Source organism: Cavia porcellus, unplaced genomic scaffold (assembly GCF_034190915.1).
Source record: "Cavia porcellus strain 051 isolate PalLab524CR breed Dunkin Hartley unplaced genomic scaffold, mCavPor4.1 scaffold_2, whole genome shotgun sequence".
NCBI lineage: Eukaryota > Metazoa > Chordata > Mammalia > Rodentia > Caviidae > Cavia > Cavia porcellus.
Window position 1 is genome coordinate 80220629 of NW_026947485.1, and position 1067708 is coordinate 81288336.

Below are 1067708 nucleotides of genomic sequence, written 5' to 3' on the forward strand. Positions count from 1 at the left end.
GAAAACTCTGGAAAGCCACCACAAGCATGGGTATAAAGAGCAGGAAAGTAATATCACTGATATGAGGGTCACTTAAAGGGCATGCAATTCATTCATTCATTAATTTAAAACTGTGATTTCTACAGTCATGGTTCACTGCTCCTTGACCTCATTATAATGTAGCAAATAAAATGCTGGTTTTATTTCTATTTTGTTCCAAATTACTGAAAGATTTTCAACTGCTTTCACTAAGATTACACAATCTCTTGGTATCAACTTGACCAATGAGAGAGGATGGCAAACTTATTAAGACTATGTCCCTTGGTGGACCTAAATCTTCCATGCTTATCTACTTATTTGTCACATTATGTCTGCATTTCTAATTATCTCATTTCTAATTCAGTTTTTCTTCTTTAGGATTAACACTGTTATTTATCTATGCAGGTCAACCCTTGACAACCATCTTGTTTTTTTTTAATAATTTTTTTTGTCTTTTTCTTTTTTATCGGTACCAGGGATTGAACTCATGATCTCACACTTGCAAGGCAGGCACTTAAGCCGCTGAGTTAAATCCCCAGCCTCCTTTTAAAATTTTTTTTCTTTTTCTTTTTTGACAATCATCTTTTAAGCTTCTTAATCTTTTAATATTGAAAATACATGCATGATCACAGAAAGTGGAAAAATGCAGAATTTAACATGCACAAGTAGAAAAAGGTTGTGTTAGATCTCAGAAACCGGCTATTCACAGATCTAATCAAAATGACTGGATTTTCCAATTACCTAAATATCTCAGAGTAGTTTTAAACTTGGGAGAAAATCAGTTGGTTCAGTTTAGAAGTGATATTCGGCATTAATGTTAAAAATCAACTAAATGAGGGTTATGTGTGCTTCTACCATTGGCATTGGACTCTGATGTTTCAGTTTGGATAAACTCTATCTAAAAGTTAGAAATAGATTGTGATGTACAGAAATATCTTGATGATGATTTAGCTCCTACTACTTTTTGAATGACCTACAAGTATGAGAAACCTGCTCCCCCAACTTCTTTCTCAGAGTGTGACAACTGTCAGTGAAGGGGTCACTTAAGAAAAATGTACCAGTGATAATTATAATTATTCATTTTAGAATTAAAACATAGTAATTAGATAACAATACCAGATCTTTCTGTTCAATGACAGAAAAATGTTTGGAACTGAGCTAAAACAATATTGCAGTGCTAGAAAATAAATACAAATACAATTGTTTAAGAGTGTCTGACACACCAAGCCAATGAAAAGATAAGGAGAGTCTAAGAGATCCAACAGACATCACTCATTTCTCACAGCCCTGCGAGCCAAATGGATACATAGCAGTTATTTAATATACCTTGCATGTGAGAAGCAAATCTGAGATGCTGTGTAAGTAAGATATGGGAAGGGAGTGAGGTGCATATTTATAGTAGCCTAGGCGGCAGCAGGCTCTAGCTTTTCCATAGTCAGTTAAGGTTGACTCCAAATCCTCCTCTACATAGGTTTTTCTTCTATTCCACATAAACCACACTGTGCAGTCACACCCTGCACAGGCTTTACTGAATTGCTGTACACTGATAGCCAGTATTCACCTAAATGGGGAAAAGCAGACACCAAAGAGCATCCCCACAGTCACAGAGAGTCAGTAGGTCAAGCTGGAGGGACAGAACACCCTGCCCAGCCGTGCACAGGAGCACAGTATTTGTGGCCCTCGGTGCTATTCCTGCCCCTGTGGTTTCTGCTACTGATGTGTTCTGAGCTAAGCCAGGGCAGCATCAACTGTTTTGATTGAGAATCCATGCTCTTGTCATTGCTCAAACAGATTTGCAAACATATCTGATCCTGTAGGAATGGATGCTTTCACTCTCTAGCAGCATTTAAGCATCATGAAAACAGTAATTATCTTTTTTCCTTTCATTTTACCTCCATATCATCCCATCAAGCAGCCGTCCAGATAATTTTGGTTGACTCACAGGCTCATGTAAACTGTATTTCTGCCAGTGTTGCCTTCTTGATTTTTGTTTTCAAATCAAGTCATTTATTCTACCTTTTTAAAAAGCTCTTTTGTACCAGGCCAACGTCTAACGTTTCCCCAGCTCATCGCTCCCTTTATTCCAGATGTCTGTTTCTCAGATGGGTTTACAGTTTTACTCTGTCCTGCAACACCATATTGGAGCTCATATCACTGATTGTCTCCTGTCATCCAGCAGTGTGACTGTGTCACGTTCACTGTCCTTTGGTATCCGTGAGAATCTAAACACCAGGGCATTGATTTCTGAGCTCTATAGTGTTTCGGATACTCCCATTCAATACCAGTAAATCAAATTTATACCTCTTGTCATTTCTTAAAATAGCTTTGTACACCAAAGAAAGAATCATTTGCTGGATCCTGATCTTGTTCAGGTACAAGATCACTTTTTTTTTTTTTATGAATTTAGCAACAAAACATGGTGCTTTGCACCTTTTATGTAGTTTCATTAAATTTACTAACCTTGTAACTCCAAATGTACCACACACTTCCATGAGCTTAAATTACTGTAGGCCAAGGAGGTGAGGTAACTTGCTCATTGTTAAATAACATTAGTAGGGTACACTAAAGGAAACAGTCTGACTGAAGCTGAGTCTTCCAGGAAGACCATCTGCAGAGCAGCGCTTTAAAAATGTCTTTTCTCATTATCTGCCCGGCAGTGCATAGAGCAGGCATCCTAAATAAAGACGACTGTGATGGCTTCGTCTTACTAAAGTGGCCCTCTGCTCACCACGTGTATCAGGAGTCAGCCACATGCACTCTCACACTCTCTGAGGGACTCAGAATTATTATTTGAGCAGTAGCCAGTTTAGCTAACACTCAGGGAGCCATACATAGTAATTGGAAGTTTTTATAAGAGCTTTTTAATTTGCTGCTCTACAGCTAATTTACATCGTATGCTATGCATCACAGCAAATTCTCCTTCTGTGATGCAGGGACCGCAGTGAAACACTGTTCATGTCACAGTATACTTTGCAAAAGATGGACCTTTGGAAGCACACTCACTAAGGTTGCTGTGGAAAGCAAGAAGCCATAGGCTGCAGAGCCAGGTAGATAACTCAGGAGTACAGAGAGCTTCTCTGGGCCTGTGGATTGCTTATCTGTGTTTCAGACAGTTCGAGATGGATTTGGTGTTTTTAGGACTCAGAGACAAACTGAAGAAATTTTACAGGCTCCAGGCAAACTTGAAAAAGCTGTCCTGCCCTAATAGGAAAAAAAACCCACTACTTTCCCTTTCTTTCTTCATATCCTAATGAAAGGAAAATTATTTTCTACATTCCTAAAATCATAATTCTCTAATGGGACCATGCATGTTCCAATTACTAGATTTGGATGATAGAACTTATAAACAAAGCAAAAATTCTTTAATATATCTTTATATATTTCAAGATGTCTTCTTAAGAGTGGATATATGGATTATGAATACTTTTGCAGACTGTGAATTTTAAAGCCAAAGAGATGTTTGCCAGCTCTAAGAAAGATAATTTTTATCCTCCAATTTTCAAATTTGAAAACTTTCCAAAGTCTTTCTATAAAGATTTCATTCAAAATGTGACAGTTTTACAATGGTTTTCACTTTACCCATTTGTCTTACAGTCAGGATCTGTGCCCTTCACATTAATTTCTAACAATGCCAGTGTTCCTTCATTACAACTGTTATCTCATACATCAGTATGTTTCAATTAAATTCTGAGCAGTCCCTGAAGATGTGACCCAATCCCATGGCGTTCATAAAACTCTTATTCCAGTTTCCCTAAAACAGAGCCTTGGTCATGAGTCCCAAACTTAAGTTTGTTATTATGCGTTTGAGCCTTCTATTTTACATTTTTCTTAACATTAATGACAATATATTTTTAAACAAATCCTTCTTTTATCAATCAGCAATAATCATGACTGACAGTCTAGTGGAAGACAGGATATGGGGAAAATTATATGCACTTAGGATTTGAAGAGTAAGAAATAAAGCATTGAAGTTGCAGTCATACTTGTGTATCAATTACTGCTGGCTTTAAGTGTACTTACTTTCAGCTCTTAAGATTTCAGCTGTCACTTAAGAATCCTCAGCAAAGTGGAGAAAAACTATAGCTGGAATAGTGTCAAATGGATGCGTTAGTTTCTTTTAAAAAATAGCAAATTCGGCCACTTATGTATTCCTTATCCTTTCCAAACATAAACATAAGATCTAGAAATTGGGGTTTAAATTTTGAGTGTCTTGGAATTCTGCTGATTCTTCTCATAAATCACATGACAGTGATACATGTTTTAATAAGAAGTTTTAGATTTTTAAGCTAAATCTAAATACCTTGTGAAAATTGTAATAATTTTCATAGATTTTTAGAATTCAATTAGATGCCCCAAATGAGCCTCCTTAAACAACAGGTTAGGAAACATTGTGCTGAAGATCTCTCTGTCTGTCTCTCTCTCTCTCAATTGTCTCTTAGTAAAAATATTAATGTAGTTGAAGGTAGCAACGGAGCTCATCAAGTTACAGACTGACTGGTCTCACATCTGTTTCTGCGATGGTTTTATTGGAACGCAGCCCTGTGCGTTTGCTAACCTGTTACCGGTGATTGCTTTCATCTTGCAATGGCACAGTTACATAGTTGAACAAGCCCATATGGCATCAGGCAGCCCAAAATATTTGCTATTTGGTTGATTCCAGAAAACCTATCCCAGCTCTTGGTTTAAGTATTGTCTTTCAAAGTACCAGCATCTGCCTCCAAAGTGCCGCTGTCTTTCTCCTGACTCTCAGCGCCCCTAACTCTTCAGGCAGGCAGTGACGGTAGGTGGAATACTTTCCCCTCCTCTTCTGATCAGCTCATTCTTGGTGCACAGAAAGGATTTCCAGAGGAGAAAAGAGGAAGACAAGGGGATTTTTTTTTTCTTCTGGCTTTTACGCAGACTTTCTTTTCCTTTTACGCTTCTTTCTTGGTACTACAGCTTTCTATATGTACATTTATATGTACATTTTCAGAAAGGCCTTTAAATGAACTGCAGAACCTTATTTTCCTTACAGTTATTTTAATCATTTTTTTCTGGAAATTCTGCTGCGTTTTTCTGATCTTTGTACTTCCTCTTGATGGAAAGGTTATTATTCTAAGTTGGTGATAATGCTTGCTGAGGATGAGCCAATGGACTTGTTAACATGGAAAAAGAGACAGTATCTTTGCTTAAATGCATTCTTTTTTTCTTTGCTTTACTTATTTTTATCAGTACATGTTTACAGTGCATGCTTACACTCCTTGTGTGTAACTGGTGCATGTACACAGCACATTTTAATTCCATATTTCATGCCTGTTTCTTCTTCCATTTTACCCTCCGGCCTTCCTCCTTCCTCTTTCTCTCCCACTTTGAGAAAGATCTCCCTCTCTACTTCTTATATCCATCTTTAATTTTTCTCTTTATTTATAATTTGAGTTTTGCATATAAGAGAAACCATAGGATATTTAAACTTGTGTGCGATTTATTTCACTTAGCATTATGGTCTGAAGTTGCATCTGTTTTCCTACAATAACTCGAGTTTAACTTTCCGTAAGCACAGCTGTCCCCCTCTGTGTGTCAATACCACACTTTATTCACTCATTCATCTGTTAATGGACACATACGCTACTTTGAAGATTTTGTTGTTATGAATTGGGCTGCTGTAAACATGAGTCCATGTCTCACTTTTGTATAATGTCTTTAACTCTTTTAGGAAGAAGTCTAGATGGAAAGTAGCCAGGCCAAATGGAGTTTCTGCTTTCTGTTTCTTGAGGACTCTCCATACTGATCTTCATAGTGACCTTAGCAGTTTACATTCCAACAAACAGGCTCCCTTTTCACCTGCAGCCCAGCCAGCTTCTCCATGTAGAACTTGTTCCCAGGCTTATTACACTGTGTTTTCTCTTTCTGTTTCTTTGTTTTTTGAGACTGGGTCTTACTAGGCAGCTCAGGCTGGCCTTGAGCTCCCTGAGATTCTCCTGCCTCGGTTTCCTGAGTGCTGGGATTACAGGTGTGCACCATCACACTCAGCTAACTAGATATTTTTAGAACTTCAATTTTATGAAACTTCTGCTTTTCACATCTTTCCATTTTTACCCAAAGTGAAAACTTGTGTTTAAAGTGAAATTTTATAGAGACCAACACTCTACAACTCATGAATTTTGATGATTGAAGATATCTTACTTCATTTACAGATACAGTTGGTACTTTATGTACCATTGTTTCATTTGCTTAAATAAGAATGATTCAGTTTCTATATTTGAAGAAAACGAAGAATGAAAGGAATAACCTCTCTGCTATTCATAAATAAAAGTTATCGGCATCAGTGTAGTGAAAAGAGTTCAAGGAGGAGGAATATCATATGTCAAAACATCTATAAGTCTAAAAAGCTGTTCATTTCTATCAAAAATGAAACATTAGGCACATTTGTAAAATATTACAGTCTCTTTGTAGTCTGCTCCTACTCCCATCATTAAATCTGCAACATTGTAAAAATTAAGAATTCAGAAGCCTCTTTGGTAGGATAACCAAGAAAACGAGACAAAAGCCAAGAAGATGAAAGAGTTTATCTCTGACAGAGAGGTACTGTTCTCCGATACAAATTTTCTACACCAGTTGAAATTAATTGTTATATATTTGCCAAAATGTAATTCTTCCTTGAGTATTTTGTTTAAATCACCAATCTGTTTGGAAGAATCTTGAACCCATAAAGTTTTTATTCATAAACAAAACTGTACATAGTATATTTCTCCTCTGAAACCCTTTAGCTCTCCATTGCTGTCCTGTCGAAATTTATTTCCATGTGGAATGTCTAGTTCTAACCCATTTTCTGGGCTTCTGCATCAGTGAACATCAGTATGATACTATTTTGCATACACATGCACACACATGCACACACCTACCCAGTCACTCACACCCACAACCACACACATTAAACACAGGGTTTATTTCTTTTCCTCTTATTTTAGTCTTGATACTTTTATCTTGATTGAGACAATTCTTTCTAGTATACAGATTGCAGGCGAGGTGGCTTGGATGAATTGCTACCAGGACAAGTGGGGACTCTGAATCTCTTCTCACATCTTCTCTGTGGTGGAATTATGACTGAGCATGTCCAAGCCTTCTTCATCAGCCTAGAATTTGCTGAAAGTAGGGAGGAGAAGTTCAAGTCCAGCAGGGGTTGGGAGAGCAGGGATCAGAGATCCTGGGAACTCCTCGGGACTTATATGAAGGAAGAAATGTCCTTGGGAACTAGGAAGGCCTCAGTGGTCTGTAAAATCCAGAACCATTCAGTCAGAGGGAAGGTGAAGGCAGCAGAGGCTGGAATTCCAGAGCAGGAACATGGATGTCAGGTCTGAGAGTGGGTATCCAGATCTTCCACTACCCCAATTAAAAATGTCAGGTTTCTACAAATTGAAAATTCATGATCATAGTCACAGACAATTCCAGGGAAAGAGTTTGAACATGAATTAGACCCTGAGAACAAGGAATTAAACTGATGGCCATAGAGGGGGAGGCTCAAAATGACTTTTCAGGGCAGCAAGGTCAGGACTCCAGGTGTGTATTGAGGAAGAACGCTATGGTTTGAATGTGGTTTGCTTCCCCAAGGTCCTGGGGGGGAAAAGGGAGAAGGGGTTCCAGTGTGTAGTATTAGGGGTGGGGAAACTTAAGAAGCAGAATGTAGGCCATAGGGGCACCACTGTCATAAATGGATTAATGCCAACCTGAGGGAGCACTGGTTCTCTCACTAGACTGGACTACTGTCATAGGCAGGGGTGTTTATCATCAACCTTGGCACATCTTTCAGATCCCTGAATTAAATATCTTGTTTCTTTATACACTACTTGGTCTCAGGCAGTTTGTTAGAGTGACACAAAATACAGGAAGACAAAGTATGATGGACCTGACACTCTCCTTGGGCTCATACAGAATGAGACAAAAGTTCCAAAAGGAGCTTACATTTCAATGACAAAGACAGCTCCAATGAATCATCACACACGCTTCAGATAGTAAAAGGTCCTAGGAGGATAATAAAACCATGAACCAAGGGAGCCATGGAGGAAGTATTTCAGAAATGTAGCTAGAATGCTCAGGAAAGGCTTGACCTTTTAAGAAACTGTATGTAAGCCCTCCCTGCGAGTCAGCGTCATGGGTGGGTTGCTGTGGGGAGAACCAGATGCCAGCCTTTCCCTGTGAATAGGCATCATTTTCTGGCTGCAGGGAAAGAGAACAAGAAGTCTTCCAGTGTGTGGGCTGGAAGATGAGAAGAACCAACAACCCCCAACCCCCGCTAAAAAACCCGCTGATCCAGAGAAACACAGTCTACAATGATAGCTATGGAGGTAAAATAAAACGCAATGCTTGTAGTGTTTCACTTACTTGGCAGGCCTAAAGCTGGTAGTCTGACCATCTATTCAGAGAATAACAATATGCAATGTAGCATCTAGGGGGATCTCCTTCTGAAGGTGGTCACCATTGTTAATTCCCTATTATCCTGTTGTGAAATTCTGTGTCATTTTCATCATTTTGTTGGGTTGGGTTCTATTCTGTTTTGGTTTGTTTGATTTTATTATATACAATGGCATGGGCAGCTATTTCAAAGACAAAAAGGTATATTATGGTAGTCATTTTGGATTTACTATTATCTTGTTTTGAAGTCTTTACTGCATTCATTGTTTTGTTTTTATTAGTTCTATTTTGCTCTGTTTTGTTCAATTTTTACTATGTCGGAAGGAATGGGCAGCTATTTTGAAAACAACAAGAAGTATGGTAACCATTGTTGATTTCCTATTATCTTGTTTTGAAGTTCTGTATCACTTAGACTGTTTTTCCTGATTGGCTTTATTGTGTTTTATTTTGCTTGGTTTTATTCTCTTTAAAATAAAAATTGAAAAAGAAAAGAAATAAAGAAACTATATGTGAGGTGAGATAGTCCTGCTGAGAAACTGGAGGGAAGGGGCAACTGTCTTGGGAAGGTGAGAGGAGCCTGGCACTTGAAGACCTGCCCTGCGAGGGCTGCAGCTGTGGATGGCAGGCTGCGGTTGGACCTGAGACTGACAGAAAGCCAGGGCCAGACCATGTGTGCTCTCAAAGGCGAGGGCTTTAGAATTTATCCTAAGATCGCAGGAATCCACTAGAGGGATGATGAAGAAGGATGGCACAAGATTTTCACTTTCAAAATGTTCCTCGCTTACTCTATGGAATTCTGCTGTTGCAAAGGGAAGGGAAGGAAACTGATGACAAGGTCACTGTTGTAAGTCAGGTGAGAACTGATGATGGTGATGTAGATTACAATGACATGGAAGGTAAAGAAATGTGCACAAAATAAAGGCATAATTGAGTAATAAAACTACTGAATTCTCAGAGGAAGTAGAGAATAAAAAGTAGAAGCATCCACATGTAACCGTCCACATTTTGAAGTGAACACAGGGGTGGAATGTGGATTCATTATTCAGGTGAGAAGAGCAGAGAAACATGTTTCTGTGGGAAGACACACAGAAACATCCACATTGGTTATGTTATATCTTACTTAGTGTTTTAGTGTTTATTTTGATATAAAACCCAGAGCTCAGTGCTGGGTTAAAATCTGAGCATCATCAGAACAATTAAGGAACTAAATGAGGGGCTTGAAGATAATAATTCTTTTAAATAAGAGGATTCATGGGGAAAATATAAAAGGAACCACAGTGAGAGGAGACTGAAAATGAAAAGACACCTAATACATAAGTGTGAATTCTTGCTGAAGATAGGTTTTAGGAAAAGGAGGGAAAGGGGAAAACATAAGGGGGAAGAGAGAAAGATTTAGAAGGAAAAGAGAACATGAGAATTATGTTAAATGATGCTATCATGACATAAAGCAAGTATACAGAAAGAACAAACATTGAGCTTAACCACTGGAAACGCAGTTTAGTTGGGGGTTGTCCTAGGGAAATAAAATGGAACAGAAAGAGGAAGGGTGCATTAGAAGATGACTATCCTTTGTAGGGTTTCAGAGTCAAAAAGATTTAATTCATGGTCATATTCCTGTCAACTCCATGAAAGAGAAATAAGCACAGCACAACAATAACAAAAATGTCAAGCTGTATATATTGGTGCTGATTGCTTAAATCCACATTTCCCGGGCACCTGGCTTACGTATGTGGAGTCAACAAAGCACTTGATGGTACAGGGTGATCAGTCTGTTAGAACAGGACACTTGGTATGACAACAGGCGGATTTTTCTTGGAATTGTGCAGTATCTACCTGATAACTCTTTCAAAACAGCTCTTGCCATTGATGTTTATGAGAAGTTGCTCAGAACTGAATGGATTCAGTGGTGAATGTATGATGAAGTCCTACCTTCTAACAATTGATAGCAAAACAAGGGAGGGCAGAATTAAAGAAAACACCACGAAAAATATATTTGTTCACATGAACATCATAGGAAGCATAGGTAAGATATTAGATTTCAAAATTTCCTGATCAAATATTTCCCACAGTGTGTTAGTAGAGAAAAGGGCAGGACTTACCTTCAGAAAGCCTCTAAATTCGGACACAGCTTTTCCAAAGCAAGGCAATTTCCCACTGCATTGCTTTACTAGAATAATGCCAAGTCCCTGTCCCTGATACATAATAATGCATTTAGACCTGCACTATACACTTTATGCTTATGAGGGTCAAAGCAGGACAATTCGGTAGGACACAAGATCTAGGTGTTACAGGAAAGCACAGATGAAAAGAATCACAGACATGACTGCAATGTGGAGTACTACACTGTTTTACTGTACTGGATTCAGCCAAAAGAGGTTCATGTGTGATACCAGGAAACACCTTGCACTTCACTGCAAGTGGAGCTGAATGCTTAAGCATATGATCACTAAATCTGAATTTTAGATAGAAGATACATTCATTTACTTAAAAACTTACTTAGATGAAAAAATGTGAGAAAAACCCCAGAATTTATGAACCTATTTAAAAATTTTCATACAGTAGACACATTGAGCAGATTTTAAAATGTATTCCTTAGGTATTTATTGTTTGCTGCCTGTTAGTGAATTATGAATAAATATACATACACTCTTCTCACAAAGAACCAGACAATCTGTGCTTGAAGTAGTCTTTTGTTTGGTGTTACAGAAGATGAAGCTATGGAATCACGTAGGTCACTGGGGAATCCAGCAGGTTAGGCTCTCTTGGTGGTCTGTGTGGGTGGAAGGGATCCTATTTGTCTGCTGAATAGCACACACATTTTTAAGTACTTCTCTCAGTCCTTATTGATCATGAATATGATCATCAATGAAGATTATGATGGTGTTATTGAACTGTTCTTTCTTGGAAAAAAAGAGAATAATTCAAAATCAATGTAATACTAAGTGTTACCGTAAGAAAGCTCACCAACAGGATGAAACACACTAAATTTTCATGTCATGGGAATGTGTTTGCTAGCTAAGACTTTAACAGAATTTCTTATAGGGAAATGAACACATTTGTTTGGCAAACTCTCTAACATTATCAAAATGATAGTGGTAAATGTTATGGTAACAGGTAATAAGTACTAACCTTCTATTCCATTTCACTGGGCCCATGAATAAGTATCTTTAATCCTTAGAAATACTTTATGAAATGCATACTTTTCTTATTTTTCATATATGATTGAGCACGCTGCAGTTTAAATAGACTGAATGACTTATCCATGGACATTTCACTGCCAGACAGCAGAACCTAGAGTTGAGGGTACTTTTTAGTATAAGCTTATACATTTCACCTGGTCAGTATGGTGTAGCGTAAACATGATTGGACATTCGGGTTCTAGAGAAAGACTATGTGGATTTGAATTCCATTTTGACCACTTTCTACCTCGATGACTTTGGAAAAAATTGTTAATTTTCATGGCATACCAGCCATCTCATAGGTAGAGAATTATAAGAGAGAAAGCATTGCTATTATCCTTAGAATTGTGTTGATGATTTCATGAAGTAATACATGTAAAATCCCAGGTATTTAGTAAATGCTTCATCTACACTGAGTTTTATCCATGCAAATAACACTAATGGTAGTACTTCTAAAAATTTGGAAATTTACCTCAATCATCAAAAATGGATGACCTTTGGAAAAGAAAATTACAAACACCCATTTAAAATGAGGGAAATTCAATAATATGGATTATGAAGCACCAACTGAAAGAATAAAAATGGATCTCCCCTCTCCCTGCTAAGATAATTCTGAAGAGCTATAATAGGCTTCCAAGACTCAGCGCAGCCACTGTGGGATTTCCAGTCCATGCGTGATTTCGGCTTAAACATTTTTAAAGGGCTGCATGTGTCAGATGCAGAACACAAGGAGCGACCACGGTCCATTCCCTGAATAAATTTTGAAGTGGGCAAACATGGAGACTCTATGAAAGCAAGAAAGCCTGCAATTAGAACTTAACCTTAGTCCAAATTAGTCAATTTATCTGACCATGAAACCACATAGATTCTATTTCCTCTTCAAACCTGCAATCCTTGACTCTGGGATCCTTAAAAATTTACTCTCAGGGCCAGGAATATAGCTCAGTGGCATAAGCACCTGCCTGACAAGCACAACGTCCTGAATTCAATTCCTGGTACCAAAAGGAAAAAAAAAAAAAAACTATAAAGCAATACTTTAAACAAAAATTTACAATCAACAAACATTGAAAGAGGGAGACATATTCTCTTTGGTTTCCTCTTCTCACTTCCATCAAAGATTTGAAGCCCCCATCCAGTTGATTTTGGCTCACACATATGGAACAAGTTCACAACCATTTAGTAGTAATCTGACATGACAAACCCTCCAACGATGCCCGATCTATTCCCTGCTCTCTTAGAGAACAGAGAAGGATTAGGAGTAGGTATCCGTACAGACAGAATTTGTCTCAAAGTTTTAAAAAAGTGATAGTTCTTAAAAAGCAATACTAGATGCAATACTGAACTTTTTGTAAGGATTCCTGTTAAAGAAATTAATTGTGGGTTTTCCTAGTGCTCTATTAACTATTATGATGATCAATTATACTGAGCAGATTTTGAAGATAAAAATAAGGATATTTACCTGCATAAAGCATCAAAAAGTACAATTACACACCCTACAAAATACTCCCCCAAAGAAACGCTTAGAAGAAAGTCATTAAAATTTAAAAACGAGCTTTATGGGCCACCAGTTGAAACTATATGTATTATAGATCCCTAGTGGAGATACAGGGAATGCATCAGGAAATATAAGGCTCTTGATAGATTTAAAATTAAAGTAATCTATTTAAACATTTCTAAATACAGTCATTTCAAAACCTAGTTACCATGGGATCTTCTCTGTCCCTGAACTTTATTAATATCCTGTAGATCTAGCATTTTATGAAACATGTTTTGGGAAATGCAATTTTAGTTAAGAAGGACACTAAAGGGAAAAGACAAACTCACAAACAACAGCTCTGTTGTGCGCATTTATTACCATAGGAACTGTGACATGGCACTTATAATGCCACTACAAACCAGTGCTGTACAATTGAGAGGAGAGGGTGACATTTTCAGGAGAATAACTGTCTTTGTACATAATGAGAAGAGCACAAATTAACAAGGTTTAAGTGGGAGTGAATAAACATATATAATATGAAAACTACCAATATGCTACTTTGGCCTGGAAAATACCTGGTCAAGGATACTCAATATTTGGGCTAGAAAAATAGTTTGTTAGAGGAGTGGATATAAAATGAAATAGACCTCCAAATCTCACCAAAAGAGTTGGCTGTTGGTAAATTAAAAAATGCAAAATTAACTGGAAACATAATGACTACATAAATTAAATAGGTTCAGAAAGTTTTGAAAAGTGAAAAACAGCAATCAAGAAAATAATCTTGAACGTAATTGTGCAGACATAATTTCAATGACTAAACTTTTTTTTTTTCTCTTTCAAACTTATTCAATATAGAAAGTAGGAAAATGTACTATACAGTGGCATCAGCATCTCCATAAATTATTTGGAACTCTTCTGCATAAGAAAATGTTCTGTTCTCTCCCATAAAATAAGTAACTTCTGATAATGCATTTATATAATATGAGCTCATTTATTTTATACTTTGGGTTATAACCTATACTGCTTCATCAGTGTCATTTAGATTGTGATCACTTTTCTCACTGGAAGCTCACATGTCTCCACTGATGCAGGAATTTCTTTGGACTCATCTGTATCTTCCATTACTATAAAATACCTACTTTGCTTTATTTTGCTTATTTCCTGTTCCAACATGAGAATTATCCAATTTGACATGGAGCTCTGTTGCCTTATGCTATGAAATAGTTTCAGAAAGTAACTGTTGGGATTTTTTAATCTGCTAGAAAGTAAGGAATTCGAAGGACTCTTGAAAGAAAAAAATGTCAGGGAGGTGCCAAGCCTTCTTTAGTAAGACACATAGCCTTCCTGTAGTGAGCCCTTGTCTATATGCTTCATACGGAGGGTCAGATGAGGAAAAGTAGGAGGAGCTGAACTTTCTGTGGCTGTCTCTGGGCCACCACACTGACCTAAACCACAGTAGAAGAGGTCACAGATCCGACTTTCCTGTGTGTGTCCTGAAGATCTCTGAGCAGTGATGCTCACCTGGAACAGGGTGGAAGATGAGTGTGGCGGCCCAACCTACGGCATTAAGATAACTGCAAGGAACACTATGAATCACTTTATGCTTATAAATTGAGCAGTTGTGATAAAGCTGATACTTTGCTGTGTAAAATGCAACTTAATAAAAGGAGCAGAAGGGTAAATGAAACAAAAATAACTGTCCTGTGTCTGTTAGAAATAATAAACCTGTAGTTATAGACCATCCTACCAATAAAACTCATTATGGCAAAACTGCTTTATGGTAAATTCCACCAAACATTTAAAGTGGAAAACTACTGTTTTCAGAGCATGGAGAAAAAGTAAACTTCTATTTTCATCCCATAAAGTTACTGCAATTTATCATAACACCAACTAAATTTTAACTTAAATCTATTACTGAATTTGCATGAGTTTCTTAAAAATAGTACATCATTTTCAAAATCCCCCCTGCTCACCCCTCCCTTTGGTGAGTGTGATTAGATCGTGTAGGGCCCATGAGTTCATGAGCAGTTTGTTTTTAATTTTTAGCCAGTTTTCTACACGTCATTCATCACATAGTCCACACACTGCTTTCACTATCTTCCTGAATTCTTTATCAGAAAGTCTTGCACACTGAATCAAATGGGACTTATAGCCCTTCTACTCCAGAGCCAGTGGAAAGCAGGGAAGCGGCAAATGACCTGGGGAAGGGGGTGACCTGCAAGTCTGCATGCACACATGCTAAGTGGACTTAGGTTTCATTTCTTTGAGCCTCAGGTATCATTTCCTTGAAAAAAGGCACAAAATAATATTCCAAGAGTCAGTTCCAGCGAAACATGCGATGCATTAGAAAATGTTGAGGATGGGCTGGTCCCTGTGGGAAGGTGAGAGGCCTTTCCAGAGCATGGTAACCCTTGAGGGGAGAGGAGTGTGCTAGGCAGAGGAAGTCTGGTAGGCAGTACAGCTGGCCCAGAAAACCCTGACCCAGCGAATGTCAGGATGACCCTGAGGTGGGCACCATAAGATGGACTTAGAGCTAACAAGAGCCACGTCTCATCCATCAGGCTCCGGGCTGATGGACAAGGGTGCTATGCTACCCTACAGAGATTCACCTGTGCAGATCCACCTATCACGATCCAATGTGATAAAAACAAGGTCACCAGTAACCAGCCCCACCAAGCTGCTATACTTACCCCTCTGGAGAGTGTCTTTGTTCTGCCTGTGCAGATAAGTTTAAAGAAAAGTTTTAATTAACAATGTTTGCATGAATCCCAGGGTAAGTGAAACTTTCCTGCTTGTGCTTTACCATGACCCCGCATGGTCTGAGAGGTAGTTATTTTTGCTGAAAAACAAAATACCCTAGACCAAGGGTCCCTATGGAAATGCACTCAGGTCCCCTCTCAGGACTAGTTTCACTCTGCAATAAACAGTTGCTTATTTCTATCTTGACTCAGCACTTAAATCGTCTCTTGGGTTGACAGAAGAATGCACTAGCCAGGTGGTAACACTATCTTGTCTCTTTAATTGTTCATTTCAAGGCACTTAATATGGAAAAAGAGATACTTTCATATCTATCAGTACAAGGGGTGAGCCCAAACCACTATCATCAATTCCAAATCCTTTTCATGTCCCTCATTACAGAAATACAATACTTCTGTAACTCACCGATTCACAGAGCATTTCATTTTTCTTCCATGACACTTTTTAGACTTAATTTTCCACAGAATAGCTATATGTGAGTTACTGGCTTAGAGGTAATTAACAACCAATGTACATATGTGCCTTCTGTGCTCAGCTAATAATCATTAAGCCCTTTGTCTCTACCCATGTCCTCACAAATAACTTCTACTGTGCTGGAAAGGAAACCATGAGAATTTCAGTAAAAATGTCACCTAAAAATCATCTCTGTGAAGCCTAATTTCCAAGACCAGGCTACAGATTCAAATGAAAATAATCTGTTCATAAATTCCAAGATATCATTTGCCCTATATTGATTATTTGCAGAAAATGTTTTTCTGTTTGGATGGAAGACTTACTGAAGAGCTCTTGCAAATAAATATTGATTCCTTAATGCATTTATTCCCTTTAAATCTACTCACTTGACATGGTCTGTGTTTTTACAGCAAAAATGTAATCATGACTATCCATTGGCTGACCACTTTGAAGACTTTTAGAATTTCAAAGACTTCTGGTTATCAGCCAACATTAGATAAACTCATAATTTTTCTTCTAAAGCACATAAGCAACTGTTTCAAATTAGAGATTCTTTTGTGAAGTTAGTTATTTCCCAGAGATGCTAAATATCATTGATCTATGAAGACACAATCTCTAATGTTTTGACTTAATGACTTTTTAGCTTTCAGATTGTGTGGAAGAGCCAGGTGTCTCAATGCAGCACTGTAATCCCAGCACTTGATAGGCTGAGGCAGGAGGAGTGTTGAGAGCTTTGAGGCCAGCCTGGGCTACACATTGAGCTCAAAGCCAGCCTGAACTGCATAACGAGACCCTGTCTCAAATAGAGAAAAAAAGAAAAAAAAAAAAAGCATTGTGTGAAAGTAAAATAGACTCAGCAGAAAGCTTACCTAGAGTTTTGTTATTTGATCCTCTTTATGAAGTGATGCCCTGTTCCTGCTGTCCTGCAATACCGGTTAGCAGCAGTGAACCACGATTCCCAGTTAGCCACTCAATCACAATGGCAAAGAACTGGTGCTGCACAGTGTACACTGTGTCACTGTGCTGCGATGTGCCACAGGCTAGCTGTATAAAAGCATTTTTCTAATTGACGTTTGCAAATTTCAGTGAATTAATAAGAATTACAAAGAACCTTTTGTAAGCTGAGGAGCACGCGCGCGTGCACACACACACACGCATATATGTACATATATATATATATATATATATATATATACATATAATTTCATATATCAAAGGTAGGTGTTTTATAAACTGAACTAGACCATTTAGTGTGCTTGTTAACTCTTCTCATTTCATCCTGTTTTTTAAGGCCAATTGGTTTAAATGTTCACATGAAATATAAGCGGTTTGGGAATCTCATTTTGTGTAGGACTATTCAAACTTGAGAATTATATCATACATCATGGGAAAACAGATGGGGAGACCCACACACAGAGACAGAAGTAAAGGTGAGGGGTACATCCAGACTGAGAGAGGAATTCACCTGTTACAGTACTCATGCAGACCATCCAGGCAGCCAGCAGCTTAGCTGACTAGGTGCTCTTTGGAGAGACAGCTTGGTGAGAAAGAGGACTGTGCTTATCCTGGATGAATGAAGAATGTTGTGCCGAGTCATTCCCTCTGCACTGAAAGGGGAGGCAGAAAAGGAAAACAGTAGTGGGCTTTGCTGTTTTTACAGCAAGAGTAAGGAGACAGTGAAAGTGACAGAGGAGAACTAACTTTCTTTTAAAATTTTTGTTTGTTTGCTTCATGAACAATGTTCTAAATGTGTAGGGAAAATGCAAAATAGGTTATCTCTTCACCTGTCCTGACTTGCCACTTGTGTACTTCACTTGCCAATAACCATGGCTCAATTTATTTGTCAACTCTGACTAATTAACAAGGGATTCTCCTTCTCTATGGAGGAGTTTGGAAGAGTCGGGATTTTCAGAGAGCAAGATATGCAAGATTCTTCCCTTGAACTCAGTACTATTTTCATATCCTTTCCTCTCCTGCTCTGACACAGAAGTTCCAATCCAAATGAAGAAGCACTGCATCATGGATCTATGAAACTGGGGCCTAGTTTTCTTCATTTGTAGAACAGGAAATTGATACATGCTCTGGCCTCATGGCCACTGCTCTGCACCGTACACAGCCTCTGAGGACGTGGCCAGGTGAGCGTTCTGACTTCTGTATCCTTCTCAGAAGCGCTGGCACTGACACAGCTTGGGGACAACCTGAGAACTTCCAGCCTGACCAAGAACCCTCTCACTGTGCAGTGCATCCTTCCCTGGCTCCTCTTGGTGACCAGTGTCAAAGGTGTGGTACTCTAACTGCAGGTGGTCCTCCTGTCAGTAAGTTTGTGTGCTCTGCAGGTTTCCCTCCTGCTGCTCTGTTGTCCATTGTTCTCAGAAGCCTCACTAATACACTAGAAAATTCGGCAGCTCCACAATAATAATATGAGGATAGATCTCTGTGCCTCCAGATAGCAATCATCACAGACCTAGATAAGCCATGGACCCACAGTTACACAAGTCCTGGAGAAAACATTGAGGTGATGGGCACAACCTCTCTAAAGCTTTAACAGGAAAAATTGCCAGAATTTCCAGTAAGTTGCAAATACCTGGGCCCAAGGTAATATGCAGGTCACCAAAGAAGTTCACAGCTTCCAGCAAACTATAGCCATGTACTTAAGGATAACAGAAAGTTGCCTTAAGGTAAAACACAAGGTGTGGAGTTAATTTCTAAAATGGGAAAATTGATGGAAATGGATTCTATAAGTTTTTTTTTTTTTTTTTTTTTTTTTTTTTTTTTTTTTTTTTTTTAATTTCAAGAATAAGACTGGGGATCTGAGACCCCTCTATGCAGCCTTCACTTCCTGGCTCCCATGTAGCCAGGTGGGAGTCTCAGGGAGACCTGTGGCACTCATGCCATTTTTCAGTCATCTGATAGCAAACTTGTCATGAAGTCCCTAGGTAGTAGGGCCTGTGGCAATGAGCTAGGATGTGAACCTAAGGCTCCAGCAGCAGCTGAAGGCTGTATGGAATTTCTTAGAGGACCACTGAAAGAGCTAACAGCTGGACAGGAAGAGGACAACCTTCTGCAGCATCTCCACAAAATATAAGATAACCTCAGATATGAAAATAAAGAAAGACACGGATTCTTTATGAACACTAATTGCTAGCAAAGATGGCACATACACTAAAAATGAAATCTGCTTCTGTACTCACAGAATTCCAGAACAGATCTACATCCTCAAAGAGGATGTTGCAAAGAGCTCTTAGTATTTTATTCTCTCCTCCAAAGAAACTTCCAAAACACTATAGCTTCTTTGAGAATTCTATTTTACTTCTATGGATGAAAACTGCAGTTTTTTTTTTTTTCTTATCCAAATTATCAGCCAGGACAAATGCCAAGACAATGCATGTTACCAGTGTCACTCTCCAGGTGGCTAACTTCTAATGGTAAAGTCCAGTGGCCCCTACAAAGCTACAGGTCATGTTTTCTCATTGCTGGGACGCTCTTCTGGTCTACAGATTACAAGGTTGTACTTGGAGAAAGTGTCAGATTGCACCTGCACATGCTTCCTATAGTATAGTTTCTCTTGTTGCCAAAGTAGAGGTTTCAAATTTGAATCTGTTGCCTTCTTTATGCAGCATAATTTATACAATGCCACACATATATAGAGGTTTATATAATAAGAGGTATTTGTAAATTTTAAGGCCCTATATGAATACCACAAAATCTTTGTTGTTCACTTGAATGCCTGAGTTGTTGACTTTAGACTTGGTGAACATAGCACTGTGGGTTAAGAATTTAAAAACATTTTCCAGGAGGTAGCTTCGTATAGTGGTGCATGCTGGTAGTCCCAGCACTAGGGAGGCAGAGGCAGGAAGATTGTCACAAGTTAGAATCCAATTTGGGGTACATAATGGGTTCAAGATCTCTCTGAACTACATAATGAGACTATGTCTCAAAACAAAAAAAGAGAGAGAGAAACAAAGAACATATCAAGAGTCTTGGTTTGACATAATTAAAAGCAATGTTTACAGTGACTTGTGCAATCATATTTTTGAGTTCAAAGGTTGTAACTACACACTTTTACCTGTTTTGACCCTTGACAATTTTTAATCATGACTCCCACGACAATAATAACCATTTGAAATTTGAGGATTATCAGGAAATGTTATTCTTTAGGATCCTGAGTATTCCAAAACAAGTATACAAATGGTTTGAACACAGAACTTCTCAAAAATAGTACAAGAATTGGTCACAGAGTGCTTAGAAAACATTACTCTGGGGAAATTTGTAACAAGTGACTTTCATCAACAGGTCTTCATTAATATAGAGTAGCTCTCTCTGCTGTTGCCAAAATACCCTCTAACCCCTGATTTTGCTAATGTTAACGATATTGTTTGTATTTTGTCAAGAAATGCCTCTTCTTAAATCTATTGTAACACTGGCCAAAATAAGTAAGTAAGTGAGTATCTATAAGTGCAAATGAATGGGTTAATGTTTAGATTAAAAATAAAAACGGCTGCCACTTCTGTGGCCTTGCCATCCCACCATCCGCCGTGAGATGAAGGACCAGCAGCAGTATACAAGGCTGGGGGACCTCCAGCAGTGTGCAGGGCCAGGCTAAGCCAGCCTCTTCCATACCTCTGCCACGCTGCTGCTGTCCTCTGGGACCCCTATCTTCAGGGCCTACTATTGCTGTAGATCTTCAGCTCCCACTCCTCCCCTCAGAACATTGGACTGTGGTAGATTAACCATGCTGTGTCGATGTGAGACTCAGTAACCCCTCATCCAAACAGAAGACCTCAGCAGGCTTCCATTAGTATGGTGAGTTTGCCCCTAAAATAGGAATACAGTTTGCCACTGTCAGTGGGTAAACAGAAGCAATAGCCAAGCCCATCCAGAAGTAGAACCTTGGTGAGCTTGGCAAGAGAGTGGGTGAGTCCTTCCTCGACACTTAGAACATCAGGTAGGTTGAGGAGGATGCCAATAAGGCCTCCCCCAACAGGGAGAAAATCAGAAGGGCTTATGAGATACCCAGTGACACAATAGGGCCCCAGATGAGACAAACACTATAGACAGGGAGATCTGGTGACCCAGAACAACCTGAAAACATAGTAACAGTAGGAACTAAGAGTTGATTTACATTAATACTCCCGTAAGAATATAGGACTCACCCATAGGCCAGGCAGGAGGAATCCAGGTGACTGGCCAACATTTCATTGTAGCACCCAGCAGTTGAACAAACATCAGTTACACAGTAGGACTCTAAGATACACACTACCAAAAGGTGCGACTAATGGGATTGAAAGACCAAATATTAGGCTGAAAGATGAAAATGAAAAAGCAAAATCCAATCTCAAACATCTAGTCCATCAGGAGCAATTAAAGGAGACATTGAAATAAAGGACTTTAAAAGACATATACCAGAAATCTCTGAAAAGATAGCAAGTGAAAAAAATTCATAAGGCTATAGAGGAAATTCAACTAGAAGTATTCTCCCATGTAAAGATAGAAATAACAACCTTAGTAAAGGAGTTGCTAAGCACAGCTAGAGAACAAATAGATTAAAAAGTACAAGAGCATGGGAAGCTGATTGAAACCTTGAATGAACAATATACAAAACAAGCAAATTCCATGAAACATACTCAAAGATATATCCAAGAAACAAAAAATTCTATTGAAAACTGGCAAAACTGTTTAAATGAAGCCAATGATAGATTTCAGACCTTGAGGACAGTATCGCAATTAGTTAGCAGGAATGGATAGAACTTTTAAAAAGAATAAAGCAGCATGAAATGACAATCCAGAAGCTTCAAGACGATTTCAAGAGAAACAGTATAAGACTAATAGACATCAGTGAAGATGCAGGAGTCAATGCAAATTACACAGGTAAATATTCACAGAAGTAATAGCAAAAAATTTCCCAAACATGGGTAAAAAATCTGATATGCAGATAAGTGAGGTCTACATCAAACATTCACAGCCAACATAAATATACACATAGGCATATAATAATTAAGATCCCAGATATGCAACATAAAAACAGATTATTAAAAGCTGTTAGAAAAAAGACACAACTTTCCTGTCAAGGGAATCCCCTTAGAATCATGGCAGATTTTTCAGCACAAACCCTCAAGTCAAGATGAACATGGAGTGAGGTGTTTCAAGTCCTGAAACAAAACAAGTTTGAATGCAGATTAATGTACCCAGAAAAAATTTATTTCAAATTTAATGGAGAAACAAGATACTTCCATGACAAAGAACAACTGAAGAAATTTATGTCCACCAAACCAACCCTGGAAAGAGTATTGAAAGACATATTAGACAGAGATAAAAATGACCACAATCTCCAGAACAACAACAGAAAGAAACCACCAGGTAATTAAACAAGGGGGAAAAGCAGAAAACAAACAACTGGGACATAACATGGCAAAGTTGAGCCAGCACATACCAGTTATATCCATAAATATAAATGGCCTTAACTCACCTATCAAAAGTAATAGGTTGACAGAATAGATCAAGAAACAGGATAAGACAGTATGCTGTATACAAGAAACACATGTGACCCAAAAGAAACTCATAGATTAAAAGTAAAAGGATGGAAAACATTATTTCATGCAACAGGAACCCAGAATAAAGCAGTGGTAACTATTCTGTTTGTAGACAATGTGAACTTCTGACCTAAAGTGATTAAAAGAGATAAAGAAGGTTATTACCTAGTTGTTAGTGGAAAAATTCAAGAGGAAGAACTAACAATTATAAATATATATGCACCAAATTTGGGAGCACCCAATTATATAAGACAAACACTAATGGTCATGAAAAACCAAATATTTAAGAACACATTTATAACCGGGATCCTTAAAAGCCCATATCAGAAAGAGATAGATCAACTAGACAAAGAGTCAGCAAAGAAATAATAGAACTGAATCATACCCGAGAGCAAATGGACTTAGTAAATGTTTACAGAGTATTCTACCCAACCACATCAGAATATATGTTCTTATCAGCTGCACATGGGACATTGACAGAATAGACCATATAATAACCCATAAAAAATTCTCAAGTAAATGCAAAGGGATTGAAATTATCCCATGTATATTATCTCACCATAGTGCACTAAAATTGAAAATTAATTGCAAAAAAATTGCAAAACCTATATAAATACATGGAAATTAAATAAAACCTTCTGAACAACCAATGGACTACAGATGAAATTAAGGAAGAAATAAAACAATACTTACAACTCAATGAAAATATGGAAACAACATACCATAATCTTTTGGATGCAATGAAAGCAGTCTTAAAAGGGAAATATATAGCAATAAATTGTTGTATCAACAAAACAGAATGAGCACAAATAAATAACCTAATGCTACATCTTAAGGTTCTAGAAAAAGAAGAGCAAGTTGAACCCAAAGCTCATAGAAGAGAGGGAATTACGAAGATTAGAGCAGAAATTAATTCAATTGAAACAGAAAAAAAATTCAAAGAATTAACAAACCAAAAAGCTGAGTTTTTAAGAGAAGAAACAAAATTGATAAATCTCTGGCTAAACTTATAAAGAAAATGAAAGAAAAATCCAAATTCACACAATAAAGACTGAGAGAAGGAAATTACCACAGATCTCATGGAAATTCAAAAGAACATGATTACCTACTTTGAAAATCTCTACTCACTTTGAAAACACAGAGGAAATGGCAGATTTCTAGAAATATATGAATAACCAAAGCTCAATGAAGAAGATATAGCAGTTTTGAACAACCCAATATCAGCTATTGAAATTGAAAATGTGATCAAAAACTTAGCAACAAAAGCTCAGGTCCTGATGGATTCATGGCTGAATTCTACAAAAAATTTAGAGAACACTTGATGCTAATACTCCTTAAATTCTTCAATGAAATTGAAAGGGAAGCAATCCTCCCTAAATCATTCCTGGAGGCAAATATTACTCTGATACCAAAACCAGAAAAAGACACAATCAAAAATGAGACTCATAGGCCAATCTCACTAAAGAACATTGTGATGCAAAGATTCTCAGTAAAATACTAGAAAATAGAATGCAACAAATCATCAAGAAGATTATACATCACGACCAAGTGTGATTCATTCCAGAAATGCAGGGGTGGTTTAACATGTGCAAATCAATAAATGTAATACACCACATCATCAGAGCCAAAAACAAAAGCCACATGGCCATCTCAGTAGATGCATTAAAAGTTTTTTTGGTAAAGTCCAACACTTGTTCATGACAAAAACCTTTCAGAAACTCTAAATACATGGTGTCTTTTCTCAATCTTATAAAGGCCATCTATGACAAACCAACAGCCAACATTATACTAAATGGACAATAACTGAAAGCTTTCACACTAAAATCAGCAACAAGACAAGGATGTCCACTATCACTACTCTTATTCAATATAGTTCTGGAAATACTAGCCAGGGCAATCAGACAAGAGAGAGAATTAAAAGGAATAAAGATAGGAAAGGAAGAAGTTAAAGTATCACTATTTGCAGATGACATGATATTGTATATAGAAGACACAAAAACTCCATTGGAAGAGTCATAGAGGTACTAAACAAATTCAGCAGTGCAGCTGGATACAAAGTCAATGCTCAAAAATCAATTTCTGTACACAAACAAAAAACTTACTGAGAGAGAAATTATGGAATATTGCCTTCCACAATAGCATCTAAAAAAAATGAGATACTTAGGAATCAACCTAAACAAGACTGTAAAAAACCTATATGCTGAAAATTATACCATGCTGAAAAAGGAGATTGAAAAGATACTAGAAAATGGAATGATGTTCCTTGCTCTTAGCTATGAAGAACCAATATTGTGAAAATGGCAATACTCCCAAAACTGTTATACAGATTTAATGCAATCCCAAACAAAATATCATTAACATACCTTACAGTTCTAGGGAAAACACTCCTAAAATTCACTTGGAAACAGAAGAAACCTAGAGTAACAAAGGCAATTCTGGGCAACAAAGGCAAGGCAGGAGGCATCTCAATTCCTAACTTGAAACTATACTACAAAACTACTGTAATAAAATCAGCATGGTACTGGCAAAGAAATAGACCTGAGGATCAATGGAACAGATTATAAGATGGAAACACAACTACAAAGACACTCAACCACCTAATATTTGACAAAAGGGCTGAACATGTTCACTGAAAGGATAGCCTCTTTAATAAATGGTGTTGGAAAAATTGACTCTCCACATGCCGAAGACTGAAACTAGACCCGTGCCTATCATCATGCACAAAACTAAAGTAAAAATGGATCAAGAACTAAATAATAAAACAGAAACACTAAATCTACTGGAAGACAAGGTAGGTAGAAGTCTTGCAGACACAGGGATAGGCAGAGAATTCATGAAGAGAACACATACTGCACAGGAAACACTTCAAAGAATCAACAACTGAGATCTCATTCTATTAAAATATTTTGTACTTCAAAAGTAATCAGCAATGGAGTGAAAAGAAAACCCACATAGTGGGAAAAATTATAACCCATCAACCCCTCAGACAAAGAACTTACATTCAAAACACATAAAGAATTTAAAAAAATCAGGTCACCAAAATTCAAAGACCCTCTCCACAAATGGGCATCTGAGATGAACACACAGTTCTCAGATGAAGATATACAAATGCAAATAAATACATGAAGAAATATTCACCATCACTGGTCATTCAAGAAATGCAAATTAAAGCAGCATTGAGATTTCATCTCACTCCAGAAATGGCTGCCATCAAGAAATCAACTGATAACAAACGTTGGTGACGTTGTGGGGAAAAAGAAACACTGCTCCACTGTTGGTGGGAGTGTAGACTGGTGCAGCCACTGTGGAAATCAGTATGGAGAATTCTCAGAAGACTAGGATTGGAAGTTCCATTCAATCTAGCTCCTGGGTATTTTCCCAGAAAAACTGAAAAAGTCATGTCACATGGGCACCCATGTTCATAGCAACACAATTCATGATAGCTAAATCTTGGAAACCACCCAAGTGCCCATCAACTGCAGAGTGGATAAAAAAGATGTGGTATTTTTTCATATGATGGAATATTACTCAGCTATAAAAATGATGATCTTGAGACCTTTATAGGTAAATGGAGGCAACTGGAGACTATCCTAAGTGAAATAAATCAGACTCATATATATATATAAATATCACATTGTCTCTCTGTCAAGTAAGAAAAACTGTAGGAGTAATAAGATCTGAAACATGTAATAGCTATTGTAAAAAAGAAAGGGAAGGAAAGTACTCTAAAGGATATAACTGCATGTATGTTTAATTGTGTAAGATAGATAAGCATATTACTAAATTTTGTTGGATCATTGAACAGAACGGATTTTTACTCTCATTGTTTGACTTTCCACTTTCTATGTTTTAATTTGTGTCTTGAATAACTGTTTGTAAGATGACAATATGTAATTTATCAACTAGTAATTTCTTAGTATTAATGTTTTTTGAAATTCTGTATTAGTTCTACCCTTTTTTTGTTTTGCTTTTTCCCTTAAATAAAAATTAACTAATTAATTAAAATAAATACATGAATAAACAAAGCAAGCAAAAAGGAGATGGATTTAATAAATATCTGGGTAAAGGATATTCATTTTATGCTTAAAAGTTTACAGAAAAATCTCTGAAACAGTAGCCTGCGGAAAGTAAATATTGGCCAAAGGAGCTGACGAGGTACACCAGTAGATTCCGTAAGGAAGAAATACTTTTAGAATGAGTAAGAAAGGGAGAATCAGAGGGCAAAGCATAGCTAATGTGAGGGAAGAAAAAAAGATCAATGTCGGTGTGAGCAGAATGAATAGGAGAGGCACACGGGATGCCAGTCCTAAATCTAGAGGAACAGAATGCATGGGTTCCATAGGCCACTGCAAAGATTTTGGCATTTATACCCCAATAGATATACATATATTTTAGTTTAAAAAATCCACAATAGCAGATGAAATTAAAGTTTACCCTTTCTTTGGGATTCATTACCATTTGTTGCATATTAATTTCCTACTAATGTGTGAATGCTGAACTGTCTACTATTTCTAACATTACCCTTTTCACTGCCACAGTTCTTATTTGTTGACATCAGATGTTTGCAGCTATGGAATGAAACAAAATTGGCTGCAATTGACACTGATTTAGTAGTGAATACTAAGCATACTAAATGGTAATATCCTTCGGTAACCCATTTGTTTCTTTGATATCTTTCTTTGTGCCCGTTTCTGTGGTAGGAATTAAACAGACATCTAGGCAGGTTGAGACATGTTGGCTTCCCATACTACATGGCTGGTGCTATAGTTGGCCACTTGATAATACGCACAGAGTGAATTATTTTACAAATGGGATACATTTGAAAGCATATATTTGGTACTTAATTTTATGGAATTCATACTCAAATGGGAGAGAGATTTTAAATAAAGACTATAATATTCAATCCAAAGTGTAATAAAGGAAGAATAATTTCATAGTGAGTTGTGATTAATCTGTCCTGAAATTACTAACAAGATAGTAATTCCTATCTGTCTAAGACAACAGCATAAATAAAAATCAATGAAATACTGATCTCTGTTCCTGGAGAAAGCTGGGGGGGAAGAACTAAGAGTACAGTTTGCAGATATTTATTGCTTGTTTACAAAGCAATCAGTTGAAATGGTAAGATGCAGCTAATAAAATAAACTTGACTTTATAAATGAATATTTACTGGATTTGTTTGTAAATTTCTGAAAAAAATAGTCTACAATTTTGCCAATTTACCACAAAGCTAATTTTGTGAGCACACCAACAAAAACACTAGTCTGTTTCCTCTGCATCTTCACTCAAAACAACAGTGGGCACAAAAACTCAGGAATAATTTCAAAGCAGATGTTGATTCCCCCCATATTCTTCTCATAGATAATTCATTAAAGGCTTGTATACATCAATTTGTAAATCAAAGCCATGCTTGTACCTTCAGGTTCTCAAATTTAAAAAGAAAAAAATGTACCCATGTTTATGTAGGCTATGACATTTCAATGCATAATTAGCTGTCAGCTTTCCAGAAAATGAATATTCAAAGACAGGGAGAATCACTCATACAACAAAAACAAAAACACCATTGATTGGTTTAGAATGTACTGAATAAGTTGTAATTTACAAACCTTCCTATGAATCTAAAACTACTTATTTCTGTTCTTGAAGAATACTGAAGAAGAAACAGTCTACCCTACATAATCTTGGTAATAAGAAGCGATGTTCATAGCTTCTTGAGCAAGAGTTGACAAACTGCTTTCTACTCTAGTACAAAAGTCTTCCAAGTTGCACTGGCAAAGAATTCTCTGTCATAGCTATCCAACTGGACCCTTTTGGTGGACAATAAATATCCTTTGCCAAAAAAGGTCATGACCTTTATTTACAAAACTAGAGAGGAGACTATATTCATCTCAAGTATGGTAGTTTGCAAACTCATGTTCTACAAAGTTCTCAGGTTAAAGAAATTCTGATGTTGCTTGGTAGAATATTTACCTCATCACAACCAGATGTGTTCCAAAATATTAAATCCTACAGTGTCTCAGCTGATATCAAGCCTGGTGAGTCACACCTATTCATGTGAATCATTAATAACATAAATTACAAATCTCTCTTGAACTTTTCCATAGTTCATACACTTGGGAAGACTTGGGAAAGAAATTGTTCAAATGAGAAAAATGAACCCATAAAATGACGTTTGAGCAAGGGAGATGCATTAATCTAGTGCTTTATATCTTTTTTTATTTTAAAGTGAAAAAACAATAAAAATGATGCAAAATCTCAAAACAAGACAGGAGACTATCAATGGTTAATACGTAATATATTGTTATCTTCAAAATAGTTGCTTTAAAATAGTTACAAGATACAGCCATGAAAATTTGTTGAAAATGTAAACACAAATCTTTCTTTTCAGTGAGCTAATGTGAATGAGTAGCATAACTATCTTAACTATCTTTCTTTTTATCTTCTTTGCCCCATCCTAGTTTCTTCACCTTTTTGAGTTGCTTCTTTCTATTTCACAGTATGTATTGTACATTTTGGATCTCATTTACTTTTTTAGCTTCTTACATTAGGGAGACAGTACCGTGTCTACAGATGCATATCTGATTTATTTCACTTATGAATGTGCTCTCACATTGCTTTATATCTTTTTCCAGAGAAAATTTCAAAAAAGCATAAGAAAAATTAACATAGAATCAGAAACGTCTGGATTCTACTTCAAGATTTATTACTAAAAGCCTATGACCTCAACTCTCCAGCTTCCTTTACAGATAAAGAAAAAGAAAAATTAAATGAACTCGTTGGATTTTGTAACTTTTTCAAACTAGAAATGTTGATAGTACTATGAGTGAAATGGACTCTAATGAGATCAACAATATTAGGAAGTCACTGCAGGGAGAATCAGGAGTAACTAAGAGAACAGGAACTCCACCAAGCAGAGCTGTTGGGAGTACAGAGCACAGAAGCCTTGGTTGCCAGGATTCTATTAATTCCTTTGACAGCAAGATGATGGGATGTCTGATGCAGTGGTGGCAAATCTATGGCACCCACACTGCAGCAGATACACAGAGCTCTCTCTGTGGGTGCATGTCATGGTTTATGTCTGTGGCCCCCAGGCCTCAGGAGTTTGAATTGTGCATTTGTTATTCGTTCATTGTCTAGTGCTTGTATTGATGGTGTCAGTGCTCCACCCACAAAGGGGTGGAGGCAGGATGTGATTTAATGGCAGGACGAAGGTGTATCTTGCTCTTTGCTGGTTCCTGCTTGCTGCTGTTTGCAGCTGCCATGAGCTGTGGCCCAGCCATGCCCGCCTGCCTTGGAGCCAACTGAGTGTGGACTGAAACCTCCAAAAACTATAAGAAATAAACTTTTCCTTTCCCAACTTTGGGCTTCAGGTATTTTGTCTCAGCGATGAGTAAAAAGTAACTAAGACAGAATTTGGTACCGAGGAGTGGGGTCGTCTGTTGTGACTATACCTGACCATGTTTTTCAAGAGGCTTTGGAAATGGCTTGTGGGCAGAGTTTGGAAAGATTTGGACATGTCACCTGGAGGCATAGACCTGGAACAGCTTAGGCTGTTCTGTAGAGGAGATTCTGGTCAGAGCTCAGGAGAGCATAAGTCTGATAGAAAGCCTGATGGTTAAGACCAGGCTGGGGAGGTTTCTGCTGGGAAGAAAGACTGCATTGGTTGTTGAACTCCACATGATGTGTGTTATGGCTTGGCAGAAAGTTTGTCTGCATTTTGCTCATGCCCGGAGACTTTGCCTGACACTGAGACAAAGGGCAATGGACTGATTAATCTTCAGAAAGAAATTAAAAAGCAATTGAACATTGAGGCTGTGGCATGGCTATTGTTGGTGGCTTTTAGGGAGCTTTCTGCTGCAAATGAAGAGCAAAGAGCCCAGCAGGATAATTTGCAATACTGTGAGTATGGCCAGAAGGAAAATGCCAGGAAGGCTGTGGATTGTAAAGACAGAGTTGAGATTTTGATTGTTCATGGGAAACAGAGATAAGAAAGATGGCCCCGGGGCATCCTAAGAAGGGGATCCCCACCCTTTGCAGCCTCACGGCAAAGGTGAAAGAATTTGTTCAGAGAAGGCTGCAGAGCACCATGCTCCAGAATGGTGACAGAGGGCACATGAGGTTCCAGAATGGCGGCAACACAGAGAAGCTTTTTGTCACAATCAGGTAAACAGAGCCCCGCAATCCAGGCAACTGACCCCTACAGCCAAGAGAGAGAAAAGCCTGGCTTCTGCTTCAGCTAGCAGCAAACCTTGGCGGCATCCACAAGGTGCTGATTTTAGGTGCAAGGAAAATGCACAAATTCTGAGGGTAAGACAGCTTCTACCTGGATTGCAAAGGGTCTGGGAGGCCAAGCAGTGTGCCCCTGAGAGGGCAATTTGTGAAGATGTAAAGGTGAAGTCAGAGGTACAGTGGAGACCCCAGAAGTTTGGAAAAGCCAGGAATGTGGGTGATCCAAGGAAAGCTGCAAAGAGCGAGCAGAGAGGATTTAAGAGAAAAGCTTCAGGAGTTGAAATTGCCAGAAGTGCTGTGGGAGTAGAATTACCCAAGCCTTTTGGAGCTTGCAACCAGATTGCTTCAGATGCTGAACATGGAAGTCTAGGACTTAATGTTTGTCCTGCTGGATGTTGGACTTGCTGTGTTTGTAACTTTTGGAATGGTAATGTTTATCTTGTGCCTTTGCATTTCAGAAATGTTTAACCTTGTTTCATCTGTACAGGGGGTTACAGTTAAGAATTTTCCATAGTTCTTGGAGGAGACTTGGGACTTAGACTGAAACTTAGGACTTTGGCAACTCTTGGAGGTGAACTAAATGTCTTTTATATGAAGGATGTAGATGAGTCCTGAGGTCCAGGGGTGGAATGTCATGGTTTATGTCTGTAGCCTCCGGGCCTCAGGAGTTTGAATTGTGCCTTTGTTATTCGTTCATTGTCTAGTGCTTGTATTGATGGTGTCAGTGCTCCACCCACAAAGGAGTGGAGCCAGGCTGTGATGTAATGGCAGGACGAAGGTGTGTCTTGCTCTTTGCTGGTCCCTGCTTGCTGCTGTTTGCAGCTGCCATGAACTGCGGCCCAGCCATGCCCGCCTGCCTTGGAGCCAACTGAGTGTGGACTGAAACCTCCAAAATCTGTAAGAAATAAACCTTTCCTTTCCCAACTTTGGGCTTCAGGTATTTTGTCTCAGCAACGAGTAAAAAAATAACTAAGACAGTGCACAAGCCAAGTCACCCTCACATCAACCCAGAAGCTAAGCATTTAAGTTTAATTGGAGTGTTGGTGCTTGTGCTAAGTAGGTGGGTTTCGGGTCACAGTCCCGGCACTCAGTCTCTAAAAGGTTCGCCACAACAGCTAGAGCAATATCCCAGGCAGCTGTTCAGCGCCCATATGAGCATACAAAATGATCAGACAGGAAAGCATAAAACACACAAGCTCCCAAGCAGCCACGGCTCTCTGCTCTGCATAGCAAATCAGTTCCTGTGATGCATGTGGAACACAACCTCCTACACAGTGTGTGTTAGCTTCCACGTGTTTCTTTTCTTTAAAATGTCACTTTGCAGCTTACCATGTTGGATCAGGAAAGGGTAAAATGCAGTAATTGACTGTGCACCTCAAACAGCCACAACACAAATGATTTTTACAATGGGGAAATTCAGCTTTCGCAAACCTCAGCACAGACAAAATATTGATGAAGGACTATCTACAGATACACCAACATTTGACCACACTTGGGTTCTTTAAAAATCTACGTTTTCAATATGTCAAATGACAAGAGAAAGAAACTTCTTTAAAAAGTTTATGTTTTCATGGAGCTGTGAATTTAGCTCAGTGGCATAAGCACCTGCCTTGCAAGTATATGGTCATGAGTTCGATCCCTGGTACTGATAAAAAGAAAAAGAAAAAGACAAAAAAAAGTTTATGTTTTCTTGTAGGAACAAGGCAGATTGTAAATAAATGAATACAAAAGTGTAAAAGAAATGGTGAGATGAGTCGATAGTTCTCAGGTCTCCTCAAATCATGCTGAGAATTCACAAAGATGAGCTCCTCTGGTTTATTTAACAATTATTAAATATGATCCTGTGCACTGCATCAGAAAATATCATACTGTCACCCTCTTAAATTCTATATTGTTCAATAGAATTGATTCTCCACAGCTTGATCTCACTGTGATGCTCTAAACACGAATGTAAGGTTCTTACACTCAGTGAGACCATATGCTCCAGGGTGCCTGAGACAAGCCAGGGTTATGCCTGTGGTCCCAGCATTATAACTAGTAACACTAGGGCACCGTTTAACAAGGAAGGAGAAAATGACAGTAAAAATCTTCAAAACTCCCTCTTACTTTCGTTCAAACAACTGGAAAGAAAAAGAAAGACCCTTGATCAGCAGGTAGATGTTCCTTGTGCTAGAAGAGGTAAGGCTAGAACAGGTTAGGGTTAGGGTTAGGGTTAGGGTTAGCGCGTCCTAGAATAGGTAATGCCGAGGGAGGACAGGTAGTGATTTTATGTTTCTTGGTCGGCAAGTGAAGCGGATCTTGCATTGTGTAGCTGCAGGGGAGCACGGCTTCTGCAGGCAAAGCAACCAAACAGGGCCCCGTGCTCTCACCTAGCTTATCCAGGAGAGACTGCAACACGGCCTTCACTTTTTGACGGCCAGCTCTCGTCCAAAGATGGTAAACATTCAGGGCTTAGTGTCTAACTGAAAACAACTCATGCATCCTTTGGGAATATATTATTTCTCTTGAGTACACAGACATGAGCACCTGAATTCAAACAGCTGCGTGGTAAACTATCAGCTCACTGTGTATTTAACCCACTGGGGCACCAAGATGAACACGAAGAAAAAGTACAGTATTTATTTAGGAGGACTCCAGCCCCAGAATATTATTGTCCAACTCCTTGTATTTCTCCCCTAATTTATATTTCTTAAAGCTTATTCTCTTCATTTTACATTATCTCCAACTGTTGCTAGAATAAGGCAGGTTATAAATAAATGAGTACAACTGTATAACTGAGACAGTGAGAGGGGTCGATACTTTTCAGGTCTCCTCAAATCATGCTGAGAATTTGTGAAGACAAGCTCCTCTCATGTATTTAGCTATCACTGAGAGTTAGCCTGTGCACTGCACTAGAAAACATCACACACTGTCATCCTCTTAAATTGTGTTTTTAAGGTGGTCATATTTACTTCCTTTCCTTTCTCCAGTAGTAAAATGAACCTCTTCCTGTTACTAAGGTTTTTAAATGAATGCATCATACGTATGTCCAAATTATGAGCCTCAGGAAGTAGGTGGCAATGCAAGACTTTGTTCTATCCACTGAAAGTTCTTTGGATTAGGTGGTGGAACAATCAAGTTTGTCTCTTCCCCATTCTACATGAAACACAATAATCTGTCAACATAACTTGAGAAAACTCAGGCTAAACAGAAAAACAGGAAAGCAGTGCTGCAAGGTAAATTGTGTCTTCCAAAAAGAGAAACTGAAATGTTAATATCTCCTAACTGTGTATGAGGCAATATTTGTAAAATTGGATATGTGTGTGTGTGTGTGTGTGTGTGTGTGTGTGTGGAAAAATATAACAAAACTTCAAAATAATAGAATAACAATAGTTAATATATTGTCCATTGTTATCTTCAAAGTAGTTTCTCAAGAGTACAAGATAGGGAATAAAAAGTTCTCAAATGGTATTTTCAGTGAACTAAGAGAAACCAGTAATGTAACCATCTTGTATATCATTCTTTTCCTGTTTTCCCCACTTTAGCTCCTCTTTCCTTTTGAACAGCTTCTCCCCATTTCACAATATTTATTGTGCACATTTTTGGTCCTGATTTATTCTTTCAGCTTCTCACACCAGAGAGAAGATAGGATGTTTACTGAATCTGGTTCAATTAACTTACAAGTATGGTCTCATATTGCACTCATGTGTCAGTAAATGTCTCCAGTGTGTCCTCCTGTGACACGGGATATAGACACAGAGATTAACAGACATAAAATTAAGAAGGCCATGGGCCTAGGGAAGTAGATACGGACTGCAGTAGCTGCAGGCCAGAGCTCCAAGGATGCTAAGCACGCAGCAGAGCTGGAAGAGATGGGGAAGCAATCTTCCCCGCAGTGCTCGGAGGCAGCAGGGCTCTGTCAACACCTTGACTCCAGACAATTAGTCTCTAGGACTATAAGGCAATAAACATCTTTTTTATTTTAAAGAGAAAAAAACAATAAAACCAATGTTACAAAATTTCAGGACAAGATGGTAGGAGAATAAAAATGGTTGAGTATTGTTAACTTCAAAGTAGTTGCTCAAATTATGACATATTTATTTATTTATTATTTTCCTTTTCCCTTCCTTCTTTTCTCCTTTTCCCATACCAATTTCTCTTTCCCTTTGAATGGTTTCTTCCCATTTCACAATATCTATTGTATATTCCGGATCTTAATTACACTTTCTATTTCTTAGGCTAAGGGAGACACTAGATATTTGCACATATGAGTCTGATTTATTTCACTTTTGAATAGGGTTTAAATTGGCATTCATTTACCCCCATAAGAGCCTCAAGTTTACCCTTCTTTATAGCTGAGTAGTTCTCCATTATAGAGAAAAATACCACATCCTTTTTATTCACTCTGTGGTTGATGGGCATTTGTTATGTTTCAACACAGTTGCACATATATATCATGTGGTATAATTCTTTTAATTCTTCTGGGAAAATACCTAGAAGGGGAATAGCTGGGTCAAATACCTTTAATCCTAATGTTTTGAGGAGTCTCCTCCACTGATTTTAACAGCAGTTGTGCCAACTTACACTCCCATCAACACCCTCTCAAGAATGTTATTGGTTGATTTCTTGATGATCGCTATTCTTTCTGGAGTGAGATGGAATATCAGTGTCATTTTTGTTTGCATCTTTCCAGTGACAAATGATGTTGAACTTTTTTGTACATTCATTTACAAATAGCATTTCTTTTTCTAAGAAGTACTCATCAGTATTCATCTGATGCCCATTTTTGACTTGGGTCTTTGAATTTTGGGGGCTTGATTTATTTTAATTCTGTATACATTCAACATATAAGTCCTTTGTATGAGGGATAGTTGGTTAATGTGTTTTTACCACTCTGTGGGTTTTCTTTTCTCTCTGGTGGTAATTTTTTTGATGTGCAAAAGCTTTTTAATAAGATGAGATCCCAGATGGTGAGTCCTTGAAGTATTTTTTGTAAAGTTTGTGTTATGATCATAAATTCTTTGCCATACTTTACACTTTCAAGATATTTATCTACTTTCTCTTCCACTTTATTTAGTGTTTCTGTTTTAATATTTGGATTTTTGATCCAGATTTACTTTAGTTTATTGTTTAGTGATAGGCGCACATCTAGGCGCACATTTTAATCAGCTACATCTAGAGAGCCAGTTTTTCCAGCTTCATTTAGTATTTCCAGAACTACAATGAAAGGAGTGGTTATGATACACATCCTTGTTCCTGATTTCATTTAGTATGATGTCAGCTGTTGGTTTTTTATATATGGCTTTTATGAGATTCATGTAAAGACCATCTATTCCAAATTTCTATAGTTTTTTTTTTATCATAATGTGTGTTGGACTTTGTCAAAATTTTTTTCTGCATCTATTGAGATGATCATGTTATTTTTTTTTTGGCTCTGTGGATATGGAGTATTGCATTTATTGATTTGTGTATGTTGAACCATCCCTGCACTCCTGAGATGAATCTCACTTGATTGTGATGCACCATCTTCTTGATGATTTGTTGCATTCTGTTTGTTAGTATCTTACTGAGAATTTTTGCACCTATGTTCATTAGGGAGACTGGCCTGTAGTTCTTTGTTTTGGTTGGATCTTTATCTGCATATGTCTGCTAAGTCCATTTGTTCACAAGTTTCAGTGCTATTATTTTTGTACTTAATTTCTTGTCTAGTTGATATGTCTCTTTGTGATAATGGAGTATTAAGTTTCCCTGTTATAATTGTGCTATTGCTTATTTGATTTTTTAGGACTATTAATATCTGTCTTATATTAAAGTGTGCTCCCATATTTGATGCATATATATATATATATATATATATGATTGTTATCTCTTCCTTTTGAAGTTTTTCCTCACTAGTTTGTAGTGACCTTTACCTCTTTTGATCATATTGGTTTAAAGTTCACATTGTCTGCAAACAAAATGGCTACCTCTACTTTTTCTGGGTTCCTGCCACATGAAGTATTGTTTTCCATCATTTGATTTTGATCCTATGAATTCCTTTTTGAGTTACATGTGCTTCATACATATAACATAGTTTTGGATTTTGTTTCTTAATCCACTGTGCCAATTGTTTCTTTTGATTAATGAATTGAGGCCCTTTCCATTGGTGGTTATTTCTGATATGTATTGACTTACCTTTGTCATGTTGTCTTACTATTGTTGGTTCTCTACTTTTTCTCTCTGTCTTTGTGCTTTCCCTGCTTAGTGTTTTTTTCCTGATGTTGTTCTTGGAAATGTGGTCATCTTTATCTTTTTCTATTTTTAAGTACTCTTTGTAGTGTTACTTTGGTAGTTATGTATTTCTTCAGTTGTTCCTTGTCATAGAAGTATTTTATTTCTGCATTTATTTTAAAAGATAGTTTTGCAAGATACAACAATCTGGGTTGGAAGCTGTCTTCTTTTAGGACTTGAAATGCTTCCCTCCAAGTTCTTCTTGACTTAAGTTTTCATTGAGAAATCTGCCATGAATCTGATGGGCTTTCCTTTATAGATGAGCTGTTTCTTTTCTTTGATAGCTTGTAGTATTCTGTTCTTATGCAGAATTTCTGGTATCTTACTTATTTTATGTTTGGGTGTATATTTATTTTGGCTATGGCTACATGGAGTTCTTTATGCCTCACTTATGTATGTGTTAGATTCTTCTCCTATGCGTGGAAATTTTTCTTCTATAGTCTTCTGTAAATAGTCTTTTATGTCATTTGTTTTGACTCTTACTTTTTCATTGAGTCCTATCAACTTTATATTGTTTTCCTTTGCATCATTTTGCAGTTGTTGAGTTGTTTTTTCCTGATTCACTATTATTTTAGAAGATCTTTCCTTTCATGATATTAGCTTCCATCCTGTCCTCAAGATCAAAGAGTCTATCTTCAGCTCGATTTAAATGATTTTATCATCTTTCAGTGGAATTTTCAATTTTCTGAATATCTCGTTGAATCTGTTTAATGCATTCGAATTCTTTTCTATATTGCTCAAAGTTTCCATCATTTTCTTATGTTCCTTTTTTTAAAAATCTGTATTCCTTAGATATACTCAATAAACTTTCATAATGTTTGCCATGTCTTTGTTTTGCCTGAGAGATTGTTTTTTATCTGATTCTCTCTGTAACCTCGTGGAGTCATTTTACTTTAATTGCTATCATTTCAGAAATTTTAATTGTGTGATTTCCAAAGTCTTCCATGTCAATGTCTCTTAGGCTTGTTCTTGGTGGGCTAGAGGTCTGAGGCTGCATTTTGCTCTGTTGTTTTGATAGTTTCCTTGATTACTCAAGACAAGCTGATTAAGTCATAAATGCTTCTGACACTGACTGGTGGTATTAAGAGGTGTCTGGGTTCCTCTGAACAGAAAAATGGTGTGCAGGACTTCTGTACTGTTTCAGCTCTGGAGCTCTGCCCCAAGGATGGAAGGTTGGTCAGAGCACTCCACACTGTCACTTGAGCCTTGTGCTTGGTTGGGCTGAGACCTAATATTCCAGGACCCATGCTACAAACCAAAGCTCATTCCCAAAGTATGGCAACATGACCTTGTGCTGGGCTGGGCAGAGCTCAGAACCTCTGGGATTGATATGCTGGGACACACTCCTGAGGTGATTCTGGGAACTTGCACTGTAATGAGTGGAGCTTGGAATCTCTGGGACTAACAAGGCTGTCTAGGGTACTCCTTGGATAGATAGCTCTTAGGCTTATATTGGGCTTGGTGGGGCTTGGTACTTCTGGGATTTGTGTGGCTGGCTGGGAACTTCCTGAAGGATGGTGCTGGGATGGTGGGCTGGGTAGAGCTTGAATTCTCTGAGACTCATGTGGCTGACCATTGCACAACCCCAGAGTGTAGTGCCAGGCCTTTGTCTGGGTTGGGCAGAGCCCAGCACACCCCTTAATGGATGGCTACAGGGCTATGCACTGGGCTTGCATTCTAATTCTTTCCTGTATCATTCATAAAACATTTCCATCATTTTGAAATACTCCTCTATGTTTTATTTATATCTTCTTTGAATATGCTCAGCATTTCTTTTATTATGTTTATCACTTCTTGTTTTACCTGGGAGATTATTTTAGATATGATTTCCTTTATAGCTTTAATCAGTTGTTTCTTTACTTCAATTGCTATCATTTTAGAAATTTCAGATGTGTGGTTTATACTTTCTTCTATGTCCCTGCCTCCTGGACTTGTTTGGGATGGACTGGAGGTTTGAGATTGCATTTCACTCCTTCACTTTGTCATTTTCCTGTACTCCTCCAGAGTACCTGAATGCAAACTCCCAGGTCTTTCCTGAATTGGTGTTGGCTGCCTGATCCAGAGGGAGTGTCCCAGGCTGGGTAGATTTCACTGGGTGAACCTTTCACTGACTCTGTGTGGAGCACTGAGGCCCATCATTGGGCAGGCCTTTCCAGGGTGCACTGAGGCACACCAATGCTCACCAGCTAGGTGGGGTTTGCTGGGCAAGCCTCACTTTAAATTTCTTAATGTATAAATTAAGATGGATTCTAATGAGATTCTCTACTTTAAATTGGGAGATGACACTATTGATTGTTCCCAAACAGCTTTTGGCTTTAGAGAAAATTTTAATTTAAATTTAACTTTGTAATTTTTTACTTCCATCATCTTGGTCAGCTATTTTATCATTTTCATTACATTTCCAGATCATTAAAATGGATATAAGTACAAAGTCTAATTATAAAGGCTGTATTATATGATTTTATAAACACTTATGCTTGTACCTGACATAGATGATATAATCATTTATAAATAGCCATTTTATTTTTCTCTAAAATTGGTTAAAAAGACAAGTGTTCCCATAAAATTGAAAGTTTTAGGCAGAGCACATTATTTAAGAAAAGGAAATAAAAGGCAGAAAAGCCAATAAGGAAGATGTAAATGATGTTTTCTTAAATATAAAGAACTCCACAGATTCCACAAAAAAACCATTAGCACTAATAAATTAAATCAGTAAAGTTGTCAAGATACAAAATCCACATGCAAAGATCAGTTGCATTTTTGTACCCCAACAATAAAATATTCAAAAAATTAATAAAATATAATGTATAATAGTCACATAAATAATAAATAAAAGGGTTGAAAAATCTTTGTCTTAAAAAGTATAAAATAGATTGGAATAGCTGAAGGTTCAGTGCTCCTGCTGCAGTGCCTGAATCCAAGTGGTGGTGACTTATGAAGCCAGTCAAAATCCCACTGCTTTGACTCACTGGAAATGCAATCACACTGAGATTGGGGGTTGGCAAGCTGAACAGAGAGCTGATCTAGCAAGGAACCTGCATCCACCTATGGTGAGTGATGGAAATAAAACCATTCCACAGAGAAGGGGGCTCCAACAGTTGACATTCTGGGACCAGGCAGGACTGGCAGGAACAAGGAGCAGCAGTGACTTCAGTTAGTTGTTCCCTTCCTGAATGGGATTGGTGGAGTGAGCATGGCCTGGGTCATGCGACCTGGCTAAGATCCAATAGGTTATCCGAAATCAATTCCCTATGGTGGCGATGTACACTAATGCAGTGAAGGCCTCAGCAGTTTGACTGACCTGGAGGGGAGGTGGCGCACAATAATACAGTGAAGGCATCAGCAGGTTGACTGATCCAGAGGAGAGAGGCCAGCATATGCTGTCCTGTTTGCAACTTACTAGCACACTGCAGTGGGAAGGGTTACCTAGCCAATGGACTTCAGAAGAATTGTAACCAACAAAGAAAGAAGCTGGGCCCTTCTGGAAGAAACAAAAAAGATGGGAATGGGAAGAGGAAGCAACAAGAAAAAGTCCCCAGGTCCCAACCCTGAGGATATTGACCCAGGACAGGTAAATACAAAGGAGAATGAGGACAGCAAACATACAATATCACACACAGCACCAGTGAACATAAAGAGATATTTTCAGGAACTCATAGATAAGTTCAAAAGGGAAATATTTAGCCAAATAAAGCAATATATAAGAAGATTAATAAAAGAGATGCTAAGCATCCCTCAAGAAGACACAAACGGAAGAATGAAGGAACTCAAACAAAGGAAAGAACCATTTGATGAAGAATATAAAGAAAATCTAGAACACATGAAGCAGATTCAAAGAGATCACCAGGAAATTAAAAACTCTATGGAAAGATTGCAAAACTGCTTGAAAGAAACTAAGAATAGGTTATCCAAACTGGAGGACAATTTTGCAATGTTGGATTATGAAAGGAAAAACTTTTTAAAAATAACAAGGTAATAAGCAGTAACAATACAAAGGCTTGAAGATGACAAGAGGATCTATAACTTGAGAATAAGGAAAGTGAACAAAGAAGCAGGGGTACAAGCAAAGGAACTAAAAAGGCTATTCACAGAAATAATTAAGGGAAACTTCCCAAACATAGGAAAAGGAAGTGATATTCTGATCTATGAGGCATACAGAACTCCAGCCACCTACAACCAAAACAGAGCTACACCCAGACATACAATAATGAAGATCCCAGAAATTCAATATAAGAATAGAATATTAAAAGCTGTTAGAGACAAGAGACAGATCATCTATTAAGGAAGGCCCATCAGAATAACAGCAGAGTTCTCAACACAAACCATCAAGTCAAGAAGAGCCTGGAGTGAAATATTCCAAGCCCTGAAAGAAAATAACCTCCAGCTCAGATTGATATACCTTGAAAATCTGTCTCTAGAAATTAATGGAGGAAAAAATACTTTCAAGACAAAGAAGAACTTGGGAAATTTGAGACCAACAATCCAACTCTACAGACAATACTGTAGGACATTCTAGAGAGAGAGAAAATTACTAGGATTCCAGGAACAGTGGCAGAGAGGCCTCAATGAATGGAGCAGAAAACAGAATGAAGACAACAAGCAGACAACTGATGGCAAAAAAAAGAGTATAACAGAAATGAGGCAGAGAAGGTTGGTTGTAATCTCTAATATATATGGCCTTGATACACTAAATTAAAAAGAACCACACATAGAGTAGATCAGGAGGTAGGGTCCACTGAGATGCTATTTTTAGGAAATATAATTAACATGAAAAAGAGTACATGGACTGAAAATCAAATATGAGGAAACAATGCTCTATGTGACAGAGAACCAGAGAGTAATAGGGGCAAATAGACCAGTATTTGTGGATATGTTGGAAAGACAGGCTTTTATAGGTAAAAGAATACAGTTAGAGATCTAGTCCAGGAGAGAGAAGGTTTGGAACCAGTTAGGTAAATAGCAAGTTGCACCCCCCCCCCATTTAAAACCAAGGGTCTTGGTGAGTCCCAAAAATGCACCGTGTACACAGGGGAAGTGAAAGTGGAGGGAGAGTTTTAAAAAAGATGGCAGAAGATATTGTTACTAGTGTATCAGGACTTAAAACCCACATTACTCACACCACTCTGCTTAGATAGATTTGTCTACTTGTATTAGATTTGAGGGCACAGACCGCTATCCCAAAAACATCAGAATATAGCACAGTAATCATCTTTAATTTCCTATTAATTTAATCTGGAGCTCTGTATGACTTATACCATTTTATCATGACTGCTTTTAGTTAAATCTGGTTTGTTTGATTGCTGTTTGGTATCAACAGATTTTATTCAAAACTGATATGATTGATAGCCTCATGTCTGAGAGTATAGGCAACTACACTGAAGATGACAAGACTCACTACAATACATATTCTGGTTTGATTACAGCCTGTTTTAGAAGTTTTATACTGTATACAAAGTTGTGTTTTTATTAATACTGTTATGTGCTGACATATTCAATTATACTATGTCTGGTGATATAGCCAATTCTATTTAAGATAACAAGAGACAACAGAGGAACTATGGTAGAATTTGTTGTACAAATGTCTTATATGTCTTTTTCATTTCATGTGTTTATAGGAATATGTTTTGTTTTGTCTTGCTTTGTTTTGTTTCTCCCTCTAATATAGAAAGGATAGAAATACATGTTAAGACTCATGCATGTGTAGAACCTATAAACAGTTTATGAGAATTGATCTTATGACACACGATTAAATGAACAAATACTTTGAAGAAAAAGAGACACTAAAGTACCCAGTGCTGATCCTGGAGTGTCATAATGGGAAGCCCAGCAATAGTATTATTCTTTGTTCAGAGTGTTATTAGCCTGCTTGGATTTGTTCAATTTCAACATAATTGAAGATATGGATAATTGCACGTATGTTTAAGTGTAGAGGATTGATAACCATATTTCTAAGATTTGTTGGATAGTTGAACAGAAATGGTTGCAGTCTCACGGTTTAAATCCCCACATTATATGCTCCACTTTAGTATCTTGAACAACTGTTTGTAAGAGGACAGTATGTAAATATCAACTAGTGATTTCTTACTATTTTTTCTTTGAGCGTATGTATTATTTCTACCCATTTTATGTTTTGTTTAGTCTTTCTTTAAATAAAATTTAAAAAAAAACGTATAAAATAATGATTACAGAATTTCTAAAAAAAGTTAGCAAATTAAGATACCCTATTTTCCTGGATTGGAGAAAACAGCATTGTTAGATTGTTCATACTACTTAAGCAATCCTATGAAAATTCTTATGTAATTTTGCAGAAATAAGCAATCTTAAAATCCAAATTGAGCCACAAAAGATCCCAAATAACCACAGAAGTTTGGAGAAACGACAAAATTAGAGACATTGTGCTCTTTGATTTCACACCGTACTACAAGGCTATATAATAAACAAAACAGAAGGGTAGCAGTACAAATATAGACGCACATATGAACAGAGCAGAATAGAGTAAGCTTATTAATGTTTTTTTGAACTTATATTTGACAAAAATGCCAAGACTAACTGATGGGAAGGAATAGTTTCATAAGCAGATCTTAGTGGGAAAATTTGACGTTCACACACCAAATAATGTAATGTGACTTTTCCTTTTTATTACCATATACAAATAATAACTTAAAATATTAAAATGCAATAGAAAAATCATAAATAACTCGTTAAAATGAGCATACAATCTTAATATACATTTTTCTAAAGAAGACATAAAATTAACAATAGATATACTAGAAAAGAAATAAAAAAATTATCAGTGTCACTAATTATTATGAAAATGGTGTTTGGATCACAGTTAACTATCACCACTCATCTGTTATCATAGCAATTATAAAAAGACAAGTACTAGCATGTGCTAGCAAAAGAATGGGTGAAAAAGATGCCTTAAATACTGTCTGAGCCTGCTGGAAGGTCACTCAGTATAGATTCTGCACTTTCTCATACCAGGGTTTTTCTCAGGGAGAGGTTTTATTTCCATACATCAAGATCTATGGAAATAAAACTCCTCTTTGGAGCCAGTCTTGCTCCTGACATTGAAAATGTAGGACCATACCAGATACTCTTGTCCAATCATTTTGTTTCTCTGTTTTTAAATGACAAAAGCGAGAAACTCCTGGTATGAGGTTGGCACCAGGAGTCAGATAGCCTGAGCTTACCATTCACATCTTTTAAAATGCGTATGAACCTGGTGGGTTATCTCAGCTCCCCATATTTTAATTTAATTTCTCCAACTGTAAACTGGAGCAAAAGTAATGCCTGATACAGGGCTATATGTTGAAATTTAAATCTGAAGATAGAAGCTCATAGCACAGTCTGTAGCATTTATGAAGCGGAATAACATGAGTTTGTAAAGTAACAATAGTGATTATCAAATGTTTTCCTACCTTTCCCCTTCCCTTTCCCATAACACTTGCGTTTTTACAGTAACATACTGAGAAAACCCACTGGTGTTTGAGAAACCTGTGTTTCTATGAAGACTGTAGACAGAGATGATTGCAGTGGTACCAGACTATGTGCAGATAATGGAACTCAACATCCATCTCTGACCCTGCTTTGGGATTCTAAACCCAGTGGATCCAGCAGTAGTAAGATTCCTCTGTATCTATTGGTGTTGATGGTGGGAGAGGGGACAGAATCAAGTTACAATTCAGAAGGCAGAATGCTAAGAGTAGCAGAGATCTTTTAGATGGAAACTTTTAGTTAATAGATGAAGGACAGTGGAGCCAGAGAAGCAGCAGTGTGCCTGACCTAAGTGTGCGTTTGCCAAGATCTGGAGGTCTTCTCTCTCTCTGTTCCCCTTCCTTGCATACTCTACCTCTCCCTATGCCTTAGAACTTTTAGTCATGCCAGCCTGAAAGGAGCAGAAGACAGTTCCACTAACCAGCAGGCCCAGTTTGGTGAAAATAGATTATTCTGCATCTTTAGCTGATTAAATGAGACACATTTAAATATAGCACATTTACTTTCATCTCAGTTACCCCTTGGAGGAAAATTTGAAAAAGAAAGAAACAAAACTATTAGCAAATTAAACGCTGAGCAAAACAATCTTCTGTCTTAAACAGAACATTTTAGTCTTTTAAATAAAAAAATGAATATGAATGTTTTAAATGAAGATCTAATTTTCCTTTGGCATTTCAATTTGCACTTTTTATTAGCCATAGCTTGTTATTATTCTAGCTATGTTAATTTGGATCTATCCAGTTCATGTAGAGAGATAATGTCAAGGGCTTTCAATAGTGCGGAGAAGAGATGATTTTGTGAGAAAAGTCTCCCTGCCTTCTAGATCATCAGAGGCATTTGTGAAAAATCACCACTAGGGGTGAAGTATTATGTATTTCTTCAACAAATGTCTACTGAGTACCATTGCAGCTGAGAAACTAAAATAATGTTTGGACCTTGTCTAGGACCTTAGAGTCTGGTAGGAGACACTGATATGTTAATTAACTATCAGACTGGCAAAGTAACTGTAATGCTGTGGTGTGTCCTCTCTGTGCTTTACAGGTGTTAGCATGAGTCCTTGAATCATACCGAGGTTAAAAGGAATGATCCTTGAGGAACTGATGCTTGATTAACAAGTTGATAGGGAAGGAAAGTTTCTTGAATTAAAGAAACTAAAGGGCCTAAATACTTTGATTTTAAATTAATAGATAACAGGCAGAATCTGATCTAGCTTTGCCTTGATTTGCAATGAGCAACTTATTAAAATGATACAAATTATTATACTCTAGGCCTACTCAGTAAAAAGGTCTAAGATTCTGTAGGGAATTTTCATTAATCATAGACCAGCTCTACCCTGATGGCCAAATATTTTGAGAACACAGGAAGAAAGCATGGTCTTTACAGCTCATCTCCCAGTAATAAGACTTGTACTTCTGAATAAAAACCAGGAAACCTGGAGGCATTTGAGGCACTGAATAAACCTTTCCAATAGCACTGGTTCTCATCCTATCTTCCGTTCAGATCACGAGTTTAGTGCTTAACAAATTAACCAACATCAATGTGTGAATTCACCTTTTCTCCATGAGGGTTTGTTAAAATAATAATCTAATCACTGAAGGCTTAAATAGGACGTTTATTATGTTTAATGTGAAGAACACTTGCTAAATTAGGAAAACCATCCACCTCTGCCACTAGGTTGGGGCTGTGGAAAGCTTCACAAGCAGGCATGCTACACACGGTGACTCCAACTGCACCACTGACTTCTAATCACAGATTTACAATTTAATTCTAGGGTTTAATTCTAGGGTAATTCTAGGGTTGGACTGGAGCCCTCACTCATAATTCATATGTAAAATTTAGATGTTGATTGAAGTGACTACAACTTACTTCTTAGTTTGGACCAACTTAACAGTTGAATGCAGTTGCTCAAAAATTATTTCTTGAGCACCCACTTTATGCCAGGCACTGCTTCAAATTTTAGCAGCTATCAGTGAAGAAGACAGCTTAGGTTGCCTGCACCCTGACTGTATCAGCAGACCTGGGAATCTGTCCATCATAATGTAGCCGAGCACCTACTTGTCAGTCCAGTTGCTTGTCAATTCTACCGTTTCTTAAAAGTAATAATGAATTCAACTTTTGTTTGCCCTTCAGGAAATAAGTTTGGAACTAGTCATTTCTATTGCAACAATGACAAGTGTAACAAGTGGATGAGAAAGGAAAGGGGTTGAGGCAACCAGCAGAGTTTATATACAAGGCATTCTTGTCTGCAGTCATGGTGACACCTGCTTAAAACTGCACTACAACACGTACACAGATTATAAGTTCATACCCAATGATGACAAAGTGTTTTTAATTTTTTGAGATTTCATTTTCTTATTACATGTTAATGCAAACTTGCAATAATAATCTGAGTTGATATACTAGTCACTATTTCGTGTCTAATATTAATGAATACATATTTAAACCTGGTGTGGCAGTGCATACTTGTAATTCTTGCACTCAGGAATTTGAGGAAAATTTTGAGTTAGAAGGCATATACATAACAAGACCTTGTCTTGAAAATTCAGTTAATCAGACAATAGAACTTTAAAGATAAATAATTCTGTAGTCTTTTATAATGGCTAATCTCAAGGCCAAAAATAAAGAGCAGTCTCTCAAGAAGAGAAGTGATCCCTGAACCTATGGCTGGAGCTGGGCAGGTCAGGGTAGTGAAACATTTCGTTTTATATGTGACACTGTGATTATGAAATCATGACTTTAAGTAGTAGAACAACTAGAAAAGAAATCTTTCCCATACATGTGTATACATGCATGCACAAGCCAAACCCATTCAGTGAGAAATGGACCATGAAACTCTTCCAATCTGCTACGTATCTAGAGACCAGCAGATAAAATTAAAACAAAATATTCCCACATAGAACCCATAATTGATACCCAAGTTTATACAACACACATAGTTCATGAAATAAGTGATGAAAATTTATTGTTATCAAACCCAGGCTTATTAAGTCTTGGCAAAAAAATACTCCAGGTTCCATCAATTAATAAGGAAATTACTATAACTCAGTGTGAGCAAAACTCCCCCAGGTGAGGCATTTTTGCCAAAGATAACATTGTATCAAAAGCAGCCAACATATAAGGAATTGCTCCTACCTAATGGAGAATCTGTTGACAAAACTAAACAATTAGAATCACAGAACTTGGTGGAGTGGAAAAATCTAAAAGAGATTATAAAATGAGTAAGTTAAAATGAGTTAAAGGATGATCAAGAGGTGAAGAAAATAAGCCACATCAAAAATAGAGATTTTAAAATATAGGATTTCTATGAATGAAGTCTTCATTGAAATTTAAAATGTAATAGATTATAAATAGCAAACCAGACACAGCTGAAAAGAGCCTTAATAAATGAAGGGTAAAATTAGGGGAATTGGCTGATATTCTTGACAGAGACTTGAAAGAGATTTCAAAGTGATATTCTCCTGAGAACATGTTAGTGATAAAAATTTTGAACTCTACCCCAGATATATGAAATTAGTGATTATGGGGGTGGATATCTGCAATCTACCTTTTAACCCATGCCCCACATGATCTTGATAACTGATAAATTAGAAAAGAGCTTTGGAATATGAATGAGAGGCTAACATATATAGATATATAAAAGTTAAATAATGTTCCTCAAATATTTCAGGGTTAAATGATTAGAATGAATTTTTTTAAAGTAATATTTTTAACCACAGATGATAAGGACATCACCAAATTGTAAAAAAAAGAAGGAAACTTTCAGAATGAAAAAATAATTGTGATGAACAAGATAAATGAAAGTCCAGTTGCACATATTAGCATGAAACTGCAGAAGAAAAAATGAGGATATTATATTAAAGGCAACTTATGAGGCTACTCCTGGGATATTTGAAGTATGCTATTGCAATAGTGGCATAGAGAATACTGTAGACTCACGTCAATCCTGGTTTAAAAAAACCATTTACGATTGAGACACTTAAATACAACCCATTTAAAGCTTTAGAAAATTATCTTCAACCATCTATTTAAAAAATAGACTGGCTCCAAATACGGAAAGCATTTAAGTTATGATTCACTGTCATCTTTATATTGCCCTTCTCATTTCTTCAGCTCAGCGTGATGGAATGTCTAGTATTGTGGAAGTCAAAATAATGTAACCTCTTTTTACCCAGGTTTCAGTCTTGGACTATAGTTTCACTCAAGGAGAGGGATCAGTCTCTCCCATCCCATTCGTGCTCCAAATTGTAGACATTCTATTCTACCGAACTGTGAACAAGGATACGTGCTCTTTCTCTCCTTGAGGACACCCCAAAGGGAAAACTCTCCTATGCACGACAGGACATGGTATCCAGAACTCAAACACCTTTGTCCACCTTGCTTGTAGGATCACTTGGTATATTTAGTAAAACACAGATTGCTGATGCCCACCCTAAAATCTCCACCAACAGAGTAAGCACATATGTCCACAGGCTACTTTGCTGTCTGGTGCTCCCCTTCTTTGGTAGGAATGTCACTTTATAAAAGTGGGCAACTTTCTCTATTTCAGCCCTAATGCTACGTGTCATGGTTTGAGTTTAAATGTCCCCCCAAAGTCTCATGCAGTCATGGGGCACTGGCCTTTTGAAGGAGGCTGAGTCTCCTTCATTGTCTAGCACTGCAACTGGCAGTGTGAGCGCTACTCCTGCCTAGGGGCGGGCAAGCAGCATACAACATAAGGGAGGAACGTTAGCCATGCCTTCCCCCTCTTGCCCTTTCACACGGGTCACTTCTGGTATCTGCTGCAGCTGCCATGTTGCCCCTCAGCCACACCACCCTACCTTGGAGCCAGTTGATCATGGACTGAGACCTCCAAAAACTGTGAGCTAAACTTTTCCTTCCTTTCTTTTGGGCATCGAGTATTTTGTTTCAGCAACAAGAGGAAAATAGGCAAGACCACATAAGAACACTGTAGATCAATATCTTCTATGACTATAGACACATTCATATTTGATAAAATCCTAGCTAAACAAATCCAACAACTCATATACATGTATACAAATAAATTATTACATATAGGTAAATATGTAAACATACATATATTACATATAATTTCATTATTTCTGTAGGGCATATAAGACACAGATATCAAGCAGATTGGACAACAATAGACCAAGTATGGCCTAATGCCAAAACTGCACAGGTGGAAGAAAAGAAGACAACCAGAAATGAAAAATGAGGAAAATGTTACTGTAAACTCTGTAAATACACACGTTACATCATTTCTTTCTTCAACTTCTTCAATAGAAATAAAATTTTATAAAATGACAATTATTCCAACCTATTGGTCATATATATGGAAGCATTACATATAACAATAATGAGACCAGAAATAAAAGGGAACTGAGCCACAAAGGAATAGTTTTTCCACAACTCAGCATAATTGTTAATGTTAATATATAATATATTCTGAAAATACACATATGATACATCCTGGGCCAGTTGTGGCTAGCCTACAGCACACATGCCACTGCCAGCTGTTTTTGCTTTAATGTTGAATGTTCTAAAATGTTTGCTTTCATAGCCCTAGACCAATGATTTAGAAAATTAATATTATTTTGGTGCTGATGTTTGAACTGAGGGCCTTCATACTGAGACACATTTCAATCTCTTTTATATTTTTTATTTTGAGGCAAGGTCTTGCTAATCTGCTGTGATGCCTAGTCTGGGTTCTAACTTGCAGTCCTCCTGGGATTACAGCCATGTCCCACCACATCCAGCTAAAATAAATTTTAAAAAGTGAAAGACAAACAATTAATCAAAATGTTACATGAGAAAGTCTTAATTTATTGCTAAATAAAAGGAATAGCAGAAGGAAAACAAGCTAGGTTTGTGTAAGATTTGCAGAATGTTCTTTAAAATTGCTTACACAGAGGCTGTGTCTGCCATGGCAGCTTCAGCCAATCGTACGCTCACTTGGTCAGCGTAAAGCAAGATTGCTTTGAATTTTATTTTCAAATCTGAAGCATAGTCTCCAGAAAGAACAATATCCATCCACATGATACTCATATTCCCGAATTGTCAATGAGGGAAAGAACATCACTACCAACTTCATAAAAAAGATTGGAAAAGTATAAAAATTACATGCCAATAAATGGAGTAAGTTGGATCAAATCTGTAATTTTCTAAAAAGACACAAACTGAGTTAAGAAGTAGCAAGTATTCCCAGAACCATAACAAGAAAACCCATTGAGTTAGTAATTATAAAATCTTTCACAAAGAAAATCCAAGATATGCTGACTTCACTAGCAATTTCTCCAAAGTATTTTAAGAACTATAAGCCTTACAATCTCTACAAAAAAGTAAGAAAATCATCTACAAATTTTTGCATGAGGTAAAGAAGATTAATAATACTAAAGTCACACAAAGCTAACATAAAGATACTGCAGGTCAGTATCTTCTGTGAGTATAGACACATTAATATTTGATAAAATCTTAGCTAAACAAATCCAAAAACACACATACATGTATACACAAAAGTATTACATACTATGAGTAAGTGAGATCTATCACAGGCTATAAGGTTGATTTTATGTCCAAAAAGTCACGTAATGTATAACACCATATTAATATAATGAGGTGGAAATATATGGTAATCTCTGTTAATGCAGAAAAGGAATTTGAAGAAATCAAAACTTTTATAGTTTAGTAAACTTTCAATGAGATAAAAATAAAAGCGAATTTCTTCAACTATATGAAGTATACCTATAAAATCCCATATGTGGCATCATATTAATAGTCAAGTCTTGATATTTTACTCTAAAATCAAGAATAAAATCTCCTATAAAAATTAGTAGCAAAGACATATTACTTCAAAGTGATATGACTGTCTCTAGAAATGGAAGAAAATTATGCTTAAAACACATAACAGGAAATCATAACGTCATGCATAAAACACTACAAATCACTATCTATTTAATATTCTCAAACAGTCAACTTCTTCTTACCCATTTTTTTGAGGGACAGCATCATGCTGAGTTGTCAACCTGGCCTCAAATTCATAATCTTCTGCCTTCACCTCCCTAGTACCTAGGATTATCAGATGCCACCAAACCTGGCCTTCCCATAGGAAAACAATATGTCAAACTAAAATCAGAATCTATAAAACATTGCCAGAAAGCATTTAAAAACCTCAAATAAATGGAGCAATGTATCGATCATCCAATAGGAAGAAATGTTAAATATTTTCAAAGTTCTCTAAATAATGTACATATTAATCAAAAGTCTCAAATCCTGATGCATGTTTGACAAAATTAACCCACTTAAGAAATAAATCTATTGTTTTTTTGGTCTTTTTTTTTTCTTTTTTATCAGTACCAGGGATTGAACTCACAACCACACACTTGCAAGACAGGTGCTTATGCCACTGAGCTAAATCCCCAGTCCCATAAACCTATTGTTTAACAGATTGCCTGTGAACTGAAAATATTTTAAAGAAATAGTGAAGGAATATTTGTCTTAAAAGATATCAATAATACATCAATAATATTTTAAGATTTCTACATTATGATGCCCTTCGGGAAATATAGAGCCAAGCACTTCCAAATATTGAGAACAGAAAACCAGCCTGAACTCAGTGTCATCTTTCCTGAAAGTCATCACTAGGCACTAGTACTCACTGCCAAGAGAGAGGCACACATGATGTCCCGTATCAATGGTACTATCAATTGCAGATAAGATAAAGATCAGCTTTTGGCCATGGCAGGTTTGTGCTAATTTTAGTAGGACCACAACAATCCCAAGGATGGCTTGTAAAGGAGGCTGATGTGAACTGGCTAAGATTTCTAACATCATGGGTCTGGTGATGAAGCAAGACACTGAAACGTGTTACCCTTTAATGAGTCACTTGGAAGGATTCCCCATGAGAACCAGGACCATGTGCAACCCTAAAGTGGCAGTGACTCTGCCACTTTACTGCAGGCAGAGCTCCCGAAACGTTATCTTTGCAGGGTCATTTTTCATTCTCCGTTCAGCTCTCCATCTTGTATTTGAGAAGTTCTTCATTGTGGTTGTTTTGTTTTGTTTTTGGCCAGGGGGGCTCAAATGTGCTACATTTCTGAACAGAACCAGAACACCATTGCTAGATCTCTACCACCTTATTCTCAGTCAGTAGAGAGCTCAAGCCAGTCTGTACAACTCCTTCAGTAAGAGTCAATGACTACACTGAACTTTTATTTAAAGCAATCTGGTCATAAAGACTAGAAATCACAACTGCTGTAAGCAATGCACATCTGCAACCGGGAGATCACTAACCTGTTATCCCCTGTCATGTATATAGGATCCACCAGCACTGTTTCAGCTCAGCCACAGTCATGGGACAAGTGACCAAAGACACTGTAAGCCCTGAACAAATGTCATTGAGCGATTGGAACCTTGGTGTGGGTGGCTTTCTGAACTCACAGTTGTTATCATCAAGTCAAAGGATTTAGAATTTGTACTCTCCTGTCACCTGCAGTGAAGATGCATCCTGATATTTCCCTAAGAAAATGGGGAAAGTTGACTTGGCTTTCCTTTAATATGGGTGCTCTCCTTTAGTCCCATAACATTTCTGTAACACCAGCTTCAATTTTAACTTTCTCTTCCTTACACACTACTTCTGAGTCATTCTCAGTTTTCCTTTTACACACACACACACACACACACACACACACACACACACTTCTTATTTTGGAGAAAAGTTATTTTAAAGTCAATTAAAGCTAGTAACCCTCTTCACAATTCAAGAATCTGAGAACCTCAGTGAATTTATTTGCTTTCATGTTTCCTTTCTCAACTGTGTGCAAATGATTCCCATATTCCTTCCTCACTTTTAAAATCCCAAAGAAATAAAAAGAATAACTGCAATAGGCAGAAAAGAAAACCACTTCTTCTCAGAGAGCCTCGCATTTTCACCAAGTTACTTGGTCCAGCCTTGAACTATATTCTCAGCAATGTCCCTGGTCTTGGGATGTGGCATGGTGTATATTTGTCCAGATCTTTTAGAAGGATCTGACTGGACTCCTGGACTATTCTCAATGTAACAAAGTATTTCTTTGTAGTATGCTGAAATTATTATCTTTGTTACTTCTCCACATGGTTTTGGACCTAAGCCTGGAGCATTAGAGAACAAGCTGATACAGTCTCTTACCTGTGATTTCCTTGTAGCCCTTGTCCAATGTCCCAGTGCCATTTATGCTATGTCTCATGTTGAGCCATTTGAGCAATTACTTGTATTTTTCTGATACCATGACCCATTTGGTCATACTATTACATCAAGTATGTAGCACTAGGTGACAAGATTTAAGTCATCAAAACAAGTTGTACTTCAGGGGATTCAGGAAATACGCCATTGAGTTACAGACATTACCAAGAATTGAATCAAACATCTCCTTTTTTCCCTTTCCTGCCTGTAACGAGTGGAGTAGATAGCCACAACCAGACACAATCATGACATCTTATTTATGGGGCTGTTCACTACCTGTGATTTTCTGTAAAACCAACTAGATCTCAGACGAAGCTTTGTGCTAACAAGTTTGCAGAGCAGAGACGATTTTTTGAACCATTTTCTCACACCATGAGTTATGGCTGTGTTGTACTAATTCTCACTCTGTGTCCACGTCTCACTGTAAGTTACCATCAGTCTGGGTTTCTGTACTGTGGCGATATGGTCCCAATTCCTAGTTATTTTCCAGGAATGTCTCTTCTTGTCGTGTATTCAATTAGTCATTTTAAAAAGCACATTTATCGCTGTAAAGCAAGGCTAGGATTAATGCTGACCTATTTCTTTTTCCTAGATTAGTGCATTTTTTTCCTGCTGTTTGTGACACAGTACATACATACTACATTTTGTTATTAAAGAAAAAAAAAATAAAGAAAAATATTTGCTTTGGGCAACTTCACTGCATTTTGTTAAATCACATTTATTTCAAGGATTGTATCTGTTCTCTATCCTCTCTTCGTATCTGCAGTGCTTATCATATAACTTAGCAAGACATTTTCAGCACTATTTGGGTTACCCTTGACTTAAGCAACCATTCCATTTTTGAAAAATATGTTTTGTCTTATAAGCTTGGTTGGTGTTAGAATTTGGGCTTTTGTTAACTCATAATTGAGGACCAAGAAGTCAAATTACTTCTTGAATCATTCTGGGGCTTTAACATAACTGAGAGCAAAATGCATAATGTACTCAGGGTGGTCTAGAGTGTTTTTGTGGAATTTAGCTATATCTTCTCTCTCGTGAGGGACAAAACTGAACAATCTCATAGACAGAAGAGGCCCTGTGTGATCTGATGCTGTTGCTAAAATAAAATCTGCTTGAGACTATACTGACAATATCCTATTCCCTTTAACCTTATGTGCAGCAGCTGAGAGATAACAGCTGTTTCACTGAACATCAAACCTTGCCCAGAGAAGCACAGGCACTGTTCCTCCTGTATATACAGAAATTTCTCCTGGCTTCCCTGCCCAAGCACATCTGCCAGCATGCCATGACTCACAAACACAGCGACACCTCTGAGCACCAAAGGGGAGGCAGGGTTGGCACTGGGACTGCTTTGCTCACAGAGTGTTTCTCTGAATTATGTACTAAGAGAGATGCTCATGAGCTGTGCCTGGTGAGAGCAGTCACAAGCTAATAATAACACCAGCTTTTGTGTGATATTTTAGGATTATGTGTCAGGTATTCACAGGTACCATCTCATTTAGGTTTTACCATAATTATACATGGTATAGAAGTAGAAAATTTGGTTACCTCTTCACATCTACCTAAGAGTTTGTCATTTTTTAAGTTCAATTTTTATCAAGGAAAATATGTAAATGCTTGGAACATGCCTCTCTACCAGCACTAGGGAAAAACTCATAATTAAATCTAAGCCTATTAACATATCACATTTCCCTGGTGACAGTGACGGTTCAGTCACAGACAGATAACATCTGCGGGTCCAATCAGGCTAAAGCTCAAAACACTTTCTAAACATCATTGGGTGGAAACTTTGCCTCTTGGTGCTGCATGTAAATGGCAGTTGAGTGTGGAAACTACTCAAAAAGTGAGGAAAGTCAACCACTGTCACACAGGAAGGCCAAACAGATTGATGAAGAAAATTCACATCTTTGGAATGTGGTAGAAACATAGGAATCTAGATTCACATGAAGCTAAATTTTATTTGTGGGGATCAGTTAAATTCCTTTATTTTTGGATGGAGCATAAATTGGGATTTTTGTTACTTACAACTTGAAACAACTTGATATGATGAGGTGATCATCAAACCACTCTAAAAATGATGTCTGAAGGTAAATATTCGGTGCAGGTGGTTTAGTTAAGACAAAATTCAGTAAGATGCTGGCTGCAGTTTGTGTCTAGATGTGATTCCCACAGAGCCTCATGTGGTCATAGGACTTTTTTAGAGGTGGCTGAATGTAGAGTGTGTGATGCTGAGATTAAGGGTGGGTGATTAATAGATCATGCCACTGATTGATTTGGCACCAGCCTAATCCCAGCAGTATGGATAAAATAAAAGGGGCAGAATGATACTTTTAAACTCTCTTGTTGTCTTTGCTGTATTTCACTGCCATGAACCACTGCCCCTCTGCCATGTGCCATTGTGCCTTGGAACCGACTATGAACAGAAACCTCTACAAACTGTGAGCTAAATAAACCTAACCTTTTAAAATTTTTGAGTATTGGGTATTTTGTCCCAGCAATGAAAAAAGTAACTAGGATGATGATGAGAGAGAGACTGGGTACTTAGAGAAATTCAATAAAGGAGAAAAGGCAGTTGAAACAGTATTATTGGACTGTTGAAGACAACTGCACGTAAATCCCAGCGACTCTGAGGGCAGATATCCACACTTGCCCACTAACTCCCACCCAGGTTGGTGGAAGGGCACTCTCAGAAGTGGTAACTCACCAGTACTTTCAGGTTACAACTGAAGTCAGCCTGAAGTTTCCACAGTTACAGAAAACCAGTGGGGCAGAGAAGTGAAGAGGAGCCCCAGGGCACTGAGGGCACCGAGCTGTCTACCACGAGAGGGCTGAAATGAGTAGCTGGTTAGAGGCATGGGGAAGGGACAGTGAGAGTGGGAACATCTGACCTAGGTACAATTGGTACAACATTTGGTACAATTGTACAATATTTGGAATTGGTACAATATTTATCTTCAAAGTAAAAACAAAACCAAAACCACCCGGTAGGCCCTGGCTGTAACTGAACAGTCCTGAAAACTGACACTTTTGAACGTTTACTAAAATAAGAACGTGCTAATTTCTTTCTACATATTATCTCATTTACTATTTAAAACTTTCTTTTGAGATGTTTATTATGGTATTCAGTTTATAGAACAAGAACCCTGGTTAGGAGCAGTGTGTAATTTTCTATAAGCCACATGCTGACCATGTCAGGGGTAGATCCCAAACTCAAGTCAATGCCCTGACTTCAATGCCCAGTATGACACTGACTGCTACCCAGGCAGGCACCAAGTCACCTATTGACGGGGTACTGCTATTATTAAGAGTTATGTCTTTGAAATTCCTTCAGTAACTTATAGAATTATTTAATTTAAAAATAAAGATATTCTAACTATTTAACTGTTCCATATTATTTTGTGAGAAAAAAAAAATTGTACTCCACATTCTTGAATGATCCCGGTGAGTTTTAAATCATCTGTTTGTCATACGCAAGTATTTCAGTCTGAGCTTTGAAACATAGGAAAGTGTGTCTGAGAAAGATTTTTTTTTTCCAGTGCTAGCGATCAACCTTAGGGCCCGGTGATTACTAGGCAAGCCTTCTGCCACTGAGTAACATCCCAGCATGAAATAGATTTATTTTCTAACAAGTACAATTGCAACCTGTTTTGGGGCTTTTCAGTACTGCAGTGAAAACAAGGGTTCTTTGAGGAATAATTAAATATAAATAGAAATTAATGGCCCCCAGTCTTTTAAGGTCCATTATTGACTATCTGCTGTAGTTCAGGTACTACGCAGCTATTAAAATATCAGAGGAAATAAATGTAAACTAAAACACGGTCAAGAATTGTTGGCAACAAATTGCATGTTACTAAACAAGTTTCTTGAGTGGGAAGAAGGTAGTTTAAGTTGAGGCCCATAGGAAAAGCAAATAATCCAATTCAAATTTGCATTTCAGTTTTTGTCAAATCTTGAAGCCAGTTGAAACATTTTCTAGGTCAATGTATCTACAAAAGCCTGTGTACACACACACACACACACACACACACACACACACACATACACATGGGTAATACAAAAACCACTCAATATGTTTCTAAAGAGCCTGTATAACCTGCTACATTTGAGAATAATATGACACACCTATTTTGTAGCTGGGTGGCAGACAAGTTCCTTTACTTGAATCGGAGTGTTTTTTTATATTTTAAGAGACTGTTTTCAAACTGAAATTTATCATTTAGAGTTGACATACATATAGTATCTGACCTAGGTACTCCACAAAAGAATGGTAACGATGATGCTAAACAATAGTTAGTGTTATCTGAGTTATTTTATAAGTCCCTTAACAAATAGATTTTGAAAAACTGAAAAATAAAATTTATATAGCCTAAATTAAAAGGAATATTGACTTTTTGAAGTTTTTCAGTGACACAAATTATTCTACTTAATCAATGACCAATGAAATATCTTTTAATTTAATGAAATGATTTTGCCACAATTCAAACATCAATTTAGAAAAGTTTGGTACTCATGCTAAATTCACTTACATGTAGGAAATGATTCTCCTTCAGCAGCTTTCTCCTTTGATTTAATCAAATACATATGTCTGAGTAAAGACTTTATAAAGTATATTTTTTTAGCTATTAAAAATGTCTTACTATGGTTTGTGTCTAAATGGTCTAAGTCTCACGCACGTTTAGACAATGCTTTCTTGGAGATGGCTGAATAGAAAGTGTGTGACTGATGGGGATGGTGCAATGCTTGCATTAAGGGTGCTGAAATTGAGGGTGGGTGATTGCTAAATTCATCCATAATCTGGACTGATGATGCCCTAATCCCAGTAGGTGGGATACAACGTAAAGGACAGAAGGACATTTGTCTCCTCTCCTCTCCTGCTGCTTTTGCAAAATATACTGAATCAGGTGTAAACCAAAAACAATATAAGAATCTCTTTTGAACAAATAGGAAAGGTGTTTTTATCTCCTTTACATATCAGATGTTGTATAGACAGGGGCTGCAATAACAATTGCATGCAAGACACATAATTTATAGTATTATTGATAGTGGTCATCCTAGGAGTCAAATGCAAAGAAAGTTCAAGAAATCTGTCCACAACACTAAAGACCTAGAAAATTCATCTGAAAATCCCATGGCAATAACCTGTATGAGTTTAACTAAAGATCTAGAGCCCACAACAGTGACTCCTGTGAGTCTATTTCATGGATCTGCTTTGGGAAGGCCCAATGGTCAGCAGTGGAAGCTAGAAAGTCTATGCCAGCAGGGTGAAGTATCTGTGCCTTTAAGCTGAGTGTTCTGCAGTGGAGCCAAGAAGCAACACTCAAAATAAGGACCAGGGCTCACCCAGAAAGTACCACAACCATCTCAGTGACAGTAAGGTTCCGAGCTCCTCCAATGATAACAACCGAGCACATTTTAGGAAGCCAGCATGACAAACTTCTCCTGAAAATTAAACAGCACACATCTTCCCCTTCAGAAGCAGGAAGCAATGCTCAACGTAAGGACAAGAGCTTTGCCAAAGCAAACCGCAGCCATGCTCAACAAGGTCCTGAGCAATTCCAATGATAACAGCTGCGTTCATATCAGCAGAACCAGCATGACAAGCTCCTCCAGGAGAACCAATGACTAGAAACAACAACAATGTTTAGGATAACCAACAACCCACTGTCCCTTTCTAGGTCTCCTTTCTATTCCAGCAGCAGTCCTCAGATGGGCCATCCATGATCAACATCATGCTGATGCAGTTCAGCTGGTTTTTAAATTGACCACCACTTACCAATCCACTACAGATGTTTAAGATTGGCAACTGTTGGATGGTAACTGTTATGATTTGTGTCTAGGTGTGTCCCCCAAAGCCTCATGCAGTTTTCTTTTTTTCTCTCCTTTGTTGATTTTGTTGTCTTCCAGTATATGAACTATTACCCTTCTGCCATGTACCACCTTGCCTTAGAGCCAAAGGACTGAAACCTCTAAAAACTGAAAGCTAAATAAATCTTTGTTCATTTAATTTTGGGTATCTTGTATTTTGTTTCAGCAATGAGAGAAAAGTAATTAAGAAATTGGTTCAGGGAAGTAGAGTTACTGCTGTGATATTAACTGACCATCTGGCTCAATAATCTTTGGAATTGGCTTGTGGGAAGGAAAAAGGTTCAAAGATGCTGGCTGAAAAAGTAGAGCTGGAATCCCTGAGGCTGCTCTCTAAGGGAGATTCTGGTCAGAGCTCAGAAGACCAGAAAGCCAGAAAAGACCAGACTCAGAAGATTTTACTGGGAAGAGACTGCAGTGGTTGCTGGACTCCAGACTGTGTATTATGGCTTGACAGGAAGTTTGTCTGCATTTAGTTCATGTACAGAGACTTTGCCTGAAACTGTCATTAAGGGCAGGGGACTAATTAATCTTGTAGAAGAAATTTCAGATCAGTCAAATGTTAAGATGGTGGCATAGCTACTGCCGGGGACTTGTAGTCAGATCTATTTTGAGTATCAAAAGCAAAGAGCCCAGCAGAATGATTTAAATCATTGTGAGTTTGGCCAGAAAGGAAGCTCCCATAAATCTATGGACTGCAAAGATAAAGCAAAGGAGACCTTGATTGCTGAGAAGGAACAGGAGATTAGAAAAGATGGGCTGAGGGCATCACAATAAGCCACAGGTCTCAGTCTTTGCAGCTTAAAAATTACAAAAGTGTAAGACTTTGCTTTGAGAACAGAGCCCCAGAGCACCATGTTTTAGAGTGGTGGTGGCCTAGAGAATTGATTCTCAGAATTGGATTCAGTGTGCTCAGCAATCCAGACACTTGATCCCATTAGCCAAGAGAAAGGGAAGCCTGGTTACTGCTGCAAATGGTAAGAGACCTTGGCATCATCCACATGGCACTGGTTTTAGGATCATGTAGAATGGAAGAGTTGTGAGAAGAGGAAGGCTTCCACCCAGATATCAGAAGACCTGAGAGGCCAGGCAGTGTGCCCTTAAGATGGCAATGTGTGAAGCCTCGAGTGTGAAGCCAAAGGTGCAGTGAGAACCTCAGAAGTACGGAGAAGCGAGGAGTATGGATCATCTGAGGAAAACTACTAAGAGGGAGCAGAGTGGACCCAAGAGAGAACCATGGTAGCTATAAACACCAGAGGGGCCATAGGGGTGGAGCCATCCAAGCCCTTTGGGGATCACATCTTACCACCAACTATCTCAGATGCTGCACAGGAAACTACAGAACTTAATGTTTGACCTAGTGGTTTGGGGGGGTTGCTTGGGTCACATTCTTTTGTATCCCCATTTGTAACTTTTGGAATGGAAATGACTGACTTATGCCATTGAATGTTGGAAATATTTAACTTTTCATTTGTACAGGGGTTCACAATTAAGACTTTGCCTTAAATCTCAGAGGAATCTTGGGACTTGGACTTTTTAGCAATGAGGAAACTGTTAAGACTTTGCCAGCTCTTAGAGATGGACTAAATACCTTTTGCATAAAAGAATGTACATGATTCTTTGGGGGACCAGCATTGAATGCTATGGTTTATATCTAGATGCCCCCCCCTACACATTTTCAGATGGGACGTTTTTGGAAGTAGCATAATCTAGAGTTTATGACTGACTCATAGTTCAATCCTAGGATTAAGGGTGCTGTGAATAAGGGTGGGTGACTGCTGGATCAGTCCTCTGACTGAACTGACACTACCCTAATCTCAGTAGACCGGTACAACCTAAGGTACAGAAAGAGGCTTATCTCCTCTCTTGTTCCTTTTGCTGTCTTCCATCCCCAGGAACTGTTGTAGCCTCTCAGCCACCCTACTTCAAAGCTAGTCAATTATGGACTGAAACCTCTAGAAACTGTATGCTAAACTGTATGCTAAAGTCTACAAACTGTATTCTTTCCTCCTTTAAATTCAAGTGTCAGGTATTTTGTCTTAGCAATAAGAAAAGTAACTAAAACATGTCAGTTATACTTTTAAATCACTGAGCTCAAGGACTGACATTTTGGAAAACTGTCCACACCAAAGCCAACTCACACGAGTGTCCATATCATTTCATCTTATGGTGTGTTAATTTAATTAACATTATTAGAATTCAAATAATCATACAGAGTAAGTTTGTCCAAGAGACAGATATGAATTACCTAATTTTCTTCTAATATTGATGATGATATTCAGCTACAGTCATATAATTTTTGTCTATAATTCTTTACATATAAATGTTCGAGTTTTATCATGTTTTGTCATTTCTTGTCAATATTTGTACTAAAAACCTAACTTTTTAAAGTGCTTAAATCTTTTCTACCAGGAAAATCATCAAGTCTTTGGAAGAAAGTATGTCTCATGCTGTTCCTTTAGCAGGCCCTGAGGTGTTATACTACACATTCTTCATGCACATCAGGAAGCTAAGAGTATAATATATCCAAAAGTTTGGTTGATTATCTTGCTATCTCTATACCCATCTGCATCTTCTTGTGCTGATTTGTTTCTTTCTGCAACGCTGTTCTCCAATTTGACCTCCTCATCATGGTACCTGTTTTATCAAATTCCCTCCTCATTTTAAATCAAATCAAGTCCTTCTGTTTATTTTTCACTTACATTACTGCCTGAAAATGTCTATCAGATGTACTTATACTTAGATTATTTATGCTGGGGCTGTAATGCATTTCAAAATGCCATATGTATCAAAGATGCTTCTTCATGCAAAAACGCTCCTCATTTTATTGCCATCTACTCAATTTTGCGAGCCCAAGTGCTTCCCTACTGTCATTTCCACAGTAACACTAGCAACGACACTGGTTGCATGAAAATTTTAAAGAATACCTCTTGTCTACTACATATTTTTAGTTACTCGGTTCATTTATTTAATACTCTTGTGAGCCTCTGGTAATCATCACCCATTCTATATTCTCCTGCATTTGAAATTTCCATAGGCTCCTCTTCTTTTAATTTAAATTCAGTTCTTCCATAGACGTGAACTTCTCCTCATGGGCATTTTAATGTGCTGGTGCCGGTGCCAAGAAATGTTTGGAAACGTAAGTGGGCTGCACTATCTACATGAACAGAATTCAGGAAGTGTTGCTATTTTATCTACATCTAGGCAAAAGGCCCAGAGTGCACCCCAATCTGTGACTGACCTGTCAGAATGACAGCCCATCAGTGTAACCTTCTTACTGTGCCCGTAGTAGATTGGGGGCCACCCTCCTTATTTGTAAGGGGTCCTCAAACACTATGTAGTTTGCCACTTGCGTGATACAGAAAATATATAGTTCTCTAACAAGAAACTATTTACTTCATAATCATCCAACTAAGAAAAGACACTTTATTTTTTAAAAATAGACCTGAAGAACCAGAATGAAGAGCATAGGATTATTTTTGGTGTTGCTTTCTCTGACTTGAGAGTTCAATTTCAAAAGAAATGTCTCAAGCAAAGGGCACGTCTCTTGCCTGCAATAGTTATAAAGAAGTACGAGCTGATAGGGAGGACTTGTCCTTAAAATACAGCTGACAGAGCCCTGTCTTTGTAATATCCTTCGTCCATGAATAGGACATCTCCTGGGGCCAGTTCTGAACTTGAAAAGGGGCCAAGTGGCTGCCGACAGATGCCATGCACATTTGCCAGAGAACTAATTCAAGTTTATCTTTAATAGAATTATTTTAAAATCCAGAATCCAGAATGTGGTCTCCAGAAATGGAACTATCCATATGATGTTATCAGGGTGGAGAAGCTATTTTTGTGCAAGACACTGTGGGATATCCTCACTGCAGTCACTGTGCAGAGTCCTTCTGGTGACCCTAGGTTCAGTGACTGTGGGCTTCTAGAGAAGTAATGCTGAACAGAGCAACTTCAAGGCTACCCAGACTCGAGGTGGGATGCCTGCTTCCCCTCCACACCTGGGAAGAAAACCAAACTTAAATTGACAGAATCAGAATTAAGGATGTCACACATTTAGGACATGAAGGGTGCCCCCTTGTTAGTGACCCACGTGATGCACGAGGCCATGCTAGTTTCCAAACAGCCTTTGTGAACTCATTTGGCTTCTTGGGAAGGTGGTTAACAATGGATGTTACCTGAGGATATTTATTGTGAAGTATCATAAAAAATGCTTGATTTTAGGCATATCTAGTGAGTGCCACCTTGTGGTAGGAAGCAGTAAAAGTAAGAGAAGCTTTCTCAACCAAACATAAAGATCATAGTGTAACAGAGTTGTGGAAATTGACCTAAAGATTACAGGGAAAACAAATTATTTTATATCTCAATATCCTCATGAAAGAGCAAAAACTATGTTATGTAATATATTTGTATAATACTGCCATATATAAATATATACAAACATTCATGTGTAGTTTCTTTGGTGATATTTATAAAACACACAAAAATAAAGCTCAAAAATATTATTTAAGCTATAAACTCAAAGTTTACTTTCCTCCTTCACAGTTTTGTTTAGCCCTTCCGCAATCTCGTGCAACTATTAATACTGTACAGATTCCAAATCTCAGGAAAAAATAATTTATTTGTACTGGAGACTGTGGTTTGGACAGAATATGGCACCACAGGAGCTCTTTGCTGATGGCAATCTGTTATTCAGTGCATGGTGTTAGCATCATGCAGCTGGGAGGCTGGAGAGGAGTATGTTTTGGCTCAGAAGGTGCCTGGGGTACTCCAGTTTCTTGTAATCTGTAAGTCAGGTATGATCTTTGACTTTGGAATAATAAGCTTGAAAGCAATCAAATACAAGAAAATCCTTCCAAATAAATACTAGGTTTCATGTTTATATCTGTAGCTGGTTCATATTTTTCCCATTTGGATATCTTAAATTTATCTCAATGTATGACTGCTCTGAACACCTCAGAAGAAAGAGAACTTTTAAGTAATTAATGTACCTAAGTAGATTTGACTCTGTTTTATGGATCTTAGTTATATAAATAGTAAATAAACCAGCTGAACTTCATTCCTGCATCCAGATGAAAATACCTATAGACATATAAGGCTGCTTTGTCTTAGTTCTTTGTCATCGCAATGTGTGCATTTGCTTTTTCTCCAGCCACGCACTTGGACTCTGAGTCATCGTACATCCCTGTTTCCACTTGTCTTGGACAGATCAGTGTCACAGGGAGAAAAAAGGCTCCTATAATTTACCATCTGTTTTTGTCCCTCTCTTCCATGAATTCATTCTTCGTCATCACCATTCTCGTTACATTTAAATCTTCTGTGAATTTTTACCTTACAATTAAACCCTTCTTCATGTAGTGGCATTCTTGCCCTCTAATGATTTTGTAAGTGCTAGCTTTATTTCTCTACTATATGCTAGAGCAACTAAGGAACAATGATTACATATTTTTACATTTTAAAGCCCTGCACAACAGCTGTGACAGGACATCACACACCCAATGTTCCATAAATATTTTAAAGTAAAAGAAATTTAGAGCCTAGCAGAGTTTGTCCTGGTTCTGCTGGATATTTGAGGAAATGACTTAGCCTAGAAAGAATGGTTTTTGAGTTTGTACAATCCCGTAGGGTAAAAGTGAGAACCCAATCTAGTGAGGGAGACAAATATTGAATAGCCAAATGAATAGTCAAATATTGGAAATATAAAAAATGCAGCTGAGAAATAGTGATGGAGCAATAATTGCCTAAAGGAACCAACAAATATGGAGAAGCAACATTTGCACTAGAGAGAAGGACATTCCAGACAGAGGAGGTATGTGCAGAGCAACAGAAAACATAGTTATTCTAAATTATTTGAGGAATTGTTTCCTCAGGGAAACAGAAATGAAGGTGGACAGAGGTGAGCCTTGTGATGTGTTATTGCAGTAGATACAAATTAAACCCAGAATGTAAAGAACTTCATTTATTTTGCAAATGACTAGAATTTAATTCATGGAGTTTGTCTCAGTTTTGTTTTCTGCTTTGTTTCCACCACACCACTCTAAGGTCCCTCATTCTGTCTTGAATGAAGCTTTGCAATAAGATCAGAAAGATCCTTCCCCTTCCTGGATTGCAACAGCAATCAGAACTTTCTCCAGTTAAGTAATATCAAGTCACTGCACTGAGTCATCACCAGAAACCCACAAAACCACTGCGTTTCTTCCTCTTTTGCATGCTCTGTATCTTTATTTATATCAATGACAACTCCTCTTAAATCTTTGGTCCTATAACTGTATAAAGGTTGTTTGTGTTCTTGGCTCACACGATCACTTTATCTACTGCACCGGTTCTCTCCTTGAGGAAAAAGATGCAGATTATCATCATCTTCACTGACCCCGAAGCAGCTGGCACACAATCTTGCTCATGCTGATTTTGAGTTTTCTACAAACCCATTGTTTGCTCTTCTTTGGTCATGAGGTGACAAGCTGACATGGGCGTGTTGCAGCACCTGATTCTGTATCCCTCATAGAGCTCACAATGTAGAGAAAGAGTTTAGTCTAAATGCATGCAAAAAAATAAGATAAAGAATTAATTTGGGAAACCTGATGGAATTGTTAAGTGTGAGTGTGGTATGGAAGATCCTAACAGTGAAAATGAAAGAATGCATGCTGGAAAAGGCTTTGAACCTTCCTTTAGAGGTTTGGCTAGTGGACTAAAGTGATTTCCTTGCAAACACATGTAGAAGAATAAATTTGATGAAAAGGGATAAGGAACATTGTAAATATTCCTTACAAGAATCCATCAACTGAATAGAAGGGTTAATGAGCTCCTCCTCAGGAACAAAAGGATCCCTGCTTTTCCTTCATGGTTTTAAAGAAGTATTATTATTGTAGAAAATTTGGAAAACAGAAAATTATCTATATATTCTTTAAAAATGTATATTATTTGGAATATTATATAATCTTGTTTTAATCCTGGTCTTTTAATCCACGGAGCAATTTGGAAAACGTTCTCCTATCTCATTAATTTAAAAAATAACAACTGTACAGTTATGTTCTACACTGTTCACTGTACCTTACCAAATTAATCAAGTGGGACCACTTTTAGAATCTTCTGGCTTTGCAATGAGAAAAAAGCAATCATCTCTGTTTCCTAAATGGGAATAAATCCAAAGCACTTTGGGGGAGAAAAATACACCACCAGCATTCAGTCTCACACAAAATACTGCAAGGTGTTCTAATGGTAACAGTGTAGTTTCGCTACTTTTCTGCACTTGTATTCCACAACATAACCAAACCAAACAAAACATAACCGAACAAAACATGGGTCCTCGGGTGGTACACTGTGTGCTTTTTTGGAGTAAGACTGCTTTGTTAATTCAATTACAGTATCTTAACAAGCAAGTAGCAGAATGTGGAACCTTCCCTGAGTACCTCATTTCTGAATGAACCATTAACTCCTTTGGTGAGGTAGAGTACAGATGGGAAGCACAGGACCCATCGCCACAGAAGGCTCTGCAGTGGAATAAATTCATCTTTACTAGCCTCTCTCTTTTTTGTGCTCTTCTTTAGCTGTAAGTAAACCCTATTAGCACTGAGGAGGCAGACACCTAACCATGGTGCCTTGTCTAGAGAGGCTCCTTCATCTCTGTCCCAACCTTATTTATAAAATCTAGCTATTACCCACTCTGAATAATTAATGTGGAATTGTTAAACTGATAATTCTGCCAGCAGTAACAACTCACCTTCAAGTGTAAAAGGGGAGGATAAAAGTACACTCACCTAGCACCTGGTAAGGGTAGATATTTTTGGTGGAATAAAGTATAAATTCTGCTTGCACCTGGGTGCTAAGAAAGCATATTTGTAGATGAAAGGAGATCAGTAAACACATATACACATACATATACAGGCTTAGTCTCATACCGATCTTTATGTTTGAGTTAAAGTCCTAAGTTAGTCGCTATATATGTCAGCTACAGATGTATAAGTATAAATGGAAATGTATAGATCTGGACATACACAGAAACATAAAACTGTGTACTTAGCCACAAGTCAAAAACTATGCTAAGTGGTTTGTATCTATTATGTCATTTAATTTAATAACTCAAGGAAGCTTATTATATTCCTCATCCTCTAAGAAAGAAAATAAATTCCAGATTGCCATTGACCTTGCGTTCAGCCATGCCCTCCCAAGTGCTCCATTCAGTTAAATGTCTCTTTGATAGCTGAATCATTACCATTTATTGCTTAATTGGGATGTATTTACTGTTTGCTTGACACAAGCAACCAACTGACATAAGCCATTTCCTTTAAACTCCATGGTGCCCTGTGATTTGAGTCTACTGGCCATCACTGGTTTGACGGCTGCTCTTTACATAACTGTCTTTTGTTAAAGAAACTTCCAATCTTTCACACAGTTCACTCTGGACACCAATACGAGGAACCTCCTCCCCTCGATATAGTGCCAGGCATGAGACTGGAACCACTACAACAAGATTCTGTCTCCTGGAAACAAGAACCTTAACAATACACACAGCAAGAAAGAGGAGGGGTCTGGTGGGCTGCTAGGAAGCCTCCAACTCTGTTGCAGTTCTTATTCCTCCTGCAGTGTGTGGCTCTTCCTTTGTCCCTGTGAGGTATAGTAAAATCATTTTTCTTTGCATCTTTTAGATAAAATTATTTTTCGACATCTGTTGTTTACATTTTTTCTTGTTGCTTTCATTTAAGTTACTGCCCTCCAATTCAGGGGAGGCTGCTGAGGTTAAGCTATAAAACCATGATGAGTAAGATTTGGAGAGGACAACTGCAGAAACTCACCCAACTAGCAAGTATGCTGTAAGCTCCAAACCAACCCTGTGGTGAGCTGGGAAGCTTTGCCTTCAGATATTGCTGCTAATCCAGCCCCTGAGGCCTCCCATAGAATGTGTTTCCACAAGTCGGAGAAGGTCGGGGAACACTGTGAAGATGACCCCATTGTTGTCAGAAGCCGTAAGATTCTGCATGAGTTCCTCCTATTTTATGTGATTTTCTTGTATAAAAATGGTTAACTAGAGCCAGAAACTTAAGCAGATGACTTGGACCTAAGGGGATTGTATACAATGCATTGTTGTCTCAGACAACTTCGCTACTTTAATTACTTTAAAAATATAAATAGTTTGCTAGGGTAGGAATTTCATCTCTCCGTCTAAACAATAACAGTGGCTGGGTGAGATGGTCTAACTCACACCACTTTTAGATTACCCTAATCTTTTTTTCTAGAAGCAGATCCATCTATCTCTATGTACGTATGACAGTGTATACCCTTGAAAGTTGCTGAGAGGCTGGGTTTTTGGACACCAAGAGCGTTAGGAATTAATATTACTGTAAACATACTATGTACCATTCTATGCACCATATGTTCAGGACAGTACTCAGAATCAGTACAGCAGTGAGAAGACAAAATTCCTGCTCTTGTGAAAGCGTGTAAGAAATTTATAGTATGACTGCAGCAAGAGGTGTAGGAGAAAATAATCAAAATCAAATACTTGGACATGTACAGTGTACACAGTGTTTCTAAATGTTAAAATATAACAGACAATGCTCCCCCAACGCCAGTCAATTTACTTCAGTTTCCTAGTTGCCCAGGTAACAGTTCCCATTCCAGTTCTGGTTGCTTCTGACTCTTAGAAAGGGCTGGTTATTGTGATGCATGGCTCGTCACTGTGATACATATCCTATAAACCAATCCCCAAATGACAGGCCATTCTGCCTCTGTACTTCCTGCTTGTTTATCTCAGATAAGTCTTAGACCACCAGAGATCAGGGCCTGATTGTCTGGGAATAATCCTGACCAGTGCCTGTCAAGGTAAATAAATCTGCTTCCTAATCCTGGGTGTCATTTCAACATTTCTGCTTGCTGTTGCAGAAAGAGAAGTATGAAGATCTGGAGGCAGAACTCTTCAAGGAAATAAAAGAAAATGTGAAGATTCCCCAAAGTGAGAACAGGCTTGGCACATTCCAGGATAGAAAGTAAGGCAGGCTGAGCAGACAGGCAAGCACTAGATTACCATGGCTCAGCCTGGCCACTGAGTGGAGTCCACCTATATGGGAGGTTACTTTACATCTCTCCCCTTCTGTTTCTGTATTGCTATGTGGTTAGTAATGCTTCCATTACAAGATTTTGGAAAGTTAAATCACTGTTTGTATTTGGACCACTTAGTAAGATCAAAGTAAATGCTATTACTTTTGATATGGTTAGGGTTGTCATTAACTTTTAATGCTTCCTTTCTTTCTTTATTATTTTTTTGGTGGTGGTGGTATTGGGGATCAAACCCAGTGCCTTATGCATGCAAAGCAAGAACTCTACCATTGAGCCATATCCCCAGCCCTGCTTTGTGCAATATTCTAAACTCCAAAGTGGATCATTATTCTAAGAATGAGCTCTTTCTTTTGTCCGGGATGCCCCTGCTCACTCTGAATTTCATGCATAAACACTCTTCATCATCACCTTTACCATCTTTTCACCCATCGTTTCTGAAGTTTCATCATTCTTCATGACTTGGGAACTGTCCCTTCCCCTTTGATCACTGGCTATGCAATCAGTTATATGTCACAGATCCCAGGTTACATCTACACTGTCATCGATGTCCAGAAGACATCAATAGATGTCAGGATTTGGTGGTGTAAGTGCTCCCATGGTCTTCTGCATGGGCTGTGTCAGAAAAGTAAAGCTCATTTTAGGTAACTAGTAAAATAGGAAGCTGGTTACAATGATGTGGAAGGAGCTGACATACCAGAGTAGACAGAGAGGCAACTCTCAAATTAACAAAAACAGAAAGTTGCTACCACCTTAGGCTACAGGGATGAAGTAAGAAAATGAGACTTACAGAGGGTGGGAGACTGGTCACCCATGAGGCGCAGCAGTGGGAGGAGGAGGTTAAGGCTCCTGAGGAAGAGCAGATGTGCAGCAGGAGCAGGACACAAAGACTTGTGTTCCAGGCTGGTCACACTACGGAAAAATGACAAAATGGGAAGAAATAACGCACGTTTGCTTTATCTCCTTCCATGTAAGATTTCTAGTGCTTACTGTCACCCAAACTTACTTGGAAGCCAGATGGGCAGGGAGTTCTGGAAACACAAGCACAAGTTCACTTCCCACAGTAGTGAGCAGAACAGAGAAGGACAGGAAGTGTTCCCCTGCACACCAGTGAAGGAGCAGAGGAGGAACGGACTCCAGGGCCATACACATCACAGCCTGTACATTCTACCTGTGGGCAGGGGTCACATGTGCTGCAGAGTGCATGAACCGCATGGACTCGGCTCATCCTTAGGCTGGGGTCATATACTCATGCGTTTTCTGAGTGAGGTACTTTGTGATGCATCCAGGCTGCCTGTCACTCAGCCTCCCTTTCTGCCCTCAGCTGGGCCTCAGAACACAGGCCTGAACCTGAGGAAAAATCAGCTATAGCCAAACAAAAGAGCTCACTGAGTGAATTTTACAGTATGGGTAGTCCCAAGCAATGCCCGGAAGTGATGATCCTTAGAGTACGACACAGAGGTACAAGGGGGGTTATCTCCACAGCCACACAACTCAAAGGGACTTGAGTTTTGGCACAACATGTAGCTCTCACCCTTGTAATATTAGAAGTGAGTGATTTTAACCACATCTTCATGGTCAGCCCTCCCCCATCAGACACCCCTACTGCAGACAGCAGGAGCAGCAACAGAAGTTCTATTGCAGCCAGCTGTGGTAGCATATGACTGTAATCCCAGCACTTGAAAGGCTGAGGCAGGAAGATCATCTTGAATTTGAGGTCTCAGGCTATGTAGTTCAATAAACAATAAAAAACAATGTTTTCTGAGGTCTCACCTGCAGTGCCTATGTCATAAGATTAGAATGTGACTATAAGATGACTGTGCTTTATTGAATTAGGAAGAAAAACAAGGGCTGGGGATTTAGCTCAGCAGCATAAGTGCCTGCCTTGCAAGTGTGTGGTTGTGAGTTTGATCCCTGGTACGAAGAAAGAAGAAAAGAAGAAGAAGAAGAAGAAGAAGAAGAAGGAAAAGGAAGAGGAGGAGGAGGAGGAGGAGGAGAAGAAGAAGAGTATCTGATAGATCTGTTCATGAGCTCATGATAACACACAGTTACATAAGTGAGAACTTATATATTCTTTTTTGTAACATGTAAACTACTGAATGTTTCAACTCACATCCCAATTTCATAAATGCTAATATTGAAAAATTTATCTCAGAGTAAATAATGCATATAATTATATATGATAATATGAAATAACTATTGTGAACTTATGACAGGCACTGTATCAAAGGCTTTTGTATTCATTAATTTTCGCAACAAATATATGTGGGGATAGGGCTGGGGGCAGTGTTTTGTTTTTCATTTTGCAAATGAAAAAAAATGAGGTTAAAGATCTTGCCCAACATAATATATTTATCAAGTGGTATAATCAAAATTCAAGTTTCAAAATCACACTCTTATCTATCTGCTCCCTTTGTAGATAACTGAGAGTTTTAAAAAAATTATTGTGGGGGAAAATCTATAAAAAATAAAGTTCAACAGAAATACACACATAATGTATCTATAGAAGACTACTGAGTTGGTGAAAATAAGGCTTTTTAGGATTTTTAAATTATGTGATTGCACTCATCACACTACACACACACACACACACACACACACACACACACCCCACATATATACACTGTGATGTGAACGAAGAAAGCTGCGATCCATTTGGGACATGATCCCATGTGAGTGTTTAATCATAATGGCGGCTGCATTTTGTGGTGGCCAGGACTCCTGGTATCTCACTGCTCTATACCCCATGACACTCCAATGGCTTCAATAAATACTTTCTCCAGGAGTGAATAAGTTACTAAACTGTTGTGTGTATGCACTGGCTACTGGAACAGTGATGCTGGGAAGACAGCATTTCAAAGACCATGTTATGTGCAGTCAGAGTTCAGCTCATCAGCTCAATGACAGGTAGAAGCAGAAAAATATGCCAATTAAAAGGTAGATTTTTTTAATTATTCTGAGCGTTTGTGAAAAGAGACTGTCTCATATATTTTTCACTAGCTAAAGTGATAAAATATTTATTCAGAACTTACAATTAATCCTTATAAGCAGATGAGATGTTTAATTATTCAGCCACATCTCTCAGTGGTCTTGTTTGTTCCATCCCCATGGCTAGTAGAAACTGCTTTCTGAAAGGATGGAGACCATTTCTACTCAAGTGCATCAGCTCAAATTCCTATAATTACACATTATGGTAAATATTAACTCACTCCAAGTGCTTAGCCTCATTCCCAAAGCACTTTCTAAAGTGGAAACACAGGCATTCTTCTTCTTCCATGCTTACTTGAAATCTGTTTTCTTGTATGTTCATCTAATGCTTGCTTGTTTTGCTTTCTAATTAGCTCTGACATTCTTTGAGTCCGAAAATATGAAACAGCTTTGAAGCCTGAGCTATTAACTTGACAGTGGACAGCTCCTTAATGGGCAGCGCAGAGGGAGCAGAAGCCCTGACTCTGTCATCACGGGCTTTGACAAACTGCAGCTCCTGAGTAACTTAGGTTAACTTCTTTCAAAAATGTGGATCCCCTGAACCAACATTCCGACTTAGGTGAATTGCATTTCCTGTGTTCTATTAATTTATAAGTTCAAGCACTTACAGTTCAAATTAATTCTATACAGTTCACAAAGTAGTAGAGGTTTGAACAAAAAGAATTAGATTAGTAGATAAAGAATCCAGAGTCAAGTTATTTCTGTTCCTAGTAGCTGAAAGATTTCGGTGACTTGGAGTTTGTTCTACCTCCAGAGTAAAGAAACTGCCATCAGCCTTTGTCCCTAAGGGATACAACACAAATGTTCTGTTTTTCTTTTGTTTATGTATTCTGCAGGTCTGAGTTGTCAGGCTCATTTAGGATCTGCAAGCAAAGATCATATACCATGATTTCATCTTTTACATTTGCAATTCTTAACCACATATGGCAATTGCATAGATAAACTTCTAGAGGAAAGGAGAGGTGTAACTTTCAAATGCAGTCTCCAGAGTTGAAAAGATGTTTTAGATCAGTTTGATGTGGTTCTTCTTCCTCTGTCCCCTCATGTTTTCAGATTTCTCTGGTTCTTCTTTTTCCCTAATCAAGTTATTTGCTCCCATTTTTTGGTTCCTCTCTCCTGCTGTGAGGACAAATTTCAATTTCAAGTGAAAAGGCAAGGTCTCTAGGTGTGGTATGTTTCAGATCTAAACTGACTCACTGAGGCTCATCACTGGCTTTGAGAGGGTGATTGAAAGGTGCCTGACTGATGGGTACTGGCTTGGCCTTGGGAACCAGATTCCAGTTATAGGAGATAGGTCACTAGCAGTGTGGCCTGGAAGGGTTTATTCCCCTCCCCAGCTCTCCTCTCACTCCATTTCTTAGTTTGATGTCAGTGGCTTTACCACCACTATGCCCTCTTCCATGCTGTTTCCTTTTTGCAGAGACTAAGTCTGAACTGAAAGGAGAGCCAAAATAAACCTCTCCTCCTTTAAGTTGTGGGCATGTAATATTCGGTCTCAGTGACAAAGAACATAACTAGGACAAGGTGGAAATCCTTATGTTCAAGGTTTCTTCAGCTATTACCAAGTTTAGGATCAACTTGAAAATGAACAACTGTAGTGAAACATCAAGACATCAAGTGAGACAACAAGCTGAGACATCTTTCTTTTTTTTTCTATTTTGACTTGATCCCTTAAATTTACCAGTGAGTCTGACTTCTGTCCTCTTCTTGAAAAATATGAATTAAATTTTCAATCTTGCTATAAGTTGCCTCAAATCTATTGTTAGTAAAAGCAAGTTTTTAAGTATTATGCTCATGTGAGCCATTTCCTTAGGTAAGCTATAGCTTCAAGTAATACATTTAGGGAAAATGCATTTGAGCAAAGATAAAGTCTCATAGATAGTTATGTGTACTAACCTACTGGATAAAATATGAACACATTTAAACATTCTATATAATCTTAAAATATTAAAGAAAATTTTACCCATTTTTTGACATAGGAAAGCATTTGTATCACCCTGGGACTCAAACTGAAATTTAAGAATATCACTAACTTGCTTCAAGGAAGGCAGAGGAGATGATCTATTTAGTCCTAAACACTAGTCAACAGCTGAGTTCTACACCGAATGCGTATGACCCTTTCCACTGCCAAACTCCATTCGTTGAATTCTAATCCTGTTTGATGATATTTAAAGGTGAATCTTGTGACAATTACCAAATCCTGAGGATAAATCTCTTTTGAATGAGATTAGCACCTTAATAAAAGAGTTCCCAGAAAAATTCCTTTCTGGAACATGAGGACATAGTGAGAACACAGCTACCTGCAAACCAGGAGATAGGCTCTAATCACTCCAAATATCTAAGTTTACCTTGCATATCTCAACCTCTAGAATTGAAGCAGTAAATTTCTGCTGTTTATGAGCCATGCAGCCCATGGTATTCTGTTTGAGCTGCCCAAATAACTAAGACCACTGGGTTTTAACCTGAATTTTAACCACTGACTTTTAACCTGTTTTTATGCTATTCTTTTATCCAGTTGTCTCAATTTTGTTATATTAGAAATAATATTTCATAAAATATGGACTATATGCCACCATGCAGGAAATAACTTGGCTTAAAATTGTATAATGTAGCTTTTCCATGGATCCCGCTCCACCCTTACCTACCTGGAGCCCTTTCTTCCCAAAGAAAGCCCAATAACATCTTCGAGAGGTATAGTACCTTAAGAATACAGTCAGAAGGTATCTCATGACCATTATCACAGTACTGTGAATTGCAAGATTGTAGTTTTGGTCTGGACAGTATTGTGAAGAACAATTCTTGCTGCTCCTAGATTCCAAAGTCTTGCTTCTGTTATAAACAAGTTTTCTCAATTCATTCTGGCATATTAATTGAGCTCTCAAAGCCTGCTTTGGCATGAGTAAAATAAGAGACATACAAATATTTAAAGATATATTTATAATTAAATGAAAGAATGTACATAATCCGCATCATAGAGAAATAATCCAGTTGGAAATGTTTCACTGTGACTTTGATCTATGTCCATATATTGTTGGCCTCTGTCATGAGGGCATCTTACATAGTCCTTGCTGGCCTCTATGAAACTAGTTGAACCTGTTTTGCCACCTATAACAAATGAAGGTCATTGATCTTTGCTAAACATCCCAAATTCTTGTCATTACTAGTGCTGACCTTCGCAGGTGATACACTGACCTTGCAAATGGGATAAGGAGGATAATTACCCATGCTCTTAACTCATCCAGATCATCATACCGGTCACTTTGATGTGGTGCAATAAAATTTGCTTTTTATGAGGCTCACCCTGCAGATTCAAACTATAAAATACGTGTAGGAAGAGAGTGGAGAGCTGGGGGAAGTGCCACCTGAACGTTATAAAATAGGACCCCAGTAACCTAGCTCTATCCCTCTAATCAGCTTCAGAGACAAGGTTAATACTGTAGTTGCCTGCAACTAGAGCATGCACAGAAGGATCTCTTCTCTTCCTCTTTCTTATTTTCCTTATTTACCTTTCAGACTATAGTATGAGAGTCTCACCTAAGTAAATGCAAATGCAATCTAGATATATTCCTTCATATTGATTAAAAAGAAGTACATTTCTAATGAGTTAATTTTAAAAATGATTTTCTCCCATCAATAATTAATAAATTCTATCATCAGCTAAAATCTGTTTGTATGAGTAAAGTGTGGACCAAGCCAAACATTTTAAGATACCTAACTAAATGTTTATGCTTGCATTTTCTGGTATTTTTACTCCATCCCTCATTAAATAGTTTTAGTTTTTGAACCTGTCTTCTCACAATTAAATTGTCAACAGTCACCAGATTAATATATTCTATTTGCTGTCTCTATATGATCTGGAGATTTAAACTTGCCCCATCGATTCTCTATCATGCAAAGTGTTTCTATAAGCTATTAATTTAGATCACATCAAGAATTATTAGTAAGGAAGATATATTGGCCAAGGTAAACTAACTCCTGCAGATAAGTTAGGAAAAATAAACAATTGATGTGCTTATCCAAATCCTACCCTTTACATTGTTTCACCCTTAACTGTTTTTCCTGATATCACCTAGGTATGTTCCTAAGGGTGCAATGGAGGATTAATATGCTGGTGTCTTAAAACACAGGATGATTTGGAAAACAGTAATGGAAGCTTCCTATAATTTTACAATGCTTTTTAATTGAAAGAACAAAACATAAAAATACTTAACTAGACTTCAATTGATTTTTTGACTGTTAATTCACTCTGAAGATAAGCCTCTTTTTGTATGGGATAACAAGTTTTTGAGTCAATTCCTAGAAACTAAAAGTTACTATATATCTTTAGAGAACAACTATACCAATTTAATCACCTACGTTCTTACAAAGAGATCATTTTTCCTAAGGAAATCCACTTTCTTCCTTTGGGTCAAGTTTTAATGTCTGAGTCTTTATTACTCAGAACAATGATTCATAAGTGGTCTATTGACATGGGGAACACCATCCTGTTCTTTAGATTATTTCAAAGTCTAGTCTAAATTTTTATTCAAAAATCAGGACCATGAGCTAAGAATATCAGTATCAAAAGAGAGTTTACGAGAAATTCAGAATCTCAGTTCTTCACCAGGCAAATGAATCAGAATTTGTACTTTAGAGATGTCCATGTTGATTGTTTGGACCACAAAGAGTAAAGATACTATCTTGGTTACTTTTCTCTCATTGTTGAAACAAAATACCCAAAGCCTAAATTTATTTAGCTCACAGCTTGTGAAGGTTTTAGTTCACACTCAGCCTGCTGCAAGGGAGGGTGGCTTGGCAGATGAACAGCAGTGCATGGTGGCTAGAAAACAGCAAAAGCAACCAGAGCCAAAAAAAAAAAAAAAAAAAAAAAAAAAAAAAAAAAAAAAAAAAAATGGAACATGAGAGAAGCCTCTTTCTGTTCCTTATATTGTAGCACTGACACACACAATCCCAGCATTGGACCATGAATCAATCATGAACTCTAGAAGCCTGCCCTCATGACACAGGGGTATTGGGGGGACATCCAGACAGAACATTACATAACATTTACCATAACATTCTGTCCTCAGCTTTCCAAAGACTCATGCACATTCCTTATGAAAATGAGTCGATCTTCAAGAGTTGTCAAAGTTCTAATAGTATCATCATTGCTGCAAAGTCCAAATTCCAAGTTTCCTCTGAGATCTAAAGCAAACTCTTAGCTGTGAATCTCTGTACAAATGAAAAGAAAGTTAAATACTCTGACATTCATTGGCATAAGATAAATATTACCATTCCAAAGAGTCTAAATAGGGAGATACAAAGGTTGGGGGCCAAAACAAGTCCTAAATCTACCAGGGCAAATATTAAGTGCTACAGTTCCATGTGGAACATCTAAAATCTGTGGTAAGTTGTCAGCTACAAAAAGCTTTCATAACTCCTCCCTTATGGCACTTCTTGTGGTTGCAGTTTCCATGGTTTTTCTCTTGGGCCCTCTTTGCTCTCTCATTGCAGGTTTCCTCCAATTATCCATATTCCTTGCTTCTCCAAACTCCCAAGGTGTCCACTGCATCTCTGTCTTCACAATCACAGCTTTATACACTACCCTCTCAGAAGCATGCTGCCTGGCCTCACAGGTCTTCTGAAATTCGGGTGGAAGCCTTGTTAACCTTATAATTCTTGAATTCTGCATGTGCCTACAACCAGCACCATACGGATGATGCCAAGGTCCACTGCCAGCTGGAGCAGTGGCCAAGCTTTCTTCTCTCTTGGGTGTAGGGGTTGAATACCTAGGTTGCTGAGTATTCTGATCCTGTTTCTGAGGGACAGATTCTCTATGCTACCACTATTGTGGAACCTGGTACAGTAGCCACTATTGGAACATGGTGCAGTTGCTGCAGCCATTCTGGAACAGCTTTGTCCTCAAATCAAAGTCTTTCACTTTTACAGTTTTGAGGCTGCAAATCCTGGAGACTTGCTGCTTCTTGTGATGATCTCAGGCCATTTTCTATATTCTGTTCCTTCTTAGCAACTTAGATCTCCTCAACTTTATCTTTGCAGTCAACAACTTTACTGCAGTTTTCTTTCTGGCCAAACTCACAATGTTCTAAATCATCTTGCTGGGCTCTTTGCCCATGGTTTATAGCACAAATATAGCTAAAAGCCCCAACAAAAGCCATGCTACAATCTCAGCATTCAACTGCCTTGAAGCTTACTCAGCCAAGTTAGGCTGCTCCCTTAATCTTAATCTCAGGCAGTCTCTGGACATGAGCAAAATACAGACAAACATTTTGCCATGTCATAACATACATTATCTGAAATCCAACAACCAATGCAGTGCTTCTTCTTGGCAGAATCCTCCTGAGCCTGGTCTTTACCCACAGGATATCTTTCTGGTCTTCTGGAGCCTCTCATACAGAACAACCTAAGACATTCCAGTGCTACTCTTCAGGTGACATCTCTGAGCCCTTCCAAACTCGTTGCACAAGTCATTCCCAAAGGATCTTGAATCATATGGTTAGGGATAACCACAATAATGACCCCATTCTTGGTGCCAAATCTTGTTTCAGATACTTTTCTCTCATTGCTGAGAAGAATACACTACACCCAAAGTTAAGAAAGGAAAGGTTTAGTTAGTTCACAGTTTGTAAAGGTTTTAGTTCATACTTGGCCTGTTCCAAGGCAGAACAGCATGGCAGAGGAACAGTAACTGATCACAGTTGCTGAAATACAGCAAAAGCAGCAAAAGGAAAGAAAAAAAGGAGGAACATGAGAGAAGGCTTTCTGTTCCTTATAAATATAAATAGGCTACTTACCCTAAGGTGAGTGTAGCACTGACATCCATAATTCCAGCACTGGACCATGAAACAGTCATGAACTCTAGAAGCTAGCCCCCATGGCAAGATGCTTTGGTGGGACACCAAGACAGGAGCCATAACAGATATTTAGGTTTCATCATTGGGCATTCATACATATTTTGTGCTGAGGCTTGGGCCATAGTTTTCAAGGTATCTTCATTATCACATGCACCTATATTAAAATACAAATTTTATATGAGGTTATATACATGTTAATCAGCTCAAATTAGCAATTTCATACTTTCGATGTATTTCAAAATGTTACATTGTACCCTGTTATATAGATATACGCAGTAAAAGAAGAATATATGAATTATTATTGCACTAAATCACTATTACCTAGTGAATCAGAAATTCTGGGAGGGAGACCCAATAATCTGCATTCTAACAATATAGTTGATTCTGATGATGCTAACAACTGAAACCTCTTGCTCAAGGCATGATGACAAATTTATCAGTACACAAAACAATCTATTTCCTATAGCACATGGTTCAGAATGGGTTGTAAACTATACCTACATCATTGCACCAATCACAAATATGTATAAAACCAAATGTGAGACAATTTTATGAATCAAAGAATTCTCTACATATTAACTAAGAACCTTGTGCCTCTCGAACCACGCCAACTCTCAGTTAAACTGAGAAGTTACAACAGTGTTTCCTCAGTTCACAAGCTTAATTCACTCTATGATTCCAGAAAGATGACCACTTTGTGTTCAGTGGAGAAGACAGCCACAGTTACATTTGTTATGGATTGGAGTTGGCAAATGGAAGCAAAGTTGTGTCAAATGTTCCTGTTTGTGAGCTGAATTAACTGTTCAAGAACAGAAACTTTCATAAACTTAGGTACATAAGCCAGGGTATTAACATCCTGGATGTCCTGGGTTCCTTTTTTTTCCAAACTAATGGGTTACCTTATAAATTGAGCAAGTTTGAGTAGGTTCATCCTTTCTTTGAAAATTAGAAAATTACACATTCAATGGAAAAATTATAAGACAAACATCTCTGATAAGAGTTTGTACAATCTGTTTTCAAACTTCCAGTGCTTATCTTCAAGTACTTCAATGTCAATCCATCCCAATTTAGAAAATGATTACAAATTCCTTACATACTTTAAGCTGAATCCAGAAAATATATTTTACAATCACCTCAAATGACTGATTTCCTTCACCAGATAATAACCCTTTAAACATCTGAAGGTACATTTATTGTTCTGCAGAAAGTTCTTAGTTTCAATTATACAATGATTGCCAACACTTTAGCCATCCTAATTCCTTGACACTAAGTACTTGGTTCTTTATCTCTTTCTGTTCTTGCATTGGACATGGATGTTACATTACAAGTGTGGCCCATGCAGAGAACACACCAAATCATCCCTTTCTTGGATGTTTTCTTGCATGTTATTTTGAAGTAGATGTAAGAGAAGTGCATTCTCCACATTGCTGCAAACAATTGTTTGTCCAGCAGTGATTTTTAATGGGGTAAGAGACAGGTTACCAAAACCCCCAAGAGAAGTTTTTGTTATTTTTTCCCTCAAATTTCATACAACTCTCCCATATCTTGTGATTACTGATCTTTAAACATCAAAGACTTCAATCTATTATGTATCATAGATCTGATACTATATCTTTCAAATTGCTTCATTGACTATTCCCTTTTTGGTACTTGCAACTTCTTAGCATGTTAATGCAAACTCCCCTTCTCTACCTACTTTAAGATATTTTCCTAAAGTTTTGTTTCTGCATTTATGGTATGTGGATTCTACCATCACTCCTTAGGGATGGAGCAAAGATTAAATGAGGTAGCTATAAACTGAATGGTTTTAATTTCTGGAATATATTCAGTGATCAATAAAATCTTAGCTGAGAAATGGTGATTTTCAGGGATTTATGAGCTGATTTCTAAGTATCTTCTCAACCCAGCAAGCTTTTCAACTCTTATGTCATGGATGCTAGTCATTCTTCATGATGTATTATTTCTGTGATGTGCAGATTTGGCTTTGATGACTTCATTTACAGTCAAATAAAACACTGAAATCTTTTCACATTATTGTGGTTTAGTTCTAAAATGTCTGTCCAAAATTCTCATGTGTTTGGAAGTTGCCTGGATCATGAGTTCATCTTACTCAAGATTAGATTTTTCCATTGACGAGTTCAGTAGTTGAGGGTGCTGGTAGGAGGCAGGGCCTGGTTGGAGGTAGGTTATTAGGTTACCAGGGTTGTTACCTGGAAGGGTTTATACTTGTCCCAAGCTCTTCCTTTCTCTCTTTGTGTTTCTTGACTTCCATGGGTTGAAAAGCTTTCCCCCACCATGCCCTTCCATGATGCCATTTCTTCTTGAGGTCAGTTAGCCATGAACTACAAATGGAATCCCAATAAAACTCTGCTCCTTTAAACTGTGGATGTTGTCAAGAAAGTGATGAAAACACACATTTCTACTTCATTACATATGCCAACTTTGCATTGTTGCTGTCGTTTTTGTGAATCAAACAGCAGCAGTTTACAATTATCAAAATTTAATTTTTCCTCATCAGACAAGGTCCAGGATTCCAGATTTTTGAAAAATTGTAATCTTCATTCTGTTATATAATGTGTTGATTTTTTTTCCCTGTCATCATTTCTTTAAGCTGTAAGCAGAAATCTTATGGGATAATGTTTCTGATATTAAGAAGTTTAAAAAGGGCAGAATTCAACCCAAAATAATTGCAAATTAACATACTAGCAATTCAGAACATGTATTGGATAGAATAAATATATTACATCAATTAGATATATACTAAATGGAAATCTAGGCAAAGGAATTAGAGTAGGAAATTATTGGATGGTAACATGGAGAAAGTATTGAACAGTAGACCAAGATTTATCGAGCACTGCATATGTACTACACATTGAAAGTAATGCATTTACATCCACCTCATTAATCTTCATGCCATCCTTCAGGTGCAAGTGGTGGCACTTGAACTACTCATTTACGAATTTAAACTGATGAACACAACCTGAGAAGAAAGAACTTGTGTGGAATGATGTGGGTGACTGTACTGAGGTTGAGAACAAGATTTACATCAAGAAGAAAAGTGAATAGCAGCTTTTCTGGTGTGACTTTTCTAAGGTTAAGAAACATTTCCATTTGGTTTCTTTACTCATGTTTATCTATAATCATCAGGGATTTGAAAGCATGCCTCAGATTCCTATGCGAGTCTTTAGCATATGATGACCATTCTAAAGGCATCTGGCCTGGAATGATTACGTGATGGTTCCTAGTAGGAATTTGAATTCCAAAGAAAAATACATCCACTATGGGAAAATATTTTATCAAAAATTTTGGAGGTAAAGAAAGAAGAGAATTAAAGTTATGATTTACAAAAGACAGTTACATGTTTTGGTCTTTTGATTAATCTTCTCTGTGTTGTATCAATATCCACAATATGCAATGCACCATCTGGCAAGTACAACACAGGAAAAGCTGGAGGGCTAATGTTTTATAAATCTCCTGATTCCAATATTCTTTGGTCTCCAAAGTATTGTAAAATAGATACACAACCAGCAGACTGTCTTTTCTTTTCCAACTTTCTGACTCATATTAACTAGTTTTTGTTATAAAACTTGGACTGTATCTTCAATTCCCTAAAACACTTATATTTAAGAAGTTAATTCAACATGTTGTAAAAATAATATGAGATGTTTTAGTATTCAACACTTTTTTTTCCTTTTAAAATATATCAGGCAACAAATGTGTGCAATTTTCTACTAAATACTATTGAGAATTTGTAATATATTAAGGGTTGGATACCATTATCAATAGTACATAACAATGTTAGGTAAGATATAAGGAATTCAAATCCAATCATGATAATCAATAAAAACATACACAATATATGTTTCTGTCCATATGAATGCATAGCTGTGTTTTTCCCATATTTTCTTCTGCTTTTAAAAACAAAACAGCATTCTATACTATTCTGTGTGTTTTCTCCAGACTAGCAATTTTAGAATGATTTTTTAATCAATAATGTACACACTATTACTTTTATTAGCTACACCCTTATTCATAAAATGGAATACTTTGACCATTTATTTCAACATTCCCCTATAATTGACTCTGAAGTATTTTCAGTATAGCTTTGAGTATATGTCGTTAGGTACTGCTTTTACTTTACTGACTGGTAATTAATTATGGAATTACAGGAGAACCTTCTGTACTTTTACTCTCATTCAAAGAGTGGTTTTAGAAATTCATACACCAGTAGTCTATGGGGATGCATCTTTCCTTACTCATTTCCAGCACTGAATGAAATAAACCTTTTCCATTTTGTCAATGGAAAAAACTCTAAGGTTATTGGTTGAATTTTCAATTACCCAAGTACAAATGAAGTAGACTTTTTAAAAAATGCTTTTTGGCATATGCATTTAATTTCTTATGAATTTTTCTCTTAAAGATATTGACCATTTTTTCAGATGAATTATTGTTTTGAAGAAAAGTATAGATTTTTATCCATTACAAAAGTTAACATTTTGTGTATTTTATGTGATTTCAATATTTTCTCCACTTTTTCTTTCAATTATTTTTTGATAAACTTAGCCATATAAAAATGTAACTATCATATCATGTAAATCATTAGGGCTTTTTGTTTACACTGCATTTTAATTCATATTATCTTTTTTTAGAATTTTAAAACGAAAAAAGATACTCCTTTCCACAAAGTTATGTATATATTTTCTTCAAAGGGTTTATCATTTTATACTTAAATTCATTTGGTATATGTGTGTGTGTGTATTGCATGTGATATAAGTTACATGTTTATATTCTTCTAATTGAATAACTATTATTCAGGATGCTAGGGTGAAAAAGAACAAACAGGGTAAAACAAGGATTAATTACTCTGAGAAAGACATAGTCAAGGGCTATCAATACGGGTTGTAAAGCACTAAGCCTTCCCTAGTCTTGGAGATGTAGGACGGGGAGGAAGAGAGAGTGCTTATCAGAACCATGAAGTAGAGAATCATTTAACTACTTACTGACTCCAAAAGAATAATAAAATTAACTTCCAGTCTAGTGGAGAGGTACATATAGAAGCAATGGACAACCTCACGATACAAGCTCATTTCTTTGGTGTCACTTTTGGGCTGAACTCAAAAAGAGGCCCAGTAACCAGGAAGTAGAATGATCAGTCCATGGTATAGTCTTCCCTAAATGGTGAGGAACAGAGAGAGGATCCAATATGGCAACTGCTGATTTCTTATTACTACTATTTAAATGTGGTTAATGAATGGAAATGTTCGGTGCATGTAAATAAACATTGAATTCAAAGAATCAATAGGAAAAAGGAAACACGATGAATAGAAAATATCCTGTGCTGGCTTGGTGGCTCACGTCTGTAATCTCAGAACTCTGGGAGACTGAAACATGAGAACTGGAAGTTTGAACCCAGCTTTGGCAAGTTAGTAGCGTAGAAAAGATGCTACTAAATGTTGTCTCTATGTTAAAAAGTGGGGTGAAGCTAAAATGTACCTCAGTGTGAAAGTCCTGGATTTAATTGCCAGTAATGAGAGACAGAGACAGAGAGAGCTGGAGAGAGAGGGGGAGGGAAGAAGAGGAAGAAGAGGAGGTGGAGAAGAAAAATGAGAAGGAGGAAGAGGACAAGGGGGAGGAGGAGTGGGAGGAGGAGGAAGATATTTTCCTAATAATTGTTTTCTTTGTAAATTTGAGATATAAAGAATTAAATGAAATATATTTAATTTCTTTATTTTTACATGTGGCTACTTGTTTAAAATCATATATGTAAATACAACTGTGATATAGATTGATAAATGAGAAGCAGCCAACTTATTCTTTTAAAATAGCAACTCAGTTTTAACTAAGACAAAAACCAAAATTAATTAATGCATTTCTTTTATCCTATATTCAATTGACATATTTTGCATCTATTAAATTGCAGTGGAAAATAAAACTTCTTAAACTGTCTATTCCGTTATGCCTATCCTACTTATTCACTTGCCTATCTTTATTCTGTGAGAAATTATTATTAATATTAAAGGAATTTTCTTAGAAAGTTCTAATATGAAATTAATAGAAATGCTCCATCAGCACTGGCAGCCATTTTTCTCTTTTTCTTAATAATTCCTATATATTTGTTCCTTTTTGTGAAACTGAACATTAGCATACTGTTTTAGTTTATTCACTTCCCAAGATGAATCATTAATCAAGTTTAAAAAATATGAAAGTAAATATATAGGGGCTGGGGATTTATCTCAGTGGCATAAGTACCTGCCTTGCAAGCAGGCAGTCGTGAGTTCAATCCCTGGTACTGATAAAAATGAAAATGACCGAAAAAAAAAAATAAATAAATATATAAAAATATGTCAAATTATATGTCTTAAAGGAAATGTCATTTTTATGTATTAATTTAAAGCACAAGGGGAAATAGTTGGAAACCCAATTTACGTTTTTAACAATTTAAAAAAATTTATTTAAAGAAAGACTAAACAAAACAGAAAATAGGTAGAAATAGTACATATGTTCAGAGAAAAAAATAAACAGTAAGAAATCACTAGTTGATATTGTCGTTTTACAAATAGTTGTTCAAGGTACAAAAATGGAATATGTAAAGTGGGAATTTCAACAGAGAAACTGCAAAAAGTTCTGTTCAACTGTCCAACAAAAAGTTAGTAACATGGTTGTCAATCCTATACACTTAAACATACATGCAGTTACCATATCTTCATTTATGTTTAGATTAAACAAACTAAAGCAGGTTAAAATCAGTCTGAACAAAGAATAATAGTATTGCTGGATTTCACATCATGACACTCCATGAATAGCACTGGGTACTGTAGTGTCTTCTTTTTAAAACTGAATTTAAAGAAAGACTAAACAAAACATAAAATGGGTACAAATAATACATAATTTCAAAGAAAAAAAATAAACAGTAAGAAGTCACTAGTTGATGATTACAGATTGTCTTCTTACAAATAGTTATTCAAGATACTAAAGTGGAGCATATAACATGGGATTCGAACAGTGAGATTACAACCAGTTCTGTTCAGCTATCCAACAAAAACTTAAAAATATGGTTATCTATCCTATACATTTAAACATACATGCGGTTACCCATATATTCAATTATGTTGACATTGAATAAACCCAAGCAGGTTAATATCACTCTGAACAAAGAATAATACTATTGCTGGGTTTCACAATATTACATTCCAGGACCAGCACTGGGTATTTTAGTGTCTCTTTTTCTTCAAAGTATCTGTTCATTTCATCATGTGTCATAAGATCAGTTTTCATAAACTGTTTAGATTCTACACATGCATGAATCTCAACATGCTTCTTTTTTAATTTTGAAAGTAGTAAAAATGCAACAGCACAAGGCAGAACAAAGCCAATCAAGACAATGCAGTGAAACATGTTATATCTCTTTAATTTAACAATAGTTGTTCAGTCAATTAGGTATTGTAAAATCAAACCAAAAATAGAACATTATAAAACCAATTGAGAATACTGATTAGAGCAAAAGAAACATAACAAATCAGTGAAAAAAACCTATGCCTTCGAACAGTAGATAGAAGGAAATCCCCATATTTGCTATACTGCATATGGTCATCCTCCCAAGAGATGTTGTATCTATCCCCAGTAGCTATGGGGGAGGGAGGAAGCAGGAGAAGGGTGCCTGATTTTCAGCCTGCTTCGCAATAGGCTCATAAGTAATGGTTCTCCTCCAGGCCCAAGCTACAGGTGCTTACCAAGAGGGCGGGTGAACAAACTGCCTGAGTTCCTCCATGGCCAGGTCTCTGGAGCTCTGTTCTCCTGGCCCGCACTGCAGATGCTTACCAAGAGGGAAATCCAATTTATTAAGATCTTGTTTTATGCTCTTCAAATATTTTTTAGGCTTCTTCAGACTAAGTATCATATATTTATTAATTTTATTTCTAGATATTTTCTGGTGTTTTGGTAACTGTTACAAATGACTTCTATTTTCATTTTTGATTTGTTTGATTAAAGAAGATGCCTGAGGGGACTCCGGGAGAACATGGCGGACAGACAACAGCAACTACCGGAGGCTCTCTGAAAGGCTCGGCTCAGAGGCCAGGAATGATGCGGACTAAGGAGACACGAACCAGTAGAGATATGCTCTGCTGACTCAGGAACGAACTGGGCTGAGAGAAACCAACTTAGAATACAGTCCTGGCGCTAAAATAGGAACAGAAAAGACTCGGTGTAGAGGCTCGACCCCGCGCCATTGGAAACCGCGATTTGGGTTTCCCACCGCCCGGCGGCTGGCTGCCTCCACAGCGGCTCGGCAAGGAGAGACGCGCAGAGCTCTGGGAACGGGAGTCTGCGAACGGAGTCGAAAACAGGACAGACAAGGAGGCGTACACGAAAACTGACTGGTGGCGAGGTGAGTGAGAGAAACTGACCCCCTACCACAGTTTGACTCCAGCGGAGGACTTTCTGGGCTCGGGCAGTCCTGTAAAAGCAGGGCGCGGTGGCGACTCCAGCCACACATTCCCCTCTTGGACAGGATTGGTGAAAAGTGCCTGGCCTGCGTGACGCTGCTGGCGGACTCCCTAGGCTGGCCTAACCCAGATCCCAGAGCCTGACGGTGGCCCGGAGGAGCGACTGACTCCCGCGTAGGCTGCCTCCTCCGCATCTCCCTGGTGTGCAGCGGTGGGCGGGAACAACTAGCCAGTGCAATTTGATCAGGCTGTGGCTGACAGGCAGGGAAGCCGGGCCTCCTAGGTAAGCTTGCATTTTATAAGGAACAGAAAATATGGGGAAGGGAAGCAACAAAAAAGGCTCCTCGGCCCCCAATCCTGAGAAACAGGCAATAGTGGACACCACACCAATATACATTAAGCGCCATATAGAGAGCCTCATAGACCAATTCAGGAATGAAGTTATCAACGACCTGAAGCTAGAAGTATGCAGAATAGTTAGAGAAATGCTAAGCACCACCCAGGAAAAAACAGATGGTGGAATGGAAGAACAGAAAAAGAGGGGAGAATTGCTTGATGGAGAAAACAGAGAAAGCATTGAGTATGTGAAGCAGGTTCAAAGGGACTATCAAGAAATTAAGAAGTCTATCCAAGACTGGCATAACAGCTTGAAAGAAACTAAGGACAGACTATCTGAACTGGAGGGCAGACATGAAATATGGGAGAATGAAATGAAAAACTTCTTAAAAATAACAAAGAAACAAACAGCAATAATACAAAGACAAGAAGATGATAAGAGGAGCCATAACTTAAGGATTAAGAACATAAAAGAAGAAGTAGGGACACAAACAAGTGAACTACAAAAGCTACTCACAGAAATAATCCAGGAGAATTTTCCTAATTTAGCAAAAGGTAAAGATACTCAGATGTATGAGGCATACAGGACCCCAGCTACCTACAACCCTAACAGAGAAACACCCAGGCATATAATAATAAAAATTCCAGAAATGCAATACAAGAACAGAATATTAAAAGCTGTAAGAGACAAGAAACAGATCACTTACAAGGGAACACACATCAAATTACAGCAGATTTCTCTTCACAAACCATCAAATCACGAAGAGCATGGGGGGAAATAATTCAAGCTTTGAAAGATAATAATCTCCAGCCAAGATTGAGATATCCTGCACAACTGTCCCTGGAAATTGATGGAAAAACGAGGTGCTTCCAGGATAAAGAGGAACTGGGGGAATTTGCAACCACCAATTCAACCCTACAGAAAGTATTGCAGGATATTCTAAAAAAATAAAAATACAAAGAACCCAGAAATAGTGGCGGGGAGGCCACAACGAATGGAGCAGAGAACAAAATGAAGAAGACAAACTGACAGCTACTGACAGAAAAAGAGCTCAACAGAAATGAGACAGAGAAGATTGGATAATAGGAACAGCTATTTTGGAGAAAATGACATCTTCATAGGTAATGCTGATTTAGTACCATCTTGTTTTGAAGTCTCATCTAGCTTTTGTTCTTCTGTCTCCAATGGTCTAAACAGGTTGTATCTTATTGGATTTTGTTATGTACGATAGTATAAGCAAAAACCTTTTAAAGACAAGGAGATTATACAGAGACCATTGTTCATTTTCTGTTAGTCGATTCTAAATACTCTATAATGCTGTCATTCTCTTAAATGGTTTTACATTGTTTTGATATACTTAATGCTACAGTATATGAAGTTGTACTCAAGGACTTCAGGGAGGGAGTCAACATGGTAACTACTTTTGGGTCGGAAATATCTGGTGGTGAAACACTATTCTGCTTAAATGGTTATGTTTTGATCTGCCCTGTTTCACTGTTATGCCCTCTTTTTTCTCAATCTCCACTCCATTATTTACTTTTTTATTTTTATCCATTTAATTAAAGGGAAAAATATAGCAGGATATAATATAGTAACCCACTTTGACTTTCTATTATCTCGATTTGAAGCCCTGTATTACTCTCACCATCTTGTTTTTGACTGAGGTTCCTCTATTCTGTTTTGCTGGATAGTATCAGGTTCGAAAGTTTAGGCATCAGCTGAGAAGATAATGAGATTCATTATAACGCCCATTCTCATTGACTTTTATCTACTTTTGAAGACCTACAATATCTCCAATGTTTTGGTTTTGTCGGTTTTATTCTTTACTGTTTTGTTCAATTGTATTACAACTAATGATATAGGCAATTCTATTAGAAATAGCGGGAGGCATTATGGTAACCATTGTTGATTACCCTGTATTATGTTTTTATATTATCTATTATATCCACCCTTTTGACTTGACCGATTCTGTTCTGTTATGTCACATTTGGTTTTACTCTCTTCCAAAAAAGCAATAAGAACCATGGGAGCAATGAAACCCAAAATGTATAATAGTCACTGTACAAAAGAGAGAAAAAGAAAGTGCTCTAAACTATATAACTGCATGTATATTTAAATGTATAAGATAGAAAATGATATCACAGAGTTTTATTGGATCATTGAACAGAACTGTTTGCAGTATCATTGTTAGAATGTCCACTCTACAAGCTTTAATTTTGTGACTTGAACAATTATTTCTAAGATGGCAATATGTAATCCATTAACTAGTGATTTCCTACTGCGCATTTTTTTCTTCTGTAAATCTGTATAACTTGTACCCCTTCACTGTTTTTTTTTCTTTCTTTTCTTTTCTCCTTAAATAAAAATTAAAAAAAAAAAAACAAAGAAGATGCCTGAAACTTCTATATTCATCTAATGAACAAATATCAAATTAAATAATCTCTACAAATTAGGTTCATATGAATATTTTTAAATGCAGGCATGTAATGCATATTCTAAGTTAATACATTCTCCTGTTACAATCTATTTTACATTATAGTATATTAATTGGATGGACATCCACCAAAATCCTGATTAATAGTGATGATAGCATTCATTTATGTTCTGATCCTGATTTTAAGAAGCATAACTTTTACATTTTACAATTTAAAATAAATTTGTGCTCCAGGAATTAACTCAGTGGCTCAAGCATTTACCTAGTATACATGAGGTCATGAGTTTAATCCCTGCTTCCAACAAAAAGACATTTGCTAATAGTTTGAGATAAAGAAATAAAGATAGGTATCTTCCTATTATTATTTTTCTTAAATTTATTTTTACTTAGAATGAATTTGAGTTCTCCTTTAACTTCTTGGCATATTACTTATATATGTTGTGAATGTCATTTTTACTTTAATGTTAAAACCTTGTTCCACTTCAATTGGTTAATTGACACTGAAAAGTTTTGGCATACTTAAAATAATCTTATCTTTCTCGTGGTATTCTGTTCTGATATATGGCATCAATATTTTATTTTGAATTTTCATATCTGTATTTAGCAGTTAATTTGTCTATATTTTCACTATCTTTACCAAATTTAAGACAACTTTTTGGTAGCCTATAACTTTTTTGTTTATTTTTTATGAACACACGTTAATTGTACACATCTGTGGGCATCAGAGAGATATTTCTATCCATGCGCCCAATGTGCACTGACCAAATCAGCTACTCTTTTCCAACCCACATGCCTGTACCCTTCCCTACCTCCAGTAACCACTGTTCTACTTCAGGTTGGCTTTCTTTTTTAGTTTCCATGAATGGGTGAGAACCCAGTACTTGTCTTTCCATGTCTGGATTATTTCTGCTAACATAATATTCTCCAGTTTCATCTACTTTGTTGCAAATGACAAAATTTCATTGGTCTCTATGACAGAATGATTGTCTTTCCATACAGATTATCTACCCACATATCTTGGATGAGCTTAGACTGATCTTATAGTTTAGTTATTGTGAATAGTACTACGAGAAGCATGAGCATGCCAATACCTTTTCAGTATACGTAGCTAATTTCCTTAGGAGATATGTACCCTAAAGTTGGATGGCTGGGTCATAGAGCGGTGGTATGGTTGCTTTTTTTGAGAAACTTTATGCTATTCTTCACAACGGTTTTACATATTTACATTATCACTAACATTATTTGAGTTCCTTTTTCTACAGTCTCATGAGTATTTATTAGTTCTGGGTAGGATTTGTCAATTTCTTCTACCAAAAGGGTACAGTAGAGGTGATGAGATGTCACTCTAGGTTTATACTGTATCACATATGATTTAGTCTTGTTGGAAGATTGGAGCTAAAGAATCCTACTGTTGGCTTGATGAAATAAGCAACCAAATTCAACCAACCCACTTGGCAAGGAATTCAGGGCAACCTCTAACAACAGCAGGAATTTCCCTTCAGACTGAAGGTCACTTCTGATTAGCAGCTTCCTGCTATCTCACAGGCAAGAGTGCTAACAAAAACGCCAGGCATTTGCAGGCAAAGTCTCTGGTAACCTCCAGATGCCTGGAAAGAGGCAGGTAACTTTCCTGCCTTTTGTGGTTCCTAAGCAGAGGCATGGGCTGACCCACGTCTGACCTCCTAACGTATAGAAACCAGGAGATATTTTGTTCTCTAGAATTTGAATTTCTCATATAAGAGAACAATTTGGTATTAAGCTTGGGTATCTGACTTACTTCTCTTAACATTATGGTCTCAAGATGCATCGATTTTCCTATAGATGATTTAAGCTGATTCTTTTTTATAGTAGAGAAGGAGTACCGTTGTGTATAAATGCCCTCCTTTTATTTGTTTATCTGTTGGTGCTCATGTAGGTTGCTTCCAATATTAAAATATAAAAATTGAAAAAAATATCTACTAGAGAAAGCAACCTTTGAGAAAAAAATGAAATGATAAATGTATTGCTTAAAACTTCTAAATTTTGATAATTTAAGCACTGATAACAACTAATACATATCTGTTCTGAATTCTATCAACGTGTTTGCCTGTTTAGAACTTTATATAAATAGAATCATTAAGTGTATGATCCTTTGCTTTTGGCTTCCCTAACTCAACTTTACATCACTTCTCCACCTCTATGGTGCCTAAATATATACAAATTTTAAATTTTGTCTATTTTTCTGTTGGTTTTTGCAAATGTCTCTTGGCCTATATATCTTTCTACCAGACAACTGTAGTCAGTCTCGATTATTTCTGGAGTTAGAGTCCCAAGCAAGAGGCTGATAAAAAGTACAGGAAAAAAAAAAAAAAAAACCAAAAAACAAAAACAGCAATTGTCCATCTTCTGATTCTCTTCTATTATATTTTATTCCTAAATTATAGCAAATAACACATTATAACTTTTATTTGTGAGTTTTTATTTAAGTCTGAAGTTATGCAGACAAGTTTATCTTTAATTCAATTTGCAATTTTAATATCATCCCCAGTTATTTTGGGTGAATATTACTTAGAAATCCCGGTTATAAAAAGTTTTATTTTGCCATGAGCTATTGTGGAGTGTTCTCATAGAGCTGTAAATGAGCTCAGTTTTCATTATGCAAATGACTGGAACCAGACTAAATTAAATAGGTTCAGTTTGGTGGCATGATTTCAGGGATCTAATTTGGGGGTTTCAGGCCTCCAGGCTGAGAAAGCAATGGAAGCTACATTATGATGCTCTTGATAAATAATAAAGCATTTCAAGTAGAAATTGCATGGAAAGAGATACAACCTACGAGAGTTGAGAGGAAGGGGCGAAGAGACCTAGGAGGTACTCTTGGTGACACTGTCTGATGCTCTCCCACGCCAGAAGGTCACCTGAACAATGGATCCCACTACAGGTGATCAAATTTCAGGACAGACTCTTAAAGGATCACTCATTTATTGTTAACAACTTCTTCCTGATAAACTCAAAAATATATACTCTCAAATATTTGGTATTTCAAAAGATAGGCAGAGGCACACACACAAATAAATGTCCTAATGCACTGAGCACTGAACTAAATCTAAAAAAATATCCTGAGTGCCTCTGCAGAGAAAGCTATGCATCCCAACAGATAACTTCAACATTCAGCATACTGGATTCCTCCTTAGATAAAGTATGATGGTAGGAAAAGGGTGGGTTAGATCAGAGGAGTTGGCAGAGACAACCTTGAAGCCTTAGATACTGCGCTTTAAAGGTGTTAAAGAAAATCTAAGTAACACATTCTCCCAACACTCACTGTTAACCCTGACTTCTTGTGTTTGGAGCTTGCATTACCCCACCATGTTGAGTATGGGTAGACTTGTGATTTTCTTCTACCACAAGAAAAATGTTAATATACCACTTATACTATAATGATTTCAAGTAAAGAAAATTGTTTATCTGAAGGAACCTAGTTAATGATTAGTTACTCATATTTTTAATTCCATTTCACATTTTCTTGTTTATTCTACTGTGACACATTCATCCTGAGTATATGTATTTAAGATTCAAAAAATAAGTACACAAATCCACATTCTTGTCTAGACCATGAGAATGCCTAATCTGTAAGACAGTTGTCAACCATGTTAGAAAATATAACAGGCATTCTTTTATGAGTACATCACCTAATCAAAGAATAAACATTGCTAATCTGTGGATAATGTGTAGAGAATTCTGTAGATTCTCTCTTCTCGCTAAAAACTGTTGAAACACATAGAGAGACATCAGTCCCTAGGCCAAAGAAAAATGCAAGGATAAGCTTTAACAATTTTACATGAAATATGGCTAAAAACAAAATCAACAACAAGAAAGTAACTTTCACAATGAGGAATGGCTATTGGTCAACTTTAGAAAAAAAATAAATTTGCAAGTTTTACTACTTTTCTTCTTATACAACATACATGAATGGCAAGAATAAAAAAGACGATATCTTATGGTTAAGAAAATTATATATATAATATCATATATATACGTATATATACATACATACATATATATACATATATACATACATATATATATATATATATATATATATATATATATATATATAAAATTACCTACCAATTAACCTGTAAGGGCAAAACACTATTACTCCTGCCCAATATAACAGCTCATCTATTTTTCTCAGGTAGAAACTTGTCTCAAACTCTAATATCAAAAACAAAAGAAAGGGAGGATAGTCTTTTTAATTGGTTCAGAATATCTAAATAAGACTCTAATGAGAACTGTAATTATTTTGGTGAAATTGTCTAAACACCCAACCATTCTGCCTCTGAACAATTAGAAATGAAAGAAGTAGTTATTTTTCAAAAGCCTTATGGTACTGCCAGGGAATTGTTCTTGAATAGGAAGGAAAAGGTCATAATAATTTTTTCCAAGCTGTTTTTAAAGTATTGTTATCACACTACTTACAGTTTCAAACTAGTCAAAGATGAGTTTAACAAAATGGTAAAGTGCTCAGGGCTAATGTTCTGTCGCAGTCTTCAGACAATTTCATATGCAGCTCACACTTCCTAGCCTAAGCCTTTCAATTGTCGAAGTCCCCAAAATTCACCCAGAGGGAAAAATAACCACTCTTTTTGCTGTTGGGAATCGAGCAGCCAAGTCAACTGCTAGCTGGTACCAGTGGCAGGTCACAGAGGGAGGTGTTTATCTATCAGGTAAGCCCAAGTCTCTTCCCTCAGATCCCAGTCTGGTATAATCCCACCTAAGAGCCATCTCTGTTCTGCTGTTTGTTTTACAACATCCCCAGCAACGTCTATGCAATGCATGCTGAACCTGTGAGCTGCAGTCCTGAGACGGCAGTGCCATTTTAATGAGATATTTCTCCCCAGACCTCAAAGACTGTTTTCAAGTGCTTTATACAAGAATCCTGGCCTGTTGTTTTGAAGATAAAACCAGAGAAAAATGCAAGTTTCTATAAACCAGAGTAGATTTGGATGAACCACTAGTAAGAACATTTCATTTACCTGGGATAAGGAATAGCAAACAGGGACTGAGGAGAACGGCCAATCTTCAACAATGAAAAAGACAACATACAATTCTGAATAAGCCTCAGTGGCAGAGGTCATTTCAAATGGCCTTGTCAAGTTTTAACCTGGGAGAAAATACTTCACTTCACATGTGCGTGTTCAGCCTGTAAGCAAGGGAGCAGGCCAACCACAGGCCTAAGCAGAGGACTGTTTACCAGCACCCTGGCAAGCCTTGCGTTGCCTTGAACCATTGTTAATTGGGCTCACAAATGACCATCAGTACCTGCTGTGGATTTAGGTATTTGATCAACATTTCACTTGAACAGAATGTAGAAAATTCTTCTATGTTGCAGAACAGATTCTAAATTCTAAGAAGATGACTATTTGTTTAAGGCTATTCCCAAAACCTTGAGAATGACTCTTATTTAAAACCCAAAATAGATCCTGGAACCAGACAGTACATGGAGAAGACCAGACTCCCTATAATTCAGACTCCCTGCACCCCAAGTTCAACTTTTGTTTTCCTACTCTTTGCTCCTAGGCTTCTAACACAGAGACACAGCAATACTGGATATCAGCAGTACTTCCTTCCTGAGTTCTCTTTATTGAGTCCCAATACCTCAGTCCCCACCTTCACTGATTAAGGTGTGTTTTTCCTCTTTTCCCCTAAGGAAATAACAACCAGGTCCTTATTTGCATTTCTTATGAAAAAGATTTTGCTTAAACACCAGCTCGCTCTATGTGAAGTGTATGTATTTTTGAACTTGAGAGCTAATCATCACCCAATTACCATCTTATGCAATACTTGAGAACTTTGTTTTTCTTGTTTTCTACACACCTGATATATCAAGAAGTCCAGGTTATGTAGGGGAATCAAGCTGCCATATATTTATCAAGATTATGAAAATCAGTACTCAACTGGAAGAAAGAGATGGATACAAAACAAGTGTATATTAAACAGATTCAGAAAATAATCCTGAGTCTTTGGGCCTCTCTAAACATTGGATCATAGGACACGGAGGGACTCTAAAGTCCTGTCATCCTCTGAGTCATCTCTGCTCAACCAATTCTGTATTTATTCTTAAAAATGCTAACACTGGGAAACTCAGCCTTGACCAAGGTAACTCATTCCACTTTTCAATGTCTGATTCTGTTTTTCCTTTTGTTTCTTGGATTACATACACTGAACTGAGATCTTTTTCCCAAATTAAATGACCTGGTTTGGTTGTCCTCACTTGGAGCTGACTAAGAGGAACAGCTCTTCCACAGCCTTTCAGGTATTGGGAGACCCCTACCCAGACATTGCAGAATTCTTTCCACTGTATTGCTTCCCACTGAATATATGCCTATGATCAAAAATTACAAGTTTTAGAAGATCAATAGTGACCAAAGGAAGTAAAATATAAGTGAGATAGGAAGATGGAGAGAAAATGTGACTAGACAAAGACAAAACTGAGAGGTGCTTCTTCAGGAAGCCACCGAGGTTTCCCTCAGCCAGTGGAGAAAAGAGCACTCTGCAGGGCGCAGGCTGGTGTCCATCCAGATGCTCATCACTGTGGAACAAGTGGAATTGGTTCCTTCCCCTAGGGTCACACCACAGAAAGAACATTGTCTTGGAGGATTTGCTGAGCTGGACACATTGTCATATAATCTCAGTGTCATCTGGGGCAATTAATTACCTCGTTTTACTTCCAGGCTCAACCACCAGGAGTTTGTAGTACAATAGACTATAAAGTTATTTTGCCTCTAATCTTCAGTAATTCTGTGATTCATGTTAAGCTAAAAATAATTTGTGTCCACTATCCAAATTTTCATGCAAAACAGAACTGGCATATTTGAATAAAAGTGTTATTGATCATAACCATATGATAATGATTATCATTTATTAAATAGCTAACATGTGCTTTGATAGTATTTTCATGGTGATCGCAGCATCCTTGAGAGTTAACCTTAATTATCTTCATTTTTACACAGAATAAGCAGGAACTCAGAGCAGTGAGTAACTTCTCTATTGTCCCCTAACTAGAGGTTTCATAGTCATCAGTCTAAAGATAAAATAAGAACATTCTTTAGATGAAACCATTAAAATATATATAGTTTAAATGTAGCATCTCAATACACAGAAGTGAGTGCACATCCCTTGCTTCTTTATTATTTATCGTAGTCTCAGGGGATAGATTGAAGGAAGAGTGGAGTAGAGCAGGAAAGAAGGGACAGTAAGGGAAAGGGCATGCCATGGAGCTATTTGCAACTGATCATTGCTTCTTGTACAGAATCCTATGAAGTACACCTTTTCATATACTTTTCACTATATTGAACCTCTGTGCAGAAATATGAGACAAGATTTTTTTCTCTTCTTTTTTCTGTTTTTGCTGCTAGAAATTGAACTCAAAGCCTTTCACACGTTAGGCAAGTGCTGTACTAAGTCCAAATTTCCAAAGTCCAAGTCCAAATTTCCATTTTTAAGAGCATACATGCCTTCTTTTTCTTCTATGAAATTACAGATCCCATACACTATTGAATCTGCTTCAAGGTACGAAAGACACAATGTCTAGAAAGACTCAGGCTGAGGGACTGGTATAAAAGCTCCACTCACACTCCTCCTGCTTGTCCCAAGACTGTATTTGATAGTCATTATTTCTGATTTCTATCATGTTCTGTAGATTCTCATTGCATTTGTCCAGCCCTCTAACTGATCCAGATGGTTCCCTAGTAGGGAGAACTTTTTTCCTTGATACACTGATACCCTCAATAGTTTTACTCCTGTAAAGTCAAGGTTTTAGAGCTGTTCATTCTTACTTATTGAGGATATAGAAACATAAGGTGCTATAGTGAACTATGGAGATTAAAAAACAAATGTTCCCAATAGCTGTTAAACAGAACCAACCCCAGCTCACCACGGTAAGCAGAGCTTCCACCTCCCATCAGTATAGCCACTCTTCTATTCTTTTTCTGATGGTTTAAGAAACCACAGCAGCTACAAAGAAGTGAGACCTTAAGGTTCCCTTGAATCATTAATGTCTCTAAGAGAAGCATTCTTTCTCCAGAATCTGTGACCACTAATATGACAATTGGTGAAGGGATGACCAAGAAAAGAAATTGAGAGTAAGTCGAGAAGAGCCAGTTCGGCCTCTGCTCCCTAGCGCTCCAGGTGAACTACCTACAGTGAGCAGTGTCCATGTAGTACACAGACTGCATTCTTGTGATCATTGTCATAACTCCACAGAGAACTGTGCCAAACCTTCCCAGCTAACCTATTCACAGTTGATGGATTTTATTGTAAGAGCAGTGTATCTGCTTTCAAGCAATCATTGTTATACAGCTCCTTTGTCACGAAAAGGTCAGCTTTTCTGAAATAATGGTGTTTTGGCTACCATGATGATGAACAAATAGTTTGTACATCTTTCAGTACTCATAGAAGAATCAGTAAACACAAGGAAGAAAAAAATAGATCTGAGTTCTTGTAAGAAGGGATTTAGTGGAGGGGACACACTGTAAGTGACTTGAAATCAAGTGGCCAGTTGGTCTTCTGGACTAATGATGCCAGGGGAAGGGAACAACCTTACAGTCGGCCAGCTTTGCAGTGCAGGCTGTGCTATAAATTCAGAAAACGAGTCTACTTAATGCTGTCCCACAACCTCTCTGGCTGTTTAATGTGCTTTGAGTTAGTAGTTGGTTATCTCAAACTTTTTATGTTCTTTTCAAAATTTCCAATGAAGAATCCCCAAAGATACATATTCCTTATAATTATCATTTATCCAATCCATTCATAACCATAGCTGGTACTTCACCTTCCACTTGGATTTCAGCCTTATTGGTCACAACTGGAAGCCTCTGCGAGTGTAACTAGTCTACTTTTCCCTCTCAATGGGATTCTTATTGTTATCAGAGTAATCTAATTTCAAATTCACTTCTGCTTTCTGCAGTGTGCTCGCATATCACCTATCTTAATCTTCCTGATCCACGAAGTCAGGTCTAATGCAAAGATGTACATGGCTTTATCCAGCAAGGGCTGGAGAGCAGGACTGAAAGCAAACAAGCTAGGAAGTAGATCTCACAGTTCCATCACGAAGTACAACCTGTGACATCCACTGGTCACCTGTCTACACAGAAGAACTAAGACGGGAGTCATGAAGCCATCCTGTTCGGTTGAGCCTGGGTGAGTTTGGTCACAGTCTATCTCTGCAGCCTCAATTGAAGTAAGACTCAGGTAAGACCAACAAGCTTTTGGGCAGGGGTGTAACTAAGGTAGAATGGTCATGCTTAGCATGTGTGAGGTCCTTGGTTAGATCCCCAGAACCTCATAAAAAACTTTGAGATGCTACACAAACACTGTTTGATGCAGTGACTATAACTGAGAACAAGTAAGCACATTTATGATTTATTATGATCTCCCTGATATCCTGAAGTCATTTATCTTAGTTACCCCACTTATTTTATATTTTTTCTCCCCAATCAAAGGATTTAGTATATCCCAAACTTTCTGATGAATCACAAAGCCTATAAAGTTAGTTACTCAAATAGTGGGTAGAGATTCATCTCTAATCTGCTCTGAATATGTAGGCATCTCCCCCATTTATTTCCTGGTTAGAAGTGAAAACACAATAGAGAAACATAACAAATGTCTTACTTTACTTGTGCAAACTGAGAGCAATGAAAAAGGTAAACTAATAGAAATTAGGAAATATAAATCAAATTTACACATTTTTCCAGGGCTAATAAGGCAAGATATAGCATCACTTGTACAATACAAATAATTCTCCTTTATTGTCAGTATTACTGTGTATAATTTTTCACACTGATAGCAATCCTTTATATACTACTTATACGAATACTCTGTTCATAGTTCTACTTGAAGTAACTATAGAAACAAAGCAAAGAGCATGACCAGAAAGCTGAATCACGAAAGGAGATTATAAAGTATCAGTAAACAATGACATTATAAAACATTATAAAACAAAGCAATTCAGATAATCACAAATTCATATCACATAATCACATGCTACAGCAGCTCAGACAGGCTCCTTTCAGACTTTACAGTGCCTTCTCCCTCTGACAGCCAGGCCATGCTCCAGGAATATGTTCCCACACATCACTGAAAAGAAACGCCCCAAACACTTTTTCCATAGTCTCAATGCAAATAAAATAATTTCAAAATGCATCTAAATCATAGATGATAAATAAATGCTCATTAATATGAACAAAGTATAAGATCAGCATAGCCAGATTTATGTAACATAATTTTCTTTCTTGACCAAGGTTGTATGATTTATTTTCAAGTTCTTGGGTTGAATGTCTTGGACATTTCTCCTAAGACTTTATTCTGTCCCAACTATTTTCCTGAGTGTAGATTGATATAAAAAAAAATCAGTCTATAGTTAGAAAAACGAGGAAGTAGAAGAATTCTGCTTTCCTTCAAAGACTGAAGCCATAATTCCAAACTGTGCCTAAAGTCCAGGTACTATGAATAATAACTATGTCTATAAATTACTTCTATTGCTTAATATAAGTTTAATGGGACTTTAATACTTACAAGGAGGAAAAAAGCCCTCAGCGCACATTCACGACTCCTAGGTAAAGGTTGTCTCCCACAAAACTATTTGAAGGACACAACATGTTTGAAAGTTTTATGCACATTTAGAGTGAACTTGCTTCCGTTTTTAACATAGTACAAGGCAGATTTAAGCACAGCCTCTTCATTCACTCCTTATGTCACTTGTGCATTTATGAAATTCCCTCCTACTGAGTGGGGCACGGAACCTGGAATTTGGGCGCATCCAGAGGAGTGTGTTCAAGGTTCCAGCAACTTAGATGTACCCAATACCTTTCTGATTAGATTGTCTCCCTCTCCCTTGCTGGTCTGGGGAAGTAAACAGCCACATCTGAGTGCTCCTAGAGAAAGAAAAGCATGTGATAAAACTGTAACTCTTGCAGTTGAAAACAGCCTCTCGCCATGAGCCAGCAAGAAGCCATGTATGTTTCAGCCTCCAGGAGATGACTTCTGCGAACAACCTGAGTAGACTGGAAAGGAGTTTCTTTCCCAAATCCACCTACACATGAGCATGCAGCCACAGGGCCTTGATTACAGTCTTACAGACCCTAAGCAGAGAGCCAGGCTCAATAGTGGCAGGAGTCCTTAACTATAGGACTCTGAGTAAAATGTACTATTTGAAGCTGCTATGTGTTTAATATGTTCTTATGCAGCAACAGAAAGCACAGTCACAGGGCAATGGCTAACCATTGCAAGCTGCAGTATCAGAAGATGCCTATGACTTGGGGTTCACAGGAGACTCCACAACAGAATGCTAAGTTTCAGACCTGGCCTTGTCATGGTTCTGTCACCTGTTCCTTATAGGAAATTCCTGTGTGTCATCTTTTAAGGTAGAGATGTGGGGTTGTGGTAGTTTTTAATGATGGAGAAGCTTACACACCATAATCGAAGATTTTTTTTTTTTTTTTTTTTTTTACTCCTCTGAACAAGTTTGGACCAAAAAAATTTGAAAAGATTTATTTCTAGAATATGGATCAATAGCTAATTTGAAACTAAATTACTAGGCCTGATTAGATGATTCATAAATAACAGCAATGACAAACAGACAAAAGAAACAAGCTATCCAGTCAAGTGTCCACTCACACAGTTGACTCTTTTCACATCTCTTTCTGTGATTTTTCAGAAGTAGAAGTATTCCAGCAGCTATAATTTAAAACTTTATAATCCCTAAACAGAGGTTAATATACCCAGCACCCGCCTTTTCCTGGGGCCTTCACAGCATCAGAAGATGGAATCACACAACACCTACCTTTGTGCGGTTCCTATTAGAAGCAGTACTAAAGTCCCATTGATGAGTTCCAAATCCAGTTCTGTCCTTTATTAACAAGGAAACAGGGTGAGCCACACCCTCTCTTTAAGTGCTTATGAACCCACTATGATGGTAGCAATTCTTAAATAATGGTCGTATTACAAAGCTTAAAAGTGAAAATGTGTATTTTTTAGGATAAAGATTTTTGACATCAGAAGATCCAGCATCTGTGAGTCCTATCCATGAATGGCTGCTTTTAGCCTGGCTAAGACTCAGATTCTCATTTCTAGAGTGCAGGAGTCCTCTATACCTCACATTTACATTTTTAGGAGAAGTATGGCTTGACAGAAAATGTTCATTAAGTGCCCATTATTACCATTTGAAAATATCTATCATATCATATTCTCCTTCTATCCTACTCTCACTGTTGAATTCCTTTCTCCATAGATTTTTTATCACTCTTTCACGTCTCTCTTCTACCTACAGTTCAGTGATAATTCTTTCAGAAAATCTGAAATTTCACACAGTTGCTAGAGATTCAATTAAAAAAGACACTTTATCAACCTGAAGTTTATCTCAGTGGTAGACAGCTTGTCTAGCACACATAAAACCTTGGGATTAATCGAATATTCTCTAGGAATTTATTTATTATAAAACATAAAAGAAAGGTATATGCCGGGGATTTAGCTGGCTTAAGCACCTGCCTGGCAAATGCAACATTGTAAGTTCGATCCCTGGTACCAAAACAAAAAAACAAAACAAAACAACAACAACAAAAAAAAACAAAGAAAAGAAAGGTATATTCAAATTTTCAAAGTGTTTAGGAAAACAGAGTATAGTAGCATAATTTCTTCTTTGGCATACCTAGGTAATATAAATAGCTGTATTCCATAAGAAATATCTATGATATATACGCAGTACTCTAAATTATCATGTAGGCATCAAAACATTCAAATTGTTTTCTTCCATAATATTATTTGCAATTCAGTGGAAGATGTTTTATTTACCACCAAAAAGGAATTTTAAAACATCTAAAAAATTATAGATGGAACAAATGTTTCATTTGTTTGCTTTAAAAATTTCAGAACACTTGAAAAAATCCTCAACAAACAAGAATAAATGTAAACTTTCTCTTATTTTTCAGAAGTCTGAACCAAAAGTAGAAAATGGAACTGAATTAAACAGACATGCTATTATGATGAAATTGAAAAAATGCAAGTGATTTTTAAAGACAGATAGTGGGAATGTTGGGAATGGGCTTTATTGAATTGAGTGAGAACAGGATAAAATACCAATATTCTACAGATGAGCTGGTAAATAGTGAGCTTTCGATTAAGCATTGTATTAACCACCGCCATCTGACTTTCAGTGGAAACTAAGTGAATCATAGAGCAAAGGGAAATTTTGAGTGACTAAGTTGTTTAATTTCCTTTGTTAAGGTATGAGATAAAATTATTCTTAAACAAAATTAGCCAGTAAAAATCTCAAAACAGTTTTTTATCTATGACATTTCATAGTATTTTTAAAAAAATATAATAAAATATCATCCCTTGGATGGTTGAAGAAAAAAAATTCAGTAGGAGAGAAGCAAGCTAACAATCCATTAAAGCCATTAGGTAGCCAGTTGGCTCTACTGGATCATGGTAAAAGACTCCTTTCTTTCCTACCTACTTAAAATGCTATGGTAACTCACACAACACTGTTGATCAGATGGATTGGCAGTTGAACCAGTGCTGTAGGGTGACAGTGCCCGTCTGCTTGGGAACCATAACTAGGAGGTGGGGCATTCTTTTATATCTAAAGAACCAATCTGAGTACATCTTCTGAACTGGTCTATGAACCCTTCTAGAGTTGCTAAACTGGATCAGCCAATGATCATCCATCCCACCATGTTCAGAAAGAATTTCCCAAGTGAAAGTGATGTCATCAGCACGCTGAAACTTTTGGAAAACCAGAGATGAAATATGAACGGAGTTGATGGTGTACAAAGGTATAGTTTGGAATATTGTAAAATTCTAACTCCTATAAATCCTCTTTGTTCTGCCTATTATCCAATATCCTTCCTAGTCCTACAAGCCACTCCCCATTCTTTATCAAGTTAAATTGAGTTGTGTTTCTGTTTCTTGAAGAATAAAAAGTCTTGTCATCTACAAGTGTATGGTTTCAAAATGTAATTCTTGTTCCATTTTATCCTGTTCCATAACAGCAGAAACTGAACTTAAACTTGATTTTAAGCATAAAAGTAGTCAGAAATTTCGAGAAGGTGTTTAAATAAATATTAACTATGTAGCTTGCATCTCACCTGTGTCTCAGAATGCGCTTTTTTTATTTTCTTCCTCATTAAGACAGTAGAAACTTTTATACAAACATACATATTTGGAATAATTATTCAAAAAATTAAGAATAACACAGCATTAACTTTCTTCAAATATTCAGATTCAGAAAATACTCATTCAGAAAATGTAGCTATTCTATTCAGGAGAAACGATAATGTACCTTTTAAGGTAAATGACAAAAATCACTAGTTCCAGAGCTGTTATGATTCTCAAATTGAATTCTATGGAGATACAAACGTGAGAGAAGGAGAAGAAAGCAAACCTCCAGAAAGAGAGCAAGACATGTTCTGTGTCTTGGGTTTTGTCCTCTGCATGACAGAAAAAGTACTCATTGGGTATCCCGTTATATTGACTCAGAGGACAGTACGTGGCATAAGATTCGCTTGGTCCAAACTTTGGCTCTACTGAGATTCAGGATCTGTAGAAAAATCACCTAATTCAGCTGACTCACCAGTAAGTGTAGGATATAATATTACCACCCTAAGGACTGAATCAGTCATTCACAGAATCACTTTTGTATGGATACCCTCAACCTTTTAGGTCTGTCTATATTCCACTCTTGTCTTTCTACCATGCTTTCCTTATAGCCAACCTTCTGCCATGCCAGATATGCAAAGCTTCTATCACCTCAACAACCAACTTGGTCCCAATAGGCATTATTCTACAGCTACAGCTTTGCTAGGTTCTGCTGACCTCTCCCGTCTCTTGCTCCTTCTACCCTAGCGAAAGCAGCAGTTTTTCTCTGTAACTAATCCTGGTAACTTGCCAACATCTGTAAATTTTTCTTAATCTGCAGATGATCTCTTAATTAAGCTCTTGAATCACCCCATTTCTTTATGTCACCCCCTTTCCCACTGAGTCCTTGAATTCTAGAAGGATACTCATTATGCAGTACATAATAAATAAGGTTGTCTACTAGATACATTGCCGAAATGGAAGTGATAACTTTTTCTGATGGGCACAAAAATCATTAAAAGAACAAATAAACACAAATGATTCTAAAGAAACATTACAATTCAAAACTTTAAGAACACAAGACTATTTCTTCATTCTGAAACAGTGCCCAGGAGACCTTGGGTTGTAAAATGCAATACCAGTAACATCTTTAAAATATTCAGAAATTGAGAGTATTTGGGGAAAAAGATAAGTGTACCATGACACTTAAAAAATTGCTGCTTGCTTTTATTTAAATAGAATACAAAATGTATGAGGAATAAAATATAGACCAAGAGTGAAATTAAGAAGTATTTTAAAAATAAGTTAAATTGTTGAAAAGTGGGTCCACTAGAGCATGGTTATCTTTTTATTTATTTTTAGATATATATTACTATACATCCTGCTGTACAAATCTGCAGCAGTCATCAGGAAATACAGAGATATTGAGTAGGTCTGAAATCTAGTTTGATCACTTGGTGAAAATGTACCAACTAACTTATAGAAATTATCAAGAGGAAAGATTATGAAAATAAATGATTTCTAAGTTTTTCATCATTGTTATTTAAGAACTGAACAGAAGTTAGCAAAATGAATAATGCCATTGTTAGTTGCAAGGAGAGTAAAACAAGTAATCATGAAAAATACTGATAATACAGATGCATGCTTTATCTTGTACTCTACGCATTTTAATGAGTAAGCCATAGCATATGATCTCATGGTTGTAAAAATATAATTTTTCTTTATTAGCATTTTTCTCTCCTTATAAACAAAGAAGATGCATGCCCTTTAAAAGTCTTGTCATGTGTTTTAATAATCTGTACTGAAAGTTATCGGCAACTTCCTTTAGAGAGAAGTCCCATAAGCGGAAATAAATGCCAGACCAAACATTGCTGCTGGCTTGTTTCTGCGAGTCTGCCAAAAGGATTACATATTTACAAATAGAATGTATTCTATTATTAGTTTTTAGTATACTGCAAAACTGCAATAATTTTCCATTTAATAGGAGGAAAGAAACTCAAAACTTCCCCATTTCCAGAGAATTGTTTCTTAAGGGAGAAAAATAAAAAGCTATGCCCTTCTCAGCAGAAATCGTTGCCAGGATGAGAAGGTAATATATTTCATCTCCCTGGCCTATTACAATTTCAAAAGTCCCATTTTTGCCTCCTCACTTCTCCTTCCAGCTGCATACTGTCTCCCCAGCTCTTCTAAATTGATAGGATATCATTGTTTTTATTCTCTCCTGTTAAAGGTAAAAACCATGCCTGGAATATTTACCTTTGATCTTTGTATACTGGGCAAAGAAAATACAAGCATCAAGTCAGATTAAACGTAAAACAGTGACAAATTTCTACCGGCACAGTCAGTGAAGATAGGTCAAATCGGAGAGATTGAAGGTAGCGTTTAAACATACACAAAGTAGTTTTTATTAGGGCAGTTCAATGAACTGGTAAGCAATTCATGTGCTAAGAATTCTGCAAACTAAAGTATTTTTTTTCTCTAGTAGTTGGGGGAAAATAACTATATATTCAATACTAACTGCATAATACAGTGTAATAGAAACTTCTGCCAACTCCTGACTTTATAAATTGAATGCTACTGGAAAAAGATCTAGAAATATGTTAAGTTGTCAAACTATATCAGTAAAGGAGGAGGAGGCTGCAAGCAGGGTACCAGCTGAGAATCTGTATTTGTTCTTAGAGTTCTGGCTAACTCTTTTCTATAACTGGTCTCTAATCCATTAGATCCAGATCTGCATTTAATATTTAAAATGAGTTTAGACTCAGCATAACTGAGGAAAAGATGAACTTCAGGTCTTCCTGATCAAAGCTGGGGAGTATTTCTATGTCAACGCAGTAAAAAATGACAGTAACATCATGTCAGCATTAGTCAGTGAGCTTTGGTTCAAACAGCTTATAGGAAAACACAGAGATAAAGCCTTTGATAATGCTTTTAGGTATCTTAAAACAGAAATTGGTGCTTAAAAATCCCCTTTGGTTTGAAGCATATTCCTTCTCTGTTAGGTCAGAAAATGAAATGGCATGCTTGTGGTGGGGCATTCTAGTGCTGGTTTAGTGGTTTACACCATTCGAGATTGAGTTTTAGTGTCATTGGGCTGTGCAATGTTTATTGGATACATGACCACCACATTCCCGTATTTCCTTTCTCTCTGACCTCAGGATCAGTGGGATTTCTCTTTTGTTGAAGCCTGGTATAGTGAAAAACCTTCAAAGTCAGCTAATATTTTATATAAAGTCACTACTATGTTTTCCATGTGATTTGTTTCCCACAGGTTCATGATGTAGAAGTCTGGTGTCCATGGTGGGGATGAGGAAGACAGTGCAGAAACTTAAAGGAGAATATGGATCTCAAGAGAGGGCCTTAGGTCATTGGAGGCAACTTTCAGTAAGGTCCAGTGAAATTCTCATGGGACTCTGAGTTACTTCTTATAACAGACAGTGATTATAAAAGTTCAAACCTGATCTTAGTATCTCTTTCTTGCTTCTTGTCCTGGAAATATGGTTTCTCCCTGTGTCACAGCTGTCCCTGCCATGACTCCATCTACCTTCATTCTGGCCTATACCAGAGGCTAAACAAGTGGGTCCAACCAATCTTGGACCTTCAGATTCCAACACTGTGAGTTTAATAAACTTCTTTTTCAGTATCCACCTTCAGGTATTGTATTATAGAAATGAAAACTGGCCCAACACAATCACTGTTTCGTGACATGTAAAGGCTGATCTTTCAGAATGAGTAGAATTAAAGCCTCTTGGTGGTAACTAGTTTCAAGAGCCACTGAACTAGTCATGATATCTTTCAATATTTGCATTTTTTGACTCAATTTCAACATAGGGAGTCTAATTTCTAAAGAAATGCCAACACCCTCTTAAAAGGATTATCTTAATTTGATAAAAGCTTTTAGCTAATTAGAGAAAGGAGCTAAAAACTTGAGCCTGGGACATGAGCTATGAGATAAAGAGGACAGAGAGTGGGGAGTAGAAATGCAAAAGAGAATTTATCACTCATTTAGTAATGTATTCACCACATGCACACAGATGTCAGGCACTGCTAGATGCTGAACTGGAACACAGGTACTCATTACGATGGTCAAGTCTTTGTACAGAGTTATCCTTCCTACGAGAAGTGATAAGAATAAACATGAAAATGAGAATGAACTGATAGTGAGAACTGTTGGGAAGGAAATATAGTAACGATGTAGGATGTGCTGGACTCAGGGATGGGAAAAATAACTTTAGATGGAACAGTCAGGTCTAACCTCTGATACTGAGGCACTGGAATTGAGTCTTGACTCAAAGGAAGGAGACAGGCTTCCAAACTGGTAGCAAAGAAGAAACTCATAATGTAAGGCACTCAAATTTTGTTTCATTTTGTTTTTCAACAAACTTAGCAGGCCAAAGGCATGAAGCTCAGGGTGAATGATATGTAGTGGGGAAAGAAATGTGGATGAATGTTTGGGCAGTTAAGGCCATATACAGGGGATTAGAGGTTGTGCTGAGAAGACCGGATTTTGCTCTGAGCTTTGTGGAGAATGACTAGGATATTCTAAATCTCAAAGCCTTCATAGCAAAGTGGTAGAGACTTGGTGACTTAAAAAGCATAAATTTATTTTCGTGATGATTTTGAGGTTGGAAGTAAATCTGAGCTCCAGGTGCTACCACTTCTAGACCTTCCTTCCTTCCTTGTAGATGGTCTCCCCTGGCTGTGTCCTTGCATGGCTATTTCTCTGTGTGTACACTCCTGGTGTGTGTTCCTCCCCATATATGGAATCCTGTTAGGTTAAGGTCCTACCAACTCAACCTCAGGTAGCCATAACTACCTCCTTAAGGCCTTTTTCAAATGGTAACATTGGATATTAGATCCTGAAAATTTGAAGTCAAATAACACAGGGAGTGTTGTAGTCAGGGATTTCAAGGAAAACAATTCCATATAGGACACATATTTTATGGTAATATGTTGTAATAATCACCCAAGGGTTAATTACAAGAAGCGAAGGAGATCTGTCCACACACTAAAGACATAGAGAATTCAGATAAGGGTTCAGATCCCACAGCAATGTCCTGAAGACTTCTAGCCCATGACAGTGCCCCTACAAGTCCATTGGAGGCATAAAGTCCAAGACAAGGACTTAATCCAGTCTGTTTCATGGATCTGCACTGGAAAGGCTCAAAGGTCAGCAGTGGAAGCTAGAAAGTCTATGCAAGTAGCATACAAGAGCTGTGCTAGTAGTTGAGGGTTCTGCACTGGATCCTAGAAGCAATGCTCAAAATAAGGACCAAATCTGTCCTGTACCACAGCCATCCTCAGTGACAACAAGGTCCCAAGCTCCTCCAATAGTAACAGCCAAGTTCACATCAGGAAAGCTTGACCAACTCTTCCAGGAGAACTAAAGCTCCAAACAGCAACAATGACACTACAGGGAACCAACAATGCTACTCTTCCTCTCCGAGTCTCCTTTTTATGCTTGCAGCTTTCCTCAGTGGGCCATCTACACTAAGCACTACAGATTCAGTTCAGCTGGTGTTTAAACTGACCAATACTTTTTAATTCACCACAGAGTGTATGTGATATGGTCTTCTATTCTGGCTGCTGTGGAAATCTTGGGCTTGGAAGACAGTCATAGTAACATAGAAAAAGTCATGGTCAGTGTTATTCACTGTAACTTATGCTAGTGTCTTCTTAAAAACCTTGCTATGGTTAAACAGAGGAAAAAGTAGCTTAGGACTCTTCAATTTTGATTGAAGGTCAGGGTATAATCCCAAGTAAAGAACCTTGGATATTTTCAAACCAAAAAGAAAACAAAATTTTGTGCTATTTCTTTTTCTCCTCTTCGAAGGATTACAAGGTCATGAGGTTTTGTTTCTATATATGCCAAGAAAGACACTGTTGGATCAGCAGCAGTGATATCAACATTGTAAAAGGCTCCTATCCTCTAAGAGTCTCGCCTCTCACATAAGGCAATTTGCCACTATTACTCCTAGGCAAGCCCAGAAGTGATTTGTTGGCTCTGCCCCATTTACCAAGGCCCTTTTAGAGTTGGACGATGGCCCTAGACACAGCCCAACAGGGACTCATGTTCCTTTCCCCTACTCAATTGGAGCAGAAAAAGGAATGGGATGATGAGAACGGTTACCATTTTAAAACCTGTAACTTATGCCAGCTAAGCTCTTTCATATATACCTCTCTGAACTAAGAACACATCTCTGAGAAGATGTACTTACATCAATTTTAGAAACAAAGAAAGCGAGCCTTAGAGGAAGGAAGCTAGTTGTCTGCAGCCACATAATGAGTAAGTGTAGAGGCAAAGTTCAGAACCTGGAATGCTCCAGATACCCTGATTCTAAACATCTTTGAACAACACAAGGATTTCCCTCCTAACGTGACCAGACAGAGCCAACACTGTCAACACCCTCCTGGAATGGTGTCAGCCATGACTGTGAAACAAGGTCTCTTCTGCTCTGATTAAAAAAAAAATACAGTAATTCTGTATAGGTATATATTCCTCCCTCACCAATAGTGCCAGCTTCATAGTTGCTACATTTAGACTTCACACAGCTTGCAAAATCAGAGCAGTAGAGAGGAATTCAGGTTATGAAATAAGGTAGTACTGTTTGAATTTCTTTTTGATATTGAGTCTCAGTGACTACTAGGATTTGAGTAGAAGACAGCGGGAGAGAAGTTCAATTGTTTCTTTATTGCATTCAGGATCCCATTTGATTTCACACATATACATACATGCACATGTTAGCAAACAGCATTAGAAGTGTGCTACCTCATATCCCGAAATACGTAATGATGTTGTTTCCATGGCAACATACATCAACTATAAGTGACATGCTTATCATCATTTCTTTCTGTGACAGCAGGAGAGTAAGTTGAAACCTGCAGTCCAGCATTGTTTCAGCCAAACTGCCACATGCCTAAGTCTTTTTCCTTTCCAGAGTGCTTAGTAGGCTCTTGAGAAACATCTGCTACCCATGCTCTGTTAGAGTGCTGCTCGCTGACACAAGTGTGAGTCCCCTGTTGAACAGTTTCAGGGTTTGCTTACTCATAGGCATTTTGTGGCACACAGCCAACACTTTGAGCCCAGCCATTCTTGTTCCTCGCTGGCTTTCACAGTGCCATGCCTGCTCTCTCTAGCCAAATTAGAACAGGTGCACGGATTCTGGCATTTACAGAAAAGTAACGCCTTCCCAGACACAAGCTGTCTTCCACCACCATAGGAATCTTCATGGGGACACATTAGTTGCTCTTCTTCAAAGTGCACTTGAGATGAGAGAAAACACACTCCCACCTGGATATGGATGGAGGGGACTCATAACTCTGGCTAATTTCTCCAACTGAATCTTTCACTTAAACTCCAGGGTCTTTTATACTGGTTTCTTCCAAGTCTTAAAGAATGGAGACCTGTGATTGGTTGCTGTGGTGTCATGACATGCCACCTCTTGGTAAGTTCTTACAAGTTTTGCACTGCTGTTCCTTGGAACATCTCCCCAAGTCCAGAACTGTGGTGTTACTGACACTTGGGTCCATCAATGAAACTTACTAAGAATGCTTACAATCTAAAGTCATAAGTGTTACTGGGAAGTGAGTTTAGATGGAGGGAAAGTTTCTACACTATTGGATTTTTTTAATTAAATATTTATATTTTATGACTATAAACAAAATGTTCTTGTGAAAAGTTCTGCCTTATATGTTATTGTGATCAGTTATACAAGGACTGACTACATTCTGATTATACAAAGCTGTTATGGCAATTATTGGTATGATTTATGCATTCAGCAAACATTCATTGAGCATTTCTGTGCAACATATTTTGGAATACTCTGGGTATAGAATAGTAAACAGAAAAACCTGTGCTCTGCTGAAAGTTCTATTAAAGGAGACTATGGAAAGTTAGGCAAACAGAGGAATGTGCAAAATTACTACAAATGGTCATTAATGATAGGAAACAGTGAGGATGATTTTGGATCATCTGTTTTATCGTGGAGGTCATGTAAAGTCTCTCATCTTGAGTAGTATTGTACAGTAGTTTTGTATCTTGTACCCACAAGATAAGTAAACTTTGGTAGAAGAGTGTATGGAGAAATAAAAGGGGGAGCATTTCTCAAGGTCAGGAGGAAGCTTTGTCAGTTTGTAGAAATAAAGCAAGACCAGAGTTGTCAGAATGAACAAACCTAGGGAGGCTGGCCTGAAATAATGATAAAGATAACAGGGACTGCATGGGCTTACAATCTGTGTTCTGATTTGAGTTCCATTTTAAATAAAATCATGAGTTTCACTGATAGTATACTCGAGCATATTATACAACATAAGCCAGGTGAGAGTGGAAGTAGCTCATTTTGCTTTAAAATTGCAAAGACTTGTGACCTTTTCTTTTAACTAATAAGCTCTATAAGATAAAGATGATGATACTTGTTTACTTATCGTATCTCTAGCACTTTGAAAACCTTCCAGTACAATGATGAGCTTGGATGAATATTCAAAGGCATGAAGGATGGCATGTTGTCAACGTTACCGAGCAGCCGAACTGTTGTGCAAAGGAGCCTGAAAGACTTGTATTTGAATTCTCATTTCCCAAAAGTCTTGGTTGTATAGCTTTGTACAAACACACTAAGTACCGAGGGGTAATTCATAGTGATGGGTTCCTTTGAAGGTTACCCTTCCAGAAGGCAGGCTAGTCTCCTATGGACCAAGGCCATTTGAGGATTAGAAACTGCCCCATAGAACCAGCTATTCCTAGAAGCTTCACGCAATCAACCACATTTTGGGTGAGGCAGTAAATCATACCAGAGCCGTAAGGCTATATGAGGTAGGGAAGAAACTTAAGCTTGCTACTGAGAAGGAAAAGGGAACAAGGAAACTGATCACAGAACCGCACACGTGACCTGATACCCTACCAGATCTGACTATGAGGTACAAGACCCGCCTTTGGAGCCCAGATTCATTACATTACACCAAGCCAGGGAGATTGCTGTTTCCACTAAACACAAAATTCCTAGGCCTCCAACCTTCCCATGGGTAGCATCTGATCACACCCACATCTCTGGGCACAGTCCCCATGGCTGTCTCAGTGTGTCTCCCAAAAAACATGCTTTGAAACCTTTGGGCATTTGTCTCCTCTCACTCTTCATTATGCTAAACCTTGTGTTTCTTATCCATAAAATATGCATAACAATCATTCTAGCTTCCCAAGGTTACATGGGTATTAAAATAGGCAATGTAAGCAGAATTTATCATCTTCACAACCTGAATTTGCATAGTATTTTTGTATACTTCCACATGAATTTTTGCATAATTCTTAATTTTTTAAACAAATACTGCTTTAAAATGTTATTTCAATTACTCCTTGGCACATTTTAAAATTTTACTTCTGAAGAGAATCCTTCACTATATTCACTCTAGTCCAGCTATGGCTTACTCTGAATATTATAAACACCAAATACTAAAAAATTTACTGCTGTTATTTTTTTAATTAAAAAAATAAAAAAGAAGTAGATTGAGAAAAAAGAGGACATAACAACATAACAACACAGGTCAGAACAAAACAATTTAAGCAACATAGTGTTTCACCACAAGATAACCTGACATAACAGTAATTCCCATAGTGTCTCTTTCCTTGAAATGTTCGAGTATAACTTCGTATACTATAGCATCAAACATATCAAGACAGTGTAAAGCCATTCAAGAGAATGAAAGTATTACAGGGTATTTAGAACCAACTAACAGAAAATGAACAATGGTTTCTATATTATCTCCTTGTCTATAAAAAATTTTGTTTATAATATCACATATAATAAAATCCAGTAAGATACATGATAAAACAAATGGAGACAGAAAAACAAAAGCTTGATAGGACTTCAAAGCAAGATGATGTTAAATCAGCACTAGCTATTATAATGTCTTGTTTTCTTCAAAATAGCTGTTCATACCATCACAGACAATAAAAACAAATAACCCAGAATAAAACCATTCCAATTAATGAACGAAAACATTATAAGGCTTCAAAACAATAAAATGGGGAATCATGATTACCACATACTTTAATGTACTCATCATTTATTACACTAGTGAAACTATTTGGTATTTATATATATGAGTTTGATTTATTTTACTTATGACTATGGTCTCAAGCTGCGCCCACTGATTTATAAATATCTCAATGTGATCATTCTTTATAGCTGAGTAGTCCTCCGCTGTATAAAAATACCAAAACTTTTTATCCATTCCTCAGTTGATGGACACTTAGGTTGTTTCCAAGAACTGGTTATTTACAAATTGTGCTGCTATAAACATGAGTGCACAAATATCACTGTGGCATAATGCTTTCAATTCTTCTACGAGTATGCCTCCATAGAAGTGGAATAGCTGAAACAAATGGGACTTCCAATCTCAGCTTTTTGAGAAATCTCCAGACTGCACCAGTCTACACTCCCACCAAGACTGCAGGAGAGTTCCTTTTCCCCCACAGCCTCTCCAGCATTTGTTTTTGGTGGTTTTCTTGACCCTGGCCATTCTTTCTGAAATGAAATGGAATCTCAGTGTGGTTTTAAGTTGCATTTCTCTAATGAGTAATGGTGATGAACATTTTTTTTTCATGTATTTATTTGCCATTTGTATTTCTTCACCTGAGAATTGTGTATTCATCTCATATGCCCATTTTTGTATTGGATCTTTGAATTTGGGGGGGGGTCTGATTTTTTTTTTAATTCTTTATATGTTTTAGACAGAAGTCCTTTGTCTGAGGGACAGTTCATTAACATTTTTTTCTAGTTTGTGGGTTTTATTTTCACATTGTTGGAGATTTCTTTTGACATACAGAAAGTTTTTAATAAGAGGTGATCCCAGGTATTGATTCTGGGAAATATTTCCCATGCATTTTGAGTCCTGTTCAGAATTTTCTACATACCCCTATGTCTTCAAGGTTTTTATCCAATTTGTCTTCCAATAGATTTAGTGTTTCTGTTTTAATATTCAGATCTTTGATCCATTTATATTTTAATTTAGTACATGGTGATAGGCACGTGTCTATTTTTAGTTTACGGCATATGGAGAGCAAGTTTTTTCAACACCATTTATTAAAGAGACTGTCCTTCTTCCAGTGAACATGTTTGGCCCCTTTATAGAAATAAGGTGGTTGAGTGTTTGTAGTTGTAGTTGTATCTTCTAATCTATTCCAGTGATCTTCGGCTCTGTTTTGATTCCGGTACTATGTTGATTTTACTACAGTTGTTTTGTAGTATAACTTGAAGTCAGGGATTGTGATGCCTCCTGCCTTGCCTTTGCTGCTTAGAACTATCTTTGCTATTCTAGGTCTCTTCTCACTCCTGATTAATTTTAGGAGTGATTTCTCTAGATCTATGAGGTATGTTGATGGTATTTTTATTGGGATTGCATTGAACGTGTATAACAGTTCTGGGAGACTGGCCATTTTCACAATATTTACTCTTCCTATCCATGAGCAAGGGATGTCTTTCCATTTTCTGAGATCCTCTTCAATTTCTTTTTCAGTGTATTATAATATTCCCTATATAGATGTTTCACTTGTTTTGTGAGAATAATTCCTAATTATTTCATATTTTATCTGGTTGCTAGTGTGAAGGGTGTGGCTTCTCTTATTTCTCCATGAGTGATTTTCTTGTTAGTGTATAGGAATGCTATTGATTTTTGAGTATTGATTTTGTACATTGCTGAATTTATTTATTATATCTAAGAGTCCTTCAATGCAGTTTTGGGGGTCTTCTAGGTAGAATATCACATCATCTGCAAACAATGATAATTTAACTTCTTTTTCTATCTTTACCCTTTTTATTTCTATCTCTTGTCTAATTGCTCTAGCTAGTATTTCCAGTACTATATTAAATAGGAGCAGTGATAAGGGACATCCTTGTCTTGTGTCTGATTTTAACATAAAGGCCTTCAATTCTTGGTCATTTGTATGATTCTGGCTGGTTGGTTTATCATAGATGGCCTTTATTATATTGAGGTAAAGACCATCTATTCCAATTTTCTGCAAGGTTCTTATAAATGAATGTTGGACCTCACCAAAAGTTTTTTTTCTGTGTCTATAGAAATGATCATGTGATTCTTACTTTTGGCTTTATTGATATAGTGGATTACATTTATTGATTTATGTATGTTGAACCACACCTGCATGCCTGGGATGAGTCCACTTGGTCATGGTGTATAATCTTCTTGATGATTTGCTGTATCCTATTTGCCAATATTTTATTGAGGATTTTTGCATCTGTGTTCATTAGGGAGGCTGGTGTGTAATTCTCTTTTTTAGTTGGGTCTTTCTCAGATTTTGGTACTAGAGTAATATTTGCTTCCAGGAATGACTTGGGAAGGATTGCTTGCCTTTCAATTTCATTGAAGAGTTTGAGGAGTTTCAGCAATAAGTCTTTGTACTTCTTGTAGAATTCTGCATTGAATCCGTCTCGGCCTGGGCTCTTCTTTGTAGGTAAGGACTTAATTACATTTTCAATTTCATTAATAGAAATTGGGTTATTCAGCAGTTTTACAACTTCTTAATCTAGTTTTGGTACTTCATATGTTTCTAGGAATCTGTCTATATCTTCTGTGTTATCAAACCTATGAGAGTAGAGGTTTTTGAAACAGGTGTTGATGATCTTCTGTATTTCTACAGTCTGTGGTGATTTTGCCTTTTTCATTCCTTATTGCATGAATTTGAGCTTTTTCTTCCCTTTTTAAAATAAGTTTGGCTAGGGGCTTATCAATTTTATTTATTCTTTCAAAGAACCAACTCTTTGATTCATTGATTCTTCAGATTGTTTTCTTAGTCTGTATTGCCTTAATTTCTGCTCTGATTTTTATAAATTCCTCTCTCTTTTTTTTTGGCTTTGGGGTTGATATGCTCTTCTTTTTCTAGATGTTTGAGGTGTAACATCAGGTTATTTATTTGTATTCGTTCTGTTTTCCTGATATGGGAACTCAGTGCAATAAATTTTCCTCTGAGGACAGCTTTCATTCATCCCATAGATTACAGTAAGTTGTATTTGTATTTTTGTTTGCTTGTAGGTATTGTTTAATTTCTTCTTTAATTTCCCTTTGACCCCCTGATTACTCAAGAGTGTATTATTCAGTTTCCATGTGTTTGTGTGATTTTTGCAATATTTTTTATCATTAATTTCTAATTACATGGTGCTATGATCTGATAACATGCAAGGGATAATTACAACTCTTGTGCATTAATTTAAATATGTTCTGTGAGCTAATATACAGTCTATTTTAGATAATGACCCACATACTGCTGAAAAGAATGTGTATTCTGATGTTATTGGATGAAGCACTCTGTATATGTCTATGAAGTCCATTTGTTCACAGGTGTGATTCAGTTCTGTTATTTCTGTGCTGATTTTCTGTCTGGTTGATCTGTCCCTTGGTATCAATGGTATGTTAAGGTTTCCTGTATAATTGTGTTATTGCTGATTTGGTTTTTCGTTTCTGTTAATACTTGTTTTATATAACTTGGTGCTCTGGAATTTGGTGCATATATATTTAAGATTGTTATCTCTTCCTCTTGAAGTTTTCCCCTAACCAGTATATAATGACCTTCTTTATCTCTTCTGATCATTATTGTTTTGAAGTTCACACTGTATGCAAACATAATAGTTACCCCTGCTTTTTTTGGAGGGAGGTTCCTGTTGCATGAAGTAATGTTTTCCATGCTTTGACTTTCAGTCTTTGAATATCCTTTTGGGTTAGATGGGTTGCTTGTAGACAGCATATGGTTTGATTTTGTTTCTTAATCCATTCTGCCAGTCTGTTTCTTTTAATTGGTGATTTGAAACCATTCATATTAATGGTTATAACTGTTATATGTTTGTTTATTGTTGACATGTTATCTTTCTGCTGTTGCATCTTTATCTTTCTGTTCTGTTTAATTATCTGCTTTGCTTAGTGGTTTTTTCCTAAGTATATCTAAACTGTCTTTCAGTATTCTTTGCAGGGTTGGCTTGGTGATCATGAAGTTCTTCAGCTGTTCTTTTTCATGGAAGTATCTTATTTCTCCATCGATTTTGAAGGACAGTTTTGCAGGGTCCATCAGTTTAGGTTGGAAATCATTTTCCTTTAGGATCTGAAATATTTTACTCCATGCTCTTCTTGACTTTATCATTTGTGCTGAGAAGTCTGCTGTGATTCTGATAGGTTTTCCTTTATAGGTGATCTGTCTTTTCTCTCTGACAGCTTTTAATATTTTATTCTTTTGTCAGATTTCTGGGATGGTGATTATTATATGTCTGGATGTAGTTTTATTTTGGTTATGGCTATTTGTAGTTCTATATGCTTCACTGATCCTGATGTCAGTTTCCAATCTCATGTTTGGGAAATTTTCAGCTATTAGTTCTCTAAATATCCTCTTGACATCCTTTATGTTGTCCCCTTCTTTTTCATTTATCCCTATCAATTGTATGTTGTTTTTCTTTGCATCATGTTGCAGTTGTTGAATTGTTATTTCCTGATTCCTTGTTATTTTTAAAAGATCTTTCCTTTCCTGTTCACTAGCTGCAATCTTGTCTTTGAGGTCTGAAATTATATCTTCATTTTCATTGTGGTCGTTTTTACAACTTTCAATGGAATTTTTGATTCCCTGTACATCTCTTTGCATCTGCTTTATGTATTCTGTTTGTTTCTTATATTGCTCATTCAGGGATTCTACATTTTTGTTTAGTTCCTCCAATTTTTTAACTGTGTCTTCTTTAGATATGTTCAGCATCTCTTTCATTTCTTTTATCATTTCTTCTTTTACCTGGGTGATTATTTCTAGTTTGAATTCCTTTAAAGCTTCCCGGAGGTGCTTCTTTATTTCAGTTGCTATTATGTCAGATATTTCAGGTATATGATATAGATTTTCTTCTATGTACTCAGCTCCTAAGGTTTCTTGGGATGGTATGGAGATTTGAGATTGTAATTTGGTCTTTCATTTTGTCATTTTCCTATATTTCTGTGTTTCAAGTGTTATTCCAACGCTTCCCCAGGGCCTGTTAGAAATCCTCTTCTATGCCCTCAGCTTCTGGGACTATGGCTGCCCAGTTCTCCGGACTGAGAGAGAGTTACTGGGGTTGGGGCAGGCTGACTCAGGACCTGCTGAGCTGGTCCAATGCAACAGGAAGCCGCAAAGTTCCCTGTTTAGGCCCAGGTGAGGATCCCAAAATAGCTGGGCTCAGGATATGTTGCAGGGACACTCACCGCAGGCCACCCAGCCTCTCACTGCTGTTATTTTTTAACATTATTATATTACAAGGCTTCACCCTGCTTTTCTGATTTCTCTGGTTCTCTTTCTCTACAAACACACACAATAACATACATATACACATGCACTTCAAAAGGCTACTACTTCAACTAGATATTTATTGATATAAAGCTTCATTTTTGAAAAATAAGAGTATACCTTTTTTTTAAATTGCATGCAGTCTTTTAACTTTTACTGTCCACTATGATGATAGCACCCAGACATTGCTTAGCAAAGGATTTCCTATGGGATTGCTGTTAAGTGAGGGCTATACCTATCTGGAACACAATTTGCTGTTATAGAGAGAGTGCCATCTAATCTGATCAATATTTTTAAAAATCCAGAAACAGCCACACAGATTTCTATCTCTCCACAACTTCTTCTAATGCCAGCCTGAGAAAATAGCCAAGTGAAAGTCCAATAGCCACTGCCATTCCTGAATTAAGATGGTGACCAGATTAGAAAGAGTTGCTATAGGGAACAAGTTGGACACAACTACTTCATTTTTTAAAAATACACAGTGAAGAAAATTGACATGTATTTATGACTTTTCATTAACTTTTCTGTATTTAAAATATGTAAATAATTACATCAGATTATTTCTGCAGCTATGAGGTTGAACCTGTGTTCACCTTAGGCTTACTTCCTTATGGTTCTTTATTAAGTTTACTGGTACAGTTTACATATGCCTAATGACCACATTCATCGCAAGAAAGCTGTGCCTTTACATGATATATCTTGGTTCCTCTTTTTCCCAATCCCTTCCCCTCCCTTCAAGCCTTCTGCCCCTCCTTTTGAATATGTGCCATATCTAGCTTTTTCCAACATAGTCACTGCAAAAATATCAAAAAGAGTAAAATCGGAGGAGAAAGGAAGAGCAAATAGGAGGGAGAGAGGAGAGAAGAATGTGGAAGCAGGCACAGATACTTATTAATAAAGGAACATTTTATTGGAAACTCTTAAGTTCTGAAAATCAGTTCGGGTCTCACAAGGAACAAAGCTCCCCTAAAATAAATCTGTCAGCATTGTAGTCGAGTGTACAAAAAATAAAATGCAAAACTCACACTCTAACCCCAGTCGTGTTGCCTGGGTCTCCATACTTCCTGCCAAGAAAACACTTGTCCAGAGATTGATGGCAGGGTCTGAATACTATCAGATGTGTTATTCTTTAAAAACTGAGTGTAATTAGTATTAAAGTAACAGAAGACATGTGCGATCATTTTCAGCCAAATGACCTTCCTCATGCAAAATCCAGAGTATGTATAACATCCTGATCATCTTGAAGCAGGTGCTGTCTTGAAAGAGCAAAAATTTATGCAGACCATAGCTGGTTGCTTTGAAAATGTATCTTTCTATTATCAGAATCTATAAAACTGAAGAGCATCAGAGGGGAGACAGGCTTTCATGAATGATTAAATAATCGAAGAAAATAAAATGAAGAAGAGCCACAAGCAACCCCAGGAGGGTCATATTATGGGCATAATAAAAGTGACTTGATATAAAATCCTTGGTATTTGCATTTGGGTTTACAGACAAGCAAGCGAAAGAATTCATGCAATTCTTTGGAAACTGATTTTCTCTGGACTTCAAATATGGCTGATATCCTTTGGGACCATTCTTTTTTTGTATGTAGATGCTATTCAGAATCTCATTTTTCAGAAGTCCTCATTCTTCAGGGTTTCTCTAAATCTCTCTAAAATGGATGAGAATTCAGAGTCCTCTGGAAGGAATTATTTCCACTTTAATTTTAAGGAAATACCGAATACAAAATCAATTTTGAGAAATAGGAAGGAAGTTCAAAAGTATTTTGTGGTTATTAGGGAGCTACCCTTTCAACTTTCTTTGTCACTTTCAATTGACATCTGTCTCCCTAAACAAACAAACAAAAAATACACACTATACCCAAAGGACAGTCATCATGGTAGATCTTTTTTTAATCGAGGATTAAACTCAAGACGTTGTGCTTGCCAAGCAGGCACTTGTGCCACTGAGCTTTATCCCCCAGCCCGTCTAGTGGAATTTTAATAAAAATATTGTTCCACTGATAAGAAAAAAAAAAACCCAAGCATCCTAAATGTACGTTTTAATGGAAAGTTACTTCTAATAATTTGGATATTTCATAGCATGCACTTTTAGATGAGATGCACTAGAAACAGCTGCCAGAATAGTTTGTCTTTTTAAATAAAAAGATTGAGATATGTAAGAGTTCAAAACTGTTATGTCGCCTACATTCTTGGAATATTTATGATGCAAAATTTGAGTCTTAGAAAATCTCCCAGGTTCACTGTTGAACAAGCCCCTATCACAAAGTGGTCAAGTACATCCCATCATTAAGTCATAAAATGAAATGGAAAGAGAATCACTAATGGCTTTTACTTAGGTGTCTCATAAAATGCATATAACTACACAGTAGTACTTTAGTCTAGTCAACCAGTAAAAGACATAAGGAAACACCTCCAATCTGGTATGTAAACAGAGAAAGAATAATTGTTATTTTGTACTTGGTACTTTTAGTTTGATTCTAAGTGAATTTCTAGTATTTTAAAGCACTTTAGAAGAGAGGCATAGTTTCTGTTTAACATTAAAAAAACAAAGAAATATACAAAACAATACAAAGATGTTTTGGTTAATTTTCTCTCATTGTTGAGACAAATTACCCAATGCTCAAAGTTAAGGAAGAAAAGGTTTATTTAGTCCACAGTTTGTGATGGCTTCAGTTCATAACCAGCTGGCTCCAAGGCAGAGTGGTGTGGCAAAAAGGTAATAGTTCATGATGCTGGAAGACAGCAAAAGGCAACAGAAGCAAAAGGGGAAGAGGAAAGAAGACTCTTTCTGTCCCTTGTTTTGTATGTAGGCTACACACACTATAGTGACTATAGCACTCCCATTATTCCAGCACTAAACAATGAATCACAAACTCCAGATTCAGCTGCACATGAAAAGGACCCTCTCATGACTGCATGAAGCTTCAGGGGGACATCCAGACAAAAGTCCTAACAAAAGACAATACTAGCTTCAAGATGAACAGGCAAATGCTGGGGTCCTGATATGCGGAGCTGAGATTACCCAGTTATCTTCAGAGAGACTAATTCAGAGGTCTGTTATAAACTATTGGGGCATGGATACAGATTTCGTTGTTCCCTGTATCCCAGTTTTCTTTAGCAGAATCCACACAGATATTAAAGGATTAAAGACAAATTGGTACTCTCAATTAAAATATATCTGGGACCCACTGGCAATTGACTATTATGATGGAACAATTCCAAAAAGACACAAAATGAAGAGTTGCGATTGCCTCTATTCCTCTATTTTGTGAGATCCTCAGGTAACAGAATGTATAAGTGAAACAACAACCCAGATTTAACCTTGGCAGTGTCTGCTCAAATCTCCAGAGAATTTTTTGAAGGAGAGAGAGAGGGACAGAGAGAGAGAGAGAGAGAGAGAGAGAGAGAGAGAGAGAGAGAGAGAGAGAGAAAGGCTGCATTTTGCCAGAACTGGTTCCAAAATATAGAAGAAAGTAGCACACAAGAAGCAATTTCTTCACATCTATCTAAGAAACTGTGCATATGGCCAACACTTACCTAATCTGACCCAGAGAGAAGAACTCGGAGCTCACTTCCGTGTGAGCTGACCACCAAAGCTAGCTAAAGGGAAAGGGTATGGGGATCCCGGAAACTCTGCAAGATCTTAGGACATCAGACCCATACGTTCTTAGGAGATGTGAGGGCAAGGAAAGGAAAGCAAAATCCTAGAGTTTGTTTGAACACACAGTAATTTTTAAATTAGGCAGCTTCAATCAGAAGTGGTTTAAGAGTACCATAGAAGGAACCCAAGTCGGTGAATGTATAGGTAAAGCACAGGGAGTATGTGACAGGTTACTCCTAGAAGCCTGCTCGTTTATCCCTTTGGAAATCCCTACTTATATAATTGAAAATTTGTTGACTGCTTCTGATGGATGGAGGTTAGATTTTGCTTTATATAAATTAAGTGCTTCATGGAGTCTACGTTCTTGGGATATTTTATGTTGCAAATATTTGGGAGACTTAGAAAATCTTTAGATTCATTGGTGAATTTAATATAGTCTTCCAAAAAATGGTTGAAGTTAAATTTCATTTCTATTTGCAAATCAAGCACAATTAAAGTCACCTTTGAGACCTGATTGACCTTCTGTGTTCAGAAATTCTTATGTCTGGTCTTCATTATAATCTGCTTTAGCAGCATCATGCAATAAACAAAAGGACTAATCTACAAAACACTTCCTTGGACACAGTGAGGCACTACCAAATCAGCTTCCTTCCCCCAAACTCCAAGGATCCTAGGTGATGCCACTTGAAGACTTCAGTCAGGCTCAATATGATGGAAAATTAAACTTTCCAAAGTACAATTCCAGGTACTTCACTGAATTGCTCAGAAAACTTTAACATCAGACCCTCTGTCATTTGGTTATTACTTTAAAATACTTGGCCTAGTTCAAAGCTTAGACAAAGTAGTCCAAAACATTTTGACTTAGTTTTCTTCTTTTTACTGCACTAATATGTTTTGCCCTAATGTTCTTTCTGCTATTTCTTTATTCATACTACATTTTAGCCTCCTCTAGCTAATTCTGCCCCTCCTCATCCTATATCCTGATAGGGTCCAAGTTAAACACAATCCCTTCCAAAAAAGATCTTCCCCATCTTGAAGGGTTCTCCTGGTTTCCTAGTTCTCTGCACTCTGTACCCCGTCATGAGCTGTGTACACAGTGGAGAAAGAGAAATATAGTCCACATAACTTGAATAAACTGGGTTGAAGTGAACTCTTCAACTCTTCCATGTGTAATATTTAATATTTTAATTGTGCTAAATATCAACCTCCTCATCTCTATAACAGGACTGAGAAAAGCCTCTAACTGCAGTGTTTTGTTTTGTCTTTTTAATTTTTGAGGAGCGGATATAGTAATACAGTGTTAATGTAGTACTTTACCTACACTTTTCTTTTCTTCTTGTCTTGGGAACGAGAGAATGAGTCTTGTGTCCATCCCTAGCTCACTTCCAGGGTTACCCTGTGCCTGCCAACCCTCACACTTCATGATGCCCCAAATCAAGCTTAACTCCTCTCCATACCCTTTCTCCACATCTATTTAGGATCTTGTGTGTACTGTATCCCAGCATGTGAAACAAAGGAATACAGATTACTAGTCAACTGACAGATAAGGTAACCGAGTCATGAGAGAAAAAGTAACTTACTGAAGTAGGTACATCAAATACATTCAGACCAAAGAGAGGACTGTGACCTTGTGTTTTGGGTTGGCTTCTGTATCTCCATCTTAGTTACTTTTATCTCAGTGATGAGACAATGTGCTTGACACCCAAAGTTAAAGGGAAAGAGCAGTATTCAGTTTATAGTTTGTAGATGGATTTCAGTACATACTCAGCCAACTCCACACTAGGGTGCTTGACAAAGGAACATCACTGAAGAAAAACAGTTCATGGCAGGCAGAAGACAGCAAAAGAACACAAGCAAAGGATCTTTTTGTCCCGTTTATTTATTTTTGTCTGTTTGAGACAGGGTCTCACTGTGCAGTTTAAGCTGGTCTTGAGTTCACTTTGTAGCCAAGGCTGGTCTCAAACTTGCAATAATCCTTCTGCCTCAAACTCCTGAGTGTGCATCACCATCCCTGGTTGTCATCCCTTTTATACTGTATCTTGGAAACCAGGATTGGGGCAGTGCCAAATAAAGCAGTAGATTGATTTGGTAATCACCCACCTTTAACCCTGGCATCACACACTCTAGATCCAACCACCTGTGAACCGTTATCTCTGTCTGTCTCCCTCCTTAGACCTTACACACACACACACACACAGACCTACTGGGCTTCTTTAGAAAGATGAGGACTTAGCTTGGCACCTTTCTCAACCTCTCCTTTCAGTCACATGGTCAGCTCTGTCTGCTGCCTTCTTGTAAACCTAGCATTCTGACATGCTCACTTTTTTACTGGTCACACATCAATAGGTTTAATTAACTTTTTTAAAATAACACTAAATTTTACTTCCTCAGGACACATCATGGACCCTGGTTGCCAACCGCAAAAAGAACATGTGTGCCTGGATCTGTCATAAAATATATAGCTCCTAGGTTTGTCTTGTACCAAGTGATGCAAATGACTTCTTTTGGGTCTTTAATCATCTCAGGATGATGACACTTCTTAATGTAGCCATTGCTGAGTTCAATAGGATTCTTCTAAGGCAAAGAATTTTCCCCCAAGCTGAAGATATGAAATCTTTGCATTAGATGATATATAGTTACTATGTAAGTCAGCATACCAATAGTTTAGTAACCATTATATAAAAATGTTTTGTTATAAATTTTTAAATTTATTATGGAAAATTTTATGTGAGAATACTTTTTCTCACAGGCAAGGTGAAAAATCTTGACTATATTTCTTTGCCAAACCCGCAGTTTCAAAATTGGAATTTTCTAATATGCCTATGTATCTTTTTGCCAGCTTCAGTCATCACAAGTATCTTTCCTTCTTCAAAATTTTAATTGCTTAATGAGCTGCTTTGAGAAGTTTCATAGCTGCTTCTAGTAATCATGAGAAAACCAATGTCTCTGCCAAGAGATCTATATTTTTATGTCCCTAGGATTTTAATCCTAGTGTCACTAGATCAATACTGGGCTTCATGCAGATGATGAAAACCTAGCTTTATTATGCCTGAAATTAATCATCCTCCTATTCCAAACTCTTGTTTCTTAGGTCTTATGTTTCCCCCATTTTAACACATGACTGAGCCAAGGACTAATGAGGTAATGGAACTATTCTAAGTCACACTAATAAGAAAATAGAACTTAGTATCCCCGAGTGTTGGTACTCTATCAATAACAGCCAAATAGTATTACTGGGTTGCAGTCATCTTAAAAGGTAACCCATATTTTAATACATGTGCATCACTGCAATTCTGAAAACCAAACATGGGAGTGATACAACCAGCTGCTGTGAAGCCTCCAGGGTATGCACAGAAGGAAGATGTCTTCTGATTTGAGCAGCTTGCATCCGTATCACAGGTTTGCACATATTCTTCTAAAGGCAGTACCTAATGCATATCCAGATCTAACTGGAAGGCAGTCTGGAAATTGTGGCTTTAAATTTTCTACCTTTCCAATGGGAAAACAAGTAGAGAGGAGGCTGAGACACCCCGCACAAACTGGGTCTCACACATGGTGATCAGGTTCAACATATACAGCATAACGTAAAGATTGCCTATAACAAATTCTATCTTTGGGTCTTTCATAAATTTCCCCAAGAGAAGTGTACAATTTCCCTTAAAATTCAAAAGGGCCAGGGTTGGGTCAGAGAATTGTAGCCTTGCACTTGGCTTATGTTTAAAGTGAACCACGGCTGGACATAGAAAGTCAATGAGTCCTGAAATCCAACAAGTGAAACAGCAGAGAAAAAAGAACAAAAAGTATGCTTTTTGGAAAAAGAAAAAAGTCTTCTCAGTCTGTATCATCACATTTGCTTATACTAAATACATACATACTGCAATTCTATTGAACTGATTAAGCTTATATTGTGGGTGTTTCATACCATCCCAAATGCTGAGAACAATGATAAAGGGCAGGAAACACAGATCACCACTTCGAGGCACTAACATGTGACTTAAGGAAGCAACGTGTGTTACACACACGTGCGAAACAGAAAGCCAAGTGAGAGAAGCACAACAGACTAGCCCTTAGAGAGTTTCCAGACCAGGCAGGAAGTTTTTTGGCCAGTAGAAGCCACCAGCTGAAATAAATAAGTGAGAATATACTTAGGAATATAGAGAGATCGTTCATTCCGGATGCAAATAATCAGATTTCTATCACTGTGACACAATAATCTTTCATTTATATAGTTATTCATTTCTATATATTCACAGTGCATAATGCTTTTAGTCCTTTGTTGGGGGTAGTACCTGTTCATAACACATCCAAACTCCTTTACTCATCCCTCTTACACTCCCCACCTTCCTCTCACTCCATCTCTTGATCCCTTAAGAAAGCTCTGTCTCCCTCTCATCACCTATCTTTTGTCTTGCAGAATGTCTTTCTAAGCATTTCCTTTTCTGATGTCACTCATCTGTATTTATAATTTGACAGGCTACAGTGCAGTGAGATGAGACTCAGATATCAGCTTGATTTTGCTGAAGGGATTCCCCCCTTCTTCCTAATGACTGTCCTTTCTCTACAACATGCAGGTCTTAAGAACTTCCTTTTACAAAATAGAAGTTTAGAAGTGGAAATTTCCTCCTATCTTTCATGGAGAGAACATTCTTAGTGTACCAGAGAGGAAGGAGAAGTCCTACCCTTGCAGCTTGTAAGAGGGGAAAGGGAGCTACTTTTCCTTCACTAAGTGGGCTGTCAGGGGCTCTGGGACTTGAAGGCAGTAATGGGAACGTGTTCTCTAATTCTGGACATTACCGCAGTGTGCTGGAGCAACAGACAGAAATGGAATTCTGGAAGATTTTGGGAGCCCAATCCCTGGCCTTTGACTCCTGGCTATCCCTGCCTTATTAATGAATCACATACCAGGTGTAGCAGGAAAGCCCACAGCCGAGAGACTTCCAGGAAGCATACAAACTTGGGTAACAGGCAAGCAGCACCAGCTGGTGGAGACTTGCCTAGATTTTCCACAGACCCCGCCATGGTTGATGATGTAGCATTTGTCTCTGCTGCTCTTTTGCATAGCTGACTTCTCTAAGTCACACTCTCATGTGTATGCCTCCAACAATAAAAACAAAAATTAAATAAAAAGAAATTTAAATTTTAAAATACAAAAGTAAAATCTATTTGCAGCTTTGTGCAAAACAACAACACGTTTGTGGAGTGAGTTGACCATGAACTTTATAAACAAGGAACATAGAGTTTTTCTGACAGGTCCACCTCTCTTTGCTGCAAAGCAGTATGCAATATGCCTGGCCACTTAAGGAAGCAGGCACCTTCTCATCTTGTTTTATCTCTGATGAGTCCTCAGACACCATCTCAGACATCATTTCATTTCTGCCAAAATGGGTAGACTTTTATCTGCTACTGTAAAGTTTCCCTGAAGCCATTCTGCTCAATCAGAATCATAGATCAGAGAGAAAGGTCACAGAATGAGTTGACTTTACCGTGTCCAGCTGGTCAGTGCATAGGGCACAATTTTGAATAACGGTCCCACTTGAGTGTACTAAGTATGAATCATTGCCATAGGAAGTACACAGTTTTGAATTGTTGCCTTGAGAAGTTACAAAAGCTACACAATTCTTGAAATTTCCTTCTAAAACATGTCATAAAATACCAGACGCCTATTTAAAGAGTCACTTTTTGACCTAGTCTTAAAATGTGGTTCTTAATTCATTTTGTGCATCGTTTAAGGAATACATATTAGTTTGGAGAGATTCTAAGCAATATTAGTTTCAATGAATAAAATTCAACTGGCATGAAACTTTTTAAAAAGACAAAAATGAAGATATATCATTAATTATTCTTTATAACTTTAGCAAATACTTTTAATAAATAAAGTATAAAATGGTTGAAGATAATTTTTCAAAACAAATACTTCTATCATTCAGCCAAATTACTGTACTTTAATCTCAAGTGAATTTTTAAAAAAAGAAAAAAGAAATGTGTTCACATTTGTCTCAGAATAAAAGCCATAGACAGATTCAGAAATATCACATATTAAATAATTCAGAGTAAAAAATAAGGGTGATATAGACAATCATTTCAAATGAACAAAATTGTGATTGTGTTGAGAATGAAAACCCTATGGTATAGGGGTTTTGTTTTTGATTTTAAAGAATCAAAAAATGGACCAAGGATTTAGCTCAGTGGCACAACACTTGCCTGACAAGCATGATGTCTGTTATGCTTGGTACCCAACCACCACCACCACCACCACACACACACACACACACACACACACACACACACACACACACACACAAACTTAAAAATGTAATACAATATGTGAAAGAATTCATTGGGTTATTCTGTTTTAAACAATTATTGGAGCTGGGAATGGTAGTGGTCATCTATAATCTCACCAGCGTAAGAAGCTGAGGCAGAACAAATTGCAAATTGCAAATCAACATGTGTAACTTAGGAAAACCTTATGTCAACATTTTAAATATAAAAAGTGCTGTGCTTAGTTTCTCATCTTACAAAAAAAAACATTCATAGCCAAATTAATTAGTGAATAAAAATCAATTGTAAGCGTTTAAATATTTAGGCTTGTAAACAAGATGGAGCATTTTTAAAGATTATTTTACACAAGAAAATGTATGCAATACCATTTTATATATAGTGTATTTATATTTATGTAAAATATAACTAAAATTTTATATATATATATATATATATATATATATATATATATATATAAAGTGTTATGACAGTCTTAGAGAATATAACATCACAGAGAAAACATAGTAGCAAACATTACTAGGATTCTTCCTTTTTTAATTTTCTCCTTTTTGAAGTAAAAGACAAAGAAAATCGGGGAACTCAGGATGAGCTCCCTCACACTCTTCATTCACTTCTGTGAACACTCACCCTACTCACAGGAAAGTGTTAACTGATCTGAGGGCTTTGTCAAATCTCACCCATTTTCACAGGTGACTTCTATGGTTTAGGATCCATCCTGGGCTTGCACCTTGACACATCACCTTAGTCTCCTGCAGTCTGTGACAGTTCCATCCCCCTGCTCTTTTCTGACCTTGACACACAGGATTTTTTGTAGAGTGTATTTTAATTGTGTTCATCTGATGTCTTCTTTAGATTAGATGGAAGTTATGCTGTTTTTGTAAAAGGAATGCATCCGTCTCAGGATATCATAGCAAGACATGCACCTACATAGCCTATTACTGGTGGCTTCCATCATTTTGTGCCACTGTGACAGAATTAAAGGTGAGTATTTTACAAAGAAAAGAGGTTTACTTGGCTTTTGATTCTGATAGAAGACGTAAGTAGTAAGGATTAAAATCCGCTGAGCAGCGAGTGGAGAACAACCACACATGCAGACAGGAGGAAGAGACTGAGAAAAGGCCTCCGGCTTGCCTTCTTATTACAACTCACTTTCTAGGAAACCATTCGATTATCACACACCTAGCCCACTTGGAGAGACCAGCATAATAATCCCTGCATGATGATCTGACTGCGATCTACTAAACCCTCTCTTAAAAATTTCCACCACCTTTCAAGCCCATTGCATTCCTAACCAAACTTCCCACATGTACCACACACAACACTGATTTATCACTTTAGGCTGCCACATTTTTCCATGCAAAAATTTCTATTTTTCCCTTATAATTATTAAGTTTAAGGTAACATCACAATTTGAGCCTTTGTGTATTTCCTATTTCTCATTGCATTTTCCTGAAATAATTTTAGCATTCATCAGTGGTTCTTGCCTGCAACAATCATTGTGGTATTAGTCAAATAATGTTTTTTAAATTAGTTTTTGTTTTGTTGATGTTCCTTTTGCAAAAGAATTTTGTTACAATTTGTATTATCCCTCCTCTGCCTATCTTCTATTCCAGCAATTTTTTTGTTGATTACTTTTTATTTTTCTTTAAATTCTATTTCTTTCTTTTGGTTGATTTCCTGACTTTATTCAAGCCTTGTATTAAAATTTACTTCCCGTCTATTCCCTGGATCACCTTGTAACTTAGTTTTCATTCTGGATCCAATTTTGACTTTTTCTACTAATTATCTCCTGTATATTCTTTTATTTTTTCCAGGTTTTTGTTCATTTTGAAGTTTGTTTTTAAGTTTTTCCTTAAAAGTAGCTCTTCATGCCATCAAGTGCTAGTTTGCAGAGTCAACACCATTCTAAAACCAGGGATAGAGAGAACAAAGAACACATCAGAAAACAAACCTAGTCTGGGAACCAGCACCATGCATGGACCCCGCCCGACTGGAACAACCAGACCTCAGCCTCTTCTAGGGAGCGGGCTAGCAAAGGAGAAGAACAATCCCATAGCCCCTCACCTCTACTCCCCACGTCAGTGGCCAGCTTAGCCAGAGCAACACAGGCTGTGATGATACTATGGAGGGCTATGGAGGTGAAATGCAATTGGATACCTGTGGTGCATTGGTGTTTTGCTAACATTGCAGATCTAGGGCCAGTGGTCTGATCATGGGTTCAGAGGATAGCAGTATGCAGTGTGGCATCTAGGGGGGATCTCCTTCTGAGGGTGGTAGCCATTGTTGATTCCCTATGGTCTTGTTTTGAAAATCCTATATGATTTTATTGTTTTTGGGGTTTTATTCTATTTTGTTTTGTTGATTATGTCAAATCCAATGGGAGGAGAAGCTGTTTCAAGGAGAGCAAGATATATTATGTTAGCAATCTTGGATTTGCTATTGGCTTGTTTTGAAGTCCTTTATTGCATTTAGTATCGTTTTATTGTATTCTGTTCGGCTTGAATTTTACTATGTCTGAAGTCATCTGAAGCTATTTTAAAGACATCAAAAGGCATTATGGTAAGTATTGTTGATTCTGTAATATGTTTAGGCCTCTATCTCTTGCACTGATTTGTTCAGATTGGTTTTATTTTGTTTTATCCTCTTTAAAATAAATTTTTAAAAAAAACAGCAAATGTTAGTTTGGATATATTTAATTCTCTTTCAAGCAAATACTTCAATATTGTTTTCTACAGTTTCCTAAAGTTGGCATGTTTCAATTCTCATTTCTTAATTTTTTACATCTCTGTAACACTTATCTAATATTATTGTTGTGAATTTTAGTTGACTTTAAGTACTGTGTAAGATTACTTTAGAGCTCCATTCTTCTGTGAATACAGCCAATTTAATGGATTTTGTTTATCTCTACTATTAGGGAAAGATTTTAATTCACTCGATTCTGTTGCTTACATGCCATAATTTTGCCTTAGATATTGTAAAACTTCTTACTTTTTTCATCTCTTTACCATTGACAGAGAAATATGATTATTTCTTCCTCCGACTTGTTTTCCCTCTGGAAACTATACAAATCAAACTTGACCCTCTAAAGCATGCATACTTTTGAGTGTGTTCTTGTGTCTATGCTTCAGACCTATCTGCCACCTTTTTATAACAGTGGCTTTGTTCGGCTTAGACCTCAGAGTTCCCTGTGCTTCCCTCTCCTCCACAGCTGTCTTCCATCTGTCCTCACTCTAAAACTGTGCAAGTCACAGGATAGCATGGAAGCAGAGAGACTGTGATTTTTATCTTTTTATTTTATTTTAAAAACTGGACACTTTTACTTTAATAATTTGTACTGCTGTTGCGTGATCTCATGCAAATTTTTGTTGTTATTTGGAATCTACACCTACACTTGTGTTTACCTAAGACATTTTTTCAAAGTATTATCTATGTTTTCCTTACCTTTATTTCTAATCTTTTATCTTTCCTTATTCCATACTTACACCTTTAGGCTACACTGCATGATTAAAACATATTCTTTAATGTTTTTGATAGCAATAGTTATGCTTGACCATATTTTTAAAAAAAGAAACAATTATGCCATTACAAAGAACACAGCATAGGATTCTGTAAGCCACGGGGCCCTCACTTTTATGTTAGAGCTGAAAGAAAATAGAATCAGTCTCATTTTTATTCCACAATTTTTTACTGAGGAAAGAACCTCATAGCAGTAATTCTCATATCTGCATACGCATGTGGGGGTTTAGTTGTGTGCTATGCATCACAGATTCCAAGGTAATCAGCTACTTTGCATTTTCTACATATTTTCACTAGTTCGCATCATTTTCATCATATTGCCAAAACATTAAACTATTTAATGGAATTATTTTCTCATATTACTTTATTAAGTGTTGTGTTTCATTTAAAACCTTTATGGATGTCTTAAACTTTCACAAATTTCACAGGAGGAATTATTTATATTTTCCACAAACGATGTTGGATTTTCAGCCTTCCTTCCTGCCTTATTGTTCCTCTCCCAAAACCTGTGTCTATAATGAGAGTCATTGCCCTTTAACGTCTCTCCTCCATGTCTGTCTGACCCACCAACTGTCAACATCATGCTGAGGTTGGGGATCACTACTAAGCCACTGCAGTCAATAGGGTGACACTGGAAGCACAAAGCACAAAGAAGCATAAGCAGCAGCCTCAGCAAATAATGGCTCTGAGTCACACAGCGAGGGTGTACACAGCTAATAAAGGTCAAAGAGAAAGCGTCAGGAGAGGAAGCAGACAGGTGAGAGAGTCAGTGGAGACAGCAGTCAATGCAGGTCAGGGGTCCTGCTGCCACACCTGTGTCCAGCCCGGACAAGAGCCTTTTTTATTCTTTCCAGTTACATCCAGCAGTTATGTTCACACACGGTGGCTAAAAGGTTTCAAAGTGCACGCCACCTTTAAGCAATGAGCCGAGAACAATGGAGCGTTCTGAGTAGAAAACAATATATATTATTTTGCAAGGTGGATGATACAAGCATTCATGCAAGCACATTTATTAACATCTCTCACTTTGATGCTCAGACAGGTTTTAGTTGCAACAATCAATTATATTGTGACCTCACCTGCGAGAAAGAACTTGTGCCATCGTAAAGTTTTGAATATTTTTATTGATGGATGATATTCGCTCAGGGTTATGAGTAGTTTAAATGCACCATGGTCTCTTCATCCACCTTAGTGTCTAAGCGGGATGCAAACATGCAAGTGACCAGAGGGTGGAAAGAGATAAAACTGTACCTGATACTTCACAGCACAGCTGGGAAGGAACAGAGCTAGGATTCAAATTAAGGTACTTATGCTAAAGATTTTGAACGCCTCCCATGAAACACTCACCTATATTGCCTCTTACAGATTTCAAAACATTAATTTGAACTCTAATGTGTATACGTTTGGGTAGTACTAAGAATATAGAATTTATTGAATTTGTAGGCAGGTAATGTACAACAATGACATGTAGGAAACAGCGTGCCAATGTATGAGTGAAGCAAAGGGACAGTGAGCACAGTTTTAGGGAAACACTATTCTGTCCTCATCGGAGATGCTGGAGATTTAAATGAGGGAGCAAGTGTTGGTTAAATTTCTGATGGCGTCTCTGATTAAAAGATGTTTTATGCTGTAAACAATAACATCAATAATGTCATCGATAACATTTCCACATAAACAATAACATCAATACTGACCTGACTGCAGGCTCCATGCACTACTGTGATTTTATTAAACGCTACTGAGAAAGTTAATTCCCCTAAATTATTCAAGTTCAATGCCAGCTTCTGAAAACAAACTTATCCAACCTAACCACTAATAAATTGGCTGAATGTTAAATAGCCCTTTAATTTTGTTTCATTAATGTTCATTAAATAACTAAGAAAGGAAGGAAGTTGATTATGTCAAGCTCAGAATTTTTAATTAAAATGGAAAGAGGTAGGAGTTCCTAATTTGCAAACACAGCTTCAGACAGCAAACAGATAAAGTTTACTGTGCACAACACAGACAGAAAAAAAAAAAAGCAATTTTAGTGGTTAATTAAAAGTTTAGTTGTTTAAAATGTCTCTATTGAAGCCATGAATGGCTATTTGTGTCTTCCTGTAAACTTCCAGACTCTAGGAAAAGTGTCACACACACAGCTGTAAATACTGATGATGCATATTGCTGCTGGACCTCGAAACCTTTATGAAGGCAGCGGAACTGTGGTGGTCAGAGTCAGAAGTTGCACTTGGTGCTCCCACTTGAGTTTGCCTGTGTATGGTGTGATTTAAATGTGCCACTCCGTGGGCCTCAGTTTCCTGTGCCAGTAAAGTGAAATGATATTTGCTCTAGAAAAAACTACTATATTTTTATTACTTGATTGTCCTTTATTTCCTCATCTGGGCATCGTGGGAGTAGGTGTTTGTGGTCACATGAGGACCAGGGCTGTATTCCATCCAACTCAACATTAGGAAAGCCTGACGATGGCTTGGACGGTTCAGAGTCAAGGTTCAACTGAAAGCCTTCCAAAAGGCAGACTTTCTCTTTCATTCTTAGGAGCGGAAGAGACATTATCAACTCCATTTCCTGCAGGCAAGGAAGGAGGACATGCAAAGTGACAGCAGATGAAATTAAAGATACATTCATGGTGGGTGCGGAGTATACAATTCGAATGTTTTGGCAATATAATATTTAAATCTTGTTTTTTTTTTTAATTTTATTTCAAAGAACTCAGAGACATTTATATAAGCCAGCATGAACTTTCCCATGCTTGATTTTCTTTCTCTTTCTCTCTCTGTCTCACCACTGATTTTTATAATATTCTTCTTTTAATCCACTGTAGTATTATGTTTTCCTATTTCATGTCTCTTCCCTATTGCTGTTTCTCTCCTGAAAAGCATTCATCCTAATGTTTCTAACATATAGCTTTCCTGTTTACTTGAGATACTGTGTACTTTTTAAAAATATAGTGTTAACACTTTTAATTTGCATACGTGTTTCTTATTTTTCTTTCCTTAACAACATGCTTGTGAGATGTAGTTTAATTACAATATATAAATTTGACTCTGTGCTCCTGACTTTGTGTAATATATTATCTTAAGTTTTGTTTAAGTCCTTAGTGGAGAGTCAGAAGTTGCACTGCAGCTCTGGCTTGAGTTTTACAAAGTTCCAACATGGGTACTAGGGACTCACAAGTATCAAGTCACAAGTTCCAACTAGTGACTACCAAGTACTGACTTTTATCATCCAAAATATCACTGTTATATAAAAAGTTTTTGTTTCTTTAAGAAATTCTGAAGGATATCTCTGGACATAAACTTTGGAATGAAGTTCATTGATCTTAATAAAATTATATGAATTTACATGTGAGGCACTGATAGTGATTTCCCCAAATCAATGAGCAATTTATTTACACTCCAGGAATGAACAAAGTTTGATAATATTCCTGTAAGTACAATATTGGTTGAAAACTTAGTAATTTTGCTTTTTTTTAAAAAAAAGTAAGGCAATTTTTTATTCCAAATGTCGATTATCATGAAGCCATATAGAACATCATCATACTTCCTCATATTTTGAGTTATTTATGTTCATCTCCTGCATGCAGCCCTTTCTTGTATATAGTTATATTTTCTAATTTTAAACTGCTTACATTTCTGAAATCAGCTCCTTGGCTTATGATGTATTGTTTCAACATATTGTTATTAGTTTCTGTTACATTTTCTTAGCAATGTTGTTCTTATTCATAATTGAAATTGCCTATGTTTACTTTCCATGTGCTACCTTTAACACGTTTGGTTAAATTATAAAAATTGTAATTTACTTTGTAAAGGTAACTGAATACGATAACATTTCAAAGATTTATCTTTATGAACTTATTAAGGATGCCATGTTTATTGAACATTGTTATTATTATTTTATTTTTAAATTATTTTACTTTAAAAATAGAAGAAAATACAAATGTGAAAGAAGAAAAATGAAAAACATATATTCAATGCTTGTTGACTATAAAGTACTACTAAGTACAATGTGCTTTTCAAATTCCCTAAATATTTTCTTGTTTATGTTTTTTCTCATTCTTATTTTCAAAAAAGATATAGTAAGTTGTTACATCTCATATAGTTGATTTTAAAATGAAATGCAATATGTATATTCTCATATCATCTTTAAGCTGATATGTTTTACTTTTCATTTTATTCCTTTTAGTTTGATTTTCTGCTAGAATTCTTGAATCTAATTTCTTTAGATCTATCATATATTTAAAGCAAAATTTTTAAGAGTTTTAATGAATATTTTCTATATTGTAACAATATAAAATGTTTTGATTTTAGTTAATGTGATAATCTTATCATTTGATCAATGAATTTAGCCTTTGTACACATTATTTCAATTACTGATGTATTTGGACATATTTCTGAATCTTATTTTGTGTTTTATATTTTTCATTTATTTCTTTATGCCCAATCTCTTTCTTTTTAAAGATCTAGATTTTTCTGCTGTATACTTAAAATTGCTTTTTTGTTTATTCAGGTGGCTCCTTCTACATGTCATGGTAAAAATGCACTCTATTATCTTTCTAAATGTAATAATGTATTTGCCTTCACATTGTAATTGCAAACCAAACTAATACAAACCTGGCGCCCTCTCCCCAAGACACTCCATGTAGAATTTGAGATTGAATTATGTTCCCCAAGTAGTCTTAGCTCTTTTAATTATTAAGCAAGAACATGAAAGGCACCCAAGCTGAACATTTTCATTTGTAAAATGTAATGTCTAACTGGTAAACTTGCACATCAAGACTTTCTGGTGAATCATGCAATGCTAAAACAAAGATAGTGATTGGTTTACAGTGATGCACTGTATATACGCAAGATCTAACCATCATGTATTAGCTAGTGATGTGGAATATAGTTAATGAAGTTCTAAAATATGCAATTGAAAAATAAACTATAACAAAAATATATATTTTATAATACATATTATTTTAAGTCAATGCTTAAAAAGAGAATTAGTGTGGCTCCCCAAAGCTAGGGCAGGCATTCAGATCTTTGAGAATGGAGCGAACCAAGAAGATTTATCCAAATTCACTTGTTTCTCTACTCATTATGCTAGCTTCTCACAATATTGTAGATATATCATTAAAACAAAAACATGATTTCTGAGACCATTTTAGCCTTTGTAGGCTTAGCAAAGTTTATGGTATCAGGCAAACCAAGGAGATTGCTTCTTACATTTGAGGTGCTGAAAGCATAAGAACAACCATGAAACTGGTGACTTCCATCCCGCCTCCACCATCCAGCTAAGCCCAGCCCCAGTCCTAGCCAGCGTGCACGTGGACACCCATCTACACATAGACACGCCATCTGGCCTCACACCAGGACGAATGGCTGTGCTCACTAAAATGAGAAAGAATTCCCTCAAGAGGATGCACTTGGGAAAGAGCTCATCACAGGTCCTGCAACAGTCTGAAATAGGTTGAGCAGGGGAATTTCTGGGTCTCTGACACCTAGAACATGGTCTGGACAAGAACACGAATGCATCTACCAATCATAAATATGTCTTTTTAGGGCCTAGAGAAGGAATAGAGATTAAGGACAAAAGCAGCTCCCATGAAGGACAAAAGCAGCTCCCATGAAGCAGTGTCCTGGGCAGGGCCCCAGGACTTTGACTATAGCCACATAGCTAAGAAGACAAGATGGCCACCTAGGAACAACTGCAAGGGTGAGCCATTCCGAATTGATACTGGAGAAAATCAATTACACTCATGTGGAAGTGAAAAACAGTCTGGTACAGGAAGGTAAGTGAAAAGAATATCTAGCTGAACTAAAATCCAGTGTCTAAGGGGTGTGTAAATTGAAACCAGACCACTGCTAGATCACAATACCTTACTTCTACCCCAAGCCCTAAGACATACCATCTTAGGAAAGAATAGACTGAGAGATGGATCTGGTCTTCAGTGATTGCCTGGAGGGTGAAATAGATTTAAGATCAGTCCAACCTTTCTATTAGGAACAGCGAGTGAAACATATGCAACTCAGAGATTAAGAAAAGCCAAAAGTAGCAGAAAAAGGCAGGACAGCCCCATATTTGTGCTCTGAAAAGATTTGCCCTGTAGCACCCATGAGTGATGAGACTGTGGGAGAGACATTTTCTTGATGAGACTGTGAGAGAGAGATTTTCTTGATACAGAAAAAATATTACTTGCTCACTCACCCCACAAAGAGTAGGAGTGCTGGACCAGGAATATAGCTCAGTGGCACAGCACCTACATGGAAAAGCCAAAGTCCTGAGATTGATTCCTGGTTTAAAAAAAAACAAAGTACTGTACTGTACTGTATTGTATTTGTGGGACATTTAGTATGATACACACAATTGTTAGTAGGCTCCCACTGGGGAACCCCAATGTCTCCTAGCTGGGAACTGCAGAAGTCAAGGAGACTCCAGACTCTGAGAGGCAGGTACATGGAGTAGACAGTGGAATGGGGAGATTTGGGAGAGGAGAGACAGAGACTGGAACCCAGGTAAGAGGGAAGTTTGGTGGAACCAGGGCACACCAACCACTCCCCTCCTGTTTCCCCAGACACCAAAAAGGCTAGTGTGGTGTAAGGTCCTGTGTGCTGCCTCATCCTGGCAAAGGAGGCCTTAGGCTGAGCATGCAGGCAGCGCTAGGTTCCACAGTAGATGGGAGATTGTGGGTGAGACATGGTTTACAGTGCCTTGGTAGGAGGCCTTGTGGCAACTAGGAATGAGGGAAGGTAAAAAGGCACCTGTGATGTTTATCCCTAAAGTCAACTGAGGCAGACAGATCTACAGAGGCCGGGAGCAGGTCACACCCAGAGCACAGCTTGCAACCAGGACAGGAGTCCAGAAATTGCGATAGCTAAAATGGCTCCAGGAAGGCAATGGGTGGTTTCAAGGTGGCACTGCTTGGCACTGCTTGGTGGCTCACAATGAGACTCCAGTGCACAGGAAGCTGGGGAACACTCGGGTTAATGCTGCAACAACAGGACAACAGGGTGACGGTTTTTATTTTGATTTTGATTGCTGCAATTTCGTTTCCTTACTTGTTTGAGCTGGGTCATCTTGGTTGTTTTGTATATCTTCTTTCTTTCTTTTTCTTTTCGTTCTTGATTTTTTAGTGGGTTTTGTTGTTGTTGCTGTTATTTTACTTTATTCTTTAACATTCTCCCCTTTGACCTGCTCTCTGTTTAGATGTGTCTTCTCTTTTGATTTTTGATTGTATTACCTCCACATTTGTGTTTTTCTTTATTGTCCTCATTATCTAGTATCTTTCCTTTCCCCTTCCACCTTTCCATCTAACAGTGGAGATACGTAAAACAGTGGTCCATCTAAGTGCATAAGAGAATAAGAAATAAACAGCACTGTAATTGAAACAGTACCATCCAAGGGCATGTCAGGTCATCCATAACAAAAAGGGTTTAAATGGTTCAAGCCTAACTACCTATACATATATTAATAGGTTCAAAACACCTCAGCTTTCTCCAGTCTCTAAACACATCTTCATCAATCTTCCAACCTCCTCCCTCTTACATAAATGCTCTCCTGACTGCCCTCAATATAAGCCCTTTACCCCAGCTATAAAAATTTCCAGCAGATTCCAACCTCTATCAGTTTTTACCTATTGATACATCTCTCACCGCTTCCTCTTCTCATTGACATATGTCTTTCTTTGTCCTTCCTCCCACCTTCGCATCCCAGGAGAACCACAAAAATTGCATCATATAGACTGTAAGGGCTTTTAACAGAAAGTTAAAATTATTACAGCAAGTTTTAACTTTTATTGTTGATAAATAATTGAAACTGTCCAAACTGTTATAACCAGCAGAATATCGCTCTTGAAACACAATAACAGTCTAATCCAATTAAATTGAATATTCTGAAGAATTAAACAAGGCATAGGTTTTAAACATCAAGGACAAAATGGAAATACATGATGATTTAATCAGAGAAGCCTTAAAAACAATGTAAAACCAAGACTATTTCATAATGAAATCATATCAGTGAACTTAATTAAATTTAAAAAATTATTAATAAAGCACAAACATTTTAGTTTTTTATCATGAATGGGTGTTGGACGTTGTCAAATGCATTTTCTTCATCAACTGAGATGACCATATAGTTTCTGTATGGGGGTCAATTAACATGGTGTATTAATTTTTTAGATTGTTTATTAATAACATGCATGGGATAATTTCAAATTCCTTTGCATTTACTTAAGTATGGTCTATGAGCTAGTATGCAGTATCTATTGGGGAACATCTTATGTGCAGCTGAGAAAAATGTGCATTCTGATTTTGTAGGTAGAACACTCTGTAGACATCTACAATGTCATTTCATTGCGAGATTTTTGTCTAGTTGATCTGTCTATGACAATGGGGTAATGAAGTCCCCCATTACAATTGTATTAGTGCTTATTTGATTTCTCATGTCAGCTAATACTTGTTTTAATAGTTGGTGCCTTTGTATTTGCTGCATATATGTTTATGATTGTTATCTCTTCCTCTTGAATTGCTCCCTTTACAAGGATGCAGTGACCTTCATTGTCTCTCTTAATCAGCACTGAGACATTTCTAGCTAAATGGATACATCTTGAGGACATACTCTGAAGTGAAATAAACCAGAATCACACATGTATATGCTACATTGTTTATCTGGTGAGAAATCAAAAGTGTAAATGAGGACCAAATGGATATGTGAAATAAGAAAATGTTCAAATGGAAAAGAGAACTAGGGGAGATGAAGGGAAAAGAAAAATAAATGATGAGACAAGTAGAAAAAATGTAAAAAATACTTTTTGTAAATAAGAAGGGATGGGGAGTTGAAGGAACTGTAGGGGAATGAGGGGGAAAAAAAATCAAGTTGTGTCATGTACAGGTTCAAATTCCCTGTGATGAATGTAATCATTATGTGTACCTAAAATGCACCAATAAGTGTAATTAATTAAAAAACACAAATACTTAAGCTGCTGGAAAACAATGGGTAAAACTCTTGAAGTCATAGTCCAGTACTTTCTGAACAGAACCCCAGTTGCTCAGGAAATAACATCAAGAATTGACAGATGAGATTACATCAACCCAACAAAGTGAACAACCACTGTAACAGAGGAAACAATCAAAAGAGTGAAGGGGTAACATAAAGAATGGGAAAATAATGACAGCATTACTCAGAGAACAGACCGGAATTTTAAAATACCAAGTCCCTCCCCCAAGATAAATGACCAATTACAAAGGCAGGGGATGTAAAGAGAATTGAGAGAGTACATTCACTATCAACCTCCCACAATGGATGTAAGCATTATGCACTACCAATGTTGTTGATGAAAATAAAAATGGGATAAAAAGAGCATAGCTCATCTCTGTTTTTTCAGCAATCAGACTAAGAACTCCAAGAAGTGTTACTAAGCCATAAGATTATTATCTTATTGATTGTAGTGTTAGTGGCTAAAGAGCTTTCTATATGTAGTATAACATAAGGACTTTAGACTTTTGGTTTGCTTTTAGTTTTAGATATGTCTAGAAATTTGATTCATTAAGTGTATAGTAGAGCTGGGAATATGCATCTCCAAAAATCTCATAGGTCTTTCATTTTAATGTGAGATATTAGGTAATTAGATTTTGATATAGGAGATGGTACAATTCCTGTGTTTAAGAGATTGTGTGAGTGCTTAAAGACCAATTTTATTGTCAATAATTTAAAAATGATTATATATAGTCATGAATTTTGTATGTTGTGTGGAACTCAGGACCTATCAGAATATGACATTAAAAGTTGCATATTGTGAGGATATGTGTTGCATAGGTTTAAAACTACTACTGGGTTAAAAAGATGTGTTACAGAAATGTAAAAACTTCCCACAAGAAATGTCTATACTATGCCCTACAAGCATTTACTAATAAACTAAAATTAAAAGTAAAATAAAATAGAAAGAAAAAAAAAAGTGTGTTCCCAGATTATTCTGAAAGTGAAATTCAGTAAAATGAATAGAATATTGAACCCAGGATTAGGAAAGTTAAATATCTAAAACCAATAATGAGCCACTCATTTGGTCAACCAAGTTCCCTGTCAAATGTAAATTTCAGTTATATAGCAATTAAGCTTTCTTTCAGTCAGAAATTTCGACTAGGATCTGTATTTGTAAAATGGTGACATAAACAAGAGCAGCCCGCAATTTTGCATTAAATCTGAGGTCAACTAACTTTTCTTAAATCATTTTATCCATTACCAGAGCCTTGGTACTGATTATGGAAAAAATAGAGCTTCAGTTTAGATCTAGTTTTTCCTGATGGGATTGAAAAGGAGGATTATTGCTTGGTCGTTGTCAGAAAATGAGTCTCAAAGGTAGGATTCTGCCAGGGAGCAAGTCAAATTATATTTTAATTGGCCTGTCAACTAATTCAATTACATGTACTTAAAGTCAATAGACATCAAGAGGCAAAGACATAAGAATTTTAGTATGTTTTTTCTCTCCAGAGTCTTCTAGTTAAAATTCCACTAGAATCTGGAGTTGAGGTAGATTTTACTGCAGACAATTGAGGGAATCATTAGAAGGGGAAACAAGGTGATAAACAAGGAAAGATGGAACAGTAAATGAAACTCTGATGAAACAGGAAGTTTGGCTTCCACCATGCATTTCTTTGCTCAGTGGACAAAGGAAGTTGTTCACTTTGTCTGGGTTTTTGAAGCCTCAACTGTCAAAATAGATAACGCAATCATCCTTGTTTGGAAAGAGGTCCTCAAGGAAGACATAATGAAAAGTATAAAATCTTTTGCATTCTTGAAAAGAGGTGGTGGCATTTCTGTATTAATGATGCATTCTTAAAACCTGAAGAGAGGGGCATTTTCACCAGTGCTGTCCCCTCTCCAGACTACATCAGACATGCATGTGTTGGGAGGAGGAGTGGCTAGAAGGGAGTAGGGTGCTTACTAATGGTGCTTATAACCATCAGACTGAGGTTGAAAAGACAGAATCACTGTGAAAGGAGAACAGAGGAAAAGGATGAGAGAAGCGACTTTATTTTTCCTAAGACAAGCATTCCTGTTTTGTTCGTTGCCTCCTTCAATCAATGGGCATAATTCTTGAGGTCCCCTTATTTCTACTAAGCTATATTCTGATAGATTGCTGTTGAATCTGAAAGCCAAAGTAACCATATTGCTATGGATTTCTGGATACTGCTGTTTCATATATGTAACATAAAGCTCAGAAGTTAAAATGAAATGTGTGTCAAATTAAAGTGGGGTTTTAACAGCAAAGAAAAATTTAGGTGTAGGATAGGCATGTGTTTACATATAAATGTTTCATGAAGGGTGGGGAGAAAAAACCTCATTTCTATTTTATCCTCATTATAGTAAACATATTTTACATATTACTCATTTTATCCTGTCAAGAACTATATATTGTAAATGACATGGATTAGAACTATCCCAGTCAATGATGTGAGAACTAAGGTGAGAATCTAGGTTCTCTGGGCATTGAGGTTCAGATCTCCACCCTCCTGCCTGAGTCCCAGGAGCATGTCATTTCTCTTCAGTTGCCCATGTCCATGTAGCCTCACTTTGATTTTCCCTAGCAAACACTAAGAGAAAAGAAAAGGTATTGAGAGGGAGGGCACTGTCTGCTTCAATTAATTTCCCTCACACATATTCTGACCTTTACTCCTTTAATTCACGATGACGCTTATCACTGCTGACAACTGTTTTGCCCATATCTCTGCTTCTTGTCATACCAAGTGGAAAACTCCTGTGACAATTAGGACATTTACCCACTGAACTCTCTTCCCCTGTGAATCATACATTAATTAGTGCCAGAATGAATGCAGATTGTCAAAATACCCACATGAATTGCACAGATACCAAGGCTAATCAACACCTTATTTTACCTTCAGTCTATTGAACAATGAGGTTAACCACTTTCCATCAAAACTTACTATACAAGAAATGTACTAATCTAGTCTAGCTATTGAATCTCCCAGCTTGGGCCCCAAAGAAAGACATTTTTCACTTCATCATTTTCAAAAACACTCATATTGTAATGAAACTGGCAAGCAGGTTTCTCCTTCTGTTCCTTGTTTTTCAGAGATGCCTCATGAGGCTGTTTTTTAGAGCTTGTGTATTTTATTAAGAGTTCTCTGTTCTCATGACTATGAGTATATAGATACAATAGTTTTATTATATACCTGAACCATAAAATGGAAGAATTGTTTCTGCAATTTAAAAAATAGTAAAAATATGTTGCTAATAAAAGATGTATTTTAAAACATGCTATTCTTTCAATAACCTATGCAAATCAAATTATTTTTATCTAAGTTCACATGTTTTTACTTCATGTAGCAAATTCTCATAAAGTAAATGGAAATTTAGGGTACAATTATCAGCAGCTACAAGGTGTCTATAAACTTGAGTCTCCAAGTGAAGGGATGCATATTTCAAGTAGACACAAGGCATTTTACTTGGAAGCAACTTAGTGAGACTAACTTACATTAGAAAGTTTTGTCTGTGACACAGATTTAGAACCAAACCTTCACCTACTCCACTTGTCAAAACAGAAGAACAGTTTGTGCTAACCTCTTTGCACATCTCCACATTTGGGGGGACAGCTGATTCCAAGTACAGATGGTACTGATTCCACACCAAGTCAGCGGTTAGAAGGCAGGCTCCTGCCCTGCCAGCTTTTCTCCTCACATCTAGCATTCAGACTTCTCTATATGCCACAGAGAAGAAGCCACAGACTTTCCTCACATGGCCCAGTTTATCTTATGCCAGATGAAGGGGGGAAGCCAAGCAGCAAAATGTTGTTGTCCCACAAAGTTAGTGTCCTCAAATGAGCGCTGAATGATTGAAACCAGAAGAGCCACGTACTCCTTAGTGGGATCCAGTAAGTAAAATTATCTTCTTATCCTACTTACAGAATCTGTCCATGAACCTGAATCAAGATATGTTTTATGCATAGTAGTTGAGTTTAATATGGGTTTCCATGAATATGTGATTTTGGGAATAATTCAAAACGTATAGCTCTCTTTAAACTTATATGGTACTCCAGACTACTAAAGGTATTGAGAATTCATGTACTTTCAAAATTGGTTTAAAATTCTATAGAATTATTTTCCATGAAAGATGCTATAATTAATAGTTCTAAGAAACATAGCTATTATGAACTATTCCTAGATATAAATTTCATGTCACTTAGTCAAAGGAATTTGACTTTTCCTTTTTTTTTAATTCTATAAAGAGACATCTTCCTTCATATATGCTGGTGTTGAAGATAGGAATGGGAGACTTTGTGTTTTTATATTCTGTAGTTTTTATTGCATCTCTGCTGTATAATCTTCACCACTCAGTAAGCACACTGAAAATATGCTTTAAGCTCTTTTCTTGATGTTGTTCTTCATCTAGTCTTATCCTTCTCACTTTTTCCATCAATTTCTATAGTTCTTTTAGTTCATATCTACTTGCCTGGCTTTTATCTCTTTTGCATGAGATTGATTTGGGGGGGTCTTTCTTGAGATGAGTCATCTAGCTATGCCTTGGTCCACCCACACGTTGCCATGACTGTTCTCTTTCTGCCTTTCTTAACTCACATCCTGCTCTGACCTCTGGCCTCTACGATCTCTCTGTATTCTGCCTGTCAGTTCTGACTTCCACCTTGACAACATAATTGCCTGCTAATGCACGGGACACTGTGATTTGGCACAGAACAAAAGCCCATCCGCAGAAGGCAGGCCTGCTGCACATGAAGACACACAGGGAGGAGAGCAGTACCACAGTCTTCTGCAGTCTTGGTCTCGAAGTACTGACAGGGTGAGCTAAATAACGGTTCAAACACCAGAGCTCAACCAGCACCACCACGCAGAGAAAGCACCCTGGACAAGGGAGTTTATTGGAACAGATTATATAATGCACGATGTAATGAATGAGTACTCTGAAGAAGAGACACTAAGATACCCAGTCTTAATTCTGTAGCATCATGATATAAAATATAGCAAAACTATTATTCACTGTTCAGAGTGATATTAGTCTAGTCTCTTACGTTCAATTTCAGCATATGTAAAGATAAGGACAGCTACTCCAAAGAGAATGAGAGACATTGTGGCAGTCATTGACTCCCCTAATGTCAGGTCTTGAAGACCTAAAAAGCCTTCATCATCCTGTTATGATTAGATTAGTTCTATAATGTTCAGTACGTATTCAGTGTGTGTGAAGATGGGACAACTATTTGGAAGAAAACTAGAGACAATAAGATAGACAGTGAAGATCTCCAATGGACTTGCTTTGAAATCCGTGTTTCTTAAAACTGTTTCCTTATGATCTGTTTTGTTATGTTTAATCTTACCCTCTTTATAATAAAAAAAATGAGAAATCAACTTGTCTAGAAAAATAATTGATTTCAATTTAAAGAAGTTCTTACCAAACATATATAAAATTGTCCACAGAGCCACAGTGAATAAAAGAAAGGCCCAGTGAACAGCTAACACATAGGATAGGTTCAAACATGTCTGAGATATCTGTATCTTTGACCACACACTTAACTGTGGGCCTTGAAGTCTATGTACTGCACTTTGATACAATTTGAGAAACCTGAAAGCTAGAACTTTATGTTTTCTGAATGTCAGTTTTATTCCCACAATAAAGAAATCCACCTTTTAGGATCCCAGAGAGGCAGCATTTCCCCCTTTCCTGCACCCAGTGGAACTCTGCATGAGAAGGCGCCAGACTACAGTCAGTGTGTGGGTGTGAGCTGGACAGCTCCGCAGCAGCAGGAGCAGGCTGGCAGAGGCACAGAGATAGATGCAGGACATAATAAAGGTTCAGCCTCATTTCTGCTCCTTCACAGAATGAAGCTACAATGAGAGACACAGAAGCAAGAATGGAAAGGATGATTGGTCCCCTGAGGTGGCAGGAATATAATGAATTAATTTCCCCACAGCAATCTAGGACTGAACATACTGTGCTGCATGTGATGAGTCTGGGCACAAATGCCACTCATTCCGTGGCTGCTTTGGATCAAATGACTTCCCTGTGCACACAGACACAAACACAGGATGTTCACTGATTCATTTGTTTCTGTAGCAAACACCCCAAACAATTGAAATGTATGTCAGTAGGAGATGGGATAATTAACAATAGTACATAATGCTCTACAATATTCAGGAGGGATAAATATGTTAATATGTTGTATGCTGTTATCAGAGGCAAAAAAAGAAAAGTCCAGAGTAATGTCACATCTGCAAGTGTTTTTGTGTCTACTGGATATATGGCACACACAAGCATACTGTGTACAACCGTAAAAAAAAAAAAAAAAAAAAAAAAAAAAATTCTGCAAAATCTTTTTGCCTCATTGATAACTTTTTCCATATAAAAAAATACCCTAACTAGACTCAAAACCTGTTTTGTCTCTTAAAGACAATAAAGGGGGAAAAAAGCAGGACCCATGCATCAAACTGTTTAAGGATGCCTAATGTATGTTATCTTTACCATTGTTCCATATTTTATGCACGTAGTAAAGATTATAAGGATGAGATCTAGGTCTACACAGGGTTTATGAAAACAGAATAGAAAGTTTTTAGTATATCTGTTTATTTCCAGTTGTTTCAGGAGAGAGTTCTTGCTTTTCATCACATTCTTAGAAAAACTGGAGAACTAAAATGTGCTGAGGGTTATTGTTCTGCTTAGTCAGACATTAAAAAGAAAGCTTTTACTAAATTTTACCAAATTCTTTTAGATTACACATGATATTATTGGATAAATAGTGATGTGTTTGCTTGGCAGGATGGCAAGTATTCATCTTTTCTTAAGAAATACTGTGGTTTGTAATCTGATCTTATAGCTACGTGATATGAATTTACAGCAGTGATGTCTTAGTCAGCTTTATGAATGAGAAAACAAATCTCTGTGATATTTTCCAGCCCGTTAGATATTCCTTGAGACACAATCCAACAATAATACACCTTTTGTAGCATCCATTTTATTTGGGAATTTTAAAACTTAAATTTTGAGTAGAACAAAGTTGTACTATACAATATTTAAACTTATTTTTCAGATAACATTTGAGATTAAAAGCCTTTTGTGTTCCAGAAAGGGACACAATTCTTGCTTACAACTTCAACATCTTGAGAATTTGCATTTTCCTTATGAAACACTTTGAAATACATTTTATCCTTGACAGTTTCTAATCCCTCAAATGTTTACTGAAGTAAAGAAGGAAAAACTCCAACTTCATTGCAAACTGTGTATCACTGATATATGTAAAGGGACATTTTCAAATATTTGTATATTTGAAAGACAGAAATAGCTTCCTATGCTTGAATGTAAGTAATGTAAAAATCTCTCCTTACAAATATTATTGCTATATAATTTGCATTGAATTTATATTCCTTTATTTTTCCTTCCTTACTCCAGTAAATATTTGAGGGATTGGGCCATTCATGGACTGTGGGGTGGGGGGTGAGGGTAACGAGGCCTCACAAGGAGGAAATCCCCACCTAGAAACCAAATCATTTCCGTTGTTTTGTTGGGTTGGGTTTTATTCTTTTATTTTGTTTGATTATGTTAAATCTGATAGCAGGAGCAGCTATTTATAAGATAATCAGACATTTTATGGTAGCCATTTTGGATTTACTATAGACTTGTTTTGAAGTCCTTTATTGCATTTACTTTTTTGTTTTTATTGTTTCTATTTTGTTCTGTTCAATTTTTACTATGTCTGAAGGTATCTGCAGCTATTTTGAAAACAACAAAAGGCATTATGGTTACTATTGCTGATTTGGTAATGTTTTGAAGTCCTGTATCTGGTTTATTTTGATTAGTTTTATTAGTTTGATTAGTTTTATTCCATTTTATTTCCCTTGGTTTTATCTTCTTTATAATAAAATATTAAAAATTTTTTTAAAATTTGAGGGATCAGTAGTTGTTAAGGATAAAAATAGAGAGTTCTTGTCCTTTTGGGGACAATATTCTTGTAAAGATTCTTCTGTTCTTGAAAATAACTGAACCAAGTATATTATTGTAAGCCTTGGTTTAGATAACACACCTTAACAATGTACACACCTTCCATTCTCTGCACATGCTAGACTCTATCCTTTATAGTTTGTGTTCTTTTGGTAGTCTACTCTCCTATTCTCATAAAGCAAAATATACATTATATTAAAAATGAGAAATAGCATTCTATGCTGGCTTGTAAGTAATGTAAAAGTCTATGTCACAAGAACAAGATGAAAATAGTGAAAAATCAACAGTTCTTCCTAGAGCAATGGGGTAACCTTCCCTCTAAGAGGGAGACAGAGAGAGAGAGACAGAGACAGAGAGAGTGAGAGACAGACAGACAGACAGACAGACAGAGAGAGAGAGAGAGACAGAGAGAGAGAAGCAATTAGAAAGATTCATAGCTTAACAGTATAGAATCCCATAAGAAAAAAAACATTTGTGGGCACCAGAACTGGTGTCTGAAAACCTGACCTATAAGCGATGTGCAGGCATCTCTGAGAGTGAAAACACCCCAGGGGATACAGGCAAGAGGGTGCACCCTGTGAGTTCTTGGGGGTGGGGGTGAGAGAGAATAGCCATGCTGTATATGCTAAACCTTTCTGTTCTTAATTACATCTACTGTCAAGGGAAACTGTTTTGCAAGAGCCTAAAGAAAGTAAGAATAAATAAGTGAAGGTTAAATAAAAATTTTATTTTTTATTTGTCATTGGTTAACAGATAAGAGTTCATTCAAATAAAAACAGAAACCATACATAAACATGTATGTAAATAAATATATATATATATATATATATATATATATGAATACATTCTATAAATGAGAAAAACATTATCCATAATACAAGGAATAGATGAGAAAAATTAGTGATTGTTTTATTACAAATTATGTGCACTTCTGGATAAGTGCTAATATTGTTATTCAAAACTGCATTTAAATTATTTGTAAATGTAATATTAGTGCAAGGAGCAATACTGGATATTCAGAACTGGACTCTTTACAAATGATTGCATTAGGGCCTGCCTGGCAAGCAAGAAATTATGAGTTTGATCCCCAGTACAAAAAAAATATGCATTAATAAATGCAGCAAAAGTACTTGACAAAATCCGACAGCCACTCATAAAATGCACCCTTAGCAAGTAGAAAAGAACCTCCTAACTTGCTAAAGTTTCATTAGCAGAATGGTTAATTTAATAGTCGGAAACTGGAAGATTTTCTACTCAGATTAGGAGCAAGGCAGGAAGCTCCTTTCACATCACTGCTTCTACATATTATTATGAATGTCATAGGTAATTCATTAAAGCAAGAAAAGCCAATAAAGGATACAGAATTTGGGCCAAAAAATGAAAATGAAATTGTCAAAATTTGCAGATTCCATGATCACCTATGTAGAAAATTCAAAAGAATTAACAAAAATCTTTAAATAAAAAAAGAATTAACAAAAACCTTATGTGGCAATAATCATAGAAAATCTGAAGGATATTGGTTACTATATGATATTGATAATTTTTCTATGTACCACCAATGAATAAATATAATTTGAATTTATAAATTCAATATTTAAATGAGCACCATCAAAAATGTTATACTAAGTCACAAATCTTTAAAAATGTACATGGTCTATATGAAGAAATCTATAAGACTCTAATGAAAGATACTATGAAAGAAAAACACCAAAAACTTGCCTTCTCTAATGCAGCTATCAAACTTCCCTTTGGGGCACAGATGGTGGAGGATGAAGAAATGAAGACAAGAGTCAGAAAACAAAAAGCTGAGGTCAGGGGAGCCCTCTCTCCAGATGGGAGAAAAGAACTACCCCTGGACTGCAGGGATTTATTTATACACTCAGCAGATTGTTAAACCCCTCTGCCTATGAGCCTGTTGAAGTCACCTCAGGTTCTTCACTTTCTGGGGGCTGGCCTTGCCTTAGCCCCACATGTGTGATTGATCTCCAGGTTCAGCCACTTGCTACAAGAGATAGTCTATGTCAATGAGCAGGATGATTCAATATTGTTAAGATGTCAATTTATCCTACCCAGATATAGATTCAACACAATTCCAGTCAAAATCACAGCAAGTAGTTCTTTAGTTATTAATAAATTGATAATTCATTTTATATGGAATTAAAACAGACCCAAAATTACCCCCTAAATACTAAGGGAAAAAAACAAATTCAAGGGTGTGAGTGACTGATTTTAAAACTTGCATTAAACTATAGCAACTAAGACTGTGTTGTTTAAATAAAAAGAAACAAATACATCAAGGGAACAGAAGAGAAAGCCAAGAAATAAGCCGATGCATACAACTGAGTTTTCATTAAGAGATATCATAATGGAGAAATGATAGTATTTTTCAACAAATGTACCCGAATATCTAGATGGAGGAAAGGAAGGAACAAAGGGTGTAGAGGGAGACAGAGAGGTAGAGAGGGAGGGGAGAGAGAGAGAGAGAGAGAGAGAGAGAGAGAGAGAGAGAGAGAGTAGAACATTGAGCTAAATTTTATGTACTTTATAAGAATTAACATAAAATGTGTCATAGACCTAGGGAAACTATTATTATGGCTTGTATCTAGACATCCCCTCAAAACCTCATGAATTCATAAAAGGAGCTTTACAGAGCTAGTTGAATCTAGGACATGTGATACTTGGATTAAAAGTGTGTGGCACTAAATTAGTCCACTGATTAGAACTAGCACAGTTCTGAATGGCACCACTCAACAGGTTGGGAGCCCAGAAGGGATAAAAGGGCAAGTTAGGCAGGGAGGCTGCTTGCTGTTCCTGCTGCTTGCTACATTCTGCCTGTCTGCTATGGACTGTTTCTCCTCTGTGATACCTGCCTGGCATTCCAACCTCTCTTGGATTCAGCTGATTATGGACTGAAACCTCTTCAAACTATTAGGCAAAGTAAACCTTTCCTCCTTTAACTTGTGGGTATTGAGTATTTTGTCTCTGTGACATGAAAATTTACTAAAATATATTTTCATAACAGAAGTGGATCGTCATTGTGGCATTACCTGGCCATGTGGTTCAGAAGCCTTTAAAACTGGCTGTCAGGAAGACTTTGCAAAGGTCTGTAGATGTTAGCTGAAGGAGGAACCCTGAAACGTTGTAAGATGAACTTGGTGGGATATTCTCATCAGAATTCAGAAAACCAAAATGCTGATACAAAGGTATCCAGTAAAGATGAGGTTCAGGATGTTTCAGTTAACAACAAGGACTACATTTCTGTTGAACTTTAGACAATATATGTTATCTTCTGGCAGAAAATTTGTCTGCATTTTTCTCATATCTGGAAACTTTGCAGGAGACTGAGATTAAGTGTGGCAGATTAATTTATCTGGCAAGGGAAATTCCAAGGATGTCTAAAGTTGAGGAGGTAGCATGGCTACTATTTAAGTTTTTAAATCTACATTGAGAATCAAGAACAAATGGTCCATTGGAATTTTTTAAAATATTTTGAGCTTCAAAAATCAATAGCATTCCTGTACACAAACAAAAAATTCACTGAGAGAGAAATTATGGAAATATTGCCTTTCACAATAGCATCTAAAAAATGAGATACTTAGGAATCAACCTAAACAGCAATGTAAAAGACCTATATGCTAAAAATTATACTATGCTGAAAAAGGAGATTGAAGAAGAGATACTAGAAAATTGAAGGATATTCCTTGCTCTTGGCTAGGAAGAACCAACATTGTAAAAATGCCCATACTCCCAAAACTGTTATACAGATTTAATGCAATTCCAATCAAAAATATATCAAAATATGTGGTGGCCAGAAAATAGATGGCAGGGAGAACATGTTCATTAACAGGGAGAACATGTTCATTAACAAGCAGTGAAGAATCACTGCAGGATTTTTGAATAGAGAAAAAGTTGGAGCACAGAGCATGCAAGGAATCACGGTAGGAACGCAAATGTATATTTTTAAATGAAAGAAGTCCATCTTGAGAAGCTATATATTGTGTTATCCCAACTATATAACATTTTGATAAAATCAAAACATTGGAGATATAAAAATATTAGTGGTTTGTAAGAATTAGAGGGGAAAGAGAAATCAACAGGTAGAACACAGGAGAGTTTTAGAGCAATGAAACTGCTCTGTATGACATCAAAATAATGCACACCTGCAATGCTACTTTTGCTCGTGCCACTTAAGATACATGAAGATGGAACAGTGATATACAGTATGGACTTTGAGTGCCAATGATATATCCATGTTGTTTCATCTACTGTTACCAATGTTCAGCTCTGATGTGGGATTTTCATAGGGAAGGGATTGAGCTTGTTGGAGATAGTGAGTACACAGGAACTCTCTAAACATTCTCTTGAATTTTGCTGTGAATCTAAATATTCTTTAAAACTCAAAGTTTATTAATTAAAAAAAGTTATATGAAAATTGCTCTCAATAAAGACTCCAGCAAAATATTTACATGCGTATGTCTGATTTTTAATTGACACAAAGAAGCATTGGTTCTTTCCGTAAAGGAATTTCTAGTGCAACAAAAGCAGTTGATTAACTATGTGAAAGTTGGTGGGAAGCACACCTATTGGTACAAAGTTTTTACGGTTTGCTATAAACAGAGAATCTAGCTAATTATATGCAAATAAGCCTCACTAACAAACACCTAAATAACTCAGGCTTGTCTTCATTAAGCTCCAAGATATAGCACATTTCTCACGGAATTAGACAAGAAGCATTAATCAAAGATGCTCGTATGTCCTAATGAATTTATTGATTGTTATAATAACAGTGCTACCACCAGAGGCAGAGACCTAAATGACATATGAGTCACTTGAACAAGCAGAGATTCTCAAAATGTAGAACAAAGCTGGTGTTTCATTCTTTACATACCCTGCCCAAAGCTTTTCTTTGTGAAAACTTTCTTTGTGGAGAGAAACCCTGTATTTCATATTATCTCTTATTGTCTACTGCCCACCAACAATCTTGAAAGTTACTGTTTTTCAGTAATCTGTGGAGCATTTGGGGCTGGAAGAACTGGACATTTCTCTGTGAACTTAGCACAGGAAAAAAAAAAGGCAGGCTAAATAAAAAGGTAAAAGATGGAAAAACAAAGCTGAATTTTCTTTAGTACTAGCCTTGGTCTTTACTCCCATATTCTTAGAGTTCAGCAGCTCCATTTCCAGTGGCTAGTGTGGCTGCAGAGTGCATTCTGTTGCTAATTGTGCTTAATGTCAGCTAAGTGCTCCTGATACCATCAGAAACCCCTGTAACATGGATGCCTTTCTCTACAGTAGTTGCTTAGTTACTTTTCTATAATAAAACACTCTGCTTTCTACTGGTTGATGATGCGATCGAAAGTTTTAAAGTGTCACTTAGCCCTTGTTATTCTCCATTTTAAGCCTCTCTAGTAAGGCATTTATCTGTTTCCTTGACGCCATTGATTTATTTCAATTAAGATTCCCCGTGTTGGAGCATCACAATTAGCTCCTGTCACTATCGATTCCCACTCCCAGGGATTTGTACGTGGTTTCAGAGGTCACCACTGACAGTTCAACGTGAGTCCACTGAGGCTAAATGCAAACTGAGGACAGCAAGAGTCTTTTACCAAAGAACTTCCTCAGGAGAGTAATCATAGCAACTGGAGACACAGGGCTTATTGGGAGCACGTTTTATTTTACAAACTTTACAACTGTATTACTTTTACATTAGCTCTTCGTTTTCACAAAAATTCAACAAAGTGATACTTATATCTCCACTTGGCAAATCAGAGGTGGTGGTGGAGAGAAGCTAATTGCCTAAGCCACTCACCTCGAAAATGATAGAGCTATGGTTCAAACTAAGGCAATCTACCTTCAGAATCTAGGAGTTTTACAAGTCAAAATCTAAGCTCCTTATATTGATTTGACTGAGTAATACTGATACTGTTGGATGAATGCTCTCAAGAATGGCTGTGTTCTAGCAAAAAAGCAAAAAACAAAGAAACAAAAAACTTCATTTTTAGCTCTTTTCTGGCTATGTAATTCCATGATTCTCAGTTTATTCCAAGGTTTGTAATTGGACTGGGCTAGGATCTCTTACCTTAAGTGGCAGAACCAGCACTAGAATTCTGGTTTCCTTTGTTCTTTGCTCGGTATGTATTCTTACATGAGGATGCAGAAGTCATGAAATTTACCACTTTTCTTTCCTAAAACAGCAGTCTTCCTGTTCAACCAATTCAAGAGAATGGCAATAGCTCTTCCCTTCCTATAAACAAACTACACTGTTTATAAAATTAGGGCTGAATAATTTGGTGTCACTTTCCCTTAACTAAGGAATTAATTTTGATGAGGCAACTCTGCTCATGACAATCTGCCTTCAAAACATGCTGCATACAGATGTGAACATCAGCATCTGCCTCTGGGCTACTTGTGTACTTCAAACCTGGAAGACACTGTGAGGAGGTGAAGATTTGCTGGTAAGAGTCTTGCATGCTTTCATCTTTTCTTTTTCAATGCATGCACCCATTGGTTGATCAGATAACCACATGGGATTCACTCCTGATTCCCAAAACATGTAACAAAATTATGTATATGTTTATCTAATGCACCAGAGATTAATCAGCTCTTACCAAGGATAGAGGACAGTCATTCTAGGTAGCTCACACCTTCACCTCCAAATTCTCTTAGGTTCATGCTTCACTACTACCTCATTCATCCCTAACTCTGCCATGTAATCTTTCCCAAATTCTCTCTATTCCACTGGCACAGCCTTTTCTTATATGCCTCCCTGCCTCTTGCAATGCTATTCTAAACTGTTTTCTGAATGCACACTGTGTACTTAACGCACCCAGCACACTGTTGCCATGGAGACCTCCTTGCATGCTCTGTGCTCCAACTTTTTCTCTATTCAAAAATCCTGCAGTGATTCTTCACTGCTTGTTAATGAACATGTTCTCCCTGTTAATGAACATGTTCTCCCTGCCATCTATTTTCTGGCCACCACATATTCCCCTCCACTATCATTCTTCATCTTCTGTGTGAGGCAAATGTCTCCTGTGCCCCTTGTATGCCCATACTGCTTTTCCCTCTGTTCTGGCTTTGGCTCTTAGTGTAATCTCTGAACCCTGTGCTGAACTTTCGGGAAGCTTTAGACTAATACCATTACTATAACAAAATGAAGCTGCACTTGGCCTCTTACTGGGTAGTAATAACCCCTACTCATAAATTCATGCATTCTTCACATTTCTTAAGGGATTTCCCATATTTTTTGCACTTGTGCCATATATACAATTTTATTAAAATGAGTGACTATGCCATTCCATGTTAAGTACCCTACCTGTATCAAAGCACTTACTCACAGCAACAGCAGATAACAGAATGAATGTTGAATATTTTCACCTCAACAGACTTTCAAGTCACTTTTAAGAATTCCTCTACTATGGGCCTTTCTTTCTGAATCTCCCAGATTCTTTTAGTGGCTAATAGAGTATTTGATATTTATGTGTGCTCAATATAGAGGGAAGAGAAACAGCTAGACATTAAAATTAGAGATTGAACTCAGAGCACTGGAGACCTGCTTTGAGTTTCTACTTCATGTCAGGTCATCATTTGTTTAAAGGAATATCTATCATAGTCTGAACATCCAGTCTTCTCTATGTTATGCCACCATTTATTCTCAGAATGCTTTTTGTTTACCTGTTATTCAGAGGAAATGTAAAATCTCACCTCCAACTCCTCCAGTGAGTTGTGAAATCCACTCTGAGGAATGACCTCCATATTCATTGTTTGACACATCATTGTTACTCTTATCAAGTGGCATGAAAATTCAACCATTTTATTGTCTTTGTTTCCTTCTCTCTAGGGATTACTTAGCATAAGAGATAGTTTACTCAATTTCTTCTTCTCTAATACTAGCCTAAACAAGGTTCTTCATAAATGCACATAGTGCTGAATCAAAGGCAAGCTAATTAGCACCAAAGAGAGGACTCAGCTGCAGAGTGGAGGACAAAGGAAAGGCAGACTTGCCTTGTTCTCAGAACCACTTCCTGAGCCAAACAGAGAGAAGGGATTTAACACGAATAAGACAACAATTTTTGCTTAAAGTGACATGTGCATTTTCATAACCAATGGGCTTCCAAATACTGAAAGAAAGATTCTACAGAATGTGACTAAAAGAAAATTAAGAGATCAACATCACTTCATGTTTTTCAAAACTAATGATAATAGGAAATAAGGATCTCATATCTACAAAATTCTACACACAATTTCTATTAATATGTTTGGTTTATTAAGATACACGATGCATACTGAGTTTGAGACATCTAAAACTAATTTTGTCTTTCTCACAGATGCAAACACAGGTCACCTTCTCATTTTTCTTGTAACCAACCTTAAGACGTGCTAAAAACATAAGTATTTTATTCTAAAGTTTGTACTATGAAAATAATGTATAAATCACTTGGCAGAAATGTAATCAGTTAGATTTTTACAAAGGTATTTCTAAAGTTGATGTTCATGTCCTTGGCATCCATTTTAGTTTTGCTTTCTGTTTACAATGAAGAGATTACTGTTCAGAAAACGAACTATAAAGAGGACCCTAAGACTAATTCATACAAAGACATTGTTAGAGGTAGGTTAATGTTTTGCTTCTGTTCATTCATTCATCACATTCATTTTCTTATCCTTTTGTGTTAGTCACTGTTATGCCTTGTGTCTAGATGTCTGTCCAAAACTTCAGCTTGTCATAGTGGGGCTTTTCAGAAGAAGCTGCATCCAGGGTGTGTGATGCTGGGATTAAGTATTTGATGATGGGATTAATCCTGGGTGACTACTAAATTAGCCCAAAGATTGGTGTGGCATAGTTCTGGGTGTGGATAATCAGAAAGCCCAACATGGTATAAGTGGCGCCAGCCCAAATGCGGTAGCCTGGAAGAGATAAAAGGGAGAGACTGCTGCTGCATCTTCCTTGCTATTTTGCAGCTTTGTTGCCCTGTTTCCTTCTGCCCACCACAAACTGCTTTTCCTTTGCAGTTCCCCGCTGCTACACCACCCTGCCCAGGAGCCAGCCAACCATGGACTGAAAGCTCTGCCAACTGAGAGCTAAAATAAACTGCTCCTACTTTAACTTTGGGTGGTATATATTTTATCTCAGCAATGAGAAAAGTAACCAAGACAGTTATATTTCTGTTACTATGACAAAGTGTCTGAGAGAATCTATTTTAAAAAGGAAAGATTTATGTAGTTCCATAGATTTAGAGATTTCATCTAAGGTCAGCTGCTCCAACACTTTGGGGCAGAGGTGAGGCAGAACATTGCGGCAGAAAGGCATGACAGAGCAGATTGCCACCAATGGCCACCAAACACTAGAAGAAAATAGAGTCAGAGTGGGAGGAAAGCCTGGAGGACAAGAGATACCTTCAAAGACACAGACCGCTGACTTACTTCCTCCCTGTGTGCTCCATCTTCTTATGGTTCCACCAATTAGTTTATAAACATGTCACATGGGATTAGTGCTTTCAATCCCCACCTCTGAAAACTACTAGGCATTGCATTTTGGGAAGACAAATCATGAAAACTAAAATATCTCCTTTCTCAGATCTACAGAAAATAATCTTTATAACTGAGGCTAAGGCATGAGAAATTCTGGAGACAGATTTATCCTGTTTTGCAAAAGAGCGAATCACAAACTGCATAAATGCACCCTGTGCCTGTTACCATTCATCAAACATAACATAGAATCCTTACTGGTCTCAGGTTCCACCCAGAAAATCATGATCTTTTAGAAATAAGGGTTATGATATGTGTGCTACTCTTTCAACAATAAATGCTAAAATGTTAAAAAGGTAAAAGCTGGCCATAAATTTTATGAATTTCATAAAAAAAGGACTCATTAAGGAGTTAAAAACCAGGAGATAATAAAGCCAGGATTGTTGTTCTTGCCTTGTGAGTAGTGGAGTGTTGGGAGTGTGGAACGGGGGACAGACTCCATGGTCAAATGAAGCCTGGGCTAAGAGATGTTAACCAACAGAATGATGAAAGGGCCTGAATTTTCCAATCTCCATTTCTCATTTTTTGTGGATAATAGTGTCTTAGTTACTTTTTTCATGGCTGACACAAAATACTGCACATGCATGAAATAAAGAGGCAAGATTTATTTGGCTCAGTGTGTAGAGGTTTCAGCTATAGTTGACTGACTCCAAGGCAGGGTGGCATGGCAGAGGGGAAACAGTTCATGGTGTGGCGGGCAGAAGGCAGCGGAACTAGGGAAGCAGCAGCAACCCTGCCTTCTGGGTGATTCCAAGCAGAACTAAGCTAATTTCCATCAGCAGACTAACTTGGTATCATACACCTTTAATCCCATTGTCATACACCCTAGACCAAGTCAGCTATGAGCATAAGAGGTTTTGAGGGAAAATCTAGGCATGAGTCATAGCAAATAGTATCTGATTCTAGGACTTGGTAAAAGGATTATTAACATAATGACTATCACAAAATAAATAATCAATAGATAGCAAAAACTGTTCTATTGTTTCCTGACACCAGCTAAGAATGTACCTGCCATTGCCAGATTATAGAATTCACATGACATATTCTTTAAAACATCAGGGGAAAGAAGAGTTGTTATTATAATCGCTTTCCATTGAGTGAGTTGATCTGTCCAATTTAATAACTAAGTTCCCCTAGAGTTATACCCAAGTTTTGTGAAAGATGAAAACTTTAAGAACATTACACGGGACTACACAAAGTTTTTTTGTGGCTGCTTACCATTTTGAAACCAAGAAATCAAGCCTGACACAGGATTGAAAGAATCATCCTTTTAAGTCAAGGCAGCTATTTAGTGAATAAATCCCATTTTTGGTACTATTATTATTATAATTACTTAGGGAAAGGATACACAGATCTAAAGAGGGATTCCTGACTCAGAGTCACAATTCAGTGTTTGTTGCAACTAGCAAACTAGAAGCCCAGCATGAGCCCATGTGTCATGGAGTATGCAGGAGGAATCTACCTGATACAGCAGGGCTGGCAGCCCTCCATCAGACCTACAGGAGAGTACCGCAGACAGGTATCACTGAGGAGTCATGTACTGCTGCATACACAGATCTCTTGCTGTGTGGTTCCTGGGTGCAGAGGGTAGAAAATTTTATGTGATGGAACATCTCTCTGCTGTCTCCCCGTGGGCCCCAAGCAGGATGACACAGCCTTAGGTACCATATGGTTTGCACCAGTTTTCTTTATTTTTGAGGACACGGAAGGGGTCCTGATGTGAGAAAACTCCACCATGCTACCTGGGAACATATTGCCTCCCATCATGGAAGTGGCTGGCCCAGAGAACGAGGAAGCTCAGGACAGTGTCAGAGACCACTGCAACCATGATAGAAGCAATGCTATTGTGGGCAGAGCTTGATCGCATCCAGGGATGGGGATGGTAAAGCCTCGCTGTCTCAAAAGTATGGCTGAAAGCGTCAGATTCAGACTTGTTTTCCTCTTTGAAAAAACATAAGGCATTGAAAACTTAAAAAAGAATAATTTTTTTAAACCAAAATTAAGTTGAAATAAGTGGATGTGAAGAAAATTTAACTTGTCCAAGTATGAATTTACACTTATGGGTGTGTAGTGGATTGAACCTAACATCAAGTTTTACAAATTTTTAATCTAGTTTATACAAACCTTTTCCCATTGAATAATGGGAAGGTTGAAGAAATGGAAGGCCAGAGCTGGGCATAGCAGCACATGTCTGTAATTCTATCATCTGGAAAGTTGAGGGAAGAGGATCACAAGTTCAAATACAACCTGCACAACCTAACAACTTAGCGAGATCTTGTTTCAAAATTTAGGACTATTTCAAGGTTTATGGCTGTAGCTCACTGCAAAGAGCCTGGTTTCAATCTCCAGGACAAAACAAACAAACAAAAGAAGGCCTGTTCTGTGCTTCCTCTTAATGCTTAAACAAGAGTCTGATTTGGGATCACCAGATGTTCTTTGGGAACTTGCTCTGTTTCTGTTTGTATATTCTGTGAATGTTTTCTTAGTAGTTAAGAAAATTCTTTTAAAATGCCGATATCTCAGTTATCCTGAGGAGAACAACCTAAATGATTTCCATTCAAATATATGTTTGCAGACAGGTGTCCTGCTGGAGAAAGAGAACTGAAGGTCCAGGGCCTGCAGACTAGTGATGGTTGGACAGAGAGCCAAGCAAAGAGTTATGGTTTAGATCTTGGTTACCCCCAAAAGCCTCATGCACTCAGAGGTGGGGCTTCTAGAATGTGATGGGGTATGGAGGCTACAACCCAGTGTGCAGTTAGGAGGCTGGTCTGGTTGGAAGAGGAAAACCACTGAGGTGGTGGCAGGGAAAGGTGGAACTCCTTTCCCTCTCCATTCTCACCCCTCCTTTCCCCTCCCTGTTCTCTGCTTCCTGGCTGCCACGAGGTGAGCAGCTCTTCCCTCATGAGGCCCCTCCACCCTTCCCTCCAGACAGCTATGGACTGAATCCTTGAAAGACTGTGAGCTTCAATGAGCCTGTTCTTTTAAGTTGTGAGTGCCAGGTAATGCATCTCAGGTATGAAAAGACGACTAAGGCACCTGAGGAGCAGGCCAAGCCACCTCTGCAGGTGCCTGGGAGACTCTGCACACCAGTTTCCTTGTGGAAGGCTGAACAGCCTGTTTCCTCCTTGAGGGTTCTACTTGGATAGCATCAAAAGCAGTCATTTCACCTGGCAGAGATGTGACGGCTTGGAAACCACAGGGAGCTCAAACCAGTGCGACCCTGGCTCTCCTGTCTATGTATAAGCCCCTTACTTGCCCAACCCAAAAACAAAGCAGCGGCTAGTTTGTCTTTACCTTTTTTTTTTTTTTTTCAGCCCATAATAGGGAATGAAGACACCAGAAAACAACAGTATTTGTGTAATATTACACATGCAAATTTATTCTTCTAACAGAAGCCTGGGTGAGCAGCAGTGCCCAGGGCCTCTTCCAGGGCACCCTCAATGAAACTGGGGTGGGCTCCAGCCAACAGACAGACTGGCCATGGGACCACTTTGGCCACAAACACAACTGGAAACAAAGCTTCCACTAATCCAGAAGTGGAGGGAGTAGAAACACCTGCGTCCATGCCTGCACCCAGGGCTTGCTCTCTGCCACGGAGCACGGAGGCTCCTGCTGCTGCGGGATAAAGCGGATCAGATGCTAATGCTTCTTATCTGAGTAGAATGACTCTGAACATGTTTCCTCAGAAAAGAGACGGTGTGCTCTTTTCTGAGGCGTGATCAGATTTAGGGAAATCTGTCTTCAGCTGCTTGGCTACGGAGTGTCTCTAAATAAGTCTTGTCTCACAGTACCTAGGAGGGAGGGCTTAGAAAGAAAAGCAGACTGATCAATAAAACGTGAGTTCTCCAGCCTCTTGCGTAGTGCTGGCCTACAATCAGACGAGGTTGAAAAATAGAGGCAGGGTGCTCAACTGTGTACAAGGAAGTCACTCACAAGGGCAGAGTTATGGTCTGTTATCCAACTAGGTATTTCCAAACCTTGCTCACCTCAAAGATACATAAAAGGATCCAACTGAACTCTTTGATTGTTGCCTTTATCAGTTGCCTTGACATAGGTGTGCTGTAGATTTGTGGTTCTACCTCAACATCCCCACCTGGATCACCCGGGCCCCCACCCAGCTCCACTACGTTATAATCTCTGGGTCAGAGCCTACAACACCCAGCCCACTCCCCATACAGCCTCGTGCCTTCCCACCAACACAGAAATGACTGGCAGCTGTGCTGATGCTTCAGAGCCAGTACCCAGAATATCCAAGGAGGGATTTAGGACTAAAAATCAGGCTAAGTCTCATCTGAATCTCACCATTTTATACCCTCATCTCCCGCACCCAGTTCTTTATCTTCTATGTTTTAAAGTTGTTTAAGTGGAGGGTGTGGGTTTCTTTCCTATGCATTGGCCACTTTCTTGTCACAGATGGGTGCCTGAGCTTGGAGATTAGCCCGGAGTTTCCCACGGGCCTTTCCATGCCCACTCCCACCTCTGGAGCCCCTCTGGAGCTTCACTGCTGCCTCCACTGGGCACAACTGTCTTCCCAGTCTCTGTGCTGAAGAGTTACTCTACCTCTACTAGAAAGTCACCATTATTGCCAAGCAGTTTAGTAGTGTGAGGAAGCAAAGTTCTACATAGACTTTGCAAATGGTTAGTGACTAAATCAGAGGCAATGAGAGAGGTTCATCATACCGTGACAGAAGACTGAAACCAGTGTAAACATCCACTCAATACATTTGGGACTGTACCTGAAGGTATGCTATTAAGGATATTCAGATATCCTTGTCATATTATATGAAGAACATTTTTTAAAAAACATGAAGTCTGGGGCTGGGGATTTAGCTCAGCGGCATAAGCGCCTGCCTTGCAAGCAGGCAGTCGTGAGTTCGATCCCCGGTACTGATAAAAAGGAAAAAGACAAAAAAAAAAAAAAAAAAAAAAAAAAAACCATGAAGTCTGATTGATTAGTTTGGCCCCAACAGCTTTTGTCCCCCAAAACCTAACTGTGCCATTAAAAAAAATAAGAGAAACAAAGTCCATGTAATCAACAGAGTACAGTGATGCTGCACAGAACCAAAGCTGGATTAAAAAAAAAAAAATGTACGTGAGCCAAGAGAAAGTAGAAAACAAAGAAAGAGAGAGAGAGAGAGGAAGGAAAGGAAGAAGGAGAGAAGGATGGAGAGAGGAAGGAAGACTGAAAAGAGGGCAGAAAGAAAAAAAGGAGAGAAGGATAGAGGAAAATGAAGAAGAGGAAACAAAAAAAAGCCAAAAGAGAGAAAATAAAATATTACAATTTAAGGTCGGCTACAGGCAGAAGAAAGGTGAGCAAGGAAACAAAGTTACATTAAATTATTAAAAGACAAAATAGAGGTAAATGATTCCAAAGAGTTTATCAATTAGGTTGAAACCCAGTCTCCTATGGCTGGTCCCCTGAGGTTTTCATACAGGTGTAATTTATCAGCACAGAGATGTCCCCATCTGAGCCTGAGCCCCAGAGGAGTGTTAGACCACAATCCATGGCCTGAAACTGAGCTGACTGTCAAGAACAGGGGCCAAGGACCCCAGGGATTTGGAGAAAGATAGGAGGAAAATGTATCTTATGGCTCTCTTCCAGTGAAAGCAGGCTTCCCCGCTGTATGAAAAGACAAGATAGAAACCTTTGTATGATCCTGGCTATTGGGAAATAACTAGCTAAATAAAAATGAAAATTTCAACCATAATGAGAGTGAATCTTAGATCACAAAGTGAGATATATAACAAATAGTATCTTCTTTCATTGTGTTGCTGCTAAATTTCTATTTGAAATCCATCCTTTGCTGAAATTAGGGAATATTAAGTCTGTACCAGTTTATCTGCTCACCCTAGCATTTCTTCATTTTATGGATGTGGATGTCAGGGCAGGGAGACTCAACACTGGGTTTGGCTTGTCATTGTTAAGTCATCCTTTATGCCAATCCACAAAGCACTATGCTAGTACCAAGCTCATTATCTAAAGTGTGTGCCAGGTAAAACATTCTAACAAGAGAGAAAGTGAGTTTACTGTAGAAAATGTAGATAGGTGTGTGGGCACTTCTGAGAAGCTCTGATTCTTCACTGAAAACTAATAGTTATACATTGAAATTCTCTTCTAACAGCAAGGTTGTGTGATTTCTCTAAGTGTTAAGGGGAATATCACAGAGGTTAACAGAGTAACAAAGTAGTTGGTTTAAGCAGAATTGCAGTTTTGTGAGACTGTCAAAGGAGATACACAGGACTTTAAAGCATATAAAAATTATCTACCAGAGTGCTGGACCATGGAATTTGAGATGGAAATGAAGGAAAATGAATGCATGAACCAGAAAAAATGTAGCTAAAGGAAAAGGTAAATGCGTTGGAAGTTCAAATGGAGTTGAGTTGCTCTTATGGAAGGTACAGAGTAAATGAACATAAAATGTAGAATACAGTGGCCAGAGAGAATAAAAGCTGATACTTTAAAGACACAACACAATTAATGATAATGTTAGTTAACTGATAATGTTAACACAGGATAAAGGTATGGGTCAACCGGGCAAGCAGTAAGATTGTCACAGCCCTGGATTTTCAATGGGTCATCCTTATGACTAGTAATGTCACCAACAAGGATTTCAAGTTAAGGTTCAAAATAAAAGTGTACCTCATCCTAAAATGGGAAGCTTGGAAATCAGCACTGATAAGAACAGGCAGGGTCAGCTGTGATGCCAAGTCCTTCACAACAGCAGGAGTTCTGAGCAATATTCTAGACATAACAAACAAAGTCAAGGAGTGTCCTTCTTTCTTAATTTGTGATGTGAGTAATATGACAGTTAAAAAAAAAAAACTCAAAAACACAACAGTGAGGACTTTGTAGAGCCTGTAGAGAAGCATGGAAATCAGGACAGTGCAGAGTGCAGTCACCCTGCCTGTGGCAAGAGGGAGAGATTAATGTCTGGGAGGATATAAACACTTCCTTGGGGAAATCAATTTTTTGTGTAAAAAGGTAATTTTAGACTTTCAATGGTGATGGGGAGGCAAGAAAGGATATAAAAATGATTGGTGCTTTCCAAATTGTTTACCAGAAAAGAAAACAGTTATCACGACTTCCTGTCCTGGAGACTGGTTGAGTGGTGACACATGGCAGAACTTGGCGTTCAAAGAGGAGCGCTTAGGAAACACCCTGTTTCTTCCTGTAATCCACATCACAGTGAAACAGTGATGCGGGATTCTAAAGCCGCTGATGAAATCCAGAATCCATTTTGTTTTTTTAACAGATCACCAAAATATTGGTCCCTCAAAATGGGTGTATGATCACTGTTTAGGGAACTGTCATGGAGCTTGTAGCAGAGTTGTGAAAGTGATGAGCTAGATTAAGACTGAGATGCACTTCCCCTCTGTTTGGAGGTGAGCCTGGTTCCTTGCATTTGGTCATGCCAAGGAGCAACCTGGGCAATGGCGGGGTATTTCAGCAAAATCTCTCTGAAGTTCTTAGTGCACTCTATGAAATTGAAAGAGGAGTCTTTCTATCTCCTCGTCTCTGCTGCTTAACACATTTATTTTCAAATGTCAATGTTAATGCTTTTCTTTGTCAATGTTAATACATTCCACCTGAACTTGCTAAAGTGGTGCAGAAAGATTATAACCTTATCAATAAAGTAGAATGAAAAAATGCAGTGCAAGATTTAATTTTCAGATCCCATGAATTTCTATCGATTTGTGTGGACAGAGCCAGGAGCAGTGAGGAAATAATCAGCAATTTGTATCAAGGATGCCTATTTCCAATGCTTTTGTTACAGAACTGTCACACTGCAGAGAACAGGTGACATCCCAATGAGAAAACGCATGCGAATCTTCCTAGACATACTTCCCCAAAATCAGTTCGAAATGTGAGAATAAACTGTAGTGATAACCTAGGGAAGATGTGAACTTACATACGTTTAAAAAAAAGTATAAGCAAAGCTGTGAAGAGAGATAAAAGGGAATCATACTCAAATACTTCATAAGAAAAAAGACATAAAAATGTTCTTATTTTCTTTTAATTTTACCCCAAGATTATAATTTTGGCTTTAAAATGCTAATTATTAGAGTTTTTTTTTAAAAAAAAACTTAAAAATAAATTGACTTACAACTATTCATTGAATATTTGGCTGTCAAATATTTTTCAAGTGAAGCTAAAATAAAACTACTTAGAGAATAAAAAAGGATCATGCAAATAATTGCTCCAAAAATGTAGTTTACTTGGCTTCTCTGGTAATGTTTAATTGAAGGGTCTGATCTAAAAAGAAGGTGGCTATGAGTATGAGTTTGGGCAAAGCAAATTCAGGCCAAGCAAAGCACAACTTCTCAGGTCACAGCCTCTTTTTGTTGAAAACTTAAGTTTGCCTCCAATTATTATATACTGGTATGTGCCTTGATTTGGCAAAATACAATATTTTTTACTGATCTACTGTGTTACTTTGGAAAGGCATTTTTTCCCTTTCATGTTCCAGATCATACTAAGAAAATAAAAAATGTATTGCAGCCTCTCTCAAGAACTACAATAACATCAATGACTAACTTTGTTCCTTTGGTTACAGAGTCATTTGAACTCCAAAATACAAAAACATACACATTTAAAATTAATGCTGTAACATTTTCTGGATAATTATAGATTTCCTGAGCCATTTATAGACCCATACATTTGAATTAATATCCTAACAATGATACTCTGTAATGTCCACTTTCTATTAAAGAGCAAAATGCATATTCACAATGAAATACACAGATCAGTGTCTCTGGTGAATTAACATCATATTATATTTTATGAAAGACCTGTATTAATTAATACATTCTCTTTTCCTTCAGTCTTTTCAAGCTTTTTACTGGGGAATGGTAAAATGTACCTAAGAATCTCCCCATGTACCTGCCACCTATCTCCAGCTATTAAGTCATGCTGAATCTGTGCCCCAGTTCAGTATTTCTCTCCCACATTACATAATGTGGGCTTCTCCCCAAATCTCTGTGGAAAGAAGAAATGAAAAACATCATCAGAGATTAGCCATGATCTTCTAAGAAAGAAAGAGTAGCCCTTCTCAAAATAACCACCACCAAGATAATATGCAAGACACCAGCCTAAATTCCAGACTGGTGGCTCATGAAGCTCTGATTGGAATAGTCTGTATTTAGTCTATTGTTACATTTTATAAAGAGTTGCTATTCCAAGATGTCTTTTGGAACTCCCTGTAAATATGTTACTTAATCCTCATCTTCCTCATCAAAGTCCTGGTAAATTTCCCACAGCAGGCAGCCAAAAGCAACCTTCTGAAGTGCATACATACTCCATTACCAACCCAACATATGCTCTCCCCAAGCTTTCTGAATTCTGTACTTAATGTTCCAGAGTGGCCCCAGGCATGGAAAGAACCTAGTGCCAAGAATCACTATATGGGGAGCAGTCATTGGAAGTCCTCATGTTCGCTGTGTTTGAATTGTGGGAACTCTGGTTGCTTGGGGAAGAAAAAGAATTATTTCCTGCAACATTTTCTAGATTGTTTACATTTTTTATGGCTTTCACCAGAATCTCATCAGTCGGAACTAAGAGGTATGTTTCTATGGTTGTATAGAATAGGAGCAGGTAGATAGAGACCAGATCTCAAGGGCTTTATTTATCTTACTAACGAGTTTGAACATTATACTACAGATTAAGTTCTATGGATTTTTTTTAAAGCTGGGATACGACAATGATAGTTTTTCATTTCAGAAAAATCATTTGGTGAACTAAAACAATAACGAGAGATGAGTTAGAGGAAGAATCTAAAAATTTTTTTGGCAAACTATACAAGAAATAATTAGTTTATTTTTCCAAAAGGTTTTGTCTCTTCTGATGTAGATTGTATTATAATTTATGAGCTCACCCAGGATTGTTTCCAGAGTAAAATCAAGTGCCAACAATAATTACCTGAAACAGCGATATTAAACTGTTGGAGGCAAACTTGGATATAGAGTGAGGTTACATTCAGGTCCCTCAAGTGCCTTGGTCACACTGTTTGCTCAATGTTCATAGCCCTGGGTTTGGCAACTACTGCTTTCCCATACATCTTCCTCTACAGTGACGATGTTGTCACTAAAGCCAGAGCTGCCTCTAACATAATTTCTAATTACTAAGTTTGCACCAGATAATACGAGGTTCTTAATAGATATTGCTTAATTGAACTTGATGGACAGTGAATGAGTTGAAATGAAGTAAAAATTCTATTTAAGAGAGAGTCTTATTGGATTGAATCACATGAAAGAGATGGGTCGCCTGGTAGGACATTGACATTGCTTCTTTGGTTACATCCATCCATGAAGTTCCCTTAACTTTTCCCAGACTTCAGTTGCCTGCCTTTGAAATAGTGCTAGGAACTACTGACTTTTCATATAACATAGAAGATCAGATGAGACAACAGATGGGTAAAAGGTGTGGTATAAACATTAGGGTATACCTTTATCCCACCTGTTATGTTTCTATAACTTTCTTTGTGTTATTCTCCACGATCACTGGTGTCACATTTACATCTCTTTTTTCTGTTAGAGATTTACAAGGTCATTATACTCCCCCCTGCCCATTTTTGTTTTTTCTTAGTACATTGTTGCAGGAGATAAGTACATTCCTAGTGGGGAGTTGGTACATGTACATAACACTTCTTCTTTTTTCATTCCCTCTTCCTCCCCACCCTCATCCCTCCATTTTTTGCCCTTCTTCCCTTTTCCAAAAGATCTCTCTCGTTTGTTCCTATCATTCATATTTTGTTTTACTCTGTATTTGGGAGAGGTTCTCATGTAAGAGAAACCATGTGTTAGCTAAGATTGTGTGTCTGACTTGTTTCATTTAACATTGTGGTATCAGGCTGCACCCATTTTTCTCACAAATTTATCTCAAGTTTATCTTTCAATTCTGAATATTAAAAATCAGAAAAGCCCAGAGGAAATGCTTTTCCTCAGTTTTGTCATTGGTTTCTTACCAGTTTCGTACTTGGCTAAAATGCTTTTCCTCAGTTTTGTCATTGGTTTCTTACCAGTTTCGTACTTGGCTAAAATGGATTGGATGCCTGAGATTTTCTCACCACTTTGGAAAATATTCTAAAAACTCCAGTAGCTAGATTTTCTTTCTATTGATATCTATTCAACCAAAACTCCAAACTAATAGGATCATTAGTGCTGTATCTCACCAGAATTTTGCGTAGTTTTTTTTTTTTTTCCTTCACAGATACAACATTTGACTTGCATGGAAGAATGCACTGCTGTCTCCTGCTGTATGCACAGATATTGAGAATCAAAGTCCCTCATCATTTAACGAGGTATTACTGCTTTTGAGAACAATTCTGTAAGTTTAGTTTGCAGTTGGATGATTAGATTTACAAAATCCCAATGCAGCTTGAATTTGATGGGTTTCATGAGGTTAGTTTTAATGATAAATGTATTTCAAACAGAAATAGAAAAATATGTACATACCATATTCATTTAAAGAGAAAAACACTAGTATAGGGATTAGAGATAACTTTTAAAATATTCTTATTTGATGATTTTGCATGACCTAGAAATATTTTAGCTTGCAATTTTCCATGCCATATTTAATAACCTTCAGTTCTGCATCTGTTAAAAAGGAAAATTTTGGTATGTTAAATTTTAAGTGTCTCTCTGAGCAATTGGGCAATGTTACACTTCAAGAACTCCAATGTCTTACCAGGGTTGGGGACTTTAAAAAAGTAAACTTTGTAAATTAGTTTCAGAAGCTAAACAAAGAAAATATATTGGCTGGCTAAAGCAGAAAGCCCTTCTTTAAACCTTGATTGACATATTCTGACCGAGTGAGATTTTTTTTACTTCATTTTACTGTTTATGTTGGTCTCTAGTTTGCTTAAATAAGAACTCAAGTTGCCTGAGCCATAATGACATCTTAATTAAAAATTACAAAACATATTGTTTGCTTGTCTTTGATGACTACATTTTAGCCAGGGACTTAGCTTAGTGGTGTAAGCACCTACTTGACAAATATAAGGTTGTGAGTTCGATCCCTGGTACCAAAAATAAATTAGAAAAAAACTAATAATGATGACTACATTGTAGAGGACTAGTTTTGCTTTCATGTTTTATGAGACTACTAATGATTATGCAGAAACCATGGGGGATAACAATGCCACACACTAATTATGCATTGTACAGTGTTGGTCATTTCAAGTTTCCTGTTTTCTTACACATGAGCCTTTCTTTACATGCAGGAACTAATCACTTTACTATCATGTTTGCTTAGCCACAGATAATGCCCCCAAAATCTTCTATCCTGGTTTCTATTTTTTCTAGAAACCACTCGTGTGTGATGATAATTATCCAACGCTTCCTGAAGAATTGAGTGTAGGAAAATTATTATTTACCAGTAAAGAAGCCAGACGGGGGATCCTATCCACTCTTAGAAAACATCAAAATTATTCTGAGATTATTGCCACATAGGTGAATGGTACAAGCCTGTAAGGATTCTGTCATCCTACAGATCTATTATTAAAGACAAAAGTTCACGGAAAGAATCTTTATAAACTTCAAACACTGGTACTGGAGGAGAGGGTTAGGTCCTTAAAGCCTCCTCCTGTCACAGAACTAAGGACATATAAAAGTCTCAGAACTGTCTACGGTAATTTACATGCCTTGTCAGAACAGGAAAAGAAAAGGACACTTTCAAAAGCACCATATAAAAAGGGAATATATGCTGAGGCGCTCAGGCATTTTATGCCACGTACCATCCTTTCATTCACATCATCTCATGGACAGGGATATAGAGGAAAGGAGTATACCCTTTATTCTTTCCGACCTGATTCTCCTTCTTACCAGACAGGAACAGCCACGCAGTTACACTGAGGAAAGATTTCCACTACCTGTGACGAATGCAAGATTCTTATACGTACATTTCAGATTTTAGGTTTCACTTGAGCAAAAGAAAAAAACTAATTCAAAGTCTTATTTTTTTAAGAGAAAACAGGCAGAAAAGAAAAACAAAAGGCAAAAGAGATAAGCAAAAAATAAACCCAATACAATAACAGTATAAGTTTACAAAACAAGATGATAGGAATTTGACAATGGTTGTAATATTGCATATTATTATCTTCCTGTAAAATTGATCTAATTATATGAGCAAAAACACTTATTGACATACATTAAATAGGTATTAAATACAACAAGTCTACCTCTTATAACATTAAAAAATATTTCAACAGTAATAGCAGGGAGTTAACTAAATATCTAAAAATTAGTAAAGCTTAGTGGTAATACTTGTAAAGATGGAAAACATGGGTAATGCAAAAATAACACTAGTAAGATCTGAAAAAAAAAAAAAGGAAAGTGAGGAGGAGGGAAAAGAGATAGAGGATCATATCCATTAATAGAGTTTGGTAGCAGTAACAATAATAATAAACAGGAAAAAGAAGAAAAATTAAAAGACAGAGCAAAATAATGAAAAAGTAAAAAAAGGAAAATCTCAAGCTATAAGAATCAGTTAAAAAGAGTGAATTAATTAAATTCTTCCGTGTTTTTGAATGGTTCTCTCTTTTCAGTGTTTGAAGTCTTGGTTTGTAGCAGAGATGCATGACAGTATATACACAGTAGTGCTGAGACCTCTTTTTGCCTCCCTGTTCATGTTCCTGTGTGCCTATCCTGGTTCCTGTCCCCCTTTCCTGTTGAGAATGAGTGGCCTGTGGTATCTTTCTTAAGACTGCAGTCACTCCAGCAGCCGCCACCTTCCGTATCCCTAGGTGCATCCAAGTCACGCTTTCTCTTCCTTGCTCTGAGACCTGCGCGTTTGTGAGCTGAGCTCTTCCCCTTCTCCACAGGTCTCTTCCTCTGTATACCCCAGGCCATGGCAACTGTTCAAGCCAAGCCCAGTCCTTAGTCACAGTGGCCGGTGAGCAAAGCAATTGATCATTGCTCTCTTTGCCTGTTGTTGGCAGTAAGATGGGGTTAAATCAGTACTTTCAGACCAAGGTCCCTCTCAAAGCTACATGTAATGGGCATGGCTTCTCACCAGAGGAAGGGAGCCCCACATTCCTCTTGAATCACTTTCAGAGTAAAACACCTCCTTGTTTTTAGGACTTATAATGGTCATGGACCTTTTAGGGAGCAGGTCTTGCCATTTCTGTGCACTGACTTTTCTTGGAGACACCAAAGCCTCTCTGGGTTTACCCAGCACGGATGGAGGAAGACAGCCTTCTCCGGGAGCTTTCAGGACTCACTATTCCTTTCTTTGTGCTGTGCTCCATCTTTGCAGCTTCTTTGGAGTTTCTTAATTTCATACCAGCATTCTCTGAATTTGTAGACGCTGACTTATTTTTCCCTTTATCAAACTGTTAGCATCCAACTGTCTTGACTTCAGGTCTTAGAGAGGCAGCACCTCATTACTGGTCTCTACCCCACCATCTTTTCTCTCTGAGATGAGGCATTTGAAACAGTAACAAATCGCAATTTAAGCAACAAGAAATATTATGGAACATAAGGAAATCCTAACATACATCTAAACTTTTAAGGAAAAGTCTGCCTCTCACAATCAGTCCTAAATGAAATAGTTTATTAATGACATGAAAGACTTTAATGGAAAACAATAAATTGGATATTGATTGATACTTATTTATTCAGGCACCATGAATCATAGATACTTAGCAAAGGAAAAAAGCAAAAATGCAATCGTTGCTCCCCCAACAACACTGTAAGCACAAGAAAGGCAAAGTGACTTGGCCCAAGGTCATGCAGCCGCTACAGATAGAGCTTATACTAGAATTAAGAACTTAGAGATTCCAATATTTATTTCTTAGTGCCTCTGTTGGCTGAAAAGTTATTATTTCCCCCACATATACCTCAATTTAAGGTAAATCATTTCAATTATCTCCCTAGTGTAAGAAACTGAAAAAGCATATACCATCCAAAATCTACAATAAATTCTGTGTATGGGTAAAAAACTGCTCAAAAAGAAAAAGTAATTGGGATAGGGGAAAGGAGGAAAGAAGAGAAGAGGAAAAAGGCATAAGGATAGCTAAAATGACTATACTACTAATTGTATTAGCTATTGGAATGCTCATATAATCATCCCCAAACTTCAGCATGCAAGCACACACACACAAAACATTCATGATGACAAAATGCCTTCAAAACTCCCCACAACTGACCCAAGGGATATCAAAAGTCACAGAGCTAAACTGCTTAAAAACATAAAAGATAAGATAAAAAATAGAACAATGAGTCGGTCAAGGAGCTTACAGATGATAAAATCAACAGAAAATAGATTTAATAAACAAAGCAATCAGTGAGTTACAGAGGACATTAGTGAAAAGCTAGCTGAGGAGAACAAAATGATACACAAAGTGAGTAACCAGTTTAACAAAACCTGGAGTCCATGGAAAGACATGAAACAGAAGTCCAGCAGATTAAAATTTGTATTGAAAGTGTGAGCAATGAAGTGACCAATGTAAGACAAGTGTTAGAACTGGAAAACAGGGTTGATGCCTGTTCTTTATATACAGTGATACCTTAAAATCAACAGGTGAACTGAGAAATAAATCCAACAGCTGGATTGACCAAAATCAATTGGAATTTGGAAAAAATCAAAAGAAATCAGAAATATAATTTAAAAAGTGTTTACAGAAATAATAGTAGAAACGTTCCAGGTGTCATTGGGGAAAGGATTTACCATAAGTGCAGCATATAGAACCCCAAATACCCATAATCATAAAAGAACCTCTCCAAGTCATCTCATAGCAAATATCCCACAACTCCAAAACAAAGACAGAATCTTAGCATAAAATCCATGACTCACTTATAAAGCTAAACTCATTAGACTTACAGGAAGCTTCTCAACACAAACTTGTAAGGCTAGGAGCGCCTAAAAAGAAGTGCTCCAATCTCCCATTCGTAACCTCCCTCAAACACTTCAAACTTAGACAGATATATTCCAAAAACTATTTTCCAAATTTTTAAAGAAAGAAGATACTTTAATGAAAAAGAGCACTTCAGAAATCTATCAAAGCAGTACTCCAAAAATTTCTCAAGGAAACAGACAATGAAAATGTCAATACCGAAATACACCAATCCACCAGGAAACATGAATATACCAGGTAGGGTAAGGGATTAATTAGACGGAAAAGAAACAGAATCAGCAATAAGAAAATAACACAAGACAAGGAATAAACTGATACCTTTCAGTAATAATGGAGAATATGAATGGTATCAATTCCCCAGTCAAGAGACATAGCATAGAAGGATAAAGAAATTCAATTGTATGCATTATTCAAGAAACACATTTAACTCTAAGTGAAATTTATAGATTAAAGATTAGACACTAGGAAATAGCATTCCATGCAACTGGAACCGAAAAGCAAGCAGGCATAGCTGTCCTACTTTCAGACAAAGTGGACATTGAGGCAAAACTGACCAGAAAAGGCAAAGAAAATCACAATATATTGTTTAAGGGAACAATACAATTGGAGGGGTAAACAATTATAAGCCTGTGTGCACTGAACACTGGCACACCTAATTTCCTAAAATTAACACTATTGGACATTAAAGATCAGATAAACACTTACGTAATTATACTGGAAACATCACTACCCCACTGTCTCGAAGAGCCAGATCAATTAAATAAAAACATCAACAAAGAAATATCATCAAACTCATGAATGTAACAGACATGTACAGTGTTCCAATTAGTAATAACACAATACATACTTTTTTCAGCCACATATGAAAGCTTCTCCAAAATAGACCACACACTAGCCCATAAAATAGTCTTAAATAAATGCAAAAGAATGTGCCTATTATTACATTGTAGTGCAGTGAAACTAGAAAAAATATTGGCAAAAGACGCCCTAACAATTATGCAAACACACAGAAATTACATTTTATTTTCTTGAATAATCAATGGATCACAGAAGAAATGAAGAAAATAGACAGTTCCTAGAATTAAACAATAATGCAAGTGAAACATATCACAAACTATGGGTCACCACAAAGTGACCCATCCAAGTGAAGCTTACAGCTATAAATGCTCACATCAGAAAAACACAGAGAGTCCATATACATAACCTACCAAAGCACCTCAAGGTCCTAGCAAAACAAGACCAATCTAAATTCAAAGCTAGTACAAGGAAGGAAATTACAAAGATAAAAGCAAAAATTTATGATACTGAAATTTAAAAATAACTGGGTAAAGAATCAATGAATTGAAGAGGTGATTCTTTAAGGAAAATGAAATAGAAAACAACCCTTAGCCAAAATTATAAAAAGAAAGAAAATATTCAAATAAACGCAATCAGAAATGAAGAAAAAATTCACTCCAGCCACCACTGAAATTCACATGACTGTTAGTAACTGTGCTTTTATTAATACATTTGGAATATATCAATTCACAAGGTAAACTGGGTACTTACATAGTACAGTTTGATTCTTTTTAAAATCTTTTCCCTCTCTTGTCCCTCCTCTTCTAAATACTGTTTATCCACCTTCACGTTTAATTATATTCATAATCATGTCTCATATGTATGACATATAATTTTTACACTAATTTAGGTTATTAGGTTTGTGTACATGGAAATAAGCAACTATTTACAAACCTGTCTCCTAGTACATTGGAGAATCCGAAAGAAATGGATATATTTCTACAAAAATAAGAATTATCAAAAAAAGAATGAAGAAGACATAAAAACCTAAATAATCTAATGAAATTCAAGAAGTAATAATAAAAGCAACCAACCAAGAAAACTAAGGACTCAGTGCATTCTTCACAAAATGCTTCAAGAAATTCAGGGAAGAGTAATGCCAATACTTCACAAACTCTGTAATGAAATTGAAGAAGAAGGAATATTTGCAATATCGTTTCTGGAAGCTAGTGTTACACTGATGCCAAAACCGGTCAATGACCCAACCAAAAAGAATACTAAAAACCCATTCCTTTAATGCACATAGACACACAAAAACATTCCCCAAAGGACACTGGCAAGAGAATGGAACAAATGACCAAAAAGACTAAACATGCCCAAGTTGGTTTCATCCCATGAATGCAAGGACGGTTCAACATATACAAATCAATAAATGTAATACATCCTATAAGCAGGAGCAAAGGCAAAAACCACATGACTATCTCATTAGAAGAGGCCATGGACAATATTCAACATAATTTATGATACAAGTTTTGAAGAAAGTACTTTCATAAGGACCTAATCTCAGTCTGATAAAAGTCACCTAGGACAAACAATGGTCAACATAATGTTAATTATGAATAATCTGGAAGGTTTCCTTTAAAGTCAGGGGGGAAAAACAAGGATGTCTACTCTTACCACTCCTGTTGAATATAGTACTCAAAACATCAGCCAAAGCAACACCAAGAAATATAAATATTTACTATATATATATAGTAAAAATATTATTATTATTATTCACACATGACATGATTTGATTCTCTAAATAGAAGACACAAAATTTCCACCAAAAGAGTCTAAGAAATAACCAAAATCAGCAATGTAGCAGGATATAGAATGAATACCCAACAAATATAGCCTTCTTGTACACAAATAATGAACTCCCCAAGAAAGAAATTAGGAAAACACCACCACTCACAGTGGCATCAAGAAAAAGTAAATGCTTGGGAATTAACCTAACCAAGGAAGTGAAAGACATCTGTCTACAATGAAACCTGCAGCACTCAGTAAAAGGAGATTGAAACCACATCAGAAAATAGAGTCTCCCTGTTCCTGGATAGATGGAAACAATTTAGTCCAAATGATCATATGTCCAACACTGAGATTCTGATTGAACACAATCCCAATCACAAGACCAGCAGCATTGCTTACAGAAGTAAGGAAAACGATGCTAAATTTCATATAGAAGCAGGAGAAACTCAAATTTCAAAAGCAATCCTGAGCAACAATAGCAAAGCAGAGGTATCACAATCCCAAATTTAAATTACATTATAAAGCTATAGTGAAAAAATCATGATACTGTAAAAATAAACTTAAATATGGATAAATGGAAAAGAATAAACAATGCAGGAATAAATCCAGGCACATTCAACCATCCCAACTTTGACAAAGAAGTAAAAAGTACACTGGAGGAAAGGTAGCCCCTTTAACAAAGAGTGCTGAGAAGTCTATTTATATGTACACTGAATCTAGACTCATATAGATCACCATGTACTCACTAAAACCAAAGTGAATCAAAAATCTGTTATGAAACATTTAATTTTCTGAAAGACAAAATAGTTAAAACTGCTGGTGATACAAGTGTATGCAAGCCAGGTATGGTGGCACATACCTGTAATCCTAGAATTTGGGAGGCTATAGCAGAAGGATCACTGTGAGTCAATGTCACTTGCACTACACAGTGAGGCCTTGCCATAAAATAGAAACAAAAATGGAAACAAAAAGAAAACATAACCAGATATACTATTTGTTGGTATTTAATGTTATTTTTTATGCCTTTAGGGTATCATATCAAATTCAAAAATATTATAGATAGCAAAGAAAACAACCTACAGAATTGAAAAAATATTTGTCAGCTATTCCTCAGGCAGAAGGGTAATATCAAGAAAATGTAATGACAAAAATATTAAATCTCCCAAAATAAAAGACTCAGAAATCGGCAACTGAAATGAATACTCATTTCTCAGGAAAAGTACAATGGCCAATAAACATATGAGAAAAATGTTCAACATCTCCAGGCAATAAAAAAACACAAAACAATGCCGAGATTTCATCTCACTCCAGAAAGAATGACCGTCATGAAGAGATCAAGTAATAACAAATGTGGTGAGCTTGCAGAGAGAAAAGAAACCCTTCTACATTGCTGATGGAAATGTAAACTAGTACAGCCACTATGGAAATAGGTATTGTGGCTCCCTAAAACCAAACTAGAAATGCTATTGGGCTCAGCTAGTTTACTTGCAGGTATTTTCTTGAAAAAGTTAAAGGCATTAATCTCAGTGATATATGCATGCCCATGTTTATAGCAGCACAATTTAGAATAGCTAAATCTTGAAAGTGGCTCTTTTTTTATAAGCAGATGAATAAATAAAGAAAATGTGTTTTGGGGCCAGGGATTTAGATCAGCAGCTTAAGTGCCTGCCTGGCAAGTGCGAGGTCAGGAGTTTGATCCCCGCTACCAAAAAATTATTTACACAATGGAGTATTGCTCTGCTGTGAAGAATAAGCTTCTGTCATTTGTAGGAAGACAGGTGCACCATGAGATCATATTATGTAAAACAAATCAGACACAGAAGCTTAAATGTCACGATTTGCCTTTTATGAAAAACAAAATATAAGTAATAGCTAGAACAAAATAAAAGATAACAGGAAATAGGCAATTAGATAAAGGGATCAAGATAAAGGGACCAAGAGATGCAAGGAGTGGAGAGGGAGGAGAAAGGAAATTGACGACAAATAAAATGTATCATGCACAAGTCTACTCTTACGTGAATTAATGGTATGGTAAGCAGGCACTAATGTAGTAAAATGCCTCAGCTCAAAATACAAGAATACATCAGCACTTAGCCTTCATTATTTTTTAGAGAAAGCACAGAAGAGATCCCTGGGGAGAGCTCAACTTGAGCTTCATCTTTGCTTACATAACATTAATTCTTTTTAATAGATACAAAATGCAAGCAAAAGAGGGATTTCATCTTCCTTACCATGTGTGAAACCAGACATCTCTTTAAGTACAAAATTGCTTTGGAGCCCTGCTTGCTGGTTGTTGATGCTGATTAAGTCTCTGTGGGAAAAAAATTTTGTTTTAAGTGTAAGAAAAAAATATGTGTAGCAACTAATGAACACTCCCACGTGAGCATCATCAAGATCCTGTTATGTTCTGTCCGGAGGCTGCCCCGAGCCCAGGCTCCGTCCTCTGAAGTCTGAATTTGATATTCCAAACTGAAGGCTATGGTAATTTAACAAGTCTTGGAAATGATCTTAGCCATGCTACTACAAATGAGTTTAATTGAAACATTTGGTTATAGGGCAAAAGCAAGTCAAATATTGTGAGATGTCTCAATTATAGTCATTGGATCTCTTGAAAGAAAGGTTTTACATGCAGTAATTCTATCCAGTGTTCCATGTAGTTCTCTGCGTCCAAAGGAAAATCAGCTCATGTCAGGTTTCTTTGCTGCCCCGAGTCCTGAGGAACAATTGAATCTTACTCTGGTGTAGATGGCTCACACCATTTTACCACAGAAAGTGAGCTGACTTATGCATAGCAGCAGTGGCCCAGTTTTATTTCTCCGGTTGTGATCTTCAATGAGAAAATGATGCTTTAGTGGGTGACAAACCTCATGTTCCATGGTGGTCCCATATGGTAATAATGGCACTGAAAAGTCTTATTATCCAAGTTTTTACTAGTATCCTTTCCTAGTTTACATATACTGAATGATACACAAATACCATTGTGTTGAATTTTCTTACAGTACTTAGGGAAGTATGCTGTACAGATTGGAAGTCTAGAAGCAAAGTTACCATGCAGCCCAGGTGCATAACAGGTTACATTACATAGCTTTCTAGAAGTACATGCTTACAACGTTCACAGTGACAAAATCAACCAATCACCCATCTCTAAGCATATCACCACTGAGAAGGGATGCTTGACTGTGGTGTATTGATTTCTATCTACAAAGGAAGGTACGCTTAGGTAGTTTGTAGGATGTTTCTATGATGACAGGTGTGGTTGTCCTTGTAGTTATTTAAAATATTCAATAAGCAATATCCTGATAGAAGAAGTAATTTGAAAAGTCATAGGTATTAATAACTGAACTGGGTTGGTATGCAAGATAATATAATTCCTCAGATATGTTGTACAACATTTGTCTATGTTAACACTACTGCATCTGACATTTAAAAAAAAACAATTAGATCCAAGGTTTGGTCTTCTTAGCACAACAACAATAATAGCAATAACGCAAAAGGCAATCTCCTAAGTGTATTGGAGCATATAGTTGATCATGATGAATAATAAACTAAAAGAAAGCTGCACATACATTTACTACACAGATAAAATTTCAAATTTTCCAATTATTTAATCAACACTATAAGCTATATTATTTTTAAACAAATATATGGTAATTGATGTGCTTATGTTTTCAATAACTAGAAATTTTAGAATATGTGACAAGATTTTCAATAAAATATACCCAGTTTTTAAAAGTATGGCTTCACCCAAGTTTGATAGTACATGCCTATAATCCCAGAACTTGCCAGGCTGAGGCAGGAAGATTACTAGTTTCAGCTGAGTCTGAACAGTTTTGCAACTTTGTGAGACCCTGTCTCAAAACAAACAAAAAGGGGCTGGAATACAGCTTAGTAGCTTAGTAACGAGTTCAGTCAAACCTCAACAAAAAGGAAGAAAGTTGGGTTTAATGAAGACTTTTAAAAGTGGAACACTGCAGGTGTGCTGGCATATTCCTGCAATCCCAGCACTCAGAGACTGAGGCAGAAGGATCGCGGCAAGTTCAAGGCCAGCTTAGGCTACAAAGTGAGTTCAAGTCCAAACTGAACTGCATTGTGAAACCCTGTCTCAAAAAACAAATCAATAAATAGGGTTAGGGATATAGCTCAGTGGCACAGTGCCTGTCTGGCAAGCACAAGTCCTGAGTTTAATTCCCAGTACCAAAAAGAAAAAAATTAAATTAATTAAATGAAATGAAAATTAAATGCTACTTATTTCAGCATTTTTCAACTTAATGCACTTCTGTTCAATTGAATCAGTTGGTAGAAAATATTAATTTGCATAATGTATATATATATAATTTAACAATTTGTAGATAGGCACTATTGACTAAGGAATTATATATTTATGGATAGCAGACGAAAATGGCAAAATGGCTCTCTTAGTGTAACTACGTCAGTATATAGTATGTATAGTAAATAACATTTAAACCAACAGCCATTTATAAAAATCACATTTTACTATCATCATAAAATATTGAAAATAGCATTAAAAACATAAAATGTGGTTGCTATAAAATATTCTTTTGAGCCAGCGTTTTGAATATGGACATTTAACAATATATATTCATTGTTCTAGAATTCTGTGGTTAAAAATGATTTGTGACACAAATAAAATTTTTCTACTGAGTACTTCTTTAAAGTGGAAGACAGTAAAAACCTACTTTAAAATATTCAAGTCAGATTAAATGGATTTAATCTAGTTGTTTAAAAGTCAAATTTTATTTGTTTACAAGAATTAACAGTTAACAGTGAAAGAGGAAACTTGCTACATAAACTTAGTAGCAGAATAATTAATGGGTGATACTGAAAATGAGAATAGTTTCTACTGAAATGTAAATTGCATAGCTCCAGATTCTATGTATGCTGTTTACACTGAATCATTACATCCTCAGCTCCTCTGGAATTACAGCTTCTCCACCACCACCTGTTGAAGAGATGACTGGGAAAGATATACCTACTCCCAACAACACATTGCTTTAAAGTCTGGTGCTAGTTAGAAGTTAATTTATTTCCTCACTTGCAAACTGCTTGATTTATAAGTTATTCAGCTGTTTAGGAAAGAGAAACGTTACTTTTTCATGAATATTCAAATCACATTTTTCACTAGATAAACAATCCTGGGGGAGAGGATGGTTTTTAATTTTAAGCTGTCTCTTCTTATTCTTAATCCTTTTTCCTTGTTCATTCATTTAACTTGCAAAACCATTGTAACATGAACCTCAGTAGAAATGCAAATAAAAATATAGAGCCATAACACAGACATTTCCATGCATAATATAGTTTTCATGAACACATGACTAAATTCAAAATTTCTGGACATTTTTAGGATAAGAATCGTAGCTACAGTAATAGTCCTACATCAGTTGTATCTTAACAAGTAATTTCACATATTAGTGCAATAAGAGAAAGAAAATAAAGGACCCCAAGTTACAGAAAGCAAATAGCCTTTGATATTTATATTTTAATTTTTTAAAACAAAATAAACAGATGGGCACACTGGCGTAAGAGAAATTAGGATGTATATACATGAAAATGTTAACCATAATTTTGTCTGTACGGTAGCATTTCTAATGAGTCAACATGTTCACAAATTTCAAGTGAACTAAGTTATAAAAATTGAACATATTTTGCATGTGTAATGAAATCACTGATTTGAGTAAAACAATAAATGTTTATACAGCTCCCAAAGGCTTTTACATACTATAAGTCTCGTTTTATCAGTGATCTGATTTCAAGCACAAACACCTTACACACATATCTACAAGAGGCTCACACAGATGTCCCTTGCACATCTCAACTTAGTTCTATTTTTGGACACCATGGTGAGGTGTCTTTCCTTGCCGGCTGCTGGAGCACCTGGGCATCTGTGTTTGAACTCCTTTAAACTTCGTGTCTAGTCAAGCAAGTCTGGGGTCTTAGTTCTCCTCATTCATCTTAAATACGGTTTTCCTTCTCTTGCTTTACATTCTATCATTTAGGCTGATGGAAGGAAGACTAGGACTCAGATGCAGTTGGACACAATGAACTGAAACACGGAAAAATGAGAGTGAGGAATTCTGCCCACTGGTAATAGCTGTTATTAGGAGGACTTGGAAAGGTCTCAGCAGTCCTCCTTAGCTTTGTTTCAGTGTTATCTCAGGAACTGAAGGCTGTGCCTGTAGTCACCTCAAAACAAACAAGCACAAAACTTTTTTGGGGGAAAAGAAAGACAAGAGGAATTTTAAAAACTGGATGCTTTGTAGGAGTCGTTTACTATTTCCATCAATACCCCTTTCTGAAATCCTCACCATCGACTCGTTTGGCATTTTTTAATCACCTGTTGCTTCATGTGTGGCTAGAAAACTGGCCAGTGATACCTAGAATGAGACTACTTAACCTACATTAGTTATCTAACACTGTTTCATAAAAAAGTACACGTTTAGACCCTTATTACACTGAAGACACCAAAACCTCTATTTTTGATTCATGCACTTAGAACTCTCCATTGTCATTGCTTAGAATGTTCATGAGTTGAAAATATGATTTCCTACACAAGTGAATAAATGAATCTCCTTGCTAAAAATATCAACAGAGCCAGCTTTCCTATGGTGTAAAGAGCTCATGGTCACAATGTCTCAGGGGATCAGATTAAAGATTTGAGATTTTAGGATGTTGAGTAAAGCAGGGCAGGTGTGGAGGGCCTCCCCCCACCCCACACACACATGAAATGTCACAAAACCTTGTAATATATTCCTTTTGTAAAGAACTACTGAGAATACAATTATGAAATTTAAAAGTAATCATTGCTCTTTTCATGTAACGTTGACAGTATTAAGGGACCTGCCATCTCCAAAGAGTGAACTAAGTAAAGCCCAGTGCTTAAAATGGAAATCTCAGTTCTAGAGTGTGTTGTACAGACAACTGCTTTTTAATCTTTGTGGAGGTTGTGTGGACGGAGGGTTTTCAGGACAGTTAATATTGTGCTATAGAGCACAATTTCCTGAGATGCCTCTAATACAATTTTCAAAAAAGATATACATAACTCTTTCCAAGGTTTAGAATGGTTATGCCTTTTGGTATGTCCAATGTGCAGCCTACAGGCAGCTTGCCCCATTTATTTATTTTTTTAATGTTCTAATAACATATATAAAAACAGAAATTTTGTTACTTACAACATTAACTATATTATATGTTTATTCACCACCCAAGAGAATTAGTCTTCATTCAACATGGCCCAGGCAAGATAAAAGGGTGGAATCTCTAAGTGAGGGCTGGTGAATGGTTTAGAGCTTTCAGTGGTAGCAACAGCCTGCTGTGACACATGTGCCATAGGTTCACCACTACCATTACAAGCACTCAATTTGTGAAATAGAAGGTGCACCAAGTACAATATAGTAATGAAAAATGTGTAATACATTCTTCTTCCTCAATACTTAAATTATATCATTGATGAAATAGTTGGAAAAATTTTATTAGTGGTGAAAAAATGGTAAACTTAGTTGTTTTTTTTTTTTTTTTTGTTGTTGTTGTTGTTGTGTTGCTGTTCTATCCCTGTGCTGGGATCAAGCCATTTCTACTAGGAAAGCAAAACAAGTCTATTTCACTCAGATTGTGCATTAATTTTGGTGAATTGAAACAATGTGTAATTTTTTAAACTAGGTTTTAAGACTAACATGCAAAACTTAAAAACTATCTTTCCTATTGCCCTCAGAACAATAATGATTTCTGGTCAGGAATTTTATGCAATCAGTTTAGAAAACTGATTTTATTATTACCATCTGTTCCTGGAGTATAACGGAGACTGTGACATAAATGGAATGCCTTTAAATGATTCCAGACCAGCTTCATATTTCCATCCATCCTGGACCACAGAGTCAGGGGACAATCAAAGTCATCACCATGACCACCATCATCTTTAGTATCCATTTTAATAGAATAGAATTAAATGATATGAAAGCATAGCAGGCTACCAGTTAAGAACAATTGGTTTCCAGAGAATTCCTTTTCCATTTGTATACGGACAAAATTATTTTGAACATCTGAGGTTATTTAACTGGTTTACAGAATCTAAAATATATTTCAACACTTTGCCATTATGGACTTTTCAATTTAGTACCTCAATACTTACGGGAGCTCTTTACCTGATCATTGAAGTTAATTCTTTTCTTCATTTTGTAAGTAATTTTGATTTTGTTATTCACCAAATGTCACAACTTTGTAGAAATATCTGACAACTTTTCAGCAAAATCTTCACTGCAGTAGACCACAGGACAGTGGGATGATCATATTCAGGCTTTGCGCATTTATTAATACTTAGTTCAATTCTTTATCTTTGCTATGAAACTAAGGTATACTGCTTAACTTCTATCTGCCAGTTCCTCAGTGTCTATAAAATATTGCATTATTTCAATATTAAATATTTATATAGTTACTTGAGATTCATTTATATATGATTCAGAATATATTTGGATATATATATATATATATATATATATATTTCAAGGTACTATGGATGTTTTTGGTTCTGACATCAAAGCTTGATAATTCTAACCATGTATCATACAGTTTTTTTTAAAGTAAAATGTTCATTTGGTCTTCATCTGAATATGTGGCAATATATTTCTGATAAAATCAACAATTTTATAATCTCAAGTTTTCTTTTTTAGTTAACCATATGGGCTTTTTTTTTTTTTTTTGTCTTTTCGGTAAAGACTGTTCTTTTCCTAAACTTAAATGAAATCGGCCTCGTATGATCCTATATTTCGTACTGACTAATATCATCTATCTGCAGCAAACTACCCTTGGTTTTTAGTCAGATAAAGCTTGAATTCCTTCCTGCAGTTTTGTGAGATTGCTGTCCAGTGCAAAATAAACAAACAAATTCATTTGTCCTTACATAAGGCTATATGCATGACTTTGTCCTACTTTCCCTGTAGGGCATTTTATAATCCTTCTATGTTATTGATTCAGAGGCAAAATATACCGTGGTCAATAAATAAAATGGAGTAAAATGTCTGCTCCTCCGTGAGCCTGTGGAAGTTTCTGGTCTATAATAATCTGGGACGGAGTGTCCAACTGTCCAGTCTAGGTCTGGATGAGGTGAAACCATAGGTGAGAGACTACTGACAGCTGATGACATGTAAGGTGCAGGGTAGACATATGAAACCAGGGACTGAAAGAAGTGAAAATTTCCTGATAAAATAATACCCAGATACTTTGATGATTATTATTGTGTAACTGCCTATAATCTTTGACTCAGTCTTGAAGAAGATATTACAAAAAACTACTAAACAGAACTAGACATTACTGAAACTTTGCAAAGGGGCCTTGCCCAATTCATCATGCTAAGCAAGCATTAACTCAGCTTGCATGATGGTTTTTGTGTAGCCGGCCCCATAATACAAATATATTTTCATAGTCACTTCACTAATGTATGCAGGAACCACTGATGTGTTGAAGCAAAAGCTACAGACCGCCCACCCTGTTCTCCTACCCACAGCTTCCTGGGACTTCCCTCCCACAATCCTAGCTATAAAAATACCTCATGGAGTTTTCAGTATGCTGTCCTGTAGCAAAGTAAGGAGGAGGGCAGAGTCCGTCAGCCAGACAGTGATCCAGTAATAAACATGTATGCGTGAAGGCCGCCATATTAACTATTAACGTCTGTCCTGTGAAGAAACAACACCTCTGGTCAGATCATTACATCCAACCCATAATTAGGACATCACCTCTATCACCATTTTCTTGTGATGCTCATGTTAATTTGTTGACAGTTCTTTCTCCCCAAAAGAAATTACCACTGATAAGAGAAAAAGACTGCGGGCTGCTATAGACTGTTAAAACATGATTTTTAGTCACCAAAAATGGTTTGCTTTAGAATGTAAGAAATCTTTCACTGCGGGATTAATATCTGTGACTTTGTAAGATCAAGGGTTCTCAGGAGCAGAAGATGTGCACTGAGATTCCTTCATCTGGATTCAAAATCATTTCTCCCTCCCCTTTCAACCACTGCTAGCTGAATGTGGGTTTCACTCTGAGGACAGCCCTGAATTCCTTTTATTTTATTCTTCTCCTGTGAAATAATGATAATAATGCCTGCTTCAAATGTGTAATCATAAATGTGATGACAAATGTCAACATTGTCAGCCTAGAAGATGGGCTGACACACACTAGTAGTTCACATATCAGCATTTAAACAATTCCTATAAATCGAAAATACCAGGGACCTGGAATGGAGTCCAGAGGTAGGGAATCACCTAGCATGCATGAGATGTATTTCATTGTGAACACCAAAAATGAAAATCCATGGAAAACTTCAACCTGCATGCATAATACATGTGTCTCAATTAACTTTTAAAAAGCAATTCGGAAAAAAGGCCATAGTGTGTGAAGATATTGTGATATATTTTACCTGACAAAAGGTAGTGTTGATTTTTTTAAGATCCCAGGGCAAAGAAAAAAAATATGAAAGCTTTAAGTCTTATATGAACAATAAAACTTTTAAAAATTAGTCTATTTGTTATAAGTTTTGGAGAGAGGCCAAAAGAGAACTCTATGGCTGTCAGAAAAGTGTAATATATATTAGAAAAATAAAGAAGTAAGTGGAAAATGAACAATTTAATTTTCAAAGAGGAGTGAGAACAACAGAAAGATTAAATGACATAGCTAAAACATTCAGCGTTTTTATCATACTTGAAAAAAGTTAACTTGTGCCTAATAATTATGCATCAGAATTTCTAAGACCATTTCCATGCTACTATAAAATTAAGAATTTATCGAAGTTTGTTCATGATACATCCTTTACAAGTCATTAATACTGAAAAATAATGTATCACTATTTTCAATTTAAAAATGAATCAATTAAAATTGGTTCTCCAAAAACAGGTTCTGTGACTCAGCTTTAAACAAGCTACAGACAGTTACTATTTTGTGAACCCTTACACACCTTTATAGGAAAACAAATAAATTCAGGAAATAAAGTAATTTTGGCTTTTTGGGTTTTTCCTTTCATCAGGAGGCTTTGAATATAAAAGTGAAATCTGTAATACTGCCCTAAGAATTGCAAAGATGCAGAGAATTCCTAAGATGCTGTGGTGTTAATCTGCAATGGGTTTTGGGTACCTGTGTGTTAGAGGGGAGGTCACTGAAGCCCAGACATAAACTGTCTTCCTGCATGGATCTTCCACAAAGAAAGTACAGATAGCAAAGAGCAGTTAATCAAGCTAAATAAATCAAATCTGTGTCAAAGACAGAGCTAAAAATAGAAGGAAGCTTGGTCAGGAGCTCAACACAGTCAGCCTTCAGAGCAGCCAGAACCATTTCTATGCTAATGTGTGCGCCAGTGTGGGCGGTGGGGATATAGATTGAGTGGAAACAAAGCTTCTCTACAGGGCTCCGGGCAGAATTAAAAGAAACAGATTTCCTCCATAAATGCAGAAAGTGTTTGACTAATCTCTGATTGCTATTTTGCTCTGGTGGTCCTGCATTATTAGGTTTCCTGGCAAATCAGCTTCTTTCATTTGCAGCAGCTGTAATCACATGAATTATAGGTTTCATTTAGACTCATCTCACCTCTCCTGGTGGGTACTACACGTCTGCCATTTTCAGCAGACAAAAATAACATTTCCAGTATAAATGGGAAATCAAGGACATTCAATTACACAGCTAAACTGTCATTCATGGACATCGGAAGACCTTGCACCTTGTCTGTAGCTGTGTCTTGATGAGAAAATTCACCACGAATGTTTGATTTCTAGACTGTCCTCTTTGGATTACGCATACTGACAGTTATCAAACCTGCTTAACTTGCATTCTGTTATACAAAACTATATTTCTGACTACTCAGCCTATTAGACTTCATGAGACTATAGAGTATTCAAACTTGAAAATAAGCTACGGACTTTATAAGAAGAATTGTTTCCAGTTTAGTTTGACATTTGATTTGAATCCTGCATTCTAAATGTATACAAAAGATGGCTAAGGAGAACTGTTTTATATTCTCACCTGTACACAAATTAGGAGAAATCACATCTTTACAGATAAGGGTCATTCTCATTTCACTGTTAGAAGAATTCAGGGAAGGAAAAGAAAAAGAAATAAACATTGACTTGTATGATACATGCAAGATGGGATTTAATAGCCCTGTCCTGGCAGCTGAAGAATCTGAGTAAGTAAGTGACTTGTCTCCATTCCTATAAACTGAGAAACAACCTACGTACCATCTCCTCCTTGAATCTGTCCCACTAAACGTCCACCATAAGCTAGATCCTAGGGTCCCTTTTCTACTGTTCCTTTTCTTCCATAACAATAGTATTGATCCTATTGATTGTCATAAAACAAATAAAAAGAATATTTTAATACTTAGTCTAAAATAGGCCCTATAATAAGTATATTTTATTTACCCTTTGATTTATTCTTCATAGCATGGAGTTAAATGATGTCATGTTCATTAACTAACATATGAATAAATAAAATGTTAGGAAGTTAATTAAGCCCCCAAGATTAGTATTGGCTGGAAATGGAATTCATAGTCAAGTAATTTTAGTTCAAAGTCCTGTGTTTTTTCCCCTGTCTGCTCTAATCCTTGTATCTATAAAAAAGAAGAGCCCTCCTGTTCATTTTTGTAATTATCAAAACATGTAAAATTACTACCTCATATCAGATGCATAATAAATATTTATTCACAGAATAACAGATTTATAGTTAGAGAAATCCTAAATGCTAATCAAATCTGTCTCATGCCAATGTTTTCCACTCCATACATTCCCTAAAATATATTTAAAATAGACTTTTAAAAGAGCAAGTGCTTTTCCAGTACAAGGTATTCATAATAGGAATTAGAATATTCAGGTCAAAGGTTACTCCTTAGTTTGGCTATATTTGAATCATTTTTTAAATATTATTAGAGTTTCTTTAGGAAGCTGAATTCTCAACAATTCTTCAAAGAAGAGAAAGCTGAGAATGGCTGTTCTGTATGCAGAAGTATACATATGATAAGTGAAAAAAGAAAACAGCAGAAATGAGATGAGAGATTTAAAGAAAGATTGTGATGGAAGAGAAGCAATAAGGGGGGAAAACTGAAAAAAAAGAAGGGGCTCCTCTCCTTATGCGACCTGGTGCTTGTCTTATTAAACGTGAATGTTCTACAATAGGAGAGAGTTCTCAAAAATTTTTAATAGCCTGAAGGTTTTAAACATTTAATGGTGGAGAACTTTTAACCTAAGCTGCCATCTAAAACCAAAGAGCAGAGTTCTTTTAGCTTCTAAGAATTCAGAAGCAGTGAGAGTGGAATCCCATGTTAAAGTAATGAGCTTCAAGTTTTGTGCATGAATTTTTATAGATACCCTTCAGGCATAGGAATTTATCTTTTTACCAAATACTACAATTAATATTTCATGACCACATTATGTCTACTCACCTAAAACAAATACGAGGCACCAAGTAAGGCATAGTGAGGTGGAGGGTATATATATATATATATATATATATATATATATATATATATATAAAACAAGATGCTACCTCAAAATGTACCTTCAAAAAGCACAGAAAGCTTCAGTTAGAAAGGAAAACACTAGCAACTTTTTCCTGGAAAATGTAACAGAAATTCCTGCCAGGTTCTGTCGGCCTGTGTTCATATTTAAAATCTAGATCTAGTATATTTTTTGGAGATGGACTAGCAAACCACTTTTGACTATAAAACACAGAAGGAAGCAAACCTAAAGCATTATTTAGGCAAAGTTTAGTCCCTGATTAAATTTAAGCCCAATCTAGTCTCTGATTTAACTGAATGTTGGAAGCCATACAAAACATTAAGATACCTAACAATTGATTAATAAGAAAATCCATTTTCTTCCATGCTATCATATAAATATATCCCCCATTATTATATTCGATAACTATTTCAGAAATAGTTACAGATAAAAACTTTTAATCCTAGAATCAAGAATAAGGGTGATGCTTTAATTTAAAATTAATTATATTCACATTAACATAAACTTTTTAAAAGCCTTTTATTAGTACCAATATACTAAGCTACCAAAACTCACAATATAGCTATAACCTATCACTGTTTTAATGTGATCCATGAAGTACATTTTTGAATGGTTTTTATATTCAAAGGGAAAATAGTATTTTTAAACATGTAAAAATCACTTGAAATTCAAATTCTTATGTACCTAAATAAAGTTTTGTTGAAACACAGCTGTGCTAACTATTTTGGTGTTGGTTGTAGTTGCAGAGACCCTCCAAAACCTCTGCTGTGTGGCTACAGAGCAAATTGTACGGTCATTTAGTATAGCTGAGATATTTGCTTTCTGGCTCTTCACAGGAAAAATAATGGGGTTATTCCTTTATAACAGTTTTGATCTTCTTGGACAGTACAAATTACTGTAAACATATATGTCCTAATCACTGGAAAAGAATATATTATCCTCTATGAATGTCTATCTGAATAGTACAAAATGATTTGACTTTCAAAACATAAAATAGCACGAGCCAAGAATGTACTGCACTTTAGGTTCCTAGTTCTTGTTTATAGCTCAGTGAAGACTCCAAATTTTGACCCCTACTTATTCAACATTGGATGACCAGAGATAGTTTAGAGTAAAATGCCTGCAGGAAATTATGGGGTTGCGTTCTCATTTAGCACCTTCATAACTGGTCTGAGCTGTGTTGAGGAAATTAATGAGTTTTTCTCTAGTGCTTGTTTGAGCCAAAGGATCAGAAAATTTCCAAAATATTCACAGTTGTACTCTTGTGTATGGAAATTATTCATACATTATGGATAATGTAAGAAAATTAGTACAGAATTATTAGTGTTTTATAAAGAACTGACTTATTTCAAAAAATATTTTCCCAATTTGTAAGTTAGTTTTAAAATAAAGAATATAATTCTGTAGATGACACTTTTATATGTGTTAAATTTTAATAATCTTATTTATTAAAGGGGTGTCTAAGGCACTAAATCAAAACAACAATGATGCTTACAAATCCCAGTATGTAAGGTACAGTGTGGTTGGCAAGACAAGCAGTAGATGATTGGTAGGAAAAGCTCAAAGGAAGTTGATATATCTAAAGTATTCAGAATTATGATTACCAAATGAGTCAAAGGGGAAACATTAAAAATTTTGAGCTATAGAAAGACATAATTAGAGTCATGCTTTAGGAAGATTAATTTGGGAGCAGGAAGGACTGTTTTAGGGGAGACCACAAATGAGGAGAACATTTAGGGGAATATTGTTATTCCCAGATGAGAGCAGTGCAGCTCTGAAATGGGAGTGTCCACGGGAACTGGAAGAAATGGAGAGAAGAGATCCCTGTGGAGTCAGACTGGACGGAGACTGGACAGCAGAGAAGAGAGGTCAGCAAAAGACCCAGAAGATTTCAGGATTTAACGTTGAGTAACTGGACAGACGTGTGTGCCATCAGCAGACGTGAGAAACAGTGAAACAGGGTGACTGCAAGACACAATACTAATCCTACAAAGAAGAGCAATCAATGTTCTAGATTTAAGACACAATGTAGGCCACTGGAAACATGAATCTGACAAGGAAAGGGCCAGTAGGTCAGTGTTGCTTAGAGATATGCCTGCCTTAGAGTACTCAGGATCAAAAATCTGTAGAACTTTATTTCTGCAGGATTATAGATTCAGGATACTACGTTGTTTGAATAGGCTGACACAGAGTTATTCCTTCCTAACCAATAAGCTATCTCAGAGGAACACTGGAACAATAATGGCTTACCGCAGTCCTACAAGAAATCTGCATTCGTGTGTGTGTGTGTGTGTGTGTGCGTGTGTGTGCACACACACACCTACAGCTCACTTGGCTCAGGGAGGCAGCCACCATGCTATGGTGTGAAATTATCAATCCAACTACTCTAACTACCAGCACCTTGAACAGCGGATCATAAATAATTCTAACAATCCTAAACCTCAAGAATGTAATGAATTATGAGCTTTTCATCATAAGCCATGAGGATCAATAGAAGCAGAGGGTCTCCAGATAAGCAGATTCCATAATTACTGCTCAGGACTGAATAAATCAATTTAATATCACACTTCAGAAAAGTTTTCAAAATGTATTTTCCTCCAGATTTATTGGAGTAATGGTGTGTTGGTTCATGGTTCCACCCCATCTCCCTTTTAATATAACCTTTTAAGGAAACTTAATTTCAACTTCAAAAGGAGTTATATAAAACATCAATTTTCTATAACTGGATTTGACACATTTATGTTTTATTTTTTCCCCGGAGGAAATGAATCAATCATTCAGCTACTTCTCAATTTATCTTATATTTTCAGTGAACCAGCAATTTAAATTTATCAGGTTTCTTTAGTAATTAGATACTAAACATGTATTTAAATATCCTTTATGGGCAATCTAATAGTCCAGGTAATGAAGCTGAAAAGATCACATGATGCATTTTAAGCTGGCCACATCCTTGAAATGTAATCCTTTTTCACAATAATTAAAAATGCACATGTACTGGTCAACTAAGTACTCCAGAAAACTTCAAATGGTTTTAAGTACTCATTGCTTAGTAACAACAACAGTAAAAAATATTTGGGTTATTATTTCTGTTGTAAGAAATCAAATTAAAGATGAACAAGGGCCATGACACATACAGATTTCTTTGTTCTGTGGTCTGTGTGTGTGGGTGTACACAGATGATAACAGCAGTCGCTGTTATTCAGAAGAGCTATGGTTTACAGTGTGAAGAGGGATGTTTAACAACTCACAACTGCAGAGATCAAATGACTGATGATACTTCTGAAAGTGAATAAAGAATCTTGGTAAAAATAATGTTTAGATTTTTAAGGTTTTTCTAGCATTCTTGTCAATTGGGCACTCTGCTCATGGGTTTTATAATGTATGACTTCTATTAACCATTCTACAAGATGATAAAATGAAGTTTAGATATGTATAAAACAGGAAAAAAAACAATACCAGGAAATTTCAGAAGGAGAATTATAGAATGTTAAACAAGTTAAGTATAGGATCACCCAAGGTCCCGCTTGTATCTACTCTCAGTCCACATGGCCTGCAGGACTCCTGACTGCAGTTTTAACTTAATTTCAAGAGAAATCAGGGTGTTTTAAAGTGAATAAAGAACTTTATGAAGGAACCACTGTCAATACTAATCACAGAAACAGTATTCTTTGTTCATTTTCAATCAAAAAGGATGTGTTTGAATGAGATGATGAGAAAACATTGGAGAGATTATCACACAGTTTTACATCATACAGCTCTTCATCCCTGCGATGCTTTCTAAATTTCCAAGTTTAAACTGATTTTTTTCTTATTTCTATCAAGAAATTTTAAGAAGACTAACTTTTTGAGAATAATGTAACATTTTATTTTTACTTATTTTTAATTTTAAATCTGTGTGACACGTGATGAGTGGAGTGCAATACAGATCGCATCTTGATCATTTTACTTCCCTTCTTCCACCCCATCATCCTCAGTTCCCCTTCCCATCTCCACAGGAATCTATCTTCCTGTTCACATCATCTTTGTTTTATTTTTGCCCTTTCAGTTATTCACACTTCATGCTTCTCATATAAGCAAAATCATGTGATGTATTTTCTCCCATGTCTAATATTTTTTCATTTAGCATGATGGACTCAGGATGCACTTACTTTCCTACAAATAACTCAATTCTTTCCTTCTTTGTGGGTGAGTAGTATTCCATTACATAGACATACCACATTTCTTTGTCCATTCATCTATTCAAAGACATGGAGGTCACTTCCATAAATCATGGAAGTATAAATGGAAGTATGTATAAATCATACATTTTGAGTTGTGCTGCTACAAACATGAATATACACATACCACTGTAATAATTCCGGGAAGCAAGAGTTGCACAAACATATTCACACTGAAATTCAAAATCTCAACAAAGCACAATGTACTTGTGCAGAAGGGTGTGCAACACTTCTAAGCCAAGGTAGCAAGCACACAAGGAGGGCAGTCCACCTGATCTTTTGTTCCTAATGACAGGGAGGGCTCCATCCTTTTGCCTCACTGGACAAGGCTCTGACTCACAATCTTGTTCCCAATCAGCTAAGGGACCTGGTGTGAGGGATAAACAAATGACTAAGAAATGGGGAAGTTAAAAATACCTTTACAGTATTTGGGGACTTTGTGTAAACTTCCAGAGTCAGAACCTAATGTCTAAAAGGAAAGGCAATTACAAAATGGAGGCACTTTGGTTTGACAGACAAGACCTTGTTTCTTACCATATCAAAAGGAGCCTGGAACTCTTCCAGGAAGATACCTAGAGAGGAACAGCACAGTCAAATGGAATTTCTGTTGTTAGTTTTGAAGAAATCTTCATATCGATTTTGATAATGAATGTACTAGTTTACATTTTCACCAAAAGTGGAGAAACATTCCTTTTTTATCCACAATGTAACCAGGATTTATTGCCTTTTGAGTTCTTGATGATAGTCATTCTTTTTTGGAATAAAATAGAATCTTAATGGGTTTTAATTTTATTTCTTTTTTGCATTGTTTAAATAGCCTAAGACACTAAGCATTGTTTCATGTATCTATTAGCCACTTATTTTTCTTCTTTTGAGAATAATTTATTCCAATTGTTTTTTTTTTTTTTTGATTGAGTCTCTTTTGGAGGAGTATATTTTTTGAGTTCTTTATATATTCTGGATATTGCTCCTCTGTCTGAAGAGTAGCTGATTTTTTTTTTTCTCTGTGTGGACTCTTTGCTCATTGTTTTTGTTTGTTGTTTTGATAAAATTCCATTTGTTAATTTTGAGTGGTATTTCTTACACAATCTGAGTACTGTTCAGAAAACCCTTGCCTCTGGCTGTTTCTTCCAGAATTATCAATCTTTTCTTCTAGCAGATTAAGTATTTGTACTTTTTAATTCAGTTCCTTGTTCCACTATGATTCGATTTGACTTGATTTGATTTGATTTGATAAAGGTTGAGAAATAAAACTCTAGTTAATTCTTCTTGTTGTGGGTACCTCTTTTTCCCAGCACCACTTTTAAAGAGGCCACATTTTCCCCAGTATGTTTATGGTCCCTTTGTCGAAGATCACCTAAAAGTGCCTGGACTTGTTTCCTTCTTCCTCAGTTCAGTTTAACTAATTCCATGTATGTTTTGTGCCAGAAGTGTGCTGTTTTTTTTTTAATCACTATAATATTGCTATAAAACTTGCTATCTGGGCTTCTGATGCCTCTTCCTATGCTCTTATTGCCCAGGGCTGCTTTTTCTAGGCTGGGTCTGTTTTAGTTCCATTCAAAATTTGAGATATTTTTCTAGTTCTGTGAAGAATGCAGTTGTATTTTCACTGGAATTATCTTAAGCCTGTATATCTCTTAGGCAATAAGGCCTTCTTGATAATATTGGTTCTATTTAAGAACAGGGGAACTCTTTTCATTTTCTGACAGTCTCTTTAATCTCTTTTTCAGAGTAATGTAATTCTTTCTATACAGTTTTGTTTCTAGGTACTCAATTTTTTAAGCTACCATGAATGGGTTGTTTCATTTGAGTTCATTCTCTGTGGGTTCAGTATGTAAAGGAATGCTACTGATTTTTGTATGTTGATTCTGTATCATGCTACTTTAATGAATTTTTATGGATTCTGAGAGTCTTATGGTAGAATTTTTGGGCATTCTATGTAAAGCATCATGTCATCTGTAAATATGGAGAGTTAGACTTTTTTTATTTCCAAATTAAAACTCTTTTATTCCTTTCTCTTGCCTCATTGCTCTAGGTAAAGTTGAAAGTAGAAAACAGGATTGGAGAGAGTGGATACCTTTGTTTTATTTCTGATTTTTGAGGAAATGCCCACAGTTTTTCTCCATTTATTATGTTGTTGGCAGTTGAATTTGCCATAAATGGCTTTTATCGGTTTGAAGTAAGACCCTCCTATACCTGTTTTCATCAAGCTACTTTTTAATAATGAATGGGTGTCTGACTTTGTCAAAAGTTTTTCTGCATCTCTTGAGATGAGCTTGTGCTTCTTTTAACCTTGAATGTGATTATATGAGGGATTATGCTTATTCATTTGTATGTGTTGACTCATCTTTGCATCCCTGGAATTAAGCCAAATTTGACCATGCTGTGCAATATTTTTAATAATTTGTTTTTCTCTTTATCAGTATCTCTGAGGATTTTCACATCTGTGCTCATTAAGGAGATTGGTCTGCAGTTTTCTTTTTTAAAAAATCTTTGTCCAATATTGGTATCAAAGTAATGCTAGCATCCAAGAATGAGTTAACCAGTGCTCCTTCCTGCCCAGTTTCATGAAAGAGTTTGAAGAACATTGCTGTTCGATTTTCCCTGAAGTTCTAGCAAAAATATTCAGTGAAGTCATTAGACCCTCGGCTTTTCCTAACAGGGATTTTATTACTATCCCTGTTTCAATGCCTGTTAACATTCCATTTAGGGTTTTTATCTCTTGTATGGTTCAGTTTTGGAAATTTCTATGAGTCTAGGGATTTCTGCATGTTTCGAGGCTCTCCAACTTACCAGAATATAATTTTTAAAAATACTTTTTTATGACCCTTTGGATATTGGATGTGATTTTGCTTTTCTCATTTCTAATTGTATGGATATATATTTTTATCTTCTAATAAGATTAACTAAGGTTTTATCAATCATTTTATCATTTCGAAAAACAAGGTTTTTGAATCATTGATTCTATTTTTTGTCTCTGTTTCATTAAATTTCACTCTGATTTTCACAATTTCATCTTTCTACTGCTTTGGAGTTTGGACTGTACTTCTTTTTCTAGGACTTGAAGATTCATCATTAAATTATTCATTTGGAACTGTATTCTTCTAATATGTGAATTTACAGCAATTAATTTTCCTCTTAGAACTGCTTTCATTGCATCCCATAGATTTTGGTATATTGTGCTTTTGTTGTCATTTTATTCTAGGAACTCTTTAATTTCATCTCTGATACATTCCACATTCTACTCCTTATTAGATAATATACTATTTAATCTTGGATTTTAATAATTGGGGCTTGAATTGTCTTCCCATTGTAATCATTTAATTGTTTACTTAGATAATACACTAGAGTTAGCATGGTGATTTGTCATCCTTTGTCAAGTTTTCCTAATAAACTAAGAATTAGATGTCAGGATTTAATTTTTTCTTATTCTTTGACAAAATAAAGCTACAGAATGAGAATTTGGTTCAGCCTTGAAAATAATAGCCAACAATGGAAAGTTTTGCTTAATACTAAATATCTTGATCTTCAAAAGCTTTATAATTTGACTTCAGAAAGTAGAAACTCATTAAGTATCTATAATTCATAGAAATCCTAGCCCCAAAGTAGTACACATATATACATACCAGTATTCACTGTATGTCTCAAATGAGTTTGATTATTATGTTCATTTCTAATCTTGATACTTAGAAAATCAGTGTAAGTCAATTTAAAATAAGCATTGTATTGAGCTATCAGCAACAGCTCATCAGGATAACTCTAAGCATGTTTTTTACTTGGCAGAATTTTCTTTAGGTACTCAATGACAAATTGAGATTTTCTTTCTCTGTCTGTTCTTTTCTACAGTAGCGTAAGTTTTCTGGGTGACTTTTCTGCCACTGTTAAAAGAACAACTAATCCTACCAAAGGGATGATTTGTGCTAAAGCTTTTCTTTGAGTCAAGCTTCAGCATCTCTCATATCTAAAGTAAACAGTTTTCTAAAGAAAGGGAACCAGAGAAGGAAGGAAAACAAATACCTAGTAGATCATTCCTGCAGCCCAGACACACTGATCTTCCACGTGTGGCTGCTTTACACTGTGCACTTGAAGCTTTTGGGAAAGGCAGGATGAAGCAATCACTACTCAGCACACAACCCAGCCAGCTCAGTAAATGAAGAGCTTGTAAACAGCAGACATGTGACACTTAACACACAGCACACATAGAAAAGATAAGCAGGAGGATGGTAAGTGCTCAATATCAGGCATCATAAGGAATTTGCAAGTGCAGGATACTATCATTTTAGAATACAATGAAAAAGACAACAATCTGACACCTAAATCACCTGCTTCTGGACATGAAACAGAGGTAGTTTTTAAGCCTTTTAATAACCAGAATAACTACTGGTTTGATAATACCTCTATAAATGCCATATTTAATTTAAAAACAAGGTAAATAAAGACAAGGGCACAGGAAAAAAAAAACAGAGAAGAGAAAGAAAAAGAAAGCGAAACCTACACTGGTCAGCACAATTGAAAATGACATTTGTGACACCCAGGATATTCTTAGTCAGTAGACTTTAAGCCTCCCTCCAGATAGAATTCCCACTTGATTAAGATAACACTCAAATTTACGTTGTGTTCAATACATAAGTAAATCTTGATCTCTACCAAAAAATCCCCAAAATGCTACGTAAGCAGAAAGTGTTCTTATTTTAAACAAGCGTGACTTTTATGGTCCTTTTTATCCATGATATCAAATATACTTTTTCTATATAGTTTTCTATACAGTTTTACCACTACTTTAAGGAGAAAAGAAAATGTAGTGTGGTAATTAAAAGTTTTGACTTGAAAGTCAGAAAGTTATTATTTGATGCTGAAATCAACTATTTGCATCTAGGTAATCTGTTTTTATAATCATAGTTTTCCATCTTTTATATGATGATGTTTATCTAAAAGACATTTACAACTGCTATGTGAAATAATGTAAGTAGTTCCTGGGGTATGTGTGTCCAATAACATTATTCTTGTTATGAGCATGGTGTTGATAATAGGTTTGTCATTGTTGTTGGTGATCATTCATTAGTCCTCCAGAAAACTGATTCTGTTTACTGAGTTAAAAATATTATATTCACTAAATATAACGGACACTTTTATACCTTTGGGTTCACACACTATAATTACTGAAATACTTTCTGCTTCCATTTTATTTAGAATGAAAATACCAGTGTTTGGGGAACAAATCTTTGTATTATGATTGCATTCCCTTATTTAGATCAGAGTACTTTTAAATCATATCTGGCAGAGAAATGGAAGAATAAAATGAGGAATATACATACTACATTGGTCCAGAATAGGGTTAGTGTATGACAGTCTAAGTGATGTAGACTACACAGTACTAGTGCAACTTGATCTTTCTAAGAGAGAGAATCGAGAAGAAAAGCTTTTTAAAAAGTGCCATGCAATCTTAGTAAGTAGACTCTTCAAAAATTTAATCCTATATTACTAGTAAACCAAAGAATGTTTTATTCAGAATACAAAGACCCCATAATATCTGTTTTTTAAATCCTAAGTTTTGAGAAGGGCTTTGTCCAAACTTGGAAAGTACATTCAGAATAAATTTATGTCTCTTCTTGCAATTTTCTTTTTGTTGCAAATTCAAATGCCTCTTCACTGTTTTTTTTCCCATTTGTTAATGTTATCCTTTCTCTGGAAGGAGAATTCATGAGTCAAAAAGCTGTACCTAACAGGTAGACAGACTTCCCCAGAGGTTACTTGCAACAGAGCCAGTACAAAATAAATCTGGAAGCAATCCACTTGTAGAAAGCTCTGGAGAAACATCTGAAGATTTAGTGTTCATGTGTGCAAGTTCAGATCATGTCTGCTTCACGACTTGTCCTTGATTGGCAGCTTGGCCATATTAAAACCTGCTCATCTCAGCACAGAAAAGTCAGTAGAAGACATCCATCTAGGAAGCAGTTACTTTTAATGCTGCAAACCTGAAGACCTGATACAGGTTCACACAGTAAATCCTATGCTAGGGAAGAGATCTATATACTACTCTGTGCTTCAAGCAGTCAAGCAAACACTGCAAAGGCAAGAGATTTATCAACCTCCACAGACCTGAGAGTTTTAATTTTTTACCAGCTGCATATATACATTAAGGGACAACAAAGAGCTGAGCCACAAGAAGTTCTCGATGATACAGAGAAAAAATAATTGAAATACTGCACAGTCACTCAGCCACCCATCCAAGTATCTAAAATTTACTGAAGTCCTAAGTCTTGCATGGTCCCCATTATGTAAACTGATAATTACAACCACTATGAAAAGCAGTTTGGAGATTCAAAAAAAAAAAAAAACAAAAAAACAAAAACTAAAAATATCAATTAAATCTGACCCAGTTATGCCCTTTCTAGTTGCCTTCACAAAAATGCTTAAACCATCATATTACAGAGATGCATGTGTACCCAAGTTTACAGCCGTACAATTTATAGCAGTTAGATCTTGGAAACAATGTGTATGCTGTTGAATAGGTAAGAAAAATGTGGCATTTATACACAATGGAGCATTACACTGCCATAAAGAAATATAAACTAGAGGTACTTGTAAGTAAATGGATGCAACCTGAGAACGTACTGTTAAGTGAAATAAGTCAGACACACGAACTCAAATTTTGCAGTTTATCTTATGTGAGAAACATGAGTAAAGCACAGGACAGAAGAGAGATAAAAAGGAAAAAGATCAGACTTTTCCATTCAATAAATTCCATTATTTTACAAATATTTCAATATTAAAAAATTTAAATAGGCTAACTGATTTCATTTATATTTTAGTGCATCTTATTTCATCAAAAAGAAAGTTTTGTGTTACTATCAAATTATTTCCTTTTTGTAAGAAGCTTATTCATTTATGTTTGGTATTCTGAGTAGCTTCTCTGAAGATAATGATACACAGTGTAAAAAAAAATAAAATCAGTATTGGAGAGAAGAATATAATGAAGGAATCTTTTTTCTCTGTGATCATTAGTTGACTGATGCATAGGGCTATGTTTATGGCTTCTAGTGAGAGAAATATCACAGTCACTGTGATGTTTAAAAATAAAGTTACATAGAAAAAATATAACAAAAATTACACAAGATTTACAGAGAAGTTTACAAATTATTGGACAGAAACAAGCTTAAATGTAGTGTAACAATATGGTTTGATCATGGACTCTAGGGTGGGAAGATAAGTAATCATGTTATTTGTGTTTTCTTAATTAAAATATTGAGTTAAAATAAACAAAATTTGTATTATAATCCTCATAGAGTTTTTTCATGGAACATTATGAGCATCTAACTATCTATGTGTCCATATTTATACTTATTAAGAATAAAATTAGCAAAAAAATTTAATAATTATAGAAGGAAAGTATTCACCCTGTTTTCCCTACTCTACTAAATATCAAGTTTTAAAACACTATTGCAGTTAGAACAATAAAACAATGGCACAGAGATAAACCAGTGAACAAGTAATCAAATCATAATGATGTTACAAAAGAGTTGTATTAAACTTTAATAATATACCAGAAGTAAATTATTTAAAAGTGTTAAGCTAATTGATAATTTATATATGGGCCTTTTCTTCATACGGTACACAAAAATAATTTACAGCCATAATAAAAGTGTAATTGAAAAAGTAAACTTTTAAATTTTTTTTTCAAAAGACAATACAGGAATACATTTAGTAACATTAAGAAGGCATTAGGCAGAAAAAATATAAAGTGTAAGGGCAAATTGATCCATTAAAAGTAATTATACACAAGTAAAACAAATAATAACCAAATGGATAATTAAAGGAAAGACTGAACATAATATTAAAATCAATGAGAATAGCAGGACACAAAGCCCACAATGTTTTGTGTTCACAATGCATATATCTCTGTCTCCATCATTCCTATAAATCAATAAGAAATAAACAAAATAAAGAGGCCAAAATTATCAGTAGACATTTTAAAATGATAAATACAAATATCCAATTATGAAAAAGGTATGCTTAAATTCACTAAAAATCTGAGAAACGGAAACATAAACAATACATAATTCAGATATAGCTTTCTTTTTATAATTTTGAGAATGTCATGTTTTGACAAAAAACATAAGAAATTGGAATTCTCATATCTTATGGGAGAATATAAATTGGCAAAATATTAAGTAGTATTTCATGGTAACTCGTAGAATAGAAATATTTACCTTCTACCAAGCAATTATTTTTTAGATACACACTCCTGAAAAACTCAGAAGAGTAAGGATGGAGACAGATAGTGCAGTGCATTTGACATTATGACTATCAGATGTGGAAGTCTAGAAACATCCCAATTAGCCACTCCAGGAAGATGGACAAATATACTGTGGTAAAGTCACAGCGGCAATGTGAGCAAACTATAGCCACTTCCATATCTATTCCTACATCACTATCAACAGATAAATTTCAAAAGAAGTACTTTCAATGGAATCTGAAGTTCAAAATATGTGTTGTAATATCACACATGAAAATGCAATAATATGGAGAATATTATATAGAAGTGCTATACATTTTACATAATACATATGTTTCTAGTTGTATATATATCACTAATAAATTTTAAGAGATTTATAAGAATAAACAAAAAATTCAAAACAGTAATTACCTTTAGTATAAAATAACAAGGATGAGGTTAGCTCATTAATGGAATTGAAAGGAAAGCAATCCGCCCAAATTCATTCCAGGAAGCACACATTACTCTGATACCAAAACCAGAGATGGATCCAACTAAAAATGAGAACAGTAAATCTGTCACCCTAATGAACACAGATGCAAAAACTCTCAATAAGATACTAACAAATTATCATGAAGATTACACACCAGGACCAAGTAGGATTTACTCCAGTGACACAGGGATGGTTCCATATATGCAAAACAGTAAATGTAATTAATACACTATACTGGTAGAACCAAGGACACAAACCACATGATCATTTCTGAGGATATAGAAAAAGCATTTGACAAAATCCAACATCTATTCATAATTTTTTAAAAACACAGAAAACTGGAATAGAACTTCTTTAGCTCCATCTAGTAAAATCCACCTATGATAAACCAATAGCCAACATCATGCTAAAAGCTCAAATACTGAAAACTTTCCCTCTAAAATCAGAAACAAGACAATGCTGTTCACTGTCACCACTCTTACTCAGCATAGTTCTGGAAACATTAGGCAGGCCAATTAGACAAGAGAAAGGAATAAAAAGTAAGGATAGGAAATGAAAGGAAGAAGTTAATTATTATTATTTGCAGATGACACAATACATAGAAGACTTCAAAAATTCCATCAAAAGACTTCTGGACTTAAACACTAAATTCAGCACTGTAGCTGCATATAAAGGCAGCACTCAAAAATCAAGAGCATTCCAATATACAATTAACAAACTCAGAGAAAGACGTTAGGGAGGCCACACCTTTTACAAGAGCACAAAAAATCTGAAATACTTGGAAGTCAATTTAATGAAGAAAGTAAAATAACAAAACTGAAAACAGCAGTACTCTGAAAAAGGAGAGCAAAGAAGATAACAGAAAATGGAACCATATCCCTTGTTTTGGGGTAGGAAAAACCCACATTGTAAAAATGGTCATATTTCTGAAATTGTTACACAGAGCTAACAATGAAAACACCAGTAGCATCCCTCACAGAATTAGAGAAAACAATCTTAAAATTAATTTGGAACCAGAAGAATGCTAGAAAAGCTAAAGCAAATCTAGATAACAAAGGCAAGGAAGGGGCATCACTATCAATGCCTTGAAATTATACTACAAAGTTACTGTGAACAAACAGCATGATACTGGCCAAAAAAAGCATCAATTGAACAGATTATAAGACACAATAACAACTCCAAACATTCATCTTTGGCAAAGGGGCAAACACTTTCTCTGGAAGAAAGATAGCCTCTTTCATAAACGATACAGGGAAAACTGGCTTTCTGTATGCCAAAGATCAAAACTAGACCCCTGTCTATCATTATGCTCAAACTAAACTCAAAATGGATCAAAGATCTAAGTATTAAAAGATAACCACTAAATCTGTTGAAATATAAATTAGGTATAACTCCTGAATACATAGGCAAAGACTTTATGAACAAAATTCCAATTGTACTAGAAATATCTCAAGAGTCAATTTCATCTATTAAATTCATCTATTAAGTCTATTTAGTCTATTCATCTATTAAGTCTATTTCATCTATTAAAAAGCCTTTGTGCAGCAAAAGAAACCACTAATAGAGTAGAGAGACAACCCGCAGAGTGGGGAAAATTTTTTCCAGCTGTTTCTGAAACAAATGATTAATATATAGGACATATAAAGAACTCAAAAAACCCTCAAGCCCCCAAGATTAATGACCCAGTCCAAAAATGAGAACCTGAAATTAATAGACATTTCTCAAATTAAGAAGTAGAAACAGCAAATAAATGAAAAATGTTTTCAACATCACAGGTCATTTGATTAAGGCAAATTAAAACAATTCTGAGATTCCCGAAACAATGGCTGTCATCAGAAATCAACCAGCAACCAGTGCTGGCGTGGCTGTGATAGTACAGCAACCCTTCTCCACTGTTGGGGACAGAGTAGGCTGATGCAACCACTGTGGAAGTCAGGGTGGAGACTTTTCCCAAAAGCTAATGCCAGAGGTTCCAGTTATTCCCCTTCTTGGTATCTTCCTGAAAGAGTTAAACGCATCATCACAGCAATAAATGCACACCCATGTTAATAGCAGCACACACACACACACACACACACACACACACACACACAAACACACACACACAAGCACTGTTCTGCCACAGAAAAGGATAAACTACAGACATATCTAGGTAAACGGAGACACATTGAAACCACACTCATAAGTGGAAAAAATTGAACACACATGTATAAATACTGCATTGTTTCTTTGGTGTGGAAAACTGAAAGGATGAGTAAGGACCAAAATGTACAATGGATAATCTGAAATAGGAAGAAAATATTTAAGTGAGAATGAAAACAAGGGAGAAAGGAAGAGTAAAAGAAAGAAGCAAACATAAAAAATCACAACAGAAAATAATTGAATACAAACTTCTGAAAATAAGAGGGAAGGAGGTTGAAGAAAGGGAAGGAAATGAGAAAAAAGAAACACTAAGATATATCATGAACAGGTACAAATTCCCTTTACCATTATGTATATCTAAAATGCACAAATAAAAATTAATTGCAGCAAAAGAATGTGGTTAGAAAAACATTAACAGCAGAACAAGTGTAAGTGTGAAAGCAAAAATGCAAAGTAAACTTAAAATGGCAAAATATGATTCACTCAATATCTATGATACAGATGTGAGAAATGTTCTCCTTATCTGTATATAGTTATAAGAACTTGTTAAATTTATTTAAATAATTGACTTAAAATTATGAAAAATTCCTTGCCTAAAATGTTTGACCTTGAACCACTCAACTAGGAGTTCTTGAGAAATTTTAAATCACAGAGTAGCAAAATAAGTGCACATATTATTCTTTCAAGCAGCAGCAAAGCCTTGTTTGCCACAAATATGGTCAACTCTAGTCTATTTTGGAGATGAGTTCATGAAGACATATTTACAGCTTCATGTCATGCAGGTTTCCTGAACTTTCTCATAAAATATGAGATTTCTGGAATCTTTTTTTTTAATTTAAAAAAAGGAGATTAAGATAAAAGAGGACATAGCAACACAGGTCAGAACCGAACAAATTAAGCAACACACTGTTTCACCACAAGATGACCCGACATAACACTATTTATCATAGTGTTTCTTTCCTTGAAATATTTGAATATAACTTCATATACTATAGCAACAAACAGTGTAAAGCCATTCAAGAGAATGAAAGTATTACAGGGTATTTAGAATCAACTAACAGAAAATGAACAATGGTTTCTATATTATCTCCTTGTCTATAAAAAATTTTGTTGATATAGTACATATAATAAAATCCAATAAGATACAACATGATAAAATTGATGCAGACAGAAAAACAAAAGCTTGATGGGACTTCAAAACAAGATGATATTAAATCAGAACTAGCTATTACAATGTCTTTCTTTCTTCAAAATAACTGTTCATACTATCCCAGACAGTAAAATCCAACAGCCCAGAATAAAATCATTCCAATTAATGAATGAAAAGATTATAAGGCTTCAAAGCAATGTAATGGGGACTCGTGATTACCACATACTTTTATGTATTCTTACCATTTCTTACACTAGGGAAACTATTCAGTATTTATACAGTGAGTTTTATTTATTTCACTTATGAGTATGGTCTCAAGCGGCACATATTTATTTATAAATCTCTCAATGTGATCATTCTTTATAGCTGAATAGTACTCCATTGTATAAAAATACCACAACTTTTTTATCCATTCCTCAGTTGATGGACGCATAGGTTGTTTCCAAGATCTAGCTATCACAAACTGTGTTGCTATAAACATGGGTGCACATATATCACTGTGGTATGATGCTTTCAGTTATTCGGGGAATATGCCTAGAAGTAGAATAGCTGAAACAAATGGGACTCCCAATCCCAGCTTTTTGAGAAATCTCCAGACTGACTTCCACAATGGTTGCACCAGTCTACACTCCCACCAACAGTGCAGGAGAGTTCCTTTTTCCCCACAACTTCTCCAGTATGTCTTGTTGGTAGTTTTCTGGCCATTCTTTCAGGAATCAAATGGCATCTCAGCATGGTTTTAAGTTGTATTTCTCTAATGACTAATCATCATGAACATTTTTCATGTATTTATTTGCCATTTGTATTTCTTCATCTGAGAAGTGTGTATTCATCTCAGATGCCCATTTCTGGATTAGATCTTTGAATTTTGGAGGTCTGATTTTTTAAATTCTTTATATTTTAGACAGAATTCCTTTGAGGGACAGTTCACTAAGATTTTTTTCCCAGTTTGTGGATTTTCTTTTCACTATGCTGGAGATTACTTTTGACATGCAGAAATTTTTTTATAAGAGGTGATCTGATCTGGGAATTATTGATCTGGGAAGTATTTCCCGTGCGGTTTGAGTCCTGTTCATGAATTCTCTACCTACCCCTATGTCTTCAAGGTTTTTACCCAATTTGTCTTCCAATAGACTTAGCGCTTCTGTTTTAATATTCAGATATTTGATCCATTTAGATTTTAATTTAGTACATGGTCAGAGGCATGGGTCTAGTTTTAGTTTTTGGCAATGGAGAGCCAGTTTTTCCAACACCATTTATTAAAGATAAAGAGACTGTCCTTCTTTCAGTGAACGTTTGGCCCCTTTATCAAAGATAAGGTGGTTGAATGTGTTTGTAGTTGTGGTTGTATCTTTTAATCCATTCCATTGATCTTTAGCTTTGTTTTGATTCCAGTACCATGTTGATTTTACTACAGTTGCTTTGCAGTACAACTTCAAGTCAGGGATTGTAAGGCCTCCTGCCTTGCCTTTGCTGCTTATAACTGTCTTTGCTATTCTAGGTCTCTTCTGGTTCCAGAGGAGTATTAGGAGTGATTTCTCTAGATCTGTGAGGTATGTTGATGGTACATTTGTTGGGATTGCTTTGAATCTGTGTAACAGTTTTGGGAGAATGGCCATTTTCACAATATTTACTCTTCCTATCCATGAGCAAGGGATGGCTTTCCATTTTCTGAGATCCACTTTAATTGATTTTTTCAGTTTATTATAATTTCCCTAGATAGATCTTTCACCTCTTTCATGAGAATAATTCCTAAATATTTCTTTTATTTGGTTGCTAGTGCGAAGGGTGTGGCTTCTCTTATTTCTCTATCAATGATTTTGTTGTTAGTGTATAGGAATGCTATTGATTTTTGAGTATTGGTTTTGCATCCAGCTACATTGCTGAATTTATTTATTATATCTAGGAGTCTTTCAATGGAGTTTTGAGGGTCTTCTATGTAGAGTATCATATCATCTGCAAATAATGATAATTTAACTTCTTTTCCTATTTTTATCTCTTTTATTTCTCTCTCTTGTCTAAGTCATCTGGCCAGTATTTCCAGGACTATATTAAATAGGAGTGGTTATAAGGGACATCCTTGTCTTGTGCCTGATTTTAAGGTAAAGGCCTTCAATTTTTGGCCATTTAGTATGATACTGGCTGTTGATTTGTAATAGATGTCCTTTGTTATATTGAGGTAAAGACCATCTATTCCAATTTTCTGTAAGGTTCTTATAAATGAGTATTGGACCTTATCAAAAGGTTTTTCTGCATCTATAGAAATGATCATGTGATTCTTACTTTTGGCTTTATTGATATGGTGGATTACATTGATTTATGTATGTTAAACCATCCCTGAATGCCTGGGATGAATCCCACTTGGTCGTGGTGTATAATCTTCTTGATGATTTCCTGCATCCTATTTGCCAATATTTTATTGAGGATTTTTGCATCTGTGTTCATTAGGGAGATTGGCCTGTAGTTCTCTTTTTTAGTTGGATCTTTCTCAGGTTTTGGTACTAGAGTAATATTTGCTTCCAGGAATGACTTAGGAAGAATTGTTTGCCTTTCAATTTCATTGAAGAGTGTAAGGAGTGTTGGCAGTAAGTCTTCTTTGTATTTCTTGTAGAATTCCACAATAAATCCATCTGGGCCTGGGCTCTTCTTTGTAGATAAGGACTTAATTACATATTTTATTTCATTAAAAGAAATTGGGTTATTCAGCAGTTTTACATCTTCTTGACCTAGCTTTGGTACTTCATATGTTTCTAGGAATCTTTTTATTTCTTCTGTGTTATCAAACCTATGACAGAAGAGGTTTTCAAAATAGGTGTTGATGATCTTCTGTATTTCTACAATCTATAGTGGTTTCGCCTTTTTCTTTCCTTATTGCATGAATTTGAGCTTTTTCTTCCCTATTTTTAATAAGGTTGGCAAGGGTCTTATCAATTTTATTTATTCCTAAAGAACCAACTCTTTGATAATATAGAAATTGATGTTTGGTTTCTGCTAGCTGGTTCTAAATACCCTGCAATAATTTCATTCTCTTGAACGGTTTCATACTGTCTTGATAAATTTGATGCTATAGTATATGAAGTTAGACTCAAATATTTCAAGTAAAGAGTCACTATGATAACTACTATTAATGTCAAGCTATCTGGGGGTGAAACACAATGATGGTTAAATTTTTCGGTTCTGACCGGTGATGTTCTATTGATATGTTCTTTTTTATCTCAGTCTCCCCTCCTTTTTCTTTCCTTTTTTTAAAAATTAATTTATTTCTTAGTATCTTTTAACTAAGGGAAAACTAAATTAAAAATAGTGTGATAGATTATAGTAATTCTTTTTTTTCCCTATTAACCTGATTTGAACCCCTGTAGTGTTCTCCACATCTTGTTCTGACTGATTTTATTATATTCTGTTTCACCTAATCGTATCAAGTTTGAGGGTATAGGCAACCATTTGGAAGGCAACCAGATATTCTATGATGCCCGTTATTATTTGACTATTATCTTCTTTGGAATCCTGTAAGCTCTCCAATGTGGTTTTATTGGTTTTTGTTCAATTCTTTTATACTAGCTGATATAGGCTACTCTTTTTAGAATAACAAGAGGCATAATGGTAACCACTGTTGATCACCTAGTAAACCCCCCCCCTTTTTTTTTTTTCATTTTATGCTACGTCCATCCTCCTGATCTAACTGACTCTGTTTTGCTTTGTCACATTGGGTTTTTCTTTGGTCCATCTGGTTTTTGTTTTTGTTTTTGTTTTTGTTTTTTTGTTGTTGTTTTGTTTTTTGGCCTTTTTAGAAATCTTTTTTCTTTTCCTCCTCAAAGAAAAAGTTAAAAAAAAAAAACTGGGGAAGTAATGGAAACTAAAATGTGTGATTGTTAGCGTAAAAAAGAGAGGGAGGAAAGTGATCTAAAGGATATAACTGCAAGTTTATTTAAATGTGTAGGATAGAGAACCATATTGCTGAGTTTTTCTTGGATCACTGAACAGAACTGACTGCAATCTCACTGTATTAATCTCCACTTTGTATGCTTTAATTTTGTAATCTGGACAGCTGTTTGTAAGATGACAATGTGTGATCTATTAACTGGTGAACTCTTACTGTATATTTTTTCTCTTGAAATTCTGTATTACTTCTAGCCTTTTACTGTCTTGCTTCATTAATTTTGTTTTTCTCTTTAAATAAAAAAAAAAGAACCAACTCTTTGATTCATTGATTCTTGGATTGATGTCTTAGTCTCTATTTCATTAACTTCTGCTCTGATTTTTATAATTTCCTCCCTTCTTTTGGCTTTTGGCTTGACTTGCTCTTCTTCTTCTAGATGTCTGAGATGTAGCATCAGGTTATTTATTTGTATTTGTTCTGTTTTCCTGATATGGGAACTCAGTGCAATAAATTTTCTTCTGAGGACTGCTTTCATTGCATCCCACAGATTCTGGTACGTTGTATTCATATTTTTGTTTGCTTGTAGGTATTGTTTAATTTCTTCTTTAATTTCCCCCATGGCCCACTGATTACTCAAGAGTGTTTTATTCAGTTTACATGTGTTTGTGGGTTTTTGCAGTATCTTTTATCATTAATTACTAATTTCATGGTGCTATGATCCGATAACATGCATGGGATAATTTCAACTTATTGCATTTATTTAAGTATGTTCTGTGAGATAATAAATGGTCTATTTTAGAGAATGTCCCATCTACTTCTCAGAAAAATGTGTATTCTGATGTTATTGGATCCAACACTCTGTATATGTCTATCAAGTTCATTTGTTCACAGTTCTGCTATTTCTTTGCTGATTTTCTGTCTGATTGATCTGTCCCTTGGTGTCAATGGTGTGTTAAGGTCTCCTGTTATAATAGTTTCACTGATAATTTGGTTTTTCATTTCTGTTAATACTTGTTTTATATAACTGGGTGCTCTGGAATTTGGTGCATATATATTTAAGATTAAATTTTTCCCTAACCAGTATGTAATGACCATCCTCACCTCTTCTGGTCATTATTGGTTTGAAGTTCACATTGTCTGCAAACAGAATAGCTACCCCCGCTTTTTTTTTTTTTTTTTTGAGGGAAGGTTCCTGTTGCATGAAGTATTGCTTTCCATCCTATGACTTTCGTTTTGTGAATATCCTTTTGGGTTAGATGTGTTTCTTGTAGACAGCATATTGTTGGATGTTGTTTCTTGATCCATTCTGCCAGTCTGTTTCTTTTAATTGGTTCTCTGAAACCATTTACATTAATGGTTATAACTACTATATGTTGGTTTATTGTTGACATGTTATCTTGCTGCTGTTGCATCTTTATCTTTCCGTTCTGTTTAATTGTCTCCTTTGCTTAGTGTTTTTTTCCTAAGTGTATCTAAACTGTCTTTCAGTATTCTTTGCATGGTTGCCTTGGTGATCATGAAGTTCTTCAGCTGTTCTTTGTCATGGAAGTATCTTATTTCTCCATCAATTTTGAAGGACAGTTTCATAAGGTACATAAGTCTAGTTTAGAAATCATTTTCCTTTAGGATCTTAAATACTTCACTCCATGCTCTTCTTGACTTTATCATTTGTGCTGAGAAGTCTGCTGTGGACCTTTACAGGTGATCTATCTTTTCTCTCTGACAGCTTTTAATATTCTATTCTTTTGTTGGATTTCCGGATGGTGATTATTATATGTCTGGGTGTAGTTTTATTTTCGTTATGGCTCTTTGGAGTTCTATATGCTTCATTGATCCTTTTTGATGTGCTCTTGTGGATACATCAAGTTGAATCCTGGTGGAAGTTAAGATTGAATAGACGAGGGCTTTTTAGGAGATTAATCAAGTGTGTGTGTGTGTGTGTGTGTGTGTGTGTTTGCCTGCCTCCCTGCCTGCCTATAAGGCTGTTTCCACAGATGATTCCCATGTGGGCCAGCAAACTGAGAGAGGACAGCACTGTCTTACAAGATAGTGTCCTAAAAGAACAAAAATAGAAGGAGGAAGCCAGACATCTTGCAGGTTCCACTATCCTAGATCACATGCATCTTCTGCTGGAGCCACTGACTGTGGACATCTGGTATTGGCTTCAGTAGCTGTTTGCCGACCCATGCTAGGGATTCTCCTGGGGCCTTCTGGGCCTTTATCTGTGCGCCATGGCTGCACCTTTGGTCCCTCTCATTCAGAGGCTTTTCCATTCTTGATTGAGTACCCACTGAACTTCCCAGCAGAAGGTCACTGGAGGACTATCTAGCCTCTAACTCTGCATACTGCTATAGTAAATCCCTTTTACACTTGCATATCCTATTGATTCTGTTCCTCTGGAGAACCCTGATCGATGTAGCTACCAATACTCCTGAGAAAGTAGGACTTGCCTGCACTCTGAGCAGATATAAGTACAGTTTAAGCAATCTTAATGAAGATTTTTGTCTCTCGCAGAAGCTTCACTGTTAAAAATAAGAAATCATACTTTCTTCCTTGTTGGAGAGCATTGAAGCTGAACACATGTGCAGGGCTGTGGCGTGGCCTGGGCATGGCTGAACTGAGAATAAAGGAGACACCTCAGGGGGCAAAATAGGCCACAGCTGAGGCCATCTAGAGACTTTCTGGGTAGTTTCCCTTAATTAGCATCCTCTATTGCTCTGAGGGGCCCTGAGCTCCTCCTAAGATCTTGCTCAGGTTTCCTCCATTGTCCACTCAACTCCTTGCTTGTTCTGATTAAATACAGGCTGCCTAGCATCAGTAGGCCAGGCAGCTAGCAGTTAGGAGCTCTGCTGAAGATTTCAGTCTTCCTGAAGCCCTAAAGACCATGACACATGTCTCATTCCTTTGAGCCTTCACCATGTACCTTTTTGGGGGATTCGGAGCCGAGGCACAGGGTCCAACCCTTCCTTATATGTGAATGGTAGATAGTGGTTGTTTGATTTTGAAAAAGGGAGCAAAGTACAGCCAAAGGGACAGGAGTCAAAGAGAAGGAAATAAAGAGCTCGTGAGCTGTAACCATGTAATGGAAGTAAAGACAACTTGGCTGCAGTGCCTCTTTACTGAGGTTTTTTTTTTTTTTTTGGCTTTTTCGTTTTTTTACCAGTACCAGGGATTGAACTCATGACTGCCTGCTTTCGAGGCAGGTACTTATGCCACTGAGCTAAATCCCCACCCAGCCCCTGAGGTATTTCTTATACAGCAGAAAGTCATCAAAATCTACACTGCTCCTTTGGCATTACTTCACACATTCTTTGTGAGGAAAAGTATCTTTAATGAGAAAGTACTAATATTTTTCATTTTGGATTTGCTAGGGCAATTTCAAACTGATTTTATATCGATTATGTCATGTAATCTTCACTCATATCACTGCCAAGGGAACAGGACCTGCCATATTGCCATATGACATAAAAAAACATTCTCATATACCATCTCTGTTAAATACCTAAGATCACACTAACCTTATTAAGGACTTTGAATCTGTATGCTAAATATATCATTTTTTACTTTTTTTTCTACAGGAAACCACTGTGCTATGAAAAGGGAGCTAAGAAGCATCAATGGATAATTATGACTCTATTATCAAAAGGTGTTTTCAAATTTATCTCAGAAAATATCTGTTAGAAGAATAAACTGTAAAGACATTAAAATGCCATACAAGAAAACCACCAATTCATTGTTAGAAGCAAAATAAAACTTTCTTGAAAGGAGATAATTTAGTGCAAATAAAATTGTAGTTTATCACACATTGAAGAAGCATATTTTCTTTATTTAAAATTATAGGCAACATGAGTCACTAAGGAGAAAAGAAAGATGTAGGATATTATAAATCTTCCAGGTTCAATAAAACCCTTAATTGGCTTGATTCAAAGTACTTTCCTCTTAGATTGCTTAAAATCTCATTTTGTTATAATTGAAATTTAATCAATACACAGTTTTGATTACTTATATCTATGAACTTAGTTATTAAGAGTCTGCACACTAAATGCTGTAACTACCAGTTGATTAAGAGGGAAGAAAAGCAAATTCTAAACAGTGGTGCAGAGAAATAACAGTGGATTGACTTAGAATTTCATTTTCAATTATTGTATAGGTAAAGCTTAAGTCATTTCTCAATTATGTTCATTCATTTGTTTAAGATATAGAAAGCTGTAATTTCTTTGCCACAAATGAATTTCAGTAAGTGAATTTAAGGTTCCAAAATACTTTGCAGAGAGCTGAGTCAACAATAAAAGATATACTGTAATACTTCAGCAAATACACCGTGATGACTGTTAGCTTCATTATGATTGTATGTGAATCTGTACAGCAACTTCTCAAACTTTTTAAGAAAATAATCTTGTTTAAATTTTAATCCTTATATAGATAGATATTCTGTATAAATGTAAACATTGTAAAAAGAAGAAAAATCTACACTACGCAAGAAAAGGCTGAATTTCAACTTGTTTCTTTGGGTTAAGCCTAAAACATCATATTCTTGGCAAATATTCTCTGTTGTTTATCTCTAGTCCAGACTATAATTTCTCAAACCATTTTTGGTGAAGGAGAGTTGTTCTCTTTAAAATTTTCCTTAAATCTATCACAGATTGCCCAGGGATTTAGCTCAGTGGCATAAGCACCTTCCTGGCAAGTGCAAGGTCATGAGTTCAATCCCTGTATCAAAAAGAAAAAAAAAATACCACCGATACATGTATATCTTTGTAAAGTACAGCAAGTATGGAATCCTAGAAAAAAGGAAAAATGAAGTATATATGCAATGAAAGCCATTCTCATTAGAGTCAACTGCTATAAAAGTTATCAAAGAAGACCTAGTAAATTTCTATATAAATATATGTTTGTATTCTCAGTGTCAGAATTTACCTCATCATGGACTGGTAACAATTTTCCAATTTACTCATCTAAGGAGTATGTGTGAAGCACTAATGTGCTGCTTATGGATTGTATTCATCAGTGTTCTCTAGTGGATAAGAATTAGTGGAAAACACATGTACAACTGTGCAAAGAGATATATTGGGAATCACAGGACCAGAAGGTGGCAAGATCACAATGTCTGCCTGCACCCGAGAACAAGAAGATTCAGTAGTTACTCAGAATAAGAAGGTGTAAACTGCAGAAGAACAGTGATCAAAGACGCAGCATCATCTGGATGAAAGGCCTGGAACCTCACGGGACAGTCATCAGATGAGTTTGCATTGAGTGCTGAAGAAACTGGAGATCTGCATCCAAATCAAGCATGGCAAAAGTTGCACCAGCTGAAGAAGGCTGGAGTTCTTTGAAAAGTCACACTTTCTACTTCTTTCCCTTTTTATTCATTCTGGGCTACAAGCCCACTGGCTAGTGCTACCCACAATGGGGATGGGTCTTCCCCTCTCTGTTTCCTAGTTTGCATGCCAATTTTCACAGACACAAGAACTGTGCCTGAATAATGTGGCAGGCTTTTCTTTGTCCAGTCAAATTGATGATATCACAATGGACAGTCTCCTAGGTTAAAATTAAGATACCGATGATGGTAGTTAAGGATTAGTTTCCTATATCTGAGATATTGTGCTAAATTATTTATTACATTAATTCATTTTATCTTCACCTCATTCCTATGAAGCTTTCATAATTATTGTCTCCATTTACAGCTGGAAAAAACTGAGTTTTGGGAAAGTAATGCTCATGTTTGCAGCACATAATGAGGAATATAATTATAATGTACTGCAGACATGCACTAATAGAAAAAAAAAGTAAATATCTGAAAAACATTAATGAGCACAGGCTTCTTTCTCATTCTTAGTCGCTACATGAATAAAAGCTAACTTTGAATGAACACAAGGAATGTATAAAGCAGACAAATTAAAGAAAGGAAGAACCTGGGATATTTAGGACATTGTGAACATATAAGCCAAAATTTACTATATTTTATTTAGGCTAGCTGAAATTGGGTTTATTTCTCTTGCATACCAAATATTATATCAAGGACTGATTTTGACTACTCAGATTTAAATGTGCTTCAGAGCACGGTTGCAGCCTTATTATACCAAGGCACAGGGAAAGGTCCAAGACTTCCAAAAGGAAATAGAAGCAGGGATAAAGTTCCAGCATTGCTTGCTGAATGTGATTAGTCATGACCAGCTGAGGGACTCAAGTGACCTCAACCTTTCATTCACAAAATTCTGCTGACCTCATGCTCTGTTCCTCTGGCACCCACAGCTTCCTGGCTTGATTTCTTTAAAGATAATTTGAATTAGATGTCTTCACCAAACTGCCCCTTCCCCTTCTAAATCAAATCTCACTAGCATTGCTTGTACTACTTATCATTTTACCTTCTTTCTTAAATTCATTTGAATCCTTTGACCTACTCTTTTTCCAACTGCTACTTCTTCAAACCCTGTTTTCTCTTTGTTCCAACTTGACTCTCCCACTCCAGACACCAACTACCTACTCTCAGTTAAACTTCAGGCATTTTCCCCTGGGGGGCTCTCCAAGAACACAGGGCTTCCTAGCAGGACAAAAATCTTCTCTCCTTCACAAATACAGCAAAAGGCTTTAACTTTACCACTGAGGTCAAACTAACTTGTCCTGTTTGTCAAAACACAATTCACATAACAATAGGATGAGGGGCAAAGAACAGTCAAAAAAAATTTTTTTTTATAAACTGGTGAGTCTTACACTGTTATCTTACTTGTAACTAAACTTTTTTAAATGGATGTTAAGCAAGTGTGCTCTGCTTGTATAATGTGTGTCTATGTACATGTATGTGTACAAATGCAGTGTGTGTGTGTATTATTTTTCTACTTTGATGTTACAAAATCAAAGTCTTTAAATCTTCAAAAGAATCTCTATTCTGATTCAATTTGAGATAAGAATTTGTATAAATTAAATATCTTCTAAAACTCTAACCTATATATTTTTCAAGCTCAGGAAAATTTGGCAAATCTTTGTAATAAGACTAACAATACTGCTAGTGTTAGCAGTCATGCTGGGGCACAGACTTCCAATGAAATTGCTTAAATAAATTTAAGGCCACACTATTGGATTGTAGTAAGGGTTTCACGATCTCTTGAAAATATTCTCTTGAAAGTTACAAACCAAGATTAACCATGTAATAATTAATTACATAAGAATGAATTCACTGATTAAAAAAAAAGTACAAAATTTTTCCATAGCTTTCTTTGAGTGTGTCAGGTTTTGGTTCTTTAGTGTTCTATTTTACACACTTATATAATTTCCTTCTCTTTATCCATACAATTTGCAGTATAAATAGATAATATTTTTATAAATAAAACAAAACATTTTTTCCTCTAACTGGTCTCTCCAGAATTGAAAAACTATTTTTGAGTGTTCTAATTTTCATGGCAATATAGTTACTTACATAAATTCAAAAGTATCTATCTTCCTTGTAACAGGACATAATTGGGAAAATTGAATATATAACCAAGTATTTTATAGGAATGTCATATTTGATAATGAACATGCATAATATCAGATATGAGCAGAGAGCTTTATAGAACTACATGAAATTCTGATCAATCTCAGGGGGCTAGGTTAATCACTGGGTTAGCTCATATGGATTTAGTTTCATAAATGGGCTGTTTTGTGTTTTGCTTTTTTAAAAAAGCTTTTAGAATTTGTTTTAGTACATGTTTGCAATACATAATCACATCTACTATGAAGGAATTATACATGAACATAACACATCTTAATTTTTCCACTTCCTCTTCCCTTCTGCCAACCCTTTTTCCCTTCCCTATGTTCAAAAGCTCTATTTCCATTTTTTTCTTCAATTTTTTCCCTTAAAACCGCTTTTCCTTCCTTTCCTGCCCTTCCCTTATCTTGTGTTTCATTTTCCATTTGAAAAACTTCTTCATACTTCTCTACCAATAATAAATGCTGGGGAGAAGAGGTGGGGGGAAGGTAGTATTACTGGGCATATAATTTCTCAACTCATAGTGATATAAACACTATGAAAACCAGTATAGGGATTCCTCAAAAAACTAATACTAGAAGTCCAGTCTGCCACAGCTATTCTTCTAGGTATCTTCCAAAAAAAAGGTATTTTCCAAAAATGTATCACCATAGTGATACATGCATTAGCTGTTTTTACAGCACCACAATTTATACTACCTAAATCTTGGAAACAGTCCACATGCCCATCAACAGATGATATTTTTTAAATAGGCCATTAGCATTCTATGCATAGTATAGTACAGGAAGTAAGATTTTATGTTAATGAAATCTGATATCATCATCATAAATACTCAGAAAGTAAGCTGAAGATGTCTTCTCCCATGTACCAATGCTGGAGTACTACTGGTAAAAGTGTCAGGAGAGCCACCAGTCATCCTTTATGTCTGGACGGATGAATTAATTCAGGGTGTTATGACTTGTCTCTAGATGTTCCCCCAAAGTCTCATGCACTCATGGGTGGAACTTTTCACAACTGGCTGGATCTAGTGTGTTTGATACTGGAATTAAGGACATGTGATAACTGAACTGGTTCGTCACGGTTCTGTGTGTATCTAACGGAAACCTCACTCTGGGTGGGGGCGGCAGCAATCAACAGGCTTGTAGCTTGGGTGGGACAGAAAGAAGGCAGGCTTCTGCTTGTTGCCTGCTGCTTCCTGTCCATCATGCTTTGGACTATTTCTCCTCTTTGATTCTCCTCTGCTGGATGAGCCTACCTGGAAGGCAGCTGATTATGGACTGAAAACTCTACAAACTGTGAGCCAAAATAAAGCAGTCCTCCTTTAACTTGTGGGTGTTCGATATTTTGTCTCAGCAGTTACAAAAGTAAACTAGCACATATAGGGTTTGGCTAAGGAAATTATATTTTTAACCAGCTCTTTACTGAATATAGTATAAAAATTGTTTTCCTCTTTTTACCAACTATTCCCATAAAATATTAAATTTTGAGAAAAAATTCAGATCAAGTCATCTTATTAAGGCAATGAACCTTTAATATGTTGCAAAGTATGCTTTGACTTTTGGTAGCTTTCCTTAATTTTCTGCCTAGAAATCCAATTTGCAAATTTTGAAATTCTTATTAATTACAAATGAGAAGAAAATTTGTCATACAATTACCACTGATCATGAAATAATTCACACAAGTGGCCATCTCTTATGTATTTTCTCTCCTGTTACAGTCTTGTAATAAACTGCTAAAGGTTAAGAAGAAAATTACCCTCACCCTCAAGTCTCCCAGGACATTATTTGAAATTCTACAATAGATTCTCCTCACCATGCTTAGGGAAAAAGTGATTATCAGGAGTTTGGCAAACATCTGTGACCACTGATCCAGACAAATGCAGTTCACAATGTGCTGCTCCAGTGATCTCTCAGATGTCAGAGTGTGCGCAGAGGTATTTGAGTCAAAACAGTTATCCTTACTGAGCTTATTTTCCACAGGATTAATCCCTAATTTTCTTACAAGACTTTTGATGAAGAAAAAATTTTTGATTCATTTTTTAAAATGCTTAATGTAACCAGTGTCACAAGTGTACATAGGTAGCTGTTTATACTGTTTATACTGTTTTTAACACATGTATCGATTTTCTTCTATTGAAGCCCTGATTACTTCAAACATTATTTCAGAATTGTATTGAGACCAAAATATGTGATAATTTTTTCTTTTGCATGTAAAGAATACATTGACACTAATTCCCCTCAAAATATTCCCTCTTGCTTCAAACAATTTATCCCTTTTCATCATTCCTGCCACTTCTGAAGCAGTTCTGGAAGTCATCTTCATGAATGTCTTCATGAGATGTGATAAAAAAATGATGAGCATTGCTACTGAGTTTCCTCCAATGGAAAGGGGTCACTATGCTTTCTCATCTACCTCATTCCCCAGACCTGGTCCTGTATGACTTATTACGCTTCCCCAAAGGCAAAATGACCATGAGAGGTAAGTATTTTAAGGGATATTAAAGTCTTTTCTGTTGTAAGAAATTATTAAAGTTTAAACAGTCACCAAAGATTTTTATTGCATCTCATGCATCTTTGTGTTTTTCAGTCTCATCCTTCTCTCGAGTGGCAGAATCATCTTTTCTTTATTTTGATTACTGCTGAGGCCTGATACATTTTGACCAAAGGCATTTGATAAATATGTGTGTGTGTCTTAATTTAGTTGATTATTGTTCATCCCTAGGAACAAGAATTGTATGTTTATGTAGAAGAAAGAGGGCTTTAATGACTTAACATCTTTAGATAAAAAAAGTAAGCTATTCTGCCATTCTAACTACCATGGATCTGAGAATAGAGTTTCGCAGAGATGATTTTAAAATAATTGAAGACAAGAAATAATTGTTTTCTTGGTCCAAAATACCTACATTTTGCAAATTATGCCACAAAGCTCGCCACAGAAACATGTTTAATTTTTTTTTCCTGAGAGCAATTTAAAAGAGAACAAAATACTGTTCTATTTCTACAATGAAAGTGGTAGAATTTGTTCTTAAGAGTCGTGCTGAAATTGTTTTTAAGGTTTGCATGACTGTAATTACCCTGAGGCTGAATGTAGTAAATGCACTCCATAAAAAAAAGAAATAAAATTAGTTTCAATCCTTACATGATTATGCTTTCTCACTATAGAGAAGCGAGAAGACATTATTTTTAAAAATTGTATTCTTCTTTGAACTACTGAACAGAATAGTTAAATAGAAAGACTTCTCTTAAAAAGAAACAAGGGAATCTTCTGGTGGCAATTTAAAATAATAAAAATATTTAAATTAAGAACTGTTTAGTGGGGTTTTAGGTGTTAATCGGAGACAGAGAATTAATACGTATTTTCTGGTGTGTTCTTTGTGATATTTAAGATTTAACCCATATCTAATTGATTTCCTTTGGCTAAGATTTCATGCCTGTATACAAACACCATGGACTATGAGCAATAAAGCTTTTGTTGCTACCATTAAACAATAATGATAGAAACCACAGATTTTTTGGTCTAGTCAAAGATCTGTCCTGGTTCCAATCTCTACCTTAGATAAGACCACCTTCATGAGGTTGAACAGTTGTGACCCACTGAAAACTGGATTTCTCTTTCCTGTCATTTTAGTATAAAAACACCAAGTCACAGACATCTACAGAGAAAAAGAAAACTTGAAACTCTCAAATGTAGAGATAAGTAACCAGATTTCAAAATACTAGGAGTACAGGAGGCTAAACCACCCCACATCACCCAAAGATTTTGGGGGATATCAGCACATATCAATGAGAATTATTGTTACTGAAAAAACAAGGAATGTAGACGTCTATTCAATTTCCCACATATTCAACTAGTAATGTAATATTTTCATGCATTACAAAGCCATACTTGTCCCTTGAGCTCTTACAAATTCAGTAGTATACAAAGGGCTGCAAATAAGCCATGACAGTATGAAAAGTTCTGACAATTTAATTGTCAAAGGCAATTTAGCCCAAAACTATAGTCCTCTCACCCATTCACTTATATAGAATACCATATACACATTTTCTGTAATATTCGATCATCATTTTTGTAAACATGTATTGAGGAGTAACTGTACAGCAGACACTACATGAAACATGAAAAATAACATTATCTTTACTCTCTAGTTGTTCAGTATTTCATAGTATATACAACTAAGGAAAAATAATTAAGTGTAGTAGAAAACAGTTATAATAGAGACATACATAAGAATATGATCAATTCTTGGTTAGCTATTCATGGGAGACTTCATGAACAGAAAAATACAGAATTACAACCAAATTATATTAACAAACTAAAGAGAAGAAAGGATCAACCATGAAGTACATAGTTTAACTTTCCAACTTAAAATCATTTATAGCTCCTTATTTTGAAGACAAACTTGGTATTTATTATCCAGGTCTTCATGATATTCATAACTGGTTTCCTGTAAATTATCCTGAATTATCACTCAATTTTTATCCACTAGATTTTTAGAATATGTATTTAAATGCATTTGTCTCTGCCATGAATTGTGTGTTGCGTTAAGCTCTGAGGATGCAGTTGTGAATAAGAGATGCCATCACTGATACTGGGGAGTAAAACAAAAAATAAATTAGTTCATAATTAAATAATCTGTGAGTTAGGAAAAGTTCATTGAAATAAATAAAAAAAGGTGAGACACCACAATCATGGTGTGTGCACAGCTGGAGACAGAGCTTACTGAGGAAGTTATATTGAAGCAGCAATATGAATTTTAAGAAAGAACTTGTTTTGTCAAAAGTTTGTAAAGAATATTTCTAGACACTAGAGCAGAGAATCATTAGTGTGGAGATTATGGTATAGAAAGTAGTTTATTGTACCCAGAAACAGAGTACTTTTAGGTGAGGTCGGAGGGAGGAGTTCAATGATACAAGAATTTGTAGTCACCTACTAAGAGTCTAGGTTTTCTTCAGGTCACAGATAAAATCCATTGTGCTGTCTTTTTTTTTCCTTAACCTATTAGCAGTGCGACTAATTTTTTTACATTTAATGCTAAAAATCTCAACATTTACATTCTGATCTTGATTTATCTCATTTCTCAACAAATTATACATATACATTTGTGTACATATAATATATATTATATATTCAGTTTCCTAACACAAAAACGTGAACAATTTGGGGTTATGTCTCCATGAACATTGAAGGAAAACACCAAAGACCTTGCAGGTACAATGACACTCGGATACCTCACAGCCCTGCCCTTTGTGAAGACAATCATCTTTTAGTTACTAATGGGTTCATGGATACACAGAGCGTAGTCTGTAAGGCTGTATCTGCCAGAGGTTTTTAATTACACTGTCATAACCCTCACTGGCCGTGGGACAGTGTCTATCTCTTCTGTCACTGTCAGGAATGTGCTTTGTATGTCCCATGAAGAACTTCTCACATACAAGGAGAGTCCTCTTGCAAAGTCAGTCTTCCCAGCAAAGCAGGGAATGGAAGCATCAATTTCCCTCTCAATGCGAACAGCTCCAATAGCACAAATTTTAAAAAAGAGGCACTTACCATGAGTAATGACTAATTAGGGAAATTTTGACAAGGATATAATTTCAATGGGTGATTCTCAGCACTGAGATAATTTCATGCTTTGTGCAAACCATTTGGTGAAAAGTTAATTCAAAATTAAACTTTATTTTTATAAAAATCCCCTCAAGTTGATTTGACATTGGCTAATGGTTTTTATAACAAGCAATCAAGATGAGAAACCTCTACAGAAAAACATTTAAAACTCCTCTTGTATGCTGTGTGACACCTGGGTAACATCAGAAAGACTTTACCAGCTCTCAATACACAGAGAAAATTCAAAATTCAACCTTGGCCAGGTGGGTGTGAGGAGACAAATCTGTCTTATTTAGACATTGTGCATTTCATGCACCTCGTGACCTACTCAAAATTCTGCATGTAGAACACTTAGATTCCTTTAATTTATTGATTCTATAAGAATTTTAGCATTTCACTGAACTACAGTAAGACACTCTGGGATTCTTAATTATCCCAGATGAGCGGTTCTGTTTACATAGTTTGGCATTTAAAAGTGACACCAAATTTTACACAAATTCTCTACTTCAAATTTTTTAAAGAAATTGTATTTTTTTAAAAAATGATCTCACTAATGTAATTCTTCTTTCCATTGCAGTATTTTTTTTTCTTTGCAACAGTGCTGTTATAGTTAAAAAACAGCCACGGATATACCTCGAGGGACATTACCTGTGTTCTCATAGAACTTGATTTACAAAAGCAAATCACAACCTGTACCAACATATATAGAGGAACTGAAGCAGTTTATATTAAACATGTTTTAAAGATTGGTTTATCATTATATTGAGATCATTTGATTTTGTCAAGCTTCAAATGGGCCATAAATAATTCAATAATTATACATATTTTATATATGTCTAAGTAGACATGTGTGCATATGAATATAATTATTTATATTATGTACATATATAAAAATGGTTTTCAAACAAGTAAGTATTACTCTGCAACCATTCAAATTAGCTCTGCATAAAATATTGCTTTAAATGTATTCCAGATTTTAGAAATTTTAATCATTTAGATTGCTCTTTACATGCCATGCTAAAATAATCAAACCCAGAATATTCCACTTTCTGTCAAATTCATCTGTTCCTTTGTAGCCAAAACCGTCTATGTCTTTAATATCCTGTGCTTTATTTACCACAATAATATTTATCTAACTTATATACTGAAGCCTGGTATTTGCTGCATTCTGCAAGTACACACCCAAGTCTCCAGTTCCCAGAGATTTGTGATGAATACAGATCTATTTTTAAATTGTTTTTCAAAGTTCCCAAAGCTTCCTGCTATATGTAAGATTTAAGATTAGGTCTAAAGTAGGACTGCAGTTCTCACACTGCTCGTGCCGTCAGTACACTGGCACTGTACTCTTCTTCCAGTTCGTCGTGTACCTTCCGCTGATGCACACTTTTGGATACTGCTCATCTGCCTGAATTCTCCTGCAAATCACTGTATCTTCAATAGGTTCCGTAAGGGTGGTTAACATAGATCTTAGTACCTGAAGCAGGATTCATGCAGTAGATGGTAAGTATATAGAAAGGATGGAAGAAGGAGAAGGAAGGAAGGGAGGCAGGGAGGAAAGGAGAAAGGATTTGTAACATCGAAAATATGTTTGTACGGTAGATGGAAATAGATCATGCTCCAGTGATTAAACTGTGGCAAAACCATTCGCATCACCCTTACTGATGTTTAACCATGTACATCCTTGTTTCTTCCTATTTTTTTCTATGAAATCTTCCAGGACCATTTCCCCTCCCTTTTCTGTATGTCAATCTACTTTCATTACATCCAATTGAGTATACTTTAGACTTCCAAATCGATGTTACTAATTACCAAACAGGAATTTTCTTTCCCTTAAACAACTTCTAACCTGAGTTACCAGGAGGAATTTCAGAATAATGGAGAGCTGGAAACATTCCTAGGTCTCAGATCTAAACTGCTGACAGCTTATGGTTACAAACTACGCAGAGGTGCAGAGCTGTTAGATCAATTTGTCTTGAGGAAGTTCTAAGACAGTTTGCTCACGCACACTTTCTTTCTGATATGTTCAGCAGTCTATGATGCTTTTGCTGAGCTGTCAGGAGATGTGACTTTCCAGCTGTTAAAACAGCTGTCATGTTCACCCCTAAGGGATCACAGCCATTGCTAAACTTCTTTCTCTTTCTCTCTTTTATTTTTCTTTTCCTTCTGGGTAAATTTGCAAAGTGTTTGAAACTTTGTCCTCTGAGAGCTGATCTCCTTCATTCAGTGTCACTGCACACTGTCTTACATGTTTTCCAGCTGTGTGGCTGCAGGGTGTACTATGAATTGAAGGTATAAAAGTCATAAATGAACCTGGAATGGAATTATTAGGGGAGAACACTATCTAGAGATTTAGTGTGCTGAAGAGTATCTTTACTCCAAAATTCAGTTGCATGGTTTGTGATTTAAAGAAAGAAATGAAGAATGATTGGAAAGATATTAAAATGTGGCAGGGCTCCAATGGTTCTCCAAATCCTTATGAATGTCTGAATACATACAATCTTACTGTATCTTCAATATTCTTGACAAGGGAGATAAGGCAATTCAGTTCAGCAACTTTTACAGCCTTTCCAGGGTATTTTTGTGACGGTAGGCATGAGAAAAATTGATTCAAAGATGTTATATACATATAATGTTATGTACTTAACAATATTTTTGAAAAAACTAGTAATTTTAAAAATTTACAACACTTTTCAAGTAAGGAAATTTAAATCAAAATAGCAGATGTTAATGTCAATCGCCTGATACTGTAGAAATAGTTAATGACAAGGTTTCATGTGGCATTCTGATTAGTGCTCCAAGATACTTCCCATTATATCATACAGATACTGATGCTATTAAAAACAATCAATGTAGTCTGTCATTTTTATCTCTCCTCTTAGTTCAACTAAGATATATGATGATTTATTTTTAAACTGTTTTAAAATTTGAAACTCTGAATTTCAGATAAATATGACTTTTCCACTTTTGTCTTAAGAAATGGAATAAGATTACACATCAACTATGATAATGAGATGCTTTTTACAGCCAAAGAATGGAAGCTTTAAAGAAATTGAGTTAAATAAACATACACAAAAAGAATTCTAACTATTTAAAGAAAACATGCACTGTTTTCAGGAGGAAGATTTGTGTGTGTGTGTGTGCCAAACTTTTTCAGAAGTAAAAGTAATTGCTAAATAAAAGGCTTGGAGCTGTCTGATCCCAATAATTTATCTTCGAAGACAGTTTCTGTCATTCTTCCTTTCTGCCCTCCTCATAGTAAGACAGGTTACTTACAGTAAACCCTGGAGTAGTTCCTAAAACTCCAGTCTCTAATTGCCCAGACAAAGCAGCATACATGTTCTCCTCCTGTTTTTGTAAAGACATAATGACATAAATGCATATCTGTATGTTACATCTCCGTGAGGGAGGAAAAGTTTAATTTTAGAAGTGATTGATATGACCTCACCATTGGCTACTGTGATAATAAAAACAAAAGCGTTCTCCATAAGAGCAGGCATGATTTTACATTTCCTGTATTATCAGAAAGATGCCTCGATGTGGCTCTCACATGCTCATGTACAGTGAAGTAGCTGAAAATAATCTTTGATCTAAAGTATAAATGTATTATACTTTGGCACACAATCCTGCAGTTACATATTGGTTCAAATCCTGAATCAAAGGAAATAATCTAGGGAAGGAACACTAGCTTAGGGGATCACTTGAGACAAGAACTCAGCCCCAAGGAACACTTGATATTGCATACTGAGCAAATACCATACACATCATAAGGTCCGGTTGGGGGAACACTAAGGTGGGGTTACACAGATGTGCATTAAGTGCATGAGGAAAAGGTAGGCACAGGGGCACACTCATGTAATTCCTCCCCTGGGGAAGCTGAGGCAGAAAAATGCCAAGTTTGAGAACAGCCAGGGATAGATCAAGAGTTCAAAACTAACCTGGACTACACAGCAAGACTTTGTCAAAAAGGAAGGAAGAAAGGAAGGAAGGAAGGAAGGAAGGAAGGAAGGAAGGAAGGAAGGAAGGAAGGAAGGAAGAAAGGAAGGAAATCACTGTCTGACATTAAAGGCCTAATGGTTAAGGAAAGTTGAAAAGTTTCTGTAAGCCACGCATACTTCACAGTTGGCCCTGGTAAGGGACATTGGAGACATGGTAGATATTCAGTGAATATTTCCTGATTTGTTACAGAATTTTAGATCCTCGAGGGGTTTTAGACAACTATCACTTACTGAATGCATAAGATGAGTGAGACATTTTATTTAGATTGACTCCTTTTATCTTCACATCAGCCCTGAAGTGAGGACCACTCTTACATTATTTACAGATACAGTCAATGATGGTGAGGGGAGACCACGTGAATCATCCAAGGAAACAGCTCCCGTGAAGGCTGCCAGCCAGCTCCAAGTATCAACTGCAAACCCTGCAAACCCGGACATTTAGCCTTTCCTCTGGCTGCACTTATCTTACCACCCCCAGTCTTTCCACAGAAAAGGAAACTCCCGCTGAAGTTCTGAGAGGCTGGATATGTGGACGACACACGGCCTGCCCTCAACAGAGAACTGGCTGGATACGGTCTCATTTCAGTGTCATTTCACGCATCTCCCTTATTTAAAGTTCATATTTTATAGTTTTAATTCTCCACAGTCCAAAAAACAGCCTATGGAACATTCCAGCTATAAGTACCATGTTGGTTTTAAATTCTGCACTATTCTAGCACTCTGCTTCACCCACCCGGGTTATAAAATGTGTTTGATTAGGTCCACTCATGCTATATACAATATTAGTCACTTAGGAGACTTCTCTGCTATCAGATGAGCTGCTGAAGTAACCCGGGGCTCATGTCCAAAACTATATCCCTGGCCTAAAGATTCGAAAGACCTAGGGTCCAAACCAGGCACCGTTTCTTCATAGTGAGACCTTGAGAAATTTACCAAGTTCTAGAACTCAGACCTCACCCTTGGAAAATGAAATTTTAACTTGTCCCTGCCTTAGCAAAGCTAGCAATGCTTAGATTAAATGACATCTCAAATAAATCCGGAAGCATGGGTGGGGATAAAGATGGACAGGAATGGCCTCCGGGCAAGTGCCAGATGGCAATGGACATGGCAATAAAATGGCGGTGCTGGGCTCAGTCCTTTGTTCCAGGTTTCTTCATGGCTTTTATACTGGTAAATGTACAAGAAATTTGCTATCTTTGACATCTTTAGGTTGATAACTATGTTCCATAGAGACTAAAATAGAAAACCATAGAGAAGAATTGCTGAATTTATACTAAAGCAAAAGACAAATAAAAATCCACTGCCATGTACAATGACTTGTTTTCCTACCCTCATTTCTCCTTCCTGTTCTCTTCTTCCCACCTCATCCTCTTTCCTAGATCTTCCTTATTCTTCTCAGCTCTAATGAACCCGATTTAAATGGATGAGTTTGCGAGCAAAGAGTAATGGTTTCATAAACATACAAAATTAGTAGAGGGTATCAGGCGAATTTGGTAGAAAAATATGTTTATAAATAATTTATTTATAATTATACTTGTAGATATGAATATGTGTGTATCTTGTGTGTAAATTCCTGAAAATGTTAAGGTACCTGGCTAAATAAAATTATTAATGATTTTTATTTTTTAATAATTTTCCCTTTTATAAATAAGTATGTATTACATCTTATTCATTTTTTTCTTGATGATGATTATTTTTCCCAATTACTCTTTAAATTTTTAATTTAATGTGCACTAGTTTGATAATATTGTAAAGTATTACTTTAAGACCACATGTGTAAATAATCTAGATGCATAGATAGCTTTCTGCTTACTATTTAGTATGTATTTACGGGCTTAGAGCAACTCCCTCAGACTTCAGGAGACAGGAGAATCTTTGACATTGAGCAAATTATTTAATTGATGCCTTACTTTCTCCTTCCGTACGATGAACACAGTATACCCACCTTGGAGCAGATCATAAAGATTAAGTGGGAAAATGTGGCTGAAGTACCTGTGATCATGACTGGTACTAAGCTGAGCAAAAGCTACCAACACTCTTCCCCAGTTCAGCACTGTCTTTTGTCTCTCCTAACATCTGCAGGATTAAAGTAGAGGTCTCTTGGTTGCCTAATTCCAGCTCTCTGTGAGCCCCTGGCAGGTATCTCTCAGCACCCCAATTCCATTGTGACTACTGAGAATTCTGCTGAAGGCCCTAACTTTTAGGATGCTGCCACACCATCAAAGCACCACTGCCTACTTTAACAAACCAGGCATGAATGCCTTCAAAAAGAAAAAAAAAAGGTGAATTATGCTCTGAAGCAAAGAATTGTTTACTAGAGCATTTGTTTATAGGTTTACATGCAGGACAATTTGTTTACACAGAGTGGTTTCATGCAGGCTCTCTCGTCAGTACCATTGCTTTTCTCCAATGATGAGGCTTTGAAGGGACTTCCCTTTGGATAAAAAATGTCACTTCAATTCACTCTGCATTTCCTCTCATGTTGCTCACCAGCAGTCTCTGTCACACAAACTCTACAATGGCTTGTCTACTGCCAAGTTGAAAGAGCAGAATAAAACGGTAGGCACACTTGAGTGTGACTTCTTGATGTGAGGAAACCCTTATATTTAGTGATATTGTTCGTTGCCTTCCAGCGTATGTAAGTGTCTCTGATCTGGAATGATGCAGGGTGGATAACAAACTCCTTGCTAGAAAGGATCATATCACTGCAGCCAGTATGTTGCTGGATCAAAGGAAAAGCAGAAATCATTTCTGATGACTGTTTTATGGGTAATATTAGAGAGGCTGACACACTGTAGTCATTTCATAAAAGCTAATTTGAATAAATGTGTAAATAAATAATTCCCATCTGGATTTTAGTTTCCCGAGTAGTATACTTACATCTTCCTGACCAGTCTACTTTATTGAATGTCTGAGTCTGATAGTTTTAAATCACAATTTCTATTTGTGAGGTAGTGAAGCTATAATAATGTAATGTTGTCCAGGTTTCAAGTTAATAATGTCTGGACTAATGAAGTTAAATGTATAACTGTGCAGTTCCAGTGAGTGAAAGGAGAACATTTATGTGGAATCTACTGTGCTTCATAAGAAGCTGTGGTTTTCCAGATATGGGCTGATTCTCTGTGCATGTGGACACCTACACTCCAACCCAGTGTTTTAAGAAATACAAATATGTCATACTCTGGAAGTCTTCCATGGAAAAGTTGCACTGTGGGCCTAATTAACATGGGGTTCTAGGCCTAGGCACATGGGTTATTCTACCTGATGTAGAGAGCACATGGTCCAGGTGTCAGTAACCTCTTCCTACTAGGGCCAGAGCAAACATTTTTGACTTTGTGGACCGTTCAGTCTCTGTACCAACTACAGCGCTCTACTGTAATACTAAAATGCCACAGACAATATATGGACAAATAGGTATGACTACATTTAACAGAAATTTATTTACAAAGATTGACAACATGCTAATTTGAGCCTTGAGATGTAGATATCTGACCTCTGTACTGCCCTTCACTTTTCCTGATGCCCAGAATCATACATTGTGCCTAAACCATACATTTGAAGTTAAAAATTGTAGCTAGGCTGTATGGATCTAGAAAAACACTGTCATAACACAAACATGTATGTTTGCTTGTCCACCTAGTAAATGATCTTCTATCATCATCATCATCATCATCATCATCATCATCAATAGTGAGTATTTACTGACCAACTTCCGGAGTCCAAATTTCTGAATATTGTGCTTGGTTTGCAAAGTGTCCTTTTAACTGATTACTTTATTTCCTCACCAAAGGTCCTTTGATTTCATGAACTATTTTGCTTTAAAATATGCCTAATTTTCTTGTTATCAAGCCTGCTAACGTCTTCGTATTTCTTCATCTTCCTCTGCATCACTGAGCCAAAACAACTAAAGAAAGTGCTGTTAGTAGTACCCTACTGCCGAGCTGACACCAATTGTCTCCTAATTGTATCAGTTGCGTAAGCACCCTCCAGACACGGAGACTGCACTGCCCATGAACTACCAGCCTGTTTCCTGCCGCTACTCACTTCTGCTCTCCTTAGAAGAAAGATCTGAAAGCAAGAATCCCCCAAATGTATTGAGATGTCCCTTTCAGATGAGCCCGACTAGATAAGAAATGAAGCATGCATTTTCCCTGCAGTCATTCTCTATTTCAAAGAATGAGAAAAAGCTCCCCTTTCAATTAATTTGTGAAGAATGAATTTAAATGAATATATAAATGCTGTAGCAGTTTATAATATTCATCCTTTTTGTCTTTGCATCTGAATTGCACTTCTCAAAGACAGGCTCAGATGTGTAGTAAAAAGTTTTATTTGTTCTCAGGACATAGTTGAATAAGTAACTGAACCATATTCAAAGAGCCTTTACATATCCTTTTATAATGGATTAGTTGCTGATACATCTCCAACCTACTCATACCCCAGGCACTGAACAAAGAAAATGACTAAATCTCCTTGGAATGGCATTCATGGCAACATAAGCTTCTCATTCAGCCCAAATGTCTAGAACATTTCTTTATTAATTGATACCACAATTCATCCCTAGATTTTACATCCTTTAACCTCTGTGCTACATTTCTCTTCTATGTCTGTCTCCTCCTCTTTGTCCAATACCCTTATCCTGCTCCTTCCTCAAGAACCATTCCAAGTGTCTGTTCCTCAGTGAGATTTCTTGATTATGTATCTAGAGAATTTTTCACATGCAACTCAAAAATCACACAGTGCTAGCTTTGTTATAGTATTAAACATTTACTCTTTCATAGTATAACTGTTTACACGTATCTTTCTTCCTTTCTAAGCTTCTTGTTTTTCACGTCTATATTTTGTTAAAGCACAGACAGGTTCTCTTCCCCTAATTATGTTTATGTATTAATTGCTTGAAAATAAAAGTATGAATGGATGAATACATTAAAATCTGACTCCATAATTCAGATCTTTGAAGTGTAGCAACACTACACTTCAAAATGACATTAAGGAATCTGAATGTAGACTGTATGGTATTGGACAGTTGTGGCTTGTGTCTAGATGACCTCTCCAAGCCTAACGTGGTCATGGGTGGACTTTCTCAGAAGTGGCTGAATCTACAGTGCATGGTGCTGGGACTAAGGGCTAGGTGATTACTAAATCAGTCAGGTGATTGGATTGGCACTGCCCCAATCCCAGCAGTCTGGATAAGATAAAAGGGGCAGAAAGATGCTGTTAAGGTCTGTTGTTGCTTTTGCTGTCTTCAACTGCCATGAACAGTGATCCTCTGCCATGCCACTCTTTCTTGGAGCCAGTCAACTATGGATTGAAATTTCTACAAACTGTGCTAAATAAACTTACTTCCTTTAACTTTGGGTGTTGAGTATTTTGTCTCAGCAATGAGAGAAAAGTAACTTAGACAAGGACCATCCTGGAAAGATCCATAACTTTAATTAATACATATTTTGAAATTGCCTGAACATGCTGTCATTTAAGGACATAATGAGACCACTTGCCTCAGAGAATTATCTATATCCTAAAGCACTTCTCGGATGAACTTACACAAATACTGAAGATTTCTAACAGTACTAGGATGTATTTTATAGACTGTAAAAATATGCTCAGTCATGCAAAATGACTAAAAAAATCATAGAAATTAATCTTTGATGAATTATCTGTCTCCTAGTACTTAAAGTATCATCTAATTTATCCTTTAGATGGTCCACTTCAAATATATTCAAACTCTTCCAGAATTTGGCCAATAGGTAACAATACACAGTATTCTTTCATTCACTATTTTGGAACAATAATTTAAATAAAGGATGCTGTTACATTCTTTGTCTACTCAGTAATTACGAGAATAAATATTAATCTTTTGTATTGAGAACTGGAAAAATTCAGAAACAAAATGACATAAATGCAAATAAAAAACATTCCTCTTAAGAAGCTTTAGCTCCAGCTGCAGTTTTACCTGAACTTTATGTAGGATTTTAGCTAAGTACTGGTCACATAGTTGAGAATGCTACAAAATAACCTATGAGAGCTAGACCAGTATTAGAATTTACTATCAAAACCACCTCCCTTATTTGTGTATATCAGATCTCCCTGTTTAGCATCTGATTGTTTGTAAAACCCTGTGCAGTTCCCATATCATAGACCACGGTCCCTCAAAGTAAATGTTCAGGTCATTTAGACACTGTTGAAGTGTAATAACTGGGGGGGGGGGCATACTTTGCACTAGGGAAATACACAGAAAATTAGTCCAAGCCAGAAGAAAGGTTGATCAAAGATTGCCTTGAAATGGAATATAATCCACAAGTCCACACTATGATGACATGAAGAGTAAACATTGTAGGAAAGAAAAAGTATCAAGACTGAGAAAGATCAACAAAACAGAAAATATAAAATAGCAAAAGAGGGTCCAGCACAGACACTTTGCTGGTTCTCTTACCGTGCTGGGAGAGCTTGCAAATTGCATCTCATTTTACTCCAAATGTGGGCTCTGCAGTGAGTGTATGGAGCAACACTGGATACAGTCATTTCCTTTGAAAGTCTTTGGAGAGAACAGTACTACACACATGTAAATCGTTTTGTTTTGTTTTGTTTTTTCTCCTAGCTTGAAAATAATACCTGCTTTCTTTCATTGGGTACCAGACAAAATATATGGATGCCTTGCTTTTCGTAGAAATTTTGTGCAAAATATATACTTCTTTAAATAGTGGTATCCACTAGAATTTCATGGTATGCTTTTACTAAGAGAGGATATGACCAAGGAAATAGTAAGTTCCCATCCTCTAGATCCTGCTCACTGCTAGATACATGAGAACAGAACGGAATAGTCACAGGAGTCTTATCCATTCCTCTTTTATAGTCTTCCTCTTGAAAAAAGCTCAGTGAAATGGAATTTGCATGAGCTAAATATGTTCATTTCTTGATGTGACTGGATGCTTTTAAATATGCATGCTTTTAAATAATCGCAGGCATTTCAGTTTACTGAGAAGGTATTGGTATCTTCCAACCCAAAAGAATCAAAATATGATGGGAAAATATGGGCTTTATCACACTTTATCTCCTTTCAGAGAAACTCAATACATCCCTAAAATTAGTCCTGCTTAAAAATCATCATGAGAATTGTAGAGTGGGTAGCCCACAAAACTATGTTTTAGAGCTGAGAAGTCAGTAACCTATCTCATGACATTACCTTGTTCTTTCCTACAAGGTTTTTGCTCATTATCCAGGAGTTATCCCTCATCTGTTTATGTCAGAATTCAGTGCCATGCTGAACGTGCTGAACGCACCACATACTTCCCTTTCACCAGCTTCTTGACTGACTTTGAATTCTGACTAACCTGAAGCAACCAGCCTCAAACAGGTTTACGCCACAAAGCCTCTGCCCCAGGGACACCACTGCTATAGTTCTGCCCTTGTGCTGCTGGTTTGCCAGGTGTTGGGAAGCTTTTGGAAACCACTCAGAACCTCACGCACACAAACAAGAAGTGAAAAGGAGTTGAGGGTAAACCCTATAAGGTGAGTGGGGTTAAGGGAGGTGCCCATATATTCTGTTTTCTTTTGTTCCTCTGGTTGACAATCCCGAGGAATATTTAATATGCTTCTCACACCACCACTGAACACTGGGAAAAAAACAACACCATAAGACCTATCTACACATAAGCTTTTCTGCCTCCTCTGTTTTTCTCTCTCTCCAGTGTCCTGTTCCTATTTCCTGAGATCATTTTCCAAAAGAAAATACTTGTGTGCAAGCTGGTAAGTGAGGTTATGCTACTAAAGACTGGAATTATGCAAGATTACTCAAATGAAGACACATCTGAAAGTGTAAGAAAGAATTATATAATGAAATAATATTTGTGGAGCATATATGGTGTGCCCAGTATTCGCCTTGAGCCTTATATTGGCTACAGTGACACCCTAGTTCCACATTATACATCATCAGCTCTTGAAGTCATGCAATTTACAGAGGTAACATCAGAGATCAAACAGACTTCAAAGCCTGATTCTCTGCTTCCAACTCATTGTCTTTTCAAGTGCTTTCACAGTCTTCTTTTTACAAACAAGAACCTCTGAGTATCCACCCTTGGTTGACTATTTCTTCACAACTGACTGGAACCTGATCGCTTAAAAGCTCTCTGGTGCCAAACTAGTTGTTACACGTTCAGTTGTTTTACGCACAGCCATTGTAACCAGATTTCATCTGTTTAGAGCTTGCTTGCATTGCTCACTCTGTGAAATTGCGCCCCACAAATGCAAGCCACAAATAAGATGAACCCCTATACTACAGCCAGCCCAGCCACTGCTGCCCTTGACTTCTCTGAAGCAGAGCTCCCCCTTGTAGTTGGGAGACACAACCTGCATCCCTGCCCCCTTCCTGGTCCCTCTTCCCCAGCAGCTCCTCACCCTTTTCCCCTCCTAGGATGAGACCTTGCCCTTGCTTCTGAAGGTCTCATCGGAGCTTCTTGCCAAACACAAACCGTGAGGAAGGCAGATAAAGTTTGTATGTTCTACTGCCATCTGGTGGTCATTTATTTCCATCACTATCTCAAAATCTTGGAACACCTCCACTACCACTCTGGTTTAACTACATTTTTAATACGTTTGACTACAAAAAAAAACTTCCTCTTAAAAAAGGAGAATAAAAATTTAAACTAAAATATGCAAGGTTTTCTTGATAAGACAGAAAATAAACATGACTATCAAATGTATGACTATCAAGGATGGTTAAGGATAAATATATAATTTATTACCAAGAAAACTCATTTAAATTCAAAAACTCATTTAATCTCATTTAAATTAAAAAAAAAAAACAACATGAAGGACTGGGAATGTAGGTCAGTGGTATAAGCACCTGCCTAGCAAGTTTAAGGTCCTGAGTTCGGTTCCCGGCACACCCCCACCACCACCACCAAAGCCATGCTGCTTGCCTAACACATGACTATCGCGTGTTCTTTGCAACTAGAATCAATGAACTTGAAAAGGAGCAACCTATACTTGACTGTGTCATTAACTACTAGGATACGTTCTAATAACATGAATAAAAATAAGTTTTTCCGTTGTACAGAACCTTTAACTTCCTTCTGGTAGTATACAAAAATAAATCTAGTTGGCTGATACATAACTTCACATTAGATTTTATTCTAGAATCTTACGTAAATTCCCTTTAAATTTCCCAAGTATTTTGAATGGAAAAACATATCCTCTTTTACTTCAAGTCTATGATGTTAGTGTAAGAATTGTGACCTAGTATCATCCATGAGTTGTTAAAGAATCTCATAGTATCTGTTTTTTCTTCCTTTTCCCCTTCACATTACATGCAGGATTTTATAGTGGTTTGTTGTGTTACACATTTTATAGTACATTACACTATATGTGAAGTATCATTTTGTGATACCATTAGATGTAAAAGTATGTGCAAGAAAATATAAAAGTTGTATATGAGAATATTTCTTAGCCCTGATAGTTGTGGAAATCACTCTTTTAGATTCTAGCAGAGGCGGGCCACAGGACCTCTCCCTGACCTCCAAAACTTAGACTTGATCCCTTAGTCTCAGACTGCTTGACTGTAAACAGCTGTAATCTCATCTCCGGCCTAGCAATATATTGAAGCCAAAATGAGCTGATGCATGTCACAGTGTTTGGCCCACACAAATTGTCCTTCCTGCTCTAATCTATAGCTGAAAAGTACATATTGAACACAGTTGTACACACAAAAATATGAATACAAACTAATTTTAAAATCAGACAAAGGATGTAAATGAACCTTTCTTCAAAGAAAATATACAAGTCTAAAGTAACCACTTAAAAGACACAATATTTATCGTTGGGAAATACAAATTAAAACAACAATGAGATAGCACTGTGGGCTTATAAAATTGGCTCAAATCTAAAACAATTAATAATACAAACTGTTGTGGAGAATATAAAACAGGAACTTTTTTTCTTTGGTGGTAGGAAGATAAAATGCTATACCCATTTTTGGAAAATAGTTTGGAGGCTTCTTTAAAACTAAATATAGTCTATCTGTTTCATCCAGTGAGTGCATTTTAAGGATTTAACTATTTAAAAACTAATGTCTAATCAGAGATATAGCTCAGTAGCACAGTACCTGGCAAGTGTGAGGTTGTGAATTCGATTCCCAATATTAAAAAAAAAAAAAAAAAAAAAAAACTAATGTCCACATTAAAACCAAAAACTAGAACTTTCAAAAATGTCCCTCATTCAATAGGTGGATGTAAAAATTAATTGCAGAATAATCCATAGAACAGAATACCATACAAAAGAATGCCATAAAATGCAATCGCATCACTAGAATACCATTAAATGGTAAAAAATAAGCTTTCAAGTCACCTAGGAAACAGAAAATTATAAATAACTATTGCTAATTTATTATTTTAAGTTCTCTCTACAAGCCGGATTGTTCATTCCTATAATCATAGCACTCTGGGAGGCTAAGACAGAAGGATCTGAAGATCCAACCCATCCTAGATGACTTTACAACTTAGCAAGATCCAATTTTAAAATAAAATTAAAAGGTATCAGGTTGTACCTGGGTCCAGTCCCTAGTATTGAAAACAAAACAAAACAAAAAAATCAGCTTTTCTGAAAAGGCAGATACTGGATAAATATATTTAGATCACATTCTGGAAAAGAGAGTAAACAGTTCAGCAATTGAAAACAGGTTGGGTGGACAGAAATTTCATAACATGGGGTACACAGTAATTTTTAAGGCAGTAAGAATTTATCCTGCACAGCACTGGAATTGTACGTACATACGTGACATTCTTCATTAGACGAGACTTACAGAACTTTACAGGACAAAAGACGAAACTGACACGTGTAGACTTTTAAAATCTCATTTAAAAGATTGAGGAATTCAAGGATGAAATGAAGACTTCAATAAAAGAACCTAACTATTAAAAATTCATAAAACCACATCAGCAAAGGAGGTAAAGGGAAAATAGCGACCTAATTAATTATGGAAATGAGTATTCTGAAACTAAAGACAAAAGAATTTGCAGATGCAAACTACATTGTACCCTTGAATTAAATATAACCCTTATGTATTAATAAAAATGAAAATCTGTGGGGAAATGGCTTAGCAATCTGAAACCATACACATGTTTCCATTTAAATTGTGTCTGTCCAAAAAGGACATTTTACTGTCTTAATTATCAAGTATCCTTTTATGTGATCTTATTTGGAAACAGGTGAAATAATTAACACAAGGATATTAGGGTGGTTCTTAATCTTAAATGACTGGTGTCCTTAGAAGGAAATAGAAGCAACCCAAAGATACAGACACAGAGGTAAGGCAGTCATGAGAATACAGAACTGGTTTGCGTTAATATTCTCTGAGGCTAAGGAATGCCAGGGCCTGTGGGAAGCTGGGCAAAGGAAGGAAAGATCTTCTACGAAAGGCTTGGGAGGATCCTGGCCTTGCTAACACCTAGATTTCTGATTTCAAGTCTTTAGAACTGTGAGACAATATATTTCTGTTGCCCTAAGCTACACATATGGAGATCCTGGGAAACTAACACACTTTTCTTCCAGATTTAAACAATTAAGTGAGCAGACAGCACGCTTGGGAGCTAGTTTTCTCACCCTAGGATAGAGAAGTTGCAGGAAAGTACAGAACTAGGTTAGAATGATCTATTTAATGCAATTTTGCAGTAGAGTCGAGATAACAATATGAACCTATATATAGCTTAACAGGGATACAGATATAAATGTGCACATAGACATAAATAAATAAATATGCAGACATATGTGGATCTACTTCTACATAAACGTTTGCACACGACTTAGTTTCTACTCATATAATGCCCTTGTTCTGTCAACTTAAAAATATAGAAGCAGGGACACATTAGTAGCAATCAGAGAATCTAGCACGCAGACTTTTGTAATATGGCTTCTAGTGTTCATCTTAGTGTTCATCTACTAAAGGAACCAGTGCTCCTTAGAGAAATGGCCGATTCTAAAACTGGTGCAATAATTTGCAAAATGAGTTTGCAGTATTTTGTGGTGTGAGAAATTAAGAAAAACTAAAAGAAAACAAAAAATTTAAAAACATGAGGAAGAGATGTTAAAAGATACCAAGTCAACCGACTCATAAAAGTCAAGGTTAGAATTCTGTGAACATCAAAATAAAAAATATAATATTGTGTATCAATTCTAAGCATAAAATAAATACTGATGAATGGTATTATACAGAATTCATTTATAGAAATAAATACCCGGAGGAAACAAATGAGAAGAGCCAGATCTCACATATAAAAGCAATCTAAAACTTTCTCCAGATATTAACACTACATAACAAAACTGTCTTTAAGTATGAGACGTGTGTAGAAATGTTTCATCAAGTTCATTAACAGTAGCAAATGAACTGTAGGAATGCAAGATGCTATTAACAGGGGTATCTGGATACAGGATACATGAGAAATCTTCAGAAAATCATTTCGGTTCTCTAATATTAAACAAAAACCAGTTTACTAAAAGTGAAATACATCAAGTATGTAGGTCTTTGTTTAAACCTTGTCCTAGGCCTTCTAGACAAAAGTTCAGATTTCATCTCTCTCCAGAAACAATGGCTGGTATCAAGAAATCAACCAGTAACAAATGCTGGAGGTGCTGTGGGGAAAAAGAAACCCTCTCTACTGTTAGTGGGAGTGTAGACTGGTGCAACCACTGTGGAAATATGTGTGGAGATCCTTCAAAAAACTAGGACTAGAGGTCCCATTTGACCCAGCTATTCCCCCTCTTGGCATCCTCCCAAAAGAATTAAAAGCATCATATCACAGTGATATACTGACAACCGTGTTTCTAGCAGCACAATCTGTAACAGCTAAATTTGGGAACAACCAAAATGCCCATCAACCCAACAAATGGATACAAAAGACTTACTTTTCTTTTATAGTGAGTACTACTCAGCCAGAAAAAAGATAAACTTGAGACATTTATAGCTAACTGTACACACCTTGAGACCATACTGTTAAGTAAAATAAATTGGACATAAATATGAAAATACAGTGTTGGCTCTCTGGTGTGACAAAGTGGAAGTATAAATAAGAATCAAAATGTATTCTAGATATTGTGAATTGGGAAGTGACGATTCAAAAGGAAAGGGGAATTGATTTGAGGGGGAGTGATGGAAGGGAAAAGAAAAAATTAGAAAGAAAGGATAAAATTGAAACAAAGTATTACAAATGAGGAAGGGAAGAGAAGTTGGAGAAAGGGAAGGGTATTGAGCAAAAAAGAGGAACTCAGATGTATCATGTACAAGTACAAATTCCCTATGATGAATGTGGTCATTACACATATCTAAATTGTACCCAAAAGCTTACTTATAAAACAAAGAGAGAAAGTGGTCCTTTGTGTAGAAAAGCACTGTGAAGATGAGAAGAATTAATATGATTTTTGTCTGCTAGAGTCTAACATAATACCTGGATACATCTAGAACTTAGGAAATGTTAATTTTCTTCTGTTTTTTTCTGAATACATTTTCTGGTCTACCGAAAGAATTTCTTACGCAAGAGATTTTATGATTTAGATTCTGAAGTGCCAGAACCTTGTGTAGCCAGCTTAGTTGGAGGAGGTTAGGTCGTGGGGGTGTTGGCCTTGAAGGGGATTTTGGGACCCAGGCCCCCTCTTCTCTCTGTTTGCTTCCTGGCCACTTTGAGGAGAGGGGCCTCTCGAGCCACAAGTCTTCTGTGATGTTATAGTCCACAGGCAACAAGGTCAAGTGACCATGGCCTGAAACTTATGAAACTGCAAACCAAAATAAAGTGTTCATCTTTTTAAATTTGATACCTTGGGTATTTTGTCACAGTTATGGACAGATAACACCATGAGATAATCCATAGTTACACAATTGAGATTTGAGAGACAGGCTTCTCAAAGTGCACTTGAGTTTGGAATGGATTTCGCCAAACGTGAGTTTCTTATGGCTGAAAATGAGAGGCTGGCTGGAAGTTGAATTCTTTGAGGAATCCTGAGGTCAAGCAGTTTCCTACACATCGACTCCTGGCTGCCTCCTCTCTGCACAGGTTTAAAAGAGAGCAATGATTTTATGAGGCCTACATAAAATGAAATACTACAAGCTCACTTCATAAATGCTCTACCCAGTTTCTGGAATCAGCCAGCACTTGTTTTCTCCATGGAATTAGAAACAAAACTCTGTCGTCTAGCCATGCTGGTATGGACTGTCTGTCCTTACTTCTAGTCCAGCTCAGCTGATGACACTAGGAAACAGATATGTACAACCCCCATGTCAGACTTCCCTGGGTGGCAGCCTCACTTTCCAATTTCGGCACTCACTGGTGAAAGAGTCCACAATTCCTACTGCATTAGTGGTCATGGGTGGCTCAGTTTATCATTTACCAGCTGCTTCACTGGCAGAGCCCAGTCCATCCAAACCTCTGCCCTTCAACTCTAAGCCTCCATTATCTCCAATGTTTCTGTAAAGTAGAGATGATAACAATGGCACACAGTGATCAGTTGTAAGCAATCATTTGGGATCTGCGTAGACACACAGAATGTAGGCTCACACATCATGAGCACCCAACCAACCCGAAACAACATTTGATTTTGTTTGTAGCATTTCTGTTTAGCTATACACATTGTGTTGTTTTGTCAAACATTTAGACATGTTTGTGCTCAACAAATACAATTTCCTTCATCATTCATTGACATTTATTGGGACAATTAAATTCCGAAAATGCAGTTAGTATGTTTCAACATGGTTCATTTTGTATTCAGCACATATGAAACTGCAAAGAATGTCTTCCCCAAGCACCACAGTATTCAGGGACATCTCTTAATTTAAAAAGTCCCTTGCTGCTCTCCTTGATTGTGAGAAATGATCCCATCCAATTGAACTCTTATCAGTGATGCCTGGTCCTTCCCATGTGGGCTGGTCATTGACACAGAAAGGAAATCAACCCAAGCAGAGCTAACACAGCTGACTTGCTCAGACGGGAAAGATACTCTATGATCTGAAAATCAGCCAGCAGAACAAAACACAATGATGACAGAACAGTTCTCATAACTCAGGTCTTATTTTTATCATTCTTATTAACTGGAAGGAGCATCAGAGCCTCACTCTGCACTCCGCCATAGACATTATTTACCCCTAACTCTGCTAAGTATATTTCCCCACATGATCTTCCTTTGCATCTTAATGCATTCGGGAACTAGTAGATGTAAAAACAATATTCTGTATGTTAATTGTGATGCGAACTGAGTGGCTTAAAAACATTTGTGATTTTATACATTTAAATCCTGTCTACATCTTCACCCTCCAGTGGCAACTGCATTTGCACAAATGACAAAAGATTGAAACTACATTTATATTTTGGGACTACTTTGCAAATATGAATGTGAATATTAATGGTAAGGCATGAACAAATGGAAAGCATTGAATTTTGAAAAAGAGAATTTCAAGTACCACTGCACACAAGAACAAGATACAAATGTAAATCAGGTATCTCATCTACATCAATTCTTGCAACTTTCACCTGGAATAATACATCTGCCACTGCTAAAATGAAGGGCCATGCTGTGGATGTTTAATAAAGATATTAACAACCTTCTCCTCATAACTTCGAGAGAAAATACATAATACTGGCTGAAGAATTCATTCAAGCTAGATGTATAATTAATAGTGGGCTTCAGAAAATACAGAACTCAGTGACACTATCTTAATACTTTCATTGAATAACTAGCATTTTATAGTTGGTATTTGCTTCCATATATATGAAAGCTCAGCACACATGCTGAATTTCTGGAATCTTGACAATGATATGCCTGGATGTAGATTTTTTTGATCTTTGCTAATTGGAGTTCTATATGCCTCACTTATTTATATGTCAAATTTTTTCTCTACCAGGAAAGTTTTCTGTCATGATGTCTGTAAATGTTTGTAATGTTATTTGTGGTATCTCCTGCTTGTTCATTAACTCCAGTTAATCTTAAGTTATTCTTCTTTGTCTCATTTAGCAGCTGCTGAATTGATTTCTCATGGTCTCTTGCTAGTTTTGAGGATTTTTTTTTTTCCTGGTTGCTAACTGCAAGCCTGTCTTCAATATCTGAGATCCTATCCTCACAGTGGCCTAATCTGTTTCAAATACTTTCAGTGGCATTTTCATTCTCCTGGATATCTGCTTGAATGTGCTTTATGGATTCCATTTGTTTCCCATGTTGTGCTTCCATACTTTGCTTAAGCTCGTTTATTTATTTATTTATTTATTTATTTATTTATTTATTTATGTTTGTTGGTGTCTGCTCTAACATCACTAAGCATGGTATATATTTTGGTAATCTCTGCAGTTATTTGAGAGATTATTTCTTATTTCGTTTTTTCCAGAGCCTCATTCAATTGTATTGTTTCCACTTCAGGGAGCCCTGGTAGAGGGCTTTCGGATTTTCCAGCCACATTGCCTCCTGAGTTTGCCATGGTTAACTGTCTTCTCATATCTTTCCAGTGGAATCCAAAACAGATATGTACAATGTATAAGGCTGTAATATATCAATTCTGTCCTCAAGGCTTAATTTTCAAAATGGATTAAGAAGAAAACAGAAAAGTGAGAAAATAAAAGGGATTACAAGCAGGTTGGAGGACAAACATGGATCCCACGAAGTTGGAGAAACTGATGCAGAGAACTGAGGGAGAGGAGAGCTGGGAGAGATAAAGGTAGCACATAAGAAAAGTAAACCCACAGGAGGTTAGGAACCACACTCATCCTAAAAATAAGAAAGAGAGAAAGAAAAAGATAAATAAAAAACAAACCGAAGAAAACAACAACAACAACAAAACAAAACAATGCAGTCCACTGCAGTACTGTCTCTGGGTTCACTAGTAGACAGCAGGCCAGGAGCAGGGAAGCCCTCAGCAGACCCGCAGACCAGACCCCGGGCTCCCGCAGGCCTGGCAGCCTCCTGGGTCTGCGCCCAGCTGCCCCGCTGCCCTGCTGCCCAGCTCCGAGCTGCTGGAGGAAACCGGCAGCAGTTCTAGCTCCAGCCTGTCCAGCACCACTGCAAAACAGCTCCTGGCCTTGGCCGGCTCCCGCAGGAGAACCGAGCCTTCAGCACTCACCGGCTCCCGCAGGAGGACCCAGCCTTCAGCACTCACCGCCCGCCAGCGCAGTCCTCCAGGTCCGCAGCTCCCCTCCATCCCCCACAGGCCCTTTCTGCAGAGGCCTGGGGTCACCAGCGGCCCCCTTCACGTGACTGCATGTCCCCCAGTCGACAGCTCCCCACGCAGGGAGTCTGGCTACCCCTCCTCTGCACTGAAGTCCCTCCCTTTGCCCTCTCTGTGGGCTCGGATTCAGACTCCAGCCCCTGCCTGGCCCCAGGGGCCCACTGCTTCCCTTCTTGTCTTCCTAATGACGGTAAATTCCCCCATCTACATGGCGTCCCTCAGGGAGGCCGCTCTCTCTGCCACTTAGGACTCCGCCATCTTCCCGGAAGTGCTGCACGTGTGAACTTCATTTTGAATTAAAGTGGTGCAATTTCATCTTAGAGAAATCCTCCACATAGAAAGGACAAATATTACCTCTCTAAAGATGAGAAAGAAAAAAACCTAAGACAAGGGAAATTGTGTCTTGCTCAAGAGTAACAGGTAACTTCTTCCACAATCTCCCCATTGACTTTTGGAGCACAAGTTCTTTCAGAGGAATACAGTGATATTTCTAATCCACATTACCGAGGTTGAATTCAGTTCTTCAGATATCAACTATCTACTAAGTAATATTTTAAATATGAGACAGTGACATTTTCTGCCTTGCATGGCACCAGCAATGTATTATTTACCTGTCTGGGTAACAGTCTTATCACTCCGGAGCAGAAGCTACAGGTTTGCACTGTCTTGCAGGGTCTGTGACCTAGCACTGTGGGCAGGGCTAAGCTGGCAGCCCTGCTCTTAGTGCAGCAAAGACTATGACAAAGGGAGGGGTTTGTGGTCATCTCATTGTTCCCAAGTGGGAAAGTTGAGGCTCACTGTCCAGGCCAAGTCTTGTTGTGGGCAGTATCCAGCGTCTTGCACTTGCAGTAAGAAGATTTCAGTCTTTCTTTTTCTTTTTTTGCTGACTGTTGCCCAAAGCCAACTGTGCTCCTTGTAGCCATCCACAGTTCCCTCCAATGTGGGGTTCTCCACTTGGTCACTGATTTCATCAGTCTGAATGAGGGTGAGACAGAATCCAGCTAGACAAACCTTACAGTCTCTTTAACTTAATCATGTACAGTCCTATGCCCTACTCCATTTCCATCAAGCATGGACCCCACTGAAAACTACCTGTTCACCTAGTGAGACTGTGGCCCTCTTAACTCTGCTGATGATACATGATTCATGTGCTTTTGGCAATGCTGTAAACAAACCTACTGTTCTGCCAACCATCTAATAGTGCACCACAGACAATTATATTCAGCCCTTTACCTTGATAATTCTTATAGTAACGATCTATGAATTTACTATGATACACTTTTTATCACTACTTCAGGGTATATACCCACTTATAAACATATTTCACTGAAAAATACTTTATCATTGTTATGGATTAAAAACTGGTGGTCAACTTAGCACCAGCTGAATTAAATCAGCATGGTGCTGAGTATAGAGGAAAGTTGCCAGCACAAATGGAGATGAGGAGAAGAAAGCTAGGCATTGGGGGTCTAAGTGTTACTGTTTCAAGCCACAGGTTCTCCTGGAGGAGCTCCTCATGACTAGCTTCCCTAATATGAGTTTGGTCAATATCATCAGAGGAGCTCAGGACCTTGTTGGTGAGAATGGCTGTGGTTCACTTTGTGGGAGCTCTGGTCCTTACATCGAGCATCGTTTCCTGGCTCCAGAGGGGAAGATGTGTGCTGTTTAATTTCCAGGAAAAGCTTGACACACTGGTTTCCTGATGTATATTTGACTGTTCTCCTCATCGGAAGTGCTCAGGACCTCCATGTTACTGAGGATGGCTGTGGTAGTTTTCAGGGCAGCCTGGTCCTTATTATGAGGGTGACTTCTCGGCTCCAGTGCAGAACCCTCAACCTGCTGACAGCTCCTTCACCTCACTGGCATAGACTTTCTAACTTCCATCACTGACCTTTGGGCCTTCCCAGTATTGATCAGTAAAACAGGCTGGCTTGAATCCCTTTCATGGGCTATTGACCTCCAGCTGGACTGGTGGGAGGCATTGTCATGGACTCTAGGTCTCCAGCCGAACTCATGCAGGACATTACTGTGGGATCCAGGCCCCTGGCTGAATATTCTGGGTCTTTAGTGTTGCACACATGTTTCCTGCACTTTCTTGTGTTTAACTCTGGAACCATCATAAAATAATAATATAAATTCTGCGTCCTGATGAAATTGTTCTCCTCACAACCCGACTACAACAGTCATGTTACACGTGCAGCAACCTCACAGACTCTTATTTCCCACCTCTCTGGATTGCATCAAAGGCCAGGTAAAGGGGATGACATCTTCCATCATGGTATCTTTCAGCAGTGACAGAATTGGTGGAGGACACATTTCTTATAAGGTCCTCCCCCATTAAAGGGTGTGTGCCTCATACAAGTGTCATGTGCATCCTGTCATTTTTGTCACATTCTGTTGCTTCAAAAGATTCACAGGTATCACTCACACTCGGCCTTTGAAGCCTGAGAAGCAGGTATTGTTAGCACAGTTGAAAGGTCTATTTGTCATATTCACTACTGATCCATGTAACGATCTTAAAAATTCATTGTATTTTGCTGCTTTTGTGAAAAGATGAAAAGTAAAACAGTGCTGATATTACTGATTATAACTATCAGATTAAGCAGTGGAGTACAAAACTGCCAATTGTCATGCAAATATTTAGTGTCTGTACAACAGCATGATGATTGAGATTGCAGTGAACAATAAATAAAATTCAGGAACATATAAATGTTCTCATTATATATTGATATAGTTAGTATTGAAAAGAAAATTGGGAAATTTATGCTTTGTTGTAGCTCTCTTGAAACACCTACAAAGTACTAGGGTACAACTCAATTTCTGCAAGCAAATATACCAAATAATACTTATTTTTCATGAGTTAAAAATTGTTAACTATGACAAATCTCATAAGGAAAGGAACAACTCTCAGCTAGACACTTTCATACAATACTTGGCAAGTGCATTCACTGGGTATGAAAGTGACCACTTTCTGCTGAGGACTTAGCTCAATGGCATTAGCCCCTGCCTGGCAAGCACAAGGTCATGAGTTTGATCCCCAGTGTGTGTGTGTGTCGGGGGGGGGATAACCACTGTCTCTGCCTAATACCTGGAATTCAGAAGTAGGTTCTTTAATGCTTATTGACTTTTTCCCCTAGTTAACAGTCAGAGCTTTGTCTAACATGGCAGTGTCTGCAGAAAATCTCCTATGAATTTAATTGTATGTGGAGTAAAATCCAAAATCCTTATTATGCCCTGTAAAGCAGCATATTAAGTTTCTACTCACTCCTCCCAGTGCTCCTTCTCTTCTACCCTTGTCTCAACCCTGCAGTATTTCCATTCTCAACCATCATATGATGCTTTAGTGCATGGAGCTCTTGATACTCTGAATGCTCTTTCCTCACCCATTCATTACCTATTTATCACATACTACTATTCCCTTTTCAGGGAAGCACGTTGTTTGTTAAAGTATCTTGTTGAATAACGGAATTTTTCTGGACTTATAGATATGTATTAATTTAAAATATGCATCGAGACAGGAGCCTTTTCCCATGAGTCAGCACCATTTGCAGACTGCAGGGGAAAAGAACAAGAAGTCATCAAGAAGAAAGCCCTGCCTGTGAATTGGCACCATGAGTGTGCTGATTAGGAAAGAGCTAGATGCCAGCCCCTTCTGGCATGTTGGCTGGGAAAGAAGAAGAGCCAACTCCCCACCACCACCACCCTAAGTGACTGGCTGACCTGGAGAAATACTGGTTTGTGATGCTAGCTATTGAGGTAAACTACAATTTAATGTTTAGTGTTCACTGACTTTGCATATCTAAAGCCACTAGTGTGAGCATCTATTCAGAGGGTAACAATACACAGTGTAGCAGCTATGGGGCTCTCCTTCTGAGGGTGTGGCCATTGTTAATTCTCTATTATCTTGTTTTGAAGTCTTGTATTATTTTCCTTTTTCTGTTGGGTTGGCTTTTGTTCTGTTTTGTTTTGTTTGATTTTGTTAAATCCAGTGGCATGGGCAGCTATTTCAAAGATAAGATATATTACTCTTACCTTGTTTTGAGATCGTTTATAACATTTATTATTTTTATTGGTTCTACTCTGTTCTCTTGTTGGATTTTTTTTCTATTTCTGAAGGTGTCTACAACTATTTTGAAGACAGCAAGAGGCATTATGGTAACCGTTGTTAATTTCCTATTGAAGTTGTATATGCATATATATATAGATATAGATATAGATATAGATATATAATATATAGATATGTAGATATATATATATATATATATATATATATATATATATATATCATTACTTGCTGAGTAACTTTCTCTCAACTAGACCAGAAGTTAGTAAACCAGGCCAAGTGTGATTATGCCTGCTGATGTAGACTGTCAGACAACATGATGGGGGTGGTGTGGATGCTCAATAAATATGCTAAAATCGATCAATAAAAGCAGTCAATTATTCATCATTCAAACGAGATTATCAATGCTTCCCCACAGGAAATTTTACCTCCAATCTCCTAACTCAATGTCTGTTGTTTGCCTTCATTTAATTTACTGACTACGCTATATGCTTCTTCAAGAAAACCGTAATTAACTTGAAACAGGTGCATTTAAATAGTATTGTTTTTGGAGAATATAGGATCATAATTGAAACTTTGAGAAAAAAATTATAGTACTTTAGAAATTATTTTTCCTTTATTTGCAAAGCATATAATAGTATTAAGCCTATGAAAGAAGTGGATGCTTTTATCTCAGTTTCATCACAGACCTGTAAGGGTATATCTTTTTTCTACAGCTTGCAAGGAGTTATTTTACAGTTTGTTTGCATGCAGTTTTGGTAGCACACACTGATAATCCCAGAGGCTGACGCAGAAGGTTGAAGTGTGGTATCAGCCTGACCAACACATGAGTTCAAGGCTAGCAAGACACCATCTCAAAAATCAAAATATAATGATTATAATAATGTTTCTATATGTATTGAAAATTACTAATACATCCATGCATAAGCTTTGTCATTTTAATCTCTAAGAATTAATCAAATAAGGAAAAATAGAAGGCATTTATACATGGACAATAATTGCATATTGCCATAAAAGCCAAACTAAACAGAACAGTAATGAGTCATATTGGTCAATAGAAAATGTTTATAATATAGTATATTCAAAGTGTGGAATGTGTGCAAATTATTAAATGAATGAACAGTGTTGAACTTTAAGAGAAGTGGGGAGAAGTGATATTTCTTTAGACTGGATACCTTAGTATCACTATGATCATAGAGCAAGGGATAGATAGCTAAAGATAAAATTAACCACTTATTTCAGAAGAACTGGAATTTTTAAGAATTGGCAACCAACAGGAAACAAACTTTTGTACCATGTTCTTAAATCTACGCATAAAATACATTCAAAATGGCCAGAAAACAAAGAGATTCACAGGTACTCTGAAATAAATCGGTCTAACGTTCATCCACTGTTATCGTAGTGCTGGCTCAGCATGGAGTTGATCTGGAATTCTGTTGGCATTAATAAACACTGGTTGTAAACAGATCTCAGGCATTATCTTCCACTTCAGCCGAGCATCATCCCAGCTGCTAAGCTCTGTGTGTGAGCTCCATATTCTGTGCCATTAAATGTTATTTCATGGACCAAATTTAAAGGAATGTGTGTGGAAATGAAATGAAGATATCACATGCATTCTTTTGTGTTTCCTCCTTAATTTTCTGAGGACAGAAATTTGCTTAAACAGTCTTGTCTAACTCCAGGGTAGATCTTTCCATCTGCATCCATCTGCTACTCGTTAGGAGAAAGTGGTACATGCCCTACTTTTTCTGCCCAACAAACTAGAGCAGGGTACACATCATTCCTGCCTCCCTGAAGCATCAGTTGGGCACCTAATCCAAAGATAGAAAGGAGGTTCTTAGTACTTCAAGTCAAATTCATTGTAACAGAAAGCTCCTCCACCATTTTCCCTGTTGTGACAAGCCATTTGCATTTTCAAACCTTGTATTATATAATTGTTTAAATCTTAGATCATCAGTATTATTTGAGGCGCATGCCTATTTTGACAGACAGCATTGCAATTATAGCTGAGGTTTATAGTTTTCTTTAAGCAGGGTGAGCTTTGAAGCAATCAGATATTTTCATAAGAAAATAGAGCCTTTATTTGCAGGGGCATCGAGAGGTCAGAGATACCAAGTTGCCTCTAATAATGTGACAGGAAGCAGCAAAGGCCATTTATCCAGGGATTCTGTCCCAGCAGGGTCATCCAAGCCTCAAGCACTGTTTTCTTTATTGTCACACACTACCTGAATTACCCTGATTATCGCCTCAACTCTTCCTTTTACTTTGCCTATGGGAGTTTCTGCCAACATTTGGGGCTTCAACCGGGGATGACAAGAACTCACAGGAGGCTGCATTTGGCTCTTGGCAGCAAAGGAAGAAATGGAGCAGAAATATAAGCTAGTCACTAGACTTCTCCACTTCTATCTGTGCTTCTAAAAATACCTGTACAAATGTCTCATGTGTGCATTACAGCTCCAACGCATCGTTCACTTCATCTGCCCTCTACTGCTGCTATGTTTTTAATAGCACCCACATGTCCGTGAGGATGACAATTTGCTGAAGCAAAGTTCTCAAGTCTATCTGCCATGTGCTGTCAGCTGCAAGATGGAAAAACTCATCTAAGCCTTAATGAGACATTCATCATCTAATACTTTCTGCTAGACTCAAAATATAAGAGGTTGGTTATCTTCCTGGAAAATGTGTGGGCTACAGCTATGCGATTCAACCACAGGCTTTCATCCAACCAGTCACATGGGTAAAGAGAGACGGTTCCATTGCAATCACTGTTGGATTTGTGGGCAGGCTATCAAGACAAAAGATCTGAATTCTGCTGCATTCCTTCTTCCACTTTGAGAGAATATGATTTAATCCAAAAACAAGAGCTCACATAAAATTACTAAGTAAAAAAACTGAATTGAAAAAAAACTTAGAAGGAGCTCAAGGAAAATGGTTTATGTGTCAAACAATAACAGGGTTTATTTCTACCTGTGTCCAGGGCTCACATAAGAAATCAGGAAAATGTCAGAGGAATAAGTTTTAATTAAAGAACAGGCTAGAAAACTATGGATAACTCAAAGTCGAAGCTTTAAAATTTAAAAATCTCCGAAGTATTTCTGGTGTCTTTGAGAATGAACATTTTTTATTTGTTATATTAAAACATGGAGGTTTTTTTTTTTAAGAAGACAGAAACAAATCAGAGAATTTGCAATTCCAAAAAAGTTGTTGAGACTGAGATAACAAGGGTTTGTGTGCGGGAATAGAATGCTGACCAGAGTTTAAAGCTGGGAAAAAGTAAAGTACAAGAGGAAAACACAAAACAGATAACTAACTCAAAGAACTCTTGAAATAACTATATCTAGCTGTATATCAAGTAATCACAGTGTGCTGCAGCTGCTGGAGTCTTTGATGTGGTATTTGGAAGCAGAGCCATTAGCATGAAACTGAAGTTAGATTAGTTATGAGCATGGGGCATTTATAAGGGAGCTCATCCTCACGAAACAGGAGCAGAATGATTCTGCCAGTGTGTGTCCAAGTGCGTGTGTGTGTGCATATGTGTATGCACAGGAGTGAATAGGAAGGGCTGTGTGAGCAAATAACCAGGGACCAGGTTCTCTTCAGAAAGCTGACTTCACTGGTATCCCCATCTCAGACATGCAGCCTGTGGAACCATGAGAAATATTATTTTTAAGCCACTTGGTTTCCAATATTTCCTTCTATGCCCCCAAACTAAGCCGAGGACACACATCTTCATTATCACATCATCCTCCAGGCAAACACCCATGGAACTCCTTGCTTGAATAGCCACAGGTGAGCTCTGAGTCTAGGTCTGTCCCCCAAGAACAGAGCATGCCATTGTGACATGCAGGTCAAAGGGAGGCACCTTTCAAGGCATTTGCTGTTAGTGGTAGGACTTGGCTTACAGTAGGCACAAGTTCAGGTTTTTATTTTTGTCATACAACTGGAGCCAGAGAAGGGAAAGGTGAGAGGCAGGTGTTAGGCTTAAAAGTCACCTCTTGTTCTCAAGTTCTTGAAATGTGAGAGTTGGACCTGTCTCCATATGGACAATAGAAATCCTGTTGTAAGCAGATAACTTCATTCATGCACGTGGTGTCAAGGGACAACTCGTGCTTATACCCTAAGCTGAGTGTTGCACTGCCACTGGAGAGGCTGGAGCACAAAAGCTATCTTACCAATATAAGTACACATACGAAAATTATGCATACTCTTTCAGGAAAAGAAAAGCCCTCGGAAGGGTAATTGTGAAACAAGAGGTCTAAGGATATCTAAATATTTTAAACTATGCAGTTTTGAACGAGTAAAATAATTGTGTGGCAATCAGTGTGGATTACTGTCATGCAATGCATGAGAATTGCAATGCAATTTTGAGTGCAACCTTAAAAATGCACACTGAGGAGTGGAAAATTTCTCACAAAAAGATGTTCATTGAAAAAAATTGTTCAAAAGATGCACAAAACAACCATCTCTGAGTTGAGGTTTTCATGCCAAGCACAAGCAGCTTTCTGCATCCTCTATTATGAGAAGACTATACGAGAATCAGGTACCAACACTTACCCCTGGAGGCTGCCCTGCCTGTTTACAATGTGGCATTGAAGAGGTTTTGGAACTCAATAGCTTTCCTCCAAGTTTTCATTTTCCAACTTCATGGCCGTTCCAGATAAACATCTGTGCTTCATAGTGCGTGCTGGGCACATTGCTACTGAACTGATATCAAATGGCTTTTTCTCCATCTGTTGCCTGCTGAGGTAACACTTGATTAAAACTTGTAAAAGTACAGTTCAGGAAAATCTCAACTTCCACTAAGTTTGATCTTTAAAAGGAGAAAGATCTATGCCAGAAGTCATTTTACATGAATAGCAAAATGAATTTCCCTAGATTGGGCTTTCTGTAGGTTATTGTTAGTTCAGTGTCTTGAGAAGTATTTATCAAATTGACCATGGATTCCCTTTGTATATGCACAGGAAAGCCCCAGAGCTCCAAGGTAGACAATGCATTCATTATAAGGCCATGAAAGTGGGCTGTATATGTATAATATGATGAGAGTTAGTCATTCTCTTTGACACAAAATGCTTTTTCCTAAGCATCTGCATATATGTTTGGGTCACGAATAAGGTATATTGATGACAAAGAAGATAAAATCAAATGAGGCTAAACATAACCTCTTTAATGCTATCAGCACTGACTTCACTAACAAAGCCGTTTACAAGCATTTTTTTAAATAGCAGAATTTCCTATAAACAGATGCTGCTTTAAGCCATTAGACCTATGCACAAATTCAATGCTACTTACATTCTCACAGGATATAGTTTTCTCCTGAATTGTTTCTTGATAACGGAATCCTTGTTTCAGCAGGAGTCTGGCTCCAGTAAAAATGCTCCCATGAAAAGTAGGTGCAACTGGAAGGGTACAAAGGTGTGCAAACAATTCAATCCCCAAAGCAGAGTATCAGACAACTATCCTGTCTACTTTCTCTGGAAGTGCCTAGATTTTTGTTTCTTCTCTTCTGTGATATGGTATGCTCTTGTAATCCTTTCCGTGCGGCATGGTACTTTTTTTGTATTACTTTTACATAAATGTTCTTGTGACATTGTAACTTTTATCTGAGGCCTACTCCAGGCTCACTTTATAAATTTGAGTTTCCAAGTCTACTAACTAATGCCTGAGTCTGCTCTTTATTCTTAGTTCAGTATTCCAATAGATAACATGAACACACTCATCCACAGACGTCAAAGTTGGATTAGCTCTCCACCCATGTTCCAATCAACAGTTGCCACTGAGAGGAGAATCACAAAACAAACATACTATCTGTAAGCAACTAGTTTGTACAAGTCCCACAACACATTCGTATAGACAGAAAACATTTATGGACATAATGATAACTGATTATGAAGAAATAAAATCATAAATTATATTTGCAGAGGACTTCAGTAATACAAAGTATGTTGGCAATGTTGTTTGCTTAGGAAATGTGTTCATAGAATTATTCCTTGATTGCAAAAAGGATTCCTTCCTTCCTTCCTTTCTATATTTTTCTTTTTCTTTTTTTTTTTTTTTTTTTTTTTTGTCATGTTCAAGACTGAACCCCAGACCTTCACACTGTCTTACATTTCCAGTTCATCTTAATTATTTCGAGACAGAGTCTTGCCACATTGGCCAGGCTGGCCATGAATTTAGAATCATCCTACCTCCAGCTTCCTAGAATGCTGGAATAACAAGAATGTGCCATCATGCCCAGCTAGAAAACCAGATTTCTGTAAAACACATTACTACCATCAGAACTGCCACCTTACCCATTCCAAAGGAGGCGAGTAGCATTGTGTCTCTTTAAGTATGGTTCCAGAAATTTTATGTAACTAACTTAAAAATAAAAATGAATTAATATTTGAAAATCCCATTGCAGTTGTAGACATTGCTCTTGCCACGGAGTATGCAGAAGCAGCCCTTCAGTGTTCTGATACTGTTCACTTCTTAGGGTTTGGATGAATAGGAGTGTGTGTGATGAAGGAGGGGCGGGGGAAATGAAGCAAAAGGGAAAAGTCACAGTATTTGTTTCCAGGAACTTGTAATACAGAATTCATATGTACATTGTGTAAGTGAAATAGATGGATGCAAATTTATAACCAGAGAAATGACCAGTCATGTACACCAAAATAACGAGTAAGATAATGTAAAGATGAATATAGAATATGTAATGAATTGCATGACACATAAGTTATACCAGGTTCTCAGTGAGGAGAGTAGCATCAAGCTTGCATTTTGTAATCATATACTGTAATGTTGACCTGACTGCAGGTGCTTGGAGAAGATTTGCAAAGTGCTAAATGGTCAAAGAAAAAGACTCTTTGAATGATGCAATTTGCTCTCTTGACCATTTTTTCATATCTTCAAACCCTCAAAGAATAAATCCCAAACTCTTGGCCTCAATGCACTTTTCCTTCTTTGGAAACCTGCCCACTGTCTTTGGCCGTATTTCCTGATCTGAGTAAAAGTTTGTCTTTTTTTTTTTTTTTTTTTTTTTTTACAAAAAATAAAAATAACTGTTATTCTGTCTGGCTGTTTCCAGGTTATTTTTGTTGTTGACCTTTTAAACATCAGTTGTCCTGATGATGGATATCTCTACTTTTATCTCATTTGGGGTTAATTCCACTTCTGAATCCATTAGGTTTGTTTTTCACCAAACTTGGAAAGTTTTCGGCCTTTCCACCTTCAAATATTCTCAGTCCCCCTTCCCTAGTGTCTGTTTCTACCACTGCAGTGTTACACAAGGTGGCTGTGTTATCATTGTCCCACTGGTCCTTAAGGCTCTGTTTACTCCTTTTTCAATCCATTCTCTCTTGATTATTTGGATAAGTAAATTCTGTTCATATGTATTCAGGTTCAAAAATCCTGTCCTCCACCCCCACTAGCTCATCCAAAAATGTTTAATTTTGGTTATTATAAGTTTTATTTCTACAATTTTCATTTGGTTCTCTGATAATTTCTACCACTTAGGTCTTTCTATTTTCCAGTAGGTTCAGAAGAATTTGTACTTGTCTGTTGAGAAAGTCGTTTAAATTCTTTAGATAATTCCAATATCTGATTCATCTTGGGATTGATGTCTATTAATTGCCATTTCATCTTCAGATTTTTATTTTCTTGTGTCTTGTCATAATAAGTGATCATGACCATGGCCTGGCTTTACTGGATATTATAGTCTGAGACTGTGGCTTTTCTTCAGCTTTTCTCGTTTACCAAGCAGCATTTCTGTTGGCTCCTAGTATAAGCACTGAGCTGGTATTCATGTGTTAAGTACCTCCTGGTCCTTTCAACACTCTCCCAGTAAGAGCACAATGCAGAAACTCACAGCTCCATGCGGGTAAGTGGGTAGAGGTTCAGTCTCCCTCTCAGACTTCCTGACTCCTCTCCATGGGAAGTAGAGCTCACTTATACCACCTCATTTTCCCTGAAATAAAATGGCACTTGATTCTCCTCATAGACAAAGCAACAACCCACACTGCTTTGTCAGGATAGGACAGAAGCTTAGCTTACTTGGGGTCCTCACTGATGTCAAGGAAAGGGAAAGAGAAAGTACAGTGGAAACTGACCAATTCCTCTCACTTCCTTGTACCCAGTGATATCAGGTAGAGACCAAGGCTTAAATCACACCTGCCTCCCCAGACTCTGCACACATTGCCTGTGTAAGAGCACAAGGATGAATAGTTCTTTTTATACTGCTTTGCTTTGTTTCTTTCTTCTGGGAAGATGAGGAATGTCAGCTTTCCTCGCCTCCCACAGAACATAGGAATAGAAATAACAGAGTGTGAGGAAGAGCCCCAGCTCATGCATCCTTATTCAGGCTCATGGATGCAGGGGGCAGTAGAGGATCCATTCTCTGTGGTCCACTCTGACAGCAGGAGGGCAGGAAAGAAGCCTAGAAGAGACAAATCCAAAATGGTACCACCTTGTGGAGCTCTACTGCTGCTGAATGCCACTGACTTCTCATTGGTGAGGGAGTCAGAGTGTGAAGATGTTGCCTACTTCTACTGCACAGGGAAGGGGAAAAAGCTCAGCACAACCTTACCCTGTAAGGGGAAGCAGACTGCCTCCCTCTTCCCCAAGGCTGTGGGTGGAATATCAGCACCCTGCTCGGTCCCACTGAAAGTACCGTAGTGAAGGTGCTTTCCCACTGTTGTCTGGAAATTTTGAGATAGGTATCACCAAATGGTGTTGGTTTTATTCCATCACCATTTTCTGGTTGATTGGGCCAGGGACTTGGCTTAGAGCGTGTTCCGTGTATGTCTGCTGGCAGTTCCTGGCTTCTGAAAGGACTTGAGAGGGCTCTGAGGGAGGCTGGGGGGAAACTCAGGGCACTCACTACCATGTGGCTCCCCAAGTATTCAGTTCTAGCTGATGCCCACTTTTCCTCGCCAAGTGACTTTCCTCCAAAATGGTCACGCACTTCCTCACAGCCAAGGATAGTAATTCCAGCAAAACGGACTCTATGGTCATGTAAGACAATCACAAATTCTCACAACCACCGTACATGTCATCAACTTGGTCTATTGATTAGTGACAGAACACAGATTTCCTCCACCCTCAATAGGGAGGGATTACATAGGACATAAATATCAGGAGGTGAAGATCACAGTGCCTATGTGATACCTGTCTGCCATGTGGGAACAGAGTGAATATTTGCTGAGTAAATTAAACTAGTGAATCCCAAAAGAAACCTGGCATTAACCAAGTAGTCCTCAAATGGAAAAGCAAAATGGGATAAATTTTCTATTCATTTTGTGCAAAGTCTGGGGAGGTAGAAGAAAGGTATAAAAATATATTAGAACTTTGGCTTGACAAAATTTTCTTGTATATTTACCTGCATGAATTAAATTACAACATTTAATCCAATAAGAAACTATGTAAAGTGCGAGATTAAATAACAGACAGTGTACCAGGGCCTCTGGAGTTCTGCTGTGGTCTCATTATCTCTGAGCACATCTGTCAGCGCCCTTGATTTCTTACAGATGAGGTAGAAAGACCTCTGACATTTCAAATGCACCACTCTAATCAAATCTCCATTCTCTGGAATGATTTCAGAAAGTGTATCACAGGCCTAAGGAAAGTCATGAATGGCTAACATTTCACGTACAACGGAGCGACTTGGAGTGGGAGGGAGGGAGGGAAACAAGAGGCTAGAATTTTAGATCAGAAACCTTTACGTTCCTCGTGGTGGAAGAAGATCAGATCGTTTGTATTTGCTTGGGGGCAAATTTGAGCACAGATCTCCTTAGGTATTTACAATCCAGTCTCAGAGTGAAACATTTGCATTTCTTTCATGTTTTCATGCCAAACTCAAAGTTATCTAGGGCAAGTGAGAAAACTTTGTGATTTGCCAGAAAAAAATGTGTCTCCAAGTCTTGGCAGGCCCTAAAGGGTCACACCCAGGTAACTGGACTGCAGGTACTTAAGTTGAAGGGTTTTAGTTGATTAAATGTGTGACTTTGAAGGAAAAATCTCTTAACTTTTTAGATCCCAATTCCACTTGGTGTGAAAAGAGAACACAGAGGTGTGACCATCATTTTCACAGGAGCCTGTGAGATCAATGATCTGCACTAGCCTCACCTTAGAAACACTGAGAACCTCAGCTAGAAGCACAAATTCTCTGCTTCCAGCCCATCTGAGGAGATTCTGAGATGGCAGGCTGGGCTCATTTTGGACTGTACACTTTTAAAATTTGCTTCCTCAAACATTAGAATGTAAGCTTAGAAACTGTTCATTATTAAATATACTTTGTAATCAACACTCTTTGCTTCCCCTCACTGTGGATTTATAGGACTTGGGGAGAATTGCAACCATCAGAGTGTGACTCTTAGGTTAACATCATTTGGAAAAGTGAGTTCTTGGATTTTAATTTAAGAGGAAGGATTTCCGGTTGAGACAAACTTTTGTCTCTACCTTCCCCTGCTCTCACTCACCATTTGCCAATTTTCTCTAGTTTAATCATCTCAGCCTCTAGCCTGCTGTCATCCTTAATTTTATGGCAGGAGTTTTCAAGGGATCTTCTGCTTTACTAACAGTGGCATATTTCTTGTGATGTAGAACTAACACCTTTGTTCAAGGGCAGATATTCTATGAAGCTATGTAAGGTGAAAGATTAAATAACTGAGGGAGATTACCAGGGCCTCCCTTCACCCTGCCTCACAACATATAAACAAGGAGGAGGCTCGGACTCCCATTAGAAGCTTAGCAGTAGTAAGATCCAAGCTGCAAGCAGCACAGTGAATCATAGCTCCAGGTGCTAAAAAATGAGATGAGGGAATGATGTCCAAACCAAAGGATAAAAGGAAACAATTTGAAGGCCACTGAAGTAACAGGGACATTTCCTTGTGGGATTATGATGATGTGATGGTGGTGGAGAAGATGGTCTGAGATGCTTTGTGAAAGGCTCTCTTCCCTTTCCTGGAGATTTAAAAGCAATCTCTCTACGCAAGTACATGAGGTACTCTGTATTTAGCCAATCTGTCTGTGGTAGGCGGAAGGATAAACACCACCCCCAAAATAACTATATCACAATTATAAAACCTATAGATATGGACTTTAACTCTGTAGTTCAGTTAAGACACTTAGGATAGAAATATTTATCTGGATTGGCTGGACATGTCCAGTCTCACCAGCTGGGCCCTTCTAACAGAGGATCTTTTCTGGAGAAAGAGAACCAGGACTAAACCCGCAGCTCTTGGCTTTGAGAATGGACAAAGGAGACATGGTGCACAGGATGCGGCTGGCCTCCAGAGGCCGCCAAAAGGAAGGAATCACTTTCCTCCTAAGAATCCTTGAGGACGTGCACAGCCCTGCCTGTGTCTTGATGTCAGCCCAACCAGTACTTTCAATCTATGTTCTGGTGAGAACTAAATTTAGGCCAGTAAGTTTGTGGTAGTTTATTAGGGTGGCAGTAAAAGACTAATAGATCATTTTACAAAAATGTTCCTCATTTTCTCTGAATTTGTTTTCTCTATAGTTGAGCTGAAATACTTTTGATTTCTGGAGTTCCATGATTTTGTTCAGTTTGGCTGCTGATGGTTGATCCACCCTCCTTCTCTGAGTCTGGCTCTACAAAATGCTGCCTTCTCTACTTGCCTCTGCCATACCCAATGTGGTGTTTATAACGTTCAAAATTTCATAATATTGTGCTCAACATTCTTTATCCAAAAGCTTGATTATTAGCATTTTTCAGTTGTTAACTCTAAAAGATTGTTCAAAGGCTGATACTATTTTAATTGAAATTAAATCCCCATAGACTCTGAAGAGGCAAAGCAACTCTATATTTACAAATATTTACACAGTACTGCAAAACACACTCACTCAAGATAGAAGTGTAGTGGAGAAAATGTATTCAAAGTTAAAGGTGAGAGGAAAAGTACTTTATGACAGTTGCTTGATCAGAATGGGAAAGGGAGGATGAATTGTTACTGAGTATCAGTCCTTAGTCAGAGAGAGGAGGAGTAGATTTAGAAGGTGTGCTTGGGCAAAGGCCGTCTGAGGATCTCGGCTGGAAATTTCATTTCCTGGGAAAACAAAGCATCAAGTCAGGCAATGGTTCTCAAACAGGGTGAGATGTTTGACAGTCAGGAGGCATTTCTATGACTGGGGGAAAGTACCATGGTATCCAGTGTATGGCACCCATGAAGCTGGGTAGAACCCATAAAACACAAGATTCCTCCCCACTCCCCACAGAAATGTCCAGCCCCAGGTTCAGCCCTGCTGAGGAGGGGACCCTGGAGAGATGACCTAGGAAAGAACTGTGAAGTAAAGAATTGGAAATGGATTTTGAAATGACAATTGTGAATGATATCAATGGCTTTAGTTATTATGGTCTAGTGTATAAGAATGTGAACCTGACTTTCCAATAATTATCCTAGGCTTTTCCACAGGCATCTTTTAAAAGTATTCCAGTCATAGGAGAAATTCCATGGAAGATCACTTGAGAGGACTTTAAGGTTCTAAGAAACGTCCTTTTGACTATGCAATTGAGAAGTGAGATATAAAAGAAAAATCAGATTGATCCCATAAAATGCCCTGTGATGAGTTTGAATGAGTGGAGAAAAATAGAATATGATTATTATCAGCAAAATTACAGCTGCTTTTGTAAAAAGTGGAAGGGAAGTCAGAGGTCCATAAAGCGTCAGTTGTCAATATTAATCTGAAATATTCGAATCCTGAAATTTTAGTCTTCTCAGAGAAAGTGATATGCAGTTAATTACAGCAAGTAGTTACCGGATTCTACCAGGAATGAAAAGCAGAGTTTGAAAATTCCAGACTCAGCCTTAGAAAGACAGAGAGGGAAATGGGGAGCAAGATGAGATACATCCTAGTTCTTGGACAACTCACACAGACTGAGAATAATACAAAGAATTTGGAAAAGGGCAAATATGTATCTCCACCAGATGCAAAATGAAGCAGACAGATTTTATAAATTTTTAACTGGCAAGTTTTATGTAATTTCTAGGAAATGTTTAGCATAATTCTATGATACAGCGGTTTGTGGGTATTAAGAGGCAGAAATGGGTTGGTTAAAAGCATGAATAATTGAAAATAAGTGTTATCACACTAATCGCATTGTGTGTGTGTGTTTGCGTGTGTGTGTGTGTGTGTGTGTGTGTGTGTGTGTGTGTGTGAGTGTGTGTGCCTGTGCATAGCTAATGATGGCTAAGTCTAAGGGTGATGCACTCACCCTGTAGTCGAATTTCAGGAAAGGACTTGAAAATCCTTTCTTGATACCTCCATGTACAATACAACAGTAAGCTCCAGAGGTAGGCTCCAGAGGTTAGTAAAAATCAGCATACTTATAAATGACTTAAGCACAATTCCTGAAGAGTAGGGACTGATACGGGCAGAAAAATGACAGGCCCCAAAATCTTTTTAAAATGGCACTTTATTAGCTGAGCTCAGCGGCAGCACTGTCCCAGAAAAGCAGCCAGGGAAGTGTGCACCAAGCCAGGGCCTGCAGGGAGTTATAAAACAACAAGCCGCAAGGGGAGGAGAGAGGGTCTGAGGATCAGGTTGGTTGAGGATCAGGTTAGTTCCCTAAAAGGTGACTTGTTGAATTTTTCTCAGAATACTAGGTCTCCTGGACATCCGGGGAGTGGGATGAGCAGTTACAGGAACCAAGGACATAGGGAGGGGATTATATGGCCAGGGTGTTACAGAATGGAAACCAGTTACAAGGCCACATTGAGTAACAGCCACAGCACCATCTGAAGTTATGGTTATAAAGTTGCAACTCAACTGACAATTACATAAGTTTTATAGGAAGAGAACAAGTTATAATAAGTACAGCACATTGTGGGTTTTTGAGCTTATAACAGGGACTAATGAATTGATTCCCCACAGAACTTGATGCACAGGCAATTTTATCAAATTTCCTCAGTGACTTTGCTGGAGATCTTAGAGACCATACTTGGAAAATATCAGTGACACAACCTGGAAGTGTCATTAAATAAAATACATAAAATAATTGGAAAATTTAGCTAGCTTCACTCATAGAGAAAACAATAATTATTCATGGATTAACTCTCAGATTTGGAGGATATTTTAAATGTTCAATTTGTAAACAAGAAAACTAAGTTACCCAGGAAAATAATTTCTATGTGGCTTATGTATTGCTTTACTGAAAAGAAATTATCATATCAAAGGGCTGATTAAGTAATTATTTAAATTTCTATAAACTATAACATTGTCAAGTATAGTAGAAACAAAATTTCAAAGACTATGAACATAAAGCCATCTCATTCTGAATTTAAAACTATAGATGTTGATGAAAAGGAGGAAATAAGTTCTACATTTCTTTCCCTGTAGAATATTTTTAAAATATAGTATAAATATTTATAGACATTAAAAACAAAAATCAAATTTCTCACTATTGAAGTTTTAGCTCTATAAAATAAACCATTTATGACAAACTAAACACACAGAGAAAGCTTCTGTGAAGTAAACAGATGTGTTCAAGAAAAAGGTAAGAAAATCCTTGTATTAAAAAATGAAAGTAGTATAGTTCTGAGTTCCGGCTGAGTCAGTTAGATGAGAGTGTTACTTTATGTTTATCAGTATGTGAGCAGAAAGCATTTTGCATAGCCTCAATCAAAAGAAAAAACATACTTTTAGGGTTATTCTCAAGAATCTCAAAAATGAAGAGATCTCAAGCTTTGAACACTTGAAAAATATATCTCCCATTATTAGTTTGAGGACTAAGATCAAAAGGACTACAGTGAATATATATGTAGATATATTTAATATCTAGTGTAATTGCATGGACATCAAACATGATTAGATTAATGAAATCATTCATTTATTTTTTTCTGTCTTCACTGAAAAATTTTCACTGAATGTTTGTCACATGTCAAGTACAGTGATATGTGATAGAAATACATAGATAAATGAATTCACCTCTCACTTCTAAGGATTTACATTTTTTAGAAGATACATAAATCTTTACCAGAATTTTGTAGTAAAACATAATATGTTCTATGAGAATCAGACTCTGAGAAAGTCAGCTAAATCTGAATGATAAACAAAGCCATGCAAGAATTTCATAAATTCAGAGTCACTCACTGTGTTATGGTCTGGATGGGGGCAAGGGGAAGGAAGAAACTAACAATTATATTCCTAGAAACCACTTCCCTAATGACAACAGTAATCAGCAGAACTTTGGCATTGTGCCTCGCTTGTCAGCTGACTACAGTTTAGAAGCATATTCTCCTTAGGTTGCATCCTGCTATATACCTGGACAGTACAGTTTATAGAGAAGAGATATAGAGATTTTCTCACTTACTATGATCATCAAAAACAGTACCCTGTAAACTCACAGTTCCTGATATTTTTCCATTCGTATTCAAAGACTTCCGAAGAAAATTTGTGGAAGACACTGGACAATTCTCCTTAAATAAAGAGCAATCACCCCCACTTTGGCTACACCTGGCCCTGTCTCCATGTACTGATGCGTACAGAGCTGACTAAGCCATTTCTTTTTCCCTTCAAATGGCTCTAAGCAATGCAAATAGGGCTAACTGAGGTGCTGATGTGTAATCTTTGAGCCAAGCACACAATCACTGTTTCCCCACCCAGTGTCTCCCTAAAAACAGTAGAACTAAGATGGGATGCAGAGCCACAGAGCTCCAGGGCTGTCAGCTGAGTTGAAGACTTGAAATAAGGGGCTACAACTTCCAAGAGTGAAAAAGTTTGCACATTAAAAGCTAAAGCACCAGCCTCAAAACACTAATGCTACCTCAACTGTGTTATGTGCATTGATCTTTCTGCACATCCTGCTCTCTGCATATTGCAGAGGTGCTTTCTGGCCTCCTAGCTAGCCCAACTCACAGTACTCATGGATTTCAATCTATTCTAACAGTTGCTCATCCTCTAGTCACTCCCTCCCTCACAAATTAATAAAACCTAGGTTAAGCACTGAGTCAAGGACTTTGTTCCAATGAGCCTTTGCTCTAGCCAGACTTAGGACCCGTTGACAGTACACAATTATAAATATACCTTAGTGTCATTATTCTCGCCATGGGTTGGACTGAAAGTGGTTGATTGAAATTAACTCGCTAAAATTCCAATAATGTTTCCATGAGATTATAAATATAAACATCCTGGACTGTGATGAGGACAAAAAAAATCGCTATAAAATCTTTAATGACACCCAAAATAAAATTTTAAAATCTTCTTAGATAAAGGCATTCATAAAACAACAACAGTATCAATAACAACCCCTAACAGGTGTTATCCTGAAATTTCATTAAACCAGTTATAATTTTAAGATGAAAACGTAGCAATAAGAGATATTAAATAAAGTCTTTTTTAAGATAAATATTAAGTTCATTAAGTAGGCAAAAGGCTTTCTTACTTTACCTCAGATCAGTGAAATTATTGTAACAGATTTCACGGTCCAAAGATGGATATTTTGGAAAGTAATGTTCTGTAGATTTGGGGCACATATATGCATTCATACTGTCTAGGACAATCATGTTAAGAATTTTGGAAATTACCGTAGCTGAACATATGTGACATAAGAGACACTGACACATTGTATGCAGTAAAAACTTTTTTACTTCCACATTTGCTGCATCTCATTTGCATCTTAAATCTGTTCATCCAGTACCTCCCCATCTCCCAAGGTAAGTGAACACAGCTGGCAGACAAGGACGTGACTTTAGTGTCTGAGGGAGACCACTGAGACTGTGCCAGGGCTCAAGGTCCATGAGAAACATTTCAGTTCCTAGAGAATGCTTTGTAAATACTGGAATATTTTCCATGTTACAAAAATGATGACTGTCATCTCAGCTAAAAAAAATCAAGGATTTTTCTCTGAATAAGAAACATCAAACAGTTCTGAAGTAGAAAAGGCAGTTTTATCTTCTACCAAACCAGTGAGAACACCCTGCTCTCACCTGGATATGGTTCAAGGGTGTAAACCCCAGACTCATGTGCCGGATGCTTGGTCCCTGTGGTAGTGGTGCTGAGGTCATGGATCCTTCAGAAGGTGGCATAGTGGGAGATGTCTGAGTGGTGACTGCCCACTTGAAGGGGCTACTAGTCTCTGGGAGTAGGCTGGGATCTCAGGAGTGGGTTTCTTTCCCAGGGAGAAAGACAGCTGTTCTACACAGAGCAAGTCTGGCCCCTTCCTGGTCTCTTGCCTCCTTTCTAACACTGGACATCTTCTGCAAACAGAGGGCCCTGACCAGGGTATAGGTGACACTATAAGTGTTAAGCAATTAAATATCTTTATTTTGTAAAGTACACAGCCTCATGTATTTTAATATAGCAACACAAAACTGACAGACATTTCAAAACAACCATGTGGAAAATAATTGGTTTAAGAAAAATGCAATAGAAAATTGCACAGTTCAAAGCAAAGCCTTCTATAGACCCTCTGTTCCCAGTGAAAGTATTTGCTAATTAATTTTCCAGGAAGGGCACCAATTAACAATTTACTTAATCACCATGACTTTATGTATAATTAATTCAGTGAGGCTTATGCACACCCACTTACAGAGAGGGTCTGGTGATTCGTTGCTCTAGATCTACACCAAAAAGGCATCACCCATCCCATGTAACCTTGCCTTTGCACCACTGGTTACTATGCACAGATACACACACAGAGTAGATGCTGTTTCATAAATATTCACCTCCAAGAAAGGAAGATTTCCCTGGAGTAGCTCCTGTCACACACCATTCTCTTCAAACTAAATATATTTGCTATCTGCAAAAAGGCACTAACTGAAGTTTAGCCTTTGAGCATGACATTATGGCCCCGGTCACACAACACTGAGTTTGTAAAAAAGATTCCACTACACCTCATTTGGATTTAAAGCTCAAAATTGCCATCCATCCCTTGTAATCAAATGAGCATGAATTGAGTTATTGATTCACGCCCTGTTTCACGCCCACGTGTGGATTTGCTGCCTTCCACATCCTTCAGCACATGTTCTAATGTATGAGTGGACTGTCGTATCTGTCAAAGTCTAAATATCTATCATAATGCTCTATTTATGATACATTTTGTTTTCTACAAAAGACTCCACACTGATTATTTCAACACGGTAGAATCATTAACTAGTATTTTTAACCCAAATCCTTAAATTCCTTGAATGACTTGTTCTTATGATTATATATAGAATTTCTGGAAAGCTTTGAGTCCGAGATGAACAAACCAGTTTTTCCCCTGCTGTGAAGGTCTTTACTTGATTGTCTAACTTGTAGAGTCAGCAATGTTCCTTTCTCACACAACCTATATTTCTTGATTGAGTTAGTGGTTATTCATGTATAATTCCAGTTCATCTTATCTTGGGGACCTTGGTTGGAAGCTTTGAATCCTTCGTATGGACAAAATCATGTTTGGTTTAAAAAAGATAATTATAAACTTCAATTCCAGCAAAATATATTGATTTAAGTCTATCATATTAGAAACTATGTAACTTGTGAAGAATTACAAAATAGGAACTCCAGTTCTAGCTGAGTCCCAGACTGTAAAGCAACTCTTTGCTTGAAAGGGTCCTGAAGAAATCCTTCTGCTGGCTAAAGTGGACCTCACAGATGAGTTACATAATCCTCCCTGGTTCTATTTTCCATTCTGTCACGTCTATGTGATGATTTCTACTTCAGTGAAAGAATGATGACATAAAAGAATTTATACTAAATGATTCTACATAATGTTAAATATATATATATATATATATATATATATATATATATATGCATACAAACACACACATACAAACTATACTACTAATCTCTTAGTTTACCAGTAAGAATAGTTTGTGCTTTCATTGTTTGATCATTTTTTCATGTCTATGTCTTGTAATCTGTGTAACTACTTTGAAGATAACAATATGCAATATGTTAAACATTGTTAATCTCCTTTTATTTTGTCTCAAGATTCTGTATCATCATTTTTATTCTTTATTTAAAATTAAAACAGAAACAAAAACCAACCTAGCTAACTTATGATGTTGACAATCAAGTGGTTGTACTTGGGTGAAATGTGTTGTTGATGGTTAGGAGAAATTCCCAAAATACCAGTGATGATCTGTCTCCTAATCTGCATGGTGGTTACATGGATGTGTTTGTCATTCAATAATTCAAGGAGACTGACACTTATAATATGTTGACTTCACTTTTTTACAGGTTAGATTTCAATTAAAATTTTATTTAAAAAGATATGCTTGCACAGCTAGATCTACCTCCAGCCAGTTAAGTCAGAATTTCTACTGTGAAGGTCCTGTGGAGCCCCACTGCAGAATCATGACTATGCTTCACTGCTTCCTCTCATCTCTCGTTCTCTGCCTAGGGTTTGCCAGAGATGTTCAGAGAAGCTGTGAACTTCTCCATTCCCAGCCCCTCAGTTCTGATCTCCCAGTGAATTTGGGAAAAATGAGCTGGAGGAAGACAGGCACTGGGGCCTTGGCTTAGCTCACCCTACAATCAGATGAGGAGGCTGAGGGCCAGGTAACAATGGTTCCCACATGGCCCCAGCCATGGCAGAGATTCTGCAGTACTTTCCTCTTTTTCCTAGGGTACTAACAGATGTCAGCAGTGCCCAACTCTTAGTGTTTATTTTTTTTATTTCTTTATTTTAAAAAGATTAAAACAAAACAGGACATAACAAAGAAGATCAGAACAGAACAATGTAAGCAACACAGTGTTTCACCAGAAGACAACCAGTAATTAACAGTAACTACCACAATGTATCTTTCTTTGAAATAGTTGAGTATAACTTCATATACAATAGTATCAAACATAACAAAATAGTATAAAAACATTCAAGAGAATGAGAGTATTACAGGACATTCAGAGCCAAATAACAGAAAACAAACAATGGCTATTATATTTTTAAAAGTGTAACTTTTAAGGTTTGATCAAAGACAATCTCATCTCACCAAACTTAGCTCAATGAATAAACCGCTCTACTTGGAAAAAGTGCAGCCCTGGATTCGAGCTACATTCCGGTCCCTGACCTTTCACTCTTAAACTGTCACCTGAGGCTTGTGCCAGAGGTCTTCTCTGTAGAGGAATCTCTGCAGCGACATTCTTATAATGGAAGGACAGGAAAATCTTGAAGATGTGTTTTCCATTCTGACTCAGTACCTCATTCCTGTCCACTACTGACCCTTCTCACAGCTTCCCTTCTCTCTTACTCTGCACTTCCTGTTCAGGACTAGCTCAGCAGTATCAATACCCTATGTAGGTAACAGTCCTCCTCACCTGACAGTGTGCCCTTCCAGGAGGGAAAACGGAATGGGGAAGTGAGCGCTTCTTTGAAATTTTTGTCTTTGACATTGCATAACTTAGTTTCTGCAAATGCTACTTTGTTTCCATGGATGCTGGCAGCTCAGTTCTCCCTTTCTAGCTCTGCTGAACTCTTTATACCATTTTGCTGCTGGTAGCATCACTACCTTTCCGTGGTTCCCATAACCTTGCTTACTTCTTTGTAGACAGAAGTTTTATCAGTTCTCTTCAGTGATTCCTGCTGAGTCTGCCATGTGCTCTGAGAACCTGACTCTGCCACAGTAGCTCTGAGGTACTATCAATCAATGCTGAACAGTACTGATACTGTAGTTAGCTTCTCTTGCTCAGACACAGTACCTAATGCCTACAACCTAAAAGAGGACCGGTTTAACTTGTCCAGTTTAAAGAATTCAGTGCATGGTCTCTGCTGGATCCAAAGCAGAAGTAGCATGATAGAAGATGATAGTCCAAAGCTGCAGTTCATGGCAGCAGGAAAGTTGAGCAAGGGAAGAATGCCAGAGCAGAAGGGACCAGGGACCAAATGCCGGCCCAGAGGTGATACTTCCATGACTCATGCACACACGTAGAGTGCACGCTACCAGTGCCTCAGATGGGTTCCAAAGCCAACCTAATTGAAACTCCACCTCTGAGGCAAATCTTCTGTCTCACTAGAAGGAATCAGCACTTGCCCCTTGTATGAGATTCCTAAAGCTGCTGTGATAAAATATCCTTGTCCAGGTGACTGAAAGAGCATAAAACTATTTTGTAATGGTTCTGGAAGTTAAAGTTCAAAATTCAAGGTGACTACCAGGTCATCTTCCATCTACAGGTACCATGGAACGACCACCAAGCATCTGTCCTAGATTCTGGTAGTTCCTTAGATTGGGGTATGCTAAGCCAAACCTGTTCATGACATTCTGTATGTATCTGTGTTCATATTTTCCCACTGTATAAGGACATCAATTACAATAGATAAGAGGCCAATCCTACTCCAGAACAGCCTCACTTTAAGTAACTATATTTTCAATGACTCTGTTGCCAAAGAATATTGTATTCTCTGTTACTAGAGATGAAGACTTCAACATATAAAGAGAACATACGCCAATCCATACCAGCTTCATTGAAGGGCTTCCTAATGAATTTCTGCTCCTTTGTATTGTTCTTCTTATTTTATCTTGCTTTGGAAAATGCTCTTTCCATAAACTCAAAAGATGTGAGTCACTTGATTGTAACACCCCTTATTAGTTGCAGGTGGAAAACTTGACCCATCCCATTTGCCCAATTGGTTCATTTACTTCAGGGTTGCGAAAATGACCCAAGAGAAACCAGTGAAAATAATCCTGTCATACCTTTACTGAAGGTGTCAGGATATGAGATTGTGTAAGCCTAGAGTGCCCTCTTTTAAAAAGGAGGAATCTACCTACTAAGGAGGGAGCCCTAAAGAAAACAGACCAAGAGCTAGAGAGAAAAAGAGCCATGATGTCAGCATATGAGCTGTAGCATACAGAGCAGTCTCTTTGAAAGGCCCATTTCTGGGAGCTAATAAAAATCCTCTGGGTTAATATTACTTGAGTTGAGTTCCTAACACATGGAGACAGTGTAATTCTGATACAAACACCCAGTGTGACAAAAATACATCCAGTGCAGTTTTGTCATAAACTTTAGCAGGCATCAGAATCACCTGGAAAACACCAGTTGCTGACTCTCATCCTCAGCGTTTCTGATTCAGAAGATCCAGGGTATATATTAAGAACTTCTTTTTTAAATTATGGGTGACACTGTAGTGGCCAGGAATGCTGCTTGTGAACCATACTTTGAGAACTACTTCTTGAGAAAGGTTACATTAACGGGTAGTTCAATGAGTAGAATAATTTTGGCAAGCAGAACTGAGGATTATGCTACTTTTGTTTTTCCTATCAATTTTAAAATTACAATTGAGTCAAAGAAAATGTTTTGTCTTTGGGCTCATATAAGCATTTCTCTTTGGTGGTTATGTCTAAAACAAAGCCAAGAGTTCAAGAGTTTTATCTAATTTCCATGTAAATGACTAAATCTGTGAATTATTTTCTCAACATCTGAAATCATTTAGGCTTCTCTTTTAGAGTAGTACTTCAGTGCTACTAACTACACTGATGGAATTTTCCATGGCAGAACTCACAAGCCACAACAAATCACATAAAGTTAAGTATTGCCACCTTGTATCAGTAACCAAAATCTATAATTATATGTTGTCCATTCATGTTTGATGCATCAATAATAACATGAGAAACTCACCTGTGACTTCCCTAGTGTGAAATCATTCCTGCAGAGATGCTGGTTTGGAAGGAACCTTCCTTGAACCTTCATGAGTTCAAGATGTTTGGTCAGTCAGTGAATGTATTTCTGCATTCAAAGTATGTAAGTTGTCAAGGCGGAGAGAAAAGAGAATGTAAGTGACAGTAAAAGTCCATATTCTTATACCATGAATACTCAATGGCATGGTGTAAAAGGACTAAGAGCCCAGCCCAGGTAATATTGACCCAGGACTCTAGAGGCAGAGGCTTCAGCCTTGGCTTTGGCAATACTGTTATGAATAACCTAAGGATTTGTTTAACTATTCTGAATTTATCTGTAACATAGTGGATAAGATAACCTGAACTCCACATTTTGTTTCAGTTTCCTGTCTGCAGCCTGCACGTCTCTCTGATTTCAGCTGAAAAGGTGAAATTCTGCTTTGCAATTCCACTAGACAAAAGAAAATCAAGGTAGAAAATTCGGAGAAAACCAAACCAGCTTTGGATTCAGACACAACTGTCTGTGAGTCTTGCCTCTGCATCCCCCAGCTCTAGAGCCCTTGATAGATTTGCTAAATGAGTCTGAGTCACAAATTCCTCATCAGTAAAACTGAAGTAAAAATACTTACCTTGAGGGTTCTTAGGAGGATTAGAGGTAATAAATGCAAAGCATCACCCATCGGTTCTCAATCAAGGCTGCTATAAATTGCTTGATGTTTAAAGCATTTCTGGAAGTAGAAGCTTTTGAATGTGGAAGAGATTTAAATAACAAGCAAAAATAAAAGTGATAAGCATCACATCCCTGTTCAACTGAATTCTATCCAAGGATCATTTCTCTGTTTGCAAGGAAACATCTGATGCATGCTGGGTTTTGATGTGTACCGGCCTTCTGCCTTCTGATTATCACTGACTTAGTCATGCTCCTTGGCTCTGGCTCTCTTGGCTTTGTTCATATTTCCCTGTTTTGGCACCTGCCTATCACCTGGCTGTCTTGTACATCTTTTCAGTTTTGCATTCTTCAAATGAATATTTCAATGCCTGCTTTTGGCTTGTGATATGATTACTGCATCCCTAGATTCTGGTTCTGCCTTAATTCCAATATTTTTGATAAAATTAAATTAAAAATGAACCACTGGGTTTAAAGCCTACGCGTCCCTCGCCACCATTACCAATTTAAAAGAGGAAGAGCACCAATAAGGCAGCAGCTGCTACTGAAGCAGATAATCAAACAATCAGAGGAAACTCAAAACAAGACCAACAGGGAGTTTTAAAAGCAAAGTCACTGGTGCCAACCCTGGATAACATTTTGAGTGACTATTGCCAAATTTAATGGTAGAAGGCAGAGACTCAGATCTCAAGTGCAAGGATTATCAATACCAATAAATAATGAGACTGCTAGTCCCACACCCTGCTAATCAAGAGAAAGATTCTGTAAAAACTTTCCAAGGCCAGTAAGACCATGAGCATCTGAATATAGCAGTGACTCCGAAATCACCAAACCTAATGTAATATTCCTGATAGTGATAAGCAAATTAGATTTATTAATCAGGATGGGCCAAATGTCTGAGCCACTCCTAAATGGGCTTAGAGGTAGGAGAATGATCTACATGATCTGTGACAACACTTTCCCTACAAAATAATTTCAGGTACTAGATGTGTTAAAAAGCCACTTTGCAGTTGTTGGAAAAATTTTAAAATAGACTTTAAGCACAGCTAATGCAGAACAGGCTTTAGCTTTCTTGTTCTGATTCTAATTTCATCTAACCTGTATAAACCATCTGGGGAAGGTATTCAGAGATGAGGACAAAATACTCCTAGGGAGACTGAGTTGAGATGGAACAAGCAAAGTCTTAGTCTTTATCACAGTGTGATCATGATCCAAAAAGAAGATGCCTTGTTGCATATGTTCCTGGAAATTGAACCAAGATCCTGACTCAATGTAAAAGCTGTACTACATGAATAACTAGAAAATTGCTTTAAAGTTTCCCCCTGAGAATTCCTCCCGAGTTCCACAGCCTGGCATCAGAGGTTCACCTTGAGTTGATGCTGCTGAAGCTCTGCAAAGCACACAAGTGCAGCAAGACACGTGGTGATTTCACTCGTTGCTGTAACCATCTGCAACATGGGTAACTGGGGCAACTGCACATTGCCTCCATTCTTTGGGCCCCAAGCTACAAATCAGGCCTTCTAATGGACTGTTTTGAATTATTCAGTATCACTCTGTCACTCAAGCACTTTATTGTCCAATAGCTCTATTTGCCTCTTATCAAAAGTGGTCTCTTGAGTCCTCTGCAACTACACTTTGTTTACATATCCTTTAAAATCTAATTCAAGTTTTCAGTCATACCTGAGTCTTTTTATGGACACCCAAAACCATTGTTATCTGCTATCTACTTCTTTCCTGAACTATGGAATTGAATGGTATCTCTCATCTTTACAATTAATATAAAGGTATTTCCTTCTTCAAATACTTCAAATAAACCCTTTATCTTTTTAATCAGAAATTGGAGTTGGGAAGGACAAGATCTTCTTTTTTAACTTCTTTGTAATTCACTTCAAGACCAATGCAATGATCTCTGCCAAGTAATGTACAAAGATAATTCTCAACACCATATCCACACTGAATAATTTTTTTGTTTGGCACACTCAAAAACATAGTGTGACATGGTCATACTGCCATCAGGACAACCATACCTACAACCTGAAAATAAATACAGGTCAACATAAGTTGTGGCACCAAAATGAGAATGACAGTAAATATGTTTCTCTTCATACCAATGTATAGGTATATATATAAATATATATCCCATTCTGTCATGATAAATTTATATATATATATAGATAGATATATATATATATATATATACACACACACACACACACACACACACTACATACATACAAACACACACTACATACACACACACACAATGTGACTACATATAAAACTGAAAATTTTGTGGGAAACACTTTCAACACCAAGTAACAGTTAAAATAAAATCACAAGCCAGAACGCCAACTCGCTTTAACTAACAATGATCAGGATCGGGCCAATGGGACACCCCGAACGTACTCTGTCCTCCAGCCCCATTCAACTGCAGCCTCACTGTCCTTGGGTTAGGAATATGGCAAAACAGATCCAGCTTCCATTCTGTCATGATAAGAAAAGAAACAAGAGAAGGGTACTTTTTTTCTCAGTAGCCTCAACAGAATTCTCATTTTATTTTATTGCCTCTGATTATCTGCCTATCACTGAACCAATTATTTCAGCAACGGCAAGAGCTGTTCTGATTGACAGGACTAATAAACATGTTTCCTAGAGCTGGTGACAGCCAACTTCAGAGACAACTTGTGCTTTGAAAATGGATGAAGTGTTTCCCCATGGCATAAAGAAGTGTTGCTGTTTAAAAAAAAAAAAAAAAAAAAAAAAAAAAAAAAAAAAAGATGAGCAGGTGGACAATTGTTGGGCAGAATAGACAGTGTGTTATCACCACCGGTAAAAAAAAGTGACCAGTTGTAGATACTTCAATGCATAGATGTTGAAACCATCAAACTCTTCCATTTGTTTAAATTTCTAGAGGATATATCCATGACCCCAATGTGTGAAATTAAAACAGCTCTTTGGAGGACCACAGTTCACACTGAGTATTCCCACTGTGTGATCTATTACGTTTACCAGATCACTCAGTGGTGTGACTGAAATCCTCAGTGTCTACCTGCCTGAGCGTAAGACCAAGTCTGAGCAGAAGGAAAAATACAGATCTAGATGTAATCTTTGTGCAGAATGTGATGCAGTGCTTTGAAGCTTACAGACAATAAAGAGTAAATATAATTTGCCAGTGTATTTCCTTTCCATACCATATCAAAGCAGAATTATAAGACATTACAGATTCTCATTCCCACCTGTTTTCTCAAAAGCACATTTTTCCCACTCTTGTTAATTACATGTTACATCAAAAATATTCAATGAAGGGTTCATTTTGCATCTCGCTTCATTTTTGATTACACTTCTGTATTGTGTCTTAATTACTATAATTCAAATCAAATTGGTGTCACTTTTATTTCTTTAGAAAACAAAATAATATAAACAAATCCTTGCCCTATAAAATGTCAATGGTATTGTGCAAAAACAGCAATAAAAGTATTTATTAGGCACATAGAGGTAAGACAGAAGCTACTTCGGTCTCATGAGAAAAGTCTTCTGCAAGTAATAAAAATGCGACAGCATGATAGCGATTTCACTCAGACGACAGTTGTAAAGGTGAAATCTGGTTGACAAGAGAAGAAAACAAGCAAAAATAAAGAGGAAGAACATTTTAGCACTTACTGCTGAGGGCATGCAAGGGCCTGAATGGTTTTGCTTTCAGCAGGAAAAGAGGAGTTACCTACTTAAAACCTTAAAAACATTAAGGAAGCAAGAGGCATTATGGTAACCTTATGGTAACCTATGGTAACCAAGAGGCATGTTGATAACCTTGTACTCTGTTTTTACATCATGTGCTATGTCTATCCTTGGTTTTGACTGACAGCTTTGTTTTGCCATATTTGACTTTATTCTCTTCCAAAAAAAAAGTAATAAGAACTAAGGAGTAATAAAACCCAAAAAATGTAAATTTTGTTGTAAAAAAGGGAGGAAAAAAAGTGCTCTAAAGGATACAACTGCAAGTGTATTTAGGGGTGTTAAATAGATGAGCATATTAATATTTTTGGTTGGATCATTGAACACAACTGTTTGCAGTCTCACTGTTTAAAGGTCCACTTTGTATGCTTTGATACTGTGACTTGAGCAACTACCTCTAAGATGATAATGTGTAATCTATTAACTGGTGATTTCTTACTTTTTTTTTTTTTTTTTTTTTTGTAGTTCTGTATTACTTGTACCCTTATACTGCTTTGTTTTGTTTTGTTTTTTCTCTTTTTCCTTTTAAATAATTTTTTTAAACTCAAAAAAAAAATTAACAATGGGCTGTACATAGGCAAAGGGTTACTGAAAGCTAAGTATTTGCTAAAGAAATCCAGACAACTCTTGGTCCTCTTCACATTTACAAAAGATATATTTTCTTGTATCCTTTCATCTAATTTTTATTTTGCTCTTTATTTATACTTTGGATTTCTCATACAAGTGAACCCATGTCACATTTAATTTTTTGTTCGTGATTTATTTAATTTAACAAAGGAGCAAAGGAACAGAAAAAGAATTAAAACATAGCATGTATGGGTACCACCCCTCCCACAGACAACTGTAATCATGACATTCTGCAAACATGTACTAATAAAAGTTTTTTTAAAAGATGAGGCAAGAAAAGGTGGTAGCCAGGCACAGTGATACATTCCTGTAACACCAACATGCTAGCAGGCTGAGGCAGGAGCATTGCATGTTGGAGCCCTGCCTGGGCTACTCAGCAATTTAGTGATATTCTAATTCTAAATTTAAGGTGAGGTGGGATCTGGCTCAGGGTGAAGGCCATGGGCTGGATCCATGGTACTGAGTAAAGCAAAGAATCATAGAATGGTGACCTGAAAGAAAGCAGGACTGTTGAGAGATACAAAAGTGTATGTCTATTTGGTCCATTTGGAAGTAGATTTGCACATTGGTGGTGGATTATATTTGATAAAGGGAAAGAAGAAATATAGTTAAGGATTACTCTCATATCATTAGCTTAAGGAATGGGGTGTTTTACCTATTTACTGGAGTGGAAATGAAGACAGGAGGTGAGTGAGAAGGAGCAGCAGCTGAGAATTTCAGTTCAGATCTACACATGTGACACTATTAAGAGTCGCAGGGAGCAGCTCCATGCTCTGGTCATGGGGCAAGGTCAGGTTTGTAAGAAGTGAAATTCAAGGCGAATGGCAGAGAAATGCTATCTATAGGCAGAATTCTAACGGACTTTACCTAAGAAGAATAAATACCAAGAAAGAAGAAGGAGGTAAGGCCAGTGTCGCTGGACAACGCAGCATTTAGAAGCTGAACAGAGGAGGAGCAGGTAGCAAAGCGGACTAAAGACAAGTACCATCAGAGTATGAGAAACTGGCCCAGAAATCAAAAGAAGACTTTGAATAGTCAGTCAATGCTTATGAGAGTTTAAGGGAAGGACAGAGAAATAATCACTGTGTCGTGAATGAGGGTAATCGACACAAGAACAGTCTGAAATGAGGCAGAAGCACCACTATAGTGGGTTTCTAAGAGGATGCTAGGGGATAAAATTGAAACAGCAACCATAGCACACCTTAAAGAATGTTATAGCAATGAAACAGAAAAGAAGAATGCTGTCCTTCAGACTCAACAGAATGTTCTTTAAGATAAGGAGCCTGTGACATGATTTTATAGTGTGATTGGAGAACTGTCTCATAATGGAAGACTGATTATTCTGAACAGAGTGGATAGGAACCAGGCACGAGTCGAGTCCTGGAGTAGGGGGACAGGCTCTGACTCCCAATGCAAAGATCAGCCTTGCATAGGAGGAGCAGGAATACATCCAGTCATTGTGAAATAAGGACACTGCAAATGTGAGTCTAAAGGCAGATAGGCTGGCAAATAGAAATATGGAAAATGTTCTTATGGTTCCTATTAACTCAATAAAGTAGGCAGCAAGTTACAGGAGAGAGTAAGTTGCTGAAACCGAAGAAGCTTGAGGCGAGACAGTAAGACTGCATATTATTTGGAGAGGAGAGGGCATATAAAGAGGGATTTCTGGGGAATGCTGTGAATCCATCTGGTTAGGGAATAAACAGAAACCAAATCACTTTGCTTGATCATTCTCCATCAAAACTTAGCATGCTCCTGGAAGCAGTAAAATTACAGTATTCTGAAGGAGGATTGTAACGGGGAGATATGGGATATGAACAAGCAAGGATTATCAGCTCAGTGATGAACACGGAGGGTCTATCACTGACTATGCAGAGACACAGATACTGATCAGGGAACACTAATCATTCAGAGAAGAGAGAAACTACGCAGCTGGAAAGAAAAGTACACAAGGAGCTAGCCTTTCTTGGTAAGGACTGACATGGATGACTAAATCCATACACTGGAGGAAGTAAGGCTTCCTTGCCTTTCTGCCTATAGACCACAATTGAACCGGAAGGGCATAATGTTTGCTGAGCTCCTCCCCCAGGTTTCTCTCTTGTGCTCCTTTCTCTCATTGCTGAACCTAAGGAAAGTGCATCTGCGGGCTGTCTGCACCCCTGGCCCTACCCCATAGCCTCAGCTGACGTGCAGAGACAAATGCCTCGTCCAAGCTGTCCAGTCCAGTTTTTAAAATTATCTTGATTCAAAATTTTTGAAAATTTATTTCAAAAAGGGTAAGATTAAACAGAACAAAACAGATCATAAGGAAATAATTTTAAGAAACACGGATTTCAAAGCAAATCCACTGGAGATCTTCATTGTCTATCTTATTGTTTCTAGTTTTCTTCCAAATAGTTGTCCCTATCTTCACACACATTGAATACATATTGAACATTATAGAACTAATAAAATCATTACAGGATAATGAAGGCGTTTTAGGTCTTCAAGGCCTGACATTAGGAAAGTCAATAATGACCACGATAATGTCGCTTGTTCTCTTCGTAGTAGCTGTCCTTATTTTTATGTATGCTGAAATTGAACATAAGAGACTAGACTAGTATCACTCTGAACAGTGAATGATAGTATTGTTAGATTTTATATCATAATGCTACAGAATTAGCACTGGGTTTCTTAGTGTGTCTTCTTCTTTAGAGTATCTGTTCATTACATCGTGCATTATATAATCTGTTCCCATAAGCTGTTTAGAAATTCTCCCCATGTGTGAATCTCACATGTATATCTATCATTTCTGTATTACAGGGAAAAACAGATCATAACAAGACAACAAAACAAATTCCTAGAAAAACATGAAATGAAAAAGACATATAAAACCGCAATATTACGCGATCTACAGTAGTTACTATGCTTTTTATTGTTATTTTCAATAAAATTGTCCACGACATCAGGCATAATATAATTGAACATAACATTACATAGCTATTTTAATAAAAACACAACTTTGGAGACATTGTAGGACTTCAAATGCAGTTAATAATCAAACCAGAATGGGTATCTTATTACATCTTGTCATCTTCAGAGTAGTTGCCTCTACTCTTAGACTTGATACTATCAAACATACGAAATTTGAATAGAATCAGTCAAGTCAAAACAGCAGTCTAACAAACCAGCTTCAAATAAGATCAATCATAGTAAGACAATGTAAGTAATACAAGGCTTCAGTTTAAGTTCATAGGAAATTAAGGATAGTTACTGTGAATAGCCAGCTATTTCGGGGCTAGCTATCTGTGCCCTCAAATATAGTATGAGTAGACAGACTGGAACAAAATAAAATCAAGCTAAACAGAGTGATTAAGACTATTGTGTCTTTTAAATCCTGATATACTATTAACAATGTCCTCAGACTTCCTCTTTTAGGCAATTCCTCACCTTTCCCCTTCTCAGGATGCTTTGTATATTTTGGGTCCCACTAGCTCCTTTAGTTTTTAGATTAGGGGGCCAAACTGTTATCTATCTGAGTATTGCTGAACCTTTTTACACCTGAGTTTGATCTTGAGCTGTACTCCTTTACTTACTAAAGCCACAAGGTTTTCCTTCCTTCCAGCTGTGTAGCTCTATACTGCACAAAAGTCTCATAACTTTCCAACCTATCTGCAGCTGCTGGACGAGTTGTCCATATTTCTCTCTGGTTCCGTGTCATATAGAACATCGTTTTCTCATATTTGACTTTCAGTTTATTAACCCTCTTTTAGGTTGAGTATATTTCCTGCTCAGAGCATCTCAAGGGATCCTGCCTCCTAATCTACTCTGCCTGTTAGTTAGTGTATCAAGAGTTAGTGTACTCTGCCTTTTTGTTAGTGTATCAAGGCTATTTATATTAAAGGGTATAGCCTACCTTCTCTGCCTCATCTCTTCTATTCTATTTTTCTGCTATTATTTGTCCACTTTTCTCCTTCATTCCACTGTCTTCCCCATTCATTGAGGCCTCTCTGCCACTGTTGCTGGAATCCTGGTATTGTTTTCTCTCTCTCTAAAATGTTCTTCAGTATTTTTTGTAGGGTTGGATTGGTGGCCATGACTCCCACCAATTCCTTGTCTTGGAAACATCTTATTTCACCATTAATTTTGAGAGAGAGTTTTTCAAGATACATCAATCGGGTTGGAGGTTATTTTCTTTCAGGGCTTGGTCTATTTCCCCTTAATCTCTTCTTGATTTGAGAGTCTGTGTTGATAAGTCTGCCATTATTCTGATAATTTTTCCTTTGTAGGTGATCTGCTTCTTTTCTCTGGCTGCTTTTAATATTCTGTTCTTGTGGTGGATTGCTGGAAGCTTGATTATTATATGTCTGGGTGTAGATCTGTTTTGGTTGTAGTTGGTTGGAGTTCTGTATGCCTCATTTATCTGGATATCATTTCTTTTTCCTATGCTTGGGAAGTTTTCCTTAATTATTTCTGTGAATAGTCTTTGTAATTCATTTGTGGTTACTCCTGCTTCTTCGCTCACTTTTTTTATTAAGTTATAGATCCTCTTGTCATCTTCTAGCCTTTGAATTGTTTCTTCCTGGTTCCTTGTTATATTTAAGAGATCTTTTTTACATGATCACACATTATAAATCTCTCTTCAAGTTTCAAAAGGTTAGCTTTAGTTTCTATCAAGGCATTTTTCTTAGCTTTCTTTTTTTTTTTTTTTTCTTTTTGTCTTTTTCAGTTTTTATCGGTACCAGGGATTGAACTCACGACTGCCTGCTTGCAAGGCAGGCGCTTATGCTGCTGAACTAAATCCCCAGCCCCTATTTTTCCAGCTTTCAATGGAGTTTTTAGTTCCCTGATAATCTCTTTGGATCTCTTTCATGTGTTCTAGATTTTGTTTATATTCTTCACCAAAGTTTCTCTTCCTTTTCTGGGTTCCTCCATTCTTCCATCTGTGTTTTCTTGGGAGAAGCTTAGCATTTCTTTAATTAATCTTTTTATATCTTGCCTCACTTGGATTAGAATTTCAGTTTTAAGTTCATCTATGAGGTCACGAAAGTATTTCTTTATGTCCACTGATGTTGTGGCCAAAATTGCATGATTGCTGCACTGGTTCTCTTCTGTATTTACTTCTCTTGGACTTATTTTCCCAGGGTCAGTGGCTGGAAGTTTTCTTTTATTTCTTTCTCTTGTCATGTTTCTGTTTTCATTCAGACAGGTGTATGGTGGAGGTCTCAGGCCCTTTCCGTATTGCTTATGGTTTTTCCAAAGCATGCTGGCTGGGGCCTTGCTGCCCTCTCCAATTTGCTGTTATCTGATGTGCATGCATGGACTGTGAGCTAACCGTTCTTCTCTGAGCCAGTCAACTGGCAAGTGCCTTCAGCAACTTAGGCTGTGCTGTGGCGGATGTCACAAGGTCAGGACAGTTCCATCCCTGGCTATTGGGTCCTGACCAAGCTGATCCCACCAGTCCTTGCTGGGCCAGGGGCAGCTGACCTATACACCACTGCAGCACTGGGCTCTGCACCACTCCAAGATGTCTTTCAGTCAGCGACATCCATGGTGTGACCCAATTTCTAGCACACACCACAAACTATTACAGTTCTCCACCTTGGCTCCATGCCACGATGCACCGCATCCTTTGGCCAAGGGCCCAGGACTCACCAACTCCCATTATCGGATGCAGTGGCTTCAGGGCAACCTTGAATCGCCCAGCTCCACGGGCACTCCCAGCACAGCGTGTACCAGTCTCAGTGAGCAGCGTGTACCGGTCTCAGCCCTCCACTCATGTTTTCCTTCCTCTTCCTATTTTTCTTTTTCCTTCGTTTTCCTCCTGGATTCATGAAAGTCCCTCTCCACTCATCGGGCCCTCTTCATGTTGTCAAATTCCCGCACGTCTCAGCTGTTTTTATCAGAGAGGCTCTCTACCCAGCTATCTAGCAAGCTGCCATCTTCTCTAATCTCTCCTGCCCAGTCCATTTGGTACTGGTTATTTGATTCAGGATTAAACAACACTCGTCTGTCTCTGCTCACCATTCTTTCTAGATCTGTAGACTTGGGAGCTGAAGACTTGGGGAAAATGCCAAGAAAAGGAGTGATGAAGTTGTGCCTTGAAAAAGAGAGCTTTCTGTAAATCTGCTTTGATTCTTGAGAGCCCTTAACGCACAGGAATAGGAAAGAAGGCTGGAGAAGTTGAGATTTACCTCTGCTCCCCAATCTAGATTCTAGGGGAAAAAACTGATTTCTTTACAGTAAGACTTTGGAACTTTGAGAATATTTTCATAATTGATAAACAAAAATACTTTCTATGGATTAAAGTGAACTGTGTATAAGCAATGGCAATAATTTTCTAAAAATCATAAGACAATATGAGGAAACAGTAGTTCAGTGTAGAATGCTATGTAGTTAGAAACCAGGTATGAGGAAAAAAGCAGATAGAAACTGTGATTTCATACAGAGACACTTTCCTCTGCTGTATTCAGCTGAGTGATTTCACCAGCTCCTGATTTAGAAGAACAATGCACAGCAGCATTCCTATGAGTGACAGGGAGGTTTGCCAAACTCTCTCGTAATATAAATTACTAAGAAAAGTGTATATGTTTACCTCATAGTGTAAGTTCATTAAGCTTCTAACTTTCTGTTATCTTACATTTCCAAACCTACGATTCTTCCAGAGAGTGTAAAAGATAAATAACTCAACTGAACTATGAGACACAATTCTTATACTCAGTATGGGTAAAATGAGGTAATCAGTACACTTGGAAAAATAATGATAAACTTCCCTAATATGGGTCTGGATGAGTTACAAGTAGCATCACAATGAAATATTAGGCTAATGCTGGCATCCTGCAATTCAGGGGGAAACAGGACCATGGTCTCCATTGCTGCCAAGATGCAGTGTGAACTGCAACTTGCACTTTCTAACCTTGTGGTCCCTAGGGATCCACAGTGTCTCCACTGGCCAGGCCTCCTTCCCCTTGAGTGTACCACTCCTCTCCAAGGACACAAATGATAAGGCTGACTCAGGGGAAAATCCAGGGCAGGAATCAAAATGGCTATTTTATTCCTATACTGCATTTCATTGTTTTTATGTTAAGTCCTGTAAGGACTTGGGAAATTATAAAAATTTTTAGATTCAGTTTATCTCTATGTGAATTTAACTAGTTATGCTCAAATATTATTTTGTGATTTTAAAGTTTGTAGCATGAAAATCATCACAGATTTTCAATTTCCTTAACTTATAGTTGGGAATAAAAGTAGTTGCCTTCTGTCTAACTCAGAGTCATGTGAAATCAATCAGAGTAAACTTTCCAAACAAGAAGTAGCATTAAACTAAAACCAGAAAAATAAACTTTTATATTTCTATTTTAACTATTCAATGCTATATACAAGCCTGAAAAAAAAATCTTCTAGTCAACTGAAAAATCTATGCAAGCAAATAAGTAATAAATGTGAAGAGCACGGTATTGATTCCATTTAATTTAACAAACACTTATTGAGTAATTACTATACACTGATCCATGCAGTAGGTACAAACTATGGCATGGTCTCAGATTTGAGGTGTTTGCAACCTTCGAGGGAAGGAAGAGTTTTATAAGAAAAGCATACAAATCAAATGGTATGAATAATTCAAACAATAAAAAAATAAGCTAGTAAGTGTATTTGCTAGCAATAACCTAGTAAATAATAAAGTATTATATGGATATGTTCATTTACATGTGTCAGCAAACGTACGCGCCCAGGTGAACACAGAGAATGCTAAAATGTTGGTGGGTAGTAAGCAGATGTCATAGCTAGGGAGTCACATATAGTGCTCTGAGGAGGTTCCACTTGCAAAGGATGTAGATAGAGTGGCAGGGGTGTTGAAGGAAGCTGCAGAGGAGTAGTGCTCCAGGCACAGCGGACACCAGGCTGCTGGTTCCAAGCCAGCTTGCCGTACAAGGGAAACCATGGGAAAGTAGTGTGGTAGAGGAAAGATGACTGAGATGGACAATGCCAGATAAGGTCAAAGAAGGAACTCATGTCTGAAAAGTGTGAGTCTGCACACTAACAGTAAGGACTGCATCCTGAGTGGGACAGATCACCGAGTGGTTCTGAGCAGATTCCTACATGAGCAGACGTATGCTTTTAAGCTGCTTCGTGCAGAGTTGATGTGACCAGGCTGGTGCAGAAAGGGGAGATTGCATCAGAGCTCAGCTGACAATGCAGAGAGGATGTGTGTTAGGATCAGGGTCGCAACGCCATAGAACTTGTAAGACTGGAGATGTTTTGAAAACAAATCTTATAGAATTGACAGTTATGGGGGCTGGGGATTTAGCTCAGTGGCATAAGCGCCTGCAAGCAGGCAGTTGTGAGTTTGATCCCCGGTACCGATAAAAAGGAAAAAGACCAAAAAAAAAAAAAAAAAAAAATTAAGAAAAATTATAATTGACAGTTATATATAAAGTAAAAGAAAGAGAAGGACCAAGGACAGTTTGTTTTAAGTATGAAAAGTTCTTTGAAATGTGGTGCTTGGAACTGCACAGAAAAAGAAATTTTGTAAGAAAATCATTGAGGGCTATTTGGGGGACATATGTCAGAATTCTGCTTGGGGCATATTCCTGTCAAGACACCTGTTCAGCATTCAGTAGTTGATATCATGCATGCAACTAAATTTTCATGTATAAGGCTCAAAAGTGAGGTCAGGGCAGAGGCAAACTGGATCATAATCAGCAAATGCATTGTATTTAAAGTCATGAATCTGAATGAAATCTCCTAGAGAGTGGAGAATGAAAGCAAAGATTGAGGAAAACATCACATTTGAAGCAGAGGTAATCTAAGAGTACTGTAGGAGTCTTATCACAGACAAAAGTGTGGTCTATGAAGCTTAATAAATCAGAGATAAGGGAGATAAAGTACTCATATATACACAAACATGCAAACATATGCAAATACACACATTAACCATTCCCTATTGTCTTACCAGTGCAAAAAGTTATCTTGTTTTGTATCATCCTTTGCTGAGATTTTTTCACAGAACTCTGAAACAATGATACCAAAGAGAGCCTTATACTACTCAGGTATATACCAAGCGCTTGGTCATCAGTGACAAACATATCCTATGGTGAGTAGAGATACAAGACACAGATCACTCAGGAGCGTAACATTGGTGTTGTGAAAAGACCACGAAGAAGGGTGTGATAAATATTTTATGAGTGAAGTAGAGAATGAATAGATGCATTTTGCATCTAATCTCTATAGCAAAATTTATGTTTATGAGTCACTAGTGGAAAAAGGATCCAAAGCTTCCACATACTCGTTCAAGTTCTTTAGGAGTATTGGTGGAGTGGTACTTTCTCTTTTGGGGGAACAAATGAATCACAAAATCACACAGGAAAAAAAGAACGCTGTATGTTTTCCTGACAGGTTCCCCAAGATTCAGTGCATTTAAATAAAAGCAACAAGACATTACAAAGTCATCCAATCTTGCTGTTTGAAACAAAATATTCAATAATTTGCCCCAACATAACTAGCTAAAAATAATCAGACAGCATTGTGCTTGTTATTGATAGTTTCAAAAGATCATTCCACAAAGGAAATAGCAAACTAAACTAAAAGAACTTGTAACGCAAGAGTTCAGGCTTACAAATCATATCATTGATCATTGTCTTGTTTATTGAATTCTACTTTCCCTCAAGATGATTCCATTTCTTTTTCATATTTCTTCAGAATAGATTTGTACTTCTTACAGCCAAACAGAAATTCCTCTTATTAATAATGACATGATAGCAGTTATTTAACAGGATATACCAAGTCTTAGGGTTTTAATAGGATGGTACAGCATCACTTTTACCCCACATGGCAAACCTCTAACAGAGAAGTTATTATGACATCCATATGGATGCATCTTTAGCCATGACATTCACCCAGGTTAATACAGCTACAGTGAAGGAGCTGTACCTAAGGTCTGTATGATTCCAAAGTTCCAATTTTCAGCATTACATTAACAAAATTACCCTGAAATTTTCTAGTCTCTGCCAGAGGAAGTTTTACAGTATACTATTAATGGGTCTCCAGCTCCAATCAGCCTTTATTTGAATATCTCCTCATTGCTTATCTGTGAAAATTAAAATAATAAATAGTTCATTTATTTTGGGGCTATTATGAGAAATCCAGACAAACAGACAGTTGTTTGCCTCTATTTTATATAAAAGAGAATATAAAAACAGGGAAGAGAGTTCCCTGCTTGTAGCTAAAGAAGCATGCCTCCTAAGTCAAGTATCTTGCTTTATGCACAGCTCACTGGGCACTTCCAAGAGGACCACAACGTCCCTGAGTACTAGAACCTGCACATTTCAGTATGAGGCACACGCTGGCAGCACATTAGCATCTGCAGTGTGTGGTCCCCCAACATTGTTTAGGTTAAACTGCTTTCCCAAGGCCAAATTAAATGGGGTTTCTTGAGAGGACTATTTTAGATGAGGATACTTAAAGGAATCCATGGTGCTCTCACTGATGAAGTCATCCCTTTTAGATAACAGATATTTTTCTCAAGGCAACTAGAATAGAAAAACTCTGCATTGTGCAGTTGTGTGCATGAGAAAGAGAGAGAGGGAGAGAGAGAAAGAGAGAGAGAGAGAACTAGTACAAACCAAAAGAATGAGAAGAAAAGAAATCTTCATCTACCTTCTCAGTTTGGCAGCTCTCACCCTTGATATTAATTTTCAAAAAAATAATCGCATGTAGCTAAATAAGCAACTAGTTATTATGATAATGAATGTGACAAATGGAGCTTATGACATACAGCATATTTTTGAAGATTCTTGTGTGTGTTGCACACACACACAAACAACTATACAAAAAGCTGATCCATAGTAGACCAGAAAGAGGCCAACATTTTCAATGTAGTTTCAGCAACTGAAACTGTGGGAATCAGGCATATCTGGCTGCCAGTTGTAAGCCTGGTTGTCGAGTGACCTTGGCCAAGTATTTTCTAGGATAAGTTTCAGTGTCTTCTTCAATAGAAAGAATAGTCGCAGGCCCACTTCACAAGGCTGCCCATCAGTTTGCAGTGATAATGTGAGCACAAGGCCGACATTCATTAAAAACCCACCACATGTTTATGATGGAGGTGGTGCTACCAAAGGATTCAGTGATCAATAAATGTTGGTGGTTATTAGGGTTTAGGAAGTGGGGTGAATGCAGTGAATCATCATCATACCCCAATAAGAGTAACTATTTCTGCTTTATAAAAAAAAAATAAGAAGAAGAAGACAGAAGCACAAAGAAGTAAACTGACATAAATATACAACTGCATGCCCCTCTGCCCTGGGACCAGCTGACTACGGAATCATCTACAAACAAGGAGCCAAAATAAACTTTCCCACCTTTAACTTGTGGCTCTCAGGCATTTCATCTCAGCAACAAGAAAATAACTAAGATACCTACAGCTGAATTAAAGTATATGGTCATGTGTAAATGCTGTGTGCAGTTCATGTGTAAATACTGTATCATTTTCCAAGAGGGACTTGAGCACCTGCAAATTTTGCTATTCAAGGGGAATCCTGAAACCAAACACCCTTGAAAACTAAGGGGCGACCTACACAACTGAGTAAGCCTGTACACAATGGAAATTGGATGAGCTATTAAAGAAATAAAATAACAATAAAAATTCTATTGAGGAAAAGTCACCTGATTAGACTAACCCTCCATTTTGGGAGAATACACTCTTGCCTAGCAGGTGATTGAATGACCATAACTTTCTTATGATTGAAAAGTAGTTCAAAGATTTCTGTACAGAAAGCAATATTATGTGAGTTGCAGGAAAGTTCTCCCCACAAATGTGTATGTACCTCTGAGGTTTCTTTCAAAAGAGAAGGACGTGCAGCCCACGGCCTATCAATTGTACAGATGTGTGCATTTTTACATGAAATCACATGAAGTTATTCTTCCGCAGTGATTTCCTAGTACCTGTAACAGTGTGAACCCACAACGGCTGTTAGTAACTAGACCTCAAGATAAAATGCTGAGATAGAAGACTGTCCTGGATTTCAACAGAAGGAAGACTCAGAGAAGGAGTGACTTTTGGGAGAAAGACCACTGACTACAGGTGTGTTCAAAGAGGGAAGCAAAACCATGAGGCTAAACCTGGGTGGCTTTGTAGCTTCACAAAGCTTGAAAAGCCAAGGAAATGTTTTTTTCCCCCCTGGGGGCTCTGGAAGGGACACAGTCCTTACCACACTTTGATTCAGCCTATTGGACCCTCTCCAGCCTTTGAAACTCTTAAGATAATGCATTCATGCTGTATTAAGCCACCAAGCTTATGGTAATTTATTCCCACAGCAATAAGAAACCAATACAGAACAATCTGCAGAACCAAAGTCTCCGTGGCTCGGAAGCTAGTGAGCACCAGAGAACATCTTGAAGATCAAGGGGTTCAGCAACCTCTCCACAGAGTGACTCTTCTTAAAGCATCTTCCTTCTGGTCACCTCATTTCTCTTAAAACCTTTCAGTGGTTTCCTAAGTCCCCGAGTTCCCAAATCATCTCAAAAACACTACTCTAAGACTCCAACTGTGTATTTATAGAACATTAATAATCCTCTTTAGCTTTTAATTTCAATTTCTATAAAATAAGGCCAACAAATATATGTGTTTAAGTTTTTGTGGTAGGAAGATGAAGTTATAATTAAGCAAGAATTTTACAGCTTAGGATGGGCATGGTGGTGCACACTTTTAATCTCTGCACTCAGGAAGCTGAGGCAGAAGGGTCCATGTGAGTTCAAAGCCAGCCTGGGCTACAAAATGTAAGGCCACTCTGGACTGAATAGTGAAAATATATTTAAAAATAATCATATAGCCTAATATATTTTCTCATTCAAAGCAACTGTTTAGAGAAAACATGACTCCATACTTGACCTTCTGTTGAACTATCAAGATCAGTAATGAAGATCAGCCTCTGGCCTTAAGAAACCTGCAGAGCCAAACCATACAAGAGCTCAGTCAATGCAGAGTCTCCAGTGCTGACTCTTAGTAAGCTCTCAGGAAGGCTGACAATGTGATTCTGACATAAGGTAACTGTCAGAATCCCTGGCACTGATAAGTTAGCTAATAAACACCTGTTAGGCTGCTCAGTACATTTTAAGACAAAATTAAGTAGGCTATTTATATTCGAAGTTGGTAGGTAAATATATAGGGTTTTTTGTTTCTCTTCATCACTATGCTTAACTCACCTGAGGCCAATTATTGGAATTTGCTACAATATTACCGGAGTGATGTTCCAGGGGACATAAATCCCAGCATGATGGGAATTATCTGCTCAAAACCTTTGGGAAGAGCCCCGATCTAGGTGTAGGATATTATTAATTATCTTTCCTGGTAACTGATATTATAGAAACGTGTGAATGCACAATCAATATGCTAAAGTTCAAGTTAATGATCTGTGGCAGCTTGCCCTGTATGTCACATTGACAAAGGGACATTTAGCAAATGCAAAGAAATTTCCCGGGAAACAGAAGAGTTTTACTTTGCTTCTGTCTGATTTTTTTCAATGTTTGAGTCTCTTAGCAAAATCAAGATGCATTCTCTAGAGGCTGCTACAGGTAAATAGGGGTACAAACAGAGTGATACACTGTTGCCTAAGTAAATCACGCCAACCTTGAAGCCTGAGTAAGGTAGTGGAGCCAGTGGACTTTTCCTAAAGACAAGATTAAAGCACAGTTCAGGGAAAAGTCAGAGAATTGAGTTCTTCATATTTGAAGGCAACATATATTTACAGGAAATGAAATCTTGGTTAAAATATTTTTTAATCCTATCTGAGTGTTCTCTATAAACTAGAAAGATCTTTCTTGATTTACTTGGTTCAATTTCTAGGCCCCCTCCTGTGCTAATGGCAAACAATCAATCATCAAAGCTGTAATCAGATTTTGCAGAAGGCCACTGGCATCATTTTCAATCATTTAAACTTTGCCAGTCTGCCTCCCTTCTTTCTGAATCACGGAGATTAATGTGAAAAGGTTTTTAAATGCATTTCAGAAAAATTAGCAAATTATGACTGCTTATTTTTTAATTCACAGCTCATAACTTTATGAAGCATTTTGCAGTTTCTGTTATGGCTGCTCACAGCATTATTACTCTGAGGAAGAAAAATAGTAAAGGCCTCCTCTATTTAACAATGGGGTGGTTCTTTGAACAAACAGTGCATGTGTTTCCCATAGAATGCTTTGCAAAAAGATGCTCCTGATATTTTCCTGAGTAAATAGCACCCCATTTAGGCTTCGGATCAAAGAACAATATAAAAATGTTTGAGTTTTGCTTTTAGGCTGGTCACCTTTCCAAACCTTTCACAGCCTTTTCAGCCTCAAAATTTAATTTCAATTTGACAGGGGAAAGTTTTGGGTTTTCAAACAAAAGTAGCTTTGGTCACTTTAACGTTTGTTGCATGGATCCACATAGTCAGTTCTGTGTCAATCCTATGCCATCTTTTGTCCTCATAACCTAGAAGTATGACTTCAAGCCGAGCATTGTGATGTGTCCTGCTTTACTCTTGTTACCTGGGGCTGCTTTTGTCTTTCTGGGTCTCTTCTTGTTCCATTTGAGTTTTAGAGTTGTTTTCTCTAGTTCTGTGATTAGGCTTACATGAAACCTACCTGTTAGTTTTGGAAATATGTCCATTCTCACAACATTAATTCTGCTGATCCTGTAACAGAGGACATCTTTCCATTTTCTGATGTCAACTCTCATTTTCCAGAGTGCTGTAAATTGCTTTGTAGAAATTCTTCACTTCCTTGGTCAAGTTAAGATCCACATATTTAATTTTCTTTGATGTTATTGTGAATTGTATGGTTTTACTAATTTCTTTCTGAGTGATTTCATTATTGATATACAGGAACGCTTCATTTTTATTGATTTTGTATTCTCCTACATGGCTGAATTTGGCCAATAATTCTAGGAAAACTTTGATGGAAGATTCGGGGTCTTCTATGCAGAGGATCACATCATCCACAGATTTCTTCATGACGTGTGCACATTGCTTTTGTTTCTTCCTCTGGCCTGATGCCCCTGGCTAATAGCTGAGTATTATACTGAATGGAAACTGTGACCAGGGCATCTTTTCCTTGTTCCTGATTTTACAGAATAAGCTTTCAGTTTTACCTCACTTTATTCAGTGTTGCCTGTTGGTTTGTCCTAAAAGGCTTTTATCAGATTGCGATAAAGTTCTTCTATACTTATTTTCTTCAGGGTTTTTAACATGAATGGGTGTTGGATTTTCTCAAAGCTTCTTTTCCTGTATCTATTGGCATGATCTTGAGGTTTTTGTCCTTAGAAAGAATCTCAGACCCATTCAGTTATTTGATATTTGACAAAAGGCCCAAAAATATACACTGGAGGGAACAGTCTGTCTAGCAGCAGTGCTGGAAAACTGGCTCTGCATGTGCAGAATATCTAAGCCATCCACATATCCTTCACAGTGAACTAAATTAAAATCAAAATGGGTCAAAAAACTAAGTGTGAAAACAGAAACAACCTACTGAAACTTAAAATAGGTGAAACTCATGAAGTCATTGGGGTAAGCAAGGACTTTCTGAACAAAACTTCAATGCACAAGAAATAACAGCTAGAATCTACAAGCAGGACAAAATTTAAAGGCTTCTACACAGCAAAGCAAACAACCACAGAGTGAAGACACAACTGACACAATGGGAAACAATGTGTCAGTTACTCTTCAGGCTAATATCCAGAACAGGTAACACATTCAAAACTTTAGACTCACTAAAACAAGATACCCAATCAACAAATGGGAGAGTGAAATGAATAGACACTTTCCGGAGGACATACAAATGGTCAATAAAAACCTGAAAAACTTTCAACATCTCTGACCTTTAGAGAAATGCAAATTAAAATAACACTGAGATTCCATTTTACTGCAGAAAAACGATTACCATCAAGAAATCAGATACCAACAATCATGGAAGAGGCTGTGGTAGAAAAGGAACCCTTCTGCCTTATTGCTGAAAATGTAAAATACCATGGCCACTATAGAAAGCATTACGGAAAATTCTCAAAAAACAAGAAAATAGAAATTCTGTTAGACCCAACTTTTCCCTTTCCAGGTGTCTTCACAAAAGAACTAAATGTGTCATGTTTCAGAGCTATGCACATAGTTACATGACTCTTTACTCCAATGTATGTTTGTGGCCCTTTTTTCAAAGATCAAATAACTGAATGAGTCTGAGATTCTTTCTAAGGACAAAATACACATGATCATAGCAATAGATACAATAAAAACATTTAAGAAAATTCAACATTCAGTCATGTGTATAGAAACACAATTAATAAATCTTGGAAGCAGCCTGTATGTACACAGAAGACAAATTAATAAAGACAATGTGGCAGCAATAAAAGTGCAATACTACTTGGCTATAAACAAGATAAATTTGAGCCAGCACAGGCAGGGACATGCAACCACATCTGTCCCTGCATGCCCGCCACTGCCACCAGAAAGCTTCCTTCCTCTGGGAAACCAGTGCTGTACACCTGCAGGCCACCACTGAAGGCTCTTGTTTCCTTCAGGCAGCCAGCACCCACTGTGAGAATCAGACAAACACACGCCTGTGTGCCTGTCACCATTACAGAAGTCCCAGTGTAGGCTCACAGGCTGAGAGAAGAAGCAGCCCCATGACTAGGCACCTTTGCCATCAGGGAAGTCTCAGTGCAGCTGCAGAGGTCTGGAGAAGCCTGCTCCACACCCTACTATCTCCCTGGGAGCCTGGGGTCAGAGGAAACCCAGGTGTTTGTCCCATTCCACTACACTGCAGAGAGGTAGCCAATATGGGAAGTCCCTGGGACCCCACAACTGGCTTGTCAAGAGGAACACAGGAGAATGTCAGTACAAAGGAGCAAAGTGCAATGTCAGACCTCCATCCTGCACAGAACAAGGCTGGGAGGTACAATCATGGAAAAAAATGCAAGTCACGTACCTGAAGTCTCTGAGAGGATAGTAACTGAAGTAAAGAAACAACTTTGTGAGACTATGAATGTAATCAAATCAGAAATAATGTCTCAGGTTAAAAAAATAAAAAACGTAATGAAAGAATTGCTCAGCACATCTGAAGAAGACATAGATTAAAAAAAAAGAGGATCATAGGAAAATGATGTAAACCTTGAATGAACATTACAGGAAGGAATTACAATGAATGAAACAGATTCAGAGAGATCCAGGAAGTTAAAAACTCCACAGCAAGCTGGCAAAACTGCATGAAAGAGACTAAAGATAGTCTTTTAAACCTTGAAGACAAGATTGCAGCTTGCTATCATGAAAGGAAAGATTTCTTAAAGATAGCAATGAACCAGGAAAGAACAATTCAATGGCTGTAAGACAACACAATGAAAATAATTTAAGAGTAAAAAGTGTCAATGAAAAAGCAGGGATCAACACAAATGACATAAAAAGTAACAGCAGAAAATTTCCAAAGCGTTGGAATACGTGAGGTATATACACCTCCAGTTAATCATAAACAAAATAAATCTATACCCAGACATATAATAATCAAGATCCCAGAAATTCATCACAAGGAAAGAATATTAAAAGCTGTTAGAGAAAAGAAACAGATCACCTATAAAGGAAAACCAATCAGAATCATGACAGACTTTTCACACAAACCATCCAGTCAAGAAAAGGTTGCAGTGTAGTGTTTCAAAACCTGAAACAAAACAACTTCCAACCCAAACTGATATACCCTGAAAAATTATCTTTCAAAATTAATGAAGAAACAAGATATTTCCATGACAAAGAACAACTGAAGGAATTCATGACCACCAAACCAACTCTACAAAGAGTGCTGAAGGACATTCTAGAGAGAGATAAAAATGACCACAGCTCCAAGGAACAGCCACAAAGGGGATCACCAAGTTGGGCAAGCAATTTAGGGAAGGGAAAAGTAGGGAGCCAACACCAGGAAAATGGTAAGACAAAGAAAAGCCAGTGCATGTGGGCCATAGCCATTAATGTAGATGACCTCAATTCACCAATAAAAAGAAAGAGGCAGAGTAGATCAGGAGATAGTATCCATCAATATGTTTTATACATGAAACACATTTAACTTAAAAAGAAATTCATAGACTGAAATTTAAAGGAGAGAAAATAATGCTCCACGTGACAGGGAACCAGAAAAAAAGAAAGATTAGCTTGCGCAGCAGAATGGATAAGAAAAATATGGCATTTTTATACAATGGAAAGCTACCCTTATATAAGAAGGATAATCTCAAGGCTTTTGTCAGTCAATAGGTACAACTTGAGATCATGCTTATGGGTGAAATAGCTCAGAGTCTCATGGGTAAACATCATGTGGTCTCCCTAGTATAAAATACTGAAGGAGTTAGTGGAATCCAAAATACACAATAAATATTGTGAAAGTGAAAGTGGAGGAAATATCTAAAAAGGGAAGTTGGTAGCCATTGTTAATTTCCTATCTTGTTTCATTTTTAATGGTCTTTTAATGTTTAGTTTTGTTCTATTGTGTTTTGTTTGATTTTTTTATGTCAGATGGTATAAGGTAGCTACTTTGAAGATAACAAGAGGCATATGGTAGCCATTGTTGATTTCTTGTTATCTTGCTTTGAAGTCCTGTATCACATTCACTGCTTTTCTTTGATTGACTCTCTTCTGTTTTATGTTGTTTGGTTCTATTCTCTTCTAAAAAAAAGAAAAAGAAGGAAAGTTTGATTTTCAGATAAAAAAATAGAAAACAAAAGATGGATAGATAGATAGACAGACAGATAGATAGGTCTTATACACATGCACCATGCTCTGGCAGGCTGGAGATCCAATAAGATCTGCTGCTGAAGTTTAAGCTGTGAAGGATTTCTGTTCATCCAACTGCTTCTTACTGGAGAAAATCAGTCTTCATATTCTGTTCAAGCCTTGAATTGATCAGAATCACCTTATGCCCATTGGAGAAGGCAAATAATTTTAATCATATTCTACTAAAATAAATGCTAATATCATCCAAGCACACACTCACAGAATCATCCAGAACAATGTCTGACCACATAGTTGGGCAGAATCACTCACCCAAGCCAATATAAAAATTTAACTCCACCAGTTGCTATATTGTTTTTTCATCTTCTGTCTGGTTCCTTCTAGGAACAAAAATTTTACAAATGTCGTCTTTATGATTAACATTGACAGTTTTAACATAGATAGTTTCCAAAGTGTGAGGTGTAGATACAATTTAAAGTTATTTTTAAACAGTTGGGCACTTGCTTCAGCATCACATGCTGAACACGATCAGTTGACACATAAAGATATCCAGGTGGTAATCTGAATTCTGTCAAAATGATTACAGTAAGAGTTTGTAGGTTGTCAGGGACATTATCCTATCCAAGTAGGCCCAGTGGGAGCACAAATGTCCTTACACGGTCAGGGGAAAGGGTCATGGCCAGAGATTATATTATGTCAGAAGAATATGAAGGCATACCAACCATCAACCAACAAAAGTAGCATCTTCCAGCAGCTGGAAAGGCAAAACGATCAAACAAACAAACAAAAAGCAGATTTCTAACATTCAGCAGTATTGCCCTACATGTTGGATGACAGAGTTGACCTCCAGGATGGAAGAGAATTAATGCCTGCTATGTTAAACCATGAAGTTTGTAGTAACTTGTTATAGAAGCAGTAAGAAACTAATACATATAATGTGTTGAATAATTTACCATTTTCCTCACTGACTTAATATTCAGCACATATTGTAGCTGTTTCATGCATAAAATTTAGTAAATGACACACTTATACATTTTAGTCTTAAGTCATGTTCCCTGTAGCTCTGCAATGTTCCCTTATAGATTAAAATACATGTCATCAGCCTAAATACTGGCCTTTGGGCCTCAAATGAAGCATCCGCAGGGACTTGAATTTTGAATGAGACGATCAGTTTGATAACCAGGGAAACTTCAGATTTCTTTCTGTCTTTCAGGAACAAAGCTTGAGTTCCAAAGTCACATTTATAATCTGCTTAAAATGAAGTATATTTGGTCTATTACAGTGAGGCAAAGTGTGAGAAAAAGCACGCCATGCATTCCTTAGCTACCACCTGGTTCCCACTGCAGTGTTTCTCATCAGAGTCTCAACAGTAGTTTCTTAATTGCTTTCAGTTTTCTTTTATCCACTTACCAATCTATTCTCTGTGCAAATGCTAAAACTCTTTAATGGTACCTACATCACTGGGAGTAAAAGCTAATGCCTCCATGATCCAATCCCTCATCCCGAGCCTATCGCATACCCTCCCACTTCCCGTCTCAGCCATTCCACTTGGCTACTCCACCTCTCTTTATTTTTCCTGTTTCACACCAAATATACGCCTACCTCAAAGCCTTTGCATTTACATTGCCCTTTCTTAGAATGCTGTCATCCCAAGAATATATACGACTCATCTCTTCATTTCCTTCCAAATTCAGGGCAGAGACCACTTCATTAGAGAGTTACTCCCCTGACTTTATACAGAACAGCACATGGGTGATGCCCCAATCTCTGTCCATGTCCCTGCTTCCTTTCTCTTCTCCTGTACTGCAGTCTGACATAGGATACACTGGTTTCATTATTTTTGTCATTTCCCACTGTAATATGGGAAGAACAATTAATAGACTATAGCAAAGACTGCAGGGAGCTTTAAAAACAAGCAGCACCAGCCAGCAGAACTATGGTACAATGACGAGATAAGTGTTTCTTCTTTAATGCTGAAGAATGAAATGCAGCTCTTCAGAATCCCTCTGTTTTTTTAACTAGATTTATTCTCATTAATTTACATGGCAGCCACATCTGTATGCATCTGCATCTTTGGCCTTTTGTTCCTTTTTAGCAAAAAATAATCATTTAAGGACTAAAGATAGAAAACAAAGGAAACTAGTTGAGCGACTGTGATGCCCAGCTCACTCTCTCTTTTCTCATTGTCCCAGTGCTTGAGGTTTACTGTCTGCTCTATCTGTACTTAACCCCTTAACCCCATGTTTCTGTAAACCATTTGTGGGTTTTTAAACGCTAATGATTAAACCACCAATAGTGATTTGTTAACTCCAGGGTTAGCACATTGAATCCCACACATACTATTTACCCTCCTCCTTGGTTGACAGAACTCCTCAGAGGCAAGACCTACAATATCTCCTCAGGCCAGAAGACCTTCCTCTGAAAATACACGACTTTCTTGTTTCTTACGGCTGAGCTGTTCTTACAAATCAGACTTCAGGGTTACACAGAGAGTGTTTAGTTGTTCTTTGGCATATTGAAAAGCTCATCACAATGCACTCAAGTTTTAGCCGTTTAAATAGATCATGCCAGGAAGAATGTGGTTACCCAAAGGAATATTCTCAAGTCTTCAGACTTTGTTTTATTCACTGAATTCAGTGTCTTTAGACCTGTAACTTTTGATCATTCTGTATCAGTTCTGTTTGATCTATGCTGATAGAAAAATTATTAGGACAAATGTCATATATGGCATTAAGACCAAGTTACTTAAACCTGTGCTTATATTTGTTTTCCCATAAGAATATCCATAAACAACATAACTTCTGAAGAATAGATCAAACTTGAATCTGGGCAATGTGGAACAGAAGGCTCATTGTGGAGCTTACCTGCCTTGACCTATCAGGTATATATGTTTGGAAGAAAGGCTTCCACTTGGAAGAAAAACAGAGCCACATATTCCACAGGATGGTACTCACCATTTGACTGCAAAGCAGTGGAGCTTCAGTGTTATCAGGAACAAATTGAGGGATTCTCCTAAGTGGTACTGAGAGTTCATTTCTCATCCTAACATCTTACGAAGCAATTTAAAGACCAAAACTGAACCTTCTGATTAACTTGTATTTCTAAGGAATTTGAATTTTTTTGATGAAATCATACTTAATTTGGAGAGGAGATACTAAGCATAAGAAGGAATTGAACCAATCGGAGAATACTATGCTATCTTTTAAAATGAAAAGATAATTTGGCAATTTAACAATTTGAACACAGTGAACATATAAGAAAATCCTTTTAATCTGAGTTTATATGAATTCTACAGGTCACTAAAATCCTGTCTTTTAAAAGCCTTAAGATGAAAATAAGAACTCTGTAGGACTTCCAAGCTACAACCAATGGAATTCAAGCTTTCAAACCATACAAACATACAATTCACAACAAACATCTACTAAAACAGGATCTTAAAAATACCTGTCAATATTTTCTCTTCTCTTTTGTTTGAAAATTCTAGAGGAAAACAGCAAATATTCAAGTGAAGAGACAGTTTCTCATTTTTTCCTTTTAAATTTCATCTGGTAACTAGTTGGAAGGTCAAGTTTAAGGTTGGAACATCTCGGCACTTTATAATGGTGAATAATGTAAGCTCTAAAATTAGATTCTGATAACAGCAGATTCCTGCTGTTCCATGAATGAAATTCAGCTATATTTCTGGGAATATGATGATAAAATGAAAGAGTAATGACCATTGACTGATGAATTTATTGAAATGGTTTGTTCCACTTAGTTTTAGATGGTCAGCATCTCCTCCGCTAAAAGCATTGGATTTCTATTTGTAATACATTACATTTATCTTTAAAACAAATGAGCGCTGGAAAACCTCTGTCTTAGACAATTTTACTCATCCTAGATTTTATACTGTATATTGCCACAATTTATTTCTTCTCTGAAGTGTTTAAGCATACTCCAGCTGGCCCATGTCATACCTTTCCTGACCTAAGGGATGTCCCTAGCACATAAGACATCCCTGAAACCAAAGGAGAGAGAATGTCAAGTAGGGTTCCACTTTGATTTCCCAGAAAAAGTCTTCTCTGTTGCTCAGAATGTTTTATGATTTAATAGAATTCAGTGAAGACTATTTTATGCTTCTATAATATTGCTCCAGTGCAAGAACAAATGATACATCTGTGCATGAAAGTTAATTTTTCAAAGGCACACCTCATCCTAATACCAAATTTAAAATGCTCTTTGAGAAGCTTCTTGAAATGGAAAAGATGATAAATCAAAGACCCTTGAGTGAATGAGGTTTATCTTGGTGCTCTGTTGAGATTTTGCTAACAAGGTAAAGTTATGTTCCTCAAGAAACAATTTCTCAGAAGAGAGATCTGCCTGTTTTGTGAGGGTATAATTCCTGAGGATTCAGGTTTGGGAAAGAAACCAAGTGGCTAAAATATGCATAAGCGTTATATGTGTTCATCTGCGTATAGAAATACTTTACAGGAATTTCTTATCCTCACAGGTTAGGGATGGAAGAGTATATTAAGCAATGAGAGAATGAAGTCAGTTTTCTCTTCCTACATTGTCATCTGAAATGATCACTGGAATATGTGGTCTTTGGCACTTAAAAAAAAAAAAAAAAAAAAAAAAAAACTATGACCACCAAACAGTCACTCTGCACCCGAACAATTTAATTCTAAAAGCCAATTAGAATTGCCTCCCTTGCCAGACTCGTTAAGCGCTTTTAGTTTCTAAAGGACTTTTAGTTTCTTAATTTGTAACACTCACACTCCATATGTATGTCCCTGGGAAGCATAAACAAGAAGACCAGAGTAGCTTCTTAAGTTATGGACATTAGAGTCTCATTTCTTCTTCCTAACATGTACGCTGTTTGTAAACACATTCTTTCACTTTTTCAGGGGCAAGCTGTGGGTCCATAATCTACAGAAAGCACACATGGCCTGTAAGAATCCAAATCATTTTCTTCACACTTGCGCTTCTGGGTTCACTTTCTTGACACAACAAACTCCATCCATGCTGTTCTTTGTTTGAATCCTGGATCCAATCACAGGTATTTGTCAATTCAATGGCTTTGCATATATATTCTTTTTCTGCCCCAATAAATGCTGTTTTTTCTTTCATTTCTCTTTATAACTTTATCAGAACTTTTTCTAACTCTTCCAACTAAGCATAGTATACACATCTGAAAAATAATATATTTGTTTTTTAAATGTTTACAGAAATATTTCTGTATTTTGTATCTGTCATTAGATTTTAAGTTTCCATGAGACCAGGGATGGTGAGCTTTAATTTCATCACCTCACTAGCACCTAGAACATTATTTCACAAGCAGATAATAGAGAATTCTCTTCTTTTGTTAAAAATTAAATAAATGGTCCAAATCTGTCTGATTTGTGAATAGAAGGTACAGTGTGGGTACTAACTTACTAAAGTTATATTATGCAAGGAGCTTTAACATGTTTATTTTGAAAGGCAATTAATCCAATAGAAAATGGTCAAGGAAATGAGTCTATAATTGACAAAAGGATTTTCTTTTCTTATAATTATTTCAAACTAACTCTACTAGTAAAATGAGTATAAAAGCTAAATATAACATTAAAAATGAATGAATCTCTGAAAGAATGAGAGTTATTAAAGGAGTTTATCATTTTCTGGATCAATATCTGGAAGAGGAAGGAATTAAAAAGAAATGAATTTGATGTTTGAAGAAGTTTTCCCCTACTTGCGCCCATTTCTTAATGCTAGTTATTTCTGTCATTTTTTAAAGTTTCAAAAATAGCCAAGAAGCTAGCAGAGCAATAAGTAATCTTACAATGTGTACGAGGACAAGACACTGGAGATCATGGCCTCGCCGTGAAGTTCACTAATGAACTGGGCTATGACGTGCTGCCTCTGAGGAACTGAAACAAACTGGAAATTCAGTTTTGTTAAGAGGTGAAAATAAGCTTCAAAATATTTCAAATCCCTACTGGATGAAGATGATTGGTCTCTGGCCTAGCTATCCAGACAGAAGCAAATTAAATTATAGCAGCTAGAGGCTGCGATTATGTTTTCAATTTTTCATACAGTATGTCCTGTTCTCAACAAAAAGTAATCACACATACAAGAAGATAAAGTTTGACTGAAAACTAAGACAAACAATCAGGCATAAAAGGGACTCAAATATTGGTTGGCAGATACTTCTGTTACTATTTTTATGATAAAGCAGAATTTAGGTATGAATCTGTAAACCATTAAAAATGTACAATGTTTGTTGACAGAAGTAAAATCCAAAAGGAAAAAAATACACAGAAGGTGCTTATTTGTCATAGATGTTAAATGTAAATAAAGTAATAAATTGAGCTGATTATTTGATTAGCAGACCATACTTCTTTTCTGGAAGGACTACAGAGGAAAAACAGTAGTTTTAAATGTTCTTGGTATGAATGTAAATTATTACAACATTCTACAAAATAATAATTTTCCATCAAAATTACACATATTTGACATAACATTACTATAATTTTTTGTAACTGTAAAGCACTAGTGATTAAGGATGCACGCCAATCCTCTGAACAACTGAAGTGAAATGAACTTTGAAAAGTTGTGCTTTTCAAATGCACTGAGTTGCCTATGACATGTGTTGGGAAACTTCCCAGTGGGAATGGAGAACCACCTTGTACAAGAGAAGAGCAAGCTCAGGCCACAGAAAGTCAGCGACCACTGCAGCTTGGGAGGTAGTCAAAGCTTTATTCAGGTGGAATTTAGATACAAGGCAGCCTTGGCAGCAGCAGGATGAGGTAGACTTACAGTGCACAACTGTCTTGTCTTTTTTATTAGTTTGAGAAGGAAGGAGCTGGGGACTTCGCTGAGCAGTGTAAGTGCCTGTCTGGCAAGTACAAGGTCATGAGTTTGATCCCCAGCACCAAAAAAGAAAAAAAAAAAAAAAGTATGAGGAGGAAAAGGTAGTGAGAAAACCCACTGATCACGTGTTAAGCATTGACTTTCTTCTTAAAGGGATCATTTGTTTTTCCTGTAACCTGGTGAGCAGTCCTGGTAGGGCAGAGAAGCAGCCCAGGAAGCAACAGTTTTTTGAGACACCACGTGTTTCATGTGCTGTCCATTTGCTGTTGCCAACAACTTCGTGGTCAGACACCCAGATTTCATTTTAGTAATGGTGTGCATTCTTTATGGAGCACTATAAAACTTGACTGAAGTCTGTGATGAATTCTTATATAGAATTATATAAAGCACTATAATATAATACAATCTAATTCTGGAGGAGTTGAATAATAGCAAATATGAATGGTTTCTAGGATTCCCACAAGATACTGAAGTTCCAAGGTATATAAGGCCCTGATAGAAAATGGCAAGACATTAACATAGAACCAATGGAACCAATGGATATCGATCGCCCCATTTAAATCATTTGTGTATTGCTTGCAGTGCCTAGTACAATGTAAATGCTATGTAAGTTGTTGTTCTCCTGCATTGTTTATGGAATATAGGCAAGAAAAGACCACATGTTCAGTATAGACTGGAGTTTTCATTTTTGGAGTTTATAATTGTGTGTATGGTTAAATCTGCTGATGCAAAGCTCAGGGATATGGTGGGATAAATACAGTAGAAACTTTTATCGGTCTGTCTGGCTTAGTTCATGCACCCACCCACCCTGCTACACACATGTGCACACACATCTACATCTAAACCTCTTTTGTAAATATGTAACTTCAGGTGTGTTGAAACATATAACTCCATTGTTTATGTTCATGCAATTAAAAATATTTCCATTCGAAATGTAGAACATAAATTATAACTGGTTTAAGTTAAATACATTGATGTCATCTCATCTTTAAGTAAGCCACTGACCAATGTACAAAAAAGTGAACTTAACTGGGGCTTGAGGCCAAATTGAGATAAAGAAAGGAACAGAACAGGACTAGTCTTCCTGCCAGTTACTGTCATATAGACATGTGCCATTTGGGACCATTTTCAGTACTTTGCGACCAGGAGTGGGGTTAGGTCTGTACAGGGAAGACACTAGGTGAAAGAATGTGGGAACTGTATGAGGCAGATCTGAGATCCCCTTCCTTCTTCACTTACTGCTATCTGAAAGAATTAATCTATTATTCTGTTGTGACTAGTTACTTTAGGATCTTCTGTTTTTTAGATGAATGAAAAACTTTAAACACATATGTCCGATTCTCCTTGTGAATGTAGGTTTAAGTACAGATATTTTACAGGTAATCTGTATGTTTTATAGGAATGTGGGAAAGAAACAAGAGAATGTATCAAATTGTTTACTTTGATTTTGGGAAAGACAAAAACATTAAGGGTATTGGAGGGTGAGGGCGTTAGATATAGCAAAAGGAAGTAACAGAAGGGGAGAAAGAATGAAGAACTAATGCATTAAGTGTACATATGTATGAGTATAATTACCTTGAAATTAGTGAATGTTATCTAATGCTGTTTGTATTTTAGGTTATTTAAAAAAATTTTTTCAAGAGAATGAAAGTATTACAGGATATTCAGCAACGAAGCCTTGTTTGCCACAAATATGGTCAACTCTGGCCTATTTTGGAGATGAGTCCATGAAGGCACATTTACAGCTTCATGTCATATGGGTTTCCTGAACTTTCTCATAAAATATGTGATTCCTGGAATCTTTTTTTTTTAATTTAAAAAAGGAGATTAAGATAAAAGAGGAAATAACAACACAGATCAGAACAGAACAATTTAAGCAACATAGTGTTTCACCAAAAGATGACCTGACATAATCATAGTTACCATAGTGTCTCTTTCCTTGAAATATTTGAGTATAACTTCGTATACTGTAGCATCAAACATATCAAGACAGTGTAAAACCATTCAAGAGAATGAAAGTATTGCAGGATATTTAGAACCAACTAACAGAAAATGAACAATGGTTTCTATATTGTCTCCTTGTCTATTAAATTTTGTTTATACTAGCACATATAATAAAACCCAATAAGATACAACATAATAAAACTGATGGAGACAGAAGAACCAAAGCTGGGTGGACTTCAAAACAAGATGATATTAAATCAGCACTAGCTATTATAATGTCTTGTTTTCTTCAAAATAGCTATTCATACCATCACAGACAATAAAATCAAACAACTCAGAATAAAACCATTCCACTTAATGAATGAAAACATTATAAGGCTTCAAAAGCAATATAATGAGGAATCCTGATTACCACATACTTTTATGTATTCTTACCATTTCTTACACTAGGGAAACCAGTATTTACACATGTGAGTTTGATTTATTTCCCTTTGAGTACGGTCTCAAGCTGTGTTCATTTATTTATAAATATCTCAATGTGATCATTTTTTATAGCTGAATAGTACTCCATTGTATAAAAATACCACAACTTTTTTATCCATTCCTCAGTTAATGGACACTTATGTTGTTTCCAAGATCTGACTATTACAAATTGTGCTGCTATGAACATGGGTGCACATATTTCACTGTGGTATGATGTTTTTAAGTTCTTCTGGGAATATGCCTAGAAGTAGAATAGCTGGAACAAATGGGACTTCCAATCCCAGCTTTCTGAGAAATCTCCAAACTGACCTCCACAATGGTTGCACCAGTCTACACTCCCACCAACAGTGCAGGAGAGTTCCTTTTTCCCCACAGCCTCTACAGGTTGGTAGTTTTCTTGATCTTGGCCATTCCTTCTGGAGTGAGATGGAAGCTCAGTGTGGTTTTATTTTGCATTTCTTTAATGAGTAATGATGATGAACATTTTTTCATGTACTTATTTGCCATTTGTATTTCTTCACCTGAGAATTGTGTATTCATCTCAGATGCCCATTTGTGGATTAGATCCTTGAATTTGGGGGGAGGTTATTTAAAATTTATTTTTACATTTTACTATTACGTTTGACACATAAACAAATACATGTGTATCTATATACATAAACAGTAATGATATAAATATTATTACAATGAGTAGAACAATTTTTTAAATTTAAAACAATTTTAATAGCACATGTTTGTAGTACATAATGATCACATTCATCATGAAGAGTGGGTATATATACATAACACTTCTTAATTTTTTTTACTTCCCACTCCCTTCCTTCCCCCTATTTTATCCACCTCTTGATCTTTTTCCTATTTGCAAAACATTTATTATTTATTTTTTATTTTTCTATATAAGTTATCTATACACTTGAGTTTCTCATGAAACCACGTGATATTTAAGGCAGTGTGTTTGATTTATTTCACTTAATAGTACTATCTCAAGGTGAGTTTTCCTAAAAACAACTCAAATATGTCCTTCTTTATGGCAGAGTACTACTCTCTTGTGTATAAATCTCATGGTACATGTTTAGGGTACATGACATTTAAATTCATTTAGGGACTATGTACATGTACTGAGCATAGCTTGATTCTTTATGTTATCCTTCCTTTTCCCACAAACCTCCCTCATTACATCTCTAGATCACATTTCCCACTTTTCATTACTGTTGCTGATACATTTAATTCATGCTGGCAACATATTAAGCTTACACTCATTGAGGGAGTTGGTGTGTGTACCTGGTACATGTTAAATCTCTTCCTTGAATTGGTCTGCTTGCCCTTTGTAAGAGATTTGGCTCAGGTTCCTGTATCCTTTTATCAAACTTTTATTTTTCTCTTTATATTTATTATGGATTACTCAAATGAGAGATATCACATGGCATTTTAGCTTATATCTTTGACTTATTTTACTTACATTATGTATTCAAGATGTATCTATTTTCCCACAAATATCTCAAATTTATTGTTTTCTTATTTTAAAGAAAATAAAAAAAACAAAACAGAAAAAAGTAAATTAGAACAGAACAATGCAAGTAATACAAGACTTCAAAACAAGACAACACAAAATCAACAATACTACTATTTCTCTTGTTTTCTTCACAATAGCTGTCCATACCATTGCACACATAATAAAATCAAATAATAGAAAACAAATTAAAACCAATCAAAACAAAAGAATGAAAGCATTACAAGACCTCAAAACAAGATAGCAAGAAGTGAACAATGACCACTATAATGCTTCTTGTGTTCTTCAAAATAGCTGTTCATACTATCACACATAATAAAATCAAATAAAACACAACAGAATAAAACCAATCACAACAAAAGAATAAAAGTATTATAGGACTTCAAAACAAGATGATAGCAAATCAACAATGGCTACCATAAGGTCATGTTTTCTTCAAAATAGCTGCCCATACCATCAGACACAGTAAAATCTAACAAGACAAGACAGAACCAAACCAAACAAAATTATGAAAATGATACAAAAGTTCAAAACAAGACAATAAGAAATTAATACTGCTTGCCACCTTACCCTCTTAGGCATTTCTTCCCTGATCACTTTCATAATATCTGCTGTGCTTTTTAGTTCCCACTAACTCCTTCAGTTTTTTATGCTAGGATAATAACTCAATGTTCACCCATATGAGTTGAAACCATTTCACCCATGAACGTGATCTCCACTTCCATCCATTTACCTTACAAGAGCCTCAAGATAATCCCACTTTATAGTTAGGTAGCATCCTATTGTATGAAAATATTGTTATCTTTCTTATCCATTCTGCAGTTGATGGGCAAGGTATCCTTGCTTTTGCCTGGTCCCCTGTCACATGGAACATTGTATTCTCTCCTTTAACTTTCAGTATATGAATTTCTTTTTAAGTTAAATGTGTTTCTTGGATAACACACATTGATGGATCCTATCTCCAGATCCATTCTGCCTCTGTTTCTTTTTATTGGTGAATTGAGATAATCTAAATTAATGGTTATGGCCAACATGCACTGGCTTTTCTCTGTATTGCCATTTTCCTGCTGTTGGTTCCTTATTTTTTCCTCCATTCAGTTGCTTGTCCAGCTTGATGATCCTCCTCTGTGGCTGTTCCTGGAACTGTGGTCATTTTTATCTCTCTCTAGAATGTCCTTCAACACTCTTTGTAGGGTTGGTTTGCTTGTCATGAATTCCTTCAGTTGTTTTTTGTCGTGGAAGTATCTTGTTTCTCCATTAATTTTGAAAGATAGTTTTGCAGGGTACATCCATCTGGGTTGGAGGTTGTTTTCTTTCAGGTCTTAAAACACTTCACTCCAACCTCTTCTTGACTTGACGGTTTGTGTTGAGAAGTCTGTTGTGATTCATCATAATTGGGCTTTCAAAAGACTAAGGAAAATAATAAAAAGAAGTGTTTTCACAAGCAAGAATTTTTCAGTAAAATTAACAACTGATTTAATAGCAGATAACATGGAGACTGAAAGACATGTAATGACATATACAAACAGTTAAAAAGAGTCAACTGGAAATTCTCTAACATATATATCCATATCCATTTTTTGAGACAGACACTATCCTGCTTCAGCTTCCTGAGTTCCTCTGACTGTTGGCATTACAAGTGCACATCACTACCTCTAGCATAATATCAACTATTCATATTCTTTAAAATCTCAGATGATATTAATACATTCTAAGTAAAAACACATGGAAGAGATTTCCAAAATCAGTTTTATCACAGAAATTTACCCATGTTAATCTTTCATGGTGAAAAGATGGTATACTAGAGAGTAACATTAAGAATTAAACACCACCAGCTGAGGATTTAGCTTAGTGGCTCAAGTGTCTGCCTAGCAAGCACAAGGTCATGAGTTCAATCCTTGGTACAAAAAAAAAAAAGAAAGAAAAAAGGTAGTTACCAAGAATTAAAAACCAATAAAGATAATTATGTAGGTAAATGTAAACTAAAAATGATAAAGAATATTTTAGATAATAGTGACCATTTTCTCTGATTCGATCCAACAGATAAGAGCACAATGTACTAATTCTAAAGCTGAGATGATACGAATACAATGCATAAATATATAATTCATGTGACAATGAAGACCTGCGAAGGAGAGAGTAATGGCGAGCATAGAAATAAACTTGGGGGTACTGTTACAATTGTGTTGGAGCTAATCCAAAGCAGAGTGTTGTAAATACTTACATTCATCTTAATCTCCAGAAAAAATAATTAAAATAGATTTTAAAACAATATAGTAGTGGCAAAAAACTAAAACGCCACATTAAAACATAAATACAATATAAAATTTAGTAATAATGAAGAAATAGTCCAATGAATCTACATGACAAGTAGAAAATAAATGACAAGTGGAAGGTGTCAAGCCTGGCAAACTAATAATAAGCATATAACTATATCTATATCTATATCTATATCTATATCTATATCTATATATATGGATAGATAGACAGATAGATATCATATCCAACAACAGTGCTCCAAAACACATAAAGGAATTCCTGAGAGAACTGGAGAATTGAAAGTAGTGGACACTACATTGATACTAGTTGGTGACTTTGATAGCACAATTTCAATAATGTTTGAAAAAGAGATTTTCAACAAATAGAAAAATTTCACAAAACTAAAAGCCAACCACACATAACAGATGTCTGTCAAGTAATCAATGCAAAATATATTGCACACTGCTCTGAAGGGTACAAGAAACACTCTTCAGCACAAAGAAAACATCTGAATACAAAACAGGGCACAATACATGTAAACAGTTTACATCCTGCCATGTGTGTTCTCAGACCACCATAGAACACAATTAAAAATTAAACAGAAGGAATGTTTGGAAGTTCATGAAACTTTGGAAATTAAATTTTAAGTAATAGTGGGTCAAATAAGAGATCACAATGAAATTAAGTTAATGAAAATGACAACGCATACTGCCAAAAACAGTTGGATCCAGCAAAAGCAATCTTCAGAACAAAGTAATAGTTATAAACATTTGTTGTATAGAAAAGTTCAAAAAAGTAGAAAGACCTTAAATTATTAACCTTTCTTCTACATTAGCAAATTAGATGAGCAAACAAGATGAGTAAACCAAAATTCCAAACAGAGATAGGGAACAATAAATATTACAGAGAATAAATAAAATAGGAATGAGAATAACTAGACAAAATAAATTTAACAAGAGATATTTTTAAAATATCACAAAATTGGTCAACCTCTTAGACCAACCATGAAATAAGAAAAACAGGACACAAAGTACTAAAACTGAGAATGAAATGAGGGGCCTCACCTTTGAGCTTAGAGTAGTAGGAGAATGGTCAAAAATCACGATAAACAATTGTGTGTCAACAATTTGATAAATTAATTGAAAACAGTCTAGAAATGCACCACTACAAATATCTATGTTTTACACTGAAATTTTGAATATACAAATAACAAGAAAACTCAAAATTAAAAATAAAGCAAAGAAAAAAATTGCTGCAAAGAAAAATCCCATGTCTCAATCACTGGTGAATTCTGCCCCGTGTTTATACAAGAATTAACAAAACTTTCATATAACCTGCCGAAAACTAGACATAGGAAAAAAGACCTTCTAACAAATTAATAAGCTGCCATTATCCTAATACAATCACAAAAGGTAAAAGAAGTAACTATAGACCAATAGTCCTCCAGAGTACTTATGTAAGTCTCAATAAAGTAATAAAATAAAGCCAGCAATATGCTTAAATATCATAGGCCATAGCTACATGGGATTTATTACAGGAGTCCAAGGTTGATTCAACACATGAAAACCACTCAGTATAATACACTGTTTTAATAAAGTAAAGAATAAAATCCACAATTTTAATAGGCACACAATAAACATATCTCAAGAGATGTGGAAAATCGTTTGATGAGATCTAAATTACATTTATGGGAACAATACTTAAAACACTAGGAATAAAAGAAAACTTATTAAACATAATGACGTTATTTATTAAAATCCAATGTATCTTCACATTTCTAACAGTGACTGAGTATTTACAGGAAATTGCATTTATGTTCAGTCTCACCACTCGTATTCAGCGTTGTACTGGAGGTCCTGCCTTGATTTTACATGACAGTTTTAAGTGTATTTATTAATTTTTGCATAGTCACTTCCCAGATATTATAGAAAATAAAATCAGTGGTATCCTAGGAAATATATAAAAAATATGAAGTTATGTTTCAAGAGTGGCAAAACAATAAGCATGATTGAACACAGAAGCAATGGGCTCATGTCTGTGTCACAGGTAGGCCATCTGTACGCAGTAATTTAGACCTTATTCTGCACCTACCAAAGTGCTTAATTGAATTGGGCATCAAGGGGGATTTGACTTTCTTTCAGTGACTGATTGGAATTATATTACATCATTGTCTGACTTTAAAAATCAAGAGGCCTCCCTTGAGCTCCAACAACCGAATGCTGAATAAATGATCAAGCCCTGGAAGCTCAGCTTCTGTAATGAAATCCTTTGTGACTTTCAAAAGTGATCTTGGGGAATGCAGGCTGGGAAACAATACTCTCATTGATGAGAGATGAAGATTGCCCTTTCTTACCTCTGATGAAAATTTATGAGAACAAATAGCCAAAAGAAATAGCACTATGTCAATGTGTTACGGTGAAGGCATGTATGAAGAATAAAGCAACAGAAAAGTTGATTTTCCCCCCAAAGTTCAGTGTCTGGTAGGAAGGAGTGAAGGTTCTCCTTTTTATCACATTTCACTGTCAAGTTAGAAGAACCTGATGTTGCAGATTTAAATTGCTGCTTTTAATTACTTGGTTCAGTCAAGCAAATGCCAGGTATGATAATTAATTATTTAAAAGTTCCCTGGAGATCTCCACCTATATTAAATTTCTACTGCTGCATAATAAATTACCATTAATTTAATGCCTTATATTCATGTTCTCAGTGTTGGCAGAGGTCAGAGGTGCAGTCATGGTTTAACTCGTTCCTTTACTCTGGGTCTCATGAGGCTACATCAACAAATCAGAGGGTCCATCTTCTCACATGAGGGCTTAGAAGGAGAGGATCAAGTTTGAAGCTCACTGTGTTGGGAAATCCACTGTGGTTGGAACAAGCTTTTTGCTGGTTGTCAGGTGGAGTCCACCCTCAACTCTTGTCATTCCTTGTCACTGGACTTCTTCAGCATGGCCCCTTACTTCGTGAAGCTCACAAAATGTCTAAGTCTGTAAGAAACCGAACAGGGGAGTGACATTTCATTTCTTTTTCATTTTCCTTAAAAAAAAAAGAAAACAAGAGGTGTCTACCCCAAAGAGCAGAAGAGTCACACAAGGATCTGTGTCCCAGAAAGCAGGAGTCATTGGCATTGACTGGGTCTGCCTGTACTACTGGCTTTTAGGGATTTCCACATCCAAATACTCACAGCAAAGACCTAAGGGTTTAACAATCTATTCTCAAAGTACGGCAGTTCTTTTCTGGGACTCATTTTGTGCTGCAAGTAACTAATGAGTATTTCTTCCCTCTGGGATCACTGTGTTACCACCCAGATAATTGTCACTCACGTAACAATTACATGTAAAATAAGCAACATATAAGCAAATTCCCCACCAGCGTTTCATGGGTTGTGTCTATGACCTCACATTCCAAGCCACTGCACTAATAAAACTAGCATGGGCCCTCATCAGAATCCCATTTAAGAGAACAATCTGCAAGTTACAGTGTATTTTCCCATGGGATGAGGTAGCATATGTCCTTATTCTTTTATATTCTGGCCATAAATATTGTTTATTTCTAAAAGTAGTAGGCTCAGCCTTTGGTACCTTGAGGACCCAATTAACCAAAAGCCAAAATAAGCAATTCTTTCTCATTCTTTTGTTCAACTGCAAATATCTGAGGCTGAAAAGTGCGTGCACCTGTGACAGCCCTGGGACCAGCAGAACCACATGAATACATAAGGACTAAAAAGTTCAAAAATTTCATCAACTGCCTGACTTACTTTGAAAATGTAGATATCTATTCTTCTCTGTTTTGAAAGACTAAGTCATGCATCAAACTTAGATATTAAATTGATAGTATAATCATTCCAAAGCAAATTTTTGTTGCTGCTTTTGACCTAGCAATGAAACACTTCCAAAACCTACTTTCAAATGTGGCTAAAATGATACATTATTGGGAAAGAAAGCATAAATTCTCAGGGAAAATCAAAGCTGCTGCAGATCTAGGAAACAAGACAGTCTGGGTTGCCAGGAAACCAGCAACATGACCCATGAGTATTTATTTTTCCTGTTAATTATTGAATCTACTTTCTATGTGAGCCATTTGAGGCAAACTCAGCAACTTAATTCTCACCACCACTGAAGCACAAGCAGTTGGTTCTTTTGGTAACATGAAGCAGTTTAGAGAAAATGAAGCTTATTGAGAAGGTCAATAGCATTAGCATGGGATTGGGCTGCAAGCATTTCACAACTGACTCCCTCTCCCCTACACTGGCAGCCTTCACAAATAACTCATCCCAGTGGATCTTTGCATAAAAGACAAATTCCTAAAAACTAAGTGCAAAAAATTGTTTTAGCATAAAAGAATATAGTTTCTGGGCAGGGTAGCAAATGCAGCAAGGTAGGAGAAGCAATGAAAGTGTCTCCCAGGAGGGGTCAGAATGATGCATCTCCAGCGGTTCTAATGGGCTGAATTTGAAAGGTTCAACTGAATGGTAGTTCTCCATCTTGGATGTCCATTGAGTTATTCTGGAAAACTATTAAAAATGTTGGCAGTAGAGTCTGATTTAAGACTAATTACATCAGCATATTGAGATGTGAGCTTGACTTGAAAGTATTCTGAAAGACTATACCTCACAGTTGTAGTTGAAAACCTCTGCATAAAGCTAGAAAATAGTAATTTTATATGCCTGTGAATGCCTTCCTCAGCAGCAACCCTTTTGGAATCGTCCAAGACAGCAACAAAGCAGAACAAGGCTTGCTGGGGTAGTGCTCTTAATAATTTAGTTCTCAAATGGATGATGGTACAGATAGACCTCTTGATTGATCCACGGTCCATACACTTTTAGAAACCACTGTTCTAAGCTGCTGATTTGCTTTTTTTTTTTTCTTACTATTCACTAATGATTTGAGTAAAGCAAAGCACTCTATGTTACCTCGCTGTTCACTACACTCACACATGTTTTCATGGCATCTATTTTGGGCTTGACAAAACAAGGATCACATACAGTCCTTATTCATGTCTTCTGCAGTCTGGAAAGTCAGAATGCACCAGTTATTTCTTAAGGGTTTCATGAAAGAAAGAAATCATGAAGAGATTATCAAGACATAGGAAACCAGAGAGTCAGTACTCATAAAGGGTAACTAGGACTAAAACGACTCATGAAAGAAGTAAGTATGGATGGAGTTGTTTCCCTAACTGACATGAAGAAGATTAAAGATTAGGACATATTCAATGGGATATAGCAATGTTTTATCCTGAGGATTGCAAATGTAGGAATTTTTCATGCCAGCATTAGTTTTGTTTTGTTTTGTTTTGTTTTGTTTTGTTTTGTTTTGTTTTTTGATACCAGGATTGGAACTCAGGACCTCATGCTTCCCAGGCAGCCCCTGCACTGCTGTGCTAAATCCCAGGCCTAAGTGTTTGATATTTTTTCCTAGTGTCAACAGAGCATGGTGGAAATTTATGAAGACATTTTAATGTTGTTTAATGTGTACAACAATTTTAAACAGAGAGAGCCAGGTTTGAGGATCAATGCTGATGAACATATCAGTCAAAAGCTAAAGTGAGTATTGCACTCATTGAGTAAGCTGGACATTTATTCAGAGTCCACATTTTGTCTGTTTACTAGCATTTTCACCCATTTCCTGTGTCATATTTTTGCAAAGCAAATATAAACATGCACACAAATACACTCATGCAAAAGCAAATATACACCAGGAATTTAGCTCAGTGGCACAAGCACCTGCCTGGAAAGCATGAGGTCATAACTTTGATTCCCAGCACCAAAAAATAAAAATAAAAAATAAAAAAAGAACTAAAAGCAAATAAATTTACTCATCTTAAGTGAAAAGTTTCCTTTCTGTATATTACTCATTTTCTGAAGGGGATCATTCTAAAAAAGCATAGAAAAGGCATTCAAAATTCTGTAGAGACATTGAAATGTAGTAGAAAGTAGATAAGTAGAAATCAGATAAGTGGAAATTTATCTTTTCTGCTTAAAATTAAAGTAATAAAATATCAATGTTCAAATGTTTTATTAAAATGTATTTGGGATTCCTTGGCAGGCAGCATGATTATAGTTGTCATTTATGAAAAACTGAATTTTCAGTCTCCAAGTGATCTTATTCTAACATTCTACAAAACATTTACAAACACAGAAGAAAAAGAAATACCAGCCAGTCAAAACTGAGCATAGTTCGTTCCCACAGTAGAAGTAACAATTTCCTCAAATTAAGTCCAAATAAGTTTGTAATATTCAGGGCTTCCATAGATTTTCCTTGAGTTTAAGTAGCAGTTACTATTATCTTTAAAAAATTTGAATAATTCCATTTTATAAAGATTGTGTGCTAGAATGAACACTGTCAAAGGAAGAGACTTATTTTACAGGCAAATATATATGAACATATGTAAACTTCAGTGAGTAAGACAGAGATAATTTTTTTAAAAGTCAGAAAAGAAAAACTCTTATTGCATTGGTTCCATGAACTTAGTCAATGGATTATGACTTGTTTGGTGGAACAATTCAATTCATGGTTTTGAGACTGAAATTTTTCCAGTGACATGATTCAAAAGTAGTGAAATAAAACATTTTCCATAGATTAACCTTCTTTTTACCTTCACAAACCTTCCTAAATGTGAGTAATAAATTTCTTTCTAGACATCTTAATACATTTAGGGCATAAACTCTTCAACATTAGAAAGCTTTAGGAATACAACTCAAACGTGTATCTGTGGGACTCTGCCTCAAACAGCAGGGACGGTTCAGTTTTTACCTCCTAGGTCTGTGGTTTTATTGCACATATGCTTTTCTCAAACTTAAAAAAAAATTACTATAATATATTTAATACATACATGGAAACAGAATAGTTCAGTAAACTCCTAATACCCACACCTATCTATCCTCAATATTATTAACACATGGCAACATCTAATTAATGTAAACATCCTACCCCTTTCTTTCTCCTTCCAAACTTGATTATTTTGAAGCAGATCCTAAGTATCAGGTAACTTACTCCATCACTGTCACAGTATTAACTCTAATAAAAAGTCTTTGTTTTGTATAAGTAATATTGATATCAAACTTAAATGAATTCTAAATTACTTAGTAGTATGATATAATATTTAGTAGATAGTGAAAGTTGTTTTGGTTTTCATTTTTATAGCTAGCATCAGAACAGCTGTAAAATATTTGTAATACTACTGATGTAGAGCTTATATTAAACCATTTATACATGTGTATACATGTATATATGTGAATATGTATTTGAATATCTATTCATGTATGTAACTTTACTGATTGAACATAAGTTCATACTGGTGTCTCTAATTCCAATATATTGCCACATGAATGAGTCTAGCCACTTCCCCTGGTTTATCAGTAAATTCTTGTTTTAGGAACCATAAATCTGGTTCATTCCCTCTGCCTTCTGTTTATTTAATTGGTCAGTTACAGTGTGTATGTGTAACAGTGTCAGATTTGTTAAGCTGTATTTCTAAGGGAAACAACTTTACCTATAGGAACACAGTAGTACCTCAGTTCACAAACTTAATTCATTCAACAATTCTGGAACAAATGACCAGGTTTGTGTTTGTGTAGGAAAGATGGTCGTGGTCATATTCATTATCTGATGCAAACTTTGCAAACAAAAACAAAATTTTGCCAAACACTTGCGTTCATAGATGAAAGTGTTTGTGAACGGAGGTACTGCTGTATATTACTAATGCAGGACTTCATTTTGGTTTTATATGTTAGAATCATTTCCAGAGTTGCTTATGTCAGCATCTTACCGTCAAACCCTTCAGTCAGCTGTTTTATATATTCTTAATGCAGTTAAACTTTTTTTGGCACATACTACATTTCACTAGGGGGTTCTTCTAAATTCCTAAATGCTTTTTTTAAATGTACATGCATTAAGGTTTATTCTTTATTCTTTGTGCTATAAATTTGAATGGATTTTAAGAAATGCATACATACTCTCCTGTCTCCACAATTACAGTGCAGAATAGTTTAACCACCATAAAAATATCCTCTGCACTTCAATTACTCAGCTCCCTCCTACGAATTTCTAGCAACCCCTGATCTTTTTACTTTCTTCATAAATTTTGATTTCTCAAAATGTCTTATAACTGGAAGCATAAAGTGTATAACATTTTCTTACTTACTGAACTTAGAAACATGTAAGATTAGTTCAAGTTGTTTCATGGTTTGATAATTCTTTTTAGCACCAAACAACACTGCATTGTAAAGATGCACTGATTTGCTTACACATTTATCTCAGGGCATCTTTGTTGCCTAAGATATGGGACAATTATAAATAAAAGTATATAAACATTGCAGGCAGGTTTACACATACACATAAGTTTTCAAATCAATTGAGTAAATACTAATTAATTGGGTAAATAAAAATCAGTGGATTGTACACTGGGATGTTATTAAGCTTTGTAAGAAAGTGACTGTCTTAAAAAATGAATATAACATCTTCAGTTCTTCTATGTTAAGTGAAATAAAAGATACAGAAGGGCAAATATTGTAGAATCTAAAGATATTGAAATCATAAAAATGGAATGTATCATCATAGTTACAAGGGGCTGGGCATGAGGATTGAGAAGATATTAGTCAGGAAAGGAAATTTCAATTTGTCAGGCAGAATAGGTTCATGACATCTAGTATATGTGGTCAATATAGTGAATAATGTACTGAAATGTGGAAAATTTCTGAGAATAGATAATAAATACTTCTCCACAAAAGCTGCTTTGTAAGGCAATTAATATGTTAATTATATTGCTCTATCCATTCCACATTGTATAAATATTTCAAAATGTCACATTGCATGTAACAAATATATAACATCTTATTGGTCAAATGGGAGGAAGGAAGGGAGAAAATGAGGGAAGAGGGAGAGAGGGATGGAGCACGTTACTTCTTCTTACAATTCTCATCAGCTACTCATATTTCCCTCTTAATTAACTTTAATCTATGATAATTATCTTTTGACTTTTTTGTAGCCAGTGTTTTAAAGAAACTTCTTTTTCTTTAGTGCTTTCTGTTTTCTGATTTTCCTTACATTTCTGTTTTCTATATTCCTTGGAACTCAAATTTAGACCCAGAAGTATGATAAAATTGAATCATATTTCTTTGACTTGATAGGGTTGGCCTGAATTTTTAAGAAAGAAACATCATAGTTTAGTATACTGGTCGCTTTCCGAGGTTTAGCATGTTACTGATTGTTGTGGTGCATATTCAGTGGAGATAATTTCTGTTTGACTTTCTCTCTGTTACCTTAAGCTTGACAAGAAGGCTTATGTGTGATCAATCAAATACATTATTTATAATGGCACTGAACAACTTGTTTTTAAATTAATTTTGCATCACTTCCTGGATCCTTTAGTCAGTACTGTCTCTCACTTTTAACCAATGTCACCGTGGAAATTGCTCTGTCTTTCACATTTCTTCACTAATTATTTCTACAGATACTTCTGCCATTATAAAGCAGAAGTTCTGCTGACAAGTACTAACTACTAAACATCAAATGTTTGTTTTTAAACCAAGGCCCACATCTGACACCGAGGACTTCCCACATATGCTGTCCTCTCATGGAACTCAATTCCTCTCACCAATTTTATCTGCTCTATGCTGGCACTAAAATACTCAATCGTTTTATGCCCTTACTGTGCCTCTTCTTGACCATGCTTATGCTTGACAGAACTCTGTATGCAATCAGCCTCACATCATAAATCAGGCCTTAAAGCCCTTTAATCCTTCTTTCCTTTCCTAAACTGTCTCTGATTTATTCTTTGGCATCTTTTGTCAGTATGTTGTCCAGAAGCAAAACCATGTTGTAAATGGATAATTAGAACTGACTTCCAACCCAACTAGACTTTTTAAAAATTAAAAGAGAGAAGCTGGGTCTGGGAGGAGTACACCAAGATGCCAATTCCCCTTCTGATAAGCCACGCAAAGCATGCAGGGCCCAGGAAGACAGAAGCCAGTTCAGCCTTCCTATGAGTCAGTAGAAGCCATACTGGATCTGGGAGGAGTACAGTAAGAAACCAACTTGCCCTTCCTATAAGCCATGCCAATCATCCTGGGCTCAGGCAGAGAGAAACCAGTTTGCACTTCCTGTGAGCTGACCAGTACACAGGCCGAGAATCAAGAACCACTCCCTCTCCCTGCCCCAGTAAACAGCCAGCTAGTTCAGAGGACAGGGTGAGTTGATAACAATTGAGGTACAAAAACAATTACATGCTTATGTTGTTTGACTTTTCAGGCCTAAGGCCAGTAGTCTGAGCATGTATTAGGAGTATGACTGTACACAATATAGCAACTACAAGGGATTTCCTTCTGTTTTGTTTTTGAAATCCAATATTGTTCTCACTGTTTTGTTCAGTTCTGATTTATTGTTTCATTTTATTTAATATTGTTTTAATTGGTTTTACTGTTTGTTTTATTTGATTTTACTATGTCTGATGGTATAGACAACTTCTGGGAAGATAATAAGATGTCACTATTGATTTTCTATTATCTTGTTTTGAAGTTCTGCACCACTTTCACTGTTTGGTTTGATTGGCTTTATTCTGTTTTATTTTGTTAGGTTTTATTCTCTTTAAAATGCAAAAATAAAAAACATTAAAATTAAAAGAAATAATGTATATACAGCCCTGTCCTTTTGTTCATTTGTTTTTGATTATAAGGTTCCTGCTCTATAGTTCACACTTACCTTGAACTGAGTATGTGGTGCAGGCTGTACTCAAACTCCTGGAGACACTCCTCCTTCAGCCTTCTGAGTGCTGGAATTACAGGCATGCACCACCATGCCTGAAGCCACGGTCACATTTCTAACATGTTAAGTATTTTAAAAGTATACATTCTTATCTCTCCCAATGTGATATCCTAACCTAGGAAAATTTCATTATAAAAATTCTATTTTTTTTCAGGAAGTTAATGCTGAATTGTATTTTCATTGTAAAAACTTTGGAAAACACTTCATAAAAAGGAGTATAAAGCTTACTTATATTCCTAACATACAATAGCAGTTGTTTTTAAATCCCCTTTCAATTCCTGATACCAAAAAGTCCTCTTTCATTTTTCTCTGCATGTTTTATACATAATTGATCACATGCTAAATGAAAAATTTTGAATTTTCATTTTGTAATTAATGTGTTTTTAACCTTCTAATGTTTTTAAAATACATTCTAAATATTGTGTTTAATAGTAGAACCCAACATGCAATACTTTTGATGCTATTCTTTCTGAGCAGCATTTCTTTCTATGATCATATTTGATTTCCCCCCGTCCCCTAGGTCCCAGCAATGTAACTCAGATACTTTCAAAATTAAAAACTTCTTCTGTGGATAAATTATCATCAGGGCAGCCTCTCCTATATGTCAAATGTGCCCCAATACAGGGAAATATATTTACAAAAATCTCACTTAAAAAAATAACTGAAGAAAAACAGAACACTAGCGAGTCTCTTAGGTTAAAACACAGTTAAATTAAAGGCCAAGGCCAAATTCTTTTATTTACTAGATCACTTTATTTAAAAAGTGTAAGGGGAAAATGGCCATTGTGTGTAGGCTCATCGGCATGAGTTACATTGTTACGGCTTCCATTTTCCTAAACTGGTAAGTTTCTTGCAACAAAATCATCTCTCTGAGACCTCAAATGAGAGTATTAAAATTCAGCTTCACTCTACACTAATACAGATCAGAACGGCCTACTCTTCCCCAAACCTGATACTATGCTGGTGATGTTTCATGGCCTGAGACCTTGAGTAGTTTTCAAACCACATGACACTACTTGATTTTCAGAAAATTTGAATTGAAATGAATTTCACTAGAGACTGTCATATATAATACTATAAAAACAAATTGCAATCACTTCTTTTCCATAGTCTATTAATTTGGTAATCCTATCAAAAAAAACTATTAAATTCCATCTGGCACAATTTTTTCCTTATAAAACAATTCCATTTATTGCTCAGGATTTTGTTACCTCTGAGAGGTTTTTACAGGTTATTCTTTTTAATAGTTGTTCCATTACTGAAGGATTTAAGTTACATTCACTGAACAATAATAACCATGATAGCAGTTCTTTTTATCCTGAAAAATTGATACAATGTTGGCATTCAATCCCACCATTTCCCAGTTCTCAGTAAATTTTCATAAATAACCATCAGCAGTGGTTCAGTAAGTTTCTCAACAAAATCCATTAACACCTTAGATGGTAGAGCTTTCAAACTTTCCACGCTTATTTTGCCCAAGTGTACACTTACCTGTTTTTAATCAACAGCTATTTTTGAAACTATTATGTTAAATTGAATTCCTAGAGTGAAAATAATGAGTCTGTGTAAAGCTATTTCTTTGCATGAAAGCTAATTCCTATATTCACATTATACAATGAGAATGACAATGTTCATATGAGACACATACACAAGATGAGGTGAAATATTCAGAAGAGCTTCCTACCATGAGCATGTCAGCTTGTTCCTCTTGATCCTACAGGACACAGTCTGCTTATGTCCTCAGATATTTTGTATGGTTTCCTATAGTGGACATGAATTAATTTACTTGAATACATGATGGTCATTGTAGTGAGTTGAATAGTGCTCCCTCACCCCACCACAAAAAGCTATGCTTATGTCCAAAACTAGTAAATGCAATCATGTTTGGAAGAAGAATCTTTGTCAACATTACTAAGTTGAACATTTTGAGATTAGAACATTTTGATCTCTGTAAGAGAAAGACTGGGAGACTTGAGAGAGGGAGGCTGGAGATAGAGACACAAAGAACGAACACCTGAAGATGGACACAGAGGGGAGAGCCATGCTGCAATAGACCAAGGGACACCAAGGGTTATGGGCTCCCACAGAGAGGAGAGTCCATGGAGTGGATGCTCCCTCATGACTCCCAGAAGGAAGCACCTCCACTTCTACCTTAATCCTGAGTTTCTAATCTGTGAAACTGTGAGACAATAAACTTCTGCTATGTTTAAACTACCCAGTCTGTGTAGCAGGTTGCAGCAGCTACAGAAAACACTGTAGTCACTTTGAACGGAAATATAAAACCATGTCTAATATGTTTAAATATTCAAATTCTCTGTTTTTCATTCTTTTTGATTCTAGTAAAGTTGCAAAATTATCTTACAAGTAGGATTGGTATATGTGACCTTTGATGGAAACTTCAGTTGATTTCTGTGTCATACTTTGTATGTCTACAATTCAGTGGCTTTCCCTAAGCAGTGAGCTGGAGCCAGGTCTTCCTCATATTCCCATAATATTCTGCCTAATATCATTGGAGTGCAGAGTCAATTATTGTAACAAATCCTTCACTAGAAAATACTGGTGCAGGATTTGTGCAATTGGTTCTACTCAGTAGTATTGGGACAACTTTGAATTCTAGACCATAGACTTTACTAGAGGTTTGCTAAAAACAAAGAAAAAAACTTGTAAATTTTAAAAGCAATGGGAGGGTGCTGTGAAATGAAGGCTTCACTTCAACATAACTGACCTGCAAAAAAATTAGAATATTCATAGAAAATGAGTTGCACATTTTTACTACAAAGTCATAAAGCAACTTATCCAAAGGCAATTTTTCTAGGTCTTTAAACTATGGTGGATGCAGTTTCTTCTAAGTTCTTCCTTTGATTTATCACAGCTCATTTGGAGCACTGTGACAGACAATGTCATCGAACTGCTCTCAAAGTCAACTCATTTCCTCCAGGCAAACTTTTCCTCTTCTCACTTACGGGTCAGTGAACTTAGAAATCTTATTGAAATTTCTGTAAACTGCCAAATAATATGTAATGATGACAGGAACCAAGGAAACAGGCTCCTCCAATTAGACCATGAGTTGATGGAAAAGTGACGTGGTGGTAGACATCACTAACACTAATAATTTCATGAATCTAGGTTTGTAAACAAAAAGGAGAGGTAAAATGTATTTAGCTCCTGGCTTTGGCAGTTCCAGCACAGGACTGAAGTCCTGTGATTTTCCTTTAGATTTTTGATGAAACATTGCCCTGTTGTTGGACCACATGCTAGAGTACACTGCTTTCCTGCTATGTAAGGATGGACTGGGGTTTTATACTCTTGTTCAAGAGAATCCCCCCTAACGACCTAGAGACATCATATAAGGCTCCATCTCCTAAAGGTCCACCACTTTGGGGACCAAGCTCACAAGACATGGACTTTTGGAGGACTCTCATTCAAACCCTAGAGTTCTGCAAAAAGATAGTGTTGTGAGAAGGAAATGACAATGAATAGATTAATAAAAATATTTGAAAACCACCTAACAGAAGGAAAAAAATTAAACAGTAGATGGATGATTTGATTTGAACAAATACCTCACTAAAGAGAATACATGGAATTTGTAAGTAACATCAAGGTGGATAGTAGTTAAAGCTACAATGATATGACCACAAACTTATAGAGTGACTAAAATAAATAATATTAACAAGATCAAGGGCATATGAAACAACCAGAATTCTTATATATTTCTGGCAGAGATCAGTCCTTTAGGGAAACAGTTTTCTAATTTCCTATAGTTATATACATTTATTCTGTGACCACTTGCAGTGATACTTCTAGATGTTTAATCTTCAGACATGAAAACTTAAACTCACATGAAAAACTCTGCATTCATGTTTACAGCATGTTCTGTTTGTAACTGTTTCAAACTGGAATTTGGCAACAAACCCCAGTTGCTTTCAGTAGGTGAATAGGTAAATTGTGATACATTGATAGGCAGAAATATTACTGGGTAATATAAAAGAATGGAAAGTTGATTCAAAAAAATGGATAAATCTCACAGGGATTACGTTTAGCAAAGGAAGGTGAAGACTGTCAGTCTGCATGAGTGCCCTTAGAGGACATTCTTGAAGAGAGAATACTACAGCAGTTATAAGATCAGTGGTTACCAGCAACAGAGAAGAAGGTAATGCAACTGGAGAGGTTGCATGATAGAATTGTTTGCGGTGAAAAAAAGACTTTTTTTTCTTATTTCTTATGGTAATGTTTACACAAAACTGTAAATGCTAAAATTTATAAAGCTGGACATTAATACAAACTAAATTTTATTCCATTTTGATAATAAACTGTTTAACAGAGCAAAATATATATATGCATCTAAACTTTCTGCAAAAGTACACAAAAATATTTACTTATTAACATTTAATTTGAGGAAGTTATAAGGGATAGAATTTAACATTTTATTACATGTATTCTGTTTTCATACATTAGAATATCAAATAATTACTTCAATAGAAAACTCAGGAAAAAGTAGTTATATTAGAGGTTGGATTAAAAGGTAAAATATGAACTGCAAAATCTTAAACCAGATGTGATGACCTATGCCAGTAATCTCAGCAATCTGGCAGACTAAAGCAGGAGGGTCATATTTCAGGCCCAGCTTAGGTCACTTACTGACATAATGAGACCCAAAATAAAAAAATAAAGTTCAGGTTGTACCTCAATGTGAAGGCCCGGGCTTCAGTGCACAATACCACAAACATAAAAAAGGAAGATAAACAACAACTCTCAAAATCTTGCAGCTCTGGATATCTGAAGCTTAGCTCCTCAGTCTTCTGCCTGCAGTCCACAATCCAGTTCTAAGTTTCCAATAAGTTCAGAGGAGAAATTCGGGCAGAGCAAAGTGTCATGAAACCTATTATGATCACTGACAAATGCAGAACGATTGCCCTTGGTTGGATAAGGTCAAGTTAAGAGCTTTGGAAGCATTTGCAAAATAAGAAAATTAATAGTTTTATGTATCTAGTGTCTCCTCTGCAGGCAGTCATGGAAGAAAAACATCACTTCCTAAGGGCAGTCCCACAGGAGCGAAGATGGTCCTGCCACATGATCTGAGGTAGAGGTACACATCATCTGCGAACTGGCAAACTAGCACAGGTTGATAAACTGTGCAAGAGATATGATAAGATGGAACCGAGGATAGAGTCTCTGGCAGGCATATTTTACACAGGTGGCTGATGGTTTTTTCCACCATTTCTCTATAATATAAATTTAATATATTTCCTCAGATATGGGAATCTGAAATCTTTTATTTACAATTCAACCACAGTGAAAATCTTAAATGTCAACAAGATGTTTGTGTGTATGTGCATGTGATTCTGTGTCTAAATATAAATATATAAAATATATATATAGTTTTTTTATTTGCAGTAGCAAAGCATTTCAAATAAGTTTGCCCCATATTCAAGTAAAATGTCCATGCAAATTAACTCCAGACTTACTATTAACATGCCACTACAGTAAATGATAGATGCACATACCTGTAATTTAGGAATTCTCATGTAGTCTGCTTGCATGGTATAACTCATGGCCTCTTTTCTGAAAGAGTTTTACCTGGAATAAATTACAGGACATTATGCAGGGGGAGGCAGAGTCAGGGATGTTTACCCTGAGGTCACTTCCTCTTTCCCCTATTACAACTTCCTTTTTCCTTTCCCAGTGAAAGGAAGAAAATTCTAATCAGCTCCTCGAGCGTCATCAATGCCTGCCCTAAGCACCAACCCCAGTCAAAGATTATATATACATACATATATATCCCATACTCCATGTTCCAGTCAGAAAAAGCCAGACCTCTGTCAGTCGTGGGCTCCTGTCCACATCCTTAGAATAAAAGCCACTTTTACTACTATATTTTGTTCTATTATTGTGCCAAAAACCGCTAACACTTTCCATTCTAACTCTCACTGTCTCTAGTTCGGTCTTCATGAACTTGTCCTGTCCTAATAAACACTCCTTCCAGGATGCTTCTGGTTATTATTCCAATATTCCAGTGTAACTTATGTATTAGTGCCATATTTTTTTTCCTAAAACACTATTCTGTTAAGATTTCCTCCTTTAAAAGCACTTACAAATTCTCTGTTATTTTTTAAATCTATCACAGACAGAAAAGCATAGTATTCTTGCCTAAATCATTCACACAAATATCTGGCCACCTTGAACTTTTCCTCACTGTCTGAACCTAAGTATTTGCTATATTTGGGTATGTTTCTACTATTTTACAAAGTTCTTGTCTTTCTGTTTTTACCACTATGTGTTTAGATGTTTCCATTTCATTAAGGCAAATTTCAAATGAATCTTTATCCATCAAAGCTATTGATCATTTTATAGGCAAAGGTGATGTTTCAGGCTTTGGAATGGTCACAGTATTTATCTTTTAAGTTTTTATCATCACCACTTGCCAAATATTGCACAGAATCTAAACTTTACCCATTTTTTAAAATCCCTTTAACAGTTGCAAAGGGTGCTGTCTCATTTGTAGAATTAGGCAGTGTTTGGCCCATACACAGTACAGAAAAATATTTAATAAAATCCTCCTGAATGATAACAATGAAATAGAATTCATGGTGTATGTGGTGTATGTGATTTGTTTCCTGGCAATTAACATGCTTACATTGGATAATGAGATGCCTGTTTTACAATTTCTCTCTTACAGCACACACACATATACATACATGTGAAGTATAGATATGTCTTGGAGGGACAATGGGCTGAGTCCTTTAGATTTTATATTTATTAAATTCCTATCTGTTGATAAGAATTGAAGGTCTCTTTACAGAAGAACATTCTTCTATAGATGCAGAAAAAGCCTTCGATAAGGTCCAACATTTATTCATGATAAAAACTCTACAGAAAATTGGAATAGATGGTCTTTACCTCAATATAATAAAGGCCATTTATGACAAACCAACAGCCAGCATCATTCTAAATGGCCAAAAATTGAAAGCCTTTACTTTAAAATCAGGCACAAGACAAGGATGTCCTTTATCACCACTCCTATTTAATATAGTACTGGAAGTACTAGCCAGAGCAATTAGGCAAGAAAGAGAAATAAAAGGGGTAAAGATAGGAAAAGAAGAAGTTAAGTTATCATTGTTTGCAGATGACATGATACTCTACATAGAAGACCCCCTAAACTCCATTGAAATACTCTTAGATACAATAAATAAATTCAGTAATGTGGCTGGATACAAAATCAATACTCAGAAATCAATAGCATTCCTATACACGAACAACAAAATTACAGAGAGGGAAATAAGAGAAACTGGACTATTCACATTAGCAAGCAAAAAAATGAAATATTTAGGAATTACTCTTACGAAAGAAGTGAAAGACTTATACAGTGAAAACTATAATACACTGAAAAAGGAAATTGAAGATGATCTCAGAAAATGGAAAGACATCCCTTGCTCATGGATAGGAAGAACAAACATTGTGAAGATGGCCATTCTCCCAAAACTCTTATACAGATTCAATGCAATCCCAATAGAAATACCATCAACATACCTTATAGATCTAGAGAAATCACTCCTAAATTTCATCTGGAACCAGAAGAGACCTAGAATCGCAAAGGCAATTCTAAGCAGCAAAGACAAAGCAGGAGGCATCACAATCCCTGACTTGAAATTATACTACAAAGCAACAGTAGTAAAATCAACATGGTATTGGAATCAAAACAGAGCCGAAGATCAATGGAATAGATTAGAAGATACAACCACAACTACAAACACACTCAACCACCTTATCTTTGATAAAGGAGCCAAGCAGGTTCACTGGAAGAACGACAGTCTCTTTAATAAATGGTGCTGGAAAAACTGGCTCTCCATTTGCCGAAAACTAAAGCTAGACCCATGTCTATCACCATGTACTAAATTAAAATCTAAATGGGTCAAAGATCTGAATATTAAAACAGAAACACTAAATCTATTGGAAGACAAAGTGGGTAGAAACCTTGGAGACATAGGAGTAGGTAGAGAATTCATGAACAGGACTCAAACCGCACGGGAAACACTACCCAGAATCAATAACTGGGACCACATCTTATTAAAAAGTTTCTGCATGTCAAAAGAAATCTCCAGCATAGTGAAAAGAAAACCCACAAACTGGGAAAAGATTTTAGTGAACTCTCTCTCAGACAAGGGACTCTTGTCTAAAACATATAAAGAATTTAAAAAACTCAGACCTCCAAAATTCAAAGATCCAATCCAAAAATGGGCATCTGAGATGAATACGCAATTCTCAGATGAAGAAATGCAAATGGCAAATAAATATATGAAAACATGCTCATCATCATTGGTCATCAGAGAAATGCAAATTAAAACCACACTGAGATTCCATCTCACTCCTGAAAGAATGGCCAGGATCAAGAAAACCAACAACAACAAATGCTGGAGAGGATGTGGGGAAAAAGGAACTCTCCTGCACTGTTGGTGGGAGTGTAGACTGGTACAGCCTTTGTGGAGGTCTGTCTGGAGGCTTCTCAAAAAGTTCGGATTGGAAATCCCATTTATTCCAGCTATTCCACTTCTAGGCATATTCCCAGAAGAACTGAAAGCATCATACCACAGTGATTTATGTGCACCTATGTTTATAGCAGCACAATTTTTAATCGCCAGATCTTGGAAACAACCCAAGTGTCCATCAACTGAGGAATGGATAAAAAAGTTGTGGTATTTCTATACAATGGAATATTATTCAGCTATAAAGAAGGATCACATTGAGATATTTATCAATAAATGGGCGCAGCTTGAGACCATACTCATAAGTGAAATAAATCAATCTCGCATGTATGAATACCGAATAGTTTCCCTAATGTAAGTAATGATTCAAATATATGAAAATATGTGGCAATCATGATTCCCCATTATGTGGCCTTGAAGCCTTATAAAATTTTTACTTATTAATTAGAAAGGCTTTATTCCGGGCTTCTTGATATGGAAATATTTGAAGCTGTAGTATATAAAGTTTTATCCAAATATCTCAGGGAAAAAGACAGACACTATGGTAACTATTATTCTTTAAAAAAATTATTTAGTTATTTCTTATGTTTATTTTAATTAAGGGAAAAATTTAAAAAATTAGGATATATAATAGTAACTCTTTTCGATTTCCTATTAACTTGTTTTGAAGTCCTGTAATGCTCCCACGATCTTGTTTTGACTGATTAGACTCTGTTCCATTCTGTGGGATAGTATCAGGTCCGAGGGTATAGGCAACTACTTTGAAGGCAGTAAGATTCACTAAGATGCCCATTCTGGTTTGACTATTGTCTCCTTTGGAAGTCCTGTAATGTTTACAATGTCTAAGTTTTATTGGTATTGTTCTCTGCTGTTTTGTCCAACTTTATAATATCTAATGAGATAGACAAATCTTTTTAAGGAAACAAGAGACAACGTTGATAACTATTGTTAATAACCGTATACTCTGTTCTACATCATGTGCTAAGTCTATCCTTGGTTTTCACTGACAGCTTTGTTCTGCCATATTTGACTTTATTCTCCTCCCCCCAAAAAGTAATAAGAACTAAGGAGTAATAAAATCTAAAATGTGTAAATTTTGATGTAAAAAGAGAGGAAGGGGAAAAAAGAGCTCTAACGGATATAACAGCAAGTGTGTATAGGGATGTTGAATAGATGACTATATTAATGTTTTTGGATCATTGAACACAGCTGTTTGTAGTCTCTCTGTTTGAATGTCTACTTTGTATTCTTTGATACTGTGATTTGAGCAACTATTTCCAAGATGATAATATGTAATCTATTAACAGGTGATTTCTTACTGTTATGCTTTTTTTGTAGTTCTGTATTATATGTAACCTTACACTGCTTTGTTTTGTTTTGTGTTTTTCTCTTTTTCCTCTTAAATAAAAAAAAAAAAAAAGAACTTTCAGAAGAATACAGCGGGGCATGGACTTGACAGAAAGTGGAGGCAGGCTCTGCAGACACACATCTCTCGATTTCAACAGTAAAGATGAGCTGTGCTGAGTGACAGTGAACACACATGATAGCAGCCAAACGGCAGGCAGACAAAGGGGGGCAGCTATGTCATCCCCAAGAGAATAGCAGAGATGTGCCTTAGTTTCTATGGATGGTCCATTAAGGGTACACTGTGCCAAAAAAAAATGGCTGTTGAGTCCTTGGTACAATGTGCCCTTCCTCAGACATCTTGGGAAAGTGGGAATTTAGAGAGAACTGATGTTTACCAAGTTCAAGCTGTATCATAAATGATTCTTCATTTTAAGTCTGAAAGGGGGACAATGATGTGGAGGCATTTTTTCAAAACACACACTTTTTAAAATGATGAAGCAAGACTTTGAAGCCAGCTCTGTTTGACATCAAGTCTGCATATTTCAGTACGGTTCATTGTTATATCAGCTGCTACTTTCTCAGGATAGTGTACCTTAAGCATGACTCAATTTGGAACACATAATAGGCCCTGATACTAGCCAGATGTTAGTAGCTGAGGACAGTTCTCTTGGAATGTAGATTCTGCATTGATATCTTTCTCATCAGAGTGACCTAAATGGGATGTAGAAATCATACTGTTACAGGCAACTGAGTTAGATAGAAATATTATAGGCAGTCAGACAGGGCCAGGCTCTCTAAGGAACCAGTGCAGAAGGCCAACTACCTTGCAACTGTCAGGGAGAGAGGTATCTCCACTGTGGGCAAGACCTCAAGACAAAAGATAAATCAAATGGACCCACCTACTTCCTAAGGCTGTGTCAGGTCTCTACCCCAGTAAAGAAGCCAAGAGTCACCATCCCAAAACCTTACAGGAAGAGTCAATGCCCTTTTTGCATACCCCCTTGCTATGTGACTCACCTACCCATCTATTCCCAATTTAATTAATTTTACCAATTAGTCTTACTGGCTAATTAACATGCCCACCTAGTGAGTTCCCATGTTTTCCCAATCTTAGACCTGTCTCACTTTGTGGTTTGCTCTATAAAAGTCCTTAGAAAAGACAGTTTTTGGCAACCCACTCGGAACCCCTTCAGTCTCTCTCTCAGTAAATATAGTCTGCTCTTATCCTCCATTGTTAGTAAAATTCATTCTTCGATTTTAGGGAACCTACTATATATCATAAAGCAGGACACAGAGCAGATTCAGAGATTCATTCCCCTATATTATTACTTCTCCCTCTGCTTTGTAATTTACTCAAAATTCCTAATGCCAGAGACTTTTCTAGCAATAAAATGAGCAATGTAGTCTAGAAAATTTTGTAGGATTTAGAATTTATATCAAAATTCAGTAGAAGATGTAAAGGAAAAGTTCCATGGTGCAGCTTGTACTTAGTATGAAGATGACCCAGAGTTTAATTTCAGCATAAATAAATCAGCAAATAGCAAACAAAACATGCAAACGTATCTGTGCCTCAAGTACAACAATTTTTCTTCTATGTGAGCATCTAGAGAAATCCATGGCAACAAACTTGCTTTTCTTTTCACATGTACATAACTTTAAAATTATTAGCCTACTAAACTAATTATGAAAGTTCCTATCAATAATGGCTACCAAGTATTCAATGCGTGCTAATACTAACCTGCATTACAGGCTGTAAAGCATCTAGTCCCTCCCAGTTCTGACCAAGTTTGGCTGCAGGGCTTTCACTCCCTCATTTATACATCATCAGTTTCACAGACTCTTCTGACTACAAGCATTTCTTCCCTCTCCAGTGCATCTCTGTGTGTCTTTTAGATTGGCGTATTATTTCAAAGAGTTCCTTCCAAATAGCAAATAGTTATTTGGTCAAAGCTATGTTTTAATCACCAGGAACTGCCATAGAAGGTCTTTAAGTTCATTGGTAAGGTATCAAACCAAAAGCCTCTTTCTAACCTGCGCAGACACTGTGACAGACTAATTGGTCTCCCATTTAATTTTTTCTTCTTTGTAGCGATAATCAGATATATCAATTCACTTGATTAAAACATCACTGCTTTCTTAGTTCTCTCAGAATATCTAAAATGCAAAATGCTTTCCTGGTGTAGCATCAGCCTCTTTTTCCACTTCATCTTTCCTTACTTTATTAATCTCCCTATTGCATACACTGACCACACTTAACAGTTTAATCCCTATTGTCATCCATTTCTCTGTGAGTCTTCACTTATTTCCCTTACCTAGCATCCTATTACCAAATCGCTTCTCAAAAATGGCTTATTTTTCTCCTTAGGTCTGCACTAAAATGATGAGTCCCACCTACCAGGTACTCCAGATCTCATTTGCTTCCTGCCTTTAGAAACTACTTCGTACTACAACTAATGCGCTTGGTTCGCTCACTTGCTTATTGGATTTCTTTCACAACACTGACTCGTGGCATCTTTCTCACAGTGGCATTAACCTACTTCATCACTGCACCATTACATACTTACAGAGCTTCCATTATGCGTCCGACATTTTTCTAAACATGGAGTCTACAGTAATGAACACCAAGTCTGTGCTCATCCATTTACACTATGTCCAATAAGAAGGGAATAAAGAAATAGCAAAACCCGATACAGTCAATTCTCATTATTTGCAGTGGTTTTGTTCTAAAAACTCACCATACGTATTGAATTAGTGGATACTGGATAACTGCTCCTAAGGCAAATATAGATTATTCTCTCCAAGCCTCTGCCACAACATTTTCATGAAGTGATCAATAAGAAACTTGTTTTAAAGACTGTTGCCTCTTGAAGACACCTGATTTTGATACTTTATTAACATTAGCCTCAAGGCCAGTAGCACCTAACTCATGCTTGACAAAAATTTGATAAAGATATTTTATCTGGAAGATATATTTTATCTTTTACAGCCTTCTTGCAATTAGGAACTCTACGCAGCTCTGAAGCACACTGCTTGTGGGTTCTTTTTAACACTGAAATTAGCAGCAAAAAAGTATTAAAAATTTAGTTTAAATGCTCTTAAACTGAATTTATAAAGAACATATGTCTACAGTGTGTGACCTGAAATAGGAGGTCAGAAAGTCATTTAGACTTGGGTAGGGAACATGGGCTATTCCACTTGTCAGTACCAACACTCCTTGTCTATGAGTGACCATAAAAATACTACATATGTTGATTCTGGAGTTATATATGCATTCCAGTAAGTAGGAGAATTCACTGATAATGAATCCTTGAATCATGAGAATCAACTGCAATGGCATGTGATCTCATAAAGAAAATACCAAGTTGGAAAACAGAACAAAGAAGATGAAGGTACTATTATTGATAGCTTAGTGAGGGAAGGTCACTCTAGAAAAATAAAATTGAAATAAAATTAAATAAAAGAAAAAAAATTATACAAGAATTTGTATAGAAGAGCATCCCAAGGAAAGTGAAGATAAAAAGCAAAGTGAAGGGGAGAATGTGGTTGGAATAAAAAGAGATGGTGGAAAAACAGGAGATGACATGGCAGAGTTGGGAGTGATGTGGAAAGGCCTTGAGGCTCATCCTTACAACTTTGATCTTCACCTACAAGGAGATGGTAAATTAACAGTCATTTAAGTAAAAGACAATCAATACTCTTCCTGTACCTTGTACTAATATTTCATGAATATTAACACATAAAATGCCTTTCTCTGGTTACTCTGTGGAAAGTAGAATGTAAGAATCATTCACACAATTCCAGAGAAGAAAGCAAGGTAGATTAGTGTAGGGTGTACAAAGATGATATAAAGATGATTAGTGTAGGTTAACAAAGATGATACTAAAAGTCATGCAACTGGGACAAAGTTTGGGGATTACCATTAATTGTTGGAGATTGTGTCTGAGTAATTGTGATAGATAGATGGATAGACAGTAGATAAATAATAAATAGATAAGACATAGAAATTATACATGATGAAAATTTCTCAACTGATTTAGCAGAAGAATGAAGTTCACATTTTGTGAAATGAAGAAGGGAGGATGAAGAACACATTACTAGAGTCATGGACGCCGAGGGGGGAAAAAAACAACTCTATTTGGAACAGTTAATTTGGTAACAAAGGGCCGGGGATATAGCTCAGTGGCATAAGTGCCTGCCTGGCAAGTGCAAGGTCCTGAGTTTGATTCCTAGTACCAAAGAAAAAAATTGGTATCAAATAAATTATTCTAGCAAGAAATGTCAGTTGGGAACTGGATATATGAATTTAAAATTCAAGGAAACTTTCCAGACTAATGGTAATTTAGGAGTGAACAGTTTTATTTGATTTCAAAGATAAATATTATTGCATGAGGCCATGAGACTGATACTACTTCCTAGGCAGTAATACAAAAGGGAGATGTGGGAAGATTTGAGAACAATGAAATGTATATTTCAAGAAGGTAGGGATCATGTCTGTTTTATTGATCTTTATTAACTTAATAACATTTTCAATGCATCAAATAATATTCTCATTAAACTGTTCAGTTTATTCTGAGAATACATTAAAGACTTTATACTGATAAAACACATATCATGGATATTTTTTCCTGTTTTCTTCAATCACTTTAAAATGTATTATTTTCTCTAAATAGGAGCCAGAAGAATAAGTTTTCAATAGTTGAATATCCCAGATTGTTTGATGCTTTTTCCCTTCATTGAATTTTACTTAAACAGAAATCATATCTTTCTGGAACTTCCTTGTGATTTTCCACATTTCTGTGAACATAAGCTGATGATTAGGGTACAAAAGAATTCGTCCCCAGATGCCAATCAGGCAGAGAAGTTTATTCTTGGGTTTGACTTTCCAAACCCATTCCGAGACACAACTTTCTGAAATAACAATTATAATGACTGTTGTTGTTACTGATTCTGCGAGCGGGTACAGCAGTACTTTTTAAATGTTAATTCCTGTGTTGGCTCATCAGCATTTCATCTTTCTCCTTCAAAGGTTATCATCTCTCCTAATTGAGTAGCATTCTCCGGAGATGGGTACATCGGATCCATCATTAGACTACAGTCTCAAAGACATCAAAAAGAAAAATAAAAGAGGCACGGGAGTGACATGGCCATGGTGCAGGCTTTCTCCTCACTGCATAATACACATCGGAGTCTAAATTTTCAGAAACAAAAGTAGTGGCTGTTTTGATAATCTGAGCCCAAATTGACAACATGAATCTTTTGACCTGGTTTCTAAGTTTTGTTTGGGCATTGGGGGTACTTGATAGCATAATCCAGACCTACATCTAATAGACACCTTTCTGCTTCAGATGCCCCGATATCACTGAAGTATTTCCTCTGTCTCATTCTATTTGAAGGAAGTTTTATGCTCAGTTATAGACTCAATCTAAAGTTTCAATAGTTTCTATGTAACTACAAAAATACAAGCTTTTAAAAAATTTTGTTAGCCAATAAGTTTATTGTAATAGTATGTGAATTCTGTGCACTGATGAATCTCATGGAAGATCATTGCAAATACCTCTGGAAAGTAAATATATCCTCAAATCACAAACAGGCTGAACGTTCCCTGTCAGAGTTTTAGGGATTTTGGAATATTTGCAAAGACTTTAGTAGTTGAGCATCTCTAATCCAAAACTCAAAAATCTAAACTACGGCTGAACTTATTGATGGGAATAAAAATCTACTTATTTATATTATTAACTCATATTCCTGGACCTCCTTCTAGACACACCCAAACTCATGAAGAAGAGAATCAGAAATCATTGTTCTGAGAAAGTATGCCATGTAATACAGTTGAGTCACTAAAAATCAATCCTTTGCCCAAGAAAAAATAATAGGTCAGAAGCACGATCTTCAGAATCTTCCCTTTCTTTCTAGACTTGTTTTATATTCTCCTCTGCTGAGTCCTCTAGATTCAATGTCTTCTTTTCAAAAGTTCTTTTATTGTCTTTATATGAGATTTCTCAAATGAATTTTAATTTTGTCACATTCTTTTAACTAGTGAGAAGTCATCCTAAGCCTTAGAGAAATGACTTTGCAGATTCTTTACCAAGCAAACATAGAATCTTTTGACATTTAATTCAGCATCAATTTTCCTGGCATTTTCCCCTAAATCCCCAGCCCATTCCAGTCTAAATTAGGTATCCATCCTTTATGTTTCAAGAACACTCTATAGCTAAACCCAAAACATCATGGCAGAACCATCTATCTGTGTATCCAACCTTAAGTCAAAATTAGACTGTGCATCATTTCTCATTCTCATTTTTCAGCATTTTAAGTAGCACTTGGGCTATCATAAGCATCCAGTGGATGCTGCTTGAAAACACACATGCATATATGAATAAATACACAAAGACACGGTTACAAAAGAAACACTGAACCAAGCAACTTTGAAGCTGCAATTTCAGAAACAAGAGTTTCTTTTTTTTTTTCTTTTTTTTAACTGACATTTAAGGGGACAGGCAGATTTATCCGGCAAACGGCTCAGATTACCTGAACTGTTGAACCTTGCAAAAGTGAAACCATACCATTATCTTGACACTGCATCTGTTTTCCAAAGCAACTGAAAGGCACAACCAAACCTATTATTCTTTGTTTAAAGTGAGTGATGTCTCTAGCTTTACCAACAGAAGCGACAGATAGGGGTTTATCTGACTACATAGATCTCCATGTACAGAAGAGAGAACATAACTAACCAACATCAAAACTGTAGCACAATGAAAGAAAAACTGAGGGAAAAGTGAAAGAAACTTGGAACTTATTCCTATTCTATAGGTGTCTTGTACTTTTGGAGTATGATGTCTTGCCGGGAAGATGGATAGAGATTCAATCAAGATAAAAATGGAGATTGTTGTCCTATATATACATACCCAGCAACATTTCTGACTACACTCAGCAAACACACCTAAGATACCCAAAGTATCCACCCTAGATTCTTCTTGTTTTCACCTGGCCTGAGGGTGCACTGTGCTGTGAGAGCAATGTTGGAATCAATTGTAACTTCCTCATCTCACTGTCAATTGAGTGGCCTGTGCCTCACTTGCTCGGTTCTTAAATGAACTCTAGTCTAGTTGCTTTCACACAAATCACCAATTAAAGGTGGCCTCTTTCTTCTGCTGGTCTAGATATAGCAGGAAACAAATTAGGTTTTCCCTTGCTGGTAAACTAAACATTAAGTGTGAAATAGATCCCGTTCACAATCAAGTCTTCAACAAATTTATAGAGGAAAGATGTCTCACGAGTCTAACATGAGAAGAATAGCCACTGAGACAACTAGCTACACTGTCCCTGCAGGTTTGAATTTTGGTGTTCTCATTGCTTTATCTCTATCTCAGTCTGTCTGTCTGTCTTTGTATTTCTGTCTCTCCTCTGTGCCTCTCTCTCAGTCTGTCATCTGTCTCTCTCCCTTTCTCTCTCTCCTGCCTTAAGACCCAATTCAAACACTTTCAACCTGCACATAAAAGCCACCGATTTGATAGATGTTTATCTAATAGCAGCAATCTAGGTCTTAAGCAAATCTCCCTTTTTTGAGACTGTAGTTTGGAAGGATTAAACCTAATTCATACATGTTTGGCAAAACATGTATCTGTCTTTGTTCTGAATTTTCTTCCTAATTTGAAAGTTTTGATCCACAGCTACCCATAAGATGAGTGGTACAGCTTGGGACCAGGAGACCTCCCGCCAGTAAAGCATCTGAGTAGCACCCGGAGACCTTCCTCCAAACTCACTCTGGACTGGTAATATGGCAATGCGAGCTCTGGATCGTAGTCACTAAATCTTCAGAAGCCATGAGATCAGCACCTTTGGAGTGCGCAGCCCAGCACAGAAAGTGTGGCTGATCTTATCCTGAAAGAGAGGCAACCCAGAAACGCAGGAAAGCATCACTCATGACCCCTGTGTCCCACCTTCACCATCATCCCTTGTTTTTCTGTAGTCACTGGATACACTGACAATCACAGGAGGATTCTTTCAACAATAAATGTAGTAATAATAATAATAATGGCTAATGATTTAGAGGCATTTTTAATTTCCAAGAAAATCCTAATTTTTATATATATTGCCTGAAATTGGGCTGGAGCAATCAGCAAATCCTAATTCCATGAAGCCCAGAGCAGACACACTTAAAAATCTTTTTTTTTTTTTTTTTGCTTTTTCATTTTTACTAGTACCAGGGATCGAACTCACGACTGCCTGCTTTTGAGGCAGGCGCTTATGCCGCTGAGCTAAATCCCCAACCCCACACTTAAAAATCTTACATAACATTTTCCTTTTTATTTTTCTTCTTGTAATTGTCTTTGGTTTCTGCCAAGCTTATACAGTACAAATATTATATAAATATAATACACTTCTAATGGAAATACGTAGAGGAAACCATGTAATCTCTCTCTGCATCTCCTGTACCCCTAATAAAATCATTGTTTCTTGGCTTTTGTGTTTCCCATTTTGACTCATGGGCTGATATTTTGTTTTCTTCTGAAGCTTTCATGTCCAGGAGCTCATTTCCTTAGCTCTTGTTCTTCCACACTGTTCTGTCTTGTCCTCGTTCCAGCTCCACTCACACTGGCTGATGAGTGGTTCTGGTGGGTCCAAACTGGCCCTGTATGGTAGGTAGGTTAACTAATGTTCGACTTGTGTCACCCAGCTGAACAGAGTCAGCGTGGTGCTGGGTGTGAAAGGGCCATGTGGGGATTGTCGCCAACAGCATAAAAATGAGAACTGGAGGGGACGATCGAGTGCTGTTGCTTCTCCTGGAGAAGCTTACCCCACTGACTTAACTGATATCGGAGGAACTCCGGGACCTCCCTGTTGTTGAGGATGGCTGCGGTTCTCTTTGGAGCAGCTCTGATCTTTACCTGAGCATCACTTCCTGCCTCCAGTGAAGATGCCTCAGTCTTCTGATATGGACTCTTAACTTCGCTAGTGCAGACTTTTTAGCTTCCACCACTGACCGTTAGGCCTTTTCTTGATACAGACTTGCATGAGACATTGTCAGTGGGCTCTAGACCTCAAGCTGGACTTGTGCAGGACATTGCCATGGGATCCAGATCCTCAGCTGGATTCTTTGAGTCTCTGGCATGTGGAAAAATCTCTTGCATTCATCTGCATTTGACTTTTTGAGTATTATAAAATAATCTTATAAATTATGAGTTCTGTAGAAATCTACTCCGTTGCAAACCTTGACTACAGTACCTTGCCTCTACTCCTACCGGAGTAGCATCAGCATCACCATCCATACTGTATCTCTGGTTTCCTCTGTGACTCACTGAATGATGCTCCTCCCTCAGCAAAAGAACAAGGATGAGTGAAAAAGTGTTTGAAAAGAAAATAGCGTTTGTGACAAAACTTCATTTTAACCTAATGAGATGAAAGCCTCATAACCGCTGAGTACCTACTGTGTGCCAAGCTTAGGAGTCTGCTCAGATGCATCAGAAAGCACCACACACAAGGCAGCAGAACAATGTAAATTTACTAATGGTCCTGGAGATTAGAGGTTTAGTATCACTGGGTTGGTTTGTCCTTTCTACAGGCTGGGTAAGGATGTCTGCCCCCTGCCTGTCTCCTAGTTTCTGGTCATCTGGTGGCTTTCGTTAGCTTGTGGCTTTATCAGTTTAGTCTCTGCCTTCATCTTCCCGTGTTCTCCCTGTGAGTCTATATCTGCTTGCAAATATTTTCTTTTTCTAAAGGCACTAATCATGTGGGATTAGCATGTTAGTATGTATCTTAATGAACTCATTTTAATTTGATTATATCTCTAGTTCTAAATAGGATCACATTCTAAGGTGTCACATTCTAAGTGGGTTGAGACTACAAAATATCTGTGTTGTTTTTACATAATTCAACTCATAGCAGTGAATTGCCTCATTTAATTCTTAGTACTGTTGAGGTCTGAATTATTATCCATAATTCATTGAGTAAATATACACTACATCTATTACATGTAAAGTAAATTATTAGAGATCACACAGGTAGAACACGGCAGTATTCAGATTTTATTCCAGAGCATCTGTATCCACAGGCTGAGTTCTTAACCACCATGCTCTAGTGTCTCTATGACAACAGTCCTTATAAAATCACATCTCTCTGGGAGTGGTGATGAATACCTGTAATTCCAGCAATCAGAAGACCAAGGCAGGAGGATCGCCACAAGCTAGAAACCAACCTGGACTACCTAATAAGTTCAAGGCCAGCTTAGACTACACAGCAAGACCTATCTCAACACAATCAATCAATCAATCAATCAATCAATCAATCAATCATGTCTCAGGCCCTGCTGGTGGGGATTGTCCATTTTGTCACCATTAGCATACCCCACAATATTTCTATCCCAATTGCACAAATCTATAGCTAAGGTAAGTGCCACAAACTGGAATTCTGTATCTTAGAAATGAGGCTTGAGTGGTAGCTGCCAAGTGGGGTCAGCGCCCATGTACCACAGCAAGAGGAGGAATGATGCCCTGATGATATGATGGATAAAAAGTACCACCATGTAATACTGTTACATGGCAAAGTGAGTCATTTTCGTCATTAGTGTATCTAACAAAATTCTCCTACCTATCTTTTGTTTTGTTTGGTTTTGTTTTCAGGTCGAAGTCTGAGGTCCTAAATACGATGTCTGAAGCTTGGCTTCATTCTGCAGACTCACTTCCATCACCATCTGACAGATATGTTCTCCATAACACTATGTGATCCTTTTGACATGTTGCAGAAATGATCCTCCCCACCTCAATGCCACCTTTCCCATCCCTTTAGAATTTCTAGTCTCGAGTCTTATGTTAAGGCTTCTTTTCATTTTAGATTCACTTCTGGTGCTATTACACCCAGAATGAGTTTCTTGACTCTCCCACAGACACGAAACTATGGATGGCTCCTTTCCTCAGATCCTGACGTAAACACTTCTCACAACTCACTACCAGACTCTGGTATCTGTTCTCTTGTCTAATCTTGCATACATTCATAAGCATGCTGTGATCTGACCTTGGTTATCATGGACTGACTAGAGAGACGTGGAAGAGATTACACACTTCTGGATGTGTCTCGGGAGGCCATGGAGGCAAAAACCTGGTGGATCTTCCTCTGTGGATCTTCCCTTGATCCTTCTTTCCTGATTGCTATTAGCTCTGCAGCTTTCCTCTGCCATACAGCTCCATCATAACTTTCCTACCAAGGGCCACCTTACCACGGACTGAAAGCTCTGGAACCATGAGCCACAATAAACATTTTTTTAATTGTATAATCCTAAGTACTGGTTATAGGAACAATAAGCTGACAGACGCATGTCTTGAGAACACAGTCCACGTGTGGTCCTGAAAATGAATGAGGTAATCTGCACCTGTCAGGAGGTGAGTATAGATAAACGCTACAAAAATTAGGCTGACTTGAATTTCATATTAACTCTAGCATCTCTGAATATGTAAGGAAGAATTTATTGCCTGGCATCATAAGGCACCTTCTTAATATGTGTGAAGCGTTGGGTACATATTCCAGTACCAAAAACAAAATAATACAAGCAGTAATCTAGTCAAAAATGAGAAGTGATTTGACTCCATTTATGGGAAAACAAAGGCAAATTTGACAAAAATAAAAAGAAAGAAAATGGTAAAATGCTTTATTCCAGCTAATCTGAAACATCAATATGAACAAAAACACAGTTTTTTTTTTTTTTTCATGCAGCATTTCCAGAATGGACAAAGAAATCTGCCATTTAAATACACATCAAGATTAAATATTAAAATTGAGGACTAATTGTTGTAGATTTCAGTTAGTTCAATATTATAAAAATGTAGCAAACTACTGGCTGTTCCTGCTCTTTTTCAAGGCATGTTACAATTCCAAACCAGGGCAGAATCATCTGTCATTCTTATACATGGTGGTCTTCTGCACACAACTTCACGTTTCTTTCTTTTTATTGTTTTAAAGAAGAAAAACTAAAAATAAAACAGTTTCAAAATAGGTTACTAAGGCAATAACAAGAATCAATGCATTGTGTATTATTATATTCATAGTACTTGTTCAGAGTATAAGATACAGGCATGAAATATTGTCCAAACAATATTAGCTAAGATATTTCTTTTCAATGAACTAAGAGAAACTAAAAGCAAAACTATCTGAACTATCTTGGGTATACATGTATTTTTTTTTTCTTTTTCCTTTCCTTCCTTTCTCCTTTCTCATCAGTTTTCATTTTCTTTCAGATAGTTTTTTCCCTGCCCATAATATCTGTACATTATGGATCTTACTCATACAGTTTCTCATATGAGTGAGACTATACAATATTTACACGTGTGGGATTCAGTAATTTCATTTCTATGTATAGTCTTCAGTTGTATCCACTTACCTTTTTTTGGCTGAGCAGTATTCCATATTAAAAAAAAAATTTTTTATCCTTTCCTCTGTTGATGGGCATTAGGGTTGTTTCCAAGATTTACCTGTTACAATTTGTGCTGCTATAAACATAGGTGCACATATAACGCTGTGGTATAAAGTTTTTAATTCTCCTGGGAAGATACCCCAAAGGGGAATAGCTGGATTGAATTCTAATCCTAGCTTTTGAAAGAATCGCCACATAAATTTCCACACTGGTTGTTCCAGTCTACACTCCCACCAAAAGTGGAACAGGGTTCCTTTTTCCCCAAATACCCTCCAGTATTTGTTATTGGTGGATATCTTGATAATAATCATTCTTTCTACAGTGAGATGGAATCTCAGTGCTGTTTTCATTTCCATGTCTCAAATGGCCAATTATGTTGAACATTTTATCATCTATTTATTTGCCATTTGAATTTCTTCATCTGAGAAGTGTGTATTAATCCTAGATCCCCAATTTTGGATTGGGGTATTTGAATTTTGGAGGCCTAACATTTTTTAAATTCTTTGTTGTTCTAGGTATAAGTCCTTCATCTGAGGAGCAACTGGTTAGAATTCTTTTCCCAATCTGTGAATTTTCCATTCTCTGTTGGTGATTTATTTTGTTGTGCAAAAGCTTTTTAATAAGGTGATATCCCTTTTGTTGTACCTTCATAGTATTTCTCATCTGGGTTTTTATTCCTGAGATCTCTGACTACTCCTATGTCTTCAAGATTCCTGGTTACTTTCTCTTTCAGTAAATTTAGTGTTTCGTTTTTAATATTTAGATCTTTGACTCATTTTTACTTTAGCATGGTGCATGGTGATGGGCATGTGTCTAATTTTAGTTTTCAGCATGTGAAAAGCTGGTTTTCTAGCACCATTTATCAAAGAAACAACCTTTCTTCCAGTGAATATATTTTCTCCTTTGTCAAAGATAAGGTGGCTTAGTGTGCTTGGAGTCCTGTCTGAACCTTCTATTCTGTATCACTGGCCCTAAAGTCTGTATTTTCCCAATTCCTTGTTGATATTACACAGTGGCTGTGTAGTATAATTTCAGCTCAGGGTTGTGATGCCCACTGACTTGGCATTGTTGCCCAGAATTTCTTTTGCTATTCTTGGTTTCTTCTGGTTACAAGTGAATTTTAGGGATGTCTCCTCTAGCTCTGTAAGGTATGCTAATTTGTATTTTCACTGGAATTACATTAAATCTGTGTAATAGTTTTGGAAGTAGGGGTATTTTCACTATGTTGGTTTTTCCTAACCATGAGAAGGGGATATCTTCCCGTTTTCTGATATCATCTTCAGTCTTCTTTTTCAGAGTAGTGAGGTTTTCCATGTATAGATCATTTACTTCTTTTGTTCAATAGATTTATAAGTATTTCACTTTTTGGATGTTATTGTGAAGGGCATGGTTTCCATAATTTCTCTCTCTGTGAGTTTGATGCTTGTGGACACAAATGCTATTTATTTTTGAGTACTGACTTTGAATCTGGCTACAGTCCTGAATTTGGCTATTAAATCTAGAAGTCTTTTGATGGAATCTGTGGGGTCTTCTATACAGAGTATAATGATGCCTGCAAATAATAATTTACATTTTCATTTCCTATGCATATTCATTTTATTTCTTTCTCTTTTCTAATTGCTCTGGCTGATGTATCCAGAACTATATTGAATATAAGTGGTATTAGTGGACATCCTTGTCTTGTACCTGATTTGACTGTAAGTTTCAGTTTTTGACCACTTAGTATGGCATTAGTCATTGATTTGTCATAGACAGTTTTTATCAGACTAAGATAAAGACCATAAATTCCAACTTTCTATAGGGTTTTATCATGAATGAATGTTGGACTTTGTCAAAAGCTTTTTCTGCATCTATTGAAATGATCATGTGATTTATCTTTGTTTCTGTTAATATGGTGTATTATATTTACTGATTTGTATATTTGAAGCCATGTATTGATTTGCATGTGTTAAACCACTTCTTCATCCCCTTCTCTTTAGTCATGGTATACAATTTTTTTGATGATTTGCTGCATTCTGTTTGCCAGTATAATACTGAAGATTTTTGTGTCTATGTTCATTAGGGAAATTGGCCTATAGTTTTCTCTTTTCTTTTCTCTCTCTCTCTCTTTTTTTTTTTTTTTTTTTTTTTTTTTTTTTTTTTTTTTTGGTGGGAGGGTTCGTCTCTGGTTTCAGAATCAGGATAACACTTGCATCCAGAAAGGATGCGGAAGACTTGGAGAACTGTGGAGCTTCCAACAAGTGGGCGGGCACACGCTATCCCCTGAGCCCAGCCTGTTTGGGACTCCAGCACCTCGCCATCGGTGTGCAGAGGAGGGGCTGGGCAGATCTGGGGCGCCTGCATCAGCCTCCCCGTGTGTCTGGAGGACTGTGGATGTCTCAGCGGACAGTGGAGCAACGCAGGTTCCAGAGGCCCTGCAGCCTGTGGTGAGTACTCAGCGCACTCTGCCCAAATCCCAGACTGTTCAGGTCCCTCCAGGCTTCTGGGTGCAGTTAAGTGGAGAGGTGGGTTTGAGATGCCTACATCCGCCTCCACATCCCAGCTGTGCTTGGAGAGCTGTGGAGCTTCCAAGGGGCAGGTGGGCGCACAGTGTCCCTGAGGCCCAGCTTATCTAGAACTGTAGAGTTCTGAACAGGCAGAGGAGGGCCATTGGTTCTGCAGGCCCAGTGGCTTGGGGTAACGAGGTGCCAGAGTCTCAGGAGCTGGGAACATAGAAGGGGATTTCCAACAGACCCTGAGGAAGCTTTCAAATAACACTTGAAACACAGAAATATAGGAAAATGACAAAACGAAAGACCAAATTACAACCTGAAACATCCAGCCCATCTCAAGAAACCCTAGGAGCAATGTATATAGAAGAAAATATATGCCATTCACCTCAAATATCAGACACAATAGCTACTGAAATTAACAAGCAACTCCAGGAAGCTTTAAAGAAATTCAAACTCGAAATAATCTCCCAGGTAAAAGAAGAAATGATAAAAGAAATGAAAGAGATTCTGAATATATCTAAAGAAAACACAGATAAAAAATTGAAGGAACTAAACAAAAAGATACAATCCCTAGACGAGCAATATAAGAAACAAAGAGAATACATAAATGCAGATGCACAGAGATATACAGGAAACAAAAAACTCCACTGAAAGTTGTAAAACACACCTTAATGAAAGTGAAGATAGAATTTCAGACCTTGAAGACAGGATTGCAGCTAGTGAACAGGAAAGGAAAGATCTTTTAAAAATAACAAGGAGTCAGGAAACAACAATTCAACAACTGCAAGATGATGCAAAGAAAAATAACTTAACAATGATAGGGATTAATGAAAAAGAAGGAGACAACATAAAGGATGTCAAGAGGATATTTAAAGAAGTAATAACTGAAAATTTCCCAAGCATGAGATCAGAAACCGACATCAGGATCAGTGAAGCATATAGAACTCCAAATAGTCATAACCAAAATAAAACTACACCCAGATATATAACAATCACCATCCCTGAAATCCAACACAAGAATAGATTATTAAAAGCTGTCAGAGAGAAAAGACAAATCACTTATAAAGGAAAACCTATCAGAATCACAGCAGACTTCTCAGCACAAATAATAAAGTCAAGAAGAGCATGGAGTGAAGTATTCCAGATCCTAAAGCAAAATGATTTCCAACCTAGACTGATGTATCCTACAAGAATATCATTCAAAATTGATGGTGAAATACGATACTTCCATGACAAAGAACAGCTGAAGAACTTCATGAACACCAAACCAACCCTGCAAAAAATATTGAAAGACAGTTTAGATACACAAAGGTAAAAACCACTAAGCAAAGCAGATAATTAAACAGAACAGAAAGATAAAGATGCAACAGCAGAGAGATAACATGTCAACAATAAACCAGCATTTAACAGTAATAACCATTAATGTAAATGATCTCAATGCACCAGTCAAAAGAAACAGACTAGCAGAATGGATCAAGAAACAAAATCCAACCATATGCTGTTTAGAGGAAACCCATCTAACCCAGAAGGATACTCACAGACTGAAAGTCAAAGGATGGAAAACAATACTTCATGCAGCAGAAATCCAAAAAAAGGCAGGAGTAGCCATTCTGTTTGCAGACAATGTGAACTTTAAACCAACAATGACCATAAAGGACAAAGAAGGTCACTACATACTTGTAAGTGGAAAACTCCAAGAGGAAGAGATAACTATCTTAAATATATATGCACCAAACTCCAGAGCACCCAGTTATATAAAACAACTATTAACAGAAATGAAAACTCAAATTATCAGTAACACAATTGTAACAGGAGACATTAACATGCCATTGACACCAAGGGACAGATCAACCAGACAGAAAATGAGCAAAGAAATAACAGAACTGAATCACACCTGTGAACAAATGTATTTGATAGACATATTCAGAATGTTCCACCCAACAACATCAGAATACACATTCTTCTCAGCAGTACATGGATCATTCTCTAAAATAGACCATATATTAGCTCACAGAACATATTTAAACAAATGCAAAAGAGTTTAAATCATCCCTTGCATGTTATCATATCATATCGTTCTGAAATTAGAAATTAATGATAAAAGATACTGCAAAAATCCCGCAAAAACACATGGAAACTGAATAACACACTCTTGAGTAATCAGTGGGTCACAGAAGAAATTAAAGAAGAAATTAAACAATACCTAAAAGAAAATGAAAATGCAGATGCAACTTACCAGAATTTGTGGGATGCAATGAAAGCCATCCTCAGAGGAAAATTTATTGCACTGAATTCCCACATCAGGAAAACAGAACGAATACAAATAAATAACTTGATGCTACACCTCAAACAGCTAGAAAAAGAAGAGCAAGTCAAGCCCAAAGACAAAAGAAGAGAGGAAATTATAAAAATCAGAGCAGAAATCAATGCAATAGAGACTAAGAAAACAATCCAAAGAATCAACGAATCAAAGATTTGGTTCTTTGAAAGAATAAATAAAATTGATAAGCCCCTAGCCAAACTTATTTTAAAAAGGGAAGAAAAAGCTCAAAGTCATGCAATAAGAAATGAAAAAGGTGAAATCACTACAGACCCAAGAGAAATACAGAAGATCATCAACACCTATTTCGAAAACCTCTACTCTCAAAAGTTTGATAACACAGAAGAAATAGACAGATTCTTAGAAGCATATGAAGTACCAAAGCTAGATCAAGAGGATGTAAAACTGTTGAATAACCCAATCTCTGTTAATGAAATTGAAAATGTAATTAAGCCCTTACCTACAAAGAAGAGCCCAGGCCCAGATGGATTCACTGCAGAATTCTACAAGAAATACAATGAAGACCTAATGCCAACACTCCTCAAACTATTCAATGAAGTTGAAAGGGAAGCAATCCTTCCTAAGGCATTCCTGGAAGCAAATATTACTCTAGTACCAAAACCTGAGAAAGACCCAACTAAAAAAGAGAACTATAGACTGATCACCCTAATGAACACAGATGCAAAAATCCTCAATAAAATATTGGCAAATAGGATGCAGCAAATCATCAAGAAGATTATACACCATGACCAAGTGGGATTCATCCCAGGAATGCAAGGATGGTTCAACATACGTAAATCAATAAATGTAATCCACCATATCAATAAAGCCAAAAGTAAGAATCACATGATCATTTCTATAGATGCAGAAAAAGCCTTCGATAAGGTCCAACATTTATTCATGATAAGAACTTTACAGAAAATTGGAATAGATGGTCTTTACCTCAATATAATAAAGGCCATTTATGACAAACCAACAGCCAGCATCATACTAAATGGCCAAAAATTGAAAGCCTTTACTTTAAAATCAGGCACAAGACAAGGATGTCCTTTATCACCACTCCTATTTAATATAAAACTGGAAGTACTAGCCAAAGCAATTAGAAAAGAGAGAGAAATAAAAGGTGTAAACATAGGAAAAGAAGAACTTAAATTATTACTGTTTGCAGATGACATGATATTCTACATAGCAGAGCCCCTAAACTCCATTGAAAGACTCTTAGATACAATAAATGAATTCAGTAATATGGCTGGATACAAAATCAATACTCAGAAATCAATAGCATTCCTATACACGAACAACAAAATCACAGAGAGGGAAATAAGAGAAACAACACTCTTCACATTAGCAAGCAAAAAAATGAAATATTTAGGAATTACTCTTATGAAAGAAGTGAAAGACTTATACAGTGAAAATTATAATACACTGAAAAAAGAATTTGAAGATGATCTCAGAAAATGGAGACATCCCTTGCTCATGGATAGGAAGAACAAACATTGTGAAAATGGCCATTCTCCCAAAACTGTTATACAGATTCAATGCAATCCCAATAAAAATACCATCAACATACCTTATAGATCTAGAGAAATCACTCCTAAATTTCATCTGGAACCAGAAGAGACCTAGAATAGCAAAGGAAATTCTAAGCAGCAAAGACAAAGCAGGAGCCATCACAATCCCTGACTTGAAGTTATACTACAAAGCAACAGTAGTAAAATCAACATGGTATTGGAATCAAAACAGAGCCGAAGATCAATGGAATAGATTAGAAGATACGACCACAACTACAAACACACTCAACCACCTTATCTTTGATAAAGGAGCCAAGCAGGTTCACTGGAAGAACGACAGTCTCTTTAATAAATGGTGCTGGAAAAACTGGCTCTCCATTTGCTGAAAACTAAAGCTAGACCCATGTCTATCACCATGTACTAAATTAAAATCTAAATGAGTCAAAGATATGAATATTAAAACAGAAACACTAAATCTATTGGAAGAGAAATTGGGTAGAAACTTTGAAGACATAGGAGTAGGTAGAGAATTCATGAACAGGACTCAAACCGCATGGGAAATACTTCCCAGAATCAATAACTGGGACCACTTCTTATTAAAAAGTTTCTGCACGTCAAAAGAAATCTCCAGCATAGTGAAAAGAAAACCCACAAACTGGGAAAAGATCTTAGTGAACTCTCTCAGACAAGGGACTCTTGTCTAAAACATATAAAGAATTAAAAAAACTCAGACCCCTAAAATTCAAAGATCCAATCCAAAAATGGGCATCTGAGATGAATACGCACTTCTTAGATGAAGAAATGCAAATGGCAAATAAATACATGAAAAAAATATTCGTCATCATTGGTCATTAGAGAAATGCAAATTAAAACCACACTGAGATACCATCTCACTCCTGAAAGAATGTCCAGGATCAAGAAAACCAACAACAACAAATACTGGAGAGGCTGTGGGGAAAAAGGAACTCTCCTACACTGTTGGTGGGAGTGTAGACTGGTGCAGCCTTTGTGGAGGTCCGTCTGGATATTTCTCAAAAAGCTGGGATTGGAAGTCCCATTTATTCCAGCTATTCCACTTCTAGGCATATTCCCAGAAGAACTGAACGCATCATACCACAGTGATATATGTGCACCTATGTTTATAGCAGCACAATTTGTAATCGCCAGATCTTGGAAACAACCCAAGTGTCCATCAACTGAGGAATGGATAAAAAAGTTGTGGTATTTCTATACAATGGAGTATTATTCAGCTATAAAGAAGGATCACATTGAGATATTTATCAATAAATGGGTGCAGCTTGAGACCATACTCATAAGTGAAATAAATCAATCTTGCATGTATGATACCGAATAGTTTCGCTAATGTAAGTAATGATTCAAACATATAAAAATATGTGGTAATCATGATTCCCCTTTATGTGGCCTTGAAGCCTTATAAAGTTTTCACTTATTAATTGGAAAGGCTTTATTTTGGGCTTCTTGATATGGAAATATTTGAAGCTACAGTATATGAAGTTTTATTCAAATATTTCAAGGAAAAATACAGACACTATGGTAACTACTATTAAGTCGGGTTATTTGGTGGTGAAGCACTAGGTTACTGAAACAGCCATGCTTTGACCTGTATTGTTATATTGTTATGTCCTGTTTTATCTCAATCTCTCCCTTATTCATTAAAAAATTATTTTGTTATTTTTTATGATTTTTTTAATTAAGGGGAAAAATTTTTAAAAATTAGCAGGATATATAATAGTAACTTTTTTTGATTTCCTATTAACTTGTTTTGAAGTCCTGTAATACTCCCACGATCTTGTTTTGACTGATTAGACTCTGTTCCATTCTGTGCGATAGTATCAAGTTTGAGGGTATGGGCAACTACTTTGAAGGCAATAAGATTCACTAAGATGCCCATTCTGGTTTGACTATTGTCTCCTTTGGAAGTCCTGTAATGTTTACAATGCCTCCGTTTTATCAGTCTTGTTCTCTACTGTTTTATCCAACTTTATAATATCTAATGAGATAGACAATTCTTTTTAAGGAAACAAGAGACATTGTTTATAACCATTGTTAATAACCTTGTACTCTGTTTTACATCATGTGCTATGTCTATCCTTGGTTTTGACTGACTGCTTTGTTTTGCCATATTTGACTTTAGTCTCCCCCCCCAAAAAAAAAAAAGTAATAAGAACTAAGGAGTAATAAAACCCAAAATGTGTAAATTTTGTTGTAAAAAAGAGAGGGAAAAAAAGAGCTCTAAAGGATACAACAGCAAGTGTGTTTAGGGGTGTTAAATAGCTGACCATATTAATGGTTTTGGTTGGATCATTGAACACAACTGTTTGCAGTCTCACTGTTTGAATGTCCACTTTGTATGCTTTGATACTGTGATTTGAGCAACTGTCTCTAGGATGATAATTGTAATCTATTAACTGGTGATTTCTTACTTTTTTTTTTTTTTTGTAGTTCTGTATTACTTGTACCCTTACACCGCTTTGTTTTGTTTTGTTTTTTCTGTTTTTCCTTTTAAATGAAATTAAAAAAAAAAAAGAAAGGATGCGGAATATATTGCTTCTCTTTCAATTCCCTTAAAGAGTCTCAGCATTAGTGGCAATAATTTTTCTCTAAATTTATTGTAGAATTAATGATGACTCCGTCAGGTCCTGGGCTCTTCTCTGTAGCTAAATTTTTAATTACATTTTCTATTTCATTGGCTGATATTTCATATGGCTGATGTGGTTATTTAGAATTTTTATATCCTTCTGATTTAATTTTGGCAAATAGATTACGTCTAAGATCCTGTCCATTTCTTCTGTTTTCCATCTGATTAGAGTACATTTCCTCATAGTAGGTATTGATAATGTTCTGAATTTATGTAGAATCTGTTGTGATTGTCCTTTTCATTCCTAAATGCTTGAATTTGTGTTTTTTCTTTCCTCTTTTTTATGAAGTTGGCTAATGATTTATCAATTTTATTTATTCTTTCAACTTTTTGATTCACTGATTCTTTGTATTGTGTTTGTAGTACCGATGGCATTAATTTTGGCTTTTATCTTTATAATTTCCCTCTTTATGTGAACTTTGGTATGATTTATTATTGTTTATCTAGAAGTTTAAGGTTCAACATTATGTTATTTATATGAGCTTGTTCTATTTTCCTGATGTGAGAGTTCATCACTATACCTTTCCCTCCCTTTCACTGTGTCCATAAGTTTCCATATGTTGAAATAGCATTAGTGTTTAATTGTATAAGCCATGTAATTTTGTCATTAATTTCTCTGTAACACATTAGTTGTTCAGAAGTGTGTTGTTTCATTTCCATAAATTTATGTAGTTTGGGGGATTTCTTTTGTCATTGATTTCTAATTTCATTGGACTATGGTCAGATAATATTCATGGGATGATTTCCAATTTGTTAACATTTGCTTAAACATGTGTTGTGGGCTAATAGGTGGTCTAATTTGGATAATATCCCATATGCAGCTGAAAAAAATGAGTTTCCTCATCTATTTAGCTTTGCCTTTTGCTGGGTTCTTGCGGCATGAAGAATAATTTTCCATCCCTTGACTTTTAGATATGAATTTCTTTTTAGGTTAAATGTGTTTCTTGAATGCAGAGTATTGTTGGATCTTGTTTCTTGATCCATTCTTGACCGGAGCCGCGGGAGACAGGAGACCAAACTCGAGCAGGATCAGCTCTCAAACTTTATTGCGTACAGCGAACCGGACCTAACAAGGTCCGCCACCCTCAGTGTTGGTTCCTCTTCTGCCCGTTGGGGGCAGGAACAACCTCTTATAAGGGGAAGCAGTATCCAATCACAGAGAAGCGCGTCTAACAAGCTGATAGGCTAGCATCACGGGTAACTGGGCAGACATGACAATTTGGCGGGCTTGTTCAGGCCGGGAAGAACCCGGAAGCAGGAAATGGGCGCCATCATAGGCGGCTTCCCACATCTCCCCCTTTTTTATTTATTAAAATAGGATGGTCTGTGGGTCCCTCCAAGGTGTCTATGACCTTGTTGCTGTTAGACACCTAGGAGTGGGCCTACCTTGTAGGCCGAGGCATGAGAGAATGTAGAGGTCTATACCCTACTGTGCATCACCCTGTTTTGTGCATATCCTTGCGCCAGGACCATGCTCAAGGTGAGTGGTTCATTTTTTCACAGGGCCAGGCTTTTGTGAACCGAACCTGGATGCATATAGACATTCATTCCTGCCTTCCCCCCAACCTTTGGGGCGGATGGCACTGCAGTACCCTTGGTCTTGCATCTCAATGCCAATAATTTGACTCCGGGAGGGACCCCTGGCCTTATAGGCCATGTATATCTGAGTGGAGCCTGTCTTAGGTTGACCGGGAGGGCTTTTCCCGTCTTACCCGTCATTGGCTTGCCCACTCAGCTCTTATAGCTGATGTTCTGCAATGTGAAGGAGATATGCGGCGGCCTGCTGGCCTGATGGGCCACCTGCTGCCATTTGCATGGCTGCCATAGCTGTGATCTTAACCTGCTGCTGAGTTTGTATGAGGCGATCTAACAAGCATTTAATAACCACAAGCCCCACTAGGATGGCCACGGCAATCAGGATCCAAGTAGTCAGGTTGGGCCAGGAGAACCAGGAGGTGACGTGTTCCCACAAACTGGCTATAACACTGCCTAAAGTTGATAAATCAAACCTGACTGGACCTAGTTGGATACCGTCCATATTGTCAAGTTCCTGACCGACTATGAGGGACAAATTGTGAAACTTAGGTAGGTAGGTGTCTTGCAGTCAAGCTGTCATATTTTTTAACAGTGTTGGTCAAATTTGTGCGAACAGGGGTGATTAATAGGAACCCACAGAATAGAAAAAGCTCCAAACCAGACATTTTAGTTTGTAGATGGTCTCGGGCGCTGAGCGTCGGTCCCAGAAGGGTCGAGTCGACTTGTGTCCGCGGGCTTATCCTCCTGTGCTTTATCAGGAACTGGTGGGGAGTTTACTGCTCGCGTCAATCTTTCCGGGACCCACAGTGGTTCGCAGCCTGGTTCCTGTGGGAAGACACAAACCGCACCTCGGGTCCAGCTAACCACTGGATCCGGGCCCATCCATTGTCCTGTAAGGACATCTTTCCATCTCACCAGCCCTTTGTCGGCCGGGGACGGGTTATTGTGCTCCATGGCAGGGGAATGATAATTATGATTAAGGTTTAAAAAATTTATGGTAAAGAGTGCCAATGATATTCTTCCTTTGGGCGTTAGGCCATGGCCTATTCCCTCCTTTTGTTTTTGTAAGACACCCTTGAGTGTCCGATGGGATCGCTCAATGATGCCTTGTCCTTGGGGGTTGTAAGGAATGCCATGTTTAAGAGTGACCTCCATTTGTTGACAAAATGTCATAAAAATTTTGCTGGTATAGGCAGGACCATTGTCTGTTTTTAGTATATTGGGCTTTCCCCAAGCAGCCCAGGCTGCCAGGCAATGATTAATAGCGTGGGTGGCCCTTTCTCCGGGTTCTGCCGAGGCAAACATAACCTGGGAGGCGGTATCTACCGAAACATGAACATATTTAAGTTTTCCGAATTCTGGGATGTGTGTAATATCCATTTGCCAAATATGATTTGGGCGAAGTCCTCTTGGGTTAATGCCAATAGATTGTCGGGGTGAAGAGATCACACAAACTGGGCAATACCATACAATCTCTCGTGCTTGTGCTCTCGTGATGTTGAAGCGCGCCATGAGGGTGTAGGCATTAACATGGAACTGAGAATGGAATTTTTGGGCTGCTTCCAGAGGGTTGGGAAAGGTGAAGACCCATATCGGGCGCGTGGCCGAGTCTGCCAAGGCATTGCCCTCTGCCAAGGGCCCAGGTAAATTAGTATGGGCTCTGATATGTGAGATGAACACTTTTGAGGTTTTATTCCATAACTGATGTTGAATACCTAGGAATATGGAGGCTACCGTTGAAGAGGGTTTAATGGGACCCGCCGTCTCCAGAACTTGGAGAGCATTTACCACATACGGAAGGAACGTCCTCCTCCTCCCCCAGAAGGGGGCGCAGGAGGTAATCCGGGAAGTAGCTCTCCCTCTAACCAGGGCGGTGCCATAGGTTGTGGGTGCCCTCTGGCGGCCACGGGTGGAGGTGGCAGCCCAGGGAGCAACTCCTCTTCTGGCCACGGCGGTGCAGTAGGGCCTGGCACCCTGAAGGGGGCGACCATGGGTCGCGAGCTTCGGAGCCCTTGTGTTTCTCTGGAGGCCCAAAGTCAGGTGTGACTTCGGGCTCCTCCGAGCACTCGGATCGAGCTTTGTCAAGAGCCTGTCGGGCTGAGCAAAGCCCGGGGATTTGTTCGTCCGTCAGACAAGCCCTAATCAGTTCCCACCGGGGTAAAACCATGGGATCCAAGCGTCCCTCTTCTCGGGCGCATCTAAGATCCCCTCCTAACTTCTCCCATGACGGGAGGGTTAGAGAGCCCGTGGGCCAAAACCAGGGGGCAATTTCATTAACATGATCCAGAAATCTCGAAAGGGTGACCCAGTTTATGTAGATGCCTCGGGTCCGCAGCAGGACTCTTAGGGAGTCAGCGAGGGGTTTGCGAGCAGCGTTGCCCACAATGGCGAAGCGAAAGCGAAACAAATGCAAGGGAAAAAAAAAAAGACTGGCATCCACCCGTGTGGCACTCAAAATCTGTTAGATGCGTCCACCCAACCCAGGCGATCCAGTACTCACCTGTCCCGGGAACCGCTGTATCTCACGTAGCTGATCAGGGTGAAGAGAAGAGGCGCTCGGGGCTTTCCGTTGTTATTGGACCGGGTCCTCCGTCGTACCGCAGGCGACAGCAATCGCACCTCCCGGCCGAAGAGGCACGTCGCTGAGTCTTTTACCTTTTTCCCCGTACGGGCCACCAGATGACCGGAGCCGCGGGAGACAGGAGACCAAACTCGAGCAGGATCAGCTCTCAAACTTTATTGCGTACAGCGAACCGGACCTAACAAGGTCCGCCACCCTCAGTGTTGGTTCCTCTTCTGCCCGTTGGGGGCAGGAACAACCTCTTATAAGGGGAAGCAGTATCCAATCACAGAGAAGCGCGTCTAACAAGCTGATAGGCTAGCGTCACGGGTAACTGGGCAGACATGACAATTTGGCGGGCTTGTTCAGGCCGGGAAGAACCCAGAAGCAGGAAATGGGCACCATCATAGGCGGCTTCCCACACATTCTTCCAGTCTGTTCCTTTTGATTGGTGAGTTGAGACCATTTTCATTGACGGTTGTAACTGATATGCATTGCTTTATCTTTTCTTTTTTTGTAAAGAGAGGAAAACAAAACAAAACAATAAAGCAAATCAGAACCAAACAATGCAAGTGATACAAAACTTCAAAACAAGACAACAGATTTGTAATTGGTACCATGTCTTTCATCTTCAAAATAGCTCTCCATACTATCACACACAATAAAATCAAATAAAACAAAACAGATGTTATTTTCCTGTTGTCAGTTCCTTCTCTTTGTCTTCTGTTTAATTGTTTGCCTTGCCTGGTGACTTTTTTCTATTGATTTTAATATGCTTGTGGTCTTCATTATCCATAATACAGTGTTCAGAGCATTCTGGTGAGCTAGTTTAGTGGTCATGAATTTAGTGGTCATGAATTTCTCAAGTTCTGTGTCATTGAAGTATCTTATTTCTTCATTGATTTTTAAGACAATTTTGCAGGGCTATCAATCTGGATTGAAAATTGCTTTCTTTTAGGGCTTGAAATACCTCACTCCAGGTCCTCCTGTATTTAAGGGTTTGTGTTGATAAGTCTGCTGAGATTTTGGTGGGCTGTCCTTTAAAGGTGATTTGCTTCTTGTATCTAGCTGCTTTTAATATTTGGTTCTTCTGATGAAATGGTGGAATCTCGATTATTATATTCCTTGGCGCAGATTTATTTTGATCATGCCTATTTGGAGTTCTAAATGCTTCATTTGTATGTCAAATTCTCTGTCCATGTTTGGGAAATTTTCTACCATTATTTCTGTGAAGAGGTTGTTAACAGCTTTTGCACTGTCTCTAGCTTTCTTGTTGACTCCGGTCAACCTTATGTTGTTCTTTGCTTCATCTTGCAACTGTTGGATTGAATTTTTATGTTTCATTGCTGCCTTTAGGATATCTTTATTTTCCTGGTCACTAGTCACATTGTTGTCTTCTAGGCCTCATATTTTATCCCACCTTCAATTTGTTGTGTATGATTCCAATGGAGTTTATAATCTTCTGGATTTCTGTTTGGATCTGTTTAATTGATTTTTTTTGTCTATGTTGGACATTCATGGTTTCAATCACTTTCCTAAGTGCCTCTTTTTTTTTTAATCTATGCACTTTAATGTCTTTCTTTTCAATAACCATTTTTTCTTTCTGCATCTTATTTATTTTTCCATCACAGCCTCTTCGATTTGTTTCTTCACTTCTGGTGCTATCATTTCAGAAAGTTCCAGTAGTTGGCTCCTGATATTTTTTATCTCTTTGTGCCCTGGATTTGTCCTGGGTGGGCCGGGCATCTTTGTCTTGTCATTTTCTATTTTCTACTTTGCCTTTTATTTTGTTTTCTATGTTGATGCTTTTAATTTCTTATATTAGGCAACTTTATCCCGGATGTTGAGGCTTTCCTAGATATGTGCTCCTCAAGATGTTTTCTAGATGTAGGTGGTTCTTGGTCTTTATGTCTATCCCATGAACCTATCTTCCTGAAGTATTAAGAATACAAAGTTGTTATCTATTGGACTCAAGGCCCATTTCTTTGGTAATGGACTATGGCTGTGGTTATGATCCCTTGCAATCATAGTGTTGTCATACAGAGGACTCATTATAACAGATGTGGCATCCTTGTTAAAGTAATATAGCTAACAAAAACAACAGACTCAGTCACAGCCTGGTTACTGACAAATTGGCAACTATTAGTCTGATATCTTTAACCGTAGGAACAACTTCTATAGTAATATTATATACTTCAACTTATACCAGGAGCTTGTATGCAATGGTTTTTCACCTAGTTGAGTGATTTCATTCTGTTGTGGGGTGTAGCTAATAGGGATAGAGCTAGAATGGAGTGATGGCTGAGGCTAAACATAGCTGGAGCAAGGTTTGCGGGATCATTTTTCTTTGATCAAAGCTGGTAAAGTAATATTTCCAACTTCCAATTCAACACAAAGCCATCCCTAAAAACCTGAGTCTCATTATTTGATTACCCATACGTGATGAGGCTGTGTAACAGAATTTTTTTAAAGGTTGTTTTTATAAATCTTCTGAAAGAAATCTGTAACTCAATTCATGGAGTTTGTAAAAATGCAGATTAATAATAACTCTATTTCTAGATAGTTAAACACAAAATGTTTTCCCTGAAGATGACTGCAGCTAAGAGTGTTTTTAAACATAAAATATTCTCAGTCTCGATATAAAAGTACCCTAGCAAAAAGCATTTATTCAGTACTATGTCAGAAAAGGAAACTGATACTGGTCAAGCTGTCTATTTCTCCTTTTTTAAATGTCCTCATATCTTTTGTTTTTTTAAAAATGTGAAATAATCAAAATTTATTCTCCAGATGAAAGATGCATCTGTATGGAGAAAGTACTGAGAGAAATCCCAGGTCCTCGGGGACTCTGCTGACTGTGGTGGTTACCATTTTCATCAGGTTAGCAAATCATTGAGGATTTACTCTCGGTCAGTGAACAAAAATTTCATATTCAGAGAATCAGGAGGTAGAGCAATATCTCTGGCTATGTATCCAAAATAAAATGAGTAATCTTTTAGGAAATGAAAATGTCTTTACGAATGAATACAACTTGATGAAAGATTAAAGTTTATCAAAAAACATGTTGGCTCCATACCCACAGACTTCACAACTCCTTAAAGAAGATTTGTTCAACTTTAGTACAGCATGCTGGCTCTTCTGACTCTCTCAAGGTAGCAAATTCATCTCTTGGTATCAAATACTGAAGAGCTCTCCACGGAGGATTTATGGACTTCTACACACTCGAGACTGAAATATCATCAAGACTGTTAAGACTTTGTATCGTGATGCTATGAGTATTTCTAAAGAAGTGAATGTTACCTATAAAAAATCAAGGACATAAAAATGTGAGTTAACTGAGTTTTGCAAAGACAGTTCTCAGTAATAAATTGAATTAACTGAGGCACTTAAACATGCTGAACATATACTGCATGCTAGGCATTACCTGTTTGGGTATTAACCATCATAGCCCTGTAACAACCCAAAGGATTGGGCATTTTTACAAGACTCCATTTGCTCTGAAGTTCAAACAACTGAACAATCTATCCATGGAACACCCAGGAACAGCAGAGCTGAAATGCAATTTAGGTAGCCTGATATTGACACTGAAGTGTAGCTACTGTGTATACTACCTCTACTGACCTCTGATGGGTACCTCTCTGACCAAGGAAAGAAGATGAAAAACTAGGTTTGACAATGATGGGATTTCTTTTTTGGTGGCTCGTATGGGGACAATGATGGGATTTTTGATAAACATTACAAACTGTGACCATCTGATCACAAAAGTCCTCAAATTGGCTTGACTTAGGAATGTGAATGAGAAGGGCACTCTCTTCTACTAAAGGTGCTGTAAACTGTGGTGAACTTTGAATTCATTTTCACTCTTAAAGGTTCCCTTGCCTCCCACCTTCAGAGCAGTAGCTATAGTTCTTGGTTTTGACAGAAGTCAGAGGAGCCAAAATGCTGTTGCTGCAGCTGTTCTTGAAGCATTTTTCGACTGACTGGAACTATGAGGCACTGAACATAATCTCTTCCCATCCAGAAACAGGGAAAAGGGAACTGTGGCTTCAAACAAGCAGAGATGTGTGTCAAAATTGATTCTAGTGATACATGAGGTATAATATTTCTAGGCTCTTTAAGTCTGTATCCTTGAACAAAATCCTCTAATGGATTTTACAATGCTGTACAACAAAAAAGAGTATATATTTGTCATGATCACTGTATGTTTCAAAGACTGCCAATAGCTTCTGTGTTTCAGACCTTCATTAACCATGGACGTGTTCATTAAATGGTAATTGTCTCCTTTAAAAATTTGGTTTAGGAGCCATTACTATGGATTGAAAAGGTTTTGTTTTGCTGTTCTGGCTTTCCAGTTAAGAGAGAAAACAAAATCAGAAGTTTGCTAATATAGACCAGTTTGTATCTTAGCTACCAATATCTTAAGTTCATCCTTAATGTTGATTTTACTTTATACTTATTTAAATGAACTTATATAGTTTTATTTGTGCATTACATTTTTTAAGCATTTCTTGTTCACTAACAGTAAAATGCTACTAAGTGCTCATTCAGCCCCTCAATCCCACTAATGTGGCTGTTGCTACCAGTGTTAAGGGCTGCAGCCCTGCTGTTGTTTCTAAAGGCCTTTGTGTGAAGTTCCAGACAAAAAGCATAGTGCTGACTCCCTACACTCTATTCTGGTAGAGTAAGTTATAATTTTAAAATTTAAAGGAACATAAAAGTACAACATGTTCAAAAGTTATTAAGTCATGACCAGTAGGGTTCTGAACCAGTAAGACTCTGTTTCATAGGATTTCGGGGTGTCTACCAGCAACAAGCAAACTTGTGGAAGAACAGAGAACTAACTGATGGGAGGAGCCTGAGGCTTTAGTGATGGTATGGAACTGCCTCTGACCAATCCATGAATCTCTTCTTCCTTTTGTTTCCTTTCAGATCTCAACAAAACATCTTAACTGCTATGCCCCAACACCTGTACTGTCCAACACACTGGCCACATTCTTCGGTATGAAGAAGGTGCATTGGATAAACTGAAGATCTGCCTTAACCTACACGTCAGGAGCTCCAACATTGCCTGAAATAGAGCATCCAAACTTGGGCACACACTACACACACATTCACACACATCAGTGATTTGACTTCTTTACTCTCCTCCTTCACCAAAAAATCAACTAAAATTTTAAAAGAAAATTTGAGGACTATTATTTAAATTCTGAACCTGGATTTCATCAATGTCAATTTTTTAAAGTGAAGGAATGTAATAATTTCTGCAACTATGCTTCAAGCTGATACAAGGTGATTTTGTTTTGTTACATTGTAGCACATTCTGTGCACTCATTTTTGGTTCTAAATTTGTAACATACAGTTTCTGTTGGGACTTTACAACATATATCTGGATGAATCAGGTGCTGTCCACACGGATTCTCCATGGATGGGTACACATTTCATCTATCTGAGTCTGAGGATATGCACTCTTTCCACTTCTCAGTGATGTCTTAGAAGTTCACTGGGAGATTAGTTTTTTTGTAATTATACTTTTACAAGTAAATTTGTCAAATCATCGCACTCAGCTTGCCTTAAAGTGGCACATCTATTTGTGACAGTTTCTAATTTGCAGTGGTTGTTCAAATGAAAGCAAATTCGGAAGGATTAATAGTAACATGAGTATGCATGTGTTAAACTAGATCTAACTATAATTAAGCATGTGAAAAACTCATGCAAAGACCCTGATCAGTAAATTAATTGAAAGCACACACATCTAGAAAGTCTTACCACTATGGCTTTGACTCTTAATTAGTTTGCCTGCTTTAGGCACTTTGCTGAGATCTCTATACCCAGAACTTTCTGCTTTAAGGCAGTTACTATAGTCAAGGTTCCTGCAGAGGCAACTTCTCATAGGTCATTTAAATACTACCAGCTAGTGGTTCTATTGTACTTTACTTGTCAAAGAGCTTTCAATTCACATTCTCACTTATAAATTGTACCTGAGAATCTATGTATGTTGTCAAAAAGAGACAGGATTATTTTTCTCTATTTTGAGTTCTCTGTGAATATAGAATATTCCTACACTTCAGCAGAAATCTTTCCATGTCCTAGATTTTCATAGTTTCTTTCTGTCTCAATGAGTCACTAAAAATATCTCACTGACTTTTTGAAGAGGCTATGAAGGTCAAATACGTTTAACTCACAAAAAAACAAACTTAAAACATCCTTAGTGTTAAGGAAAACAACTCCAAAGAAATTTCAGTCAGAGGCAACTCCCAAAAGGTTGATTTACCTGTTCAACAATAAGCAAGGTCACATGCAGTGGATTTTCCAGAAAATTAGAACAGATAGGAAATAGGCTAGATAGATATAGTTAGATGATAGGTAGATTGATTGATAGACAAATAGGAAATTTATTAGGAGAGATTGGCACATGCAAGTATAGAAGCCGAGAAGTTCCATCAACTTCAACTGCCAGCAGGAAACCCAGGAAAGTCACTGGTATCACCATTATGTGAACAACTTTCTTCTAGCAGCCCTTTCTCATGCCTTTTCTGTCTACTTTGAAACTAAAACCACTGCGAACTGTGAGCCAAAATAAACCTTTTCTCCTAAATGGTAGGTGTCAGGAATTGCGTTTTAGCAATGAGAGAACTATGACAAGCTAAAAGTCCAAAGCCTGGCAAGTGTGGTGGTTGCAGCTCAGGCATTTTTTCCTCTGCCTTTTTATCCTAGTCAGGCCTCCAACTGCAGGACACCCATTACATCAGCGAGGGAGATCTTCTTAGTCTAGAGATTCAAGTGTTTATCTCTCCTGAAAACTTTCACAGACTCATTTTAAAATAGTGCTTTGCCAGCTATCTAGACATGTGTAAACCCACTTAAGTTGATATATAGGATATTTACACATGTGACAGTGCTCTTTTCTTTCAGTCATTTTCTGATTATTGGCCATCTTACTTTTCTCATAGATGAAACATAATACTCGACACGCAAAGTCAAGGAAAGACAGTTTTATTGGAGCTCACAGTTTATAGAGGTTTCAGTTCATAGTTGGCTGGTTCTAAGAAAAGGGGCATTGCAGATTGAAAGGCAGCAAGCCATCAAATTAGCAAAGCAACCAGCAATGAGCAGGAAGAGTAAACTTCCTTTCCCGTATATTCTATCCAGCCTACCTGCACATGGGAGGGCTTTTCCATCATCCACTTGCAGAACTATGTAGACTGATTTAGTGATCACACACCCTCAATCCCAGCGTCACACATCAGATCCAACCACCTCTGAAAAGCCCCACCTATGACTATACAAGGCATCGGGGGACATCTAGACATAAGCCATAACACTGTCTTAGGGTTTTCAGTCATAAAATGGTTTGCAAAAATTCAGATAAGACTTTGAAATGTAAAAAATTCCAACAGAAGACGACAATGTATTTCTTGTATCTCTTCCTACACCTAAAGTGTATTATTCTGAAGTCTCTTGTATATTTCTTTTCCCTGCTTTTGACTAGATTTGTTACACACCTATTCCCAAATTAGTCACAGGACATTGGTTGCTCGTGATTAGGAGAGTGGTTTACACAAATAAAAGAAGATTTCTACTGAAATCCACTAGGTAGGCACTGTCCATATTGATAATTTCTTTAATTATGGGAAAATGCAGTTGGAAACTGTGCTTGCCCTAAATTACATAGAATTTGTGTTTTATTTGCAAACTCAGCAGTAAAAAAAAATACATCTACCATTTTTTAAATCTCAAATCAAAATAAATACCATTGTTTCAATTAGTGGAAGACCAGAGTGGTCTAATTAGATCTGGCAGGACTATGGCCAATATTCCTTTAATGCAGCTATGAGTAAAATCTGGATAAAGATGCCAAGCACCCAAAAATGTTCTGAGGAGGAGGCAACAATGGATTCCTCCTGATTCAAGAGACACTTTATGTCTCCCCAGAGCAAGAGGTCCCTAAAGTATTACCAGGGAGTCACAATTTGCAGTGAAGGAAAATATGGTTTTTGTAAATGTAAGTAGCAGCAGGTGGAAGAAAGAGTCTCACTATTTTGCATCGGCCTAACATTTTAACATTGGCTCACAAATTTTTAATAAATTTCAATGTAATTTTAGTACAATACTAAAGAACAAAGAAAAATGTGGTTTTTATACATGTTACAAAACTATCCAGAGAGCATTTGCAGTGTCAGGGTTTATTAGTTCCTCAGCAATGCAAGATTTTTTATTAAGATGGAAAATTAAAGTAAAGCAAACATGAGTGTCACCTGGTGGAGAGATAATAACTACCACTTCCAGGCTTATATACTACAAAGATATTTCCTACTCCTCCTAGTTTTCAGGCTATGCCTAAGAACTCGGACTGAATGAAGCAAGGCAAAACTACACATCTTGCTTTCATCTAATTTCCCTTATGTAGATAAAAAAGGTAAATACTAACTTAATAAGCTATTAGCAAAAAAGAATCACTTTCTCAGCCTTTACCTTCTTTCAACTTACTTGTGTTTTGATTTATCAGGCATAAGAATTCCTTAAAATTGAACACCTGTGGGAGATACAAATTCTTTTGAAGTTGTAGCATGAGAATCATGACTTGATAGTATAGATATCATAGTGGACTAGAGACAAGAAATGTTTAGGTTTGCGAAAACCCTTTAGAGTTCATCCTTAAATCCATTCATTTAAATGGGTCCTACATATTTTCCAAGGGCATAGTGTGACCTAGATTAAAATAATCCTCAGTTCTGCTGTCTATCATTCCCACAGCAAACCATAGACTAGCTCATTGCACCCTCTCTTGTTGTTTCAAATTTCATTATTATCCTAAATTCTTGATTTTCCTACTAGTTGTTAAAACAGATCTTTTAGATTTTCCTGTCTGATTTTTATGGTAGGAAACAACTCTGGTTCTTAGGTCAATTTCCTAAATAGAAAACCTATTTCTATACCTCTTTAGTAATGAACATTTTAGTTAAAACTCTAATAGCAGATTTCCTAAATTTTACTATTCATTACTTAGACACTGTTACCATTTGTATCTAGATCTCTCCCAAGAACCTCCTGCCCTCATAGATAGAGTTTTAGGAAGGTGAGTGTAAAGCTAATGTGCCATTAGGAGGTGGGATTTGCTCAGAAGAGGTGGGTTAGTGGACACATCACCTGGAACAGTTTATATCCCTCTCTGACTCCTCCCTTGAGCACTCTGTTTCATGGATTCCATGATATGAGCAGCTATTCGTCCACCATTCCCTGTGCCATGAGGTCCTGCCTTTGAGCCAGCCAGCCATGGAAGGAATCCTCCACAACTACAAGCCAAACTAAACCTCTTCGTTAATGTGAAGATGCAACATACTGTGTCTCAGGATTGAGCAAAGTGGCTAAGACAGATTTAGGAAAGATAATTTTATTTGGGAAATTAAAACCATCATTAAAAGTTAGGTAAATGTTGTCCTACATTTATCTAATGAGATATTATTTAGTGTTTTGAATTTACAGGGTGATGATACTCACTGTGAGGTCATAGATTTCGAATATTTGTGTTCAGACAAGAAGTCCCATATTGCAACCATTAACTTGCAAGTAGTTTTATTCTACCCTTATCAGCAGCATCTAGAGGAACCTGGGAAAATTGCTGAGCCCCAGAGGGGTTGATTTCTCATCCGTGCAATAAGAGGTTACATTACATATTCTCAAAGATGTTCTCTATCTCTAAAATTCGACGTTATTATTAAATGAGTAGTGGTATTTTTCTATTAATTGAATTGGTTTTATAAATGATAGTGATAATAATTTAGAATACTGAAATGTTTTACTTCCTTCATTGCCAAGACAAAATATCTGACATCCAAAAGATAAAGGAGGAAAGCATCAAGTTTACCTTTACTTCAGCTCAAAGTTTGTAGTGGTTTCAGTCCATAGTTGGATGCCTCCGAGGCAGGGTGTCATGACCAAAGAGAAACAGTTCATGGCATGGCAGGCAGGAAGCAGCAAGCCATCAAGACAGGAAGGATATATGCCCTTCTGGGTCACTCCATCTTTCCTCATCAGGCTTCAAATCCCAACTGCACACCCAGCTATAAACCATCAGTATACTAATTAGCGTTACACACTTTTGATCCACACACCTCCCAAAGGTCCTCCATGTGGCTTTGTGCAAACATCTAGTAATAAGCCCTGACATGATAAAGAATGGATCAAAATATAAAATCAAGAATAATGTCTCTGTAGTTGACATCATCGAAGGCCCAGAAAATCACATAATTTAAATACCTACATTCCACAAACGGGCAAAGCAATCATAACTTCTATAGATTTCTCTGCAGTTTTACCAAGTACTTTCATATCTACAACACTCAAGGAATATCAGAATCAGCCTGAAATGTAAATGATCATCATTTCCACTTCACAGATGAGTACATTTGGTTCTGTTTAAAACGAATAATTAATTCAAAGTTTGAAGCTTGTCACTTAAAACCAGGTTGGTATTTTGTCATTTTCAGCATGCTCATATCAATGTTTTCTCTTAACCTCATTATGAGAGGGAAAAACATGTATTTTTTTTTCCTCTGAGCTGGTCTAATGTTTCTATGAAGCCATTTGCTTGGATGAATCATAAAATTTGAGATATTTGACATCTTACAATAACATCTCTTTATCAAATAAAGCAATCTGCTTCCATTTTTTTCTTGTCACTTGGGAACATATTTTTCTCCACATGATTATTTTGAAACAAAATAGTTGACTTTAATTTACTCTAGCTGAAAATATATTAAAACAAATTTTTGCTATAAATATATCTCTTGTTATAAGAGAAATATACAAAAATAAAATAAGACTGAATTAAAAACCTACCATTCAGAAAGAGGTAAGCTTGAAAATTTTGGAGTCTGTCATGACATTAATTCATTTACTTTTAAAATGTGTTTGTGGATATTTATTTTCTTACATTAATTTTTTTCTTTAATTTCTTCCCACAAAACTGTAATTGTAAGAGTATATAAAACTAAAAATTATATTTACATATAATTTGAGGGGTCACCTTTCCATGCTATTTCAATGTCATTTTAATGGTTATATAACATATGCATATACTAATGCAAAACGAATGTACAGAGACTCTCTTCAGTTTGTAAAGATTTCCCTTCCTGATAAACCCCTCATAAACTGAAATATGGTCAGTTGAAAACACCTGTCGCAGAGCTCAGCTACGGAACCTGATAGCTTAGCAGCACATACACTGCAGAGGATTAGTTGAATGGGATCACACCTGCTAGACCAAAGACCAGAGTTTTAAACCCAGAGTGTGGTTTCTATTGAATGTGTGTTGCTTTCCTACTATCATAAAGATTAAAAAAAAAAAAAAAAAAAGTTTAAGTAGAGCCATTCCAAGTCCAACCGATCTGTAGTATAATGAATGCTGGTCCTCAAAAGATGTAAGTCTGTATCCAATCACTGACACCTGTGAACTGCTGCCTTATTTGGGCCTCTGTACACACAACTGAGTTAGGGTCTCAGGAGAAGGCCTTCACCCTGGCCTAAACTCCAGTGTCAAGAGTCTTGGAAGAGGCACTCTGGAGAGGCTTGACAAGGGCAAGGCACTGTGACTACAGAGACCAAAATGGAATGGATACTGCAGCACTGTCAAAGCTAATTTAAGATTTCTGGCCTCTGAGTGTGAGAAAATGAGTTCATGCTTTCAAGCTGCCAAATCTGTGGTGATTTGTTATAGCCGCTCTGGGGAACTAATACAAGAACCACTGTCATATTGTTAAACATCTGCATTCATTTCCATCCTAAAGACTGTAACACTGTAGTATATTTATCTCCATACCTGAATTTTGCACTGGATATGTAAATTACTAAGTAAAAAGATTATGAGTATCTTAAGATTGCTTGTAGCAAAGTTGAAACAATTGTATACTCAAAAGTCAGATCAGATAGTACTCTTTCACTGCAATCCTTCCCACAAGACACATAACGGTATTGGGCTATTTGAATTAGAGGCATATTTAGGTGTATTTTAAATGTCTATGAGACAATTATATATATATATATATATATATATATATATATATATCCTCTTTAGAAGTCAAATATAAATTTATCTTTTTTCATTTGGATTGGTTATACAAGAATGCTACAAATTAATATATTAATCTGTATTACTCTTAAAATGACTAAAATTTGATTTTGCTGGTATTTCATCTGCCTTTCAATTTATCATACTTTGTGAAGTAATTTTTTCCTTTTAATATTGTCAAATAATACAATTCCTCATTTTATATAGGTATAGGTATATATTTCACATTTTATGATTGGTTTTTGCAATCAGTATCTTCATATAATCAGTATCTTTATATCTTCAGTCTTCAAATAAGATTGAAACATAACAGGCAAATAAGTTAAAGGGCCAAAAAATTATACATTTGCATAATAAGTTTAGGTTTGGCTGAAAAAGAGGGTGGAGAGTTTACAGCTACTTGGGAAAAGTATGGTAAATCAATTAAGATAGTATAGTGTTGACCGTATTCCTATCCAGATTGTCTGTCTCTGAGCCCTGTGCAGGAAATAAATGCAATTAACAACTGAAAGCTCTGTTTACATGGAAGTCTTGTCTTGGGATATTCAAATTGCCTGAGAGAAAAGAAATGTTTTTGCTGCATGGCCTTTGTAGCCTGAGGAACACAAGGAGACAGTTCTGTAGATAAATACACTAACATTCTCACAAAAGACTGTAGAATGAAGTGGCACTGGTGAATCATATTCCATGGAGTTCTCAGCGGTTAGCCACCATTTTTGGGAAAAAAGTACTTGGAGAACAGGATGCTTCACAGGGTCTGCCACAAAAATAAAATGGGTTGCAAAGACATCTCCACTCCAGTGAATCTCAAATCTGCCTGTGTAAGACTCCCTAGGAATTGCAGCACCTATGGGGACAGGGAAGAGCCAGAGCTAGCAAAATCTGAGTTGATGTCACTGCATCCAACCCCTTGGCTAATGAAACATAGGGAAACTCAGCCTAACTGGACATCACGCCTCCCCATGGTATCCTTTGAAACCCCACTGAGGTGGGAGGAATCTGAATTTCTTCTGTATCACCTAATACCCAATTTTCTCTGAAGAAATATTTATTCAACTGCCAAGGTCCAACTCTGCTAATGAAATATAAAGAAGGACTATGGAAGCTCTGGGTGTCAGAAGTTGAGATTTTGACACATATAGTCCCATATATATCAGATAGTCATAAATTATGCTAACTTATAGAACTTTTGTGGTTCATTCTAGATTTCCCTCATGTGATCATAGGTAGGGATTTGGGGAAACAAGTGGGTGTTATACTCATCAGTGGACCAATGCACTAGTCACTGATGACTTTATAGCTCAGTGTGCTGCTGAGAGGGGAAGCTCCTTGGGAGGAGATGGGTCACTGGGGGCGGGTCCTGGAAGGGTCTGTCTCCCTCCTCTTCCCTTGCTCTCCCTTCCTCCTTTCTTGATGTCACTGTCTACCTCCTACTCCCACGCCATTCACTGTTTGTCCTCTGCCATGCTCCTGTCTTGGAGTCAGCCAACTCTTATGAACTGAAATCTCTACGAACTGTGATGCAAAACAAACCCTTCCTCAGAGTTGTGGGTGTCAGATACTATGTCACAGTGATGAGAAAATAACTAAGACAAGAATCTTTTGGGACACATGGAGTCAAATAATACTCGATCGTTCTAGAATAAGTCTATTATATAGTTTAAAAATACATATTCGATTATGTAGTTTAAAAATACATATTCACATTAGGCACAAATAAGATCTTGCATATTTCCCCTTGATATTCACCAGCCAAAGTTCTTCAGTGTTTATCTTTGCTCAGAAGCCAATACATCAAAATGCATGTTTAGTTTAGGGAAAAGGGAGAGCTTTATAGGATTTGACAAGAAGAGGTGTATGCCTTCCCCTTAGACAGGGGTAAGCAAATTCAGAATCACTATTGCTCTTTGTTCTCTCTCTCTCTCTCTTTTTTTTTTTTTTTTTGCACTGTAAATATTACACAAACACTAAATGGTGACATGTTGTACACATGTCATTTTACTTGGAAAGTGCTCTTTCCAGGGAACAGATCATTTTCTCTCTCTGGCAGCTGAAAGAGTATTACTTGAGGAAACATCTCCCTGCAGGTGGTTTGCCTACAAATCCAAGCAAAAGGAAACTCTAATTTGTTCTTCTTCACAATTTCCTGGATAATCTAAATATTGTTGAAACCAAGAGACATTTGGGCACCATGGCTACTTGTCAGTGGGTGACACTTAAGGTGTTTGTTTGTTTGTTTACTACAAATAAAAAGTGCAGTTCTAAAAACACAAGTTGGGTTTTCCACAATATGCATATCATGATGCATCCCCTGTGTTAAGGTTTTCCAAGACAATAGAGAATCAAAGAGAAAGAAAAAGGATGCCTTAACTGAGGACCTGGAGAGGAGGGCACAGCTAGTGGAGCTGGGCTTTCTCTTTGCCTGACACAGAGGGGGCTGAAAGTTATGTGGCCTCTGGTGGAAACGACACTTGGAGTGAGCAATGATTGGAATTCTCTTCACACATGCAGTAAAGGCAAAAGGAGGTTGTAATCAGGGCTAAGGGGAAAGAGGAGGAAGTGGTCACCAGGGTAAGCATCGTTATTGCTTTGGCTTTCTGCCATGTTAGACCACCGCCATAATATCCAGTACTTTATACCTAGGCAGAAACTTTTCACCTCAGAATTTTCCCCCATCTGTTTGAGCAAATTGATTTATGGTCAATTTCTAATGCTTATCAAAAGCATTAATAGCTTTTCACTGGTATACATCATAGTTGATCAGTTTTCCCTTTGAATTCTCTCCTCGTCCTCTTGTAGCACTGAAATTCCCTCACATCTCTTCTGTGGTTTCCCTTACTCTTTCTTGTGTGTGCTGTTCTTATTTCTATTTGGAAGATGGAGACATCTTTCAGAGTTTTATTCTGAACCACCCACTTTATCTATCTATATAACCTCCTATATTTATTTCTCTTATTGGTTTTCATGCCCTCAAACTCTGGTGTTCACTTCTTCACGGTAAGCTGTTAATTCTGTGTGTCTAATCAGAGGAGTCTATTTCTAACTTCCTTCTGGGCAACTCCTCTCAGAAGTCATCCAAATGAACTTTCCCTTCCCACTTGTGCATTTAATTTTTTATTTCAGTTAATAGTTTTACCTGCCTCTCACCACTGATGTTTGAAATCACAGCCATCCCTCACTTCTCTTTCCTCTAATTTTCATTCTAATTACTCAGGGTCCAAAGCCTTTTGGATTTGACCCTGATAAGCTTTTATATTTATTCCCTCTGACTGTATTTACTACCAAAGAGAAAATTGAAATCTTATGATGACTATAAACTATTGAAATAGCCTATAAACTGAAATTTTCACTTTCTAGAATATAGGACCTCATTTTATATTCTGGACCTGATCATGGTCTGGAGGAATCCACATTTGTAATCCTAGGGAAAGGTTATTTGGGTTCCAATAAGTAATTCCAATCTACTACTTCCAGTGCAATCTATAGTGAGAATATAAAGCCACTAAGGCATATTTACAGTTGTGAGGAACCCAGGGGGTCATAAGTCCAGCCAGAATCATAGATAACTGGAATAAAGCCTTGACCCAGGGCCAAACCTAGGTTTTATTAATGAAATGGGGAGTAGCTCAGGGTTGAATGAATTAGAGAGAGTTGGAAAGTACACCAGTGTGTGAGCTGGACTGGGTAAGAAGTCTGACAAGACCTCTGAAATATGCAGAGTAAAAGAGATAGGCAAGAAGAGTAACCTATGTATCACAGATTGGGTTAGTATCTCGTATGTAGGGTTCCCTGCTTAGTGCTTCAGCTCTGATGTGTAATCTGCATACCCTGAGATGTCCTGGCGTCTTTCTGGAGGCTCCATCTGAGCCACAGTGTAGTATCACTGGCCTAGCTCCTGCATACTAGTTGGGAGCTATAGGTGGGGCATAATGGACCTGTCCATTGCTTTAAAGGCTACAAATCAGCATCTCAGCTAGAGCTATTTGCATTGCTTAAAGCCAATCCAGGGGATAAAGAAGTATCCTAGCCAGTTCTACACATGGAAATGGGCCAGGCTTAGCCATAATGGAGGCAAATGCTCTTCTTTCAGGGAGAGCCCTCCTGGTGGTGCTCCACACTGAACTTCTGACAAACAAATAAGCTGCTAATATTTACAGATCACTTATTCCAATGTATAATTCTGAAGTCAGAACTGCCCTGCCTAGTGTGGTTCAAATCATCTTTCTCCTGGAATATATAGTTTCCCAATTTCAAACCCTACTGTAGCTGTCCAGTTTTGTTTTATACATTAGGTCTAATTTCCTTGTGAACCACTTGCAACAGGAAAAATTCTAAAACATTTATTCCTCCAATCATTGTAGCTGCACTAGGTGAACAGGGCAGAGAGCAACCTCTCCCACCACCACCACTGCAATCCAGGTGAACTGTGCTGGAAGGCCCAGAGAATGGCCCCACCCTGGCTGCTGGCACAACTAAGGTGTGTTATAGCCTAGTTTTAACCCTGTGCCTCATTTCTGTTTTGTATGTGCTGCTCAGCCCCCACCCCTTCCTATCTTTCTAGGTTAAGTTTCTATTTCCTGAGAAAGCTGTAAAAGCCTTAGGTATCAGTTTCCTGTAACCCCCTCTCCTACCCTTCATCCAGCTATCTGTAATAAAATGTGCTGTTCTTTAAGAAATGCTTAACTTCAAGGAAATTACAGGAAGCTCTGTAAGGCCCAGATGCTATCTAACTGGGTCAAAGTTCACAACATTCCTGTGGTTTTCGGCTTTAAAACCCAACCTTTCTAGCTGTAAGGCATGCAGTCTCCAAATTGGCTCCTAGAGACTGTGACGCCAGGCCTGGCCTAAAATAAAGCCTTTGCTCCCCAAATTTTAATTTCTTGCTTCCTTGGGTTTTATTCCAGGGTCTGAGCTGTCACAGGTGAAATGCATGGGATGGTCCAGAGAGCAGAGGGAAAGCCGGTGGCACTGTAAAGGTCTCAAATAGTGCACACAGGATGGACAGGCAGGATTAGCTGCATCAAAAGTCCACAGAAACAGTAACAATGCAAGTCAACAGGTGGAAAGGTAGGTGAACCAGTCACAGATACATGGAACAAAAGGTCCCACAGGTGGGACCACCTCTGCTTGTGTTCTGTCGCCCCCCCTTCCCCCGCTTTTTCTTTGTTCCTATCACTTCTGTTTTCTAAACATCTGTGGAGAACTCCAGCCACAGAAAACTAATCCCATCCCTAAACCCTACAGACCAAGGTTGGATAATCCCGTGCTTACTCCTTCATTCTTTCTCTTCTGCCCTCTTCTCTAGTTTCCCAAAGCTTACATCATCACCCTTTGTGCTCCAACCGTGCCTCTACTTTTTTTTCATGTTTATTTTACCCATGACCCTTCTTAAATTTTCCCACCAGAGGGCAAACCCACTTCACCAGGAAGAAACACTTTGCATACAAGCTCCCAATTTACAATCAATTCTGTAGATTTCACTACTATAGTTTAAGGTACAAAATTAATAGCTAGTACAATTTGTCAGTTTCTAAATGGTACTTAATACTACTGTTATTTTAATTATACTACTTTAACTAGAATGTCATATCTGTTTCAACCTACACTACAAAGGGTACTGAAAGATAGTCTAGACAGAGACAAAAAATGGTCACACTGCCTCCAAGAACAGAAAGAAACACCACAGGGCAAGCACTTAGTGGGCGGGGGGGGGGGGGACAGAGAAACAATAGCAGGAAAGTAACATGCTAAAGGTAAGCCAATAGGTACAGACTGGCAAAATGGATCAAGAAACAAACTCTAAAAATTTGTTGTATACAAAAAACACATTTAACCCAAAAATAGAAATTCCCAGACTGAAAGTCAAAGAATGGAAAATAATATGTCATGTGACAGGAACCCAGAGAAAACCAGCAGTGGCTATTCTGTTTGTAGACAATGTGGACTTCAAACTGAAAGGATTTTGCCCTAAATGGGATGCTGTAGTGGTAAGAGGCTGGGACGGAAGGTCACATTCCCCACCTCTAGGCGATTTACCTGTGGCTGGAAATGAATTCCAATGGGCTACCAGTGCATCAGTAATGCCCCTTAGGCACTACCCCAACCTAAGCTACATGGATGCCCCCACACTATGAGTCCCGCAGAGAGAAAGCCAGACCTCAGCGGTGGGTGTTCTCTCTCTGCATTCTTAAAATAAAGGCCACTTTACTTTATATTCTGTCTTCTAACCACGCCGAAAACACTTTCCCAAACCAAGAATGATGAAAAGAGATAAAGGTCACTACATACTTGTTAGGGGGAAATTTCAAGAGGAATAAATTGTTAGGGGAAAATTTCAAGAGGAAAATATAACAATCATAAATATGCATGTAACAAATACAGGAACATTCATCTATATGAGACAAATAAACAAGAAAAATCAAATAAGCAATGGTAGCCCCAATACTCCCTTGTCACAAAGAGGTAGATCAACCAGTCAAAAGAGTCAGCCAAGAAATATCAGAACTGAACCACACTTGCGAACAAATGGATTCAGCTGATGTTTACAGTGTTCCACCAAACAGCTGCACATGGACTTTCTCTTAAATAGAAAATATAATAGCCCAAGAACATGCTTAAATAAATAAATTAATTGAAATTATCCCATCCATATTATCTGACCATAATGCAATGAAATTGGAAATTAATGGCAAAAGAAAATAGAAAAATTCTATAAACACATGGAAATTAAATAATACTCTCCTGAACAACCAATGTATCACAGAGAAAATTTAAAGAAGAAATTAAGCAATACCTACAATTAAATGGAAATGTAGATACAACACACTAGAACCTGTGAGATGCCGTGAAAGTGGTCATAAAAAGAAATTCATAGTGATGAATCCTCACATTAGGAAAACAGAACAAGTACAAATAAACAACTTAGTATACATCAAGTTTCTAGAAAATTACAGTACTCTGATAAAAGGAGCTTGAAGAAGATATCTGAAAATGGAAAGATATCCCATGCTCATAGATAGGAAGAGAAAATGAAGTGAAAATGGTCATACTCCCAAAATTGTTATACAGATTTAATGCAACCCCTATCAAAATATCATTAATTTGCATTACAGAACTAGAGAAAATATTCCTAAAATTCACTTGGAAGCAGAAGAGATCTAAAACATAAAAAGAAATTATGGACAACAAAGACAAAGCAGGAGGCATCACAATCCCTGACTTGAAATTATAGTACAAAGCAGCAGTTATAAAATCAGCACAGTACTGCCAAGAAATCAGACCTACAGATCAGTTGAACAGAAAAGAAGATGCAGACACAACTACAAACACACTCAGCCACCTTATCTTTGACAAAGGGACCAAACATGTTGACTGAAAAAAAGATAATCACTAATACATGATGCTGGAAAAACTGGCCTTTTACATATCAAAGACTAAAACTTGAACCATGTCTATCACCATGCATTAAACTAAAGTCAAAATGGATCAAGGATCTAAATATTAAAACAGAAACAAAAAATCTACTGGAAGAAAAAATAGGTAGAAATCTTGAAGACTTAGTTGTAGGAAGAGAGTCCATGCACAAAACCCAAATTGCACAAGAAATACCTCAAAGAATCAACAACTAAGATACCATCTTATTAGAGAGCTTTTACTATGTAATTTCTTTTTTAAAAATTTTTTATTTTAAAGATAATAAGATACAACAACAACAAAAAAAAAAGACAAAACAAAGCCAATCAAAACAATGCAGTGAAATTGGTACAGCCCTTTAGAGCAGGATCCCAGGAAAGCAATAGTAGCTACCATAGCATATCTTGTTATCTTCACAATAGTTGTCCATTCCATCAGGTACAGCAAAATCAAACCAAAAACAAAACAATATAAAGCCAATCACAACAGAACACTGAATAGAGCAAAAACAATCAGAACAAAGCAAAACAGTGAGAACAATGTTGGATTTCAAAGACAAGATAGAAAGAAATCCCTCATATTTGTTATATTGCATATTGTCATCCTCCCAAGTGATCCTCAGACCTCTGGCCCCAGGTCAGCATAATGAACCAAATAATACAAACATTTAATTGCTTTATGCACCTTAGTTGCTTTTTCACATCAAAATAAATCACGAACAGAGTGAAAGAAACAACCCACAGAGTGGGAAAATAATTATAGCCAATAATCCCTCAGATAAAGGACTTCTATCTAGAACATATAAACAATTGAAAAACTCTAATCCCACAAATTTAAAAAACCAATCCAAAACTTGGCATCTGTAATGAATATGCACTTCTCAAATGAAGAAATACAAACAGCAAATAAATATATGAAAAAATACTCAGTGTCATTGTCATTTGAGAGATGCAAATTCATGTCACTCCAGAAAGAAGGGCTATCAACAGGAAATCAATCAATAACAAATGCTGGAAGTAATCCATGGAAAAAGGAACTCTGCTCCACTGTTGGTGGGAGTGCAGACTGCTGAAACCACTGTGGAAATCAATATGGAGATGCCTAAAAAAGCTAGGATCAGAGGTCCCATTCAACCCAGCTATTCCCCTTCTAAATATCTTCCTGGAAGAATTAAAAATCATACCACAGTGATAATACATGCAAACATATTTATATAAACACAGTTTGTAGTACCTATATCCTAGAAACAAACTGAATGACCATCAACTGAGGAATGGAAAAAAAAAAGATATAATATTTTTAGACAATAGAGTACTACTCAGTCATAAAGAAGGATAAACTTGAGGCTTTTATAGGTAAACGGATTCAACTTAAGACCATAGTATTAGTGAAATAAATCACACACACACAGGTGTTATGATTAATACATTGTGTCAACTTGAGATGTTTCTAAGTTTAACTAACAGATTCAGCAGGGAGCAAAGATCCTTATTTTGTAAACATCCTCATCCTGTCTAAGAAGAAGACAAGGAATTCTGTAAGTGCTACACTCACTCTGAAGTGGTGGTAGGGGTGGCCTGTGTACAATACAAGGGAGGAGAAAAGGCTTGCTCTCTCCTCTAGCTCTTGCTGATTTTGCTGTCTTCTGCCACTTTGAAGTGTTTACCTGGTGCCATACCACACTGCCTTGGAGCCAGCCAATTATGGACTGAAACTTTCACAAAATGTGAGCTAAATAAACTTTTTCTTCCTTGATTTTGACTGTCGAGAATTTTGTTCTAGCAATGAGAGCAAAGTAACCAAGACAACATGTGTAAGCATTGTGTTGTCTCCCAGTGTGAGAAAGTGAAAGAGTAAATAAGGTCTAAAATGTATAACTCATATTGAGAAGTAGGAAGAAATTGTTAAAAGAGAAAAAGGAACTAGGATGGGAGAAAAGGGAAAGGAAGGGTAGGAAAAGGAAGAAATCATGCAAGTTAATTATATTATTTGTATTTCTCAGTTAATAGAAAAGAAAAGTTTGTGCTAATATCGACTGTAGATTTTTTATGTCCATATCTTATTCTCTTGAGTAACTACTTTAAAGATAATTATTTACAATGTATTAACTACTGTTATTCTCCTATCATGTTGTTATGAAACTGTTTAATATTTTTTCCATAAAAAAAACTGGAACTAGCAAGGAAAAAAAAATTTCTTCCTTCAACTCCACATTCTTGCACCCTGATTATTCAATCAAATATTAATTTAAGTACTGCTGTGAAAAAACTTTGCAGGTGGAATTAAAATTACAAATCAGATGAATTTAAAATCGGAAGATTACCTTAGATTACTCAGGGGTTACTATGTAATCAAATGCACTCTCTGAAAGGCCGAATAGGGGGCAAGAGTCAGTCATGGAGAGATGGTAGAAAAGGATTAAGAAAGATTCAAAGCAAAAGACAGACCCAGCCTGCCTTTGCTGGAGCGAAGCTACACAGAGACCTTCAGAGGAAGTCACTGCCACAAGAGCAAAGTGCAGCCCCATAGGACAGCCTGCAAGGAAAGAAGAGTCTCCATTCTACAACTCCACATGCTCAATCTGAGAAGCACCCCAGTGAGCTTGGAAAGAGATACATGTGTAGACTTCTGGAAGAACACAACCCTGCCGATACCCTGCTATAGACTTGGTGAGGCACAGTTAGGTTACTCAGACAACTGTATTGTTTTAAATCACTACATTAGTAGTATTTTATTGATATATTTGTATGGTAGGGGTAGATATTTGATATAGTTATATGGGAGTGTGCTTCAATATAGCACTGGGTTTATACAGTTTTATGCTTTGTGTGGCTCCATTTTCTAAAACAGGCTTATAAATTCTATCTTCTCTTCAATACACAGTCATTCACAGTCTTTATAAAAGATTCAGTCTTCATAAAATCGAGGCCTCTAACTTCTTTTGTGTCCCATTCCCCAAAATACTTTATGCTTTTCTAAAAATATTTTTATTTATTTGTAATACAGGCATTCAGTGACGTATTATACTTTCCTGTACATTAAAATTTTCATAGAGTAGCCTGTATTTTTACATCAGCCAGGTTGGGCTGTGTAACCCAAACTCCTGACATTTTAGTGACTTGATAACAATACACATTTGTTTCCCTGTTCTTAGTCTACAGGTTAAGTACAAAGCTGCTCCAATTTGAACTCTTCTGGAAAGTTTGTCCCCAGAAACCCATCTAACTGTGCAGATATAGTCCAAGAGCCAGGTTTACATCTGCTCCATGTGTGCACATCTGTGGTGCTAGGAACAAAATGATACACAGACAATATGCATTAGCTAGAGATAAAGGATATGAGCATGCAAGTCCCACAACACAAGCATACTCTAAGTATCTATTCCTATCATGTCCATTAGCATCTCAATAGTCAAATACAGTGGCATAGTCAACACCCAGTGGATGGAGATGCTCCACTGCTCCTGGGAGTGTGACACTGGCCAGGACAATTACCCTGTCTCTTAGCCTGGCTCCTCCACCCAATCCCTGAAGCTTTTCTCAGTACACATTCCTTGTTCTCAGCGACTACAACTTCCTGTGGTCTCCACTGCACTTTTGGCTTTGCTCTCACAATTTCACACGCTGGTCTTTCAAGGGCAAATTGCCTAGTCAATAAAACCATTTGCAGAAATCAAGGTAGAAGCATTGATGACCCTACAAATCATTGATTTTGCATGCTTGAGAAAACAGCACCAAGAGAATAAATGTCAATAGCATCTGCTGCCAGCATAAGCAGTGGCTGGGCTCCCTTGAACTGTGGCTACAGTGGCATCTGACTGAGTACAGTAACATGAATCATAGATAACTGTCACAGTTTATGTCAGCGGCCCCCAGGCTTCATGCATTTGCATTATGCATTTGTGATTGGTTCATTGTCTAGTGCTTGGATTGATCGTGTAAGTGGTACACCCACATAGAGATTGAGCCAGGATGTGAGGTAATTTCAGGAAGAAGGCTGTCTCTCTTTCTCTCTTGCTAGTTTCTGCCTTGCTGTTTGCAGCCACCATGAACTGCGGCCCCACCATGCCATCCTGCCTTGGAGCCAACCAAGTATGGACTGAAACCTCCAAAAACTGTAAGAAATAAACCTTTCCTTTCCCAACTTTGGGCATCAGGTATTTTGTCTCAGTGATGAGTAAAAAGTAACTAAGACAGTAACCAATTCCCAAAGGCAGTTCTTCTTGAATAAGGAATCCAGGAATCGTCTTCTTGAAGGAAAAATTTATACATTTATACCTTTATTCTATAACAGATAGGGCATTGCTGATTCCCGAGATGCTTTCAAGCCATTTTTCTTATTATCTTGATGCAAGGTACTTGGTTTATTTTAATGTTAATCTGTTTTACTACTGAACTCTCCTCTGTCCCAACTTAACAGATATTTCCTTTCTGGTACCAGCAATTTTCCTCAAATAATTCATTTCTGCCTTTTCTGATTCTCACTGTACATCTAGCTGAAAGAGGTATCCATGCTACAGCCTGAAGGTTGTGCTCCTTTGAAATTTCCTCTGTTGTTAATCTCATTCTTCTGCAAAGTGTCAGGACATGGAAGAATAAAGACAAATTTCCTGCCATGGAAACACAAATGACACAAAATCTATCTGCCATGGAGTCTTGGCTCCCAAATGAATTTGCTGAGTCTAATATTTACTGTTTACATTTTTAATCAGCATTTGAATTATCTCAAATGCAACCAGCATCACCCATCAAGCTCAGTTTACAGTATTCTAAGGTTTTATCAGCTATTATCTCCAACCCTTTCCAAAATCCTCCTGCAAACCAGTCCCAAGACCTCTGAACTACATATCCAAGTATAGTCACAGCAACAATCTCTTCTGTTATCAACTTTTATGTTAGTCACTTTGCAGTTGCTAGAACAATGTACTTGAAACCTGCAACTTGAAAGGTATTTTGGGTTATGGCATTAGTCAACTGGTTCCAGGTCAGACAGGAAGCATGATGGAAGCAAGGCGCTTGATGTATGTCAGCCAGCATGCAGATAAAATAAGGAGCCAAGAACAAGAGTGCACTCTTCCAGGTCATAACCTCCGTGACCTATATCACTAGACCCCACCTCAGAACAGCATGTTCAGCCATTGGCCTTCTCAATGGATGAATCTGCTGATACATGTAGTGTGTAGAGTGTCTCAGTAATCCTGTAACATTCCTATTATGTCAGGGAACATTTCAGATCTAATCAATCTAATCTAGTCTTGCCACAGACCTGGCAAGAGTACAGACATATACTTCTATTATTAGACAATGTAAGATGAAAATTTTACTTCAATTTGCCTGGGTATTCTTTGTGACAATATCCTTACCGTCATCTAATATAAGCAACTGTTTAGTATATTTTTTTTCTCTATGTTAGGTGGTCAGGATGGAATTGTTGTCTCCCCCACCATACTTTAATTCTTCAGAATAGTAGTACCTTCCTTGATCATTCAAATGTTTATTCCCTTTTTCATTGACATACATGCATTTTCCTTCTGTGCTCAATTTAAATTTAGCACCTGATTCATTTAAGATCTTAAAAATTATTTCTATCATATGTTTTACCTCTCTAGAGAATGCATGACTTGCTAGACAACAAATTATGCTTCAATTACTTATTTCAAGGTTGTAACAGTGTCTCGCTAAGGACTGAAAAAGGAAACACCCAATAAATATTGAATGACTGCAATTTCCATTAAAAATGATGGGTCTTCATCTCTGGGAATTTTCAGAAGTATTGCCTGTCTTACTATACAGAAAACATCAAATGGCACTCATTTCATTACAAACCTAAGTGCCAGGTTGAGCTCTATTTTATTTAAGACTCAATAATGATACATAAAAGCTCCCAAAACCTGCAAAAGCTGATGTGTGACATTTCCTGTCAATATGAGTTTGTCCTGTCAGAGTAACTGACACTGTTTTTGAAATTCCTGACAATGAGTGCACATATATGCTGCTGAGGGAACTAAAGGAATCCTTCCTGCTTACACTGTTATTGGTACTAATATAATGCTACTATTTGTTTGTTTGATGGACATTAATACCAAGTTGTTAAGGGAATACAAAGCAACAAGACGGCTTGGAATAAAGAGTGGTGTGGCTGCTGCATTTGATTACAATCTAGAAGGAAAAAATGACAGCAAGGAAAGGTCTGCTTGAACTGCAAGATAGTATCACCCTCTTGACTTCATTTTTATTCATAGGTATGCCTATGACAGGTTAATAAAACCACTGCAAAAGGCTTTGGCATTGTAGTTTATGTTATTAAGACAAACCATGACATTTAGAAAGTAAGATGAACAGGTTTCTTAAGTATCTGCAGTTGGCCTTCTTCTATAGCAGTGACCATAACTCTGAGGTGTGTCCAGCTTCATCCCAACACTTACTGGCAAAAGGAATCACTTTGGCATGCATTCAAAAACACATAGATCCCCATAAATGAGAGAGGCAGAGCCACCTGTGTCCTGTGCTCTCTGCAAGACATCAAGGTCTGCACTCAAAACAACATTATTAAACAGGCCTGCAGCTCCTGAGGTATACAGAGTGGATGACAACTTCAACAAGATGGAAATTCTATTACCAAAATAAAGAAGAAAAACTGTAAGACCGGAGAGATAATTCGGCATAGCTGCTTATAAAGATTGTTGGAGAACAATTGAAGGGTTTAGTACTCATTTTATGAAAACATACAGATTATAGTCAATTGCATGGTAACTGCTCCTACTACTGTATTATGCATAGTATGAGCTATGCAACTATAGAAAGATGATGTCATATAAAGGTGATTGTTAATATTTTATTGTGTTTGAAAAAGAATGAAAATGTATATATCCAAGTGACCTTAAGGGGCTACACAGAGCAGCCATGAGAATCCTTGGCAGAAGTCCACATATGCATGATTACACAAATCTGCGAGTTTTTGATGAAGTTTTACTTACATGGAAGACTGACATGTGCCAAGCTTCCTCTGTAATTTCCCTGTCTGAGCTAAACAGACCTCTACTAACTTTTTGTGTCTAATATTGTCTCTTTCCCTTACGAAGAGCTGCCACAGGGCTTTGATTTGAGGAATCACCTTTCTCCCATTGTAGGTGGTGTGGGGTAATTTCTAAGTGTGGTTCCTTGTGTGTCCTTTAGTGGCTTAAATCAAGCCAAACTGTTGCTCTCATCCATTTTTTCTCTTGTGATCAATAATATGACAGAGAATGACAGTGGTAATCAACTGTGGAAATCTAAGTGGACCCTGCACTCAGCTTTATTACATCTGTCTAATTTGGGTCCTTTTTTTGACCCATTTCATCTTTGAATCGTTTAATTCCCATTGCTGCTCCATATCTTCTTTTGCCTATAGTAAAAGTTGATTTGAGTGAAAGCATTTTTATTGGACAAATTGATCTTGTCAAATGAAAACTAAATCCCAATTTAGTAAGGAAAGACTTCATTCAAAAGGATACTTCCATCTTCAGAGGAGGGAGGGGGATACTAATGCAATAAGGGAAGGGTCCTTCGCAGTACGAAGTTCTGCCATAGCATCTGCAGGCATTTTTAAAACCCAGGCAAGGGAAGGGTTTTTTTTTTTTTTTTTTTTTTTGTTTTGTTTTGTTTTGTTTTGTTTTCAGAGAAGAGTAAACAGATTAGAAAGAACCAGATGTGGGAAAATCAAGTAAGCATATCTTTCAGTACACAGTAGATGAAAGAGTGCTTTGTCCTAAAACCAGCTTACCAACCAAGGATTACTAACGAGGAGATGTTTCCTGAGGATGCCTCAATTCAGGGGTTTGGTGAGAGAGAGAAATGTAAGTAAATTTGTTAACAACTATTTTGTTCGATACAAACAAGCACTGTAGCTAATCATTTATGAGGCAAAAAGAAATAGCATTTTGGAGAACTACTCTGCCACAAGGGAGGATATACTTGAAGCATTCATGGGAAAATGGATGCACTTTGAAACCACGTTGTTAAGTGAAATTAATCAGATATACAAGTTTAATATCACATGATTTCTTTTACAAGAGACATTCAAAATATAAATAAAAAGCAAACTAAAAATGAATGTTAGAAATCAGGGAGATTAATCTTCTGCAAAAGGAATGGGAACCAAGAGATAGAGATGGGCCAGGGGTTAAGAGGTGAAGGGATTAAATTTTAAAAATGAAGACATATTATGTCCATGTACAATGAATGTATCATATACATGAAAAATATTCTAGAAGAATATGTCCTTGGTTTGTCATGGGTAAATAAGGTAGTAGGGGCATATGAATCACATGTGAGTCATGTACTAAAGGGTGACTCTTTGTCTCAAGCTGTTTTCTAGAACATAAAAGGGTTGCAGGATTTCTTAAACTCAGCTTTCAGCTTGGGCGAAGTTCAGCATTGCCTGTTTTTATTACTTGCAGCAACACAAAAGAATAGGAAATAGTGCAATGGTTGATTTCCAAGTGATTTTGTTCACAGTTTTAACATCTTATGTCATCTGATGCAAGAAAGTAAAAAGAAAAGAGAAGAAAAAAGAAAAGGAGAGCTTGCTAAAATCCTGCCTCATCATGAAAGCAGGAGAGAATGTTAAGTCCACCTAGGATCCTGTGTGAAAAGAGCCGACTGCTCGTAATCTGAACATCTACAAAGACAAACAGGGTCCCATACACCGCTCAGCATATTTCATCCTGACTGTGAGACCTTCAAGGGTGTCTGACCACCTCTCCACAGCATCACAGAAAGCCAAGAACTCTTCCTTGAGTACAGTTTCTGTACAGCTACATGCATATGATAAAAGGACTTGTTCCAAGTGTCCCAGCCAAAAGAAAAAAGAAAGAAAGAAGAAAGAAAGAAAAGAGAATACAGTAAATATGAGATCCATGATAGTAAAAAGAGCTTCCCTCTTGACATTCTTGCCTAGTTTCAGTTGCCAAGTCCTATGTGAAGGTTACTGTAGATTTCTGAGGATCATTTTTTATATAAATGCATGAGAAGGTAATCCCCCAAAAGTGCCCAATTCAGTATCTTAAGAAACAAAACAAAGACCACTTAACACATCCCTTCCCTTGAAATACAATTTATTACAGCTAGCATTTTCATTGAAAAGAATAAATTATGCAACTCTCATCCTCATTCCTTAGACCATCACTGAGCATGTCTTTATTATGGAAATTTCTCAGCAAACAAAAACTTGTAAGAGAACTCGAAGAACCAATAGAAGATCTGTCATTTTTAAAACAAAAGCAAATAACTACAGTTAACCTGAAATACTCCATAAATTCCTTTAAGATCTCAAAGACACATTACCCATCTGTCTCCTAGTACTTGACTCAGTTGTTTCCAGGTAATATTTGATCATCGCCTCTTTTATCTCATTCATGAAGTCCCCTCAGGAACGGTGATCTGCGTCTCTTAGTAGCACCTCCTTACAGAGCACCTCCTTTCCATTTGTCTGTTCTTGGGCTGCCTGTGGAGTCCAGCTAACTCCATTCTAAAAAGCCCCTTCTCCAGTGATGAAATGACAATTACCACCAAGCAAGGTCACCCAAATTTCTGTACCCATAAAGCTATGTCTTGTATCACTTCCCATAGGTTTTAAAATTTTGACAACTTGACATTGTTGCTGATTTGCTTGCAAATGAATTTTAATTTGTCCTCTCTGAAAATCCTGTTTCTCTAAACTGTATCAGTTATATAAAGAAAAGAAGACTCTCCGGCCCCCAGAGAAATATCTGTAAAATAGCTGAGCTTTAATGGTACTTGCAACAGAAAGTATCTTCTCAGGGATGGGCTTAACGTAAGAGAACACAGGATCTTCTGGACAGAAATTCTCTTTTTCTTTTTTCCTGTTTTACTGCGATCTCTCTGCCCTGGCACACAATCTTTTCACTGGCTTCTTTTCGGTTTTCTGGTTCCTTAATTCTGCTCTCATTACATTATGCTAATCCTCATCTTGCTGAATTTGTTGCCTATTAGACCACATGCTGAAATAATCAGAATTCCTCTGTGATTCAAAATCATGGTCTTTTTATCTCTCTTTGCTCAATCATTCCTAAACCATTTCTGGACAGAGATCTTTCAGTGACCAAAAATTTCCTTTCCCATTTCAACTTCTCCTGTGTCAAACCCCAGGAAACAACGGAGATCTTTAAAAGTTCACTGCCTTTGATTTTTTTTTAAGGAAATTTGTTCACAAAATTCTCATTTTGTTCTGCTTTGTTTTGTTGTTTTTTGTGGCATCAGGATCAAACTCAAGACCATACGTTTACCAAGCAGGTACTGTGCTGCTGAGCTATATCGCGAGCCTTTGTTCTGAAGAAGAGACAAAGTTAGCTTCAGTCTGCAAATGGATTGAAAATTGTCTCAATTCTTTGTCCAGGGAAAAATAGGTTGCCCTGAGTTTGTAAATACTTGGAAGCTTCTCTTTAATATAGACAAATGACAGCAAATCATGACTTTCTTTGTATTTTTAGGAAGAAAACAAAAACTGTGCCTTCTGTTTTTTGAAAATCGATAATAAAATAATTTTAAGAGCTTTGCCCATTAGAGTAGAAGTAGAATAAGATGAGTCACACATTTAAAATTTTTTGGAGTTGACACTTAATCCAAGTAGAGATTGCAAGAAGGAAGGCAAAGGAACATAAAGACAACTCAGTGTGTCCTGTTTTCAATGGCATCCATGATCTTTTAGGAAGAAAGGAACAATGTAGAAGCTTTAGAAGTTTCTTAGGAGAAGCAATGAAAGACAATGGCAGTTAGCCAGTGAATAATAGTCTTCCACGACAGCTTGGTCTATCTGTTTTCAAGGTCACTGAGCCTTACAACGTCTTCGCTCCTTGTATCTTGATTTGCTCACTTGTCATCAGAATGTCTGAAATTATATTATTTAAATATATTCCAGATTAAATGAAATGGTTTTGAAAAAAATGTCGAAGTGCCTTTGGGACTACTTTTATCCTATCCATAGTTCTGAATCTTATGTGAATTTTACATTTGACAGTTCTTTACAATAAATAAGACCAAAAGTACCAAAGGAATGGAATAGGAGAGGAGGTTAAACCCTTCTCCTGTGGCAGGAAACAGCTGGTTTGGAGAAAGGCAAAGGAGGGAATTACAGTGGAAAACCTAGAGGAACAGAAACAAGAAAGTGGGTGATGACTAGGTGCCATTGTTCAGAGACAAAGGCCGCTTTGAAGACAAATCTCACCACAATTCTCCTCCAGGAAAGCCCATCCTTAACAGGTGATTTCTCTTAGGCAGGAACATTGTCAAATCCCAACTGTTTTGTGGATCTTTTGCTGGGTGTCAGGCTATCTTCTTAGATAACTTTTCTGGAATGAATAGGAAACCGTGCTTCTTTATTTTTATAACCTTGCTATTTTTGTTTTCCATATTCCTTGTCTTCCACTTTCACTTCAGTCTTTTCTATTCTTTCTATTCTCCATTTCTCTTGATTCTTTGATTCAATTAAGAGTCAACCAGTACTACATGTCTTCACATGCATTAGCAATTAGATCAGTGTGGGGTCTTCACCCAGCACAGGAAATTCATTGAGAACAATGTATTAAGAATTTGCAACGACAAGTTACCTATGGGAAGAATGCTGTAAATTGAGTGCAGAATTCTTTGGTATCCTAAGTCAAAAATGATACATGTGATTCTACTGATCCTGACTGAAGGATTTCGAGATGACGTAGGTGTGGTTTGTCCCTTAGTTTATGACTAATTAACTAGGAAGTGACAAAGTAGTGAAGACTAAACATGTATTTTTCTTTCCGTGATTACTATAACTTTCACAGTTATGGAGAACCAAATACCTATGTCATTTAAGTTAGGCTACTGCAAAGCAAGGTGTAAGCAATTAAAACTCCAGAGCTACAGAAACAGTTGGTATACTAGTATCTTGCAATGGATTATGGGTGTGGGTTCTTCTGGTACAGCTGCCATTCCCATTACATATCACCCAGTCAGCCAAATTCTGACATCAGTCGCTTGATCCTGGAGAGGCGAGAGTTCAGAGCTCAGGTAGAACCTGCCATTCTATAGAGCTTTCTCTGGATTATTGGAAACCCATTCCAAGTCATGATCGTTCAGTTTCTTTCTTGTCAACTGCTAGTCCAAGGATTTAAATCGAAGTCAAGCTTTCTAAATTCAAATTTCCTCTCTCCCCTATGTAGGATATGGAACACAGGGCCTTCACACTGAGCTATGGAATTAGCACTTTTTTTTTTTTTTTTTTTTTTTTTTTTTTTTGAGACAGCGTATAAGTGGTTAAATTGCCAAGGTGGGCACGAACTTGCAGTCCTTCTGCCTCAGCTTACCATACATTTCCTTAGGTATTAATTTTACAGAATCATCATGCAATATATTTTTAGGAATTTTTTTTCTCAAACAATACTTAAAATTGATTGAGATTTACTCTGAAACCAGAACTATGTTAAATACTTTATACCTATTCCCTTCTTGTGATCTCTATAGGAACTATGGGAAAAGGTACTCTGTATGCTCTTAGATGAAGAAATTCAGAAACAAATGCTTCTGGAGAGTGGCGGAGTAGAACTGAACTCTAAATATTCAGAGACAAAGTTCCCAGCTACACCATTTCAATATAAGTGTTACTGATGAAAATAAACATATGCCACTTCCATCCCAGTATTAGAGCAGAACAGTGATTCAAAAAAAGTGAATATTCAAATAAAATTCACATTGAAGCAGTGGCTGGTGGCATCGACCTGTAATCCCGCCGCATAGGGAAGCTAATGCAAGACTGAAAACTTAAGCCCACTCTGGGCAGCTTATTGGCTTAGTAAGATTCTGTTCCAAAATCAAATAAAGTAAAATAAAATAAAACAATGGTCTGAAACTGTAGCTCAGTACAAAGACCCTGGGTTTAGTCCTCAGTGCCACAAGAAAAAAAAAAAAAGTTTATGTTGAAATCATTTAATGGCAATTTAAACTTCTGAAATATTAATCAGATTATAATGACCTCACGGACATGCTTGAATTCATGCACTAGGAAAGTAATCGTAATCACCAGCACTATGACACCTAAGGACAAAAAGCAGAAGCATCAATTTCTGTTGGTGACTGCTATTGTATAGTGAATATTCTCAGTAAAAGCTTTGTGCACAAGCATAATTCATTCTGGAAACATGCTTGTATTCCAAAACACTTATATATGAAAGCAAATTTTCCCATAAAAATAATGGAAATTCAGATGATTCATTCCATAGCTATATGAAATTGATTATGACAGTATAATATAATAAAAAAGAATGTACAAAAAATAAAGAAAAACACACAAATTGCCCTGCACTTACCATTGAAAATACTCATGGCTGGTGGGAAGGAAACAAGAAAGAGGAAGGTTATTGTATAGGATGACTTTCATTATCACTAACAGAATCACTGCTACTTATTGGCTCAGTGGAATAATTTTCTTTTCATGCAGCTTTAAAAATCTATCTAATGACACTTGCTGTTGATGCTTTTTGAGATTTTCACACAGAAATGTGACAATGAATTGCTAAACAGATTTATCACTGGCACTGCTGCACCTTATACAGGTGGAGTTTTCTACAAAATTTCCCTATTTCCCACCTTGTACACATCTCCTTAATCTTATTTGAGGTGAGGGATTCCTGTCTTTTTCTCCTTATCAGCAGACAAGATCTTCTCCAGAGGCTTTTGCTGCCATCCCAGTCACCTGCAGTCACACAGCAAGGCTGGGGGGAGGGAGAGAGAGCCACTGGCTTAGTTGTGATCATGTGACATTTGCCATCATACACTACTCATATTGCAAGACACCACTTGTCTATCAAGTTAAATTTATTAGAAGTGCTTGCTTGTCTTGTAGAAGACTCACAGAACAAGTTATTCACTATCCATGGTTTTACTGTATCTGGTTTTGGGGATACAAATTAAATATTGGCTTTAAAACTTATGATATGCATTAAATTTTGACTTTAAAACTTATGACCTGTGAAATCTTTAAATATTTAATTTCTAAGACTCATTTCTGCATATGAATATGGTGCTGGAAACTAACGTTCTGCTGATTGTCATTACTTCATTTAATCCTCAGATGTGTTAGATGTTTAATATTAACTTGGATGCATAGGTTATCAATAAAAAGGTCAAAGAAGTCAAATATCTTGACCAGAGACGACAAATTTTCAACAGCATAGATCGAATTGAATATAGCTCCACTTGACTTTAAAATCTCTTCTATTCCAACAGCACATTACTGACTCATAGAGATAATAAACCAAGACTATCCCACAGAATTTTGAGGTTTGAATGCAAAAATGAATAAGAAAAATAACTAATAATGCAGAAAGCATTTAATGGTAGCAAAGCAAGCATATCGTCTTGACTTTACAGAAGTTCTGCCCTTATATACTGGTTCTTTGAAGCAGATTTGGTATGATAGTCAATTAATAGGTTCTATTAGTCAAACAATTTATAGCAGATCTCAGTATCAGAGCTGTGAAGATCCTGTTGCTCCTGAAGAACTGATTTCATGTCTGTTGTACAGCTTAGTAAAGTCTCCCGTCTGGCCCTGCAGCAGATAGCAGCAGGCATATTTTCCTTTTACATCTCAGTATATGAACTACAATCTCCATACGATTACATGGACACTTGTACCACGCACATATGTCTCTCTGTGACCTTCAGGGCTTCTCTGCCCTGTGAACTGCAGCCTACAGTGCCAGAGAATTTAGGACCCTCAAGATCAGCTGCTAAATGACTGATGGCAACTGGTATGTAGACAGCCCAGTTTCACTACCTCTTACTTGAACAGATTTGGGGCCATGTTCTCCTCCTCCTGGCTGAATGAAGCTGTGGTTGGTCACCCTGCAAAATAGCTTCCCAGCACACGTGGCATACATATCTCCTTCCCTTAATCATCTCACTGGTTTCACTTCTCCATGAAAGTATTTACACTCAAATCTTTCTCTCAAAATATGCCTCCCTGATACTGAAAAAAGAGGATTCTTTTCTCCAGTCACTTTGTTGGAATTTGATCACACCAAACAAATTTCTCCTGTTTCTGTAACAGAGTGCTGACTCAATTAGCCATTGTTTAAGGAGAAAACTATACAGACACTAAAAATATCTCAGCTAATTGTAAGTCTGGTATATGTCTCTAGGTATAGGCCATCCCGACAATGCCCACTGTGCACTTACACATTCACTCTCAGGTTTCCCTGGACACAACACCTTTGTCTCTCTGGAGTCAAGGGCTGAGTTCTGCAGGACTACAGCATGGAGAGTAGAAGAGCAGCACCACACCTCTAGTAGATCACCTCTATTAAATCAGAGGTAGGGGCTGAGAACTATGGCCCACATCTACTCCCAGAACTCTAGGAGGTTCAGTCAGGAGAATGTCAAGTTTGAGCCCAGCCTGGGCAATTTAGGGACACAGGCAGAACCTGTCTCAAAATAAGTAATAAAAAATGAACTGGGACCGTAGCTCAGTTTGAAAGCCCTGGATTTCATCCCTAGTATTACACATGGGTAGAGGCAAAGGCCACGTTATACACACCAAATTTTTCTTCAACCCCGGGAGTCAGATATCTATCTTCGTAGGGCAGAATTAAAGAGAACTGAAGGAATTGTACCAGTTGATATTGATCCACATAAATATCAAAAATAGGGAGGAAAAAACCTCTAGCACTCATGCTCAAAAATGCAGATCCCACTAATATGCAAAACCATACATTGAAATTAGTAAGTTAAGAAATATCTTAATATATTACTCAGGTGAATTATAATGATACAGAGGACATTAATTATATTAAAACAAAACCATTGTATTTAGTAAATATTTTCTGAAGAGCAAAAGATCAGCCTTGTTTTATGTTTGATATTAGAAATTCATTGAGGTCCTGTTACTATTAACACAGCACAAAATTCAGAACTCTCAGCGTCAGGTGTTCTGCTATAGACTTTACAACGTCCTCTGGGGAACTAGCTCAAGATTCAGGCTAGCTCTTGATTTCACTGTCATTTTGTCTAGACACTATTGCTGGGGACTATGAATCAGAAGTTGAGTTTAGGTAATATTCATACGTATTCTTGTCTTGTCCTAGAGCCAGAAGGACATGAAGAAACTCCCTGTTCTTTTCTGGTCACAGCCAAAAGCCCTAGGGCCTTAGCTGTGGCACTCACAGGGCAAGGTAAGACCAGTTGGCGAAACCAGTTTCCTCAGGGCCTCTGTCTCCTCCTTGTCCTTGTCTTTGCAAGGATGCTTTGTTCTTCTTACCAGCTCACCGTAGTCACCATCACTGCTTTTGAGAACAACTGCTACCCTTCAGCACTGACCTTGACTCAGATATAATGCACACACACCAAGGTTCTGGGTGCTGGTGGCCTTTTGTTCCCAGAGAACAACTGATCACCCCAGATAACTTCCTGCATCTCTATTTCACCTCGTGTTCCTTCTTCCTGTCATGAGCCACACAGCAGGGGTCCCTAATAACCGGTGCTGTGGAAAGGGTAGCTAATACTCTAGTATATTCCATACCATAATTTCAGAGCGTGACACAGTTCCAACCACCCCTGATCACAGCCAGACAAATAATAGGCACAAAGTACCTATTTCAATGATTAAATGAGCTAGAGACAGCTCTACAGTGAAAGCATCCAGTGTGAAACATTTACCATTTTCTTCACATTTTAATTACATGTTTACAGTAATAATTACATTCATTGTGGGGATTTTGTACATATACATAATGTATCTTAATTATTTTATATTCCTTTCATTTTCCCTCCTTCTCACCTCCTTTGACCTCTGAACACTAACCAGTATACACACACACTGTCTTTCCTATATTAAAAGTTCAAAGTTCTATGAATCTGACATAAATATATACCTAGGAAAATTTAAATTCATCCCTTTGATTCTTATTCTTATATTTTTGTTATCAAGCTATTAGAATATACAACTGTAATGTAAGCTGATTTTACTTCTACATGTGATAATCCAAAGCATGCAAGTCGACCTTTATTAAAAATTGAAGGAAACAGAGCACTTGAAACATTCATCAAAATAAGTGTTCCAACTTGAAATGACACTTGCTACCTAACATCTAACACATAGCTCAAGAAAATACTATCCAAATGTTAGATCTTTAATTTTTCTATTGAGTTATGGTATTGTGTATAAGTTAATCACAGTATTACTTAAACATGTTATTCTTGCATCTTTGGAGAACTATAGGAAAAGAAATTTTTAACTACTGAAATTTTTATGGGAATTATTATTATGCTAAATCCAGGGCATAAATCATTACTAATTTAAAATTCTAATAACTTAGATTCTCAACACTAGAACCAGAAACTATTTTTTAGTTAACTTCAAAGTCCAATAATTTACACCTTGTAACACTTATGACCAGAGTTAATTTTTGTTTACTTTTATCAATAATTTATATTCATGCATACATATACATCCAACAGGGTAAAAATTATAGAGTAAACATGAATAATCCAAAACCAAATGAGGAAATCCCCTGTGGTTTTTTTAAAACCTGATTTTTAAACTACATACATAAAAATATCTCTGTTAGAAAATTAGGAAAAGGCACATCATCTGTAGTCACTTTCAGAGAGAAGTTACTCTTTTTTTAAATTTAATTTAAAAAAAGACTAAAAACAGAAAATAGGTAGAAATAATATGTTCAGAGAAAAAAATAAACAGTAAGAAATCACTAGTTGATGTCTGCATATTATGTCATTCTACAAATAGTTGTTTAAGATACAAAAATGGGACATGTACAGTGGGAATTCAAACAACAAGACTGCAAACAGTTCTGGTCAACTGTACAACAAAAACTTAGTAACATGATTGTCAATCCTATACACTTAAACATACATGCAGTTATCCATATCACATTGCTGGGTTTCACATTATGACACTCCAGGATCAGCACTGGGTACTTTAGTGTCTCTTTTTCTTTAGCGTAGCTGTTTATCATTGTCATAAGATCAGTCCTCTAAAACTGTTTATAGATTCTACACATGCATGAGTCTTAACATGTATTTCTATCCTTTCTACATTAGAGGGAGAAACAAAACAAAGCAAGGCAAAACAAAACATATTCCAGAAACATATTCATTTCATTCCAGAAATGGAAAAAAAAAAAAACATAAAAGACCATTGTACAAAGAGTTCTACCATGGTTCCTGTGTTGTCTCTTGTTATCTCCAATAGAATTGGCTATATCATCAGACATAGTACAACTGAATATATCAGTACATAACAGTATTAATAAAAACACAACTTTGTATATAGTATAGAACTTCAAAAACTGGAAGTTATTAAACCAGAATGTGTATCGTAGAGTCTTGTCAACTTCAATGTAGTTGCCTATACTCTCAGACTTGATACTATCAACCATATCAGTTTTGAAAAAAATCTTCTCTGCCTCATTTCTGTTATGCTCTTTTTTGCCATCAGTTGTCTGGTTATCATCTTTATTCTGTTTTCTGCTCTCTTCAGTGAAGCCTTTCTACCACTGTTCCTGCAATCCTCGTACTTTTCTCTCTCTCTAGAATGCCCTACAGTATTCTCAGTAGAGTTGGTTTGGTGGTTGCGAATTTCCCAAGTTCCTCTTTGTCTTGGAAGCATCTTGTTTCTCCATTAATTTCTAGAGACAGTTTAGCAGGGTATATCAATCTGGGATGGAGGTTATTTTCTTTCAAGGCTTGGAATATTTTGCTCCAGTCTCTTCTTGACTTGATAGTTTGTGTCAAGAAGTTTGCCATTATTCTGATGGGCCTTCCTTTATAGGTTATCTGTTTCTTGTCTCTAACAGCTTTTAATATTCTGTTCTTATATTGAATTTCCGGGATCTTATTACATGCCTGGGTATAGCACTGTTTTGGTTGTAGGTGGCTGGAGTTCTGTATGCCTCATATATCAAAATATCATTTCCTTTTCCTATGTTTGGGAAGTTTTCCTTAATTATTTTAGTGAATAATCTTTGTAGTTTCCTTGTTTGTCCCTGCTTCTTCATTCACATTCTTTATTCACAAGTTATAGATCCTCTTGTAGTCTTCTAGCCTTTGTATTGTTTCTGCTTGTTTCCTTGTTATTTTTGAAAAGCTTTTCTTTCATAATCCCACATTGCAAAACTGTCCTCCAGTTTGGATAATCTATGATTAGTTTCTTTCAAGCTGATTTACCATCTTTCCATAGAGTTTTTAATTTCCTGGTAATCTTTTTGAATCTGCTTCATGTATTCTATATTTTCTTTATATTCTTTATCAAATGTTTCTCTGCTTTGAGTTCCTCCCTTGTACTGTCTGTGTCTGCTTGAGAGGTGCTTAGTATTTCTTTTATTATTCTTCTTGTATCTTGTTATACTTGGCTAAATATTTCACTTTTGAACTTGTCTATGAGATCCCGAATATATTTCTTTATGTCCACTGGCGCCATGTGTGGTATTGCATGTTTGCTGTTCTCATTCTCCTTTGTATTTACCTGTGTCCTGGGTCAGTGTTCTCAGGGTTGGGATCTGGGGACATTTTGTTGTTGCTTCCTCTTCCCACCTTTTTTGCTTCTTCCAGGAGGCCCCAGTTTCTTTGTTGGTAACGATTCTTCTAAAACATGCTGGCTAGATGACCCTTCCCACTGCCATGTGCTAGCCAGTCGCAGATGGGGACAGCATATACTGGCCCCTCCCCTTTGGGTCAGTCAAGCTGCTGTGACCCACACTGTATTACTTACGCCACCTCCCCTCAGGGTCAGTCAAGCTGCTGTGACCTGCACTGTATTACTGTGTGTCGCCTCCCCTCCAGGTCAGTAAAACTTCTGAGGCTTCACTGGGTTGGTGTGGTTAGTGTGCAGCACCACTGTAGGGACTTGATTTCGGATAACCTATTGGGTCCCAGCCAGCTCATGTGACCCACGTCTAGCTCACTCCACCAATCCCGTTCAGGAAGGGAACAACGGACTGAAGTCACTGCTGCCCCTAGTACTTGCTAGTCCTGCCTGGTCCCAGAATGTTGTCTGCTGGAGCCCTCCTTCCTGTGGAATGGCTCCACTCCTGTCACTCACCACAGGTCAATGCAGGCAGCCCACCAGAGCTCTCCTTTCGTCTCGCCAACCCCCGAACTCAATGTAACTGTGTCTCCAGTGAGTCAAAGCGGCCAGACCTCAGATGGTCAGCAAGTTGCCTGCTGCGGCGAGAACACTGAATCTTTAGCTGTTCCAATAACAGCACCAGGACTGTATTTTTGGTTGGTTCTTCTCACCCTAATTTCTTCTTGGGATGAGAGAATTCATCTCCCTCTGTTTGGGGCTCCCCATTCTGTATTATGTTGAATTCTAAGTTGACTATCTCAGGGAGCCTCTGTAGCCAGCTGTTATCTATCTGCCATCTTTGTTCCTCCCTCAACAGATGTTATTCTAACTTTTTGTTTATAACACTAACATATTTAGCTAACGTCTTTTCAGTCCTTTCAAAATTTATAGTCTATTTCTTTTTCTTATGTCTTATCCTTTCTAATGTGATATCTAGTAAAGCAAAGAATCATATAATGACTCTGATGAGCAAGAAAAAATATAAAATAAGATGTGGTATTTCAACATAGTTGATCAGACATGCTTTTCCAAAACACATATAAAATGTTAGCCAGAAAAGACACTAATTATCAGTTAATAAGCAGGCAGTATTCTATAAAGAGCCTTTATGAAGGAAATCAGATAAGGCTTCCTTTACTGACTTTTGTAGCATAATATAAAGGAAAAAAAACCATTAGTGATTTATTTAGAGAAGAAAAAATAAATAAAAGCCTGCTCTCACTCAAGAAAAATACAAAAAAAGAATCCCATGATTTGAATATATGTGAGCCAATTACCATTTGAGTCATGAATATTTATTGAGGCTCTATTATATGGGCACTATTGTAATTCAAACAAAGCTGTTGTATCTTCTCTCTGTCTTCATAGTTCCAACATGTCTTATGGGAGAGAAAGATGTCTAAGGAAATAGAGGTTAATGTATTCCACAGACCAGCAGATTTTGGAAATAACTTGTTTATATGTATCTGGCATCCATTTACCCATATACCAATAACTACATCTAATGGAGACCACCCTTTTCCACCTCCACTGTAAATTTCAACAAATGACCCACCCTGGACATTTAGATGCATTCCATGCCAGACAGAGCAACCAATTCAGAGACGGCATGCCTGCCCAAGCTAACACAAGGAAGATGTGCTAAGTATGGATTTTAAGAAGTATGGGTGTTGAGAAGATTGGAAACATACAGCTGAACACACTGCCCCAGGAAAGAAAGCTACATCTGAATAAATCCACAAAAGACAGAACAAGTACAATATGCAGTGACATGCTCTCAACTCTAATCGTACCCCTTCAGGTCCTAAACAGAGCTCCGAGTTCCTACCCCAGGATTTTTAGTGATGTGACTAAGAAATGGAGGGATAGGAGAAATTTCCTTGAGCCTTAGACCTTTTTCATTAGGTTACCTTCAATTGAAATTGAGGCCATGCTGAGTGGTATAAGGAGTTAATGATGAGAAAGACTCTTAACTTCAACAATAGTAAACCATAACAAGATCATATTACAGCCCCATGTGAACACAAATAAAATTTCCTAAGGGAGAAATTGTATGTATAAAATACTGTCACCATCAGCATTTGGCATGCGGTAATATAACCTACTTTAATAACAGGACTCCCAAAAACAAGTCATGCTTTATTTCTTTTTCTGTGAGGCATCATCACTAGGCTGGTAGTCTGTGATTAAACACTTTGTTAGGGACCGCATGTGCTTTGTTTAATTTGTTTCAGATGCATGATTTTTCCCCTGCAATTTTTCTTACATTTTCATTGACATGCTGGCCATGTTAGAAAAGCATCGGTGCGATTTGGTTCACTGTTACCTCCTGGAATGAAAGCTGCCACTGATACTGAGGAGATGTGCCATGCTGTGGATGTCCTACTTGCAGCAAAATAGAGAAAGGCTTATTTAATCTCCCTCTTCAGCAGGCAGTTTGACTCCTCATAGAATCGGAAAGCTATCTATCTTTTAAGGGAAGGAGACAAGACACAGCTAAGGAAGGATTTGCATGTTTGAGCAATAATAAAGCTGGAAATTTCTTTCTTTTTTTTTTGGTCTTTTTCCTTTTTATCGTACTGGGGATCGAACTCACGACTGCCTACTTGAAAGGCAGGCACTTATGCCGCTGAGCTAAATCCCCAGCCCTAAGCTGGAAATTTCTACTGACCTGGAAATCTACTGGAAACTAAGAATCCCACTGGAAAAATCAGTAAAGGTAAGGAAAGGCATTTCTTACCACCACATAAAATGGTTTTCTTTAACTTGATAATAAATCCTCCCTGGGAAACGTGTCCTGTTAGCTACCAACATACTTTTGATTAATTTAACTAAATAAGTTTTATTTTAAAATAAAAACATCACTGGCCACAATTAAAAGAAACCTGACACTAGACAGGGTTGAGATAACATATAAGGACAGGGATTTCAACATTAATCATTTGAATGCTGATTTTTCAAAGGCTAGAGAACAAAGCAGAATTGAGTACAATATTAAAACCAGCAAAACAAAACACAAGATTCCAGCCCCATCTTTGGTTTCCCAACTCAGAGACGTGCCCATTATAAATATGGCTACAGAATAAATTACAATCTAAAAATTCCATGTAACAATGGCAGTGAAGTTTATTTGAACAACTGATTATGAACTGCTATAGCTAGTTGGTTATACAGGAATTTACATATTTAACTCTTGCAGGTTTCGGTTAGTTTTGGTAGAGATTTATTTTGCCAGGAGTCAATGAAGTCTTAGCCTCAGAACAAAAAGGTAGTGGACAAAATAAATAGTACCATCCTGCAATTAATTTAACTACAATGTGCTGCTACTGTATTTACTTTAAAATAAGACTGAGTCTTACAAGTAATAATGTTTGCTCCAAAAGACACAATAGGACTTATTTTCAGGAGATGTCTTATTTTTTCATGTGCAGCAATCTCCACTTATGTAGAAAAATGTACACATTCAAATATAGTAATGTGATATTCTTGTGGGTCATCTTCATAATTCTCCAAACTCCAAGTTCTGAGCTTAATTTCCTTGCAACACCATTTCCTATAAAAACCATTGGCCTCAATCCCTCTTGTCTTTACATGAAAACCTTGTGTCCGTGCAGCCTGCTCATAGTGCATTAGCAACACATCTCTCAGAGATTTTATCCTATGAATTTTTCCTCTGAAATCATGACCTCTCACAGGCTGGGCTTTGTAAAGTTTCCATTAACACCAGGTCATTAGCCTGGTTCTGGTGGACCCATTCCTCCTTGTTAAAGTAAATTTTTAGCTGTTTGTGCATCTCAGTGCCCTTCACTGAGGGATACAGGAAGTGCTCCATGTGTTTACTCACTTTGTAGGATGAATGGCAAGGAGTGTCCACATGTGAAAAAGTGGAAAATGGGATTTGAACTCATTTTCATTCTCTAGACAGCTGGTTTTGTGTATGTTTACCCAAGCATCACAGAGGTCCAACAGACCCACATTACTCCAGGATTTGTTAATAAAAAAGTTTTCTTTTGATTTTTTTTGCTAAAGTAGATCAATTCAGTACAATGGCACATGAAAAACCAAATTTGCAAGTTTTGGAGAAAGTCAAAAGTAAATCATCATAACACTCCTGCCTGAATGATGAAGGTGATCCATTATGGTAAAATATATGCTTTCATAACAGAAGAGTGGAGTGGGTGTATGACAGTGATGATGATGACTTTGATACCAGGTATGTGAGCCAAAGCTCCTGTGATGGTGAAATGGAGCAAGAATATATTGATACCGACACAAGGAAGGTGAAACTCTTTAATTCAGATGATAAAGGAAACGGCAATGTGAGTACACATTTGATTAGTCAAAATGTTGCAAAATGATCATGCGAGCAAATGAATGATGCAATGTGAGAAGTAGATCTGAAACAGAGAGAGGTCTTGGCGAGGGCGAAATGTATTGCCTAGAATGCTGGTACTGCCACTCAGTGTTGGAAATCTTAACAGACAAAATGCTACAAGATGCTGTGAGGTACACAAAGGCTGATGTGCATGTAAAACATTCTGTATGCTCCAGTAACCATATTCAAAAATGTATTTATTATGACACTTCACTACCTGAACTGAAGGCCTTCATACGTTTGCTGTACTTAGCACACATTTCTTATGGTGATTACAGGAATGTAAATGTAGGTTTTGTAAGCAAGTTATCAGCTGATATGAAAATGATGATGTCTATTCTAGATGCACAATACATAGTAGAATTTAGTGATTTATTTTATTGATGTTTTATGTTCCTGTTAACTATACACTATACAATATAGTAAGAAAAAATGGCAGAATCCTGACAAAACAGCAGGACCACTGAGATGTCAAGTGAGTCCTACAAAAAGACCAAGAGAGCAAAAGACGTGCTGTCAGTGTAAGTGATATGTGCATGTGGAATGTGATGCTGTCATGTGTTCAGACTGCTTTAGGTATAATAACTGCAGTTAAGACCTTTTTATACCATGCTATTAGTATTTTAATTGAAGTTCAGATAGGAATTTATTTCTGGTGTTCTTTTTCAAATTTAGACACCAAAACAGTCAATGTTAAAAATTTTGATGGTTTTTACAAGTACTCAGTAAATATTAAAAACAAGACTTTTTGTGACTTTTTCTGGTTATGCACTCAATGTTCAATATAATAAAACTCATAAATTAAAATTAATAATTCATCAATACAAATATTCTAAAGAATAATCATGGGTCTTAAACCTCATTAAATTAAGCAAACATTAATTGAACACTTACAAAACAGGAGCAGTAACAAAAATGAGGGCAGAAAAGAATGATGGGTTACTCAAAAGCAACAAAAAACTGCAAGCACCAAATTCAGAAAATGTTTATTTCATATTAGTACATTAAATATGCCCTTTACAATATAGTACATATTCCAGTATGAACATTTATATTATACACAATCATGCTTGTCGTTATTCATTCATCGTGTCCGTGTTCTGATTGGTCATTCAGAAATAAATATCGAACTGCATTCACTTACACAGAAATTCACCTCTTGTCCAAAGGCACTCACTAGTGTATTTACAAATTCTTAATTACCATTTATATTATCATTTATTATAAGTATTGATAATAACATTATTTATACTGAATTATATATTAATATCTTATAACAATACATCTGTCATGATTTGAAATGAACATATTAAATTCTTCCATCTGGATGATAATCTTAACTGAGTTTATTTTGGGGGGGTAAATGTTACATTATAAACATTCTGAAAAACCACACTAAGAGTTATTTTCCATTTAGGTTTTATTTTTGAGCAAATATGGTAGCTTTCATCACATCTGCTAGACAAGCTGCATATATAAAACACAAAATTTAACAAAAATACAGCCTCAAAACAAACAAATTTCTAAAAAGACAGGTGGAATGCAGAAGTTTGGCTCGTATAGGAATTTTTAGAGGGAAGCATTCTAAAGCCTATGTTTTCCTATAAATACAGTAGCTAATTAATGGATATTTGTTTGGAGAAGCTGGTAGGGGAATCTCCAAAAAGACAGGTGGAATGCAGAAGTTTGGCCCTTATAGGAATTTTTAGAGGGAAGCATTCTAAAGTCTATGTTTTCCTACAAATACAGTAGCTAATTAATGGATATTTGTTTGGAGAAGCTCATGGGGGAATCTGGAGTTATCTAAGAAGAAGGCTCCAAGAGCAACTCAGAAAGCATTACAATCCTGGAACTCAACTTATACAATAAAGCTACAGTGACAAAAACAGCATGGCATCAGTGTGTGGGGGGGGGAGACTTCTGGATCAATGAAACAGAGTAGACTTTACAGAAACAACCCCACGCACACTCCAGATACTTCTATTAGCTACTTTAATAATTAGTGGAAAACTGTCTATTCATATGCTAAAGACCAAACCCAGATTCCTATCTCTCACCACGTACTAAACTAAAATCAAAATGGATCAAAGATCTAAATAATTAAACAGAAATGCTTAATCAGCTGCAAAACAAAATAGGTAAAACTCTCCAAGACATGGGTATAGGAAAGATTTCTGAACAAAACTCTGGTTGTATAAGAATCAATAAATAGGATCACATCAAATTAATCAGCATCTGTGAAGAAAAGGACAACAACTGAGGAGACCACCTAAAAAATGGAAAAGCAATTTGCCAGCTAGTTTTCAGACAAACAAATAGCATCTACAGTCCACAAAGAACTCAAAACATTTAGATCTCCAAAATTTAAATACTCCGTCTAAAAATGGGCATCTTAAGCGAATAGACACTTCTCATATGAAATATAATGGCAAATAACTACATGAAAAAATGTTCAACATCACTGGCCATTCATTCAAGCAATGCAAACTAAAACAATGTTGAGGTTCCATTTCATTCCAGAAAGAATGACTTCCTTCAAGAAATTAACCAATGACAAATGAGGCAATAGGGAAAAAGGAATCCTTCTTCACTGTTGTTGTGCCTGTAAGCTTCTATAATCACTACAGAAATTAGTATGGAGATTCTGGAAAAAACTAAAAATACAAATCCACTCAACCCAGCTATCCCTTTCTTATCATTTTCCCAAAGGAATTAAAGTGTTTAACTGACATCCATGTTTATCTTAGCACAATTCATAAAACCTAAATCTTCTAAACAACCTGTCTGCCTGTCAACAGATGGGTGGATAAAAAAATCATTTATACGGTGGAGTACACTGCTATTCTTGAATAAAGAAGCATAAACTTGAGTTATTTGTAAGAAAATGGATGTACCTTGAGCCTATGTTAAATAACTCAGACACACAAGCTTAAATATCACAAAGTTTCTCTTATAAATACATTATGGAATAAGAAATGAGAGAGAGAGAGAGAGAGAGAGAGAGAGAGAGAGAGAGAGAGAGAGAGAGAATATTGTAATCCCAGTCCAGAGAACATGGCAAAAACTACAACCTAACTTTGGAAATTGTCTTGAAGGTTTTGGATGATTTTTTGGCCTTTAGTCTACTTTTTAAACTGTATATATGATAACCAGTTTATAGGATCTTCTAAAATGAATAAATGAGTCTGATGGTGGCACAATAAAATGAAAGTGAAGGGAAGGGATAAAAGGATTGAAGTGTATAATGTACATATACCAATTCGCTTCAATAAATATAATCATTTTGTTCTGCAAACACGTACTAATAGAAATCAAAAAAAAAAGAAATTAATTATTTTATAGATTTAGTTAATTTAAAAAGCCAGAAGTACTTACACATGATTAAGAGATGGAATATGCATTGAGAATGATCCCACACTTTTCCAGGAGCTGTAATGGTTTGCTTCCACCCCTTGCACTGATACAGTCCCCTGCTCTCCCTTAACAATCCTAAGGCAGTTACCCACCAAATATATAGTGTTCTCACTGGGACACGGACTTAGCAAGGAGATATGGTTTCTTGTAGTGATGCTTCCTAGAGGCTGGACCCCAGAAACCTCAAGAAATTGGAGTTGGAGTCTGCACGTGGTCATGTAATTAGTATATCACTCCACAATCATCTTTCCTTTATGAAACGTCCTGATCATACAATCTAATGTTCAAGTTCAGTCTTTCCCATCCCAGAACAAAGAGCCAAGCCCCATCTCTTCTAACATGTTTCACAGCACTTCCGTTCATCGGGGCTCTCAGGCGTTAAAACTTGTGGTGACCTTTGATTTCTGTGTTCTGCATAACTTCCTTTCTTCTAACCATCTGCTAAGCATCATCAATTCCACTATTAATTTTTCCACTGCTCAAAATCTCATGTCCCATTATAAGTGTCCTATCTGCCTCTTTTTAGACACATTTTAAAATGTATGTCATGCACTTTAAAAATTTCAATGTGCAAATACTCACCTCAGAAACATTTCCTGGTTGCCAATTACCCCCCTCCAAAATTATTATCAGTTCCTGTAAATTTCACTGACATAATTTCCCCTGTTTATTCTAAAGACTTAGTAGAGTAATCAATGATGAGTATATTATTTCCTTCGAAAAAGGAAAATAACTATATGGTCATTTTTGTACATTGTCTTACCTTGATATTTTGTGATTGATTGCTTTGATTTCTTCAAATATTTTCGTGTCCATCCTGCTTGAGTAAAAAAAAAAAGTCTATCAAATGTATCAACCAAGAAATGAGAATATAGGAAGAATAGTTTGATGTGAAATACAGATGTTATCAGAGATTTATTGAGTCAAAGTCCACAAAATGGTGACGAGTTGGAAAAGAAAAATCAAACCATGGATATATAGTTCAAACAGATAAGCTGTTGGTTGAAACTGATTACACATCATGCACAGTCAAGTATTTGCTTTATTCTTTGCCTCGCTAGGACCAAATGTTGAGCCAACAGAAAAAATAAAAATAAAAAATGGTGATTTCTGCACAGAAATTAAGTCATGAACTTTAGTTAGCCAGTTTCTAGAAATACAGATTCTTGTTTGGTTTTGGTTCACTCTGACATTTTCATCTGCATAAAAAATGGCTCTGCTTAAACACCTCCAACTGAACATGGCCCAGCAGAATCTACCACATCTGCTCCATTCATCATGTTCTTCAATACTTTCCCAGGTTTGTTAATCATGCCACTATTTAACATTTCTGAATCTGAACTTTAGTTCCTTTCTATTTGATCACTGTTATCATTTCATAGTTGAATCTGTGTCCTCCTTTATATGCTACCATTGTTACAATGACTGAAATCCTCATAGCTTCGTGCCTTAGAAGTTAAACTGAATTTAGCTTTCTTTCCTCTTCCTGAATCCATCAAACACTCCCTTTAACTGCCACACTTCCACGTGTGTAGTGGTTCAAGCTTCCTGTGACTCCCTTTGGAAAGGTAGCAGGTCCACGTTAAATAGTCCATGATAATTCTATGAAACAAAATACAGTCTAACGACTGACAGGCTCATCATTTGACTTATATCCAAGTTCATGTTTTTAAAAGTAAAATGGAATGTAACATGCATATATATTGATATTACCTGTCCAGAGTTATGTCTAACTAAACAAATCAAAATAAAATTTATAAAAGATTTTGGACTTTTAGAAAACCATGATTATTCTGATCATATACTTCTCTCTTTTTGGTACACCACTTTTGAATATTACTTACATTTAAGGTATCACTTTAAGATATTACTTATATTTAAGGTACTACTTTATTTATATTAACTCATTTATTCATTCTAACAGTTCTATGTAATGAATATAGAAAAGCAAAAATAGTAGTTTACTATCTTTCCAATACATCCACAACTTTCAATTAAGCTCAGAGTGTACCACTTTTCTCTAATAACTTTAAATATTCCTTCAGTGATTTACAAAAATGTTCAACTCCTTAGTCCAAAATTAAGAACACTGCATGTTCTGGTTCTAACCTTTTCTCCATCATCCTACACTCAAATATTTTGGCTGCATACTGTGGTTTCTAGCCCTCAACACATCACATGTTATTAGTTAGGATCTCTGCAGAATTGAAAATATATGTAAAATTGTGTAATAATTAGGTAGGCTTACAGAATGAGAGGTGCAAGAGTCCAAAATGACCGTCTGTGCACTAAAGAGCTGGAGAACCCAAGGACCGTTCAGCCTAAGCTGTTGGAAGCTGCAGAACAAGGAGGATCAAAGATGAAGCATCAGTCCAAAGTCAAAGGCTTAGAGCTCCCTGGAGGGTCACTAGTACAACTGTGTGATGGGAAGCTGAAGAAACTGGAGCCAGAGACCTATGCACAAAGACAGCAGCACCAGTGGACGCACCACTGGAAGACCGGAGCTCTTCAAAACAGAGACACTTCTTCTTTTACTTTTTTATTCTATCCAGGCAACAATTCTATTGGTTGATGTCACCCACAACTAAGGGGGGTTCTTTTCTCACCTGGTCTGTATTTCAAACACACTCAGACATACCCAGAATGCTGATTCTTAATCTGATAAGTGTTTTGTACTTACTTCATTGAGGTTGACATATAACCAAAGGTTATGTCCTACTTTCTTACTCTTGCACCTTTTTTCATATTCTTTCTTCAACCTCTTCTATATTTGCACAATGAAATTATATGGTTTTCTGTTGTAAGCTCCTGTTACCATTTATTTTTTTGAGTATTTTAGTTAACCACCTTTATATAAACTCTCCATTTGCAATACCAGATACAGAGTTTCAAATCCCTTAGAATTTACTATATTCTCTCTCAAGATATTTATGAATATAATTTTCTATATTGGAGTGAAAATTAATCGAAGAAAAGTATGTGCTATTTTGATTCTTATTTTTCATAGCAGCCAGAAAATACTGATGAATATAAAATGATTCAGACAGTGCTTAATATATGATAAATTCTCAGTAAATTCTCAATAAATGAGGTATTATTAGCTAGAAAAACTATTGCATTTTCATGAGGAATCTAGCAGGACCAGGCTCCTTTGACTTGAATATTATTACTCAAATAAGAGTAGTAGAGAACCTGCACCTCAGGTTAAATGACAGCCCTATATCTTATACAGTAACTAGGGGTTGTCAATGCAAATTCCAAAATCTAGATGTTTCTACCTGTAAGCCCAATACTATCCATAGTCTACTTTGCTATCAACCCAGTAGTACTTATTAATAAACTAATTGCATTATCTGATTCTGAGGTTAAAATCAGAATTAATAGAATGTCAGTTCAAATCCATAATGGTTTGCAGACTCACTAAGCACTTGACTGCGGTCTCCAAGGTGATTTTCCTCCAAAGTGCTTTTTGTCTGCCAGAGAACCATCCCCGGGATATAGGCACCCTTGACCAATCAGGGGTGATGTAACTTTTTGAGGTCATAGAAAAGCAATCCATAATATCAGGCCAAGCCTAGTTTAGTGCCTCAGAGTATGAATAAAGTGTTTTTAGGACACAGTCATACCCATTTGTCTGCATACTGACTATGCTTTCCTTCACATCAGAGTTAAGTAGTTGTGACAGTCCTTCTTATCTTGCCCTTTATATTAAAAAGCACTAACTTCAGTCTGTGTCATTAATTCTCAACTCTGATTTTCTTGCTCACTGTTTCTTATTCCTGAGACGAAACATGTGATGCCCCAAATTAGGGAAGGAAAGGTCTATTTAGTTTACAGTTTTGGGAGATTTCACTCCATACTTAGCCTGTTCAAGACAGGGTGGCATGGGTAAGGGGCAACTTCTCCTGGTGGTAACAAGCAACACAAGTGAACAGAGTAAAAAGGGAGAAGCACACCTTCTTTCCTCCCTTATATTGTACGCCAATTACCCATGCATGGGTGGATGCAGCATTCATACCATCAATTCCAGCATTGGACAATGAACCAATCACAAACGCTAGACTCAGCCATTTTCATGACTGCATGAGGCTTGAGGGGGTCATCCAAACACAAACCATAACACTGATGGACATTGAGATCTCCTACCTAGGATGCTCTACCTTTCAAGATTTTTATCAAATTTATCCAGAGTAGAAATGTTAGTGTTTTTTGTTGAAAGAAACCACTTGTGATTATAGCATGGATGTAAGCTTAAGAATCATTGTCTAGGAAAGGCTCTTAAAGGCTAATTATGATGACAGCTGAAGGTATTGTGTACAATTCTGGAAAATATGGCCAAGTCACAATTCAGTATTTTGTAACATGCCTGCATCGTGAAGATACTGGCATGATTTACTCATTGATTTTCTCATGAGGCTGGCAATGTATGAGCACTAATTTTCTGATTCTATTAACAAAGCCATTTGGAAAGAGTAAAAAGAGCCTTTCTAATAAAAGCAAGGAGAGTCTAACACCTACTTCATTTCCCTAAACGAAACTGCATTTCATTCCTGAAGATCAGACAAAGGCAGTTAATTATAAGATCATTTGTGGCTTGATTAGAAACCTCACTTGCTGAAAACTACAGAATGCCACTTACATTAAACACAATTGGAACAAGTGGAACAAAACCCTTGTACACTTGCATTGTCAATTACTTACCTAATTGGCTTATAATTGTAGATACTGTTGTTACGTCTCTCTTGTAATACAGAGTGATCCTTGAGTCCTTGAACAGATTCCTTTTCCTCCTTCTCTCATTTGGAAACATAGACAGACAGATAGACAAACAGATAAGCAGCTCCAGACCACAATTATATAGAAATGTTTTAAAATCATTCAATCTTATGCTTTTGTTGCTGCATGCATGCATGTGAATATGTATATAAAGAGAAACAGAGACCACAAGTAAAATGCTAATGAGCTTAAAGTTTGTAGCTTAAGTTCTAGTAGTTTTATAGTATTGTGGTAACCTCTAGGAATTATAACAAAGAGCCCAATGAGGGGTCAGTCTGTGAAGAAGATACCACTTGACTTTTCTGCTCATTCAGTCTATGAAAGATACTTGAAACCAGTTTTCTCACAAGGTTTGGTGAATTCCTATGGACACAAATGCTAGGAAGAACATCTGGAGTATAGAATACTCAGGGTCAGAAGTTTGCTGTGTGTGTGAGAGTGTGATGGCAGCCAGACAACAATTGTTCTAAAACTGCCACCACTCCTCTTCTGATTCACTCTGTGAAAATCTCTGACTTTCTGGGTCACTTAGTTTCTGCCTAAGATTCTCAGAGTTAATGCCTGTGTCACTTCTAAGAGAACAGAGTCAGGCATGATGGGACACACTGTTAATACCAAGGACTACAATTGGAGGCCACTTGGGCAACTTAGGAGGAAAGGATGAGGAGAGGGAGAGGAGAAAAAGGAGAAGAGGAGGAGGAAGAGGAAACAAGAGGAGGCAGCCAAAATATAACACAGAAAATAATATGAATAGACACAATTATTTTTCCTCAAGTCCTTGTCAAAGTGTATAGAAATGCAGCGGGCCAGGTCAGTTTATGCCCCACCTGAACTATAGACTTCAAGAAGTGATGTGTTACAAAGCTTGTTTCTAGTTCTCATTCTTGGTATGCCCTTGATGTAAGCAGAAATGAGACCTCCTCTGATTCAGAAGAGGTTTGTGATCAAATGTCAGCTTCAAACTTCACTTATCATTTTTCATATCATCTAAAGCATAGGCCCTTTATGATCACCCTGTGAGTTCAAAAGAAAAGGAACTTCTTTTACATCTCTTCTGAAAGTTACAGGGTCTCTCCTCCCACTGCATTCATATGGCTATGAAATAATCTATTGTATTTTGTCAATCCCTTCTCCCATCCATTTACCACACCTCCATCATATGCATCCCTTCAGGCAACACAAATACTACCCTAAACACTACCCCAACAAGCAGTCCAATGGCCACTTCTTTTGAGACGTTTTTACTCCTTAGCCAAACATAAGAGGTCACAAACCTCTTGGACTGATATATCTAGAGGGACAGAAAAGAGGAATGTGGGACAGTCATTCTCATTCCCTGGATAAAATAACTGTGTTCACATGGTGTGCTAGGTATTAGAGATACGATGGAACATATTAGTGATTTTCACTTTCATTTAGTTTACAGTAAAGTCCAATGGCCAAAGTTTAGTTGTGCGTTACCTTGACCATCCATTGAACATGACAGATGTCTACTTCTGTGTTCTTGTTTTTTGGGACGTGGCTCTCCCCAAGGCTGTCCATGGAATGGCATGGCAAGGGCTTATTTACTTCAACACAGCTCCAGAGAAGAGAGAAATGCAATGCAAGGAACGCCACTGGGGTATCTGGATTGGAGCACGTAGTTTTTGTTTTTTGTTTTTTTTTTTTTTTTGTCTTTTTCCTTTTTATCGGTACTGGGGATCGAACTCACGACTGCCTGCTTGCAAGGCAGGCGCTTATGCCGCTGAGCTAAATCTCCAGCCCCTCTCTTTACTTTTTTAAAAAGGACGTGAAATTGATTTGGTGAAATCTGGTCTCTACATTCCCAAATCACAGAACCAGAAAACCAATGATCAAATATAACGAACCTGCTTATTCATTCCCATGACAACAAATGATAAAAACAAAATCTATTGCATCATGTGAGAGCTGAGTAGTAGGAACAGATGAACTTTTAAGAGCAAAAATTTTATTTTCATACAAGTACCTTAAAGAGGATTTTATAAAAAGAGTACATGAACAAGACGAAATGTAGAAATTAGCCAAAAGTTTTTCAAAACATTAAAGAACCTTCTTTTAGAAATGGCCCTGAAGCATCAAGAGCGGGTTAAGCATCAGTAATCAAATAAATAAACTCTGAACACCACTCTGCAGTATTATTCTCATTTCAGTAATGGGGAGCATTTTCCAGAGATTGACTCCACTGTAGCATGCTGGAAGGCAGATGGTCGTCATAATTTTAAGCAGATCATGAGTTAGTCTTGGCCTTGGCTTGCTTCAGACAGAACAAATCACATATCTTTAAAATATGTCACTTTGAGTGCAAATTGTATCTTGTTATGTTTTTTCCAAAAAAAAAAAAAAAAAAAAGCTCCAAAATTGCCTTCTTAAAATAATTCATTATCTCTCACGGTTTGAAGAGATAGAAGGAAATCTGAAAGGAAACTGTTCAGTTTGGGTATTACAAAACTGCAAGGAAGACTGAAATCTTTGCTGACTGAGTCATCACTACTGATCTGATTTTTGAAATGAACTAAAAGGCAACTGACAAATTATAGAGATCTACAGTATATTGCTACGTTAATTGCATATTAGATACTGTGTAGATTCTGATTCCTACATATAATGTTTACTGTGCTTCTGTTCTTATAGATTTCAAAAATCAAGACCCCAAATTATGATTACTCCAGCTCTAAGAGTGTGCACAGAAGAGAAACATCAATTTTGAAATCATAATCCCACAATGTCTCAGCTGAATGCCCTTAGAAAAGTAATTGAACTGTTCCAAAGATTTCCTGTCTATAAAACAAGTGTAACAGTAACTCCTCAAAACTATAGTATACAGAGATGAAGGATTTTACCAAAAATAGCCTCCAAACCACACATAGCAACCTACTCTTAACCGTGATTTCTCATATTCACTGTTTTCTCAATTACTCTGTGTTGCCATGTGCATTAGTTCTTACCCAACAAAATCTACTTTGGCTGACAGTCATTTAGACTCTGAAAAGAAATGCTAGAAACAAAATTATCCATGGCTCTCCCACTGAGTTCAGATTTTTGGGCTTGAGAGTTTTGGCACTTATGTGAGAATGGTAAATAGCTGCCAGGGATATCTACTGTAGTCTAAATATATCACCGTTTGCCTGTGTGAATTATCTACTGGAGTTTGTTGAGAGAACAGTGCTTATATGAAATGCTGCAGTATCATAAAATCATTCTTCACTAATATATTCTGGCTGAAGGGGGGATATATCAGTCAGACAGGATTCTCCTGCTGTAAAGTTTCAGTAATCAAGTCAAGTAATCAATAGGTTTTATAGTCCATAATGGATGAATGCATCTGTCACTAAAATAGCTTAAGTAGCTAAAAGCTTTTGATAATTTTCTCATTACAAAATTCACTTGTTTGAAGACAAGCTGTTTTCTGAACTCAACTAAGCAAACTCTATAAATCACAATTCTGAAACTTTGCTATTGTAAAACCATAAAAATACTTTCCTTTGGGCATTTGGGACACCAAATATTCATTTGTGTGCCTGGATAGTCCATCAAATGAAAAAAAAAAATTCTGCTTGAGGACACAGAATATATTATTCTTCATATCTGCATAGTAAATCAGGCTTATGCTGTGGGTCACTGAATGTTGGTCATAGTAGCTAACAAGTTGTACCTTCAACCTTGCTTTCAATTTTCAAATTAAAATAATTTTATGGACGAAAAGATTCCACATTGTGAAACTGAAAGTATATCTTTAAAAATATGGGGCCCAAAATAACCACAGCCATCCTCAGCAACAGCGTGGACCCAAGCCCTCCAAAAATGAGAATAACAGTTTATTCAGGAAAACCAGCCCAACAAGCTTCTCCAGGAGAATCAGCAGCACCCCACCTTTCCCTCCACTTCTTCTTGTGATGCTGTTGGCAACAATCCTGAGGTGGGCCTTATATACCCAGGTCCATGCTGGGCGTTACAGGTTGACCATTAGTTAATATGCCACAGTCTTTCCCTGATCAACTCAATAGCCAGAAACATTTCTTTAAATCATAGTCTCCAGTGGCAGATTTATGAAATGTTAATATGTCTTGGTCTCCTCAGATTTAAATTAATATGATGATCACATATATCAATTTTTATTGCACTGATTTCCTCATCAAAAGCAAAATATTCAGACGGTGATCAAAACTCAACATTAAAAGCTCAATACTTTGACTAATTAACCTGATTACAAACATATCTAAAAACTGCATTAAAATCATACTAAAGGACCTGTTACAATCACAACCTTGCTTCCTATTAACTTTTAACAACAGGGCACAGCAACACTGAGAAACAGGAATTACCTACATTCTAAATACAGACTTACCTTCAGGTGAAAGACTTCAATTCATCTTTTCATAGTCCTGTTCTCAACAGCCATGTTCTCCTTCCTTTCATCCTTGCAATCCACTGCTCCCCTGGAGATTTTCCTTTGGTCAAATGCTTCAAATCACCGTGCTGGTTCTTTGCTCTTAATTTCCAACATATATATGGAAAAAAAAAAAAAAAAGTAAAACCCTCTCCACAGTAACCATGCCACCATTCCAACAGTAGACTGCATTGTAGTTTTTCTGCCACCCAAGAAATATCTCTAAACTCAAGCAAAATGCAGATCAACTTCCTGCCAGAGCACAATCCACACTACCTGGGCCCCAGCAGCCAGTGCAGTCCTTCTCAATGGAAGCCTTCTGAGCTTCATCTTGACCAGCAGCATTTCCATCAGTGCTCTGATTTTCCAGGCTTTGACCAGAGTCTCTAATACAGTTACAGAAACAGGAACTGCTTCTTTAACCAGTCTCTCAAAACCTTTCCAAATTAATTCCTAGGACTCTTAAGGCACATGGCCACAGCAATGAGTCCACTCTATTGGCATCAATTTTGTTGTTCAGGATATATAAAGGAAAAGATTTAACACAGAACATATAATTTATAGGATTCTTTTATAGTATTCACCCAGAGTCAAATGCAAAAGAGTATGGGAGATCTGTCCACATACTAGAGACCCAAAGAATCCAGCTGAGGGCCTGTATTCCATAGCAATATTCTCTATGAGTCCAGCTAAACTTGTAGGGTCCATGACAATGACTCATGCAAGTCTGCATCAAAGATCTGTGCTGGCAAGGTGCAAAGGTCAATGTTAGAAGCCAGACAGTTCCTGCCAGTGGGATGAAAGATCTGTGCCAGTAGGCTGAATGATCTGCACTAGAGCCAGGAAGTGATGCTCAAGGTAAGGACCAGAGCTCCCCTTAAAACAACCACAGCCATCCTCAGAAAAAATGAGAATCTGTACCCCTCCAACAATGAGAACAATTAATCTTCTATCAGGAAAACCAGCATCTCCAGGAAAATTAACAGCTTCTCCAGGAAAATTAACAGCACCCCCAGCTTCTTCTCATTTTCCTTTTATACTGCTGGCAACAATACTCAGGTGGACCTTCCACGTCCAGAACCATGCTGATTCAGTTCAGCTGGGTGTCACAGGTTGACATTAGTTAAACTGCCACAGTTTCATTTTGTCCTTTTCTCTGTACCAATGTACTTCCTTTGCTTGAGTTCTCATGACTTCCTGATACATAAATCTTGAAAAACAGCTGCCAGCTCTTTGACTTACGTCACCAAGTTCTCCATGATGCACATGTTCTTTGGCTCTTATGTAATTTCTTTGCCACATAGTCTTGACTATCCAAATTCAATTTCTCTGTGAAATCTTTTCATGCTATCAATCTGTGATTGGTCACTTGTCACTAATCACCACTAACTTACTTGTACAGAGATGCAAAGTTTAACAGCAGCCAAAGATGCAAATAATACTACAGTTACATTCAGATTTTAAAATTTTTATTCTAGAGATAATAAGAAAAATCTAAGTAAATAATTTCAATTAAAATAGATAAGTAAAAACCTGAATGCATACAAAATGTTATGTATGTACATACAAGGGGTGGTCAAAAACTACAGTATTATGGTCCGTCTAGGCCTCTGTGTTCAGATGAGGGGTTTTTGGTGTGTGACTAGATCATGGGGGTGTTCTGCTTATCAGTGGGTCAGTTCCAGATGAGTTTGTGGCTTCAAGATGGGGAGATGATCAGAAGATGTAAAAGGGTCTCTCTCTCTCTCTCTCTCTCTCTCTCTCTCTCTCTCTCTCTCTCTCTCTCTCTCCCTCTCTCTCCCTGCCATCCTCTTTCTTTTCTAACTAGTCACCAAGATATAGTAGCTTTTCTCAGGCTCTTCTACCATGGAGTCTGACAGCAATGTATGGGTTGAAACCTCTGATATTGCGATCCAAAATAAGCCTCTCTTTCTTTAAGATGTGGGTATTGGGTATGAAGAATAAGACAGAGTTTGGTACTAGGAATGAGCTCAGTGCCATGAACAGATAACCATGTGGTTCAGAAGCCTTTGGAACTTGTTTCTCATGAGAGCTTAATAATGATTGCAAATGCCAGCTAGAGAAGCCTTAGAATTTTGTAAGAGGAGCTTGATGGAAAATTGTGGTACAAATTTACAACGTTCACAGAAATGCAGACAATAAAGTCCTAACTCAGGATGTTTCAACTGGGAGCAAGCTCTACATTGACAACTGGACTCAATATGTGCTACATGCTGGCAGAAAAATCATTTTAATTTTGCCTGTGTCTCAAGACTTTGTGGGGACTGAGATTAAGGACAGCAGATTAATCTTGTGGAGGATATTATGAGGTACCCAATGTTCAGGCAGTTGCTTGGGTACTGCTTGCTGCTTTGAATGAGATTTATAGTGAAAATTAGAAGTAAAAAGCCCATTTGAAAGGTTTTTGATGTCACTAGAAAGGAAACTTCTGTAATGCTGAAGCAAAGTAGAACATGGTTGCTGAAAATACTAGCATTATAATGTTAATGAAATAAATCAAACACATAAACTTAAATATCACAAGGTGTCTCTTATATGAGAAACCCAAAATAAAAGTAAACCACAAACTAAAAGATAGATAACAGGAAATGGAGAGTGAGATTTTTCTCAAAAGGGAAGCAGTTTGGTCTATGCTTTTCTTTCTTAGCTGAGTCTTTATCTGGCATTGGAGTCGGGGTTATGTTGGTTTCCAGAAATGACTCTAAGAGCATCCCTTTCAGTTTCCTTACAGAGTTTGAGAAGTATTGGAGATGTATGAATTCAGCATTGCAACACATCATCAAAAGATCGGATATCATGACCAAGTATGTTTCACCAGAGGTGCAAGATGGCTTAGTATATCTAAATCAATAAATATAAAACATCACATACACAAAAGGTAAAAAACAAAACACAAAACACACATGATCCTATCAATGCTTGTTCTCCTTCATGCTAAAAACCCTGAAGGAAACAAGTATAGAAGAACCATACCTGAATTAGATAAAAGCTATTTATGACAAAGCAACAGCCAAAACCATATTAAATGGCTAAAACTAGAAACAATCCCTCTTATAGTTAGGAGTAAAACAAAGACACCCACAATCCCCACTTCTATTAAAATAACACGCGAAACATTTCTCAGAACAGTCAAGCAAGAGGAAAAATAAAAGAACACATACACAAAAGGAAGAACTCAAACCACCATCATTTGCAGATGGCATGATTTTCTATAGAAAATCTATATGATCCAAAGAACACCACCAAAAAACTCTTAGAATCAATAACCCACTCCAACAAAGTAGTAGGACACAAAATCAACACAAAAGTATTTGCATGTGTGTATATCAATAACAAACTCAAAGAGAAAAAAATTATGAAAACAATGCCATTCACAATTGAAAGGTTTCTGCCCTACTATAAATTACTGAATATTATGGCAGCAGTCCAACGTGGCAGAAGGTCAAAGCAAAAATGACACTTACCCTGGTGACCACTTCTTCCCTCTTCCCCTGCAGCCCTGATGACACCTTCCTCTTTCCTTTCTCACATGCAACAAGAGAATTCCAATTGTTCCTCTTGAGTTATGGATTCCACTCCAAGCACGGCTTTGGGCCAGAGATCACATAACCTTCAGCCCCCTCTGTATCCAGCAGAGGAGAAAGCCCCAAGCCCATGGGTTGTGCATGCCTCTCCATGTCCTTAATAAAGGCATTTTCTTTCCTTTTGCTTCTCTATCACACAAGAAAACTCTAACAACAGTAGCTTCACAAAAAATAAAGGTTAAGAATTAACCCAACCAAAGAAGTGGAAGACCTCCACAAAGAAAACTGAAGTAATCTGAAAAAATGAAATTAAAGAGGGCAACAGAAAGTTGGCAGGTGTCCCCTGCTTCTGGATAGGCAGAACAAAGCTTTTCAAAATGTCACAATCCCAAAACCATTATACAGACTCAGTGAAATTCCAATCAAAATACACGCAGCATACTTTACAGATCTAGAGAAACAATCCTAAAATTAACATGGAACCAGAATGATACATTCAGAGTAGTAAAAACAATTTTGTACAACAGGATCAAATCAGGAGGCATCAGAATACCTGAGTTCAAGCCTAACTACAAAGCAACTGTGATGAAAATAGAATGATATTGGAACAAAAGCAAATGCATAGAATAGTTGAACAAAATTGAGAATATGGAAACATCATCAGATACTTTAGCTATTTGATCTTTAAAGCAGCAAACAGCATATGTTGGATTCAGTAAATAGTTCCTGGAAAACTACAAGAGTGTTGGCAGAAGACTGAAGCTAAACCTGTATCTCTCTGTGTATACTAAATTAAAGTAAAAATGTCTCTAAGATCTAAATATTAAAGGAGAGACATTGACCCTACTGGAAAATAAAATGAGTAAAACATTTAAAAGCATAGATATGGGAAAGGATTTTCTAAGCAGAACCCTAGTTACACAAGAAATTACAGCAAAAATCAACAAATGTGATTACATCATAATTAAAAAGCATCTGTACATCAAAAGCAGCAATTAGCAGAGTGAAGAGACAACCAAAAGAAATAGGAAAATAATTTTTGCCAGCTATTCTTCTGACAGGGGATTGATTAATTATCTTTATATCTATGTCATCTATATGGATCGGTATCTATAATTAGGCCACCTAAAGACAATGACACAGTCAAGAAGTGGGCAAGTGCAGTAAACAAACAATTCACTTAGTAAGAAATACAAATGGCCAACAAATATAAGAAAAAATGTTCAATATCTCTGGCCATTAGTGAAATGCAAATTGAAACAATGCTAAGATTCTATCATACTCCAATAAACAAAAAAATCAAATAATAATAAATATTGGTGAGACTGTGAGGAAAAAAAAGAAAACCATCTACATTGTTAGTAAGAATGTGTGCTTCTACAACACTTATGGAAATCAAAATGGAAACTGTTCAAATAACTAAAATTAGAAATCCATTTGACTCTGCTATCTCCTTTCTAGGTAATCCCCAAAGAGCTTAAAAACATCATACTACAACTACACATGCATACCGTTTACAACAGCACAATCCATAGTAGCTAAATCCTGGAAGCATTCTGTATACCCATCAACAGATGACTGCACAAGGAAAATGGAATCTTTACTAATGGAATAATTTACTGAACTATAAGGGAGGACAGATTGGAGAGATTTGTAATAAAATGGATATACCTGGCAAATAAAATGTTGAGAGAACTAAACCAGACTCGAAGCCTAGAAAAGGCAAAGAAATTAATAAAGAATGAATAGACAGAGGGGGGATGGTAATCTGGCAGATGAGAAGGCGTTGGAGGGATGAAGGACAAGGACTTTGGGGAAGGTGAAATAAGTAGACTAAAGATGTGCCAGATACAGACACCCAATAAGCTGGGTGTTATATTATAACAAATATAAATATTACAGGCCAGAAACGTGAGCTAAGATTAATAACATCATCAAGAATGTGAATAAAGAAAGGGGAATTAGAGAAAGATGTTTGAAAAAAATAGGTTGTATTATGTTCAAGTACCCTATCTTAAAGAGGATTTTAAACTCCGCATTCTACAAACATGTACTAATAAAAACAAAAGAGAATAGGACTGAAAGCAGGGAATAAAGGACAATAATCATAAAAACCATTCAGAGTGTAAGCTTTCAAATTATTTTGGAAAAAAGCTATTAAAATTTTACTGTGATATGTAGATATGTAGCTCTAATGAAGACTGAAATCTTACCTCATATTTTTATTAGTGAAAAATAGAGGAGTAAGGGAGAACTGTGGAGTTTCAAGCAAGCAGGTGCACACTATCCCCAGAGCCTAGCCTGCTTGGACTCTTGCACTGTCTGGGTGCAAAATAAGAGCTGGGTGGATCTGGGGCACCTGCATCTGCCTCCCTGTGTGTCTAGAGGACTGTGGATTTCTCAGCACGCAGGTGAGCATCACCAGTTCCAGAGGACCCACGGTCTGCGGTAAGTGCCCAGTGCATTCTGCTCCAAGCCCAGACTCTTCGGGACCCTCCAGGCTTCTGGATGCAGTGAAGTGGCTAAGTGTGTCTGAGGCGCTTACATCCCCTCCCAGTTTGAGCTGGGCTCTGAGAACTGTGGAGTTCCAAACAAGCAGATGGGGCGTACACTGTCTCCTGAGCCCAGGTATCTGGAACTGTGGATTTCTAACCAGGCAGAAGAGTGCCACTGGTTCCATAGGCCCAGTGGCCTGGGGGAACTGGGTGCCAGAGTCCCAGGAGTTGCGAACATAGAAGTGGATTTCCAACAGACCCTAAGGAAGCTTTCAAATAACACTTGAAACACAGAAATATAGGAAAATGACAAAACAAAAAACCAAATTACAACCTCAAACCTCCAGCCCATCTCAAGAAACCCTAGGAACGGTGTATGTAGAAGAAAATATATGCCATACACCTCAAATATCAGACATAATAGCTACTGAAATAAACAAGCAACTCCAGGAAGCTTCAAAGGAATTCAAACTCGAAATAATCTCCCAGGTAAAAGAATAAATGATAAAAGAAATGAAAGAGATTCTGAATATATCTAAAGAAAACAAGTTAAAAAATTGGAAGAACTAAACAAAAAGAATTTCTAGATGAGCAATATAAGAAACAAACAGAATACATACAGCAGATTCACAGAGATATACAGGAAATCAAAAACTCCACTGAAAGCTTCAAAAACCACCTCAATCAAAGTGAAGATAGAATTTCAGAACTTGAAGACAGGATTGTAGCTAGTGAATAGGAAAGGAAAGATCTTTTAGAAATAACAAGGAATCAGGAAATAACAATTCAACAACTGCAAGATAATGCAAAGAAAAACAACATAAGATTGATAGGGATTAATGAAAAAGAAGAGGACGACATAAAGGATGTCAAGAGGATATTTAGAGAACAATAGCTGAAAATTTCCCAAGCATGAGATCAGAAGCCGACATCAGTGAAGCCTATAGAACTCCAAAAAGTCATAACCAAAATAAAACTACACCCAGACATATAATAATCACCATCCCAGAAATCCAACACAAGAATAGATTATTAAAAGCAGTCAGAGAGAAAAGACTGATTACTTATAAAGGAACACCCATCAGAATCACAGCAGACTTCTCAGCACAAACAATAAAGTCAAAAAGAGCATGGAGTGAAGTATTCCAGATCCTAAAGCAAAATGATTTCCAACATAGACTGATGTACCCTGAAAAACTATCATTCAAAATCAATGGTGAAATACGATACTTCCATGACAAAGAACAGCTGAAGAACTTCATCAACACCAAGCCAACCCTGCAAAAAATATTAAGAGACAGTTTAGATACACAAAGGAAAAAACTAATAAGCAAAGCAGATAATTAAACAGAACAGAAAGATAAAGGTGCAACAGCAGAGAGATAACATGTCAACAATAAACCAACATATAACAGTTATAACCATTAATGTAAATGGTCACAATGCACTAATCAAAAGAAACAGACTAGCAGAATGGATCCAGAAACAAAATCCAACCATATGCTGTTTACAGGAAACCCATCTAACCCAGCAGGATACTCATAGACTGAAAGTCAAAGGATGGAAAACAATACTTCACACAACAGGAATCCAAAAAAAAGCAGCAGTAGCCATTCTGTTTGCAGACAACGTGAACTTTAAACCAACAATGATCATAAAGGACAAAGAAGGTCACAACATACTCATTCGGGGAAAACACCAAGAGGAAGAGATCTTAAATATATATGCAACAAACTCCAGAGCACCCAGGTATATAAAACAACTATTAACAGAAATGAAAACTCAAATTATCAGTAACACAATTGTAACAGGAGACTTTAACATGCCATTGACACCAAGGGACAGATTAACGAGACAGAAAATGAGCAAAGAAATAACAGAACTGAATCATACCTGTAAACAAATGGACTTGATAGACATATACAGAATGTTCCACCCAACAACATCAGAATACACATTCTTTTCAGCAGTACATGGATCATTCTCTAAAATAGACCATATATTAGCTCACAGAACATATTTAAACAAATGCAAAAGAGTTGAAATCATCCCTTGCATGTTATCGGATCATAGCACTCTGAAATTAGAAATTAATGATAAAAGATACTGCAAAAATCCCACAAACACATGGAAACTGAATAACACACTATTGAGTATTCAGTGGGTCACAGAGGAAATTAAAGAAGAAATTAAATAATACCTACAAGAAAATGAAAATACAGATACAACTTACTGGAATCTGTGGGATGCAATGAAAGCCGTCCTCAGAGGAAAATTTATTGCACTGAGTTCCCACATCAGGAAAACAGAATGAATACAAATAAATAACCTGATGCTATACCTCAAACAGTTAGAAAAAGAAGAGCAAGTCAAGCCCAAAGCCAAAAGAAGGGAGCAAATTATAAAAATCAGAGCAGAAATCAACGCAATAGAGACTAAGAAAACAATCCAAAGAATTAATGAATCAAAGAGATGGTTCTTTGAAAGAATAAATAAAATCGATAAGCCCCTAGCCAACCTTATTTTAAAAAGGGAAGAAAAAGCTCAAATTTATGCAATAAGAAATTAAAAAGGTGAAATCACTACAGACTCTCAGAAATACAGAAGATCATCAACACCTATTCTGAAAACCTCTACTCTCAAAGGTTTGATAACACAGAAGAAATAGACAGATCCCTAGAAACATGTAAAGTACCAAAGCTAGATCAAGAGGATGTAAAACTGCTGAATAAGCCAATCTCTATTAATTAAATTGAAATTGTAATTAAGTCCTTACCTACAAAGAAGAGCCCAGGCCCAGATGGATTCACTGCAGAATTCTACAAAAACACAAAGAAGACCTAATGCCGACACTCCTCAAACTTTTCAATGAAATTGAAAGGCAAGCAATCCTTCCTAAGTCATTCCTGGAAGCAAATATTACTCTAGTTCCAAAACCTGAGAAAGACCCAACTAAAAAAGAGAACTATAGACCGATCTCCCTGTTGAACACAGATGCAAAAATCCTCAATAAAATATTGGCAAATAGGATGCAGCAAATCATCAAGAAGATTATAAACCATGACCAAGTGGGATTCATCCCAGGAATTCAGGGATGGTTCAACATATGTAAATCAATAAATGTAATCCACCATATCAATGAAGCCAAAAGTAAGAATCACATGATCATTTATATAGATGCAGAAAAAGCCTTTGATAAGGTCCAACATTCATTCATGATAAGAACTTTACAGAAAATTGGAATAGATGGTCTTTAACTCAATATGATAAAGGCCATTTATGACAAAGCAACAGCCAGCATCATACTAAATGACCAAAAATTGAAAGCCTTTACTTTAAAATCAGGCACAATACAAGGATGTCCTTTATCACCACTCCTATTTAATATAGTACTGGAAGTACTAGCCAGAGCAATTAGACAAGAGAGAGAAATAAAAGGGGTAAAGATAGGAAAAGAAGAAGTTAAATTATCATTGTTTTCAGATGACATGATATTCTACATAGAAGACCCCCTAAACTTCATTGAAAGACTCTTAGATATAATAAATAAATTCAGTAATGTAGCTGGATACAAAATCAATGCTCAGAAATCAATAGAATTACTATACACTAACAACAAAATTAAAGAGAGAGAAATAAGAGAAGCCATACTCTTCACACTAGAAAGCAAAAAAAAAAAAATGAAACATTTAGGAATTACTCTTATGAAAGAAGTGAAAGACCTACACAGGGAAAATTATAATACACTGAAAAAAGAAATTGAAGATGATCTCAGAAAATGGAAAGACATCCCTTGCTCATGGATAGGAAGAACAAACATTGTGAAAATGGCCATTCTCCCAAAACTCTTATACAGATTCAATGCAATCCCAGTAAAAATACCATCAACATACCTTATAAATCTAGAGAAATCACTCCTAAAATTCATCTGGAATCAGAAGAGACCTAGAATAGCAAAGGCAATTATAAGCAGCAAAGGCAAGGCAGGAGGCATCACAATCCCTGACTTGAAGTTATACTACAAAGCAACAGTAGTAAAATCAACATGGTACTGGAGTCAAAACAGAGCTGAGATCAATGGAATAGATTAGAAGATACAACCACAACTACAAACACACTCAACCACCTTATCTTTGATAAAGGAGCCAAGTAGGTTCACTGGAAGAACGAGAGTCTCTTTAATAGTGTTGGAAAAACTGGCTCTTCACTTGCCGAAAACTAAAGCTAGACCCATGCCTATCACCATGTACTAAATTAAAATCTAAATGGATCAAAGATCTTAATATTAAAACAGAAGCACTAAATCTTTTGGAAGACAAATTGGGTAGAAACCTTGAAGAGAATTCATGAATAGGTCTCAAACCGCATGGGAAATACTTCCCAGAATCAATAACTGGGACCACCTCTTATTAAAAAGTTTCTGCATGCCAAAAGAAATCTCCAGCATAGTGAAAAGAAAACCCACAAACTGGGAAAAGATTTTAGTGAACTCCCCCTCAGACAAGGGACTGTTGTCTAAAACATATAAAGAATTAAAAAAAACTCAGACCCCCAAAATTCAAAGATCCAATCCAAAAATGGGCATCTGAGATGAATACGCACTTCTCAGATGAAGAAATACAAATGGCAAATAAATACATGAAAAAATGTTCACCATCATTGGTCATTAGAGAAATGCAAATTGAAACCACACTGAGATTCCATCTCATTCCTGAAAGAATGGCCAGGATCAAGAAAACCAACAACAACAAATGCTGGAGAGGCTGTGGGGAAAAAGGAACTCTCCTATACTGTTGGTAGGAGTGTAGACTGGTACAACTTTTGTGGAGGTCATTCTGGAGATTTCTCAAAAAGCTGATATTGGAAGTCCTATTAGTTCCAGCTATTCCACTTCTAGGCCTATTCCCAGAAGAACTGAAAGCATCATACCACAGTGAGATATGTGCACCTATGTTTATAGCAGCACAATTTGTAATCGCCAGATCTTGGAAACAACCCAAGAGTCCATCAACTGAGGATTGGATAAAAAAGTTGTGGTATTTCTATACAATTGAGTATTACTCAGCTATAAAAAGGATCACATTGAGATATTTATCAATAAATTGGCACAGCTTTCACATACTCATAAGTGAAATCAATCTCGCATGTATGAATACCGAATAGTTTCCCTAATATAAGTAATGATTCAAATATGTAAAAGTATGTGGTAATCATGATTCCCCATTATGTGGCCTTGAAGCCTTATAAAGTTTTCACTTGTTAATTGGAATGGCTTTATTCTGGGCTGCTTGATATTATTGCCTGTGATGAAATGAAGAGCTATTTTGAAGAAAATAAGTCATCATAATTGCTAGTGCTGATTTACTATCATCTTGTTTTGAAGCCCCACCAAACTATGGCTCTTCTATCTCCATTGGTTTTATCATGATGTATCTTGCTGGATTTTATTATATGTGATAGTATAAACAAAAATTGTTATAGGCAAAGCGATAATATACTAACCATTGTTCGTTTTCTGTTAGCTGGTTCTAAATTCCCTACAATGCTTTCATCCACTTGAATGGTTTTACACTGACTTGATATGTTTGAAGCTATAGTTATATTCAAATATTTCAAGGAAAAAGACACTATGGTAACTACTATTTAGTCGGTGGTGAAGCACTAGATTGCTGAAACTATCATGCTTTGACCTGTATTGTTATGTTGTTATGTCCTCTTTTATCTCAATCTCTCCCTTATTCATTAAAAAATTATTTAGTTATTTTTTATGATTTTTTAATTAAGGGGAAAAATTAAAAAATTAGCAGGATATATTATTGTAACTTTTCTGATTTCCTATTAACTTGATTTGAAGTCCTGTAATACTCCCACTATCTTTTTTTGACTGATTAGATTCTGTTCCGTTCTGTATGATAGTATCAAGTTTGAGGGTATAGGCCACTATTTTGAAGGCAATAAGATTCACTATGATGCCCATAAGACTATTATCTTCTTTGGAAGTCCTCTAATGTTTACAAGGTTTAGGTTTTATTGGTCTTGTTCTCTACTGTTTTGTTCAACTTTATAATACCTAATGAGATAGACAATTCTTTTTAAGGAAGCAAGAGACATTATGGTAACCATTGTTGATAACCTTGTACTCTGTTTTTACACCATGTGCTATGTCCATCCTTGGTTTGGATTGACAGCTTTGTTTTGCCATATTTGACTTTATTCTCTTCCAAAAACAAAATAATAAGAACTAAGGAGTAATAAAACCCAAAATGTGTAAATTTTGTTGTAAAAAAGAGAGGGAAAAAAAGTGCTCTAAAGGATACAACTGCAAGTGTGTTTACGAGTGTTAAATAGATGACCATAATAATGTTTTTGTTTGGATCATTGAACACAACTGTTTGCAGTCTCACTGTTTGTATGTCCACTTTGTATGCTTTGATACTGTGACTTGAGCAACTATCTCTAAGATGATAATGTGTAATCTATTAACTGGTGATTTCTTACAGTTTTTTTTTTTTTGTAGTTATGTATTACTTGTTCCCTTACATCGCTTTGTTTTATTTTGTTTTTTCTCTTTTCCTTTTAAATAAAATTTAAAAAAAAATAGAGGCGTAAGTGGGAATAGATAGTAAAATGTATTTTATGGTGTGTATGGGGAATAAGGTGAAAAGCTGTTTTAAGAATGAGAGGAAAGGGGTCAGGAAGGAGGGAGGGGGAAAAAAGAACTGGGTTGTCTTATGTACATGCACTAACTTCACACAAGTAATTTAATCATTATGTAGCATATACATATGTGAAACAAAAAATCAATAGGTGGTCAGGCAAGGCCGGGAAGGGAAAAGGATGAAAAAAGGTATTAAGAGGTTTGCTGCATACTGTACAAACTTCTCATAAGAAATGTAAACTTATGTACTGCGTCTGTTACTTTTCTTATTGCTGAGACAAAATACCCCAAGCCAAAATTAAGGGAGGAAATGTTTATTTGGCTCACAGTTCTCAAAGGTTTCAGTTCAGAGTCAGCTGGCTCCAGGGCAGGGTGGCACGGCAGAGTGGCACTGCAGAGGAGAAACAGTTCATGGCAGCCAGAAAGACAGCAAAAACAAGCAAACCAAAAAGCAACAAGAGACAAAGCTCTTTCTGTCTCTTAATTTTATCCAGTCAGTCCCGATCTCGGGGGAGGGGGATATCACTCTCACCATTGATGTTAGCACTGAATCCTTGATCCCAGCATCACACCGGAGCGTGCCACCTCTGAAAAGCCTCACCTATGACCTCATGAGGCTCTGGGTGACAGTGATACACAAGCTGTAACATGTACTATACATGTGTACTAATAAAATACAATTTAAATAAACAAAGCCAAGCACTTTGCTTCGGGACAGTAGGAAAGATGCCTTGAGGGCATTTCAGAAGGAAGCAAGCCCTTATCCTTCACAGGCTCCGAAGTAGAAAAAAGAGACTTCACCTGGGAAGGACGCACCCTGCTCTCCTAAAAATTACTGGATGATATGGCTGCAGTCTAACATGGCAGAAGACCAAAGCAAAAATTGACACTTACCCTATGACCACTTCCTCCTCCTTCCCCTTCAGTCCCTTTAGCTTCATTTTTCCTTTCGCGCATGCGCGAAGAGAATGCCAATCAGTTCCTCTTAAGTCATCAATGCCCGCCCAACCACTGCTTCCAGACAGAGGTCACCTGACCTTTACCCCCTCTGTGTTAGGGGAAAGCCTACGGTCAGGAGTTCTGCACTCCTCTACACGTCTTCAACAAAAGCATCCTTTTTCTTTCTTTCTGCTTCTGTGTTGCGCCAGAAAATCCTAACCACAAAAAGCAACTTTATTGCAAAAAGAAAATAAGCAAGTAATTAATACAAAAAAATGCAAGTAAAAACAATAAGAATGAAAAGCTATGCAACCCCAATAATAGTGTGGTAAAAAACTCAATTTGTGTAAAGTTGCAAAAGTTTTAGAATATTTTGTCTTATTTCTGCATTAATTATAATATTTTTGTGTGTAAATAACATCTGCACAAAGGCCATTTAAATAATAAAGGCTATTCATCTCACATTATAAAATAATCTAGAAGAATGGGTAGTATTTCAGTAATGTCATCAGAATCATTCATTCCTTTATCCTACTAGGGATTTAGCCCTGAATAAAATGATCAAAATTTATTCCAGTTCTGTTAGAATGTTAACATAAGAGAAAGGTGAAAAAATAGACGTTTATACGTTATATAATGTGATGAGATCAAAATATACTATGAGCTTTTAAATTATAAACAATGGATGACAGTAAAAGACATGGCCATTAGTCTCAGTCAAGATACTTCTCCTCATTTTGAACTCACTTATCCTGTCATTCTTGAGATTTTCTGAAGCAGTTCTGGAAGTCTTGTTTTGCAAGGATTTGCATAATTTTTTATATATGTATTTTTTTCCTTTTATTCCTCTATTGATTCTGTTCCCCTGAAGAACACTAATCCAGAGATTTGGGTACCACAAGTGGTACTTAAAAACCTCAAAAAAGGGAAATAAATCTCAAAACATAAAACTATAAGAGACACATTCAAACTATCCAGACTGCCATAGCCAGCATCCTCCTATTTTTTTCCTTGGAGGTATAAATCACGTGTGGTTTTGTATACCAAAGTGTGATAATAAAAACTGTGACTATAATTACTTTCTTTAAAGAACAATTATACCTCTGTAGCTGAACTAATAGTTTACATTCTATGTAGTAAATGCTCAGCTCCATGCATGAACCTAATCAGTCTTTTGTTAGCAGAAAGTAAAGAAAGACAGTAGCTTCATAAAACCAACAGTGTCTGTCGCAATGTTAATATCGAAAGTTTTAATTGATAGTCTAGTGTCACTGATCACTAGTTCACAAAGCCTTCACTAGAACCCAAGTCTTCGTATCAACTTTCAGAGCTTTCCTAAAACTGAGTAGATTGAGCTTCATATGTGTAGTACACACACTAGCGCAGAGTTATAGAGTTAGTGTGTGTGAGAGGATGAGTGAATGGAAATGTTAGGCACACTCAAATATTTCTCTAAAATACTAAGTATGATTTGCTTTACTTTTTCAAAAAGTATTCTTTCAACTCCCCTTCTACATATGTTCTTGGTACTAAAAACATTGATGAATTTTAGGGTTTTTTATTTTAAAGTAAGAAATTATACCATATGGTTTCAGTGGCTTACTATCTCTGTGTGTTTCCCAACTACAGACTTAATTAGTACTTCACAAACAAATAAATTTGTATTCCTCAGTGACAGATTTCCAGGTACCTTGATATTTACAGAAGAGCATCATTGCAGTATTAGTATTAAGTAACTTACTTTTCAAAGCATTACTAAATTATTTGAGTTTATATTATTGCTATAAAGAGAGAACACACATTTTCATGGAACATCTCCTGCTGTATCCCATTCCAGTGATTGCCCTCCAGCCAGGGTTTGAGTTTCTTTGTGTCAATGTGAGTGACCAGAAGAAGGAATAAACGTTGGGCTTCGGGTAATCTCTGTTATATCTCTACCACAAATTCAGCAAGTGGCCTGGATGAGTCCCATTGTAATTCATGATTTCTTTTCTGTCCCCTCTTGAAGATGATTAACTATATCTGCCTTGTTGAACTTAGGGGATCACATGCAAGTTTTGTATGTGCAATAAATGCACAGCACCTTTGTTTCCTAAGTGACGTCTGTCACTTGTAGATACACTGTACTTCTTATATCTGTATTTATCCTGTTCTCTATTTTACTTACTTTTACTTCATTATGTCTTCCTGACTTATTTCTGATAGGTTAGAGGAAAGGAAAAACATGATCTCATTTAACTTTTGTATTCTAAATTTCTGGGTGGACATTAATGCTACACATAGGCCAAATGAATGAATTGACATAATATGTACAATATTTGCTCTGGGCGCCACATGCAGAAATGGTGAAAACAGAAGACATTATAAACCAAAAATAATTCAATGGCTAGTGGTCCTAAATCTGAATTAATAAGGATAAGTATAAAGATACTTAAGAAAACAATTCATTTTTTCTGTTTAAGCTAAAATAGGAAGAAATATGTCAAACAATATGTTGTGTTTTCTTTGGTACCAGGGATCAAACTCACAACCTCATGCTTGCCAGGCAGGCACTTATGCTGCTGAGCTAAATCCCCAGCCCTATGTCAAACAATATGAAGGATCCACTCAAGCTGTGAAGACCATGGACATATTTTTGTTTGTTTGTTTGTCTTTTTGAGACAGGACCTCCCTGTGCAGTTCAGGCTGGTCTTGAGTTCACTTTGTAGCCTAGGCCGGTCTGGAACTCTCAAGGATCCTCCTGCCTCAGTCTCCCAAGTGCTGGCATTACACCTGACTAAGACTATGGGCTTCTCAAGCAGTGACTCAGCATAAATCTTCATTGAGTATTGGATAGCTAAAACTACCACATTTACCAATGAAGTGTTTCGGATTGTTTGCTGTAGAAATAAGAGGAAAGACATTAACCTGCATAAAGCTGGAAGAATACAGTTTACTTTATTGTGTAACTAAATTAGTGTTTGTGGGCCTGGGGATTTAGCTCAGCGGCATAAGCACCTGCCCTGCAAGCAGGCGGTCGTGAGTTTGATCCCTGGTACCAAGAAAAAAAAAAAAAAAAAGAAAAAAAAATTGCTTGTGGTGCTGGCCTACTGATTTTGACATCAGTTCAGTTGCTCTCTTCAAGCAGAAATTTGTGGCAAGGGCCCAGGAGTTAATCTTTCCTATTCAGTTTTCTCTAAAGGAAATACCACATGAAGTGTGCCCCTGCCTGAGCTTAAGCATAGGACAAAGACAAAGAAACTGAAGACTATGAGTTTGTGAACAAAGGGCTTTATTCACAGCTTTGTTGCAGAGGGCAACCAGCTTCATTTAACAACTGAAGGATGGTATCTAATTTCCTGCAGCAATCCCCAGGATACATGTGGTATTACATGAAAACACTGAACTAGCATATAGGAAGTATCAGTGAATCATGGATAATTTCTTACATAACCTTTGGATTAGTCCTACTTATGTAAGCATGATTCTTCTCATTTTGCAAATAATGAAAAGAAGACTCACCTACATTTAAAAATGTCATCTAATAGGCCTGGATTTGAATCATGGCTTAGGTAATTTCAAATGCTATATGCTTGCATAACGCCCTCTTTCCAGGACAGGAAACCTTCCTGCGTTCCTTCACCTTCAGTAGACGCCATCTTTGCAGCTGTTCCACATTGCCACCTGAGCTTCACTCCTGGGCTGCACAAGCTGGACACTGAGCAGAGCTGAGCTCACATTGGGATGCACACTCTTGCTCTCACACAGTGAGTGAGTGCCAAGGGGCTCTAGAGCTTATTATTTTGCTTAGCAATGACTTAAACTCATGAGCCAGGGAAGTGTTCCAACTTTTCATAAATGACTTGTCCTTTTGATAAAATTTCATCTGATACTTTAGAAAAATTGAACAGACGCTATCACTGCAGGGCACCTTGGGTAGATCAGAGCCCAAAATCAGAGGAACTTTTCCTCAGTCTTTTCACATCATCAAGCTAAATAATGAATCTGAAGTTTCCCGACATCTTTCTTCCCATGAAGTTTAAATTAGATGTGACATCCCTTGGGTACTATTCAAAAGAGTTCTAAAGACACTGTAAAAATATTGAAAGAAGCTAAACGAGATTCTTTTACTTAAATATACATAACTATGTACATACTAACTTCACTTAGTTGAAATGAAAAGGAAGAGCTAAGTTCAATGTTAATGTCATTCTTTCATGCTTGACTTTATATATAAATGCCAATAATTCTGAAGGTTTCTAAGATGGATATTTATAATAACTTCAGATTTCATTAGCTAAAAAGCCAGCATTAGAAGATAAAAATTAGATTTTAATGAACAATTCTTTGGAAGGATGTCATGAATTGGTATCTGGAGGATATAATCATGACTTAAAAATCAAGAAGATTAAATGAGTCTAGGAAAAGACTAGATAGAATAAAGATTAAAATAACTTCAAAGGCAGGCCTCTCCTGAACCACTTTTTCTACCCCCTGGGGGAAAATGAAGTAAGAAGAAAAAAACAAGAAAGAATAATAAATGTGGACTTTAAAAATGTAATTTGTATTTTAATGCTTATAGTTCATGAGGAAAATTTGAGTTGACCATTTTTACAGTTTTGATTTAACACAGTAAATTAAAGGTTTTGTCAGCAAATAAATAGCTGCATGGTGATTGGTACTGAAAATGGCCTCTCATGGGTTACTGCCCAAACTCTGCCTTGTCTGATTTCATGAACCCAGCACCACCTCAGGAGAGGTTAATGACTGAGATAAATTGACTGTATGGGTTTTCCAGTGTAACCTGGGAGATCTGTTGCTAATGATAATTGAAATGGTAACAAGAAATATTGCTGTGAGGACCAATGCAGAGAGTGGTTTTCCACAACATGCACTATGCTATGCACTCTATATCCATAAAGCATACTGACTGAAAGGGATAAATACATAAGGATGTTGAAGAGCCACAGCTAAGGAGAACCTTGACTCAGTCTTTAGCTCACTGATTTTTAAGAATCGTGAAGGATGTTATGCTAGCTTCTGTCAATTCACCTTAAAACTGCACTTATATTTCCAAAACAAAATTAGCATTTTTAAAAAATAAAAGGAAAACATAATGATGATCAGTAAGTATGAACATTTGATTCTAAAAATTAGCACTTACAAGTCTGAAATCACCGTGAGTACCCAGTTTGAAACAGATTAGAAAGACAGATAGACAGAGACAGAGGGGGTGGGGGGAGAGGAAGCGCACAAAGGAATGAGCTCATGATTATTACAGGGAAAAGAGAACATTTTAGCAGACATATCATGGCCCTTAAGTATCTTTCCACCTTCTTTCTCTCCTCTACAAATTTTAATTATGAAATAGCTAGACTAAACTACTCTTTCTATTTTCTTGTGTTTGCTAAAATGTTTCTCCCACCACAACGATTGCTTATAATACCTATTAATCCTTCCACTTAGGTCTTTTGAAATCTCTTCTATTGTCTTAAGATTTGGTAAAATGTCACTACATTTGTGAAGTCACTCATTAACATACTAATTAAAACCCACCTCTACAGCTTAGAATAACATATGGAACTTCTTCACCCATTGTGATACTAGATTAGTTGCACATTCCCTATGGAAAAACAGAACTATTACACAGATATCTTTTTCCCTATCACTCTAAGTTGAGTACCCTGCATTTTGAACATGTTTAATAAATGTTATTGAATGACTTGTGCCTGGAATGAAATTGCAGTCTTATATAAAATTTTCTCCCTCAAGATTCTGTTTTAAAAAATGAATCCTATAAAATAAGTTGAGGGAAAAAAATGATTCCGATAAATTAGAGAAATTTATTACTTGAGTCTATAAATCCTAGAGCTAAATGCAAATAATTTCCGGTCTGGTTATGTAGGTTCAAATCTCAATTCAGTTGTTATGAGTTTTGGGCAAGTTATTTAACTCTAACTTTGCCTGAATTTCCTTACTTATAAAAAGGACTTGATAATAGCAATACTGATTATCAGTAGCCCTCTTCAAAGGTGATTGGAAGACTTAAACATATTTATACTGAAACAAATATGTTTCAATATAAACAAATACCCACCCAAGAAAAGGTGCCTGCTACATAAGTAACATTTGATCTACTTTTTACTAGGCACGGATTTCAAACTTCATTCACAAGCAAGCATGGAACCACAGTCATGTATCAACAATCATGAATCCCAGTCTAACGCTGTTGATATGCATAATACTTGCATAATACTTTTGAATCTGCATGAACACTTTTAAAGGGAGGTATTTTTGCATCACATTCATATTTGTAGTTTGTGTGTGTGTGTGTGTGTGTGTGTGTGTGTGTGTAAAACTGTTTAGCGCTAAGACTTTTGTTTTCTAAAGGGAAAGAAATAGTCGGAAGTTGGTGGCACCTACCTCACTGGGTTACGTGTCCTCCAGAATTCAGGGCTGTATACCTGCTTGTGGTCTCCCTGATGCAAAGCCTGAATGCTGCATGTAAGGAGCATTCCACACATCTTACCTCATCCAAGACACTCATTCATGCTGCCTTAGCCTTAGGTTTAGAAGACTCTGGAATTAAAAAGATGATACTGCCTGGATGTTCACATCACTATGACAGTGATTGTGATCATGGCCACTCCAGTAGCCAACATTTGCTAAGTATGCATTATTTAATAGGCAATGTAATAGCCACATGTAGATTATCTGAATTACTGAGAAACTTGCAAGACAGAGTCCATCGGTTTATTTATTTTACAAAAACTAAATACTCAGTAAAATGTTGCTACCTGCCGCAGGTCAGTGATGGAATCAGCAACAAATCCCTATAATAACTGGATTTAAATACCATTGTTTCCCACCCTGTTGCCCTACCTTCACCTTTTTGGCTTCTCTCCCATGACATGTACCCACATATTGAAGGAACCCACAGAGGACAGTGTTATCTCTCTTTTTCATATGGGTCATTAAACTATAGGCAGATCACCAATATAGAAAATGATAGTGATAAGTAAGTACCATGCTGGGACAAATGTAGAACTTTTTTTACTTTTAGAAATAATATGAAAAATAACTCAGAAAAAATCTTGGCACCATCAGTACAAAAGCCATTCTTCAGTTCTCTAAAGTATGACAAAGCATTTAAAGATATAATTTTCCAATTGCTGATGCTAAGCTTTATTTTAGAAAATATAAAAATATGCTTTAAAGCATACCAGCCCCTTCTTAATGAGGCAGAGAACCAGTGCATTTCCATATATATTACAAAGTAGTAAGTGTATTATAAGCAAGGAAAAATTCACTGAGTATATACAATGAGTTAGGTATCTGTTATTCATTCTCATTAGAATGCATATCAAACATTTTCACAACTTTACTAAGAATAATATTGCAGTTGCTCATTAATCTTTATTAGTTCATTGGGCTTCTTGGAACCGAAACTACTATTGGGTTGAATTGTGAATATTATCAGGAACTATTCTTTTGTGGTATCTGGTAAGGAGGGCAGATTTTTTTTTTTTTTTGCAACTTATTATCTTTTCTGATTCTCTAAGTAGCAGTCATTGCAATACTTTAGTCTCAGAATAAATTAATTTGCAATCCCTGAAGTTCTGTCTTATTCCTTTCATTGGAAAAAAAATCTGGAAAGCAATTCACAAATTTCCATAAGTGTCATGAAGTTCTGGTAAGCATTTATCAAATTATATTTGTGCTCTACTAATTAATAATAATTTTCAACAGATGATATTAAATATGCATAAAGTAGTTAATGGTTAGCATAAAAGCTAAGAAGCATTAAAATATTGTGCAGAAAGCTTTTAGAGAACAATTCACACAAGTTCCACAAGTCCTCCAATTAAACCCAAAAGGTTCATGAGCTTTTTGGGGGATAATGCTGGATGGTACTGAGGCCTCCACTCAGAGCTATTTCCCCTTCCTCTATTTTAATGTTTTTCTTTTATACTGACAGTCTTGCTAAGCTGCAAAGATAGCAGTGCTAGGCTCAAATTCAGGGTCCTCCTACATCAGCCTCCTGCTGTGCTAGGTTTATAAACAGTCCCTACCAACCTGGCCCCAATGCTATTATTTAGCTATTTATTTATAAATTTGAAATAGAGTGGCACTAATTTGCCCTAACTCATTAGTTGGGATTAAAGGCATGTTGACACTGTGCCTAGGACAAGAGGTCTTAAACATTTGTGGACATTCTACCAAGGGGGTTGCTACATAGGCTTAACAAATTTATTTATAAGAAAATAAATTCTTGACTCAGAAAAGGAACAAACTGTATCTCAGAAACCTTTGTACTCATTCTGACCGCTATTCTTTCTATTTCCTGAGTAAGCACAAAATGGTGGATGTTTTGGTAGAAATTCTAATAATATATAAGAAAGAATTTCATGATCCCTTCTGAAGTTACATTGAGATTTGAAAGTCATGAACACAACAGACAGGTGACCAAGCTCCAAACTGGACTAGAATGCTCTTTAATCTTATTCAGATTTACCAACCTGTTCTCTAGTTGCTGAAGATGTCACAGAAATTCTGCCTCTTTTACTATGGTATGAAGATAGCAATTATTGTAAATAAAGAATTAAGTTCAACTATTTTAACAATGAACTGCCACTATGCCATTTTTCATCTATATGTACAAAATAATTTATCATTTATATAGCACCAACTCCCTTGAAAATGTCAACATATCAATATGCCTTTTGGTCTCCAACGAGTTTTCAATCATCTTTACATGAGCAAACAGTCTCATTCAAAATGAACCAAACATTCTAATATATTCATGCTATTATTGTTCCTTGGAAATGATCCAGGGCTTCAATAAGGCAGTGATTGGAAATGCACAAAGTATTTTAATATCCTAATTATTTTGATTTAACTTCTTCTAATAGTTTAAATTGATACAGAATTTATTTAGAACCCATTACAGGGTTTCTTTTCTAACAGATCATAAACACAGGCTAAACTTACTCTCAAGGAAAAATTAATTATTCATGTTTAAATTGCCAGTAAACTTTTCCAAAAACCTGTCACTTCCTTCTACATTCAGGCTTTTATTTTAATTTCTTTTCTATTTTAGGAAAGTAATTACCAGCAATGTATATGTTATTCTGGAGAGCAGTGAAGCCTTCTACCCTCTGATCTGAACACGAAACAAACCTCAGAACGACACAGAGAGAAGCAGTCTGTCCGCTCCACTTGAGGGCACCATCACAAGCCACCATTCCTTGGGCAAGGAGCTACGTGGTGAAAAGGACAAAGACTCACAAAAACCATCTTTCCTGCATTAATACTCTGTTGTCCTCACACTACACACAAATCAAGGTTGTTTGTTGAGCAAATGCAATATGCTTATGTGCAAGTTAGCATTCATCTTGCTGCCCTTTTGCTGAGTTCAAATGGTTGTACTCCAGAGGAGAGGTTTTTGCATTGGATAGAAACAATGCACATTCAAACTTGTTAATAACCAATTATGGTCCTGCAGTGCCATTTGGCCTTTATATTCCCAGACCTGAGTGGGATCAGACAAAATCAGCTACAATTAGTCAAAACTGTACTGCTGGGAGGATGGCAGAGTGGTGAGCAGCAGGAAATGAGCCTCTTCAAGATTTGGTGTCCAGACACTGGAATACAACATGAGGAAAAGAAGGAAGGAGGTGGGTCCCCACACCTGAAAGGATCTGAAGTGAGAATGGAAGTCCATGGGGAGAGGGAAGAGACTTCAGCAAAGGAGGAGGTTGCAGGCAGGGCTTTCTCCCTGAGCCCAGACTCACTGCATCGGGGAGGTAACTGGAAACTACAGACAACCCCGGCGACCTCCACAGAGAAATGCACCACTGGAAACAGAGCCGTGAATGCAGAAGGCTGCAGAGGCTGCTGAGCTATTCAGGTTCAGATGTCCCCCAGGACAGGATGATTGAAACCTATCTTGGAGAGGAGCCAACTAAGCCCTAACTGCTGGACTCATCTAGTGGCTCACAGTGTTGAAGGTCAGTTTCAGGAGATTAGAGAAACAAATTCAAGCTAGCAAGGAGCCAAGTTCAAGCCAGCAGGACGTACATAGAGGGATGCATCCTGGACGCGTTGGTTTCAGCCTCATGATGAGAAAGCAGCCTGGACTTCAGTGAAAATAAAGATGCAGGCCCTTTGGGATAAGCAAGTACCCCACCATAAAGCTTTCTGGTATTAATCAACTCAGATCTGAACTCTGCCTGCTCATGTGGTCTAGTATTGACAGCAGAGATACAAATTGAAATGGACTTATGTTTCTTATTTTATTGTTTTATCTCTTGTTTTTCATCATTGTGTCTTTCTTGATTGTTTATTCTAGATATTATGAGTTTGAGCATGGCTTGTAGTTTTATTTTTCTTGTTCTGTTCTTTTTTTTTTTAATTTCTTCTCTTTTTCCCTCCTGTCCTTTTCACAGGTTTCCCAAAGTTTGTGTGATCTTCCATTTCCTTGCTCCCAATCACTTCCTTTTCTTCTATTTCTCCATTTTGCCCCCAACTCCGTTTTAAATTTTCTCCCCTGCAGGTAAACTTGCTATATTGAGGGCTTATTTACTGCACACATTTTTCTGGTTTAGTCTACATTTCGTTTTGTAATCACAAATCTAGGTCATACAGTTAAAGGTGGCAAATTAATATTTACCTCAGTTTTTCATATTATAGGCAGTGTTGCATGTTATCATTACTGCTGATTGTACCAATTTAGCCAAAGTGACATAACTGTTCTAACCAGTAGTCTTTGGTATACCAAGATGGGATTGCCTCAGGATCATAAAAAATACTGTGGACCAGTGTCAAAGAACCAGAGGCTGGGTCAAGTGGGCAGCAACTTCTTATACCAGTGAATTAAAGAAGTAGGATCTTACAATAGACTCAAAACCCAAAAGCCAGCTACACCTGGATGACTCCTCTGAGAAGTAATCATTTCCTAAAGGTCCGGCATACTAGCAATAAAGCAACTCGCCACAGGCAATTTAAACCAGAACTTAAATTGCAACAATAGAAAATGAGAAACCATTTAAACAAGAAATAAACCCAGTGTCCCAGGTCACCAAAAGCAAACCGGAAGGCAATGAGGTGGAATAACTTGAAAGTGACCCACCTGGACTCTCTGAAATGGTGACATCAGAAGTAACAAAGCAGATAAATGAGACTCTACAAAAAAATCAAATCTGAAAGGATTTCTCAGATAACTGTAGAGATGGTGACTATAATGAAAGATACTTTTAAGTAAGTCTAGAACAAAAAATAGTGGAGGTTAGGAAAATGATGGAAACCAGGAATATATAACATAGGAAAGAAGTGGAATTCACAAAACAGAGTCAAGTAGGTACTCAGGAGATTAAAAATTCCATGGAAAGCATGTGCATCAAAATGGATCAATGTGAGGACAGAATTTCTCATATAGAAGATAGGTTTTTGGTTAGCAATCATGAAAAAAATATTTCTTAATAGTAGCAAAGAACCATGAGTAACCCAGCAGCTATCTTTCCAAATTGATGGAGAATACTTCTAAGAAAAGATCATCAAAAAAATTCATGAACAAAACTAACACTCCAAAATATTCTGTAGGGAATTCTAGGAAGAGATAATGAAGATTAGAACTCCATGAACCTCAAGAGATTGAATACAGTAGGGAAGGCAAGCATTTAAACAGAATGAGGGAAAAGGAGCCCAAAACAGGCAAATAACATGACAAGAATAAATCAATACATATTAATTGTAACCATCAATGTTAATTGTCTCAACTCATCAATAAAAAGAAACACATTTTCTGAATGGACTAAGAAGTTAAATCCAAGAATTTGCTGCATATAAGAAACCTGTTTAATTCCAAAAATGATTCAGAGACTAAGCATCAAAAAGTAGAAGATAATACTCCATGCTACCAGAATCCAGAAAAAAAAAAGTAGCAATTGTATTTGCAGACAAAGTGGATTTCAAGTCAAGACTAATCAAGAGAAACAAAGAAGTTCACTACATCCTTATAAAGGGAACAATCCAAGAATAAGAGATAGTGATGATAAATATATATACCAAATACAGGTATACTTGACTATATAAAACAAATATTAATGACTATGAAAAATCAAATAAAACTAATTGCAATAGGGGACCTCAGTATACCACTGTCACAAATAGATCAACTAGACAAAAAAAAATAATGATTAAATATTAGAGTTGAACCAAACTTTTGAACAAATATCTAGTTCATTCAGTAAATATCTAAAGAGTGTTTCACCCTACAAATTTCAGCACATATTCTTCTATGCTGCACACAGTACATTCCCCAAAATGGACTACATACTACCTCATAGAACATGCGTAAGTAAATGCAAAGGAAATGAAATTATACTATACATATTATCAGACCATAGTGCAATGAAATTGGAGGTCAGTGGCAAAATAAATCACAATAATTTCATAAACACAGGGAAACTATATAATACCCTATCAATAACCAATGGGTCACAGAGGAAATTAAACACAATATTAGACTAGACGGTTTCTACAATTAAAATATAGCACCAATATAATATACCAGAACTTATGGGACACAATGAAAGCAGTCCTACAAAGGAAATTTATATTGGTGAATTCCCATATCAGGAAAATAGAATGAGCTCAAATAAACAATGTCATATTAAACCGCAAGACTCTAGAAACAGAACAAATAAAGCCTAAAGCTCATATAAGGGAAGAAATAATAAAGATCAGAAAAGAAATAAATGCAGTTGACACTAGGAAAAGCACTGCAAAGAATCAATGGATTGAAGAGTTGTTTCCTTGAAAGAGTAAATACAATTGATAACCCTTAGGCAACCTTATCCAAAAAGGAAAGTAGAGATCCAAGTCAGTGCAATTGGGAATTAAAAGGGTGAAATCACAAGAGATCCTGCAAAACTCCAGAATATCACCAATGCCCACTTCAAGAACCTCTATTCTAATAGGATGGAAAATGCAGAAGAAATGGGCAGATTCCATGATGCATACAAGTTACCAATGATGAATCAAGAAGACATAAAAATTCTGAGTAAGCCAATATCAGTCAATAAAATTGAAGATGCAGTTAAAACCCTACCAACAAAGAAAGTTCCAGGCCCTGATGGATTCACTGCTGAATTCTACAAGAAATTCAGTGAAAACCTGATACCACTATTTTTAAAACTCTTTAATGGAATTGAAAAGGAAGCAATATTCTCAAATTTATTCCTAGAAGTGAACATTACTTTGATGCCAAAACCAGTGAAAAACCTAACCACAAAAGAGAGGTCAACCTCCCTAATGAACATAGATACAAAAACTGTCAATAAGATACTGGCAAACACAATTCAACAAGTCATCAGGAAGATTATGTACCATGACTAAGAAAGATTCATCCCAGTGATATAGGAATGGTTCAACTTATGATGATCAATAAATGTAATACATTATATTAGCAGAGTCAAGAATAAAAACCATCCGATTATCTCAAAAGATGCAGAGAAAGCATTTGATAAAGTCTAAAACCCATTCATCATAAAAACCACAGAAAATAGCAATAGATAATCTTTATCTCCGTCTGATAAAAGCCATCTATGAAAAACCAATAGCTAACATCATGCTAAATGGACAAAAACTGAGAGCTTTCACTCTAAAACAGGAAAAAGACATGAATTTCCACTGTTACGTCTTAGTCAATATAGTTCTGGAAACATTAGCAGAAAAATAAGATAAGATAAATAAAATGAATAAGGAAGAAATTAAATTATCATTATTACAGATGACATGATATTCTACAAAGAAGATTTTAACAAGTCACCAAAAGACTTCTAACTTTAATAAATTCAATAGAATAGCTAGATACAAAATCAACATTCAAAAATCAGTAGCCTTCCTATACATTAATAACAAACTCACTGAGAAAAGTAGGGAAACAACATATTTCAAAATAATATCCAAATATAATTACCAAATATAATTACCAAAAATACCTAGGGATAAATCTAAAGGAAAAATAAAAGATCTCTACACTGAAACCTACAGTACTCTAAAAAGAAAGGTTGAAGAGAATATCAGAAAATGGAATAATATCTCCTACTGTTGGTATGAAGAACCAATATAGTGAAAATGACTATGTTCCCTAAATTATAATACAGATTTAATGCAATTATGGTCAAAATTCCAACAGCACATCTCACAGAATTAGAGGAAACAATCTTCAACTTCATTTGGAACCAGAAGAGATCTAGATCAGCAGAAGCAATTCTGGGCAACAAAGGCAAAGCAGGAGTTATCACAATCCCTGACTTGAAACTATACTACAAAGCAATGTCTGAAAAACAGCACGGTACTGAAAAAAAAAAAAAAAAAAAAAACCCTGAGGATCAGTGGAACACATTACAAGATGCAAAAACAACTCCAGATCCTCCTATTCAGTCAACTTATCTTTAACAAAAGAGCCAAACACTTCACTGGAAGAAAGATAGACTCTTTAGTAAACAGTGCTGGAAAAATTGACTTTCCATATGACAAAGATTAAAAGTAGACCCATATCTTTTATCATGCACTAAACTAAAATCCAAAGATCTAAGTATCAAAACAGAAACAATAACTCTTCTGAAATATACAATAGGTAGAACACTTGAAGACACTGATGTAGGCTTAATGGAGAAAAATCTGATTACACAGGACATTTCACACAGGATCAACAACTGGGATCTCATCTTATTAAAAATCTTTTGCCTGGCAAGAGAAACCACCAACAGTGTAAAAAGACAATCCACAGTGTGGGAAAAAATTTACCAACTCTTCTTCAGACAAAGGACTACCATTTAGACTGAATAAAGAACTGTCTTCAGACAAAGGACCATTTAGACTAATAAAGAACTGAAAAAAAATCATACTCTCCAAATTCAAAGACCCAGTCCAAAAAATGGTCATCCGAGGTAAACAGATGCTTCTCAGATGAGGATGTACAAATGGAAAATAAATACATGGAATAACATTCAATGTCACTGGTCATTGAGAGATGCAGAAGGACTCCATTTCATTCTAAAAGGATGGCTGTTATTAAGAAATCAACCAGTAACAAATGCTGGAGAGGCTGTGGGGGAAAAGGAACCCTCTCTACTGACAACAGAAGAGTAAACTGGTGCAAACCACTGTAGAGATTCCTCAAAAACCTAGGTATAGAGGTCCATATGACTCAGCTATTGCCCTTCTTGGTATTTTCCTGAAAGAATTAAGAGCATCATATAGTGACATCTGCACACCCATATTTACAGTGGGACAGTTTATAATAGTCGAATCTTGGAAACTGCCCAAATGCCTATCAACTGATGAATAGGTAATGAAAATTGCTTTTTTTTTATACAATGGAGTACTCGTCTGCCATAAAGAAGGATAAACTAAGACATTTCTAGATAAATGGATGCACCTTGAGAATATGTTCTTAAGTGAAATAAATCAGACACACACGTGTAAATACCACATTGTTTCTCTAAAAGTGTAAATAAGGACCAAAATGTATAGCAGATATTGTGAAATAGGAAGAAAATATTTGAACGGGAAGGGGAACTAGGGAAAAAGGAGGGAGAAAAGAAGGAAGGGAAAAGAAATAAAATGAAAAAAACAAGATAAATGAAAACTATGCTTTTTGGAGGATAAGAGATGTAGGGAGGGGAGGGGGACAGGGGAAAAAAGTCTGGATATATCATGCACAGGTAAAAATCCCCTATGATGAATATGATCGTGTAAAATGTATCAATAAACTTAATTAAAATATAAAGTTGATCCATAGGCTTAATGCAAAAAACAAATTAATCAAAACAACTACTAATATAAAAGTCTTATGATGAAATTCTGCTAGTATTTTCACTTTACAAAATAAAAAAAGAAAGTCTGAAATTGGAAAAAAGAAGCAACTTGTCTAAATCCAACAAATAGTAAATAACAGTGAGGTCTATTTGCTTCTCAGCCCTAATGAAATTAACTACCATGATGACCCCTGTCTTTTGTGTTTTTGTACATATGTGTAGATATTAGCTCAACATCTTTGCATGGAGCCCTGGTATGGCCCAAAGGCTGTGAAAAAGATGGAGATTTTTAAGACCTGGCCTTCGTATTTAAGAAATATGTAAGTAGGTTGAAGTAATAAATATTTTTTGATTATGAGGAATGGAAGTGGCAGTTTTGAGGATACTTATTTTCTTCCTTAAGAGATACCTAAATACTTAACTGGATAAATAAGTCCCAGAGGCATATGTCTTCAAGGTGGACCAGGCTGAATATAGAATGCTTGTCACCGACACAGGTATTTCCTTGGCAAAACACACAACTCTTGTTCGAGAGGTTCACCTGTGAAGAGGAAGATTGATTATCAAAAAACTACATAGAAAAATAACAAAGAACTCCTGAAATATAAGACGTTGTCTATAGTTTCAGCCATGAGATTAATTTCATCTGTCTTCTGTACAACATGTGAATTCCTTTTAAAAAGCAGTAAAACATTTGTTTGTTTGGTCTTGCTTTTCGTTGAAACATGTCCTGGATGGAGGACAGGTCTAACTTCTCCCTTATCTTTTGCTTCTCTACACATTGGTTTTCTTTACGTTCAAAAACTTTGATGAGCCATGTTACCCAGAGATGAGGGCAGGAGAAACAAAGCTATTAAATGAACAACAAACAGAAGAATGGTTCAAGTGGTTTGTCTTTTGTTTCAGTTGTAGTGACAAAGAAAGATAGCTTCCTAAGTTACCTATCCTGAGAGGGGAGGTAATTTGTGTCTCAGTTTCTTCTAGGTCACATTATTCTAAATAACCAACTCTTCCACCTGATGTGAGAAATCACCAGCAAGCCAATAATGGGGTCATGGGAGACAGGATTTGCTATCCATTCCAATCTTTTTAGGGCATAGAGTACTTGGTCCTCCCTCCTTATTTCCTTCAGTGGTTCACCTTTTCTTTCATCCTTGTATATATGTACTGGAAGTACCATTTAGTTTGCTGTTCTATCTTCATGTAGCTTCCATGGCAAACACGGGGTTGTTAAATTAAAATCCCAAAAAACGGAATCTCAGTCCTAGCATCTCATAGCTAAGTGACTTTGGACTAGCTGTTTAAATCTTACCAGAATGTAGCCCTCTGTAAGAATTTAAATAAGCTGATACATACAAAATGTTTAGCATCAGGCTTGGCACAAAGCAGGAGAATGAGAAGTTTCCAGTACTGCCATCTGTAAAGACTAAAGGCTTAACAAACTCATTGTCCCTGTAGAAATTTTATGATTTTTGGCCATGCCTCTTACTCAGCTGTTGGCATAAACTTATTCTACTTTCAACAGCTCCTCTGGAATTATGTTTTCAGGTATGCCTTTCTAACTCAGTTGTGCAAACAAGAATAAATGAGCTACTTGAACAGGATACATTTATGTAATGGGTATTCCATGATATTTACTGTGCAAATAAATAAAGGACTTAATAGATATCTGGAGTGTGACTCCCCGACTAGGTTTCCTCAGCAGAGGTCACTGCTTTGTTTATCTGCCCCAACGACATTCTGATATTCGTGTTTATCTCCTAGCTGTGAAGAGCCCCTTTCCTTCTTCTGTTCTGCTGCATGCACATGGCAGCAAGCAGCTCTGCACATCGCTGGGGGCCGTTAACAAAGCACAGAACTCGCACTGGCAATGCCGAAGGCAGTGAGAGACCAGGACACCAGCAGAACGGGCTGGGCATTTGGGTGTTTGACAAGAAAACACATTTTAAAGCCACATGTGCACAAATGGATCCACCAAGGATTGAAGAGATTCTCTCCAGAGATGGTAAGTTACACTGGAAGACAGATCCCACACTGCTGAATGAAAGAGGAACATCACAGAAAATATCCTGGCCAAAAATGAAAGCAAGTACGATCATACATCTATCAGTCACTATTTCTGTCCACATCAGAGAACAATTTCTTCATGGATCCATCTCCTTTGTGAAAATAGAGAAGGAACAAGATGTCCTTTTCAGTTTTTTTTTTTTTTTTCAGGTGCCCAGTTGTACTAATATAAGATGTATATTACATAGAGTAATAAAATAAACCAATATGAAAAAGGAGTGGGTAAAATACAGATGCTCTGATGTTCACTTTAGGAAAATGAAAGCCTCATTTTAATGATGCAAGCTCCCATAATTCAGCCATGATTTGATATTATCAAAAGTCATCAACTAGAATCACACTGAGGAATAGACCTCAACTCCAATGTGAAGCAAGTCAGAGCTACTCCTGATGTGAGCAAAAAGCAAAACTTAACATCTCATGATACTTTAAACAGAATTTGCCTGAAGGCAAATGATACTATTAGAGATAGTGCACACTTCTATTTGTTTGTATTCATCCTTTAAGGAATTTGACAGCATGAAAAAACTGTGCAGTTTCCTCACAGATTCTTAGAGAAAACAGATTACGAAAATAGGTTGGTGTTTTTCTCATTTTTCGCATTCCACACTCTATACAAAACAAATCTTAAGCGCTGCGTTCTGAAATTAAAGAACTCCTTTGTTCAGACACTGGACACTGAAAGAGTTTCATCTGAAATGTAGGTTGAAAGAATCTAAACGTTTCCTGTCACTAGCGCGCACACACCACACACCACACACCATGCACCAGCACCACACCCACTCCACACCCAGTGTCACTGTGTATCCAAGAGGAGACACCATGGATGAGAGGAGGTGGTGACAGGGGAAGCTTTGCCACTTGTAACTACATCCCAGAAACTTCCAAATGTTCCAAGGCATTTGGCAATTAAATTAAATCTGAAGTGCTAATTTGGCACAAGTTTTTATTCATAGCATCAATTCTCAACACTAATCTTGACGTGCTCTTTTTTATTTTTAAGATTTCCAACTGGGACTTAAAAATTACTTGGCACACTAATATCTGGGGAGAAATATGAGGGAGCCCATGCTTCTGACTGAAGCAGAGCAGTGCTCCTCGGAAGAACGTGGGAGCTGTCTCCTCATTGGGCCCAGAGGCAGCTCTAACTCTCACTCTGTGCCATTGGCTCTGGAAAGTTGATAAATGGCACTTATTTCCTTCTCCTGACCTAGTTTGTAAGCTCATAAATCACAGCACTCTCCCTAAAATCCATTTGTCTGAGCTTCCTCTTGTTAAGCCCTGGAGTTAGGAAGCTGTGAGGGTCAGGGGATGAGCTCCGAGCCTCAGGACGCCATGCTCAGCTCATTACCTGCTCCATTACTGACTGTTTCAGGATTCCAGTCTTCTCAGTCATTAAAATGACGGCCAGAGGGAAGCAGGGTAGAGGAGTCCAAGTGGGGATACGAGTCCACGGCTGAACCAGGAGTGGGGTTCATTTGTTCCTACAGCAGGGAGAGAGAAAGGGGAGCACAGAAGCAGGAGCGCATAGTATAAGACTGAAAATCAAAGAGGGGAAGTACAGGTAATACAGCCTGTGTGTGTCTCACCTTTCTGCTACCCACAAAATCCAGGCATTTCTCTGTCACCTTGAGGGTGCCTGTACAACACTGTGCTCCACTTAATAGTAACGACAACTTCTACTTTTACCTTCATTTCAACTCAATATATACCTTAGGCCTTATCACAGATGAAATGATCTGAAAATTTTAAGAATGTGTATTTTGCTTACATATTCTATCATGTATCCTAAAAGAAACAGAGTACTAAAAGATTTAAAAATCTGTGTAGCACATGAGGCAGGGTGTTATTTGGCAGATGTAATTATTAACACACCTTGCAAAACAACCCTGTGAGATTCACTGAGTGATTCAATTAGTGGGAGTGAAACAGAAAAAAAAAAAAATTCTAAGTTCTTGATGAGAACATTTGGTATATTTTACTTCTCAGAGAGAATAAAGCACTGCTGGGGTGCTTGCCAAATTCAGACTTGTCTTCTGGGTTTCCAGTCCATAAACAATTTTAATATCCATGACACAAATAGAAAACATTAGTTAATCCAAAAGAAAACACTTTATGACTAGAAAAGAAATGAGTAACACAGCAAAGTATTAATTAAATGGTTTAGATTAGTGAGAGAACTGACCTCAATCAAAGCCTTTTGCTTATGAGGTGAGGGGAGAGAGATAGAGAGACAGACAGAGACAGAGAAAAGAGGGAACAGAGGGAGAGAGAGAGAGAGTTCAAACATTATCAAAACTATTGCAAACCTATTGTGAGCAAATTTCTTCTGCAAAGGACTTTCTAGTAAATCACATTCTGCTGCATTTGTTTAATTAACTGTAACGCTTCCCATGTAGATAGTTTGTGGGGGGACAGGTATGGCTTACTGACACGTCCTTTCTGAGAGCTAAGGGTGTTACAGCAATAGAAGCAGTGAAATGACACCCAGTATTTGGAGACAGATTTATTAACATCAGACAGGCACTGACAAGGAACCAATCCTTATAAAAATACAAGGCCTTGAAGGCCCAGGGAGAGAGGCTTTTATGGGATTGCAAAGGGGAGGTACAGAGGTAGTGTGCTTGACTGTGTTTCACTAGTTCCTACACTGTGCATCATGGTGATCAGCTATACATCATGTGACCAGCCATTTCTAAGAAACAGAAGCAACCAGGACTGCCACAGGAACTGTTACCCAGGCAACTGAAGTACACTGGCTGGGGAGTGGTGGGGATTTTCTGTTACAAAGGTAAAACAGAAGATATCAGGCCCTGACCTTATATTTGGGCATAAAATACATACATGCACAGAATACTGTCTTAGTCAATTTTCTTGTCCCTGAGACATAGAAGGCTGAAGCCTACAATTTAAAAGAGGAGAGGTTTATTTGGGCTCCGGGTTTTTGGAGGGTTCGGTCCATTGCCTGCTGGCTGCAAGCAGAATGCATGGCAGAGGGGCGTCGTGGAAGGAAATCTGCTTACTTTATTGTGGAAAGACGACAGAGAGAAACAGGTGCCAGGAAGGGAGTTACACCCTTCCAAGAAGGTCACACACCCTGCAACTGCTTCCTCTGTCCCAATCGTACCAACAGCAAAACACCTCTGTCTCCTCCCTGATTTACTCTCTTGTCAAAGTCCTGCCTATGACCCCAGGAGGCTTGTGGGGGACACTCTCCATCCAACCCATGATAAGCGGCAGTCTTTTTCAACCTCCAGGAGATTCTAAGTATTAATGACTTACACTGTCAATCCTAAGAGCTGGGAGGGAGCACAAAGAGGGGTGGAAAGACAAGCTGATTGATGGGCTTCTACCATAACCAATCCAGTGAAGGCGGGAATTCAAATACAGCCGCTAACAGAGCTGAAGAAGGATGGAATGGAATGGAATGGTACCCCCAACTCAACCTCAGGCCTGGGGAAAGTCAAAGCTTTTCCTCACAGTCAGAGAGGAAAGAGGAAAAAATCTTTATTCTTGAAAGGCACAGAAGCCACTAAGACATATGACAAACTCTACTGCAAGGACTTGGATGGGATTTAGCTACCAACCCAGACATAGATTTTGTTTTTTAAACTGAATTGTGTTTTTGTTTTAATTCTTTTTGATCAACACTGGCTTTAGTATTTATTGAAATTTATCCCAATGTAAAGCATACATAGTATAAGTTGTATGGACTCTAGTATATTCTAACTCATCCTTTTGAATGTCAGAAGGACATTAGAATTATACACTTGCGAAACCAAGTGAGATCAAGGATATTCTCGTTGCACTGATCAGTTCACCTGCTTGTCAGTTCCATCCACCTTCTCCCCTACTCTGGGTAATCAGTCTGTCCTGTCTCTGTGGACTAGATTTGTCTTTTTGGGGGTATTTTGCAAAGTGGATTTACACAGAGTGCACTCTTTAGTGTCTGGCTTTTTGCACTCGGCATATTGTTCTTGAGATTCATCTGTAGCATTATTAATTGGTGCAGGTACATTGCCACACGGGAGGCATTCCAATGTGTGCATTCCACCTTGCTTATTCTCTCACCTGCTCCTACATACTCATTTTGTTTTCATTTGGAGGAGTAAACTGCCATATGCAAGTCTGTGTGATTTTCTGTCTTTGTTTCTTTAGGGTGAAACAAAAATGGGATATCTGGGTTTTAAGGTATGCATATGATTAACTTTGTAGGAAATTAGCAAACCTTTATACCATTTTTCATTTTAATCAGTAATGCATGACAGCTTTAAATGCTCCTTATTTTTGCCAATATATAGTATTACTAATCCCTCTAAGTCCTGACAGATGGCTATTTCATTGTGATCTTAATATGCATTTCTCTGATGACTAACAGGTATTTTGGCATATGTTTACTTGCTTTTTCTATATATCTTGTTATAAAACAAATTTTGTCTCTTTTTTAGGGGTTAATGTAATTATTATCTGAATTTTGTAAGAATTTTAAGTACACTGGCTATGAGTCCTTTGCCAGTACAGGCTTACAGATTTCCAATTTGTTTTACTATTTACTGGTGAAAGGGTACTGAATTCCCCAGCTGTAACTGTGAATTTGTCTATTTGTCATTCAATTTTTCTAATTAAATGGAAGCTGCAGTAGATACATAAACACTTGAGGGTTACCATTTTCTTGACGACTTGACCTGTTTATGAAATGTTCCTTTAATCCCTGGTTACATTTCTTGTTTTAAAATCTACCTTAGGGATGGGGGTTTAGCTCAGCAGCCTAAGAGCCTACCTGGCAAGCACAAGGTCATGAGTTTGATCCCTGGCACCAAAAAAAAAAAAAAAAAAAAAAAAAAAAAAAATCTACCTGGTATAAGTGTGGCCACTCTTCTTTTTATAATTTTAAAATATATAAACTTATATTTTGACTAATCCCCAGCCTCTTTACTTGCTTCCTACATGTTTGTGCAGGGGTTTTTTTGGGTTTTTTTTTTACCTTTTTCTTGCCTTGTGTTGGATTGGTTCATTCCACTTACCTATTAGTTTTGCTTGCTTTAAAGTTGGAGTATATGCATCCAGAATGTAAAAAATGTTTAAATCTCATTTTATTTTTAATAAATTCTTCCTGTCCTCTGTACTATTCTTATTTTCTTATCATCTGCTTTTCTATGCACATTTAAACTCCACAAACATTTGCTATTATTGTGTTAATTTAAAGACTCTTAAAAGGGAGGAAAACGTCTTTTATACTTACCTTTTGTAGTAATCTTCAATTATTAATGCGAATCCAAGTTTCTCTCATGTCACCTCATTCCACTTTTAAATATTTTCCTTGGTAGAACTCTGTTAGCACAAAAGTTTTTGGTACTTGTTGACTGAAAAGATTTTACTCCACTTTAATTTTTGGATTGTTTTGCTGGGTAAAGTATTCTAGACTTAACATTTTTTTTTTTTTCCTGACAAGAATTTAAATGGATTTGCTCCATCATCTTCTGGTTTGCATAGTTACTAATAAGACTTTAGTAGTGTGTTTTTGGTTTTCTCTTCTTTGGGTATCTGCTGCGCCCCTTTGATCCGTGGTAACTCTTCTTGGTATTTGATGTGCTCTAGGTTCTTGTTTTCACAATGCTTTGTCCTGGGTTTCCATTCATTTGATTGTGATGTTCCTTTCTGTAGCATTCCATTATATGTTCATAGTTTCTATGAAATTTGGAAAACTATGGTCATTATTTCTTCAAGAATTTTCTACTTTTCCCCTTCTTTCCTTGAACAAATTACATTAGAACACTTTCTATTTTTCCCAGGGTCACTAAAACTACTTCTCTTTTTTGTCATTCAGCTGTATTTTTTAAAAATTCTATTCTTTCATGTTTAATTTTTGTAATATTCTGAAATTTCAAGTTGTAATTAAATTTATACTAGAATTTTAAAATTCAGATATTTGATTTATTTTTCAACTATCTAGTCACATTGTTTCTTTTATGTCACTTTCTCTGATGTTTACTTTTAAGCTTTTTTTAAAAACATATATAAACACTATTTTGATAACATTCTGCATTAGTTCTATTATCTCTGGCATTGATGGCTCTGTTTTTAATGAAGTTTGTCTTTCCAGGTTAAGAATGAATTTACTTGCGTCTCCTCATGTCTGGTAGTACTCAGTACTGTGAATGTCACATTGTCCAGTGCCTAGGTTTTGTTGTTTTCCTTTAAAGACAAATGGGCTTCTTCTGCCAGACAGACAAACTACATATGCTTCAGTGTGATCCTTCTGTGCTGTGCTTTCAAGCTTTTCTTAGGTGAGTCTAAAGCGCTAGCAACTTTCATCCCACAAGTGTACAGTTCCTGGAACATTCTAGGGGCTCACAGAGGACTTCACTGTGAAAGTCTTGGTACTCCATTTATTTCCCTTTTTTCGAGCATCAAATTCCACCATTTCCTGTGTTCAAGGCCTAGAGCCAGTCGATATATTTTCTCAATTTTTTAGCTATTCACGGTGTTCTTTACACTCCATTATGGCCATGGTGTGTATCCTAAATTATGAAAATGAACTGAGGCTCAGTGTGTTCACAAAAAAGCTTAAATTTTTAAATTTCTGAATCTTGTACAAGGCACTGAATTTTGTGCTGATGCAATGCCAAACAGCAAATAAACCAAACTCTCTCTTGCAAAGCTGTAGTGAAATTTCACTGTTAAGTGAAAAAAAGAGACATGTAAATTAATCTTTGTGTGACATCCAAATGATGTTAGGAAGAACTTTTTGTTTTATTCTCAGCTTATATTTCAATACTTGCAATATTGCATAGTGTACTCCTCCCAGAGGAATCTTGTCTCATGATTAAGCTCTGTTACAGTGTTTTCTCAAATTAACCTGAATTATTTCTTCTTGTGCTTTCCAATGTCTAACTCTTATACCAGGTTCTGAGGTCAACCAGAATTTATTTATTTTTGATAATTTATATCCTGCTTGCTTCAAAATCAGATTTGAAGCAGCCTACGTAAAAGACACAAGATAGCTAGTTGACGTATTAGTACAACCCTCAAGTCTGCAGGCATACTGTAGTTCAAATTAAGCATTCCAGGTCCCACAATTACAACGTGTAGTACATGATTTAGTGTGTTTTAGACACTTCAGTATATCCTATGGAGATTACTGATATCTTCATCTGTTTAAGTCCCATGCTTATTACTTGTCAACAAAAGTTAATATCACTAGCCTTAGCAAACAAATAGCATGTCTTTCTATATGCTCAAATCAAATGCATCCCTGACCAAGATGAATGTGGGGCCTTTTTCAGTCAGCAGCACAGAATTATGGTGCTATCCCCAGGTTCCTAAGACATTAAGGTCTTCAAGCATTGAAAGGGTGATGGGATCTTGGCAATTATTCACATTGAACAAACTCAGTGAAGACCTAGCATAGTTCAGATCGCAGATGACAATTGTACTTGAAGGGTGACATATTAGAGAAATAGCAGTGAACGCTCATGAGCGCTTTACCCTGTACCTCAAAAAGTCCTGTGAAGTAGGTGATGGAAGCTGACAGAGTCTGAAGACAACATGGTTACACTCAAGCTGTGTGACGTGTGCATACGTAGAGGAGGGAAGTCTTGTTGCTGACTTTCCATTCTGTGTTTTCCCTCCAGGTTGCATTTCTAGCAAAGCCTGAGTTCCACTGTCCTTTTTCAATATTTTTGTCTCCCTTTTCTGAAAACCCCAAGAAAGACTTAGGTGCAGACTCCTATAATTTTTGTTTTGCTTATCTTTTATGCTTTTAGGAAAAAAAAAACTCCTCTCTAAGCTAAATTCCTTTTATTCACTTGAGAATTATTTTCAACCTTTTTCTGCTGACCCATTTTTTGATAGTGCAGAATTACTTCATTGAGAAGAAATGTTAAAGGATAGAACAAAATGTGAGCCTACAAATCAACCATAAGTAAACTACTGTGGCTCAGTAATAGAACACTGGCTTACCATGCATGAGGCCTTGGGTTCAATATTCAACTAAAATAGATAGATAGATAGATAGATAGATAGATAGATAGATAGATAAGAGATTTAACAAGCATATAAATAGATGCTTAAAATATCTAACTGCAAAGGAAATGTAAATGAAAACCACAAGGAAATACTGCCTCATGTTCATCAGAATGATCTCTATCAAGAAAAGAAACCAAAAAGAAAGAAATGTTTCACTGAAACCCCTGTGGAGATTTCAGTCTCCCACCCAGCAATATGGCACATGGATGAAGAAAGATAGAGAGCAATCTGCAGTATCCAAAGAATACCAATTGCTCTCAGTGGAAGAAAGAACAAAGAGATAGAGTGACCGTGACTTTTATTGCTTTCCTTTACTGACAAGAAAGTAGGATAAAGATCATGACTAGGGTCTCAGGAGAATAACTTTTGCAGACATGGCTTGTAAAGGGAGGGATAAAGCACTCTTGGACAAGGCATAGAGGCTCCCTAATTAGTGGCTAGACAAACAACTTGATGTTTGGAGAGTCAGCACCTTTACTCTCTGAAGATCTCAGCTCAGATGTTACTGCCTGGCTTAGCCCTGGAATTTCACAGGATCTAGTTAAGCCTCCATTTCAGCCATTAGTGGGGGAGGAGAGGGAAATTCTCACCCACTTTGCTTCATGTTGGTACCTCTGTTGGACTCATTCACATACTTTTTAGCCAATTTAAGGGAACATTTACCTGGATATAGCCAGTTCTGCTCATATCAGCAAATAGGGCTACAATAAAGGCCAGTCAGGAAAGGAGGCAAGGCTTCATTTCTCAGGAGAGTGTGGCTTCTCAGGGGATCCACCACAGTGCTCCTGAGGATTTGGAGAAACTGGAATTTTAATTCTCACCCTTATACACTACTAGTGAGAATGTGAATTGGTGTTGCTTCAATGGAAAACTGTGTAAGCTTCTTAAAAAACTATTTAAAGCAAAATTACTATGTGGCCAAGCAGCCTTTTGGTTATACACCAAAAGAATTAAAAATAGGACCTCGAAAAAAAAAAAAAAAAAAACATTTACACAACTATTGAATGAACTGTGTTCCCTCAAAATTTCTATTTTGAAGCTCTAAGACTCCAAGTGATAATATTTGTAGTTAGGGTCTCTGGGATATAAGTGGACCTCGAAAAAAAAAAAAAAACATTTACACAACTATTGAACGAACTGTGTTCCCTCAAAATTTCTATTTTGAAGCTCTAAGACTCCAAGTGATAATATTTGTAGTTAGGGTCTCTGGGATATAAGTGGACCTCGAAAAAAAAAAAAACATTTACACAACTATTGAATGAACTGTGTTCCCTCAAAATTTCTATTTTGAAGCTCTAAGACTCCAAGTGATAATATTTGTAGTTAGGGTCTCTGGGATATAAGTGAGTTCACATGAAGTTATAAAGATTGGGCCACCAGTGATAATATTTGGAGTTAGGGTCTCTGGGATATAAGTGAGTTCACATGAGGTTATAAAGATTGGGCCACCATGATGAAATCAGTGTTCCCATAAGAAAACATGTCAGTGATTTTACTTTCTTTCTGTTGTATGAGAAAAAGCAGCTATCTCTGAGTAAGGACAAGATCCTTCTCCAAAACCAGACTGCACTAGTTCCCTCACCTTGAATTTCCAGCATCCAAAGGTGTGGAAAAATAAATTTCCATTGTTCAGCCTCTCAGTCTTTAGCAGTTTGTTATGGCAAGTCAACTAACTATGGCCGGGCAACTTATTAACACCCATGTTTACTGGAGCAAAATTACACAGAGCTTAATGGGGGATGAAAGCAAACTAAATGTACAGGAATGGACAAAGACTACTCAAAGTATGCATGCAAAGGAATTTAATTCAGTCACATGGGTAAAATCTCAGGAAATTATGATTGAGTGAAGTAAGTCAATCTTAAAGACAGATACTGGATAAGTAACACTTCCATGAGTTCTCTAAGTGGCCAGACTCTTAGAAAGTAGAACGGTCACTGTCAGGGTTGGGGAAAGATGAAAAGCGAAGCTACTATTCAATGACTATACCATTTTGGTTTTGTAGGATAAAAAGGATTGCAAGATCTGGTGCCCAATGACATGCATGTATTTAACAATATTAGCTGTAGCACTAAAAAGGACCAAGATGGTAAATTCTATGTTTTCTTACCACAGTCAAGCAATACAATGAGTGTATGCAATAAAGATAATCAAAGGAATAAGCAAAAACGGATGCATCATCTAGAACTCAAGAGAATATTTTCTTTTTGTTGACTCCAGTGCTAGATCTATCACTGGCTACCTTGGGTCCCTATTTCAGTGACAGTGGAAATTAAAACTAAAGTATGAGTTTCAAAGAGAAAGCTGTAAATAAAAGTCAGAGAAAATAAAAGGGAGCATGGATCTGACAAAGATCAAGCTGCTTCCCCAGCACCAAAAGTAAGAACAGACAGGGTAATGGCCTAGCCGAAATTCACAGCTGCTGTTGGCAGTGGACGAGACCACCTGACTCATGAAAGGTGGACAAGACCACCTGACTCACCAAAGAAATAGGTCAGTTTTTCCAGATTAGCAGGGAGGGCTAGAGTCTGGTGGACCATTATCTCAGTTCTATGTTTACAAGATGTCTTCAAAAGTTCTTTTACTGGAGGGAGCAATTTGGTCTTAATGAGATGATTGTTTCTGCTTGGGGTGTCATAATTCTATGAGGTTTGGCTGAAATCCAAGATGATCATCAGTTTAGGGGAGGACTGGAGACTAAAGAGCATCCTTGAATGTCCTTTTATCTCCCTTGTCTTCTTGTGTGTCCTCAGTCTTGAAGGAGGGCAAAGCCTTAGTGCAATGGTGCACACTTATAATCTCAGCCCTGGGGAGGCTGAGGTAGGAAAATTGCCATGAGTTTGAGGCCAGCCTCAGCTACATAGTGTGTTCAAGGCCAGTCTGAACTACGCACCAAAATCCTGTCTGAAGCAAACAAATGAACAAACAAACAAGCAAAACAAGTTTGAAGGAGGATGAAATTATGTGAATTCAGGGCTAGCTTTGTTTAGCTAACTTGGACACAGTTACGCTCTTAATGATTAGCGTGTCTGTATGGAGAGCTGAGCAGAGCTCACCCAGAGTTTTAAGGTAGTAAAGGGGAGGTCAACAAAATAAGCATCGAGCTTTTTCTGCTTTTAGTTTTACTTTTGGGCATACATTTTTGTTGTTAGTATATTGGTTTGTTTGTCTTATTGTTGTTGTTGTTGCTTAAACTCATGCTGCTCTGGATTCTTTCTGGGCTTAAAACAACTTTTAAGTCCTGGAAACTTCAGAAGAAAATGCAAACTGTGCATTTAATAAGAAAGAGGTTAGGGATCCAGGGACTTGTTTGTTCGTCTGAACCTAGCACCCTAGCACATCTCTGTGCCAGATCTTCCTATCAGTGACTGAAGAGTAATCTTTGCTCAAACCTCTGTTGAATGAGATGAAGAGAGGGAGAAAAGAAACTAGGATCATGACAGAGGCACCAGAAATAATGCTGTCATTTAGCTAGGTCTGCAGAACCAACATCAACACTTTTATGCCACTGCTGTGACCAGAGATTTAGACGTTTTTACACTGGTTCAAAATCAACACCTTGACTCAGCTTGGAAGCTGACAGAGAGCTAGTATATATTAAAAAGTTAATGTCCTTGGCTGGAAGTCAGCCTACTGTCACCAGGAGAATCTCTTCAGGAGACTCGGAGAGATTTCTTCTGTGTCATCCACAGGGTAAACTCTATCTAGCATGGCTAAGGTTTGTGTCACAAGCCTAAAAGCCACTGAGTGTGACCCTGTAATCCTGTAACTATAGTTGAGGAGATACATGGCTCTATCTATAGTTAGAAGATTCTGTTCGTATGCCATAGAATCTATTGCTTCCTCACCCAGTTAGTTTCAGATTTTATTTAGGAAATTATTGACTCATCCATGTGGTTTTGGTGACACTGACCCATCCTAATACTGGTCTCCACAAACAACCTGAGCCTTGTCAATCTGGTAATTTCTTTCTATAGGCCACAGGGATGAATTTGGGGGTTATACATAAGCCACACTAAAATTATTAGAATTACATTATCTGCTATTACTGAGAAAGATGCACCCCTCAGTTAGTAACTAAGCTGAAGAATAAGAGGCTTTAGAAGCTAACCTAGAGGCTCCAAGCAGAATAGAACTAAGAGACAGTTTTCAGATGACAGTTTTTGAAATCTTGGATGTAGATGTGCTAATAAATCCTTTTTGTGCCTAAGTGATTTGCATTTGATTTCAATAACTTACAAAGAAGGGAGGATCTAAGCATGTTACAATACAGAGTTCAATGACACACTAGACCATTTCCATTATTATTTGTCTGTATTTCAGACACGGTGTATGGGCACACCGTGATAAGTTCTTTAAAGGGGTTCTATTTATTTATTGTCCAGTCTCATAGAAATGACTGTCTACTGAGACAGTTTTTCTCTTGTAGTAAAACCAAATTCCACCCAATACTCACACACACACACACATACACACACACACACACACACACACACACACACACACACACACTCAATGGCTTTTGAAAACTCTGTAGTTCAATATATAGGCAAGATCTTCCATGTCAGGGTCACAGGGCGTCATGACATGAATATACTCGCCAGTATTCTTCTGAATGCTTCCATCCTATGCTTTGAAGGTTTAAGATCATCCATTTTGTTTTCTTGCATCTCTAGAATGAGCAGGAAATGATAGGTTGATAATTTTAGGCCCAAAAGAAAGAAGGGCACCTGCAGGTAGACTGCTTAGGCCACATCTGTGTTTGCCTATTGGCACCAGTAAGTTTCTCTCAGATATTGCCTGCAAGATAAGAATAATGCAGTGATTTAAACAGTATCACTAGGAACAGACTGGGAGTGTGGCACATATTCTAGGGGTGACTGAGGTTTAACTGCAGGCTTTGGGGTCTGAATTCCCACTTATTTGCTATGTGGCCTTTAGTAAAATATGTCACCTCCTTGTGGCTGAGATTTTTCATGGGTCCAATAGGATCATAATAGAACTGACCTCACCAGGTAATTCTGAGGACCGAGTAATGCAAGACATTCAAAATGGTTAAAATGCTGCAGAGCGAATTCCATTTTCACACAGTGAAGAATTTTAAGAGTGAAAAGACTTCTCACAGGGATGAGTATTTCACTGACTAATAGATAAAAGAAACAAACCAAAACATGTTAATTTCCACCAAAATATTCTTCTCTTTCAAACTGGAGAAAAGTAAGGCAGTTTGGAGAATGAGTGAGCAAAGAAAGTATCCTTGGAATTTCTATCGTGGATACAAAGATCTCCGATGCCCATGCCAAGATCGGGTAATACCTTTTCATGTCATCCTGACATGTCACATTTATTTTTCTCTGCTGATAAGAGAAAGGCAAAGTCATTATTGCTGGAAACCACACCATTTTCTCATTGCTCTGGCAACAAAATGTTAGATAAAGGTGGAGACTCTTTTCTTTCAGTTTTAGTGCAGTGAGTAGGGGGCACATAGAAAATGGGCACATGTAGGAAGGTCAGCCCCTGATCTGTGCCAGCTCCATGAAAGCAAACAGAGCACAGGCCACCCCAGGTCCTTTGTGTGCCCAGCCTTGGGCACCGATGTGTCTTCATTGAGGTGGGTGTCTACTCATCCACCCCTCAAAGCACCAAGGAACAAGCATTTCCCTCTGCCAGGTTGACCCCAGTGGCATTTCTGCCTCTTTTCTTTTGCCCTCAAATTTGTCTTTTCGTCTCTGCTGCATGTTTTACAGAATCAGTGATGCATTTCCACATCTCTATTCTCTCCTTTTACTGTTTGAACAGAGAAAACATGTTTCTTAAATGGAAACAGAAGTTAAAGTTTTGTAGGAGAATTATAGAGTGGTGCAGTGGTGTCCTAAAATAAGCTAAAATGGACCACTTACATTTTGAAAGGTTAAAAAAGTGTCTGTTAGTATGCAAGAAAACATCTGCTAGGCTAGTTGAGAAACATTAACTGGAAGGGAAAAGTTAGACACGTAGGAATCACTTACTTCACACTCTAACATTGTTCACTACTGGACATTTGGCTTGGGATATTAACTGAGCTTTCTTGGTCCTCAAACTCCTGATTTATAAAATGAGGATTAATAAAGATCACGGTTTTTGTGACCAAATGTCTACTTGCTAGCCAAAGAGCAATTTTCCTTTACTTTTCCCCATCTCTAGTCATTTTCTTATTAGTAAAACACAAAAAAATTACCTGAGAATAAATTTAACTCTATTCACATTCCACATTTCTACGAGTTATTTTTAATATGCACACACTATTTCACTTTCTCTGCTTTAAATAAAGTTCAATGGGTTTTTAAAAAATGGGTAGTTTTATAGTTCCACAATTATAGTACCATGGAGTAGCTTCATCCAGAAGCTTTTGCAACTAGTTTTTGATGAAAAGGAAATAAGTTATTGTAACCATTTTGTGTAGGTTTCAACTCGTAATTAAAATATCAGAGAATATAATTATTGGATATATTGTAAGACGATGCCAAGCTTTACAGGAAACAATAAGACAGCTTTTCAAATGGCTGCATGATCTGGAGGACCCTCTAGGTATTCAAGGATTCTACAGGAGTGTAACCTCTGATTGGTTTTTGCTGCATCACAGACTCTAATGTATTCCCCAATGGTTCATGGCTCTGGTAGGTAAGTCCTTGAGCAATCTTCTTCTGTTGAGTTTGATCAGTTTCCGTGGATTGTTTCTCATCCACGGAAGATAACAAAGTGATACCACATCATTTCCATAATGGTTTCATGAAGTTTAACTCTCTGTTTTGCCAATACATTTGTTCTAGAAGCTTCCTTGCAGACTTGATGAAATATGTGACCATATGGTTGAAACTCACATGACTAAGAACTACTGTCTGCCTGCATGAGCTGAAAATGGCCAACAGGACCTGAGGATAGCTTCCAGCTGACAGCCAGCAAGAAACCCTAGTCTTTTGATCTACAACTACAGAAAAATAATTTTGTCAATCATATGAGCTTGGAGATAGATTTTTCTCTATTTCATGACCTAGCCCTTGCCAACACTCCACTGTAGACTGGTGAGGCACTAAGTAGAGGACCCAATTAAATGTTTGCCAATTCCTGACCCACAGAAATTGGCAGCACAATTTTTGTTAGCAGCTGTCCTTACATCTTATTGGTTCACTAATTAATTAATGAGTTGAATAAAGTATTGACACTTGTTAATTTGATGTTGTATTAGTTAGGCCTTATCAATAAAACAGAGCCAAAAGGACATATAGCTTAATTTAAAAGTTGGCTCACACTGTTATAGAAGCTGCAGAGTCCAAGATCTGTGGTGTGGGGCAGTAGGTGGAAATGTAAGGCAACCAAGGTTCAATTTCTGTTTGAAGGCATCTACTGGAAAATTCCCTATTGCTGCAGTAGATACTGGCCTTTTTATTATATTCAGGAATTTCACTTCTTGGATGAGGCCTGTCCACATGCCAGAGAAACATCTATTAACTTCAAGTTTACTGATCCAGGTGTAAGTCTCACCAAAAATGTTCCCCAAGTTTAAACAAAATTAACCATGAGAGATGTTCCTAGGATATTTATACATAACTTGTATCTTTAAAAGGGGGATAAAACATACTGGTAGCTATGAAATACTGTAAGTTCAAAAGACCCTGCTGAAGTATAAGGGAGGGAAAGCCCTGAGAACCTCCAAATAAGAGGCATTACAAGACCCAGAGGTCCAGCATGGAAAAAAAGTGCAATTTTCCAGGACACAAGTGGAAGGTGAGGAACTGGCAAATGGACAGCACTAGAGGGCAAGACAGGAGTTGAGATCAGAGCAGAAAGTCAGCAGGGATATTCAGGCACACAGACCTGACAGGAGGCTGGGTTTTACCTGAGTGAAATGGCAAGTCCAGGGTCAGAGCAGAGACACAACATGCATTAACTCTGCAATATGCTTTTATTGATGTGGTTTCAGTTAAAATATGGCTAAAAGTGAAAAAAAAAATTAGGCCTGATTTCAGGTATCTCTGACTTGCCATTTGAACTCAAGCTCAAAGCACTTAAGAGAACTGTTCAATGTCACAAAACTCACAAGCGTAAGAACCTGATCTGACTAGCACACGGCAGTGGGAAGGGTCATCTAGCCAACGTGCTTCAGAAGAATCATAATCAACAAAAGAGAAATTGGGGCCTCCTGGAAGAAGCAAAAGGGATGAGAAGAGGAAACAACAACAAAAGGTTCCCAGGTCCCAACCCTGAGAACATTGACCCAGGACAGGTAAATACAAAGGAGAATGAGAACAGCAAACTTGCAATATCAGACATGGTGCCAGTGGACATAAAGAGATATATTCGGGCCCTCATAGATGAGTTCAAAAGTGAAGTATTTAGCCAAGTAAAGCAAGATATAAGAAGATTAATGAAAGAGAGACTAAGCACCTCTCATGCAGACACAGATGGAAGAAGGGAGGAACTCAAATAAAGGAGAGAAATATTTGATGAAGAATATAAAAAATATAGAAAACATGAAGCAGATTCAAAGAGATTACCAGGAAATTAAAAACTCTATGGAAAGATCGCAAATCAGCTTGAAAGAAACTAAGGGTAGTTTATCCAAACTGGAGGATAGTTTTGCAATGTGGGATTATGAAAGAGAAATCTTTTTAAAAATAACAAGGAAACAAGCAGTAATAATACCAAGGCTAGAAGGTGACAAGATCTATAACTTGAGAATAAAGAATGTGAATGAAGAAGCAGGGGTGCAAACAAAGGAACTACAAAGGTTATTCATAGAAATAATTAAGGAAAACTTCCCAAACATAGGAAAAGGAAATGATATTCTGATATATGAGGCATACAGAACTCCAGCCATCTACAACAAAATCAGAGCTACACCCAGGCATATAATAATCAAGATCCCAGAAATTCATTATAAGAAGAGAATATTAAAAGCTGTTAGAGACAAGAAATAGATAACCTATAAAGGAAGGTCCAACAGAATAGCAGCAGACTTCTTGACACAAACCATCAAGTCAAGAAGAGCTTCGAGTGAAATATTTCAAGCCCTGAAAGAAAATAACCTCCATCCCAGATTTTGATATACCCTGCTAAACTGTCTCTAGAAATTAATGGAGAAGCAAGATGCTTCCAAGACAAAGAGGAACTTGGAAAATTCACAATCACCAATCCAACTCTACAGAGAATATTGTAGGGCATTCTAGAGAGAAAGAAAAGTACTAGGATTCCAGGAACAGTGGCAGAGAGCCTCAGTGAATGGAGCAGAAAACAGAATGAAGATAAGTAGACAACTGATGGCAAAAAGAGCATAACAGAAATAAGGCAGAGAAGATTTTATTCAAAACTCGTACGATTGATAGTATCAAGTCTGAGAGTATAGGCAACTATACTGAAAATGACAAGACTCTACGATACACATTCTGGTTTGATAATTGCTGGTTTTTGAAGTTCTATACTATATATAAAGTTGTGTTTTTATTAATACTGTTATGTACTGATATTTCATTTATACTATGTCTGATGATATAGCCAATTCTATTGGCGATAACAAGAGACAACACAGGAACCATGGTAGAACTCTTTGTACAATGGTTTTATATGTTTTTTTTTCATGTGTTTATAGGAATATGTTTTGTTTTGCCTTGCTTTGTTTAGTTTCTCTCTCTAATATATAAAGCATAGAAATACATGTTAAGACTCATGCACATGTAAAATCTATAAACAGTTTGTGAGAACTGATCTTATGACAATTGATGAAATAAACAGATACTTTGAAGAAAAAGAGACACTAAAATACCCAGAAATGACATAATGTGAAAGCCAGAAACAGTATTATTCTTTGTTAAGAGTGATATTAGCCTGCTTAGGTTTATTCAATCTCAACATAATTGAAGATATGGATAACTGCATGTATGTTTAAGTGTATAGGATTGATAACCATATTTCTAAGTTTTTGTTGGATAGTTGAACAGAACTGGTTGCAGTCTCACTGTTTGAATCCTCATTTTATATGCTCCACTTTAGTATCTTGAGTAACTATTTGTAAGAAGACAATCCGTAATCATCAACTAGTGATTTCTTACTGTTTATATTTTCTTTGAAATTATGTATTATTTCTACCCATTTTATGTATTTTTTTTTGTCTTTTTCGTTTTTATCGGTACCAGGGATCGAACTCACGACTGCCTGCTTACAAGGCAGGCGCTTATGCCGCTGAGCTAAATCCCCAGACCCCCCCCCCCCCATTTTATGTTTTGTTTAGTCTTTCTTTAAATTCAGTTTTTAAAAAAAGACACTACATTACCCAGTGCTGATCACAGTGTGTCATAATGTGGAACCCAGCAATACTATTATTCTTTGTTCAGAATGATTTTAACCTGCTTTAGTTTGTTTAATCTAAACAAAAGTGAATATATGCATAACTGCACGTGTGTTTAAGTGTATAGGATTGACAACCATGTTACTAAGTTTTTGTTAGACAGTTGAACAGAACTGTTTTCAGTCTTGCTGTTTGAATTCCCACTTTACATATTCCATTTTTATATCTTGAACAACTATTTGTAAAATGACAATAACATCAACTAGTGATTTCTTACTGTTTATTTTTTTCTCGAGGAACGTATGTATTGTTTCTACCTATTTTCTGTTTTGTTTAGTCTTTCTTTAAATAAAATTTCAAAAAAAGAGCCTGATTTGTTTCTATTTTGCTCACATAATATTAGCATCCAGGCTACTGTGCCCCTTCTTATGACCTGCACAGCATTTCTATTTGGGCGTTTACTGTTTGGGGATTTACAACGTGATAAATAGGACCATAACATTGAATTTGCAGGAAAAAAAAGAGTCCAATTCATGTGAACAGATAAAAAGTATGTGACTTTATTTTTCTTTATTGTGAGGTAAGGAGTAGTGTTTGCATATAACGATGAGAGCCAGTTCTCCCTCCTACTAATACGATTTTGCTCAAAAATAGCAGCTTGTGGACTTTCCCAAATTTCAGTCAACACGGTGATATAAAAAAAACATGTTTCCTTTTCTTTTTCTTTTCTTCTAGTCAGGAGGGTGAGAAACATTTTCCTGGATGATGCTATTGCAATAATCAACACTTGCTCACTGAGAGAAAGGATAATTCAAAATATTAAATAAGATATTCAATTTGAGATTAGTGAGGTGGTTATTTGGCTAAAAGGGATTTGACAAAGAAGAAGCACTAATATGCCTAAAGGTAAAGGAAATATTCTACTGGATTTAATTAGCAGTGGGACTCTTCTGGCACCTCTCCATTAAGAAACTTCAAACCTTCAAATGATAATTAAAATTTCTGCAGGTTAATAATCACAATAAAGTTTCAATTTTTAAAAATAAGGATTCTAAGCTCAAGTGCAAAATACTGATGTGTGTCTCCCAAGCGTATTTCCTCAGAGATCATAGTTAATATACAGATAGTAGTCATGCATTTTATTAACAGTTGTGGTCTTGATCAATTAGCTTTAAAATCACACAGCTTTCAAGTCTGGTAATTTTAGACTTAGAAGAACATACATCGTGAATAAATGCTGGCATCGGATTTCTTCAAGACTTCTTAATGAGCACATTATCCTCTGCCCCAAATAAAGACACACTGGAAGAGAGCCCTCTTCTCTGCATTGTCCATTGGGATCCTCTGTGGGCAGTGGTGGTATAGGCCTAAGGACAGCGCTGGGCAAACCCAGAGTCCATGTGATAGCCCAGTATTCTGGCAGGTGGAGGTCCTGGTGAGGGAATTATTTTACCAGAAAGTTCCATGTGATGCATTCTAAGTGTGGAAAGATATGATCATGTTTTACTCTGTCCTTTTAATCCCTGTTTGTATCCCTGGCATAGAAGAAGGCTTTAAATATGACATCAGAATCCTGCTATGAGTTATGGTAGATATTAGAAAGGTAAAGCTTTGCTTGTTTTTGAGATATTTCATCCATGAAGATTGTGGGAGTTTAATGCAAAATATTCTTACTGGAAAAATGCTGCTGTTGGGAGGTGAACCATCCCTCAGGGAAGAGTGATGGAAAGAAAAAAGGAGAAAGAGGAGCTTCTAAATGTGCAATATGGACTCTTGTACTACAGATGAGCAGGGGGATCAGAGGGTGCACAAAGCTTTCCTTTGTCCTCTAGAAGTTATAGGGAACATTTTTTTTTCTTTTGTGAGAATGTCATTCCTTCCTACATATCCAGGGCACAGATGTAAGTTAATGTGTTTACTTTTTTTTAAATTTTTGTGTGGCAGTTACTAAACCACTAATAGCGTACCACTGGCCACTATGGAAGTATTTACATCAAAGAATCCAGTCACTGCTTGTATCAGTCAGGGTTTACTAGAGGAACAGGTGTAACATGAGACATACAAATGTATAAGAAATTACAAGATTGGTCAACTAGGGTGTTTGCATGCTGGAGGCTGAAGCATGCAGCTCTAGGTCTGGAGTCTACTGCAGTGTCCTGTGCAAGACTGTATCAGGAGGCAGGTGGATCTGTGATAGAACCCTGAAGAATCTATGATGGAAGGCTGGACAGTCCCAGGCAGAAGTTGAACAATCTGTGCCAGAATCTAGGAGACCATGTTCAAGCTGAAGGCGAAAGCTGGGGCTCCTCTATAGAACCAGCAATTTTTCCTTCCTCATTTCCTTTTTTTATTGTATGTAGACTGCTGCCCTAGGGTGGGTGTAGCACTCACACCATCTTCCTGCCCTCTTCTTGCCCAGATTGAGGATGTTACAAAGTAAGGACACTGACCCTCTGCTGAATCACTTAAACTTCTGATCTTCTCAAGTTGACACAATGTATCAACCATTATACTGCTGCAAGGTTCCATGCTCCTAACCCAGCATGCAGAAGCCTTTTTCACCACAGCACTGAGGTTTCTGGTTCACTGCTCAGCTCTGCCCTAGCTTCCCCTTCAGTGCCGGCAAACTTTCCCAAATACAGCTGTGCTCGAACATGCACATTTTCCCTGATCTTTCTCAACCCTGACTCTGTAAAATGATGCTTCCTTCTCTAATGCTATTACTTTTAGGCTCTCTTAAAATCCTAAGCAATCTCCTTGATCAATTTCAAGTGTTGTGTTTCTGTCCTCCATGCCTTAAACACAGCCATCTCTCAACATGGCACAAAGCATTCACTCTTTCTCATTTGGCAAATGTGTTCACTGCTGGTTTTGTATAACTGCTGGTTGATATTATCACAGGGTTCCTTTTTTCATGGCTCAATGGCAGGTTAATATTTCAACAGCTTGGTAGGTGCATATGATAATCCCGCTAACATCACAAGCTTAATCTTTCTTAAAGCAAACATATTATCCCCTCCTCTCTCACAAGCATGGCCTCCAATTTTCTTTTCTTTCTTTATTTTCCAATAATATCACCATCTAAGCTGCCCCACCAACAGAGCTGATGATCATAGAAAATTTACAAGCAAGAAACTTTTGAATAAAGGTTTTTATTTTTATAAGTGAATTTAAAAATATTTACTGGTACTTGTTTGTAATATTTCAATTCACTATATTTCTTTGTAAAGTCAACCTCTATAATAGGTTTAATATATTCTATCTCTGGCATCCCTCTTCTCACCATGCTACCTCAGCTAAGGTCTACTTGTTGGACCCCCTTGACCAGGGCCCCAGACTTCTTATTTGTCTTCTTCTCCTTGTAATTGCTGCAATGCGCTATACACACAAAGTAAAACTTCCCTAGAACACTGCAAGGCTATGCCGTCTGTGTTGACTTTAATTCAGATTTTTCATTTTGTTGCTATCTCTCTAAGAGATGGAACCCAAATACTGCCCGCCCCCCTCAAATGTAGGCAGGACTTAACACTTCTCTCATAATGAATAGGATTATAGCAGAAGTGACAGAATGGGCTTCAGAATTAGTCATTAAACCAATGAGCTTAGTTCTCGTTCATTTTTGTGGAAACTGATCACTACCTTGTGAGGACATTTTGGCAGCCTCTAGAGGGTCTCATGCAGTGAGGCAATAAGGGTTCCTGTGGCAGCCACGAGGTTATTCAATCCTGGCACATTCTTATACAACTGCCAACATCCACTGCAGCCTTGTGAGGAATCTGACATCAGAAATACCTGGCTAACTCACTCTTAGATTCTCCCTTCCTGAAAACTGTATGAAATAAACATTTGTTGTTAAAAGCTGCAAATGTCTGGGGTAATGTCTTATGCAGCAATAGAGAACTAATGCACCAGCTGCCTCCTGCCCTGCTCAGTAAATTTTAAAGTGGCGTTCTGAGCATTTCACCTCAGTGGTAAAATTTTCTAAAGGACTTGCAGTAGAACTTGCTACTCAATAAAGATCTATTGCTTTACTCAGGTATTCAAGGTCCTCTATGACCTATCACCAATCCATATCTCCAGCTTTATGTCCCAAAATATTCTCATTTGCAACTGATGCTTCAGTCAACCTGGAAGATTTTTTTTATTCCCAGGATATTAGCCTCTGAATTTCCTATCCTATTTTTGTTATTCCTAAGGAAAAATGTAGCAAACTTTTCAGGGACTATTTTTGTTATTTCTAAGGAAAAATGTAGCAAACTTTACAGAGACTTTTACCATCAATATCACATGAAATCTTCTTAAGGAGATACAGACATAAATGCATATATACATAAAAAAATCTCCTCAGAATATAGGTGATGATAAGAATATGTTTCAGGTCATCTGGTATTTCTACAAAGGAGGACACTAGAATTATCTTGTTTCAATTGACTGGAGTGTAACTACCTTTTCTTTTGTTGACTTTGGGCTTTGTTTTTCTTTCAGTGTGGCTGCTTTTAAGAGCACTCTTTTGGAATGTCCCTTGCCCTGGCTCCTGTTTGGCTATGATGCTTTGTCTTAAGATTCTCAACCTTCCTAATGTAAGAAACCTGCTCTATTTTGTGCATAACTTGCCAAGAAAGATTTCAAATGCTTTTCTTCCTACCTTTGTTTATTTTTTGGTATGGTTTACAGTTTTTCAGTCATTATACACTGTCTCTTCTCCATGCTTAAGTTTTTTTCTTATGCTTTTCTCTGAGAAAAGTACGTATATTTAATCCAGATTTTGTTGCTGTAACAAAATACTCAACACAGAGAGAATAGAGGTCTTGTGCTCACAGTTCTGGAAGCTAAAAGTCAAGACCAGGGCATCTACTCTTGATGGAGGACCTCTTGATGGACCATAATACAACAAAGTCACTAATCCCATCATGATCAACCCAGCCTCGATAACCTCATTGAATGAACCCTCATTACCTCCCAAAAATTCAATCTTCAAATACCTTCACTGTGTGGACTTTGGGATTAAGTTTCCAACCCATGTACTTTTGGGGGACAATTTCAAACTACAGCAGTGTGCTTGTGTAAAGAATGTGTATTTGCAATTTTAGTCAAGAAACTAAAATTAGCTCTGTCTTCATGATTCAGTGGCTGCTGCTGCAAAGGCAGAATTCTGAGTTTTATCAAGTATTTTAGGATTAACAATGGGACATCTTGGGTTCTGCTGCAAGTGTCTACTTTCATTATGTGAACTTATTCATATAATGAACTAAGCCAGTTCTTGCTCAGCTCTCCCATGGAAACAGAGTAAATCAGGCAGGAACCAACCTAAGGGGTCCTCTATGCCTTCAGTGTCTGCGTTTTGTGATGGTTAGTTTTGTCTAGCTTGTGAGACCTTTTTGATTTATTCCCAGGATCTTAGTAGTGATCTGCGTAGAGACAGAGGTTGGTATCACAGAAAAAAGAACCAGGACTAATAGTGTGACACAGGAAAGAGTATTTAATCTGAGTGCCTGAGTTCCTGCTTAGTTACCAATTTGCTCTGAGGTGACTGGCTGAGTTTGACATGGACCACAATGTATGGTGCTCAGTCAGTGCTCCAGACATACCTAGTGAATTATTTTCAATCACCTTTTAATGTCCAGAAATCCATAAGACTAGGATTCTAGTAGAGTCATTTAGGCAGGTTTTGGTATTAGCAGAGGTATCCCCTGAGCCCTGAAACTGTAGACTCAGGCTGTTCCTCTGTACCACTGCTTCCCAGGAGTTCACAGCAGTCCTCCTCTGAGTTATGTATAGTGGGTCACTGTAATATGCTTAATAAACAATCTTGGCATTGTTTTTTTCTGTTTTTAGAAACTGTTTACCACACACTCCCCCCAAAAAGATCACATCTGCATATAAGTAGAAACAGAAAGCTACTGGTTCACTAAAATTTTCCTACCAAAGAGTTCAAGGTGAGGGCTTACGTGGTCACTGGATGTATATCTATCTGTCTTCTAAACCTGTACATATCTAGGACCTAAATCAATGTGAATAAGAAAGGAGGAGTATGAAAAATATGGAGAAGAAGACAATTCTGACAAAATGTATTTGATCTTGATAATAATTAGCAATCACTCTTACATACTTGGCTTTTCCTTCATGTCATTTTCTGAAGGACTATAACAAACTTCTAAAAATACCATCAAATTGATCTTCAGAGGGCTTGGAGAAGCTGGAATCCATAAGTGCCCAAGAAGAATCCTTCAATCAAGGATGAAGAGTGTGTTCAGATGTCTCCAGGTCGCTTCTTCAACTTCAGAGATGCTTTCTTTCAGAGGGAGGTCTCACATACTCGAGGTTAGCTCTGGATACTTTGGTATTTATGTAATCCCAGTTACTCTTGTCACCACCAAGTGGCTTTGTTTTAGGTTTTGGAGAGACTCCAGTGCTGTTATGTCCTGACACAGCTCACTTGAACCCCAGCTGCCCTGATTTTTTCCACCATTTCTGTCTTGAGGAATCAGTTCTTGCCTACTTCTGTGTCTCAGGTCCCTCCATCAAGACTTATAACAAATGATATTGTGGCTTAGATTTAGAATGTACCACCCAAATCACATGTGTACAGAAGTGAGGTTTTCAGAAAGTCATTGGATCGACTTCCGGGAGAACATGGCGGACAGATAACAGCAACTACCGGAGGCTCTCTGAAAGGCTCGGCTCAGAAGTCAGGAATGGTGCGGACTAAGGAGACATAAACTGGTAGAGATATGCTCTACTGACTCAGGAATGAACTGGGCTGAGAGAAACCAACTTGGAATGAAGTCCTGGCACTAAAATAGGAACAGAAAAGCCTCAGTGTGGAGGCTGGACCCCGCGCCATTGGAAGCCGCGATTTGGGTTTCCCGCTGCTCGGCGGCTGGCTGCCTCCACAGCGGCTCGGCAAGGAGAGAGACGCGCAGAAGCTCTGTGAACGGGAGTCTGCGAACGGAGTCGAAAACAGGATGGACAGGGAGGCATACAGTGACTTGTGGTGAGGTGAGTGAGAGAAACTGACACTCTACCACAGTTTGACTCCAGCAGAGGACTTTCTGGGCTTGGGCAGTCCTGCGAGAGCAGGGCGCGGTGGCGACTCCAGCCACACATTCCCCTCTCTGACGGGATTGGTGAAAAGTGCCTGGCCTGCAGGACGCTGCTGGTGGACTCCGTAGGCTGGCCCAACCCAGATCCCAGAGCCTGACGGTGGCCCAGAGGGGCGACTCCTGCGTAGGCTGCCTCATCCGTAACTCCCTGGTGCGCAGCGGTGGGCAGGAACACCTAGCCAGCGCAATTTGATCAGGCTGTGGCTGACAGGCAGGGAAGCTGGGCCTCCTATGTAAGCTTGCATATATATAAGGAACAGATAATATGGGAAAAGGCAGCAACAAGAAAGGCTCCTCGGCCCCCAATTCTGAGAAACAGGCATTAGCAGACACCGCACCAATAGACATTAAGCGCCATATAGAGAGCCTCATAGACCAATTCAGGAATGAAGTTATCAATGACCTGAAGCTAGAAGTATGCAGAATAGTTAAAGAAATGCTAAGCACCACCCAGGAAAAAACAGATGGTGGAATGGAAGAACAGAAAAAGAGGGGAGAATTGTTTGATGGAGAAAACAGAGAAAGCATAGAGTACGTGAAGCAGGTTCAAAGGGACTATCAAGAAATTAAGAAGTCTATCCAAGACTGGCATAACAGCTTGAAAGAAACTAAGGACAGTCTATCTGAACTGGAGGGCAGACTTGTAATATGGGAGAATGAAATGAAAAACTTCTTAAAAATAACAAAGAAACAAACATTAATAATACAAAGACAAGATGGTAAGAGGAGCCATAACTTAAGTATTAAGAACATAAAAGAAGAAGTAGGGACACAAACAAGTGAACTACAAAAGCTACTCACAGAAATAATCCAGGAGAATTTTCCTAATTTAGCAAAAGGTAAAGATACACAGATGTATGAGGCATACAGGACCCCAACCACCTACAACCCAAACAGAGAAACACCCAGGCATATAATAATAAAAATTCCAGAAATTCAATACAAGAACAGAATATTAAAAGCTGTAAGAGACAAGAAACAGACCACTTACAAGGGAACACCCATCAGAATTACAGCAGATTTCTCTGCACAAACCATCAAATCACGAAGAGCGTGGGGGGAAATATTTCAAGCTTTGAAAGATAATAATCTCCAGCCAAGATTGAGATATCCTGCACAACTGTCCCTGGAAATTGATGGAAAAACAAGGTACTTCCAGGATAAAGAGGAACTGGGAGAATTTGCAACCACCAATTCAACTCTACAGAAAGTACTGCAGGATATTCTAAAAAAAGAAAAATACAAAGAACCCAGAAATAGTGGCGGGGAGGCCACAACAAATGGAGCAGAGAACAAAATGAAGAAGACAAACTGACAGCTACTGACAGAAAAAGAGCTCAACAGAAATGAGGCAGAGAAGATTGTATGATAGGAACAGCTATTTTGGAGAAAATGGCATCTTAATAGGTAATACTGATTTAGTATCATCTTGTTTTGAAGTCTCATCTAGCTTTTGTTCTTCTGTCTCCAATGGTCTAAACATGTTGTATCTTATTGGATTTTATTATGTACGATAGTATAAGCAAAAACCTTTTAAAGACAAGGAAACCATACAGAAACCATTGTTCATTTTCTGTTAGTCGATTCTAAATACTCTGTAATGCTGTCATTCTCTTAAATGGTTTTACATTGTTTTGATATACTTAATGCTACAGTATATGAAGTTGTACTCAAGGACTTCAAGGAAAGAGTCAATATGGTAACTACTTTTGGGTTGGAATTATCTGGTGGTGAAACACTATTCTGCTTAAATGGTTACGTTTTGATCTGCGCTGTTTCGCTGTTATGCCCTCTTTTTTCTCAATCTCCACTCCATTATTTACTTTTTTATTTTTATCCGTTTAATTAAAGGGAAAAAAATAGCAGGATATAATATAGTAACCCACTTTGACTTTCTATTATCTCGATTTGAAGCCCTGTATTACTCTCACCATCTTGTTTTTGACTGATGTTCCCCTATTCTGTTTTGCTGGATAGTATCAGGTTCGAAAGTTTAGGCATCAGCTGTGAAGATAATGAGATTCATTATAACGCCCATTCTCGTTAACTTTTATCTACTTTTGAAGACCTACAATGTCTCCAATGTTTTGGTTTTGTCGGTTTTGTTCTTTACTGTTTTGTTCAATTGTATTATAACTAATGATATAGGCAATTCTATTAGAGATAGCGGGACCATTGTTGATCACCTTGTATTATGTTTTTATATTATCTATTATGTCCACCCTTTTGACTTGACCGATTCTATTCTGTTATGTCACATCTGGTTTTACTCTCTTCCAAAAAAGCAATAAGAACCGTGGGAGCAATGAAACCCAAAATGTGTAATAGTCATTGTACAAAAGAGAGGAAAAGAAAGTGCTCTAAACTATATAACTGCATGTATATTTAAGTGTATAAGATAGAAAATGATATCACAGAGTTTTATTGGATCATTGAACAGAACTGTTTGCAGTATCATTGTTGGAATGTCCACTCTACAAGCTTTAATTTTGTGACTTGAATAATTATTTCTAAGATGGCAATATGTAATCCATTAACTAGTGATTTCCTACTGTTCATTTTTTTCTTCTGTAAATCTGTATAACTTGTACCCTTTCACTGTTTTTTTTTTCTTTTCTCCTTAAATTAAAAAAAAAAAGATGAAAGTCATTGGATCATGAGGGCACTATATTTATCAATGGATAAATCCACTGAGTTCATTGTTGAGTGTGCTGTGAAGAATGAGGTCCAGTTGGAGGATGTGCCTCTCCCTCTAGCTCTTCCACTCACTGTCTCTGCTTTTGTCTCACATTGAGGTACACAGCTCTCCTCCCTAGTGCCCTTCTGGTCTGCTCCTTCTCCTTCAGAGATAGACAACAGTGGACTAAATGTTCTGAAACCATAGACCAACTAGACCTCTCTTCCCTTAGCTTGTGAGTGGTAGGTATCTTGTCCCACTGTTGGGAAGACTGATTAATAACAGACAAAAATAGTGATTATTGTGGATACCCACAGATCATCTGAACTGTGGCTACCAGTCTGCCTTTCAATGTATTCACTGATGGAATTTCGAGGTAACTTCTGCCTTTTGCCTTGGGTCTACTACAATGTAAGCTTTTGCACTACTCTGAATACTAACTCAACTTCAAGGACACTCATTCAGCTGAGTCCCTACTGCTCCTCAAGTCCTTGCCAGTATGGCTTCCTTATTCCTTCCACTTAAGTCCCACGTTGTATTGTGCCTCTGTAACACATCCCAGTTCTTCCCGATTTGCATGATATGGTATGTGACCACTAATATTGTTTGTCAACTTGACTGGCTTGAGAGATGCCAAGAGATTAGTAAAGTACACTCTGGACACATCTCTGAGAGTCTCTCTAGAGAAAACTGGCATGTCGGTTAGCTTGGAAAGTTTGCAGTACCATCCCACAGGCTTACAGCCCAGATGAAGCAGGATCAGGAGGAGGAACTTCATCAGTACTTACAAGCTCAGTTCTCTAAGCGACTCATTTCTCACTGATGCCATGGTCAGTGAAGGTCAGACTCCTGCCTCTCCAGCCTGTTGCTCACACCAGTGGCTCCCCAGAGCACCGGCAGGGGCTAAGCCTTGGACTGCTCTGTATCTTTGGACCTCTTTTTATTAGGTTTTAGCTGTTTGGACTGAGTAGCTGTGGGATTCTCTGGCCCTCCACCAGGCAGACAGCTACTGTTGGACTACTCCATTTCTGAGTCTATGAATCCATTGAATACAACTTCTTTTTTAGTAACACATATGTATATTCTACCGGTTATGCTCCTCTAAAGAACCCTAACTATATGGATTGGGTACTAGGAATAGGGCACTGTTCAGAGTTAAATAAAAAATGTTCCCCAAAATTCAGCAGATGGACCTTAGCAAAGTGACCGGATCATAAGAGGGCTTAATCTCATCAGCAAGTGAATCCAGTGACAAGTCGGTGGCTGAATGTGCTTTAGGAGGTGGGGCTGGTTGGAGGAGGCGGGTCCCTGAGGGTATGACACAGGTGGGTACTTTCCTGACTCTGACCATTTCCTCTTTCCATGGTTTCTGGGCATCACGAGGTGAGCTGCTTTCCAGTATCATGTCCTTCCACTGTGATGTTTCTGCCTTCCCTTTAAGTCATTCATCTCTGGTATTTGTCATAGCAATAGAAAGCTGACTAACATACTCAGGGTTCTCACCAGTTAAACAAAAACTAATACAAAACAAAGCCAAATAAAAACATAGCTTGCCAAATGTGTCTATGTATGGTAGAGACACCAGGTTTCACTTAGGAGAAATGGTGCACTCCTGGAGTAAATGTAAGAAAGGAAGATCTAGCATTTCAATGAGGTCACTGACTGGTATGTGCACTGACTGGTATGTCCTCTGTATCCACGTTTGCCAAAGTTAATAGCAAATATCAATTCATTCCTTCAGGAGAGCTAAGATAGCTAACCTGCCCTTGTATTGCACCAAGTAAGGTCAGAAGGAGTTAATCTTTATTTGTGTAGTACAACAGCAAGTCCTGACATGGGATTTGGTGTGTGCTTTCATAAGAATGACAATTCTTTTTCTTGTATAAACTCTTCCCATATTTGGAACAGAGAATGGCATGGAGATATGATTTCCTTGTTTTGAAACATCTCTAATTTGTAGCATCTCTTATAGGTAATATAAGAGAACTGGAAGAAAGAGTGTAGAGTAGAAAGGAGAGTGGGCATATCCATGAGAACTTCTGAGTTGAAATTCTTATTTTAATACTTTAACGAGATCTATTACCCTGGATGAGTGAAACAAAATTTTCAGGTTGATGTTTCACGTTATTAAACCAACATACTTGTCACAAAATATTTGGATTTTAGGTCATTTATTCCCTTATTCCTTAAAACATGGCAAAATATCACACGATGCGATTTTAAACAGTTCCCTTTCTTTACATTTCTTCGCCCCTTATACATCTTTTCCAATCCTTTATATCCTCTTCTCACGTGGTCCCAAAACTTTTGATCTATTTTGTTCTATAAATTCAAGAGGCCAAACAGAAGAAATAGTATTTGCAGCACATTTTAAAATACAAATGGAAATTAATAATAATGCACTAAACAGACTGAATAGCTTTTTGATGTCTGGTATATTAAAAAATAAAAAATACCCATTTTCCTTTCTTGATAGAATTGTCAGATTATTTTTATGAGAAAATCCTACCCCATGTTAATTATTTCCCCTCTGTGCTTGGTAGTTTAGGGGAGAGAGAGACAGTGAGAGAGAATGATTTTATCAATTCATGTCCTCATGTCTACCCTCCCTTCTCTGGATACTCAGAGGATTTGATGCCATAAATCCCCAGATACATCTATTAAATTTCAAACAGAGGAGAAGCTCTGAAGAGCAGGAAGAAAGGATTGATCTTTTCTGGGCATTCTTCCAGACAGAAACTTGGCCAGGCATGTGGCTGAGGACAACTGTGTCTGCCTTGCTTTTGAGCCATCTGAATCACAGCACAGTGAAGCATTTGGAAAACAGTCCACATTGTATTAAGTAGCTCCCTATCTTTTAATCCAGCATGCAGCTCTGCTTTGATAGAGAATGAATCCAGTGGGGTTTCTGAGCTTTGTGATGGTGGTCATGAGTGAGTCTTTTCTGTTCTCCGCATTTCACTTTTACCAGATGTAAAATGTTCCCACTTAGGGAACTCGTGTGGATTTGAGAAGACAATGATTATACAATAACCCACGATGTTCCACTGTAGTTTCTCTACAATCTCTGTCATCATTAGTGCATATGCATCCCAAATTCCACATTTTACACTGTTGCCTGATTGACAAATTTTGTTTCATATTCAATGCTTAACTTGGCATGGAATTGAAAATCTTTGCATCCTTCTGCTCTTTGGACTCGGTGCCCACACACACGCTCTCACATGGGTTTGGACGTGGTCCTTGCATGGTGCATTTAGTTTACTTACATCTTCATAATCAATGAAGCCTGCATCCCAGCCTGGCTAGTGAGAACTTCCTGTTTCGTTTGCAGTAGACACTCGGCTAGGCCGGTCCCAGCCTTGTGTAAGTGGGGATGTGTGTGCATGTGTGCAGCGCTATCGCTAAGTGAGGTTGGCAGCCTCTGGTGGCTGAACGTCAATGAAAAAAGCCAGTCAAGCCGCTGGCTGCATGATAGCAAGATGACCATAGGAGTAAAAGTGGAGATCACTCTCCAGCAGCTCCTGAGCCACTGACTCATTTCTCAAGGAATTTTTTTTAACCTTCTTCTTCAGTCTGGTATTGACCACGCTTTGCTGAAGAATAACAAAACTTTCTGATAGCACAAGGTCAGAACAGTCAGCATACACAGTGTGTAAATTTGAATATCCAAGAACAGCACTGAGCCATAATATCACTGGGCCATAATATTACTCCCTTAATCGTTTCTGAAAATTCATTACTATGAGTGTATCTGAACAATGTGTAAATGTGGTTGTACATATATTTACTTCTTTATAGTCTATATAATTTTATTATGTATATATGTATGTACTCATATATATACTCCCTCATGGGAGCGAGTGCATATATAGTATATATATATGAATATACACCCATTATATATATATATATATATATATATATATATATATATATATATGGGAGACAGAAACAGAGAACTCCAAAAACTGCAAAATATATGGACACTTAGGGAAAAAAAAAATCTTATTCAAGTATTTTAATGCTAAATTTATTGAGACATCATGAGATTAATACATATGCATACTTTTAGTCATACAATGAGATATCTCAACATTATTTTATTGTTTTTATCTGAACCTTACTGTTAAACATTTCAAAGCCTTCCTTTTGTTTTGTCTTTGTTCTGAACATTGAACTTCAAAGCTTTCTTTACTTGATTTATTTTCCTCAAGTATCTCATGCCCTGGTCACACAATCTTCTTTAAGGAGTTCTGTCTAAAATTTACCGTTCTTGGGCCCAAGAGTCCTGTTTCCAAACATGAGTTTCTCGGTGGCTTGGTGGAACGGGGTGTACTGAGCATTGATATCCTGCAGCCCCAAGGCCTGTGAAAGAGACAGGGAGGCTGCTGCCTCTGGTGAGGAATCTGTTCTTTTCCTGCCTCTTCCTTCTGCTGTCAGGCAGGACTTCTTTATTCCTGCAGTACATCTGAGTTACTTTTCATTTACCAGCTGCATCAGTCTGTTCTATTACAGGGCATTTTTGAAAATGTAAATTTGTTTCAGTACGACTGCTATGTTAGGGAATTGTTTGAGGATAATTCAAATGTGCCTGCTTATTACGCATGGTTTTGTCATTAAGAAACAGGAGGGGATCTCAGAAAACTGCATGAAGCTGAAACTAGCTATGTAAAAACACACATAATACACACATGTGTGCACATGCACTCACACACACCCTGCAGACATTGCAGCCGCTCTCACTGAGCTGGAGTTGAGCTGCCTACCACTTGTGTGATTGTCACGGGTTTGCTTCTGAGTTCAGGTAACTCTTCATCATTGGGCGGTAACTCACAAGCTGCGCTCATTCTGGCCCACACTTTTGCAAGGGCACTGCAGATCTTTTACAAGGAAATGTTTTATTTGTGTGTTTCTTAACCATTTAACGAGCATGAACTGTGCTACTGTTCTAACTATGTTCATATATTTTTCTGTAGTACATAGACTCCCGCTATGCTAAACGTGTGAAGGTCCTATGCATCATGCCTCACTTTCTTTGCTTCCTAAACTTCGTGTTTTTATTATGTTATTTTGTACAGGAAGGTGATTTTTCAGAACATACATGTTACTAGTAATAGGAAAAAAATAGGAAGTTTTTCTGGGGAAAAACTTGGGCATGTGTAATGTACAATATTTCCCCTTTAACTCAGAAGCACTTACAGTTGTTTGGACTCAAAACTGTTTTCTGAGGTTGACTTTAACTGCACTGGGACCATGCACGTCTCTGAGTGACTGGCTTCTCTGCAGGCTGAAGACCCAAGAAAGGTTTCCTCATCTCACCTTTTTGCTTTAAAGCCCAACTCCTCTTTCCCACCCTCGTCCCTTCCCACCCCAGTCACTCTGTTGCTCATCAAATTTTATTAATACATCACAATGTCTTGATGTCCCGGTATATATTAACTTCCATCAGTTTTCATTACTTCTATTAGAATATATGCTTCATGAAGGCAAATAATTTGACTTTTTGGCAGCTCTGTCGCCACCACTTACTGAAGTACTTGCTACATTTAGGTAATACATATCTGCATTTTTCAAACCACAGGTTCTTTTTCATATATTTAACCCTAAAAGTTTATGGTCACTATTTCCTTGCATCCATCCATCTCAAATTATTTTAGAATCTCCTCTCCATGCCAACATCAGTCAAACATGCCTTTTGAAAATCCTACTAATTCCTCAGGAACTGGTAAACAAATTACATAATGATTCAGAAACCAAACATAGCCCTCTGAACTTTTATTCCACTTTCTAGCCACGTATTTTTCCTTTTGTTTTTTTCTAAACGGCAATTATTTCACTTAAATGAGTCCCTAAAAATAGTTCCCTAATACAGTGTCTTCAGTGGTAATGGAGACGTGCAGGAAGGTGTTGATTCCCAACAAACAGCAATTGGACATGTAATTAGAGGTGCTTGCTGAGCTAGGCTTGACCCATGAAGCCGCCTCGGAGACCACTGCTAAGTAACACAGACCGGCTCACCACTTTAAGTGGAAAATCAAGGGTTGAATTTCATCCAACATTTATCTAGTGCCCCCTAATGGCAATGCCCAGTGCTGGATGCTAAAAGAATGAAAATACAGTGAAAGGAAACACCCTCTCATGAATTAGCATAGAATCAAGAAAGAAAGGCCTAAAGGGTTAGGGTAAGTTCTGCATATGCATTCCTCTCTATGAGTGAAAAAAGCCCCAGGGAAAGGAGCACCTCCCTCCACGGGCATCTTGCAGTGGGGGAAATTGCTGAACTGACATTGGCAAAACTCAACAGGCACGAACACTCTGATCCTGTTTGATCTTCAGAAAGATCCTGTTTGATCTTCAGAAAGCTACGGAGGGAGGAGGGATCCGTGCCTGCATGGGTATTTCACCCAAATGTGCCCAAACTGCACCCCAAGAGACGCTACTTAAGTACTCGGGCCACAAGGCTGGCTACACTTGGACCCAGTCGATTTCTTTATTGTCCACTAGCTTTTAAATTGTTTATTTTTTGCTGCTAAGAATGATTCAGCAACTCAGAATTTCGGAGCTGGAAGGGGTTTTCTTCCTCCAAATTATATGCATGAAGACACGGAAGCTTTTCTGTTAAAAGGATTTGTCAAGGTCGAACAGCTGGTACAGCCAGGAGAACTCCCCTTCGGGGTCCCAGGTCCAAGCTGTCTCTTTCTATTTACCATCTGAGACATTAATGCTCCCCAAGTTTTAGTTCATTACATGTAGATTTGACCCTGCGGTAACTACAATGTGATGAAGAAGTTATTAATGGATTTATTTCCTACTAATAACTTCTAATTTTGAACTAATAACAATAAGCATGTTACACATTCAAAACACTTTGAGGTTTAAATGACATGGTGTAATTTAATAAAGTGAAATGTGTTATGCAATAAACTGAAATGTAAGTAGAACAAAATTCAGGTTATAGAGTATATTCCACTTCATTAGTTAAAAAAAAAAAGCCCTTGAGCTACCGGTGTAGCCTTTATGAAAACCTAAAACCACATTACTTTTCTGTCTATAGTGAACATGAAGTTTTGGGATAAAATAAAAGCCCCTGAGGCAAAAACTTTAGAGACATTATCTGTTTAATAAATATGATTGTAAAAGCAATAAACAAGAGCAATTATACATTACACTACATAGTATTTAACAAAAAATACATCAAAAAAGTCATTTTAAAATTAGAAGTAGTTCCAATACTATAAGAAAACTTTCATTGTTTTTAAATTGGCTTCCTATAAAAATAAGTTGGCAAATGAGGGGTTTCAATGCTCAGTTGGAATCCTGGAAAACACCGAACAGCTGCCAAGCACCCCACTGCTCTCAAAGTTGCTGTTTGGAACTTCTGAAAAAAGCAAAGCAAACCTCTGCATTTTGGACAGTGAATTCAACTGGGATAAGGCAAAGGAGAAACATTGGTTGGGTAGCTCAGGGTACGCATGCAGTTTGCCTTCGGCGTTTTAGAAAATGTTGCAGTATTTTTAGCCTGCCCTGAAAATACCTGTCACACCCCTCTCTCATCATCCTCCTCTGGCCCTAAGCCCACCGAACCCTTCACTGGGTTGGCACCTGCTATGAGCAAGCAGGTAGGCACTTGGGTCCCTCCCATTTGTAGGTGCTGGCTTCTTTCTTTTGGGAGTTGGAACAGCATAGTATGGTGTTCTGCATATACCACAATCACCTGGATGGTCTGTTAAAGTAGACTGCGGGGTCTGCTATGACCTAGCAGTAGGGACTCAGTTGGCCTGGGTACAGCCCCAGTATTTGCAGGTGACTCTGGTATTGCTGGCCTGGCATGGCACTTTCAGAACCTAGTTAAGGTTATGGGAACTGTGGGGTTCCTTCTCAACACTATGGGGTCCTTGCTTCACCTGTCACCTACAGTGTGAGGGAACTTCGAGAAGAGGCACGTGAGGACACTGGAGATGCTCCATCTGTCTCTTGGTCACATTTGGTCACTTTCCAAAATGCCAGGCATCCCATGTCTACCTCTGCTTTACATTGTGACCAACAGCCCTTCCTCCTTGGGTCTTTCCACTGATGTAGTTCATTAACAAAGGGTTTTCATACTAGTACTCTAGGCAAGGCACTGTGCGGGATTAAGAATGTTATTCCCCTTTTCATAATTTTCTAATTAAAATGAATTGAACTGCAACTCGGAGGACTCCCTAGGCTCTTGTGTAAGCCTCTTTTGATTTCTAAGCATGTTGTTTTCCAGATTAAACTTGGGAGGCTCTACTTAAAGAGAATCAATGAGGATGTTCTCTATGAGATAGGCAGCCTGGCAGGCTGGGGAGGGATGATACTCTACAAGGAGGCGGCCACGTCCAGCAGAGTCCCTGCCCTGATTCTGACAGAGGTGGGGCATCTTCAACCCTCAAACATTCTGTGTGACTCCTGCCTGGCAGTAGCTTTTCTGCTCTTCCCCTGACCGAGTTACACAAGGGGCGGGACCATCGGGAGCATTTGGAACCCTCATCATCACCAGCCCCTATTTTCCATGCTGTCGTTGGCTTGGAAACACAGCCATGAAACTGAATTTTTCTGGCCAGTCTGACAGAATTGCTCTCTTCTGCCCTTCATGTGGGCTTTGTCCAGACCTAGCATGGAAGGGGCTTCAGTAGCAGACAGGTTTTTTATTTCCTTCTTTCTCTGGTCCTACTTTCATGATTGCCCTTGGAAAACTAGAGTTATTTCATGCGCTGAGGATTTGAGGATTTTGAGGATTTCTTTCATTCTACTGTAGTCAGCTAATTCCTTTAAATTCATACTGACTTTTTCTTTACTGACGCCATGATAGTCAGAGATCAGAGAAGGCATGTCAAATCACTGAGATCACTCTAAATCATTGAAATCTCACCCTAATGCAAGATAAGACCTATTTTCTCAGATTTCTGGACACTTAAACATTAACTCCTCACCTGCTTCTCCTGGTAAAGTCAGTTTTATTTCACAAATATTTTTATTCTACTAGAAGAGAGAAATATTGGGCAACAGCTACTGTCACAGGAAGAAACTCTCCTGCAATACTTTTATACATTCAAAACGTATCTCACAAGTCTTCTGTAATCTGACCACACAACATTTTTGTTAATGTGTGCGAACACTGTTATTGATCTATACACTTTCTTTTCCAAAGTATGCAGCCCAGTTTGGATTTCTTTGCATGTATCAACTCTTTCACACACATTGCATGTTCCCAGGTGGGAAAAGGTAGGGATATTTGGAAAAGGTGGGCTCTGGAGGAAGAAACAAAGGGTGCGTGGAACTGATCCCTGCTGGGCAGGATGCGGTTTGGTTGGTGCACAGGGAGTCTGGCATGCTTGGCCATGTACGGAACCAACAGAGGTTGAGACTGGTGAGTGGTGGGAGCAAGGATGGCAGAAGCTAGGCCAGTACTTAGGAAATGTCAGCGTTAAATGTTCAAATTCTAGCAACATGTTTGGGAAGAAAAGGTGGGAACCCCTGAAAGATAACTTGGGGAGTGGAGAAAAAAAGATTCAAATACATCAACGGATGATGGCCACACAAGAATGGCAAACCAATGGGAAGGCAAAACAATGGTTAACTATCGGGGGGAAAAATCCCATTTTTGACATCATTGCGAATTAGAGTAAGCAAAGCTGCAAGGAGAAAAGCTGAATGGGAAACAAAGGTCCATATCTGACACACTGTTTCCCTGCTCCTGCTCCTCTTCCCTCCCCATTGCACCTTTGTACATGGATCTTCAATTTGCATCTTTCTCCCTGTGGCCACAGAGAATGGACAGAGAGAAAGAAAGAGAAAGAGAAAGAGAAAGAGAAAGAGAGAGAGAGAGAGAGAGAGAGAGAGAGAGAGAGAGAGAGAGAACAGCCTGTGGCCACTGCTGACCATCAGGGCTCCGGAAGCTAACTCAGAAGGGACTGTGACAGTAAGAATGGTGAAATGGAGAAATAGCTCTAGGTTTCAACTCCTGTGCATGTCTTGTGAAAAGGCGTGAGATGGCTAATCCACTCAGCAGCCTGCAGTGCTAAAAGAGCTGTTAAATCTACAGCCAAGAATGTTTCCAAAAATGCATGCAGATTTCCTTGGCCTACATATGTTATGAATTTTCTACAAACACGACCGATCGAAAAAAGAGAAGAAAGGGAAAGGGAGTGTTTTCCATTAAAATAGAGCACCTGTACACTACCCCTTCCGAACATGTTCTCAAGTTAGTGTCCACATGCACAGGCTTAAAGCTAAAAACCCTTGTTGTCTGTGTCTGAAGAATTAAAAAGTCCCGATGCAGTGAGTGTTTGTTTGTTTGTTTGGATTTTGGTGTTTTTATTTTATTGTTTGTTTTACTGGCGTCCTCCATTCAAACATTTACAAAGGTAGGGATTTCTTTTGTGCTTTGATTCTCAGCAACTATGGAAATACTTCCTGGCAAAATAGGAAACAGAACAACAAAGGAAAGAAAAAAAGAACATAAAGTTAGTGGTCATGAAGGATGATGCACTTGACAACTGCGAAATTCTTTCCTGATCAGCAGGTCGCCTGCGGCCTTTGGGGGTTTTCCTTAAATTGCAAATTGTGGCCCTGCAGATCCCCGCTTTGGCGTTGAAGGTGGAGTGGCGTGTCTTGCTCTTTGCAATCGGAGAGATGAGTCACCAGGTTGAGTAGAAGGGGAGGGAGGGGAGGGTAAAGCTACTCTCCTAAGAGAAAACATGTAACACTTACTCATTTAATGACACTGGAAATGCAAAGGTGTCAGAGATGGTAACGCACTTCAAGCTGTTCCTGGTGGAGAAGGAATTGCTACTTTAATAAACAAACAGCCGCTATGCTTCATTACCCCTGGGACTGGGACTGAAAATCAGCTGACCCCCAAAAATGCAGCCTGTTACACACTTTAGAAGTGAACAGACAGGGTGACTGCTTCTCTGGACAGGAAGACCGAAAACCCATTTTCCTTTTTAACCCAAAGTTATTATAGTTTTCCCTGTCTCCCTCAGTAAAAGAAAATGCATTGTGAAAACTGAACCCAGATGTGGCTGCAGCTGTTCCTGATGCTTATGATATTAGCCACAGACCTCTCCCTTCTCCGTTTGAAGACAGAGTTCTGTTCCCACTCAGATTCATTTTTTTCCAGCTAATAGATTAAAAATCTTATGTAAAGGTACTTTGGACAGTTTGGCACCATGATTTAGAGTGAAGTACAAATACTTATACAGCAATTTATCCAGCATAGCTGGCAGTGCAGGATCTAGATGTAAATATCCCCAGCTTCAACTCCTGCAGCCAGCAGCAGGAAGAAGCAAGGAGAGACATGGGTCACCAAAGGGGGCTTGTGGTCTGTCTACGTGCCTGCACAATTTCCTCTGCACCTCCTGGGACTGAGGAAATCAACTGCAGAGGCTACACCCACCTAGCTGTGGAATTTCCAAGTGTACTCCATAGGGAAGAGGAGCTCTACTAAATATGATGAAGTCCGTTTCAGGACTTTGGGTAAGAGGCAACCAAAAAAGAGGACAGCATCTGGCCACTAGCCTGTCGCAGTCTGACCCTGGGATGAGTCTTTCTCAGGAGTCCTACAGCTGCATCTCCTGCACACTTAGGCCCTCCTGTCCTCAAACTCTCCATTTGCATGTCTCCTAGGGACAGGTTCTGGATAACAGCCAGATTTAAAATAAAAATGCCCAGGTGGTCTGGTTCTCCCTTTCATTATATCATTCCAAGTATTCTGGAGCATTTCACCCTCCTCAGATCTGTCTGGAGCTGAGACTTTCATATCTTTCTCTGGTCATACACAAATAACCCTGTAGCTCAAACTCTGCCCAGCCGCCAGCCCACAGGCCCCAGCCTCTGAGAAGGCTCCTTCTCATATACTGACAGAGCAAATGCTAGGTTACTTGTTCGTTAGCATTTGAAGCCAGTATTTTAGGGAAAGTTTTTGCAAAAAGAAGAGTAATTTAATGACAGGCAAAAAAACTAGATAGGAGCAAGATAGAGGTATCTTAGTTGTTTTCCCAGAGGTGTTAGAGCAGAAAAAAAGATAGTTATGGCAAGCCGGAAAGGGGTTAGAGGGGGTCAGCCATTGACTACACAGGCTAGACGCCCAACAACTACCGGGAATCATTTACCTATGAGCTGTGACTCCACCTTTTCATCTCTAAGCTGGCCAGGCCTCCTTAGTTCAGTGTGAGGGACACTGGGCCTGGTTTCAATGTGACTGTCTGGACTGATCATCTCTTGTTCTTTCTCATTCTGCATCTGGGCATAAACATTAATTCCCGGAATCTTCCTAAAACATTAACAGAAACCATCACTGCTCCGCGTTGGAAAGGCGGGTGCGTGCTTCTGAACCTGTCAGGAAAGGGAGAATCAGGGAGATGTGGGTGGAGGGACACTCACCTCTTAAACTTGTAGATGACAAACACAGCCAGTCCTACAAACACCACCGAGAGCAGCATCAGCATGGCGGACCCACTGTGGGTTGGGGTGAGGTCCACCAGCGGGGCTGAAGGGGGAAACAAGGCAATGTTAGACACAGAGACTCGGGCAGGCTGGGTGCTTTGTGAACACCAGGTGGGATGCACACACCATGGGGACTGCACGAGCTGATACGTGCGATGTGAGTTTGTCCCAGCCCCCAAATGCTGCAGCTGGCCTGTCCACGTGTGATGGTGAGACAGGGAAAAACTCTGGGTTCAGGGTCGGATCTTCCAGACCTGCTAGACCACTCCCTGCCTGTGTGACCAGATCTCAGTGGCCCCACCTTAATATGCCTCGCATCATGAGAGGCAAATGGGTGGCTGTGAGGATTACATGAGTTACTGTACCTAACTTTAAACCACTTCTCGGTAACAGCTACAGGTTATTCTGGTGGTGGTGGTAATTTATAGTATTAATACTATTGCTCCTTGACCCTGGATGGGGTTATGCCCTAGTAAACTCACTGAAAGTTGAAAGTCCTAAAGACAAAATGCCCTCAATACACTTAGCCAATCAAGCATCACAGAATAGCCTAGACCACTGTGAATGTGTTCCAAACCCTGACACTAGCCTTAGTGGGAAGAAAACATCCAATCAAAGCCAATTTTATAGTAGGGTTCAGTACCTCACGAAATTCACTGAATGAAGCACTGAAAGTGAAAAGCAGAATTGTTCTATGTATGTGTGCTTGTGTGATTGCAAAGTTGCACATCCTCAAATCCAACCATCAAAGGGACCACCTGTATTTATCATAATACAGTACTAACACTTACTAAATGCTCCTGTAGTCTTTTCCACAAGTAAAATCACCAATTGCAATACTTTTATGAATTACTCAACCTCACAACTACCACATCCACCCTTAGATAATGAACTAGAAAATGGCAGAGCATGCTTACATTTTTGTACACAGAGAACTCGCAGCCAAGTAAATGCTATGCACACGTGCAATCCCTCAGGTGCAGGGCTTGAGGAGCTGACCACACAGGTCCCTCCACAAGTTCCCAAAGTCTTCTCAGATCACACCTCTGAGGTTCAGTCTTCCATATACTGACTTCTCTCAGAGGATTCTGCATGCATAAATCTCCCTGCACCTCCCTTTATAGGGCACTTTGAGAAAACATCTCTTTCCATCTCCAAATCTTTCATTGTAGGTGCAAACCTGTTGTGCATATAATAACTTTGTTTGCAATTAATTTCTACCCTCTCAAAAATGGTGACATTTTGCAAATACAGCATCGGCTCAAGCTTAAGAAAAACAATCTCATGTACTCTGCAAGCTGGGATGCTGACCTTTACCTTCTGTCAATTTAAACAAAGTCTGATACTCAAAAATGCAAGTGACCTTTGAGACCCATTTTCTGTGGCTTGTCTCTGCTGAGAGCAGAGAGGGCAGCATTCTGGTCATTCAGGTGAAAAGGTTCGAGAACAAGTGACTGTAATTTTGATGGTCTCAGACAAGACCTGGGCTGCCTCTGCTCTGTCTGGTACGTGTGGGGTTACAGCCCAGCGACTGGCTGCTTTCCTCCCTTCCCTGTGAGTCAAGCAGCATCACCCTGTGGAGAGGGACGTGTGTCTGTGAGGAGACAGGTGCAGCTGCAATTGAAACAAATGCTCAAGGCAAAAGAGCTTTTCATCGATAAGAAGCAAAGACTTCAGTGTCATCGACAGTCAGAACTACTTTAGTGCTCACACTGCAGCTGGAAAGACGTCATCGGGGAAGAGAATACCTCTCATTCTCCTAGACATGATCTCAATGTAAGATTCCACCAACAGAAAGCAAGGACTATGACCCCCGTTACACAGATAAAAGTGAAGGATCTACCATCGGTTAATGTCATTCCAAAGGCTGTGGAACTAGTATACTGGAACGCACATACTTGAACACATACACACATTGCATATACACATATACACATGTAGAGAAACATATACACACAGTCACACTCTATATACTCCACCAGTGGGAGATAACCAGAAACTTAAAATAATAATGGGTATCTACCCATTAAAATATCTTTAAATGCAAATGGAATCCTACTGAAGACTCCAAATTTAGAAAAAAAATACATCATATATTTATAGATGGAGGGAGGAGAGGGAAAGAAATTAAATGAACTTCATCTTCTTCCTGCTCAGCCTCACTAACAGCCGGACTTGCTTTCTCTGTGTCTCCTCTAATGCCCACAACCCCATCCACTGGATTGTCTGACGCAAATCGCAGATAATGTATCATTTTATCATCTGCAATTCTAAGAGCCAAAATTGCTGCTTTCCTGTCTTCTTCTCAGTTACCACACCATCCTCACATTAAAGAACAAGGAGATAACTTACAGGCAATCTTCAGATGCAAATCCTTAACCCAGCAGGGAACAAGTGGTAGCCCAGAGAGAGGCCACAGACCTTTTGGATGGTGGAAGGCAAAGGTACAGTTAAACTCCCCTTGACCCAGGTGAATGATCCTATAGTATAACCAGAATAACACATGAAGCCGGGAACAATGCAGGACTCACTGACAGGCAGCATTTGAAATACTGGAAAATTAAAAGAGAATATTACCTTGGCTAGGTTCTCAGTATCACAAAAGCAGTCTCTCTCTCTCTCTCTCTCTCTCTCTCTCTCTCTCTCTCTCTCTCTCTCTCTCTCCTACCTTCACTTTCTTTACCATAGGGCTTGGCTTATCTTTCAATTCTAAATCATTCACACTCAAGTCATCATTCTTAAATCAGCTGCATTAATGTCACTGGATAATTAACATACTCTTTCGGGAAAACAAGCTTCTGCATGGCAGTTTGAAAATGTGCACCATGTCATCTTCCCCCTGCCCAAACCCTGCAGAAACCCAGAAGATGGCAGCAGGGAGAGACCCAGTGGCACCACCCTCCATGTTCCCAGGTGCTTCTGTGTGCTGAGCTGGGCTAAGTATAAACGCATCTATTACCGTTCCACACAACAGCAGCTGCGTATCTTAGTTTGCCTAACACTTGGGTGCATTTGTGCATGTTGTGCTGAGGAATGGAATTGGGTGATAAATGGGCTTCGCTTTGTTGTGTGGAATTAGCATAAATTAATTCCTCTCCAATTACAGCCTCAACAAGGTAGACTTGTGGGAAGAAAGTGCTGAGCCATTATAACTACCCAGAACAAAACACAGACACAAGCAATACTCCAAGTAACTTGCCATTTCTGAGCCCCGATGCTGACACACATCATTTGTAGGATCCCATGAGCATCTCAGAAATGCTTGAATCATTAAGTTCTATTGAGGAGGAGCTGGGTCATTATGATAAGGGAGATACAGCAATAAACACATCTTCTTGTGAGAAGTGATTAGCATATAGTAAGTGATAAATTAACAGTTTTAGTTGTGCATATGAGACTAAACCCACTTAGAGTTAAGTCACTGATATGGTTCCCTTCTGGAATCAGATACTGGCTCTGTCACTTACAAGCTACATGCCTCAAGTTGAAATTCAGTTTCCTCCTCTGCAATACGGAAATAAAAGTAGCACTGAGGGCCAGTTAGTTGTGAGAAGGAGACGGAATCCATAAAGCACTGTTGGTGTCCAGTACACAGTACACACCAGCATTTCTTGTTGTTATATTATGATGAGCACACTTCTGAAAGTAGATTTTGTGGGAAAGGTCTTAAAAGATGGCCAAGTAGTTCCACAGTGGGGTAATTTAGAGATGTGTTACATGTGCTGTTTCCCCACCCAGAGATTCATGACATACATATCAGTACAGGAAAAGTTCACGGTCCTGCAGGGAAGAACTCACTGCAATTTATCACAGTGGTTCCAAGGTCACTGGGGCACAGAGTCCTCGCAGACCTGGGTCCTGTACACACTCCAGGGCACCTCTTGAGCACCACTTTCCCATTGGCTGCAACTTTGTCCCATGCTTGGTTTATGCTCAGGTGCCACCTTGGTAGACTGGGACATCACCCTTGCAGGCTGTGCAGATGCCTTATTGTGGTCCTGTGGTCACCCTCACTCTATGGGGACCTTTTTGGTGAACTGAAACCCGCACTACAATCCTGAAATTGTGAAATTATAACTCTGACTATACTTGCAATATAAAGTTAGTACTGCCAAGAAGCTGCAAAAGCAAGTTCATTTTACCTTCCTTTCTGCCACCAAAGCAGAAGCAAGACAAGCTTTATTTACATGCCTGAACACAAAAACCCAAGTGATCTAACCTTTTGCTTTGTTTTGATGTACTTTGGGGGTGGAGAGATGAAGGTGATATTGCTACAGCACCCTAACAAACAAACAAACAAACAAACAAACAAACAAACAAACAGCTTCTCTTGAGTGCAAGATGGTCAGAAAGATTTCCATTTGCAAAGCAACTTCCTTTGGCCAATGTGCCTTCCCTGTAATTCAAAACAAACCCAATCATGGGAGTTCTGGAGATTACTCCCCACTGTAGTGGCAGACAGCTATGGATTGTGGCCAGATGGGTATGGGATAGGAAGCTTGGCTGAAGGAATTCACAGAAGACCATCAGAGTGAGACATCTGATTCCTGCCCCCCCCATGTAAGCTACCAAAACTCAGCCCAGGGTAAACAGTCATATTCTAGGAAAATGAAACAAAACTGAGCACAGAGGCTGCTAGCCTCTAAGCAGGAACTTTCTGTTGGGATGCTGTAATAAGGCTACTTCTCCTTAACATTTCACATGACATTTTCTTTGCTTTTCTTACACATTCAATCTGTAAAAGCCATTACCCTTCAGGGAGCCCAGAACTGCCGACAGTCCACTGATGCCCCGTTGATGAATTGTTGCTTGTCAAATGAACTCTTCACAGTTTTAATGTGCTTCAGCTTGTGACTCTAGTGACTCCTGAAGCACTGTCATTGGGTTTCAATGGAGAATGTGTCTTCAGGACTCTGTCTCCTAGAAAATTGAGGTCATTTGGCCAAGCAATGACAACCAAGAGGACATCCAAGATCCACTCTCACAGTAAGTAAGAGGCAAGAAGAAGAGGAGGCAGCCTTTTAGCTTTCTGCATTAAATGCCTATGTGGAACTCTAGCTACTATACAATGTTCTCTTCAAAATGTTTAAAACTACCTGAATCAGAACTACATTCGTGGGAACAACATCCTATGCTGTATATGAGAAAAAATTCATTAGTTTTGGATGCTACGAAAATGGTTTGACTGGGTGCCTGAAGGGTTCTTGTGCTAAAATCTAATCTCCGTATCTCCATTGTGGGGTATTAGGAGGGCCAAAACATCACATGACTGTGATGTTTAGAGGTGGGGTTTTGTGTGAGGTGATTAGAAGTAGATAAAGATCATCAAGGCGGACTTCATGTGACTGAATGCTAATGGATTTATAAGTAGAGAGGAGAAAATGAGAGGGGGGGGGAGAGAGAGGTAAGAGAGGCAGAGGGGGAGGAAGAGGGAGAAAGGGAGGGAGAGGGGGTGGGGGGAGGAGGGGAAGGGAGAGGGGGAGGGTGTGCACAAAGAATTGGGACAGGCCCTTGTTCCTTGTCTCTTGTGATGTGATGCTCTGGTCCACCTCATGATTCTTCCATCAATAAAGCCAGATATGAATTCCCAAACGTCCACAACTATGAACTAGAACAAACCTTGTTCTTCTAGCCTTAGATATTTCATTACAGCAATACTAAATGGATTGTTGCTGTGTCTGAAGGATCATGGGAATCCATAAATGAATACAAGTGATTATTATATATAATACTTAGAGACTACTCGCTATAGAAATACTCAGTTCATATCTTAGGGTATGCCTGACCTTTGTAGTCTCTTGGCTACTAAAACAAAACAACAGCAAAAATATGCATCTTTATTGATAATTGTAGATTAATCTGGTTATGACTCTAGGAGCGAATTGTATAAACTTTTAAAAAGCTTTTCAAGTTTCTCCAAAGTGAGCAGTCAGCCTCATGTAGATTCACCACATGGGTTACCTTAACTCTCTACCTTTCTTCATGTCCAAGCGGAATACACTGAGTTTGAAGCATTTCCTATGAAGAAGTGTGTTCCCACTTCTGTCCTTACTTGAGCCTGGGAACACAACAGAATCATTATGTGCAAAGCCTTGTACTTCTGCTCAGCTTTGGGAATCCTACCACTGCGTGTGTAGACAAGCCTGGGACAGGCTCTGAAGGGTCAGAGCTCAGGAAGGAGGCTAGTCAGCCAGGCTAGCCTGCACACCAGCCCAGCCAAGGTCAGCAGAGAAGCCCCTCACTGACATCAGAGAAACAAGGAACACGGCTGGACCAGACAAGCTGCCCAGCTGACCCACAGACTCTTGGTACAAGTAAATGCCACCTGTCGTACCACTTAGTTTCTAGGCATTTTATCACATAACAATAGGCGATTTATTCTGCTCACAAAATTCTCTTTAAAATGGCTAAACACACAATTAGCCATGTTCACCTCTAGCTTTATGGCAACCAATTCGTGGTACGGACTTCTGTCCTTACTTTTAGGATGGCAGAGGGAAAACCAGATGATCATAAAGGTTCTCTTCTAAAGCAGAACACTTTAATACAGAAAGAATGTGTTATTAAAGGTTATAGTGACACAGCAGACATCACCAGAAACTGTCCTAGGCACTCATTCCAAATACAAGAAACTTGATGCCTGGAAGTTTCTCCTAGGCTCTGGAATCTTCCTATATTTTAGATCTGCTCTCTTGCCTTATTTTTTTCCTTTTGATTGTTTTGTCTTTTCTCTTACATCCTTACATTTCTGTGCCTAAACTACCACTTATTTCTAGTCTAAAGCATGTTTTACCCTGTTTCTGATTACCGCACCCTGACCATCCTCTGATCAACAGTCTCTAGGTAGATTCTCAGACCTGGCCAGCTCAGGTAGTTACCCTGTGGTCATTTCTGCCCACTTTGTGGGCTCAAGGAATCTTGATTAAAATAAATAAATAAATAAATAAATGAAAAGCTGAGTTTAAGAGTAACTGCGTTCCTGCCCCCGTGGTAGATTTATAAAAGTGTCACATTGTGGGGAATGATATCTTTAGATCTCTTGCCACTTCTTATTACTTATTATAACACTATGATGATTTCAAACTGTCAAAACCATTGGCTCGAAGTGTCTATGGAGCAACCTAATTACATGAAGAGAAAAAAAATATTTAATTTTAGGAGAAACAAGGGGCCAGGGATTTAGCTCAGTGGCATAAGCGCCTGCCTGGGAAGTGCAAGGTCATGAGTTCAATCCCTGGTACCACAAAAAAAAAAAAAAAAAAAAAAAAAATTAGGAGAAACAGAAGGAAGGCAAAGTACCACCCACCTCACAAAAAAGACTTGTAAGCAGTGACTGTGCAATAAGCAAGTAGAGACTAAAGAGACAGATAAATTTATTGGCTGTGGAAGAATCTCACTAGTGCTAATTTCATTCCTAAGTGGAAAATGTTATTGTGACAATTTATTTCCTTTTACAGTACAGAGCTCCATTTGGGGTTTGCATCTAGAACATGGCTTGGATTACACTGCTGTTCCTTAACGAATGCAAATTCTACCTTCAAACGGAAAGCATCCTTCTCTATGTGCCACTGAAGGACAAAACTCATGATGCATCTCAAGCTAGGCTGAAATTCAGTTTCTTATTCCTCCCCAACCGTGACACATAGCGTATCCAATGGTAGCAACCCAGAAACCTGGAAATATTAATTCTCTAATATCTCTGTGATAATCTTTCTATTACACCTGGAGAGAAATTAAACCTGTCCACAACAATATGGAGCCTGAGATAACACAAGATTACAGTTTTATTACAACATTCACATCTACCCTTGACAAAGGACAGCTTCCTTAAATGTAGTTGCTTAAACAAGGCAACTGAAAGACAAGAGGAGGGGGTAGCAATATTATCGTGTATTTTATCATGTTTTTACTTAACCTGAGATTTGAGGCTCTTGGAAAATACTAACTTTTCATCTCTTGCTTTGTTTCTGTGCCCTAGATCCTAGGAAAACAGTGACCGCACTGGACAGCTGAGGGGAGGTCAATATCCTGAGTCTGAGATATGTGCAGAAATACAGTAGTTGGAACAGGTGCATCATTTTCTGCTCATACTAGCACATGGCCAGCATCTAGATAATGTCATTTGTTTGACTCTACTAAAACTGATGGCTATTCAATTACATCTGCCACTAGGAATCCAGTTCACACTGAATCATTTTTCAACAGCTCTGTGATTACAGTTCTTGGTTGGTCTTGGCCATTGATCTAGATTAAGGATATAGCATATCCACGGTGTGGAGATGTGTTCTATCTTTTGTTCTTCTCCTAATTTCATCTACCCATTCTTCCAAATAAGTTGTCTCTATGCCAAAAAATTATATTGTAATTGTTTATTTCTAATTTCCTGCTATTTCTAATATGACACATGCTTCTTATTTCTTTTTCAGTGGATGACCTAGTGGTAAATCAGATTTCTTGTTGTCCTTTATTCAGTCTGTCTCAGTGAAAGACTCATGGTCTTCTTGATCTCTTGTACTGAGACATAGAACTCAAGGGAGCACAGATCCAGGTATGCTTCAAGATGCCCAACCTCGGTGTATATATAAAATTTTAATCATGTAATTAGGGAGACAAAGACACATTATGAGACAAACTTTCCATGGACGCTCATTGGACACATGAGTACCAGTTTCCAATTGTCAGCTGCTTGATTAAAGGGGGTGTGCTATGGAGGCTGATCCATGATTGAATAAATCAGACCTGACGTTTTAATCAGGAGGTGAGATTTTGACTATATCTCTATTGACTACAGTGTATATCTTAACTACTTTCTCATCACTGAGAGACACAGTACCAACACTTGCAACTCTGAAGAGCAAAGGTTTACTTCAGCTTATAGAGTTTTCAGTGTACAGTTAGCTGGCACCAAGGCAGGGTGGTACACCAGAACAACTTGGTCATGGCACAGCAGACAGGATGCAGAGTGAGAGATCAAAAGAGGGAGAAGGCTACACCTTTCTGGGGCACACCTCCCCTGACCAGGCTCTACCTCCCCTCCCTTGAATGGGCTTCATCTCCTCATATCACTCTTAGCTATGAATTCATAAGTGGGTGAATCCATGGATGAGTATCATGTAGCCCTGATCTGACGGTCTTCCCGAAGCTCCACCTACCAGCATGTGAGACCTCAGGGGGCATCTAGATATAAGTTAGAACACGATACCTCAAGTACGTACGAGTTATGAAAGCAGTATTTGTGGAGTGCCTGAGGTGCTTGTGTTCAGTGCTAGGCGCAGTAATGGAGACTGTAAAGACAAGATCCACTGTATGCACAAGATGTTAAATAGCAGTGATGAAGACAGTTGTCACCATGGTCATGATCATCAATGTCAGAAAGAAATAGATTTAACCCATACATTTAAATGTTGTATTGTCTCACTAGTGTGAGAAACTGCAGTAGCAAATAAGGTCCAAAATGTACAACAGATACTGTGACCTGGGAAGAAACTGTTCAAAAGAAAAGACAAACTATGATGGGAGAAAGGAAAGCAGGAAAAATGAAAAAAAAATATGTCTATATACAAGATAGTTAAGATAGTTATACTGCTAGTTTCTCTTAGTTAACTGAAAAGAAAGGTTTATGCTAATATTGTCTGGACAAGGTATCATGCTTATATCTTGCAGGCTGAGTAACAATGAAGACAACAACATGCAATGTATTAATTATTGTAAGTCTCCTACTATCCTGCCTTGAAACTCTGTTTTAGTGTTTTTATGTTTTTTCTCTTTCAAATAAAAAATAGAGATAAAAATACATGAAATTTCCAACAAGGGGAAGATATCATCTAACCGTTGGCATGGACCTGAGATAAAACTCAAGCAAATTTAGGCCATGCAGACAGGAGAGGAAGTGGGGAGAAATATTTCAGTCAGGTGTATCTTGAACAAAAGTACACTTTGGTCCAAACTCCAAAGCTTCCATTCTGCTTCCCAGTCTGATTAAACGTCACTTTCTTTTCTAGCACTCTGGGGCGCTCTGAAACACCACAGGTTTGGTCTGTACACATGGACGCGGGTTGACATGAGATTCTAAGAGCCAAAGGCTGTGACCCTCCCTCAGCCTTCTGGATGGTCTGCTTATCGCCCTTTCCCCGTAGGATCTCAGATCTCTTTCTGCAATGACAATTTTAGAAACATAGCTGTCGGGAGTGGCTGGGCCTCAAGAGAAATGACATGGTAACCAAGGGGCACAGGATAGACGAAAAACAAATGAGGACCACATTCAATGTGAGCTCAGCTTAGACGCCCAAGTGAATGGATTCTAAGCAGAATGTGTAGGGAAGGCAAAACCATGCCCCAGTGGTATCCAGGTATGCACGTATTCTTACCTTGTGCTCCTGTGAAAGAAACAGGGAGCTGGATTTGAAAACCAAAAAAGGTAAATTCCTGAAAGGAGACTGTGCTTTCCCCTTGCAGACAAACCATGTTATGCACTGCTTCTCTCATCAGCAAGAGTCTGGCTTTAACGTTTTTAAAAGGAGCCTGCTGGGCAATTAATGGACTACAGCAGCAGTCTGTAGTGGTCCCTGGGAAGACATCAGCCATCCTACTTATAAGACATGAGATGTGGCAAACTGTGGTCCTTTTTAGTTTTTCTCTCTTCTGGCAAGAGAATGAGAAGGAAAGGAAGTCGGGCTGAAGGTTCTGCCTCAAAGACTCTTCACTCTCCCTTCTTCAATCTTCTTCTCATTTCTCCAGTCAGCCAACCACATATGCATCTATTTATTATGCATTTAATAAAAGAAACTGTGGCAAGTAGTTTGATCTTCCCAACCTTGACCCAAAGTGTCCAACTTCCCAGGTGTAAAAATTGTCTCTATCATCTTTGGTCTATATGCTCTTCAAATAATTTTTGCTTTGCTGTTCTAAATCATATAGAAAGAGTCAACGTAGGTCAATCTCAATCAAGAAGCTGATCTCCAGGATATTTTCACTGTCATTGTTGAAAAGTGCCGTTTTTTTTATGTACAAAAGTCCAGCCCAGACTGACACAGTGCCTGGGATTCTGCCTATTCTAATATTGTGCGAAATGTTGCTGAGATCCATATTCCAAAAATTTCTATGACTAATTTTGTAATTTTGGACATTTTATTCCTTTATGCCTTAAAATGGAGTTAATTTTCCACATAATATTTACATCAGTACCAGTTGCAAGTCAGCCAATATTGTATCTCAATAAACTGAGCTAAGTAGGTTTGGAGTTTGACTGCTAGGAAACTCTGCTATCAAATCCAGCTAGGAAGAATAGTCAAATAGTTGAACGGTTGGAAGTCAAAGAAACTTCTCACTTTCTCCAAGTGGTCCAAGGTAAGACTTAATTTTTCCTGGAACAGCCATTCTTTTTGTCATCTTGGTAACCTTACATCATGTTTTCCCAGGCTACAGAGGGCTCTCCCTCAAATTTCAGTGTGCTTATGTGGGTGCTCAGACTCTTACACATCCCTTCTGCCAGCACTTTATCCCAGGAGGCTGAATCCTGCTCTCAAACTCCTAACTGTGAACAAACTGTGGACACAAATGGGAAGTTTTTCAGGTCTTCCCAGCTTTGCATCATTTCTTGGCATCTAGAGCTTACATGAGTGGGTGAATCCCCCACACTATCAGAAATAAACTTTCAACATGAAACTGGAGAAGCACAGCAGCTTTGAGATGAGCTCACTAAGTTAATTTCACGAACAAGCTATTGGCCAAACTAGTCTTGCTTACTTATCTATATTTCTAGATGGTATTTTTCAACTTGTTCCCAACCCTAAAGCACTTCTCCACACAAGAGGGCTTCTTAAAATATCAATTAAGATTTCAAATCCACCCAAATAACCAGTCACACTTGAAGTATAACGTAACAATACATTAAATTTTTTAAAAAGGTACAGATAATAACCGACAAAAGACAGCAATGGGCGGAAGAGGGATGAAATGGAAATGGTCTCCAGAACTGGAGAACCAGAGAAATGGGACTGGTTTACTTTCCATTTTGATCTAGAATGCTCTCTTCCAATAGAAGCTTTTTTTGAACAGTTATAGTATTTTCTCATAAATCAAGTTGCTATGCAGCATAATATGCTTCCTGAAGGTAATATTGATTCAGAATCTGAGTATGTTGTAAAGTGAAGCTTATATCACAAAAGATGGACTACTCATAACCTTTCCAACACCAAGGTCAGTATGTAGGTCAGCTCAGTAGTTTCAGCCAATAAACCCGAAGAGAAGTAGCTCCACTTAACCTGGAAGAGGAGTATGAGGTCCACCCTGCCACAGAACAGGCTCGCCACTGAATTAATTAAACCTCACACATCTCTCAGTGGTCCTACTGTCTTCCCAGAACCCTCTAAAGTATCATAAATGATTCACCCTGACTTCCATGTTGCACCTCCACAGCCCATATTAACAATGACTTTTAAATTTTCATTTGCTTAAGGCAATGAAATTCTTAAAAACAAAATTCTATACAATTCTAATTTTATAAAACATGAAATCCTGTAGGAAGAATGGCTAACCCTATATTCAGGGGCCCACCCAAGAATCTCCAGGAAATGAGAGGATGCATTTGGAAACCTTTGTTCTTTGTTCATCATGCAATTGGCATTCTCGGTGCCCTTGGCATTTTCCCTCCTTGGTGTTTGGTGCTTGGAAACATTTATTGAGTCTAGCCTGCTCCAGCCTTTGAGATCCTGCTCAAAAAATGCTTCCTCCATAAAATACTTTGCATCATTCTGGCAAGACACAATTCACCCCTGCTTTGAATTCCTAGATAACTTTGGTTGTTAATCATCAAAATGAATAAAGGTAAAAGCAACAGCTTACTCTGTGCCAGCAACTACTCCAAGTGCATTGCCGAATTAACCTAAACTTCTCTTACAGGTGCTTCAGCATCTCCGAGGTACATGAAGTTTAAATCTGTTTTCCAGGTCTATAGAGTGAGTATCAGAACAAGAATGAAATCCATGATCTGGCTTTCATAAATTAAAATGAAACAGAGTCCAGATGCTTAAATATACCCTGGAGCCTCTCTACATAAGCCTTGGCTATGCTTTAGATCAAGCTCCACCCTGAACTCTGAAGGTGGGGGCAGGGCTGTCGGAAGGTAATAGGACTGGGAGCATAAGGCTAACTTGCACTCTGAAGGTGCGGACTGCTTGGAGGTGGTAGTGAGACCTAGAAGGGTCTGTCTGTCTCTCCGGCTCTTCCTTTCCCTCTGCTTCCTGACCGCCAGAACATGAGCAGTCTCTCTCCCTAGACTCCGCCACCATGCCACTTCTGTTCTAGAGCCAGCAGGCTATGGGCTGCATGCATGAGCCAAAATAAACCTTTTCTTCGTTACATTGTGGGTGTCAGGCATCCTGTATCAGCAATGACACAGTGACTATGACAGCACTTTTTACTTTAGTTCTTTTTTTACTTTTGAGACAGAGTTTCATTATGCAGTCCCTAGCTGTCCTTTAACTCATTTGCCTAGCTGACCTTTAACTCATTTTGCAGCCCAGGCTGGCCTCGAATTTATAGATACTCCTGCCTCAGCTTCCCAAGTGCTGGGATTACAGGTACACCCCAGCCGGCTTGTGCTTTAGTTTTTAAGACACCTTCCATTACTCATTTTCTCAGCTCCATAGCCCCAATACCACTGATACCTTCAAACTTTCCCACACCGTAAGCAGATCATAAATTTGTTAAAACAGTAATTCTTTCTACTAGCATTTATATTTCATGAAACACCAGTTTCTGCACAAATAAGTACCCAATAAATATTGTTATTTAATTAATCACTAATAAATACAATAATTTATAAATGCATGGGACAACTGGCTTTTTCTCTGTAACATTTCCAGCCTTAAAGGAAGTATTTCCCATTCTGTTTAATAAGCAAAGAGGTATAACCAAATTGAGGTTACCTTCCTTGCTATGCATGGCCCAGCATAACTGCAAAATCCCTGATATTTCCCTTGCATCATATTCAAAAGAATTGTGTAAGATTATATGAAAACAGACCTTTGCATGAAGCCTAAAATAAAGGTTATTTATAAGTGTAAGGTCATTTTCAAGAAATCGGTTAAGATGAGGCCTGCTATCCAGTGAGATGTGTCTGGTGACTCTGTCCATTTTGCCCCAGGAACTAAGTAGGAAACTAACTGTATTCTGTTGCCTAGCTGCGTTCTCCTTAGCGCAGAAACATATAGCTAGCGAACATCCAGAATTGCTGCTCAGTGTATGATTAACAAGGGAAACACCCGGACCTGATTCAAGGTCAGAAACACAAAGGGGACCCTTAGGAGGCCTTGGGATGTGGGAACTGACCTGCCGTTAAGTGTGCTGCATGGACCAGAACTTGCACCCCGGGCTTCAGCTCAAAGTGCACTGCGTTTTGGTTGAGCTTGTGAATCAGCACTTCTGATATCTGAAAGAAGAAGTTGTATGGTTAGGGCTGCCAAAATATTCAGAGACACTACGAACAAACTGGCTGAGAAATACTTAACCAATTAGCGCGGCATGGCCTCCAGTACCTGTGCTATGTCCATGAGCTACACAAGTAGCAGACACATAATTCATAGGTTTAGCTATACAATTAATATATGCTGTATATTGTGTAGCTTAATATATTTATATTGTCTGGTGTAATAGAATATGTAACATTTTATTAATATGATAATTAATTAATTATATAATATATAACTATATGGTTTTATCTGTAAATTATGTAAATGAATTTTATATGACTTGATTTCTTTATTCCGGAGGACATGTATATTTTCAAGCACAGCCTGACTTACACGTTAATCACTGCACAGGAAGACAAACTGTTAGTCAACAGGATATAAGATAATTTCTGATTATAAAAATATCCTGTTTAGATTCCTGAGAACATGGCGGACAGACAACAGCAACTGCTGAACGCTCTCTAAAGGCTCGGCTCAGAGGCCAGGAATGATGCGGACTAAGGAGATACGAACCAGTAGAGATATGCTCTGCTGACTCAGGAACGAACTGGGCTGAGAGAATCCAACTTGGAATACAGCCCTGGCGCTAAAATAGGAACAGAAAAATCTCGGTGTGGAGACTCGACTCCGCGCCATCGGAAACCGCGGTTTGGATTTCCCGCCGCGCGGCGGCCGGCCACCTCCACAGCGGCTCGGCAAGGAGAGACGCGACCCCCGAGCTCTGGGAACGGGCGACTGGGAACGGTCTCGGAAACGCGACGGGCAGGAAGGAAGGCTGACTGGTGGCGAGGTGAGCGAGGAACTGACTCCCTACCGCAGTCTGACTCCAGCGGAGGATTTTCTGGGCGCGGGCAGTCCTGTAAGAGCAGGGCGCGGTGGCAACTGCAGCCGCACGGTTCCCTCTCGGACGGGATTGGTGAAAGGTGCCTGGCCAGAGGGACGCTGCTCGCGGACCCCCTAGGCTGGCCTAGCCCAGATCCCAGAGCCTGACGGTGGCCCGGAGGAGCCACCGACTTCCGCGTAGGCTGCCTCCTCCTCAACTCCCTGGGGCGCAGCGGTGGGCGGAAACAACTAGCCAGCGCAATTTGATCAAGCTGTAGCTGACAGGCAGGGAAGCCGGGCCTCCTGTGTAAGATTACATTTTATAAGGAACAGAAAATATGGGGAAGGGAAGCAACAAAAAAGGCTCCTCGACCCCCAATCCTGAGAATCAGGCAATAGTGGACACTGTACCAATATACATTAAGCGCCATTTAGAGAGCCTCATAGACCAATTCAGGAATGAAGTTATCAATGACCTGAAGCTAGAAATATGCAGAATAGTTAGAGAAATGCTAAGCACCACCCAGGAAAAAGCAGATGGTGGAGTGGAAGAACAGAAAAAGAGGGGAGAATTGCTTGATGGAGAAAACAGAGAAAGCATGGAGTATGTGAAGCAGGTGCAAAGGGACTATCAAGAAATCAAGAAATATACCCAAGACTGGCATAACAGCTTGAAAGAAACTAAGGACAGACTATCTGAATTGGAGGGCAGACTTGAAACATGGGAGAATGAAATGAAAAACTTCTTAAAAATAATAAAGAAACACACAGCAATAATACAAAGACAAGAAGATGATAAGAGGAGCCATAACTTAAGGATTAAGAACATAAAAGAAGAAGTAGGGACACAAACAAGTGAACTACAAAAGCTACTCACAGAAATAATCCAGGAGAATTTTCCTAATTTAGCAAAAGGTAAAGATACTCAAATGTATGAGGCATACAGGACCCCAGCTACCTACAACCCTAACAGAGAAACACCCAGGCATATAATAATAAAAATTCCAGAAATTCAATACAAGAACAGAATATTAAAAGCTGTAAGAGACAAGAAACAGATCACTTACAAGGGAACACCCATCAAAATTACAGCAGATTTCTCTTCACAAACCATCAAATCACGAAGAGCATGGGGAGAAATAATTCAAGCTTTGAAAGATAATAATCTACAGCCAAGATTGAGATATCCTGCACAACTGTCCCTGGAAATTGATGGAAAAACGAGGTGCTTCCAAGATAAAGAGGAACTGGGGGAATTTGCAACCACCAATCCAACCCTACAGAAAGTATTGCAGGATATTCTAAAAAAAGAAAAATACAAAGAACCCAGAAATAGGAGCGGGGAGGCCACAACGAATAGAGCAGAGACCAAAACGAAGAAGACAAACTGACAGCTACTGACAGAAAAAGAGCTCAACAGAAATGAGACAGAGAAGATTGGATGATAGGAACAGCTTTTTTTGGAGAAAATGACATCTTAATAGGTAATGCTGATTTAGTACCATCTTGTTTTGAGGTCTCATCTAGCTTTTGTTCTTCTGTCTCCAATGGTCTAAACAGGTTGTATCTTATTGGATTTTACTATGTACGATGATATAAGAAAAAACCTTTTAAAGACAAGGAGATTATACAGAGACCATTGTTCATTTTCTGTTGGTCGATTCTAAATGCTCTGTAATGCTGTTATTCTCTTAAATGGTTATACATTGTTTTGATATACTTAATGCTACAGTGTATGAAGTTGTACTCAAGGACTTCAGGGAGGGAGTCAATATGGTAACTATTTTTGGGTCAGGATTAGCTGGTGGTGAAACACTGTTCTGCTTAAATGGTTATGTTTTGATCTGCCCTGTTTCGCTGTTATGCCCTCTTTTTTTCTCAATCTCCACTCCATTATTTACTTTTTTATTTTTACCCATTTAATTACAGGGAAAAATATAGCAGGATATAATATAGTAACCCACTTCGACTTTCTATTATCTCGATTTGAAGCCCTGTATTGCTCTCACCATCTTGTTTTTGACTGAGGTTCCTATATTCTGTTTTGCTGGATAGTATCAGGTTCGAAAGTTTAGGCATCAGCTGAGAAGATAATGAGATTCATTACAACGCCCATTCTCGTTAACTTTTATCTACTTTTGAAGACCTACAATGTCTCCAATGTTTTGGTTTTGTCGGTTTTATTCTTTACGGTTTTGTTCAATTGTATTACAACTAATGATATAGGCAATTCTATTAGAAATAGCGGGAGGCATTAGGGTAACCATTGTTGATCACCTTGTATTATGTTTTTATATTATCTATTATGTCCACCCTTTTGACTTGACCGATTCTGTTCTATTATGTCACATTTGGTTTTACTCTCTTCCAAAAAACCAACAAGAACCGTGGGAGCAATGAAACCCAAAATGTGTAATAGTCACTGTACAAAAGAGAGGAAAAGAAAGTGCTCTAAACTATATAACTGCATGTATATTTAAAAGTATAAGATAGAAAATGATATCACAGAGTTTTATTGGATCATTGAACAGAACTGTTTGCAGTATCATTGGTGGAATGTCCACTCTACAAGCTTTAATTTTGTGACTTGAACAATTATTTCTAAGATGGCAATATGTAATCCATTAACTAGTGATTTCCTACTGCGCATTTTTTTATTCTGTAAATCTGTATAACTTGTACCCCTTCACTGTTTTTTTTTCTTTCTTTTCTTTTCTCCTTAAATAAAAATTAAAAAAAAAAAAAAAAAAAGTCATGAACCTTTTCAGCAATACCCATCTTATTCCCACAGGAAGAACTGGGGTATTTAACCAGTGGCCTTAAGGAGTTTAGTAATAATACTCTTTGTACATATTTTCCAGCCATTTTTATTTCTACCCATGAAATGAAATCCATGGCTTTCTGGCCTTTTAAAAATTGTGTGGTTTTCTCTTATTAATTAATAGACATTTTTATATACATAAAACATAATTTTTTATTGATGTTGGTTTCAAATACGTTCTCTTTACTCTCTTAATGACATCTATAATGAAGTTTTAAATTTCATAAATATAAATGTATGAATATTTCTGTCATTTAAAACATCTGTGATTTATTAAAATTTTCCTTATGCAATTATCATAAAAATATTGCATTTTTAAATAAAATTTTAGGGTTTTGAAAAAAAAAAAAATATCCTGTTTAACCTTAGAAGTCACCTCAGTTTTTTAAGAAAGCATTTGTTATGCATTAATAGACTCAAAATAAAAACTGCTTTTAAAAGGTCTGGTCTTGGTGCTCAGTGAGAAGGCCCAGGGTTCTTTCTGAGGAGGAGGAGGAAGGGTTGAGAGGAGGAGGAGAAAAAGGAGGAGAAGGAGGAGGAGGAGGAGGAAGAGGAGGAGGAGGAAGAAGAGGAAGAGGAGGAGGAGGAAGAAGAAGAAGAAGAAAAGAAGAAGAAGAGGAATAGGAAGAGGAAGAAGAAGAAGAAGAAGAAGAAGAAGAAGAAGAAGAAGAAGAAGAAGAAGAAGAAGAAGAAGAAGAAGAAGAAGAAGAAGAAGACAGGCAATTCACCCTTCATACCTATGGTGAGATTTTTATTTATTGCTTTCCCTTTGCTGTCCCGCCCCATACCCTATAGGTTTCACAGACTTGGCACTTTATGCCTGTTACTGAATAGCAGATATTGTTCTGCTGAAATTCTGAAGGGCACAGTTAAGGCAAAGACAGCCACAGCTTCTGCAGGGACCCTAAGGACCGGCCTCACCCTGGCCCCGGGCATGCACCCAGCAACTAGGCCACTCTAGCCCAGTGCAGGCTCACAGAAGTCTGCTTTGTGGAATATTGACCCCAATCATGCAGCACAGAACCTGGATTTGAAATTATCACTGCAAGATCTTAAGACACTCTAAAAATTTGCTCACTGTTCAGAGGAGGAATTTGCTCTTTGCTCACATTTTAATTTTTTCAGAACACCAAGAAGGGTTAACTACACTCTTATTTTTCTAAAAACCTGGTACCCTTGTCTTACTATTTTATTATAATCGATTCTGTATTTCTTCCTCTTTTTCCTATTGAGTTTGTTGGTCCATTTTCTCTCCGAATCATAAGGTAACACCTCTGACGCCTCACAACTCAGCAGGCCCCATGGCTAAGTGTCCCCCGCCCCACAGCCACTGCCTGACCCTTCAGTCCAGCACTGCAAGCCCCGCCCACCAGACGCTGTCACTGGGCAAACCACACCAGAAAACAAAACTATGCAGGGAAACTTCCAGAATGAGCCAGACTTACAGACGGAATGGATTTTTAACAAGTACTGCAAATGGGGGCTAAATGAGTTTCCTCTCTACTCTTTTTTTCCTAGTACTGGGGTTGGAACCCACAGTCTGTGTACTGGGCTGTTTCCTTGCTTCCTATTTTCCTCTTCCCTTCTCTTTTTCCTTTCTACCTCCGTTCCTTCGCGACAGGGTCTTTCAGAGTCCCTCACTCAGTGCGCTCAAACTGGCAGTATTTGGCTTCTATTTCTTTTATTGCGGAGGTTATAGGACTCTACCACCATGTCCAGGTCCACTGTACTCTTTAATAAATTCCTTTCTTACTTTATTCTTATCATTCAGTTGGTAGCATTTTCAAAACATCTGACAATAGATTTTTATTAAAGGTCTTTCATAAAGATTTTTATCTGTAAACTGTACACATGTATATTTAATGTGTTAAGACTCATATATGTGTATATGTATACACATTACAAATATCCATACATATATATTTCCACAAAAATATTTAATTCAAATATAAAAGACTCGTCAGAAGCAGTTAAGAAATAGAATTGTTTTACAGAAACTATCCCACTGACAAAAGGAATTATGCATTTGGAAGAGACTAATTTCTCACTTTCACCCAGGTAAAATGATATTTATTTCTTATTCCTGCAAATGGCTTTTTCTCAAGTGAGAGACATAAATAACCAAACAGAACATAGGATTCATGAGAACAGCTTCTTTCCAATTTATGGTCTCTAGGAGAGTCTTTTTTGAAAATAATTAACTTCCTCGATGGGTTAGTTTATAGTACTGCTTCATAGGCTTTATCTATCTTTTTACCATTTACAAAACTGAGCATGTTATGCAAAAATAGGCAGGCAACAAAAACTATGTTCAGTATCTTTAACTAGCATCAAAGGACATTCAATAAAGAACATATACTTCATGGTGAAAAACCTGAGCAAACAAAGCTAAATGAAGTTTACATTCCATACAAGAATAACCTAATTAGAGCCATGTACATTTCCACTCAAATTAATTAGTACGAAACTGTTGACAGACTTTGACCGTATTTTAAATGTTCAGCATGGCACTTGCAGAATTGCTTCTCCTGCATTACGTTCATCAGATCAGAGCTGTTACACTCATTTTAAAGTACATTACAGATGCAGTGAAGATTTTATTTTGGTAAAGTTGCTTGGTTCTGGCTACTTTGTGCAACACTGCATGTCTCAGGTGTTAGAGCTGGCATCTCCATGTACTGGAATAGAGAGTTTAAGTAAGTTTACCCAGTTAGTACTTGCAAAGCTGAGACTTCAGTTTTGATTACTAATCCTCTGACATCCTCATTAAAATCATGCTCCTGAGCCTGTTGACAAAAAGACAGCTGAAGATCTAGAGAGAGGTCTGGATGAGTGAGTTTAGGGAGAGTTTAAAAAGGCAGCGTGGTATTACTTATGCCACCACCTCTGATTCCTATGTGACGTGAAGTTTCAAATACCCACCCCAAAGCCAGTGACCAACATGGCCCAAGAAACAGGCCAGCGATGGTGAACCTTTTAGCACTTTCAGTGGTACAAACAGCCTGCGGCAGCAGGCGTGCCATAGGTTCTCCACCCCTGGAATAGACCACCCTCAGGATGGCCACGATCTTCTCACTGGTTAATACAATTTGTAACACTCAGAGCATGTGCTATTCAAAAAGTAAGAGACTGCAGTCTACAGAAAAGCATAGCAGAAACTTAAATGCCAACAGCAAATGCTTGCCTGTGAAGACTCAAGTGGAATAAGATGTGATTACAGGGAGACAGAACCAGCTGGAGCAAATTGAATTTCTTTCCTTCTCTTTTGCTGTCCAGAGAAAAGTGTGTTTTCTTAGCAAATTTAATTTATCCTTTATATTGCCATCCTTCTTCCGCTATTCTCCCACACACTCCATTTCCTGTTCTACTAAGGCTACACAAGCATGGCCGTAGAAACAACAGGTCATCCTTGGTAAATGCCTGTTCAGTAGGAGAGACTTGTGATTCAGATGCAGCCCACACTCCACTTAAGCTATCACCACCGAGGATGGCAGGTATTCGACCCAAACACCAGAAAGGCTACCAGCAAAAGGACACTGTGGAGAGGCGTGCTACTAGAAAACCACAGATTCTCCTTGCTTTCTCCTATAAAAAAGATGAAGATCGGGTGCAGCAGCCAGAAGACATTAGGCTAGGCTGCCATCAACGGCATCTTTCCTGTTCCTGTGGCACATCCACTGTGGCAAGCAACTCATTAGGACCACTCAGCAAGCTAGGCAGGCAAAGCCACCACCGAAAATATTTGTACTCACTGCATCTTGGGGAGGAAAAGGAGTTCTCCAGTCTTTAGCACCGAATTCCTCTGCTTGGAATGACACATATCCCATTTCCTCCGTGCTCACCAGCCTGCCTACGTTGGAGACTGTCCTCAACTGCACCCAGGAGGAAGTGGCCCAGAACACATAGTCAACAAACATGACGCTTTTTAATGAAATCTTTAGGACAAAACATTTTCAGATTATTCTGAGAATGTACACATCAAACTTTTGATGTATGGAAAATGTTTAAGAGCAACTGAGCAGTTGGTAAATTTATGAAACATGGAAGGGGGTTACAAACTACAGACATCCACTTGAAATAAACTTTGGCAAAAGTAGCAGTTTCAAGGCTATGGTGGGTCAGTCCACCAATGCGGACCCATGAGGTTGGAACGAAACGTGCAAACTCTGATGAACTCAAGCACCACTCTGCCACATCTAGACAGGGCCTCGCCTAGGTGACGACCCAGTGCATCGGTCCGGACCCTGTCACCCTAAGTTCCCCTAGAAGAGCAGCCGAGGAATCTCCCTGTGGTATTTAGTGCAGGAAGATCTCTCCCAGCTCCCTACAATGCCAGCTCTTATTTGAAGTCACAGGCAAGCATGAGGCCGACTATCAAATTCTATTTAACCCCAGCTCACCCTGTCCTATTCCTTCTTAGCAAAGAGCATTCAGCTTGATTAAAGTACTAATCGTGTTTCTAAGAATGCACCGGAAGAAACAAATTCGCCATAGCTATTTCTTTCCCTTGGATTCACTGCCATTACCTTTAAGTTCCTCTTTCTCCTGTTTAACTCCTTTTGCCTACCTCTTACCTATTCAACCTTCTGTTCAGTCTTCCCAGCTCAATGACCTTCCTCATGAACTCCAGGGCACATTTACATCCAATTCCTTAATTTAAAACTCAGGACTTATAGGGCAGGTCATGTGAGCATTCAGAAATGTTCTTAACAATGATACTTCATGCTGAATGTTTGTTTTCCTAAAAGGTTGCTGATATACTCTTCCATTTTCTATTCTGCTTGTCCTTTCTCCATTGAAAGGACACTGCCTCCAAATGGACTCTGTGTGGTCACTGCATTATTTGCTTTGATTTGGATCCAAGGATAGGCTGATATCCAATTTAATTGGGATCATATTTTCCTCTAAAGGTGCAGAGGTCCATCTTCTACCATAAACCCGGGCAACTTGTGTGTCATTAACGTGCACTCTTTCTTTTTCTTTTTGTGCTTGTTTTCTTCTTTGTGAAATTCCATTCCTTAGTGTCTTCCCTTACCCTCAGTATCCTCTCCCCCAACAGGTCCTTCACTATACCAAACAATCCATGATAGGCCTAAAAGCATTTTTGCATTTTCCTAAATGCTCCTATTCCAGAGTGACCATAAATATAACTATTTAGCTTTTTTTTTTTTTTTTTGGAGCCATTGAAGCTGAGTACACATGCAGGGCTGTGGCGTGGCCTGGACATGATTAAACTGAGAATGAGGAGAAGCCTCAGTGGGCAAGATAGGCCACAGCTGAGGCCCCCTGGAGACTTTCTGTCTGGGTAGTTTTCCTTAATTAGCATCTTCTGTTGCTCTGAGGAGTCCTTGAACCCCTCCCAAGATCCTGCTCAGGTTTCCTCCATTGTCCACTCAGCTCTTTGCTTGTTCTGATTAAATACAGGCTGCCAAGGGTCAGCCGGCCGGCTGGCTAGCGGAGTTATGAACTCTGGTGAAGATTTCAGTCCTTTTGGAGCCCTAAAGACCATGCCATGTGTCTCACTCCTTTTAGCCTTTGCCGTGTACCCTTTTGGGGGGGGGGGCTGGGGATCTAGGTACAGATCCCTGTCGATGTCCGCTCCCGGCCGGCAGGAAGGACACACGACACAGTCTGGTAGTGGACAACCTTTTCTTTTTATTTTTCTTCTCCGTACAGCCTGCCCTGGGTTCTCCCAGCTGAAGCCTCCTTTGGTCCGCTCCCCGCGGCTCCTTTTGTGCTTCAGCCTGCCCCAAAGCCTCTACCGGTCCGCTCTCCGCGGCTCCTTTTGGGCTTCTACTTCCGGGCTTCTATCTGGCTTCTTCTTCCGCCCAGGGGTGGCACCGGTATATATACGGGTACAGTGTCCAATCATGTTAAAGTAAGCAAGGCAAGCTGATTGGCTAACATCATCAGTTGCCAGGCAGACTATATTGTTGAGCGGGTTGTTTACGCGGTAAGCAGGAAACTAACATATTCGATGGGAGGGGCAATCTACCTCAGGCTTCACTCTTTACCACAGGCCGCACGTCCGCCGCGCAAGGCGAGCTATCACAGACGCGGCTCCCAACAGATCCCAACAGCATTTATCTTTTGCTGAGCCTCTAGTAATTTGCTGTATCATTTCTTTGGTCCTCTCAAGCATGTGGCGGGATTGCTGTGACTTTCACAGTTATTTGATTCCGGCCCTTACTTTCTTTTCTCAACCATAAAGTAAAACCACAAATATCAGAGTTTAAACTAGAAATCTGGCTCATACTTCTCTAAACCTGAGATCTTCCTACCAAAATGACTGGGCTCCCTACAAGTGTTCCAAACAGTAAGTCAGATAGCTTTTGAGCAAGGCCCATGCCTTCAGATCACTGCTTGAATGATCCCTGATGGTGGTGAAGGAGCACAGAACTCTGAAGAAACAGGGGTAGAGGGAAAAAAAGCCCAGAGAAAGAGGCAGTCAGAGAAAGACACAGCCCAGAGGAGTGTGAGCCATTTCACATATCAGACCTTTTCTTTCCACGGTTCCACTCAAGTAGTCATCTAGAAAATTCTATGCCTTGTGAAAATGCCCAGGAGGGTGAGAATAAAGATGGCCAGATGATGTGGTGCTTGGGAAATAGCTGGCTGTGACTCTCAACCGCCTTTCATACTGGATAACCTGGATTTTGTGGGAAGCTCCTGAGTGTGCCAGAGAAGGAACAGCTGGAAAAGTTCACCTTAAGGGTCTTGGATAAGGATTTACTTCCCCCTAGAGTCTCAGCACTTCTGTGATAAAAAAATGCATTTTTTTCTCTTACCAAATTGCACTGCAGATAATAATCTGTAGACTGTAATGGAGGGCTGAGTCAGGGAGGGAGAGGTCAAGCTGAGAAGCAAATCAGTATGTTACCTCCTGCCACCCTCCAGCTGCACTGTACTAGGAAGTGAGTTCAACAGGGTTTTTTAAGGCAACTGCGCTCTTCATTACCTGCACATGGAGAAAATTAGAGTCCGGAGTCTTCTGCCAGGAGAGAAAGTGGCAGTTGAAAGGAGGAGTAGGCCAAGAGGGGGGCAATGCTATAATCTGGGGTTGTTGGTAATAAGGAGGTTTGGTGAGGTCTTGGAAGAGCCAGAGATCACGGGCTGGATGCGGGGTTTACTCAGAGTAAGTTAAAAAGCTCCAAGTACCCCATAGCCTGTACTGACTTCATTTTCGAGAGGAATCCCTTTTACAACCTACATCCCTAGAAGAATTGAGAAACCAAGATCATTAACTTTCTACTGGAATAGCAGCTCAAGACTGGGATCATTCTAACTGAATGGAGGAGGAAGAAGATTACAATTCTCACTCTGGAGACAGGGGAGCTGTTTGAAGATAAAATGAGAGAAATGAGAATAAACCAAAGCAGGCAGGCAGGAGACAGAAACACACACATGCATGCATGCACACACACACACACACACACACACACACACACACACGTGTTCAATGCTCAAGAAGTGCTAGAAAGTAGGAAAAGGTGGTCCTCATATACCCTGTATGTGTTCCAGAAACAATGCCACTCATTTTATTATGAATACAAAATGGATTTTCTTAACAGTGATGACTGAACAACTAATGAGTTTTAAAAAGTCACACCTTTTAAGAAAAAGATCATGCATACGTCATTGGATTTGCATGGCAGTTCGTTTCTTTTTTTGGAGCTGAGGATCAAACCCAGGGCCCCCCACAGGCCAGGCAAATGCCCTGCTACTGGGCTAAACCCCAGCCAGGACCCTCTTCTGATGCAAGTAGATAAAGCAAGCTATACACCGGTTCCTCGTCTGTGTACTGGTCACTATTTGCTTTTGTTTATTTACAACACTGGACACTTTTGTGCTTAAGTAAAAAAGCACATCCAGTAAACAGTGCAGCACATTCACCTGTGAATCAGTCAGCCAGCACAGTGTGCACGCCTTCCAGGTGTTTTTAGGTGAGGCTGCAGCAGGGTCACCAGAGTTTGGATGGGAAATGGAAGGCAGAGAGACAAAGACTCCCCCAACATGGGGTCCTGTCACTCTCAAGCCCAGACTCCCCAAGATCCCTGGAGTGGCTAATTGGGTGGCTCACACTGAAGGAAGAAGCTGAACACGACTCCCTGGGGACTCACCTGCTCCAGATCCTCAGGGGACCTTCTGTTCTCTCCTGCAGGATCCTGATAGGGCAGAACAAAGAGCTCCGCAGCAGTGGGCAGGCCGGGCAGCACGGCCACCAGGATGTGCTGGCTTGGAACCCCTGTGGCCTGAGGAGGAGACAGAGGGTCAGATGAGTCCTGCAGGGGGGGACCAATGAGAAGGGGTGGGTGGGGGCAGAAGATGCTGGGAGTGTGGGGGATGCAGGCCTGGAACCCCAGGCAGGAAGGCCCCAAGATGCAGCTCTGTTCTGAGTGCAGGCTCAGAGTCAAGATAGGCTGAAGCCTAATCCTGACTGCACCCTGGGAAAGTTCACCCTAATGGTTTATCTTTCCTGCACCCACCCTTCCTTCAACAAAACGCAGGAACAGCAATGCCTGCTTTTTAGTGAGAGCAAAACACAGGGGTGTATGCCGGGGGTTCAGTGTTAGCTCTAGAGGCCTCCAGTACCTGGACCTTCTCTCGCTAACTTCTGGCATCCGCCCCTTACTACCCTGTCCTCCCCCTTCATTACCCCACTGGAGTCACCCTTCAAGCTACCAGCCACATCCTAATCATCTAACAAAGCAGGTCTCCTCCAAAGTCCAGCCCTGGGGGAATCTCCATGGCACCAGAACCTGAGGACCAGCCCTACTGCAGGACGTACTCCAAGCCCTTCATATGGTCATGCTCTGTTGCTCACGGACCGACTTCCTCTGGTCTTGCACTTGCTGTGTCTTGATGTATTTCTTTGAGTGCTCTCTCTAGATGATTCTCCAGTCAATAATTATAATCCCAATTTCCATCTTTGTGACTAATTAGAGTTTCACTTCCTTGTTTGTGTCTGGCTTCCAAAAGACATAACATAAAACTAAGTTCTTATTTTCACCCTTGAAAATCCTTGTTTTGCATTGAGGCAACAGGGAGGGGCCTTTCATAGATAGATAGATAGCTGAGCTTGATGCCATGGATTTGACACTATACTTTCCATCCTGTTAGATCAAGTCATTTTGCAAGAACTTGAAAAGCTGATGTCTACACCCCAGTGACCATACTAGTTTGTTCCTGCAAAAACATCTTTTGGTACCCACCCTCAGCCTGTCTGTGCACTTGAGGTCTGCAGTGGCCCCTCACTGCCTGGAGGCACCTACGACCTCCAGAATCCTCTCCCTGAATGTGGGTCTGGGTGGTGAATCTTTCTCCATTCCAGGAAAGGTGGGAGCTACAGAAAGGTAAATGCAAAGCCTTTAGGAAGACATGGGGGGGTACCCATGAAGCATGATACGAATGAGAAGCCAATGATGGTACCAGCCTTGCTCTGTGCCTCTCTGCTCTTGACACCAACACTGGCTCCCATCTGACTCCTGCTTTATGCCCCTACTGTGTGGTAAACTCAGACTGAGTTCAGGCATTCTCGTTATACATTTAAAAAATGTTTACTGAATGGCATTTGATTTAAGTTGTCATTGTGACTTATCAACAGCAAAAGCCAACTTAGAAAGGGCCTAGCAGCCATTTTTATACCTAACTCTACCACAATATGAGTAGGGAGAAATCTACAAACAAGATGACTGTACGCTGCACCTCTCATAAGTATTATTGGGGTTCCCTTGGCAATGTGGCTCTGTAGGACTCTAAAAAGAGGCCAAGTATCTTAGGGACCTCAAGGGCAGGTGGGTGCTGGAGACCAGGGGCTGGGCCAGCTGCTGCTCAGGCCAGGTCCCTTGGAAACTGAAAGGTGTTAAGCACCTCCCCCCACCCACACCCTCTGCTGAAGATGCTGAGCTGACACTTATTCTGCATTTAGCTGATCAGACTATACGTCCGCCCAGAAATATTGATGAGCAGTACTTTCTAGCCCTTTGGACAGCTGTTGGGGAGGTGGAGGCCCAGGGCACCTGATCCCTGGAGAGTGAGCAGAAAGAAATCAGCCCAGCCGCTGGTCACTGCTGAACTAATGCCTGGCTGATAAATCACCTGGGGGAGTTGGACAACTGTCTGGGAGACCTTCAGGGACATAGGTCCCTAGAGCTGAAGGAGACAGGCGGTGAGTTCATTAAAGCCTACAAGTACTCTCCTGATTTCATTAAAGTACACAAGTACTCTCCCTTAGATAGCAGGGGAGAGAATCAGCTGTCATTCCACGGACAGCTCCAAGGGCAAGGCCTTAGTGCAATTAGCCCTATAGTCTAGGAGCTGCACCCCCTGGTGGCCATAAACATGAACTATCAATAACATCCTGCTTTGCAGCTGAGAGCCAGAAAACCAAAACAAGACTGAAGTTGTTCAGCACTGCATAAAAATATCTTTTCTCCATCCCAATATTCCACCCGTCACTATTTCTCCCTGTACAAATGGAAGGACAGGTATAGATTGAAATGGATAGGAATTCATGAACTCAAGATCCCAACTTTCAAGGTCTGAGTCCCCACCCTGATTTCTCACTGATGTCGCTTGGTTCTTCCCCACTGAGGAAATGGTATAGAAACAATACCCACACAGGGGCTCACTTTTGGATTCAACGTGGACAAATAAAGCAAAGCGTCCAGAGGAGAGCCTGGAACACTGCATAGGCTGAAGTGACCATCAACAGAGAGGACGGTATGAGGAGCAGGCTGAGAGGCAGACTAATCCTTTCTCTTCCAATAGAGGCACCTCAGTGCCTTTATGCCCTGTGCAGGTAGGAGGAAAATGTAAAGGAAGCTAAGTTGATTTTCCTGTTGGGCTAGGAAGATGCTGCAGGAAAGTCAGTTCACCTCCCGTTTCCTGGGTTTCAGGCTCTGAGACCAGGCAGCCTCAGGAGCAGCATCTCCTCTGCTCACCTGCTGAGGCAGAATGGCAAGAGCGGAGGGACTGCAAAGGCACCTCCCTAATCATCAGTGGCAGCTTCCAGGAGAGGGTGACAGGCCACCGTGGTACTTGCCCGGACACCTTTCGAGACTTAGGAGGTTTCCTCATATCATAAAAATCCAGATTTTAGACCAAGGCCCTGCACTTCAGTTCTTCAGCTCTGTCTGTTATTAACTATGAGGAGTCTAGGGAAATTCCTTCTCTGCACCCCTGGCCACTTCTGCAAACTGAGCTGGCACCGGAGGAAAGGATGTCTTCACAAGAAGAAGGACACAGAACTAAGACTTCCGTCACATCCCACATGCTCCCACCTAGCTGTGTCCTCAGGAAACAGTTAGGGCCCATTGAGGACACACAGAGGGTGGTCTCTTCCTCTTGGGCACAGCAGTGGGCACAGCAGCTGACATGCACTCATGAGAAGCAGCCCAGTTGCGAACTCTGCCATGGGGCTGATGCGAATTCCTTGTACTTCTTTTCTAAGCAGAATAAGCTCCAGAGGTAGCAAAGGCCTTGGGTACAGAGTCTGCCACTCCTGTACCTCCCCAGGTCTGCGGGGCTGGGCTCCGCCTCGAGGACCCAGCCTCTTTAGCCAGGCTTCCCAGAGCTCCGCTCCTTCAGGTTTCTCTCTGCCAAGTTCTTCCAGGACAGACAGGAAAGGTGTCCAAGTCCAGGAAGGGACCCTGTGTGCTCACCTCTACCAGGGACTTCCTGATGACGCGGCTGATGTCCCTCCTCCACTCGGGGATGTCTGGGTTGTAGTCATCCAGGTTTGGAGAAAAGGACAGGCGGAGCGAGCGGAACTCCTCTGTGGATACAACCGGAAGTGGGTTAAAGAGATCTGCCAGGCAGTAAGAACTGCAGGGTACGCCAAGCTTTCGGAGAGAGTCCTTCCCATTCACACTCACGAGCCAGACAGAACTTTCTAAAAGACAAATTCACTGTCCTGCCCCTGTTATCTCAATAGCTCCTCATCATTTTTGAAGCTGAAGCCCTGATCTCTGCCTGCCATGCCCAGCTCTGCAGACTCTGCATTAGCCGCAGTTCTAGACCTTGCATGCTTGAAGGGTAACTGATCAGAGGCCTCAGGCAGGTTTGTGCATGGCATGTTTGTGGCCTCAGGGCCTTTGCATGACCTCTTTCTCTGCTTTTAATGCTCATTCATTCCACTGTCTATGTGTAAAAAACATTCAAATTCTCATAAAAGTTTTCTCTGCTTGATTATTCTTCTGACCACATTTTTATTGGCACTACTGTGCTTAACACACGCTTTTATTATCACTATATATCTGTTTAATGATAATTATTACATGATTAACTTATAATTAATCTATGTTTATGATTATAGTTATCCACTGTCATCTTTTGTTTCTGTGAAGGTTTTATTTAATGCAAATTTAAGCTCCTGAAGTCAGAGATTTTGCCATTTTTCCCCCCAATAGCCCCTGAGATAGTCTGGATCCTCCAGCATGCAGGGTGGTGATTAAACAGCAAGGGTTTCTTCAGTGGAACGGTGTGCGGGAGATAATAGGATGCAACCCAGAGAGGCCTGGGAGTGTTCAGACACTGGGTGCATCACCCAGGACGGTGACGGGGAGGCAGGCTGGGTGTAGATTGATCAGAGTCCCTGAGCCAACCTTGGGGGGAAGGAGCACCCTCTCTGATCCAGGGAGTCAGCCTTTGTACCCTAAGCCTTCATCCAGGGCTGGGACGGTCCCTGGAAGGGGCATCCCTGGATCTCAAACAGCGATGAGTTTCTGCCGCACCAGTCTGCAGGTCTTGGTCAGCTACACTTCCTGCAGTTGGAAGTCTCAGTGATGTCTCTGTGGCCTCCATGTCCCATAACCCATGACCCTGGCACAGGGCAGACTCGCTCTCCCCTAAAACCAGCTAAGCGGGCCTTACTGCACTTAGAATAAAACCCAGACTCCTGCCAAGTCCTTCGTGGTTCCTGGTAGCCTGATGCAGAGCTCTGCCCTGCACCCGGTGCCCAGAGCCCTGTCCCTCCTGCTCCTCCACCCTCCACCCTCCTTCCTCCCCAGTTCACTCCTTCCTGCCCACAGGGCAGCACACCCGCTGCCTTCTCATGGGGGCTCCCTCTTTGGAGACAGCTTTCTGACTGGCACCCCCAGATCACTTACTACCTACCGGCCCCCGAACCCTGTCCTGTTCTTCTTCTTCTTACTTGGTGTTAATTTTATCTTTTGTTTTCATTGTATTTCTCCCCAAGTTAAGCATAAGTTCCTAGAGCACGAGGACCCTGTGTTCCAGCCTTCAGGACTGTGCCTGGTATGCCACAGGATTTTCACTACTACCTATGCATCATTTAATTAGCAAACGTTTATTAAGTAAACGATGCTAAGATGTCAGCAGAAACCTCCTCCGAAGATTCTGCAGTAGAGCTGTGTGTTTGCAGCTGTCGCCCTGTTGCTATCTGAAGAGTCACTGCTCCCTTATGTGAATTCAACTGAATCAGCTCTGATGGAGGAAATATAGTGCATACTGATCGGTGGTGTGGTGGTAAATGAAGGGCAGCACTGTGGTCACCTGTGGAGTACCCACACTGCTCTGAGGTCAGAAGTTTATGTCAATCTCACTTTCGCCCCACCTCTTACCAAGCTGCGGTGACTTCATCCTCAAGGGAAGATGCTAATGTGGGTAAAAGGACCCAGGATCGCACCTCCCTCCAAGCTCACTTAGCGTAGGAAACCAAGTGGAGAGGGGGGCTGCAAAAGGCTCCAAGATCACCCCACCAAGGCGGTGTGTGAGGGCAAACGAGAAGGGTAAGAACTCATAATGTGACATTTTTGCAGCTGCTGAAAGAGAGGAATTTTACCTGTGTACAGTTGTGTTATTTAAAGGCAAATAGGAGCCCTGGAGCAAATTAAGGGGAAGAACACAAACTACATTTTCTTTCTTCCAGTCTCTTGTGTGGGGTAGGCAGAAAGATCCTCCTCCTCCAGTTTGCCAGTAAGACTGTCCTTTGCTCTGATCATGATGGCCAGCCTGGTCCCTCCCTTTGCCTAAGCTTTGGATGTGTCCCACATCAGACTGCCTGGCTTTTCTTGGCTTCCTTTAGAGCATCTACTCCAGAAAAATGGTGGCTGTAAATTCCTTCATGTCTGTTTGAGATGTAAATTTTGCAAGACTCTAGGATCTGGGGAGTCTTTCCTTTTAAAATGAAATGGAGTTCAAGAAAAACGGGGCCTTACATTTACTGTCTCCAGGAGGGTGAGAGTCTAACTTCGGGAAATGACACTTCATGACTGCCAACGACCTAATCACACTGCGGAGCCCTCCTACTTCCCAGTGGCCTCTGTTCTTCTATTAGCAAACCCTAGCATTTAAAAATCTCTGCCTTTCAGGTCAGCTGAGTTTAAGGCCACGTGCTTAACTCTATCTGGTGTGATTTTTCTTTAAAAAGACACACTTGCCGTTGAAAGTTTCAAATTACTCTATTATACACTGGGCAACTCATGGCTGAACATGAATCCCAGAAGCCGATGGCTCAGGAGTTTCGTTAGCGGAGAGAAGAAAACATTCCCCAGCTAAAACTTTAAGGAGTAGGAAAAGATCCAGTAGGAAAGGGTAGAGGGGGACCTACCCTTTAAGAAAGGAACTTCAGAAAGAGGAAGAATGAGAAATAGCAAGGGGGAAGAAAGTGAGTAAGATCTTCTCCCCGGATTGAGAATTCTAAGCTTGTCCACTGTATTTATCTCACATTGTCCCATCTGTAAACAGAGATAATCTGTAAAATGAAGGGCCAGAAAAGCCCACAGATTCTATGGATTTAAAACTGTCTCTGCGATTCTAAGAAGAGTTCACTACTCATACATGTGAACAAGAACATCTGTCCGCTCAGGGGTCAGTGTCCGTGAGAGCAATCTGTGACCTCCAGGAGAGAGAATGAGGAGAAAGTGTCTTGGTAGAAAAGACATGAAAGTCAGTTAACAAGGGCCATTTTCTACTACAGGCCTTGGGCCTGGGAGGGCTGTGTTAGAAGCCCAACTCCAGGACTTACTAGGAGGAGTGAGTGCTTTATCTTTGTCTAATAATAATAATAATAATAAGTAATTTGTCTCATATAAACTTATGTTGTTATGACAACACTCAGAAGAGACAGGAAGGGGAAGAGTAGTGAAAATTCTCCCATACCCACAGCCACTGTTTGCTCACCACACTGATGGACGTCAGTGGACACTCACCCCCGGTTTACCAGCTCTTCTGGTCTGACTGAGACTTTTTATGAGGGAGAGAAAGGTGGAAAATTACAAACTCTAACACTAAGCTAGCCATGCATGGCGAAGTGGCCCTGGCTTTTGGTTTTTAAATGTTCTCAAAGTTGCTTACAGATCACTGTCTGGTTTTGAAAGTCAAATTGGCAAGATAAAAAGTAAAAATTAAAATCTGACTCCCCACAAGGAAATCTACTCCTGAATTATCTCATCAGATTCAACTAATTGTGGCAGTTGAGCAGTTGATAAGATTAGGAATAAAGCTAACATCTATCTCCTTCTCTTCCTCTCTTTCTATTCCTGCAGATCATTTCTTATCCTTATTAATTTTACATTCTTATTTTTGAAATTTCATTTTTCCATGACACACATACCATAGCTACATGAATAATGAACATTTACATTTTTACCACCTACTAGCAACACAATTTCTATCTAATAGCTTTTATGGAGAAAAAGAAAATAACATCCTACCAAAATGGGATCAATCTGAATAAACCTGAATTGCCTTCCATTTTCAGGCAATGATCTCTCCTTTCCATCTGAGTAAATTTTCATTCTGCCTAATTCTCCAACTGTATTCATTTTCCCTCATTGATCACAAAGTTGTTTTGCACAGGTGTTTGTTTAAACCCACACTCAGTCTATGGCTATGCCATCCGGCTGATATGACCCTTCCATGGCTTTCAGTAAAGCAGAGGTATTTGTGTGTGTGTGTGTGTGTGTGTGTGTGTGTGTGTGTGTGTGTGTGAAATACAAATTTATGCTAGAGATTTAAAAGGTATTTAGATAATGAAAGATTTTTCTTAAAGTTCAACTTCTCAAAGCAGCCTCATAATTAGACATTTTCTTTCATGCTGGTTTGACCTATTCAAACACCACCTACATTCCAGTAAAAGGATTCATCCATGCTCATAATGAAAACTTAGCCTACCCTACCTGAGATGAATGACCACACATGAACCAGACTTAGGAAAACAAAAAACTTCCCAGGGTTCCTTGACTGCCCTTTTTGCTGGTGGATCACATTTCCCCAAGGAGGAAACTGACTCCACCGGAGCTGTTGGTCAGCTGCTGCCTGTTCTCTAGTGAAGGGCTTGGTGGGACTCTGGCGCCATGGTATCAGCCAGTCTCCCCCCAGCATAGCACAGCACAGCGAGGAAAGGCACTCACCGTACACTGCGATGGTCTTCGTGTCCTGCAGAATGGCATTCCCTGCGGAGACCTGCACCGTGATGGTGTTCATCCCCTCGGAAGTGAACCTGAACGATACGCTTCCCTCCAAGGTGATCAAGGGCTACAGTGAACAAGACATAGTTACAGCAAAAACAGTCACCACACCTGAGTACCCACTAATTCCACAGAGGCTCTTCCTAGGCACCAGCTCAGAACTTTCTGTGGCTCCCCATTTTCTGTAGGCCAGGCCAGAAGGGAAGCTGGCTCTTGCAGCAATGACCCAGCAAGATTCTGCCCCATTCCTTGGGAATCCGACTCCTCCCTCCTGATGTCATCTTGACTCAGGGTGGGCAAATCAGTAGGTCTTGCTTGTTGGTGAGATGCAAGCCTCACTTCCTGCATCATCTGCCATGTTAAGCAGATCCTTCATCCAAGACATCACACAAATCAAATGAAAACACAGGGCTTGTATTAATCCAAATTTAACAATGGCCACTGAAATCCACACTGCCCCAGTGTTCCTCTGCAGGGTGTAGTACTTATACAAAACTACACTGAAATGCAGAAACCTTGGACACCAGCAGTGGATACTAGTTATACAGGAGTGGACATGGGCACCGGCCTTCTCTGAGATGTACCATCAACACATTACTGGAAGTAGCTTCTAAGAAAACAAGTACTAATTGCACTGTGGGTTGTGGTTTGTAGATGTAAGAAAAGAGTGTTGGGAAGTGGTGGCTCTAACACAATCAGATGCCAGAGTCTGAGAAAAACATTATTAGCCTACCGACCTCCCTAGACTCACTCCTCACAAATCACTTTTTCCATATTAATTAGCTTTAAAATAAAAATTCAATTATCTCTCTGAATGGCAGAGGGAAAACTAAAGAAGCCTAGTGTGAGAAGCCCAGTGTGAGGGTCTGTTGAGAATTAGGTTTTCCTTAACAGACAAAAAGAAAATTTAAACAAACAATAGGAGGCACAGAAAAAAAGACTGATAGGGGGGATTCCCTTCCAGTGCCGGCTTTCAGGAAATAACATTGATTTCTCCTCTTTCTGCTGTGAAGAATGCACCCAAAGGGCCAATTTTGCATTCATCAGTTCAGGAGAAATAAGGGAGCGCTAGATCACAGCTCCTTCCCGCCATGCTCCAGAGCTCTCCTCCCCAGCAAGCACAGAAAACGATACCTTTAAGGAAAACCGAGTTTGGCTCTAGAGTAGAACCATGTTTCTTTGAAAACAAGACACACATTGAGGAGCAATGTTACCAGAGCAAGACCACAGCAGTCAGCAGGCCTCTGGCGAGGGATCCCTTGGGGCTCCAGTCCTGCCGCCCAGGTGACTTTTCACCTTCCCAGTGAGCATGGAGTGAGCCCCAAAAGGAAACAGCACAGGCAGCCCCAGCCCACGTGCATTCAGAAATACACAGAGACTGCAAAGCCTCGGATTTCGCCTTTGTGTGAGGGAGCTGCAAGAGACCCAGCGAACCTCTTTGGCTCCATCACACTCAAGTCTCCCTCCTTCGTCTGTGGAAGGGCTGAGGATGTGAGGTGTAAGGCTCTTGGGTGGGTTGAACATTATGGGTGACTGAGCACAGGGAAACATAAGATGTGAAGCATACCTGCTTCAGGGTGAGGAGACCTTGCGTGTGTGTGTGTGCGTGTGTGCATGTGTGTGTGTGTGTGTGTGTTGTGTGTGGGCAGGTGGGGGTGAGGTACTGTCATGGACACAGGCTGCTTTATCCCGCCTGGTGCTCTCTTTATCCTGCCTCGTCTCTTTTTCTTTCTAGTGACCACCTCCTCTCTTGTCTGACTCAAATGCTTCCAAGAATGCCGATTCCAACACCTCCCTCTCCACCCGAGACCCTGTGGTCAAGTAACAATACCAGAACTTCTTTTAGGACTTTTGGGAAATCTCCTGCTAAGCTAACATCCGGGAAGGCAGAGAGGCACGAGAGAAGGGTTCATGAGCTCGGGCAGCCTCCTGCCTCTGGAGCCGAGTGACCCCTGGACTCGGGGGCGAGTGCACTGTCATCCTCCTTTACTTCCTCCAGCACCTCCTGGGCTCCTGTCTCCTGTGTCCCCCCGCACCCCATGGGCAGTAGCCTCACCTCTGTGTTGTTTCCGTACCACCACACATATGTGAGGGTGCCCACTTGGCTGGGCCACAGCACTGCAGTGGCGTTGACCTCTTTGTTCTTCGTGGTGACAAAGGGAAGAGAAAGGTGCACGTGCTCCAGGGGACCTGAGACACAAGGGAAAGAGGAGCCGTGAAGGAGTAAGGGCTCCCCCTGTTCTGCAAGAACCATGCCCACTCTGCAATGCTCCCTGACCCCGGGGCCACACCCCAGAGGGAAAGCACCCTGCTTCCCCAGTTTGGGAGAAGAAAGAGTGCTGTGAACAACTGCACTCTGCCCCTTCCTGTTGATGGACCTTCCTCTCCTGACTGTAGCCTCAGTTACACATGTTTACAAGTGACAGTTTTACAAATAACTGATGAAGTCTTTAAGTGAGCAAGCATAATATGCTGCGCACTTAAACATAAGACTGCTTGGGAGATCCAAACTTTTTCAAGAGTTCACACCTGGGAGAGAAACGAGGATCACAGAGACTTAAGAATTTGTAGGGGCGTGAGGGTGGATGGGTGCCCTAGACCAAAGAATAATTGCCACAGTAATTTTTACTCTTTAACTCATGTTAAAGAACTGCATGTGTGTGTGTGTGTGTGTGTGCATTTTCTTGCACTCCTTGCCCCTGGCCCCTGTCAGCCTCAGCCCTGAGCTCAGCCTTCTCTCTTGGGTGCCCCTCACCAGCTCTCCTGAGCCAACGTACACCAGCCAGCTGAGAGAACCTGACTCTGTTCTGTGCGGGCTCTGTCTCATTTATGAGCATGAGTTGTTTTTTTCTTTAGGCCAGAACATCAGAGCAAGGATAATACCTATGGGTCACTAGGGCAGTGACCAAAAGGAAGTCTCATGGCTGAGTTATGGCCTGTCACTCATCCAGTAGGCTTTGAGTGTGTCCAGATATCGAGTGTTGTTTTAGGTGTCCAGAGACTTAGCCTTGGTGGGTAGTAGATACTTCCAAGGGAAGAAGGCACTGAACACAGAAAGCAGAGTTAGGAGAGAGAGCGCAGTTTTCACAGACTGGTCATAGAAGGACTCTCAGAAGAAATGACATCTGGCCAGCAAGCTGAAGAAGCAGAAAACTATCTGGAATGCCCCCGGGCAAGCCAGAACTTAGAGGAGGAGGTACCCTGCCTGTTGGTGAATAGCAAGAATGCGTGGGCACCTGCAACGGAGAGACAGAGGGAAAGAGCAGAGCCAAGAGGACCACAGTGTCTTAGCCTTGTGGGACCTGGGACACAGCACGCGTGTCTGCGTGAGTTTACGCTTATGTGTGTATACACTATGTCTGCATACCTGTCTGAACTTTAGGTTTCAGACTTCCACAGTCTTCTCCTCAGGGGTATAAAATACCTGGTTCCTTCTGCCCAGAGACCTATCTGTATGCACCTCTGTTCTACACAGAGATTGCACTAGGCCCCCAAAGGAGCCACCAGCCAACCACCAACTGAATCTAGAGCTGAACGTGGCTCCAGCACACAGGTGTGTGCCATGCACAAAAGGGACAGCAGGTGGCGCTGTGCCACTGCTCGAATCTTCCTGGAAAAGTAGTGAGGAAAACCTGGGAAGTGACTTGTGCCAGCCCGGGTAGGTTTCCTTCTCCTTTCTTGCATAGCTTTCTCATGTACAAGCAGCAGCTGACCTCTGAAACTGAGCAGTGTGTGTGTGCGTGCGTGCGTGCGTGCGTGCATACCACGCATACGGACTACTGACTGCTCCAGCCTAATTCGAGCATTTATAATCCGGAAACCCCTGACTACTTAATTAAATATTGTACATTTATCATATTGTTCGTGAGCCTCTCTCTCTCTCTCTCCCTTCCTCCCTCTCTCTCTCTTCCAGATGCTGAAATAAAAGCCATTAAAAGAAGTAAAAGTGATTCAGACCACCAGGAAGAGATTCTAAAATAGAGCTCCAACAATTTCAGAGCACATACAAAACATACCAATCCGAAGTTCTGAGCACATTAAGAGGCTTTCAGTAGGTCTGAGATAGGATCAGGGACACCACACTGTCGTTATTTAATGAAGGGACACGCTGCTCTTTGAACAATTCTTTAACCAGCTGTGATCTGATGCTTGCTGACCAATGCCTTGAGGGTGGGCATAGCTGCAAAGCCACATGATTTTTCAAGCCAGCTTGGGGTCACTTCCCGAGAGAGGGCAGAAAGACAGCTGCAAACTGTCCCTGTGCTAAGGAAGTGGGTTGAGGAAGGGCCACCGCATCCACCTCATTTGTCTTCTGCCGCCCTTTCTGCAAACAACCAGAGTCCTCGGTGATTTTTTCCCCACAAGATGGCTGTGATAGGGCAGCTATCTGAGCAGAAATCTGCAAGCCACCCTCTCAGACCTGTCCCCTCCAGATGAAGGCAAAGCTGGCTGTGTCACGTGTCTCATTAGTTTGCAAAGCAGCAGTGCACGGTGAATACTATCCCCAAGGAATTTCCAACTGTCAGGCTACAACAGATTACCAGGCACCCTGCGAGAGCTGCCGGCCCACTGCTGGAAACATTACAGCAGAACATCAGCTCCATTTGTTTCTGATGACCTTTGCAAATCCGTATTGAAAAGACTCTGATTTAGAATCAGATCATCTTCCTGCACTGGATGTGGTGGGCATGTGTACGTAAGACAAGCAGCAGGTTTCGGGGATGGGTTAAGAGAGGAACAGAGGGAAGGAATGGGCAGCTAACAATGTCTACTAATTCTCCTTTACCTCAGAATCCATTTGGTGGCCACGCACACGCTACCCTGTGATCATGAGGAAACCGGTAGCTGACAGGGTGCTGCATATTTTGCTTGGTGGAATCTTTGGCAAAAAACTATGCCTCATTTGAAAGAATCAATGTCCATTCAGAGAGATAGAGCAACTCTGCCAGGATTTGGATTTAGTTAGACTGCCTGGAGCTACCCAGGGCTCTGTGATTTGGGACTTTGTGATTTTGGTTGTTTTTTCTATAATTTTTCCCTGTTTCTGTCCTCTGTGTCCTGGACGTTGGCATCAAAAGTCACTCATGACACCATCTAGATATTACACACTTGAGAGCACCACTCAGAATTGTTCTCAGTCTGAGTTCCTCTTAGTGTAAAACCATGCTAAAATCATAGCGCTTCTCTGGTCCTTGTTTTCTTCCTCTGAAAGAAAGGACCTCCGTCATCTGTTATGGCACAGAGGTGAAAATATAGCATTTGTCTGCACGCTAATGCGCTTGGGGTCCTTTAGGAGAGGCACACAGAGCAAAAGTGGCAGACCTGCTGGGACTGCTACGGCACGGGTTTTAGATGAACGGGACCAAGAACAGCTTAATGCATGGTCCTGCTGTATACAAGTGCTAGTTCTTTCCCCAGTGCTAGGCTTCCAAAGGATTTTGGAAGTAGGCATGTGTATCCAAGCCCTCCACCCCAGAATAATTTAAAAGATTAAATCAGAGCACAGAATTTCCACTGGAGGTCATCTCCCACTAAGGTGAAGGTTAAATATTTCACCTAATCAGTCAGGCTGATGGGATGGAAAAATCGTACAGGAACAAAGAAACTTATTCCTTTGGGAAAGCATGGACTCTCATGGCCCCTCATCTTGGCAGAGGTAAGCTCTGTGACACTGTTCCTCCCAGGATTTCATGGACCAGGGAGAGTTCTTGGGGGGCAGAGGTGGACCCCTGCAGGAAAGATCAAGTGTGGGGGATCAAAAGAATCCACAGGGTGCCAAGTAGATTGGTCCATGGGGAACTCAATGGGGTACTCTGAGAAATTTTGGCCAGAAAGTGCTACTGAATTTTAAATCCATATTTACATCTACTGGAGGAGGGTAGGGACGTTATAAATGGGTGAGACATAGAATGTGCTTATCATTCCTTAAGGGGGTAGCTGTTTAGCAAACATCTCTCTGTAGGATCAGCTGTGGGGGAGATATGCTGCTGGATAAGGTAATCTCCAGAAAATCTATTGCTACTTGTGTCGCTGGCTTTGTTTTCTACTAATAACTAATGCTTTAAAAAGTTGTGATTTTTTTTATAGACAAGGAGATAATATAGAAAGCATTGTTCATTTTCTGTTAGTTGGTTCTAAATACTCTGTAATACTTTCATTCTCTTGAATGGTTTTACACTGTCTTGTTATGTTTGATGCTATAGTATATGAAGTTATAATCAAATATTTCAAGGAAAGAGACACTATGGTAACTACTATTATGTCGGGTTATCTTGTGGTGAAACACTATATTATTTAAATTGTTCTGTTGTGACCTGTACTGTTATGTTTCTATGTTCTCTTTTATCTTAATCTCCTTCTTTTTAAACTTTTTTTAAATAAAAAAAGGTGATATTATTCCCATGATATCACTACCTTTGTTCCCCTGAATTAGTGGTGGTGAACCCATGGCATGCATGCCACAGCCAGCTGTCTGTTATCACTGAAAGCTCTAAAAAGTTCGCCATCACCCTCTAAGTGCTGATGAATAAGGATATTACGCTGGTGGCTTACAGACAGATGGGACCCTGTGGAACACAACTGAAACCCATGGATCCATGCGGCACAGCACTGCTTTTTTGCTAAAAGCTCAAGCTTTCTTGGGAGATCTGTAAAGATGGAAAGGAGAGCAGATGCTGGGAGAAACTACTCTGGTCACTGTGGGCACCTGCCCTGCTTTAGTGCTGGGATTCAGCTGGAGTTCTACTATGTAGTGAGTGTACATGTCAAAAGAGTCACCTTAGCTCCCTGAATCCCTGGAGTATGGGCTTTCTAACTGTTCCATTTCTCAGGAATATATTTCATAACTAAGAAATCCATACTTTGAGTCTCTTTGGGGCCAAACTTGGCTGGCACACAGAGACAGGTCGTAATCAGGTGTAGCCAAAACAGGGAGTACTGAGTTGGCCGACTAGGAATCATTTCAACTTTGTGTAGACCAGAGGGAGACAGCTTTTGTCTCCCTGAAGTAAATACTTCCATGCTGAGTCTAAAGGAGATAAAGACCCAGAATGACTAATGCAGTACTAGCATGTTAAGAGGAACCTTCCACAACCAGTCTCGTGGGCCTCACTAGTCTTATCCTTTCACTGGCCAATGCTTTCTGCAGTTTATGATTTCTGTGGGCCAGGTGCACAAAAACAGGTTCAGAGTCACCCACCAAGTGTGGAACTAAATGTGAGCATGACCATTGAGAGAAAACAGCTATTTTCAGTTTAAAGGAAACTAGCTCTAGGACTGCTAGGGAAGCACTTACCTTTCTTGTAACACACTACATAGCGAACTCTGCTTAGGTGTGACTCCTGTCTCAGCTTACTTCCTCATGCCTTCCGACTCCTTGATGGAGGAAAGCCTTAGCGCTGGAACTGCTTTCTACATAGTCCGGGTGTCCAGCCTCTGTACCGCTGCCTATACTCTTGCCCTCAGAACTGCCCTCAAACACCAAGTGATCCACAAGCAGAAGCTCAGGAGAGACGTTTTGGTTTGAAAAAGTGTAGAAAGATTATTAAGAGTAAGATGTAATGTAGGAAAGCAAAAGCAAGCAATTGGGGAAGGAATGTGTTTTTGAAAGTGTTAATTTGACTGAGTTCTCCATGTACCTCCTTTTCAACCACTTCTGACCAAACGAGAAAAAAAGACAAATTCCTGCTTCAAGCAAACAGCTCTCAGGCCCAGCCCCGGGCAGCTGTTGCATCTCAGAGGTCCCAGGCAGGCAGGGTCAGCGCCCTGAGGATAGTGTAAAATGCTCCCGGGTCCAAATGGCTCTCCTTGTGAGTTTCCCTTCTGCTCTCTTACTTTGCTCTTTCACTCTCTTACTCCCAGTTCCCCTTCTCTACCCAGGAAATGCTGTGTCAGGTTTTAAAACAGCACATTTACAGTATGTCAAAAGCCAACAACAGTAATAACATACAAGTTACATGTAAGTACAGGACGGCGCTGTCAGACCCCAGACTGTTGTCCACCTGCACGGTCACTCGGAAGATGCCCACATTCTGGTAGACGTGCTTGATGCCATCCTCCATGGAGCTGAGGTTGACGTAAGACACCGCAATGCCATCGCCGAAGTCCACTTGGATGATCGTCCGCTGAACATCACCCTGCAAAACAGCGAGTAGAGACTGGGCACTGGGATGTTCCTGCCCAGGGCTGGGACTGTCCCGGCTCTGAACCTGACCCTGTTTAGCACAGGGTAACTTGGGCTTCCTCCTGCAGATGGAAAGGTCTGTCTATTTTGACAGAACCTCTGTGGCTGTTTGGCAGGCAGGGACTCACTAAGATAGATACTCTCTAAATGTGTAGGGAAAGCTTCAGTGCTGGGAAAAGAGCAGTGTTGATCATCATTCCTCAGAAGACTGCTAATCATCTTATCACCCACATGACTGGAAGACACGTGACACCCAGCTTCAAGTATTCAGCCTACTTTATGAGACCATGAAATACTTCCAGTATCTTCAACACCCCTGAACTAGCCAGGTTATACCTGGTTTCTTAACTGTGCTGGAGGAAGGATGGAAGACAACTTGTTTGACACCCGACATGGCGTGGGACTCAGCCCTGCCATTACTTAAGAAATAATCGTTAGCTTGGTATGGCGGCTCACACCCATCATCTCAGCACTCTAGAAGGCTGAGGCAGGAGGAGCCCATGATTGAAAACAGCCTGGGCAAATTAGACTTATCAAGACCCTGTTTAAAAAAAATTAAAAGGATGGGGATGGGGAAGTAGCTCAGTGTAAAGGCCCTGGATCAAGCCTCAGTACCATATAAACAATTATATCAATGGCTATCTCTTTAAAAGTTCAGTATTTGGTGCTATCCAAAGAATCACATTCCACTCTCCATAGAATTTTCGTGTGGAAATAAAGGATAAGCACTGTTTACCCATTTTACACATAAAGAAGCTGAAGTCTGGAGAAGTTTCCTCAGCAAGTAGGTTATTTTGGCTTGCTCAATAGAGACAGAATACACTGCTTAGGGTGAGCCGCTGAAGCCTTCCTTAGGGCTGCAGTCTGAGAGCCTGAGACATACAAGTCACGCAGCATCCTGTGGTCTCAGTTACCAGATTTATGAAATGGGCTTAGTAAAACCTCCCCCTAGGAACTCTTAGTGTGCCACAGAAACACCCAGGTAACTAACAAACTGGGAAACGTTAAACAGAAACACATATTTCTAAAAGCTCATTTAACAGACTTACAGTGTTGCTTTAAAGAATGATTAATATCAAGTGACTCTAAATTTCTCATACACAGACAGAAGATAAAATATGTATTACAAAGTCCCAGACCTATGGAAGAGAAATGGTATTTAGAAGGACAATTTAGATTTTTCAAGGAACAAAGTTGCTTAGATCTAATTGGCAAAAACAAGCTTCCCTCATGTGCAATTAGTCCATGAGAGCTTGCTTGCTCTTTCTTTTTTCTTTTTCTTTCTTTCTTGTTTTTTTTCTTTGATATTCTTTTTCATTTTCAGGAAAAAAATTTTTAGAGCTTTTAAAATAGAAATGTATTTTAGTTTAAGTAGGGTTTATATGGTATCATGTTTTTTTGGAAAAGGCCAGGTTTAAAATGCTGACATTTAAAAGATTCATTTACAGAAAGATGAAAAGCAGTTCAAACCCTATGAATCGATGTGCTTTACTCCTCTGTCTATGCCCAGCCAAGCTGTGTGGGGGCACAGAGCAGCTAATCCTCAGAAAGGACTAGAACAGCTCACAGTAAACACACAGGAGGAATTCTCCCCTGGAGTGGAAAAAGAAACTCCATTGAAAACTACAAAGAGCTCTCCTCCAGCTCAGACACTACGATCCCTTGACTTCCCTGCACTAACGAATAAAATGTCAGCCATTCTTGCTCACTTGTCCTTCATTTGGAAAGTGGACTGACCAATCTTGCCTTTCTGAAGAGTGTGCACTTCCAGGTCTCCCGGCTTTCAACAGATTTGCTGGAAGCTGAGGCTCGGCATGTGTCTGGAGAAAAGTCTGTTTATTGAACCAAGGAGCTGAGCAAATATTGGGGCAGATGGGGTCACTCACGACATAAGACATACAGCGGATTCCACTGGAGACAGCGGGGCGGGATTGAGAGGGACAGGTCTGGGGTACTTTTTGGGGACACAGGAGCTGCGGCAGGGGCTATTGTTTATAAGGGGACTGAGGGAAAATGTGACAGTCATATTTTCAGCCCATTCTGCTTCACGCATCAGTGAGGAAGTAGCAACCCACCCACTGGGAAGAGAAAGATGTTTGCTGCCATGCTTGAGTCTTTCTTGCCTTGCCTTTTTCTCTGATGTTCACTATTTTCCTTTTATTGGCCTGGGTGTAGATGATCTGTTATATACATGAAGGTGCTCTCAGGTTCTGTCCATCTGGATGTCCCACCAGTCTTCTGGCATCACAGAATTCTCAATTCTCTACATGTGATGATGCTCACATGCACACGGTAGATGCATGCAGCCAGGAAGTAAAGGAGCTTTTGTGTGTCTGTATGAAAGCCTCAAGGCTTCCATCACAGAGTCAGCCTGGTAGGCTACACACACACACACACACACACACACACACACACACACACACACTCACATACACGCAGGCACACATCCACACAAGCACTGCAGATAAGTGAGAACCAAGTTAACAAGTGGGGTCTGTGTTTTCAAGAACTTACAACCTCTGGTGAGGAAGACGCACTTGAAATGATCACAGAGAGTTCAGGGAAATATCAGCAGGGTAATAGGGAAGGGCTCACAGTGTCTAAGTTTGTGCAGAAGGGAGAACTGGACAGTGTGTCTAATCGAGAGCTTCAAAAAGTACAGTGGGTTATCTGCCTCCTTAGTGCTAAGTTTCTTTCATTGAAAGTCCATACTGTCTTTCCAAGGGGGAGAAACGTGTCATCCTAGACAAGGCACTGTTTCCTTCCTTGCTTGACTTTACTCCGCGCTGTGACTGTTTTGTGCTCCGTCAATATTCTTATTTAGACATTTCTAACTAGGATGGATGGGTGTGAATTTTATACTCCACATCTTGCATCTGCCCTCTGGTAGAACAGTTGTATGTTTAAGCAATGAAAATGAAGGACAGGTACATGAGACACAGAGGGGCTGATAATCAGTAGCTGGAAAATTCTTCTGTATAACTAAGAGGTAGCTCGGTCTGATGAATGAAAAACCATCACTTTCCCCATCTGAGTCCAGGCCGACAAACACGTGGACCGCCACATCCAATGCTTTAGGTCTTCTGCCTCTGACTCTCATGTCGCCATGTAACTAGACAACTGAGCAGACTGGCTCCAAAGGAAAGGCATGTGGACCCATCCGTTCCTGTAACAAGGATTTAGAGGAACAGGGAAATGCACAGGACCGTGATTCAGCCTTGACAGCTGGTCCAGATGTGAGTCCCAGAGATGCCCCTGAGCACTGGGAAACTCACAACTGCTGGAGACAGCAGAGACTCCTGTGTCACAAGCTGGCCCTGCACAGCAGAAGAGGAGTCTGATTCTGGCTCCAGCAACATCTGTGCCTCAAGGGAGCTTAAAGATCACTCAAGGAAAAACCACAGAGAAAGGCCTAGTTAGCCCATTTTTATTAAAGATAAACACAAATGACACAGTGGGAGCACTCCACACCTGGGTGTGCTGGTGTGGGGATGGAGAGGGCACACAGGCTGATACTGACCACCCTGGAGGAGTCAACGAGGTAGGCAGGGGAGCCCTGGCAGGACTGAGAGCCAGGGTGTAAACAAGGGAACGTAACGAGTCCACCACACTTAAAAGGGCATGGATTACTCGTAACACAGGAAACATTGCAGAACTCAGCTTTATTCTCTACCCCTACACACGTAGTGATCATACAGGAAATAACTAGAAGACAACACAGATACTGTGTTGTCTGGTGGTGGGATACAGTCAAACTTTAGTGTGGAGTGTCAGGCATTATTTTAGTGCTCTTCTGAATACACGTGGATTAAGATGAAAATATTATTAAGCAGCACTGAGTGACACAAAAAACCAGCTACAAGGGTCAGCCCTTTCTTCTGGCTGCAGATATTTAGGCAGGATAGGGGACCACTGCTGGACACACCTGCTTCAGGGAGGTAGATTCTGATTAACAAGGGCCTTACCCCTGGGGCAGCCAGAAACTACTCTACTGTGTGACTAGACAACATTTAAAAGACAACATTTCACTACCCTGTAGAATGAGTGAATGGGCAGGATCCAGATGAATTTGGACAATTGAGAGTACAGGTAAGATTGCTATACATTTTAAAATATTCTCTGGTAGTCATCAAGGAGAAATGAAAGAACACCTCTTGAAAATTTCCTGTGTCTGGAATAATAGCAAATAATTGCCAATATATTCTTTTGCTTCTTCCTAAACCATCAAAGATTCAGACCGGTTTAATTTTTTCATTACAGGAACAGTTTGATGTAAGATCTGCTTATCTTCAATGCCACACTTCTACTAGTCCTTCACAGAAGATGCCAAAACTGTGCTATGAAGTGCATTCTCAGAAGGAGTCAGAGGAGTGTGCAGTCATTCATCTGAAAACAGACAGCTTTCTTTCATAAGCACCACAAACTGCAGTGGTTTGAATGTCCCTTCAGGGTTCATGCATTAGAAACTTATCTCTAAGTTAATAGAGTGGAAAAACGGAGCTTTACTCTTGTGAATGGATGCATCCCATCCTCATGAGACAGGGTTTGCTGTTGCACAGTAGGCTCCTGAAAAGCATAGCCTGGGGCCCCTTCCATCTTGCAGGTGTGGATGCTTCCTTCTGCTGTGGCTTAGTCCTCCAAGAAGGTTCTCACAAGTGGGAGCCCTTCAGCCTTAACCCATAAACCCCTCAACCTTACACTAGTCTCCCAAAAAGCAAAGAGCAGAGGTCTGTTCTTTATGAACTTCCCGGTTGCAGTTAAGTCAGGGAAGCACAGAACAAAGACACTAAGTGAAACACTTTCCAGTGTGCCAGTGTGGTCCGATTCCTTAGGGAACTGTGATGGTGTTCACATAAGATGCCAGGTCTACCCAACAGGAGAGACGCTACAGCGTCTCTGTGAGGATCCTGGCGGTGTGAGTGCGTAAAAAAACACTGGGACACTGTGATGAGGAGAACGTGGCGGGTCATTTATAACAGCAAATAAACCAATATAATACCAAAGGCTGTGGTACTTGCCCTAACTTTACTTCCCAAATAAGTCCTCATGCTTGGTTTTGGGTGCCTCACTTAGAATGGACCAAAACACACAGGACAGGTGGAACACTTGGTCAGTCTAAGCCTACAGATGACCACAGGCTGGGACTTCTCTACTCCTAAAGTAGACATTTTCAGTTGATTAAGCACCTTGTATCTACTATTACCAGTGTGGGTAGCTTTAGGAATTATCTCAGCAGGCTTCTGCAGAAAAACTCTGGGACAACACAAATAATACGTATTTTATAAATGCTTATGAATGACCTCTCAAAATCCCTCATGAAGTAAAACATTTGGTTTGTAATAAGAACAAAATTGCATTTCTGAAATAAGTAATAGAAAGACTGCTTTAGGAAACACCAGTGCAACCCCTCTTCCTGATAATAGGATATGTAATAGAAATGTTAGCTTTATTAAAAGAACAAAGAAGAGACAATGAGCGAAAGAGAACTACATATTCGTTAGGCAAATGTGGAAATATATAAAAGGATAAAAATGAAATTAAAATCACATAATTTTATTACCCATACGATACATTACTAAGATTGCTGAATACTATTTTAAGGAACAGAATGCACATGTGCATGTGAACACACACACACACACACACACCTGCATGACAACACTGGCATCATTACATTGTTTTGGGATTTTGCTGTCAATGTTTTTAAGAAGCTTTTACATTTTTACATCTTGCTTCACTTGACAAACTTAGGGAAGTCTTCCAACAACTTCTCTGAAATGGATATACGATTTCTTAACCTGAGGTTTTCTTCATCTCTTCTCCAAGTCAGGTTGCTGTAAAGTGAGTTGAAAGAGGTTCTCAGAGATACTAAGAGTGGAAGGGACACCCCACAAGTCAGGTCATAGTCTGGGAGTCAGAAAATCCACCTCTATGTCTCATGACTATGCATTTGGATCTCAGTCCTTCATTTGTAAGGACTGGCAAACCAGTGGTTACATTGTCACTTCTAGTCCAAATGAGCTGTGGTCCCTTTAATTCCTTCATCCTTGCCCTTGGGATTAGGGAACATCCACAGGTCTCCTTCTGTGGCCACAAGAATCCCAGCTCATAAGTGAAGACACAGAGTTCATGCCACTGCTGCAGTCACATGATGGAGATTCTCTACCACCCACTGGCAGTGGGGAAGACTGAGGACAGAGCAGCTGAGGCAGGGGCCTGGGAACAAGCAGCAAACCGCACAGCCAGAGCCTGAGAAAGTGACACAGGCAAGGACTCCATGGTGTGGTGACACTCCAGTTTGGGGGTGACGCCACCCATGTGGGGGAAGTGGGATGCAGAGTGACAGAATCTCAAGAAAGCGAGCTCAGAGACTGAGAGTCCAAACTGAAGATGATTTCAGGACTCTCACCCCTGGGATGCTCACTGACCTGGAAATCTCAGTAATGAGCCTGCTGCCTCCTTCTGCTTCTAAGGCCGACTGAAGGTCCTAGCCAAAGTCAGTCCTCTGAGGGCCTGAAGAACAGCGACCTCCGATGTGTGTGGGCTGCTTGTCAGGGCAGAGAAAACTGAAGCTGAGAGAGAGCTTTAACCAACGTGACCTGCACCCCCTTCCCCAGCCTCTGAATAAAGACAACCTACACTGGCTGCCTCATTTCTTCCTCCTGTTTAACCTCAAGCCACAGAGAAGACGACATGAAGTGGCTCAATTACCTTGTTAAGAGTCAGAGAGAACAAAGCTGAGTGGAGTGAGGAATTATCCATGAGAAAGCTGCCAACCTCATGGCTCATTGAAACCAATTGGGGCTCCCACGTGTGTGGCCCTTGCCTGCCCCCATCTACGACTGCCTGCTAACTGCCCGCTCCAAATAGGCTTCGCAAGTCCAGGTGGAAAAAGTGGGTCAAACTGAATTCAAAGGAAAAAAAGGTTTCACAGAACGCTTTGTCCACTGCTATCTTCTGCACCATTTGAACCCTGGCAGCACCATGGAGCATTTATGAAATTTTACTACTTGTTGGTGCTTTCCTACCTCCCTAAGTCAGTCAATGTTTGTGAATGTGGATCATACGAATCTGTCTAATAAGGACATAGCCCTGTTCTACAGTTAAATCTCACCAAACTTACAGCCATGAATTTCCCTTATGAAGTCCCAGTCTTTGTATGTAAATTTGTTTAATACTTTGTTTAATACTTCCATATTAAAACAATGAATACAGATCAAAGTTTTAATTTTAGTCCCTTGCCTCAGATTTAATTTTAAAGCCTTAAAATATACAGAGAACTGCATCTCTTTAGTCTTACGGCTGTTTTAAAAGAGTTAATTATTCCCTGCAATATGCACACAATACTTCTAACAAATGAAAGCCTTTCAACTCAGCGTCATCCTTGAGTTCCCAGGACTGATGAGGTCCTTCCTCAAGCATCCTGTGCCTGAGACTTTGTACATGAGGCTTCCCTGTGCAGCTGAGTTACCCTGTTGAAAGGCCACAGGCTCCTCAGAGAGTCACTGGTGGTCCAGAGAACACTCATCTGGAGTGAGTCTCCAGGGAGAAGATGCCACTTGATACTGTACTTTTGGGTTCAGGGCCAAAAACCTCTGCTTGACTTCCTAAAATTCATGGATAGTTGGAAAATATTTGGCTTCTTAGGCACCACTTAATGGATTCATCTGTTGGGGCAGTGATAATGTAGAAACACATTCATGAGATGGCAAACTTATATTTCATGATCAATTAGAGGTTTCTGAAAAGTTGCTCTTCTGCTGTTTCTGGTGAATTCAGCTGATGCTGGCAGTGTCCACAGCCCAGCTGCAGATTTGTAACTGTCTACACCGGAAGGCACCCTGGGCTGATTCCTGCCCATTCAGTAAAGGCCCTCTCTCTGGAACAGTATTGCCATATCTGTATTACAGTAATGCCCTTAACTGTGCTCATTCTGTAAGGGCCCCCTCCTCTGGTTCCTGGAGTGTTTCTCCTATTTCAAGGTCAGCCTGTCTGTCAGTATATGATTCAGTGTATGTGACCAATCATGTAACGTTTGGTCACTTGCTTTGTACCTCCCACTTCTAATTTTATACAGACTAAGCTCCTTGTTGATTCAGGGTGGTTGCTTGGGAGGAATTATCCCTTCAACAGTCCACTAGCATGGAAACCCAACAGTCTGCTGGTGTAAAGATTAAATGCTGCCTTCTTATCTCCTCAGTGCAAAGAGCCTTCCTTTGGTTTGGCTTGGCTTGACTTGGCTTGGGAAATTTCTCGCAACACATTTGCTATCCTCTTGGCTGGTCCTGGACCACTTGTTCTTTGTCATTAAGGAAAAAATGCTGCACAAATGGATTTCTGTGCACATGTGTTTTCTTGGTTCATCGTGTGCCATGGTGAGCCTGAGAAAGGAGAAGGACTGCTCCTTTGCCGGCTCCTAATGAATGAATTTAGTGCATGTGTGATGAAAACTCTAGCAGACAGCAGAGATGGGGTGCTGACCAGGAATTTTTCTCCAACCCTAACATGCTCCAAGTAATGCTTGAGGTGAGCCACCCTGTGGGATTTTGAAGGAATTGTGATATGGGGTCATTTTTGTTACCTAAACATTGAGAGTGACTTGGAGGAAGGAATTTTCATTGCTTAAACATGCAAAATCAACACTGCTTTGGCTTGGGTACATATTATATTATGTGAAATGATAAGCTGATTTCTGTGCATCTTCCTTTGTTCTCTTGTTTGCTAAGTTTTGACCTTGTTCCCATTGATATTCTTATGCCAGAATTAGGACATACACTAATAGACAATAAAGGAAAAGATTTAGACATCAGATGAAGACTTTAACATCTTTTGGAGGGTATTCAAATTTTAAAGTCTCTTCCTGTCAATTCTAGGCATTATCTCTACTCTCCTTAAGGAAGCCTATTCAAATTCACATGTTTATCCAAGTTATCTCTATCAATATTTTGGACATTTCAAGCAGGCACACTGAAGCTACAACCCAAGATGACATGATTTCATGCCTTAATGACATTCATAGTCTACTGGAGGATGTAAAAATATTATTATAATATGATACAATAAAGTATTTTTAACTGTGTTGTTTTAGCATTTTCTATATCATGTGGTTGGACTTTTATATAAAGCAGGTATAATAGAGATCCTCCTTCACTCAAAACATGCACGCCAAACAAATCAAAGTAGATCTGATGAATTTAAAAGTACATCATATAAAACTGATACTTAGCAAATATTAGTTGCCAAACAATAGGTAGACACATACCCAAGGAAAAAGTATGATCAAAATGGGTCAATGTCTGAATTTTAAGAATTTAGTGCATAAAAGACCTCATTCACCAGATTAATGCCCTGTAAGTATTCCTCTCTCCTCAGACACATTAATCCCATTGCTCTCAACACTTTCTGAAGCACTTCTGGAAGTTCCTTTTCATGTGTGTCTCTAGTTGGGTTATTGCGGTTACCTTGAAGGCCTGAATCAATTCAAAGCATTTACTTTCTACCTTGGAGAAGAGCTGGAATCTGTACAGTGCCTGCCCTTGTGAGTGAGGCCGATGAGGACACAGCATAATGTTTTCATGAGCCTGCCTCTCCATGGGTGGCCCAGGTAATAGCGCTAGCATCTGTTTTATCATACGCTGTAAAGGCACTCAGGAAAAACAATTCCCAGAACTCCTGTAGAAAGTGGCAAGAATGATGTGATCAGTGTGTTTAAAGCAAGGGGAGTATTTTCAGGGGATCAATGGCAATGTGTCTTTTACTATACCCCATTTTAAAAATTTAAATGATCAAGGTGTATTTCACTTGCATCCCTATTTGGGGACTTAGCCATGAGACTAAACACTAAGTTTGGTGCACAAATACAACAACCTGGGAATACAACTCTTCTGCTGACTTCTGCATGAATCAGAGTTGTAGTATCTCATGGGAAGGCATGTGATATGGAGTGGGTCTCCTGAGTTCCTTTAGCATCTGAAAATGTTGACTTTTCTGTAGGCATCAAAGGTGTGACACAAATATTCTTGTTATAAAACTTACTGGTAGGTGCGGGGCAAGAACCAGACTCTATGTTCACAAAAATTATGTGGATGGAATCCAAGGGAGAAGGGGAGGTTGGAGAGATTCTAGAGAACACAGTGCCCCCATGTAGCACCAGTGGGTGAATATCAGGGCTTTTGTCTCTTCGTTTGGAATTTAATGTTTTAAGGTTATAGTTTAATTCATACATTCATGCTTTGGAGAAATCTGGTATGCCTCGCACAGGCTCTGAACTCCTTGGGTACTGTGTTCATCTTCCATACTTTGCAGTTCTCTTAAAGTAGGTCACTAGCATTAGACACACAGTAGACCCTCAATAATGGCACAGTTTTGCAAAGACAGGGAAACCCAAAGGAGGATTTATCGCTCTCTGCTGAAAAGTTTTTTAAAGCACTGAGGCAAACCATGAATACTCTCAGACAAGCAGACAGGGAAATTTTGGTAAATTTGTTGACTAGTGTCCAAGCACACAGGAACCAGTCATGGGACAAACCAGGTCAGGCATAGATGATTTTGGTTCTTCCTTCTAGCATCTGCAATTTGTGACTATCTGCCCCTCGCCAAGGGCTTCCATACAGGTTTAGATACCACCTGAAATCCTGCCCAGAAAGAGGTTTCTCCCTACTTTAGAGAAGCAATAGACAGGTAAGGTATGAGGAGGCTCGATCTAGACTCCTGGTTCTCCTACCTGACTGCTGCACCCCCTCTGGTAGGTTAGTTTGCTTTTCTGTGACTCAGCTAGTTCCATCATGGAATGACAGGACAGCACCGGCTTGCTCGGTTGCTGTGATACCATACGGGGAAGGCCAGGCAAGCGCTCACAGACATCAACAGTTAATGGTCACTAAATGTTGGTCATCTGGATAGCTATCACTGAGTCAGGTCCAAGTCAGGTCCTGCCAGCTTCCGAGTCAGCTCTCTTCTTTAGTCTTCACTGCCTGTGACGTGTATAAACTCTGCACGTGTGCACAGTCCGGAGAACAGCGGAGAAGCTGAGGTTATCACAAAAGAAGGCGGTGGGTTGAATTGGGTAGAATGAATAGACTTGGTGTTTTTCCTTTTGAGCCCCTAGCCAGGAATTCATACAGCTCAGGAGAGGATTCCTCAATCTGTTCCTGTAATTTACAGCTGCATGATGCCTGATGCTCAGTGTTACTCAGCCAGCATGGTGGAAGAGCTGAGCGTATCACCGCTGAGAGCATGTGCTCCAGGGCTTGGGCAAAGGATGGAAATGATCAGGGGTGAAGGTCCTTGTCTCAGACCCCGATCTACTGTATTCTTAGAAACACAACCACAACGGAAGTTCTGTGCCAGCATATTGCTTAAGAAGATGCTCTTCGGGGTCAACACTGGCTTTCTTATAGCTCCCAGAAGGGATCATTGCATTTACCATAAAATGGGGTAAAAATAAAAAGAGGATAAAGCGTTGGAGAGGGAAAAGAAACTTGCCTTCGGAGTCCAAGAAACTTTTTCCACCCTTTCACAAGACTAACACAATACAGTATTAAAATACCTTGATTAAACTTTTCATTGAGTAAAATATACATACAAATATACAAATCATTAAGTATACAACCACCAGCCAGATCTGGTAATCAAAAATTGCCCGTATTCCCAGAATCTCCTTTTCAGTCTTCCTCCAAAGTAACAATTATTCTCACTTCTTTCACCATAAATTCACTTTTGTTTAGTTTTGTCACTTAATTCAATGGAACCATATCACATGTATTTTTTAGACTGAAATTTTTAGCCCAATATTAAGAAATGGGCTTCATCTCCAGTGCATGTAGTTCTTTTTCATTACTATACTATGTCCATTCTGTAAGTGTAGTGTAAATTATTCATTAGTCATATTTAGACAGTTTCTAGTTGAAGGATTTTTAAGGTCTTGTAAGTGGTTTGCATACATTGCATGTGTTTATTATGAGTATAGTAGCTGCCCCTCACCTATGGAGGATTTATTCAAAATGTCCCATTGCCTGCCTGACACCACAGATGATGTAAACCAAAGCCCACTGCTCCTTCCTATACATGAACATATAAGATAACTACAACAATATGCTGTAATAACAGTATTAAAACAGGATTTTTCTTTTACTTTTTATTTGATGCTTTTGGAAATTCCATGACTATGAGTAGCTCCAAGCATAGAAAGAGAATTAGTGCTGCACATTCTTAGGCGTAGGGTATGGTGAGTCGCAGGGTGCCGGTGTGCTGGTTATAAGGCTCAGTGTCAAACAGATCTCCACAGTGCCGTGACTACTCTGCATCTGTACAGCACGGGGAGGGGATGAGCTACTCCACCCTCACAGCTTCCCTTCACCTTAGGTTCCGGTTTAATGACAAGTCTGATGGTCAGTAAGGCCATTCTGGTACAGTGTGAACCACATTCACTTGAGGTGCAGTGATGCTGATGGTTATTCTGTGTCTACTGGCTGTTTGGTGTCATTCTCTTGAGAATCCACCCTGTGCATCTGCTGTGGGGTTGTCAGTATTCTTCTTGTTGAGATGTGGGATCCAGTCATTCAGCTCCTGTTACAGATTCTTTAGTGAAACTGTGCATTATAAATGTAATTTTCCCTCTGGGGCATTCTTTTTTAATTTTCTAATGAGTGTCTTCTTAAGTGCAGAATTTCTTCACTTTTTCCTTCAATGTAATGAGTTTTGTTTCCTCTTTAAAAATAATATTGGCCTAACTCAAGGTATTTTTCTCCCAGAAATTAAAGACTATCTTTCACTGACAGTTACTGTGTGCACAATGTGAGGTCAGGGCTCATGTATTTCCATGTAGATATTCATTATGGCACCGTTTGTAACAAAAACATTCCCTCTGTCTCTCCATCTCTCTTCATGTCTCTATCTTTGTTTCTCTCCCTTCCTCCTTATCTCTTCCAGCTTCCAGCTTCCAGCCTTGCTAAACTGTGTATGAGGAAATATACATGATAAATCTTGATGTCTGGCAAAGTAAGTCATCCAACTTTGTAAGTCATCTTCAAAATTACTTTTGCTATTCTTCAGCTTTTGCAGTATCATATAATTTTCATGACTATACAGTAAAACTTAACTCAAACAATCCTGGGGATTTCTAATGGGATGACCTTGAATGAAGATCAGTGTGGAAAACATTGACATCTTTCATAACATTAAGAATTCCAGTGCATGACCAAAGTATACCCCTCCTTTAGTTTAGGTCTTTCAAAATTGTTTTTCTTTCCAAGTGTTGTTTTCTTGACAAATCATTATGCATAGGATTTGCTAAATATATAGAATACATTACTTGTAATTTTATTCTAGACTTATCAGTAAACATTAATAAGAAACTCATGGAAAACTTGTGGCATGACAGCTTTGTCATTATTGGTTAGACACAAACTTCTTAAACAGGACACAAAAAAAATCAAAGCCAGGTGTGGCTGTACGCTCCTGTAATCTGACCCTCTTTATCCCTCAGTTATCGAAGCTTACTCAGTTTGTGAGCCTTAGATGCCCTCAGTGCCAGTTGGTGAACCCAAAGCGATTGTAACAAATGGAAACCACTCGTTATCATGGGACTATGCCTGGAGAACTTTGGGAAGTTCTCCCAAAGTTACAAAAATAGTGAAGCCTGGACTTCAAGGGTATAAGTACTTTCACTGGATGGGTCAAAGCCTTTCGCACTAAATCTGAGTCAGCTCTGATAAGTCAAAAAGCTTTTATATGAGGTTGTCCCATGATCCAGCCTCCCTTTATCTATGAGGTCCAACAATGGCCTGGCTTTTATAGCCCAGATAACTCAAAAACTAACCCAAGCTTTGCAGATTGATTGGAAACTCCATTGTGCTTACCGGCCTCAAAGTTCAGGACAAGTAGAAAGGATAAATCAGACCTTAAGAACGGCAATAACTAAGATGGCATTGGAAACTGGTGAGAACTAGGTAAGTCTCCTTCCTTTTGCCCTCTTGCGTGTGTGATTTACCCCCTATGTTGCAGGTGTTTCCCCTTTTGAAGCTCTATATGGAAGACTTCCTCCTCTCATTCCTAAGATTTCTGAGGAAAATCTAGTTGATCTAGCTAACCAAGATCTTGTTAAGTATCTCCAGGACCTTCATCTAGTTCTGACTTCCATCCACTGGTTATTCCAACAACAACATCCTCTGCCTGCAGCCCATCCCCAGGAAGAATGTCCTGCAGTGGAACCTGGCACATTAGTCCTCATCAAGAGACATCACTGTGAATCCCTTGAACCACAGTGGGAAGGCCCCTATACCGTGGTCCTCAGCACTCCGACTGCCGTCAAAGTTGCTGGAAAGCATGCCTGGAGGTTCATCATTCCCACTTCAAGCCAGTTCCAGCCTCCAACAGTGATCAACCTACAGATAAGTGGACTGCTGTTCCCTCCAAGGATTCTTTAAAGCTTAAAATTGGCAAATGTATCCGATAATCTTGTTCTTATGTGTTCTTCCTTATGGAGACCGCAAGGAGATACTTCATAATCCACTGCTTGAAACTTGGAAAATTAGTATTTCACTGGTGAATTATTGATAGCCAACGTTACTGTCTATGGGATAATTGAGATAGATTCATGTGACCTATTAAATAACATCCCAGCAAAAATTAGACAGAAGAGAACATTGTTTGGTCCACATGCCATGCTGATGATTAGTTGCTAATGGAGTCTTGCAGGGACCTACATAGTCAAAAGAAATTACAGTCCACTGGCTGGTATATTTGCCCCTAAAAGCAATAGCCAGCCTTGATCACACTAGTAGGTGTTCACAGTCCATAGAGACAGAATATTTTTGTAGACATTGGGGTTGTGAATCTATATCTCCTTGGCAGGGAAACAAAGGGAATCATTACCTTTTGCTCACTCGGGAGACTCCATCTTCCTGCACCCTCAACCAGTGTAATCTTATGACTTTCAGACCCAAAATCCCAACTGATCCTGTTTGGAAAGCAGGATTATATTATGGTATTAGGTTATGGGTCTCCATATATGACCCGGGAAGCGCCTTTTACCATTCAGTTCATTCCTCGGCCTGTTCAGACAGCCCCCACCAGACCCATAGGCCCTCAGGCTCCCTACCACCTCAATCTCTTACTGTCACTCATCTTCCACCCCCCTCCACTAGACTTCCTGCTCCTGAGACCTTTTTTCCCTCTGCCATTTCTGCGCCATCCCTAGACCCCTTTTTGCCTCTGGACATTGCTTACCAGTTTCTCAATCTTAGTGCCCCAAACCTCACTGCTTACTGCTGGCTATGCCTCCCATCTTGACCTCCCTTCTATATGGACACCCTGGTGACTATTATGGCAAATCAACTTTTAAATTCCCGTGAAGATGACACCACTTGTTGGTGGAGAGCTAGGCCCCTGCTCACACTGGACAGCATACAGGGTACTCCAGGAACCTGTGTTTACTCTGCCTCCTACTCCTTGCACACTTCCCCTTATGCTGTGTTCTGTAATCTTACCTCTTCAGCTTTGATTCATATTTTTTCCTATCCTGCTAATCAGCACCTTGTTGCTCCCAACGGAACCTGGTTTGCCTGTACTTCTGGTATAACTCCTTGTTCTATGCATCACCTGTTTACCCAGCGCCCTGAGCTTTGCATATTAGTCCATATCTTTCCCCAAGAGTACTGGTACTCTGGAGATAATGGTAAGAGTCATTTTTTTGTTCCCTAGCTTTGACTTTAAAGAGTCCAGTCTGATTAAATAAAAATCCCATATTCATACCTGTATTACTGGGAATTAAAATGGCAGGGTTAATAGGTTTAGGAGTGTCCAGCCTAATAGTTGGAGATCAAATTATAGACACTTTAGTGCACTCATCAACCAAGATCTAGCAGCTTTTAGTGATTCTATCTCCAAATTAGACAATTCTAAGTTCACTGGCTGAGATGGTTTTACAAAACTGGTGGGGTCTAGATCTCCTGTTCCTAAAGGAGACTTCTGTCTGGTCTTAAAAAAAATGTTGCTTGTATGCCAGTTATTCTGGGGTTATCTGACAAAGTATGGCCAGCCTTAAAAAGGTGGCTACAGGAATGAAAACAAGCCAGACAAGCTGAATAGAACTAGTTTGAACGATGGTTTGCTCTATCTCCCTGGTTAACAACATTAATCACAGCAGCCTCTGGACCTCTGTTAGTCTTACTTACTTGTTTAACAATTGGACCTTGCATTATAAACAAATTGGTAAATCATGTCAAAGATTGGGTTCAAACTATAAAACTCACGATTTTAAGGACACAAGGTTATGAACAGATATCTCTGTTTAAAAACTCCATGAGCCAATGATTTGGTTTACTGACAAAAATCAGTGGGGAATGTTGTGCTAGAAAAAAAAAAGCTAAAATGCAAAGTTAAAAAGATTGTTGTTAGAAAAAAGAGCTTTGTTATTCTCTGCAATGCTTATCACCCTAGTAACCATGTAACTGGAGCACTGACCACATAGTTAAACATTAACTGAAGCATCGCCATACTGTTCTGTATGTGTCATTACCTTAGTAACCTGTTTGTTGTGTCAACCTTTGTGAGAAACAAATGTTCCTGGAAGTAGCAAACCCACGACTGTAAATTAAGAAAAGAAAGGGCTAACCACCAACTGTGAAATGTCTCTGACCCCAAACAAAGGGGAACAAAGGCCTTCCACGTTCTTGCTCACTTCACATCACTCCTTCCTTTGTGGTTTAATCACTATAAAAATCTGTCAAAATTCTAACCCAGTTACACAGCTTTGCAAACTCCATCTGCACTGTGTCGCTGGTGCCAGCTTAAATAAAGTGTTCTTTTTCTTTTAAAAAAGATGCCTATCTCATTTTTCTTGAATAACATCTTGGGGCCTCATTTTTGGGGCATAATACCATATAAATTCCCAAAGTTTTTGAAAGGAAATGCTACTAAAATGTTGAACTCTTCCCAGTTAATTCCCCTTCTTCCCAGAAAATAATTTTAGCTTCCCAATATTTAGTTTTTCCCTTGCTCTCTCTCTCTTTCCTTTGTCCTCCTTTTTTCTTTTCCCTCTTTCCCTTTCTAAACACATACACACACACACACACACACACACACACACACGCACACACACACACACACACACACACAATTTGCTACAAACTAATGTTTTTCTTTCACTCAAAGGATACAACCTGTGAATTTGTATGGTCCTCTTCCAGCTTACTGAAAAAAATTCTTTGGGGATGAAGCCAAGAACATTGCATTTTAATATATTTTCTGGGTGATTCTTCTGCATGCTAGAGATAGAACTTAGAAGAAGGAATTAGAAGAGGAAAATGGGATTCAAGATTTTATACTCTAATCCTGGCATCACTATTAATATTTAAAATCCTTGTTTATTCACTGAGCCTAGGCCACTGCTGACCACCTCCTGGATTCCCATACTCGGCTAAAAGAAGGACCATCTGGTGTACTACTTGAGGCAATGTAAGGAACCCTTACCCTTCAACAATCACCCCCTTCATGTATTAATATGACAAGAATGCCCATGTACTTTCCCAAACAAACAGAAAAAAATCTCATCTCACCTACCATCTAGTCGGAAATTTTAGGTAACAATAATTTGGGAAGCAATAATTGGTACTCACAATGATATCTACAAGTTGCTATCAAAATTCAAGTTTGCAAGTGTTAAAGATATGATACTCAGTTGTGTTTTGATAGGCCTTGGTGCCTTAAGTTTGTCTAATCTGTTGCTTTTGGAAAATGTAAGATTTCAGACTGAGAGGGGACAAAAGCATTAGCATCTTTTAGATTGGTCGTGTGTGTGTATGTGTGAGAATGTCTGGTGATACTGTTAATGTAGTTGGAGAAAATATTTTGCTAAAACTGCCACTAAGGTACAGTTAAATACAAAGAGGACTCTGAAAAGAAAGAGATTGAGTAGGAGTGAAAACAACTTATAGCTAATGAGAGTAATTAAAGAAATGTATCAGGGAAGGTGAAATGATAACATAAAACATAACTAAAATGAGAACAGAACAACAAAACTAATTGTATCTAAAGGAGAAGATTAAACAGGATATGTCAGCACAATCGTGATTGGTTAGGAAAAGTCGCAGGGTTTGGAGAGCAGAGGGCGGAGGAATCAGCCCTACCTCTTCCAGCTGCACCAGCAGGGTGACATTGTGGCCTTGCTCTGCTGTCAGCTTCCCATCAGCGGTGAGGATCCGGAGCCCACGAGGGGCCTTGCCTGGACACTTCTGTGGTTTGGCAGTGTACTGCTCTCGCACTCCATCTGTGCAGTTATTGGAAACCACCTTTCTGTACCTACAGAAGAAGAGCTCAAGCTATAAACAGGCTCTTTCTACTGCAGATGACCCCCAAGTTTCTGAACCATATTTAGTACTCCGCCCCAGGACTACCACTGACCTCAGGACCACCCACTTTGCATGCTCCTGTGACGTTGACTGCTGTTTTGCAGCAAGCACCCGAAGAGAGAGGAGCATCAGGTAGCAGGCTGTTTCTATCATTAGCATTTTCACGAATTTTGTTATTCATATCATCAATTTAATCACTTTGGAGCCCTTGGACATGCACAGAATTGGAGCAAACTGTCTGCATCCTCACCAAGATGAAATCTAGTTGCAGAAGAACACATGAACAATGCTGAAGGTATTTGAGGATTGAGTGAGTAATAATATTGTCTCTTTTTAGTCTCCAGGAATTTTTCCAAGATGCTCAGGGAACTTCCAAAATTACTGATGGTACTGAACCCTATAAATACTAAGCTTTTTACTATATATACATACTATGGAAAGGTTTAATGTATAATATAGGCAGATTAAGAGGTTAATAAAAATAGCGCATAGTACAGCAATCAGAGCAATATACTGTAATGAAATTCATGAGCATGTGATCTCTTTTGCACATTATCTTCTTGACCTCTCCCTCCTTGTGATGATGTGAAATGGTACAAGTCTATGTAAAGAGGGGAAATCAAGTGAGTGGGAGAGCACTGCAATACAAACTCAGGAGAGACCTCAGCTCATTACTCCGGGACACAATCAGAAACTTCCGGATACTTTATTTCTAGAATTGTCCACTCAGTCCTTTCAGTCTGCCTTGACTGTGGGTAGCTGAAACTATTGAATGTAGGACTAAGTGTGGGGGAGGGACTGTGACAACCGCTATTTTATATAGTTCACCAGATTCACAGAGAATTACAATCTGTGACTCTAGGATACCAAGATTTAACAATTACGAGGTTCCCTGTTACCTATTCATTTTTTTTTCCTACGGGTCTGCAGTAACCACTTTATGTATTTATATATTTTATTTCCCAAATCCAATCAGCTAGAGTTAATTCCCTCTTTCTCCAAAAATAAGATCTGACTAGAAAATAATCTTAGAAATGAGAGATCGAAACTGCTGGCCCTCTCAGCCTGTGCTTGCCTGACCTGCTATCCCTATTGCCCCTCTTGGTGCCCACTCTATAACGCAGGAAGGTAAGGACAGGCTGCTTGGGGTTGGCAATTTTTGATCTCCAGTTTTCAAGACTGATTATTTTCTAGCTAGTTCTTATCTTTTGGGTAACACAATGGTAGCAGTAAAACTGGAGGCACTCAAAGCTCACGTCTTACTATCATAGACCAGAGGTTGGCAAATGTTTTACAGAAGAGTTAGATGCTAAAAGTTTAATTTGTAGACTTTGTATTCTCAACTACTCAACTCTGAAGCTCTACCAGGAAAGTAGACATAGACAGTCTGAGTAAAGCTAGCTTCCACTAAAACTTTGTTTACAGCTCCATCCCTGGAGTGGATTTGGTCTGCAGATAGTTTTCCAATCCACGACAATGCTCTTTCCTCTGATCCTGAGTGTCATGATTAACTACCTGAGTGCAGCTCTGAGAAAATCAAATGAGGCAGATGGTACATGGTCAGTCATTCACACTTCACACACCTCCCACGGGAGGTGCAGGTGCGGGGACACACGTGATTTAGAACTGCCTCATTGCTTAGCATGTGACGGTGAAATTTCACTGGTCACCATTATTTAATATCACCATCTTTCCTTCCTGTTTACAACCTTTTCACAGCTTTCACATGCTCTCAGGATAAGGTGTAAATCTCCTAATCCTTCACAGAAAGCCCTCCTCAAATCAACTTCATTCTGCTTTTCTGATCCCTTCTCCCCCAAAGCTCATTGTGTTCCAGTCGAATCTTTTTCTAATCCTTTTGAAAATACTTTTCTTTTGCTCTTTCTGCTTCTCTCTCCTTCTGCATGCACCATTAGTTGCCTAAAGCTTACCCAAACTACAAGGCAAAATTTACTTCCTGCCTTCTCTAAGACTATTTCCCTGACTATGATAGAAAACAGTAAAAAGGCATATTTAGAGAATATTTAATATTTTCTAGTCATGTACTAAATACTTTATGTGAATTATCTCATTTATCCTCAAAACAGCCCTAATAAGAAAGCCACTGTTATTTCCTCCAATATTCACATGGAGAAACTGAGACCAATGGGTGTGTATTTATTTCCTCAAGGTCACGTGGGGAGAACCCTAGAGCCTTTGCCTCTACAAGATACTTTCTCTACTGCTGCACTGCACTTCCTGTTTAAATGGAACAAGCCTGATGATCCTGTCCAGATTTACATCATAGGAATCCTTGGCTCCGCACTGTTTTCTCTCTGTGTGGCCAAGAGAACCTTCAGTTCTAACAGGGCTTCCTTGTGTCCACATTAGCAAAGCTGGGCCTCAGGAGCCCCATGCTGGCACATCTGTGTCAGTTTAAATGCTGGGTACTTACAGAGCAGATGGCTGCTACACTCAGAGTCCCACTCACCTACCAAGCTCTGCTGGTCCTCTCCTTCACACAGCAGTGAAGGTATTGACACCTAATCCTTGGAGGAAGGTGCTCTCCAAAACCACCTGCTTTACCACTAAGGTCACTGCCCATCATGATTGGTCATGTTCATACTGAGCATTCAGAACATCGTTCTATTAAAAAATCCTCCAAGGTGTTTATGTTCCTTAAAAGCAAATAAGGACTGGTGTTCATCAGTGTGTGCTAATTAAAAGAAAAAATAAGACCTGATGGGAGAAAGAAGGAAAATAAATGCAGACAATGGAGAATGGTACCATTTTGGTACCCACAGGGTAACAAAAAATGACCCACACCACCATCCAGAGTAATGACAGTGTCATGGTGAGTTTACCTGTCCATCTGAAATGGCCTGTGTACTTCAGAGGCAAGGCACTATGCAAACCCAAGGCAGGAGATGGTTGCAAACCACTCAGCATCCACGCACACCTGGGACTCAGTCTTGGCGACCAGCTACAGAAGCATGAGCCCAACATCTTCACTAGCATCACTGCCACAGAGCGTTCCTTCTGTCTGTCACTGTTCTAACTAATCATCACCTCGGGCTCTCATGCATCCTGCAGCAATAGGGAGCTCTGCTGAGACACAAACCTACTCCCTTGGGATTCTGCCACACAGACGGCTGGTAATGATTTTTTAAAATGCTCATTAAAAACCATTCTGAAACCATTTTATTTCTTGGGTGAAAATGGCATTGCATTAGCCTTACCAGACCTGTGCCTGAAATCTAGAAGAAAATTGTGCAGAAACACAGAGTTAATTTACTCAAGTAAGCACACACCTGCTTTCTGCATTACAGAATGGTTCTATTTTCATCCCAGCAGCTGTCCCTGGGTCTGAGTTACATAAATGAATAATGCATTTAATATGTTATTAAATGGGGCCCGCTGCCTCGGTAATAACAAGGCAACTTATGATTATGTCAGAGCTGAGCTCTGAATATTACTGGGATGCATTTAGTTGAGGAAGCATTCTTCAATATGCCAGGAAGAAAAGTGCTTTGTAATGGCCAGGGAGCCTTTGTACAATTACTGAAAAGGAAACATTCCGCAAATGCGGCTTTGATATCACTTGCAGCTCATCAGCAGACAGTGCCTTAATACTCCAACAACCCTCCTCTCAGCTGTTCCCTTCCTTCCTCTCTGGATGTGCCACTGTCACCTTTTCCTTTTTACCTACACCTTTGATTTTTGCCTCTGTGTTGCCTGCCAGTCTTAAAAAAGATGAAGGTCACATTTCTTTTCTCTGTGAGAGTGAAACCGGAAAGCAGCACTGAATGGCTCCACACTCTGTGATTTTCTTTTCTACTTGAGCATATTCTGTTCCTTTATGCATTTAGGGTGGTGGTTTTTGGATACAGATCATTGCTATTCACTGTGGTTAAGGGAAAGTGTTGGCTGAGTTCAGTAGATCTCAACACTGCCTTCTGTTTTTAAAGTTTATTTTTAATTGACAAATAGTCATACTTATTGGATATTCTGTAATGCTTTGGTCTGTCTAGACACTGCAGACTTGAAATAATTGGTGTGTTCCTCACATCAATTTATGTTTTTATGGTATAAGAGTGTTAAAAACTTTTTTAAGAAAGTTTAAAACATACATTATTACTCAGCATGATCACCCTGCTGTAGAGAGCTCACTGGAACCATTCACCCCATCTAACTGAAACTCTGTATGTGATTACCATGTCTCTTTGTGTCCCTCTTTCTCCACCCTGACCTTGGAAACCACCTCTCTGCACTCTCCTTCTCAATGACCAACTTTTCCCAAGAACATGGGGAAGATTACGTAGTGTTTCTCTGTGCCTGAATAATTCCACTTGACACAACATTCTCTAGTTCCATCTGTGTTGCGAATGTTGAGTTTCATTCTTTTTAAAGACTTTCTAGTATTCCATTGTGTATCTCCATCATATTCCCTCATCCTCTGATGGACCAGTTGCTTCTATATCTGGGCTTCTGTGAGCCCCACTTCAATAAACAGGAAAGTGCTCCTATGGCTCCAGCATCTCCTATGATCCAGCGATCCCACTACTGCTGTGTGATCCTCTGCCTCACTTTGGGGTACTGCAAATATATATAGATGACCAAGTCCTAGGAATTCTAATTTAACAGAGAAATTTGCATATCAGTTTGTTTTTGTTTCCCCTGGTGATTCCTGCCCACACCCAGGTTTAAATATTACCACCCTGAAAGCTAACACCAGCGTGGTAGAAACAAACTTTCTGAGTTTGAACTCAAGACCTTATGAATAGGAACTTGGGCAAGTTAGTGGACCTTTCTCTCATCTTCAGGTTCCCTGCTTGTAAAATAGGGGCAGCTGCAAACATTCCTTAAAGAATTGATTGTGACGGTGCCTTAGTGAAGGTTTGTCACAGATTCTGACATGTTGCAAGAATTCTATAAATCCTAAAATACAAAAACTTGGTTCTTCAATATTAACTATTCCCTGAAAATGTTCTGGTAGCCAAAATCTTCATGAGATCAAACCCGGCTGGGTCAACTCTTTTCTTACACCCATTCAATGGGTCCTGTGAGCTTTTTCAGAAACATCAAGTTCAGGTTTACAATAAAGGTCCACGTTCTGGCCTTGGGAGCCTTTCTAGCTCCCGCTCTTTGCTCAGCTCTGATGCCTCCTATACCTTGGCCAGCCTGAGCACCTCACGTATTAGTCCATGCTGTTCATCCTACGTGGGATCCTCCTTCTACGCCACTTTGACCCATTGTGAAAATCATGCCTTCTGTGAAGCTGCTTCTTCCTGTCTTCACAGCAGTCAGCATGTGTGGCCAGCATGGCAGAAGCAGATCTTCTTGTACCCCCGTGGCCATTATTTCACTGAGCTCTGGGGTCCCACATCGGCACTCACACTGAGAAAAAAAACAGCTTAATTTTTTGGACTGTACTATGTACCTGGCCTTCAAGAGAAAACCCTAGTTTGTTACAGTGGTAGTAGATTTAATGAAGCAGGAAATGGAATGAAGCTGGGGGGAGGGGAGGGAGGTGGTCCTGGGAAGAGTATACGACTAAGACTTGGAATACTCCTAGACTTGGCATCATAGCCCTGCAGGTATGCAGAGGGGAAGCAGGGGAAGCAGCAGGGTGTGCATGCGCAGGGGTCTAAATGGAGAGACCCACAGTCATAGATCTCCGATGTCAGGGCTGCAGGGCTGTAGCCATGTGGCTTAACAATGGGGACAGAGATGGTTCTTCTACCCTATACCAAGAGAGACACTTCCAAGGAAATCAGCGGTGGTAGGGGCCCAGATCGTCACATCTTCAGTGACTAAGCATTATGCCAGAAGTTGAAGCTGAGAGATCTCAGGAGTGGCAAGATAGCCATTACTCTGAAGGTCACTGTGTGTACTTTAATTAGGGTCCCCTGTGACAAGGTACACATTGGGGTGGCCATGTACCCATAGCACAGTGATTGACGGTAGTAGCTGTAACATCAGCACTCAGAAAGCAGTGGAGTTCTGCAGCTGATTAGGTAGATTTTCCACTTTTGTCTCCTGAAAGCAATAGCTCTCTGGACTTTTCTCTGGCCATTCCTAGATCTGGGGGCTGGCAGGGGCTGAAAGGCCAGGTGGATGAAATAAAGCTTTTCCTGCATTAAGCAGGACAGAAGTACAAGTCATTTAACTTGAATAATAAATGGAATGTGACTTCATTTTGAGTGCAAGCTTGATGAAATGGGACATATGGGCCCACTTAACTAAATGACATAATATAGAGAATCATGAGAGTATCTCATAGAATCCACAACTGGAGTCAACTTGTACAACTAAATGTTATAAAGAGATTTGTTTTTCTTTTGAGCCCCGCCAATGCAAGGTATCCTACTATAAATCATTTTGATTGATCATGGAACTCAAAGATCATCCAAAACAATTTCTTCTTTACATACATCTTGATAAGGAGACTGACAGAGTCACCGAGGTCACACAGGGAACAACTGGCAGCTTGGGACTTGGGAGATGATGTGGTCTTCCTGGCTGCCATGCCAGTGCCCCTGCTGTGGCTGGAGACAGTCATGTGAAGTAGTCACCGTCCATAACAGCAGTCAGAATCATCTGCTTTCCCAAGAAAGGAGTGGAGTTAGGCAGGCCCAAAGGTATTCTGCACTTTCCCCAGCCCTGAAGCTCACGCAGGTTCTAAACTGACTGAGCACGGATGCCTGGAAGGCTTAAACTGACAGTGCAGAGACACTTCAGGTGCAAGCAGACTCCTTATTCTGCAAGCTTTGAGGCATTGGCAACAGGACTTGTCCTTGTGAAAACTATCAATATGGCTTCCCCAACAGGGTTATGTGCAGTTCTTTTTGCCCAAAGAGACCTTGCTGAACTTAGCAACACGGAAGGAACCTACTTTTCCCTTCCTCAGCTTTTCCTTATGGAATCCATTGACATCTGCATTTTAAATAGAATGGCAGTGAACTGAAATAAAATCTAATCTGTATGAATGAGGCAGTCTGGGAGCCAAAAGCTGGTGCTCTAGCCTGTGTGTGAAAAGCACTGGCAATGCCTGATACCCAGGTCGAAGAAGTAATCATCTGACTGAGTGAAATTTGCTTTACAAGCAAGAGAAGCACCTTCGATTGCCAAAAAAGAATCTAATTATCACCATATGTTTTTGATAGCAAGCAATATAGTGTGAGAATATTAACTGTAGCCTTGTTTAGAGTTGCAGCAAAAAACACAAAACAGTCCAACTGTCTATAAAAAGGGATAATTACATAATCCTGTAATACTTAATACTAAGGAATAAAAAGAAATGAGATGGAAAGAAGCCCTGTATCTTCTGACTTGGCAAGATGTTGAATACCTATTTTCAAACCAAAAGGCTCATGAAAAATAATATATCAGTAGCAAATCAGTTATAAAAACAACCTCCCAAATTAATTTTCTAAATTGTTTTGCTTGGCAGTTATTCCCTGTCAAATGCAGAGTGTTTCAAAACATGCCTAACAGACACGTCATGTTTGCATAGGGAAGGTGTCAGGATTGGCAGATGATCTCAACTTGTTTTAAACATATGAAACCCATCTATGTGTTTCTTTTCCAATTAAATATTTAAGTGAAAAGCTACACATGTAATGGCAACATTTTAGTGACTACATTAAGCATGTGAATGCACGCTTACAGAATACCACTGAGTTAACGCACAGCCAATGGACATCTGGGGTGACATGCTGGGTTGATGGGCTGACGCTGGGAAACGCAGACACCTCTTTTCAATATCATGTATATTTCATCTCTCACCAGCTCTTGTGTTGGCTACAGACCCTGCAAATGGGGGTTCAGTGGCAAGTCAGATTTTTATTTCAGTAAAAGGGGTTCCCTCTCCTAGTGTGAAATGCCTCACTCAGGTTGCACACTGATTAATGAGGTCACTACTGTGACCTTCTCTAGACTTTTATCTGAGGGACTTTCCTTGAGAGCTCAGTGCTTTACCAGGAAGCATCTTTCTTAGGAGCGTAGGACACTCCCACGCAGGCTGATGGCTAGCAGTCATCATAGTTCTGGTTACGTGAACCTGGATGCTGTGGCTGATGGTTTTATACCAAACATTTGAATGGAATGGATGAACCCAGTCTACAGGGACCTACACAAATACCTTTAGGGTCCGATGCTACCTTGCACTGCAAAACCAGGGACATGTACACCCCAGGAGAATAGAATGTCAGGCTGCAGGAGATTTCGGGGTGATCCCCTGACCTCAACATGCAAAACTGCACTGATGAACCTTTTCTTTCCTTATCACCAAATCACATTGTAATGGAAATTGTAATTTTCATTTCATAGACCATAGGTGATAAAATCCCCATAAATAGCAAAACCTAATTTAACTGTCTCATTGTTTGTTTGATAATAACTGGGATTTATAAGTAAAATGAAAAGTGAGGGGCCATTCTGCCACATTCCTATGGTTTGGGAAAACTCGGGAACAGTTCTGAGCCTTCTGTATTTCAGTTTCTTTGCCTCAATGCCAAAGATAGAAGAATATAATACCCTGGACTGATCAAGCTGTTGGGGGTGGGAAACCTAGTCTTAAATCAGCTCTAGAGGTTTCCAGTGACCTTTGCAATGTCTAAATGTTCTCTTGCATGCCTATCATTAAACTTGTCTTTGGCAATCTTTCTCCATGAAGTTTAGATATTTTATTAACTCTATTTGTCTTTCCTTCTGTCGTACTAGACACTGAAGACCCATTGCTATAAATATGTTATTTGTATGTTCCTTACTTTTCATGTTATTCAAGTAAACCAGAGACTATTCCTTCTTTTAAAGGCTTAGGAATTCCTGACGTCAGAGAAAGAAATGGTTGAAGTCAGTGTCCATGTCTCTTACCACATTTAAAAGAATAGTAGATATTATTCTGACAAGGTTTTCAAGCTAAAAGTATTTTTGAATTTCCAGTAGAGGAGTACATAAATAGAATTTCACTATGTCTAGTGGATTCTATGGCTAACAGCTGGCATGGAAAATGACATGCATGAGGCTTTGTGAAGTACAGCTGGTGAACATTTTTCTGTCTCTCTCCCCTACTTCCCCCCGTCTTGTCACTCCTCCCTCCCTCCCTTCCTTTCTTCCTTCCTTTTTTCCTTTTCTCTTTCCTTTCTTTTCTTCCCATCCCTTCCTTTCCCTCTCCCTCCCTTCCTCTTTTCTTTTTTTCTTCCCTAATTTCCACTCCTCCTTTGGGTCTTCATTTAACTTTTTAATAGCAGAATTTTCAAATATGAAGAAATGAGAGAAAATAATACAATAAACTCATATACACACATTAATTCAACTGCAAAATCCATAAATGCTTATATCTTGTTACTACTTAAAAATAAAACTTATGCATCACATATATTGAAAAAATAAGTCTCTTTTCTAATCTTAGCCTAAGCAAAGTGCCTTTATTACAACTAAAAACACAATATAACTCCTTAGCATCACTTCTAAAGCTTAGCTTTACATATCAACTAGAGTGAGCCGCAAGGGGTCCAGACAGCTTCACATGATCTGGGTGCTTCTGTGAGGGTGGTTTATATAACATTACCATCCATTTACAGTGATAGAAAAGTTGATTCCCTCTCTTATGTGGATGGGCCTCATTCTATCAGAAAGGTCTGAATGGAACAAAAAGTCTGACCCTTGGACTATTCTTTGAGTGAGAGCTCCTTACTGCTGACTTGGCTGATGGCATTCTCCCTGCCTTCAGACTGCCCTGAAACATCAGCTCTTTGTGAGGCTCAAGCTTCCTGGCCAACAACTATGTCTTAGACTCTGCAGTTCTGGGCCTTGGCTTGGAGCACAACCAAACCATCATCTTTCAGTCCAGCTTACACAGCAGACCTTGACATCTGCCTCTCTTTGCAGCCAGTGGGTCAATTCCTTATAATGAATCTCTCTTTACACATTTACTGCTGGAGACCCCTACAAAGCGGCTCTGAGCAGGTTTTAAATTTTACTAATTGGCTTTCTATGTTTATCTGTGAATCTGTCCTAGACCTTGGTCCCTCGCCTGGTGACAGGAGCTGATTCATAGTAAGTGAACCTCTATGAATCACTGGTCCTGGCTGAGGCCTATAGTGGCCTGTGAGGCCAAAGATACCTCAAAGGGCAAGATAAGGCCACAGCTGTGGACACTTGACTTCAACCCCAATTAACAATATAGAGACTGCAGCTACAGAAATTACTCCTACAGTGTCACTCCTACTGTGTCTTCATGATAAAGCAGTTTTACTGAACTGACTTGATTCATTACTTGGAGACGTCCTTGAAGTGACTCCCAAGTCCTGATCATTGCCTGTACTTTCCTTAGTTTCCCCACTCCTTGTTGTTGGACTTAATAAAGTGGGTGGTCCAGAGAAGTCTTTGTTTTAGCCCTTGGAGTTTTGAGCTGAACTAAAGAGTTTTGACCCTCCTGGAGCCCTAAAACCATTCAATTTATCTTTTTTTTTTTTTTATTTAAACCTCCACTGTACACTCATTTGGGAGATCGGGGGATCTAGGCCAGGACCCAATAACTGGCACTTGAACAGGGACTTAAAATATTTGGACTAGGAATTTTTAGCCTGAAGGACTAAGTCTGCCTATAGCAGAAAGGTTTGGATATGAAGGAGACCTTCACAGGACAAAAACTTCACCAGGGACATCTGGAGAGAAGAAAAAGGGTGAATCTGCTCCCTGTGAAAGGCCATTTTATCTGGGTGTAAAACATGGGGCAGAAGGTTTCCGCGGAGGAGCAAAGATATTTACAACTGCTCCTAAGCCTGCCTAAAGACTCAGGGCTAATTTGCCAAAGAAAGACTTAACAAAAATGTTAAAAGAGGTAACCAAATATAATCTATGGTTTCCTCAAACAGGCATTAGAGCAATTGATATTTGGGAAAGAGTTGGAAAAATATTAAAAAGGCACACAGGGCAGGACAAATCATTTCCCTTGAGATGTTCTCAACTTGGAATCTGGTTCTTTCAGTTTAAAGTCCATTGAAGAGCTCACTGTCAATAGTCTCTGATTTGGACACAAAGGGAAGAGAGCTCCCTGATGAGGTGCCTGCCACCAAAATCCTCAGAGGGATTATCTCAGCAGAAGCCAGAGCTTTACAAAAAATCTCTCATATGGCTCCATCCAGAAACTTACCGTTAATACAAAAAGAGGCAGCAGCATGGGGAGAAATAAATACCCTCCCTGCTTGCATCCCAGTTAGAATTGAAAGAGAGGCTAATGATCAGGAGTATTTTAGTCATACACCTTTTGAAATACAGCTGCTTAAAAATCTTAAACAAAGTGTAGTTAACAGTGGAGTCCAAAGTCCATTTACTGTGGGACTCTTACAAAATGTTTTGGATACATATCAATTGATACCTTATGGTATCAAACATTTGTCACAAACATGCCTGTCTCCTGCTCAATTCCTTCGTTTTGATGTAAAGCTAAAAACTCTTGTTTTGGAGCAGGCTCATAAAAACAGGACTGGTCACAATCCATGTCCAGCAATAAATGAAATGTTTTCTGGGACAGAATATATGCACCAGTTGAGGAACAGATTCAATCCCCTGAAGAGCTATTTCCATGATTGGTAGAATTAGTAAAACAAAGCATGGACAACTATTCTGAGGATAGGGCTCCAGTGATGTCCTTCTTACATATTCTACAAGGATTCCAGGAACCCTTTACTCAATTTGTGACAAAATTCCAAGAAGTCATTTGCAGACATGTATCAAACACAGAAGCTATGGACATTTTATCTTTAAAATTAAAGATTGTAAACAGGTTTTAAATCCTGTAAAGTCGACTAATGATTTAACAACATATATTTGAGCATGTTAGGACGTAGGAACTGAGTCTTATAAGGCAACTATTATGGCTCAGGTTATGACTGGTCTTACAAATGCAGAGAGGAATAATATAAAATGTTTTAATTGTGGATAAACAGGACATACTAAAAACAATTACAGAATTCTTGGTAGATCTGAAAGGACAGATGCTGCAGCTGCATCACATCAAGAGAAAAGTGCCTCTGGCCAAAAGGAGGACTCAGGTTCCATGCTTGGACTCTGTCCAAGATGCCAAAGAGACACTAGGCAAAATATTATCATTCTAAATTCCATAAGGATAGTACACGGTTGACAAAAAACGAGATGAGGGCCTCTCCTCAGGCCAGCAAAACAATAGAGGATGCACGGCCTGTGAGTCAAAATCTCAGTCAACTTTACCCAGTCCAAACTCTCCAGCAAAATGAAGAACAACATCAAAGGTGGCTCCCCAGAGAGATATTAACTCACTCACCATGGGAACAAACCAAAGCATGGGATCAGATCCTTTTATAGCTTACAGAGTCACTCTTATTGGAGGTGACAAGCCTAAGCCAATTCTCACAGGAATTTGGGGTCCCCCACCTGAAGGAACAGTTAGTCTTGCACTTGGAAAGGCTGATCTAAATTTAAAAGGAATAACTATTGTGCCTAGTGTGACTGACGGTGCCTGTAGGGATGAAATACAAGTTCTTGCATGTGCTATGGATCTCTGGGTTTTTGAATAGGGAGATCACATGGTACAGTTGATTTTGTTACCTATAGAGAAGCCTTTTTTGTTAAGTATAGACAGCTCAAGAGGGAAGAAGCCCTCAGAGCAAGACTACAAAGAGAGAAATTTATTTTACACAGGAAGTGACTAAAAACAGGGCTACCTGTTCTATAAAAATTAATGGGAAATACTTTGAAGGTCTAATAGACACTGGTGCAGATGTGTCTGTAATTGCATTAAAACAATGGCCTGCCATGTGGCCAACACAAAGGGCCCCTACATTCCTTATTGGATGGGGAACCCCTCAGAAGTGTTACAGAGTGCCTCACCTTTGCCTTATGAGGGACTAGACCAAAAAAAAAAAAGGTTTCTTTTTACCTTATGTGGCACCTATCCACTTAACTTGTGGGGAAGAGATTTGTTACAAAAGTGGAAATTAGTGCTGACTAGTGATTCTGATTTTAAAGCTGAACAAACAAGTTCCAATTTGGAAACTGAACAAATAAATTCAAATCCTAAAATTAAGAAAATGATGATTAAAATGGGATATCACAAAGGCAAAGGACTAGGAAAAAAACTTACAAGGAATCAAAGAGCCTGTTAAGATTACACCTAAAGATGACAAGCAAGGTATTGGATGTCAGCAGGTTTTTTGACAAGGGCCATTGATTCTTCTCCCCCCCAAACAGCTCTGCCTTTACAATGGAAAACTAAGGAGCCTGTTTGGATAGATCAATGGCCCCTTAAAAAGGAGAAGCTAACTCAATTACATAAATTAGTTGAAGAGCAATTGCAGCTAGGACATTTACAAAGCTGTTAGCCTTTGGAATACTCCTGTCTTTGTTATTCCAAAGAAGTCAGGCATATGGAGGTTGTTACAGGATTTAAGAGCTGTAAATGCCTGCTTACTTCTTATGGGGGTGCTGCAGCCAGGACTGCAAATCTAACTGCAGTTCCTAGAGACTGGCCTGGTGCTTTTTTTTTTTAAACATCCTTCTTTTTCCTACAGATAGGCCACATTTACTTCTTCTGTGCCTAGCCTAAACTTTAAAGAGCCAATGCAATGCTACCAATGAGTCATATTACCTCAAGGAATGAAAAATAGTCCAACATTATGTTAGCTTTTTGTACAGAAAGCCTTACAAAAGGTTAGACAAACTTACCTTTCCTTATATGTGGTCCATTATATGGATGACATCTTATTGTCAGCTCCAATTAAAAAAGTTATATGATTTATTTACAGCAACAAAATGAGATTTAATATCCTTTGCCCTCTGCATTGCTCCAGACAAAGTTCAGTTATTCAGCCATTACTACTACCTGGGAATACTTGTAACTGACAGAGAGGTAAAGCCATAAAAATTACAGATTGGCTGAGACCATTGAAAAGGTCTTAATGACTTCCAAAAATTATCAGGTGATATAAATTGGATAAGATCAAAGTTGGGTATTGCTACTTATCAATTGAAACATTTGTATGGTACCTTACAGGGAGATCTGGCTATTGGTTCCCCTCTTAATTTGTCTACTAAAGTACAAGAAGAGCTAGCTGTGGTTGAAAAGGCATTACAACAGTGTCAAAATTTTAGAATAAATACAAATTATTGCCTTGTTCTTTATATTCTAAACATTCCTCATTCTCCTACAGGTCTTGTAGGACAATATTATGATAAACAGATTTTCCCTATTGAGTGGATTTATCTATCTAATCAGTTAGTCAAAATCTTACAGTTATACTTAGAACAAATTGCCAAGGTTGTGACCATGGAAAGAATAAGATCTAAACAACTTTTTGGGATTGATCCTGCTATGATTTTATTGCCTATTGATTTAAATCAATATTTGATCCTGTTACAACAAGTTTATATTGGCAAGTAGCCTTTGCAGATTTCATAGAACTAATTGATAATCATTTTCCCAGTGATCCTTGAAAGGGTTTTGGCCCAGACAGGACACTGTAGCCAGGAAAGCCTCAACCGGAAGCAGGAAGCCCCTATTCCCCCACCTCCACCCCGCCTCTAGGAATTTACCTGTGACGCCATCTTCCCACCCCTGGGAATTTACCTAGGACCAATGGGCTACCTGTACATCCCTAATGCCGCCCCAAACCGAGGCTACTTACATACCCCCACGCCATGTGTCCGCCAGAGAGATCACTGGTCGCCAGTGGTGGGGGCTGCCGGTCATCTCTCTCTGTGTTCTCAGAATAAAGGCTGCTTTTTATTTTATACTTCTCATCTTTTGGAAATATTTTTCATCTTTTGGAAATAATCCTATCAATCTTATCTTTCAGTTTTTTCTCAAGAACTCATGTATTATTCCAAAGATTACTAAATTTGAACCTATTTCTGATGCAACAGTTTTTTTTCACTGATGGCTCCTCCAAGGCCAAGGTTGCAATCTGGAGTAAAGACTATCACCAGGTGATTAAAAGCTCTAGGACTTTCTGCACAAAGATCTGAGATCACTGCTATTTTATTTGTCACACAACAATTTAACTGTAAACCTATTAATATAATCAGTGACTCAGCATATACAGCTTACCTTACTCATCAGCTTGAGAGCACCACCCTATGGTCGAGCTTAGACCCACCTTTATTTAACTTGTTTCTTAGATTAAAACAGGTGATTCCTAATCAAACATCACCCTTTTATATTGGTCACATAAGATCTCATTCTAATTTGCCTGGATTTTTAACATATGTCAATCAACAGGCTGATTTGCTAATTGCTTTTATTATACCATTTGATACAGCTAGACAATCTCATTCCTCCCTGTGTGTTGAAGATGCTATGGTTCAATCAAACCACTGCCATGTTGCTCACCCACAACTATGGGTGGGATACACCATACAGCAACTGGTAGTTATCACCCTGGATTCTACATCTATCCCAGGAGATTTATGGGAGCCTAAGTTACCTATCTGCTCTGTAATTAGTCCCTTACAGATTCATGAAGAGGCTGTTTGGCCTTGGGCTGCTTGTCGGACCAAGACAGATATTAAAGGAAAAATAGGACAATATGAGTTTATTGATTGGAACCCATGGGGAGAACTTGTTGGAAGGATAAAAAATACAGACCCATGGCAGGGACTAAATTGGACATATTCAGACAATGTTACTAAATAATCTCTACCTGTGCAACATGTAAATTGGACTGGTTTAAGACTTAGTACCCCCATGCCTCACTTAATCTATGGTACACAAGGAGAACCCACACAACAGTCTTTCTGGAAGTTGACTCTACCTTTTATAAAAAGGAGCATACGGACTGGTAGGGGATTTAAATCATACAATAGAGAAACTTATAAATTAAAACATCTAAGACTGTCCAACCATCTATTTGCACTTATAAACTTTATGTATTTTTATATGGTACTGTATCTTGGAATGTAAATTCTTTCAAGTGCTCAAATTGTACCTTGAGCCACTGTGGAAGGCCAGGAGCTGTTTATGGACAGACATTACTGATAATGGGTCACATGCCAGGAGTTTGGATCCCTGTAAATCTCACCGAAACATGGCCCTACTCTCCAGCATCACATTTGCTACATATCCTAGTAAAATGTCTGACACACAGGACAAAAAGAATGCTTGGTTTAATTATTGCAGGAATCGTCTCTCTAGTTCTCCTGATTTCCAGTGTGGCGGTTTTTTCAGTGGTCATTACACATTCTATAGATAGCACATATTGTAGATTATTGGGCAAAAATTGCTGACAAAGCATGGAAAACACAAAGTAACATAGATGCCAAATTACAGACACAGCTTAGCACACTGGAAACTTCTGTGTTATGGATGGGAGATCAAATAGAGAGTTTACAAATATTACAAGATTAAAATGCCATTACAAGGCCACTTATTTCTGCATAATTCCCTTGTCTTATAATAAATCTATACATTCTTAGGAGGACCTAAAGAAACATGTACAAAGAACTATCCATCAAAATGTTACTATGGATATTGATACACTCCAGAAGGAGATGCTATCAACTGTCCCAACAACCCCAAAATTTACAAACAAATTCAAGATTGGGACAAATTTTCTGATGGTTTAGATCAATTAAATCAATTTCAGCTATTTAAAGGCACACTTCTGTCTTTGTGTTGGTATACTTGGAGTAATCTGTGTATTTCTCCTTATTCTATTCATAGTCTGTCAAAGAGAAGCCAAGGCGGGTCAACTCCTAGACAACATTCAACCATGCCTCACCCTGATCCAGCTGTTATTACAAAAACAAAAGGGAGGAGATGTTGGAATCCACTATGAAGCAGCTCTGAGCAGGATTTAAATTTTACTAATTGGCTTTCTATGTGTATCTGTGAATCCGTCCTAGGCCTTGGCCCCTTGCCTGGCAACAGGAGCTGATTCATAGTAAGTGAACCTCTATGAATCATTGGTCCTGGCTGAGGCCTGTAGTGGCCTGTGAGGTCAGAGATACCTCAAAGGGCAAGATAACACCACAGCTGTGGACACTTGGCTCCAACCCCAATTAACAAGATAGAGACTGCAGCTGCAGAAATTACTCCTATAGTCTCACTTCTACCATGTCTTCTTGATAAGACAGTTTCACTGAATTGACTTGACTCATTACTTGAAGTCCTTGAAGTGACTCCCAAGATCCTACTCATCTCTGTATTTTCCTCAGTTTCCCCACCCCTTGTTGTTGGACCTAATAAATAAAGTGGGTGGTCCAGAGAAGTCTTTGTCTTAGCTCTTGGAGTTTCAAGCTCAGCTAACGGGTTTTGACCCTCCTAGAGCCCTAAAACCAACAATTTGTCTCTTTTTATTTATACATCCAACATTAAGGACTCAATATTTACACTTTATTTGTTCTTTTTCTCTAGAAGCAAAATCTCACAAAGTGCTTCTACATCCTCATCTTCATCCAAGAAACCAATCTCGTTTCCTTATTTGCAACTGCAGTCTACTCACAACTTCAACCCACACTACTAATGCAAAACTGTACTGCATTATTCAGATGAACAAACCCAAGAGTACTGAGCTTGGAGGAAGTAACCCCAGTCTCAGTGAGGGGTAACCTGCTCGGTATAACACATGCTAAACAGCAGCAAAGCTTTGGCGTCTCAGGGTTCCTGCCTCGGATCCTACTCACCCAGTGCTGTTGAGGTAGCTCTGCCCCACGCTGCAGTCCTTGGACAGGGAGGATGGATTGAACCAAAATGCTGGCAGGCACTGCCCATTGCTGTGCCTCTCGTAGCCATAGTCACTGTTGGGGAAAAAGCCAAGACATAACTTTCAGCAGGTGGCAAAGTGACAAAGCATAATGCCCAGTTAGGCCACAGCCAGCTTCTATTCTAATCAGTCAAATTCATTTCCTGAATCAATAACTTCTCAAGGATGGAACTTTTTTCTCAGATTATCAATTACCCCTGAAAATATCCTATAGAACCTTTAACCCACAGGATGGGGTTACATGTTCATCAGAAGATGTATATACAAAGTTGACTGCAACTGGAAAACAGGCAGTGGTGGAAGCTCAACCCCTAGGCAACACTTTGGGGAGGAGCTTGCACACCCTCATGTGGCACAGTTCCCACCACTGGTGATGTCCTTGGGGTGCTCCTCCAAGACATCTGGATCTGCCCAGCAGAGCTGAGCCAGGTCCCCCTGCGCATGAGCCATATGCTTCAAAGTCACAGCTAAGAGGCAAACGTCCTTCAGCAGTGCTGTAAGTGTTCCCTCACGAAAACATTTTTTCCTAGGCAGTCAGTGCTTTCAGTCCTTTCTGCTTTGGAAAGAGTCAGACTTCTTCCTCAGACCCTACCCATTCTTGCCTTCAGGGCTGCTGAGTGGCCTGAGAGTTTTGGCTTCTAGGGATGAAGCTGGGCACAGGGAAAGACAACAAATTACACTTCCTTGTGCACAAACAAATTGCACGTGGCAATCAGCAGGGAGCAGTGTGGATTGGCCCATCTCTGTAACGGAGGTAAGACACTGGCACGAGAGGAAGGAAGGAAGGAAGGGAGAGAGGAAGGAAGAAAAGAAGGAAAAAGAGGCTCAGCACAGGGAACTGTCACCAGGCAGCTGGAACTCAGAGGACTCTCCATATTCCAACTGGCTTTGGTGCTGGTTCAACACTGCATGGCTAGAAAGACTTGACCACTGCTCTCTGAAGGATATGCTTCAGGGAATCACTTTACAAATGCTGGATAGTTTTAGGTAAGGTCACCTGGGGGAGGTCCAAAGAGCCAGGCTACACAAGGATATTCAGAGGCAATGCTTTTCCTTATTTTGTAGTCAGATGGGATCGTCAGAACTCTATAACTACTTGTAGGGACCCAACAAGATCATCAGAAGCCACACAACTCCAAGAGGGGCATTTGATCAGAAAGCCTAACAATGGTCTTTCATATTAGTCATTTCCTACTTTTCAGAACATAGTTCAGCTGGTGGGATGAGCAGCAGAATCCAGTAACAAATGATATCTAGCATTAGGCTAAGATGCAGGGGTAGGGGGATGGGAGGACAGAAGCCTGTTGGCTTTCCTTAGCCTGTGCTCCTCTCACTCTGGACAAGCTTAAAGATTGGAAATGGCAAACAACAGCAACCATCACACCTGGCTCATTTGGGGACTTTGTAAGAAAGGTCCCCAAGGAAGCAAGTACCTCAAAGATGAAACCAAGCTGTTGGTATATATCACCTCACTTCTTTCCTTCAGTTTCTACTAGAGAGTGAATCTGCTCTCGGTCAAAGAAAGGCTGTTTCCTAAGCTCCAAATTAATGCACAGGTGTAAAACACCACCTTCTTTTGCAGATCCTGCTTGAGGATAGTGAATGATGGGAGAGCACTTGGAAAGAGGGATGCGGGAAATGACTTCAACCCTCATGGCAGTCCTTTCCAGGAATGTACTGCAGTGTCAGTTTTGAAGGGTAGGATGGAGATAAAATCTTTTTGTCATTGAAACGCAGTGATGCTGCAATGGCTGGAATGAGTCATGGCTGGGGAGATGCTGAAGAGTTCCTGAGGCTCCAATGCCCCCTGGCTGATTGAGAGAGTCACAGAAGTGGCTCGGGCAGGGTTCACCCAGCTCCCTTAGGTTACTGGTCTGGCAGATGTCTCCCTGTTTTGCCAGGCTACACTAGTGCTATTTACTCAGAAAATATATCCAGTGACCTGCCCTAAAGAAGGCAGTCTTCTAAAATATGAAATGTACACATATACAGAGTCTCAAACACCAATATCTGGATGATCAGATATGTGAGCTGTGATGGCCATAGAGCTAAAAATAAATGGTTGGTGATGGCTAGTTTTATGCAAGTGAAGTTTCAATTGTTTAAAAATTATATGCATATTGAGGCATTGTTTTCTCCAAGCTCAAATATGTATAAATGAAAAGGACAAAGGAACCGAAAATGTGATGGAAACAATGAAGGGATGAGTTATTAGTCATCATCAATAAATGTGTCAATGTCACCTGAACATGATACACTGACTGCAAACAATGCTAGAGCATGCACTGCATGTTAGCTTTTGGCCTAGCAAGCATCCCTGGAAGAACTCCATGGAATCTGAGTTCGGTTTAAGTCTTCTGGTATCTCAGTACCTCCTCACTTTATACTAATTTCTCTCTCACCAGGTTCACTCACTGGAACCTGCCACTGTGGTCATAAATGTCTGCTGCACTGCTCATAAACTGCAGTCAGCTGACTACTGATAGAAAACTTTTAGGGACAGAAAATTTACCACCTTTTAAGGTCACTGTTATATTCTGAGGCTTTTAGATGATTCTAGAAAAGGTTTACATAGACCACAAATATTTCTTTGGCCTGAGAGGTCCACTCACTGTGTTCAGTGTTGCTGTTGAGGTGGACAGGAAGAACCTGGTTTCTGTCCTTGGCCTGAGACTATCAGTATTGGGGATAATTGCCAGCCAACTCTTGAATCCTCTTCAAAGCAATGCCCAGTTTTGCCACGCACACCCCCACACAGACAGTAAACCATGTGATGATTAACTTATTCAGACACGAGGTTTCCACTTGGCCCTCTAGACAGTGGGGCTTTTACAAATCTGTGCTTTCCTCAAGGACCTTGTGATGTGAATGGAGACCCTGAACACCCGGTGTGTCACTGTGCAAGCTCACCAGTCAAAATCGGCTTCTGTGCAGACACAGGGCTCAGACTCCATGGCACCTGCATATTTTCCCTGCATGCACTTCCGCTCTGATTTTCGCTTCTTGTATTTCCTTTTGGCTCCCATGATGCACGCCTCCCCCTGTAAAGACAGCATAGCACATGTTGGGCACCTCGCTTGGAATTTCCTTGCTCCAAGCAAGCCAGCTAAGGAGAATATTTGCAAATCCTACTGTAATATGGACTCTGGTAGCTCACTCTGTCCTACCAGCATGTTTTAGACATTTATTATAAACTGTGACAATAAGGGCAATCCCAAGAATCACTGAAGATCTGTCTGATAGTCTTCTTATCATCCTATGTATTGAACAAACTTTTATTTGGAGAAGCACGAGGCTCAGAGATATGAAGGATACACAGGTAAGTAAGAAGGATTAACAGCAAGTATAAGATCGGCAAACTTACAGTAATTAAGTTAAATTCTTCATTAACGAAAGATTTACTGTCCCCGGTCATTTATAAGCGTATGAAGAAAGTGCATTGCTAAGAAATGTAAAGATCCACTTTGTCCTGATTTATTATGCTTCTGCCCACACAACTTTATAGCACAGTTTTATGTGTATTCATCTACCAGACAAGCAAGAGGACTAAATTCAGTGTTTTTCCATGAAATAAATAAAGCCTTGACCAACGCAATGCCTGAGCTTCCCAAAGGAGAAAGAGTAACAATGTAAGTAAGTGATCATTTTATTGTTGAGCCTTGGAATAAGGCAGACGATTCAAGCTACTGCAGCATCTGCTATCAAACACTTAGTTCCTTTCCTGTTCCTCAAAGATGATGGTAAAATTTTTGTTTAATGTATTCTACACTATATTTCTTTGGGAAACTGACTTTACCTCCATTAACGATCTATGTGTAAACAGCATAGTCTGTACTTGGGTTTAGTATGCCTCAGTGCCCAAACCTGGTGATGGTTTTGCTGTAAGAACGTTAACCATAGCCTCTGAGAGAAATGAAGAATGACTTCTGCCTTAAGTAGCCAAAAAGAGATGCTTTCTGCATTTTGATATGAGCTGCATATCCGAGAGGCCCCCAGGAACATTTCCTGTTACTAATTCTGTATTAATGTACCACAAGTACCATGGAGGAGCCGAGAAGCACTGTATATTCCCAGAGAATCAAGGAAAGTGGGAAGGAGCATTTTTCTGGCACTCCTCAATCAGCAACTCTGTGGTATTTTTTGGACTCACCTCTGTGTACATCACTATAAATAAAACTAAAGCTCTCGCCCTTACCCGGCCCCACCTTGCAATCACGTGACATGCACCAGTAAATTGTGCTTGGCTCTCAGTACAAGGTCAGCATTTCATTTTGAGCTCTAAGTCTAAGGCAAGGACATCTGAATTGTGTCTCATTATATCCAAGCATCACAAAGCAGAAGTACGAGGAAAATGTGGAAATGTTGAGTTTGTGCACCACTGCGGAACACATGTATAAAGAACCAAACGGGCATTTCTGTCCCACAGAACCCCAGTTTCTAACCCTTGGAGAGTAGCTTTCCTTTATCTGACTCCCACACTTCCCACCCAGGCCCCGGCTCCGTTGTCTTCTTCCCACCTGGTTGTATAAGTGCCAAGGGGTGTAGTCCTCCTCGGCGCACCGTCTGTCGAAAATGGATTTGTAGTCCACTTTGACCAGCTGCCATTCAGAGCGGTGGCTGAAGTGTCCAAACACGCTACAGGGTCCACCAAGGTAAAAACAACCACAACAATGACAGTCACAACAGTCCTAGCAACAGCTTCTATTTGCTGAGTGTTTATTGAGTGTCACGCTGAGTGTATTGCACAAACTGTATCTTTCAAACCTCCAAACACACTGAAGAAGACAATGAGATCACTAGCTCCACTCTACAGATGGTTCCATAGAGGCTAAGACTGTTTTGTCAACATGCAAACACTAAAATCAAGGTACTCACAACTGATATTTAGGTCAAGAGTCTACTTGTATATATTTGTATTAAAAGAATGCTGACAAAATGAGAGCCCCACCACAGACCCTGCATTCTTGCTGGTGCAGGATTGCATTTCTAACTTCTTTTGCAAATGTAGCTGGTTCCCATGGTTCCCAAGACATTCTGCCTTTCTGCCGCCTCTAGGGTAGTACACAGCAAGCCGGTAGTTCTAAGTGCTCTTGTACTTTACCTCTACTCCCTTCACTCAAACTCAGGTCCGCAAGTGGTCTCTGAATCAACCATCAGTGTCATAAACCCCAAGAAAGAGACTTTCTGATCAGCAATTTGTCTATTTCACAAATACAAAATCAAATGAAGGCAAATTATGAAATAAGTTGCAAAGATTTAGATAGAAGGCAAATAAAATTTTTCTTGCTGTTGATTCCTATTATTGAAAAATGAAAAGAAGGGTTGGAAAATGTGCCAATTATTCTCTTTGGTTTTATAATTTTCACTGGTAATTTGATGCAGTACTTCGAAACCTTCCTTTTCTTTCAGCCATGGCTAATTTTCTAGGGAAAAAATACCACAGTTGCATATTTCAAATTCAAAGTATATGTTGTGGAAATCACAAGCAGCTGAATCATTAATCAAGCCTTTCACAAGTTAATGATCATCACTTTTCAGACAAGAATGAGTGTAAAATGCAATTTCACAAGAACAGACTCTTCTGATGATTTTTCTAATATTCCTTACAATTGGGCTAGGTGAAAAGCCAGAAAAAATAAAATCCTTTGTGGGATTTTTCTTGAATGCCGAGTTCTCACTGAAAGAGAAATCATTCTCATATATCTGACATTTTCATCATATCCAGCTAGCTTACTATTAAAAATTGAAATGTATAGCTGTCATTTATATTGAAACAATTCCTTCTAATTTCTCTAGTATCGTCGAGTATAGAAAGCAAAGAGCTTCTCCATTCTACTATCTCCCCTCGCAATCTTGGTCTCAAAGAGTCAAAGCATGATTTGTCCCCTCTTGCTGGTGGCTTGTACAGTAGTGGGACTGACTTCGCAAAAAACTTCAAAACTAACAGCAATGATAGGTGTAAGACATCTGGATGGATTTGCTTGCTTGTGTGAAGACTGGACACATCACGGTTTTTCACTTACGTCATGATTAGAGTCTCCTCTCCAGGCTCCCCAAGGACACCATCCACAAAAAGTGGAATAGAGGTGAAACTGTATTTGCTCCAAGACCTCCCTTCATCAAAACTCAACCTAAACACAGAGCAGAACAGTCAACAAATCTCACAACAAAATTTTTAAAAAGCCTTTGCTAAGACCAAGGGGAGACAGTATTGACAGTGACTCCTAGCACTCTGGGTTGCAAGTTTGAACCCAGCCTAAACAACCCAACCACTCAGAAAGACCTTGTCTCTAAGTAACAAAATAAATAAATAAATAAATCATAGGACTGGTGATGTAGCTTAGTATGGTTGGTTCCCTATGCATTACAAAAGGGGCCTAGGGCATTGTCAAAGTAAGTCTGTTATATGAGTAAGTTTTGAATTACACCAAAAGATAGACATAAAGTTGGCCAAGTTGTTGGGATTTGAATGTGTGGTGAGAGCCATAGATATTGGGAGAGCTAGATGAAGCGGGAATAGTAATAAGTCTCAGAGAAGTTTTTGACTTGAGTATTTTATAAGTTTGTAGATATCAATGTGACCCACTGCAAATCCTTACTGCTCTCTTCCAGCAAGCTTTGGCTGTAACCTTAGAACAGATGACCTTGCAGTGGTAACAGATAACAAGCCTGTCTCTAAGTGACCAGCTTCTCGGTGTATCCTTCTCACATAAATATAAATTAGACCTGACCTCACTGAACGATAATGAATCTCACTGGAAAGGACCGGAATGGATATCAGAGGGATGGGGTTCTTGAGAGCAAGAATAAACAATTCTGCAATTTTGCTGGTTATAGCTGTGGTCTGAATGTCTGTGTTCTCTCCAAAGCTCAGTGGCTGGAAGTCTAATCATCAGTGTGATGGTACTAGGAGACGGTTCCTTCGGGGAGTGATTAGATCACAGAGCAGTGCTATCAGAAATGGGATGAGTGCCTTACCAAGTAACCTCAAAGGATTATCTGGAATCCTTTGAGAATCCTGCAGAAACCTAGGAAGGTAGCTATGTGAATCGCATTACAGGGGCCTCACCAGACACTGAGTGTGCAGGAACCCTGACTTTGGGTTTCCTGCCTCCAGAACTGTGGGAAGGAAAGTTCTGCTGTTTATGAGGTCCCTGGTTTATGGCATTTTCTTACAGGAGCAGGGCAGACTAAGATAAGCACAAATGAGCTTTTCCTGGGCTCCTTCTCTTAGATGAAATTCGCCATGCTAAGTATCTGTTTCTCATCTGCAGCTTTTCCTCCAGTCATCAAGGTAGTTAAGAGTAGAGGGAAGATTGGGCTTTTGATTTTGACCCAGCTCAAACGCCAAGAGGGTAACTTCCAAAGTCAGACGAAAAAGCCCATTGGAAAGCCCTGTCGAAGTTGGGCCTTGCATCCCCACCAGTGGAAGATGGGAAGAATTGAAAACTGAAACCTCAAAAAAAAAAAAAGAGACAGTGAAGAAAGCAGTATGGTAGAAATGAGACAGGAACAGAACGGTTATGCACTGCACGTTTCAGTGGGAACGCACAGACCAGTGCAGATGCTATTTGGGACAGGTGACTGCAAGTAGATAAGTGTCTCACACAGAGTGACTGATGGTCAACACTGTCCTCCCTGTCATCTTGCAGAGAGAAAAAGGTTGTGGGGAGGATATTGTCACATTAGAAAACCATTATGGAATTCCTGTCTGGATGGTAGAAATTCCCCTGTTTCTTACTTTTACTTCTGTCCTACAAATCTGCAGTAACAATCTTACTTCAACAGAGCAAAGGTAGAAATGATGTTCTAGAACCGCATGATAATTTACTGGAAACTCGGTCGCAGTCTGATTGGCTGAGTCCCAGCATTGCTCCGGAGTGCAGACAGCAGGAGAAAGTCGCCCAGGCAGCAGCTGCCCTTACCAAAGATGTCGAATCGGGAGAGAGGTGTGCTTCATAGCAACCAGGACTCCACCTTGATCAAGGTACAAAATGCTGTGCTCTTCTTCAAAGATCTGAACAAAGGAAAGCAACACAGAATGGACATATATCCACACGCCAAGGGTACAGACAATCAGCCCTGCAGGAGGACAAAATCCTTTCTAGGATAGAAGTTGATTTGTCTAAAACTTTGGGAAAATAGTTTTATAGTGTTTCCCAGTGTGAGGCACATGTATCACTGGTGTTATGGAGAACAGTTTTAGGTATGAACAAAAATAGCTTTGCAATGAATAGTATATATTAATATTCATATCCCTTTTATTTTCACAGTATTATTACATAATGCCAGAACACTGGGTATCATATACTGAACACCTTAGATGACACCTTAGACCAATTTAGTCCTTGACTTTCATTGAGAAAATTGAGCTTTTGAGAGATGTGTTGACTGCTTATAGCACGTGAATAGTATTAGTTGGAGCTGGGACTTCCTGCACTCCAGGGCCCCTTTCCGGTCTAATTACTTCTAATCCCCAAGAATTATCTAAAATGTATTCTTGCTTAATTCACTGAAGTGTCATAAGTAGTTCTGATCAAAATGATATAACATCTTTGGATACACAGATCATTGGGTCTTTCTTGAAATGGAGAGAGCCCAATCTAAAGTCAAATGGGAACATGCTGGAAAGCCTATCTCCTGTCTGGATAGGATGCACATTATCTTCTCAGTTGAATGCTCATAGAGCCTTGCCTGAAGTTACACTACAGAAATGACATTCCTTTCTTTTGTTTATTGCTTATAGAAAACATGTACCCCAGAACTGCAAAAAAAGGGAGATTTCTGTGCTCTTTTGGGTACATTCGAGGGAAATGCAGTCCTGACTATTCTCCAGAGGAAGCTACCTTAGAATAGTGCATCTTCTTCCTTCTCTCCAAGATCAATTACTCTGAGGTTTCTTAAGAAAATTTCTTTCCTGCCTTGCTTTTCTTAAAATCTCCTGAGGCCTTACAAAGGATTTAAGATAAGAAATGGCAACTAGACTATGTGTTTTCTTTCTAAAATTTAAAGCAGAATGCTTTCATTGCTAAGTGTGATTACCTGTGAATTAGATTCCAATTTACGGTGCTAGTTATTATATGATAATTAAATGTCAGTGGGTTATTAAAACGTATTTATCCAAGTGTAACAACCATGCATTAGACTCATATCTTGTTATGATTGCCAAACCTCATTAAATGCCTGTTTTATAAGCCATGGGTATCTAATTTTCATTCAGAAGAAAGTCAAGAAGTCTTTAATCTAAACACATTAGTTTTAAGTGATTCCATTTCTACTTTACCTAGCATATGCATCCTGATGGTTATTACTCTGCCTTCTTTTGACAATGAAATTTAAACATCTCAGAACAGCACCTGGGTAATGGCCATTTCTATACCACTGCATTTCTGTGTGTCCCGACTTCAGAGCAAGGGTGATAGAGAGGCAGCCCAGAATTAGGGTTCAAATGCACCATTCAGGCTCCCTGTGCTCTGTGTGGTGAAACTGTATGGATTCTGTTTTTCTTTTATGGGAAATTTCCATCAGATTTGGTTTACCATCACCTATAAATGACCTTACCACAGATTCTCAGTAATAAATATCACTATTAAGTGACCAAAAACGAAACATTTATTAAACTCCAAGATTTAAGACTTTCATAAGAAATAAAAAACAGATCAGTAGGCTTTAATGTTTATACCTAACACTAAACTTAAAACTAAACTGGACAGGTGCTTTTGCTTATTAAACTTTACCAACACTACCCAGGGCATTTTTCCTACCTGTCTCCAAGTGTTCCCTGCATCTGAAGAAACGAACATGCTGATGTCGTTGTCTGACAATTCGGAACCTATATTGCCTAGAAAGAGTATATTCCCATTAGTGGAAAGAACTTTCTGTGCAAGCTAACAACAAACAAAATCAGCAGCCTGCATTGCCTGCGAAAGATTTCAATGGCTAACGTTCTGTCCGCCCAGGGGTTTTCTCAGCATTCCTGCTTTCATGTTCAGTGGTGCAGATGTCTTTCAAAATATTTGTAGCTTGCTCATTAAATTCCATGCAACGATATCTAGTGTCTTAAAATAAACGTTGTTTACAACAGCAAGCATAGCAGCCAAGCTTCTTACCTGAGGCAACTATGATGCTCGGAGCTGTGTCTCTGCTGGCAATGATCCCCGATGTGTAGGGATTCTCAGAAACCTTCAGGTGCAGGTGCAGGGAGCAGTAGGGCTACAGAGAGGAGACGTAACGCCATAAGAGCTCATCACTTCAAAGGTCATTTAAGCCCAGACTCAGAGCATGCTTCCATCCTGGCAACTGTCCCATCTACCCTTCCAGTCATCTACACCTCTATCCATCCACTGCATCCATTCATGCACCAACCCATTACCTCTCTCCTGACAAACAAACAGCTTCTGTTTGGTGTAGGATGGCTGCCAAGTTGGGTAAAAAGGAGCACCTTCATTTTAGGTCTAATTTACTGGCTTAATTCCATTTGCTAATTTGACAGACATGTTGGTACCTTATCTGTAAAACACTAGATGAAGCTTAAAAGGCTAAAATTTCGTCTTTGACTTTACAGAGTTTGCAGTTACAGGGCATTAGATCTTTCCATTGATTATCTGAAAAACAGATTTTTATAGCCACAAGAAAGGCAGACAAAATATTAAGAGATTTTGGACGGTGTAGAGATGTGGTGATGCACCTTTGCAGAGATGGCTCTCAGGAGAAGGGTGCCTGGTGGGTTGGCTAGGACTGCAAGCAAGATGCTGCACAGGCAAAAGGACATTTCAGACCTGGGCAAAATCAATTATGAAGGAAAATAAGCAGAAGAATGGAGTTATGCAGTACACAGCCATGAAAGACAAAAGCGGAGGAAGGAGACATGAAACCAAGAAAGGTTCCATCGGGAGTGTTTTGCAGCAGTTACTGGGCATAATTTATTCACACAGCATTTGAGGTCTTGATCTAGGTGTAGAAGAAGCTTGTGATGTGAGAAACTGTCCTGGAACTTTCCAAAATATTCAAGCAGTGTTTCTACAAGGATATTATGAGAACCAGTTTTATTCAATATAACAGTTATATATGTACACCAAATGCAGTAGCAATAAAAATTAAATGAAATTTTAAGGAACTTGTTTACCTGTATCTGAAAAGCTTGATTGAATTCTCTGATTAAGATACCAATAGTTTTCTAAAAGATAAAATATCTTCTACGAATTTATTTTAAAATAGACCTTGTACGGTCTTGTCAAAAATACACGTTTGTGTTTGAACTTACATTTCTTCCATTTCTCAGGAAGATTACTTTCTAATCTTATCAACTTCAGTTTCTGGAATCACCAACATATCCCTGTTATTACTTTTACTGTGTTCTGTAAGTCTCAGCCAGCACATACGCAGAGCTACAGAGATATAGCGATTACATTTATACAAGATAGAATAAATGACAAACTAAGAATGAAACTCAGGAATAGAAACAACCAAAATCTGGCAAAAATAAACAAGAGGGTCTTTCATTCACTGTCACTATAGAAATTAAGATTCTCAAGAAGCAATAAAGTATTAGTTGTACATCAAAATTTTATGTAAAGCACTGAAAATTCATTTTCACTCTAAAGTGTTTTTTAAGCAAAAATATAGAAAGCACCTCTAGAAAGAAGCACCCAAACCAAACACTTGGACTCCTTTCGTCCTAAGAGAAGAGTAGCCCAGGTACTGTTAGATGCTGCAGAGATTCTGGGTACTGTCACCCACTACTCCAGGGGAAGTAAGGCCAGGTTAGAGCAGAAGTGTCAAACTGTTTCTCCCCACGTTTTCCTGACAACTGCAGCTGATCTGGGTTTTCCCTTTCTGAGTAACCACCATGCATTTTACCAGGTGCAATCCCAGATTATCTTTTCTGTACAGTACAATTTTACCTTCCCAGTCTACAAATGAAGAGAATGTCACAAATATAACTTGACATAGTCTGTGGTATCTTGCATAGGCCCTAAGAAAGATAGTCAATAATAGCTTGCAATATAAAGATACACATTTTTCTTGGGGCATGAAAGACTATCACCCTACTCAGAAAACACCAGCAATGCTTGGAACTGATTACAAATCATACAGTCTGAGGATTGCTGTGTCCATCTCCACAGCATTCCAAGAAGTGCAGCTTGGAGATTACCCCCAAAGAGCTTACTGGAGGGCCTTTTCACCATCTGAGACAGCAGGACATTCCTGGAGAAAGAGGCCTCAGCTGGGAATCTTGGGCCAGCTGCTCAGCACAGCTGGAAGACTGAACACCTCAGCTGACAAGAAGAGGATGTGTTTCTGGGGTATGAAAAAGTTATCAGAGAGATTGGAAGGCATTTCCAATCGGGAGTCTCAGTGCTGCTCCGTTGCTATGGCTTCCAGAGGGCCAAAATATTCTAATCTGAGAAGAAAAGCCAGCAGTTCATATAGCAGCAGCAACACTAGAAGTGATTGCTTTGCTGTACATTTTCTCCTCTTTCACATTTGTAGTCCTGGATTGCCCCCAGCTGGTGCAGGAAGGATAGCCTGAGGCTTTATTTTAAATTTACTTACATTTTTTTGTCAAAGAGTTTGCAATGTCTGCCCAAATGTTTGAATGAAAACCATGTTAGCTGGCTCACCTTACTCTTTGAACTTAAATTAGTGCGCTCATTTTAAATACCTGTCAAAGTGAAATCACCATAAGCAGACTGCCATAAACCACCATAGCGACAGCGGAGCTGCCACAAATTCTCACAGGACAGGAGTCACAGCCCTCGGATTCTTATGCACATTTTGCCCAGACAGCAGCACTTTGTAGACCTCTCTTTTTCATTCTTCTTTCTTGCTTGCTTTTTTTTCTCTTATTAGCAAACAAATACTGAGCACCTGTCACAGCCTAATAGACCCAGGTGTTGTTTTCACTATTTCTAGCGTTGTGTCAGATACAGTAGAGTCAAAGCACAGCCTGCTCCAAGAGCGGTTCTCTATGTCACTTTAACTTTCACATTAATGAGATACAAGATTGGGCACAGCAACCACCACTACTTAGCTGCTGACTCAGAGAGGATGGAGGACAGAGGGGCCAGCGCTTGTATTTGGAAGCTGCCCTTTGTAGACTTACACAAGCTGTGGGTGGTGATCAGTTAAGTCAATCCCAGAACCAATTAGATTGTTTGTTTCTAATCTTATCAGAATCATGTACAATGTTGGAGAATCTGAAGCAAATTAAGGACTCTAAAAAATGCACGGAGACAAATGCCCAGTTTCCCTTCAATATCAGGGAGCACCTCAGACCCACATCTGTGGTCCGCTAGGTCCTAATTTCCTTTTTTGTTGTCTTCTTTTTTCTTTTACTTTTACCCACAAGCTCCTTTGACCACTACAACTATTCTATAAATGTGTGCTGGATTTTACTGCTGCGTGAATTCTATTCACTAAAAATACCAATCATTTATTCTACCTGTGCGGCTGAAGTCTTTGACTGCATCTCCTCATCACCTGGATTCTGGGAATTGCCACCTCAGTGCTCTCTGCTTCTCTGAGATTGGTTTAGTTTCCCCACACCAGGGAGAACAGATTTATTGTCTTTCTATGCCTGCATTATTTCACTTGGCCCAACTCTCTCAGGTGATCCATTAATTATTTACTGTGCTTTTAGCACTGTAGGTGGCCAGTGAAAATTATTAAATGACAGAGGACATTTCCCCATCATGACATAAATAAATTTAACAAACATCGAGTGATTTCCAGTACTGTCCCACTGCTTTCCCCCCAGCCTGGGTATCAACAGCCTTTGGATCCTTCTTCATGGTACTTTTACTCCAGGGCTATGGATCTAGGTACTGCACTGAAAGACAGACCATAAATCTCAAACAGCACAGGTAAGTCCCAGGTAGTGCACCTGGCATCTTCATTCCCTCAAATCCCTGATCCTTCTGTGCAGTTTCTGACTCTGAACTGGAGCTAGGAATTCCTTAGCTGTTCAGCACAGCATCAGTGACAAAGAACAGGGTGGCCCTCAGCTTAGCTGGCAGAATGTGGAGTTTGGGGCTGCCCGGCAACCCAGCACAGGATACAGACTCACAGAGGTACAAGGGAGGTGGAAGACAGTCATGAATCTCCTGGGGCAGCTACCTGTTCAGCTCCTGTGGGGGAAAAGGCCAAGTGAATCCATAAAGCAGTCTGGGTATCTCTCCATGAAGCCCTGTGCTTTCCCCACAGGCCCGTGGATTTGTTGCGGCCTCCACTGAGTCACATCTTCCCTCCTGGGAGCCACGTGAGGCACAGGAGCAGGGACACCATGACCTGAAATACCCCACCTAATTGCACAATGCAGTCTTCAGAGGAAAGAAATCCCAGTTGGGCCCTCCAGGCAATCAGTCCGAAAGACCTAAAAATGCAGCCCCGAATTATCCTGGATGTCTTATTTCTATAGAATACATTTTCCCAGGAACATTCCATTTGGGGCTGTAATTCTGCACTTGTTCCACATTTGTAACAGCCTTGCTGGAAAATTTCTTTTCTAATCATGAGGCTGTGCTTTCAGTGACACTGTCACTTTCCAAGAACTCACAATCTAAAATCACTTTTTATCTTTTCTCTCCCTCCAGTTTCCAAGCCTAGAAAAGCTTTTTTTCCCCCCAGTCTGGGTTTCCTGTAGCTCAAAGATTTTCCTTCCTATTTTGTACCTTTGGCAGATTTTATGAAGTGATTTCAGTTCCTCCTCCCCATCCTTTTGTCATTTTCTACTCTTCACTCTGTTATCTGTTTTTAAAAGCTTGAATTAAAAACTGCCTTAAGCTTCAGGGTTAATAAGAGAGGAAGAACTAGACTCCTGGGTTCCATTCCCATCTCCATTGCATTAATTCATCTCGCCTTTATCTTAACGACCCTCTTGATTTTATTAATGTTGGAGTCAACATGAACTCATGTGCTTCAGAAGGTGGGCATTATGACAAATTCTCCAGTGTAACTACTAGAGGGAATGCTCTTAAAGTCCAAATAGGATACTTGGACAACACCTTTGAATTAAGTGCCTACTCCAAACACAAATTCCAAACACAGCACACGTGCTGAGCATCCACCACGTGGCAGGTATGACTCAGAACTCATTTTTGGAATGGTCACAAAAATAGCCATGGCCTCTTCATTGACAGAACAACTATTTGACAGAGAACGAGGGGCAAGAGAACCCACGAACACAAGGGCTGATTTCAGACAGCAACGAGGAGTGTGGAGAGAAAAAGGCTGGGATCGATATAACTGTTGAGTGCTGGTGAAACCTGTTTGAGAGTCAGGATATGAATGTAAAGGTAAATCCTGGCTAGCAATTAAAGGAATTAAGAACATTATTAAGGGGAATAACAGACAATGCAAATACACCAAGACACAAATAAACACTGCCAGATTGTGGAGGACGAAGAAAAGGTCTTCAACGCTCAGGTGAAGGAAGCAGAGTAAAGTCTGGTTGAAGTGTAAGGGGCAGGAGGAGGCCACTTGGTGTGTAGACTGAGGTCACATGGAGGTCGTGATTAAGTACTCTGTTTTGTTTTGTTTTGTTTTGTTTTGTTTTCATCCTGAACTAGAAAACCATTAGAAATAAAGGAGAGAGATAATCTAGCTTTTCAAAAGCAGCTCAACTTAGTACTATTTCCAAAATTTGAGAGGATATAAATCTTGCATACAATAAGGAAGGCCAAGTACAGTTATCAAGGAACAGGAGCGAGAGTTCTGTGTCACTCTCACTGTGTCAGTGTGACCCAAACGGCCCATCCTGACCCCGTCATGGTTACGTGGGCACACACATGTGTCAACATTCACTGAACTCTACACTTCAATGCACATCTCACAGGTCTATGTGTTTTATCTCGCTAAAGTTGAGTCACTAAAAGAAGAAGTCACACTGTCTTTGGAAAGTAGGCTGCTGGGAAGAAAGCAGGGGAGGACTAGTCAGGAGCCCATCACTGTGTGTCAGGTGATGGACGATGGTAGCCTGGACTAGGACTGTCCCAGAGGAGATGGAGAAGGAAGCCCAGATGGCCTTTGCATTTTGGAGGCATAGAAATCTGACCCATGACTTTGGGTTCTGGGTGAGAAATGAACACCTGGTGAGGTACTGTGTTTAGAAGTCCATTTTAATGACCCACTTACAATGCCAAGGCGCTTAGGCAAGCCTGTTTAGATGGCACAGATCATTCTCTCACATTACGGCATTCACCTCCAAAGTATGTAGGGGTAAGAATGGCCCAACTTGTGCACTTCTGGCTAAATATCCCAATACTTCACTCGGAATAGCTTTGCTAGACAGGTGGTCTTGTGAGTTACAAATGCCACTGAATTCCACCTCTCCATAGCATGGCTGTTCAATAAACAGCTGATACGTTTACTTAATCTGTCATAGGCTTTGTGCACTCACTGTAACTGGCTGGTTTGCTCCCTGTGAGTTGCCAGTAATCAGGATGGAAGCTGAGTGGGAGGCTGAATTTAAAGTTGCTTCCCTAATCCACTGTGACAACCGAGATCTCTCTGCAACTAATGAGGTCAAGCTGTAGCTGCTGGCTTGTTTTCCAGTAGGGGAAGGACACACCTCCAGTTATGCAGGAGGAACCTGCTACCCACAGTTTGCAGGATGGAAGGAAGCAAGCAGAGAGTGGCCAACAGCAAAGCCAGAGTTGTGGGAACAATGATAAACAGACAGACAGTCAGACAGCCTGCCTATACAGACACACACACACACACACACACACACACACACACACACACCAAGCACTTTTTACTAAAACTAAGTGCATTTCTCTCTCTGTTTACATACTGGTCTCTCCTTTTTTCTTGACTTAATGCAGCTTAAGCCTTTTACAGAAATTAATAGCACTAATTTAACCATACTTTGTCTTGCAGTTCCTCACTATCTCCCCCCACCTCCATACTCACTCAGTATCTGTTGAGCAGGAAGTATGCAGCAATTAACAAGAGCCACTAACAGGGGTAGTAAGTGACTCTCCAGTTTTTCACTTCTTAATGTAGCTTCATGCAAAGAGCCAAATTGACTGCAAACCCTTGGAAGCAAGATTTGTCTTTGGGCACCATCATATCATTCAATATATAAATAAATTAATGCTGATAACACTTATTTTCCAATATAACAAAACTAAAAGAAATCCGGACTTTGAAGTAGGGATAAGCACATTTTTTAAGGGGCCCCAAACTAAACATCTTGTGCTCTGTTGACCCCACAGTCTCTGCCACGGCTCATTGATTCTGCCATTGGAGAGGCAAAGCAGCCATGAAGAATGTGTGGATAGACAGGCAGATGTGTCTCAGGGAGACCTTATTTAGAAAAACAAGTGCTGGGTCATCATTCTCCCTCAGGCCCTCTTTTATGCCAACCCAAGGTTTATAGATTAAGACAAATGGATGGGGTATATTATAAAGAAACTGGAAATTTAAATCAGTGGTTCCAAACCCTTTCGAGGTCATAAAATTCTCTCACAATGGTGATGAAACATTATCGCAGGAATTATACCTACACGTGTTCTTGTTCAGGTCAACAATTGTGCAGTACAAATGTTCATTATTAGGTCTGTAACAGGTGATTACCATGAGAAGTGATGCATGTTTAGGGGATAATCTTGCACCACGATTGGAGATTCCTATTGGAATCTGGAGGTGTAGCTCAGTCATAGAGTGTGTGCTTAGCAGATCCAAAGCCCTGGGATTAATCCCCAACAACAAAGCAAAGCAAGGTAAAGCAGAGCAAAGCAAAATAAAACAGTTAAGGCTGGAAGCATGGATCCCAGAAGTGAGCAACAGTCTTACCTGTGTTCTTTTATTTGTTAGCCATTGCAAAAAGCAGCCTCATGACGCCTCTTTACTTCTTACTTCATGTCCTTCCCTGCCCATTTTGCTCACCAACTGAACTAAAGTGCCTATCTGCATGCTCTTATTAGTGCCATTTCCAGTCCTCACCTGTGAGGCATTCCGATCCAATGTGATTACTCACCAGCAGACAGTGCACAGGGTCCCCCCTGAGATCTGTGTCTGGTGCCTGCAGCAGGCGCCAGTCTCGGCCTTTGTTGTACGTGATGAAAGTCTTCACCTGGTTGTCAATCTTCTTGTTAGCCAAGAACATTCCCTTTATCCCTGCTACCTGGGAAAAATTGACATGGCTGAAAAATATATCAATTTGAGGAGGAATATTTTTACTTACTTTAAAAAGGGGACTCTTCCAACTCTTCCAAGAGCACTTGCCTTGGGGGATGACAGGGTGACAGCTAAGAGGGGGCATGCTTAGGTACGACTCTCTAGCCTGCCAGCTGAAAGCCAGAATTGTGCTACTTGTATGGAGATTGTAACAAGTTAGACAGATGTTCATTAATATGTCTCACATAGATTGGCCGCTGTTTTCAGTGGCCAAGAGATAAACTGGTCTTCTTGGTTCTGCTATTTGGAAAGTTACACAGAAATAGAAAACACTTTTGCTGTATTCTAGACTTGAAAATTTTACCTCATTTAACTGTTGGACCAGCTCTCTTGGGTAAAGTCATGTATTCTGTTTCACATTTGAGCAAATCTCAGGTTTCTCCAGGTAGTTCTTCTTTCCTAAGGACTCACTGGTACACACATACACACACACATGCACGCACACACACATGCACACGCAGTGAGTGTCAGACCTGGCAATTGAACCTAGAACTTTATGGCCTCAGAGCTATACTCTGAATGGCTATTACTGAGCCATCTGGGCAACTGAAAGAAGTCCTTCATTGAAGATTCTAATGTAATTCTTATTTCTTTCTATAAATGATCTCTTTATTAAGTCACAATCACAGACTATTCAAGAAAAAAAAAACTTCTAAACTTAAAGAAGCAATACATTCTGTCATCAAATAATCTCTACCCCACTCTTATAACATCACTGCTTTCACCACAAGCAGCTCCTATTAATGACTTCACTCTGAAAATGACATTGCATCCTCTCTTCTATAGTTTTGGGAGAGGTAACTACCAGGTTATCAAACTATGCAATAATAAATCATCCATTGTGGAGTTTCAAGTGTTGTGGACTTTATCAAACACGTATTTTACCCCTGGGTGAGATTATCACAACGTAGGGAAACTGGAGGCAGTGAGGAAAAGGACCACAGTGTGCGGAGTAGCACTTTCTGTCCCATGGGTGCTGTAGCTGATTTTAAAGCTTATGAGCAGCAGGAGATAGGACAGTCATGTGAAGTTTGGGAATGAAGTGGACAGACCTCAATGAAGTAGCTATGCAGAACGTACATGGAGGTGAGTGAATAAATTGGCCACCATAGGTGAGCCCATTTAACTTAGCTGGGACCTATGTATTGTAATGGGAATTTTTTTAAGTGAAAAAGTGAAAAAAATAGCAGTCATCTTGTGAGTTCTTGTTCATATCAAGCATCTGTGCCCATTCCATTATATATAAACCTTCTAGTACTTGTTTCAAACTTGCATAACAACTTTTATTCCAATTCCATGGATGAAAAAAGCTCAGGTACAGATAAAATCAGTTTCTTAAGATCACAGGGTGTTGGGTTTCATTCTCAAATCTGTTTGAGTTCCAAAATTCTTTCCATAAACACAGCTCTGAATTTGTCAATTTAGAGAGGCTGGGTTTTGATCAATAGAAGACATGCTCTGCCTTTGCTTTTGACACAGTCAGACCTCATTAGTTTGTACCTGCTGATTTGCCATCTGGGATAATTTAGAGTTGGGCCAAATTTGCACTCTTTTGGAACAACAAATGTGTTAAACAAATAAATGCCTCCAAGGAGTTCCTGAGAGGAATACTTTGAAGTACTTAGGGAAACAAGCCACATTCTGGGCAATCGAAGGCAGCCAGTACAGTTTCTTGTGCATTGCAAATCCTCAGCAAATGCAGGAGGTGTCGATTCCAGGAGCGCTCCACCTCCAGCAATACTGTGCTAATTACAAATCATATGTACTTATTTGCCACACCAGCTCTATCAGGGCTTCTCAACAGGAAACTCCAAATTAGTTTTGCATATGTTTGTGAGGCTATTATAGACTCACATAGGACCAAACTGCCAGTTCTTTAAAAATTAAATTTCAGAAATCAGAATTTCACAAAGCTATTTTGATCTTCTCCTTATAGCACACTGAGAAATGGGGAATGACTCTGTCTTAGCCATTCCGTGCTCTGGAGGGTTATAAAAATAAATGCAAAAGGAATAAAATTGTTACCTACCTCAGTAGTTTCCCTGCCAAATTTCCTTCCTGCCTTTTCCCTTTTGGTAAGAGGGCCAGAGCATGAAACGCTGTGCTGAGGACCTGGTTTATTTGATTTGCAGAAGTGGCGACTTATCGGCCCCCAACCACTTGACATTATCAAATGCCATTTTGAGCAGAGGTGAACCTTGGAATTCACCTCTGACAGCAAGGCCTCCAGGTTTGTGTCGAGGAATAAAATCTTGGCAAAGTACAGAGAATACTGAAATGGAAGATCAAGTTGTAGAAAGTCTACTTATATTCCTCTTACAGCCAAGGCACGTTATCTGTCAGTGTCTTTTTATTGTTTTGTCCCTTTGGCATGGTCTGCAAAGAAGGCCATCCTGCTTAGGATTGTGCCATCCACTCGGAGCATGGAAATTCCATTTCCCCACATCTCTCACTGTAACCACTGTGGTTTTTGTAGTCTTATCATCTATCTTGCGATGTTTACTCACTTACTGTAGGACTTCCAATACCAAAGTAGCAGCATTAGTGCCCCAAATGTGGAATTGTGTGGGTGTAAGTATGAATATTTCATGCATGTATGCCTGCCTCTCTGTCTCTGTCTCTGACTCTGTTTCCCTGTCTCTCTGTCTCTGTGTAAAGGGTCCCACTGACAATGAGAAAATAGGCATACATTTCCAGATCACCTCTCTCTGGCTCTACTCCAAATGCATATTTAATGAAAGGCATGGGGCTGACATTTGGCAGGGGTTGGGGATGAATCAGAAGTTTGTTTCATTCCATTTCTCCAACACTTTTCCATTCTTCTATTCATGCCTCGTATCTTGGTCTCAACCATTATGGAATTTTCCTATGGATGCCAATGTTTTTGTGGACTCCCCTAGTGCTCTTTTTTACAATCTTTATTGTTATTAGCACATGTTCACAGTAAATAATGATTACCATCATGTGAGGAGTTGGTATATGTACATAGCAGGCCTTAATTTTTTTCACCCTCTCCCTCCTACTCTGTAGAAACTTTATTGAAAGAAGGTAATTCACATTGTCTCTTTTCTGGTGAAATCTCACATTATTGTCTCAAACACTGGCATCATCTTTGAGTTTTCATTCAAGCACAAATTGCTTCTTTATAGCTCATAACAGTGAAGTCACTTGGTACGAGGAACTGTGGTTTTACTTTCAATAAAATAAGCAGTAAGTGTTTTGCATTAAAAATATACAAATAACAACAACAGTACCTTAAACTTATTGAGTGCTCATAAATTATTCTACACCATAAGAAAGAACTTTGGAAATATGAGCACATAAATTTTTCCATGAACTCTAAATGGTAGATCCAGTATTACCCTAAATATGTGTATGAGTAAACCAAGGTTCAGATGTGATCTTAATCACTTGTCTGATTAAGATCATTCTGCAAGGGAACTTAAAATCTACACTCTGAGTTATTGTGTCTAACTTCAGAGTACATGTAACCAGTCACGTGGCTGTATTAAATTTTTTCAAGCTTTTCTCTCATCCTAGAATGTACTGAGAAAAACATGATTTTGGGATACCACGCTTATAGGAAATGGCCATTCTTTCATTGCTTAGTGTATTAAATCAACAGTCTTTCAGTAAATATATTTTCAGCATGTACTATGTGAGCATTGTGGATATCAGACTTGGAATATCTAAGCAGCTGTACTTACATTCAACAAATGATTCTGGCAAGTTAGAGTTTTCTATGCGCTGGGCATTTGGTCTCCCCTCCCCTCCTCCTCTCCTCTTCTTTTCTTTTTGTACCAGGAATCAAAGTCAACCTCACAGTTACCAGGCAGGTGCTGTGCCGCTCGGCTATATCCCAGCCTAGATTTATTAAATTATTAAAAAGAAGACTCCCAGGTATCTCTCCTTTTTCATGCTTACTTTGACAGTTCTCTCTTGCACCAATCTTTCAAGTTGTCCGAGTGGGAGGACCCCATCCCAGGAATCTTTGTGTTTGCGTGTATTCCCTCTGAGTCTGACTGAGAGCTGATTACTCCCATCCCTCAATCTAAAGTCACAAATCCTCAGTGGAAAAAAAAAATCGAAAGAACAAAAAAGATAGAACAATTATAGCAAGCATGGGAATTTTTCCAAGACCATGATGTCTTTGGGGTTGGGGATAGGATATTTTACTTGCAAAGAATATTCCAGCAGTGGAGATGTATAAGCAGATAGAGCAGGGCTGCTTCTGCAATGGGGGAACCTAGCTGACAAAATAAGTGGAAACCTTCTTTCTCTCCCTGCTGCCCTGATCTAACACTACTCTCTCCCAGAAACAGTGGCCTGTTCCACATATTATAATGAATACATGTTGGATTAAAGGCCGTTTTTCCCCTTCTACCTCTTACTTTGGTATTTAATGGCAAAGTTTTCCAGAACTACATCATCATGACTATTTAATGTTCTCTTTTTAAAGAGGCCACACGAAGTGTGCAAGACACAGTGTGCCACAAGACATCTGCTGCTCCCCGTTAATCTCCTGTGACATACGGCAGTGTGTTGTTCAGGATGCCCACTGTGACTCACTCTCACAAGAGGCGCATTCCTGTGCATTCCGAATTTGACGTCCAGGTGGCTTCACTCCCAACACAAGCCTTTCCACTCAGCCAGAGGAAACTGTCATTGTCCATTAAGCCAGAGTGCCCTTCATCATCATTAATTAATATTCCCTTCCCAAAGGAGGCGGGATATTGTCCAAAGCTGTCAGATTCCTTTTCATCATCCACACCGCACAAATATCCTAGGAACTGAATGTCACAGACACGCTCATCTTGCTCTGACCACCACCAAGCCTGCCGTGTTCTGTTACTCTTGGCACTGTTTTTCACTTATAATCAACTTAGTCCCCAGTACTGATCTTCCAGGGAGACAGGACACTTCATAGTTGAGAGTTTGCAGGCTCTACGATATTCTTGCATACTTGAATCCTGCTGTTTACTGGCTATATAATCTTACACATGTGGGTGCATTCTCTCAAAGTCTCTATTAGGAAAGAAGTGATTTTACTCCCATATCTTGAAATTAGTAAGTAAACTGAATGAGATGGTTCATGATTCTTTAAATACAGCTTTGCACATCACGGTACCCCCAGCATTAGCTATTAATTACATTTCACCACTACAACACTTCTAACGTATTTGCTGGTTTTCCTGACTTGCATTTCTTGGCCCTCCTGAAGAGGGTACCGGTTTAGTGAGCAACTCATAACTAAGAGAAAAATCTATCTTCCAGTGACGAAGCCTCAGCTTCCTGTCTCCCAGTGCATGGTCCTAAACATGTCACTGTGTCATTCCTCATGGACACGTAGCTCTAGAGTAAAGAGGGGAGCATTTCTAGCCATGTTCTAACGCGAATGCAAACAGAATGACTGGTTTGAATGAGAACAATGCTTCCTTCTACATTTCTCACAAAAACCGCTCGACTCTGCATGTCCTTGAGGCACAGCTCCAGCCGTGCTCTGACACACTGTGTGGCTCGCCTCTGCTAACACAGCTTAAATTGAACACACATATGGCAATAGCAGGTCACTGACATGCAACAACACAGAGAGAATGAACAGCAGTCTCTCCTGTCACCCTCAAATGCAAGCAGATACGCACTCTGTGTATGCTGTCCCTATCACTCCCACCTCTTGGGTTGCTCATCTGTGCTCCTTATTAATTCATTTATGGATTTTCTTACTTTTCATTTATCTCTAAGTCCTCATCATTCATTGTAATTCTACTGGGAAATTCATGCTGGATGGCTTTCAGCTTCCTGCTAGCCAGAACAATCAGATTTAAGGGAACATTTGTGCCGGGCTCTGTCCGCCAATATTCTTTCTATCTAGGTAATCAGCAGACACGGCACTGCCGTCCTGATCACATCAATTTCAATTCAGGTTGCTGTGAACTGTCAGGCTAATGAAAGAAAGACTCTTCTCTCCTGGCCCCAGGATGCAAAACACCTTTACATAATAAAGTCACACTACTGCTCAACGTGATGGTAACAGGAGCCAGCTGGGTCCCTACAGAGAGTCAAGGCCAGAAAGACTCAAAGGGGAAGCTCAGGATTAACAGAGAAAAGTTTTTCCTGCTTCTTTTCATTCTATACCTGATACCAATGTTTGGATACAGAAAATCACATGTGAAAATAGCTATACATAACAAGAAATGCCACAATCATTCCTGTCCAGACCTGCATCTCCCCCATCATCAGGGACTCATTTAAAATGGTCTCTGTTTTTTGGCAGAAAATGCAATTCATTTAGAGAATTTATTTTGATTTAAATTGGACAAAAGGAAAGGATAATCAGAAAGGGGAAAAAGCAATCTGAAAATCAGACCGGAAAGCAAACGGGACAACTAAGCTGGGTGGGGGGATGTTTGGACTTCATAGCAGCCCGAGACTCAGAGAAGACACTTCCATGGCACATGCTGGACCAAGGCAAGAGAACGCATGACATTTCAACAGAGCTCACATTTAAATGTTCACGGGGCACTTACAAATGAAAGAAGACGTAAGCATTTACTTTTGGTCATACAAAGACATCCAGTTGGTGTTAAAGAGTGTCACGGGGCCTGCTAATTGCAATGTCGAAGAGATAGAAACTCAAAAGAAATGTACTATATGTTTAAATAATGTGTATAGAGTTCTAAGAATACAAGAGTAGAATATTATATTGGTGCTGAGATACATTGGACATAATATTAATTGTGCTATTCTCTGAGCACTGTAGCATTTCAGGCCTTGCACTGAGTACTTTGGAAGGATTAACTCATTTCATTGTCAGAGAAATCCTATTCAGTACTGCTTTTATCTCCATATATTTTTTTAATCGGTACCGGGGATTGAACTCATGACCCCGTGCTTGCAAGGCAGGCACTTATGCCGCTGAGCTAAATCCCCAGTCTCTATCTCCATATTTTTATGAGACAGTGGCTCACAGGGTAAAGATTTGTGTAAAGCAGGTATACAAATGTCAGAGAGAGGATATAATCTCAGGAAACTTGGATCCAAAAATCTATACTCTAAATTTTATACAAGCTGAATTTTAAACTAACTCATCAGAATACATATTTTCCAGAATACATGTTCAGATTGAAGCTGAAATGTATGAAGCTATATTTATCTGAAACGTGGGCAGCAGACAAAGTGAAGAAAACCTGTGAAAGCATAAAAAAGCCTGCAGTGTATTTTTCTAAATATACCCACACAAACTAGGTTCTACATTATTGTCATAATCATGTTAAAAAACATTTGGGTTCTGGATTGGCATGCAGTTTGTTAATATGCCTTGACACATATACAGAAGTGTACACATTAGAAGAACATTCTCACAAACTTGTGAAAGAGAAAGAAGATGGAAAACACTGAGCAATTGTAGTGATTGGTTTGGATTTCATTAGGGTAATTGATTTCTTCCATACTGAATATAACTCGATCGCTTCTTATCATACAAACAGCCACTTGACTCCTTGAATTTATCCTCAACCAAACCACATTGTCACTATGCCTATAGAGATTTTAATCTATTTTAAGATTTTTCAAATAGACCATAGGTACATGATTGGACTTTGTAAATCCTGATACATCTTTGAAAATGGCTCCTTATTACCCAAGATAAGACTGAAAAATAGTGGAAGTCCACCCTCCAATAGTGACTTTCTTTGTCACTATTGGACTGTGCTTTAAAAGGCAAAGCTGACGGGTCCAACCAGTATGCTTTTATTTTGAATTCTGGTTATTTTGGTAAACAAAGAGCCATAGTTCTTAGGGAAGACTGGTAAGCTGTGCTTTTATTGTTATTCATTAATTTATTTTTCCAAATTTGGGATAAAAGAACCTAATGATCTTGCCTTGCACCATGGCCCGGAGAAAAGTTCATTAGCCAAGGGAAGTTAGAGAGAGTTTCAAAGCCAAGGGAATATCTTTATGGCAAACAAAGACAAGCCCATCTCCTTCCCTCTTTCCTCGGAGACAGTAGAGAACTGCCCCGACCGCTCTTTAAAAACAACCCCTTTACCCTTCAAACCTACTTTGAAATATCACATTAAGAGCGCTACTGTGCAAGCTGTAATCAGTGGTAACCAAGATCCTCTCCAAGGTCTTGGGGATTCACAAACCCTGGACTTGGTCAAAGAAGAACCCCAGAATTTTGTGGCTTGTAAATCAAGTCATAAAAATGCTTTATAAATTCCTATACCTCCCAGGTGGAAGGAGGCCACAAATAGACTGGTATTAAAATGATCACTCTACTACTGGACTCTTGTTGGCCAGCGCTGGTGCCAAAGCAGCCTGGTGACATACCTCATAGAGGTCGATCATGACATTGCCCTCAGGGCCTCGGCTGCTCTGCACGTTCTCCAAGGCCAGTGTGAAGTAGATGCCACGGGTGTCTGAGATGTAGAGGTTGTACGTGTCGTTCTGGTTCCACTCTTGCACGGCTGCAAACACTTGGTTCTCATCCGTGCTGATGACATGCATGTCCTACAGAAAGACAAGCAGGTGGAGAAGGAAGAGGACTTTTAAACACGGTCCACGGGTGTGGCGTCAGGTAGGAACTGGCACTTTAACCAAGCACAGAAAGCTTCCTTTTCTACCTGTGACAAATAATGGTTAATTAGCTAACTTTCAATCACACATTTTCTTTATCACTGGCAGGGTTAGGTGGTAGGGTCATAGGAAAATAGGATAGAGGGATGCTTGGCAGCTCACTTATAGTTTAATTGGCCTGTTAGATAATTGGAAAAACATTTTCTTGAATATATATGATTTTGAAGAACGAATCGTTCTGATATATTTGCCAGGCTGAAACATGGTGAATGCCTAACAGACAAGTACTGCATCTATCACTGTAGTCCATGAACCAGCCAAACAGGGACCACCAGCAAGCTGACACTAGAGCCTCTATTCCTATTTAAGGAACCCAAATTCCTAGGGAACAGTCTGTCCATGAAAATGTGAGAAGCCTGCCCTAAAATTCCCGCAGTGCTAATTCATGTTAATTAGTATTTAAGCTGGTAACCAAAATCTTTAGCAGAACAGCTCTGCAGGAAACTTTAAGGGGACAGGGAAGCAGTAGACGGATGCTCTGGGCGTGGGAATCCCACACCCTTCCTTCTTTCAGAACCTGGAGAGGCAGAGGCTAGCACAGATCAGCCTGGATGCCTCCTCTCGGAGAGGACTGATACACGCACAGCTATATTTTACCCATTAGTCAAAGCAGAAGACACGCCACCAAAGCAAAAATCAAAAACCAAACCAAAACAGAAAAAAGAGGTCCAGAAGCATTGTGCAAGATCACAGACAAACAACTGGGAAGATTCTTGGCCTCTGGGTGGCTTCCCAGCCACTCAGATGTTCACAAATGGACCTTGTTCTGTTCTTGATGGAGCTTCCAATCTGACACTCTTCCTTGGCTAGAGAATTCTCCTAATGTCTAATCAAAATTTCTCATTTTAACATGCATTCAGTTCTTAACTCTAATTTAGATACATGTCTAAAATTTCTACTGCAAAAGAGGTGTAATAGCATGTCCCTCTCAGACTGGTGAAGATAAAACCATTTATTAAGTGTTAAACATTTCATGTCTGGCACTTAGCATTTGCTTCATATTCACTAGCAATTATCAGTGAAGAGAGCCTTTCTATCTCCTCTATCGATTAAGCAAGGTTGATTTGGCTTTTCTGTGTTGTAAATGTTAGAGTTCTTACTAATACACTCAACAAAATGTGGTTCATTCAAATGTTTTATTTCTAAATGGAGGGATTAGCTGTTTAAATTTGCCCCAGAGTTTTTCCTTCCTCCCCCGACAGAGAAACCTTCCAAGGCTCTCCACTTATTCTAGGCAAAGACAAAAATCTACCCTAGCATTTAGAGTTATCAAACTGGCAATCTCAAACCGTGTTTTTCTTCTGTAGAATGTTACACAAACCCTCAATTCAAGTTAAACTCTCAAAATTAAGCTAGAAAAAGCATAAAGTTTCTCCTCACCTCTGTTCCTTCTGAGTGAATTTCTGCACTGGTGAATTTCTGAGGTCATCAAAGAAGATGATGGGTTAAATAATCCCATACTAGATTAGGTTATCTGTTCTAATTCACCATGCAAGTCATATATTTTGCAGATTTACAGCTGAAAACCTAGATACATCAAGTGTTTTGACCTAGATTACTTAGAGAACAGGTCACTAAAAAACAGATTAAGATGCTATCTTTCCCTTCATATAATCTAATTACACTGAGCAGAAGATGATGTTGGACTTAAGTATTTGCATGGAAAATTTGAGATTTTAAATGCTACCGATTTTTTTTCTTGCCTAAATAGTCTTCTATCATTGAAAATATTATCTTTCTCTTTTACTGAATCACTAAATTCAGATCAAGATGAACTCTTACAGCTCTTCTATTGGGAATTAAAAAAAATCTGTTGGGCAAGGCCCTAGCTTTGTTGGATTTTAATAGACTAATAGGGAGCAGAGACTCTTTTGGTGAAACGTTTTAAATGACGCTGAATCAGAGATTTTTCAGAATTCTCATGATTCTTCAACATACCAATGCGTTAGTCTCTAGGCAAAGGACAGAAGAGAGTTCATTTTTTAAACTTGTTTGATTGCAGGATGGAATTTTTTTTGGCATATCAAAAAGGGAATTTTACTCTAGTACATCTGAGAAAACATTCTGCATTTAAGCTCCTTATTTTAAAAAACAAGACAAAGAGAAATGGATAAAGCAGCTGCCCAAGGTTGCAGCACAAGTTAGTGACAGATCCAGGTCCAAAGCTGGGTCTTCTGTCACAAATCAAACAGCTTCACACTGCCTGCATCCTGGTACACATTGATCTTCCACCAGGAAGACAGCCGAATCCATACTAATAATAATATTACCTTGCTTTTATAGAGTATCTGTCCTCCAAAATGCTCGCGGCACTTTCATATGTATTGCCTCATTTATCTCACTCCAGTGGCTCAGAATGAGCTCCAAGTAAGTTAAAGGAAGAAAGAAAGAGCACCACCCCATCTCTTTGACTAGGGGATGATCTGCCTGTTAATGGCGACTGCAGTGTTAAACTTACCCATCTCCTTCCTTGTCTGTTCTTTACCATTATGCTGTTAATTGTTTTCTAAGCACAGCTCAGGGGAACTATGATCATTCAAGAGTTGACACAATGGAAGCAGAAGATTAAACAAAATTTGAGCATGAAAATGCTGGATTGTCTCAATTCCTTTTCTTGGCCAGAAGGTTTTTTTTTTTTGTCCTGGCCCAGACAGAAGACCATGAAACAGATGCCCCTCTCTGCAGATCCCTCCCCTCAGCCAGGCTTCTCTTTGAAGGTATAATGGGATTGTAATGAGGTCTCTCATTGCTTTATATGACAAATACCCACCTGGGCCAAATAACCCATTCATTTGCTATGGTAGCTCCCATTTTGTGGGAACAAGCTTAATTAATTACTGCATTCTACCTTCAGAGTTTAAATAAGGCTGGATTATGGAACGTGGTCCTTCGGGAGAGCGGAGGGAGGGGAGCCCACGCTGAGTCAGGTTCAAAGTGAAACTTCTCCTTTCACAGTGGCTGGATGCCGCTGGGGAGGCTGGCAGCAGTGACTGGGGTTGGGGGTGGCTGTGCATCCGCAATGGCAGGCCTCTCCCGAATCTTTGGCAGGGGCCTCATAAAAGCTTCTTTGTTTTCACATTTCTATTGCTGGGACTTCTCAGCTCAAAGGGATGCTTCCACTCAGTGCTGCTGACAGTACATCAAGTTTTGGAGGAAGGATGGTGATGTTATATTTGAACAAGAGAAGTGATTCATTTACTCTCAAAGGCATAAAAGTTTATAATCACTAGCTTGAGTGTCAGAAAACTAGAGGTCTCGCTTCAGTTCGGTAGCAAATGGCATGCAGCCTTGGCCAATATTTATTCCCCTCAAAGAGTGTGCTGACCTAAGAGAGCACAGTCAATGAGAGACTCAACCAAGTCCCCTACTCCAGGCTCAATTCTGTCTATCCAAAACCAGCACATCTTACTCACTGAGCATCATTTCATTCTTAGTGATATAAACCTTGCAAGCTAACTGCTTCAGTTTTTTGGCCAAAGAAATCACAATTTATTTTAGTAATCTGCAGTAGGAGGGAACTGTGCTCTCTTTACTGAGGCAATTTGTCCATTTTCCTCAGGAACACCCTTAAGAGATTATCAAGGGTAATTTTAATAACACTCAGTTTTCTGTTTATATACAAACTTCATCCAGTTCTCATCTAAGACATAATTCACTGGGTATGTTCTTATCTTTTTTAAGAAAAAAAAAAAAAACTAAACCAAATCAAGAGCAAGCAGCATTGAAATGTGTGTACCCACACAGACATATGGTTCTGGGCAATTACCACAGCCGTTAATCTCTGAGCAGCTGAAAATAGCAATAACTTCTAACATGGTTATAGCTCACTGGAGTTAAAAGTGCACTTTACTGTGCATTATTACCTCTAACGGGCTATTACAGCCTCTTTCACTCTTGGGGTAAGGGGTAGAAAGGTGGCCAAGTGAAAGAATCTTACCCAGGAAAGACCAAACAATCTATCACCATTGGCTCCCCTCGGAGAGGAATCCTGCTATGCCCTTGTGCCATTTCTATCAAAGTTGCCTGAGCAGAGAGTTGGTGTCGATCCAAGATAATATACCATAAGTCAAGGATGAAAATAAAAATGTATGAGGACTCAATTTAAAAGTTCAAGTTCTCTGTGCAATTTAAAAGTTCCAAAGCTGAGCTACAATTTTAACCCAACCTTCAGGATCCTCTTCTTACAAATCTCTCACATCCACCTCTTTTGCTCTAAGTTTAAAACACAATATATTAAGAAACTTAAAATACACCAGCATGGTTGCAAGAGCTCAGAGCACAGCTGAGTGCCAGTGTGAGCACGACCTCCACCAGGTGGCGCTGCACATCAACACAGTTTTTCCAAGTCTCCCCAAAGATCATGGGATGGCCACACTGGGTGAGGGTCTTGGCCCTATTTTCAAAGGGGGATCCCCCGAGAAGACTGAAAATGTCAGCTGTGTAGCAGAGTTCCAACGGCAAGGAATATTCTAAGTTTCTCTGGGAAGAAAGTAGAGATTGGAGTCACCTGTGTGCAGTGCCCCTCAGTAAACAATTTGTCCTAGCAATACAGTGAGGTAGAAATGGGTCCTACCTATTGCCTTGATATATAACACGTTTACTTTTCCGAATAGATAGAAAATCAATACACATTTTTTGAACACCTTTACTACTGAAAATAATACTGAATCACTTATTGTTTCATATGCTCTAATATCATGAATTCCAGAGACAGCATGAAAGAGAAAGGAGGAAATGAAGAATGAGAGAGAAAGAAGGACCAAGAAAAGACAGCAGTGAGATTAGCAAAACTGCAAGGTAAGGAAGCAGGAATGTGAGAAATGGAGACAGGATGGTAAGAAAGGTGGGCTCGGGAAAGGGGTGCAGGCGGGACCCTGAGAGCCAGGGTGCTGCAGCCATAGTGAAGTCAGAGCGTACCTTGGGCAACGCGTACTTTGGAAGCTTCATTTGGGCAAACGCGTTCCTGTGGTAGGACACGTAGTAATGTGGTCTTCCTCCGGAGGTCAGCTGGAATGCAAGAGCAGGGCTGTAAGCGGAGGAGCTGCTGTGATGGCTTCTGTCACAGAAGAACATGGCCTGAGTGGAAGGGAGTAGTTCCCCTGCCACCAGTGAGGCTGTGGACAACTGCAAAGAGGTGGCATCGTGTTCAAAGCCACCTGACACTGGACATGCACTGGTCTGAGGCCCGGCCTGAACCCACTGGAAAGAAACAGCCCTCTTCCATCTGCACTGAGGCTGGAAGCCAGGACCCGTGCTCAGCTATTTTCCCCTCAGTATCACCAGCCTCAGGGTATCTGGCTTATTGTCCCTCGGCAGCTGAGCTCTCTGGGCGCAAGTCCAGGCCACACCAGCAGGGGCCCTTGCCACATTAGATAAAGACGGTCCAGGTCAGGCAGCAGACAGGAGCTCCCATTTCTGGGTACTCTGTCCAGTGTGGCAGAGTCCCACTGATAACCGGGATCACGTCCCCCGACAGGAGTGCTGGTCTAATGGGGTGCGAGCCAAGCCAGCGCTGAAATCCATTCCAGATCTTGTTCCAAGGAAGCTGTGAAAACCGGCCACTTTGTCTAGGATTTACAAGCCTTTGGTGAGACAAAGGGCAAAAAGTCTGGGGTATCCACTGAGACAAGCACCACGTGGGGGTACAATGTCAAAGGCACCCCTGTCACTTTCTCATTCCCTAGCAGCCACTCTGCACTTGTGCCAATGCCTGGAGTGCAAATGTCACCTGGAGTCTGTGACTCCGGATGATACAGAGTGCTGGGTGAATGCTCATAGAAAGTGGGGAAGTTGGCACCTTCCTCTCATTGGTATGTGTAGGTCACCTCTGAGTCCTGGTGTGGGCTGCAGAGTTACAGCCAGGACACCACGGGAGGAAAATACGAGAGAGTAAATACAGAGCTGTGTTTCCCTGGTAAGTCATATGGGTGGCTTATCAACAGTTAGTAGAAATGCAGAAAGGTTCCTGGGAGAGGCTCTCATTAGGAAATGTGTTAGACAGAACCAATAGATGTGACCACTGTAATGTCACTCGAAATTAGCACAGTATTCATCACTAGTTCCCCTGAAGAAAAAGCAAGTGGTGGCTATATGTGATCATTTGTGAAGCATTTAAAGCTGGTGGTAGACATTTTAAAAATCACAATTTCATATATATATATATATATATATAAAACAAACATCTAGAGGGTGTCTTTATTGTGCTTTTTGCTTATACATACAAGCAATTATACCTATTCTATTTTTGACATGGAAAGTAATAATTGAATACTTATGTGCACTGTCCAAACAAGACTAAAATTTTCCTTAACTGCTCAAAATAAGCAAAGCATAGTTTGACACTCTCTCTTCTAACACTCTAGAGTCTCTCATTCTCTGAGGAGGTGGAATAGCTAAATACATCTCAGGCTCAGTCTTGGTCTCCTAATAACAGTGCCAGAGAATCACAGATTGTTTTCACCCTGGCCACCTCCTCCCTGACCTCCAGGCACCACACAGCCTCCCCTTCCCAGCCTTCCCTTATTTTTGAGAGGGACTGATTGGCCTGCCAGGCCTTGTTTGGCAGAGATTAACACAGCTACCCAGTCAGTGGTGACTGGAAGCTTCTTGGGAAAGCAGATGGGGATGAGTGGCACCGACCTGCATTCTATCCACAATTTTAGTATTCTAATCAGGGCATTCCTGGCCTGTTGAACTAAGTAATATTCTTTCAGCAGAGAAGCTCCTGTATCCCTCCCTGCCTCTCATCTTTACCCCAGGTCCCCTGAGCGGCAAGTAAGACTCAACCGGGTCCAGAAACAATGCCAACACTTTTGAGATAACCAATGGGAGCAGCTCTTTCATACCTGAACAAACACATAATCGTCCTGGACGATCAGAGAGTCGTGGTCAATGTAGCCTGGGAAAGGTTTGTTTTTGTTGGTGTCTGTGCAATTCTGCATTCTGCAAGTGAGATATTGTGAATCTGGAAAGACACAAGGGGGTAGAGGTATACAAGACAGCTTTAGAATCAGAATGGATGTTTTTGTATTTTATCCCACTATCTTCAAGTCTTTTAAAGTAAACTCACAGCCTTTTAAGTACATCACTATTATTACTATTGTTAAAAATTATTATTGTTCTACTCCTTTGTTATCAGTGCTACTCTCTCCTGATTTCCCTACAAATTCTTGCCACGATAGAATACTAAATACTTTCTTCTTCCTTTTTCTTCCCCACATGAAATATTTGCCAAAACTGGCAATCACACTTGTGATTTCATAGCTATGGGTTTTCTATTTAATAGCCTTTCCTTCTATATTTTAACTGGTGGACCGGAGAACCCACACAGGCAACTATCACCCCCTCTGGAAGGAGAGGTACTGTTATAGATAATCAGATTTGTTTAAATTAAGATCAAGGTGGTTCTTCTACTATGGGTTAAATGTGAAACACAATAGGGAGATTTCTCAGTGAAAAGCTCTGCTTCCATTTTATAGATGAGGACTGAGACCTTCGATCTTGCTGGAACTGTGCAGGGGCTGCACCCAGTGACCGCAGTGGTGACTCTCAGTCTGTGCTGCTGAAGTACATAACCACTTCCTGAACACAGACACTCAGGACTCCGTGTGATACCATCCTGTTGCTCCTTACTTCCCACTGTTTCTGCTGTACTGCCCTTAAATAAAGTGAACGCCACCTCTCAGCCTCCTGCCTCTTCCTGTGCTCCCCCTCTGCCTTTCTGGTGATGTTTCCAGTTCTGCCTACTTTATGTTCAAGAATGTGGCCAAACTCTGCACCACTTTAGAAATGCTTCATTTGTATTCTCTCTGCCTAAAATGCTTCCCCCACAGGCTGTTACCAAAGAGGGCTATAGATTTCCACTCACTTCAGCATCTCCCATGGTAACACTCAACAGATAATACACAACACCTTGTGAGTTCCTTCCACAGCAATGGTTAAACTTATAAAATCACTTCAAGGTTTAATTCTATATGCTGCTCTCATTAGAATGTGCTTTCCATTAAGATGCTCCATAAAGACAGAGGCCTTTTTCTTTTCTTTTATCTCAGTTGTTTCTTTCAGTCATCTGTCTATCTGTCTATCTATCTACCTATCTATCTATCCCTGTTTTCCTGTAGACTCAGGTCTTGTTACTTAAGAATACTCCTGACATACAGGAGGCAATAAATGAATACCAGCTGGAATATGCCACTTTTCTGAAATAATATGCTTTTGAATAAAAAGAAGTCCCTTAATTGTTTTTGACAGTTAATGATTTCAGGGAACACATGTCTCTTCCAGATGCGCATAGCAGGAGATGCTCATTTTGGGGGATGGGGGTGGGTGGGCAGCAGTTCGTTGAGATGAGTGTGAGGATTTAATATGATTATCTTCCCAGAGCTTCCCAGGACTGCCACCACCTTCACCTAAGAAAAATGCTATTCTTGTGAACTGCACAATGATCTGTTGCGGGAATGTCACACCCACTGGTGTCCTGTGACCCAGCCCTGTTTTTGTGGGCCCTGAGCAGAGGGATGAGAAAGAATCTGAGTCACACACTTTCCTGCCCCATTGTACCTCAGCTGGAATGGCTCCCCAGGAATCCCCCTCCCCCATGAGTCCTTGGAAAACCATCTCCAACTTCAAGATAAAGAAAGGGAAGCAGGTTCAAAGAGATTACCAGGAAACTAAAAACTCTATTGAAAGCTGGCATAACAGCTTGAAAGAAACTAAGGATAGATTATCTCAACTGGAGGACAGATTTGTAATGTGAGAGCATGAAATGAAAAACTTCTTAAAAATAAGGAAACAAACAGCAATAATACGCAGGCTAGAAGATGATAAGAAGATCTATAACATAAGAATTAAGAATGTAAAGGAAGGAGTAGAGACACAAACAAATGAACTACAAAGGCTATTCACAGAAATAATCCAGCAGAATTTTCTAATTTAGTAAAAGGTAAAGATACTCAGATGTATGAGGCATACAGGACCCCAGCCACCTACAACCCAAACAGAGCTATGCCCAGGCATATAATAATCAAAATCCCAGAAATCCAATATAAGAATAGAATACTAAAAGCCTCCAGAGACAAGAAACAGATCACTTACAAGGGAACACCCATCAGAATTACAGCAGACTTCTCAGCACAAACCATCAAATCACGAAGAGCATTGGGTGAAATAATTCAAGCTTTGAAAGATAATAACCTCCAGCCAAGACTGATATATCCTGCACAACTGTCCCTAGAAATTAATGGAGAAACAAGGTGCTTCCAGGATAAAGAGGAACTAGAGGAATTTGCAACCACCAATTCAACTCTACAGAGAATACTGCAGGACATTCTAAAAGAGAAAAATAACAAGATTCCAAAAACAGTAACAGAGAGGCCACAATGAATGGAGCAGAAAGCAAAATGAAGAAGACAAACTGACAACTAATGACAGAAAAAGAGCTCAACAGAAATGAGGCAGAGAAGGTTGGACATAATTTCTAATATAGATGGCCTAGATACCTTAACTGCGGGGAAAAATAGAGAATAGCAGGCAAAGTGGATCAAGAGATAGGGTCAACTGAGAGGCTCTTTATGGAAAATATAGTTAGCCTGAAGAAGGTTATATGGACCAAAATCAAACATGAGAAAATGGAACTCGATGTGATAGGGAACCAGAGAGTAATAGGGGTAACTTAGACCAGTATATATGGATAGGTTGAACAGACAGGCTTTAAGAAATGAAGAAATATAACTAGAAATTCAGCCAAGGAGTGAGAAAGTTCAGAAACACTTAAGTAAATAGCAGGTTGCCCCCCACAATACAAAGCCATGAGTGTTGGGGAGACCGAAAAATACACAGTTCGTTCTGAGGGAGTAAAAGGGAGGAATAGTCCTCAAAAAAAAAAAATAACCAGCAGAAGATATAGCTAATAGTGTATCAGGATTAAAATCTCTATTACTCGCACCACTCTGCTTGGTTGGAACTTGTTCTGTCCTAGTTTGTATACAAGCATTGGATCTGAGGGGCATGGACGGCTCTCCATAGCATAGGGGACATCTTTAATTCCCTATTAACTCAATCAGGATCCAAGTATGACTTATATTGTTATATCATGACTTATACTGATCTTAGTTAAATCTGACTTGTTTGATTGCTGCTTATTATTGACAGATTTTATTCAAAACCTGTAAGGTTGATGGCAACAAGTTGAGGAGTACAGACAACTATACTGAAAATGACAATGATTCACTATGATATCCATTCTGATTTGATTACTACCTGTTTTTGTAGCTCTATACTATCTATAAAGATGTATTTCTGTTAAGTCTGTTATGTACTGATATGCTCAATTATACTTTATCTGATGATATAGCGAATTCTATTGATGATAACAAGAAACAGCATAGTGACCAGGATAGAACTCCTTATACAGCAGATTTATATGTCTTTTTAGTTTTATATGTCTATAGGAAAAAGTTTAGTTCTGCCTTGCTTTGTTACGTTTTTCCCTCTAACACAGAAAGGAGAGAAATACATGTTAAGACTCAAGCTTATGTAAAACCTATGAACAGTTTATGAGCACTGATCTGATGACACATGATAAATGAAGAAAAACTTTGAAAGAAAGTAACTGGCACAGTAGTACCCAATCCTGAGTCCAGAGTGTTATGATGTGAAATCCAGAAATATTATTAATCCTTGTTCAGAAGGATTTTAATCTAATACGCTCTGTTAGGTCTCAACATAAATGAAGACATGGATAAACGCATACATGTCTAAGTGTATAGAATTGATAGCCATAATACTTAGTTTTTGTTGGATAGTTGAACAGAACTGTTTGCAGTCTCCCTGGTTGAAATCCCATTTATATGTTCCACTTGTGTACCTTGAACAACTATTTATAGGGGGATAATATGTACACATCAGCTAGTGATTTATTACTGCCTATTTCTTTTCTTTGAAAGTATGTACTATATCTGCCCATTTTCTATCTTGTTTTGTCTTTCTTTTAAAAAAAGACAACAGAAGATATTAATAGTGTATCAAGATTTAAAACACACATTACTTGCACCACTCTGCTTAGATTTTATTCTTTCCCAGTTGGTTTACTTGCACTAGATCTGAGGGCACAGACAGCTATCCCCAAAATATCAGGATATATTTATAGTAAAGTAATCATCTTTAATTTCCTATTAACTTAATCTGGAACCCTGTATAATTTATACTGCTTTATCATGACTGATCTTAGTTAAATCTGGTTTGTTTGATTGCTGTTTGGTATCAACAGATTTCATTCAAAACTATTATGATTGATAGTATCAATGAGAGTATAGGCAACTACACTGAAGATGATAAGATTCTACCATTCTGGCTTGATTAATACCTGTCATTGAAATTTTACACTATCTACAAAGTTGGGTTTTTGTTAATATTGTTATGTACTGCTATATTCAATTATACCGTGTCTGATGATTTAGATAATTCTATTGGAGATAATAAGAGACAACACAGGAACCATGGTAGAACTCTTACAACAGTCTTATATGTTTATTTTGTTTCATGTATTTATAGGAATATATTTTGTTTTGCCTTGCTTTGTTTTGTTTCTCCCCCTAATATAGAAAGGATAGAAATACATGTTAAGACTCATGCATGTGTAGAACCTATAAACAGTTTACGAGAACTGATCTTATAATGCATGATGAAATGAACAAATACTTTGAAGAAAAAGAGACACTACAGTACCTAGTGCTGATCCCATAGTGTCATGATGTGAAATCCAGCAATAATATTATTCTTTGTTCAGAGTGATTTTAGCCTGCTTTGGTTTGTTTAATCTCAACATAAATGAAGATATGGGTAACTGCATGTATGTTTAAATGTATAGGATTGATAACCATATTACTAAGATTTTGTTGGATCGTTGAACAGAACTGTTTGCAGTCTTGCTGTTTGAATCCCTACTTTGCATGTTTGTATCTTGAACAACTATTTGTAATATGTAATTGATATGTAATCATCAACTAGTGATTTCTTACTGTTTATTTTTTCTTTGAAAGTATGTATTATTTCTACTCATTTTCTGTTTTGTTTTAGTCTTTCTTTAAATAAAATAAAAAAAGAGAAAGGCTTCTTGTTCATTTCCCTGCCTCCTTTTTCAGATATTCCTGTAGTCTTGTTTTTACTCCAACTCAAGATATTTTGCTTACAAACACTTTCTGGGGCTCACCCCTTCCCAGAATTGTTCTTCTTATGACACAAATTTCTACCTCACAATTTCACATTCCTCTAGACCTTTTTCAGCTTCTGAGCAACTTTAGTTTTTAAAAAATAGTGGGGAGTCATAGAAACAAGGAAGATAGGTGGTGACAAGAACTGGGTTTATGTTCTAGTGTGGCCTCATACTAGCTGCTGAGCTCATGGGAATCCTTGCATCTTCCTGAATTTCCATTCCTTTATTTATTAAACAAAAATAACAACATCAACTGTCAAGTAGATGAGCTACTAGATAAAAATTAATCTAATAATATAATGCTGCTTTGAAATTTAAACTTCCCACATGTTGTTATTGTAGTTAATATTCTTGCTTTCTCTTTCACAATGATAAAAATCAGTTTGAAGCACATAGCAAGTCCTTAAAAACACTGAATAAACTGCACTTGAAGAGTCTGGCCATACAGAAATATCGGTAATAAACTTATTAGTGTCCACTCTTTCATATTTGCCAGAAAAGACAGTGTGAGACATGTTGGCCATTCCTCCTCTTTGGGACTGGAAGTTTCACAATGTAAGCATTAATCCTGTGGAATCCAAGACCACTTAGAATTTTCCTATTCTCTTTGCCACAGATTGACATAAAAGAGTTCATTTAAACCCGGTTCTCACAGAGGAGAAGAGGAGGGCAAGAACCAGGAGATAATGGGGGAGCCCTTCCACTACCCTGTGCAACTCTGAGCCTCATTGTGATGTCTGGGCCTGCTCTTGTCTTCCTGTTATCCCAAGAAGCCAGTCTTCCAGAAAAACTCATATAATGCATGCAAAAATGACAGGAAAAGGTTCTGTTTCCAGATAACATCCTTGAGCAACTGTCTGTCTCAAGTCTAGGACCTCTCTGCCTCTGTGATTCTCATGTGAGATAATAAATAAAAATGACAGCTAAAGAAAATTAAGCTCGAGGTTTTTGATTAGGAGTTCTTAGACTTTCAATTACGATTAAAACTTCCATTATAATCTCTAGAGCTGATACATAATGAAGATTTATTGATGGATACACAATGATTGTTTAATTTTCAATAGTAACTAATAGGTCTGAAGGACTGAATACTTCTGCAAGCAGAGAGGCATCGCAGCTTCCTGAGGCACCTCAGCCTGTGGTGAGTGCCCAGCACAGTCTGCCCAAATCTCAGACTGTTCCGGACCCCCCAGGCTTCTGGGTGCAGAGAAGTGGAACAGTGGGTTAGAGGCCACTACAGCTGCCTCCCCATCCCCCCCCCCCCCCCGCTACACTTGGAAGTCTGCTGAGCTCCTGACGGATGGGCGGGCCTACACTAACCCCCGAGCCCAGCCGCGCCTACCCATCTGCCTGCAGAGGAGGAGCTGGGCGGATCTGGAGTGCCTGCAGAAGTCCCTTCCTTTGCCTAGAGGACTGTGGATATCTCTGCAAGCAGGGAGGGATCACAGGCTCCTGAGGCACTGTGGCCTGTGGAGAGCACCCTAACCCGGCTGCAATTGAAGAGCTGTGGATCTTCCAAGGGGCAGGTGGGCGCACAGTGTCCCTGAGGCCCAGCTTGTCTGGAACTGCGGAGTTCTGAGCAGGCAGAGGAGGGACACTGGTTCTGCAGGCCCAATGGCTTGGGGTAGTGCGGTGTCAGAGGCTCAGTAGCTCCAAGCATAGAAGGGGATTTTCAACAGATCCTGAGGAAGCTTTCAAATAACACTTGAAACACAGAAATATACAAAATGACAAAACGAAAGACCAAATTACAACCTCAAACCTCCAGCCCATCTCAGGAAACCCTAGGAGCAATGTATACAGAAGAAAATATATCCCATCCACCTCATATATCGGACATAATAGCTACTGAAGTTGACAAACAACTCCAGGAAGCTTTAAAGAAATTCAAACTCGAAATAATCTCCCAGATAAAAGAAGAAATGATAAAAGAAATGAAAGAGATTCTAAATATATCTAAAGAAAACACAGATAAAAAATTGGAGGAACTAAACAAAAAGATAGAATCCCTAGACGAGCAATATAAGAAACAAACAGAATACATAATGCAGATGCACAGAGATATACAGGAAATAAAAAACTCCACTGAAAGTTGTAAAAACCGCCTTAATGAAAGTGAAGATAGAATTTCAGACCTTGAAGACATGATTGCAGCTAGTGAACAGGAAAGGAAAGATCTTTTGAAAATAACAAGGAATCAGGAAACAACAATTCAACAACTGCAAGACGATGCAAAGAAGAATAACATAAGAATGATAGGGATTAATGAAAGAGAGGGAGACAACATAAAGGATGTCAAGCGGATATTTAGAGAAGTAATAGCTGAAAATTTCCCAAGCATGAGATCAGAAACTGACATCAAGATCAGTGAAGCATATAGAACTCCAAACACTCATAACCAAAATAAAACTACACCCAGACATATAATAATCACCATCCCAGAAATCCAACACAAGAATAGATTACTAAAAGCTGTCAGAGAGAAAAGACAGATCACTTATAAAGGAAAACCTATCAGAATCACAGCAGACTTCTCAGCACAAACGATAAAGTCAAGAAGAGCATGGAGTGAAATATTCCAGATCCTAAAGCAAAATGATTTCCAACCAAGACTGATATATCCTGCAAAACTATCATTCAAAATAGATGGTGCAATACGATACTTCCATGACAAAGAACAGCTGAAGAACTTCATGAACACCAAACCGACCCTGCAAAAAATATTGAAAGACAGTTTAGATACACAAAGGAAAAAACCACTAAGCAAAGCAAATAATTAAACAGAACAGAAAGATAAAGATGCAACCGCAGAGAGATAACATTCCTACAATGAACCAGCATTTAACAGTAATAACCATTAATGTAAATGGTCTCAATGCACCAATCAAAAGAAACAGACTAGCAGAATGGATCAAGAAACAAAATCCAACCATATGCTGTTTACAGGAAACCCATCTAACCCAGAAGGATACTCACAGACTCAAAGTCAAAGGATGGAAAACAATTCTTCATGCAGCAGGAATCCAGAAAAAGGCAGGAGTAGCCATTCTGTTTGCAGACAACGTGAACTTTAAACCAACAATGACCATAAAGGACAAAGAAGGTCACTACATACTTGTAAGGGGAAAACTCCAAGAGGGAGAGATAACTATCTTAAATATATACGCACCAAACTCCAGAGCACCAAGTTATATAAAACAATTATTAACAGAAATGAAAACTCAAATTATCAGTAACACAATTGTAACAGGAGACCTTAATACGCCATTGACACCAAGGGACAGATCAACCAGACAGAAAATGAGCAAAGAAATAACAGAACTGAATCATACCTGTGAACAAATGGGTTTGATAGACATATACAGGATGTTCCACCCAACAACATCAGAATACACATTCTTCTCAGCAGTACATGGATCATTTTCTAAAATAGACCATATATTAGCTCACAGAACATATTTAAACAAGTGCAAAAGAGCTGAAATCATCCCTTGCATGTTATCGGATCATAGCGCTCTGAAATTAGAAATTAATGATAAAAGATACTGCAAAAATCCCACAAACACATGGAAACTGAATAACACACTCTTGAGTAATCAGTGGGTCACAGAGGAAATTAAAGAAGAAATCAAACAATACCTAAAAGAAAATGAAAATACAGATACAACTTACCGGAACCTGTGGGATGCAATGAAAGCCGTCCTGAGAGGAAAATTTATTGCACTGAGTTCCCACATCAGGAAAACAGAACGAATACAAATAAATAACTTGATGCTACACCTCAAACAGCTAGAAAAAGAAGAGCAAGTCAAGCCCAAAGCCAAAAGAAGAGAGGAAATTATAAAAATCAGAGCAGAAATCAATGCAATAGAGACTAAGAAAACAATCCAAAGAATCAACAAATCAAAGAGTTGGTTCTTTGAAAGAATAAATAAAATCGATAAGCCCCTAGCCAACCTTATTAAAAAAAGGGAAGAAAAAGCTCAAATTCATGCAATAAGAAATGAAAAAGGAGAAATCACTACAGACCCAATAGAAATACAGAAGATCATCAACACCTACTTCGAAAACCTCTACTCTCAAAAGTTTGATAACACAGAAGAAATAGACAGATTCTTAGAAGCATATGAATTGCCAAAGCTAGATCAAGAGGATGTAAAACTGTTGAATAACCCAATCTGTGTTACTGAAATTGAAAATGTAATTAAGTCCTTACCCACCAAGAAGAGCCCAGGCCCAGATGGATTCACTGCAGAATTCTACAAGAAATACAAAGAAGACCTAATGCCGACACTCTTCAAACTGTTCAATGAAATTGAAAGGGAAGCAATCCTTCCTAAGTCGTTCCTGGAAGCAAATATTACTCTAGTACCAAAACCTGAGAAAGACCCAACTAAAAAAGAGAACTATAGACCGATCTCCCTAATGAACACAGATGCAAAAATCCTCAATAAAATATTGGCAAATAGGATCCAGCAAATCATCAAGAAGATTATACACCATGACCAAGTGGGATTCATCCCAGGAATGCAAGGATGGTTCAACATACGCAAATCAATAAATGTAATCCACCATATCAATAAAGCCAAAAATAAGAATCACATGATCATTTCTATAGATGCAGAAAAAGCCTTCGATAAGGTCCAACATTTATTCATGATAAAAACTCTACAGAAAATTGGAATAGATGGTCTTTACCTCAATATAATAAAGGCCATTTATGACAAACCAACAGCCAGCATCATTCTAAATGGCCAAAAATTGAAAGCCTTTACTTTAAAATCAGGCACAAGACAAGGATGTCCTTTATCACCACTCCTATTTAATATAGTACTGGAAGTACTAGCCAGAGCAATTAGGCAAGAAAGAGAAATAAAAGGGGTAAAGATAGGAAAAGAAGAAGTTAAGTTATCATTGTTTGCAGATGACATGATACTCTACATAGAAGACCCCCTAAACTCCATTGAAATACTCTTAGATACAATAAATAAATTCAGTAATGTGGCTGGATACAAAATCAATACTCAGAAATCAATAGCATTCCTATACACGAACAACAAAATTACAGAGAGGGAAATAAGAGAAACTGGACTATTCACATTAGCAAGCAAAAAAATGAAATATTTAGGAATTACTCTTACGAAAGAAGTGAAAGACTTATACAGTGAAAACTATAATACACTGAAAAAGGAAATTGAAGATGATCTCAGAAAATGGAAAGACATCCCTTGCTCATGGATAGGAAGAACAAACATTGTGAAGATGGCCATTCTCCCAAAACTCTTATACAGATTCAATGCAATCCCAATAGAAATACCATCAACATACCTTATAGATCTAGAGAAATCACTCCTAAATTTCATCTGGAACCAGAAGAGACCTAGAATCGCAAAGGCAATTCTAAGCAGCAAAGGCAAAGCAGGAGGCATCACAATCCCTGACTTGAAATTATACTACAAAGCAACAGTAGTAAAATCAACATGGTATTGGAATCAAAATAGAGGCGAAGATCAATGGAATAGATTAGAAGATACAACCACAACTACAAACACACTCAACCACCTTATCTTTGATAAAGGAGCCAAGCAGGTTCACTGGAAGAACGATAGTCTCTTTAATAAATGGTGCTGGAAAAACTGGCTCTCCATTTGCCGAAAACTAAAGCTAGACCCATGTCTATCACCATGTACTAAATTAAAATCTAAATGGGTCAAAGATCTGAATATTAAAACAGAAACACTAAATCTATTGGAAGACAAAGTGGGTAGAAACCTTGGAGACATAGGAGTAGGTAGAGAATTCATGAACAGGACTCAAACCGCACGGGAAACACTTCCCAGAATCAATAACTGGGACCACATCTTATTAAAAAGTTTCTGCATGTCAAAAGAAATCTCCAGCATAGTGAAAAGAAAACCCACAAACTGGGAAAAGATTTTAGTGAACTCTCTCTCAGACAAGGGACTCTTGTCTAAAACATATAAAGAATTAAAAAAACTCAGACCTCCAAAATTCAAAGATCCAATCCAAAAATGGGCATCTGAGATGAATACGCAATTCTCAGATGAAGAAATGCAAATGGCAAATAAATATATGAAAACATGCTCATCATCATTGGTCATCAGAGAAATGCAAATTAAAACCACACTGAGATTCCATCTCACTCCTGAAAGAATGGCCAGGATCAAGAAAACCAACAACAACAAATGCTGGAGAGGATGTGGGGAAAAAGGAACTCTCCTGCACTGTTGGTGGGAGTGTAGACTGGTACAGCCTTTGTGGAGGTCTGTCTGGAGGTTTCTCAAAAAGTTGGGATTGGAAATCCCATTTATTCCAGCTATTCCACTTCTAGGCATATTCCCAGAAGAACTGAAAGCATCATACCACAGTGATTTATGTGCACCTATGTTTATGGCAGCACAATTTGTAATCGCCAGATCTTGGAAACAACCCAAGTGTCCATCAACTGAGGAATGGATAAAAAAGTTGTGGTATTTCTATACAATGGAATATTATTCAGCTATAAAGAAGGATCACATTGAGATATTTATCAATAAATGGGCGCAGCTTGAGACCATACTCATAAGTGAAATAAATCAATCTCGCATGTATGAATACCGAATAGTTTCCCTAATGTAAGTAATGATTCAAATATATGAAAATATGTGGCAATCATGATTCCCCATTATGTGGCCTTGAAGCCTTATAAAATTTTCACTTATTAATTAGAAAGGCTTTATTCCGGGCTTCTTGATATGGAAATATTTGAAGCTATAGTATATGAAGTTTTATCCAAATATCTCAAGGAAAAAGACAGACACTATGGTAACTATTATTCTTTAAAAAAATTATTTAGTTATTTCTTATGTTTATTTTAATTAAGGGAAAAATTTTAAAACTTAGGATATATAATAGTAACTCTTTTCGATTTCCTATTAACTTGTTTTGAAGTCCTGTAATGCTCCCACGATCTTGTTTTGACTGATTAGACTCTGTTCCATTCTGTGGGATAGTATCAGGTCCGAGGGTATAGGCAACTACTTTGAAGGCAGTAAGATTCACTAAGATGCCCATTCTGATTTGACTATTGTCTCCTTTGGAAGTCCTGTAATGTTTACAATGTCTAAGTTTTATTGGTCTTGTTCTCTACTGTTTTGTCCAACTTTATAATATCTAATGAGATAGACAAATCTTTTTAAGGAAACAAGAGACAACGTTGATAACTATTGTTAATAACCGTATACTCTGTTCTACATCATGTGCTAAGTCTATCCTTGGTTTTCACTGACAGCTTTGTTCTGCCATATTTGACTTTATTCTCCCCCCCCCAAAAAAGTAATAAGAACTAAGGAGTAATAAAATCTAAAATGTGTAAATTTTGTTGTAAAAAGAGAGGAAGGGGAAAAAAGAGCTCTAACGGATATAACAGCAAGTGTGTATAGGGATGTTGAATAGCTGACTATATTAATGTTTTTGGATCATTGAACACAGCTGTTTGTAGTCTCTCTGTTTGAATGTCTACTTTGTATTCTTTGATACTGTGATTTGAGCAACTATTTCCAAGATGATAATATGTAATCTATTAACAGGTGATTTCTTACTGTTATGCTTTTTTTTTGTAGTTCTGTATTATATGTAACCTTACACTGCTTTGTTTTGTTTTGTGTTTTTCTCTTTTTCCTCTTAAAAAAAAATAGTAACTAATAGTGCTTTAAGACGGCTATCTCCTCTTCACAGATAGAAAATGTAAGGAAAAACACAGTATGTGTAACTGGTCAATACTGAACTACAAATCTGAGGCGTGGGGTGAAAATAAAGAGACATCGAAAGTAACTTTGGTTGAGCATCCCTCTGTCAAACATTCTGAAGAGGAGCACATTAGTTTAGTAATTTGACACCCAAAACACTGCAGAATATTACAAATCAACTGATTTTGCAGACAAAGTGAAGGTCAAACCAGCAGAGACCATGTAGAGATGGCAATACTGAACGGGTCTGACTTCGCTGGCCTGATTGTATCTTTGGCTTATTTCTATTACACTCAGTTGCATGAAAACTCTTAGGGAGCGTGAGGCCAAAGTTTCACAAAGATATTTTATTTTGCCTTCTGAGAATCAACAGATACACCTGCATATAACATGAACGCACCTGCGAGTTAATATTTTAAGTGGTAATTTGACAACATAGGTCAAGATACTTGCAGCTGTATCTTTGGCCTCAGGTTCATTTCTGAGAATTCTGTCTAAGGAGCTATAATTGGTGCAAAGATTTAGCTTCCTGGTTACTCAACAGATTATTTACTAATAAAAAATAAAGAAAACAAAATGGCCAACAACAGTAGAATAACTAAACTATGCAGCAATGCACGCTTTGCTATTAAAATTTCTGCCTCCAGGAGGGATTGCTTAATGAATTTCATTTATATTAGAAAAGAAGGTTACCAACCAATTATGTCAAATCAATGCTCACTTTTTAGTTTTGAAAAAATAAGTGCTGGTTCTTCAAATGTTAGCACTCTAGGATCCTGGGTAGTAAGTACAGGCAGTCTACACAATCTTGGTAACTTTTCAATCTAAAAGTATTCCAAAATAAAAGTTTTTTCAAAGTAGGTTACCAAACTATGTGCATTACGGACCTACTTTTTTGGAAGTTGTAAATGCATAAAACATGTATATGAGATGTCAACAAGAGTGGCAGGGCAGTGATGTGAGAAGATGGGGCAATCTGGGTACAAATCCCACACGTAGTGCTTCTGGGGCTGTGAGTGCTGGGAGCGAGCGATGGGGAGTGTATGCACTCAACTGTGTCTAATTTCTCTCATGCTCTCTTTTCCTCCATTTGCCATTCTGCCCACTGTGCCAGAGCTGTGATCTACACTTGTTTCTGGGCTCAGACATACAAAGCACTGAATTCAATTAGGTGACACTAAAAAAAAAAGCGCCCTGGAAGAAGTCTTTAAACCACTTTTTACTCTGAAGGTCTCAAAGTAAAATTTACAAGCTGAAGGGTAAATGATCAATTCTAAGCTGACTGCCTGGTAAAGCGTTACTGGTTTGTTCCCTTTCTCCTTCTAATGGAAATGGAAAAAAAATTGGCTGGGGTTCATAATGAGGGACCAATCACTCTTACTCCCCTAGGGGCCTGCTGTAATAGCATTAAGTATGATGAACTCTTTCCATATTCAATTCTGGTGGGTGTATGATGCGATTCCATAGGAAGCATCTTGTAATTTGGCATTAATTAATGTCAATTAATGTATGCAATTGCTAGATGTTAGAATTAATTTCATTACTTTTCTTACACAGATGTTTTCCTTGCCGCAGGTAATTAGGACACTGTGCTGCTCTTTTCAAGCAGACTCATTATCTGCAACAGCTGCTGCACAGAATAATGTGCTCCCTCTACCCAGAACCTGTGCTCATCTAGAGAAAGGAGCCTGCCTTTCAAAAGCCGGTTCTGAGCCCGGCACTCCATTAAGATGTAATGCTTTCTTGAAAAACCTTTGTGAACCACTGGGGCTTTCTAAGCTTAGATCCATAGGATGGGAATATATGATACCCATCTTACCAGCAGCTGTGAGAACATAGACCTCTACCCTGAAATGTGTTAGTGCCTGCTGAGACTGCACCCAAAGAGTGGTCACTGAGAGGTCCTCTTCTCTCTTTAATTACTGGTGTTTCCCACCAGATTATAGTTATTGCCTGTAAAGTACTATAAGCATTTCTGAGGTAACACCTTTCTTTATATTCAGATTTTGGCTTAACTTGAAGTTTTAATTTTCTTCCATATGGAACCACAAAAGAGTTCTAATAGCCACCAAAATGTTGACTACAAAGAACAAAGCTGACTGTGTCATGATACCTGCTGTCCAAATCTATTGCAAAACCACAGTAAACAAAATGGCATGGTACTAAGATAAAAACAGACACACTGGCCAAGAGAATAGCAAAGGAAGTCAGAAACAAAACCCCACCGTCACAGTCGACTGATTTTTAACAAAGATGACAAGAATGCAAAAATGGAGAAGAGAAAATCTCTTCAAAAATCATGAGGAAAATGAGGAAATGAAGATACAAGTAGAAGGATGAAGTTAGACTTTTACCTGAGGTCACATATGAAAGTGACTCCCAAGTGGATCAGAGACCTCCATGTGAGCTCTGAAGGTGTAAATAATTAAAACAGGGAAAATGCTCTGCAGCACTGGTCGGAGTAAAGACCTTTTAGATCTCTCCACAAAGGTGTAGCTCCCCCTATGAGACTACACCAAATTCCAAAGTTTCTGGGCAACAAATGAAACAAGTAATTACATGAAGAGAACACCTACACATTGAGAGAAAGCAATTTCAAACTATGTATCTGAGAGAAGGCAAATATGCAATACATATATACAGAATCCAATTCCATACCTAGAAAATTCAATAAAACAAGAAAGGGATATAAAAATGGACACTTCCAAAAGAGGATATATAAATGGCCAATGGATTTAATGATTATAATCACTAATCATCAAAGAAATGCAAATGAAAACCACAACGAGGAATCACCCTTATTAGAATGGCTTCTGTCAAAAATACAGAAGATAAACATCAAGGAGGGTAAGGATATAAGAAAACATTTGTAGACTGCTGGTGGAAATAGTACAGGTATTATAGAAAACAGTATGAAAGTTCCTATATATATAAAAGTATAAATTCATATGATGCAGTAATCCTGGGAATGCTGAATCCAAAGAAATTTAAATTCATATGTAAATAAAGAAATTATTTGCACTCCCATGTTCACTGCAGTCTTGTTCTCCATAGCCAAGATACACACCGACTTGAGACTTTACAACCAATGAATGGGCAGAGAAAATGTAGCATATTTGCATGATGAAATACTATTCAGCCTTTGAAACGGGGCAATCCTGCCACTGTGTCAACATGTGTCAACCTGGAGGAAAGGGTATGATGTGGAACAGAGACACAGAAAAACGGATACTGCATTGTCTTTATGTGGAGCCTGAAAAGCTGAACCCATCGGAGCAGAGTACAGAACAGTTACCAGAGGCTCTGTGAAGAGGTTGCATGGGGAAATAGGACATATGACCAAAGGGCACAGCATTTCTCCAGACACCGTGAACCACATCTATAATCCCAGATACTCTACTGGGAGTTGAGGCAAGAGAATCGTGAGTTTGACGCCAGCCTGGGCAAGTTAGCAAAACTCTGTCTCAAAATTCTGTCCCTTTTAAAAATGGACCGAGGTTGGAGCTTAGAGAGCTAGAATGCTTTCCTAGTATGCACAAGACCTGTGTTCAATTCTAGAACCACACACAGATAAATACACAAACACACACACACATACACACACACACACACACACACACACACGTACAATACTCTGGTTAGGATGGAAAAGATTTACTAATCTATTGAACAGATTGGTGACCACAATAAATACCAAAGCATTGCATGTTTTGAAATTGATTTAACATTTAAATGCTTTCACCAGAGTAAGTGAGATGTAAGGTGATATATTTATTAACTAGCCTGTGTTCATCCTTCCACATTATAAATATATATCAAAACATCACACTGTAAATATACACTGGAAAATCACACACACACACACACACACACACACACACACATTACAGATTTACAAAATAATTTTATACACCACAATAACATTCCTGCCACATGATTAATGGCTGACAGCTTCCTGCTTGGCAGGCACCCCTTCTTCCTGTGGGAGTGATAGCTCAGTCCTGCATCACTTGGAACATACACTGCACTTCTAGGAAAGTTGTGTACAAAGCGAGGCTTCAGATTCTGTGTACTTTTAGGATGCTGGAAACCAAACAGATGTTAAAGACGAAGCCTGTAAGTATAAGACCTGACAAGTGTTTACCAGACTTCGCCCACTGAGCCTGCTTCTCACCCTCTTCTGCCAAAACAAAACAACACTCGGGACCCTGTGGCTGGTTTAGGTCTGAAGGGCTTCTGCTCTTTTTAACTAGCACATTTATTCCTGGCTCTGTCCTTGGCTCCTTCAGGAACCTGCTGGCGGGAACTGTCTTGTGTGTTCCCTGTGTTCAGGGCCAAGGCTTCCTGGCCCCAGCTGGAGTTTTCCTGAGCCTCAGGCTTCTGCAAGGGTCCCAGGAGCATTAACCTCCAAAAAACCAGCCTGACTTCTCCCTTGGGCCAGGAACTGTGGTGAGCAGATCACAAGACTTCGATCTTTCAAAATTTGTTAAAAAATAAATAAACTCAGAGAGATGTGCTTTTTACAGGAGATGACACACAGACCCAGGGGCATAGGATAAGACCTGCTCAAGGTCTAACATTAGAAAGCAACAGAACAAAACATGTGCAGCACACATTGCTGGAGCTCTCTCCATTTGCTCTGTTATTCGATAAAATGTATTCAGCACCAGTGGCTTCTTACTGACATCTAACCATAAACAATACTGACTTACATAGGCAAGCATGGGCACTTTAAAACACTTTCTCTTCTTCTGTTGGTTTTCAACGGTGGAGCAGAACAGTTTTTAAGATCTACACCGTGCTGGCAAAGGGTTCAAACTCTCAGCACCCAGAGAATCCTGAGAGTCATGAGGCCCTGCATTTGTGCTGACTAGAAGCCGCGATGCTGAAACAGAGGAATTATTCCTCCCTCCCTCAAGCTAATGTCTTGTCTGTTGCTAAAAGGTTAAAACACAACAGCTACTTCTATTAAGTTTCAAAAGCCTTTGGCAAGAGGCTTTGATGGTCTGCAACTTTTATTTATTTATTTTTCTGTGGTGCTAAAGATTGAACTCAGGGTCTTTTCATTGAACTTTTTCCCCAGCCCTTAAAACAAAACGTACAAAAAAAAAGTTCTTGGTTTTTTTTTTTTTTTAAATTTTGAAACAAGGCATCACTAAGCCACTAACTTGCGAGGCTGAATTTCACTTGCCTCAGCCTCCCAGAGTACCGAATGATAGGCACATGCCAGCACAGTTATAACCCTGCTTTCCTGAAAGATTAACAAGGAACAGGGTGGCCTGGATACACATTTTAAGACACCTACATTGGTCAACTCGAATCCTCCTCCAGTCTTCATTCTCTTACAAAAGCTCAAATCTCTCAGCCTGACCCAGTGATTCCTCTCTTGGAAACTTTCCTGCTGCCCCGCTTGACAATGTGCTCCTGTCTACAAAACTCTCTTCTCTATTCCCTGACTCTTGGTAACTTCCCTGGTGCCCACATCACTGGCTTGGTAACTTCCCATTTTTATCAAGCTCCAAAGTGAGCACTGCACTTTGAATATAACCCATACTCAGTAAGGAAAAGACAGTACAAATCCCTGTATTTCATCATGAAATACATAAAGACAGAGGACATGCATGCCTGGTCCTTGACATTTTCATCCACCTGTGCACCATATTATGCCAAGCATGCTTAGATCACATATCCTTTGTATGTGCCCTTCTGTCTGTCCGGGACCCTTTTCCACCAGGAAGACACAACACTCCCCAAGTTTCTATACGATCTTGGCTTACTTAGATCAGAAATTTGACCTTCTCTGGAGATTTCTATCTTGTCGGCCTGCCTACTTCCTACTGCTTTGTTTTTACATTTGTGTAAACGCTTCTCAAATAGGTGCATCACAAATTTGTTCACAATCTGTATTCCCCATGAAGAGAGAAACCCCGATGAAAGCAGAGTTTCTGCAATATTTCCCACTTTCCCTCACTCATGCCTAGAAGAACACTCAGCCATACACAGGTGTCCAATGGTATTAGTCGAAAGAATGAATCTTCAAGATCTGGAGTGATCCAGAGTGGGCTTTAAATCCCAGCTCTGAAACAACAGGAAAACACTTAATCACGGTTGGTCTTACTTCTCTCCTCATTAAAATGAGGAAAGTAACATGAGTCCCTAACTCTGAGGCTGTTCTAAGATATGCACCTGACAATTACCTAGGGCAGTGGCTCCAAGAAGTCATAGAATTATAAGGCATTCTTGTGGCTTAAGCATGTACAGGGCATAGGAGGGACATGTGGAAGTAAATCTTACAATCCTGCTGCGTCTAAGCAAGGGTCAGAAGCACTAGGACCGCTCACAACACTTGGAAATGGCCGCATGCATCTGCCACATGCTACTGCTGCGCTGTGAGGGGTTGTGAGAACCCATTAGGCTCTGGACTTCTGTCCTGGTTGAAGGCTCACATGTTTGTGAGCACCATTCTGTTCTCTCTTCCTGAGGAAGAGAGGGCAGGGCATGGAAACAGGGCAGCAGGACAGGCACAGAGGAGACAGAATGAGGAGAAGTGCACGCCAGCCATGAAGTCCAGTCAGAAAGCTGCTCAGTGCAGTTCAAGAGGGCATGGCCATTGTCAGACCTTTCACTGCAGTAGGCGTGGGTGCTGTGCTTTCCTATTCCATGATTAGCTGATTGGTTTTTGGGATTACCTTTAGGTCACCCAATTTGAGAGAGTAAGTTGAAATCCACAACCTGGTGACATGGAGAGACTCTCCTAATGTGAAAAATGGGGTCAGACTGACATCGCCAGAAAGAAAAGCAGTGCTAGGTGGCTCTGTTCTATCTGATCACTAATACCTGGTTTGGGGGTGGAAGAGTTGGGAATGCCTTTGCCATGGTGCTGGGAATCTCCACAGTTGGAAGGTGACCATAAACGTAAACCTCTAACCTCTCCCAAGGCTCCAATTTGGATACTATTAATAAATGGACTGAAAGAGAAGGTAAAAGAAAACTGAGATGTGGAATCAAATCCCACCCAGTGCTACACCCTCTGGGAACTCTGGCTGGCGTGGGAGTGGCCAAACTGAGATTTTGTCAAAAAAGCTAATGTGTTCATCTTCTCTAAAATATTACAGAGAAATGTATACCTCTTGAAATTCACTGAAGAAGAAATCAAAAGAATCAAGTAGAACAAACCGAAGTCTTCAAACTTATTCTTAAACATATATTAAAGTAATAAGACTTATTAGTTCGTATTGCACACCAGAGGCCAAGACTATCATGGTGTCTTTGATTGCTGAAGAAGTAAAGACATCGTGGAGCTATGACAGCTGGGCCCTTTCAGAAGCAACATGACAATGTCTAGGAAAACCCAAAATGCAGAGATTCTGCACAATACACTTTCAGTAACTCTTGTTGTTTGTGCAAGTACTTGTGAATGCTTATTAATTACAGCATACAAGCCCCTACAAGATGTGTATGTATCAACACTGCTTAAAACAGATGAGGGTCAACATAACTGTTAATGATATGTGATTATTAAATTCTAGTTCACTGGACAATGGGCTTCGACATGGTGATTGGTCATGAGATAATGAAGCTTCAAGGATATGAAAATATTTTTAACTTGCTATTGCAAACATGAACACTAAATGTGGCATAACCATGAACACATATTGAAATTCACAGCCATATATATTCATTTATACACATATATATTTTATATGCATGTGTATATGCCTGCTCTCAAGAATTGACATACTTTCCCCTTCACTATTTGAAAGGAAAGAACAACTGGGATAAAGGAAAGGAGAAAAGAAAGAAGAGAGAAAAATATATACACAAGATAAATAACTATACTACTAATCTGTTAGTCTGTGCTTTCATTGTTTGATTGATTGTTTTATGCCTATATTTGTAATCTGAACAACTGGTTTGTTTGATTTTATTATCTGTGATAGTATGAACAGCTATTTTGAAGAAAATAAGACATTATAATAGCCAGTGATGATTTAATATCATCTTACTCTGAAGTCCTACTATGTTTTTGTTCTTCTGTTTCCATTGGTTCTATCATATTATATCTTACTGGATTTTATGTGTGATAGAATAAATAAATTTTCTATGAAAAATGAGATAATATAGTAGCCATTGTTTGATCTCAGTTATTTGGTTCTGAATGCCCTGTAATACTTTCATTGTCTTGAATAATTTAATACTGTTTTGTTATGTTTGATACTATCATATATGAATTTAAGCTCAACTATTTCAAAGAAAGAGACATTATGGTAGTTACTGTTAATTATGGGTTGTCTTGTGGTAAATGCTCTGTTGCTTGCATTGTTCTGATGTGATCTGCTTTGTTTTGTCCTCTTTTGTCTTAATCTCTTTAAAATAAAAAAAGAACAGCTATTTTGAAGATCACATTACACAATATATTAAACTTTGTTAATCTATTATTTTGTTTTGAAATTTTTCATTTCTATTTCATTTTCATTTTAAAAGAGAAAAAAAGAGCCTACATACTAATAGGGAGGAAAATGATCAAATAATTACACAGCGGATATAAAATCTCAAACTCAGGTGAAAGCACAAAAGAAGAAAATGACCTATTTGGATCAAAGCAAACAAAGTAAGAAGCTGACTTAGATCGGGAATGTACAAAAGTTTTTCCCAAGAAACAGGCGCCAGGTGAGGTCTTGGCAATCTAAGTGTCTAACTTAATGCAGTACATCAGGACCGTGGGGAAGGAGGAAGAGGAAGTCCTATCAAACTCCACTTCCTGCGCTGGGGTGGGTCATTCTCAGCTGGCAGGTGCCAGTATTGCTTACTATTTTTTATTTTTGGTCTGAAGTGCTATTTTTTGTATTTTTTATACAAAAAATCACTGCTATTTCATTATAAAAGTGCTTCATGCTCACAGTAAAGCTTCCTAAGCATCGTGACTCAGCTCATGGGATATGAAGATTGAGGTTCTTGTCACTTCCCCACATCTAGACAGGGACACATGTACTGTCCAGTATGGTCAATGGATCAGAGGGCCAGAGCTGTGACTGCCAGTTCTTAGCCATCACAGAACTAGGGGGAGAAAGAGTGGCAGAGTTGTGCCTTTCTTTTGATTTTATTTCATCTTTTGGATGCTGAGTCGAGGTTCACTTCACAGAGTTTGGAGCAGGCATTCTTACAGTCGGCTAAAAAGCCAAGGTTTGTTTTCCCTAGTGAAAGAGATGAGTGCATGGCAAAGTCCTTACAGTAACAGGCACTGAGGCCAGGGACTGTCCCTTGTCCTTTCTTCCCGCTGTCATCCACCACTACTGGGACAGAAACATTCAGGCTGCTGTCACTTCAGAAGTAGAAGGAGAAGCAATAATGGTCAGTATAGCACTGCAGGGCATTTCAGAGGCAGTGTGCACAGACATAGGATAATACATTTGTAATTGTCATATGAAGCATTCTGATAAAAGCTATGTTCTTTTCCTCCAAAATAATATACACATGAAACATGACACCGATTTCAGGGAGGAAGTTCACTGTGCTCATCTGTTAGTTCTACGAGACTCCACAGACTCTCAGGATGTTCCCTAAGAAGACGTGCCTGGTGACTCCCACAAATATTCATTCATTCATTCATTCATTCATTCATTCAACAAACCTTAAACAGGCTCTGAGCTATGTTTGGAAGTAGAATAAAGATTAAATAAGATACAGCTTTCTACAAAACTTTTAATCTGACAGTTTGTTCAATGTTTTTCTCTAGTGACATGCATTATGTGTCTGTATGATATGCTTAAGTAAATTCATAGAATGTAGGTGTTGTTTTTAGTGTTCTTCTATAGTGGATATATACATACCCACACCTTTTAAGCCATATCCAGGCCCACACTGAGACATTACGACAAACATTTCTTTGTATCACGGCAGAACATACATCAGTTCATCCTTGGTTAAAATAGGGGTCAATCACAAATGCCACACATTTGATAAATATGCCCAACACTTCCCAGCACTACTCTGTGAAGGACTGTAACTGAGCCTCTCCTGTCAGCTCACTTCCCAAAACAGAGATCAAAAAGAAAGATTAGCATCTCTATCCCAGTTGTATACTACATAGAGCACCCACATTTCAGAGGATGGCCGGAAAACTGTAGGCACCCTGCAAAGGCTCCCACAAAGTCCAGAAGCTTCCCAGAGCTCCCCTCCCTTCCATCCTGGGGACCCCAGTTGAAACTATTGTAAATTGTAATCCCAAGACATCTGAAATGGGATCAAGATTAAACTTTGAATAGCAAACCCAGATAAACATTTACAACCCCACCAGCAAGTGAGGAATGTTTTTCTGTGTTAAATGTCTCAGTGCTTTGGGTAGAACATTACTAAAACAGTAAAATTAACTAAGTACCCAAAGTGAAAAAGATGTGGAATATGCCTGTAAGTTGTACAACCTACAATATAAATAATTTGTCTGCTAAATAATGAAAAGGGGGAAACACGAGAGTGTTTCAGTCAGGTGATTGGAAGAGGTTACATAGACACTGGAATTCTTGGAGCAACAGACAAGCCTGGGTGGTTTTCATAAATTTGTTCTCAAATCTTGCCAGCTCCATTTGTTAACTTTGCTACTCTGACCTGTCTGTGTTTTGTCCTTCCCACTTCTTCTCCGATTTTTTTTCTTGGAATCATGGCTATTGACTATCTTGGATACACAGAGGGCCGAAGGAAGAAAGGAAAGCACAAGAGAGAGAGAGAAGGAGGGATAAAGAGAGTGTGTGATATCAACCAAGAAAGATCAAGTATTACAGTTAGATCCTTTTTTTTCAACTGCCAGGTACTTTGTTTCTGTTTTGTTTTGACAGGGATAACTTTTCAAATTAAATCTCTTTATTGAATTTTCAGCCTTGGATAGTTTCTGAAGAAGCTGTCTTGACAAAATAAGAAAGTAAAATAAAATTAATAAAATGAGAACTGTTACATTTCATGCTTTGTGAAGACTGAGCCTGAGAGGATGCTGTATCATTTCCAGTGGCCGTGCCTTTGGGGAGCAGGGGAGTGCTATTCGGAGTAGGAAAGTGTGCAGACCAGGAGAAGAAAGAGCCTTGCTGAGCTTGGAATACACATTATATGCACGGGGTGACATAAGATGGAAAGCAGCATTATTCCCAAAGCCCGGAAATGAAAGCAATCTGGGATGCTACCAACCCCATCCAGAGCTTTCTAAACAAAGCTCGTCATGAAGGAAGACAGGCCCTGAAGCTCTTTCATTAGCTTTCTGTTGTGGGGCTTTGCTACTCAGTGTGTTCTGAAGACCGGCTTTATCGGTGTCATCAGAAAGCTTGTTAGGAATGCAGACTCCTGCACTGCCCACTGAATCAGAATTCACATTTGAACAAGATCTCCAGATGGGCTGCATGAATGTTGAAGTCTGAGACGCATGCTCTAAAATGTTCACCCAGCCTGGCAGGTGAGGTGAGATAGCTAGCTGGTAATTCTGACTACTGGCTAACTATGCATCCATTCATTCAACACGCACTTGGTAAGCTCCTGGTGTAGAGGACTGAATAGAGATACACAGTTCGTGCTCTCCTTAGACTTACAAACCGGTCAGGAGGAAAAGTGATCAAGTAATTAACTTAGTGGAATGTAGTGTTTCAAACTGAGATGAAAATAAAAATAAACAAGTTACTGAATATATATATATATATATGCACAGTTGGGTGAAAGGAAATAAAATAAGAAGCTGTTATCAGGTTGGAAGTTTAAGAAAGGCGTCTCAGATATAAGAGTGCTTACTAACCTGAGGACTGTCCATATACGTGATTAGTTACCTTCCATTGATCAAGGCTGGGAAAAAAGCCTGGAGTGTCCCATAGAGAAGAAACAGCAAGTATCAGGTCCTTGTACCAGGACATAAAACCAAAGATGCTTCAAGAACTGAAAGCAAACCTAAAGGCCAGTACGCAGGCAGCAAAGAGAGGATGGAGGGGAGATTAGGCTGAGAAACAGGCAGATGCCAGAAGTGTGTGGAAGGTAGTGAATTTATTCTTCCCCTTCAGAGACATGAGAAATCAGTGAGTGCTTTACAGTAGTGGTGCATTTATCCTTGCCTCTGTGAGTAGTAAAATTGGACCTTGGGATCCAACATAAAGTCAGCTGCTGCAGGGAATGGAGCAGAGAGGGGACAGACACTAAGCTGCTGAGCTTATGCTGTGTCAGGCACACTGCAGGCTGGTCACACCTGACAGCCCTTCTCTTACTTGCAGAAGAAGGGCACAGGCATCCTGGGCCCTGATCTGTGCTTCTGCAGACTGTCAAAGAATATATTCATCATGCCCCAGGACAGATGAACACTTCTAGTAATGAAAAATAGCACAGGGGAATCTCAAAGGCTATGTGGTTTCTGAGGAATTGGGCTGCATGAGTGACCTGTTCAGTTTTTGCTCAGAGTTGATACCTTCTGCCTTAGCATTCAGAAGAGCTACGGAATGCAGGCAGGGAGCCCTTCCACTGACAGGGAATGTCCTGTGAACCTGACTGCCACTCTCTGGGTCCGCGCCAACAATCCAGAACAACCTCACTGCTCTGGGGTGACTCAGGGGAGTCCACTGCCCTTCCTCTTACACTTGAGACTTTCCCTCTTCATTCCCTCCAGCTATCCATATTCCCTGAGCTAGGCCTATTACAACTTTAGCGACTGCATAGCTCTTCTGAGGTTCCTCGGGACCAAAGAAGGTGAAAGAAATTTACACTGCTTTTGTTCAAATGTTTAACAAGGCAGGCACCACATGCAGGATTTCCTCCTATGCACTGGTTTGTCTGATTTTCCCCCAAGAGAACTGTGGGGAACAGACACTCCTATCATCTAATGTACTTGCCCCTCAGGCATCCTACTACTTCTATGCTTGGCGTTTCTCACCCATAAAATGGGAATAATGATCAACAAGGTTGTCATGAAGATTAACTGTAGGAAAGCACAGGAAGATCCTCACACAATTACAGATACAGGGTAACTGGTAAACCAATGTGAGCTAATAAAGAGCCGCTATTATTAACTTGTTTAATTTGTAGACAAATACTGAAGCATATAAAGCTTAGGTATCTCCACAGTTAGTAAGTGGTTTTTTTGAGACATTTGGGTATGGATTTGACTTTGAGATGTACACCTGACTGCCTTTGATACTGTGTACTAGAAGCCACAGCCTCTGTACCGCATAGGTATTCACTGTAACACACTTGCCCAGGGCCAGGAAGAACCACCCAAAGGATGAGTAATTCTCTCCAAAGGCTTCCCCCTTCTTCAGCCTACAGGAGAAACACAAAGGGTGATTCCTTTTTTCCTGTTCTGTGCAAGTATTTTAAGAATCCCTAAATAAGACAGTAAAGTACTTCCTGGATAGAATCTGATGGATACTGAAAAAATAAATCAAAAGTAAACAACCACAAACTCTTCTAGAAAGCAGGAATTTGGCAACTTTTTTTCAACTCAAAGATTCCTGGATTAGATGAGAAAATGGTGCTAGCACTGTCAATATCCAAATATGAGTAAATCTGGAATACACATATATGTAAATATATGAATTTATAAAAATTATTGAAATAATTCTGGATTACTGAAGACAAGAAGCAGCTTCATTTCCAAACGACTCAGACTGTTATCAGTGTGATTACACAGCATTGGTTCATGACAGACAGAAAACCACCATTCTTTACATGGGGACAAAGCTAATTAACTTACGACCATCCACAGTTCTGGCCTCAAGATGCACGAGATCTGGCTCCTTGTTGGACCCCATCACGGACCTGAGAAATGAAGAAACATAAAAAGGAGCATCCACGTTAATAAGTGCAAATGTGTATCTGTGATGCCCACGACTATTAATACATGCAGGTGCCTAAAGTCTCAATCCTTGGAATATATCTACTTTATTTATGGACATAGTCTGACAGTAAAATTTCCACTTCAAACAAAAACCATAATGACACCTGTGTTTGACAACAGCCAGGCTGAACTCTGGTGAGGACATCGTGTATAATTAGCCTGAACTTTAATTTTACACAGGGCATATGTGTACTCTGTAGTGACCCTACCAACAGCACATTAAACTTCGAAACTTATCAGGCAGATGCCAGGCATGTGGCTTTAGCTGGGTGACTTAAAAAGCAATTTACATAGCAACCTCCTCTAATTCAGTTTTATTTTTCATTTTATAGTTGCAGAAATAACAACTGCCCTAAAAGAAGAATGGGACCCAAGCATGGCAGAGGTGACAGCATGGATCATTCTAGCATTGTTGAACCCGTGTGACCAAAGCAGGGGGCTGCACCTCATTTTCTCTAATGTAGATGCCTGAAGCCATCTGTGTAAGTAAAATAATAGCATATTTAAAAATTCTTGGAGACACAGATCATGTTCTGTTATTTCTCAGTGAGCCATATTGAACAAAAAATAATTATCCTATTACACAAATAATACGAGCAATAATGCTCTGCCTCTGGAAATTTTAGACAGGAAGACTAAAGTTGGGCTGTCTTTCTTTGTAAGAAAAAGAAAGTCAGAATTTTCAGAACCTTAATATTTTCTATTTTCATACAGAAAAGTCAGATTCCCCAAACTGGTCCCTCTGCCTGTCCCCAGCTGCCCAGCCCATCCGTCCACTCTATCCTAGACAATGAAGATCTCACAGATACATATTATCTTCAACTCTTTGAGTGGCACCCAAAGCCCGAAGTGACACATCCCGTCTCATATCAGCTGTCTCCTCTCCTGCAGCAACCCACACAGCACAGTGCCGCTGCCCTGCAGTGTCCCCCGTCCCCTCCCCCCGTTTCTACCCCACTGGGGGCCATTGGACATTTCTGTCTGGAGCTTGATGATGTCTCGCTCCAGCTTGGTCACAGCCTCCTAGACTGTTATGTTAAGGCATAACTGGAAAGTCACTTCATTTGTGAAATATGTCCCAATTACAGCAGAAAACGCCTTTCTTCCATCAACAAGTATTTATTTCTAAATAAATCTTGTAAGATACATATCGTGGTTTATTATACATATTAGCTTTGTGTCTTTCTCAGTGTGAAAGCAATCCCTTCCTCCAATATCCACACACACACACACACACAGACACACACACACACACACACACACACACACACACACACACAGAAGTTGAGGGAGAGCTCGAGAGCTCAAATACAGCTAATGGACTTTGTTTTAATCAGTTTATATTCATATTCACAGCTGTGAAATAGAGCAGTCAAAAGTGGAATGAGAGAAGAAAGGAACTAAGGAAAAATTAACAAAGAAAAGAAAGGAGGGAGAAAGAAAGTAAGGGGAGAGAAATGGCGTAAATTTAGTCTGTGAATTTTGTGAAAGTCTTTGAAACAAGTAAACTAATCATTGTCTTGGGACATTCCTAGAGCTCTTCTTATTTGAATTCATTCCCTAAATCAAAGAATTTGAGGCCTTGCTAGCCTAGGCCCTCTTCATCTGTACCGCAGATGCTTCCTGAAGGACCTATTATCGCTGTCTGTGAAGTTTGCTCTGATTGACACATGGTCTGAAATTCAGAATCTACGCTCCAAACATTAAATCTTACTTTCTTTTCCCCCATGAAGCAGGCATTTTCACATAAGCATTTTGTAATTTCCTCCAAATGCTTTCAGATACCCACCCCCCTGGAATTTGCTTGAGCATGGGAGAAGGTGCCACACATCCTCCTGATCTCCCCTCACTGCTGATGGCTTGCATATGTAGGTGACCTTTTACGACAAGGTCACAAATGATGAGCATTAAAAAAAGAAAATGTTCTGCCTGACAGCCTTCACACTAGGAAGCTCAGAAGCTAACCATTTGTTTTTACAAAATGTTGATGGGATGTTCTCTGGAGTTCACTGCCCTTTGTATTTGCTACTATGGGTTTCCTCTCTCAGGGATTTCACCTTTTATTCCCCAGAAAAATCTGGCATCTCATAAGCACAAAGCTGAAAACAAGCAAGCCTGGATATCTGTGTGACTTATGGACAGTATCCACAAAAGAAACAATCATCTCCCTGGGTCCCACTGCACCTTTCCATGTGCTCCTGGCCCCAGGTCAAAAGGCACAGTGGTTTCTCTAGCTCTCAGAGTTATCTCTCTAGGTATGAGATCTTGTTTCCTTTAATATTTTTCTCCCTTCTCAACTCAGGAAAATGATACAAGCATCAAATAGTTTTTGCTTTTACAAAATCTACTGTGTTTTCCCAACCCTTTACCCTGCCTAATACTTTTCCATTATTAAGAAAACAACTACAGTGATAAAATGAAACTTTAAATACTAAAGGTAAACCACAGGGTTCCCAAAAATTTTGTGACATATTTATCCCCTAAATAGGTGGTCTAGGTACACTGCATAGTTGGAGATGACACAGATATTGCTTCTTTCACTTTGAGACCCTGGTGGATTCTAGATGGATGAGCCCAAGCAGGGGCAAGTATCTGAGAGGGCGCTGGTTTTAACAGTCCTGTATTTGACTATGCACCATGAAGAATAGCACTTGCACATCCCTGCATTTTAGTAGGAAGAAGGGTATGAGGTAGTTCTCTGTGTGTCATAAGATTAACCATTGTATCTCTGTTTCATCATCACCAAGGCAACATAACATTAGCATGGAATTTAATCCAAAATGACCCACTGATGCTGTGACTTTCAGAGTGAGATCGTGAGATCTCAAGTGAGATCACTTGAGAGCTACTATCCAAATCTACTAGTGAGTCTGACTTCTGGGATCAAGAAGAGAGGCTGAGCACCTCTGCTTTCTGTCTCTAGATCATGCTGCACATGGTTCATCATGGTTTGCCTTAGATCTTTGCATAAATGATTATTTTAATACCCTGAGTTCCAAAGGGGAGTATCTTTACTCACTAGATTTTCTGTGCATTGAAAAAGCATACAGAGGTAAGCTTTCTCAATAAATACAAGGGTAACATTTTTATACTGGTTAGTATTTGCTATTACATTCAATAAAGGAAACTATTCAGTTCTGGGGTTTGGAACAATGGAATTACGGTCCAGGACACTCTAATGACTGAAAAATGAAAAAGTATCTGTGTCTTATCTACCTTTACATTGCCTTTATATCTTATTGAGGAAAGGAATTCCCTTTTTTTTAAAGAACTTCATGCAGTGGGAGGGGAGTCTCCCTGACTGCTCACACTCTGGTGTTTCTACCTGGAACTCCTCTCAACTGCCTCCTACCATCATAGCTCCTGTCACTCAGGCTCAGTTAGAGAAGCTGAAGTTGAAAGTTTGCTTCCCATTGGAGGAGCCACTTAAGTCAAGGTAGTTCTCCTTTCTGAGATCTCCAGGACCTTGCACATATTTGTGTCCAGTATAAAGACAGACTGCAATCGGTGTTCCCAGAAATAAGTATTTTAAAATCCATAGAAGGCTCCTGACATGTAGAACAAGTTTAGAGAAAACAGCTGATTTCTTTCTGCTGTCACTCTTTTGTCTTCCAAAAGATGGGTAGGGAACATGAACCCTTCCCTCAAAATAATGGTAACGTGGTGTTCCATAGTTCTTGGCATATGGTAAGTGTTCTACTAACAGCATACCAAAAATGGTTTTTCTTCACATCAATAAAAAAGAAGAGTCAAAGTAAAAGTTGATAGCCCAAGTATCAACTGTTTAAATTAATAAAATCAAATCATTTATTCAGCGAAATACTGCCAGTCTCATTTTGTGCAAATAGACCAACAGCTACAGATGTCCTGCCACAAGGAGGTTAAAACTGTAGAAATGATAGTAGCTTAATGAAGCAAGGGCCCTGTTTGAAGACACTGAAAGCCTGAACTTTCACCTGCAGGTAGAGATGTGGAGCAGGGGGAGGAAAAGGTCCATGAGGCCTTGCAGTAAATGTACTGAGTCTTTCCGGATTTGCTTCATGGGATCAATAAATTATTGGTGAAAGAAGTGCGCCCTCTTTACATGCAAACAGCAGGTACTAAGACCCAAAATCCTAGGCAAAAGGACCACCGATGCAGGCATTTACTAATAATTTTGTAGGCTGGCCCAAGCATTTTCTAAAGTAGCGCATTAGAAGATAAATCAGAAAGTTAGCAGAGCCAATCATAAAATACCTTTGCAAGATGCTAAGGTATTATAGCCGATCCTAAAGGCCAATATGAATTTATAAGCAGCTAACAATATGAATTTTGGTCTGTGTCTACAGGTTGTCCTCCTTTTCTAGGGCAGCTATGAGATGACAGTCCACATCATGGCAGACCTGCTCCATAGAAAGTAAAACAAAACTGGCTGCAGCTGCATCCCTCTGTGCTGACAGGATCTTAAATGCATGTTCCCATTTAGGAGTCATTCTGGAAGAAAACCTAAGCATCATCGAAGTCAAGAATGTGACAAACTAAGCACACTTGAGCGAGTGCCCTGGTGGCGTGCTCAGTGCAACATCAACCTTCTGAAAAGCAATCAGCTCAGTTCGTCCTTCTAGCCATTTTCCATGGAAAGACTCAGAAATGTCCCTAGTTTATCATTCTCTTGGCATTTTGTCTGAGTTTATACCTGTTTAATATAGTGCTCAATAAAAGCTGCAGAGCCACGAAATGTCCTGATGCAGATAACTGCAGAGCAAGTATTAAAAATAAACACTGTGACGGGACAGCACCTATTTATTCAGATTTAGAACTGCAGTTGGAAGCAGATGGGGAATGAGTGATCTGCAGAGCAACAGGAGAGCCTCTTTGTTCTAGACAGAGTTCTAGGGTGCCCGTAGCCCTCCCCCTGAATAATATCACCAAATCAAGAAGTCCTATCTGCTCTCTGGAAGCAGCTGGGTCCCTTGATTTCCTTTCCTACAGCCAATGGCTTCCTCTTCACTTGCCATTATAGTCAGAAGTGCAAACAAACCTAATTAGCAAAACTCTGGCAAAAGCTACATCCTTTATTCTTGCACAAAGCAGCTTAGCCGAGAGTTTCATCTGCTGCTAACCCAGCAGAAATGCCCTAGATAGACTCAAAAGCAGACTAATGGTGTCTCCTTAACAATTCTCTTTAGCCTGAGAAAGATGCTTTCTTGTTGCTTCTTTATTCTAGATCTGACTGTGACACACCGGGTTCCCAGGACCAAAGTTATCCACTAGCAATAATGAATAAACAGTCCAAGAATAAATAAACAGACAAATAAAAAGGATGCTTGGTATCTTATATGCATGGTGTGCTACTAAAATCAGCAAGACCAGTGACCTTAGGTTCACCAAGCTCAAATGCATTTTGTCATCCTTATTCCCAAATCAGACAGCTGACTATCTGTTTATGTGAGTCTACCACAAAGTGTACTGCTGTGTGTGTGTGTGTGTGTGTCCGTATGTGTGTCTATATGTGTGTTCAGAGGAAAGTGAGGAATGGGTATCTGACTCACAGTAAAAGACTACATACAACTCAGGAGGGTGGAAGGAAGGCAAAGACATTTACTACACACACTGCTTGTTGTAAATAAAGCTGACAGCATAAACAAGGGTGCCTAATAAGAAGCCGGTCTCTGGAGCACCAGGTTGACCAGGTCACAGTGGGTCACAACAAATCTTCCTGCTGCACTTTTTCCTTTCATCTCCACTTTCCCTTCTGTTAACTGAATGACCTTGCTTTTGGCACCTCCATTTGCACTTCCTAGGTTTCAACTCTGTCTCCCTTCTTGGTCTTTGATGTTGCTTCAGTAAGGATGAGCAGTCCAGAGAAAGCAGGGGCCAGGCCAGATCAATGCACCTGACCCCACACAGAAACCCTAGTCCTCTTGAGAAACAGAGACTTAAAATGATCAGAGGTGTGGTTAATTCATAGTTTATAACAGTTCATTTAAGAGTTCCTTTCACTCTTTTAAACATTGTTGGAATCATATTCTATCTATCTATCTATATCTATATATCTATATATATATAGATATATATATATACATATATATCTGAGCAACTTGTTAATTTTATTCTGTAATTTATTTTATAATAGTTTCATATCAAAATAAAAAATTAATGAAACAAACTTCTAATTTTATTACAATTTATTAAATGAAAACAGCATTGACTTAGTAATTGTCTACTGATGAACTTCAAAGTAAAAATGCATGCAGACAGAGAAAAGTACTGGAAATATAATCCTGGGGGCCTTAACAAATGATTATTATATTTTTATTTAAAAAGTTATATATGTAATATTCCTGCAATTAATATTGATAAATCTGTACTTTTAACAAAAACAGACCAATATCTTCATTTTAGAAAATTAGTGTGGGGGGGCATAATTTATATGTACCAATCACAACAGGAGAGAAAGAAGGATTGCATAAAGTAAGGAAGAGACCAGAAATTTCTCAAATCTCAGAATATTTACAATTATGTCACTATGTTTGTAAAAGTACTGTCTTCATGTTATCTTCTTGCTGAGACACAGCACTGGAGAAGGAAAGGTTTATTTTGGCTCACAGTTTATAGAAGTTCAGTCTATAGCACACTGGCTCCAAGGCAGGATGGCATGGCAGAAGGATATAGCTCATGGCATGGCAACAAGAGAGACAGACAGACAGGCAGACAAAGAGGCTCTTCCAGGCCACATACCTAGTGTCATGGTTTAAGTGGTCAGTGGCTCCCTCAAGTCTCATGTAATCATGGATGCTTCTGAGTCTGTGATTGGTTTGTATCTAGCACTGGGATTGGTGGTGTGAGTACTACACCTGCCCAGGGGTGCAGCCAGTTACAGTGTAAGAGCCAGAAGAAGGTGTGTCTTTCTCTCTTGCCGGTTTGTGCTTTGTTGTTTGCGGTAGTCATCCTACCTTGGAGCCAGCTGAGTATGGACTGAAACCTCCAGACTGTAAGAAATAAACTTTTCCTTTCTTCATTTTGGGCATCAGGTATTTTGTCTCAACAATGAGAGAAAAGTAACTAAGACACCTGATAAATGAACTACTTACTTCCTCCAACCAGTCTTCACCTCCCAACATCACTATTAGTGATAAATGTTATCAGTAGACTAATCAGTTGATGAGTATCTTGCTCCTATGATCTAATCACCTCCCAAAAGCCCCATCTATTAGGCTTTGTGGAACACCTAAATATAAACCATAAAACTGTGTCTCTGGACCCCAAAAGACTCCTTAAGCAAAATGCATCTCTGGTAGTTGTCAAAGTCTTAACAGTTTCAGCAAGGCTGAAAAGTCCTAGTTCAAAATTTGCTCTGAGATTCAAGGCAAACTCTTATCTGTGAGCCACTATGAAAAGGAAAATAAAGTTAAACACTCCAGCACACAAAGACACAGGATAAACATTCCCATTGCAAAAAACACAGGGATAGAAAGCAAAACCTAATTCCAGCAGCACAAACATTAAATCTTCTGGTTCTGTGCCCAGCATCTTGGATAATTCATGGAAAGATGTGAACTCCAAAGGACTTGGGCACCCCTGATCCTTCAGCATTGCCAGTGGTGACTGGAGCCTCACAGTTGCTCTCTTGGGCTGGCGTTAGTCCTGTGGCTTTCCTCAGAAGGTCTGCATTCCTAGCTTTTCCAACACTCTGGTGTCTTCACTGTAAATCTGGCTTCCCACTTTCTGTGCTCTCAGGAGCACACTGCCTAGCTTCCCTGGCCTTCTTCATTAAATGGTAAAAGCCTTTTTGATCACACAGCTCTTACATTCTGCATGCACCTAACACCAGGACCATGTAGGTGACGCCCAGGTCTGCCACCAGCTGGAACAGTATCTAGGCTTTCTACTGTCTTGGCTGTGAGGGTCTCTGACTTTCTGGATTGCTGTGCGCTTTGAACTCAACTGCCAGGAACAAATTTCCTAGATCACCATCATTGTAGGGCATAGTACCCTGGGTGTCTGTTCTCAAAGCAAACCTCTCACTTTTACTTGAGTCTGAGAAGGGTGAAGTCTACTTGGTTCCGAACTTATCCTCAAGGCACCCTTCCTATTGTGCAGTGTGAGCTGAAGTAGCTGGCTTTTAGTAATGCTAATTTTTTAGCAACCAGGCTACTTCTTTGCAGCCCCCAACTTTTACATTTCAACAAGACAGAGAAATTTTTAAAATATATAAGATCATATATGTCAATCACAATATTTCCTTAAAAGTTGTGTGAGAAAAACAAAATACAGACGACAATGAATTTAATATATCAATAAACTATTGTTACCAGATGTTGGTCAGTGAGTGGTGTCCACCTCTCAGGTGGCACTGATGTCAGACAGGGCTCTAAGGCCGTGTCCCTGTGATCATTTTTCACCAGCTTGGAAAACAATATGTATTGCGCTCCTAGAAAATTCCCCCAGGAGACAAATTCAAGAAAAACAATGACAAGAAAAGAGAAAGGCCCTATTATTCTGAAAGCAATTTACTTGCCTGAGGGCATACAGCTAAATAAGTGACAGGATCACCTAAGCTCTCTAATTTCTCTACAGCTCCACATCCTGTTTACTAAAAACATAATAACAGAATTAATTATATTGTTGTGGATAAAAAGAATACATGCAGCTCCTGATGTAGTAAAAAATGAATTCAGTGATACTTTGAAGATAGAAAATCTTACAGAGATGGACTAGTCCAGTCTTGTTCTGTTACAATTAAGGAAGCCAAAGTTACATAGAGCAAATAACTTTTCTAATATCACACAACTCAGGGAGCATCAAACATGGAACTTCTAACCCAGGCTTTTCACTTCTTTTTGTGCTAAAAGACAGAGAAAGAAAAGAGAAGGCAAAGGAAGGGAAGGAGAAGGGAACAGGGAATGGAAAGGATTGGAGAAAAAAAAAAAAAAAGAGAGAGAGACAGAAAATACATCCCAGTCTCTTTGCCCCTTAGTGTCTCAGGAAAGACAGTGTTAACTCACAGGGTGGTGTGTGCACCTTGCAATAAGATGATGGTAAGAGATTATAGGCAACTCAGCTACATCCTCATCCCATAGAAGGAATGTGTGTTAGCATTTCGGATAGTACAGTCCTAGCCATATGTGGAGAGATTCCATGTCCCAGAGGTAGAAACCAGAGCACCTCTTAATTTTCAGTTTACACTGTCATACAGTAGGGTTGGTACAAGAAGGGAGCTTCTCTGCGGCCACTCCAAACTAGCTAATACCTTCCATCCCTTCTCGGAAACACAGTGTCTCTCTCTATTAGACAGCCAGTGCCTGGCCCTCAGGTAAGGCTAGATTAGTCAATGTGATAGTCACTTCTCTCTACTTAGACAACCTATTATGACAAATATTTCTCTTCTTTTGCTTCAAGCCATTGACACTTCTGGAAAAATACCCCAAGAGACTATTATACCAGCCCCTCAACTGAGAAGGAGAGAGATGTTTCCAGTAAAGCCAGGAGGGCAGCCTGGGTGGAAACAGAACAGGCAGGGGAGAAAATCAGGTTCACTATTCCTGGGGTGTCCGCCTGTGCTTCCCAGTGCTTTAGAATTTCTGGGTTCTGACTTTATGTGTGAAGGGGTCCAACACCAGGTAATGGCAGGGATGCTCTGCTGCAAAGGGGCTTCAAAGGCCCTGCCCATTTATTTCTGAACCCACATTAACTGCTTAGCCAAGGAAGCTAGTGTGATAACGGAAAACACAGTCTTCATCATTTGGTTTGTCTGTGTCAGCGTTTCCTTCTGAATGCAAATTCCTAAAGACGGAGTCCAGTCTCTTCTAGAAAGAAGAGGTACTAAGAAGAGAAAAGAAAGAGCAGAGACGACAGCACAGGTTCATGACTGGAGACGTGATGGAGATGAGGAGGAGAGACAGGAGGAGCAGGGGCATTATTGTCCAGAGCCCTTGCATGGTGACTTCCCGTTGGGCTCCTCTCAATCCCAAGCCAATCTCCCCACATGGAAACAGGCTTGGCTGCTTCAGTGTGATTGGCAGTGGTTTCATTTATCTGTACACTATTCCTTTTGGAACTCTATTTATAAAAGTAATATATATTCAGTTAAATTATAAAGTACACCAAAGCATGAAACAGAAAATGAATTACTTTTAACACTTTACACCTGTCTTTAGTACTTTTTCTATGTAAGCACTGCTTTTCCTTTTCATACAACATTTACACTGTATTATTAATATAGCATGACATAGCATAACACAATGGCACCTTGGTTCACAAACTTCTTTCCATAGTTCTGATTGCAAACCAAATTGAATATGAACCAACTCAAATTTAACGGTTTGGTCCAATGTTGACCTTATGGGGAAATTGGATTTGGTTCTCGTCCAATTCAATGTGCAATCAGAAATGTGGAGAGAATTAAGTTCGTGAGCTGAGGCACCAGTTTAGTAGAATGCACTGTTTTGTCAACTGTGAAATCTTTCATAATTTACTTAATTTTCTGACCAAAAGGCATGAAGAGTCACACTTTTTATTCTTACTGATGAAACTGCACGTATTGTCATTGTAGGTAAATGTCTGCATGTCTTCAACGAAGCTCACTTTTCAACAGGAAGTAGTATCAGATGAGCGAGTAATGGCTCACAAAGAATGGGGATTTTTAGACTCTTGATACATTTTGTGTAACTGCTTTCTAGAAGTTTATGCAAATTATACTCCTAAGAATCCATAGTGTTGGTACACACCTGAAGACTCTACTACTCACAAGACAGTGGCAGAGGATCATTTGAGCCCTGAGTTTGAGATCAGCCTGGCAAAATAGCTAGAATCTGCCTCCAAAACCAAACCAAAACAAATTAAAACTCAGACAAGTAACAACTCTGGAAATATTCATCATATTGTCTACTCACCATAGTTTTTGAGAGTGTTTTCTCAAAAATCCTATCCATTTGGTAGTTTAATGGCATCCTATTTTTGATTCAATTTTTATTTCTTCTGATTGAGAGTACACATTTCATAACTGCCATTTATTGAACTGTTTGCTCATGCTCTTGTTGATTAATGAGATGTTTTTCATTCAAGATTTCATTTATGAGAACGTGTACTAAGTTTAGAGTATTTTCCAAACTTCTGTAAAGTATTTGAACATGTTTTGCAACTGTCTAATTTGGAATCTACATTTTTGGTGTTGAGAAATAAAGGATCATTAAACAATAGAAGTCACAATCCATCCTTCATAGTAGGTTGGCTTTCCTTTGGGGGCAGGGAGAGCAGTGGTCAAGTTTGCTTTTTTCCTTGGCTGCCACAGAGGCAAAGAGAGAAAAGAAATGTGTGTGTGTGTGTGTGTGTGTGTGCACGTGTGTGTGTACATCTGCACAAAACAGTCAGCCTCTTTTTTGGTGAGAGTGTGACAGGTGGCCAACTGAACAAATGAAGAGGCTGGAACTACTGGGGAATTTCATACCTCCAAGGTCAACCAAGAAAATCAGCCATCAACAAAGCATTTGGCTCTGTGGTCTGCATTCTAAGTCAAACCTCCATATTTCGGTGTGCCCATAATTAGTAGGTGACACACTGATGGGAGTCACTTCACCACATGTTTGGAGCCAGCATGGAGAGAAGCCCGACATGAGGGAGGAAGGAACATCACCAAAGAAACAGCAAAACAAGCCAGAATTTGGCTTCCTGCATCTTTCTTGCTGATAACAGCAATAGTTGAGCAACCAGACCACTGAATAAACAAATAATCAAGAGGAAGAAATACTTCTTACTGAAGAATTTCAATTAGTGAACACAAAAGAAATGTTTAAAATAGAGAAAATCTTCATGAAGACATTGTTTAACAGTAATACTTGGTGCAATGTGGGTCAGATAATGAATAATAAACTCAGTGTGTCAATTGAGTGGCCTCAAGTGTCTCTTCCAAGACATTTATTAATCATTGCAGGTATATTGATGTAAATTCACACAATATTTAAATCCCTTCCTTCCAGAAGCTGGAGCTTAATTCTTCTTCCCTTGAGTGTGAGCTAGACACAGTTAACTTGCTTAACAACTGGAGAAGACAACAACAAATCGCGTTTGTAATGGAGAGACGTGGTGGATATCACCCTCAGCAACTGACCAGGTTACCAACTTTAGTAATAAAACCCTGATATTCCCTACTCCTTGACATGATGTGATGAGAAGGACATATCATTTCTGTGACACTTTACACAGCAACCTAACCTCATAATAATGAGAAAATAACAGACTGACCCAACCTGAGGAACATTCAGTAGAATACCATACTGGTGCCCTTCTAAGCTACTCAAGTCATGAGACACAAGAAAGGACCAAGAAATTGTTACAGAGTTGAGGAGACTAAAATATGACAAACACACTAACTGAAATGTGAGATTCCGGGCTAGATCCTATATTAGGAAAAAGAAAATCAGTAGAAAACTTGGGGGAAACTAAAATAAGGTCCTGGTTTTAGCTGATGGTGTTCCATCATGGCGACTTCCTTAGCAGTGGGCACCACCTATGTAGGAAGTCAGCATTACATGAGGCTGGATGAGGAGAGGGCTGATATCTCCTGTAACTGGGCTCTGACTCTAAAATTAAAAATAAAATCTAGAGGAAGAGAAACAATACTCAAGTCTTGTGTTTATATTCTGAGCTGTAGTTGAACCGCCAGAAACAGGAAAGCCGTCCAGTTTTTACAAAATCGATGTCATCACATGTAATGGGTTGTGCCTGTACTACCATCACAGGAAACAAGCCCACGACTGCAGGATTTCAGCTTCTATCAATTTATGAGTCACATTTCCACAACCACAAATGTAAAGTTACATTGCTTTTCAGAAACGGAATGGAAGTTGGAATAATGTCTTCCATTTTATTTCCAAATCATTAGAACTGGAAAACAATGCTGACATGCAGCACGACGCGGAGTGTATTTATTTTAGGATCCCCTCTAATTGACCACGGAAAGGGGTCAATTTCAGGAGGCAGAATAAAGCGCATGTGCTGGGCTCAGGAGCTTTTGAAATGAAAGGATCAAGGGAGCCTTGGACCTGACATAGCCCTGCACTGTGTCTGCTTGGCTTCCGCTCTCTGAGGCAACTTGTTTTGCTTGGCTACTGCATTGCTAGGAAAGGCTAACCGCTCACAGGGAGCAGATGGAAGGGCTGTTCTTTTCTCTAGGACGGTGATGTACAAAGTATCGCAGGCACATAAATATTCCAACAAGTTCCATCTTGTCACAATAGAGTCATAAAGCTGCACTGTTCAGCACATGATAATGGCTTTGTAATTCAATTATTGGTAGTATTTGTCTTGTGGGATTTATCTCCCTTAAACTTCAGGCACTCATATAAAACCCTTTACCATAAATCTCATAAATGCAGGTTCCGTGCTCACCCCATGGCACATCTTGCCATGCCTGTGCAGACCCTGACAGCTCTCTCTGAATTATGAAATCATCCTGTTTAGAGGAGTTAGTTGATGCTTTTAAGTGCTGGAGCTAACAATAAAAAGCTATGAGATGGGTCCATCTCCTCTCACTCTTCTCTGTGGAAGAAGATGCTCCTGATAGACATATTTCTATTCTTATTCCAGAAGGTTCTTTTCTTACATTCTCTAGCATGTTTTGGAAGACATTCCTGCCACAGGTGCTGGTGAGGAGGAATGGCTTCTAGGTTTTCTCTGAGTCCTGAGTTTCTGTGACAAAAGTGCTCCATGGATAGTCATCTGCAGGAATTCCCTGGTCCTGCACTTAGCTGAAGGAGTTTCCTCCACCTACTCTGACTTTTATGCTTCCCAGTCAAAAGAGGTCTCTCCTCAGCTTTTGAGTTTTTCCTACCCTGAAGTTTTGAACTGGTTCCTCCCTTCTTGTTAGTTTTCTGAAAGGATTCTCTATTGAAGATTTGACTTGAACCTTAATGTACAGCACTAGCTCATTCCCAACATTCCTGCCTCGTCTTCACTTACTAAGCAGATACTTCAGTGCCTAGTTCACCAACTCAAGAAGCCCTCTTTCCTTTTACATTTAACATCTCTTAAGTCAGTAGATGTCTTACAATTGCTATAATGTGATAGTTTCATTGGCAACATTTCCAAATGACACATAAAATGATGAGGCATTTTCTCATTATTACATTTGACATTTGGTGACCTGTGGGATGTGCCAGGTTCTCAGTGGGCCAGCTCCTTACTCGGTTTCACTTTCTCAGTTGCGTGTATGTTTGTGTGAGTGTGTATATATGTGCATGTGAATCTTTTCATCTTTCTCTTTTCCATTCCTCTATTTTTTAAAAATTTTTTATTTAAGGAGAAAAGAAAAAAAACAATAAAAGGGTACAAGTTATACAGATTTACAGAAGAAAAAGATGAACAGTAGGAAATCATTAGTTAATGGATTACATATTGCCATCTTAGAAATAATTGTTCAAGTCACAAAATTAAAGCTTGTAGAGTGGACATTCCTCTATTTTAAGCATGAGACACGCTAACAGTTACTCACTTTGTATCTCAGCATCTTGTTGCAGGATACACAAAGGAGAAGAATGATTCACACAGGAGGATCACCATCACCCCCAGACAGAGAATGTGAGTTGGGGAAATAGTCTAATCTCTGGAGGAGGATATTTATCATGTCTTAAATTGCAGGGTAGGAAAATTCCACTATTTAGGGTTGAAGCACCATTTTGTTTTTGTTGTTATTTGGGAGTAACATACGGTTTACAAAGATGTGCAAAGATGACAACTTTTCATGAGATACATGATGGTGCTTTGCGCTGAATCAGCTTGGCTACACTGGAACTGTTTCCTTGAGCCTCTGTTGGGTTTCAAGTGACAGTGACGAAGGACATAAGCATCAGGCTTGTAAGGCAGGAAAAGCAGCCTACATTCCTTCTGAAGGTCCTTTTGGTTTGAAGTCTGATGGTGCCCTCGATCCTTGTCTTTTCTCCCCAGTTCCACTTCCAGGTTGTATTTCCCAGAATCCCAGTCTTGGGGCTTCAGGATACACAGCTGCATGGCTGGGAACACCAGGCAGCAGCTGTGCCAGGCTGCAACTCTCAGCCTGCTTCTGCAGGAGTGCCCTCTGCAGCTGCAGCCCTGCAGGGTTATCCATTATCCCTGTGGCCAGGATTAAGGTTTTGAAAAATCCAGTTGATGTTCATTAAGAGAACTGGCTACCCTAAGAGGGAGCACTTACACATAAAACAGGAAGATCAATTTCTGTTCGTTGTTGCTGGTTCTGAGGCAACAAATAAACTGTGTACACATTAAACATTCCTACTGAAAATATAAATTATTAAGTTGTATCAAAATGAGATGACGCCTTTGAGAAACACCCTAATCCCGGTTCTCCATTTTTTCCTCTCTTTAATACTAGTTAACATATACTCTCCACGAATTATGCATGTTTACCTTGAATCTTTTGATTTTCTTTATTCTGAAAAGTACATGGGGAAGATAGCATTATGATGATCATTTTACAGATTAGGACTACAAGGCCTAGAGGAGCTAATTAAGAAGCTTCATATCACAGCCCTTAAAAGCGGGGGTCTAGTCAGAGGGGATGGTGCACACCTGAAGTCTTGGTTACTCTGCTGGGACAAAATAGCCTCCACCCAAAGTTGAAGACAGAAAGGGTTACTTAGCTCATAGTTTGCAGAGGTTCCAGTCCACAAGGAGCTGGTGCCGAAGCAGGGTGGCACATGGCAAGGCATTAACAGTGCACAGTGAGTGGAGACAGTAAGGACAAACAAGGGCAGCTAGACAAGCCTCTCTCTGTCCCTTCAAGTGCATCCTGTCATTAAGGCAATGTCAGTCCAATCAGTGGACTGATCCAGTAATCACTCACCCCGAATCCCACTATTGCACTAGGAATCATTCACACACTCTAGATTCAGCCACCTCCAAAAACACTCTGTGACCCCATACGGCTTTGGGGGACATCCAGACACAAACCATAGGACCTGTAATTCTGGTATTTTGGAAGGCTGAGGCAGGAGGTTCTCAAGTTCAAGCCCAGCCTGAGCAAGTTACAGACTTTGAGAGGTCCTGTCTCAAAAATAAATAAATACATTCATACATATATAAACAAATAAAAATGTTAGAGATGTACTTCAGTCCAAAGGCTCTGGGCTCACTCCTCATTACTAGAAAACAGAAAAAAACATAAGCAAAAACAAACAAAAAAACCCACTATTCTAACAGAGGTATTTTGATTCCAGGACTCTCATCCCCCTCCCTTTTCTGTCTTCTTTCTTTGAATTTTATGATTTTATTTTATTTTATTTTTTCCTGAGGGTTAAACCCAAGGCTTTCACCCTGAGCTACACACTTCAGTCCTTTTTTAACCTTGCGACAGGGTCTTGCAATGCTACCCAGGTAAAGCTTGAACTTGGGATCCTACCTCAGCCTCCCAGGATGCCAGGATTACAGTCGGTCATCACCACTCCTGGCTCATAGCAGGACCTCATTTTTCAAGGCTGACCACCATTTCTTAGAGACTACAAGGCAACACTGGAAGGTGGTCCATGATTGAATGAGGACAGGGAACCACATATCTCCCCCCAAAATGTTCAAATAAAATTAGAACCCCTTGTATTTGAAGGTAAGTGAAGTATGACCCCTATTATCAAGTCAATTTCTGCTAATACAATTACAGATCAGGAAGCCCTGATTGTAACCTCACTCTCTCCTGGTAGTGTTTTGCATTCTGCCATCACAAGACTCTTAGTGAAAATCTGAAGTGAATGAATCTCACTGGTCCAAAACAGAGGATGTTGGTTCCCAGGAACAGAGAATCAGGTAGGGGATAGGAGTCCACGCTGGCAGGTAGGGAAATGAGCTCCCAGGGAAGCAGGACACCGCAGGCTTAATTTTTAGGGAAAACCTGCTCATCACGGAAACGACCACGAAGTGGAGGCAGGTTTAAGAGGACTGAAAGGAGACACATGCGGAGATCATTAACAGAAAGAAACACAGGTAAAACACTAGACCTCTCAAGGATAATGAAGACGCACTTATGGAGCCCTGCAGGTGTAGCTGCTGGAAATGCCCACCACAGCTCAGCCATCTGAGGAAAGGGTTCCTACAGGTGCCCCCCCACCCGTCCTTACTGGTGTAAATTCAGAAAAGAGGGGCTCAACCCAGGAGAAATTGTCTGCAGGATGGGAAAAAACATGAAACAGAAAGAATACAAGCTAAAGTCCAAAGAAGAGGGGGTTCTGAGTTCTTCGCGAGAACTGCACATTCTGAAATGCAGTCCTCTATGGCAGCCTCCGTGTGCCAGCAGTCTAGGAGGTGGATGTTCTCACTTCGCTTGAATTCCTCTGCTGACGCTGATCTCATTACTTAGCACTGCCTGCTGAGTTATTAAGTAGCTTAGAAAACAGAACAGTGTGCCTTCAATGGTCTAAAATGTTCCCCTCTTCTGTCTTTAGTACACTTCAGTGTCTTTCAATTCCAGCCTTGTCATGACAGAAGGAAAGGTGGGCATAACCCACAAGGGCTGCGTGATTTAACACTCAAGGGTGGGGGTTCACATGCACATGGGTGTTGAGTAAATGGCAGTACTGTGTGTGCACACGTGCCCAGGTCTGCTGCTGCCGTTCCTAGGGTACACAAGGCAGATGGAAAGGCAGGAAAAGCAGTCTTGACTCCTTGGAACTTATCTTTAGCAGGTCAAGGAAAGGAATGAAGAAAAAAAGATAGGATACAGAGAGCATATGAAATGCTTATTTACTGCTAATCATGAAATATAGCGTATTAGTTCTCCAAATTAGCCCTTGTAAGCAAATGGAAGCTCAGGCAAGTAAAGTTGTCTTTCTTAGGGTTGCTCAGTTACTCAGTAGTGAAGCTGAGGCTTGAACTTGGATATGCTGGCTATAGAATTATTCACTTCCTAGGAATCACATATGTAGACCTGTATTACAATGTGAGTTTGGAGGTATTACAATGTGTTTGTGACAAAAATTCAGGAGAAAAAGTCCTCTTGACCAGAAAATTTGGAAGAAAAAATTATGCTCCAAGATAGGGTCAGGCATCAATAAGAGGTCAGTTAGGTCCAACATTTGGCAAGGTTACCCACAGGTCATCTTTGCGTGCAGAGACTAAAACAGCTGTAGCGTATGTCAGGTGCTACAAGTTGATCATCACTAAAATGAATAAGGAGGGTTATCCCGGGGAGAAACTTCTAGCAAAGTATAGACAAGTAGAGCACAGCAGAGTCACACACTAATTAGTACGCAGAATTCCTTACCTGGTCCTGTAGGATTTAGCATGGGGAACTGAAGGGAGTGTAGATGTCAAAAAACACTACTTTCATATCAAGGTAGGCAAAAACCTATTCACAGCTTCCTGTTCAGCTTTACACTGTTAAGTACTAGGGGTAGGCTGACTCTTGGCCAGGGAAACAGAGAACTCCTTAGGCTGACAGCAGAGATAGTAGAGAGGGTTTTCCCTCTGCCAGGGGAGCAGGGATGAACCACACTGTGATTCTAAGGAGAATGGAAGAGGAAATGATGACCTTAGTGTCATTAGGTTAGAACAGATGAGACCTGGGAATCCAAAGGTTAAGACTTTAGGGAGAGTCTGAGTTGCTGGCTGGAACAGCAGAAATACAGCAATATGGAAATCTAGTTTTTATACACCGGTGTTTCTGAATGGTAGGATACTCTACTTCCACCTTAACACAAAATTGGAAGTGCGTGGTGGTGCCCAGCTAGACAAGCTTGACACTGACCTTCACAGCTTCGCAGAAAGGGTGAGGCAGGCACTCTTGACTAAAGCAGAGACCCAACTATATTGCCACAATATCTAGAATTCTGTTGTAACATCATCACACTCCATCCCCTACCCAGTTTGCAGTACCTGGGAAAGGGAAACTTGAGAGCCCAGGCTCTGTCACTAAATCCACTAAACCCACCTGAGAAAAAAGAGAGGAGGTCGAGCTTCCCCACACCACCATCGTTTCAAATTTAAGTGATATGGTGGATGGTAAGTGCATCAGAATGAGGGAGAGGAGAGGCTGGGGTTACCTGGTACCTATCTAACAAAGTAAACTAACCAAACTACAGGGGGTCGAAATGAGATGAACATTAATATTCAGCAAGAACTTGAGAAATAATCAAAGAAGAAAGTCAGAAATCAGAGAGAAACCATGTATAGTAAAGGCTGGCCTTGAACTCAACTTTATAGACCAGGCTTCACTACAAAGGAAGACTGCCTCAACAAAAAGAAACAGGACAGAGACAGTTTTGGAAGTTTAATCACATATCTATGTCTAGAAAATACCCTGGAATACAAAATGGTTCATCTCTCTGCAGTGTTCCCCAAAGACTCATGTGTGGACACCTTGGTCTCAGAGCAGCAATGTTCAGAGACGGGCTTTGGGGAACTGGCTGACACCACCCATGCATCAATGCAGAAAATCTTAGGAAGTGGTAGAAATCTCCTGCTTACTTGGAGGATGTGGGTCATGTGGAGCCCTACCTAAAAATGTACATCATATATCATATCCCTGACACAGTCTCAGTGTCTCTCTCTCACTCTTTCTTATACCCTTTCTCTCCCTCCTTCCTTCCCCTGTCCCTGTCTTTTTCTTCCTCCCTTCTCCCCTCCCTCTTTCCTTTAACTCTCTCCCTCTCTGGAATCTGCCAAAAGGTGAGGAGTCTTCCTTTGCCACACGTCTCTCTCATAATGCTGCACCTCATCAGAGGAACACAAACAAGGAACAAGTTGACTCTGGACTGACACCTCTGAAGCCATGAAGCAAACTAAACCTTCCTCCTTTAAATTGATTTTCTCAACATCAGTAGAAAGCTGACTAATGGGAATTAAGCCAGACACGCAGGCTATTTGGCAATGTAGAAAGTAAACTCAAAGTTTAAAATAAGCTCCAGTGAGCCCTAGAAGGGTGGAGGCTGGCAAGGTGCCCTGGAGATGAGAGTTTCAGCATGGAGCACGGGGCACTGCTTCCCCAAGACACATGGAGATTTAAATTCCTTCAGGGAGATTTAAATTCCTTCAGCATTCTGATTAACATGTAGCATAAGGCATAAGTACCTGAACTCTGTGAAATTCTTGTTCACCTGTTTACCCACTTATTTATGCCCCAGATGAAATAAGGATTAAAAAATCTGTGGATAATGAGTGTCCATTGCTGACGCCTCCCCATTAATCCCTCCTCTGTCCTTGGTAAAAGCAGCCCTGCTTCCTGGGGGCATCACTGCTCCTCATTCTCTGCCCATGTGGTTTAGTGAAATCCCCAGGTGTGTCTGTGGGCAAAATGCCTAACCAAGCCTGTAAGATGCAACCCAGGAGTTTTGCTGGAACAGACAAGATGGTATTTTCTTTTTTCTGGAAAGATGAGAATTGCCAGAGGCCACTACAAAGACTAAGCCTGCTTGAGAATGACATTCACACAAAGGGGACCACAGAAATGAGGCTCTGATGGACTTAGTGAGCCCAGACATCCAGTGGAGTTTAGATACAGTTAGGCCTTCTTAAATCTCAAGCTCATGACCTCAGTATCTCTTTAATTATTTTTCTTTTTAAAAGTTGCACTCTTCTCTCACATCTCTTAACAGACTTGGAAAAAATCTGTTTCCCATAATTGATTTGAGGACTGATTTAAATAACACATGCAAAAACACAAAAAGTGCTCGAAAGTGGTGTTTGTTGCAGAGATGTAGAATGGTAAGTCCTTCACATCAACTGACACTGAACTATGGGAAAAAGAGAATAGTACACATGTTCGAACACACTGAGTACAGAGTTACAAGCCTTCCTCTGTCTCCTCACTACTCCATACAAGTTGCCATATACCTGCTGAGAAATACCGCTGGAACTAGCCTGGTATTCCAAAATAAAAAAGGTTCAAGGTTGAACCTACTTTTCATTATCTGTGTGTGAGAAAATAGGCACCCATCAGTCAGCTGTCTCTGCCAGCCCTGTGTATGTTAGAGTGACAAAATCAATAAGATAACTCTGATCCTATTCTTAATTAAGTAAAATAGCTCTAAAAGTTTCCTTGTCTCTCGCAAACTTAATGGAGTTTCGAATAGATGAGAACTGTTTTCCATTGCTTTGTCCTAAACAACTCAGACTGAAACCAACCACATTCTTCGACTGCTAATAGACAATTAGATCTATAGTAGAAGCTTCATTTATCCATAACATTATTGACTTTAATTCTATTTCCTGTCTCAAGGCCCAAGGTAACGTCGTAGGGTGTCTTGATATTACGTTAATATCACTGTCTTAAAGATTTAAAAGCTACTGAGCACAATCTGAAAAAAAACTTTACTGGTGTGCAGATAAACTATAAGACAAGGTTCAAGGAACTGGCTTGTCTGTCAAATTTTTGGGTGTTATATGGTTACATATGACCAGATCCACGACAATGCACCCATTACAGGCATGCTAGGTATCTGGTGGATGTACCACACCTAGGTTCCCTGCAACACCTTTTATATAAAATGACCAACCAGGACATGACTTAGGGCTCAATGGATACAACAGAAGCTGCTTTTCCAGACACAGAGGGCTACTGTACAGGTGCGAGCCCTAGGAGGGCAGCCATGGACCCTAACCTGCCATTCATCCTAACTGTGGATGACAATGGATTTGGCTGGGGCCTCTGGCAAACACAGGGAAACAGAAGCACCCTGTTGAGTTTTGTCATGAAAGGTAGCCTCCAGCTGGTATTCCTGGATTAAAAAAAAATCAGTGCTGCATGATGCTCTGCACACCTATAAGAAATCTTGGGACAGATATGTACATAGCCCATCCCACAAATAAAATGTCACAGGCTCCCACTTTCATATGTTTGGGGACATATTTCCAATAGGGAGCCTCTTTCTCAGCTAGCCTGTGGGCAGCCAAACAGGGAGTGGTTTGGGGACTCATGATATACACAGCTCAAGAACCCATCCGGGAGAACAAACTGCAAGCCCTGAGCCCTCATCCCTATGCAGAAGAGAAAAAGGCACCTCTGGTTGATGCTGGATATACTAATGGGTCTGGCTGTGACCCAGTCCCACGATGGACAGTGGCCACTGTCCAGTCCAATACAAAGTACTTTAGTTTAAAACTGGAACAGGCAGATTAAGCCAATGGGCAGAATTACACACCATGTGATTACTTATGATACATAAAAAATGGCCCCTATGTATGTACACGTGGCCATCTTTGAGGGGCATTAAAGCTCTGGTTGCTGGCTTGGGCAACTCAAAAATGACAGACAAGGTACCAAAAATAAATAAATAAACAAATAAAAAGACAGAGGTCCAAGCCTAGATCCACTGTTCTAGAATCAAGGGGGCTCATCCTGACGACTGTTAGAAGGTGCAGTCAGATGAGACCAATCCCTTAGAGATCACTGTACAGAGACCACACACTCAAAGCCTTGTTCTGCCGCTCTGGAAGCTGGCAGGTCAGCTCATGGCTGAAGATCAGACAGACAGCATACACAGCAGTACCTGTCTTACTTGATTGATGTTCCATTAACCAGTTTGAGTTTTAATTCCCCTTCTCTTGCTAATTTTAATGCTTGCTCCAGGACTCTGTGATGTATACTTAGAGGACTGGAAGTTTACTCACAAAATTGCCTTCCTTCTCACCTTGGTGTAACTACTGTACCAGGTACCCTGATCTGTTTGTCATGTTATAGATTCAATGTATTGTCATTTTGCCTGGCTTCAGTACCTCATCACCTGTTAATCTCAGTTTCCTATTATTCTTTGGGCTGCAATTGCAGCAGTAGGAAGGCTGCCTTTGTTATCTGCTACATAAATGTAATTCTTGAGTTGTTGACTTTTAGTTGCTAACACCTAAACTGAAAAGGACTCTCCTATGAATTATAAGTATTAACACCTTAGGAATGACTGGAAATTCAGGACTTTGAGAATTTAAGGTTCAAATTAAAGCTACAAACCCCAAGATTATTCTTAATCAGACCAAATGGGACCTCTCACATCTTGAAGCGTATCTAGAATTTGATGTATATCTAACTCAAGCTGACTTTCTAAACAGGGAAAATCGCTATGATTCCCCAGGATGTGAAAGATTAAACTGGGAATGGGAGGACAATAACAAGTATGTCTGTCCAGAATGGCGACAAATAAAGCAACATTGTAAGCCCCTTTCTCATCTGCATTCTGACCCATTGGGATTGTATCATAGATTGGGGTAGACCCAAAGATGGTGTGTTAGCTCAGTTTCTTGCTAGGCCAGCTTTCCAATTGGAAGCTCGTAACCCCTCACAGTAGTATTCCAGATCCCTCCCACCGAGACTGGTCATCAGGCCAGTGGATAAAAGTCCAGGTAGACAACAAAGACAAGACCCAATGCTAATTTTAAAACTCATAAAGGTCTAGATATCCCCTGTGTCCCTGCCCTGCATTAAGACTCCTTCCTTAAGACCGTCCACATGTCCATTGGTCCCTACACCTGTAACAAACCTTATGGGGGACTCCAACTTCCCACTTCCTCCATCTTGTTAATGGTATCACTGGGTCCATCAAGCAGTAGACTCAGACTCCAGCAAAGCCTGTTGGCCCTGTGTCCCTCTTTCAGTCCTTTCCTGTTGAGCTTTAGGTTTCACTCTCAATAATCCTGAACTTAATGCAATTAGTGCTCCTGATCGCCTGCTTTGGCCCCATCCAGCAGGAGTTTGGGGAATCACTTCCTGCATGTTAGGTTTCAGTGAAGGCCACAGTGCTTCTGCTGATTACACAGATCTGCTGCCTGCCACCTCAGGCTCTTGGGCAGTCCCCTTGGAGATATCTTTGTTTGCACTGATTGGTTACATTAAGTCTGAATAGCACCAACATGAGTCTTTGTATACCTGCTCTTCTGGTAGCTGATCTCTTTGTTTGGTCAGGGCAGTGAGGACCATATGTGCCCTCGATCATGTAAAAAATGTGACCCAATGATGTTGCCCATACCCACTGAAACCACACAGCAGGGAGTTTGACAATGCTACAGCTCTGGGTGTAGGCCCACAGAAATATTCACAATTAAATGCTCAGATTGCTGGAGGTTTTGCCAATATAAAAATCTCACAGACATGCTACAGGATCAGACAAACTCCTTTTACAGGTTGTTTCCCCTTACCAACTGCTTAGTACTAAAGAGACTGGGGAAACTGAGAAAAAAAGATTCTCCTCTATAACAAAACCAGAGGGAAATATAAGGACCCAATTATATAATAATGAAGACACAGATATAAAATAGCAAACTTATAGACATGTTATAGCAAGTTAAAACTCAAATGGGGGACTCTGCCTATGCTCTTGCTGTTTGTCAGGTAAGTACCCTGCTAAACTCAGTCAGCCTTGACTGTCTGAGTCCAACTGCTTTGCTTCTGATAATGCTCTGGGTCAGACCGACAATGTTCAGCTTGTATTCTCCAAATTAAAAGAGTATGTATTGTTTCCAGCTTGCTGCAAGGTCACGTAAGGAACAAAATGGCTCAATCAAGGACATCCTTAACTTTGCTTGCTCTGCTCGAACCCCTTCTCTCGTCCCCAGGATGTTCCTACATTATGGTAAACAATTCCTTTTAAATAAATCTATTTACACTTAGCTTGCCTGACAATATGTGACTTGATCAAATTCTTGTAACCAATCATGTAACAACAACCTGCCATCTGCCTTGTATTTCCTGCTTGCAAACTGCATTTAAACTGAACACTAAAGTGACTCATGGCTCATGATTTGGACTTGGTCCTACCAGCCCTCTAGTGTAACAAATAAGTTGCCTTCTAGATTCCTTGGTCCAGAGTCTTCCATTCAGTTTGATACTGGTTTTTCTGTAAACCTAGGTGATGTGGAAGAAGTGTTATTTCTTACTCATTTTCTCTGGAAAATGTTACATTATTATCCTTGTCCTACTTAATGATTCAGCTGGAGAAATCCCTCTTGGCCATCTACACCTCCAAAGCCAGGATCTGGGCAGAAATGCTTAACGGGAGCATCTTTCAGTTAAACTGGCTGAACAATTCTAAATCAGTCTCATACTTTCTGTTTTAAGCTGAAGCAATTGGTTTCCAGGACTGAGTGTAATATACATTGCTTTGATGGCTGAATTCTCATTCAGCCCTCAGGAGGTAGCTTCAAGTCAGAAATACAGACCATGTGGGAAGACACCAAGAGATATTTTTGTTTTCTTTCTTCTTCTTTTTTGTTAAATCAATAGCCATAAAACTGTGCAATTACCAAGGTCTTATACCTTCTCTGGAAAAAACATATGAACCTATGGTATTTATGGGGGGCTGTTTGCCACATCCTATAGGAGAGATGCATAAAAAGGTCCAGCAGCCAATAGGGCTTTGAGTTTTCACCATTCAGCTGCCTAAGTGGACTGGACTTCCAGGGCTCCAATTCTAGGAAAAAAAGGCCAAGAGGCCGAGGTAGTAGTGTCTACTGGTTTAGGAGATCATGTGCTTTGGAGACAATAACCTGAATTTAAATCCTGGCTTTCACATTTTCTAGCTGTGTGACTTTGGCCAAATTACTCAACATCCTGTGCTATCAATTTCTCATTGGTTAATGGTATTATTAAAGAGCTTTCTTATGAAGATACTATAAGGATGAAATAGATTAAGTTTGAAAAGTGCTTATCACAGTGCCAAGGCTTGATTGGGAAAGATGTGTCTCTCTGTTCCAAAGGAAAAGATAGGAAGATTTACTTTAGATGATAGGTTAATTAGATTTTATAAACAATAATGTCTAATACTTCTACAAAGATGATAATTTACATCTGGTTACCAGGATTTTGCTACGCACACTTTCTGAGCAAAGATCCCTCTCCCAGAAATAGCCAAGCTGGCAGAGTAATCAGCATGATGCAGGCACTGAAGTCAGCTCACCTGCCTGCCGGTGATGTCAGATATGTAAACAGGACCTGCTGTGAGGGAAGAGCCTGCACCTCATGAGGCCACATGGGAATGTCCTCATCCTGACTCCTTCCCCTCATCTGTCCCTTTAGGTCTACTCTTTCCTTTGCTTCCAATAGCAGAACGAGCTTCTTCCCAGTGCTCTGACATTGGATACTGTGTGCAGACATTTGTGGGCACCTAGAGACCAGACAAGAGTTTGCCCCCCACCCATACTTCCTTATTGGCAAAGCATCACCTCCTTCCTAGAATAAGCTGTGTGGAGCCCCCTTCGTTGATTTATTCTCTGTGGCATTTTGATGCACAGAGAGTACCCAGAAAGGAAAAGGATGGGGAAAAAAAGGCATAGGATTTCCTAAAATCAACTTTATAACCTTTTGACAAAATGCAGCATGAAGATGTTTTGCAAGTAAGAAGCAAAATGAATAATCAGGGGAGAATAAGACGCCGACTGGAGGAAGGAAACTGAGGGAAAGGCACAGGTGGATTCCTGGGCCCAAAGATGCCTTAGGGTTTTGGGAGCCAGGCTCAGCTATCCCTAGGGAGAGGAAGATGAGCTTCTCCACACAAAACTGTGGCTGAAGATGCCTCAGAGCAAGCGGGAAGGTTTGGCTTCCCTTCCAGTCTGTTTGTTTGCAAATGTCTTTTCTCCAACTCTCCAGACAGGGTCATTTGCTTTTTAAGAGATTTCTCCAATGCCCTTCTCTGGTTTTAAACTCCCCCTGGGATTTAGGGAAGTTTTTGATAATGAGAAAGATAAAAATGCATTCTCGAAGTCCCTCAGATGTGGAGGAAGCATGTTTTAACTGGGGGCTGCTGTGAACCTTGGTGGCACGTGCTGCAGGAAGTACAGGTGGACAAATGTCCATGACTGAGGGAACACAGAGCGCAGAGACGTTCACTGCCCTAGAGGAGGAGGCCACTGGCTTCCCAAAGCTGCCTGCCTCAATGATTCTGAGCAGTGTAAGGCTGTGTGAGCTCCGTCTAAGTCAGTCACTTGCAGCACTGTTTATCTGGGCAAAGCCTAGAAAACCCGATATGTGTTTGCCACAAACAGGACAGACATTACAGGTCAGCAAGTAGCACCTTTTGGGTAAGGTCAGGGTGAAAATTCAAAAGGAACTGAGCAGTCATACTGCAATACCTGGGATGCTCCAATTTTGTTCTTATCTAGCTGTGAACTAGGCCCTGGCAAACGCAAAAGCCAATATGAGCTTCTGTATCTTCAAGTTTAATCACCCACTCCCAGGGACAAAAGTTCCGGCTAATTAGGAGGTGAAGGATACTGTTTTCTTTGTCTTTGTTCATCTCTAATTCTTTTTCCCTTCTTCTCCATTACCACCTCCCATGTTTCTCTTTTCCCACATACACATCCCACCAACAAATAGAACTTATGTTTTACATTAAATATATGCTCAGATTTCCCTCCAATTATACACCAGAGTAAGATGATATGTAACTATCTAAAACAAGAGGACACACTCTGTTAATACCATAGTCCCCAAAACAATAAGGTGTAGGCTTAGCTTAATTCTTAGCTAAGTACAAATATTCCAATACATAGTTGTGAACTGAATATTTGTGTCCCCCTAAAAAATGTTCATGTTGAAGCCCTAACCTCTAATCTTCTTTCAGCTGGTATTTGCAAGTAGGCTTTCAGGATGTTAATTTTTTTGAGATGAGGTCATGAAAGTGAGGTCTCCATGATGGAATCAGAATCCAAATGAGACTAGGAAAAGATACCAGAACTCTCCCTCTGTAGCATGGTAGGGCTATGGAAAGGACCCTCACTAGGAATGACATTAAAACATCTTGATCTTGAACTTCTTAGCCTCCGGGACTGGGAAAATATGTTATCTACTGTAATAAGTCTCTGGTCTATGGTGTTTTGTTATAGTAGCCTGAGCAAAGTGAGATCACATATAAACATTAGTAATTTATAAATTTTTTGGCAGCCTAGGAAGTGACTGGGGCTCATGGTTGAGTTCCACAAGACTGGGGAGGGAGCCAGATGAGCTGGAATCAGGAATAGGATGAAAATCTACTACATTGGGACCAAATAAAACCTACTTATTTGTTTGGAAGCCTTTATATGCATATATGATGTTTTAGAACTATATGCATATTAGTATTTATATTTTAGTATTTATATGCATATATGATGTTTTAGTGTTAAAACTCATTATTTAAAAAAATCTGCTTAAAATATTGATCAAAACCTAACAAGCAACACTCATACAGCTTCTGCTGCTAATGAATCTCATTGATTTTGGGAAAAACAAGAAATCTGTGACACAATCCTCATTAAGTGATATCTAAGGATGCCAGAAGGTAAAGTGAGACTTACCAGTAGAATCTGTTTGGTACCACTCCTTCTTGGACAAGTTGCCACCTTCTCCCAAATTCAGTAGAGCTGTAGAGCTGCAGAGAAAAGAAATGAATAGCACCATGGTCATACGGTACAACAAATCCACGGGCATCAGTTCTGTAAATCAATATTGAAAAAATATCCATATATTGAGCACCTCCATATGCCAGGGAAGTGCTCCATGTAAATCATCTCTACTCATAAGAACTCTACATAGAAGACATTAAATTACTCATTTTACTTGAGGAAACTGAGGCTCAGAAAGATCAGCTGAACTGCTGAAAGCCACATCCTATGAAGCAGTGGAGTGCACTGAAATTTGCGCTCTATTCGGCCCAGTGACGAAGCTGCTGTCCCACTGACTTAGCAGGAACTGGACACTGATGGGGATGTTGAGCCTATAATCTAGACCCAGCACACCAAGATCCTGTGATCCATCTTGAAACTGAGTAAACCCATGAGCAGCTCACCAGGTAGTCACTGTAAAATGGATGTGAAGGAGTCAGGCACCCAGCAGCCATGCTTCACAGATGCTGTGAACTACCTGGGACCTGAATGCACCATGAGACCTGAATTGGCTAAAATGGTGTTAACTCCCACAAAAGCAATACCTGGGGCCAAAGCGCTGAGGCAGGCAGAGACAAGCTACTAAAAACATCTGGCTGAGACAAGTAAAGGAGGATGAATCTGTGCAGGGAAACTTTGTAAAGATGTGACTATCAAGTTAAGGAGACTGGAACTGACCCTGTAGGCAATGAGAGGCCAATGCTGGCCTTTGTGAGTTACTGAAGGAATGTTGGATTATAAAAAAAGAGTTCTCATCAACTGAACCCTTGCTGTAATCCAGGAGCTTTGCATGCATGAGATCACTGATTCCACATGCCATCCTTGTGACACAGGGAGACATGCAACTCTTCTTCAGAAGGTTACATGGCTGGTATGATTTCACATCCATGTGTTACACTGCTTCAGCACTTTCCCAGATCAGCTGCACAGAATCACCTTTCAGGGCACAGGGATTAATTCTCCCACCTCCATCTCCCCGAAATGTTTTATTTTTGTTTTTATTTTTCTGACCACCTGTTCTGAGTTGCTTGTTTTTCCTGTCATGTAATCCTAGGAAATTCTATTTCAAGAAGCATCTTCTGATGGCCACACAGAGAATACTGCTGCTCGTGGTACCCTGGATTCTGAGGGCACTGGGCTACTGATTTAAAACCTATCATTTGGAAAATCTCCCTTCTGCTCTGTGCCTGGGGTGTGGCCTGCCCGCTCGTCCCAGAACAGAGTCTTATTTGCCGAGCAGATGGTAAGTAATGCTGCATTGCATACAATCATAGGTCCTCTTTCTCCTTTTCCTCAGTCAGGATACTCACAAGAGGGGTCTGATGACTCCAAGCCTGTCCATGCACTATAACTCAAGAATTCAGGGACCCTTGAAAAAACCTGTTGTGACCTGTGTCTTTTAATCAAAACATCCTGAAATTCAAAAAAATGGAGTATCTGGCTACTAAGACAAGTACCTGGATTGGCTCTGACTACAGTTATTTGAGCACCAAGAAAAATCTATTGCTTTTTACTTCCAGATATTTTCCTATTTTTTTTTTCTTTGCCCATTGCTATAGTTTGGAACTTGAAAGTCCCCCAAATCTCATAGATTATAACTTAGTCCCAGAGTGGAAACCCTGAGATGTAAGGTGGATGGGCGGTCTTGGGTCACTGGAAGCATGACATCCCGAAGGGTGCCTGTGGGGGGCCCTGTGGATGCCTGTCCCTCTCCTCTTCCTCTCCTGGGATTCAAGGCATGAGGGGAGCAGCTTTGCTCTTTGTGATGTGTCATCATGATGAGCTCCCTCACCACAGGTTCAGAGCAACTAAACACACTGACCATGAACTGGAACTTTCAAAAGCACAAGTTGATTATAAATTGAACACCTCTGGTGTTAGTGACAGGAAGCTGATAACTCACATCATGCCAGGAAGTGGAAAAGTTTCCTGGCTTTACTTCATGTTTGATATATTGTAATAATTCCAAGGAGAGATGGGAAGGCAGCTCCTTGCACATGGAGAAAAGAAAGGGATAACTCTTCTTTCTGACTCAGAAGCTAAGGAGCCAGCCTCTGCCTGCCGAGGCTCTCAGTTTCCTGCCTGTCCTGACTGTCTTGCATGTTTAAAACAATGACTGGCACAATTGCAGCAAATCATTGATCTACTTTCCTATTAATTCTAATTTGTTCTTAAAACTGAGATAAACTTCTTGTGAGTTTAGTGCTAACAGAATTCATACCACTATAGTGTGTGCACATCTATATGCAAATGAAAGTTAGCATCAATATGTATACACAGAGACTAATGTAAACATAACAGAATCAAGGTGTTCAAGACAATAATTCTGCGCATGCAGGCAAAACTCGTGTAAATCCTGCAAGCACCGTACATAGACTCCAGGGCCTCGCATGGCTGCACTAAGGGATCACCATCCCTGTTCCTGCACAGAATTCATCTCTGTGAAAGACTGCTGGGTGCCAGCATCGCTGTTCTTTATTTTTTTCTCTGCCTGCTTAAATTCATCCCCTAGGCTTGGATTCCGAGCCTGCGGATGAATCAGGTATGTCCCATGATATTTGTTTACATCTTCAAAAGGCTGCTTTGTTATTTGTGAGCATCTAGAGGCCCCGCAAGCAGTGGGTGTACAAAGCAAACTAATAAACCAATTCTCTCTGGCCCAGCTCAGTGAAATATTTTTTAATTCCGTCTCGGGAAAGTTAGCCTTGGTCTTAGTGGATGGGCTCCACATCTTCCCACTCTAACCAGGGCATTGTCCCTCTGCTGTGCCTGCCCAGGGCTACCCATGCTGCCAAGGGCTGCTTCAAGACCTCTTTTCCTTCTGGGCTATCATCAAAGGGCTCAAAGGCTTTCCCTTCACACTTTCTCATGTCCACTATGACTCCCAAGGACCTCATCTACAAAGACTTCCTACGATGTGACAAAAGATACCACCAAGCTATAGGACTTACCTTTACATCTATTTTTAGTAGTCTTTCAAGACAGTTCGTTAGCCATGCAAGTAAGACAATCTCTTCTGACATAAAATATTTCAAAAATACCTGAGAATACTCCTTTACTCTTTAACTGCAAAATTTTTAGATACTATTATTCCCATCCTTCTAGCATAGCTAAACATTCCTAGAACCAAGTAGTAGCAGAAAAGGGGGGAAAAAGTTATTGATATTGTACCAAGCAAATCACTTTGTCACTAACCTATATGATAAGAAACTCAGGTTTTCCAGAAAATTATATTTTGCTTCCCTGGATCCTTAGGTAGGGGCCAGTATCTTAAAAGAAAGTTTATAAATATCAATCCATTTGAAAGCCCTGATTACTTACAAGTGGGGTCTTTCAATTTCACCCCAGACTGTTATCCAACCTACTCCTTAGAACTCTTTCACACTGAGAGGTTAACTGTCCACCCTGGTGTTATCCCAAAAAGGGAGAAAACAACTCCCAGTCACTCCCATTAATGTATTAATTAAACCTAAAGAGTCTGACAGCAAATTTCTTCTCCACAAAGAATGGAATGGTATCAAAGCATGTTACCAAAGGATTCTGTCTCAGCTGCCAGTGAGACTTTCCATGCAAAGTCAATGTCCTTTCATGAAATGCATAACGTTGTTTGCACCTAAGTAAGATTTATTTCGCCACCTGTCCATTTCCAACTCCAAGGTTCCTTTTGATGGTCAGAACTGAGAGCTGTCATTACTACCTGTCACATCAGGGAGAGCAGCTGCGGCTCTCCCTGCAATACTAGGGCCAGGGAAACAAGGAGGAAAGACTAGGGAAAGACAGAAACAGCACTTACTCTAGTTTTAGGAGAGTACTGTTCGTCACTAGTTTTCTGCCATACACCCCAAAATGTCATTCTTACAGGGTACTGGTTTTTATTCTAACAACTCGGGTATAAAATACAGGAAAGCATTTTAAAGGGAAGGATTCTGATTGAGTACAAGGCAGAAAACCTTCCTTGTCTGAAATCACTCTGTGCTGCCTGAGACCCCCCCTCCCCTGCATTTGTAAACACAACATAATGAGCACAGCCCCAGAGTTCCTCTCTGCTCCAGATCTATTAGCAGCCTCAGGGTCTAACCCTCCATGTTGTCATTATGCTGGTCTGGGTCTATCAACACTTGTCTTTCCTGCCACCCTCCTCTCCTGAGGACTTAAAAAATAATCTCTCACTTGGCTTATTTTCTCAATATCTGCCCTTGTCTGCAGTAAGAAGAGTGCAGATAAAAATACACTTCCTGGCACAGGATCCCATTCCAATCGCTAGTTTTGGTGTGAGTTTACTACCAACTCTTGAGGCATCTCTGGCCCCCTTCTCAGGCTGCCTGTGAAACTGCAAGTCTGAGCATCAGTTATGGGATAATAAAAGAGAACTGCCAGAGCAGAATTGATCAGCTTGGATCAAGAAAAAGAGTGATATTATTGACTTTGCTCTGGATTCCTAATCTATAGCAAAGTAAGACAAAAGAAAGAAAGTCTGCAAACATATTCTGACCTTCCACCCTCTCACTATGCACATACCGGTTAAATCCCTTGAAGATGGGTGTCTTTCTACTGGGAGAATTAAAAGTCACCATCACTGTGTTGGTACAAAAGTTTGCAACTTTTGTACTCCCTGTTCCCTGCTCCCTGTTCCTGAAAAGTCTTTTCAGTGTTCCTCAATCAGATATGGATATCTTCTCTTTTTGGAAAGCTAGGCAGGTACACACTGTAAATTTTCTTTTGCAGCTGGAAACTTAGAAGGACACCCATCCCATGGACATTGGTACAAGAACAATTGCATTGAAGAGTTGTGGTAAAGTCAGGGGCAGCTTCCTGGTCTGCTCCACATAGCTCCTCGCCAAGCTTCCATTGGGATTGCCTCCTGCTGTTGACTGTTTTCAAGGCTGCTGCTTCCTCCTTTTTGTCCTCCATTCTTAACATCTTGGAGGCAGGGGACCTGCAAATTGCACTTCTTGAAAAGGCTGACAAAATCCCTGCCAGTTCTGTTTATCTGCCTCCTCCTAATGCTGCCCTGAGGATGGCCTGGGCACAAAGCGCTCACGCACCTCCGGGCTCTTCAGTTCTCACTGCTGCTTCTGCATTCTTTTTAGCAAGAAAAAGAAGGCACCTTAAGGACTTCAAATAGATTTCTAATGCTAGGCCTGAGGCATTGCAAATATCAAGTTCTTTTTTCCCCACCAGACTTCATAGGAAGGAAGAGAATCAGTGCAGAGAAACGCGCACGGCCTGGTAAGTATGCTCTAAGGGTCTGGGTCCACAGCACAAACCAGAGCTGGAACTCATGCAAACAGGAGACCAAATTCTACAGCAACTCATACGGTTCCACAAAACTTCAACAAAAGCTGAGCCATCTTAACTGTGGCTGGCTGACAGAGAGCATCCCCAGGGAGAAAATCTGACCACCACCTTAGATACCATTGGCACACTCAGCCCGAGCCACAGTTCTCAGGGGGAAGGCTGTCTGTCACATAAGGAGTATCATGGCCAATCCGTAGTGATGCATACACCGGGGAAGAGAGCTGTGGTGGCTCTTGAGGAGAGGAAACACTATAGGAATTCACAACGGCTTTCAAGGTGGTCCCTGGAAAAAAAATTAAAATTTCTAAGTTTGGGGAAGCAGAGAAAGAGTACTCAAGGGGGATGAGTAGGTCTGAGCAAATAAACAGAGCAGCAAATCATGGCATGGTTTTTGTGCTTTGGTCAACAGCAAGAGACTCTCTGTGGGATGCAGAAAGTGAGGTCAGCGCCATACTGACAAATAAATCCCAGGGCCAGAATGGGGAGCGATAATCCTACCCAAAGCTGCAGAGTGCTGATGTAGACTGGATCCAAATATCAGCAAGGTCAGAAGCCAAATGAGCTCCAAGTAGAGTATTCGATCTCTGCTGATCAAGAGCGAGCAGAAATGATGATGCGGTGCTGGGCCTATCAATCTTTCCTGCAGTTGGATTTATCAAACCTGTCCCTGGCCATTCTTCACCGAGGAATGACCTGTCACATCCTCCACAGTTGGGCTTGACACTGAGGACTAGACAAATGGAACGGGAGCTGGATGAGAAGGTCAATATGTGACACAGGGCCTTTTGGATTTGGGGCCACCTTATGTGCCCCCAGATCTGGAGGTCTACGGAACATAATATGGTGGAATACTGGCCTTAAAGCTTAACAAAGACAAGTGTTGGTGCATTAGAACACAACAAGAATGGGCTAAAAAGTTGCACATGTAAACCCAGGCCTCTTATTTTGAACCCTCTTGAGCTACGTAATAGCAAAACTGTGCCCATTCAAATCTCAATCTCTTGTTTAAAAATACTCATTTCTCCTCTTTCTTATAGCTCACTGCTTTCAAATCATTAGAAACAGGTTGATCAAACAGTTCCAGGCAACGTCTGAAATACACTGACACAACCTTTTAAACACAGCATCCTAGTGAAGGAAGGCCGTCCTTGTTTGCCTATGATTGCATTTCAGTTTGAGAATTTGTTTTATAAACAAAGATTGGGGTTGACATTTAGCAAGCTCCCTGGTTTCCACTCTAATTGCCTGTTTTGTACTTAGATACTTAAATTGCTTACATATTCATGAGATCAGTGATGGGCTTTGACATGGGGAAATTTTAAGCACACAAAAAATCCTGCCAGACCAGCATGGTCTAAATGCTCAACACATTTACTATGAATGACTGAGTGTCATTTTACTCAGGCAGTGCTGTGGGGAACCATGATGACATTAGGTAGATAACAGCTTCCTAAGTACTTGCACCTATGCAGAACTCATCTGAATATCCCCAGGGGTTATCTTTCAAAGATCCATTTGTCTTCTATCTCAATCTTACCTTTTGCCACTAAAGAGCTGCTAGGTCTATTAAAAAACAAACAGAATTACTATGAAGATAAATACTTCCATATTTAATGGCTTGTTACTGTAATCAATAATATTTTCTAAGCACAGCACATCAGTTCTTCCTTATTGCATCCATTCCCATTCTGAGATAGCTCTTAGTGATTAACTTAAAAGGCACTCAACATTGATCGTGGTGTCTATCTCCCCTAGTGGATAGATGCTGGACTGAGACTGTCTCTGTCCACTTCTAGTCTTGGCACTGCAGGTCTCTGAATGACAGCGTGGCTAGCATTTACAGGATGCGTGCTATCCAGCTCTGTGTTCTGTGTTTGGCATGCATTACATCTGCAACCTCCAACAGTCTTTGGAGGACTCCGTTATGGCTCCTTCCAGTTGACACTGAAGATGCATCACAGTTAAGCAACATGCTACTAACTCCACAGCCTGTGGCAAGTCCTGATCAACTAGGGGGCTGACACCTTAGCAACTCACGCTACTGTCAATCGATGTGAATGACCACTAGGGCTGAGATTTTTAAAATGGTGACTTATCTTTCCTCTTATCAAAAAGTCATTATTTCCCAAGGAACATCCAGCATTCCAAGGAGCATGATAAGCACTGGCCCTGTGTGATCATCTAGTCTGAATAAAGGGGATTTGGGGCTGGGGATTTAGCTCAGCGGCATAAGTGCCCGCCTTGCAAGCCTACAGTTGTGAGTTTGATCCCTGGTACTGATTAAAAAGGGAGGGGGACTTTTTTCTCAAAAGAAAGCATAAATATAAAACATCTTAAATGAAATCTGAAAGCTTGTAGAAAGAGATAAAGATGAAAAACAGTTCTTTTTTTAAGTTATGAAAGTAACTAAAATTCTATCATTGGGAATCAAACACAAGATTTTATTTTTTCCACCGATACGTTTGTTTTTTAAATTGATGATTCGGATGATATTTTATTTCTAAATTTTTATTAGTATACATTCTGAGTACAATAATGATTATACTCACTATAAGGAACTACATCATATTACCCCATATTATTTTGCCAGCATCAGATTCAATTATTTATCTTTTACATGGTTTTAATTCAAAGTCAGTGTGATGGTGAATCTTAATTATTAAGCTTCTTGGTCTGAGATGGCCTAGAAAATTAGCAAAGCACATTTCTAGGTGTTTACATGTGATCATGAAGGGTATTTGTCCCCTTCCTCTTGGGCTCTTCTCTTACTCAAATACTGTGAATAGTTTTCTTTTACATTGTCCTTTCAGCATGATGCTTCTGCCTCGCAGTCTAATAATAGACTAAACCCTGAGAAACCACGAGCTGCAATAAACCCTCCTCCTTTCACTGTCAAATGTCAAGTATGTGCTCCAGCAACAGAAAGCAGACTAACACAGAAGTCTGCTTTCACTTACATAGATAACTCCAACTGTTAAGTCTTTAGTGTTCCATCACTGTGGACAAACTGTCTTTCCCTTTAAAAAACACGTTTTGACTTTGCCTGTATCTGACATATATTGTAACAAAATACTAAAGGTGAATCCAATATGCAGAACATAATATTTTGCATTTCTTTGATAAACTATGATTCTTTGGAATTTATAAAAAGTCAGAAATGAGGATTTCCTACATAGCTTTGGGACTGCTATCCAATTGTGCCTCAAAATAAGCGAGAATGCAAATTTGAGAACATTCTACAGCTTTCACAGAACGAAGACTGACTCACCGTACTGTCCTATATTGTACTACCTCCACAGAACTGGTCATTGATTTGAATGTAATTATTTTTTTAAAAAATCACAATTTACTACATCCTGAAATAACATTGATAAGGGAGGGGAAAAAGCAGATAATGAGAATAATGTAAGGAAAGAGGAAAAAGTGCTTTGGGGACCAATGCAGAGCAGCTGATGGCTTGATTTCTATGGTGTTCCTTCCTAATTTTTTGATTTAGATGCAAACAATTGAAAATAAGAAACTCCACGAGGCAAAGGATGCAGCCTTCCCAGACAGAGCAGCAGGCTGGAGCTCCGCACCTCTGGCCCACCATGTGGGTGTGACAGGTCTAGGCCTGGAGTCCCAGCGCTTGGGGTAATGCTGATCCCAGAGCATGGGATGGGCAGCTTAAGAACTCAGTGTGAAGAGGCTGGGTTCAGCTCCCGGGACAGGAGAAGAAAGAAGAGCACCCACTGCCCCACTGTCTGCTCCCCACCCTGTCCAGTTATTCTTCCTTCCTGTCTGTGTAGGAGCTGAGCTCCTGGACCATAGTCTTAAACAGGTGGGAAGGAAGTGGGGCGCTGCAGGCAGCCGAAGGGAGCCCTGCACCAGCATGGCAGCAGGCCTGTCTCCACAGCTCCTGGGAAGGAGGAGGCCTTGCCCACTGGAGCACCAGTGAAAGGAACTCTCTTCTGAGTCATTCAGCAGCCTGCATGTGAGCAGTGCTCCTGCTGTTCACAGCGTTGAACACTCCCTCTGTAAGTCAGCCCTCTTGTGCAAGCGCTAACAGATGCCATGCACCCTGTACCCGGCATATCTGCAAAGCCGAGATATAGGCATGTTTTTACAGTTTTCTTCTGTATTTTTTCCTCCCAGTCACATCTGCTCTTTGTTTTCTCTCCTTTTAAATGTTTCCCAACACATCATGTTTAGTGAGGTGTTTAAGACAGACTGAGAGATGCTGTTGGAGGCAGTGTTTTATAGCACAGTTTGTACACTAGTTTATTGCCAAATTAAAATAAAGATGTGATCTGGCAGACTCAGCTGCTGCCAAGGCTTCCTTGGGTGCTTTTCTGTACGGAGGCAAGAAAGTTGGGGAACATTATCAAGGAAGGACTGGTTAGTTTCTCTCCTGCCTGCTCCATTTCTAAAAATCCATCAAAGGGACAAACAGCAGAATGCAGAACGTTTGGTTTACCTACTGTTAAGTCCCAGAAGTAAACAACACCAGTACAAAAGAGCAAGTTCCTCTGTGCCTAGTAATGTCATGGAATTTTTCATACTGCCTGTAGTCATTTACGTGGTAAGAACTGTGGGTACTCTTTATAATATTTATCCCTCCTGCCTATTTTACTCAGATTTTTGTAATGTCTATAATATTCCTTGAGTGGGTGGTGTTGAGGACTGTCTAAAGGTGAAGTCTCACATAGACTCTTCAGATGCTAAGAAGCCTTGCTTCAGTTTCCAGGCAGCTCCTTCCCAGGGTAGGGCTCCCCAAGACATAGGCTACCTCCTTTACCACTTCAACCAGAAAAGAATCCATCTCAGCCTTCAGTCTTTTTGGGGGTGCTTCTATAACCATATCCCCATTCAAGACAGGGTTAATTTCCATGGAACCACTGTAATGGCTGATATTATTTGTCAACCTGACTGAGCTGAGAGATGCTTACATAGCTGGTAAACACTATTTCTGAGCAAGTCTGTGAAGATGCTTCTTAAATATATCAGTATTTCAATCAGTAGTTTGAATAGATTTGCCCAACTCCAAAGAAGGTAAGCATCAAACAGTCATAAGGGTGAATTTCTCTTTTTAAGCTGAGACATCCAATACCTCCTGCCCTCAGACTTGGACATTTCTAGATCTTGAGTCTTTGGACTTAGACAAGGATTTAAATCATTAGCCCCAAACCTGCCTCCTGTGCCCACTCCATCCCAAGATATTGGGACTTAGAGGGCACTGAACTACTGAATATCCTGATTTTACAGCTTGCAGATGGCAGATCTTGGTACTGTACTTCTTAGCTTTCACAATTACATGAGCCATTTATTTCTCATCACACACCCCCTCAGAGGCTGTGTTTCTTTGGGAACCCCTCTAACCCAACCACCTCATTACTTGATATCAGCAACACATCTCTTTTTCTAAGTGAAAACGGGGTGGGCTAAAATATTAAAATGTCATGATTTCTCTGAAGTACCACTTTTTTACAGCTCATCTGGCCTCAAGAACTAAGAGTCAGTTACCTCTAGCTTGGGTCAGACAGTCAGACCAACAAAATTCTTCGAGCCCCTTGTGAAGCTCACATCAGAAAATCCACACTTGGTGTTAAGGTCTCCACAATGGAACAGTGAGAGCATTGCAGCTCTCCTAGGTACTCTTCAAGCCAGAGACCCACATTCTATTCTCAGGACCTGAAATATCTCATTCACTAAAGTAAAGAAAAATCCCGGTCCCGGAAATGTGGAAAAAAGGAATGTGCCCATGGGTTTACATGAGGTAAAGTCCATCTTATAAGAAGACGGCAAACATGGGAAGAAGAGAAAAGAAAGACTGATCTTAAGTAAGTTCTGGAGGAGATGCACCTCAAAAAGGGGTTTTCTTAGAAAACCCTTTACCCACAGATTCTGTGAACCAGCATTGATGTAAAACAGTGCCTAGCAGACTGAGTCCTAGCACTGACACTGAGATCTTAGCTGGTAATTCTGCAGCAGTAGCACCAGTAGTTGTCACAGAAAAACTGACAAAAATACTTACTTGAAAGAAGACATCTTTCCCCTTCTTGGACAAATACAATTCTAGATGGTACAACACAAACATTCAGACTCCCTCAGTGCCCACGGCTGTGTCTCATCTGTCCTAAAAGCCCTAAAGTCCATGAGTGATTGCCAGCTACTTTTCCTATCAGAGCCCCTCCCTCATGACAGGTCAGGGTGCCTCTCAACTTGACTCCAGCAGTGGCTCACCTGATAGGGCAGTTCGATGCCCTCCAACTAACTTCCCCTTCTCATTCAGAGATTCAAATTTTGAAACCTGGCGGCTACATGGTGCCTTCTTGCATTATCAGTTTATCTAATTCTTACCCTAACTCTATATTGATTTATCATTCATTCTCTCTTAAAGAAATGGAGAGACCTGCAGAGGACTAACTCCTGCTCCTCTCTTCACTTCAGGTATCACCCTCAAAAATAAAAACCCTCCCAAGTCTCACGGGAGGGATGTATTCCTTTCACAGAACATTCCCACATGATACCAACAAAAGATCTTCCTTTGAGAAAATTTATTAATCTCTCTGATTTTTGATCCCTGGCATCATATACAATAAAGAATTATAAGACTATTTCCAGTTATAAAATGTCAGAATTCATTGGGTGTGTCATCACTGAAGATCACTTTAGGTCCAGATCCTCAGCGTTTGATGCAGGACAGCTGTAATATCATGCTACCTGGTCTCCTTGCGTTTGACTATATATTATTAATTACTAATTACTAATACAGCTTAGTTCTTTAACTGGTACCGCCAAACAGCATTCCCATGACCAAGGATCCTATTAGGAAAATGGAACTTATTTTGTGCAATCATTGAAAGAGTAAAACTAAAGAAGATTAGTTTCTAAATGTATGTGCATAACTAGCTTTATCAATTTTTAGTTTTAGCAGAATAAAAAGTCAGCCAGCTCCAAACATTTTCGCCCAGGTTTACAGGATTGTTTTTAACATTCCTTTTATAAAAGGTGCCTGCTCCAACAGAAATCTTTCACATTTACTCAGGTGCAGGTGAAGTAATTTCATAGAACATCGAGTTAATAGATGGCTAGATCTCTATCTCCTGAACTTTAAACCAATTTCATGTAATTCATCCAGCCACTCTGATATGTAACCATTATGCGGCAGTGAGAGTGCTGACTTTTTAGCCTCTCTCAAAGTATTGGTGAAAGCAAATGTATTAATTTTCCATCTCTGTGTGGATTGAAAGTTCCTTGATACAGTTATTTTATACCAATGTTACTGCCATGTAGGAGTGAATGGATGCACAGTCTAATATTTGTTCTTTAAATCACATTGCAAATGTACGTGTGATTCGAAGTTTCAACACAAACTCATTTTGTGGCAAGGAAGATGATACTAAATATGGCCTACTGTAGATGGCCGTGCATTGTAGATGGACGGACACAGCTCACTCCAGGGATGCCACAGGATGGCCAAGGACCTGGTTTCAAGGCTGGGAACATGAAAGGTTACATTGCTGGGCATTTCCCCCAGCAGAACTGCCAAGATGCAGGCTTTCACCTAGCCAGGTAAATCTGGCCTGCACTGTTTCTGGCATCAGGGGAAATATTGAGCCAACTGCCGAACAGAATTCAATAACCCAGAAGATTAAATGACTAACACTCTGTGTCCCAAGCTGCTCAGCCCTTGTCTCTACTAACTGCACCCTGGGCCAGATGCACTGTGGCCTGACTCCAGGAATAAAATTGTACACTCTGCTGAAAGAGTAGCCAGAATGCGCAGGAAGAAGGAACTATGAATTGTAAATCTTTGCTATTTTTAGGCTTAATGTGCATTTTATTTGGCAATAAGGGCAGCTTGATTAAAGCTCCAATCCTAAAATGTTAATGTGCTTCCTTCAAAATGTTCATGTCAGTCGAGACCTTGACAATTTGGTGACCCCATGGCCATGCCTGCAGGGAGGACCTCCCACACTGACATCAGCTCATACACATATAAGTCCAGGATCTCTTTAAATATGCATAATTTCTAAGACATGATTCCTCTAAGGAAAGCTCTCGGAATGAATGCAGTGGATAATGCATTTCACAAGGAGCATTCCAGTATTTCACATGTTTTCCTATTTGCTTTTGATGGCTGGAGTTTCTCTCACTTTTGCCCACGTACATGCTGGGCTTTTGCTATTAAATTTAACTGGCCATTGCTAGCCTTAGATTCTAAGAATGTAATTTCTGAAAGGCAGGGATGATATATTTAATAGTACATATGTAACACAGCATACATACTACAGAGTATGACATTTATGGGACACACACATGTAACCACATAAACCATTCTGATATTTTCTTAGTAAGTGGACCTTTCCTTCAAGCTTACCACCAAAAACAAAAGAGCACTGAGACACCTGTATTCTGAATGATGTTACTCATGCATCGTTATTATTGTTCTCTGACCAGTTTTCTCTTTTCAGCAGGCCTTTGTTGGTGTTACCAGTGATTTGAGGGCTTTGACGGCCTTCTATGGCTCCTTTACCAAGAAAAATGACTAAGTCACATACACAAAGCAGTCTCAGACTCCCTGGAGGTCAGTGACCCCGAGAGCTTTAGGCACTGCTACAGTTTGGATTTCATCCCCAGAAAGGCTCTTGCAGGAGGAGCTGTGGACCTTGAGGAGGTGAGTCCTGGGGGAGATCTTGAAGTCACTGGGGATGACCCTGAAGGGGACTGAGGGGCCCTAGCTTGTCCTCTCTTTTGCCTCTGTTTCTTGGTGAATGAGGTGAGTGAATTTGTTCTGCAACACTCTGCTACCATGAGGTACTTGCTCCTCCAAGGCCCAGAGTACGAGGTCACTCAGTCTGGAGCTATAAACTCTAAAATTGTACTCCAAAATAAACATTTGCTCTCTACCAGATGAATCTCAGATTTTTATCTTAGTGATAGAAAGCTGCCCAACACAGAATCCATGTTAACAACTGCTGCTTTGCAATGTCTTATTTAATGTCTTTTATTCTGTGTGTTCTTTCAGACAGTTACATAGTTCAGGCCAGCAAAGAGAACCTCTGTTTCCCCAGCTCCCACAGGCACAAAGTTCAAAGGACTTCTCACAGCAGAAGTCATCATGGAAGTCAAATGGAGAGACACACAGCGAGTGTTCCTTCCCAGGAGAATCGTTCCCCAGCACATGAAGTGAGGACACATGCTCACCTTTTGATCTTGACTGTATGCCAGAATCCAGTCTTCCTGCTTTGGGTGGAACAGCAGGCTCTGGATGTAAAAGTTCAGCCGGTACTTCTGATAGGTGGCGCCTTCATCAGAGCTGATCAACAGGCTGCTCTCAATCTCTGGGTCCGTGAGCAGCATAATCTGCAGCAGAGAATATTGGGGAAGAAAACAACAGGAAGTTGATCTTATAAGTGGACAGAACTTCAAAAGGAGGAGAAAATCTGACAAGAGGGCAGGCAGACAATACTCAGCCAAACAAGGACTCTCATTCTGTCCTGTTATGGTGCCTTAGACCAGTGCCCCAAATCATCTTCACCACGCAAAGGAGAATTTTCAAGGAGTGGGTAGGAAAGAGAGGTCTGCTTTTCCACTTCTTTTGTAGTTTGCCATTGTATGTGTGTGCATATGTACTTTTTTCCCCAAATTATTTCCTTAATCTGGAACATTTTCTATGATCCCCTCAACCCAAACCCTCTTGCACACTATGCCTTGTCTCAGCTCCATTTGAGGAGACCGAAGAGCAAGAATGGTCACCACCTGGTGAGGGAAGGGAAGCTATAGAAAGAGGATGGGCTCTATTTTTTTTTGATTTCCTTTTATACCTCACATTCTTTTGTTCCACATCAACATATTTTGTATCACCCTACCTTTAGCTGAGCTTTATGAGGCTTGAGTCATAACCAGGATTCCTGAAAGCCTTCTCAAGGAATGGTGCACAGGTTTCTTTTCTTTTCTTTCTTTCTTTTTTTTTTTTTTTTTTTTTTTTTTTTTGTCTTTTTCATTTTTATTGGTACCAGGGATCGAACTCATGACTGCCTGCTTACAAGGCAGGCGCTTTATGCCGCTGAGCTAAAACCCCAGCCCCGGTGCACAGGTTTCTAAAAACCTCTCACTGCCTTCATTATTGAACTACTGCTAACTTTACTTTTGTTGCTTCTTGCCGACACGCCTTCTGCTAGAACATAAACTCAATGAGGATACAGTATTGGTCTACTTCTTCAAAGGTGTATTCCCAACAGCTACACTAAGGTCCAGCATGGAGTACATTTCCACTAAATATCTAACGAATGAATGAATGTCCTGTGGACTTAAAAAAGCATTCTGCCAAGATATGAATGGAAGTTCCACTACAAGTGTTGTTGGACGCCCTTCAGTCTGCGTGAGTTAAAAATAAAGTTTCAGATGGCTTGTACTCTTCCATAGTGATGCCTAATCATGGCCACAGCATTGTAAATAATCTACAATAGGACCAAGATAGATGAGCCCCCCTGAAAACTGCTCTGTATTCTTTTAAGTTACCCCGCCAGGAATGCCTAGTAAAGCACAGGGCCTCATTCTCCATTCCCAGGAGGTCTCTCCTCACTCAGTCAACCCACGCAGCTAGCATCTCTAGACAGGTGGCCTTAATGCTATCACCAACTTCCTCCTCACCAAATTATTAGCTGGCATTCTCTGAGTTTCCTTCAGAGAATCATGAACGATGTGCTGAATGTGTGGCTGTATGAAGAGAAATCACTGCAGCCCGGAGTTTAAAGATTACCAATAGAGGATCTGGCAGTTACGGGAAAAGAGAGTGGAGCTATTGCAAAGAAGAGCAGACAGAATGCCAAGTGGACACAAAGAGCTCTCTAGAATTTTGGGGCAATCCTATTAAAACTTGGGGATAGCTGGTGTCACCTTTGAAGGTGAAGTCCTGTCATCATGAGTGGCATGAGTATAACACACCAGACACACTGCCTGCCAGCTGTTCAGTCCATCGAGGATGAACTGAAGGCTCCTTGGTGTTCTTTCAGCCTGTGCTTGTCCAAGACAAGGGGAAGGTGTGGGAAGAAAGGACTGTAGGGCTGTAGGTGCCTCGGGACAGGACTGAAGCACATACAACCTGGGAATTAACTGTCTCTGAGAGTGTATTCTGATGGACACTACCCTTCACCCATCAATTCTCAGTGATGTGCTGCCCTGTCTCATGCCGACCAAACACACGGCTTCCCTCAGGATGACCGACACAGATGCTATCTGCTAAGTGCAAACTCAAATGATTTAATTAAAATCTGCTGTAGGGATTAAGCAAGGACAGTCAGACTACTAAACTCACGGAAGTATTTCCAGGTGGTTTCACATTTATTGGCACATAAAAACTGTCATTTTTCAAATAACAAATAAACCATGAAATGATCATATTGCTTTGTGTCTCTAGCCACAATTAACAATAACGTGTAACAACCTTTTGCAGTACTTCCAAATGTAATTTCCATGATAATACAAAGAGGCTCAATTTTACAGAGCAGCTATTGTCTCAGGCAAGGCAGTGTTTTTCCCCTCCTGATTTTGGAGGGCTCTGCTAACTTGATGGTGCTGTCTTCTCTTTCCATGAGTATGTATCTCACCACCTGCCTGTCCTGGAAGACTACATCATAAAAACAAAATTACAAAATTAAAAGTAGGTCTACAGATTGTCCCCAAATCAAGCTTATTTTGTGTATCATGTAAAAATATTTACGACATCCATTTATACTCTAAGTTATCACATTGCGTGAGATATTCTGCACCCTGGCAGTACTGGGAGAGGGAACTTGAACAATGCAACTGTTTTTGCACATCTGGCTACTTAATATTACATAAATAAAATGAATGTTTTACAGGCTTGAGGTGGGTGCCAAGAACCAGCAAAGCAAAATTCTGCCTTCCCTATGTAGCATCCACCTGAAAACCACCATCTGAGAACCTGACTATTTGGAAATGAAAAATTGTAGGAAACATCTGTGTGACCTTTATAGGCTTATATGTACTATACACATTCTGGAGGTTCTTAAGTTCCTGGTCACTTTGCTAAATACACACACACACATACACACACACACACACACACACACACACACACACACACACACAGAACCATATAGATTCATTTTTGTTTTGTTATTTTCCACTGGACGAACAACGTTTTAAGACCTCTAGTAGAATTCACAACAAAATAAATTGTTTCTAACTCTGTCAGGTTAACAAGATCTAAATAGAAAGGGGTTACCTCAATAATAAATGTAATCCGGTCTCAATCCTTATTCATTTTTTGCAAATGAATAAAATCTTCTCAAGGTGTTCTACAGGTTACTATTTTCAAAACTTAAATGCAAGCTAGTAATTTCTCTTCAAAAATAACAAATAACATTTTTTTTAAAATGTCAACCATCAGTTTTTGCTAGTGTATGGGGACTCTACCTCTTCTGCCTCTTGATGTGCCTTTGAATAGACAATGTTTCGCTGTGTGTATTCCTCTGTATTCTGGAGTAGTCTGAGTAAGAGTTTCAGAGAACTCTGGAAAAGGCACAAGTCCAAACTCTGCACGTTTCCTAAGGTAAACTTTCTAAAAAGTGAGTTCTGTGCTCAGAACAAAGCCTTGTTCCACAGCAGACCCACATATCTTTGCAAGGGAATACATGAATAAAAGAGTGAGTAAACTCTTCCAGTCCCACTTCATCATGAACACAGCCAGGGAGCCCTGCAACATGGAGAGTCTAAGGCTTCTTGAATCAGTTTTTACTGTTCTCTTTGGAAAGGACAGTGAAGACAAGAGGAAGACAGGACAGTTAAGAGCAGCACTTAGCTCTGCTCAGATACAACCAGAAGTGATTAGAATGCCCCGATGGCACACAAATGTGGAGCCCACAGCGTTTGCAGGGAGTCACCTCCACAGGCGATCCATAAGAGGGACACAGCTCCTGCCACCCACCTCTAAGCAGTCACTCATCTTTCCCTGAAGGAGATGAAAGAACTTTATTTGCTTTTCCTACAGGTGACATGAAGCGCAATTTATAGATTTCAAATAACTCACTTCTCTCTCTCTCTCTCTCTCTCTCTCTCTCTCTCTCTCTGTGGTATTCTTCTGACAGTTCAGTGTCAGCAAAAATTAAATATATCTTCACTCTCTCTAACTTGGTCCCGATTCAACAGATGGCCACATGATGTCACTGTACAAAATGTTGCCAGGCAACTTTCTGACCCTTCTAGGTAACTACCATGGCCCTGATTCGGAAAGCAATGCTGCCCTTATTTTGCCTGCCAGATTCTTTTCCCAGGCATGTTGTGTTTGGCACTGCTCCAGGCACCTGTTTGGATGTGGCAGAGTTAACATGGAGTAAGTCGCTACCCATGTACTTCTCCTCACAGTATTTCTGGTCCTCAAGCAACACATGCTTATTTTCTGAGTTGTTCAGTATATTTCCCCTAGTTCGTCCACACTTTGTCATCCCCATCCTAGGAAAAAGCAGAAGCAAGGTAGTGCTGGCTGTATGCATCTCTCTCACTTTCCTCCAGCCTTCACTTGGGTCCCCTGGTCCAAAGCACAGGTGCATAGTACAAGCTTTTTATAATGATCATGGGAATGATTATGATAGTCATGACATTGGAGTATTCTAGTCATCCACTCGCTTTATTCAAAGCAACACATTCATCTATTAACAAAGCAAGAGGCAATTTGAAAACTTCTAGTCTCAACATTGAAACCAAACCCAACAAAATGTAATCAGAGCAAGGAAGTAATTTGCTGGCCAGTGTGGGTGGAAAAGCTGACTATTCCCAATGCGGTCTGAGCTTTTATCCTTCCCAGATGACTGGGGGCTGGCACAGGTGTCCCCATTAGTAAGGGTGGGAGGACAGCTGAGGGACAGCCCACAGGATCTCAGAATGACCCATGGAGGGGAAATCACTGAAGTGTGAAGAGTGACAGGAAGGAGGACAAAAGGAAAGAGTTTCAGTTAAGTGCAGGAGACAGACACAGCGCAGGCCTTCATTCTAAATCCCATACCACCAACGTCAGCAAAGCTTCCCTAATGTACCCTGTGTACTCATTAGCACAAAACAGTGTCACGCCACGCAGGGAGATGGAGAACATTTGGGCAATAGACCGTCTCTTCATGACCTAAGAAGTGAGTCAGTGAAACTGCCAGAACAGTGTGGCTTTGTAGTTTAAGAAGTTTATTTTTAAACTGTCTTTTTTCTTTTTAATTTAATGAGGAACCAAAGATTTGGACATTTTACGAGGCAAATACAATTTTCAGTGAACATATGATTTTAGTCGTGCATGTGTGTGTGTGTCTTAATTTCCTTATCAGGATACCTTCTTATTAACTATTCTTTTTAATAATGAAAATTCATTCTATCAACTCTATAAAGAGTACACAGAAGATAAGTAAGTTCACCAGAAATCACTACATGTAAGTTACACTCAATGGAAGCCATTCCAAGAAAGATAATTTATAGAGCATCTCTGCTTGTTTCTCTTGGGATTACTCAATATGGTTCTCTCCTTCAAGTAGTTTAGTTATTCCAGATTTAAAAGCAGCATTTTACATGAGCCTCTGCTTCCACTGTTGCTGGTGGCCCGGGTCCTTGAGAAAGGACATAAATGCTTTTACCCAGGCCACAGGATGTGCACCGCTGAGCATGGCAATGCAACAGACTCAGATTCTGGAACTGCAGCCACGACTAAACCCTAAACCAGACTCCTGTCAGAGCCTTCCAGCATATGAGCCCTCTTCAGCGGAGAGAAGGAAGACAGTGTGTCTAGTGAAGGCCACTTACACCATGAGGAGAAGGTAAACCCAACCTTCACATTCTATCACTGCAGAAAATACGGGTTTGAGTCCAGACACTCAGCCACATATCAGTGGTACCACTCTTAACACCTGACAAGACACAGTCTTTCTTTGAGCCTCAGTTTCCTCGTGGCAGGCAGTGACATTCTCTATAAGCTGGTAACAGTCAGTAAGCACCTCTCTTTACCAAACCTTGAAACCGTATTATTTCATTCTACTTTTATAAAAATAATTTAAGATAGATATAATCATATTCACTTGACAGATAAGAAAACAAACAAACAAAGAAGAAAATGAGGTATTTGCTTAAGTTCATATAGCTGGACAATGATGAAGCATTCTATGTCACAGCCCGGGACTTGTGTGAGGATGGAACAGGATCATCTGTGTGAATTCAGGGCTAAGTTTTGTGCAGATGTTAATACTATCACTTTGCAAACCCTGTACATGTAGTAGTATGTGATATGCTATAATATGACAGCTACAGTTGAGCTCTGAGAGAGAGAGAGAGAGAGAGAGAGAGAGAGAGAGAGAGAGCGCTTGCATTGCAAGTATCTTATAAAAACATTGGCTTAGATGAGAAGTAGGGGGCAATAATGAACTGGGGGAAGACCATGGAGACTTTTTGCAGTGAGAGATTAGAAAGATACTCTTGAAAAAATAGTTATCTTTGTCTTTAAATATAAAACTATGTAGCCAAAATACACAGTTCTGTTTCACCCCACATTTTTCACAGTGGCTCTGGCCTCCTTTTCCATGTCCTTCCAAAACCACTCTCCTTATGACTGTTTTTATGCTTTAAGGATGGATAAAGAAGAAATGCTAGAAAAGGGTGAAATTTTCACACCTAGTGATTACACACACACACACACACACATATATATATATATATATATATATATATATTTTTTTTTTTTTTTTTGAGACAGGGTCTCAGTATGCAGTTTAGACTGGCCTTAAACTTACTTTGTAGCCCAGGCTCATCTCAAACATACAGGGATACTCCTGCCTTAGCTTCTCAAGTTCCGGGATTACAGGCATGGACCATCATGTCCAGCTTGACAGTATAATTATTGAAATAAATATTTTTCCACATGCTAATTCTCACAAAGTTTATGCTAGGGCCAATAAGAGTCATTACAATGTATCTGTTATCCAATTTGAAAAGACAGACTCATGTTGCTGGAGATTTAGCTCTTATCACTCTAAGTGATACTATGGAATATACGGGATATTTCAATGGTTAATACTCCATCAAATTTAAATATGGTGTAGTAGAGAAGAAGAGTGATACCCAAATTCAAAGGGTATTTTTATTACTGTAGTCACTACGGAAACTGATGAAATATCTCAAGACTAGCATTACCACTCATTTCGGCTCAAACTTACCCAGAATGTACTTCTTCTGTGGTCATTCCAAAGCCAGATAACCTTCTCTGTTCAGTCCCCAAAGACCTATACCTGCCAAGGTTACATCATTTTAAACTGTTAGCTGCTATTGGCGAGAGCCATGATGCTAGGAGAAATGGACATTCATCTTCTTTGCTCACACGGAACTTTACCCAAAATGATGTTCATTTAATAATAAGAAATCTCTTTATTCCATCAGAAATGATAAAGGGAAGCTGATTAGGACAAAGAGAGAGAAGACAGAAAGGCTATAAGTATATTTTAGTACTGAATGAGACAGAGGCAACACTAATTTTGGTAAACTCTGTAGCTGAACACTTGACTTCAGAGTCGGAAGATGTGTCAAGATGAAAATCAGGAAAACGAAAGGAAGAGCCCACAGCAATAAATCTTTTCTAAATATTAGTAACTACAATGCATCCCCATTTTTCATCCCTTGCTCTATTTGTATCATCATTCTGACAAGTGTTTTAGTTTTACTTATATTAATGTTTCATGATAACCTGGCAAATACACAAGGGTACACTGGGGAAGATTAATGAAGCCTCAAGCATATGAGACCTTGCTAATGTATTTGGCTATTAATGCTTCCCCCAAAAAAGCAGGAGACCACCAGGGGTTTCTCTCAAGGAGGATTTGCAGATGAGTGAAGTGAGAACCTCTTCTTGGGCTCACTGTCCAGAATACCTGTTAGGAAGACGAGGCTGGAACGGGTCACCAGGAGCAAGAGTCTTTGGTTAACTAGGAGATCCATGGTATGGTAAATTCGTCCTTCTTCCTCCAATTAGTTAATGACACACATTGATCACTGCAACTAAGGGTGAATGTGTTTAACGCACATGTCCCTGAGCATGACGACATTAGCTGGCGCTTTTGTCTTTTCTGCTTCTTTTTCAGTCAGAGTAGGCTATGGAGACAACTTCATTTTCTAAGAGTTTTGTGTCTTGAGTTCATTCCATCACCAAGTCCCTGTCTTGGAAGCCATAGGATCACCATGGTATGTCAAAGAGGAAACAGTCTTGGCTCCATTCAAGTACCCTTGGACAAACAAACTACCTGGAAACATTCCAGTTCACTCACTGCTCTGCGTCTCAGGAATTTTAAAGGCTTGACCAGGTGGTGCTAGCCTCTGATCCATATGGTGTCAGCTACAGTGCCTGGAACTGGACACTGGGCTTCCAAGTGGCTTCTTTGCTCACATCGGGCCTCAGTTTCTCTCTTCTGCCCTGTGTGGCATCCCATGCTTAAGGCCTCTCCTTTGCAGCTGGAAAATCACGTGTTATGGAAACTGCACTGGTAAGTGAGGCTGGCTTCCTTCAGAATGAGTGTCCCAAAATCATTTTTAGAGATTCAAGTGAAAGGTTTCCTGTGAGCTACCTTCAGAATCTCAGGACACCAATTATTTTACATTCTGTTTGTAAAAAAATTAATCAGCTCTCAGCCAGGTTTTTTTTTTTTTTTTTTTTTTTTTTTTTTTTTTTTTTGCTTTTCAGTACTGGGATTGAACCCAGGGCCTGAGCTATATTCCAAGATCTTTACCTCGGAACAGTTTCTCATTAAGTTCCTAAGTTGCCCAGGCTGGGGTTCAACTTGCAAGACTCTCCTCTTGGATTCCCAGAGTGCTGGGACTACAGGTGCATGCCAGCACACTGGGCTTGCAGCACTTTGGGGACAAAAACACAGGCTCTGAGAAAGAAGAAAGAGGTCATATGTACACACACATACATGCACTCACAGAAACAGAGAGTACAAGAACTGGAGGCACTGTATTGGAAATACTATGACCACAACTATTTCTTATACAGCCTTTTTATAATTCTTAAAAAGGCAGATTAAAATTATTATTATGCAAACTATGCATTAGTATCAGAATCATAGCATCTATGGGACATGTATAACTGGAGAGTTTTCACTGGGTTATGGTTTTGAAAATGTGTTGTTACTTTTGAAACTTGCAAATTCCTAAACTGGCATCAATATTCAAAGCAAGTATAATGATGAAGACCAGATGAATCTTATTTTTATTCAATTTCAAAAGAGTCCCACAGTTAAGAAATCCCTATCTGGATTTTAAGGGTGCAAGAATTATGCAGATGAAATTGTACAGGGGAGACCTGCTAAGTGTTCATTAAAGTGCCTGAGTGATGCTCTGACAGAAAAGCCCAATCCAGACACTAAGACATCATCATTTAACTCAGAATCCGATACCACAGAAAATGTTTTCTTAACAGAAAAATAATCCTTGTCTCTCTAGGTTCATAGCCAAAGCAGTTAACAGCAATGACAATGTAGCCTAGTGACTGAAACTTGGAAACTTAGCACTCTCTTTAGTCTGAGCAGTGGATCTTAAACCGACTGTCTTTTTGGTCCAACAAGAAGAAAAGACTATTTGAATCTGAGTGTGAATAAGTGAATGGTCAAGGTGTCCCAATAACACATAGCAAACATGAGATTTATCATGGTCAGATCCATGAAAAACTGTCCTAAATTTTTATTTTGGCATTTTATATTATTTGCATCCCACCACATGGCTCATAGGTGAATCTTATAAAGCATTCATCAATTCCAAATTATTAAAAAATGAATCTACACTTCAAGAAAATAAGCACAAAATCAGTTCTTTTGATCTGAGTTTCTCAGAGCCATGATGAAAATATGTCAAGTCCTGCAAGTATTTTGTGTTGAAAAAAACCAAAAATGTTCCCTTCCTCAAATGTTTACAAAGGACATGATGTTTTATTTACCTGCAATAATGTCTTTATGTCACCAGTCACACTTGTTCAGAGGTTAGAGACCCTCACAATCAGAATGGTCTCTAATCAAGGCGCTATTATGCATTCAATTATAAAGGCACCAATTTATTTTGTGATGAAACAAAAGCATTTTCTGACCAACGTTAATACTCACAGTGGGTTGACTGAGCCCATAAACATATCATTGTTTAAAAAGTTGGCCAGGTGTTATTCAACAATATGAAAGGAAGTTCACAATGATTTGGTTTTTTATTAAGTGCATTGTGGGCAAGGTAGAGATAGGTCTTTTTTTATTTAAGGAGAAAAAGAAAAAAACAGAGAAAGGGTACAAGTAATACAAAATTTAAAAAATAAACAGTAAGAAATCACTAGTTAATAGATTACATATTCTCATCTTAGAAATAGTTATTCAAGTTACAAAATTAAAGCATATAAAGTGGACTTTCAAACAGTGAGAGTGCAAACAGTTTTGTTCAATGATCCAAAAAACACTCAATAATATGGTTATCTATCTTATACACTCAAACATATATGTAGTTATAACCTTTAGAGCACCTTCTTTTCTTTTCTTTTGTACAATAACAATTACACATTTTGGGTTTTATTACTTCCACAGTTCTTATTACTTTTTTTGAAGAGAATAAAACCAAATGCGACAAATCAGAACAGAGTCAGTCAAATCAAAAGGATGGACATAATAGATAATGTAAAAACAAAATACAAGGTGATCAACAAGGGTTACCATACTGGCTCCTGCTATCTTAAGAAGAATTGCCTATATCATCAGTTATAATAAAATTGAACAAAACAGTAGAGAATACAACCAAAACATTGGAGACTTTACAGGACTTTAAAAGAAGATAATAGTCAACCAGAATGGGTATCATAATGAATCTTATTGTCTTCACAGTTGTTGCCTATACTTTCGAACTTGGTACTATCTAGCAAAGCAGAATAGGGGAAAATCAGTCAAAGTAAGATGGTGAGGGCAATACAGGGTTTCAAATCAAGTTAATAGGAAATCAAAGTAGGTTACTATAATACATCCTGCTTTTTTTATTTTTCCCTTAATTAAAAAGATAAAAGTAAAGAAGTAAATAATTTTAAAAAATAAAGAATAAAAAAGGGGATTGAGATAAAAGAGGGCATAACAACAGAACAGCACAGGTCAAAACATAACCATTTAAGCAAAATACTGTTTCACCTCAAGATATCCTGACATAAAATAGTTACCATAGTGACTCTTTCCTTGAAATCTTTGAATATACTGTAGCACCAAACATATCAAGACACTGTAAAACCATTCAAGAGAATGACATTATTACTGGGTATTTAGAACCAGCTAAAAGAAAATGAACCATGTCTCCTTGTCTATAAAAGTTTTTGCTTATATTATCAAATATAATAAAATCCAATAAGATACAACCTGTTAAGACCGATAGAGACAGAAAAATACAAGCTTGATGGGTCTTTAAAACAAGATGATACTAAATCAACACTAGCTATTATGATGTCTTGTTTTCTCCAAAATAGCTGTTCCTACCATCCGATCTTCTCTGCCTCATTTCTATTGAGATCTTTTACTGTCGTTTGTTGTCAGTTTGTCTTCTTCATTTCGTTTCTGCTCCATTCATTGTGGCCTCTCTGCCATTATTTACGGAATCTTGGTATTTTCCTTTTTTAGAATGTCCTGCAGTATTCTCTGTAGAGTTGTATTGGTGGTTGCAAATTCCCCTAGTTCCTTTTTATCCTGGAAGCACCTTGCTTTTCCATCAATTTCCAGGGACAGTTGTGCAGGATATACCAATCTTGGCTGGAGGTTATCTTTCAAAGCTTGAATTATTTCCCCCCATGCTCTTCGTGATTTGATGGTTTGTGCCGAGAAGTCTGCTGTAATTCTGATGGGTGTTCCCTTGTAAGTGATCTGTTTCTTGTCTCTGACGGCTTTTAATATTCTGTTCTTATATTGGATTTCTGGGATTTTGATTATTATATGCCTGGGTGTAGCTCTGTTTGGGTTGTAGATGGCTGGGGTCCTGTATGCCTCATACATCTGAGTATCTTTAGCTTTTGCTAAATTAGGGAAATTTTCTTGGATTATTTCTGTGAATAGCTTTTGTAGTCCATTTGCTTGTGTCCCTACTTCTTCTTTTATGTTCTTCATTCTTAAGTTACAGATCCTCTTATCATCTTCTAGCCTGTTTTATTGCTTTGTGTTTTTTTTTTTGTTATTTTTAAGAAGTTTTTCATTTCATGATCCCATATTACGAATCTTCCCTCCAGTTCAGATAATCTATCCTTAGTTTCTTTCAAGCTGTTATGCCAGCTTTCAATAGAGTTTTTAGTTTCCTGGTAATCTCTCTGAATCTGCTTCACGTATTCTATGTGTTCTCTATTTTCTCCATCAAACAATTCTCCCCTTTTTTTCTGTTCTACCATTCCACCATCTGTTTTTTCTTGGGCGGTGCTTAGCATTTCTCTAACTATTCTACTTACATCTTGCTTTAGGTCATTAATAACTTCATTCCTAAACTCGTCTATGAGGCTCTGGAGATAGCACTTTATGTCTATTGGTGCCGTGTCTGCTATTGCATGTTTCTCAGGATTGGGGGCTGACGACCCTTTCTTGTTGCTCCCTCTTCCCGTATTTTTTGTTGCTCCATACAAGCGTATATAGGAGGCCCAGTTTCTTTCTTTTTTTTTTTTTTTATTTAAAGAGAGAAGAAAAAAAAAAAAGAAGGAAAGGACATAAAAAAACAATGCAGTAAAAGGGTACAAATAATACAGTATTTCTAGAAAAAATATATATACAGTATGAAATCACCAGTTAACAGCCAATACATTATCTTCCCAGAAACAGTTGTCCATATCACTAAATTAAAGCATATAAAGTGAAAATTCATACAGTGAAATTGGAGACAGTTCCTTTCAATGATCCAACAAAAACTCAGTTATATGGTTTTCCTTCCTACACTCTCGAACATACCTGCGGTTATATCCCTTAGTCTACCTTACTTTCCTCTCTTTTTTACAGTAACAATTAGACTTTTAGGGTTTTATTACTCTCACAGTTCTTATTACTTTTTTGAAGAGAATTAAAACAAATGTGACTAAGCAAAACAGAGTCAGTTACAACAGAAGGGTGGGCATAGCACGTGATGCAAAAATAGAATACCAGGTGATCAAAAGTGGTTACCATTGTGCCTCTTGCTATTTTTAAATTGAGTTGTCTATATCATCAGGTATAATAGAATTGATCAAAACAATACGGAACAAAACCAATAAAATCTATACTGAGGACCTTACAGGACTTCAAAAAAAAAAAAAAAAAGGATGATAGTCAATCTATATTGGGCATCACAGTATATCTTATTGCCTTCAAAGTGATTGCCTATATCCTCAAACTTGATACTATCAAACAAAATAGAATATATAATAATCAGACAGAACAAGATGGGGAGAGCAATACTGGGGTTCAAGTCAGGTTAATAGGACAACAAAAAAGTTACTATAATATGTCCCGTTATTTTTAATTTAGTTTTCCCTTAATTAAAAAATGAGAGAAAATAGATTAATTTAAAAACAGAGGGAAGATTGAGGTAAGAGAGGACATTGTAATAGAACAACGCAGGGCATACCGAGCATTTCAAGCATCATTGTGTTTCACCACCAGGTAATCTTATGTAATAGTAATGACCATAGTGCCTCTTTCCTTAAATTATTTGAGTGTAACTTCACGTGCTATAATGTCAAGTGTATCTAGACAGTGTGAAGCCTTTCAAAGAATGCAAGAATTACAGGGTATTTAGAACCCTGCTAATAGAAAACAAACAATAGTTTCTATATTACCTCTTTGCCTATAAAGAGTTTTGTTTATACTATAGCATATAGTGAAATACAATAAGATACAACATGTTAAAACCAGTGGAAACAGATGTACTACAGCTTGATGGGACTTTAAAACAAGATGATATTAAATCAGCACTAGCTTTTATGTTGTGTTGCTTTCTTCAAAATAGCTATTTGTGCTATCATAGATACTAAAATCGAATAACCCAGGTTAAAAACATTGCGGTTAATGAGTGAAAATATTATATGGCTTCAAACCAGTATGATTGGGAGTCATGATTACCACATACTTCTATGTATCCTTATCATTTCTTACACTAGGAAAACTATTTGGTATTTATATATGGGAGTTTGATTTATTTCACTTATGAATATGGTCTCAAGCTGCATCCATTTATTTATAAATGTCTCAATGCGGTCATTCTTTATAGCTGAGTAGTACTCCATTGTATAAAATTACCACAACTTTTTTTATCATTCTTCAGTTGATGGACATTTAAGTTGTTTCTAAGATCTGGCTATTACAAATTGTGCTGCTATAAACATGGGTGCACATATATCGCTGTGGTATGATGCTTTCAGTTCTTCTGGGAATATGCCTAGAAGTGGAATAGCTGGGTCATATGGAGCTTCCAGTCCTAGTTTTCTGAGAAATCTCCAGACTGACCTCTACAAAGGTTGTACCAGTCTACACTCCCACCAACAATGTAGGAGAGTTCCTTTTTCTCCACAGCCTCTCCAGCATTTGTTGTTGTTGCTTTTCTTGATCTTGGCCATTCTTTCAGGAGTGAGATGAAATCTCAGTGTGGTTTTGATTTGCATTTCTCTAATGACCAATGATGATGAACATTTTTTCATATATTTATTTGCCATTTGTATTTCTTCATCTGAGAATTGTTTGTTCATCTCAGATGCCCATTTTTGGATTGGGTCTTTGAATTTTGGGGGTCTGATTTTTTTTTTAATTCTTTATATGTTTTAGACAGAAGTCCTTTGTTTGAGAGGCAGTTCACTAAGATTTTTTCCCAGTTTGTGGGTTTTCTTTTCAGTATGCTGGAGATTTCTTTTGACATGCAGAAACTTTTTAATAAGAGGTGATCCCAGTTATTGATTCTGGGAAATATTTCCCGTGCGGTTTGAGTCCTGTTCATGAATTGTCTACCTACTCCTATATCTTCAAAGTTTTTACCCAATTTGTCTTCCAATAGATTTAGTGTTTCTGTTTTAATATTTAGATATTTGATCCATTTAGATTTTATTTTAGTACATGGTGATAGGCATGGGTCTAGTTTTAGTTTTCAACGTATGGAGAGCCAGTTTTTCCAGCACCATTTATTAAAGAGACTGTCATACTCCCAGTGAACCTGTTTGGCCCCTTTATCGAAGACAAGGTGGTTGAGTGTGTTTGCAGTTGTGGTTGTATCTTCTAATCTATTCCACTGATCTTCAGCACAGTTTTGGTTCCAGTACCATGTTGATTTTACTATGGTTGCTTTGTAGTATAGTTTCAAGTCAGGGATTGTGATACCTCCTTTCTTACCTTTGCTGCTTAGAACTGTCCTTGCTATTCTAGGTCTCTTCTCACTCCAGATTAATTTTAGGAGTGATTTCTTGAGTTCTATGAGGTATGTTGATGGTATTTTTATCGGGATTGCATTGAATCTGTATAAAAGTTTTGGGAGAATGGCCATTGTCACAATATTTATTCTCCCTATCCATGAGCAAAGGATGTTTTTCCATTTTCTGAGATCATCTTCAATTTCATTTTTCAGTGTAATATAATTTTCCCTGTACAGGTCTTTCACTTCTTTCATGAGAGTAATCCTGAATCCAGTTTCTTTCTTTGTCAGTTACAGTTTGCTTGAATTGAACTGGCTAGGTGTTCCTGCCCACTGCAGTGTATGAGGGAGACCCAGACTTGGGCAGCCTCTGCTGGGCCCGCCCCTCCATGTCAACCTACCGAAGGCTTCACTGCTAGGGTGCACTTCCAGGCGCTGGGACCTGGTTTGGGCTAGCCTACTGGGTCTTAGTCTGCAGCGTCACAGTCACTCCCCACCAATCCTGCTTGAGAGGGGAATATACACCTAAGGACACTGCAGTTCCTGTACCGGCTACTGTTCCGGCTACTCTGCCGGGTCCCAGTATGTCCTTTGCTGAAGCCCCCTACTCTGTGGAAGGGTCTCCGATCTGCTCACTCACCGCAGATCAATGCAGGGCTCCAGGCCAGTCCCACTCTCAACTCCATTCACTGCTTCCCACTCTCAGAGCTTTCGCGTCTCTCTCCTTGCCTTGCCGATTGGGATGCAGCAGCGGCTGCAGGAAATTCAAATCTCGGCTGCCAGTGGCGTGGGCTCCCAGCTTCCGCGCTGAGACCTTGTCTGTTCCTGTTATATAATCAGGATTGCGTTTCCAGTTGGCATCTCTTAGTTTAGTCCGTTCCTGGGTCGGCAAGGTGTATCTCCCCTTGCCTAGTGCTTCTCGCCCGGCACCATTCCTGGATTTTAAGTGTGGTTTCTCGGAGAGCCTCCGAAGCTGCTGCTATCTATCTGCCATGTTCTCCCAGAAGTCTCTCATGCACATCTTTTATGCGGAAGACATTTAGTCCTTCTCCAAGAGTTGCCCAAGTTCTAACAGTTTTAGAATTATTTAAAAAATCAAGTTTCAGGTCTCCTTTGAAATCCAAGACAAGCTCTTAGCTGTAACACCCTTTTCTTGCTGTTGGTTTCAGTCTCTTCACTGCTCACCTGGGTATTGTCTTTTTCAAAGCCAGCAAGCGACTGGTTTTGCAGGTTCTACCTACAACCTCCTAAAAGAGTATTTCTGTTTTCAGAAGATAATGAGCTCACATGAGATATGTCTTTTGTTGACCTGCAAACTGACTTATTCCTATTTCACCACTGTAAATATTATTTATGACATTCAGATATTTACAGTTTCAATGATAAATTAGTTATCCTCGTAATAAAAAGATTCCTCTACTTGCCATTCTCACAGTCTCCCAAAGTCAACTTTCAGATAACAGATCATGTTTTAAAAAATAGTAACCATGTTTCATTAAAGAAAAACGCATCAAACTCATGGGCAAATCCATAATCTTCCTTAACAGAGTATACTAGATGTCTTTTACTTTTCCCTTTCTCCGAAACTCCTATCAGTTTCTTTTACTACAACGCAGTACAGCTTTTCAGAAAAGCCGAAGTCTTCCCTTGAACAGGAAACTGGTTTTTGTTTGTTTGCTTGTTGTTTGCTTTCAGCGCATAATTCCTCCCCAAGCCCACTCACCCTTCACGTCTTTCTATTCTCAGGCAGGGTCCAAGAAACATAAAACACTTTTCTCACTTTCAGTCTAAGTAATTCTTCTAGTGAGGCATTTTATTAAATGAAGACAAAATTTTTAAAGCAAAACCTCACCGATACTAATTTATATTTTTCTAGAAACAACACACAAATATCCTGAATGGACATCTGCCTGCAAAACTTCTACTGGCCGGGAGCTACTTCCCTGTTTCTAGTGATGCCAAGACTCACTTCTAGGAAGCATCCCACAGGACAGGTGCGTTCTACCTGAGTCCAGCTGCTTACACACGTTGCCGAGAGGCCCTGTCCCTGGGGTCAGGCAAGGCTCAGTCTTCTCAAGAGGTTTCTCAAACCTGGTCCCTTCTCATGCTGGAAACGCCAGGCAGTGGACCTACTTCCTTCAGTGCAGGACAAAAGACTGAGGACAAAGAATGCAACTTGGAGTAAAAAGGCAAGTTGTGAAGCTACTAGGCAGGGGTCTAGCTGTTGTTAAATATGAATGTCATTGTCAAAGACACAATTTTTAACATTTATTAATCTTATGTGTGTTATAGTTCATTAATTATGCTCAAATAGGAACAAGAATTAGTATGCATTTGCTACAGAAATTTTTGAAAATGCCCCCCCCCAAATCACTTAACTACATTTTATATGGAGATAATTATCACTAATGCTTTAAAGTTTGTTTTGTCAAATTTTGTTCCTGTCGATATATAGATATGAAAACATATACATTCCCAGTAGGAGGTGGGCTAAAATACAGAGAAGGAGATAAAAAGGACCATATGCCACTTTTCTGCTTCTTAACTTTTTTTCTCCATTTTTAAATAACAGAGCAACGTTTTCTATGTTATTAAATATTCTTCTGTGTAATTTTTATTGGCTACACAGAATTCAATTGCATACTTACTATGTAATTAATCTATTAAAACCTTCTAATTTTCAGTTATAAAATATTATAACCAAATGAAGACTAATATTTCTTTGTATCAATTACATTTCTTCAAGTAAGTTCCTTGCAATGAAACTTAAGCATCAAAAATAGGAATTTTGTGACTACTTTTGATACGTTTTCCAGAAAACAAAAAGGCACTAACATATAACTCCTTGGCCAGGACTTAAAAGCATCTCTCATATGGCATTCATCACTGTTTTAAACACTTTTCTAAGATGAATGGGAAAACAGTACATTTTGTGTCAGTCCACATTGACTTCACTCCTAATATTGGGTTTTGCTCCTTTAACTGGATTCTCATCTTTGTCATTTATTTATAGGTTGTTGGATAGTGTTTTTTTGTTTGTTTGTTTGTTTGTTTGTTTTTTTGAGACACGGTCTCACTGTGTAATTTAGGCTGGCCTTAAACATGGGGGGAATCCTCCTGCCCCAGTCTCCTGAATGCTAGGACTACAAGCAAGCATATGCCACCATTCCCTGCCTCTTGAATATTCTTATTTTATGACTTACCGAATTATATTCTCTCTCCATTTTAAATTACAGCTGTTTTTCATTTTTTATTTGCAATATTCTTTATCCACATTTGTTATTTTCATCTAAATTTCTGAAAGAAGGCAATAGTGTTCTGCATATATCCCACACAAAGGCACCTGGGGCAACCCCAGGTGAGTGCCCAAGCTCGGAAGTTAGAATTCCGAGATTAGAAACTGTCAGCTGTGCAGCACTTCAGCAGTGGTGTTCTCTCCACAAAGGAGCTGCAGAAAAGTACTACTTCTCCATTCTTTACTGTCATCAATTCATCTTCCAACCTTCTCATTTATCAGAGATTATAAGATGTTAAAAATACTTCACTGCACAAAAAGCTGAAATCTGTTAAACTGCTTTTTATCAGAGTTTCATTCTCACATGGCACTTTTCATTTAAGTAGTACACAGCACTTCGCAAACGTTAATTAGGAAATTCCAGCTGGGAACTAACGGGAACCTCAGCTGCCGGTCACAGTAAGTCCTCCAGGGCAATTCTCCAGCCTCCTTGCTGTTAGTAGGACTTACACTGAAAGCATGGTTCCTGAGGCCTGTGCCGTGGGTAACAATTGGCTTCCCTAATAAGAAGGTCTTCTGAACAGAGAGTGTGGGCTTAGAGGGGGGTATTAACCAGCACTTTTAAATTTGTCTACAACAGAAGGGAATATGCCAAGTAGAAATTCCTTCATGATGCAATTCACATTAATGTCATAACAAGACACAAAACGAAAGCTTAATGATTTTCTGTATCTTACAAGATATTTTAATAAAAATGTAGAGATAGCTATTAGAAATTCTTAGAATCCTTTTCACATGCTTTTCAAGAAACAACAGGAAAGCATGACTTTTGGGATATAGAGTGTTTTCTTAAAGGCTCTTTCACTACTTGTAGGATGGTATCTGTTCACCATCCAACCATGCATCTCTTCTTTTTCTAATTTATTTCAGCAGTTTTTACTACTAAACGATGGTCCCTGTGCTGAAGACTAGATTATACAATGCATGAGACACTGAATGACTTACAACAGGGACCAACAAAAAAATAACAGACAACATTCAATGAAAGAAATGTATTTTAGAGCTACTGGCATTTGAGTAGTTTTGCAATTATACAGAAAAAAGCACCACTGTTTTCCTGTTGATGGAGTGAGGGATGGGGCATTAGACCACGTGACACTAAAATGGATTCTGAGGGATGTGCAGGCATTTGATGGTAGAGATAGGAAAGGTTTCCCGGATGAGGATTCACAAATGGAAGGACAGCATAGTGTGTGCACGCCTTGTGCATTCTGCTAAACATGAAGTCCTCACTATGACAGAAGAACAAAGCAGTGTGCAACCAAGTTGGAAGAGATTTACTAACTGTGCAAGAGGTCTTTGACACAAAAAGCAATGGAATTATTTACTGTGAGCCAGAAATCCAAAATCAAAGAGCCTTAAGCAGAGAGACGGAAAACTTACACCTCATTTGGAGTGGTCAGTTTGGAGATAGTGTAGCTCTTATACGAAAGGCCAAGAAGAAGAGGCAGGGAGCTCTGTTAAGAGGTGATTGCAGTGGTTCCTCCCCGAGAACTGTTTCAGAAACCCACAAATGATGACGAGAATAAATGAAACTATTCCTAAAGAGATAACTGCTTAACACCACCTAAAATGTATCCATTATAATACAAGCATGATTTATGGTTGTTTCTAGCCAAATTTATTACTGGTGATTCTGAAAAGATTTTCGTTTATTTGATACGCTCTATGCACTTTATTTGGAAAATTACAGATGAGTGTGACAACCGATTTTTTTTTTTTTTTTTTTTTTGTAAATAGCATAGTGCAGGGCAGACACTAAAGCCCCATGGTCCACACACAGACTGGGACCAGCACCCAAATCCCTGCTCAGGCATGCAGTTTTCATTCAGCTCCGCATGTGCTGGGCCTCTTCCCAGGTAACCATAATCAGCACAGGCTCTAGAGTGGCTGCCCTGTAGAGAAGTCAGACACTTTTCAGGTTCCTGCAGTCTGTGTTGTCTTTCAGTCTTCCCAACATGAAAAGCAAGGCTGTCTTGGCTTTTCTCACTCGTATGAGGGAAAATAATTGAGCTCAAAGAAAGTCAAGCGCTGTAGCCCTGCTGCAGTTCAGAATAGGACGGCAAACAGCAGACTGGCTAAGCAGAAAACACATCAACACTGGCATGCTCTCGCTCCTTCCTCAATGCATACACCAGCTCTCACTAATTCCTTTCTCTTGGAATAAAATGCCTGTGCCCAAAGAGCTCTGGTCACTGCATTCATCTGTGATTACTTGTGAACCTAGAGGTATCTGAGCTAAGGAGCTCATTTCACAGACTTAACTTCCATTGCCGGTTATGGTCAGCCGTGTGACACCGGACAGTCACTTCTGCTGTCTGAGTCTTTATTTGACTGACTACAAAACAGGATTCACAAGGTCCACTTCATACACCAAGATCATACTGTGATTCCACAGAATTAAAGCAAAGAGCCTAGCACCTTCTAAGTGAAATGGATAGCCACAAAACCACAAAACTTCAACAATCATGTGCCTCTGAGGAACACTGGAATAGAGAGATATTGAAAAGGGTTCTTCTGTTTATTTAAATACAGCCTGAAGGGAAATGAAGACGATATATTTGTCAAATTTATCCAAAGGCAGAATCCACCTTTGTGCATGAAGCTTCTAAAGAACTCAGGAAGATACATTGGAAATTAACAGTGAACTATATTAATTTCAACTCATAGCAGATATTTAACAACCATTAAGTCATTCTTGGTGTGGCAGGGTCCCTCCCAAAGGAATGCAGTGAGAGCTCACAGCAAAGAAGGACAACGGGGCACCATTAGCTCCTAGACATGAGTGTGTTAAGTGGCTTGTGACATGGACTGTACCAAATCAGACTGTAAGATGTTAATGTGTTACCAATTAAGGGAGATGATGAAGGCGCACAAATTGTATAAAAGGCAAAACTCCACCATGGTCTGGGTTCCACCTTCTCAGTATTATCGCCCACTGAGCCCGGGGTCAGCAGGAAGCAGGAATAAATTTGCTTCCAGGACAGATAGGCCAAGGTGTCTTGTTCAGTCACTCTGAGTCTTGGGAATCATGCACTTGTCTGCTTTCTTGGTTATTTATGGGGACCAAGGCTTTTGTAACACACTCTGACGTTATTTGACATGATTAAGTTAAAGTGTGCTACCATGATAGCATCCGGAAAGAGGTCAGTCATTCTTCCAAGTGGGAACACTCTGTAAAGGTGAACCAATCTCCTGAGAACGGGGGTGGAGGGGGAGTGCACAGTGCAGCGGGATGGAGGCAGGGTGCCTTCTGCCACTGAGTAGTTCTGGGATTCCGGTGAAGCCTTTCTACTGCTGCAAACCCAAACTGCACCATTTTTAAAATGCTGGTTTCAACTATAAAATTAGTCTCTACTGTCCCTTTAGCTCCAGCACTGTATGAGTTTTCTGGAGAAAAAGTTAGTCTTGTGAAGTTATGGACAGATCAAACTTTAGTGAATTGATTCTATATTCAATGGCTAATGCAGCATCTAAAAGGCCATTCCTCATCTTGAGGTGTTCTAAGTTTCACCCTTCTATAGAGAAAAATACAAGTGCTGTTTTCAGTTTAAAGCTGTAACATTTCTTTGTGTAAAGTGAAGAATTTCTTTGTGTGTTGATGGTTCAGATTTTCCGATGCCGAGGTAAGTAACAATGGATAAGTCACAGCACACAGAAAGTTCATGCTAACTCGAAGTTTCAAACTGTAGAAACTTGAGCGTGCTTCTAAAACTAATTTTCCAGAAGATGTAGATCTTCTTGACATGCTGCATTTTTCACCAGTCCCTTTATCAAATTTCTTTTTCCCCTGAAGGTAAACTCTTTTAGTGCTGCATGAGACTCATAAGTTCCATCCCATCAAGGTTCAGTTTCCAATGACACCTATAAGATTATATTTACTTCTTTGAGCTAAAATGTAAAGGTCACTTTGTTTATTAAAGCTAAACCTTGAGGCTAAAGATTTCTTTTCAGCAGTCCTGATAGGTAGGGAGGGAGACAGAGATAGAGATAGAGATAGAAATAGAGGTAGAGGTAGAGGTAGAGGTAGAGGTAGAGGTAAAGACAGAGATACAGATAGAGATAGAGATGGAGAGAGAAAGACAGAAAGTTTGAAAGTAGAAACTGTTATTGATGAACTGAAACTGTGCTCCCTAGATTCTAATCGAAATGACTTTGTTTCATCAATAGTTAAACCAGAATTTCTCTTGCAAAGCAAAAATAAGTCATACCTGGAAGAAATTGTGCCTTTCTCAGATATAGCAACTACCCCTCCTCTCACTGGTTTATCATTTTTAACAGATGCAGGAAATTACCCATTGACGAAAGCAGTGCCACCATTTGCGCTCGCGCTCTCTCTCTCTCTCTCTCTCTCTCTCTCTCTCTCTCTCTCTCTCTCTCTCTCTCTCACTGTATCCCTTAGTTCCAGTACTTTCCAGTGTCTTGGATTCACAGGCAATGGGATCTAACCTAAATATTCATTTTGTCAAGTATATAATATAGCTAAGACAAGCTATTCTCCCTCTGCGAATGAATTGTAAATATCATGATGTTGTTAACTTCTGGGAGTCTTAACCTCAAAAATGCCACTCTGTTCAGCTTTGGCATCTATATTTAAGTGGTTTTCATGAAGACTGTGCAGATTTTCATTTAAGCTCCAAAGAAAACCCCTTTCCAGTTTACCTCGTGCTGAGGAGATTTAGCTATGGCAGAGTATATGAAGAACAGAGAGCAGGAACAAACAACCAGGTGCATCCATGAATTTTTAAACCAGGTTTGCTAAATGCCTTTAGCCACCTTTGGGGTAAATATCAATTGAACGCAGCCAGGATGGCCTCTGCTTTGGGTCTGCACTCACCACACAGATGGTGATTCACATCTACCACCTGAGCCCATGCAGCCAACTGCTGCCACCTGATGGCATGTGCAGGAGGGGGCTCTGGCTCTGCACTGTGGGGACCCAGGGAGCAGGACAGACATCCCCAGAGCAGTACAGGATGGAGAAGGTGAAAGTAATTCACACACAGTTTGGTATGGATTTAAAACAAAAACAGGGAGCAAATGTGGGAAAGCCATAAAGATATCTTTACTTGATCTTTCTTTGAAATATGATTTATCATTTCTTGATGGTCTGGCAAAAAACATGGCATCTGTCACTTCATTCTTCTATTTGCTACAACAAGTCTAGCATTCTTAAATTTAGGAGTGGGTACGTGTGGCAGCGAGCACAGTGCTTATGTGCATTTCCACAAATGCAGTACTTGGCCAAGAGGAACCAGCAGGACCTGCTACAGAAACAGACTGCAGGGAACACAGCAGTTCTACCTTGCTACAGTGTAGACAGACACAGCTTTTGATTCTGATGTGCCAGTCCAGCTAGCTGTGTTCTGTCACTGGTGACTGACCTGTAGTCGGCAGCATCTTCTACTATTTCAGTTTTATGCCATAATTTCAGTCTCTCAAGCAAAGTATAATGCTCTGTTAGTGAACAGTTAAATGCCAAAGTGGAATGTATTCCTTGTGTATTGTAAGCGCTTACTTTCATGGATCTTTTTGGAAAATAAAAATTATTTTTCAATACCATACTTACATAAAACTAACACAAAAATATACAACTTCTTTAAAAGCAAGTATCTTGTTCTCTGGAACACTTCTAGGATTGTGCATGAATGCATACGTGAGGCTACCGTGTCTATCTGTGTGTTGTAGTTCAACAAGACCTCTATACACAGGGAGGGCCAAATGTACAGAGGTTCAAAATAATCTCCCCCACCCCAATACTAGTGACTAAATGCCACAGAAGGCTGAGCTACATTCTCAGCCCCTCACCCTCCTTTTCTACTTGAACCTTAAGGCTCTCTTTAAGCTGCCCTGGCCAGCCCCAAATTTTTGATCCTCCTGCCTCTGGCTCCTGAGTAGCTGCGATTGCAGGCATGCTCCACTATACTCAGTCTAGGAACCTTGAGAAGAAACAAAGTCTCCAGTGCGTTCAGTGCACTAGGTTATGACTGCCCTCTGTCCTTCAAAAGCAGCCTGGGTGTAATGCTATTCCCGCACCTATTATTCTACATTATTGTTCCTTTGTCTATCTCCTCTACCAGACTGCATTATTAATACCAGACATTGACCTTTCTACTGTGATTCACTACCTCCAGGCCTTTGGCATAGTAAATTGTAAATCAACGTGTGTTAATTGAATTCATAATAAAAAATGGTGTGTGTGTGTGTGTGTGTGTGTGTGTGTGTGTTACTGACGGTTGAACCTAGACTCTTGGCTCTGAGCTGCATTCCCAGTCATTTTTACCTTTATTTTGAGACAGACTTGGTTGCCTAGGCTGGACTTGAACTTGCATGGCCCTATCTTGGTCTCCCAAATACTGGGATTACTGGAGTAGGCCACTGAACCTTGTTAGAAAGTAGTTTTAAACATTTATGACACTTTATTCATAAATTAATTATTAAATATTCAGAAGAACACTTTATATTCACTTGTTAGATGCTATTCACATTATGTATTCACTACATTCAATACATAGGCAGTATTGTTCATAATTTCAAGGACAGGCCAGGAGGAAGAAAAAGAGAAGAACTTAAGGGAGGAAAGAAAAACAATAGAGGAAGTTTCTAAACAACGTTTTTGCTTTAGTGCTAAAGCCAATCCCTGTATGCACTTCATGCATTAATCATTATTTTTCCATCACTTAGTTTTTTATTAATTCATAAAACAACATATTAACAGCACACACTTAGCCCTAACCATGTAGTGGCCCTGCTTCAAGGCCTTGGGATATGTGAACTCAGATGTCCCAATATTCTACTGTGAAGGTGCTTTCTGTATTTCCAGTTTACAGATGAATACAGTGAGGCACAGGAATGTTTCCTGAGGCACCCAGGGTCACAGAGGTGCCAGCCAGACCCACATCCCACGAAGGCAGCTCAACTCCAGTGCCCATAGTTTCACTCACAATCTTCTGTGCTCATGAACAATCTGTGAGTGCTGCCTGGCATTTTAGTCACCAAGGTTCATCTCCTCCATTGGGTACATGAGGGACACTCTGTCCACACCACCGCTTTATGATGCTATCACTTCCTTTACTGAGCACCTACTGAATCTTCTAAAGCAGACCAGGAGGATGTTAAACTACAGGATCCAACAGGGCATAGTGTTGTAGTCAGGGGTTGTACACAGAGAACAACTAGGATTAGGACATGGATTTTATAATATTTTTATAATGGTTATCGGAAGTTAACACAGGAGAATGTAGGAAATCTATCCACAACACCAAAGACATAGATTATTTAGTCAAGAGCCTAAACCCCAAAGCAATGTCCCACATGAGTCCAGATAAAAATCCAGAGCTCAGGACAATGCTTCCCACGAGTCCAACTGGGGGTCCAGAGCCCATAAGGAGGACTCACACCAGTCTCTTTTACGGATCGCTGCCGGGAAGACCCAAGGGTCAGGGGTGGAAGCCAGAAAGTCTATGCCAGCAGGATGAAGGAGCTGTGCTAGTGGGATGAGGGTTCTATGCTGGAGCCGAGAAGTCACACTCACAACAAAGAGCAGGGCTATCCTGAAGGCACCACAGCCATCCTCAGCAACACGGAGGCCCCGAGCTCCTCTGACAAGCACAGTCGGTATGTGTCAGGAAGCAGCGTGATGAGTTCATTCTGGAGACCAAGCAGCACATGTCTTCCCCGCTGGAGCCAGGAAGCGATGCTCGATGCGAAGACCAAAGCTTCTCCAGGAGAACCCACAATGCCTCCTTAACGCCTCAACCCTCTCTGCCTTTTTCTCCACCTATTTATCCTTGCAACCCTCCTCAGGTGGAGCATCTTCTCTCAATGCATGCTGATGTAATCCAGCTGGCATTAAGTTGACCACCAGTTCTCAAACCATAACACACAGTTATCACAGAGCACAGAAAATCAGCCAGCTTGCCCAGCTGGGAAGGAGAAGCCTTACCAATGTCCCAGTCCATGAAAACCATGGTTCAATAAGAAGGTAGGACTCTTGTGAAACAGATTCTTGATGACACAAGTCATCCTTCTAAATATCATCCCTTTGCAGAGAAGTATATTTTATATTATAAAAAAAAGACTCATTTAGAAAGTAAGGAACAGAGGATAAACATGCAAAAAAGAATCAGTTCTTTGAAGAGTGTGTTTATTGAAAGCTGCTAGTTTTCAACCACATTCAATGACACAGACACACAGGGGACACAATCTTCCCTGAGGCCTGGGACTGGTTTCTGTGCTCGCAGTGCTCGGGACTTTCCAGCAACTCCATTCCGGCCTTCTGATGTGATGCTGAAGGTTGCTAGTGAGACGGAGGCCACGCTGTTGTGGGTGCTGGTAAGGTGCAGCGTCTCCTCTAACACATCTATCAGCTCTTTAGGCCTCCTTATCTCAGTGACACATCTCAGCCTCTCTCTGGCTGATATATTGTTTATTGATTGATGTGAATTATGTAGGGAGCTTAGAACTCTCCCCAAAAGTTATGAACAACTGATAAAAGAGGTTCTCAGTAAAGCGGCTGTCAGAAAGGTAACAGCCACAGGATGCAAAGAGATAGATTACAGAACCTTGTCCGCTTGGTTCTCAATGTAGGCTTACAGCAGTGAATTACTGGGAAAACGTTCTTATTACAGTAGATTGCGATGAGGACATTCTTCATATCAAAATCTCCCAACATGCAGAGTACTGATGATTACTCTGAGTGAACCTGACAACCATTTAACCATCAGTCTCTCTTACTGGTTAAACTTGAAGAGGATGGGGCTAACTTGTGCAGATAACATCCCAAAAGGCAGACATTTCAAAACCTAATGTTGTAAGGTGAAAGAGTTATACGATCTGAAGAGAACCAGAGTATCAAAACCTAATGTTTTATGGGGAAGAGGAAATCAACTCAGCAAGGCACAGGTAACATAAACAAATGGATGGGAGTAAAAGAGTGAAGAGAAAGTACTTATAATTGTTGCATCAGAGAAAATCTCTTGTTACTCCAAGAAAAAAGACAGCATACTTGGGGAATAATTTGGCTAGCTGCCACATCAGCTATTGTTTGGAAACATAATTAACAGCCATGGATGGAAATAATTTATCTCTAGCTCTGGGGGAAAATTTACTGTGAAGTGTTGTTTTCTCAGGAGAAACAATGGAGGGTTGTGTTTTGGAATTCAGACATCTGTAAACACTGCCGAGAAAGGGAAGTGCTAGGTCACTGGTACTGTGGGGTCAGTGCTCATGGAGGGACTTGTGTGGCCAGAATCAGGCAGAGGGAAGGATGCCGGTACACACTGAAAAGCTATGGAGGAACTCTCCTCTAGGAAGGTACAGTGTCTGCAGATGCCCCTGGTAGTCCTCTGAAACTGAAGGTCAAGTAATATGATTCTTATATTTGGAGGACTTTGGCTTTTCTTCACCAAAGTAAAAACCATTTCACTGATGGTCCTGATTGAACTTGAGGTGTTTAAAGAGTTTTATCAGCAGTAAAATGCTTGTTAGTCTCTGCATCTCTCAGAGTTCTTGGAATTCTCCAGAGTACAAACTGCACCTGCCTCTTCATCTATTACAACAGAACTTTTGTGGTAATGCTTCTACCCATTTTCTCGAATCTCAGATTTTATATTTTAAAGGGCTTGCAATCAACTTTAGGATCAACTCAGTCTGTGATTAGTTCTCTGGTTCCAAACCTAGACTGCTTTGATAGGCACCTCTTCACCTTCCATTTGTGAACATTGTAGACATGGTTTCCATTCATAGTTTCCATTTTCTGATTTATTGATTTTAAAACCAAAAAGAAGGATAAAAGTGATACAAAATTTGAAAAATAAGAAATTAACACTAGTTAATATATTGCATATTGTTATACAGAAAGTAATTGTTCAGATTACAAAATTAGGCATAAAAATGATCAAAATCAGACAATGAAAACAAACAGTTCTTTTTGATGAACCAAAATTAGCAGTATAGTAATCTATCATGTATATATTTACACACACATACACACACACACACACACACACACACACATATATTTTTTTCCTTGTTTTTTTTCTCCTTTCCCCTAAAAAGTTGTTCTTTCCTTTTGAGCACTTTCTTTCCCTTTCATTTTCATAATATCTATTGTACATTTTGGATCTTATTTCCTCTTTGTTTTTATTTACATAAGGGAGACAACAGGATATTTACATGTGAGTCTGATTTATTTCATTTATGCGTATGGTCTCTAGTTGCATCCATTTACTTATACAACTTTCACGTTTATCCTTCTTTACAGCTAAGTAATACTCCCTTGTGTAAAAATACCACATCTTTTTTGGCCATTCCATAGTTGATAGGCATTTGGGATGTTTCCAAGATTTAGCCATCACAAATTGTGCTGCTATAAACATGGGTGTGCATATATTGCTGTAGCACAATGTTTTCATTTCTTCTGGGAACATACCCAGAAGGGGAACAGCTGGATTGAACAGGATCTCCAATCCTAGTTTTTTGAGGGATCTGCACACCTAATCCAAAAATGGGCATCTGAGATGAACATGCGCTTCTCAGGTGCAGAAACACATTTGTTCATTTATTTATCTTGCAGTCAGTTAGGTGTCTGTTAAATAGAAAGGCATCTTCTCTTCCAGAGGTTTCTATAACAGGCCACTACTGATACTTGTGCTGCTTCCACTCCTGCTCCTCTCCGACTCTTCAGAGTAATTTTTGATCATGCTCCTTATCCAAAGCATTCTGTCCCTTCCAGCTAACAGCCACTCTTTAGCGCGTTATGCAGCCATCTTATCACTGCCTTTTGGCTTTCTCCTCATCCTCACATAACTCACTTTTCCTCATCAGCAACTCTAGATGACCCTCAGGAACAGTCTGGAGCCTGGGAATCTTCTCACTGTTATTTTCTCAGCCAGACATGCTTTTGTCCCTTCCCCAAAAACAGGCGACACTCGTCTGTATTTTCACTACACCTTTAGAAGAAACGACTTCCCAACTCTCTGCCTGCTTTATATGCGAGCCTGTACTCTTCTCATGGACTTTCAAGAAAAACCTACCTCTTACCTGTCATAACCCTCATAAATTAAACACTCGTGGTGTAATATGGTTTGCATTTTTCACTAGGTTTGAAACCATGAAGATGTACCTTTCCATCTTAGTCCACATTTAAAATACGCCCTCACAGATGGTAGAAGTGGCGTACTTCTATCCATTAAAAACCATAGCATTAATGGAGAAAGGACAATAAAACCCAAATACGGTTGAATGGGCTGAATACAATATTGAAATATTTAGTAGAATTTGGCTCCCTTGTCAGATAAATTTTGCATCACTTTTTCAAGTCCTTTCCTTCTCCAGTCCACAGTGGAAACCAAAATGTCACCTTGCTCATTGTCACTGGAGGAAGAACACTTTGGATCACACTATTACTTTAACAGTAGGCTTTTACTCAACCAAAATGCCATAGTGGTAGAGTCAGGATCTCTCTGTGGGCCGCCACCCACTCAGGAGGTAAAAAGGGGCATGGAAATAGGCATGCGCATAGGAGGATGACTTGTACTTTGTCTCTCTCTCTCTCTCTCTCTCTCTCTCTCTCTCTCTCTCTCTCATTCTCTCTCTCTGTCTTTATCTCTGAAGATATTTATTTTTTCTTCTGCTCCAAAAGAGTGTATGAAATGAAATTTCACCATGGAACTAAAATAACAAACATCGCGGTAGCACAGCTACATTGTGGGAATGCAAAGGAATCTGACTAGTGTTTAAATGCTGAGATGGTGATGAGAAAATCCTACCCTCTGGAAGTGTTATGGGATGAGAATCAAGAGCAAGGCAAGGAAATGTGAGGCGTTTCATAAGAACGAGCCTCCTTACAAGACCCTGCCATGGGAAAGGAGGCCAAGGGCTGACATGGAGCACCATGGAAGTTGGTCACTGTCATCAGAGGCCACCTAAAAATACAATGCTTTCACCACCAACTGTGTAAAGTCACAAGGTACAGAATAGGGAAAAATTGTCAGCTACCCTTTTAGACAGAGGATTAACATCAAAATATCTAAAAGATTTAAAAAATTAGACACCCCCCCCAGTTTAAAGATACAATCCAAACATGGGCATCTGAAATGAATAGATACTTTGCAGATGGAGAAGTACAAATGGCCTACAAATACATGAAAAATGTTCAACACTGCTAGCCATTCAAGAAATCCAAATTAAAGCAACACTGAAATTCCATCTGATTCTAGAAGGACCAGATGTCATCAGGAAGTCAATCAATGATCAACACCGGCAAGGGAATGAGGGTATGGGGGGTTCTCTCCATTGTTGGGGGGAATGTAAAGTGGTTCAACCACTATGGAAATTGATACAGAGATTTGTCAGAAAACCACAAGACGTTCCACTTGACCCAGCTACTCCTTTTTTAGATATCTTCTCAAGAGGGTTAAAATGATCATACCACAGGGATATATGCACACCCATATATACAGCAGTACAAGTTGTAATGGTTAAATCTTGAAAATAGTTGATGGGCTGACCGACAGATGAACAGATAAAGAAAATGTGGAATTGATATACAGTGGGGCACTATTCTGCCATAAAGAAGGTTAAACTTGAGGCATGTATGGGTAAGTGATGCACTTCATGACCAAAATCTGAAGTGAAATAAAACAGACATGCAAATTTAAATATCACATTGTTTCCCTGAGAAACCGAAATTATAAATAGGGACCAAGTAGAGTATCCTTATTGAGAAATAGGAAGGAGTTTTTCAAATGGGGAGGGGAATAAGAGATGGGGAAGGGAGGAGAAAGGATAGGAAAAGGAACTTTTGAAAAAGAGTTGAAGATTGCAATGGAAATGCAGATTTTGTAAATTCAGGGGAGAAGAAGAGTTGAAGGAGAAAAAGAAGAGAAGAAGAGCAGAAGGAGACAAAGCAAAAAAAGAATTAAGATGTCTTATGTACACGTACAAATCCCCCATATGACTGTGATCTTTATGCACTGCAAACATCAACTAATACAAAATCTTACTCTAAATAAAATGGCTTCAGATTAAGTTTTTTTAAAAAAATGCTTCCTTGTTTTTCATTTCAGATTTGAGAATTTTTTGTTTGTTTTTGTTGTTATCAAGAATCAAACTCAGGACCTTGCAATTGCCAGGTAGGCACTATGCCACTAAGCTATATCACCAGCCTGAGAATTTTTTATTAAAATAAAATATTCAGAAACCTTAATAATAAGAATAAGAAATAATAATAAGAAAGATTTGGCCAAACACAAATTCTTTCTTATGGTAAATAAACACAAGAAAAATAGGTTAGCCTCAACAAAATTTAGGAGAAGAGAAAAAGAATTTAAGGTCAACCAATAAAGAAAATATATAAATTTACACTATTTATATACTACATCCTTTGCAAGATTAGTAACATTTAAAATTCATATAATGAATGAAATGCCAACTATAGACTAATAAGAGTGTAATTTGAAATGTTTTTAAATAAAAGTAAGTTTTAGATATATGGAAAATTTACTTGGAAAGCAAAAAATGCCAGATGTAGTACCCAGAAACCATATGAAATATATGGATCTCTCAATGAATTAATGGAATACAGCACCCCCTACCCCACCCCAGGCATGTTACACATAACCAAAGAAAGTGTTGTGGAAAAGAATGTTACCTTTTTCAAAGATATGTAACCCATTATGCAGGAAATTACTGTACCAATAGGATATTCATTTACACTTACAGCTATAAATTAGCACCTGGTTATTCCAATATTTCCAAAATGACATCACTAGTGCCTGAGATTATATGCACACTATGAATGTCAGACTTTGAATTTCAGAACTACCTATTTATATTGACATTAAGGTCCAATTTCTTTAACTTGCTAAGCACTCCTGAGCATTACAGATTTAGCACTCCCTAAGCCTTCCAAAGACTTGAAAAAGTACTTTATCTCAGTAGACAACAGTTAAATTCGTTCACTATAATTACTTGCTAACAGATATTATAGCTGCGAATTAAACTAAAATTATGCGTAAGATAACAAATCAATTGGCAGATAAAAGGATATTATCAAACAAGTGTCAGAAACCCTGATAAAGATGGTAAGTGACTAAGGAAGGAAACTTGAAAGGATTAACTAGCCCTTAAAAAGGCACCTCCAAACAGGAAGCCTTGAAATCTCCTACTTCAGGGGCCCTCGAGAAAGCCAGCAGCTACAAATTACTACTTAGATTTACAAAGTAAAGGTCAGGTAAAGAGAGCAGAATGCAGCAGACATCAAAGCAGGGAGAACATGTAAAGCAGAAAGGACCTCATAGCGTTTATGTGAGATCTAAAAGCTACTATCCATTTAATTCATTTAAAATAGATCCTGTGATACTAAGCACTTTATTTCCACATCCCAGGAAGATAAGACAAGCTGCCCAAGGCACTCAGTCTCTCCACAGCCTTCCCAGTCACAATTCCCAAGACTCAGTTCATGCCAGCATAGAACAGATTTACACGCCCATGTAGCATCTGTGCATTTATTAATTTTAGGATATATACATATCTCACAATGATCTATGAAAAATAGAAAGAAGTCATGAAGCAGTTTCTGCCCATAGGTAGTAAGAAAATTTGCAAATTAGTTATGAACCAAAATCTGGTGCGGCTGTCTCCCTAATGGTTAGAGAAGAAGCCTTTCAGATAAAGGAGGTGATTCCACTTTCCCTGCTAGCCTCGGCAGTGTACAACTGTTTGGCTCTTTCAACATCCTGCCCCACTCACCCACTAGCATGCCAGACATGAAGTTGAGACTGTGTCTCAATTTCCATAGTCCTGTGCAGAATATCAATAGAGGTATGGGAGAAAAGCACATATGGTCACCATCCTACTTTTTTGTCAGTTTAGCACAGTGAGATCAACTCGGGGGAATCTAACTCATTTTCCTTTTTATTCTCATCTTTCTCTTTAGGTAACTTCTGTAGCTCCTTAGCTTGTACTGCAATGTAGGTCAACAACACTATCAAAAGATGTTTTTGCTGGCATAAAAGTCTGCTTTAAAGAAAGAAGGAAGGAAAGAAGCAGGGAGAAGAATCCCATCTGTTAGGAGGCTGCAGAAGGCACCCCCTTCATGTCTATGTCCAGATAGATACCAAACAGCAGCACTGAATGCTAAGTTGCCTTTTTTGAAAATAGAAACTCTTTAAAATGGGCACTTACAGGCGATACCATGAAGGCTTTCACAGATGCAGCAACAGGACTGTGGGTTACAGTTCTCCTTCAGGAGCCCCAAGGTTGTATTGCTCACCCTTTCCCTCTGAGCTCAGATGTTGAGTTTGAAGATCCACACAAGGGAAGTGATTTCTTTTGGCTCATGGTTTCTGGCTGTGTTTCTGCAGATTTTTCATAGAGAAATAAAACACAGGTCCTAACCACTGAGAGTCATTAAGGCTCCTTGTAAACTTTATGCCAGGGTAGTGATATTAACAGCAATTGCCCCGGCCAAATTGCACTCCAATTAATTGCATTCCACTAGGCAGTTTGCAACAAAAGATTCCTCCCATGCAGTCGTCTTCTGCATCTCTGCCAACAATCTCTGTTAGCTGAGCTCCAAGTACTTTTGGGTCAAAAGAGAGTTTTTGTGGTGAAGTCATTTGGAGAATGCATACAGGGAGCTCCAATTTCCACAGGCACCTCTGTCATCCACAACTGGTTTGCAATATAAAGACATTCCAAAACATCCTTGTTTTGCAAGGCCCAGCTCAAACCTCTGTTCTTCCTCTGAGCTCTGAAAAAGTCAGGTTGGATTCAATCACATCATCCCTGACTTTTCCCTACCAAGGAGTTGTTTTTAAATACTGAATTCAGCTCAATAAATACATATCCTTTTGTGTTTGTCATTTTCTGGCTCTTACTCCCATGCAATGAGCTAAATGGAAGTGGGTTATTATCTAAAATCAGGGATAAAGACAACGTAACAGCCACGGCTATATGATCCCGTGTGTGTACCAAAGGAAGAGCACACTGACCATACAGCAACTGGATGTCTTTTGTTAGCTGGCTTGGTAATTAAAACCAGAAGATTCTAGTGGCTTCAACCCAATTAGGTATATTTGTTCTCTTCTTGAAATCTTCTCCACCATACTGGTGTCAATTTCTTTGCAACTACTTAAGGAACCCAAGTCAAAGCAATGACTGCAAGGTAGAGCTCTCAAGGAATCTGTTTGCCACAGTTTCCTTCTCTTTGGGCATGCGTCTTTGTATATCAAATAGCATCCCTCCATAAAAAAACCACATTCTCCTTCCCCATAGTAACCAATTTCCCCATCTAAGAAATAACTAGTTAAGCTTCTGCTATGTATCCAAACCTCCTTTTTCAAACAACAACTTGTTTTTTCATATATTATTTCATTTTACTCTTAATAATAATAAAAGCTGAAAATTTGTATTTTCTCATTTGCCAGATGGAATACAGAGTGTCTGGTATTGATTTTGAAATAAAATACACTTTAACATGCAAAAAAAAAAAAGTTAGAACCCCCTTTGAACTTTACTTTGTCTAAGACTGGACTCAGAAACATGACCCTACTGGTCTATACTAGTTTAACAAAAGACCACCTACATTTTGGAGCAAGAGTCCAACAGCAGGCAGAAATTAGTTTCTTCAATAACATTAGAAAAAATTCTTCTCCTTTGCATTTGTACTTTGAATATTTCTTTGAAAGAGAAGCCAGAATGAAATAGCTAAAGGATTTTGAGTTTGAAAAAGGCAAAATGTTGCATCAGATAAAAATTCCAGCGCCTCCTGCACCTTATCACTCACGGATAATTAGTCTCGTACTTGTGGCTGTTATTTAATAAGGTCACCACACTTCAGGCTGCTTTCTCCGCCATGAGAAAAGTGAATCTCCTGCTCATTCCACAGTGTCCCTGATGCTGGGATTTGAGTGCTGGTTGGTCCTCTGTAGCAGCTACACCTCAACCAATGCTTGGCACTGCCTAAGGAAGAGAAGAGAAAGTTTCCTTCTCCCTGGATTCATTCTGCCCGTTACCTTTGCTGAATAACAGTGGTTATACTGCTACCTCTTGTTTTCCTCCAGACTTTTAAAGCGAAGCCAGAAGAGGAAAAGGAAATAAAAAGGATATTGAACTTGTTCAGAGCAAGGCTCAGAGGGTCTCAAAGCAGTTGTCCATTTTACTACTAGTTATAAAGACAACAAGATGTGGGATTCAAGCCGAGCTGCTATAAAAACAATGTCTGGATTAAAAGACTTCTCTAAGTCCTTAGAAACCAGAAGACAGTGTTGACTCTGGGCTTAGCTGAGGGACAGAAGGAGGCAGGGAAGAAAAGGTTTGCTCTTCTCTGGGCTGAGATGCCCGGCAACCTGGCTGTCTCTCTGAGTGGGCAGCGATCAGACCTGTGCTGGTCTAGCAGGATGGATCTGTCATAGTGCCAGGACCCCCTGCTAGCCCTGCTTAATTCCACTCCACTTGTCCCGACAGGGACTTAAAAGACATGGCAGCCAAGTTACAAAGTGGAGATGAGTGACAGGCCAGTCCTAGCAGCCCTGGGCCACAGAAGCAGCGGGAGCTGCTGAGAACAAAGGGAGAAGCTGGAAAAGGGGACCTGCTAGTACTCAGGTCATTCATTCTTTGGTAGTTCTACAACCTCACAAATTCCTTCCCTGTGGACATCCGCAGAGTCTATCTGCTGGGCTGGCTTGAACCCCTCAATCTCTGTTAAAAGGGGGGACTTTCCTCATAGGCATTCCCATCTGTCTCTTTTCACACAAAAGCCGCTTTCTTATTTCATTTTAAGACATACTGACTGCTTGTTAGTGGGAGATAGGAGTCATTATGGTCATGGATTAAAGTATCCATGCATTCAATGCCATATTTCTTTTTTAGGTAGGGATAGGGAAGGTTTGAGTCCAGAGACAGGCAACAGCTCACATATCCAAAATGCCTTAAAATGACCTCTGCTAGACTGAATGTGGTGGTGCCCACCTGGAACCCCAGGACTCAGGAGGCTGAGAGTTCTAGGCCAGCCTGTACTACATAGTGAGTTCAAGGCCAATCCGAACTACACAGTGAGACCAGGTCTCAAAAAGAAAAAGAAATTACCCCTGTACCATCCAAACTCAAAGCAATAATAACCCCCTTGACTCACCTGGAAGACAGTGACACATATTAGTATTGATTCTCAAATTTGTTTAAAACAAAACAAAACAACAGCATGTGTATTTTGTTTTGTTCATGTTTTTCTCTCGAGGCCTCTTGCAAAAAGAAGTTTAATCTGAGCATCCTGCATGGGATGCCTGCGCTTCACATCAAGGCAGAGATGTTGGCTGTGTGATGATATCAAGAAAGAGACCTGGAATAATGGAGTGGAACTTTCAGAAAACACAATTCATTCTTCCATTCTTCTTCTACCCTGAGCTTAACAAACACCACCACAAATACTGGAATGGCAGCTTCCCGGGGTTCTATGAAGTTTAATTGCTAGTAAGTATTTTCTACTAGGAAGTGACTAAGAATTACCAGCTCCACAGCTGTCTTCTCCCTGTGCTCTCCTAACTGCTCCTAAAGCTGTGATCTTCTCTCCTCTCTTAAACTGCAAAGATGCCAAGGATGTATCTACAAGTTCCCTGCTCTGCACCCCATCTATAGGTGAAAAGCACAGCACAGTTGTCTCTCTGGGAGAGAAATAACGAACTCCAGTTTTTACATTAAAAGGACAGATGGAAAGAGCCTACTTGCAAATAAAATCTGCTGCTGTCCAGTAGAGGGCAGCTGGTGCCAAGCAGAAAACAACATTTTATACTTTTTATCACCAACACATGACACTTATTCACTCATTTTATTTTTATAAAGGAAAAAATGCATAAAAAGATTTTACTGAAAGATGCTGCCTTCTTGTTAGCGCAGCTCCCCTCTGCTCAGCAAAGCATAGCCCTTGGTTTCTGGGTAGCAGAACTGAGAGAGAAGGAAACCTGACAAGCAACGTGACCCTCAGAGCCCCTGGACAGAATTCCTGGGCAACAGCCCCTCAAAATCGACGTCTTAACAAGCACCCTGGATGGTTTTCGTATATGCTGAGGCTTAAAGGCCTCAACAGTAAGTTAGCTGCTTTGTGCAAATAATCCCTGAAAAGCATAGATGAGGCATAAGGATCTGTCTTTAGGATGTATTTGCATATTGGGAAAGACCAAAGATAGGGAAACACTTGCGCTATTCCGCTGTGCCACAGATGGCTAGAAACAGAATTACTGCTACTACTTATTTCACTGAGCAGACAATATCAGCTCCAGAGTACACTTAGAGGGAATAACTCGGACCTAAGGAAATCACATCTTTTAGTGAACATGCAAAGGATGTGAATATTTACCAAGAAGTTCAGGAAAATCTCTGTATTGACAAGTCTTTGTATATGACCTAGGCAATCCATCCTTTTAGTCCTATGTGTGTTTTTTTGTTTTTTTTTTGGGGGGGTATAGTGTTTTTTTTTTTTTTAACTTTAAAAAGTTTAGCTTTTTTCCTATATGAAGTATCATCATGTGTGACAATGCTCTCAGGACATTCACATAAGTGTATCTAGAGTTCATGGTCTGTTATAACCACTGATTTGAGAAGCTGGAACTGACTTCTTCCCTTTCTGGGAGGCAGGAGTACACATATTTCCAACCCCACTTAAAAAGGTAAAGAGATTTCCACTTCCCATTTAGACTCACTCGCATACAACTTCTTTTCTAAAATTTCTCTTTGTATCTTTTTCTTCTATAATATCAAAAGGTTATTTCTTGATAAAGAACAAAGACAAAAGGAAATTTAATTCACGAGGACTCACATGTCCATCTTTAACAAAGGAAATGACATAAACACATATAAATGACTGCTTCTGCTACAGAGAAGATTGATAGAAAAAAGAAGACTCCTTTTTTGAGGAACTGCAAGAAGAGTAGCACCCCCCAAAAAACCACATGTGCCTGTAGATTTACTGATGATATACATCAAAGATGAAATGCAGTGGCGAATGGAGCCACATGTCTAATCAGACTACAGGAATAAAGCCACACAAGGGAACCAGCCAGTGCTGCCCAGCACACGTGAAGATGGAAGAGCCACTCCTCAGTGTGACCCTCCAAGCGGCACATTCAAGGCAGCAGAAGCTCCCTCTATGCAGATCCTCGCACCCTTGCACACCACGTCTTTCCTCGGCCCCTGGGTGCAGGTGTGATGAGTAGGACAGGGACATTTCTGCTACACGGTCACAGAGTACATAAAGATACACTATAAGTAAATACAGGCAGCCCACAGGGCCACGGACAATCTCAAAGCCAGACAAGAAGAAGTGCTCAGCTACAGGAATGCTGTGTAGGAAGGACAGGTACTGGAGGGACATTCTGTCCACCTTCCTTCCATTGCAAATCTGTCCCTCCTACTGTTGGCAATGCTAATCGTAAAAATAATGTGAGAGAGATGTTCACAAAGTTCCCTTTACATATCTATCCACTCACTGAGAAGCGAGTATCACGATTCAGTAGGGAAACGTGTGGTGCACACGAGGTTTCCCGCGAACGTCTCTACGGAGTCCTTTCCAGATTCCTGACAGCATAAGGCTGACCCTGCAGGACTGCGAGGCTGCTCTCACAAAATGACTAGACAATTTTATACAAGCAGACCTAAGGTGTGGCAGTTGCCTTTACATTTTCACTCTACTTTGAATTTTATGTGACTATAAAATTATTATTTAAAGCATGAAATCTATTAAAGGTCTATAGAAGAATCAGCACTTACCCCCAAGAACACAAGGAAAAAGTAACACTTCCTGAGGAGGAAACTGGAGCAGGGTTTGAAAAGCAGTCAACTGTCCTGGAAGGTATGTAGGTGACAGATGCAAAGGTTCCATTTAAAGGCTTGCAGTCAGTAGCCAGGTCTCAGGATGACACAGGGAGACCATGACTTCTCCTATCCCATTCACAGCGTTTTGTAACAATGAGATGGTTGCACATACACATCTAAGAACTGCTGCAATCATTTTGAAAACAGGTTCTGTTGTAAATACATGAAGTCACCTTGGAACCCATGTTCACATAAATGATCTTGGGGAAGCAAGAAGCAAAGGAGGGAGGGAGGGAAGGAAGGAGGAAAGGAAGAAAAGGGAAAGGAGAAAGGGACGCAAAGAGGAAGGGAAAAGAGAAGAAATGAAAGCAGTAGCACACCAAGCATTTGCAGATAGGTAATACCCAATTCAAGCAATTCTCCCCACAGAATTATTTTGGAGTTCTTAATAATTGCCCTGAATTGGAACTGTACAGGAGGGACATAATGAGCCATGCGCATCGCTTTGTATTTGTAATAAATGCAGGCAAATGGTTTGAGCGTGATAATCCTGTGGGCTTTGTCACATGCGTGTGACCAGTTTCCATTGGATACTGGGTAAGGAGAGGCTGACTGCAGCCTCCGGGAGACCAGCTGGCCTCCCACTCACTGTGCTCCACTCCCTGTTACTACCAAAGCCTGCAGGGTGGGAAGAGTGACATGTCAAGACTCTTGGGAAATTTTAAGCCCTCATACAAATACAATTTTACAAGTCTATAAAATTTCAAATAGTAAAGCAAGGGGCAATACAACTACAGGAACCATCTCTGTGCAGATCAGAGGATGGCTTGCAGTCTCTCTGCTGGTAGCCCTAATCGTGTGGGGAGAAAGTGAAGAAATAGCTGTTTCCACAAGAAGACAGTGCTTTCTGTCAAGTTCTAATTTGCTTAGATCTGGAATTTTAAACCATACAGGGAGAGGCAAATTTCAAGCTCCATTTACTTTTAGAAAATTGGGACCTCTTGTCTTCATCTAAGTATACCCAGGCTTGCCCCTGGGCACTGTGTCTATCCTATAGCTGCTTCCACCAAAATAACTTGGTTGGTATAATGTGGTTTCAAATCCCATTAAAATGTCAGCAGCATCATAGCCCAGGAATAGAAGGAGGAGGGGAATAGGGCTGCAAAGTGGAAGGATTACCAGGGGGATGACAGAATCTTTTAGAATACATTTCCATGTTCATTTCCCGAATTAGCAGTTCTTAAAGCCACTGGTTAACCAGAAACACCAGTCTTCTATGAGGCACATCGGTGTTCTCAGATGAATTACAAGCTCTCACTTCCCTGTCGCTAAGATGATTATAGCAAGTAACTGAATCTTGTCCAAAAGGCTACTATCCCAGCATCCACCAATACCATGTGGGGGTAACTCATACAGTTTGAGAGATAGAATGTTCTATGCCTGACCTTTCCCCCTCTGGGGCTTTGATCTTTGCCCACTTGCCACAGAATGGCCCAGCTCTTCCTTGGGAAGAATGGTAATTCTCAGTGAGCAACATCTTCTCATCACTGCACAGTAATGTGAGCCTCTCATGATGAGTCAATGTCTCATTTTTTTACAAATTATTTTATTATTTAGAGTCTTAACTTATGTTGACACAAGAGGTCATTTAACTGAAAGCCACCTCCCATTCCAGTGGTCTACCTCTCTTCCTCTTTTCCACTTTCATTTGCAGGTCATTGTCTTCTTCTTTAAAGAAGAACACTAAGAAGACTAAGAAGAATGCATCCCACCAGTTACACCAAGCATTCAGCCAGAATTACAATAAGCAAGCAAGGCAGGGGTGAGAAGTGACAGATTTTTATTGGTGCATAGGGGTAAAGGTCAACAGTCTTGGAACAATGGACATTTATGGTAGTAAAGGACTGAGTCCTTTGTAGGAGTTCGTAAATGTCAGTAATGTACTTCTAAATGGGAACAGGAATGCTGTGTTCCCAAAGAACAAAGACAGCTTTAGGCAGTGGAGCAAATATGTAAATGTGTTAGTTAAATAAAGTGCTATTAAAGCATAAGGGAAGGACACTTGACAAACACGCCACGTAACAGAAATTTAAAAGAGAATATACAGCTCCCAATATCCAACATCAGCTAATATCTTCCTAAGATACAGTAGGTCTTTACCCAGCATGAGTCTGAGCTATTTCCCGCATAGTCTTTGCAATCAAAACACAATTATTTAAGTCCTAAAAAAGGCTATACCCATTCCAGTGGCATTTGGGGTTACGGATGAGACACGCACCCCTGTTTGTTAAGTTTTGTCTACTACCGTCCCTTCTTCAAGAGAAATCAGGCTGTTTTTAGAATGTAGTTGAGAAAAAAATATCAAATACTGGGCAATGCTATACCTGAGCCCCTCTGGATTCCTCAGAAATGACTGGCTGCTTCTCCTCTCTCCGTTCTTCTCATTTCTCACCTTCCCCAACCTTTACCCATGTCCTGATCTGATCTGGGAGGCAGTTAATGATTTTATAGGGACTGCAATTTGTAAATCAATAATTAGGATAAATGATTAGTCAAAGGGGCATTTTAATGAGCTTAAAGAATGCAGAAAAGCAGTATATGTAATATATTGTATCAAATTATTAAGATTTCAAGAGACGGAAAGCACAGGACTCACACCACTGCAAATCTCAGGCTTACTTGTACCTATGCACATCTTGCTTTAGGTTGTGAACTTGCGACAGATGGCACTTTGTGTTATGCGTGTTAGTGTCTCTGCTGCCTACCAGTCAATAGACGTTGGTTCCACTAAATTATACTCTATTGTTGTGACTTTCATGACCCTGTGTCACATCAATCTGCTTCCCTGGTCAACTGAAGCTCCTTTATTCTGCGTTCCTGATTATTTCAGATTCCCAAACTTAGAGCCTTTGTTGTCTGTATCACACAATTCATCACTTTATTTTACTCAAATGCATCTCTGCAATGGAGTGGTGAATGCTCAAAGGACAATAGAGAGTCCATGTATCCTTTTTGTTTATATTCATTTATATTGTGCTTGCAAAGAAGCAGGAATAGTGTTTGATAAAATATATGTCAGCTGATTTCTACTTACTATTGCAACTTCCCATCTCATCCATGGTTCTCACTTACCAATTACTTAAGGTAAATGCTGAATATATCAAATCTATACTAAGGTGACTTTAAATTTTATTAATTCAATATTAATAACATCACCGATGGACAGAAAAATAGCTTGTAAAATTAAAAATAAATTTCATTACTGTGTTCTAATTATAACTCAAATTAGTCAGGAAGACAAATTTTGTGGTCCCAATTAGTTATTATAGTCAAATATTCATGAAAATTAATGGTTTCAAGAGCCAAAGTAGACATTCATTTAAACCTGCTTATGGCTGTAAGCTGTGCCCCGTGCTTGTGAACACTGGTTCCTAGAGGATGTACATGGCAGGACACTTTGCATCTTCCTTTTTTCCTCCTTCTTTGACAAGCATTTACTTCTCCATGAAAGCTTTCTGAGGTTCCCAAGACAGAGTTCTATGTACACAGCTACTATGATACATACGTTCTATCATATATGTAACTGATTGTTTATACATCCATTTCACTTCCAGGCTGAAAAAACCTTCACTGCAAGAACAAGGACTACAGTCTTATTCCACCTCCCAGTTCTTCAAACGTATATGGCACAAAACAAACATCTTACAGCATCTGGTTGAGTTGACAAGTGAGAGCATAAGGCACAGCCACTCTGTAGCAGACAACAGTGAGGGTAAGAGTCCCATGCCCAAGATGCTTGCTGTATGCAGATACTCTCCTGTGGTTGTTTTCAATTTTGAATCCTCGTGATTATCTTACAATATTGATGTCACTGTGTTTTACTATAGAGCAGAGGAGACTGCATCAGGAAACAGCTCAGAAAAAGCCAACCAACAAATAAAATCTCTTCTAAAGACTAGGATATGGTTTAGCTGGAATTTACATCCAAGAAGACTAGCTCCAGTATCCATTAGATGAACCATTACTCACATCTACTGACTCTGCTGAGCAAAAATTCACAATGGCTGCTTCTGAATACCAAAGTGTAGCTTTACAGTCTTGGGAATGGGTGTTAGGCTGATTGATTCATTGAATGCAGAAAACTTATGGAGTACACAGACACCAGAGATCATTTCCTGCAGTGGCAGGGGTGTCCCAAGGAGAGATGGTATTCAAAGGACAAACTTCATTAAGTGCAGGCAGCAGGATAATACTCGAATCTGCCCCTGGGGAACTGAAAGTCCACGTCTAGCCTGATCACATCCTGGTTCCTGAGTCAGGATTGTGCTTTGATTCCTGGCCAAACCAATTTCAGCATAGCCACGAACATCTTGTACTCATCTGAAGCCACTCAGGAGGTACAGAGAGATAAGGGTAAACTGTACTCCCTCAGCAAATTTTAATTAGTTCCCGGTAAATTAGCCCTCCTCTCTTGGAGAGAGCTCAAGAAATTCTTAAACTTTTACTATAGGAAATGATTATGATTTTTTATTTCTTTTTCTTCTACCCACTTTCTTATTTGTGTACTTTGTATTACTTTTATCTCACCATTACTGCATTACTTTAAATTCTGTCCAGTAATCTCTGCCATCTTCTCTCTTTGGCTTCACATCTGTGCTTTCCCTCTTGTGCCCGTCTCTTATCTGGGATTGGTTATGTATTCAGGTTGTTTTCTTTTTCTCTGTTCTTTATTTTCCAAATTTATCCTTTTCTTACTAAAGGCATGCTCATTTCCTGGTGACAGATGCTGTCAATCACAGCTGCACTTAGTATTCCAGTCCCCAAACACTCAGAGAACCGAGCAGTAAAAAATGCAACTTCTCTATTCCAACCATCGCACTCCACAGACCACAGTGCAGGCCTTCCCATGCATATCTCAGGCCACACTGCTACCCAGTAATTTTTTTGTTGTTGTTGTTTTGCAGAACCTATTTAAATGCTTGATCCAAAAGACGATACAATGAGATGCACATTAAAGCATGCAAAGTCACCAAAACAGGGGTCTGGATATTAAAACTTGAAAATGGGTAACTATCAGAACCAACAGACAAAACCTCAAGAATTTTTTCAATGGAAAAGTCAATCCAATGAGAGGAATATTAGGGCAGCAATGACTTGTATCTCAGGCTGGGGGTGTTAAAGGTTCATCTATATTGGCTTTGTTTTCCTAACAGAACCAAGGGAAAGCTTGGGACAGATCTGATCCACTGAAATGAAACATCCAGTCCTAGTAAATATAGCAGCCTCTCTGAGGTCAGCATTCACCTCCACCCACCACGAGGGTAACATGGCTGGCTGACTAGAAACAAATGTTCTAGATCCAGTAGGTCACACACAGAGACCCCCCAAGAAGCCATGGGGAGCACGCTAGAGGCAAACGGATCAGAATGGGGAAAAGTCTTCTAACCATCTCCACAGCAGAGCACAGATGAATCAAGCTGAAATAATGCACTTGACCTTGAGACAAGGTTAATAGAGGGATCTTTAATATCAGGCTCGCCAGGCTTCAGAGAACATGAGCTCTAATAAGGACAGATCGTGAGGCAGAAATAAGTAAGTAGGTAGAGAGATAAGTAAAAATTTTTTAAATGTCTGCTTTTCAAATAAGGTTAAACCAGAGGTCTAGTATATATATTTGATAAACAGTCTTTAAGAGATATCCTTTATGTTAAGAATTTCCAATCACTGTATCATGCAGGGCAAGCAATATGTGAGAACCAGTAAGCAACATAAAAGTCCCTCTTACTTCCCAATACCTGGGGCTAATTTAGGCTCTCGTTATCTTAACTCACTTCAATTGTTAAAACAGAATAAAACACAAATTCAGAGTTGTCATTTTTTAAAGGAGAAAGAAGATTATCTACACTCACTAAAATTATTCTATTTGAGATTACTCTCTAAGATTTTCAAGGATCTTCCATGAATCTATCAGATTTTATTTACCTAGGTAGCTGCATGTATCTATTTTGTAGCTTCTAAAATTCTGTAACAATCTCAATAATCCATAAACTTGATCTTCACACAGGTAAAGATTAGTATTTTATAATCACTGGTTCATTATTAATACTTAATGTACTAGACACTTATTATGTGTGATCCATTTAACATATTACAAATAAAGAATAACAAATATGTGATAATTACACAAGAAATGTTTCAGACACAAAAAAGCTAAGTTCTGCTTGATGATACATAAAATGAAATAGTAAAACCTTAATTAACATAATCAGTTCTGAGAACTTGGAAAATTAGGTGATAATGATGACTGGAGAAAAACAAGAAAAAGACAGAAATAGAGAAAAAGAGGTTTTTAAATTATGTGCTAATCATAATTGCCTAAACCTGATAGCTTTAATAATTCTTAAAACTACTGACAACCACAGTTTTAAAGATACACAACTAATATCTAATAACTAGTTACTTAGTATGCAATGTATTATGGTATAATTGCAGGGTATAGTTTTATTAGCTGTATTTTACTTATGAAAGTTACCCTAAGTGCTCTGATTTATATAAAATAGAACAGCGTCCAGGCCTGCTCAGGTGCATAGAGAGTGGTGTGTCCTAGACCAGGTTTGTTTGTGTTTTGTGTTCCATGGAGATCTGGAGTCACAGTGGGTCCCCCAGGCTTCCTGATCAACCAGGGAGATACCTGGGCACTGCTCCCATAACAATACCCCAGCTTACAGATGGCACTCTATCTTAACTTGTCACTCTATCAAACTTAGCTTGTTTGAAACCCTCAGGCTCCCATGACTATTGGAAAGTAACCAGGGTGAAGGAGAGGCAGAAATATAGAAAGCTTCCTTACATTTTATATTATTAATGCTCAGGAAGAGAACTGAGCGGTGCTCCATGTAACCGAGCAGTATAAACACTCAGTTCTACCAAAAAGGTTCAAAAAAGATGCTTTTTTCCTTTGGCTGTGTTTAAGTGTGAGGTAGCACACACTGATTCAGTTAAAACACAGCACTTTCACTGAAGTTTGGGAAATGCCACTTCCGCCACGCCTCTGAGTTCATGGATGGCACTTCTTATGAATGAAACACACACTCCCTCTAAAAAATGAGAGGCAAATGGCTGACCTTGTGTACAAAGGGGCACATGAAAGAGCTGGGAGAGCAGGAGCAAGCGTGGCATGCCGCCATGGGAAACATCACACCTCCCTTTGAGATATTTTACAACACCTCAATTCCACTTGAGCTCACCAGATCACAATGTCAAGTGCAAAGTCCTGGCACTTTAAATATTAATCATGTTCTGCTTAGTTAGAAAGGGTAAAATTATACATGATGGCCTAGAAATGACAAAACCTTATGGGAGCTCTTAAAATTATTTATTCATTTGCAAGAATTCATTTTATAATCAGAAAACATGCATGAGTCCAAGCCCAGTTCACAGGACTCCTCCTTTTCCAAATTCCAAACAGGGAGCCCAAAACACAGCCTAAGCTCGTGTCAAATAGTCAGCCACATGCTGGACACGACCTTGTCCCTCGAGCCCATGCTCAGCGGGTAGAAGACTACACAGCTGATCGTAGCATTTTCTGGCATTTAGGGTCTTAGACTCTATAAACAGGAGATTAGATATGATCAAAAAAACCCTGCAGTATCATCCTTAGTGTCACTAAAGTTTCAACTCATGCTCTTAGCTTTTCACTCATCAGCCAGGAAGCTCTCAAGGCACTCAGTTTTCATAGGATACATTTAAAAAGAGCAGGACCTGAACACCCCTAGATCCAAATGGTATAATTTAACGATTCCATGATTCTCCCACGAGAAGTTGGCAGATGGTCTCACACACACCTCATTCCTGTCCCCTAATGTCACATACATGATATATAGAACACCCAGACAAATGGGAAAAAAAAAAATTAAGCATGCCCAGGATAAAGAGAGACAGAGCATCAATAATCAAACAGGTATTTAGAAAGTGTCACACGCAATATGGTAATTAAAACCTACACATCTGGAGGAAACACAAACAGTGTTTAATGCTGAGGTACCAGGGGACCTGCAGGGATGATCAATGTTCTCTGTGGAGCGAGGGTCCTATTTATAGGATGAAAGTCTTCAAAGACACTCTCAGCAGGAGTGATATTAATTAAGAAGTGGTAACAGAAATGAGAGGGAACAAGGATGAAAGGGGACAAGAACATAAAGAACAAACTGGGAACACAGAATGCAGAGGCAGGGAGGATATAACAATTGTATGAATTGGCTGCTCTGAGTTAAAAATATAAACACTATTTTTCTACTCTCCCTCAGTGAACTCTATATGGATTTGTATGCTTTGATCCTTGATGAGGTTACAAGACATTGTGTGAAGTGCAAGGAACCAAGGTTGGCTGGGGGTGCTGACAAAGGCATTGCTCTCAGCCATGCAGAGTCAAATGATACTTGCTTTTAGGTAGAAGATAGATAAAGAGCATTCAGGAGTCTCAGGTTTTCATTAATTTTTCCTTTGCTATGTTTATATTAGTTCTCCCATCAACCTCTGTACCCCAGCATCCCAAATCTTCCTTTCAGGTTCAGGTTACAGCATCTTTCCAAACAACAGATCACTGGTATTGGCCAAGAAACCTCTGCTGACACATACAGGCCTTCTCTGCAGGTGAGGGAAGCGTTCTTGGAGAGTTGGTAACAGATGGCCAGCCTGCCTCTCCTCTGGCACAAGGACCCACTCAGCCTTCTTCTTTGTAGGCCTCTTTCCTGTATCAGAAACCTGGGGCACAGACCCTCTGGGAGAAAGTATGAATGGGCCAGGCTAGTACCTAGTACCTAGGAGTACCTAGTACCTAGTACCTAGGAGCAGGCTTTCTAGGTTTCTTAGTCAAGATTTCCTGAAGAGAGCTAAGGGAATAGGAGAGTTTACACTGCAACAAATCCATGCAAGGAAAGCAGCTGTAATGACAGCATGCATACACAGCAATGGGCACTGCATGGTCATCAGTATAAACTGTGAAGAAGGGTCCGCTCCATTGTGGGCCTGGGTTAAGTCATGCCCTTAATAAACCATCTGCAAAGTCAGGGAACGATGCCCACTGCATCAAGACACAGTGATGGAAGAGTTGCCTCTGTCTGTATGGATTGCTAAATATAGCAAAAAGAATGCTATCAAAATAGGTTTCTGGGAATGCACAGGATTAGAGTGCACTGTGAGTTTCATTCCAAGAGGCCCCACCCATATGAAAAGGAAGAGGAAACACTTGAGATAAAACTACTAACTGGCTAGACACACTCTAGATCTTTAAAGAAATTCATATGGTCCTTTAAAAGGAGTTTGCATTTTGCACTAGAGAGTAACAAAAGTCACAGGGAAATTGGTGTGAACTCAAGTGTACTTATCCTGCCCAGTGAATGCAACCTGATAATTCTTTTTTCCTTACATAAACTCTTATTGATTGGGGAAAACATATTCACACTTTAAAGCATTGTGCAGATACTATTTTTTGCTTCACATATGCTCCTTGGGGAGATGTGCATATTTCATGGTGATAAATTCAACTCATAACTAGAAAAACTGTACACAAATATACTGCTTTGCCAACATTATTGATTTCTGCACCATTGTACAAATCTTCACTGTCCTCCAATATATCTTAAATCTATCAGCATCTCAGAGAGTGACCCTGATCACCTTATTTAACTGTAGAGGAAAAGATGCCCTGGTTCAGATCTGCTCATAAAAGCTGGGATTTCAATGGCTCAAGGCCATCTCTGCTTCTGTATAGTAAATGGGCCCAGAAAAAGCTAATCTCACTGCTAGGGAAAATGACTTCTCTCTTTCTGGGAACTACGGTCTGCTCCAGTCTTAATTCAGATCTGCTGAATGCCATGGTCAAACATCCTTTTTAAGCCTCTCCAGATAATGATAGATTGCCTATGCAGACTGATACCTGCCAATGTACTGAAACAAGTGGACTCCATGGCAGGGCTCTGTTCTCTAATCCTTTCTAAGTTTTACGGCAGCCTCAGGAGCTGCATCTGGACCTGAATTCTCATTCTGATTCTCAAGCTATCTCGATCTTGTGATCTGTACATACTCTGCGGCAACAGAAAAACCTATAATCATATTCAGTGTTTGGCATCTCTTGTTACAATGCTGTTAGTTTTAAATAACATCCATAAAAAGGGACTATCAATGGTTAGAGCAGTGCCTAGGACTCTCTCTGATCCGTAAATTCCTTTGTTATGTCATTATCACTTGAAAAATACAAATAACTCACCCAAAGTGGAGAAGAACTCTGTGCGGGTAGATTTCTGAAGCTTAGTTCAGAGATCTTTCTATTACAAAAAGTCATACTGAATTTACTACTCAGACATAGGACCTTTGAGTGTCATATTTTGGCTTATTTCTCTTTTTATTCCATGGTGCAAAACACTGTCTAGCACAGTTAAATGATGAAGTTAAATTTACCAAAAATGTAAACTACAGGAAAAAAATCAATAGAAGTTATAAAAAATTTTAAAGGCAACAGGTAAGTAAATCTGATTATAAATGCAAATGATGTAAATTTGGTTCCTCAATCTGAGATTATACACAGCAGATCAAAATTGTTTAGATCTGATTACTGATGATGGACCCATATCCAGCCCATAAGAGGATGACAGGACTGTTCAGGAAACAGCCAAACATTTATGAGGTTGACACTATTGAGCAGTACTGTTTCAAACTATGGCCATCATCTATATAAATCTAAGTTAATTAAAATTAAGTGCAGATACAAATTTAGTTACTCAGCTACATTTTAAATCATATTTGAAATACTCAAAAGCCATACGTTATTATTGTCTAGAGTATTTGACAGCTTGGAGAAACATTTCCATCCATGCAGAAAGTTCTACTGGACACTTCTATTTATAGAGGATAATCACTACTATTATTTCCACTAATTATATGAAGCAGGAGGGACAGGATGATAGGATAGGAGAATAAAATGAAGAGAAAACCCTGATTAAGTCTTTACAGCTCTGCGCTTAGCAATTGAAATGTCTAATTTCATATAATCCTTATAACTTCCCTCATGAGGTAGGTACTATAATTATCCCCATTTTCAACTTGACAGCACTGTGCTTGGAGAGATTAAGTATATCACCATACTAATCATTTAGTGATTAGCTTAGCTGCCTTCTTACCCAAGCCATCTAAATTCAGAACCTGTCTTCAGACGTTAGATTGTCTCCTGAAGAATCTGAAAGGTGTATAGTCAGAGAGGGCATTCAACCTTACACTGATGGTTCCTCATCCTCGCTGCACATCAGAAACACCTGAGGAATTTCTCAAGCTATGCAGTTATGTGAGCATTAAACCACAGCAACAGAGTTGGGCCGGGACTGGCAAATCAGTGAATCTCACCACTCTTCAGCCAAATATAGAGCTTCCATCCTGACAGTTTGTTAGAAGTAAAACACTCCACCTGCTGTAGGACAATGCATTCATTAAATTCTACTTCATTTATTTACTCGCTGTCAGAGGAGAAGAGGGGCATCGAATGAAAGCCCATCTTTCTTCTGTCTTGTCAAGGCTTCCTCTAATTCTCATGACTGACTGGTCAGAGCTTTTACAAGATAGTCAGCAGCATCCACTCCAGAGAGCTCACTTTCTCTAGCTGCCTTTCTGAAACTGTAATGAGGCAGCTACCCCTGGTTCTGCTGCATTCACAGCTGCTGATCTGAAAATTACCACCTGTCAGGCATTTCAGCACCTCACACCCAGCAGTTCACCTTTACATCTCTAATCCCAGTTGGAGAGAAATAGATTTTTAGGTAGCCAGAGAGGTTACTCAACTAAGACACAAATCGTTGCGCCAAGAATCTGTAGCATGCCAAATACACATTCCTTACCTTACGCTTGTTGGTAGGACATACATAGAGATAGCTCAAAATCGTCTTCAGACCCACTTTATCATTCAGCTTCTCATAAGTTGTCCCGTAATCGGTTGACCTATAATTCAAAAGAAGCTTTAATGAGGGCAGAAGTATACGTCATTTGACTGCTTGTCCGTATAATGTGTGTTTTACATAGTAGCATGGCTCTCAGGGGGCTTCTAAATGACTCGTGCAGTATGTAATGATGCTTAATTATGTACACAGTAGCATCATGTGAGTGGTTAACATTAGCATTTAAATTGAATTGGTAAAAATTAAAACGCTACTTCTCTACTTCTCCTTAGTGCATGCACTTTGCATAACGTATGTGATTAATTTTAAAAGATTCACAGATGAAGATGTCCCTTGAATCCACCAAAGAAATGAAAGAGCCTGGAGTTAGCTATGATGTTTTTAAGCTTTTGCTTTATCTTTGGCACAGGGACAAAGCAGATTCTAATTTATCTACACATTTTGTTTTCATTCAGGAGGCACAGGATGTATGATAGGTGAGTTCCCTCAAAGGTCATTCTATCTTTTCCTTTTATTTAAGAACAAGAAAATATCTTAATAATAAGTGAACTTTCACGATTGTCTTAATGGCCTTTTCCAGATTCAAGCAACACAGATTTAGGGGCACGATACTCTTTGGCACAGACTCTATGCTTCTTGTAGATTCTCTATTTTGTTTACTCATTGGTCAGTCACTTATTATTTCAGATTAAATACCAAATTTCAATCATCATCTTCATGAAGGTGTACTATGTATTCCAAATTTTAATTTCATTAGATCATCCTGCAGCCATATATATAGGTGGGAATATCTTCCTTGTGAAGAAAGTGCTTGAGGGAATTTAAGTGACCATTTCAAAGAAAAGAGCTGATAAGTGAACCAGATAAAAGTTGAAACAGTTTTTTTTTTTAATTTTACCTGTTTTCTCTGTTTCTCTCTCTCTCTCTCTCTCTCTCTCTCTCTCTCTCTCTCTCTATCTCTCTCTGAAAAGACAAAAAGCTGGGCACAGCTGACAAACCTGTAAACCTGGCTATTCTGGGAGGTAATGCAGGATGATCACAATTTTGACCCCACTTGAGTGACTAAGACCTTGTCTCAAAATATAATAAAATAAAATAAATAAAATAAAATAGAATAAAATTTAAAAAGGGGGGCTCGGCATGTTGCTTTACAAGTCCTGAGTTTAAACCCCAGTGGTAGCTCAGTTCACAAACTTAATTCACTGCACAATTCTGGAAAAGATGGTCACATTTGTGTTTGTGCAGAGCAGACGGCCACAGTCTTGGTCATCATCTGATGCAGTTTGCAAAAAAAATACAAACTTTTGCCAAAAACTTTGGTTAGTGAACTAAACTGTTTGCAAATAAAAGCATTTTGAACTAAGTACCACTGTACTAAAAACAAAAGAAGACATAGGCACCATAAAACTTACTGTCAGCCTCCTTTTCCCATAGAGGAGATCCCCAGTGAAATTCAACCAGAGTTCCTAAAATGTCCCAAACACTGCTCAGCTCAAGGACATGGAGGCAGGTTTTCCTGTCTGGTATCTCATGGCTTAGGCTGAGAGATCGAAAAAATGGGCAAACAGGAGGAAGTCTGGGATTCAATGGCAGAAGTATGCATTATCAGTATTTTGAAAGAATGTTCATTTAGACAGAAAATGTAGCTCTTCATATCACTTTTGATCTGATCTAAGTTATGAGCTCCACAGGTTTCAGTGTGTAAGAAGAGGAAGTTTGTGTTAACAAGCGAACTCTCATCCCCTACAAGCCTATTCTGAGTCGGGTGCTGCAGCAAGACAGCAAAACAAAAGTATTCCTGGAATTACAAAATTACTCTCTCCAAGAATTTAAGACATTTCATATATATATATATATATATATATATATATATATATTTGTACCAGGACTCAAACTCTGGACCTCACCCTTGCCAGGCAGGTGCTGTGCCACTGCGCTATTCCCCCCAGGCCCTATGTACATCCATGATATATACCAAACATTAGTGCTTGAAAGCAGCAGCACCCAGCATTTTTGTCACGAGGCCCCTGTCTTACAGAAGACAATGATTCCATTGGAAGAGGGATCGGGGTGATTGAAAAACTTTATTTTCATTTGTTTCTGTTTTTTTTTAAATTTTTAGTTTTTATCAGTACATGTTTGCAGTAATAATGATGGTAAGAAATTGGTGCATTATAAGGACATATTGTCAATTCCTTTTTTAGCCCTTTCCCTCCATTGCATTTAGGTAAGGAATGGACAACTGAAATCCCTTACGCATCTCACACGAAGTCCCTGAGAGGGTGTTCGGCCTCCTGGGCTGGGCTGTCCAGTTGCCTGCAGTTCACCTCCTGCTTTTAGCCAGATTCCTAAAGAGGTGATGATGAACCTGCACACCTGCATGGCCAGGAGCCCCACTTTAAAGGACCTACACACCATTCTCAGTCTCTGAGGAATGGGACACCATGAGAAACCTCTAGAAAAAACTACAAACCTTGACAATGGGTAGATGTATAGGAAGAGGAGTTCAAAAGAACCGCACAGACCGGAAGTTATTTTGTACACAGAGAAGGGAGGGCCTGGGCCGTCTTAAGGATAAGGTTTGCATCATAAACATTATCTTGACAATTGACAATATTTGACCAACATCCTAGAACTCTTTCATAGAGCATACTCACGCATCACCACAAAATCTCATTTTTTCTCTCATGTCCTGCTACTTTCTAAGAAAGATTCAAGATTTCTTTCCTTACTCACTCAGTCAACTCTCATTTTGTTTTTGTTTTGGGGGATTTTATGCTCTTTTTTTTTTTAACACTCTTTCCCTGGTCTTCTCAGGGTCAGTTTTCTCTTTCTAATGAAAATTTGTTTGTCTCCAAAAATTTTTGGCATTTTTCTATCATCTTTTATTGGATACTATTTTTGCATTCATCATCTGAACAGTATTTGGAAGGTCAAGAATAAACAAGTAAGATGCGAAATCCATCAGGGTGCAGTAGCATAAAGAGGACGACAAGCATTAATATAGCTGTATTATTAAATGCTGCTCAGTGACAGGCAAAAATAGACCTCTTTCAAGATAAGAGAAAGCAGGATTTCTCCAAGTGGGATAACAGAAATGAGGCTGAGACATAGGAACCAGTTTCTCAGGGTGCAAGCAGCAGTTCCTGATAATTTCTCCTAACATGATAACTGAGGTTTTCAATGGATATTTTTACATTAATACATTCATCCTTGCTCTACCAGGATTCTGCAGCAAAATGAGCTCATTTTGTGCATGTGTTCATCCTTATATGTGTGTTTAACTCTAATCTCAGTGTCCAAAAATGACCAAGGAGTGGCTTGGACTTACACCAGGGGAATTAGTTTTTGAGAAGGTTTATACTATGTTACTACATACTTGCATTATAATAACACTTGTCCACCAACCCAGTTCTTTCCAAATAGATGCCAGTATATTTCTGTACCGTCTCTGTAACTTGACTGTACAAAGCTCCCAACTGAACCACAATGTGTTAATTCTCTGTCCCAGCAGAGCTACAGGCCTAGACATGATGCCTTCTATAACAAACAATTGATAGAGAAAAATACGACATGGGTTCTCGCACACAAATGGTATAGACTGTCAATCACCTATGAGTGTTTCACAACTAGAATGAGCATGCTGGCAGGTGTCACAGGTAGAAATCAAAATTGGCTGGCATATGTTGGTACCGTGACACAGGATGCAAATGCTACATACTTGCCAACCAGTAGGCAGGTAGCTACTGACCCGAGACTGTGTGGCAGCATCTCCAGCCTCAGCATTGCATCTCTCAGTGGGGCCCTCATGGGGCTCCTCATGTTCTAATAATCAGAAAAGCTTGGTCCAGCACAGGTCTCACGAAACTCGCTACAGCAGGAAGACCAGAAACCGTACTGTCCGGTCAATGCCCACGCAACCAGCCTGTGTCCAAGTGGGCTAAATAGTGACCTCAGGGTGCCTGGATGCCCTGGAATGAAATCCTAGGCCCATCTGTACCCTTAAATTACAGTTATGAGAGCCTCTGGTTTTCCCCATATGGTCAACTGTAGGAGGTACAGTCCCTTAACACCATGGGCTGAGAACCAACAAAGAGATGGAACGGCAGGCTGACTTGTGAGTCAAGGTACTCACTGTTAAGTATTTATAACAGCAGTTTCAGGCATAGAAGAGGGGGATAGTTTCCAGAACTGAAATGCTGGCAAATACTTGACTAAGCAAAATTTTATGTCCCTTTACTTCATAACTTTTTGCAAAGTATATCCTTCTCCTGCACACCTAGCCCCTTACGTGCATATTTTATGTAGCAGTTTCCAAATATATTTGATTATAGCAACCATTCTTGAGTATGAGATTAGCATTCCAAGTAAAACACTTTAGAAAAGACAATATCAAAGACAAAATATAGCCAAAAAATAGGAGTCTTGACTTCATAAGGAATACAATAAAAAACTATAAGAAACAAAATTTGAAAACATATGCATAGTTAGCATGGGCTAACTTTAAAGTGATGAAAAACACAAAATTTAGATAAATTACGTAGTAAGATAAAGGAGAACTGTAAGGAAACCAGGAGGCAGATTTTGAGAGAAGGGATTTCAGAAACAGAAGCAGAAGAAGGGCCCTGGATGAGAAAGAGGATAGGAAATGGTCCAGGTGTGATATGCACACATGTATGTCAATTCCCTAAGATGAATGTAAACATTATGGATTGCAAACATATATTGATGAATAAAAAAATAAAGCCAGCGCCTTTATAAAGGAAAAACGAAAACCAAACAGGACATTCTAATATATATATCATTCACATATTTAAAATGCCATGTATATGACCTTGAATTCTCAACTTGCACCATTTTAAAAACATTCTGAAGAAAGCATTTTTATCTTCAAGGTTTTTTTACAGATTGGTTTATCCCTAGATTCAAAACTAAAAACAGAACTTCTGCCAACACCTGTACCATGCTAAAAGAAGCTGAAGGCCTTAGACAAAAGGAAAGTGTTACAGGAAAATCAGTATGCAAGTGATTAAATCAAAGCGTGTCTCCCTTTGCCTTTGATCATTAATTCTCATTCTGCCTTTCTTACAAAAACGTTAAATAGTGACTTCTAGAATATTTGAAAGCACGTCTGTTTAAGTATTTACTAAGAGCATGGAGTTCAGTTGCTCTGAAGGGTGGAGAAACCATAGTAGAGGCATCCCACCGACCTCTCAAAAGATTTTGATCTTTCTAAGATTGCAAAATCTCCAATTTCAGAGGAAGAAGAAATCAATATAGAATGTGACTAATTTCAACAAGAAGTAGCAAAAATAAAATGTGTGAGTAGAATTTCTCTACTATAATTTATACCATCAAATGAAAAACTAAATAGGCATGGAATCATTTGTAAACTAAATTAGTCAATAACAGTGCTTAATACAATGACTAGCACATAATATGCCACCTACAAATGACAGCTTTTATTATTACTTTTAAGACTAATTTTTCCTTATTACTTTTTAACATTTTTTCCAATGCTTAATAAAATATATAATCTGAATCCTCAAAGAAAATCTTAATCATTGAAAACTATTTTGATTTATTTTTCTAAGAAAAGACATTCATGAAGCTATAACAACATTTTAAATGTACCCGAAGTTAGTTAATCATACTTTAAAGAAATGTGCTGGTAGTTTTATGTGGCATTTGGATCAGAGAATAACGGTAAGAATAGAAATATGGCAGGTGAAGATTCTACACTCTTCTTCCGTAACATTTGGGCAAAAATCCCATACCTGAATAGGTTATTTTGCTAACAAAAATCTAACACATAATAAAAATCAACTTTTATATGTTCATAATGTGCTATAAGATCTTCAGCAGAATATGACGAGATTGACACTGAAAATAAGCACATGTGACAAATAAGAAAGATCCAGAATTATAACCAACATATGCAATCCAAATACCTCAAAGGGGCTCAAGTTCACATACGCTGCATGCTGTTGTCAGGGTTTACAAGGGAAAAGATTTAACACAGGGCACACATTTTATAGAATTATTTTATAATATTCACCCAAAGAGTTAACTGCAAAAGAGTGTGAGAGATCTGTGTACATAATGGAGACCCAAAGAATTCAGCTGAGGGCCTGGAGCCCATGAGAATGTCCTCCAGGAGTCCAGCTGAAGACCTAGGGCCTATGGCAATGTCTCATGCAACTCCTTATTAAGGATCTGCACTGGGAATGCCCACAAGCCAGTAGTAGAAGCTAGAAAGTTTTCACTAGTGGGATGAAGGATCTGTGCCAGCATGCTCAGAGATATGCACAGAAGCCAGGATGCAACACTCAAGGTAAAGGCCACAGGTTCCACAAAAAGAATGACAGCCATCCTCAGTAACACTAAGGACCTGAGCTCCTCTGATGATAACATCCAAATTCAGGAAAACCAGCATGAAGTTTCTCCAGGAGAATCAGCAACACCAGCATCTTCCCCTCCAACTCTCCTTTTTATAATGTTGGTAATGATCCTCAAGTGGGCCTTCTGTACCTGGCACCATGCGGATTCAGTTCCACTAGTGTTACAAATTGCCCGTTAGCTAATCCACCATACTGCACCTCTAAAGCCTGAATCCTGAATCCCACACTACACTGCCTCTGTCAAAAATCACAGCAAGCAATTTGCAGGTGGCATGACAGATGTACTTAGAGAATCTATACAACATTTCTTAGTAATATGAATTTAAACTGAAACTGCTAGAATTATTACATGGTGTTGACCAACGTTGTGGCCTTCCTCATACCCAAAGAGAGACAGAAGGCATGCCACCAAGAATAGATTTTTAGAAAAGTAGATGAAACCCTCATAAGGACCTAGGAGGAAAGTAAGTTCACCTATAATCTATATGTATCTTTATATCTGAAGTGAGCTTATTGCAGACAACATAGTGTTGGGTTTTGTTTCATGACTTTACTCTGACAATCTCTTAACTCACATGTGTAAAATATTGATATTTAAATTCATTGATGATACAGACGAACAAATATACATGGATATCCATAATTCAATGCATTAGTTACTATTATCTTGAACAAATTTATTTGTTAGATCAATTAAGAATAGAAATAAACTTTTTAGTTGTGCCTTCACTTATTCGTTCAGCAATTGCTATAGTTTATATCTGATTGTTATGGTTTATGTCTAGATACCTCCTGTGCTTACAATTAGGACATTTGGAAGGTGACTGAACTTGGGTATGTGATACTGGCTTAGTCCATTGATGAGTTTACAACTGCGTGTGGTGTCAGGAAGTGAGTCCTGGTGGGTAGAAGAGAGTCACTATAGGCATGGACTGGAGAGTTTGTATTTCTCTTCCTCCCTTGATTCCTCACTGCTTCCTGCCTTTCACGCTGTGGACTGTTTCTCTCCTGTGGTGCCCTCTCTGCCAAGCTGCCTTACCTTGAGTCAACTGACTATTGGACTGAAACTTCTACAGACTGTAAACTAAATTAAACCTTTCCTCCTTTAACTTGTGGGTATCAGCTATTTTATCCCAGTTACAGAAAAGTAACACTTATACTTAACTTCTTCTTTTCTATAGATCAGAATTTCTTACCTATACCATTCTTTTCTCTGAGTAATTTATTTCAGCATTTCCTTCAAGGCAAGCCTTCTGCCAACAAGTACTTCAATTTTGTCTGTCTGAGAAGTCTCTATTCTTGTACTTTTAGATGATAATTTTCTGGGTATCAAATTTTAGGTGGTTTGTATTTTTCTCTTAACACTTTAACTACCACATTCTGCTATTTTCTTGTTTAACAGATCTCAGAAGTCTGAGGTAAATTTATTTTTTCAAGTCCTCTCATTTAGTTTCAAAATTGCTTTTTTCATTCTTTGTAACAAAGGAACTCAAGCCAAAAGAACCCACTCTCTACAGGTGGTTTTAAGGCAGCAATAAACCTTTGATAACAGACCTGCTCATTCCTTTAAAAAGTATGGATCCATCTTCTCCAAAAGATGTACACATTCCTCCTTATCACCTTGGTATGTAACATTAGAGGCCTTCTAATGGGCCAGGCAAGTACGTGGACTTGTCAACATTGCAGCTGTAAACGTATTTTTACACTGAAAATTGGGCATTCCAAAATCTGCAAGATACTAAATGATTCAGGATAAAGCCATTGTTTAATCACATTTGCTGCCCATCCCCTTTTTTCATACCCCTAAACCTTCATAAAAACCCCATTTTCTCACCCCAACTGGCCATTTCTGTCTTAGAAATCCCCCTTCCTGCTTTCTCTGGGATTTAAATTTTTGTCTTTTCTACCTTTACTGTCTATTGGGAAACTCTTCCACCAGCCCAAGTTATGGAACCTTCATTCACTATCTTGCACATATTTTTTTTTTTATTTTGAAATTTGAATATGATGTATCTAGATATGGTTTTATTTTGCATGATATTTATTGTTTCATAGCCTACTGGTCTGGGGTCCCATGGTAGTGTCTGACATTAACCTGCAGAATTTTTCAGTGACCTTTGTTGCCTACACTGCACCCACTTCTTTCTCCTTGTCTTCTCTTGCTGGGATATCCATGGCCCATACACCTCCTGATCCTAGCTATATTCAATCAGACATTCAATTCTGCTTTTTAAATTTTTGTCTCGGTTTTTCTTTAGTTTTAAGTTTTAAAAACAGTCAGTCTGGGTAAGAACAGAATTCTCTGGCATATTTAAGGTAGATACTTTTCCCCCTAACTTTCTTGGAATTATGGAGGACTTCAGGTAAAAGTTATAAATGCATAACAGTTTTACTATGTCTTGACCTCCCAGAGTTTCACTGTCACAGTTCCCCACATTGAGTTGGCAAGTCATCATCTTCAGTTCATGTTTTCATATTGCAGTGCTACTTTCTGCAGAAATTTCTGCTTGTGAGTTTCTGCTATGATAAACTAGAATTTCCCTGGTCAGCCTGTGTACATCTCCAATTGAGAGAACAGTGTTCACCTTCAGACCTCATTTTCCTGAAAGGTATAGGAAAACTATGGCTTTGCAGTTTGTTAAGCTGCCTTCCTTATTAAGAAGGAGAGGTAACTTCTAAGCTCCATAACAGGCTGGAGCAGATCTGGATTCATCCTTTTGTTCTCTAACCCAGAAACCTCTGCCTGGCATCCACTTCCTGGTGACTCTGCATGCTGTGAGGGCAGAGAACACAGTGTTTATCTCCAAACCCCAGCTCCCAGCACAGCAGAGGCACACATCAGGTGCTTTCTCCATGTGAAGGTTCAGTGAAAGCAAAAAGCTTCAGGAACACATTTTGGACCAGGATTTTTTTGAGCTGCACCCTTAATCAAGCTTTAAGAAGTACCCAAATAATCTAAGCGTCTCCACTCTAGAGCCACAGACAGCGAAGATGTCCTATCCCAGACACACAGCCATATTGCCAAAGTCACAAGACAAGCTCTGTGGCTGTGGAGCAAAGCCTAGGTATAGAGCATAGCACAATATCATTCAGATAATCGCCAATGAGACACCCTGAAAGCAGAACAGAATTCACCTCTAAATCACGCAACTGAGGTGCCTATGTCATGTTTCTTTCTTACAGTAATTAAGAATAACCACGTTCGTTGCTCCTCATGAATTTGGTGGCATAAAAATAGCTTTCAAAGCCCTGGGCGCTCTGGCTGTCTCCTACACATTGCTCTTTAATAACTTGGATGCATGAGGCTAAAGCACTGAGAATAATTTAAGATTTGGAAAATGTTTGTGAGTGAGCTGACATTTAAATAACTTCATTATCATTCATTGACAGATTTTTTTAACCTGTCAGTGCAATTGATATTTCTATTACCATGTTATAACAAACCCTTGCACATTTTAAATACAGTCACCAGATTCCATTAGTCAACCCACTGTCAAGAAAATATCTCCACCTCCATTTCGCATAATGCTTCAAAAATATAATAGAAGATCTACATCAAACGATGACGTGGAGCTGAAGGAAATTGGCTGCTGCTTTCTAAGGATTCTGCCCTGAAATATGTTTTCTGTCAGTCTAAACAGATAATTTAAATGTTCTGCTCAGAAATATGGTGCCTCCGAGCTGTACACGCTTCCCTCTGCTTCCTGAACTTTTCTAGTTAAATTGCAGAATTAGCGCAGGGGCTTAAACAGTGTATTTAAGGGAAGTTGTGTAAGTGTGCTGTTTCTGTCCTCCCACATTGTATAGAATTCATTACATCACATGAAAAGCTTTTTAAATGAGAGGAACAAGGAAGGACTTATGTGTTAGGAAGTTAAAAAAACTTCTCATCTTTCTAGTTTTTCTGGGTCATGATCCTCTATCTCTGTGATCTGTTCATGTTTGACCTACAGAAGGGAGCTAAAGGCCATTTGCTTGGGCTTGTGTGTACACTGCTCCAAGGAAATCGTGGAAATGTGCAGTGCTGCAGCGATTCATCTTCTGAAGTTACAACAAAGACAGTGTTAAAGATAAGGGTTATTCTTCCCTCCAACATGTTTAAGAGTCTTTTTTTGAATACTAAAATCACCAATATTCACTGACTCCCAAATCTCTGTTTGTTTTGTTTAAAAAATGGGAGAGCAAAGTAATTTTTGCAGAGTCCTCTGGTCTACTTTTCAGAAGTAGTCATAAGTAGAAGTATTTACTATACTTCTTTAATATACATACATTGCTTCTTTCTTTCACACACACACACACACACACACACACATTCATATATGTCAATTCCCACTGTTACTCTATGTACTCTAGTTCTATTTCCATCCCCTTGGCCAAGGGTTCTCACCTCCTAGACCATTCCAATTCATTGTACACTAGGAACCAGATCTCACAGCAAGAGGCAAGTGAAGGGCAAAGGAAGCTTTACTACAGCTACTCTACAGCTACTCTACAGCACTCAAATCACCACTAGTACCCTACATTCTGTCAGATCCGTGGCAGCATCAGATTCTCAAAGGATAAAACTCGTACTGTGAGTTGCACATGTGAAGGATCTAACTTGGATGCTCCTTATGAGAATCTAATGCCTTGTAACCTGAAGTTGAGCTGAGGCAGTGATGCCAGTACTGAGAAGTGGCTGTAAAAATAAGCTAGTATTAGCAGAGCAGTTTGATAGCACAGAGATTGTAATAAATCAGTTGCCTGCACATTCATATCAAAGCTCTATCAATAATAACTATATCTAGTGGTGGACTTTAGGTCCGAATTCTACACTTATTCTAGTCTATACATTTTTTTATGGATCACTTTCATCTGTTCCTCTTGCTCACTCTGCACTTCTTTGCAATTCTTTCAGTCAGAGTTTGGTAAACTCACCTTAGACAAAATAAGCAAAAGGCAACAAGGAGTTTTTATGCAAAGATGTCGCTGCTCCATGATGAAACATTAGTCGACTCTAAGATGCCAGCAGAAGGAGAGTTACATTGAAAAGAAAATACGAAATGTTACTTAAATTATGTGTTCCCTGCAATAGGTGATCCATATTCTTTAAGCCACTTTGTATAATATGTGAGAACACCAGCTATCTAACAAAGCAGACTTCAAAACTGCTGCCCAACAAGGAGACAATGAGCCCCGCATTAAAAGACAAGCCTTTGGAAGTTTTAAAAAGAAAGTGAAAGAATAAAAAGAACAGAAGCTGTTATTGAAGGTCATCATTTTATCAAACATGGCTGCACTAGAGGATCCCTTTACCCCTGATGAAGGACTGACCCTTCCAAAGATCCCGCTGCTAAGGAAATTCGTGAACTTTTAGAAGAGGCTGCAGTTTCAAAGGTGACACATGTTCCTCTTTCAGTCAGCACCATAACTTGATGAGCTGATGAAGTTATGGAGGATGTTAAGGTAAAATTTTTAGAAAGGATTAGTGCATCATCATGCTACACAACACGTAGGCAAAGCTTGTTTTTCCATGACATACTGTTAGAAGGATGCACATGGGGTGATGTCATGTACCCTTTTGCTCCCAACTAACACCATAACTGTAGAACTATCCAAGTCTTTGAACGACTACATGTCAGGAAAACCAAATGGGTCCTTTTGTGCTGGTGTGTGCAGATGGAGCAGCTGCCATGACTGGACCACTTCCCACTATCATTACTTGGGTCAAAGAGGTAGGTTTAAATCTCTATGCATTTCAGAGTAAAGATTATCCTGAGATTGACACAAAAACATTGAAAACCCTTGTCCATTCCAAACATTCTATCTCTGTGAAGGAGAATTTTCTGCAGTGACAGCAACTGAAATGCAACTACGAGGTAGACTGGAATAAGCAAAACTTTGGGTGTCATTTTCTCCCATTTTCCCCAAATGGGACCATCTACTTGCAAGCAAACAAGTTTGGGGGTCCCACACCATGGTAAGTTGAATAGTTATTTCATTATATATTACAATATAATAGAAATAAAGTGTACAATAAATGCAATACACTTGAATTGTCTATGTTCTCCACCCATGGAATAATAGACTTCTGTAAAATCAGGTCTTGGTGTTAAAACGGTTGAGAGCCAATGTCCTCGAGCAGGAACTGCTAACTGTGCTCGGCTAACTGTAGCAGAATTCCAGGAACACTGACCAGAAGCTCCCTCTGACCTCTCTTGCACCTCTACCTGTCTGTGAAACCAGTTGTTCTGAAGATGGCAGAGGATGTGCATTCTTTCCCAGCTCTCCTGGGAGCCCACTTTGACAGTGCCCATCAACTGGTGGTCTTTGTTCTTCGCTGACAACCCAGACCCTTCTGCGTTGTGCTGCCTCTGTCAGTGTTTTCAGGCTTCTGTGCTAACAAGTTATACTCTCCCAAAGCCAGGCTGGTTCCCATTGATCCTTTCACCTTTCTTGCTTCCTACCACAATTAATCTATATAATTCAAAGCTCCAAGCCAACATCCTCTCCTTCAATTGAACTTTCTCACCTCTTCAACTGAGGCTTTGTTAAACAGAAGGTTTCTCCTTTCTACCTCCGATAACTTATCTGAGCCTTTTTTTTTTTTTTTTTTTTTTTTTTGCTTTTTGCATTTTGCTGTTTATTATACTTACACGGGTCACCTCTTTCTTCCACATGCTCACCTACTAGAAAGCAAAGCACATTTAAACCTACTTTTCTAGATATCTTGGTGATTGTTACTGCTTCTTACTACCCAGAAGCTGCTCAGAGATAATTGCTGAATTGTATTGAACACACTACCTGGAAAAGCTCTGTATCAAGAGAAAGTGTAATTCATGAAATTTTACATTTTTTTTTTCAGTATTGGGAAACAAGACTATAAGACTGCTGAACCTGCATGAGGAAAGGATACTTATAAGTTATAAATATAAGAAAAATTAGAGACTAACAGAGAACAGATGTGTATGTGAATGTGAAATGTACTGTAAGTTAAACTACCAAATAGCACATAGCCATAAAGCTTTGGAAAACATAATTTGCAATAAATTTCTTTTCTTTGTCTTTGTCTTTTTGTTGTTGTTTTGAGATAAGGTATTTCTATGGAGCTCAGAATGGCCTTGAACTCACAGTAATCCTCCTGTCTCAGCCTCCCAAATGCTGGAACTATAGCACGTGCCCCATGCCTGCCCATAATTTGTATTTATAAATTACTCAGATAAAGATATTTTTGAGCAAAGAGGATCATATCTATTAAGATTTATAAAATGCTCTTTCATACATACCTAATTCCCAGGCATTTCTGATCCAACTGGAAAGTCACATATTTCAATACTGAGGTCAGAATTTTGTAGCCTGTGTTACTCTGTACCTATAACTTACTACACTAACACTAAGCAGGTGATGATGACAACTGTGTTCCATTGCATTGCATTCTCACAACATCCCGGGAGCTAAGTGCCGACAAAATCTGTGTCTTCAGTTGAGGAGATTAAGAAGACTTCAAGAACGTGGACAATTCACCCAATACCACACCACAATAATGGGTACAACCTGGCAGCGAGGTACCAACAGCAGTACTGTTAATCTATTCAGGTGCCATCCTGTCCTAGAAAGATACACAGCACAGCATCTAAAAAAATAAAAATTTTCAAAAGTGCTCCCAGAGTGTTGACCACCTACCTTGGGAACAATGAATCACTGGTTTTTGTCATAACTGTCAGTTTTCATTCCAATGTGAAATTTTTGTTAGAAGTACCACTAGTAAAACATTTAATAAACTAAGACTCCCAATGTACTGATAGAAGCAGGGACATAGCAGTAGATTTCTGCTCGTGCTGTTTAAAGTGCAGTTTTCCAGACATGAAATGGCACGCATTTGCATGGTCCTTGTCTTTGGATTCTTGGTGGAAAATGCGCTTGAACTGCAAATGCCCACTGTCATGTTCTATTTCTGCCTGAGCGCTTCACTCTCCCCTCACATGGCTGCGCTCAGCAGGCCGAAGGGGTCCCATGATTTCCCTGTTCTAGGAATACGCATAAATATGTAAAATATGTTTCAAATCAAGCCACTGTTACTTAGCCCTCCTAACTTTACAATCAAAGCACACTATGAAAATTATGAAAAACAGATGCTAAAAAACAAGAAACTAATATTTATCAGTGACAAGGGAATTTATTCACCATGCTAATATTAAAATGACTCAAACATGCTCAACTGTGTCTACCTGTCTTCGGGTTTCACTGTCTAAGGCCAACTCTTAGGTTGGAGGATTCAGTGCTGTGTCACTTAACTGGGTGTCACTCTCTGTAGGTTTTGAGAGACTGAGTGAGGTAGAAAATGAGTGGATCAGTCCGTCATCAGTAACTGAAGGCACTAGGTCTAGCCTTAACCCTAACCTGCTAGAATTCTAGCCTCAGTGGGAATTTTATGAAATTCAACCTTCGCAGTACACCTTTGAGAAACTGAGCCTAAGCTCCAGTACAGATCATCCCAAAGAAGAAGCAGCCACGTGTTGGGGGACAGCTAGGGGTATAGGCTCTTTACCCACTATGTCCTATTTGCTTTCTACTGAGTGTTTAAGGGTGGATGTTTTATGTCAGGAAGAACACCTAGTCTGTTGCTGTTTATATTACTGTAATATTACAATCCTTACCTACTTCATATTTTTAGGAAAGATGAAAGGTTTTAGAAAGCGTAAGCTTCAATGATATTTAAGAAATGTATTTTTTTCCTGTCTAATCCTTTGCTTTGCTTTGCTCTTCTTTTGCAGTAAAGAGTTTAATTCCTACCTAATTACATTAGAGATGTGGAGTCATTCTCACTGAAATTCCCATTTTACATCCCCAAACCCTATCACATTCCCATCTCTCAGTAATTCTCTAAGTCTATCATATAATTTTGAGGATGGAGAAAATATACTTTCTGTGTGATGTAATAAGTTTAGCTGTCTGTATGAGAATTAGAAAAGTCAACTTTAATTGAGACCCAAGTCATGAAGAAACCCAGGTTTTCTAATATTCACACTAAAATATTTCCTAGAATGACTAAATATGCAAAGTTGCCTTAGCTGATCTCTTACTTCCTCCTACAGGCCCTGGCTCTCAACCCCCCAAAAGTTAGTATCCACTTCACAAAATTGCTACTATGATCTGTCACTTTAGGACACACTGGCGATCATCCCCAAGTATGCAGGAGAAATTTCAGGTCCTTCTGCTCTCAGAATTTTTCATTTTTTTCAAAAGAAGCATAATCCAGAATAAGCTTCTAGTCCTATCCCTCAGATTCTTCAATGCTGCAAGATAAACAGGATGTGGACTGAAATAGCCAGATGCGCCACAATTTTTGTCTTTTTTAGGCACTGGAAGAGCCTGAACAGTGGTTCATATATGCTGCAAAATATTCACCAAAAAACCAGGACTCTGATTCTTCACAGATGTAGTTTCCTTGAAGTCTAGTTACTAATAATTATCATAAATTCAGAGTAACCAGGAAATGTAAGGTTGTCTTCAAATTCAGTGTAACAATGAAATGTAAGGTTGAATGCAATAATGGCTTATTGAGTGTATCTGTTATGGTTGATACACTGTGTCAACTTGAGAAGTTTAAAAGTTTAACTGAGAGACTCAGCAGACAGGCAGGATCCTTACTTTGTAAATATCCTCATCCTGTGCCAGAGGAGGGCACAGAGATATTGTGAGTGCTACACCCACCCTGGAGGGTGAGGGGTGGCCTGTGTACAGTATAAGAGAGAGGAGAAGCCTGTTGCCCTCTGGCTCTGGCTGCTGTCTTGAAGTGTTGCCCCAGTGCCATGCCACCCTGCTTTGCAGCCAGCTGATATGGAAGGAAATCCCCTCAAACTGTAAGCTAAATAAACCTTTCCTTACTTTATTTTGGGTGCTGGATATATTTTGTCCCAGCAATGGGAAAAAAGTAGCCAAGACAGTATCCCATGTTCCAGGCCAGATCATTTTGAGATACATATTCCTAGGTGGTATTTAGTATGACGCGTTGATAACAGGAAGGCTGTGTAATTTGCATATTTAGTTTAACAGATGAAAGCAGCACATATGTATGTGGGAGCCAGATTCCATCTTCAGGGAGCAGAAACCAGAGCTGTGCGATGGAGCCGAACTCATGACACATCATTTTGGAGTGCTCAGAATTTCTGATACGATGGTTACCTAAACTCTCCCTAAACTTTCAGAGCGATGGTATTATTTCTCCTCCTCCTGCTTCTCGGGACCACCTACAGTAATTTTCAGCATCAACCTCTGCACTGGGCATTATTATTTTTCAAACTTCATTTCACCCATCCTCTACACAAATAATATGTCCTGCATTTTATCTCTCCATTGACCAGGAGTTGCACTTTTCAATAGTTGGCTCCGATTTTTAATTATACCCATAACTCCTTTAAGTCAATGTCCCTGTAATTCTCTCACTTCAGAATCCTTAGTGCTTATATCCCTGCAGTACAAAAAAAAAAAAAAAAAAAAAAAAAAAAAAAAAAAAAACAAAAAAAACAAAAAACTGATTAAGGGTGACCCTTCCACGAAGAGTAAGTGCCAGGGCTTGTCACAGTAATGGGCTCTGAAGTCGCCAATGCAGGCTTTGCCAATGATCTGCTGAGTGACCTTGGGCAAGCTGCCCAACATCTCTGAGCCATGCTTTAATAATGTTGATTGACCTTACAAAGTTGCTGGGAGGAATCTCTAATCAATCTGATGATGAGATACTTAGTCCATGAACAGCATTTTATAAATATTTACTAAGACACAATGAGCTCATTGCATCTTAAGTCCAAAAGATTTTCATAATCACAAAAAATTTTGAACCTGACCACAGCATTGTACCTGAAGTGATTCTTTTCTCTTAAACTTTACTAGCAGTCTACGATGGTCTAGTTTTCTTATTGTAAGTTAGGGAAATGAATCTGATCAGTGAAGCTTTCAAATCACTTACAAAGAAAGCAAAAATTCGAGTTCATTAGAACTGTACAGTTGTACTTGGGAAAAAAGCAGCAGCCTTTTGAGACTTTTAGGATAGACTGTGAGGGTACAACTGAATTTATCCCTCAACAAACGGGATGAATAGAGGACAGCATGTGACAGGTATAACTCCAGGTATTGTGTACAAAATATTCAGTAAAAAAGCAAGAATTCTACTCACAAATAGCATACATTTTAACATAAGAAACAGTAGGCATCGCCAATATAGAAACTGAAACTTTCTGGTTCACCTAAGCGTCTAGATGAAAACAAAACAGCGTTGCATTTAGAAAGAGAAGGTCGTCACCAGGCTTTGAAGAACTATCTGAGCAGGGGACACAGCTGGGCGGAACAGGAGGCCTCTGCGTGCTTTGGAGGGAACAAAAAGCCGCATGCTTACAGTTCAGAGGGTGATGAGGAGAACTAGACACCTGCAGCACAGGATAAGAAGTCTGGATTTAATTGTCTGGGACACAGGAAGGCAAGATGGAAAGACAATATGTCAGGGATTGACAACATGTTTAAGCCATCACTTTGGATACTGCGTGGAGAATAAACTAGAACATGGCAGAACTAGCAAAGCAGGGAGATTAGAAGTGAGATAATGACCCACACCAAGAATCTTCCCTGGGCCGGATATCTCAGTTTTGTGGCTAAAGGGTATGAGCAAGTTATAATTTGCACACTAATGTAGCCATTTATAATTATTTTTATTTATAAATCAGAATAGTTTTTATTTATTATATTAATTTCTAGTTACAAAATTTTCTTCCATTTATGCTGTTCCTTAGCCCAATCTTGATTTAGAGACCACATCTTCCTTTTCGCTTAAAATAAGGCAATTCCTGAGACAGCCTAGTTAAGCACACTCTATAAGGAATTTGGTTTCCATGACTCTGAGGTGAGGCTTTTAGAATCAACATGAATAATTCAGCAGTGTATTAGTTGTGCCTTATTATTAACATTTACTGTGATTTGAACTATAGTTTGAGAGTTATGGCTCTTTTTTTTTTAATCAGCAAGAGCTCATCCATCATGATACATTCCTTAGCTCTACCAGGTTGTAAAACTTTCTACTTATGGCAAAACTTGTGATGTGAAATGATACTCAGTATTTTGTTCCCTGGATATCTAAACTTAGGTCAAGCACAGGACAAGGAGATGGATTTTTATAGGGAGTGATATGAAATCACGTAGCTAGAGATTAATTCTAGCCAGAGTGCTCCAGGGAATGTCCTCCTTGGTGGCCTCTCTGAAGAGATAAGATCAGTAACATGGATTATATGTCAAAGCCACACAGAGGGCAGCAGAAGAATGGCAGAAAGGATCCCCAAAGTTTCCAGTACCAGATTGCATATGCCTGATTTTCTCAAAATGAGCCATCATGTCCCAGAGTCCTGTTTTGTGATTTCCTTGGGGAAGAAAAAACTCTAAGACTCGTTATTTTAATTTTGTTAGTCTTTAGTTCTTTGCTGTCTCTCAGTCATGTGGCTCTAAACCTCTCACCCAAATCATAGCATAACTTCTTGTGTCTCCTGCAAATGAGCACCATGAAGAGAAACTCAGTCAGTATTTCCATTTTAGCCCCTGGAGACACAGTATCCACAGGATCTCTCTACAGCAGGCCTAGCATAAGAACTGAGACACTCGGGCAACAACTTAACACTTCTGGTTCTGAGGATGTGAGTGGTTAGTGTTCCAGGGGAAGCCTGGGGAATCCATGGGTCCCTCTGAGAGCCAGTCTCTCCGAGAAACCACCCTGGGATTCCACTCAGGATGGTCTCCCCTTTAAAGAGAGAAAGCCCTACTCTGATGCTGTGGTGCAGACGAAAGAAGCAATGGGCAGAAATAGGAAAAAACCAACTATTAAATAAGCAACAAGAAAAGAAGATTCCTTGGTAATTCCTAGCAAATCTTATATTAATTTCTGGTTACAAAATTTTCTTCAATTTATGCTGTTCCTTAGCCCAATCCTGATTTAGAGACCACATCTTCCGCAAATACCTTCTCATTTCATTAAAAACAATGCTCAAAGAATCAAGGACGGTTTCCAAAGGCAGTTTATCTGACTTCAAAGTCCTCATGGATAACCTCTGCCTTATTCTCTCTCTCTCACCTACTACTCAAGAACAAATGGAACATCACAAATGTCCCTGGGTCTCACTTCTGGATTTTGCAACTCAACATGGAACAAGTTCCCGGGTCTTACACGACTCAGGACCTTTGTTTTTATCAAGTTATTAAAACTTTATGAATAGAACAACAGTACATAAGGCTTCCATTAAAAATCCAGGTATCATTACAATGTTTTTAAATTGAGTTATTCCATTCCTCTGCAAGAGTTTTTCAACTGGGGTGCCAACGTCTGCTAGCGGTCTCTTTGTAAAGTTGTGAGGTATTTACAAATTGTGACAACTGTCACACTGAGTCTGGGGTCTGGGGTGTGCTGGGTTCCGAATGTCTGCGGGATCCCTAAATTCCAATATTGAAACCTAATCACCAGGATGGTGGTATTAGAAGGAGAAATCTTTGGGGGATGATTAGTTCAAGAGAATGGACCCTCATGAATAAATGTGCTGTCTTTATAAAGGAGAACTCACAGAGTGAACCAGACCCTGAAGACATCAGTGCCTGGGTCCTGGATTTCTCGGCCTCAGACACTGTGAGAAATATATTTCTGTTGTGTTTGGGGCACCTCTTTATAGTACTGTATTTGTTATACCAGCCCAGACAAAGACAAGAAACAGAAGAGAATCCCACAGGATTTTCAAATGTCCCACTAGGCGCCACAGGGCTTGAAAAATATGTGTAGAAACAAGGACTTTTGACATACACACATAGCGTGGAATAAGCTTTGTGGACTGCGTCTCCCATCTGATCTGAAAGAAGACTGCATTTTTGAAATTGCTCTGATAACTTCATCACCCTGGGCAGTGGGTAGCTGGACGTCCCTGGAAACTGCACCTGTGCTCCTCACTCTGCTCAGGAGACCTGAGCTGCCAACTCTGCCCCGGTATCAGTCTCTTCTCACGCCTCTCCTACCTGACAGCTTTATTATTTCTAAGTGTGACATTTAAAGTCTTATGTAGGGAAACACACTTTGCCACACTCAGTTATTGTGCTATACTCCTTTTACATCTATAATTACAAAATTTGTTCATTTATTTATTATTAAATTGACATTGCGTAAGTGTGGTAGGCAGAATGCTTTTTCCTCCACTAAAGATGGTTCTCTAGTGAACGTATTAAGTTACATAACTTAAGTAACTCTGTAGATGTAACTATCAGGTACCCTTACAATCATCACAGGATCCTGGATTATCTGGATAAATCCAGTGTAATTTCATGTACTCATGAAATCAGAAGCATCTTGGAGACGTTAGAGAGACACCAAGTGTGAAAGCATCACTTGCAATGATCAGATTAAAGATGTGGAAAGCCACGTAAGAAGAGCCACACACATTCTGTAAGAACAGAAGTCCACCAGGCCTTAGATGACAACCAGCAAACATACAGTGACCTCAGGTCTCTAGCTGCAGACTAGACTCACCGATAATCTGTGAATATTGGAGACAGGGTTTTGTAGAATCCCAGGAGAAAGCAAAACAGATCACATCTTACTTTAGTCTTCCAAACTCTTAAAAGCAAACTGTGTTCAAGTGGACCTTTGATCTGTAAAATTGTGGCTATATTTGTATGTGTGCTCTTTACAGATGCTGAATGTGTGGTCATTTGTTTGGCAGTAATAGAAAACAGAGTTTCGTGTCGGCTAGCTCTAATAAGACTGCTAATGATAGAATTAGTTAGCTAATAGCTGAAGTGAGTGGAATGCAATTTTTCTTACTTATAACCTTCGTTAGATACTGATCAGACTTCAAACATAATTCAAAACGAAGCCACTGTACATGGAAATTTCATGCTATCTGACACACGTGTGCTCTGTCCTTCCTGGTCAAACTTGAGAGAAGAATTAGTGCATCTGAAGCATACTTATTAACAAAATTATAAAATAATGACTAAATTTGGAGCTAAAAAATGGTAAAATAATATTGCCTTAGAAAAACAAAAAAAAATCTATAAGCATACTTGGGAAAACATCATTTCTCATTTGACAAATTTCAAAATATGCCATTATATGATATTAAAGATCAACTCTTCAAAGGACTATCTGCCTGACATTTATTGCCTGACATTTATGGTGGTGAGTCTGTATGTGTATGTGTGTGTGTGTGTGTCTGTGAAATTCAGATCCTTGAGTCTCTTCCCTGGAAATTTCAATCCAACAGGTCTTGAAAATACTCAGAAATTTTCAATTTAGTAAGCCTACTAGAGTTAAGGCTATCAATTTTGAGAAAAGTTTTAGGTAAAACAATTTTGTGAAGACTGATAAACAGAGATAGGGTAAAAACACATTAGCGGCAAAACAAAAGTAAGAAAGAAAAGGGATACAAGAAAATGGAAACAAAGAAATGAATAAAAACACCCGGATGCCTCTTTGTTTGAATGTGGAGAATCAGCTGCTATCCAGAGAACAAAGCAGAAATCCCTACTTCAAAATCAGGATAGATCTGGAAAGACATTTAAAAGGGGGCCAGCTGCTCTCCAACAGAAAGGCTCTTTGGGCCCCTAAAAAGACCTGGGGTTTGAGATAGCCAGGCCTCCACTAATATCTTGGCTAGTTCACTCACAATGTGACTTTAAATAATTTTACCACTTTTAAAATTCAGTGCCTTTCTTTTCAATATGGGTTTTGTCCCTAACTTTCAGGGTGAGAAAGACAAACAGAACTATGATTTGGCACCTTGTAGCTATTTAATAAACTTTTATTTTATTTTATTTTTTGCCTGTTCTCTATTAGAAACAAAATCCCAAGGGTGATAAATATATTCCAAGTTGACTAATTCAAACCCTGGTCTTTAACCTTTGCAGAGAGACGAGCACGCATCCCATTATTTTTTAAAGGCCAGCAAATGAAATTCATTAAAATTTCTTAGTCATTTGTTACTGTAACATCATTTATAACAGGAATGACTTCTTCAAATCCCACCTAATAAAATTCATACCTATTATCCATCCACAACATGTACTCATGGGAAAGAAATTAAAATGACATAGTTAATGTAGTTACAGACCAATGGGCTTAAACAGCAAAAGCTGAGAAGATTAAAATTTGCTGCTACCCTATTTGATGCCACCCATCATTATCAGACTAAATTTCTTAATCTGGTGTCCCGTATACCCTCAGTGGGCTAGAAGAATTATAATAGCTGTTTGTTGATATTCATGTATTCAATTGTTATATCCTAAAACAGTCTGTTGCATACCACAGGGTATGAAAAGCACAGTAAACCCAGAATTGAATACAGACTAGTTGATGGCCTTCAGAAATCTCTAAGCATCATATCCCTGAAGTGAAGTGGATGTTCCTACCTTTTTTGCATGCTCAGTGAAGGCAAAACATACCTAAATTCTCTGCCCTGGATTTGCTACAGATGCTCCTGGGTTGTCGGTGGATCATTCTGATCTCCAACAAGATGCCTACAGAATGGCAAGAGGTCCACTGGCTCTCCCAGCCCAAACCTGGCATACTGTTGTGATGATGGTCTGCGCCAACACTGGAGAACTTGTTTCTGTGCAGGGCCAAATACCGAATATGCTTGGCTTTATGGGCCAGAGAATCTCTCTTGCAATTATGCAACTCTGTTACTGAAGCATGACGTAGCCATAGACAGTATATAAAAGATAGGTGCTACTGAGTCTCAGTGAAACTTTATTTTCAAAACAGGGTGTAGGCAGAATTCGGCCATAGCTTGCAAACCCTGGATTAGGGTCTGGAAAGAGAATTCCTAGTTGTGAACCCTTAGCTTTTTGCTCTAAGATTTTACACACATACACACTCATAGTGGGTGGGATACAAAAATAACAATAGCAGTAGTCATGAGAGTACCCCCAGAAAATTTAAATAAAATATAGTAAATAACATACTATACTGGAAGGAAAAGAGGCCAGGGTTGGATCTGGAGTTTGGAACTAAATAACATGTTGACAATTACTGAGGCAGAAAACTGATATTTCAATTAAACGATAAACCCTAATAAAACCTTCATAGAATCAAGTTCCTTTCTGATTATACTGGTTACAATACATTCTAGAATATGTATGACTTTACTCAAAAAACTGTACGATATGCAGAGATAACTGTTGAAAGACTCAAAAGAGACACAACAGGAAGTGTCCCAAGCATTCTTGGAAGAGATTCACCCAGGCTGCTCTCCTTACCGTTTGTAGAAAGCCATTGACATTTGAAAGTAAGTAGATGCCTTTCAATGTGATGTGATTTTAGAAGAGCCACTTGAAGCCAACCTGAGATACTGCCTGCTCTGCATAAGCAGTGATAAGCCTTAAAAGTGCCTCTGGATGAGAGATGATGCTCATAAGTTTAGAATACATTATCTGCAATATTAATAACACTTCCACACTTTCCCTTTACCTTTTACAAGAGTTTCACATCTCTTTCATCTTGCCATGCTATGCCATGCTCAAAGAATGAATAGCAAACTTTAGAGCTAATATGTAAAATCATAAAAAATCATAATTAGCAAACTTATCAATCAGACATCTTGTTTATATCTCTGCTGCCAGCTTTATTCATTTCACTGGTTTAAGTTTTTCAGACTCATAAAGGTAAAAACGAATAGTAATGATGTTTCTGACCTTCCACAACACAGGTAAGTGGCCCTTTCATACAGTATCACAGCAGGAAGAGCCAGGCTTGCTCAGGTCTTTTGTAGGCTGGCATCTGTAGTCAAGGCATAAAAGCTGAGCTCAAGCTTCATAATATACCATAGATAGAATTCTAAACCAAGAAATTGTTATTTTCCCTACAGAGAACATCAGTCACTTCTCAGGCCATAAAGCATCTTCATATCATCCTTCTCCTGCCAAATTCTGTAACTGCTTTGCATCCAAGGAAGCTGTTAAGGCACACTCCCCGTTTAACTCCTCCTTCTTTGTCCTTCGTTTCTATTATTCTTAACATATTTATGGTATGCTGACCATGGGGCTCTTGGATTCCATCACTTTACACAGTGTGTTAAAGATCCACCACACAGTGTGGGAACAAATAGAGTTCCAAGGAAAGATAAAATCATCTATACAATAGCCTTTCTCTGGGATTACCACAGATTCCCTCTTGTATGTCTTACATTTTTTTTTTTTTTTTTTTTTTTTTTTTTTTTTTTTTTTTTTTGTTGGTCTTTTTCATTTTTATCGGTACTGGGGATCGAACTCACAACCGCCTGCTTGCAAGGCAGGTGCTTATGCCGCTGAGCTAAACCTCCAGCCCCATGTCTTACATTCTACAAAAACTTTCCCACTATGCAGCTGAGGCATGTTAACCTACACATACTTTTAGTGAGTTTGTTTTTTTCTTTATTTTAAATTTATTGTCACCATTTAGGGAGATTTCATTTCCCATTATTAAGATCTGAAATTGTTCTGTGTTTAAGAGAATTCAATCATGTCTTAGTGACAAATTTAGCTTAAAGCAGAGCTTCACTTAGGTCTTCCAAGTAAATTTTGTTGAAAAGGTCAGTGTCTAATATTTGTCAGTTAAAGCTCATGCCAGACAAATTAAATTTTCTACTGGTGTGAAACTCAAACACTTTTAACACTGAATATCACCAGTGGTTGTCAATTGGAAAATCTACCCAAAACAAAATAACATTTGAGAGTGTATCTTTTCTGAAGACCTAAATATTTATTCACTCAAGAGTAAGGATTTGTTTTTTTGCTTAAATGAAAGTAACAGAAATCAAAACAAAATAATACCTTACCACATAATTAAAACTGACTTCAATAATCACAAGCATTTGAACATCTATTACTGTGGGAAAAAAGTGTGGGTGGGGGTCTAAGGGTTGTACCCCTCTTGAAACTTACAGTTCTCACCAGAAATACAAAATCAACTGAGCAATTAAATCATCCAAGACAAAGTTTAATAAAAATCATGGCCCATAATGTACTGAGGAAGTACAGGTTTTAATGGAGTACAATCTATGTTGTTTTGGATTTATGAGGAAAGCTATTTGAAACAAGAATAATATTGTAAATAGCAATTTACACAGACAGAGAGAGCGTTGCAATAATCACTACTCTCCCCTTTTTCTCTTTATATGCTAACATTTTCTACATCTTAAATGTTTTGCTACAAGGATAATAAAGTTTTGGGAGCGAGGGAAAGAGCTAGAGAGGGAGAGAGAAGGGCAGAGGGAGTAGGAAGAGAAGGAAGGGAGGGGAAGAAAGAGAGAGAGGAGGATAATTTTAAAAAGGGAAATACTATTTTTCAGATTGATCTAGTCAGCCTCACATCAAATAGGATGAGATGTTTGAGTTTCTTTCCTTTTTGATACTCAATTATTAAATGCTTCATAATCTACTCTAGGGAAGTGCCATATGGCCAAACACCTACAAGTGAATTTTACCCATTAAATTTGTCAACACAGGATAATTTGGTAAGAGTTCCAAGAAGACTTCATTGTTTTAGCAAATCTGAGCATCTATCAGGCCTGTCAAGTGCCCCACTGGGGAAAGTTAAGCCAGAGGTGTTCGTAGGGCAGTGGAAAGTGGACACTTGGGCATCTTATATTTACAAACTTCTCACAGAGTTGACGAGAAAGCCATGTGACCACAACAGTTTGTTTTGTTTTGTTAAAATCGTTAGAATCAAACATCAGGTATATGTGTGCACATACACACACACAGACACAGACACACATGCTCGCCATGTGTATAGGTGTGACGGCAAAGCTATGTGAGCTGTCTAAAGATTACGGAAGAGGCTGTCTTTTTCAAGCACACAGTGATTACTATCGATCTGTACTGCTCGCTGCAACTCAGCCTTCCCAGGCTGGTCATGAAAGAAGGATGGATGTTATTAAAGATCTCGAGTACCCATGCCATGGGTACCAGTCATTAGAAATAATAGTGACCAACTTTCAGGTGTATTGAAGAATTACTTGGCAAATCCAGTCCCTTTCCCCAGCCTGCATCTTCTAATTCTGCAAAGTTCAGAAAGGGATAATGGAAGCAATACTATCAAATCATAATGTGGAGGCTCAAATTTGCCAGCCAAATAACTAAATGAAGTAGTTAAATTCAATAACAAATAGTTAATTCTTTAGCTGTCATGCACCTAGGACTACATAAGGTACAACATAGAGAATCTTTAGAAAAAGATAAGGGACATGATTTCTACAACCTTGGAAATGGAGTTATTTTCAGAAATGAAAGTCAATGGCTTCTACAATAAAGTATACATTCAATTATCATGGGTCTTACCGATAGATTTCCCAACTGTGATGGAGAACCAACAGACACACACCAGTCTGGGACATAGCATGAATATATAGCTTTAAACATTTACAGTGATTAATTGTAATTATAGTATTTCAATAAAGTTAGTAGTATTCAGTAAACTATTAAACTTTGAAACTAGTATAAATTAAAATAAAATCTCAGAATGTGCTACTTTATGTTACTTTTATATAGCATCGCTTTTTGAATTCAGCAATAATTTATATCATCACAATTATGGAATTGTGGGATAAAAGCAGAAACTGAAGTAACAAAATCACACCTGACATTCCATAATCTTAGATTGATTAGAGCGCTACTGAAAAATAAAAACAAAAATGTTATTAGTTAGGTAGAGTCATGACACAATAAATGTAAAAATAATCTGTCAGTACAAAAGCAGAAGATAGATGTTCAGCACACAGTAGGTTTCAATAAGTGGTAATTATGAATCATTATTCAGATCAGAAAGAAATGCAATCTAGCATGGACCACGGTAGAGATTTGTGTTTTAATTTATATTCTGTAAGGCTGAAACCACTCTAAGGTTCATTACAAATGCATTGCTTCCTAACTATGCGCAATTTCTTTGTACACCCTGCCTTTTGTGCTTTCCTCTGTGTTCTGCTTAAAGAGGGAGTGGCTTTGTGGGAAACCCACAAAATGCACGCTGACGGGATAGGTCCGTACACTTCTCCATCTCACTAACTCACCGTCAGTGCCCAACTCTAGGTTTTGTTCCATCCGTTATAACTGGGAACAGTGCTGGCCCCTTGCGGCTCCCATGGAATGACATGGATAAGTGAAGCAGAATTTAAGAAAGCTCTTTGGGTTTTGAAAGCAAAATGCACAGAACACAAACTAACCTTCCACTCTCTGGAAACTGGTTTGAGGTAGGAAAAATACTGTAGAAGAGATGGAAAGGGAAAAATATTAGTGGCCTAACAAAGAAGGCAACTGTATCTGTCACTTTCCCTTCGTTGGAATAAAATACCCGACACCCACAACATCAAACAGGAGAGGTCTATTTTGGCTCACAGAGCCAGCAGATTCAGCCCATGGTTGGAGAGCTCCAAGACATAAACGACAGAGCAGAACAGCGAGGTGGAAGAATGCACTTCACCCTTATCAACCAGGAAGCTGAGGGAGAAGGGGCTAGGTGCAAAAATATACCTTTCCAGGTCATTGCCCAGGAACCTATCTCCAAGCAGACCTCTCTCCTAACAGCAAGCCAGCTATGAACTCAGCTACGAACAGTAACCCCATCACTCAGTGCCTTCAAAACACATAAAATTCTGAGCACTATTTCAGATCTAAACCATAACACCACATGTCTTGTCTTCAGAACACATACTTTCCTGAATAAGGTCAAGATAACCAAGGCCCCACTCAACAATAAGAAGTTGTTAGGGCTGTTCATTAAGGAAGTGACAGCCTTTTAAATATTTTTTTCAGGGTATAAATAGCATTAAAATTCATGACCAACATAAAGGAAAGAACCAAGCTGGCTTCTAAGCACTTGCGTATAGGGTGAGGAGTATATGATGAAGAAGTGTATGATCAATAAATGTCTTTTGAATGAAAATCTTCAATCTTGATTTTCTTCATAGAAAATCCACCAGCTGAGGTTACATTACAAACGATAAAGGTGACAATATTTTGTCTTGTTGTCCTTGCATGTTTTTATTCCATGACCAATCTCAAATAGAAATAACCTACTCTCCACAGGACTGAATATTCATTTTGCATATCAAAAGGAAAATGTACCAACAGTACAAAGCATGAAAAGATGACTTATCTTCTCAAATAGATTGTAAGCTCTTAAAGACAGAAAAATCACATCTTAGACCTCACTGTAAGTAATGTGGCAGCCACTGCAGAAGTGGAACTTAGTTTATGTTAAACAAAAAAAAAATTAACCAAAGTTGTGAAAATTTCTAGAAAACACAAAAGTTTTTAAAACTGCAAGGTGCTTTTTCTAGGGAGTCTTCTATGCCATCAGAATTATGGGCAAATAATTATTTGCAAAACATTGGTTGTTCCAACAAACCAACAACCCCTGTATCAGAAACAAATTAATAAAGAAATAAAGGAATACCTGCCTTAATGACAAGAACTCAGAAATTAGGTATTATTTTCTATAGATTTAGAGAACTATGGGGAGGCCCATCTGAGACTGTAGGTACAGACACCCTGTTCTCTTATTCCCTGAGCAGTCCAGACACTGGCAGAGAGCCTGACCTTGTTGCTTAGTGACATTTAAGAGCTCTAAAGAGAGACAACCTGTGTGCTGTCCCTGCCAGCTCTTCTTGCACCAAAGCAGAGGATCACAGCTGAGGAGCCAAGCAGCACTTCACAGCTCACCTGATGTATCCACAAGCCAGCAGCACTGGTGTCACCCAAGCCTATTTGGAGCACAGACTCACCAGGAAAGATCCATAAGCAACTGACATTAGGGCATCCCGCTCTTCTAGTAACTTTACACTAGTGATTTGCAAAGGGTAATGGGCCATCACCACCACCCATCACCTGTGTTTATAAAAATACAAAATTTCTGGGTTCTACCACAAACCTACTGAAGTCATGCAGAGCAGAAACTTGCATTTTTCACATAGGTAATTATGACACGTATTTTATTTCAGGGACCACTGCACTATTCTTTCACAGCAGAAAACTCTCAACCCTAGATCATATTTCCCTTCTGTTTCCCCCTCTCCCTCCCTCACTTAGAACTCTGACATTTCATGTTATTTTTCTTTTCTCCTACTATTTGCAGACAGATTTTTTTTCTATCTCTAAATCATCCGGGTATTGTTTTCCTCTAATAAAATGGCTACACTCTTGATTAAGGAATGTGATAAACCTGCTGTCAATTACCTTACCTGGTCTGACAAACTGATTAGACTCAGAAAGGGGCAGGTTTCCTCAGCAAAGCCTTATTAACAAAGAGAAAACAAAATAAGGGCCCACATAATTAAAATGTGATCGCTAGCAATAAGTGTGTAAAATTAGTCCTGAGATGCATTAGAGATGGGGAAACTTTTCTGATTGGCATCTTATAAAGACAAAAAAAAAAAAAATCCATAGGTTTGGTCAAATAAACAGAAGTACTACTGGGAAAGAATGCTGAACAGCAGTTGAAAGGACATTTCCCAATTCTTAAAATACCAGTAGTTTTGAAATTAACAAAATTCATTCTTGGCTTAGAGAGGGAAAAGTGTAATTCCTGGCCTCATTGGCAGCACATGAAGCCAAGCAGAATGTCAATGTCACTATTTGTGGTTCTACGTGGCTTTTGGCGGGGCCAGGAGGTCAGATCAACCATGCTGAAAGCAGAATTATGTTTGCATATGTCAGGAGGAACTGAATAAGCTATTCTGTGGAGCAGAGTTCAGAGCATCACAGAAACTGTGACTGCTCTGGAAAAAAGACCTCATGTGTTTTTCTGACTCAAGCACTGACACTTTAGTGTTACTTTCAAAATATTTTCTCCACTGACTCCCTCTTCATGGAACACACCTTCTGGACTTCATCCAAACTCAGGTAGCAATCAGACCATCAAGAAGAGGAAGGCAACATGGTACCTTTGCTACTTTACACAACAAAAATGCCTACATCTCAAGAGTGTTGAGAAATAGGATATTATTAGCTAATTAGGATGAACTGTCACACTGGAGTGTTTGATTAAATTAATTAATCAAGCAGATGACTGGCCTGGAGGGGTAGGAAGCTGCTTTCACAGTGCACCTGGTAAACTGTGTTATTAACTAATGGACCCTTAGAAATTTAAAGAAAAAGTACTTTTGGTTGAAAGGTAAGTTGACAAAAGTTGATAGAAGGACAAGAACAAATGATAATTTATCGTGTATAGCAAATTCCAAATACATATATGAGTGAACAGATTTTAAATTTTTGCTTCTCTCGACCAAGAACACCACAATAACCTAATCAGAAGTTTCCATTGGGATTCTTTTTGAAAACTGAGTATAATGTTGCCTTTGAAAAACATGTGGAATATCAGATTATAACATAAGGACCCAACATCCAGGACTCTTGTCTTATTTCTGGATTTCAATTAAAGCAATCCATCTATTCTTTGATAAAGACAGAAAAGAAAATTAAAAGAATGGTAGCTTTGTGTGGCCATCTAGCCTAGCAGGTACTTTACAGGACAGGCAGGCTGTGCTTACCTTTCCTTCCTGGTGGTAGAGAAGCCATACTTCCTATCCAGCCTCCTTTGGTTCAGGGACATCAGTGCCTTCACAGTGGGCAGTGAAGTGCAAAGGTAACTTTCTGTACCAGACTACATTTGGTGACCTCATGTATCCAACCCAAGGCCTTCACATCTACAGCCGAAGGTTCTGACACTTTACCCTGCTCTGGGTTTGCTACCAGGTTGGTATGCAAATATGAAACTGAATGACATGGTCCAAGGTGTCTCCTACAGCTAAGTCACCTGGGATACTGTCAACAGGTCACCACTGATTCACAGATTCCAGAGATAAACAACAGTTCAGGTTAAGCTGACTGCTGCAGGTGACTTCTCTGATTTATAAACACCCTTTAATTCTAAGTCTCCTAGGCTTTGACTTAAACAGATGTGGCTGTTGACTGGGTTCAGGTAGTCTCTGGACAATGCCTTCTGGTCAAAGAAGAGTTTTAATTAGAGACCTAGGCCACGCGTCGTCCTTACCCTCTGCACAGTTCCTAACACATCTCACCATTCTGTGCAAGCCCTGCTCAGTGTTTTCAAAGCTCCAAGTCTCTGAGTAGCAAAGGTTGTAGATGCATGTGTGGGTTTATTAAAATCCAAGACCTAGCATTTCATTTTTTCACTCGTTTATATTCCATTTACTTTACAAACTTTCTCTGAATTTCATTTAGGCAAGATGTAAATATAAATAAAGACAGCTCATGCACTCTTCCAGGTTCATGGAGTGTAGTACTAACATTCTAGTGGGCTCTAGACAAATTAAACTACAAACAATAGATTATTATATCTTTTAACTCTTGTTTTTCAAATTAAAAAAAGATTTTAAAAAATTTCAAAAATGTCTTCAATAAAATCAAGAAAAAAAGGGCCACATGAAAACTTGAATCAACCACCATTCTGCTACCTTCATCTAAGGACTGATTTTTTTTTTGTCATTGAGCATCAAATATGATCACTTTCAATAAATACTTTGAAAATTATACTGAATAAGGCCAATAACATGATTAAAAACACTTTGATCTAAGTTATTTAGTTGAGTTCACAGCTTATGACAACACACACATTTAACACTACTGACTTTTCTCCTCTTTGTCCTATTACTGTGCTTACTCCATGACACCACGGGCTGTGTGCCTTTCTGATCACGGATGCGTTATCTGTACCTGTTACTATACATGGCATATCCTGCATTCAGTAATAACACAGAGTGTGAATAAAACCAGTTAATGAACTAAATGGACGCAATATGGCCTTATTGAAAGTTATGGATCATCTTAAATTGTCTTTAAAAGAAGCTTTTGCCCCATCATGCACCTAGTCCAATGAAAATTAAGTAGAAGATTGCTGCAAATAATTCAGAGAGCCAGAAAAATAGATTTCCTTTTCATAATTTTATATCCTTTGATGACTCATAAAAACAAGAAATGTGAGCAGGAAAAAGCAGGATGAGAATGCGTGCAGGAAGAGTTTCGCCCAGTGAGAAACTTGAACATTTTTATCTAACATTTCATAGCATTCGAAAATGGGTAATTATCGCTCCAGCTCCTCAGACCAACACTATATGACTGAATACATCATCAATTTTGATACAAAACATGAGTTTTCAAGTAAACAGGAAGTTTTTCTTATCAAATGGAGCCTTTTATTTGCACAGAAGATTTTATTAATAACAGGGACGGACTTTCAACTACTCCAGCTGTGGCTCTCTCACTCACAGATGCAGATTCTTAAAGGAAAACGAAAGTACAAATTTGGGAGATATTCAGAAAATTCAGTCCCTTTTATTTCCTAGGCAGGCCAGTAGAATCAGCAGTTGGCAAATTAATTTTTATCTAACAACCTTTGATCATGTGACATATTTATTTCCACAGTAGAGATCACTTACAGAACAGCAAACTGGAAAGAAATCACTGTATGTGAAGTTAGTGGTGTGCATGTGTGTGTATATAGGTGTGTGTGGGGGGGTTATGTTAAGGATGATGGAAGCAAAGTTTTCATAAGGCAGGAAGATTATTCTTTGAAAAAATAATGCAAGAATCTTTAATTTTAAGCCTTTTAATGCAAGTTGACAAAAGTATGAAGCAATTTTAGGAGCTGAAAACTGTCATTAAATGGAATATGGCAACCTCTAGTTAAGTTCTTACATGGATTTATAAAAATAAACCTGAGGTTGATAGCAGCAGTGCTGGAGACCTACAAGGCAGGGTTATAACAATTATGTGGAAATAGGAGTTGCAAGCAAAGTAAAGCCTGGTTGTAAATGTATGCAATGCCATTAAAACAAACCTCTCTAGGCAGGTAAAATGGAAAATGGCCTTGTGACTTAAGCACAAGATGGACATTACCAAAGATTCCAAACTCTAGAAGAAAGCCAAGAGCTCAGCTAGTAGAAAGCATTTTAGTCATACTAAATTATCTCACTACCAGGTTCAGCCTTCCCATTTCACAGAACAGTTTGCACTCAGTATGCTTGTTGTGAGCATTGCATGGGTGTAGCTGGAAGCACTCATTTTTTCATAACAGATGTAAACCAGATGCCAATTAGAATTTCTCCTGAGGTGCCCAGGTAAATTTGCTCTCATTAGGTTTTCAGACTATATTCACTTCACTTTAGTTGTCAGCTTAGTGGACTTCAAAGTTAGATGGTTTCCTAGTCTCCTTCCTCAACCAACTCTTGCATGCTGCACATCTCATCCTTTTACAAAGAGTTTAAGATTTGTGGAATTCCCAGGGAACAACATAACACAGCTAACTCTAAGATTCTTCACTTACATGACACCCTAATTCTTCTTTATGGCCTATGACTTTTAATGAAGTAGGTTTTGATTAAATGATCAAAATGAAATTTGAGAGGACTTGGAGAATTGAGAGTAACTGTATACTATTGGTGAGACTGTAAAGCAGTAAACTACTTTGGAAAGTACTGCTGAAGATTCTCAAGAGATAAGAGAATGATCAGGTGACTTAGCAATCCCTGTCCTGTGCGAATATCCAAGAAAATTGAAAGCTGGATCTCAAAGACCTATCTGTGTACCCACATTACTAAAGCAATACTCATAATAACCAAATAGTTGAAGTAATCCAAATGGTTTCCAAAGAATAAACAAAATGTGATTATACATACGTATTTGTATGTGTACATACAGATGCTCCTCAATTTATCACACAAGCCTATAATTAAAATGTATTTAATTATCAGATGTTATAGCTTATCTTAGTGTATTAGCTCTGCATTTGCTGGTACCTAATACCAACCACTCACAATTCAAAGGAGGCAAAGTTTAATTTGGCTCGTAGTTCAGGGGGTCCGGTCCAGGTTTAGTTGGCTCCAAGGAAGAGACAGTGTGATGGAAGGGTGTGGAGAATAACAGATGCTTAGTTTATGGCCTCCAGGAAGCAGAGCAGGAAAATATGCTAGAGAATAAGGAGCCAAAGTGTAGACAGTACCCAGGATAATGTCTCTGTGATTCACAAAGATAGATCAAGAAGTGTGCTTTTACAAATATACTAGATGGCTCCTAAGCTGGTCACCCTGACCTTCATCAGTCACAACTAACATTCTTCAAAGCTGCTCAGAACACTTACATTGGTCCACAGGTAACCCCATGAAAGAATATACTGTATTATTATGTATCACCAGCATAAGAAAAGATCAAAATTCAAAATTTGAAATTGGATATTTATTGTGTATCACTTTCACTTGGTAAAAACATCTCATAAATTCAACTATCTTAAGTCAGGGACTATCTGCATTATTCAGACAGAAAAAGAAAGAAGAAGCTCTGACATAAATGATGACACAAATGAACCTTAAGGGCACTGTGTTAAGAGAAATAAGCCAGGAACAAAGTGGAAAACACTACATGATTCTATTTCTGTGAGCTAACTAAAGCAGTGGCATTCATAGAAAGAAAGGCAGAATGGCAGAACTGTGTGACTAAGATGAGGAGAGGGGAGAGGACTTCTGTGGAACTGGTACACAGATTCAGAATCCAACACAGAAAATGTCTGGAGGTCTGCTTGCCAACAAGATGCATATACTCAAGGCTGCTGAACATATTTAATACAATGTGAGTACATTTAACAGCACTGAATATAGTCGACACAGTTAGAAATGGTTATGGTGATAAATTTGGTTATGTGTGGGTTTTGTACAAAAATTCTGAAAAATGATTCTAACCATATAAGATTCAGACTATTTTATAAATCAGACTCCAGAGATTTTAGAGTTCATGGATACAGGTAAATGAATCAAGATCACAGGCTCAGGAGGTCTTCCCACTCCCCACTCCCCTTCCATATTTCATGTCCCAAACAGTTTTATCCCTGTGCCAAGGCCTAGAAATGACAGAAGTCTGGAGCACAGCAAGCTGTCCACAATCAACCTACTTTTTCCTTCTGTGATCCTTTTCCTCCACTTTATCCTTAACCTGTGTTCTACAGAAAAGAGGCAATTCCTTTGCCATTCACTCTTCTTTGGCCTGAAGCCTTAGTGTTTCTTAAAACATCCTAAGAACTACCATTTTTGCTGAGTTTTTCCAGTATCTTCATACTATTGCCACACTGGAAATTTGCTTCTCTGTGCGGGTGTGTGTATCAGTGTGTGTGTGTGTGTGTGTGTGTGTGTGTGTGAGAGAGAGAGAGAGAGAGAGAGAGAGAGAGAGAGAGAGAGAGAGAGACAGAGACAGAGAGAGAGAGAGAGAGAGAGAGAGAATCCAAACAAATCCATTCTTACTCCCCAACACTCAAATTTCCTTTCATGAGATCACCTCCTCAGTGACAAGGATCTTGGGTGCTGTTAGGCTTATATCTAGGTGACCCCTCCAAACAGTCTCACACATTCATAAATTCATAGGTGGGGCTTTTCACAGGTGATTGGGGCTAGGGTGACTGAGTATGGATTAAGGGTGTGATAACTAAATTAGTTTATTAGTTCAGCACAGTTCTGGGTGTGGATAACAGGTGGCACCAGCCATAGGCTTTTAGTTTGCCTGAATACAAAGGGAAGATGGAAGGAAGGCTCATTTGCTATCTGTCCTGCTGGGAACTGTTTCTCCTCCATGATGCCTGCCCCCCTGCCAGGCTGCCCTCCATTGGAGCAAGCTGACTATGGATTGGAATCTCTACAAAGTGTGAGCTGACATAAACATTTCCTCTTCTAACTTTGGGTGTTGGGTATTTTGTTCCAGTTTCAAGAAAAGTAGCTAAGACAGGTGTGTTGGTTAAACAATATATATCTGGGTATGGGATACAGCTCAGCACCTGTCTGGCAAGCACAGGATTCTGAGTTTGAGTCCCAAGAGCTACCCCCTCAAAAAAAAAGTGAGCTTTTCTTTAGAATTTGAAGAGGTCAGAACAGTTTTCCTGATCTAATGGTTGCAGAGGCTTTTGTAAGCTACTTGTCTTTTCTAAGCTGTGGCTTCACTAAAGCTGAGTCTGTCAATACTAACTGCCCTGCAAAAATATTTCCTTTTCACTACATCAACCAGTTTGGTGTTACTTTGAAACTGAAAACATGAGCTGACTACCTGACGAGGTTTACCTGCATGACGCCTTCAAAAGTGGAATGGGTCGCCACAACCAACAAGCTCGCAGAGCATGTGCAAGTCTCTACTCTTTGGTTCTCTGTGGCAAAGTTCTTAGGATATCTTCATGCTCTGACACCCAGTCTTTCCGTTTTGCTCTTCAGATTTACTTAAATCTACGCTGACCCTCTGCTGTTCTGCCCAGTGATGTCTCAAACACCATTAAAATAAATCCACCTACAGCACTGAGCTTGCGGATCCCTCTTCCTCTTAGGTGGACCTCTGAAAGCCACCTTCTGTGGCCTTGTGGTCCTTCTGCTGGGTTTTCAATGCAGACATTTCACAGGTGGATTACCAGTAAAGTAACTGCAGATGTCTACAATCTTCTTCTGTGCATCCTAAAGCAAAGCTACTCCAAACCTTCCCCAACCAACCAAGCACAGGAAGCCACCCTCCCAGGGTCAAAGGGATGGCCACTGTCACTGATGCATAGATGAATTTGTGTGGGGATGGGTGGGAGATGATCTTCAGGGTGCAAATCTAGGTTGCTCTGTGGGGAGGAGGTAGGAGGTGTGGCTGACAGATGTCAGAGCCAGACTGGTGGGCGAGCGGAAGACACAGGAGCTGCCAGCCTGATGACATCATTCTCCTTTCTTTTTCTGTCTTGATCTTTTTTTCATATTCCCCCTCAAAAAACCCCTAAAAACAGTTCTTGGTGTCATTTATCAATTCTCACAGTTCTTGATCTATTCCCATTCAGGACTGCCTTTATCTTCATTGTTTCCTTTCCTTATAACCTTAAAGCCCAATTACATAGACTCTGCCCCCAGCTTACAAACACAGCAACCTGCTCTCAACTCCTCTTGTCAGAATCACACTGGTTTTTGATCTAATTTCTTCTCTTGATTTATAGATTGAATGTTTTTAAATAAACATGGCTCCTTCGTGGTGTAATAGGCCGGCTCTTATGCTATGTGTCGTTTATTTATCATCACAGTCTTTCCTGGTAGTGGTGAAGGACTCCTGGATGGGTCTATGTACAGAGAACACAGGAATGTGAATCTAGAGCTAGTCCATAGATTGTCTGCGCTAGCCATAAACTAACCAGACTATTCCTTATTTTCTCTGTCAGTCAACATATTAAAATAAGTGGTATCTATGAAATTCTCTGTTTGCTTTCCCCAGTGACGCCTGGGGGATGCAATATAGACTTGTAAGAAAACTAAGTGTCTTACATTCAACTGAGGACTCAAGGAGAAACTAACGGAGGCAGTAGGAGGGGAAAAGGGGGAGTCAAGAGGGGTCAGAACAGGTAAGCAAGCAGCACCGCTCCCTACTATGCCTGCCCTGAAGCGCAACTCTGTCTCCTGTACCCACATAAATAAACTGCGTACCCCTGCAGTCCTAAACATCAGCCAGGGCTGCCCATTTACTCACCGCACTGCTTCCAAAGCCTGATGGCCTCCACCACCTTTTTCTGAGTCCACCTTTTTATTATTAAGTCCTCTCTGTCACTTTTGGCCAGTGTTCCTACAGTAGCCTTTCAATTGTTCTGTTTCCAGAGTCCATTTCCCATTACCTTCTGGATGATACTCAAAGAACTGTCTGTATGAAGGCTTTCAAGGACTCCTCAGGATTTCAGGAGAGACACAGAATCCATGAACTTCCTTCACAAGGTCCCCTGTTGTCCATGGCTATCCAGAAGGCTGACTCTAGCCTCAATACTGTCCCTTGGCAAAATTAACACTTCCTTTCACGTGCATGGAACTAAATGGATATCACAGAATAAGTCATGTTACTTTACTGTTCCATCCCATCATGTCCTCTCCTGCACGTTTGTATGAATAGGGTACATTTGCATTTGCCTCAGGCGCTCACTGCTCTCTCTTCTGCAGGCTATCACCCATTCTCACCTCCAAAGGAAACTCAGGCTCATCTCTCCTATGCCTCTCACCCCCGGAGTCATAGGGCAATGGATAGCTTCCCCTCTTTCTGGGTACGCATGACTTTTCTCCCATGAATTTCACTGTACTCTTGTTTTTGCATGTGCTTGTCATCCTGTTTGTTGACTAGCTCGTGTGTAAAAACAAAACTGCAGGCTAACTGAATTCTGAGGCAGTGTCAGTGCCTGACAACAAAGTCTGCTGAATAGAAATAGAATAAAATGTTTTGTCACTATTTTTGGCACAGGGCATGATGACTGGAGCAGTTAGTGATGGACTGTCCAGTGGACTTTAGCAACTCTGCATGCAGAACGGCAGCAAAGTTGTCCTTCATCCACCTGCATCTCCTTTCCCCAATGCTACAATGTGTTAACAAGCCCTATTTCTTTTTCCTCCTGTAGGAGCTTCCTTTGGCGCTGGACAGCGCCCTCTTGTGTTCTTTTTGCAAACCCGGAAGTCAAATCTGCTTTTTGTGTATGTGCAAAGGCTCCTCCTATCAACTGTCACTATGTTTGCCCTTCCCTTTAGCTCCACCCCAAATTCCAAATAAAAAGCCCGCGGGTTTTCCTGAAGCTTCTGAAGGTGCCTGTGTCTCTGTGTCCCTCAAATCCATTCAATAAAAGCCTGGTTTCCTTCCTCCTGTTATCTCTCTCTTTTCTCTCTCACCCCACCAAACACTTCTGTCTAGAGCTTTTCTCAGCATAGAAGAGGCTTCTCTTAAATCAGTCAGTGTAGAGTCAGGCAGAATTTGACAAAGAATTAACTCCACCCACAGGCATCCTTCAATGGTGTGCAAGATTGCTCTATAAACAATCAAACTCCTTACCTCTTAAACAGGGTGATTCAGTGATGTGTGTTCTCTTCTGATACCTAGACTTCCCCAGGGAGATAAGATTCCTCATCTGTCTTAGATACTTTTCTTTCATTGCTGAGGACAAATTATCCCACACTCAAAGTTAAGGAAGGAAAAGTTTATTTAGTTCACAGTTTGTAGAGGTTCCAGTCTGTAATCAGCTGGCTCTAAAGCAGGGGGGGTGTGGCAGAGGGGCAACTGTTTAAAACACCAGAAGGCAGAAAAAGCAACCAGAGCAAAAAAGGGAGGGGTGGAGAGCGAGCTTCTTTTCCTTCCTTATATGTACCAGGGCTGGTAAAACTCACATTATCTCTATGCCTTCCTCTTGCACAGGCTCAGGATGTTTACAAAGTGAGAACCCTGGACCTCTGCTGAATAACTTAGTTAAGCCACTAAACTTCTGAGGGTAATACAATGAATCAAACATCTCAACACCAAAGGGCATAAACAGCCACCTTAGGGCATGTCTTCTATACCCTAGAATGTAGAATGTAGAACTGCTGAGCCACTTAAACTTCTAAACTTGTCCGGTAAATCAACGATTACACTGTCCCTGTGTGAATTGCCCCTTCTCCAACCTTGGTTTCTAAGGATTATTTCTCAGTCCTTAAATTGCACTAGATTGTACTAGTTTACTACTCTTAGAATCTGATTCTGGGGGAACTCAACTAAGTATCTAACACTAGGTCTTAACATTTAAAAACAGTTCTACAGCACCATGAAATGGAAATTAAATATTAACTTTACACATGAGAAAACTGAGGTACAGAGAAGTTAAATTTTGTAGGTATATGATGTGCAATCAATAGGACAACACAGGTCCAGGGACTTAGCTCAGGTCCATAGTGTCTCACTGGCAAGTGTGAGGTCCTGAGCTTGATTCCTGGTACAGTAAAAGAAAACCCTAACAGGACAACATCATGGAAAGAGCATTGCATTTCTCCTTCAGTTTAAATCCGGTCATCTCAGCACCTAAATGAAAAATTCCACATACCAGTTCCAGTGGTGGCCTTGTCTCTAGGGAAAGCTGAAAGTCAGCATCATAAACACCTGAACCTGGAAGTCAACAGAGTTGAAAACTGAACCATTCCCAAAGAAAATATTGGATCCCTCCAGAGCTGCAGGAACAGGGCAGCTCTCATAGTAACCAAAAGATTATGAGATACTCTTCCAAGAAAATTAGAAAGCACCATATAAAGGGCTAAAATGCAGTCTTACCAATATTTTTACATGGAAGATACGGTAAAGAATGTGGAAGACAAACATTTATCTATATTATGCAAGATGGATAGGAGGATGCATTAAAATACTCAGTTTTCTAAGCAAAGATACACAAGTTCTAAGCTGAGAACAGCAGTGCTTGCCTGTAATTCCAGCTTCTCTGGAAGCTGTGGGAAGACTCCTGCCCTCAGGACATTAAGACCACCCTGGGCAACACAACAAGACTCATTTCAAAGAAAAAGCAGTTCCGAAAATTATTTTATTCCAATATTATAAAGATTAAAATATAGCAACACACATTGCTTATGTGACAGTAAAACAGACACTGGCATAACTGAACTGGAGTATAATCTGGAATCTACTTGAAAATTCATTTGGCAGCATATTATAGTAGATGCTTAACCCAGAACCTAAACTCTGAAACACTGTGTATTCAAACATTATTTAGAATATTTAACAAAATAGGACATTTTATGACACAAAGTGGCATGAGAGCATAACATGTAAAGCTTAAAATATGTAGGGTTTATAATTTTACATATGGTCTAAATGTTTTTTTCTAATGTTAATCTTGAAAACAGACAGGAAGTAAAGCACAGAAAGTGTGTGACAGTTCTTATAATTGGTGAAAGCCTATGGATGACTTACTCTCTTATGCACATTTCCGAAATTTCCAAACTTTCTGTAATATACATGTTAATTTTTATAATTACATGGAATTATTTTAAAATATGGATTAGCTACATCTAGAAAGATAACCTGAAGATACTGATATGTGGGTAATTAGATATTATATGTAACATTCCCTTTACTAGTGCATCCTCCCAGTCTGGTTGGTTCATGCATCCTGTCTCCCTTCCTTTTAGTGTCTTCAACCACAACATCAACCACTGGAGAGTGTTGTGGTCAGTCAGTGAGCAAGTGCTGAACTAAGAGCTCCTGAACCCATAGGAAGCCCTTTGCTTTTGTGAGCTTATAAGATGGCAACCTACAAGCCTACAAAGCTGGAAAGCCAGAGCCATGCAACTGGCAATGAGCTGCCCTCCTAAATTGAGAAAAATGACCTCCTCTGTGATTGTCATTTTATTCTTGTCATCCCAAAGAGTTGTAGCAGAATAACTGCTGTAAGCTATGAAACTGCCATTCAAGGAAACCCTGCTAAGTCTTGGATGAGTGTTGATTTCCCAAAACATTTTCTTAACAATTTTGTATCAAAATCTGCAAATTAATGAACATTGTTTGTTTTGGAAGCTCAAACTGCCTCAGCAGGACTTTCACAGAGAAAACAATGAGTAGAAAATTTGAAGGAAAGCATTAACTAAACCAAATGTATTTTTAATGATCCTTAAATTACATTAATAGCAACATTCTCAGTGGGACAAAAGAATCGACTCCTACCTTGTCTTGGTAACTTTTCTCCTCCTTGAGACAAATACTTGACACCCAAGTTTAAAGAGGAAGAGGTTTATTTGGCTCACAGGTGAGATTTCAGTCTGTAAGTGACTGTCTTCAAAGCAGGGTGGTATATGGCAGAACAACAATCATCAGAAGCAGAAGACAGCAAAAGCACAAAAAGAGGTGGGAGAGCAAGTCTCTTTCAGTCTCTTATATTGTATGCAGGTACTCCAAGCCCCAACACTGGACAATGAATCAATCAGAAGCTCAGGATTCAGTCATCACCGAAAAGCCTGCTCCCATGACCACATAGAGGCTTTGGGGGGATATCCAGACACAAACCATAACATACCTAATATGCTATTTCACATTCACTTGGAGGAAAACTAACTCTCTGTCTCTCTCTCTCTCTCTCTCTCTCTCTCTCTCTCTCTCTCTCTCTCTTTCCTACTCCTCCCTCCCTCTCTTTCTCTTTCTTCTCCTTTCTTTTCTCTCCCCGTCTTCTTCCTCTTTTTTTATTCGTCTTAGGGACCAAACATAGGTATTTTCATGTCTAATTATCTATGTTTACATTTTTATGCATGGAACTAGAAAGCTTCCTATTTATTTATTATCCTATCTCTTAAACAAGTGATGGTCCAGGGACTTAGCTCATTACCATTACATCATTACCACTGCTTGTCTTGTAATGACTTAAAAGAATTATCTGGCTTCCCCTAGCCTTGTCTCAGAGTCCAGAAATCACTCAGCTCTAGGAAAACACACCTCTGAACTTAGAGAAGCAGACAAAAAGTAACTGACATTGTATGAGTTTGATTAGTTGCTACTGAAATCATGGATACAATCCAGCTTCTTTTGATTTCTTTCTAGAATATTTTCAATACTTTTTCCACAGGAAAATCCTTTCTGCAGCAAACATGTAGCTGTTCACACTCCCACCAGTCTTATGGGTAGCTAAGTAATTTGCCAAATAAGACAGATCTACCCAGTGCTCACTGCTCTAATGGTGTATCCTCAGCTCTAGACCAAGACGTACCCAGAATGACTTTCCAGGAACTTATTTCTGACGGGATGAGGAGATACATAGAGTACTGTCTCAGTTGTATCAAGGAGAAAAACAAAAAGCACACCAGATAGACACTTCTCAAGTGTTACAGGAGTTTACCAATAAGACAAGTCATAGCTGTGGGCTTATGAAGACTATAGAAGAGACAGAGGCAGTCTGGGTACCTGAAGCAGAACTACAAACAGATCATTAACTAACTCTTCATGATAGAACTTGATAGTTTTCATGGCATGCAGATCTCCCAAATCACATGGGGACAAACCCATAAAGTCATAGAAAGACACTCAGCTCTGGAGGTGCAGTTTCATTTGACTTATGTAAGAATTCTGTGAACTTTGCCATGTAGGGAAAATCCTGCCTATTTATCCCACAAGATGGGCTCCACTGAGAAACCCCTGCTGGCCAACTCAAATCCACACACCTGGTCTAGAATAAAGGGAACAGTTAAATAAGGTAGCAGCACATTTTGTAATAGCTAAATTCTGGAAGCAGCCCAAATGTCCATTAACTAATGAATGGATAAAAAAAGATGTGTGTTTTTTATACATAAAATGGAGCATTACTCCACCACAAAGGAAGATAAAATTGGGAAATTTATAGCTAAATGGATGGACCTTGAGACTATAATCCTAAGTGAAATATACTGGACACAAATGTAAATATCACATCTCTCTGGTGTGGGAAACCGAAAATGTAAATAAGATCATAAATGTACAATAGATATTATGAAACAGGAAGAAACTGTTCAAAAGGAAAGGGAATTAGGAAAGGAGTGGGGAAAGAAGCAAGAGAAAGAAAAAATGAGAAAAAAGGATAAAATAAAAACCAAGCTTGTGAACAAGGAGAGGAAGAGGGTATGAAAAGAGAAAATAGGAATGAGAAAAAAAGAGGAATCAAGATACATCAATTACAGATACAAATAATAAATGTGGTTATTCTGTATCCTTAAATTGTACCAATAAGCTTAAATTAAAAAAAGGTTCAGTGCAGGACTTCTCTACTGAACCCCCTTCCTTGCCAACTCCAAGAAGTAAAATTAGATAAAGCTTTTAAGTAAAACAATGTTCTAATAAGAAATCAAAAAAACTCTCCAAAAAGGATTTCTGAGTAAAAGAGGAAATAAAAACTACAATTAAAGAATAATTTGAAAATAATGAAAACACAAGCACGATTAGCATAACCTGAAATTCACCACAACTCCACTCTGCAGACAAAATGAATGTTTAACCTCAAATACTTTCATAATTAATATGAAAGTAAAAAATCATTACATTGTTTAAAAGCATAAAAATAGTTACAAGCTTAACAAAAGCAGGAAGAGGAAAATAACAAAATTAAGGCCAGGAAAACAGACATACAGGAAAAAAAAATATTAAATTGCCGACTAAATCTGGTTATTGTGTCTTAGGATAACATAATAAATTAATTAATATTAACTACTAGTATGTGACTCTTGTGAATTCCTTAATAGAAAAATAAAAAAAATAAACTCAAAATGATTGAAAAAATACCTTACTTTCTGTAATTTGGTATTCATGTGTTTCAAAATCTATGCAAAATACATGTGCTTCTAATACAGGATGAAATGCAAAGATAAATAAAATATAGTCTTCTTTTTTAAAATAAAAATATTTCAATCTTACTGAAATTATGGAGCAAGATCATGAAAATTGGCAAATTATTTTCCCCCTTCATCAAGGCTATAACACATGATCCTTTTGTTAAGGGTTGAAAATACTTCTATATATGAACTTTTCACTCTGATTAATTTTACAGTGAATATGCTGTTACCCTTGAAAGAAAATACACTTGTAAACAAGCAAGGCGACACAGCCCTCGTCTATCCTGTAACACACTAAGAGTCTGTTCAAATCCCTCCTCTTTTCCGAGCCTTTCACTGCTCCTCTCTGACACAGTCATTGTCTCCATCTGACGTGAATCTGAACGTGGCTGGGAAAGGAAAATTATACCTAATGTCTGTTGACTCTATCATCAGACATGGCGACATTACATTTTATATATATATATATATATATATATATATATATATATATATATTTTTTTTTTTTTTTTTTTTTTTTTTTGTCTTTTTCCTTTTTATCGGTACCAGGGATCGTACTCATGACTGCCTGCTTGCAAGGCAGGAGCTTATGCGGCTGAGCTAAATCCCTAACCCCAATATTACATTTTATCAGGCCCCCTATAACCTATGGCCAACTCTTTAGTTATCTCTGAGGTCATAAGTAACTCAGTTTCTCCCTGCTGGTAACCTAATCTCATCTCTTCCTTATTTACAACTCTCTTTTCTTGGAGGACACACTGAAAATCAACAACTACGAGTTAAAATAAGAGAGGAGACTGGTTCAAAACACAGATGTTAGCAGTAAGGGTGAAGACATTCAATGTTCTTCTTGATTTCAAAGCAACTCTAATCAATAGAGTATGGAATGTGCTCCTGTAAGACCGTAGGAAAGGGGACAAGGGCACAGTCCAGGCAAGTGTCACTTACCATAAAATACCACCCACTATAGCCTGCTCAGGCCCCCATACCAAAAGCTATTGCAGCAAGTTTCCTTTCCAAGAAAATAAACTTGACAAGAATGAAAAAGAATGACACCATCACTGCCACCTAACGTTTGGGAAGCAGGCGTTAGCACAACTTGCAGAAGGTCTGCATTTCATGCAATTATTATGCTAAGCAACTGTGCTTATGATTTGGCTTGAGTTGTTGCAAAATTTTCTTATTAAGTCCTAGCAGTGGCTTTATTAAATCAATGAATTTTATGTCACTATTAAGTACAACAGTACTCAGTAGAAAGAATCTAATCTTTAATAAATAGGTAGATATCTTATGACATAAACTAATATTTTCACATACTAAAATTATTTACACTGATGTCAGTTGACATGAAAATATAATTGGTACATGGTAATATGAAAAATTAATATTAGTTTTTAAATATATGATCATAAAACTAGCTCTATGTCTACACCTGTAGAAAAAATGCTTAACGTTTAGCTTATTCACCTAAACATTAATAGTTGTTACCTTAGGCTGCTAGCATTAGGTGGATTTCATGTTTTCATTTTTTAGTAGTTAAGAAGGAAATGTTATGGTGGTAATTAGCAAAGCAATAAAGTTGTACCTATTTTCATAACAAAAAGGAGTACTCATTAATGTGTTTTTTTAACAAAAGATTATGTTACATAAACAAAGTCTTTACTAAAAGTAGTCCTAATTCCAAATGTCCCAGGAAAGACTTACGAAGACCATGCTCTTTTCTTTGAAGTCTTACCAGTATTCACCATTTGTCTCTCAGCATATGTTGCCTTGAGTTCATATTCACCACTTTCTCTAGGTAGAGATCTTTTTTCCAGAAATTAGGAATTTATATCATGATCATGTATATATTTGTATACAGCTATGCCTATTTGTATCTTCATTTTGTCCTCACATCTATGTTGGAGCATATATAATATCACACTGAAGTATATGCATTTTGTCCTAATATTGTTAGGAAATTTCAGCTCTCAGTATGTGACGTATGGATACACCTCTGCTTCTCTTGTCCTGGAAAGTGCCTTAAATGTGAGAGAGCTATCTGCATCACTCAGTTGAATGGAGAAATATCACAAACATGTCTTTCTGTGGAATGCAGATTCCTGAGTATAGCTGTAGCTAATGAAACTTGTTTATCAGTAGTGAGTAAGGTCTTCCTTAAATCCTAAGCTGAACCTTCTTTTACTCCAATGGCCATTTGTGTAGCTTCTCTGGCCCCATCTCCCCTGATTTTTGTCCTAAAGATACTTGTGCTCTCACTCTCCTCCTCGTTCCTTCAGACGCTCTGGAAAAAAAAAAAAATGTATGTGTATTTTTGGAATCCATCTCTCCCTGACATGTTCAGCTCAGCTAACCACACAACAGCTACCAGGCAAGCAGCTCTTTGTCCTCCACGCCCACTGTTCTCCTTCCCAGGGTGCAGTCTTCAGCTCCCTTGCTGTTTGGGAGGAAGATTGACATCATTTTTGGAACTCTAAAGAACACATGGTCTTTGAGAACAGCATTCAATTTTATGCTGGCTGCCTGGCTGTTTCCCTTGCCCTCAATCCATCTCTCTCATGCTGAGGACCCTCACTGATTTCACTGGGGTGAAAAGAATGCATTTCCTTTTGTCAGAAGTCACCATCTTTTTCTTGTGAAGTGACTACAGGTGTGTGCAGTGGCTTGATACTACAAATAACAATGAGAGAGGAAGAGAGATAATAGTCTCAGGAACAGAAACAGAGGTGTAGACGCACATGTGGCAAGAGGTGCTCAACATAGTCTGAAACTCACAAGATCATCTTAACTTTTGCTCTGCCAAAGAGCATGGGGGAGGAGATGAGAGGACAACATTGAATAGAAGAGGAGCCTTGTTCAGAGCTACCCAGAGAAATTCAGTTAAAACACATGTAATTGGAGGAAAAGAGAGGAACATACACCCTGAAAATAAAATCAATCTGACATAACAAGACTAATAGATCAAGGCAAACACAAAGAACTCAAATCAGCCAGCCTTCCTACCTGGCTGCCCTGTCAGTGGGTCACCAGGTTGGGATGACTGCCCACCATACTTGAAATCTTAAAGAAGAGAATAGGAAAAAAAGACTATACTAAAATAATGTGGCTAAATCAAGTCATTCAGGACTTAGAATACAAGGTCCCCTGCGTCTTCTTCTAAACAGAAGGCCAACAATAAATTCTGTCCACACAGAAAGCTCCCTTCCTGAGGACTGGCCAGTTTTCCTTTTTTCCCCCTTGTTTTTCTTTCCTCTCTTTATTCTTTTCTTTTCCTTTTCCATGTTCTTTTCTTCCCTTTCCTTCTGTGCACCAGAGTGCTAACAGGAACCACCACGAATAAGCACTAACTGGAACTCTCAGGAACAAAGACTGCAGGAGTGCATAGTAGCAAACAACACCCCGTAATCTGTGGTTAGAGAGGTGCAAGGAATTAAAGAGTCCAGCACTTCAGGACTGTGCAGCCCTGGGCTGTCCCCACACTGTTAGGGGCAGGATCAGAAAGGCATCCTGCAGCACCTCCCACCTCACCCAAGGAAGTTAGACTACAGCAGAGGTAGTGAGGTATCCGTAGAACTTGTAAAACAAGGAACGGAAAGCTAGCACTCTGCTCGGTAGCGGAATAAGAATTGGGACTGAACAGCCATGGACTGCAACAGCAGGAGCAGAGGACCAGACTGTATCATAGCACTTCACCCCACCCCACAACAAACGACTGGAGAAGAGAGAAACATGGCAGCAGAAGAGAAACAGAGAAAGCTGGGCAAGGACCAGGAAGAGCCAAAGGTGCGTGGGACTGGGAATAGTACCCTGTCTCTGTCTAAAACAGCACAGCAACTGGGACAGAAAACAGGGTAAGGCGTGGGAGACTGCTAAGGGACATGCAGAAAGCTCTGGCTGAACACTCTGATCCTAGACACACATATCTGGAGGCCGAGGTCAGCCTCAAATCCAGCACAAAGTCCACTGTAGGGTTGGCAGTGTTATTCAGTAGTTTTGGACTCTTGGTGGACACCAGAGGAATTTTGTTTTTATTTTTCTAATTTATTTATGGCTATTTTGCTTCTCATTCCTTTTCCCTTTTTTTTTTTTTGTCTTTTACCTCTATTTTTATTCTAATATATTCATCTTCTTTCCCCCTTTCCTCAACTTACTGCTCTAGACTTAATCATATTTTCATATGGGTGTACAGTCTAATTTTTCTGGTCAACTTCAACAACCCCTTGCTTACTTTGTCATTCCTTCTCTTCAGTGCTCTTATCTAGTTCCTCAAAGCATGTATGATTATTCCTCATTATCCATCTACATTTTTGCTTTTCAGTTAACTTTGTTCTATCCACTATCCTTAAATTTTCCCACCACTGAGTAAAACCAATCTATAAGGGGAAATATTTTGTACACCAGCTCTTAATTTATGATTGGTTCTTTTGTATAACTGCAGATTTTGTGTCCATAGTTAAAGGTACAAAATTAATAATTACCAGAGTTTGGCAGTTTCTAAACTGTGCTTGATGCTACTATCAATGTTAATTTATACTATTTTAGCTAGGATGTCATATATGTTTTAATCAATTGTTCTCACTTGTGTAGCAATACTGGCAAGTTCTGGGGTAATGACCTCACCACACTCCAGAATTAAAGAACTGGATACTGAGCCAAACAGATACCAACATCACACTCTTATTTAATTGGAAAGTAGGATCTTGGGACAGACACAAACCAAGAACCTCCTATATACAGAAGACATCCTGAAGAATAATCTTACCTAGAGAGGCCTTGATACTAGTGATAAAGCTATCTACTACAAAAACTTACAAGGTTCAACACAGAAAACAAAACAAAAGCTTTTGAAATGCAAAATGACAAAATGCACAAAAAAAAATGTACCCTCAGACCTCCAGCCAACCCAGAACAAGTCCAGGAAACAAAAAGATAGAGGAAATGGAAGACATACACCTGACATTTCTGGTATTATAGCAACTGAAGTGAAAAAACAAGTACATGGGACAATAGAGGAAATCAGATCAGAAATAATCTCTCAGGTAAAAGCACAATTAACGTTTATAAGGGAATTGCTCAGCAAAACTACAGCAGAAACAGTTAAAAAATAGATGATGATAGGAAGAGAATGCAAACTGAGAAGGGTCAATATAAGAAAGAAACAGAATTGAAACAGATTCAAACAGATATCCAGGAAATTAACAATTCTATTGAAAGCTGGTCAAGCTGCTTGAATGAAAATCAAGACAGACTTTTAGATGTTGAAGACAGGATCTCACCTATCCTGACAGGAAACACCTCTTGAAAATAATAAAAGATCAGGAAATAATAATTGAACAGCTACAAGACAATGCAAAGAAAAATAATATAAGAATAATTGGTGTCAATGAAAATGCAGAAGACAACACAAATGATATTAAAAATATTCACAAAGTAGTCACAGATAATTTCTAGGTATGAGAAGAATCTGGCATATAGATAAGTGAAGCATATAGAACTCAAATTAGATTTAACAAAAACAGATCCATACACAGACATACAATCAAGGTCCCCAAAATTCAGTACAGGCATAAAATATTATTTGAGAAAAGAAACAGATCATCTACAAAGGAAAGCCCATCAGAATATGGCAAACTTCTCAACACAAATCCTTAAGTCAAGAAGAGCTTGAAGTATTTCAAGTCCTGAAAGAAAATAACTTCCAACCCATACTGATGTACCTTGCAAAACTACATTTCAAATTTAATGGGTAAATAAGTAATTTCCATGACAAAGAACAACAGAAGAAATTCCATGAGCACTAAAGCAACACTACAAATGGCAGGGAAAGATATCCTAGAGAGATTAAAAATGACTATAATTCTAAGAACAACAATAGAAAGAAACCACCAAGCAGGGCAAGCAGTTAAACAGAGGGGAAAGCAGAGAACCAACAGCAGATGTTGTATCCAGGGTTTGCAAGGGAAATAATTAAATATGGGACACATAATATATAGAATTATTTATAACAGTCAAACTCAAAAATTGCAGGAAATCTGCCCACAGAATCCAGCTGAAGGCCTGGATCCCATGGCAATGTCCTTCATGAGTGCACCTGAAGACCTACAGTCCATGACAATGTCTCATGCAGATCTGTTTCAAGAACCCAGCTGAGGGCACAGATCCCTTGGCAACATGCTATATGAGTCCAGCCGAAGACCTAGAGCCCATGACAATGTTTCATGCAAGTCTGTTTGACTGATTTACGTTAGGAAGGTCCAAAGGTCAGTGCTGGCAGCTCAAAAGTCTGTGCCAGTGAATGAAGGATCTGTGCTAGTAGGCTCAGGTTCGGCACTAGAGCCAGGAAGGAACACTCAAAGTAATGACCAGAGCTCCCCCCGCCCCCGAAAAAAAAAAAAAAAACCTACCACAGCCATCCTTAGTGACAATGAGGTCCCAAGCCCCTCCAACAATGAAAATAGCAAAGTTCCTATTAGGAAGCCAGCAAACTGGAAAATGAACAGCATACCATCTTCTCCTCTAGAACCAGGAAACAATGCTCAAAGTAAAGATTGGAGCTCTCCCAAAGAGAACTGCAGCAATTCTCAACAACAAGAAGGTCCAGAGGTCCTCTAACAATGAGAACAGGCATGTTTGCATCAGGAAAGAAGCTCTGCAAGCCCCTCCAGGAGAACCAACAATTCAAATTTCTTGCTCCCCATTTTTCCCACTTATGCTGTTGGCAGCATTCCCCAAGTGGACCCTTCACACCCAGAACCATGTAGATTGAGTTCAGCTGGAAGCCACAAGCTGACCAACCAGTTGTCAATCCACCAAAGCAGGAAAATAACACAATAAACATAAGCCAATACATATCAGTCATAACCATCAAAGTAAGTAGCCTCAATTCACCAATCAAAAGAAACAGACTGGCAGAATGGATCAAGAAAAAACGTCTAACATAAACACATGGAAATTAAATAATATTCTCTTTACAAAACAATGGATTACAGATGAAATTAAAGAAGCAATTAAATAAGATCTACAAGTAAATAAAATGTAGCTACAACATACCAGAACCTATGGGGCACAATGAAAGCAGCCCTACAAGGTAGATTTTTAGTGGTGAATTCTCACACCCGGGAAACAGAACAAGCAAAATCACCTAATGTTGCACTTCAAGCTTCCAGGAAAATAAAAGTAAGTCAATCTCAAAGGACATACTAGGGAGGAAATTATCAAGATCAGAACATAACTCAATGCAATTGAGACTATAAAAACAATACAAAGAATTAATGAATGGAAGACTTGGTTCTTTAAAAAAATAAATAAAAATTGATGAACTTTTAGTCAACCTTACCAAAAAAACAAATACTCAAATTCATGCAGTGAGGAATGAAATGGGTGGAGTCATTATAAATCCTGTGTAAATTCTGAGGATTATCAATACCTGCTATGAAAATCTTTACCCTCATAGGATAGAAAACAATGAAGAAATGGTCAGATTCCTTGATACACATGAATTACTAAAACTGAATCAGGAATATATAAAAATTCTGAAAGACCCAGTATCAGTCAATGAAATTGCAAATGTAACTAAAAACTTACTAACAAAGAAAAGCCCAGGTACTTATGGAATCACTGCTCAATTTTGTAAGAAATTTAGAGAAGACTAAATTCCAATACTCTTCAAACTCTTTAATAAAACTGAAAAGGTAACAATTCTAATTCATTCCTAGATGCAAGAATAACTCTGATATCAAAACTATAGAAAGGCTCAACCAAAAAGAGAACTAAAGGCTAATCTCCTAATGAACACAAATGCAAAAATCTTCAATAAGATATTAGCAAAGAGAATTCAGAAATCATCAAGAAAATTATATGCCATGACCAAGTGGGATTCATCTCAGCAATATAGCAAAGGTTCAACATATTCAAATCCAAAACATAATACACTGGATCAAGAGAGTCAAAGACAAAAATCACATTACCATCTCAATAGACACAGAAAAAGCTTTTGACCTACAAAACTCATTGATGATAAATAAAACTCTAGGAAAATCAGATTAGATAGCCTTTATCCTAATGTGATAAAAGCCATCTATGACAAGCCAATAGTCAACATCATACCAAATAGACAAAAACTGAAAGTTTTCACTCTAAAATCCAGAACAAGATAAGGAAGGATGTCCACTGCCAAAACTCCTATTCAATATAGTTTTGGAGACACTAGCCAGAGAAATTAAACAAGAGAGAGAAATGAAAGGAATAAAGACAGGAAAGGAGGAATTTAAATGATCATTATTCTTAGATGACATGCTAATCTAGATAGAAGCCCTCCAAAACTCCACCAAAAGACTTCTAGAAATTAATAAACAAATTCAGCAGCATATAAAAGTAATTAAAATTGAATATTCCAAAATCAACTAGACCTGTGTCTATCATCATGCACTAAACTAAAATGAAAATGGATCAAAGATGTAAATACCAAAACAGAAACACTAAATTCAGTGGAAGAGAAAGTAGGTAAAAATCTTGAAGACAGATTTGTAGATAGAGAGTTCATGAACAAAATCCAGAAATACTTCAAAGTAAATACTTTAAAGAATCAACAACTGGGATCTCATCTTACTAATAAGCATTTGCATAGCAAAAGAAATCAGCAACAAATGAAATGGCAATCCACGGAGTATAAAAAAAAAAATAGCCAATTGATTCTTAGACAAAGGTCTTCCATCCAGAACATATAAATAACTATAAAACACCCCCAAATTCAAAGACCCAATCAAAAAATGGCCATCTGAGATGAATACACAGTTCTCAGATAAAGAAATACAAATGGCAAATAAATATATGAAAAATATTCAACATCATTGGTCCTTGAAGAGATGGAAATTAAAACAACACTCAGATTCCATTTCACTGCAGAAAGAATGACTGTCATCAAAAAATTAGCTAATCACAAATGCTGGAGAGGCTATAGGGGATAAAGGAACCCTTTTTCTCTACTGCCGATGGGAGTGTAGATTGGTACAACCATTGTGGAGATTCTTCAATAAGCTAAGATTAGAGGTCCCATTCCAAATTGCTATTCCCCTGCTGGATGTCTCCCCAATTCAAACATCATGCTACAGTGATATATGTGCACCCAAGTTTATAGCAGCACAACTTGTAATAGCTAAGTTTTGGAAATGACCCAAATGCCTATCAATCAGTAAAATCAATGAATAAAAAGATGTGATTATTTTTATATAATTGAGTACTACTCAGACATAAAGGATAAACATGAAACATTTTATAGGTGCATGGATGCAACTTGAGACCATACTCATAAGTGAAATAACTCAGACTCATACATGTAAACATTATATTGTCTTCCAGGTATAAGAAAATGAAAGAGTAAATAAATTCTAAAATGTACAACAGATACTATGAAATAGGGACCAATTGTTCAAAAGAAAATAAGAACTAGGATGGGTGAAAGAGGAAAGGACAGCAGGGAAAAAGGAGAAAGGTAAGTCTGTTACACTATTAATGTCTCTTAGTTCATTTAAAAGGTGTACATGTTGATCGCAGTGGGTGTTTAGCTGTCCCCATTAACATTAGCACACATAACACTCCAAGATTCCTGTGCACTGTAAAACCAACCAATTTGTAAAATACATCCAATTCCATTTTGATTTATCTATTTCCCTTACAAATCACTTCCAGTGACTGTCCTCTTCCACCTAGTTTATGAAATTGAGTCCCCTTCCGTTGACATCTCCAGAGCACACACAAACATGATGCCATAATACATATACATCTGACACCCAATAATACTCAGCCACGAAATATATTTGCAGGTCTTGCTGTGTGAGCGGAAGCTGCTTTAAGAGAAGAGTTAAGTATCCAGAGCTTTTCTCAGGGGGAGGAATCCAGGTTATAAATCATTGCAGGAAAAGCATTTTGATTCTTTCATCTTTTTCTTTTTCTTTCGTTTTTACTTTTTTGTATTTTTGTTTGTTTTGTGTTTTCCCTTAGCCACACTTCTGTGGTTTAACAAAGCAAAACAACCTTTAAAGACATAACGAAAAACAATGTTAGGCTCTGTGGCTCCTACTTCAGAACTTACATTGTGCCCTCATTTGCTCGTGCAAAAGAGAACTTAATATGGTTGAAGCGAAGAAAAGTAATTGAAAACTGGGCTCTGGAAACAAGGAACATGAGTTTCTAATAATATAGATTTGGGGGCAAATTGTTGAACATTTGTATTCATTTGCCTCTTCATAAGTACAGCTGCCAATGACAGTACCAAATTGGGGGGTTGCATGAGGTTTAAAAGAGATGTTGCAGGAAAGACGCTCACTGCGGCACACAGTCCTTAGACAAAGAGTCACACACATGTTAATCACATCAGTAACTGAAGAAGTACACAGCACAGAGAAACATTAATATGTGATATCAGTGAATACAAATATCTCTTACAGAAGTCCAAAACAGCTCTAGTAAGCTGTAAGTTTTTTAAGCACTTAACATACCAAATTATTAACTAAGAAACACTGATGTAAACAACTCTATTATAATGGTGTGACTGAAGCTAAACTGTTTCAATTACAGTCATTTGTGTGTGTGCTACCACCCTGGATTCTCCATGATCCTGGAACACAAAATGCCCTATACTTCACTTTTTATTCTCTTCTGTGAACTACCTAGAATCTTTCTCATCCTTGTTTTAAGGTTCTAAGCACAACAGCATGGGTCTAATGTGGTGTTTATCACTGGTTAATGTACATGAGATAAGGAAGAGTATCTAACATTTAGCATCTATGTTCCCACTATGATAATTACCTGGACAATTAACCCCTATCATTTGGGTTACTGTTCCAGGTCTCAGGTCTGATGTATTACTGATGGCTGCCCTTGGATAAATCTGGGTCCCAGATGCCTCATCTGTTACAATCATAGATTGCTTGTTGTTTCAATTTTTCTTTCTTTACCTTTTTATTCCTAGCAACAAGTGATTGAACCCAGGGCATTGCCCATGCTAGGCAAGTACTTGAGCAATGGAAAACATCTCTAGTCTTTTTGATTTTTTTATACTGAAACACTAAATTGCCCAACTTAACTTTGAACTTACAATCTTCCTGCCTTGGTTTCCCAAATAGTTGGGATCACAAGGATGCAGAACTGTTCCCAGCCCACAAATTTCTTCTAAATACCAAGGCAAAAATACCTGAAGAGGGGGATCTATAAACTGTAAAGCACTGTGCAAGTACAGGTATTGATTTTAATACTTGTCCAAGTACTCTTTGCTGCTGATATCTATAGACAAGCTTCCATAACTGAGAAGCTGGCTCTTCGAAAGGATCTGTGCTTTTCAAACACATGCTCCCAGCCAGCTGCTGAGTCACTAAGGAATCTATAGTAGGCCACACCTGCAGCCAGTGATACAGGAGGGCTCCCTCCTGCCATAGCAATGTGCACTGATGCTACAGGGACACTAACCCTCACAGTGCCGGAGGAATACAAACCCTGCAAATGCCTTTTTCTTCTTTCTTATTTGTCCCCCTTTTCCTTCTTCCTTCTTTTCCTCTTTTCTCTTCCTCTCACTTCTCCTCCTCCATCTCTTTTGTTACTGCTTTCTTTTCATTCACACAGGCTTAACTCTCTCTTCTTTACAGAGATTAGCTTACAGCCATCTGAAGCACAAAACCAAGGTCCTCAGTCCAGTGTGGGTAGAATGGGGCCCAAGTTGGGTCACCCGATCCAACAATGCATTTCTCAGCTACTTTGAGAACTTCCAAAGCTCTGCCATTTCCCATGTTAGTGGTTCTCAATCCTGGCTGCATGATAAAATCACATGTGTAAAATTTTTAAAATACTAATTTAGTCTCATTCCAAACTAATTTAGTAAGAACTCTTGGAGATGGGGTCTCCACATCAGGTAAAGCTCTTCAAAAATGAAGGATGCTTAGGATCTTGTGTAATCCTTTAAAAATTAAAGAGGAGCTTGCTACAGTTTATATACAATATTCTCCAAGACCCCCATGTACTCAGAGCAGGGGCTTTTAGAACGTCATAGAGTCCTGGGGACTTTATAGCTAATCTGCTGTTGGGACATGAGATCTGGTCGATGAAGGCAGTCACTAAAGGTGTGACCTGGAAGAACACACCTCCTTCCTCATCTCTTCCCTTCTCTCCCTGGTTCCTAGGAGTCATAAAGTTAGCAGCATTCCTACTTGGCAGGCCTTTTCAATACACTGCTTCTACCCATTTAAATAGTGTTCAGTTTTGAAAAAAAAAAAAAAAAGGGAGGGGTGCCTACATAGATAAAGCAAAGCTTGTGTACTGAAAAGATTAATATTGTAAAGAAGTTGACTACTACATTAAGACAGTAGGAAGGATGCATTTAGGGCAGGTGAGAAATCAGAAAGACCCCACCCTTCAAGCCTAAAGGGTCTGAAAATGAAAGTCTTTCCATTGAGGAAAGGGTCTCAGAGTATCCTGCTCACTAAGGGCTACCTTGGGAATTCTTTCCCCAGGATTCAGTTCATAAGACTCAGCTTCCCAGGCATTCCTCTATAAGCATGATTCCAGGGGTCCCAGGTACTGCTTGAGCTGCCATTGGCTTAGGCATCATCCATGTGCTGCTGTTTTTACATGAATGTAAAATACAAGAGTTGTAGGTCAGGGAAGCTTTCACTCAAATTTAAGAAGCAAGCTTGAGAGATCAGGCAGTATTTCCCTGAGAACATAGTGTGACAGTGGATACAGAAGTGCAGTAGAGACCCCAGTAAGTTCAGATATCAGAAACATGGAATGCCTGCTAAAGAATGCTACAGACAGTGAGCAGGTCCTGCACTAGAGAGAAAATAGAGGCACACGGTGCCACATAGGTAGGGTTGGCCAAGCCATCTGGAGTCCATAACTGGGCACAACTTGTCTTATGCTGGACAATGAGCCATAGGACACAGAATTTCATGTTTGCCTTGCTGAATTCCAGTCTTGCTTTGGTCCCATTTGTTTCTACTCCTCTATTCTTTCTTTTTGGAATGGAAATGCTGATCCTGTGCCATTTCACATCATCAGTGTTTAACTCTTTGATTTGTGCAGGTGTTCCCAGGTTAGAATTTGTCCTAAGTCTCAGAGGAGCTTCTTATTTTGGACTTTTCAGCAATGCTAAAATTCTTAAAACTTCGGCAACTTCTAGCATGGACTAAATTGACTAAAAATATTTTGCATTAAGTAATATGCAAGAAACTTTGGGGGGCCAGGAAAGAATGTTATGTCTTATATGCAATGTCCCCCAAGAGCCTTGTGCACTCAGAGTAACATTTAGGAAGGTGATGGATTAATGGGGAGTCTGGAGCTGACTTGCTCTTGGGAGTTCTGTTTGGAGGAGATGAGACTCTGGGACACAAGCTGGAAGGTTGTACCACCATGATGAGAGCAACTTTTCTCCGCCCAAGTCCTTCTTCCATACTATATAGTGTTTACACCTGCAAAACACGCATGGATTGAAACAAGCAAGTACAACAGCAACAACCCCTGAAAAGTCTACTTGAGCAACTCTTTCCCTCGGGTGATCATTTTTTTCTTGCACAGGAAGACCTTCTTAACGTTTTGTTTCTTGATCCTCATTCTCAACCTACAAGAATCAAGGCTGCTATTTATGAGGAATTTAAATATCAACAAGGTTCCCAGAGCACAAAAGTGTAGGGCTGCAGCCTCCTAAGAGCTTGCATTAATTAGAGAACCGTGCAGTCCTTTTCCCATGTAAATTTTTGGAGGTTCTCCACTTGGTTGCACAACAAGAAATACAGACAAAGTATAAAACATAGATTCTTGGGCTGCACCCTAGGCATTTAAGTGTGGTATCAAGTTTGCTGCTTTTCTTTAAATATAGATTCTAAAGCAAACCACACTGTGCACCTGTGTTATGTCACAAAGCAATAAAATAAAATAAAATAAAATAAAAATATAGAGACTATATTGCTAATGTGTCTTTTATTCTTTGCCCAGGTGTCATTTCCAAAACAGACTTCTTCAAGTCAATTCTCTTTCACATGGAAAAAGAGAGTATCTTTCCTATCAATTTGCCTTTTGCCCAAAGAAGGAAACAGAAGTTCAGAAATCATTTAAAGCAGTGGAGACTCGGGATGCTCATCACTCCATGCTGGAACCAAAAGCATTATTAAACATTATTAGGCATTATTAAACAAACTGATGAACACTGTGGCTGGATTTCATAGGAAGAAAAATACTGCTGGTGATACAACAGCCTGATTCTTCACCTAAATCTCTGGTAAGCAAAGACCCAGGAGCTGACTTCATGGATTTCATGATGCGAAATCCATGGATTTTTATGTGATGTGATAGTATTTACATCTCCAAAGCCCACTCTACATGCTTGTCTTTGGGGCTGGCTACTGAAGAGTCCCACCTGCACACAAGATGAAACACAACTCCATTCTGTCTGTGAAGGGAAGAGAGGTTTCAGAGCTCACTCCGCTGGAGGCTGTGCCTGGTGAGATGGCTATTGTGGGCCAACTACTGCTTCCACATGTCTTGCTTTTCAGCAGAACTCGGAGGCATGCAGGATACAGTGAGTCCTGGCTCCTGTGCGAGCTCATGACTTGAAGGAAAGGATCATTTCCCTGTAAATGTTGAAGTCATGGGGAGGACCCTGGGGTAGTGCACTCCATTCTCACTCAGCAGGTAGCTACTGGAAAGGGACATGTGAGAGACCTAAGACTAAGAAACATCCTGTGTCACATATTCCTTTAGGGGACAAAAAGAATAAATCAAAGGAGCCACTTGTTACTCCCAGAAAAAAAGAAATGTTGTGCATTAAGTTATTTCCAACCTTAACCCAACAGCCAGCTGAATGAAGGTGGGATGCTCTGGTCTGTCCAAATCTGTGACTGACTTCCAAACACTGTCATTCTTCATCCTAACAACCACTTAAAACGCAAATCAAAGGCTGTTAAAACACTTGTGACATTGAGTTTGAGTCCTCAAGCAAACTATAAAGAGCTGAAATTTATAACATTTGCAGTAGAAAGAGGATACTGGGTTTTAAAAACAAATTTATTAGCTTATTATTATTTCTTGGGCTTCTCCCCACCCTGCCACCCCTTTCCTTCTTGGGAAGTAATAAACTAGAACTATTGGATGAACTGCAAATTCTCAGTTAATGTTCATATCATTGTGCATGCTAGTCTTAATTTTGGTGTTATGTTTATGTTAGCATGTGCTAGCAAAAATCTAGGCAACGATTTCTCCTTTAACTGAAGAAGACCTAGGTCTACTTGACTAGCACCTATGCTCAAAGTACTACACAGTGGAATAACACACATGTCATTCCCTTTACATGCAAAATCCCAGAGGTCAGGGCCAGTAGGACAATGAGACAAACCACGACACACATCCAAACTCGTCATTAACATGTAAGGTGGTCTTGAATATGTCATTTGTCCTCTCCGTAATTCTGGTCAGCTGCAAAAGGCCTCAACAGACCTAGATAACTTTCACAGCCCCTTTCCCTGTCACAGTCTTATCATCCAAATAGTTTGTTTCACAGTTTACACTAATGACTAATGTGAGACCTCAATTCTCTTTTTCCTTCAAAACAATGTAGGGTGGAGGTGATGTCCTACCTCATGAAACATCTGATTTCTAACTAATCACTTTCTTTCTTTGACACACACTCTGCACTAAGCTTGGATTTAGACTCTTTCAGTCTTTGATGAGCTTTGGATTTACCTTTACCGAGCTATTAGCTGACTGGGGTAGGCTGCAGTCATTTATAAACACGATGATTAGGAGACATGACTCTGGGAAAAATACAAGTGTCTACAGAGCAGAGAGTAAGGGTCTGCTCTGAAGAGGGGCAGATTAGTTGCTTATCTCCATCCCAGATCTCAGGTTTCCAGATCTTCCCTTCACACCTTTCTGGAACTATGAGTGGGACCTCCCCCAACATGGATTCTATTTCCTCCTGCTGTACCATTCACTCTGTCATGCCTGGTTCTTTGACACCTTAACCCTTTAACTAGTTTATCCCCAAATCCTATCGTTTATCCTGTGAGGATTTCTTGAAGATGAGGAAACCAACACATTCCCACAAATGCCACCTTTCCTTAAGCATCACCTCTGGCTTTTCCTCTGTGGTATTTCCCTACATGATTTGGTTGTACTTCTTCTTGCAGTTTCCAAAATGCATGCTTGCTCGCAGTTCCTGGCCTCCTGTGCACCCCACCCCTCACCTCCCCACCTGTGTGGTCTCATTTCACGCCCTTATTTCCATTATGTCTGCACTCTGGTGCTGCTGGGGCCAATTCAGTTCCCTTCTTACCTTCCATCGTGGCTCCAGACATCTACACCTGTGTCTAGAAGCCATTCTTCTTCCCTATCTATTTCACTTCACCTAGTAAATTTTTACATTTTGACATCAATTTCCTGTAACTCCGCTCTAAGTATAGTCCACTAGCCACAGGCTTTCATAGACAAAGATCTGTCCCTTCTTGGAATTTTGTGATTTATTTAATTACTCTTTCCCTTAAAATCTGTATCTCCTGAGAGGTGAAACCATTCTTGATTTTTCTCACCAATATAATTATCCCGGTAGGAAATGAATTTTCTAATCGTTAACATTTTAAAATGTGTCTTTCTAATGAACTGTAAGTATCTTAAAGACCTATTTTGCATAATTACAATTAACATCCAAGCCTTGCAGAGTTTCTGGCACATAATAGGTGCTCAGCTAGTATCACTGGATGAAGAATTATTGTAATGAATGGGCATATTGTTTGGTCTCGTATTGAGTCTCTGCATCCCTTGAGGACAGAAATTATATTTTTTATTTGTTTTAAATATTCCATAGGTAAAGCTCATGAAAAGGTGGGGCTTACTAAATCTGGAGGCCAAGTAATTCTTCAGGCCTGGATGCTATGTGTAGTATAATGCTGAGCAGCAAGCCTGACCTCCATCCCTTAGATGCCTTTAGAATTGCCTGATCCCAGCTGTGACAATGAAAATGTCTCTGGACATCGATAAATATCTTCAGTAGGCAAAATCTGAGCCCCACCCCCACCCCAATATTTTACTGAGAACCGCTGGTTTAAGTGCTTAATCTAATCAATGCTGATTAAAATATTACAAGGTACCTTGGGTGTCCCTGGGTTCTGAAGAATCTCTCTAAATTTCCAAGGATTAGTACCACTGCAACTACACGCAGAACAATCCTTTTATAACAGCCAACAGATCATGAGAGGTATTTAAGCAAAAAAATCAGAGCCAAATGGGCCCACATTAACTTCTTCCTTAGTAACTGTTTCATGGGTACCTGTTTTACTTCATCATCTTCTATCAGGTAGAGAAGCAACTGAGTGTGGCAGCTTCTTAACCATGAATTGCTCAGGACAAGGAGGCCATTTGCTATACACACTCTTAAGTGTTACCTCACAAGCAGTCTGCAAACAGGGTCTGTGTGTGTGCTACAGCAAGGAGCAAAGGAAGTGGAGGAGAGAGGTAGAGAGGGATGGAAGGAGAGAGGGATAGCGGGGAGAAAAGGAGAAGAACAAGGAGGAGGGCTGGGGAAGCAAGAGACAGAGACAGCCAGAGAGAGAAAATACCAATCATCATAGGGTATTCAGTGGTCAAAGCAGTGAAACCACGAGCAATTCTGATTCCAACAGAAGTTTCACCATCTGGAGATGGAGACCATAAGAGGCAGGGCTAAAAATACTAATGAGCTTTACACTGAATTTTAGTGATGAATGAGGAACAACTTTCATACTGACTATTTTAAAAACGTTGTATACGGTAAACATTTTGATATTCTCCACAACACTGACCAAACACCTCTTCAGTGCAAAGTTCTGGAATGATAGCTTTGAACTTTCTACTGCAGAAAGGTAAAATATTTGCTAAATCTCACAAGGAAGCACATGAGATATTTAAATTCAGGTCTTCTGATGTTAAATCATATTTTCCCCTACAGATTCCAGAGGAAGGCTTGCTGAGTCTGTCTCTCTCTCCCTCCCTCCTACCTTCTTGCCTCCCACAAGATTTTGCAATCTTGCACCAGCGATTGCTCTGCAGCTCTGCCACTGAACTCCATCACCAGTTGTAGCTTTCACCATGGCACGGGGCCTGCTAGGACCTCCATCCATTCATCTTTCAGCGTTCCTGAGGAGATACACATTGCTTTATGACCTATCTGATGCTGGGATTAAGCGCCTCAGCATTTCTGATGGATGAGAGTGTGTGTATATGCGTGTGTGCCACAGTACTTATTCAGAAACAAATGAATTAACTGTACGCTGTCCAAGAGCAGCACATGAACAAGGAGGAGGAAGAGGTAGTGGAGAAAAAGAAAAATCAAAATAAAAACAAAACACTCTTTTGGAGCTGGGAACAGTGCTGTAGTGGCCCAGTGACCATTACATCCTGGTTTGCTGAGAACAACCTTGATTTATTCCTGTTATCCCAATTATTCTCAAGCCCATTCTCAAAAAGCATTCCAGTTTGAAGGATGAGTTACACAGGCATACTAACTATGGCTCACGTTTACAATGAATATGACTGATTTAAGGTTTTATCAGGCTTCAGGTTAAATCACATTTAAAAGGGTTATACAGTTTCTCCCAATACATTGTTCATCATATTGCAAAGGTTTCGAGGAACGGGTGGCAGATTTCTCCTTCCTTTTCCAAGGCTGCATCCTTACTTCCCCAGAAGGAGCGCTGCACTCCTACTGCTCTTCTGGACTGTTACTTGTGGTAGAGGAGGGAGAGCAACAAGGGGTGCCACTGCCCACCCCTGCCCCCGTATCTGTAGCCACATGGCTACACAAGCACCGTGCTTAAGGTCCTCGCTCTACATTCTGCTCTTCTTAGCCTTACCCCCTTCTTCTTCTCCAGGGCAGAACCCCTGGCAGGACTCAGGGATTTCTGTTTCTTCTTACATAGGAGATGGTCTCAGATTTACTCAACATGACATGTACTCTCTTTATTTAGTCTAAAAAAAAAGTTCAGTTAAGACAGCGATCAAATCTGCATTGAACTATATTCAGTGCGCCCTTTCCCTCCCACTTACCACTCCCCTACCATGCTGTACCTGAGCTGTTAGGTCTGACACCTACTTTGCAGAGGATGATGGCACTTTCTAAGTGGTCCAGAGGACTTTCTGACTGCTTGTGGCCTAACTCCAGGAAGGCAGGGGTTGGAGGAGGGATGGAATGAAGGCTGATCTCATGTAATTGGGTTTCTGGAACTCTGGGCCTGGCAGATGGTAAGCGAGACTCTTCATGTGGTGGTCCCGTGGGACAAGCTGCCATGCCAGCTCTGCGAGGCCCCTGCAATATCATGCAGGTCCTGGGGAACCACTCCCATTCCCCAGCCCAACACCCTATGCTGTCTCTAGCAGGGCTCAGTGCTTCTGGTCTAGATTTTTCCAGGCAAAAATCAGATCCCCATCCACAAAAGATTTTCATTGTTTTAGTCAAGAGTCATGTTCCAAACTTTAGAGCTCCAAATTTGGGGGAACAGAGGTGAATCTTGCTTGAAGGCCATATCCTGTCCTAGTTCCTCCTCTCCTGATAAGTACAGGAAACAGCCTGGCACATTGTCATTGCTTTCTAGACAAATCGTCTTTCCTCAGCCTGTTATACACAAATCTTATAGCACTTCTGTCCCCTTGGTCCTTACCATGCTAGATGGATACTAAAAATTTAATTATCTCTGTAGATATCACACTAAACAATATTCTTTCTCTGCTTTCCTGATTCCCAATCCATGTTTACACACTAAATCCAGCTTCTCTATGTGAATGTGAACTGTAGCTGTACTGAAATAGATGCAAGAGTCACTCACTTTAAAACAGTAGAAGGAAGGGAAGAATTATGGTAGAGGAGAATGTTCATCTCACACCTGCTTTGAAATCATAACAACTTTTGCACTGGGTGCCTTAGTACAGAATACCATAGGGACTGAGTAGAAATTTTAAGAAGTTATAATCCTTCTGTGAATATTGGTGTTAAGGGATTTTTTCTTTTTGTAAAGGCAAAATCAAGCAAGCCAGATGATATCCCTTCTCTACCCATTACAAATTCAACCCAAATAAGTGTATTTCTCTCCTGTGCTGCCTGGATCTCCAGAAAAGCTCTCTCTAGGGTCCTCCCTCATACAATTCAAGTTTCTTACTCCCACAAGGGAAATCTCAGAAACTGCTTTCATGTGTGCTGTCTTATACGAAGTCCAGAAATCCCGTCTGATCTGCTGAACTTTCGAAGTCCCAGAAGAGCAAAAACACTAAGAAATACCTACAAAGGTCAAGAATCTGAAAATGCCACTTGTAAATGGACAGTCTTATTGGGTAGACAGATCTCCTCACTAAGTGAACAAAGTTTATATTAGGGCTTAAGAAAAAAATGAAGGGGACACGTTTCTTCCAGCACTTTAATTCTAAGCTAAGGTCAGAGTTATGATTTCCTTTCGCAGCTTCTCTATGTCATGTGCTACACATACAACCATCACAGAGCCCTGACAGAGAAGCTCAACAGTGTAGGTAATTACAGGGTTCCTTCCTATGAAGAGAAGGAAAAGATAACTGTTTTGGTTGACACGTGTCAACTTGAGAAGGTTAGAAGTTTAACTAAGAGACTGAGCGGGGAGCCAGGATCCTTACCTTGTAAATATCTTCATCCTGTGCAAGAGGAGGGCACAGAGATTTTGTGAGTGCTGCACCCCCTCCAGGGGGAGGGAGGTGAGGTGGCCCATGTACACTATAAGGGAGGAGAAGAGGTTTTCCTCTTTTGCTCTGGCTGCTGCTTTGGAGTGTTGCCCCAGTGCCATACCACCCTACATTGGAGCCAGCTGATTATGGACTGAAACTTCCACAAGCAGTCAGCTAAATAAACCTTTCCTTCCTTCATTTTGGGTGCTGGGTGGGGTTTTTTCCAGCAACAACAGAAAAGTAACCAAGATATTGACTTCGCTTCCACTCCAAGTGAAAGCCACAGCAGGCTCAGTGACTTGGATATAGCCTCGGTTATTCTCTGAAGGGCACCACACACAGCCAAAACAAAACCTATCCATGAGCAGGCACATGACAGAGTCCATCATATGGCATTCCAGGGGCTTTTCATAATTTTAATTTTTATTTATTTCAATGCAGCTTTTGGTTTGCAGTAAAGGTCAGTAGAAAGTTGAGTCCTTGAGCACCTCCTGCTGCTCCTGAGTCTTCCTTGTCAACATCTGCCCAGAGTTGCACAGGTTTTACAACCGATGAACTAACAGTGACAAAGCATTATCACCCTACCTGTGTTTTATTCACTGTTAGTGTTGTGCATGCTATGAGTTTGGATAAACGTAAAATGACCCACATTCACCATTTTTGTATCAAATAGAGTAGTTTTTTACCACCTCAGAAATCCTCTGTGCTGTCTACTCTTCTCCCTTTCCCCCTCACAACCTGCAACAATTCCTAATCTTTGTATTACTCGGTGATCTCTGTACCGTCTTCACAGCCTTTCCTTATCCAGAACCCGACATAGCTGAAAACACACATTATGCCGCCTCTTCAGATTTCTGTGTTTTCCTCAGTAAGATGCATCTACCTTCCCTCTGTGTCTGTTCGTGGGTTGATAGAGAAGAGTCTATTACATAGGTAGCTCTTCTATTCATCTACTACAGGATATCTTGGTGATTGGTATCCCAGTTTTGAAAATTACTTTGTTCGCGAAGCTTTAATGCACATCTGTGCACAGGTCTTCCTCTGGAGCAGCTTTATCACCTTGCATCCCCACGAGTGACACCACTGTGCCCACATCCCAGCCAGCACCTGGTATTACCAGTGTTGTGGTTTTCACCATTCTAGTAAGTGCTAGGGGTAGAGAACTTGTTCTGATTTTAAAATTCCCTCATGATATATGTGGAGCATCTTTTCTTATATTTACATGGCTATTAGCCACCTTCTGCTATGAGTTACATGTTTGAATCTTTGTCCATTTTTTAAAAGAGAATTATTTGTTTTCTTATTGCAGAGCTGAGAGTGTCTGTGTATTTTGGATAAAAGTTATACATGAAATAATGTATTTTGTGAATATTCTCTCCAGCTATTACCTGTCTTCCATTTTTTTGTGAAAAACGCTTTTTAGATCATTATCTACATTTTAGTTCATATTAACTTTCTCTACTGAGAAATGCATGGTGACAAAAGAGTCTGAGGGTTTTCTCAACGGCTGAAAGACAGGCTGGTGTGGTAACACTGTACAGAGCAGTGAAAACACAATCAAAACAGCAACTGACCTATATTTATATTATGAAAACATCATCTTCACTATTTAACTTCCTCTCCCGCCTCTTTCTCTCTCTCCCTCTCCCTCATGTTAGGTGTCAAACATTTCAAAAGGTACAGAGCCAAATGAGTTTCAGAGCCAAGGAAGCAGGAGACCAAAAGAGCTTCAGGTACAGAGCAACCCTGTCAATCACTGCTAGCAGATGCTGGAGGTGCACCTGGGAATCTTCGGAAAAAACACACAAGTAGAAATCCCTTAATTTTTAACATTTAACCACATGGATTTTTTTTTTTTTTTTTTTTTTTTTGCATTTTAGGGTAACATGTCTGTAGTGTGAATTAATACTTTTTCCCCCACAAGGTCTCATAAAAGCAAAAGGCATTTTAATGTAACTTCAATAAGTATCTAAACTTCCATATAGTCCTGTTTCCAAGACACTTCTGATATGCTGATCTATACAAAACGAACAGACTTTTGTTCATTTAAAAGTATGCTTCTACTAAAGAAATGTGCTTTCTAAAACACATCTACTTCTAAATCCTTTAATTTAGTTTTACTAATACATATTACATATCATATTTTGTGAATTTAAAAATCATTTTGCAACATTTGAGTCTCTGCAAACTGCAATAGCAACAGTATTGTTGCTTTGCACCAGGTCAGGACTAAGAATCCTACATAAATGTTTGTGTTCTGTAGTTCTTTGCATACCGCAAAAGCCCTTTCACTTTTGCCATCTTTACTCTGCCATAGGCCACCCCAGGGCCTTTGTGGACCACTTGCCTTGCCGCCTTCTCTGCATGACCAGTGTTCCTCAGCAGGGCTTCCCTGTCCGTCTTTGGGTTCCTGGATGTGACTGACTACCCAACGCTAACTTAACACCCAAAGCACACTGGTTCCCTTCTTAGAATGAAATCATCTATAAATAAGGCTAATTGATAAGCACTCCCTCTTGATGATCTCCAGCTTGCTTATCAATATGTAACCCTTTCAGGCCCCAGGACAATGCCAGTCTCTCGTAAACCAAGTAGCAAACTCACCCTCGCTGATCTCTACATACTTGACAGAAATGAGAATTTCTGCTCAATTAGCTTCCACTGCCACATTTAGATAAACTGAAAGTTTTTCATGCAGCATTTCATATAGAATTTCTTCAAGACTATTTCAAGACTGTTTTTATATGAAATCATCCCCTGTGAGTAAAACAACACAACAGAAGACAATTGTCCTATGTATTTGGGCTACAGCCAGAGGAAGGCATATTCATGCCAAAGTGAAGCCAATGATTTGAGTGAGATGCAGGCTTGCAGGAATCTGAATAGATGAATCCCTAGAAGAGTCTACATATACAATAACTTTATGATGTTTTATAACAATGCATAGTCATCTACTATTTAAATAATTCCAAAAGTTTTTAAAAAATCTTTTTGATTAAAAAACATTTTAAAAACATAATTCCCTATTTGGCAAATCTAAGGCTTATACTGGGTATTATCCATCAATGCAAAATACAAGGATTAACAGAAACTCACTGATACACTCCATCTGCACCAAAGTAATTATTTTTTAAATTAAATTTTATTTAAAGAAAGACTAAACAGAAAATAGGTAGAAACAATACATACGTTCAGAGAAAAAAATAAAAGAAATCACTAGTTGATGTTTACATATTGTTGTTTTACAAATAGTTGTTCAAGATACAAAAATGAAACATGTAAAGTGGGAATTCAAACAGCGAGACCACAAAAAATTTTGTTCAACTGTGCAACAAAAACTCAGTAACGTGGTTGTCAATCCTATACACTTAAATATATATGCTATTATCTATATCTTCATTTATGTTTAGATTAAACAAGCTAAACAGGTTAAAATCATTCTGAACAAAGAATAATAGTATTGCTGGATTTCACATCTTGACACTCCATGATCAGCACTGGGTACTGTAGTGTCTTTTTTTTTTTTTTTTTTAATTTAAATTAAAGAATGACTAAACAAAACAGAAAACAGGTAGAAATAATACATAATTTCCAAGAAAAAATAAACAGCAAGAGATCACTAGTTGATGATTACAGATTGTCTTCTTACAAATAGTTGTCCAAGATACTAAAATGGTGCTTATAAAGTGGGAATTCAAACAGTGAGATTTCAACCAGTTTTGTTCAACTATCCAACAAAAACTTAGAAATATGTTTATCAATCCTATATACTTACACATACATGCAGTTATCCATATCTTCAATTACATTGAGACTGAATAAACCCAAGCAAGCTAATATCACTCTGAACAAAGAATAATACTGTTGCTGGGTTTCACATTATGACACTTTAGGATCAGCACTGGGTATTTTAGTGTCTCTTTTTCTTCAAAGTATCTGTTCATTTCATCAATTGTCATAAGATCAGTTCTCATAAACTATTTATGGATTCTACACATGCACAAGTCTTAACATGTATTTCAATCCTTTCTATATTAGAGGGAGAAACTAAACAAAGAATGGCAAAACAACAAAACATATTCTTATGAACACGTGAAATGAAAAAAAAAAAAACATAATTGTACAAGAGTTCTACCATGGATCCTGTGTTGTCTCTTGTTATCTCCAATAGAATTGGCTATATCATCAGACATAGTATAATTGAATATATCAGTAAATTACAGTATTAATAAAAAGACAACTTTATATATAGTATAGAACTTCAAAAACCAGAAATTATCAAACCAGAATGTGTATCATAGAGTCTTATCATCTTAGTTGCCTATACTCTCAGACTTGATATTATCAATCATATCAGTTTTGAAAAAACATCTTCTCTGGCTCATTTCTGTTATGCTCTTTTTTTTGCCATCAGTTGTCTGCTTATCTTCTTCATTCTGTTTTCTGCTCCATTCATTGAGGCCTCTCTGCCACTGTTCCTGGAATCCTAGTACTTTTCTCTCTCTCTAGAATGCCCTACAGTATTATCTGTAGAGTTGGTGGTTGCAAATTTCCCAAGTTCCTCTTTGTCTTGGAAGCATCTTGTTTCTCCATTAATTTCTATAGACAGTTTAGCAGGGTATATCAATCTGGGACGGAGGTTATTTTCTTTTGTGTCCAGAAGTCTGCCATTATTCTGATGGGCCTTCCTCTGTAGGTTATCGGTTTCTTATCTCTAACAGATTTTAATATTCTGTTCTTATAATGCATTTCTGGGATCTTGATTATCATATGCCTAGGTATAGCTCTGTTTTGGTTGTAGGTGCTGGAGTTCTGTATGCCTCATATATCAGAATATCATTTCCTTTTCCTATGTTTGGGAAGTTTTCCTTAATTATTTCTATGAATAACCTTTGTAGTTTCTTTGTTTGTATCCCAGCTTCTTCATTTGCATTTTGTATTCTCAAGTTATAGATCCTTTTGTCATCTTCTAGCCTTTGTATTGTTACTGCTTGTTTCCTTGTTATTTTTGAAAAGTTTTCCCTTTCATACTCCTACATTGCAAAATTGTCCTCCAGTTTGGATAATCTATCTTTAGTTTCTTTCAAGCTGATCTGCCATCTTTCCATAGAGTTTTTAATTTCCTGGTGATCTCTTTAAATCTGCTTCATGTATTCTATATTCTTCACCAAATGGTTCTCTCCTTTGTTTGAGTTCCTCCCTTCTTCTGTCTGTCTGCTTGAGGGGTTCTTAGTATTTATTAATCTTCTTATATCTTGCTTTATTTGGCTAAATATTTCATTTCTGAACTCGTCTATGAGGTCCCGAGGTCTGATATTGCACGTTTGCTGTTCTCATTGTCCTTTGTATTTATCTGTCCTGGGTTAATGTTCTCAGGGTTGGGGCCTCGGGATTTTTTGCTGTTGCTTCCTCTTCCCATCTTTTTTGCTTCTTCCAGGAGGCCACAATTTCTTGCTTGCTTGGTTACAATTCTTCTGAAGTGTGCTGGCTAGATGACCCTTCACACTGCAGTTATTTGTGTATGGATCTTTGTTATTTATGTATGGATCATTTTATTTAATTCTCACAGCCCACTCAGGGTGCCAGTGAGTTGCAGACAGAGACAGTGTAGGCTGGCCCCTCCCCTCCAGATCAGTCAAGCTGCTGTGGCCTGCACTACTGTATTACATTGTGCCTCCTCACCTCCGGACCAGCCAAACCTCTGAGACCCCACTGGGCCAGTGTGGCTAGTGTGCGCCACCCCTGCAGAGACTTGACCTCGGATAACCTATTAGGTCTCAGCTGGGTCACATGACCCAGGCCTAGCTCACTCTACCCATCCCGTTTGGGAAAGGAACAACTGACTGAAGTCACTGCTGCCCCTTGTACTTGCCAGTCTCACCCGGCCCCAGAATGTTGCCCACCAGAGCCCCCCTATTTATGGAATGGCTAAATAAAACATACTTTGTTATTTATGTATGGATCATTTTATTTAATTCTCACAGCCCACTCAGGAAGTTGCTTTTTCAAATTGTCATCTTTCAGGTGAGACAGTTGTGGTTCCGGAAGCAGGAGTAAGCAGCTCATGGGAAGTGGACTGGTGAGTTCGTACGGTAGCAGGCTGGTATTAAAACTCAGAGCTTGGGGCTGGGGATTTAGCTCAGCGGCATAAGCACCTGGCTTGCAAGCAGGTAGTCATGAGTTCAATCCCCGGTACCGATAAAAAGAGGAAAAGTACAAAAAAAAAAAAAAAAAAAAAAAAAAAAAACAACCCAAAAAACTATTCTTAGCATCATAGCTCACTTTATGGACTTTTATTTTTGACATAATAATATCAACTCTCTGCTTAACATTTAGGTTATTTGTCTTTTTCTATTTTCATGAAGACTTCTGTAGTAAGGATAACTCCCTGGACACAAATAATTACCTATTTAAGAAGATCCAGGGCGGGCCACTTAATTTCCTGCTTGGTCAGCAAACCATTTTTTCTGGGCTATCACCCCTGACCACAGGGCATTCATTCATTCATTCATTTCTGCATTACCTACCAGGGAGTTGGGACTACAGAGAGGAAGGTCAGGTGGTATCATCTGCAAATGGTTGTAATTGCTATGTATGAGTACTAAGTGTCCCTCAAAGGTCCATATGGTAGAAGGAGGAGCAAAGATGGCAGATAGATAACAACTGGCTATAGAAGCTCCCTGAAATAGTCAACTTAGAATTTGACGTAATACAGAATGGGGAGCCCCAAACAGGGAGATAAATTCTCTCGTCCCAAGAAGAAATTAAGGTGACTTGCCAACCGTCTGAGGTCCCACTGCGACTTGCTGAGGTCTTACTGTGACTTGCCAGGGTCCTGCCAAGACTGGCCAGGGTCCTGCCACAACTTGCCAAGAAGTCCCGCCACAACTTGAGCCATCCAAAGTCCTGCCGCTTTGGCTCACTGGAGGTGCAGTTACGTTGAGTTTGGAGGTCGGTGAGCAGAACGGAGGGCTGAGTTGGCCGGGTGCCTACATTGACCTGTGGTGAGTGAAGGGAGTGGTGCCATTCCATAAATGGGGTGGCTGGGGTATAGCCATGGCTGCTCCAAACTAAGCAGTTAGACAAGAGAGAGGCTGGAGACAAGAGAGAGTGTGTGATCGTGTCCTGATCAGGACCAATTTCACATCGGTGAGAGACTGCACTAAAACCTGTTAATAATTCCCTCACTTCAGAATTCTAAAATCGTATTTGTGCCTATTTATACCTCTGGATAAGATCACATTCTCTAGTTTGTGTTATCTTCTGTATAACAGAAGAACAAATTTTAATTACAGTTGGCTCAATTAAAGCACATGGGAATGTGCACTAGTGACACACATATTGCAGCAGCCACGAGAAAGGCATAGGCTCTCTGTGTGACTCGGTGACTCCTGTGTCTCTCTGCCTCCATGAATATGCTTCAGCGATTAAGAGCTGCTTCATGTTCACGGTGACTCAGCCTTTGAGGAGGGACTTAGAGTGAGTCACACCGAGAGACCAGAGGAGAATGGATTTTTCCAGAACAATTTCCAAAATCCTTAGAAACTGTGCTTTACTCGTCCTGATCCTGTCTCCTTTACATTTTTATATACAGGTCTCTTTGTAGCAGTTAATAGAAAATTGCAAATCATAGAAGAAAGTTTGGGGGTGGAGGCTGGGATATTAAAAATGGAAACAAATGTGAGTTGTCCCATTAGAGAAACCTGAGACCCATGGTGATACGGCTTATTTTCCCTTTCTATTCAAAACGGTCATTTATTTTAAAATGACGTTGTCTCCTTTCTTTTTTCTTTTGTAATAAATCCAAATGAAGCGGACTAGAGCTCTAATCATTTCAGGAAAAAACAGATCACCCCAAAATAGACGATACTGCAGCTTTCAGGTTCATTTTCCCTCACTCGTTTTAGTGTCCTGAGTGAAATCAAAGTTTGTTATTTAAACTGCTGCTCTTGCCTGAATTTTAGAGCAGTCAGCAAGGTCCCCATAACAAACAAATGACCACACAAAATTGAGAGGTCACAGGCACACACACAGCGTATATCACAGCCCTCACTTGCTGAGATGCCAGCAAGAAAGATGAAAATAAATGGCACACAGTGATTAAAATTCTCTAACTAATAATTCTGAGTATGGTATAAAATGAATGATGGCTGAGGAAGCTGGGGGAGGAGAACCCTTTTGGCTTAAGGAAATTAAATAATTAAAGGGTTAAGACTGATTGGTTAGGAAATTACCAGGAAAGGTCAATCCTAACTGACTCATTATGCTTACAGTAAACAGGAATCAGCAAATAAGTGGCAGTGGCACTGTATGTTTGAATACAAATGATTTGTAGATCCTGCCAGCCTTACTTCCTTGGGGCACTACTGATCCACAGATTCTGGCAAGTGCATGTTTAGGTGTGTGAATGTGTGTGCAAATGTACTGGTGCATCTTGTTATGAATTTACTGTCTCTATATTCAAAATCAACCAGTTTAGGGACACAGCAGCAACAGAAGAGCAATGCACAGCTCACACACTTCAATCAGGTGCATCTCCTTTCATTTTGTTTTGTATGATTTTGATTTATTTTCATAGTAGAACCAGGAAGAGCATGATGGATGTCAGAAACACTTCATTTAATCATGAGGCTAATGAAGGAGCCTTCTGAGAGAAATGTCTATCAGAAGTTCAGGATTCCCAGTGTCTTCCTGCTTCTCCATTGATTCCTCCTGAAGCCACAATTGCTCAAAATCTTTCTTCAGCAAAGACATGGCATGGGGAGTCTGCCTTTCAAAGATAATTTCAGCAGAATTCAATGCTGAAGTCAGGATCATCTAACAAGTATCTGTAGTAGAATCAGTCATAAGATGTATTAACAAAGATACTATGGCTTGATGATCCCTACAAGTTATGGGGATACAGTTCTGGAAAGACATGTTGTACCAGAGGGTCCTGGGAAATATGTTCTGCCTGTCTAATTGCTTTCCTAATTTTGAAAAGACCCAAAGAAATCCTTGTCCTGCCTTGATTCTCCTAGTAGACTTTCAGGGGTCAATAATATTTAACAGGTGATTTCACTTACATACCACCAGGAGAATGCCAGCAATATTCTTACAGATCTTTATTCTTTCATTGATTCATTTAATTAATTTTAATGAGCCTACTTAATGTGCCAGCCACTCCAGGAGGCTAGGAATATACAAAGAGACCTTGTCCTGCCATGGAGGGGTTTACAGTGATGGCAAGACAGAAAAGACATGAAATATATTCACTGGGATGGACCTAAAGCAGCTGCAAGATCAGGATCTCAGAATTCACCAGTGGTAGCAATGGAAAGGGGGAAGGAAAATGCTTGTTAATAAGGGCAGAAAACTCTGCTTCACCATGCGGGAAGCCAGGGTAAAGTTCTTTCTCTGAAAGCTGGCAAGCTCCCCAAGTGCGCAAATACAGATGTTTGCTTGTTTCTAACTCCTGAACTGGGGAGCCACCAGCTCAGAGGCCGGCATCACAGGGCACCCTCCTGCAGTTTCCATGGAAGGCGCCTTATGAATAATGGAGGCTTTCAAGAGTGATCATGGTTGAAGACCAAGGATGAGCCCTTCTTGGGGGACTGTGTATGTCGGCACTCTGTCCCAGTAAATTATCTGCAGACAGCAGAGTCTATCAACATGAGCACAACGCTGTCCATTTTTTCCCACCTGCCATGCTGATTTTTAACTACCATCCATTATTTTCAAAACATTTCTGGAATAGAAAGTAAACGCAAAAGGACAAAAAAAAAGGGTAATAGAGGATAAATGCACTGCAAATCTTGGTCTTGTGTGCCAGAAAGATAGGAAAAAAGGTTGGAAAAAGCATCATATTCAACCACACTGACAGTAAGAGCCCCCAACGCACACGCTTCCATGAGGTTCAGAAAAGCATGCGGCCTAGAGTGGCTGAGAGTTAAACTCCGGGGTGTGCTTGTGGAGGGACGATGTACCAAGTCTGTTAGTTCATCTGCCACCTTCCCCTTAGTGGAACAAGTCACTGTGTGAATTTCTATCCTTTTCAGTAAAAGCCTACAGTGATACAAAAGTGCTCTATAAGTATATTAGTATTTTTAAATACAGCATGACCCTCTTTGAGCAATCAGGTAATAATCTGAGGTTTTCAAAAAAGAGAGGAGAAATCACTGCACTGAGTAAAAACAACTTCTCACTTGGCTTTTGATAACTCCCTGACACTCCTCATTCATATCTAGGCTCCCTTTCTCAAAGCACTGCACTGCACTGCTGGCAGGCTGCATTACTGCTGGAATCTTGAGGTGTTCTGTAAGTTTGCTACCAGTGACACAGCAAAGGCATGTGCTGTTGCCTTAGAATGACAGTGATCTTTCTTTCCAATTCCCACCACATGTATGCATGCTTGTCTACAAGTACGATTTATGTTTCCTTGTTGGACAAAATGATACCTTAGTGGAAATCAGGAACTAAAGAGGAATGAAAATATTAAGCATTCTAGAAAAACCAAACAACATAATTCCAAAGTTTCTGAACAAGTTTTTGCTCTCAGCATACCCTGGACAGACATAAAATGAACCTGTCCACCATACTCTTCATAGAATCACAAGCGGGAGTGAGCATTCCTCTCTATAACAATGGCAGGTGTTAGTGGGCTCATGACAAACCAAACAAGGACTAGCCTCCAATTCCAAGGAACTTCCTGGTGCTCCCTGTGCTTTTTTCAGGATGTTGAGGAGTGAATATTTTATAACTGTGATTCTGACACCAGCCTGAGATCTGAGACTACAATTGAAAGCCTATCAGTGATCTTTGTCAACATTAATTTTACCCATTCTGATTTACACATTTTTTAACACTAAAAAAGGATTTAAGTTTTTGATTTACATGTGCAGCATGCCTGCATTTCAGAAGGAGATACAAAAGAGATTACACTCTTATTGGGGATGATAAATTTGCATGCTTGTTAATGCAGAATATTTTAGCCATGAAAAATGGTAAGATGGGAGTACATATCCACGGAAGCTGGATGTACAGAAATAAGTAACTGGCAATGCTAGTGAGCAACCTACTCAAATAATCCCCAGGAAAATGATGGGCCAAGAGTTCATTTATTCTGTGTCTTTCACATATTACAATCATCAAGGGGAGCTTGTACACTATCTCTGTCCTGGCTCAAGCCAAGGGATTACAATTCAATTCATTCTGAGTGAGACCACATATACAATACGTAAAAACACTCTCCAAGTGATTTTAAGGTGTCCGGGAAAACACCCACTGTGTAGAAAATGAACTTAGCATATTGTCAAGCATTTGACCAATGAAACAGCAGATAAAATAATATCAGAGGCTTATTCATGCACCATTCCCTGCTTTGTGTGACAGGACAAACTGTAAATGAATCAGTAGATGCTGAGCTGTGTCTGGGGTGTGTACACAATGGTTGTGATAGAGAAGAACACAAAGTTAAGTTTCCCTGCCCTAACTCACAGCTATGGTAACTAACACACACAGAGGGCCGTGTACTGACAGACAGACAGCACGCCGACCCTCATAAACCTATCAGGTATTTAGAGCAACTTTAAGTACAAGAAGAATGCATAGAATACTCATTTTACAAATGAAGGATTTGAGGCACACAAAGGTTTTTTCATAGTTAGCATTTTTCCCTCTTTATCTTTGTAAACAAAAAGCCTTAGATTCAGTTATGTTTCTAACTTCAAGGACTTGATAATGCCTCTGGTTAAATTCCTAAGATATTTTGTTTATTCTTGATTATAATTTTATTTGTGGAAATATTATCTCCAATATATAATATGGAGTTTAAGGTTCAAAGAGATAAACTAAATTGGTTATGGGAATTCTCTACTCTTTAATAATTTAATTGGGATACAGACTCCCCAATTTACTGGCTCTAAAAATAGCAGGCTTCCTAGCTGCAAAATCCACAGGAGTTCACCAGATTATGTCCACTTTTCCTTAGCTATTTATGACTTCTGATAGACATATTTAAAGGGAAAATCCTGGAAGAAATAGGGATATTAATGTTTTCTCATTAACATTGCAAAATATGTAAGAATATCTTCTGTAAGAAAGGCAAATATTTAGGAAAACAATTGTTAAAGCCTTGCATGTTAGAGTACAAATTCCCAGAATGGTCCTGAGAGTGCCAGAATTCTGTGAAACAAAACAAGTTTAACAAGAACCCACAGCTGGTGATAAGAGTCAAGACAGTGGCATACATGTTCTCAGCACTCACGTGGTAGAGAATCTATTTTCTAAAGGATTTGCCAGAGTGGTGGTCTCTCCAAAGCACCTAGGCTTTTGAGTATTTTGCCAAATTGTATGGTAAATATAAGCAAGTGAAGAAATTCTCACTTGCATTTAGAATTTCTGACATTTCTTGTAAATATTTTGACACTTAAGAGTTAAATCGAAGAACTATCAGTCTGTCAACTCAGTTCTTTAGAGTAAACAACCAGATTGGAACATGTCTGAATATTAACTATATTTTTCTGTCTCTTGAACAGTTGCAAAGTGATCTTCGCAATAGGCTGCAGGAAACTGACTATTCTTAAATACTGACCATTGCTAAAAACCACATTTTTCTCTAATTTTTGATTTGGTTTCAAGCCAATAGTTGTGCTTCTCCTTTGGTACCTTCCCGAAACTGACTTCCTGCTTCATGAGTACTGACTGGGATCTCATCTCCGTACAATCAGTTGCACTATTTTCTGAGGCTAAATTAAATCAGAGTTGCTAATTATATTCCTCAGAATCCTATTTCCAGTAAATGATGCAAAACCAAGATGAAACACAGGGAGGGGCCATTCAAATCCAAGACAAGCGCTTGGACTTGGTTAGACAACCTCGGAGCAGACTTTCTCTTAATCAGAGTCTGTACTTTCAGTGGACTAAAGAACTAGGGTGGGAGAAGGGGAAAAGGAAGGAAGGGAAAAGGAAAAATAATTTTAAAGTGATAAAGTAGAAACAAAGTACTGTAAATAAATAAAGTGAACAAGATGGGTTGAAGGAAGGAGAGGGGACTTGAAAAAGAAAAGGAATCAAAATATACCATGTTCAGGTATAAATTTCCTAGGATGAATATAATCACTATGTATACCTAAAAGGTATCAATAAACTTAATTATAAAAAAGAAAGAAGGTATGAAATATGATACTGATTTTAAAAATTACATTTAATGACATTCTACCAATCATCTGAATTTTGATATGAATTTTCCCAAAATAAACCTTCACAAGACAGATTTTTGGGAGGACAGATTTCCATACATGATAGGAAAACCAGAAGCAGAGTTCTTGGTCAGGATTTCCTGACCTCTGATTCCATGCAGAGATCACATGTTGCCTCCGTGATGAGAGGCTGGCCACAAGCCCAAGAGGAAAGCTCTGCCTTCGTTCTCTTTAGAAGAAGCAACCACAGCAGGAAATCAGTATTGAATAAATAGCAAGACTCAACTCTAAATGCAACGTGGAGAAATAAAGGTATAGACTTAGATGTCGTAGGCAACTACATATTTGCAAAAGAATCACTAGTTCGTTGTGTCTACTACGTTCCTGATAAATATACACCCTGGTGAAACACAGCAGAAAGTCAAATGTAATCCATTCATCTATCTACCTACATTCTCCTCAGTCTAAACACTGAAGTAATAACAAACCTATTTACCAGATAAGAAAAACAAAGCCCAGAGATGGCAACATTTGGGTAAGTAACCATTTCCATTCCATCTTCTTCAAAAGCAGAAAGAATATACCAAGAAAAAAGGGGCTGCATTGTTTTCATACCTTTAGGGACTAAAAGATGGCAGGGAAAGGCAGTTTGATAAAGGAACCAGACCCAGGAAACACAGGGAAAGGCACCAAACTCCAGTCTCTACCTGCTCTGTCCCCCTGGGCCTAGGTGGGCAGCTTCAGCTTTATGTTTGCCATTACAGCCTGGCTTCAGAACCACACCTGGGAGGCTGAGTATCAGTCATAACAACTGTGTCCAATAAGAGAAACAGCCCTGGAAATAGTGAAGTGCACAGATGTTATGGTTTATATCTGTATGGTTTCCCTTGCACTTATAGGTGGGGATTTGGGTAGTAACCAGATCACTGTTTGTGATACTCATCAATGGATCAGTCCCCTGAGGAGTTTACAGCTGTGATGTTAGGAAATGAAGCCTAGTCTGAGAAGGCAGTCACTAGGGGTGGACCTAGAAGGTTGTGTCTCCCTTTGTCACCCACCCTTCTCTGTCTCTTCCCACTTCCTATAACTGTTTTTTCTCTGCCAATCCCCTTTGAGACGCTGCCCGGCCTTGGAGCCAACTGATGATGGACTGAAACCTCCACAAACTATGAGCCAAAATTCCTTTAAGTTGTAGGTGTTGGGTATTGCATCTCAGTGACAAGAAAGTAACTAAGACAGTGAGTAATTGCCTCTCTCCAACAGCAGAAACGCTCAGGGCACCTTGCTGGCTAGTAAAGCTAAGCTCCCTGGGACTGTCCTAGACATAATCACCTCAGCTGTTCCCTGCTGCCAGCCCTTCTGTCTTCCCAGTCGCACATGCACATGCTTCCTGGTGATGGTGGTAGAAATTCTACTACGGAGTCTGACTGCCTAATGAATAAGTAAGCAGGGACTGTTTTAAGTAAGAGTCTGCAGAGACTGTGAATATGACCTGAACATACAGTCATGATTATAAGCAACTGCAGAGGGTCATGGGTTGACTCAGTACCAGAGCATCAGCCCGTGGTTTCTGAGGGTTGCCAAAAACAGGGACTCAGAGCACAAACTTTGCAAAGACAGTGGCAGGAACCAAGGCCCAGGGTGCCAGCAAAATGCTGCTAACCAAGGTTACTAATGGCCAGGGTCCACTGATGCCTGCCAGGAAGTGCAGAGCACGCTGTGACCCTGATTTGTTAGGTTTGATGAGACAGGTCATCTGGCTGTTTTCTGCAACCCTTAAGAGGAAATGTCTCATGTAATGTACAAGAAGAGGGACACTTTAAATTTGCACACTCTTTGAGGTCAGCAAAGGTGGACACCCATGGGGAGACGGGCAATAACAAAGTGAAGAAGAGTAATCCTGGACATCGGGAAATGATGACAGAATGAGAAAACCACATCACAATAATTTCAACTGAGTTCCATGAGATTGAAACTACCTTTCCTTGTCTTCCCAAAGAGAACCTATCTACAACCTTGAAACATCATTAACACGAATCTCCAGGTATTTCAAAAGCACATGAGTATACATTTCCAGTTAATTTGGTTCAGGATTAGGAGGGAGAAGACAAACTTCTGTGATGTCATCATTGTAATTTCAACCTCAAGGAGTTAAAGCTCACATTGGTCTGATTCAGTGTTCTCATTTGAAAGTTGCAATGAAACAAGACATTCAAAGATAAATTCCCTTCAGGAAAAAGAAAAAAAAGCAACAACTCTTTTGCTCCCCAGAACTGCTGGCAGAAATAAATATACATTTTTTAAAGAAAAAAAAAGGCCCTGAGACTTGCAGGAATTGATTGCATCTCCTGCTTCTGCAAGCTAAGAAGTCATAATCCTCTGCAATCACAGATTGTTTGAAGCCAATAAACCAAAGGTGACGACCTTGCTAATACATCCCAGCAGGAGAAAGAAATAAAGCCGTGCCCAGGAATAACTCTTCAGCACACCATTTCCCCTTAGAAAGAGGAGAATGGAGCAAAGTCCCCCAACTTGATTTATGGTTGAACTGTACTTCGGTACCTTCACTGGAAAGAAAAAAGCAGGGGGGAGGGGTTCTGAAGTTTTCCAGTAATGCTGCTTCATCTCTGTCCTGGGAGGGCAAAACCCTCTCCCCCTGGATATCAGCTTCCCTGACACTCATGGAGCCTCTGGCCTTTGCTCACACTGGAGCTGCTATACAATGGTGTCCCATATGCCTCCTCCTCGTGAGGTTAATTCTGGGGTAACAGCACAGTGTGCCAGTGCTCAGGACTACAAATCCAGTGCATCAGACGTTAGACCTGAACGTGAACAACTCCCTAATGCTAAGGGAAGGAAAACAATGCAAACTGGGATAAAATTACCACTACTCTGCTGTTGCATTAGCTCCTGGCACACACAGAGATTCCTTGCAGACTTGTAGCTTAACAATGTCAAGAATACACTGCGGCTAAATTAATATATGTCACCCCTTCGTGTACAATGACAGGCCAAGCCCTCATGTTTGAGAAACCACTTTCTGTTAACTTGGATTACCTGTGACAGATTGTACAGGGCAATATTACATCGACTAATTAAATCCACAGAAGACACAGATAATTTTATGAAAAACGTTCTTTCTTCCAAAAATGTATCCTTGTGCCAAATATCTACTGGGTGTCAAGAACAGTACTTGGTATTGGAAATGCAAAGGCGAGAAAGATAACGAAACATTCTCTGTGAAGTAATAAGTATCTAGAAAATAAAACTCTCAAGAATGCCAACATCGTAACAGAAAGAGTTATTATATGAACAGGAAGTATTCTCCTTATGGAAGGAAGTCCTTAGATGGTAATCTCAGGAGATTCCTCCTGGGGTTCAAAGCCTGTACTCTGACCCAGACTAAGTGGCTTTTAATATCTTTGCCACTGCTTAGTGTCCTACTAACTCTGCGAAGGTGACTTCTGTGTGTCTCAGTCTCCTCATCTACAGAAAGGCTACAAAGACAGTGTCAAGCTTACAAAGTGATTCTGACAGTCAGTCTCGCACATACCATAGAGCACTTAGAGAAAGGCCTGGCAGAGGCTATACAGTGCAAATGTATCTTTATTGTTCACTAGACCAGTTAAATAGAGAGGAAAGCAGAAGCCACAGAGGTATAAGATCCAACCTTTCGCTTTGTTTTGTATTACTGTGTTTAATAAATGATATAAACTTCATGTGTTTCCATAATCTTGATAATATTTACCAATACTTTATGATGGTAAATACATAAAGTATTTACCAATACTTTTTGATCATTGCAGGAGAGCCATGTTTTGAAAAGAATTGTCTACTGGGGGCTGGGGATTTAGCTCAGCGGCATAACGCCTGCCTTGCAAGCAGGCAGTCATGGGTTCGACCCCCGGTACTGATAAAAAGGAAAAAGACAAAAAAAAAAAAAAAAAAAAAAGAATTGTCTACCACTTCAGAGCTATTAAGTGGACAGAATCATGATTCATGACAGAGCCAAAGTCCTGACAGCCCACATGTGGTGGCTTTCCAAGAACACTGGTTATTGTAGCAGAACAGACAAGTAATTCACCATGGATTGGCCATAAATTATTTTTCTTCTGTTGAAAATTTTAGTATGTGGAATGACTGATGCCCAGGCACGTGGGCACCCAATAAGAGAAGGCTGGTAGAAGCCAAAGAGGGTCAAGTGAAGAAGCAGAAAAACAAATATATAAATATAAATGTTTATGATGTTTATAGCAAGTTTAAAGGGAAAAAATAGCAGAAAGAAAGTTTCCACTGCTTCAACAAGACACCCAGACCCCTCCCTTGGCCTTAGAATGATGTGATGGTGACCAGCAGATAGAGTTGACAGAGACCACCTGGCTCCTGGAGTATGGGCTGTATGGAGAAAAGCTTTCCTTGACACCTGCCGGAATGACACCAGTGACTGCCTTCAACGTCACACAGCTTTGGGGTGCAAAAGCCCAGTCATGCCAACCTCATGCATAGCCTCAGCTTGGATCTCAGCATCTCCTAGCACCCAGTACCTTGTCCCAGAGAAGCTCTTCTCTGCATCTCTTCCGGGAATGGCAGCAGGACCTCCCAACCAGCTTGTTTTGCAATCAAGCTTATCGCTCTATGACGCTGCACCAGGCCTCCCACTTTGCTAAAACACCTACCCCCATCATGCTCCAGTCACCCTTCTCCCTTCCGTAATCTACCATAGCTAAATCACTGCATTTAAGCTCCAACTGAAATGTATATGATTACCTATGCTTTCTTAAATGTTTCTGCATTGTTAATCATTTCCTGCTGACTTGTGTCCTGACAATATAAACTAGGTTTCCCTCACTTATAAAATGGAAAACAATCTGACAATCTCTGACCTCTTTCATGCAAAATCATGTCTCGTCCTTTCACTTCACTGCACAGCTCCTCTCCCGAAAGAGCTGTCTCCACACTCCACACTCTCCAATTTCCCCGCTCTACTCACTAGTCACAGATGAGCCGTGGATGTAGAGCAGAGCAGATACAGGTATGTTTTTAGCCCACTTCCCTCCAGCAGCTCTCCTAAGTCAACACTGATGCAATGACAAATTTGGGGACCATTTCACAGTTACTATTATCATTTATGTTCTTCCCACTGTACCTTTACAATTTTCCTTTTAACTTTGGAATGGCAACTTTTCTGACTCCTCCTTATACTCCCCAGTTTGGAAAGGCACTGGTGACCTCTGGTTTCTTTCTCACATTTGTCTACCATGTTCTGTCCCTAGCCTCCTGTGAGCACACCTGCTATTCACACTGACGCCTTCTAAAACTCCGTCTCTCCTCCAGTCCTTCTGCCCGGAACCCACGGCTATACACACAACAATTCTCTGACAATTTCCATTTCAGGAATCTAAATCTAACCCAAACTCAGCACGGAGAGAGAGGAAACTTAAGTCTTTTCACTCCACCTGTCTCCACCACTAACTTCTCTTCCTGATTATTTATTTATTTTAGCAAATGGCCTCACTTTCCCCTAGATTAACCAAGTTGAACAGGAGAAAGTAACTGCTAATGTAGCTCACCTTTTCACACCCCTTACTTATCTGTCTAATATCCTCACTTATCTAATAGGTCCTCATCACTTACTTCATAAGCACTGCTGAAATTCCTCCTCTACCAGCCACACTGCACTGTTCGTGTTTTTTTTTTTTTTTTTCCTTCAAGTTAATACTCAACGTGACACCAAGGTAATTTTTTCCTGAAATTCATGTGTCATATAATCTTTCCTTCGTCCTTGGCCTTTCAAAGCTGAACACCAACGTTAGATAAATGTTACTATCTACTGCAGAAGACTCTAACCTAGTCCACGTGACACATTCTATATTATGATCTAAATATGGCATCCTTTTAATTTTTTTATTTTATAAAAAAACCAAAATTTCATAATCAAATAAGAGTGGCAATGCAGTATTTTCAAAGTAGTCAGTACAAGAAGTAAAAGAAGTAAACTAAAAAAGTCTTACAAAAAAGAAACAAAGAGATGATAACGAAAGTCTTTCTTTACAATGAACTAAGATAGACTAGTAGTACAAATTAAACTAATTAATATACACTGAAAATTTTTTAAGCAATGAATTTGCAATTTGGGGGAGTATCTGAACTTCTTCCCATTTCCTACTTATCACTCTGCTATTCTGTTATCTGTTTCTCACATGAATGAAACCATGAAGTATTTCATTATGTTCTCAAGTTTGATACCTATGAATGCCTCAAAATTATCTTTATGGCATTACTCCACTGTTTATAAATACCACATTTCCCTTATCCACTCATCTGTCAAAGGACACATGTGCTGTTTCCAGGATGTAGTGATTATAAACACAGGTATGCAGGTATCTCCATAACATGATAATCTCAACTCTTCTGAGTAGTTCACCAAGAGTGGTACAGATGGGTTTCTAATTCTGTGAGGAATCTCACCCTGCTTCCTACAGTAGTTGTACTTGTTTATTCTCCCACCAACAATGTAGTACACTTCCTTTTTTCACCTTATCTTCACCAGCATTTGTTATTTTTAGATGTTTTTATGGCACCTATTCTTTCAGCAGTAACATGGCATCTCAGTGTACTTTTGATTTGCGTTTTTCTAATGGCCAGCAATGATGAGAATTTTTTCACGCATTTATTGGCCATTTATACTCCTGAGAAGTGTCTCTTTATTTCCATTCCCCGTTTTTTCAATGGGTCTTTTAGAAGGTGAATTTGGTTTTTTTGCTTCTTTCTATATTCTTGATGGTAGTCTTCTGCCTGAGAAATAACTGGTAAAGTATTTCCCCATCTTGTAGATTGGTTATTTCTTTTGTTGTGTGGGAGCTTTTTTAATCTGACATGATCTCATTTGTTGATTTTCAGTATTATTCTTTCTGCCTCAGGGACTCTTTTCAGGCAGTCCTTGCTTATGCCTATGTCTTCAAGAGTTTTACCAATTTTACCTTCTAGTAGATTGTTTCTGTCTTAACATTTAAATCTTTGACCCATTTTGATTTAGGTTTAGTACATGGTGAGATCAATAGGTCTAAACTCCATCTTCTGCGTGTGGATATCCAATTTTCCCAGCACCATTTATTAAAGAAGCTATCTTTCCTCCAGTGTATGTTGTTGGATCCTGTGTCAAACATCAAATAGTTGCGTATGCCCGGGGTTGCTTCTGCTTATCCTGTTCCATTCCATTGATCTACATGCCTCTTTTTTTCCCAATACCACACTGATTTAATCAATGTATCTTCAGAGTATAACTTCAAGTATGGGATTGCAATGCCACCTGCTTTGCTTTTGTTACCCAGGACTGCTTTTATCATTTCTGGGTCTTTCCTGATTGCATACAAATTTAATATTGTTTTCTTTCCTTCTGTGATAAATGACATTGGAATTTTGACTGGGATTGTGTTAAGTCTGTATATCAAGTTGGGGAGTACAGACAGTTTAATTATGGATGTAAGACATTTTTCCATTTTGTGATGCCCTCTTCAATTTTTTTCAACCTAGTGCATTCTGCATTGTAGAGGTCTTTCCCTACCTTAGTTAGGTTAATACTTAAGTATTTATTTTTTGTGCTATTGTGAATGGTACTGTTTTCCTCACTTTTTTTTCAGTGAGTTCATTATTAACACATAAGAATGCTATTGATTTTTTTGTGTTTGTTTTGTATCCTGCTACACAGCTGAATTTGGTTATCAATTATAGGAGTATTTTGGTGAAGATTTTTGGGTCTTGTATGTAAAAGGTCATGTTACCTGCAAATAATGGTATCTTGACTTTATTCTTTCCTATAAAAATCCTTTTATTTCTTCCCTTGCTTGGTTTTTCTTGCTAATGTTTCAAGGACTATGTTGAACAAGAGTGGTAATAATGGACATCTGGTACTGTTCCCGATTTTAGAGGAAAGGCTTTCAGCTTTTCCCTATTTAATATGATATTGGTAGTAGATTGGTCATTAATGGCTTTTACATTATTGAGATAATATCATTCTATACCTATTTTCTTTGGATTTTTTTAACATTAATGGATGTAGAGTTTTTTCAAAGGCTTTTTCCACATTTATTGAGATGATCATGTGATTTTTGTTCTTGCTTCCATTTATGTACTGAATTCATTTACAGTGTGGCTGCTCTCACACACTGTGCCACCAGTACTTACATAGTCCTGCTCACCACACTTCCTTCTGGAAATGAGACTCCATTTCACAACACCCTCCAGCTTGTTAATCAAAACTGCATCTTCTACACGTAAAGTATTAGGGTTAATCTTTTAGGATATAAACAAGTCTAAACCAAATTGGATTTCAGAAACCTTACATCATTTCTTTATATATTGCTTCAAAGTAAAAAAAAAAAATGATTTTTAGTATGAAATGTTTCTACACTGGGTGTGAAGCAAACAAAAGGAAAACTAAGATATGGCCACAATCTTTGTATTTTCAAGCAAATATAGAATGTCACATCTTGTATCAAAATGTTCCTCCCAAGGCTCAAGTGACGTCAAGATATGTGTGATTTTTCAGACTTGGTTGGACATAGGGTGTGTTGCACTAAAGAGTGTGTAGATTAAGACTGTGTGATACTAAATTAGCCCACTGATGGTTTAGCATAGTTCTGGTTGTGGGTAATGGGAAGGTCCACCCTGGGTGTGGATGGCACTGCACAAAAAGCTTGTAGCCTAGATGTGAGAAAAGGGAAAAGAAGGCTTGCCACTCACTATTTGGGAGCCTTCTGCTTGCTACACCATGAACCCTCTTCTCTATGATGCCCTTCTGCCATGCCAACCTGCCTTGGAACCAGGAGCCAACAGACTGAGACCTCTACAAACTCGGAGCCAAAATAAATCTTTCCTCCTTTAAGTGTCAGTTATTTTGTTTCAGCAACAAAAAAAGTAACAAAGACACAGAAACAGCTAAATATTACAATCACTTCCCACTGTGGTTACACTTGTGCATGATCCGCCCTTCACTAGGTTTTAAGTTTCTGTAAAGAAGGAACAATTTCCTCCTCATATATTTATTTCTGCTTTCTACCTACCACTGCTCCTGGCATTAAGAAAGTGTCTAACAGGTATTTGTTGAATTAAACTAAATAAATATACATCAGATGATCTTCAGAGGACAAAGATACACAATGGACCGTAGGGTTAATGAAGAAAGGACAATTATCTGGGCCTAGGTGTGTGGGGACAGGATCTCCACAGGGGCATTGACCAGTAAACATGAAGGGATCCCAATGTCGCTAACAGCCAGGGAAAACTCCACTGGGACACGCTCACAGGAAGACATTATTTTAACCCACAATACTGGTAAAAAATAAATACAGAACACACTCCGTCGTGATGAAGGCACAGGGACCTTTACAATCTATTATTGTTTCTGAGTATACTATTCCAATCTTCTTAGAAATAAATCTCAGTTTCTATCTATAGTACATGCTAAATGCATACATTTCTGATAGATATAATAACTAGGACTTGATAACACTGGACAGAAATGAAGTTACCAAAACATAAGACTATGTTACAAATATATGTGCTGAGACATGCTATGTAATAGCAGATATTAAAAAATTTCACTACAGATGCATAGAGAAGGCAAAGGAGAAGTGAGGCAGAGTACACATACAGAAAACAGTTCACAGCCAGCTCTGCCACTGGCTGGATGAATGACCAGTGGCCCTGTCTCTTCATGTTTACAGGTCTAACTGCTCTTACCTGAGAACCAGGAATGCTAACGAGGCCTGCAGGTTTGGGCTGTAAGCACAGTAAAAGCACTGAGAACACTGTAGGTGTGTGGGAAGCAGTGTATAAAGCCATCAGCCATGCGGTCGTCTAATTCAATATGCAGCATTCACACCATGGGCCACTGAAGTAACCTCAACTTTAGTTTTAAAATGCATTCTTCTTGACAAGTACTTTACCTGACAAGTGAAATGACACTGACCACTGGAGGTCAGTGAATATACTCCTATTTTCTTAAATACACACAAAATCATAGGCCTGACATATGTATAACTTGGCATTTTGTATTGAGTCCTACAGATATGGGCAGAATCATCCATAACTGTCAACACCACTGACCTCAAGAAAGCTGGCTCTCAGTAGGAAGACAGAAACTATTGACTTTGTTTTTGTTCATCTTCGCATTTTTTTCATCTTTGCATTTTTTACTCATTAAAATGAACATTATTTGTGGGATTTCAACAAATAAGTTTTAGGTAAGTTTTAAGTAAGCTGAGATAAAATAAAAGTCTAGGAACTAAAACAAGCACCATGAGATATAAATAAGGGATGGGATTGTGAGTTACAAAATTAAAAAGAAACCAGAATTAAAAATGCTGCCTGACTTTACCAGGGAGCTTGGCGGTCTCCCAGCATTCTCTGTGAGGTGCTAAGCATTTGTCAGCATGGTTATGAAAAGTGCCTTTGTATTTGTGGAGCTTGAAGAACTCTCATGCAGGGAAATCATCCACATATCATTTTTAAAGTGTGCAGTTATGTTCAATAGCCTTGGGTTTGCAGTTTAGTGAAAACCCAGTCTTCACAGGGAAACAGCAGCATCGACTACCTATCCGGCCCTGCCCAACACTTGACCACCACCCTCCCATGGAGTGGGAAGAGGAATGAGCCTTCCAGTTCATGGAGTCCCACTACAGGCCGGGAACTGTCACAGTCTAAAATCCACCTCCTTCAGTCCCATGCAGCTCAGAGTACAGTGCTGCCTCCAGCTTCCCGCAGCTCAGCACATACAGGCTACCAGCAAACCCCTTTTGAGAATCCCTCCCTGTCTCCTGAGAGAAGAGGAAACACGGCTGGCTACCATCGCAGAATCACTTAAAAAGCTTTGTTCATTTTCTCAAGCCACATGTTCCTTTGTGTCCCCAAAGCATGCTCTCTGCTTGACAAGTGCATAGTTAGAAGCTTGCTTGTGTCTTCTATGGATCTGAGTTGGGAGAGACATGGGACTTGACAAGCCAGTCTTGGCAGTGAGCTGGCAATTGGGGCACTGCGGGTGGGCACCCCTTTCAGAGGATGCACTTCCTCTGCTCATTTGGAATGGCCTCAGGCCTCCTCACCAGCCAGGACTTTACCAGCAGAGGGCTGATTACCCTAGCACCAGAGAGGAGGAATGAATACATTTCTTCTCAGAGATATTGTATCTAGAGTTTGACATTTTATTTATCTCCATCTTTAAGCTTATCTTGCTTCAAAATGGTAAAGCCACCACTCCACAAATCTTTCAGCTTAACCCACTGGAAGATGGGGCTGGGTTCAGCTCATTCCTCTCCTCCTCACTGGACTCCCTGAGCAAACACAAGAGACAACAGAATTCAATGTCATGCTCCAGGATTAAGGTGCAATCAATGACAAGACCACAGGAGAGCTGAAGCTCATTAGTTTAGTACTGTAGGGTCCACTTCCCTCATTCAGGGCTCCTCCAAGAGGAAGCTAAAAGGCCAGGTCCTGTGCCTCCTGGCCTGGGGCCTATTCTAATGCCCTGGGCATGTGTGACTGAGCTTCTGACTATTCAGTTGCAGCTGTTAGAGAATGAGGACTCAATGGAATATTGTTTGTACCTAGTTTTGGGACAGGGAAGTCATTTTTCTCATGCCCAATATTTTTCAGAAGTAGGCAAAACATGCCGATTAGAATGTCACAGCACTTCGAAAATGCTATGCATACATTATATGATTCTGTACTGTGATATGTGATTTATATATAAAATTATAATATAATTGTCTATTATCATATATAATATCATCTATCTGGGATACAGAAAAGCAGTTACGGTATGGAGTCAGTAACAGGCCTAAGTCTGTGGTCTGCTATTTGCTAATCGTGTAACTTTGGGCACTCCACAAAAATGAATTAAGACAATGTAATAATGTGGGGCACTAGGCACCCTGCCTGTCACACAGTGACTGCTCAACAGTTTTTTTTTTTTTTTTAAATCATTGTTGTCATTTTGACCATTTTTACCAGTATCATCGCTATTATCCTAACACCAACAAGGTACTAAGTTAAGAACTCAGTGTATTTGAGAAAAAAATAAGGAAGCAACCATTATTTTATATATAACATTTACTTTTGCATGACAGTTTGTCTATTTACCTTAGAATGATCTCCTTCAGAGACCTGGCAGCCCAATGAAACTACACAAGACACGTTACATGCAATCCACGTCTTTCTTGCTGCACTGTCTGCAGACCTGGCCCATGTGGAAATGAACACATGAAGGGGGCAGACACTGTGCCTTGAGTGCATGTACACACCCATCCCTATTCCCTGGACTGACATAATGCAGTCAATTAATCAGTATCAATCTGCTACAAAAATGAATGGAGAAAAACTTATGTTCTGATGACTGTGTGGTGTAACAACTGCATCTCTGGTCTGCACATCATCTGTGTGTCAGCATCAGTGCCATGCCCCGAAGAGGTTTCAAATCTATCCTGGGGTCACAGTTTCAAATACTCTGCAGAGGCAAGTTTCTTAAATAGTATCCACCACCTGGGTGCTAGGCTATCTAGTTTCCTCAGGCCGGACTTAACAAGACAGTTCACATCCCGGGGGCTCTTTTCTGGATCTTCCTCCTCTGTCCATCCAGAACTGCCTCACTCCTACCCTGAAATAACACCCTTTGGAAGATGCTCGAAGTACCTAAGTACCCCCTACAGGCAGCATGAGCTGCTCAGAAATTCAAGTCCCAACATAGACCTTGTAACACATTTTCCTTCTCATTCCCTTTTGATTCTCCACCTCCCCAATGCTAAGGATTGGCAGCACTGAGATGTGCCCCCAGCCCCATTTAATAAAATGTTTTTTGAGTCACAGTCTTGCTAAATTGCTCAGGCTGGCCTTGAACTTGCAATCTTCTTGCCTTGGGCTCTAGAAGAGCTTGGATTCCAGGACTGAGCCACCATGCCCAGATTCTCTTTTGTTTTCTAAGTGACCATTTCTGAAAAGTGTGTGTTCTGCCTTTCTGTCAAAGTACTAAAATGATGATCTAGACCATCTTTAGTAGTTATATCCAGTATGAGACTTTACAAAACAACTGGGAGCTGTGGGTATATTAGAAAAGTATACCAAATATTTTCAGATATATTATTCACTTTTATTGAATCACACACACTGAAAAGTCAGGGAAGCATACTTGCCACACTTTCTGGAACTTCATCTCAGAGGCTGGTTCCTCAGAAGAGAGGTTTAACACTAATGGGATGTGGTTCCTTTTGATTTCATTAATTCCCTCCTCTAAGGTTAGAAGGAACATTCTTCCCATGCCCCATCAGAGGGCAGAAGCACACTGAACCGGAGCATTAGCCTGTTCCTCTGGTTTCCTCACAGGAGGGTTATAACTTCTAGATGCTTCTACTCCTTGAGACAAAAATGTATGCCTTTTAAATTTGTAATATGCCAACTATACTGCAATGGCAGATGTGCTGTAGAAAAAGATGGCCTTTATTCTTCTGTATTTACATACATATTAGAGAAGCCTACCCAGAAAGCTCCAGCTTACTGAGTCATGAACATACTGATCAACAGTCACTGAGCTTAAACTATATAGCAGGTACTAAGCACCGAACAGCCTTTCAGGCTGCCACCAGACTACCCACACTTCTGTACCTTCCAGTTATTCCTAGGGTCACCTTTATCCTGTCACTGGGATGGGAACTACTAGCTGGCACGGGATTAACCAAACAGAGGCAGCCCTCTCCTAGGCTCCAGATTGGTTTTGATGTAAAAGAAAAACACAGTCGACTTTTAGAAGTAAACAGAAGCAGATTTTATCACTTTTCTGAGCAGGCCATCCTCTTGGTTTTCACTCTTAACAGCCTGACTGTATCTTTGTCCTCTTAGTTAACAAGTTGCTCTGTCCCTACAGAGCACAAGCTTAGTTATTTCAGGTGTTTTTCTCACCCTCTGTAGGCATCAAGCAACACTGCGTGAATCACAGCCACAAGGGTGTGCATATAAAAGGGTGCATGCGCTCACCTGTGTGCTGCCAGTGATCTGTAAGACTGCAGAAAGGAGGCTGTGAGAAGGTGTTGCTCTGCTAGGGAGCTGGGTTCTGCAGACCTAAGTGTTATGCTTATTCCTTCCAGGAAGGGCCATCCACTTTCCCTTTTGTTCTAAAAGCTCCCCTATCAGTGAGGACCATGGAAGCCAAAATGCATAAGCACAACCCACTGATCATCATAGCACAAAGCTCTCTTCTGGCAGAAGTGGGTAATCCTCCCGCCCTGCCTGGAGAGGAAGCAGAACTGTTCATAAGCAAACAGGAGGGGCAGCAGAAGGAAGGGGTGCAAATAACCCGAACCCTCGCTGCCATCCTGCACAAACAACACAATCACTGTTGCCTCGGTTTATCCACATACCTCCAAAGTGAGCTCTCGGTGATGCTCCCCAGGTTATAGTCATAGAGCTTCGTCAGAATGAGAATCACCTAGAGACAAAAGAAGACATCATGGTTAGTCTCAATTATGATCTCCTAGAACTGAAATGGCCCAAGGAAGCACTTAGGCTTCCTCTCATGGGTGCTTAACATGACTGAATTGTTCAAGCATGTGCTACACTGACCAGGGATGGGCTGGCTGGCCTTCCCAATCAGGCTGTCCCTGTCACCCTGTAGCAAAAGATAATTCTCACTTTTCTCATTTCTCACTCTATAGCCTTTCAGCACTTCGAAGAAGAAGGCTGGTAGAACTGTTAGGCATGCACACCATAAAGTGGTCACTGGATAAGTGTTTGAAACCACCAGAGTAGGTTATCTAACCCCTCTGAAGGTTGGCATCTCCATCTATTAACAGGCATGCTGGGAAAATGCTACCTCCTTTCCAGAAAAGGTGGCTGGGGTGGAGTGAAATAAGGTAGCAAACACAAATTACCTATCAATTAGCATGCAGATCTCCAATATCTGCATGAGAATCTTTCCTTTCTCCTTTGTGAGCTTTGCTTTACCTGTTTTTTTTTGTTTTTGTTTTTTTTTTTTTTTCCTGACTTCTCAGTTTTTAGGAAAGTCACTGGATAGAAGTCACAAAGCACCACAGATTGGCTAAACAACAGCATTTTAAGAGGAGCAAATCCAGGTTTTATGGGATCTTAAACTTATGGAATTTGGGGGATGGAGAAGCCTCCACAAAGAGAAAGAATGTAAGTTAAAAAATCAGGAATGAGTCCCAGGAAGGAACCTGTGCGGATAAGGGATGTCATTAAGCTCCCAGCAAATCCTTTTCTGACAGTTAACCTAGCACTGCTTTCATCCTTGCTCAGAAAAAATCAGATGATTTAGTTCTTTCAAATATCAGAAACATTTACTGAGTCCAAAATTTTCCCTGATGTCAGTAGATGTAATAGTAAGTTGTGGTGTCAACTTAAATAAGAAACGCCTTGCAGACTGGATTTAGCAGCTCTGGATGGGTCTGGGATAAGGGACCTACTCCAGGGGGAAGACGCACCCTGGCTGTGAGTGGCCAAGCCACTGGCTCACAGCCTGGAGGACATAAAAAGCAAAAGAAGTCAGGTCTCAGTTCTGCTCCTTCAGAGGACCTCTGGTCTTCAGCATCACCTTTGGACTGCTGTTTCCAGCCTTCCAGCACACAGCTTTCCACTTCTTGATAGGAACTAGTACAAAACTCTGCAGGGAGCTCTTGGACATTGACTTTTAACTGAATCCCCAGCCGTCCAGGACATGGATGGCCCTTTCCTATTCTTCTACAACTGACCCTGCAAGTGGCCACTGTAAGAAAACCCTGTAAATCCTCCACTGAACCTTAGCTGACGCAATAGAGCACATAAAGAAAGAGAGTGAGGCAGAGCCTGTACACCAGCTAGGACAGAATGTGCTCATTAAAGCAAGAGCAAGCTGGTGAGGAGCAGAGCTATTCCTTCCCACTCCAGCTGAAAGCCAGGCTCATCACAACAGCTGGGAAATGTGGCTTTCTTGATGCCTGCAGCAAAGGCCAGCATCCACCTATACCAAAATATTCCTAATCACTGGCTTCCCCATGCCTGATCACTCTTACAGGAGGAGAGAAGCTGCGGAATCTGCTCAGTTTTTCTGCTGAAATTCCTATTTTCCTCCTGGGACTCCTAACCTAGAACTCTGGGCCCAGATCTACTGTTTCCAACTCAGCAGAAAAATGTTAGCATCAATTTCCTATGAAGGCCAAGGGATCATTCTAGCATGGTGAGCAGGAAGCCTCCTAACCTTGAACCCGGAGGCAACCATATGCCCAGAAAAGCAGCATCCATCCAAGTTCCCCTCTTCAGGTGCAGAGCTTTACTGACTGAGGCAAACAGGGACACCAAGCAGATTCCTAATGATTTTTTCTCAGTACACAAACAAAAAGTCTGCAAGTTTAGACTTGCTCTGAGTTTAAAGAAATAGAGACCATGGGAATATGAAGACAGATATCCTGAAAGCCCTGTCCTCCTGGTCACCCTCTATTGAACCACAACACAAGCCAGCATCACGTTTCTGTTCAAAGCTCGCTTCTGTGGCAGCCCATGAGCACATGTGGGGGGCGGGGCGCCCTCCGGGCACATCAGATGGCATGTGTACAGTGGGGGCATATGCCAACAGATCTGCCTGTCAATTCACTTGCTCTAAGTGCTAAACTCAATCACCCCCATCCCGGGAATGCTGATCAGTAGCAGCAGGGTGGCTGTGTATTTGAAGTCATAGAACCATGGTGCTGCGCCTCGGTGCAATTTTGCAGAATAGGCTTATAAATCCCCCACCAAGAAAACGGGGGTGCGGGCCTCAAGCATTTCTAGGCATTGCTCTCTTGACGCGATACAGCAGTAACTGAAATAATGAAGTTCAGATGGTCACGGGCCATGTCTTCCATTCATCTGGCAGGGGAGGCCAAGGCGCCCCAGAAGGAGCCCTTTAACCCGGCTTGTGAGGGTGTAGAGTTGCTCAGTGCATGCACAGACACTGTGTGAGCAGCTCCCTGGGCAGACGATAGGAAGGCAGATCTCTGCTCTTTGCCTCTTCTTGCGGGTTAGTAAAACTAAAATGCCAGCGATACACTCAGGCAGTTTATCAATATTGCAGCCCCAGCAGCATCTTGCATGACATTTCAAAGCATGTCTGCTGAAATCAATCTATTTACAATTTCTGTTTTCAGAAGCAGAGCTGGAATGGAGAACTGCTAACCTTTAGCTACATCTTCGATCAACTATGTGAGGTCTCTCTTCCCTTCTTTTTTCCCCCTTTTCTGGCTATGCACATTACAGTATTTACCAACTACTCCTAGACAGGGAAGGACGCACCTGTGTGCCTTAGACCTGGTTCACTGTCTCCGTTTTCCCATCTGGTCTATTATTTAACAGCTTTTATTAAAGGACACAGTGTAAATAACTACTTTCATGAGAAAATTTTAAAAGTGTAATTGCCCCCTTATTCTGGTTTTATTATCTATAATTTTATGTACTTTTTAAACTTTTAAAAAGAAAAATTAACAGGCCTGCTAAATGCAGTAACGCATGACATTTGAATAATGTCAATTTTTAAAAATCATTCTATAAACATATTCATGTTATAACTGTTGAGTTGAAGTATATAACGTTTAATTACAGACTGAGCAAGTTTTGTAAATACACATACACTCAAAACAGAGCATCCATCAGCTCCCCACTTAGTGCTACATCTTGTTTGTATGCCAGTGTCAAAACACTCTTGATTCAAAATAATGACCATGTAACAGCTTTGACAGGCTCCTGTTCAAATCTTAGGAGACTATCTTTAAATAGCTATAATCCAAATACCCACTGCTGCTGACCTCCGCCTACACTGTACTAGAGCATGGGCATGCAGACCCTCTGGCTTTCCCCAGTGATGTGTCTCAAGTACCCCGACTCAGTGTCAGAACTGCTCTCAACACAAGAAATCTGCCCTAGTCTCTTGCCATGGCTCCTTCCCACCAACTCCATGGCTGCCTAGAACTCCTGAAAGAAACTTTGCTTTGTTTACTCATGGAAGCCATGCCCACTTCCTCACAAGGAACACCCTTCTCCCATTTGGCAGGGAAGGTTAGTGCCAGGCACAAAGCCAGCCTCTGCACAGTTGAGGCAGAGGTACCCAAGGAGCAAGCCTAGGCTTCCTTCCCAGTTTAGAGCTGAGAACCCAGATTCTCCCATCCAAAGTGTCCCAGGAATAATGAAAATTCATGAATCGGCTCACTTGAGAAACTAAAGAATCTGAACCTAAAATAAAGGAATAGGCTCAAAGAACCCAAAGGAGGTTGGGTTCTATCTAATAAACAAAGACAACAACCTGGGCCCTGCATAAAGATCTACTACACCTGGCAGGTGCAGGGGCCTTCTGCATGGTCCTCACCCCTTCAAGTGAACCAAAAATGTTTCCTTTTCCAGGAAATTATGCAACCGTGACTCTGAGGCTTGTACTCCACTCTTGAGCATGTACTGAAATTTCTGCCCAATAAAACCTACTCTGCCTCTTTCTGAGGATTCCTGAAAATTATCTTTCCAGGAAGGAAATCAGCAGATCTCCAGCAGTTCCTCTCAGCTTCAGCTCCAGGAACCTCTTAGACCTGCGCAGGTGACAGTGCCTCCTGTGTCACCCTTGGGACCCTCAACCTGGCCATTTCTCTCCAATCAGCTTATCTTTGGTTCAGGGAAATCACTGATAATGGGGAAATGTCTTCTATAGCTTTGATTATTAATGATTTGTATTATTTGTTTCTCTTTGTGTCCTATTTCTTTCTCAAATTTTATTTCTTATTTTTTAAAAAGTACATTGGTATATTTTAGGTATGCATAATGATCACCTTCATTAAAGGGCATTTGTACCCGTACATGATATAACTTAATTGCTTGTTTTTTCGCATTCCCTTCCCCTCTCTTCAATCCTTTTTCCTCTCATTTACAGAAATATTGTTTCCATTTGTCTTTTTCTCATTTTTCCTTTCCTCCTTTCCCTCCTCCTTTCCTTCCTCCTCTCTAGTTCCCTTTCCTACTTGAATATTTTCTTCCTATTTCACAGTATCTATTATATATTTTGGTCTTTAGTTACACTTTTGGTTTCTTATACCACAAAAACAAGGTGGTATTTACATGTGTCTGATTTATTTCACTTAAGAGAACTGTTTCAAAGGGCATTCATTTAGCTAGAAATGTCTCAAGCTTTTCCTTCTTTATGGCAGAGTAGTACTCCATTGTATAAAAAAATCCATTTATCCATTCACTGGTCGCTATTTGGGCTGTTTCAAAGAGTCAGGAATTACAAACTGTGCTTCTATAATCATTGGTGTGAAAAATATATATTTTTCATACATATATATGAAGTGGTATAACGCTTTTAATTCTTTCAGGAAGATACCAAAAAGAGGAACAGCTGAGTCAAACAGAACCTTTGGTCCTAGATTTTTGAGAAATCTCCATATTGATTTTCACAGTGATTGCACCAGTCTACACTCACACCATCAGTGGAGAAGGGTTCCTTTTTCCCCACCTCCCTGCCAGAATTTGTTATTGATAGCCATTCCTTCTGGAGTGAGATGGAATCTCAGCATTGTTTTAATTTACGTTTCTCAAATGATGAAAGATTTTGAACAATTTTTCATACGTTAATTTGACACTTCTACTTCTTTATGTGAGAAGTGTCAATCTATCTCAACCCCCCATTTCTGGATTGGGTCTTTGGATTTGGGGTTCTGATAAGCAGAGCAACAAAAAGGAAAGGCAGGGGTCATCACACTCCCTGATCTAAAATTATACTACAAATCTACTGTGACAAAAACAGCATGGTTCTGGCAAAAAAAAAAAAAAAAAAAAAAAGACAGACCTGAAGGTTGGTGGAACAGATTAGAAGATGCAGAAACAACTTCAGACATGCTAGGCCACCTTGTGTTTGACAAAGGTGCCAAACACATTCACTGGAAGAAGGATAGGCTCTTTAACAAGGTGCTGGAAAAAGTTTTCCACATGCTGAAGATTAAAACTGAACCCGTATCATTCACCATGCACTAAATTAAAATTAAGTGGATCAAATATCTAAATATTAAAGCAAACACAGAATCTGCCGGGAGATAGAAACAGGAGAACTCTAGAAGACACTGGCATTGGCAAAGACTTTAAAAACAAAGCCCAGTTTGCACAGGATAAAGACTCACCAACTGGGACCTCAGTTTCTTAAAATGCTTTTGCAGAGCAAAAGAAACCATCAATAGAGTGAAGAAATAGCCACAGTGTGGGAGGAAAGTCTGTTGAGTTGTCCGAGAGACAAAGGACTCCTCCTGCTGGCGAGGCAGAGCTCCTCCTGCTGGTGTTCACCAACCTTCTCCCCAACTGGCCACAGCCAGCTTCATGAGCAAGGGGAGGCTTCAGGGAGTTATTGGGCTGTCCAGCTTCGAAAACAAATCTCAGGGGAAATAAAGTGTGCCTTAGGCTGCTTTACAGTGGAGCAATGTGAACCATGGAATCCTAACATCCCTTTCAGTCCTGACGGTCTGCAGCTTCAAACCCTGAGCCACGCAGGTCAGGAGCAGTTCCCCAGAAAAGTCAATGAAACCATAGTTTCTCTTTCATTTCCTCTTGGTCATCAGTAATTCGTGATCCGGGGCTGAAGCAGGCAAATATTTCTGCAGTTGTGACACATGGGGAGACTTTGCAGAGCTCCTCCCACTGGTGTTCACAAACCTTCTCCCCAACTGGCCACAGCCAGTTCCATGAGCAAGGGGAGGCTTCTTGGAGATGTCTGCGGGCTGAGTTTAGGGAGGAAACTGGCTGCCTCCACCCTGCTCCCTCCAGCTTCAGCGGGGCTTGGTGTTTGTGCAGTTTCAGCACAGAGGGCTGCAACTCTGTTGGTTGTATCTGCTGCTACAGAATATTCAGCTGAATTCCTTTGAAAGGATGCAAAGATAGAAACAGAAAAAAATAAAAGGGACTGGACAAGATCTGGAATAACCTGTCCTGGAAATTAAAATGTTGGATAAAAGAGGGACACTCATTGGCCAGAACACTGTTTTGTTTGAGGTTGTTTTCTGTGCACTCCAATTTTAAGGAAAAGAAGCAAAATCACAACAGTGATTTTCTTTAAAATACATGTTCCAGATTATGTCTTCAGCTGAGTTAATACTTCTCCAACTAGTTTTCATTCTTTTGAGGAACTATGAATCCTTTAAGAATCTGATCTGGTAAGATCTCTAAGTATAAAAACATGAATACAACTTTAATGATCTTCTGAGTCCTTAGAGAGATCATGAATTCACGAACAAGAACTTCTGTAATTCCCAGAAAATAAGAGCTTTGTTCAGAAGCTCTTATGCCATTTCAGCTTAAATATCCTCCAAATTTAATTGAACACTTAATAAGCCTTGTTAAAAGGCAAGGAAAAAATATTATATATATTACGTGCCATAAAGGTAAAAAAGAGGAATGAGAGTTGGTACCAATCTCCAGAGGCTTACAGTTTGGTGAAGAGGTAGATCTATACACAGATACTAACAAATCAAGGAGGAAAGAGATATGACACAGAAGAAAAAATTTTACACTTCTTAGATAGCAAGAAAGAAACATGAATGGGTTCCTAGAAGAGGAAAAATTCCTAGAGGTGTGTTTGATTTTCATGGAAGGGGAGGGAAGAGAGATGCCAAGGTAGGGAAAGGAGTATGAGACTAGAGATCCATGGTGTGAGAACTTAGAGGGAATTATGAGCAAGTCCTGGAGTTTACCGAAAGTTTAGCATGCGAGTAACACAGAACATCAGAATGAGTAAGATAGGACTTGGCTTTGTTATGGAGGGCCTTAAATATTACGCTGATAGTGAGCTTTGCTGGAAAAGATAAAGGCTTTGGAATTTGACTGATTTTGAGCTCTGGTTGAGTCCTACTATTTATTAGAAAGAAACAGATCACTGAAAGTGACTCAAACAACAAGGCTTTATTGTCTCCTATGTAGGAAGTCCAGCAAACATGTATGCAGTTCCAGGATCTGCTTAAAGACCCAAGTGATGTGTACATGTCCTCTCTGACAATGTCCTCTCAGTGCTATCACCTACCATTATGCTTGCAGGGCCACCACACCACACCTGTCATCATACATGCACAGTTACACCTACTGGAGAAAACGAGGGCTTCTCCCATGGCATGTGTAAGTTTTGCTGTTGTTTTGTTTTTAAGTTAAGCAGTGTTAGCTTTCTATCACTGTGAAAATCACCAAGATAACATAAAGGAGGAAATACTAATTTGGGTTCATGGTTTTAGACATTTCAGTCCACGGTCAGTTGACTCTACTGTTTTTAAGTCTGTGGCCAGGTACAAAATCCTAATAGGGGGCACTAGATAGTCATGGAGACTAAAAAGCAAAAAATAAGAGGATGAATCAGGCACCAACATTCCCTGAAAAACTATTTCCTCAGTGACCCGACTTTTCAAAGGTTCTAGCACTTCTCAGTAACACCACAGGCAGTGATCAACCCTTCATCATTTGGACTGGAGGGACACTGAACATTCAAACCGTAACAAGGAGGAAAATCTTTCCCAAAAGCCTTCCAGAAGATTCCCTTTCTCCCAAGAAACTGGAATCTTTTATCACTTGGAGTTTTCTACAGCAGAAGTTGGTTCTGCCAGCAAAGAGAAGCAGGGGACTGTGGCGGCAGAGCAACAGTGGTGATGGACCTTGACTATCTACCTGCGTGCTCCACTGACCTCTCCTATTAATGATATCTAGCAGTCACTGGATGTCTATTTTGTGTGCCAGATACTTTCAGCATCAAATGTATGGCAAATAATCACCTCATTGTTTTCTGGTGAGGAATTTGAGGTGCAGAGAAGCTAGGGAACTTAAATTTCTAAGCTAGTCAATGGTGGACAAGACTAACTCACTCATGTCACATCCACAATCCTAATCACAGTGCTCCAGAGTCCCCAATGGTATATTATCTAATATGAATCTAAAACACTATCACTTCTGTTTCCTTCAGAATTGTCATTAACAACACTATCACTCAGAGACCGTGCTAGTCCCAAAACCTTTCTCCCACTCTATCTTCTTCCAGACAGCCCTGAGCAGTCAAGGTGTAAGTTTCAATTCTTTATTGACTTCAAATCATTGGTTTGATTTGGCTGTTTTTATTTCCTTTTTAAAATTTTGAATCCTGGTGAGATCCTCCTTAGGAACTGATCTTTGCATTGAATGCAGTACAGAACTTGGTTGAACCTGGATCACAAGTTCTTGATGGGGGACACTCACATACCACTCTGTAGATTTCAACAGGATGTTTTACATTATCATGATCTCAGGAAGATTTAAATGAATATGTAATTCCATTCTTTTTTGAATCAAGAGAGAGTGAAATCAACACTTGCTAAACTGCATGAAGGTGCCCCAGAGGGAAGCTGAAAGGTGGGTATGAGGCTCAGGCATTCCTACACACAGATGTGTACCCCTGAAGCCATGAGAACATAGAAACACCACAGGAGAAATGAAACCCCAGTAAAACAGTGGGGTGAGCGTGAACTGCGCAGCCATCTCGAAAGCAACCAGTAAATTATCACCTGTGGATGAGTTTAATATCCCAATAACCTTTTAGATTTGTAGTAGCCCACACATAATTGTTTATAATATATTTAATTTTACATTATGTTTATAATATATTTCACATGACACTTTAATGGGAGAAAAACTGCAATTTTCGGTCAAATTAAAATCCTCTCTTGCAACAAGCAAATGGATCTTAAATAAATAGACTGTTAGAGCTGAGTCTAAAGAGTCAGGTATTTATATTATCCAAGCTTGATGTATTCACAAGATTCTAGCTGTTTTTTGTGGAAATCTTTAAAATACCACCTTTGCTCTTTAGCAGTATCTTCTGTTTCCAAAGCTAGGAACACCATCAACTCAAAAAATGTTCTCTCTCCACAATCTATGAATCTCAGAATCCCAAACTGCTCTGCCTGAGTTCTGTCCTTCCTGCTCTGCCCCTCCTCTTCTTCCTTCTTCTATTGATTATTAGAAAACTATAATTCCCAAAACACATACCCATATTTAGTAAATAGTATTGGTAATTTCATTTTTCTTCCTCTTGTAAATCATGCTGCCCTAAATTATACTCTGCATGCGTTTACTCATAATGTGTGATAAAACTATGGTGAATGCTACTGTGAAGTGCCATCCTATGGAAGGGCAGGCTCCTCAACACTAAGGTGGGTCCTTACCCACCTTACGCCTCAGAGATGTGGCACTGTGCAATTTTTGTCTCTTCCCCAAAGTTGAAACAATGATGAAATCTAAGTGTTGTAATCAACTCAGTACACACTATAATGTTTTTAGGCGCCTGCCTTTCTATAGGATGACTCTTGGCAGCAACTTTCACTGTATTTTTTAGTCACACCTTATAAAGATACTTACAAAAGGGGACTTTCAGAACTGCTTCAGAAACGAGATGTGAGAATGATGTGTTTACAGCAAGAGAAGTATTTTGAGGGGGATTAATGGTAGTGTGTTTATTAATGTAATATTTCTTAATTTAAACATTCACCATATATTTCCATCACATGTCAGTGAGGAGAAGGGAAATGATAAATTAAATGATATTTTTATAGATAAAGCCAGATAGCTCTACTGATGCAATCTCCAAATAGGACCAAGGTGCAGCAATTATACAAAACATGAAGAAAATATATAGTCAAGACAAAATCTGTCTTCATATGGTAATTTTTTTAAAAATTAACAGACCTAGAAACTCAAAGACAAAGTTTGAAGACACGGCAGTAACTGGAGCTAGAGAGTAGAGAGAGAGAGAAAGGAAAAAGCACCTCAGTGTGTTTGGAGAGAAGTGGTTCAAGGAATGTAGGGAGAGCATCCTGGAGAAGCTCACAGACTGTTCTTCCCCGCCCTGGCACTTACAAGGCAAGAAGCACAAATGCTGAGGCACCCTCCTCGAAGCCAGTCTTGAGAAATTCAAGGGCACAGAGTTGTAAAACGAGTAATGCAGAGGATTCTGCCTCTGTATGGCAATAAAATTCCCTGTGCCATCTTCTCTTTGGAAGTCTGTTAACCAAAGAGATGTGCCACTTGTTTAATTAGGGAAGAGCCGTGCAGCCTGGGTCAAGGACAGAGACATGGAAGAGATGAGAGGAATAAAGAAATTTCCTTCTGACCCCCAGATGCAAGGCTCTGGGAAAGACCGATTTTCCTGCTCCCTCATCACTCTTAGTCTGAATCACAGACATTCTAAATACCAAGGCTGCTCCTGCGTGAGAACCCACACATTAAGTGAGCACCCTGTTATGCAGCAAACTGCACTTTCAAGGTGAGGGGCCTTCCTGTCCATATCATTTCTATTATTCAGCTTCATGGAACAGAAATGAAACCAACTCACTCAGTCTCTACTTTTCTATCTTGGTTTTTATGTTGCTATTCACAAGTCTGAAGAGGTCAACTCCATTTTAAGAGATATCACCTTTCAAGATGAACATAAAATATTACAGGAAGCTAATAAATAAAAATATTTATATTATGGTGATCCTGTGATCCTAGTATCAGAACAAGAACCTCAGTACAACACTGGAATAAAAATGAAAAGCATGTAAGGTTTAATACATATATATTTACTTCTCATCCCCTTGAAGCATAATTAAGAAAAGCGATAGGAATAAAACTCCAGAGATTAGTCAGTAAGCAAAACTCACAATTTCTGCTTTCCTATGGGTAGAACTAAAAATAGGCTAGAGAAGGAGAAAAGTACTTTATACTCTTAAAAATAGAAATCAATAAACATAACAACTGACTTCTCTGGTAGATCCTTTTTTCCTTGCTTGGTCAGAGTGCACAGGCACAGTAGGATACAATTTGCTTAAAAAGCAGCTCAAGATTTAAAATATATGGCATAAAAGTGAAATTTAGATATCTTAAAACTACAAGAAAATGTACTAATAAATAACAAAGTTTTTTTGGCTGAGGAAACATACCAAATAAGTTTATTCGTTCTTCTGTTAAGGAAAAGTTGGCAAATACTGGAAAAAGTCATTTAAAATCCAATCACCCCTTTGACAAAGGGTGTAGGTTATATCTTTAGAAGCAACAATCCACCCCTGATCAACTGAATAACCACACACATTTCTTTAAACTAGTCTTTAGTGGCAGATTTGTAAAAGTTAACATTTTTGTTCCATTGAGATTTATATTAATACAACAAATGCACCTATGCAATTCTTTTTACATTTATTCCTGCACCAAAAGCAAACATTTAAAGGGTAACCAAGGTTTAACATTAAAACACAATACTTTGATTGATTAACCTGGTTACAAACATATGAAACATTAAAATCAAACTAAAATAAACTAAAAGAACAATTACAATCACAGTCCTTGCTTCCCATTAACTCTTAACATGGCATGGCAAGACTAAAATATAAGGATCTCTTGCAATTCAAATATACTCTATTTTTTCATTGTCCTGTTCTTCTAAACAACTATGTTCTCCTTTGGCTTATCTTTGTAACCCACAGTTCCAATAGAGTCTTCTTTTTTGGCCAAATGTTTTAAATTACTCTACTGGCTTTTGCTCTAAATTTCCAACATAGATCTGGTCAAAAGTAACTGTGCTACCATCCCAACAGCAGACTGCACTGAAATTTTTCTGCCCCCAGGTACTATCTCTAAATAGAAGCAAAACGAAGACCAACTTTCAGCCAAAGCACAATATACTACCTGGAGTCCAGAAGCCGTTGAAGTCCTTCTCCATGGAAGCCTCCTGAGCTTCATCTTAACAGGTAACATTTCAATCAGAACTGATTTTCCAGGCTGTGACACAAGTATCCAATATAGTTTACAGTATGCAAGGACTGTCTTTTTGGCCAGTTTCTCAGAATCTTTCCAAATTAATTTCCAAGGCTCTTAAGTCACATGGCCAGGCAACATAACAGCAATAACCCTACTCTCCTGGTACCAATTTCTGCATTAGTCAGGGTTTTACTAGACAAAACAAATATAACACGAGATACACAAATGTATAAGAAATGACATGACTGGCTTAGATGGTCAGCCACAGAGTCCAATGAGGAAGCATGCAGAGGTTGTCTACATGCTGGAGACCAAAGGGTTTAATCCAAAGTATGGAGTTCACCCTAGTGTGCAAATCCACACCAGCAGGCTGATGGGTCTGTGACAGAAGTCCAAAGGCTCTAGGATGACAGCCTGAAGAATCTATGCCGGAAAGCTGAAGAGTCTATATTGGAAGCCAGGAGATGAGGTCCAAACCAAAGGATAAGACTGGAGCTTCTCCCAAGAATGGAATGCATTTGTCCTTCCTTCTTCACTTTTATACTTCCAGGTGAGGAGCTACCCTAGGGTGGGTCTTCTTCTCCATCCTTGGGTGTAGAGTTGTTAAACCCATTTAGTTAAGCTTCTAAATGTCTCACGTTGATACAATCAATCAATCACTACAGAGCCCAAATCTTCCCTTTCACCTTGGACATTGCTTCCTGGCTTCCAGCACCGACCTTCAGTCCCTTGATGCAGACTCTTCTTCTATACGGACTCACACAGGACACCATAGTGAGCTCCATGCCTTCAACTGGATGCCTCGGATCCCCAGAGCGCACACAGCCATTCCACACACTTCCACAGCCAACTCCATGGACAGCCAGGGAGCTGATCATGTAAATTCACACATATTTGCATATTTTGTGTTAAATCCTTTCTGTAGTCAACACTGACTGATAGAGATGCTTGTTAAAACTTTCAGTGGAACAATTCCTTCCAGCAGCCCTAGACTATGAATTGGGTGGTAAGGACATGAATCCAGACTGCACCGTGACACACCAGGACACTGAGGCTGTGCTCCTTCTTCCATGGTTACAGCATAACACTTTTGCTGAGACTGCGCCCTATTTATCATGAAACGCTGACTGTCTGGCCCTGCCCAGATTTGGTGCTGACTGTCTGGCCCTGCCCAGATTTGGTGCTGCCAGTCTTCAGCATGCTGTTTTGTGGCTCAGGCTCAGAACTCTAAGTCTCCCTAGATTCCACCACTCCTCCCTTCTCTAAGTTAGTTTTGTATAGATCCAATCCGCCTCACCCCGGGCTGTGCTACATTAACTCATCATCACTGACTTCGAAGACTATGACACTTCAAGTTGGCACCTCATCTGCTTCTGCTATAGCATATCACCGTTCACACTGCTGCCACAGTTATTTATTTAGTTTTTCAGTTCAGGGCTCAAATTCAGGGTCTTATGCACACTACGCAAACACTCTATCACTGAACTACACACCAAACTCTACCATAATATTTTTAAAGACAGCAATCTTATATTTTCCTCCACTCTTTAAAATATGCCTATGGTTGCCAGCCTATGTTAAAAGTTTAAATTTCATGATAAGACCTAGAGCCAAGTATGATCTATCTCCTGCCCCACATTCAAATCATTATTATGCCAAAATGCTTGTTAATCTCAGAATCCCACGTGACCCTCAACACAGTATCTTCCTGCTGATCTACAGAACTTCCAAATTGTTGATGGTATGACTGGTTGTTCTGAAAATGGACTTTTTCTGGCACCCAAAACATGTTCCAATAGCATGAGTGATTATTGTAGCTAGCCTTTAGAGTTGAAGGTGACCACAAAACCCTGAGTACAAGAAAAGTGCATTACTGTTCTGTCAAATTCCAAATTTAAGAATGCTATTCCAAATACCTTAGATTTCCTTTTGAAAGCTTTGCTGATTAAAAGATTAAATGCCACAGATACTTCAGTATAGTGCACCTCTTTTGTTGGGACTGAGTGGTTGTAAAACATGTCTATGATCCAACCCAAAGGCTTATTGATTTTTCTATCCTTTCATTCAAAAGTGTTCACCTTCAAGCCAAAATCTGTGGGATTTCTGAAGGTAGGCCAGGACACTGCAGAGATTCCACTGCATACAACAAAGAGCAGCCCAGTGCAAAATCAAGCATCTCAGGGTGCACTCCTGAATCCCAGGTCTCCATCTATTTCCTACACGATCCTCACACTCTGTATGATGTATACAAAGTCAAAAGGAGTATTACAGAGGCAGATTGGGCCCTGACGCTAGCTGGTGACAAGGCTGGACTCTGATTACAGAGCCAATTTTAATACCTTACTGAATGACTTTAGTTCCTTTAACCTCCTTTCCTCTGCTTATTAAATTGGCTGGTGAAATCTGCATTCCTTTTCCACCCAGATTGTGATTGGTAATGTGTTAAGTATTTGTGTGTGGCTTTGTTGAACATTTTAATAACACATCCTCTATATCCTCTCAACCACCCTGGGAAGATAAATCTCATTCTTTCTTCTTTTCCTCTTAGCCACAAGTCAGAAAGCTGTACTGGCCTGACTAAAATGAGTTTGCAGATAATGCAGGAGAGGGTAGGTTTGAACTGCAGTCTGAGCCCTCAGCTGGAGAACTTAAACATCGAACTATGTGGTCTTTTTGGAGAGGGCAATTGAAGAAAAAATTTGAAAGTGCTGCAAATTTTGGCTTTTTGCATTCCCACAGCTCAATGATAGTTTCTCTTTGTCACTATATTTGTCTGCAGGCCTATCAATCTATTTGTCTGTCTTTCTGTCTACCTATCAATTATCTCTCTCTCTAAGGCACAGTGTATTATTTGTTCTGCTACCTGCCATCCTGGATGCAAATGAGATGAAACAGACACCTGCTTATATTATATACCACAGCTGCGTTAGACTCTCTGACATTTGAGTTCAATGATATAGAAATTAAGGACCATGAAAGTTTACTAGTCCTCAGCTAATAATAGGTAATAGCTCAGTTTAAGAGCTTTAGATTTGGGTTTTTTGGGTTTTTTTTTTTTGTTTGTTTGTTTGTTTGTTTGTTTTTTATTGCTGTGTGGTGCTGGGTGCTGAACTCAGGGCTTCTGCATGCAAGGTGGACAGTCCACCTTGGAGCTGTACCAACAGCCCAAGCAGGGGGCTCCAACCACTGCAAGCCTTGCTCCACGTCAACAGAGGAGAGAGAGCTTTGCTGTTTTCCTTTAGGAGATGGAAATGGACTGCTGATTAGGTACAGCATAATCCAGCCTGGACCTTCATTGCTTCTGGTATGGAACTGGACTCTCAGAAGACGATTGCGTTATTAGCTCTTCTACCATCTCGACCCTCAGGATCACCCGTGAATGAATTTGCTATGTGCGTACATGGTCACATTCACCAAAGAGTGAGACTTCCTGAGAACCTACAAAACTACCCATCTGCTACATGCTGATAAGACATTTTGTGAATTGGAAATCACTCAACTGACCGTAATCAAATCCAGGGAATGAGGCTTCCAGTAAAGGAGGTTAAGGAAAGCTAGAAGCAAGTGACAACTCTCTTCTACCTGAGAAATCAGTGGCATAAAACAGATAACTGTCTCTGCTGCTTCTCTGGACTTATCACCCTTCAATTCTAAATCAGCATCAGTGAAATGTAGGAATTGTAAATCCTATCTCTTAGGAAGATGCAAGTCATTTGGAACCTATTGCTGTCTGGTCTGCTGGCAAGGACTGGGCCCTTGGTGGTTAATTCTCTGCTGAGAGCAGCCACACTGTTTGCATGGGGGCAGGAGCCTCTAAGGGGTCCCCATCTCTGGCCAGAGGGTTACAGGAAATGACTCAATAGGAAGAGTGAGGGCAGGAAAGCAAGAGGGTCTGCTGGACCTGTCTTCTGCCACTCGAGAAGGTGCAGGATGAAAGCAATCTATTTCCTTGAAAATGGAATCTCCTCTTTCGGTTTCCTCTTATTTTTCCCTTTAAATTGTCCAAGATTAATGTGGCAAAAATAAAATGCCCCACAGGCTGCGTATTTGGATGCTTACTGCGGCACATAAAAGTGAAGAATTAGCATGGATTGAATAATTTATTTAGCACTTTACTGTTGTTTTAAACATCATCTCCACGAAAGCAATGTGTATGCAAGCAATAAATCACCGTTTAGCATTCTGTCATGAGGAGAAGATACCACTTGGCAGGAGCCCTGAGTGACAGTGCCCGGCAGGGAGGCAGGTATAACAAAGTGAAAGGCGACATTCTGACATCAAGGGATTTCACTGGGGTCTGGAGGAGGCTGTCTTAGAATGTAAGATTTCCCCTTTTTCATTCACAAGGTTTAAGTGAGCATCTACTTGTGCCACTATATGTAACAATAAATGTATCAATTATAATAGCACAATAGTGTATCAATTATAATATTATTGACGTGGGTCAGACATGTGAGGGGCATTCATCTAGGTCCTTGACCTGATTGCTATCTTTGGAGGCTTCTGCCAAGCTTGATATCATCTAATCAGAGATGTACATAAGAGGATGTGAAGACTTGTCTCATAGGAGGATGGCAAGCCAGAAGGCTCAAACAGAAATGTCATCCTAGCCAGTCTGTGGTTCAGCAAAAAGGCTAGAAACAAGGAAAATACTTCCTATAGAAATCTGCTGGCAATTCTAATGCAAAGGCCTTATATCTGTGGTTCAGAGCTCATACACTAGTGTGGTACAACTCAGGGCAGGAAGGAAGAAGAGAATGATGGCTGTAGAAGCAGCTTATAGAGGATTGGCAGGGAGGCAGGATAACTTCCACGGGCTCCACACCCCATGCCCCCAGGACAGATGGCCACAGACACCAGAAAGGAAAAGCAGAGTGAGTCTCTAAAACGAAGCTGCCAAAGCTGTTATTTATTGCCTGGCTAATTATGGAATCGATCTGCATCAGAGCCACTGTAGGGGAAACCAGACCAGGGCAAGGGAGAGATCACCCCTGATTCTCCTATGATAATCAAGCCAGACATCCAGTTACTCTGTTGTCTCAGCTTTGTAGAGGTTTTGAGAGAAGATATCATCCTAGATTTTGCTGTGGAAGGAAACAAGACAGTTTCCATACTGCTAAAGGACCTTCAATAACACGTTAAAAATTCTCTTTTTCTTCAGTGCCAATGCCGCAAACACAACCCGAGTCCTGATGGTTACGTTAGCAGTGCGGGCAGCTCTCCATCCTGCCTGTAGTGCTTGGCGATTATCACAGGCTGCAGATTCCTGGCACTAAAGCAACAGGAGGCCAAGGGCTTAGACTCCACACATAGAGAGCAAAAGCAAAACTCTTCCAGTCTGTCAGCCTCCACGGAATTCTGAATCATCTCCTTTCCCTCTGGTTTAAATGACGACGATGGTGATGACGACAATAGCATGCAGTCTCTAAGTGTAGAGAAATGGTTCCTTCTTCACACTACTTTAAGTGGACTAAGTGAGAATAAATTTTCAGCCTTTATTAGGAAGTTTCAAAATGTTCCTGTAATTGCTGAAAGCTGAAAACACCACTACTGTGTACTAGAATGAAGATAACAGTCACTGAGAAATAGCATGCATTTCATGCTTCCTAGCATCATTATGCTACTCACTGCTAAAAAACAAAATAGAAAAAAAAAAAAACACCCTGGTTTCAGCATTTTATCAGACTCAAAGAAAGCTCAAAGTATTATTGGCTATCAAACAGTCAGAAATGCTTCTTCATCCTCAGGAAGAAATTAATCAATGAATAACTATCTATTGACATTTTAATAGGCTCACGGCAGAACTGGCAAGTCCTATGGGAGAAAAACAGATGAATAACATGTAATTTCTCTGCCTCCGGAATTTACAATCTAGGTAGAATCTGGTTGTCACTATCATGTTCAGAAACATAAGATAATCTAGCCCCTGAAGGATTAAATCCCTATTCAATAAGACATCTGAAATATTTTCTATACAATATGTCTTTTCTAGTTTTATCTGCTATTTTACGCAATTCCAAAGTCTTGCTATTCTGATTATTTTGCATTCTTTGAGTCATGGTAAAATTGTGGGCTCCTGAAATTTTCCCAAATTCTAATACCCAGCTCAAGCATCATCTCTTCCATGACACCTTCCAACCTCCCTGGGCTCTGTGGATGTTTCACCTGTACTTCTTTAGAGTTGTGTGCCTCGAATGTAGCCTAAATACATTATTTTTATTATTTGTTCACCTGTGTCATTCATCAGAGTGTAAACCTACTAACTTAAAAAAATAATTTTTGTATTGCAACTTGATGTAAAGGAACTACCAGTGTACTGTAAATATGGTTATATAACATGTACATGCTCCTGTATGAGACCAATAAGGTTACTTCAGTGTGCAGGTTTACCAGAATTTCTAGCAAATAGCAAGTATTCATCAATAAGGTTTAATCAGAATTATACATACCCAGCCTATACCATAATTCACAGAATGATAGGCATGGATTATATAGTAAAAGGGCAGCACATTCTCAAATGGTCACAGGCATAACAAGCAAGTGCATTTGCAATTCATTTCTAATCTGGTCTAGAGATGACAATTTCACTAAAAAAAATCAGAAAGACAGAATACAGTCATCTGTGGATGGCATGTAATACCTGGCTGGGAAATCTAGACATCTTTTGGCATCTGCATAGTAAAGTACAGAGAGCAGTCTTTGAACAGAAAAGTAGAATAATCAACACCAGAGATATGCAATTTAATCTGAAAGTTATGAAAGAGATATAGTAAACATTATCAAGATTTTTCTCAAAAGATAAGATAGAATTTTAGGTTTGAGGACCCCAGAATGTTTATCATAACTATTTAGGTCTGCAGTTGTATCACAAAAAGCAGCTTTTAGACAATGTCACCACGTGGGAATGGCATTATTTATAAAAACAGGTGACCAGCTGGATTTGATCTGCATCCTGTATTCCACAACTCTTGGTTAGAGGAATCGGCAATTCAAAGTAAAAAGACATTCCAGGATCTACTAAAAAACACTAGTACAAAATTTAGAAGGCTTTTTCCAGAGTAGTAGAAATAGAAAAGAGAGAGAAAAGATTGAAAGGAAGAGAGGTGACTAGCAGATGTAGATTAATAATTGGATACTACAGGAAAAAAATAAAAGGAACACAGGGTAACATTTTACAGCTTTGAACGGATAATAAATGACAGATCATTAAGCAAATGATCTAACACTAAAACGCACAAAAGTTCAAATCACGAGCTACATTCTCTATCTCTTGTTGTTTTTTTACACTTTGAAGCAGGGTCTGACTATATCTCTAAATTGCCCAAGTTCTGCCTGAAATTGCAATCATCCTGCTTCAGTCTCCCAGAATGCTGGGATTGCAAGGCATGTACCACCATGCCATCTTAATATGTTTTCAATCTAAAATCAATTAGCTGCTAGTATTTAAAATACAAAAGTGAAACCACTACTTCCCTTCAAAAAAAGTATTTTAGAAAACCAGCAACAGAGGATTTGCAGAGCACAAACTCGGCTAAAAGGGTGGAGCAAGCCATCTCTTGCTTGCAGACAGGAGCTTTCTTTCACCAACTGGACCACCGCCTAGGGTGTGGACCTCAGAGCGGTTTATTAGTCTTGATTCAGCATCCAGGCTTTGGAGTTGGACTGCCAGGTTGACCCCCTGCTTCTGATACGTTCTGTGGGAGACCATCTCTGTAAACCTCAGGACACGAAAGCTTCTGGACATGAAAGTATACAGTGTTATTTGCTTCTATTTCATAGGATTATTTGAGGATCAGCGGAAAGTTTCATATGCAGGGCTCTGCTGCATAGTAGTCCTTCAAATGCTAGCTACTGTGACTCTCACTGCAGGAAACCAAAGCCTAGAGAAGTTCAATGAATTTCCCATGTCTCCATTCTCGGCTGGTGCCAGCACTGGTACATAACACCTGCTCAGGACTTCAGAGCTACTGCCTGGAATGTGTTCCCCCACTGAGTCCCTTGAGATGTGTGAAAATCCAAACAAACATATTCTCTGTGCCAAGCAAATACATTAAAAAGAAAAAGTCAGAAACAATGAGTCAATATGTAGAACCATTTGCATGGGTTAGGCCCTAAAGCAGCACATGGCCAGCATAAACATGTAGGAACTGTATGTATGTTTATAATCTATTGTTTACCAAAGTAACTTACAGAAATTCTAAATGCTTATTTTACCACTGGAGGCAGAATAAAATCCAGTCGTATCTCAAAGCAAAGTATGGAGACTTTTGGCTACAATGCACTTGGAGAACAATGGAAGGCAGAATGAGCAGCCAACAGAAGTCAGAGGACCTTTGTCCTATTTATGAATTCTCAGTCCTTGACAGCTTCAAAGGTGGAGAAAAAAAGCTGCTCGGTCAGCGAACTTCACCAATTAGTTCTCCCTACTCTGCGCTTGTAAATCAATGACAAGCAAACTTCTAATACTTGTACTCTGCTGAGGAGTTTTCTGCCACTCACCATCTATCACTTCTGCTCATGAGTGGCCTTGCTAAGCTCTATCTAAATAGTGTCCCCTCTTCTGCTTATATGCATCCTCTCTTCTCTGCAGCATGTAAGGAGTATGCTGGTGGCAGCTGATTGCACTATGTGAAAAGCAGGCTTTGTGAGACCTACTGTCATTCAAAGATCATATTTTATAAGTTGCTTATAGATTACAAGTGATAAGGCTGTAGTATCCCTATTATATCAAGTAGAATTAATAACTGTTAATATGCCATCAATTCTTCATTCCTATCCTCCCACACTCATTTCCTCTGTCTTACTTTTTACTCGTTACTCATTGCTGAGACAAAATACCTGATGCCCAAAGTTGGGAAAGGAAGGGCTTATTTCTGACAGTTTTTGGAGGTTTCAGTCCATACTCAGTTGGCTCCAAGGCAGGGTGGCATGGCGGGAGTGCAGTTCATAGTAGCTGCAAACAGCAAGGTGCAGAAAGGCAAGAGAGTGACACACCTTCTTCCTGCCTTTACATTGTATGCTGGCTCCACCCCGAGGTGGGTGTAGCACTGACACCATGAATCCAAGCTCTAGACAATGAACCAATCACAAATGCATAATGCAAATGCATGGGGCCAGGAGCCACTGACATAAACCATGACACTCTCTGAGCTTTAATTTATTTCATTGAAGTATGATTCCTTGAATTCTGAACTAAGGTTTTACTTGATTATGAGGGAAAAAACGGTTTCAAGAAATCTGAGTCAATGGTAAGCTACAATTTGAACAGGAATGAGCCCTAAGTCCAGTGTTGCAGGAAATGCATTAACAGTATCAGCATTGAAGAGGTCTAACATCCACTGTAACCCCTCCAACAAAACAAGTAAGTTGGCGAGCTGAAGGGTTTCTGACCTATTTGCAACAGGGTACATGTGGTGATTTACTCTGCCAGCAGCTGGCCCAGGGGTCTTCTTTGGGAGAGTAATTAAATCTGAATTGTAGCACAATTTTGGTAGCTGAATTCTTTGCACTTCTTTTGGGAGTTTATAAATCACACTGAGTATGTGATGGCAGCTATGGATACTGCGTGTTTCACCTTTAGTGAACAACAAACATAAACCCCATTTTGGCATGCTCTACTGAAATTCATTTAGTTACTCCAGGTAAGGCACCTTGGTTAGAGAGAGGTAGTCATCTTTCTCATTCAAAGAATGTGCTTTCAGAGTAGGCATGGGACAGATACAGACAATGGAGTCATGGGTACCTATGACCTCAGAGGATGCAAAATATTAATTGATTTTTTTCCCTTTGATAATTATTACCTTGTCTCCAACACTGCACTGAAGCATATAAAAATCAGAGTGCTCAGGAAAATAACCAAATGGTGAGGAAAAGACCTGAATTTCAGTTTACCTATCACAGTCCCAGGGAACATATAATAGACATTTTTTGTGGTTGTTTATTTGTTCTTCCTATCCCTCCTTCTATGTACCTTCCTCCTAACTTATGAATTCTTCTGCAATAGGAAGCACTGGGGGATTTCTTGAAAAGCTCAGAAAATGAAATCCATTACGGTTCCTGAGTTTCTGAAACCCAGGCTCATTTAAATCTATTGACTTTCATCTAGAGTTCCAAGGCTGTACGTCTCTAAGAATCAAGCATCCATCAATAAAGGCACCAACCACAGCCCAGAAATTATTTGTGTAGGTACTCAGGTACCTGGAGTGGTCAGGTCTAATTAAAAGAATATAAAACACAGTCTTGAAATGCATCTTGTGTCAAAGTTTGAATTGGGTTCAGCAACCACAAAAAAAGGACATTGCTGATATGCAGTCAAGGAAAATAAGGTCTTCTGGTTCAGCCTAAACTTAATTCCTGGGAGTGTCGCTCTACTGAAGTATATGAATAACACTAATATGCACATATATAGATAGAGCTAAATAAATATTGATACAGAAGCAATGCTTAGAAAATGATACTTCTGCGTTCTATGGTGAAGATCATCCTTTTTCAGTATACTATATATTCATTAGCCAAGGCAGTGCAGTTTGAGATTTCACAGTAAGTTAGTTCATGGAAGGAATAAATATAAATGGAGAAATGAGCCCAGCTTTAAGGGTGAGCAGGATGACTTAGATTTCAAGGAGGAAGGAGATACACATCTTCATAGAACTATTACTATTTCCAGTAATCCATTTGAAATCAAATACATATTATATATATATATATATATATACTATATATAGTCTATAATTATATAGATTATACATACATATATACAAAACCTTTTCAGAGCAGTCAACTGTTCATATTATCTTTCACATGATCTTTCTTATGGTTTGACTTTGTCTTCAGTTCCTTAAAGAGATCAGTATTACCAATTAGAAAACAAAAAGGTTAAATATTATGGAAAAGACAAAGCTTAGTTTTCGACTGAAGTTTACTAGAACTAGATTTCAAATTCAGAACTGTATCAGAATTTGTTTAAAACTAACCCTTCAATATGTTGTTCCCCTAGTGTTACTTTCTAAGGCTAAGAAATAACCAAATTGTGAACATTTGATTACTCTTGAAGGCTATTGAAAACTCTTTGCTCTCAGAGATTTTACAGCATTTTCCTTATGTTATAGTTTATAGAACAAGAGTATAATAAGTTTTGGTCAAATGAACAGAATACCAAAGATGCTAATCAGAGGACATTTAAATGAGTGCTGGTTTTTATTTAGTTTGGCAACAATATGCAATGATTAAGGACACAAAGTGAATTTATTATTATAGGCTTATCTATATGAATTTCTCACAGATGCTGTTAATCCTGAAACCTCTGAGACAACTAAATATGATAAACATGTAAGTAAAATACACTATTTTCTTACCAAATTTTTAAAATGTTGGAAAGGCAAATATATTTTCAGTGGCTTATTGATTAGAGAATTATTATTTCTCTTTATGAATTATATTGGATAACTTCTATTTACCTGTTTTCAAGTTTATTGATTTCTTCCCGTCATGGTGCCCAATCTATCCTTTCAATTACTGTTCTCATTTCAGATAGTACATTTTATTTCTAGAAGTTATATTTTGCTATTCCTCCATAGTGTCCACTTCTTTTCAGAGATCCCTATACATTTTTTTTCCAGTGTGATCATCTTTTCTTTAAGCCCTTGACCATATTTCTGTTGCTTTCAAATCTCTGTTGCTAGCTCTTAAGTCTGGCCAGTTTCTCTAGACTACTTTTTCCTTTTACCATTTGTGCTTTTCTGGTTTTTCTTTCTTTTTGTTTTCTTTTCTTTTCTTTTCTTTTCTTTCTTTCTTTTTTTTTTTTTTTTTTTTTTTTTTTTTTTTTTTTTTTTTTTTTTCTATCTTGGTGTAACCAGTGGTTTTTTGGTTTTGTTATTTATTGTGGTACTTTGAAGGGATTTAGATTTTATCTCCTTTTGAAGCACATTTTTTCTCATAGCAGCCTATTAAAAATTTACTACTGGAACATGTGGAACTTGCAGAGGTACAGCTTTATCCTTTAGTAGGATATGATAATTTGGATTCCACACATACTTCTGGAAAATTTCATCATTCTGGTACACAGCCTTTATTCCTAACTTAATATGTCCCTTCTGTACTTTGATGGAAGGTTCTTGTACTTACAAAGTCCCTCTTAATGTTCAGAATTTAAATTCCAAACAGTTTCCTTACAGTGACCAGCAACTGAAATACTTTTTCAATCCCTCTAGGGTTAAAACTGTTTCTATCTCTTTCAGGGGTCAGAAAGGCTTTGATACAGATTTGGGGCTCTTAAAAAATCTTCTGTGACTTTCTTTCTGTGGTTCCTCCACTTCTAAGATGTCCCCACACTCTCTTTCCAACCTGCGCACCCCCATTTCCATCCACTGGGCCCTTGTGTGTAGGAGTTTCGTCTTGATCACAGAGTATGGGACATCCTGGAATGTTCTCTGATTACAGGAGGAAATGTCCACAAACATAGTTCTCAATCTGTGTGTCCTGGTTGTCATGGTTTAGATCTACGTTAGTTCCTGGTTAATTTGTTTCCAACATTTTCCAAAATTTTGTTTTCTTCCTCAGATTTTATAGTTATTATTTGTAGAAGCACTAGGCTAATACAAATTACTTCACTGTCGTCCTCGTGCTCCATTTTAAAGCCACAACAACTCTGTCTTTTACAAGGGCTGGGTCTTTTTTAACCTTACTCTAAAACTGCTTTGTATGATAGTGAATACCATCATCATCATCATTTTATTACACAACAATTTGCTTATGTCTAGAATCTCCTTCTTGCTTTTCGTATTTTATCCAAGGTGACTTCCTGCAGAACCATCTATAATAGAAAGTGATAAAAAGATGAAATATAGTGTTAAAAATTTTTAAAAAGCTATTTCACCAGAGTCATCCCTCTCTCCTGTCACTATAATGCAGAAGAATATGGGAAACTACCAATCTGCCATTTCTTTCGTGCTCAGTACCTTTCCTATATGATGCTGAATTAAGCCATCAAAAGAGGTAACAGAGAGGTAGATTGGTCTCAATCCCAGCCATCAACACTGGAATGCACATCTAGTCTGTGCAGCAGAGTCCAATCCACACCCATCCCACCCAGGGCAAAGGGTTCTATCCACCTATTCCCAAGACCTAAGAGGATAGTGGGCTTAAAATTACGTTTTTTCCCAAACAAGAGTGGCAGGAAGGGCAGCATCCATACCACAGCTCGCAGAAAGTTGGTGAACAAAATGTGTATTGGCTTTGAATGTCATGGTTATGTTAACATTGCTTTCTGCAATTTGGAAGGAGAGGACCAAAAATCAGATCAGGCCTAAGCTCAGCTTCTCAGTGACTCAGAGAGTCCATCTACTTTTGGAGAGAATCCCTTTGACAAAACGTCACTGGATTGAAAAACTGGTAGAAATTTTTTAGTTTTAGCATTCTCTGCAAGGCTGTAGAATTTTAAGGGTAAAGTAGGGCAGTTTCCAGGCAGCAGCTCTGACTGCTATTCCGTAATTAAACCCTCGCATCATGTCTGGGTATCACTGGAGTAGGAAAAGTACATTAATATTTAACACACAGCACTATGCATAGTTGCAACGCTCTACAATAAATAAAATCAGCTCTGGAAATGTGCCTTTTTAACACAATTATAGCACAGAAATAACTTTAGAATTTATAATAAACTCCCAGGGGGGAAAAATCTGAAGTCCTATCACTTAAAACTACAGTGCACTAAGCAGAGTGGTGGAGACTGTTCTGCAAAATACAATCTCGCACCGACGAGACAAGGATCAAATATCCCTAAAAGGGGCTTTCTTCTGCTAATTGAAATGATGTTAGGAAAACCACAAGCACCTTCCCTAAAACTCCCCTGGAGGCTGTCTATCTCCTTCAGCAGTACCCTAATTCTGTCAAGTTCACTAATAGCAAGCAGTAACCTTGATGGAGGACAAGTTAAACTCTCACTTCTTTTGCCCACCTCCCTTCTTGAAGCATGGCCTATCCCTGGTTTCGATTTCGCAGGACATCCCAGCACATGAGGATCCATCCCATCCCTGATGCGATTTCCCCAGCAGACCTTGTTCCACCGTCAGCCATCATCATCCTGTTGCCCTGATTTCATAGGACTTCTGCTGAAGCAACTTATACTGGGCATCCCTTCATTCCTACAAACCACTCCAAACCAGACTCTTTCTTAGTAAGCTGTATTTTCTTAATTCAGCCTCACTGATGCAGCTGGTGATATTAAAGGTCATTTACTGAACAGGTGCAAAACATGTGGCCATGGAACAATCGGTCTTAGAATGCGACAGCTCTGTAACAGTATCAAACTGCCTTTTTAGCATAGCTCTTCAGAGGTGCAGTAAGTAACAGGAAGAGAGTGTTTCTGAAGGTTGCTTCAAATCTCACTTGTCCTGCACAGTCATGGATGAAAGCAAATGCTGAACCCGTTCAGAAAACAGACCCTGCTCACAGTCACACACCTTCGAAAATTTCTTCCTGTTTCACATTTGTCTTTCTTCGGAATGAATGTTGTTAATGTTGGAACAATGTGTGAGAGTACACACCACAAGGGCAAACCTGGAGCAAAAGGTTGTAATTACGAACAGCGGGATTTAAGAAAACCAGAACCAATGGAAAACCTTTCTGTTCTTTTCCATTTTTCCCTTTCTCCTATTCATTCTTCATACACTCTTGTAGTGAAAACAGAAGGGCCGCTTCTAAGACGTTATGAGAATCTTAATTGTTAAATCAAATAGATGAACGAAACAACCAATTAAAAAATAAAGTGTTTGTACTTTCATTAGAAGAGTTTATAACTTAAAGGATTTTATAAGCCTCTTTTAATTGAGGCACATTACCTTGTTTCCAAATAAATGAAGACTTCTTAATGTGTGCGTTTTACAATTAGAACGGCAGTTAAAATTGGTTTACTTTAGGAGTGTCATCCCTTGCCACAGCTTGCAGGAACTCAGCACTTCTCTGGCACCATGAAAGCAAAGTCACCACTCACCTGTTCAGTATTCCCTGAGACTAACCAATCTGATTTATGCCTATGTTCAGCTATTCATCAAATACCAGGCACAGAACAGTGCTTTATGATCTGCTGCTTTTGACTTACATTTATTTTTGACATGTAAGGCCTGTGGGATTAAGAGAGCTTCCCACCCAAATGGAAGCCTATTCTGCATATGTTCTAGAAGCAGGAGTATTATTTCAGCTGTCATGCTTCCTGATTGCAGAAGTCAAATGGTTCAATAATTCTCCCTACGGTGACGTGATAGACAAGCTGGATAGGAAGATGGCATTCACATCTTGGCCTTTTCATCCCTCAAACTAAAGTAAAACATGAAACCGTGAGAAACCTTTTATTTAGATTCAACTGGTGAGCTGGGCCAAGACGTTTGAAAGTACACAGATCTTAATTGTAGTAGGCAATTCTTACTTAAAAATTGATTTCTCTGAACAGATCCTCTCTGTGTGAGTCCTCAACATATGCTTGCCTGCTTCACTGAAAAAAGAAGTTATGGCTTTTGGAACAGATTCAAGGGAACCAAGGAAGAGTGAATTCATGAGTTGCAGCCCTTAACATCACTGCTAATTATCTGTCTTTGATTAAAAAATTATTATCTCTGGACTAGAGGTGGATTTTAATTCCTATATACATTACAGGAAATGGTACTGAGGGAAAGGGAAAAGAATAATGAGGGAGAAACAGCAGAGGGAAGAAAAGAAGCATGAGAGCAGGCAAACAAGAGAAAGAGAAAGCACCCAGTCAAGGTTGTATTACGTCATTTTCGCATCTTTCCTTTTTAAACTGTGTAGATGTCTCATTAATTTCTACATTTAGAATCTAATTCTGAGGGCAAAAGTAAGTTGTACTTTCTAGTCTTTTTATCTCCGCGACTACCAATGACAGATCTGAAAGAGAAGGAAGTATTTTATGCAATTAAACATCCTATGATATAATGGGCGCCGGTGTGAATACCTTCCCAATGGCTCAACACAGAGACAGGCAGACACAGGGAATGAAAAAGGTGAAGACTGAGCAAAGAATCCGGGATCACAATGGTCAGGCTGCTAGAAGCTTCTCTGCAATTGCTCTGTGGTGCATCTCTCAAATGCTGGAGTCAGGATGGGCTGAAAAGCACAGGCTCTGACAAAGGAGCCCCTGGCTTCTATGTACACTTCACACAGGCTTGTGTGTATTACTACACACACATGATGCTCAGACTTTCTCTCTGAGTAATGATAATGGGCAGCTGGAATGTCTTCTATATGGGCTCAAGCTAGGAAAATAGGGGTTGATTTTGGACTTAACGCCTGTGGACTACCACAGAGTGAAAGGAGAATACATTTATCATACCTTTCCCCAAGAAGGGAAGCCTACACAATAGTACTTAATGACTTGTACTACAGAGCCCATTACCACACTTTCTTGTTGGCTCCAAAATACAGGTAATATCTTGGAGAGCTTTCATGTCAATTGTAGGTACTTAGACCAAAATCTATGCATATCTGCAGAATTCTATATGGAGCTAGAGAGAGTTTATCACTATTGCAACCTCTCCTGGAGATCTTTATGGTCATGTCTTTTAAGTAGCTTCAAAAGCTTCATTGTGTGGGACTAGCTTTACAGGAGCCTCTGCTAGAGGTGTGTTTTAGTACAAACATACTCACACCTCAATACAACCTTCTAGAAGCCCTTCTGCTATTTACTCTTCTCATTTTACAGAGGAAGTTATTGAGGCTTAAAGAGAAAAAGAACGATTCATCGATGGAAGATACAGGAATGATAAAGGCAGAACTTTGAATGAGTTTTTTTTTATAGAGGGATGAAGAGAAATTTGTTTTTTCAAACAAAGAGTTTCTAAGAGCTCAAAATTGGATAGTTTTTGTTGTTGTCCATTCTAAAACAAATTATTCTCTCAACTCTGGCATTGTGTCATGTTCTAATGGTCACAGCAGATGGTACCAGCATTTTATTTGAAGATACAGGAAAATACTCTCCTGGAGGCTAAAAATCAACCGAGTAAAATTTAAATTTCCAAGTATGTGATATAAACAGGAAGCATCTGATACATAGGACAGAAAATTAGAAATATCCTTATTAAGAGTCCTGATAAGAAAACAAACTCATTCAGCTATTACTACAGGCCCTTTAACGCTCTAATTAAAATTAGTCCTAAGGGGTTTCACACAACCAGCATGATATAAAAGTTATCTTACCTACAGAATTAATTCTGAAGTCAGTTCTTTATTTAAATGACCGCAGCATGACAAATAACCTTTAGGAATGTGTGTAATGTCTTAAAGATTAAGAGTCAGAAAGAAGAATATAATCAGACATTGTTTCTCTACCTGTTGGTGGTGGACTTGTAATTCAGCTCTAAGTAATCCGGAAATAAAACATGGGATTAGACCATATGAGCAGCAAATGAACATTGCAGAGACTCAATTACAGCAATTGACTCATATTTAAGCCAGCAGACAGTTTAGGAAAGCATTCTAAAACCATTTTTCTTGAAAATGATCTCAATTTAAGTGGTGATTTTGATTTTAACAGCTGATTAAAACTACTGCAGGCAAGAATTTATGCCACCGAGCTGTTTTTGTCCTGATGTAAAAGTAACAGTTTGGATTCAATTTAAATTTGCTGGCAAACATTCTGTTTAGCACACTTCACTGTGAAAATCCTGGTAAAGGTTTAACAACTCCGGACATACATTCTGAAATGGTGCTGAATATATTTGAAGGGAAGAAGATGAAGAAGCCATAACTCATTGAATGCAATCTGGTTAAAGCCCAAGCTCTGCACAAAATGCAGAAAAAAGTCTGTCAGTCTACCTTATAAAAATTAACTGGAAGCCTTTTCAATGGAGTAGCTATTAGTAATAACCAAAGGGCTAAAATTAAAATACATGTAGGAGCAGTAGATATTAGCAATTAAAAAGGGAGATGAGAACAAGAGAGAACAGCAGCCTTAGGAATGAAGAATTTAAATCAAACTGCACTGCCCCTTGGAGTTAGGCATCCTTCTGGGGAGGCAGGAAAATGAACTGAATACATCATGCAGGAACTGTGTCTTCTGCTATGTTTTGGTGTGGACACAGCTAGCAGGCTAGCTCACAAAAGGGAAGGGCGAGGGGAGAAAAGGCTGTGTGGTCAGGTGACTAAGTCAATCAAAGATGGTGTCTTCTGGACACCAAATTGCTCTTTTCTTCCCAAGTTGGGCCTAAGTGGACACTGATGTTGTCCAAAAACTCTCAGTTACAGTGAAAATAGGAAGTTTCAGCAGAACTATTATACAAAATATAGCCAAATAACCATTTTTGGTTCAAAAGTAAAATTATGACTCTCATAAGTCATAAAAAGAACATAGGCTAAAGATTTTATTTTCCTAATAATAAGGGAATGGATAGGTGTTATACTCTGTCCGAGGAGAAGTCCAAAAGACATCACTTTAAACAGATTATGAGATGGTTGCAATGAATGTATGAACGCTGGCAAACTACATTGAGGGGTTAGGGAAGGATTCACTGAGATTCTAATAGCATGGAGAAAAATCTGTTCATCTATAGACAAAAACGATTTTGCAAACCTACCATTCACCAAAAGGTACAGAATTAAAAGGTAGCTCTTATAAGATGAGGATCACTTCGTTAACCAAAAGGTTATGCCATAGACAATGCTTAGTTTTCCACTGAGGGCTAACTTTTTCTCTCGCCCACTGTTTCCGTGAATTATCTGTGCTCAACAAGGAGCCCTAGGATACTTGGAAATCAGTTTGAATTCCACATTAAAGTCACATGGATAACTCGTCTCAGACATTACCCTGACCACCACTTGCTTTCTTTGAAAGAAGAAATCAGAACCGTATTGTTTTCAGAGCCACAAATTTCCCATTTGCAAATGAGGCGGCCCAATGACAGAATAGCAGGCAGGCCATCACTCCACACGAGCTGACCGAAGTGCGCCACCAACATAATGTGATTAGAGCTCACACTGTCTGGAGTTATGACAAAGCCCAGTTTGCAAATTTAAACTCAATGTATCCCATGCCAAAGAGAGCCTGCCTGGCTTCTACATGGTAGTTATAAAGGGATATCCATAATGTTTTCTAAAAATGAAAGGAAACATGTTTAAAATCACAAAAGAAACATATGGCACTTAATTTCCATTGCTATTTTTTCTTGGATTTTTGTCTCATTTAGAGGAAAGGAAAGAGGTAGGAGGAATGCATAATGTTTTTTAGACCTTTTTTTATGAAGCTGCATCGGAATAACCTGATTCTTTAAGCCACTGAGGACAGCGTTACAACCGCAAAGATGATTACATAAAATGGTCTTTTGATATTTTCTCTCCCAGTGGGTTCAACTTTCCAAAGCACAATCCTGGTCCACTATCTAGCTTGTACTCAGCACAGAGCCCGGCACCTGGTGAGTATGCTGTAATGGGGTGTTGCACCCATACTGGGCCACTAACAGTGCCCCTGGGCTCCGCTGTACTGTTCTGCTGCTGGCTGGTCTAGGTTCTGAGCTTCCGCCTCATGTTCCCATGCCCTCAGCCTGGATATGCTCCTAGAACTGCAGAAGGCAAAAGACCTCTGATTCTGACCCACTGCTTTCCTCTTGGACTAGCTGCATTGCACAGTTCTAGCTGAGCAGCCACAGAACAATCAGCCAACTCAGCCCTAGCAAAATAATTATCCCACTTTCATCTCACCTCTGAGCCCTCCATACTCACACACACAGGAGCTAAGTCGCAAAGCATGTGAAGAAAAATTAGAACGAAGACAGGAGTCCTTTGTTCAGGAAAACTCCCAAAGAAGGTGTTGAAAGTGAGAAAAATAGGTGTTTCCCTGCTAATGGCGTTCCCTAAGTGTCTACATATAAACTCTTACTTAAACTGTGAGAGTACATCTAGCCATTCTGCAAGGAAAAAGAAAAGTAAGTAAATCTAAAACTGTGCTTCTGGTTGGTGGCCTCCCCTCTCAGCACATAAACAGCACTCTTCTTCCACCAGCACCCAAGTGTCTTCCCGTCTTCCTCCCAGAACCCTCCTCTTAGCCCCTGGTTTGCTTAATGCACAGCTGTTTAGGAGCAGAGGGGAGGGAGAAAGGGCCTCACCCTGGAAACCATATATTCTGGCTGCTTCTCAGAGATTCAACAGATACCATCATGTCACATTTAAATCGCAGAGAAGATGGCAACTGAGTGCAACATGAGAACAGCCTTGCAAATAGAAGAACAGAAGTTTAATGTAGAAAATCACCTTGTACGGGTGCTGTCAGGCTCCATAATTTCAAGAGCACATTCTAACATGCATTCCTGCGTTTATATCCATTATTTTCTCCAGTGTGTTAGCTTTTATTAAAATGTGCCTGAGCCAAGGGTAATGCAGAACTATCTACAAAACAATGGCTTGCAAGAATGATTTCAGCTCCTGAAAACCCAAACCTTGGTAGTGTCAACATCACCAGGACTACGGGGGTCGTTTGCCTTGCCCTTTCTTCTCATCAGGATTCCAGTCCTCTGTCTTCTTTCATGTCTCTAATGTTCAATTAAGCAACACATTTTGTTTTTGCAAGATTTGTGTAGAGGTGGGGAAGAGGAGCAATTGAGTACAATTTCATCTCAGATTTCTTTTATTTTTTTAAAAGTGCACTTTAGCATGACAGCTAGTTTTAAACTACTTTTAAAGGCTGATGACTTGACCTGGAATAAAAATAAGCTGTATTAGATACTTTCAGATACACCGTCAAAGTGAAAAGGCCATTATCTTTCTTTGCTTTAACAGAAGGGCAGAATGCCATCCCTTATCATTTCTCCAATAAATCAAATTGAATTATTCATTAGTGCTCAATGTTTCCAAGCCATCCCCTCTCCTCATACATACATTACCTCACTTTAAACAACACGTGGTTTATCTCCTCTAAAAATAACTTTGATACATTGAACTCCTAAAGTTTTAGACTTCACAAAAATTAATTTCTGTGGTTAGTAAAGTTAGCAGTCTCCAGAGTACAATCAAACTGTAAAGACAATAAATGAGCAATTAAAAAGCATCTCCTTGTGTTGTTCTCCAGTTCTACCATTTATCACTGACTGCAGAACTTTGGTGCTGAATAATTCCCCAGATCTCAAGTCAGCAAAGGATGACTATTTGCAAAATATTTAGAAATAGGGGCTAGAGGTTTAGCTCAGCAGCATAAGTGCCTGCCTTGCAAGCCCGTGGTCATGATTTTGATCCCCAGTACCGATAAAAAAAAATATTCAGAAATAGTACTTCTAAAGTGTACTGCATTTGGTCAAATGAAGGCAAGTTTGAAAGTGCTTTCACAAAAGCCTCTGACCAGCAACAGCTTTAGATTTACGTAATTCAGTCTTAATAGAAAGAAACACACAGGTAATATCTAGTACCTTGAGACCACTAAGGATATGCAAACACATATCATCCAACACATATACACAGTGCGAAACAGAGAGACAGACAGACAGACAGACAGATCAACCTTTTTCTCTAGAGTGAGCTCATCAGCTCTCTGGGCCACTGCAATCTGTATCTCCTATGAAATCCATCTCCTGTCTTCTACTCTGGCCACCTGTTGTCAGCTGTATGTCCCCTTCTGTCACAGGTGCTCATCTGAGCCACATCACACAGTGAAGATACAATGCTGCTGTCACCATTTACAGCACCCTTTGTTTCAGCTAAGAACGTGTGCTTGATCCACGGCCTTCAGTCACATAACAGAAACAGGGTGCTGCAGTTCAGGGTACATATTTACCACCCCATCCCTTCACTTTGGCAGAAAAGAAATCACTTTCAGTCAATTTACAGGACAAACTGTTTTCATTTGCAGCAGCAGGCACTGAGCTCTTTGAACAATAACTTAGCTTCAGGGACTTCTAGGCCATCCCTGCCTCCGAGATTACCCTCGAGATTACATCTCCTTCGTTGAGGAGTCACAAACTCAATCATGACCCAAGCTCCTATTTACATCCTGAAGATGAAAACAGGAATTCTCAAGTGTAACAGGAGAAGGAAGATCTTGTTGTCTTAACAATGGACACCAGCATTCCTCCTAGGAAGAAAATGGCTTTGCTTGAAAAAGCTCCTGGATTACAGAGTTTTATTTGTTGGAAAAAGATTTGCAGACACCAGCAGGGGCAGAAATGTCTAGGGCAAGCTAGGAGGAGGCAGTGAGGAGGAGGCAAGGGCAGGGAGGGGCACCAGGAAGCCTTGCTGGGGAGCAGAGAACTGTGATTCCCGGGACTCCCTGCCTTGCCCTGCCCTGGCTGCGCTTTTGGTCAAGCCTACAAATCTAAGACAGATTTGCAGTATGTTTTTGTCTCTCAGATTTTGAAGTCATTACTATAGAAATCATAGTCAACTTTGCACTTTATTATATGGAGCATTTAATCATTCAAACTCTAGGTGTGATCCTCAGATCGTGTGTGCTCCCAGCTAAACCTCCAAAACTGACACACACTGTGGGGAGACCTGTAATGCTAATCCCAAGTCAACCTCAAACTTGAATTTCCATAAACTTCTAGCTGATACCTGGTTTATCCAAAGTATCTCAACAACTAAGAGAACAGCACTGAACAGAGTTAAAGGATGATACGCGCATTTTGAACACACTCTTCTTAGAACTGGGCTAGCAAGGATGCAGGAAAGAGGGACCCAGTCCTGAAGGAATTCACAGCCTTCGGGGGATACCAAATGGACTCATGTGATTACAATACAAGGCAGAACCGGAAGTGCAGGACCAGAAATGGGGCACAGAGCATGACCCATTTGAGGAAGGATGAAACATTAAGACATCGGAGACTTTTTTTGCTAAGCAGCCCAGGCCTAGCCTTGAACACATCAGAAAACCCAGACTGGCTTGGAACTTGCTGCCCCAAGTGCTGGGGTTACCAGTGTACACCACCATGCACAGCCAGCAGAGCCTATTTTGAGAGGACACTAGCATATGGCTGCTATTTGTAGGGGCAAAAATACTGGTACATAAGAAAAAGATCATTTTATTAGCGCTTACATGATCTTGACATCGCCTATACTGGACTGAAGGACTGTGAGAACATCTCCCTAACTTCTGCATCTCTAGTCTCCAGAGTGATTAGTTCAGTATCTGGAGCACAGTAGCTCCTTAAAATGAACGATTAATTAATTCTCAGGATGATACCCAGCATAAACACAAGCAGAGAGGCAGGGAGAATGAAGCACAGAGGGGCACTTCCAAATCAGCTGGCTTGCCTGGAAATTTGAATGCATGAGAGGGAACGTTGCAAGGAAAGTGTGGTCACATAGGGTCAGATGTACAGATATCTAAACTGGTATTTCCCCGTTGTATAAAGGCAACAGGGAGTGATGGGGAGGGTCTCAGCAAGGCAGCATGGGTTAAGGCATATTTCAGATCAGCTCATCCCAAAACAAAGTAGGGACAGTTTTCTGGTGGGAAACCCTGGTGGAAGGTGTTCAAAGTCTCCTTATAAGCCAAGCCAGGAAGTTCATTCCGTGACAGGAGTAATAGCTAGAATAAAGAAAAGTGCGTCATTTCAAGAGCTAGATATAAGCTGTTTTTAGCAGGGGTTTGCTTCCAGGCACCTTAACAGCTACTTATTGATCACCTTCTGTGTACTGTGTTTCCTGATGCGAGCCAAACCATTCTTACTGTTTATATTTGAGATTACAGTTGAAAGAAGGAGTTTTTAAACTTTTCTTCATATCCTATATGACACTTATAACATTTTGAAGGGGAAAATTGAACAATGTGTACATTTTCAAAAAGATGTTATATTGCAAAGTGCAAATCATGGGGTCTGCATAATCAAGAAGAGGGTATCTGGGTGAATGAAGACTCTTTCTCATATCACCATTCAAGGAGGTCCACAGGCATCCCAAAAAGGTGTTAAGCTGTAAGTTTGTGGATTACAATTTAGCTACAAGTAATAAAGCTATGTCTCAATTCAAAATGTTACATTTTTCAAGCTTCTCATTAAACCAAACTAATATCTCTCTCAATAATTCTGAGTAAGGCCAGGCTACATTGGAATTAAAAGCCATTATGCAGCAAGTGAATCTTCCAGTTTTCTTTAATTACTGTGCCAGACCAGGAACCTGGGAAGGCTCGCACCTGAGACTAATTCTGGAACTCTCAGAAACAGTCACATTTTGGGGCCATTAGATGCCTCATCTCTCTCGCTGTGTGCAACTGCTGCCAGCCCACATAGCACATAGGGAAGCACAAATCAGAGCTAATGAGTCCTCATTTCTATAGCTGCGAAAGCCTGGGAGAATTTAAGAAAACACAGCGTAACTTCCCTGATCTGCCATACTGCATAAAGCGTCTGTATGCTCACGCACTAAGATAATTATGTCTAGCAAATCCAGGCTGCGTTCTGTCCAGAGCAGAGCAGCTCATCATCTCCATCCCAAGCTCCGGCAGTAGGTTCCACGATTGCCTTTCATAACAGAATGTGTCTGATTCTTTGGCCTTAGAGGAAATAGCACAGGGTATGTTGAAGCAAAGTATAAAGTGTCACACGCCTCCTGTCCTAGGATCTGCTGACATGCATCATTTGGCAGAAGGCTGCCACCAGTCCCGTTAGGGTACTGCCATTGCTACAGAAACCAGCCGTGGGTTGGTTCGCTATGTCTCGCTCTTTCCTATTCAGAAATCCTTCTATAGAAGATTCACTGATGTATAAATAGAGTATTTACAGCTCACATTTACATTCTCCCAACAAGTTAATAACAAATTATGCTATCTGCTACCAATATGTTAAGTGTACACTGCGTGCATGCTTGTATGTGTGTGTGTGTGTGTGTGTGTGTGTATAATCTGGAGGCTTATTTTAATGTGTCTCATAAAACAGGGATGTTAACTGTTTAAATAAACACCTAACAAACTTCACTGCAATCTCAGGACAATGATACTATCTACAATACCTGTGTGACTCTTGTATCTCCAGCTTATTGTGAACAGATCTGCTTGGGGTGGGGTCACCTCATGGAGACAAGCCTCTTACTGACTCAGGACCATGGCAGCTCTAGTTACAGAATTACCATCACCCTGAACAGGCAGGGAAGAAGGGTAGTAATACAACTACAGGAACAATTCAGAAGCAATCCACAGCAAATCCCTTTCTGAAGAGAGAGTATTGTTTGCATGTGTGTAACAACTCCTAGTATTCAAGTTTGGATCTTTTAACAGACTTCTAAAATCCTTCAGCTGTGGTCAATTCCGGTTCACACCTTATAACTTATAGGAAGTGTCCACTCCTCTGGGAAGCCTGCCTGAAACTCTTTTTCAGGCCCAAATATGGGGGTCATAGGCAGAACACCTGTGAACATGTGAAATATGTCCTCTCCACTGTAGCTGGGTAATTTATGAAGGATGGGATAGATATATTCCGTAAGTACACTGGCACCTGTGTGTGTGTGTGTGTGTGTGTGTGTGTGTGTGTGTGTGTGTCTGTGTGTGTGTATGAGACTTTACATTTCTAAAGATAGCCAAAGCAGTAACCTACAAAAACAAAGCAGGAACAGTAAGCCATCATGTGCTAGAGAAGCCTTCCCCAGGTGCCTGCAAATAAATAATTATGGTATAGACACTTTAATTCAAACTTCTGAAAGACAGTGTGCCTGCACATAGAAAGGTCCTCAAAATATTTACAGCTGCTACAAATGACACTGCATACAATATCGATTCCAAGAAAAAATTATTAACTGAGATGAGGTCAAAGATGTGTACATAATGGAGCTGATCACAGTCTGAAGCATTACGTAAAAAAACTGGGTACCGTGAAAACTTAAAAAACAGTTTTATATTTTAGTAGAGGCTATTAGAGGCTGTTTTAAATGCAGAAATTTTATATAATTGAACAATACAGATATAAGAAATTATAGTGATTCAAAAGTAATGAATAGAATGAAGGAAAATTTTTAATTAAAGGAGGCAGTGATTGTAAAAACTGTGAAAGCATTATGACCTCAAAATATGAATGCAAGTTCTGTTTTTTCCTGGATGAATACATATGTTACATATATTATTATCTCTCAGTAAGCTTTTACATGATTTTATTTTCCTTTCTATAGCATTCTGTGCCTTACGTTTTTTTATACTAAGAACATTTAATGGTTATAATCATGAGGAAATTTTATTTCATGAGAGGAGAGCTTAAAAATTAAATAGCAAAAATAAGCATATTACCCTAGGATATAAGCTAACATTAACACTGATGATGTAGGTTACCTATTTAACTAGGTCTGCTGAGGATAATAAGGACCTAGAATTGATCTGAATCAATAAATTTTTCATTTCTATATTACCATTATTGAGAAGTATATCAATTCTCTCGATTTTGCAATAATTTGTTGCTGGTTGGGGTATGTAATCTAATGCTTAATTTCAACCTTCCTCCTCTTTCACATTTCCCTGCATTATCTCATAATATAAATCATAGGAGATTTTATTCTTATTTCTTTATGTCTCAAATCTGAGGTTACTGAAGATGGAATTTTCGTTTATGTACTCAACATTTACCTCTTGACAATTTATCGACCACAGGCCCTGTTCTAGGTCCTGCTGATACCACAGTAGGGGAAAAGACAAAATCAACAAACCTATGTCTTGTGTCTGTATCTTATGTAGCTCTGTGCTAAGCAGCAGGTAGGTACTAAATAAGCATTTATTGAGGGAGAGGGTGAAGGAGGGCAGGCTGAATCAGCACAGCTAAAGAACAGATGGCACAGAAACACGTGCCACACAGTGAAGCAATGAAGAAAACCTAGAACAATAGCAGGAACTCAGAGTTATACTGTTGTCTGAAAGAAAAGGACAGGGTTTGAAAGAAAAGTATATGAAAATATTTCATATTATACTCCCCAGAATTCTAGGTTCTTTTATCCTTTTTCCTTTTCAAAAAAATTGTTCTAGGCTTTTAATTAAAAGACAAGCATCCAGAATGAAATGAGTTCCATAGCCAATATTAACATTACAGAGACAATCAAAATGTTAAGAATTTTCTTCTCAGCTAAATTATTTCCCTGTTTCTCCATATCCCACCTAGCCCTCCCATAGTATCCTGTCTGTGCCCAGTTTTGTGATAATTCGTTTCTGTGCTAACCTCAGTCTCAAAGTTCTCCTGCAATCTCATGCAGTTATTTGGAATTTATTTGAAAATTCCTAGATTATAACATTGGTGACTCTTTGTGGTAACTAAAGATGGTCCCCGATTCTGTGACACCCCTACCAAGAACGAAGAGGGTCTCTGTCTCATTTCCTGGATGTTCTCCTTTGACAAAGAGAAGACAGCAAAAGTGTCACTCCTTTTCTAACCCACTGTCGGATTCACCTTCAGTCATTTGGAATACAATCTGGAAACCCAGCTGTCATCTGTGAGAAAGTACAGGAAAACGGTTGGGGTTTCAGGCTACAAGCTCTGGGGGGTGGTTGATAACATTGAGACAGGTAAAGGGAACATACTTCGTGAGTCTTTAGAACTATTTTAATATGCAGACACACAGTTGTCCAACACCATGAGTGCACTAATAGTGAGTAAACCAGTTCACAATGTCACCATATCCAGTCAGAGACTCAGGCTCTTGTCACGGTTACTCAAGAACTCCGCAGTAATGACTACGCAACATTTTCTAACAGATTCTCACTATGCAGGTAAATGTAACACATCCTGTGACAGCACTGCTATACATAGCATAAGCTTAAATAACATTTATTTACTACAAGTTAATTATTTACATTAGGAAATGGACCTTAGTTTTATGTAGAATATTCTTTAAATGATAATGATGTCACTGACCAGCTTCAAAATGAGACTGATTTATAATATACTGACATTCCCTGATTCTTCCCCTAGTGCCCATGATGACACTAACAGAACATAAAGTGGTGCTGTCCCTGTATACTTCTTAAAACTGAAAAGTACAATAAGCACTTGCAATTAACTTTGGTTAAGGTAACTGATACTCAAAGCCTCAGCACAGTTCATGTAGTCCCATTTTGCAAAACTGTTCCAGTCAGGTCAAAAGGTCATTTTTATATAAAACTCAAATGCACATCTTGGATTTCTATGAGACAATTAAACACACAAACACTGTTGCAGAAACGTACACAAAGAGAATGCAAGTGTGCTGATGAAAAAGCAGTTGTAGCATTGTCCAAAACAAATTCCCTCATCACAAAAAAGGAAGACGTAGCCACAACAGACAGAAATGAATGCCTCTGTTATTAACATTTCAATAAATAGTGTGAATAAGTTGTGCTAAAATATAATTAGAAATAATATTTGACAATGTAGCTCCAAGAAGGAGCTAAGAAAAATTCTGCATATCAAATATGTTTGTTGAAACTTAGGATATGTGAGATCTGCACATAAAAATGGCTATTGTCAATCTCTCCTTTGCTTGTTTTGATAAATTACAGTCATACAAAGAGGCAACAGGAAGACATGTTATTTGGTTTAATTACTCCATATTTATACGATGTAAACTGCTAAGAATCTGAATGAGCCTTTTAAAAAAATACATGACCAAGTAAGGCAAAAATATAGTCATGTCTGTATGTAGATGCTGAAAAAAATTTTAAAAGGTTATAAAATGTGACCCTTGTGAAGGCTACTCCCCAAATGTGCCCAGCGATTCTTTGCAGACTGCATGGGGCTCCATACTTCTGACACACCACCGGCTGTCAAGGCTGCTTGGGTGCTGCAAGGTAAGACTGTTCACTGCATTGCAGATAGCTTGCAATTATCTGGGCAGTGAGTTCTAGATTTCTATTTTTAACTGAAGTCTTCAGCTCTTCGGATTTAATACAAGTGAAAGTATGAATAATTCAAAGAGAACAGATCACTGTTTTGGCTTTTTTTCCTAAAATGTAAGATTTTAAAAATAAAGTATTTTTGATGTGTTTAGTAAGCAGAATAAACACATCACAGGATACTATGGGTGAAATGAGTGGAATGATGTGAAAATTTACAGTTTGTACCATGTATGTGAAACAAAATAAATTTTTACTGTTCTGAAATATTGAGTTACTGACAGAGGCACCAAAATATAAACTGCTTTTTTTTAAAAAAAAGCATGACGGAAAATGTCAGAATCTTATACATAAATGTATATTCCAGCAAGAAAATTCTAAGTTTATTAAATGAGCTGCTTTGTTGACTTAGTTGAGATTTCCCCTACTGAAGAATACAAATAGTTTTTACATGGTGGTCATAATTCAGTTTGAAAGGGAATTTAGCAGGATCACTAAAGTATATCTTCAGATTACAATATAATTTTTGAAAGAATTTAAAGATAGGGAATTTCATAAGTATAGTCTCAATTCTGGAAGAGTAAATAAACGATTGAAACATAAACATATTTCTCCAATCAGTAATAGTCATCCAGCATACCTATTTTCTAATTTTTGTTCAAGAAAATAACCTTAAGGTTGAAAGTTTTATAAGCCCATGTAAATCTGAACTTATAAATCTGATAAATGAAATGCTCTTAACCTTTTGCAAAGTGTGGAGTAGGAGTGATTTCACAAAAGGTTCCATTTATAAATTGCTTCTCTGCTAAGTAAGTCTAAAAACTCACCGGGGCAGAAAACTTTCCACACGTGTGCTTGGCAGGACAGACTGTGACAGCAGCGCCAGCCACACCTGATCATGCTTTGCTGATCTGAGTCCTACTTACTTGCTCACAGAGCCTTTTCTCTTTTCTTTTTTTCCTCCAGTTGTCTCTGAATGGCTCTTGACACTGTCCTTCACAATGTTTTTTCCCACCACACTGAACATGTCTTGGAGATACTTTTAGCTCCTCTCATTGGAGCCTTTAAGAAAATTCAGTATCTCCAACTGGGGCAGGAAGGCAATGAGTTTTCATGCACCCCACCAGAAACTGGAAGTCAACTAAGCCTTCCGGAGTTGGGCCTTGTTACGCTTCAGAACACTGTAAGATCCACCCAGCTGACCAGGGTAATTCCCACAGGCTGAGCTGGCAATAGGCACAACCTTTGCAGGAAAGAAAAAATAATAATTCTTTCCTAAATACCAAATAATGGGAGATGTCCAATAAATGGCAGCTCCTTTGATCGACTTCTGGACTTTGTCCACAGAAGAAATGAAGTCCTCTTTTTAGGTCTATGTTAGTCCCACTGCAAAATGCATCATCCCCAGTAAGAACAAAAGACATCCTGGTTCATGTTTCTAAAACCATTTTCCATGCCTCATTCTAATGCTGCCTCCTATAGGAAGAAATCTCTGATGGACTAAAGAGATGGAACTCACAAAAGGAGATGGCCAGAAACCAGGCTTTCCCTAGGAAAAACTGAAATGCATGTTTTTGTCTTTTTAATATAGATCCACTGCAAAGCTTCAAGCACATGCAGCTCCTCTCATAAATGTAGAATCCTTGCATTTTCACTGAACAAACAAATACAAGTCTACAATATTGTGCCCAGCTTACACCAGGCTTCTCACACCAAGATGGTGTGCATTTTCCTAGGACAGTATGGAGGATGGAGAGTGAGGAATTCAAGCACTGAGAAAAGCAGGTAATATGTGTGGCACTTAGCTACAGACTGAGCCTGCAGAAGTTAAACTAAATGGCACGAAAAGGTTTCACGTCTCGCCAAGAGCTCAACAGAATCCTGGAATGGACCCTGGCACCAAGCTAAAGGTAATTAGTTCTGAGGTAACCTGGAAGCCCAAGTCTCAGCAGGAGAGCTATTTGTATTTTGGACAGGCTAGTGAGAGGCCATTCCCCAGCCATATCTTTTTTTTTTTTTTTTTCTATGCTCTCCCTTCCTGCATAAGCAATAGGATTAACATAAACAATGGGGCTGTCTTTCTAGTTACACATTATAATTAAGCTCAGGTGAAACCTTAAGTGCTCTTTAGGGATATTAGCATACAGAACCACCTCAGCTTGCATACCTTCTTTGGCCAGTGGTTGAAGGTAGAATAAAACTTCAACTTGAAATGACACCATAAATTCCCTTCAGACCTCCTCCTGCCAGCAGTCTGACCCTCTTATGTTATAAAGATACAGGTCCAGGCTCCTAAAGACCATTTCTAATGAGCTGATCAGGGCTTCAAGTTCTGTAAAAATCACTAACCCATGTGCCTCTTGCCTCTGGCTCTTTCTCATTCAGGATGTCTGGGTTCCAACAAAGAAGGCCGCCTACGTACTCTTTGGCTATTTGTGGAGATGGGGGAGAGGGGATCAGGGACAGAGACACAGGAGATGAGGAAGAGAAGCTAAAGAAGAGGAAAAAGAGCAGGGAAAGGGGAAAGAGGGAAGGGAAGAAGACATCTACCTTTCCTGTTTCTGCTTAGCTAGGGAGCACTGCTCCCTTTCAGGTATCACTACTGTCTGTTTCTGGGGACACTTCAGAGCTGTTAAAACACACCCAATACCAACATTTGCAGTGAGACAGAGGAATGCCTAAAAGCGTCTTTCCTCCTCAAGATGTACCCAAGGAAGCTCAAGTCCCTGGCTGGTTATCTTGTAGCAGTGGTCCTCAGAGTGCAAGCCTTGGACATTAACATTTACATCTCCTAAAAGTGTGTTTAAATGCAAATTACCTTTCTCAACATCAAATTAAAAAAGAAAACTTGAGGATAGAGCCCAGCAGTATACTCTGAAATGAGTTTTCCAGATGATTCTGAAATACCTTCATGTTTGCGAACCACTGTTCTTACAAACTTTCAACAGATAAATATGTCTCCTGTTAACTCGAGACAGGGACTTGCTGAGTTGTTCAGGCAGACTGTTACCTTGTGATCTTCCTGCCTCAGCCTCCCAAGAAGAACAGTATTTTTATTTTCAACTGAACATATATTTATTGTATATAAATTTATAAGTTTAGACATAGACATATCTAGACTTACAAATGAATATGTAATAGTAACTAAAATAATACAGCAATGTGTAACAGACAGCTTCCTGGGTTTCTGTATATACTATGCCAGTAAACAGTGAAGTTAGATGTTTTGTAAGAAATACTCCTCTGTATCTCCTTGAGAAGGTAAAAAAATTGTAAAGGTCTCAAGGAAACAAGGAAACAACTGTGTGTGTGTGTGTCTGTGTGGTGACAGAGGGCAGAAGCCAGGGTCTCACGCACACCAGGCAAGTACTGAAAACACAGCTAAGTCTGCACCCAAAGAGACAACCTAGAACTAAAAATACTCAGACCAAAAATACCGTATGTGGGCTGGGGGTACAGCTCAGTGGCATAGTGCCTGCCTGGCAGATGCCAGGTCCTGAGTCTGAATATTACTTCAAAAAAAAAAAAAAAAAAAAAAAAAAAAACAGCAAACAAAAAATATCCTATTGTCATTCAGTTAAAATTAACATAGAAAAAAAGGGGTCAAGAAGATTCAAGAATATCATAAATAAAAATTTAAAGGACTTACACAGTCTAATATGAAGGTTTTATTGTATAAATCAACAATAATTACAATCATATGAATGGACAAACGAATAGATAATATGGAGGAAATGAAATTCAGAAACCAGCTCACAAGAAGGATTTTATAATACATGACAAAGTTGCCCTGCAGAGCAATGGAGAAAATATAGACTATTTTTATTTTATTTTATTTTTATTTATTTATTTATTTATTTTTTTTTTTTTTTTTTTTTTTTTTTTTTTTGTACCAGGGATGGAACTCACAACCTTCCACTTTTCAGGCAGGCGCTTACACCACTGAGTTAAATCCCTGGCCCCAGAATTTCCAATAAAAGATACTGGGACAACATATCCATGTGAAAAAAAGTAAACCCTGCCTATTTTTAGTATACACAAAAATTCTAGGTGTACTGTAGACCTAAATGTGAAAAACAATGCAATAAAATTTCTAGAAGAAAATGTAAGAATACCTTTCAGATGTTGGAGTATTCAAGCATTTCTAAAGTAGGACACATAAAGTACTAACCATAAAAGAATGGGAAGTTGACTGTTTTAAATCAAGAAGCCTCGATTCATCCAAATAAACCATGATAAGAGTGAAAAAAAAAGCCATTAAGAAGGTGAAGACAGGTTCCGCACAGAAGAGGTTCATCCAAAGACAATAGAAAGAGCCCTTCAAGCAAAAGAAAAGACAGCTAGTACAGCAAAAGAAGGACATCAGTGAGAAACTTATAGATGGAGAGCGGTAATGGCCAATAATAATGACTTTGCTATCCTTTGCAAAATGCAAATTAAAGCCATGAGGACATACACACACCCTTTTGAACAGTCTTAAATTCAAAGACTCAAAATATGGCATTGCTAACACGTGGGTCCCTCGAACTCTCCTACACTGCTGGTGGGAATGTGAGTTGGTTTAACCACTTTGAAAATGGACACTGTCTACTACATGTGTTATAACCCAGACATTGCACTTTTAGATATATACAAACACTGGCCACAAGTTACAGGGCCATAACAGTGAGATGGTAAGTTAGTTAATTGTGGACTATTTGTATAAAAAATATCATGAAGCAATGAAATTAGAAAATTAGTGCCACATGAAACAAACAACATGAAAACTTAGAATCATAATTCAAAATAAGAAATAAACACAAATAATATGAAGTATCTGATTCTGTTTTTAACCAAATGGACAAAGGATATCCAGTAAGTTGCAGCCAGAAAGAACAATTAGCTTTGAAAAGCATCAGACAATAGTACCCCAAAACATGGTATCTGAGGAAATGGAAATGCAAGATGATCACTCTATGCTCTTCTGGGAAAGGTTGCAGAATATTTCCTGATCTTTCTCTGAAACAGGTCACAAGATCAGCAGGTGAAACAGCCTTCTGCATACCCAGAAGAAAGGAATCGTCTTTTCCCTGAAGAACAAACTGCAGAGAAGAATCTGAACCAATAGCTTTTGCTAAGTACACTGATCCCCTCTACTATCCTGAGGTCAGACTCTCCTTTTCCCAGGTCACACTCTTCCTTTAACCTAAGGATAAAATAAATCAGGTTCCCTGTTTCTCTGTGTTGTCATTTCAGAGGGCTCCCATGTCACTTCACAAAGAAACAAGCTCGTACTCTTTTCCCTCATCAATTGGTCCTTTGTGAGATACGTCTCAGCCATGAATGAGATTCTAGCTCTGCTCACAGGGGAGTTGTAAATATTAAATGAGATAACATTTGTGAACTGTTTGCAAACTCCTAAACATCATATAAATATATGACGCTGCCTCCTGGGCAAATTGTAAATGTATATGATAGCTCTAGAGGGTAGATACTTAACTTAAAGTCTGTGCCTTCCTTTGATACATAGTTTTGAAAAAAAATATGACATTTAGCATTATATATACACTGTTTTTCAGATTATTATTTATTTTCTATCTAATACTTGAAGAGCTTGTGATTTTTGGCTCAAATTCCTGATGACAAAAGGAGGGAAGTTAAATAACAGCTATTCTTTTTCTTAAAACATCATGGGTCCTTTGGTTTACCACTGTCCCAGCATGAAAATGAGTTTGAGATCCAAGGAAAACATTACTATTAAATTTTAAAAAATAAAACAACTTGTTTAAATCAGATAAAGCAATCAGAGTGTAGAGTTTTGGATAAGACCATCAGTTCAGGACCTGAGGAATAAAACAGAGCTATCTTTCCCCCATCACTCCTCTGTGCTACCAGTTCAGCTTCTATAAAGTCTTCTGGAAGTCTCTCCTGGAAAAGCTTTAACCGCCCAACTAGAGAAAGAAACTAGTCAACCAAAACATAGGGCTGGAGTTTTGCAAATGCCGAGGCCAGTGCTCCTGGGCTGCACCTTCCAATTCTACCACAGATACCCATCAGCTGGGCACTGTGTGTGATTCCTGGCCATAACTGTTTCTGCCCTTTTGGAATTCACAGTCTACTCAGGGAGCCCACCTGAGAGCAAGAGCCTGCTGGGTGGACAAGAAAAGGAAATGCCATGGCAGGAACTGCACACAGACTGAGTGCTCCGGGGTTCCCAGAAAGGAGCAATCACTGGTCTCCCGAACACTCACGAAGATTTTTAAAGAAAATAAATCGCTGAAAGTACCTAGATTTCAGTGAGCAAAGACCATAGCATTCCTCTTCATAGCAAGAGTCCCTGTTGTCCCCTCTAATGATGACCAGTGAACCAGAGTCAATTTGGGACAAGTGCTTTTATCTCAAACTATCCCAATCTCTTTGCCTAGACAAGAATGATAAAAAATAAGACACAAATGGAACAAATGACTTTATCTTTTATGTGAACTAAATGCATAGCCTCTAATCTCAGGACTTCACTAATGGGCTTTAAAAATATTTCTTTCTTTAGAATCACATGTAGTATAGGAAATGTAGTAAGGCATAAGAACAATGTTGAAATGGCTTAGCTGCAGAATCCTTTTCAAATTGATCCTCAAAGCATTACTTGGAACATCTGTCCCCTTCATGATGCTTTCAGGAGGAGAGAGGAAGAACTCTGGAGTCCACAGGTTTGAGGAATTTAACTCATGTTCCTGCAGAAGTTAGTATGTTAAAGACACAGAAAAACTTTGATGGGGAAACCTGTGTAATCAACATAGTATGTCTTAATGCTTTTTGTGATTAACACAACTCGTTGACTCTGATCAAATTAACACTCCTCACAAAGAGCTTCAAGGATATTCTGCTTCAAGATTTATTTTTGAGCCTAAATCCTTAGACAGAGAGAGAAAAATCTGCACTGAATTTGTGTATCCTGTTTCTTCCACTTGCACATCACATCATGAGATAACCCTTCCCACAGTACTTCAGGAGCGATGGAGAACTTCACCATTTTTGATGATACCTGATTCAGAGAAGTCTATTTTAAGAAATGTTGGACATCACAGTGCAAATATCTTCACACTTTCCAAAAACAAGTTTTATTTTCTTTTTCTTGAACTAAATTCTCAACTAAACTTTTCCCAATCTAACTCTAACACATACTGCTCTCAGACTTACAGAATATAGAACTTTCATTTTCATAACTAAGTTTTATCTCTTATTCATAAAAAAACCTGAAAAAATATTTTAAGGATAGGAAATCTTGCCATTTATTGAATACCTATTGTATGAAAGACATTTCACAGAGAGAATCTCAGTTCAGTATCATAAAAGCTAAGCAAAGTGAAGACAGGAAAATAGACCAACAGAGCATACCAATGCACTAGGATTTGAGTCTAGATTAAAGCTGAAGTGTGTGTGTGTGTGTGTGTGTGTGTGTGTGTGTGTGTGTCCACATGTGTGAAAGTGGGAGATGGAAAAATCATGAGGACCAAATACAACACATGAACCAACAGTGTTGCCTCTATAGTATACAGAGAGCCAAATTTTGTATATGTGTTACATACATATATCCTGTAATATAAAAGCAAATTTTGTGTGTATCTTTGCAGTAGCTATATCTTGGGAAGGAAACAGGGGATACTGTTTGGATTTAAGGATAAGTGTATCTACACCAACTCTTCCTTCCACAGGCTGTGCAGTTTTACAGATTTCATGTTTCTTTGTAACTGCTTTGATATAAACATTTGCTAAAGAGCAAAGTTGTTAAGAGTCAGGGAAGTTTAGTTTTGACACCTAATTTTGCAGCATCAACCTTCTCACAATAAATGAGGTACAAAATAAAGTGGCAGAAATGAGACTTCACCAACTCTTGCATTAGCAAGATCAGTTTACATGGCTTCGTAAGTTCCCTGTTAATGACCTTTGCTTTGTGTGCAGCAAAGGTCATCACTTTACGCAAAAATCTTTCCTGAGACGCAGTGATTTATCAATCGTAAAAGAATGACATTTTCACGAACATCGACCCAGAACAGCTCTGACAAAGCTTACTTGTGGGAATACTGTTTTCCAGTATTCATGCAGTTAGTATTTGAGTTCTCCTTCCATGAGAAAAATATGAATGGGATTTTCATGGCCCCTTTCCTTATTTTCTTGAAGAACAATGATTAAAGGAGCTGATTAGAAGGGAAGGAGTTTTCAGAATCCAAAGCCAGAGGCCTTTGGCACATCCTCTGCCATATTCAATCTTGGGGTCTTTTCTATACATGTGGGATGTACAGAGCTTTGGGAAGGCAGGATTTACTAAGCTATGTTGTCAGTAGAGCATCACAAATGACATATGACACACATTGCTTCACAGTCCAAACCAATGATTCATCCAAACTTTAGATTGGAATCTGAATGAGATCAAGAGGTGACTATAAGGAACACAGAGAGATGACTTACTAGGATTCCCCAAAGTTGGCTAGGAAGACCCTGGAATTAACATTCAATGAGGGCCCTTACCTGTCAGATTATGGGTACCAGGTATATAGAGGTCTACATTCAAGGAATTCACAACCTAGTGAGTAAACAGAACCCCACAATAATTGCTACGTCCCTCCAGGGATACCTTCAAGCGGTGGACACAGGCAACAAAGAAATACTAAATACCTGATCACTTATCTCAGCTGTAGTAGTCAAGATCTTGGTGATGAAATAGTTTAATTCCATCTACATTCTCCCTGTGGAGTAACTGTGAGCTATATAAAAGCAAGGCCAATCAACAAGTTAAAGAAGGAACCAAGCCAGAGTTGAGACATTAGGGGAAAATCACTTGGACAGCTTGCTAAAATGCAGATTTCTAGGTCCCACTTCCTACACTGTGATCCGGGGGGGAAATGTTGATGGATTCCTGGTAACCATCCCTCATATTCATCAGATCATACAGGACACACCTTTCAGTACTTGAGACCCTAGCACTAAAGGGTTTGGGCTCCAGAGAAGTGGCTCTGAATCCAGATGTGTCACCTGCTCAGAGAGGTTAAGAGGCCTGTCTGGATCCGCAGTGAGCTAAGCATTCAGGGGAAACAGAGTACAGTTACCCTACTGAGTCTAGGGCCTATCATGTAGTATTAGCTACTATGTACAAAGGCTTACCACCACTCACAGGAAACAGTTCAGTACCGGAGGGATAGATTCAAACTCGAGGTGCTCTGATTCTCAAGCATGTTCTTTTACCCACACAGGATATTTTCAAGGGACTGGACCCTCTCACACCAAACTGAAATGATCACATATGCCCTCTCTAACAAGAACTTTTCTTTCATTTTCTGCCATCTTCTGTCCACAGATAAGCTCCTTGGGGGTTTACATTGGTTATATTCTATTTTAGCATGTCAGAATTTAGGCCACATCTACCTATTTCTTTTTCCCAGGAGTCAAATCTAAGCCTGTAAACATACGCTACAGTGTGTAAAAATTAAAAAAAAATTCAGAGATCATTTGTGACACAGGAATTTTTATAGTCTCAGAAAGATAATAACACAAATTTAAGCATAAATTCAAGATAGTATATGAATATCACTATGAACAGGGAATAGAAAGTCTAGAGAAACTTACAACGAAAGGATAATCTTGTTCAGAAACCAGGAGGACTTCACAGGTCACAGGGAGATCACGTATTCTGAGTTTGGAAAGGATGACTGGACAGAATCTTGTTATTCTGTACAACTCCAAATATTCACAAGTGAAGAGAGTCTCTAACAACAACTTCTCAAAGCTTGTAAAAGTGTAATCGGGAAGTAAGTGACAACAGGGTCACCTGGAAGCTGGTAGAAGTGCAGAATTCCACGCCCAACTTCAGATGCCCCCATAATCAGAACACGTTTTACCAAGATCTGTAAGTGACTTTGCACGCTGCGATTTGAGAGGTACTGGTTTAATAATCACAGAAGGACCTACCTACCCTGTCAATCTTGTTTTACTTGCACTGCATCCTTTTTTCTTATTTTTGGATAATTTTAAAGGAGATTCCATATGTGCTCTCATGTAAATGGTAACTGTGTCACACAGCGGATTCTTGAAAGACAGGGTCTCTTAAAGATAACTACAAGACATTTATCAAATCTAAAAATGTAACAATTCCTGGGTGTCATTAAATATTCAGGAAGAGCGTGAACATGCAAGGAAGGAGAAGGGCATTCTACTTGGGAAGAACTGCAGGTACACCACTAAGCCAGCTTGGAGTGAAATGCTAGTCATTTTCATTCAGGATAATTTTGAGGCTGATAATGACCCACACTGTCACCTGGGAGGAAGGACAGTGTGCTACGGGTAATTATGTACTCTTGTCAGGAGTTGTCTAGGGGGACAGAAAACCACCATCTAAAAAGCAAAAGGAGAGTTTTTTTTATGAATGGCTTGGCAAAGGAGTAAAAGCTACTGAAAATGTTAAAACTTAAAAAAAAAAAAAAGGTGGGCCATGAAGGGCTAGTCCACAAAGAAAAATAAATTCATAGTGTTCCTGCTGGTGTCTGTCTCTAACACGGAGACTTAGAACTTGCAGCTTGTCAAAGGAGGGATTAAAGCTGAACCTTGGGTACAGTCATTGAGGGATCAAGCGGTGAGACTCGCTACATCAGACCATCTAGGATGGTCACCTTCTCTTACATCAGGTGAAGGAGGCCATAATGTAAATCTAACCATGAAATAAACTACCAAAAACTGTCCAGGGGTTTGGTAAGAGACAAGTGTGACAACTTGTATAATGTTTAAGATGTTTAGTGTAGAGAAAAATGAAGACAATCAGATGCACTGGATACAACCAAAACCAAAACCAATTGATTATAGATTACAACAAAACAGTCAATTTCTGTTTTTCAAGAGGACACCAAGGACAATCTACACACTGTTCTGTATTGCAGGAAGGTAAATCAGATAAGTAGGCACGGGTTACTCTCCAGGGGATGCTCCAGATGTCAGGCTGAGGAGGCAGAACTTAATTCTAGGGCAGGGGAAATCTGTGTAAGTCTTTGATGGGATAAAAGCAGCCCTTCAGGAAAGCACCTCGAACGACAGCAGCAAATAAGAGCTGGAGACTACAGAGAAGAGATCCTGAGAAGAGACTGCGGAAACAACCCTGGCAGGAGGAGATAAGCCCTGGAATGGTGGAGAAGGGCAGCTGAATGTCAGCCTGGACAGTCCCACAGCTTTCCCCAAAAGTTCCTCTCTCTCCCTACCAGGGGCCCATGGCTGCTCCCCTGAATGTCTGACATCCACAGAAAGGAGACCAGCTCTAGGAGACAGGAGTCTCTAGCTCTGGGGTAAAGAAAAAACTCCAAATCTCCACAAACTGCCAAATGAGCTTAACGGACACATACTTCACTCACTGGGATGTTTCTGATGGGGGAAAAAAAAAAAAAAAACATTACTCGTCAGAATTTCATGAGCAGAAAGATAAATGTGCAGTATGGAAAGAGGAATAGATTTATTTGGGAGGATGTCTTGATTAAGCTTGTAATAGAAGCTACCTGTAAGGAAGAAATTTTGGTTTTTGTTTTCAGCATGTAGTGGGGAGAGAACAGAGGAGGAGAGGGGGCGAGAGGGGAGGGGAGGGGAGGGAGGGGAGGGGAGGGGAGGAGAGGAAGGGAGAGGACATGAGAGCAGAGGAGAGGAGCAGAGCAGAGAGAAAGAGAGAAGAGAGCCAGAAAGAAAAAAAAAGAAAAGAAAAAAGAAAAATAGCAGGTGTGATAACAAGAGGCCAGGCCAAGTGTGACCTAACACCTCATCATGACCTTTTACAGTGCCAGTAAAGTCACCAAACCTACAAGACAATTAATATGGGTCAATTCCTGTGTCACAAGGTATAAACCAATTAAAGAGCTAAATGTCAGCAAATCTGATATCTAGCTTATATTTGCAATTAAATTTCTATAAGTCAACTATGAGAACATTTTTCTAAAGGATCTCTCTAATGAGTCCTTTAAGGACATGAATAAGTTAGGCCCCGATTTATCTAGTTGGTAATTAAGGTGCTTGACTAGCCGCTTTTCTGACAGTGGGCTGGCCCTATAATTCCTCCCTGAAGCCAGGGCAAGAGAGACACAGTCTGATGACTGCCTGGTGAAATTCACTGCTTAAATGGGGCTGGAGCCTGGGGTACGCAGGACTGGAAGCCTTCCAGGAGCAGTGTGACTAATGCACCTCCACTGCTGTCAGTAACAGAGGAACCAGTGAGGTGGCAGGGGACCTTAATTCCTCACTATGTGCTCATCCAAACATGCATCTTCTCATTTATGAGCTGTTTGACACTAAATCTATTTACATGGCATCAGGATTAATCAGCCAAGAGTTCCTGACCTGCAGGAATCAGGCACTTCGTGCAACTTGGTGAGGCAGCGTAACATTATCACCAGCTAAGCCACATTCTGTCTGTAGGATCACCATCACCAGGGTACGTACTGGGCAGTAGGACTTCAGGTGCTCAAGTCATAAACCATTACCCACATCCCTGAGCAGCCCTGTGACGCTCTTGCTCAAGGACAGGCTCAGAAAGTCCCGCGGTAGACCCAGCCTGATTTATGAGTGGGATGGGCAAGGGCATCACAGAGCTCTTAATCAGCAAGAGATTCAGGAAGGCCTCCCATCTTTGCTGCTCTGGCAGGGCCCCATCTACACACGATGAGAACCAAATCACAGCCCACAGCCCTGCTGCCAATAGATTTCTGTCAAAGTACAGGCATCTATCTCTCCATCACTGTCACATAGCAGCCTGCCTGTCATCCCAGATGGGAGGCCAACAGCTGAAGAGAAACAGAGACCTTTGCCCTGCCGCCTAAGCCCTCCACCTGCTGTCGGGTACAGAAGGATGTGTGGTGGGTAAATAACATAATGAACAAATGAGTTGGTGAATATGATAACAGCTACTTCACCAAAGAAAGCAGGGCATTAGGTCAGAGCTGCTTCTCTTATTGTCTTATTTTACCCTTTCCAAATGAACTACCAAGTTCTTGATGGGAAGGAAATGCTTTCTAGATATGCTGACCCCTTCCTGATGACAAAGCAGTGACTGCTGTGTCTTTATCTATAAAACCACTATGTTATTTTGAAAGGATCTCAGCATTTAACTCGTGTATGGAAGGAAACACTAACTTGGCTCTCAAATCTCCTCCGACGTCAAAATTCTCAACTTTCTTTCTTGCAAATCAGAAGACTGGGAAGTAAAAGAGGTTCCTATTCAGACACACCTGGATTACGCTCCTGATTCCACCATTTCCTACTTCCTTGGCAACCTTTCTGTTTTCAGGGAGCCTCAGTTTCTCTATGTGAGCAATCACAGTGGCAATCCAGACCACATGCAATGGTAGCCATTACCATGCACCTAAGTGAAATACAAAGAGTGAGATTTCTAATGTATTGCCTGGCAGTTAATAGCTGCTCATTAAGTAGAAGATTCCATTGCCCTTCCATCCACATTCTTGGCAGTGATTAGCAAGACTTAGCTTGTGTAAGCGGTTGAGTGCATTTGACTAAATCCTCATCCAACAACCCAACCAACCAAGGAGTCTAAGAATCAGGGGGAAACGAATCTGGACTGTGTGGTACAACTTCTGGTGTACCTCAGGATTCTTGTTTCTGAGGACATCTTTCCTCTCCTCTCCTGTCCTTTCCTCTCCTCTCCTCTCCTCCCTCTCCTCTCTTCTCCTTCCCTCCTCTCCTCTTCCCTCCCCTCCTTTTCTCTTCTCTGTTCTCTCTCTTCTCCTCTCCCCTCCCTTCCCTTTTCTTCCTCTCCCCTCCCTTCTTGTCTTTCTGCCTCTCTCTCTCCCTCATCTTTTCACTGAAGTGTAAAAAGACCCATTATGATTACTTCTAAAATCAAGGAAGCAGATGTGCCCCCTTTACAAGTGACTCAGTCTCTCCTGGCTTCTCTTTGTTTTTACTTAATATTAATCACATGAACCAGATGATATCTCTGGCCTTTCCGGTTTAATGGACTGTGATTCCAGTGAATGAACATTCACAGTCCTTAGATACCAAATTAAAAAAAAAAAAAGTCAAGCCAGTTAAATACTCTCTATGAAGCTAAATGAAGCCCTATTATTTTCTTAACTTTGCTCTAATGGGAAGAAGATTAATACTGATTAAGCCCATAGGGTGTACAGATACTGTGCTAGGTAGTTTTGTACATTATTTCAATCAACAGTTATAACCCATTAAAGCCAATTCCCTACAGCAAGTCTGATTTTATATTTGTTTTTATAAAAGGACACTTGCTCACTCACTGACTCCCTGGTACCTTTTTGTAACATGGAGGCAGTACTATAAAGGCAATTCCATTCTATTACTTCCTTTCATTAGTCATGAAGAGAGATTTGCCAATTTCAGAGTATTTTATTCAGGAAAAGTCCAGCTGAATCTACCTACAGGGGCAAAGCCAGCCTCCTCCCTGTTCACGCAGAAGGTCCAGGACAATTTCTCCACACTGCATGCACAGGAAACACTGTGTAATTTTGAGCTCAGTCACTCCCAGTACAATCAGAGTAGCACAAGAGCACCTCCTCTGCTGTCCTAACACCGATCCCCAAGCTCCACAAGTTACACAGTGTGTGCATCAGAAAGTGTCCTGAAATCTCTGTGTCCATCCAAAATCAGGGACTTAGATACACAAGGAGGTTGAGAAACCATGTCATCAGTTTTCTCCATAGCACCCTTAGCGCTAGGGAACAGATGCAGACCAAATATGTCACTCAGATTCCCAAGTTTACACATACAGAAAACCCACTTTGCCTCCTTCCACTCATACCTAAATTCTGACTTCAGAACCAGCTCTCTTTTCCTGAAGGAGGGACTTAATAGAGAGGAGTGCACAAGTGCCTCCTGGGCTGAGGGAAGGGCTCCAGTGCAGGCACCACAGCCAGAGAGTTGGCAGGGTGCAGGGGTTCACTGGTGGGAAGAGCAAACTGCAGGTGCAGAGAGCTTCACGGTGACACAGGCGATCTCAACAGTTTAAAATATCCTGACCACTTTGCCACTTGCTAAAACTAAAGACACTCAGACTGTTCTACTCTATGGTGTGACTTTCGTTCATAATCTATTACTCACTGGCCAAGTGCCACTCCCCACATGTAACACTGAAGTAAAGGACAAACTGAGACACGGATAATAATGACATTATTTAAAGTAACAGATGTTACTCATTAAGGCCTAAACTTGGACTCTGTACACATCACACAGTACTTGATAGTCTATGAGCACTCTGAAGCAGTTATTGTTTTTACATAATTGATAACTGAAAAGAAATGGGGTTAAATGTCTTGTTTGATGTCATGCTGCTATTATTGGATAACTATACCACATCTAAACCTGAAATCTGTCCAGTTTAAAAGTCTCTGCATTTACCAGTGTCTCTCTGAGCCTCTACCCACTAAATCCAAACTTCTGCTACCTGGACAAAGGAAAATCACAAGCAAGGGTAAACATACAAATTACACATTTTAAAACTGAATTTCATGAATGAAAGAAAGCAACTTTACTTAGTACTTTCCTTTGGAGAGCTATCATAAGCCTAGCGATGGCAACAAACTGGATTTTAAACAGCAATGGGGGCCCCCTGAGAATACCCAGCAAGCTCCGGGCCCACCTGGACCACTGCCATGGGTCTGTCCCCTGGGGAACTCACCAGCCTTCTAGACCTAGTACTGCAGCTGATCTTTGGATCCAACCCCTTACCCCAGAACCTTGGACTACAGTGGATTGCTGTGCTAGCTGGATGGGAGACTCAGGAACCCAAACATAAGACCTCAGCAGGCTCCAGTCAGTGTGGTGAGTTTTCCCCTAAAACAGAGGTCTGCTGTGGGTAAACAGGAGCATAAGTGAAGCTCCCTCCAACTGTAAGACGTTGGCCAACCTGGCAAGAGAGTGGGTGATCCCCTCCTCCATACCCAGAACATCAGACAGGTTGAGGAGTGTGCCAATAAGGCACCCCTCAACTTGGAGGAAATTAAAAGAGCTTATGACACCCTCGGTGCCACAGGAGGGCCTCAGCTGACACAAACACTATAGACAAGAAGAGCTGGTGACCTGCAACAACCTGAAGACATAGCAACAGCAGGAACGAAGAGTTGACCTACATCAATACTTCTAAGCTAGTTGGCCCAGAAAGAATATAGGACTCACCCAGCAAGCCCAGTAGGAGGAATTCAGGTGACTGGATTTCCTCTTCATGTCATATCCAGCAATTAGACAAACATGAACTACACAGTAGGACCCAAAAACTCATACTACTGACAGTTGAGACTGTTGGGATTGAAAGACCAAATATTTACCCAAAAGGTGAAAATGACAAAACAAAAATGCAAAATGCAATCTCAATCAAATATCAGGAGCAAGTACAGGAGACATCAAAATAGAGGACTTTAAAAGTCATACATCAGAAATCTCTGAAAAGATAGCAAATGAAGTAAAGAAGCAAATCCATGAGTCTATGGAGCAAATCAAATTAGAAATAATGACTTACGTAAAAACAGAAATAACAACCTTAGTAAATGAGTTGCTCAATATAGCGAGAGATGAAATAGATTTAAAAAATACAGGAACATGGGAAATTGATTGAAACTTTGAATGAACGATGCAGAAAACAAACAGAATTCACAAAACAAGTTCAAAGAGATATTCAAGAAACAAAAAAAAAAACATTGTATTTGAAAGCTGTCAAAACTGTTTAAATGAAGCTGAGGATAGAATTTCAGACCTTGAAGACAGGATCGCAGATAGTGATCATGAAAGGATAGAACTTATTAAAAAAAAAAAAAGCAGCATAAAATGATAATCCAGCAGCTTCAAGATGATGCCAAGAGAAAAAATATAAGATTAATAGGCATCAGTGAAGATGCAAGAGTCAAAGCAAATGACATAACTAAATTATTCACAGAAGTAATAGCAGAAAATTTCCCACACATGGAGAAAAAATATGATGTACAAGTAACTGAGGCATAAAGGACACCAAATAGTCAAAACCAACATAAATATACACTCAGACATATAATAATTAAGATCCCTGGGGCTGGGGATTTAGCTCAGCAGCATAAGCACCTCCCTTGCAAGCAGGCGGTTGTGAGTTCGCTTCCCGGTACCAATAAAAAAATTTAAAAAAAAAAAAAAAAAAAAAAAAAAGGAGTGTGGGAATAATTAAGATCCCAGACATACAGCATAAAAACAGAATAGTAAAAGCTCTTAGAGAAAAGTCACAATTCACCTATCAAGGAAAGCCTTTTAGAATCATGGCAGACTTCTCAGCACAAACCTTCAGGTTAAGATGTGCTTGGAGTGAAGTATTTCAAGCCCTAAAAGAAAACAACTTTTAACCCAGAATGATGTACCCAGAAAAACTGTCTTTCAAATTTAATGGAGAAACAAGATATTTCCATGACAAAGCACAATGAAGAAATTCATGTCCACCTGACCACAATCTCCAGAACAACAACAGAAGGAAACCACCAGGCTGGAAAAGAAATTAAACAAGGGAGAAAAACAGGAAACCAACAATAGGAACAGAACATGGCAAAGTCAAGCCAGTACATATCAGTGACATCCATAAATGTAAATGAGCTCAAATCACTTATTAAAAGAAACAGGTTGGCAGAAATGGATCAAGAAACAGCATCCCACAATATGCTTCATATAAGAAACACATCTGACTAAAAAAGAAACCATAGATTAAAAGTCAAAGGATGGAAAACAGTATTCAACAAAACGGGAACCCAGAAAAAAGCAGGAGTAGCTATTCTGTTTGCAGACAAAGTGAACTTCAAATCTAAAAGGATTAAAAGAAATAAAGAAGACCACTGCATACTTACTTGTAAGTTGAAAACTACAAGAGGAAGAACTAACAATTATTAATATATATGTACCAGCATATATACTGTGTAAGACAAATACTAATGGACATGAAAAACCAAATACACAAGGACACAATTGTAGTAGGAGACCTTAATACCCTATTGCCACAAAGAGATAGATCAACGAGACAAAAAGTCAGCAAAGAAATAACATAACTGAATCATACTTGTGAGTGAATGGATGTTTACAGAGTGTTCCACCCAACCACAACAGACTATATATTCTTCTCAGCTGCACATGGAACATTCTCCAAAATAGACCATACAATATTAACCCATACATCATTCTTAACTAAATGCAAAGGCAGTGAAATTATCCTATGCATAATATCTGATCACTAAAATCATTAAAATATTATTCTATGCATAATATCTGTGCACTAAAATTGGAAATCAATGGCAAAAACTTGCAAAACCTGCATAAATACATGGAAATTAAATAACAACCAGTGTGTTAAAGATAAAATTAAAGAAGAAATAAAACAATACCTACAATACAATGAAAATGCAGATACAACACACTGTAACCTATGGGATGCAATAAAAGCAGTCCTAAGAGGGAAATATACAGTAATAAACAGTCACATCAAGAAAATGGAACGAACACAAATAATCTAATGCTACATCTCAAGCTTCTAGAAAAAGGAAGAGCAAGTCAAACCCAAAACTCATAGAAGAGAGGAAATTGTAAAGATTAGAGCAGAAATAAATGCAATTGAAACTAAAAAAAAAAAAAAAATACAAAGAATTAATGAATAAAGAGCTGGTTTTTTTTAGAGAATAAAAAAATTGATACACCCTTGGCCAACCTTATCAAGAAAAAGAAAGAAAAAACCCAAATCCATGCAATAAGGACTAAAAAGAAAGAAATTACTACAGAGCCCATGTAAATTCAAAAGATCATGAACACCTACTTTGAAAATCTCTACTCACACAGGATGGAAAACAGAGGAAATGGACAGATTTCTAGGAACATATGAACTACCAAAGCTCATTCATGAAGATTTAACAATTTTGAATAACCCAGTATCAGCTACTGAAATTGAAAACATGATTAAAAACTTACCAACAAAGAAAAGCCCAGGTCCCGATAGATTCACAGCTGAATTCTATAAAAAAAAATTAGAGAAGATTTAACGCCAATACTCCTTAAACTCTTTAATGAAACTGAAAGAGAAGCAGTCTTCCCTAGCTCATTTTTGGAGGCAAGTATCACTCTGATACCAAAAACCAGAGAAAGACCCAACCAAAACGAGAACTATAGAACAATCAGACTAAGGAACATTGATGCAAAGATGCTCAATGAAATACTGGCAAATAGAATGCAGGAAATTATCAAGATTATTTATCATGACCAATTGGGATTTATTCCAGGAATGCAGGGATGATTCAACATATGCAAATCAGTAAATGTAATACACCACATCAACAGAGCCAAAAATAAAAATCACATGATCATCTCAATAGATGCAGAAACAGTTTTCAATAAAGTCCAACACCTTTTCATAATAAAAACTTTACAGAAACTCAGAATAGACAGTATGTACCTCAATCTCATAAAGGCTATCTATGACAAACCAACAGCCAACATTATATTAAAGGGACAAAAACTGAAAGCCTTCACTCTAAAATCAGGAACAAGACAAGGATGTTCACTATCACCACTCCTATTCAATATAGTTCTGGAAATATTAGCCAGAGCAATCAGACAAGAGGGAGAACTAAAAGGAATAAAAATAGGAAAAGAAGTTAAGTTATTATTATTTGCAAGATGACATGATACTCTACATAAAAGACCCCAAAAACTCCATTAAAAAATTACTAGAGGTAATAAACAAATTCAGCAGCATAGCTGGATACGTCAACACTCAAAAATCAATAGCATTCCTGTACACAAACAAAAAACTCCATGAAGAGCAATTATGAAAATATAGCTTTTCAAAACAGCATCTAAAAAAACAAAATATGTAGGAATTAACCTAACTAAGAATGTAAAAGGTCTATATTCTGAAAACTATACTACTCTAAAAAAGGAGATTGAGGAGGATATTAGAAAATGGAAGGATATTCTTTGCTCTTGGTTAGGAAGAACCAACACTGTGAAAATGGCCATACTCTCAAAACTGCTATACAAATTCAAAGCAATCCCAATCAAATATTATTAACATACCTTACAGATCTAGAAAAAACATTCCTAAAATGTATCTGGAAACAGAAGAAACCTACAATAGCAAAGGTGATTCTGGGCAACAAAGGCAAGACAGGAGGCATCTCAATTCCTTACTTGAAACTATACTACAAAGCCACAGTAATAAATTCAGCATAGTATTGGTAAAGAAACAGACCTGAGGATCAATAGAACAGATTAGAAGATGCAAACACTACTACAAAGACACTGGGACACCTTATATTTGATAAAGGGGCTAAACGTGTTCACTGAAAAGAAGACAGCCTTTTTAATAAATGGTGTTGGAAAAATTGGCTTTCCACAAGCCAAAGACTGAAAATAGATCCATGCCTACCACCATATACTAAACTAAAGTCAAAATGGATCAAGGATCTAAATATTAAAACAGAAACACTAAATCTACTGGAAGATAAGGTAGGTAACAACCTTGGGGACACAGGGATAGGGAGAGAATTCATGAATAAAACACAAACCGCACAGGAAACTTCAAAGAATCAACAACTGGGATCTCATATTACTAAAAAAATTTTGCACTTCAAAAGAAATCACCAACAAAGTGAAAATAAAACCTACAGAATGGAAAAGAATTTTAGCCAACAATCCCTCAGACAAAGGACTTATATCCAGAACATATAAAAAACTGAAAAACATCAAGCTCCAAAGACCCTCTCCAAAAATGGGCATCTGAGATGAACACACAGTTCTCAGAGGAAGAAATACAAATGAAAAATAAATACATGAAGAAATGTTTACCATTACTGGTCACTCAAGAAATGTAAATTAAAACAGCATTGAGATTTCATCTCTCCCCAGAAAAACTGGCTGCCATCAAGAGAACAACTGACAACACATACTGGCAAAGCTATAGGCAAAATGGAACACTGCCCCACTGTTGGTGCGAGTGCAGATTGGTGCAACCACTGTGGAAATCATTATGGAGATTGTAGGATTGGAAAAACTAGGATTGGAAGTTCCATTCAACCCACGCCTTAATTTTCCAAAAAAATTGAAAAGGCCATGTCACAGTGATATATGTGCACCCACATTCACAGCAGCATAATTTTGATAGCTAAATCTTTGAAACAACCAAAATACCTGTCAACCACACAGTGGATGATAAAAGTATGGTATTTTTATACAATGGAACACTATAAAAAAGGATGATCTTGAAGTCTTTATTGGTAAATGGAGGCAACTTGAGAATATCCTCATTAGTGAAATAAATAAGACTCACATTAGTAAATATCACATTGTTTCTCTAGTGTAAAAAATAAGAACCAGCAGAATAATGGTATCCAAAAAGTATAATAGATGTAAAAGTATAATAGATATATAAGTATAATAGATGTAATAGATAGTCTGAAAGTGAAAGGGAAGGAATATGCTTAAAGGATATAATGGTATGTATAGTATGTAAGATCGATGTTCATAATATTAAATTTGTTTGTTCGATCATTGAACAGAAGGGTTTGCACTGCCAATTTTTGAGCAGCTAATCACTTTTTATGCTTTGATTTTGTAACTTTAACAACTAGTGTTAAGATCACAATATGTAATGTATCAACTAGTGATTGTATGATGTTAATCTTTTTTTTAATTCTGTATTCTACTTTTTTCTCGTTTTTTTCTATTTTATTTTTTCTTTAATACTATTTTCTTTCTTTCTTTCTTTAAATAAAATTTAAAAACATAAACAGCTCAGTTACAGAAGTATTGTTTTAAAAGTAGACCTTGCCATGTGTAGCGGCACACACCTCTAAGCCTAACACTCTGGAGGCGGGAGCAGGAAGATCACTGCAAGTTAGGGACCAACCTAGGTTATATAGTGAGTTCAGGGTCAGCCCAAACTACATAATGAGACCCTGTCCAAAAAACAAAATGAAACAAAACAAAACAGAAGCAGACCTCATTTTTAGAGTTTGCCAATTTGAAAACTGAAAAGATTTCAAAGCCTATAAGGGGAGACTGGAAAAAAGGGGAAAAGATAATATAGAGAAGGAAAAAGATTGAATGGAAAGGAAATCATGGGAAAAGACAGCATCGCAAACAGGAAGTGAGACCAGGAGGTGTGGCGGTATTAAAAGGCAGCAATGCCACCTCGTAGAGGACACGGTAGAAGCTGCAACTTCTGCAAGTCTCCTGTGTCGCAGAGTCATGTCCCTTCCCCAGGCCTTGGAGAAACAGCTGGATGGACAACAATGGTTCGCATCTGCACACTACGCTTTGCTCAGGAGCAGCCCTGTTTCAAAGGCAGGCTTCGTCTCCTGGACAGTATCAACACCCTGGCTGGCGCAGAGGTCTAAGAAGAGGAAACAGCAAAAGCAAAAGTGTCCCGTCTCTGTTGCAGAATACATGCTAATCATCTCTTGCCCTTACTCTTGTTGTCCTTGGAGATGGTAAGCACTGCCGTGTGTCAATAGTTTCTTCTTCTCATGTATGGCTAAGCTGCCTCCTTTGATTTCATCAAAAAGTAACTATCCAGTGATCTTTTTCAACCTCTGACAGAATTTTTTTCCATTTCTAATGCATTTTATCTGGCTGTGGCTCATAATATTCTTCAAATTAGCAATCTGAAAGCAATTGATCATCCTTATAATGATTTGGGGAAATTGATGCTTGGGGCTTGGAGACACCGAGTTACATCATTTGGCAAGCAGCCTAAAATGCCTTCATTGCCATTCTAATTGAAAATGCCTGACTTTTCTGGAAGGCGTCTGTGATGTTGATGGGAAAGAAGAGCACGGCATTAACAGTTTCCAAACGTGAAGGATGTCCACCCTGCATGGCTAGTCCTGGCTTTCAGGGTCATTATTTTTAATTGCTCAGCTGTCACCGCCCCTGGGGTTCCCTGAGATTACAGTCTTAACCTATGTCCCACCCTCAATACAACTTATTCTCTGTTTCCCTTCTATTTCCTTTCCCAGCTTTTCTTTCTTAAGGTCTGGGTTTCCACTTTTGGAAAGCAGGAACCTGAAGCAACTGTCATATTACCCATTTATCCCCGTGTCACGGTGAAAATCTCAGATATAAGCATAATCCAGGGCAATGATGGAGCATATAGAGCCCAAGGTGCTCGATGGTGACCCCCTGACAGAGCCCAACAGAAAGCCTCGCTGCTTCCTGGAGGGATTACATTTTAAATTGTATCTGTCACCCCAAACCGCATGCTAGACACATAGATCAACGTCAGACACACAGACACACGTGTCTGTTAGTAAGGACTCTTGTTAGAGTAATGATTAACAGGAACCAGCTTAGACTAGTATGAGCATGAAAGGGGAAATAAAGGGAAGTTATTATATACATAAAGGGGCATGGCATGGAGCCAAAGACCCAGAAGCTGAAATCTGGACAAGAAAGCTATCAGTATACTAGGTGTGCTACCTCGGGATACAAAGGGGTGTTCGTTCTCATGTCTTTCATTGATCATCCTTTGCTTTTCTGTGTATTTTTGCCCTTCTGCTTTTCAATCCACTTGCTGGTACACAGCACCACTCTAGAACCGCTACAATGTTTGGCAGTTTCCTGTAGCGGGAACCCCAGGGACCTAAGCCAGCAATGGGAGAGACAAGGCACTGACTCTGAACAATCATGCTAGGAGCCTCCCGTGTTGCCCCAGAGTGACGCGGAGAAGTCTCCTGATCAGAGATCTCTTCTGAGACGATCCCCACACTGTTCAGTGACACAGACAACAACAGCTGTTGCTGCGAAACTATTTACCTGAGGCTATGTGATCCCCTCACACTCTGCCTGAGTCCTCACTTCAGCACTGAACTCCTGGAACGTGGCTTGCCACACTTACCACCAACTCCATCCACTCCAGTGTCAGCCTCCACGTCAAGTTTTATAAAGAAGGCGTGTTTCCAAAAGTCAATGTAATTTGCTATACTTCCCCACCTAGCCCCAGTGTCAATGCACAGAAAAGCTACTGGCCTAATACTCCTCTGAGGCAAAGCATGGGTTGTTCAGTTCATGGTCTATAGGCAAAGGGTAGAGGAAGGAGACACTCAGCAAGATCTGAAAGTAAAAGCCAATTACTATAGGAGAACACGGCTGAGCTCCTACTCCAGCTAAATGAGCAAATAATAAGCCAGTAAGGTAGAAATTCCTTCATTTTATAGAGAGAAAAACTATCGATCAGAGAACACTTCCATCCATAGAACGATGAAAGCTCCCGGAGATGAGCTGACAGGTTATTTTTCCCTCTTTGAGCCCTTGTAAAGTTTTGCAGCTTGCCTCAGATCCTTAGGCCCATGGCCTTATCTGCAGAGACTTGTTTTCTAAAATACCAGTGGATTTCTGCTTCCAGGAGAACTTTCCAGCCATGCTGCTCGAGGAAGCCTGAGCTGGGAACATTTCTGATGATGAAACACAGAGTAAAACACATGTGGCACATCAATCTTTCCTGATGCTGCAGGAGAAGTGCAATACAATTATAAATCGGTTAATTCCCCCAGTTCATTGGATGGGGGAGGAAACAGTGTTAATCAGCATCATAAACACATTTAAAGAGTTTTCCAGAGAGCAGCTTGCAGAGATCAGAGCTACATCTGTTCAGCAGGAAAATCTCTTCTTTGTCTCTTCTGTAGAACCCTGGTTAATGCCTGGTTAGACTGCACAGCAAAGAAGATCTCATACACAGAAGTAGTGGGGATGAAGAGGGAGGAAGGCCACGGCTGTTGGCCTTGGTCCAAGTACCAGAAAGGGCTGAAAATGAGGAGTGTGAGAGGCTGCTCCATCAGGGTAGTGTAGGACAGATGTGCAAGCTCGCCACTTTTCTTTTTTCTGCATTTAGATTAAAAACAACAAAAAAAGACACACTATTATAGACAGCCCCAAATTTACAGTGGGATTTCCTGATAAGCTATCCTAAATTGAACATATTCTAATTGAAGAAACAGTTTAAGGTCCACGGATACAGCTTAACAGTAAGGAACCTGCCTGGCAGGCTCAAGGCACAATACAAAGTATGTCTTCTACAAAATACACACTGCTGTCAGACCAGCAGGGCTTTCAGTCTTAAATCAAACCATGGTGAAGCAAGGGCTGGCTGTAACTCTAAGACACCAAGCCATTCTGCAGGGCTTGGAGACATCCAAAGAGGATGAGGAGTTACTTGACTTTGCCTCTTTTCCGACCAGAACACCTTTCACAGCTTTTCCCACAGCATCATGGTTTGCTGTCTTAGAAAATTAAATAGAAGAGGATTTAATCAATTCTCATTTTTATCAAATAAATAAAAAACACTAATCTGACTTCTAGATCACTGTGATATAATCAATGCCATCACACTGACGAAGGCTTATATGGCAAAATTTAGAAGTTTTAGATATTCTGTGTACTCAAGAATAAAAATACATGTACAATTTAAACTGGGCATCAGTGATGTCAAAGATGCTTAGCGAATTTATCATCATTTTTAAAATCTCAACCAATTTATAGATTGGACAGATGAAAACTTGGGTGATCTCCAGGCTTCTTTCATCTTTTTTAAACATGCACACTTAAATTCCATTTTATTTTTAGTTTAGGCTAGTAAAAGCACCTTGTTTCAGTTAACAACAGCAACATCAATAACAACAAAGCAAATCAAAACTCACATGCACTAATATGCAGGATTATGATTATCCTTTGTGAAAACTGAGGGAATCAGGTACTGTGCTGCACACCCAGATAATAGTTTACAGCTCATTAAGTAAGAGAGACTTGATCTAACCCCAATAGCTCAGAACCCCAGGAGGTGACAGTCAACCCTATTTTAGCAGAACTATGCTTTGGCAGAACAACTAATTAAAAAACAAAAACAAAACAACAACTCCTAGTCAGCATTGGTAACAGATTAAAATTATGAACAGTGTTAAATAACTGGGCGCTCCTTTATCAAGGAGTATGCTGCAGGCAGAGGCAGGGACTCCCTGACTGCAGGGTCACTTGCAATATGGGCTTTCCCTCCTCTGACATTTTTCCCTGCCAGTGCTGGTCACATCTCACACATGTGCCTTTTCATACTTGAGGATCATTAAACCTCTACTGTGGTTTAGAGTCACATGCAAAGGGATAGCACCGACACTCTACATGTTCTCCTAAATGATCTTATTTAATCCCCCAAAACAAACTGGGTGTGGTAGCCCATGCCTGTAATCCCAGCACTTGGGAGGGTTGAGGCAAAACTGCTGTGAAGTCAAGACCAGCCTGAACCATGCCTCAATAATGTCTTATGAAATCAACGTTATAAACACTATCCTCATATTTCATTTCAGATTCTATAAGACACAGACTCATGATTCAAACTGAAATACTGTGATTCCTGGGCACGTATGTTTATACTATGTCGTACTATTATACCTTCGAGGGATACAGTGAAAATGAAAGCCCGTCCAGGATACACATTTTTGTTTAATTCAGCACATGTGAAGGGAAAGTGGTTAAGACCTCTGACTGTGAAAGTGCTGTGTCATGGACTGTCTGACCGTAGACTCCATCTAGCAGTACACTTGTGAGGTGCAGTGAGCAGCCTTGAATGAATGCGCGACTCAGGCTCACACGCATCCTCTTGGAGGATGGAGTTACTGATGCGGACTTGAATGGCCTAAATTCTTTGCCCACCACACTGGGAGGGGACCTCATGGAGCTGCTTGTGTGGATTGGACCCGAGAGCCACTGTTTCTCCCACAGTGGGCTCCATATGACTTATTCTTGGTGGTCATTTCACTACAGATGAGACCTACAGCGGGTGGAACTGGCTGCTACTACAGTCCCTAGACAGGAGGGATCTCTTAGGTAAGACTTCCTTCACCTTCTGCATCTCCTGAATGGGCCCTTTTAAAATGCCCAGAGTCAGAACACCTAGATCTCATTTAGGTGAAGAAAATTTCTATTAAAAAATTGAAATTCCAAGACCTAGAAATGGATCCTAGACTCACCCCATCCTTTTATCACTGAATTCCATTTACAAGCAGGCTTCATTCTGTCAGTTTTCTATCCAGGTATTTATGTTTTCCACTAGAAATCAAAGACACAAAGCCATTTTTACAGAAGACTTGGGATTACAATCTGCTGTCATGTGATACCACCTATGGAACAAACATTAAAGTGCTGGAGGACATACTACTGTGTGCAAGCCCTTGTGCAAGGCATAAGTGCTCACTGCAAGACAGCACACAGCCGGCTATTGGATGTATAAGAAATAAATGGCATAAACTGTTTGCATTTCTGTGTAGTTCCTGGACACATAGACATGTGAGTAAAAATCAGCATGTTTATGAAGAACAGTGGCAGGGGAGCTCATTGTTTCCCGGAGTCAGTCCCAGGAAAATTCATGGGGAAACCTGCAAGTCTCAAAACACTGAACTTTACATTGGTACTTTCTGCAAATGGCTCATCCAGTTATCATATGCTTTTGAAACAGACACCACAAAGGACCATTACACTCAATCACGAATAGGAGAAACTTGGCTGTCAAGCCCCAAAGGAAATTTAAAATCAGGGAACTTTCTAGGTGCTCCTTTTGGGAATACTTCATTTACTTCTTCGCTAATTCTTTCATTTAGTTATTCATGTCAGATGTCATCAAAGCTAGAGAGGAACAGAAGAAGAGGCATGAGAGTCTTGACTTGAAACTTTGTATCTGTAGGTGGAAAGATGAATCATAAAAGAAAAACATTTCCCCTGAAGCTATGAAAAATGTGTAGGCAAAAGAAGAGGTGTGGGGAGAAAAAAATCAGGATGTGGCAGTGGAGAGGCCAAGGTTCCTGCAATAAACGGAAGCGAGTTTTGGCTCTTGTCAGCTGCTAGAAGGCAAGTGGTCTCAGTTAAGTTGCCTAACTGCCCTTTGTTTCTGTTAGAGTGGAGACACGCAAGAAAGATCCTCTGTGTGGAACGGGGTGAAGATTAAATGAAATAATGCAAATGTATTATTCAGCATGTGCCCTGCACTTCAAGTGCTACAAAAACTAGTGATATTGTGCTTGTTGGTGGAGACAGACATGCGACTGCAAGACGGACACTGCATTGCAGGCTTCATCTAGACCTGCACCACCTACGGGAGGCAGTGGCTTCTCTGGGAAGAATCAGCTCAGATATTTCAGTACACACTACTATGTTCTCCCTTTAGGTCCCCCACAATAGGTCGGCAACTGTTTGTTCTCGGGAGGGCAGAAACATGGCAGGTTTTCAATCCAGAATGCTAAAAATGTCAAGGGAATGTTTCAGCTTTTATGCAAATACAGGAGAGTCATTCACAAGAGCAAAATATAAATAAGCTAGCAAACACCTTATGTGAACCTACAGGAATGTTAACGCAAAAAAAGTGAAACAGAAAAGATGCAAACTTCTGAAGGATGTCAAGCTGACTGAAAATTCTAGTCCTGTACACTAATGTCCTTTCATTTGTTCTATATATTATAAAAAATTTCAAAAATTTAAAGGAGCCAAGAATATTTTAATAGCATGAGATAAAGTAACCCAAGTTTATCCCATTAGATTGTTTCCTGCTTTTCAGAAAAGCTAAGCTCAGCCCATTCTCTTTGGAACCCCCAGAAGCAACCGTTTATCTCCAGCTGCTTTCTGGATCCAGGGGAAGTTAAGGGGAGCGCTGCCATCCTAGTAACTAGCAATTAACCACCTTCCAAGAGATCAACAGTGGAACTACATTTTAAAGAAATCAGAGAAACTTCATTCACTGCAATCCCTGTTAAAAGGGCTAAATATCTGACACAAGAGCTAAAGGTTAAACGAACACCTTCCTTGCAGGATTTCATAAAATAAGGCTATTTAATACCAGGCAAATCTAGGAAGCCAATGACAACGGAGTGCTAATTCATCCTTAGCAAATTCTGGTCAGAGCATCACATTAACAGTGCAACACCAGGGACTCCATTGAGAGACACACCCACCTCCATGCACTGGGTGTGTGGCTCTCACCAAGGGACCAGTATTTCAGCTTTCTCTTGCCAGAATTTTCTCTGCATACTTCTGTTCAGATCAGTAAGAACTTTAATAGCAACTTTATTTATTTATTTTTTTACTCTGTATTTCACCCCGTGTTTAATTATACCAGATAATAATTGCAGAAACACTGCATGGATTCCAAGGCACATGGGACAGAATACTTTTGAATTTGCCCCTCCCTAACCACAGCTGGCCCAAGACTCAGGGACAAATTTCTTCCCTTAGCAACTGGCGTGATCTAAGCAAGATAGCGTGTTACTTTAGTCAGGAGTGCCCACCTTTAATACAGACATAGTGAACCACTTTCTAAACCTGGGCAAGGGACCAGCATCCTTTGCCCTCTTGGTAGAACAAGAGGGTAGTGTCGGTGAGGAGTATCAGTGAGTAAATGCACTGACTTCCCTACAGAGTTTATTTTTCTTTCCCCCACACTATTGGTTTTTACATATTTTTTCGTTTTATTTCAAAGAGAATTGTACACAGAGCCCTGGAATGCAAATGGAGCTGTCTAATGAACTCGGCAGGAACCTTATTAGGTATTAGATAGTCTTAAGGATTAAATGAGGTGGTACACACACAACAGTTTACATACTGTCTGGAAAAGAGTGAGTGTTTAAAGGGATTTGATAGCAACTCCAATGTTATAATCTGAAAAACTGATGAGACTAAAAACACTCTTTGCATCTCAAGCAGAACTTATGAAAGTCAGAAATGCCTAAGCTTTTAACCCAGCAGATCCACCTTCTGCTATGTATCCTGGAGAAATAACCTCAGAACAACCCAAGACTGGTAAGAGGCTGACAGTAAGATACACTGCTTGACAAACACAAAAATCAATATAAAACACTATTAGTAAAATTTTAATTTTTGGCAGTGCAGAGGATCAAATACAGGGCCTTGCATATGTTGAAAAGCACTCTATCACTGAGCTGTCCCTCCCTAAATAATCCATATTATATTGGTTTTGTACAGTGTAATACTATTTAAAAGTTGAAAAGAATAAGCTAGACCTACACATGTTCACATAAATAAAAATATCCACAAGAGTTAGTGTTAAGTGGGAAGAAAAATACAAATTGAGAATAAATGTATGGCATGAAATAATTTGTACCTAAGGGAATAAAACAAATTAAATGTAACCTATTTTACAGCATATATTCCTATATGGGGATTCATTCAGACCTGACATGGTCCTATTTAATGCAGTGAGAAGTGATTTCAGTACCTTGGTAAATGTCACTGAGTAAGAAGGTCTCAACTTCTGGCTGTTCTGCCATCTTTTGAAATATCATGGCCCCAAAGAAAACCCATTTGGAGAAACTAGGAAATGAATGTTGAGAAAGGGGATTTCTGAAGAATTCAGCATCAGTATCAAAGAGGACTGAAGCTAGGTCTACCCTTAGGTTTTTAAATTTTATTTCCAGCGCTGAGACCCCAAGAACTCAGGCACATTAGCTACCTGCTCCACCACCCAGCGCCATACCTGTTCCTATGCCTTGACATTTCAGTTTCAGGGGCAACAATCCCTCCCTGTTAAGGAGTCAGATCAACTCCTCTTTATTTTTCTCTTGCCAATGAAATACACTTAAAGTCTACCAAGATCTTTTTTCTTTCCACTATATCGCTGTTTTTGTTGTAACATATTTTAGCCCTATTTCAAAGAGAATTGCACACAAAACCCTGAATGAAAATCCAGTAACACAGTAAAAATAAGGAGGATGGGATGGCACCTCAGACTCTGTGAGTCAGCAGGGATGAGGCACCCAGACTTTCACACAGGGCTCCCAATGTCTCCCCGTCCAACGAACAGCCTGTCAGTGCCTTGATTTCCTCACCAGAAATGGGAATAGTATCCTGTTCATCTAACTTCTAAACTTTCACAAAACAGAAAAGAACAGCTCTTAAAGAATCTGGGGAAAATATAAAGCTTTCTTATCACAAAATGCTTTGTTCCAGTTTCAAATCTGAATTACTAGTAAAGATTCATTAACTTTAAAATGTAATATCGGGGCTGGGGATTTAGCTCAGAGGGCATAAGCGCCTGCCTGGCAAGCGTGAGGTCGTACCAAATAAATAAATAAATAAATAAATAAATGAATGAATGAATCAAAATGTAGTATCACAGGCAAGGAGACAGAAGTCTCCCAAACTTCCCAGAGCTGTCAACCACAAAGATTGGCAAACTCTTAAACACATCCTCTCTAAATATGCTTGGAACAACCCCAGTCAGTAAAGGGTGCTGGCTATTCAGGCAGCCAGGGATTTCCTGTTGTCGTTTAGAATTTGTATCTACACACTTCACTCTATCTTTGAACCTGTTGTATTCATTTCTGATCTGATACAGGACAAATTATTCAGTAACTCCCAAAGACCAGGATCATGAATAAGAATAGTAATGGTGAATTTCTTAACCTTGGCAAATGATGACCTGATGATTATCAAATTCTGATGGAAACTCAGATGAACTGCACTTACAAGGGAACTCCCAAATGCGTAGAACCAAGCCAGGGAATAAGTTCTCACTTGCTAACTTGGCTCTTCATGTGGCGTCTGGAGGCCACACTATTCCCGCATACACAAGTCTGATGGAGCAGCAGTGCCCGGGGAGGGATGGCTGCTGCCCTCATGCTGTGTACAGGAAATTCTTGACCTAAGCTCAGCTTTCTGTTGTACTCGTGAGGAGGTAATGGCAGGCTAGTCAATGATGACACGGCAGTGGCTCCGTGTCAGAGATTTTGGGGCTCACTGAAGATGAACTTTATTTGTTAATATATTTAAACTAGATTTTTCAACTTATCCCGAAGTTTCCAGGCTTCTTAATCAGTCTCCCTCAATTCTGTGGCTCTTCAAGTACAGCATTAAATCAAGCAAGGAAATCTGTCAGAAGGGAGGGAGAAAAAAAAAAAAAAAAAAAAAGAATCTTCCAAAACAAGCCAAATTGATAGCAAGAAAGTATTTCCAGGAAATGCTGTGGTCCCTGGATACTCTCTATAACTTAGGCTGGGAAAAGAGCTGGATGGCATGTAAGGAGAAGAAAAAACCCAGGTTTCTTTCCCTGGCCTACGGGGAGAGGACTGTGGAGGCAAGAGTATTTGAACTGTTCTTTTCTGTTACAGGTTTCTTTCAATCCACATATTTTGAGCTGGAATTTAGATCTTAGGAGATTTTAATTTATCATTTGAATGATGTAGAAGCCCCCTTACCAGTTGAAGAAACATACTTTTACCATGAAGCCATAAGAGAAATAGAAAATATGTCATAGAAAACATGAGAACAACTCTGAAGTCTAAAAAGCAATGAAGTCTTTCTGGTTTTAAAATTATGTAGCAAGTAAACAAATCCTTCTCAGTAGTTATGGTGGTGGGCTTCATTCATCATGCGACTATTTTCTCCAGTGCTTTCAGCAGTTCTAACTTAGCGCAGCCGGGTTCTCACTGTCCCGATCTGGCTCCTCAGGCACCAGCATCAGCCCTTTCAGCCCCAGGCCTCCCACAGGAAGCAGCCTCAATGCCTGCCTGCAGGTGCATCTGTGTTTAGCTGTCACAGTTGCTGCTCAGTGCCAGTCTACCCTAAGGAAAGCAAAAATCCCTCTGAACACTGGGGTCACAGTTTGGGCCAAAAAAGATTCACTGAAGGAACTCCCTCCAAAAGCAGCCCTCTTCTTCTGCCTCGGGATTTTGGAAACACAACCTGCACTGGACTGTGGGTACTAAAAATGCTGGGATTCCGCAGCTCATGCTTCCTTATGTTTTGTAATGGGGTCTGCAAATCTTTTCCCTGCCAGCTTCTCAACTCTAACACCAACTGGTCACTCACAGCAATCAAGGTTACAGAGAGAGAGACAGACAGACAGACAGACAGACAGACAGAGAGATCTGCTTTTAAGAGCTAAGTATGGTAATTCATAAAATAAATAATTATTTAGTGCAAGCAAGGCCTGGGGCTTCCTACCTAAGAAGGCAAAATAAACAATACACCTTGTTTTAAAGAAATGATCATTCTCATTTATAAGCCAAAGCTGCCAAGTAAGCAAATGCAGTAGTAAGTCTTAGGTGATATATCAGACAAAGAGAGACAGCACAAAGAAAGACAGGCCTGTTTTGCTGTGAGGGGTCAAGACAAATTGAAGGGAGCAGCAGCATTTGATGAGTAATTAAGAAAGTATATGAAACAGCCCTAAAAGAACACGTCTTCTGGGCTTCAGGACGGATGAGTGTTTGAGTAAGTCAGCAGGGCTAGGAACAGGGTCCTGGATTCTTAAGAGCTGCAGGATCTCATCAAGGGCAATCAGTGCCAGGTTAAAGAGTTTGACTTTTTGTTTTAGCACAGTAGCTACTGCTATTCTGATCCAAAACATCTGATTTCATTATAAGTGTCCCAGAAAACTGAATTACAATTGATCTTGGTGGTTCCCATATAAGTACTCAGAGGTTTTTTTCTTTCTATTTTCTGCAAACAAGAAATTACAGCTGCCACTACTAACCAGCATGAAAAGGTCAACAAAGTGAATCTGACCTTTCCCAATGATCTGCTGTATAACTAGGAGGTATTTTCAAGGTATTAAACAACTGATTGGAGGTCCAGATTTGCAGTGTCTATAGGGCATGAACAACTTTGGGCCCAGTCATGCATTGCAGTTTTCAGTTTGGCTAATCCTCAATTGCCCACAGAGAGGGGAATAAAGAAGAACAGGAAACACACCCACTGGCTGCCATATACAGAATGTCTAAGGCTGGTGATACTTGGGGAGACTCAAGCCAATATTTTTATTTAGAATCAGCATTAAAACAAATCTTTATATAAATAACTTTAATTTATTTGCCTCCATACCAGAAAACAATGTGTGACTCCAGAAAAGGTGAGTGAACAAATGCAAAGGGTTAAAAACTTTTCTGCCGGACACTGACAGGTATTTTATGTATGTCAGAATATGTGAAAGAAAATATAACAATGGGAAGCTAAGAATCCGAGAAGAGGAAGGGCTCTGATTTCATTTGGCCTTCTAATTTCCTGTATTAGTTCTAGGATTAAAAAAAAAAAAAAAAAGTCCTCAGAAAACTTCCATTACAAACTAGGATCAGTCTCCCTGAAGGACCCACACTACTCTTTGCCTATCAATCCTGAAAGTGTTAGGAAAAGCATCAAGGAAATAAGGCCTGGTATCTCTCAAACAGTCCCACAATCACCAGAGCGGTTACACAGCAGGATTGTACAAGGTTTCTTGGAAAGGTCACCAGCATTATGAAATCATGGATCCAGGAGGCAGCAGGACAAGCAATTAAAAACCAAACCAAAGGCCTATAGGTGCTGTCAACAAGCTTACACAACACGGTATAATCCTTCCCACGGGAAGAAGGTCTGTGGATGCTGGCAGGCTATGATTCTGTCACTGTGACCCTCACCAACTCATCTTTTCTGCCTGGAGTTTTATTACCAGAAACTACCCGCAACTTGCATAATGCAAATGCACTGTTCTGATAATCAGGATGTTTAAAACAAAATTCTGAAGTTGTTTCTCTTACTCACATTCGTCACTGGCGTTTGAAGTCTCCAACCCTTGGCTGTCAGCTGACTTTATGTATTGGAGTCTCAGTCACATCCTGCTTTCACTGTACCAGTCACAATGGGCCATTTGTCCCTTCACGGCATCGCCAGTATTTTCTCAACATCACAGCTTTGCTCAGCTTGCTCCTGAGAATGCAGTTCCATCCTCATCTCAGCCCGACTGCCATACTTTGCTGTGGAAAGCTTTTTCCTGTTCATCTGTCCTTTCTCCTTCTGTAAACCTTTGCAGAGCATTCTGCACCTCTCCTACGGCCTCAACTGTTCTCATACTGAGATTGAGTTATTATTACACAGTCCTCCTCTCCACTGTCAGAGTGATGTCCCATTACACAAAGCAGAGAACATAAAGCCGTGTCCAGCAAGGCCCATCAATCTCCTTTCTAAGAATTCAGGTAATGCACACATATCTCACTGTTGGCTGACTGACTCTACTTTAAGCTTTTTATGGCATTTAACACACTTGAAAAAAGTATATGCTACATTTACTTCAGATGTGTGTTGCTTTGGTAACTACTGTATCCCCAGTACCTAGAAGCTTTCCTGGAGTACAATATTTGCAAAATAAATATTTTTCAATGGATTAATGCACTGATAGGTACTTATAAACCAAGGCTCTACAGAGCTCATGAAGATGGAAGATGTCTCATGACCTTCACTGTTGAGCTATTGCCTACGAGGCTTGGTGAAATGCAACCCTCACACTCATTCACATTGCATGTGAAAACATGGTTTGGGCAAAGCAGTCATCTTTTCTCAGCCCAAAGGAAAAATCCACAGAAGAGACAGAACCAGCAAGAAAAGACAGCTTTTCTGGAAGACTTATTTTGACAAAGCCACGTGACAGAAAGGAGCATTTAATGACAGCACAGTGACTATGTTTGACAGGCCTGTGTAAAAGGTTCTAAACAGTGGGGCAGCAACACAAATCATAACCAGGATCTGATCCCACGTAATCCAGGAAAGATCACACTGTAGCAACTCAGAGGTCTGGGAATATAAAACCTGTAGGTCATGGAGTATCTCATTGCACACCTTGGTACAGAAGGAAACAGGTGAATTTGCAAAGTGTGCTGACTTGTAGCCTTTGATAAGAACAGAACAAGGAAAACTCAGAATGTTTGCAGCCAGAGCTGGTGCAGTCAAGGGATTCTTGTCAAGAGCTGAACAAATTCCTAATGAGTATGCTCTGGAGTCTGGGGCTCTACTGGAATGTCCATGCACACTGGAGAATGAAACGTAACAGGGCCTTACAGAATTCACAGCCCAGAGGTTCAACCACACTGGTACTGCCTTCGATCCTTCTTGACACTGAGCGCTCAGGACAGAATTATGGACAAGGATAAAGTAAAGTTTCTGAGGTCAAGGGGATGTGGCTGAGCAAGATGCCAAGCACAAGATCCTCTGGGTAAGCGAGTATGTACACACTGCTGGGAGCAGCAGGGCTGACACCCCCTTGAGGTGACATTGCTGATGGCACATCTGCGGGACCACGTTAAGTGCTAAAGCTGACTTGTTTCTACATTTCTATTACTAGGAAATTCCACATTCTATAACCAAAGAAAACTTTCCTTTGTTTTTTGACTAAGCATTGAAGTTTATCTTTAATGTATTATTCAGGTTGGCTCTGATTAATTAATCAGAACCCTTTTGTACGGGGAGAATAGAATGAGGCTCTCGGCTAAATAACACCAGATGCTCCAAGTTAGATTCTGTCAGGAGGAGAGACAGTGTCAAACATCGCTGTTAATTATGCAGCAGAATTACATGAGCCTGGAAGAGATGAGTGCGGGACTTTTAGGAACAAATTTCTGTAGTGCCTTGGCAGAAATTCGATGAGAGCATTTTGTGTGAAGAAGGAATAATCAACAAACAAATGCAATATGCCTCAGTTTAAGATTTTGGCCTCAGGATTATTTAAAAAAGGATATCAGTGTATCAGCTTGGGTTGCTGTACCACAAATACATACACACACCCCAAATGTTTCAAAGAACCTTGCCCATTTACTTGTGATCTTGTAGGAAGAGGGCCCATCAATCAGAAACTAATTTTTAAAATTAGCCTAAGGGGGGCTGGAGGTTTAGCTCAGCGGCATAAGCGCCTGCCTTGAAAGCAGGCAGTCATGAGTTCGATCCCCGGTACCGATAAAAAGGGAAAAGACACACAAAAAAAAGAAGAAAAAAAATAAAATTAGCCTAAGGGAGATATTCAGCCAAAACACATGTATTTACCAGTTACTCCCTCTGAATCCTAGATATTGATGGATTTGACTCAATACTGGATGCTTGCTTATGAGGGTCAGACTCTTCCCTCCCTTCCTTCTTTCTTCCTTCTTTTTGTTATTTTTTTTTTTAATCCAGGGCTGCTAAGCTTTCAGAGAAAATGATCACTTTTAAACACGTTAGAGAATCGGTAAGACACAGGAAATGACTCCATCTATTAGGAACAGAGGTGTAGACGCCAAGCACAAAGAAAATTCCTTTTCTACAACCAGAAGAGGTTGATTGCTGTGAATAAAATGTAAGACACGGTTTTCCGACTTTTGAAGGATGTATTTTGATTGTGGAGCAGTTCAATAGAAGCCTTAGGGATATAAATGCCACTCAGTTTAGGCTTTATTTCAAGAACCAACCAAAGCAGGTACAAAATGGCTTTAGTGGAATCTCTTCTCAAAACTGAGTTCTGGAAACAATTTAATATGCCAGACACTCATCTCTCCACAGGTAAATGAAGTGCATATCCAAGAAATGGGTCAGTGGACCCCTCAGCCCATTCTTACAGAATGTATGAGACTAGGGCTTTCCTTTTTGGAACCACTAACATCACCCAGAACGAGTCAAGGAATCCACAGTATTAAAGGCTTTGCGGAGTACAGAGCAGTATTTTTCTCTGTGCCAGAGAAGAGCAGAATAAAGTTCCCCTTTGCTCAGTCACTATCCTTTCTTCACAGTACTGCAACAGTCTAGATTGAGATGTAGTCATTCATACAAGCTTTTGGTCATTCATTCGGCAAACCTACTCCATAAATGTATGCCAGTTCCACCTGAGATAAAGTTCCTTTATCCTTCATTCTTCCCTCCCTGCTTCCTTTCTCTCCCTCTCCTCCCCTTTTTTGTCTTCCTCCCTTCCTCCAGGCTTTCTCCCTTCCTTCTTTCCCTTTGCTCTCCCTCTTTCATGACTCACTGCCTCTTTCCTACCACCCCTCCTTCCCTCCTTCCACAAATCACATTTCAGCATGTACTGTAGTGCTTAGAAACAGAAACAATAAACAGGAAATTCCAGACTGCGGACAGTCATGTGTTATGAGGATAAAGGGAAAGCCCACTGTGATCAAGAGAACCAAAGGCTGATTTAGCACTGTGGGGTTTTTCAAGGAGCTAAAATTTTAGAAGCTGTGAAACTAACTGTGTGGATGAGCAACTCGGAAGGCTAGGAATGTGTTTGTGGGTGGCGGTCCTAGTGGATGTAAGACACAGTTGTAAACACTTTCCCCAGAAAATCACCCAGTCGTGCTCCTGGGCACTCGTCAAATACTGTACATGGGACAGTGTCTCAGCAGGTTCTGGTGTCCTTCCAAGTCTGTCTGTGTGTGCACTGGGGATCCGTGACCTGTCTCTACGACAGGAGACAGCATGATTTCTCATATTATGATGATGCTAATCTTAACACCTGATTAAGCCAATTTATACTGAGTCCTCTGTGCCAAGTATTTTCAGATCCATTCTTAATTCCATATTTACAAACTGAAGAAAAAATACTCCTGATATACAGCAGACTGCTAACACATGCTAATTCCAGAAAGGGATGGAATTTGAACCCAACTCCATGGAACTTAACCCTGTTTTGCTACTATCCATTCCCTGTTTGGGGAACTAGGGGAATTATTGCCACAAATGTTTTAAAGTCATAAATCCCCTCTACGTACTGCCCTGATTTGGTCTTATGACTGCTGATGGTGTATGGTATTCCTTTACAGTGGACCTACACCATTCTGTGCAGGATTAGATCTTTTGTTATTTACACTTTATTGCTGTTTTCCACACTGAAGAATTGAGAATATGGTGTCATCTGCAGGTTTCATTAACAAGCTGCTTATCATAGCTCTTCCAGGTCATTAGTGGAGCTGTTAAATAGGGCTGGTTCCAGATCTCCCTGCTGAGGCCTGCTGGTTACTCAGGAGACAGACATTCATCATTTCTCAGCAGCATAAACTGATAGACAGCCTCAGACATGGGGAAGACACTCCAGCCCAAAACAAGGATAATCTTCAAATTTTAAGACTTGTCCAACTAGTTTTATCTCAAGGAAGTGGTTTTTGAGAGGGAGGGCTTTTCTTCTAAGAAAAGCAGCCTTATAAATTTATCAAATTCCTGGGATGGTTTTGAAGTGAAAGGGGTTCCCTGACTAATTATCCAGCATAGCTAGCGAACCCTACAGGGCAAACACCTTGCATGGTCACCTCTGCTGTCTGCACCTTCACATTCAAGTCTCACTCCCTGAGCACACACTACTCGGTGGGCTCACTCCTACTGTACACACCATAGCTTTAAAGGAAAAAGTGAGGCACAGCTTAGATTTCAGACTCCAGGGCTGCAGAAGCACCTTCACAGCACAATAGTACACAAACTTTAAATCGCTCCTGACTCTCCTGAGAATGTCTTTCCATCTGCTTCTCGTTTGCCCCAGGGATAATTTTTCTGCTATGTGCGAACTCTAATAGGTATTACTGTCATTGAACTTTTTAGATTACATTTTAGGAAAATAGGTCCTTCCTGGCACACTGATGATAAGGAAAACCTGAAATCGGTAGTAGCAGAAAATAAAGTCTTTTTTCCCATTAAATTTTGTAGACAATTTGTAGCCTACAAAGAATTTCCCCCTTCTCTCCTCCAAGCAATTTTACAGAGAATCATGAGACTCATAATTGCTTTAAGAAAAAAATCTGTTCAAAGCAAATCTGACTACTTTCTGAATACAGTCAGACCAGGAGTCCATGACACATTAACTTAGGAGGACACTTTCTATTCATATGGTAAAACCCCTCAGGCAAAACTCTGCTTTTCTCTCACCTACATTCTCTTACCTCATCTGCTGAAGAAAGCCTGTCCCAGGCCAAATTCGCCTATTTAAATTCTTATTAGGATATTCCCTTGCAGAAAACCGAAGCATTAGCTCCTCTAGGTATGCACCACCACACCTAAAAAGTTTCCAAATGCGTACTTCCCAGGAAGCACACTTTACACATTCATGATTTCTTATTTTGAAATAAGAACAGATTCTATAACACATTTTTCCATGACTAGAAAGTTTTAGTATCCTTTTTGTCTAAAACTAAAAGAAAAAAATTCCAGGTCACATTTTGTCAGGGGCACATTAAGCTAGGCAGGCAAAGGTTAGGTAGGCGGCACAGTATGAAATTCAGAGGGAGTCAAATGAGAATGTTCTTTATTAAACAATGCATTTTTCTTTTGAATCAGAAAAGCATATCTCTGCCAAATGGAGAAGTGACTTGTAAGGATAAGGTTGACAAATAACTTTGAAAAGCCATAATATTTGAAACTTACATACGGCTAACAATACAAATTCCTCCTATGGAGTCCACTGAAATTGCATACAGAAAGCGGCCTCAGGTAAAGGAAGAAGTGAAGCAAATGATTCAGAAGTCGAATAGGTTTCATTAAAACGACAAATAAGCAGAAACTCTGGAGACTCATAACTACTTGGTTTCTCACCTTCACCGGGAGGCATTTATTTGCAAGAGTTACTCCACTCACAGGAGCTCAGCTCCTGCTGCATGGGGCTACATCTGCATTTCTGAAATGCTCACATCTGCTTGGCAAAGATCATTTTTATAGAGTCCCTATGAGGTGCACTCACCATTTAAGTCAGTAGTTCTCATGTTCTGTTGAATTTTAGAATCCCCTAAGGGAATTTTTTTTTAAAAAATTGGCACGGAAGATTTACTCCAAAGAGACTTCGTTTTAATTGATCAGAAGTAAGACTCAGCTATTAGAACTTATGAAAGTTCTCTAAGTGCTTTTAGCATGAACTAAATATGCAAGTCTGTTGATTTAGACAAAATGTATTTTGCAATGCCACAACAAATAGCTGAATATCGATATGCAACAAGGGAAAACACACAAAGTAGAAACCTTTGTAACAATTAAGAAATCAGTGGAAATGGGATGGAGGATGTATTTTTTTTTTTTTTTTACTTTCAATATTTTCACTGTGATTTGTGGTGAGTGCACAGTAGTGAGACAAATCAGCTGCAGACTCCAGAGCAATACAGTGAAAGTCTTGCTGTAGTAACTTCTGTCAGAGAAAAGGTGATCTAGGCTGCTGTGATGCCATGTTAATTTAACTGGAGGTTTTTTGTTGGGAGATTTCATACAGAAGACTCAGCTGAGATCTGGAGGATGAGAAGGAATGAACGAACGTGCTAAAGAGGGAAAGATTGAAGGCAGAGACATCAGCACAAGCCCATCCTCCAAGTGACAAAGCACTGGGCACAGTCAGTAGACAGCAAGAAGGAAACTCCAGCTAACGCAGAGTGCAGATGGAGTCAAGGGCACGTGGGGAAATGTCACATTTGGAGAATTGCTGAAAGGGTAACTTGACAGCTAGGGGCAGAAAGTAAAATGGGCTGGCTGTGTGCTGAGAACTCTGCTCCCTGGGACATGTATTAATCAACAGCCAAGCAATAGCTACAAGGAACTGGAGCTAAGCCAGGTACTGACCCGAGTAGGCTCTCGGCTGTCCAAAACAGTACCTGACTTACTTCCCATCTGACTGGAGCAAGTTACGTACCACCTCATTGCTGAATCTTTAAAACACTGAATAGTGAACTCTTTTCCCATGGCTTATGAGATAAAGGCTCAGTAAGCCTGTGCTCATTGTATCCCTATCAATATGACATGCCTGCTAAGAATTAACTGCTCTTTTCAGGACTAGAAGGATCCCACAGAGCAGAGAGACACAGGCATTAATGCAATAGAGAAAGCACTGAGGACTCTGGGGAGCTCAAATAAAGTGTGGTAAGAGCAAAGAGTGAAAGGGGCCAACTGTCCATCATGGCATGTGAGGCCACCATGGGGAGGGAAAGGGATGTCTGAGAGAAGCAGGAGAGCCAACAGCATGGCCCACTGCCCTCCTACCCTCTTCTGCTTTCCTCTGCCTGTGCCCCCAGTTCTTTTCTTCCTGTTATTTTCTGTGTTATGAACAGCACAAAAGCATTACTAAGCGCTCATGATAAGCCAAAATGCAGAAGAGTAGCTGAGATCTGGTACAGGGGAAAGAGATACTGATATAAAGGAATACTCAGTGAGCTCAAATCACACAGGCAGGATTTTATGTACGAGTGCTTAGAAAACAGCCAAAGATTTCAAGCATCCCTTGGAATGGAGATGTTCTCATGCCTTATAGAAGAATAATTTTTTAAAACATTTCATAAAAGCAATGCTGATCTTAGGTTTCCACACCTCACCACTGGGCAGAGAATATGGCTCTGAGCATACCACTGCTGCCATAAGTGGGAGCAGCAGGATCCACGCAGGTGACAGAATCTGGCCATCTGTACATGAAGTTCTGTGCTTTCTACCTGCAGGCAGGAACAATACCAGGAGATAGGAAAATAATGCACCTAGCTATTTCTAAGTAACACTTGCCTCATGGCTGCTTCAGAAACAGAAAGGTCTGAGCAGAAAGGTCTGGTCAAGGAAGTTGCACCCTATGGGAACCAGAGGGAAGCCGCCTTTTCTGAAGGCTGAAGTCATCTGAGAGGGATGGCCTCGTGAGCCTGTGATTCCTTAGAGGACTCCCATCAAATGTCTGTGCTCCAGCCACATAGAAACAATGCTAGTTCATTTCAAGACTCAGTAGTTTCTTTACGACATCTGACCAAAAAAAAAGAACCTGAGAAGTTGTAGAAGGAGCCTACTTGTAGACATTAGTTGTTACAGAGTACAGATATGTAGGGAGCAATGATCGTGATAAAATCTGTCCACGGTCAGGAAAGATGTGCTCAGGAATAAGAAAGACATCATAAAGGAGCCCAGGGTAAATGATACACCTGTATGCTTCAGTGGGCAGAGCATTGGGCCGGTACTCAGGTGCCCAAAGCACCACCACACCATGAAGGAATAAATGCTTTACTGCACTCCACTCTTTTGCCTCAATAAGAAAGCATAAGCCATGACCACTACGCTGCCTTGCAGGGGAAAGGAGAAGAGGGACCACTGGCTATTTATCAATAACAGAGAGATCGTTCTACTCGGCCACCAAATTTCATGTTTTTAAATTGCTCTTTGCTAATTCCCCTGGTAGAAACTGATATGCCATGAATTCTGGCCTGAATACGTTGCCTTGAAGAAAGGTATGGCTCATGAGCATAGCTACTACAGATCATGAAATTATCAAAACCAGTGGTAGCTAAATCAAAGATCTAGGTAAATTAAAGCTTCTCTTTATTTGACTCATAAAGTGACAAAGGGCATGAAGGCAAAACAAGAAGTAAAAAGTTAAGTCAATTTGCTAGTGCAATGATAAAATTGACTCTATGTCCGGTCACACTTTTTGCAGAGACACGAAAAAGTCAGCATTCTGCCACTTATTTTTTACAATAGTTTTATACTAAATACATATAGCCCAAAGCAAAGGGGATTTCACTTCACCAAAATGTCCCAATTAATTCATATCCCCTCCAAAAGGCATTTTAGGTTGAGTTGATTTCTCTCTTCAATTCAGGCCCTTTCTGTCCATCCCTGTGTCTGCACGCCCCAGTGACTGTCTATCTTGTCTCCACCTGCATGAAAACTGCCTTGTCAGATCTAGCGTCCAGCTTCCCCTTCCCAAATCCTCAGCCCGCTGCCCACTGACCTTTTCCTATATGAATTAGCATCATAAGACTCTCAAAGGACATGAGAAAGAACATAAAAATGTGGAACACACAGCACTGACCCACAAATGACAACAAAAGATTTAAATCAGCGTTGCTGATTCTTCACTTTATGAAAGAGATGTATTCCCAGAAAACGATTGCTCACAAATGAATTTCTTGAACACAAATCTTATTTTCCAGCAATTATCACTAATACATTCAACAAATGTATTATTTCTTATACCGAAACACAATTCGATACATGGGTTTAGTTCCTAGAGAAAGAAACTGATTAAAGATAATGGCCTGTCCTTTATAGATCCGGCACTATAAAATGTTATCTGTCTGTGTCTCTTGGGAGTCATGGCCCTAAATCATAGGATCACATTATCCAATTCATATCCTTCATACCTCATTCAACAGGGGCCCTCAGTATCTTATATTGCTGATATTTTCTTCCATTTAACAAAGGGCGATGATGGGAAAAATACTGAATTTTAGACAAGAAGTGCTTTTAGTTTGGAAATTCAAACCAGATATAGTCCATTCACTTTAAAATCACATATGATGCAGGAGAACAAAAGTACACTGCAATCACACATTAGCACTAATTCTCTCTAAATCAAGGATGCAAGGTGGAATGAAGAACCCTGCACAAGTATCAATAACAGACTGTATAATCTGATGCCTAATTAATTAATTCTACTGAACTTCCCCAGTTCCTTGGTGTGATTTATTCTCACTTGACTTGTGAGACCTCTAGAGAAGGGTAAAGCACACTTCTGGGTGTGTCTGCGTGGGCTGCATCCAGTCACTGGGCCCCTTCTCAGGCATTCTTTCCTACTGCCATGGGTTGAACAGATTCCCTCTGCCAGGCTCTGCTACCTTAATTTTTTTTTTTTTTCACGTACAGCCAATCAACTATAGACTGAAACCTCTGAAATCATAAGCCAAAGTCAACTTTTCCACCTCTGAATGGTGGGAGTCAGGTATTTCACCCCAGAGCTCGGAAAGGGGGCTGATACACTTGGAACTATTATTTTCTATGTAGATTTGCAGCTCAGATTCACCACAAAACACAGGTTCAAAGTGCAGGTGTACCCACGCCCTCTGGGATACCTTACATGAAAAGAATCTCATTTGATTTGCTGAGTGTTTTTGTTGTTGTTGGTAGAAAAAACAGCATGTATATCCTTTAACAATGCAGCCATCATAAACAGTATTAACAGCCTTCCTAAAGGGGGAATGTGTCCTTTGGTCATGTCGTAAAGACACTTGCAAAACATATAGTTACATTTTGTTCAATGTGGCAGAAAACTAGGAAGTTCTGGTTAATAAATAAGGATTGTGACTAATAAGACAAACAGTTAACAGACTGTCATTGGGGGAATGCAGTGTATTACTAGGGAATTACCAGGGATGAAATTAGCAAAGCTGGAGGGCTTCTGGTCATGATTCAGAAGGCCCGCCAGGTTGCTGTAGGGTCTCGGGAAGTAAGAACTCTGGAAGCCGAATCATCTCAGTAAGTTCAGGATGCCTGGATCTGAACCTCAGCCCTGTGCATGACGCTGACTATTTCAGTGCTTCAGTTTCCTGGTAAATAAAACAAACATAGTACTACTTGCCTCATGGCCTGATGAGTTTACATGTCATATGTCTCTGGCATATGGGAACCAGAAAATATCAGCAATCATAAATGATGCAAACAGTAAATATTACACTCAGGTAAAAGCTGACACAGAGTTGAGGTTTACTGTTCTCAAAATCGGGAAATTTATTTTCAAGTAACTGAATTCCAAGCCTGTAAATCTGAATCTCTTTGAAATAAGATCTACAAAGACAAAGACAATTTTGAAACTTTTTAGACAGTACCAGGAAAATTACCAACTCCAAAAGCATTCTGCTAACAGATCTAGCCTGGGTGTTTATCATGTGCTGAAACTCTTCCCTGGGCTACATCTGTGAAAGCAAACCAATAAGCCATTTTTGTATTTTATTGATCTGAATTTGTTTTCTACGATGAGTGTCTTGCAAAAAAGTCTTTAGCATAACCTAAATCATCTCTAACATGGAATATAAAACCTATACCTGTCATTTCTAATGGGGACAGAGAGTCACAGGCAGGCCAGCTAATAAGTTCAAAGCAAGGGACTTCATTGCAAATAGCTGGCCCCTAAAATGAAACTAAAAGCAAATCCCACACGCACAAACGTTGTAAAGACACTTTCAGCAAAAGTGACAAAAGAAAACAATAGAGTTTAATTGAAACTGTGATATTGGCTACAGTATCCTAGAAAACTGTGGTTTTCAATCTTTTCTATTTTAAGAGAATGAACTTAAAAGTAATTACTTTGCTATGTTTTACACTGTTTAAAAGCATTATCTCTGGTTGCAACAAAGGCTTGTGCCACCTAGTAACTGTTTAGATAGGAGAAGAGACGTACAAATTCCAGCAAAACAAGAAGCCCAGATATTCGATGAGGCTATAACTAACAATGAAAGGGAAAGTCACTGAAATGTGGTATATGCCAGATTCAAGGACCTGCGGTTCTGCTGTTGTAAAGAATCCTTTTAGAAAGACTGGTATAAAACACAGGCCTGTTTAGCACTGACTGTGAGTTTCATTAGGAAAAGAACTTCAGAGCAACAGGAGATGAAAAGGTGATAAATTCTGTAAAGTACAAGAGCCCTCAGAAGCCCATCTGCCCCCCACACCCAGAGAACACGTTTCAACTCCACAATCCAATGGAAAAGGAAACCGTATCCTATGTTTTTGGATGTCAAAAAATAAAAATAAAATGTATTTTTTTAAATAAAATAAACAGATTAGTCAGACTCAGGAGTTAACGTTCTAGTAAATGGGGGGAAAAAAAACCCTCAATTATAAAGTACAACCGAATGCCAAGGCTTTTATTATGGGAGTCAGAGAACACTTCTGACAGACACAGGGATCTTTATCACTTGTCTTCAGGCATAAACTATATTGGTGATGTCACACAGCTTTACTGTAGTTACCCAACCCCCTCCCACAACTCATCACACACACACACACACACATGCACACACACACACGCACACACGCAGCTACACCAGGTCTAAGGTATAGGGAGAAGGATAAGAAGGATGGATCAGGCAGCAAGGATTTAAATCTGCATTCTCTCTGTCCTCTGCACCCTTTATATCTTATTCTTAATAATTTATAACCTATCCGACAATCTCCTTCTCCTTCATGTCTGAAAGTGGGATAATGGCAATTAGGAGAGTTCTTATGAAGTTAGATTTAATTAATAGATGGGAAAGGCCTTTGAAGATTGAAAATTAACAGAGAAATGAGTTCCTTTCCCATGATTCTTATCTCCACGTACTCTGTAAGGTCTCAAATGCAGCAGATCTAAAAATGCAGGCAGCCAGGCCTCCCCACTCTCTGCTCAAAGCTTGGTTCTCTGTGTGTCCTCCGCCGCCCAGTAAATGCTGGTGACCAGCAAAGGCAGCTGCCCGAGGAGTACCTTTAGCAGGAGTTTTTCCCCTGTATTTTGTACTATTCATGGTTACAGCCCCACCTCATGAATTTCTTCTTTTGCAATTATGTTACCTTCAGACAATATATTTTTACATGAGAAAAAAGCATTGAATGTGTTCCATTCCAAGCACTTCCTTTATTGCTTTGCATCATCTTTTCTCTAGATTTTTAGAGATTTATAGAATTAAATTTTAATTTCACAGAACCATCAAACCACTGCTTCTAAAAATTCTCAATAAACGTATACTGAATTACATCCTCAGATTTCAAATATCCCATCTCCTTCACTTTCCACTTTAAATCAAGAAAACATATTTTCTGTCTCCATTCTATCCAGATACATCCATGAGCGAAAAGTAACAGCAATCTTCCCTGACAAGCAGAAGAGCTGTTCTAATGATGTATTCCATCAAGGAGAAGGAAAGACAACTGGAAAGAAAATTAGACATAAAAATGAACCAGTTCAAACTCTCAAAAGTAATCTGCTAGAAGGTAATGAGACATTTTAACACTTACTATAATTTATTTCAAGGTAAAGCACATCCCAATAAATAAAAATAAAAGAGAAAATAATCAGTTATGATGTCCTTACTGGATGCTTATACAGTAAAGTGAAAAACAAAATGAGTAAGTAAATTCCTAAGCACATATCAGGAAGCAAATATCATCAGGGGATAATACATATCTAATTCAAATGCTACTTTCTGCTTATGGAAGGCAAGGAAAATACATGACAATGTCAAAATAAAAACTTCATAACCCGATTGTTTTCATTATGTTGATAATGGAGACAACATCTAGGAAGTTTTTAAATACCTTATACATAAAGGCAGTGCATTCCATTCAATCAGCAGTATGAAGTAACAAATATGTTTAAGCTACATGCTTCCCTTAATAAAACAGTAACAACTCCATAATTCATTATGGTTTTTGTTTTCCTTTCTATGGACAGTTCCGAGCAAAGTGCAAGTCTGCAAAACTGCTTCTTATAGTCTAGGTTTTGGTAAGATTATTCCTTCATCCTTTTAATTATTTGCGCCTTTTATTTTACTCAAATAAATTCTGCTTTAAATTTATCTGCATCATACGATATGCAATAGCTTGAAATTATTTTAGAAATAACGAGGGCATAATAAATACATGAATGAATCATTAAAACTGCAAATATGCTGATTATACTGCCAAGGAGAAATATATTAACAGAATAAGTTTAAGTGAATAATATATGTGAAACAAATATTAGAAGCTAATCTGAATAGATAATGACACAACCTTTCTTGAGATTTCCTACTCTGTACCAGACATGATTAAAAGTACTTTGCATTTTATTACATCATGGAATCCTCCCAAAACCCTGTAATACAGCTGCACCTTTGGTTCCTTATCTTTAGAAGAGGATACCAAGACAAAGAGCTATCTGAAAAAATTCACAGAGGTAGCAAGCTACATACACCGTATGCTATTTTATCTTTATGCTAAAAACTCTGTCTTAAATGAAATGTTTTACACATCACTTTTTCTTCAGAAAGTTTGCATAAAAATCATGTTTGATTATTTAGCATTGAATTATGTTTTCAGTGTGACAAAAAAATTCAAACTCAAAGGCATTTTGTTCACTCAGTTCCAGACAGGTCCTATGTTCAGCACCTAGACTAACAACACAATGCAACCAACTTTGGGATTCTTGAGTTTGGTTCCCCTAAGTTCTTAGAGTTTTCCCAACTTTTCAATCCGAAGCATTTGGGAATGACTGAGCTTGCTGCAAGTCTAGTTTTTCAGTCAGCCTAGTTTTTCTCATAAGATGCAGTAGTCTCAGAGCACAAAGAAAATCTTACAATACAAAGAAACACAGGCAAAAAGAAAAAGAGGGGTTTCTATTAGTAGGATTTGCCAGGCCTGGCTATAAAATTCATGCACAAATCTTCCTGAGTGCAGAGACCTGTAGCCCAACCTGCTAGGAGCATGATATCTAGAATGACAATGCACAAATCAATTTTCATTATAGATACATGGGAACAAAAGCAAATCCAATCACTATTTTGAATTCTTCTATTACCAGAACTATTTCAAAGGAATGACCAGGGAAGTGAACAGAAATATAGTCACGTGGGTAAAAAGGTTTTGGGTCTGTGGCATAAAGCTAGGAAATCTTGTGATGTTTTAAGGAAGGGGAAAGCCTGATGAAGGAATATCTAGATAGAGCTGATGGACTTTGGCAGGAAATACACACCTACCCTCCTCTAGGTCACAGATTCATTCACTCAAGGGTGCAGGCAAAACAAATTCTTGTAAGCCAAATCACTTCCCAGGAGATGAGTTCTCCTGGAGGAAAAATGTCTCAGTTTGACCCCTTCCCAAATCAGACAATGAAAATCTCATGGTACCCTAAAGTGTAGCTCTGTAAAAGTCACCTAAATTTTCTGTTTTCCCTCCCCCCTTCCCAGTCTTCTGTAGTTTAGTATTATAGGCAAGAGAAAACATTCTTTAACCTCTGTGCCCTTGTGCCATTTTCTTGTCAGGTTTCATTCCATAAGCTGGTGCCCTAAGACCTTTCAGCTAATCCCTCTCAGGTTTAAGGCTGCTAGAGGTCACCAATCACCAATAAGTCAGTTTCCTAACTAGAAAACTCAGCAGTCACCAGCAGTTCTGACCCAGAAATTCTACCTGTATGCTTCAGTATCATAAGATACAGTGTGGCAATTTAATGGTTCTTAATAAGCAAGATTATTTGCTTATTTTAAGAGTACTTTATTTGTAACAATTATTTCAAAAAATGAACATTGAAATTGATGTCTTCTAAACGCCAAATAGAAAGTTATTTCTTTAATGTTCAACACACTTGTTAACAGCGATGCTTTGGAACTTATCAATACTGTTATGGAATTGTTTCTGTTAGATCAACTACAACTTGCCAGATGAATGAGACAGATGAATCTAATTTCCAGGGGAGGTGTAGTTGGGTTATAATTACAGTTAAAGTAAAGCCCCTTTCCATTAAGGTCCCCATGAAACCTGAAGGAGATAGCAGATTAAAGCACTGCTATTGATAATCCACACAGCATAGCTGTGTATAATGACTACAGCCTCTCTGGAACATGAGGTAAAATTCTAGAGTCCAGAAGATTGAAGTTAATTATCAAAATGCCAAGAGAGACTATGCCCCATCACATGGTCAGTTTTGCAAAGCACCTTTATTTGCCTTTAATGTTTCCTTTCTCTTTCTGTTGGTATCGCTTCTTTCTCATAATTCAATGAGGTCAGGAACACTGAAGCTTGACATATGAAGTCAGGAGTAAAAATACAGGCAGACACATGAATTACAGGTGTTCAGATCAGTAGTAGTTTTTTTTCAAGTAGTAGTTCAGATCATTAGTAGTATTTTTCATTAGTACATGTTTCCATTACACAGTGATGTTTTATTTTTCTTTTATACTAAGGGAAAAGTTCATATGGTCTCCTTTAAATTAGCCACAATAAGTATGTTTTTCTATAGTCTGAATCAGTCAGTAGAGACTGGTTGAGAACCTTCCATCAGCATGTAGGAACCTCACTAGACGCATGACTGCTGGCCATCAGGCAGTGTGCATTGTGTGCTACTGTGAATGTATGCACAAGTATTCCCACATATGTGTTTATACACATGCAAATAAATATAAGTATGCACATAAAAGTATCAGCTTGCTAGTCATTATTAGTAGAAGTAAGTTTTCCTCTTTTATGTCTCTATTTTATAATGAAGCTGTTTTAAACTAATGGAGATACTTGAAATTTTTAAACAATTTTAAATCATTATTTGTATGAGAGGGGAGCACTCCAAGCTTACAGTTAGCAGACCAAGTTTTGCAGAACAAATCATTTAAAACCACTTAAAGCCAGTGGCCTTTGTAATTCTGGTTAATAAAATGTAGCCATGTATACCAGAACCAGAAAATCAATTCTTAAAACACTAGGCCACGTCACACCAAAAGATGTTTAGCATGGATTGCTCTCCTTGGATAATGTGAGAGGTAATTCAGAATCTCATGGTTCTTCATGGTCATACTAATAAACATAATTTCTTATCGACCATGATTCTAGACTAAGCCTGTTACTTGAGATTTCATTTTTGCATTCCTAGTGAAAGGGAATTCACTTTATATGTTTATCAAGTCAAGAGTTATAAACATAGGTCAGAATAAATGGTAAAACTGTGATATCAATCCTTAGCTTTCACTAACATTAAGTAGGTCGAGAAATTTGTAACTTGGTCTTTAACCCTCTACATTCCCAATTAAAAATGGAAATTCACGTCAGTCTTGCACAAGCTCATGACATCAACTGTCTAGTTGAAATGAAGTTGAATGAATTTTAAGATACTTGAGATGAATTGTAACAGAAGAACAGTAACAAGATCATACTGAAACCACTCAGTAGAATTCAACACAGAAAAGTATCAAGCCTCATTAACTCAAAATATCTTGACATCAGCTGGCTTGATTACCGATATCTCTATTCTTACACTCTTACACTTACATTCTTACACTCTAGGTGTTCATTTGCTTAAAATTCTTTCACACAGATCACTGTAGCTTTAAATTCCCCTTTCCCAAGGAGTTTCTATCAATTCTAATTGATAATCAATTGTTTTAACTTTCAAACAATTGTCTTGGCTAAAAATAGATAAAACAGAACATAGTACTAACACCTGAACCTTACCGTTTTAGAATCCTAAATTCTCCATGGGTAGGGACATTACAAATGACTTAGCCTTGTCTGTCTTGTTTATCCCAATCCATAAACTGACACATCTGCCTCGACAATTCTAAGTCTTCACTGGTCTGTTTCTCAAATACGTGCTTTTTCTACCTAAGCGAAACAGTGAGGAGAAGAAATCCACTCAGCTCAGGGTTCCATCTGGCCCAAAGATAACATAGCTAAGAGGCAGGAGTGATAACCGAAAACTGATATTTCTGCATCCCCTCCACTCGGTCCCAGTTATATTCCAGTTTGTGCAAACAGTGCTACATACCAATTTGCACTTCACATACTAGAATGTGATTCACACTTATACCCCGGAAGGTCACACTGACTGAAAATCCTTTAAAAAAATGGGACCTACTTTCATGATGTAACCCACCTTTCAGCAGACAAAAATTATTTTCACTGTATGTAGACAGTAGCCTATTTTAGAGTTACACTGTTATATTTTTGTACAATTATATGATTTCTGTTGGTTCCATCTACAGGACTTCATTATATTTAGTGAGTGGTTGTAGAAATTAGAGGACTTAGTATTTTCTAGCACTATTTTTACAAATAGCTTCAATGAACTTCATCCACATTCAAAACAGCCCTTAGTTTAAAAAGGAAATTTAAAAAGTTAAATAAGAGGTTGAGAGAAAAGGGGGCATAACAACATAACAATAATTTTGTTGTAATAAAGAGAGGGGGGGAAAAAAAAACCTACCCTGGAGGGTCAGTGACTGTGATTCTCATATTATGGAGTAAAAAAGTGCTCTCTAGTTTCTTGCCAGAGAAGTAATGGTGAACCTTTTAGAGTTTTCAATGATACAAGCAGATCTTCTAGGGCCTGTGTGCCACAGGTTCCCCACCACTGGACTGAAGGTACCACCTAAGCAGTGGTAGAGCAAACAATGGAGCCCAAATAAAAGCAGCACAGCTTTCTTCTGAAATAGGAGGAAGGTTTTCAATTTGAGCATTCTTCTTTGTCTACACTCTGATCTGATACCCCTGAGTATCCCTGTGCAATGTGTCATGACCCAGCCATGAGCATACAAGTGAAGACACTTAGAGGTCAACACTTAATGTCTACTTGGAAGCACATAATAGTAGCAGTGGAAGGTAACAGGGACACAGGATAAGTTCTTCAGGATGTTATGAAGCGACACACGCTTTATACCAGGTAAACCTTGTGATAAACCATGAGGATCCGGGTACCAGGTGATTATTACTTTTTTGAAGGTTAGGTGCCTAGTATTTTTATAAGCATTACTTTCAACAAAAGAGCACCTGACCATAATCTCAAAGGTTAATTTTAATTTCCAGCGTAAATCACTTTAAAGGTGTTCTTTTAAGTGAGAAAATAATCTTCAAACACAGCAAGAAATTATATAGGAAACTCAGTTTGGGAATGCATGCTAAGGAGAGATTCTCAGTAGGCCCTCAGGCACACACTGGGTACCGTGCTTGGCAAATGCTTCCCGTGACCATTTAACTATGGACTTGTTCAGCCCAAAACATGTCTTAAATTTAGTTTGACAATATAGTTACAGCTGAAATTTAGAATTTCTAGAAGAGCTCAACGTTCTCTAGCTAAGGGGACCCTCTAATATGTGCATGGAGAGAGATCTAGGACCCAGGGAAGGAGATGGGCTCGCAAAGTTGTGAGAGATCCCAGTAGGACCAATGTACATCTCTATTTTTTTTTTTTAAATTTCACTGTAGACCATATTTTAAATGCTATATGTTTATCCATAAAAATAATTTTTGGGTTCTTTTTGACAGTTTTGCTATGCATTTATTTCTCATAATTTATTTATTTTTACTAGTACTTGTTCACAGTACATAATGTTTCTGTCCTTCTGGCAGAGTTGGTGCATGCATCTGACATGATTTTATTCTTTTTTTTTAATCCCTTTTCCTTCTCTCCATTCTGTTCTAGTCCTTGATCCCGTTCCCATTTGAGAAAGATCTCCCCATCTCTTATTATCTCCAAGACACAGGTGGGTGTCTAGTTTTAGGTAGCAGCTCCCTAATGGCATATGATATGGAGCCCTTCCATATGCTTGCTTGCATCTGTGTGTTATGGGGAGGGATCTAATAAGGTCTTTGACCAAATTTTTAATCAGGTTGCTTTGTTACTTGTGAAGACACTGTTGTTACTTATTTTTAAGTCTCTCAGTACTTTATTTAATAAGTGTTCCATGACTATTTTCGCTGATAATGAATAACCCATCTTCCCTGAGGGGTTACTGTTTGCTGGGCAGTAGATATTAAGGGTAAATGTATTTAAAAATTAGACATTCTACGTCTGTAAAAATCAGCCTCTCTGACTAGTCTCATTGAGCTCATTAATTTGGGGGGAAAATTCAACATAATTGCTGAAGAGCTTGTCAACAAGATACTTTGGTTTTATAACTAATCAAATATGGAGTATGATAATAGAACTGGTGAGTGATTAAAGTGTTTTTTAAAATTACAGTGCCATTAATGCCTCTAAAAATATTCAAAATACTCTCTCACTCCAAACACATTTACAGCATCATTCTTGACCATGTGTCTTTTAATCTAACATTTTCTTTAAATTTACACATTCACCATATGTTCTGATCACCCCTTGCATATTGAATTTTATATGCTAAAAAAGAGGGTGAGGAATTGATATCAAAAGCTAGAAATGGTAACTCAAACCTTAATCTTGATTAAAGAGTTTATTTGCCAATCTGAAAATAGCACAGCACAGAGAAGAGAATTTGAACATAAGCAGGCTAGTCTTTGAGATGCGGTCTAAGTGCCTTCATCTTTCTACATCTCAGTTTCTTCCTCTGGAAAGTAGGTAATCACAATTACTATATAATGAATGTTCTAGGCATCAAAGATGGCAAGGAGTCCTCAATAACTAATATCCTACAAGAGCAGGATTATCAATATTCTCACAGAATAAATTAGGAAAACTGCCAGGGATCTCCAGTTTAAAAGTACAGAGTCACTTGTTACATGAAAATGCTGAATTCCTCATTCATTTCTCTGGAACACCACGATTTTCTTATGTTTATCTCTACAAAGTACCCATTATCATCCAACTTCATAACTTTCAGCAAAGTTCTTTTTTTTAATAAAGAGAGCTGCATTTGTACTTACTGAAATCTATTCTTGAGTTATTCTATCTAGTTTCCACATAAGTCACATGATGGTTGTGTTCCTATCACAAAATCCAGGTTTAAATTTAATTTTCCTCTCTCTAGTGTCTTCTACTGTCTTTATTTTTGGCTACCATTTTCTTAGGGGGTTTCATTTTCACTTTACTATTGTTTTAAGCTATCAGCTGTGTTTCTTCTGATGTTTTTTTTTTTTTTTTTTTTACAGAAAAACACAGGGAGTCTTATTATGTCATAAGAATGACACCATCAAGAAGATGGGAGGAAGAGCTAGTCTCACTAATTAGTGACCTTCCTCTCAGAACCTGAAATGCAAACACTAATTCTGACAAAATTGCAAATTATCTCTGATCACTTGCTCCTGAGAGCTGCTCACACTAATGACACTGTAAGCACTGGTCCATTGCAAAATTTTCAGTGTTATGTTTGGTAGAACATTAGGGTTGTGAGATGCTCTGGAAACATTTACAGGTAGTGGAATAATTAGCCTGATTTCATGTACAAGTTAACCTTCTTGCTGGTTCACAGAAAACACAAGCATATTCAGTCTCTGGAGTCCTACAGTCTAGAAATCTACTTAACACTGCATAAGCTAGCATAGCCCTAACATGTTTGCCTAGGGAAGACTTTTCAACATTTTCGTTAACACCTGTTAACATCCTGAAGCACTGTGTTCCTCCGAGCAATCTCTTCTATGGAATAAACACAACATACCAAAGACCATAAAAAGTTAGCTACACCCAAGACAATTCACTCATCCAACAAATACTTAAAATAATAATATATAAAGAGATTTCCTTGGCTCAGTCTATGCATGCAGAATTTGATTTGCTGGCAGAGCTTACACGGTTATGGCATGTCTGAGGTCACAGCACATAGCTCTCGGTGAAGGTGTTAAAGTATGAATTTTGTTTTAGCTCCTATGGAGATGACCATCACAGTGAGGTCCACTCTCCTAGGGTTCCCCTGGAGACCGCCTTCTGACTGTGCTGGGGATGCCTGTTATTCCCGCTTCATCCCCAAAGCCACTTCTCACAATCTGATAGATGTTGAGACATTGTAATGAATAAGACATTTTCATCACAAGACCAGTTAGTACATTTATTCAATACGTTTAAATTCTTTGTGAAAAACCTTACATTTCAGTGCTTACATTTGATATGTGAACTTCGCCTATTAGGCATTTTCAAGATGAAAGCCGCTGGCTGATAATTTGCATCTTTTACTTCAAATGACTCTAATTTAGAGAAATTTGCCCTACTTTTTCCACATCCAAATGTTCTCCTCCTTAGACACCTGATTGTCTCCACTGACTTAGTTTCATGTGCTCCTGTCTTACTTTGTTAGTTCTAATCCTTTGTTCTAATACTTTGTTAGTTTTTTCTCTTAAAGATGTCTCTGAGATCTTTGTTGTGGTGAGATCCGTGTTCTACTATGTGTGCTACATAAAGAAGGGAAAACAGAAGATTGAGGTGAGAATGGTAATTATGAAAGAAACAAACATTTAGAAGAAATATGAGCTTTTAGGAAGGGAACTAGGGCAAATTTCATAGTTTTCTATGGGAAGTGAAGTATATTCTCGTCACGTAAAATACTATCGTGAAACACTTTAAGATACTGGTTCTATATTCAGGCTCAAACCTTCCAGTGTAACTATTTTAACTTCTCTGAAAAGAAGGCCTCGGTGTTAACTACAGAAGAAGAAACATACTACCCTGGTTCTCTCTCTCTCTCTCTCTCTCTCTCTCTCTCTCTCTCTCTCTCTCTCACACACACACACACACATATACTTGTTCAATTCAGCTAGCACTATCTTATCTTGCAGGGCATTCAATGCAAGTTTAGAAGTGAAAAGTTAAATTCATCCAAAGGGAGATCAGCCTGTCTTCCACAATGAATTATGGGGCGGGGAAAATGCATGTGAAATTTCTCTATAGCAGCCTCCTGAAGATTCAATACTAGTGAGTTCTCCAGTGACAGAAACTCCCAAGTAACCACCCCTCTGACCTGGACTCTCCCATTCAACCCAGTTTTCTAGCACTCTCAGTCTCAGATCTTCTCCATCAAGCTTTCTTCACTTTCCTCCTTCAGCTATGAACCCAGGAATTCTTTACCTTTTAAATTGTATAGTCTAGGTTATTCTCAGCTTTTGAAGTAACCGCATCCATTTCTCATAATTCAACACTCAATGAGCAGTAACTCTTAATGAGCAAGTCTGAAACCATGCTTGTTTCACTGTGGTTATGTGTGTGTCAAGCACTCTCTGCAACCTGGCTGAGATTTGGAGAAGAGGACTGTCACATTATCTGCTTTCCTTGAAAATTAGTTGGAAAGTAGTCAATAAGTGAAGGAATTAACACAATGCTGCTACATTTAAAGAAAAAGCCTCTGAACAATGCTATGTGCATGTGATTCCTCTCACTACACAGGGGCAGAATTCTCACCCTGTGGCTAAGTTACTTGGTTATACCAATGATGCAGATTCTGGAATTGGACCCCTGGTGCTCAGTAGCTGAGGACCACCCTTCTTTTGGGGAAGCCATGTTCTGCAATGCCGCTTATCATGATGCCTCCCAGTGCTAGTGTTTAGTCTCAGGAGACACAGGAAGAAACTGGGTAATCACTGCTTGCTCCAGTAGCAAGCATTTCCAAATATTACCCACCTGTTCCCCACTGTCAACATAAGTTAAAGATCCAGGACAGAAAAAAGCTGCTAGATACTGGAATGTGTGCTATTACCCTTCTGAAAAGTTTGTCCACAATCCTAGAAAATAAGTAATAAAATTCAAGGCAAAAGTTCTCCAGAAATATACAGGAAAGTTCTAGAGAGAAACTCATTGTATCTGACTAGAAGGACAACACTGTGAAAGTCAGTACAGATGCCACACAACACCCAAAGGGAGAGCTCTGAGCACAGCAGGAACTGGGATTTACTCTTCAGACCCCATTTCTGCATTTGGCGGGCTTACAACTTTCCTGCTTAGCTGCTTCCATCTAAAAGATTAATAAAATAAAATATATGGTAAAAAAGGAGAGAAATTTAGCCCTCAAATTGCAACGTAATTATGCTTATGCAATCTCAGTAATTCTCACCAGTCTGAAATTCCTCAAGAGATCCAACTGAATATATTACAAACACTCTCGTCGTAAAGCCCATGTTTCCTGGCCACAAAATTGCTGCAATAAACATTTGGGTTCTTTTCCATTTTAAGAACCATTTTGAGCAACATGCTCCTAATGTACTTTATGAGCTCCCTCAAAGTCCTCCAATGAATAACAAAACCCCTTTGCTTTATCCCAGTAGTTGGCATTAAACATAATGTTTTTCAGTGTGCCGTCTTCCCATGTAAAAGAAGAGCTTCCTATTAGGTTCCTAGTACTGTATGTCTCCTGGAAATACCTGTTGCAAACCAGAGGAAACTAGTCAAATGAAATTAGCCTTTTTGATCCCAAGTCTTTCCAGCATTAGCAAGAAGGCATTCTGAATAATAACAACAATGCATCTCACTCAAAGACTACTTGGTTCCTTTTTACTTCAAAACTCACGCAGCCTTTAAACAAAATCACCAGACTCTTCCCTCAGTTCCCCTGTGATCTGATAATAAAGCACTTAATTGTGACATTGGTGCTCAAACAGCACATGGCTTTGTGAAGAGTTCTGCAGTTTTGGAATAAAAAGTTCCTTCACACACATTTAAAATTGTTCTACTGTTAAAAGTGTTTAGTAAAGCAAATTGTAACAAGTTCTGCTTTATTCACACTTCAAACTTTACTCTTAAAATAAGGGAAATAATGTACAATCTCCCAAATCAGTTTTAAACTAACAATGTTAACTGATTCCAGTTGCTTTAAAAAGTTGTATTTCAAATAAAATCACATAGTAAACTCAACCATTAGTCCTCAAAATATCTGGTCTCACTGGAAGTCCTCTCTCTATTCCCAAGCACTTTCCATCATGATTATAGCTATATACTCCTTATGAGATGATCCATTAAACAATATATATATATATATATATTAATAAATATATATATTAATATATATATATATTTTTTATATTATATTTGACTTGGTCATACAACAATATTAAGAAGATTCATGGGTATTCCCATCCTATCAATGAATCCATCAATGAAAGAGAAGTTCCAAAATGTCAATCAACTGAGTCACAAAGCTGGTTTTATGTCTATTTCTAAAGTTGTGGTACCCTTAAGCATTCTGCTAAACTAACTCTTCAATATTTTCCTACATCGCCATTAGAAAGAATATAGGAATCCTATTTTATTATAACTTTGTAACTCACTGAATCATGCTAAATTAAAAAAAAATGCTAAGAAGTGTCTTATAGGATGACCTCAAATAAAATTAAATACAATGAATTCAACATGAAATTCTCTGAAATAAGTTTTTATTCAAATACAATTGATTTAGTATTCATATATATATATATATATATATATATATATATATATATATATGCATATAAGACTATAGTCTTATATAAGCCAACACAACACTGGGCCCAGGATATTCTTGATTTGGAGAACACTTACCAAACACCTCCACCCCACACTGGTCCATGGAAGAAGACCTGAGCACTAAGTCCCTACAAAGTTGCTTTGTCTCTTCATTCTGTAACAATTGATTCTCATCTTATTCAGAAAAAAAAATTATTTTATACATTTCTTGCTCATGGAGATCATTTAGTGTAAATTTATGGATACAGAACATTTTTAGAGGCAGTGAATACACAGAGACATAGAGAACAAGAAAGAGAAAGCAATGTGAGATGGGAACAAAAACAGAATCAGAAAAGACTACATGAATAGCATCAACAACTAAAAAAAGCAGGATCAGCTCAAAGATCATGGCCCTTTTGTGGCTATTCAGGTCATGGGCTACTAACAAGAGCCAGAAAAGCACAAAGACAAATTCACAAAGTGAAAACATTGCTGTGAGCAACATCAACCAGCAAGAGAGTGGTAGAAAATCCTTCTTTTCTTCAACTCATAACAAAGAGCACATGCAAAACATACATCCTTGTCTTTGAAGAAAGAAAATTATTTCAAACCTAATGAACCTCAACTCAGACAGCAGCATCTCCCTATTTGGCATGTTTGAAGCAGCACTGGTTTTTTCTAACTCTCCAATTTGTTGTGGAATTGCAGTTTTCCTTTGTGTTAATTTCAGGGTTTGTTTGTGTTTTCATCCCACCTGCACTTCAGAACCTTTCAGAACAGAGATGAGCCTGGCATCAAGGCACGTAGAACTGGATCTGGCAGGCCTCAGGGGCTCAGAGAGCAAAGGAGAGAGCTCAGCTCTTTGGAACTTCACTTTCACTACTCGTTAGGGTAAGCTTTCTAAAAACTACTTTTAAGTGAAATATTTCTGTGTACTCTTTTGAATTTCCATCTTCATTGGAGACACAGTTCTGTCCAAGGCTGAAGAGACTTGTCCTTTTTCCCCCATTTAGTTTTGTTGACCTGCAGGGGGAGGAGTTATGGTTAAGTCAGATCCCTGAATTATGCAGTGGGGAGAAGGAGGTTGTCTTTTCTGACCTGAGAAGGACTCTCAGGGAGTCCGTTGCATAAAAACTTGAAAAGTTTAATATTATTAAAGCAAAGTTAACAGGAAAGAGGTTATTGCTGGCTTTGGAAGGTAGAGCTCATTTTCTCTCCTCTTTCATTCCAACCATCAGAGATGAACCAGGAAAGGAGAAGCAGAAGTGATAAGGAGAATGTTCAGTCCCATAGCAGTGGCCTCAGAGTTAAAATCTTGATGTCATTTTAACTTACGGATTTCAAACTAGACATTTTCTTTTGATTTGTCTGCATTTTCTATTCGATTTTCAAAACACCTTGATTGTCGGTTTATGTTTTTTTGCATATTATTCTACACCTACCTTGCTACACATACTTTGCAATGAGCACCCTGTATTACTACAACAGACACTTAAAGAACCACAGTGTCAGGAGTCGTACTATTTTCCTTACCAGCCTCCTCCGTTTTCAGAAGGCTAATGCATGTTCATACACATTTTGAGAACTCAAATAATCCATCAAACAAATTCTATAAAACTGATCACACTTTTAGAAGCTGTTTAATCCACCTCTAGGATGACTCAGAGCCATTCTTAGTGGAAGCCTTTTATCTTCACAATAAAAGAAAAAGAAAAAAAATCTTATGTCTGTTAAAGAAAGTGAATGGCTAAATTGAGGTACTTATGGGCATTCTTAGAAAAATATTGAAGGATAATGAGGAGATTCATGCCATTCTCTGCAGATTCTGACTGGGAAGGAACAGAGTAAGGGTTTGGGCTTGATATTAGGGGTCTAGCATGTGGCCTCTTCTGAGATAAAGGGAATTAAAGGAAAGATGTTGGACATTTATCCAGGAGTGCTTGATTCTAATGTCTCCCCAGCAAAGAGAATCTCCTGATGTGTTGCCTACATCAAAAACTATTTTTAAAATTATCTAAAATTCATACAAATATTCATAGTAAAAGGTAAAGGCGTCTAAAATGAACATGAACCCTCCTCAGGGTCAGAACCCAAATCTACACTGATGCCACAGTTTATATAATGGCTACAGATGATAGTTTGTTTGCACAGGTACATACCTGGATAAAGATAAGAAAGGAGAGAGGGAGAAAAGAGAAAATTCAATTTTCTTGTAGCAAAAAGTAGGTCTAAGAAAAGTAAAATATAATTTTATCTATTAGTAGTTGGTAAGAGTCTACAACATTTACAAATGCAAACTAATTAAACTCATTCTTTGCCTCTTTGCACTGTAAATAAAACTACAGTAATGCATTCTTTGATGTATTTCTTAACTAGCTTCCTGCTTATGACTAAATGAATGCTATCAGGCCACAAATAAAACATTATTCAAAATATAGTCTCAGTTCAGCTAAAGTAGAATAGACCTTCCAAAGTTACTTTAGACTCTAATCTAGTAAATTTCCTGTAAAACACAGGAATCAACAGTTCATAACAACTTGATTATGAGCTTATGAAAACATTCATGATCCATGAGCTGTAAATGCCAGGTTGTGCAAAGCTTCACAAGCACAGCTTCTGAAACAGATAATAAGTCTTGATGAGAGTTTGGAGCAATAAGAAGCCCAGAAAAGCATTTGTTTTATTGAAGACAATCATTGCTTAACATCCTAGAGGTGCAAGAAGAAAGACACTTAATTCTATTCACATTTGAGGAGACAGAGAGACAGAGACAGATATAAGACCAGAGAGGCAAATTCACCCAAGCTCTTTCTTCTTCTAAGCTTTGAAATCATCATATTTTGAAGAACTCTAGGAGCTATAAAACCCAACATTTAGGAAAGCCTGAGTTATCCATAAGTAATCCGATTTAAACCCAACTAACAAAACCTGGCTAAAGAACTAATGCAGAGTATATGAACGAAGCACGGGATTCCTCAGATTAAGGCAACACTATAAAAACTCAAATGGTTAGTCGCTGGCAAAGAACAGTGAGATTCATATTGCAAAGCACATGAGCACGCACATTTATGGATAACACGTGCAGTGCCTTATTTCATTAAACCTTCAATAATTCATTTGCCATCAAATAGCATCCTCATTAGAGGTTACAATAAGGGATAAGGGAGACAAAATGTGACCGTAGGGAAATGTGGGAGGAAAATGTACCAGAGACTCTTTTGAAGAGAAATATGATAGGAAAAATAAGCTCTCAAGAGCATTTATTCCATTTCCCAGCACAGAAAATTACAGAAGTTTAGTGGCATGCGAAAGTGTGTCACGCAATTAAAATGGGTCTTTGAAGACATCACCTGGCTGAACGCTGTCGAAGTACAGATGAGTGGAACCCACTTTAACAGCCGCACCATGTTTTCCTCAAGAGCAGTCCACAATGAGCATTCTGTATTATTCCAAGGCAACTGTGTTTCACTCGCCAGCTCTACACTTTAGGATCATTCAAAAAGCAATTGGAACTTGACAATAAAACAAACCAAGGATTTTTTCTCATTACCAAACTGACTTTTAAGCTGCATTGTTCAAAAGAAGAATGCGGCTGAACAAAGAAGTCCAAAGCTGGAAGTGACTGGATTTTCAAAGTGCTTCCACAGATGCTGTCCAAGTAAGGATCTGCAGTGTCTGATTTCAGCAGGAAGAGGATCCAGGCTGTGCAGAGGCCTCTGCATAATCATATCCACGTGCAGTACCTGGAGGGCTCGCAGCTTTCCAGAGAGACAGCAGCTTATCAGTCCCACAATTCACCTGGCAGTCCTAATCTACTGCATACTGGAGTAAAACCCAGCGAGGACCACAAGTTCAAGATTCGCACACACAGGTGCAAAATTAATCCACTTTCCAAACTTCCACTATGAGCAGATGATACAGTTAATGCCACAGATGGAAATCTGACAAGGAGGGGAGGGAAGTACGTGAGATAGCTAAGCTCATTATGGCTTAGTTCTCAATAACTGAGAGGCTACTTAAGAGCAGCTTAAACTGTAGGATATTATGGAATTTTGCTTTGAATAATAAATTCATCAAACTGTAAATATTCTAGAGGAGTGGAACTACTGTGGATTATGGATCAGGTAGAACTAGATTTAACATTCAGCATTTTGAAATGGGCACTGAGGACTCTGTGACTTTAGGCAAACCTAACTGATCTCTTGAATGATTTGTTTCTCATTGAAAGGAAAACTTCAGTGATTAAAAAGACACAACCATGCTAGTTAAAGAAAAGATAACGTGGGCTGGAGATATAGCTCAGCAGCATAAGCACCTGCCTGACAAGCACAAGGTCCTGTGTTTGAGTCCCAGTACAAAAAAAAAAAGAACGAATAAACTGGCCTGTCAGCATGGTTTGGGAGTATAACACTCTGTCATGCTCTTTAATTTGGCCTAGCAAATCCTAATAGACAAAGACCACAAGCTTGAGTGTTACAGGCTTTGCATTTTATTTTTATCCTGCTGTGACTTCCTGTCTTTTATCGTAAGTCAGTCTTAGTCTAGTCCTTGACAAAGCCACTTCTCTTGGCAGAAAGTAAGTTGCTCCCTATATTTAACCTGCTAACTTTCTAGGGAGCTGCCCTGCACACATGGAGACTAATCTGGGGGTCAGGACAGTCTAGGTGTTTTTCTAGGAAACACGAAACCCGATTGAAGCACTAGCCAGTCTGGTCTTTCTAAGTGACATTATCCCTTGATCCACAGGTGAAACTTTCCTAGAGCAATCTGTTTTAGCTTCCTGAATAAAAGCCAATATAGTATGATGGAAAGATTCTTATAGATCTACTTGATTGGTCCCATTACTTACTTCCTAGATGGAAGATTTAGGCAAAGTTTTGGCCTAAATAACCAGTAGATAACCACTAACTCCTCCGTAAATAGTAGCAATGTCTTCATTTGTTGCAAAGACTAAATAAGAACATGCATGTGGTACACCAAGCCTAATTCTTGGCACTGGCCGACACTCCACTGCAACTGATGATGAAGAGATGACCCACAAGTTTCTGGTAACCAGCTGCAAGGCTACTAGAAACTTACATAGGAAGAGCCCTCCAAAAGTCAACTGCGTGAAGAATAAAGACTTCACTTATGTATCATGAAAACCTAGCAAAAATAAACTGAATACTGCAAGAAAAATAAAAGAAATATTAACCAAGCTTCCCATGTGCAGAAACCTTCGTGTCATCTTTACCTGTTTCTTACTTGGCTGCTCAAGTTTCTCAGCTGCTGTGAGTTTGCTGATTACCTCACCAACTGAATTCCTTATTTTTTAAAATGTTTTGATGCTCTGTTCCTGTTGTTACACTTTCCCCAAAATATTTTATAAGGTTTCGTAGATAGTAAATTCTCCACTTTACACATAAATTTTAGAACTGTGAGACACAAATAAGAAACATGAGAGCAGCGAGTGAGTGCATCACCTAGGAAAACCTGTGCCCAGTAAACAGCCTTTAACCCTGGTAACCACGTCTAGCAGCAGCCCTAGGTGGTACTGTGCTTCTCCTTCCTGGTTGCCTGACTGCAATCTGATTTGTGGGATACTATGGTAACTTTGATGCTGAGGGGAAGGAGTGTTTATGGATAGAGCCAGTCCAAAAGCCTGAAAGGGGTTCGCACCCACTGTCTGAGCCACCAGACCTCTGAGTGTGAGCTCCTGGGCCAAGGGAAATCTCAGGTTCTGCCTCTACCACCCTGGACACAGATCTCAGCCAAATCGAGCTGGGACATTTAATCCCTCCTACACCTCTGAACTCAAAAGCAGTGAACCAATGGGGTGGGCTGATGAACAACCCCTGGAGTTGCTATAGACTCAGTTTTTCTGGAATCTTCCTGGTAAATTTTCCCAAGATTTTCCAGAGGGTTTCTTTCTTTTCTTTTTTTTTTTAATCAGTACCAGGAATCGAACTCATGACCATGTGCTTGCAAAGTAGGTGCTTATGCTGCTGAGCTAAATCCCCAGCCCCCTATTTTTCCCAAGATTTTAGGGATCTGTGTTTTTTCCAAATAGTTTTCCTCAAAATGCAATTTATGCCTCATTTAGAATCTTGTTACATGGGACAAGTCATTCCTGTCATTCCCGGGAAAAGAGACTGGGCCAAGCCTGGGCGAAATTCTACACCATCAGGCATAATCCTTCAAAGTTAAGTCCCTTCAGTTTTCATAATTTTACTTGTTACTTTTGCTTTGTTGGCAACTCTCCCAAAGCAAAATAAAAGTTATGTTTCATAGAATTAATTAGCAAATAGTAAAGCTGAAACTAACAGACATGAATTACCAGTGAAGACTGTTGGGGTTCAAAAAATACATTGTGGCTGTGATAGTCTAGTTTTTATGTGGTTTCCACTGGACTCAAATGAGCAATGTAACCAGTTCATCTCTCTGACTTTCAAGAAACAGTGTATCATTTATCCTAGATGCTGAAAAAAACTTTGTCTTCAAGAATTTCAGAAAGTGAAACATATATCTGATGTGTTTTAATGTCATTAAATATGTATCACACACCTGAATCTGAGGAGTCAGAACATGACTGTACACCTTACACTGTCTCCCTCCATTAACACAGCCAAACCATGAGCAGGGCTCACACTCCTTCTCTTACACGGTAAAAAATATTAATGAAAGGAACGAAACTATCAGTGACCAAAACAATGAGATAGAATAACCAAAAAGAGGACAAAAATATTTAATTCTGATGTTGTCTGGTGAAGACAAGTATAAAGTTGATACCATGATGTTTTGTCCCCTATCTTCCCAAACTCCCATCTCTCATCACATATAGCACTGAACTCAAGAAAAATGGCACAAAACTGGATTCAAGTTACTTTAAGGTATTATAGTCTTAAAAATAAACCCACCAGAGTCTAGCAATCCTTATTCCATCGGTCTTTACAGTTTTTAAAAACAGCTTTAACATTGTGGTAGTTCTTTTTAGACTTGAAATCTTGAAGAAGAAACCAGGAAAATGAATTATCCACTGATGCATGAAATCCTTTAAGCCTGAGTTTATTTTAATTCACAACTCACTTGACAATGATACAGAGGCTATACTGAGTATAAGAGCTGAGAGGGTTTGGGGGTGGGGATCAGGCCTCTGTGATACACTCCCACCTCACTACCCTTCCCACTCGTAATCCCTTATGAGCAGTAGGTGCACAGAGTCCTTTTCCTAACAGTAGCCTGCCACAGTCCACCCCTCCCTAGAGAGAGCCCAGCAGGCAAGGAAACCTCAGGAGACAATGAAGGGGAAAGTAGAGGAGAGGGAGGTGTCAGCCTCTGGTTACCATGTAAACTGGGGAGAAATTAAATGATTTTCTGGCAGAATTAATCTTAGTATTGTTCCCTCAGAAGAGAGTGAAGAGTGGCTTGGATGGGTAATTTAGGCTAGATCACTGCTTTGCTGACCTTCCATGCTCATGCAGAAAATAATGGCAGCATTAACCATGACAATGGCCCCTGTGAACAGTAATAATCATTTCTAGATTTCAATATTTTGAGAGGTATTCAGTGATAGGAAAATAATCATTTTATAAAAGGTCAGTGGTGGGTAGATGTTAGTTATGATTTTTCCACAGGGTAGAATCTTGGAGCACCAAGCCAAGATGCTTAGCTGGTGTTATGAGATTCTGTGACTGAGAAGGATAAGAATAATAACTACTAACAGCCTCACTGAGTGAACTGTTAATCTGCACCAAAGACTTGACTTTGATTTATATGATTCTGGCCAGGTTAACTAGGAAGACAATGGCTGTGATGCAGAGCCCAAGACATGCAAGTCCATCTTTATGCATTGCACTCTCCTGCCTTTTGCTACCCTGAGATCTCAGAGCTGAACTAATATGAAGAGACACTGTCAGAAGAAATGCAAGATAGATGGGCCGAACTCTCCAGAAATCTCTTCTAATGTACACAAACAATCTGATCATCATAATGTAAGAACAGCCAATGCTATGATGCACAAGAGAGCATTCACATGGAGAACAATTAATCTCTACAAGGTTTCTCGAGGGAAAAAATCTGGCAGACCAAGCCCTCCACCAAAGTACAGTGTGGGAAAACAATGACAAACTCCATCTTCCTAACTCCCTTCTATTGGTGCAATAAAGCTGCTCAGTGTCCCCATCCAAGCTCGCTGGGTCAACCCCAAGCACCTCACCACCTGCTCAGGAGCCCCAGCATCACGGATGACTGATGCTTCAGAATTCTATTGGTTGCTGATATCATCCCTCCCTGTTTTACAAAATGAGTGGATGTACTGTCCATTTTAAAGTCATCTCTAATAGTTTATGGGTGGACACAGATCTGAAATCTCAGGGACTGACTGAGATCATCCATTGCTACACTGAGGGAGCCAGACTGGCAGGAAGACAAGCAGGGAGACTCAGTCACCTTTTGCAAATCACGCTTACTTGAGGACCTGACGGTGAAAAGCTTTTGAAAGCTAAGTGACCACTGGAGACCTCCACTACCTCGACTGGCTGGACTTCGCTCTTTCACAGCCTAAATGGTCTATGCGAATACATTTTATTTCCCTCAATACCTCTGTCTTGGACTGATCACATGGAAAAATCTTAGTATCTCCCAATTGCCAAGTATCTGCCACATAGTTTCAGAACCCATCACTTGCTATCTGATGGCTCTGGCTTGCATACGGCTGAGCCCCCTCAGCAATGCCATCGGAGAGCACAGCAATCTGCCCCACAGGACATATGGCATACCTGCAGCACCAAAAGATGCCAGTAAATCTGCAAGAATTCCGAGAAGAGCTGCAAATGTGATTTAAAGATATTGAACCTTGATTTATGAAGGAAGATGAAAAGATCTCTTGCCTAAGCCAGCTATGGAAATGTAAGAGAGCCACAGCCATACTTCAGCTCCTGTATACTTGAGTAGGAGGACTCCAAGTTATATCACGGGCTACTTGTTACTCTTCAGATTAAAATGTCCCCCACAAGGATCATCTGTTCAGGGGAAGGACTTCTGGAAGGTGAGTGGATCACAAGGCCTCTCATTTGGTCACTTAATGCCTTGATGGATTCGTAATTTGATGGCAGTTTGGGGAGGTGGTGGGGGCTAGTTGAACAAATGGGTCATGAGCATGTGACCCTGGGCACTACAGCTTGCCCGTGGCACTCTTGTTCTTCCTTTGCCACCTGTTCCCCATGAGGTCAGTTACATGCTCCCCCCCCCCCAGGACACTGTGCTTTACCAGGGGCCCAGAAGCAACAGAGAAAGTCACAGGAGACCAAATCTCTGAAAGTGTGGGTGAAATGAACTCTTGCTTTTTAAAGTTTTCCCCCCTCAGTTATTAATGGAAAGGGACCAGCACACAAACGCAAATAGTAGAATTCAGAACACAGAGGGACTCAAGGCTGAGATAATACTCCGTGTGAGATTGTAAGATCCCTTTCTAAGGACACTTTAAAAAGTGACATTCCATCAAGGGTGAACTAAGTTACGTGGCATAAAAACCAGGAGGAAAGAAAAAAATCCTTCACAGATAGTGGCTTATGACTACTGAAATTGGGTGGTACTGGGTGCTGCTCATATGGAAAACAGGTCACCGGATGAAAAGCAGTGTAACAGCACTGGGTTCCAGACACTGAGCTCCAGACACAGGACAGATACCATAGTTCTCCTCTCCCCACCTTGAGCAGGAGAATGCCATTCCAATACACCTGCCAATCGAGCCCTGCAGGCCTTCATGCATCCCATGCAGAAACCGAACACCCACCATAGATAAGCCAGGGAATGGCTGGAGAGCTAAGCAACTGGAGATGGGAACGTGTTCACCATTTTATTTTTACAGCCTCTTTTCTCAGTCCCTGTAAGATGCCAAGAGTATCTTTTCATAGCTTTTGAATTGTGGATGAAGTACAGTAACAGAGAAACAGAATCTCTGTATTTTACTTCTTAGCAAGTATGCCAGACAAACCCTGAGAGCATCTCCAGCTGTTTGAAAAACACTCCCAGATTCATCAGCTTAAAAAAAATACAGAAAACCAAACAAACAGACAAAAAGAAAAAGAGAAAGAACCCTAAATGGGTCCCGACTCCAACTTTCTTTTCTCAAGTTCAATAATAAACTAATAATACTGGAAAATGATTGGACTTTCATGATTCAGAAACTGTCCTTGGTACCATTCTGTGTTTCTTTTTGTCCTTCTGTGGCTTAGGCTTCACTGGAATTCCTCAAGTGCTTGAACTACAGCTTAAACGTGAGCAGCCTCACCGTGGACCCTAACTATGGTCTTCTCAACTGTGAAGCAGCACTGGCTCCCAAAATGTATGCGTGATCTGCCCACGCTGCACATTAAGCGAACAGGAACCTTCTGCAGCATACAGTGCGTGCGGCATCTCTGGACTGAACCACGGCTAGCACTTGGTTCAGGTTAGCCTCCGGAACGGCATCTCTCCAGTACAGTTTCCCTCCTGTCTGCTTTCTACTAAAGCAGTTCTGATGAAGTCAGGCTGGCTTTTTGTTTTGGTACTGGGGACTGAAGAAATCGAGATCCCCAGCCCTTTTAGTTTTCATTTTGAGACAAGCTCTTGTTATGGCACTAAGTTGTCTAGGCTGGACTTGTACTTGAGATCCGACTGCCTCAGCCTCCCAGAGTGCTGGGATGACAGACCTGACCCACGACATGCAGTTCAAAACTACGTTTCTCATGTCACTTCCTGCTTCAATACTTGCAGCAGATATCACTCTCTCTCACAATAAGTCACATTCCTCTGACAGCTGGCACCATCTTACCCAGTCTCCTAGCTGTGTCTTCCACAGGACCTCGGCTTCATGCCTCCCTGGCCTCCCTGTGCCCCTGCTGTGTCCGCCATCTCCAGGCTCCTCCTCGAATACAGCAGGGGCCTCTCCAGTGTTGCTCCCTCTGACACACACTGGGTTTCCTGCTCACCTCAAAACTTTCCACCATTGTATATCCATTGTATATAACACTGAAAAAAAAAAAAAAAAAAGAAAAAAGAAAAAAGAAAAACTGCTTCTCCCACACTTGCTACTTTCCCTTCCTTTATTTCTTTACATCACTCATGACTGTATCAGGTTCTTTATAATTTCCTGGTTGGTATCTTCTCTCTTTCCTTTGTAATGTAAGATCCATGTGGGCACACATTTTTGTCTCTTTCATTCTCTACAACCTCAAATACAGTAAATACTTACTGCATTAACACATGATTTATAGGGTTAATACTGTAAGGGGTATCTTTCACTCACACACAGAATCTGGACTCAATGTGAAATTCTATTCTATTATTTTCAAGTTAACATTAATCAGCTCCAATCACCGGAGTTCATAAGATTTTAAAATACTAAGCAGATTATATTTCTACTTCCTATTTTTTCTTAAGCAGCTCATTTTCTTTAACAATGGGTCATACTTGTGAGGTATACTGTCTCAAAAGAGACAACAGGGAAAAAAAATCATCACTTAACTGTGACTTCCAAACTGTTTTTTTTTTTTTTTCCTCATGATCACAGATTATATAAGGAACTTAGAGCCTGTAACATTTTGGTTAGCAATATCAGATCAAAGAAATAGGTAAAAAGCTTTTGTTCTGATTCTAAAAAAAAAAAAAAAAAAAAAAAAAAAAACAGACTTTATGAATAGGTAGTAGAATCAGACAGTTCAAAAAGTATTGTTTATAGAATCAGTTTGCTGACCAAAAGAAAGAACAGGATTTTACCTGGTGCAAAGAATCTTAAAGAGTTTAGAAAGTCACGCAGCATAGATATGGGTGTCACTGAGCCAAGCCTGCACTCTTTGCAAAGAAAACCTGCAGGCAACAGAAACCCCATGGATGATGACATGTAAGCAAGAAATACTTCCTCAATGCCTGATTTCTGGGACACAGGAGAAATGAGTCAGTGTGTCACCCCACAGGAGACAGCCCCACGGGACTAACAAGATGTGAAAGTTCCCCGTAAGTACGATACAGATGCTCCCCAGGGGCACTCTGTGGTTACTCTTGCAGGATATAGCACCTGGAGAAGGAGGAGAGAACCCATGGTCCAGGCTAAGGGGCAGGCACAGTGCCTCTTAGAAGCCCACGCAGCACTAGCAAACATTATGAAGGGAATTTCGATACAAAACCCTGCCAACAAAACAGACGCCAGAGATCTCATCTGCCACTGCAGTATCGGAGGCAGAAGACAGAGTCAACATGAAAGTCTAAGGACAACATTCTTTAGTGGAACCCAGCGACAGCCAGACATGTGCACTGACCCGAGGCCTCATCTCCACTTCATCTCACTGCATGGGGCACTGAAACTCATCACCCTGCTGAGCCCAAGCACAGGAGAAGGAGAGGAGGGGAGGAAAAACCAAGGACTGCTCTGAGAGTCAAGTATAGCCTAAGAGCTATGGATTTCAACTGAAAGCAAGTAAAATCAATTCCAGTGGCTATCTGTATTCCTCCCTAGGCAGAAATGGGTGCTAGAGAGCAAGCAGTGTGCAGTTACAGTGATATAAATTTGCATTTCTACTCACCTAAGTCACAGTGTATAAATTTTAAATCTCTTCTCCATGTAAGGCCCAGTGATTTATCAGTGCTGAATTTTACAGTAAAATAAAAATTTTAAAAGTTACCAAATGATTGAGTATAGAGAAGAATTCATAAGATCTTCTCATTAAAGGAGAAGTTTGGTAAAAGTGATTTAGCAAAATATTATAAAGTCAAATATGAAAATGCTATCTGACCTGCTTACAAAAGACCATACAACCCAATGGAGTTATTTCCAAATGGTGCATGGGATTCAATTTGCATAAAAGACCAAGAATAAAGATATATTCTACAACTTGCCCAGAAATTTTCCCTTGTATTTATGAAACCATGATTGCCTATTTCCAATTTCCATCCAAATGGAAAAAAATACCAATTATTAAATTTACTAAATTGACTGAGTTGCTCACAATTTGCTAATAGACGGATTATGAGTGGCCCAGTATCTGTAGCCCCCTTAAAGGCAGACAATAGATTTCTAAGTTACCATTGTAGTCCAGGAAAAATAGATAAAGTCATTTTTCACTTGCATTTAAGCAATGTCAATTAAGATCTTGAATGCTTAGTGCTTTGCCTAAATAACTATTGCTATGGAGACTGGATTAGCAGCAAGTTAATCCATATGACCAGATTCAAAACCTTGTCTTACTACATACTACTAATGGGAGATTCAACTTCTTTATCCATTCATTTGCTCACACAGAAATGGAAAAAAGATTGTTAATCCTAACTGTAGGGAACAGAAAGATCAAGCACATAAAGACTTTAGCAAAATAATTTCCCATATCACATGCACTCAGTTAAGATTTATGAAAATTGTCAATTTTGTAAAAAAAATCAAATTTGTAACATACAGTAACTCACTCTTCAGGCAACAGTCTCTCCATGAACTTTTAATTTTTTATCTCAATATCCCACCCCATTTTCCCTGCATAATTACCCATGGTGTCACAACACTAAATTGACCTAACACCACCACAGCATATTAAAAACTAATATACTTTAAAAGTAATAACCTCTTTCAGGATTGAGACTCTGCTAAAAGACATAGAAACCTATACTTTCTTTCACGATATCCACTGGTTCTGAGAAATGGCAGCTAAGTGTGAGGACATAGTACATAATCGAAAGATTTAATAAGACTGTTTTTGATCAGGGAATGAAACCTGAAAATTTTATTTTATTTTATGCAGGGAAATCAGGAATAAAGAATTTAAGGACCAAATTTTTTCAGGTACTAGACTTTTTTATTCCTCCATTGTATGCTTTTAAGCAAACCATTCATTTATTCTGGACTTCAATTCCCTATTTTCAAAATAAACGCCTAAAACTGGCAGAATCATTTCCCTTTGCTGCCGTGGGTTCTTCCCCGCCCTCCTTCCTCCACTGTGTGTCTTAGGGTTCAGAGATCAGGCTCTACGTGTAGGGGCTTTGAGGCGCCAGTTTGGTTTTTGGTTTACGGGAAGAGCTGCGTGAAGTTCCAAGGATGTAAGTGGAAAGCAAGGCTTCTGCATCTTATCTTCTCCCCACTCACTCAGCTCCAGCCTGTCTACAAGGCTACAGTCCTGCCTTCCCTAAAACTCTCGTAACTTCTAAACTGAGAAAGACAGACAGACAGACAGACAGACAGACAAAGAAAGAAAGAAAGAAAGAAAGAAAGAAAGAAAGAAAGGCAAGCAAACCAAAACTATGGGCTCATATAATAAATAAATCCACAAAGACACATCTAGCAATATAGATGACAATGATCTAAATTCATCTTGAATAAATTTAAAAAATACACATCAAGTGCCTACTACGTGTCCAGCATTGTACTCTGAGTGGGAGACAACCAGAATAGCATCCTTAATAGACAGACTTTAAGAAATCCAAATGGAATACAGACACAATAATGCACAAGAGCTGTGAAATGTGGGTGGTCATTTAACCTTCCTTCTAATTTTGTTACATGCACAACAAATGGCAAGTCTATTCCATCGCACATTCAGAAGAAGAACTCTGTCCCCTGAACAGGCATTGTCTTTCTGTGTCACATAAACTAACATGCCAACTAAAGGGAAGCTTTCATTCAGAAACATTTTGAGGCTGTTGAAATGTGGAAGTGTTGGCCAATGCTTACATGTTTCCATGTGTCACAGATTCAAATATGCGTTCTTTTAAGAATGTGGGTGTATTTCATTAATGAAGACAGCAATTAGTGTAGTTTTTTAAGCCTTATGATGGAGTCAAATATAAAGATATCACGCCTGGAGACACAAGATAAAGCAGGATTTTGTGAATGTCTCAAATGAAGAGACTGGAAGTGATCCTTTGGTTAGACTGGACTTCAGCAGCACTCACTGGTAGGAGAGCAGCCCTTATCTTTAGCTGCTCAAGATGCACCTCTCGCTGGGGAATAAGCAGCAGTGCCAAAGCAGGTAACATAAGTTAGTGGGAGTTAGTGGGATGGATGTTGATTATGCTCTCCTGATGTTATTTTAAGATTGGAATCCTATAGAAAACTCAAGAGAGAGAACAAAAGTATCCATACAAGAACAAGAGTTTACTTGCCAAGCTGCTTAGTGTTATTTCAAAAGTCTCCCTTCTTTGGAAAACACTAATTCTTTCTGTTGAGAAAAAAAAAAAAGACATATATTCTTGAATTAAAAGCAGTAAGCATGAATTTAGGACTTTTGAAAAAAGATTTTCAGAAATAAGTCTTCCGTGGCTAAACGTGTGTAGGTAGATTGTGTGTGTGTGTGTGTGTGTGTCTATGTAATGTTTGGAGAAAGCAAACTCAATATTCTCTAAAGTAAATATGACTGGAATGTCTTCAAGTGTGATTTATTTTCAGTAAGGGCACATTCTAGAGCACTCTTTCAACTTTCAGGTTACACGGTTGTACATACATGCAACCAATCTTGTTCCTTTTATCTTCTGAGTTTGCAAATCCTGACCTCTAATGACCCAGCCTATTGCATTCACTTGCAAATATGACTTATTTCGTATATATGTTGAACATGGATTGGATAAAATACACACATATGCACACACACAAAACTTTCTAAACCTTAAGAGACTGTCTATCTTGGTCACTATGCTCCCTCAATGACCAACACTACGCAACACATATTATATATTTGTTATATCCATAGATGAAGAATGAATGAACTGAAAGTTGCATGTTAGGAGCTTTTCATTAGTGAGCTTTCCTTATTTTACTCCATTATTCATTCACACATTATGGTTCATTTTGGTATTTGAGGATTTAAAGCATGGAAAGAAAACCTGTCACCCTTCTCATGTGAAGCTGGCATGCTTCATTTGTCCAGAGCTGGACTTGACGGGATCTCTGATGACAGGGGAATCCACGACAAAGGAACTATTAAATTTCATTCACTGGATGCTGGTTTCCAGTAGCAGTATGGTATTAGGTCATCCGTGCCTGATGCTTCTAACAGTAACAGCTCTGAGTTACACATCAAAAGGGCATCTGAGATGAATTTGATGCAGGTGTTTTTAGTTTTCTTCCTATAGCTCAATAGGCATTTCATTATGGTTTGCTTAGCACTGAAAAGAAAGAGACAGACAGAGACAGAGACAGAGAGATAGAGGAAAGGAGAGAGAGAGAAAGGAGAAAGAAGGGAGGGAGAATAGTGGTGGAAGGGAAGAAAGCAAGCCAGCCAGCCAACCTTACAAAGCCAATAGAGTCTGAGCATCTACCTCTACCTTTAAATGCAAAGCTCTGAATTGTGGTTCTCCAGCCTTAAATCCACCCTTTTCTACTCAGACATTTGCACTGCCTACAAATGCTCTCACTATTAGAGGGTATGATAAAAGCATACACACAGATACTGAAAAGTAATATAAAGACTTTTATACTTTACGAATACCAAAATATATTGTCCAAAGTATTTTATTAGCATTATCTTACCCTACTTATAAACCACAAAATGTACAGCCATAATCTTTCCCAGGTTTAACTATCAATCTTCCATCATCAGGAAAATAGCATCAAAATAGGGAGAAGCACTTTCTATTTTATTTTTTCTACTTCCATACCTCTCTCCTTTCTGCACTCTTTCCCAGGGAGTTGTCCCCAAGTCACAATGAACTCAGGGAATATGATGAGAAAGCATAGTGCACTTTATATAATTCTTTAATCATCACACACTGACATCATTTTAAATTTAATATTGGGCTCTTTTATTTAAACTGATCAGAAGCAGAGACAGAACTAGATCTGTTCCGATAGTAACCGGGTCTGTATTAGATTTTCCACAAAACAATATGATCAACAAAGGAACGGGAACCATCTTAACCCAGACCCTGATGTGCAAAGAATGAGCCTGGTCTGATTTTTGTCATTATGAAGACAGTAGCCCTGACTGGGGTTTATTAACACACACACTCCTGACAGACACAGAACTCCAGAACCAGGCCCTTCTGCCACATGTGAAATCTGCGGGGCACACCTCCACTTTTCTCGTTCTTTCCTTTTCACCACAGCTGCCTCAGCACAAGTGCTCTTTGTACAGAAATACTGATTTTAATCTCGCACTTTTAAATACCATGAAGTGCCTAAGGCTGAAAAACTACATGTTTCTTTGCTCTTGGTTCAATATGCTCAGTGGGAAAAATTTGTCATCAAAGTTGTTGCTGTTGGAGAAATATAGTGATCTCCTTTCCCCTCAATCCCTGAAGCATCTGTTGCCTGGACTTCTTTCTGTTTGTATTAATGAAATACGCCATCTGCATAAGTGGGTTTTTTCATTTCAGCTGGAAGCAAAAAGGAGATTTCAAAGAGGAATGCATTAGCCATTATAATGCCCCACTGTGTTCCGTGCAGGAATCAAAGACCAAATTCTTCTAACCACCTGTGGCTAGGGCTGTGTGCTCCACGTCAGGACAGGGATTCCCAGTGGGCATCACAGGCCATGCTTCTACATGGACAAAAAATGTGGATATGGTTTTTCCTCTGCATTAATGGGTGATGGATTAGTCAAAAACTGAACGATTCAGAAAACGATTCTATTACATTTAAGAGAGAGGATATATTTGTTGCTCAATTGAGAAGGCCAGTGACAGAATTCTGAGTATTATAGTCAGGGGTTATGCAAAGAACAATTAGAGTCAGGACAAGGAGTTTATAATATTATTTTTATAATAGTCACCCAGAGTTAACACAAGAAAATGCAGGAACTCTCTCCACAACACTAAAGATAGAATATTTAGCCAAGAGCCTGAATCCCACAGCAGTGTCCCACATGAGTCCAGATGAAAACCCAGAGCTCATGACAATGCCTCCTATGAGTCCAACTGGAGTTCCAGTGCCCACAAGAAAGACTCATGCCAGTCTCTTTACAGATCTGTGCTGGGAAGGCCCAGCGGTCAGTGGTGGAAGCCAGAAAGTCCATGCCAGCGGGGTGAAGGAGCTGTGCTGGCGGGATGAGGGTTCTACGCTGGAGCTGAGAAGTCACACTCACAAAAAGACCAGGGCTGTCCTGAAAGGCACCACAGCCATCCTTAGTGACACGGAGGCCCCGAGCTCCTCCTCCAACAAGCCCACTCTAGTACATGCCAGGAAGCCAGTGTGATGAGTTCATCCTGGAGACCAAGTAGCACATGACTTCCCCTTCAGAGCCTGATGTGCTTGATATGAAAATCAGAATTTCTCCAGGAGAACTAACGGCTCAAACAGCAACCCGTAGGAGACCCCACAATGCCTCAATGCCTCAACACACCTCTCTTCTCCTTCTCTACATCTCTATTTATGCTGGAAACCTTCCTCAGGTGGAACATCTATGCTCACCACCATGGTGATTTTATTTCACTGGCGTTAAGCTGACCGCCAATTTTTAATCTATGGCACTGAGGTGTGACTGCTTTGAGGTGCTAAATGATGTTGCTATGAATCAGCCTCTATCACACTCTGAGCTTTCTATGCTCTTAGGTCATACACAAGTTCCCATCAGGTTGTAATCCTCTTGCACTGGGTATCTTTCTCAGGTGTTAGGAGCTCTAATTTGAAATGAGCCTTCATTATCCACTACTTCCAGCAAAATCCTGGACATCAAATAGTGTTCACTTGAAATTTCTGGCTTTTTCTGAAGTAATATCTCTGGCTGAGGTAAATGTCTTACCTTCATCTACAGAGCAGAGTCTTCAGCTCTGGATTGAGGGAACCACTTGTGAGTGTGTCCTTCTCAGAAGAAAAGTATTTCAAACAGGACAAACTCGGAGATGCCAACTCCTCAGGAGGATGGCTGATAGGTCTTCCAGCGGTTGGCATTTTGCATAAATGTTTAGCCTTATATGTTCCTAATATGAAAAGGCTTCTTTGCTCATCTCCTCTTCACCAAATATTTGAGTGACAGATGTTGCAACTGTAGCCCTGAGAACTGTTTACCTTTTGAAGGACACATCAGGACCTAGGTTATAGGAAAACCTAGATGAGGAGTTTGTAGCAAAGCTAAGAAATAAGCAGCTGCCTAGAATTATGCAACCTCAGTTGTGTGGGAGCTGGGATCTGGAAGAGCAAAACTAAGAGAGCCAAGATGCTCTGCACACTGGTGGTTATCATCCAGAACAATCAGCAAGGAAACTAACGCTAGCCAGGAAATGTCATTTTATTTCTCAATGATTAATGTGTACTTTGAAAGTAAAATAACACTATAATAACACCTAATACCCATTGAGTGAATACTATACCCAATAACCATACCTAGCACTTAACATTACTAGCTTAAATGAGGAATATTTGAAGTGTTAATGAAGCATTAGGATCAGAGGTGATAGCTCAATTGAGATATGAAAGACTCACACAATTTAGAGGGCAGAAGGAGAGCTATTGAGGAAAAAAACACAGGACACACAAAGAGCCTGTTGTAGGTCTGTGAACATAATTAGGAGGGGAAAAAAGGAATTCTTGGTGACTACAAATACCAGACTTTCTGACATCAGAAGGTCAGAAAGAGAAGACAGAAGAAAAAAAAAAAAAGTACAGAAAGTGAGAAAGGCCATAAACATATAACAAGATATACTGGGCCTCTGGGAGTGAGCAAAACAATGGATCATCCTGATTCTGCTGATAGCTGCAGATAATGGAAAGCAGCATTATGATCTCTGCACTAAATGTTCTCTCCTACTACTCTATACATTCAAATAAGAGTCATTTTGAGATAAAACTATACTGGACGAACTTTACCATCACTCCCAATGGACTGAAGCAAGGGCTTTCCCCTTGGGTAACCACGCAATGGCTCCTTCAACCCTGCTACGTACTCAGAAACTGGTTTTGGTGTTTCTCAAACAGCATGCTGCCTGGCATATCCTGAGATCAATACATGTCTGTTGAATGGACAACAGAGACAAATGAGTCTAAATCTATTTCAGTTTGGATCATATTTGACCTGCTATGTCCTTAATTATTCTGCATTTATTAGTTTTCAAAGAAATGCCTTTTTTCCACTAACCATCCATTCAAGTGTGGAATGACATTACAAGAAAGAAGCTAGTGGGTCTGAATTCTGTCTCTGTCTCACATTTACCTCTCATATCAGGAATAAAGATGCCCCTATGTAATGTTTTTTAAAATCCAGTGAATATTGCTAATCTTACAAATACTTTTGTGCTATAGAATAAACAATCAGCTCTCAAAATATATGGTGAAATCTTGCCACAATGTGATAGTGTGGATGTGAGACTTAGAGAAATCACCTGAGTCATAACAGCAAATCTGCTACGAACCCAACAGGTGCCCAAGTAAAAGACAGGCCCCACCACTCTGCCCTGTGGCAAGAAACCATGACCCTGCCCACTCCTCACCTGACACTGAATTTGCTAAAGCCTTGCTAAAGTGCCCAGCCTCCAAACTGTAAGAAATACATGTCTGTGATTTATAAGTCACCAAGATTATAGTAATTTGTTGTGGCACCTCAAACTGACTGAGACAATGTTTGTGTGTTGGTTTATTACAGCTACTAAAATGTAGTGAATTTAGGGGCAAATCCATAAATTGAATAGCACTTTATCATACATATATGCAAGTGACAAATTTATCCTTGGTTTTCATTATTTTGCTCCACTGATTTACCTAATATCCAAAGTCCTTTGATTCAAAAGCTATCCCTCTCTCATTCTAGAAGTTTGTGAGTTTAAAACTTGTTTTAAATAAAAGGGTACACATCAATAGAAGACCACACAGAAAGATAGCTATGCAGTACCCCCAGGCCTTTGCCCTCCTACTCAAATCCACTTGCCTCTGGTCCCTGAAGATACCTCCAACATTAATGATGTTTTTCTATTTGTTAACACAGCCAGTGTATTAGGGTCTTGGTTGTTTTCTCTTTTTGTTGCATACCAACAAGGTCACAGGAAATGATCTAGACCAGCAGCAGGAGCAAGATGTGACAAGCACAGTCTCCAGACTTAATGACAAAATGATTTAATGAAATGAAGACAATGATAAAGATCCACTGGAGGACCTGCCTTACAGCTGGTAGACTCTGCCATGCTTGTTCCATGACTGATACTAATGAAGCACTACACTGCCCCATGATCCCCAACAGTCACACACTGTAAGTCAAGTCTAACAATTTGCTTTGTTAAGCCACTGATAGGGGTTGGGGGTTCGGGGTTCCTGTCCCTGCAGCATCAGTGAACCTATCTGATAGTTATACAGCATAATGAAACACAACCTACAGCCAGTAAAAGAGAAATTCTAGGCCAGTCTCCAACATAGCTGAACTGTTAGCATGGAAAGTAAAAGGGCGAAAGGCCAAAATTTCACTGAATATTTTGAAGTAAGCTTTAACATTTGAGAAGAAAAATCTGGAAGGGTTTGAAAATGAATGTCAAAGTCATTAGAACAGACACAGATAATGCAAAGAAGCATTAGAGGTGCATTTATTATTTAGCAACAGAATCTCAGACCTGGGAACAATTTATGCACTCACCTAATGTATGCAAGGTTTTGAAGAAAGGACTTGGTACCTGAGTATGGTGATACATACCTGTAATTTCAGCTCTCTGTAAGGCTGAGGAAAAAAAAAAAATTACAAGTCTGATTCTAGCCTGGGCAATTTATAAGGTTAGTGAGACCCTGTCTTAAAATAAAATTAAAATTAAAATTAAAAGGATCGAGGACATTATTTCAGAGTAAAAGCTCTGTGTTCCATACCCAATACTGAAAAAAAAAAGAAAAAAAAAGAGGAAAAGGGGGGAAGGGACTGGAGGGGAGGGGAGAGAGAAGAGAGGGGAAAATAAAAGGAAAGGGAAAAATGAAAGAGACAGAAAAAGACAAAGGGAAAGGGAGGTCTTCAGAATGTCCATAGGAACTGTTCTTTTCCTATATTACTTGATGATCAAGGAAGTAGATCCACCATGAATTAAGCTGCAATAATGTAGAGCTGGATTTAAAAACAGTGTATGAATCACCAAGTAAAGGAAAGAAGCTGAAGAGTCTCCGTGAATGGAGTTCTCTATTGAGAACCTTGACTAATCACAATTACCTGAAATCTGCCCTCACTCAGCAAAGCCATTTAGGACTTCTGCTGCATTTTACTATCTGTCTTCTCAAAGAATAAAGTGCAGACTAAGCTAGGTGATGACCATTCCATCTTGGCCTGCTTTGTAATATATCTTCTACGTTATTATCAACTTTATTGTTAACTCACCTTCAAGTTGGGACTGCTTTTTCAAATGAATGCATCTAATATAAGAAATAATTAAGTTGAGCTTTTTGAGGGTAGTTAAATGTTAACTGCCTTGCATCCTGATACAACATGAACATAATAAAATACCACTTCTGATATTTGCACATAGTAGGAAGGTACTTCACATTTATTGAGTGAATAAATACAAGACTAAAGAGAAACTAATTTTAAAAATCCAGCACCTAAAGGAAATATCAGGAAGAAAGGGCTATATAGTACTCTACAATTCTGTTCTCTGAGATAGTAAGAGTCTGATTTAGGCTGGCAGATGTAAAATAAGTGAAAGGCCATTCAGACTGAGCAAATCACAGCTGTGATACTTATTAGTTTGGAGAGAGATCAAAGAAGTGTAACATGGGTCACTCAAAGCAGGGATGAAGCAAATTCAGCAAATTTCTAGCAGGAAGCAGTGTCATCACACACACAGGAGAAGCTCACAGGTCCTGCCCACCTCTCACACATCTAAGGGAGGATTCCTTCCATGAAACCAGAGATGACTAACTTGAAAGGCTAAGCAGGATTGCTCAAACCAGCCATGCATCACAGGCACCAAACCGCTACAAGTGAAAATACTGAAAGAAGGCCTACCATGTTCTAGCAAATCCCCATACAACAGCTCTTCTGTAATTTGCTCCCGTGTAGAGGAGACCACTACAAGGAATCCCAAGGTTCAAAGTTCAGGTCTCTAGTGCAAAACACAGGAAGCCCTGATCTCTGCAGAGGAGTATAGGAAGACAGGGATGTGACAGCGTTGCACAGCATCTATGCAGAAAGAAAAGAGGACACAGGAAAACAACCAGTGTTTTGAAACTAACAAGATCTAAGATGAGAATGCACCACTTTGTGTTTATAATTCAAAACAGGTTACCTTATTTCCCTGCTCACTAAGGACAGTATCTCCTCCTTCTCACCCCTGACTTAAAAGCATTCTCAGATATATCTCGCTTATGGTTGGAGCTCAATGAAATACAATTTCTTTCTCTTTCAGAGTCATTTTTGATAGAACAAAAACACATGAAATGCTGAAAAGATCCAAAAACAGGTAGACATCGGCAAAATAGGGGCACAGAGCTGACCCTAGGGCCAGGTACATTCTCTCTGCCCCTAACCAAGACCACAGGATGCCAAGTACAAAATTCATATACAGCTGCTGTTGAGATCGGCCCATTCAGCTTTTAAGTTATTAAAAGAAAATATAACACAGAAAGTTCTATGGTACCAGTTATCACATTATTGCTAAGATTTGAGGGAAAGACATTAAAAGTGAGTGGCGAAGTGTAATTTAATCACATTTAGAAAGCTCCACTCCTGAGTAGAAGCCACAGGGCACTGTTGGGTGACATCACAGCAATCTGCCAGGAAATACTACTTAGTGAAAAGACCAAACTGCATCAAATAGTTTGCACAGCTTGAAAACAGCCGTGAAAACAATTTCCCAATACATGCCTCACCATGCATAACAAATATAACTGAAGAACCCAGGACTGTTTTGGGTACAGGAAAAAAGGATGTCAGAGGAAAGCGACATCTTTTTATACTTTTTATCTATTGATGCACAGAAATGCATTCATACTTTAATTGTATAATTAAAAATGAAAAGGAAGAAACAGAAGCAAGCATATCCACATGCAAACACTGGCTGGGGGACAGGGCATGTCCCAAGGGTGAGAGGGCAGCTACTGGACGGCTCTGAGAATGTAGACGTGCATGTCTGTACTTTGTGTCAGGCCTGAGAAGTGCCACAGAGCCTGACTGTGGACCCGTCTATTCCAGAGGGCACCAGGGGTCATGTCCTCAGAGAAATTACCCTTTCAACAGACACCCTTATTTCCATCTCTCCGTTTTCACTCCTCGACCCAATACAGCCAAGGGCTGGCCCTTCGTGACTCTGATATTTTTTCTGTGTACTTTTTTTCCTCAAGTAAAACCATCAGAAGAAGCCTTATTTTCACTGCCTTCCTTTTTTCTTCCATCCAGAAAGAAAACCACTGAGCAGAAAGTAGCAGGAGTTCTGCCCCAAACATCAGGAATCTGCTGCTCTTGACGCTCGGATTGCTCCACCAGGAAGGTGAAGAAGCAGCCACTCAAATCAATTATAGATAAAGACAGTGAGGGTGCAGCATGTGTGAAGACTTTCTAAGAAGGAGCGTAAAACCTTATACCTCAATTATATAGAAGGAGTCAATGTAGTGGTTATTTTGATGGATCAGTAGCTTTACCTATCCATTTTTTTTGATTCATATTGGTGGCACAATTCATTGATAGCATCTCTGTGTCACACAATGTCTGTCATCTCCTTATGGACTAAAAAATAAAAAAAGGAAAAGCCATGATGCTTCATGGTTCAACGTGAGACATGAATTTAGTCTGTATGTGCAGCTGAGGGCAAGCTAGGAACTGGGCGTGAAGAGAAACAGGCAGAGCGACTCAAGCTGGAGCAGCAGCCAGCAAACCTCCCATATTGCTGATGTCACTCTAGACACTGCAAGAGAGGGTCAGACAGCATCAGTCATCTTGACAAGCCCTTCTGTCCTCTGTAAGTGCTGACCAGGAGGAGACACATGTCTGGCTCAGTCACTTTCCTCTTTCTCTTTCACTTTTAGCTACTACATAAACATCACAGGGCAGAGATAAATTGAAGAAAAAAATTAAAGGGAAAACACAAACAAGTAAACAAAACTGACAGCAGTCCAAAGTATCAGAAGAACCAGAGAAGCTTCCCACTCTCAAGTAGGCATGTGGGAAAACATTCTTGATGGAGTCACCTCTCCCTGGTAACAAGTGCCATCGATGATATTTTATTCTCAGTTTTGCCCACAGCTGATGCCACATGCTTATGGCAGATCAACTATCGTGCATGTACATCATGAAGTATGACACAGGGGTAATCAATCCCTTCAACAAACAAACAAGAAGGAAAATGGACTGCAATTATGCCATTGATTGACTCTAAGCTAGTGGCTTAGTATCTCGTACAAGAGACAAAGGTAAACTGTACTATAAATTAATCTTTAGATTATGAACAGGCATCTGACATTTGCCCAGGGTTGAAAGCCATGCTCCTAGATAAGTGCTCGGTCAGTGCCTAATTTAACACAGAACTTCCTTTTAGCTGTAAGATATAGCTTGAGGCTTCCATTCCCCAGCCACAGAGACAGGAAATATTGCTCTCAATCTATGATTCGTTGTTTACCAGCTAGGTGACTTGAATACATTGTCTGCTCTGAGCATCCGTTTGCAAATGTGAAAAATGGAGACAATACAACCTATGAAGGTCAGAGTAAGAAAGAAATAATATGCGAAAGCTACGTGCACCAGGCCTCACCATTGCATGCCTATAGGATACAGGTGCCCAGGGTTCTAGAGAAACACAGCTGTTTCAAAGAGAGCAGAGAGCAGTGGCCTCTGCCTGCTTGACAGGTTCCAAAACCAGTTCCCAGTGCTGGCTGCTCTGCAAGGGAGACAAGATCCTATGCTCAAGTTTGGCTCCCTCCGCTACTGTGGTTCCCACATGAGGATCAGGTGTATCATGGGAAACTAGTCAGACAGCAGAAAACAGAACCAGGAGTGGTCACTCTTGAAATTTCTGTTTTTCTTCCAAAGTAGCAAGTACTGAATTTACCTGCAAGATGCACATGATTGAGCACAGCAAGGGGGGAGGGGGAAACAACTAGAAAGGAAGCACTGAGTTTCAGGAGGTAACAGCATCAAGTCTTCCCTTTTTCTTGGAAATTGCTGGTTTGGTCAGTCTGAGCACTGATACAGTCACTTCTAGAGATACAGTCACACACGCACACACCAACACACCAACACACACACACACACACACACACACACACAACCAAGAAGAGGGCATCCCAGACTGTAGGTCAATGACCTATCAACTTGAGAAATAATTGTACGGCAGAACAAATAAATAAATAAAGCAAGAAGGCTGCCAACATGCTAAATAACCAAGCTATGTACAAAATGCATAGTTTTCTCTTTGAAAAAAAAAAAAAAAAAAACTCCCAGAACACTCAGAATTTCTTCTACCTGATCAAGGGAAGCATAAGCCTTTTGTTCAGAAAAGTGCAACCTTTGAGAGCTGAACTTTCCCTCACGGATCCATGCTCCTTGCTTTCTTAAAAATAAAAATACCTATTTTGTTTATTTTAAAAAGGCTAGGAAGCCTCACATTTTTGTTCAGCTAAAAATCTGCAAAGATTAAACAGATGTTTGGCTACTTCAACATGAAAACTGATTGGGACTTAACACTGGAAGCTGGAACTTATGCAAAGCATTCTGTCTGGCCTGCCTGCTTTAGGAGGAAGACATCCTTAGTAATGCCACAGCAGAGGGCCTGCCTGTCTGGACACCCTTTTTATTAATTAGACAACTGATCCTGGGTTTCATTTGAGCTTGCTAAGCCAGCCTGATATTATTTTACCAATTTAGGATTAATTAATTATAAACTAAGGTTAATAAGATCCTCAGTCCCCATGAGGATCACAAGATAAAATCAAGCTGTATTTCCTTCACAATGTCTTGACTAAGAGACACATAGGTACCCAAAATGGCACAAGACATTCAGTACATAAACTATAAAGGAAGCATCTTCTGATAACCAGTATGGAGATTCAAATATTTGTGTATAGTTGTTTTGATATTTCTCGGTATTTGTAAAACATTCCAATCAATTATGTAATGGAGTTCTTAGAAAGCTCCTTAGGAATCATTTATGAATTCTATTTATTATGTAAAAGTAAAAAACAAAAAATGTGCTCTCAGAAATTTAGCATTTTTTCATCACTAAATGTTAAAAAATTTGGTCTTCAAACCCAGTATTTTTTGAAGATGATTTTCTCCCTTCCTTAATGAACACCGCAATTTGTGGTTTATTTTGCAAATGATTGAAGATACAAATGATTTGTCAGTCTTAGAAATTGCTAGTGAGGGATGCACAATGTGCCATGCACATAATTCAGGTAGCTGAATTTGTTTCCTTAGTCTCAAACTCTTGAAATGTTTTCCTTTCTGTATTCAGAAAAAAAAAAAAAAAAAAAAAAAAAAAAGCAAGGATAATAGGTGTAGACTCCTAAATACTGTCATTCATTTCCCTGGTGGTGGCCACCTGATCTTTGCATACAGAAGAAACTGTTTAATAGATATGGGTTAAAATTCTGAACATGTGCGAATCCAATAATAAAGGCAAATAAAGAGTAAAACTGGCTTTTAGCCAACTAGAAAATCAGTATTGCTGGGTCATAACAGAGAAACTAATGCAGTGCCACATACATCTGGTCATTTGTGTCTTAACTGAATCAACTGGGTCTTTTTTTCTTTCCTCTGCTTCTAATAACTGAAATTTAATGGAATTTTAACATTTCCAGCAAGGTGGCACACATCCCTTGCTTCCTCAGAACAGGTAATTGGCCAAGATTTTATTAAGCCATCATTATGGGAAATGTTTCAGGTCCCAGCAGAAATGCTACCAATGCTAGATTAGAAAGTTCATCCGTCCTCTATCCCCAGCGACTTACCAATAAACTAACGTGTTGGGTAAATGTCTATAACACATGGTTAAACATGATTCAATCTTATTAAAGTCCTATTTAAAGTCACATTTATCTCTGCTTGACTTTATTGCTGCTTTTCTGACCCACTTTTCTCTTTCTTTCTTCCTGTGTACATCTTGGCTTTGGAAGAGTCTCTTGAGTGGCAGTATTCCTTTTCATTTTCTCACTTTAAGCCTGAACTCCTCCAAGGAAACCAACAGCCCTTTCATGCTGGGGAAAACAAACAACAAACCTTTCTAATATCTGCACCTAAGTTTAAAAATTAAGAATAAAATATAGTAAGAAAACCACTTCTTGAGGACTTCTACAATCATTGGCATGCTTAAAATTTTTCTGCCTCACCCTGAATATTGTGACTCATTAAAAAGAAAACAGTTCTTTATTTATTATTAATTTTTTATTTATTTATATAAAATTTATTTATTTATTTATTTATTTATTTATTAAAAAGAAAACAGTTCTATATAGGTATCTACTTTATTAAAGTTCTTAGATGCTAAACTTTAATCAAACTTTAAATGAGAAATAAAAATAATCTCACTTCCTGTTGACCTTTAAAAGAGATCACTTGTATTCTAAGTTGATCTAAACTAATTTCAGCTTCTGGGATGAAATCAGAAATCTTTCTTAGGAACCTCTGTCTGCCTGACTGTGAAAAGCCGACCTCCACATCCCTAGCTCATTATGAAACACCAAGAAGCCAGGACACAACTGTTCTGCTCATTGCCAAGGCAGTTCTTTTGATGGATGTGGATTTTATTTACTCTAATTGTGGGCATTTCCCTGCATTCCAGTTATGAAGGAGGATCTGTGATCTCAATAAAACTCTATTAATGAATCAACTCCCAGCAGAGGGACACAGATTGTCCATGACCAAAAAAAAAAAAAAAAAAAAAAAAAAAAAAAAGCACCTAAAAATTTTGTTAGGAGCTAATGAGCAAATCAGAGAACATTTGTAAGCACTGTGCTGGTCACAAATAGCAACAGCAGGGAAGAGAATACAACCAGTGCCAGGGTCCTGAAGCTTCTTTCTCCCCTGCTCACTGTTAATCCCCTCAGGATTAACATGATTGACATTTGGTACCCACGTAGTCCTCTGTACAAAACTCATGCCTTTTCACCTGTGCATCAACTCCCTTACGTTTTCTTCCTCTGTGGACTGCTTACCTCTTCTCTCATTGAGCTCAAATTCTGCTTTTCCACAGGGCTCTGGTCAAAGCCCTAAGTTCTCACCTGATTTCTCCTAACTTGTAGATAAGGTCAACGAGCATATCTATATCTGAATTTGATGGCACAATGCCCTGTAGAATAGGGAGTTGAGAAAATATGACAACAAAGCCAGGTGCACTTGTGTATCAATCCTGCCTCTCTCATTTACCGGCTGTGTGACCTTCACCCAGAAATGTATCATCTTAGCACCTGAGATTCCCACTGCAAAATGAAGACACCAGGAGGAACTTCACACTTCGAGCTTAAAAGTACTTGTGCAAACTAGCTATGAAAGTATCTGGAACTCCATAGGTTCTCAACCCTATTTCGTTTCCCTTCCTGCAATTCTACTAGATGGTCAGCTCTTCCAGCAAAGTCTAAGGTTGTACAAAATCAAAAATGCTAGTATTTCTGTTCAGGTATGTTAATCCCTTCTTCATGGGACTAAAAGAAAATCAAAAGTGTCAGTATTTCTGTGCAAGTAAGTTAATCTCTTCTTCTGGAAAAGTATATACTATACCTAAATGATGTGCCACATAAGAAAGTATTTACCCAAGGAAATAAGAAACTAAAGTGTCCTTTGGGCAAACAAAACTCAGGGTGGACACTCTGCTGATCTCTCTGTGTAGCAAGAGAGGCCCACAGAAAGCCAGGGCACACTGTGCCTGCCACCGGACCATATCACAAGATTTCTCTTATAGGAAATAGGCATCTAGATCTTTGGCAAACAGGAAGGGAAACAAGGAGATGTAGGGAAGAAAATGAGGAGAATGGATAGGCGATGTAAAAAGAATTAAGGTGCATCATGTACACATACCAACTATGCACAAGGAACGTGATCATTGCACACTGCAAGCTTGTACTAATGCACATTTTCGACAAAGAAGGAAATGCAGAACTGGGCAGTGTTGTGTGGTCATGAGGAACCATGGGGCCCCTACATGTCTGATTCCACTCCGCTGTCTGGAATCCACTTAGCTTAGAATGATTTTCTGAATCTTAGTGTGCCTAGGTTTTTTCATCCATAAAGTGGAAGTAGCCAAAGCATTTTGTGGGGATGGAAGCTAATGAATAATGTGCTTAGCAGCAAATACAAACCAGAAGAAGCAAAAGTTCCACCTTTTAACCATAGTACAGGGAATTTCTCAGCAATTGCCAATTCTATACCCCAGGACATGCTTCCCTAGCTGGGACCTCTCTGATGCCATAAACCCCTTATATTGTGGTGCAGGAGGCTTCTCTTTGTTTTGTTCTTGCTTCACATTGCTGGTGCTTGTGTGTGACTATAAGTGGTTCTTTGACATTTCTCCTCTCGTATTTCTTTAATTATCTATCATCCCAGTACCCCATAAGGCTTTGCGGGTTTCACTCCTGGGTAGTGTCACTATTTCCAGTGACAAGGCTCTGAGAAGGACCACATTTACCTTCTCCAAACTTGCCAGTAAGATAGTTGCCTAAACACACAGAATCCACGTTTTAAGCCCCTTTCAACCAATACATTATTTGCAGATCAGAATGCCCTTTCCCAATACCAATCTGTGGGCCTGAATTGGTACAAATCTCTGGGCAGTATTGAAAGTTTTGGTTCAAAATCAAGACACCAAGCGCAGTCCTGCTGGAGCTGGCTCCTTCAGCTGGTTGCTACTGACAGCAGACTGGCTGAAACTGTTCTGAAGTACCACATGCATGATAATAGCTGTCTAGATACAACAAATAGATATAAGCAAATGAATGGTCTTGGAACTGTCTGTTGTCATTCATTTAAAAGAGACGCTCTTGGAGGCTGACTACCTTTGTTCAAAAATAAATTTAACTAGAATTTAGTTGCTGTGGGACTAAAGAACATGGAATAAATCAGTCAGGCTCAAGCAAGAGCTGCCAGTTCTCTCTCTGTTAAGAGAAATACAATGATTGGGCTCAATCGTTCACTGGCATAAAAAGAAGGGCTAAAAAGGAATATACAAATAACCCAGTTATTACAAAAGGCTCCACATGACCCAGAATAATAAAACAATTGCCTTTGTTCAGTAGAGAGAAGCCAGGTGGGGATGGTTTAACTTATTAATTAGGAAAATGATTCACATGAGCATGATTTGAGTTCTGTCTTTTACCCACTCTTCACAATTCGCCATTTAATTGGAAATTGGGAGTGTATTCATGTTCCCTTACATTCTACAAGGTTTTTCTGGAACAAAAGCTTTCAAAGGAAACTCTTTAAGGTCTTTTCCAACTGCTGTTCTATTTCTTGTTTCTCATTGTCCCTGATAACCTTTTTGATGCCTTGGCTAAAATCTCTTTGCTTTATCGATTTTCGTTTCTCCATCATTCACATTTTGCTATTGTTGAGTTTTGTATGAGAAACCATTGATCATTTTCTCGGGCTGCATTCAAGTGGGAGTTTGTGTGTGTGTGGATGAAGCGTATTTACTGGAGGTGGGATCATGCTGTTCTGCCTCACAGAGGAGGCTCCACCCTCTACAACTAATGCAGACCTAATACTGTCTTCAGATATGGCCAGGTTTTTTGCAAATTCCAAAGAAAACAACAGGACCAAACTTTTAGAGAATTACAAAGAAGTTTCATATCAAAGAAAGGACTACTCCACTGGAAGGAACTGTATTGTTACAATCCTAATATGGAGTTGTCCTGAGAATTAAGAGACAGTCTCAGTAGAAACACAAAGAGTGAGAAAAATCAGGAAAATCTAGCCCTCAAGAACCTTCCTATATAGTGTAACTTTTACAAAGGGATTTTTTCATCACCTTACGGATGTCTTTATTTGCAAAGGGCACAGAGAATCTCCCATAGCACCAGAGACTTCACAGCATCAAATGATCCACACTGCTTGAAATCAACCTTGTTACTCATATTTTTAAGATGGAAAACACAATACGCATCAAGCAATGAATAAGTTTAAATTTTTTTCAGGATTAAATCAATTATTAAATAATCAACCCAAAATCTTCTAAAATCTGTCTGGAAGAACAAATGCTCAGAGCAATTTCTACACAGTCAGGCTAATTCAGCAGCACAATGATGGCACATGGGTGAGGACAGCTTCCAGGGGCCCAAAGACAGTGACAGAAGCAGATAAACACAGAGGTCTCAAAATTTAGGACCCTTGGGGCTTCCCCTTTTACTGGGACTTCCTGATACTCAATAAACAGGTCTCCCTGTGGACTCAGCCAGCCCCAGAGCTTCATCTTATCAACAGCTTATCACAAACAGACCCGATTTTGATTCTTGTGCTACGATACATTGGCATAAAATTTATCATCAAAATCATTTAAAACATGCCACTGATGTCAATAAGTGCATTCACGATGCTATTCACTATTTCCAGAACTTTTTCACTGTCAAATGAAAACTCCAGAGCCATGGAACAGCAACTCCCCACTTCTCACCCAATCCCTGGAACCCTCTCATCTACTGTCTGCCTTTCTGGATTTCCTTATTCTTGGTTCTTCACTGGGGTAAAACTAGCTAGAATTTGAACTTGCTTTTTCAATGCCTTTACCTTGCAACTAACACACATTGATCCTGAGGCCCTGGGCTCTCGCCTTGTGCTACCTAAGCTCAGTTCTAAGCTAAATATGCTGCATTTGTGCTCTCTTTAAATTCAATGCATACTGGTGTTGGCCTATCCCATGCCCTCTATCCAGGATCTACTGAGCTTTTATATCATATTCCATCCTCATGCACTAACACAACTCCTACCCCAGTCTTTCTCTTCTATAACTACTTTATTAACTGCAAAACTGCTGCTCCCAATATTTGGTCTTAGGCTCTTTCTTGGATATTACGGCACCCTGGACTATTATATCTTTTGGAATAATTCCTGGCAGAGTCTACGCTACAGAAAAGATCCTATCATTAATATTCTCTGTGACTGAGTCAGCTCCTGTCATTTCAGAAACTGAACATCTGAGTGTCAATCACTTATTCTCCTATCTACTTCCTCTCCCAAACTTTTTTCAAAAGACATCACTGCCTGTGACAGGACAGAATCTCTGTTTTCCATGAATGGGTTTTTTAAAAAAGAAAGCAGTAAACGTAAATCAAAATTTAAATCTCAGACTCAAGTGATTTGGAATTTGTGGTAATTGTCCCTTGCCTAGCACTTAAGACCATCCAGCCCTGGACAGTCTTGCTTTGTCTCACGCTCTCTCATTATTTTTCCCTTTCCCTTCTGCTCCCTTTCTTCACTTCCTGGCCTCCTCCTCACATCCTACCATAAATCCAGGATCTGGTCAACACACTATTCATGCCTCAGTTAGAATTTTAGCCACTGATATAAACCTTCATTTTTACTGTGCATCCTTAAAATATTCAAGAAATGCCTTTGAGCCACACTCTCTGCTCTCCATTCCTATGATGCTCTTTCACTTAAATAAGGCAGCACTTCCTTATGCATTAGTTAACATGGTTTGCTTGGTTCTAGACTCAAGGTCCTTGAAACCTGGAGCAGCTGTGTGTTATCTGCATCCTGGTTCCAGCATCATGCCTAGCAATCTTTAACACCCACACCCACAGCCAACCAGTACTTGTTGCTTGCTTGATAATTTAGTCACAGCTGGGCTGAAACTTATCTCCTTACTGTCAACAATACAGAAGGCTAGCTAAGCAAATTAATACAGTAAACACAGAGTTTGGCCTACTTTAATGTGAAAAATCAACACACTATTTTAAGCAGCACTTCTGGGGCCTGCTTCCATTCAAAGAATCAGTGTGCTGATTGTGAGTATTGTGTGTTTGTTATAGCATTAGCGAGATCCAGGAAGATTATCATGCTCAGCGGCCCTGCTATTACTTTATGTGCTCACACACATTTCTGCTTTTTCTTTCCTCACGCAATTTGAGAATAAAATTTAGTAAGTGAGTCCCTGGCAGAGCTTACTTCAGGATATCAATAGGCTTTTCCCACCTTTGAAGCAGCAACCACACTTTGGAAGTCTTGGGCAGATTTACTTATTTTTCTTTTTTCATAGTCAAGAATACAAGCTGTCTTTAAAAGAATATGACATATAGATAGTAAGGACTTTGTAGGAAAAACTCCTCCCATCTCCATTGTCTTTCTTACATTTCTCACTTTACATCATTTTCACTATCTTGGGTGTGAGTAATCCTGGCACTTGGAAGCAACTTTTGGATCAGAAGTCCAGAAATATGCAAAGCAAAACAGGATCTAGTTAGGTTGTTCAAAAGAATGGCAGTTTCAAGTGGATCTCCAGCTTTCTGTCTTAAACAGTTGTCTCCTACTTCTCTAGCAAACATAAATAGCTGGATCGAGCAATCGTTCATGCCAACCACAAAGAGGCTGGTGAAAGAAGGAAAAGTGTCGAGAACATTTCTGTGTGAATCACTGAAATTCTCGTCCCTGTAAACAGCTGCTTTGCTGTTAGAGCGATTACTACTGTTAATACTAATATTAATATAGCATTACTACTGATAATAATAAAGAGTCGGAAGGTCTTACTGGCCCTGAACAAAGTAACTGGCATACGCACCAGAAAGAGTGGGGGTGATAAATCAGGAAGAGAGATCACACAGCTTAAGTGCTTCCACAAATAATCAACTACCATATTATTGCCATGTTTTCCAATGTTGAACTCTACATTTTTGAGTCCTCCCACCCAGCCTTTCCTCCTTCCACCTTCAGCCAGGCTAGATCATCTAGATTTACGTTCCATCCATCCACAGTAGTTCCATATAGCTGACCACAATATTGGGGCAGTGGAACTCACAGTGGCAGATGGAAAGGACCGCATAGAATGGATGACTATTGTCCCCAGGTATGCAACAGGCAGCCCTGGAGGATTTTAAGAGCCTTGAGAAAGTCAGATTTTTATTAAAAACCTAACAGGTTTCTCAGATATATATCTGCAGCCATTAGTCACATGACCATGGCATTGCATCTGGTAAGAAACACCACAGCAACATAGAAATTCGGGTAGAAGGAGAAGGGATCTAAAAATCACATCTGCATTATTTTTTGTGTGATTATGGAGAAATGTATTCTCTTGCCAGCTCTGATGTGAACACTAGCCTTGTCCTGTTTACTACTGTAGACCCAGGGATGAGCACAGAGCCTCATACACAGTAGGTGTTCCCTAAATATTTGTGAATTAAAGCCAAATAGCAAAAAAGTACTGGGAAAAATAACTGTTATACAACAGGAAAGCTTTCATTTGGTAAGTTTATGCAGAAGAAAGTAAGATCATAGCTTCCTTTAGTCCTCTATGCCTCTCCTTGGGCTTGCCATGGCGGGGAAAGTGGAATATTCTCACATGTGTATTCTCTGATGGAATATAAATTCCAGAAGGCCACAGGCTACCTTACTTTTCCCAAATGGAATTGAGCACAACCCTCTTCACACAGTAGGTACAAAACAATGGTCCTTACACCTTCTTCTAAGAATTCTAGAGTCAGCAGAACGATACATATGGAAGAGGAATCCCTTCAACAATGGAGAAATGCACCAATTAAACTGGAGAGCCAAGCATAACTTTAATTATATGGCATCAACACTCATTTCTGGAAAAATCATAAAGGACACTGATCAAACTGCCCTCCCTATCCAGCACATTTCCACTTGGAGTTATATAAGCTCTGATACAGAACATACCTTAGCAGTACCCCAATGACTCCAAATAGCTATCACTGTATCAGACTAACACCATATTTGCCAGAAAGGAGTTGTGCACAGGCAATATCCTCCATAGCAGAAGAAAAACAACATGACAATGAAATGACACATATTAAATACCCAGTAAAGCAACTGGCAGGTAGAGTTCCACACTACTTGATAGTCACTGTTGCATTTCTGTTTATCTATCAAGTATTAAAATCATACATCCTTTCATAAAATGATCCCAAGTGATTTTTAGACTCAGAAACCAGAAGACAAATTAGAGGAAGCCACTAAAAGCAAAGGAGGAGGAAAACACAGATATTACATGTGGTTGTTATAGCAACCAAACATTCCCTGATCTTCCTTTCTTTCCCTCCCATCACTAGGATCTTGTTTTCAAATTAATAACCTCTGGTAATCCTTTTAAGTTGCTTATAAAGATGAAAAGAAAAGGTGGCCCTTGTTTAGTAGTAAAAACTCGTTAGTAATAGGGGAATTTTTTTTTTTAATGAGATGAAAAGAAAAGATGATTTGAAATCAGAGCGATGCCATCCAGCAATCTGTTTATGCAAAACCGATGGGAGCATTTTCCATCAAAGATTTTTCACAGGAGTCAGACTTTTAACACATAAGCAAGGGAGAGGGTGAAGAATCCTGCCTTTTCTTCACACAAACAAGTGGCTGGCATCTTAAAAACCAAAGGGAGTCAGAGAATAGTACACAAACAATAAATCTTTATTTTTCTGAGCCAAGCTAGTTCTACACAGCCTGCAATGAAAACAAAATGCATCACATGGAGGCTGTGTGCTATCAAATTTTGAAGTGGTGGGTTTCGCCAGTCAAATCTGAGGCTGTAGCTGTTATCAGTGAGGCCAGGCACAGCATATGCATAAACCTGAGCATGATCAGCTCACTGTTGGAAAAACACAAGTGTCTCAGATGGTGGTAGCTTTGGCGCCCTTAAGAGTTTGGATGCAGAAGAAACTGAGGCTCAGAGAGGAGACCTTCCTGCTGAAAGTCACCACTGCTAACTTGGGGCCCGATTTATAATGATATCCAACATTTAGAAGACAGAGCGTAGACACTGTTCTAAATGTCTCACATGCCTCAATTACTATTCACAACTGCCTTATTATGTCCAGGTTAAATACGAGGTGACGGAGCCATGGGGAAATTAAGCATCACTCCTATGGTGACCCAGTGAGTCAGCAGGACTGTGAGATTTTCATCCCAGACCGTGTGACATCAGGGTTCACATTCTCAGTTGACACAAGCCACAGTGACCTTGCTGCTCTCCATCTTGCCTCCCTGCTCTGCTCTGTTTCCACTGACAAAATGTACCAGGGAGTTAACTGGCTCTAGCTGAATCTATCTGGACACAAACTCCCTTATGATCACCTTCAGACAAATCTGAGGTCACAGACTTCCCATGTAAACACATGCCCATTGACCTATTTTGGAAAGGAAGTGCTTCCCCAAGAGAACCAGGGAATTCTGATCATGCGGTGCCCCGCAAATTCCCCACCCCCTCCATACACACACACACACACACACACACACACACACACACACACACACACCCCTGCTTCCTCCCACAGAGGAATTTCTGTACTGAATTTATCAGTGTGAAGCACCAGCCATCATTCCTGTACCCTGGAGTCAGACATGGGGAGATAGCCAGGGTTAGCCCTCACAGAAAGATGGAGCAAATCCTGGATGTTACACAGGCAAGAGATGGTAAGATTTCTGGGTACCTGGAGGCCCGCTGCACTGTCCCCCTCAGTGTCAGCCACTCTTGCTCCAGAAGGGTGTTAGCACCCAAAACTGTCCTTGTCTTGGACAGTCGCAGAGAGCAGCAGCCCTCCTGACCAAACCACAACCTCACTGCTCAGATCTCACCTCCTCCAAAAACCTTTTCAGCCCCACCATATTAGATTGCAGCCCTTTGATATGTATTTTCATGCAATGTAGCACAATTACTGTAATATTATTCTTTACAAAAAATATTCTTTACAAAAAATATTCACAGTGGCACCATGGTGAAAGACTAAAAAAACCGCTCAAGCAAGCATCACTGAGAAGGGATATACCATGCTACATGGATATAGAATGGAAAAGAACCTCGCATACGAAACTTACCAAATAGTGCATCCAATCTGCCTCTTCCACAAATTTAAAAATGAGGCAACATTCATCTGCCTTAGTGGTAAAACAGTGGACACCCCCAGTAGGTAGTAATTAGAAGGGGTGACAAGAATCCTTTGGGGCTCTAATAAGATTCTACTTCTTGATCAAGGTGCTGGTCACAGAAGTTTGTTAACAGTATGAGAAGTAGTATCCTTTATGATTTATGTACATCTCCATGAAGGTTACTTTGTATATTTTTATCAAGAAAAATTTACATTCTTTCTTTTGTACTTTTTCTTTTCAGTTTTTCTTCATTCACTTATATGCATTGTTTATTCATTCATTTTGTGGTATTCAAGATTGAAGCCAGGGCTTTCACACTGATCTTCCTTTACCCACAATACTCCAGGTTCCAGGAAAGCAGGACCTATAGGTACCTTGTTCATTAAAGGACCTCTGACACCTGTGTTGATCTTCCTGGAATACAACAAGCCCTTTGTGTGTGGCTGTCAAGTGAATTTACTCCATGGGTGGACGGATACATTCCTGTCTATTTTCCTTATCACTACATAATCACAGCTGTTAGGATTCCTCTTCTATCTTCCTTTCTGCAAGTGCAAGATCTTTGAGGGAAGAAATTCACATTTGCTTTGTTCCTGCTAAATTCCCTGTTCCTAGCTCAGTGCCCAGCACACAGGAAATGCTTAATCTTTAAAAACACAAAAGAATTACTTCCGGGGCTGGGGATTTAGCTCAGCGGCATAAGCACCTGCCTTGCAAGCAGGTAGTCACAAGTTCGATCCCAGGTACCGATTAAAAAAAAAAAAAAAAAAAAAAAAAAGAATTACTTCCAGTGGTGTTTCCACACCTCAAATGCTTTCTAAATGTCATGCCCCAACATTTTCACTTTCAGTGACTTCCCTTAGTTCACTCATTATGACCCCTTCATGCCCCAAAGAGAAAAACATATTACTGATGTTGGGGATCCACATTATCTTTGCATATTTATTATATTCATGAGAGGCTGTCATTATGTCCTTTTCACACATTTTTGCTTTCTATTTTTACTTGTGTTCCCAAACCTCAGAAATCCTATGTTCGTTCCTGTAAACTTCATTGTAACCTGAATTCAAGGCTCCTTAATGTTTAAAGTCATACTTTTAAAATATGCAGAGCCATCAGCTCACATTTAATTTTTATTTTTGTGCAGATTATGTACACTTTGAGGACCATATATCTCTTTTAAAGTTTAGAAATTACTTTTAGGAGTAAAGATTCCCAAGGTAGTTTCGCTGACTGTCCACCATAAGCCAAGCCCATCTTAAAAAATTTAACAGAGATTCCATTTAAGCCAAAGAACATATTTTGAGCAACAAACATATGCTAGGTTCCCAGGAAAAAGCAAGCCCAATGCCTCTACATAGTCCACATCTGATCTCTACAAGCAGGCCGGAACTAAAGCTCACTGTTGTAAGAATAATCCTAGGGACAAACACGTTCCTTCTTGGATTTTCCACCAGCTTCGCCTTCTGTCACCGCACATAGTGGAAGTCTATGTGAAAGAGAAATTTCTTTGGTGCCAAACACATGAGGGTAAACAAAATCTAACTCCCCTGGCAAAGTTGCTCCAATCTAATTTGTGTAATTACCTATCTCCCTAATGATGTGCTTGTTTACAGATTAAAGCAATGAATCTAAGTGCAGAAATAAGATTAAAGCTGGTGAATTGAATTCCTATTTACTTAAATTATCTGGCTATCCTTTCTTTCTGTAGAAAGAAATTCCAGGTACAAGGGAGGATTATCTAAAACACTGACTTTCAAAAGACAGAATCACCACTTTTAAAATTAGAGGTGAGGCTAGCAATAGGTTGGGATGTGCTCTTAGTTTTAGACTTACTGATGGAAGTTTGGCATATTTGGGAAATGGGAAGATGAAAAGCCAAAATGAAACACAATTTCCGTCACTGTTCATCCACCTAAAGTCTTTTAAAATCAAATAAAGATCCTGCCACCTAGATTTACGGTCTGGTTCTGCAATTAGCTGGTGCCTTAGCAGTGAGCTCCCATCAAATCATCCAGGACATCAAGGAGACTGGGCAGGAAGAACACAAAGGTCTAGTCAGTCCTCATGCACACTCACCCAACTCCAACTGGGAGAGGCTTGTACACATGAAGCAGTCCAACCACCAACTGGCCACAGCGCTCTCTAAAAGTCAGACACGGCATTTAACGGTCAGCTGGCTTTTGAACATTCCCTTCTTGAGCTATTTATACTAACTGCACAATCCTTTCTAAGAAGACTGGAGTCTCCAAGACATAACAGTGGTCAGGACATAAGTTAATTCTAAATGGCCAGTATTAAATGTCCTGTACACGTTCTCAGCTGTCCCTCACAACATTCCTGTGTGTCCCTATTATTAACCTCATCTGGGGCTTTGATGAAATTGAAGTTCAGAGTATTATTAAGCCATTCTTCAGGGTTATCTGGCTCATAAAAAGCCCAGGAAGTCTCAAACCTGCTTCTCAGGCCTCCAGTGATTATTTTGGGCATCACATTCTACTCTAGATAAGCAAAATCAACACTGAACCAGCATTAGTATTAAATTCAGCAATTAAATAACACTAAACTTTATCTTACATTTATTTGTATTTTTATATGTCTAGAATTCAGAATAAAAATAAGTTTATGTCACTGTTTACCTGAGCACATAATCAGTATCTCAAATTTCAGCAACTAAACCCAATTTTCATGGCAAAAATCTATGAACTTAGATCTACCATCAATATCATAGTTATTTCATACACAGTGATCCGAGCAACACTGGATTTGAAAGAATACTTCTAAAAGCACACTGTATAAAAAGTTGTTAAATCATAACTTCATTTCATAACATACGCAATTTTACACAGCAATAGTTTCACACTGTCATTTTTGTGAGTTGCTTCTTTGTTGTTTACATATAAGTGTTGAGTTTTCAAATAAATGAACAAACATTTGTCTTATGGGCCCAGGGTGTCACAAACTGAGATAAAGCCCTGAATATTCTTGGTGAATGTTTATAATGCTGTTCTGAATTTTGAATTGCATTCTTACAACCTGTCTTCAGTAGGAGATTCTTTTGCTATGAAGACCAGCTGTGTTACCAGCACTTCTCATAAGGAATACATGCACATTGCAAACATCATATTCTCATATCAAATTGTTTCTGAGACATTCACCCTCTCTCTAGGTCATTCCCACTCCCCCATACCACACACAGACAGTAGTACTTAATTTAGACTTCATCATCTCATCACATGTGATCTCTTCAACAGATAGATTAACCCTCTGAAGGAAATACAACACTAAATTAATTTCATGGAAGAAGAATCTATGTTGGGAAATTTAAATAACCCAATTTTTCCCACCTAGTAAATGGCAGAACTAGGAATGCATAACCTTTTACCACTATATTACCCTGCTATTGTCCTAAAAGCTTTATGAAAACCTAGAGCATCCACAATCTGGTCCTTTAAGTACATTCAGTTCTATTTCTCCAATCCTCTAATACCCCCTGTTAAATGGAAGCACAGGAAAGAATGACCTCAGGGATCTTTTTGCTTCATTATGGACACAAAGCTAACAACATTCAATTAGCAAAATCAGAATGGTAGAAAAGCAAAGAATGGAGCCAGGGTGGTGGCTACACCTGTCATCCCAGCACTCAGGAGGCTGAGGCAGTGGATCATTGCAAGTTTGAGACCAGCCTGGGTCTCAAAAGCTTAAGTGAGCTTAAGTAAAGAATTGATTGTATTATGTGTGATGATATGACATTATGGTAGCCATTTCTCATTTCCTATCATCTTGTTGTGAAGTCCAATAATGCTTTTATTCTTTGTTCAGAATGGTTTTAGTCTGTTTTCTATTATTTAATTTCAACATACATGAAGGTATGGACAGCTATTTTGAAGACAACAAGAGACATTATGGTAGCCACTGTTGATTTTCCTATTGTTTGGTTTTGAAGGCCTGTAATACCTTCATTCTTCAGTTTTGATCAGTTTTACACGATTTTGTTTTGTTTGAATTCATTGTGTGTGAAGATATGAACAGCTATTTTGAAGAAAACATGAGACATTATGGTAGGCACTGTTGGTCTCCTGTTGTCTTGCCTTGAAATCCTGTGTCACTTGCATTGTTTTGTTCTGATCTTCCTTCTGTTTTGTTTACCCTTTTTAAAATTAAAAAAAAAATGAGTTCAAGGATAGCCTGAATTTCATTGTGGGACCCTGTCTCAAAAAGACAAAAATAAAATAAAGGCAAAGAATGAAAGTATCCAGCAATATCCTGTGTGTGCTAGAATTGAGTTCATAAAAATCTATACTGAGCACTGGCTCATGTTAAATGTAATCTTGGCCACTTTTTCTGATGTTGATTCCATGGAGAGGAGGAGCTCACACATAACATTCAACACTAGAATAAGGGAAAATTATGCCTGTATCTCTAGGTGAAAACATTAACATTTTTCTCCAGAGCCAGCTACAAATGTTACATGCACTCTGCAAATTGAGGAAGAGTGCAGGGTGTTCAACAAGGGTGACAGCCCTAGGTCTCCAGAAGGTAGCAGTTATGTAACACTGAACAAAAATGATTCCTAGTTTCTTGTCATGTAATAAATTCTTATCACCACTGCTTGTCTGAGAGCATTTGAAAGTATGGAGTAGTGATGGGCATGGTGCACAGAAATGCTTGGATTCCTAGTGAGGAGCCTTAATTGGGTCTATTTTAAAGGCTGACTCCAACAAAGAAGAGCCTGGCTTTTGATCATGACTCCCCAGATTCCTGGCTGCACGTGCAGACCTGGCAGCAGGTCCTGCCCTGAGGGAACCGTGCTCCACCTCCATCCCTGAACACTGACAGTCGAAGGCACTGGTGTTCACCTGCTCATAAGATACCACCCTCCCGTGTACACCATGGGCAATGCTAAAGGAAAGCAGTTATTGAAACCAGAAACACTTGTCATCCTGTGGAGTGGGAATCCAAAGGAGTGTAAGAGGAAAGGCAATCACAGTATGTTGTATTATCCTCCCACCCAATTTATGCACTTCAGCCGTCCTGTTCCATCTAATAAGTTCTGCTGGGTCATCCCCCTAACTTGCTATTTTACAGACTCCATTCCGCATTCTCTATTCATTCCCAAGAAAGGCCTCTGGTCGAGGTTTTGGAGGAGAGAGATTAAAATGTGAGTCCCAGGGATCTGGATTTTAATGTAGACCTAGTGCTGACTGATCCTGTGAAAACAGAATTGGAGATGGACTTGAATTCTGTGGCAGAGAACCTGCACTGCAATAACAAGGCAGAGAGCACAAAGTGAATGTTCAACTCTCCTCAAAAGACACTAAAATCGGCAGCATTAATGGACACAGCTCAGACCCCAGGGTGAGAAGGGCATTATGTGCTCAGAGTGACTAGAGCAAAATAGATGGTTCTGTCTGTTCCTTAAAGCTACTTAACATTTTATTTGAATATTTATATATTAAATTATATATTAAATAATGTATATATACATATATATATTCAGCAGATATGCCCACATCCTATGCGTATTTTGTTTGCACACTTATCTACACTAGAAGTGTCAGCATAGTGCAAATTCAGACTTTCTATCCCCACCAAGTTGTCTTAATCATAAAACCTTCAGTTCAGTTCCACCTGTGGCTCTTCCTCCAGCTGCTCAGATCCTATGTAATCCTACCTCTATGGGTGTACAAGACAACTGACACTTTAGTTGTTGTTCATGGCAGTATTTCCATTTGGAAATGAAGGAAACAAATCCAGAGAATTAAAATGATTGTTGTTAAGGACATAGGAGACTTGTGGTGGATTAGGGGCCAAGATCTTAGTGCCCTAGACCCTAGCTCAAGCCTTGCTCTATACAGTCTCTGATATTATTGAAGTCGTGTGTGTGAGGCTTCCAAAAGCAAAGGGTGGTATATACAGTGTATGCAAGATGTCACTGCTGACTGCATCTAGATTTTGACAGACTGTGCACACATGCTTTGCAGGGGGATTCAATGGCTGGATGACTTTACGAATAGATTTGTAACTGTTACTTCTGTTTTGGTATTTCTCCTGTCTAATCTATCAGTACCATTTTTTAATGGACCTGCTGACCACTTCAGAAGGAAATCTAAACTCTCCAAAGATTCAAGACCCATCATGAAGGAGGCCAATTTTCCCTTCCAACTTCATCTCCTCCCTCACCTTCTAAGCCACACTCTCCTTCCTTTCATGAGCTGTTCCTTGTTGTATTCTGGTCTGGCACACATGGCAATCCTCCTACTCTGGGCATGTCTGACTCACTCTTTATGTTTACTGGAGAAATTCATGTGTATCCTCTGTTTTAAAGTCTTTGTTGAAACTGTCACCTCACAACACCCCTCTGGCTGGATTCTCCTCTGCTGTCTGTCCCTATGTAATTCACATAATAAGTTACATTTCAAATATTTACTTCCTCCCTAGACTTTGAGCAAACTGAGAAATAGACTATTTATGTATACCTAGCTTAGACAGAAAGTTAAATGTGTCATCCAGTATATAATAACAAAACAAAAGGTGCATAATTAATAAAACAAAACAAAACAAAACAAAATTCAACACTATGGGGCTCTACAGACCACAGATGATACTCCTGGTAAGTACAAGAATGGTCAGCCACAAACCCAAACATACAAATATTCCATTTCAGCATGCAGAAGGCAAGCCACTGGGAACATTTCCTGGGCACAAACAGAGAACTTGACCCTATAGCTTACTGAGGACGTTGGCCAAGTAGTCCCGAGCCCTTAGCCTAGCTTTAGCCAGTACTCAGCCCTGAAGAGCTGAATCTCAACTGGGGAGCCAGGTTCAGCACCATCTAATGGGGAACAGCTCCACCTGCTGAATTCCTGACATTCTTCTGTCCCTTCTGCACAGCTTTGTTCTAACCTATATAGGAGCAGTCAAGATGCTTTAGACATGACAGGATCCAAGGTAGGCACAGAGACACATTTTGCATTCACTCACTTGCCTATATTTAGTGCAGGATTATAAAGATACATGTGTGACAAATATCCAAACCATCTCTTAGAATAGAAAAGGCAAAGGAATAGCTATGCCAATAAGCCTTCTGCAATGTCCCTTCAAACAAATTAAGCCATTGAGATGCACAGTGCTGTTTAATCTGTCTCCCTCTTCAGCAAGGTGACAATAATCTCTATCTACCAGTGACAAAGGGGAAGTGTGAAAACACATTCAGATGTCTCTGCTCATGGACATCAGGATGTAGTCAAGGAGGTGAAGTCAGAGGCTGGTAGTCAAATCTTTGTCAAACACTTGAGGCATTTTACGGTAATACAAGTTGGGGAACTATCAAGAACACTTGGCAAAGCAAATGACGCTGAATTGAATCACCTCAAGCCTGGAGTCTGGAAAAGGGCTAGAGACTGGCAACTTCTGGGAATGAAAGAAACATTTCACCAGTCATCTCAGACTGGCAGATTGCAGAAATGGTCTTCTCTAAATGAGGCAAAAGCCATTCATTACCCTGATTTTGTCTTGGTATTTGTCCAAATACTATATTTTAAGGAAACCTGTCCTATACTAAGCCGCTATGCAAGAAAGTTGAACCTGCATATGACGAATGTTTGAATGAAGGAAGAGAATAGGTCTTATTTTAAAAATCTATGATTTTGCAAACAATCAACTATACATGAAATTAAAGTAGGCCTATAAATAAGAATGTCTGGTAAAATACAAATAAATTGGCTGCAAGATAATTTAAATAATAAATCGAGGTAAAAAAATTCATTATTCTGACTGAACTAAGGCAACTTAGATTTTAGGGTGAAACACAGCAGATTTTGAACATGAATTCTAGTTTCTGAACATTCTAGTTTGGAAAAAGAAACCAAGGACTCTTTAGAAAAGATCAATTCCCAATGGGGAGAAGGAGCAATTGCAAAAAGGAAGAATCTGAAATCATTCACTGAAGAACTATCATGTTAGTACTACAGAATCTAACAAAAAACATGTGTACTTCAGGAAAAGAAAAATAGTGCAATGTTTCTTCAATAGATGGTGCCACCCTCACATGGGGGAATGCTAGAGGATGCTGCGGGCTGCAGAAAATTCACTATATTGCTGCCCTTGGAGAAGAATTGAAAATGTATGTACAGTAATCTCAATGGCCAAAGTTACCCAAGCAGCACTTCCAGTTCACTGTATTAATAAGAGTCTGGAAGCTAATGGCCACCAATTTGAGCACCTCTTGTAACTGTAGAAGTGAAAATAACCTGCACGAACTTCATGATGTCTCAGTAAATTTTACATTAATATATTTATGTAAGTTTTTCTTTGAAACATAGATTCACATTTTGGTGGAATCTGTACTTCGAAATTAATGTTTTAGCTGTTCACTGGACTTTTAAATAGTGTTATGGCTTTTTCATGCATAAATAAAACATGTGGTTAATCATAAAATAGGAGCAAATATTCTGGTGTTCACAGGAAAGCACTATTGCATTTTTATTACATTTTGTCTTAAAATTTAAATACAACCTGTATTTAAATACAACACAAACTACAGTACACTGAAAAATGAATCTGCCAAGGACATGAAAAAATGGAAACATACCCCCTGTTCCCATATGGACACAACCAAGATAGTCAAATGGCCATAATTGCAAAACTGATATACAAATATAACACAATGCCAATCAAGAGCATTCTTCATGGAACTTGACAAAACAAACCTAAACTCCATATGGAACAACAATGGATCCAAAATAGCAAAAGCAATCCTAGGTAAAAAAAAAAAAAGTGAGCACATCACAACCCCAGATCTGAAGTTATATTACAATATGACAGAAATAAAAATAGAATGGTACTGATGGTACAAAAACAGAAGCATGGAACAAAATAGTGGAGGCAGAAAAAACCCCAGTTCAGCAATCAATCTCAGATTCTACTCTATGGCAAATGATCCAAACATAAACACTAGAGAAAGAACCTCTTTAGCAGGGTCCCATCAGCTTGAACCATGGGTGACACATTCATGACCCTTTTATCAGGTGGCATGGTACAGTCCCACTGAGCGCTATAAGCCACCCAATGGAAAACAACCTAGTCATGTGATACAACCCTGTGGTGAATGCGTTAATATACAGTACTGAATCTAGACTCACATCTCACCATGTATGAAACTAAAATCAAAAGAGAACACAGATATAAGTGTTAAAATAAAAACATTTGATATGCTAGAAGATAAACTAGGTAACACTCTTGAGCTCAGAGGCACAGGCAAGAACTTTCCATACAGAATCCCCATTGCACAAGAAATAACACCAAGAATCAACAAATAGAATTGTAGCAAATTAAAAATTTTCTTCACTGCAAGGGAAACACAACAATAAAATGAAAAGACAACAGCAGCATGGGAAAAAAATAATAAGCTATTCCTTGGGCAGAGGACTAATACCTAGAATATACAAAGAATTTTTAAAAAATTGGAACCCCCAAAATAAAATACCCAGTAACAACTCAGGCAATTGAAATGAACAGACACTTCCCTGAAGGACAGATGGCCAATGAATAGATGAAAAACTTTCAGTACCTCTGGCCACTAAAGAAATGCAAATTTAGACACCATTTAAATTCCAATCTTATTCTAGAAAGAATGCCTATCATCAAGAAAAGAATTAAAAGAAATGCTAGCCAAGCTTAGGAGAAAAAAGAACACTTGTAAACTGTTGATAGGAATGTAAACTAATACTATCATGATGGAAATCAGTATGGGAATTCCTCAAAATCTAAACCTTGAAGTTCCCTGAAAGAGTGAAACATATATTGTAGTGATAGGTGTAAAGCCTGTGTAATTAGCAACACAATTCATAATAGCTAAATCCTGGAAGTGGCCTATATGCCCAACAACAGATGAATGGATAAAGATAATTTGATGTTATCCATGGAGCCCTACTCAAAGATAATTTGATGACATCCATGGAGCCCTACTCAAAGATAATTTGATGACATCCATGGAGCCCTACTACAAAGAACAGACTTCAGCTAACTGTAGGACAATAGATGCACCCTAAGATTATAATGTTAGGTGAAATAAATTAGACATTCAAGCTTACATATCTATTGTATGGTTCCTCTTATATAAGAATCCCAGACTATAAATCAGGAGCAAAATAAAAGACAGATAATCAAAAATAGGAAGGTAATCTTTTCAAAAGGAAGAGGATCAACTGATGGGGAGGAGGGCATGATAAAAGAATTGAGCTGTGCTGTGCTCATGGACTAAATGCCCACCAGAAATGAGTTGACTGTGAGTTGCAGACATGGGCCAATAAGAAATAAACATTGAACAAGTTAACAAGATAATTTTAAAAATCTGGGCCGGGGATTTAGCTCAGCAGTATAAGCACCTGCCTGGCAAGTGCAAGGTCATGAGTTTTATCTCCTGTACAAAAAAAAAAAAAAAAAAAAAAAAAAAAAACCTTAAAAATCTGAATACTAAACAGAGACACTGAATGAGATTATTTGGGTCTAGACATGAGTGTAGTTGACAATGCAGATGCAGCGGCAGGAGAATAGATGTATGCGTGGATAAACGTCTTTCCTAGTAAACCAGTTTCCACAAATACAAATTCACTAATATTTATGGTAAAGGAAACGTAAGCCTTTATATCCCTTTTGATACAAATTTCCATGAATGTTTTTCCACACTATTTTAATCATGAAAACTAGCGTTCCATCTGTTGGCTACAAATGATCATTCTCCTCATTTTTGTCAATTAACTTCTTAAAAAGGAGTAAGGCTTTGGGCGTTTGGAGAAGTCTGTCACCCAGAAGGAGTCCAGATCACAAGCTCTCCAGCCCTAAACAGAGACAGTGGTTGGGTCACCATAGCCTAATTCATGGAGGTTCAGCACTACCGCAAGCTTTCATTGTGAATGCATTTCTGGTACCTGGTTACACCTAACACATATTAGGCACTTAATTAATAAGACTAAATACAGGAAAATCTTGAGGTTATCTGAAGACAATAACATTATAAATGCTATAGAGAACAATGGATAAGAGTTAAGCTTTCCAGCCCCTAACTGCCTGAGGTTTTTCTCTCTAGAGATTTAGAACACCACTTTCCAATTCTTTACTACCTGCTACTATGTGACTCTGGGTGAATTGCTTAGCTTCTCAATCTAGGTTAGCTTTAAACTTAGATTTTGGGAGGATGATGACATACCTACTCCCTATCGTGCTAACAACAGTACAATTCATAGTAACTTATAGGGAATAAAAATTCCAGGGAATCATTCCTTTGACTTCTGGTATGGGTATCACCTCGAGTTGTCATTACTATGTAGTAAACTTTAAATAAGTTATTATTTTATTAAACTATTGCCTGAGCCTCAAAAATCAGCACAGTTTTCCACCTTTAAATGAAACTCTTCCACAACTGGATTTCCCACCGCTCCCAATCTACCCCTTTGGGCACACGTGCCTGGAAGAAAATTTGGATTGAATCCATATTTGTTTTCTCATTGTCCACCCTGCTTTCAGTTCAGTCCATTTTTATAGATGTAATTCTCTCTCCCCGTCTCACAATGCAATAAATATGTCCTCATCATTTTCTCAAATGTGCCCTGCCTGACTTTCCACCATGGGGGCCAGTTCTCAATTTAGATACTTAAATGAGAAGCATGTAGTTTCCTCCTCAGGCCTGAGGCGACGCGAGCCCTCACCAGCCATCAGCTCACCTGGCAGGTGGAAGAGCAAGCATCACCAAAATCTATCCCGGCCCCTTCTGATACAAGGAGGCTGTGGTTTCCAAGGCAGTTTTATTTATTTGGTCTGAATCTAGGTTTCTCTTTTACTCTTGTCCTCTTCCTCTCTGTCTAAATTTGGACCACTTTCTCAGAGCAGTTTTAGATGCAGCCAAGCAGTAAGTTTATACCTCACGAATCAGGACAGTGAAAAATATCAGGGCAGCCCACCTTAAAGTACATCAATGCTGACCATCTATCTTCTATACAACAAGATGCAAATAAATGATTTTATTCTCTTCCAGCATTCTGAAAAAATGCACTTATTAAGCACCTCCTACGTGCCATATACAGACATAAAAATAAAGAAATGCAGCCTTGCCCTCAAAACGCTCACCAATAACTGGAACATGAACCACAGGACTGCTTCGTGCTTGGAAGGAGCCATGCAGAGAGTGACCCAGCACATAATATTGGATCTTAGTTATTTATTCTTCTTGGGACTACTGGAAAATTTAACAGAATGGAGGTAATATCCAAATGAGGACTTAGAGAATGAAAGGGATTTAACATGCAGAATAAGTTTGCAGGCAGAAGCAGCAGCATGAGCAAGAAAACAGGAACAAGAACATGAATGGTGCACTTTGTGACCAGGACTCTGCGGTGGTTGGGACCACTATGCCTTTTAGGCAAGAAAGCCAAGGTCAGAGGATCACTGTCAAGTTAGCATACAAATGACAACCGCGGGCTCCCCACTGCGTCTCACTGCTGCATTCTCTCTGATCCCCTAAGTCAGGGGCTGACAAACTTTTCCTGTGAAGTATCAGGGAATAAATATTTTAGGTTAATGGGTTATATCGTGTCTGTCACAACTACTCAACTTCTTGTTGCAGCACAAAAGCAGTCATACACAGTATGTAAATGAATGGGCACCGCTGTTCTCATAGTAATTTATATCCAATAATTTTCATGTGTACAAAATATCACTCTTCTTTTGATTTTTCCACTGAAAAACGCATACAACACTTTTAGCTTGTGAGTCATACAAAACCACGTGGAGGGCTAGAACTGTCCCATGGGCTAAAATTTGCTTTAAACTACCCCTAATTCCACCTTCAATAGAAAAATAAATTACCTGATTTTCCTATATATTCATACAGATATTTATAAAACCCATATGTAGGTTGAGTAAGAGGTATATGCTTTTGAAGTTGGTGAGTTTTTGTTCTTCTCCTTTTCCTAATACTTTAAATTAAATGAACAGCAAGGAGAGACTCATCTTGGAAATTAAACCTGGGCTGAAATGACTGGAAAGGAGTTCACGCCTACTCTTTGGGGACTGTCATTTATGTATCTTAGGACATATTTCACATCCACTAGAAAGCTTATTCCTCAACCATTTTGCCTTAAAATGATAAAAATGCCTGAGTTGATTCTTTGCTCTAACATCAGAAAGTGACAGGCAAAAAAATTCCTAAGTCGCAATAATCCCAGACCCTATCTGGGCTTCCTAGCATCACTCAAAGAGCAGTCTGTCCTAGAGTTATGTGAAAGGGAAGGATGGAGTTCACAGCCAGCTTGTCAGAACTGGTGAGTTCGCTTTGAGAACATGATTCTTGAGCCTCTCCTTACCAGCTCCTGCTTTTTCACTTATGTAAAAAGTTGATGGGGAAAAGGGGATTCATGAATTAAAAACTAAGCTGGCATTCTTGGAACATCTTATGCATTTCATTTATGTATGGTGTCTCCTATTTGCAAGGCATAACTAACCAGCATGAATGGCATTAACATGGAATACTCTATCAAGTAGTCTGACTGATTTAAAACTGACACTCCAAAACAAGTGCTGACCATTAATAGGTGTGGACTAACTTATTTTCATGCACTGAATCCTCCATATAGATTTAGGAAGCAGGTCCAACAAGATGACCTAAATACCACCTTTAACTCTTTCATACCAGGATTATACAGAACAATGAGAGGAAACCCCATTACAGTGTAAACAGCCAAATTTTACTGTGAAGAGACAAGACAGCAATGGTTTTAGAAGGTGCTGTGTGCACTTGCACGGGCACTTGCGTGCACAGTTGTGCGTACGCTTTCAGGGAACAATTTCTCTCTTGGGGAAAAAAAAAAAACTTCTCCTTTTTTCTAGTATGAGGAAAATAAATAGAAAATTCTGAAATGGGAAGTCCAACCTATAAAATCCTGTTGCCCTTGGTCTCAAATATTGAGCCTGAGATGATGAAAAAAGCACACATCAGCTCGCTGACTATGAGGACAACCTAAGAGAAACACAAACCCCAGGCACAGAGAGGTAAAAACAGGTTCAGATGGCCTCTGTTCCTACCTAGCCCTGTTCTGTCTGCAGAATCTTAATCCTTTGCAAAGCCCCCTTTAAATGTCCCTTCACATCCTACCCTGCCACTTTTAGGCCAGATTAGTTGTCCCCTACTCCTCTTTGTTCCTATCCTGCATTGCTGAAAACCCTACTTCAGCTATTATGCATTTATCATGCTAAATTGCAATTTATCTGTTTATATGTCTGTCTATTTCTGCCAGGACACGCACTCTCAAGGGTAAAGATCATGTCTTGTTCTTCTTTGTGTTTTCAGCTCTCAGCACAGCCCTGACACAACAACCATTTAAAACACGTTTCAGTATTTTTATTATTAGAGAAATGGATGTCTGTGTTAAAAATTCAAAACAGCACAGCCTATTATAAAGGGAAAGGTTAAAAGCTGTTTTTGTACCATCTAGGCCATCAGTCACTCTTTGCAAAAGAAGTCACTCTTAAGTGACTCTTAACAATACATGAATACCGCACACAGGCGTCCACATCACTCCCAGCTAACTTACAAGTAGGGCTCTCAAGACTATCACACAGGCACCAAGGGCAGCTCCTGCTAAACTCTTAACATGGCTGAGTGCAAAATCCCTCATAGTAAGAGGCCAGAAAAGCTCTGCAAATTAGAGACAGTGCCATCTCCTTAGGACCCAGATAAGCTGTGCACTTTCTATGACCCGAATGTCACAAGTGCTTTCCACGCAATGACACTTTTCCTCTCACATTGTCAAGTCTTACTTTTGTGATTTCCTCAGCATGTCTTATGTGCCTCCATCCAACGCACTCTTAATGTGTTTCTGAATCTGCCTTCCTTCTTCTATGGTCCTTCTGTGTTTCTCTATCTTTTCTTTTTCTACCTCTTCCCCCAAATGCTTCTACTGTCTGTCTTGATCTCTGATCTCCCTTTACATATTTTATAAAACTTACACTTTATCTCTCTTTCCTTTTTTCTCTACGATTTCTTTTTTTCCTCCCTCCTTATTTCTGTTTTTATTATCATTTTCCTTTCTGTTTGTTTTTGTCTCTCCTTGTTCTGGAGAAATTTTTCCACCCAACTCTCAGTCAGCAGGCATCTATAACATGACCTTAAACAATACCTAACATTTCACTCTTTAGAGTCTTTAATTTTGTGACTCACGTTGATTGAAAATACACACAGGCACAGCTGCACATGTCTATTATGTATGCGTTCACATGCACAACTGTGATGCGACAGACTCTGAGATTTAAATTGAAATATATGGTGCATACTGGGGAAACAGAGGTCACTAGGATATCTGGGATACTTAGTTCTGTGAAATTAGCCTCCTTTAACTTTCTCACTAGAATCAACAAAGGGGATAATAAAATCCCAAGTAGCCCTGTTGCTGCTCACACAGGAGAGAGACACTCGGTGGTGCTCTCACTGCTATGCAACCCTAGTCCCGTACAATCTCCCAGCAACTCTGCTCAGAACCCGAGCAGGCAGTGTGGATGTGAGCCCTTCATCCAGCTTCAGCTGCCTGAACTTCAGTCCTGATGAGGCTGAGTTCACAAACTTGGTTTTTCTCTTATTTTTTCCATTTTAAAATAACTTTTAAAAAATATCTCAAGCAATATAAGGTGCATATTTATTGACCATAAAAATATATATCTACAATCCTAACATTCATGATAATTACAAACATTTGGAGCCATATACTTTTTATATATTTAGGAAAATGTAACTATTTTACAACATATGACAGTTTTAAAAAGTATTGAGCCCTACTACATTCAGGTGTCTTGTTAGGGATATATATATATATATATACATATATATATATATACATATATACATATACACACACACACACACATATATATACATATATATATATATATATACACACACATGTATGTATATGCTCAAAAATGTTCTAGTTAAAAGATGTTTTCAATGCATTGCTCATATGTATAAATATATATGGAAAACAGACCAAAAACCCTGACTTTATGGATCTTGGTTTATACTGTTCAGTAATTTTTTTCTTCACCTTTCTGGTAATCAAAATATATACTTTAGTAATTGATCTTTTAATGGCCTCAATATCCTACAGCACACCTATGCAAGGTCATAGGTTGTCTGTACCTTATGAAAAGCCATACTTCCCTAAGTAACAGCAAATTAGGCAGTAGATATTTAGTAAGCAAGTATTCTGTATAAAGAGTTAAGGATGTTGACAGAGATGTTACAAAGATAAGGCCAGTGTCAGGCTCTCATTATAAGGTAACAGAACTGCAGTGAAAAAAGATAAATGTGGAAACAGAAACAGTAACATGAGCAATGTATTGAAAACATCTTTTAAATAGACCATTCTTGAGCAGTATTAATACAACTGATATTAAAACATTTATGATAATACAACAAGAGTTGTCACTGATTACACATCAGATTCTACTGTAAATATCACCTTTTTTTAAAAATCTGTATTAGTGCTTGTTTGCAGAGTATAATGACTGCATTTATTGTGGGGAACTGTTACAGGTATATACCACATCTCAAGTCTTTTCTTTTCCTTGCCCTCCACCCCTTTTTTAAAAATTAATTTTTTCCAGCATCAGATTCATTTATTTTATGTCAGTATCAAGTTAATCATCACAAACATGTTGTTAAGCATTTTACATCCATAATCTTTTTTTAAACCATCAGGTACTGATGTAAAAAGTGTTCAGTTATTATTTTCATTTTGCTGAGATGAAACAAAGGCTCAGAGCTACAAAGTTAATTGCTAGTAGATAGCTCAAGTGGGAAGTCAAACCAACATGAGTAGTGTGCCATATTTTAAAACATGTATTCTTGTCACGGAAGGAACACTGTCCCCTGGTTGCATGGACAGCCAGGAATAATGACTTTCCAGGACATAGTGAAGGACAGGCACCTGGAGACCATGTGCCACCCCATATGCTCTGCAGAGCCTGGTGCCAGTTCCTCAAGATTGGGGGTTAAAGAGTTTCCATGGAGCAGCAAATGAAAGCTACAGATCTCAGCTCTGCACAGGGAAAACAACACGTATTAATACAGAATTGAAACTGTATGGAAAATGACAGGCCTCCATAGACCTTAAAGTTCATTCATAAACCTTAGAGACAAGACTTTCAAACTTGATTGCTCCTAAGAACCCTGAAGGGACCTAGCAACACACAAATATTCCCACCAGGGAATTGTACAGAGTCTCGGGAGGACAGCACTTTGGGAAGGGCTGCCCTGGGTGTCCATGAAAGAACCCATTGCTGCCCAGTGAAGAATCTCTCCATCACTGCAGCAAAATGCAAATGAGGACAAGGAAGCCTGCAGAGGACTTTTTAAACCAATATGCTGGACATATCTAAAATAGCTTTCTCCCCTTGAATGATGGTGTGATCAAGATGGGAACTGCTGAGGCAAGGGAAACAACTCCTACACCCCTCAGATAGGCCCTGGAGCAGAAGGATCGATGTCCCATGATTTGGATTCTCTTAGCTTCTGTTACTCTGGTTAGGGGAAGATGACCACAGGCACCAGTCCCTTGGCTCCAGGGCACAACATGATTAGCTGGTTGTCTGATAACATGATATTAGCACTTTTTTTAAAAAGCAAGACAAGTAGCCCACGCTGTCACTCTGGGGTCATTAGCTAGCAGGGAGAAACCAGGCAGCACATCCTACACCTCCTCCAACCGTAACAAGAGGATGCACCGCAACAAGCCAAAGGGAACTGCATCCTGCAGCAGCTTATTTCCAAGGAAATGTCACAGGTCAGTACCTGCGAACAGCATGATGTAAAAGGGAGACACTCCCCTCCCCACCCCAAAATTTGTTACTCATGACTCATGTCAAGGGTTTTCTTACCACTGCTCTTCCCTGACTTGGAAGTTTTCATTACAGAAGCTCAAAATTGAGCCCACACGAAGAGCCAGCATAGGCTAATCGAATGCATGCTCCAGAGTTTTGCAGCCAAGGTCAAAAATAGATTCTGGGCTAGGATTCTTCTTAGCAAGGCAACTTCCTGGAAATCCTTTAAGCCTGAACTTCCACATATTTAGAATGAGGATAATGATACCTGTTTTGTGAAAGCGTGATAAGGATTGAGTGAAATAATGTGGTGATGCTTCAGACCATCCTTCCCAAGATGCAGCTCATGAAAATGCAGGTATTTGTGTTGTTATTAAGACAGCCTTTTGGTGACCAGCAGTGTATCTTAATGTATAAAGACAGCTGTTTCTAGTGTTCAGCAAATTCTCCTTTGCTCCCTCCCTCCAAAAAGTTAGAAAGGAGAAAGAAAAAGCAGTAGCTGGTGAGTCCCTTTAATTCTTGAGCAAGAAAGACCATTAGTATCAATCAGTACTCCTTCACTTTCCTGCTGCTCTGAAATGTGACACTCTAGGTTTCCTTGGCTGAGGCCACCTTTAGTATTATTTTTAATTAGGCTTCACCTGCACAAGACAATTAGAGACAGGAAGACATAGCTATACTCCTATTTTCCTCCAACCCCTCATGGCAAAAAACCCAGTCATAAGTAATCTCATCTCAGGATTTCACTAGCAGCAGAATAAATATGGTAGCTAGGTCTCTGCTGGAAACTTCCTCCCAGAAAATCCCACCATCTGTCAAAAACAAAGCATGACTTTTGATGTGTCCATTTTACTTGAATAGCTGAACCTAAACCTCAGGGACTCCACGGCCCACATCCACATCCTCACACAATGGCAAACCCTAGCGACCCAGGTGTACAGGCCTCAGCTGGGGCAAGCTGTGCTCTAATACCTGCCTGTGAGTAGCCTGTGTGCCTTAACCCAGCATCAGGTATACAGGCTGAGCAAATGTCTCTGACCCTCTCCATCCACTAACTGACCGCTTTAACAGCAACACCTTGGTTTCCTTTCCTGAGAAATGCAGGTGTCATTTGTCTTTCCTATCTCAAAGAATTGTGGCAAGAATAAAACTGAAGTAGTAGGAGTAGTGCTCCAATCTTTGAAATGGAAGCATTTTGCACAAAGAGTAAAGGACTATAACTGATCTAAAATGGTGTAACAACATTCACAAGTACTACAGAAACAAACACCATCTCTTCTCTACACATATAAAACTTTCTGTAGAATTTCCTATAGAGCATCCATATCTTTTTGATTCCCCCACCTACACTGTAGGTAAGGATTCTGGTTTTTTATCCTCTATAAACCTTGCACAGTAAGCTTCTACCTGCATTTCTTGCCAACATTCAAGGAGCTCACTGACCTGGTCTAAGCAGAGTGTGAGCTTCCCAAGAACAGCCATCATGCTTCTTTCTCACCAGCCCCCAGCTCAGCCTGACCATGGGTTTGCTTTGCCATCCCTTCCAGCCACTGCAGAGACAGTGTCTGGCTGGCTTCCGTTCAGGGAGAAATGGATGCACTCTCCAAATCCTCTTGCCAAAGATAAAGGACAACATTGAGATGTAGACAAAAAGGCAATTATTTTGTATACACTGAAGAGCTGAGCAGGAGGTGACAGAGAACGAAATTAATTTATTCTCCTGGCGGTCTAACCAGTGATGCTTCTGACCAAGAACTTAAACAAAAGAAAGTTCTTTTGTGAAAATTATACGTAGAAAATCCCAAAGTTAAATGGAAGTAATGATGACTCCAGCTGAGATTTAGTGTACAAACAGAAACTGTCCTGTCTTTCAATGACCACATAGGGCTTTATTTCCTTAGTGGACTTGGAATATACCCAAACTCACTACAAGATTGATGTACATATTTTTAAATCTTAATTCTGAAGCTATTTGTAATATTAATCCTTTAGTTAAATACAGATTCTAATTAAAGTAGGCTAATTTGCTGCATCTAACATGTTTCTCTTAACCATTACTCATTCAATGCAGCCAATCATAATCTCAACTGGTATGTAACATTTTCTCTATGACTCAAATTCAGCTGAAACATCTACTCTGCAATGAAGTGTGAAGACCAGCCCTGTCAGGAGGTGTCCAGCCCCCTCTGAATTCCCATAGCACATTTGGCATTCCAAGGACACATATCTCGTGTTCTCTCTTAGGAGGAATCTTTTAGTACAAGACTGAAAACACTTTGATAGTGGGGATTACTTCGTATTTGTGCTCCATCACACAAATATCCCCATAGCAGAAGCTGACAAATATTATGAGTTTAATGAGTACGTGTGGAAGTTCTTAACACAATCCTGGCACATGGCCACCGTTAGTATATCTGGCAGTTATTTTTCTGACAAGTAAATTCAATTCTCCCAACTGTTTCTGTAGTCTACTCTAGGACATTCCAAGTTTATAGGTTAAAAGGGTATGGATATAGTTCAGAGACAACCCTCCTTTCAGTTCTCTAGAGAATCCCATTTAATGTGTAAGATGTTTATAATGTCACATAACTGCCCTGCTCATATACACACGCACTGTTGGTCCAAAGGTAGCATACTACATAACATAAAGATAGTTATAATAAGCCAAACAAACTGGTTTTTGCTGTAAATTTTTGTGCTCAGATTGAAATGAACGTGTTCCTAGTCTCAGAGTTCTTGACTTCCATAAATAGACCTGCATGTGATGTCTGCGAAAAGGAAAATGCACATAAAATAAAAGGTTTGCTAACTTATATAAAGATCAAAGACATAGGACCCCTCTGCACAGGACCCTACATTACACATGACTTAAATGTAGCACATGTGCAATGCCTCAAAGTTGAACAAAATCTTAATTTTAACTTGACAAGAAGAGCACTGGTATTCTAACCTAGTGGCATCATTTCTCAGAGGATGAGGTCACAAAATTTCAACAAACTATAACTAAATATCTAATTTTTCTCTGTAGCTAGGATTATAATCCAAAATTCTCAAATACCAGTGGAACACTTAGTCCTTGCCTTAAAACAAACATCAGCAATGACACAAAAAGAAAAGCAAAACAAGTAGCATTTACTGAGGACTCCCTCTGTACAGGGCATAGTAAGTCCTTTGCATACCTCAAATTTTCAGAAAAAAAAATAAACCCTGAAAACAATATATATATATATATATATATATATATATATATATATATATCACCACATTTTATATAAGACTGAGGCTCAGAGAAGTTTATGTCCTGCTCAAGACGATGTACTGTAAGTAGCAGAACTAAGATTTCAGTTGGACTGTTTGATACAGCACTACAGTCTTCTGTGCCATCTTATATTAGCATTCATTAAAAGCCCAAAATACCACTCAGAGAAGGAGTTATGTGGGCTTCCCAGAAAAAGTCCACTTTATCTTATAAAGAAAAAGACCTGAACATAAAAACTAAACACCCATACCCAGATCAAGTGCTCATATTCAACCTCTGGAAGACCAGACGTGTCACTAAGAGAAGGAAAATGTCCCTGTAGAAAAGCAGCCCTGACTGTGGAATGATTCCACGTCACCTCAAGGGATCACCAGATGCAGATCCCACATCTCCGTAGCGATGAGGCGGAGATGTAAAGAGAACCATCACACCACTACCAAAGGCAAAGAGTGCCAAAGGACTGGGCAAGTTAAAGTCTTTGCTCTCTCCAAGGAGATGGAGCTCCCAAGAGCTGGGCCTCCCACGCCATCACACGTCAGCTCAAAACACACTCATTCAGCACACAGATTCCACAAGGTCTGAGTGTTTCTGTCCTACCTAATCTGTGGTGCTGTGTCCTCAGACAACTGGGGGTGCTGTTGGGCTCTTCCTTGCCACTGACTGATCTCTTCATGATGACCCTTTGGGGCCTTTAGAGCCTGTGCTTCCTCCCCGACAGAAAGGCAGCAAGAAAACTTGCTATTCTTGCTGTTGTTGGGACTACTAAGTGTGATGACCACTACCTGGCCTGCATGGACTCAGTTTATCCTCTCGGGATGGATGGTAAACATCAAGTCCAGAAAGAACAAAACCAAGGAAACTCACGCAAACCCTATTAACTTGTTCTGTGATGGACGGGGCATCGCGTGATAAAACATAAGTAAAAGCCTCTACAAACAAATCTTTTAATACTATTGCCAACAAGAAAGGGGCAAAGTAGTGACTTAAAGTAATCACATTCAATTTAACTAGCATAAAACTATGAAAAGAGACATTAACACTGTCACTTATTACCTATCAAGGATCCCCTGGGTATCAATGAATGTTGCTACTTGAAATTCCTTTGAAATAAAGAATAAACACATATAGCATGCACACATACATAGACAAACCTATATTTTTAGCACTGGAAGGGTTGCTGTGTAAATTTAGATCAGGGCACAGCATGCCTTGGATGAGTAGGGTAGAAACAATATGTTTCTGCTTATGACACCAAGCTCATGACAAATGATTCATAGCCAGCACCTTTTGTGCCAGAAGACCCCCCAGGTGTCCCACCAACTCTAGCAGTAGTTTCCATAAGCAAGGAGCCTGCAGTACAGAGGAATCATGTCACGCCCACGGAGGAGGCAAGCAGTCATGTCTCTACACAGCGGCACCAGTCCAACAGCTGAGGGGGCAGAGAAGAGAAGGCAAGGAGGTGTGCGAACAATCCAGAATCCCTCAGCAGTCTGACAGGCAGCCTGTAATTACCATACATTTGCACCTAGAAAGCAGGTGATATTGTAATCAGAGGCTCCTTGGAGCAGAAATTTTGAGCTCAAGGTGAGGCAGCTTTAGAGGATGGATGTTACTCAGGTCCTTGAATGGACTAAAGGGTGGATTTATAGGGCAGCAGCTCTAGATCTGAAAAGATGGGGGGATCCCCAAACTTGCCCTCTGGTTTAGGTGAGTAGATATCCCACCCTGGGAGAATGTGAGAGAATTCCAAAACATGCACAGGACCTTAAAGTGGCAGTGCCCTCTTATGAACATGCTGGCACATAACTTGCGGTAATCAACCCTGCAGGCCTTCAGGCACTGGCATGATCTAGAGATGAGGAAATCCTCTTCTCGAGCACTTGGAAGGTGCCATGGTCACGACACAAGTGAGCAAAACTAGAACTCGGGCCTTCCCTCTGTCACCATGTCACCAGTCTGCCGAGGAAGTTTCTTCCTAAATTCCTCTCCTCTAAAAAATGTTGAAAGCTTGTGTGTCCTATGAGCCTCCTCCAGGTCAGCAGAACTGGAGGACCCCATGCAAGCAATGTCAGTTTCTCTGTTCTCTATGTTTATACATTAGTAAAAAAGAACAGTTTCCTGGAATGAGTCAGGCAGGAGCAAGAGAGGGGACAGTGACATGTGTAAGGATTAACACACTTCAGAACACAGAAACTATTTAACTCTCACTATTTAACATGATTTTTGTGTTCAAGCCTTTAACACCCCCACCCTCATGATTCCCTACATTAGCTCAGATTTATTGGTATGGTCTAAGCCCTACAGGTAAAAAGCCCTCCTGGATCCATAAACAATATTTATAAAAAATAAAAAATAAAAAGGCCGAAAGTGCTTGGTGCCATTTCTTAAATGGAGGTTAAATTTTGCCAAAGATGTGCTCTCCTTCTCTCACTCTTTCCAAGACCTTTCCACAGATGAGCTAGAGTATAGATCTAATGCCTAAGTGATATTTTACAGCTTGAATTACATTAAAAGCCAGAAATACCTTGAGGCCAAAGTTTCCTTAACTTCTTAGTACAACAAGTTCTGACACGCTCAGTGTAATTAAAGCCCCTCTTTAAAGCCAGAGCTCTGAGTTAATCACTTAAAGCAGCATGAAAGTTATTCAATTACGTTAAGAAGATCCCAAGTTCAGATTGCAGCATTAATTTTAGTGGTTATGATATGAAAGACAGGATAGGTAAGCTAACAGATGAGGGCAAAGGTGTCCAGAACTTGAACTGAAAGAATTTCAGCTTCCATTATTTGATTAAATCATTCCTGAGAACCACAGGATCCACAGCCTCTGTTGTAAAGACTGCTTTAAAGGGAAAACCCTCCGGTACTCCCATGACAAAGACATCAATACTCAACACCTCATACCAGGTTTCATCTTAATACAGGGACTTCCTCATCGCAGGCTGTATTTTAAATTGTTCACATTAAAAAGCTGACCAGAAGCAGAACTCACTAAGTCACACATCTCTGGGAAGGTTCCTGGCAATGAGGGCACAACAAAATACATTTCGAAAGCTAGCAGACTGCAGAGGCTGTGCGTATGGCAAAACACCACCATCTCCATCACCTGCCTGGAACTTCAATTTGGATTTTTTTTTCATTTATAAATCTTTGTGATTTTTACATTCTTCTCATTCGTTTAGTTGCAGCCTGGAAACTCTCCACACTTTAAAATCGGGCTTCAGCTAACACCATGAAAGCCTGCTGTCTACTATTGCAGCTTACTGAAGTTTTAAAGCTCTGTTTAAACTGGAGTAACTCCCCCCAGATTCCAGACATGCAGGCTTTTAGGAAAACCAAAAACCTCCCCTGATAGGACCAGGGACATGCACACTAAGCCCCCTGAACCCTTCCTGGCATCCAGCAGTGCCTTTCTCCCCTTCATAAGGGAAATGTTGTGCTCTTTCCTAGATGCCGTCAGGCAATGGAGAGAACAGGGAGTTGTTGTCACTGGGATATATCTGATCTTCCTGGGATTGATCATGCCAAAGAACAACTGCTCTTTCATGGGCTGGGAAGCCCGGCTTTCAAAAACACTAGCTAGCGCTTTTGGAGGGTGCTAGACAGTTCCTGCCCTGAAACTCTCATCAACTTCATACCCCAAACAGAATGCACTAACTGGTACCTCATCCTACTGGCAGCCCTCCTTCCTTACAAGGAGGAAGGGGTTAGGAGCTCCACATATAACAAAGCAAGATGCTTACAGAGGCAAGTCTTCTGGACTGTATTTGCGCTGCTTTGGGAGTGTGGGAAGTACAGGGAAAGTCACTGGAGGGCATGTCAGTGGGCCTGGACATTTAACCCGTTCGTCTCCGCATTAGGAGTACTTTTGCTCCAAAATTTTTTTTTTCGTGGCCTCCAGTTCCACACAGGAATGCGACCAAAGACACAGGACAGACAGATCCCCCTGCTGGTTCCCAAGCTTTACTTGGGATTCCCGGAGGATTCTGGTGGTGTTGGCTAGGTACAGGGGTGGGAACTGGCCTCTGCAGGTAGTATTACTTCCTGAGCAATGTGTGGGCAGGGAGATGTCAGTTTGCAGCTGCTCCCATATCCAGAAGCCCCATTCCTCCCAATTCCATGTCACCTCTCACAGCCACCCGGGCCCTCAGCCCGATTCTACTCACGCTGCTGTTGTGCCCAGACCAGTGGACCATGGCTTGGTTGTGCGCGGAATCTCCGGTCAGTGCGAACGTGGTGCTGGTCAGTCTCAGCTCTTCCATCCGGAAGCGGGTGGCTTTGTCCGGGTCCCGCTCCCGGGTCCCGGGCTCGGACTGCCCTCCGTCCTTCAGCACACTCCGGGGGCTCCTGCTCGCGTCCACGCCGTGTTCTGCCGTCTCCTGATCCGCCTCGCTGCGTCTCCTCCGGCCGGAGCGTCCGGCCACGGCCGCGGCCGTCTTGGTGCCCCGGGCCCGCTCCAGGGAGAGCGCACGGTCCCCGGGGGCCGCCGCAAACAGGGGGCGCGCAAGGAGGGGTGGGGGCGTGGCGGGAGCCTTTCCCGGGGGCCCCGGCCGAGGGGATGCCCCCGGGGTCGCGGTCCCTCGCGGGGCCGAGCTGGGGTGCGGTGCGGGGCATCCGGAGCGGCCGCCGCAGGCGCCGGGGGCGCAGAGCACCAGCAGCCCCGCGCTGGCCAGGAGCGCGCTCCACCCGGCCGGGCGGCCGCCGCCGGCGCCGGCGCCAACTTTTCCCATCGCGGGGCGGAGAGGAGCGAGACGGTTCCGGAGCGAGGCGGCACGGGGCTCTTGGCTGGCGGCGGCCGGCGGACGCTCAGGACCCCAACTCCATCCAAGTTGAGCCGCGGGCTGCGCGGAGGCGGAAGCGGAGGCGGCGCCGCGCAGGTGGCGGCCGCTCGACCGGGATGGGCTGCGCTGGGCTGGGCTGGCTGGCGCGGAGCGCGGGTTCGGACCGAGCGAGCCGCCGCCGCCGCCACGCGGGGGTGGAGCCGAACTGAAGTCACGGGCGTCGCGGGCGGCAGGAGAGACCACGCTGGGCGAAGGCGAGGGCGAGGGTGAGGGCGGGCGCTGCCGGCCGGCGCGGAGCAGAGGCGCGCTGCGCTCCCGTCTGCCGGGCCCCACGCGCCGCCGCCGCGCGCCCCTCGCTGCCTCCGCCGCCTACAGTCGCCGCCGCCCGCGCGCCCCGCTGGAGCCCGAGCCCGCGCGCCCCTCCCGGGCCGCCTGCGCGGGCCCTGGGCGGTCACAGGGAGGAGGTCGCGGATTCCTGGTTTATTGCTTCCTCTCAGTCTCCAGCCCTGTCTCCCTGCTTCTCTTCCAGTTTAGGAGCCAGGGATGCGTGGGCTGTTTCTTGCTCTTTTCCTCCAATGGTCTCAGTGAGTTGGCATCTCCACCTTCCCATGAGCACAGCCCGTGTGCCCTGGACGGGGGAATGTGGAGAGACAGCAGCAGGAGAGTGATGTAATTAAACTCTGGGTATTGCGGGTGGGGCGGGAGGGAACTGAGAGGGGGTTCCCATGGGTGATCACGTTGAATTCCTTCTTTCGCCTTGGAAACCCAATCTTCTTGAGTGCTGCCTTCTTTGACAACACAGTTCTAAGCCCAAGTTTCGGCTCTCTTACAAAAGTATACATCTTGGATTCCCTGAGAGAAGGCAAATTGAGGACGGGAAGAGCAGATCGCGAACAACTTGGAAGTGATTCGTTATTTATTTTGTTTGCCAGTATCCTCAGTCCTTGGTATCATACCGTCAGTGGTAGGAACCCTGTCAGTCATTAGTTGCAGAAATGTGCGTCGTGATTCCCTAACACATCTGAGTATCAGATATACACAGGAGAGCAAGCGTGTGCCCTAGTTATCCTGTGTCATCAGTGCCCAGCCCAGGGCTGTTCACACCTGCCTGAACCTGGGTACTGGGGGTTGTGTCACTGGTCTGCTGTGACATCTCAAAGGAGGAAGGCACACTCTCTGTGCTTCCTACACTGAAAACTTAATTGGTTACTTCAGATGACCTTTAAAATTCCTTCTACTCCTAAAATTCTGTAATTGTGTGATTATAACACCAACCCACCTCAGCTCCACTGCTACTGCTGAAAAGTTCAGATGAAGATTTATAGAAGGTGAAGAGGCTTTGAAAATTGTAAAGATTTCTCAAAATCCGAACCTTTTTTCAAATAGTTTGCTTCTGTGGATAGAACTCTCTTCAAGTTTCTTCTTAGGCTTCAGGTATCTAATCGTATTCTAGGCACTATAAATCTATTTAGTCATTAGATTAGAATTGAATAAACAACAAAGCAGTACTAAACTTCCTATTTGAGGTTTTTGTTCATTTTAGCGTTTAGAATTATAACTTGACTGGCCAATATGAATTCTGGGCTTGTGATGGGACCACCTTGAAAGCAAGAGTGATAGTTACCGCTCAGTGAGCAAAACCCTTTCTGATGCTGCCTACAAGAATACTTGTAGGCCACCAATCCAATCCAGGTAAGTGTCACAGAAGCATCCACAGAATTGCTGTTTTAAGGACCAACTAAGGACAGTGCAGATCCAAAGACAGAACACTTCTTAACCATTAGGCTTCAGCACCTAGAGGAATAAGAGGACCCTGCTGTCATTAAAGGCACAGATGGACTGTTCCTCCACAAGTGCTTTTGCTGCAGTACCCTGGATCCTCCTGAAACAAGCACTATTTGGCAGACTTTCTACTCTCTGTGGAAGAGAAGAGAGCCAGAGGTCTTCTCTCTTCCCCAAATAGCAAATGCTCTTTGTCAAAACCCACAGCAGGCAGGGGTTTTTTCCTCCTCAGAAAGATATTTAGAGCTTTGCAGGATCATTTGCTTAATGCCTTCTGTCTCTGCCCTGCTAACCTCGTTTGCAGTATGGATACTTGTGTGGAAATTCCCCCAAGAAAGGAAACGCAGATTAAAGAATCAGAACTCAAGTGAGTTCCCATCCAAAAATAGGACTGGAGAAAGCAAAATGTGAAAGAAGAAATTAGCAGATTCAGATTGTTTGGCCTCACTTTATTGTTGCTGTACCAACGTTTAGATTTACTTTCAAAATGAAACTTTTCCTGAACAAAATTGGCATGAGTATATTTTTCTTTTCCAGAATATGAATCTATCATCTTTCTGAATTCACTTGTTAAAAGCAAAGCACTTGCAGTACATTTGCTGGGAGATCATAAAGGGAAACAATATGTTCAATGCCAGAGTCTAATTATCCAAGTTAGTAAAAAAAGTTACACAAAATGTGGATGAAATTGGTTGAATCATTGTAAAGTGCAGGTGGGTGCATTGCATTCATTTTATTTATGGTAACTCTGCTCCCCATTAACTTTTGTCAACAAATAGAAAGGGAAAGTACAAGTGCTTCCCTAAGCCATTCTCCTTGTTTTTAGAAAATGGCAAATAGTAGGTTAGTCTTAACAGAAAGTTAATTTCAAAATGGTTTCATTCTAGCAATATCCTAAGCCACCCAACCCAAGGAGAACGAGTCATTTATTAGGACAGTGGTTTTTTTTCAAAGCCAGCAGACACAATTCATTAATAACACGTATGGAGTTTTTCATTGTGTGTGTGAAACATACATCAGCCTGAGTTCATTACCATCAGTTCTCATGGGAACTGGCACACCAGCTCATGACCTCTGCTCCTACCTCCACAACTGCTCCACATCATCCCTCCATCAGTCAGCTCCAGTGTGGGGTGCCAATGGTGACCCATTTTTGTGCAGAAAAATGTAATAAAACTTGGTGATATATTTAATTTTAATCAGATAATGTGAATTTAACTTGTTAGTGTTTGACCACTGATGAACATCATGTGTGTGTGTGTGTGTGTGTGTGTGTGTGTGTGTGTGTATGAACGTAGAGCGATAAAGACAGAGGAAGAAAAAGACAAAAAAAAGAATGTGAACATTTTAGAATCATAACTTGATTAATCTGCACCATCATAAAACTTGGGCACCTTATCTTAAAAAGAAACAAAAAGAATCTTTCAAAAATGTAATACATGCAATGTCTGGTCACTGCTTGATACTCTTCACTAATTTATTACTGCAAGCAGAATAAACCCAAACTCTTCAGCATGGTCTCCCAGGGTGTTTCTAATCACATGGCAGCAGCCTCTCTCATTACTCATGTGCTCCAGCCTTGTAGGGCAGTCCTTCCTCCAGTGCCTCCAGCTTTTCTCAAATTCATTGAATTTGCACACTCAGCACCACCTGCCTGGAATGCCCTTGTCATCTCTGCACTCACCTAAATCATCTTCTGTGAAACTGTCACTTTAAATGTGTGCCCTTAGATTTCCCACTTTCCCCAGTTTGGTACTGTGGGGAAGCAGTGTAGAGGAGAGAGGACACTGCTGCTCCCCTCATCTCCCCACAGGAGCTCCAGTTAACTCTTACCTTGGCTTTGTTCCTTCTGCTTTTCCTCAGTTTCTCCATTTCTGATGGTTTGGCTTCCCTTTGCACTAAGTCACACTGTGTCCCTCTGTCCTCATGAGAACAATGTATTCTAAACACTTGGCTTCCCTTGGACACCATCAAGACACGGTGTCCTGCAGTTTGGATCAATTTTCATAAAGAACTGGGCAAAATAATGTGCCACTTATTCACATTGTCTGCCAAGGGAATGATAAGACTTTCAAAACTGCCCTTTAAAACACTTTCAGGTGTCAGTAAATGTGGGCCTAGGTCTAAGTCCAGTCACTGTATCTCTTCTCATAAGCTCAATGTAGCTAGTTCTAGCAAAAAGACTTAATTGTTCCTATCTGTAAAAGTGAGGTAAGATCATCTACTTGACTCATGAGGATGTTATAAAAGTTAATTTAACTTTGTATGTCCTCAGAGATAATAGTACTATTGTATATGTATGTAACTTCTATCTCAACTGTTTTTTATTTTGCTCTTTTCTTTCTTTTTTTCTTCCTTCTGGTTTAATAAATCTTGCAGCAGCTCTAAAGGATAGGTAGGGGGCAGTTTTTGCCTACATCTTACAGAATCAAAAGACATTTTATCCAAGGTCAAAGAGTTAGAGACAAAACAAGCACAGAATTTTGTTATCCTTTCCCCGCTCATTTAGTATTATTCTGACTCCAATTCTTTGCATATCATGAATCAAAACCACCTGTTATTTTTATTTGGCTACTGCACATTGCTTATACAGTCATTTCAGTTTTTGAACAGTGGTTTGTATCGTTAAATAGAAAAAAAGCATGAAAATAATATCACTGGCATTTTGTGAACTCAGATATGCATATATTTTCCAACTTAAAAAAAAAAAACTTATAGTTTGTGTGAAATAGACCAAACTGTGTACTGTAACTAAGGAAATTTATTTAGAGGTAGTATTAGTCACATATGGCAACAACCTCTTTATTTTATTTTATTTTTATTACAACATGTTGGTGGTGCATAATATTTGCATTCCTTGTGTGAAGTTGGTGATGTACATAACTCTAATCTAGACTCCTTTGCTCATCCCTTGCCCTGCCTGTGTCTTATTCTCCACTCCCACTTGACAAATCCTACTATCCTACTTCATATCATCTGTTATTTTGCTCTTCATTGATAATTAACTGTTTCTCCTGTAAAAGAAACTGTGTGCTACTTAGGCTCATGTGTCTGATTTATTTTGCTTAACAAAATAAGCAGGCCATATTTCCAAGTTTTTCTTTCATTGTGGCAGAGTAGTACTGTATTGTGCATAAATACTGTATTTTCTTTAACTATTCATCCCAGAAGTGTAGATATACTCCAACCCTTCTGCATACCCCTAACAGCATATGACCATCTGATAATGATGCAGAAGTACAGCGAGGAGGAAGGCAGGAAGGTGATCAAAGCATACAGTCGATTGTGCGTACCAGCCTTTGGTGTTCTGTCACTACAGTATGGAGCTTAAAATCCTAAACTTAAGGTAAAAGGCATACCTTTAAGTTTCACAGATGACGCTCATTGTCACGTGACTTTGAGAATCTCTGCTATCTAATCTGTAAAATGCAAGTATATGCTTTCCTCTCAGCTTGCATTATATGTCACAGAGTACACTAAACACTCATACACCCTAGCTGTTGTTAAAGTTGTTTCACAATTCAAATGTTGCCTTCATTTTGACATTCAACCCACTTCTTTAGAAGAAAACAATGAATAATCATCCATTTAAGGTTTCCAAAATTAATGCCATTCCTGAATTTTAAACAAACAGTTAAAGACCATGGTACTGCTGAAGTTATAAAAAAGAGATAGCAGATGTTCATACTCCGAAGTTTGATTCAGAGGCAGATTGATAGACTAGGGTAAACCACTGCCTTCTCACATGCCAACACTCATGGGACCCTGTACATCACAGGTTAAGAAGAGGTCAGCCTTAGTTTCAGTAATGCATAGAACCTTCGACTATGTATATGAATCATTCTGTGTATCTTTAGAAAAGGCCAAAGAGAATCTCTCCTTCAGTACATCATAGGTCAAACACATACAACTTGACTTGGGGGTGTATTAAAGAATCTTCAAGACATGAATAAGTTTAGATAAATGCATGGATATAGATCATGGTTTTTTGCTGTGAGAATTGTTAATAGGTTAATAGGTTGTGCTCAGTCACTGTCACCAAGTGTGTACAGAAAAGTCATAGTGTTGCATGAAGTTTCCTCATCTTTTAAAGCCATCTGTGGTCCACCAAGAGTAGTCCAATGAGCCTCTGTCTAAAAGGGAAACTATTGAATTATTAAGCTGGCTGTATATCTAATATACAAATGCTAAATTTTGCAGAGGCCCTGGGTCAAAATCTTTTATTCCATTTATTCACCTTCTAAAGCAATCTTTTGACAGTTCTAGATTTTGATCTCCTTACCAAATTAGAGTAATAATACCTATTCCTAACTTCCTTGATATTTTCTGAATACAGATTTAACCCTTAATTCATGTCCTCACCTCTTCTTTATAACTTAACTCTTGGTCCCCACCTGCCACGTGTCTTAATATCATCATCTCCTAGGTCCGGCATGGTATGAGGGAACATTTGGAATTTATTAATACACACTTGGTGACACTGACTGAGCACAATCTATTAACCTATTAACAATTCTCACAGCAAAAAACCATGATCTATATCCATGCATTTATCTAAACTTATTCATGTATACAAGATAAATGACAGTACTACAAATCTCAGTCCATCAAAAAGAATTTTGTGCTTTCATTCTTTGGTTGTCTAATCATTTTTTTTTATGCCCAGATCTTGTAACCTGAGCAAATACTTCTAAAATAACAATATTAAGTAGTGTTAATTTTCTATTTTTTTTAAGATTCTGCACCATTTCTATCTTTTTGTTTTGTTTTATTTTGCTTTTTAAAATTAAAAAAAGGCCTGGAGATCTGAAGTAAAATAAGACTATAGTTATGAGGATTGTAGTTACTAACATTGTATCGTATTATAAAATTTTACTAAGAGTATATTTCAGGTGCTCTTCACACCCATAGAACGGTTATGTTAATTTACTTGACTATAATAATCATTTACTTATGTACAATTATATTAAAGCACTTTGTTATGCACCTTAAATATATACAATGAAAGTAAAAAAAGAATGTTTTTAGCATTATATAATCCAATTTTTCAGTGATTTTCAAATCTTTTTTATAGCTAAAGTTCTAGTTTCAATTTTAAGAAGTATTTCTATATCACATTAATAAATGTACTGTCCTAAGTAGAAGTTATTCTTTCATTTATAATTCTTTCATTTATAATGATGCCCATAGTATAGCTGAATCACTTTTTGTTTATATATTATGAAGTTGAAGATTTGTATTTTATCACATGAATGTCAGCTCACCCAGCAACTTTAATTTAAAAGATTACCTATTTCTCATGGTATTGGGGTAACATGTTTATTGTACATCTAAATTTTCCATTTTCCTTAATTAATCAAGAGATCAATGTGCTAAAAAAAAACATAAAGCACCTCTTAATTATGGTAGCATCACAGTAAATCTTGAAATCTAATATGAAGTTTCATAATTTTTCCAGATTGTTTAGAATCTTCCTGTCAATGTTTAAAAACTACTTCACTTAAAGTTGAATGTACACTGCATCTAAAGATTATTTAGGGAAGTTGTTCCTTGGGATTTAGTTTACAAGCACTTGGCCCTTACAGTCAAGAGAAACGGAACCCTAGCTATTGCTTGAGCTGATGGTAGACCTTCACATCATCCATATGGTGTCAGTTTTAGGTGCGTGCAGAATACATGAGTTGTGGCTTCAAGAAGGCTTCCACCTAGATTTCAGAAGAAGACCTAGGAAACCAGTCACTGTGGCCTGAGAAGGCAGTGCTGGAAGCTGTTTGAAGCCAAAGGTTCAGTGGAAACTCCAAAAGTTTTCTTTAGGCTACTGCCATTGTGGAACATGGCACTCCAGGGCTGTCTTCTTAAAGCAAAGTCTTTCACCTTTGCAACTCTGAAGCTGCAGAAATTGGAGTCCTGTTTTGTTTGTTTGTTTTATGCTTTCCCCGGCTATTTTTTTCTGTTGTCTTTGAAATATTTGGCTTTTGCCTGTTAGTCTTTTCAGTGACCGAGTTTTCTTCTGTTTCATATTTGCAGGTCAAAAGTTTAATGACACTTCCTTTCTGTACAAATCAAAATGCTTTGAATCATTCTTCTGGGCAATTTGTTCTTTACTCTCATATAAATCTGGCTAAAAGTCCCCAAGAGTAGCCATACCACTGCTACAATATTAGACTGTCTTGATGTTTCTTCTGCAAGGTTAATTAGTCCACCACCATTAATCTTAGTCTCAGCCAAAATTTCTGTACAGGAGCAAAATGCAGACATTTTTTTTTTTTTTTTTTTTACCAAGGAATAGCATATCATTTGTCCAACAGCAAGCGTAGTCCTTCTTCACAGCAGAAACTTCATGAGCCTTGTCTTTACTGGCAGACTTTCTATCAGCATTCTGGTATTCTGAGCTCTGACCAGAATCTCCCATCAAGTACAATCTCAGACTTTCCAGCTCTGCTTTTTCAGCTGGAATCTCTAAAGCTTTTCTGACTCTTCTCCTTCCTACAAACCAGCTCTAAAGGCTCCTAAAAGACATGGTTTGGTACTGAAATAACTCCATTTCTCAGGCTTCAAATTCTATTTTATTTGAGTCAATTCCAGCCTCACACACTCCTGATCTAACCACCTCAAAAAAGCCCCACCCATGGACACATGACGCTTTGAGGGGCCATTTAAACACAAGCCATAACACAAAATATGCTCTCACAACATTTTTAAGTTTCATTTATACTGTTTTAATTATACTTAGAAAATTTAATATAATATCTATGCTATTAATACATTTTTAAAGGTTCAATTCCAAATGGTTAGCTATAGATACCACTTTGTATAACATGTCTGTAAAGTCATTTCAGATAACTGAAATGTCATACACCCTGAATAGCAGCTTCTCAGTTTTCCCTTTCCTCAAGGAAAATCACCAACTCTACTCTGCTTCTGGATTGGCTATGTCAGTTAACATCCCATTTATGTGAGTTAATAATGTATTTATGTGAGTTAATACAATACTTGTAATACTGTGACTGGGATTTATTATTTACCCTGTTGAGGGACTTGGTCCAGCATATGACAGCCTGACCAGCATGTAAGTTTAGACTCATCACTGAGTCTTTTCTGTATAGAGGTGAGTAAGGTCACAGTTATGGCTTGAGCAGTGCAATTGTTCAGTAAAGATTTGTATTTTTGCTCCTTTAAATCTTTTCTAATCCATGGATAGAGACCTATCTTTCATTAAGTCTTTTGTTTTTGGCAAGGTTTTGCTTTTGTCTGTTGGCAAGGTTTATTAAATTCTAAATTTGTAATATATGAGGTAAAAATAAAACCAGAGAACTTACCAGCAACCATATCCTTCCTTGGGTCCTTGCTGATCTGACTTTTTGTTTCCTTCCGAATTCAATTAAAACTTGTTAATACACAATGAGATGCTCTTAAATGTGCTACTGTCGTTAATACAGAAAAGTATATTGTTCATTTTGGCTTTGCAGAAATCAAAGTTAGTCTTTGTATTTTAGGTGAAAATTTTAGTATTTAATATTTTCAATTATTTGCTGTTACCGAGTAGCATCGTATAAGAAATCCCTCAAATCATTGGCTTAAAACTAACATCATAAATGGTAGTCTTTTATTAATCTACTGGTTGGTTGACTGAGGTTGGCTGTTTTTGCTGAATTCAGGAGTGCCTTATGTTTGTCATCCATGTGAGTCATCACACTATCTGATGTCCATTCCTCCCATGGTAATATCAAAGATTCAGAGAGCAGCTTCAACTGTGAAATTGTATTTTAGGCTACTGTTTCTTACATGCTACTATCTCTTTAATTAAGTTGCATAACTGAGCCACAAATGAAGGATGTACTAATCAAACTTTATGAAAACAAACTTCATCACACAAGTCACCTAAGACATCCTCATTCTATTGATCCATTTGTACCCATCTAGAAGTTTATAAGTATGAGATCTCTGTATTTCCTTGGTGTTTTATTTCACTATTTTGCCAGTCTTAGAAAATTATTTAACAGTACTATCTCTTTTTGTGTCTTTCTCTCTCTAGGCTACAAATAAAAGCAACTTACTAGTATGACAGTCTTTTCTATATTTCCATCTTTTTTTCACACTGGAAATTAGTTTATCAACCTGATACGATTTCCAGTTTAAATATATTATTTATTCTATTACATCTTTTTTTGAATTTTTGCATCAAAATTACACTTTCATAGTGCAGCTTTTCGACTGCTATGGTTTGCAAGATTCTTCTAATATTCATAATTTCCTCTATTTTCTAGAATGTATTCATTATAGTTATTTAAATGTACTTGCATATATGAAATGTGAATCAACTGTATATCATTTTCTATTGCCTCTTCTCTGTTAGTCTCTCTCTCTCTCTCTCTCTCTCTCTCTCTCTCTCTCTCTCTCTGACTCCTTTTCTTTGGAGCTGAGTTAAAGCTGATCTATTTGGAGCTCTGAGATGGTGTCATCTTTATCATTAATGTATAAACATTTCTTGTAGGTGTTCTGAAGTGTTGACAGAGTACATGAACTTTGTTTTAGTGAGATTAGGTCCTAGAGTTTGTTACAGCTGTTATATTTTCCTTTGACCTTTACTACTAGGGTATAGTAGTTTTCTGATCTCAAAACTGTGAGAAGAACTGGTACACCCTCAGTGGTCTGGATCTTTGACTATTGGTTTCTTGTAACTTTATGGTGACTGGAATCCCTATGTAGTTCAGCTGTTTATTCCCAGTACTTGCAGGTATTTGTTAAATTTTTTGAAGTTTTTTTCCCAGTACTCTGAAAATCTTGAAGTGAAAACAACTCAAAGAGAAATTATATAAAAATTGTAAAAGTTTTCTGATATACTTTAAGCACACTTAAGTTTAAGTTGTCCAGGAGCCCCTATGGCTTGTATCCTCCTGCCTCAGTCTCTCCAGTAGCTGAGATTATACATATATTCCATTGTACCTAGCTTGGGTCTTTTTTTAAAAATTTTTGTATTTATTTTATTGTCTGTCTTGTTTTTAACCCCATGTGACTGTTAGTTTTTATTTGGAAAACATTCTCCTAAGAAGAAATTAACAAATGGGCTCAGAAATACAACCCTGGGAATAAAGAGCTTAATTCATTGTGTGGGGTGCAGCCACTCCTGCCTTCCTCGCATAGTATTTTCAAGCCTTTTTAAACAGTTATTTCACTTTATTGCCTAAGTTTTATAGTTGTTTTCAACAGAGGGATTAGTCTGATTCAAGCTATTCTACCATGACTGCCACCAGAAGTTCGAAGTATTGAGATGCTCTTTTGCTTAATGAGTCCACTCACCCTTTTAAGTACTCATCTGCATTTCAGTTATTGCCAACAAGAGAATGACATTTTGATGGTGGGTTTTTATGCTAGGAATTGTTTTTATTGACAAGACATTTGTGTACGTCACTGTCACAGCATTTAACTTGATTCTTAAAGCACTAATTGGAGCAAAGAGAATGATGAGGAAAAGAAGATTGCAAAGACGTGTGTGTGGATTCTTCTTGAAGATTCTGATCACTAATGATTGCATGAGCTGCACAGCCGAGCAGTCAGACTTCTTCAGTTGGTGAATAATTTCAAGAGATTCAGGTGGAGATTTTCATTTTCAAGAAAGGTACTGTTATTTCTTACTTTTAAAACTAGAAAGGGCAAACAGAAGTGTGTACACAGTAAGGATGACGTTCAGGAGTGTCTGCTCATATTTGTTCAGCAACCCTGGAAGTTGGTAGAGCTGTAAATCCTTGCCTCCCAGCTGGTACCCCCTGGACTAGAGCTCTGTGGGTAGATAGGGGCACTCACGTTTTGCAGGCTTTCTAGTTGACCCTGCCCCTGACAAGATGTTGGGAGCCACTACTTATCATACTGTACAAAGAATCACATTACAAGCCACATCATTCCTGAGGGGGGGAAAAAAATAGCTGGCACACAGTAGGTGATTAACAGAAATTTATTGAATAGCTGAACAAGTAAATTAGGCTGATGAACAAACTTTGTTTCTGCTACCATTAAGAATTGCTTGCCATTTGGAACCAAAGTCTACAGGTCTAAATATAGCACTTTTATCACCAATCAAGCAGGTTTGGTTGCCTGCATTGAATCTTATATAAAAACCTCACAGTTATGGAAGTTCTATGCTAAACAACCCCAAGTGGTGCTAGAGGGGAATGGCCCTTGGCTCCTATTGCCAGACAATGGTGGATCTCAAAGTGTGATCCTGAGAAGGCAGCAGCTGCATTTCTAACCATCTATAGGAATGCACATTTGGTGCTCAGCAGAGCTCACTGACTCCGAAAGGTTATGCACTTCCCAGAGATTCTCAGGACAAAACAAATCTGAGAACCACTAGGGCAGGATGTGTGTTTTCATAAGTTGGCAATGAAGCATATGAAAAAGTTAATTAAAGGTGATTACAGCAACTAGCCAGCAAGATATAAGAGAGTTAAAATTCATGCATTTTGAGTTTCTCATTTAAGAGAAACAATGCAACATTTAAATTGGAGTGTCTGACATATTTAACATTATGTTCTCAAGTTGCATCCAAAACACTACCCTGACGGAAATACCAGTACTGAATCTACAAAGAGGACCAGCAGGGGAAATGTCAAAGGCTGTCTGCTAGTATCTAAACAAAGCAAAACAAAACAACAACAAAAACTGAGCAGCTACCCAAGCAGTAGTTGACAAGCTCAGAGCAGAAATTGACCTAGGAAATTACCAGAGGGGTAGTAGGTCAGTTTTAGATCATGGACCTAGCATGTGTGAAGTCCTGGGTTGCATTTCTAGCACCACAAAAATATATAAAGAACAGTGCATTTTTTTCTCCATTGAACCCTCACCTTTTTTTTTTTTTTTTTTTGACTATGATGTCAGAAAGTTTCCAGCAAGGTGGGGTGAGGAGAGCGAAGTTACCAAGTAATGAAATAGAAGAAGGCCAACCGTGTTCCTCTTTTCTGTGGCAGGCTTCCAAGAGATGCCGGCTTCTGCAGATTGGGAAATGAGAGCTTTTTTAAGCTAAATCAAAACCAAAGTTTTGCCTTAATGTTCTGAACTGGGACCACTTTGGGACCACATTGTTACTTAAAGTGACTCCAGGCTATTTTATTAACAAAGGAAGTGAACAAAGATATCACGGTTTTGAAGTCTTCCTTCAGGGGCAGAAATTCATTATCAGACCCAAACACATGTCTGAAAAATGATGAGACGGAAATAAACTTGTGTTTTGATTATGTTGAGAGTCGTGCATGCACATTGCGCCTGTTGGTTACACACATATTAAGCCTCAAACAATTTGATTAAAACTCCAAGATTCTAAAAACACAGAGCCAAGCCAGCTCCCATCCTATTCCCCAGAGCAAATTTATATATGGACTTGCGTCCTGGTCTCAGAGAAAGGAGACTTAAACTTCTATTTAATTCAACATATTTATAAAGAACCAATGTGATATAATAAACAGAAGGCTCTCCTTTTGTTTCTGGCCCTGTTTTGAAGGACAAGGTCTGCTTGACTGGCTTGTGATTGAGAGTAAGGGATATCTATCCATCTTCTTTATGTGATAAAGGGCTGGCTGGACTGGCTAATTACATGTTAGTAGTTTAGCAGCCTGTGAATCACATTAAAAGCAAGTTACTATGTGAAACTTGTTTAGTTCAGTCTTGTGCCGTTGACTTTAAGTGTGAACTTCTCCAAGATTCCTAACTACTCTGCTTTAGTCAACTTATGCACCATGCCTTTGCTGTTTTCCTTAAAAACAAGCAATGTTTCAGTGGAATGATGCTCCACAAAGGTGTACCTGTCTTCCTCTCAGGAAACTGTGAAAATATTGTCTTACATAAGGGAGGTTCTAGCACCTGTAAGTGAAGGCTTCAGCTGGGCCCAATCCAATTGCCCAATTGCTTAAAAAAACTTCTTTTTCCTAGGTGTAAGAGGAGGGACTATTGGCCAAAGAGGTAGGAGTGCTGGTTTTAATGATGTGGATGAGCAACTTTAATACAAGACATGCAGTGGGTTTGTGGAACTAAAAAGGGGGCTCTTCGGGGATTCCAGAGAGGAACACAGTCAAGCCCATGCCTTGATTTTTGACCTTCAGATAATAATTTTGAACTGCTTACGTCATCACTAAATATGCAGTCATCGAAATCCAATAAAAGTGAGAACATCTTAAAAAGTTCAAATCCCAGCACAAATGCAGAATATATTAGATATATTCTAAAATTATATAAATGAACATTTATTATTCAAAAAATGTTTAGCATAATGCTATCAAGAATGGGAAGCAATCCTAAAGATTTTCTAGAGAAGCTGCTCCTTCCTCCGAGGTTCACTCTTCTCATCCAATGATACATTCTTTTCTTAAATATCTCATGTACAGAAAGTCAGCAAATACTTTTGTCATCAACCCTAGAATGTCACAATTTTTCCACAGTAAAATTTATTTCATTATAATTAAATCAGATTGTTTTAAAATGCATAACCATTTTATTCTTAATTGTGTTTCCATGAAGTAAAGATGTCTCTCTACACTAATATAAGCAACTTTAATAAATTCCCACTTTAATTAATTTTCAGCTAAGAATGCCAAAGGATATTCTTTACTGGTTTCTTTTGCATAGCATCCACAATCTATTTGCATATTGGGACTACTTGAATAATTTACTTTGTGGTGATTATCAAGGTAATGTCTCTCTCTATTTAATTTTAATTTTTTTTTTTTTTTTTTTTTTTTTTTTTTTTTTTTTTTTTTTGATACCGGGGATCAAACTCATGACTTTGCACTTGCCAGGCAGGCACTTATGCTACTGAGCTAAATCCCTGGCCCTATCTCTCTTTTAAATCCACTGTTTTTACTAAGTTACAATTAGATTAAAATTAGATAGGAATATGAAGTTCTTGGGGCTGGGGATTTAGCTCAGTGGCATAAGTGCCTGCCTTGCAAGCAGGCAGTTGTGAGTTCGATCCCTGGTACCGATTAAAAAAAAAAAAAAAAAAGAAAAGAAGTTAAGTTCTGATGCAGTACTGCACAATAGTGTCACTATAGATAATAATCATACAATGGACATTTTTAAAAAGCTAAGTGTTTTTACCATAAAGAAATGAAAAATGTTTAAGGAAACAAGTTTAATTTAACATTACATAACATGTAAATATATTGAACTACCAGATTACCTCATTAATAAGTACAATTTTTATAATTTTATTAAAATTAATTTTAAAACATTTTTAAAATCCCTTTATTCTTTTCTGAGCCTAGTGCTACACAAATTAGATTTCTCTTTTGCTGGTCTGCTATGGAGCTCAGCAAAGGAAGTAAGAGGACTGTATAAGACAGGAAAATGACAAACTTCCTGCATACTGTTTGCATCACTGTGGAAATTCATTCCTCATCCCTGATGAAGTGGCTTCTGTACCAGTTTAGGGGCATTGAGCGTCACAGAACCAATTCATTTTCCTCCTCAAAAGTATCAGCATACCCCCCTTGGAGACTGGAGTACCATCTTGGTCAGGTTATCTCTCAGATTCAGGGACAGCCCTAAGGACTATAGCTTTTGGGGCTGGGAATATAGCTCAGTGGTACAGTACCTGCCTGCACAAGCACAAGATCCTGAGTTTGATTGCCTACCCTCCCCCCAAAAAGAAGTTTAGCTCTTTGCTAAGGTTACAACCTACATGTATCAATCAACTTTCCTGTTGCTGGTACAGAATGAGCAAGACCCACAATTTAAAGGAAAAGAGGTTTATACATTCCGCAGTCCCAGATGTTTTTGTTCATGGCCAGCTGACTCCAATTCAGATAATAATTTTGAACTGCTTACATCATGGATTCCTTCAATTAATGTCAAGGGATTATGTGGAATGATGTGGTCAAGTCAAAGCTGCTCTCTTCAATGCACTAGAAGGGAAGAGGCCATGGGCCAGAATTCAGGAGAAAGCTATGCCTCCATGAGCCATGCACATATGTGGAGAAGTTTGCTTTCCTAATCTTGTAGGTATCTTGGAAGCCAATCAAGTTGACAGGATAAATCATCACACTCAAGCATATCTCTTGCCTACACTCACCTCACTGTTTTTTGGCTAAAGTAGTTACATTAAATTTGTTGTGTTAAAATTTTGGTTACTTCTTTTACATTCTGAATGGAATCTGAATAATTCAGAAACTGATGACAGAATTCTTCCCAGAAACAAACTCTCCAAGATGGGCCTTCCATTGGAATGACTTTGTCTGTGTCCTTGGGCCATTCTTCCTGATATAGGAATGGCATGTTTTAAAGCTGTAACATTTAGTGACATGATATTTAATTAAATCATATTCCATTGTGGCTTGTGATTAAGTAACCTCCAAAGAAAGACCTTTGCAGTATGAAATGCTTGCCAAGTTTGACTGTGACAACAGTAAGTAAAGTTGATGATAACAAGGGCTTTGGTGTGAAATAATTGCTTCTGAGTACTGTAGGCTTCTAACAGAAACGAGAAGAGCAGGTCACAGATTAGGAGCAAAGGACTTCACAGTGGCCATGATATAGTGGCTTAAATTCTCTCGTAGGGACCAAGTTAAAAAGCAATGCATTCAAACCCATTAAATGTGAGTTGCAGAATTGTAACTTATATTAGGTTCAGAGCTTTGCCAATTGTCTCAGGTAAAAGTCACAACATTCACAAAAAGCATTGAGGCTTTGAACTTAGCAGTGGGAATGGCTGGGTGGACTTGGATGAGACTGACAATCATCAATTTTTATTTTGGATCTCATTTCCAAAGAAAAAGGACCTTATAAAAAAACCATTAAATATTTAAATGATCCTGAAAAACTTCATCTGGGGTAATGCCTAAAGCAAGATGCATATTCTCATGTTCCACTATACACCTATCTTTACTGCTCTAAGAACATAACAATCTAGGAGCATGTCCTGCGATCTTCTGTGATAAAAAGCAGAAATTATGATTCAGAAGAAAATAGCTAATACTCAAAACAATTTCTAAGATCTTAGCTCCTTAGTGATAAAGTACAAATTTAGTATGTTGTGTACCGAATAGTTATACATCACATTTCAGTTCACATGAAAAACCATACTCTTTATGAAATGGTCTTTGGAGATAGGGTGTTTGGGAGGTGAGTAGGTTATATCAGGGGTACTATGACATTTTATATTTAACTTAGAAGGCTCATAATAATTTTGTTATTTGAATAAAACTTGAACCTCATGGGTTCCTTCAATTAATGTCAAAGAAAAGCTGGATTTTCCTAGAATAATTGATAAGGTCAATGTAACATTTCAATGAGATAGAAAAGTGGAATGGAATTAATACACAATGGTTGCATATTCATGGACTTCCCATTCATCCTTCAGGAGTTCTAGGAAGACAGTGGGATCATTAAGGCTTTGAGATCTCCCCGAGTAATACCAGTACTTTGTAAACTCTGTGGTAGGCTGAATATGAAGATTGGAGATAACTTTCTTGGTCCAGAGGAGATGACAATAGCCCATAGGAACACGAGCCACCTCAGAGCCACTTTGGACTAATGAGGATATTTACTATAATGACCTGCCAGGATATAGTAGAAATTAGAATTTTCAAAGATTATTTACTGATTATGATAACTTTAGGAATAAAACCAATGATTTTCTTAATAAATGTTACAAAATTTACATAAAACAACAAGCGAACACCTGCAGTACTCATGGATTTTAATAGTTTTCATGGAGAATCACGAGCATTCTTTCATTTTTCTCTTTTATTCTTTATTCTCTTCTGTGTTAAAATGGAAAAGTTTCTTTTTCTTTGTGATACTAACAAGGTTATTTTCTTTGCAACAAAGGTTAGTGACCTTATGGAAACTACCTATAAGACAATAAAAGCAAAGCTGTCCCTGACATTCAGAAGCGTGCCACTGTACCTATCCAAATAAAGATACAGAGTTCACCTTATTTAAACTGTCATGGTGAGTAGCACAGTGATAATTTATTTGATTACTGGTCAGTGTATTCCAATGTTCTTTTCTCATCTACCATTTTTCTTTTCCTATAGACATTTAAAAATGTTTTTATTCTACTCTAGAGAACATTTCATATTTCAGTTAAAATTATTTAGCAAACTGAATAAATGCTTGATTAATAATCACCATGATTCTCTAAAGGCTTTCAGAGCCTGTATCTATCTGAGTCTATCTTCCTCCCCCTATACTCTCACTTTGCCTGGAGTTTTTAATGTTAACTCTACAATTAGAAATGAGTTAAACACAGTCAGATCCTCCCAGCACAGGTGCCTCAGTCCTGGAGAAAGCAGCATTTCAGGAATTATGACCATTTTGCTAGTGAGTAGGAAAAATAAGAGGATGACAAGGGCCACTCAGGTTAGGCATCATGGCAAACTTAGGACGTATGTCTTCTGGTTCTGTGTTGAGCTCACATCTTTACCCAAGGTATTGCCTGATATTTTAAAGTTCATTTTATATGCATTGAAACTTTATTATCTTTTATGTTAAAAATTACTGATGACTACTGTTCTTCGAGGGGACAGAAATTCCTAGAGTTTCATTTTTTCAGGAAATGTTATTTGATAAGTCTTCAGTTGAGTTGCATTAACATCAGAGATGTTAGGTTTAAATTATGTCTTTGGAAATCTCATGAAAGATACATTTCCTACCCTTGATTGTAGTAAAAAAAAAAAAAAAAAAAAAAAAAAACAACAAAAAAAAAAACAGAATGACTTAATATCTTTGTGCTTTAGGTTAAGATGTATGTGGTTTTTGTGGCTCAGCTGATATGATATCGTCTTCTTTTTCTAAGAATAACCTTCAGTCTTAGACTCCTACGGCCTGTTAAAGGAAGAATTCAGCCCTGAAGAGGTTGCATCACTGCTTGGCCTTCCGTGGAGCAGTAGGCTTCTTGCTGAAACTCCTGGGAACTCTATACCCCCTTGGTTATTTCACTTGAGCGGATTGTATGTTGAAGCAAACTTGGTTTTACTTTTATAAGCTGTACCTTGTTTATTTGATGAGCAACAATTCAAAATTTGATTTGCTTTTGAGTGACAGTTTGAGAGTTTTCTGGTGCATCACAATCCTTTCTGATACTAAAAACTGCTATGCTTACACAATGACCTGTTTGTGAAAGACTCAAATAGTGGCATTTATTTAGCTTGCAGAATCATTTTGACTGAAATATGCACATTTTGAATGAAAAAGAGTGAAGGTTAGATTAAAGATTAGAATAGATGCTAGAGGTGGTTTTTCTTTTTTTCCCCTAAATTTGAAAAACTGAATAGAAGGCCAATTTGTGTTAGCTGTGAGTTATTCATTCAATTCAGTCAGCAAATTTGTACAGCACTCTTTATTTATCAGGAGTAGCTGTGCTTTGGAGAATAGTTTATTTCTGCTCTGAAGTTTGCTATAGTTAATTTTGGGGGGACAGTGCACTTTAGAAATACATAATGATAACATTCACCCTAGGGAATTTGTACCTGTACATGATATATCTCATTTCTTCTTTTTTCCCCCCATTCTTCTCCCCTTCCTTTTACCTCTCATCCTTCTTTATTTGCAAAAGTTTTGTATCCATTTTTCTTCTATTCTTTTTTATATTCTCAACCCTTCTTTAGTGTCCTGCCCACCTGCTTTCTTCCCTTTCTCATTTGAACAATTTCTTCCCATTTCCTAATGTCTGTTATACATTTTGGTACTTGTTTATACTTTAAATCTCTCATACCAGAAAAACTATGTGGTATTTAAATAGGTGAGTCTAATTTATTTCACTTAAGAGTATGACCCCAAAGTGCATCCATTTACTTAAAAATGTCTCAAGATTATCCCTGTTTATGGAAGAACAGAACCCCAGTATATTTTAAAAATCCATATATTCCTTGTCCACTCATCAGTTCACGGATGTTGGGGTGTTTCCAAGATTTAGTTATTACAAACTATGCCACTATAAACATGAGTGTGCATATACCACTGTGGCATGATGCTTTTAAGTCTTTCAAGAAGATACCAAGAGGAACAGTTGGGAATGGACCTCTAGTTTTAGATTTTGAGGAATCTCCACACTGATTTCCACAGTGGTTGTACCAGTCTACACTCCCATCAGCAGTGGAGGAGTGTTCCTGTTTTCCTACAGCCCCACCATTTGTTATTGATTGATTTCTTTATGACATCCATTCTTTCTGGAATGAGATGGAATCTCAGTGTTATTTAATTAGCATCGCTTGAAGGACTACGAGTGTTGAACGTTTTTTTCATATATTTATTTCCCATTTCTACTTCTACAGCCGAGTCATTTCTATTCCTTTCAAACATCCACTTTTGATTGGATCCTTATTTTTGAGTTCTTTCTACATTCTAGATGTTAGTCCCTTATTTGAGGAACAGCTGAAAATTTTTTTCCCACTTTGTGGATTTTCTTTTAACTCTGTTAGTGGTTTCTTTTGCTGTACAAAAGCTTTTTAATAAGATGAGATCCAAGTTGTTGATTGTAATATTTCTTGTGTATTTAGAGTTTTGTTCATAAAAGCTTTGTCTATACCAATGTCTTTAAGAGTTTTACCTATTCTATCTTCCAGAAGATTTAATGTTTTTGTTTTAGTATTTAGACATTTGATGTATTTCAGTTTTAGTTTAGTGTATGATGAAAGATATGAATCTAACTTTAATCTTTAATTTTCAATCATAGTGAATTCAAAGATCTGGAGCCACTTGTGGAATGGGGAAGTCTCTTTGCCTTAATGATAGTCCCAGACACATTGCCCTAAGGATATATGAAAATATTCCTTTGATGCTTTTCCAGAGACAGGGAAAGTGAAATGGAAAATCTTAGCACTTAACCAAGGTGGCTGACAGACTGGATTTGATCTAACAATAATTTCTGGGAAACCATAATGTGACAGTGGTCTACAAGTTAATTAGGAGCAAATGGAGTTTAAACAATAGAGAAATGTAATGTTGTGTTAAGTTGAATTGCAATATGCTCAGTCCTTTTATAAATATGCTCCCTATATTTCCGCAGTTCCTGAGGGAGTAATTATAATAGACTTGAAAAATGTCAGAATTTACATATTGTTTTTCTGACCAATGGGTAAACCATGATTTAAGGAAAAGCCAAGTGAAATCCCTTGAAAGTTTCCTTTCCTCATCAGAATAATAAAACAGAAAACCTATTACTTCTCTATGGGAATTGCAAAGGTTGGTGTTATTGCACCAAATGTGAAATATTTGTAAGTGCTGATATTTATCATATCCTATTTAGTCTTCTTACTTAGCCTATAAAGAAGGACATGGATCTTCAAGAATAACTGTGATTATCATAAACACAATAAAGTGAAAAATGTAATTATAATTGCTGCTCTAGGTATGAAAAGTACAGATGCAAATCAACACAGATCCTGGCACCTAGAACACAGATCTCCAGTTCTTTTTTTTTCTCTGTTCTAATGTGCAAGATTCATTGGCTGAGGCAGGTTTTTTTTTTTTTTTTTTTTTTTTTTGTTACCCTCAAATCATCTTCATACACTTACCTCATGGAAACCTTGAACCTTTTGCTGTCCCTCATAGTCTGGTGAAATCTTGAATACCTTGAATATCCATCAGGCTGATAAGATTGTGGCTACCTGACCATTTGAAAATAATCATGCTTTCATTTGCTTTGGTAAGACATCTGCAAGCTGGGCAGTGGGAGATGACCGTAACGGGATTTCAGTTGATGTCATCCTCGTGACATTGTTTTAAATTCCAATGGTCTGAAGTAAGTTGAGACAGGGAACCCTCAGCCCAGGAAAAGACAAATAGCTTTGTCAGGCACCGTTATTATTAAATAGGAGACATAGTTTATAGCAGAGCTATTGGTGGCAGTTTATATCCATTTCAGTATGCTGTTCTGACACTGGTACTGAGGAAGCCAAGAGTGAGAGACGTCTGCCTCCCAGTCCTCTGCTCTTCGTGGTTTGACATCCAACCCCAGCACACTTCGTCTCTGCTCCTTAGCTACTGCTGCTATTTTAGGGGCACCTTTTCATCTGTGGTCTCAGGGTCAGCTTTGACACACACTGCCTATGAGCTTCTGAGGTAGCAGTAAGAGCCAAGCCATGAGACCTTCTCAAAGATCTGAGTTCCCCTTCCTTGCAGTTGTTTATTCCAGCCAGGACATTTAAGTAACCCCAACTCCTGCTTTTAACTACGCAATTATAGTAATAGTAACTATTTCCTCAATTACTGTCTCCCTGACACCTAGGATTTCTTTGCGTTTTGCTTTTGTTTTTCTTTTTCCCAGTTCTTTAATACCTAGTCAGCAGTACATTCTATTAAATGTCTTCTATTGCAATAGGTCTTTGTTTCCCTTTTCTGGCTGGGTCCTGCCTAATACTTAAATGATTTCCTAATGATTTTCTAACCATTATTACCTCACAAATTGAAGTGGGGAAATGTTTTCAAAGAACGAAGTGGGATTATTTGCTATTCATAGTGTTAAAAGACACAAAGAAGTAATAATATATGTTGAAAAGTCTCTCACTGAGCATTTTAGATTAACATATATGCAACTTTCATAAATAAAAATGTTTAGTGAACTCATTTACATTTTTCTTTTGATATTATATTTTACTATGAAAGCCAAATTCATTTTTATTTAAAAAAAGAAAAACATAAAAAGGAAAGTAAACAGTATATAATTTCAAAAAATTAGGAAATTAACACTAGTTAATACATTGTGTAGTGTTACTTAGAAGTAGCTGCTCAGGTTCAAGATTTAGGCATGCAAAAATGATCAAACAATCCAACAATGAAAACACAAACTGTTCTTTTGCATGAACTAACAAAGGTTAGTAGTAGAGTTAGCCATATATATATATATATATATATATATATATATATATATATATCCTTCCTATTTTCTCCTTTGCCCATCCCAGTTCCAAACTCATTTTTAAATTTGGAAATTTGATGATGTATCCTATGAAATTTTGAGCTTCCTGGATGTCTTTCTCCCCGTGACTTTAAATATTTTTAACCAATAAGCCATGTTTTCATTGTCTGACTTGTACACTTGCAGCTACCAGGCTGGGCAAATAAAATATCATAGCAAATGCTTTTATTTCTTTGTCTTCTATTACATCTCAGAAGGCTCAAATTTTATTCCAAGTCTCAGAATGTTTCAGATTCGGAAGGTAGTTAATGGTGATTGCAAATTGATAAAAAAATTGTTTTAAAATTAGTTCACAGGAATTTTGGTCTATCTCTATGATATAATGTTAGAATTGTGCTTTGCATATTTAGTGCCGTATGATTTCTAAAACTTGAGAATGTATCTTGTCGCTTAGCTTTGAATTTCTCTTGTTTTTTCCAGTGGGTCTTTCACCAGGTTTTCATGAAAAAGAGAGGCAGCTGCCCACTGAAAAGCATGAAATAGGTAGAAGCATATCACTTACTGGCACCATTCTTGCCAAACTGGAGACAGTTAGGCTCGCACCTCTTTTCCTACAGCACCAAAATAGCTCTTGGTCTCCTTGCAGACTGCGCACTGGGAGAACCACTGATGACCACACTGTGACCAGCTGCTTCCCAGAGTTACAATTTTACAAAGACATGTAATGAGATACGAAATTTCTTTAAAAATATTCTCATACTTAGAAATCCTTCTCTCCTCCTAGACTTGCATTTAAAGGACAAATTAAGTAATTAAATAGTCTGAAAAGTATAAAACTATTAAATTTTTAAAAAAGCTTTGGATGAACTAACAATGATTAGTAGTAATTACTGTCTTGTATGTATACCATACATATCTTGTATATCTACCATATATATGAAGAACCTAGACAGAGATGAAAATTAAGGCAGGAGGAAAAATTTTACCCATTTTACACACAATTTATCTTTTCACTCACTTTCTAGGAAATACGTATCTGAAAGTTTTGGCTATTTTCACACTATAAAGAAGAGCAAAGAAGTTACTTGAATTGAAATTCCTTCACTGCAGAGTAATATATTTTCTCTTACAGAAAGCAGAAAACATTGAGTGAAGGATGATGGGACATGTTTTCCAGTCATATTATTTAGAATAACAAGATCTGGAATTCAGTCCTTCAGTTTTATAGTCAGACAGACAAAGTCAGACTTTCAGTACAAATTCTTAAAAAGATGTTCCTATTCAACACTTTTTAGGTCATATTTTGCTGTGATGACTATTAAAATTTTCTAGGTCACATTTTATTAGGGTGGCTATTAGGACTTTTCTAGGTCATATTTTCTTATGGTAACTGTAATAAGATATTACAGGAAGCCCTACATCACTCAACAGTGAACAATTCCCTTCCTGTTCACCTGCTTTCATCAAACTGAGAGCCAAGATTTTGTGTTTTGCATATAAGAAGTCCTTTTGTTAAATTTGAGATGTAAGCAGTGCCTACAAGAGTTGGGTCAAAATTAATGGTGATCAATCTTCTAATTCATGACATGGTATGTGCATCTTGCATGGCTTATAGTAAGACTAAACATTAGTTACCATTTTTATAGAAATAAGAGATATTTACCTATTACCTTCCTGACATGGGCTGTGCAGAACATTATGCTCAGGGTTTTCTACATTAATAGTAAATTAACAGTAGGCCAGTGGTCTTCCTTGGTGTAGTAATCATGTTTTTAAAATTCTCTCTGTTTCATCATATCTTGGCATCGCTGGTGGTGGGCTGGCACGCTGGGGTGAGACTGCCTCTCCCTGGTAGAGTCTGTTCCTAGTGTCAGCAAGTCACTTATCCCATGAGCTCATCTTTCACAGATGAACTACTGACCCTGAGTCCTCAACCTAGCCACTTTCTTTTTTAAACACTCACATAATGTCAATATTTTCCTTGCCCTAAATCAGACTCTAGATCAGATTCCCAACAGCTAGAGACAGAGCCTATGATCTAAGTAAAGCCTCCTGGAGTTATCTGAACTTTTCAGCCCTAAGATGCTGACTTTATCCTGATGTTCCTTTTCCACTGCAACTGCAATAAAGGATGTGGCTTATACTCTCCCCCACTCCTTTCTGCCTCTTGTCTGATTTTGGTGGCTCTCCTTGTGACCTAAGATGCAGTTCATTCTTCTCATTTCCAGAGGATCATGGCATAACAATACATTTTCCTCTGAGTGACATTGACCTTGATGTTTCTTTAATGATCTCTATAAATTAAAATCCTGTGGTAAAATGCTGTGACACCCATTCTGTCATCAAGAGATGCATTCTGGTTTCATATATTTATGCAGGGCTTGAACATATGGTCACTTGGGTCAAGCAAGCAAGACATGAAAGGGCACAGTCACTGCCGGTTCCTGTGATGCTGTCTCAGACTTGCATGCCAGATGGAAGCTGGTATATTCCATGGGACAAAGAACGGCTGTTACAGTCATCACAGGGCACAAATATAGGGTTAGTTTATCAAAACAAAACTGAATCAAACAGATGGAGGGCCACAAAAGAAGCTTATATATGACACTGTCCCAAAATTCTTGGCTAATCTCTGAATTTATGATGGCAAAAACTCCAAAATATTAAACATAGATTATTTGTTTTAAATTACTAAGCATAGAAATTTTAATTGTCCACAATAGAGTAGATAGAAAATTTATCTCAAAGAAGGTAACAAAACCATAATTTCTATAATTCACTAGAAATGCAAAGTAAAGGACAGCTGAATGAACAACCAAGAGAAAAAGAATCAATAAAAAATCTAAAGGTCACTAATATGTTGTCAGTAGCAGAAAACAGCTTCAAAAAAAGCTATGAACATAAACATATTTTAAAAATTAAAGAAAAGGGGGTCCTGGAAAGATGGCAGATAGATAAGTAGCAGGGTAGAGAGCCTTTCTGAGAGAAACAACTCAGATATTAGAATTTAACACCATGGAGAAGACAAAAGGAGAGGGATTCTCACAACCCAGGAAGCAACTATAGAAAAAGGAAAAGAAAAAAAAAAAAAAAAAAAAAAAAAAAAAAAAAAAAAAAAGCAAGGAAACAATACGGATGGAAGGCTGGAGCCAAAGGCGCTCTCATAGGAGCCAGTCCCAAGCTGTACTGGGTGCCATGGAGTCAGACACCTTGAAGTTGCATTGAAGTCATGGTTGTGCTGCAATTGGGGGTTGGTGAGCCCCAGGCCCTTGGCAGGAGGATGTGCCACAACAGAGAACAGAACCAGTGTGGAGAGCTACACTAACCCACGGTGAGTGATCAGAATTTGGTCCTGCAAGAGGGGGTGACTGGCTGGAGGACATATTGGAGTTGGGCAGGATGGGCCTGAACCTGAAACTAGAGTGGCATCAGTCACCACTCCTGGTCCAAAGCAGACTGGTGGGATCTGTTTGAGCTGTGTCATGCCCCTGGTCAGGATCCAATAGCCAGGGACGAAGTTATCCTGAACTGGTAATGTAAGCATGGCACAGAAGAACGTGGTGAAGGCACTTGCTGACTGACTGGCTCAAAGGAGAGGGGCCAGCCCACACCGCCCTTGTGTGCACCTCACTGATCAACAGCAAACTGGAGAGGGCAGCAATCACCTAGCCAGCATGCTTCAGAAAAAATGTAAGTAATACAGAAAGGGCCTGAGACCTTCACCATACAACTGTCTGAAAGAAACCAGAAACATGGCAAGAGAAAGAAACAAGAAAAAGCCTCCGGCAGCCAACCCAGGGAATATAAGTCCAGGAGAAGTGAACACAGAAGAGGTTGAGGGCAGCAAACATGCAACATTGGACACGGCATCAGTGGACATAAAGAAATATGTTTGTGACATCATAGATGAACTCAAAACTGAAATACTAATTTACATAAAGCAAGATATAAGAAGATTAATTAAAAACTGCTAAGTACCTCTCAAGAAGACACAGATGGAAGAATGGAGGAATCCAAAAAAAAAAAAAAAAAGGAGAGAAACCTCGTGCAGCAGCTGCAGATAGGTTGGAAAGTCATGACACTTTTGTGCACTGGAGAACTACTCAGCCATAAGGAAGGAAAACCTTGAGGCTTTATAGTAGGTAAAGGAATACATCTTAAGATCAAGCTCAAGAGTAAAAAGGTTCAGAACCACTTAGGTAAATAGCAGGTTGCCCCCGCTAATCTAAAAACTTAGTGGGACCCAAAATGTACAAAGCACCCTGAGAAAGTGAAAGGAGAAGAATTGTCTAAAAAAAAAAAAAAAAGTAAAGAAAGAAAGGAGGAAGACATTGTTAACAGTATATCAGGATTTAAACTCCACATTATTCTTATTGTTCTGCTTGGATTGATTTTATTCTGTTCCTGTCTATCTACTTATACTATATTTGAGGGCACAGACAGCTATTCCAAAAATAGCAGGATATACCAGGGTAACTATCCTTAATTTCCTTTTAACTTAATCTGAAGCCCTGTATTACTTACACTGTCTTACTGTGACTGATCTTTGAATCTGGTATGTTAGATTGTTATTTTGTTTTGACTGATTTTATTCAAATTTAGTATGCTTGATAGTATTAAGTCTGAGAGTCGAGGCAACTACTCTGAAGACGACAAGATTCAATAGGATACCCATTCCAGTTTGATTGTTAACTGCTTTTGAAGTCCTATAAGGTCTCCAATGTTTTGTTTTTATTAATATTGTTATGTGCTGCTATGTTCAATTATGCTATGCCTGATGATATAGACAATTCTATTGAGAATAACAAGAGACATCAAGGTAACTACTGTAGATCACCTAGTATAGTGGTTTTAACAGAGACATCATAGTAACTACTGTAGATCACCTAGTATAGTGGTTTTATATGTCTTTTTCATTTCATTTTTTTTAGGAATTTGTTTTGTTTTTTCTTGTTTTGATTTGTTTTTCCCTCTAATACAGAAAGGATAGGTATACATGTAGAGACTCATGCATGCATAGAACTTCTAAACAGTTTATGAGAATTGATTATATAATACACAATAATATGATCAGATACTTTGAAGAAAAATAGATACTAAGGTACCCAGTGCTAATTCTGTACCATAATGATATAAAAGCTAGCAATTCTTTGTTTAGAGTGATTTTAGTCTGTTTTGTGTTATTTAATTTCAACATACATGAAGGTATGGACAGATATTTTGAAGGGAAAGAGACATTGTGGCAGCCATTGTTGACTTCCTTATTGTCTGGTCTTGAAGACCTAAAATGCCTTCACCAACCTTCTGATCAGTTTAATACTATTTTGTTCAGTATGTATGCATTGTGTGTGAAGATATGGACAACTCTCTGGAAGAAAACAAGAGACAATATGATAGACAATGAAGAGTGCCAGTGGTCTTGCTTTGAAACCTGAGTTTCTTAAATTGTTTTCTTATGATCTGCTTTGTTCTGTTTAATTTTACCTTCTTTAAAATTAAAAAAAAATTAAAGAAAACTATTATAGCAGTAAATGAACCAATGACAATTAGCATTAGATAAATGAAAATTATATATTAAAAGAACCAAATGGAAATTCTAGAGTGGATAAGCACATTATCAGAAATGAAAAATTAGATAAATGGGTTTGATGGTGGTTTTTGTGGTTGCAAAAAGGTCAGTGAAACTTGAAACAAATCAAAACAAATAATCTTGTGTAAAAAGAATGTGAGAAAACAGTAGATGAAAAATGAATAGATCCTCAATGATATGCAGGACAATATCAAGGGGCTGCATTTATGTGTAAGCAGAATCCCAGGTGAAGCAAAGAAAATATAGAGAAAAAAATAATTAAAAAAATAAATAATGGCTTGTAATATTCATCTTTGGATAAAGATCAGTTTATAAATTCAAATTAGTAAATCTCAAAAAGGTCATGATATATAAATGAAAAGTAAATCACAAGCACACTATGACCAAAGAATTAAAAAATAAGATTAAGAAGAAAAGAATGTAAAAGCAAAAAGAGAACGGGAACATATTACATTTAGGGGAATAAAATTGTTAATGACAGTACACTTTGTATACAAAAAATAAAATCACAGTATAATGATATGATATGAGTAAAATGATGGTGTAATCACAAACACAAAACCAAACAACCCTGACATCTACTTTTAGCAAATGTATCTTTCAGAAAACAAAAATGGATCAAAGATTCTTTGCATAGGATACGTAATCCATAGTCACATAAGAATAAATGAGTAACAAGTGATTCATCACGAGGTACACTGAGAAAATACTTAGATTAGCCAGTGCCTAAAAAAATTAAGTGAATGATTTATCTTCAAAATACTTAAGGCATTCTTATAAATCAGCAATAAGAAGTCAAACAAGTCAAATAAAATGTATAAAAAAATAAACTCAACAGATATTTCATACAAACAGATGTCTACATTAGTCAGCTTGGATAGCCATATAAAGATATTAGAGTAGTGTAGATTTTTTTTAAAGTATGTATTTTGTCATCATTTGGAAAACTGGAAGTTTAAGACAATATGTCCTTATGGTTGGAGCCATTGAGAGCTCTGCCCAAGAGTGGCAATCTTCTGCCTGCCTGGTGCATGTGTATAGAGCAAGCCCACTGGTATCTCTTCTAATAAGGAAACTGATCCTATCACACCAATACCCATACTTCTAACCTCCTTAATTACGTTCTTGGAGGCCCTATCTCCAGTTCCAGTTGTGCTAGATATTCAGGTTTCAACATATGAGTTTGGGGAAACATAAATATTCAGCATGTAATAACATGCCAATGGCCAGTAAGCTCATGAAATAGCATTGAGCATCATTTATTAAAGAGAAATACAAATTCAAACTACAAAAATAATGTGGCATACCCACTGGGATGGCCAATACCAAACAATAAAACAATTCGACAACACCATGTTTGGGTGTGCAGGTGGTATAAGTAATAACCGTTATTCACTGATGATGAAGGGAAGTGTAAAAATAAGTATTTTACAGCTTTTCCATGAAGGTAAACATGAATATACCTCTAGGTAGTTGGCCAAGAAAAATGGAAATGGATTATTATAGTTTAGATCTTTGGTGTCCCTTAAAAACTTCATGTTCTAATTGTGTCTGAATTAAGAGCTCTGAACCTGCAAGATAAATTACAGCTCTCTTCCTTTTGCTTACAGCTGTTGAGTATTGAATTTCAGTGATGGAATCAAGATAGAAGTTTATTTGAAATTCATACAAGAATGTTTGCAATACTATTATTTATGAGTTAACAACTAGATGCATCAGAACAACCCAAATGTACAAAAATAGAAGACTGGATGAACAAATAGCATTCAAGTAGTAATAAAATGCTATCTGGTGGTAGTAAAAGAACAGATTGCTAGAGTAGATCAAACTATGATAAATCAAAACACCCTATTAACCAAAAGAATGAGGGCATAAGAAAGCAATGTAGTATTATTTTATTTCCATGTTGCTCTAAAACAGGCAAGTATATGTAAAGAAAAATGACGTTAAGCAAGGGTCCTGAATGATTGGTAAGAGGTGTAAGTGAATTTTCTGAAGTGATAAAAAATATAGACTTTTGGTATATCTTGGGTTTCATGCTTTAAATCTGTGAATTTCATTTTATGTATGTTTTATCAAAAAGGTGGGAAACTACACAAATTTCAAACTCTTGTGAATTGTCATATATTTGTTGATGACACTTTTATATTTTAGAATTGACCTAATGAGTACATATGTTGAATCTAACAAAAGCCTGGAATCTCTTTGCTTGAAAAAAGAGTTACAAATATCAGAGAGAGGAAGTTGTTGGATTAGAATTGTATGTGTTACTATAACACACACACACACACACACACACACACACACGCACACACACAAATATATATAGTAGTCTACCCCAAGAAGAGTCTAGAATGCCAAGTGTGATCCCTTCAGGACTTTGCAGCCTCCTCTGTATACTAGGTATTCTGCAGTTCTCTGGAAGCAGAAGCCAAATCACCTGTGAGGCACTACTTGTAGGCAGCATACTTTAGCTTGGGAGGTCCACAGATCTGCAGGGTTCCATGTGTCCTTTCCTTGCTAGCTCTCTAGATAATGCCCATTGTTTATCCATTTGTTCCAAATTAGCTTCAGCTGGGCTAAATCTGTAACCATCCTTACTAACTGGTGAACTTTCCAAAGAGTTCTGACCTGCTTCCATGTTTGTCCTTCCACAGATCTTGTTAACATGTGGATATTAATTCTTTATTAATCTCTTCTGTTTCATTGTTTGGTGTTTCCTGTTTCCTGATTGAATTTATAGTCTTACACCATCAAAACCAACAATTAGATGAAACTAATTCACATTTTGTCACCACTGATGGTTATCTTCTACTATCTTTCTACTAAAATTGTTCACATACAGCCTGAAACAATCATGAGTAAATGTAAGACAATTCCAAGAAGAGGAGTATAGTCTTTAATCACTCTATCTCCCCTCCCTGGATTAAGAAATGCATAGCAGATTAGTGAAGCATATTCTGGGTGTGTCTGGGGTGCAGCTCCAGAGATGATTGCCATGTAGGCCAGCAAACTAAAAGAGTGAAGAACCACTCTGATTGTGGATGTCAGCATCCAATAGGCTCTTAGTTTCAATGGATTAAAAGGGAAAGAAGGAACAAGGAAGCTGACATTCTGCTTGAGAAGCTGTGTCTCATACTCCTACTGTCTGTGAACCTCAGATTCGGGTTTCCCCAGGATTTTAACACATTCCCACCAGAAACTTGCTAGGAAACTTCTAGGATTTTGTTCTCAAACTTATGCTGATCCTGGATTCTTTCAGTTCCATAGCTTTCAGCTTCTGGGCCCAAACAGCAGCTGTTTCTTGAAGTGAAAACTATCTGATAAAAAAGAACAATCTAAAAATTAACTGGCTTGTGTTCTTCAAAAGAGTTAAGAACAAGAGAAAGGAAGATTAAGGGACTTTTTTTATACTAGCAAACACCAAAGAGATATTTAAATACAGTACCTAATCCTTCATTTATCTTGGATTTGGTCATTAGGGGAATTATTAATGCATTTGCTATTTTAAATATTTATATTATATTTATATTCATGTTAATTAATACATTAATTTAAATATTTAAATATATAATGTATTTAAATATTTAAATATATAGTGTATTTAAATATAGATATTTAAATACCATACTTGATCCTTTATTTATCTTGGACTTGGTCCTTAGGGAATTCTTAACGCATTTGCTATAATTTTAATACAATCTGTGGTTACATAATGGTACTTTCCAGTGTTTCCTTTCTTGGTTTCGATTATTGCAAGTGAATGTCCTTCCTAGGAAATATTCATTGTAGAATTTGGGGTAAAGGGAATAGTGCACTTACTTGTTCTCAAGTTGTTCTGGAGAAAGTTATGTATTTATGTATGTATGCACATAGGTTCACAGAACAAGTTATTACATGGGACCCGTTAAAAAGCTGAAGGACCTGATGAAGTATCATGTACTTCTTGTAATATTTTCTAGTTTAAAACTGTATAAAATGTAAAAAGAATAAATGCAATTAGGGCCTGGCATGATGAAAATACTGGACAGATTAATTTCTTCCACCTTGCACTGGAAATTGCCCTCTGTTCTGCCTCCAGATAGAGAAACTTCTTCAGTAGACACTATAGTGGACGCCCAGGCTGCCAATTCTAATTCTTCACGTCTTGCTGTCTTTTCATATGTGCAGTGAATTTTTCCCTTCCCACTTAATCCTTATTTTCAAAGCCAATTTTAAGCCCAGTTCTATGGGACAGATCACATTGATCTGTCTTCCCTGAACTTTTATTACATTGTGTAATTTATGTCTTGAAATGGTAGTTTGAAATATATCAGATGTACTTTTGCCTCTTTTATTTTGGAAAATCTCATACTTTATGCCCTAATATAGCAGAATCCTTACTTAGGTCTGGGTTGATTTCATATCTCAGCTCCACAATTCATTAGCTGTATGACCTTTGGAAGTTGCCTAACTTCTCTGTACCTTGGTTCAATGTACAAAGTGTAATACATAATTGATTTGTGTTCACAGTGTTGGAAAATCACATAGGTAGGTGTTGGGCTGGGAATTTAGCTCAGTGGCATAAGCATCTTACAAAAAGAAAAAAAGAAATAGGTTGATGTACAAGAAAAATTGAGTGTCCTTCATATAGTAAGCATTATGGAAGTATCTGCATTAAATAAAATAAACTATTACAGGGCCTATAATAAAGAATGACACATCCATTACAACCTTATTAATAGTTTTATTAATTTAATATTAATATAAATTAATTACACCTATGCAAACTGGTTGATGAAGGCAATCTTTATTTTTCTACAAAAAGTACACATCCCAACCCACTTAGTTATTATTTTGTAGCAAGCCTTCTACTAGAAAATTAAACACTATATTTTCAAAGATAAGCAGCAAACAAGCCAATAGCCAGCAAACAAACAGAAGCCATCCTCTTTTTGTAAGTTGTTTCTCTAGAAACACAGAGTAACTATTGGGCAATTAAAATAAAAAAGGAAAGAAATGAAAACTAAATCCCTTGAACATGGTAATCGACTTTGATTGTTATTTTTATCTATTTTCATACATTTTAATACATGAGATGGAAATCCTTTCAGTTAAAAGCATCTCTGAGTTGAGAGGCTGGGATGGAGGTTTATTATTAGCTTGGCAGCACTGAGACCCAGCTCAGCTTCACATGCAAAGTACATTGCATGTGAGGCAATGTGGGAGGAACCTGCCTCGGAGTTGGGGTTTGAAATTGGTTCAAATTAAATTCATTGTGTGGATCATGTTTAACGTGCTGCACTTGTGCAGGCGAATATTCCACCTTTCAGCGATTTGACAACTAATACGAATGGATGAGTGTTACATAGGACATCAGGTGATAAAATTCATTGGAGGGTCTCAAAAGGATTGCAGGATTTAGAGGAGAGGGGACCAGAGCCACAGTCATGAGGCAGGATTCACAGTGACTCAACATATACAGTTTGATGGGAAGCGTGACCTTGACGTCTGGGGGGAATCTTAGCAGAGGTAAAGGGTGAGGAAGAACTGCTGAATTGTGTTTGGATTCATGAATTTGTGAGAGCTGGCACACAATGAGAGTCCATCCTCAGGAGACAGACTATTCAGTTTAATTAGGAAGACAGAAATTAAGAGTAATACACTCAAATATTTAATTAGAATGCCTTTGGTACATAGAGAATACTGCTAACTAATAATCCAAACATCCATCTCATAAAGCCTGAAAAGGTGATTAAAATAACAAGTAGGTAAAAATCACCCGAATTTATCAAGCTATAAATAACAGAAAGCTCTGCCTCACAAACTAGAAGCTTATAACTCCACTGAGTATCATTGGCATCAATGCCCTAGAATGGGCAAATGGGTTATCCTTTCTCTGCAAAAATAATGTCATTGTATTATGCTCAATAAATCATGTGCTCTGAGAGTCTACAGGGTGGTGGCACTTGGCCAGCTGGTCCTCCGGGAACAATGACCTGCATTCACATTAGGTCTCAGAGTAGGGGGGATCTGGAGACTAAAAACAATGTGAACTGTGAGCCCACAAGGTCATGGAGCTGCCCACCAGATGGCCTCTGAGTTCCAAGCCTCCAGCTGAAGCTGAATGAAGTAATTAAGGGCCACTGACATGAGCATCATATTTTTACATAGCTAGCAATATAAGGCGTTTTCCCCTCCATTATCTCTTTGTTATTTTCACTGAATAGATGATACCTCAGATGACCAAAAGGTCAGTACACAGGGTTGAGCTGGCACAGATAAACTTGGATTGATTTAAAATGGATTCTTCCTTTAGAAAAATATGACAGTCTGAGTCAGGCGTGGGTATACATTCCGGTTAGCCTAGCAGGTTAGGTGACTGAGAAAGAACCAGGCCAAGTTGGAACCCAGCCTGTGAAACTTAATAAATAAAATAAAATAAAGATCTTGAGTTCAGTCCTCATGACTGCATTAAAAAAAGAAAAAAATGTCTAGAATGGTTCTCAGCTAGTAGGAGGGAAATAAGTAAGACTGTATTACTAATACAAATATCCATTGCTAAATGTTTTCCTTTTCTGTCGACATAGTTTGGCTGACATCCTTGTTCATCACAGTTTTCAAAATTTTCCACATTTGTGAAAGCAATTGTATGAAGAAATTTTATATGTAAAATGGAATAAGGATGATACATATCAGTTGTGGTAACATACAGGGAAATAAGTGATCTTATGGCCAGTCATATAAGGAAGACACAGAAAGCCATGTACATTCTCACTAATTTGTGGATGCTAAAATCTGATCTGGTAGCAGCAGAAAATTAGCTAAAGAGAAGAAAGGGAAGGATGTAGGAGCATCATGAGAGGACGGGTAACTTGTACCCAAACACAGTGGGGAGGGAGACAGTTCCAATGTTATATAGCACAGTAGGGCAAATTTACTCAGCAATATGTAATTATAACTTTTAAAATAACCAGAGAAGAGTTTGAGGGTTGTCAGTGCATAGGAATGATAATATTGAAGAGATGAGAATACTAATTGCCTTGATTTGATTATTACACATCTGTATTCCATTAGATTACCACATTGTATTCCATAAGTACGTATATGTCAAGTAACAAAGAAAAACAACAAAAAATCGCCGTGGTGCTTTTAAATTTAAGCCAATTATGTCATCCATCTGCTTTATTTTTCTTTAATAATTCATTTTTCTTAATTTCTGGTATGATTCCTTTTTTGTATATGCCTATTCTCATAAACTTCTGGCTTGTCAGGAACTATGTGCTTATTTGTGTAATCAGATTTAGAATTGAGACACCAAAACAAAAATAGAGAGGCCTTTATACTTCTGGGAAAATTAGACTAGGGAAAGTAATAAGATTAGGAGAAAAAATAAGCATATATAATTATTTGAAAGAACAACTAAAAATCTACTTAAATTATGAATCATAGTTACCTACAATCATCTATCTTATTCAGAAATGAGATGATTAAGTCTGAATGTGTCTGAAAGAAGAAAACTCTACAGGCTAGGTTTATTTATGCAATTTTACAAATGGCTAGAAAAGAGCATATTTCAGAACAAAAAAAAAATTCCAAGTAAAAGAACTAGCTTTTAGGTAAAGGTTTTTCATCACTAATATGTTTGGTAGCACCATTTAGTGTGTTTGTATCTATAATTTACTGAATCATTGAACAAATGTATTATATGATATCAACCTGAAACACTGTAGTGTAAATATTTCACAGCTTTATAAATGTACCATGATTAAGTGTGTTTTAGTAGTCAAATGAAAAATGTCTTACTCCATCCAAATGAGAAGAATTTCTTCCTTTGTGTTTACCTAGGAGGTTTGAAAATACCTCATGATGTTAATTTTATTTCTTATATATTATGTCCAAAACCAAAATTGTTTTGGTGATATAGAAAAGAATGGAAAAACAGTTTGACTTCTGATTTACAATCTTCTCCTTTTGTAGGCAGAAAAATTACAGTTTATTTTTGTGCAAAATCATGTTTTCAAATCTAGCTAAACCTCCTTTGTTTTATATCTGAGGTACAAATGTCTCCAAAGAAATTTATATGAGTCCTAATCCCTAGAACTTTGACTATGTCACTTGCATGCTAAAGATCTCGTGCATGTGTGATTAAGGACCTTAAGATGAGATGGGACAATGTAATCTCAGATCATAACAGCAAGAGACAAGTGGGAAGACAAAATGCTGCTGACTTGAAAATGGATGAGAACCTTGCATACTATTGTGTGCTGGTGAGTTCAAGAAGTTGGGAAAGCATTAAAATGTGATTCTCTGGATCCTTCAGGAGATCACAGCTCTGAAGAAACCTTGATTTCAGCCCAGTAAAACCCACTTCAGGGGCTTCTGTGTTCCAGAATTGTAAGATACTAAGTTTGTTTGTTTTTTTTTTTTTTTTTTTTTTTTTTTTTTGTCACTTAAGCATCTTTTGGGAACTTCGAAATAAAGGTAAGTTGATCATGCACCTCTAGATACATGTCCTGTGGAAATCCAACTCACTGTGGCTATGAAGAAATGCAGCATTAAATAGGGGTGGTAAGACAAGCTTGGGAAGCATCATACTGTAGGACAGAAATAATACGATCACTAACGGTTAAAAATGGTCACATACGGTTAAAAAGAAGATAATTTTGGATGTATAAATGTGGACATGTTTGTAGGCAAAAGAAATAGTGTAAATAAAATGTGAAAATAATGAGACAGGAAAACAGGAATCCTGTGGTTGCATGAATAAGACTAAGAAAGCAACAGAAAGACCCTCAGCTGAAGGCCCTGAAAGCCAAATCCAGATTTTGTCTTTTTATTCTACGTATAGTGGACAAATTCTCCCAAGTTATGTAGCATGCAGTCTTGTCTCACCTTCTTCACTCATGGTAAAATAAATGCTTCTGATTTCCTCAGGGAGCTGCAAGGCAGATGGAGTCCAAACTCAATGTTTTCCAAGTATTCATTGTAGCATCTCATAATTTAGAGACATCTGAAACCAACCAGAATTATCAATTCTGTAAGAGAAGAAAGTTCCATGCATGCTTGCAGTTGAGAAAAGCATTACATCCTTTGTAAAAATGTAGACCTAAAGAGGCAGAGATACTTCTTTAGTGACTCCTGGCTTCTCTACTGACCGGAAGTAGGAGACCCTGGTGAAGAGGGGTATAAGCTAGATTTAATCACATCTGGCCATTAGATGTACCCAAGGCTTAGTCCTGGAATATAAAACATAACGCAAGTGATTTCCAGAAAAGGCCCATATGAGACATTCTCAATCATCCATACTAAAAAAAAAAAAAAAAAAAAAAAAAAAAATTAGATGAAATTTAAAAATTTTAAGAATAAGAAGAAAAGCATGCAACTTTGTATTTGTTGGAGACACTCATCAGTTCACACAGGAAGTAAGGTAACAGGTGGCATGTCTAACTCATTCTTGCTTTTGTCCTCTGTAAATAAGGGATTTACTGCCATAGAGGCCTAGGATTAAATCACTTATTGGTGGGACTCTTTAGACAATTCTTTCTATGTTTCCAGATCTATAAATGGAAAAGGATAATGAAGTCTAGAATCAGATTTATTAGGTTTTAGATGTCATTAGGTTAGGATGGCTTTAGTTTACTCAATTATAACATGGATATAATAATAATTTATTCTTCATTCTTTTCAACTTGGTCGATTACTGTGGTCAGATATTTCAAAATGATCAAAGACTTCTTGAAAGAGACATAAAACTTTTAAATCAGAAAAGAGTTTTAGTAATTCTTCTACATTGTCTTTGCACAGATCAGGAGAAAACAGAACAGAATCAAACTAAGTCAAAGTATGTCCTGAAGCCCAGGGAGTAATGCATATAAGGTTACATGAGCCTTAGAAACGGAGCCAGAAAATTTCAGATCTTTTGACTTTGGGCTTGAATATTTTCAACTGTTCCACCAACCGCTCGTATTCTGAGGCTCAGTGAGAACCTTTATTCTTTCTCCTCTTACTGTGAAACAAACAATAGCAAAAAACAGATCCAAGCCATTCCCTGAATCAGCTAGTTCGGATTTATGGCCGTGTCAGCCAGGTTTGTGACGGCTCCTGGGGTTTGCTCTTCAGGCATGTATGGAAGTGAGTCCTTCCCTGGCTTCATGGTTAGGGTCTCTGGGAAGACCGTTGTTGATATCCTTGTCAGCATCACCTGCAGTGCATCATAGCCTACACTGAGGATAATAACTGCTTTAAAGTTTATGAAACAGAAGATTGGTATCTATTTTATATAACTCTATAACTTATTTCCCTTTAATTCTAGGAACTTTACACTTTATGACTAATTAGTAACCACAAAGGCAAAAATAAAAGTAACCATTGGAAATGTCTTCTGAGAGTAATTCTTGTTAATGTAATTAATTTCTTTTCTTTTAATGACAAAAGGTTATATTTACTTTTCATATGTCTCAAGTATTTTTTGTATTTTTTATACAAGGAGAAAACTTCCCAGTGTATGACTAATATAACAACACTTTGTTTAAAAACCACCCAGCTTTTTTATGCATGGAAGATTTAAATACTAAACTTCCTGGCCACGTTTCCCTTATTCCTCATAACCAAGAATTATGAGGAAGATACATTTTTTTGTGAAAAAAGAACTTTCGGAAAATAATAAGTTCCAAAATTTCCTAAGAGTCTATCTAACTTCATCTCTTCATTTATGAGCATAAGGGCAAAAAGCCTACAGCAAATGCGGTGATTTGATAATTGAGGCAAACTTCCCCTCCCATAAATGATACTGTCAATTTAGAGTTCTTTAGCTCAATTCAGATGAAAACTATGAATTGGCAAAGTGCTGTCCTGCTAGTGGTTGTAAAGACACCAGGTACCTCAGGGTGCCAAAGGCTGACATGTCCAGTTGCTGAGTTCTGACGTTGCTGGCTGTCACCATGAGGTGCCAGCTCGTGCCAGACACCATAGCAACTCTACTAGGTGCTGACCTCCACTGCTGGCTTTGGCTGGCTGCTGGTCTTTGGAGCCTTTGGGTGCTAACTGCTGTTAGTGTCCATTGTTCTTTCTTTTGAAGTGGCTGCTCTTTCCATATGACAGGTGTCAACAATACCTGCTAAATGTATAGGACTTTTGGCGCCCACACTATCCAACATGTAAGTCATGAATGAGTCTACAAGAACACTGAAGAGAGTCTATTTTAATAGAGGCTGTGGCACAGTATGAGAGGTCAGTCCACAAGAGGCAGCTCTCCTGGAGGAAGCCTGGAAGTGGCCAGGGAGAGTTGTTTGCATAGCAGCTATGAGCCTAGGCTGTGACATGCAGTGCTGACACCAGGGCGTGTTCGGAAATGCTGATGGTGAAGATTGGGTATAATAATGAGTGGTCCAGATCCCTCTCTTCCTGATTTTAGCTCCACCACAGTGTCTCCTTCCCTTCTTCAAAAAAAGTAACAGTGGCATCTACAACAGCTGGAGTGGAGGAGCGGTGGGGCACTATTTATCCCTCTGCGCTCACGTTGTGGTAAAGAGCCACAGTTCTACAGTCAGGGAGAAAGAACACTGTTAGATAAGCAGGAAAGACCTCAAGTCATTGTGGAGAGAAGGTGGAGAGGAGGGAGATGAGGGGAAAAAGGCCACATAGCCAACAGCGAAGCCAAGCCCCCTCCAGCCGGCATGGGAAAAGCAAGCCAGATGCTTCTCCTTCATCTCAGTACTACTTCTAACTTGCCTTTTTTCTTTCTCCTTTCTTTGTTTCATAAACATGGAAAATTAATCAAATTGAATGAGTTATACTTTCTACACACTTGCTTCTCCTTTTCTTTAATAATTATTGAAAACCTACTAAATATCAGATCCAGTTTTAATCTACCAAACCAGGGAAGGACCACTTCATTTACCTTTGTTAAACTGTCGATCAGACCAGTAAAATTGTTTGTCCAGCCTAAGGTGGTCCGGGCTTGGGCTGTGTGATCCCAACTGCGATGATGCAGGACTGAATATTTTATGGCCCTTGTCTTAGAAGAGCTCACAGCTTAACTGAGGATTGGACAAGGTAACTATTAGGAGGACCACAAGAAGGAATGGGCTGGAATACAGACTAAGGAGAGCTGTTTTTCCAGAAGAAGTAGCCACCTGAGCACTGTTAAAGAATGATAAGATTAAAAATACATATGGATTAAGAGTTTGTAGGTAGAAACAGATTGGAGAAGGTGGGGAACCAGTCAGAGTTCATAGTTCCTTATTAGAACCAAAAGTTTTGCTCATAAAATTCTTATTGCTAGTATCTTTGACATGAAATCCTGAGATTCCTTAAACCTATGCTTCACTCTTATTAAAGTATTTGATTAAAATATTTTTTCAAGAAACAAGTTTTTGATGTTGAAAGGAAAAAGTTGAACTTGTTTCTGCTGTGTATTCAAATATTTCCAAGCAAACTGAAGTGATTTTGTCAGTAGCATCCATGTGTATTTTGTCTTCTTTTGTACTTAAAAATTTGATATAACCAAGAAATCTCCCATTATCAGTTTAATTCATTAAACCTCAATTATCATTTCATTACATCTGGGTATGGTTCATCTAATTTCTCCCAAATTATTAGGGTACCATAGCAGTTACTTGTTACATATCTTATCGTCAACCACTTTTGGCTTAACCAATAACTTCCCTTTATTCATTGTAATACATACTTACTATTTAGTGCCTAGAATCTTAGACCAGACAAAGAGTTTAAAATCACCTGCACTATTAATTCTCCATCTTTGTTGCATGTTAAAATCTGAAAGGTGTTACTGAAATAGCAATAGTCTTTTATATGAGTAGTGTTGATTTAATTAAATACCTATATTGGAAAAAGAAATTTCTTTTCTTCATATATTATAAGGCTTAACTATGAAAGATGAATCTTAAAGTTTCTAAAATGAAGCACAGGAAATAATCATAACACTGAATTAGGTGAATTTTATTAAATGTAACACTAACCATGGAAGATTTATGATTTAAATACTCGGCTGGACATATTCAGGAGGTGACATGTCCCTTCAGCTGCTAGGAGAGCTGTCACGCTCTGGGACTTCCTCGGTGCAGACAGCCAGGCTCTCCCAGCCACGCTTCTCCAGGGCCACCTGCCTCCGGGAGCGGGCAGTATTCTGTCACTTTGGCCCAGTGCAGGTCCCCTCTATGAGGATATAGTGTTGTTATATCTATTTATAACAGCTGAGTCTGCTGGCCCAGGACTGTTGCCTGATGTTTCCCCTTTTATCCTTCATCTTGATGGTTGTAGGCTCATGCTGTGGTCTCTACAAATGTCAGGAGTAGCAGACTCTCACAAAGTTTGCTATTTGGCGACCCCAAACTATGTCAGAAATCAGCAAATTAAAGCCAGCTTATCAGCAAATCAAGAGTGTAAAAGGCCAAGGCACTGCCTAGAAGATGATACTTTTATAACACATATTGTCTGAAGACCGCCTAGAGTGAAATTTGTTTAAATTTTTTGAAAAGTGATTTTGTAGTATCTACTAAAGATAAATATACTACTTACCCTATGCACCAACAAGTTTGCTGCTATGTTTATACTTAAGAGAAGACTGATTATCTTCAACATGACCCTTGTAAAGTTTATCTACAGCAGTATTATTTATAATAATGGGATTTTGAGAACACGAAAACATTCATTACCTGGATTTAAAACAATCATCTCTTCATATAAAGGAGTAGTACTCATTAATCATACATGAACAAACTGTGGAAAATACAAAGGTTAAATTATGCATGTCTAATATTGAATGAAAGAAACCAGACAAAAAAGAAATTTATTGTTTGTAGTTGCATTAAGTTCAATAAGAAGCATAGTGTTGGAAATTGTCCTGTGGCTAGTTTGATTGTGGAAATATTGTTTGGGAGAGAACACGAGGGAGTTTTCTGGAGTTGTGGAATTGGAACTGTTTTTCTTTATTCTAATCTTGGAAATATTTACATAGCAAGAGAAAGGTAAAAATTCCTGGAAGTGTACACTTATGATTTACTCACTTTATTGCATTTATGCCATAACTTAATAACAACAATAAAAATCACTTAGATTCTCTATACAAGGTCTATAAAAAGATATATGAATACGAAGTATCTGTATATACAAATACAAGATATATAATATCTCTATCTCTATCTATAGATCCAAACTCCATTCTCCAGAAGGTTATTTAATTGATATTCCTTGGGTTTGACACTATTCATTTTGAAAATTCACCCTAATATTTTTGTTTTTCCTATAGTGTTAAGTGCCTCACTTTGACAACATTTTTTGTATTATCTATTTCAAGGATAGGAAAATCAGCCCTTGGTGCCTGATAGCTTACCAGTTGGACATAGTACAAGTCTGTTTAGTACTCAACCAAGCTCTGGACCCTACACATTTAAGGGTTTACACTGAATTCTTAACTGCCTGTACCTTGTATTGCCTTCCCCTCCTGTTACCAAGTGAAGATATCTTCATTCAGTAATTTCTGGTCCCTGGTCAAATTCCTGCTTCACACAAGAACAGAGGACAGCTCCCCAGGCCTCCCATTTTGGTTTCATCAAGTGTCCTCTGATGTGCTTAGGTTTGATGAGGGACAGAATTTATTTTTTGAAGCAGAATTAAACTACATTTCACAAAAGAAATGGTTCCACTTATCTAGATTCGATAGCTAGCTGGCTGCAATCCCAGAGACATCCAATTTGGAAAATCATTGCAAGGCCCGGTCTCTACTGGATTTGTCCCTCTCATGGGTTTGTGAGGATTGAAGAAGAAAAAAACGTATAAAGCTTTTAGTACAGTGCATGCTTAATAAATTGCAGTGATCATGGCAAGAATAACTACAATATATTTGATGATCATTATAATTATTTTAATATAACCACAATATAATTTTCAATTTCAGCACATTTATTGCTAGTACAATATCTTTTCCAATATTATTTGTACTCCAATTCCGTTAGTTAATCCAAAGAATGTCCTTTAGGCCATTTCTTTCCCTCCAAAACAGATATTATGCTTAGTTGTTATTTAGATGTTTTTAGTATCTTCTAGTCGGAAACATTTCCAAAGCCAAGGTTAGCTATTGTTCGTACAAACATTTTTAAATTGTAGAGTTGCCAGCTCCCTTGGTTAACAAATTGTTATTCATTTTGTGTTTGTCTGATGTTTGCCTGAGGTTCAGGTAGGAAGCACATCCTATGTGAGAATATCACGCTGGTGAAATTATGCTCTTCTCAAGATCTAAAGCCCCGGGATGGTCATACCTCATTCACAGTATTATCTTGCATTTCCACTGTGGTATTTTGGGTTATCCTCCATTGCAAGCAGTCTACACTTGTCAGAAGCCCCTTTAACATGAAGTAAACATCCTAGTTCTCATCAGAATAGGCCCCTAGATGTTTTTTGTGGGGACTGAAGAAGATAAAGCATAAAGCTTTTAGCACAGTGTACACTGTGGTTAACCTTACTGTGATAGTCAAGACATGATGACTTTCCAATTTGGGCACTGCTTCTATACATATTTCTTGGCACTTGGCATTTGCAAGCAAGAATGTCTCTTCCTTACTCATTTGTTTATCTAATTATTGTGTCATGCTAACACAGAAGCTCCAGACTTCATGATTTATTTATCACTTATTTTGGAGATCAGATTCTCACATTAGGCTTTGGTCCTTGTAACATATTCTCACACATTTTTTCATCATACTTTTTAAATCCAAAACACATTACAGGCTCGTGGGTAACGCATTCTTCTGCCAGTCCTGGACTTAACAATTTTTTTTGTGAATGTCTCTAGCCTTTCACAGGTGTCATTGATCACAAGGGGAAACAAGCATGGTTATTCACAACAATAAATATTTTTGCAACATTTTCCAGATGCACCTGGCTCACCTCATGAACTCCTGTGTTAATCAGCTTGCTCCCTTGACATCCTGTATGTGCTGTGTCTGCTTGTGTTTCTTTGTCTTTGATCATATTGCTTTTGCCACCTGTGATGCCCTCTTCACAAGGGGACAGATCTTGTGTAATTGTTCCTTGTCCTTTTATACTCAGCTTTTATGCTCCTCCATTCTCTGTGGAGCTGTCCCTCACTTTTAAACAAGGCTGTAGAGAACTTTCCACTTCCTGCTTGTTCTGAACTGTATTGGTTAGTGCTATATTTTCTCTGTACTTTTTAAGGTAAAACTACCAGATATTTCTCAGACTAGCATAGAAAATGAGAAAAACATGCTGGAAGATCCAGAGGATATTCCTCTAACCAAAGAGCCGGTCTTTCACCTGGACCTAATTAAGTTTCTTAACTGGGGCCTGGAAGCTCAGGGACCGAAGACACTCCTCCACCCATCTCATTGTCCCTTCTTGAGAGGGATCACACATTTCCTGTGCACATTTTCTTGAATCTATTTTACAGACACATTTTCTGAGTTACTCTGTACATGCACCCCAAACAGGACCCTCCTGGTTCTTACATGTATTTTTAGCTCAGGGACTTAAGCTTAAGTTTCTGTTTTTAATAGAGAGATTGTTACAAGCTCAGGAATCATTCTGGAATCTCTTCTTAATCCATTGAGAACCGTGGCGCCCTAGTGCATGATACTAGAGAAATTTTAGGTCATGGTAGTGCTGTGGAGTAGATGGCTGGGGTTTGTGTGCTCAGTTCTTAAGGAAGTCCATTGTATCAATGGGTTGAATGTCACTTGGGTCTAATTGTGTCAAGTGTAGTAAGTAACATGGACTTTACAGCAAAGCCATAAACTTTATCAGCTAAGGGGAGTTCTTTTTTTTTTAATTTCTGTTCTGCTTTTTACAATAGATGGCCAGATTTCTGGTTAGGTGGTGAGCTTATATGCAGATTGATCCTAGGATCATGGAAAAGCTTACTTTAGAGACATTTCTGCTTGTGAGGCAGTGACACGGCATATAGCCAAATGCGCTCACTTGCTCAGCATGAAAATCACCAAATAGAGAAATTAACCCAAAGAAAATCCCCAGAGTGACCAGAACAAAATGGACCTAGTAAGTGAGAGGCATAGGAAGAGGAAAAAGGATAGAGGGAGCAGTGGGGTTGTAGGGCTCGCAAAGTCAACACAAGAAAATACAGGATGTTAATGGTCAGTCAGGAGTTCTCCAAAAGACACCCAGATCAGAGTGAAGCAGCTGGTGATGTGCGCACCCTGGTCTCGGTGTCTCTGAAAGCCACACAGAAGCGCACACTTGGCATAGTAGCCTTGGTGTCCCAAACAATTGTTTGAGCCATTGGTACGAGGCAGAACCAATCAGGTCTTTCTAGGTGAGTCTGTAATTTCTCTGTGAATCCTCACTTCTCACAGGAGAATATTTTCACATACATGTTAAACCTCATCCTGGGAAAGAGTTGAGGGTCAGTTACAGGTAAGTATGAATGAGCACCACCACAGTGCCAAATACAGAGCTACTTCAAATCCGGCTGTAAATTATGTTTCATTTGAATTTGAAATTCATTTAATTGACACTTAACTCCTGCAACTTAGGGACAATTGTGCAAGATCAGATACTGGGCTTAATTTTAAGAGAATTCTGGAGTCAGTTACATTTTCAGCCTTCACAGCTTGTAATTTGAATGTCATCTCCTAACAATATAAATTGGGCTAGAGAGATAGGGTATGTGAATTTTAGTATCTTGGACTCCATTGAATGTGATGGAACCTCAGAGAGCGCAAATTCTGTTGCCTTGGTCCATTTTCTGCTACTAAATTGAGTATTACAGACCAGACAACTTATGGAGAATAAAGGTTTATTGATTCAAAGTTCTGGAAATTCAAAGTCAAGGAATCATTTTTAATAGGGAACTTTCTTCAAAATCCCGAGACAAGAAAAGACATCTTATTTGTCTTATGGGAAATTTCTGCAAAACCCTGAGACAAGAAAGGACATCACAGGCCCTCCCAAGAGACAGAGACTACCTTGCTTTCGTAAAAGACTCACATGCAAGACAACCCACTAACTTCATTCATGTAGTGACTAATTTGTCCATGAAGAAAAAAATCCTCCTGATCTAATAATCCTTTAGAGCTTCAACCTTATCTCCCATCTTTTTAAAAAAATTATTTTATTTTAAAGAGAAAAAAAGAAACCCAGAAAAATCAAGAAGCAACACACCTAGAAAACAACAACAAAAGCAAAATGACAACAAGGAAAACAATGATAGCGATGTAAGTTTTCATCAAACAAGATGATAGGCATTTAACAATGGTTGTTACATTGCATATTGTTATTTTCTAAGTAGTTGCTCCAATTATCAGATAAAGGCATTAAAAAGCCCAGTAAAGCAGATGAAACATCAGATTTAAAAAATAAGACAGAAGGAAAGCCGCCACAGTTGACACAATGCACACAGCCATCCTCCCAATCTTATCTCCCTTCTTAATCTCAGAGTGAACATATGACAGGTTTTTTTGTTGGAGACACTGAAAGCATGGTTTACTTCTTGGTGGAAGATACCCTTGTCTTAAAGGAGAATTAGACCTGAAAAATAATCTGCATTTTTTTCCATATCTTCTCCTGATTCCCCTTCAGGACAACCTACTTTACCACTGCTGCTTAGTGCATGGCTGCTAGAAACCCAACCAGTCAGCAACAAAAGCAAAAACTGCACACTTGAGATGATAATTTCTCACAAGGATGCCAATGAGCCACTTGAAGGCTGGCTAATCATGTGGGTACATTTCACCCTGCAAATGGTCACCATTTATTCTGACTAGGATCTGACTATTTATTCTGAAATACTGTGAGTATAGATGTAGCTTTTCTTGGTGGCTGTTGCTCATTCAAATCCAAATCCTATACTGTATATTCTGACCTTAAGCCAAGTGGTCACTTTGTGGTTAGGACATGGGACCCCTCATTCCTACTGTACACTGTATCATGCAGTACATCTTGGCTGCGAATGTCTTCTAAGAGTGTTCATTTTATGATTTTAATTTGTTTATAGAAGGAACATGTTGCTTGCCCCATCTTAATAAATGACAACTGAAATTCATTATGTACTTTGTGACACTATTTTTCTTACCTCTTTTTTGAAAAAAGTAAATGCCACACTGGGTGCTGCAGTGCTATCTTATCCATCTGTATTCCTTATGGTAAGAATCTCTCCCCTCGAGAACTCCTGAGATCCGGCCATGGTGGGACTCAGGCAGTTTATTCATCCGCCCTCTTGGTAAGCGCCTGCTGCGTGGGCCTGGAGGAGAACCATTACCTGTGAGCCTACTGCCACAGAGGCTGAAAATCAAGCATCCTCCCCACCCCATAGCTACTGGGGATAGATGTCTCATCATCTCTTGGGAGGATGACCATATGCAGTACAGCAAATATGGGGAATTTCCTTCTATCTTCTGTTTGAAGGCAAAGGTTGTTTTCACTGTTTTGTTTTGTTATATTTCTTTTGCTCTATTTGGTATTCTCAATTGATTTTATAATGTTCTATTTTTGGTTTGATTTTGCTATACCTAATTGACTGGACAACTATTGTGAAGTTAAGGAGATATACCATAGTATTACGGTATATCTCCTTAATGTCTCCTAGTACTACTGTCCCAGTATTCTACTGTGAAATCCTGTATCAATTTCACTGAATTTCTCTACTGGCTTTGTTCTATCTTGTGCTGTTGCAGTTTTACTACTGTCAAAATAAAATTTAAAAAAAGAAGAAAGTCTCCCCTCCAAGCATTGTGTGTTCAGTGGCTGAGTGATTGGATCATGCAGACTCTGTGCTACTACTCCATGGATTAGTAGTTCATCACCCCCAGCTGAGAGCATGGTTGAATGTGGCCTGGGTGGATCAGGGAGGACCTGGGAGGGATGTGTTTCCTCCCCTTCTTCTCCCTTCTCTATCTATTTTAGGCCACCACGATGCAAGGAGCTTTCTTTCCTTATATCCTTGTGCCATGCAAGGTCTTCTTTGGAGCCAGCTAAACATGGGCTAATTTTTTTTTTTTTTTGCGGAAAAATAAATCTTTCCTTCTTTAAGTTGTGAGTGTCGCTTATTTTGGTCCAATGAAGTAAAGTGACTGACAGCATCATATTCTGCATTACGCATGTGTGTACACCTCAAATGTAAAATTGTACTTACTTCGATTTTTAAGCTTCAAATCTAATTACATTCTAATAAGTATTTCAATTTAGCTATAAACTGTGATTCACATAGGTATCTCTGAAATTCACATGTCTACATGAAATATTCAACAAGCACATTACAGTGTTTCATCAGCACATAAAAACTCCTAATTAAATCAATTGTTAATGTTTTTCAGATTGGTAAATTTTGTGCATATTGTTAGAGAATACACACTTGCCTTATATGAACGTTATCACAAAAACCCTATTTCAAAAATGATACATAACCATTTCAAAAATACAGTTGTATTTAACAACAAAAAATAAATATAATAAAATTATTTTATTTCAGTTTTAAATTTCACTTTCTATTTAAATTGATCTAAATTTAAAATCCTGTCCACTGGTTAAACTGACCATGTTTCAAGTGCTCAGAAGTCATGTAGGGCTAGGAGTTACTGTACTGGCCAGTCCAAAACAGGTACTGGCTCCATGACTAGAGGATATTTCTATGAAAGGACACACTAGTCCCATTAAATGGAAACTTGCTGATGCCTGGTCAGTTTGGCTTCAGGACAGTGTTATATTTTATATCTAGGTGTCACTCAAGAACCTCATGAGCTCCGAGGCAGTGCTGTTGAAAGGTGACTGAATCCTGCAGGGAGGGGTGGTATTGACAGAGATAAATTTGCTATCAGGAGGTAGGACCTAGTTGGCAGAAGTGGGTCACAGGATGTCACCGGTAGAGTCTCTCTCCCTCCCTAGCTTTCTCTGTGTTCTCTGCTTCCTGGTTATAAAGACTGAACAGCCAGCCATATCTGTCATGCCATATCTGTGTGCAAGCCTGCTGAACATGGACTGCAACCTTTAAAACACATTAACATTCTGTTTTTTGCATGTAGGTGTTGAGTGTTGCATTTCAGTGGAAAGTGACTGGGACAATCAGAAGACAGAAAAGGGAAAGTAAAGGGCTCTCCTCAGTGTGAGGATTTTGACTGCTCCCACATCTAGGGTGCAAGGTGGGATTCCTTGGTGCTTCCTTGGCTAATTTGCCACTAAGTGAGAAATCATGCTAGTGTAATTTCTTAAATGCAGATGGCAATCTGGGATTCAGATGCCTCATAACATAAGGTCTACATAATGCCACTAACAGAAGTAGAAGCAGAGGGTAAGTGCAATGCTGGTAGCTCTTTTGGGGGAGAGGAATGTGGGGACCACTTTTTCTATCCTAGATATTAAGCCTTGCAGCAAGCTATAGTCCATGTGGATAAACTTCCTCTTGAATTGTTTTCAGAAACTGCGCTCACTGATAGTGTTAAAGATGCACCACAGGATGTAGTGGATTTCATGCCAAGGGGGAGCGTCAGTTGTAGAGCCGTGGATGTTTTCTTTGAGTTCCCTCAAAACTTCTCTGTGATTTGCTTCACAGTGGCTCATGCTGTGACTTTCTCCAGACACCTGACCTTGGGCTACTGGATTCTCTTCACTCACAACCTCAGAATCTGACTAGCTATCCTTAGACACTGACTAACAAGTATGGGAAATCCCACTGTCTTGCATGAAGAGGAAGAGACCTTCAGATGTACATTGTCTTTCAGCATTTGCTATGGGAATTAGGCTCATGCTGATAACTTTTGTTGTTTTGTTTATAAATAGTCATACTTTGTCGCTGTTTTCTCCTCTGCCTTGTCTTGCTATGTTTTCCTACTCTTGTCTAGTTTCCTCCTGAAGTATCTCCTCAATAAATCACTTGCACACAAGACTTCATCTCAAGGACAGATTTGGGGAACCCGAGGTAAACCACACACATGGATGCACAGTCTCTATTTCTGCATTTTCATCTACCTCTTCAGTCCATCTCTCTGTGAGACATGAAATTATATACTGTAAGAAACCAATTTATCTGTAAAAAAAAAAAAAAGACTGTTACTCTTTCAGATGTATCTTTTTAGTCCTTATATTGAAAAGACCACAACTAGGGAGCTAGTGCAGAAAAGGAGGTTGAGATTAAATTATTTTTAGACAAATTACTTTGCTTTTAGTGTGGTCAAAATTGTGGTGTGTGTTTTGTATCTATATGCAGAGGTAGAGACACAGAGGAAGAGGCAGAGAAGAAAGAATTCATTAGAGAGGAAGAGACGGCAGCCACTCAGCACTCAGCATGTTTTCTTAATTTGGTACTTCAATGCATTTGAACATATGTTCATATTTTCAAATATATTAATATGCACATATATTTGTATGGTTCTATGCAAAATCTTTGGTAATACTAATCCGGGGGACTCTGTGCGAAGCTCCAGTGGAGCTGAGAGCTCCTTGGTGCCCTTGGTGTCAGCCAGTGTGTGCTGTCTGTTGGATCCCGGGAATACAAAATTCAACATGGACCTTGAATCACAAATATGTTTGACCAAAAAAAGACTGAGAAGGCTTCAAAAGCTTTGTTTTTATACTCATCACCTGTCAAATCAAAACTTTGATTGCATTCTATTTGGAACTGATATTTTGTAGTCACTAGTATAAAGATTTATTAGGGTTTTAGGGTCATTTCCTAAGTTTTCAATGTGACTATAAAATAATAAAATTAATTTATTTGAAGAAAAACTAGGGCACTGTGTATGTAACAAATGCTTATTTCCTGTGCATAAATTTCTTAGTATCTTGGGTCATTTTTACCTTCTCTTTAAATGGAGCTTCTACCTGCTTTGCTAATGCTTGGTGCTTATGCTTTACTAAGCATGATAGATGGATAAAATGATTTCAGGTAAAATTTATTGTGGTTTTGTTGCTATGTACAAGTGTTAATCTCCTAGTTATTTAAATTTTGAGGAATTACTTTTTGCAAATAGAACAAAACCAGTCACAGTCATCTGTATTGTGCCAAGCCATAACAGACCCTGAGGAAAAAGAAAAGGCAATAACGTGGGTCCAGTCTTGGTTTAAACTTTGCCTTAGTGATCACTGTAGGTCACTTTGCATTACTTTTGGTTTAGAAATGATGGGGTAAGGTGGACAGACAGATGCCTTGTCCACCTCATGATCTCTGTGCTATGTGCCTTCGCATTGGCTTATGCACATTCCTGTTCCTGGGCTGGATGTTGCACAGACCCTGCTGGTGAAGGACTGGAACAGTTGTTCCCCAGAGGCTGACATTTATAGCTTATCACTGAGCTCTTTTCTAGAGACCAGCCTTAACCATTGTGTCTGGATTTATGACGCTGTACAGGGACCTCTGCATACAGGAGCATGTAGGTTTGGGCTCCAAAGGTCAAGTCCCCTTTCTCCAAAGTGAGGATCATTGGCTTGCTTGAGTCCATTGTTCTGACTGCCTCACAGCCCAGCTTCTCCAGATGGACTCCAATTTCCACTCAGGAGTCTGATTCTCTGGAGCAAAATTCTGTGATTGTCATGACCAGAAGTGATCTAAAAGGTCAACTGCTAAAATGGGCTTTACCAGGGTAAGTGGATGGCAGGGGACACAATGACCCATTGCTGGTTTTGTATAGAATTTGAATTGTCCCAGGAGCAAGATATCAGGTATGCCCTTAAAAGAAAATTCGCTATCAGGTGCATAGGAATTTGGGAGAAATACGGGGAGCCAGAAACTAGAAGAGCACCATTTATGAATTAGATTCGCTGAGGAAAGGAAGAGGCTGAGGGCCATTTAATCCTTAATTTAAAACCCAGGAATGAAAGTTAGAGAACCTACTAGGTATTTATAGAGGTTTGTTTTTGTAGCTAGGGGGTAGAAAAAGATGAGGTTGAATCCCATGTTTACTTAGAAAACTAGTGAAATTTTCACAGGGTTTGGCATTCTCAGACCTGGTAAGTCAGCTAAGTCAAAATCTAAGTTCTGTTTGGGATGGGACAGGACATTCAGAGGTGGGATTGGGGTGATGAACTAAAAAAGATTGATACTTTTGATTCTCTTGAATCTTCTGCACCTATAAAGTGTGCCCCTTCTCCTTGGTATGTCATACCAAATCCCCCAGTTATGTAAAAGTCACCTTCTTTGCAGACCACCATTCCATTCCCAGCTACTTAATACTGTGACCAGTAACCAGGGTCAACGTATAATGCGACCCACCTATGAGAATGGATTGTAAAGGAAGCAAGAAATGATTTTAAATGAGCTGCACAATCTAACGAACATATACAGACATGAGTATATGTGATAAAGTACATGCGGAAGTAACTTCTGAAGATTCTGGATTAGGAGCAATAGAATACAGAATGAGGTTTGGAGGGTGGACTGATACAGGGGGATTGTCATAGGATTGGGAGAAAGCAATGGCCTTAAGGGATGAAGAAATACCAGAAACTTTGTGAAAAAGATATAGGGGCAAATCAAGACTCAAAGAAGCAGACTTGTTAGAGCTCTACCTCATATAATTCTTGCCACACAAACAAATGAGCATTTCTGTTTGAAAGACTTATGAGATCACCCATTAATCACAGTGATAAAGAGTGTGCTTTTGGGCAGGGAAATTGCCTCAATGAGAGGATTAGAGGTCACCACCTATTCCTGTCCTTTGTAATTAAATAATCTGAAGAGAACCAGGTCTTCTAGATAGCCCACAGAGTATCACAGTTCTGAAAATGTTGACATGTGAGAAGAAAAATGAAAAGTTCACTGGAGAACTTAGCAAATGGCATGCACTTCTGAGACCATGAGTATTCAGAAACTGGCAACATCCCTGAGTTATTTAAGGAAGAGTGAGGCATGCCAGGATATCACTTCCAAAGTAAAAGGCATCAATGTATCATCTAATGTCTGTCAGAAAGAAGGAATCACAATGCCTGGTAAGACTCCTGTCACATGCCCACCTTGGGAATTCTGCACATGAACACATCCTGGATGCCATGAAAAACATCAAGAAAGCGATCTATATCAGAATCAGGCCTTCATGCCAGCATTTCTGCATGTTAGAAATGAATTGTGCTAGGAAAAGATGCAGGAGGAACTTCTAGGCACGAAAAGAAGGAAATTCACAATGTAGCAACCAAGGCTTCTAGAGCAAGAACATGTAATCTGTAGTACTGCATTAGCACTCTAAAAACAGTGCTGGCCAGACTACTGGGCCTTCATAGAGATAGTGTACATTGGAGTCCATGGTGATAAAAGCCATTATCTTGACCTGACTCTGTTTGGACCCCAGCAATTTTAAGGGCGGGAAAGTTCAGTAATGATGCATTCCAAGAGGAAAGTGGAGACCCAAGATTGAGCAGAAACAAGGCTGGAAGATAAAAGTAAGATGCACACAGAGGCCACACAGCCTGCAGCATCACCCTCCCTCTCACAGTGGCTTCATGCTTGTATCCTGATGTGGCTTACCCCATGGAGAGCAGCATGAAATCCAATCTGAGCTTTCAGGTAGATTTGCGTGTTGTGTGGTTTCAGACTGAAGCTATTCTAGATTCTGTCCAAGTTTATTTTAATGGCAGGGAGTTCATGTGATAGCCCCTCCCTGAACAGTGCTATTCTTACACAAAACGCTGGCCTATCTCCCTGCTGGGGTACACATTCAATTCTCTGAGACCCTCATTGTGTCACCATCTCCATTCCCACTGGGTGGAGGCTGATTTCCTACCATGGTGCTACTTTTGCTGCCCTGGTCAGTGCCCTTTCCCTCTGCAGTTAATGCCCAGGCTGTGGTCCTCCTGTCCACAGGAAGGGAAGAACTCAGTAAGCATTATTCACCTATTCCAATATATCAAGTGTCCTGCACCTGATGTGCCTGACAGATTCTAAATAGAGAAGCACCTGAATGGAGGGGTCCTGAGCCTGGTAAATGCACTTGTCACTGCTGAGACTCTGTCCCCAAAGAGTGAGCCACCTGAGGAGGTATGGAGGGCATGCTGCCAATGTAAGAGGAAAAGGAAGGCTCCTTTTAGAATTGTGTTTTGTGCATTTGTAAATAAATAAGCTGAGGTTAGCCTATGTGGAAGAAGTCAGGGGAAAAGAAAATAGTCTTCTCTCGTCTAGCCCACTCCCAGAGTTTTCCATGTAAAATCTTGACAATATTTTTTTTAAACTGTAAATGTTTTTCAGCGTAGTCTATTACTGTCCCCTGGGGCACGGCTACCCATTATTGTGACTGACATCCTTGCTCTTACAGTATTTAGCAAAATTAAACTGTCCTTCTTCATTTTGTCTGATGGCTCCAGCATAGTACTCACCCCTAAAAGGTTTTTTTTTTTTTTTTTTTTTTTTTTTCTTTTCATTAGTTTTAAAGAAGGTCTTGGTGAATTCAAAGCCCTTACTTTCAGATTTGTCGTCCTGAGATGAGACTCAAGATTCTAGAGGCAGAGACATCAGGACAAATGAATCCTGGCAGTGTCAAGTAAGAAAAAACAAACAAACAAAACATTTTCCCCTTTCTTGACTTAAAATTCATGAAGTAGAAAGCTTGGGAACTTTCCAAGCCCGGAGACAGCCTCCCTGTTGTTGAGGTGGGGTTTGGATACCAGGTGGTGGGAGACCAGTGATCTGTGTCTCACAACAGTGTTGCACAGACTAGAGCAGGAGGGGCCTCCTTACCCAGAAGGCAGGGTCCATGGCAGGAAGAGATGGCTTCGTGTTGCCACTCTGTGCTGTCTGTGCCTGAGCAAAGTTGGAGTGCACAGGCATAAATGTGGCGTTGCACACTTGTGGGCTTTCTAAGTAGAACGTCAGAGAGTAGGAATATTTGAAGGTGTTGTGCCTTTCACTTCCCTTCTCCCCCAAATCACTTCTAGCACTATTTGGGTTGGAATATGCTGTAGACAAGTTGGCTGTGGGGGGCCTTCTGTTCTGTTTTTGGTCTTGTCTTGCCCCTCAGTTTTTTTCTTTGACACAGATTCCCAGGCTACTCTGCAGCCATCCACAAGCCCAGTTAGGATGCAGACATGTTCCCTGGCTAACATCGTGATATCCAAGCATACCCCTTCAAAGTCTTCATAGCCACATTAATATTCTCACGTGAAGCACTACCTATCAGGATAGCTCCATAAAAACCAGTTCATTTAGCTGTGAGTTAGAAGAAAGAAAATCAGTGGCAAAGATTCATCTGGAGGGAAGAATAAAGTTTTATAATCTATGGAATATTTAATTTTTAAAGGAGAGAGAGGGAGGGGAAGGGAAAGGGAGAGGTTGAATAAAAAATTCAGAAATGCCATGTGCATATACCAACTGCCCACTGTGGAAGGGTCATTGTGCACTGCAAACATGCACTACCTAAAAATAGAAAAACTAATAGAGTACACACTAACTCAACGCTGAATGCTCTTAGGGGACAGCTGGGTCTTCTTCACATTTCTACACCTCTTGACAGTTACTGCAGCCTTTACATAAGTGATAAATTCAAATAAATGTTGAATTAACCTCAATTGAAGGAAATTAAAGTTACTAAATGGTTCTTTGTGGAACACATTTCAGGCTAGCTTTGGTTTCAGGTCATAAGCTTTGGGTCAAAAAATCTCAGTCTCTGATTTTGACTATTTTAGAGAGGAGGGTGAGTGTTGGGCAAATTATGCAACATTGGGGAGCTGCAATTTTCATGTTTATAAAATAGACACAATAATATTACATATCTCATAAATAATGTAGAGCACCCTAAAATATCTTGCATAGGCCCACACATCTCAACTGTTAATAATAATAGTGATAGTAAAACTAATATTAATAATGATACGAATACTACTACTAGTAGTAATAATAATAGTAGCAGTATGCAAATATTGTAATCTATCTCTTATTATAGAATTAAGGTTAATTCAATGGATTGATTTTTAATTATTTCCTTGAACTGTAAGAAAAATATATTATGTGTTGTTTAAAATCCTATTTTTTATTTCTATCAGTAATATAAGAGTGAGACACTTGTGCCTAAAGGTTGTTGGAGTAGAGCAGGGCTTGAAATTTTACATGACTAACAATGGAATGTTTCTGATTTTGAAAGTAGTAGATTGTGTCATCACTACTCACTCTGTCATTGAGTCACAAACGAATGGGCATGATTATATTGTAATAAAGTTTTATTTAAGAAGGGTAATGAATTAGAAGAAAGTGAAATTCAGGAAAGCACTGACATAGTGAAAATATCTATGAAATAAAATCTCATGTCAGTGGCTTTCAATGACTTATCTTCCTTCCAGGATCCATGCTACACCCTTCATTTTTAAATCAGGCGTATGCATAATAAGCAAACAACACAGAAACACACTGACACTTAGCAGATTTGCTTTTTGGGTACAGTTTTGCATACAGTGTGTGATTGTAACAAAATAGGTGAATCATAGTTGAGTTCCTCTTTCCATCAATAGCTGACAAGTGAGAAAAGTCTTTACCTTCTCCGACACAGTGATGATCTAGTTATATCAGATAATACATGTTTGGCTCAGAAACTAATAAATCTTAAACTTCAAGAGCATCGTAGAAAGTGTAGGTAAGTAAATGAATTCCTTAAGTGATTTATACTTGTCAATCCATTTGTTTTCAGCGTTTTCCCCTTTGGGAAAATGGTTCATCAGGAAATTGGTTACTGTAGCAGCTGTCCAGTTGTAGTCTATTGAATCTTATATAAAACCAAGAGAAAAGATTTGCTGTTTCCTGAATGCAATAATGAGTGAGATGCCAGGGCGGGAAAGGTTTAGTCTTTGTTTTCTGATGTGGGTTTGCCTTAGTTAGAGTGTCCTCAGGCACCAGGTTATTTATAGCATGGTCCACAGTCAAGTTCACTGTGATACAGTGAGCCACAGGCAGGGTCTCAACCCAGTTGCAATGGGAGAGTAGAATTGAGATCCACCCAGTTGGTACAAGACTTGGCAGACTTTTGGCTGTGTCACCAAATTCTGGTTTTTCTCCACTGCTTTTTAAAGTTGCAACCTTATAAATTTGTGTCAAATGGATTGGCTTGGTAGTTGGCCAAGGGATTGCTGGGATGTATTTCCAAGTGTGTCTTGGTGGGGCATGGAAACCTGACCTTGTATATTAGACCTGGTTTCTCACCCCTTCCACTGTAATAGTGTTTCATTATTACACTGCCTCCAGCCTCACAAACTAAGCAGTTTTGCTCCACCAAACCCTTCTGCTATATGTCTTCCTTAGAACCAGTTAACCATGGTTTGAATCCCTTAAAACGTGTAACAGTAAGATTTTCCTCCTTTAAAAATTGTGTATTGGGTATGGTGTCCAGCAATGAGATATCTGACCAATTCACAGTCAACTAGTCCTACTTTTAGTGCATTGCACTGTGAAAAAAAAAATGAATGACAGAGACTGTCACCAACCAAAAATGTTAATATAGGCTGAGCATTGATTCTGGGAAAGATTCAATAACCTCTGACCAACCTCAGAAAAAATAGCAAAAACAAAACCAAGTTGCTGAACAAATCACTTCTCAAAGATTATTTAGACATTGATTTGTGGTACAAAATAAAAGATTATTTATACATAAATTTATAAAAATTGAACCTGAATGTGATGGTGAGAATACGTTCTGCACTATGATAAATTGCTCAGCTTTCTTTTCCCTAGCCCTAATTTGTTTTGTATATGAGCATAGACAGCATGTGCATTGGTTTCCTTGCTTTTAAAATTTGAGGATGTGTCTGGGAATACACACTGCCACACAAAGCCAAATTGCCAATGCCAGTTTATCATGACTTCCAGAAAAATCTTACAGGACATTACATGCAAATAAACATTATAATTGCTGAAATCCAGCTTGAATTGATGCATTTTCATTTCAATTGCATTTGATTATTGTTGTTACGCTTTTACTATGTTCATAGCTGGTTCCATTTTTCAGTACAAAGCAATTTCAATCTAAATCCAATATGGCTCAAAATGAAAAATTCCAGCAGTGGTTTAATCTGAGCATTCATTTTAGCAATCATTGATCAGGCAGTGTTTCATTCAAGAAGCTCACTTTAGCTGAGCCATGTCTAAACAACTCCTAATGGGTAGAAAGTTCCCAGGAAAAGAACATGGACTGTGTACTTGAGAGTTAAAACATGGATGTAGAGCTAGGTGTCTAGGTTGACAACACGTAACACGTTAAAGACTGTTGTCAGGATTTTGCATGTGATTTTACCTCTGTGAAAATATCTCTCCCTCCTTTTTTAAATCTTTCTGGTAGTTTCTGCTTCTGCCTTCAAGCTCTACCTCTCATATACATTTTTTATTTTGCTGTGTAGAGATTACAAAACGCCACAAATAGTAATGGTAATTTATAAGATGAATGATTTCCATACAAGTAAAATTCTATTGTGTTATTAGCATTCCTATAGTATATTAAATTTTATTTTTATGTTTATAGCTCTACTGTCTGTAATATAGCATTAATTTTCCAAGAGGGGAATTGCATTACACTCACCCTTATCTTTATAGTATTCAGTACTGTGATGACATAAAATAGAAAGAATAAATATTAATTGCTTCAGTTTCTGTCTCTGTAAATTGAAGGTAATCATAAAAAGCACAAGGTTAATTAGTAGGAATTAATTAAAATCTTATACCTGAAAATCTTTGTTAACTGAAGTATTAGAAGATATGACGACTTTTTGAATAGACAAATATCATCTGTATGAGAAATCACAAAGATGCCTATCAACACAACTGACACCTAGGGATACTGAGAACATGGCTTCTCCCTCAGCTGTTCCATGAGAACAGAAAAATCTACCAGCCTCCACTAGAAGAAAGAAGTGTCTCTGTGTGCTATTTGTAAAGATAATGTAGACTTTGTAAAGATGTATGGTGATATGCTTGAATGATTCCCATGAAATATTCACTTACAAATATTTTCTGGTAATGTTCACTTTGCTGAAAAGGTTTCTCTCCAAAAGGCAGAATCTTACCAGTTCTGAAAGTCAGTTAAAGGAAGAAGGAATAGAAGGCACATGCTCCTTCACTATGATGTGTGAGCTATGCATTGACCTGAATATCTACTCACAGGTAATTAAAAAATAGACTGTCATCTTCATGCATATTTGCATGAGGTGTGATCAAGATGTATAGCGAATATTTAAATTTTAAAAATTAATTACAGTAGTACACATATTGCCATTAACCCTTTTTCAAAATATTTCGCTCATTCTGAAGACACTTTTCCCATTATCTTTGCCACTTTCTGAAACAGTTCTGTAAATCTTGTTTCATAAGTGTCTTTAACCACACTGTCATGGTTGCCACAGTATTCTGCATTAATTTGAAATATCTACATTTCATGGTCATTCTGACTTTGAGGAAGAGCCAGAAGTCTCCTCCTGCTAGACCAACTGAATAAAATGAATCAGGACACACTATAATAATTTTTAAAAGCCTTCCTTTTTCCTTGGATGCTACTTGGGATCAGCAACCACTGGGTTTTTAAAAATCACATTTCTTAAAGACACTCATGAGAGGAATTCTATAGCTGCTTCACAAAGTGAAGAGAATAATATAAGTTTTTGAAGCGAAGGAAAGTATTTTAATGTGTAACAATGCCAATGTGTCTTTTACTGTAATAAATTTTTCAAATTTACTTTGTTCACTTATCTCAGACAGGAAGCATATGTATAATCTATTACATATACATCACATGCGGCACATATATTAAAATAAACTATTGATAATGCTATAATGGGGTAAGTCAGAACACACAATATTGCAAAAAGAAGCCAGTACATTAAAAGAAAACACTAAAAGATTCTTACATAAGTGAAGTTCAAGAAGAGGCAGAAATGATATATGCATAAGTATGGTTAATTGTGGATGAGAGGGACATGTTTTGAGTCAAAAAGAGACTGATAGAACTTTAAGGAAAATAGAAATATTCTATATAGGTGTAAACATGATTGAGCTGCCCATTTAAGACTTATGTATCTTACTTCATGTATATAATTCCTCAAGAAAATGTGTAACAAAGCAAAGTTATACTCCTGTTCGGCAACAAGGAGTATGGAGAAAGTATGGAAGAACACACACACACACACACACACACACACACACACACACACACACGCATGCACACACACACACACACACACACACACACACACACACACTCTTTGACAAGCTTAACCAGCGTCAGCAGTGCCCTAGAGCAAAGAGATATTGGCTAACTTAGCTAGCTCCATATCTTAGATCAATGACCCTATTTCATTGAAATACCATTTGATGCCTTTCCATGTGTGCTATTATGAGCAAAGTTGCCATGAATATTATTTCATGCCCATATGTATCCACATTTTTGGGGCATGCTGTTAGCAGTGGAAGGGCATGGAAGAATGTTCTAGATTATTAATAATCATTTTTAAAATAAAGTGAAGGAATAAGGAAGTGAATAAAGAAATGCCCTTTGAAACAGTCCATGAAGAGAGAATGGAGTATGATTTTAAAATTGTCTTCCATATTTTTAATTGGCATACAATCATTTTTCATATATATGTGATATAATGTTTAAATTCTATACATGTATTCAGTGTATACTGGTCAAGTAAGAGTAATGAGCATTTCCAGGTCATCCTTTCTTTATATTTGTAGCCTTTATCTCCTCTCTTCCAGTTCTTCATAAAATACACAAAGACTGCTGTGAATTGTAGTCACTTTTCTGGCTGGAGAACACTAGAATCTCCTCATCCCATCCTGTTGTATTTTGCTAGCTCTTGTCTTGACTGCAGCGGGAGAGCGATGCAGCAGAGAGTGGACACAGGACAGGAGGGATCAGAACTGGCCTCGCTGATAGAGGAAGACCTGGCACTGTGGTTCATAGAGGAGGAAAGGCAGTTCTGACCCAGGAGCTGACTGGAAAACCCAGAAAGAACATCTGTTGAATCTGTCTTTAGATCCAGGACACAGCAAACTGGGTGAGGCAAAGTCTCCTAGTGACCATCAAAGAAGCCCTGTGCCCTGGCGTGACTCTGGGGGCCCATGCGGGAGTTGAGGGACCAGCTATGGCTGTGCTCTAGATACTGCATAGTTTGTGTAACTCACCTGTGCTTCCTGAATCCTGCTCTTCATCCTTAAAAAACTGGTAGAAACGCAGATTACCCTGTGTTGGTCATTGCCTCACAGAAGAAGTGAGTGAAACAATGTTTGTGGGATGGAAAACAGTTAAAATAGCTAAATTACCCCAGTAAACAGCAAAATTCTCTGTAATAGTGACTTTTATTTTTCAAAGTATGATTGCTCATTTGAATTTGTAACACATGTGTATGTTTATTTATATAAAGTTTGTTTACAAATGTTTATTTACATAAAGTTTATTTACAAAGATTCCTAAGGGGTAGAAGTGTTACTGGATAACATTTACACTTCGGTGTTCAAACCCCCTGACATTATCATCATCTATCCTGAACACTGATGAATTCAGAACAAGATGATCTTCAAACTAGGCAAATTCTCCTGGTTACAACTGACAATACACCCTTCTCAAAAAAAATCTGAGTGGAAATAATTTTTCTTCTAATCCATGATATTTTGGTCTGCAAATTATCTTTTGATTAGTAATTTATTGGTCAGAGAACTTTTATAGGGTTCTTTATAATACTATTGCATTCAAAAAGCATTTTTAGCATTTGACTAAATTTGTGGCTTTATAGCAATCCTGCCTCTCAAAATCCATGGTCATGTTAGATACTACTCAGTAAAAGGTCTCTCTCATTTCTAAAAATAATAACCTGATGATCCTTTAATTTTTATGACAGACCTATTGTTGATGATAAGCCAGTGGAAAACTTCACGTAAAAGTTGTTTATTATGCTTATGTTTTATTCTCCTAGTAATTAGATTTATAATTAGACTTGCCCTGGCAGTGGTAAACAACTGTGTTTTCCATTTAAAAAGAATGCCTGTTTCTGAGGATTAATAGATTATGACAAGTGTGAGGATTATATAGCAAAATAATTCTAAAGTTTCTGGGGATGTTTTTCAGTTCTCTTCTCCTGCTGGCTCATGCTTAGCAAAAGCTTGTTAGAGGCAAAAGAGGAACTCTCTCTAGGCCGTGGCCCTTGGCAGAACGTTTCCCAAAGAGCATCAGGTGATTACAGAATCCTTAAATCACAAGGCCATCTCCATCCCTCTGCATAGGAAGGGAGGAGCCCCAGTTCCAAGTAGATGAATTTGATAAAAATTATTAATACCAAGGATACAATCCCCAAAAGACATGGAAGGCATGTCTTTTGTAGGTATCACAGGGACAATGCATGCACATAAAGCAATTTTTCAGCTTCAGAACAACATGTCGTTCGCACGCTGTCCTGGAGAGCCACAATTTCACATGGACAATGAGAATTAATCAGAAAGGAGATAAATGTGCTGTTGGCTTTAGAATAGCCATCCCACATTTACATTTGACAGTATTCACCATAAGGGCACATTTTTAAGCAGATTCCCAAAGCCAGATGACTTCTGAGGAGACAGCAGCACAGTATCATTCCTGACCCAGTGCTTCTCGTTACATAAGTAGAATCATCACTGCCGAATGCAAGGATATCTTGAAATCTGCACAGTGCATTATTGGCTTTGGCTGAGAGAAACTATGCAAAAACATAGGATTAGTATCAGTTAATCCTAAAATATTAGAACAACATGTATTAAAAGGACTGAGAGACAGTGGTGACAACTACTTGGTTATATTACTTTTTAAATGACAGATAACATTTCAATTTCATTTGTTGATTTGGATCAGATGTTGCTTTATAACACACAAAAGTGAGTTTTCTTAAAATGAAAGTTGTTTTGCTTCCCATCCTACGAGGATGTATGCAGTAGAATTATTTGTATAGCCTTAAGTTGACCCAGCCCTCCTCCAATTCTTGCTGGTAGCTCACAAGAAAAATGTAGAATGTGCTGAGAATACATATCCTGAATTAAGGAAGAATTGGAGGAAATAGAATGAGCTACATTCTGGTGTTTTCTAAAAATTCGATGTCCTTCAGTCCTTTAGCCTATGAGTCACAAGACCTAGGAAAGAACATTTAGGGTGACTGTTTTCCAGGATTTTTGGGTGTGTTGTAAGTAGTACAAGCGCAGATGAGACTTCACCGGGGGAAGCTTTCTAAGCCTTGTGGAAACTGCCTTGAAATGAATCATGGGCTTCTGTAGTCACTGCTGCTTATACTTAATTGATAAACTCACTCTGTATAACGCGTTATACACATAGGTGTCCTGTTTCACCAGACTCACACAAGTTGGTAACCTTGCACAGTGACTGAAACCTGAATGTCATTCAGGGAAGCTTGTGTGTATCTGAAAGTCACATCTCAGCATCCCAGACCATTACCCATCCCAGACCATTACCCAGCATCACATCATTACCCACACTCCAGAAGCCCACCACAGACTCTCCTCATCTTTACCTCCCTAATATAACTCCTATCCTTACCCCTGTTAACACAAATTAATTTTGCTCTTTGGGAGTTTATTTGAATTAACTACTGAGTATCTACTTTCTTGTGTCTTCTTTCATCAGTATTATGTTTATGGGAGCCAGCTGTACTTCTGCATGTAGTTGGAGCTCAAATACTTACAATATCCACTTTATAAACATTGTATAATATACTTTTCTATTTTCGATAGGTATTGCATTCATTGTAAATAGTGTTTGAACTTTCATAACTATGTTGTTAACACACATAAGTATTACATGAGGTATAAAACAATATTGCAAGCCATATTACGTGGAAAAAATGAACTAATATTGGTGAAGGAGAAATTGCATGAGACAAAATTAAACAGGCAAAGAATGCTTTAACCAGGATTATTGCAGTAGGTGAGGGAGATGAATGTCTTCTACTGAAACTAAAGCCAGGTGAGATATTAAGCCCTGGGATAAGGTAGTGGGGAAGTACTGGTAGGCACTGACAGGAGGTTGGTCTATGCAACTAGGTTATCTGTGCTTGCTAATCGCTCTTACTAAAGAGAGGTTCCTATTTTTCCAGACAGGGAGAGAGACAGGGCCCTTATCTTCCTATTTTTACTGATGGTCACATTACAAGGATAGAGTTATAAGTTTTTTTGTTTTTTTTTTTTTTTTTTTTTAACAAAACCCCTGGTTTTAAAACTGACAAGAGTCTAGGAGAAGACTCAAAAGGGCAGAAAAAGAACTTCCAACCACAAATTGGAAAGTGCATAGTCATAATGAATGGCTATTGTTTTGCTCCACAGATTGCTGCCATACAGAAGTTTAAGCACAATATTTTCAGAAATTTTGGTTCTTCAAGAGAAGATAATACTTCAGGTTTTCATGTAAAACATTCTTATCATTAAATAGTAGGAAACTGAATGTTTTAAAATACTCTATGGGCCAAATAAAATGACTGCCAATCATATTCAACATACAAGCTGACAGCTTACAAATTTAAAATCACATGTTTGCCACTTTATGGTATATTTGCATCTCATAATATTATGGTAAAATTTTAATCTTGCACTTGTACTATGCAAGCATGCATAAAAAGAAACAATGAATTTTTTTGTTGTACATTGCCTGTGTTGAACATTCATATTCATAAAATCTTACTGATTAAGTTTATTGGTATACACTTTAGGTATACATAATAACCACATTCATTAAAGGGAATTCATACCTATACATGATATAACTTTGATATTTTTTCTTCCCCATTCCTCTACCCTCCCTTCAACCCTCTCCCTTTTTTACAACAGATATGTTTCCATTTTCACCTTTTCTCATCATTTTTTATTTTCCCTTCCTTTAATATTTTATTTAACTTTTACATTAAGAAACTATATACTGTTATTACCAATCTCCACACTTTCAAATAAAGACTTTAATAGGTTATTTAGTTTGTACAAGGTCAAAAAATTAGCAAGTAAGAGAGGCATACGGTGAGGGCATACTTGTCACTGAGTCTGGACATTTGATCACTAATGCTACGTTGCATAACCCTTTTCTTTTATGAATTGAAGTATGCATTATGAGTATCTAATGAATGTTTCTGTCTTAGTCACTTTCCTTGTCAGAGAGACACAGTGTCCAGCATCTGCAGTGTAAAGGAGGAGAGGTTAATTTTTGGCTTACAGTTTGTGGAAGTTTCAGTCTCTAGTCATCAGGTTGCAAAGCAGAGGCAAAATGGTAGAAGAGCCTGGAGGAAAGCTGCTCACCTCCTGGCCACCACCAATCAGAGAGAGAACATTGGGAAACTGGGAAGGGAGATACAGCCTCTGATCCTTCCTCAGTGAGCCACCTTTCCCATCAGATCCTACCTCCTAACAAGTCAACCATAACACACCACAGTCCAATCACCATTCTGAAGTCCCAAATATGAGTGCCTGAGGCTCTTGGGGAACATTGAGATATAAACCATAACAGTAAGAACAGGAGCTCACTTTGCATATGTTTTCTCCAATACCTAAACATTTTTATTCATAGAGTTTTATCAAATGTTGATTCAATATTCATTGTTAGGATATGGTCCTATTTATTCTTCTATTATAGAAAATACATAGAGATGATCATTCTGTTGGCCCCAATCACTAAAATAAATTCTATTTTTACAAAAAATCAACCTTTGTCCCAGGTTATTCTGACATTTCATTTATTTAGGACAATGTCTGTTACAAGTATCAGGGAACAAAATCCAAGTTGGGGTTTGCATCTAGAATGTCCTGCCAAAGTCTCAAATGTTCAGAGACAAGGAATGTGGAAGGGGATTGAATAACAGAAGTACTGTAATTAACTTTCTGTTAAGAGGAGGGGTCTCATTAGAATAGATGGGTTGTTGGGGGCACGTTGGAAGAATGTAGCTCAGTTCCCCACGCCTCTCTTTGTTCTCTGCTTCCCGTTCACCATTGCATGTGAGCAGCTTTCCTTCACAGAAAATCTTTCTACCATCGCATCCTGCCTTGAAGCTAGCTGACTATGGACTGAGAGCTTAATCTTGGATAAACTCATCCTCTTTTTAGTTGGAGGTGTGGAATATTTTTCCCCAGTGGTGAAAAAATGATTAACACATTATCTTAAGCCAGGAATATGCTTACCCCTGAACTGCAGAATTTAGATTTGGGATGGTTTCAGCTATGGCTTGAACAATGTCGACTAGATCCCTTTCTCTCTAATTCTCATTTCAGAATGTTTTGCATTTTATTATGGCTATACCTATTGATGACACCCTTATTTTGGTTTCAAGATGGTTTCAGAGGTTGCCTATCATAGCTCGTTTTACTTTGAGGTTCAGCTGAACAGAAAAGCTTACAGCTTCCCTATGTCTTTCCAGTTGTTGATGGACAGGCTCTCATTAACTGTGTTTACTTTCATGCTGTTGTGACAAAATACCCAACATCAAGTCGAAAGAGAAAAGGCTTATTCATCTTAAAGTCTGTAGAGGTTTCAGTTTGTAGTCAAGTCAGCTGGCTCCAAGGCAGGGTGGTATGGCAGAGGATGAAGGGTGACAGGCAATGGGGAAACAGGTAGAGTGAAGATATGTCAGGACCCAGGTCCTAACGCTTCAAGGAAAATGGACATTATAGCCACAGACATGAAAATCTTTAGCAAGAATACAAAGGGGGAAAAGAAAGCTAGAGGAAAAGGAGGGAGGGGAAGGTAAAAGGATTGAAAAAGAAACAATCTGAGTTATGTACATGGAACAACTTCCAAGATGACTATAAAATGCAAAATACTGCAATGTTTATTACAGAATAAAAGCTGTATAATGCCATTTGTATAAGACACCCAGAACAGGCAGACATGTATACAGAAAGTGTATTAGTGGTTACTTAGGGAAGGAGTTGGTAGAGAGAGAGAAGTGAGAAATGATGCAGGATGAAAGCTGAGGGTTTTTGTGGGGGAAGGTATTAGTGAAAATGCCCTAAAATGGATTATGATCCTGGTTGTAAATCTCTGTGAACATAAAATTTTTAAAAAGCAAGTTTTGAATTACCCATGCTAAATACTGAACCTTGAGGTGTGGGTCAATAAAGGTATAATTTAAACAAAAAATACATGAATATTATTATGAAAGCTAAGCTAATAAATTTGACAATTTGGTGTAAATGTAAAAATTTCATGCAAGATACTAATATCAGAACCAGGACAGGAAGAAATAAAAATTCTCAAAGCCTAATATTCATAGTAAATTCATTGAATTAATAAATTTATTCATTTAAGTTATAGTTGAAGAAAGCTAATGATCAATCTTCTCAAGCATACAAGAAGGAAAAAGGAAATAATATGAATTTTATACTAATTCATTCAGAAAAAAGATGAGAAATGAAACTTTCAAACACATTGTGTAGATCAAATTCATCCAGAGAGCAAAGCAAGTATAAGGAACAAAAGTTACTAACCACTTTCTTTATGAACACAAACAAAACATCTCTAAGGTAGTAATAGAAAATCAAACAGAAATGTAAAATTGATAATGTAAAATGATTGATTGGAATTTATACCAACAATGTATAATTGTTTTAACATTTGGGCAACAATTTTATTCATTTCTTAACAAAGAGATAACAACCTTATGGTTATTTCAAGAGATGCTGAAATAGCACTTGAAAAAGTCAATGTAACACTCATTGTACAAGGCAAGAAAACAAGGAATAAAAAAGGACCTTTTCAAAATGATAAAACAAATTTATATAAAAACTCACAACTAAATCATATGTAAAGACAAATTAATGAGTTCTGCCCTCCTAACAGTGGGAATAATATCAAATTGTATTCTCTCAGCTCTATTATTTATTCTTTTAGTTAGGATCATAGACAGTGAAACAATGGAAGAAAAATTACAGGAATTCAAGGAAGAAATAAACCTGTCTAAATGCATAGGTAATGTGCCAAGAAATTTTTATAAATATATTCAGCTAAGAAGTGAATCTGATAAAGTTACACTAAATATCTAAGAATCTCCAATTAATTTTTCTATGTTTGAGCAATAAATAATTAAGATTATAAAAGCAATAGCTTTTATAACAGAAAATATGAAGTACTTAGAACAAAAGAAGCAAAACATTGCTTGTCTATGGATGAAAATAAACAACTAAAACTAAAATATCTTCAAGATATTTAGAAAGACTCAAATAAAAGCAGGAATGTGCCTTAGTCAGGAATTGGAAGACTTTATTAATGTTATGTCAGATCTGTCGAAGTGTACCTATACATTCAACATAATTTTGGTCAAATATCTGGACAAAATTAAAATGGAGATATGATTAGATAGTGACATTATACAAAAATACAAGAAATTTAAAGTATACAAAATAATTTTGAAAACAAATTGTAACTGTGCTAGCCAATTTCTATATTGTGGCAAATACGTGGTAGTAAAGGTGATGCTATGTATGCCTTAAAACAGATGCAGAAATCATTTGTCTCAAGCAGGGAACTATGAGATGTGTGTGTGTGTGTGTGTGTGTGTGTGTGTGTGTGTGTGTGTGTGCATGCGTGTGTCTGTGTGTGAGTAAAAGAGAGAGACTATATAGTTTTGGTAATAGTGTCATGATAATTCAATATATAAAACAATAATCTTTTCATGAAACAGAGCTGGAAAAGCTAAATATCTTCTGGATAAATAAAAGAACTTTCATCCTAACTCTATGTATAAAAATTTACCAAAATGTATTGGATAACTATACTAAGCCATGTGATTTAAGGAGATTATAGGAAAAAGAATCACAGTTCCATTAGGTAGGACTTAGAGGGTGAGAACTATCAAAAAGCAATTAGGTGGGCTTTCTGAAACTTTTATATATTACAAAAAGTCCAAAATGCAGCACAGATCACCATCATGGACATGAGAGTAGGGTCTATGATGAGGGGAGATGCAGCCAGAAGGGAGGACAAGCAGGGAGCCTGAGCTGTTTTACTGTTCACATTTCAGTGAAGCCCTACACATTTTGAGTTCCACTGTCCAGTTCTTCACAATGCCTTTTACAGTAATGATAATGTTAAACTGTAAGTGTTCATTTGGTTTACTATATTTAGAAATGTTTAGCATTTTCACAGCCCTGCTTAGGAGAGTCAAAGGAGAAGAATATTTGCACATTTGTAGTAGTCTTTCTAATGCGAATACTACTTTTTATTCATATAGTGACTAAACTTGCAACTGCAGTTTTGTCTAAAACCAGCATACAGCAGTGAGTGATGTGAAAATTAATATTCTTAGACACTGTGCTGCCAAATTTATACATATTATCGCAGGTAGTCCTCAGAAAGTAAGTGATATCCCTAGGTTACAGAGATGAACCTGAGGTTTTAGCAAGCTCACTTACTGGTTTCATGTCTCACTTTATATTTGATTCAGTGTTGACCTGGCTAGTGCTTTTTCATTGTACAATGATCATGAAATTAGCTGACTATGCTTATTCAAGTTCATTCATGAATCAGTAATTAAAATGTGATCCAGGAGATGTTATGTGACAAAAAGAATACAGTGAATTAAGACTATATTCTTCTTAGAAAATGTCAAATTTAGATAAGAAATGAATTGCTCTTTGAAACACCTAAGGCAAATTAAATTCCTTGAAACAGCTCCAATGAGAGAATCACAAAATTAGCCTACTGGAAGAGAAACTGAAAATATTTTAATTCAACTCCTTGTTTTTGGAGATGAAGGAGTTGATATCTTAGAGTACAAATTTCCGCAGTAGAAGATTAGAGGATCAGTATCATATCCCCAATAGTGAGTATTGTAATCCAAGCATTGTAATCCCTTTTCCAGTTCTGGGATTCCAGAACTGTAATCCCAGTTCTTCACAATCCAAAAAGTTGTATTTGTCATTCTGTTAAGAGATTATTAGGACCCCAGCAAGTGAATTCCAATCTACCACCTCCAAGGAACCCATGGTGAGAGTATAGACATTAAGATATATTCAAAGGGGCAGTCGAGGAGTCCTAAACCCAATCCAAGTGAGGATGTGTGAGCAAAGGCGCTGATCAAGACCTCTCCCAGAATTTACTATATTGTGAAGAAGGGGTGGCTCAAGGATAAGTGACAGTGAGGGTGGTGAATAACTTGAGCTGGTTAGCCAGGGGGGGAGAAAAACATCTTTGCAAAATGCAAGGAGATAAGCAGAAAGACCAGTCTGTTTAACTTGATTGGGATAGCATAAGAAAGAATTTAGGAGGGTGTTGCTTCAGTTTCTGATATGTAAACTTTTGTACCCTGAGGACTCATAGATTCTTACTTTGAGGTTTGTACCTAGCTGACATTCCTGGAGCTGTCTGGCTCTGCTATTCTACTGAGCTCAGATATTTTATAGAGAGCACTATGGGAGGGAACAGGAGACTATCAGACTGACTTTAAAGATTACACATCAGTACTTCACCTCAACTTATTTGCATTGCCTAGAACCAATTAAAGACAAATAAATATCATAGCCAGCTCTGTATATATCAGTATATGGAAATAAGAGTTGATTTAACTAATGTTGCAGTAACTGTTATGCATCAAGAAGGGGTGCCCAGGTGGTCTTCTACAGATCAGATCACTGCATTCCAAATTCTGTCCTCTCACCCAATTCTCTCCTGTGATAACTCGGACCCCGGTATAAAACCCAAGGAAGCAAGAAATTAAAATTTGGGAAGCAAAGGCTTTATTAGGTAAAATCCAGGCCTGGTGACGAGTCTCCAGGAGCCAATTTGGAGACTGAGCACCTCACAGCTAAAAGTCAGGACTTTTTATCTTGTAAATCCACAAACAGCTGCTGGTCACACAATGTAAGGAGGGGGTGGGGGTGTGATGCACTACAAAGCAGAAACGGCAATTGCAAGTCTCCCTACATACTAGCAAGTTTAGATAAGAAGAAATCTTGTTTTTCTTAACAAAGAATAGAGAAGCCTAACAGCAATTAACAACCTTAGTTACCCTACTTGAGCACCACAACTATTCTATTTGTAGAGGGCAACAATGGTTAACATATCAATTAGGTAAGATTTTACAATTCTTTACAGAGGAGAGCATTGGTTAACGTATCAATCCTTTGCCCAGAGGGAAAGGAAAACACATTTACATCAAGGCCAAGTTACAGGTATTGCTATGATACAAACAAAGCTATTTTTGTGAAGAATGTACAGTCTAATAGAATCTAATGCAATTAACACAATTTGTGACGGGCTACTGGGTAGGGAAGACCCGGGTTGTCAGGAGCTATTACCTCAGGCCTTTGTTTTATGGCCTTTAGGAAGTTAAAACTTAACCTAGTTAGATTTGAAGGGAGAAGGGGAGGGGAAGCAGCAGGTGGGCTTATACAGAACAGACCTTACTGCGTGATAGTTAGGGGGCCTTAGGTTATAACACTCCTTTTTTATGAAATCTGAGGAGGAAAATGCAGAGAATCAGAAGAAAATGAATGGTCTTAGTGGCTTTTCTTACCAGGCATCAAGAATAACAGTGAGCTGATAACAGGAGTTTAAGCAAGTCTGCAAAAACCTGCAGTGGAAAGGAGCTGGATGGGCCAGAAGGCAAATGTCATTAGCATTAGACTTTGAGTGGACAGCATATTGATTTTCTTTTCACTTTAGTCATGATGTACATTGGTAAATAGCAGATCATGTCATGGGACCCAAGTTGGGACTGGGCAATGTAAGGAAGGTGCACAATGTTGAGGGGAGACTTATGCTTGTGGCAAACATTTCAAGTCCCTGTGTCCCTCTCATGCAGCTCTTTAGGTAGGAGGAGATAATTTACACTGGCATTCTGCCAATGACGGCAAATACTGCATCTTCCTGTCTGTGGTTTACAGTTCTTTTTGTATTCACAAGGAAATTAGAGGGGCTAGGGACATATAGCTCAGCAGCACAACACCTGCCAGACAAACAACGTTGTGAGTTCAATACCCAGTACAAAAAACAAACAAAAAACCAAACAACCCAATCAATCAAATTACAGAATGAAAAGCTTGGTTATTTCCTTCCTTGGAGGAGACTGGAATTACTATTTCCATTACAAATGGGGAGAGGGTGGGGTGTGGACAAAGATTGCAAAGATTGATGGAGAACCCCAGAAGGTTCCATCTCTGCCAGGACTCCTTCCCCACAAATCCTAGCTCCTACTGTGAGAAGGCAGCACTGGGTACTGCAGGCTCAGAGGCCATAGACTGAAAGTGTGACACTAAACTGAAAACTGCATCACATCCAGACATTTTGAACACCTCAAATCAGGAAGAGAGAAAGTGTCATCCAGAGGTGTGATTGTAAGGAGAAGCTAAGGACTCTGATAAATGGTGTAGGAGAATGTATGTGTGGTTCCTAAATGATGCATGTAGGAATTTCTTGGCCAGTTTTTGTGACAATTTAAAGAATGATCTGATAACCAGGAATGAGAATGTATTACCTCCATCAGGACTTTTACAGCACAGTATAAGATCAATAACAGATTAAGAGGATAATAAAAAATCAATTTAGGATTAGAAAACAACTGCAGTACTGAAGTCTGTAATTAATGAAACAACTCTCTGTACATTCTAACCAAAAAATAAAACAAACTAAACTAAGCTAAACTAAAAACTTATTAGAGACTTTCTCAGAAATGTCTCCCAGAGCTAAAATACAAGTAGATCTTAAAGGCCACAGTTGGATTGTGGGGGGATGTGGTGCTGCCCTTCCTGGATGCAATTCCTTTAGTAGTGAAACTTTCTTTCTCTCACATTCTAGTCGTGTTAAGAGCCAAAAGCTCAAAACGTGGTTTCCTCTCAGAGAATCTGAGTGAGCAGAAGAAAGGATGTGGCCTGAGACCACACCTCCTTCCTGAGTGAGTTGCAGCCAATTCATGGAAGATAAGGGAATGGAAAGGAGTGGAAGGTGAGTTTGCATGTTGGCTGTTACTGTCTGGCAGCTAAATTTCTAGATGCGCCAGTCCTGCTGATTCTGAGACCACATCACGCTATACTTCTGGTCTACTTCCTGGAGAAGTTAACCAGATATTCTTGCATTTTTTCCTTTCCTGTACACTTCATTTTAATTTGCCATAGTTCTATACCGATATCTGGATATCTAAATGTTCTTCAACCTTTATTGTATGTGATAGGCTAATATATGTGAAATAGATATTCCAGATTAGCTAAATTATAAGCATCTATTAGTTTCTGGGGCATAGTCTCCTGGTATGGAATTCTATGATTCCACACTACTTTTTTTCCTCCTCAGCACTTCACATTCATGGTGCAGTTGCCTTCTGTTTTCAGTCATTCATGTGATTAAATCAGCCATCACTGTTTCCTTAAAGACCAAAAACCTTCCATGCACAGCTCCCTGTCTCTGGCTACTTCTAAATTATTTTTATTATGTTGGCCTTTAATTACTTGCATATGATTTTTCTAGATGGAATTTTCTTTTTATTTTTCCTCCACAAGTATTTTTTAAAAGACTTAATTGAAACTTGAATCTTGCCAGTAAAACCATGGTTAGTATTTTTTTTTTTTTTTTTTTTTTTTTTTTTGCATTTCAGTAATTTTGTTGAAAGGTGTATCTCTTACTACCAAACATAATGGTAGTTGAGAAGGTTATCTCTACCAACACAAAATTAGTAATACTGATGTTTTCAAATATTGAAATATATCAGCCTTTTGGTAAAACTAAAGTTATCCATAAAACGTGGTTTACAAAAAGTTAAAGGTAGAACATATTATGGTTCTTAGTTTATTTTTCAATGCTTGTTTATCTGCAACGTGATACCAAAACTGGTTACTTCTTTCTGGGTAGACTCAGGCTTCAGGCCTCGCTGGGTTACTGTTTACAGCACTAATGATATATATATATATATATATATATATATATATATATATATATCTCCTTACAGTCACTGATTCACATGGAGAGTCCCAAACACTACCTCAGCAGTCTCATAATTATGGAGGTGCCAATTCCTCTTAAGATACAGGATAGAAATTTGTGAGAGTATATTCTATTAAAAAAAAAAAAAAAAACTAGAAGCAATGGCAGTTCTACAGAAACAATCCATAGTAAAAATTATCTAGCCAGAACTTGGGATAAAGCAAGTTTTCAGGGTGATATTTTTTTTTTAAATTACTACGTAACAGTAATAGAACTTTTTTAAAAAACAGAACTAGACTGAGGATGTAGAACCTATATAGGAATTTTTATCATTGATACAGCTGTTACTATTGGTTAATTATTTTTTCTTGAGATGTCTGGATGCATGCTTTGTATATCTTTCTAACATAACTCATGTGTTTTGGTCTTTTTTTCTATTTTTTTATCTAACACTAAATTTTAGTCACAGATTTTTCATTTCTAAAATTTGGTTTGCCACATTTTCATATAGTAAGTATTTGCTGAAAATTTCCCTCCTTCTATTTCTTGAATGTGCTTATTGTATGCACTTTGAACATTCTTCTGTAAAGTACAAATTCCTTACTATATCTGATATGTCACTTAGTTTCCATGTTGCCATGTATCTCAATTTATTGATTGATTGTTCAACTGATGATTACAATGAAAAATCTATACTCTTAATGATGTTTTCTTCCTGCAAAGACCGGCAGCTAGACTTGCTAAAAAAGGTATTAGCCTCTCAAGATTGGTTTTATAATGGCTCTGTGGTGTCAATTCACTATTGTGTTTAATCCCAGGAAGTGACCCTCCATCCTCAGGCCACGCCCCTCAAGGGTATCCACCTGAAAACCCAGGGAGTTGATTGAGGGCCCTCTTGGCAGTATCTGAACTCCAACTGTTTTGTCCTTAGCCATGACCAGTAGCTGATTCCGTTTTATCTTGCTATTCACTACATAGCTGCACTTCATGAAGTTTTCTTAGTTCTTTAAAGAATCTGAAAAAATATTTAATGAGTTGAGAATTTGGTATAAAGCTGTAGGAACTGGTTTCTCTGTGATTTGCTCTCCTTTGTGGATTTTTTTCTTATATTCTGACTTCTAACAATTGTGGTTTGGTCACTGACTCTTTTTTAAATTTAATTCATTAATTTATTTTAAAAAGCAAAACAGAAAAAAAAAGGATAGAAATGATACATATTTTTAAATCCACCAAACCTGGTCCTTCTTGCTTAGGGCTTTATTCCTTGCATTTCAAACAGAAAATTAACCTCAAGAGAGAGAAAAAGGCAAGAATGATACCTGTCGATTTTTCATCTTTTTCTTATTTCAACTCCTATTGCTGCTTGGGCTTTGTTTGCATTGGTAGCTCTTCATTACAACTTACTGACACATAAATCTTATATCTATATCCATGTGTCTGTCTGTGTGTGGTATGCATGCATCCTTTTATAATTACTTCCTGTGGGTTATTCTAAACCACATTTTGTAAAGCTGGATCCTAACTCCCATTCTTTCATTTTCTAAGTCAATGCAGCCTATACCTCAGTGTACTGAAATATTTATTTTTTGCTAACACTTATCTTCTTATGTCCTGCTTTTTTTACATGATATTATTTCTTTTCTTATTACTTTCCCCCTCTTATTCACTTTGTAAGGATCTACTTGTCCTTCAAGTTAGTATCTGAGACAGTCTGAGGCCATATTTGGACATACAGGAAGCCAAGAGGCCCAGAGTGGGTAGAAATGAATTTTTATCTTTTTCCACAACAGGTTGAAATGAGTTATTTTTCCAATATAAAGTCTTATATTTCTATCCTTATTACCTTCATACCATTTTTATGACCACACATTATTTGACTGTTATGCTAGATTCTGTGACTATGTATGTATATATTTATATGTGTGTTTTTAAGAAATTATCTGACAGTATACTTTAGCAACCTCAGGATTGACCAGCATAGTAGAACACAGCATGAGCTAGGTCATTTCTTAGTAGGCTTACCAATGAGTATTTTCATTCCATTCCTGTAGATGCCTTTAGTAAGACTGAAGGGAGTGAGCTTGCACACTTATTATTAATGAAGAGAAAGACTTAATAAGATGTGAATTTCTTTGACCCTACTGGACCAGGGGATCTTCCAATAGGAAGCAGGTACTAACCTCAGTCTATATGTTGGCTGAATTACACATTATGGCATTGGTGGGATATATACATTATGGTAAAATTATTGATTCGCTTACCATCTTTCTTTTGCAAGCTGAGATGGAACATACTCAAATCACCATAACTGATACCATTTTTTTCTCCTCTGTTTTTACTTTTCTCATTTACACACAGATTCAAAGTCCCTTTCCACGGCCAGGCCACCACTCCTCCCCATCAAGATTTGCTTTACATTCTCCAGAGTTCTTGGCTTGTTTAAATATGGTCTCAGAACTTCTCCAAACCACACTCAGATTGTCTTTGCCAACTTTTTTTCTTCTAAGTCTTATCTTCTCCCTGCTGTGGTTGAGATTTGAAGACAGATTTTAAATATTCAATCTTTCTCATTTTTTGTAAAGGCTAAAGAAACTAGCACTTTAGTGAGTTCACAGGAAAATCAAAATAAATATTTTTGATTAAATAGATTGTCATCTTGTTTGGGAACATTACAGTTACATTGGTTAATGTAGGGATTTTGTTATTTTAGGGGATAGTATCACAACAACTCCATAATTTTTACCTTATTCAATTTTGCCATAGCTTTTTTATCTTGTTTACTTACCTAGGGATGCTTCCTTAGAGTAACATTAAATTACAAATACAAAGAGATACTTCCTTATATTGTTTGTTTGCCCATCCTTTCTTTCTTCCTTCTTTCCTTTCTTTCTATCATCTACTTACATAGCCACACTTTGCCTCATCCCAAACATGAAGACAGCATTTAAATATATTTCTTCAACTTTAATTTTTCCAATAACGATAGAAATAACTGTATAAAAAAAGTCTCTGTACCACCAAAATTCTTCTCCATTTCATTAAAGCTAAAGTGTTCATGGAAGATCAGATTAGTTTTAGCTCTTTCTACTCTTTCTGGTTAAGCCCAGAGGACATATTTTCCCCATAATTAGATACCATTCCTGGTACTAATTGGCTTAGGAAACTCTCATAGTATGATGGTAAAATATGATTAAAGATTAAATTTTTAAGCTTTTGGTATAGTAAAAGAAATATTGCCATTAATTTCCCTCTGAAGCCTTTACTGCCTGTCATGGCTGGTTCATTGTCCTCAATCAATTCAAAACATTTACCTTTCACAGTCATTTTGACTTTGCGGGGGAGCCAGAAGGTACATCTTCAGATCTGGTGTACAGGTCAATGAGGACACAGCCTGATGTTTTTACTACAACCTTTTTTCCATGGTGTGGCAATAGCATTCAGCATACTTTTGATTACACTTCATAAAGAGCTCAGGAAAGAGGACTTCAGCCTGAACTAATTTCTGTGTGACTGGCTTTCTCTAGATTCTTCTTCCATGTCCAAGAGCTTGTAAAATAACTCAGTTTACAGTCTTCCTGGACTTTTCACTGAGTTCCTTCCACTCTGTGCACTAATCCCCATCTACTTTCCCATGGTCCAGCCTTTGTGAATCCCAGCGTGCACTGTGAGGGGCACAGGATCAGACATGAGTAGCTAAAGAAGCCACTTCTCCCGAAAGCCACTGTGTAATCTTAACCCCTACCAGCACGGTGGAAATAGTATTTGCTTATGAATCACTCTAGGTCTTTGTCCTCAGAAGCACAGTTAATTTCTTTGAAGCTCACTTTTCTGAAAAAAAGTTTGAATTTTAATAGTATGTGCTGAGGTTTCTGAGCTCATTAAGTGAAAATATGATGTTGAATATGCTTCCTGCTATTGAACACACGCAATAGACATGTCATTATTAGTATTTTAATGTTATTATATTTACTACTATTGCAGTGTTTTAGTATTATTATTAGTAGTAGTAATGAGAATTGAGCTCACAACCTTGCGCTTACCAGGCAAGCACTTGAGCCACTGTAAATCACCAGCCCAGCACTGTTATTATTTACAGTGGATCAAGTTCCGAAACTTTAATTTTTGGCATTCTGAAGCCTCCTGGACAAGCTACCTGCTGACTCCTGCTGCCTCTGGGCACAGCTGTGAGGGCTGTCTGCAGCAGCAGCTGCGTCTCACACAGGCAAGCGCTTTCTCGTGAGCTCAGGGAACCAAAAGATGAGAATTCTTTTTGTTTATCTTTTGAGATGAACATACTCTAAGAACCAGAGAGCGGAGTGCAAGAATAAGGGCACTTTTAAAGGAAAAGGGATATAAACTATGAATTAGGGACACAGTAAACAGGTGACAATGGCAGAATACTTCCTGTCTCAGAGAAATGAGGCTGAATGCAAAATAGTTCACCCCGCAGGGCGACTGAGTACACTATTTTTCCCGAGGTACCCTTTCTTCCTGGGCGCCCCCCACAATGTTAAGAGCATGCAGCATACTTGCCATCCTTTAGAATTCTGATGGTTACTTCCGATTGGCAACAGGAGCAAAGCAGCTGCTAGAAACAGCAAGCTCTTGCTCCTGATGCAGGGTGGTAAATGTCATTTGGCCTCTTTGTTAATTTTAATCAACAGTGAATTGTTTCTGTCCACACATGCTGTTTACTGAAAGCACATGGACGGGATGTTAAGTGCTCCAGCCCGCTGGTGGTGGAGGCAGAGTTGTAAGGTGGCCAAGGAACACAGTGTCCTGCAAAACGATCAGGAGGATGATCAGGTGCAGGGCTTGTTTCTTTTTCTCTGTTGCACAGGACTGCAGAAATTTCCATGAGAGGTTTCACGTGAACGAAAAACACTAACGAGTGGACGAAGTTACTGCTTCTGGAGCACAGATGGAAATGTGGTTATTTGGTTATGGTTATAGCACCAAGGATGTAGTCCATTCAATGGGACTTGTGAACAGCAGAAATTTACTTTGCACAGTTTTGGAGACTGGGAAGTCCCAAATAAGGTTCTAGCAAGTATAGTGGCTGCAGGGAGTCTGGCTTCTGGTTCATAGTGGGCCATTTTCCTGTTGTATTTGCATATGGCAGAGAGGGAAGCAAACTCTCTGGGATCCCTTTAAACAGGCACAGTTCCATCCAGGAAGTCTGTTCACATGTTTTTATGACCTGATCACCTTCTGAAGGCCACTGGTACAAATTTTCTCAAATTGGGATTAGATTTCATAGAGTTGAGTATAGAGATTTTATATGTAGTATAGCACTAGGCATATAATAGAAAACACACAGGATACTAGCATGAGAGTTACCAGTTATTTAGCACAAAAGCTCCTCTGGTTTCTTCAGAGGTCAATGTCTCAAAAAGACTTGAAGATGCCTCAGGACATCAGAGGGAAAAGGCACAGCTTTGAGACCCACATACTGATAATGGACTTCCTGCTCTAGCTCTTGGTGGCTGCAAAACATTGAACAAACGGTTTCTCCTTTCCGACTTTTGGGTAAAATGGAAAATGCAAAATGTGAAAAGAAGAAATAATTTTCCCAGGATAGTTAAAAATAATACCCACCTCGTGAAGATGGATAAGGATCCAGTGAAAAGACACATGTGGAAAGCCTGTACCAGTTTCGTGATCTCAGATTTGGAGGCTCAAGCACAAGCTATGCCTGGACGATGTACAGGAGGCATGACACAGTGAACTCAGGTGTTGGAATTGTCACACACCTTCTCTCCAGTGCTGTAGGGCTTGATCTGTTCTCTTGCTTTTCAAGCCTCAAGAAGCATCAGTATTCTTTGGCCTCTTCTTTTAACTTCAAAACCAGAGGGTGAGATTCTCCTTTTACTATATCGCTCCTCTCTTGCTACCTTCTTATACTGCTGAGGACTCTTGTGATCATATTAAACCCACCTAGATGGCCCAAAACAATCTCCTCATCTCAGGGTTCTTGACTCAATTGCATTTTCTGACCTCTTTTTGCCAAGGAGGGTCAATGGTAAGATCTGGGTATTTTCAGGGAGAAAATGAGTCTACCTACCACAGGAGGGAAAGGATGAAAATGATGGACATGAGCTGTTGGCTTGTTGGGACAAGGAGAATTTTAAATGAAAAACTGAAGGTGTGAGAGCTCCGTTTATTTTAATTTCATCATTGTCGTGGAAAGCTATGTTACATGTTTTAGGCCTAGAGTTCTAAATGACAGAGTGTTGCTTTACCTCAATACCCTGATACGTTTGTTTAAGTTAATTTGGGATAGGAAGGTTTTCTATAACATTCTGTAAAGAGTCTAGTTGCCAAGTTTGGAAACCATAAGCCAACTGCAAGCCAGCGTTTGAAGCTCTAGTCCCTTAGAGCACAGTGCTGAGGAGAAGCAAAAGAAAATGGTGCTAATTCCTCAATGCTCTGCTTTCCCCAAGTGGCAAAGATGTTGGGCAGAGGAGGCAACCATCCTACTCCCGAGGACCCTGATAAAAAGGTCCCTGTCATTGTATGATCCTAGGCAATGCAGCATGAGGTAGGAGTACAAAAGGTTTTATTTTTAATTAAATGATAATTGTTTATGTTGTGGTATATAATGTGGTGTTGGAATAATTGTATACATTGCTGAGTGACCACAATTTATACAGCCACTATATTAAATTCTTATTTCTTTACGCACTTAAAATTCATCTTCTTAGCTATGAAAAATTCACGTTGCATTATCAGGTCCTATAGTCATCACAGTCTGCAATAGATCACTGGAACTGATTCCTCTGGTTTAACTGAAAATTCATAGCTTTGCCCAATCCCTTATCTGGTCAGCCAGAGCTACTGTTAACTCTCTACTCTCTCCTTCTATGAATTCAGCTTTTCAAAATTCAACTTCTAAACGAGATGATCTGGCATTTGTCTTTCTGTGCTGTTGTAATTTCATTTAACATAATGTTCTCTAGCTTCATCCATGTTCTACGTGACAGAATTTCCTGCCTTTGGGAAGAGCAAGAGTATTTCATTGTGTATATAGACTAAATATTAAAACTATCAATATGAATTTTTGCTGATTGCATGTATTGGCTACTGTGAATAATACTGCACAGAACATTGAAGCGCAAAAATCTCTTTCACATACTGATTTCAATTCCTTTAACTCCTGGATCGTGTAGTAATTCTATTTTAAACTTTCAGAGGCACATTATTTTCCAAAATGATTGCACTAAATTACAATACTAACAGTGTACAATGTTCCACTTTCTCCACAGAGAGAGGAAAAGTGAATCGGAGTGAAGACAACTGCTCCACTGAAGTCCCAGAAGAGGAAGTCTTGGGAGGGACAGGAAAAAGCCTCTGGAGAAACCTTCCTCAGGCTTCTGAATGAGGAAACCTACGGCAGAGTTCTTGACACTTTCCCCGATTGAGGCTTACTGGGAGAAGCTTTGGAGTGCCTATGGTCAGGCCGCAGTATTGCAGATGGGAGTTTGGCTTGGAGTCTGATTTCCTTGCTGGCATACATTACAAAGCAAATAAAGAACTAGCTAGATAGACTTTAGACTAATTACTGAAATATCTCAAAGTCAGAAAACACTTGGTTTCCTGTGGAGGGTATCACTCACTTCTGAATAGAAATGTCACTTAGAACTGGAGGAAATGATGTATAAGAAAACACATATTTCATGAAATGTTACTTACTAGTCTCTTCTGTGCATGGGACTGCAACAGACTGAAAACCAGGCCTGGAACTTGTGGTCTAAAATGCAAGTGCATGATTCTGTCTGTGAGTCTAGGCTAATTCTTAATATGGATGAAAGAATCATTGTCACCTCATTTCATTGTTTTGGAGGTGGTGTCTCACTAAGTAGCACAGGCTGGATTTTCTGCCTCTACCTCAACCTCCTAAGTGCTGGTGTCCTGTGTCATACCCGGTGCACCCTCCCTAAGGAAGGTAGCAGCCCAGGAAACAAGGAATTGATTTTAATGAGGCTATAAACTTCAGTCTCCAGAAAAATTGAGCCAAAGACAGAAAATAAGTTTCTCATGTTTCTTTTCTTCATTCCTGTTTGGTTCAAGTTGCTGCATTCCTAGAAGCACATCTTCCATGATTTGGTGCAGATACCTTTAAACAATACAGATGATTCCATCATGACAGGGAGCTGATTGTTACAGAGTTCTCACTACATTCACAGGCTCAATTTGGGAGAAAGTTTCCATTCTGTAATTTTATTTCAATAAAGAGATCAATAAGATCTTTCAGAAAGCAAGAGGAAATGTCAAATGAATGGATGCGAGAGAATGTACTTAGTTGATTTTTGTTGCTGTTCGTTTGGTGTTGTGTTTTGGCTGGAAGGGAGGAGAGGACAGAGATACGTTGTGCCAGGACACACTCAAAGAAAGATGAGTTTTGGAGAGATGAAAATAAGGCATATTTTTCAGAATGGATCTTTGGAGACAGCAGCAGCTAAGAAATCACTAGCAGATTTCCCATCTAATTTCTTGGACTCTGTAAAATCAAGGTGCTGATTTCATTAATTTCTATGGATTTGGGCAAGTCTCAGGTTGTTAACTTCAAATTGATATTAATTAAAAAATACATTTAAAATTTATTTTAAAATTAAAAAATACATTCCTAGTCAGGATAACCCACATGCCCAAAGTTTGAGATTAGTGTTGGGGGAAGCACAGAATTAGAGGCAGGAAATGCATAGTTTAAATCTCTTTGAAGAAGTTAACATTTTTCACACAGAGTTCAATCTCAGTCCCATCCCCAAGAGGTCACCTCATGCTCATCAGGTTTGGAGCTCCAGGCACTAAATTTCTGCAACTGATAGGAGGCTGGCAGGCAGCACTCCAGAAAGCTCCGTCATGCACAGAGGAAACAGGACTTCATCCTTCCCCATCCTGCTCGTCAGGAGCGCTGAAAGCTGAGCACAGAGCTTCTGGGTGGGTGTCAAGCAGATAGCACCTTCTGAAGAGTTCTCAGCATTTCTTAGTGAAGGGATACCTAGGACTAGGAATGATGTTCACAGAAGTCTATGTCTACACCTCCTCAAACGAGGAGGACTTTGTGTGGAATCAGGTCCATTTTGTGCACAGTTAATGCCAATGTTTTGAGACACTTCCCTAGTCCAGGATAGCATTCTCCCGGTAGCTTCCTCTCCTACTCCCAGTCCAGTGATATCTTAGTCTTGGAATAAAATTTAAAGTTCTTAATGCCATCCCCAGACCAAGCTTGCTCTGGCCGCTGACAGTCCCCTAGTCTCATTGCTGGCCATTCTCTTCCTATGGGATCCACACTCAGCATCTTTAGCTGCTAAAGTGTGGCACTCATCTCTATGCAGCAGAGGCCTCAGCAGGCTGCAATTCCCCTGGCTTTTACTGCATTGTCAACTACTGGTTTCTTCCCCATCTCTACGTCCCAGAGAAAATGTCTCTGACTATCTTGCTCCCAGCTCAGATTGAATTTCGCATCAGAAATACCTGTACTCATAATTCATTACAGATCTGTGCTGGGAATTATGCAGAAGTGCCCTTCCCAGCTGAGGGTGAGCTCCACAAGGGCAGGGCCTCCTCTGTTCTTCTCATCACAACAGTGGATGCTTGGTGTCCTGCTAGTGCAGAGTATATGGCATGCAATTTTTATGAATAAAGAACTGCATGTGACAAGACTATTGGAAAATTAACAGAGAATATCTGTCCAAATTCAGGGACCTCAGAGTGGTTGTTCAAAATAATTGAATTAAGTGAGGCATTTTTCTGGTGGAAACATGATAGTTACATTTTTCAGAAATATTGCAGGTATGTATATGTGCCTTGTACTTCAGCCCTGGTCACACAGCTAGACAACGTATGTGCTATTTTCCATATAAGTAAGATATTCTGACTCAACGTACATTTCTATGGTAGATTCTGAAAATCTTTCCCTGTATTTCTGTAATTTCTTAGAATGTGTGTGCCCATGGACATTTTGTGACTATGTGAATAATCATCTTCCTAGTCGATCTTTAAATTACCTGAAAAATACCATTAGATTTTACACCAGAAAGTATATGTTTCATACTTCCACATATATATCTTTTACATATATATATAATGTATAGTGTTAAGTGTATGTATTCAGTGTCAGCCTGGAGCCAGGACTCATGGTGTGTGTGAGAACAGATTCTTGTTCTTATTGGCACTTTGCTCAACCAATGTAAAATGCGTACTTTGCAGTCAGTAACATGACTAACACTTTCCCTCAGCCCTCTGCCCTCATGATCCCACTTTGCTAATTTCTGCTGTACTCGTCACCTACTTTGCTCACAGGTATTGAAGTTTCCATGTTTCCAGTGGCCACGATCATCCGTAGGCAGCATATTTACCTGTTTTGTTGGACTCACATGTGCACAGTAAAAAGCATGAGACCCACAGGCCTCGACTCTGAAGTCAGCTATTTTGTGCAGATAAAGCCCACTTCTCTTTCCCACCAGTGCTGCTATGGATCAACAGAAACCAATTATTTGTAAATGTTTTGGTGCTAATTCTGAGCTCCCACCTGCACAGCTGAGAACCTTCAGTTTTCACCACTCCATGCACCCTCCCATGGAGCATGCCTCTGTTGGGGTTAACTGAAGCCAGGGGTTTTATTTTTCACTTTTTTTTTTTTTTTCTGTTGTGAAAAATACCAGGTTTCAGTGATGCAGGTGGTCCGGCTTTGTTCACTGCTGTGCGCTTTAATTGAGCTCTTTCTGGGTCATACTGTGGGTTCCCTGCTGAGTGTTCCTGGATTTTAAGCGCAGCAGGTGTTTTGGGAGGATCCTTCTTTTCTCTGATTGGACCCTGTGGTGAATCTTTCAAAGACCTTGTTTTTTAGAGATGTTTGTTCTCTATGTAGCTGTTTAGTTCACACTGTTTCCTGAAATCCACTCACAGTTATTTGTGCTCATGAAACTTCAGACTTAATATAATAATAATAATAATAATAATAATAATGATAATAAAAACTAACGTGACACTAAGAACAATTGGGAAATGTAGACCTTTTTCTACCTCATATATTTATATCTCAAGAGGAAATGTCTTTATTTTCCCAAAAGATGTGTCATCCATAGTATATGTGTACCTAATTTTGTTGCAAAAAGGTAAGATCAGAAAAAGTATCATAGAAGATGAAGTCAAATTGTAGCATTTGTCAGATGCTTTGTAGAGTGTTTTTTGCCTATCATTGTTTATAATGCAGCAGCTGTATGTGGTTGGCTTTATCAATTTTAGTTTAAGAATAAGCCTGCAGGTGCTAATTGGCTTGCTATCAGGTCACTCGTAAAAAATCTATGTACTGAATCTCAACCTAAATGTTTGTGAAAAACATAATATTAAGTCAAGAGGAAAGGAGGTTTTGTTCACAATCTTATTTTTTTTCTAAGTGGCTGGACTTAGTGCCTAGATAAAACTTTGGGGACCTGCATGACCCAATTGACCTAGTAAAAACTGATTCCAGGATATTATCTTTCTGGAGTATGTGAAAAATCACCTGGAACACAACACAATTTCTCATCTCATCAAGAACAGGATTCTCTCAGAAAGTGATATTTTTCTGCACTCATCCAATAATTGAAGTTTGAAAGGACAGGAAAATTTCTTGAGTTAATTTATGAATAAAATTGAAGTGTATTTAAAAGATAGAAGACAATCTCAATAAAACGGAAGAGTGTTTATGAAACTTGGGGAGGAACTGAAAGGGGGAAGGTGAAGCTCTCTGTACCTCTCACCTTTCTGCACTGTCTGGCTCTTCTGCTCTGTTCTTGTCTCCTTGTAGACTAACACTTCCTCCTCTCCTACCCTGAACTCCAGAGAAGCACTGCTTCTTTTCTGGTTAGACGAAGGGTAGCCGCTCAATATCAATGAAATGTTTTGATCGGTCCAGGATGTGTTGGATGTTAAGGTAAATTAAATTGCTGACTGGCTCTAATTTGTTGTTTTTCTGTAGAAGATTAGTAGCATTCACACCTTTGCTATGGCTTTAGGGTAAATGTACTCTCCTCAGACTTACCTGTAGTGTAATATGGAAGTTAATATTATTCTTTTGTTCCCCAGCGATGTGCCATAGAAGATCACCCTGCGGGTAGCTACTGTTCCTCTGGCATGGACCTCAGAATGGACATACGCAAAACAAACTGAAACTGCATCCTGGAGCCCAACCAACTTAAAACACAAGAAGACAGCTAGCCTAGAGACCCATGACACACGAATATGACTTACTTTAACTCTGGAAATTTAGGAATGATGTATTTTACAGTGCCATAAGTGATTGATAGAGAATTGGATATTCATAGTGGAAGACTAGCATAATGGAAGTGAACAACTTCTCTTTGGAGCTGGGAGAAAGCATGTACAGCAAACTGGAAATGTAGCATCATGCTATTTGGTAAATATGCCACTTACCTATGGCAACATGGAAGATAGAAAATATTCCTAATAGCTTAGAGCTTCAGCGTCATTTGAAAGGCTACTGTTGAAAATGTGCTTATTAAGTAAATTGGTTGGTACTTTTTAATACAAAAAGAACTATAGAAAACTTTTTGCAAATGTAATTGATAGGGAATACACAGTCTGTACATTTCAACATTGTCAAAGTTAAAAGTGTTTAACCACTTAAATGCTTAGCCATTAAACTGTTTTAGAATGATGCTCCAATTCTGAACCCCTCCATTAAGACAGAGCATGTCTACAAAAGAAGCAATGATGCTATCCTTACATCCTTTGTTAAGAATCTATGGAGGATTAAGGAGATAAAATTCTATCTTTTTGGCTAGACATTGTGATTTTCAAATGTGTTATGGAAAATGCACAGCTATATCCCACCAAGTGCACTGAGGCTCATTCTATCTCAGAAGCTAAGCAGGCTCAAGACATGGTTTGTAGTTGAATGAAGGAAGTACTAAGAGTGACTACAAAGAAACTCCCTAATTCCAATCTTTCATTATTTGCACCTGGACTCAAAAGACAGCCTAGATTCATCAGAAGAGGATTCCAGATGTAACTTTTAGCATTCTGCGCTGAAAATCATTGTACCTTTTGAATAGAAATAGAAAATCAGCATGTAAATGGGATAGAACATGGGAACCCTTATCATGAGCAGTCAAGGAATTTCAGATAGAGGTTTCCTGCTTGCCATCTTCCTTGGCCTAGCTTCTGTTTGGCTGAGGATTCTCTGACACAGGAACTGGATGTTTTGTTCTAAGCCCCACTTCAGTCCCACTGATATGGTTTAATGTTAGGCCTGAGTAGAGGATTATAGAATGAGACTGGAAAATGCTGAAATGAGTCACATAGGAGTTTCTGAGAAGCAACTGTGTCCAGGACAGAGGAGACAAAATGTTTGAACATTGTGCTTCATGCCTCACTGTAACAGAGCACCTAGAAAGACCTTTAAATAATAATGTGGCTCTGATCAACAAGATATACAACCCACGAAACATGTCTTTCTGCTGCTTCTTTTACTGAATTTGAAATACATACCATCACTGAGAAGGGTCTTGATGCTTTATGTTTCCAGTCAGCTCCCCATTTGACAAAGGTTTGTGTGGAGTCACAGGAAGATCAGTACAGAGAGCAGAAGACGACACTCACACAGCCTCCCCTGAAGGTGCCACTGATCTGCGTGTGTCCGTCATTCACAAGTCGGCCAGTCCTATCTACAGACCCCTAGAAGAGAGGACTCTCAGATCATAGTGCACATATGGATATTCCTTCTGTATTCAAGAGGAAATTAAAAAGGAATTAGTTAAGTCAATCAGAGAGAGAGAGAGAGAGAGAGAGAGAGAGAGAGAGAGAGAGAGAGATTTTACTCCTCTGTAGACGCTAGACTTGGAATCAAACTTGTAGTCTGGGATGAATATAATCTATTCTGTGCAGCACAATACTGTACTTAGACTTGTATTTCTCCAAGGATGAACTAAACAATGAGAGGTAAGAAAAAAATGTTTCTGTATCAAATTAACCCAAGGAAGAAGGACCTCTTAGATTGATTCATTCCCACCATGACTCTCTCATAATTGTTTTGAACATGAAATAAAACATTTAGGGTTGTGCCTGGCCTCTATCTATTTATGGTGACTTTATGGCTGCAGGACTAGTTCTCGTGCAGCATATTAGTGAGCAATGTTATCCTATGCTGTGACTGCCCCGAGGGAGACAAGGGTGGACTGAGATGGGGACTTGCTATGTTTCTCAGTAAAACAACCTAAAACTGACCTTTTAGGAAGGATTTTCTCCTATAGACACTTTGCTCCGTCCGCCAACAATGTGAGCAATGAGCTTCTTCATTTCTATACATTTTAAGGAATAACATGCTCCTTATTCCCTCCCCTTACACTCTAAATCCCAGGGATTTTAGCAAGAAGTCCCAGGGTCTTTAAGCTCAAGACCCTATTGGACTCTATCAAAGCAAACCTTGATTTCATACACTAGTAAATCATTATTTTTGTGTCTATTTGTTACTAATAGTTTGGTACTGTTTTTATTAGAAGAATTTACTCTTTTTTTGCCCGAGTCATTAAGAAAGCCAAATTTGACTTTGTTCTCCACCTAGCTACAGCCTTTCCTCTACTGACTGACAAAAAGTCCAAAAATGAAATGTGCCAGGCTATCCTCTTTTTGTCTTCATGCTGCAACCAGGCTTTCCAAATTTGTGGAAGGTAAGATGATGTGTGTCACAGAAAAAGGAAACTGGGAGACCAGAAATGGCACCCTTGGCTCTTACAGTGGGATACAGCTTTGGCTCTTGGGTGTGAGAGTTGGCAAGAGACACAGAAGACAGAGCTGTGAATAAAGAAAATTATGTCAAAATGAATAGGAAATCAAAGAGGAGCATTAGAGTTTAATCAGTCACTTGATGGGAAAACATGATAGAAGAAAATCTATAATTTACTATGTAGGGATACTGTGCCAAGTCACTAGAAACTTTGAATGGTTGGTAAGGCAGAATTTACTATTCAAATTACTTGCCTTACCTCTTTAAAATAGGATTTCTTGGGTTTTATTTTTCAGATTTCAAAGAAAAATGTATTTCCTGGGAAACAACTAACAAAATACTTCAATTATCAGATACTCCAAGAGAAAGATCTAAAAGCAAAATCTATCAATTTTAAGTGAAGGATAAAGTGAGAACGCAAAAGCTTTCTGATGCCCATTGAGACGCTGTGATTATTAATGATAGGAGCAGAATCTTCTCAAGATGTCCCTTTAGGCAAGCATTACAGTTGTTTCATAACGCAAAGCAATTGAAAGCAAACACCGTTTCTTTTGTAGTGTTTTGTGTTGTTTTTGAGCTCACTATCTGTCTCCTAATTCCTGAGAGTCTCCTAAAATTCACCATTAGATAGTGGTTTATGCTTCCCAAAGAATAACCTGAGCTACCGCAAAGAGCAGGGCCTGGACTCTGACCTTCTTCACCGTGTGCACTTTGCATGTCTGTGCCAATAATACTGCAGGTCCACTAAAAAGTGCTCAAGGGGGTTCACTTCATATTTGTGTAAGCAAAAGACAGAACAATCTGAATGTTGCTTAGTAACAGGGGACTACTTAAATCTTGATTTATTCATGCAATGGAATACCATATAGCCAAAAACGGAAATAAATATGCCTTCATACTCTGAGCAAGATACTATATAATCTCTCTCTCTCTCTCTCTCTCTCTCTCTCTCCACACACACACACACACACACACACACACACACACACACACACACCTGTGTATGTATATAAAGTTATCATTCAATACCTGGAGGAGGTTGGTTCTAGGATTCCTACAGATAGCAAAATCCATGAATATTCAAGTCTTATATAAAATGGCACCATGTCTGCATAGAATTTATGCAAATCCTTCTGTATACTTTAATCTCTAGATTTCTTGTAATGCAAATTCTATGCATATAGGTGTCCCACTGCATTGTTTAGAGAATGACAAATACAAAAATCTGTACATGTATAATAAATAGTTTTTAAGTAAAAAAGGAGAATGAACTCTATGTCTTTTATATTACACTTTAAAAGTGAAGCTTGAGTAGAGAAATATTTGTGATTATTTTCGAATTATTGAATTGCTTACTTATCTTCAAAAAGTTAATGTTTTTATTGTATTTGTGTGTGTGTGTGTGTGTGTGTGTGTGTGTGTGTGTGTGTGTGATAATTACTTTTCCAAAAATCCATTGAGAGACAGAGAATAAGAGCTGGTTAGGACCCAGCTAATAGTGTCTCACAGAAGTTTTAGGTATAGGAAGAACTACCTGTTTATAACATCTTTCAAGTTACATATTTCATACAAAGTTACTCACTAATCTGTACGCTGAACAAGAGTAAATAAGACATTTTCATCATCCTCATATTCCCCCAAAGCAAGGACAGGGACCCTAAAACAGGCCAGTCTGCCTGTGAGCTGGGGACTCCAAGAGGGGCAGCTCCACATCTGTGCATGAGGCACTGGTACCAGGACAGGGCTGGTGTCACACATTGAGTTTGGAAGCGTTCTCTGTGCTCCTGTGATTTTCAAGATCAAGAAGATTGGTACTAACTCCTCTTGGAGAATTCAGGTATAAAGCCATGTGGCCATGTGGTCTTGGGCTTTTTCTTTGCTGAGAAGTTGTTGATTACTATGCTAATCTAATTATTTGTTAATGCCCTGTCCAATTTTTCCATTTCTTCTTGGTTCAGTCTTGGCGAATGTATGTTTCTAAGTTTTTGTCCCTTCCTCTAGATTCAACAGTTTTGCATATAACTGCTTATCACACTCCTTACAGTACTTTTTGGTTGTGAGGTACCCATTGTACTGTTTGCTGTTTCATTTCTGATTTTGAATCTCCTCTCTCCCTCTCTCTCTCTCTCTCTCTCTCTCTCTCTCTCTCTCTCTCTCTCTGTTACTCTGGCTAAGAGTTTGTCCATTTTATTTCTTCAATAACATTTTGGATTTTTTTCTACCCATTTAATATTCTGTATTTTATCCATCTTTGTTTTGATCGTCATGATTGTCTTCCTCCTGCTAACTTTGGGTTTAGTGATTTCTTACTTTTCTGCTTCTTACAGGTGTAAAGTTAGGTTACTTATATGAGAGCTCTTTTATTTTGTAGGTGTTTATGGATATACATTTCCCTTTAATTACTTCTATTATTGTATCTCATCAAGTTTTAGTGTACTATGCTTTCAGTCTTGTTTTTATCTAGATATTGTTCATTTTCGTTTTGGATCTGGAGATTGAACCTATTTCAAGCTAGCTGGGTGCTTTATCATGGAGTTGTGTCTCTGTCCCTCAAGATATTTATCCAAATGCTCTTTTGCCTTCTTGTAAGACCCAGCAGTGCCTTTGAGTGTTATTCAGATTTTATACACTTGGAGATTTTCCCATGTTCTTGCTATAGATTTCTAGCTTTGGTCTATTGACTAAACACCTGAAGAAGGAGATGTGGTACACAAGCATGGGGTGCATTTAAATTTTAGAAAAGTTTATCCCAGTGAAAGACGTATTTGCATTAATCCCCCTCACACTAGCACCCCTTGCTTCAGATACACTTCCCCTGTTATTGTTGAGCCTTCTGAAGCAGTTCTGGAAATTCTTTCCCCTGGATATCTTTAGTTGTGCTTTGTGGCTGCAGTGCTGTCCTAATTAAATTCAAAACATTTACTGTCCACGGTCACTGTGACTTTGAAAAAGAATCAGAAGTCACTCAGTGCCAGATCTGGTGAATTAAGGTGGTTAAGGATGTAATCGTTATGTTACATGGGCCTGCTTTTCTGTTGGGTGGCAACTGGCAGGGGTGTTTATATGTTTTTGATCAGAGCTCAAAAAGACCATCAGGAGAGAAGATGTCTATGACTGCTCCAGCGAGAGGCAAAAAGACCAGGAAAGTTTGTTCAAAGTGACACACTGCATTTTAAGGGGAATCGGTGGCAATATGTCTTTTACTGTAATAAACTTTAAAATTTCATTCACCATGTTCTTAATCATTCTTTATAAGATCTGAAACTATAAATGTTCCAGAGATGAGGAAGCTTTCTTAATATTGGCCTTGGCAAAGAATTTATTTTTTTTTTTTTTTAGATATTACACAAAAACTTTAGGCAATAAAAGTAAAATTAAATGTGAGACTACTTCAAAGTAGTATGCTTTTGCAGGGAAAAAGCAACTACAAAATGAAATGTGTATCTTGTGGATTGGGAGAAAATATTTGCAAACCACATGTATGGTAAGAGGTTAATAATTAAAAAGTTTAAGAAATTCACATGACTAGTAAAAAAAAATTTTTTTTCTCTTTCACTCTCTGCCTATCCCTCTCTGTAAATTTTGTTATGATATAGTTCTTAAGATTAAACTTTGAACTTTTTCATGCCGTATAAGAGCTGGAACATTGTACAGGCTTTGGTTTTTATTATTGTTTTGCTTTGGTTTTGTTTTTTAAATCTAAAGCAATTATAAAAGTATTTTTCTGTTAAAATTTTTCATTAAAAATAGGTGAAGGATGTGAATGCATATTTTTTTTTTCTTTGCTGTGGACTGGATATTGAATCCAGGCCCTGCTATCTTACCAGAAATCTTTATTTTATTTTATTTTATTTCTTTTTGAGGTAGTTTTGCTAAGTTTCATGTTGTCAATATATTTTATAAGGAAAGGCAGCTATTTGTAAGTTAATGCTCAAAAATTATTAAGCATCAAGGAAATGACAATTAAACTCTGACATCGTATTACCTTATGCCTATTATAGTTACTGTGACCAAAAAGATTAAAAAAAAATAGAAAAGGAGGCATGTGTTGTGCTGCACATGGAGTAGAGAAAAAGGAAACTAAGCATACACTTTGGGAAGTAAGGTAGAGATTACTCAAAAATTAATTCTATTCCCTCTGCTGAGTATATATCCAAAACATTAAATCAGTGTTTTGTAGAGATATCTTTATTTCCATATGCTCTCTTTCTTATACATATATTTAACAGACTAATTCAGCCATTAAAAATGAAATTGTAGAGTTGGGGATTTAGCTTAGCAGCATGAGCAATCACCTGTCAAACATTAAGTTGTGAGTTTGATTCCTGGTACAAAAAAAGATAAAAAGAAAAGAAATGGTAACATTTGAATCAGTGTGGATGAACCTTGAGGAAATCAGCTAAATGAAATAAGTCAAGGAAAGAAAAATATTCTGTGGTCTCTCTATGTATGCAAGCTAAAAAT

The 1067708-nt window shown here is 38.7% G+C and overlaps 1 protein-coding gene and 1 non-coding gene across 7 annotated transcripts; one reads left to right on the forward strand and one right to left on the reverse strand.

The window, feature by feature from the left end:
* The first annotated feature begins 406203 nt into the window (after positions 1–406203).
* On the forward strand, positions 406204–406340 carry LOC111758434 (small nucleolar RNA SNORA77). The gene has a single exon (XR_002792609.1). It is a non-coding gene; the product is annotated as a small nucleolar RNA SNORA77 (small nucleolar RNA).
* Positions 406341–478718: 72378 nt separating this feature from the next.
* Positions 478719–974857, reverse strand: Sorcs1 (sortilin related VPS10 domain containing receptor 1). 6 transcript variants are annotated; one of them, XM_063244677.1, is made up of 28 exons: positions 973897–974857; positions 810323–810390; positions 717483–717582; positions 666309–666467; positions 651735–651808; positions 623379–623443; positions 596557–596675; positions 594629–594718; positions 589406–589585; positions 580875–581021; positions 573001–573103; positions 572656–572732; positions 570817–570908; positions 568915–569022; positions 567409–567526; positions 565802–565932; positions 562812–562925; positions 544947–545118; positions 526585–526771; positions 520693–520826; positions 518580–518703; positions 513867–513979; positions 510324–510455; positions 498421–498520; positions 484027–484132; positions 483756–483916; positions 482353–482412; positions 478719–482055 (listed from the first exon to the last, which is right to left on the reverse strand). In XM_063244677.1, the coding sequence occupies exons 1-27, from the start codon at positions 974458–974460 to the stop codon at positions 482402–482404; spliced, it is 3549 nt and encodes a 1182-aa protein (XP_063100747.1). In that variant the 5' UTR covers positions 974461–974857; the 3' UTR covers positions 478719–482055; positions 482353–482401. The 6 variants fall into 6 exon arrangements, with proteins under 6 accessions (XP_063100747.1, XP_063100745.1, XP_063100748.1 ...); XM_063244675.1 differs by lacking the exon at positions 483756–483916 and having other exon boundaries at positions 973897–974605; XM_063244678.1 differs by lacking the exon at positions 482353–482412 and having other exon boundaries at positions 478719–478996; positions 973897–974605.
* Positions 974858–1067708: the final 92851 nt, after the last annotated feature.

Coding starts and splice junctions, on each gene's coding strand:
- Sorcs1 (XM_063244678.1), bottom strand. CDS start 974,460: ATGGGAAAAGTTGGCGCCGGCGCCGGCGGCGGCCGCCCGGCCGGGTGG. Junction 717,583..810,322: donor ACCGAGAGCTCACTTTGGAG/GTATGTGGATAA, acceptor TTTGAATTATAG/GTCAACCGATTACGGGACAA. Junction 483,917..484,026: donor GTCATCTACAAGTTTAAGAG/GTGAGTGTCCCT, acceptor TTAATGTTTTAG/GAAGATTCCGGGAATTAATG.